This window comes from Rhinoraja longicauda, chromosome 17 (assembly GCF_053455715.1).
Source record: "Rhinoraja longicauda isolate Sanriku21f chromosome 17, sRhiLon1.1, whole genome shotgun sequence".
Lineage (NCBI taxonomy): Eukaryota > Metazoa > Chordata > Chondrichthyes > Rajiformes > Arhynchobatidae > Rhinoraja > Rhinoraja longicauda.
In genome coordinates this window covers 34,866,059-35,929,298 of record NC_135969.1, presented here as the reverse complement: position 1 = coordinate 35,929,298, position 1,063,240 = coordinate 34,866,059, and the positions used below count along the sequence as shown (strand labels likewise).

Sequence of the window (1,063,240 nt, the reverse complement as noted above, 5' to 3'; positions counted from 1 at the left end):
GCTGACCAATGATCACCTGTCCACTAGTTCTATCCTACCCACTAGGGACAATTTACAGAAGCCAATTAACCTACAAACCCGCATGTGTCTGTACTGTGGGTGGAAACCAGGGGACCCGGAGAAAACCCACATGGTCACGGAGAGAAGGAGCAAACTCTATACAGGATTGAATCCAGGCCTCTGGCACAGTAAGGCAGCAACTCTACCGCTGCGCCACTCTGCCGCCCATACTTGCTGCATCATAGCACATAAATAAATGTATAATAATCAATAAGACAATAAATCAATAACAGTGATACCGGGTAACCATAATATAAATAATCAAAAACTGTAATGCATCCAAAGACACAGTCCATGGATAATCATATTTGCTGAGCGAATGATTAGTGTGGTCAGCATGGACTCGGTGGGCCAAACGGCCTGTTTCCATGCTGTGTCTCTAAACTAAACTGAATTAAACTAAGCTCTCTACAGTACACTTGTAGAAGTTTGATAGAGCATTCAATGAAAAACAGAATTCAGAATTCAGAATTCAGAATTACCTTTATTTGTCATCCAAAAAACAGGTCTTTTGGACAAGATTTCGTCACCCACAGTCCAACAATAGAGCAATAAAATAAGCAAATTACACAACCCCAACCAACACAAAACACAAAACAAAAAGAAACATCCATCACAGTGAGTCTCCTCCAGTCCCCTCCTCACTGTGATCCCTGCCGTCTTCTCCCGCGGTCAGGCTGTTGAAGTTGCCACGTTCCAGGCCGCGCCGGATGGTGAAAGGTCCGCAGCGGGCCGACCCAAGCCCCGCGATCCAGTGCGGGCGAAGACGCTGCTGCTGCACGTCGGGGCGGTCGTGGCTCTTCCAAACCTCTTCAATCCTGTAAGGAACTAGAGGCATTGATGAAGTTTCTTTGTGGTTGCATTAATGTGCTGTGCTGGCGATAGATCTTTAGAGATATGCACGCTCAGGAACTGGAAGTGTAGGAAGGAGCTGCAGATGCTGGTTTACACCAAAGATAGACACAAAATGCTGGAGTAACTCAGCGGGACAGGCAGCATCTCTGGAGCGAAGGAATGGGTGACGTTTCGGGTCAAGACCTTTCCTCTGGCTGAGAGTCAGGAGGCGGGGAGACTTGAGATATGGAAGGGTGAGGTGTGAAAATTACAGATCAAAGCAGATGGTGATCAAGGAAATGTAGAATGGTTCATTGTTGGCTGAGGGGAAGGTGACAACGAGGCAAACAAACAGCTGTGTGTGTGTGTGTGTGTGTGTGTGTGTGTGTGTGTGTGTGTGTGTGTGTGTGTGTGTGTGTGTGTGTGTGTGTGTGTGTGTGTGTGTGTGTGTGTGTGTGGCTGTGTATATATATATGTGTGTGTGTGTGTGTGTGTGTGTGTGTGTGTGGCTGTGTATATATATGTGTGTGTGTGTGTGTGTGTGTGTGTGTGTGTGTGTGTGTTTTTGTGTGTGTGTGTGTGTGTGTGTGTGTGTGTGTGTGTGTGTGTGTGTGTGTGTGTGTGTGTATGTGTGTGTGTGTGTGTGTGTGTGTGTGTGTGTTTGTGTGTGGCTGTGTATATATATGTGTGTGTGTGTGTGTGTATGTGTGCGTGTGTATGTGTGTGTGCGTGCGTGTGTATGTGTGTATGTGTGTGTGTGTGTGTGTGTGTGTGTGTGTGTCTGTGTGTATGTGTGCGTGCGTGTGCGTGTGCGTGTGCGCGCGTACGCGTGTGCGCGTGCGCGTGTGTGTGTGTGTGTGTGTGTGGAGAACAAAGAAGGGAAGAAGGTTGAACCTTTTCTTCACCTTCCATCACAGTGAGGAATGTGGACGAGTGTGAATGATAGTGTAAGGTCATAGGTGATAGGAGTAGAAATGGGCCATTCGGCCCATCACATCTACTCCGCCATTCAATCATGGCTGATCTATCCCTCCCTCCTAAACCTAATCTCCTGCCTTCTCCCTATAACAACGTTGACAACATGGTGCCCAAAACTGAACATAGTACTCTAAGTAACTTTATAGCCACTCTTGCCTTCTGCCATCCAGCTAACCTGCTATCCAAGCAAGTATCTGCCCTTTGATACCATGGACTCTCATCTTCATTAGCAGCCTCACCTGTGGCACCTTATCAAACGCTTTCTGAAAATCTAGGTAAACAACATCCTGACTTTTGTGTGTGCATGTGTGTGTGTGTGCGTGTGTGTGTGTGTGTGTGTGTGTGTGCGTGTATGTTTCTCTGTGGATGTCTCTGTGTGTGCACTTGTGTGTGTCTATGTCTGTGTATGTGTGATTGACGCTGCGCATGAAACTACAATGCTTCAGAATAGTGCTGTGTAAAGAGACCAGCACACTCCTGAGACCAGCACACTCATCCCAGCCACCCCCTTGCCTTTGCGTCAGCCTCCAAGTATATTGTATTACTGAGTTACAGAACATGGATCAGTCGGATTCATACTATGCAGAGACACAGCTCTGTACTGCAATTCACGCAGAAAGACCCAACACTGATTTTGTTTTCGAAGATGATAGTTGATATCTTCTGGTCTTTATGAGTCAGAAAATTATGATGAGGTTTTATCTCCATGACTCAAAATAACCAGAAAAATATTTTTACTTTAATTTGTACTGTGAGTGAACTCCATTTTTTTTTAATCAAAGCATTTTGTATTTTTTTGTACATTTATGAGTCACAAAATCTAACCTCATCCTGATTATGTGACTTTATACTGCAATGCAATCTATTTCAGGCCATATTGTCTTTTGTAAATGTAACTTTTATGTCCTTACCACTGAGTTTACTAATCTATCTTGATGTAAGGTGGATGAATCCTTTGAGTCCTTGATTATATATAGTGTATTTGGTCATAAAGTCATAATGATAGGAGCAGAATTAGGCCATTCGGCCCATCAAGTCTACTCCGCCATTTTAATCATGGCTGATCTATCTCTGACACCTCTTGCGATGTTTATTTCTGAACTTGTGAAGCTACATGTGATAACATTGCTTATACTATCTTCCCTGCAGCCATCGACCAAAACCTATGTTGAATCAGACTAAAATGCTTGGCGTAATTAGCAAGGTCCTTTAGAATGAGAAACAAAAGCAGCAATTCAACTGGGATACTGAAAATATCCTCCAATATTAAAAGCTAGCGCAAATGATTAGATAACTTATCAACAGCAATGCTTTACTGCAGAGTAAAATATTAAAACTCAGAGGATGTCAAAAGCTATGCTACAAACTCAAATGATTTATTAACATCATGTTAATTCTGAAATATGTTACTGTCTTAAACCATACCCCAGAGATTGTTACTTGACTAATGCATCATTAATGCATTAGTTACTCTTCCGTAATTTTTATTTTATAGTGCACACTGGTGATTCCCAGATTTCTTCTAGATGAGGCTCCCCCTCTAAACATTGGCCAGCTCTTAGCGAATTCCCTGCCCTCAGGTCCAAAAGACAGTACCGGCCCAGAAGGCCAGTCCGCCCCCTGCAACCTGATTATACCTGCAGTGTACAGGAAACCCTTGCCTCTTTCATCTGTGGCTGCTGAGGAGTGATTTTTTTACTGTGTATAGCATGCAATAGGTTGGATATGAAAGAACTGCAGATTTCAGACATCCCAGCATTCCTGGATGGCGCAGTGGCGCAGCGGTAGAGTTGCTGCCATACAGCGCTTGAAGTGCCGGAGACCCGGGTTCGATCCCAACTACGGGTGCTGTCTGCACGGAGTTTGTACGCTCTCCCCGTGACCGCATGGGTTTTCTCCGAGACCTTCGGTTTCCTCCCACACTCAAAAGAGGTGCAGGTTTGTAAATGTCCAGTTCGCGTTCCCGGTCAGTTGGTTGATAATAATCAGAGTCGGTACAGACCTCACTTATCCGTAGTTTATTAGAGATCTCGTAGACAGGTTTCTAAAAGCACGCAGAGTCGCGGACTCCGGGGCCAGTGGAAACATGTCACAACAGCCCCTAGAATTAAGCCCGCTTTATTCCCAGAAACCGCAAAATTTACAGTTATTACAACCAATCGGCATCAGTCTGAATAAGGGTCTCGACCCGAAACGTCGCCCATTCCTTCTCTCCTGAGATGCTGCCTGACCTGCTGAGTTACTCCAGCATTTTGTGAATAAATGTGGCAAATATAATATCATTTCTAATTGCGAGCTTTGCCTGCATTGGGATAGCAAATGACTTTCAAATTAAAAAAGGCTGTCGGTTATCACAGAGGCACTCTGGGCTCTGCCGTAGAATTTCTCACACTCAGTATCAGCTTTCGGGTTGAATACAATACCAGCATTGCAGTGAGCAATTTCAACTGAACTTTGGCAGCATCATGTACAATTCACGTTGCATCGATTCTAGGTTATTGTCATGCTCACATGCAGGGACACACTCATCCATATATCTCTCTGATGTCCAGTGTTGAAACATAGGATAAATCGGGATGGATGTGACTGGTAGCCATGGACGTTCATAAGTTCATAAGTGATACCAGCAGAATTTGCCCATTTGGCCCATCAAGCCTAGGCCGGCATTCAATTATGGCTGATCTATCTCTCCCTCTTAACCCCATTCTCCTGCCATAACCTCTGACTGCCCGGAGTTCTCCCCATAACCCCAGACGCGGTGGACCAAGTGATTTTAACGACCTAGAGGTCACTCTGTGAATCAACTAACATGGTCCTTTCTTCCAGATATGCATGGACAGCTCGGTTACAACAGATTTTGTCCGCTATAACAGAAATCCATTATAGAGTGGTCCGTAATAACAAGGGTAGACTGTCCTTCTTAGGCCCCCTCGGTCATGGCTGACCATGGGTGATGCATCCTAGTTGGCTGCTTGCTCCACACCTCGGCTAGAGCAGCTTCGCTTGTGGCTGAAGAGACCAATGCAGGATTGACAGTCTGTTGCAAAGGTCACATTTGTGTGTGGTCTCTGGTCTGTTGAAGTAGACTGTATACTCTTTATTACACAGTTATGGAAGCTGTAGACCACACCTATACGTGTTACGCTGCTGAAATGATCTTATCCTTTATTAACAGATAACACTTTCCTTTTTCTATCTGCTTTCCTTCCAAATTGCCAAATATCCTTGCGCAAGATAAAGTTAAGAGTCAAGAGTGTGCAAGAAGGAACTGAAGAAGCTGGTTTACAGCGAAGGTAGACACAAAATGCCTGGGGTAACTCAGTGGGTCAGGCAGCATCTCTGGAGAAAAGCAATACGTGACTTTTCTGGTCGAGACCCTTCTTCAGACTGAGAGCCAGGGAAGGGGAAACTAGAAGTAAGGAAAGGTAGAGAACAAAGCAGAGCCTGCATCAATGCTTCAGGAAAGGTAGGTTTCCTGGTGCCTTGTTGGCTGAGGATGAGGTAACAACGAATGAATACAAGTGGTGAAATTAGTAAGATAACTAAGGTGGGGGAGAGATGGAGAGAGAGGGAACGCAGGGGTTACTTGAAGTTAGAGAAATCAATGTTCAACCGTTGGGTTGTAAGCTGCCCAAGCGAAATATGAGATGCCGTTCCTCCAATTTACATGTGGCCTCACTCTGTCAGTGGTGGAGGCCCAGGACAGACAGGTCAGTGTGGGAGTGGGAAGGGGAGTTAAAGTGTTTGGCAACTGGGAGAATGCGTAGGCCAAGGCGGACTGAAGACCTGCATTGTTTCCGCACTGTATTTCCAAAGTAAACTAAAGTATGAGCTCCTCACACCACTGGACCCTCCCTGAGTCCTAATTTAGTATAGATTAGTTTAGTTTAGAGATACAGTGCAAAAAACAGGCCCTTCGGCCCACCTAGTCCACACTGGCCTGTGAGCCTCACATACTTACACTATCCTATACACACATTAGGGGGAATTTACAATGCTACCAAGCCAATTAGCCTACAAACCTGTGCGTCTTTGGAGTGTGGGAGGAAAACGGAGCGCCCGGAGAAAACCCACCCAGGTCACAGGGAGATGGGGACAAACTCCGTAGAGACGGCACCCGCAGTCAGTATTGAACCTGGGCCTCTGCCGCTGTAAGATAGCGACTCTACAGCTGTGCCACTATTTGTATGAATGGCCATTCTAAATTGGGTATTGAGTAATGAGGAAGGGTTAGTTAGCAGTCTTGTTGTGCGAGGCCCCTTGGGCAAGAGTGATCATAATATGGTAGAGTTCTTCATTAGGATGGAGAGTGACAAAGTCAATACTGAAACAAGTGTTCTGAACTTAAAGAAAGGTAACTTTGAGGGTATGAGGCGTGAATTGTCCAAGATAGACTGGCGATTGATGCTGAAAGGGTTGACGGTGGACATGCAATGGAAGGCATTTAAAGGTCGCATGGATGAACTACAACAAGTGTTCATCCCAGTTTTGCAAAAGAACAAACCAGGAAAGGTAGTGCATCCGTGGCTAACAAGGGAAATCAAGGATAGTATTAAAACAAAAGATGAAGCATACAGATTAGCCAGAAAAAGTAGCATACCAGAGGACTGGGAGAAATTCAGAGTCCAGCAGAGGAGGACAAAGGGCTTAATTAGGAAAGGGAAAATAGATTATGAGGGAAAACTGGCAAGGAACATAAAAACTGACTGCAAAAGCTTTTATAGATATGTGAAGAGAAAAAGATTAGTTAAGACAAATGTAGGTCCCTTGCAGTCGGAAACAGGTGAATTGATCATTGGGAACAAGGAGATGGCAGACCAATTGAACAAATACTTTGGTTCTGTCTTCACTAAGGAAGACATAAACCGTCTGCCGGAAATAGCGGGGGAGCGGGGGACCGGGGGTCTAATGAGATGGAGGAACTGAGGGAAATCCAGGTTAGTCGGGAAGTGGTGTTAGGTAAATTAAATGGATTAAAGGCAGATAAATCCCCAGGGCCAGATAGGCTGCATCCCAGAGTGCTTAAGGAAGTAGTGGATGCATTAGTGATAATTTTTCAAAACTCTTTAGATTCTGGAGTAGTTCCTGAGGACTGGAGGGTAGCTAATGTAACCCCACTTTTTAAAAAGGGAGGGAGAGAGAAAACGGGGAATTATAGACCAGTTAGCCTAACATCGGTAGTGGGGAAAATGCTAGAGTCAGTTATTAAAGATGTGATAGCATCACATTTGGAAAGTGGTGAAATCATCGGACAAAGTCAGCATGGATTTACAAAAGGCAAATCATGTCTGACGAATCTTATAGAATTTTTCGAGGATGTAACTAGTAGAGTGGATAAGGGAGAACCAGTCGATGTGTTATATCTGGACTTTCAGAAGGCCTTCGACAAGGTCCCACATAGGAGATTGGTGTACAAACTTAAAGCACACGGTATTGAGGGTTCAGTGTTGAGGTGGATAGAAAATTGGTTGGCGGACAGGAAGCAAAGAGTCGGAATAAACGGGTCCTTTTCGGAATGGCAGGCAGTGACTAGTGGGGTACCGCAAGGCTCAGTGCTGGGACCCCAGTTATTTACAGTGTATATTAATGATTTGGACGAGGGAATTGAATGCAACATCTCTAAGTTTGCGGATGACACGAAGCTGGGTGGCAGTGTTAGCTGCGAGGAGGATGCTAGGAGGCTGCAGAGTGACTTGGATAGATTAGGCGAGTGGGCAAATGCATGGCAGATGCAATATAATGTGGATAAATGTGAGGTTATCCACTTTGGCGGCAAGAACAGGAAAGCAGAGTATTACCTGAAGAAAGCGAATGGTATGTTAGCATTCATGGCAAGAGGATTTGAGTATAGGAGCAGGGAGGTTCTGCTGCAGTTGTACAGGGCCTTGGTGAGACCGCACCTGGAGTATTGTGTGCAGTTTTGGTCTCCTAACCTGAGGAAAGACGTTCTTGCCTTAGAGGGAGTACAGAGAAGGTTCACCAGATTGATCCCTGGGATGGCGGGACTTTCATATGAAGAAAGACTGGATAGACTGGGCTTGTACTCGCTGGAATTTAGAAGACTGAGGGGGGATCTTATAGAAACATATAAAATTCTTAAGGGGTTGGAGAGGCTAGATGCGGGAAGATTGTTCCCGATGTTGGGGGAGTCCAGAACCAGGGGTCACAGCTTAAGGATAAGGGGGAAGTCTTTTAGGACCGAGATGAGAAAACATTTCTTCACACAGAGAGTGGTGAGTCTGTGGATTTCTCTGCCACAGAAAGTAGTTGAGGCCAGTTCATTGGCTATATTTAAGAGGGAGTTAGATGTGGCCCTTTTTGCTAAAGGGATCAAGGGGTATGGAGAGAAGGCAGGTACAGGCTACTGAGCTGGATGATCAGCCATGATCATATAGAATGGCGGTGCAGGCTCGAAGGGCCGAATGGCCTACTCCTGCACCTATTTTCTATGTTTCTATGTTTCTAATGCTACACCTTCAGCTGGCAATTTTTTTTTAACTCACTGCCAGTACCTACCAGTCAACCCAGGCCGAGTCTCACAAATGAGCCATGTAACAGAGTGAGCTCCAACCTCTAAATGCACAGTGAATGTGTTGCCATCATAGGAAGGGTTGCCACTGGTGTATCAGGCTCTTTTTCCACAACGCTGTCTCACAAGTCAACGCTGTGATAAAAGCCAGCTTCTTCCAACTTCGTACCATAGCTAAAATCAAACCTTTCCTCCAATTCGACGACACTGAAAAAATCATTCACGCTTTCATTTCCTCCCGCCTAGACTACTGCAACTCCCTATACACTGGGATCAGCCAATCATCCCTGTCCCGCCTGCAACTGGTCCAAAGATCAGGTAGAGTCTAAGGGCCTGTCCCACTTTAGGCAATTTTTTTGGTGACTGCTGGCGACTGTCAAAGTCGTAGCAGATCGCCGAAATTTTCTTTTACCCGACGACAATGACCACGACAATGCCGAGTCAGGTCGAGATTACACCGTCTTCGGAAACATCGGAAAATTCCCACGCTGTCAATGCTTCTCCGGCGCCCTAATGTTCGCTGAAATCACTGACAAGTCGGTAAGTACTTGAGAGTTTTGAACTATAACATCTTGTATGGGTTACTTAAAAACCAAGCATCACTGTAACAGGGCATAAACTGGATTTACTTCCAGTTTACTAATAGCTGTATTAAAAAAAAAAAAAATTAAAGTGGTTAAGTGGATTTTTGTGAAAAGTGTGTGGGCATTCTTTGAAAATGTACGCGAGATGCATATCTGGTTTCTGGGATGCATATCTGGGTTGGGAGCCCACTTTAAATGTAATGGCTGATGGCCATAAACATCGCGAAAATTCCCACGCTTACCTGACCGTCAAACTGTCGCCTCAAGTCTACCTGTCAAATGTCCTGACGGTAAATAAATTGGTTAAACACAAGCATTTTATGGTATTTTGAAATGACTTTACTTATTTTTATATTATGTGCTTCTAAATGCATGTAAGAGAACCTAGCAGACCTGGGGACAGCATGCGACAGCGCCCGCAATAAGCAACGATACCTGCCGACAAGCCAGCTGTCGCCGAGAAATTTCAAACCGGATGATTTCTCAGCGACGCGCTGAGATCCACTACGATCTTTGGAAGACTCCTCACGATCATACCCACGACACCCCGGCGAACTGTCGGCGACAGCCTAGTCGCCGGCAGTCGCTTTAAAATTGCCTAAAGTGGGACAGGCCCTTCTCTTGCCCAGAGTGGGGGAATCGAGGACCAGAGGACATGGGTTTAAGGTGAAGGGAAAAGATTTAATAGGAATCTGAGGGGTTTCTTCACCCTTCTTCACACAAAGGGTGGTGGGTGTATGGAACAAGCTGCCAGAGGAGGTAGTTGAGGCAGGGACTACCCCAACGTTTAAGAAACAGTTAGACAGGTACATGGATAGGGCAGGTTTGCAGGAATATGGACCAAATGCAGGCAGGTGGGATCTCACAGTGAGATGCTTTGTTTCGGACAACTAGGCATACAAAGAGTCGTCATTCAAAGGGCACAAACAATGTTAGAAACTACCCCTTTTTTGCCCCATTAGTCCCCTCCCCCCCTCCACCCCTCCCCCCTCCCCACCACCTCCCCCCCCCCCCCCCACCTCTGCACCTAGTCTGCTGTAATACTCAATCCCCCCCCCATCCCCACATTAGTGTAGCTGGGACATGTTGGCCGGTGTGGGCAAGTTGGGCCGAAGGGCCTGTTTTCACGCTGTATCACTCCATGACAGGAAAAGAACAGAGGTGGAGCATTGATATTGGAGTTAGGTGAGAGGCTGATAACCGACGCTGTAAATCCGGAAAAAAATGTCAAATAATTTTATTGCCTTTTTTTCTCAAATCAAAGGAAGAGACATCATTTATTTTTGCCTGAAACGGGGCGGGAGGCTGCAGCAGTGGTGTGTCGTGGCACCGTCCCGATTACTACTAGACATGGTTGCAGAACAGCTGTGCAAATCTCTAGTCAATAAATCCCGTGAGCCGGACAAGATGTATTCGAGGATCATTGAGGAAGTAAGGAAGGAAATTGCAGGCGCACTGGCAGAAATCTTTCAGAAATCACTGAGTACTGGAGGCGTGCCCGGGGACTGGGGGGAAAGGCAGATGTTACTCCTGGTTGTTTTTTTTTGAACAAACGGTAGCAGAAATGGTCGAGGAATCTTCACACTGTTGTTTTACTGTCACTGAAGGTCTGGCACCACTCGCCAAAGAAAAGACTGAGGGGTTTGTGGGTGTGAATAAAATGCGGGGATCGCTGGTCGGTGCAGACTCGGTGGGCCGAAAGGCCTGTTTCCGCACTGTATCTCTAAACTGAAATAACTAAGCTAAAATCTTAAACCAGAAGAGTGGCTACAGCACGGTGGCTACAGCAGTAGAGTTGCTGCCTTACAGCGCCAGAGTTCCAGGGTCGATCCTGACCACGGGCGCTGTCTGTGCGGAGATTGCAGGTTCTCCCCGTGACCTGCGTGGGTTTTCTCCGGTTTCCTCCCACACCCTAAAGACGTACAGGCTGGTAGTTCAATTGGCTTCAGTAAAAATTATAAATTGTTCTTACTGTGTAAGATAGTGCTGGTATTCGGGGTGATCGCTGGTCGGCGCCAAATGGCTTGTTTCCACATTTTTTAGATTTTTTTTTAGATTTAGAGATACAACGCGGAAACAGGCCCTTTGGCCCACCGAGTCCGCGCCGCCCAGCGATCCCCGCACGTTAACACTGTCCTACACACACTAGGGACAATTTTTACATTTACCCAGTCAATTAACCTACATACCTGTACGTCTTTGGAGTGTGGGAGGAGACCGAAAGTCTCGGTGAAAACCCACGCAGGTCACGGGGAGAACGTACAAACTCCGTACAGACGGCGCCCCTAGTCAGGATCGAACCTGAGTCTCCGGCGCTGCATTCGCTGTAAGGCAGCAACTCTACCGCTGCATAAGTCTAAAGTCTGAAGAAAGGATCGGTATTCATGAAAAACATATATTTAATTTACTGTTTTTAATTCAATTCAATTTACCGTTTTTTGTTTTGAGGTTGGGGCGGAGGAGCTTGATACCAGAGGTTGACCTCAGAGTTATCAGATTTAAGCAGTCCCTGCAATTGCATTAGTCTGGGAAGGCAAAATGGATACATGTTTCAATAGGTGAGGAAATAATTGACCAACTGAACTCTGAGGATGGTGGGTTATGAGCTGTCATCAGCTTGGGCGATTATCACCATTAGGATTCTACACAGTCTGGTGCCACTTGTCCATTTTTTTCCCCTTTTCCTTCCAAAACAGACTCAGAGGTTGACGGAGACCTAATGAGCTGCAGATGCTGGAATCTTGAGCAAAACACAAAGAGCTGGACTAATTTAATGGGTCAGGCAGCATATGCGGAGGGAATAGACAGATGATATTTTGGGTCGGGACCCTTCTTCAGACCCCATCCATTACCTCCACCGATGCTGCCTGACTCACTCAGCTACTCCAGCAGTTTGTGCTTTAGAAGTTAAGATCTCAAGTACACTTGCTGGCAATACTGTAGAAGATGTAGGTGGTGGACAGTCATGCAGCAACAGGATAAACCAGAGGGAAGTTCAATTGCTTTTTGAGAACTTGTCCTGGGAGGTGATAGAGTCATAGAGTCAGAGAGTGATACAGTGTGGAAACAGGCCCTTCGGCCCAACCAGCCCACACCGGCCAACATGTCCCAGCGACACTAATCCCACCTTGCCTGCGTTTGGTCCATATCCCTCCAAACCTGTCCTATCCATGTACCTGTTTAACTGTTTCTTAAATGTTGGGATAGTCCTAGCCTCAACTACCTCCTCTGGCAGCTTGTTTCATACACCCACCACCCTTTGCTTGAAAATAATTTCCCTTAGACTCCGATTAAATCATTTCCCCTTCACCTTGAACCTATGCAGCTGCAGTTTAATGTGGATAAGTGTGAGGTTATCCACTTTGGTGGTAAGAATAGGAATGCAGATTATTATCTGAATGGTGTCAAGTTAGGAAAAGGGGACGTACAACGAGATCTGGGTGTCATAGTGCATCAGTCACCGAAAGGAAGCATGCAGGTACAGCAAGCAGTGAAGAAAGCCAATGGAATGTTGGCCTTCATAACAAGAGGAGTTGAGTATAGGAGCAAAGAGGTCCTTCTGCAGTTGTACAGGGCCCTAGTGAGACCGCACCTGGACTACTGTGTGCAGTTTTGGTCTCCAAATTTGAGGAAGGATATTCTTGCTATTGAGGGCGTGCAGCGTAGGTTTACTAGGTTAATTCCCGGAATGGCGGGACTGTCATATGTTGAAAAACTGGAGCGACTAGGCTTGTATACACTGGAATTTAGAAGGATGAGAGGGGATCTTATCGAAACGTATAAGATTATTAAGGGGTTGGACACATTAGAGGCAGGAAACATGTTGGGGGAGTCCAGAACCAGGGGCCACAGTTTAAGAATAAGAGGTAGGCCATTTAGAACAGAGATGAGGAAAAACTTTTTCAGTCAGAGAGTTGTGAATCTGTGGAATTCCCTGCCTCAGAGGGCAGTGGAAGCCAATTCTCTGAATACATTCAAGAGAGAGCTAGATAGAGCTCTTAAGGATAGCGGAGTCAGGGGGTATGGGGAGAAAGCAGGAACGGGGTACTGATTGAGAATGATCAGCCACAATAAAATGTCATCATCAACATCATCATCACATCCATTCTTCATTCTCACCCCTTAGTACAGAATCACATCAGTGCTAAATAGCAAAAAGGAAGCAGACCCTAAACAATTTCCACGCATTTAGCATTTTGCTCTTTCCACCTTGTCATGCTTGAAAGGGTTCAGAGAAGATTTACGATGATGTTGCCAGGACTAGAGGGTCTGATCTACAGGGAGAGGTTGAGTAGGCTGGGGCTCTATTCCCTGGAGCACAGGAGGATGAGGGGTGACCTTATAGAGGTGTATAAAATCATGAGAGGAATAGATCGGGTAGATGCACAGAATCTCTTGCCCAGAGTAGGGGAATCGAGGACCAGAGGACATAGACAATAGACAATAGACAATAGGTGCAGGAGGAGGCCATTCGGCCCTTCGAGCCAGCACCGCCATTCAATGTGATCATGGCTGATCATGGCTGATCATTCTCAATCAGTACCCCGTTCCTGCTTTCTCCCCATACCCCCTGACTCCTCTATCTAGCTCTCTCTTGAATGCATTCAGAGAATTGGCCTCCACTGCCTTCTGAGGATCCAGGTTTACTCCCACACACAAACGACGTACAGGTTTGTAGGTTAATTGGCTTGGTATAATTGTAAATTGTCCCTAGTGTGTGTAGGATAGTGTAAGTGTGCGGGGATCGCTGGTCGGCGTGGACTTGGTGGGCCGAAGGGCCCATTTCCTCGCTCAATCTCCAGACCAAACTAAATCTTGAGCTGTCACAATACAAAAAAGTTGATACAAAAGAGAGTATTTAAGATAATATGAGGTTGGAAAGATTGCACTGTGCTGGGCAATTATATAAAAAAAGACATGTTTTCATTTGGAGAAATGAGATTGAGGAGTACCAGCTAATGTAGCAAACCATGTCACTTTGTCCAAGGCAGCAAACCAAAGGACATGGTCTGTGATTGAATTCTAAACTAATCTGCTGAAGTACTATTTCACCGAGTAAGCAGTAAATTTGTTCAATAGATTCCATAGGGAGATGGTGAAAGAAGATTGCGTTAATTCATTTAAATGCAAATTAGTTTGATTTCTTTCAGAAAATAATATTTTGGGACAGAATATGAGTAATCTGAGACATTGTACGTGGAACACTTAGAATAAAGAGGTGTCTTTGGACCTGTTCCCAAAGTTTGCTACAACTCTAGATTTTATTTATAAGAAGATAATTGCAGATGATGGTACAAATCGAAGGTATTTATTCACAAAATGCTGGAGTAACTCAGCAGGTCAGGCAGCATCTCGGGAGAGAAGGAATGGGTGACGTTTCGGGTCGAGACCCTTCTTCAGACTGATCATTTAGATTTTATTTGCCTGGCACCTTGTGGACTGAATTATAGTGAATTATTTCCAATGATTAGTTAACCACACTTTATTGATATGTAGCCAGGATGGTGGATGGACAATGCTCTTTCCACATCTGGTAATTGCAGCATAAACCTACGCCTGCCTCACCAGTGGTGCCTTATGCCTAACTTGAAAGGCCCGGATAGAGTGGATGTGGAGAGGATGCTTCCACTAGTGGGAAAGTCTAGGGCCAGAGGGCATAGCCTCAGAATTAAAGGACGTTCCTTTAGGAAGATGAGGAGGGATTCCTTTAGTCAGAGGGTGGTGAACCTGTGGAATTCTTTGCCAGAGAAAGCTCTGGAGGCCGTCAATAGATATTTTTAAGGCAGAGATATATAGATTCTTGAATACACAGAAACATAGAAAATAGGTGCAGGAGTAGGCCATTTGGCCCTTCGAGCCAGCATCGCCATTCAATATGATCATGGCTGATCATCCAAAATCAATACCCCGTTCCAGCTTTTTCCCCATTTCCCTTGATTCCCTTAGCCCTAAGAGCTAAATCTAACTCTCTCAGTTAGTATTAGTACCCCTGAAAAAATTATTACCCCTGGAAATAATTCACTATAATTCAGCGGTTATGGGGAGAAGGCAGGAGAATGGGGTTAGGAGGGAGAAATAGATCAGCCATGATTGAATGGCGGAGTATACTTGATGGGCCGAATGGCCTCATTCGGTTCCTATCATTTATGAACATAAAAATGTGTTGTGGATTTGCAATTTCTATTTCCTTTTGCTACTGCATGAGGAGCACTTTTGAAATGTAGCAACCCAAAAGAGCACAAAACAGTACAATAATTAGTTTAGTTTGGTTTACAGATACAGGCTCTTTAGCCCACCGAGTCCGTGCCAACCAGCGATCCAGGCACATTAACCTTATCCTACACACACTAGGGACAATTTACACATACATCAAGCCAATTCAAAGGATGAGAGAGGATCTTATCGAAACGTATAAGATTATTAAGGGGTTGGACACGTTAGAGGCAGGAAACATGTTCCCAGTGTTGGGGGAGTCCAGAACCAGGGGCCACAGTTTAAGAATAAGGGGTAGGCCATTTAGAACTGAGATGATGAAAACCTTTTTCAGTCAGAGAGTTGTAAATCTGTGGAATTCTCTGCCTCAGAAGGCAGTGAAGGCCAATTCTCTGAATGCATTCAAGAGAGAGCTAGATAGAGCTCTTAAGGATAGCGGAGTCAGGGGGTATTGGGAGAAGGCAGGAACGGGGTACTGATTGAGAATGATCAGCCATGATCACATTGAATGGTGGTACTGGCTCGAAGGCCTACTCCTGCACCTATTGTCTATTGTCTATTATCTAATTAACCTACAAACCTGTGTGCCTTTGGCATTTGGGAGTAAACTGAAGATCTTGGAGAAAACCCACGTGGTCACGTGGAGAACGAACAAACCCTGTGCAGGTGGCACCCGTGGTCGGGATTGAACCCGGGTCTCCGGCGCTGCAAGTGCTGTCAGGCAGCAAAACCACTGTGCCACCGTGCCACCCATTTAATGCCATCCTGCAGGATAATTAAAGCGAGACTGCCTTTATCGCATGGTTTAATCTCTATCTTGGGCATTATTTAGAAAAAACTGAAAGCTCTGGACTCCAGACTATTTTCTTCACATAAAAGACTCCTGCATTTACATGCATTATTATTTCCATTAAACAGGAATTATGGCAGGAAAAACATTCTAGATGACGTTAAACGCTATGTTATTTCTATTTGCATCATGGGTTCCCAAGCCCATGGCAGGCATGTGTTTAATAGCTTATTTATCAGCATGTAGGACAATACAGAATTAGTTGCATTGAATGTATAGGAAGGAACTGCAGATGCTAATTTATACCAAAGATATACACAAAATGTTCGAGTAACTCATTGATAGATTAGAGTAGCTCAGCGGGTCAGGCAGCATTACCGGAGAAAAAGAATAGATGACGTATCAGCCAGGGTCTGAAGAAGGGTTTAGACTCGAGACGTCACCTATTCTTTTCTTCCAAAGATGCACAATGAGTTATTCCAGCATTTTGTGTCTATCTTTAGTTCCTCTCAATGCTTAGACTGGAGCAGTGTTTTAGTTTAGTTTAGTTTAGTTTAGTTTAGTTTAGAGACACAGCGCGGAAACAGGCCCTTCGGCGCACCGAGTTCGCGCCGACCAGCGATCCCCACACATTAACTCTATCCTACACACACTTGGGACAATTATTTACACATACACCAAGCCAATTCACCTACATACCTGTATGTCTTTGGAGTGGTGTGAGAACTATAAATTGTGAGGGAATGTCATCCAACCAGCATACTTTGAACTTGAAGAGAGTGATAAGAGCCGTCTCCTATGCCGCACGGTGAAAGGGCTGACAGTTCTTTGATCCCTAGGAAACATTAACAGATTTGGGGTCAGCTCGGGATGAAAGGTAAACTCTTGGGAAACACCTCAGGATGTTTTCCAAAGTTAAACCAACATCCACATGCACTGTAGGAAGGAACTGCAGATGCTGGTTTAAACCGAAGATAGGTACCAAAAAGCTCACATAACTCAATGGGACAGGCAGCATCTCTGGAGAGAAGGAATGGGCGACGTTTCGGGTCGAGACCCTTCTTCAGACTGAGAGTCACAGGAAAGGGAAATGAGAGATATAGCCACATGCACTAGAGGGGGAAAAGACCACAGAAAATATAGTGCTTGCTGCTGAATGTGTGTAGAAATAAAGCCTTATCCCCCTTGATATGTATTATTTAACCACCACTAATATTGTTGTATCCTCACCTCTGCATTCTTCACTCATTCGTTCAATCTTCAGCGATATCATTCTGCGTCAATTACTTTAACAAAACACGCGGAGACGAATTCACATGAATACAACATATGCTCGTAATCGATTCCAACATCTACAAAATAATGGGGGGTTTTAAAAAAAAACCTGGTTTAATTTTCACAGATTATTATGAAACGTTTTTAAATGAGAAAGCCGAGAGAAAATTCACACAGATGTGATATTTTGCGAGATGTCGTGCAAGTGCGTATAAAATATAGAAAAGGATATGTATTTTCATCAGAACTGCACTGTCCCAATTCTAAGGTTTTGCCTGTCAATCTAAGATCAGTTACGACAGTTCAAAGCCATCCAAGCAGAGATCACTGGTTACTCAGACTGATATGAAAGCAGGACTGTCAGAAACAACATTACTGCATTAACATTTAATTGCCTTTTAAAGGAAAAGTGATCAGGATGCAATCATTTTAGAAATGTGAGTAGAGAATTTTAAGGAGTTCAATATGGAGCTATAATAAGACTCGGGAAAGGGCATCTAGCAACTCCAACAATAAAATAGTCCCTTCTACCAACTTGCTCAGGCAAGTTGGTTTAATTTACAAGCAAAAGTTTTTTCTCCCCCCCCCCGCCCCGATAGAATTTGTTCCAATGCTTTAACCTGGATATTTAAACGTTATGAATTAATTCATAAGACTAAGGCAACGTGCAGCCAGATAGGAAATCAGAATGCAATTATTCAACACAACTTGCTCTTCATGTTGTTAATGCATCTGAATAATTGTGGCTTTTCTCTTTCTGATGAAATTACTTTTTTTTTTGTAGCTAATGGTGCTAAAGCAATAAAAGCTGAAGCATCATATTAGAACGGTAATATTTCGACAGTTTTCAAGTTATATTATCAATATGTGCGAATAATTGTCTTTTTCTTTGAGATTAAATTACATTATTGTGTATTTTTTCATGGCTAATAAATAATGATGGATGGCTCTTATTTTCATCAGCACCTGCAACCATTTAGTCATCTCCTGATTGTTAAAGAAATAAGGAAAGGCTTGTCCTATTGTGGAGCCAGTGGAACCCAGTCCAAACCATGATCATCATTTGGTTGTTTTAATTCTAAACATTTAAACATTTATGATGCTCTTTCATCGAAACCACGCAGAAACGCAATGACAAGGTGCTGATAAAAATCTCTAACTTGGACATATTGGTTTCCATCTCCAAACATCAATTGTGCTACATTAATTTTTTTCGGATCTGTTCGAGGGCGGCAAGGTGGTGCAGCGGTAGAGTTGCTGCCTTATAGCGCCAGAGACCCGGGTTCGATCCTGACTACGGGTGCTGTCTGTACGGAGTTTGTCCGTTCTCCTAGTGACCTGCTTGGGTTTTCTCCGAGATCTTTGGTTTCCTCCCACACTCCAAAGACGTAGGTTAATTGGCTTGGCATAAAAATGCAAAATTGTCACTAGTGTCTGTAGGGTAGTGTTAATGTGCGGGGATCGCTGGTCGGCGTGGATTCGGTGGGCTGATGGGCCTGTTTCCATGCTGCATCCCTAAACTAAACTATTATTGAATTAGCCATAAAATTGCACAATTGGAAAACAAAATGTGGAAGTTTAAACAAACCTGCCTTTGCCCATCAAAGTGATCCAACACCATGTGGCATTTAAAATGTAGATAGAGTCACATTTAGGCATTCAATGGGTAGGTAAGGATATCCAAGCAAATAGTCTTGTGGAGAGATTCTTTCTTATTGTGAATCTTATTTTTTTGCAATATAACACAGCATGAATATTGCACTAAAACTGTAATCATGCATTTGAAGGTTATTTGAAACTTGTGAATCCTTTACAGATTGATCCCTAAATTAAAGAAAGTCTTTTTTTTTTACATATATGCCCTCAGGTACCATAGCCTATTCATCAGAAAGCAATAGGTGTTTTTCGCCCCAAGGTTGTGTCAAAATAATGTACATATTATGCTTGATATGTTTTTATCCCAAGAAGAATTTATTGGACATCTGATGTGTGATTTTTTTTTATTGAAGAGCTTACTGGTGCAAAAATAAAATTATATATGTAAATTAATAACTACACAAATTGCAAAATTTTATGATGGATGTGGATAATGTTCCACCTTGTTGATGTTTTATAAATATTTGCAGATAGTTGTATTGGTAAGCATCTAGAATTCCAACAAATATTTTTTTTAAACAGCCTATTAAAGAAAGATGAACATGTTGGTGAATATTTTACTCGGTCATTAACACCGACTGATATCAGAGGTAACTTGCTCTGTGATCTGCGCTCACTAATTGCAAAAGAATATGGCTCGAATTGTGATTTTTGTTTAGCTTCAGGAATATATTCGCTAACTTTTAAACAGTGTTTCTTTTAATTGCGAGAACTGCATTTAAAGATACAGTGTGTGTGTGTGTGTGTGTGTGTGTGTGTGTGAAAATTCGCCAAAGTACCAATTAATCTGTTTAATGTTAGCATTTTCAAAAAGAAATGTTGGCTCATTAATATAAAGCAAAGCAACTAGAAACACAGGAGGTGGTGTCGGGGAGAGAGAGCAAAGCCTTTGCTTTCCATAGCAGGTGGTAATTGAAACAAAACAAGAACTCATTAGTGCAACGTCTGCTCGCCTATGATACAAATACGCCACCGCACAAAACCAAAACAGAAGAGCCTGAAATAAAGTGGTCATCATCTAATTAACAGAACATGTTTTAATTACAGAGTAAACCATGCAGTTCAGTGTCAATTTAACTGATGTGCTAAGTGCCAGTTTACAATATCAGATACAGACAAATAATTGCAATCTAATTACATCCAGGTCTATTGCACACCAGTGCCTCAAGCCCATCTTAATAAACAAGTTTTTACATTAAACCATGAATAGCAAATACAGCAGGGCTGCTAATTGCTACATTGTGATATTGGGAATTTGCCAGCTTTGACTATTAAAGTAAGCTCTTATGTGAATTGGAGTTGCTCGGCTACACTTTAATAGGAAAGAAACGAGAGGCAGGATTCGGGTGTTGTTACAGCGACTCGAAATGTAAATAAGATAACTGGGTAATCTTGATTATATTTCTTGCCTCCTTCCAAATGCCAGTTTAGTTATGGCCACGAGGAAACCTTGTATACCTGGTGTACAGCGTGCAAATTGTAGGAGGAATTCTGTGGACGTTTAAAGGAGTTTTTTTATTTTTTATCCCAGCTCAGGGATAGATGAAGAAAATGGCTCTTTTTGTTTCTCGTGATCGTTGAGCAGCCTGAGTAAAATACGATCTGGCAGTCTCGTTATGGTCCCCCCGAGTGCAAAAACACAAAACTGACTCCAATTCAGCTTTTCTCAGCTTCAAAAAGCACAGGTCGGACAAAAGAAATATGAAAAATGGCTTGGCATAACAAGAGTAATCCAGGAGACTTACAGCCGTGCGTGCACAAATTGCAGAAGGGCTGAGCCACTAACAGAACGCAAACAGCAGAGTTGGCTTACATTTATTTCTCTATTTAGAGAGGAGGGTCATATAAGACAAGAGCTTTTTGCTGTTTATTTCTGAATCAGTCAGCCGTTTTGCCTTTTGTTAATCAGCTTGCCTCAGATATGAACACTTTTGATGATGTCAAAGGCCTGTGAGATTGTAGCCCCATGCTGGGACTTGTTCAATATTCTAGGATGGATGCAAAGGCTTTATGGCATGAACAATTTAGCCCAGTAGTTCATGAGCATTTTACAGAGGGAGATGTGCATTCTGAGAGGCACCGTCCCTCAAATAAGTTGCTCAGCCTAGTTTGATCCTTCCTTGATACAGTGCAAGGAGAAGCTGAGGACTATATCATTAACATTTGAGGAACACAAGGCAGTAGAGTTCTGACAAATACTCCCCACTCAGCCAAAGATGGCAAAATAATTAAGTGGTTAATAAGCTTTTTGTCACTGCTAGCCAGAATTTGGAATACTCTCCCATTTAATATCATGGAAATCTCTATTTTCGGAGACACAAAATTGGCACTAATTCTGGAAGTGAAATAAAGTTATCTTGATCACTGCATAAAGGGCCTGTTCCACTTAGGCGATTTTTAGGCGACTGCCGGCGACTGTCAAAGTCGTAGCAGATCGCTGAACTTTTCTTTGATCCTACGGCAGTGACCACGATAATGCCTAGTCAGGTCGAGATTACACCTTCTTCGGAAACATTGCGAAATTCCCAGGCTGTCAATTCTTCTCCGGCGTCCCACTTTTCGCTGAAATCACCGACAAGTCGGTAATTACTTGAGAGTTTTGAAATATAAGTCAAGTCAAGTCAAGTCAATTTTATTTGTATAGCACATTTAAAAACAACCCACGTTGACCAAAGTGCTGTACATCTGATTAGGTTCCAATGGAAAAAAAAATGAAACATACAGAAACATCTTGCCCGTGTTACTTGAAAACCAAGCTTCACAGTAACAAGGCATAAACTGGATTGACTTCCAGTTTACTAATAGCAGTATTAAGAAATTTAATTTTTAAAGTGGTTAAATGGATTTTTGTGCGGAGTGTGGGCATTCTTTGAAAATGTACGGGAGATGCATATCTGGTTTCTGGGTTGCATATCTGTGTTGGGAGCCCACTTTAAATGTAATCACTGATGGCCATAAACATCGCAAAAAATTCCCACGCTTACCTGACCGTCAAACTGTCGCCTCCAATCTACTTGTCAAATGTCCTGACGGAAAATAAATTGGTTAAACACAAGTAGTTTATGGTATCTTCAAATGACTTTACTTAATTTAAGACAATAACTACAGATGCTGGTACAAATCGAAGGTATTTATTCACAAACTGCTGGAGGAACTCAGCAGGTCAGGCAGCATCTCAGGAGAGAAGGAATGGGTGATGTTTCGGGTCGAGACCCTTCTTCTACTTAATTTAATATTACGTGCTTCTAAATGCATCAAAGAGAACCTAGCAAACCTGGGGACAGTATGCGACAGCGCCCACAATAAGCAACAATACATGGCGACAAGCCAGCTGACGCCGAGAAATTTCATACCAGTTGATTTCTCAGCGACGCGCCGAGATCTACTATGATCATGCCCACTCCTCACGATCATGCCCGCGACACCCCAGCGAACTGTCGGCGACAGCCTAGTCGCCGACAGTGCCTTATAATCGCCTAAGTGGGACAGGCCCTTAACTTGGTGTCCCTCATCATAGGAGTTTGCTATTTCATCAGGTCTCGGAGCAGAAGTAGGCCATTATGCCCATCAAGTCACGGGCGGCATAGTGGCGTAGCGGTAGAGCTACTGCCTTACAGCAGAAGAGACCTGGGTTCGATCCAGACTACGGGTGCTTGTCTTTACAGAGTCTGTACGTTCTGCCTGCGACCTGCATAAGTTTTCTCCGAGATCTTTGGTTTCTTCCCACACCACAAAGACATACAGGTTTATGGATTAATTGGCTTCATATAAATGTAAACGATTGTCTCTAGTGTGTGTAGGGTAGTGTTAATGTGTGGGGATTGCTGGTCGGTGCGGACTCAGTGGCCCAAAGGTCCTGTTTCTTCTCTGTATCTCTAAACTATACTGAAAGTCTACTCCGCCATTCCATCATGGCTGATCTATCTTTCCCTCTCAACCCCATTCTCCTACCTTCGCCCCATAAGCCCTGACACTATTTGTTTGGGCAAGAACAAAATGGAGTGAGTAAGTTACGCAAGGTAGATATTTTCTAAATAGGAAAGTTAAAGCAAAAGTGGTGGGACCGTTATGAATGAACCAAAGAAATATAAAACCTAGAAAAGCTGATGCAGAGGAGAAAATAAAAGTAATGGACAGATGATAATGATGTCTTTACTTAATTTACAATGGCTTCCCTACTCCTTATACTGATGTAAGTCCTTCAATCGACCTACCAATCACAACTTTGGCAATCATTTATTGAATGTTGAGTGGAAGTTAAATGGCTCAAACTTTTCACCAGCAAATTTTGGTAATATTTGATTTCTAAACAATTACATTAATAACAGTTTTCTAGAACAAGCTGCGGTGAGTCGAAGCTATGGCCTCTATTAGATCTTAGACCTTGCATTAAATTTGTTAATGGAGTCATGGAATCTTAAAGCATGGAAGCAGACTCTTTGGCCCAACTTGCCCACACCGACCAACATGTCCCATCTACACTCGTCCCACCCGCCTGCGTTTGGCCCAGATCCATCTGAACCTGTCCTATCCATGTACCTGTCTAAATGTTTCTAAATGTTTTAATGCTATAATTCTTTTGTTTGCAATTGAGCATTTAGTTCTCTAGTGCTTTATTGGAAAATTATAAAATATTATAACTTTAAAACTTAATAAAAGGATATTCTTTTGCTGGCCTTGTGAAGGGAATATTTGTGACCTTCTGCAATTTTCCAGTATTTTCCCCTAAATTCTACACCAAAGAGAAGGAATTAAATTTCTATGAATAGACTTTGGCATTTCATTGCTTACAATCACAAGTGCACACAGTCAGTGGTTGCACACTCCTCCAGAATCCTGCTGTCCATCATTCCTATTAATATGGAGATTTTTCTGGGTTTCAATAGAGCCAGAAGGTCATGCTCTGTTTTCTTAACCAAAGTGAGGTCCATCTTTTATTCAAATTGATCCATCCTTGACTTGACATGGACTGATAGGTCCGGAGTCAGCACTCCTCTGAATGCCATTTTAACAATAGGTCATGGTGAAGTAAAAGTGGTTCTGCATCAAATTCTTCAACAACATGCTTTTTCTTAAAAGGCACAGATGCAACCCAACTACTCCTTACTGGAGCTTACAAACAATTTTCTTTTAGTTTAGTTTAGAGACACAGCGCGGAAGCAGGCCCTTCGGCCCACCGAGTCCGCGCCGACCAGCGATCCCCTGTCACATTAACACTGTCCTACACACACTCGGGCCAATTTTCTGTTTTACATTTATAGCAAGCCATTTAACCGACAAAACTGTACGTCTTCAGAGTGTGGAAAGAAACCGAAGATCTCAAAGAAAACCCACGCAGGTCACGGGGGGAATGTAGAAACCCCGTACAGATAAGCACCCCTAATCATGTTCAAACCCGGGTCTCTGGCGCTGTAAGGCAGTGGCCCTACCACTACGCCACCGTGCCGTCCAAATGTGTTGTCATTCTGTCTTGGTGCAGCACTTTTGCTAATCTTTAGCCTTCCAGAGAGAGGCAGAAATTGGAATAACATTGCTTATCCAAACTGGTAACTGTGCATATTAGCGCACTTTTATAATATTGTCTTCTTGCATTTCTAATAGGCGGTAGTACAGTAGTCTTAGCTTATCTGTTTTAAAGCAGATTTGCCTAAACTCATCAGAAACGACAATTGGTATCGTTTGAAAAGAGCCGGCTGTCTTCTCAGCCTCCTGCACGTGCTCAAAGCTGTTGTCTTTCCTCAGTCACAATGATGCAGGCAGGTAGCATCATCGATTAATCCCTTTCAATATATGTGCAGTGTAATTTGTAACATGATATGCATTCCAAAATGTACCATGACAGGAGAGAACATGTAGGTTTTATCCAGCACAATAATAAAAAAAATTTTTTTTAAATAACTACTTCCATTTCAAGCGCTATATGGAAAGTGTTGGGTGAGTATGATTGAAAGCACCAGAGACACTTTGTTAACCACTGCCGACACGTATTCAAATCTAGCCCACTGCACACACTCATATTGTCACTAAATTTCACCTACTCTTTTCAGAAAACTGAAACCGCTCAGATCCCACACAGTCTATCTTACTTCGTCATACGGTTAGCTGACCAGATGAGTATGTAAAATCATGGCCTGTCATTTTGAAAATCAGAGGGAAAGAGGCCAAGCTGGCTGGGAGAATGTGTTGCTTTAAAAAAAAGTCAGAAAACATTTGTTTCTTTTTCACTTCTGTTAATTTTTTTTTAATTATCTTTGCGATGATATATATATAATAATAATAATAATAATAATAATACATTTTATTTATATAGCGCTTTTCATATACTCAAAGACGCTTTACAGAGATTTTGAGAACATAGGGCAATTAATAAATAGATAAATAAGTAAATAAATAAATGAACAGAGAAAGGAGACAGAAGGTGAGGTGACCTTCAGTGGTTGAAGGCAGTGCTGAACAGGTGAGACTTCAGCGATGTTTTGAATGTGGTGAGTGTGGGGGAGTCGCTAACGGTTTGGGGTAGTGAGTTCCATAGGGTGGGAGCAGCGATGGAGAAAGCCCTGTCCCCCCAGGATCTGAGTTTAGTCCGGATGTGGGGGGATAGGAGATTGGCAGCGGCAGAGCGGAGGGTGCAGGTGGGAGTGTGCCTGTGGAGGAGGTCGGTCAGGTAGGATGGGGCCAGGTTATGGAGGGCTTTGTAGGTTATGAGGAGGATTTTGTACTGGATTCTCTGGGGGATGGGGAGCCAGTGGAGTTTATAAAGGACGGGGGTGATATGGTCACGGATCGAGGTGTGTGTGAGTAGACGGGCAGCGGAGTTTTGAATGTATTGAAGTTTATTGATGATTTTTGAGGGTGCGCCATAGAGGAGGCTGTTGCAGTAGTCCAGACGGGAGGTGATGAAGGCGTGGATGAGGGTTTCTGCAGCTGTGGAGGAGAGGGATGGACAGAGACGGGCAATGTTTTTGAGGTGGAAGAAGGCTGTCTTTGTGATGTGTTTGATGTGTTTGTCGAAGGAGAGGGTTTGATCAAGGATGATTCCAAGATTCCGGATGTGAGGTGAGGTGGATACTGGGAGACCATCAATGTTGAGGATGAAGTTTTGGGTGGATTTGGTGAGCATTTTTGGACCAATGATGATGATTTCAGATTTGTTGCAATTGAGTTTGAGGAAGTTTGATTGAAGCCAAGATTTTATTTCAGTAATGCAGTTTGTCAGTGTAGAGTGTGTGGTGGAGGAGATTGACTTGGTGGAGATGAGGAGCTGGATATCATCGGCGAAGCAGTGGAAGTTGAGACCATGACGGCGGATTAATTGACCAAGGGGGAACAGGTAGAGGATGAAGAGGAGGGGGCCAAGGACTGAGCCTTGGGGGACACCTTGGGGGAGGGGAGCGGTGGGGGATTTACAGTTGTTAATGGAGATGAACTGGTGTCTGTCAGAGAGGTAAGATTTAAACCAGGATAGGGCTGTGCCGGTGATGTTAAGGGAGGTTTCAAGTCGGGTGAGGAGAATGGAGTGATTTATGGTGTCAAAGGCGGCGCTGAGGTCAAGTAGGATGAGGATGTTGAGGTTGCCAGCGTCGGAGGAGAGGAGAATGTCGTTTGTGATTTTGAGGAGCGCAGTTTCAGTACAGTGGTTTGAGCGGAATCCAGATTGGAAAGTTTCATACAGGTTATTGGTAGAGAGGTGGTATTTTAGTTGGGAAGCTACAGCACGTTCCAAAACTTTGGACAGAAAGGGTAGGTTGGAGATTGGTCTGAAGTTGTTTGGGGTGTCAGGGTTTAGACCAGGTTTTTTCAGAATGGGGGTGACAGCAGCGATTTTGAGGGATGGCGGGACGATGCCAGTGGACAGGGAGGAGTTTATTGTTGCAGTGATAAGTGGAGAGAGAGCAGGAAGGCAGGCCTTGACAAAGCTGGAGGGGATGGGGTCCAGGGAGCAGGTGGCAGTTTTTATTCCTGTGAAAAGGTCAGAGAGGTCGGTGGTGGAGACTGGGGAGAACTGAGGCAGGGGCTGACAGGATAAGGGGGGGCAGGTGGTTTGAGGGGGAGCAGGTGCGTTGGTGGTTAAGGTGCTGTAGATGTTGTCTATTTTGCTTTGGAAGAATGAAAGGAAAGTGGTGCATTTGTCAACTGTGAATGATTGGGAGATGGTGTCCAGGGGGCTGAGGAGTTTGTTTATTGTAGAGAAGAGTGTTTTGGGGTTTCCGGAGCCAGAGTGAATTATTTGAGAGTAGTAGGTGGAGTGGGCATGGGAGAGGGCATCTTTATAGTGCTGTATGTGGTCTTTGTAGGCTTGGGAGTGAATTGTGAGACCTGTTTTGTTGCGGAGTCTTTCAAGTTGACGGGCATGAGTTTTCATCACGCGGAGTTCAGGGGTAAACCAGGGAGCAGAGTGGGTGAAGGAAACTGTTTTGGTTTTTATAGGTGCAAGCTGGTCGAGGCAGGAGGAGAGAGTGCGGTTGTAGTAGTCAGTGAGGTCAGAGGGGCTGTGGAGGTCAACGAAGGGAGAGGCGGACATTATTTCAGAGAGGGAGGATGAGAGCGAGGTAGGTGAAACAGAGTTCAGCTTGCGGAAGTTTATTTTGCGTTTTTGCTTTGGAGCTGGGGTGGGAATGTTGACGGACATGGTGATGGCTAAGTGATCAGAGAGGGTGGGGTCGGAGCCAGAGAGGTGATGTAGATTTAGTCCAGTGGAGCAGACAAGGTCCAGAATGTGCCCACGGTTATGGGTGGGAAAATTTACATGTTGAGTGAGGTTAAAGCAGTTGAGTATTTCAGTGAAGTCAGCGGTTATTGTGGAGTCAGTGGAGTCCATGTGGATGTTGAAATCACCGAGGAGGAGGATTGAGGGGGAGAGAGAACAGAACTGGGTCAGAAAGTCAGAGAAGTCAGAAAGGAATGATGGGTGTGGTTTGGGAGGGCGGTAGACAACTGCCATGACTAATTGTGTGTGGCCAGAGAGTTTGAAAGCCAGGTGTTCAAATGACGGAGCAGATGAGATGGAGATGAGGTTGATCTTGAAGTCCTGTCGGTGAATTACGGCAATCCCACCACCTCGGCCTTCTATTGATGTAGGAGTATCCGTTGGGTGTAGTGAGGTTGAGTGAGAGGTAATCCAGAGGTTGTTGCCAGGTTTCTGTCAGACAGAGGAAGTCCAGTTTATTTTCCAGGATGAAGTCATTTAGAATGAGGCTTTTATTGTTGAGGGACCGGATGTTGAGCAGAGTGAGCTTCATGTTGCTTTGTATGGTGTGGATGGACACGGGTGATTTAGCCAGGGCTTGTAGACCCATTTTTATTACAAACTAGACAAAGTGGACCCGTTGGGCCCAAACCTCTCCTGCATTGGTGCAGCACCCGGTCCTCCTCCCCCCATCCCCTCTCTCCTCAACCTCCCCTCCCCTCTCCCTTCTCCCCCACTCCCCACTACCCCCTCCCTCCTCCCCTCCTTTTAAACTTTAAAATGTGAATAACTTTAAAAATATAACACCGATTTCAATAAAACTACTTGCATTACCACTAAAGTGACAATGGTGAGTAAGGTGGGCCTAAAATTGCCGCCCTATCGTGTACCATGTTTGCTGAAGTTCAGTCACAAACAAGATAACAAACGAGAGTTTTAGTATATAGATGTGATTTTCTCCACTAATGTTTTCACTCTGCCAGTGTTGGTACAGTATAATTGTATCTTTATAATGCAGCTCTGGTAACTACTTTAATAGGTTAGGTTTAGAGTTAGAATAAACACAAAGTGCTGGGGTAACTCAGCGGGTCAGGCAAAGGATGGGTGAATGAAGAGGGGTCCCGTCCCGACCCGACCCATTCTGTTTGTGTCCACGTCTAGGTTTAGGTTTAGGTTTATTATTGTCATGGATACCAGGGTACACATGACAATGTTTTGCATGCACTCCAATCATACGGGATAACACTATACATGAACACAATCACAAAGGGGCGGATGGAGAGTGCAAAATATAGTTCTCAGCATTGTAGCACACCAGGTCCTGAGACAAAGTCCAATGTCTGCAATGGGGTAGAGGTGAATCAGACACGACCCCGGCTCAACTATTATAAGAACCATGCGTAGGAAAGAACTGCAGATGATGGTTTACACGAAAGATAGACACAAAATGCTGGAGCAATTGAGCGTGATGGGCAGCATCTCTGGTTGCTGTCTTTAGATCCCATTCCTTCTATCCTAAAAGGATTCTATCCTTTTCAGGCAGCGTCGCTGGATAGAAGTTACTCCAGCATTTTGCAGCATTTCTCCAGAAGTTACTCCAGCATTGAGTTACTCCAGCATTTTGTGTCTATCTATTAGTCAGAGAGTTGTGAATCTGTGGAATTCTCTGCCTCAGAGGGCAGTGGATGCCAATTCTCTGAATACATTCAAGAGAGAGCTAAATAGAGCTCTTACGGATAGCGGAGTCAGGGGGTATGGGGAGAAAGCAGGAACGGGGTACTGATTGAGAATGATCAGCCATGATCACATTGAATGGCGGTGCTGGCTCGAAGGGCCGAATGACCTACTCCTGCACCTATTGTCTATTGTCTATTGTCTATTGTCTATTATAAGAACCATACCATTTCCCCAGTTCCATCTATCTTGTTACTGTCCAAGGAATATCAATGATTTTTTTGTTTAAAATGTATTTATTTGTATGTGCATACTAAAACCTTGGCTTTATCTTCCAAATAGTGAGCTCTAAGTTTAAAAATACAAAACATTTTCCTGAGGCTTTGCATTGAAAGCCATTTGAGCCATTGCCCTTACAACACCATTCAATGTGCCATTATCAGTTTGGTGTATTGTCACCTGTACCGAGCATTCTATCCAGTCAGCAGAAAGACAATACATGATTACAATCGAGCCATTTACAGCATAGAGATAGATGCATGATAAGGGAATAACGTTTAGTGCAAGGTAAAGCCAGAAAAGTCAGATCAAGATAGACACAAAATGCTGGAGTAACACAGCGGGACAGGCAGCTTCCCTGGAGAGAAGGAATCTTAAAAACAGAAGAGATTGTTGGGAGGTGTGGTTGTATATAAATATGACAAGAACAATGTATCCCACACCTGTTCAATGCATTTGATATCAACACAGTAGAGACCAATGATTCAAAGTGATAAAATGTTTATTACATGAAGCACAGATTTCAAGCATTTCCAAAATCACATAACCAATACTTTGGGTTAACATCTGAGGAGCGTTTGATGGTTCTGGGCCTGTATTCACTAGAGTTTAGAAAGATGAGGGGGGAATCTCATTGAAATCTACCTAATAGTGAAAGGCTTAGATAGAGTGGATTGGTGAGGATGTTTCCACTAGTGGGAGAGTCTGGGACCAGAAGGCACAGCCTCAGAATAAAAGGATGTAATTTTAGCGGAGATTGATAGGTTCTTGATTAGTAAGGGTATCAAAGTTTATGGGGTGAAGGCAAGAGAATGGGATTGAGTCGATAAAATAGATCAATGGTGATCGAAAGGAGGAGCAGACTTGATGGGTCGAATGGCCTAACTCTGCTCCTATGTCTTAAGATCTTGTGGTTACCACACCCAACCTTGTCCTGACCCAAAATGCCAACTGTCCCATCCCTCCTCAGATGCTGCCTGACCTGTCGAGTTCCTCCAGCACTTTGTCTTTAACATAATCTAAACTTTTGTAATTATGTTATTTATTCTTTGTTTTAATACTCCTGCTTCTCATCCTTTCCCTCATGATAATTTCCAATCCTGATTTTTTTAATTTTATACAGTACGTACATTATTGTAGGCGGCACGGTGGCGCAGCGGTAGAGTTGCTGCCTTACAGCGAATGCAGCGCCTGAGACTCAGGTTCGATCCTGACCACGGGCGCCATCTGTACGGAGTTTGTACGTTCTCCCCGTGACCTGCGTGGGTTTTCTCCGAGATCTTCGGTTTCCTCCCACACTTATTTTCTATTGTCTATTGTAAACGTTGGGATAGTCGCAGCCTCAACTATCTCCTCTGGCAGCTTGTTCCATACACCCACCACCCAGTGCGAGATAAAGTCCAGTAACGTCCAATCAAAGATAGTCCGAGGGTTTCCAATGAGGTAGATGTGTATGTACTTTGTACTGGGATGCGTTAGTGTCATCACCAGCAAACAACTCGCTTGCTTCAACAAATGCGGTTTCAGCATTTGGCTATCATTGAGCATGCAAATCAAATTCGTATCCAGCCAGGCATCTACATAGCCACTCATGTGTAACATCAAGTTGCAAGATGAGTGATATCCATGTATATACTTGGTTTGAAAACCTTGCAACGAACGTGGGAGGATTTCAGAAGTTGCAACTTGTTTCTTTCTAAGGGAGGTGACATCCAAATGTGCTCTTGCATCGGTCCTGACATCTTTCCAGATCAGGGCAGCAAGATATCATTAATCTTCACGATCAGATCTGGCCATGCTTTGCATAAGCCATGAGAGGTAATCAGCAACCATCTTGCAAAGCAACATAAATACTCATAAATAAACTCAACAATAGTCCAAACCCAACTCAAATACTGGCTGAACATTGCAACTGAACTTGCTTCACACATGGTTCAGTTAATTAGATCTAACAAAGGAAGTTTAAATGAGAAATAAAGATTTTGTTTCTGTTTTTACTTCTTTAGGGCGGCACAGTGGCGTCTTTGGAGTGTGGGAAAAAAATCGGAGCACCCGCAGAAAAGCCACACCATCACGGGGAGAATGTACAAACTCCGTACTGACAGCGCCCTTTGTCAGGATCGAACCCGGGTCTCTGGCGCTGTAAGCCAGCTACCACCACGACACAGTGCCGCTACCGCGACACAACAATAACCTCAGTTGCTGAGGTCTCGTGTTGTGTTTAGAGTTCAGGAGACTGATGGTTGCTGGGAAAAAGGTATTCTTGAAACTAGTGCTCACGGTTTTCAAGGTCCTGTACTCTGTACTTGATGGTAGTCTGGTCTACCCCAACAGCTGCTGACGACCTTCTACCGCTGCACCATAGAGAGCATCCTAACACATGGCATCCCTGTGTGGTACCTCAGCTGCACGGAGGCAGAAAGGAAAGCTCTACAGCGGGTAGTCCATAGAGCTCAGAGGGCCATCGGAACGCAGCTACCAGACTTGGAGGGCATCTACAACACACGATGCCTCAGAAAAGCCACCAGCATCCACAAAGACTCTTCACACCCCTGCAACAGTCAGTTCGAACTCCTTCCATCGGGCAGACGATACAAGGCCTTCTACGCCCGCACCTCCAGACTCAGGAACAGCTTCATCCCCAGGGCCATAGCTGCTGTGAACCGGTCCTGCTGAGCCGGATGGCCACAACGCATAGATCAACTTGCACTTTACCCTGTCTAAAAACTGTTACAATTGTTTCGTTTCGTTGGGTTGCTGTTAATTACTTAAATTATTGCATCGTATGGGAGGCGCATTCCCAATCTCGTTGTACCCCTGGGTACAATGACAATAAAGATATATTGTATTGTATTGTATTGTATTGTATTGTTGTAGGAGGGAAATGCGAGCAAGACTAGGGTGATGTGGATTATTGATGATATTCACTGCCCTTTTGAGGCAGCACACATCCTATCCTATACTCCTCCAGCTGACCAAATTCTTTGTCATGTAAAAATGGGGGAACTGGACCAAAGATAATAGAGCAGAGCAAGATAGACCACTCGACCCTAAAAACCGTAGTACGTCATGGCGCCATTTTAGGAGGCAGAAACCTGCAAAAACATTTAAAAAGAAATATAACAAAAATTTGTGAATTGATAGATGAGATATGTTCTGCATTTTAATGGTATCATCACACATACTGTTCCCGCAAAACACTGATTACACTGCGAGAGGCGTAGCGAACGGCGGGTTTGCCTTCTAAAATGGCTGACGTTACACTCCTTTGCATACTACACTTCAGTACAGGCGATTTCAACGGAGTGGTCCATCTTGTTCCTCTAGTATCTTTGAACTGGACTAATCACATTATGGGCCACAAGAAAGTCAGTCTGAAGAGGTTTCCCGACCAGAAACGTCAATGTTCTCCTGGGATGCTGCCTGACCTGCTGAGTTAATCCAGCATTTTGATCCTTTTGTTTTTAAAGGACTCTGTAACATTTACAACGCCCCCATGTGCCAAGCTCATTAAAGTTGTAAAGAAAGTTGCATATTTCTTCCATTAAGGATGAACTTTATTACACAATCTTTTAGTATGCCAAATCCTGTTACATAGAAACATAGAAACATAGAAAATAGGTGCAGGAGTAGGCCATTCGGCCCTTCGAGCCTGCACCGCCATTCAATATGATCATGGCTGATCATCCAGCTCAGTAACCTGTACCTGCCTTCTCTCCATACCCCCTGCTCCCTTTAGCCACAAGGGCCACATCTAACTCCCTCTTAAATATAGCCAATGAACTGGCCTCAACTACCTTCTGTTGCAGAGAATTCCACAGACTCACCACTCTCTGTGTGAAGAAATGTTTTCTCATCTCGGTCCTATAAGACTTCCCCTTATCCTCAAGCTGTGACCCCTGGTTCTGGACTTCCCCAACATCGGGAACGATCTTCCCGCATCTAACCTCTCCAACCCCTTAAGAATTTTATATGTTTCAATAAGATCCCCCCTCAGTCTTCTAAATTCCAGCGAGTATAAGCCTAGTCTATCCAGTCTTTCTTCATGTGAAAGTCCTGCCATCCCAGGGATCAATCTGGTGAACCTTCTCTGTACTCCCTCTAAGGCTAGAATGTCTTTCCTCAGATTAGGAGACCAAAACTGTACACAATACTCCAGGTGCGGTCTCACCAAGGCCCTGTACAACTGCAGCAGAACCTCCCTGCTCCTATACTCAAATCCTCTTGCTATGAATGCTAACATACCATTCGCTTTCTTCACTGCCTGCTGCACCTGCATGCCTACTTTCAATGACTGGTACACCACGACACCCAGGTCTTTACTTTAGCTGGTTGGGGTGCTTTCGAATAAATTGGTCTTAGAATGGTAGGTGAGTAATGTGTACTGTTTAGCTGCAGGAGCTGGTGGTCTCAGGCCCTCTTAAGGTGTGTACCCAGTGCAGGGAACATCTTTGTAACATTTCACAAGCAGAACTTCCCTGCACCAAACGAATGCCTTTGAAAATATTCAGGAGAAATGAAGTTGTGACAGCAGGATGTAATCCTGGAGGAAAGACCTGCTCCTGCAGTCCAGATCCTTGCCAGTTGCAAGTTGTTTAATTATAATAAATATTCACTCGGGCAAAGTCAACCATGTATTGTAAGCCAATTGATGCCAATTTGAGTTAACCGGCCCACACAAACAATCATGGCATATGCTTGGAGGTTTGCCCTACAGTTCCTGAAAAGTGGCAAGCATGTAGCTGGCAGCTAAGTTTAACCTTCATTTTTTAGATTATCATATCATATATATACAGCCGGAAACAGGCCTTTTCGGCCCTCCAAGTCCGTGCCGCCCAGTGATCCCCGTACATTAACACTATCCTACACCCACTAGGGACAATTTTTACATTTACCCAGCCAATTAACCTACATACCTGTACGTCTTTGGAGTGTGGGAGGAAACCGAAGATCTCGGAGAAAACCCACGCAGGTCACGGGGAGAACGTACAAACTCCTTACAGTGCAGCACCCGTAGTCAGGATCGAACCTGAGTCTCCGGCGCTGCATTCGCTGTAAAGCAGCAACTCTACCGCTGCGCTACCGTGGCGTATCTCACGGGAAATGCGTTCAAAGTTCTGGTCCTTTGGCAATACGTAGTGTTACAATTTGTACTCCTCGTTTCTGTTTGATTTATTTAATTGTCAAATTTATTAAAAAGACAACATATCAGATCTTATTACCTTGAAAATATACAACACAGAAGACGGAAGCCTGTCACTAAATCAAGTATAAGCCTACAGATAAAATTTGAAAAAAAATAATAATAATAATTAAAACATTTCAAAAGTAATTTTAGTTTCCTCTACAAACTACTTCCTCGTCCACTGAAATTTTCAACAGCTAAAGTGATGACAATGCTTACTCAGGCCAGATTTAGACACTGTATAACTCTATTGCATATGGGCATCATCAAAACATTTGATGGTCTGGACAATTTGCCTCACTAATGTGGTTACCTTGACCATCATTAAAGCATTTCCCTTGAACGGGCTGGAAACAGTAAGAAGCCCATTGGTTATTTTTGTCTTTTTGAAACAAAATCTGCCTAAAAGAAGTATTGGCTTTACATTGGCCATAAATGTTCATAGAAACATAGAAAATAGGTGCAGGAGGAGGCCATGTGGCCCTTCAAGCCAGCACCACCGCCATTCATTGTGATCATGGCTGATCTGAAGCCTAGATATGATAACAGGTCAAATTCAGGCTTGGACGATTGAATTAATGGATTGGTCACCGTGAACCCTAACACCCCAATCCATGTGCCAGAAAGAGAATCACCTCCCAGAATTTTGTATCATGTAGAGGCACGGTAGCACAGCGGTAAAGTTGCTGCCTTATAGCACCGGAGACCCGGGTTCCATCCTGACCACAGGCACTGCCTGTACGGAGTTTGTACGTTCTCCCCGTGAGCACATGGGTTTTCTCCGGGTGCTCCGGTTTCCTCCCACACTCCAAAGATGTACAGGTTTGTAAGTTAATTGGCTTCGATAAAATTGTAAATTGTCCCTAGTGTGTAGGATAGTGCTAGTGTAGAGGGTGAATGCTGGACGGCACAGACTCAGTGGGCCGAAGGGCCTGTTTCCTCGCTGTATCGCTAAAGTCTACAGTACAAGGTCTAAATAAGCTTAAAATTATTGTTTATAATGAAAAGATGTTGAAAATCCCAATTCGTTTTTATTGTTTCCGGTCTACAGTTTTAAATTTCGCATGTTACATTAAATTTTAACTCAAAATCAAAGAACCCTTTCTAACCTCAAGCTTGCCTTCCAAAACAACAATTAATGTCTGAAAGTCCTGGCCCTGTGTTCACTTAAGGTTGAAGATTGTTTAGCTTTGCTGAGCTACAGATGTATCTTTATAGATACATCTCCATGTTAAACTACATCTGACCCTGTAAAGCAATAGGGAGAAGGTGAACTCCCTCTGTGTGATAGAGGAAAGAAAACATACTGGGAATGCATTGTCCTGCACCTGTTGTAACTCCATTGTTTTATTGAGCCATTGAAATATCTGCTTCAATCATGTAAAAGCATCATGAATACATATAAATCAGACTCCTCAAACCTAACTTGTACATCAAACCTTTTCATGTAAAATGTCCGGCTTATTGTCTGATACGCAACAACAATGAAGATATAAAAGGATACCAGACATGAGAACCAGAGGACTATGGCGAGTCTGGAAGCTTGTTCTTTGTTAAAGAAGTTTATTGCGGCAGCAATATTCGATTACAAAGTTAACAAACGGATTTACAGACAACCATTAAATCAAACTGTTCGCTTCGAAGTTCTCTTCCCACTGACTGGTTTTGGGCGCCAAAACCACCACCTGACCTAGCTGGCCAATCCGAGGGTTCGACTCTCAGGACCAATCTCTATGGTCGCTACAGGACATCGTTTTAAGGTGAAGGGGGAAAGGTTTTATAGGAATCTAAGGGGTAACTTCTTCATACAAAGGGTGGTGGGTGTATGGAAGGAGCTGCCGGAGGAGGTAGTTGAGGCAGAGCCTCTCGCATCATTTAAGAAGCAATTAGGCAGGTACATGGATAGGACAGGTTTTAGTTTTAGTTTATTTTATTATCACGTGTACCGAGGTACAGTGAAAAGCTTTTGTTGCGTCTAAACAAGGTTTAGAGCGATATGGGCCAAACGGAGGCAAGTGGGAGTAGTGTAGATGGGACGTTGATCGGTGTGGGCAAGTTGGCCCGAAGGACCTGTTTCCACGCTGTATGACTCTATGACTGTGAAACGAAGTGCTGGGGTAACTCAGCAGGTCAGGCTGCATCTTTGGAGAACATGGATAGGGGACGTTTCAAGTCGGGACCCTTCTTCAGACAATGATGATCTGATGGCAATATTTTTGGACTAATGTCACATCATAGCTTTCACATCCTATATGTCATACGTCTTCCCCTCTGTTATCAGACTTCTGAACAGCCCTTCCATAAGGAGGTATACGGAACTGCAGATGCTGGTTTACAGAAATAGACACATGCTAGAGTAACTCAGCAGTCGGGCAGTACCTCTGGAGAACATGGATAGATGACGTTTCGGGTCGGGACCCTGCATCCATATGCAAGGGCACTGTCCTATTCACACCTACCCCATTGCAGACATTGGACTCTGTCTACGGAACTACAATGCAAACTATTTTCTGCCCTCTGAATCTTCCCCTTTGCTCTACCTATTGTACTTGAGCTTGACCTGATTGTATTTATGGATAGTTCTGTCTGGTCCGAATAGATAACAAGCAAAACAAAGCTTTTCATTGTACTTTGGTCCATGTGAAAATAATAAACCTAAACCTAGACAGCATTTACCAGATTTACAATCTTAAAATGCTGGTTGTTTCTGAAACTGATTTTGACCTGCAAAAGTTCACTCATAAACTTTGAATAGTCCAAGTGCTGCTTATATAAGAGGGCGGCACAGTAGCACAGCGGTAGAGTTGCTGCTTTATAGCGAATGTAGCGCCGGAGACTCAGGTTCGATCCTGACTACGGGTGCTGTACTGTAAGGAGTTTGTACGTTCTCCCCGTGACCTGCGTGGGTTTTCTCCGATTTCTTCGGTTTCCTCCCACACTCCAAAGACGTACAGGTATGTAGGTTAATTGACTGGGTAAATGTAAAAATTGTCCCTAGTGTGTGTAGGATAATGTTAGTGTGCGGGGATCGCTGGGCGGTGCGGACTTGGTGGGCCGAAAAGGCCTGTTTCTGCGCTGTATCTGAAATATGAAAAATAAATAAAATATAAAGTAATTGGACTCTCTCGTTTCAAATGGACAAACCATCTTGAAGACAGATCCTGAAAAATGCCCTGCGCAATGCACAGTTATTGTGGTATTATTGCCAGACCAACTACAAACTATGAAACATAATAATAGGGATTTTCCAGTGGTTTGTGCGACCACGTAATTGACACACTTACTGTTGAGGCAACAGAGGACAAAGTAGAGAACAGATTTCACACATTTCTAAAGGACCAGCGAGAGAATGACAGATTGGGAAAATGAAGTTATTGTCAAAAATAGGTGAGTCAATGTAACCAGTAGATGACTTGTTTTAATGATGGAAAGGTTTTGCTGAGGATTCTGATCCCAACGCTCTGCCTCTCAGAACATGAAGATTTATTATGTGGATTCAGAGTTTTTAGACATTAAGAACATGACATTGAGGCAGAATTAGGCCATTCAGCCCATCGAGCCTTCCCCAACATTCAATCATGGCTGGCCTATTTTTCCATCTCAACCACATTCTCTTGCCTTCTCCCCATAACCTTCGACGTACATACGAATCAAGAACTCTGCTTCAAAATTACCCAATGTCTTGGCCTCCATCTCTTTTGTGGCTATGAATTCCACAGATTCACCACCCTCTGGCTAAAGAAATTCTTCCTCATCTCCATTCTCAAGGTGTGTCCTTTTGTTCGACAGTTTCTGGTCCAAGTCTCTACCATTACTGGAAACAACTGTTTTGGCCTTAAATGTAACATTTTTGATGTGCTTTTGTGCTCAACTTCATTTTCCCTGTGTCTGTCTGGAGACCTTTGAAGTTATTTGGCACTGGTTAAATTGGCAGCATGGTTTTGGAGTTAAATGAATGGGAATGCCAGGGAATGATGTTGTATTGAGACAAGTTGGGTCTGAATCAAATGGAGTTCAATGTGTGAACTGTACTGTTCCCATGCACCTGCACAGACCTGGACGTGGCAGGATGAGGGAGGAGAACCTCAGGAATAAGATATTTGGGCAGAAGGGAGACCTAACCCGTTAATGCATGAACTTTCATGGAAGAGTAATGGTAGCAGCTTGGCTGAACCCCGAAAATGACATTAACAAAGGGGCGTGCGATATGGAGCCGAGGGCCGCGATGAAACGATATGATTTGGAAAGTGGCACCTCCACAAGTTATTTTAGGTCGCTTATACCCAGCGCTATGAACATTGAATTTTCTCATTTATTTAACTCATACAAACACTGCCCCCTGCCCCTCCCCCCTACTCCCCTCCTTGCCCCACTTCCACCATTAAAGGTCAGTTAACCAGTTACACTGTTCATAACGATGTATCCCTCTTGGGATCGCACTGTTCCCAGCCACAGATTTGGCCCATCAGGGAACCACCCTGCCTGAGGTCACCTGGTCCTTTCTTGCTGATGCTGATGTGTCCTGGTCCTTTCTTGCTTCCATTTCCCCCCTCCCCTACAATCAGTCTGAAGAACGGTCCTGATCCGAAACGCCCCATCTAAGCTAGTCCGACTTGCTCGCCTGTGGCCCACTGACTATTGAGGCAGTGCAGCGTAGGTTCACGAGATTAATCCCTGGGATGGAGGGACTGTCATGTGAGGAAAGATTGGAAAGACTAGGCTTGTATTCACTGGAGTTTAGAAGGATGAGAGGGGATCTTATAGAGACGTATGAAATCATAAAAGGACTGGACAAACTAGATGTAGGGAAAAATGTTCCCAATGTTGGGGGAGTCCAGAACCAGGGGACACAGTCTAAGAATAAAGGGGAGGCCATTTAAAACTGAGGAGAGAAGGAACTTTTTCACCCAGAGAGTTGTGAATTCTCTGCCACAGAAGGCAGTGGAGGCCAATTCACTGGATGAATTCAAAAGAGAGTTAGATAGAGCTCTAAGGGCTAGTGGAATCAAGGGATATGGGGAGAAGGCAGGCACAGGTTACTGATTGTAGATGATCAGCCATGATCACAATGAATGGCGGTGCTGGCTCAAAGGCCTAAATGGCCTGCCCCTGCAACTATTTTCTATGTTTCTATGTTTTCCTCGAAATCTTTCCCATCCATGTACCTGCCCAAATGTTCTTCAAATGTTATTATGGCACCTGGTTCAACTACATCCTCTGGCATACACTGCACGTCACTGCCGTCAATAAACGATCTTCTGTTGATAGCTTTAAAAGCTGGTTGTTTTCCTTTGCAAGCAGGGGCACCAAGACATCATCTGCAATCTGCATGACAGCGCATCTGAGAGAATGAAAGATGTGCTGTGTGGCATCTTTCAAGACAATTTCAGAATGTCCCAAAGCTTCTTACGAATAATGAAGTACGTTTGCAGGATAAAATCAATGAAAGTCTCTGTAAACCTAGCTAACCGTGTTCTTAATATGTTCCCTAGCCAGATGGAAATCAGCAGAGAGCTTCCTTCATAATTGAACTTAATGCTTCTGCAGCAGCGCTGTGATCATTCACAAGAGATGCTTTGGTTTGCTGACGATATTTGTGGGACCATTACCCATGTGATGATAGAACACAGTGTTGCATGCCTCTCTAAACACAACATAGTTGCAGTATTGTTTCAGCTGATGGCTTGACACAATCTACATCGACTCCTTAAAGATAATTTTCTTGGAAGGTAACCTTTTAAATGCCATCTGTGTGAAGCTGGATCTTTGGTCCAGGGCAATTGCCACTGGTGCGTTCTTGTAGATGCTGGCAAACTCTAGGATCTGGGTTTTTGGGAAGGAACTGCTGATGCTGGTTTACACCGAAGATTGACACAAAATGTTGGTGTAACTCAGCGGGTCAGGCGGCATCTCCAGAGAAAAGGATTAAGTAACATTTCGGGTCGAGACCCTTCTTCAGATTCACTCAGACGAGGATAGACAGAAAAAGCTGGAGTAACTCAGCTTCTCTGGAGAGGAGGAATAAGTGACATTTCAGGTCGAGACCCTTCTTCAGACTGGTTAGGGATAAAGGAGATGGGAGATGTAGACGGTGATGTGGAGAGATAAAAAACAATGAACGAAAGAAATGCAAAAAAGTAATGATGATAAAGGAAACAGGCCGTTGTACTCACTCAGGCTAGGATTTTGGATGGGGTTAGGGTTGCCTTCAGGTCTCAGAACCAGCATCTTCAACCATTTGTTCGAACTTCTACCATCGGGCAGACGATACAAAGCCTTCTACGCCCACACCTCCAGACTCAGGAACAGCTTCATCCCCAGGGCCAGAGCTGCTATGAACCGGTCCTGCTGAGCCGGATGGTCACATCGCACAGTGAACCGGCACAGATCTACTTGCACTTTATTCTGTTTTAAAACTGTTACAATTTGTTTCATTGGGTTGTTTAAATTAATACTGACTAGCCAATTAAATTATTGCATTGTATGGGTGGCGCATTCCCAATCTCGTTGTACCCCTGTACAATGACAATAAAGATATATTGTATTGTATTGTGTCAGAAGAAAATGCAGATGCTAGTTTACACTGAAGATAGACACAGAGTCTGAGGTAGGGTCTCGACCCAAAACGTCACCTATTCCTTTTCTCCAGAGTTGCTGCTTGACCTGCTGAGTTACTTCAGCATTTTGTGCCGATATTCAACTATACTTAGTCATTTTCCTCTCATCTTCAATCATTTACAATAAATTTTTAAAAAACAAGGAAAAAAATATGATTATTTTATGCTGACTGGAATCAGTTCCCTGGAATTTCCTGATTCCGTGCCTCGTCTATTTTGTGGACTGTACACAATTTGACGGTTTATTAGCTACATGAATTCATTCTGCTGAATTTATTAACATCTGGTATCAATTGTAACTCAGCAGTACAAGTCCTAAAATCCCTCAATTCTTGAAAACAAGTTTCCTTTCCTCACTTAAAATGGCTGTGCACCAAGAAAAACTATTGGTACATACGTTGCCCAAAGTTGAATTCAGGGGACCAAGAGCATCCAGATTTAGAAAATAGAAAACGACAGCACAGGAACAGGCTCTTGGGCCCACAATGTCTGTGCCAACCACGTTTCAAATCATATATGTTGACTATTTTTAATATTGTCTTTTTACCTATTTTTAATATTGTCTTTTTACCTTACTAATGTCATTTTTTAAATCTTATTTATCCTTGGAATATTACAGCTGAGGTGACCCGTTGTCTTGTTAAATACATTTCATTGTACCCTTGACCCTGTGCCAACCAACATATGACAAATAAATGTTATTATTATTATAATGCCAACACCTACTCTTATCTGCCTGTGCATAAGGGTGGCATAGCAGTAGAGCTGCTGCCTCTCAGCACCAGAGACCCGGGTTCGATACTGTCCATTTGGAGTTTTCACGTTCTCCCTGTGACCTCATGGGTTTTCGCTGGGTGACCGCGTGGGTTTTCGCTGGGTGTTCTGATTTCCTGCCACATTCCAAAGACACGCGGGTTTGCAGGTTGCTTGGCCTCTGTGAATTGCCCCTTGTGCGTGGGGTGCTTAAGTGGGGTGACATAGAACTAGTGTACGGGTGATCGATGGTCAGCATGGCGGACTGGATGGCCTGTATCCTCGCGGTATCTCAAAAATGAACTAACATTAAGCCCATATTCCTCCATTCCCCGTGTAATACATGTGCTTATCCAAAAGTGTGTTAAATACCTTTATAAATCTCTGCTGTCCTGTTGTATCTGCCTCCATCACCACCCCAGAGAGAGTGTTCCAAGCACCCATTACCCTCTGTGTAAAAAGAAAACTTGCCCTCGACACCTCCCTTAAACTTTGCCCCTCTCACCTTAAACCTGTGTCCTCTAGTATACAGGGAGAAAAGGTGTCTATCCTGTGTATTTCACTCCTAATTTTATATACCAAGGCTTGCCAAAGTTAGCTGATCAATCCAAAAAAAAGAGAGAGAGAGAGACCAACAATTATTACAATTGAACATTGGAGATTCAACTTCAGTGCAAAACAGAGTATTCAGCAGTAGAGGACCCCTCCCATTGAGTCTCACCCCCACACAGTGCAGCAGATGGAAATGATTAGCCATGGATCACACATCTAATTGGTCATCAGTGATTCCCATCAGGTGCTGCTCTAGTCTACTGAGAGACGGCAGACATGTTGGATTTACTCAAGACGCATGGCTATTCAACAGAGGTAAGAGGGAGCTGAGCTGGGGCCAGAGTGCAATTTGTGGTGAGTACTTTGAGAGGAAAATAATCAGGTGTTTGGTCTTTTGCAATTTTGAAACATTCTTTTACTTTTTGAGCAATGTTTGCTCTGGTTAGTTTGTTGATTTAGGTTTATTATTGGCACATGTTACCGGGGTACAGTGAAATGCTTTCGTTAAATCCTTCTTGAACTTGGCTCTTTTTAAGAGACTGAGATTTGGCATTTTACTTTTAATTATGTATGCACAGATCTTGTGAGACCAGGATAACTGTCTGTAAACTTTCAAGGGTGTACAATGAACCTTTGATGACTGCATTTTTATCACACATCTTCAGTGTTCCTCGGGTGAAGCATGTCATGCTTTTTCCAATCCTGAATCACTTCCTCTTTTTAATGATGGGAGTTTCTTTTATTTCAGCAGAAGATTTGGATTTAAAACGCATATGGTACAATAATTAGATTGTGAGGTTGAATTCTTGCCAATGTCTATGCTAATCCTTGTTTTATTTTTATCCAATTTAGCTGGTAGACTGTGGAATATTTGGAAGCAGCAATTGCTGGATTGTTTCTAAACTGGATGCAGATTTCAATTTAGTTGCTACTCTCCAGACTCAAAGCTTTACTAAATGATGAATTTATTGTTTCACATGATTGTTAATTTAAGACTCGTGCAATTAATTCCAGCTACTTTATCTACGGCAATTTTCCAATAGTGGAAGGCTTTTGACCTCTATTTAAATTATTAGTTACTCTAAAATATATCTGGACAATAAGCAATTGAATAAGTTGTTATTTTGGACGAGGAGTCCAATCATTGCCGCGGAAACAACTGCTCGCTGTTCCCTTTTCAGATTGTAGATTGACCAGCTTTGTAATTGCAGCACCTTGCAATTATCTAGATACTTCAGATGAAAAGCATTAAGTTTAACAATGGAACCGTGGCAGTGTAAAATAATGTGGGAGATCGGGAAAAGTTCGATACAGGACTTCATGAAAAGTGTTGCATGGCTGTTTCAGGGAGGTGGGCATGCCATGGGTTTAGATAGCTGGTAGGGTGACTGGCAGGAAGGGAGGGCAGAAGTCCCCCAATGGCTGCTCCTCCCCCTCCCCCTCCCAGACAAGTACACCATTTTGTATTCTGTTGGGAGTGGACGGAGGGGGAGAGGGTCTTGCATGAGCAAAATAACAACAACAGCAGTGCAACTGTCTCTGTTGTTCAACAGTGCAGTTTAAAGACCACACAAGCAATAGTATAAGAAAATAACTGCAAATGCTGGTACAAATTAAAGGTATTTATTCACAAAATGCTGGAGTAACTCAGCAGGTCAGGCAGCATCTCGGGAGAGAAGGAATGGGCGACGTTTCGGGTCGAGACCCTTCTTCAGACTGACACAAGCAATAGTAGTTTAGTGGTAGAGCGCGGAAACAGGCCCTTCGGCCCACCGAGCCCGCGCCGACCAGCGATCCCCGCACATTAACACTATCCTACATGCACTAGGGACAATTTTACATTTATACCAAGCCAATTAACCTACAGACCTGTACGTCTTTGGAGTGTGGGAGGAGACCAAAGATCTCGGAGAAAACCCACGTAGGTCACGGGTAGAGCATACAAACTCCGTACAGACAAGCGCCCGTTGTCAGGGATGAACCCGGGGCTGTAAGGCAGTAGCTCTACTGCTGTGCCAATGTGCCGCCCGTAAGACGAGACTCAATAGTTAGGGTGGGCAAATTTGTTTAGCTGTGGCCCAAACGATATTCCTGGATGATGTGCTGCCTCCTTGATGCCACGGTCAGTTGGAATTAGTTTAAATTGGCATCGTGGTCAGTGCAGACATCAAGGGTCAGAAGGCCAGTTCCTGCGCTGTGCTGTTTTATGTGGTTTGCCCAACTGTTATCACGAGAGGAGTGCTGGACTGTGCGATAAGTATAATAATTTTGTCCACTAGAATATTGCATGAAATTAAAATAAACTACCAAAGCACACATCCTCCTTTCAAGAAGATAATTACTTGGCAGATGGCTTTTGACTGAAAGCCCTCCATTGTGTTTGCAAATGTGTAATTTTTTTCTATTTACAATTTTGCCTGTCAGACTCTTTCACATTTTGTCATCTCTTTCTTTCTCCTTTCCTCTTGTAACTAGATGAATAGGAATGCAATACAGAACAATGCATTTACAGTAACTGTACAGTTTAGTTTGGAGATACAGAGTGGAAACAGGCCCTTCGGCCCACCATGTCTGTGCTGTCCAGTGAACCCCCCACACTAACACTTTCCTACAGGAGGGGCAATTTTACCGAAGCCAATTAACCTACAAATGTCTTTGGAGTGTGGGAGGAAATGGGAGCTCTTGGAGAAAACCCACGCAGGTCACGGGGCGAACGTACAAACTCCGTACAGACAGCACCCGTAGTCGGGTTCGAACCCGTTTCTCAGGCAGCAACTCTACTGCTGCGCCACCGCGCCACCCTTTTACGCATGGTTACGGGACCTGTTTGTTAGAGATGGGTTTTACATGATAGGTGATGGATTTAAATTGACTAATAAACTCTCTCTTCTCTGTGTGTGGAGTCACTGAAGCCTAGGCTTTACTCATTATGCTCAGATCAACACCTTTGGCCACTATAGTAGAACATGCTTTGATCTTTGGTCTGTGTGGAGGAAGCAGCAAAGGAAGAGGTTGCTTGCTGGCTGCACTGAGAGAGCCATTTAACATTCACACCACAGGCTGCTTAATGGCTAGTCAGTGGCAAGGAGACGCACTGCAATCAACAGGGAGCAAAGGATCGGGAAATATAAAGAGCAATGGTATTTATGGCCTTCCTCTACTGCAATATGCAAATTAATATTTTGATAGTGTTCAATAAAGAACAACATTACCAGAGCCTGTTTTACTTTGTGCAAAGCAGTTTCTAATGAACCCAAGTACCTCTGGTCTTAACTGTTATGTTACAATATGTATATGGAGGAACTGCAGATGCTGGTCCAGTATTCTTTGGTTTGCTATAAATAAGGCGGCAGAGTGGCACAGCAGTAGAGTTGCTGTCTCACAGCGCCAGAGACCCGAGTTCTGTCCTGACCTCGGGTGCCCTCTGTACGGAGTTTGTACCGCGAGGGTTTCCTCCCACATTCCAAAGACATCCCAGTTTGTCGGGGGAATGGCTTCCGTTAGTTGTCCCGCCTGTGTGGGACAGAACTAGTGTATGGGTGACCATTGTTCGGCGTGCCTCTGTGGGCCGTGGGGCCTGTTTCCAACCTGTATCTCTAAAACTAAAAGGTTTGCCATGCAAGCCAAAGTTTGTTCGGTCCGTAACTAAAGTTGAACATGTAGGTGTGACACGAGTATCCAGCCCAGCAATTCTACTGCTTCATCCTTGGGTTATGTTACTGTGCAAACATAGGTAAGGCAAGACGAGTTTGTGCCTGCAGAATAAGATGGCCAGGAAGCACTCCAGTAATTCCATTAAACCTGAGAGTATATCTTCAGCGACCCTGAATTCGTAGCAAGTACATTTGATAATATGTCTGAAGAAGGGTGTCGACCTGAAACGTCACCCATTCCTTCTCTCCAGGGATGTTGCCTGTCTAGCTGAGTTACTCCAGCATTTTGTGTTCCTATCTTCAGTGCAAACCAACATCTGCCGTTTCTCCCCAAACATTTGATAATATAAATGGTTGTGGGCAATAATTGCCAACCCTTGTCAGTGCCAGCCCTCTGGGCATTCGTTGCAGTATCCCTTGCTGCAGATGGCAACATTTGGCATTCAGCTGTTCATTCAGCTAACCTAGACTACGTTCAAGCAGTGATCCCGAAACACTGGCAGCATGGTGTGCCAAGGTATGCATTCACAGTATGGTGCTTCTCACTTTGTGCTTTCCCCAGCAAACATTTGTTCATGTGTTTTGCTTAACTTAAGTAGTCTTTTATTTAAGGTGCTGATATATTGTCTTTTTACTCGTGTTATTTGACCCAAATAAGCACGATAAAGGTCTACGTTCTAATTAAGTATAGTAACATTGTAAGGCTGTGCTTTGTAAATACTACTTCATCCAATGAGCTCCTCTTGTTGCCAATTCTAGAGAACCATGTTGGGTGATTATTTGACTACTTGCAACGTCAAAGATGCTTACACACATATGGGTGGCGCGGTGGCGCAGCGGTAGAGTTGCTGCCTTACAGCGCCAGAGACCCGGGTTCCATCCTGACTATGGGTGATGTCTGTATGGAGTTAGCACTAAATGTTTTCCAAGCTACTCCCTTTATCATGTAATCTGTACATTGGATGGCTTGATTGTAATCAGGTATTGTCTTTCTGCTGACTGATTAGCATGCAATGAAAGTTCTTCACTACCTCGGTACATGTAACAGTAAACTAAACTAAACTATTCTCCCTGTAACCACATGGGATTTCTCCCGGTGCTCCCATTTCCTCTCATATTCCAGACGTGCAGGTAAATTGTCCCAAGTGTGTGTAGGATGGAACTAGTGTATGGGTGATCGCTGGTCTGCACAGGTAGTGTATGAAAATAACTGCAGATGCTGGTACAAATCGAAGGTATTTATTCACAAAATGCTGGAATAACTCAGCGGGTCAGGCAGCATCTCAGGAGAGAGGGAATGGGTGATGTTTCGGGTCGAGACCCTTCTTCAGACTGATGTCAGGGGAGGGGGCGGGACAAAGAAAGGATGTAGTAGGAGACAGGAAGACAGTGGGAGAACTGGGAAGGGGGAGGAGAAAGAGAGGGACAGAGGAACTATCTGAAGTTAGAGAAGTCAATGCTCATACCGCTGGGGTGTAAGCTGCCCAAGAGAAATATGCGATGCTGGGCCTCACTATGGCACTGGAGGAGGCCCAAAACAGAAAGGTCAGACTGGGAGTGGGATGGGAAGTTGAAGTGCTTAGCCACCAGGAGATCAGGTTGGTTAAGGCGGACTGAGCGAAGGTGTTGAGCGAAACGATCGCCGAGCCTGCGTTTGGTCTCGCCGATGTAGAGAAGTTGACATCTGGAACAGTGGATACAATAGATGAGGTTGGCGGAGGTGCAGGTGAACCTCTGCCTCACCTGGAAAGACTGTTTGGGTCCTTGGATGGAGTCGAAGGGGGAGGTAAAGGGACAGGTGTTGCATCTGACTTATATAAGTCAGAGATAAAGTACATCTGAAATCAGGAGTGAGACACGATGAGATTATAGCCATGAGGACACAGTATTGATCCTTGCAGGTCTCCGCTCATTCCATTTTGCCTGCTATGTTTCTTATTGGCCAACTAGCCTTCTATCCATGCCATAGGTGTTACCTCTTCCCTTTTTTTATTCTCCACAAATGTATCATCTTCTTGGGTAGCCCTTTGGGATGAAGGCTGAATGGCTTCCACCTTGGATTCATGGGCTTTCAGGTTCCCTAGTGTGTAGGGTAGTGCTAGTGCCTGGGGCGATCGCCGGTCGGCGTGGACACGGTAGGCCGAAGGGGCCTTTTTCAGCACTGTACCTCTAAAGTCTAAAGTAAACCAACATCAAAACCAGTTGCTTGTCCACTTAACATAGCTTTCCAGTTTGCTCTCGCTATCTTAGCTTTCAGGTTCTTATTAACTGCCCTTGCTTAAGATTAAAATTCCAAACTTGGCCCCATTCATCTCTCCATCAACCTGCACGTAAAATCCAATGATATTATGATCGCTCCGGTCAAGGTGTGTGTTCCTCATGAGCTCATTAATTGCACAATGGACCATATAATGATCATCGCATTGCTGTTTGGGGGGGAGCTGATTATGTGTACATTGGTTTCTGACGGTCAAACAAATAAGGATACTCTGAAGTGCTGTCGTGTTTGGGCTGACCGTAGTTCAAGGAAGATGCTGAGATTGAATGCAAATCCTTCATTTTAATTTTAAAATCTGTATGTTGTATATATTTTCCTCCTCATTTGCTATTGGGCTACATCTGAAGAAGACTGTGCCACTTCAGGATTTGTAAACTTTTCTAGTGCTCCACTGATGACTAATTTAAGATGAGCAGGATCGAAGCAATGAGAAGATGCCTTGAGTAATTTAAAAATGTACATTGCCTTGCCAGTTTTGCTGAATAGTCAGAGCATGAGATTTTCCCTTTTCCCCCACAGGCGATTTCTTTTTTTCCAAGCTGCTGAATTCTCTTACTTTAAAGTAAAGCAGTTTAAATATTGATGTTGTAGTGGGTCTGGACGCAGTAGGAATCAGGCGAGACGCCAGGTAGGTATTAACAGTAATTTAATGCAGCAGCAGAACATCCACACTCTCTTCAGTCTCAAGCACGAGTTATCTCTCTAGCCCCTTCAGACAAACCCCATAGCACGAGTCCCTTCCCCAGCCCTGTCCAACCCGTGCCGAGAGGGATGGATCCAGGGAGTGGCCTCATCCCCAGGTACCGCCACAATGTTCTGAAGCATTTTCTAGATCTTGGTTGTCATCTTGCAGTATCATGAGCACACTTGGTAGTTTTGCGCGTGGTATTTCTATTACCAACAGACAATTGTGTTAACATTTTTTCCCTAAAGAAATGTATTTTGTATTCCACTTTGTAGATTTTCAGGGAACACAGCCAGTTGTATATTAATTCGTTGGGAATTCCTCTCGTGGGATTTGGCAAAATGCTGTTGCTACTCTCGTGTAGATACTTAAAACGTGCCTGAAATTCCCCTCTCCACTCTTGTTGTCTAATAAATTTTAAAGTGACTGCTTTCATAATAAAATACTAGAGGCAGGAATGGGCGGCACGGAGGCGCAGCGGTAGAGTTGCTGCCTTACAGCGCTTGCAGCGCCGGAGACCTGGGTTCGATCCAGATTACGGGTGCAATCTGTGTGGAGTTTGTACGTTCTCCCCGTGACCTGTGTAGGTTTTCTCCGAGATCATCGGTTTCCTCCCAAGACATACAGGTTTGTAGGTTAATTGGCTTGGTATAAGTGTAAAATTGTCCCTAGTTTGTGTAGGATAGTGTTAATGTGCAGGGATCACTGGTCAGCGTGGACTCGGTGGGCCGAAGGGCCTGTTTCCACGCTGTATCACTAAACTAAATTCCAGCCTAGGTTTAGGTTTATTCTTGTCACATGTACTGAGGTACAGTTTAAAAAAACTTTGTATTTATTGCATGCTATCCAAACAGATCAGATAAATATGTACATGGATACAATCCAGTCAAACTCAAGTACAATAGGTAGAGCAAAGAGGAAGATACAGAGTGCAGAATATAGTTCTCAGCATTGTACCACATCAGTTCTGTAGACAACGTCCAATGTCCACAATGGGGTCTTTGGTGAATCGGACAAGACTTTTATTAGTTTTTCCTGAGCTTAAATTCCAATTTTTAATTTCAAGACCTGGATCTTTATTTCTAATTAAATCCCAGATTTAATCCTACATAATTCTGCTCTTATTATATTTTCTTTTATCACCTGGACTTCTTGATTACCCACAATGTCAAGGAAATGTTTCTGTTTCATCAGACTTTTAGTCTCGACGGTTTTGCATTTTTTCTGGAGTTTGGAATTATCCGTTCAGTGGGACACAAGTCATTTCATGCTTAATAATCCAATTATGTATTAGTTCCTTCCTGCCACTAAATTGTTTTCCAAGTCATTCATTTAATATATTGTACAAAGTAGCAACTCAGAATCCAGTTTGAGAAGAGGAAAATCAGAAAGGGTCTCTTGTAAATAAAGGCATCTCGCGTTTTATGTGCGGTTGATTTACGCCATTTTGGAAATAACATTCTTAATACCAAAGCTTGATTTTCATGCTCATATTTTTAGAATAACGCGGACAAATTTACTGCTGACAGTGCAGTTGTGTATATGTTTGATTTACGTGTTTTTGAATTATGTCCTGCCTTTCAAGCACATGACCCCCTGCGCAAAGCAACAGTGTCTGCACATGACTGGATTGGCAAAACATACTGGCAACATTGGGGTGGCACAGTGGCACAGCATTGTAGCTGCCACCTTACAGCGCCAGAGACCCGGGTTTGATCCTGACTATGGGTGCTGTCTGTACGGAGTTTGTACCTTCTCCCTGTGACCACGTGGGTTTTATTCGGGTGCTCCAGTTTCCTCCCACATTCCAAAGGCGTGCAGGTTTGTAGGTTAATTGGCCTCTGTGAATTGTCCTTGGTGTGCACGATGGAACTAGTGAATGGGTGACGTTGCTTGTCACAGACTCTGTGGGCTGAAGGGCCTGTTTCCATGCTGTATCTCTAAAACTAAAAACATGTCATTCCTGACTGTCTGTTTCAATATGTTTTCATACAGGGTATTGGTGTCTCATGATTTGGCTAAGACTCCAACATTCCCCCATCCTAACTGCTTGTTGACTCGATTTTTAAGACTTTCACCTGAAGTTAAACAAAACTCAATAATTACCCAACATACCAAGAGAAAACCAAGAGGACTCGCTGAGAGGTACAGACTGAGAGAAAAGAGAAGCACGGACACTGGAAATGTGAATTTGCTGGAATTAGTGGATAGTAAGAAATAGCGAGGTATAGACACTAAAAGCTGGAGTAACTCGGCAGGTCAGCCAGCATCTCTGGAGAAAAGGAATGGGTGACATTTCGGGTCAAGGCCCTTCTTCAGACTGAGAGACAGGGGAAAGGGGAATGAGAGATATAGAAAGTAAATAGAACAAATGAATGAACAATATGCAAAAAAAGCAACGATGATCAAGGAAAGGTGGAGCCCACAATGGTCCACTGTTGGTTGCGGGGTAGGTGATAACGAGTTATACAGGTAGTGAAACTCAACAGGACGACAGGGAAACTAGTACGACAACTAGGTTGGGGGAGGGACGGAGGGAGTGGAGACACAGGGGTTACTTGTAGTTAGTTTCACTGTTGCACTGTTGAGTTTCACTGTATAACTCGTTATCAGCTTTGAAGGTACGGAGCAATGAAGCTGGGGGTTTTGGACCTGCTCCTGCTTTCCAGGTTCATAAGTTAGATAAATAAGATAAATTCATGTTAGGAGCAGAATTAAGCCATTTGGGCCATCAAGTCTACTCTGCCATTCAATCATGGTTGATCTAACCTTCCCTCTCAACCCCATGTCTCCATAATCCCTGACACCTGTACTAATCAAGAATCTATCTCTGCCTTAATAATGTCCATTAATGGCCTCCACAGCTGTTTGTGGCAATTAATTCCACAGATTCACCCCTCCGACTAAAGAAATTCCTTCTCATCTCCTTTTTAAAGGTACGTCCTTTCATTCAGAGGCTATGGCCTCTGCCAGCGTCTCTCCAAATCCACTCTATGCAGCCCTTTCACTATTCGGTAAGTTTCCAAGCTTCCTTTTCTGTAAGATCCAAGTTTTCTTTGATTCTGAACATTGTGTTGTGTTGCTCTGTTATGCCACTTGAAGTCAGAGACATAAAAGTGGCATAGTGTGGAAACAGGTCCTTCGGTTCAACTTGCCCACACTAGCCAACATATTCCAGCTGCATTAGTCCCACATGCCCGCGTTTAGTCCATATCCCTCCGAACCTGTCCTATCCATCTACCTGTCTAACTGTTTCTTAATGTTGGGATAGTCCCTGCCTCAACTACCTCCTCTGGCAGCTTGTTCCATCCACTCACCACCCTTTTTGTAAAAAAAAAAAAGTTACCCCTCAGATTCCTATTAAACCTTTTCCCCTTCACCTTAAACCCATGTCCTCTCGTCCTCAATTCACCTACTCTGGACACAAAAGACTCTGTGCATCTACCCAATCTATTCCTCTCATGATGTTATACACCTCAATAAGATCACCCCTCATCCTCCTGTGCTCCAAGGTATAGAGACCCAGCCTACTCAACCTCTCCCTACAGCTCGTACCCTTTAGCCCCAGGCAACATCCTGGTAAATTTTCTCTGTACCCTTTCCAGATTGACAACATCTTTCCTATAACACGATGCCCAGAACTGAACACTACTCTAAATGCGGCCTCACCAACATCTTGTACAACTACAATATGATCTCCCAACTTCCACACTCCATACTCGGACTGATGGAGACCAATGTGCTAAAAGCCTTTTTGACCACCCTATTACCTGCGACTCCACCTTCAAGGAACCATACACCTGCACTCTTAGATCCCTCTGTTCTACAGCACCCCCCAGAGCCCTACCATTCACTGTGTGGATCCTGCCCATGTTAGATTTCCCAAAATGCACCTCGCATTTCTCTGTATTAAATTCCATCAACCATTCTTTAGCCCACCTGGCCAATCGATCAAGATCCTGCTGCAATTTTTCACAACCACGTAGCTCGGAGATGTCGATGGACCGAATGGCCTAATTCTACTATCACTTATGGCCTCATGACTATCTGCAAAATCACCCACTTTTGTATCATCTCTTGCTACTGGTTGGTAAATGTGGCAGAGCATAGCTGGGCAACATAACCAGAATGCGACAAGCTTCATTGTGCGCTGGGAGTGCTGCTCTCACTCAGATGGTTGTTTTACTTGATCATTGGCACCGAGCGAGGGAGAGGGGATCCTAGTTTGTGGTTCTACCCCAAACCACTAACCTGAGTCATGCCGATAGAAACACTGACTGAGAAGATGATGCAGCAGAGAACAGCCTTCCAAACCTTGTTATTCTGATCCTGTGCGACAGGCACTTGTTTCACCAGTCACAAAAATATTGCTTGCTGTCAGAGCACAAAGTACTGGAGTAACTCAGCGGGTCAGGCAGCACCTCTAGAAACCATGGATGGGTGACGTTTCGGTTCGGAACACTTCTTCAGTCTCGCCCACATCTACGCCCACACCTCGGTTAGTTTCGGCCTGCCAGGATGTAGAGCTCTTCTATTGTCACCTCCACCTCCTGGCCTTTTTCTATGGAAAGGGGACCTTGCAAGTGATGACGGCTTTTCCTGTCTCCAATACTCCACTCCCTCTTGGACCCCACCCCTCCCCCACCTCCCCTGCCAGCCTTCTACCCTCTTTGGACATTTTTCTATTTCCATTTGCAGAGAGACCTCACGCTCTTGACTTCTTTTGAGTCAGAAGAAAGATCCTGACCAGGACATCTTCTATCCATGTCTCCCAGCGATGCTGCCTGACCCACTGAGTTACTCCAGCACATCTATGCAAGATTCCATCATCTGCAGTTCTTTGCAACTCCAATGCTTGCTGTCAACTGAATGGTAGTCCAACAGTAAACAGTGCCTTGTGTTAGTTAATGGCCCATTGTTGGCCTGGGAAGATGTGCTGATGACAGGGATACAAGGGTGTGAACTGTGGAGGTGGTAGAGGAGGGGGGGGCAGAGAAAGGGGGGGAGAAAGAAATGCAGGAGTTACTTGAAATTAGAGATATCATACTGTTGCTCCAATTTGCTTGTGACTTGGATACCATTCAACCATACAACTTCTATGTCGATTGAGTAAACTGTTCAAATGGTCTTTGATTATCCAACATCAATTGAGATATCAGTTGGTTATTTATTTGGTGCACGCTACTTGGAAGTGGATACTGATGTGCATGAGAGCAGCCTTGTCTCAGAGACCTGGGGAAATAGTGATCCAAGCATTAAAATGTCTTCCTGTCTCCGTCTACATCCTATCTTTGTCGTCCCCCCCCCCCATCCCCTGACATCAGTCTGAAGAAGGGTCTCGACCCGAAACGTCACCCATTCCTTCTCTCCTGAGATGCTGCCTGACCTGCTGAGTTACTCCAGCATTTTGCCAGTAAAATGTGAATTAGTTAAGTTACAGGTGAAGATGTTTTATGTCTGACAGGAAGAGTTTTATTAGAATCCCAAAACAGTGTGATATTTCGGATCGAGACCCCTTGTCAGACCTTCTTAACCAAGTTTTGGCCTACCGCTGCTAGTTTCAGACGATGCGTTCATGATTGGGATTTGCTAAATTTGCTTTACAGATACACAGCATCACTACGTGTAGGAAGGGACTGCAGATGCTGGTTTAAACTGAAGATAGACATGAAAAGTTGGAGTAACTCAGCGGGACAGGCGGCATTTGTGGAGAGAAGGAATGGGTGACGTTTCGGGTCGAGACCCTTCTTCGGACTGAATTCACGGCATCATTACTAGTTGAGAGAGTGTGGCTGGCTCAAAAATCAACGCTGTAAAAGGGAGTCACTATCTTAGTTTCTTGCATCCTGTGCAGAGCCACCTGTCCTTTTGTTTTGTGTTCTGCCACTTCAAACACTGCCAATAATAATCTTGCACCACCCTTTGCCAAGGGAATAGATGACAGGAAGTGGAAGCCAAGGTTTGCACACAGACCAATTGCGTGCCTCAGTTCATTTCCTACTCCAAGCCATCCCCTCCCCGACCTCTTTGACCTCATCAGCAGATTTGACTTGCCTTCAGCTTGCAAGGTCGGCTGCAGCTAAGCCGAATCACTCTACGTTGAAAACGTCTTTGCTTTTGGTGAAAGAAGCCAGGAAGACATGGAAATGGCAACCATCGACTCTCATTTAGATCACATTGCTAGCTTTTCGTTGAAGATAGACACAAAATGCTGGCGTAGCTCAGCGGGACAGGCAGCATCTCCGGAGAGAAGGAATGCGCGACGTTTTGGGTCGAGACCCTTCTTCAGACTGAGAGTCAGGGGAGGGGGAATCCAAAGAAATAGGATGAGAACGACAGGTCAAAGTGGATGATAATAAGGAAATGAATGGTCGGCAAATAACGGATTTTTAAAAATGCACTGATGGAGTAAATATTCAATTAATTTGTAGGTGTTTTCACTATTTTACTGAAGGTGTTGATCTGTGTGAACAGTCTGCCAATCACCAAAACAGCAAATAACCAACTGGTATAAAATCACATTTAATCTCTTATTTACTGATAATGGCACAGAGATATTTTAAGGGAAAAAAACTGCAGATGCTGGTTTAAATCGAATGTAGACACAAAATTGGAGTGTGGGAGGAGACCGGAGAAAACCCACGCAGATCACGGGGAGAACGTACGAACTCCGTAAAGACAGCACCCGTAGTCAGGATCGAACCCGGGTCTCCAGCACTGCATTCGCTGTAAGGCAGCAACTCTACCGCTGCGCCACCGTGACTGCCCTTTCTTGTGTCTATCATTGAGGGATAAGTGATGACAGGCATACAGAGCCAGAGAAGGAAGGAAAGAATCCCTCGTCTCCAGTCTCTGGTGCATCCTGCAAATCATATGATTTCTATCAGTCTCATTTTTGGGGGGAAAAAGATCCCAATTTTCTGCTGCTTTTCCCATCTGCGCAGCACAGGCACAACTGATAGAGCACCTGTCTCGCAGCGCCAGAGACCCGGATTTGATCCTGACCTCGCTCGGGTCCTGTCAGTGTGGAGCGCTCTCCCTGGGACTGGTAGGATTTTGTCCCGTTGCTCATGTTTCCCTCCCACATCCCAAAGGCTTGTGCGTTTGTTTGTAGGTTTAAAAGTTGTTTTAGAGATACAGTGTGGAAACAGGCCCTTCAGTGCCCCATCTCCTCTGGCAACTCCATATACCTGCCACTTTAAAAAATATATATTGCCCCTCAAATTCCTATTAAATCTTTCCCCCCCCTCCTCACCTTAAACCTATGTCCTCTGGTTCTTTATTCCCCTCCTCTGGGTAAGAGACTGTGCATTTACTCTGTCTATTCCTCTCATGATCTTGTATGCCTCTATAAAATCACCTCATTTCCTCAAAGGAATAAAGTCTTAGCCTGTTCAATGTCTCCCTATAGCTCAGGGCCTTAAGTCCTGGCAACTTCCTTGTAAATCTTCTCTGCACCCTTTCCAGCTTAACAACATCTTGCCTGTAACGGGGTGACCAAAACTGTACACAATGCTCTAAACATGGCCTCGCCAATGTCTTGTACCGCTGGGAACATGACCTCGACCTCTGTACGCCGTACTTCTGTGATGAAGGCTATTGTGCAGACTACCTTCTTGACTACCCTATCTACCTGCGATGCCACTTTCAAGGAGTAATAGAAAATAACTGCAGATGCTGGTACAAATCGAAGGTATTTATTCACAAAATGCTGGAGTAACTCAGCAGGTCAGGCAGCATCTCGGGAGAGAAGGAATGGGTGACGTTTCGGGTCGAGACCCTTCAAGGAGCTGTGTAGATGCACTCTTAGATCCCTCTGCTCTACAACACTCGCCAGAGCCCTCCCATTCACTGTGTGATTATCCTCTTCCCCGACACCAAAATTGCACTACTTACAATATAAAGGTGCAAGCTGAATTTCTCAACTGGTGCAGGACGAATCCAGCCTGTGCAGTTCACAATTCCAGTGCGAAATAAAAAATATTGGGACTTGAGGCACTAAATTTGTCTCATTCCTCTTTTGCAGATCTAACCAGCTGTGAATAATTCACAAAAAAATAGATTGTGTGATTGACAATGTAAAATTGCATTGACAATCCAAAGGCAAAGTATTAAAATTATAAGGACTGGCCTTTACTACTTGCAAGCTAGTGCTTCAATCATTCTAACTATTTGCTGACAGTTAACAGGATTTAAACTTGTGACGAGATACTCATTGTCCCCATGTTGTGTCATTTATCTGCTGCCTCCAGAGTATGCTTTTGCAAATGACCATGACAACAGCCATCTTCAACTGATTATCTTGTGTAGTTTGAATTCACCCTTAATGAGTGTCTCTTGGGTCTGGCCTGTCTTTCTCAAAATTAAGAGCCCACATTATAATAATAATAGCTGGTATAAACTCTGTGTGTTAATTGTCAGACGGTTTGCCAAAATATTCATTTCCCTTTTCACCGCTGAAGATTTTGATCCCATGCAATCTCTTCCGGTGCAGGAGATTCACTTTAGACTGGTCTGTCCTATAATGAGCAGGGTTTAGAAACAAAAATCTTTACTCAAATTCCTAACAAATTGTTTATTTTTAACCATATTAGACAATAGACAATAGACAATAGGTGCAGGAGTAGGCCATTCAGCCCTTCGAGCCAGCACCGCCATTCAATGCGATCATGGCTGATCACTCTCAATCAGTACCCCGTTCCTGCCTTCTCCCCATACCCCCTCACTCCGCTATCCTTAAGAGCTCTATCCAGCTCTCTCTTGAAAGCATCCAACAAACTGGCCTCCACTGCCTTCTGAGGCAGAGAATTCCACACCTTCACCACTCTCTGACTGAAAAAGTTCTTCCTCATCTCCGTTCTAAATGGCCTACCCCTTATTCTTAAACTGTGGCCCCTTGTTCTGGACTCCCCCAACATTAGGAACATGTTTCCTGCCTCTAATGTGTCCAATCCCCTAATTATCTTGTATGTTTCAATAAGATCCCCCCTCATCCTTCTAAATTCCAGTGTATACAAGCCTAATTGCTCCAGCCTTTCAACATACGACAGTCCCGCCATTCCGGGAATTAACCTAGTGAACCTACGCTGCACGCCCTCAATAGCAAGAATATCCTTCCTCAAATTTGGAGACCAAAACTGCACACAGTACTCCAGGTGCGGTCTCACCAGGGCCCGGTACAACTGTAGAAGGACCTCTTTGCTCCTATACTCAACTCCTCTTGTTATGAAGGCCAACATTCCATTGGCTTTCTTCACTGCCTGCTGTACCTGCATGCTTCCTTTCAGTGACTGATGCACTAGGACACCCAGATCTCTTGAACATCCCTTCTTCCTAACTTGACACCATTCAGATAATAATCTGCCTTTCTATTCTTACTTCCAAAGTGAATAACCTCACACTTATCTACATTAAACTGCATCTGCCATGTATCCGCCCACTCACACAACCTGTCCAAGTCACCCTGCAGCCTTATTGCATCTTCCTCACAATTCACACTACCCCCCAGCTTAGTATCATCTGCAAATTTGCTAATGGTACTTTTAATCCCTTCATCTAAGTCATTAATGTATATCGTAAATAGCTGGGGTCCCAGCACCGAACCTTGCGGTACCCCACTGGTCACTGCCTGCCATTCCGAAAGGGACCCATTTATCCCCACTCTTTGCTTTCTGTCTGTCAACCAATTTTCTATCCATGTCAGTACCCTACCCCCAATACCATGTGCTCTAATTTTGCCCACTAATCTCCTATGTGGGACCTTGTCGAAGGCTTTCTGAAAGTCGAGGTACACCACATCCACTGACTCTCCCCTGTCAATTTTCCTAGTTACATCCTCAAAAAATTCCAGTAGATTTGTCGAGCATGATTTCCCCTTCGTAAATCCATGCTGACTCGGAATGATCCTGTTACTGCTATCCAAATGCTCAGCAATTTCGTCTTTTATAATTGACTCCAGCATCTTCCCCACCACTGATGTCAGACTAACTGGTCTATAATCAGAAGGATTTGGGAATAACTGTGCATTGTTCCCTGAAGGTGGAATCTCATGTGGATAGGGTGGTGAAGAAGGCGTTTGGTATGCTTGCCTTTATAAACCAGAGCATCAAATATAGAAGTTGGGATGTAATGTTAAAATTGTACAGGGCATTGGTGAGGCCGAATCTGGAGTATGGTGTGCAGTTCTGGTCGCCAAGTTATAGGAAGGATGTCGACAAAATGGAGAGGGTACAGAGGATATTTACTAGAATGTTGCCTGGGTTTCAGCACTTAAGCTACAGAGAGAGGTTGAACAGGTTGGGTCTTTATTCTTTGGAGTGTAGAAGGTTGAGGGGGAACTTGATAGAGGTTTTTTAAATTTTAAGAGGGACGGACAGAGTTGACGTGGGTAGGCTTTTCCCTTTGAGAGTGGGGAAGATTCCAACAAGGGGAAATAGCTTCAGAATTGAGGGACAAAAGTTTAGGGGTAACATGAGGGGTAACTTCTTTACTCAGAGGGTGGTGGCTGTATGGAATGGGCTTCCGGTGGAAGTGGTGGAGGCAGGCTCGATTTTATTATTTAAGAGTAAATTGGATAGGTATATGGATAAGAGGGGATTAGAGGGTTATGGTCTGAGAGCAGGTAGATGAGACTAGGTCAGAGAGAGTGGTCGGCGTGGACTGGTAGGGCCGAACGGGCCTGTTTCCGTGCTGTAGTTGTTATATGGTTATATGGTTATAATTACCTGTTTTCTCTCTCCCTCCTTTCTTAAAAAGTGGGATAACATTTGCTATCCTCCAATCCACAGGAACTGATCCTGAATCTATAGAACATTGAAAAATGATCTCCAATGCTTCCACTATTTCTAGAGCCACCTCCTTAAGTACCCTGGGATGCAGACCATCAGGCCCTGGGGATTTATCAGCCTTCAGTCCCATCAGTCTACCCAAAACCATTTCCTGCCTAATGTGGATTTCCTTCAGTTCCTCCATCACCCTAGGTTCTCCGGCCCCTAGAACATTTGGGAGATTGTGTGGCTCCTCTAACCAGAAGATTCACTCTGACTCCCTCTTGAACACTTGCTCTGAGAGAGCGCAGCATAAGTTCACCTGGTTAATTCCCGGGATGGCAGGACTGACATATGATGAAAGAATGGGTTGACCGGGCTTGTGTTCACCGGAATATAGAAGGATGAGAGGGGATCTTATCGAAACATATAAAATTCTTAAGGGATTGGACAGGCTAGATGCAGGAAAAATGTCCCCGATGTTGGGGGGAGTCCAGAACCAGGGGTCACAGTTTAAGAATAAGGAGTAGGCCATTTTGGACTGAGATGAGAAAAAACTTTTTCACCCGGAGAGTTGTGAATCTGTGGAATTCCCTGCCCCAGAAGGCAGTGGAGGCCAATTCACTGGATGTTTTTAAGAGAGAGTTAGATTTAGGTTTTCAGACTAATGGAATCAAGGGATATGGGGAAAAAGCAGGAATATGGTAATGATTTTGGATGATTAGCCATGATCATATTGAATTGGGGTACTGGCTTGAAGGGCTGAATGGCCTACTCCTGCACCTATTTTCTGTTTCTATCTATCACATCATTGTCATCTGGAAACATCACAGAATAACATAGTTTGCCCCATTTGAACTGGACTGATGAGTAATCTTGTTTCCGAGCTACTCGCGATAATCCTGTACTTGGCTTTCTCTCCCTCCATCGGTTTATATTTATCCTTTTAAAATACCGCTCCAATCCAATCTTAAACCATTCAAATTAGCAGCAATGAGTCTGAACAAGTGACCCGATCTGAAACGTCATTTACCAATTCCCTCCCCGGATGCTGCCTGACCTGCCGAGTTACTCCAGCACTTTGTGTTTTCCTCAAATCGCCAGCACACTTGCCTATTTAGAAATTAACCTCCTGTCGGTAGCACTAACGAGACTGCGTTTAGTTTTGCAGGGAAGTCGTATCACAGTGTGATGGACGGGGTGAACTTTGAATCAGAGACTCTGTGCCAGGTTCATAGACTGGGGCAGCACAGTGGTGCAGCAGGAGAGTTGCTGCCTTACAGCAGCGCCAGAGATACGGGTTCAATCTGACTGTCTTTACGGAGTTTGTACATCTTCCCTGTGACCGCGAGGGTTTTCCCTGGGTGCCCCAGTTTCCCACCCCCCCCCCCCCCCCACCTCCCAAAGATGTACAGGTTTGTGGGTTAATTCTGTAAATTCTTCCAAGAGAGTAGGATAGAGCTAGTGCCAGGGTTTCACTGGTTGGTGCGGAGTCGGTGAGCCTGAAGGGTCTAGCTTTTTGCGCTGTATCTCTAAAGTCATAGTCATACAGTGAGGAAACGGGCCTTTCAGCCCAATTTGCCCATGGCGACCAACATGTCCCACCTACACTCGTCTCGCCTGCCTGCATTTGGCCCATCTCCTAAATCTAATAATAATTAAAATAATGATTGTGAGCTCACCTAATGAATCTTTACGGTGCTGTGAAATTGGGCAGTGCAGTGCCTGCTCTCTCTTTGCTAACTCTGCCAGTTTGTTTCCAGGTGTTTTCTCGAATCGGGACGCTTAATTTTGCCAAGACCGAGAGAAGTTGGCAAAATTGTCAAGTTCAGTACAGTGCCCAGACACATCATAGAGACACAGACTGTTGTCGCACCAACTGCGATACTGAGTTGGTTCCAGTGCTGATAAATTGGGTTGCAATAATCCACCTAAAACTAAGAGGCGAATCTGTAATTAGCAGCCAGAATCCACCCCCTCCTAACATTTCACCCCCTCTGCCCTTGCTAACAAGACATCGTCACGAAACGTCACCTATTCTTCCAATCTCACTGGGATGAACATAAAACGCACGCGCAAACGTACACCGTACACCAGAAATAATTAATAATCTATGTGAGTGTGGTCTCGTTGTGAGCAATCTCATACAAAACACACGCACACACATGCACGCAGATGGCTGTGGAGGCCATATAAAAGGATAGTTTTAAGATGGTTGACAAATTCTTGATTAGGACAAGTGTCGGGCTATGGGGCGAAGGCAGGAAAATTGTTTTTTTTTAGATTTAGAGATAGAGCGCAGAAACAGGCCCTTCGGCCCACTGGGTCCGCGCCTCCCAGCGAACCCCGTACACTAACACTATCCTACACCCACGAGGGACAATTTTTTACATTTGCCCAGCCAATTAACCTACATACCTGTACGTCTTTGGAGTGTGGGAGGAAACCGAAGATCTTGGAGAAAACCCACGCAGGTCACGGGGAGAACGTACAAACACCGTACAGATGGAGGTTGAGAGGGAAAGATAGATCAGCCATGATTGAAGGCCGGAGTAGACTTGATGGGCCGAATGGCCTAATTCTGCTCCTAGAACTTACACGTGCACACACGCACATACACGTTAACGTGTGCTAAGAGTAACAGTCTTTTGGCGATACATGTAGCAACACTCTTGCTGTGTGTGTGTGTGTGTGACAATGTTAAATGTAGCGACTTTCATGGACCACAAAGTAGCAGCTGGCAATAGACTTTTTTTTTAAAAGAGTTGCTGAGACACAGCGCGGCAACAGGCCCTTCAGCCCACCAAGTCCGTGGTGACCAGCGATCACCCTGTACACTAGCACTATCCTACTACACTAGGGACAGTTTACCAAAGCCAACTAACCTACAAACCTGTATGTCTTTGGAGTACGGGAGAAAACCTGTATGCCTTTGGAGCACCTGGAGAAAACCCACTCGGGTCACCGGGAGATCGTGCAAACTCCGTACAGACAGCATCCGTAGTCGCAATCGAACCCGGGTCTCTGATGCTGTAAGGCAGTAACTCTACCACTGTGCAACCGTGCTGCCCAAGGGGCACATACTTGGATTGGATTGGCAGTACCCTTTAAATCTGGATTGCTGTGCTATGAAAACCTGCTTCAGCATGGACCATGCAGGTTTTGCACGAGCTGTTAAAGATTATGGAAGCAGTCTGCAGGCACATGTTCCATGCAGCTGGATGCTACTGGGTGGGTTGGACTCCTCTGTGCATTTGAACATCGCTGGATGGGGAACTCCAAACATAAATCATTTCACTTGGAATAAGTTCTCGTACTTGCATTAGATTTTTTTTCTTCAAATTCAATTTGGGCCGTGCACAAAGTCTGTGGCAAAGTCTGTCCAGTTTCTCAGCCGTACAGTTTTATTGCAAACCCGAGGCAGCGGCAGAAGATAGACACAAATTGATGGAGTAACTCAGCGGGTCAGGCAGCATCTCTGGGGAGAAAAAGGGAATAGACAACGTTTCAGGTCCGGCCAAACAGAATATTTTGCTTGGGCAGCTTACAACACAGCGGTATGACTTACGATTTGTCTAATTTCAAGTAAGATCTCCTTATGGCCTGAAAAACTGAGAATCATTTTGTAGTGATCCATTGGTCTGAAATTTAGTTCAGTACTAGACCAAGTGGACCCGTTGGGCCCAAACATCTCCTGCATTGGTGCAACCCTCCCCCTCCCTCCCCCTCCCCACCCTCCTCCTCCCCCCCTCCTCCTCCCAATCCTCCCCCTCCCTCCTCCTCCCCCCCTCCTCCTCTCACACCTCCCCCTCCCTCCCCCTTCCCTCCCCCTTCCCTCCCCCTTCCCTCCCTCCCCCTCCCTCCTCCTCCCTCTCCCTCCTCCTCCCCTCCCTCCACCTCCCCCTCCCTCCCTCCTCCTCCCCCTCCCTCCCTCCTCCTCCCCCTCCCTCCCTCCTCCTCCCCCTCCCTCCCTCCCTCCTCCTCCCCCTCCCTCCCTCCTTCCTCCTCCCTCCTCCTCCTCCTCCCCTCCCTCCTCCTCCTCCCTCCTCCTCCTCCCCTCCTCCCCCTCCTCCTCCCCCTCCTCCTCCCCCTCCTCCCCTCCTCCCTGCTCCTCCCTCCTCCTCCTCCCTCCTCCCCCATCCTCCTCCCCCTCCTCCCTTCCTCCCTCCTCCCCTCCTCCCCTCCCTCCTCCCCTCCCTCCTCCCTCCTCCTCCCCTATCCTCCTCCCCATCCTCCTCCCTCCTCCTCTCCCTCCTCCTCCCCCTCCTCCTCCCTCCTCCCTCCTCCTCCCTCCTCCTCCCTCCTCCTCCCCCTCCTCCTCCTCCCTCCTCCCCTCCCTCCTCCTCTCCCTCTTCCTCCCCCTCCTCCCCTCCCCCTCCTCCTCTCCCTCCTCCTCCTCCCCCTCCCCTTCCTCCCCTCCTCCCTCCTCCTCCCTCCTCCTCCCTCCTCCTCCCTCCTCCTCCTCCCCCTCCTCCCTTCCTCCCTCCTCCTCTCCCTCCTCCTCTCCCTCCTCCCCATCCTCCTCCTCCCTCCTCCTCCCTCCTCCTCCCTCCTCCTCCTCCCCCATCCTCCTCCTCCCTCCACCTCTCCCTCCTCCTCTCCCTCCTCCTCTCCCTCCTCCTCCCCCTCCTCCCTCCTCCTCCCTCCTCCTCCCTCCTCCTCCCTCCTCCTCCCTCCTCCTCCCTCCTCCTCCCTCCTCCTCCCTCCTCCTCCTCCTCCCTCCTCCTCCCTCCTCCTCCCTCCTCCTCCCTCCTCCTCCCTCCTCCTCCCTCCTCCTCCCTCCTCCTCCCTCCTCCTCCCTCCTCCTCCCTCCTCCTCCCTCCTCTCCCTCCTCCTCCCTCCTCTCCCTCCTCCTCCATCCTCCTCCCCCTCCTCCTCCCCTCCCTCCTCCTCCTCCTCCCCCCTCCCCCTCCTCCCCCCCTCCTCCCCCCCTCCTCCTCTCCTCCTCCTCCCCCTCCCTCCTCCCCCTCCCTCCCTCCTCCTCCCCCCCCCTCCTCCCCCCCCTCCTCCCCCCTCCTCCCCCCTCCTCCCCCCCTCCTCCCCCCCCCCTCCTCCCTCCCCCTCCCTCCCCCTCCCTCCTCCTCCCTCCTCCTCCCTCCTCCTCCCTCCTCCTCCCTCCTCCTCCCCCTCCTCCCTCCTCCTCCCCTCCTCCTCCCCTCCTCCTCCCCTCCTCCTCCCCTCCTCCTCCCCTCCTCCCTCCTCCTCCCTCCTCCTCCCTCCTCCTCCCTCCTCCTCCCTCCTCCTCCCTCCTCCTCCCTCCTCCTCCCCCATCCTCCCCATCCCTCCCCCTCCTCTCCCTCCTCCCCCTCCCTCCCCCTCCTCTCCCTTCCCCCTCCCTCCTCCTCTCCCTCGCTCCTCCTCCTCCCCCTCCCTCCTCCTCCCCCTCCTCCTCTCCCTCCCTCCTCCCCCTCCTCCTCTCCCTCCTCCTCCCCCTCCCCCTCCCCCTCCCTCCTCCTGCCCCCCTCCCTCCTCCTACTCCCCCTCCCTCCCCCTCCTCCCCCTCTCTCCTCCTCCTCCTCCTCCCCCTCCCTCCTCCTCCCCCTCCTCCCCCTCCCTCCTCCTCCCCCTCCCTCCTCCTCCCCTCCCTCCTCCTCCCCCCCTCCCTCCTCCTCCCCCCCTCCCTCCTCCTGCCCCCCTCCCTCCTCCTGCCCCCCTCCCTCCTCCTCCCCCCCTCCCTCCTCCTCCCCCCCTCCCTCCTCCTACTCCCCCTCCCTCCTCCTCCCTCCCTCTGAGTAAAAGGACATACCTTTAAACCGGTGACGAGGAGGAATTTCTTTAATCAGAGGGTGGTGAATCTGTGGAATTCATTACCACAGAAGGCAGTGGAGGCCAAATCAATGGATATTTTTAAGGAGGAGATTGATAGATTGTTGATTGGTGTGGGTGTCTGGGGTTATGGGGAGAAGTCGGGAGAATGGGGTTGAGAGGGAAAGATATATCAGCCATGATTGAATGGCGGAATAGACATGACTGACCGAATAGCCTAATTCTGCTCCTAAAACTTCTGAACATGAAACATTTAGTATTAATACATTATCAATGCCCAGGCACACCCATGTTAAAATTCCCATAGTGATTTTCTTTAAAATAAGAGCACTCTGCCTTTCTACACTTCCCCCCTTTTTGTGCTGCTGAAATATATTTTTCCATCTTCATGCTGCCAGTTGCAATTGGGTTCCCTTTACCCTTTTATAACGTGCTAATTCTCCACTGTCTTCCAGTACTAATTACTTTTTGATGCCTCAAATAAAATAATTTTGCCGAGCCTTTAGGTTATTCCAGACCATCTCTTTCAGTCGGTTATTTTTTCTCCGCTTCCTCTTGGGATTAGGATTCCGTTCTGCATCCCTTAAATTAGTCATTAAAATTCTTCATTTTTCTTCATTTTCTTTTCTTGCGCTGCCTCCCACTTGTTCCTGAAAACTGCTTTGCAGCCCCAAAGTTTTTACTCTCTTAAAGGTTTCCACTTCAGCACCTTAGTTTTCATGATCTTAACTGCAATGTTAAAGAGTGAACTATCTAATCATCAAAAGGAATCTGAGAGCTCATTCACTTCAAGGTTATTAATTATTTCAGGCGTACTGTTAAATACTAAATCAATTTAAAATTGAGCCTTTATCATTGTATTGAGAGACATTCCTTCTTTAAATTTGCGCTTCTTGCACTCCCTCGTAGTTGCACTACAATTGAGTTAGGCTTGGGTTTGTTATTGTTACATTTTCTGAGGTAGAGTGAAAGGCTTTGTTTTGCATACTTTCCAATCGGATCAGATAAATTTTATACTTAAATACAATCAAGTCAAACTCAAGCAGAATAAATAGAACAATGGGGAAGATGCAGAGTGCTAGAACGTTGTTCTCAGTCTTGTCGTGCAACGTTTGTAATTGGGTAGAGATGAATCGGACAGCACCTGGGCTCATGGGTCTCGACCCTAAACGTCGCCCATTCCTTCTCCCCAGAGATGCTGCTGCCTGTCCCTAAGTTACTCCAGCATTTTGTGTGTCTCTCATGGAAAGACCGTTCAGAAGCCTGATTTTGAAATTAAATAGGCCCAGCTCGGAATCTGGTCGATCTGCCCCCTGAGCCCACTCCGACCATCGATCGCCCGCTCACACTCGTTCTAGTCATCCCACTTTCGTATCCACTCCCTCAAGGGAGAATTTACAGAGGCCAATTTACCCCACAAACCCGCACGTCTTTGGGATGTGGGAGGAAACCGGAGCACACAGGGCGAGCTTACATGGTCTCAGGGAGAATGTGCAAACTCCACAAAGACAGCACCCGAGGTCAGGATTGAACCTAGGTCCCTGGCGCTGTGGGGAAGCAGCTCCACCAGCTGTGCCACACTGCCACCCATAACTAATAATCTTATTTATGTTGCCCTCTAACTTCTAGGATATTAAAATAACTCACTATTGCTTGAGCAACCTCCCATCTCACTTTCCAACTTGAACCAAGTCTTTGACAGCTTTCACTTGCTGCACTTCAATGTGCAGTGAAATAAAACACAAAGTACTTGTGCTATAACTCCAGGATAAGCGCACAACTCAGAAAACCAAAGCCAAAGTATTATCTAACTATCTAACAAATATAATACCAACTTGCAATAAATAACTCGGTATGCAAAAAATAGCAACCGACATATTAACTAGCTCTTAAATAACAAACCTAATCCTGTAGATGCAAGTATATCGTTGAGGTTATCAAGTGGGCACCTCCCTTCAGTGGTGTTTCGGTGAGTTAGGCCCATTGACAACTTCCACTTGCCACACGCAATGTGCAGTAAAATATCAAATGCAGAGCATTCAGCATTCCCAGTATCTTCAGTTAAGTTTGCAATGAAAGCATTGAAACTGAAGAAAAGCATAACAGGTAAACTGATTGTAGCTCTCTGCGTTTCATTTAGTCCAGCGATACAGCGCGGAAACAGGTCCTTTGGCCCACCGAGTCCACGCCAGTCCACGACCGATCACCCCGCACACTAGCACTATCCTACATGCTAGGGGCAATTTTACTGAAGCCAATTAACCTACAAACCTATACTTTGGAGTGCGAGGAGGTAACCGGAGCACCCGGAGAAAACCCATGCAGTCACGGGGAGAACGTACAAACTCAGTGCAAACAGCACGCAAAGTCAGGATCGAACCCTTGTCCCTGGCACCGTAAGGCAGCAACTCTGCCACTCGGCCACCCCTAGTGTGGAACCATCGTTGGAAATGATTCAAGGGTCAATGAAGGACAATGATCTTACTTATATACAGTGTATTTTTTAATTGATTAAGCTTGCATTAAGTTGTGGGAGGAAAAATGATATTTCAAATTGGGAAATGCTGATCTTGGGCAGTGCAGCTCTCCTAGAAAATGAATGAAAAGAAACAGATTGCACTTTCGTTGAATAATGTGAACCCATCAAAATATTCTGAAGAGCTTTTAAAATCAATTTGTTGCATTCGGAAACTGCAGGCAATTATGAGGCAAATATTTACAAGCGTCAAGGAACGGCTCACAGTAAATGCATGCTAGATCAGACATGGCGGCACGGTGGCGCAGCGGTAGAGTTGCTGCCTTACAGCGAATGCAGCGCCGGAGACTCAGGTTCGATCCTAACTACGGGCGCCGTCTGTACGGAGTTTGTACATTCTCCCCGTGCGTGGGTTTTCTCCGAGATCTTCGGTTTCCTCCCACACTCCAAAGACGTACAGGTTTGTAGGTTAATTGACTGGGTAAAATGTAAAAATTGTCCCTAGTGGGTGGAGGATAGTGTTAATGTGCGGGGATCGCTGGGTGGCGCGGACTCGGTGGGCCGAAGGGCATGTTTCCGCGCTGTATCTCTTAAAAAAAAAAAAAAATCAGACTATCTGTTTCTGGTGACACTGGTTGTCCAAGCAGGCCTTGCTTTCCCTCCAATACATCCATTGGATCTTCATCGTACACCTGAATTGAGTATAGTGGGGAGGGTGGCATTGGCTGTGAATTTCCAAGCATGTTCGATACATTAGTTAAGTTTAGTTTTGAAATACAGTGCGGATATACGGCTTGTATACAAAAACAGGGATGTAACGCTCAGGCACTATAAGGCGCTGGCAAAGGTCACGTTTGGAATATTGTGAGCAATTTTGGGCCCCAGATCTGAGGAAGGGTGTGCTGGCTCTGGAGACAGTCCAGAGGTTGGTTTACAAGAATGATCCCAGGCATGAGTGGGTTAACCTGTGATGAGTGTTTGTCGGCACTGGTCCTGTATTCACTGGAGATTAGACGAAAGAAGGGGGACCTCATTGAAACATACAGATTAGTGAAATGCTTGGATAGAGTGGATGTGGAGAGGCTGTTTGCACTAGTGGGAGAGTCCAGGACTAGAGGTCATCGCCTCAGAATTAAAGGATGATTTTTTAGGAAGGAGATGAGGAGAAATTTCTTTAGTCAGAGGGTGGTGAACCTGTGGAATTTTTTTCCATAGAAGGCTGTGGAGGCCAAGTCAGTGGATCTTGTTAAGGCAGAGATAGTTAGATTTTTGATGAGTACTGGTGTCAGAGGTTATGGGGAGAAGGCAGGAGAATGGGGAGGGAGAGTTAGATCTGCCATGATTGATAGGTCAAATGGCTTATTTCTACTATCACTTCTGACATGATACAGGCCCTTCGGCCCACCGAGTCCACGCCTACCAACAATCCCAGTCCACTAGCACTATCCTACGCCAGCGACAATTTACAAATTGTTTTTAATAGCGAAGCCAATTAACCTACAAACCTCTACGTGTTTGGAGTGTGGGAGGGAACTGGAGCACCCAGGAAAAAACCACGCAGCCATGGGGAGAATGTACAAACTCTGTACAGAGAGCACCCATAATCAGGATCGAACCTGGGTCTCTGGTGCTGTAAGGCAGCAACTCTAGCACTGCGCCACCTTGCTGCCCCTCCCAATTCGGAGTGAAGACGACGAGGATGATAATGCATGAACAGAGGGTTGAATATGTTGTTAAAGAAAGCGTAATAAAAGGAAGAGCTTCCAAATGAGAAATTGACTTGGAAAACCTGAGAGCAGAATTTAGTCCTGGACAGATAGACAGAAAAGGTAGTATTACCTAGGCCGCCTCGTGTTTAGTCTACTGAAAAATAAGGGAATCCCCTGCAATTAGGTGTTTGAAAGGTGTTAGTAAGGTTAAAGCTATTCATGTTTTCAACAATAGCAAGTTTGCGGATGACACAAAGCTGGGTGGCAGTGTGAACTGTGAAGAGGATGTTAGGAGGTTGCAGGGTGACCTGGACAGGTTGAGTAAGTGGGCAGATGCGTGGCAGATGCAGTATAATATAGATAAATGTGAAGTTATCCACTTTGGCAGCAAAAACAAGGAGGCAGATTATTATCTCAATGGTGTTAAGTTAAGTAAGGGGGAGGTGCAATGAGACCTGGGTGTCCTTGTACACCAGTCACCGAAATTTGGCGTGCAGGTACAGCAGGCAGTGAAAAAAGCTAATGGCATGTTGGGCTTCATAACGAGAGGATTTCAATATAGGAGTAAAGAGGTTCTTCTGCAGTTGTATAGGGCCCTGGTAAGACTACATCTGGAGTATTGTGTACAGTTTTGGTCTCCTAATTTGAGGAAGGACATCCTTGTAATTGAGGCAGTGCAGCATAGGTTCATGAGATTGATCCCTGGGATGGCGGGACTGTCATATAAGGAAAGATTGAAAAGACTAGGCTTGTATTCACTGGAGTTTAAAAAGGATGAGAGGGCATCTTATAGAAACATATAAAATTATAAAAGGACTGGACAAGCTAGATGCAGGAAAATGTTCCCAATGTTAGGTGAGTCCAGAACCAGGGGTCACAGTCTTAGAATAAAGGGGAGGCCATTTAAAACTGAGGTGAGAAGGAACCTTTTCACCCAGAGAGTTGTGAATTTGTGGAATTCTCTGCCACAGAGGGCAGTGGAGGCCAAATTGGATGGATTTAAGAGAGAGTTGGATAGAGTTCTAGGGGCTACTGGAATAAAGGGATATGGGGAGAAGGCAGGCACTGGTTATTGATTGTGGACGATCAACCATGATCACTATGAATGGCAGTGCTGGCTCGAAGGGCCGAATGGCCTTCTCCTGCACCTATTTTCTATGTTTCAATGTAAAAGAATATACCCCAATTCACACTACCCAATGACCTAAACTCCATGGCTTGTTTTGTTTATATGTGGAAATGCTGTCATATTCTGCAGAGCAACAAGTATGAAACAGTTTAATTTTAGACTGAAGAAAGGTCTCGACCCGAAACGTCACCCATTCCTTCTCTCCCGAGATGCTGCCTGACCTGCTGAGTTACTCCAGCAATTTGTGAATAAATACCTTCGATTTGTACCAGCATCTGCAGTTATCTTCTTATACTACCTAATTTTAGACGAAATGTCTAAGGTGGTAAATAGCAGGCAAGGTTCGGAGGGCAATATTCTGAAGGGTCTCGACGCGAAACGTCACCCATTTCTTCTCTCCAGAGATGCTGCCTGTCCCGTTGAGTTACTCCGGCTTTTTCTGTCTATATAAAATATGATGTTGTCTATTGCTGCAAGACTTCATAGCATTCCCGTGTGTAACATGGGACCTTTTTTAAAAATGTGTTGATTTGATTTTATAGTATATAGTGGACACCTTGACTCAGATCACCGGCCCGATAACTCCAATTTTCCACCCGTGTTGATCAGTTTAGCCGTCTGTCTGCAGCGTACTCATCTGCATGTGGTGAGCACCCAGCCCAAGGCAGTCGCTCCCTTAAGATTCCTTCATCTGCATAGTTTGCTTCTGTATTAATTGTACCCATCCATCAGAACTTATGATCCCCATTCCCTGTAATTTAAAGGTGTGTGTGTCTGCATTTGTGTGTGTGTCTGGTCTGCATGTGTGTGTTACGTCTGCAGAATAAGCTGATCAAATATACCGACGCTGATGGTTAAGACTGAAATTGGACATCTTGCCCCTCTATTCAATTAATACCTCATCAACCAGACCCATGGAATCTGTAGCAACAATTCTCACTGTAATGTAACGGGCAAACTCCCATTACAAAATATAAATTAGAGGTACAAATCTGAATCATTCATTCTAATGTTCCAATAATAAATTAGAAAATCTAATTACAGTTAGTACACTGAGATGGGAATTTAAAATAAGTACAGTAAACTTTGCTCTGCTTTAATGATGCATCAAAGTACATCGTGGCATCAGTCTTTTCTGCAAAGGTGCAGAGTGCAAGTTTAAATTATGTCTCTGTATTTTAATCTTGCAACACTGCCCTCAAAATATCCTCTGCACCGAGTCTAACATGTTTTAATCAGCCACCCTGATTCCTTAAGTAAATTAGATTTATTGCATTATATTTAGAACGTAACTCTGATCATCAAGGGAAATCTTGCTGATTTTTCGAGGAGGTAGAGTTGAAGTTTGAGCTGGCGGCTGCTCCTGCCATTGTAGTTCTTGATCTGAACAGGGCGCCATCTTTGTGACTGATTGCCAATCCCTCAAGTCATCGAAGGTGGACACAAAATGCTGGCGTGACTCGGCAGGACAGGAAGCAGCATCTCTGGAGAGAAACAATGGGTGATGTTTCGTGTCGAGACCCCTCAAGTCATCTCTCTGTAGCACCCAGTGACTGCATACCTTTCCCGTCGGCATGCAATTTGAGACACGAGAGGTAGGTCAAGAGGGAGACAACAAAAAATGAAATGAGGAGAAACCTGAGGGGTAGCTTTTTCACGCACAGGGTTGCAGGTGTATGGAACGAGCTGCCGGAGGAGGTCGTTGAGGCAGGAACTATCGCAACATTGAAGAAACTTGTATACACTGGAATTTAGAAGGATGAGAGGAGATCTTATCGAAACGTATAAGATTATTAAGGGGTTGGACACGTTAGAGGCAGGAAACATGTTCCCAATGTTGGGGGAGCCCAGAACAAAGGGCCACAGTTTAAGAAAAAGGGGTAGGCCATTTAGAACAGAGATGAGGAAAAACTTTTTCAGTCAGAGTTGTGAATCTGTGGAATTCTCTGCCTCAGAGGGCAGTGGAGGCCAATTCTCTGAATGCATTCAAGAGAGAGCTAGATAGAGCTCTTAAGGATAGCGGAGTCAGGGGGTATGGGGAGAAGGCAGTAACGGGGTACTGATTGAGAGTGATCAGCCATGATCACATTGAATGGCGGTGCTGGCTCGACTGGCCGAATGGCCTCCTCCTGCACCTATTGTCTATTGTCTATTGTCTATTGTCTATAAACATTTAGACAGGTACATGGATAGGACAGGTTTAGAGGCATATGGGCCAAATGCAGGCTGGTAGGACAAGTGATTGAATTGATTGGAAACTTTTTTGTCACATGTGACAAGTCCCAGTGAAATTCTTTGCTTTCAAGTAGTCGCCCATAAAGGGTGCTTACAAAGTCACAAATTCCCCCCATGTTCTACCTTTGTTCTTCCCCCATTCCTTGCTCCATCATGGCCGCCCCCCCCCCCACGCAGGGTCCTCCATTGTCCATTGTTCTTCCCCCTCCCTCACGACAGTCCCCCCACGCCGAGTCCCCATTGTTCTTCCCCCTCCCTCACGACAGTCCCCCCCACGCCGAGTCCCCATTGTTCTTCCCCCTCCCTCACGACAGTCCCCCCCACGCCGAGTCCCCATTGTTCTTCCCCCTCCCTCACGACAGTCCCCCCCACGCCGAGTCCCCATTGTTCTTCCCCCTCCCTCACGACAGTCCCCCCCACGCCGAGTCCCCATTGTTCTTCCCCCTCCCTCACGACAGTCCCCCCCACGCCGAGTCCTCCTTTGTTTTTTCCCCCAGCAGCGGCGTCCTCACTCCCGGAAGGGTAGAGGGGACATGTTGGCCGGTATGGGCAAGTTGGGCTGAAGGGCCTGTTTCCACGCTGTGAGACTCTATGACTATAAAATAAAATATGCCCAATAGCAAGATTACAGCATCAAACTATTAACTATTCTGAGTATATTGTACAATGAGTATATTACGAGCATTGAACATTGAAGATGAGTGTTAAAGCACATGATTGTTATCTCCATTGGCATCTAAAGTGACAACCACTGACCCTGGGTCAAACACACTAATCTGTCAGTCTCAACACGTATCATAAAACATCAGTGCAAATGCCACAAGAATGGGAATTTCAGGTCAACACTTGGAGGAAAAATGTGAAATCCAATTACTAGCATGGATATCTGTAAACACCATTAAATATTACAATTTGAAATTTAAATTGCATTTTATTTTGCCATCTCACATCATCAGACAAAACATAAGGAAGATACAGGACTCCTTTTAATAGGATATTTTGCCAAAAATATTTTTGAAATAAGGATATTCAAATTTTAATAAGGTTAAATTGGGGCGGCACGGTGGCGCAGCGGTAGAATTGCCGCCTGACAGCGCCAGACCCGGGTTCAATCCTGACTAAGGGTGCTGTCTGCACAGAGTTTGTACGTTCTCCCCGTGACCGCCTGGATTTTGTCCAGGTGCTCCGTTTTCCTCCTTCATCCCAAAGACGGCAGGTCTTCTGTGAATTGTCCCTAGTATGTGGGATAGTGTGCGGGTGATTGTGGTCGGCGTGGACTCGATGGGCCGAAGGGCCTGTTTCCACACTGTATCTCTAAAACTAAAACTAAAATACAAACGATAAGATTGAAATATTAAAATTTAATATGTTTTGGTATAAACATCACGACGTAGATTTCTGTAATAAAAGGTTATAAGCACCATAAAAAAAATATTTTTCTTGCATCCTAAAATCCTCATCCAAGCAGTCATTTTTTTTAGATAAAGTCAAGTCAAGTTAATTTTATTTGTATAGCACATTTAAAAACAACCCACTTTGACCAAAGTGCTGTACATCAGTTCAGGTACTAAGAAACGAACATACAATGGCACCCAAACATAACAGCAGATACATCAACAGTTCACAGCGCCCCCTCAGAGGGCCTCAAACGCTAGGGAGTAGAAATAGGTTTTGAACCTGGACTTAAAGGAGTCGATGGAGGGGGCAGTTCTGATGGGGAGAGGGATGCTGTTCCACAGTCTAGGAGCTGCAACCGCAAAAACGCGGTCACCCCTGAGCTTAAGCCTAGACCGCGGGATAGTGAGTAGCCCCAAATCGGCCGACCTGAGGGACCTGGAGATAGAGTGGTGGGTTAGAAATTTTTTGATATGGGGGGGCAAGCCCGTTTAGGAGGAGCTTGAAGTTCCTAGGGCAGCACGGTGGCGCAGCGGTAGAGTTGCTGCCTTACAGCGAATGCAGCGCCAGAGACTCAGGTTCGATCCTGACTACGGGCGCCGTCTGTACGGAGTTTGTACGTTCTCCCCGTGACCTGCGTGGGTTTTCTCCGAGATCTTCGGTTTCCTCCCACACTCCAAAGACGTACAGGTATGTAGGTTAATTGGCTGGGCAAATGTAAAAATTGTCCCTAGGGTGTAGGATAGTGTTAACGTGCAGGGATCGCTGGGCGGCGCGGACCCGGTGGGCCGAAGGGCCTGTTTCTGCGCTGTACCTCTAAATCTAAATCTAAAAGAAGTTGATTCTGTACCGTACTGGGAGCCAGTGGAGAGAGGCCAGAATCGGGGTGATGTGGTCCCTTTTACGGGTACCCGTCAGGAGTCTCGCTGCGGCGTTTTGGACCAATTGCAGGCGGGACAGGCATGATTGGCTGATCCCAGTGTATAGGGAGTTGCAGTAGTCTAGGCGGGAGGAAATCATTAAACTATCTGTACTAGATGTTGAGTTCTTAAATCCCAGGTGAAGGGATATGCTGTTAGAATGCGGTATCTGGAAAATAAGGGGTAAAGCGTTGAAAACATGGATCTGATCTAATATATTGTATCTGCTTTTTCTTTTGAATGATGCTTTAGTTGGGTTATTTTTTCTCGATGCAATTCAAGCACACTATTCAATGATGATTTATAAAAGAAGGTAAACCAATAGCTGAGATTATGGGGCAGATTTAAAGATAATAAATTCCTCCCACGCGTCGTGTTTATAATGGCGATTAAGGTGGTCTCCATTATTGTGATGTGCATTGTGCAAATTTGATTGGGGGATAAAGAATTTGCAGTGAAGCCAAATAAAACCATTCATATTTCAAAGGCTGCTTTATTATTTTTAATTAAACTTATTAAAGTCACTTGGATGAGTTGAATTAAAGGTATTTCAGATGATAGAAAAATGTATTATGATAAATAGATTAATAGCTGGTGCCTTTCCATCCATCCAATTAATTGAATTTCAGATTTTTTAAGTAATGGGTTCCTATTTATAAAGGCTATAGATTAAGTGGTGAGAGAGTTTGGCTGTTAATGTTCCTGATGTTAGTGCTATATTAAATTAATATATGTATGCATGATGTAATTCTGTGTGTAATACTTATAGATTTATATAATATTTCCCTTTTTTTTGGTTGATGGGGTGGGATGTTTTTAAAATGACCTTTGGGGCAAACATTTGTTCTTGGTCACTTGTATTAGCCATTAAATGCATTAGCAGTTTGCTTGTGTAATTTATTTCCATTCAAGCATCTGCTATAAGATGCTTATCCCATGTGACTGAGAAAAGAATAATAGTACTTTTGCTCGTACATTTATCAACTACATCGTCTTTAGTTCTGCCCTGTATATTTTTTTATCATCAAAAATCATTTGAGTTAATATATTACAATATTATCTTTCTGACATCTTAAATGAACTTATGGAAATATACAATTAATTATAAGAACTCTTATAAGAATTATAACAACTCCTCTAAGAATTATGCACTCTTTTATAATTATAGGAACTCTTTTTTAAGAATTATAGGAACTCTTTTATAAGAATTATAAAATCTCTTTTATAAGAACTATAAGATCTTTTGTAAGAATTATAAGTTCTCTCAAGAATTATAAGATCTCTCAAGAATTATAAGATCTCTCAAGAATTATAAGATCTCTCAAGAATTATAAGATCTCTCAAGAATTATAAGATCTCTCAAGAATTATAAGATCTCTCAAGAATTATAAGATCTCTCAAGAATTATAAGATCTCTTAACAATTATAAGATATCTTATACGAATTTATAAGATCTCTTATAAGAATGATAAGATCTCATAATTATAAGATCTCATAAAAATTATAATTCTAAAAGACGTGATCTTATAATTCTTGAGAGATCTTATAATTCTTAAGAGATCTTATAACTATTAAAAGAGATCTTATAATTCTTAAGAGATCTTATAACTATTAAAATAGATCTTATAATGCTTAAAAGAGATCATATAATTCTTAAAAGAGATCTTATAACTCTTGGGAGATCTTATAACTCTTAAAAGAGATCTTATAATTCTGAAAAGAGATCTTATAATTCTTAAAAGAGATCTTATAATCCTTATGAAAGAATTCTAAGAACTCATATAAGAATTATAAGAATATTAAGTGTATAGACACAAGGGTAGGCTGAAGAAGTGTCTCGACCCGAAACGTCACCCAGAGATGCTGCCTGTCCCGCTGAGTTACTCCAGCTTTTTGTGTCTAACAAGAGTAGGCTACTTGGCCCCTCATGTCTGCTCTGTCATTCAACAAAATCATGGCCGATCTTCTGCCTCGACACCATTTTCCTGCCCTACCTCTCTGCATCCCTTGATTCTTCCAAAATCTAGAAATCTAATTTTCTCTGTTTTGAATACAATCGTTGGTTAATCCTTACATTTCCCACTCTCTTGTCTTTTTTTTTAAAATGGGGATAATCATATTTTTCCCACATGGCTCTTTGCCCGCCTTGTCCATTCATTCAGCTTGTCTACATTCCCTTGGGACCTCTTAGCATCCTCGCCACTACTCACAGTCCCGTTAATTTTCATGTTATTGAAACTTTGAAATCTTACATTTGCTGCCCTCAGTGTAAGTTGTAAATAATTGGGGCCTCGGCAATCATCCCTGCAGTTCCTCAAAGGACCCAGTCCAACGATCTCGAAAGGGTCCATTTACTCTGACTATTTCCAGCTCTCAGTACACACTGGTATATTCTCCTCATCCCACGTGCTCTGCCCTGTACCTTTCCATATGTCTGACCTTTCTGTCATGGGCCTCCTCCAGTGCCATAGTGAGGCCCACCGGAAATTGGAGGAACAGCACCTCGTATTTCGCCTGGGCAGCTTGTAGCCCCTTGGTATGAACATCGACTTCTCCAACTTTAGATAGTTCCTCTGTCCCTCTCTTCCCCTCCTCCTTCCCAGATCTCCCTCTATCTTCCTGTCTCCACCTACATCCTTCCTTTGTCCCGCCCCCCTGACATCAGTCTGAAGAAGGGTCTCGACCCGAAACATCACCCATTCCTTCTCTCCCGAGATGCTGCCCAACCTGTTGAGTTACTCCAGCACTTTGTGAATACATATCTCTAGTTTCCCTGACTCTCAGTCTGAAGAAGGATCTCAACCCGAAACGTCACCCATTCCTTCTCTCCAGCGATGCTGCCTGTCTCAGCATTTTGTGTCTACCTTGTTGATCAACATCTTGATTATATCTGCAACAGCCTGTGCTGAACCTTCTGTTGAAAACCTTCTGAAAATCCAAATCCACTACTTACACCACTTATTTTGTTCCCTGTTTTTGATTTGTTTTTATGTTCTTTCCTCTGCATGGATTAAATAATAATTGCTACAGCCAGAATTAAAGACTATAATTCACTGAACAAGCACAGTATTTTATAAACATCAGCAGAACACAATACTAAATTACAACTATATTGGAATAATATTCTTCGACTCTCCACTGTTCTTCACAGGGTTACCATTAGTGACAAAATCCCCAGTATTGTAATTTTATCTTTAGCAAGCTGCCAATTTTTTTTTTAAAACAGCTTTAAAGGCTAATATTTGTAATGGCTAGAATATAGTTTGTTTTCTCATCCTCATGCAACTAACTAATGGTAAAGATTTAATAGGAATCTGAGGGGCAACTTTTTGACACAGAAGGTTGTGGGTATATGAAATGAGCTGCCAAAGGAGATAGTTGAGGCAGAATCTAGAACAGCTTTGAAAAGACATTTGGACAGATTCACGGATAAAAAAGATTTAGAGGGATATGAGACAAATTTGGAGGGACTAATGTAGACAGGGCACCTTGGTTGGCAAGGGCAAGTAGGGCCGAAGGGCCTGCTTCCATGCTGCATTACTCTATGACTCTATGCCTTTATGACTCTCTGACTGTCTCACATGGCACCTGATCACATTTTATTGTTGCAAGAGCTGTTTGAGAAAATTTGGAGATTTGGTACAATATGGTAAAGCTTATGGAACTGAAGGGACAATTTTCAAATTCAAGCAATTTTTTTTTTAAACTACCTTCAGGAGAAATAATATTTCATGAAATTTCTACGGAACAACCATATCAAACCACGTAGATAGACAAAAAATGCTGGAGTAACTCAGCGGGACAGGCAGCATCTCTGGAGCGAAGTTTATTCAAGAAAGGTCTCGACCCGAAACGTCACCCATTCCTTCTCTCCAGAGATGCTGCCTGTCCCGCTGAGTTACTTCAGCATTTCGTGTTTATCTTCGGTGTAAACCAGCATCTGCACTTCTTTCCTACACAATAAAATAACGTGTTGTTTTAACTTTGGATGGAATCAATGATTTGTTTCCATGTTCAGCAAACCCTGATTTCAACTAATTGTTAGTTGTCTGTAGAATCAACTCGATGTTGTGTAAGCTGGCAAATGTGTCTGTCGTCAGTATTGCCGTTAATCAATGAATGGTCAGTAGGTGTCAATTCCGGTGTCAGTTTAGTTTATGGTCACGTGTGCCGAGGTACAGTGAAAAGCTTTTTGTTTGGCGATTTGCTGGTTGTTGAACACGGCAGCTTTATGATCTGACTGTCCAGACCCTATAGGGAACTCCACTATCAGGGTCACACAAACTTTAATGTCAAAGAGCCATGGGGATCAGACACTGATTTTTTTAAATTGTGGGTTTTCCTTCAAGTCCTGCCATTACCAAGGCTAGTGCCAAGCACAATTTAATTTTTAATAGTGAACCTCTCAGAATGTGAGGGGCCTGAAGAAGGGTCTCGACCCGAAACGTCACCCATTCCTTCTCTCCTGAGATGCTGCCCGACCTGCTGAGTTACTCCAGCATGTTGTGAAATAAATACCTTCGATTTGTACCAGCATCTGCAGTTATTTTGTTACACTAGAATGTGAGGGGGGAGTCTTTTCAATTGACAAATTAGCATTTGTCCATTTAATTAAAGAAATCAAAAGCTGGTAATAATGAGGAGAGATTGCTTCATATTATTAAACATTTCACATTGTCATCTCTGCACATTGGACTTCTCTGAATTGTGGAAATTTATATGAAAAGGTGCAAAGAAAATCTGCAGCTCTTACAAACAAAATGCTTGAAAAATGTAAAAGTACATAATAAATATTGTATACTTTGAATTAAGCAGCTTGTCAAGCTTCATTAGGAGGGAATACTTGATGATGCATAAATATGAATGCCACTAGGCTGATAAGACTGTCAGTGGCTTAACAATAGTACGGCATAAAGTATAATTAAAAAGCTGCAGTATAAATGTAATGAACTGTGTGTAAACTATGGAGGAGGGAGCGTTATGGCATTACATTGTTATACCATTTCATTTCGTACCATAAAACTGTAAGTGGAAATTAAATGCATGGCCCAAGAGCATTCCTTGGAGGTTAGAACATTAGCTGAGACAATCTCCGGCATAAAGAATCTTCTGTATCAGATGCCTCCATCATTGTGTATCTACCGACCGTTTTTTTTTTGTCAAAAGCAGTGGCTAAATTAATCATACTCCCAAGTTCATTTCAATTTACCAACAAATAACTGTGGGTTTGAGTCATTTGTTTCTTTTCCTGAAAATTGAAAAGAAATGCGAGTTTCTTTGTTGTAATTTTTCAGCGGCTGAGACAGAAACAACCTTTTATCACAAGTAAACTGTGAAGGGGGGGGGGGGGGGAGAAAAAAAATCCTTATGGGACACTGGAGCCTTGACATAAATGCCGGAGAGTAATGAAAGCTATTCATATAACCCGTGAATGGCTGAGCATTTTAGAGACTGCTATAGTATTACTATGAGTTGTGTACATTACCAGTGAATATTGAGCGTTCCAATGTGTGTCTGTTTAACATCTTCCCCTGAAGTTCAATCATAGCTCAATCTGTGAGGATAGGCATTTAAATTATACTTAACAGGGATTTACTTAGCTAATCAATAAAAATGGTCACCTATAATTTGTGCTGCCATTTTTCATTGGGATTGTGATACTACATAATTTTCCTAATGGTTATGCTTTGCCCATGAGACAAATGTGTATGATTTGTTTGGTAATAGTTTGCCACTGAGCAAAGAGCCTATACATATCAGTAATTCAGTGGTGCAGCACTTGCAATTACGCTGCATTTCCTGGCACTTATTTATGAATCGGTGTCCTGTTTATGGAGTTTCTGTAATGATTTTGCTTATCGATGTACCAGCAAAAATGAACTTAAAAAATGATTTCATCTGAATTAATGATAAAATTGTTTCATTACGGAAGTAAAGGTAAAGGTTGCAAAACCTATTAATGCAGGATTATTTATTGCTCATTTAAGTGAAAAAATAATCTGACCAATATTTTTATGTTCCACACTCTTGGCAGATATGCTGAGAAACAGATTTATAAAATCACTTATCACAGAATGCTTTTAACGCTTCTAATTTAGCAGTACCCTGAGTGTCAGACGCATGTTTAAAAAATTTTTTTTTCATTGTTTCATTTTCTTAAGGATAGATAGAAATTTGCAAATGGGTGTGTGGATCTTTAGACTTTAGAAATACAGTGCGGAAACAAGCCCTTCGGCACACTGTGCCTGTGCTGACCAGCGATCCGTCCCTACACTATCCTGCACACACTAGGGACAATTTTACAGCTTGCCAAAGCCAATTAACCTACAAACCTGCATGTCTTTGGAGTGTGGGAGGAAACCGGGTCACCCGGAGAAAACCCACACAGTCACAGGGAGAACATACAAACTCCGTACAAACAACACTCCAGGTCCGGATCAAACTCGGGTCTCTGGCACCGTAGGGCAACAACGTTACCACTGCACCACCGTGCTGTCCATCGGGAAGCACAAGGTCACCTTGTATGTTCTTAGAGCAGCAATAGAACTTCTCGACAGCTCAACCGAGGGGAGGTGACAAAATGAAACGGTTTGCCGTGCGACTGTTATGTACTTGCTCTTTCTAACTTGAGTCAACATATTGGTTTGCTTAAAGGTTGTGGGCACCAAATTCTTTGTGCATTTTTTTGAAAAGATTGATTTAAACAGGCTGCAGCCGGTTCCCTCTCCCGGAGCGCATAGCGGAAAGGTGCATGGGGCAGAACCGGCCCAGTTGGATTGTTACATGAACAAGGCAAATATTTTCACAATGTGCAAATGATGAGAACGTTTAAGAGCCCGTGACGACTGCGATGGGCGAGGGGAGAGGCTGGTAGGAGAGCAGAGAGAACCGGGGGGGGGGCTACCGTGCCTTCGTAGTTGGCTGTGGGAGGTACCCCTGGGGAACAAAGGTGGACAGGCGAGGAGAGGGACGCGGCATCCAAGGATGGAGATGGCTGGAGGCCGGCAGCAGCCTGGGACTCGCCTAGAGCAGGCACCACTCAGAACAACTCGAGCGTGGACTTTCGAAATGGCACCAGAACTTTGATGATCGGGGGTATGGCAATACTCTACTGGACTGTTCGCAAGAAAAATAATTTCCCTGTGTTAACACTACGCATATGTGACAACAAAAGCACCATTGAAGTTAACCCTTCAATGTTTGTTAAAGATAGAATTGTCCTTTTAACCTGAATTGATTGGAAAATTTGGAGTAGGAATTCCAAAATTCTCCCAAGGCCAACAGTATTAAAACCGCCACCATTTTCTAATCCTGGCTGAAGGTGGATATTTGGGTCCATTTTGTGAGCCCAGGCTGTCATTGCAAACTCGTTGTCATTATTCTGCTCCTTTGTCAGGCATTTTTGGCAGATATGGAAAGGACATTTTTTTAGATTTTAGATTTAGAGATACAGCATGGAAACAGGCCCTTCGGCCCACCGAGTCCGTGCCGCCCAGCGATCCCCGCACATTAACACTATCCTACACACACTAGGGACAATTTTTACATTTACCCTGTCAATTAACCTACATACCTGTACGTCTTTGGAGTGTGGGAGGAAACCGAAGATCTCGGAGAAAACCCATGCAGGTCACGGGGAGAACGTACAAACTCTGTACAGACAGCACCCATAGTCAGGATCGAACCCGAGTCTCCGGCGCTGCATTCGCTGTAAGGCCCCAACTCTACCGCTGCGCCACCGTGCCACCATATATTCTTTACCACAACTATTGCACAGAGTAATTCCAGAGTAGGATAAATATACCAGTTCCATAAAGTGCTGATTGACATTAGTAGTAATGTGACATTTTCAAAGCTGCTGCAGGTCCAGATTTTCCACGTGTGGTCAGCTTGGCTCTCATGGATTACCAAACGATAATTGATTAAGCCAAGGACTGAAAGTGGATATTGTATCAAGGCTGTTATTTTTTTTAATTCTACCCTCCAATATCAGACAATATTAACATATGATGAGCCCTTGACCGCACTGGGCCTGTACTCGCTGGAGTTTAGAAGAATGAGGGGGGACCTCATTGAAACGTATAGAATAGTGAAAGGCTTGGATAGAGTGGATGTGGAGAGGATGTTTCCACTAGTGGGAGACCAGAGGTCATAGCTTTAGAATTAAAGGACATTCTTTTAGTAAGGAGATGAGGAGAAATTTCTTTAGTCAGAGGGTGGTGAATCTGTTGACTTCTTTGCCACAGAAGGCTGTGAAGGCCAAGTCAGTGGATATTTTTAAGGCAGAGATAGATAGATTGTTGATTAGTACAGGTGTCAGAGGTTATGGGGAGAAGGCGGGAGAATGGGGTTAGGAGGGAGCGATAGATCAGCCATGATTGAATGGCAGAGTAGACTTGATGGGCCAAATGGCCTAATTCTGCTCCTATCTCTTATGATCTTATGATATTATGACAATAATTAGGCACCTCAGAGTGAGCCAGAAACTCAAAGGGGTGAAGGAGATGAATCACATTACCTGTGAATACGGACACTGTGGCAATACAACGGCAGACAGAATGGAGCTGGGGAAATCATTCTTCACAACATGTATAGACAAGAATTCACTATTTGGCCTTGAGAAAGTCTGGTTCATTCTCACCACCTTTGGCGCCTGTCACATTCTGAATGCTGATTTGTAATTATCCTCATGAGTTTCACCTTCATGACCTGCAGATGTGCGGAGGTAACTACAGCTATGAAGCTCGATTCCAATCACAAAAGCATGTTTATGTTGGCAATTAAGTCTGGCGCTTCATGCAACACGTTAGCTTGAAGCTCAGCCAAGATCTCAGGGACAATGGCCTACTTAAGACCATTAAGGGCATGCAGCTCATTTCAGCAGTAAAGCATCCAAATGCATGTATAAATACATATGATGTTAATCCCCTCTAATAGTGGACGGTAAATACATTCATGCCTTGGATCCAGTCTATATTTTTAGATTTTCTTGGTCTCCACTAGTGTTTGTAGCCACTTATCCCTAATAGTTTTCATCTAGAACCACACAATAGTAATTCATTTCTGGGGTTGGGACCATATAAGAGATAAGACTTTGCCTTCCATCACAGTGAGGGTGTGCCTAGAGCAATCACTGTGATGGCTGTTTGTGTAAAAATTGTATCTGTGTGTCTTGTGCTTTTTAATGTCTACTGCCGGACCCTGACGTGAGAGGACGCTGGCGTTGTGTATTCGCCGCTTTTCCGTCAGGATAGTTTGTCTGTTTGTTTCTATGTTAATTGTTTTTGTAAAGCGCTTTGAGCATGTGATAAGGCGCTATATAAAATAAATGGATTATTATTATTATTATTATTATTATATAAATTGCAGAGTTGTGGATGCAGCCCAGCCCAGCACACAGACCAGCTTCCCACCCCCCCTCCCAATTGACTGTATCCATGCATCACGCTGCCTCACAAAAGCACCAAATGTCATCAAGCATCATTCACACCTTGGTCATCCCTCTTTCCCCTCTACTGTCAGGCAGAAGATACAAAAGCTTGAAAATACATACCACTGGCTATTGGAACAGCTTCTTCCCTGCTGAATGTGCCTCCTCTGAGTTAGGATGTTGTCCAGATCTCCCAACCTACCCCATTGCAGCGCTTGCACTTTTAAATCTGCACTTTCTCTGAAGTTGTAACACTGTAATGCTGTGGTGCCAGACTCTGCATTGTACGACCTGCTGCAATTTAATACGGGTTGGCTATTGACGTGGATGTTATCATTTGACTGGATAGCGCACAATTTTACATCTTGATAACAAGAAATGTATTCATCCAGTGAATTATTACGGTATAGAATGCATTGAATGAAGGAATAGTGGAAGCAAATGTAGTTGTAACTTTGAAAGAGTTTATACAAATGCTTAAAGGTAACAATTGCAGGGCTGTGAGGAAGGAGCAGGACAGGGTGGCTCCTAGAAACTGGAGTCGGAGTGCTGGCACCGCCACTAAAGGCCAAAGGGAAACTTTCTGATGTTTCCACTAGCGGGAGAGTCTAGGACTAGAGGTGATAGCCCCAGAATTAAAGGACGTTCCTTTAGGAAGGAGATGAGGATGATTGGGGCATCACGGTGGAGTAGCGGTAGAATTGCAACCTTACAGTGCCTCATCTCATTCCCTACATGGTCTGAGACGCTTGAACTCTGAGATTGTGAAAGCTGGTTCTGGATTAAACATCCTCCTTTTAACTTGTTAGGCCCTGTTTTTAAAACAGTTCTATATTTCAGTGAGATCTCCCATTCTACTAAACTCCAGCGAAGGTAGGTCTCGTCAACTCAATCTCTCCTTATACAAGAAAACATGCAGGAACCAGCCTCCCCTATGTTTTCTCTATGGCAAATACATCCTTTTTTTAAGCTAAGATGCCCAACATTTCACACGATCCTCCAAGTGTAGTCACTGAAAGGCCCTCTGTATTTGCAGTAAGATATCCATATATTTTAAGCAAATCCTCTTGCAATAAAAGCATACATACCATTTGCTCCCTCCAAATATCAGCTTTCAGTGAATTGGGTACAACAAGGACATTTCGGTCTCATTAACCATCAATGATGCCCAATATCTCACCATTTAAAACATCTTGGCATTTCCATATTCTGCATTAAAGTGGACAACTTCACATTTTTGCACATCATATCCCATATACACTCATTTAAGGTCTTAAAGTCTCTTTTCACCATCTTCCCCATTCACAATCCCATCTAGTTTTGTATTATCATCATTGTAAGGGCAGCACGTTGGCGTAGCAGTAGAATTGCTGCCTTACAACGCCAGAGACCCGGGTTCGATCCCGACCAACGGGTGCTGTCTGTACAGAGTTTGTACGTTCTCCCCGTGACCTGCGTGGGTTTTCTCAGAGATCTTCGGTTTCCTCCCACACTCCAGAGACATACATATGTGCAGGTTAATTGGCTTGGTATAAATGTAAATTGTCCCGAGTGTGTGTAAGATCGTGTTAATGTGCTGGGATCACTGTTCGTCGCGGACTTGGTGGGTCGAAGGGCCCCTTTCCAAGCTGTATCTCTAAACTAAACTGTATATTTGACGCATATACTTTACAACGATTTTGAAAAATTTTGCTTTATGGCTAAAAATATAATGATGTTGAATGTTATGTTTTACATACAATGGTCTGATCATCATGTGAATTTGGCGTCAATTAAAATAATTTTTAAATGTGCAATAGAAACAGTGGCAGTCCATTACCTTTTAACAATCCATTATTTAAAGCTCTGAGATTCTTTGTCACATCTATTCTCAAGGTCCCTTTTACATAGATGGAGAATTTTAGTGGCTAAACGTAATCTTGCTATTTTCACTCTTAGTTCTTTCTGTGCCGTGATGCTGAGGCATTGTGGACACCATCTCAGTAGTAGGATGGTGTTAGTGTGCAGGGATTGCTGCTGAACGTGGACTCGGTGGGCCGAAGGGCCTGTTTCTGCGCTGTATCTCCAAACGAAACTAAACTGAACTAAAAGTACCATTTAGGAAGCAGAGTATTTCAGGGATATTGGATATGACCATCTTAATCAGAAAAGCAGAAAGCTCTTATCTTCTACATTGGTTAACATTTAGTAGTCGGCACTGCTCATAGTTTGGCATGATTCCTCGTATACTTTTTTGCCTTGTGCTGTGTTTATTGGTGGAGCTAATTCTTCTGTGCGCACATGTTAAAGCACTTCCAGTAGCCAGAATCCACACTAACACTATTCCACGCGCACCAGGGACAATTTACCATTTTACCGAAGCCGATTAACCTACAAATCCGTATGTCTTTGGGATGCGGGAGGAAACCGGAGATCCCGGAGAAAACCTACGCAGGTCATGGGGAGAACGTGCATACTGCGCCCATAGTCGGGATCTGCGTTCAGATAAGCACCCATAGTCGGGATCGAACCCTAGTCTCTGGCGATGTCAGGCAGCAACTCTACCGCTGCACCACCGTGTCGCCTTACTTGTGATAGCCTTGGGATGTTTGTTGAGTAACAGAGCTTTGCCTGATGAATTTTTGTAAGGATGAACTTGTCTCTCTCCCTGCATAGGGATACACTGTGCTAAAATTCCAACAGTACATTTTGTCCTGCCTCTCTGAGTAAACAAAACTTCTTTGAATGAAAGGAAAGTGTTCCTGGAAAACAGTTCACAAATCAAGGAACGGGTGTTGGATCAACATCCCAACATCCAAGGACTTTGTTGATGTTGGAGTGCTTTCTCTCGAAGTACTATCTGGAGATGTAAGAGTGCGTTTCACTGATTAAACAAAAACCTCAAATAATAACCAAACTTAATGGAGAAAAAAGATCTCCAGCTTGAATACATATGCTGCCATAAGTTTCCATTTTGTGCAGCCGGTATGCAGTGTCACGGATGGTCTTGAATAAGCTCAACTAAACTCTTACCATGGAGATCTTTCAGAAGAAATAAAAAGCCAATTCAATATAAACCGCTCTGAAGGTTACTGTACCGAACAGCTCCAAAATGGTTGATTAATCGCTAAAGGTATAATGGCCCAATTTTTCCAGTGATGTTTTCCACATACCATGGGAATGATCCAAAGACAGCAAATTCCATGGCATGGCTTTTTCCAAGATGCTTGTTTTTAAGAATGCATAGGTCTGGCCTGTCACATGATATTCTCTCTTTATGCCCTTTCTATGTGTTTCCACATCATCCGTCCTCAATATCATTTAAACAAAAGCGGACTTATCATTCCTCAGCATGCCGTTTCTTTTACCCTTTTTGCTGGCTGCGTTTTCACTGGGAAATTAATTATTTTCAAATTCACGCCTAGCTTCTATTTTCCCCAAGTCTTCAGCAAAAATAGAGCATCAGATTTTTTTGATTTTTTTTTGCATGTATAAAAAAAAAATACCACAGGTCATATTGTTCTGAAGATAGACACAAAATGGCGGAGTAACTCAGCAGATCAGGCAGGATCTTAGGAGAAAAAGAATAGGTGACGTTTCAGGTCAGGTCGAGACCCTTCTTCAGACTGAGAGTTGGGGGCAGAGGAAAACTAGAAGTATGAAAAGGTTCAGAGCAAATCAGAGCCGGCGCCGATGACCAAGGAATTTGGTCATCGTTCCAATGTTGGCCGTGGAAGAGGTAATTGTGAAGGGGTACATGGATGTGAACAGTGGAACTGGCAGGGCGACAAGGGTGGGGAAGGGGAGGAGAGAGAGGGAATGCAAGGGTTACTTGAAATGAGAGAAATCAAAATTCCGACTGCTGGGTTGTAAGCTGCCCAAGCGAAATATTCTGTTGGGAGGTTTGAGGCATCAGCCAGCAGTGATGGCTACACCTGCTGATGGGAACTGGCATTCTGTGTTGATCGGTGGGTATTTCAGTGGCACTGTGCTCTGATGGTGGCCCTACCTGTGTGTTGTCTCAGTTTACCGGTACAGCAGCACAGAAACAGGCCTCTTGTTTTGGTTAGATCCGCGCGGGAGTAGTGGATTCCTGGAAAAAGTGCAATCTTTTAGCTTTGAGCTAGACCTGTGATTTCAACTTGCAATATGCAACACAATTCCCCCTCCCCAGTCCCCCTCCAATCGCCTCAACACCCCCGCTCACGAAGGTCTTAAAGAATTCCACTTTTTTCTGGAACATAAAACCAGCCAACTGCCCTCAGCTCACACCCCTTTCTGCCTGGTTGAACTTGTTCTTACCCTGAACATCTTTTCCTTTGATTCCTCTCCCTTTCCTCCAAATCACAGGGGTAGCCATGGGCACTTGTATTGGCCCCAGGTAAGCTTGTCTCATCCTTGGCTACATGGAGCATTCTTTGTTCCCAACCTACCCTGGTACCCCTCCCCAACTCGGTCCCCAACATGGTGCTGCCTCCTGCACTCGTGCAGAACCTGCCCATTTTATCACCTTGAGCTTCCACCTTCCACCTTGGCTTTAAATTCACCTTCTGACATCCCGCTCCCTATCCTGGATCTCTGTCTCCATCTCAGGAGACAAACTATCCATTGGCATTTACTGTAAACACAATGAATCCTACCTCAACTACGTTTCTATCCACCTTATTTCTTGCAAAGACACCATCCCTTTCTGCCAGCTTTTCTTTTTTTTGTCACATCTGTTCTCAAGGAGAAGTTTTCCATGCCAGGACACCCATTCTTGCTACTTGTAACAATAACTCGAGTTAAGAATGTTTAAATGTCGTAAGCACTGGAAACAGAACAATGAACTTCTTTATTTGGACGAGACACATAGTGCTGGAGTAACTCAGCGGGTCAGGCAGAATCTCTGGACAGCAAAGATAGGTGATGTTATAGGTCGGGACCCGTCTTCAGATTGAAGAAGTGGTCCCGACCCATAACATCATCTATCCATGTCCTCCAGAGATGCTGCTTGACCTGCTGAGTTACTCCAGCACTTTGTGTCTTCTTTTATAAACCAATATCTGCAGTTTATTGTTTCTACTCTGCAGTTCTTTTATTTGGATGCTGGTGAGTGATTATAAGATTTGGTTGAAAGATTCCATGAACAAAATTAGCGTTCCCACTTATGAAACTAGTTGTTGTCATCTCACCAACAAATTGTTTTTGTGATTGTTGGTAGATTAATTTCCCTCCTGAGATAAATAAAGTTGTATTGTATCGTAAACCCCTGAGATGTGTTTTTGCTCGGATCTGACGTGCAGAAATGATGGGTGCCAATTTCTGAATTTCCAGAAAACAATTTTCTGGCACAAACTATCTCCGCAGCAGTTTAAACCTGGCTCCTGTGTAACTCATGCCCTGGGACGGTTCCATCTGAGGCTTTGCTTGTCTTGCCAAGAGCATGCCTTTTACATAAGAGCCATGTTGCATAGCGCTCCTTGGCACTTGACACGCTCCAAAGAGCCATCTCCAGAGATAAATCTGCCGGGGGGTTGGCCTGGTGCGTGCTTCTTGGAAGCCGAGGAATTTCCTGCGGGTTTCTCCGACTATGTGGAAGTTTACATTTTCAAACACAAGGCACAATCATTCCCTAAGGCATAACAAGAGGAGTTGAGTATAGGAGCAAAGAAGTCCTTCTGCAATCGTACAGGGCCCTAGTGAGACCGCACCTGGAATATTGTGTGCAATTTTGGTCTCCAAATTTGAGTAAGGACATTCTTGCTATTGAGGGAGTTAGGCATAGGTTCACGAGATTAATTCCTGGAATGGCGGGACTGTCGTTCGTTGAAAGACTGGAGCGACTGAGCTTGTATACTCTGGAATTTAGAAGGATGAGAGGGGTATCTTATTGAAACATGTAATATTATTAAGGGGTTGGACACGCAAGAGGCAGGAAACATGTTCCCGATGTTGGGGGAGTCCCGAACTAGGGGCCACAGTTTAAGAATAAGGGGTAGGTCATTTAGGACCGAGATACGGAAAAGCTTTTTCACTCAGAGAGTTGTGAAACTGTGGAACTCTCTGCCTCAGAAGGCAGTGAAGGCCAATTCCCTGGATGCTTTCAAGAGAGAGTTAGATAGAGCGCTTAATGATAGCGGAGTTAAGGGATATGGAGAGAAGGCAGGAATGGGGTCTCGACCCGAAACGTCACCCATTCCTTCTCTCCCGAGATGCTGCCTGACCTGCTGAGTTACTCCAGCATTTTGTGAATAAATCGATTTGTACCAGCATCTGCAGTTATTTTCTTATAGGCAGGAATGGGGTACTGATTGTGAATGATCAGCCATGATCACAGTGAATGGTGGTGTTGGCTCGAAAGGCCGAATGGCCTACTCCTGCACTTATTGTCTATTGTCACACTGCGTGCAAGATGGTGAGTAGAGTCAACAGGTTGCATTTTTCTTGTTAAGAGTTTGTTGAAGCTGGACTGAAGTAACAGACGATATTTGAGTAGGAAAAAACAGCAGGACTAGAAGCCTCATTTCTGTCAATCTTCTATGCATGGTTGGACAGCACACAATGCCATTGTGCGAGGATTTGAGTTTAGGAGCAAGGAGGTCCTACTGCAATTATACAGGGCCCTGGTGAGACCGCACCTGGAGAATTATGTGAAATTTTGTTCTCCTAAATTGAGGAAGGACATTCTTGCTATTGAGGGAGTGCAGCGTAGGTTCACCAGGTTAATTCCTGAGATGGCGGGACTGACGTATGATAAAAGAATGTGTCGACCGGGCTTGTATTCGCTGCAATTTAGAAGGATGAGAGGGGATCTCATCGAAACATAAAATTCTTAGAGGATTGAACAGGCTAGATGCAGGAAAAATGTTCCCGATGTTGGAGTCCAGAACCTGGGGTTACAGTTTAAGAACAAGGGGTAGGCCATTTAGGATGAGATGAGGAAAAACTTTTTCACCCAGAGAGTTGAGAATCTGTGGAATTCTCTGTCACTGAAGGCAATGGAGGCCAATTCACTGGATGTGTTCAAGAGAGAGTTAGATTTAGTTCTTGGGGCTAACGGAATCAGGGGATTATGGGGGGAAAAAGTAGGAACGGCGCACTGATTGTGGATGATCAGCCATGATCATATTGAATGGCGGTGCTGGCTCGAAGGGTGAATGGCCTACTCCTGCACCTATTTTCGATGTTTTTAAGTATTAGAATATTTATCCTTCAGATAGGAAGATGTTGCCAGGACTTTCATGAGGATGTTGCTAGGACTCGAGGGCCTGAGCTATAGGGAGAGGTTGTGCAGGCTAGGAGTCTAATCCTTGAAGCCTGAGAGGGTGGGGTTTGATCTTATAGAGGTGTACAAAATCATGAGAGGACTAGATCGGGTAGATTCACAGAGTCTCTTGCCCAGTGTAGGGGAATCAATAACCAGAGGACATGGGTTGAAGGTGTGGGGGGAAAGATTTGATAGGAACCTGATGGGTAACTTTTTCACACAAAGATTCTTGATTAGTACAGGTGTCAGGGGTCCTGGGGGGAAGGCAGGAGAAAGGAGTTGAGAGGGAAATATAGATCAGCCATAATTGAATGGCGGAATAGACTCGATGGGCCGAATGGCCTAATTCTGCTCCTATAACTTGTGAACATGAGTGTCATCCATAGTCAGTACCCCCCCCACCGCCCCTCCCCCCCTTCACATTTAAATAAAACTATCAAAGGTGAAGTAAATAAAAAATAAGTTTAATTGAAATCTCAAAGGACACTAATATGGTGGTAAAGGAAGATTACCGTAGACTGCAGCTTCCCTTCTCCTGTGCGTCTCTGTTCTTTGCCCTGCACTCTCCAATGCAATCAGTAGTCTGTCAGATCCTGTGCCTGGTACTATCTGGGGCGTGTTGCTGGGAAGTCCCAGTAATACAGGGCTCTGCCCTTGCCCCTGAGTCATGATGGAAACAAGCCCTTCGGCCCATTTTACCCACACCATCCAAAATGACCCAGCTACACTAGTTCCACCTGCCTGCGTTTGGCCCATATCCTGTTAAACCTGACCTATTCATGTACTTGTCTAATTGTTTCCATAATGTTGGGATAGTCCCTGCCTCAACTGCCTCATCTGGCAGCTCGTTCCATATACCCACCACCCTTAGTGCGGAAACGTTTCCCCTCAGAATCCTATTAAATCTTTTCCCCTCCACCTTAAATCTAGACCTCTGTAAATGAGAGCTCTTCTGGATATTAGCATTTGGTTGCACCTCTCCCATGATATCTAAGCAAACACACAATTCCCAGCGGGCTGCTGAATGATAGATCAGAAGGCATGGAGCCACTGGGAAGATTCAGAATTAACCAACATGATTGAACAGCCGGCTGACACTTATCATGTACTCTCTCAATTGAAGAACAATATCAAGGCAAAGTTCTTGACAGTTAAAAGCGCTTGAGAGTAGAAGCCCAGCAAGCATCGACACATAAGACTGGAAAGATGATTTAATAAAAAGGTTTTGCAGGTAAACTGCGGGACTTGCAGAACACAAGCCCATTCTTGTTTGTGCCGATTGTGATGAATAATGTATGTGCGTGTAACAGTTTGTTTAACTCCACTGTTTGAGCTGAGCCCGCTGTGCAAGTTCTTTACATTCGGACCCTGCTTTGGGCCGCGTTATTGAAGGTGTCACCTGTGGCTAAGTCATAGAGCCCAGAGTCAAGGCTGTTTTATTGTCATGTGTCCCAGCTAGAACAATGAAATTCTTACCTGCAGCAGCACCACTGAATATGTAAACGTAGCACACTGTATACAATATAATTAACGGAGGAAAAAAAAGTTCAGTGTGTGTTTCAACACACACCCACCCATACACATGGTTCAGAGCTTATTTGGAGGTTGTAGTGTTCAATGGTCTAATGGCTGCAGGGACGAAGCTGCTCCTGAACATGGACGTTACAGTTCGATTTATTCACAAAATGCTGGAGTAACTCAGCAGGTCAGGCAGCATCTCGGGAGAGAAGGAATGGGTGACATTTCGGGTCGAGACCCTTCTTCAGACTGATGTCGGGGGTGGGACAAAGGAAGGATATAGGTGGAGACAGGAAGATAGAGGGAGATCTGGGAAGGAGGAGGGGAAGGGAGGGACAGAGGAGCTATCTGAAGTTGGAGAAGTCCACGTTCATACCACCGGGCTGCAAACTGCCCAGGCGAAATATGAGGTGCTGCTCCTCCAATTTCCGGCGGGCCTCACTATGGCACTGGAGGAGGCCCATGACAGAGAGGTCAGACTGGGAATGGGAGGGGGAGTTAAAGTGCTGGGCCACCGGGAGATCAGTTTTGTTAATGTGGACCGACGGCAGGTGTTGAGCGAAGCGATCGCCGAGCCTGCGCTTGGTTTCGCTGATATAAATAAGTTGACATCTAGAGCAGCGGATGCAATAGATGAGGTTGGAGGAGGTGCAGGTGAACCTCTGTCTCACCTGGAAAGACTGTTTGGGTCCTTGGATGGAGGTGAGGGGGGAGGTAAAGGGACAGGTGTTGCATCTCGTGCGGTTGCAGGGGAAAGTGCCCGGGGTTGGGGTGGTTTGGGTAGGAAGGGACGAGTGGACCAGGGAGTTACGGAGGGAACGGTCTCTGCGGAACGCAGAGAGGGGAGGGGATGGGAAGATATGGCCAGTGGTGGGGTCCCGTTGTAGGTGACGGAAATGTTGGTGGATGATATGTTGGATCCGCTGGCTGGTGGGGTGGAAGGTGAGAACGAGGGGGATCCTGTCCTTGTTGCGAGTGGGGGGAGGGGGAGCAAGAGCGGAGCTGTGGGATGTAGAAGAGACCCTAGAGAGAGCCTCATCTATAATGGAGGAGGGGAAGCCCCGTTTTCTGAAGAACGAGGACATCTCGGAAGCCCTAATGTGAAACACCTCATCCCGGGCGCAGATGCGGTGTAGACGGAGGAATTGGGAGTAGGGGATAGACTTTTTTCAGGGGACCGGGTGGAAAGAAGTGTAGTCCAGATAGCTGTGCGAGTCGGTGGGCTTGTAGTAAATGTCCATCACTAGTCTGTCTCCTGTGATGGAGATGGTGAGGTCCAGAAACGGGAGGGAGATGTCAGAGATAGTCCAGGTATATTTAAGGGCAGGATGGAAATTGGAGGTGAAGTGTATGAAGTCAGTGAGTTCTGCATGGGTGCAAGAGGTAGAGTTCGGGGATGGGGCCAGTGTACGTCTGGAACAGGGATTGTTCGACGTACCCGACAAAGAGGCAGGCGTAGCTAGGGCCCATGCGAGTGCCCATAGCTACGCCTCTGGTTTGGAGGAAGTGGGAGGAGTCAAAGGAGAAGTTGTTGAGGGTAAGAACCAGCTCTGCTAGGCGGAGGAGAGTGTTGGTCGATGGGGATTGGCTGGTTCTATGGTCGAGGAAGAAACGGAGGGCTTCGAGACCATTCTTGTGGGGGATGGAAGTGTAGAGTGACTGGACATCCATGGTGAAAATGAGGGAGTGGGGGTCTGGGAACCGGAAGTTATCCAGGAGATGGAGAGCGTGTGGGGTGTCTTGGACGTAGGTGGGGAAGGATTTAACCAGGGGGGGTAGGATGGAGTCGAGGTAGGTAGAGATAAGTTCGGTGGGGCATGAGCAGGCAGAGACAATGGGTCTGCCGGGACAGTTGTGTTTGTGGATTTTGGGTAGGAGGTAGAATCGGGCCGTGCGGGGCTGGGGAACTATGAGATTGGAGGCACTGGGGGGGTAGATCGCCGGAGGTGATGAGGTCGGTGATGGTGCTGCTGATAAAGGTCTGGTGTTTATCGGTGGGGTCATGGTCCAGGGATAGGTAGGAAGAGGTGTCTGATAGTTGTCGTCTGGCCTCGGTCCGGCAGAGGTCAGCACGCCAGACTACCACAGCCCCTCCCTTGTCAGCGGGTTTAATGATTAAGTCCGGGTTGTTGCGGAGTGAGTGGAGGGCTGCACGTTCAGGAGGGGAGAGGTTGGAGTTAGTCAGGGGAGTGGAGAATTTGAGGCGGCTGATGTCACGCCGGCAGTTTGAGATAAAAAGTTCTAGTGAGGGTAGTAGGCCACACTGGGGGGTAAAAGAGGAGGGGGTCATCAGTGGGGGGTCGGGACTCCTTACCATGGTAAAAGGCTCGGAGGCGGAGGCGGCGGAAGAAGAGCTCCACGTCATGGCGGACGCGGAACTCGTTGATGTGGGGGCGGAGGGGAACAAAGGTAAGGCCTCTGCTGAGGACCGACCGTTCGGTGTCTGAAAGGGGGAGGTCAGGGGGGATGGTGAACACCCGGCAATGGTGGGGGTTGGGGTCGGATGGAGGCAGGGGGGCAGGTGGAGGGGATGTATGGTGGGGGGGTGGTGGGTTAGCTGGGCAGAGGGGGGCATGAGGACCGATGTGGGGAGTACTGGGGGTCAACTGGCTGGAGGGGGAAGGGGGAGACCAGTCAATGTGCTCTCCACCCCACACCTGCAGACGTTTAAGAGAATCCTCTCTGACATACCGAATCTCCGCAATCTTCTCGGTAAGTAGAGGCGTTGATGGGCTGGTGTGACACAGCGTGGAAACGGGCCTTTCGGCCCAACCTGCCCACACCGGCCAACATGTCCCAGCTACACCAGTCCCACCTGCCTGCATTTGACCCGTATCCTTCCAAAAATGTCCTATCCATGTACCTGCCTAACTGTTTCTAAAATGTTAGGATAGTCCCTGCCTCAACTACCTCCTCTGGCAGCTTGATCCATACACACACCACCCTATGTGTGGAAAAGTTACCTCTCCAATTCCTATTAATTCTTTTCCCCTTCACCTTAAACCCATGTCCTTTTGTCCTTGATTCACCGACTCTGGGCATGAGACTTTGTGCATCCACCCGATCTATTCCTCTCATGATTTTATACACCTCTGTAAGATCAGCGAATAGAAGTCAGCGAATGCAGAATCGATGCAGGTCCCACATTTGTGTTGCTATTTGGTTTAGTTTAGTTTAGATATACAGTAGGGAAACAGGCCCTTTGGCACACTGAGTCTGCACCGACCGGCGATCACCGCACACTAACACAGTAGGGGCAATTTACACTTATACCAAGCCTATTAACCTACAAACTTGTACGTCTTTGGATTGTGGGAGGAAACCGAAGATCTCGGAGAAAACCCACGTGATCACGGGGAGAACGTACAGACAAACATCCGTAGTCGGGATCGAACCCGGGTGTCCGGTGCTGCAAGTCAGGCAGCAACTCTACCGCTGCGCCACCGTGCCACCCTGATGAATCCTGGCAAGCAGGGTAAAGATCCTCGAGGATCATGGCACAAGTGAACGAGTGAATGTTTGTTGTTGTCTGACTGGAAGAACTAAACTCGTCTCATCAGTAGTCTGGCCACTGAGAGAAGTAACGAAAACCCTGAGAAAATTTAAAGGCAGTACAAGAGGCGGTTAAAAATAGAATTGCTCTAATGATGCTGACTCGGAACAGTTGTGAAATTACTGAAAATCGCAGCCACTAAAGCATTCAAAGTATTGTCCTTGTTTGTGTGCGAGTGGAAAATGACTAATGCAAGCGGTGGGGAAGAAATAAGGGTCAGCGATGGACTGCCTCTGTACAGAGATATCACATGATGAAACAGTGCAATCATAAGGTCATAAGCGATAGGAGTAGAATTAGGCCATTCGGCCCATCAAGTCTACTCTGCCATTCAATCATGGCTGATCTATCTCTCCCTCCTAACCCCATTCTCCTGCCTTCTCCCCATAACCTCTGACACCCGTACTAATCAAGAATCTTATCTATCTCTGCCTTCAAAATATTCACTGACTTTCCCTCCACGGCCTTCTGTGGCAAAGAATTCCACAGATTCACCACCGTCTGAATAAAGAAATTGCTCCTCATCTCCTTCCAAAAAGAACATCCTTGAATTCTGAGGCTGTGACCTCTGGTCCGAGACTCTCCCACTAGTGGAAACATCATCTTCATATCCAATCTACCCAAGCCTTTTACTGTTCTGGACGTTTCAATGAGTTCCCCCCCCCATTAGGAAGTACATAATGTACTCTTAACGCAGCCAGTGATGTTAAAATGGAGACACAAGAGACTGCAGATGCCGGAATCCTGAGCAAAATATGTAGTTCTTGAGGAACTCAGCAAGTCAGGCAGCATCTGGGGAAGGAAATGGATGAATCAGTTTGATGAAGGTTCCCGACCTGAAACGTCGCCTGTTCATTCCCTCCCCATATGCTCCTTTCTCACTGAGTTCCCCAGCACTTTGTGTTTTCAGTTCAGAACCCTCAGTTTGGTTTATTGTCACGCATGCCGAGGTACAGTGAAAAGCTTTTGTTGCGTGCTTACCAGAAAGACAATACATGATTGCAATCGAGTCATTGACAGTGTGTAGATACATGACAAGGGAATGACGTTTATTGCAAGGTAAAGCATAGTTGAAGAAATGTTGCTGTAGGAGTAGATATTTAAAAGTGTGGAGCGATTGTAATATGTGGAGATCTGCTTCTGCGGCTAGCACGCAAATATTCGCCTGGGGTTGGGCGCCATCTTTTTTTTGCTCTGTGGTGTTAACATCTTTGCCCTAAACTTTACAAGAGTAATTAGATCGCTGGATAAATGTGTGGTCCTGCGCTTTCATTACATTTTCTGCTCTTGCCTACTTTTTTTCTGATGCTAACTCATTCACAACATTCCACAATTCCTGCTTCAAACGACTGTCCATTGATTAAACATGATAAATGCTGGAAGTTGTACTTCCAACCTTAGGAATACAAAAGAAGAACTGGTCTAAATTGAAGGCCATTGCACAATGAGATGAATCCAATGAAAGCAATGAGGGCAGCACGGTGGCGCAGCGGTAGAGTTGCTGCCTTACAGTACCAGAGACCCGGGCTTGATCCTGACTACGGGTGCTGTCTGTATGGAGCTTGTACATTCTCCCTGTGATCTGCGTGGGTTTTCTCTGGGAGCTCCAGTTTCCTCCCACACTGCAAAGACGTACACGTTTGCAGGTTAATTGGCTTGGTGTAAATATAAAATGCCCCCAGTGTTTTTGGGATACTGTTAATGTGCGGGGATCGCTGGTCGGCGCGGACTCGGTGTGCTGAAGGGCCTGTTTCCACGCTGTATCTCGAAACTAAACTTTGAGAATGAGGTTTCACAATTTGCATTGATCCATGTCAGGTGATATTTAAGGAGAAAGGGTGGGGGGGCGTGTAATTTGCATTTCAGTTTTAAAGATTCACTCGAGATGAGTTATTTTCTGATGTGAATAAAATGTAAAGGATAGGCATGGGAAAGTGTAACTAAAAAAAACCACAGCAGATTTGCATTTGTCATTTAAATGTGCAAGTCTGTAGCTGTTATCATCATGTGTTGATAGCTCAGGCTATTCTGATATTATAATTCCCCCCCCCCACCCACACACTCCTTACCCTTTGGTATTACACAGGAACTTAATACTGGGAAGTTCAATTCACCATTCAATGTGATTCAATGTGGTCATGGCTGATCACCCACGATCAGTACACCGTTGCTGCCTTCTCCCCATACCCCTTGATTCCGCTAGCCCTAAGAGCTCTCTCCAACTCTCTTTTGAATGCATCCAGTGAATCGGCCTCCACTGCCTTCTGAGGCAGAGAATTCCACAAATTCACAACACTCTGTGTGAAAATGTTTTTCCTCATCACAGTTCTAAATGGCTTACCCCTTATTCTTTACGTGGAAATATGTATTTGTGATGTGCAAGTAGGGGAAACTATTTGAGCAATTTAATCACACTGTTATTCAACACAACTGTTGACCTGGTCACTAAGAATTGTGTTGAATTTGTGCATGATTCCATAAGTTTTAATAAGATACCCATAGTTCTGTATAGCGATACAGCGTAATCATACCCTTCGACCCACCGAGTCTGCGCCGACCAGCGATCCCAGCACACTTACACGATCCTATACACACTAGGGACAATTTACAATTTTATCATAGCCAATTACCCTACAAACCTGTACGTCTTTGGAGTGTGGGAGGAAACCGGAACTCCCGGAGAAACCCCACGCGATCACGGGGAGAACGTACAAACTCCGTGCAGACAGCACCTGTCGTCAGGATCAAACCCAGGCCTCTGGCGCTGTGAGGCAACAACTCTACCGCTGCGTTGCCATGCTTTAATTGCGGGGGAAAAAAAATTAAATTTCTTGAGTGTGTTCAGGATGTTGTTGATCAGTAATTTTTCTGGCTAACAGAGGAGGGAAATTACTGGATCCAATCTTGGGGAATGAGGTGGAGCATCTGGAGAATAGACAATGGACAATAGGTGCAGGAGTAGGCCATTCGGCCCTTCGAGCCAACACCGCCATTCAATGTGATCATGGCTGATCATTCTCAATCAGCACCCCGTTCCTGCCTTCTCCCCATACCCCCTGACTCCGCTATCCTTAAGTGCTCTATCTAGCTCTCTCTTGAATGCATTCTGAGGCAGAGAATTCCACAGATTCACAACTCTCTGACTGAAAAAGTTTTTCCTCATCTCCGTTCTAAATGGCCTTATTCTTAAACTGTGGCCCCTGGTTCTGAATGTCGCAGCCATGGACAACCTGGAGAATAGTGATATTAATGTTGTAGATTGAGAGGGTAGTGATGGAAATGAGCAAGAGGAACTTCAGAATAAAAATGCTAAATGAAGAAGAGCTAATCAGAAAATTGAGGAGGTATCTTAACCTACGTAAATGGTGTTGAGAACTGGCAGACACAATATTAATGAAACAAATGAGCACCCTACAGTGATAGACACAAAATCCTGGAGTAACTCAGTGGGCCAGGCAGCATCTCTGGAGAGAAGGAATAGGTGAGTCTGAATAAGGAATAGGTGAGTCTGAATAAGACACGCATTGAGCTAATGGAGAGCCTGATTGAGGGGAAATTTGTTTTTGTCTGAATGGTCCAGTTGCCTCCAGTTGGGTGGGGGAGGTATTTGCTCATAAATCTTTGCGGATTTCAGGACAAGCTGATATAATAGCTAAATAAGGCAGATGAAATATTTGGCTGCACTGAGGCACTGGGTACTGGTCTTGAGGTTATCCAAAACCTATGTTTGAGCATCACACTTATCATTTGTACCTTAGTTTATTTTTAGTTTAGAGATACAGCGCGGAAACAGGCCCTTCGGCCCATCGAGTCCACGCCGACCAGCGATCCCCGCACATTAACACTACCCGACACACACTAGGGACAATTACACTTATACCAAGCCAATTAACCTACAAAACTGTACGTCTTTAGAGTGTGGGAGGAAAGTGAAGATCCTGGAGAAAACCCACGTGGTCACAGGGAGAACGTAGAAATTCCACGCGGACAGCACCCGTCGTTGGGATCGAACCCGGGCCTCTGGCGCTGTGAGGCAGCATCTCTACCGCTGCGCCACTGTGCCACACTGTACAAATCCTTCACCTCCCCATTTACTGTAATTGTTCCAGCCAAGTTTGATTGACCAGAGTAAGTCAATGGAGCAGAGGGGGCCAAGAGAAGACTTGGTAGATCTGATGTAATTTAGACTTTATCTGAAAGACTAAACTACAAGAAACTCTTTCCAAGACGGTGGTTAAATAACTGCAGGGTACGGTTTGAGATGTCTGACAAAAGAACCAGAGGCGACATGAGTCAGATGCTAGTGTCTGTTAGATTTGGATAAGATAAGGAAAATAATTCTGCTGTAGATTTTAGATGGAGGATAAATACTAGGAGGAGAAAAAAATACAGGAGAATGGGACTAAATGGATTGCTCTTCAAAAGATCTGGAGCAGATTTGGAAAAGTGGCCACCAGCAATACTACACTGTACTAAATATTATGATTGTGTCACAATTGTGTCACTTAACACGTAATAATGTTCACAACACAGAAAGTGCCTCTATATCAGGCAACCTGTTTTTTAACTTGTGGTTTGCAACTGCAGTTTTATATAGTTCTGGTCCAAGTAGTGCTTCATTTCAGTAAATTGTATCAAAATACCAGCTGCTTAGTTCCTTTGATGGGGAAGTTCGGTTTCAATCATTTTTACATTCAGTACAAAAGACAAGTATTTTCAGCCATGTTTCAATTTGCAATATCTTTGGATTCAGGTTGCAATTTGAGAATGCAGAATTCCTCTCCCGATCTGAGCTGCTTAGTCATGACTTGTGATATTTTGTTACATTAAAAAAAATCCATGTGTCAATGGCCAATTTTCCAATCCCATTCCCCTGATGAAACTCAGGATGGGTCAGTTATATATCCAGCATTGTCATACGAAGATAGACACAAAAAGCTGGAGTAACTCGGCGGGTCAGAAAGCATCCCTGGAGAAAAGGAATAGGTGATGTTTCGGGTCGAGACCCTTCCTCAAACTGGTAGGATATTGTCCTAACAAGCACTACCCATGCTCAATTTTATAGACTGCTCAACTGAACACATTCACAGTCATTTGCCCAAAGTCAGGAGAGGATTCTGCCCTCTATTTGCAGCTGGAATGAAAACCACCGAGGTTCCTGTAACTGCTGCTACTGGAGAATTGGATTCAGATCCAAGATGGCAGATGTTGTTTTTAACAGTTGACACAGATTTAAGAAGAACTGGTATTTATTCACAAAATGCTGGAGTAACTCAGCAGGTCAGGCAGCATCTCGGGAGAGAAGGAATGGGTGACGTTTCGGGTCGAGACCCTTCCTCAGACTGATCTCAGGGGGCGGGACAAAGGAAGGATATAGGTGGAGACAGGAAGATGGAGGGAGAACTGGGAAGGGGGAGGGAAAGAGAGGGACAGAGGAACTATCTAAGTCTGGCAAACAAAATTTAGGTAGGATGGGACTGCAGATGGTCACCAAAGACTTTTAGTGAAAGAGTAACCTACAAGGAACTCCTTCCAAGACAGGTTAGATAACTGCAGGGTACAGTTTGAGATGTCTATACTCTGAAGATAAGACACAAAATGCTGGAGTTACTCAACAGGACAGGCAGCATCTCTGGAGAGAATTAATGGGTGACGTTTTGGGATGGAGACCTTCCTTCGGTGAGAGTCAGGGGAGAGTGTTTAGGCTGTGTTTCAAGCATTGAAGCTCCATCCTAATTACAAGACCACAGCAACCAGTCAAACTATCTACTATCAACATATAAGTGCCTTGAACAATCGGCAAATGGGAGCTGAAATTGCCAAGTCCTTTCAAATCCTTGGGTCAAATTTCAGAGCATCCTGCATACACCTGCCACGACCTTCTTTGAAACCTGTCTCTAATTGTTCTTGATGCCCTGGAAGTTCAATATGGTATTTATTTTTAATAATTCACTTCATTATGTTTATGTGAGCGGGTCACCAAAAAGGAAACTCTCAGCTGGTTAACTTTAAAATCTCAAGTTGTTATTATTAGGGATTTTTGTAGTTCAGTTGATAAGAGCTTAAAGATAACACCAAAACAGAGAAAACACAAGGATACAGAGTGAGAATACATAATATTGAACTTTAGCAGAAAACATCGTCAAAAAACAACAAAGCAATTTGCACAGTACTGCCAATTCAAAAGGGAAAATGCTAAAAAAGGTCATGTGTTTAAGACCTCGTAGTCAACCGGTTATTTCACATCGGTAAGTCACAGAGGCAATCACGTTGGATGGATTTTTGTAAGGAATTTAAAATGTTGTTTTTCAAGTCCAGTAATCATTGTAATTGTGAAACAGTTCTGAATGTCCTACTTGATGAAATAATTACAGATTGGACTTTTATTTAATCAGATACAAACATCAGTCCTTCCAAAAAAATATTCCAGCCTCACTTCTCGTCTCACTATATTAAACAAACAATGAGCTCTATTGAGATGGCAAACTTTGCTACTTGGCTTAATCGGTGTTTAACAAACGAGGCAAATCTACCACATCAAATTTTTGGAGAACGATTACAAAGTAATACTCTGATTGATGATATTTTTCAATACAACTTTTGCACTTTGATATTTTTAAGAATCTCCCTTTAATGCAACCATCTAATAACACCTGTTGTGTTCCGGCTCGAGTTTTGTCAATGTACATTGTGAAAACAAGATACACATTTGTCACATAGCAGGTAGAACAAAGATCATGCATACAATTTTAATAGAGTTGCTAGCTATTTTACATGAGCTAATTTTTAAAATAACAACCAAAGGAATTCCAAATGAAAGCATGAATTCACAAATATTGCTTAATATAGTAGGTAGTTTGTACTGTGGGTATGAAGTATTGTAAATTAATCTTTCAGCAAAGGATATACAATAGAAAACATACACAAACATTTAATATACTTGATGATGGATTGTTAACTTCTGCTCAGCCAATAAACTAGAAAGCACGATTTAAATGTACAAACATCTTTTAGTAATGCATAACGGATCACTTTTTGTTTGCTTCATTCTATGCAGTCTGTTTAGGATCGGGAAAATTTGACTATATTGTTTTCATTGTGATCGTCCAGTGAATTTACTATTTTTACACCTGGTATTCAAGTTTACTGTAATATATTTGACTTTCAGAGAATAAAACTGCGAAGGAAAAAAATATCACAGGTATTTTGAAACAATTATCATTGCACAAATGTTGTGCAACAGACGTTTTATTTCAAAACACACAATTCAATAACCTTTCATTACAACAACAAAGCACTATTAATTTCAACATTAATTTAAATCCTATTTAAATGGATCTTCAATAAGACATGCAGCAGCTGTTAAGTCTCGAGTTGTTTGTTCTCCTTAGGCTTAGGCATTTTGAATTATTCAGCTGTGCATGTGCCAGAGACATCTTGAGCTGGATGGAAATTCTTGAAATGTGGATATTCTACTTGGGCGTAGAATAATAAAAAGCATGTGTGCTTTAAAGAGGGGTCAACTTAATGAGGAATGCAAGTAGTATAGAATTACTTCTGTATCCCATTACAGCATGTGCTAATATTTGCTAAACAAATTTTTGGAACATTTGTGCATAACATGCAGAAGTATTTTTTCAAGCAACTTGCCAATCTGGCAAAACGGTGATTCCATTGGGGGCTTTTTAAAGATAGCAAGCTAATCATATATTTGATTGCACAACTCCTATGGTAACCCTGATCATTCTGGGACCCAAATTAAAGTGATACCCCTGACATTCATAAGGCTAAGCAATAAGATAAACTGGAAACAATTTATGTCACCTAAAGCTTTTTAACAAATCGATGCAACTATTTGTAATTGCTTGTTTCACAAGATTAAAAGTGTACAGACCTGACCTGTGTACTCAGTTTTGTGACCAACATGACCTGTGCATTGGCCATTAAAACAAACCACTTGTGATCAGCAATAATTTCCATCAAGAAATCCATATTACTAATATTTCTAGCATTTTAATGCAGTTTGAATTTATAGCTGATCAAATGCAGTAACCTAAATTGCTGTTCCAAGAAGACAGTTTAACTGACATTATTAATTATGGGAGAATTTAATGTTTAAGTACTTGCACTTGTATTGGTCAGCTTTATGAGTGGGTCAGGAAAGTGTCAGGATCGTGGTTGATAACCGTCCATTTCATCTGTTACGGGGGAATTTTCGCGATATGTGATTTTAAAAAAAAGTGGAATAACATCTGAAAATTATGATTTGGGTTTTTTTTGTTGCAGGGATCAACATGCTCCTGAAAATGACAACACTGCAAACAGTGTGAACAACCAGCATTTTTATTGCATTTAAGAATGCTAATGTCAGTAATTAGTACTGACTACACACATGAATTTTTTTATTGTCTGCATCAACAGACATGGAATGATGGATTACATTGATGTAAGGAATGAGTTCCTGTGTGCCTCTACAATAATCTCTTAACTGGCAGCAACAACATTCAAAGCACCATGATAACACAATGTCCTCAATCTGTACCATTTTTGAAAAAAACAACCCTTTAAGAAACAGATTTTCATTCACTGGCTTTTGACAGTGTAAAGGCTGTGTCTCTCATTCCTGACATTGAAGCTACCTGAATCATGGTACTTCGATCATGATAATGTATGCTTTTCTTATAGAAAAAGCACGTAACAAATTATCTTTACATCTTGGCACCTTGTAAAGTTCTTTTTTAAAATAAAAAAAAATTATTCAACAGATTGACGCTCCCCAGTTTCAATAATCATTACTCCGCTGCAACTGGCCCTGGAATTCATCATGCTAAGTATTCACGACAGCAGGAAGAGAAATGACTTTTTTTTTAAACTGTCTTCTTCAAATCCTTCAAACTTTTAAGACAGCTGCAGAGGGCAGTGACTGGACCTTTGTAAGCAAGAAGTATCAAAACAGCCTAACACAAACAAAAACTGTACAAAATGCTTCGTTCAATGGTAACTTAAAACTCTGTCAACTGTACTACAGTTAAAGCAAAAACAAAAGTCAGGGATTTTCTCCCAATGTCAGCAAATGTCTTCTGTTATTTTCAAAGCAAGGGGTTAATAAGTAAAATACATGTGCAGAACATTTTGCAGTTTCAATACATACAGTCGTTTTTCAAAGCTTTCTTTTTTTTTTTAATATAGTCAATACAATGCAGTTGCACAAAAAGCAAATGTGATTTTAGCAGACTTTTTTTGTTTTTGTTTAAAAGAACAGTGTTTAGAAAGAAACAGAAAAGACAAAGGCTTGCACCAACACATTGGGATATTTATGTACAATGTAACAAACCCCCCACCCTTTAGAAGCAACTGTATATCCAAACGGATATGGTGACAAGGTTCAGTCATTGAAATCCTGTACATAAAAAGCCTGAGGTTCAGAGTTGATTCTGCTGAAAGGCTGTGGCACCTGCTAGATATGCAAGCTCTACTTTTGCTAGTCTTTAGACTAAACATGCAAGACATACAACTAAGTGCAACTGAGTGAAATGTTTTATTTTTCATTCCCTAAAAGTCTGAACTGAGGTATGCGTACGAACAGTTTCTCATGCTGTTAACTTTAGTCATGTCTAGCTACACATGCTGAGAATGTACTAATCTAACCTTCCTTTTCCCTCATACGGAGTTAACCAACGGGCCACTCAGTTTGAAAGCATGGGGTCTTTTCTCATTATCCCATTTAGCAACTGCCTGTACATCCACAAGAAGCTGCCTGAGATGCCGTTACAAATATATATCAAAAGACCACAGACCGCCCAGTTAACAGAAATTTGGATTATGCTGAAAAATAACTGCTGCAATGTCTCTTGTACCAAGCTTGTGAGTGCACAGGAGGGTTTTTTTTTGTGGCAAACATGGAAAAGAAACAAACATTTTTTATTTTTTGCTGAAGTGTGCCAAAATAAACCGAAAATAAGTAAACTTGGCATAAAGTAGATTGGTCTCCAAACAAAAGTCACACACCATCTTTCAAATACAGCCTCCACCATGAACATTTATTTTTACCTAAAAAGACTATTAATGTGGTCCAGTTCTCTCTTGGAAATGATTCCTTTGCTCTCTGTATTCCCATTGGAATCTTGCATCTTCAGGTTTTTTTTCCCCCCGCACTACTCTCATCAGCACAGAAAAGTTCTACATTCACCTTCCTCCGATGGACTGCTTGCTCCCTTTGTTTTGTGGCCCTAGTGCCATAATTCCCTGGTTTGGTCACCGATTTCTACGATTAAAATTCCCCGACAGTGAGTGAGCAAAAAAAAAAACCGTAATTCATTATAGGAAAACAAAACATCTGGATTTTCAGAGATAATACCTTTGGTTGAAACATCCACCTGGCCCGCTCCAGACATTGTTAAAAGGAGACTTTAACATCACAGGTTTAGCATCTGTGCATCAGTCCATTTTTAGCCATTTCCCCTCTAGATTCTGGTACCTCCTTTGATCAACAATAAGAGGATATTTGGCTTCATCAGATAAAGCGTCAAACAGAGAACATAATTTACCTTTTAAGATCATCTTTGGTAATCTCAGAAAAATTATCTGATTTTTAACAAAAAACAGAAAAAATAAATAAAAGCTCGGAAAGCTTTTTTTTTCAACTGACAACCTATATAGTCCTAAATAAATACATGAGAGTGGGGTTGGGGGGGGGAAAGTGACAGGAAAGTGACCAATCGCAGTCTCGAGACAGGAAGGATGCTAAGCATATTGGAAAACAATTCAATGACCTATATTTAACAGAATTACCTTCTGTACGTAAAGTTTGCTTCAGCATCACCATCGGCTTGCAAGATAAGCTCTAGTGACATAAGGTTTTCTATTTTGATGCCTACTGCAGACTTTTCTAAGTTTTGCTGAAATAACAAATCTCTATTGAGCTACTTTAACACAGCACTGGACGTGAAAACCGTAACTGAAAAAAAAAAAAGCTTAAACTGCAGTGTAACTTATTATTTTATACAGACAACACATTTTCATGTTCTACTTGCTTTCAACTCCGGTTATCTCCTTACTGAACCTGAACAACAGGAATAGGTTTATGGCGCACACGCAGGAGATAAGGGATAGTCACTCAATGCGCTTCTTTTCTGTCATTCTGTCCCCTTGTTCACTGGTGGCATCTTTCCTCAAAGTGAACCGTTCGCCTGGAGTTTGGAATGTTGACTCTGCCAGTCGACGCTAAAACGTGCCCGCTGATTGCCGTCCCACAAGACGGACAAAATGAGCAGTACTGTGAAACTGTGCACGCAATGAAAACTGGCCTGAGGTTGAACTGTGTATTTTTTTTAAAAATAATAATAATCCCAGTGAAGTTAAAGGGGAGTGGATGACAGAAAAGCTACTGAATGTCTAACAAACTTGATGCGAGGCATTTTGGCCCATTGGTTTTTAAAAAAAACCTCAACATTCAACCACTAATGCTGAACTCCGAACTTAATGAGGTTGTCCATTAGGCCTGTGGCCTACAATTATAAAACTGCTTGTGTGCAGCAGAAGCAAACAGTGATACAATAAAATTTCAGCAAATTATTTTTCACAAATTATTTCCCTTCTCCCCTGCCCCATGAAAACAAGTGTGGATTGAAGGCAGTGATATTAAAACAATCCACTTCCAGGACTGTGCAACTCAGTTTTAGACTCGCTCTTCCATTTTGAATATGCAAGTTCTGGGGAAGAGCTCTACCTGCAGTTTGAACAATTTTAACAGTTTTGATCAGACCCATGAGTCCAACTTGGCAGAACTGCAGTCCAATGTCGGCTGTACAGTCTTTGTGAGGGTGACAATACAGCTCAGTAACTTTCAACACTGATGTTGACTTCAGGAGAGGAAAATCCTAAGTACCAAACAAGTCCATCCAATGTACGTAGAATACAAATTCCTTTTTTTCCAACAAAAAGTAGAAAAAAATCAGAAACATTCCCCAATGGGATTCTTAATGGCACTAAAAGTCATTCAAAACATTTCATTATTTTGTCAAAAAGGGGCTGAAAATTCCTCCAAACTGCCACATTAGGGAGAGATTTCACAGGTAAGTCTGACAAGCTTTCTTTTCGTTTAATCTTCATCTCAGGAAATGATGGCAAGCATGCTCATTCCATGTCTTCATTCCCTGGGTCCTCTTCAAATTCTCTATCATTGTCCAGCTCTGGACTATGGTTTGCTGTTGTCACTAAGGACAAGGGGCCTTCCATATCCTCTGGGTCTATTGGCTCTTCCTTAACATGGATTGGATACCTGTTTAAATAAAACAAAACAGACCATTTTGGTTTTAAACGACAATAAAGGAAAAGCTGAACCAAGTCATACAGCACATAAACTGGCCCTGAAGCCTGTTTCAACAGTCTGAAGGGTCCCGACCCTAAATATCACCCATCTGCTTAATTACTCCAACACGTACTCCAAGGGCGGCACAGTGGCGCTACTGCCTTACAGCGCCAAAGACCCGGGTTCGATCCCGACTACGGGGTGCTTGTGTGTACGGAGTTTAGACGTTCTCCCCGAGATCTTCCGTTACCTCACACACTCCAAATACGTTTGGAGGTTAATTTGCTTGGTATAAATGTAATTTGAAATGTAAAATGTAATTTGTCTCTAGTGTGTGTGTGTGTGAATAGTGTTGGTGTGCGGGGATTGCTGGTTGGTGCGGACTCGGTGGGCCTGTTTCCGCACTGTATCTCTAAACTAAACTAAACCAAAGCTTTGGAATAAAATCTAGATTTTCATTAAAACTTTGCGCTGCAAGTACATTTCTTTATTTTGATAAGAATTTATTTTCCAATATGTGTCCCTTTTAGGTAGTGGTTTGTACTTCTATTGATTTTAGCCTGCTATATCTTTCTGTCAATAGTAGTAGTAATACTAAACTAAACTTTGAGTCTATCTACAGAAACGAGCCTCTTCGGTTGGATTACCCCATGCCGACCAACAGTGCCCTCCATAATGTTTGGGACAAAGACCCAACATTTATTTATTCGCCTCTGTACTCCCCAATTTGAGATTTGTAATAGAAAAAAATCACATGTGGTTAAAGCGCACATTGTTAGATTTTAATAAAGAATGTGATTTTTTCTATTACAAATCTCAAATTGTGAAGTACAGAGGCAAATAAATAAATGATGGGTCTTTGTCCCAAACATTATGGGGGGGCACTCTATATGCCCTCATTTGATCCATGTCACATCCATGTACCTGTCCGTGGGTATTTTAGTGAAAAGGTGAGTAAAGTAAGTCATGCGGATGGCTCTTTTTAAAAATAAAAATCGAAGTAAGAAGAGCTTAGGAACTGGAAAAAACAAACTCTCCAAAAAAAAATTTACATAACAAATGATTTTTTAAAAACTAAATAAAACAATAGATTTACAATATGCAGAAAACCCAAATTAAATGAGAGTAGGTGCAACAAAGCCCGCTGTTTGTCAGGCACCTTGTGGAAGCTGATCACTGTGTATAATGCTGCTCTAGTTAACATGCAGAACCTGTGAGGCTTTTCTCCAGAGGATGACCCTGAGTGAGGTTCTATCATTAATCAACTTCAGCCAAACACAGCAACCAGACACCATGATACATGCTTTAAACTCCAAATTAATGCATATTTTTACAAACTGTCAATAATGGAAGAAAAGCACTGCCAGGAAACAAGGGCTGAGGGGAAAAAGCCTGCTAAACACAACAGTGTGATAAGAAACTGCATTCCTAACGAGAATAATAATGCTGTCAGTTGTAAACAAGGCGGAACATGATCCCAGCCCTTGGACTGGGCAAGGGATGCACTAAGGAGATGAGATCTGCCAAATTCTCATTACTGAATAGCACATGAATAACCCATAGGGGGAACGCAGGTTGATTTTATGAAACCACAGTGATAACAATTGAAAAATGTCTTGTGTAAATCACATTTACAACAATCTAGTCAGAAACACAAATAGATTTTGGGGAAGCTATGTCAGCATGCTCGTGTAAACATGCCAGTAAGCAAACAGCGCCTTCCTGAGTGCCTAGAATTGAAATAAGACAGTGTGTTCAAAATGATTTTGTTTCTTTGGCTTAACTATCATGCACTTAAAACAGGAAGTGCAGTGGGAGAAACAGAGGACGCCCTTGTTGCTTTCAAAACAATCAACTTTTCACAGATATTCACTTCTTTATCTTTTTGAAAAAGGAGCAATAAATCGGACTCTTTCGCCCTCCCCTCAGTGCGCTGCCTCTCTCTCCCATCACCAATAAACCTTATTGAGCTTAACCTCCCTATAGTAACGGCCGCTCCCCCACTTTGTACCTTTCCATGATTATCTGCTGCATTTGCTTTAAAAAAATCTATTTGTATGTTTGATTTATAAAGAGAATGACTTTCAACACAACTCCATGTTTGGAGGTTTCATGTGTTTTTGCCAATGTACACAACATACCAATGTGAGTGTGTAGGGAGGAAATGCAGATGCTGGTTTACACCAAAGATAGACACAGCATGCTTACACCCCAGAGGTATGAATATTGACTTCTCTAACTTCAAGTAACTCATGCTTTCCCTCTCTCTCCATCCCTCCCCATCCCAGTTCTCCGACCAGTCTGATGGTCCTGGTTTACATTTTATCTCTGTTTGCTTCGTTGTGATCTTCTCCTAGCAAACAATGATTTATTCTACCTTTTCCTTAATCTACATCTATTTTGATGTCTCATTTTCACACCTTTCCCTTCCTTATCTCTGTCTCCCTCTCCCCTGACTCTCAGTCTGAAGAAGGGTCTCGACCCATTCCTTCTATCCAGAGATGCTGCCTGTCCCATCTACACCAACGTGATTTGCAGCTAACTTCGAACCATAGCAAGTTGTAATTGTCATCTTGGTGCAATAATTAATCTGCACTGGATGTGTACTTCCCAGTATTTCCGAGATTAACAAAGAAATTCAAAAACTTGTTTTCACCCACAATGAGCACATGCCTCACTCGACAATACGTGCATTGCTACTGATGTGTTTAAAAAGTGTACGCATAAAAAGCTTTCAACGGCACGTGAGAAGCTTTCAAAGAATGTCACCACGCCAGTGAGTGGTCTGACTTAACCACCGTATAGCAAATTCTTCATCAGGGTATTTTTCACATCAGGTACAAAGCAGAGCTGATTTTATCTGCGCCACTGTTCACGCACAACATACCAGATGAGACACAATAAACAAGAAAGCATTCAAAGACTCTGGTGCTTCTGGCAACTGCTGTCCACAAAACAAAATGTACCTTGACTTCACAGGAAAACCTAAACCTGTAGAGTGCACACGCCGTCACTTCCATTCGCTGAATTGAACGCGTCGTTAAACCCCGACTTTAAATTGGAGTGCAACTTCTGGATTAATCTCTGCGCCGGATTCAAATTTTACAATGCAAAGCAGATGTACAAGATGCAGCAAACAATACTAAATTAATCATAACATCTAATCTCACATATGTTGATGTTTGCCTTTAAACAACAGGCAGTGCTATAGATTGCCATATGATGCATTTTTCCAAGCATCAGCTGTGGGGGAATTTGCTCAATAATAATCCCTATAAATACCCGAACGCCCAGAGGGACTGCACACCCACCCATCCTGCCTTACCCTTCCTGTTTCAAAACTCTGTCCTCAATACCATTCATATATAGCATGAGCAGCAATCTCCCATTACTTCATACTGTTATATATGCGCTCATTATATCGTCGTCTGGTACTATAATGCTCCTATTAATTTTCCTTTTGATATTTTAAGAGTGATCTATAAATCATGAACCCTTTCATAGGAGCCACCATTAATGCTTGGCAAATGGTGCTGTTTGCAGCATATTATTTTAAGCTTATAATGCAAGGAAGTGAATGAGCAGTTTTATTCCACAGAATTTATTACAACTTTTGGGTTTTCAGTGGCTGCGGGCAGATTTATTCAATACCTTTATTTTGAGTGGCTGTGTTGTTATCAGAATTGTTTGCAATGTAAAATGATGCAAAGGATTGCACTCTAACCTGTTTATATTAAAAAAAGAACCAACTTTGCTGCAGGCCACCTTAGCTCTAACCATTGCCACTTTGTGCATTAGTATGCTCATGCTGGTTTGAATAGTTATTAGTTACAGAATGGAAACAGGCCCTTCGGCCCAACTTGCCCACACCAGCCAACATGCCCCAGCTACAATAGTCCCACCTGCCTGCGTTTGGTCCATATCCCTCCAAACCTGTCCTATTCATATACCTGTCTAATTGTTTCTTAAACTTGGGATAGTCCCAGCCTCAACTACCTCTTCTGGCAGCTTGTTCCATACACCCACCACTCTTTGTGTGAAAAAGTTACCCCTCAGATCCCTATTAAATCTTTTCCCCTTCAACTTAAATCTATGCCCTCTGGTCCTCGATTCATCTACTCTGGGCAAGAGACTCTGGGCATCTGCCTGATCTATTCCTCTCATAATTTAATACACCTCTATAAGGTCACCCCTCATCCTGCTGTGCTCCAAGGAATAGAGTCCCAGCCTACTCAACCTTACCTTATAGCTCAGACCCTCGAGTCCTGGCAACATCCTCGTAAATCTTCTCTGTACCCTTTCCAGCTTGGCCATTTATTTCCTATAACATGGTGCCCAGAACTAAACACAATACTCCAAATTGCCTCACCAACATAGAAAAATAGAAAATAGATGCAGGAGTAGGCCACTCGGCCCTTCGAGCCAGCACCGCCATTCAATATGATCATGGCTGATCATCCAAAATCAGTACCCCGTTCCTGCTTTTTGATTCCCATTCGGCCCTTGATTCCGTTAGCCCTAAGAGCTAAATCTAACTCTCTCTTGAAAATATCCAGTAAATTGGCCTCGACTGTCTTCTGTGGCAGAGAATTCCACAAATTCACAACTCTCTGGCTGAAAAAGCTTTTCCTCATCTCAGTCCTGAATGGCCTACCCCATATTCTTATACTGTGACCCCTGGTTCTGGACTCCCCCAACATGAGGAATATTTTTCCTGCATCTAGCCTGTCCAATCCCTTAAGAATTTTATATGTTTCTATATGATTCTACGATTCTATCATTTAACTTCTATTATTTTTCTGATCGACGATAGGACCTAGCTGTCGAACTGCGTATGCATCCAGCTCTGCCACTTAAAGCACTCGTCACAGAGTGGCACTTGCTAATATGACAGTTGTTCATCTTTACTCAGCTTTCACCATTCTCGTTTGTGCAGCCACAACTACACCGCATGATTCCTTCAAAGAATACTAAGGGCAAAGCTTAAAATAATCTGAGCCTTTTCCAACGCGCTATGATTCCAAGATCACATACAAGCAGTAATGTGAGGGAGATTAATAAGAAAATAAAAATTGTTTACTTGGATTTATTGACAGATTCATTCACTATTCTGCTATAGCTGCAACAACACTAGTTTATGATGTCTAATAAAGGCAATGAATGTGAGCACAGCACTGGGCCTGTACTCGCTGGAGTTTAGAAGAATGAGGGGGGGACCTCATTGAAACGTACAGAATAGTGAAAGGCTTGGATAGAGTGGATGTGGAAAGGATGTTTCCACTGGTGGGAGAGTCTAGGACTAGAGGTCATAGCCTCAGAATTAAAGGACGTTCTTTTAAGAAGGAGATCAAGAGAAATTTCTTTAGTCAGAGGGTGGAGAATCTGTGGAATTATTTGCCACAGAAGGCTGTGGAGGCAAAGTCAGTGGATATATTTAAGGCAGAGATAGATAAATTCTTGGTTAGTACACATGTCAGAGGTTATGGGGAGAAGGCAGGAGAATGGGGTTAGGAGGAAGAGATAGATCAGCCATGATTGAATGGCGTAGACTTGATGGGCCGAATGGCCTATAGACAATAGACAATAGGTGCAGGAGGCCATTCGGCCCTTCGAGCCAGCACCGCCATTCAATGTGATCATGGCTGATCATTCTCAATCAGTACCCCGTTCCTCCCTTCTCCCCATACCCCCTGACTCCGCTATCCTTAAGAGCTCTATCTAGCTGTCTCTTGAATGCATTCAGAGAATTGGCCTCCACTGCCTTCTGAGGCAGAGAATTCCACAGATTCACAACTCTCTGACTGGAAACGTTCTTCCTCATCTCAGTTCTAAATGTCCTACCCCTTATTCTTAAACTGTGGCCCCTTGTTCTGGACTCCCCCAACATTGGGAACATGTTTCCTGCCTCTAACGTGTCCAACACCTTAATAATCTTATACGTTTCGATAAGATCTCCTCTCATCCTTCTAAATTCCAGTGTATACAAGCCTAGTCGCTCCAGTCCCTCCATTCCGGGAATTAACCTAGTAAACCTACGCTGCACGCCTAATTCTACTCCTATCACTTATGATGTTATGACAGTAACAACAGCAAAAGCTTCTGATCACTTTCAACCTTTAAACACTGGCATGTAACGTTGTAACGAAAAAGTACAAGAAATGTAAACATTCCTATTGCTAGCAGGTTGGAAAAGTCATCAACTTATCATTTAAAGTTTTGAAAAATCTAAAATTTAATAGGTGTTCCTTTACAGTTCTTGTCAAAGTTAAAATCCAGCATGAACCTCAAACCAAGATTTAGATTTGAGACATTAGAGATAGAGCGTGGAAACAGACTCTTCATCCCACTGAATGCATGCCGACCAGTGTTAACCCCTTACTCTAGCACTATCCTACACACTCGGGACAATTTGCAGAGGCCAATGAACCTACAAATATGTCTTTGGAGTGTGGGAGAAAACCCGGAGAAAACCCGCGCAGTCACAGGGAGAACATACAAACTCCGTACAGGCAGCACCCAGAGTCCGGATCGAACCCGGGTCTCTGACGCTGTTAGGCAGCAGCTTCACCGCTGCGCCACCGTGCCGATCCATAGTCGGGATCGAATCTTTTGTATTTTTGAGAATTCCGCTCCATTTTGCCTTCAAGTTACTTTTGGTTTTTACAGTTGCAGCAGCCAAAAAAAAAAACCGCACACACAATATCAAATAAAAATGGTTTAAAGCTCACACAAAAATGTACTTTGGTGAAAATGAAACCCTTTTAGAAAGCACTTGCAAGCAACCAATCTCAGCATAATAAAGGGCGCATCATTTTCTTCAGAACATTCTGTATTGGGTGGTGCAGCATGTTAGAACATGAAGCAGACAGTAGCAGGGGTGTGGTAGGACATGGTTTTGTACTTGGAAGTCCCCATATATCAGCTTCCTGAGCACAGATGCAGTGACAGGGGAGTTAGTGAATGGAGGTCAAGTCCTTGTTAAGAAAGGGCAAGGTACATATCGCCCACAAATGTATTTGCTAGGTATAAATGTGTGGTTATCCACTTTGGTGGCAAGAACAGGAAAGCAGACTGTTACCTGAATGGTGGCCGATTAGGAAAAGGGGAGATGTAACGAGACCTGGGTGTCGTGGTACACCAGTTATTGAAAGTAGGCATGCAGGTGCAGCAGGCAGTGAAGAAAGCAAATGGTATGTTGGCATTCATAGCGAGGGGATTTGAGTATAGGAGCAGGGAGGTTCTGCTGCAGTTGTACAGGGCATTGGTGAGACCACACCTGGAGTATTGCGTACAGTTTTGGTCTCCTAATCTGAGGAAAGACATTCTTGCCATAGAGGGAGTACAGAAAAGGTTCATCAGATTGATTCCTGGGATGGCAGGACTTTCATATGAAGAAAGACTGGATAGACTCGGTTTGTACTCGCTGGAATTTAGAAGATTGAGGGGGGATCTTATAGAAACTTACAAAATTCTTAAGGGGTTGGACAGGCTAGATGCAGGAAGATTGTTCCCGATGTTGGGGAAGTCCAGAACAAGGGGTCACAGTTTAAGGATAAGGGGGAAGTCTTTTAGGACCGAGATGAGAGTTTTTTTTCACACAGAGAGTGGTGAATCTGTGGAATTCTCTGCCACAGAAGGTAGTTGAGGCCAGTTCATTGGCTATATTTAAGAGGGAGTTAGATGTGTCCCTTGTGGCTAAAGGGATCAGGGGGTATGGAGAGAAGGCAGGTACGGGATACTGAGTTGGATGATCAGCCATGATCATATTGAATGGCAGTGCAGGCTCGAAGTGCCGAATGGCCTACTCCTGCACCTATTTTCTATGTTTCTATGGTCACTTACACGTTACGTCAGCAGAGAAAGGTGGTGGCTGTGGTTTACTGTTGATCCAAACCATTGATTGTAGACGTAGTGTGCAAGAATTAGAAGGGTATCAAAATAAATTGGTGCACAACATGGCGAGTTCTTCGATTTTAAGTGAAATCATTTTTCATTTAAATTTATTTTTGCTCCTTTGACAGACAAATGGGGTCGAGGAAAGAGCGTTCACGTCAGGGCCCTGTTTCCACCAATCTTTCCACCACCACACACAAGAAGCGCAAGACGCCATTGTCTGCAGATGCCGAGAAGTGTGTTCAGCTCTGGCTGAACAACTTCTAATCTTGTGATGTGGACTCGATAAGAAGACAGACAAATGGATTAAAAATACAATGTGCAGATGGTCTCTGTGGTAAGGACCCATGTACCGACGAGCCGATGAATCTCCACAGTCTGACACAAAGTGCTGGAGTAACTCAGCGAGCCTGAGTTACTCCAGCACGTTTTTATGACTTTTCTTTTGGAAACCAGCATCTGCAGTTCCTTGTCAACAAGTCCTACAGTCTGCTGGCTTGGTGCCTATGAAATGTGAGTCATCTGCTCTCACAGTGGTCAGCTTTGGGTCATGGCAAGACTCAAAGCGATCATAACATACACCCAATCCAACCAGAACCCATTGCATAAAGTCAAATTCGTGAAGGATAGGTTGCGAGGCTAACGATGAATAATGACCATATTTTGGTGAAAACGATCGAATAATGGCACTTTCTGAAGGAGGCTGTAGAGAATTGTTGTTGTTGCCAATATAGATGAGAGTGTGCAGAAGTGTATAGTTTTCTCTGTACTCATTATGAAAATGTCTACTTGGGCAAAGGAACGAAGGGCAGTTGGTATCTGTTACAATATCCGTGCCTCAGTCAAAATAGCAGTAAGTCAGAAATAAATGGCTAATGTTTGGCACAACTGCACAAACTAGGACACTCTCAGTTAGATGTTGTGTTATCTGTTATACGTCACTGCTCATATCTTTGAGTCTTTGGCGTACAAAAGTGAATACGTGGTAATAGACTGGCAGAGAGGGAAAAATAGGACAGATAAATGAGTCATCGGTTCCTTACAGCAACCAGGCATTCTGTGATTCCGACCACCCAAGAGAAGATTATTGAATTAAAAAAAACAAAAACGATTGAAGCAAAGAAGCGAGCAGAAGCAAGACTTAAATACTCACATTGTTTGCAGTGGGGAACGTCCTGGACTGCTGTCACTCTCGTTGCTATTTGAATGCTCCACTGCACCATTTAGCTCCTCATGGATAGCACTCACCATTGAGGCTACGGTGGCATTTCCCATGGAAGCAGTAGTGTATAGAGGTATGTTATTTTCAGCCATTGAAACCTACAAAGCATACAATGAAAATAAGCTTAAAGAGTGATCTAATTAATCTAATAGCTTGATGCTATGCAGTTCATCTTCAGTGTTAGCATCTCCTAGGGCTTGTTTACTACATAACATCGCACAGAATAGTTTAAAGGCACTGACATGAGTACCATCTCTGAAATGATAACAAGCAAGTGTGTCGTACAAATGCTCAGTGCCGTGCATATTTACTTCCAAGACTATTATTTACAGCTCATAAGGCCAATTCATGGAAAACTCAAAGATTGGTGAGAAAACGGTATCCAGGCAAAAATGGTAAATGGCAAGTCTAATGCTCTATCAATATGGATGTAAATGGAAGCATTTTAACGTATTGCCATTGTACTTACACAATCAATAACACTGGAATTCTCTGAGAGCGGTTTGACAATTTATTAATTTGGCAGCATTCATTTGTGTGGGAGGAGTGGAGAAGGGATATGTGGTAAATATACGCAACGCAGACTGAACTGGATCCTTGACTGATTACCTGGCTACGACAGGCCTCACTTTGCAGGAGGCTGTAACTCAAGTATATCCAGTACTGTCCCATCAAGTCAAGTCAAGTCAAGTCAAATTTATTTGTCACATACACATACTCGATGTGCAGTGAAATGAAAGTGGCAATGCCTGCGGGTTGTGCACAAAAAGAATTACAGTTACAGCATATAAATAAAGTTAATAAGTTACTAAACATAGCACAAAAAGTGTCGACAAAAATTTAGTCTCTGGGGTTATCAAAGTTGACAGTCCTGATGGCCTGTGGGAAGAAGCTCCGTCTCATCCTCTCCGTTTTCACAGCGTGACAGCGGAGGCGTTTGCCTGACCGTAGCATCTGGAACAGTCCGTTACTGGGGTGGCAGGGGTCCCTCATGATCTTGCTTGCTCTGGATCTGCACCTCCTGATGTATAGGTCCTGCAGGGGGACGAGTGTAGTTCCCATGGTGCGTTCTGCCGAACGCACTACTCTCTGCAGGGCCATCCTGTCCTGGGCAGAGCTGTTCCCAAACCAGACTGTAATGTTGCCGGACAGGATGCTCTCTACAGCCCCAGAGTAGAAGCAATGAAGGATCCTCAGCGACACTCTGAATTTCCTCAGTTGTCTAAGGTGGTAAAGGCGCTGCTTAGCCTTACCCACCAGTGCGGCAATGTGCGTTGCCCACGTCAGATCCTCTGCGATGCGGACTCCCAAGTATTTGAAACTGCTCACCCTATCCACAATAGACCCATTTATCTCCAGTGGCGTGTACGTCCTTGGATGTTTAGCCCTTCTGAAGTCCACAATCAGCTCCTTTGTTTTAGTGACATTCAAGAGGAGGCTATTGTCCTGACACCAGAGTGCCAGATCAGCCACCTCCTCCCGGTAGGCCTTCTCATCGTTGTTGGAGATCCGGCCCACCACCACAGTGTCATCAGCAAACTTGATGATGGAGTTTGAGCTGAACCTGGCCCTACAGTCATGTGTGTACAGGGAGTACAGTAGGGGGCTAAGGACGCAGCCCTGGGGGGATCCTATGTTCAGGGTGAGGGAGCTAGATGTGTGTTCCCCCATCATGACCACTTGGGGCCTGGCAGTGAGAAAGTCCAGGACCCAGGCACACAGAGGGGTGCTAAGCCCCAGTTCCAGCAGCTTCTCAACCAGTCTGCTGGGGACTATTGTGTTGAATGCTGAACTAAAGTCAATGAACAGCATCCTCACATAGCCCCCCTGGCTGTCCAGATGAGAGAGAGCGGTGTGTAGAACCTGGGAGACCGCATCATCCGTGGACCTGTTCGGACGGTATGCGAACTGTAGTGGGTCCATGTTGCGAGGAAGGAGGGCGCAGATGTGCTTCTTGACTAGCCTCTCCAAGCATTTCATGACAACCGAGGTGAGGGCCACCGGTCGGTAGTCATTTAAACACGCTGGAGAGGCATTCTTTGGCACCGGTACAATGATGGATCTTTTGTAGCATGCAGGGACCACGGACTTTGCCAAGGAGAGGTTGAATATTGTGGTGAGCACTGGAGCAAGCTGAGTAGCACAAGACTTTAGTACTCGCCCAGATATACCATCTGGGCCTCCAGCTTTCCTCGTGTTCACACGCGTCAGAGCCCACCTCACCTGATGCTCGGACACCGAGAATGTGTGCACATCCCCGGCGGTGGATCCCCCTCCAGCCTCGCTAGCCAGCACCCCTTCGGTGCTGTTTTTAGACGGCGAGCTGGTGGTGTTACCCGTCTCAAACCGTGCGTAAAAAGAGTTCAGGTCATCAGCTAAGGAGGAGCCGGCACTTCCGGTTGAGGGGGTGCTGGACCTGTAGCTAGTTATAGTCCGTAGCCCCTGCCAAAGGCGCCTGGTGTCCTGCTGCTCCATCTGTGACTCCATCTTGTCCCGGTACCTCTTTTTTGCATCCTTCACTGCCCTTCGCAGTCGGTAGGACTCTCCCTTGTAGTTGTCCATGTTGCCGGATGCCAGGCCGGAGTTGTAAGCAGCGGTGCGAGCATTCAAGGCCACGCGAATAGACCTGTCCACCCAGGGTTTTTGGTTAGGGAAGATACTGACCCTTACCGTGGGGATGATGGTATCGGCTATTGTGGCAATGAAGTCCGTAACCGCTTCCGCAAACTCATTTACGTCTCTGGAACTTTCTTGGAACATGTTCCAGTCGACTTCGCTCAGTGCATCCTGCAGCATGGCCTCTGAATGGTCAGCCCACCGCTTTACGTCCCTCGTCACTGTCGCTTCCCGTACTATCCGTTGTTTGTACTCCGGCAGCAGGAAAATGGCAGCGTGGTCAGATTTCCCAAAAGGAGGGAGAGAAACGGCCTTGTAGCCTTTCCTGAACGGCGTGTAGCAGTGGTCCAAAGTTCTTTCCCCCCTGGTGACACACGTGATGTGTTGGTAGAAGTTGGGCATGACCTTTTTGAGATTTCCCCTATTGAAGTCTCCAGCCACCAGCACAGCCGCATCAGGGTTCTTGTTTTGGTGTTGACACAACACATCGTGTAGGGTGGACAGTGCCACGTCGGTGTCCGCATGCGGTGGGATATAGACGGCTGTGATGATCACCGAGCTGAACTCCCGGGGTAGGTAGAATGGTCGGCATGAGATAGTTAGATGTTCCAGGTCCGGCGAACAGGAACGAGAAAGCGTCTTAATATTCCCAGGATTACACCAGTTATTATTGGTCAAAAAGCAGACTCCTCCGCCCTTGGATTTCCCGGATTCTTCCGTTCTGTCCGCCCGGAAAACAGTGAGGGACTCGGATGGGCAGATCACCTGGTCAGGCACCAGCGGGGTCAGCCATGTTTCAGTCAGACAAAGGATGTTACAGTTCTTTATGTCCCTCTGGAATCTGATCCTTGCCCTCAGGTCATCCAGCTTGTTCTCCAGGGACTGGACGTTGGCCAGAAGGATGCTGGCCAGAGGTGCTATCAGGATCCTCGGCCATCTGAATTGTACTACTTCTGGCAATCAAGATTAACACCTCATTCAAGTATCTTACGCAATGGGAGTGTTTCTAGGTAGGAACCAGCTATTTTTCTGTACACAGCCCAACAGGGGAATAAATAAACCCCTGTACCTTGAGGTACTCATGTACTTCAGGAATGGTCAACAGCACAGCTGATAGCTTCAAAAGTGGAGGGCATGTCATATGTAGCAATTCACACACTTGCCACAATAGGGTGTCCAAACAGAAATGTCTCTTGATCCATCAACACCCCTATGACATCCACTTTGGAATAAGGCACAACACTGTACAATAGATGGAGATAGAAACAAGGCACACACACCATTTCAAGGCGACCAAAGGCAACACTACCTTTTGAAAAAGATGGGATTCTTTTTCAATCATTTGTTTTATGTATTTTGAATAGTTTATTTTATTTGACAAGCTAACATCTGCAGCCAAGCAGGTGTTAGCTTGTTAAAATTACAGGTTCTTTTCTCGGCGATTTCCATTTAAATTTTTGCCATCAATTCTTTCCCTTCCTGTTGCACTTCTTAGTAAACCTCATATTCCTCAGGAACTTGGGACGGGCTGCTTTCAGGGGTTTAAATGAAGCAGACTTGAGCTGCATGAACCATTTCCGTGCCACATGTTGTATGGCTTCGCTTGTTAGAGGCCTTAACTGATGCACCATCCAGATTTACGCACTCAACCAATACTTGACGCAACCTGCTTGCTTCAATAAATGAACCATTCAGGTACATTAGGGTTCTCAGTAACAAGATATTTAAGGCTCAGAAACATCAGATGCTCAAAATAATCGGTGCAGCCCTTTTAATAGGTCCCACAGAATATTTACAACGTTGCTACAACTTGCCCTAGTCAGTATAGTATTGCCGTCGTTAGCGATCTGGCTGAAAGAGATGCCGCATTAAGCAATTGTGCACAAAAGTCACCCACAGTAGACTTCAAATAATATGGCTATAATGTACCAGGGACTCATTACCAAGCTTTACCAACGTGATCTGCCATCGACCATTAAGCTTTCACTATTTCTTTTAGATCTACCTTTGAACAATTGCCTTTGATGCATTATTGAGGAATGTATGCCTGCAAGTTGCATTTGAAGTAGAAACATTTCATTCAATTAGTTAATACAGGTGAGGTATGTCATCAGTGAATATCAGGATATATATATATATATACTCACAAAATGCTGGAGTAACTCAGCAGGTCAGGCAGCATCTCAGGGGAGAAGGAATGGGTGACGTTTCGGGTCGAGACCCTTCTTCCTGGAAGAAGGGTCTCGACCCGAAACGTCACCCATTCCTTCTCTCCTGAGATGCTGCCTGACCTGCTGAGTTACTCCAGCATTTTGTGAATAAATACCTTCGATTTGTACCAGCATCTGCAGTTATTTTCTTATATATATATATATATATATATATATATATATATATATAGCTCCAATTCAATTTTCCTAATTGAGATTTCTAGATGCAATAGATTGCAGGGAGACCAAAATTGCCAAAGAACAGGTACCACTGATTTTCTGCCTAAGGCCAATTAGTTTTTCTTATTGAGGGGCCCTTGATTTGGCAGTTCCTTGTTTCTATGACTTTCCGTCGTGTAACCTGGACAGAATTGGATATGTGGCTAAATCAATCAAGGTTGTAGGGCAGTACCTTATATCTGAGGAAGGATGTGCTGGCTCTGGAGAGGGTCCAGAGGAACTTTACAAGAAGGATTCCAGGAAAGAGTGGCATTCACTCTGATGAGCGTTGACAGCAATAGGCATTCACTCGCTGGCGTTTACAAGGTTGAGGGGGGGACCTCATTGAAACATACGGAATAATGAAAGGCATAGATAGAGTGCGTGTGGAAAGGATGTTTCCACTGGTGGTCGAGTCTAGGACCAGAGATCATAGCCTCAAAATTAAAGGGCGCTCTTTTAGAAAGGAGGCGATGAGGGACTTCTTTAGTCAGAGGGTAGTTAATCTGTGGAGCTCATTGCCATAGAGGGCTGTGGAGGCCGTTAGTGGATATTTTTAAGGCAAAGATGGACAAATTCTTGATTAGAACAGGTGTCAAGGGTTACGGAGAGAAGGCAGGAGAATGGGATTAGGAGGCAGAGATCAGCCATGATTGAATGGCATAGCAGACTCGATGGGCCGATTGGCCTAATTCTACTCTTATAACTAGTGAACTTCAACTAGTTGGCGATAATCTTTTGGCATCAAAAAGGTCCTGGAATTTTTCCATTGTGCCCAGTTGGCAAAGTGGGCTCTATGACCTTACTGTTCAAACATGTTCCAGTAGGTCTCAAGTTCTACAACTGGATTCACAATCATGTTATAATTTTTACCAGTATAGTGGCCACTTGAGAAATGATTATTGGGGGTGTGTCGTGATTAACTAGTTCTTTCCCTGGCCTGCTAACTAAATCATATTTCCCAAATTTACTCTTGCAAAAATTGGCACATTTCAGCTCTTGATCATAACATAGCTGAAAATTCCAAATTACTGGTGAAAAGTCTATTGTACTCCTATCTCCTACAATTACAAGGAAACTATAACCTGTAGGTTTACCGATTCCACTTTTGTCGAAGTAAGATTTATGACCTTTTTCATTGGTATTTATGACCGGCTAGCAAAGGGACAGGTAAGCGTGGATTTTTCTATGCTGCAATTTTGTTAAATGTTATTTGTGTTCATGGAATCAAAAATACAGTCAACTACACTGAATTTTTAATAATGAAGTTTGCAAGTTAATGCCCTGGTGTAATTAACAAAAAAGCGGGGTGGTTTGCAAAATATCTTTGCAACATAGTTGCCGCAAGTGGGAGGCGCAGCGGTAGAGTTGCTGCCTTACAGTGAATGCAGCGCCGGAGACTCGGGTTCGATCCTGACTACGGGCGCCGTCTGTACGGAATTTGTACGTTCTCCCCGTGACCTGCGTGGGTTTTCTCCGAGATCTTCGGTTTCCTCCCACACTCCAAAGACGTAAAGGTTTGTAGGTTAATTGGCTGGGCAAATGTAAAAATTGTTCCTAGTGGGCGTAGGATAGTGTTAGTGTGCGGTGATCGCTGGGCGGCGCGGACCCGGTGGGCCGAAGGGCCTGTTTCCACGCTGTATCTCTAAATCTAAAGTGGTTTCGTCTGATACCCCACATGCATTTTTTAACTCTGTATAGATAGCAATGCCATTTAAGACATGGAGCACCCCGGTCATATTCTACATTATTATAAAATGGAGCACATTCCCACTATTCACAGGACCAAGATGACCCAACAAGAACCATACAGCACAAACATTCCACACGTATCCACGGAGGAGAAAGCAGTTGCTCTTAAAATGTCATTAAAAAACGATGGTTTGAACCAATGCAGCAATAAAAGAGGTACGTATGTAAATAACAAGGTATAGTAAAGCAAATAAATATCCCCAGAGAAACAAATCAGATTATTTGAGTTAGCTGTGCCCCGAGTCCTTGTTTTTAAGCCATACAGCATAGAAACAGACTCATCACGAGTCCATGCTGACCATCAATCACACTAGTTCACTAGTAGAATGTAGAACTAGTTTACACTAGTTACATTAGATGTGGCCCTTGTGGCTAAAGGGATCAGGGGGTATGGAGAGAAGGCAGGTACGGGATACTGAGTTGGATGATCAGCCACGATCATATTGAATGGCGGTGCAGGCTCGAAGGGCCGAATGGCCTACTCCTGCACCTATTTTCTATGTTTCTATGTTTCTACATTATCCCACTTTCTCATCCACTCCCAACACGAGGGGCAATTTTACAGAGACCAATTAACCTAAAAACTCTCAGGTCTTTGGGATGTGGAAGGAAACTGGAGCACCAGGCAGGCACAGGGAGAACGTGCAAACTCCACACACACAGCACCCAAAGTCAGAATTGTGGTGCTGTAGGGCAGCAGGTCTAATTACTGCTGCACTACTGTGCCACATAAGTAGTATTAGCACACTGTAATGATACAAGCAGGTGTTCGAGTAACATATAACAACTACAGCATGGAAACAGGCCTGTCCGGCCCTACCAGTCCACGCCGACCATTCTCCCTGACCTAGTCTCATCTACCTGCACTCAGACCATAACCCTCTAATCCCCTCTTATCCATATACGTATCCAATTTACTCTTAAATAATAAAATCGAGCCAGCCTCCACCACTTCCACCGGAAGCCCATTCCATATAGCCACAACCCTCTGAGTAAAGAAGTTCCCCCTCATGTTACCCCTAAACCTTTGTCCCTCAATTCTGAAGCTATGTCCCCTTGTTGGAATCTTCCCCACTCTCAAAGGGAAAAGCCTACCCACGTCAACTCTGTCCGTCCCTCTCACAATTTTAAAAACCTCTATCAAGTCCCCCCTCAACCTTCTATGCTCCAAAGAATAAAGACCCAACCTGTTCAACCTCTCTCTGTAGCCTAAGTGCTGAAACCCAGGCAACATTCTAGTAAATCTCCTCTGTACCCACTCCATTTTGTCGACATCCTTCCTATAATTTGGCGACCAGAACTGCACACCATACTCCAGATTCGGCCTCACCAATGCCCTGTACAATTTCAACATTACATCCCAACTTCTATACTCGATGCTCTGATTTATAAAGGCAAGCATACCAAACGCCTTCTTCACCACCCTATCCACATGAGATTCCACCTTCAGGGAACAATGCACAGTTATTCCCAGATCCCTCTGTTCCACTGCATTCCTCAATTCCCTACCATTTACCCTGTACGTCCTATTTTGATTTGTCCTACCAAAATGCAGCACCTCACACTTATCAGCATTAAACTCCATCTGCCATCTTTCAGCCCACCCTTCCAAAAGGCCCAAGTCTCTCTGTAGACTTTGAAAATCTACCTCACTATCAACTACTCCACCTATCTTAGTATCATCTGCATATTTACTAATCCAATTTGCCACACCATCATCCAGATCATTAATGTAAATGACAAACAACAGTGGACCCAACACAGATCCTTGGGGCACTCCACTAGACACTGGCCTCCAACCTGACATACAATTGTCAACCGTTACCCTCTGGTATCTCCCATTCAGCCATTGTTGAATCCATCTTGCAACCTCACTATTAATACCCAACGATTTAACCTTCTTAATCAACCTTCCATGTGGAACCTTGTCAAATGCCTTACTGAAGTCCATATAGACAACATCCACAGCCTTGCCCTTATCAATTTCCCTGGTAACCTCTTCAAAAAATTCAAGAAGATTAGTCAAACATGACCTTCCAGGCACAAATCCATGTTGACTGTTTCTAATCAGGCCTTGATTATCCAAATAATTATATATATTGTCCCTAAGTATCTTTTCCATTAATTTTCCCACCACAGACGTCAAACTAATAGGTCTATAATTGCGAGGTTTACTTTTAGAACCTTTTTTAAACAAAGGCACAACATGCGCAATGCGCCAATCTTCCGGCACCATCCCTGTTTCTAATGACGTTTGAAATATTTCCGTCATAGCCCCTGCTATTTCTGCACTAACTTCCCTCAATGTCCTAGGGAATATCCTATCAGGACCTGGAGACTTATCCACTTTTATATTCTTCAAAAGTGTCCGTACCTCCTCTTCTTTAATCCTCCTAATTTCCATCACTACTCTACTTGTTTCGCTTACCTCACATAATTCAATATCCTTCTCCTCGGTAAATACCGAAGAAAAGAAATTGTTTAATATCTCCCCCATTTCTTCCGGCTCAGCACATAGCTGTCCACTCTGACTCTCTAATGGACCAATTTTATCCCTCACTATCCTTTTGCTATTGACATATCTGTAGAACCCCTTGGGGTTTACTTTTACATTACTTGCCAAAGCAGCCTCATATCTTTTTTTCGCTTTTCTAATTTCCTTTTTAAGATTCCTTTTACATTCTTTATATTCCTCAAGAACCTCATTTACTCCCTGCCGCTTATATTTATTGTATATCTCCCTCTTTTTCCGAACCAAGTGTCCAATTTCCCTGGAAAACCACGGCTCTTTCAAATTATTATTCTTTCCTTTCCACCGAACAGGGACATAAAGACTCTGTACTCTCAAAATTTCACCTTTAAATATCCTCCATTTCTCTATTATATCCTTTTCATAAAACAACAATTTCCATTTCACTCCTTTTAAATCCTTTCTCATCTCCTCAAAATTAGCCTTTCTCCAATCCAAAATCTCAACCCTTGGTCCAGATTTGACCTTCTCCATAATGATATTGAAACTAATGGCATTATGATCACTAGACCCAAAGTGCTCCTCAACACATACCTCCGTCACCTGACCCATCTCATTTCCTAACAGGAGGTCCAACACTGCCCCTTCTCTGGTAGGCACCTCTACGTATTGCTGCAAAAAACTATCCTGCACACATTTTACAAACTCCAAACCATCCAGCCCTTTAACAGAATGTGATTCCCAGTCTATATACGGAAAATTGAAATCACCCACAATCACCACTCTGTGCTTACTACTAATATCTGCTATCTCCTTACATATTTGCTCTTCCAGTTCTCGTTCCCTATTTGGCGGTCTATAATACACCCCTATAAGTGTTGCTAAACCTTTCTCATTTCTGAGTTCCACCCAAACAGCCTCCTTAATCGAGCCTTCTAGTCTGTCCTGCCAAAGCACTGCTGTGATATCCTCCCTGAGTAGCAATGCAACACCCCCACCTCTTGCCCCTCCGATTCTATCACATCTGAAACAATGAAATCCTGGAATATTTAATTGCCAATCGCAACCCTCCTGCAACCATGTTTCACTGATCGCCACAACATCATACTTCCAGATGTCAATCCAGGCTCTAAGCTCATCCACCTTTCTTACAATGCTCCTAGCATTAAAATATACACATTTAAGGGACCCATCATTTCTTATTCTCAGTTTATTTCTTTTCCCTTCTTTCTCTCCCACATATTGGGTCTGAGTGTTTCCCTTTTCTGCCTCCTGCCTCACACACTGCCTATTAGCTATCTGTGTTTGAGTCCCTCCCCCCAACCGTACTAGTTTAAAGTCTCCGCAGTTATTTTAGCAAATCTCCCCGCCAGGATATTGGTTCCCCTCGGGTTCAGATGCAACCCGTCCTTTTTGTACAGGTCATACTTCCCCCAGAAGAGGTCCCAATGATCCAGAAACTTGAAACCCTGCTCCCTGCACCAGTTCCTCAGCCACGTATTTATCCTCCACCTCACTCCATTCCTATTCTCACTATCGCGTGGCACAGGCAGTAAGCCTGAGATTATTACTTTGGAAGTCCTTTTTTTTAACTCTCTTCCTAGCCCCCTGAATTCTCCTTTCAGGACCTCTTCCCTTATCCTACCTATATTGTTGGTACCTATATGTACCACGACCTCTGGCTCCTCTCCCTCCCCTTTCAGGATATCCTGGACACGCTCAGACACATCCCGGACACCGGCACCAGGGAGGCAAACCACCATCCGGGTCTCCCGACTGCGTCCACAGAAACGCCTATCTGACCCCCTCACTATAGAGTCCCCTATTACTACTGCTCTCCTCTTCCTTTCCCTACCCTTCTGAGCAACAGGGCCGGACTCCTTGCCAGAGGCCCGGGCATCGTCGTTGCCCCCAGGTAGGCTGTCCCCCCCAACAGTACTTAAACAGGAGTACTTATTTCCAAGGGGTACAGCCACCGGGGTACTCCCTAGTCCCTGCCTCTGTTCCTTGCCCCCCCTAACAGTGACCCACTTGTCTACCTCCCGTGGTCTAGGAGTGACCACCTCTCTGTAACTCCTATCTATAACCTCCTCACTCTCCCTGATCAGACGGAGGTCATCAATCTGCCGCTCCAGGTTCCTAATACGGTCCCTTAGGAGCCCCATCTCGTCACACCTGGCGCAGATGTGGATGTCTGGAAGACTATCAGACTCCCAGATTCCCCACATCCGACACCCAGAACAAAAAACTGCCCTGGCAGTCATACTCTCCAAACAAAGCCCCGCGCTCGGTTACTAAACCTACCGCCCGGCCGCTACTCCAACCGCCCACCCAAAAGAACTGAGTGATCTCCTGGGAGAGGCGAAAAACCGGATAAAAAACCCAAGCCAATTTGGGAAAAAATCCGGGAAATTCCTCTCCGACCCCAAGCTAGGCGATCGAAACTAGTCCGGGAGATCACACAGGTCTTACTCCTTACTATCCCCACACAATCCCCACACACTACTTCCCAAGCAACACAGCTTGGTGCTGCTTGCTGCTGCTGCTGCTACTGCTGCTGCTTGCTGCTGCTACTACTGCTAGTACTTGTATCAATGGTGGAGAAAGAACACTTCAACGATATAAAACTTAAAAACAATTATTAAAACACAACGATAAAACAGTGGGTCTCATGCGTTTTCTCCGCACACTGGGAACTCTTTAACAGCGGCATGACCGAGAGAGGTCTGGGGTCCTGGCACCATTCTGGATCCCAGTCCAAGGAGAAATCGAATGAGGAGATGCAGGTTTGAACCGAAGATGGACACGGGGTGCTGGGGTGGCTCAGCGGCATCTCTGGAGAGAGGGAATGGGTGGTGTTTCCTTTATCATCGTTACTTTTTTGCATACCTTTCATACATTTGTTCTATATCTCTCGTTCCCCTTTCCCCTGACTAGTCTAAATTAGAGTCTTGGCCCGAAATGTCACCCATTCCTTCTCACCAGAGATGCTGCCTGTCCTGCTTAATTAGTCCAGCAGATTGTGCCTATCTTCGGTTTAAACCAGCATTCCTACATGAGTAGAAAGGAACTGCAGATGCTCGTTTACACCGAAGATAGACACGAAAATACTAACTCAGCGGGAAAGGCAGCATCTTTGGAGAGAAGGGATGGATGATGTTTCGGGTCGAGACCCTTCTTCAGAATGAGCGTCAAGGGAGAGGGAAACTGGAGATATGGAAGGGTAAGGTGTGAAAACGACAGATCAGAGCAGACGATGATCAAGGAAATGCACAGTAGTTCATTGTTGGCTGAGGAGAAGGTGGCAAGCTGGCATACAAACAGTAAAATTAATCAGGAGGACAGTGAAACTAGTCAGAGAACTGGGATGGGGGTAGGGATGGAGAAGAGAGAGGGAAAGCAACGGTTACTTGAAGTTAGAGAAATCAATATTCATCCCACTGGGTTGTAAGTTACCCAAGCAAAATATGAGGTGCTGTTCCTCCAATTTGCGTTGGGCCTCACTCTAACAGTGGAGGATGGCCTAATGAAACCTAATGAGCTCACTTGCAGATACATTTATATAATCAATAAGTCCCCACTTCTTCCTAATCTACAAACAACAGCTGCCAGCTACATTTGAAAAAAAAAATCAGCCACTCTCCCACACAGAAACAAGTTATTTACCATACAAAGCTATTTTACTGCACTAGGCGCCAAGCTCGTTCAAATCACCTTCTTTCATAAACAAGTTGGTCTCATTGCATGAGCTTTGCTACATGTTTTACAGCTGCAGATCTTAAAGGCTCATTGTTTACTTGTTATTTTTCCTAAAAAAAAAAGCTTTCCCAGCCTGGGTGGTGTTAGCTTACAAACTCCAAATTTAGTCACAGACACGTTTTAACCCTTACATCGCGCACATGAAAATTCTCCCCAAAAGAGCAAAAGTAGTGGCCAGTATCTACTCATTCAAAGACTACAAGAAAATAATCCTGGATTTATTACGGGAGATTCTGAAGGACATCTGAATCAACAAGTAGTGTGAGAAAGTTTGCAAGACCATCTAGTTCAGAGCAATGTAATCATGTCTGTTATGATTTGTATGGCATGATCTCAATATGTCAATAGGTAATACATGTATATACTGTGTAGGAAAGTACTGCAGATGCTGGTTTAAATCAAAGACAAGACACAAAATGCTGGAGTAACTCAGCGGGACAGACAGCATCTCTGGAGGGAAGGAATGGGTGATGTTTCGGGTCAAGATCCTTCTTCAGACGGATTCGGTACAACCAAATCTGACATGTGAAATCATTATATTGATGCAAAAATATTTTCATAGAGATATATTTTGTTTGCTAGTCAGTGGGGGATTAAAAAAAAAAATCATTATACATGGATATTTTTCCCACTAATTTTGGCAAATGGAACAATTAATCTAAATATCCCAATTGCTTTCTTCAACGAGTCGAGAAGAACAGGTTAGGCACAAAATGCTTGAGTAACTCAGCAGGACGGGCAGCATCTTTGGAGAGAAGGAATAGATGAGACCTTTCTTCAGACGGGTGAGAAGAACAGGTTAAAATATTTACATATAAAGACTATACAATGGCTGGTGGGTGGGTGGGTGCAGAGATGTTTTAAGTGGAGATTTCACAGCAATGTTCAAAATCTTTAAAGATTAAAATGACTGGTAAATATGGCATGTTTAAAGTAAGTAATGAAAGCAGAAGAATAAATCTTGTATTCAGTAATTCTAGTCCGGAATGCATGAGATGGTGTTTTACTTTGGCATAGTCACCAACTAGTAAGGCTGTGTTCCCATGTGCTGGTTAAAGATGAAGTCTGTGAGATACCTTCAACTGTAGTTACCACCTTAATGAAATGGAGATACCCTCTGGACAGGCAGGAACCATGGGCATTGATTCCAAATGGCAGGACAAGTTCAGCTTGACCCAGCTCAATGGTAGGCAAATGCAGAATAAATATTGACCAGAGAGGAGAACCAATTTTTGTTTAATTTGCTCACGGGTGTTAATGTCAGCATAATCTGATGGTAGAAATTTCCGTGCGTACAGATTTATCAGTAAATCTGCCAACTATTTGTTTTGAATGGTTGCAGAGTCATCACATTGTCTACTTTCCAGCCATAATTGTATGCCAACTTTGTGGAAACAATAAAGCAATATCACTTGTGCAATATAGCTTTCATTTGGCACAATTTCTTACCATTTTATTGATATGTTTTTGGCTGAAGTACCACAAAACATGTTAATAATATAGCCTATACGTTAGGTAGGAGATAGGGGGGGTTGTTGAGGTTGGTACTATTGCAACGTTTAAGGAACATTTGGACAGGTGCATGGATATAATAGGTTTAGAGGCATATGGGCCAAATGCAGGCAGGTGGGACTAGTGTCGATGGGACATGTTGGTCAGTGTAGGCTGAAGGGCCTGTTTCCACACTGTATGACTCTATGACTATGTATATCACTAAAATTAAATCCGGTCTTAGAGGTTATGCAGCATGACCACATACCCAAAATAAAACTACAGGATTTTATTTAAATGTTTGTTACATATACCATCAGACCTGCCTACTCTTGTAAGATCCTTTGAGTATTTTCAAATTATTTCCTTACAGGACCCCAAAACTCATAACTCCATTACTCACTTTACAATCTTTAGCCTTTCAAAACCGAAGCCTGGAAGTTCAAATCACACCTTCAAATTCAACTCTGCCCAAGCTGAGGCAATGCAATTCCCCCAAATTCTCTCACATCTCAACTGAACAGGCACAGATATTCTGGCATAAGTTCACCACCTATTAGGTGGCATAGTGGCGCAACCAGTGGAGTTGCCTTCTCACATTGCCAGAGATCTGGGTTCGATCCTAACCTCGGGTGCTGTCTGTGTGGAGTTTGTACGTTCTCCCTGTGAGCATGAGGGTTTCTTCCAGGATCTCGGGGTTCCCCTGGTTTGGAAGTTAATTGCCCTCTGTAAATTGCCCCTAGTGTGTAGGGAGTGGATGAGAAAGTGGATAACATAGAACTAGTGTGAACGGATGGTCGATGGTTGGAGTGGACTGCGTAGGCCAAAGGACTTGTTTCCATGCTGTATCTCCCTAAACCCTAAACTAAAGTAACTCTCTGTAGCTTTTGTGTCGGCTCAGCGTTTCTGCTTGTTGATCTTGTTATCAACTGCTCATTCCAAAGAAGATGATGTTAGTACAAAGTAAAGGAGTAATTATGAGATTCTATTTTCATAAAAGTTATCATTTGCCCTTTGCTTAGCTTTGTCTAACACCACATCTACTCAACTAATTACGTTGGAATGGGCTTTTTTGGCATAAGGCATGGAAATTGGTTTTCATCTACCTTCGTATATACAGGGCGTAAATGACATGTTAATGATTATCCATTGGTTAAGCTTTGTGATGATTCAGATGGTGGGAAGTTCAGCATTCTCTGGTTCTTAATGGCCCTGAGAATCCCAACAGTAGCCAGCCATCCAAACCTGCTGCTGCCATTGTATATATGGACATCAGCCTAGTTTTTAGTTTAATTTAGAGATGCAGCACAAAAACAGGCCCTTCGGCCCACCAAGTCTGCGCAGACCAGTGATCACCGCACACTAACACTATCCTACACACGCCAGGGACAATATACATTTCTACCAAGCCAATTAGCCGACAAACCTGTTAGGCTTTGGAGTGTGGGACGAAACCATAGTTTCCCAGAGAAAACCTACGCAGGTCACGGGGAGAACGTACAAACTCCATACAGACAAAACCCTTAATCAGGATCGAACCCGGATCTCTGGAGCTGTAATGCAGCAACTCTACCTCTGCGCCACCGTGCTGTCATCTTCCAGTCTGACGTTGGTCAGTTCTGCATCATGGCAGGTCCTTTTCGGGTGAATATCATAGTGTGTTTATCAGTAAAGTTTGGTGGGATTGAGGGATAGAACAAGCCCAGCTAAGAGGCAACTGAGAGACCGTTTGATATCTGGCCTAAGTCTGGTTTCACCAGCTGACAAACCAGTTGAATAAGACGCAAATGTTTCTGTTCCCACATATGAAAGCAATTGGAAAGCACATTATTCTAAACTCTAAATTTAAGAAAATAAAAAGCAAAACACAAGAATAATTATCTAAACTCAGTTAAAAGCATTTTAAATTATCAATGATTATTTTTTGTGCTCTGCGCATCCATTTGTCTTCATTTTCTTCAGGCATATACTACTGAACTGACACCATCGTCTGACACAGAACACAAGGGCAGCATGGTGGCATAGCAGTAGACCTACTATCATACAAAGCCAGAGACCCAGGTTCGATCCCGACTAAGGGTGCTTGTCTGTACGGAGTTTGTACGTTCTCCCCGTGACCTGCCTGGATTTTCTACGAGATCTTCGGTTTCCTCCCATACTCCCACACTCCAATGACATACAGGTTTGTAGGTTAATTGGCCTGGTGTAAATGTAAAATTGTCCCAAGTGTGTGTAGGGTAGTGTTAATGTGCAGGGATTAATGTGTCGGTGCGGACTCAGTGGGCCGAAGGGCCTGTTTCCGCGCTGTATCTCTAAACTAAATTAAACCCCAAAAAGAAAAGGTTGATGAAGAATGGCAGTAAGTCTGGGACCTCTAGGTTCATGCACTTCTAGATAAAGGTCCTGAATGCTAGCATTTCGGATGAGAAATGCCGGCAGAAGCGGCTGGCAATTTCCCTCAAGACTGGGACAGTGTGATGAAAGCCACAAAATCTTTTGCAATTTTTAGTGCCCTCTGCAAAATAAAACAAGCTTTAATCCTGTTTAATGTACCCCCTGAGATTGCAAGCTGACAGCAAATAGTTTTTACTGTTGTCCTTCAAGGTGCCTATAAACATGGTCCCTTTTTGTTTTAAACGCTTGCGGTCAAAAATGTTTAATCGAATTAAAGATATATTGGCTGGGAATACTGTGGAATAAAGCATATACTTTATATATGCCGTGGGACTGGGTTGCAGCATTTAAATGACCATCTAAAAACATTGGTGAGGTTAAGGAACGCATTGGGCATAATGTGACTTTTGATCCTGTGCTTAGACAGGGGTGACATCAATCCATAAACAATGACCAAATGACACCTCCCCTGTGAAATGGATTCCCAATATGCACATCAGTATATCAGTGTGGTCACACACAGGAACGCATAACTGTGTGACAGGATAAAACCAATAACTCTGATACTTTAAGGCTTCATAGAGTATTTGTTGTGGATGGAGTGAGTTCATTAAATTGACTGGGGATATAGAATGGCGTGGGTAGTTTAGCAGCGAGCTTGGATGAAAGATTTTTCTTGCTGACTGCAATGGCCTCACTGAGCCTTCAGCATGACCAAGTGCAAGGGGAACTAACACAATGCCTTCCTCTCACAGGAGGCTGAAAGGGGCAGTGAATGACTAAGCCCATGGATCTAGCTCAAAGACTTCTGGGACAGACACAAAGTGCTGGAGTAACTCAGTGGGACAGGCAGCATCTCTGGATGGAAGGAATGAGTGCGGTTTCAGGTCGAGACACTTCTTCACACTGCAAGTCGGGGTAGAGGGAGACAGAGATATGGAAAGTTAAGGTATCAAAGGGGACGAAGCTCAAGGAAAATGTAGCATGGATGATTGTCAGCTGAGGGGAAGGGGAAAACGAGGCATACAATCAGTAAAAATTAATCAGCAGGTCAGAGAACGAGGATGGGGAGGGACGGAGAGAGAGGGAAAGCAAGAGATACTTGAAGTTAGAGAAGTCAACATTCATAGCATTGGGTTGTAAGCTGCCCAAGCAAAATATGAGGTGCTGTTCCTCCAATTTGCATTGGGCCTCACTCTGACAGTGCAGGAGGCCCAGGACAGAAAAGTCTGAAAAGGCAGAAAATTACAGGTTCCAACTTCTGGGAGAGCACAGAAGGTCAACACAGTGGAAGATTTAGTGTCACAAGTAATGCAGACTGCCTAGGAATGTCCAAATCTGCTTTGGCAACCAACTGATTGTTTCATGGTCACTATTACAAGGTGCTAATTATTATTTTCAACATATATTTAATGACTTGAATTGAAACTCACTAATTGTTATAGAGAGAGATGAACTCGGGTTTCAGGATCACAAATCTGGGTGTCTGAATTCTGGAAACTTAATGACTGTTCTACACTAAGCAATCAACAAAGTGCTGGAGGAACTCAGTGGGTCGGGCAACATCTGTGGAGGGAAATGGACAGACGATATTTTGGATCAGAATCTGACTACAGACTGAGTCTGAAGAAGGGTCCCAACCTGAAACGCCATGTGTCAGTCTGAAGAGTGATTGCTATAAATGCGATGGCATTTATTCATACCATGGCAAGCCATATGTCGGGTGAATGCAGAAACACAGATGGTTTCGGTGGATTTGGCAGGTGGCCCCTGCATCTGCACAACTATCAGTGGGAAAGACAAGTGGATCGGCAAGTTATGGCAGCTTCGAGCATCAAAGACATTTGTGCATCAGCACTCCACAGCAAGAGACCTCCTGCAGGCCAGATCCACCAGAGGACTGGTTCCCCTCACCAACTTACTCATGCCCATGAAACATCTGGCTACGATGCACAGTCTTAACATTGCCTTCAGTCAGACAAGGTATGGTTTCATTTAAAGGTCCACAACTTGTTAAATCTCAAGAAATACAACAAACAAACAAAAGATCTTTGTGAAATTGGGACGAACTTTGAGAAGGGAGATGAGGAGGAATTTCTTTAGTCAGAGGGTCTGGAATTCATTGCCACAGAAGGTCGTGGAGGCCAAGTCAATATATATTTTTAAGGTGGAGATTGGCAGATTCTTGATTAATACGGGTGTCAGGGGTTATGGGGAGAAGGCAGGAGAATGGGGCTAGGAGGGAGAGATAGATCAGCCACGATTGAATGGCAGAGTAGACTTGATGGGCCGAATGGCCTAATTACACGTATAACTTATGGACTTATAAGCTCATGTTTGTTATCACAAAAGCCCGAGTTGTTCAGGTATTAGGAGTTTCATAAATATGGTAAAGTGTTTATGTAACGAGATCGCTGCCAGGGCTTGACTTGCCATCCATCACGCAGAGCAAGGAGTTCAGCAGCATGGACCCTGCGCTATGAGTGATCACAACATATTGGTGATGAATAAGATCCAGTCATTATTCCAACTGAAAGTGCAGGCACAAGGAACGGCAGAAACTGGTTTACAAAAAAAACGACACAAAATGCTGGTATAACTCAGCGAGTCAGGCTGCATCTCTGGAGAACACGGATAGACTATAGAGATACAGTGGAAACAGGCCCTTCAGCCCATCGAGTCCACGCTGACCATGTGATCACCAGTACTATCCTACACGCTAAGGACAATTTTTACATAAGCCAATTAACCTACAAACCTGTATGTCTTTGGAGTGTGTGAGGAAACTGGAGCGCCAGGAGGAAACACACATGGTTATAGGGGAAACGTACAGACACCGTACAGACAGCACCGGTAGTCAAGTTCGAACACAGATTTCCTGCGCTGTAAGGCAGTAATTCTACCGCAGCACCACTGTGCTGCCATTTCAGGTGGGGAACTCTTCTTCTTCAGACATAGTCTCTTCCACTTTATTCCCCCCTCCACCCCACTACAATCAGTCTGAAGAAGGGTCCCATCCCAAAACGTTGAATATCCACGTTCTCCAGAGATGCTGAGATACTCCAGCACTTTGTATCACCTTCCGAAAGTGTTTGAATTTTAAACCTATATACAAAGGAAAATCCCCATTGAATTGAACTATGAATTCAGAAAACAGGAAATATGATAATGAACACTGCACACTGTCTTCATGTTTCTTTCACAGTCAGTAACAATAGGGGGCATGGAAGACACCATCCCATCCTTCAGTCATTAATAGTTGCACTGGAGTAATTACACTTACGGTTCCGTTGCCTCGGGCAAATTTTTGAAATAAGATAGTTGAAATTATGATACCACTGATAAATATTAATAAGTGAACTTTTAATTTTTTTTGCCACAGTATTCCAAGTGCGAAACAACCAGCTAAAGCTCCAGAGACTTACAATGCATTTGCCCTGGGGCTTTAATGCTTTATGCACTTAAAAAGTTTAAAAGAAATTAAATTTTAATATCTAATTAGTGAGCGAGCCATTGTGCAGTGAGCAAAGGACCTGGCTACTGTGGACTTTGTAGACTGAACCCATTTGTTGATCTTACCTGTAAAGCAGCATTAAGTGGTGATCCGTATGCAAGGCTGGTCTGTATATTTTTTATAATTGAGGGATTGCTGTGTAAGAAAGAAGAAAATATTCACAATTCACCTTGAGTAAACAATTGGCATACCGCAAATGTTAGTGCATTTGGCTCCATTTCACGAACAGCAAAAAAATCACTTTGAATTTTTTCTCAATCTGCAGAATACCTGTAGCTGATGCTGATAATTTTTCTTTAAACGGATTAATTTGAACAATGTTACAATTATTTCTGGGGTTCTGTAATTGCATGCTTTTGATAGAGGTACTAATTTTTTTTTTTACAACTACAATGTGTATTAATTTATATTACGGTTAATATTCAGCAAATTGATTTATCTCTCTATTTCTGTGATATAGAAGCCTAAAAAAAAATCCTACTTAATCACTACATAATTTGATTCAAAATATCAAAACAAAGCAGCAATTTACTCAAATTCGTATAATTCAAAGTAAAAGATGCTGAATTATGGAATTTTATTAGCAGGTCTTACTGATAATTTTCAAAACATTGTACAGATCTTGCAACTGTACAAAAAGTTTGGAGAAGATGGGTTATAAATTATTATGGCTTAAGCTTAAAGATGCTGGATACCTTTTTCATTATGTTTAAAGGATGCAAGATGGAGCCCCCTTATTATCTCAGCCTCTTTGGCAAGCAAATTAATAAGATTAAGGAGGGTATTAAATTAACCAGACATAAAAGTGAAACGAGAACAGTTATATTGAAAATGAGAAAGGATACACTGAAAACGAGAAAGAATACTGCAAAAAGCAGTTATTAAACAGGTGAGCCATCGCAAGGGACGAAGACTGGCAGGAAATAAATTCAATTTAAATGATATTTTGATATATGCAAGAAAAGGGATAATAAAGATTAGCATGACAGGTTGTGGGGGGCAGTAGCTGAGAATTTATATTTAAGCTATGTATCATCATTGTTTAAAAGTAGAACTATGTGCCTATAGCTTGAAGATAAAGGCAAGGTGTGTAAGAGTGTGCCCAATGACATTGGTCATGATCTGTCCCTGGTTTTGGTCATTTCAGGGATATTATCCCACGTGATATACTACATGTCATTATGAAATTCACTCCATTGCGACACAGTGGCGCAGCGGTACAGTCAAGGTCACAAGGAATAGGAGTAGAATTAGGCCATTTGGCCCATCAAGTTGCCTCCGCCATTCAATCATGGCTGATATATCTTTCCCTCTCAACCCCATTCTCCTGCCTTCGCCCCATAAACACTGACACCCGTACTAATCAAGAATCTGTCAATCTCCACCTTATAAATATCCATTGACATGGCCTCCACAGCCATCTGTGCCGAGGAAACAATGGGACTGGAGTTAGGCTTGTTATATTTGGCTAAAGAATACTGAGGCTGAGTAGCATTTTGCTGGAGGTGATGAGATTTTCATGGAATTGCTATTGTGGAGTTTGATAGCTTTGTAGAGTCAAAATAAGAGGAGGGTATCTTGGAGTTTAGCAGAATGGGGAGGCGGCTGTGTATGTTGGAAATCTGGAATGAGTGAATGATGTAGTCTCCTAGTAGCAAAGATCTTCATAGACAGGAAGGTCTGAAGAAGGGTCTCAACCCAAAACATCATCCATTCCTTCTATCCAGAGATGCTGCCTGTCCCGTTGAGTTACTCCAGCTTTTTGTGTTTATCTTCTTCATGTACAGGTACATGGATAGGCCAGGTTTAGAGGGTTGTGGGCCAAACACAGGCAGGTGGGACTAGTTGGGCCAAAGGGCCTGTTTCCACACTGCATGCCTCGATGTACTCCATTTACCTGGACTCGAAAGGAGATTTTCTGTTTGCACCTTTACTCATACCTAACATAGGCTGCGATAAACATATCGGTGACTTGATGGGCCGAATGGCCTTCTCCTGCACCTATTGTCTATTAAATTTAGAACCACGGAATGCAGATGTTGAAATCTTGAGGGGAATCAAACAAACTGCTGGAAGAGCACAGTGGGTCAGGCAGCATTTGAGGAGGGAAATAAACAGACGACATTTTGTGTAGGGAGCTATCTCCAGACTGAATTAGGCTCCACGTCTCACCAAAAGGCTCAGTAACAGAAGCATGGTGTGATGTGGTACCAGTGAGGAATATGATGAAAAAGGAAGGATAAGAAAGGGCCATTCAAAGTCTGAAATAACTGGATTAACATTCCTTTTGTTGGGGAACTAAAAACATCTTTGTTGTTGGAATATCGTGAGGCAGAGTATTTTTTCACTGTTGGAATGGAGCCATTGTATATCAACGATTTTAAAGTAAGATTAAAGAAGAGGTTCAGCTTATCATCTCATTGGTTATCATCTTATATCTCAAATAATCTTGTAAAAATATATCCCCTGCCCCAACTTATTAATGCTACATCCTTGCTTAACGCCTGTTAGATTCCTTGATAAATTATTCAGGAGCATGACAGATTTCCTGCCTAATAAAACAATGGTGTTTAGTTCTGAGAGAGCCAATAAAATTATTTTCTCTCCCACAAACCTCTCCCCAAAAGAGTGGCATCTTCGCTTCTTCATCTCATAAACAGACTCTAATCTTGTGAATCTGGAGCATTCTACTGAACGCTGAATTTGGTATATATGGTTCCGATTTATCTAGTCTAACGCAGCATTAATCCAATGGTTTCTATTTTTCCAGCTGATCTCTCATGACCATCTCCACCGAAAGTAAACAATAAGTGTATTTATTTCATTATTGGCTGCAAAAATCATACAGCCAGTTTCCCAGTGATGGTTTATGAACTTGGTTGCAAGTGCTATGGCAATGACAGGTTTGACGTTGCAACTGAGCGAATGAATGTGTGCAGAATACGCACACAAACATTGCAGGAATAGAGCTAAGATGAGAAATTGGGAGTCAGGTAACAGATAAAGAAAATTGTCCATTTTGCATCCATGGCAATGGAGATAATTTCTTGATAAATTAAGTTGATGTGTCCTTCGGTTATACTGTGTTTTTGCATTGGGCTTATAACCGTGATTTTTTTAAGATGTGATATGGCCAATTATTAGATTGTTCAGATTATTTTCTTCAAAATGGTGTTAAGGTTGGAATTGGGCATGGATAAGTTATTGAAGCTGTTTTGTTTCAAGCTCAAACTGTATTAGCATTGAAAACGTGCGCGAGGACATATTTTGGACATATTGGAACTACATTCATTTTTGTGAGTGTGATTTTACATTTTTGACTTGCCTCATCTGATGGTTTTACAAGTAATTATTCAGAATGACTTTTCTATCTGGCTGTTAAAAATTAATGGTCGACAACTTTCTATGTCAATGTTCAGATATAAAAATAGCTCAGTTCTAAATTCTTTAAGGCTGATCAAATGTAATTATAACAAGGGGAAATATTTTCAACAATATTGTTTGAAACAAAAAAATCATGATGTCACCTGAACCTTTTCTCTGTAATCAATTATTTACGAGATTATGTAAAATCCGAGTTCTGGTATTTTTGGTAAAAAATACTTTTTTAGAATAAAGCACAATTTGATCGATAAAAGGAATCACATTTTTAATTCAACAAATGTTATAAGACACAGTCCTTCTTACTTAACTAATGCTCAGGGCATTCCGACAGATGGTAACCATGCAATGCAAAGCAGAAGCAAAAAAAAATAGCAAGCAAAAGCTCTTACTGTGCGAATTGTTCATCAAAGCTTTCATCAGGGTAGTATTTTCGAGGACGGCCTCGTTGAATATGGCGACCACGTTTAAATTCTTCATCATCAACAGTCCAAAAGGACCCAAACTCATCCTCTACTCTGATAAAGCACTTATGCAGTGACAAATTGGTGCGTATGGCACCCTGGGATTATAGCAGCAGTCAAGCAGATGCAATGGGAAGACAAATAAGGGCAATGGGATTTGGGAAGAGAACAAAAAAGAACACACACACACACACACAATCACACACACACACACACACACACACACACACACACACACACACAAAGGGGTGGGTGAGGAAAAGGAGAAAAAAAAAATGAAATAAGCAAATGATTTGTGGGGTTAATATGTGCAGCCTGCAAGCAGAAGCACATGATGCAGAACACTAGGCAAGCAGATGGGAAGGACACGGGGATGGGCACCATGGCAAACACAGACTGGAAAACAAGGGGGAATGGACTCTGTGGCAACGCACTTGCTTTTCCACACCCCACATTTTCCTAGGCAGCACGAATATAACCAAGCAATGCCCTTCCCTCCATCACCTGCAAGCAGCCATGAGCTGTACATTAAACTACAGGGGAGCTAGCTATGCTAGGAGGTTTAAGCAATTAAATATGGTGGACATACCCACTGATCTTTTGTGGCCTTCGCTTTTGGAACTCTATTTCGTCCACTGTCCACACTGCCCCTTTAACATTTTCTACTCGAACAAAACACTTGTGAAGACTAAGATTATGGCGCACTGCATTCTATAGTAAGTACAAAGAAGAAAACATTCAATATCGTAGCTAAAAGAAAGGAAGTGTATATTACAAGTGTCACCTCGGCCACAATGAAGATTCATAAAATTCAAGCTTGCTGTCGATATTTGCAATGACAAGCTACTCGATTTCATCCGTGATTCTTTGGTCAGTGTAGAAAAACAGTTTGTGGAACAGAACATAGATGTGGCTTTTTAAAATTGTTTTACAACTATTTGATAATGTTTAGTTACGTTGTTAACACCACTGTGGCATCGTTCTCAATGCCGTAGCACACAGCGGTCAGTTCCTACAGGAATTCACGTTAAATTCACAAGAAATGACAACGCACAAGACAGTAATGTTTTCCACGTTGTCTTCGACGACTGTCGTTTGAAATAAGCATACAGAGGGAATCAAAATATAAAGTTCAGACACATAATTAAATTATTTACAACATTACAGGTCACAGTAGGCATCATTGTACTTATATGGGACAATAAAAATGATAGATGAACTGAAAACATTTGTACGGGGTAATAAGATGTGAATAGATCTCAATTAGCAGATTCAGGCAGATTTTGAAACACTGTTCCAATAACGTATCTTCAATTCAATTCTAAACAAGTCCTTTTTTATTTATTCTATTACCCTTCACCAAATGTGATCTGTTTAATTGTTGGTAGCCATTTAGAGATGAATGCAAGATCCCTGGTTGCTCTGGCTGTGGAAAGCAAATCTGGTCAAACTTCACTCGTAGGACACCTTTAAACTATTTACCTTGACATAATTTGAGTGAGAATATAATTGACTCCATCTGTGCCAAATGTGAATTGCTTATTTGTAGCCTAGTTTAGTTTTGAGATGCAGTGCGGAAACAGGCCCATCGGCGCACCGAGTCCGCACCGACCAGCGATCCTCGCACATTAACGCTATCCTACTCACACTAGGGACAATTTACACTTAGACCAAGCCAATTAACCTACAAACCTGCACGTCTTTGGAGTGTGGGGGGAAACCGAAGATTCCTGAGAAAACTCACGTGGTCATGGGGAGAATGTACAAACTCTGTACAGACAGCACCCGTAGTTGGGATCGAACCCGGGTCTCTGGTGCTGCAAGCGCTGTCAGGCAACAACTCTACCGCTTTTCCATAAAGGAAAAGGAAAATTACTGACATATATTCATGACTCTGATACCAATCCAATTAGTGTGCAGAATATTGGGGGTAAACGATTAAAAAATATTGGGCAAAATGGAAATAATTTGCAATTTTCTTTTTGATGATATGATTGGCACACAGCACGCACTTGGCAAACATTTAAATTCCAATTAAAGGCATAAAAGAGGTTCATGTTTAAAAATCTATTGTTTGAGAACAATCACGGCATCATCCACTTTGAAAAGGCTCAAGAAGTGAAGACCCTTATGAGCCAAAACCTTTTAGTTATGAAATAGTATGAATAAAGTAAACAGACATTGCTTCTGACTTGTCACAACCATTTGAGGCTTCTGTCCTACTGCAGTATGATTAAAGAAAAGTCAAAGGAAGGATCACAAGTTATTGCAAAAGGCATATATACATTTGCTTTTCATATGCTATTTATATGCACGCTGGCTATTCATAAATTGATGGAGGACACTTTCATACATACCAATTCAGTGTTTCTACAATGCTGCATGCTGCCATGCAGGACCGAGTCACAGTAGGGAAGCTGAATGTTCATCACTAAAATGTGCCCCTTGGAAGGACTGTCAGCAGTTGATGGAGCATTCTGTTAAAGAGTTGAATGAATCTGACACGTTGAAAATGGACTAAATCTGCCCTATCGCTTAAATAACACTTGAGAATCCTTGGTTGAGAAAAGTCTGATTTTGACACCAGCAAAAAATGCATGTCAAAATTGGGAGCAGAGGAATAAGAAACACGCAACAAATTGATAATGCTGCATGCATTAAAAAGGAAAATATAGAGGGAACTGCTCAATACCAATTTTAATTATTGAGGTCAGAGATGATCAGTTTATCCATTAAAGTGGTAAATGTGACTGAGAGACCTGAATCTTACTAGCATTCTTATTCATCCTCTCCCTGGAGACAAGTTGTAGTCATTGCACTACGAATGTGAACATTTGTGAAGATCAACATTTGTGTGAACCACCAGAGAGGTTGAGTACAAAGAGTGACAGTCATGGCAATATCTGAAGAATGGATCTTCCATGAGTGTAGGTGTGTGTGTGTGTGTGTGTGTGTGTGTGTGTGTGTGTGTGTGTGTGTGGGGAGGGATTGTTGGTTAAGATGCATCTTTTACCTAAAAGGACGAGAAGCAGAGCTTCTACTTCTCAGAGAGGCCTTTGGCAAATACGCAGAATTTTTTTGTTAGCTTTTATAAATTTCTATCTTTAAGTTCCATCCTGTGTACAAATAACTTCTTGGGCACAACTCAGAAGGAACCATGGAGCAATGACATTGTAGAATGAAAGCATCGTAGTCAAGTTAGGTAGTGTTTCCGAACCCATTTTCTTTGCAAAGTAGAAGGCAAACAAAAATTTCTTAGCCCTTGTAGAACAAAATAGGAATTTATAATAACTTATAAGACAAAATCATTTTGTCCTCCTCATTTATTTTGACAAAACCCATTTGATTCTACCAATTCAAATCAATTTTGATGCTGTGCCCTTAATCTTTCTTGTAAAATTATTTAATGACTAGGAATTCATTATACAATGTTACCTAAATGTTAAAAATTTCTTATCTATACAAAACAATCAATCACCTTCTGGATTTTTCTGTAAATAAAATATATTTTGGGGAAAAACAATTATAAATAATTGTCAGTAGAATGGAATGGGGCTATTTTAAAATAACTTGCAATTTTGTTAAGGATACACTGTCAACCCTAACTAGATTCAGGTGTTTATATGACCGACTTAGATTAGGGATAAAAGTACATTGTAAACTCAGCGATACGAAGGTGAAAAGCCCATTAAGAACGAGACGTTACAATAGAATGGAGCAAAGCAGAGACATCAGTGTACACTAGGCAACTTCTCTTTTAGATAGAGAGAAAAAGTCCATTACAGAAAGAGAGAGGGACTTGTCAGAAACAAGAAGATACAAATTTGCTAGAGGCAAGCATTGAAAAGGGTGAATATCAAAACGAGACGAGAGAGGGCAAAAGAAACAAAGTTTGAAGAACAGATGGAAAGAAAAAATTATAAAGTATCAATATATACACACACACTCACACATATATATATACACACTCACATATAGATTCAAGAAGATTCAAGAGACAATTTATTGTCACATGTACCAGAAGGCACAGTGAAATTTGAGTTACACACACATATATATATACACACAAACACAGACACATACATACTATATATATACATACAGTACATACATATATCTACACACACATGCATACATGTAACCTTGCCATGCACACTGCCAATCATTAGCAGCTTTATTATAAAAAGTCATTCTGATGCATTTTCAGTAACTTGGAATAATCACTGATTTGTGATTTGCAAAACCTTATCAAACTTCACACAAAATGCAGCAGCCTTTATGGATCTGCTTGAGCTCTAAAGGCCTGTCCGTCTCCTAACACCCAAAGGCACACAGCCAATACACAGCACACAGCCAATACCAAAAGCAGAAGCCAGCCTGCCTTCAGTGGCCACAGCCTCAAGCTGTAGATATCTAGTCATTCATTGTCAACTGAGGGCTGGTGTTCCAGGCCATACTTGTAGAGCCAGTGGAACCATCAGCAATGCCATAAGAAAGGCATGGCAGTTCATCTGTGGATCTTTCAATCAGCAACACAGACATAACTGGGGCCTTTTATTCCAGTTCACTGCATTTGGTGTGGCACTTGAGGATGGCACAGTGACCCGGGTTCGATCCTGACTCTGGGTGCTGTCTGTATGGAGTTTGTACGTTCTGCTTGTGACCACATGGGTTATCTCCGGGTACTCCGGTTTCTTCCCATACTCCAAAGGCATACAGATTTTTTTGGTTGTAAATTGTTCCTAGTGTGTACAATAGTGCTGGTGCATGGGGTGATTGCTGGTCAGCGCAGGCTCGGTGGGTCGAAGGGCCTGTTTCTGCTCTATATCTCTAAAGTCTAAACAATGGTTAAGAGCCATAATAATACATCAGCAGGTCAGGCAGCATCTCGGGAGAGAAGGAATGGGCGACGTTTCGGGTCGAGACCCTTCTTCAGACTGAGCTTCTGTCATGTGTAGGTTAATTGAGGATTAGAATCTAAACTAAAATTGTGGAATTACACCGAGTTAAAGCATTCAAACAGTTAGCAAGTTTGCTCAATGTAATTATGATAGATTTCTTAAATGGACTTTTTTTCTGTTTTGAGTTTGCAATGATATTATGGAAATATTTCACTTACAGTCCCCTCTCTGTTAAACTTGGCCACCAACAGAGTATTGTCCTCAGAGAGGGGGGGGTAAATGAAAGCTTCATCCACATAAACAAACTATGTCCTGCATTGACGTAACATCTTATTTCTTTATTCTACACGTTCTAGATGATCATGTATGACTTGTGGCATGCAGAAACTGGAGCATGAACTATGGTTTGTGGAGAGGACACAAAACAAGGGCAGAGATAGTAGCTTCTGTTTGCATTGCAAGGCAAACAGCCATTTTTTCATCTCATTAGTGGATCGTGACTAAACATTTGCAGCACAGTCCTCAAAATGTTGTTCTGTACCAGCAGTGTTAAGCTTCGTTCAGAGATACAGAGCGGAAACAGTTCCTTTGGCGCACCGTGTTCGTGCGATCCCCACACACGAGCACTATTCTACACATCAGGGACAATTTACTTCTTTTTTTCATGGAAGCCAATTGACCTACATACCTGCACGTCTTTGGAGAGTGGGAGGAAACTGGAGCACCCGGGGAAAACCCACACGGTCACAGGGAAAATGTACAAGCTCCGTACAGATAGCAGCCGTAGTCAGAATCGAACCTGGGTCTCTGGCTCTAAGGCAGCAACTCTATCGCTGCACCACCATGCCACCCAACATACAGTGTTGAATGTTTATATATAAAATACAATAAAGGCAGGGGGAAAAAAAACATCCATTGTGATTTATTTCATGATGTTATTTAGATCAAAAGAGTTTGAATTATGTGTTCTAGCATAAATTCTTTGATGGCCGAGAATTTCTGGAAGACCCCAAAGTCAGATGCAATGTCATGTTTACTTTAAGCCACACAATCACAGCAAACCTCAGATTTTACGATTAAGACATGGTTCATTTTTAATTATAATTATTTACCTTCCATGTTGCCGCATTGCGTCTGAAGTAGGCAAACATTCGTGTAAACCAGTTATATATCTCATTTAGTGTTAGTTGCTTTTCGGGAGATTCAAGAATTGCCTAGATAAAACACAATTTGTGTTATGACAACTGCTAATGTTCCTTTCAAGAATATTTTGTTAACTTAAATATATAGAAGGAATGAATTCACCAACCTCACTTTATTTCAACATAAAGTGTGTTTTAACATTTTTTAAAAAGCAGATTCTGACATTTAAAAAGCAAATTCTAACATTTTCTTATATTTTTGCAAGGCGCACAATAGTTGAAAGTGCGTTGACCTTTTGAGCAATGCTATACTTCACTAGATTGTTTTTCAAGTTACAGATAAACTTTTTTTTAAATTGGTTCTGATTGAAGGAACATTTGAATGTGAAAGATGTTTTCCAAGACTAATTGTACTCACCTGCCTTATTAATGATGCATATGTAAAAGGAGGTCTCACTTCGGCATTCTTGTAGAATTCCTGATTCTGAGCAATGTCTGTAAATAGGCATTGAGATGTATTAAGAAAATAACTGCAGATGCTGGTACAAATCGAAGGTATTTATTCACAAAATGCTGGAGTAACTCAGCAGGTCAGGCAGCATCTCAGGAGAGAAGGAATGGGTGACATTTCGGGTTTGAAGAAGGGTCTCGACCCGAAACGTCACCCATTCCTTCTCTCCTGAGATGCTGCCTGACCTGCTGAGTTACTCCAGCATTTTAAGATGTATTAATGTACACAGGTATATTGATTTTCAGTTGTACTTAAATGATAATTACATTTCAGGCAATTATTATGAAAAAGAAATATTTTATCAGGTTTTCCGAGTTCTTATTTGTTGGACCAGAATTAGGCCATTCGGCCCATCTACCTTTCCCTCTCAACCCCATTCTCCTACCTTCTCCCCATAACCCTTGATACCCTTACTAATCAAGAATCTATCAATCTTAAAAATACGCATTGACTTGGCTTCCAGTCTTCTGTGGCAATGAATTCCACATGTAAATTGTTTAATGCTACACAGTTGTGCAACTGGTAGAGGTGCTGTCTCAAAGCACCAGAGATCCCCGTTCAAGCTTGATCTCGGGTGCTGTCTGTGTGGGGTTTGCACGTTCTACTTGTAACCATGTGGGTTTTCTCCAGGTGCTCCGGTTTCACTCCCACATCCCAAAGAGATGCGGCTTTGTAGACTATTTGGCCTCTGTAAAATTGCCCATGATGTGGATGTTCTGGCACGATCCACTAATCAGATGAACGAATGGCCGCCTGGCTTGTAATATAAATAGAAACTACGGCCTCTGTCCTTGTTTCTTCACGTCGTGTCCACAAACTAGAGTGGGTGCGAAGGTTACTTGTAGGACTTGTCGATGGATGGTCAGCCTGGACTTGCAGTTTCCTTGCTGTGTCACTAAACTAACAGAAGGTCAATGAGGGAAGAACAATTGACGCTGTATAAATGGATTTGCGAAAGGTGTTTGATAAGGTGCCGCATAATAACCTTGTCATCACGATTCATGGCAATGAATAAAAGGAGATAAGAATCTCCTGGATTGAAAGTTGGCGAAGTGATCCTAAGCACGGTAATGACAGTAGTTGTGAAAGGTTGGCCTTTGGACGGCAGTGATATGTACAGTGGGGATTTTTCAAGTATTAGGACCTCTGCTTTTGCCAGTATATCACCAATGTGGAGGTGAGCATGCTGTGTTGTGTAGATGTGTACATAATCAGATGTGGAGATGACACAAGTTGGATGACTTAATGAAAGACGTCAAGGACTTGAATGTCGTGAGAGCATGCAAAGAGAACACCGGGTACATCCTGGTGCAGGTACGGTCAGCTGACCCCAGCACCTCCGGGCCTCACTTGTCCTTGTACCTCTCTGCACAGAGGCTGCCAGGGGTTATGGAGAGAAGGCACGGTGGCGCAGCGGTAGAGTTGCTGCCTTACAGCGAATGCAGTGCCGGAAACTCAGGTTCGATCCTGACTATGGGCGCCGTCTGTACGGAGTTTGTACGTTCTCCCCATGACCTGCGTGGGTTTTCTCCGAGATCTTCGGTTTCCTCCCACACTCCAAAGACGTACAGGTTTGTAGGTTAAATGACTGGGTAAATAAAAATTGTCCCTAGTGTGTGTAGGATAGTGTTAATGTGCGGGGATCGCTGGGCGGCACGGACTGGGTGGGCCGAAGGGCCTGTTTCCGCGCTGTATCTCTAAATCTAAAGGCAGGAGAATGGGATTGAGAGGGAAAGATAGATCAACCAGAATTGAATGGCAGAGTAGTCGATAGGCCGAAGGACCTATAGACTGACTGGGGTCTTGGAGCTTCTGTGATGTTTTGCTGATATTTGGCAGGCCAGATTAAAGTGCTAAAAAACACACACGGAATCCTATGCTTTTGCATCGAAACAGAGTGTGTGAGGAATGAGTCGTGGTGAACCTTTGTTATAATTAAAATCCTTGTTCGCACACTTTAGGAAAACGTAAAAGCTTCTAGAGAGGGCGCAGAAGAGAATAACTAAAATTATTTCAGAGACGAGGGACTTTGCATTTGAACAGGCTGGAGAAATTCTGCTTGGATCAGGGTTACAAGAGGAACTGGTCGATGCATTAAAATCATAAAGGACATAGACTGGGTAGATGGAGAGAAACTGTTTGCCTTGTAAGGGCAGGGATGAAGGTAATTGGTAAAAAGAACCAAAAATGACACAAAGGAAAATATTTTCAAACAGAGATCAGCCAGGGTGTCGAATGCAGTGCATGGATTAATAGGAGAGGCAGTTCTATTGTGGTATTCAAAAGGGAGTATCCAAATAGATAAGTATCTAAAGGAAAGAAATTGTAGGACTTTGAGGGATGAGGGAATAGACTACTTTTGGATATACAAAGAACTGTAGATGCTGGAATCTTGAGCAAAACACAAGGTGCTGGAGTAAGTCAGAGGACCAGGCAGCATCTGTGGAGGAAACAGAATGGTGGTGCATCGGGTCGGGACCCGTTGCCTATCTCTTTCCTCCACAGATGCTGACTGACACGCTAGGTTACTCCAACAATCTCTGTTTTGCTACTTTTGGATTGCTTTCAGTCATACAGCGTGGAAACAGGCCCTTCGGCCCAGCTTGCTCACGCCGACCAACATAGTGTCCCACCTACACTAATCACACACCTGCTTGTATTTGGCCCAAATCCCTCTAAACCTATCCTATCCATGTACCTGTCTAAATGTTTCTTAAACATTGCGATAGTAGCTGCCTCAACTCCTTCCTCCAGCAGCTTGTTCCATACACCCACAACCCTTTGTGTAAAAAGGTTACCCCTCAGGTTCCTATTAAACCCTTCCCCTCTCACTTTAAACCTATGTCCTCTGGTTCTCGATTCCCCGACTTCATAAGTTAGGCCATTCAGCCCTTCGTCTACCCCGCCATTCAATCATGGCTGATCTATCTTTCCCTCTAAACCACATTCTCCTGCCTTCTCCCTATAACCCCCGATACCCATACTAATCAAGAATCCATCTATCTCAGCCTTGAAAATATCCTCTCGGCAAAACACTCTGTGCTTTTACCCAATCTTTTCCTCTGGTGATATATTTTATATAAAACCAGAAGATAGACACAAAAAGCTGGAGTAACTCAGCGGGACAGGCAGCATCTCTGGAGAGAAAGAATGGGTGATGTTTCGGGTCAAGACCCTTCTTCCTGACCAAGGGTCTCGACCCGAAACGCCACCCATTCCTTCTCTCCAGAGAAACTGCCTGTCCCGCTGAGTTAATCCAGCTTTTTGTGTCTATCTTCGGTTCAAACTGGCGTCTGCAGCTCTTTCCCGCACATTATATAAAACCAGAATGGACTCACTGGGCTGAACGTCCTCCTGCGATTCTGAGAATTAAAACAGACAATTAAATATTTTAACATTTTATTTGATTTCTTAGAAGAACAAAGGTGACTCACCTGAGGAAATTGGCACATTGTACTTGTCTGGGTACCGCCTCCGGATGGGTCCCATGCTGTGCATGTTGGTGGGAGTGATGACAGAGGGTCCCTGTGTGATGGGGGTATGAGGGGCAGTTGGTGTTGTGGGAGTGTGAGGTAAACTATGTGGATTTGCTTCCAATGCAGTCTTTGACAACGTGACATTCGAGACCAGGTTCAGCTACAAAGATGGTTTGAGGGTAAAATGTGGGCGATGGGTCAGGGGGAGTGGGAGGGGGGGGGGGGGGGGGGAGGGGAAGGAGACAAAAAAAAACAGGAGAAAGGAGAAAGGTTTAACAGACTTGACAAATAACAGTGAGATTCACACCCACCACTGCGATGCCACTAATCAGCTACAGAGGAAGCAGACAATCTCAGCTAATTAAAAGATGAAATTGTATTGAAAGGATTCTAATTAGGCGATGCTTATGGAGGTGATCTAATGATTAAACACTGCATCAAACTGACCCCATCATCAGCCTGTAGTGACACAAGATGTCGGAAGAATTTTTAAAAAGCGGAACAGTAATTTTTTTTTGAGGGGGAGGGCAGTGATATTAGCAATAATAGCTATGAGGTAAACTAATTAAATGGAGCTGCGCAGCCAGTGTGGCTGAAAGCAGCTGTTTGGCTTTAGCTTGCAGCTGCAACTGTTCCAAACAAGCTCCGGATCTCAACAGAGGCACTCCAATCAACTGAAAAATTTCTAACTGACCTCTGCTCTTCCCATTAATTTGGCGGAAAAAAACAACCTAATGACACATATACATATTCCCACAAAATTGTTCTAATTGCTAATTTAACAAAGGAGCAGAGCTTCCAAATTAAATACAACTGCAAATCGGTAGGAAAGAAAGCACCGGTGGTAGGCATCGCGGGGGAAAGGTGTTTCATCTGTGACAATCACTTGCGAATTGTGTTAACAAATTAATGGAATGTCAACTCTGTCAATTGCTTTAGAAGTGTCACTTTTCAGTTTTTTTTGATAACGGCATCAATTACCACAGATGAGATTCAGCCGCAGTAGCAAAGGAGGCAGAAGGGTTCGGGTGAAAAGTGTATCACCCATGTTTAACACCTCACCCTTCTGCGATTCCTTGTTCACAAGTTCTCCAATTACCACAGTCCCGCTAATAGTCATTATCTGAAGGTCTTGCGCTTGCTTACTTTAAAACACCGCACAATTACAGAATTCCATCACAGATCACAACCTACACAAACACAAGTGAAGAACTACCAAGGCAAACAGACATGGTTTCGTTTAGTAATTTTCAGGCTATTTAGTTTTCTTTCCAACCTCTTGGCTCACTGAACAGTAAATAGAATCTCAATCATAAGCCTTGTCTCTGCTATCAAATATTAAGAGTAAGGGAGCACGGTGTAATTATATAAACCGGAGAAATGTGATCTACAAAAACAAACAAAAATAATCTTCATAACATGCCTTTAAAAAAATCTAATGCATATTTAACTAGCAAAGGCTGTGATGATTTCACCATCGTTGCATTCCCCAGCAAAGTGTATGTAATACATGCTAATACAATATGATGTTAAGATCATTGAATTGCTCTTAGAATATTTAAAAATGCATTATGTAAAAAGCTGCTGGAAACATGTGAAAGCACCAAAACCTTCCCTCACCCAAAACGAACTTCAGATGTCCAAAATGCTAGAAACTGAATATCTAAAACACGATCCAATCTTTCAACAATAGTTTCTGGATAAATGCCAAAATTTTGACCCAGGTCCGTATAGGCAACCAAAAAAATCTTCTTGCAACTTTGAAAATTCATCCCTGGTTAGGATTGTATACGGGGTTAGAGAATACAAACATGTACAGGTTGTGTAAGATAAAAATACGGAGATAGTCCAAGTATATTTAAGGGCAGGATGGAAATTGGAAGTGAAGTGTATGAAGTCAGTGAGTTCTGCATGGGTGCAAGAGGTAGTACCAATGCAGTCGTCGATGTAGCGGAGGTAGAGTTCGGGGATGGGGCCAGTGTACGTCCGGAACAGGGATTGTTCGACGTACCCGACATAGCTGGGGCCCATGCGAGTGCCCATAGCTACGCCTCTGGTTCAGCTGCAACTTTTCCATCAGCCTTATTTTTAATCATGATTATCTTCTGGAGACTGTTGAACAGGTTTATAAGTGCCTTAAACTGATCAGTCTGAAGAAGGGTCTCGACCCAAAACGTCACCCATTCCTTGTCTCCTGAGATGCTGCCTGACCTGCTGAGTTACTCCAGCATTTTGTGAATAAAAACATGTACAGGTTTGTAGGTTAATTGGCTTTGTAAATGTTTTTTTTTAAATTGTCCCTAGTGGGATAGTGTTAATGTGCGGGGATCGCTGGTCGGCGCTGACCTGGAGGGCCAAAGGGCCTGTTTCTGCGCTGTATCTCTAAACTAAAAAAGGAGATTGTGATCTGTCTTCAAAGTTTAGTTTTGAGATGTACGATGCAACATATTTGTCACCACAATGTGCCATGTCCAGATGAATTTGAAGCATTTTTTGTTGTTGATCAGTCTGACATTAATATGCTTTATATGTTAAAATTTACTTCCTAAATTTAAAAATGCAATAATTTTGTTTTAAAGCTAAAACAGGTCACTCCCAAAATTAACAGAATCCAAGTTAATTTTGGGAGTTTCTTGGGTTCACTTCTGTTTGAAGTTGTGCTGTTTGGGTATTGTCTTGATAGCACTTTCCATCACAAATACACATTTCATCAAGACACAGGTACACCACAATGAATTCATTTCCAAAATATTCAGCAAACTTATCTAGAAATGAATTAGCCTTTAAGTTAAAACACTGCACATTGCTTCCTTCAGCTGCAACTTTTCCATCAGTCTTATTTTTTATCTTGATTATCTTCTGGAGACTGTTGAACAGGTTTATAAGTGCCTTAAACTGATCATAAATCCCACAGAAACATTTTTTTTACCCATCAGGTATATCTTTGAAATGAGAAACAAATAACAGCAGCCCTACATCTAATGGAAACACCTTACAATGTGCAATGTTAATTTTGGTTTGTCTGTAAACTGCCAGATTAAATAAAGCAGTAATTTGCAAACTGAAATCTCTTAACAACAAAAATCGGTATTCTCAGCTTGCTTAAAAGATAGCCCTTAATGATGGTATAATTCTACTAATAAACAGTATGCTTACATTCTGACATCTGTTACCCAGCACTATGATTAATTATCAGAGCCCTCTTCTCCTCGGTAATAAGACAATATTAATATTTATCAATTGCATGGGTTATTCTGTTTGTCATTGGAAAATAATTACTAAGTTACCAAGCATGCAAGCTCACATTCACTGATTGTGAAATGCAGGTTAACTATTAGTACTTTCATTTTTTTCAGCATGCCAGCTGAAATTGGCACATAAATTTCAAATTTCACTAGACAAAAGATTACAAAACAATATTAATGCTCCACTTTTGTTAGAAAGTGGTCTGGACCATGACTCAGAAAGACATTACAGACTTTCGATGCAAAACAGCTTTGAAATCCCCGTATATTTTTAACATGATGTCGAGTTACTTTTGATTTTAAACATAACGCTTAGTTAAAGGGGGGGGACGGGGGGGGGGACACCAAGAATAAATATATTGAAGAATAAATCACTTTCATTCATAAGTGAGATTTTCAAAATGCCTAACAAAATGGCACAAATAAACTGTGCTTTTGACAAGAGAAAAGCTAGGTTGAGTGGCTGTTGTTGCTCTACATTAAAAATCCATTCTTTGAATACAATCTAAGCCATGCAACATTATACTGTGCGTGCATTTGCTTTATTTCCAGTGGTGTATGACTTGCTCTCCATTACTTCTGCTGAAACTACTTTTTCAACACTCATGTCAGATGCCATTGAAAAGCTGTCACTCAACAAACTGCACTATTCCTCAGCAGAGTTCACAGTTCTTAACCTTGAAACTGTCTGTTACTCAAATTAGCTTGGCTTGGTTGGATGAGCTAACAATATCTCCCAGCCAAACCAGTAGAAAAAGCACCACAATGTAACAGAAGTAGTTTCTTTTTTCATGGAAAGGGGTTGGGGAAATTAATGGGGACATACGTTCATGTGATAGGGGCAGAATTAGGCCATTCGGACCATCGAGTCTACTCCGCCATTCAATCATGGTTGATCTATCTCTCCCTCTCCTGCCTTCTCCCCAAAACCCCTGACATCCATACTAATCAAGAATTTTTCTATCTCTGCCTTGAAAAATATCCATTGACTTGGCCTCCACAGCCTTCTATGACGATGAATTCCACAGATTCACCACCCTCTCACTACAGATTCACCCACCCTCCTCATCTCCTTCCTAAAAGAACGTCCTCTAATTCTGAGGCTGTGACCTCTGGTCCTAGACTCTCTCACGAGTGGAAACATCCTCTACCACATCCACTCTATCTAAACCTCCAACTTGGACCCTCGGATATTTTTCACACCACACCCAATCATCTTGGTTGTTTATGGTGAAGCAGTAGCAATCCATGTGAGGAAAACTACTCTCCAAACTCAATTTCTGGCTGGAGTTAATAGAAGCCGGTTCAAGTGAAATACAACAGAAGATATATTTTCAAAGTCTTTAATCACATGCAAAGTTCATTCACATCAAACCCAGGTAATTCTAAATGGTCTGCAATTTAAATATAATCACACGCTGAGATGTAGTAAATGTGGACTCAGTTGACAAAAAACTTAACTCATTAATGAAATTATCTTCATTTTCCCCCCTTTTTCCTTTTTGTATATGTACAGAATTGGCAGTTTGAAATATCACATGAGGCTCCTGACATTTTACCCTAAGTATTCAAATCTCAGTGCCACACATACTTGTTCTGTTTCAACTGGACACGGTGGTGCAGCGGTAGAGTTGCTGTCTTACAGCGCCAGAGACCCAGGTTCAACCCTGACTACGGGTGCTGTCTGTAGGGAGTTTGTACATTCTCCCCGTGACCTGCGTGGGTTTTCTCTGATATCTTCGGTTTCCTCCTACACTCCAAAGATATACCGGTTTGTAGGTTAATTAGCTTTGGTATAAACATAATTTGTCCCTTGTGCGGGGATCACTGGTCGGTGTGGACTTGGTGAGCCAAATGGCCTGTTTCTGCGCTGTAGCTCTAAACTAAACTAAAATAAATTAGTAAAAATTAGTACCGCATAACAATATTAAATGTGCAAAAGTGATTCTGATAGGACCACCTACTATGACCATAGCAGCCACCAGTTGGGTTAGTTGAGTAGCGACCCTAAATTCTGCATATTTCACATGACAACTTTACTGGTGTTCTCCCAGCTAAAATCGTTTATTTGTTCTATTTATAATTTCCATTGCTTTCCACTTAGAAACAGAGCTTTGTACTGTGTTCTGGCAAGCATGCCCATTTAGCAAACCTGCCCGTGATGATCAAACCACTCTCCTCCCCCCACAATTAAAACGAATCCCCAGTGAAAATGGCAATATAAAAATGTTTCTGAATAGAAAAAGCACGTCACTGAAGGGAAATTGTAGGTGTGGGAGCTTATAATTAAAGATGAGAACAATCCAACTTTCCTTTACTAATGCTCAAGATGAAAAAGGGTGCATTAAATCTTACAGGGAAAACATAAATATACACGTCTGAAAGTTATACAGGGCAATAACGCTCAGTACTCTGGTAAATGATCTTACTTAAAATCTACATTACACACGGACATTGGTATTTAAAATCTAGAACAACAAGGCAATTGGTAAATTTTAGTGAAAAACGATCTCTATTTGCCATTTAGGAAGTAATGTTATATTCCAATGTGATTCATTGGAATATAACATTACTTCCCAAATGGCAAATTTTTCACTAAAATTTACCAATTGCCTTGTTGTTCTAGATTTTAAATACCAACGTTATATTCCAATGTGATTCATTGCAATATAACATTAGTTAGTCCATTCTTGAGAAAACAATTTTTTTCACATTCTTTAAAACAATTCTACGTGCAAAATACAAACCCTGATTTATTGACCTACCAATCATTTTAATCTCCTCCGGATCAAACTAGTGAAACATTTCCAGGAGGAAGGACAGAGATCCTTTGTTTAATAATTTGTTAAAAGGGGATAGCTGTTTACTTTAAATGCCTTGGCACTTCACAATTGCTGTGATTTAATCTCAATCTACGGAAAAAAAAATAGCAGTTTAAAAATTATATCTGGATAACTGATACCCACTGGCTTCATCCATAATCACACCCACGACATCTTCCCAAAGGGCCTTGTGGTCTACTCCTGCTCCTATTCCTTATGCTCACATCTAAGTCCAACTCCCACTTCAAATTCCATTCTCAGAAAACGACAAGCTGCCATTGCCCTTTAAGATTCTTTGATTGTTTAGTTTAGTTTAGAGAAACAGGCCCTTCGGCCCACCAAGTGCGCACCAACCAGCGACACGAGGGACAATTTACATTTATTCCAAGCCAATTAACCTACAAACCTGTACATCTTTGGGAGGAAACCGAAGATCTCTGCAAAAACCCCCGCAGGCCACGGGGAAAATGTACAAGCTCTGTACAGACAAGCACCCGTAGTCAGGATCGAACCCGGGTCTCTGGCGCTGTAAGGTAGCAACTCTACCGCCGCGCTGCCCGGTTGGTTCCGGTCGTAATCATTGCAAATGGGATTATGTCTTATTACATGCTTGAAAATCCAACCTCTGGCGAAAGAAGCTAGACTTTGGCGTTAATGGATCAAACCATGTTAAATGACAGCTTGCGCAACTGTGGCCCTCTGTATGTTTAGTCAAAGGCAGATGTCTAAGACAAGCTACTGATCAGATATTCCCTGGACCTCTTATGTATAATGGTGACCCAACCCTCTTGTGCTGTTCACACGCTCTGCATCTACAGATTACCACAAAAATATTAGAGGTCTTTAATATCAGAATTTGGAGGTCCAAGCCACAAACTATCCAAGTTCACACTCAGAGGTCTGTTAAGGGGGGATTGAGGGGGGATCTTATAGAAACGTACAAAATTCTTAAGGGGTTGGACAGGCTAGATGCAGGAAGATTGTTCCCGATGTTGGGGAAGTCCAGAACAAGGGGTCACTGTTTAAGGATAAGGGGGAAGTCTTTTAGGACCGAGATGAGAACGTTTTTTTTCACACAGAGAGTGGTGAATCTGTGGAATTCTCTGCCACAGAAGGTAGTTGAGGCCAGTTCATTGGCTATATTTAAGAGGGAGTTAGATGTGGCCCTTGTGGCTAAAGGGATCAGGGGGTATGGAGAGAAGGCCGGTACGGGATACTGAGTTGGATGATCAGCCATGATCATATTGAATGGCGGTGCAGACTCGAAGGGCTGAATGGCCTACTCCTGCACCTATTTTCTATGTTTCTATGTAACATAACTAAACTATAAATCAAAAGTAATTTGGGATATTTTGAAGAAGTAATAATCCTATTAGAATTAGAAATCCTATCTCTTTAATGAACATATATGAAATAAATAAATGGTTACATTTAGGATTTTGCTGGAGATACATTTAATAATCTTTTCTCATATAATTAAATTTAACATAAAATGCTATAAAGTATTGCAGGAGAATCCAAGCTGTGTTTGGTTATGGAAAGTGTGTGTAAAAAAAAGACTTTATATGTTCAGTTCATTGTCACATGTACCAAGGTACAGTGACAAGCTTTTGTTGTGTGCTAACCAGACAGCAGAAAGACAAAAACATGACCTTATATGACATTGTAAAGGGTTAAAAAAAGGCTAAAGAGAAAATTGATAGAACAGCCCATCGTTGAAAATAAAAACATTCAAGGCAAACTCAAAGTAAAGCTAATTAACAAACACACCAAGAAACAAAGAAAAATGCAAAGGGTTACTGAAAGACTTGTAAAAGAAAATAACTATGAATTATTGTCACGTGATAAAAGGCATTCCATTTCTGCAACTTTGCTTAAAATTGCACTTAATAACTTATTTAATCATAAGTAAATTTAACCTACAAATTCCCTGAAACAGTGTGGGATAAACCTAAACTGTATTTGGTTATGACATTGCAAAGAATGACAAAGGATGGGCAGAACAAGCAATGTTATAGGTTGGTTCTATAATTTCAGCAAACACTTGTAGCATTGCCTATCCGAGTGTTTTCTTTTAAAAGTAATTTTGTGTTTCTCCTTAATGTTTAAACATATCATTTTAATAAACTAGATGGATTATAAAACAATTAAAGAAATTAATTGTAAAAACCTTCATTATTCATTAATTTAACTCTTACTATTTTTCAACACTTGTAAGATTAATAATGAAATATTCTCTTCGAGGCATCATATTTACACTCAGAATCAAATTTAATGGATTGCATCTTTTGCTGCAATATTTTATATTATTACTAAATCAATGATCGTTGGCATAGATTATACAAAAATATTTTCCCTAATTATGACTATTACTGAGATACAGTGTGCATTTTTTTACTCTGTCCTACAATGAGCCACTACCTTGTCATTATCCAGCATCAACACATATTGAGTGAAGTTGCAAGTGGCAACTCAAGGCCCAGTCATGCTCAATTAATTCTCATATATTGATGTTGAATGATACTGCTGCTGGCTGGATACCTTCAGAGACTGCCTAATACGTGTTTCAAGCAAGAAATAAGGTAATCTTTCCACCATAATTGATTTGTTCATTTACAGAATTACAGGAGTGGAGCAGAATAATGATCATGATGTAATCTGCCACCTGTTAACATTAAGTGGAATGACCTTTCGCATGAACACTATGAGAAGTTTATTGAACTCCACGGTAAATCCCCATTCTGTCTTACTGCCTTTTGCATTCCCTTCCGCTCCAGGCCCAAAAGTGGTTCATTCCTTTCCACCGGCCCAGTTCCTACTCCTCTTCATCAGATAATTTCAGATGGAAGTGCTACCTAACAGTATAGTTCCTGACTTCTGCAATCCACTTGAGGTCAGATGCCAGCTTCGCGTCCAGTAGCGGAGCTGAAGGGCCGGATACACTTTGGGTCAGGCCAGTCAGCCTAACAACAACCTCACCTACCCAGCCAGTCCTACCCATGAGTAAAAGGCCGCACGGTGGCACAGCGGTAGAGTTGCTGCCTTACAGCGCCGGAGACCCGGGTTCGATCCTGACTACGGGTGCTGTCTGTACAGAGTTCTCCCCGTGACCTGTGTGGGTTTTCTCCCGGTGCTCCGGTTTCCTCCCACACACCAAAGACGTGCGGGTTTGTAGGTTAATTGGCTTTGGTAAAGATTGGAAATTGTCCCTAGTGTGTAGGATGGTGCCAGTGTATGGGGATCGTGGGTCGGTGCGACTTTGGTGGACCAAAGGGTCTGTTTCCACATTGTACCCCTAACCTAAACAGCTAAAAATAAGAACGCATTGGAGGTTATTTAGCCCTTCACATCTGCTTCAATAAGATTAGGGCTGATCTTCTTCCCAGTGCCAGTTTTTTTTTGGCATGATCCCTACATTCAATGATTTCCATAATAGATAGAACTCTATGGACCTCTGACTTGCATGTGCTCAATGCCTTGACTTCTGCAGCCACATCCCCCTCTGCCAAGGCATAAGGAAGTCAGCTCCACAGATTGACTGCTTTCTCTCAGAGAGAAAAAAAAAATCTCCTCAGTTTCCTGGATACTGCCCCCTTGCTTTGAGACTGTGATCCCTGGTTCCAGATGCCCCAACCCGAGAAAACATGCGCTCAGCATCTGCTCTGTCAAACACATTGTAAGGACCTTCCAACGAGAACAGAAACTGAATGGGATTGCTGAATTTGGTAGGAAAGGTAAGTAAAGGTAAATGCTTCAGTCTTTATTTCAGTCAGTAGAACACTGAAAAAGTCTGGTCTACCCCAACAGCTGCTGACGACCTTCTACCGCTGCACCATAGAGAGCATCCTAACACATGGCATCCCTGTGTGGTACCTCAGCTGCACGGAGGCAGAAAGGAAAGCTCTTCAGCGGGTAGTCCATAGAGCTCAGAGGACCATCGGAACACAGCTACCAGCCTTGGAGGGCATCTACAACACACGATGCCTCAGAAAAGCCACCAGCATCCACAAAGACTCTTCACACCCCTGCAACAGCCTGTTCGAACTCCTTCCATCGGGCAGACGATACAAGGCCTTCTACGCCCGCACCTCCAGACTCAGGAACAGCTTCATCCCCAGGGCCATAGCTGCTATGAACCGGTCCTGCTGAGCCGGATGGTCACATCGCACAGTGATCCGGCACAGATCTACTTGCACTTTATTCTGTCTTAAAACTGTTACAATTTGTTTCGTTGGGTTGTTGCTGTTTAAATTAATTAAATTATTGCATCGTATGGGAGGCGCATTCCCAATCTCGTTGTACCCCTGTACAATGACAATAAAGATATATTGTATTGTATTGTATTGTATTTTTTATTTTAATACATCTAGTAGTTCCATTAGTTTTATTTTTTTTCATTATTGATATCTACTTGATCTGGTTTAAAAATATCAGAAGGTCACTGTCTCAACATCCACTGGTTACTGTCACATGTGGACCATTCTACTTTGCAACATGACCATGACAATAAGGACCCCAGCCCAGCTGTGACCGAATGAGTTCTCATTCTGGGCGGCACAGTGGTGCTGCTGGTCGAGCTGCTGCCTCGCAGCACCAGGAGCCCGGGCCTGATCCTGATCTCGGGCCCTGTCCGTGTGAAGTTCGCACATTATCCCTCTGACCTTGTGGGTTCCTCCGGGTGCTCCGGTTTCCTCCCACATCCCAAAGGCATGGGGATTGTAGGTTATTTCGCCCTCTGCAAATTGCCCTTTGTGCAGGGAGTGGGATAATACAGAACTAGTGTGAAGAGGTGATTTGTAGGAAGGAACTGCAGACGCTGGTTTAAGCCGAAGATAGACACAAAAAGCTGGAGTTACTCAGCGGGACAGGCAGCATCTCTGGAGAGGAATGGGTGACGTTTCGGGTCGAGACCCAGTGATGGATGGTTGGTGCGGACTCGGTGGGCTGAAAGACCTATTTCCATGCTGTATCTCTAAACTAAACTAAATGTGGAGACAGAAGAAGATTCTGTGACAGTGAGAGTCATGAGCTGGGATGGAGGGTGCAGTTAAATGAGGCAAAGATAGGGCCTATCATAATCCTGCTAACTGCATTTTGGGGATCAAAAATATATATGCAGGTGGTTTCACGTGCACGATTGTATTACATTTTAGCTGTAAGGTTACAAATGATTTATTTACCTTATTCTTTGGAATGGTCAAGCACAGCTCCTTGATTTTAGGCATCAGAAAAATCTTAGAAAAAAAAATTAAAAATTGTATTTTCACTTTTTTTTTCCATTTATAAAAGACGATTTTTTTTCCCCCTTCTACTGCAGGAATATTTCAAAAATATGTTTTCTTCTTTTGACAAAGAGGGTCAAACGGCCTTTTTTTATGAGTGCTATTTACATTTCTCTATGATGCAGTAATGGGAAGTACTCTCTCTATCGGTTGAGCGGTGCCTAGGAATTGGACACATTTGTGCAGTTTTTATGCAAGATTTGCACTTAAGAGCCATTACCCGCAGGTTAAATGGTGTTAGTGATCTTTTCCAAGTTGATTAGTGACCGTTGGAAAATTGGTCTCGGCAATTCTAAGACAGATTCACCTTAATGTACCTAATGCACATCTAATCATGCTTTCTGATGCACAGTGGCCATCACTACGTTGCCGTTAAAGATGTGATCTATGGCCCCATATTTCACTCACGGGGAAACAAATTCTACACACACACATCAAAGTCACATTAAGTAAAGAAACCCCACTGCAACATCAATGTTTTCCCCACAGCCTCCACCAGAACAGTTTCTCCGTCTGCATGGATCACTGACCGAGATTGCAGCATCTCTCTGTTGTTGCCACTTACTCAGTGCAAGATCTTGTGATAACTATCCTCTTGATGAGTCTCTATCTCACAGTGGTTTGGGCCACATGACAGGGGGGGTTGAGGACTTCGACCAGTAAATAGTGAGACAAATGCCCAAACACACAGAAGGTACCATGTTGGCCATTCCCCGCCATTGTCCTCTCATCTCTTATCCTGTCGTATAATGGCCTATGCCTTTGTGATCTGTTCAAAGAGGTCAACACAGCAATAATATATGAGCCGCAAGCTCTGCTGGCAGCATCCAGAAACATGAAGGTAACTTTTTTACATGTGGTTCAAGTTGAAAACAACTTAAATAACATTTAAAAACAGGTTTATTTTTAAACCCGTTTCTCCATTTGTGTGGGTTGCCCGTTTAGGCTGTTATCCTACAGCAGCCTGGGTTTAGCACTCTTAAATTTCTAGCAAAGGTGTGCAAATACTCTGAATCTGATATCCTGAGTGCCAGGTAAAGTATATGCCTAGTGTGCCACACAGAAAGAAAGGCAGGGACTGACATTCAATATTGTCCTTCATTGGATAAGTTATGTGCAGTTGAGGGGAATTTAACTTGGAATTTGTAGTCGAGATCATTAAATATTACAACTCAAGTCACTCGAGCACTTCTAATATTTCTTACTTTTTTGTTGATAAGTATATTAATTCACAACTCCAATGGCACAGTCATCAGTAGGCTAGAAGTTTTGTGATCAAAAATCTGCACACTTGTGAATTTTCTGATCGCCATGTCTTCATAACAAGATACATTAAGCGATGACATTAAAGGTATTGCAATACTACATCAAGAAAAGGTGAATATAAAAACCCTTCAAAAGCAAGAAGAGACAAAGTTGGATGTATGTAACAAAGTGATAGGTAAATCATTTCACGCAATTATCTCCATATCCCACAAGGTCACAACTTACAGGCTGAGGAGTTGGTTTTGGTTCAGTTGATTTCACATGGAGGTGTGTCATCATAGCTTGCAAGCGTTCTTTGTCTTTTGCAAGCTGCAGAAAAAAATACATGTTAAGATTCCCCAGTAAAACCACAACAATCAAAAACAACAGCTTATATACTTATTAATCATCCTTAGTGAAACTTTCAGTCTCGACATCAAACCAATTGATTTGGTTGAAACAAACTGGATTTTTAATAAACCAAAATTTAGTTAATGCATTGTTTAAAAACTTAAGATCTGTAGGCTTAACACATTACATGTCTACAGATAGTGAGTTTATATAAGTGGCAAAAGTATGGTCATATAGATACCTCCATAGCAATAATTTTGTTAAACACTGTACATAATGTATCTTCCAGATAATTTTAACTTTAAGATTGGTGAGTGCATTAAGCAGGTGGTGGCATTTTATATACGCTACAAATTACCCTTATAATGAAGTGAATGACAGTGGCTGACCCCTTATGCACATTTTACACATAGCCAAAGTTGAATTTGGCAACCCGTACCTTATATGCAAGTCAGAATTGATAAGCAATTAGATATACTTAGTCCAAGGCTCACATTGTTTAAAACAAAATAAATGTTCAGTGCTGCCTCTAATTTCAAAATAGATGCAAGTGAAGATGAAAATTCTTGTTATTTTAACTTTTGCCTTACTATGAAATATTGAAAAGGGTATGAAGATTATCCCAGTCAAATAGGCAAGGCAGGAGCAACATTTTTATAGACCAGTATTAAAATTATCAGGATAAAATACATATGCAGCTAAACACTTCACGGGAAGTACTTTAATCTGTGTTTTCAGAAGCAATTTTGTTTCCATCATTAATCAGAATAGAAATGTTTTAACAGCTCTTAAGTGTGTCATTATTATTTGAATTAATGCACACTCTAGCACATATCTGATCTTTATTTGCCTGGCATGCATAAAATGCAACTGTTTTATTACTGCTTATGGAAAACGTTCAGAACTTATTCTGCCCTTTGTACCTTGCAACTTCCTGTTCATTTACCTCCGAAAGCATAACTATTTGAGTTGTTCCGAAACTCATGCACATATTCGTCTCGTTATGGATGAGGACAGTAATGCCCATGCTCTCCAGTATTTCAGCCACGCTAACAATTAGTTTTAAATGAATGTTTAATACGGACTATTCATGGCTGGTAATAACACGCATGTGGAACAACAGCACATGTTGTGCAGATGCTCAAGGAAGTTTGGGGTAAATTGCAAATATGTGACGGACTTTGACAAGCAAATATTGAAGTAATTGAGTTTGACGGAAACAAGGGCCATGAATAAATGTTTTAGCAGCAATACGGTGGAGGAGGAGTTTCAATCCCACATTGACATTCTAAGCTCTCCCTTGAAAGAAATCAACCACTACTTCATCTGGGATTCCAATTATTTTGTGTGCTTCTTTAATAGCCATTAATCCACAACAGGAATTTAAAATTAACTAATTAACAAGAAAAGCACGCAGAAACACCATGGAGTCAACGACTTTAATATATGGGGCTTCTCCATTTGTTGCATATCAAGCCCTCTTATTTATGCCAGTTTTCAATTAAACATGTTACCAATGCGGGCGAACGTGAAGATTTGGCCAGTGGCAATTATTTTCTAGAGTACATTTTCTTACCAAATATTATTCACAAAATGTAGAATAGAATTTTTTTTTCTTCACAATAATAGTTACTTCTTGCTACTTTTTCATTCGGTTGAATTGATTCAACAGAGTCCACGCTGACCATCGATCACCCTTTCACAATAGTTCTGAGTCCACTGAGTCCTACTGTGTCTACTCAGTCTGATGAAGAGTCTCAACCCGAAACATCACCTATTCCTTTTTTCCGGAGATGCTGCCTGACCCGCTAAGTTATTCCAGCACTTTGTTATAGACCGTCTATTATAGACCAGTTAGTCTGACATCAGTGGTGGGGAAGATGCTGGAGTCAATTATAAAAGACGAAATTGCTGAGCATTTGGATAGCAGTAACGGGATCATTCCGAGTCAGCATGGATTTACGAAGGGGAAATCATGCTTGACAAATCTACTGGAATTTTTTGAGGATGTAACTAGGAAAATTGACAAGGGAGAGTCAGTGGATGTGGTGTACCTCGACTTTCAGAAAGCCTTCGACAAGGTCCCACATAGGAGATTAGTGGGCAAAATTAGGGCACATGGTATTGGGGGTAGGGTACTGACATGGATAGAAAATTGGTTGACAGACAGAAAGCAAAGAGTGGGGATAAATGGGTCCCTTTCGGAATGGCAGGCAGTGACCAGTGGGGTACCGCAAGGTTCGGTGCTGGGACCCCAGCTATTTACGATATACATTAATGACTTAGACGAAGGGATTAAAAGTACCATTAGCAAATTTGCAGATGATACTAAGTTGGGGGGTAGTGTGAATTGTGAGGAAGATGCAATAAGGCTGCAGGGTGACTTGGACAGGTTGTGTGAGTGGGCGGATACATGGCAGATGCAGTTTAATGTAGATAAGTGTGAGGTTATTCACTTTGGAAGTAAGAATAGAAAGGCAGATTATTATCTGAATGCTGTCAAGTTAGGAGGAGGGGGAGTTCAACGAGATCTGGGTGTCCTAGTGCATCAGTCAATGAAAGGAAGCATGCAGGTACAGCAGGCAGTGAAGAAAGCCAATGGAATGTTGGCCTTCGTAACAAGAGGAGTTGAGTATAGGAGCAAAGAGGTCCTTCTACAGTTGTACCGGGCCCTGGTGAGACCGCACCTGGAGTACTGTGTGCAGTTTTGGTCTCCAAATTTGAGGAAGGATATTCTTGCTATGGAGGGCGTGCAGCGTAGGTTCACTAGGTTAATTCCCGGAATGGCGGGACTGTCGTATGTTGAAAGGCTGGAGCGATTGGGCTTGTATACACTGGAATTTAGAAGGATGAGGGGGGATCTTATTGAAACATATAAGATAATTAGGGGATTGGACACATTAGAGGCAGATAACATGTTCCCAATGTTGGGGGAGTCCAGAACAAGGGGCCATAGTTTGAGAATAAGGGGTAGGCCATTTAGAACGGAGATGAGGAAGAACTTTTTCAGTCAGAGGGTGGTGAAGGTGTGGAATTCTCTGCCTCAGAAGGCAGTGGAGGCCAGTTCGTTGGATGCTTTCAAGAGAGAGCTGGATAGAGCTCTTAAGGATAGCGGAGTGAGGGGGTATGGGGAGAAGGCAGGAACGGGATACTGATTGATAGTGATCAGCCATGATCGCATTGAATGGCGGTGCTGGCTTGAAGGGCTGAATGGCCTACTCCTGCACCTATTGTCTATTGTGTCTATCTTCACAGTAGTTCTATGTTAACCCACTTTTGCATCCACTCCCAACACAATAGAGGCAATTTAGAGAGACCAATCAACCTACAAACCTGCATGCCCTTGGGATCACATTCACATTATAGGAGTAGAATTAGGCCATTCGGCCCGTCCAGTCCACTCCACCATTATAACATGGCTGATCTCCGCCTCCTAATCCCATATTCCTGCCTTCTCCTCATAACCCTTGACACCCGTTCTAATCAAGAATTTGTCTATCTCTGCCTTAAAAATATCCACTGACTTGACCTCCTCCACAGCTCTGTGGATGTGAAAGGAACCCCAAGCGGCCCCAGGGAGAACATGCAAACTCCACATAGATAGCACCCAGGGTCAGGATTGAACCTGGGTTTCTGGCGCTGTGAGGCAGCAGCTCTCCCAGCTGCAGCACGCCCATATAATTTCAATGACTGCAACTTCAGCATCACAGTAACTGCTTGCCATTGCATTCTTAGTTTCTCTCATCGATAATCGAACATATTGTCCAAAAGCCATCCCCTTCACGCTCAAAAAATGATCACTTGGGTTTGGACTAAGAGCTAAATGCAGCCAAACCCGTGCAAACAACTGCAAATATATTTTGTGGATACACAGACCCATGTGCTCGTTTTATAAATACCATACGAGAAGTTGACCCTGACCCCAGGTGGAATTAATTAACACTGAGGGTTCCTACTAATTGGTCCATTTATAGGCCTTCAAGGAGACTCTTAAATTAAGCGGCGTCTTATGGGTTCAAGGACACTAATGGGCATTTAAAAGCTTTGCAATATATTTTTAACCTGCCTAGAAGATGACAACAACACAACAAAATAACTTGCGATGAATCTGTAGAGTTCTTTTCCAATGGCATTTTAAAATTGAATGAATCCCAGATGGCTTTGATTACAAAAAGAACATATTTTTTGTATAATAATTATGTACATTTTACAATTTATAATTGTAATAAATTCATGGTTTATGTATAATTCATTCCATGTACTAATTTGGAACACATATATTGCAAGGAATATTTGTTAACCTAAACAATGTTTTTAAACTATTATACTGTAGATCCCCACCTAACATGGGGAGTTGCAAAACTTGAAAACTACACATATTACGATTTTTCACAACATTAAGCCAAGCTGTTTGCTTGTGTCCTGAAACACGACTGAGAAAAAATAAATGTTGTATTCAGCCATTTACTCTTTTGTTTAAACATGAATTACTTGAGGGTAAATTTTATTCTGTATCACAAAATCTTTGGGGAAGTGAGTTGTGAAATCTGTAAGGACAAATTTCCGTTACTCAAATGGCTGCAACATGGGGGTTGCCTGTATTCCAATATCACAAGATCATAAGTGGTAGGAGTAGAATTAGGCCATTCGGCCCATCAAGCCTACTCCTCAATCGATTCATGGCTGATCTATCAAGGATCTATCTATCTCGAATGTCTATATATCCACTGACTTTGCCTCCACAGACTTCTACGACAAAGAATTCCACAGATTCACGACCCTCCGACTAAAGAAATTCTAAAAGAACGTCCTTTAATTCTGAGGCTACGACCTCTAGTCCTAGACTCTCCCACTAGTGGAAACATCCTCTCCATATGCACTCTATCTAAGCCTTTCACTATTCTGTATGTTTCAATGAGGTTTCCCCTCATTGCAATATGCTGGACAATTGTGTACACAATTGTGGGAGCTGTGGAGGCCAGGACATTGTTTTATTGTTCGGCAAATGAATTTAACTGGAACCTTGGAGATGAAACACATAGTTAAAGTAAATGTACTTTTGTACACAATTTTGTACACAGTGCATCGAACATGAAAATAGTCATCCGTAGTTCTACTTGGTAAAAATTAATTGATTATTCCAAGTGGGTTCTAAATTGCTATTAATGCCACAGATAAAATGACATTCTCATGAATCACAATCAAGAGGAACATTGTTCTGTAATATAGTCCCTATGACGATATGGATGCAAGATATCCATTTATTTCATAGTAAGGTAAAGGCTCAAGGTTCTTAGACTTTAAAATCTATTTAAAAAATCTGATTTTACAAGCTCGTCTTACAAAACAAATTCCTAATGAATCTGACAGCATGTTGTGGGATGGAAAGAAACGGAATGACAGGTTTTGACATTCTGCTCTGACATTTCTAGATCATTTGTCTTTCCTAATAATTTATTTCCAATGATTGACCACAAGCTATCATATTCATTGAATTACATTTTAGTAATATAGTTAATAAAGGTATAATAAAGGTATTTAGGTTAAGGGCTGATTTGAATGCACTTTTTACGGTATTAAAAGGAAGTAACACAGAAGGCACGTGGATGTATTTTGTGTTGGATATGAAGGTGAGAACAGAGCAGTAGAAATTAGGAACTTTCTTCACGAATGGCAATTAACGTCAGGTCAGTCGCTAAATTTTAATCTGAGATTCTTGGACTTTTGATAACAAAAGTCGTCAAGGGATATGGTGCAAAGTAGGTGCTGGAGTGCGGAAACCAAACAGCCATGACCTTGCTTACTGTGGTCAATCAATCTTAAGGGAATAAACAGTCTATTCTAGCCATGTTCCCAAGAGGTCCATCAGCACCTCTCAAAGTCAGCTGGGCATTACATGTTGTTCTTGCCAGATGCCTGATGTGATGGGATTTTAATTCAGAAATCCCCAAGATTTGCTCAACCTAATCTCTGTAACCCAAATCTTTCTTAACTTCATACGTCACAGAAGCAGAGTTAGGCCAATCGACCTATCGAGTCTAGTCCGCCATTCAATCGCGGCTGATCTATCTTTCCCTCTCAACCCCATTCTCCTGCCTTCTCACCGTAATCTTTGATACCCGTACTAATCAAGAACCTGTCAATCTCCGCTTTAAAAATACCCAATGACTTGGCCCCAACAGCCGCCTGTGGCAATGAACTCCACAGATTCACACCCTCCGACTAAAGAAATTCCTCCTCTCCTTTCAAAAGGTATGTCCTTTCATTTATTTCATTCTGCCTTCTGTTGTGGCACATTACTAGTCCGGCTTCAAACATCTGGTGAGGCACAATTAGGAAGGCGTGCCACTTCAATCTACATGGTGCTAATGTAAATACTGTGTAAATAGGGCCTCTTCTCCCTCTTAAATAGTCCATTGGGAAGGGTAAAGCCTGAGAAAATGCAGCAAAACATAATGGTCAGTCGTGCTAAATGCACGATTGATCATGTCTGTGTGCTGTAGCTTGCTTCTGAAATTCTGTTCCAATGGAACTACATTTTGGAAGCAGCATACAAATTGAAGATAATAGTGCAGAAAAACACACAAGGAATATCAAATGTTTGGGGCACAAGAAACTGCAGATGCTGGAATCATTAACTAAGCACAAAGTGCTGAAGGAACTCAGCGGGTGGAGCAACATCTGGAGAGAGAATAAACAGGTGATGTTTCAGGTTGGGGCCCGTTGTCTTTATGATTATGACTAAAGTCTTGCAATTCTATAAAATGTAAGGATTATGGGAACATTATTAAGAAGAGAATGATCTACAAATAAGAACATAAACTGATTAATATGTTCTTATATATGAACATAAACTGGTTAGTATGTACCTGTTATCTCTCGACCACTTATCATGATAAACCAAATGGTTACTTGGGTGAACGCATCTCTCTCAAAGAAAAGTTACCTGCAGTTCCAGCTGTTGTACAACCTGCATCTGTACTCGACACTGTGCTGTACTTCTATCATCCAGTGCATGCTCATTGTTGAGATGTCTGAGAAGAAATGAAAACTGAATTCTTTAGATTATGTATTTCCTTAAAAATAGCAAAAAACAACTATTGTTTTGGGGCACCCTCTAAAACCAATACCTAGATGGAAAGATTTAACACTTATATTTCAAATGACATTCAAAATTTCAAAAGTAGTGACAATGTCCATTACGGTTTCCAAAAAAAAACCCTCAAACCTGACACAAAAATGAGATGAAATCAACATTTTAAAGTAAAAAGGTAAAATCGCATCTTCCTTTGAAAGTACTGTTATTGTAATTCACCAGAATGACAAGAAATTATTTTTCTTTCAGAAATGTATGACTGAATATGCATAGCACATAAAGCTTTTGGTGCCATTAAAAAGCAACCAACCTTTTTCTTCACGAAGGTCTCCTTATTTTCTGAGCTTTAACAGTTAATTATGTCATCAAGATAACAGAAATCAAATGAAGCCAGAATGAAGGCAAGGGACAACAAGAATAAGAAAGATGGAATCTGTCACAAGCTTGAATTATGAATATAATTATGCATGATTATTTTATACTGCAAAGATGTTCCCTTTTTCTGCACGTTTATAACTAATCTAAATAAGTACCTTGCCAGCAGACAGCATATTTCATGATTTATATAAAATGGTCTAGATAAGGTTCGCATGTGAAGGAAATATGATTGGAGGATTTTATCAGCCTCTGCATGAATTACTGTTTGAAAATGCTTATGCAGTAGCATTTCATTAATCATTTAATCATAATCCTAGCAGGATGTTTGAACTGATTTCACAAATACCCTTTCATTTCACTACTTCATTATGCTCACTAATGGATCCAATATATTATATATATCATAAATTATATCAGATCTTCAATGACCATGTAGGTCACTATCACTAAGCATGCCTTCATGCTCAGCGCGGCAGTTTAGCAAAATGTCGATCGTGCTTGTTTTCTGAAATTCATTCCTGTCATTTACTACACATCCAAGCAGTAGATAGACCACACCTGGCCACAGTTTTAGTATCGTTCAGTTCCGTTCAGGGTTTTACTCCCATAACCGAGAATGCTCAATAATCCTTTGTGGACTACGTTACATTAGACGGGTCACTCTCATCTCATAATGACAGCGTGGGTCACAGTGCATAATTAATAGGAAATGAAATATTCAAATATGCTCTAATGCAACTCAGTGAAATGTGGTTTAAATAAAAAGGCTATAAAAGTGTGGAATTGACATAAAGAGAGACTATGAATGTTGGCATGTGTCACTTTTTAGACCTTGGATGAAGTGTATGCAAAGGCTTTCTCGTGAAATGTCAGTTGTTAATGCAAATTGCTGCACAAAAAAATAAAGACCCTTTTTTGGGACAAAGAGGGACTTTTCCATTTTACACACACGGCCAGTTTTTCATTATCTCCCAAGTATTTCCTCACATTTCAACCGAAAACAGTTAAATACTAACAAATATTGAGAAATGTTTTCTCTTTCCATGGCCAGTGACTATAAGGAGCACGTTAGAAGTCACATCAGTTAGCACTTATTTCCTAATCAGCGAAGATCTGCAAATAAGTAATAACATTTATGGCATTTTTGTTAACAAAGTAAGAGGTAGTCCATGACTATTTGCAATTAGAATTTGGAAGCAAACTGAGGCAAGTGTTTCAGGGTAACGAGTGATTTTATGTTTATTTGCGGAGGGTGAAAAATATAAGGTGCAGGTTTACGTGTAGAGTGTTGATTATTCACACCAGTATTCACTGTAAAATTATTTTTATCATTGATATTTACAGCCAGAAACCATTTTTCCGATGTTACCCATTTTAAACTACTGACTGTGATCCTTTACACCCCTTCTGTGCACATTCCAGCTTCCATTTTTAACAGGACAGGTAATTTTGGATGCTTTAAAATCTGCTGTTCTTCAGAAAACCAGTTAAAAATTTCCAGCTATGCATCTGATATATATGCAAAATTGTGGCTGTGAAGAACTAGGTGGCAGGTTCATTGTGTAATTTAAAGCACTTTATATATGACTCAAATGTGGTAAAGAGGGAAGGCTTCTGACCAGTTTTCACATACAGTCGGTTTGACTGTCAAATCTCAGAATCTACACAACAAAACTAATAACTCACCAATAACTTGTTTCGTGCCGAAATTGCAAAATATACATTATTGGCACATTTTGCAATTTCAGTATGAAACACACTATGTTGATAAAATCCCAGCAGAATCTTATGTCTCCCGCAGTTGTGATCTCCTTCCTTAAGAAACTATTTCTTAGACTGACATTGCCCTATGCTAGACCCATTATCAAGGGAATTATGATGCTTTGTAATTTTTGTTCTTTGTAAAATGCTTATAAACGGATTAATAATTTTGATATTAAATAAATCTACCACAAAATCGTCTTTTGAAAATATTGTACTGATAAAAAAAAGGCATCTGAAAGGGCACTGTAGTACATTAAATGGTATTAAATACCAAGAAAATATCACATATAATGAAAAGAGAAATAGAAAAGGAATCAATTATTGGTAAAACAAGTGTAATAATTCACCAAAATTTTTCTTTACAGGTACGAACATAGGTTGACACCTAAAATTAGTATTGAAAATCAAATTTAGTCCAAATACATTCAGGTTGCAACCCAAGTCATTTTGTAACCAGGTCCACCAGAGGTTTCAACTTGTTGCAATTTCCAAAAGTCTTAAGACTTTGTGAACCTGAAGAAACCTGGCTCAATTGAGTGTGTAGATTCATTACCTGGCACGATTTGTCAACATTTTTCTAATTCCCTCGTCTGACCACAAAAGGAACACACCCTCAAATGAAAATACTTTTACCTACACCCCTTACTGCTGCCGGCAAAATGGCTACATGAAAAGTTACCTGTTGAGTTTACAATATTACCATTAACTTGGTTTGTGAGCTCTGCTGCCTCTGAGACACTGGTTTGTAAGTTGGAAAGACCAAAATCCAAGAATCCACACTGACACCCCAGTGCAATACAGAGGGAAGGCAACACTGTGAAGAATGTAATAAAGTCATAAGTGATAGGAGTAGAATTAGGCCATTCGGCCCATCAAGTCTACTCCGCCATTCAATCATGGCTGATCTATCTTTCCCTCCTAACCCCATTCTCCTGCCTTCTCCCCATAACCTCTGACACCTGAACTAATCAAGAATCTATCTATCTCTGCCTTAAAAAATACCCACTGACTTGGCCTTCACAGTCTTCCGTGGCAAAGAACGCCACAGATTCTCGACCATCTGACTAAAGAAATTTCTCCTCACCTCCTTCCTAAAAGAACGTCCTTTAATTCTGAGGCTGTGACCTCTGGTCCTAGACTCTCCCACTAGTGGAAACATCCTCTCCACATCCACTCTATCCAAGCCTTTCACTATTCTGTATGTTTTAATTTCATTTGGACAGGTGTCAAAATAAAGGCTTGTCTGCCCACTTGGGTGAGTGTAAAAGATCCAATGGCGTTAAATGAAAGAGCAGGATCGTTTTCTTTGGACTTTGGCCTAGTATTTATTCTTCAATAAACATTACTGGTCATTATTGCATTGCAATAGTAGGAACTTGCTATGCAACAGTATACAACAGTGACTTATACTTCAGAAATACTTTTTTTCCAATAAAGCACTTTGGGATATAGTGAAAGAGATATGAGAAAAAAATCATTTTATCTTTGAATCTGCGTCTGCTTCAGAAGAGAACATATCTTCTTTCCATCTTTCATGTTCTTTTGTTTCACTGACTTTTTAAAATTTCAGTTGAAAGTACCTGTCTGCTCTTTTGAATATTCTACTTTTAATATAGGACTTAAAGAAATAAAACTAAATTTTAAAACAATTTTTTTATCCCAAATTAATGTATCGTTTACATGTAATTTATCTCTTTTTATTCAAAGTAAAAACTTTAAAAATAGCAAGGATTCCAATATAGGCAACTAAGAGACTGTGGGCCTATTTTGCTCATTTGCCTTCATAATTTTCCATTTCCCCCAAAGAGAGGCGACATTAACCTTTCCCTCTTTTTACTTTTAAGATTCATATTTAGCTTTAACAAAGGGAATTATCAAAATATTAACAAGGATCGCTGCTCCTCAATTGGAAAAGTAAGTTAATGATTGTTCCAGATCTAGTATCACTAGAGGGCACTGTGGCATTGAGGTCACTTTGACCCTCTCAGACCACCTGATCAAAGGTTTTAATTGGAACAACAAGCTGCTAAATACAACCAGCTGGATCACCAAAAATAATAAATGCTAAAATTGGTTCTCGACATAAAACTATCAACTAATATCAATGGACGTGCAGCAACCAGACGGCTAATGCACAAAGATCAAACTCTCGGGAGGAATCAAAAGGTTCAGTGCAAGTAAGATTTGTATCACTGTCCTTCAAAACGTTTTGAAGAATGTGAAATCACAGTGAATAAGTTCATAAGTTGTTGCAGATTTATCTCGCCATGTGCTTCTTAAAATCACAAAACACCAACATTGCAAATCTATTCAGAAATGTTTTGAATGCACACGCAGCAAACTCTCAAAACGCATGGACCACCTTAAATAAAAGTTTCTTTGTGATTCAAGGTTTATTTAAATGCTTTGCTAAATTTGAATAGTCTAGACAAACAACTGAACTACACCACAGTGAGCTAATAAAAACAAGTTTAAAAAAATGCGCTCATAATGTGTCTTTCTTTCATTTTCCACACATTTAATGCTAGCTTGGGCTATTTTATGTGGAATTTTATTAAAGGAAGCTGATATTAAAATACAACAGTCAAGTGTTGGTAATTTGTTTTTAAGTGCCACATTCCATTCTCTAAAGCTGTTTGTGTACTACAGTATTAAAAACAGATGGGATTGTATCACTGTCTGAAAAAATTACCTAATCTCTTAGCCATTTGAGTACTGAAACTTTCAGTTCCAAAATGTGACAGTGGTCTGATTACTTTAGTATATTTTATTTTGTGCAATAACGTGACAATTATTAAATCAGGCTCACGATTTCTAAACTCAAGGCAGCCTTATTATTTAACCGCATTGAACATTTTTTGTCACCGACAAAGCCCATTATGTAAAGTGCTTAAACAGCAGCAATGTTGTGCTCATTCAATAGTTCGGCTATATGACATGCTCTCTCAGTGATGTCGTTAAAAAACTGATTTAACATGTGAACCGCTATTAAGCTTTTCTTCCGACACGGCACGGTAGCGCAGCGGTAGAGTTGCTGCTTTACAGCGAATGCAGCGCCGGAGACTCAGGTTCGATCCTGACTACGGGTGCTGCACTGTAAGGAGTTTGTACGTTCTCCCCGTGACCTGCGTGGGTTTTCTCCGAGATCTTCGGTTTCCTCCCACACTCCAAAGACGTACAGGGTATGTAGGTTAATTGGCTGGGTAAATGTAAAAAATTGTCCCTAGTAGGTGTAGGATAGTGTTAATGCACGGGGATCGCTGGGCGGCACGGACTTGGAGGGCCGAAAAGGCCTGTTTCCGGCTGTATATATATGATATGATATGATATGATCTGTTGCTGTTCGTAGTTGAATTCCTATGAAGAAGTTGTTTGCAAACAATGCTAATTATCATACAGGATACGAACACCTACTGCCACTATATTGATTAACACTAACTGGAACAACAGTTGGCCAATTATGCTTGACAACTAATTAATAACCAGAAGTTTATGAACTAGTATTGCAGCTAACTTAAAAAATCTTTCAATCTTCTAAGATACAGCGCAGAAACACCCCGTGCACTGGCACTAACCTACACTGTAGGGACAATCTACAAATTTTCTACCGAAGATGATGAACCTACAAACCTGCATGTCTTTGGGGTGTGGGAGGAAACCGGAGCACCCGGGGAAATCACGGGTGGTCATGGGGAGAATGTACAATTTCCGTACAGACAGCACCAGTAGTCAGAATCGAACCCGGGGCTCTGGCGCTGTAAGGCAGCAACTCTGCCGCTGCGTCACCCTTGTGCCATCCTTAAAAATGCACAGTTTGGAGAGATTTCTTGTATTCTCCTCTTCCGATAGCATTACTGACAATTATGCAATTGTAGACATGTTTAGATTGGTAACTGAGGTAGGTGCACATTAGTCCAGATGCATAAAGTAACAGCACAGAATCACTTTACATCACTTCAGTTTCTCTCCCACCTCATCTTAGAAACATAGAAAATAGGTGCAGGAGGAGGCCATTCGGCCCTTCGAGCCGGCACCGCCATTCATTGTGATCATGGCTGATCTTCCACAATCAGTAACCTGTGCCCAACTTCTCCCCACATCCCTTGATTCTACTAGCCCCAGATCTTATCCTCAATGCTGCCAAACTACTGTTACTTGCCTAAGTCTAATCACAGATCCCACACGGCCATTCTGCCATTTAACGAGCCGGTGTACAACAATTCTAAACATTATTGATGGCATCTGACTTGAGAAAATTATGAATCTGCTTGATTCCCGAGTCATTTAAATTTGAATTTAAAAAAACTTTAGAAACTTACTTTAAAAACTGTCCAAACTCATCACAGAGTGACTCGCAGCCTGGCCATTTACACACACCGTGGCCATATAATGGATGGTTGCACCCTTGGCCTTCATGGGATAGGCTGCAAATAAAACATACATACATATATAACCAACAATAGTGCGTACAATAAAAAAATAAAGGCTCCAAGGAAGGCTATAACATGAAGCCATAAATATGGTAGGAAAGGAGCATTAAAAAAGTGAACGATGTTAAAATTTGTTCCACCCAAGATCCTGCTGCAGTTGTGTGGTAAATGTTCATACAGATTCCCACAGATCAGTTATATATGCAATGAGGTATATGAAAAAGCATTATAAAAGGGTTCATGCATCACAACAATTGCATAGTTCAATGTGCAGTTTAGTGGTTTTCAGAGACAAAATAGTGGTATGTGGACAACTCTCAGCAATTTAAATTATGCTCATTAAATCAATGCATTAAGATCAGAAATGCAAACTATTGACGTTTTCAAATATTGCAAAGGGAGAAAAGATCATGTTATTACATTACATAGATATGGTCCAGAAGAAACAAACTATGAATGTTGGTAAGTCCTTAATAAAGCAAACCCATCCATATCGATAACATTCAAGCTTCACTGCAGCCTTTTGCTCATTGTTAATGTTAAACTTCAGTCATTTCTTTAGTATGTGGTAATATTTACTGTAAAGGCAATAAAACCAGGAAACAAATATCCACTGTTAAAAATTAACCGTATGCACGGCAAAGATTGCACACTATTTAGGATTACTCTAAATTCAGCACGGAATAAAATGCAATTGGCAAGAAATCCACCCCTGGTCAATGGTGGCAAATGAGTGCACTCTGCTTCGAAGGTTCATTTCACTGACCAACAGAATTAATTTGAGAGGCAGAGTACAAAGAACTACATGGCAGATGCAGTATAATGTAGATCAATGTGAGGTTATCCACTTTGGCGTCAAAAACAAGGAGGCATATTATTATCTCAATGGTGTCAGATTAGGAAAAAGGGAAGTGCAATAAGACCTTGGTGTCCTTGTACACCAGTCACTGAAAGTAAACATGCAGGTACAGCAGGCAATGAATAAAGTTAATGGCAGGTTGGCCTTCATAACTGGAGGATTTCAGTATAGGAGTAAAGAGGTCCTTCTGCAGTTGTATAGCGCCCTGGTGAGACCACATCTGGAGTATTGTGTGCAGTTTTGGTCTCCGAATTTGAGGAAGGACATCCTTGCTATTGAGGCAGTGCAGCGTAGGTTCACAATGTTAATCCCCGGTATGACGGGTCTATCAAATGAGGAAAGATTGGAAAGACTGGGCTTGTATTCACTGGAATTTAGAAGGATGAGAGGGGATCTTATAGAAACGTATAAAATTATAAAAGGACTGGACAAACTAGATGCAGGAAAAATGTTCCCAATATTGGGGGAGTCCAGAACCAGGGGTCAGAGTCTAAGATTAAAGGAGAGGCCATTTAAAACTGAGATGAGAAAACACTTTTTGGAATTCTCTGCCACAGAAGGCAGTAGAGGCCAATTCACTGGATGAATTTAAAAGAGAGATAGATGGAGCTCTAGGGCCTAGCGGAATCAAGGGATATGGGGAGAAGGCAGGCACGGGTTACTGATTGTGGATGATCAGCCATGATCACAATGAATGGCGGTGCTAGCTCGAAGGGCCAAATAGCCTCCTCCTGCACTTATTTTCTATGTTTCTATGTAACTGGACACTCAACACATTGCCAAATGAAGATATAGTTCCTGGGTAATGGCTACCATATTTTAAATGTTTACGTTCGTTGTTTTTCCAGCAACAAATGACAATGCCGTACTGAACAAATTGTGATCTAGGGGGGGCATGGTGGCGCAACGGTAGAGTTGCTGCCTTACAGCGCCCGAGACCCGGGCTCGATCCTGACTACGGATGCTGTCTGTACAGAGTTTGCACGTTCTCCCTATGACTACGTGAGATTCTCTGGGTGCTCCAGTTTACTCCCACACTCCAAAGACGTGCAGGTTTGTAGGGTAATTGGCTTCAGTAAAATTGTAAATTTTCTCCAGCGTGTAAGATAGTGCGAGTGTATGGGTTAATCATTGGTTGGCGCGGACACGGTAGGCCGAGGGGCCTGTTTCTCCAAAGTCTAAATCTGATAGCATGTCATTGTTTGTTCAGATATTAGTAAACATTAGCAACCCCACTAATCTGCTACAATTTGGGTTCATTTTGTCCATCTTTGATGTCCACTGGTTGAATTATTCCTACGTGGGAAATGTTCACAAGTTATAGGAGTAGAATTAGGCCATTTGGCCCATCGAGTCTACTCCGTCATTCAATCATGGCTGATCTCAACTTCCTAATCTCTACATGGGAAATGTGAGGGGAAGTTCAGAAGAACTTAAGACACGTTTTAGTGGATGTAAACTTAAAGAAAAGCAATTAAAAAGTCGTAAATCTATCAGCTTGTCTTCATGCCAAAGAAACGTGACAGTGGGGAGCGAAGTGAAACCAAGAGAAAAGCAGTGGGCTCTAAAGTTAGCAATACTCCCAAAATAAACTTCTGTTTGTGATTTAGTACTAAGCACATTTACCTATATTGCTCATCTTCTAGTTATAACTAGGCTGAAAGGAGGATTTGACTGCACTTCACAAGGCACAATTGATCCAGGTCCTGTGGTGAACAGTCAGATGCTATCTCTGAACAACTGAGTCATAAACCGCATCCCCCCATTCTGCATTACAATGTCATCAGGATTCTCATTATTAAGATACTTCACAATTATACTTGAAGCACCTTGCGGAGAAGCTCTGGTATATTAGAGCATATTCTGCAAAACTTAAAAGAAAAAAGAGAAGGTCTGGAAAATTTTACTTTTACATTCAGCTGGTCCCCCCCTTCAAAGGATAGATTCAAGCCTTCATCTGAAATGACACCACTCCAGTCCACAGATAATCACAGCAGAATTTAGTGGTTATTATTCACTTTTCTTTTTTATGGAGTATCAACGTGCTGAGTATTTCTTCTGGTGAAGTACATGAATTCTTCCCAAGCCCCCAACCAATGACACGTGATGATCTGCTGTTAATTTTGTCAGAGGCAATGAAAATTGTCTCTCTGATTGTTGATTTATTTCATGAACATAAAACTAGCCAATCCTGACTCTTTCGCAGAGGAAAGATTGAAATTGAGAACTCAATGCATTTGAAGTTATTTATTAAAATCCATGACCAATTTGTTGCAATGCTGCACAGCACAGTTTCAATTCAGTGCTAGCTTAATAGCATGCTTCAATTCTATTACCTCCTCTCTTTGTAGCAATTCACCAGCTGTGAATTTCACATTGACGTACACGGGTTGGTATTCCTGGACAGACCCAACAGACCCTATGTGCGATGATTAAAGGAAAGTTATAAAGAGGCATCTGACCACTTCATTTAGCAATGTTTAAATCTGAATTGTTGCTTAAATGTTAAAGTGTGTTAAAACTTCCGAGGAACATAGATGTTTTAAATCTAAACATAAATGGATAAGATTTTGTATTAAAAAGGAGGTTAGAAACACTGAAAGGGCCAAAACGATATAGGAGCTCATAGATTATTAAAGTTACATTATTAATTAGATCATAGATTATTAGGTGGCCGGGCGAGGAGAGGAATGATGCAGACGAAAGCAACAGCTGGAGGCCCTGCAGCAGCCTGGGGCTCGCCTGGATCGGGCTCCGCTCCATAACACCTAGCACGCGGACTGGATTTTAGAAATGGCGCCAAACCTGGCGGTTCAGAAAATAATTTCACAGGGGTTTTGCACGTGTGACAATAAAGCACCACTGAACCATTGAAAATGTAATGGGAGGTGCAGAACAAAAAAACCAGAATATCTATATATAAAATCAGGAAAGGCAACATGAAAGGAAATGTAAATTGTGCTACACCTTTACATAGTCCCAATTAGAACACACCCAGAGTACCGAGTGCGATCCTGCGTTCCTGTACAAACTACGATTATATTCCTGGAATTGCAAAGGGAAGAATCCAAACATGGTTTTCAAAGGGTTAAGAGGAGCTGATAGGATGGGTATGAGAGGGAACCTTTCTGCCATTTGCAGAATGCAGGCCGTTAGACATACTTAAAAGCTCGGAGATATTTTAAAAAGGAAAGACTATCTCATATTTCGCTTGGGCAGCTTACAACTCAATGATATTTACGTTGATTTCTCTAATTTCAAGTAACTCCTGCATTCCCTCCACTCCTCTCCACCCTAATCACCCTGTCAGTTCCACTTCATTGTATCCCTCTTTGTTATCACACCTTCCCCAGCCAACAATGAGCCACTATGGGCTCCACCCTCACTAAGTTTTAGCCAGAAATCGATAGACAGCAAAGTCTAAATTGGATTGAATAGCATTGGGAAATCCGAGCTATCTGATCAATTTCTAGGCGACATTAGCTTTGGAATGCAGGGTTATTCAAGATTTACTTATATGGTTAAACAAATGTTGAACTGATTGCAATTTAAGTATATAAGTGTTAAAGGGCAACATTTGAACGTAACATGGTGTTACAGCCAGTTCAACCAAAACACTGCCCCTTGACTCTCAGTTAGTGATGGGGTTGGGAAGGCACCTCGGCTAGAATTTGATCATGTTCTACTTTAAGTTTGGTCATTTACGCACATCTTTTTTGTGAAGTTATTGTATCTTTCAAGTGGACAAGATGGATTTGAGTATCATCTCAAACTTCAAAACAAAATGAGAATGACAAAAATGTTTACCAGAGATTGTTACTTCAAACTGCATTTCGGTTCTGTATATTTTATCGTAAAGTACTGCAACACTGGGCTTACTTAAATTAGTACTTATTCGTCTAGTTACTCTGCGCAGAATTGGTGATAAACTCAGCACTGCAAAACTGGCACCTGGCCCTGTTGTAGAAGGAGACAGATGATGTATTATTTGTATGATAGGAAATGTATCATAGGTCAAAGATGAAGAATGGTCCCTTTGCAACCTGACACGGTATAAATACCAACATCACAGCCGCTCCAGAGGTGAGAATTTAACAGCATAATGAAGAGTTAGAAGTTTCATACTGTTTGGCTCGTCTCCAAAAGTGAAACATGTAGTCTATGGGTTTGTTTCTTTTCTTCCACGAGCACTTAATCATTTATCTGAGGTTGGAAGAGTTTCACCTGCAAAAAGCTTTTGATAAACAGCTTACAAATATAGTTTGTTTGGTGTTGAGCTACTGCGAAATATATCATTTATGATATATTTTTGATATAGATTTGCAGCCACTAAAATTCATTTGTCCAATGCAAGGTTAGATGTTAAACATTATCAGTCATCTGTTTGCGACTGGACAGCTTAACTTTAAGGAAACTCTTCTGAAGCTGCTAATATGTAAACCAATCACTAAAGTTCCCCGATGAGGCAGCTCTAACAAGATAAAATGTTTCTTTCCGTATTTTATAATTTAGTCGTTCATGCACAGGCAAAAGGTTTCACCCAAACATGCATCAATTCAAACAAGAAATACATTTATCCATGTATATCTGACATGCATGAAACCATACGTTGAATGCTCTTAATGAATTCACCACAGTAACAAAGACAGCATTATAACTTGAGGCATGTCCCACTGCTAACCATTGCCAATCCAACTTTCATTCAATTTTACATTTCAAAATTGCTGTCATAATTTTAATTTAACATCTAACCAGTATTAATTATGACACCTAATTTCCTCAGGGATTCTATTTCATCATAACTCCAGTGAAACACCAAGGGGAACTGCCCACTGGAATCTTTCTCTTGGAACACCTATTGTTCCTCGGCAGTGGTAAGGAAAAAATAAATTCAAAGAAATACACTGTTCATGTTGCAATGGACGTTTCAAAGATCAAATGAATTAAGTTACAGGTTGAAGGATACCTCTATCCAGAGAGCTCTCTCGCTCAAGGTGTTCAACAGCTGATGGGTCAGATGGAGTTGCTTTAGTGTATGATCAAAAGGAGGGCACAAGTTTAAAATAAAACATTAGAAAATGTGTTGGAATCACACTGCGTGACTAACCTGTGCCCATTTAACGGTGGAGTCAGCACACAACATCTCTACAGTTTGCTCATTTTAAGGTTTAGTTTAGAGGTACAATGTGGAAACAGGCCTCTCGGCCCACCTAGTCCGCACTGATCATTGATCACCTCTTACATTAGCACTATCCTACACACATGGGGCAATTTACAATTTTCACTGAAGCCAATTAACCTTTGGAGTGTGGGAGGGAACAGGAGCACCCGGGGGAAAATTCACGCTGTCACGGGGAGAACATACAAACTCCGTTCAGACAGCACCCGTGGTCAAGATTGAACATGGGTCTTTGGCACTGTATGTCAGCAACTCTACCGCTGTGCCATCGGTACTCTGCATCCAGCTGATATATGTGCCATTGATTGCTTCAGCTGGCTGGCAACCCTTCCAATTAGCTTGCACTAACTTGCACCTCTTAACAGAGAAGTATATGGTGGAGGTGACTGTGACTGGCTGCAAGAGATAAGATAACTCAGGGGTAAGCTGGGTCCATAATATTCCAGCATAGCAGGAGAGGCCTGATCAACAGGGACAAGAGTGAAAGGGATGCCCTGTTTCTACAGGGAGCTGAACATCTCTACGATGTCCTCTTTGCTCACCAAACAATAGTCACCGATCTCGCCTGTAAACTCCCTTCATATTTTCAGTACACCTTCGCACACATGCATCACTATTCCATTGCACAGCTAGCACATATGGCAAGAATTCATTCACTTCAGCCAAACAGTGTACAAGTCAGTGTCATACAGCATGAAAGTAGGCCCTTCGGCCCAACTTGCCCACACTGGCCAACAATTGGCTACTGTAAGCCACCCTTAGTTCAGCTGGCTGGTAGAAGATTCTAACTTGGACATGAGCAGGTGATGGGGTCAGAGGGAAAATAAGTGGTGGCATGGTACTGCCCTGAAAGTCAGGATTGAAGTCAGAAGGTATCACAATGGCGCAGCCTTACAGCGCCCGAGATCCGGGTTCGATCCTGACTACGGGTGCTGTCTGTACAGTTTGTACGTTCTCCCTGTGACTGTGTGGGCTTTCCCTGGGTGCTCCGGTTTTCTCCCACACTCCAAAGACGTGCGGGTTTGTAGGTTAATTGGCTTCTGTAAATTGTCCCTAGTGTGTGGGATAGGACTAGTATACGGGTGATCGCTGGACAGTGCGAACTTGGTGGGCTGAAGGGCCTGTTTCCACATTGTATCTCTAAACTAAGCTCTAAACTGAAATCAAAGGGGATCATTTGGTCAATCAATTGTATGTCATTGGGAAATATGAAACAAAGGAAAACCTACATCACAATAATTCCTGACCTATTTCTACAGATGGTGTAAAATAGTACATTTTACTTTCCTCTCTGCCCTCACTTCAACCTGTCTTTGTGTCTTTTTCAGCCTTTCAGCTGCCCAAATAGTGGGGCCCATCCTGGGTGCACCTAAGCAACAACAACATGGTGAAGACGAAGGCATACAGATGTGCCGCTCAATCTGACGTTCAGAGCCACCATCAGACACTGTAACCACACGTACCATCTGGGTTAGGTTGGAGGTGGGATCTCCACCAGGGTGATTTTTAGTAATGCACATTGACAGGTCTATATCTTAATGATTTTGCTTCTGTACCACACATCCAAAACTAAAAAGAAAACAAGCACATTTTCTGAAAATATGCAAACACTGCGAAACCTTGATGACTAATAAAGTACATCGCAAATTATTCTGCAACACTGGACAATTAAACCTCTGCCCTTTTGCATCATAATTGCAGATGGAAATGTTTACCCTGACTCAGCTGGTAAGGGGAAGAAGCAACAACAGCATAGAACATAGAATTTGCAACATCTCAGCAGAAATAATGGCAGGACAAGAATACTAACATACACGTGTAGTAGCTTTAACATTAAAATGTCTATAAGTGTTTCACAATGGAAATAGAACGCAAAAGGGTTAATGTGTACGGGGGATATAAAAGTGATGACAGAAAGCTTAATCATCAGCTGTGTGGTCTGAAATTTCCCCTTGAACCCCTATTACTACCTTCTGCAGAGACATATGGAGGGGAAAAAGAGAGGTCCAAGACTTACATATTTAGGAGCGAAATTGAAAAAAAAAAAAAGACTGCAGCTGGATATAAGAAATAAAGAAAGAATGAAATTGTAACAGGAGATGCATTAACTATCAACGGAAAAAGACATCATAGTGCTCTGCGGCAATAAAGTGCTACACTTCCATGATCCATAACATCCAACAACCTTGTGAGACAGGATGAAATTCACCTCAAAATGTCTATTAGCCATTGAATCCCTGCTATTAATTTACTCAGAAACGACAATCATAACAAAGGTACAAGATAATTGTACAGTCACCTTTACTTTCAACTGACAGTACGATTTAAAATATAGTAAAATATAAGTAAAGAATTAATGGGGAATACTAGGTTGAAACCACTGGACCAAATAACTTGTTTCTGTAGATTCAAATGAAGGCAGATGTTTATCAATTCTCAACTAATGGAAATGGAATGTTTGCCAATTTGAAATTCTAATTTGGTTGAAATAAATAAAGACAAAGAAGGAAAAAGAATCAATTTTTCCTCAGTGGCTGTGTACATTTTACAAGAGCATTAACAGATTTAATTTGGAAGCTTGCATTACTTGGAAAATTAAAATAATGAGCCTTTGTATGGAAAATTGTGATGTAAGAAAATTAAAGGTATCAAAAAATGAACAAAAGATAAATTGGGTCTAATCACTGAAAAGGAAATAAATATCAAGTAAATCAAACTGCAAAACATAAATACTGTTAATTCAGAACATAGTGGCAATGGTTAATAATTGTGCATCTAATGCACTGACCAATCCACCTGCAGGCACAAATCCAGTGCCCTTTACAGAGTGGGACAGACTGCCATATGGACTCAGACAGCTTACAATCTGTACAACTTTGGACTACAAGTGCCTAGGGGTCTGTCCTATATTAGCACCACCTGTGCTATCAAATCTCTTTGATAGACTGAACTGGCCATCATGGTCTCAAGAACATATTTCATAAATTCAACTAGGTCAAAACCACACATAGAGTGGTCCGACTCCAGCTACGGAGCATTTATTTAGATTTCTCAACTGAAACTGCGTTATTCTGACAAAGCAAAATACATTCTGGATGCAGATAAAGCTGCACCAGTAGTATTTAATTGAAGGTGTTGTAGAGCCTTTCGACAAAATATATAATTAGTTTTAGATATATTGCATAACAAGTCGTAACTGCAGTGCAATCAAAAACTGCTGAAGCATTCACTAAAGTAGTCAACCATAGTTTTTCAGAAGAAGCATTTATAAAATGACAATTATACATTAAAAACACATATTATGATTTAGTAAATAGATCTGCAAGCAGGCAGCTATTATGTGATATTTTGCCTACCAAATAAAATTGGTACAAATAGGAAAATCATTTAGCATTCTTTAAGTGATCTTTAATGTATTGGATAGATACTTGAAAGCAAAATATTTACAGACACCTGCAAAAAGCACAAGGGAGGAGTAAATAGAACCTCTTTCACAGGACGATCAAGAAGGGGTGAATGGTCCTCTGTGTTATATCAATCCTTGATTATTAAAATGATTTCCAATTCAATTTTTTTAATGACTTACACCAAATGTGGTGTTACTAAAAACAATCAAAATGACAAAAATGAGGAAAAAATGAAACACGTTTCATGGACATTTACTGATACTGTGTACAATTACGAAATGTGACAATTTTAGGAAAGCCTATGTAAAATTCATAAAAGTGGGGTGCACTAATTGTAATCATCCTCAACACTCATGATAGGCACGCATTGTAGAAAGGTGATATTGAACCTCTGAGGAATAAATGTAGAAGATCCATTTTAATTTTACTTCATTTTATCTTGTGCTATTACCTACCCTGCTCCTACTCATCATATAACATGTGTACATTTCTCTATTCACTATTCTTATTTCAACAGCTGTTATAATCATGTAACGGCTTTGTTCAGTCAATAGTAATACACTGTAAGATCACCCACCAGTGCCATTCTAGTATGCTCGACAGAATAACCAACAGGCTGTTTCTTCTCTAAAACTACAGTAAAAAAACTGTTGTACACAATATTTGAAACAAAAACTAAAAATGTTAATGTAATTTGTTTTCGGCTTTACTAGTGCCTTTTTTTGATATCAACCAGTCATTTAATTACCCATTCTTAAAGGTAAATGAACAACAACCATTTACTGCATAAACGAAGCAGAAATGCTAATCCTTCTCCCCCTGTTTTTCTTATTAGTGGATAAATATCTTCATACCACAATACGGATATTGGTCTTTACCAGCAATCTACGTCAAAACTGGTATTGTTCCTTCCAAGATCTCAAGGGCTTTACCCCAAATGATTTAATTAGAATTTTTCCTTGTGTAAGACAAATTAAAGGGGAGAGTAGGAGTATTGTGTCAAATTAGATTATTTATCCCCTTAACAGATTGCCGTTACCACAAAGCCCAGAGCTGCTACAGATGGATGTTGGATGGAATATGGAACAGGTTCGCCCTTTCTTTTCAGAACTTTTTTTTTTTAACGCCAACATGTTTTCAAATCATGTGTCAATGATATCTTTAAGAGTCTTTAGAAAGTTGCCCTCACCCGTGGTGGCAAAAAGCAGTCTGCCCATTGATGGTGTTTTAGGCCACAGAATCATCTTCATTTATAATGGAACGAGGCACTATGAGTGGGATGTGGAAAGTCTCATGTGTCATGTGAAATCTGGTCAGGCACCATCACGCCTGAACAGACTGCAACTAAAGCCCTAAATGCATCTGTGGGCACCCTTCCTCAGGTATTTTTGTGTACCACTTATGGACAAGGCTGTAATTTAATCACCTCGAGCAAATGGTGAACATGCACTGATTATGTACAAAGAGCACGGAAGACACATCCAGCATTGCACTTCATCTCTGCACGATTTAACCTCATCTTGACACAAAAAGGAATTCTTTTGAACCTAACTTCGTGAGGGCAGAACTTCTTTATTCCAAAGATAAAAGCTGATAAGAGAGCTGAGTCTCATTTTATTTTTCGGAGGGTTGATTGAGTCAGCAATCTGAAAGGTTGAGAATCCAATGACTGCACAAGATGGGCAAAATAAATAAAGAAGGAGATTACAGTCCAGTTTGCCTGACATTAATTGTCAGGAAAAGGTTGGAAATAGAACAGTCCACAAAAAAAAATTAGGATGTCCACACAAAGATGACACAAAAATTGGTGGTTGAGAGTAGTTTTAGCAGTGTACTTTTAGGATGTAGTGCAATATTCAGGTGTTGGTGAAGTGGGAGATGGGGTTTAATCCTGATGAATGTGATATGATTAGGAGTGGTAATGAGGCCAGGACAAATGGCAGGAATGGTCAGGTCCTACAATGCGTCAAGGAACAGGGGACCTTGGTGTGCAAGTCCAAGGATCCTTGAAGGTGGCCAAGCATGTAGATCCTGTGGTTAAGAAGGCATAAGAGATATTGGCATTCATTAGTTGGGGGATTGAATACAAGAGCAAGGAGGTTACCAAAACTCAACTGGAGCACTGCATGCAGTCCAGGACACTGTACCATAGACTAGTGCAGGAGAGGGTGCAGAGGAGATTCACCAGATGGTGTATTTCAGTACACGCCATCTGAATGGAAGTTGTGCTTATTTTCCCCAATTTTCTCTGTTTAAACTGGTCCCTGGCTGCCAACTTCACCCTGATCTCTCCACTGATTGTATGGCAATGACCCCTTTTGGATTCCCATCCCAAACCCAGACATCTTCCCCCTGAAATTCCTCTCTGCCCCACCATACATGGATGTGCTTCTGCCTGCGTGCATTCCACAGGGCAGAGAGTGTAAAGGGAAGGCCTGTGTTGTGAAAAGGCTCACTTAGCACTTTGGGTCTCATGATCTTCCATCAGTGATTCCTTAAGCTGAATAGAGTCATAGACAGAGTCATACGGTGTGGAAACAGGCCCTTCAGCCCAACATGCCGACACCAACTAACATGTCCCATCTATACTAGTCCCACCTGCCTGCGTTTTGCCCATATCCCATTAGATCTGTCCTGCTCATGTACCTGTCTAAATGTTTCTTAAATGTTGTGGTCGTAGCTGTAAATGTTTATTTAGCTGGTTGTGAGCCTAGTCTCTAACATGGAAAATAGGTGGCTTTTAATTTCTGGCCATTTGTTTTTGAAGCTAATTCAACGTTAATTCAACAAAATAGCGAGGTTGCAGTAATGGAGACAAAGTGAACCGCAGTCACTGGAATCCTGAGCAAAACACAAAGTGCTGGCGGAACTCAGCGGGTCAGGCAGCGTTTGTGGAGGGAATGGATTGACGATGTTTTGGGTCAATTCCCTTCTTCAGGCTGCAGAGTATTTGCAAGTTCTTATCCTCTTGAGTAAGAAACTGATATACCACATATCTTTGTAGGCAGATATAAAACATCTGTTATCGGTATTTGATGTGGAGTAGTGAGTTTTCTTCATTGTCTTGGGCAATGCTCTCTCAAATCCACCACCAAACATTGGGTCCCTCATTTAATCATTAGTAAGTTGTGGGACTTTGCTATGAGCAATTTAGCAACTTTGTTTGTCTATATGACACCAGTCTACGTAACCAAGAGGATCCACCATTTGCAATTCACTTTGAGATATCTGAAGGAACTGATGATGTATTAAGATATCAGTTATTCACAGGTTTATAACATGGGTTCTTCAACTGAAAGTAAGTAAAGCCTACTGAGCATGGAGACATTGCAATTTATCTTATCTGAATTTTGAATCTTTGTTAGGACAATTATTCAAGCGCTCAAAAATTTGTCATTAGATCTTTGTGAAACATTTTGCAACCCAAGGTATATTCTTGAAAATATGATATCGGTGAAAGTTACAGTGGAGATGGTGGTGGAAGTCATGTTAATGCAATGGAACTCTCTCCTAGAAAACAGAATAGCAACAAAACCATGCACTCTTTGTCCCGGATATTATGTTGTGCAGAATCCCATTAACATTGCATGGCTACTTACCCACACAATTCTTCAGAGAGCACAATCTTTCATGTTAAAAAAAAAGAAATACTAGAAGGATAATCAGGCATCGTTACACATAATAGGCTATGATAAATGGACAGCCATATCACCAGTCAGACAAGTGAGGGCTATAAAAGGACTTATAAGATAAAAACAAATTAGTTGGATCAGTGGTGGACGCTAAATAATGTCCGATTAATGCCTACCATTCCCTTTTTGGAGTGTGACCCGTAGACTGCCCGTTCATCAGCGTTGCTGGTAGTGAGGTCTTATGTTGTGCCGCAGGAGAACAGATTGAGCTCGTGGAAAGGTCGAGACTGCCATTTTTGGTTCCACTTTCTTCCATCAAGTGAGCTCCAGTCACTTCTTTCCAGAGCTGCTGCAGTTCTGTTGGAGTCATGCCTGTGTTAAACAGTAATGGCCCCATATTGCATAATTAGATCCATGAACAGTAGACTGATCCTTCTGCACATACTAATTAAAAAACCAAAGTGTATGTAAACAAGGTCTAATGTTAATTAGACAATTCTTAACTATATTCCTCGGACTGCAATACTTCTAACATGACAGAGTGCAACTCACTGTATGTTTGGTTAGCATTGATAATTAAAAGTAAATTCTTCAGATGTTTGCAATAATTGATCTATTCATTTTACCACAGATTGCAACATAACAACTGCTCTCCATATTCACCCTTCTTTTGAAAGCAAAGCACTTAAACTCACCATTGTAGATATTTTGAGATACATTAATGGCAAATACATTCATTTTAAATATAAAAAGCATAATTGAAAATAATGTGCTGTAAATGTAACCAATTCATTTGCGCCACATTCAAAGGCCTTTTACAATTTTGCCACAAAATTAGAATATTATGTCAGTAATTATTTTTTTAATCACCTGTCTTTATCATTAAAATTTTATTTCATTCAAAAACCAATGTGGAAAGTTGAAAGCGGAAAGCAAAAATCCTGTGGTTCTAACTATATTTTAATTACAAATCACAATTAAATATTCAAGCACTTTAGATCAGTGAGAATACTCGGTCAGAATCTAATTTATTACTTCCATTTTAGGTGCAAGGATTGGATAATAATCTGAAAATGATCAGCCAAAATATCTTTACTAAACTACTGCTAAAAATTTTAATTACAGTAGCATTGGAGAGTGCAGGTCTAATAAGGCAATCGACTCCAGAGAGAGTCTAAGTGATTAAGAAGTGTGAAATGAGACTGATAGGATTTTTACATGTTCTGGGCAGATAGTTTGCATATCAAAGAAAAGTAAATTATAACCGGACAGTAGGACAACCTAGGACAACAGTTTTGAGCAGAGCGGTAACAACTAGGAAATCAAGCAGGAAGAAAGAGGTCACAACACAGATTTCCCTACTTCTTTACACCGAACATGTTTCATTTCCAAACATGATAGCGCCAGAAATATTAATTTCTCACAGATACACCGAACAGGATTGCCAGTGAGGTAACAATTACAGGCAAAATTGACCTTAACGCTACTATTTGCATGGTTAAAACAAAAGTGAATAAGCAAGTGAATGGCTCATAACATGCATTTGTGTCAAAGGAAAGTAGATTGTCACACTTTATCTTTAATCAGATTAGCAAGAAAGGATCCTCTATGATGGATTTTATCCTAGATTTATTCATTTAATTTTAAACACATTCCCTACTGTTCCTCATTATAAAAAAATGGACACTACTTTGAAAAATGTATGTTGTTGAAAAACATGATTGATTACTGCTCATAGAACTCAATTTCCCAATCCCAGGTAGTACTGGTTGAAAGACAAACACAGTTGCTCAACCTTTTTCGTCCTTGTACCTCTATACCCAGGTGGCTATGTTCAAGCAAGCATAAAGTTGATTTAAGGTTCATAATGACATCAGTTTTGGACTATTATCACAGTGATAAAAAATTGCTTTGTATTTCTGCCTGCCCAAACTCTCAGTTGCTTTCCAAAGAACCTGCGTTCCACTGGGACAAATGTCACTGCTATTAGTTTACTGCACCACTAGAACTATACCTCTGAAGCCACTCTCTGTAGGTTCTTTGGTCAATGGCTTGCAGATAGACACCCTTAGGCTTTAAACATGCTCCTTAAACACCACAGGAACAGCAAGCTATAACATACAACTATTCAAATCAATCAATGACATGGCTGCTGAATTACCTAAGGGCGTCCCTGATGTGTTGCTGTACAGATTACACTTCACGCATCATCACATTCATAGCTTTCATATTATACGCTGGTGTGCCCTGTCACTGCTCAATTGCCCTCTCCTGAACAACTTAACTGCTGCAGCTTTGTGGCTCCCATTTGCAGAGCCCAAGTCGGGAAGGCTGTTGTCTCCAGGCCTGACACTTACCTTGTCCCAATGACTGCAGAGAGAGAGCCGGTTGTCCAGACTGTAATGGAAGCAAGCCATGCCGCTGCATCGTCATGATGTGCTGTTGCTGAAGCTGCTGCACCTGTAGAAGCTGCTGCTGAAGGGCTAAGTGGTGGGATGCCAGTGGTTGATGTTGCTAAAATGAAATTAAAAAACTATTTGTAGGCTCGAGGTTAGAGAACAAAAATAACATCCATCGCGTTACACCTTTTTTGTGGGCGGTCACAGTGGCACAGCGGCAGAGTTGCTGTTTGATCCCGACTACGGGTGCTGTTCTCCCCGCGACCGCGTGAATTTTCTCCGAGATATTCGGTTTCCTCCCACGCTCCAAAGACGTACAGGTTTGTAGGTTAATTGGCTTGGTATGAATGTAAACTGTCCCTAGTTTGTTTGGGGCAGTGTTAATGTGCGGGGGTCACCGGACTGGGTGGGCCAAAGGGCCTGTTTCTGCACTGTATCTCTAAATTAAACTAAACTATTGGTCATCCACTCATGGCTGATCTATCTTTCCCTCTCAACCTCATTTTCCTGCCTTCACCCCATGAACCCTGACACCAGTACTAGACAAGAATCTGTCAATCTCCGATATTGATTGTATTCAGACAGAAGAGAGTCGTTTAACCTGGCATTATGTTCGGCACGGACGCTGTGGGCTGAAGGGCTTATTCCTGCGCTGTTCTGTTCTTTGAATTTTTACTGAAAAGGTTTTTTCAGCTGAAAGTGAAAATGACCATCTGACGATCTTCTGCAATGATGATTTATTTTTGATTCATATTTTTAAGAACCACCAATATTTATTATCACACCTTTGTTGATACACATAGATGGGACTCTAAACTAGCAAATGTTTAATCGACAAGAATGCTTGCATGATGCCCTTTTCAATAAATGGGAGGAAAAAAAAAATCAAAGAATGGAATAATAAAAAGTTAATTTAATGTTGTTAATCAGCCATGACAAAACATGAAATAACTTACTAAATCATTCATAGAAACAGCCTCTGCTTTTTAATTACAGACATTTATAATTTACCAAACAGCATTGGACTTGAATATTGGTATCCCGATACGTCACTCAGTTTGAAAAACTCGTATTAATTGAGCACCTAATATTCTCTTTACATTCATCATATCTACTTTTTGAAATCTAGTTCTCCTCTCAATGTTGCTAACATTAATTGATCTAACTATGCAATTGATTAAAGCAAAACACCATAAATGTGTACACAGTTTAGGAAATCTATAGTAAGCTGTCCATGCGATTTAAAGACGTGCAACAAGTTTGCTTGTAATATCAGCAAGTCTAAATATATGTGCAATATAATCAATGGAGGATTGCTTATAATTTGTGGAATTACATTTAATCACCTGTTAATTTCAATAAAATTTTACAAGATGAAAAAAGGATGGATTGCAAAGTGCTTTGGCAAAATTATCGCAAAACTTCTCAAAATTTATGGTAAAGGTGCAACGTCAATTGATTGAAGGTTAAATGCTAGAAATCAAGTCAAGAGTGTTTTGTTGTCATGTGTCCTAGATAGAATAATGAAATTCTTACTTGCAGCAGCACAACACAATATGTTTCAGATGTGATAGAATCGGAGGGGCAAGAGGTGGGGGTGTTTCATTGCTTGTCAGGGAGGATATCACAGCAGTGCTTTGGCAGGACAGACTAGAAGGCTCGATTAAGGAGGCTGTTTGGGTGGAACTCAGAAATGAGAAAGGTTTAGCAACACTTATAGGGGTGTATTATAGACCGCCAAATAGGGAACGAGAATTGGAAGAGCAAATATGTAAGGAGATAGCAGATATTAGTAGTAAGCACAGAGTGGTGATTGTGGGTGATTTCAATTTTCCGTATATAGACTGGGAATCACATTCTGTTAAAGGGCTGGATGGTTTGGAGTTTGTAAAATGTGTGCAGGATAGTTTTTTGCAGCAATACGTAGAGGTGCCTACCAGAGAAGGGGCAGTGTTGGACCTCCTGTTAGGAAATGAGATGGGTCAGGTGACGGAGGTATGTGTTGAGGAGCACTTTGGGTCTAGTGATCATAATGCCATTAGTTTCAATATCATTATGGAGAAGGTCAAATCTGGACCAAGGGTTGAGATTTTGGATTGGAGAAAGGCTAATTTTGAGGAGATGAGAAAGGATTTAAAAGGAGTGAAATGGAAATTGTTGTTTTATGAAAAGGATATAATAGAGAAATGGAGGATATTTAAAGGTGAAATTTTGAGAGTACAGAGTCTTTATGTCCCTGTTCGGTGGAAAGGAAAGAATAATAATTTGAAAGAGCCGTGGTTTTCCAGGGAAATTGGACACTTGGTTCGGAAAAAGAGGGAGATATACAATAAATATAAGCGGCAATATAATGAGGTTTTTGAGGAATATAAAGAATGTAAAAGGAATCTTAAAAAGGAAATTAGAAAAGCGAAAAAAAGATATGAGGCTGCTTTGGCAAGTAATGTAAAAGTAAACCCCAAGGGGTTCTACAGATATGTCAATAGCAAAAGGATAGTGAGGGATAAAATTGGTCCATTAGAGAGTCAGAGTGGACAGCTATGTGCTGAGCCGGAAGAAATGGGGGAGATATTAAACAATTTCTTTTCTTCGGTATTTACCGAGGAGAAGGATATTGAATTATGTGAGGTAAGCGAAACAAGTAGAGTAGTGATGGAAATTAGGAGGATTAAAGAAGAGGAGGTACGGACACTTTTGAAGAATATAAAAGTGGATAAGTCTCCAGGTCCTGATAGGATATTCCCTAGGACATTGAGGGAAGTTAGTGCAGAAATAGCAGGGGCTATGACGGAAATATTTCAAACGTCATTAGAAACAGGGATGGTGCCGGAAGATTGGCGCATTGCGCATGTTGTGCCTTTGTTTAAAAAAGGTTCTAAAAGTAAACCTAGCAATTATAGACCTATTAGTTTGACGTCTGTGGTGGGAAAATTAATGGAAAAGATACTTAGGGACAATATATATAATTATTTGGATAATCAAGGCCTGATTAGAAACAGTCAACATGGATTTGTGCCTGGAAGGTCATGTTTGACTAATCTTCTTGAATTTTTTGAAGAGGTTACCAGGGAAATTGATAAGGGCAAGGCTGTGGATGTTGTCTATATGGACTTCAGTAAGGCATTTGACAAGGTTCCACATGGAAGGTTGATTAAGAAGGTTAAATCGTTGGGTATTAATAGTGAGGTTGCAAGATGGATTCAACAATGGCTGAATGGGAGATACCAGAGGGTAACGGTTGACAATTGTATGTCAGGTTGGAGGCCAGTGTCTAGTGGAGTGCCCCAAGGATCTGTGTTGGGTCCACTGTTGTTTGTCATTTACATTAATGATCTGGATGATGGTGTGGCAAATTGGATTAGTAAATATGCAGATGATACTAAGATAGGTGGAGTAGTTGATAGTGAGGTAGATTTTCAAAGTCTACAGAGAGACTTGGGCCTTTTGGAAGGGTGGGCTGAAAGATGGCAGATGGAGTTTAATGCTGATAAGTGTGAGGTGCTGCATTTTGGTAGGACAAATCAAAATAGGACGTACAGGGTAAATGGTAGGGAATTGAGGAATGCAATGGAACAGAGGGATCTGGGAATAACTGTGCATTGTTCCCTGAAGGTGGAATCTCATGTGGACAGGGTGGTGAAGAAGGTGTTTGGTATGCTTGCCTTTATAAATCAGAGCATCGAGTATAGAAGTTGGGATGTAATGTTGAAATTGTACAGGGCATTGGTGAGGCCGAATCTGGAGTATGGTGTGCAGTTCTGGTCGCCAAATTATAGGAAGGATGTCGACAAAATGGAGAGGGTACAGAGGAGATTTACTAGAATGTTGCCTGGGTTTCAGCACTTAGGCTACAGAGAGAGGTTGAATAGGTTGGGTCTTTATTCTTTGGAGCGTAGAAGGTTGAGGGGGGACTTGATAGAGGTTTTTAAAATTTTGAGAGGGACGGACAGAGTTGACGTGGGTAGGCTTTTCCCTTTGAGAGTGGGGAAGATTCCAACAAGGGGACATAGCTTCAGAATTGAGGGACAAAGGTTTAGGGGTAACATGAGGGGGAACTTCTTTACTCAGAGGGTTGTGGCTGTATGGAATGGGCTTCCGGTGGAAGTGGTGGAGGCTGGCTCGATTTTATTATTTAAGAGTAAATTGGATAGGTATATGGATAGGAGGGGATTGGAGGGTTATGGTCTGAGTGCAGGTAGATGAGACTAGGTCAGGGAGAATGGTCGGCGTGGACTGGTAGGGCCGGACAGGCCTGTTTCCATGCTGTAGTTGTTATATGTTGTTATATGTAAACATTGTACACTGTAAACAATATATGAAATGAGAGAAAAAAAAGTTCAGTGTGTGTATATACACACATATGTAGATTATATATATATATATATAATATACATAACACACACATATATATATATATACACACACACACATACGTACATACAAAAAACAAACAATAATAGTCCAATAATAACACTAATAGTCTATGTAGTTCAGAGCTTATTTGAGGGTGTAGTGTTTAATAGCCGAATGGCTGTAGGGAAGAAGCTGTTGCTGAACCTGGACGTTACACAGCATAAATAATTTTCGTCTTTTATTAAAGTGTAACTGAAAAATGGAAGAAACATCTTTGTAACTTCCACCTTATGCACATTTACTTCTGTTTTTTTTACATGTTATCCTCATGCCTCTTCCCTGGTGTTGCTCACTGCACTACATAATAAAGTGTCATCGGCAATAAAATTACATCGGAGAAACCAAACTAGATGTCAACTTCTTTACATCGGCGAAACCAAACGCAGGCTCGGTGATCGTTTCGCTCAACACCTTCGCTCAGTCCGCCTTAACCAACCTGATCTCCCGGTGGCTGAGCACTTCAACTCCCCCTCCCACTCCAAGTCTGACCTTTCTGTCATTGGCCTCCTCCAGTGCCATAGTGAGGCCCACCGGAAATTGGAGGAACAGCACCTCGCATTTCGCTTGGGCAGCTTGCAGCCCAGCGGTATGAACATTGACTTCTCCAACTTTAGATAGTTCCTCTGTCCCTCTCTTCCCCTCCCCCTTCCCAGTTCTCCCTCTATCTTCCTGTATCCACCTATATCCTTCCTTTGTCCCGCCCCCTGACATCAGTCTGAAGAAGGGTCTCGACCCGAAACGTCACCCATTCCTTCTCTCCCGAGATGCTGCCTGACCTGCTGAGTTACTCCAGCATTTTGTGAAATAATAAAGTGTCAGATAGGTCCAGTCATCTATTTGCATTTGCTATTCTTCCACCAGCATTCTTTATGTTTAATCTTTGTGTTCGCAATTACTTTTAGTTTAGTTTAGCTTAGAGATACAGCGTGGAAACAGGCTCTTCGGCCCATCGAGTCCACGCCGACCAGTGATCCCTCGTATACCAGCACTATCCCACACAGTAGGGACAATTTACAATCTTCGCCAAAGCCAATTAACCTGTCCGCCTGCATAGTGTGGGAGGAAACCAGAGCACTCGGGGGAAACCCACACGGTTACGGGGAAATTGTACAAACCCAGTACAGACAGCAACCGTAGTCAGGATCGAACCCAGGTCTCTGGCGCTGTCAGGCAGCAACTCTACCGCTGCACCCCAGTGCCGTACTTCTGGGCAATCTGTTCCGCATTTTGAGCACAAACTCTGGGCTAATACGGATCCACCAAACCAAAAAATTGGAATCTTCCTTTATTTGGTGTGTTACACATGTCCAATTGGATCTCTCACACAAAGGCTGGTGGAATTGGGCAAAAAAATACGTTCGGCACAGTGCAAAGGTGATTTATAAAAATAATTTATGCTGAAACAAGATCAGTGTAATTCCAGATAGGGGTGTGTCCGACTTAGCAGTGCTTTGCTATGGAACACTGACTGATGCACACCAGACCATCAGGGAACACTCCCCATGGCAGACAAATAGCACTAACACACATTACGGCTGCCAGGGAAGAGAGAGAGGAGGCTGCCAAGGAGAGGGAGATGGCACTATGTTTTCGAAGGGGAGTATTAACATGTTAGTCGTCTGGAAAGCGTACAGTAGGGAAGACTCTAAGCACCTGGACAAGCATGGGTGAGAGGTGGTCAGGAGACCCACGTGCTCTGCTGTTCGTGGATAACAGCAGCAGGTAGCTAAAGTAATCTTCTAGAATGAGAATAGGTAAAAAATGCTGGAGGAACTCAGCGGAACAGGCAGCATCTCTGGAGAGAAGGAATGGGTGACATTTCGAAAAGGGTCTCGACCCGAAACATCACCCATTCCTTCTCTCCAGAGATGCTGCCTGTCCCACTGAGTTACTCCAGCATTTTGTGTCTATCTTCGGTTTAAACCAAGTTCCTTCCTACACATTCTAGAATGAGAAGCCTGGCCCTTGGAGTGCATCTGGGAGAAATTTCATGATCGAGACAATCGAAAGATTGCTGACATTCACGCATACTGATGACACCAATTGTCTTGTGTTTGCAAAATGGCAACACCTATATAAGGTGAGGAGGGGGGGGGGGGGGGGAGATTTAATAGGAACCTGGCCGTGTTTCTGAAATTGTTACGGGATGCAATTTCATTTCCAGTCTGAAATTACATTTATTGAAATTTCACCCAACACCCAAAAGTTTTTTTTTTAATGTACTGTGTTTCACGTTGTTTTGTGAGTTTTCAACCAAGGTCGTAGGTTGCTGCCAAACTTCCTATATCCACTGGCAAGGTGCAAATGTGGAAAGCTATGTGATTAATCTTAACCGATTTGTCTCGAGAATTCATATCATCTCTCTGTTACAACATCCAGTCAGTTTGAAAACTATTCCAAGATTTCAGAATCACAGTTTTACTCAGTCAATTTGATGTATCAAATGCTCCCGATGAGAAGACAACCTCATTGACATCAGTCATAAACTACTAGTTACTAGTTTGTGTAAGAAAATAACTGCAGATGCTGGTGCAAATCGAAGGTGTTTATTCACAAAATGCTGGAGTAACTCAGCAGGTCAGGCAGCATCTCAGGAGAGAAGGAATGGGTGACGTTTCGGGTCGAGACCCTTCTTCAGTCTGAAGAAGGGTCTCGACCCGAAACGTCACCCATTCCTTCTCTCCTGAGATGCTGCCTGACCTGCCGAGTTACTCCAGCATTTTGTGAATAGTTACTAGTTTGGATCTGTATGCCTTCTTCCCCATTTCTCGTGTCCACAAGCTTGTAAACTCTGATAAGGAAATGACTATTAACAAATTGTTTTTGTGCATAAATCATTCATTTTGTGCCAAGATAGATTGTGCCGGTGATCATTTCTGGATAAAGTCATACCTCTAATCGAACGGCCCAGACACTTTCATGTACAAGAAGATAGACACAAAATGCTGGAGTAACTCAGCGGGTCAGGCAGCATCTGCTGTGGAAAAGGATGGGTGATGTTTCAGGTCGGAACCCTTCTTCATGCACTTGTTCAGGACTGAGGAAGGGGACATCACCCATCCTTTTTTCACTAGAGACGCTGCTTCACCCGCTGAGTTACGTAGGGCAGAATGGTGGTGTAGCGGTAGAGCTACTGCCTTACAGCGCCAGAGACTCAAGTTCGATCCTGACTACGGGTGCTGTCTGTACGAAGTTTGTACGTTCTCCACCACCACCCCCCCCCCCACGTGGGTTTTCTCCGCGATCTTCAGTTTCCTCCCACACTCCAAAGATGTACAGGTTTGTAGGTCAATTGGCTTGGTATAAATGTAAATTGTCCCTAGTGTGTGTCAGATAGTGTTGTGTGCAGGGATCGCTGGTCGGTGCGGACTCGGTGGGCTGAAGGGCCTGTTTACAAACTACAACTTTATCCAGAAATGATCACTAGCACAATCTACCTTGAGTACAATATGTATGATTTATGTACGAAAAACATTTGTTAATAGAGTCATTTCCTTATCTAGAGTTTATAAGCGAGAAGGGGAAGGACGTATACAGATCCAAACTAGGCTGATGTCAATGAGGTTGTCTTCACATAAGGAGCAATTGATACATCAAATTGATACATCAAATTGACTGAGTAAAGCTGTGATTCTTAAATCTTGAAATAAATTTCAAAATGACTGGATGTTGTAAGAGAGATTATACGAATTCTCTAGACAAATCGGTTAAGATTAATCACATGGCTTTCCTCATCTGGGTTTTATCATACATCCTCTCTGGATTTTGAAACATCCAAATAGTTGACTGATGAAAACTTTTAAATTCATGCTTGTGCATTGTATTTAAAAAATATCAAATGCTGCTTGGCTAATATATCTCAAGGCACTCTGATTAAACTTCATTCTAAATGACTTTTTTTCTACATGTTTTTCGACCGAGCTCCAACCGTGTTTTACAAAATGTACTGGCCTTTAAAATTAAAATTGAAATAAAAAAACATGGATTGCCATCAAAATAATTAATTTTCATTCTCTTCGTAATGGAGGACAGAGATGTGTGGGGCGTCCGTCACCGTGCCCGTCCGAAACCAGCGCCACTGCGTCGCTAATGCTTTCAGCGATTTTAATTAATTCATTAATTTTGTGATGTTTAATTTTGAGGTTGGGCAATTGATGCAGAAATAAACAAGCCGTTTAAATCGTTTGAGTAGTAAATATAATTTAAGGAGACTGGATGAGAGTAACAATTGGAAGGTGCTCTAGATTCATCTCTCCAATCAGTCTGTGTTGGAAAGAGTGTGCAGGTCTATATTTTTATTAAGTTTTAATCAGGAGATTATTTTGCACATTGGAATAGCCTCACCTGAATAAATTCATACAAAGGCCATTCATCCACAATCTCCTGTCATTTGCAGAAAACAGGAAGTGGAAACTGGGTAGGAAGGAAATGCAGAGAAGGAATGGGTGACGTTTCGGGTCGAGACCCTTCTTCAGACCATGTGGAAACTGGGACCATGCTGAGAGTGGGGGAGGATGGCATACTGGTAGGGGAGAGGAATACTGAGAGACTCCCAGGGATAAGCGGAAGGGGCCATTAAATGGCAACAGTCAGGGCAGGGAGGTAGTTAGGGAGATGAATAACTAGGAAACTTAAGTTGGACAACTCAAATAGTTCAAGTTCCCTGGAGGCAGTCAACGAAATGATAGCTATTTGGTTAGCTTAAAAGCAGGCCGAAATCCTTTGGTCAAGGCCTGGTCTTTGGATAAGACCCACACCGTGAATGACCTCATATGAGTGGTAGATTTTCAAGGGAGTGTCATGAGAATTAGCATGCTTGTTCATGCACATGCCAAGCCACCTGCTTTCTTACGTATGCCACAGAAACAGAAGACCTGGACTTAAGGTGATATCACTGTTGTCGGTTGGATCAATAACAAGACGATGTATTGGAACGGGATTGAGAACCTTGTGCCATGGTGTTAACACAACAACATAACCCTCAACATAAGAGAGAGGAAAAGGTTGGTTGTTGACCGAGAGAAGCAAAGGGGTGAACACAAACTGTCCTTATCAACAGAGCTGCTGGAGAGATGGTCAATAGCTTAAAATCACCAGTAACCTAACCTGCTCCCTTCACACTGATGCGCTGATCAAGAAAGTGCATCAGTGCATTTACATTCTTGGGCATCTACGAAGATTTGGTATCTCCATGGGGATTCTCCTGAACTTGTACAGATGCGCTATAGATAGTATTCTGAAGGGATGCATCTCTGCCTGGTATGCCAACTACCCTGCCCTTGACTGCCTGAAGCTGCAGAGAGTGGTGAACACAGTCCAGTCCATCATGAGCTTGTTATTACTTCCTTCCATCCAGTCTATCTTCACCACGCGTTGCATCTGGTCGGATGGAATTATTACCAAGGATAACTGGCACTTTGGCCATTCCCTTTTCTTTCTTCTGCTTTCTGGGAAAAGATACAGGAGCTTGAAGGCCTGGATGTCCAGACTTAAGCTTGGACATCCATGCTTCATGCCAATTGCTATCAGACTTTCACATCCCTTTCCCAGAGGTGCTGCCATCTTTGTTTACTTGTAATTCTACCTCATTGGGTTATTCCATTGTAAAAAATAAATTTGCATCACAATCTTACATCATTCTGCTGTTTTACATTCACTTTATTTAACATTACTGTATGTGTACTGTTTACTGGGAACTTTATATGAACAAGGGATTTCATTCCACTTTGATATATATGACAATAAACTAATCCGATCAAAAGTATCCAACTGAATTTAGCCTTCAATTTTTTTAAAAGAAATTCCATCAGGTGGTATAAAAATATTACTTTACGTGATAACATTTCTTTACTTTGATTATTTATTCAGGTCTTCTTTCTTCAGCTAATGCTTGCATTACAACATCAGAAGGATGCAAGATTAGCTAGGCTTATGAAAGACAATTCCCATGGCTTGGTTTTGGTTCCTAACGAGATTGAAGAGGAATTTCGAGACTTTCTTTATTGGCCCTGGGTTTTTCCTTTTCTCGTTGCTCAAAGGAGTTTCACGGCTGTGGGGGTTAAGGTGGTGCTGACAGGAGAAAATGAAGTGTTTAGCCACACTGCTCCAACCATCAAAACGCTGGGCAGGCTTGATGGGCCGGTTTATTTATTAACTACCTGTTCATTTCTATGTCCAGAGCAAGCTTTAGCTGCCATTGCAAATCTTGTAGGCCGGACCTCCTTTGTTATTGTCCACTTCCAACCAACATTACTCGCAGACACTATTCTAAGACACTATTCTAAGGACATCCTTGTAATTGAGGCAGTGCAGCGTAGGTTCACGAGATTGATCCCTAGGATGGCGGGACTGTCATATGAGGAAAGATTGAAAAGACTAGGCTTGTATTCACTGGAGTTTAGAAGGATGAGAGGGGATCTTATAGAGACGTATAAAATTATAAAAGGACTGGACAAGCTAGATGCAGGAAAAATGTTCCCAATGTTGGGGGAGTCCAGAACCAGGGGCCACAGTCTTAGAATAAAGGCGAGGCCATTTAAAACTGAGGTGAGAAGGAACTTTTTCACCCAGAGAGTTGTGAATTTGTGGAATTGTCTGCCACAGAGGGCAGTGGAAGCCAATTCACTGGACGAATTTAAGAGAGAGTTAGATAGAGCTCTGGGGGCTAGTGGAATCAAGGGATATGGGGAAAAGTTGGGCACAGGTCACTGATTGTGGATGATCAGCCATGATCACAATGAATGGCGGTACTGGCTCAAAGGGCCAAATGGCCTCCTCCTGCACCTATTTTCTATGGTTCTGTTCTATGGTAGCTTGGAAAACCGAAACTAGAGATATAAAAGCCTTTAGTGAACAGACCAAAGCATACATTTTAGAAGTATTAAGATTCTGCACTGAAAAGAGGAACATAATTTCACTGCAAGGTAGATGTTTCTTCTATTTAGAAAAGTCAAATTGAAGTGACCCTACGCAGCAAACTTATTGACCCCATTCAAAAGCATTGGAATTTCTATATATTCAACAGCCACAATAATAGATTGAACCTGGATGGATTTAGACTTGATAGGTACAGTGCGGAAAGAGGCCCTTCGGCCCACTGAGTTCATGCTGACTAGCCGTCACCCCATACACTAACACTATCCTACCCACAAGGGACAATTCACAATTTTACCCGGGGCCAATTAGCCTACAAACCTGCACGTCTTTGGAGTGTGGGAGGCAACAGGGCCACCCGGAGAAAACCCATGCGGGTCACAGGGAGAACGTACAGACAGCACCCCGAGTCAGGATTGAACCTGGGTCTCTGGCGCTGTAAGGCAGCAGCTCCACCCCTGCACCGCTATGCTGTCCTATTTTAAACTCAAATATCACTGGATATCAAACATTTTTCCATAGACATTTAATTTCTGAAAAATATTAATGCATCCAACACCAAAATGATGGGTGTAAGCTATCACCGTGTAATACACTCAGGGGGAAATGAGAATAGATCATTTGTTTAACAAAGCATTGGAATAAAAAGGATTTGAGAAATGCATATTTTACATATACGTCCACCAACTGATCTCTCTGCAAACTGACTGACAGCTGAGGGATCCAGAGACCTGGAACATAAGCATTTCACTTTTCTATTAGTCGCTGATGTAAATAATCTGGTAGGCTATTTTTCTTTTGAGAGGTTGTGAGTATCATTGCCTGTGTATATAGATGTCACATTTGTGCAATGTAGCAGCATTATAGGAGAACTTTGCTCTCCCCCCACCACCCTCCCCCCCCCCATCGATATTTCCACGGCTGTTATGTTTGCATTCACATCCACGAGCCAATCTACCGATTTCTGAGAGGCTCACAGTGCCAATCAAGCAGCTTTTTTACCAAAATGCGTGCGTCATTTTTTTGAACTGTAATTGTGGGGGTGAATTTAAACCTCCTCGCACCATGTCCATGACAGAAAACCTCAGTGCTCCAACGGCAAGATTCATCAGCTCACAACACACTACAGACAGAACCAGGATAATGCTGTAGGAAAGAACTGCAGATACTGGTTTAAATCGAAGATAGACACAAAATGCTGGAGTAACTCAGCGGGACAGGCAGCATCTCTGGAGAGAAGGAATGGGCGACATCTCGGGTCGAGACCCTTCTTCATACCCGAAACGTCACCCATTCCTTCTCTCCAGAGATGCTGCCTGTCCCGCTGAGTTACTCCAGCATTTTGTGTCCAGCATCAGAATAATGTTAGATTAACGGCCCATTGCACATATCATTTTTTAACATGAGGTAATGACAATGGTCATCTGTTCTACCTTATATTAAGGAAATCATTGAAACCCTGTACAGTTGCCCTTCTAAAAATGGGACCAGCAATTGCAGAAGAAAACAAATTCTCTTGTCCCTTAAAAATTAAAAAGTGCATCATGCGCATGGAGGAAGAGCAGATTAAGTCATGGAAATGCAATAAAATGTCGAGTTCAAAAAACACTGCAAAATTGATTAAAACGTTAATGAGTTAAAAAAAAGTTTCCCCTACATAGCAAAAGTAGCCCATTATGTGAGGTGCACTGAGGTAGCTCAACAAGCTTATATAAAATGGAAGTATTATCGTTATTAAATTAATTTTATTGAATTCTGCTGTGGCAGTCAAGTGTCTTGCATGCTGTGCAGTTGAGTTTCCCTCTTGTGTGCTGTGAACTTCTCTGTACGATTTCTGCATGAGTACTGCTGCTAAATGTTCCTCAAGCTAAAGGGTCCACCAGTGGGTAACTTTATTTGTAATGAGCCCAGATGTTGCAGTGCCGATTGCAAGGACACATCGTAATCATCGTAGACAATGAAATCTACCGCTGGCAATGTCAACTTAAAGGTTGATCTCAATTACGGAGGCTACAGGTAAAGGTGGAGATCACTCCTGAGTGCTGCCATGGACAACTATGAAACATTGAAATCGTGAAGGGTAATGCAACTCTCAATGGAGTGCATTTTCTTTTACTTTGAGGCTCAAAAACAAAGCAGATCTTCCCCTAAAGCTGTATGCACACGAGTTAGGATCAACAAACTCACCAGAAAGGCTGGCTCTGTCCTGGAGGCAGAGTTGGATTCATGGGAGGTGGTCTTGGAGGGGAGGATTTTGCTCCTCAAACTGCGGAGCGTCCTGGACAATACAGCTCACCCCCTCCATGATGCACTGGTCAACCTGAGGAGCACCTTCAGCAACAGACTGGTTCCACCAAAATGTGGTACAGAAGGCAACAGGAAATTCTTCTTCCCTGTGGCTATCAAACTGTACAACTCCTCTCCCTTCTGTCATGGGGTCCCCAATCCTTTCCACTCATCACTTTAATTTCATGTTTCATGAATTTTGTGTTTTTTATGACTGTTGGCAGATAAATTTCCCTCCTGGGATAAATAAAGTTCTATCGTATTGTACCGTACATACAGCCTCCAGCTTCAGGTAGATTTGCTCCTCATCCCAATCCAAATTAAGAGAAATTAAACTGTTTAACTTATTGTAATTTCCCAATGTAACAACAGTGAACATTTATGTGACACGCAACCCAAATTATCATATCATATCATATACATACAGCCGGAAACAGGCCTTTTCGGCCCTCCAAGTCCGTGCCGCCCAGTGATCCCCGCACATCCCCAGCAGATGCCTCAGCTGTTCTTAGTCCCACCAGTAGTTTTGTGATGGGAAAGATCCCTCAAAGAAAATAGGACAGTACAATGGCGCAGCGGTAGATTTGCTGCCTTACAGTGCCTGCAGCGCCAGAGACCCGCATTTGATCCCGACTACAGGCGCTGTCGGGAGTTTGTACGTTCTCCCCGTGACCTGCGTGGGTTTTCTCCGGGTCCTCCGGTTTCCTCCCACACTCCAAAGACGAACACGTTTGTAGGTTTACTGGCTTCGGTACAGTTGTAAATTGTCCCTAGTGTGTGTAGGATTGTGCTACTGTAGGGGGGGATCGCTGGTCGGTGCGGACTCGTTGGGTCGAAGGGCCTGTTTCCACGCTGTATCTCGAAAACTAAAATTGAGAATTATTGGTCTGGCCTTAGAATGGTGGGCAAAAACTCCACACTATTGCAATAATCCATGTTCTGGCTGGCAAATCGAGTCATGGAGTATTACAAATGGAAACAGGCCATTTGGTCCACTCAATCTACCTTGACCAGCGGGTACCCATCCATATTAATCCCGTTTTCCAGTAATTGGCCCGTTGCCTTCGCTGCCTCAGTTATTAATTGCTCGTCTGGTCACTCCTTAAATGCGATTACCAATTCTGCTTCCATCATGCCAGTGCACTCCAGGACACACCGCATATTTTGGGTTAAACAAAAAAAAAAACCTCTCAGATCCTCTCCAAATTATATATTAGCTGGTCTACACTGCACTTGAAACTTGAACCAAAACATGATAAATGAACCAATAAATGCATTACAGCCCATTTTTGTCACCAAATTCCTTCAGCAGTTTTCATAACCACTGTTTGCAACTTTAAAGAGCTCTGAAAGGCACCAAGCCACCCCCAAATATAGACAACACACCAATTAGCAACTGATTGAAAGTAATTAATAATCCCCTTAGATTGAACAGGAGGGTTAATTAATTCTCAGCAGAGGACACGTGTTCGGCTGTGCATAGTTAAGTGGAGGTTGGAGGTACAATTGGAAACAATTGATGTTGCAATCTGATTGACTCCATGATGATTGACCATCAGGCTATTGAACGCTTTGAACTGCAACTGAACTCCGAAGTATGAACCGCCTTGATTACAGTAGGGACTTTGGGCTTTGTGTTTGATTTTGCATTATGTTTTTTTTAACTTATTGAACTTTTTGTTGTTTATTATGGTATTTATTTTAGACTTTAGAGATACAGCGTAGAAACAGGCCCTTCGGCCCACTGAGTCCGCACCGACCAGTGATCACCCCGTACACTAGCACTATCCTACGCACAATCTACAAAAGTCAATTAACCTACAAACCTGTACATCTTTGGAGTGTGGGAGGAAACCAGAGCACCTGGGGAAAACCCACGTGGTCATGGGGAGAACGTATAAACTCCGTACAGATGGCGGCCGGAGTCAGGATCGAACCTGGGTCTCTGGCGCTGTAAGGCAGCAACTCGACCGCTGTGCCACCGTGCGTTTACATACCTGTAGGGCTGCTGCAAGTAAGAATTTCATTGTTCTGTTTCGGGACATGTGATAATAAAATACTCTTGGTTCTTGCCTACTCTGGACACTTCCAACAGGTGTAAATATTCAGTCACTGTAGCAATCATGACCAGTACAATGCCCAAATATGTGTCAGATGCCATATTTGAAACAAGTGAACATCCATGACATTACAATGAGCACTGGAGTGACAAATTATGTAGCCTGACATTAATCTGATCTCCAGTCTTGCACAAAAAATCAAATCTGAATCAGACAAAATTGACTGTGGTCAACTCTGAAGGCACCAGGAAATAACAGCAGAAAATGCTCAGCATGTCAGGCGTCATGATATTCATATTATAGAAATAGTTACTAACTGTAACTGAGTTATTTGTGAGTGTGTATGTGTGTGCAGCCTAGCTGTGATGTACAGAGCAGATTACATTGCTTCTTGCAGCACATAAATCGTTCAGATCCGTCTGATATGAAGCCGTGCCGAGTACACATTTTAAAAGGTGACATTTGATATTTAAAGGCGATGCTACGTTCTGGAGACAAATGAAAGTCGGAAATTTCCTACAGGATAGGTTGAGAGAGAATGTTCCAATGCACATTAGTAGCAAAAGGATAATCGGCGGAAGAGTGGATCCTATTACAGGACAAAAAAATCTTCTCGAGGAAGCCGGGTATCAGATGAGTCCTTTTCACCTGCCATTGGTGGAGAAGCTGATGCTCTAAATACAGCATTTTAAAGGAAAAGGATAAAAATAGCTAAGAGGAAGAACCGCACAAAAAAAAATTTAAAAGCTTTTTGTAGTGCAGTCTACGTACTGTGTGCTATGCCATCAAATTTCAATGGAAAACCTGAGGTAATTGAAAATAGGAAACATAATTTTAAGGTGAAGGGAAAAAGATTTAATAGGAACCTGAGGGGTAACCTTTTGCACACAAAGGGTGGTGGGTGCCAGAGGAGGTAGTTGAGGCTGGGACTATCCCAACATTTAAGAAACATTTGTTCAGGTGCATGGAATAGGACAGATTTGAAGGCATATGGACCAAAGGCAGACAGGTGGGATGTTGGCCGGTGAGGGTATGTTGGGCCAAAGGGCCTGTTTCTATACTGTATGACTATATGCCATATTCCATACTCTATGACTCCATTGCATAAGTTGCCTCATCCACAATTTTAATTGCAGGTCCTCCATCCACAAGAAACAATAACACAGGGATGATGGTCAATCATCAGAGTTCTGGCTTGCTCCAATTTACCCCGAGAATACTTGTGGACTAACTCACACAGGTCTTTTTTTCTCCATTTATCCTTTTATTTTGAATTAGCTTCACCGGTTAAGTTTAAGGAAAAATACAGTGCAGACAATTTGTGAGATTCCTCGTCAGTGAAACCTCAGTGACAGCTGCAACTTGACATTTTGCTGATCGCTGCTTTGATGCCCTTTGTCCCAGCATTCCCCCAGCATTCCAGTCTGATGACCACACTCCCCTCGAGAAATCACCGCTTCTACTTCTCTGTAATAACAAGTATATCGATTTGAGACTGGCACGCATCTTGAAGACTCAGCTTTTCCTGTCCTTTTGGATGGCCGAAGGTGGACACAAAGTACTGGAGTAACTCAGCGGGTCAGGCAGCATCTCTGGAGTAAAGGAACAGGTGACATTTTGGGTTGGGACCCTTCGCCCAAAGACGGGTCTCGACCCGAAACGTAACCTATTCCTTTTCTCCAGAGATGCTGCCTGGCCGGCTGCAGTTACTCCAGCGCTTTATAGACAACAGACAATAGGTGCAGGAGGAGGCCATTCGGCCCTTCGAGCCAGCAGCGCCATTCAATGTGATCATGGCTGATCATTCACAATCAGTACCCCATTCCTGCCCTCTCCCTATACCCCCTGACTCCGCTATCATTTAGAGCTCTATCTAACTCTCTCTTGAAATCATCCCGAGAATTGGCCTCCACTGCCTTCTGAGGCAAAGAATTCCACAGATTTACAACTGTCTGAGTGAAATGGTTTTTCCTTATCTCCGTTCTAAATGGCCTACCCCTTATTCTTAAACGGTGGCCCCTGGTTCTGGACTCCCCCAACATTGGGAACATGTTTCCTGCCTCCAGCGTGTCCAATCCCTTAATAATCTTATATGTTTCAATAAGATCCCCTCTCGTCCTTCTAAATTCCAGTGTATATAAGCCGAGTCGCTCCAGTCTTTCAACATACGACAGTCCCGCCATTCCGGGAATTAACCTCGTGAACCTACGCTGCACTCCCTCAATGACAAGAATGTCCTTCCTCAAATTTGGAGACCAAACTGCACACAGTATTTTGTGTCCATCTTTGGTGTAAACCAGCATCTGCAGTTCCTTCTGATAACCTTTGGATGGCCAGTCATTTGCACTCCCTAACTGACTCTGGCAGACTCTAAATGGCCGCCCCTTGCACTGTACAATCCAGGAAACATTCGACCTCTCTCATCCTTCGAAATCTGAAACTTCAGCCTGGTCAGCTGGAGGCAGTACCTTCAAACATGGTCCACCAGGACAGGAATGGTGCTGAAATCCCACATAGCTCAGCAATCGCAGGCATCATCTCAGAAATGTTTTCTTTCTTCCCTGTTTTTTGATCTGTTTCTTGGCAGCTTGTTTCCCTGATCTAATTCCCTGCTCACCAAATTGTCAGTCTTTAAGGTGTGTAGAAATTGTACTCAGTGAAAGCCACAATCAGTGCGAATCTGGGCTTTAGAAAATTCTAAAATACTATTGATAGGTATGAACTGTTTATCTTTGAGAGATCAGAATGAAGAAGACTGCTGACCCAAAACATCTCATATACATTTCCTCCACTGATGCTGACTGACTCACTTTTCAGCTCACAAAGTTTATGTTAAACATTATGCTAAGACTGCACATAATCCATATCCCTCTATTTTCTGCACATCCACATGCCTATCCAAAAGCCTCTTAAATGGCGCTATTGTATCGGGTCTCTACCACTACCCCTGGCAGCACGATGCACGCACTCACCACCCGCTGTGAAAAAAACCTGCCCCACACATCTCTTTTCAATTTTGGCCTAATCGCCTTAAAACTGTGCGCTCTAATATTTGACATTTCCGCCCTGGGGAAATAAGGTTCTGTCTACCCTCTCTATGCCTCTCATACTTTTATATACTTCTACCAGGACTGCCCTCAACCGCTTGTGTTTGAACAAGTTAAATGTGTTAATTTAAGGTAATAGAAAGGTTTCATATGAAGAAAGACTGGATAGACTCGGCTTGTACTCGCTGGAATTTAGAAGATTGAGAGGGGATCTTATAGAAACTTACAAAATTCTTAAGGGGTTGGACAGGCTAGATGCAAGAAGATTGTTCCCGATGTTGAACAAGGGGTCACAGTTTAAGGATAAGGGGGAAGTCTTTTAGGACCGAGATGAGAAAGTTTTTTTTCACACAGAGAGTGGTGAATCTGTGGAATTCTCTGCCACAGAAGGTAGTTGAGGCCAGTTCATTGGCTATATTTAAGAGGGAGTTAGATGTGGCCCTTGTGGCTAAAGGGATCAGGGGGTATGGAGAGAAGGCAGGTACGGGATACTGAGTTGGATGATCAGCCATGATCATATTGAATGGCGGTGCAGGCTCAAAGGGCCGAATGGCCTACTCCTGCACCTATTGTCTATGTTTCTATGTTCATGGGAAATCGCTGAATGAGATCTCCACATACAGAGTGGGGTCGGGCGGGGGAAGGATGCAGGCATCTGGCGTCACTGAATGAAACTATCATGAAGGTATATACCCAAAACACTTTTTTTTTTAAACTCAGATGAACGCAAAAAGCTGGAGTAACTCAGAGGGACAGGCAGCATCCCTGGAGAGAAGGAATGGGTGATATTTCAGAGTCTGAAGAAGGGTCTCAACCCGAAACATCACCCATTCTTTCTCTCCAGAGATGCTGCCTGTCCCTCTGAGTTACTCCAGCTTTTTGTGCCTATCTTTGGTTTAAACCAGCATCTGCAGTTCTTTCTTACATGCTCTTAGGTGACCATTTGATAAGCCATAAACCTAAAAGCAATGCTATGGGATCAGGGTGGTGGTGAACAGACTGAATAACTCTTCTTGGGTGGGAGCTCCTGCCACATGTGGTGGCAGGCAGTAGATGGGACTATTCGGTGAACTTTGGTAGCGTTGTCAGCGCCACAACATGGCGACATGTCTACTGTCTGAGTGAGGTTTGCTGTATGTTTTTCACCAGACTGGATGCAAAACAAAGCATTTCATTGTACCTACGTACACGTGACAATTAAGTATCATTGAATCATTAGCTTCCTTGGCTAGCTGGACTGTGTGGGCTGAATGAACTTGGACGGTTCCTGAGGTTTCTGTGATTCAACTAAGAAAAATAAAAGTGCACTGATGACAAATTTTAGGAACTGATAAATCAAATGTTATGAAGAAATACACACATTTCATCACTTGTGCAATGTGATGGAATTTTTGGACCACAGAGCGAAATTAAAAAAACAACTTAACAGGAGCAGATCTGGTTTGATCTATTAGTTACATCAAGATTACTGAAAATTACACCCACGAAACAATGTTCATCTCACAGGCCAAAAATAGTTTTCTCAACAATTACATTTGTGGTATATATGATGCATGACCAGGTACTAAATATAAACGCATGTAAATTCCATTGTCAAATGCTGATCAATTAGTAGCACATTTGCTGAAGCTTTTCATCTTTTTGACCACTTTGACCACATTCTCCAACTAAAATTCGGGGTACTGAGTCAAAGCAAGAAAACAAATCAGACATGACTACATTCGTCAACACTCCCTTCTACCTACGCTCAAAAGCAAGACTGTAAAGCTGCTGATTTTATTTTTTATCTCCACTGAATTGGAGACAGTTCGCGGACAAAATAATCTTAAACAAATTTGCTTTAAAATCTCGAATTCAATTTTGGAAATTTGACAGTTCTCGACTTGCGTTGTTTCTAAATGAATTTAGTTCCTGATCTTTATTTTTTAAACAAAACATTTCTGAAAAAGGAGCCTAAAAGGAGTTTGGATATACCACCACCACCACTACAAGCTGCTAAAACCTAAGGCGTGCACTTCACACAAAAACTCTTACTCATCTTTATTTTCAGTGGAAAATATGTTTACGAGTTTGCTGTTATGCACAATACTTGATTATTTTTCCAAGTAAAATTCAAGTTACATTCCATTTGATTAAAACGAGCGTAGGAAGGAACTACGACTGCTGGTTTAAACTGAAGATAAGCACAAAATGCTGGAGTACTGTAACTCAGCGGGACAAGCACTGGATAGAAGGAATGGATGACGTTTCGGGTCAGGACCCTTCTGGCTGGCTAGTTTCTAGCCAGGGGACTGGCTAGAAATTTGTTAGCACCTGAAAGGGGGAATTGGTCAAAATGCTGATGCTGAAACTATGTATAAAAATATTAGAAAATACAGTCTGAAGAAGGGTCTCGCCCCGAAACGTCACCCATTCCCTCTCTCCTAGATGCTGCCTGACCTGCTGAGTTACTCCAGCATTTTGTGATACCTTCGATTTGTACCAGCATCTGCAGTTTCCTACAGAAAATACTGGAAATACTCAGTCAGGCAGGCAGCATTGTTAGCCTGTAAAGTTAACTCTGATTCTTTCTCCGTAGATCCTGCCTGACCTGCTATATAAATCCACCATTCTGTGTTTTTATTTCAAAGGTTTTATGTGATAGTTAAAAAGATGCTTTGGTTGCGGTCTCCCACTAGGTTCAGTAAAGTCCGAGACCTTGCCATCAAATTGGCCTTCCATTATAGAAAGGTTCTTCCATCATGAATTGTGACGGATAGCGGGTTAAACTGGGGCAGGGGTTAGATTTTCAGGGAAGAGACCTCCGATATTTTGCACAGGTTGTTGTAGTGCTGGTGGAGGAGGAGGAGGAGGAAGGGCAGGTGAAGATTTTGAGATCGCTACCATTGCAAAGGAGGAAGAAAGGGTTGAGGATCAGATGTATGGCCTTGCTGTAAGACTAGGGGAGAACAGTCATTGCAGCTAAGTCAAGTGTGCAACTGGTAGCTGAAGTAGGGCTACACAAACTGGATGTTTATCGGTATTCGGGTGGGAGAGACTTCATCAGCAGTTGGAGACCAAGGTTTGCGGGATTGAGGGACATAACTGCTCATTGCAAGGAAGTCAGGAGTTGAGTCTAGGAAAATATCCGGAGTCAGGAGTGGGAGGCAGGTGGAAGATTGTTATGAAAGGGTCTCCTTGTAAGCTGGTCTGGACCTTGAGGTCCCCATGAATGCAACAGGATGGGATAAAGTTTATCCTGAGGTACACACAGATACATAATCACTTAAAGGGAATCTACCTGCAATACTGGTTCAAAGGCTTGCTTCTGCAGGTAATGCCGACCAAGCATGTGACATTGAAGATTATGGAATTGGCAACCAGGTACACATGGCACATCACTGAATGCCTCAGCACAAGCCAGGATTTCCCATGGACGAGCAGAACAATCATAAGGAAGTCCTACCATGGTTCGATTACCAGCCTATTACCATTCCATAATTTTAAAAGAAAATGAAAGATAGCAAGTTTATTGATTAACAAAGGCAAGGTTTCCTTTTTTTTTTTCTTCTTTTAAAGGAATTGTGTCAAATGTAATGAATTATTCTTTATCTTAAAGTAATATTCTATATTTCATGGGGAAAAAACCTTCAGTTCCACACTGGCTGAAATTTCTACCACCTTTTCTGGTAGCATCAGTGAACAAAAACTGGTTTCTTCCTGTCACGGTCTCCAAACACTGATTGAGACCAAGGTGTATGCCTTCAGATGAATGAATCACCCTTGGTTCAGTTGTAGCGTTTCTGTCTCCCTCTCAGATAGATTGGATTAAAGCCTCTTTCCAGACAGCGCCAATGAATAAATAGCACAGGGACAGACCAGCATACAAGACTGACATCTTGCAGACACAAAAAGCTGGAGAAACTCAGCGGGTCGGGCAGCATCTCTGGAGAAAAGAAATTGGTGATGTTTAGGGTCGATACCCTTCTTCAGACTGAGAGTCAAGGGAAAGGGAAACTAGAGATATAGATGGTACTTAGGACAAATGAATGGGAGATATGCAGAAAGCAACGATAATCAAGGAAATGTGGGATAGGTGATAATGAGTTATACAAGCAGCGGATCTGAACAGGAGGAGAGTAAAATGGGTAAGCTGACTAGGGTGGGGAGGGATGGAGAGAGAGGGTGGGGAGGGATGGAGAGAGAGGGGATGCAAGGGTTACTTGAAGTTGGAGAAATCGTTGGAAGCTGCTCAAGCACAATACAAGGTGCTGGTCCACCTGACATCTTCCAAATGTATTCATGTTTGAGCAGTTTTGGAAAAGAGACGCACCTTATCCCAACTCTACCTCGTTGATGCGAGTCCCCAGCTTTGGTTCTTAAAGGGATGGTTGGAAATTGCCGATTAAAACTCGAGTTCATTTAAAAATGGCCAATTACTCCACCAGACCCAAAAGCAAACCAAATGTCTCAAACAACCCTCCATGCTTCCTGACTTATCTAAGGCCTGTTCAAAATTGTCTGATTTTGTGTAACCCTCGCTGGCTAACTGAGTGGATGTGGGGATAAGTGTGGAATGTATTGCCAGCATTCGAATGAACTCCACTATCCTACTTCTTTTGTCATTCTTCCTGTCACCCAAACTGGGCATGTGCGATATAAGCTTGGACTGGATAGGGTCCTGATACAACTACTGTCTACTTTTGAGGCCCTCAAGTGTAAGACCGTATCGAGGTCCTACCCAGGCAGAATGCAATGGTTGGTTGGAAATAACATAATATTGTCAATTATATCTGCCTGCAGGGAAATGAGATAATAACATAAATCCTTTCCTCTAATCTTTATCTGGAATATTATATTCTATAAATTCATTAATACCGCACTTCCCCACTCCCCTCAACTGCTGATAGTGAGAGGGGAGGGGGGGGGGGAGGAAGGGGCAGCAGAAAAGTACCCAAGAATAATGGCACAATGTTGGCTATTATACAGACAAAACTTTTACACAGATATCCTGTAATAATTATCTGATTGATACAAAGATAATACTGTTCTGTAACTACAATAAATGGAAGGAAATTAGCTAACGTTCGGATATTTACCATAATTCATAACAAACCATGACGATGTTATCTAGACCATGCCTAATAATTCGGGAATGTAAATTAAAGTATTAGCTACACTGGTTAAATATCTCTCTGCCCTGATATTGTATCTTAGATTCCGTGCCATTAGCCAAACCATTCACTTCATTGTCGTATTTATCTGGATTCACTGTTGTATGTTGTTCCCATTTAACACACACTCGTGTGTAGGAAAACCCAGAATTGAGAATTTTAAGAAATGAAACATCAGGATGTAAAATGTACAAGGGCCATTGTCAGAGAAAGAATTCAAGCGTACAAAATATGTTGCCAAAGTGTACTCTCCACCCAGTTATCAACACAGGATACAACCAAGCTTGTTTACTTCTTACAATTCAATGCATACAAAAAAGGTCTCAGTACAGCTCTGTTGTCAGGTCAATAATTAGTGTTGAAATACTGAAATATCCAGATAAACTTGTACCACACTTCCCTCCCTCAAATACTTGTCAAAGGTCCACTTTCCTTCCCTGGGTTACTCCCCATTCGTCTTCTGTAAATTGTCAGATGTGCATTTGCTGGGTGGCGGTTGCAAGAGTAACCCTTTGCATCCACAACTTCATTTCAAGCACTTAGACGGCTTGGATGAGTGATGACCACAGCCCATGTAATATTGCACGCCAGCACGTTCCGACAGAGCATAGCTGTACCTCCACGATACAAACTTAGCGGATCAAATTGCACGTTTATGCAATATGACACAATCAGAAGAAAAAAAACACAATGCCTAACATTAGAAAATGACAGTCTTTTATTGTTGGGCTTCAAATAAGGTGGTAAGGATTTAAAAAAAAAATCTTTGATGGCTTTAAAAGAAAGCTATATAAAGCAACAACAGGGGGCTGAAGCTTGTAAACCACAGGAGAAAAGCTAAGTAATTCCTATTCCACTTTTGATGGCTGTTAGAAATTCTATTTAAAAAAAACATCACCAGAAGGAGAGAATCTCATGAGGTTACAGTCATATCCTGTGATCGTGCATAATGTGCTTCAAAAGTTGGTTTTCTACCAGTTCTGTTGATCAATTTCACCTCCTTCAGTCTCTCTTGTCTCGATCATGTTTACATCAGTCGTGACTCAGTGACAAGTGTCACCTAGGCAAGAGGAGTGGACCTGTCACGGTGATTTATGAGCGCATCAAACTACGACTTGTCCAAACTGAGGCCCACAGTTCATTAATTAGAGTATTGTGACTTTGAAGACTCTACGCTCAGACTGCAGGGTTTTCGTATATTTGCCTTAATTTATACGCTCGGAAATGCGTATCTCCAAGGAGAAACTGAAACTCACTGTCTTTGAACTTCTTCTGACTACGCAATAATCATTCCTTTGTCCATCATGGAGACTGCATTCCCTAGTCATTAATGCACATTGAACTACAGCTGATGAGTAAGCCTCTCTGAATTACAATGCAGAAATGAAACAAAGCTGAGACTGCTGGAAAGCCTTCATTGCAGGCGTATCGCACAATCACATGGCTCTTCTCTCTCTCTCTCTCTTTGCCATTTCCTTTTTTAATTACGTCTTATTATTTTGCAATACACATATAAATACATGGACACGCGTACCTCTTTCGTAGGTTTCCCTGCATGCTGTTGCTGCAGAAGCTGTAGATGTAACTGTTCTTGCTGTTTCTTATAAAACTCCTGAAGCTGTTGCTGTTGTAAAAAGGTAATAAAACACAAATTTTTTTAAAAATTAGAAAAAAATAATAAGCGTTTTAAATATTTTTCCTGTCACGGCATCAAGGTGCAATTTGAAAAGAGATACACAGACACGTCCTCTTATCAACACTTTTCCGACCTTTTTAGATTGAAACTTGCCAATAAATCCCTCAGTGTACGAACTATTCTTCGCATTATCATTTGAAAACTAATCTTTAAAATGGTCTGATGAAAACATGCCATTTTCCACAGTAAGTAATTAAAATATGGCAAGATGTGACCTTTGTCTGTACGAAGAAAGCCCAAAGATGTCCTTGCTGAGAATACATGGCTATTCACAGACCAGTCAATGTAATAATTCAAGGGAGTAATTATTAGCAATTTTCTAAACAGGTCACTCAAAAGTGATCCGTAAGCAAGAGCAGTCAACCTCCTCTAATATATCTGGCACAAGGGCACAGCACCAGAATTAGTAGCCTTATTTCAGCAGCCGTCTCAATGGGAGAAAAAAACCCCAAATTAAAATCTGCATTTGACAAAAGCTTCATTTTCACAGGGAACTGAAGTCACTTTTGATCAGTGCGGCCCAAATTCACTCACTCCACACACTTCCTCATTGTGGTACCACAAGAAAAAACATTTTCCACAGGGAGTTATTGGCCTGTGCCAGGTACTGCAGCTGTGTGTAAAATGAACAAGGCTTCGGGAAGTTATATCTTGCATTAATATTGATCACTGCAGACAGAATTCAACCTTGTGAGAGAAAAAGACTGTGTTGCAAATCAGCTTAATTTTAATTCCAGTTGCCTTCATAGATTGCAAATTCTTCATCTAGAGGTGCAGAAGCCCTTTCCAAACAAAAACAAGATGACTTATATAATACTCAATACAATTTCATGTAATTGCTAATTTACAGTACAACTTGCTACCATCTGGGCCTAACAAGGATCTCCAGAGTAATGTTCAAAATTATCATCCTATTTAAAATGTTTGTCCAATTATATTAGTGTAAATACTTGATGGACAGCTTCTCTGTGAAGTGATGTATTAATGTATTTTGTAAGTTGCTTACGGCAATACAGGTTAGTAAACCTATGCACTGCACTCTGATGGGGGATGATTACATTAAGACTGACTCTTTTGCTACCAGTGGATTCATTAATTCAGACGTTTAACTTGAGCAGAACATATGGTGCAATGCCACTAGGAAGTATTGTTAATAAACAAGCCAGGCACCACTTTAGCAATTTTAGTGCAAATATATGGGGCAGCATTGACAAAGTCTAATCTTCACCTTGGTTGGAAACGCCAAAAGGGAATAATGACAAAATTAATAACAAAACCTAATCCTAAATCTAATCATAACCCTAAGCAAACAACATTTATAATAACCATGTGAAGGGTTATTTGGCTCGTTTATATTAGTTAGTTATTAGTGGTTGGAGATGAAAGGTAAGATGCCCAGGAAAATAAATGTGACCTTATCCTAAGGTTATCATGTGGAAAAATTCCAGATTCAGTTCAAAAGTTGCTGGAGAAATTACCTAAGATGCTAAATGTTCTTTGCAGGACAGTCTGGTTGCTATTATATATTGAGGGGATCGAGTGAGTACAATTGGAAAGATCTCACAGAGCACATGATATTATTCTGCATTTTAGAACACGGTTGTGTGACCAGAAGAGGCCTAGTTCACAACATTACCAATGTGAAGCAGAACAAAACGCAAGTGCTCAGTACCCCTCGCACTATCTGATCGGGAAAGTGGACAGACAACTTTTCAGGTCAGGACCCTTCTTCAGACACAAAACATCATCTCTCCAACTCTCTCCACAGATGCTGCCTGGCCTGCTGAGTTTCTCCAGCACTTTTGTTTTTTTAAATCATGAAACTATGAGACAGAGGAGCAGAATTAGACCATTCAGCTCACCGAGACTGCTTCACCATTCGATCATGGCTGATCTAATTTTCCCTCTCAACCCCATTCTCCTGCCTTCTTCCCATGACCTTTGACGCACTTACTAATCAAGAATCTATCAATCTCCGCTTTTAAAATGCCCAATAACATGGCTGCCACCGCTGTCTGTGGCAATGAATTCCACACATTCACCACCCACTGGTGAAAGAAATTCTTCCTCATCTCCATTCTAAAAGTTACATCCTTTTATTCTGAGGCTGTGCCCTCTGGTCCTAGACGCTCCTCGTCTCATTTTGGTCCATGTTCCATTATCTGCAATCTTTTGTACCACGATGTGAAGCTCAGATCAATCCCAGTGGACTGCAGAGCTCAGCCTTGGACAATTTTAGGTCTCATTTAACTTCCATCACACTGGAACAAAATGAGGTTTGCAAACAAGATTTGGTATATAATATTTGGCAAGTAATATACATAGCTATAAGCTCAAGTTAGACAAAATCTTTCTTCCTCTGTTGGTTTGAACATATATTGGATGTCCCTGATGTTGGAGGAGTCCAGAACCAGGGGTCACAGTTTAAGAATATGGGATAGGCCATTTCAGACTGAGATGAGGAAAAACTTTTTCACCCAAAGAGTTGTGAATCTGTGGAATTCTCTGCCACAGAAGGTAGTGGAGGCCAATTCACTGGATGTTTTCAAGAGAGAGTTAGATATAGTTCTTAGGGCTAATGGAATCAAGGGATATGGGGAGAAAGCAGGAATGGGGTACTGATTTTGGATGATCAGCCATGATCATACTGAATGGCGGTGCTGGCTTGAAGGGCTGAATGGCCTACTCCTGCACCTATTTTCTATGTTTCCATGTTTGTTACAGCTGGCATTTCTTTTACCAACGTACTGCATGATCAGTTTTGCCCCAGACGCAAATAGAATTTGCTCCCGAGACAAGCAAAATATCAACGTTTTGCCTATGTTCGACCTATGCCTTCTTATTAAGTTATGATGTTTCATGCAAGGATATATTGAGAATCTACCATTACTATTATTTTTTGAGTAATTGCCTAAATGCAAGAAAAGGTAACAGAAAAAATGTATCAGTAGCCTCCCTTCCAAAGGAGCAGTTTTATGGTACATGATTTAATAATGTAACTTAGTAAGGTGTGGGGAAAAAAAGATCAGTTCAGCAGTCCAGCAAAATATCTGAGTTAGTACAAAATTTAGGTTTATTAATAATTGTTGATGTAGACGAAACCGGGTAATATTATGCAAGATCATTTGTGTACAACGCACTCATTTCAATGAGCGGGTTAACATTCAACTGAAGATAGTTTTATATTGTGCAAAATTGAACCCCTTTGATCAAATCATCGACACGCCAGATCGGGCTGCAAGAGTTTTCATGTAAATTGGTTGGGACTTTTTTTGGGGGCTTGACATTTCCCCCGCTTTAGCTGCACAGCTAACGATATGTTCTCACCTGTGTGGCGACCATTTCCACAACCACCAAAAGTTATCAGTCAACCTTGTGGTGGGTGGGAAAGGAGCTGCAAACTGAAGGCATCTGTCGTGCGATGTCCAACGAACCAGATCTGCCAAGCATATTTTCCACTCTTCAGTGCATGTGCACGGAAGCACTGAGATACTTGTTCCCTCAATGACTGCAGGATTTCCATTGTGTACCTCAGTGCAGGGTTCTCTAACATCTGCCACACTGAGCACTCCAGAGCAATGCAGGGCCATCGATAAATCAAGGCACTAGAATGCATAGGGGTTTACTACACACAGTGGAGATTACAGCTCCACCCCTCATTTGTTTTTTCTCCTCATTTAAGATTATTTAAATGGGAGCTTGTACCATGTTTAGCACAGCAGAAGCGGAACGCAATTTCTAAGCAAATAATTTACGGTTTTAACACTCCATAGTAATTTTTTCATCAGAACTATTACAGGCAAAAATGGAGAAACTAAATTTTGGCAAACATACCTCTCTGTCTTTGGTTAAAACAGGACAGTGAAAAAAATTGTTGGGCAAAACTCCACATCATAGTCAAAGGAAGATGCTTCCCATATATAAATAATCAGTGGTCTAAAGACTGGGTTAAAATTAGAGGAGCAACTATGTGCTAGGTGGAAGTCCCACCTTTCCAGGCATGTAGCTCACAATCATAAAACTTGACTGATAGAGAGATCAAGATCAAGATAGCTTTTATTTGTCATCCAATATTGGACGAAATTCGGTCACCCACAGTCCAACAATAAAAGCATTAAATAGGCATTAAAATTACACAACCCCAAAACCCCCAAAACACAGTCCAACAATAAAAGCATTAAATAGGCATTAAAATTACCCAACCCCAAAAACACACAAAAAAAGAAACATCCATCAAAGAAACATCCATCACAGTGAGTCTCCTCCAGTCCTCTCCTCACTGTGATGGAAGGCCACAATGTCTTCCCTTTTCATATTCTGCAATATGAAAAGTTTGGCTTCAGGAACCTCTTTAGATTATGTTTCACTACAGGCAAAGAAATGTGCTTCGTAGAAGTGAGTGGAGACAAAAAGGGGCAACTTGCCAAAGATGGTTTAGGCTTAGATTTAGGTTTGATATTGTCACATTAACTGATAATAACAGTGAAAAGCTTTGCTTTGCATTCTATCCAACCCAGCATCTGCAGGTCTTTCCTACACCCCTTATGTGATACGATTTGCTAGTTGATGAAGAGTTTACCTGCTGCAGCATGATAGCCTGCTGCTGCTGGAGCAAGGCCTGGAGTTGCTGAGGAGTCAGTACTTGTTGCTGTAATATCTGTTGCATTTGCTGCGGAGTTATCACTTGAGGTGTCATCATAGCCACTGATACAGGAACCTAAAGACATAACAAATGAAAATTAGGATCAAAACATTCCCAACGTTCCACGATTGTCACAGATATACCATAAATAAATTCAACGCTGATATCGCCAAATTAGTTCGAAAGCTATAATTCGGCGTGATTCGATCAATGACTGAAGAAGGGTCTCGACCCGAATCGCCACATATTCCTTATCTCCAGAGACGCTGTCTGACCCGCTGAGTTACCCCAGCATTTTTTGTCTACCTTCCATGATTCAGTCCAACTTCCTTTGAGATTATAATATTGTAATTCTTTTTGTTTTAACCAAGTTTTTGGGGGGCAGAGATCAAACTTTAAAACATTACATATTTTACTTATTACATCAATGTTCCTATTCTTTATCCTTAGTTTCAGGCTTGGTAGTTAGTTAAGAACTGGATCAAAGAACATTAGAACCCAGGATAATTGTTTTAGCAATTAGCTTGCTTCAATCATTGTAGTATTTAAAATTTGAAATTAACTTTTTAAAAAATTATGGCGTATGCAGATTTGCTACTATAAATGCAAATGAAAAGGACAAATATTGCTATCATTAATACAAATCTGAATTGCCTTAGCTTGTTCCTGCAGGAGTACTGCCGTCTTCTCAAAACAGCATCCACTGTGTTCTCAATTGTGTGTACGCTAATCTAAACTATGAATGTTATACAGCAGATCTTTTTATATTGCTGACACAGTCATAGCAGATTTTTTCACTGACATTTCAGTGACAAACAGTTAGTGATGAACCTGATAGCATTTCACATTTGCAACAGTTAACATGGGCATCCTTCTAAACTGAAACCGAGTAACCTGTACATTGTGTCTAAAGGATGATGTCTTGTTCTGATAATGAAGTCGACATTAAAATGACAGTCTGTCTCGAACAAGGTTGCATAGTTATTTTCAAGCTTACACTTAATGACAATCCTATAAATTTTGCATGTTTATAGAATGAAATTCAGCTACTGAAATCAATCATTGCATTCTGTTGAAGCACTGGGATCTTGGATACAAATTTCCGGCATCTCTATATATGCAATCCTTTCTTTAAAAATATATTTTTTTAAACTGAACAAATAAAAGGAACACATTTTATGTTTTATCAGCTGAAAAGTATTATGGTGAAACTCTGATTAAAATACACAGGTATTTTAAAATATTCGTGGTGTAATTATTTCTAAATGGCGTTTTATTATTTTGCAGATATATGGCTTAAATTTTGCACAAGATTTCCGAATTCCATCTGGTTTACATTTATTTCACCCATGAATGCAAACTCCATTGATCACACTAAGGTAGAAACATGAAAGTGTAAACTGATCTATAGCTTTATATCATCCTCAGAGATTTTTTTATTCCAACCTAAAAATAGGCTTGTGTCAGTGAAAGGATTTAGAAAGGTATTGAATAACAATCCTATGTACAGAGAACCCAGCAAACAAAACTTAATTCAGTGTTATGCTGTGGAAAGACATTTCTGTATTTCTACAATTAAGACTTGTAAGCTATTTTATCACTCTATCCCACTGCCCTCAATGATTCCTCCTGCCATTTGCATAGTGCATTCACTTCCTAATTTCACAGTCATTATGCACTGATGTCCTGATTTCTCAGCATCACTAATCTTGACAAACTTAAATCACTGATGAAGGTCAGGCAGATGAAGGAATATTGCAAACTCTTACACGGAGCCTTCTAGCGACATGGCAGCAGCAAATTTCTATTAAACAACTCGAGACTCACCAAGTTCACCAGTTATTTTTGGGATAGGGTAATCGAAGTTCACATCGTAAATGTGTGTGTACCGTCCTATTGTCTTTTGCTTAGTAACCGATGTCAGAAATCAAAGAGCGTGCAGCGTTGGCAGTAGGCTATTATAGCACACACTTTATTACACATTACTACAGAGGTCATTAGCAACAAGAGTGATTGTACAGTTCTTAACCTATTGATCACTCCAACTACTGCCATTTAATCCCTTGTTGAATGACTGAAAACTGCTATAAGGCACACTGTAGCGAATACTTTAACACAAATAAATAGCTATGCCCTGAATATTGCAAGCCAGTGCACGGAATTTAGAACAGAAAACTCACTTAGGCAAAAAGAAAAGCGAAATGTATAAATCTGATTGAGCATTAGACCAAGCCTACAACCGCTGAGTTACTCTAGCTTTTCGTATCTATCTTCGGTTTGAACCAGCATTTGCAGTTCCTTCCTACACCAAGATGCTTTAAAAGCACTCCACTATGTTTAGTGAAACAAAGTAAAGCGAGTAGATAAATTAAAAACACCAACTGAATTATTTTCTGTAAGATTCTAAATGGAGCTTTACAATTTGTTTTTAAAAATGCACCGCGGACTTAAGATAAATTTTAAAAATTGCTAAAAACAAATGTTCTTGTTTTTGGGAAATGATCCATAATTCATGCAATGAATAAAATAACATTCTTATATTTAAATAACAATCATACCTGGAGTGCATGCTCGATGATAAATCTGTTTAGCAAGGGACAACTCTAATGAAACAGCTTAAAAAAACCCAGAGGTAGTCATTAATTGATTACCTCAAATGTTAAAATATGATTTAAAAGTTAAAAGGACAACCACAGCATGACGTCTTTTCCTGTATGAAATTTTATTTGTGACCTTATGGGTTTTTCAAGAGCACTTTACACTACACAGAGAGAAACAAAACTAGTGTCATGCAATAAAAATCAAAGGTATGCATCCATGAAAGAAAGGCCTGGTTCTTCAGCTTACTTTTTTCGCGATAAAAATGTTCAATGTTAACCCACTTTCACGTCCATTTTGCAATTTGGAATTCTGTTGCTTCCAAAAAAAATTAAAATATATATATTTTTTAATTAAATGCTATTTTTGTGATTCAACTAAACTGTACACACCAATTAAAGGCCGCCCTTTTGTGAACCGGTCCAGCTTGAGCTCAACTGACAAATTAATTGTTCATTTCATTTGGCAGTTATCATCTATCAATCATGTGTAATACGTCACAGATTTACAAATTATATAGCGTTTATGAGGGAGAACAGCATGTATTCACGTGTTACCAAAACACAGATAGTGCTTCAGAACTTAGAAACAGATGCCTCCTAATTAAACGTGCTGCCTAACACAAGTCTGTAACCAACATCTGAACAAAGTATTTCACAAAAGGCTCAACACATAACAAGGTGAACATTCTGAATTGAATGAATGTATAGAGAACAACCAACATCAATGACACACGAATGTTGTTTTAGGATATAACCTTTTGTACTAACTTTGCAACAAAGCATGGTGGCACAGCAGTAGAGCTGCTGCCTCAAAGCACTAGAGACCAGGGTTTGATCCTGACTACAAGTGCTGTCAGTACGGAGTTTGTACATTCTCCCTGTGACCTGCGTGGGTTTTCTCCAGTTTCCTCCCACATTCCAAAGACGTGGAGGTTTTTGGGATGGCCCTGCAGAGAGTAGTGCGTTCGGCAGAACGCACCATGGGAACTACACTCGTCCCCCTGCAGGACCTATACATCAGGAGGTGCAGATCCAGAGCAAGCAAGATTATGAGGAACCCCTGCCACCCCAGCAACGGACTGTTCCAGCCGCTACGGCCAGGCAAACACCTCCGCTGTCACGCTGTGAAAACGGAGAGGATGGGACGGAGTTTCTTCCCACAGGCCATCAGGACTGTCAACTTTTATAACTCCAGGGACTAAATTTTGTCTTCTCTATATTAACTTTATTTATATGCTGTAACTGTAATTCTTTTTTGTGCACGATCAGCAGGCATTGCCACTTTCATTTCACTGCACATCGTGTATGTGTATGTGACAAATAAACTTGACTTGACTTGTAGGTAAATTGGCTTCGGTATAATTGTAAATTGTCCCAAGTGTGTAGGGTAGCATTGGTGTCTGGGGATCGTTGGTCGGCGCGGACTCGGTGGGCCGAATGGCCTATTTCCGAGCTGCATCTCCAAACTAATAAACTTCCTCACAATATGCCAAAATGCCCCACAACCATTGAATTACTACTGAAGTGTAATTATTGTTATTTGATAAGGTAAAACAGCATTATATATGTGCCATGCAGGATCCCACAAAAAACCAAATAAAAGCGAGTGACTAACTTATTTTGGTGGCAGCTTCTGGGGAAAAAAGAGCTGTAAATTCTACCAAGATCGAGTCCAACACCAAATTATGGACTGCAAGATTTTACATTCAACTGACAGACAGGCAAGTCTCCTTAACTCATCAGCTTTTGAAAGGTGCTTGCAACAATGAAATCCTCCACTAGTACTCCAGGGAAGTGCCAGCCTACATTATGTGTTCATGTAAAGTGGGTCTTCAACTCCAATCTTTCTGAATCAAAGGAAAGGATATTTCAACGGCTGACACTGTTTAATGATTAAAGTATTTCACTTGACTTTTAAGACACATATATTAAAGTTTTAAGCATGTCCTATGCAGCCGTTAAACTTTAATAAACCATAGATATCCATCCAGGTAATGCATCATCGTCATATCCTCAACTTTCAGATTGGGTCATGTAATTTTGATTTCAGTTTTTTTAAACCAAGTCATAAATTAATTTTATCATATCATATCATATATATACAGCGCGGAAACAGGCCTTTTCGGCCCACCAAGTCCGTGCCGCCCAGCGATCCCCGCACATTAACACTATCCTACACCCACTAGGGACAATTTTTTACATTTACCCAGTCAAATTAACCTACATACCTGTACGTCTTTGGAGTGTGGGAGGAAACCGAAGATCTCGGAGAAAACCCACGCAGGTCACGGGGAGAACGTACAAACTCCTTACAGTGCAGCACCCGTAGTCAGGATCGAACCTGAGTCTCCGGCGCTGCATTCGCTGTAAAGCAGCAACTCTACCGCTGCGCTACCGTGCCGCCACTACATCAGTAGAACCATAATACATTCAATTTGCATTCTTTAACATGGGTTTTGGCCAAATGGTTTATTGGCAGCCACAGAAGGGCATTAATACGCCTTTATGAGATTTACCAATAACTGTTATGATTGTTGGCAAATTACTTAAAAATTCAAGGCTCCCAGGAGCCAAGGAGTTGGGCACAAGTAACGATCACCGTTTACACAATGCCTAGCACGTAAAGGTAAATGCGGGAGTGGGAATGGATCATCCAGGTGGGGGCAGGGATAGAGAGATCCTGGCATTATGTATTAGATCAGATCCAGGGCTTGGGAGGGTGGAGGAAAAGTTTCGTTTAGTTTGGTTTAGAGACACAGCATGGAAACAGGCTCTTCGGCCCACCAGGTCCGCGCCCACCAGCAATCCCTGCTTATTAACACTATCCTTCACACACTAGGAACAATTTTTACATTTACCAAACCAATTTACCTACATACCTGTACGTCTTGTGGAGTGCGGGACGAAACAGAAGATCTGAGAAAACCCACGCAAACTCCGTAGACAGCACCCATAGTCAGGATCGAACCTGGGACTCAGACACTGCAAGCGCTGTTGTAAGGATGCAACTCTACCGCTGCGCCACCGTGCCGCCAAAGTGATCAGGATCATCCATAGAAGCTCCGATCACCTTACTTCCCTCCCCTCCCAAACCCATGGGATATGAAGTAGAAGAAAGGTTGTCAAACGGTCAGGGCTTATTAGGAGTGGGTTGATGGGGTGCCTGTGTTTGAGAGGTTTAGTCCAATCCAATCCAAGATGGCTACCAAACCTGACGACTCTGTGTGTGTTAGTCACAGGAGCAGATCTGTAATCAGGCATAATAATCGTTCCACTCTTTAAACTCTCTACTCCGACACCAGATTCCCTTTATCAGGTATCTGTACACTGTGGATGGCTCAATTGTAATCATGTATTGCTTTTCCGCTGACTAGTTAGCACGCAAAAAGAGCTTTTCACTCTACCTCGATACACATGAGAATAAACTAAGCTCAAACTCAGAGTCAAAATAGCAAGGACGGCTTGATTGTAATCATGTATAGTCTTTCCGCTGACTGGATAGCATGCAACAAAAAAGCTTTTCACTGTACCTCGGTACACATGACAATAAACTAAACTAAACTAAGGGAGGGAAAAGAGGTGTGAAATGAAGAGGAGGTTATCTGATAAGAAAATTAAATTAAAGGGAACCTAACCAATTCGCATTAGCATCGCTCTAGACTGGAAACTGAGAGAGTCCTCTGATGTGTCAAAACATTAAAACAGTGCAAAGTTTGTGAACAAGTTTGTGAACAAGTCATCGATGCAAATGTGATTTGTCCCTGGCACATTTGAAAGTTTTATCCTGGAAATACTTTGTCACATTTCTGGAATGCTGCAATTTGACCCAGAAGTAATTCTAATCACAATCCACTCCAGGAAAACATTAAACATCATAAGCATCAAGCTGTAAAAAAAAAAATAGCCTCTCATTTTTACAATTTTCAGCATATCCTCACACAAATGGACAAATGGACAAAGGTTCACAATAAAAACTCATCCACCAAAGTCAACATAAATGATGCTTTGAGGAAACCCAAATGGATGCTTTACAATCAGTTCCTGAAAATCCAAGTTTAATGGATAGATATCTTCCAGAATGCACTTTTTCATTAAGTGCCCCATTTATAGTTCAGTTTATTTATTTATTTTATTTGCTGTACCGAGGCACAGTGAAAAAGATTGGTTGCGTGCCAACCAGTCAGCAGATTGTAATACATGATTACATTCGAGTCATTCACAGCATACAGATATACATGAAGGAGGGAATAACGTGAATACCGTTTAGTGCAAGATAAATTCCAGTAAAGTCCAATCAAAGATAGTCTGAGGGTCCCCAATGAGGTAGATAGTAGTTCAGGACTGCTCCCTAGTAGTGGTAGGATGATTCAGTTATAATTGCAGAAAACAGTCAAAATTATCCGTTTTTGTAAGGATGATAGTTATTTAAGGATACATGCACATAAAAAAAACCAACGGCTATGATAGACAATAGACAATAGGTGCAGGAGGAGGCCATTCGGCCCTTTGAGCCAGCACCAACATTCAACGTGATCATGGCTGATCATTCTCAATCAGTACCCCGTTCCTGCCTTCTCCCCATACCCCCTGACTCCGCTATCCTTAAGAGCTCTATCTAGCTCTCTCTTGAATGCATTCAGAGAATTGGCCTCCACTGCCTTCTGAGGCAGAGAATTCCACAGATTCACAACTCTCTGACTGAAAAAGTTTTTCCTCATCTCAGTTCTAAATGGCCTACCCCTTATTCTTAAACTGTGGCCCCTTGTTCTGGACTCCCCCAACATTGGGAACATGTTTCCTGCCTCTAACGTGTCCAACTCCTTAATAATCTTATACGTTTCGATAAGATCTCCTCTCATCCTTCTAAATTCCAGTGTATACAAGCCTAGTCGCTCCAGTCTTTCAACATATGACAGTCCCGCCATTCCGGGAATTAACCTAGTAAACCTACGCTGCACGCCCTCACTAGCAAGAATATCATTCCTCTTGTTATGAAGGCCAACATTCCATTGGCTTTCTTCACTGCCTGCTGTACCTGCATGCTTCCTTTCAGTGACTGATGCACTAGGACACCCAGATCTCGTTGTACGTCCCCTTTTCCTAACTTGACAGCATTCAAATAATACTCTGCCTTCCTATTCTTACCACCAAAGTGGATAACCTCACACTTATCCACATTAAACTGCATCTGCCATGCATCCGCCCACTCACACAACCTGTCCAAGTCACCCTGCAACCTCATAGCATCTTCCTCACAGTTCACACTACCACCCAGCTTTGTAGCATCTGCAAATTTGCTAATGGTACTTTTAATCCCTTCATCCGTCATTAATGTATAGGATGATGTAAAGGATTTAAGCCAGATTTTAAAATAATTATTTCATGGAATTTGGAGGTCGACAACAATATTGTCATTTATTGTCCATTTCTAACTGCACACAAATTCAGGCAGTGGAAGTTCGGAGTATACAGGTTAGACCAAGTAGAGACGGTGAGCGGCATGGTGGCGCAGGGGTAGAGCTACTGCCTTACAGCGCCAGACACCCGGGTTCGATCCTAACTACGCTTGTCTGTACGGAGTTTGCACGTTCCCCCCTTAACCTGCGTGGATTTGCCCCCCCTCCCCCGCTATCTTCGGTTTCCTCCCATACTCCAAAGACGTACAGGTTTGTAGGTTAATTCACAAAATGCTGGAGTAACTCAGCAGGTCAGGCAGCATCTCGGGAGAGAAGGAATGGGTGACGTTTCGGGTCGAGACCCTTCTTCAACCCGAAACTCGACCCGAAACGTCACCCATTCCTTCTCTCCCGAGATGCTGCCTGACCTGCTGAGTTACTCCAGCATTTTGTGAATAAATCAATTTGTACCAGCATCTGCAGTTATTTTCTTATACAGGTTTGTAGGTTAATTGGCTTGGTATAAATGCAAAATGGTCCCTGGTGTGCGCGTAGGGTAGTGTTAATGTGCGGGAATCGCTGGTCAGCACGGACTCGATAGGCCGAAGGGCCTGTTCCCGTGCTGTATGTTTAAACTAAACTAAACTAGAGATGGCAAATTACCTTCAGTCAAGGTCAGGAGTGAATTAAATATTTTTACGACAATGCAGTAGTATCAGAGCACCGATACATTACAGATCTTTGCTGACACCAAATTTATTTAATTACTTATATACAAATGAAGTAAATATAAATGGTTACACAGAAAAGGCAGGGAGAGACCAAACCTGTGGTGTTAAGAGAATTAAAAATCACCCCATCAAAGGACATAATACGCTTCAGCTACTGATGGTGTCTAATAATCCAATGAATTTAGTAATGATGAAAGAAAGAGAAGAACGTTTAGAATAATAAAGCACTGCTACTAGTCTTAATATGAGATATTTGTCAGATCATGAAACTGCCACAACCTTGTTAGTGAGATTCTTTTCTACTTAGGCCTTCATTGAGAAAAGCAGTAGAGGGTTTCTGGAAGATGGATTCATATATCAAAGGGTGGCACCCAGTTCTGGGGGTGTGTGTCAAGCAACATGAGTTCACACACAATGGAACTGGGAAGGCAGCATGGCAAACTGTGCAAAACAGCTTGCAAAGAAAAAACCTTAACCAAAGGGCAGCACGGTGGTGCAGCACTAGAGTTGCTGCCTCACAGCGCCAGTGACCCAGGTTCGATCCAGACGGCAGGTGCTCTCTGTATGGAGTTTGTACGTTCTCCCCGTGACTTGTGTGAGTTTTCTCTGAGATCTCCAGTTTCCTCCCACACTCCAAAGTCGTGCAGGTTTGTAGGTTAATTGGATTGGTATAAATGTAACTTGTCCCTACTGTGTGTAGGATAGTGCTAGTGTGCGGGGATCGCTGGACAGAGTGGACTCGGCGGGCCGAAGGGCCTGTTTCCGGGCTGTATCTAAATTAAACTAAACTAAAAAGGTCGGAAGCAATGCACGATTAAGTCAGTGGACTGGCAAGGCAGTTGGAGAAAGAACCTCTGATCAAATCAGTGGACAGACAGATTATGTCATTTAGTGCTAACAAGTTATAAACGGATAATCACACCTGAACTGAAACATAACTGATCAATTACATCCACACCGAAACTGATCAATCAAAGACTAAACTCATCAAGTGAATAAACAGTGCTTCAAGGAGGCTTGGCAACCCACATCTGAGCAACATCTCTGTGCAGATCAAACTTTGCAAAGAGAGAGACCTCGATATCCCAGACGAAAGAGAGACTGACCACCGAGAGACAAGTGGAAGCCCCTATGTTTGAGACAAGGAGATCGAGTTTGGATAACTCAACATCACATATCTCATCACTCACCTTGAATCAGTAATATCCTAGCGATCTTGTTTTCGTGGTTGTTTTAATGGTTTCATGCGTTGTTAGTTAAGAGATGAATATGGATAGATTGAGTATTAAATATATATATCCCGCCTCAGACTCTCTATCTGTCCAAAGTGTTTCCACACAACATGGACAACAGAACCCTGACGTTACATTTAACTTCCTGAATCCTCCCATTTATTGTGAAATCTGCAACTATTTCTTATGTACATATCCTTATTCCAAAAAGCATTGAAGCACTTGGTGTGTGCAGATAATCGGGTTTCTTTAAAAAAAGCTGTTTTTCTTCTGTTCCCAAAAACAGAAACACAGACATTTGCACTTTTACTGTAGAGTTCACCTCTAGCAGTAAGTAGCTTCTTTACATTTATTATTAATAATCCAACACGTACAAAAAAAGACACTTGTATGACATTAATTATTTGTCTTAATGCCATCCACATTCACTCAGTGTAAATACTAATGCAGCAAAAGTGGCTGGTCTAATTCACAATGAATTAGGAAATACACCAGTTTATTACTCATTAAACTTTATTAAGTCTCTGAATGTGCAATTAGATAAAATAGTGACACTTAAGAATAAAGGCCTGTGACTTCAGTTGCACAAGAAAAAAATCAGGCAACAATTTGGTGCCATCTCTATCTTGTGTCCTTTTTGAATTGACAAAAACTTAACACTTAAAATTTGCAAAAGAAAGCATGGAAAATGAAATGTTACACCAAGTCAGTCTCCAATGAAAGTGAAGGAGCACTTTATACTTTGGTGCAACCAGATTTGTATTTCCACATTGCAGCCCGATCACATTTAGATTATTAATCTTTCATTTGAAATTATAATTGTATTTGCATATTTCTATGGCTAGGACCAAATATATTCAAATCACAATGGAAAGACAACTAAAATGAATAGTTGTACTGGAATTCGCAACCTAACAGAAAAAAGTAGTGGCAGGAAGTGAAAACTGAAATGGTTTTTTTTCTCTAATCCACATAGAACATATGATTGAGACACATGGAAGCTGCATAAAACTACCAAGGACTCACAGCACGACAGATCTAATCTGATATTTGGATGGCACCAATACTATCTTCATTTTTTTCATTATAAAGCAACATAACTCGAATTTCCCAACTCCTTTAGCAAGGAACTATAAAATCTGTTGGAAAGAAGAGGGTCTCGACCCAAAATGTCACCTATCTATGTTCTCCAGAGATGCTGCCTGACCGGCTGAGTTTTAATCCAGCACTTTGTGTCCTTCTTTGAACAAAATCTGTTAACTCTGCTACCTAAATAATAATTAAACCTCCGTACTTTCCTGGTTGCTGTTATCGTGTGGTCTATCAGGCCAGTTATCATGAAAGTATTTGGCTGCATTACCTTACATTGATGGGAAACATACCTTAAGAAAGATTAGTAAGTGCCTGTTCTACCTTATCAGCAAAATACAGCCAGATGAAGGGTTTTATTCAAGGATAAAACTAAATAAAATTTTATCCTTGATATTTTTTATAACAGCCGCACTGTAATTCCAAAAGAGGAGCATTGGGGGAAATCCTTCTACGGTCACCAGCAGTATATACATGTTTGATTATTGGTTGCCAGCTCTACTCAATTCCATTGACTACAACAGGGCAAATAGGGCATATGTCCAAAATTGACAATGAATACATGTGTCCGGCATTAGTGGCCAAAAACAAATTTTACTCCGTAGATTTTCACAAGGCACTTACTAAAAAAATTATTCCAACAGCACTATTAGCTAGCCGTCTTCTTTCAATTGACAGTTCATGCCATTCTACATTTTTTTTAAGGAGCAGAATTAGGCTATTCGGCCCATCGAATCTACTCTGCCATTCAATCGTGGCTGATCTATCTTTCCCTCTCAACCCCATTCTCCTGCCTTCTCCCCATAACCCTTGACCCCCCCGTACCAATCAAGAATCTGTAATACCCTCCTTAAAAATGCCCCATGATTTGGCCTCCACATCCGTCTGTGGCAAATCATTAACAGGCAACTGCATAAAACTGGACCAGGATGACATGATCTTACCGATATATCTTTCTTTTCCAAGCCACTTTGTCCCTTGAACTTCATTACATCACCCAGCTGAATGGTGCTGGTCTTCTTGATAAATAAAATTAATGGTTTCACTATAAATCTCTTCTCTTTATTCACTGCTTATATTCACTGGAATCTAGAAGGACGAGAGGGGATCTTATAGAAACATTTTAAATTCTTAAGGGATTGGACAGGCTAGATGCAGGAAAAATGTTCCCGATGTTGGGGGAGTCCAGAACCAGTTTTCACAGTTTAAGAATAAGTGGTACGCCATTTAGGACTGAGATGAGGTGAAACCTTTTTCACCCAGAGTTGTGAATCTGTGGAATTCTCTGCCTCAGAAGGCAATGGAGGCCAATTCACTGGATGTGTTCAAGAGAGACTTAGATTTGGCTCTGAGGGCTAAAGGAATCAAGGGATATGGGGAGAAAGCAGGAACTGATTTTGCATGATCATCCATGATCATGTTGATCAAAGGGCCGAATGGCTTACTCCTGCACCTATTTTCTATGTTTCTGTTTCTCCATTGACGGATGCAATCCTCAACATGGGATCAAGACTATTTACAGATTATTCTAAATATTTTAAAATACTCTCTTCTGTCACAAAAGGTGCAAACACTTATAAAATTTTGAATAGAACATAGAACAGCACAAGAACAGGCCCTTCGGTCCACAATGTCTATGCCGAACATGACTCCATGTTAAACCAATCTCCTCTTCTTGCACGCGTTTTATTGTTTTACAGATAACTATATTCTAAAATATTAACATTTTTAAACAAATATAATTTTAACAGATGATGGACACAAAATGCTGGAGTAACTGAGCAGGACAAGCAACATCTCTGGAGGGAAGGAATGGGTGACGTTTCAGGTCGAGACCCTTCTTCAGACTCACTCGACTCAAAACGTCACCCATTCCTTCTCTCCAGTGATGCTGCCTGTCCCGCTGAGTTACTTCAGCATTTTTAGACACAAAATGTGCAAAAGATGTTCACACATCTTTGGTGTAAACCAGCATCTGCAGTTTCTCCTTATACATAATTTTAACACACTTGAATCTACTCTTATTAATAGAGCTCATTTAACTGCAAATGTAATTAGTGCTCCCAAGTAGATCCACCAAAGAGAATGAAAACATAACTCGCACCTAATTTCTTGACAATTCCAACAATGAATTGCCAGTTATGATCTTTCTCAAGCTGTGAGGTTTCAACATCTTTTCAATTACGTGGCATGAAATCAAAAGAGGAAAGTACTTGTGCAATTATTTTTAATGAAGAAGCATAAAGATGTTGACCATCAAAAGTGTTGTTATTATGGAATCAATATTGTTAACAAGTATATCAAAGATGCTAGTTTCTTTTATGAATCAGGCACGTTTTCAATCATTAAAACACAAACATGGTAATGGCAGGTTTCTCCGAACATTGGGAATATTAAACCAGTTAAATAATTTCTTATAAACTAGGCACCAAAACCTTGCTTTCAGATTTTTGCTCAAATAATGCGCATTGAATCATATATTAAAAAATATTTACTGAGAGGATAAACTGAAACGAAAATCATATTGAAAAGGATTTGCTACAAAAAGGGAAAATGCAGCTTACATTCTTGACATTTGCTGATCCTGTATAATGAAGCAAATGATATTTAGCTTGAAGGTTTATTTTTAAAGAGAAAATATAAAATTCATTACCTAGATACATGTCCCAAATCACAGACCGCTCTGACTACACAGTGCTTATTTGTTTTACTTGTTACTAAAGAAATGTGAGCTCTTCATATAATCCTAATGTATTTTGTTACAAGGATGATTAGTTATATACATCTGCTGATCAATCCTTTTATTTTTGCAGAATACAGCCATCTATAAAAGACAAAATATAGATTGTGAAAGAAATGTCACCATTAAAAGGTGAATGTGTGCCAAATGTTTTACTATTGCAGTAGAAAGTGCCCTTTCAGCAGCTTTTCACAAGTGACGAAGAAAACATTATTTAAATCTCTCAGCAAATTACATTAAAATATTATAAAGTCCATGAAATCTTTAACCATTCGCAAGGCAACCTTCAATACACTGGAAAGATTTTCATACAATCGGCTTTGGTATTAACTATAATTTCATCGCTCAAACTAAAATTACGGTTTAGAAATTGGATCTAATTCAAGTTGAAGTGCAAATCCATTGTGGTGTGCAGTGCACATACATAGCAAATTTAGCGAGAACCACAGCAAACCAACCTATTAATTCATTGGGGATGTATCAGCTAGCAACAGGCATAATGCATGGGCCGAGAACTGGCGCATTGAAGGCATGGACAGCTCGATCAGTGAGCTCTGACCTTGGTTAAAGACCCTGAGCCAGGGTGGGAATAAGGAAACCGCGATGGAGGGAAGCAATAGACAGAAGCGTGATGCTTTAATAACATAGACAACAGAAGCAGGAGTAGGCCAATTTGGCCCTTTGAGCCAGCGCTGCCATTCAATATGATCATGGCTGATCATCCAAAATCAGTACCCTGTTACTGTTTTCATCCCATATCCCTTGATTCCATTAACCCTAAGAGCTATATCTAACTCTCTCTTGAAAACATCCAGTGAATTGGCTTCCATTGCCTTCTGTAATTCGTTGTTTCTCTTTACTTTTATTTAAAAGTCGCTGCGTTATGATCAGTACAAGACCTTGCTTTTTTGGATGGTGTCCACAGTTTCCTTTCAGGGCCTTTGGATTGGCAGAAGCACATCTGAAGAACTAGTTTGCGGTGTGCAAACAGTCAGTTAGACCATTTTCACAAAAGGTTCTGAAAGCAAGTGCAGTGTCCATTGTACAAACAAGGTGGAAACCTAGGAGGAATTTTCAAGCATGCATTCTGTAGTGGGAGTGGACCCTGGTCTGATGTTTGCTGCCAGTGCATTTCTCGAGGAGAATGAGTGTGCACACGATGCAAGCTATATTGAATCACGTTCACAAGTTATAGGAATAGAATTAGGCCATTTGGCCCTTCGGGTCTACTCCGCCATTCAATCATGGCTGAGCTCCGCCTCCTAATCCCATTTTCCTGCCTTCTCCCCGTAACCCTTGACCACCCATTCTAATCAAGAATTTGTCTATCTCTACCCTAAAAATATCCACTGACCTGGCCTCCACAGCCCTCTATGGCAATGAGTTCTACAGCTTAACTGCCCTCTGACTAAAGGAGTTCCTCCTCACCTCCTTTCTAAAAGAGTGCCCTTTAATTCTGAGGCTATGACCTCTGGTCCTAAACTTTCCCACCAGTGGAAACATCCTTTCCACATCCACTCTATCTATGCCTTTCATTATTCTGTAAGTTTCAATGAGATCCCCCCCTTCAACCTTCTTAACTCCAGCGAGTAGAGGCCCAGGGCTGTCAAATACTCATCACATGCTAACCCACTTATTCCTGGAATCATTCTTGTAAACCTCCTCTGGATCCTCTCCTGAGCCAGCACAACTACGGTTGCCAAATTTCCCGTATTAGCTGGGACATCCGTATTAGCCGGGACAATGGGTTGTCCCGTATTAGGCCCGGGGGTCACTGTAGGCCCGGATACTGTAGGCCCCGACACTGTAGGCCTGGAGGCTGCTATAGGCCCGTACAGTGTAGGCCTGGAGGCCCGGGCGCCGCCTAATGGAGGTTGCGTAGCAACCCGCCTCCGGCTCGGGTGGCCACCATTGGTGGAGCGGGAGCACGTGGTCGCTTGCTGGGTGAGGTCACATGGGGCGTGGGGTGGTGACATCACCTTTTGTCCCTTATTTTGGAGTGAGAAAGTTGGCAACCCTAAGCACAACCTTCCTCAGAAATGGGGCCCAAATTTGCTCGCAGTCCTTAAGGAGTCATGGGCAATTGCTAATTTGGCCATAGTGCCTGAAGAAATATATATTTTTTAATGAATTGAAATGCTCTGTAATTGCATTGATAACTATCTAAAATTATTCTTCCACAGGTATGATTTTAGATGGCTTCATAGAGGCCAAAATGCACTGATGAGTAATTAGTTTGAGTTATGAGGTTAGTTTGTCGTCATGTGTACCGAGGTACAGTGAAAAGCTTTTGTAAGTCTCCATCTCACTTCATTCTCAGCTAGGATCACCCCAAAGAGATAGCCCAATGATATAGAGACCCAATAAGAGTGACCAGTTATAATATATGCTATATTAAAATCCCGTTTCATCACAAATACAAAATGGTTCAGAGTTTGGAAAAATATATTATTTAAAGTGAGAGTAAGAAGTAGACCAAATCAGCAGAAACAAGTATGCAGCAAGGAACCGCAGAGGCTGGTTTAAATCAAAGATAGCCACAGGATGCTGGAGTAACTCAGCGGGACTGGTAGCATCTCTGGAGAGGAGGAATGGGTGACGTTTCGGGGAAGAAGGGTCTTGACCCGAAACATCACCAATTCCTTCTCTCCAGAGATGCTGCCTGTCCCGCTGAGTTACTCCAGCATTGTGCGTCTGTCTTCAGCAGAAACAAGTGTGCACTGAAATGATTTTTTACAACAAAGGTAGCCTAACTACAGATTTATTTCAGCCATCACACAAGATGCCACATTAAGAACATCGTATGTGTTCCGAAATATCAGTGTAGGAATAATTAAGAATATTAACCCAAGTACTAAAATCTAATTAATCTGCACGCACTTTCACTTTGCAGAATCACTGTTTTTCGATGGGAGTCAAAGTTCATGCAGTTCTGAAATATTTTAACAGCATAATAGTAAAAATTGTATACTGCTACTTGATGAAGGAAAGTTTACCCCAGCTGTTCAATCAGTCTCTTAAATTTTTAATTTTCGTTCAATCATCATTAAATGCAGAACAGTTAATGGGCCATGTACACAGCGTCCCGTATATGTGCCTTGCTTTGCTCAACATGCCTGCAGAAGATTTAATTGAAAATAGCCTCACTTATAATAAAGAAAATGTATTATGTATACTTCTGATGACAGGATAAATGATGTAATTAATAGTATATTCTGACAATATTGATTTACAAGTTGCACAACATAATCAATGGTTAGGAGCATATATATATATGTGTGTGTGTGCGTGTGTGTATGTGTGTGTGTGTGTGTGTGTGTGTGTGTGTGTGTATATATATATATGGTGCAATAATATTTTTGTTAAATGGCTACAGCAACATATGTCGAATGCATGTTTCGAGATGTTGTGTTTGAAGTTACTTTAAAGTACGGTATCGTGAAATAAATGATCTGCCATGCACCATGTCGGGATGCTGCTCTTAAGTCTGAAGTGAGACAAAAAAAAACCCCAAATGGTTACTGAAAATGAAAATGCATCCAAAAGATATTCCTGGAGAATATCCGAGGCATTTTTCACAGCACAAGCTACAAGAGTACTGACTATCACATCAGTACCTCCAAGATAGGCAGTCTAATGTCACAAATCGAAAGATGAAGTCGTGCCTAGGTCTGAATTACACTACACGTAATAATGGGCTTTTTTCAATATCCTGCCTTTGTAGGATCTGAAACCAGCTTGTTTCTACTGAACAGTTTAAACTTTTATTTAGTTTAAATACACAGATGTGCACTCTGCAGTGTGGAGCAGACGAATCCTTTGGGCAGAACTGGCTATACATCAGAACAAAGCAAAAGGGTGCAAATTAGATTCTAATGAGAAAACATCAGTCGCTCCTGATGATTTCACCATTCACTGATTCACTCCTAATGAAGACACACTCTATCCAGAGTGCTCTTGAACTGTCAGAGGTCAAAATGAATTCAAAAAGCCAAAAGCAAATCAAGACAAATCGGAAGCACTGAGAGAAATCTCTTTTTTTTCAGAGTGGTGTGGGCAATTAAAGTAATTGCACAAAGAGACAACTTCTATCAATGGCGACTGAAATTAAACTGCCAATGTTGTAACAGGTTAGATGAAAATCAGATTTTAATGTATGCTTCCTCATGTCATCTTGTTTTGTCAGGACATCAAATAAAATTGAGAAGTACAAAATAACAAGCCGGAGAGAAAACCAGAGAGGATGACCTTTCTGATATTGTTGGTTTACCATGTTCTGAAATATTTTAATAATAATGAAGTTGACTTCAGTAGCAAGGGTAAGTCATGCAAACAAATCACGCTTCATCCCTTTAAATATATCTTTCTCTTAAGTACAGGCATGCGTATAACTACTTGAGAAATTCCATGAATGCTGATGCCGTGCCATTAAAATCATCAACCGGAAACAACTGACTCAAGCCTCTTCCACAAATTCTTAATTTTAACACATCAGCTCAGGAATCATGATGATTGCAATAACACTTTTTGCTTTCGATGACTAAAAATACAATCAAATTTATTTATTTGAAAAATGTCACGCTATGTTATACCTTAGGTTTTCTTCACGGTTCTGGGTGAGACGACTAAAAATCCAATCTGTAAATATTTCTTTGCTAAATCCCTTCAGAATTTTTATGAACTAAACATTAAATACAGCAACGAGCAATTTCAGAACCTAAGGAAACCAAAGTGGAATGATTTCCAGGTAAACTTGGTAAGTTTTACTAGTATCTATCATACATTGGTTTACAAACAGATATAGATAGCTCAGATACAAGATTTGGATTTTAATTCTAGCCCAAGTAAACAGAATGTTGCAAGCAAGAGGTTTCAGTGTAAAAACACATATGCATGCATTTAATAATCTCCCAAAACAAACAACAATCTTTCTCCCAAAGGTCATTTTTGTTTTCTTTTGAACAAACAAGCCACTAAAAGGAGCCAGCTAAGCCTTTCACCTAAAAACAACATATTTAGTTAGTGCTGTCAGGACTTTCCCACAGTCAGCTCGAGTTACCCACAGGTGTTTACACCAATTTTGAAAGGGAAAACACAGGCTGCATTTGATTTAACATCTTATCTCACAGCCCTCAGATGTTTGGAGGCTCAAAGGTTGCAGACAAAATGCACACCAAAAAAATTCACTAGATAAATGGCAACATTCCAATTAATCCTCTTCTTTCCCACCCTTCTCCATTCATGCTCCTGTGCCGTTTGTTATATTAACACCTCCCTTCAGAGTTCGTGGCAGACTATTCTCTGGTGAATGGTGTTTCATTGTGTGGCACTCACTTCAGACTACACCTCAAATTTTTTTATTTTTTTTAAAAGCATGTTCAACAGCACTTCTTCCTATCATGTGGGCAGATGATTTATGGTTTACCCATTCTGCAAGGTTATGCAACACTGCATGCCTTCAGAAGTATTATTTGAGTCAGTTGAGATTTAATTAAGATCACCACCCTTAAAATCCCTGCCATCCCATGAAAATTCACAGAAGACAATACACAATACGTCCAGCCCGGTGCAACACTACAGAACAGATTGTTTTCATTCCAATCTTTGTAACAACACAGGCTAATCCTAGTTTCCATGACGACAGACAAAAGTTGACAAATTTTGTTTTGTTTAACATTCTGTTGCTGTTGCTTACAGTCCCATCAATTAACATATGCACGCAGAATGACAGCCAAAGAAAATATCAGCCCCAGTCCCACTGTGCAGATGCACCACTCAGTAGTGTAATATATGGTTGCCTGTGTCATGGCATAGGGATGACAGGTGCTCACAGTCTCTCTGCTTGACAGGCCACTGCACAAATAACTGCCTTTCCTGAAAGGGCTAATGCACTACTAATGAACAATAAATCAACTTTGATTATAAACTGTCAGACAAATCAGTTCTCAGTTCAGCACTCTGAGATTCTATGCCAACTCAGCTGCGCATTGCTGGAATACATCACCCACATTGAGCTCTGCTCACACAACACCGCACGGAAATTTCAACACGAACGTCAAAACTAAAAATCAAGAATGGGGTCCCTTTCCCCCACTCCCCCCACCACCCACAAATGGCTGCCAAATTGGGGGCTCGGCTAAATCCTTCAACCACAATCCTCCAACCATCAAAACAATGTATTTGTTATCTTAGTGGTGATTTAAAAGCTCTCTGTATCAATAGCAATCTATTCTAGATAAGATTAGTCCACATAGCAACCTGTAACTTGGGTTTCAGATACCTCACAAATGAGAGAAATTTGAAAGGGGAAGTTACTTCAAAAGACCAAAACTTTCATCTAACAGAGCAGGCTGTACACATCCAGTGAAAACAAACATGTAGAAATATCTCCTGTAGATGGTGATGGCTTTGATAGGAGCATCTACTTTATAACACCAAATACTGTGGAGACACTCGAGAACATGTGACTCATTTATCAACTAATCAATAGCTTTTCAAGTGACTTTTAAACCACTGGGAACTCTTCAAGTTAACGCGAGCTAAGACGTGGCATCTGACTCTTATGTAAAGAGCCAAGAAAGATTTCTTGCACAGTTCAATTGCCGCAACACCGAAACCGGGTGCAGTTTTCAAAATTACCACCCTCCCATTACTTCATTTCCTGAGAGCTTCCTTAACGATGACAACATCCCATTTGAATCTAAATACTGCAAGGTTGACATTCAAGTCGCTCGTATCGTACCACCTATTGGACTCTGCAGGAATGTGACTGCTCGGTGTCTAAATAAACTATTCTGCACTGCGAGAATGTATGGCATATAAACTGAGCCTTCAAGCTATCTCGTCCGTTTTCACTATTGTTTCATAATGCGTGACCATGTAAAGATATTGAAATATTTACAAAACTTGTGGCTGGTTACAAAAATATTCCAGGATGTTCCAGTTTTATGACTCTAACATGTTACAAATGACCATTAAATGCAGGATAAATTAATTCTCGCAAAATTTGCTCCTGCTGGCGGAAGGCGCCGTAAATGACAATGGTTTCAGTGATGAAAAGAGCTTTTAAAGCAAGCTGATGAATAAAATAGTAAGGATGATAAAATATTGCAGGAAGTAAGTCGTGCCGTTTTTTCCCTAGATAAATTAAATTGTCAGTTCTACTGAGGAGAGGTACTAAAATTGCGGAATCAATCGTATTGACAAAGCTGACAAACTCCATTTAGCTGCCGTGGTAAACAGAGTGGTGGGCCATGAAACACTAATAAGCCTCCTGTGCAAACTGAGCTTTCTGCAGATGCAGACAGATTACAGTTGCGAGGGTGGGCAGCGACTGACTTACATGATATAGTGTCAGTCAGTCAGCCACACCCTGCTCACCAATCCCAACTACTCACCATCATCAATCCAGGAGATTCAGGTCCTTCATGCAGTGGCCCTCCCTCTTTTAATTGCGATGACAGGTGAACTGAAGTCTGTTCGGAAGCGACTTCACAGCCAATTGTTTGCTGAAGAAAAGTCTATCTTATTTTCCTCAAAGATAAGTCTTTGTTAATTCCTGCTTCGCAGTTTGGTCTATTAACGTCAATCAGCCACAACTCGTGCTAGGTTAATCTCTCAGCAACAATGTACTGAGAGACCTGAACTATAAGCGTCGTTATTGAAAAATAATCAATGCTGCAATTTTTTATGTCATATATATTGTCCCCACTTCCTGTTTGCTGAATATATTTGACAATGAAGATTCGTTAAAAACAATGTTTTTTTCCTATGCCAAATTCTTTGTTTTGCATGGCCAACTTGCACATACAAACCAATGTATGGTCTAAGGAAGTTAACACTTGTATGTATGCTTATGTGGAATTTTTGAGGTGTACTCTGAGTTTTAACTGATTCATACATAGCAACAGCTTTGAATTAACATTTCTTCATGCTACCTCTGTCCTATTCATCTGCTCTTGCAGAGCATCGCGCCAAATTATCGCATTAAGATAATTTAAGACATTAATGTGAACAATATGCAGAGTATTGGTATTCGTCTTTTTTTGCCAATATCATACATGCATAGATGACTTTTCTTTTCCTCCCACATATCGCCCTGGGAATAAAATGTAGTTCCAGGCAGGGTTGGAGCTTACATTGAAACCTTGCTAAATGCATAACCGATTTGGGCTTAGGAATTAAATGCAATAATTCCGTCTTCTCACATTGCAAAACGTAGAGTATCTGTTTTTGTTCTTGATTCCTGTTTGAGTCAGGCTGCCTCTTGCACTGGAAATTATTAAAGACTGTACCCTGTTGGGCAGCTTGTAGCCACCTGCTAGCAATAATGTCGCCATTAGAGACCTGGAGGTCTCATCAGCATGAGTTGGTGTGCCGCACTGGGGCACCACAGGCACACTTACAGAAATCACGTCAACCACAAATGGACAATCTTTCCGCAGCTGGCTCCAATGCAAAATTAATCATTTATTTCAGAGAGCTGACAAAAGTTTAGACCGATGAATATGAGAACGTGTCGAGAGTCCAGCAGAGTATGCACGGGAAGTCAGTCTACAGGAACGCACTCTCACAAATACAGTTCATTAGGACGGAGATGACATGGTCTTTCTTTTCTCTCGCAAACAGCTCGCAACCATTGGAACTCCCTTACCATGTCGGCAGAAGTCGAGTCTTTAAATTGTTTTTAAGACCAAGGTCAATAGATCTTGATAAGCAAGGAGTGGAAAAATTACCATGGATAGATCGGAATACAGAGGTGAGGCCACAAGCAAATCAGCCAAGATCTTAAATAGGAATGGGAGGCCTACTCTTGCTCCTAATTAGTTTGTTTATATGTATGTTTTTTAAAAAATGTTCACCAACTCACCAATTGCCCAACTGCAAGATGTCTACTCCACTATTCAATCATGGCTGATTTATCTTTCCCTCTCAACTCTATTCTCCTGCCCCCTCCTCATAACCCCTGACACCCATAATAATTAAGAATCTATCAATTTGGGCTTCAAAAATACCAAATGACTTAGCCTGCACAGCTGTCTGTGGCGATGAATTCAACAGATTCACCACCCTCTGACTAAAGAAATTCCTCCACATCTCATTTCTAAAGGTACGTCCTTTTATTCTGAGGCAGTGCTCCCAAGACTCTCCCCCTAGTGGAAACATCCTCTCCACAGTGCAGTAAAAGGCTCTTCATTTGTGAACACCATCATTCCTGGGATCATTCTCGTAAACCTCCTCTATACCTTCTCCAACGCCAGTAAACCCTTCCTCAAATATGGGGCCCAAAACTGCTCGGTTTGTAGGTTAATTGGCTTCTGTAAATTGTCCCTGGCGTGTAGGATAGAACCAGTGTACGGGTGATTGGTGGTCGGCACAGACTTCGTGGTGGGCCGAAGGACCTATTTCCACGCTGTATCTCTAAACTGATCTAAACTAAAGGTTAACCAGTTGTCGCGGATCCAATTGCCGAGATGGGATCTTAATAAAAGAGGGTGGGAAATTGGAAAGGAGAAAGTGCTTGGTTGGTGTCAGGACCTGCATCGGGCAATTAAGGAGTAAGAGAGTCAGAAATCGTGCCTGAACCTTGGGGCCCGGTGGAAAGTACCATGGGTGGGAGATGTGGGGCTAATGTGGAAGGGGAACGGAGGGGAGGGGGCTGGTGGGGCATGGACGTTAGCATGGAATTGACTCACCTAGCAGCGTCCCACACCCGTAATGCACTGTAAACTCCAGCTTGTTTTGGAAGGGCTCAATTTAGTCTGAGTTTCCCTTGCGATACTTTAAAAGGAACGACGCAGAGGGAATAACATCATCTCTTGCACCCAACATGAGAATAGTCAGAGATGCAAGGGTGACTCACTCATGCCATAAACTATCTGATACAAAATCACCCATAAATCCCTCATTTAAAACAAAAACTTTTTTCAACTGGGAAAAAATTACGATGCAATTAGCTTTCTGAGCATCTGTTTTACAATTTTAGTCCCGTGTCTTTGTCTGCTTATGTGCTCTATTCCTTGGCTCCCAAATAAGCAAGACGTTTAATCATTTTGCATCACTAACTTACTAACCAATAGTCTCTGATGGATAATATAAGAATTACTGGACAGTGAAGAGCTTCGCTCAAGTTTCCTTTATTGGATTTTTTGGAGATTTGAATTAGGGGTGAAAGCATCCAAGATAAAGGATTTTGGAATCATTTTGCTTATGTCTAGACCATTAAGCAGTAACTCAAATATGTACTGTAAAAACCACAAGTGATGTTTTAATATTTAACACTATTGTGCTGAGATCATAATCTGCATTTTACTTATTCATTTAAGACTTAACATTGCGTTTAACAATGATGGAGAGATGTGTGTGTGTGTGTGTGTGTGTGTGTGTGTGTGTGTGTGTGTGTGTGTGTGTGTGTGTGTGTGTGTGTGTGTGTGTGTGTGTGTGTGTGTGTGTGTGTGTGTGTGTGTGTGTGTGTGTGTGTGTGTGTGTGTGTGGTACATGTTGGAAAATTGTAAACCTGAAAACAACGAAATAACTTGTGATTCTGCTTCTGAAATGTTTACAAATTAAAGGGACCACACTTTAATTTGAGCCAAGCAATTTGATCTGGGCAGGCACACTCCAGCGGGTGTAAACCAGAAGACCATGGATTTAGATCACAACTTAAGTTGCACATTTTGGAGGTCTGGAGAGAGACTGTGAACACCCCTTGTACACAACCAGGTACGTGATATGACTGGGACGTACAACTCCTAACACTTGTTCCAACAGAGATCAAAATCTGTAATTAGACTTTATCTATCTTTAATCGGACATTATTGGACTTTAGAAACATAGGTGCAGGAGTGGGCTACTCGGCCCTTCGAGCCAGCACCGCCATTCAATATGATCATGGCTGATCATCCAAAATCAGTACTCCGTTCCTGCCTTCTCCCCATAATCCCTTGATTCCGTTAGCCCCAAGAGCTATATCTAACTCTCTCTTTATCTTGCACTAACATTATGCCCATTAACATTATACCCTTTAACATCTGTACACTGTGATTGTAGCAATGTACAATCTTTTCGTTGACTGGACAGGAGGCAACAATAAGCTTTTCACTGTACCTTGGTACACGTGACAATAATAAACTAAACTAAACTATCCCTGGCCTCAAAGACACCATTAGTAATTTTGAAAGCATCCCAATCATTAGATTGCTTATTGAGGGCCACACATTTAGGGCAGCAAAGCTCCAGTTATAATCATGATATCTGGTGCTGGCTCTTTGGAGCTTACACATTCTCCCTGTGACTGCTGGATTATCTCCGAGTGTTCCAGTTTCCTCCCTCGATCCAAACGTAAGCAGGTTTGGGCGGCACAGTGGCGCAGCGGTAGAGTTGCTGCCTTACAGCGCCTGAGACCCGGGTTCGATCCTGACTACGGGTGCTGCGTGTAGGGAGTTTGTACATTCTCCCTGTGACGCCATGGGTTTTCTTCAAGTGCTCCGGTTTCCTCCCACATTCCAAAGCCGTGCGGGTTTGTAGGTTAATTGACTTCCGTAAATTGATCTTAGAGTGCAGCACGGTAGCGCAGCGGTAGAGTTGCTGCTTTACAGCGAATGCAGCGCCGGAGACTCAGGTTCGATCCTGACTACGGGTGCTGCACTGTAAGGAGTTTGTACGTTCTCCCCGTGACCTGCGTGGGTTTTCTCCGAGATCTTCGGTTTCCTCCCACACTCCAAAGACGTACAGGTATGTAGTTTAATTGGCTGGGTAAATGTAAAAATTGTCCCTAGTGGGTGTAGGATAGTGTTAATGTACGGGGATCGCTGGGCGGCACGGACTTGGTGGGCCGAAAAGGCCTGTTTCCGGCTGTATATATATGATATATGATATGATATGATGATATGATAGAACTAGTGTGCAGTGTGATTGTTGGTCGGTGCGGACTCGGAGGGCCGCAGGGCCTGTTTACACGCTGTATCTGTAAACTAAACCAAACTGATAAAGTTTGGGAGGTGAATTGCCCACTGTAAATTGCCCCCCCCTGGTTTGTCGGAGAGTGGTAGAGTCTGCTAGGAATGTGGGGAGAGTGAAAGGAAATGAACGTGGGGTCAAAGTAAATGGGTGTACGGTGGTTGGCATGGACTCCATGGACCAAAGTAGTGGCTTCTGTGATGTGCCACTCTTTGTGATCCAGGCCAAGGGTTGGGGTCTGCCACCAGATGAATTTCAGAGAAGGATTTTCTCATCTTTTCAAGATGAAATCAAAACCAACCTCCAGATGCCACCTATTTCATTGCAGAATTTCTTTTCATTCTTCGGCACAAGTAAACCCAACACTTCTCATCCACCCTAGTAGCCCTTGAGAAGCCGGTGGTAAAGTATTTGCTGCAGCAATCCTGTAGTCTTACTGGTCAACATGCAACCACAGTACTGATGTGTTGGGATTTACAGGAATACACCCAGTTACAATGAAGAATAAGTGTGATTTGCAGCTGCACATTATCTTGTCAACCTCATGTTTCTTAAACGTTGCGATATTACCTGCCTCAACCACTCCTCTGGTAGCTCCTACACCCACCACCCTTTGTGTGAAAAAGATTTCCCTCAGGTTCCTATTAAATGTTTCCCCCTCTCATCTTAAACCTATGTCCTCTGGTTATCGATTCCTCTACTCTGGGCAAGAGACGCTGTGCGTTTACCCGATATATTCCACTCATGATTTTGCAAACCTCTATAAGATGACCCTTCATCCTCCTGTGCTCCAAGGAATAGATTGCTAGCCTGCTCAACCTCTCCCTACAGCTCAGGCCCCCGAATCCTGGCAACATCCTCGTAAAGGTGCTTTCCACAACTGTTCCAAGCAGTGGAGGTGGACAAGGAATGCTGGGCAAGTTGTAACACACGTGAGATATCTGAATTAAAGTAAGGCTTTCATCGCTGAACTCTGTGCCACTCCGAGGTCATGCCTTCACCCTCTCCAAAGGGCAGGTGTGCAATGTCTCTGGCTGTTGATACCTCCGCTGTCACGCTGTGAAAACAGAGAGGATGAGACGGAGTTTCTTCCCACAGGCCATCAGGACTGTTAACTCTTATATCACCAGGGACTAATTTACTGTATTCATTTATTTTTTGTGTTGTGTCTTTTAAAAAAAAAAAATCTATTCTGTTTGTAGTTTTAGCACAATCCGCAGGCATTTCACTGCACATCTTGTATGTGTATGTGACAGATAAAGTAGACTTGACTTGATTTGTTGTGGCAAATGTCACAATGGAACTCAATGTGACCAGTTCCTCCCAGGGTGACTGCAATGCCATGCAGTACATGACATAAGGAATGTCACTGAAGCTCTCCATTCAAAGAGTGAGAACAAAACCTCATTCTCTACCCAAGGCCAGCACGTATCATTTAACTAAGCTTGGAAGCAGAGAGTTTATGCACGACCTGCAAGACAAGCGATGAGCGCATGATTCCTGCAATCTTTGATCCTGTGCCTGTGTGCAATAAGAATTTCACTGTGCAGTGCACACATGACAATAAAGCACCAATGAACCATTAAGCCTCTTTTGGTGGTGGGGGGTCGGGAGGGTTTAAATATGGTCTCCTCAATGTTTTCATTGGTTTCTGTAAGTGATAAAAATCCATTGATTCCATCGAGTCACATTAAAGCTGCTGAAATGAACTGATAGCAGCACAGACAATAGGACCACAACCTGGCCAACTGGCTTTGGTTAAGTTTAGAGATACAGTGTGGACGTTGGCCCTTCGGTGCACCGAGCCCGTGCCGGCCTGCGATCACCCCATACACTAGTTCTATCCTACACACCACGGACAATTTACAGAAGGCAATTAACTTACAAACCGGTACGTCCTTGGAGAGTGGGAGGAAACCCACGCAGGTCACGGGGAGAATGGACAAACTCTGTAGAGACAAGCACCCATAGTCAGGGTCGAACCTGGGTCTTTGATGACTCAGTGCAACTCTACCGCTGCGCCACCGTGGCCTTTGATGTTACAGCATTCAACATCATGTTTAATAACCATATATAACCATATAACAACTACAGCACGGAAACAGCCCGTTCGGCCCTACCAGTCCATGCCGACCACTCTCCCTGACCTAGTCTCATCTACCTGCACTCAGACCATAACCCTCTAATCCCCTCTTATCCATATACCTATCCAATTTACTCTTAAATAATAAAATCGAGCCTGCCTCCACCACTTCCACCGGAAGCCCATTCCATACAGCCACCACCCTCTGAGTAAAGAAGTTACCCCTCATGTTACCCCTAAACTTTTGTCCCTCAATTCTGAAGCTAAGATCCTCCATCTTATTTATTTATTTATTCGTGTCATCACACAGCTGTTTGCCAATAGCGAGCAAGTTTTAGTGCCACGTCGTTGGCCTCTGCAAGATCCTTTACAGTGCGTGTGTCATGCATCATGTCACAGCTCAGGAGATGTTCCATAATCTGGAGGCCCCGTCTGCATTCGCAGTCTGCCGCACACTGTATCCATCCTCCATCTCAGTAATATATACCCACTTTCTCTCCATGGGTCTTCATGCCTTTGTGTCTAAAAATCTATCTAGTTCCTTCTGAAATATATTCTCCGACCTGACCTCCAATGCAAGAAAATTCCACAGGTTCACCAACTTCTGTGTGATGGAATTGCTCCCTATCTCAGTCCTAGATATCTCACCCAGTATCTTACCCCCTGATTGAAGAGCATATCTCTCCAGCAGACAAGCGTGACACTCTTATCATGTCCAGTTTGGATTTTGTATGTTTCAAGGAAATTCCCTTTCATTCTTCTAAACACTGGCCTAGTAGACCTGATCTCCCCCTCCTCGTATGATGTCCTTGCAATCCCAGGAGTCAGTCTGGTGAACTTTGTTATCCTCCCACCACAGTAAATATATCCTTTCATACATAAGAATACTCCTAAGATTGGGGCCAAAAGATTTTCAATTTTGTATCACATCTGTTTGGTGTCTTGAGTTGTTGTAGCAAGAGTCAAGAAAAATATAAAACTTAAAACAACAAACAAATTAATATTCTTCCTCCCCTGCCAAACACGTCTGCAAAAATAACTAAAGCCTTGAAGGGCTCTCAAATGAATGTTTACATTTACAACTTTTTCCCAAATATGAATAATCGTGTAATCCTTCCAGAACTTCTACTGATAAAACTTAAGTGCGTTGTATGTTGGAATTGTTTTTCATAGTACAGATGTCAGACTCTGAGAAAAAATAATGATGACACTGAAAAACAATGGTTCAAGAGTGAATGGTTTGGCATTGCCTAGTTTGGATAGGCAGATATTCATTATTTGTCATGGTCAAGTCAAGTCAAGTCAAGTCTTCTTCATTTGTCCATCGAGAGTGTGCTGGCATACTGTATAACCACATGGTATGCCAGCTGCTCAGAAAAGGACAGGAAGGCCCTTCAGAGGGTCATCACGACGGCCCAGAAAATCATCGGCTGCTCACTGCCCTCCCTGGAGCACCTGTTCAGCCTACGCTGCCTCAGTAGAGCAGGCAAAATAATAAAAGATCCATCCCACCCCGGCCACCGTCTGTTTGTTCATCTGCCCTCTGGTCGACGTTTCAGGTCGATCAAATCCCGAACAAACAGACTTAAGAACAGTTTTTACCCCAGGGCCATACGAGAACTGAACACTACCTTGCACTAGGCAACACCGTTAAAAAATCGGTCATATAATTGTATTTAATTGTATTTATGTATTTATTTGTTTTTGCATTTACTGCATATATGTTTGTACGCACCGTCAGGATTGGCTATTTTTTAATTTCGTTGTACTCGTTGCAATGACAATAAATGAATATTATTATTATTATTATTATTATTATACACATACAAGATGTGCAGTGAAATGAAAGTGGCAATGCCTGCGGATTGTGCTAAAACTACAAAACAGAGTAGAATTATTTTTTTTAAACACTACGCAAAAAAAAAATTAATACAGTAAATTAGTCCCTGGTGATATAAGAGTTAACAGTCCTGATGGCCTGTGGGAAAAAACTCCGTCTCATCCTCTCTGTTTTCACAGCGTGACAGCGGAGGCGTTTGCCTGACCGTAGCAGCTGGAACAGTCCGTTGCTGGGGTGGTAGGGGTTCCCCATAATGTTGCTGGCTCTGGATCTGCACCTCCTGATGTATAGGTCCTGCAGGGGGGCGAGTGTAGTCCCCATGGTGCGTTCAGCCAAACCCACTACTCTCTGCAGGGCCATCCTGTCCTGGGCAGAGCTGTTCCCAAACCAGATTGAAATGTTGCCAGACAAGATGCTTTCTACAGCCCCAGAGTAGAAGCACTGAAGGATCCTCAGAGAGACTCTGAATTTCCACAGCTGTCTGAGGTGGTAAAGGCACTGCCTTGCCTTATTCACCAGTGCGGCAATGTGTGTTGTCAATGTCAGATCCTCTGTGATGTGGACTCCCAGGTATTTAAAGCTGCTCACCCTATCCACAATAGACCCATTTATCTCCAGTGGCGTGTACGTCCTCGGATGTTGAGCCCTTCTAAAGTCCACAATCAGCTCCTTAGTTTTTGTGACATTCAAGAGGAGGCTGCTGTCCTGACACCAGAGTGCCAGATCAGCCACCTCCTCCCAGTAGGCCTTCTCATCGTTGTCAGAGGTCAGGCCCACCACCACAGTGTCATCAGTGAACTTGATGATGGAGTTGGAGCTGAACCTGGCCACACAGTCATGTGTGTACAGGGAGTACAGTAGGGGGCTAAGGACGCAACCCTGGGGGATCCTGTGTTCAGGGTGAGGGGGTTAGATGTATGTCTCCCCATCTTGACCACTTGGGGCCTGGCGGTGAGAAAGTCCAGGACCCAGGCACACAGGGGAGTGTAAAGCCTCAGTTTCAGCAGCTTCTCAGCAGGTCTGGTGGGGACTATTGTATTGAAAGTTGAACTAAAATCAATGAGCAGCATACTCACATAGCCCCCCTGGCTGTCCAGATGAGAGAGAGCGGTGTGCAGAACCTGGGAGACCACATCATCCGTGGATCTGTTCGGACGGTATGCGAGCTGCAGCGGGTCCATGTTGTGAGGGAGGAAGGCACAGATGTGGTTCTTGATTAGTCTCTCGAAGCATTTCATGACAACCGAGGTGAGGGCCACTGGTCGGTAGTCATTCAAACAGGCTGGAGAGGCATTCTTTGGCACTGGTACGATGATGGATCTTTTGAAGCATGCAGGGACCACGGACTTGGCCAAGGAGAGGTTGAATATTGTGATGAGCACTGGAGCAAGCTGAGTAGCACAAGACTTTAGTATTCGCCCAGATATACCGTCTGGGCCTCCAGCTTTCCTCGTGTTTAGAGATACAGCGTGGAAACAGGCCCTTCGGCCCACCGACCCCCGCACACTAACATTTTCCTACACACACTAGGGACAATTTGCATTTACACCAAGCCAATAGACAATAGGTGCAGGAGGAGGCCATTCGGCCCTTCGAGCCAGCACCGCCATTCAATGATCATTCTCAATCAGTACCCCGTTCCTGCCTCCTCCCCGTACCCCCTGACTCCGCTAACCTTAAGAGCTCTATCTAGCTCTCTCTTGAATGCATTCAGAGAATTGGCCTCCACTGCCTTCTGAGGCAGAGAATTCCAAAGATTTACAACTCTCTGACTGAAAAAGTTTTTCCTCATCTCAGTTCTAAATGGCCTACCCCTTATTCTTAAACTGTGGCCCCTTGTTCTGGACTCCCCCATCATTGGGAACATGTTTCCTGCCTCTAACTACAATTAACCTACAAACCTGTACGTCTTTGGAGTGTGGGAAGAAACCGAAAATCTCAGAGAAACCCCATGTAGTCTGAAGAAGGATCTCGACCCGAAACGCACCCATTTCTTTTCCTCCAGCGATACTACCCGACCTGTTGAGTTACTCCAGTTATCTTAGTGTCTCAATAGACCTGTCTTTAAGATCTTTGAGAGCAACTCCAGTATTTCTGCTGATACTTGATCCACACGTAGCAAGTCCAAGCAACAACAGTGTGGCTCGAACAAGTGCAGTACATTGTACTGGAAGTAGGTTTGTGAGGCATCGATAGTGTTGACAGAGCTTTGAGGCAGTTTCCAAGGCTGCGCAGGGCAAGGAGGTTTAAGGCATCCACAGGATCCACTCATCCCAGACATACGATTCCCAAGGCAGATTTAAAACGCACACCCTCTTCCACCTCTTACTTTTTAAAGTGCATGTGGCTCCTCGAGGTTGATCAACTGCTTCGTCAATGACGTATTTACCATCACAAGGTCAGAAGTGGAGATGTTTGCTGATGATTGTAAATACTCCAGTCCACTCACAAGCCCTTGGCACATGAAGCAGTTCACATCCGCACATAGGCTGAAAACTGCCAATTAACACTAGATGACCATGTTCAACAGGAATCCAGCCATTGTTCCGATTACATTCAAAGTGCATCACTTTCACTAGGTTTAGAGGGATACAGGGCCAAAACGCTGGCAGGTGAGACTAGAGACTTGGTTGGCATGGGCAAGTTGGGCTGAAGGACCTGTTTCCATGCTCTATGGCTCTATGTGCAATAACCATGGAGCCCCTATTGATGCCCAGCTCCCAAAAAGTTAATAAATCACACAATACATGCCCTAGCTTTTGGATGTCCCAAGAATGTTAGACTAGATGTGTAAATGCAGCTCTTCCTTCTGTTAAAAAATCCACAAAGTGCTGGAGTAACTCAGTGGGTCAGGCAGAATCACTGGAGATGATGGATAGGACAGGTTTGGAAGGATATGGACCAAGCGCAGGCAGGTGGGGCTGGTGTAGCTGGGACACGTTGGCTGGACTGGGCAAGGTGGGCCAAAGGGCCTGTTTCCACGCTGTATCACTCTATAGCTATGGAGAACATGGATAGGTGACGTTTCAGGTCCATGTCCTCCAGAGATACTGCCTGGCCTGCTGAGTTACTCCAGCACTTTGTGACCTTTTGTACAAAACCAGCATCTGCAGTTCCTTGTCTCAATATTCTTCCTTCTGTTTCTTTCTTTACCATTAAGTTATTTTGGCTGATTTGCGAAACACAGTTTGAATGAATCAGCAAAGAGCCCTTCATTAACTGTGACAAGATCAAATAGCACAATAACATATAACATATAACATACAACAACTACAGCATGGAAACAGGCCTGTCCGGCCCTACCAGTCCACGCCGACCATTCTCCCTGACCTAGTCTCATCTACCTGCACTCAGACCATAACCCTCTAATCCCCTCTCATCCATATACCTATCCAATTTACTCTTAAATAATAAAATCGAGCCAGCCTCCACCACTTCCACCGGAAGTCCATTCCATACAGCCACAACCCTCTGAGTAAAGAAGTTCCCCCTCATGTTACCCCTAAACCTTTGTCCCTCAATTCTGAAGCTATGTCCCCTTGTTGGAATCTTCCCCACTCTCAAAGGGAAAAGCCTACCCACATCAACTCTGTCCGTCCCTCTCAAAATTTTAAAAACCTCTATCAAGTCCCCCCTCAACCTTCTACGCTCCAAAGAATAAAGACCCAACCTGTTCAACCTCTCTCTGTAGCCTAAGTGCTGAAACCCAGGCAACATTCTAGTAAATCTCCTCTGTACCCTCTCCATTTTGTCGACATCCTTCCTATAATTTGGCGACCAGAACTGCACACCATACTCCAGATTCGGCCTCACCAATGCCCTGTACAATTTCAACATTACATCCCAACTTCTATACTCGATGCTCTGATTTATAAAGGCAAGCATACCAAACGCCTTCTTCACCACCCTATCCACATGAGATTCCACCTTCAGGGAACAATGCACAGTTATTCCCAGATCCCTCTGTTCCACTGCATTCCTCAATTCCCTACCATTTACCAAAATGCAGCACCTCACACTTATCAGCATTAAACTCCATCTGCCATCTTTCAGCCCACCCTTCCAAAAGGCCCAAGTCTCTCTGTAGACTTTGAAAATCTACCTCACTATCAACTACTCCACCTATCTTAGTATCATCTGCATATTTACTAATCCAATTTGCCACACCATCATCCAGATCATTAATGTAAATGACAAACAACAGTGGACCCAACACAGATCCTTGGGGCACTCCACTAGACACTGGCCTCCAACCTGACATACAATTGTCAACCGTTACCCTCTGGTATCTCCCATTCAGCCATTGTTGAATCCATCTTGCAACCTCACTATTAATACCCAACGATTTAACCTTCTTAATCAACCTTCCATGTGGAACCTTGTCAAATGCCTTACTGAAGTCCATATAGACAACATCCACAGCCTTGCCCTTATCAATTTCCCTGGTAACCTCTTCAAAAAATTCAAGAAGATTAGTCAAACATGACCTTCCAGGCACAAATCCATGTTGACTGTTTCTAATCAGGCCTTGATTATCCAAATAATTATATATATTGTCCCTATCTTTTCCATTAATTTTCCCACCACAGACGTCAAACTAATAGGTCTATAATTGCTAGAAATATTTTATATTTTATATCGATTCCCTCCGCCTTTGTTAAAAAACAAACACAGATTGTTGTTGCAGGAAGAGGGGAGTGGAAGAATTTGGAACAAAGTTTTTAAAACCTGCTCAAAAACATGCCCATAAAAAATATATTTGTTCAACGCACCATAACAATTCAGCTATATATTTGCATAAATAATTATTTACTTTTGAATTGATAATGTAAATTAAGTAAGGCAAAAAAATACCCCTCTAATCAATACTGTTTAGGAAAATGGGTTTTGGTTGATAGTTGAAGCCTTACCTTTAAAAATAATTAAACCCCCCCCCCCAGCATTTTGCTTTGAAATCGTTTCAGAAATAACCATCAATATTATATTAATCTGATCGAAGAGACACATGCTTATTATAAAGATTCATACCAGGGAAAATTCTTCATACCTCATACAAAGTGCACCTTTGTTCTCTTGGAATCGTGGCTTCCCTTCCCTTCTCTTTTTGAGAAATACACAAATGACTAAGCTCACATTTCGTACAATGAATTATAATGAATGTTTCTGGCCATCAAGATAAGCAGCATTAAGCAATAATTAATACCTCAGCCAATAAACTGCAACAAAGCAACAAACAAGAATGTGATCACCCTGAGGTGCAGGCAGGAAAGTAATTACATGCAAAAGAACCTGTATCTTTAAAAAAAAATTATTATTGACTCTGAGGTGCTGCCGAAAATAACAATAATATGCCGGTTTCGAAGGACAATGGCGGTAACAGGTGCTACAGTTTAAGGGTGTGTCCCTTTGAGCAACAATACTCTATTATGTTGAGTAAACACTGGGTGAATTCAGGAACAGATCAAGTAAGCAGTACAGGGTTCTGATACATTTCTGTTTCCAAAAAACCTTTGAGCTCTTACAAATCATTGCTCATTTCCCCTTATTAACGCGAGGGTGATGCAATAATTGAGATCATGTCACATCTGAATTGAGAACTTTGATTTTTTTTTTCTCTGCCACGGTGATGCAGCAGCTAGAGTTGCCGCCCCATCCCTCCGCCAAATCCGGGTTCAATTCCGACCTCCGGTGGTGCTGTCTGTGTGGGGTTTGCACGTTGTTCCTGTGAATAGGTGAGTTTCCCCCCCGATGCTCCATTTACCTCCAATTCCTCAAAAATAAAGCCTTCCCTTGAAATGCTTCAATCTTTCCAATGGTGGAGAGAATGGAGAGAAGTGACCAGATTTTTTGTTTTTAAATCACGGACTTGTTTACCTTTGTGAATTGCAGGGTGCAGAGCACCAGTTGCCATTACTGTGCTTGGGTACACTTTGCTTTAAGTATTAATGAAAATAATTAATTATGATATGCTACGTTAGTACCGAGTAACGCGCTGTGTGGGGATGAGCCTCTGTACCATGCTGGTCATGATCCAGGCATCAGCCAGGTGTCAGGATACAGAGGCCTAGCACAACAGGCCCTAGATAAACATAGGTGAGTTGAGACTGAAGCCAGCGACTCAAGGAAATAGAAGATAGACACAAAATGCTGGAGAAACACAGCGGGACAGGCAGCATCTCTGGAGAGAAGTAATGGGTGACGTTTCGGGTCGAAGCCCTTCTTCAGACTGATCTCAGGGGAGAGGGAGATACATAGATAAGGAAGTGGAGTGTGAAAATCGGACAAAGGGGATGGAAATCAAGGAAAATGTCAAATAGATCATTGCGAGCTGAGAGAAGATAACAACACAGCAAACTGAGATAAAATGTAGTCGGAGACAGTAAGACCAGTCGGAGAACTTGGAAGGGGGAGGGATGGAGAGAGAGGGAAAGCAAGGGTTACTTGAAGTAAGAGAAGTCAATATTCAGCATTGAGCATCTGCAGTTCCTTCCTACACATTTTGGCTCTCTCCAGAGATGCTGCCTGTCCCGCTGAGTTACTCCAGCATTTTGTGTCTATCTTTGGTTTAAACCAGCATCTGCAGTTCCTTCCTACTCATGGAAATAGGATGATCCATCACAGTTCAACCCATACCTCACTACCTTGCTATTTTGTTAACTTTCCCATGAAAGCAAAATTTAGCTCAATGTTGTTATTATTTGAAATTACTGAGGAAGCGTGAGTAGGAATCCATAAAAGGTTGCTTTGCCTCTAAGACTATGGTATCCTTCACACATTTTGGCTCAAGATCCATCCAGTGCATGCTTTGAGATCCTTCTGGAGAATGATGTAAATGAGGAAGCATAATCCTTCCTCATTCCTGCAACGGAGTCTGTGCCAAAAACAGGATTAGGATCAGGTCTGTATATAAGAAAGTCCCTCAATCTCAGAAACATAGACATGATCCATCCATTGCTCAAAATACACAAAGTGTTTAGTTTTAGTTTGGAGTTACAGTGCGGAAACAGGCCCTTCGACCCACCAAATCCATGCCGACCAGCGATCCCCGCACACTGACACTATCCTACATACACAAGGGACAATTTAACTAAGGCAATTCGCCTGCAAACCTGTTTGTCTTTGGAGTGTGGGAGGAAACCCGAGCTCCCGGAGAAAAACCATGCAGGTCACGGGGAGAACGTGTAAACTCCACACAGACAGCACCCATCGTCGGGATCGAACGTGGGTCTCTGGCGTTGTAAGGATGCCGCTCTACCACTGCGCCACCACGCCTCTCAAGTGCTAGAGTAATTAAGCAGTTCAGGCTGCAGCTCTGAAGGACATGGATAGGCAATGTTTTGGGACGGGACCCCTCTATCCATGTTCACCAGTCATACTGCCTGACTGGCTGAGTTACTCCAGCACCTTGTGTATTTTTACTCAAGATTTCAGCATCTGCAGCTCCTTACGTCTAGTCTACATGTTTTGCTCCTTTTTTGTCTAATTATTGAAGGAACCAGGTGACCCCCAAGTACCAAGAAAGGCAAAATCAGTTCTCTGAAAGACATGGACAGGGAATCTAAGTTGATATTAAAATGTTATTCTCCAAGCAAATCTCCTGCATTCTGCAAATGGTGGGTATAGTTTAGTTTAAGTTTAGAGATACAGTGCGGAAACAGGCCCTTCGGCCGACCGTGTCCGCACCGACCAGCGATCCCCGCACATTAATGCCATCCCACACACACTAGGGACAATTTACAATTATACCAAGCCAATTAACCAACCAACCTGTACGTCTTTAGAGTATGGAGGAAACTGAGGATCTCGGAGAAAACGCACGCACAAACGTACAAACCCCGTGCAGACAGCACCCGTAGTCGGGATCGAACCCGGGTCTCCGGCGCCGCAAGCGCTATAAGGTAGCCACTCTACCGCTGTACCACCGTGTTGCCCTTTGTGCCAGTGAGTTGGATGGTATTGCAACACAAGAATAGAAATCTACAAATGTGTTGACGTTACCAATCATATACGGAAGCACAAGAGGCTGCAAATGCTGGATTCTTGGGCAAAAACTGACTGACCGGTAAGAGAGTATCTCAGCAGGTCAGGCTGCATCTTACATCGATGCCCTGGGGTTCAGCAATAGGCAAAATGCCCAGATTGTTACAGGCACGCGAGGAATCCCCATGACTGTTAGCAAAGGAAGGGTCCTGAGGTTTTACAGTGTGATGAGGTGTGTGTTGTGGCTTTAACACCATGCCAGCCTTGGTTTACAAGCACCACAGAAACAGCTTATTTGGGAGTACTTTGATTCTTTATAGCAGTGATTACATAAAGTCACAAATTGTAGGAGCAGATCGGACCCATCAAGTCTACTACGGCATTCAATCATGGCTGATCTATCTTTCCCTCTCAACCCCATTCTCCTGCCTTCTCTCCATAATCCCTGACACCCATACTACTCAAGAATCCGTCTGTCAATCTCCGCTTTAAAAATATCCATTGACTTGGCCTCCACAGGTTATACGCCAAAGGCTCTTCATTACCTATAATACATTTTGGAATATTCCGAGATCATGAAAGGCGCTAAATAAATGAAAGTTATTGATTTGCTTTTCGTGTCACATATGCCGCAGTTTGGCATTATAGGAACTGAACCATCCTAGCACAACCAGAGAGCCGTGCTGAACTACTCTCTACCTCATTGGCGACCCTCGGACTATCCATGATCGGACTTTGCTGGCTTTACCTTGCACTAAACGTTATTCCCTTATCAGGTATCCATAGACTTTAAATGGCTCGATTGTAATCCTTTTGTCTTTCCGCTGACTGGTTAGCACGCAACAAAAGCTTTTCACTGTACCTCGGTACACGTGACAATAAACTAAACTGAATATGGCGGGATATGGGATTGATGACATGGTCCATGCGCCTTATCCAGCATTAAGAGGAGGAAGGCAGGCACAAAATGCTGGAGTAACTCAGCGGGTCAGGCAGCATCTCTGGAGGAACAGGTCTGAAGAAGAGTCTCGACCCAAAACGTCACCTGTTCCTTTTCTCCAGAGGTGACCCACTGAGTTGCACCAGCATTTTGTGTCTATCTTCGGTGTAAATCAGCATCTGCACTTCCTTCCTGCACATTAAGAGGAGGAACTTGGGTTTGAGATATCAATTGTGAGGTTGTGGAATTTCATTCACTGGATGCCTTTTGAGATGCATCAGCACTGACAGAAGGGGGTATAAATGCACTGAAATGGTGCCTAAATGTGATAGTGTTGGGGAAGTGTCAGGGTCTGACAAGTCAATGGAAGAATGCTTTGGATGGCTCTGGGGAAGGGAAACTGGAGTAGCTGGTAATTCACTTCAACTGCCAAGAGTGATTGATAGGCAGAATATCTCCATCTCTCAGTCTTGGAGAGGTGCCGAAGCCTTCACGTAAATACAGTGATGGAAATACTCAGAGGCGTCAAAGACAATTTTATTGTTTTAAGTTTAAATGCGTTATTTGGGAGCGTGTTACTTTTCATATTCTATTACGTTAAAACTCCGTTTTGAGCCGACACCCGACATGCTGAGAGAGAAACAACAGCGCCAAACTTCATTTGACAAATACTTCCAGTGATTTGATTGAACTGCCTCCTCATTTGTAAGAAATGTGCAGACTACGAAATTATAATTAGCACACGATCAAGAGGCATATTAGCCAACCAACATGTCTGCATTTAGTTGTAACAACACACTATTACACAGGCGACAGCTTATTTGGGAGCACTTGTCGAGAGTATCACAGCGAGGGGGGGGGAACCATGAGGGTAGGTGGACCCGCGCTGCTGAGAGCCAAGAGGGCCGTCGGGAGAGAGGAGGGCTGTTGAGAGTCAGGCGGGATGTCAAGCTCGAGGGCGGCCGGCGAGAGAGAGGGGGGGGGGGGGGGGGGCGCTGAGAGCGAGGGGCCGTCAAGAACTAGGAAGGACCTTGAAAACCAGGAGGGCCGGCGAGAGAAATCTGACAGAGGGGGGCCACCAAGAATGTAGGGAGACCCGGCGGAGGGTGGGGTGAGGAGAACGTAGGAGGATCCAGCAGGGGGTCGCCGAGAGACTGGAGACTCCCGTCAGGGGGCCACCGAGTACGGAGGAGGACCCAGTTGTGGGGCGCCAAGAATGAAAGGGGACCCGCTGGGGGGGGGGGCCTGGTTTACCCTCGCAAGGAAATATAGAGTTCTCGATGGACTTATAACTTTGTTAGCACCAGAAACGTGGCGACTCTTTGTGTACTACCTAGGTGAGGTCTGCTGACTGATTTTAGCAGATTGTATGCAAAACAAAGAATCTCACTGTACCTGACAATACAGTGCCATTGAATCATTGATAAAATATCATTGATAGCAGCCAAACAGCTGCATGAAAATAAGACATTAAAAAACACCAGTAAAAGGGACCGTGATCAGTCACAGGAAGAATTGCACTTAATATGTTGATAAAACCTGCAAATCTCCTGCGATGATGACAATTTTGAGAATATGATGATCACTTTTGGGAATGTGATCACTTTTTTTTACCTTGTACTTTAATTTTTCCGTTTCTGTCCATGTTTGTTTTGCTAGATCTGTTCCGGAATTCTAACCATTCCACACTCATTGTTATCCATTCATTCACGTTGGTACTTTTTCTTCTTTTAATAACACAATCAATTATTTTTGTTAAGTTTCATTTTTATTACTTTATCATAGAAACATAGAAAATAGGTGCAGGAGTAGGCCATTCGGCCCATCAAGTCTACTCTGCCATTCAATCATGGCTGATCTATCTCTCCCTCCTCACTCCATTCTCCAGCCTTCTCCCCATAACCTCTGACACCTGTAATAATCAAAAATCGATCTATCTCTGCCTTAAAAATATCAACTGAGGGCCTCCACAGCTTTCTGTGGCAAAGAATTCCACAGATTCACCACCCTCTGACTAAAGAAATTTCTCCTCATCTCCTTCCTAAAAGAATTCTGAGGCTATGACCTCTAGTCCTAGACTCTGTCACTAGTGGAAACATCCTCTCCACATCCACTCTAACCAAGCCTTTCGCTATTTGGTAAGTTTCAATGAGGTCCTCCCTCATTCTTCTAAACTCCAGCGAGTGCAGGCCCAGTGCCGACAAACGCTCATAGGTTAGCCTACTCATTCCTGGGATCATTCTTGTAAACCTCCTCCAGCACCAGCACATCCTTCCTCAGATATGGTGCCCAAAATTGCTCACAATTATCCATAACCTGATTCCCAATCATGATGTCTCCCGCCTTCCATGACCCTTCTAAAACCCCATCCCACCAACCACTCCAAAGAGGCTATCAATCGTTTAACCTGGACACAAGCTACAGGGAGAGGAAGGTTGTCAGGTGGCAAAACACCAAGACCAGGATTTTGTAGAAGAGTAGAGGATGGGTCTGTTGAAGTGAAGGCAAGAAAGAAAACGAACTTAGCAGATGAGACAACTGTGTGTGCATGTGAGTGCATAGAGGGAACAGGATGTGGCCAAGGCAAAATAATTCCCTCTATTCACCAGGAATGTATGAATGGTTTCGGCAGAGATCACTATATAAATAACAATCGACTAAATCACGTACTTTCAAGTTTAGCACCATTGACAACTTGTGGGAGAAATACACAGAAGATTGATCGTTCAACCCAACCATGCTGGGTTGAAACTTGCATCTGCACTGTAGAATTCAGGTTCTATTTTTCCATTATAATAAATAGGGGAATGTTGTTTCAGTTTCTTTTGGCATTATTGACTCATAGTGTCACAGAGTGATGCAGTGTGGAAACAGGCCCTTCGGCCCAACTTGCCCACAATATCCCAGCTACACTAGTCCCACCTGCCTGCGCTTGGTCCATATCCCTCCAAACCTGTCCTATCCATGTACCTGTTTCTTAAACGATGGGATAGTCCCAGCCTCAACTACCTCCTCTGGCAGCTTGTCCCATACACACACCATTCTTTGTGTGAAAAAGTTACCCCTCGGATTCCTATTAAATCTTTTCCCCTTCACCTTGAACCTGTGTCCTCTGGTCCTCGATTCCCCTACATGCATTCCCACTGCTGATGGAAATGGCGTAAAACCAACAGAGGCAGAGAAACTACATGGAAATGTCTCATTGGTTTTTATGGAGACAACCAAACCTCTGCAGTGGTTTAGCCACTTGTCCAATACTTTTATACACTTGCACAGAATTAAGTAGACACAAATAACTGCAAATACAGGCTTAGAAAAGAAGCACAATGTGCTGGAGTAACTCAGCGGGTCAGGCAGCATCTCTGAAGAAAATGGATAGGTAATGATTCGGTCTGAAACGTTACCTATTCATGATCTCCAGAGATGACGCCTGACTGGCTGAGTTACTCCAGCACTTTGTGCCTGCACAGAATTAGAATTCTCATCCACTATCTGTGCCAGAAGACAGCTGAGTATGGCGCCAAATCAGGTAAGATAAACACCCAACTTGTCTAGACCTCCAAGCTCGACTGAAAAGCAGTGAACACAAAATAAACACACTCCCGGGTCAGGCTGTTCTAAAAATCCCCAAAATCTTTCATCCCAAGTGGAGGGAGGTGGCAATAGTATAAATTGCCAACTCTCTCATCCCAGAACCACATAACAAATACAAAAGCTCGACACTCTTGAGAAAAACATTCTAGTTTAGTATAATTTAGAGATACAGCGCGGTGACAAGACCTTCGGACCACCGAGTCCGCGCCGACCAGCGATCCCCGAACACTTACACTGTCCTACACACACCAGGGACAATTTGCCAAAGGCACCTAACCTCCAAACCTGTACGTCTTTTGAGTTTGGGAGGAAACCGGAGCACCCGGGCAAAACCCACGCAGGTCACGGGTAGAATGTACAAACTCTGTACAAACTGACAGCACCAGTAGTTCACTTGCACCTCCTCCAACCTCATCTACTGAACCTCTGCCTCACCTGAAAAGCCTGTTGAGGTCCTTGGACGGAGTCGAGGGGGGAGGTACATTGAGGAAGCCTTTGTGTGCAACTCTACCGCTGCGCCACCCGTGCTGCCCTTGAAGCCATTCCCCTTCTCTCTCCAACTGGGATTCTGTGAGATCCTCTCTCACTGCTCCCCCTCTGTGATTTCTCCTACAGTTCGACCACGTTCTAACCCAGACTCGTCCCTTCAGCCACGCCTCATCAGCACTTGCCTGCTTCGCGATCTTGTCCCATCTGGCTTCCAGTCTGAAAAGGGGCATCGACCCGGAACATTGCCTGTCCATCCCCTCCACAGGTGCTGCCTGACTCGCTGAGTTACCCCAGCACTTAGTGAGCTTTGCTTAGGATTCCAACATCCGCTGTTCCTTGTGTCTCCACATAACTTAATAGGATGATTGTTCTTCCGTTATCAAGTAAGAGGTCATGTCCAAAGAGCTGATTACATAAACAAAGTATTCCTGTTCTTTGCAGTCTCTCATGAACATTATAAGGTGTGAGAGCTTGTTTATGGAAATAGACCTTGATAATATACAATGCAGAGCAACCCAAAATTGCAACAGCTCCAATTATCAATGAAAACCATAAATATGTGGCTTTCATGTTTGAATGTTCCTTTAATCTATAAAATTAATCTATGAAAAACGATGAGTGGATTGCAATAACCAAATTATATCAACAATTCCTTTGTTAAGCTCGATGCAAGGCAAAATTTACCAGAAGATGTCAATATTTGCATGCAATCCATTACACTCACCAGCTTTGTGGTGATGGTGATTTGAATGTTAAATGTTGCTTAAACACATGCTGTTAAAACAATAGCTACGAGTTCAGAGTGGAAAATAACTGAGGTAAACATATGAACCTGTGTGCGTTTGCAAACTTCCAATGAAATTCTGTAATGGAACAACCCAAGATGGATTCAGAGTATCTGACGTGCAAGCCAACAGTAAATTAACATTGATATTGGTAAGAAATGAAGCTCATTGGAAATCAAACAAGTCCATTCAAAGCTTGTATTGGTGCAGGTGGACCCACTGCCTCACGGCACCACAGACTCGGGTTCGATGCTGACCTCAGGTGCCGTCTATGTGGAGTTTGCATGATCCCGCTGTGACTGTGTTGGCTTCCTTCAGGTGCTACGGTTTTCACTCACATCACAAAGACATGCGGGTTTGTAGGTTACTTGTACTCTGTAAAATTGCCCCCCCCCCCCCCCTTAGTGTGTAGGACATGGATGAGAAAGTGGGATAACATAGAACTGTTGTGATATGGTGATCAATGGTCAACATGGACTTGGTGGGCCTTGCCTTTCAGTATATCCCAAGGTCATAGGTTACCTGCAGCAAGCATCTCAAAACTGTGGAGGATTGCCACCAAAGCTATCTCTGAAAACCCTCCAAGTCAAATGGCAGGTTAGCCAATGTCGCTTCCCAAAGCAACAACCCTAGCATTGGCACACTAATCAGACTGAATGAACAGGCCAAATTCTTTTCATATGCCCCACATCAGAATTCAAAAACAAGGACTCAACCCATGAGTTCAATCATGGAAGAGATTGCCAGGACGATAGAGGAAACAATATAAAGATGTTTTTCTTGAAAATATTTCATATTCCAATTGTTTCATAGGAGTTTTTGGTGCATGACCACTCAAAAAAAGGTTATTTGAGATGGTAGACAGTCTGAAGAAGAGTTCCGACCTGAAACCTCACCTATTCCTTTTCTCCAGAGATGCCGCCTGGCTCGCTGAGTTACTCCAGCACTTTGTGTCTATCTTCGGTATAAATCAGCACCCACTGTTCCTTCCTGCACATTATTTAAGATGGTATTATGGATATCATCCTTTCAGCAGGAGCACGTATTAGTGTAAAAGGTGTAGAAGTCACACCACCTGCCAAACTACCCAGCTGCCAAAGTCCACCTGTGGAAGACTCTGCAAGTCCAACATCGTTCCAATCAGTCACAGCAGAACCCAGAATGTAGAAGCAAGTCATTTTTAATCCTGGTGGAACTGAGAAGGAGAGCAAGCAAGAGTGAGAGAGGGAACAAATTACCCTCACAAAGATCTGAAAGATTTTTCAAGCAAGATTTCTCCTTCATTAAGGTCTTGGTGACTCTGCCTAACTACATTATGATTTTCTCCGTCGTGATTACTTTACTTAATGGGTTCTATCATTTCCTTAGATGGACACAGAAAGCTGGAGTAACTCAGCAGGTCAGACAGCATCTCAGGAGGAAAGGAATAGGTGACGTTTCGGGTCGAGACCCTTCTTCAAGCACGGTCTGTAGTTATCAGGTTTTATTCTCCCTCCTTTCTCATCTAGAGATGTTTCATTTGTTACTTTCCAGTCTACTGGGACAGAATTCAGGGAATTTTAGTTTATCACCATCATATACCCATCATCTCTACAAGTTTAAAATGATCCACTTTTTCAAACCCAATATCTCAGTCCTATATTAACCAAAATGAAGCCATGAACCAGAACCATCAGGTTGTCACCAAATGATGGAACTCCATCTAGATTTTATTATATACATGCTTATTTTCGAAGTGGTTAGGACGAAGAGTTATTGATTGAATTTAGGACAGTTTCCTACAACAATACGTCATGGAACCAAGAAGGGAAGGGGATGTTTTAATATTTGTCAGCTCGTGCAACGAGAGATGGATAATCACTGATCTGATGGGAAGGATGATTGTAATGCGACCAATTGTTACATTGAGTCTGGGAGTCCAAAACTGATGTTTTACATTTAAATAAAGCCAATTACAAAGGCTTGGGTTGTGAGAACTTAAGCCAAAAAGATACAGAATGATGATAGGTAACCAATGGTGAACATTAAAATAACTGCTAGTAATTCTCGACTGATAATGCTTACTTTGGGAAATGAAAAAAAAACCCATGGGGAATATTATCTATCTGTAATTAAAGAAATTGTGAGGAGTGAGGATGGAGTTTTTGCGCGCGCGCGCGCGTGCGCGCACACACACACACACACACACACACACACACACACACACACACACACACACACACACACACACCAATTAAAAAAAACCTAGCAGGTTGGCTGTGGTGTTGCTCGTGACAAATCAGAGGTTAACACATTAGGGGATTGCCGACATTGTGTGACAGGGAAAGTTTCACAGGAAATAAAAGTGCCGTTTACAGGATGTTCACATTACATGCATGACTGCTAATAGATGAATGATGGATTATAAACTAACTGTGCTGAGAATATAGATCGTGTTTTGTTTTAAGAGTAAATAGTCCAATTGTAGTATTGAAAAATGTAGTGATCACTGCTCCTGTAGTATTATGCCTCAAAACATTATGCCAAGTTAATAATTTTTAGTTTAGTTTAGATTAGTTTGTTGTCACGTGTGCCAAGGTACAGTGAAAAGCTTTTGTTGCGTGCAAACCAGTCAGCGGAAAGACAATACATAATTACAATCGAGCCATTCACAATACACGATGAGGCAATGACGTTTAGTGCAAGATAGAGCCAGTAAAGTCCTATCAAAGATAGTCCGAGGGTCTCCAATGAGGCAGATAGTAGTTCAGGACTGCTATCTAGTTGTGGTGATATTATGTAAGTTATATCACTATAAATGGTATTGTGTCAAAATCTAGAGCATATTTTACGGCAGGACCATAGATTTTAAGCAAAGCATTACAAGCAGTAGTTTTATCTTCTGCAATTCTTTTCAGGAATATTACATTCAAAATGTGTAGGAAAGAACTGCAGGTGCTGGTTTAAAACAAAGATCAACACGAAATGCTGGAGTAACTCAGCGGGATAGGCAGCATCTCTGGAGAGAAGGAATGGGTGACGTTTCAGGTCGAGCGAGACCCTTCTTCAAACCTTACATTCAAAGGAATTCCCAAATTGATTTTAAGCAAAACACAAAGTGCTGGAGGAACTCAGCGGGTCAGGCAGCTTCTGTGGAGAGAATGGATGGAGACATTTTGTGTCAGAATCCTTCTTCAGACTGATTTGATTCCTCTCCATTCAGTCCATTGAAGCTACCTGACCCACTGCAGTGCCTTGCTCAAGATTCCAGCATCTGCAGTTCATTGTGCCCTCAAATTGGTTTTGTTGGCTAGATCTGAATACTTGTATATCAGCAAATAGTTTTAAGCTAACAATGCACTCTTAAAATTCCGTATTGTGTCACTAGAGCTTTAATGAGATACCTATTTCACATTACTGATTTATTTTTTTGGACAAGATTAAATTTGTCTCAAGATTTTACTTCTGGTATAACCAATTTTATTCAAATGAAAACAATTATGCATCTTTTTCCATAAACATCTGTGAAAAGGTTATGTTTTATATTAGCTGTATGTTCATAACCTTATTTCAGCAGGTTACTTGAAATGTTGCCATTACTGCAAAAATAATGGTCTGGTGAAATTTTGTTTTGTATTTTGATGACTGGTTTCAGTTACAGATCGTTCACGTAATGGCACACCAAGTAAAACCTTCGCACAACTTATTCAAATCAGCATAATGACATTAATTTAACGTGATGGAAAACAGAATGCACTTAAGGACATCATGATTCAATTGAGCCTCCTTCACAGATACAATAATGTATATCTAAGTTCTCTGAGCAAAGAATATCCTGAGTTTCAATTTTTCAGCTGGAACGATATGTGAGACACCAAAAGCAGTTTTTAGTTTCGTCCCTCCCTGGTCCTAACAAGAGGGAAACATAAGTTCATAAGTTCTAGGAGCAGAATAAGGCCATTCGGCCTATTGGGTCGACTCTGCCATTCAATCATGGCTGATCTATCTTTCTCTCTCAACCTAATTTTCCTGCCTTTCGCCCCATTACCTCTGGCATCCGTGCTAATCAAGAATCTGTCAATCTCCACCTTACAAATATCCATTGGCTTGGCCTCCACAGCCGAAATAAGTCAAGATACTAGCAGCTTAAACTATCTGACACTCCTTGTTAAAAAATGCACCTGTGTAAATGATACACAAACTTCAGTTATGGATACCAACAACAAATTTCCTTTCATCGTTCTTTCACACAAGTAATGACTTTAAACCACAACCCAAAGTAAAATACTTATTTTATACAGCAACTTTCATATCCCTTTCAGATTATGCCACAGTGCTTTCCAGCTAGTGAGGAACTTTTCAGGTATGTGTAAGAAAGAACTGCAGATGCTGGTTTAAACCGAAGATAGACCCAAAAAGCTGGAGTAAATCAGCAGGACAGGCAGCATCTCTGGAGAGAAGGAATAAATAATGGGTGACGTTTCGGGTCGAGACCCTTCTTCAGAGTTAGGTGTGAAAGCAAAGGATTTCACTGCGACTTGTCACATGTGACAATAAAGTATTCATTCATCCATTCATTCATTCACGGTGTATGTGTTGAAAAAAATTGATGAGCGGATAAATATTGTCCAGGATACAAGAACAAAAAACTAACTTATTCTTCAATACAGGTCTAATCACCAGGGAGCAGATGAGGGCTTGATTTAACACTCATCCATAGAAATGGAAGCTCTTAAGAGTGCTGCACTCTCCCAGTACTGGACTGAAGTATCATCCTCGGAATATGTGCTCAAATTTGTACAGTGGGACCTGAACTTATTGACTCATGGGCTAATGTGTTACCATCTGAGTCACAGCCTGCAGTACACGTGCAAGACCTGATGCCTCAAATAAAATGGTGCAGAAAATTGGTAAACTACAAAACCTCTGATAAAATTAATTGCACTCTACAAACAATTCCATCCCTATTCATAGAAGCAAGTAATTTCACTGTTGATTTTGGCACCAAGTAAAATTAGAACAGAAATGCTTTTATTTAAACAAAACAAATGTTCTGATTTATTTCCCATTGGAGCGTGGCTTTTCATAAATTACAGAGACATAGAGCTGCACAGCATGGAAACAGGTCCTTGGGCCATGCCGAGCAAGTTGCTAACCAAGCTAGTTCCACTTGATTGGGCCTAGCCTGTATGTCCCTTGAAACGTCTGCTATCCATATACCTGTTCAGGTGTCTTTTAAATGTCATAATTGTACTACCTGTACCACTTTCTCCAGCAGCTCATTCTATGAAACCACCCGCCCTTCCTGTAAAAAAGTTGCCCCCTCAGGTCCTTTCTAAATCTTTCCCCTCTCACCTTATACCTATACCCTCTAATTTTAGACACTCCTACACCAGAGAAAAAACAGTGGCTATTCACCCGATCTAGGCCACTCATGATTTCAGACCTCTGTAAGGTCACCCCTCTGCTTCTTATCCTCCAGGGAAAAATGACCCAGCCTATCTAAACCCTCCAATCCTGGTAACATCCTTGTAAACCTTTTCCGCACCCATTCCAGCTTAATGACATCCTTCCTATAGCTGAGCAACCAAATCTGCACACAATGCTCCAAGCCTAGTCTCACTAATGACTTGTACATTTTCAACGTAACGTCCCAGCCCTTGTACATTAAGACCAACAATGCTAAGTGTGCCAAATGTCTTCTTTGTTACCCTGTTTATCTGTAGCACTTTCAGGAAACTATACCTGCACCCTCAGGTTTCCCTGTTCTACAATACTCTCCAGGGCCCTACTATTTAAATAAGTCCTGCCTTGGTTCAACTCAAATGCACCTCCTCGCACATCTTCTTCTTCTTAAGCCCTTGGCTCCTCTACGGAGCATAGGCCATTGACAAATGTCCTCCACCTCACTCGGTTGTTGGCGGTTCTTTCGAGATCTCCCTAGTTGAGCCCACTCCCAGACATTTCTGCCTGGACACCTCTTCTCCAGCTGTTCCTGGGGCAACCTCTTTTCCTTTTTCCTTAGGGGTTCCATTTCAGGGCTTGCCGGGTGATGTTTGTGGCAGGTTTTCTGAGGGTGTGTCCAATCCAACTCCATTTTCCCTTTCGAATTTGTAAGTCAATGGGATCCTGGCATGTTCTTTTCCACAGGTCCACATTGCTTACTTTGTCTCTCCTCCAGATGTTTAGTATTCTCCTGAGGCAGGTGTTAATGAATGTTTGCAGCCTGTTTGTTGTGTGTTTTGTTGTTTTCCATGATCCCTACAGCATTACCTGCATCACATTTGAATTAAGGATGCGTATTTTGCTGTTGATTGAGATGTATTTTGAGCTCCAGATCTTCCTGAGCAGTCAATTGCCAGGAGGAACAGGAATGGTGACAGTAGACATCCCCGCTTGACGCCCGTCTTGACACTAAAGCTTTGGAGAGCTGGCCTGCGTGCATAACTTTGCATGAGGTTCCATCATACGAGTTCTTGATTAAGTTTATGATCTTGGTGGGAAATCCATAGTGGTCCATTAGGTGCCATAGTGTTGTCCTGTCTAAGCTGTCAAACACTTTCTCAAAGTCGATGAAGTTGATGTACAGGGACGTGTTCCATTCAATAGACTGTTCAATGATGATGCGTGGTGTTGCTATGTGGTCTGTGCATGAGCGATCCTTCCTGAATCCTGCTTGCTGGTCCCATAGCCTCTCGTCTACAGCTTCCTGAAGACGTTTGGGATGACCCGGTTGAGAATTTTACTGGGTACAGAAAGTAGGGTGACCCCTCGATAGTTGTTACTTTTCTTAGGTCACCCTTTTTTGGCAGTTTCACAATGTGTCCCTCTGCCCATTCTCTGGGTGTCTTTTCCTCCTCCCAAATTCTCCCAAAGAAGCCGTAGAGCATGTTGTCTGTTGATGAGTCAACATCTACTTTAATAGACAATAGACAATAGGTGCAGGGGGAGGCCATTCGGCCCTTCGAGCCAGCACCGCCATTCAATGTGATCATGGCTGATCATTCTCAATCAGTACCCCGTTCTGATTGACAATGATCAGCTTCAGGTGGAATATTATCAGGGCCGGCTGCCTTGCCAGTTTTCAGTTGCTTGATTGCAGCCTTTATTTCTGATTTTGTTGGTCTATCACACTTAATATGTAGTGGTATCCTGGTGTGGGGAATATGTGGCCGCACTGCCGGTGGTGGCCTGTTTAGGACTTCTTCAAAATGCTCTACCCATCTGTCGAGCTGCTCCTCCTGGGTTGAAAGCAGTTGGCCGTTCTTGTCTGTAATTGGTTTATTACTGTGCAGGTGTGTCCCGGACAATTTCCCAGTGATGGTATATAACTCCCTCATGTTCCTTTGAGTCACTGCAATTTCTGCCACCTTGGCTAGCCTCTCCACCTGTGTTCTCTTGTCCCTCCTAATGTTCTTTCGCACTTCTTTGTGGCATCTGCTGTACTCCTTTTGGGCCAAAGCCTTTTCAGCCCTTGTTCTTGAGTTGTTCACCTTCTCTTTGAACTTTCTCCTCTGTTGGATTGTGTTGAGGGTTTCTGGTGTTATCCACTCCTTGTGCTTTTGGGCCCTTCTCCCTAGGGCCCCCTCACAGGTTGAGCTCCAAGCAGCTTTTAGGTGTTCCTACTCCTCATTTATTGTCCATCCTTCCTTCCTCCTCAGCCGTAGCTCTGTATTTTCCCTTGAGAGGATATCCTTGAACTTCTTCACCACTTGAGCACTGCTGAGGTATTCAGTGTTGTATTTCGCTCTTTGGCTTTTGGCCCAATGGTGTCTCCTCAGCCTTAGCTTGAATTTCCCTACCAGGAGGTGGTGGTCTGAAGCTGCATCTGCTCCTCTTCTTGTTCTGACATCTTCCATGGACCTTCTGAACTTTTTACAGATACAAATATGGTCAATTTGTTTTTCTGTGACATGATCTGGTGACACCCAAGTTGTTTTGTGGTTTGTTTTATGGGGGAATATACTTCCCCCAATCACTTCGTTATTGTTAACACAGGTCTCAGCAAACATCTCGCCATTTTCATTCATTTTCCCCACTCCATGTTTTCCCATTGCTGCCTCATATCCCTCGTTTTGGTCTCCAATCTTAGCGTTGAAGTCACCCATCAGGATAATGAGATCTCTGGCTCCAATACTACCAAGTAGGTGGTTCAAGCTGTCATAGAACCAGTCTTTGACTACCTCCTCTGCATCGTTGGTGGGTGCATAACATTGGATTATGTGGGCTTTCACTCTCTTGTTGTTGGTTTTGAAGGTTGTGGAGATGAGGCGAGAGCTGATGGGTTTCCATGCCGTTAGAGCCTTTCTAGTGTCCTTCGTCATCATTATGGCCACTCCCTTTGTATGTTTCGCTCTCTCATCTTCCTTTCCGGAGTAGATAATTGACTGCCCACTGGCCAATTTGATCTCCCCTGACTGTGTCCATCTTGTTTCTGCCAAGCCCAGGACTGAGAGATTGTAGCGCACCATTTCGTTGGCAACAGTGGCAGCCTTGCCAGCCTGGAACATGGTTCGGATGTTCATGTCCCCACAAGGATGGATTTCTTTGGCGTCAGAAGGTGTGTCAGCTTCCCAGCACCCTTGCGGGTTTGGCTGGGAAGCGTCATGTTTCCCATCATTGAGGCATCTTCTTCAACCAGGTGTGTAATTTGGTTTTCATCCATCAATGTTTCTGTAACACACACTTTTTTCCAGGGTGGGGTAGTTAACCCCGCGCCCAAGCCCCAACTTGGAGGACCAGGGACTGCTTCGTCTGCCTCCTCACCCATGACCTTTCTGGTTTGGCTGAACCTGCCAGGGATATAAAACCCCCTCCGGCATAGCTCACAGGATCACTGGAGGACACCATCCTCTCCACCACGTCAAGGTTGCAGTCCAGGAGAAGCGTTCTCGCACATGTCCAAGTTTAATTCCATCTGCTATTTACAAAAGAGTTAAGTGACCTTTATTTAACATTTCACTGGAAAGACTGCTCTAGGAATGAAATCCTTTCCCCTCTGTTCAAAGCTGGGAATTTTCTCAAAGATTCACCTGACTGGCCACTGTCATTTCAATGGAAGCGTGATTGGCAAAATGTTCTCTGATTCAGATCAACTTCCCACAAAAATGACAGTAATCGAACAGGAGGACCCGAGAACACAACCCAAAGGCACACATTCATGGTGTAGTACAATTAACAAGGTGTAACCTTCATGCACCTCAGATTCAACGATCGTGCTTCATGGAACTTAAATTCCAACAGTGAACATTTCAATGGTAAGAATGTAAAGCTGCAACTGAACACAGTGCTGTTCTCATTGCAGACAGACACAAAAAGCTGGAGGAACTCAGCAGGGCAGACGGCATCTCTGGAGAAAAGGAATAGGTGACGTCTCGGGTCAAACTATCCGTCAGGATAGTTTGTCTGTTTGTTTTTATGTTATGACTGTTTTTGTAAAGCGCTTTGAGCACCTGGTAAAGCGCTATATAAAATAAATGCTTATTATTATTATTATTATAAGACCCTTCGTCAGACTATTCTGTTCTCATTGAAAATCTCCATGCTTGTATTTTGCTTCATATGTCATTGGATAATGATTAGATGGGAATCCTCTTCTAGGTATTGGAGCAGGAGATCACTTACTAACAGGTATATAGCTATCCAATGATCTGAATAACAACCATGACATTTGTGTAACTAATCCTTTAGCCGATCTTGTCTATAATAGTACCACCAACAACCACCACCCCGGCATTTTTGAGTAGGAAGAGTTGATGATGGTACTGCCACTCAGAATCACAATAAGATGATTAATTTTCTCTTGGCATTGCCTGGCAGCTGAATGGTGTAAATTTTACTTTCGCCTCATAACCAAATCTGAACGGTGTCCAGATCTTGATGTCCAGGATTGTTTCATTACCTGAGAAACTGAACAGATTTTTTTGACATCACAACTGGGATGTTGTAAGGCTTTGCAGCTTTTATGTTCAATGAACAGTCACCTGATGTTATATAGAGTCATGTGTTGGAGGGATCTGCAGATGCTGGTTTAAACCAAAGATAAGACACAAAATGCTGCAGTATCTCAGCGGGACAGGCAGCATCCCTGGAGAGAAGGAATGGGTGACGTTTCTGAAAGAAGGGTCTCGACCCAAAATGTCACCCATTCCTTCTCTCCAGAGATGCTGCCTGTCCTGCAGAGTTACTCCAGTATTTTGCGCCTGTCTTCGTCATATAGAGTCAATTTGATTCGCTCAGTATTGTCAATTATGATAGTGGGAATCTTCGGCCCTTCCAACTCAAAGTGGCATTCACTCAAACAGTTTGTTTTTTATGACATCTATTGGCTTTGTGGTCACTTTTGTTGGATTAGTGTTATATTTACAGATCTAATAAAAATTGCTCAATTTAAGTTCCCACAATGCCATGGTGCACAGTCAATTTACATTCTCCGGATTATTAGTTCAATAGTCAAATAATTGCACAACTGCATTCTGTCAAGTGTAAACTGGGAAAAGTGTCCAGACCAAGCTGAAATGTTCTAAAAAGACTGCTAACTATATAAATATGGAGAGCACACTGAAGCCTGATGCAGTGGGTCTTTTAACTGGAGGTTTAGAGCAGCTTTTTGGAAGACTTAAAAGTTTAAGACACAACATTATGTTCAGTCAATCGGGATCTTACATGGAATATACAATACAGAACAAAGAATCCAACTCAATTGTTCTTTGCTGGTGTTTATAATCTACATGAGGTTCCTCTGCAGTCTATTTATAACAACATCACAATATCAGCAGGTTTATGTAGTTCAAATAACATAATATATTGGTTTATTCACAAAATGCTGGAGTAACTCAGCAGGTCAGGCAGCATCTCGGGAGAGAAGGAATGGGTGACGTTTCGGGTCGAGACCCTTCTTCAGACTATTGGGTTCTTTTAAGATGAAAATCAAATTGGCACAGTACAGTGTAGCACCACTGTTGTGCCACCAAACATCTTATCTGTGGAAAACATACTTTACAAATCATACTTTCAGAGACATTTATAGTTGCACAAATTACTTTGGTAAAGTACCAGGAATCTGCAGAAAATTGTAAATAGTGTTTTTTGGCGAAAGGCTAAACCCCAAAAGCAAATACATTAATAAGTAAGTCCCACATTTGATACAGGCTCAGGTATCAATTGTAACCTAATGCACCTCAAGAAGAACAGCAAGTTCAGTTTGGACTTCTGAATTACAACCTGCCAGAAACAAGGTGCCACTGACGTCAAAAGAACTAAAACTTGAATGTACATCAGATATCCAAACCAAATGGAACAAAGCTCTGGAATTCTCTGGATACTGCCTCTGCATCACTTAAATTAGCCAACACCATAATTCACCTTCTTCATAGCCACTTCTTCAGCTCCACCCTTATTTTATCAGCCTTTTTTGGCAGCAGAGTGGCGCAGTGGTAAAGTTGCTGCCTTAAAGCTCCAGAGATCCGGGTTCGATCCAGACTACAGGTGCTGTCTGTAGGGAGTTTATACGTTCTCCCTGTGACCGCGTGGATTTTCTCCCACATTCCAAAGATGTAAAGGTTTGTGGGTGGAGTAGGAAAGAACTGCAGATGCTGGTTTAAACAGAGGATAGACACAAAATGCTGGAGTAACTCAGCAGGACAGGCAGCATCTCTGGAGACAAGGGATGGGTGACGTTTCGGGACCAGACCCTTCTTCAGAAGAAGGGTCTCGACCCGAAACCTCACCCATTCCTTCTCTCCAGATTTGCTGCCTGTCCCGCTGAGTTACTCCAGCATTTTGTGTCAAACTCTGAGGACCTGGATACAATGAGTGCAGGATATTGGTGAGACCATATCAGTGAGAACACTGTGTACCGTTCTGGTTGCCCAGCTATGGGAGGGGCATCGTTAAGCTGGAAAGAGTGCAGAGAAGATTTGCGAGGATGTTGCAGGGTCTGGAGGCTTCGAGTTATAAGGGCGTCTGGATAGCTTGGAAATGCTTTCACTGAAGCGGAATATGTTAAGGGGTGACCTTATAGAAGTATATAAAATGATAAAGGGGTGAAAATAGAAAGGATGGTCTTTCTCCCTTGGTAGGAGGATCTAAAAGTAGAGGGCATGGGTTTTAAGGTGAGAGGGGAAAAAGTGGCCTTACTGCAGACCATGTGGTAAAGGTACACCAACGATGCAATAAGATGGAGAGTTCCAAGATTTTAACCACACCACACTGAATGAGCTGTGCTGTATTTCCAAAGCACTGTGATTTCAATTTTGGAATTGGTTTTAAAAGTGATGCTGCCCAAGGAAGTGGCTTGGGTGCATCTTGCAGTTGGCTCTTAATCCAGCTGCGGTGGTCTGGTGGGAAGGAAATAAATGTTTATAGTTGGGAGGCCAAACAAGTGGGTAGCGCTGTCCAGAGTGATGTCAAGCTTCGTGCATGTTGTGGAAGCACCACTCATCCAGACAAGGGAACATTCCTTTCTGAGGTGTGTCTTACAGATAGATGATGCAAATACTTTGAGGACTCATAAGGTGGCCAACAGTGCATGCAATAGCCCGTCTCAGACCTGTTTGTATTTGCAATACATTAGTGGCTGACACAGTTATATTCCTGTGTAGGAAAGAACTGCAGATGCTGGTTTAAATCGAAGATAGACACAAGGTGCTAGAGTATCTCAGCGGGACAGGCAGCATCTCTGGAGAGAAGGAATGGGTGACATTTCGGGTAGAGACCCTTCTTCAGACCCGAAACGTCGCCCATTCCTTCTCTCCGGAGACGCTGCCTGTCCCGCTGAGTTACTCCAGCATTTTGTGTCCATCTACAGTTACATTCCTGATCAGTGTTGCGCCCAGAGATATCAATGGTGAGAGATTTGGTTTTAACATTACCGTTGAATTTCAAGGGTTGCAAATTCCTGCTGTTCATTTTCCGGCACTTGCTATTAAATGAGTTTAACTTGCCATTTATTGCATAATGCTGGAAACTGAAATGGCATTAAGCAACTGGATTTCCAGACAGTTGCAGTTCTTATCATTCGGCTGGATCTCTAGATTACAGGTCTAGTCCCGTAACGCCCATACTATTTACAAGCTCTGCCACAAAATTGGTGCGCATACGTGCACCTGAACTCTCGTTAGATGGTCAATGTCAAAGAGTTAATTAGTCTGTTAGTGTTTTTGTTCACGAGTTGTTATCTCAAAGCAGAAAAGAACTGCAGATGCTGGATATCTGAAAGCAGAACAGAAAATGCCTTAAATATTTAGAAGATTGAGGGGGGGATCTTATAGAAACTTACAAGATTCTTAAGGGGTTGGACAGGCTAGATGCAGGAAGATTGTTCCCGATGTTGGGGAAGTCCAGAACAAGGGGTCACAGTTTAAGGATAAGGGGGAAGTCTTTTAGGACCGAGATGAGAAAGCTTTTTTTCACACAGAGAGTGGTGAATCTGTGGAATTCTCTGCCACAGAAGGTAGTTGAGGCCAGTTTATTGGCTATATTTAAGAGGGAGTTAGATGTGGCCCTTGTGGCTAAAGGGATCAGGGGGTATGGAGAGAAGGCAGGTACGGGATACTGAGTTGGATGATTAGCCATGATCATATTGAATGGCGGTGCAGGCTCAAAGGGCTGAATGGCCTACTCCTGCATCTATTTTCTATGTTTCTATGTTTCTCTATTCAGCAGGTAAAAGAGGAAAGTGGAGTTAGCATTTCAGATCATTGTAAATTTCCCTTGTAAACCTGTCACATTAAACTGTGTTCCTCTCTCCATAGATGCTGAATAACCTGCAGAGTGTTTACACTATTTTCTGTTCTTAGTTATGAAGTTCCTCTTACCCACTCTTTCTTATGCAAGACTCTGGGTATTCCCGTACATGGTTTGGCCGTGGCCGAGAATCTCCTGGCATCAAGTGCATTTCTTCAAGGAAGGTACGAGTAGATCCTTAGGTACAGTGCCCTCCATGATGTATGGAACAAAGACCCATCATTTATTTATTTGCCTCTGTACTCCACAATTTGAGATTTGTAATAGAAAAAAATCACATGTGGTTAAAGTGCACATTGTCAGATTTTAATAAAGTCCATTTTTATACATTTTGGTTTCACCATGTAGAAATTACAGTTGTGTTTATACATAGACCCCCCATTTCTCGGCACCATAATGTTTGGGACACAGCAATGTCATGTAAATGAAAGCAATTATGTTTAGTATTTTGTTGCATATCCTTTACATGCAATGACTGCTTGAAGTCTGCGATTCATGGACATCACCAGTTGCTGGATGTCTTCTCTGGTGATGCTCTGCCAGGCCTGTATTGCAGCCATCTTTAGCTTATGCTTGTTTTGGGGGCTAGTCCCTTCAGTTTTCTCTTCAGCATATAAAAGGCATACCAATTGTGTTCAGATCGGGAATGGCTACTCAAGAATTGACCATTTTTTAGCTTTTCAAAACCATTGGTGCTTTAACAGTATGTTTGGGATCATGGTCTTGCTGTAGAATGAACCGCCGGCCAATGTGTTTTGAGGCATTTGTTTGAACTTGAGCAGATGGGATATGTCTGTACACCAGAATTAATTATGCTACTACCATCAGCAATTGTATCATGAATGAAGATAAGTGAGCCAGTACCTTCAGCAGCCAAACATGCCCAGGCCTTAACACCCCCACCACCGTGTTTCACAGATGAGGTGGTATGCTTTGGATCTTGGGCAGTTCCTTCTCTCCTCCATACTTTGCTCTTGTCATCACTCTGATATAAGTTAATCTTCATCTCATCTGTCCACAAGGCCTTTTTCCAGAACTGTGGTTGCTCTTTTAAGTACTTCTTGGCAAACTAATCTGGTCAGATTTTTGCGGCTAACCAGTGGTTTGTATCTTGCAGTGTAGCCTCTGTATTTCTGTTCATGGTCTTCTGCGGTAAGTGGTCATTGACAAATCCACAGCTGACTGCTGAAGAGTGTTTCTGATCTGTCGGATAGGTGTTTGTTCTTTATTATAGAGAGAATTCTTCTGTCATCAGCTGTGGAGGTCTTCCTTGGCCTGCCAGTCCCTTTGTGATTCGTAAGCTCGCCAGTGCTCTCTTTTTTCTTAATGATGTTCCAAACAGTTGATTTTGGTAAGCCTAAGGTTTGGCTGATGTCTCTAACAGTTTTATTCTTGTTTCTCAGTTTCATAATGGCTTCTTTGACTTTCATTGGCACAACTTGTGGTCTTCATGTTGATAAACAGCAATAAAAGTTTCCAACGGTGATGGAAAGACTGGAGGCAATTAAACACACCTGAGCAATTACAAACGCCTATGAAGCCATGTGTCCCAAACATTATGGTGCCCTGAAATGGGGGTCTATGTATAAACACTGCTGTAATTTCTACATGGTGAAACCAAAATGCATAAAAATGGCCTTAATTAAAATCTGACAGTGTGCACTTTAACCCATGTGATTTTTTGTATTGTGTACTCCACAATCGTACAGAGGCAAATAAATAAATGATGGGTCTTTGTCCCAAACATTATGGAGGGCACTGTATTTTCCCCCATCTGCACTGTATTCCAAAGACAGAGCTTGTAAGACAGTGCTTGCTGTACGAGGCTGGTACGTGTTCAGTGTGTGAATAACATGGCTGAACCAACATAGCCATATCACTGTACACTGCGGACGGCTCGATTGTAATTATGTATAGTCTTTCCGCTGGCTGGATAGCACGCAAAAAAAAGCTTTTCGCTGTACCTCTGCACAGGTGACAATAAACTAAACTAACTTACTATTATAACAAGGACCTTAATATGGGTCTTGGCCTGAGGCAGCAATGAGTTTGTTTGTCTTTTTAGTGATTGAGGATTTTGTGGAGACAGCATTGGTGATAGGCTTCCAGTTCCTTGATTACCAAAAGATAACCATAGATAAAGATAAAGATAACCAAAGGGGTGGCACGGTGGCGCAGCAATAGAGTTGCTGCCTTTCAGCGCCAGACACCCGGGTTTGATCCTGACAAGTGCTGTCTGTATGGAGTTTGTATGTTCTTCCAGTGACTGCGTGTGTTTTCTCCGCGAACCTTGGATTTCTCCCAAACTCTAAAGACATACAGGTTTGTAGGTTAATGGGCTTGGGCTCAATGTAAAAATTGTCCTGAGTGTAGGATAGTGCTAGTGTACGGAGATCGTTGGTAGGTGCAGACTCGGTGGGCTGATGGGCTTGTTTCCGTGCAGTATCTCTAAACTAATCTTATAATCCAAGTTTCAGAAGAAGCTTAGGAAATCAGCATAATTATAATCGTATGACCTTAATTGTAAACAAAGGATTTCAAACATGATGTATGCATTGGTAAGATTCCCCCAATTTAGATTATAACCTTACATTGAGTGGCGTAATCACACAGAAGACTCATGAACAAGATACACTCATGTGAACTATACTCTTTCCCCAGTGTACAAAACCAATGACCTAAGTCTGTTCACATTAAAATTCTTCCGAAAGAATTTAAAGAAGCTACACCTACAGTGAGACACAGAAGGTTGGGGTGTGCCAGTAATGGCAAGTTTTACATTTGCGCAGATTGACGATAATTCAAAAGAGAAAATATGCAAAACAAGAAGAACTACTTAATTTAGGCAGTTTGATTCCAGTATCTCATGTCCGAGTTAAAGATTTATGATTTGTTAAACATTTCTTAAAAACATCCTTCAGCTTAGTGGAAACATTTTGACTGCAAAAATGTATGCGGCTGTGACAAAGACATTCCACATCCATATAGCCAATTTATGGTGTTGGGGACAAGCCCCGATTTATATTAGTGAGACACCATTAAGTATGTGATCACTACTCAAATTCAGCGTTATACAAGCAAGAACTGGAGTGGATTGATGCTGACACATTATTTAACATACATTCCCTTTTCAAAAATAAATTAGCTTCCTCCAAATATTACCTACTAATAAACCCATATGGATGGCAACGATATTGCTGTCTTGCTTTTTGCGGCTTGCTTTTCTGACTGGGCATAATGCCAACAAGGAGAGTCCGCCCCTCATTGTCACTTCTACAGTGCGGCACTTGCATCGACTGCTGTTATTCTAGGCTTCAGGAAATATTCTAACCACTGGATGGGCTCAAGTTCTGCGCAGTAATGAGTTGCAGATTTTGTGCAGTGTGGTGCACATACGCAAGGACAATGCCATGGTGTGTACAGCACAGTAGTTCAAAGGCTGCTTCCTCCGACCGAAGGAAAAAGACCTTGGCTCGCAACATTAAAAAAAAACCTTCAGACTTTGAAGAAAAGGTAAGTATTCATCTCCCACCGTGATTCCCCCATTCAGCCAGCTTTCAAAAAGAGAGAAAACACTACACCACTTGACCAGAGTAGGAAACCCTCTAAACCACACAATGATTTAGTTTAAGCCATTATTAAGATGTGAAGGATGCTTTTTATAACCTGTGGATTTCTATTCAGTGAAGGAGAATTAAGAGACTATTAAATTATAATGTCTCTGCTTTGAGCTCAGACTATTTCTTGAGCCAACTAATATTATACAGGAAATAATGAGCACTGGTTGCAAAGATCACGTCATAATGTCCTCATTGTTCCTCGTACATATTTTTTATGATACCAAGACATCAGACAATTTTCACCCAGTAAGAAAATCTGATGAATGGAGGGCACTTTGAATGGAGAACAGTTGGTTATTCTGACAATTTCTCCAGTACACTAATCCAAAACATTAAATTTAGCTCCACATCCCGCTGTACTGTTTGGTTTGATAGCTTTTTCTTTCGCACGCAGATGAAAAAACCCTCAGTGCACATAGTTCCTGCATTACCTCATGCCTACATGCAATATGTTGACTTCGCTTGTTTAAACTGCACATTAAGAAGTTCATTGTGGAACCATGTGGACAGAACATCTTCAACACAGCTGCACATCACGTAAACCGCAATAGGTGGCAGCAGCCTTCCCGTGATTCCAAACAGAGCAGAATATTATTTCCACAATTTTAAGTGCCCCTGCTTGTGGCAGTGTTACAAAATAAAACTATATTTTTCCACAGTATTAGTGGACTATCAGCAAGGGTCCAGCACAGTGGTTCCTAATTACCTTCCTCTTCACTCTTGATCCTGTGGCTCCCATAATTAGTTACCTGGGGCTGCAATCCAATTTGAAGTGATGACAAGAAAGTGATCCATGAAAAGTAATAAGTTAAATCCAATTTCAGTCTGCCTCTAATTAAATGCACATGGTACTAATGACTCAACCCTACCATTTCAGTGATAATGTTAATTAGCTAGGTGGGAGACTCTTTTTGCAGTGTTCTATGTGTAAACTAAGTAATAGGGGAAAGGGATGTCCATAATTACATGTGACATTCTTTGCAAAATTGTCAGCAATTTAAACATTAATGATTAGTCAAATGTATTTAGTTTGTCTTTGTATCTCCTCGAAATAAATGTCGTGCGCTGTACAACACTTAGCTTGAAGAACCGATTTACACTGTTTTACAGCCTGATACGAGAAGCTAGTAACATTTTGTACAATATCTGCCGTGGACAACGCACAAAACACAGGATTTAATTTCATTTCTGCGATTCTCACTTCACTGGGAAATGATGGCTCGGGCAGAATGATGAGTTGGTCACTTAAAGTAAAAAGGAAGCAACTTCCATCAGTCTGGTGGGCACAAACTGGAGCAACGCTCAAAGCTTGTTACAACAAATGGCTCAATTCATACCCCAGAATCAACTCCCCTACATCTTGCAGCAATTATCATATTTGCTAGTTTAAGGTCTGTGGAGTTTTTTGCAAGACAACAGAAAGCATTTTCTACAGGTCAGGCCAGCTTTACAATACAGAATTAAATTCAGTAGGAGTACTGTCCCAATAATCTAGGCGACCGTGGGTTTACTCACATTTGCGTGCACCTAAAGGAATACAGACATGCATATTTGCATATGCAGTCACATTTAAGATGGGGAGGAAGATAGAAGGGAAAGGTGTCTACCATTTTAATTGTCAATCAAGTGATAATGGCAAAAATGATTTAATTGCTCGCATGAAAGTCACTTTATTTTTCTTGGTGAGTAGGTGTAGTTGAACAATTGCCAGACTGTGAGCCTCTCATGACAGTCAGCTCAGGTACTCGACTGATCATGGATAGCTTCAGTATTAATCCTTCATCTGTAGTGACCGCGGTGCTCGAATCCTCCAAATTAAAAACGTGAAATACCAGGACATCCCTCCCTGCTTTAATCACAATCAGGATTGACATATAAGGATCATTTAATTTGTTAAACAACTGCACCTAAAGTGAGTTTTCAAAGAAAGTGCATTGAAGAGTTAACCCAGTGAGAATTTCAATGGAAATTCCAGGCAGAATTGCTGTTCAACCACCAAATTATTTGCTCTGGATCAATGAATGTTTATGGATTCTAGGAACAGAATTGGGCTATTCAGCCCATCAAGTCTACTCCGCCATTTAATCGTGGCTGATCTATCTTTCCCTCTCAACCCCATTCTCCTGCCTTCTCCCCATAACCCCAACACCCCTCCTAATCAAGAAACTGTCAATCTTTGTGTTAAAAATATCCACTGACTACAGCAGTCTGTGAATGAATGTGAATTCCACAGATTCACCACCCTTTCAACATTATCATAGATTGGAGGTGTGGGAAGAACTTGGCAAGGAAATGATTGGCCACTATACCCTTGGGTAATTAATCAGAAAGTTAGGCTATTCCTTGATTCATACACAAAAGCTCTGTCCGAGGTTGTTAATGGAAGACAGGGTATTCATCCATCCATTGGACGAGATATTAAACCAAGACCCTGTCTGCTCTTTGCTGTAACGTGACACCATTCCATGGAAGAGCATGGGCATTAGCACTGATGTCGAAACGTATAAGATTATTAAGGGGTTGGACACGTTAGAGGCAGGAAACATGTTCCCAATGTTGGGGGAGTCCAGAACAAGGGGCCACAGTTTAAGAATAAGGAGTAGGCCATTTAGAACTGAGATGAGGAAAAACGTTTTCAGTCAGAGAGTTGTGAATCTGTGGAATTCTCTGCCTCAGAAGGCAGTGGAGGCCAATTCTCTGAATGCCTTCAAGAGAAAGCTAGATAGAGCTCTTAAGGATAGCGGAGTCAGGGGGTGTGGGGAGAAGGCAGGAACGGGGTACTGATTGAGAATGATCAGCCATGATCACATTGAATGTTGGTGCTGGCTCGAAGGGCCGAATGGCCTCCTTCTGCACCTATTGTCTATTCTGTCCTGGCCAATATTTAGCTCTCAACCAGCATCACTGAAACGGTAAATTATCAGACTGCTATTTCTGGAAGGCTGCTGTGCATAAGGGGGCATCTGCATTTCCTATGTTACAACAGTAACCACCCTTTAAAGTTCTTCATTGGCTATAAAGTGCTTTGGGATGTTCTGCAAGGGGTATGAAAGGCATTTTACCAACACAAGACTTTCTTTGTTTTGTTTTACGACTGGAGTTCAGAGGTGCACAGTGTTAAGCTGATAATAAATTTCCAACCAAAAATCTCATATTATTTTTTGTTTCTTATATATATTTTTTTGTTTTACATTGCCTTCTACATAAAAAGCTTCCTCCACCATAAACATTTTGCAATCCTAGTTCCAGATTTAGCCTGTTTACGGAAATGCAGATAGCTTGCTTTGCTCACGCACAATTTTATTGTGCCATTAAAAAAGGCAACAGAGCTTATTACTGAATGTATTTAATATAACCTCAATGAGAACACAGAGTGAAGAGATCATTCATGAAATAGAAAGCTTAAACATCTATGCACAAAATGTTGAAAGATCCCATCACAATGTAGGAAAGGTGCACTTAATGAAAATTGTTTTGTAAAATATCAATAATGATATTCATTTTGATCATCATCGGGCTTTTAGATGAATCAAAAGCTGACTAAAACAACATCTACCACCATGTGGGCTCTGTTGACCTCTGTAACAAAATTCCTTGCTTGGCTATAAAAAGTGATCAGTTTGATCATTTCAAAGAATTTGAATCCACACTAACATACCGGACGGAAGTAGTTCTTCTTTTTGGGGGGAATGTTCTAAAACATCAGCACAGCTACAGTGCCCAGTGTTAGACCTATTTAATAAGTACGATAGCTCATTAACTGAGGACTATGTTGCCATTCTATTCAAGGCGGCACATGAAAGGTGGGTCAAAGTTGTTCACGGTTCCATTTCCAAAAAAGAGCCATGTTTACATAAATATACATATTATGTACAATCTGTATAAAAATACAGATACCTTACCTGTAAGGTTGGTTGCTTGTCATTTCCCTTGGGAGACTTCAACCCACTGGCTTGATGCTGTAGCAGAAGCTGGCGTGCAACCTGAAGAGCCTGCATAAAAAAGAATAACATTCACGTTTTAACTATAAATACACCCAGTGGGACAGTTTACTACTCCATGCTACAAAGAATAACAACAGCAAACAGTGCTGCATACCATTTGTTGTACCATTAAAAACTACAAGTTAAACATTTCAATACATAAAACATAATTTATTTCCATTGAAGGCAGTTGCCGCAAATAATTCTGCCGCATTAAATTCTGCAAGTCTCTTTAAAACCAACAGTGGCTCTTATTGGACATTAATGTGCATCAACAAAAAAATTCAGCATTCCAACGTCTCCCTTTCCACTAAAACCTCAGACTGTGTTGATGGATGGTTGTCATTTGATATGAAATTTTCAAAAGGGAACAATGCATTGTGAACAAGGCAAGCAAGCATGCTTCAGAGCGGCCAAAGCCAAAGAATCCCTCGTGGCCGTGTGAGTGGGAGAAAAATGGGACACAGGCAAAAATGTTCTCCAAAGCAAAAGAAAATAAAAACTACACAAGCTGTCCTAATTCTATGAAGATTACATGTAAATAAAATCGATGGCCAGACGATTAAATATATGTTCACAAATACAATGCGCTCTGGGGTAAGAATGACTGAATTTGTAAAAAAGAATTAGAACATAACATCAAAACTAAAATCATACCCTAGATTGTTGGCTTTTAAAAGCTTTGAGATGCACTAAACCATTGACTGGCTGCTGGAAAGTAAAACCCGACACAGTTGTTTTATGCCCAAACTACTCCCTTTTCCTTCTGATAAATAATCAAACAGAGACTGTCCAGAATAAACAAAACCAATAAGCTGGGAAATTTAATGGCCATCAGAACTATGAAGATACCAACAAGCAAGCAACTCATAGTTCCCACACTGACTGTGTTCCACACCTACATCAGCATAACATCTGAGTAAATAAATTCAGTCACTCTTTCCATTCCCTTCCCCCTTGTGATTACTCCTACTAGAAAACAGTTCAGACCAGTTCCAAACATCGGACTACTTTTAAGCACAAAAGACAACTTTAATGCAGTTGAATTTTATTTTGCAAACATGTATTGTGTATGCCTCTGCAGACTGCATATTCATTGTTACTATCTGTTATTTGAGTCTAATCGTCAAGACATTCTATTTATACCCACGTGCCTTGTATGCATATACAACACAAATTGATGAAGTATAAACTAATTCTTCGTAACATTTTCCTTACTTCTCAGCATGACCTAATTTACCGCCGATTTAAGGTTAAATCGTAACATTTGCATCTTTCGACAACTCCCTTATTCAGCGCATCAGACTCGTTTCATGTGACAGATTTAATTCTGGATATGACACAAACAATTACAGAGAAAGTGGGGAAGTTTACCGAAAGGGCTTAGTGCCTCTAAATTTCCGTCGGCTTGCAGTTGTTCTTTAGCTGTTGGTGTGGAGCGGGGGTTGAAGAATGGTGTAAAGATGTTGAATAAACAGGAAGTGCCGTGCAGCTGAAGCACATTGAAATGAAAATATACTGGAAGTCTGCCCTTTCTGCCCAGCTAAAGAAAAAGGGCCTGTTTCAACAGTGCAAATACCCACATGAGTAAATGAGAAATAAACAGAGAAGTACAATACCCTTTGTAACTTTGCTCTTAGATCTGCCCTTGTTTCTACTCATATTGCTCGCTCCTTTCTGTCAGGTGTGTGTCTCAATGCAAACATCTTCCAGCAAAGAAAACTACTGCTGCTTTGAAACACTCCGCGACAAGACAGCTTGTAAAAGGATGAGCTGCCACACAAACGTTTACAATAAAACTAGAACAAAATTCCTTTAGAAATCTTATTTCTGTTGTGGCAACTGCCTGCTGGCACACAGGGACTGATTTGTTATTTTGCACAGTCTCAGCCTGTCTGTCATCCTGGGTGCTAATGCTCCAGTAAAATAACTCATTGGGAGCTGTCACTGGGATGTTTACACAAGGCTGTTCCTTTCTTCATACAAGGAAATTTTTTTTCTGGAACTCATCTTCTTTTGATCTCACATTCAAAGCAACACTACCGTGATAGACATACAAGTCTTAAAGCAAATCCAGAGACACCAGAGATAAACTACTAGAGGTTGACAGACAGCAGCAACTAAAGCTCACAAATGTGAGTAACAGCATGTATTATGACAAACCCAAGACATATATTAGGTGGAGTTGATTGTTCGTATATTAATGCTCAGAAAGGCAGGATCATATGACCAATATGCAGCTTAGAAAAGCATCGAGCATAAGTCAAAGCAAATATATCACAACATTAGAAGTTTTTTTACTGTTTTAAGCTGATAATCTGCCCAAATGGGATTCTGTAAATATTAAATAGAAGTTGCAGTAGGCATGTGCCTCAATGCAAATATCATTAAGATAATTAAGAACATAAGAATCAGAATTGGGCCGGTCGGCCCCACTATACTGTTCTCCCCACCGCCCGCCGTTCAATGATTTAATTACTGATCTGTTTTTACCTCAGCCCAATGATCACTTGGTTCCATTAATATCTAAAAATCCATCGATCCTTTTCTTAATATACTCAACAAATGTGTTTTCTGGGGTAAAGAATTCCACAAGTTCTTGGCTCTTTGAAGGAACAAATTAGTCATCTCAATCATGCGTGGCCCTGCCTTTGTGCTTAGAGGCACTGCCGATTGTACAACACCAAAACCAGACACAACATTTTCCCTGTATCTATCCTGTCAAGCCCTGTAAGAATTTTGCACATTTCAACGATATCAACACTCGTTCTTCAAAGCTGAAGAGAGATACGACCCATCTGTTTAATCTCTCCTCGTGGGACAAACATCCCAGCCTAGGAATCAATCTAGTGAACTTTCGTTGCAGTTATCCCCTATTGCATGTATATCCTTCATTAGCCAGGAAAGACGAGACCCAAACACAGTATTCCAGTGGCAACCTTCACTGTCTTTACTCCAGTACTCAAATCCTCCAACATATCAATTCCCTTTTTAATTGCACGCTGAACTTGCAACCTAAGTCTCAGTGATTTATGTATAAAAGCATAAAGTCCCTCTTAACATCAACATCTCTCAGTTTTTCATCAAATAGTCCTACTAATCATCACCTCCCAAGTCAAAGATAAACCCCATTTGTTCTTCTGCTTTCCGACCATTAACCAATGCTCAAACCAGTGTTATCCCCAATCAGTATATGTTCTAACTTTCTTTAATAACCTTTTGTGTGGCAACATATAGGTCTTCTGAAAGTCCAAATACATTACAGCCACTGGTTCCCTCTGCTCTCTACAATCTCAACTCATTGAAACATATTCAAACAGGATTTTGCCTTCACAAATCTTCCACCCTATCTCATAATGATTTTCCAAGTGTCTTGCTTGCACTGTCTTAATAACAGTAATTGTAATGTCAAGCCAATTGCTATGTGGTTCCAATTTTCCTCTTTCTTTTCATGAATAATGGGGTTACATTTGCTACCTTCTGACCTGTGAGAATCATACTCACATTGAAGGAATTTTGGAAGTTAACATACACTACAACTCCGTAGATACGGCTTTCAAAGCTTTGGAGTGCAAGACATCAGATCTGGGGATTTATTGTCTGAATAATTTCTAAAAAACATTTTTTTTACTGATGGCAATCTCCTTCACCTCCCCATTCACTCCAGAATGGTTGTTCTCCACTAATTCGGGATTTTTTTTGTGATTTCTTGCATGGCAATGGACACTCAATATTTGTGTCATATCCTTAGTCCCGAATACATATTTTTTCCTGTCAAGTCTGCAAGGGATTCACATTAACCTGTGCTGACCCTTTTCTCTTGATCGTCTCTGTAGGAGTTTGTAAAGTTACTTTTTGTGTTTCTCAATAGAATATTATTGTCTTTTTATTTACTTTTGCCTATCAATTTCTTGGATTTGCTTCACTGAAATCTAAAAATGTTCCCAATTCTCATGTCCACTGCTCTTTCTGCCAACATTATAAACGTTTTCTTTTCGGGCAACTCTATCCTCTATCTGTAACTTGCCTTGCTAGCCTTAACTAGTCCACTTTTTCTGTTAGGTTTTAAAACGTTGAAGGAGTTTGTAGTATTTGCTGTTAAGTATGTTTTAATTCTACAAATCAAAGCCATATACAGTCTATGTTGCTACACCTCCATACTTAGTTCTGCAGCCATCTGGGAAAGCATGTGTGAAGGCCAAAGGCTTCTTCCCATAACATCAGATGCCAATGTTGACTTCAAATTTGGAAGGACGTGCCATCTAGTGGCTTGAGTGTGAATGCAAGTAGTTATATAAATCCATAATCTATACCTGAACTGAGTCTTAAATTTTCACAGAGGAATATGCAGAGTCATAAAACATATTTCCTTCACCATTTTTCCTGAAAATGTAAAACCTTAATAAACTATGCTTCATAGATTTCAGCACCTTCATTAGAAGGACATTCTTTCTTCATTTTCAAGCTCAGCGATTGGTGATGGCTATCTGCCTTAAACATCCTAATTTCATCCAATGTTCATAGATCTATTCTTCATATCTGCGATAACCAGATGTAGGTTAATTCTTTTCTCAGACTAAGTTAAAGTCAACTTTTAGTGCTCTATCTACTGGTACTATGAATGTTGGCTAACTTAGTACAAGTGAAGGATCAGATGCAGGAGGTATTTTGCTCTGAAAGGTTTACTACCAAAGGACACAAAGGCCCATCAAGGATGCTTAGAACATAAGTCATAGGATCAGAATTAGTCATAAGTTCATAAGTCATAGGAGCAGAATTAGGCCATTTGGCCCTTCGAGTCTACCACACTATTCAATCATGGCTGATTTATCTTTCACTCTCAACTCCATTCTCCTGCTTTCTCCTCATAACTTGACAATGAAACTTTCAATGAGGTCCCCTCTCATCCTTCTAAACTCCAGCAAGTACAGGCCCAGAGCCATCAAACACTCATTATATGTTAATCCAATCATCCCTGGGTTCACACCTGTAAACCTCCTTTGGACCCTCTCCAATGCCAGCACATCCCTCCTCCGTTATGGGGTCCAAAACTGCTCACAGTATTCCAAATGTGGTCTACAAAAACATAGAACAGTACAGCACAGGAACAGGCCCTTCGACCCACAATGTTTGTGCTGAACATGATGCCAAGATAAACTAATATCTTCCGTCATGATTCTTATCATGCTGGCGCTATTTGTTCGCCGCTTCTCCGTCAGGACAGTTCGTTTGTTTGTTTTTATGTCTTGACTGTTTTTGTAAAGCGTCTTTGAGCATTTGGAAAAGCGCTATATAAAATAAATGTTTATTATTATTATTATTATTATCCCTCCATTGTCTGAATATCCATGTGCCCATCCAAAAGTATCTTAAATGCCATGATTGTATCTGCCTCCACCACCATCTGGCAGTGCGTTCCAAGCACCCACCATCCTCTGTGTAAAAAAAATCTTGCTCTGCACATCTCCTTAAAACTTTGCCCCTCTCACCTGAAAGCGAAGCCCTCTGGTATTTGACATTGCTACTCTGGGGGAAAAAAGTTTCTGACTGTCAACCCTATCTATGCCTCTGACTGAATCTTTTTATTGGCTAAGGTGGTTATTTTATTTCATATTTAAAACTGAGTAGAAACATGCTGACAATAAATTATGTTCGAGTGATTTTATACAGAAAGCAGGAGGAACAATTTAAATTCCACAGCCTGTTGAACCTTCTTTATTTTGTCGATGCTAGCAATTTTGTCTTTGGCTTTAAATTTGCGTTTCTATTTTAAGTAGATAATAATACACAAACAATGCAAATCTAACTATAACTTGCTGTTGTGTGGATATTGACAGAATTCCTTTATTATTTGCTAGGTTACAACCTTGAATACATATTCAATGGTTGTTCTGCATCATCCACAGTGTCACTTTATGATGAAGCAAACATCAGCAAAATTAAAAGCTATCATAAAACAATCAATATTAAAAATGTTTGTAACCTGGCACAAAATTTAATTAAGCACAACGTTATTATTTTATAACAAAATAACATCAAAAAAGTGCAAAATTTAATTTCCTGCATTATGCAGTGATTGTTCACCAATTCTTTTTTAGCCAAGGTTTAAAAGTGAAAAATACCTTCCTGCAAATAAAGTGAAGACAAAGCAAGAAAATATACACCTGTAAAATGTGTGATGATGAATTCCAAATTTCAGAGATGATTTACGACTAAGGAGCAAAGCAAACCTGGAACACAAGGACCCAAAAGGTGGCTTCAAAATCTGAACCATTTACGGGCAGCAGAGTGGCGCAGCGGTGGAGTTGCTGCCTTACAGCGCCAGAGACCCGGGTTCGATTCTGACTACGGGCACTGTCTGTACGGAGTTTGTACGTTCTCCCTGTGACCGTAGGTTTTCTCCAGGTGCTCCAGTTTCCTCCCACACTCCAACGATGTGCATGTTGGTAGGTTAATTGGCCTCTGTAAATTGTAAATTGTCCCTCGTGCGTGTAGGATAGTGCTAGTGTACGGGGTGATCGCTGGTCAGCGCGGACCCGGCTGGCCAGAGGGCCTGTTCCGCACTGTATCTCTAGGCTAAACTAAACTCCCTATGAATGGACTGTTTGAGAATCAAATTTAGAAGGATGAGAGGAGATCTTATCGAAACGTATAAGATTATTAAGGGGTTGGACACGTTAGAGGCAGGAAACATGTTCCCTATGTTGGGGAGTCCAGAACAAGGGGCCATAGTTTAAGAATAAGGGGTAGGCCATTTAGAACTGAGATGAGGAAAAACTTTTTCAGTCAGAGAGTTGTGAATCTGTGGAATTCTCTGCCTCAGAAGGCAGTGGAGGCCAATTCTCTGAATGCATTAAAGAGAGAGCTAGATAGAGCTCTTAAGGATAGCGGAGTCAGGGGGTATGGGGAGAAGGCAGGAACGGGGTACTGATTGAGAATGATCAGCCATGATCACATTGAATGGCGGTGTTGGCTCGAAGGGCCGAATGGCCTCCTCCTGCACCTATTGTCTATTGTTAAATGAGCACGCTGTCAAGTGTAAAAATAAAAATAACCACAAAATGGAATTAACGATTTGAATGACCTTGTGCACCAAAACGGTGCTTTAAAAAGGTGCACAGAAATGAGTCAAGTTACTTCGCAGAAGAAAGGGCACTAGGTATTCTCATCGACCCTCGGACTGCTCCTGGTTCACAAGCAGTATCCGTGGAAGAATGGAGAAAAAACCCCTAAAAGTCTGGACACATTTTTGCTTAAAAGGGAACCGCAAAACCATGATGATAGTAAAGCAAACTAAAGAAAACGATACAATAGTAGAACAGAGGCCGGTAAAACAAACATAGTGAAAGAATTACAAGAGATTGCATTCAGTAAGCACAAGTGTTCAAAAGCCAATATACAAAGCTGATTAAATTTTGGATCTCAATATTCAACTCATATAGATATATATATTCCCTACTTGGTTTTATCCTTTTTGACTTTAAACTTTAGCGCGTAAACAGGCCCTTCGGCCCACCGAGTCTGTGCTGACCAGCGAACATCCTGAACACCATCCTACACACCAGGGACATTTTTTTTCACCGAAGCCAATTAACCCATAAACCTGTATGCGTTTGGAGTGTGGGTAGAAACCAGAGCACCCGGAGAAAACCTGTGCGGTCGCAGGGAGAACGTATAAACTCCGTACAGACAGTACCTGTAGTCAGGATCGAACCCGGTCCTCGGGCGCTGTAAGGCAGTAACTCTACCGCTGCACCACTGTGCCACCTGAAATTTTCTACCTCTCCAAACTTCCTCAGTCCAACGCACACCTGAAATCATTCCACTCCTACCATTCTGGCTATCTGTATCAATTCCTCTTTAATTATAAGAAAAGTCAAGAAACGTTATAATGAACACCTAACAACAAGAAACTCAGGAAAACAAGCATTTTATCGACTCCTTCAGTTTGCTATTTTTTTTACAGAGATATACCCAAAAAGCATTCAGGAATACCATAAATGAGCAATCCTTACTGATGTGAATGCACTGACTGCGGCAGCAGTGTTAATGGGGTGGTCTGCTTTTCATATCTCAGGTCCCACATCGCAGGGAAGGAGACATGAATAATGAAATTCACCACCACCTTCACAGTGCTCGCTCAGCCTTTGGTCGATTGGGGATTTGAAGATCAAGCGCCTGATTTGGCACAGTGCTCATGGTCTCCTGGGCGGCAGTGATCCCTTCTCTCTGATATGCTTCGTGGACCTGGACCTCCTCATAGCAGGTTGCAAGTGCGGGAGAAACTGTCAAAATAGTGCAGGCTACTAACGGCAATGGTTCTGTAAACAGCACACACTGTGCCAGTGTGCCTTGGTGATAAAGGGTGTCAATGCTTAGGAGATGGACATGGCACCAATTTAAATAAGTTGCTTTCTCCAAGATGGTGTCAACTTTCTTGTGTGTTGTAGATCGACTCAAAAAACTGGAGTAACTCAGCAGGACAGGCAGCATCTCCGGAGAGAAGGAATGGGTGGCGTTTTGGGTCGAGGCCCTTTCTCAGACTGCGCTTGAAGAAAGGTCATTTCCCGAAACGTCATCCATTCCTTCTCTCCAGAGATGCTGTCTGACCCGCTGAGTAACTCCTGCTTTTTTTTTGTCTATCTTCGGTTTAAAGCAGCATCTGCATTTCCTTCCTACACATTTCTTGTGTGTTGTTACAGAGGCACAAATCCTGCAACAACACACAAGCTGCCAGAGGACGTAGTTGAGGCTGGGACTATCCCATCGTTTAAAAAACAGTTCGACAGGTACATGGATAGGACAGGTTTGGAGGGATGTGGACCAAGCACAGGCAAGTGGGACTAGTGTAGCTGGGACATTGTTGGCCGGTGTGGGCAAGTTGGGCCGAAGGGCCTGTTTCCACACTGTATCACTCTATGACGCTGTGGCCAACGATGATTTCCATGATGCTCATGATGGAGATGGTTATCGCTTTCACAGTTTTTGGAGCATAAATGTAACTTGCTACTTGACAGCATTTAAAAACAACACATCTAAGTGCTGAAGAAGGCTACCGACCCGAAACCCTTCTTCAAACCTGATGTCACTTTTGGTTCTTAAGTCAATCCATATTGCACATCCCCTAGTTTATAAACTCCTCTACCAATGTGTTTGTTCATATACTCTGTCTGTCCCATTCCTCATTTCAATTACCACAATCAGGTTTAGTTTAGCTTAGAGATGTAGCGTGGAAACAGGCCATTCGACCCACCGAGTCTGCAACGAACAGCGATCCCCGCACACTAACACTATCCTACACACACACTAGGGACAATTTACAATTTTACCAAGCCAATTAGTCTACAAACCTGCACGTCTATGGAGCGTGGGAGGAAACTGGAGAAAACCCACGCAGATGACGGGGAGAATGTACAAACTCCGGACAATACAGCACTCAAAGTCAGGATCGAACCCAGGTCTCTGGCGCTGTAAGGCAGCATCTCTACCAGTGTGCTACCGTGCCGCCCTTTTGTCTAGGTCACCTTGCTTCTTGTTTTGTTTCATGAATGATAGCCCCGGCTTCTCCACTCTACACACAGATGTAAAGAACCTCACCCCTAGAATCCCCACATCTCCCTCTACTGAGATTCTAACCAGACCTTATACCTTGGTGAAAACTCATGTGAAGTACTCATGTTTTATCACAGCCCTCCATCTCCATCAGTACATTTCCGTACTTGATCTCTGCTCAGTTCAGTCTTTCATTTTCCCTGTTTGCAACCTGAAAGAATATATTTAGATCCCCCTTTATGTTTGCTGCCAGAGCTTTATTCTCATGTTCTCACATTGCATCTCTTATTTCTTTTTTTTTTACTTAACCTCTGAAATTTCTGTAATCAACCTGCTTCTCACTTGTGTTAACAATCTGTCAGCTGTCAAGTGCTCCTATTTTCAGTTGTGTTTTACTTTCTAACTTTCTGGTCATGCATAAAAATCTGGTTTTAACTTCCTTCACCTTCTCCCTCATGGAATGCATGCAGACCAGCTCAAAATTAAAGGCCTTCCTTAATTCAATTGAATGAAACTGCACATTGAACAGCCATCAGCAACACATCTCCCTCCACTGGTTATTGATCAAGTAGCTGAAGATGAGGAACGAAACTAAAACTGCAGATGCTGAAAATCGGAAACAAAATCAGAAAACACTGGAAGCACTCAGGAACTTACGTAGACTATTATTGTTATTACTGCACTATCATTGTTTGCTTTTTTAATGTGTACGTATCTGTGCGTGTATATATGTATGTACATCTATATATATATATGTGTGTATGTGTGTGTGTGTGTGTACGTGTGTGTGCACGCGTGTATAAATATGTGTATAAACACACATTAAACTTTTTTTCTCTCGTTTATTATGTTGTTTACAGTGTACTATGTTTACATATATGTGTATAAACACACATTAAACTTTTTTTCTCTCGTTTATTATGTTGTTTACAGTGTACTATGTTTACATATTCTGTTGTGCTGCAGCAAATAAGAATTTCATTGTTCTATCTGGTACATATGACAATAAAACACTCCTGACTCTTGAAGTTAGGCAGCATCTGCGGGAAGAGAAACAGTTAACATTTCAGATTTCTCTTTCCACAGATGTTAACTAGCTTTCGAAGCGTTTCCAGCTTTTTTAAAGATTTCAGATTTCCAACATCTGCAGTATTTCTGATTTGCATTTGCTGTGCGTCTGACTTGTTAAATCTCTTCACAATCCAGTGTGTGTGTTCTTAGCTTTGTTATTGTATCGTGCCTGATTGTCAAAAACACCGCATCTTGGCAAACACTGCAGATTTAATTGAATTTCCTAATTTAGTCATAATTTAATATCAAAGTTCTTTCAAATCAGTGTAGGTAGTTGTTGATGTAATTCCACTCAATTCAATAAAGTTATTATAATCACATACAAAAGCATGACCATGCAACGCCAATCTTTGGCCATGTCCCTGCCATAACGTTAAATTGAAATCATTCCTTTACATGGCAACCTCTGCTGCACCAAACTACTATGTGTGTAACTAAAGGGCGGCACGGTGGCGTAGCGGTGGGGCTACTGCCGTACAGCACCAGAGACCCAGATTCGATCCTGACTATGGGTGCTGTCTGTACAGGGTTTGTACGTTCTCCCCGTGACCGCGTGGATTTACTCCGAGATCTTCGGTTTCCTCCCACACTCCAAAAACTTACAGGTTTGTAGGTTAATTGGCTTGGTATAATTGTCCCTAGTCTCTGTAGTGTGCGGGGATCGCTGGTTGGTGCGGACTCAGTGGGTCGAAGGGCCTGGTTCCACGCTGTATCTCTAAACTAAACTAATAGCATGATTTGAAATTAGTGTTTAAGCTCAGTTATTATCCCCAGCCAGGACAATATTGGTCTACGAAAATAACTGCAGATGCTGGTACAAATCGAAGGTATTTATTCACAAAATGCTGGAGTAACTCAGCAGGTCAGGCAGCATCTCGGGAGAGAAGAAATTGGTGACGTTTCGGGTCGAGACCCTTCTTCAGACTTAAAACCTCTCTCTTTGATGGAACCTTTGAGCATCTATACTGATAACTATCTGCGGGTCGGTGTCAAAACTGTAATTATTGGCAACGCATTATTCAATATCTTGGTACATTTTGCTATTTTAAATGGAGCTTGGTGAAATGAATCAAATTCATTCCATTTAATTCCAATTCGCAGGCCCAGAAATTCTTAGTATTGTGTAAGAGGCATGCACATGCTGTGTGCATGGCAGTCAAAAACATGTTTTATTCAAGGTGTCTGCTGCTGTTGCTGCCACATTCTAGTGCAAAGTCTTGACGGTTCAATGCAGACAGGAACCTTTCCTCTGTTACGGGGTTGGACGCGTTAGAGGCAGGAAACATGTTCCCAATGTTGGGGGAGTCCAGAACTAGGGGCCACAGTTTAAGAATAAGGGGTAGGCCATTTAGAACTGAGATGAGGAAAAACCTTTTCAGTCAGAGAGTTGTGAATCTGTGGAATTCTCTGCCTCAGAAGGCAGTGGAGGCCAATTCTCTGAATGCATTCAAGAGAGAGCCGGATAGAGCTCTTAAGGATAGCGGAGTCAGGGGGTATGGGGAGAAGGCAGGAATGGGGTACTGATTGAGAATGATCACCCATGATCACATTGAATGGCGGTGTTGGCTCGAAGGGCCGAATGGCCTCCTCCTGCACCTATTGTCTAATGTCTATTGTTACTCAACAGGATTGAATTTGTCGGGGGACAAACGTAGAGGTGACAGTATTGAGAGACACGACTGGGAAGATGTTAAGTTTTTAACTAAAGGAATGCCTATATGCAGCAGATTCCCAGCACTGTGTAAATTGTGTATTGCCCATCCATCCTTCACGTTCAGAATGAAGGCACAGTCCGACCCAAGTGAGTATTACATAACTGGCGGTGGAGACCTGAAGTTTCTAACCAGCTTATCAAAACCCCAAACAAGTTGTATGTGAAATGAGTAAATGCACTGCAGAGTCAGCACAAGATTGTTAAAGAATATTATAATAATAATAATTTATGGGCGGCATGGTGGCGCAGCGGTAGAGTTGCTGCCTTACAGAACCAGGGACCCGGGTTCGATTCTGACTACGGGAGCTGTCTCTGTACATTCTCCCCGTGACCTGCGTGGGTTTTCCCTGGGTGCTCTGGTTTCCTCCCCCACTGCAAAGATGTGCAGGTTTGTAGGTTAATTGGCTTGGTAAAACTGTAAATTGTCCCTAGTGTGTTCAGGATAGTGTTAGTGTGCGGGGATCGCTGGTCGGCATGGACTCGGTGGGCCGAAGGGCCTGTTTCCGCGCTGTAAACTAAAAAAATAATTATCTCTAAACCCCCCAAAATAATTGTAATTATAAAGAATAATAAAGAATATTAAAGAATATTGCAGATACTATTGCAACGTTTACGAAACATTTAGACAGGTACATGGATTGGATAGGTTTAGAATGATGTGGGCCAAATGCAGGCAGGTGGGACTAGTGTAGATGGGGCATGTTGGTCAGTCTAGGCAAGTTGGGCGATGGGCCTGTTTCCACACTGGATGACTCTATGACTATTATTAGAGTGCAGATTAACCAGACAAAAATCATGAGGCTAATATAGCTGGTGCCAGTTAGATACAACCATCTCTGAACTATCAATGAACATTCAATAGAAACCATTCCAAATATAAACAAACCAAATGTTCCTTGCATTTCAACCAAAATGTTAAATCAGCATTCATAAAAATAACGAGACATTCAGTTGTATTTAGTGGACCCACCACTGTGGTGCAAATACAATATTTTAATCACAAGATAGAAAGTAACGTTTAGAGTGTGCATCAACACTACACAATAGTGCCATAATCCATGATAGTCTGATTTAGGTCAAGTTTCTAACTGGATTAAAACTGCTGATTATTTTCATAAAATGCAAAATTTCCATAAACACACTCCTGATCTAAATGATCACCTAGGAATTAAAAATTATTTCCCCCAAAATAACAATTTCTCACAAAGCAAATACTAGGTTGCTATGTACTTAACCATACCCAAATGTATGCTTGTTGCCACAGATTCATAGAATAGTCACAGTGTTGAGTCCGTGCTGGTTCGCCAGAAATTGTGGAATTATACAGCACAGAAATGGGCCCTTATCGTCCACCTCATCCATGTTAACCGTGATGTCCATCTACGCAAATCCCATTTGCCCGCATTTATTCCACTACACTTTTCTAAATCAAGTACTGATCCAAATCAGTCCGGGCGGCATGATGGCGCAACAGTAGAGTTGCTGCCTTACTGCGAATGCAGTGCCAGAGATCCGGGTTTGATCCTGACTACGGGCGCTGTCTGTACAGAGTTTGTACGTTCTCTCCATGACCTGCGAGGGTTTTCTCCGAGATCTTCGGTTTCCTCCCACACTCCAAAGATGTACAGGTATGTAGGTTAATTGGCTTACTAAATGTAAAAATTGTCCTTAGTGTGTGTAGGATAGTGTTAATGTGCGGGGATCGCTGGTCGGCGCGGACCCGGTGGGCCGAAGGGCCCGTTTCCGCGCTGTTTCTCTAAACTAAACAAATGACCTCTAAACGTCGTAATTGAATGTGCTTCCATTACCTACTCTGGCAGCATGTTCCAAATATTCACCATCCTCTGTGCGAAAAGATACAGCGCAGAAACAGGCCCTTCGACCCACCGGGTCCGCGCCGACCAGCGATCCCCACACATTAACACTATCCTACACACACTAGGGACAATTTTTTTATTTTTTTACATTTGCCCAGCCAATTAACCTACAAACCCGTACGTCTTTCGATATCCAGCCGGTCCCATTTTTTCAGCCTTGCTTTTTAACCCTGCAAATTGTTTTCCCTACAGGTATTCCACAAGCTCCCTTCTAAACCATCTGCCTCCATGTACTCTGAGCTTCTACTTGACAACTTCCTCACTTTAAATGAGCTACGCACAGGAACGATCAAGAATGGAAGTACTGCCACATTTTCCCTGTCCTCTCCTTTTATAGCTGCATCATTTAATTTATAATAAATTAAGGTCTAGCACTCACAGCTCTCCGGTGTTTGTGTCTGTGGCATTAAACACAGTACATTAAGCCAAGGCAATGGAAAACCACATAAATCTGAAAAGAAAATGTTGACTGTTTGGAATGAGATGATCTTCATTAATGAAAAAATAAATAATCAACAAAACACAATTTAGATTCCATTGTAGGTTCTCATTTTGAAATCTTAAGAGCTCAGTGCATATTAAGCATTGTGCAATTAAAGACCATTTCCCAAGCTATTTATTATATCCGCTTAATTACTTAGCTGAACATAATTCTAGAATTAGACAGAAAATGCTGGAGTAACTCAACGGGACTGGAAGCATCTCTGGATAGAAGGAATGGGTGACATTTCGGTTCTTCAGGATATGTCAGAAGTGTCGACCCAAAACATCACCCATTCCTTCTTCAGAAGTGTCGACCCAAAACGTCACCCATTCCTTCTCTCCAGAGATGCTGCCTGTCTCACTGAGTTACTCCAGCATTGTGTGTCTATCTTCAGTGTAAGCCAGCATCTGCAATTCCCTCCTACATAATTCTAGAATTATCTCGACATTACAATGTACGTGCCACTCAAAAGTTAGTTAGGTCACATTTTCAGTATGTATAGCCTTCATAACTTTTAACACTTCAGGATATGTACCTCAGTTTTTCTAATAAGATCACGAATTAGTGGTGCCAAAGTAGGCATTCAAGATACTTAACACACCATTTGTGAATACTGCAGATGATACAGTTTTTCAAACTATTAGTCTGCTCTCTTTTAAAAAGGAGGTGAAGAGGAACTGCTTTAGTCAGAGGGTAGTTAATCTGTGGTAGTTAATCCTCTCTCACATCGCCCCTCCCAGCAATGCGAGAGAGGATTCAGTAGGGAGGGGCTGTTGAAAGATTGATGCACCATTGAGGCTAACCCTGACCTTCCCACCCATGCTGACTTGAACAATCTGCCCAACATACGCCTGAAGTCCCGCAAACCCTTCTGGTCTTCAGCCAAATCCCTGGAAGACTTTGACCCCAAGACTGAGTGGCGCAGAGCCTGGAAAGATGCCAACACCAACAACGGGGAGGTGATCACAGACCCCACAGTGAAACCACCAGGATTTGACCTCCATCGCAAGCAATGGCTAACCCTGAACAGGATCCACACCCTCCATGCAAGAACAGCCCATCACCTGCACAAGTGGGGGATGACAGATAGCCCTGCTTGCGACTGCGGATATCCAGACCAGACCTTCCCAGTCATCGTGAATGGCTGCTCACTGAGGCTTCTCCCTGGTGGCATCAAGGCCTTCCACCCAACAACTGATGCTGCCCTGGCCTGGATGTCTACCTTTGACCTACAACTTTAGGCTGTGCATGCCGTACGCAAGAAGAAGAAGAAGTTAATCTGTGGAACTCATTGCCACAGAGGGCTGTGGAGGCCAAGTCAGTGGATATTTTTAAGATAGAAATAGACAAATTCTTGATTAGAACGGGCGTCAAGGGTTATGGGGAGAAGGCAGAAAAATGGGATTCGGAGGCCGAGATCAGCCATGATTGAATGGCGGAGTAGACTCGAAGGGCAAAATGGCCTGATTCTACTCCAATAACTTGTGAACTTGAACTTGTAAAAGTGACTGTGGACAGGTGTTTAGGAAAACCATACAACCATATAAGGGTCTCGATCCGAAACGTCACCTAGTCCTTTTCTCCAGATATCTGTCTGACCCGCTGAGTTACCCCAGCTTTTTGTGTCTATCTGTGGACAGATGTTGTTTGCAATGTTGAGGTGTGTGTCAATCATACAATTGTGCTTGTTTTCATTGAAGCAGACCACTGGATTGGCATTTCCCATGAGCGAGTCACTGACTGTGTGGGAAGGAACTGCAGATGCTGGTTTATACTGAAGATAGACACAAAATGCTGGAGTAACTCAGCGGGACAGGCAGCATCTCTGGAGGAAATAAATGGTTGACGTTTCTGGTCGAGACCCTTTAAGAAGGGTCAACCATTCCTTCTCTCCAGAGATGCTGCCTGTCCTGCTGAGTTGCTCCAGCATTTTGTGTCTATAGTGAGTCACTATTTAGTTGTCCAAGTGCGTTATGTTCCCATCTCTAAACAGCCTCTGATAATGACCGTGAAAATGTTAAAGAGCAAAGGAACAGCTCTTGATGTGAGCACACTCCAGAATCTGAAAGGTTAATCAAAATTTAAGTGATCCAAATAATGTTTCTCTCCCACTTCCCATCCTTCATATAGAGTTCATGGTGCAACAGATCAAAGGAGAGCAGTGTGCTGGGGAATGGAAAGTGTGTTTGCTCATCTATCCAACAGGGTAATCAAAAAATTAGTGGACAATAGTTGGCTGTTTACTTGTCAACATTTTGGTCAAAAGTCTGGCATCAGACGAAATGCAAGGGCATCAAAATGGTGGAGAAATGGAAAGACGAGGACAAAATGAAAATTAAAACCTCAGAATTTTGTATACATCCAATGATTTTTTTAAAAAGCATGAAAAGCTTTCACTTCAAAATATCTATGCAGAATTTACAAAATTAGCTTCAGCTGCATTAACGCAACACATCATATCGCACTGAAGTGCTTCAGTGCCGCACAACTTAAGCAGCAACTGAGCTGCTTTTAATCACACTTCACTTATCCAACCTTCACTTCCCCAACCTAATTATGACTTTCACAAAAACAAATGAGCCATTTTGTTTCTGCTGTGAGGTACTTACTGATGCAGGTGAGGAATTTGGCACCTGTGAGGTGGTTTTCCCCACCTTACAACTTTGCTAAGATTTGATTATTAGAGAAAAATATATATAAAGGATTGTTAGAAAAATTCTGGTGTCGAGTACAAGAGCATGAATTGGATACCAGTTTGGAGGAACTAGAAATAAGCTCCAGAGAACCGGGATCGATCCTGACAATGGGCGATGTCTGTATAGAGTTTGTACATTCTCCCTGTCACTGCGTGGATTTTCTCCGAGTGCTCCGGTTTCCTCCCACAGTTCAAAGACGTACAGGGTTTGTTGTTTAATAGACATTGGTAAAATTGTAAATTGTCCATAGTGTGTAGGATAGTGCTAGTGTACGGTGCGGACATGATGGGCCGAAGGGCCTTTTTCTGCGCTGTATCTCTAAAGATAGGCCAGATTGCTCCCTCACATTCAGTCCACATTTGTTGAAGACTGGCAATGATGCAGTGGCATTTGATCAAATTGCCTCCTTTAAAAAACCTGATCCGTTTTTAAAAGTGACAGTCGGCTATTGCAATAAAAAATGTTGTTATCCCCTGAATCAGTCGTGATAATGCGCGACTTTTAACTGAAGGTTCTTTCATGAACCTTAACCTTAACCATACACTTCAAATATTTACTGCAGATTATAGACATACAAATTTGCAGTAGGAGAGTGGACCATTAGATCCCTGCACCTTGCCCTGGCATTCAATAAGATCACATCTGATCCAACTGTAACCGCGTCTATATTCATGCCAGCAACTGGTAACCTTTCATCCTCTTGCTTATTAAGAATCCATCCACCTCCATCTTAAAAATATTCTAAGACTCTGCTTTCACTTCTCTTTGAAGGAGAGACTTTCAATAAAATCATGACCAGGAAAATACCCATCTGACTTAAATTGGCAACCCCTTATTTTTAAGCAAGTTGTTATGTTTACCCATAGTTGATAAACAAAAAGAGAACACATTTTTTTCACATCAACCTTGTTAACGTTCCTCAATAATGAAGTTTATTTTTAAATTAAACAATGTTTAATGGTTGTACACACACAAGGAACTACAGATGCTGGTCTACAAAAAAATACAAAGTGCTGGAATAACTCAGCAGATTAGGCAGCGTCTCTGGAGAATATGGACAGGTGACGTTTCTGGTCGGGACCCTTCTTCGGACTGATCAGTTTGAAGAAGGGTCCCGACCTGAAACATCACCTATCAATGTTCTCCAGAGCTGCTGCCTGACCCGTTGAGTTACTCCAGCATTTTGTCTGTCATTGTTTAATGCTTGGTCAACTAGTTGTTTTTGCTATTTTTTTTCAAGTCTCGTACATAATTGTTCACTGTTAAAGCTTTCTTGTTTCATTCACTCCCCCTTATTATGTTAGCAAAGTGAAACATACTTTGCCCATGAGAATGAATGAGCAATCTTCTCCTCAACTTTTTTTCACACCGTCCCCTGAACAGTGACTCACGAGATATGTGATTTTAACCAGCGTTATCTGAGGATCTAACAAGCCTGTTCTCAGAGAGAGTGACTCACGATCATACAGCTAATGTTCATATTATCCAACTTGCTTCCAGAAGACTCAACTTGCTTTAAGCAGGTCCAGAACCAAAATGGCAGGGGCCTGCACTACATTTGGCAGGGTTTTGCAGGTGTAAGTGCAGTCAGACCAGTGGGCCATGTGAGCCCTGCCCACTAGAATCAGTAAAAAGTTGACAGATCGACCTGCCAAGCATCCAGCATTGGCTTCTGTCAGGAGCACCCAAAAACAATTTAATATTAATTAAACACTTGGAAAAGAAAATCATTATTCACAGTGTGTAGGAAGGAACTGCAGATGCTGGTTAAAACCAAAGATAGACACAAAGTGCTGGAGTATGTCAGTGGGTCAGGCAGCATCTCTGGAGAAAAGGAACATGCGACAAGCCTCTAACCTCTTTTTCCAGCCACAGAAATTATGTGCTGATCCAATTGAGTGTCTGGTCAATGGTGATTTCCATGATGCTGGTGATGGAAATGGTCATTGCTCTAACAGTTTTGGAGGCATAAATGTAACTTGCCGCTTGATAGCATTTAAAAACCACACATCTGAATGCTGTAAAAGGGTTCCGACCAGCACGGTGCGCCACGGTGGCGCAGCGGTAGAGTTGCTGCCTTACAGCGAATGTAGCGCCGAAGACTCAGGTTCGATCCTGACTACAGGTGCTGTACTGTAAGGAGTTTGTACGTTCTCCCCGTGACCTGCGTGGGTTTTCTCCGAGATTTTCGGTTTCCTCTCGCACTCCAAAGACGTGCAGGTATGTAGGTTAATTGACTGGGTAAATGTAAAAAAATGTCCCTAGTGTGTGTAGGATAGTGTTAATGTGCGGGGATCGCTGGGCGGTGCGGACTTGGTGGGCCGAAAAGGCCTGTTTCCGCGCTGTATCTGAAATATGAAATAAAATAAAATATGAAAACGACACCCATCGTTTTTTTCCAAAGATGCTGCCTGACCCGCTGAGTTACTCCAGCACTTTGTGTCTATCATCATTATTCACGGGATCTATGTCCCTATTTGTCGCAATGGGAAATATAATTATAACCACTTTGCCAAGTGGCTTCTAGGGAAAGTAAGTCATAGTCATGTAGCATGGAAATAGATCCTTCGGCCCACCTTGCCCACGCCGACCACCATCCCCCATCTACACCAGTCCCACATGCCTGTGATTGCCCCATATCCTTCTAAACCTATCCGATCCATGTACCTGTCTAAATCCATTTTAAACATTGTGATAGAAACGTGATGACGCACAGCTAGAAAATCACCAGCAGAACAAGTCTGGGACTTCTACATTCATGTACGAATTTCACCTTGTTGGCAATTATAACGAGCAAATAGCATTATTTCTATAGTGTGCAACCTGCAATTCTCACAATGATCCTTCCTAATTTTCTCTCTCTCGATATGTAAAATACCTCTAAACAATTCAGCACCTATCCCTCTGTAATTCAAATGGCTAACACACAATGTTAAATCTGCATTGTGAGGCTTAAAGTCTCCTTGTGGCATAACTGGCGATACTGATCTAAACAGATGTAGCTGCATTTAACTATTTAACATTTTGCTAAGACAGTAGTGAGTTAACATACCTGGAAGCAAGTGTCTTAGGTTAAAGAGCATGAAAATTCCAATTCATAATTTAGCTTACAGTGGTGCTTTCTTACAAAGCCTCTCGGGAAATCATACTGAGGTCCTCCGTCATGCGAGGGATGGTTAAAATTAAGTTTATTATGGTTACAGATAGGACAATAAAGTACCAAGCACAAAAAATCTGGTTAGTTATTTAATTGATGTTTGTGGGACTTTTATGTCCATCAAGATAAATTCAAGAGAAGACCACAATCAATAAAATTTAGCTTATTCTAAGGCTGCAAAAGATATCTTGTGTGAGAATTGTCGGACAAAAAACATCTGTGAGAAGAGATTTTAAATGCCTCAGTGCTGTAATCCAATATAAACCATGATTACTGTTAAACTGTTTTGTTTAATATAATAAAGAACAGGGAAAAAGCTAGATTCAGCAGTGTGTCCAATATCAGAAGTAATCGCAAATTCGACTCAACAAAGTATATTCTGCAAAATAGCGTGCAAAAGATATTTTCTTGTAATAAACGGCAAAGAAAATGAGAAAAGGTGCTTTCCCCTTGAAACCTGCTTTCTCGTGCTATCTGTTTAAATTGATCATAATTTTGCATTCAAATATCACAGTAATGTTGTTTAATTCAACTGAAATAAATATTTTAAAAGAGCATATGAACCAACTACTCGCGTCTGCAAAATGTCAAAAGTGGTTTAAATATTCAATTGTATGAATTAAGTGCTATTTTAAATTTTCCAACCATCATGAATACCACTGTAGACCTCAAATGTGAAAAATGACTTTAAACTAATTGATATAATTGCTTGAAGATGTGCAGGCAGGTGAAACCTGATCCCTTAGGCCATTGTGGAAACCAGGAACAACAGAAGAATGTTTACACAGTGGTTGGAGTTTAACAGACAGGCAAGTCCAGGTTTTAGACAGCCAGCAAAAACATCACTAATAGGTGACCTCTTAATGTAGGCCATTCTGAAACCATGGTTCTGTGCCTTGGCAGACAGTGTCCAAAATGTCAAGGTTAACTGCATGACTTTCTTCATGGTTTCTTGCTTCTTTAGTACTTAGAGTATTTACCTGATATACTTAGATGACAAATTCAATCCTTTGCTTACAAATTATGGTTTAGACTTTAGACATACAGCGCGAAAACAGGCCGTTCGGCCCACCGAGTCCGTGCCGACCAGCGTCACTCCGTACATTAGCACCATCCCACACACTCGTTTAGTTTAGTTTAGAGATACAACTTAGAAACAGGCCCTTCGGCCCACAGAGTCCGTGCCGACCCGCGATCTGCATACATTAGCACTATCCTACTCGCTAGAGACCATTTACAATTTTACCAAAGCCAATTAACTTCCAAACCTACATGTCTTGAGTGTAGGAGGAAACCGGATAACCCAGAGAAAACCCATGCAGTCACAGGGAGAACGTACAAACTCCGTACAGTCGGCACCCGTATTCAGGATCGAACCTGGGTCTCTGGCGCTATAAGGCAACTGCGCCACTGTGCCACACAAACCTAAAAAATTGTGTAAAACAAGTCATTCATGCAGATCCTTGCATATATACAAAACGTCAGTCTGAAGAAGGGTCTCGACCCGAAACGTCACCCATTCCTTCTCTCCAGAGATGCTGCCTGGCCCGCTGAGTTACTCCAGCATTTTGTGTCTACCTTCGATTTAAACCAGCATCTGCAGTTTTCTTTCCTATACATTTTCTATAAATTATCACGCAGCACAATTAGCACAATAAGACTGACCAACATTTTCAGTTGTCAATAATTGAAACCAGCTCAAATTTAAAACCATCAACAGAGAAATCCACTGATGGAAGTTGCATACTGCCTTTTACAAACATACTAACATGATGGGCAAAGACCAGCAGTTCCATTAATACAGCCCTGCACTCATGATGCCAGTGGCTATGTACAAAAATGCAACGTAAAAGAAAAGACCCTTGAAGCACCCCTATGCACTGATGATAATGATTCAATGCTTCAATGATACTTTATTGTCGCATGTACCCACAGTGAAATTCTTTGTTTTTGCATACAATCCGGTAAGATCATGCAGCAGACTTTACCTGCGCAGTAAACAATGAGTCGTCAAGCATCTGGTGCCGAAAAGTTCATAGTACATAGTTAGTTCTCGCAGCGGTGAACCAGAAAAAGGAAGAGCAGTTCCACTAAACAAATTGAAACATATAAAATTCTTAAAGGATTGGGACAGGCTAGATGCAGGAAAAATGTTCCCCATGTTGGGGGAGTCCAGAACCAGGGGTCACAGTTTAAGAATAAAGGGCAGGCAACTTAGGACTGTGATGAGGAAAAATGTTTTCACCCAGAGAGTTGTGAATCTGTGGAATTCACAGAAGGCAGTGGAGGCCAATTTACTGGATGTTTTCAAGAGAGAGTAAGATCTAGTTCTTCGGGGTAAAGGAATCAAGGGGGGAAATCAGGAACTGGGTACTGATTTTAGATGAACAGCCATGATCATACTGAATGGCGGTGCTGGCTCGAAGGGCCCAATGGCCTACTCCTGCACCAATTTTGCTATGTTTCTAACTGAAGGAAAAGTGTATGGTTTGGGAAGAATAGATACATATTTGGGAAGAAATTGGTAATATCAAGTTTGGATAGTGGAAAATATTTTATTATCTCTGTTTATTAGCAATATCACATTTGGAAATGTGCTCAGACCGTCTGCATTGTAAAATGTCCAACAGACTTCCTGTATCTGCAACAAAAAAAATGTTTTTCTGTTTGGTTTTAGCTTCTCTTTGTGTACCCTCACCACAGACTAGGTCAGATTTCATTGACAGCTAGATCTGTGGCATTTCCCGGGTAGTTGGGTTGAGTCAACAAAAGATTATTTCACTCTCTGGCATTCTAAGAGAAATTGTCCCTCCATAATCTTCTCTTCAAATGTTTCTTTTATTATAGGAATGTTTTGACGTGGTTCTTTTTTAAGGCCCCTGAATCTCTGACCAAGTATATCCAAACAGTCATTTTTATATTGAAAAAAAACCTGTTATATTTATTACTTCACCTTTTCCTATGTTTCATTAATTTCAAAACTAAAATCCACAGCATAGACACTCCCAGCATTATTGCTGAAAAGGTATGTTCAGTTCACAATTCAGGTCAGAAATGCAAGGGAACAACACGATACAGAAGCTTAAAGTGCTGGCTGGTTGAGTAAATTATAATTCTATTCATCACCCAAAACAAAAAAAATCATACAAAAATTGCTTTTTCCGAATTCTCAAAATTATAATCTGGGAAAGCATCTATTTGAAGGAGATTTGCACAACATTTATTTCCACGTAAGTCACGTAAACATCTTCCCCCTTCAACGGTCCCCCTGTAAGCTATAAACTAAGTCAGTGACTGGTACCAGGAACTGCCCTGCACACTCGGTAGGTCAGCAAAGCTATGCCTGGTTGACAGGTTCAGTTTACAGGAGACCAGTACTTTGTTTGGATATCCCGACCTTGCTCACCACTATCTTAACAACACATGGCAAGAAACATTTCCAATACTTTAGCTAAATTGCATTATACACAGTCAAGAGTTGGACTACTAACCCTCTAAAATGAGTGAATAGCTTTTATTAGTCCCCTCTGAGATTTATTTTAACATGCTTTGAATTTAAGTGTACTTTGGAATAGACTGAAAATAAAATACTAACACTTGCCCATTAAATAAACACCATTTTTGTACAGTGTGACAGAATGGGTCCAGTTAATAAGATTTCAATGAAAATATCTTTATTGCTAATTTTCTTGGCTGCATTATTCATGCATGTATTGTACATCAAAAATGCATTGCAAGGCTAAGATGTCAAAGCACACACAATGTTAAATTTGTAAAACATTAATGAATATTTTCCTTTTTTAAAACATAAGATGATGTGCAAAGCCATTTATATTGTACTAATTTATTTGGGACTCTGTTTTATATTTTAATTGTCTGCTTTGAATTCTTTATTTTGTCTCCTATATATTTGTTAAACTCCATCCAAGACTTCAAGGCAACCGTCAACTAAATATTGTTTCATTCATGAGCTGCTCTTCCAAGTCAATTATATCTTTCAACTTCAGGGGCATTGTATGATAAACTGGCTGTAAAAATCATCCGCATTAATACATTACGATGCCTCGGTTCCAAAAGGTAATTAAAGAAGTAAATGACTCATAAGAATAGACATATTAGCTGCAAAATGAAAGGCAACAGAGCTGCCACAAGAAAATATGTACCATTAAGATATTGCATTTTCATGTACTTGTAATAATCGCACAGGGTTTCTGCGTCTTTAACAACCCTGGCTTAAGTTAATTGAGAAGGGGAAAGCATCTTATTTCAACAATGTCAGAAATTTTACAGATGATAGCAGATTTTATAAAGCTCTCTTTAATTTTGTAGATTGCTTCACTGGTTGTTATTCATTGAAGAAAATGACATGAAGGCCTGAAAAGATGCAAAATGACTCTCATTCCTTTATCTATGGACTATTTTGTTCAATATTTGAACACTCAAACTGCTTTTATTTATAATTGCAACAAAATGAAACGGCATAGAAATATAACACCGGGTTGAATCTCAAAGAATTGGATGTTGCACCTCCCTCACTAATCCTACTTTCAGCTTTTAATACAATCCAGTGGCTATACTGCATAAAAGTCAATTTGGTACTTACTAAAGTATATTTAGAATGCATCACGTATATTAATGCGGTACTAAACACACTTGCTCTGTTAGGAAATCGCAGGCACTATCAAGGGCAAAGGACCTACACACTTAGGTAACAATAAATGACAGGCTGTGGTTCAAGTCCATTAGCTGCTATGCGAGAGTAACACCATCCACTAACGGGCAACCTGTGAAAAAAGTCCAAGATGTGTTTAAATCTTGCAGGGGGAATGGTGAATTAATTCTTTTGAATTGTAATCCCTCAACCACAGCAAATTACCTTCATTAATGATGGAAAAAATCTGCCTCTGTGATAAGCAAGGGAGGGGGGGAGAAATCAGCGTCATTTAGCTATTACTATTTGTGCTGCATGTAACTAGTAAGCCGTGCTTTAATGCTTTGTGTAAATGATTCTTCTTTTATGTAATCTATGCACGAATGTGAGTAAGTGTATATACAGCAGGAAAATTTAGCTGCACAACATCAGTTGGAAGTTTAAAAACTCAGTAAAAAATACACCTAAAATAAAAAGCACAGATATTATCAATATTTATCAATATCATTAAATACGATGTGACAGAATTAGCTTGCAAATTATTTGTACTTTCAATAAATAATCCAAATTCTGTGACATAAAACCTATGCAAAACTATTTTTCCATTTCTGTCTTTAAATTTAAAATATTTATATTAAGATATGATGCAAGACGTCACTGGGTTTTAGGAGCTTTTTTTAAAAGCAATTTCATGGAGTTGAATATACTGAATGAAGACTGTCTTTTATGCTGAATTACCCGTGTAGTAAAATGTAAAAATAAATAAGGATTTAAAAAAATATATATAGCCATCTTCAGTCAGCTTTCCACTAATGTCACTGACAAGGTACAAGGTACAAGGTTTAACAAAGCCCTCAGGACTGAATTACTATAAAGGATGCAAGTGTTAATTTTATTCTTAGGTGGCAATTAGAAGTGTGGTGTATTTTAAACATTAACCATTTGATTTCAGATGGTTTCATTATTACTCAGAAGCATCAATCTAGCAGAGTTCAAAGTGAAAATGGAAGATGCTTGAGAAATGGTTCAAGTCTACTGCAAATTCAAGAGTCAGGGAAGGAACGTAAAAAGAAGATGGAAGATAGATCTCTGGATTCTGCAATTTACCACAAACGAATTTCATAATGGCTTTTACTGATATAAAAATGAACAAATTAGTATCCCATTTGCCATCTCAAATCTTCACATGAAAAATGGCCACCTGAAAACTTAGTGGAAACGACAATTTGTGCCGTTAGGAAATAAAAACGCTTTGTGTTTATATGGTGCTTATAACATAGCAAATTTTCTCAATGCACTTCAATTGTCAAACAGAATTTGTCACTGATTCATGAAAGTAGATGACAACAGCTTGTTCAAAGCGGTGGGTTTTGAGGAATGACTTCAAACAGGAAAGAAAGATATGTGGTGGATGTTTCCAGAACTAAAGAGGTTAGCACAGTGGCGCAGCGGTAGTGTTGCTGCCTTACAGCGGCAGAGACCTGGGTTTGATCCTGACTAAGGATGCTGTCGGTACAGAGTTCAGACGTTCTCCCTGTGACTGCGTGGGTTTTCTCCGGCTGCTCCGGTTTCCTCCCTCACTCCAAAGAAGTGCACATTTGTAGGTTAATTGACGTTGGTAAAAACTGTAAATTGTCCCTGGTGTGTGCGATAGTGCTAGTGTATGGGGGCGATCATTGGTCGGCACAGACTCGGTGTTCCGAAGGGCCTGTTTACGCTCTGTATCTCTATTGTCCATCTCTAAAGTAAAGCCAGAGACACTGAAAACACAGTCACTAGCTGTTCAGTGTTGAATTCAGGATGGTTGAGAGGTCAAAACAGAGATTGACATCAGGTTACAGGACTGGAGAAATGATAGACATGAGAAAGAATGAAGCCATGAATGGAGATGAAAATAAAAGTGAGAAAATGAAGGTGTTGCTTGAACAGTGTAAACGAGCAAACACGAGTAATGCTGCAGAATGGTTGCTAAAATATAATCTGCAGAACATCGAATCTTCTCAAGGATAGAGAGATTAAAACAAGAATAGCCAGCCTGGACTAATGTTAGGACATCCCTGGCTAAAATTAACAATGGCACAGATGAGGTTGAATTTTGTAGGTTATAAACAATTTGGCGGCGGATTGGGTGCTAATCAAATTGACAGTACTTGACTTAGATGGTGTTCAGTTCTTGAGCATTGTGAACCCTACCCACAATGCATTCATCCAAGTGTGTTCCATCAGCTATTGGCAATGGCTTTAAAAGAGATTGGTTAAGGGGAAGGGGAGTGGGGGGGGGTTCCAGGTGAACTATATGGGATGGGATACACCATCTCTGGTAAACTCATTTGGGGCACAGTTTACAGATGCCTGATCTTCTTGAGTTTGTGGGCAATGTTCATTGAAGAATGATGGGGATGGGAGTTCTGCAACAGTAGTGTGGCTGAAGTGCCAGGCTAAGTGGTTAGATTGCAGGCAGCCGTTAACATGTATATATATATATTACGATAGCGGTTTAATTATACATATTAAGACAGCGACGTGTATTCCCAAATCTGGATGTGGGACAGGCAATCTAGACAGTGGAGGGATTGGGTGAGATGCTCGTTTGGTTGACCTGGGTGTGTCAGTGCAAATGTGGAAACTGCAAAGGGTAATAAATGATGGGTTTCTTTGCAACTGGAATAACAAGTTTTAGTGGGATTCCACATGGCTGTTTACTCAGTCCCTTGTTACTTGGGTACATGTTAATTATTTGCATTTAAATGTGGGGGAAATGATAAAAGTCTGCCGCTAGTATAAAATATGGCTATGTAGTAGACAATGAGATGGAAAGCTTTCCACCAAAGGAGCAGACTGATGGACTAGTAAATTGGGTTGATACGTGGACGATGAGATTTGATCTGGAGTCAAAGTGTTCAATTCTGCATTTGGGGAGCTCCAACAAGGCAAATAAATGGGAGGATGGTGAGAGTTGTGGAAGAACAGAGCGAACATGGAACACATTCACATGTCCTTTAAAGACAGCAAGACAAGTCAATAATGTGGTTAAAAACATACAGGATGTTCGGTCTTGTTAGCTGAAGGATAGAATATAACAATAAGGAGATGCAGGAACTGACTCGTTAACCAAAGCATTACAGATCTGATCATCACATTATAGGGAAAATACATTTGTACCAGAAGAAGGATGTGGTACATTAAAAGAACTAGAAAATGTTAGCAACGACAAAAGAATAGATAAACAAGGTTATTTTCTTTGGAACCGAGAAAGACCAGAGCAGTCTTAATGTCATTGGTTAAAATTGCAGGACCCAGATTCAGTCGATAGAGAGGATCTAATTTCATGGGTCAAAATCCAAAGAGCATAATTTTAAAGTAATTGATGGAAAAATTTAGGAGGAACTGAGGAATAAAAGTTATCAACCAGAGGGAGAGATGGTGGGAGAAAGAAAAAGCCTGCAAGGATACATTCCAAGAACTGGAAGGTGGGATTTGTTAGGAACAACCATTCTTAAAGCAGGACAGAAGGATGAGTCGAATGACTTCCTTCTATGGTGTGAACTTTCTATGATCCTCGGTGTAGATGGGAGATGCCGTTAAAGATAGCATGAAGATGAGAAATAAAATGGGGCGAAGGATAGATCGATAGTGGTCATCATTGGTAATGCTTTGATCCGTGGAAGGAAGCCTAGTAGTGTATGTTATTCTCTGACCATGACTGGACAGTTACGAATGAAACAGGAGAGTGAAAAACCACCCAGCTGGACACAAATGGAGAGACATTGTGGATATGATCAACTATATTCAACATTGTAGACAGATTGCAAAAATCAAGGAGTGCTTTGAATATCTTCATCCTCAGTATATTATGACAGTAATGAGAGCTCATAGTGTACCATTCACTTTACCAGGTAATTCAAACAGGCTGGGAAGTAAAATGTTGCAAACTATGCACAGTGCAGACCAACGTCTATGTTGGAAAAATGATAGAATTGATTATCGAGGAGAAAGTCTGCTTGAAATGATCCTTTTGTTCTTAACTGACCATTTTAAAGGAGAAGTTGATTAAGTTGGCTGTTCCATATATTTTATAAGCAGAAGACAATTACTTTGTTTTTTTAAATATAGTTTCTGTATTAATAATAATAATACAGGAGAAACATTACACATGTATTATTACACTTGTGACCGCATATGCCTCTCTTAGTAGTAGTGTAGTTTTAGAAATGGTCTACAAAGACTGACTATTTAATCTCATGAAGTTGTTGAGGTCTACTTTCTAGGTTAGTGAGTCACAATGAAAGGTTACCAATGATGGTAACAATGAAAGCCAAATGAAGCATTCTACTCTATTTATACTTTACAGGGTTTGTTCTAGAATATGTCCAATCCCATTTTATTGTGGAGAAAAAAAAGGGTCATCAATTATTTTGTGTAGCACAACATTTATGAACCCAACACAAAAATGTAATCTGAAGTTTGACTTTTTCCTTTGTGCGGGTTATGCAGTGCCTGAATTTTATTCTGGGTGCGACTTGCATTTGACGCACAAATGCATGGAAATGGCAGGTCTTGACATCATGTAGACAACATTTCTTTGCATGACCTTTCACAACAGCAGGCACTAATTGAATTCTTAATTGAAGAAGGGTCTCGACCCGAAACGTCACCGATTCCTTTTCTCCAGAAATGCAGCCTGACCCGCTGAGTTATTCCCGAATTTTGTATCTATCTTCAGAGTAAACCAGCATCTGCAGTTCCGTCCTATGCCAATTGAATGACTGTGGGTTGTTTCTGCATGTTAAAGGGGGAGCGTGCTTACATGTTCTGTGGATGGATAAACCAGCCTTTCATCAAAGGTCCATCAGATGCATACCAGGGAGGCATGTGGAAGAAACAGTGGCCGAGACCAAAAACTGGGAGGATAGCTCATGGGACATGCACATAATGCAGGAAGACATTAAATGACCTAATTCATGCTGCCAAACTGAGGGAGATTAACTTCAAAAGGCATATCTTAACAATTGATCATCCATTTCATTCCCAGACCTCCCACTGACTTCCTGTCTCCACCTATATCCTTCCTTTGTCCCACCCCCCTGACATCAGTCTGAAGAAGGGTCTCGATCCAAAACGTCACCCATTCCTTCTTTTAGTGCTTCTGTTTAGTGCTTTTATTGTTGGACTGTGGGTGATTGAATTAACATTTTGTTCAAGATGGCCGCGCCGTTGTGTTTGGCTGCCTGCCACTGTATGTTTCTTTTTTTTCCTGGTCAGATGTGCAGCACTTTGGTCAACGTGGGTTGTTTTTAAATGTGCTATACAAATAAATTGACTTGACTTGACTTGACTTGACTTGACTTCTCTCCTGAGATGCTGCCTGACCTGCTGAGTTACTCCAGCATTTAGTGAATAATAACCTTCATATATTTATTGATCATCTCTAACAAATAGTGCCTGCCGCTAACATTCTGATACTTGTACTGTTTCAGCCCAACGCTCAAAACCTGCACTGTTAGATTTTGTAAATGTATCGATTGCCACAATGGAAGATACTCCACCATGACATTTCGGGTCAAGACCCTTCTTCAAACAGATAATAATGGCCTGCTTCCGTTATCATCGTTGCTTTTTTGCATATTTTTCATTCGTTGTTTTTTATCTCTCCACATTGCCGCCTACACCTCTCGTTTCCCTGATCCCTAACCAGTCTGAAGAAAGGTCTCAACCCGAAACGTCACCCATTCCTTCTCTCCAGAGATGCTGCCTGTCCCGCTGAGTTACACCAGCTTTTTGTGTCTATCTTCGGTTTAAACCAGCATCTGCAGTTCCTTCCTACACATCATTTCACCAAAGAATATTTAAAATACTCATTGAAGCAGTTTTTAAAAAAAATCTTGGACAATATGGTGGTGGATAACAGGAGGTACCAAAAAGAAATGGAGGATCATGTGGCCTTTTACATGGCGCTAATTAAAACAGGATGTAATCTATCATGTGGTTTTAGTGGCAGAGGAATAAATTACTGCACCAGTTTACCAGACACCTGCACTGAGGACAAACATACATCATGGCAAGCGGGGATTTAAATTCAATTAATTAAATAAATTCTGGATTTATGGAAAAAGTAGCATCAGGTAAAGTGATCATGAAATTATTTGACTGCGGTAAAAGCTGATCATATTCACTCATTTCCTTTTGATCAGTGCAGGAAAATAACTGCAGATGCTGGTACAAATCAAAGGTATCACAAAATGCTTTAGTAACTCAGCAGGTCAGGCAGCATCTAGGAGGGAGGGAATGGGTGACGTTTCAGGTCGAGACCCTTCTTCAGACTTCAGACTTCAGTCTGAAGAAGGGTCTTGACCCGAAACGTCACCCATTCCCTCTCTCCTAGATGCTGCCTGACCTGCTGAGTTACTCCAGCATTTTGTGATACCATCCTTTTGAGAAGGAAATCGATGCCACAGCCCAAACTCTACACATTTAGTGATGTCTTGTTACATCCTTTGGCGAAATATATTGCTGTGTTTGTGGAATCAATGTCAAGGGTATATGATATTGTGTGGCCGCACAATATCACAATATGACATTGTGAGGCTGAATAGCCTACATCCCTAAAGTAAAGGTTTACGTTCTATTTTTCATATTGAATTCTTTCGTGAACTGGAAACTTCCCATTATTCAAGGAAACCAGGCAATGAATATATAGAGGCACTGTCCAGGGTTACTGAGGATAACAGCATAACTTTCTTATCTGAAACGGGATCGCTCCTGGGACATCCTAGTTGATACAAATATGGCACTTGTAAGAATAAAGGTATTCTGTGTTATATTGCAGGTAATGTGGATAACCGGACACTTATACATTTTACATATTTCCTGTCCCACCACAGACTAAAAACCCATAACTATCAAACCATTGCTGCATAACCATCAAAGAACCTACTGCTCCATCGATTGCCTGCATTTTGGAAAACCTGCAGTGTTCCTACTCCCAATTTAGACAATAGACAATAGACAATAGACAATAGGTGCAGGAGTAGGCCATTCAGCCCTTCGAGCCAGCACCGCCATTCAATGCGATCATGGCTGATCACTCTCAATCAGTACCCCGTTCCTGCCTTCTCCCCATACCCCCTCACTCCGCTATCCTTAAGAGCTCTATCCAGCTCTCTCTTGAAAGCATCCAACGAACTGGCCTCCACTGCCTTCTGAGGCAGAGAATTCCACACCTTCACCACTCTCTGACTGAAAAAGTTCTTCCTCATCTCCGTTCTAAATGGCCTACCCCTTATTCTTAAACTGTGGCCCCTTGTTCTGGACTCCCCCAACATTGGGAACATGTTTCCTGCCTCTAATGTGTCCAATCCCCTAATTATCTTATATGTTTCAATAAGATCCCCCCTCATCCTTCTAAATTCCAGTGTATACAAGCCCAATCGCTCCAGCCTTTCAACATACGACAGTCCCGCCATTCCGGGAATTAACCTAGTGAACCTACGCTGCACGCCCTCCATAGCAAGAATATCCTTCCTCAAATTTGGAGACCAAAACTGCACACAGTACTCCAGGTGCGGTCTCACCAGGGCCCGGTACAACTGTAGAAGGACCTCTTTGCTCCTATACTCAACTCCTCTTGTTACGAAGGCCAACATTCCATTGGCTTTCTTCACTGCCAATGGAATTTACAAGCAGAAACTGAAGTGTGAGAACTGAAGAGTGAACCTGTGGAAAGCAAATGACCCAGAAGTTGTCCTCAACCATGTCCTTAGAACCTGCATGGACATCTTTAACTTTTCTCTACTCCAGCCTGGGATTCCCAACTGCGTTGAGACAACCACCATCGTGCTCGTCCTAAAGTAAAATAAAGATAGCAAGTTTTTAATGACTACCATCCAGTGGCTCTGACATCCATCTTCATAAAGTGTTTCGAGAGGCTGGTCATGGCACACATCAACTGCAGCCTCCAAGGTAGTCTTGAACCACAGCAATCCACCCACTGCTGAATCAGGTTCCTGGCAGGTGACATCTCCCTGGCACTACATTCAACACAATATTTTGAACTCCCTTCATATTTTCTTTAGCACAACCTTATGTGCTCATGTATGGCATCATTTGTCTAGTAGCACGCAAACACAATTTTTCCACTGTATGCCTGTGCATTTGACAATAAGAAACCAATACCAATAAATTTTAGCTCAATCCATTACCTTTCCTCTGTACAATTTCAACAACATAAATACCACCTTAAGCTCTTTAAATTGTGGCATGCTGTTGCAATCCACACTTATTCTATCGCACTACTCTAAAAATGAAAAACATGGCCATAGCAAATCATTGTCAATGAAGCTGCTATTCATTCATAATTAGACACAAAATGGTGGAGTAACTCAGCGGGACAGGCAGCTTCTCTGGCTGGAAGGGATGGATGACATTTTGGGACGAGACCATTCTTCAGCTGCAAATAACTGAAATCCTTGCAGTTATTTGTAGGAAGGAAGCGCAGATGCTGGTTTACACCGACGATGGACACACAATGTTGGAGTAACTCAGCAGAGCAGGCAGCATCTCTGGATAGAAGGAATGGGTGACGTTTCAGGTCGAGACCCTTCTTCTGAAGAAGGGTCTCGACCCGAAACGTCATCCATTCCTTCTATCCAGAGATGCTGCTTGTTCCGCTGAGTTACTCCAGCATTTTGTGATTATCATCCCTTACAGTTATTTGTTGGATTAAAATACTCAAAATAGGCTCATGCAAAATTAAAAATTCTTGTAATATTCCTATACGGGAAAGCAGTAAATCATCTGTTAAGGCCTCCCATTTTTCCTAACATTAAAACTACTAATGCAAAAAAAAGTTGCAGATTCTGAGGGAATGACATAGATGGACTTTAGTTCTGGCCTTGTGATGAACCTGAAGTCCTATGTATTTAAAATGATTTTTTTTTTGTTATACTGTGTGTTATTTATAAAGCATAAAGAATGACATTGTCATGGCAGCAAAACAAGTAACAACATAGATATCCTCCAGCAAGGAGTCACTCAATAACTCATTAACCCTCCTTTGGCCAAAACCACACCTGAAAGCCAGAGCTCCTTTATTACATTTACAGATTACTTGTACTGATTTACAGAAATGGTTTTTATTCAAGGAGTACTGTGTATACAGCTGGGAGGCATAAAGGAGTCTGTGGTAAGGAAAAACTCAATTTCCAAAGCTTTGATGATAGCCATTTAAGTTTACAACCATCACAGTGCAATCTAAAGTAAATACTGTAGTAACAAATGCAGCTCATAAATTTTATTACAATAGTGCAAAGATTTTGCACAAGTTTCAAAAATATAGTTACTACTTATATATTGAACAGAAGCATAGGATAGATTTTCTGTAACATATCCTAATACTATGAGTATTATAGAATTTGAAAACTTTCTAAACTTCATCCAAAAATAATCTTATTAATAACGATTAGAAAAGCTGAATATTACAACATAAGTTTGATCAATGTAATAGCAATTGATAGAAGTACAACATAACTTTTGAACAATGTGTCGGAAGGAACTGCAGATGTTGGTTTGCACTGAAGATAGGCACAAAATGCTGGAGTGTGTGACTCAGCGGGACAGGCAGCATCTCTCGAGAGGAATGAATGACAGGAATGAAGAAGGGTCTCGACCCGAAACGTCATCCATTCCTTGTCCCCAGAGATGCTGCCTGTCCCACTGAGATACTTCAGCATTTTGTGTCTAACTTTTGAACAATATCTATCAAGGCCAATGCAAACACGAGGTAAAGACCATCACATTTGTTGGGCTTCGCACATCAACAAACTGCAAACAAAAACTACAAAACACACACCATTACAAGGGACCAAAGAATAGATTCAACATTATAAGTTAACCGACCTAGTTCACACTCACCATTCCACCAGCAAAGGTTTGGTGTCTGGAGTCCCAGGTATGAGCAAGCACAACATAAATACACATTCATTCATTTGTTCTTTCATGTGTAACCTTAAACTAATTGGAAAAACAAATATACACACACGCATGTAATTGCCACAAAAATGGAACTCCCAGTTACAAAAACAAGAAGCAAGTCAAATGTGTACTGGCAAGATCATCATGAAAACTGAACACATGTGACATAAACTTGGAGAAAACAAATACCTGGCCATCAAAACATTACAATGGACACCCTGCCTCAAAAACTAGGGCTACGTCCAATAAATGTTAAGAAAGTATAATGATCAAACATTAGAAATGTTCACACATTCCTACTTATCTATGAAACCCAGTTACACTCCAGATAGACCTTCAAGACAACTCAGTATCATTAAAGGTGAAAGAGACATGTAACTCAGGACACCACCATGAAAACCATAAACATACCTGCAAACTCCTGGAAATTGGAAGTGTTTGCACAAACCATCAATACTAATAAACATAAGCCATATATGTACGGCAATACCTTGCACTAATCGTGATTCCCTTTATCCTGTATCTGTACACTGTGGACAGCTCGATTGTATCATGTATAGTCTTTCCGCTGACTGGAGAGCATGCAACAAAAAGCTTTTCACTGTACCTCAGTACACATGACAATAAACTAAACTGACCAACTAACTACCTGGACTATCAGAAATGTTCAGCGAAAAAAATTAATTTCCACTATCAAGGAAACCAAAACCATGGGCTTTTAAAGACAAGAATTTGAAAAATGAATGAAGTCCCATGAAAATAAGCACCAACCTACTGACCAATCGTGAACCTGCTCAGACATTGGAAAGAAGCTATGATCTAGAGTAGAAATCTTTCAATGATAATTTCATACATTTTCAAATATCGAGATATTCAAAAAATAACAAGTTGGTTTTCATGGTCATTGTTAATGCCAGAATGGCTAAGATTGCCAATGAATTTTGGTACTGGAAATATTTGTTTCTGATGGATAGCTTCACCCTTAGAGCAGTTCTTTAGTTGTCTTGGCACAACTTGACACAATCAAACGCAGTTTTTTAAGTACATCCACAGTGCATGTATTTCAATTATACCTCCCATTCATTTATATACATTTGGAGCTGTGTAGCAGTGACAAACCCAACAGATACACGCCACATAAGGTCGGCAAAATATGACAAATAAATGTGGGTTTTTCCATGGTAATAACCCAGTGATCGAAGCTCTGAGCAGAAAGAAAGGCTAGCATTCATTACTTATCCTGGAGCTGCAATATGAAAACAATTAACAGCAGAAAAAAAATCAACACTGGATATAAACAAAAATCAAAAAGGTACAAAAAGGGTTTAAAGGCAAGTCGTCTACTTTCATGAAATGGAGGTTCTCCCTGCATCTGTATGAAACATGAAGCAGACAATTGTGTTTCTGGCTCAGATTCAGGTGTTTGAAACACAGGACAAACAGACTACTGTGTGTAAACTTTCCTCAAGCAATGATTTTTTTTTAAATTAACTTCCTTGCATTACAGAATTACAGAGTGGTTAGTCCCTGTTGAATCATCCAAGATTTCAGCTATTTATTAATTCTAGTCACCAAATGCCTGGTGGATGGGTCCAGACTTGTCGGCAATATATAACCTCACATCTCCATAGGCAAGGGAGGGAGAAGAATAACAAATGGTCTCTGTTTAGTTCATCATCCATAAGTGTAAATTCCAAAATGAATACCAGCTTTCTGCACAAATATGTCATTCTTATCCAGGAGCCCCCTGCCAATGAAAACAAGTCATATAATGGAGGGGTGTACTGTTATAATTAAAAGTGAACTCTTCCACTTTATGCATTTCATTAAAATTTAAGAATTTTTTTCACAAAACAATAGCTGTATTATAACGATTACCCCAGACAGCATGTCTGATGGTCTTGCAGCAACACAGGAGAACCCAAAAAGGATTGGTTTACACCTAACATAGCACAAGGGGGCCTAATTCCCTGTTGCACCCATTTCATTTTAACACTGACTGCTCAACGGGTTTTTACTAACGTTTACCTCCTATCATTTATTTGAACATTCACGTTAAATTTACAATCTCTGCTGTGATCAAAACATCCCTTTTGTTTCATCTGGAGAGTGGGAATGTGATGGGTGGGGTTATTTTTCTGGTGCATTTGAATTATTTATAAACACACAAAAAAAAAGATGATCTCTCTCTCACCACACTGTGAAATCTTCAGGTGGTAAAGGAAACGATTATCAGCCATTTCCGAAGAGACCCGGCCCAAATCAAATTCTACCCTTTCACTTTCCCAATACTGCCTGCAGTTAAATGGGCCTTAGAAATTAACAAGTCTTGAGTACTTCATATCATTTATAATGTTGTGCGCAGCCAATATAAGTGGGCACGCAGGACGTCATTTCCTACTATCTTCTCCACTCTCTAAGCCACTCCTTCAAGAGCCTTGTGTGTCAGCCACATTACACACAACTTCTTCATTCTTCTTTAAAGTAAAAACACACCTATTTTAATTTCCCAAATTTCGTGCATCTTGTCCCAGAAATAAAATAATCTATCATAAGCTCTACTTCTAAATGTATATTAAACCCATTTATCACCCTCTTTTTTTTGTTGTTGCTGTACGTATATGTACCAAAAATGAAATTTAGGTTTGACTACCTGGTAGTTAATAAGTGCTGCTGTAGTGATTAAGTTAGCAAACTAGGACAGGACTAACAATCCAGAGACACAAATTCAAAAACCACTATAGCATTAGTGGAATGTAAATACAGATGAAAATTAAATGAAAATCCAACAATAACTCATGAATTATGATTTTTTTTAACATCTGGTCCACAGATCCTGTTTAGGTGATCTGTTGTCCTTATCCATACCCAGTTTGGTTCTATGAGGCTCTGGACCTCTACTGAATGTCCTCTAAAATGAAGTAGCAAACCATCTTATTGTATCGAGGGTCAACGGTCAAGAATGTTTCATTCTCACGTGTCCCAGATAGAACAATGAAATTCTTACTTGCAGCAGCACAACAGAAGATGTACACATAGTACACTGTAACCAATAAGCGAGAAAAAAAGTTCAGTGTGTGTGTATATATACACACTCACATATACACACGCACACATATTTATATATACACATGCGGGCACATATATGTACACATAAAAAACCAACAACAATATTAGTGCATTAATAAAAATAATGGTCTATGTAGATCAGATCTTATTTGGAGGTTGCAGTGTTTAATAGCCTGATGGCTGTGGGGACGAAGCTGTTCCTGAACCTGGACGTTACAATTTGGGCGTGGCAAATGCCCCCCTAGCCCAGTTCGCCTTGCAAAGAAGTCCTCACAAACAATTGGGGATTAATATCTAACTTGGGAGAGCTACCCCACAAACCTATAATGTAACAGATGAACATAGTCCTACTGAGGGCAACCTTTCTTGGTGCCGTACTCTTCTGTTACAATGCCTGGGTATGTCCTATGCCACTTGCAAAACCACACGAGATGAGAAAAGATGGCATGGTGATATTGAGGTGCAATGAGTGACCCAAGGGATAAACCAAATTTACCTTGCCCACCCTAAGCTACCTGTGGCCAAAGCATTTAATCATCACAGATATGAGAGGAACAGCAAACACCAAGGACACTTCCAATCATGTTCTGTGGCAATATCATTGTGTTCAATAGGATCTCAGAACAGACATTTCAACTCAAAAGTGAGCATCTGTGAGGCACTGTGGTCTATTTCTACAATTCTGTGGTACATCCCCGCACTCTAACACTACCCTACACACACTAGGGATCATTTACACTTATACCAAACCAATTAACCTACAAACATGTACGTCTTTGGAGTGTGGGAGAAAAACGAAGATCTCGGTGAAAACCAACACAGGTCACGGGGAGAACAAACAAACTCCGTACAGACGGCGCCCGTAGTCAGGATCAAACCCAGGTCTCTGGAGCTGCAAGCGCTTTAAGGCAGCAACTCTACCTCTACACCACCCTATTCAAGGATATCCAGTCCGTGTCACACCAGAACTTGCTTAAGTCCACACTCCGCCACCTCCAGTTTAAATTCCATTTGGAATATTTTGGAGGACCAAGAACCAAGAACCCACTTAGATCACCACCTCAAACAGCTGAATTCAAGAGATCAGCTGAGAGTTACTGCTTTGACATGGAGGCTGAATTGTCAAAATTAACTAATGCATTGACAAATAAAACATATTTTAGTTTTGTATTTCAGGTCACATAATGGTATCCTGTTGTGTGAAAGCAAACGAAACAGAACAATCATGGTCTTGCCTGGAGTGTTGTTTCATCAATAAAATGGCCTGCACGTGCTATTTTCTTTAAAGTCTTGCATACACAAACCACATTTTTCTTTCATTTCATCATTTTGATGCACTGCATTTCCATCCGGCCACACAGTCCCATGATCCCTGTGTTGCCCTCATCCCTTACACTTTGAGTTGTGCTGAATGAGATGATGTATTTACAGATATTGTTATCTTCATCTGTGACAAGAAGAATCAATCAATCACATGGCTTTATCGTTCTACATTCACGGCACATCTCTGCTGTTCTTAGGGCTCTGGATCACAATGTTATCCAATTGAATTTGATCAGCAAATGCAGTTTCTTGCACCGCAGTGATCTCTGATGAAGACGTTATTAAGTGAAACTGAGCAAAATGATGAAGACGGAACACAAAAAGACAAGCACAGCTGGACATTTACAGTTGCATGGATATTTTTTTCATATTACCAAAGGTCAGGTTTTCTGTTCCAGAATTTCCTTTAGTTGTAGTTCAAGTGCTGTGAGATTACAAACAGCGGGTGTCAAATAAAGAAAGCAAAATACATGCTTAGAACTAGACTGAAACCTCAAGAGTAAAAGCCGTGACTATTACTTAGAGAGCCGAAAGAGATGTTTTTTATAAATCGTTGTTTAAACTTCAATCCACTCCACAATGCAGCAATGCAAGGAGATATGGATTATTGACGACATATTGATTTACTCTGCTGATAGAATCTCTGTCAAATTACTATATGCAATAATGATAACGTCCTATTTAAAAAGTACAAAATCTACCTCACATTTAAAAAAGCACAATGGGTGGTGCAGCGGTAGAGTTGCCGCCTTACAGTGTTTACAGAGCTAGGGACCTGGGTTCGATCCCGACTACTGGTGCTTGTCTGTGCGGAGTTTGTATGTTCTCCCCGTGACCTGCACGGGTTTTCTCCGAGAACTTCAGTTTCCTCCCATACTCCAAAGACGTACAGGTTTGTAGGTTAATTCGCTTGGTATAAATGTAAAAATTGGCCCCAGTGTATGTAGGGTAGTGTTTATATGCGGGGATCGCTGGTCAGTGCGGACTCGGTGGGCCGAAGGGCCCTGTTTCCGCGCTGTATCTTTCAGCTAAACTAAAGTACAACAACAGAAGCACAACTTCCCTTGACATATTTTGTGGCTTCCTACTTCCTTTTATCTTGCAATCTCTTACTTCTGCCTCATAATGTAAACAACATGAAACCGATGATTGGCAAAAACCTCATCCCTAGAACAAAGGGTTAGCAACCTACTGGCACGTGTTCTCCCTATATCCAAGAGTCAAGACTCGACAAAAGTGTTTAATTGTCATATCTGCCAAAAGACAGAACAGTTAAATTCTTACTTGCAGCAACGTAACGGGTCTGTGAACAAGGTCCTCACAGATAACATAATAAACAAAAAGGTACCGACATGTTAACGTGTAAACACCACAGGGTTGTATTAAAATCTAGTTGAATGCGCATTGATTGTTTGAAGCAACCTTCCAGAAATTCAGTGGTAAACACATAAGCTGGCAAAGAAGTAGCCCGTTGCCCTGACCAGGGTCTACAGCTCAGCTGTCAAAGTGTAATGGACAAGGTTGCAGAGTGCACAGAAAGAAGAGTAACTCAGCAGCTCAGGCAGCATCTCTGGAGAAAAGGAATAGGTGATGTTTCACGTCGGGACCCTTCTTCAGACTGAGAGTCAGGGGAGAGGGAAATTAGAGGTATGAAAAGGTTCCAAACAAATCAGAGCTGGCACCGATGACCAGGGTGGAGTCCACAATGGTTCATGGAGCGGCGTTGGTTCGAAGGGCCGAATGGCCTGCTCCTGCACATATATTCTATGTTTCTATGTCGATAGAGATGATAACACAGGGATATATGGATGCAAACAGAGGAACTAGCAGGACGACAAGGGTGGGGAGGGGCAGAGAGAGAGAAAGGGGATGCAAGGGTTACTTGAAATTAGAGAAATAAATCTTCGTATCACTGGGTTGTCAGAGGCGTAAGTGAAATATGAGGTGCTGTTCCTCCAATTTGTGTGGCCTCTCTTGGACAATGGAGGAAGCCCAGGACAGAAAGGTCAGTGTGAGAGTGGGAAGAGGAGTTAAAGTGTTTGTCATCCAGGAGATTGCGTAAGTGTAGGTGTCATCAAAACAATTGCCCAATATGGGCTTGGCCTCGCCATTATATCGCACATTTGGCCACATGTGGATAGACACAAAATGCTGGAGTAACTCAGCAGGACAGGTAGCATTTCTGAAGGGAAGGAATGGGTGATGTTTTGGGTCGAGGCCCTTCATCAGACTCATGGCCGCATGTGGTGTGATTTCCGCATTAGCTGACAAGATGGATCTGGAAATAAGTACGCAACTATTTCAAAAGGTATAAGAAGCAAACAATCACATTTAACTTTTAGCAATTAGTTTCCTGATTAAATTCTATCACATTAAAGTTGTTCCATGCTTTAGAATTTTTTGATCAATAGAATTAAAAAATACTTTCGTTTTTAAGATTTTTGCTGATAGGTCAGCTTCCCACTGTAATCGTATGCACATAGATAAATCTTTATTTTGTCTTTGTAAAATATTAATTGAAAAGCTGACTAAAATTGTTTCTTTTTTCTTCCTTTCATGCTGTCTCTGAGTATTCTTTAGTTTGACAGACTGTTCAGTCTAATGCTAACCAGAGAAAGCACCAAGAATGAACATCTTATGAAAGCTGTGAACACTGCCCAGTCCATCACAGGCCGACCTCCCCACCATCAAAGGGATTTACCGGAGTCGCTGCTTCAAAAAGGCAGCCAGCATCATCAGAGACCAACACCATCCTGGCCATGCACTCATTACACCCCTACCATAGGGAAGAAGGTACAGGAGCCTGAAAACTGTAACGGCCAGGTTCAGGAACAGCGTCTTCCCTACAGCCATTAGACTAATAAACACCACAACCTCCATATAAGCTCTGAACTACATGGACTATTATTGTTTGTTTGTATTGTTTATATCTACCTATATATGCTTGTGTGGGTGTATATATATATAGTCCTCCGTTTCTTCCTCGACCGCAGAACCAGCCAATTTCCATCTACCAATACTCTCCACCGCCTAGCAGAGCTGGTCCTTACCCTCAACAAGTTCTCATTTGACTCCTCCCACTTCCTCCAAACCCGAGGCGTAGCTATGGGCACTCGCATGGGCCCTAGCTATGCCTGCCTCTTTGTCGGTTACATCGACCAATCCTTGTTCCAGGCGTACACTGGCCCTATCCCCGACTCTACCTCCGCTACATTAATGACAGCATTGATGCTACCACTTGTACCCATGCAGAACTCAATGACTTCATCAATTTCACCACTAATTTCCATCCTACTCTAAAATATACTTGGACCATCTTCGACATCTCCCTACCATTTCTGGATCTCACCATCTCCATCACAGGAGACAGACTGGTGACCGACATCTACTACAAACCCACTGACTCCCTTAGCTATCTTGACTACACTTCTTCCCACCCTGTTTCCTGTAAAAACTCTATCCCCTACTCCCAATTGCTCCGTCTACGCCGCAGGCACGGTAGCGCAGCGGTAGAGTTGCTGCTTTACAGCGAATGCAGCGCCGGAGACTCAGGTTCGATCCTGACTACGGGTGCTGCACTGTAAGGAGTTTGTACGTTCTCCCCGTGACCTGCGTGGGTTTTCTCCGAGATCTTCGGTTTCCTCCCACACTCCAAAGACGTACAGGTATGTAGGTTAATTGGCTGGGTAAATGTAAAAATTGTCCCTAGTGGGTGTAGGATAGTGTTAATGTGCGGGGATCGCTGGGCGGCACGGACTTGGTGGGCCGAAAAGGCCTGTTTCCGGCTGTATATATATGATATGATGATATGATCTGCACCCAGGATGAGGTGTTCCATACTAGGGCATCGGAGATGTCCTCATTCTTTAGGAAACGGAGGTTCCCCTCTCCCATTATAGATGAGGCTCTCACTAGGGTCTCCTCTATATCCCGCAGCTCCACTCTTGCTCCGCCTCTCCCCATTCATAACAAGGATAGAGTCCCCCTCGTCCTCACCTTCCACCCCATCAGCCATCGTATACAACAAATTATCCTCCAACATTTCCGCCACCTCCAACGGGATCCCACCACTGGCCACATCTTCCCATCTCCACTCCTTTCTGCTTTCCACAGAGACTGTTCTCTCCAAAACTCCCTGGTCCACTCGTCCCTTCCCACCCAAACCGCCCCCTCCCCAGGTACTTTCCCCTGCAACTGCAGGAGATGCAACACCTGTCCCTTTACCCCCCCCCCCCTCGACTCCATTCAAGGATCCAAACAGTCTTTCCAGGTGAGGCAGAGGTTCACCTGCATGTCCTCCAACCTCATCTACTGTATCCAATTTTCCAGATGTCAACTTCTCTACATCGGCGAGACCAAACGCAGGCTCGGCGATCGTTTCGCTGAACACCTCCGATCAGTCCGCCTTAAACAACCTGATCTCCCGGTGGCTCAGCACTTCAACACCCCCTCCCATTCTCAATCTGACCTTTCTGGCCTGGGCCTCCTCCATTGTCAGAGTGAGGTCCAGCACAAATTGGAGGAACAGCACCTCATATTTCGCTTGGGCAGTTTACACCCCAGTGGTTTGAACATTGACTTCTCCCACTTGAGGTCATCCCTGCTTCCCCTCTCTATCCTCTCCCCCTTCCCAGTTCTCCTACTAGTCTTCCTGACTCCGACTACATCCTATCTTTGTCCCGCCCCCTCCCCTGACATCAACCTGATGAAGGTCTCGACCCGAAAAGTCACCCATTCCTTCTCTCCTGAGATGCTGCCTGACCCGCTGAGTTACGCCAGCATTTTGTGTGTCTACCTTTGATTTAAACCAGTATCTGCCATTTTGTTTCCTATATATATATATATATATATATATGTATAAATATATATATATATGTGTCAATGTCAAGTATATTTCCATCAATAGTCAAAGTTAAAAATAAAGGTATGAAAAGGTTTTTATGATCCATGTTCTTCAGTAGACATCAAATTTTTATTAATCAATTTCTTATCTCATAGGACTGCATGATTTTAGTTTTAATCCAGGGATAAAGAAAGCAGAGTTTTATTGCGATAATCACCATAAATAGCAATTATGGTTTTCCTTTTTAATTGCTAACAAACTACATTGGAATCTACCGAGACCAAAATACCATTTTTCAGATTAGCCAAGCAAAAACGATTTAGAGATTAACCAGTTGATGGGATCAAAAAGATAAGAAATTTACTATTCACCAATTACAATACACACGTATCATATTTTGTTTATTCAATCCCCTTAAAGAAGTCTAACAGTTTCAATTAGATAACTGTTATTCAAGATATAACAATAAGAATTTCTCCACAGCATTAGTTCCCATGTAATAGTACTAGTGGCATTGTAGACTCTCACTATTTCAAGCCTGTTAGTTTAACAGCGCCAAGAAAATGATACTCAAATTTCCTTTCTTTTGACTTATCTAGTCAAAGTTTGAAACTTCTGGATGAGCCTGATAGCAAGGATGGATCTCCTGGTCTATTTATACCATTTAGTTTGTAACGTATCATATAAATTATCATATGCTCAATATATTAGTGAAAACTGCTAAACAGATCCAATAAATACCTTCGATATGTTACTAACCACCTCTTTTGTATGGGGAAAATCTAAGTATAAAGACTGACTAATAAGAAGTTGTATCATGCTACATGAGCCAACTTGCTAGAGGCCTTTATTTCCGTATACAGTTGTTTCAGGACATGATCACATTGAAAAATATATTGCTGTATACAATTTAACACGCAATCTGCGTTTAGAGGCATTGTCAACCCTTGCATAACCATGGGGGTGGGAGGGGGTGGTGGGGAAACATGGGTTAGCATTCTGAGAAAATAGTCCATGTTGCAATTTTCCGTACGGCAAAATTACGATAACAGCACGCCCGTCAGGAATTGTGAGCTGAAAACAATAAATTCTGTGGTGATTTATTTACAAATTTTTTTCACGGAGTTTCCAGGAGCGCAAATATTATTCTGCACCTCAAATATGCGGGCAGTGATTTGTGAATTATTTGAGGGTGAATTTCCATAACCCGAACTGCTGTAACGAGGGTAGGAGAGTTTCAGTCAGAGAGTTGTGAATCTGCGGAATTCTCTGCCTCAGAAGGCAGTGGTGGCCAATTCTCTGAATGCATTCAAGAGAGAGCTCTTAAGGATAGCGGAGTCAGGGGGTATGGGGAGAAGGCAGGAACGGGGTACTGATTGAGAATGAACAGCCATGATCACATTGAATGGCGGTGCTGGTTCGAAGGGCCGAATGGCCTCCTCCTGCACCTATTGTCTATTGTCTATTGTGATGGTAATGGCTGGAGTTTAGCAAAAGGTTGGCAAAATAGTGGCATTGAAGTGTTGGATGATGCTGAAAACCCCAGAGAGTAGCAGTAAATAACAACTGCATTTTAAACAACGTAAAGGTCATTTCTTTTTCCAAAATAATTCACCTTTCTTCTTGTCTCCTTGTACTGCTGCCCCGAGAGAATTCAGACTTATTTTTCAATCCAGAATTAAGTCCTATAGAAGTAAGCCAAGTAACTTGTTTTTATTTTTAAGAATGCTACTTTATCCAGTTTGTGTCTATTTCACTATGGAAACCCGGACAAAATTTACTTCAGATTCATTTCGTTTCAACTAAAGGAGGAACAGGGAAAGAACCTGCTTCTGATCAGGTCCAAGAAAAAAATAACTGGAGCAGCCTGAATAGTGCTGATAACTATTTCTATTCCTTTGTGTCCATGACTTCTCCAACTTTTCATCTTTCATTCCCCTGCACCGTCATAACTTGCTAGCCCATTTGCCTTTGGTCAACATTTCCCCTGTGAACCTCACAGTTGCTTGCAGCCCATTCTCTGTTATAGCGGAGACTTTAGCTTGTACTTGTCCAGATACGTTGCATTCACTTCATGATCATATTCAGTATTGCAGCTATAGTTTTTTGTCACTGTCACCCTGCCTCCCCGTGGAGCCTTTGTTACAAATTACCATCCGTTAGTTCTGAAATATCATTTGGCCCAAAGTACTCCACTCTCAACACCTCTTCTGACTTCTGTTTAACATTCCTGTTTTGTGCGACATTTTAACATTTATTCCATTTCACTTTTCTTCCCTTTGCTTCCAACCACCGATGCAATGACACACACACACACACACAAGCACAATGGCAGAGGAACATAAGCAGTGTATTTAACCACAAACATAGTAGAACATGCACGATGTGGGGCAGACTCAATTTCTGAGCTGAAACAATAAAGTCTTTTGATACAAAAATGCATTGCTTTATTCCAAAAAAAAGGGGAACATTTTTTTTCTCTCCAGAATAACCTTGATATTCCAGTGCCCGACAGTCATTTTGCATTATTAGATCACAATGTCTATCTTTCTGAACGTATTTTGTTTGTATTTTGAATATTTAATCTGCGGATTCACAGACTGGACCAGTTAGACCAAGATAATAAAATTGATCGCAATGTCCAGTCTCCACAGCTATATTCTAAATAAAACATTCAGAATTTTGAAATCAGGTTGCTGTACCACTATCAGTGGGATGTGTTGAAATAGACTCACCAATTATTTTTCGATGAAAGTTAGAATGTTGGCCGCCTTAAAAGAAAACGAACTGTTCAGTCAATCAGAGAACATCAAATGCAAGGCAGAAATGTGAAAAATGTATTTCCTCTTCATAAGAACTGGTGTGATCCTGTATCAAGCCATCTTTGGGAATACAGAAAATACAGAATACAATGCTGACAGAGGGCTGTTTGTGTGTGTGAGGAGCTGTGGGGGAGGGAGAGGGGAAAGAGAACTAGAAAGAGCGAGAGATACGATAAGAATGTACAAGAGTTTAAGAAGAAATCGTAAAAGATCCTAGCTCAAGGAATACAATAACAGGGCGGCATGGTGGCGCAGCGGTAGAGTTGCTGCCTTACAGCACTTGCAGCGCCAGAGACCCGGGTTCGACCCGACTACGGGTGCTTTCTGTACGGAGTTTGTACGTTCTCCTCCTGACCGCGTGGGTTTTCTCTGAGATCTTCAGTTTCCTCCCACACTCCAAAGATGTACAGGTTTGTAGGTAAATTGGCCTGGTATATGTGTAAATTGTCCCTAGTGTGTGTAGGGTAGCGTCAATGTGCGGGGATCGCTGGGCGGTGCGGACACGGTGGGCCGAGGGGCCTGTTTCCGTGCTGTATCTCTAAAACTAAAACTAAAAACATTGTAGGAAAAGATGACTGCAGATGGGCTGAATTGATGAGAAAGTTAATGACTAATTAATCCAGAAAAATAAAAGACAATCATCATCCATATTACAATTCATACCATTTAATTAGTCTTGCTTGCTTGAGGTAAAGGCCTCCTATTGGTGTTGGTCTAATGTGTGATCAGAGCAAAGTCATTTCACAGAGATTGGATGAAGTTCTAGGGATATGGGGTGAAGTAGGTTAAGAATGTGCATTCTCCGTACAGATAACAGCTGAGGTCAGGATCAAACCCAGGTCGCTGATGCTGTAAGGCAGCAACTCTACCGCTGCACCGCTGTTAAGGAACCTGGAGTGGTTCAGTTGTCACGGTCCACATGGACACAAATATTCTAAGCAGAAGAGGATATTTTGCTGAGGGATGATTACGAGCTGCTTGGGGCAAAATTGGAAAGCAAAATCACAAAAGGCAATAATCTCCAGATCATTACCTGAGCCATGTGCAAATTGGCAGAGGTTAAATGAGATTAGAGAAGTAAATACATAACTCAAAGATTGGTGCAGGAGAAATGTGTTCTGATTCACAAGTACTTGGAGAAGTGAAACAAACCGGTCCTGTTGGAACAGTCTTCACTTGAACTGTGTTGGCACAGTTATATAATGACAAATCATATAGGGCGGCACGGTAGCGCAGCGGTAGAGTTGCTGCTTTACAGCGAATGCAGCGCCGGAGACTCAGGTTCGATCCTGACTACGGGTGCTGCACTGTAAGGAGTTTGTACGTTCTCCCCGTGACCTGCGTGGGTTTTCTCCGAGATCTTCGGTTTCCTCCCACACTCCAAAGACGTACAGGTATGTAGGTTAATTGGCTGGGTAAATGTAAAAATTGTCCCTAGTGGGTGTAGGATAGTGTTAATGTACGGGGATCACTGGGCGGCACGGACTTGGAGGGCCGAAAAGGCCTGTTTCCGGCTGTATATATATGATATGATATGATATGATAAGCAGGGTTGTGGATATTCAATGTTTCAATGGTGCTTTAGTTGTCACAGGTGCAAGTGCACAGTGATAGGGGTTCATGCTTATTATACCAGTGGTGGGTTCAGACGATGGAAAGTTTAACAAGTCAAAAATCAGAGCGCAAAAGCACAGGGTTGTGAAGGGTGAATGAAAAAAAATCAAACCACGACTCAAGGGGCAGAAAATAGATGTAAAAGTGTGCAGTAGACATTAGAACCAGAATAAATAGCAAGAGTAAAAAGTCAGAGCTTAAAGTTTTAAAATCTTAATGCACACAGCTTTTTTTAAGAAGATAGATGAGGTGATAGCACAAATAGAAATACATGTGTTTGACTTATTAGCATTTACAGAGCGCACAGCTGCAGTGTGACTGCAACTGAGAACTCAATATTCCAGTTTATTTGATCTTCAAAAGTAAGGTAAAAGGAGAAGCGTTGTGGAGATGTTGCTAACCGAGGAAGGCATTGGTGCAGCAATGATCATGTATAGTGGATCATGAAGTGGAATCAGTTTGAGTGGAAATAATGAACAGCAGTTGGGACCGATCCATATGCCCCTAAAGTATTGCCTCAAAGTGGACGACAGTCTGAAGAACAGGTTGGAACCCAAAACGTCACCCATTCCTTTTCTGCAGAGATGCTGCTTGACCCGCTGAGTAACACCAGCATTTTGTGTCTATCTTCGGTATAAACCAGCATCTGCAGTTCCTTCCAACACATCTATCATCATATCATATATAATACAGCCGGAAACAGGCCTTTTCGGCCCTCCAAGTCCGTGCCGCCCAGCGATCCCCGTACATTAACACTATCCTACACAATTTAGGGACAATTTTTACATTTACCCAGCCAATTAACCTACATACCTGTACGTCTTTGGAGTGTGGGAGGAAACCGAAGATCTCGGAGAAAATCCACGCAGGTCACGGGGAGAACGTACAAACTCCTTACAGTGCAGCACCCGTAGTCAGGATCGAACCTGAGTCTCCGGCGCTGCATTCGCTGTAAAGCAGCAACTCTACCACTGCGCTACCGTGCCGCAGATCTAAATGCTGTCAGGATCTTACACCATTCAAAAATGGACTCTACATTTGCTAAGGGGGTGTAAACGAATGACAGGAATAGTTACTCCATTTGGCCCAGTAATTCTGTCTGTACATATTCTACATTAGAGCCATCTAGTCCTATTCCTTTGCCTTCTTCCCCTAGCCCTGATTTTTTTTCCCTTATCAATCTGTGCCCAGCTCCCCTTTCAATGCTACCATTGAATCTAGTTCCATGACTACTATTTGCCATGTAAAAATATCATCCCTAATGTAGACACAAAAAGCTGGAGTAAATCAGCGGGTCAGGCAGCATCTCTGGAGAAAAGGAATAGGTGATGTTTCTACACATGAGAAGAAGTGTACATGGGGTAATAGTTGGGGGCATGCATGAAGGAAACTACAATTGGCCTTGGTGCTCTTAATATGCATACTGAATGGACTAAAATGGCTAAGCATACTATCGAAGAATTTGTGAAATGCATTGGGGATTGCCTCCGAGACCAATACACTTCAGAATCTACTCAGGAATAGACTACTTCAGTCTTGTTAATAAGAGATCTTGCAGTTAATGATCCTCTGGGGAGTCGTGATCATAACATGATGGAATTCCTGAGGCAGGACGTGGTGAACACTTCAGGTCCAAAAGCAATGCCCTTGATTTCAATAAGGCCAATGACAAGGGCTTGAAGGGGGAGTTATTGAGAGTATACTGGGAAAACAGGCTCAAGGAAAGGTCAGAGAATGAATAGTGACTATTTCATAATATTGAGCAGAAGTTTATCCCATTCAGAAAGAAGTGTCAATAGGAGAAATGAACTGTTCCTGTGCTGTACTGTTCTATGTTCTATAGAAGTATATCAAATCATGGGAGGAATAGATAGGGTAGACAGTTGGAACCTTTTTTTCCAGGATGTAAATATCAAATACTAGAGGGCACAGCTTTAAGGTGAGAGGGCATAGTTTAATGGAGATGTGCAGGGCAAGTTTTCTTTTTACAAAAAGGGTGGTGTGTCTGGAACGCTTTGTTGAGATGGTGATGGAGGAGATGCGATGGTGACATTTAGGCACATAGATGGTGCAAGGAATGGAGGGATATGGACTATGTCAGACAGATAAGGGTTGGTCTTGGCATTATGTTTAGCAGTGACAGAGTGGGACGAAGGGCCTGTTCCTGTGCTGTGATGTTCCTTGAACCATCTATGGTTAACAAAGAAGAGTTAACTAGAGCTGCGACATCTTAGATGTTGGGTTAAACATTAAGCAGCATACACTGAATATTGTTAGAAATGGTAAGGTAGCAAAGATTAGGGTGGGTTAATGATACAATGGCGTAAAGTAATTTTACCCATATATCAGTCCGCTAGAACTACACTCATATAAATCGTTTTTCATGTATAAGACTGTGCATGCAACTGTCCATTATATTGAATTCAAATGCAACCACAATTGATTCAAGAGAGAGTTAGATATAGCTCTTAGGGCTACGGATCAAGGGATATGGGGAGAAAGCAGGAAAGGGGTACTGATTTTGGATGGTCAGCCATGATCACATTGAATGGCGGTGCTGGCTCAAAGGGCTGAATGGCCTACTCCTGCACCTAGTTTCTCAGTGTCTACGAAAGATAATGGTGAGTGATAGAAAAGATTGCTGGCTGTCAAGATGGAATGTGGCTTAGAATTATCCAAACAGAGGGTTCACCACCTTGTAAACTCGTTAGCTTTTTCTCTACAGCAACCATTGAAACTCTGTCAGTGTATATTGTAAAGCATTAAAGACTTCTGGTCTGCTAAAATTCCTACACCTAGTTTGGTGCCAATTTTGCTTTCAAAAGTACTGTGAATTTCTTCATACATTTGACCATAATGAAGAACTACCTAACTGCATATTATCGTGAATGCAATAAAAGCTCCCTTGCCCCGCTATTCAGTTACATAACATTTGAGCTTCACTGCTAGTTTTTAACATCTAAACTCTTAGTCTGTTACTGCCTTATTCCTTCTATGTTCTAACATCATTACATAGAGTGTGCATTCTCAATAAAAGGATTGATCAATTTGCGTGCCACTTTGCACCATTATTTTTCATTACATGAAATATATAATCAAAATTGTGATGCATATTAATTACATCTACCACTGCAGCATAGCACCATGCCTCCAAATAATGCATTTCATTCTTTGTGTGTGTGAGAGAGAGGGCGACGCAGAGAGATACAGAGGCAGAGACAGAGAGAGAGAGAGAGACAGAGAGAGAGAGAGAGAGACAGAGGCAGAGAGTGAGGCAGAGGCAGAGACAGAGAGACAGAGAGAGAGAGAGACAGACAGAGAGAGAGAGAGAGAGAGAGAGCGAGAGAGAGCGAGAGAGAGGGAGAGAGAGGGAGAGAGAGAGAGAGAGAGAGAGTGAGAGAGAGATAGAGAGAGAGAGAAAGAGAAAGAGAGTGAGAGAGATATTATTTCCGTGTACTTTGTTGTTTTCCAATTTATTAATTGACAAAATGTTTACAATTTTCAGAAAGCTTTAAGCAAAACTAGTATAATCTTTCAAGAGATAAACAGATATTAATTATTTTAATTATGTAATAGTGTTCTTACTGTCCAAATAAAGATCCTGCAGGTGTGCTGTTTATATGCTAATTAAATTCATTTAATTATTGATTTCCGTTAATAACATTCAGAACATTTTGAAGTGATTTTCTGCAGTACATATCAAATGGCAAGACAGAATTTCAATCCATGGACTAACAATGATTTAAATGTAGTGTTAAGGGTCCATTAGAAGTGAAACAACAGGCTAATCATTTATATACTATTTGTGCTTTCTTGCAGACTTATAGTCGTGTCACTCCACCCATTTATCAATTGAAGTTTTGGTATATAATAGGGATAGTTTCATTGTAATTCAAATGTTCAAATGTAATTCAAAAACTCTTCCTATGTCACATTCTGCAATACCTAGTATTGGTTCCTTAGAAATAGTATTCGGGATCAAAGATTTCACAATAATATTCTGTTTGCGTTCTACTGTTTAATCCAACTGCTACAAATCATTTAACAAATGAGAAGCTGATGTACTTCTTCATTAATCATTCTTAGCTGGACAATGGGACGTTATTACTGAAGTCACAACCAAAATTAGAAACGTACTGTTTTCTTGATTTACTAATGTGTCTTTAACTCTAATTGTGTTATAATGGAACAAATTTGTAATTCGGAATCTTTGCTAGAACCCCAGTAAAAGCACTCTCTTGTCATAATTGTTACAAACATTCCCAGCTGAATTTGTTTTACATCAATAGCTGAGTTGCACGCTTTGTTCTCTGTCACTGAAATATATATGTACACATATGAGAAAGAGCTCAGAGTAACCTATATAATCCCTTTCTTTTGGAAATTTACTGGCATAGAGGGGGGTTTAAATAATCAAAACCACTTCTCACTTAGCAGGGTTCACTTTAAACTCCTCCAAAAACAGGAAAGACCAAACAGCCACTCTTTGGAAAAGACAGTGGGTTTAACGACTTTACATAATAAGACCCACCTGCTGTTCCAACCCACTGGGTCATAGATCGACTAGTGAAGAAAGATACATCTGAGCTTCAAAAGTACTGGAAGTGGCAAAACTACAAACACAACTAAAACGGTTTAAAATATTCAAAATACACATAAGGTACTTGAAGTTTGAGCAAGTACACCTAATCCTGGGTTTTATTTCCAGAGCAGATTCTCACTTACCAATCATTCCATTTAGATCCTAATGCAAAAAAAGCTTTTGGATGCTAATAAATACATAGACATAAAAGCCGTAAAGAAATAAACAACATTGTGCCATGCATGCAGTCTGTCCACTGAAAACACGTGGACTCAAAGTTCCGCACAAAGTGGTATTATATTTCATCGAAATATCAAGCCACTTCAACCTAAATTCACTGACCTTAAAATGAACTACAAGAAAATGTGTGAACTAGATATTACCTGGTTATATTGGGTAGAGACAAGCAGCTGCATCTTCTTGGTACTGGAGAAGTCAGATTACTGTGTCCCTCCCCATCACAAGAGATTCCTTTCAGCTGTGTTCACCCTTACAGTATTCTTGTATTTTTGCCTGGCTGTAATGGAAGGTTCAGCTCCTGCATCATCTAAACAACTCTGTTAACATTTACCCAAGAGCAGTTTTCTCTTTGTCCAGTCCCTGTCTTCCCAACAGATGTCATCCAAATCTAATCAAGCATAAAATGGTTCTTTCTGGTAGATTTCACATCTACATTTCATGCAGGGACATGATATTTTCTAATACCTCCAGGGAGCACCTAATGCAAAAAACAGTTACTTACATTCATGAGTCATGTTCTGATGGTAATATGAAGAGCGTGTTCTCAGTTCAAAGAAAACATAAAAAAGCACAAGATGCTTACTCGGCTTTTAAGTGCCACGCATCACCATCTCCACTTAAGCATTACATTATATTGCTTTGGTAAATAAAAAGCAAAAACACCAGCAATGTGAGCAGCATTACCTTTATTCAGTCTTCATGTTTTGTTTTATAAAACATGACTCAAATTGATTTTTTTTTCCAAGTTGGCACTTCATTTACTTGACTCAGTGATGTAGGGTTTTTTTTAGCGCACCTTGTAAAATTCTTCACATCCACTTTTTCTTGTTTGATATCGTTAAACAATCGCGGCTTCTGTCAATGGAGATTTTTTTTTCTAATTGACAAGGTGTCTAGCCCCCCGAGATTCCTCCTCTTTAACATCGAGAACCACATCTAAATATGTGTTACATCCGAGACTAGGTGGATAAATTAACAGCGCGGTTAGTTGTATATTGGATAAAATCTAACTGTTTTATTGTAGGAACGACTGCAAGGTGAGCAGAGGTGAGCAAGGGGAACTATGTATTGATGTTTATTGACATAAAGAGGAAAAAGGATAGTGATACTAATAATGTATGGCATCAGAATAGTAGTCAAACAATATATTGACGGCACATCTTGATAAAGAATGGGAAGAGCGGCACAATATATATACACACACACACAAATAAATATATATATATATATATATATATATACACACACACATATACACACAAACAAACAATAATAGTGCAAAGACAAAACAATGCCTCTAAGTCTATGCAGTTCAGAGCTTATTTGTAGTAGTACATAGATACATAGACAATAGGTGCAGGAGTAGGCCATTTGGCCCTTCGAGCCAGCACCGCCATTCAATGTGATCATGGCTGATCATCCACAATCAGTACCCCGTTCCTGCCTTCTCCCCATACTCCTTAATTCCGCTAGCCCCAAGAGCTCTTTCTAACTCTCTTTTGAATGCATATGGTATTAGCAATATTTTGCAGAGAGGGATTTATGAATAATCATAGAATAATACATTAAGTTCAAAAGCAATACAGCTCAACCTGATAGCAGTATTTTCGATCTAAACAAAGGAAACTGAGGGTACAAGAGTCAAGTGAGCTGTGGTGCACAGAGAAACTGCATTGCAGGGTGTAACAATGGATAGAGGATGGCCAGCATTTAAAGATGTATTATGAATTGCTGCAAATTTACATTCTTATAAATGGTCAAACCATGGAATACAGGAGAAAGTAAAAGTAGTATTAAATCCAAGGAATCGTTTTTATAACATTTCCAAAAAAAAAGCAATAATTGAGGATCGTGTGCATTTCAGAATTCAGTAAAGGGTGACCAAAAAAGCCGGGAATAAAGAATGAAAAGGTCCTTCACAGGTTGTGGCCAGTAGGATACTCTCAGGAATAGTGTCTGCACATTTTTGAGCTCTATTGACAATTTGCTCGAGAGAACCAGATGCAACATTCTAAGTTTGCGGATGATAGGAAACAAAGCCGGAATGTAAATAGTGATGACGATGCAAAATATTCTTCAAGAGAATATGAATAAAATGAATGAGTATGCAACAGCAAGGCAAGTAGAGTACAATTTGGAAACATGTGAAGGCTTCTATTTCGCAGATGAACTGGAAATGCAGTGTTTTTTTTCCAATGGTGAGAATTTGAGAAATGGCGATTTTCAATAGGAAATAGACAAGAGACAATAGGTGCAGGAGGAGGCCATTCAGCCCTTCGAGCCAGCACAGCCATTCAATGTGATCATGGCTGATCATTCTCAATCAGTACCCCGTTCCTGCCTTCTCCCCATACCCCCTGACTCCGCTATCCTTAAGAGCTCTATCCAGCTCTTTCTTGCATGCATTCAGAGAATTGGCCTCCACTGCCTTCTGAGGCAGAGAATTCCACAGATTCACAACTCTCTGGTTGTTTTTGTACATGAATTGGTAAAAGCATACACGAATATGAAATAGCAATTAAGAAGCCAAATGGGATGTTGCCTTCACTACAAATGTATTTGAGTACAAGAGTAAAGATGACCTACCCTCAATTACATAGGGTATAGTAAGATTATACCACAGTGTACCATCCATCTGTGTACCATCCTTCTAAAGGATATAACTGCTGCAGAGGGAGTGCAGCAATGTATCATCAGTCTAGTTTCTGGGATGGCAGGTCTATTTTTTTAAAAGATGCAGAATGGAAATAGACCCTTCAGTCCACGTTGAACATCGATTGCCGGCTCATACTACGTCTATATTATCTCACTTTCGCATCCACTCCCTGCACACTGGAGGCAATTATAGAGGCCAATTAACCAAATCCACATGTCTTTGGAATGTAAGGAGGGGTACCGCACCTGGAGGACCCCCCCCCCCCCAACCCCCCAACCCCCCAACCCCCACAGTCACAAGGCAAAAGTGCCAACTCCTCCTAGACAGCAACCCGAGGTCTGGATCAAACCCAGGTCTCTGGCATCGTGAGGCAGCAGCTCATCCAGCTGCACCACTGTACATGAGGAATGACTGAGTGGGCCATACAGTCACCCTCCAAGTGGTAGAAGAATGAGAGGTGGCCTCATTAAAGTACATAAATTACTCAAAGAACTTAATACGGTGATTTCTTTCTTTTAAAGTAAGGAATCTTTAATCGGCAATCACAGTCTCAATATAAAGGGTAAACCAATATGGACTGAAATGGTGACGCTTTGGAATTCTCTATTATGGAGGGCTATGATGGCTCATTCATTGATTGCAAGAAAATAGAAACCAATAAATCTCTGGATATTCGAGTAACCAAGGAATGTGGCAAAAAGAGCAAAATAAATGCAATTGCGGTAGAAAATCAGCCACCATCTTGTTGCAAGTAAAGAAGCTTCGAGGGGTTGAATGGGCTACTTAGAGTCATAGAGTCATACAGCATGGAAACTGGTCCTTCGGCCCAACTTGCCCACACCGGTCTACATGTCCCAGCTACACTGGTCCCACCTGCCTGTGTTTGCCTCATATCCCTCCAAACCTGTCCTATCCATCTACCTGCCTAACTATTTCTTAAACATTAGGATCATCCCTGCCTCAACTACCTTCTCTGGCAGCTCATTCCATACACCCACCATCCTTTGTGTGAAAAAGTTACCCCTCAGATTCCTATTTAATCTATTCCCTCTCACCTTAAACCTATGTCTTCTGGTTCTCGATTCCTCTTGACCTCTGGGTCAATTCCTTATAAGTTCTTGTGCTCCCTCCACTTGGGGAGCTTGATCATCTGGGCGATTTTAGGTATCAAAAACATGGAGAAATATGAGATTAAATGTTGCCCAATGACGAATGATATGATTGACAATTAATTTATATGTTTATAATTTCCAAAATCTCAGCACAAAGTATTATATTGAGAAATGCCTAATCTTCAGTTATTCTCAGGTATTTTTCTTATTTTACTTTATACTTTAAAAATAACACCTGGTTTAATCTATCTCTCTATAAATATATTAGTAAAACTCTCATATTGTTTGTTCCCCTGTCCCTGTGTGTTTGTTCCTCCGTATGTTTCTACACCCGTATGTTTATTTGTGCCATACAAAAAAATGGTATACGATAGCGTGATAATTTTAGGCCCAACCTTCACACCATTCCTCCGCGGTCTCAATAAATCGACTTTTGCTACTTTTTAAAAACAATTTACCTATTAAACTTTGATAAAATTGCTTCCCCCCTCCCCCCCCCCAGGACCAGCAGGAGGACCGGAGCCCGTCCCAGCGTTCCCCGCGCCTGACCTTCCTCCCGTGGTGCAGCGCGGCAGCAGAGGATCCAACAAGAGTGCCGCCATTCCCCGCCGCTCGCTGCCCTTCACCGCCGAGCTGCAGGAGAGGCTTCGGGTCCACGGCTCACACTGCCTGCAGCGCTGGACGCATGGGGCCGAAGTGAGTGCATCCCTCTCCTCTTCCCTGTCCCCCCTCGCCTGCCCACAGCCCTGGGGGACACTCCCCGCCCGGCAACGGCTCCACACATAAGGCTTGTACCCATCATCAGTTGGGGGAGGGTTGCCCGGCCCACAGGAGAGGCCCACATGGAAGATTTGGACCCAACAGGTCCACGCCTGTCTAGTATTACAATAAATGTCCATTAAATCCATTCTGACAAATGTTTTGCCCAGTTTCATGTGTGAATATATATTGTGCAAGTCCATAATTACACTACATCAGTGCCTAAATTTCAAACATTTAAATTTTAATACAGCTCGATTATATTCAACTAGTTACTGTAATTTTATTGCTGATTTTTAAAGATAAAATGCTCCACGTAATTTGAAAATTAAATAAAATGTTGCGTCTCACAAATAAAATGTTGCGGCTAACCATTGTAAGAAACGAAAGCAACTACAAAATAAACTTGAAAGGTGAGCCCTTCAAGACCATCACTTGATTTACTGTTAGTCAAGTTAATCTCCCAGGCAAAATATTTGCATGAAATCTTTGTTCGATGAGATGGATATTATACTGATAACGACGTGCGACAAAACTTTTAATTTTGTACATCCCTGAAGGCTTTGATGATTCCACCAACTACAAGTGGAGGATGAGTCAAATTTGCCAAGATGGTTTAAACAGCCCAGCACGCACCTCTCACACATATTAATTAAATACTCCCACTGGTCTGTTAAGATAGAGTTGACAAACAACAAGTGTACCAGCTGCATTTTACTTGCAAGTGCCGCTTTAAGATCGCTGTTTTCACCTAAAAACTGGCTTAATTTAGCTTGTAAAAGCCTAGCCTGTAGTTGGGTTTCAGAGATGGCATATTTAGCAACTGTATGGAATAAACTTCCCTCGCAGTTATCTTCGCTGCATCACTAAATAAGACAGCAGACTTTTAAGTACCATTTTCTAGCTGTTAAAGCCCTGCTCTCAAAGCATGTTTCATATGCAATCCTGTGGGAACGTTATCTGAAGACAAGTTAATGCAACGGCAAAAGCATTTCAATAAACAGTCATCATTTCTTTTTGTTAGTACCTTTGTGCTCCAGCTCAAGGTTCTGTCACCCATTTCCTTCCAGTGCTCTGAAGTTAAAGTAGTATCATCTATAATCCACGCTGTGCATGCACGTTATAAATAAGAAATAAAAGAGGCTTTCACTACACTACTTCTGCATTAGCTGCCTGTCCTCTCTATCTCCAGATCTTGATCATTACCAATAATACACCTATCTGTGCACAACGTGTCAGCAGTGAAATTCACCCTACGTTAAACGTGGAAACAAACAACATTTTATATTAGGCAAGGTCTCATTTTCAATTGTTACAATTCATTTAACATTCAACCTTACAGACCCATTCTGTTCAGAGAAGGCCACACTCTACTTGCATTCTAAATGAGACCAGTTAGATGCCCTATAACAATTTGGTTAAAACAGTGATTATTTTGTACATTCTTCAGTACACTTTACTTTAGAAAGAAAAGGAGAAAGCAGATTCAGTGTTTTAATTTCAAAAGCAAAGAATTTAGGAGGATAAATTGGAGGATATAATATCCATCTCTTCCATACGATGGGTAACGATTCAGTTTGAAATTTATACAGGATGAGGACATGCACATTTTAACATGACATGATCTCATCTATTAAACTTGGAGGGATGTGACACTTCATGCGTGTGGCACTTGCATATGCCGGAAGTATGTAGAATAAGCAGATCATATCAATCCTAATGTGATCCTTATTGAATACCAGCTGCCAAATCAGACCTCGATGATCCAGCTAATGCCATGTATTAAGCACATGTGGAAAAACAAGGATTTAGCAACAAAAAGAATGCTGGATGCCCACATCCAACAAGCAACCTGTGGAGCCTGCAGGTCTTTAATAGCCGGATCGTCCTGTGGTTTGACAACATGTGTGCAAGTGTTCTTGAAGGTATTTGCCGCATGTAGCCTCAACCATTGCTGCCATACATGGGGATTTAGGAACCGCTTCTTTGAGTCTGCAAAACAGTGAGGAAGAAAATTGTCCACAGACCGCTGACAAGCTCCCGGTAGAGGGAGAAAGAGAGAAGGGTTCTCAGAAGAAAGACCCATCCTCAAAAGTGAATAGTTCACCGACAGCCACCGTAGCTCGAATAAATGGGACACTCCATTTTAAAGGGTGAGCAGACAAAGTTCTGTCATGTGTCACATTGCACCTGCTTTGCAGAGAAAGATAGACGCAAAATGCTCCAGTAACTCAGCGGGCCAGGCGCCATCTCTGCTAACGAAAGTGAAGGCCAATACAGCAATGGATTTCAGTTTCTAGATTTGTTCCAAGCTTGTACTAGGAGCACCAGTAAAAAAAAAAAAGCCAGTGCACAGCATTGCAGTTGATCAGCAACAAAAGTTGACTTCATGTGCTTCATATGGGGAAAGAGGATCAAGGGCCAGGAACAAAGAAGTCCTTGAGAATCAGTCTTCCCAAAGGACATGAACCGACAACTCCTCCTATCTTGCTTTGAGGATACCATACGTGCATCTGGTGATGCAGAATCAACCAAAGGAATGTATTTTCTGAATGTACAGCTGAACGGCAAACAAAAAGTCAGGATGGTCAATCTGTGATATGTTGGGAGCTCTCTTCATTCATACATCTTGAACCGCCTGCTAGGCACCCTATTTTGGAATGAACATGCCAATTCAAAATACATTTCAGATATTCTGAGTATATGGTTCCTCATACCAGGAGAACCATCGGTCATCAGATGGAAATGATGGAACATGCAGGACCATCAGAAGGAATTGCTGATGTGATGAAACTACATTTTCTGGGTCAATACAACTGGCACACTGTCCGCCAGCCACGAGTTGTGTGCATCGTTTACAGAACACATCGCAGCAACTCATCAAGATAACAAGATTGGAGCTTTTCCAGCACGTTCTGTTTTTATATGAATCACTACAAGACAATTTAGTTCACAAGTGCTAAAGTGGAGCTGACCGCCATTCCATGCTGGAAAGGATTGTCCCCAAGTTCCACATAAAGTCATGTGCATGCTTGGAGCTGATTTCACTACAGAAGGCAGTGGAGGCCAATTCACTGGATGTTTTCAAGAAAGAGTTAGATATTGCTCTTAGGGCTAACGGAATCAAGGGATATGGGGTGAAAGCAGGAACAGGGTACTGATTTTGGATCATATTGAATTTGGATCATATTGCTGGCTCGAGGGGCCAAAAGGCCTACTCCTGCACCTATTTTCTATGTTTACCCACGCACTCTGATATTTCACATACACTGTCTGGTCGGTCAGTCAGTAGATCAAAGCATTACATTCTGCACCAATGTCAGTATTGTCTGTCCGCTACCCTCTTCCAATCTCTCATTTGATTCCTTTGCAGTAGAACATATGAGCAATCTCTCCCACCGGGGGCCTGAAATGTGATCAAAGTTCTCCTCACTCCCACTCTGATAGCAGCCTACTCACAGCTGAGAACTCACCACATGCAGATCCTATCTCTACACAGTGTGTTAAATGTCACTCTCTCAACCGCTGAGCACAATTATCAGATCAAGTTGATCTGTCATCTGGGTCAGTGGGACTTCTTAGCTACCACAGAGGAGAATGGGGAAGGCATAAGGGGGCAAGTTAACACTAGTGGGTGAGGGCAGTGGGGGTGAGGGGAAGGATGGAGTTACCCGCTAGTGCGTGCTAGAAACAAGCAAGAGTATTACCTTACGTAACCCTCACGCTAGGGTTGATTTTCGTGAAGATAGACATAAAATGCTGGAGTAACTCAGCGGGGCAGGCAGCATCACTGAAGAGAAGCATTGGGTGACGTTTCGGGTCGAGACCCTTCTTCAGACCCTTACATAAGTTAGATTTCACGCAAGTCAGAATCACCATCCCCGTACCCTGCCCACAGTAACTCATTGATAACATTAATTGTCAGCAGCACCTGGATGGCTGCATCCAGGGCACTTTCTGCAGCGCTCGGCCTTCTGGGTAACCATGCCACCATTAACGGCTTTAGTTCTGTCTCGCCATTGCGGCACTTCCTGTGGCACCTGGCCTTCTGGGTAAGCACCGTTGCCAGCCTGTTTCCAATGTAAACTTTAGTGATCGTACAGTGTTGTCGAAATTACAAACAGTCTTGATCACTACGAGAACAATAAGATGGATAGGAAGGCAATATTCTGTGGCTGCCGCCATTGTAAATATTGGCAAATGGGCGTAGGTAATTGTGTATCATGATCCCAAGGATCAGGGACTGAGTAAAGAATTATTTACGTAAATGCGAGTTTACGTAAGTCGCCTATTGAGCAAGTTGGGAACAGTTCGTTTATCAACCAAAAGAGATTTTAGTCATAGAGTGATACAGCGTGGAAACAGGCCCTTCGGCCCAACTTGCCCCCACCGGCCAACATGTCCCAGCTACACTGGTCCCACCTGCCTGTGTTTGGTCCATATCCCTCCAAACCTGTCCTATCCATTTTGGGACAAGGGATAACTGGCTGTGTATAATATCATCTTTAATTGTCTATGACACGGCACGGTAGCGCAGCGGTAGAGTTGCTGCTTTACAGCGAATGCAGCGCCGGAGACTCAGGTTCGATCCTGACTACGGGTGCTGCACTGTAAGGAGTTTGTACGTTCTCCCCGTGACCTGCGTGGGTTTTCTCCGAGATCTTCGGTTTCCTCCCACACTCCAAAGACGTACAGGTATGTAGGTTAATTGGCTGGGTAAATGTTAAAAAAAATTGTCCCTAGTGGGTGTAGGATAGTGTTAATGTACGGGGATCGTTGGGCGGCACGGACTTGGAGGGCCGAAAAGGCCTGTTTCCGGCTGTGTATATATATATGATATGATATGATCTGCTACTAACCAAACACTTTGGCTGATTAACACGATTGACCTGCTGGTTCATCTCGAGAGAGAGAGAGAGAGCCAGTGGAGCTGTGCTTGGCCCCTGCTGGTGTGGTTCCCTCAAGCTGATTGTCTGTTCCCATCTCATGCAAGGGAGTGGAGTGCGTTGACGACTATTTTGCAATGGGAGTGAATGATATCCTCCCATGATTGATCAGATTCAGTGTGTGTGAGGGATGGCGTGTATGAAGGTGTGACATTTAAATGTCATGTCTCAGCCCCCAGGTTCGAGACGTGAGGAAGCTACGCACAGCTACGTCTTGTGTAGGAAGGAACTGCAGAGATGCTGGTTTACACTGAAGATAGGCACAAAATGCTGGAGTAACTCAACAGGACCAGGCAACATCTCTGGAGAGTGGGAATGGGTGAAGTTTCGGGTTGAGATCCTTCTTCAGACCCTGAGATGCAGTCTGTCCCATTGAGTTAATCCAGTATTTTGTGTCTATTTTCGATTATTATGTCTTGTTTGGACCAATATGCGAGGTTAATTGTACTATTGATGCAGGAGCGACTAGGTGATGCATTGACACACTTTGACCATGCAGTACTGTTTCCACGCCTTTCAGGCTTCTTTCCTCATATTGACCTCGAACACCATCTCCCCCTGCCATCTGACTACCTGCCGAGAGGACTTACTAGTCCCATGTGGTGGGAAGATCTCTCAATTTCTTGCTGTCTTGTTGATCAAGGACAACAAAGCCAAAATCAGTAGGAGAGAATTGCAGATGGTGGTTTAAATCGAAGATAGACATAAAATGCTGAAGCAACTCAGCGGGACAGGCAGCATCTATGGAGAGAAGGAATGGGTGACATTTCAGGTCGTGACCCTTCTTCAGTCTGAAGGCCTTGACCCGAAACATCACCCATTCCTTCTCTCCAGAGATGCTGCCTGTCCCACTGAGTTGCTCCAGCATTTTGGGTCTATTTTTGATCTAAACCAGCATCTGCAGTTCCTTCCTACAAATTTAGACCTTCCTGTTTGTAGTCCAAATGTCGAAAAACTCCATGTCATCTGCTTTAAGGTATCAAACGATAATAGCTTAATTGAACTATATAATGAGAACTGATAATTCCTTCCGGAGGAAGTCTGAAGAACGGTCTTGACCCAAAATGTCACCTATTTCCTTTCGTGTAGGAAAGAACAGCAGATGCTGGTTTAAATCGAAGGTAGACAAAAAACGCTGGAGCATCTCAGCGGGGCAGGCAGCATCTCTGTAGAAAAGGAATGGGTGACATTTCGGGTTACTCCAGCATTTGGTGTCCACCCATTCCCTTTCTCCAGAGATGCTGTCTGACCCACTGAGTTACTCCAGCTTTTTTGTGTCTATTCCTTCCTATGAACTCGTTGCTTAATGACGCGTTAGTATTTCCACATTGGTTGGATGACAAGCTCAAATGATCACAGAGCTTGGAGAGGATGTCTATCTGATGGATCTCTTTATTGGCATTTATATGACATAACAAAGGACGAGAAAACCAGGATGGTCTCCTAATCTAAGGAAAGACATTCTTGCCGTAGACGGAGTACAGAGAATGTTCACCAGATTGATTCCTGGGATGGCAGGACTTTCATATGAAGAAAGACTGGATAGACTCGGCTTCTACTCGCTGGAATTTAGAAGATTGAGGGGGGATCTTAAGAAACTTACAAAATTCTTAAGGGGTTGGACAGGCTAGATGCAGGAAGATTGTTCCCGATGTTGGGGAAGTCCAGAACAAGGGGTCACAGTTTAAGGATAAGGGGGAAGTCTTTTAGGACCGAGATGAGAAAGCTTTTTTTCACACAGAGAGTGGTGAATCTGTGGAATTCTCTGCCACAGAAGGTAGTTGAGGCCAGTTCATTGGCTATATTTCAGAGGGAGTTAGATGTGGCCCTCGTGGCTAAAGGGATCAGTGGGTATGGAGAGAAGGCAGGTATGGGATACTGAGTTGGATGATCAGCCATGATCATATTGAATGGCGGTGCAGGCTCGAAGGGCCGAATGGCCTACTCCTGCACCTATTTTCTATGTTTCTATGTTTCTAGGAGTATTGGCATAAACCATTGTGAAGTCAAGCAGCCCACTCTGCTGTCAGTGGGAAACACACTCACTACATCCCCACACTCACGTTTCTCAAACATACTGATCACACATTCCAAAAACCCAAATGACATAAACAATGTGTGTTTATTTTCAAAATCGTTTTGTTTTACTTTTAAGTTGGAACATAGCAACCTCCTGATGAGTTACAAGGAACTGGGAAATATTGGATTGTGACATCCATCTCTGCTTTATTTTTATTATTTTAAGTACTCGTACGAAAGAGTGTGCAGTATATATATTGTGTGTTCAGACCATTTATTCAGCAAAGTCTGGTCTTTTATACTTGGCTTTTGAGGAAAATAGACAAACAAAAAATATATACTCGCTATTTTATACAGTATTGTTTTCCCAGGATGTTCAATAGCTTCAGGCTGAGAAGCATCTTTTCATCATATTTCTTGCACTATTTCCTTTTCTTCCTCCACTCTGTTTGACATACAATTGCTATTATTTTCCAAACACTTCAATAGAATTGATAGCTTGTAATCTTAAATCACACTCTTTTGAAGTCAGAGGGGGAGAAACTGGTTTAGACTGGAGAATGTGCAGTGGGACCATGATGCATGATTAACTCAGGCCTTTTTGATGTAGCTGAGATTGCACATAAAATATTTGCTCCTGCTTTATTAGCAGTGTCCAGGCAGCTCGAAGCACCCAGTTTACTGACTTTGTGTACAGCACTGGGTGCTGGGTGGCTGATCCAGCTGACTGATGCCAGGAGTGCACCTCCTAAACGGGAGATGTTCATTGCTTGCAACTAAATGAGAAAAATATATATTTACTGGAGACACAGGTGCTGTGTTACTCCAGCATGTTTGTGCTGGAAACGCAAGTGCTGAGTTATTTACTGGGAGCACAAGTACTGAGTTGATGGAATACTGACCAAAACCAAAAGTGCTGGAGAAACTCAGTGGGTCGGGTAGCAACTGTGGAGGACATGAATAGGCGACGTTAATGGTTTATGGATGTTTGGTACAAACCATGGATGCCAGAGTCACCACAGATCTTTTGGAGGAGTGAAGGGAAGGAGGGATATTCTTTACCTGCAGAGCCCAAAGAATCCCTCCAAATCCAATGAGAGATGGTCACACTCAAGGTTAATGTTCGGAGTGAAAGCATAAAGGCATGACTGCAGCATCGCAGAAAGACTAATGACCTTATATGTGGACAAGTTCAGTGGAAAACATCCAAATTCTTTTCCCGTAACTATTGCTACAGCTCTGTGCTTTGTTCCATTCTGTAGTCCAACATCATTTAATTAATATTGTATGTTTCACATTCAAAGCTATTACAATTGTATACTTAGCAGTGACATTTCACCCTCCTGAAACAATAGAAATCAGGGATACACAGATTGGAATAAAGAAGGCGGATCATTCGGAAGAAGGGTTCCAATCCATTCAAGCATTCATTCTCCTTCCACGGCTGTCTGCCTCGCCTTTGACCACAGTATTATTAATTGTTTGCACTCTCTTCTCCAGAGTCTGTCCATTCCCTCAACAGATATTGCCCAACTGTGGGGCACAGTAAGTTGCTGGCTTACAGCGCCAGAGACCCGGGTTCGATCCCAACTGCAGGTGCTGTCTTTCCAGAGTTTGTACGTTCTCCCCGTGACTGCGCGGCCATTCGCCGAGATCTTCAGTTTCCTCCCACACTCAAAGATGTACAGGATTGTATGTTAATTGGCTCGGTAGAAATGTAAATTGTGTGAAGGATAGTGTTAATGTGTGGGGATCGCAAGTCGGTGCGGACTCAGTGGACCGAAGGGCCTGTTTCCGCACTGTACCTCTAAACTAAATTAAACCTGCCGAGTTCCACCTGAACTTTGTAGTCCTTAAAGCTCTTGGATTGTTGTCGGTCTGAACAGGTTTGCTCAGCTGCAGGGCTGCATGGAGATTTGAACCAAAGGATGAGAAGCTACAAAGGTAAGCTACATGCAGCCTAGGTGACAGTGTACATGGCTGGTGCACAAACAGAACGCAGTAGGAGTCCAGATATGGGGAGTAGAGTTTTTGATTAGGTTGGTGTGAGATAAAGGCTGGCCATTTGAGAACACGAGCCGAGAACTATTGCATATTTGGGTTTGTTCCCAAACGAATTCTTGCTTTATTTTCAGTTCTTTAAATCTTGTAACTTCTTCCATATTTCCAGCAGATCCCGTTATAATGTAATCACTTGAGTTAATTCTTAACTGGCGTACTTAATACCTCCATTTCAAAACTCATGTGTCGCACTGCGAGTCTATTCGCATTTTCCCCTTAACAGAGGTTACCAGCAATAGCAGGGACTTGATGGAAAATGTGTTTTTCTGAAAAGTCATCGAGTCATTTTCAAAAGAAATAGTGCGCTGAATGGCTAAATTAATGAATTTTCCAACATTTAGCAGCTTGATCATTATTAGGAGTTATTATTGCAGGTGCGCTGTGACTGTCTGCCAGCAACACTTCACTGAGCAATTGCATTATTGTGGGATAAAACACATTTCTAAGCAGGATTTAGCGGTGATATATTTCTCTTAATTTCCATAACTAAAGGAATGTTGAATTCCACAAATGTGGTAAAGCTTTTCTTAAGAAGTTTCAGAATAATAATGTGCTTTAACAGAAATGCTTATGGATGTACACACCCATGTGCCCACATCCATTTAGCTTTAAAGGAAATGGTGTTGATGATGAGATATGCCTTATTAAATGTGCTACAAAGTGATGGGCTCGATATTAGTGATAACTGGTTGATTTTTTTTTTTCTCTTTTCACCTGCAAAAATAAACAGCCACAATCCAGATATTCTGGTTTAGTTTCGAGTTTAGAGATGCAGCGCGGAAACACACCCTTCAGCCCACCGAGTCCGCGTCGGCCAGCGATCCCTGCACACTAACACTATCTTACACACACGCGAGGGACAATTTTTACCAAAAGCAAATTAGCCCACAAACCCTGTACGTCTTTGGAGTGCAAGAGGAAACCGGAGCATCCAGAGAAAATGCACACGGTCACAGGGAGAAAGTACAAACTACATACAGACAGCATTAGGGGTCAGGGTGGAAACTGGGTCTCTAACGCTGTAAGGCAGCAACCCTACCTCTGCGCCTCCACGCCACCCTTATAAGGGCTATATTTTCTAAACGTGGAATAATGTAGAGGTGCAATTCAGTTTCCATGAGGTCAATGAGACACCATTTCATAAGCAGAATACCAAAGATCCATGACCACCATTGTAAATGCATCTGATGAAACCAAGTACACATTTTTTACTCCAGATGCAGGCCAGCAGCAATTAGGCAGAAAAACAGTTCATGAAATTACCATTTCATTAGCTCACAGCTAACAATGGCCTGTTTCCTTGATCGTTGCTTTTTCGCAAATATTTAATTCATTTGTTCTCTAACTCTCTATATCACCATCTATGTCTCTTGTTTCCCTTTCCCCTGACTCTCAGTCTGAATAGGCCTTGCGTGCCTCGGTCGCTTGGTAACGGGGGGAGGCTCCCGTTGCACCACCCCCCACTTCCACCGGGGGACCCAACGAGCTGGCGGCTCCAACCTCATCTATTGTATCCGCTGCTCTAGATGTCAACTTCTTTATATCGGCGAAACCAAACGCAGGCTCGGCGATCGTTTCACTCAACACCTTCGCTCAGTCCGCCTTAATCAACCTGATCTCCCGGTGGCTGAGCACTTCAACTCCCCCTCCCACTCCCAGTCTGACCTTTCTGTCATGGGCCTGCTCCAGTGCCATAGTGAGGCCCACCGAAAATTGGAGGAACAGCACCTCATATTTCGCTTGGGCAGCTTGCAGCCCAGCGGCATGAACATTGACTTCTCCAACTTTAGATAGTTCCTCTTCCCCAACCCCCCCCCCCCCTTCCCAGTTCTCCCTCTATCTTCCTGTCTCCACCTATATCCTTCCTTTGTCCCGCCCCCCTGACATCAGTCTGAAGAAGGGTCTCGACCCGAAACGCCACCCATTCCTTCTCTCCTGAGATGCTGCCTGACTTGCTGAGTTACTCCAGCAATTTGTAAAATAATTACACTGCCAGTCTGATCAGTTTGAAGAAGGGTCTCGACTCGAAACGTCACCCATTCTTTCTCTCCGGGTGTGTTGCCTGTCCCGCTGAGTTACTCCTGCATTTTGTGTCGATCTTCGGTGCAATATTACAGTTAAGTAAACTTTCACCAGAACCTCTTTTTTTCATGAAGATAGAAAAGAGGCAGCATCTCTGGAGGGAAGGAATGGGTGACATTTTGGGTCGAGACACTTCTTCAGACTAGTCAGGGGAAAGAGAAACGAGAGATATAGATGATGATGTAGAGAGATAAAGAATGAATGAAAGATATGCCAAAAAGTAACGATGATAAAGGAAACAGGCCATTGTTAGCTGTTTGTTGGGTGAAAACGAGAAGCTGGTGCGACCTGGGAGGGGGATACAGAAAGAGGGAATGCCGGGGTTACTTGAAGTTAGAGAAATCAATATTCATACCACTGAGCTGTAAGCTGCCCAGGCAAAATATGGGATGCTGTTCCTCCAATTTGCGTTTAGCCTCACTCTGACAATGGAGGAGACTTAGGACAGAAAGGTCAGTGCGGGAATGGGAAGGAGAATTAAAGTGTTTAGCAACCGGGAGATCAGGTAAGTCCAGGCGGACTGAGCGAAGGTGTTCAGCGAAGCGATCGCCCAGTCTACATTTGGTCTCGCCGATGTATAAGAGTCCACACCTTGGAAAACGGATACAGTCGATGAGGCTGGAGGAGGTGAGGTCCGTTATTGAGAGGATTTATTGTATTATACATCCAATATTAGGGAACAATTGTTTCACATCCTTCATGCTACAATCCGCTAGGCCTGCCCTTTGGGCTTCTCCACCAAACCACAAATATTGGTGCTTGGAAGACCGTTGGTCACCTGTGTACTACCGAATACCCTGTCTAACACGATCTTCAGTACCACGCCAAAAAATGAAATCACAGACTGCCTGTACATTTTTTCGAGTAAGATGCCAGGCAGGTTCCTGGTCTGTAGCTCCAACTTAAAAAATGCAAACAAGGCTGTAATCCAACTATTTGGTGAAATTGGACCCTTCACTGTGGGTTAAGTCAATATACAGTGAGCATCACCCTCTACAGATGCTGCCAGACCCGCTGAGTTCCTCGAGCACTTGATTTTTTTGCAACAGTTAACATCAAGCAGTTGTTAAAATTATTGTGATGAGGTTGCAGCACTTTCGGTGCATATATTAAATGGATCCAATTGCCATGTGTTAATTACATATTGCGATCCTATCAATTTTCCATGATTATCCAGTTAAACCCACAACATTTTAACAGAGGCAGTAACTTCTGTGTTCTCATATTTCCAAAGAATCAAAATTAGATCAGTGGACTTAGATGCCAAGAGAGGATTTGAAGCTTTATCTAAGTTACGCCTTTTTAAGATTCATAAATAGTTTCATTGACAAAAAGAAACAGTCCCCCAAAGCAAGAGTAAAACGTTTTCATGCCTCTGTGCAGCTATGAGCCGTCTGCAATATGTATATTCCTCACATTCCTTTTATATTACCAACTGCGGGAGAAGACAGTGATCCCTTTAACAAATAACTGAATAAGATATAGGCTCAGGGAAAGAGCAGAAAAGTGAGATTTACTGAATGGCTCTTTCAAAAAGAAGCACAAAGGGCTAAATGGTCTTCTGTGCGGAAGGATTCTGTGATTCTACAAGATACCGGGCGGGGGTGAATCTACAAGCTGCCTCTCGTAGAAGCAAGTGTTGGGAAATCAAGAGATGCACAATCTGTGATTTATTGTTCATTAATGAGCAGAAAACCATGAACCACTTGAAGAGATACACTGCAGCTGAGTGTTGGTCCTTGCTGCACGCTCACAGAACACTGAATCACTCCCCTCGCAGTTAAGTACTGTTGCTACGTTAAAATGTCTCATAGAGAGATGCACTTTTCTAACCACTGTAATACATTTATAACCAGCAAAGAAGAAAATCAAGTTGATGTTTGCAAAGTTTTACATTGTGGTGCAATCTCATATGTTGCAGGATGTTAATTTGTATTTGGTGTATTTCAATAATGAATTTTGGTTTCAATAGCCCAGCCATTTTCACAAATTAACTCGTGTTGGACAGACCTGGTTAAGAGGTTGGATGCATCTGGGATGCAGGTAAATTGATGTGAAAGTTATAGAAACAAAAACCTATTCCTATTTAATTTTTTTTTCATGGAAGCAAGTCCCCATGTAAAGGAATTTCACTGTTGCTAACTCCAACCAATCCCCAGATAACGCCAAGTTAATGTGAAATCTGATTTAATGTGAAATCTGATTTAATGTGAAAACTGATTGAATGTGAAAACTGATTTAATGTGAAAACTGACCACCACCTGGCAATAGATTTCTTTGAAGATAGACACAGAAAATGCTGGAGTAACTCAGCGGATCCGGCAGCATCTCCGGAGAAAAGGAATTGGTGACGTTTCGGGTCAAGACCCTTCTTAAGACTGAGAGTCTGGGTAGATTTTTTTTTCACTTTGGAATTTACAAGTCTGAGATGCCAGACGGTATCAAAATGTAAAAAAACTCCTGAAAAACTTTAAAATAATAATCAGATACTCCATAAGCTATTATTGTGGTCTTCCGAAATATTCTGATGGCAATATCTACTCACAAATGGCAACACTCCAAAAGGGAGTGCCATTTAATATCTGTTAAGCCACTTGATAAGGACATAGAAAAAAGGAAATATTCTACTTTGCTCTTGACTACCTCTTTCCAGCAGATTAAGCCACTGGAATGGTTGTTACCTTATTCATTGATAAAAGCTTAAAGGGCAGCATCTAAAGTAAGTGCACTTTTCCCTCCTCCTACTTATTATGTTATAGTAAAACAACTATTGCAATGCATTCTTGAATGAATTGTATTAAACAATTTGTCTCCAACACCTACACACGATAAGAAAGCACACCAGTTATAAAAAGAACAAGGCATAAAAGAAGATAGGCACAAAATACTGGAGTAACTCAGCGGGACAGGCAGCATCTCTGGCAAGAAGGAAGGGGTGACGTTTCGGGTCGGGACCCTTCTTCAGGCTGAAGAAGGGTCCCGACCCGAAACGTCACCCGTTCCTTCTCACCAGAGATGCTGAGTTACTCCAGCATTTTGTGCCTATCTTCTTTTATGCCTTGTTCTTTTTATAACTGGTGTGCTTTTTGTGTCTATCTTCGATGTAAACCAGCATCTGCAGTTCTTTCCTACCCACCAGGCATGAAAGAAAATTCATAAACAACAATAACTGCCAAAGAAACATCATTCTTCAGAAAGGCAAAAGGATGGAATGAATGGGAGTACGTTTTGGGCTCAGCTAATATGAAAAGTAGGTGAAAAATTCCTAGAACAGAACAAATCGGAAATATTTTAGTCAAAATATTTCTTGCTGTGAAAGCAGTTCAATAAAGCCACACAATACTGAACAAACATACAAAAGCATTCCCTTCACATGTCATTCGCTGGCAGCTGTTCCACAGCACCTGGATAATGTTTATACTTCATAACTTCAAGCCCCACATACTTATGGGCAAGGACAATAAATAGCAAAGCTTTAAAATGGAAAATGGTCTTCTTCAACTGGGTTTACATTTATTCCTCAACAACAACTATTCATCTGTTGAAAACCTATTTCGTAAACAAAGATGTAATTCCTCCTTTGATCTTTTGAAGACTCGGCTTTTCAAAAAAAAACACAGGGACTTTTTGAAACTACACAGAAGGAATTATACAAGTCTGCTCTGTGGCATGGAGCCTTATACAACAGCAGAGCACACTGTCCATATTTTTGTCCAATATTATAATTAACATTGAAATATCTATATACATATTAAAATTAATTTGGGCGGCACAGTGGTAGAGTTGCTGCCTTATAGTGCCCAGTAGAGACCCAGTTTCGATCCTGATTACGGGTGCTGTCTGTACGGAGTTTGTACGTTCTCCCCGTGACCACGTTGGTTTTACCGGGTGCTTCAGTTTCCTCCCACACTCCAAAGACGTACAGGTTTGTAGGTTAATTGGCTTCTGTAAAGATTATAAGTTGTCCCTATTGTGTAGGATAGTGTTAGTGTGCGGGAATCGCTGGTCAATACAGATTCAGTGAGCCGAAGGGCCGGTTTCCACGCTGTACTCTAAACTAAACTAAACTAAATCTGATTAAAAATGTAAAGTTTATTTTACATCTGCTCCAACATACAACTCAAAATATTGCAAAACATTTTAGGTTTATTATTTTCACGTGTCGCAAGGTACTTTGAAAAGCTTGATTTTGCATGCGATCCAAACAAATCAGATATACCAAACATAAATACAATCACGCCAAACTCAATTACAATCGATATAGCAAAGGGGAATATGCCGAATGCAGAATATAGTTCTCTGCATTGTAGCACAACAGTTCCCTAGACAAAGTCCAATGTCCTCAATGGGGGAGAGGTGAATCGAACAGTATCCTCGTTTTTGGAAGGACTGCCCAGAAACCTGATAGCAGAGGGGAAGAAGATGTTCCTGAGTGTGGTGGTACGTGTTTTCAAGCTTCTGTATCTTCTGCCAGACAGGAGCAGGGAGAGGGGATGACAAGTGGGCCAAGTCTTATGACAAGAGAATGTTTGCTGCTTTTCTGAGACAGCGTAAACTGGATAGATGGAGTCAATGGTAGGAAGTCGAGTCTGTGTGATGGACCGGGCTACATCCACAACTCTGCAATTTTGTGCGGTCTTGGGCAGAGCTGTTCCAAACCAAGCTCTGATGCAAACCAACAGGATGCTTTCCAAAGGAGAGAAGGAATGGGAGATGCTTCGTGTCGAGACCCTTCTTCAGAGATGCTTCCTGTCCCGCTGAGTTACTCCAGCATTGTGTGTCTATCTTCAGTGTAAACCAGCATCTGCAGTTCCTTCCTACAAAGTATGCTTCCTATGGTGCATCTGTAGAAGTTTGTAAGAGTTACGAGAGACATGCCAAATTTCCTCAGTCTCCTTTGGAAGTAGAGGCATTGGTGTTCATTCTTGGCTGTCACATCAATGTGGTTGATCCACGACAGATCATTGGTAATATGAAAGCCAAGGAATTTTGCATGGAAAAACACAGATGGTTCGGTTTCACTCATATGTCTGTACCCCATTGTTAACTTCTGCACTGTCTCCAACAATCTAACTGATATTAAAATCTGGATGATTTGAAATTGCCTCAGTCTAAAGAATTCCATCACTGTTCCCGACTGCTTCAAGATTTGATTCAAACATTTATCTCATTTGTCAATATCTTCCTATGCTATTTGCATGATGACAGCTGAGATTGTATATAGGATTAAAACTACTACAATTCAAGAATCTGAAATGCTTTTGGTTGCCAAGTGTTGTGGAAAGTTTTTGCACAAGAGCAACCTTCATCTTTATTTCTCCTGTTGCACATATTCACCAAACAGATTAAAGTTGCCAACAACTTTCAAGAATGTCCTCCAAATATCTGCTCAACAGTAATCTAGCTTCTTCTGACCTCCACTCCGATCTTAACCTTTCCTCATCCCTCGCTGTGTTAGTTTTGATCCTGCACTTCTATCGATTACTCGGGTTATTTATGTGTGAGGAGAGCAAGAGGAAAGGTGTTTATTTTTCTTAACAAAGTCGCTGTCAACCAGGCACTGTTGCGCTCAGAACAAAGGGTTGGTTTCATAAAACACAAACAGAAAATATTTGGCTTCTTCGATTCTGACCAAATGAATCAATTCCCAGTTTCATGTGATTCATTTCTCACCGCGTCTGCTCACTTGAATCAGACCAAATGGTGAATTTAGTTCTTTGATATTTCCACCAGCTGCAATGTGGTCACACCACCAGTTGTATGTTCCCCTCCTCACGTTTGTCAGCCGATTGCAGGGACCTCTCTTTCTGGTCACTCTGGTCCATTTCTCCCTCCCCACGCATTCCTTCCTCCCCACTCGTTCATCTCTCCCCGCCCACTCCTCCCCTTCCCCAGATACTGTCCCCTGCAACTGGAGGAGGTGTAACATCTTCCCTCCGTGCTCCCTCCCTGCCATCCAGGGACCGAGACAACCCTTCCAGGCAAGACAAGAGATTCACCCGCACCTCCTCTAACCTCATCTATTGCATCGGTGCACTCGGTGAGCCCAAATGCAGAGTCGGCAATGGCTTTGCCAAGTACCTGCACTCTGTCAGCTGTGGCCACCATGACTTTCTGGTTGCCAGCCATCGTTGTCCCTTCCCTTTCTGTTAAAGTGGTCTTAAGAAAGTCACCAAGAGTAAATCTGAACAATTATTTAGTTTAGTTTAGAGATACAGCGAGGAAACAGGCCCCTTCGGCCCACCGAGTCTGCGCCGACCAGCGATCGCCGTACACTAACAGTACCCTACACAAACTAGGGACAATTTACACTTATAGCCAAGCCATACAAACCCTAGCCTACAAATCGGTACGTCTTTGGAGCGTGGGAGGAAACCGGAGATCCCAGAGAAAACCCACGCAGGTCACGGGGAGAATGTACAAACTCCGTACAGACAGCACCCGTTGTCAGGGTCGAGCCCGGGTCTCTGGCGCTGTAAGGCAGCAACTCTACCGCTACGCCACGCCACCATGCCAGCATACTGTATACCATACTATGGCTCTGTAAGTTATTGTGTTTTTCTGTTCATTGATCGCTTCAAAAACGAGTGTAAAGACTGTATTGGAAACACAAGAGACTGCAGATACTGGATCTGGAGCCAACAAAAAACTGCAGGAAGGGTCAGGGCTGGAGTCAGCGGGTCGAGCAGCATCTGTGGAGGCCAAAGTATGGTCAGCATTTCAGGTCAAGACCCTGCCTCAGGGCCGGCAGTGTGGGAGGATTAAAAAAAAGATTAATGAATTCGGCAAGGTAAGATAACGCATAATTAAATTGTAGCCTCACGGAAAAGCTGCTCGGGTATAACATTAAATTAAAATGGAAGAGAGATACAAAATGCTGGAGTAACTCAGCGGGACAGGCAGCATCTCTGAAGAGAAGGAACGGGTGACGTTTCGGGTCAAGACCCTTCTCCAGAGATGCTGCCTGTCCCGCTGAGTTACTCCAGTATTTTGTGTCTATCTCGGTATAAACCAGCATCTACAGTTCCTTCCTACAAATTAAAATGGAATCCCGTGAACATATCTCTCTCGTGGTTTTCCTGCCTATTCAAGAAATGGAAGGAATGCGAGAATCAGGTGTTATGGAAACTAAGATTACAATCAAGAATATCTGTGAGAGGGATTAACCATATGTAGCCGTTGAAAGAGTACCCAGTCAAGAATCAAGGGGAAATGACTGTAAAATATAAACTGATTATTGATGTGAATAAATGTGGGGTGGCATGGTGGTGAGGTACAAGAGTTGCTGCCTTAGAGCACCAGAGACCCGGGTTCAATCCCAACTATGGGTGCTGACTGTGCGGAGTTTGTACGTTCTGCGTGGGTTTTCTCCAGGATCTCTGGTTTCCTCCCACACTCCAAAGGCGTACAGGTTTATAGGTTAATTGGCTTGGTATAATTGTAAATTGGCCCGAGTGTGTGTAGGATAGTGTTAGTGTGCCAGGATCGCTGTTTGTCGTGGACTCGAAGGGCCGAAGGGCCTGTTTCCGCGCAGTATCTCTAAACTAAACTAATTCGGAGACCGATTGAGTATGTGCGTATAAATGTTTTTGTGCACATGGGCAGATATGCACAAGCCAGAGTACAAGGATAGATGGAGAAACGGGTAAAAAAAGGAAAATGACAAGTGCCATCATTCAAGAGTCAGTTGTCAATTCACCAAACACGGTGTCAATTCACCGGACAAAAGGCATATTCATATCCATATTCAGCATGCTTTAAAATTTATAGTGCAAAAAGGCAGGGGACAAGATTTCAAAGAATGATTGAAGTTTGATTAAGTATGCTGTGTTAGGTTTGTCTAATACTTGCAATAACAATGGTGCGATTTAACCTGGTAATTGATGCCTCATTCTGTGTTAGTGTGTCTTTGTGCTGGGTTTTGCTTTCACTGACCAAAACAAGGCAAGCACTCATTAATTAGACTTACTTTGCCCACGCGATCATGAGAAGGGGAGGAGGGGTGGGTAGTGGTTGGAGGGATGGTTCACTTGAAGTTGGTCTAATTGAAGCCATTTTAGTGGGGCACCCACTACAAGGGGATGAAGAATCTGTATGCACACAACAAGCAACTGAGCATCCCTTCCCCAAATGGTTAAAAAAAAACTGCGCCAATAGTCTGAAGAAGGGTCTCGACCCAAAAAGTCACCCATTACTTCTCTCCAGAGATGCTGCCTGTCCTGCTGAGTTACTCCAGCTTTTTGAGTCCCTCTTTTGGTTTAGTTCCTTAGCTTCTTCTGCTGAAATCAAATCTTCCAATCTCCTTTTGTTCCAGAACTTTCTGGATGGCACGACCACAAAGGATGAAGGATCAGAGTGGGAATTATTCTATTCAATAAAGGACTTTTTTTTAGTTGTCTGACACAGGAAAATGATTTAAGTGTCTATTTAAACTAGTTTGAAATAAACACACTCGCAGAGAAGCAATGTGCTTCAGGCAAAACTGAAAACCAGTGAAGAAACGATTACAGGGAGAAGGCAGGAGAATGGGGTTGAGAGGGAAAAATAGGTCAGCCATGATCGAATGGCAGTGCAGACTCGATGGGCCGAATGGTCGAATTCTGCTCCAATGTCTTACTTATAGTCTTAAGATGATTAAGGCATTAATAGAAAAATGGCAAAAATCCTTTTCCTTTCAACCATAAGAAATCAGAAGGAAGTAGGTTTCACGCTTGTGTAAGTCGAATTTCAGTGCCAGAAAAATTGTTTAGTAGAATTTAGTTACTGAAATTTACTTCTACTGAAAAAGCCAAGCTCCTGCATTTTCTAGTGAATTTGGTTGGTATATAAATAGTTTAACTTTGCACCATTCCAGATGATTCAACGTGAGGTTGCTCAGGAAGACAGAGTTCTGTGAACAAGCTGGAGTATTCTGACAATTTAGACATTTAAATTGTGATTGTTGCATGTTGGTGCCCAATTTACATTGAATAATAGTGAACATTGTTAACAAAGTCCAGGCCAGTGTTTACACGGAATTGTTTCATTCAACCGGGTTGTATATCGATGGGTTTATTCTATTTATGATCGGGGGGTTTTAAATAGTATCTCTCGTTTCACTTTGGCTATATCTGGAATGCTTTGGGGAGGAATTCATCACTGGGCAGCACACACAACACAAAACCCTGAAGAAGGGTCTCAATCCGAAACGTCACCCATTCCTTCTCTCCCGAGATGCTGCCCGACCTGCTGAGTTACTCCAGCACTTTGTGAATAAATACCTTCGATTTATACCAGCATCTGCAGTTATTTTCTTATAATATATTATAACACAAAACAGACTATTAGTTGGACCACTTGCACTCATGGATTCATTGAACTCAACTGAATCGAACGTGACAAATAAACGACTATTGACTATTGACTATTGTACAACAGGGGTCGATTGCCTGACACCTTTGTCCTACTTAGTTCCTTTAGTTTTAAGTTTCCAGGTAAGTAGTGGTAACAGAGGTGTTCACAATATGATCTATCTTATCGAGGCTTATGAAAAAATGTTAATAGTCACAGTATCAGAATAGAGCAAGTATTAAAAGTAAATTTCCTCAGAAGGTTCAGTGAAATGGTAAGATTCTACAGTTAAAAAAAACCCACATTACCAAAAGCCAATGTACTTTTTCCAATTGGATTCTGAGATAAGAATATTCAAATCTTGCTTTGTTTCAGTTCTAATGACAAACAGTCTCAGATGTTCCAAATTAAACTGTGTGCTATCAGACTACACTGCATTGTTTTTGCTTATCAAACTTGGGGTTTACCCTCTTTCAAAGCAACACAATTGTTCCATTGATGTTTAAGGACTAATGACCCAACGAAGTAAAATATAAACCATGCACTCCACCAGGTACCAACAAACCCAACAATTTAAAAGTGCAGCTGAACAAACCTAATACAGACACCACCAAGCTTCCTTTGTCAGAGGGAGGCAATCTGAAAGTGTGTGATAACCAGAATTACAACTCTGGAAAGCTTACTGACTGAATAAAGCGTGAGCCTTCAAAAATGAATATTCATGCTACTAGAAAATAGTGATGGCCTTTTGAGATTCCGTTTCTGTATCAATTTGTTTCTATTAATAATACAAAGATTCAAACAAGATCCTTACAAAGCCTGTGTACGGACTCACAAAATCAGGTGAAGGCAACCACATTGTGAAGGAGAACGTGCAAGTTGTTCGGGTCTCATTTACACTTTGGGGTACGTTTGAATTAATTCAGGGTTTCACAGCTGCTTTAAATCAAAAACACTATTTATACTCGAGCTCCAAATTCACATTTGTTTTGAGTTTGCAGCTGAATCCAGCAGTGTGGTTAAATAATGGCGCTCAGCTGTTTACTCTGATCATATTTTGAAGTAAAATCTCCCAACTCTTGACCTCAGGAGCTGACCTGAATTGTGAACAGGAGATTGACACTGGACTGGTATAAATGGCTAATACAAATCCCCTGCAGGACGGCAATTCTCAGCACATGCACCATGGTAGTAGTAGAATACCACCTAACGTTGCAAAACTGAATGCAGCGAGTCCACTCAAAAATATCCCCAGCTTTTACTCAAACTATACCTCTGAATATTATTCAGCATTACCAATTTCTTACCTTTAAGTACAGTTTTTTTTAAATTAAAAAAGTTTCTTTTGAAAAATTACCAACGTAATAAGCTAACAAATTCACAAAAAGGCCTGGATAGAGGGAATGTGGACAGGATGTTTCCACTAGTGGGAGAGTCTAGGACCAGAGGCCATAGCCTCAGAATCAAAGGACTTACTTTAGAAAGAAGATGTGGAGGAATTTCTTCAGTCAGAATAAACAATAGACAATAGACAATAAGTGCAGGATTAGGCCCTTTCGGCCCTTCGAGCCAGCACCGCCATTCACCGTGATCATGGCTGATCATGCACAATCAGTACCCCGTTCCTGCCAGAAGGAGATGAATCTGTGGAATTAATTGCCACAGACGGCTGTGGAGGTCGTCAATGGATAATTTTACAGAGGAGATGACGGATTCTTGATTCAGGGGTTACGGGGAGAAGGCAGGAGAAGGGGGTTGAGAGGGAGAGATAGATCAGCCATGATTGAATTGCGGAGTAGGCTTGATGGGCCGAATGGCCTAATTCTGCTCCTGGAACTTATAAACATGGATTCTGTTCGACTGACTGCGTGCAAGTGGTATGGCAAATTTGATTTTTTTTCCCCTCGGCTCCCAACCGCTGATGCCATGCATAATTCAACTTTAAAAGGGGGAAAACTCTGAACCGGTCGGCACATGTTCACACGGGTTGTGCATCCGCAGCTCAGCCACCAAAACAATCTATTTACTCACGTGTCCAGGAGTGTGGTGGCTTGAACTAAAACAGCACTGGCTAACACTTTGATGTTGTGACTGGAAAGCATTTTTTTTTTTTTAAAGAAAAGTTATTAGGCCATTGCATTTGGTTCTGATTAATAGACTCAAAAGTTGTCCTGGCCCACAAAACTCTCTGCCCTTTAGCAGCACAAACTTGAAAGCAGCTCATACGAGCTTTTTCTTCTGCCCAATAAATAAACACCAGTGAAAACTGGCGTGCACGACACCGGCGTTATATGGTTACGTCGAGAAAGAGAGTCATCCTCCAACCTTTTATTAATAAATCACAGCGCCAGCTGAAGTACACTTCAGATCCATCAGGCAGCCTGCAAATGCACTTTGCCAATGTTTAAATTCCGTCTGCTCAGCTCTGTTTATCAATAAATGCTAGCAATTGCAAAATACCTGTGTTTATTTTTCCTAGAACACTGATATGAGCAAGGTGCAAAATGCAAGCACTGCAGAACAAATTCACGGCGATCTTCAGCACCCACCCGAATTAAAAGACCAGGATGATCTGATCCCGTGCCTTTTGTGCAGTTGGGCAGTTACAGGCACACGCACAATTTTGTCTTGTGTGGCTGACTGGTGGTGGTATTTCGTGAAAAAAAAGTTTAGTTGCAGTGTCTACCTCACTAGTGTCGTGTGTTTTTAGAACAGTGCGCTGTCCTTTCTCTGTGGCCCTCTTGTGGTAGATTTCACAGGCAGTACCTTGGTCTATTAAGCAGACTGACCTTGAGGAGCTTCTTGCAGCGAGTTTTGGTCTGTGTTCCTTCTTACATTTCTGGGAGAATTTCATTGCTCGCCTTAATACATCTCATGTAAATCTGATTCATTCTATTTTAGACAATAGACAATAGACAATAGGTGCAGGAGGAGGCCTTTCGGCCCATTCGAGCCAGCACCACCATTCAATGTGATCATGGCTGATCATTCTCAATCAGTACCCCGTTCCTGCCTTCTCCCCATATCATTTTTCCTTGCACTGTGCAATACGATACAATTTGATACACAATCCAATGACTACAAGTCCTAGATATCTTTGACCCAAGTTTCATTTTTGTGTTAGTAGTGGCAGGCAGCAATAAGCCCCTCCCAATCTAACACTGGATTTATCAATTTGTGTACTTGGGCCTTAGCAGTTCATGCTGATTGAGCCAAACATTGTTCTACAGGCTGAAATCAACAAGCAGCTTCAAGCGTTTTAAATGTTCCCCTCAAAATACTATGGTCTCAACATTTTCACAAGTTTAGGGCGGCACAGTGGTAGAGCTGCTGCCTCACAGGGACAGAAACCAGGGTTCGATCCAGACAATAGACACTAGACAATAGGTGCAGGAGTAGGCCATTCGGCCCATTCGAGCCAGCACCACCATTCAATGTGATCATGGCTGATCATTCTCAATCAGTACCCCGTTCCTGCCTTCTCCCCGTACCCCCCTGAATCCGCTATCCTTAAGAGTTTTGAAGTATTGCACAGCTTGTAAACTTCCCCGGTGTGGGACGAATAAAGGAATATATTATTATTATTATTATTATTATTATTACACGTGTAAGAATTTTACAAGGAGACCTTTTCTTGGTTCTTGGTTCATGGTCCTCCAAAATATTCCAAATAGAATTTAAACTGGAGGTGGTGGTGTATGGACTTAAGCAAGAAGGGCTTCTTGGAGAAGAGCTGCCTTAAATGTAGTTGCGTCTGGTTGAGTAACTGTAGTAGGGTGAAGACTATTCCATGCTTTAATTGTGCGAGGGAGGAATGAGTTGCTGTACACATCTGTCTTGATAGCTGGTACCTCAAATTGAATCGAATGCCCTGGTCTACAGGTTTGGGTTTGGTGTAGATGTGGTCATCTATGTCGAGCTGACCATTTAACAGTTGCAATACCTCAGGCGAAGACAGGGTAGACAGTCAGAATGGTTTTTTTCCCCTGGGATGGAAATAACAAATACTAGATGGGGCTATATCTTTAAGGTGAGAGGGGCAATATTTAAAGGGGATGTGCCGGGCTTTTTTTGACATTGGATTTGAGTGCCTGGAATGCACTGGCAGGGTTGGTGGTGAAGACCAATACAATAGTGGCATTTGAGAGACTTTTCGACAGGCATATGGATGTGCAGGGAATGGATGGATGTTTATTATGTGCAGGCAGATAAGAGTTGGGCTAGGCATCACATTCAACACAGACATTGTGGGCCGAAGGGCCTGTTCCTGTGCTGTTCTGTTCGATGTGTCATGTTCTAACAGTGAATCTTTGCAGTTCATCCACATTACCTCAGCACACATGAAAATTATAAACTAAACCAAGGCGCGTGCTCTGAAATGCTGTACTTACTTCCTCCATTTCCTTAATCTCAAGAGGCCAGGAGTAAAGGAAAGTTCCAGATAAATGATAGCAATTTCAAGTTTGTATTCAAAAACATCAATGAATTCATAGGGTAACATTGCTCCAGAAATGTATTAAGATATCAAATTTCATCAGAACTTTCGCCCTTTGACCAAGTTAAAATGGCAGCATTTATCAGTCCCCCTAAAGCTTTATAGACACCATCAGTCATAACCTTTTGGATTGCACGCTGATCGATCATGCTGAACAAACCAAACCTAATTACGATTCACATTATTATTACTGAAGTCTAAGACATCTACCAAAACATATCCGATTACTAGTCAAAACCGTGCTTTTGGGTAGAGTATAAGTGGCATGAAAATCATTTTTCCTTGCACTGTGCAATACGATACAATTTGATACACAATCCAATGACTACAAGTCCTAGATATCTTTGACCCAAGTTTCATTTTTGTGTTAGTAGTGGCAGGCAGCAATAAGCCCCTCCCAATCTAACACTGGATTTATCAATTTGTGTACTTGGGCCTTAGCAGTTCATGCTGATTGAGCCAAACATTGTTCTACAGGCTGAAATCAACAAGCAGCTTCAAGCGTTTTAAATGTTCCCCTCAAAATACTATGGTCTCAACATTTTCACAAGTTTAGGGCGGCACAGTGGTAGAGCTGCTGCCTCACAGGGACAGAAACCAGGGTTCGATCCAGACAATAGACACTAGACAATAGGTGCAGGAGTAGGCCATTCGGCCCTTCGAGCCAGCACCGCCATTCAATGTGATCATGGCTGATTATTCTCAATCAGTACCCCGTTCCTGCCTTCTCCCCATACCCCCTGACTCCGCTATCCTGTGTTGAGATTGCACGTGCTCCCTGGGTTTCCCCCGGAGTGCTCTGGTTTCCTCCCACATCCCAAAGACAGATTTGTAGGTTAATTGTCCTCTGTAATATTGCCCCTAGTGTGTAGGGAGTGAATGGGAAAGTGGGATAACACAGAACTAGCATGTGATCGATGGTTGGAGTGGACTCGGTGAGCCGAGGAGCCTGTTTGAATCCTGCATCTCTAAAGAAAACCAGTTAGATACCTAGGAGGACCATCATTTGGTGGAAAAACAGAATTTCCCTCCAAAATCTTACAAGGACGTTGCCAGGGCTTGAGGGTCTAAGCTATAGGGAGAGGTTGAGCAGGTTAGGACTATTCCTTGGAGGGCAGGAGGATGACCGGTGATCTTATAGAGGTGTACAAAATCATGGGAGGAATAGATCGGGTAGATGCACAGAGTCTCTGGCTCAGAGTAGGGGAATCGAGAACCAGAGGACGTAGATTTAAGGTGAGGTGGGGGGAAAGATTTAATAGGAACCTGATGGGTAACTTTTTTTTACACACAAAAAGTGGTGGGTGTATGGAATGCCGGAGTAGGTAGTCAAGGCTGATACAATCGTAATGTTCAAGAAATATTTTGACAGGTACATGGATAGGGTAGGTTTAGAGGGATATGGCCCAAACGCAGGCTGGTGGGACGAGTGCAGATGAGACATGTTGGTCGGTGTGGGCAAGTTGGGCCGAATGGCCAGTTTCCACGCTGTATGACTATGAATCTAATGGCGAAGATAGACACAAAAAGCTGGAATAACTCAGCGGGACAGGCAGCATCTCTGGTGAGAAGGCATGGGTGACATTTCGGGTTGAGACCCTTCTTCACTCGACCTGAAACGTCACCCATTCCTTCTCTCCAGAGATGCTGCCTGTCCCACTGAGTCTATCTTCGGTTTAAACCAGCATCTGCAGTTCCTTCTTACGAATGAATCTAATGGCATTTGGTGTTTCTTAAATGTTTCACTGGCACAGATACTGTGGGCCAAAGGGCCTGTTCCTGCATTGTACTGTTCTATGTTCAGTATAAACAATTGAATGAAACAATATTTATTTTTTAAAGAAGATATTCTTAATTTTTTGACTTTTGGAAAATGGTGAACTGTAACAACTGAACTGATGATAATTTGGAAAATGCCATTCATCATCAATTCACAGTCACATTTTTATTCCTTCTCATTTTTGACCAAGAGGCAAACGTTTTAAGTCCTTTTTGAACAATTCTGATTTTTGTCTTTGTGTCACATTAATCGAAGATATATTCTTGTTGTTTTTTTGCACAGCGTATCAGAATCTGCCCCTGGCAAAGAATAAGGAAAAGTCAACAGGAATTAAGTTTCAGTGCAACTGTTTACTCAACTGTGGCCTGCAGTTATTGAAATCTTATCCATGGTTTTGTGTGACTACTGCAATAATGAATTCAGCATGACTGCAGTCCTCTAAGTAATGGCACATTTACTTCAAGCAGCAACCTGCATGTGTACACCGAGGCAAAAATTGGAAGCTGTATCAAGAGGGAAAACCCAAGGCACGATATATATATATACCTGCTGTTGCTGGAGATGAACCAATTCTGCAGCGGTCACTTCAATCGAAGATATATCACCGTTTGATCTCCCCTCCCTTGTGTTGCTGTCTAGATAGTGGATACCACTGCTAGCTCCGTTTTGACTGGCTGAATTGTTGCTTGCTGCCTCAGTCCCAGATTCTTGCATCATGACTTAAAAACCTGAAAAATAATTCAAAAACAAAATGAACAGCTGAAAACAAAATAAAATTTGATCTTTTCCTTATCTCAGTTGTCATAATGATATGTGTAAGAAGGAGTATAAGAAAATAACTGCAGATGCTGGTACAAATCGATTTATTCACAAAATGCTGGAGTAACTCAGCAGGTCAGGCAGCATCTCGGGAGAGAAGGAATGGGTGACGTTTCGGGTCGAGACCCTTCTTCAGACTGATGTCGGGGGTGGGACAAAGGAAGGATATAGGTGGAGACAGGAAGATAGAGGGAGATCTGGGAAGGAGGAGGGGAAGGGAGGGACAGAGGAGCTATAAGAAGGAGCGTCTAGGAAGGAACTGGAGATGCTGGTTTTCCCCACTAGCTAACAATGACCTGTTCAACATTTTCCTTGCCCTTCATCCCCTTTCATCTCTAGTTTTCACACCTTACCCTTCCATGTCTCTCGTTTCCCTCTCCCCTGACTCTCAGTCCAAAGAAGGGTTTCGACCCGAAACATCGCCCGTTCCTTCCATCCAGAGATGCTTCCTGTCCTGTTGAGTCACTCCAGCATTTTGTGCCAATCTGATGTGCAGGTAGGAACTGCAGATGCTGGGTTACACCAAAGATAGACACAAAGTGCTGGAGTAAACTCAGTGGGACAGGCGGCATCTCTGGAGAGAAGGAATGGGTGATGTTTCGGGTCCAGACCCTTCTTCAGACAATATAAATGTGTAAGCATTAAAAGGTTTAATTATCTTGAATTGCCATTCAGAAGCTTAGTGCTTAATTTCCTAGTGTATCATATTATACTACAACACAAATATACAGCACACATAGTTTTCTTTTACAACTCACTGGATCACACTGCTTTTGTGGCAATTGGTTAAACTAAAGTGCCTGAAAAACTGAAGGCCTTTGAAAATGTTGAAGCATTTAATTGAGCCTTATTTTGTATCTCTACCTTGTGACACAATTAAAATCCAACAAAAGACCAAAAGAAGACAATTAAGCTAATTTTCCTCCTCTTTCTCCAAATGAACAAAAATGCCAGAACCCTTTTCATACTTGCATTAACTTTGTCTGGTTCAGGCTGAGAGAAACATTTCTATAAATGATAGTCTGTCATAAAAGCAAAATGCAGTATTATTTCAACGTTTTGAATGTCTAATTAGTTTTAAACTAGTAGTAGCAGTCATAGTCCAGAGTTGTCACACAATCCTATTTCTCTTTAAATAGCTTTTTTGTACAGAGTCCAAAGTAAGGCTGACATTTATTATAGATTCTCCATTTGTCATGTGTTATGGGGAGAAGGCAGGAGAATGGGGTTAGGAGGGAGAGATAGAACAGCCATGATTGAATGTTGGAGTACACTTGATGGGCCAAATGGCCTAATTCTGCTCCTATCACATTGTGACCTGAGTGCCTGAGGTCAGCTGGTGTCTTGGAACTGCATTCCAGTAGGTAGTCAACACCTTCTCGAGACAAAGCAAAGAAGGTGAAACTGGGGGAAAACGTAAACCATGCTACGTATCAGTCCATATTAATATTGTTTCTGTAATCTTCAGAGTTATCTGCAATTATGCTGGACTAACTGTGAAACAGGTTGATTGGCTGGATGAATGGTACATTTCATGGACAACGCCATGATGAAATGTTAATCTTTATATGACAATTAAACTGAAGCCAAGTAAAGTAACTCAAAACATCCAACGTAATTTTTTTAATATTTAGAAAATGAAGAAAGGTGCTTGATAAATGCATAATATAAGATACACCTACACACAAGTGTGTGTTTGTGAGTGAGTGTGAGTGGGTATGCATAAGTGTGTATGTGTGAGTGTGTGTGAGAGAGTATGGGTGTGTGAGAGTGAGTGTGAGAGAGAGTGTGAAAGTCTGCTTCACATTCAGTTAAATTATGGAACAACAATAAAGTCAACTCATATCTGCTTATCCACTGCATATGTATATCAAAATAAACCATTTGGAATACAAAGATGGGCTATAGAAAACATACTGTAGAAAACCACAGATTAAAATTTCCTCGTAGAAAATAAGATTTTATCAGTTTGAAGCATGAAGTGCTGCCTCCTTAACTTTGGGTTTGCCTTTGGCAGCTGGCAGGCTTTTAGTTCACTTCCTTCACACCTTGATAGTGATGCACCTTCCACGCGCGATCTAAACCCAACTAGAACTCGGTACTTTGATGAATTAACCTTTAAAGGAAAGATGCTCAGCTAACAAGAAGAGGCTTTATTCCAGGCCAGTTAATGAAGGTTGACCAAGTCAGGCTGAAATGAATTAAGTTAACTGATCAATTATTTATATGAAGCAGAAAAAATGCCCTTAAAACACTCTGCCTAATCATCAAAGGAAGTGAAAATTGAACTAAACACAGATTTATAATATCACATGCTTGCTCCTATGGGAAGCTCAGTCACTGGAACGACAATGGCACTAATAAAAGCCGATCCACAAAGGTTCTAAATTAAAACAATTTCAAATGCTGGATGACAGAAAATGCTAAATAGTACTGAAATATTACCAAATCTGTAAACTAGCAACAAAATCGTCAGAAAACACAATGTGTCTATAAAATGCATTTTAAAAATACTATGGGCCGTTGTGCTGATATTATGCATCCAATGTGGCCACATAATGAATTTTCACAATTATAAAAAAGGGAAGGAGTAAATTTTCTAAAGCACGGCAGCTAAAAAGTAATCAAGAGAATGAGCCTAAAGGCTATTTCAATGTATGCAAAATTACTGACCCGCAGTAAACTAAAAGTAGCCCACACTGAATGCAGAATATAATGCCCAAATGCTAAGTACCTATTCTGATGAGGAACAGCTAAAATTAACACTCAATTAATTTTTGAATCGACAAACAAATGAAACTCATAAATCTATCTTCTCATTAATTTTACTGTGGTGCAATACTATTCTCCAATATCGAGAAGAAATCTTAAGTGTTATCCATCATGAATATCAAAAAAGGGTAGCACTAAAACAGCATGAATTATGTATATTACCTGTTGGTAAAAATGATAAATGTTTTATCATTTCCAATGCATAATGTGAGTTTCAGCATTATTGAAGATAAAAAAATGTGATTTTCTTTGAATACTCATCCAGAACAAAAGTGCATTAATTAAAAGGGGAACAAGGCCCTGCCTCACAAACACATGATTTGTCAAGGTCACCACGCTGGTATTCTTTTCCCTTATCTTTGACCTGGCCCGGCATTCTGTTGTCAATATTAACAGGTTTTGTCAGGTTTAAATGCACAACAAATACTCTAAAACAACAACAACAACATTCAAAGCAATAACACAGGCAGTCCTTGTGAAGGTTTTGAACTTGTTTACCAAACATGGCTAGGAACAAACTGCGTTTTCGGTCACCTGCAACCACCCCCGTGGCACCACGCGCACACACCGCACCTCTGCTCTCTGAGAGAGGCGTGTTAACGCAGCATCTGAGGGACAAAGAACTTTCTCTCCATCTCTGGGTGCAAGCCGCGTGGCACGCCGGCAGTCTCCTGTACAGCTCTGCCTTCGCTTTTGCGGGATAAGGGTGAGGTCGTAGGGGAAAGACGAGAAAGCAAACAACAGCATAGATACCATTCCATTCTAAGGAAATCTAGTGGAGAACGAAACAGCTTGCTAATCTGCTACCCACTTCATTGAAGTCACTGATAAGCAGAGCAAACCCAAAGTCTGCTTGAGCTACATTCCATGCACAAGTTCCCTTCTTCTTTATCAAAACACAGCACTAAGTTTTGTCCAACCGTACAGGATAAACTGCTGCTCACACCCGTAAACAGGGGTATATTTGTTTAATAACTGATTGCTACCATAGCTACTGTAAACAAGGTGCCTGCATTTGTGCTCATGAACAAACACATCATCTTGCAAGACCAATTTAACATTAACCAGGTGAAATAATCAACAGATTTTGTAGGTGACACTCAGCCAAGACAATGTAAACAGAATGAGGAGGAGAAAGGGGCCCCTACTTAGGGAATCAAGGTCGGGCAATGCTTTGTGGATTGAGTAAATAATGGAAAGAACTTTAAGACAAACAACTTCTTTCATCTACTGACATTCATAACAAGTGGGGGATTTTTGTATACGAAGGTAAATGGCAGCTGCAACCTTCATCACGAGATCAGCCCACTGAGAAACCAGGCCGACCTGTTTATACAAGATTCTGTTTACTCACAAACAGCAATTGTTTGCAACAGCAGGTTAACCCTCATCCATCAAGTTGTTAACCAAACCAAAGAGTCCCTCTATTTTGTGCAAGAAGGAACTGCAGATGCTGGTTTAAACCAAAGATAGACACAAAAAGCTGGAGTAACTCAACAGGACAGGCAGCATCTTTGGAGAGAAGCAACTGGTGACTTTTTTTAGATTTTTAGATTTAGAGATACAGCGCGGAAACAGGCCCTTCGACCCACCGAGTCCGCACTGCCCAGCGATCCCCGCACACTGACACTATCCTACACACTAGGGACAATTTTTACATTTTACCCAGCCAATTAACCTACATACCTGTACGTCTTTGGAGTGTGTGAACAAACCGAAGATCTCGGAGAAAACCCACGCAGGTCACGGAGAGAATGTACAAACTCCGTACAGACAGCACCCGTAATCAGGATCGAGCCCGGGTCTCTGGCGCTGTAAGGCAGCAACTCTACCGCTACGCCACCATGCCAGCATACTGTATACCATACTATGGCTCTGTAGGTTATTGTGTTTTTCTGTTCATTGATCGCTTCAAAAGCGAGTATAAAGACTGTTTTGGAAACACAAGAGATTGCAGATACTGGATCTGGAGCCAACAAAAAACTGCAGGAAGGGTCAGGGCTGGAGTCAGCGGGTCGAGCAGCATCTGTGGAGGCCAAAGTATGGTCAGCATTTCAGGTCAAGACCCTGCCTCAGGGCCGGCAGTGTGGGAGGATTAAAAAAAAGATTAATGAATTCGGCAAGGTAAGGTAACGCATAAATAAATTGTAGCCTCACGGAAAAGCTGCTCGGGTATAACATTAAATTAAAATGGAAGAGAGATACAAAATGCTGGAGTAACTCAGCGGGACAGGCAGCATCTCTGAAGAGAAGGAACGGATGACGTTTCGGGTCAAGCCCCTTCTCTTCAGAGATGCTGCCTGTCCCGCTGAGTTACTCCAGTATTTTGTGTCTATCTCGGTATAAACCAGCATCTACAGTTCCCGGGGAGAACGTACAAACTCCGTACAGACGGCGCCCGTAGACAGGATCGAACATGAGTCTCTGGCGCTGCATTCGCTGAAAGGCAGCAACTCTACCGCTGCGCCACCGTGCCGCCCTACGTTTCACCATGACGTTTCAGGTCCAGACCCTTCTTCACACTGGACCCGAAACGTCACCCATTCCTTCCCTCCAGAGATGCCGCCTCTCCCGCTGAGTTACTCCAGCTTTTTGAGCCCCTCTATTTTGTTCAGTTACTTTGCCTCTTCTGCTGAAATCAAATCATACAATCTCCTTTTGTTCCAGTCCTTTCTGGATGGCATAACCACAGAGGATGAAGGATCACAGTGGAAATGATTCTATTCAATATAGGACTATTTTTTTTTGTTGTCTGACACAAGGAAAATGATTTAAGTGTCTATTTAAACTGGTTTGAAATAAACACACTCGCAGAGAAGCAATGTGCTTCGGGCAAAACTGAATAATTTCATCAGATGTCAACATGTGGGAAAATGGTCTTTCTGAGCACATGTAGTTCAAAGTGTTACAACACTTGAGCAATTTCAAAGTGCCACAGGAGGGTGGATTTGAGGAAAATGGATGCAATTAACTGGTGTTCCACAAGATAACATTTTCAAGCTCAGCATTACAAATAATAGTTGCAATTGGTTTGTCAATAAACACAGAGCAAATCACATTAATTACCTCCACGAATCATTTATCTCATCGAAACGTTGTTGTAGCCTGCTCGTCATTTAAGTTGCAAACCATTTATTTGCAGAACTCGGGCACAATTCTAGTAATGAGACCTTTCCTTCAGTAAGCATGTCCTGGTATTCAGATCACCGTCAGATATCTGCATAAACCTCCATCCTCAAACACTGCACAGCGCACGTTTTAAAATTTACACACAAACACGAAGCAAGACCTCAAGAGTCTGTTTCATCACCAACGAGCTAATAGCTTAACTGATCTTCGCCTCAAATTTAATTAATCAATGGTTCTAATACCCGTTAATACCCATATAGCCTGTAACTTTGACCATCCCAGATTTGAATGTATGCAGTGACAACACAAAGCCTTTTGGCACTAGGAGTTCCAAACATTCATAACCCTCCAACAGAAATGGCTTCCCATTGCCATTCAATGAGCAATCCCTGATTCTGAAGCAAAAGGATTGAAGTATATTGGTAATATGGCCTTCGATGAGTCTATTTTTTTTTCAACGTATGCATTTGTACATACATAAACACATAAACACACCAGCATGCATGCATCCACATACACACGCACATGTGCACACACACAAACACACACATTTTGCATATGCTCCAAAGACGTACAGGTATGTAGGTTAATTGGCTGGGTAAATGTAAAAATTGTCCCTAGTGGGTGTAGGATAGTGTTAATGTACGGGGATCACTGGGCGGCACGGACTTGGAGGGCCAAAATAGGCCTGTTTCCGGCTGTAGATATATGATATGATATGAACTCTGGAAGTTGCCAATATGGGCCATGGAGATATTCTACAGTAACCTTGCCTACGTCCCAAATAGAGACAAACTAATCTTCCTGGGTAACTTCAATGCTGGGGTGGGAACAGATGCAGTCCTCTGTCAAGATCTGCAGCGCAGTTTCACGAGGTTAATTCGCGGAATGGCAGGAGCGACTGGGCTTGTATACACTGGAATTTAGAAGGATGAGAGGCGATCTTATTGAAACATATAAGATTATTAAGGGATTGGACACGCTAGAGGCAGGAAACATGTTCCCATGTTGGGGGAGTCACGAACCAGGGGCCACAGTTTAAGAATAAGATGTAGGCCATTCAGAACGGAGATGAGGAAGAACTTTTTCACTCAGAGAGTTGTGAAGCTGTGGAATTCTCTGCCTCAGAAGTCAGTGGAGGCCAATTCTCCGGATGCTTTCAAGGGAGAGTTCTTAATGATAGCGGAGTCAGGGGATATGGGGAGAAGGCAAGAACGGGTACTGATTGTTCATGATCAGCCATGATCACGGTGAATGGCGATGCTGGCTCGAAGGGCCGAATGGCCTACTCCTGCACCTATTGTCTATTGTCTAAGATACAATCAGCAAAGAGGGAGTAGGTAAGGCATACTCCACTGGGGCTCTCCTTCACACAAAATGCCTGATGTACAGACTTCCATTAAGCTGCACCCTAGTTCATCTGAGAGGCACACACAAGACCTCACAACAATACTCGAGGAACTGGTGTCCATTAAATCACATCATCCTCCAAGCAACAGAATATAGGGACTACTACGTCACACATGCCACGGCAGGTACCGATGACTTGATAGACTCAAACTGCATGGGTTAGTTAGCATGGCCTCCCTACCAACTATGCAAATGCAGCTCAAAGTCAGAAAGTTAACCCAGCCACCGTCATATCAGTCACAAACAAAACTGTTTTAGAATGATATTCACATTTTGATCCATTATAAATTAACTGAGCACTTTCCCTACCAACAGAAAGCAGCTGAATTGCCTTGAGACTTTACAGCTACAGCAATACACTGAGTCCGCACTGACTAGTAATAACCCCTAACCCTAGGGGCAATTTACAATTTCCAGAAGCCAATTAACCTACAAACCTGTGCGTCTTTGGAGTGTGGGAGGAAACCAGAACACCCAGAGAAAGCACACGTGGTCCAAGGGAGAATGTACAAACTCCGCACAGACAGCATCCGTAGTCAGGATTGAACCCAGGTCTCTAGCGCTGTAAGGCAGCAACCCTACCGGTGTGCATTTTCAAGACTGGGATGGAGAAGGTTTTTGGGCATTATGCGAATTGAGAGGATAGTTTCATTGTCACGTGCACCGAGGTACAGTGAAAAGCTTTTATTTCATGCTAACCAGTCAGCGGAAAGACAATGCATGATGACAATCGAGCCATTCGTAGTGTACAGATACATGATGAAAGGGATAACGTGAATAACGTTTAGTGCAAGATAAAGCCAGTAAAGCACGTTCAAAGATAGCCCAAGGGTCTCCACTGAGGTTGATAGTGGTTCAGGACTTCTCTCCAGCTGTTGGTAGGATGATTCAGTTGCCTGATAACAATTAGGAAGAGAAAGTGACATTGAAGTGCACCCACTATCCCACAGAATGGTGGCTCAGGGTCAGGCCTGCTCCTACTTCCATTCAGAATTACACTTGGATCTCCACTCCACTTCTGGCCTTCAAAAGCATGCAACCCATGCAAGCAGGTGGAGACAAAACTCCCGGAAACACAACAAATATCAGCAAGAGAAAACACTTTTCAGAGTAATATAACTTATTTCTTTGCAAGTGAATTCACCAATTAAGTGTTGGAAGATCGTGGGTAGAAATTTCATGCCCAATTGAGCAAGTCAGCCGTTAAAAGTAAGTTCATAAATCAGAGGAGCAGAATTAGGCCGTTCGGCCCATCAGTCTACTCCGCCATTCAATCATGACTGATCTATATTTCCTTCTCAATCATTCTCCTGCCTTCTCCCTGTACCCTTTGACACCGTTTCAAATCAAGAACCTGTCAATTGCAGCTTTAAAAATAGCCAAGACTTGGCCTCCACGGATGTCTGTGGCAATAAATTCCACAGAATCACCTGAGCGTCCCACCTTTTGGACAGATAGCCAAAGAAATAGCTTCTACGAACCAACTGCCTGAATACTCCTTGGATATATTCAGTTGCTAGTTGCTAGTTTGCATTGGTACAAAGTTAACTTTGGTGCCAAGATTTTCATTTATTTGATGTCATTCACAATGACGGGATGTCTCAAAATTTAACCCTTCAACTTATATTTAATTCCAGAACACATTAATATTTGTGATTTTAAAATACCCTTCCAATTAAGACTTCCAAACCATGAATTAAGTTCAAACGGCCACATTAATGTGCAACAGAGTAATGTGCATTCCATCCAACAAACACTCGGCATGTCAGGAAGATTTGTGGTATGAGGTACAGTGATCGGACATAGCAAGATTATCCTCAGCAAGTCAGCTTTGCAAAGTGTCCTCCTTTATAAACTTGGCGCTGGTATTTCCTTCTGCAGCTGATGAATCCATAGACTCCTCCATACTGAACACCACTTGGAAGAAGCACTGACAGCAGGAGAGACACAATAGTATTTCATTGGGGGCTTCAATGCCTATTTCCATGTGTGGCTCAACAGCATCACCGCTAACTGAGTGCGTCAAATTCTGAGGGACGTATTAACCAGAGTGAGTCCTATACAGGTAGATTAGTTTAGGGTTGTTGAGAAATACAGTGCGGAAACAGGCCCTTCGGCCCACCGAGTCCGCGACGGCCAGCGATCCCCACACACTAACGCTATCCTACACACGCTAGGGACAGTTTATAATTATACCAAGCCAATTAACCTACAAACCTGTGCGTCTTTGGAGTGTGGGAGGAAACCAGAGATTCCGGAGAATAGTCTCGCAGGTCGCGGGGAGAACGTACAAACCCCGTACAGACAGCACCTGTAGTCAGGATCGAACCTGGGTCTCTGGCGCTGTAAGGCAGCAACTCTACCGCTGCACCACCGTGCCATCCGGTAATGGGTCACCGACCACCTTGGCCTTTTCCAAATCAATATCCTAGCCAAAGTTGCACGAGATACTTAATCACCAATAACCTGGTCATTGATCCTTTAGACTTTGTCGGCACCACTTGGCTTCGGCCTTCTTTGCAACTTATGCTTAAGAGTTGGAAAAAAAAGAGCTGTGTCCCAGGCACAAGCAGAGAGTGACTGCCCTTGACATCAAGGTAGTATTCGACTGAGCCTGATATCAAGGAGCACTGGCAAAATTGAGATAAATCGGAATCAAAGGGAAAACGCTTCACTGGTTGGAGTCATATCTCACGTAAAGGAAAGTGGTTGCGATCAGGTCGGAGTTTAATCGCTTTGGCTCCAGGCTATTGCTGCTGCTGCTGCTGCTGCTGCCAGGGCAGTGCATTAAGCTCAGTTATTTTTAGCTACTTTATTAATATTTTCAGTTCATCAACAGATCAGAAAGAGGATATCCATTGATGATTGCAGAATGCTCAAACCTATTTACTATTTATCTGAAAAATGAGTCCGCTCATTTGGCTTGCACCAAGACCCAGACAACACGCAGGTGGGAACTGATGGTAGTCCCAATCGGCCGGTGCTGATCAGCCCTTTATTTTCTCTAATATAATCATGTGGCATTTCACCATGCAGACACAGAATATTCATTTTAAAATCTCTTGCATTTCTTTGCTCTCCATTATAATTCATCTTGCCTCTTTGTCCAAGGGGCCCAGTATTTTTCTAATCGCTTCTAGTTTATCTCAGTTTATTGTCATGTGTATCTCTTGCTAGTTCGCACATTTAACCTCTTATAATTTCTTTACACATTTCTTGCTGGTTTGAGTTTGGTTCAGTTTATTGTCACGTGTGCTGAGGCACATCGAAAAGCTTTTGTTGCGTGCTAACCAGTCAGTGGAAAGACAAGAAATGATCACAATCCAGCCATCCAGTGTGCAGTTTAGTTTCAGGTTCTAGTTTTGCCCTCTTTATCAAACCTTTGCTGAATTTTAAAATAATGCTAATCCTCAGGTTTTGTGGCTTTGTTGCACGACTCTCAAAATCTAATACAACTCTTCCCTTCCCTCATTAGCTACGAATAGACCACTTTTCCAGGAGTTTTCCTTCCTCAGGGGAATGTTTATTCAATAAGATTTATAAATTACTTCTTTAAATTTTTGCCATTATTTATCTCAAGTCACTTTTGTTAATCTAATTTCTCAACCTTGCTCAGCCAACTTGCCAGTCATAACTCCTTAACTGTATTCAAATTTAAGACACTGGTTTCAGACTAAGACACATCCTCAAATTTGATGTGAAATTGTACCATTTCAATATCATTCTTCCCCACGATCCCTCAGTACAAGATTACTAATTACCAATGCCCCTATGGAATTTAAATTATTTTATACCAAATAGTTCTACAGAAGCACCCTGAATGCCTTCTATGAATGTATCCCAGCCCACTTCTACAAGCTTGGTTTGCTCATTCTTCATGAAGATAAAAAGGCACCCAGCATTATTGCATTATCCTTGTTACACGATCTTCTAATTTCATGACTTATACATTAGGCATTTTATAAACTACTCCCACAGTATTTGCTGTTAGTTTTTAAACCTACTCTCACTGATCCTGGATCCTGATTTTAATGGGCCGAGATTTTTTCTACCCACTGACATAGCTCATCTTTCATTATCAAGGCTACCAAAAGCCTTTTTCCATTATGTACATATTTTCCAAAAGCCCCGCACCCTGCAACATTCAGTCCCCAGCCTTGGTCATCTTGCAAACACAAATCAGTAATGGTTACTAAGTCAAACCCATTTATCTCCATTTGTCCAATTAATTCATCTATCTGCATACAAATTCCTTCCGCGTTCAGCTGCCATGCTTTTCATTTTGACAGTTTACTCTTTTCTCTCTCGCTGGTCTTAGTCACAAATGCCCATTTACAGTCAGTGACATGGACAGTTTTTACTCTTCATTTAAAAATCTTTACTTTTACCTTCAGACTTTTAAATCAAGTCAAGTCAAGTCAATTTTATTTGTATAGCACATTTAAAAACAACGCACGTTGACCAAAGTGCTGCACATCTGATTAGGAAAAAAAAAAAAGAAACATACAGTGGCAAAGTTACCTTTACCCGAACCTTCCCTTCCCCAATTACCCTCACAATGTTTCTAACACCCAAACCATTTGATTTGACAGAGTTAACGTTCCCCAAGTAGTTTTAAGTGGAGTCCATCCCAACAACACAGCTTGCTCCTTCCTCAGTAATGATATCCCACTGCCTTGCCATTTAGGTTTGCCTTTAATTCCCCCTCCTATCTGTCTCCACGCCAATTTGCTCATAGGTTGTAATACAGGGAAGGGTACATTTTAACATCTGCTTTTTAATGTACACACTAGCTTTTACACTGTCTTGAAAAAACCTTGTTCCTAGTTCTAATTATGTCACTGGTTCCAATTCAATCCTCCCTTCCTTCCTCCAAACTCTGTTTCAGCCCAAAAATCAGGAAGGCAACACAGCAGGACCCAGCCATGGTTGCTAATGATAGAATTTATCCTGCAGACTAGATTACCCATTACCTCTTCCTATGTTCCTTTCAATCCCATAACCTGTAGCCCCCTGTAACACAGCGCAGTTCAATTGTCCTTCCTCCCTCTTTAGCTTTTAGTTTAGTTTAGTTTGGAGATACGGCGAGGAAACAGGCCCTTCGGTCCACCAACCAATGATCCCCGCAGATTACCACTATCCTACACACACCAGGGACAATTTTACCATTTCAATTATACCAAGCCAGTTAACCTACGTCTTTGGAGTGTGGGAGGAAACCAGAGATCCCAGAGAAAACCAACGCCGGTCACGCAAAAAACGTACAAACTCCCGAAACTGTGTTTTCAGCCACACCAGGAGAAGTATTTTGAAATTTCTGGATAATTAGAAAGTTCACATTTCCACTGCTGCATCTGAGGTGTATTTACCTGCCGGAGTCGCGACCACAGGTTCCTGTTCACAACCATTAATTGAATCTACACTGCTATTTAAGTAGAGGTGCAACTGCCTTCTGAGACAAAAAATAGGTAAACCTCCACCTCCCTGGTGCATCAGGCCATCTGCACGAAGATGGAGATGTAGTTGATTGGAAACATGTCGGTCGCCACTAATTTCACCTTGCTGTGGATGTGGCAAACCTCTGGCATTCCCATCTGGGTCACCTATACATTTTGTCTGAGAGGGTAGTTACAGCTCTGGTTTATCAACAGTGTAGATTTAATGGATGGTCACAAACAGGAATCTATGCACAAACACAGGCAGGTAAATACACTTTAGATGCAGTAGTGGAAACTGAACATTTTCTGTCCTAATCAAATCTCTCTCTCTATCTACATATCTATATCTATCTATCTTTCTCTCTATACATAGAGATGTCTATATGTGTGTGGGTGTGTGTGTTATATATATATATATATATACACGTGTGTGTGTGTGTGTATATATATATATATATATATATATATTTAAGACAATTCATAATTAACTTGGTTTGGTGTGCTTTTAAAAGCTAATTAAACTAGCCTAACTTTTTAATTGAATCAATTATGTAGTTAAACATTCCTAATTTTAACACCCAGTATCCCAGGATTACACAAACCATTCCATGCTAAAGACTGTAAAGCAGCACCTGCTTCCCCTGCTGCAAATTGGAATCCACAGCAATTTGTGCCCATCAGGAAACAAAAATCACCTTAGCCTTGCTAACATCAGAACATGGGGTCAATTGATATTATTAGGCACCAACTGATCAATTTCAGAGAGGGTAATTCATTGATCCATCAGCCTGTGGAAGCCACACTTGAAGGAAGTGTTTGGTAAATTTATTGATGAAACACTGCTGTACCGCACTATTAGTGTTCTATCATGGTTGCCATTAGGGACATGCAATCATCAAATTTATCGTGAGAGTCCTTCAATCTTCACATGCATCCAAAAGCTGGTCTTTTACATAGCTTGGACCGTCTTTTTAAGTTAAAGGCTTTGTTCGGACAGAATTGAAGAGACCTAATTTTTATATTTAGTTCATGCTACTTAACTGGGAAATACCTGCTCCAAAATATTTCCATTTTTATCTTTAGTTTTTTTTTAGTTTAGTGATACAGCATGGAAACAAGCCCTTCAGCCCACCAAGGCCACACTGACCAGTAATCCCCGCACACTAACACTATCCGACATATACCAGGGACAATTTGCAATTTTCCCGAAGCCAATTAGCCTTCAAACCTATACGTCTTTGGAGTGTGGGAGGAAACTGCAACACCCGGACAAAACCCACGCGGTCACGGGGAGAACGTACAAACTCCATGCAGACAAGCACCCGTAGTCAGGATGGAACCCGGGTCCCTGGCGCTGTAAGGCTGCAACACTACCGCTGCACCACCGTGAAGTATCTCTTTAAAAAAAGATAAAAAGTGACAAAAGCAAATTCTGACGGATTATTAAATTTTGGTTTGATGTAATAGGGAGAAGAAAAAAAGCATTAATGGGAGGAAGCGAGAACGTGAAGACAGAACTATGCACAGACGACCCACAGTGGAACTGTCCAGCAAAATTAGAAGGGCACCTTGACTCAAACTTGCAACAGATTGTAGTGTAAACGAGAGCACGCAATTAGTGCTGAATTATGGGCAGTTCTGTGATGCAGACTCACTGGGCTGAAACTGTCCAAAGTCAATTCACTCGGGGCTTTCCAGCTAATAGATAACGGAAACTTCCACTCAATCAGGATTTGAACCGAGGTCCCAAAGGTGAAAGGGAAGTGTGCCGATGTACCACACCACCCGTTTCTTTCAACTTAAAATGTAAATTAGATTTGGAAAGAAATCACAGTGACTGTGGTGACCTTGGCTACCCTGCTAATGGGCATATTCTTATCCAGATTTGATTGCCATGCTGTCTGTACTTTTTGCCTAATTGGAATAACTGGACATCTCACTTACCACAGGGGTGTTACACTATCACAACTGGGTTCCCATGGCTGTCCTATAATTATTTTTTCTCTGACATACAATGTGGAACTGAGAATGCTACGTCGTTCCTGCAAGGCTATTTGAAACTTTGCAATGCAGATCAATTTCATGAAAACTGCCCTTCCGCTCAGATCACTGATCTTTAATCTTCATCCATGGATTCCTCCCAATAATTAAACAAATGCAACATCCTCATATCCATGAGATTAGATTCCACTATGAATGACCCCCACAGTAAATAAATCTCCACTGGAAAATGTTTCTATTCCTTTTTCCTCATTCTTCATTTTGTATTGTGTCTTCCGATCTTCAATGGTATTACTGGTTTCAACGCAGTATTTATTGCCCTTGTGGTCATTGTTGGAGAGGTTCCCCCCCCAAAAATGATTATCATTCATGACATTCAGCAATTAGTATCGGTAAAGTCACAATGGACAACACAAGATTCAAAGAATCATCAGATATATTACAGCGAGGCCATTCATTGCAGGGACAGCACGGTGGCACAGCTGCTGCCTCACAGCGCTTGCAGTGCCAGAGACCCGGGCTCGATCCAGACTACGATTGCTGTCCGTACGGAGTTTGTACGTTTTCCCCGTGACAGAGTGGGTTTTCTCCTAGAACTTCAGTTTCCTTCCAAACTCCAAAGACGTACAGGTTTGTGGGTTAATTGACTTGGTGTATGTGTATATGGTCCCTAGTGTGTACAGGATAGTGTTAATGTGCAGTAATCGCTGGTCAGTGTGGACTGGGTGGGCCAAAGGGCCTGTTTCCACGCTGTATCTCTACACTAAACTAAAAGTGATTCTGTTTTGCAATTTTGCCCTTCCCACAAAATATGAGTGCACTATTGTTTGAATAAGTCCTACTTACCCTCTGTAAACCCATATTCTGATACTTTATTCCTTCCAGTAATCCATGACCATGACACTCACGCAAAGCGTTCAAAATTGCAACCACTCTTTTTTAAAGTTGTTTCTCGTGTTGCCTCACCTTTTGTTAATGACCAACCAGTGTTCTCTGTATTGGTTTATTATTATCATGAATACTGAGAAACAGTGAAAAACTATTTTCTGTGCTATCCAGGCAAATCATACCATGCACAAGAACATCGGGTAGTGTAAGCGAGAACGTAAGCGAAGATCATAATATAGGGGTTACAGCTAAAGAAAAAGTGCAGATTTTAAAAAATGCGCAAGCGCTGCGATGGGTGGATTGGAAGATCAGGAATTTATCCTCAGCACATGAAATTCACCCTTATTGACCTTTCAGCCAATGGTAAATGTTTGACTGTATAAATCACTGCTAGTATTTCCTCCCTCTTTGCTTGAAACTGTGTTACGCCTGATAAGTATCATGGGGATATGTTTTACTTAACTGCTTCTATTCAACTCTGGAAGCAAATCTGACTGAACAATACTCAAGTGCATTCACATGATTCTCTTCAACAAGAACATGAAACATATGGCTGTCCTAATTGGTGAGTGATGGTCATTGTATTGAGAGCAACTATTAAACGAGTTCGATGAGGACTTTGTTGGCAGCCTTGGACTTTGCCATATTTATTTTACTTTGAAATACATCTACACCAGTTACCTGTGATGGACGAATTTCTTGCACATCCTTGAATGCCTTCTATCAATACAGCCATATTACACAAGTGCAACTGAAGATAGACACAAAATGCTGGGGTAACTCAGCGGGTTAGGCAGCAACTCTGAAAAAAAATGGAATAGGTGATGTTTCGGGTCAAGACCCTCGTTCAGATTGAAGAAGACCCTTCTTCAGACTGAAAACCCACCTGAAGTAGGGTCTCCACCCAAAATGTCACCTATTCCTTTTCTCCAGAGATGCTGCCTGATCCGCTGAGTTACTCTAACATTCAGTGTCTATCTTCAGTGTAAACTAGCATCTGTAGTTCCTTCCTACACATACGTTCAACTGTGAGGTTTTGTTCAACATCCCATTGATTTTATTCATCTACCAGTCCCCACACAAACATGCTGTGCAAGGCATGATCTACAAAGGACCCAAAATTACAATGTATGAATACTGTTAATGAAACTGATATATGCTTCTTCCAGCTGCTCTGGAATATGTAGGTTGAAGGTTGAATGGGAAGTTAAAGAAGGAAGTTTAAAATGGGATTGGTGTAAATGACTTCTGAATGGTTAGTGTGGACAATGTGCTAGAGTCTGTTTCAAGAGCCAAGTGTTTTATTGTCATTTGTCCCCCGAATATAACAATGAAATTCTTACTTGTAGCAGCACAACACAATATGTAAACATAGTACACTGTAAACAATATAATAAATGAGGAAAAAGTTCCGTGTGTGTATATGTCCATATACATACACACACACATATATATATAAACACACACACACAAATATATATATATATATACACACACACACACACACACAAACAAACAACAATAATAGTGCAAAAAGACAAAACTAATGCCCCCAAGTCAATGTAGTTCAGAGCTTATTTGGAGGTTGTAGTGTTTAATAGCCTGATGGCTGATTTCTGTTCTGTATGACTCTTTTTGTAGGACAATATACATCATGTTAATAATATTTGCAAGTGTTTGATCAGTTTCTGGCATAAAGCACATAATAGCCACCGAGTACTTTGATGATGTAATTATACATGAAAAATCGCACAAAGGAAATGGAGCTGGTGAACAGGAAAAGGTGCCAGAAAGTTACTGGTCCAAATACCTGATAGACAGGATTTCACAGCCAGATATGTATAACCATTGCAAGCATTCCCCAAATTGTAGGTTAATTAAAGCACAATTTACACATAGAAAACTGACACGTGGATTTTCTCAAATTCAACTTCTGGCTAACATCTTTCAACAAAACAGACATAAAAGACTGCAGATGCTGGAATCCTGAGCAGAAAACAAACTGCTGGAGGAATTTAGTGGGTCAGGCAACATCTGTGGAAGGAAGGTGACAAGACAACGTTTCAGGTCACAACCCTTCTTCAGAGAAGGTTTATCAGTGCTATGTGCAATTCTGACCCAAAAGAAATGAAAGTGTCGCTGTTTCAAAGCATCAACACCACAGAATCCTCCAGGCGTACAGGAGCGCAATACATTCCACTCTACAGATGCACTACATTAGGATGATCAAATACCATTTTCCCATTCATAAACATTGGTTCTTCTTTCTTTGTGGACTGTGTGTCCAAGGGGGTGTTCATTTTCTGCTGGATTATCTATATACTAAAACTCTCGTTTGTTTGTTTGTTTGTTTGTTTGTTCCTGAACTACAGCCAAAACAGTACACGATAGTGCGACAATTTCAGGCCCACCTTACTCACCGTCGTCCCTTTGGTGCTAATGGAAGAAGTTTCATTGAAATCGGTGTTATAATTTTAAAGTTATTCACATTTTAGAGTTTAAATCTATCTCCTAGGGAGGGAGGGGGGAGGGAGGGGAGGGGGAGGTGGGGAAGGAAGGAAGGAGGATAAGAGGGGTTGAGGGGGGATGGAGTGGTGGGGGGAGGCGAAGGGGGAGGGGAAAGGGATGGGGAGGGGGAGAGGGAGGGGGAGAGGGAGGGGGAGGGGAGGGGGGAGGGGGGAGGGGGGAGGGGGGAGGGGGGAGGGGAGAGGGGAGGGTGCTGCACCAATGCAGGAGAGGTTTGGGCCCAATGGGTCCACTTGGTCTAGTTGTTTCTAAAAATGTCCCTGCCATCAATATTAAATTAATAGTTATGTGTAGGAAGGAACTGCAGATGCTAGTTTAAACCGAAGATAGACACAACAAGCTGGAGTAACGCAGCGGGTCAGGCAGCATCTCTGGAGAAAAGGAATAGGTGACTTTTGGGGTCGAGACCCAAGGGTTTCCACCCAAAACGTCCCCAATTCCTTCTCTCTGCCTGACCCGCTGAGTTAAATTAATAGTTTCCAGGTTCATCCTTTTCTCCTTCTTTGCAACATTTGTAGTCCTTTAGTTTTTTACCACTACACCTATGTTGTTTTTAAATAAAGGGCTAGGATCAGGTTAGGATTGTGAATGATCAGCCATGATCACATTGAATGGCGGTGCTGGCTCAAAGGACCGAATGGCCTACTCCTGCACCTATTGTCTATTGTCTATCATTGCAAGCAGATCTCCAACTTTTTATTTATTTCCCGAAACATTGTCCTTTTCCTTCTCAATCAACGTCCACATACACACATCAAGAGCAAATGCTCCATGGGTTAATTAATAGACAATTGTAAATCTACTCAGATCAGCAGTCTGGGAATCAAACCTACTCCAGATGGACTGAATCCAGTACGTTTCCCATGATTGAGTTCCCAACACAAGTTCATAAATTCAAATAGATGTTCTAAGTAGTGCCTATTCCTTTCATGGCATTATCTGAGTTTTCTGCAATATTATATACTCTTAATGTTCCTAAATATAAGGGGTAAGTGTACAGTGAAAGACAGTTGTGCAAATATATTTCACAAAGATTTTCAGAAACCAAGGAATAGGACCATTACTCATTAAGTATTAAGGAGTAAATAATGACTACCTCTCCAACATGTAATTTGTGCGACTTCATAAACTAGTTGCTTTAATTTGTAGGTCAATATTTGCTGCCAACTTTCTCTCCGTCTAAAAGAGGTGACTTCCCAATGGCTCATTGTAGGTCACTTAAGGGTAGCAAAATTCAATAAATCAAAATTTGGTTTAAGAAGGAAATGATTTAAGACTTTTGGGCATTAAAGCAAATTGAGTGTGAACATGCTTGCATCAAGGATTACCCAGACTTTGGGAGAGAATTTAAACGTTTGTGCAAAGGAAGAAGACAACAAGGAACTAGGAATGTGTAGGAAAGAACTACAAACGTGGGTTTACACTGATGATAGACACAAAATGCCGGGGTAACTCAGTGGGACAGGCAGCATCTATGGAGAGAAGGAATGGGTGACATTTTGGGTCGAGACCCTTCTTCAGTCTGACCCAACTAGATATTTTAATTAGAACAAGTGTTGGATTAACTCAGCAGGTCCGACAAAATTTCTGGAAGTGGTCAAGCAACATTACTGGTCGGGACACTGATTGTAGTGGGGGGGAGGAAGCCGGAAAGGAGAGGTGGGTACAAGGACAAAGCCTGGCAAGTGACAGGTGGATAGAGGTTGGCTAGGGGGGTTGATTGATAGATGGGTGGACAAAGGCAAGACTTGGAAAGGAGACAAAAGGGTGACAATGAAATGTAAAGTCAGAGGGCGGGATGTAGGTGGAGAGGAGGCCTCACTCTGGCAATGGAAGAGGCCCAGGACAGAATGGTTGGAGGTATGCAAGTGTGAAGGGCCGTTAGAAAGGTTAGCAACCGTGTAATCCATCTGTATACTTTAATTGATTATCAGCATCATTAACCATTAACCCAACAGTAAAATAGCTTTTTGACTTTTTTTTCTTTCTTCAACAGTACTACCCATTAAATTTATTACCATTCTTGACTCCTGATCTCAGGTAGATACCATGCTGTTGACAACGTATCATCCTTCATACAACAGTTTTTCCCTTCTCTTTTCTTAACTTTGAGTTACAAGAAGCAGAAGAGTGTGGTGAAGATTGACAAAGTAGTTTTGGCTCTCTGAACTAAGGTTCTAGACTGTTCAATGCAACTTCCCATCAAGCTGAAAGTGAGAGGACAGAGCCTTGGTTTAAATAGTTTAAGCCGAGACATTTTGTGAACGATATCTCTGGTTTTAATATCTTCAGTATCTCTCTCAGTCCATTACCTCTTAAATCTGTGCAGGTTTGTTTTGCTTTCAAACACAACATTTGAACATAACTAAAAAAAAAATCATCTAAGGGAATTAAATGACATTCTATTAACATGAGAAATATAATTATGCATGCACATATTCTGACTCATTCCCCCAAAACTATTCCACACTGGAAAATATATATAGAATTTGTTTTTTAAAAACAAACTTGTTTGGGCTGAATAGTTGATTGAACCCAAACCAAGTCTCCCCCACTCAGTTTATCTCATCTTAGTCTTTCAGCACATCTCTCTATTCCCTTTTCTGTCATATGCTTGTCTAGTTTGCATCTGAAAGCATCCAACCTTTTTGTCTCAACCACTTCCTGTGAGAGTAGGTTTCACATTCTAACCACTGAGTGAAGAAAATTCTCCATGTTTCCACATTGAACATATTAGTAGTAACTATCTTGTATTGATGGATTCTCCCACAAGTGGAAATACTTTCTCCATATCTACTCTATCTAACTGACTCAAAATTTTAAAGGCTCAATTAGGCCTGAAACTGTGCCCCTTTTTTTCGTGGTTTAAAGGTCTGTAGTCATACATAAATTCAGAAAACGAAAATTTCCCTAACAATTGGTACGTTGTGGGCGGCATAGTGACACGGCGGTAGAGTTGCTGCCTTACAGCGAAAGCTGCGCCGGAGACCTGGGTTCGATCCTGACTATGGTGCTGTCTGTACGGAGTTTGTACGTTCTCCCCGTGACCTGCATGGGTTTTCTCCGAGATCTTCGGTTTCCACCCACACTCCAAAGATGTACAGGTTTGTAGGTTAATTGGCTTGGTAAATGTAAAAATTGTCCCTCGTGGGTATAGGATAGTGTTAATGTGCGTGGATCGCTGGTCAGCGCGGACCCAGTGGGCCGAAAAGCGTCTGTTTCTGTGCTGTATCCCTATACTAGTCTAAACCATACCTTAACTATTCTTACTTTTCTTTACTACTTTTTCCTTTATTTTCTTTCTTTGAAGATTAAATCTAAAATTAAAAGACATGATGCTATAGAATATGATGGTTCCACCTGGAGTAATAATGCTGCAAAGATCTCAAAGGACAACAGGAGTTGGAATAATAAACAATGAGCAATTAGGGTTGGGTGCTCTCAAACAAAGATGCAGAAGGCCACTCAAAATGATAACATTAATAGATGATATAAAGATAGACGACTTCAATGGTTACATATAAATTAGCGGCTGGTCCCTAGAAAGCAAACCAAAAAAAAATTTGTGACTTACAAAGAGAATTGACAATGTGCATTGCTTTTACACTAGAGGCAATAGTTGCTTTCCCAATGGCAGCATTCAAAAAGGTACAGGTTAATTACATAGAGAATGATTTAGCAAGAAAAAAAGTGGGAAAATGGCTTCAGTCTAGAAGAATGGAAGAAAAATTGGAAATTAACTCACAAGGAAGGTACATCAGAAACAAGCAACGCCAAATGGATTATCACGGACAAAAGCTCAAAATGGAAAACAATGCAAATCAATAATCAGTTTTGAGAGCCAACCAGCAAACCTATAAAGACACAATGACCATGGATAGACCTGGCTGCCCAACCATGCAGCAAAGAAACCTGGTATCCAGGTGTTATTGAAAAGACACGGGCAGCACGGTGGCGCAGTGGTAGAATTGCTGCCTTACAGCGAATGCAGCACCGGAGACTCAGGTTCGATCCTGACTACGGGCGCCATCTGTACGGAGTTTGTTCGTTCACCCCGTGACCTGCGTGGGTTTTCTCCGAGATCTGCGGTTTCCTCCCACACTCCAAAGACGTACAGGTATGTAGGTTAATTGGCTGGGCAAATCTAAAAAAAAATTGTCCCTAGTGTGTGTAGGATAGTGTTAATGTGCGGGGATCGCTGGGCGGCGCGAACCCGGTGGGCCGAAGGGCCTGTTTCCGCACTGTATCTATAAATCTAAAAAATCCAAAAAAATCTAGACACCACTAACCACTGAATACCATCGTTGAAAGATGTTCAACGGGGATGGACTAAGCAATGGTAGCATCCTCTCTCAGGCCAATATCATGAGCATCGAAGTTCTGATCATGCTTAACTAGCTCCAATGGTCACCTGTTTGACACTCGACACTTGAAGCAAGTACTCCACTCTTAAACCTATCGCAACAAACAATTTCCAGAACAGAGGAAATACTTCAACGATTCCATACAATTTTTTTTTAAATATGCTCACCAACTCATGGGAATGCTTGACCCAAGATCGGTCAAACTGATGGAAGAGTGTTGAGGAAGGCATCAAGTACTTCAGGAGCCTTCAATGGGAGGATCTTATCAAAACGTATAAGATTATTAAGGGGTTGGACACGTTAGAGGCAGGAAACATGTTCCCAATGTTGGGGGAGTCCAGAACAAGGGGCCACAGTTTAAGAATAAGGGGTAGGCCATTTAGAACTGAGATGAGGAAAAACTTTTTCAGTCAGAGAGTTGCGAATCTGTGGAATTCTCTGCCTCAGAAGGCAGTGGAGGCCAATTCTCTGAATGCATTCAAGAGAGCGCTAGATAGAGCTCTTAAGGACAGCGGAGTCAGGGGGTATGGGGAGAAGGCAGGAACGGGGTACTGATTGAGAATGATCAGCCATGATCACATTGAATGGCGGTGCTGGCTCGAAGGGCCGAAAGGCCTCCTCCTGCACCTATTGTCTATAGGATGTGGAGAAGCAAATGCAAATGGCAAAAGAAGCGTTCAACAATCTAAATATTTCTCCACCTGTCCCATGATGCTCCAACTGCCTGTGACCGAATCTGCAGATGCAAAATGGCACTATTCTGAAACCTTGGAATCCACGTCCCAAGTCAAAGCAGGTCATTCTTAATGTAGAGGGGCTGATCAAGAAAAAAGATCAGAAAGGTAAATTATATATATTTTTTAATTCTTGTGCAAGAAGTCTTCTCTCCACTTCAAAATTCAGACTCATTTAAATGGAGATGAGAGAGGACATTGTTTCCCTGCCATTTCTGTTGATTATCTCTAGAGATTTAGTTTATTTTCTTATTGTCACATGTACAGTGAAAAGGTACAGTGAAAAACGTTTTATTTGCAGTCAAAGAAAAGACGAGACATGATTACAATTAAGGCCTCCACAGTGTAGAGATAAAGGATAACGGTTGTTTAAAGTTCTCCATTGAAGTGGAACTTGGTTCCACTCTGATTTTGTGGGTTTTGAGGTAACAGATGAGACCAATGTGGGAAGCACGATTCTTCCACTAAATGTCCTTAAATTCAAGTCAAGTCAAGTTTATTTGTCACATACACATACACGATGTGCACTGAAATGAAAGTGGCAATGCCTGCGGATTGTGCACAAAAAAGAATTACAGTTACAGCATATAAATAAAGTTAATATAGTTACTATAGTGTAGACAAAATTTAGTCTCTGGAGTTATAAAAGTTAACAGTCCTGATGGCCTGTGGGAAGAAACTCCGTCTAATCCTCTCCGTTTTCACAGCGTGACAGCGGAGGCGCTTGCCTGACCGTAGCATCTGGAACAGTCCATTACTGGGGTGGCAGGGGTCCCTCATAATCTTACTTGCTCTGGATCTGCACCTCCTGATGTATAGGTTCTGCAGGGGGACGAGTGTAGTTCCCATGGTTCGTTCTGCCGAACATACTACTCTCTGCAGGGCCATCCTGTCTCTACATTGTAAGATGGTGCATGTCTTCTCTCATTTATGTGGGGGTTCTCTGTGCTCCAGGTTCTCTGGACCATACCGAATGCTCCTCCTCCAATTTGAGCAAGCTTGGGCCAGCTCTTCCCAAGATGAAGTCCATATTTGAACCTCATCCCATGGCAAGGTTCAGGATGGAGTCTTGAATCAGACATGCGAATGACATGATTTGCTTAATCAAACTGACTATATGCAATGAAGCCCTCAAAGCTGGAGGTGTTGACTTTGTTCACTTACATCAAACATTCAAGGGCAAAACCCAACAGGTAGAGCAGCATAAGTGGGAGGAAAGGAATTGCCCATCTTTCAGGTCAAAATTCTGCACAAGGGCTAAGACAAAACCATATTCTGTTCCCTTAAACTTGCAGTAAATTTGCTGCAAAATTTGAGTCAGATTTGGTGGTGTGCCTTCAGATGCCTGTTACAGGTAGTACAGTTTCAGAAGCATACAGGCAGTGCAGGGAAGAATACTGCTGCTTAGTCGATCATGAGTTCAGTGCCTGATCTACGGTCCTGATCTTCAAACACCCCTTCTGCCAATTGACGAAAGGCATTGAAGGCAATGATAAATTTCATCACCAAAGTCTATCATCATCAAGAGGTGGCTCCTGAGATGTGAAAAGAGGTCCCCATTTTCCAGGGACTCACTATGAATGTTTATGGGGGAGGTCAGTGTTGGGGAGCAGGGTTAACTTGAGTGCAAAGTCCATCCACTCATATACTCCAGTGAACAAGTCAATGATACCTTGGTCCTCAGATGACAAGTTGACCATAACTTGTGGCAAAAGTCATAATTGTGTATCACTCTCTCTCATTCTTGCTATCTCTCACTGGCACGTAGAAACATAGCAAATAGGTGCAGGAGTAGGCCATTTGACCCTTCGAGCCAGCACTGCCATTCAATATGATCATGGTTGATCATCCAAAATCAGTACCCCGTTCCTGCTTTTTCCCCATATCTCTTGATTCCTTTAGCCCTACGAGCTAAATCTAACTCTCTCTTGAAAACATCCAGTGAATTGGCCTCCACTGTCATCTGTGGCGGAGAATTCCACAGATTTACAACTCTTTGGGCGAAGAGGTTTTTCCTCATCTCAGTCCTAAATGGCCTACCCCTTATTCTTAAACCCTGACCCCTGGTTCTGAACTCCCCCAACATGGGGAACATTTTTCCTGCATCTAGCCTGCCCAATCCCTTATGAATTTTTATATGTTTCTATAAGATCAGTTTTCATCAGGAATATTATCTGAAAATCTCTTAAAAATCTTCCCTCCGGTTTGTTTCCAATCTTTCAAAACACAATTGAATAGGAGCTAGAAACTACAGAAAAATATGTAATCGTCTAGCTGTAGTACTGAGAATGTTTACATACACTACCCTGTCTCAAAATATACGATTTGCATGCAGCTAAGGGCAGCACAGTGGTTCATGTGGTTGAGCTGTTGCCTCACAGCACCCAAGACCTTGGTTCGATCCTGACCTTAGGTGCTGTCTTTATGGAGTTTGCAAGTTTTTCCCATGACCGCCTATGGTTTCCTTCGGGTGCTCCGTTTGCCTCCCACATGCCAAAGACGTGCGGGTGTACAGGTTAATTGGCCTCTCTGTACATTGCCCCAGGCGTGTAGGGAGTAGATGCAAAAGTGGGATAACATAGAACTAGTGTGAATGGGCAATTGATGGTCGGCACGGACTCGGTGGGCTGAACAGCCTGTCGCCATGCTGTATCTCTGAACTAAACTAAACCAAAGAATGACACAACTGAGCAAAAATATCAAGTTATTGGGAAGGATGAGGCTATTAAATGAAAAAAGGTTTCTGGAGAAACTATGAACACGCAGCCACAATGAATAAAAATAACAAAAAAAAATTAATTTAGAAAACATTGAGTGATCGATAAAGATAAGTGGATCATGTAGTTATATTACAGGGAGCTATTATGGGTCAACGATCAGTTTAATACTGGAAATCCTATCACAGCGCCACCTACAGCAAAGGCAAACAGCAAGGCTTCATAGTTAAGACCGAATATTTTCACAATTGAATTCTCATGGCAAATCTTTTTACACGACAGTTTTCAACAGAATGTGTGAGCCAAGGATGAATTACTGAATCAACAAAAAATCCAGCTCATGAGCTTAATAGTAAGAACAAGAATCTATTGGCTCATGGAATAAGAGGCCGAAGCAGACTATAAGTAAATAGTGAGAACAGATTTGTGATCGCTAATGTGGCATTGTAACTTCAATACAATGTTCTGAATACTATATACTATATGTAGTATGTACCTGCTATATATAATGTACCTGATGTTAAGCCACAGGTGAAGAACCTGTCCAATCTGTGGAATAAGACTGAAGCCATCTAAGAGTTGGGTCTCAAAAGTTGAAGAAGGGTCTCGACCCGAATCATCGCCTATTCCTTCTCTCCAGAGAGGCTGCCTGACTCGCTGAGTTACTCCAGCACTTTGTGTCTATCTAAGAGTTGAAAAGTCTGAAAACGGAATCCATGCAAGTAGGGCCTGACTAGTAGTCTACATTTACTCCCTCAAATTCTCAGCAAGTCAGAAGCTAAGTTAAAGAAACACAATTCTATCACCTTTTATTGACCAGTATAATTACCATCTGGGCACCACAATAGCCCTTAAGTCGAATGCACTGAAGATATGAAAGTGTGGATACTAAATGTCAGCATCAATAGGGTCAGCTGTAATATTCTCCACAGTCAAACATGCTCAGTCAAGTGGTTTCATTAAGATAACCTCAGCAGCCACACCAGAGACACGGATTTGATCCTGATCTCAGGTGCTGACTGTGTGGAGTTTGCATGTTCACCCTATGACTGCGAAGGTTTCTTCTGGTTTCCTCCCACACCCCAAAGTCATGCGTATATTAATTGGTATTAATATACCAATAATTATAGATTAGTTAGCCACTGCAAAATCACTCGCAAAGAAAGGTGGTATAACATAAAACTGGTGTGAATGAATGGTTGATGGTCAGTGTGGACTCGATGGGCCGAAGGGCCTGTTTCCATACTGTATCTTTCACTCGTTCAATCTCTGTTCCTATCAGCAGCAGAAGGATACATGGCACCCGCTATATTTTTTTCTAAACAGATGTACGTCTTTACAGGACTGGGAAGAGATGACATTGCCGAAAAGGCAGAAGTCAATTCCTTAAATCAAATATATCACAAAATAATTTTGCTTCAAATTTAAGGCATGCAATAATGGAGCCATGGACAAAAATAGATACATCTTTTGGAAGGGTGTGCAAAGTTCTACGCTGGTTTCTTTGTAAATATTAATCTATAGGTAAACAGACTTCCACCCTAAAGTAATTCAAGCATCTTTTTGTTTATTTCTCTCTGACTTTAGTTCTCAGCTGTGACTATCCACTTGTTTACCACTGATTGTAATAGCATTGAATGATTTCTATATTAAGTAAGTTGTTGGTTTTAACACATATTGCTAAGTGTAAATAATCCATTCTTTCATGTATTTTAGCAATTGCCAGACATTTCAAACATAACTAACATTAAAGATAAAATACTGCACCAGCAAATCACAGGTATGGTGTTGGATAAAAATACACTATTTTTTAAATTCACAATTTAAGGGGCTGATAATCGTAAGGGTGTCAAGTATGACAATGACTTGAGAGTGTAAACCAACCACAGACAGAATTACTAAAAGCTACCAGATAAAACGAGAGATAGTGTCAGAGGTTAGAAACATAGAAACATAGAAAATAGGCGCAGGAGTAGGCCATTCGGCCCTTCGAGCCTGCACCGCCATTCAATATGATCATGGCTGATCATTCAGCTCAGTAACCCGTACCTGCCTTCTCTCCATACCCCCTGATCCCTTTAGCCACAAGGGCCACATCTAACTCCCTCTTAAATATAGCCAATGAACTGGCCTCAACTACCTTCTGTGGCAGAGAATTCCACAGACTCACCACTCTCTGTGTGTAGAAATGTTTTCTCATCTCGGTCCTAAAAGACTTCCCCCTTATCCTTAAGCTGTGACCCCTGGTTCTGGACTCCCCCAACATCCGGAACAATCTTCCCGCATCTAGCCTCTCCAACCCCTTAAGAATTTTATATGTTTCTATAAGATCCCCCCTCAGTCTTCTAAATTCCAGCGAGTACAAGCCCAGTCTATCCAGTCTTTCTTCATATGAAAGGTTATGGGGAGAAGGCAGGAGAATTGGGTTGAGAGGCAAAGATGGATCAGCCATGATTGAATGGGGGAGTAGACTTGATGGGCCGAAAGGCCTAAAACTGCTCTTATAGCTTATGAATTATGGTGGATCAAGCCTCACTTTGGAGTAAACAATGTGTTAAGTCCAGTGGTTTTTCTTTTAAATTAGCATGGATAAAATAGTGTGAAATTACAAAAATTAACCTCCCTGGTTCACCTAGTAATTTGCTGAATGTAGTCTATGGTTGAGCCATGCCGAAAGAACCCCCAAAATTTGGTTCCTACCATAAGCTGACTTAAATCTCCTCAATAAGAAGGACACCCCAAACAACCTCATTGCTGCAGATGAAAAGAGGGATAGGGGTGGGGAGAATGACTAAGTCACAAATGATAATCAGCATCTAGAATCTGAATGTGCGAGTGGTTTAGGAAGAACAAGATCACTTTAGGTGCGAGGTCTTCCCCATAATTGAAAAGCAACACTATTCCACTCCAGAGAAACAGACACTTGGAAGAGGTTAGGACATCGAGGAACCAACAGGTACCCTTCCACAAGCAAACATCCTCACAAGCATAAGCAGAGAACCGAAAAGGGGAGAGGGGTAAAATTGTGTGAAGATTTTATATCTCAATGGCTGTCAATTACTAAATTAAAAAAGAAAACTTCAAATTGGAATGCGATTTAACCTATGTGTAAAAATAGTAAAGAGGAAAATCCCTGATAAAAGCAACATACTAAATAACAGTGTAGGAAGCAACTGCAGATGCCGGTCTATACCGAAGATAAGACACAAAAAGTTGGAGTAACCCAGCGGGACAGGCAGCATCTCTGGAGCGAAGGAATGGGTGATGTTTCGGGTGAAGAAGGGTCTCAATCTGAAACGTCCCCCATTTCTTCTCTCCAGAAATGGTGCCTGTCCCGCTGAGTTACTCCAACATTTTGTGTCTATCTTCATACTAAATAACAGTTTGATTTCTTCAAAACAAGGGAGGATTCAGTATACTGAACATATTAATTTCCTATCTTTTTTATAACTAACAACCCAATCCATTGTGGCTTTATTTATTATTGGATCAATATAGATCTCTCTGACTTCAACATTGGCAAAAGGGTGCAATTGTGTGAAGTGATATATACACATTCATTAGACTAGTTTGGAATCATTCTCCATAACAAATGGCAAAAACTTGCTTTCATCATGGAACAGGCTACATATCTATTGGCATGTGCACCGTGAGATCTTTATATGGCAAAAGTGTTTGTGTATTTTTTCAGCTAGTTGATTAGTATGTCATAAATCTTGGAGTCTGGCCTGTCAAATGAAAAACAGGATTACATCCAAAGCTGTCAAGATTAGGAAAACGTATCTTGTTCTGCTGGAATAGCATCGTTGTTAGATTCATATCAAATCTTGCAGAGTTATCTCATATTTCAGTAAAAAAAAGTTTCAATTTCTTCTAAAAGTTTTTTTTCGATGAACACTGAAAACATGTTAACACTTTCAAAACATTGTCGTCTTATTTTACTCAAGAACGTGCACATTAATATAGCAGTAAAACGTATTTAATATTTTAATACCACTGGAAAGTACTAAACATGCTTGCAACATAATCTGTTCAATTTTTGGATGCCGAACAAACCAAAATATATCTACCTGAAATTCAATGTTTGTGGCTTTGGGATGTCAAGTTGCTGAATTCCTCCCAATTAAACTAATGTTTCAGTGCAGGAGCTCTCCGGATATCTTACCGTCTTATTTAGAATGCCAATTCTCAAATCAACATTGTTCCTACTGGGATTTCTGAATACACCCATCTTAGCATATATTAAATTTATATGTATTAAGCAGATACAATGAAGGTGTAGGACACAAGGCTAAATGCAGAAGGACACTGAGTGGTGCTCCCACCTTTAATGAAATCAGTTTTTAACAACTCTTTTTTGTTAAATACAGCTGGTGTCAGGAGGATGCGTCCAACCCATAAAGCACAGCAATGACAATGTACAGTGGCAGTAATACAAGGACATAGTTCATCATGACATTTCTAGCTATTCCCAACTGATTAGGGTCATTATGCTGGAGGTCTGATTTATGTTGTCATTTCCTCTCACCGATCCTGCATCAATGAATCTTAATGAATTGGTAAATAAGGGTGAAGATTACACTCCATGACACAGAAACATTCCTCATTCTCAACATCAAGATTTATGTAGCCAATTAGTGACTAACAGAGAAAATTGGTTGCCAGAAAAATCATATTCTTTGTGGTACAACAAATAAAAGTCCGTCCCCCCCTTCCCCTACCAGAAGACATGGATACAAAACAAGTTCATAAAATAAACCATTTTCCTGGCATGCGTACTTGAGAAAGAAATGAAAACGAATACGAAAATGATTTTCTGTAAAGTGCTTAACCCTTTTGTGTTCCGACGCCAGGATGTTTTAAGGACAAGACATCCCTGGACGTTTTTTTTGTAAAATTCTCAAAATAATCACTTAATATACAATGAGCTCCTTTATCTGTTACATATTGTATGTAGCTTTAGTTAGCTGTGCACACTCTTCACATCAAACAGCCATCACCACTACTAGAAAGTGGGCTCATCAGAGAGCAACTCAAAAGGCACTGTGTGAAAAGAAGTGGAAAATTAAAGCTGAAGCCATCTAGGAAGGGTTTAATTTACTGGCGTGTACAGTATGCAAATGAGATTACACAGCTTAACTGCATCATTTATGTCCATAATAACAGCATCATCATTACAGGGCTCAAATTAAATTACACCATAATTAGCATATCAAAGTGATTGGTTAAAGTTTAAAACAAATACCCAATTTTGTTAATGAACAGCTGTAATTGTCATGTACACTCCAATGAAAACACCCTAAACAAATATATGCTTAAGAATCGGGTTTTTTATAAAAGATTCTGATGCTGAAAAAGCCACGGAATCAAAATTGAAACAGTAAATTACCAAAAGGCTGATGATACAAAATTTAAAGATGTAGCTTTTCATTTTATTCACTAAAGAACCCATTAAACCATAAGCTCTGGAGAACTATGTAAATTATCTGCCTTTCAAGGTAGGGCTGGGGCAAATCCACTCCATCAACTAATGATGGACCTCATTACATGCAGAGAGTATTCATAATGAGGAAACAGCCGCCCGCCATTCCACATTCTAACATAAATCCCTATGAAATGTTAATATCTCACTTCTAATTAGAGACTACCAAGTCAAAATGTGCCTTCATGGGTAATAAGTAGCAAAATAAATTTCTGTTTTAATAGCACATTGCTAAAGAACCTCACATGTGGTTATTTAAAAAAATATATATACAAACACTTGCAGTTTTTTGGCTCATCGCTGTTTTTAGTGACTGCAAATGCAATCAGCTAATAGAAATGAAATTGCTGTCTTGAGGTAATGAACACAAATCTCACTGTCCAAATCTTCAGAATGGGTGTCATAAACCAGTTCCCATGCTTTAAAGCTGGAATGGACAATGAAAATAAACAGGGAAACCAGAAACAGCATAACTGCACCACAAAATATATTTTTTTATATGAGCAAAAAATATAATTTGCTGATATAATTATAATATAATTTACTTAAAATAATTTTACTTTAATTAATACATAACTGCAGCAATACAGATATCAGACCCATTTGAACTACAATCAACTTTTTGAAAATGAAGAAATTTGGCCAAGCAGTTGCAACCTTCCATTTCACAGTTTACTAAAACATTAATTATTTTAGTATTAAGGTTCATTCCAAACAGAATGCCAATTCCTTGCAGTAGTCAAACACTGTAATTAAAGAAGAAACATTGCACTCTGCATTGCTGATTATCAGGGCTGCAAGCTGTTCGGTGAAAAACATAACCACCACAGAACACCCTTTATCACATCCCTGTATGTAAACAATCAACATGAAGGAGCACTACTTTGCACAACAGCTGCTCAAATTTGTATTGATGTTTACGATCAAAATCCAAGTCCAGCACAGTTTAGCAAGAACACATCTTGAAATCACAAACTTCAATCTCCTTCAGTTTTACAGAAAGCCACAAGTCCTACTACACATGTGAAGTATTTTCTGCTGCATTAAAAGTTTGTCTCTCGTTCAGTACTGTTCGTCCCCCCACCAAAAAAAATAAATTAACAATGCAGACAAGGAATAGGGAATTTCACAATGCATTACTTTCTCCCCTTTAAAAAAACACTTATTCCCTTCCACTGACTCAAGCCCCGAGCAGTCAATTTCTCCTTCCAGCCACTCTCAGCCTAGGTCAACCAGGAAGACAATCCCCCAAAAACCACTTGTCCCTCCCACGGCGTCCCATTGTGGAACAACCTACCTTTTGTGTTCAAGCGCTGGAGATAACTTGTGAGGTCTCTCAGCGACATGAGGATTTGGGAGGAGGAGGAGGAGGAGGAGGAGGAGGAGGAGGAGGGGAGAGAAAAACAAACGGACGTGAGTGAGCTCTCAGCTGAGTTTCAGTCAGATGAGAAGAATGAGATGGGCACGAAAATAATAAAACTCTGCAACAGTCATTGCCACCACAGCCAAGTATTTGCAGCACTCAGTTGACATGAGACTCAGTGCACCTCACTCAGCCTGATCACGTTCAGAACGGATGGCATTTTTTCTTTCCCACCCCCACCCACCACACAATTGGTAATGAACACAAAAACGCACCGCTCTGATTGTTTTTGCGACTGTGGAGAGTGATACACAAAATCAGTATTTAATCACTGGGATATATATATATATATAATGTCTTTAGTGAGTAGCATGAAGAGGTCCAGGCCTAAATCAGCATACTTACCTTAATGTTCCTAATAAACGGAGCCTTCAAACACTACTCCTGATAGCTCAACTGGAGGTGTAAGCTGAGCTCCATCTCAAGGAAGCCGGCACTCGCTGAAAGCTTCTTTCACAAGAGCAACGGAGACACAAGTGATTCACATGGCCAGACATATTAACTACAACAGCTAGAGGGAACCGTAATGCCTGGGCAGCACGGAATAGCAAGTTTACACTTGCATTGCCCAGTGTCAGAGGCAAGAGAGTTGCTCACGATTTATTATGTGACACCTTTTCACTAGGAAACCTTTCCCCCCCCCCACACAGACACACACACACCCTCCTCTGAAATTGTACACTTTCTTTCTTATTGTCTCCCCCGTTCCCCGTTGCTGGCTCTGAAGGGCCTGTTTGGGAAGGGGCAGGAGGAAAAGGGTGAACTGGACCCTAGACATCTCGTCTTTACAAGGAGGTGACCATATTAGGATGTGTTTGGTAAAGTAAACAATAACATAGCTGCAATGAGATGGAATTTTTTTTTGCAGCTGATGGGTGTCAGTTTTTTTCTTTTAGTTTTTCCCACTGTGTTGCTTTTTTCCCCCCTGTGAAACTCTGCTCTGTTTATGTAGGAAACATTTTGTCAACTTCGTACAATCTTTATACAAAATAAACAACAACGGAATCTCATAATGCTTTACTGTTGTAACAGTCAACACGAAAATAAAGCAGGGGGTGCTTTGATTGTTCAGTGGAATAGTGCTCAAAACAAAATAGTAGTCTAATTAATTCATTACCTCCCCCCTCCCTCCCAACTTGACATATAATAAACACACACACACAACACATTCAGGGAAATCAAGGTTAGGGTTTCGAGAAAACACAATACCAAAACTACTCTGTAAGTCATTTTAAGTTAAAGACACACACTCCAACTACTGTGATGGAATAAAGCTTAATGCAGCACACAGACATATCAGAATCAATAAATCAAGGTAACAAGTATCAGTTCATAAGTTCAAAGGCATGACGGCCCACTCAGCATTCTACCGCTCAACCAGTAATACCTTGAGTCTATCCTTTCTTTCGCAGGCAAGTTCAGGTTTGCAACAAAAATAAAAATCATTGTTTCATTCGGCTTCGAAAAGATTTGTTTTTGACACATGGAGTGCAGGATGCTTCAGCCTTTACAGCTGGCTGTGTAACAGCAAGCAGAAAATATTAAGCCAACAAGACCAGAAGAGTGAGACAGCTAGAAACCGCATTTCAAAATTAAGGCTTTAAGTATAAACAGTGAATCATGTCAAGCTGTGCTTTGTTGCGCCATTTAGATTCTCATAAAAGGCAATTTTTGTAAGCTAATAAACAATACAACACGATTCCAATTTCCAGTCTGTTTAGATAAGCATCACACAGCAGCTAGATTTCTATATTTCATTAAATGTAGCACAGCTTGCATTGAGATATTATGAAACAATACATAATATACATAATTTTTCCCTCTAAAATTAATAGTTTCTTTCCAAGCATATTTCATGCTCAACTGGTGTAACTGAAGTTCAAATAGTACAATGCAGCCAACTTTCTTGTTCAAAAAAATATACAATTTAAATCGTAATTTTATTACATACCATGCTGCACCCTGCTCTGGAAAACCCATATGTTTTAAATACGAAAGATATTTTACATGGATGTTCAGAAACAAATTGGGAACCCTGGCCAAGTAAAATCCACATATCTTTAAAAATATCAATTCCTTTCCTCTGAGTTAGCAACACATACACAGTCCACTCTGAGGAAGGGTCTCGACCCGAAACCTCACCCATTCCTTCTCTCCAGAGATGCTGTATGTCCCGCTGAGTTACTCCAGCACTTTGTCTATCTTCGGTGTAAAACATCTGCAGTTCCTTCCTGCAGTTAGCATAATTAAGCTACTCAAGAATCTTAACTCCCCATCTTGGGAAACAATACCTCTTCACATTCACCCTCTCACAATTCCAATGGATTTTGAAACCCTATCAATAAAAATCTAATGGAACCATTGCTAAAATGGCACCAAACTGGCGACTCTGCATACTGTCTCAGTGTACTACTGCCATACACTTGAACTGTATTCCTCCTGTACTGTATATGCGATGCTTATCTAATATGTATCTAAGTGCTTATGTGTAGTGACACCTGTACTGAACTGTATCCAAAAATGAACTTCACTGTACCTCGGCACATCTGACAAATAAATTACCACACCAAAGTATTGGGATAATGTGCTAGAGCTGTGGTACTGACAACACAGAATTCTAACAGAGAAGAAATCCTAAAGTTGTTTCTATTTCCTGCAATCATTCTGAAGCAATGTAACATTCTGTGTGTTCTCTTACTCTTAACGCAAGGGCCTTGGGGCTGTTTAGCTTGTCACGATGTTTAACTACTGCTCTGGAGCTACCAAAGTATATTACCGGTAGTTACAGCTCATGAAAAATACAGCGACAAAACTGCTAGTGGCAGAAACATTAAACTCTCTTGTTAGCCACCACCCCCATGTGGCACTTTAGCACCAGCAAGTTGTTTATTATGTTATCTGCCAAGCAAAGGGATTAAAATAGTTGTTTTTTTTGAAGAATCAAAAGTATTATAAATGCATACAATAAAACAGGTAGCGTAATTCATTCTGCGGATCTTACAGTCTGACAGCATTCACATCTTTCCCCGGTGTTTGGTTTTGCTCTCACATCTTGCACTTTTTTAAAAATTGATAGATCATCAATTTATTTCTAATGTTCTAATCTGGCAAGGTCGGATGGACAGTAGCACTAATGGGTGCCTACATCAGAGGCTTCTGCAGTCACTCCTTGATGGTTACATCACCGTTGCTATGGCACTTAACTGACTATTAATTTCTGACAAAAGGTGATTATGAAACAGACAGCTGAATTCCAAGTAGATGTCTCAGCACAGCCAGAGGGTATAACATTTAAAATAAAAAAAGGACTCCACAGGTTTTCCAATTATTTTAAAACATTTCTTTGTGAATAATTATGCGTGTTTTGCATATATGTATTAGCACTTTTTTTTAAATCCTTCCACGCTATAGTTTATATAACTAAATGTGCAGAAAATTACTCATTAAAACAAACATTGTAAATTCCACACAAGGATTCTCCTATTAAGAACAAAATCTTGAGTTTACCTTCTTTTGAATAGGATTTGCTTATTTAAAGCAATCTTCTGTATAAGCCCCTTTTTGTAATCAGTCTTCTTACCCTGGAGACAAAAAAAAATGATACACTCTCATTTGATGTTTGATGGTGGTTACCCTGTATCAGCATTTTGATGTACAGTGGGTATATGGGCAGGGTACAAATAAAAATAAAACAAAATCCTTCCAATTATTACTTGATGCTTACACACTCAAGAGAAAAGTTAATAGAAACAATGAAGTCAGAGGCTGATGGCTTATCAGTGTCAGCTACTGCCAGGTACAGCATGTGCATGTGTGTGTGGGTGTGTGTGTGTGTGTGTGTGTATATGCGCATGTGTGAATGTGTGTGTTTGTGTGTCTGTGTGTATGTGTGTGTGTGCGTGTGTGTGTGTGTGTGTATATGCGCATGTGTGAATGTGTGTGTGTGGGTGTGTGTGTGTCTGTGTCGGTCTGTACGCGCATGTATGTGTGTGTGCGAGTCTGTGTGTGTGTCTGTGTCTGTGTGTATGTGCATGTGTGTGTGTGTGTGTGTGTGTGCATTCACATGCACACATGTGCAGCCCAGCAGATGAAATATTTGTCATATGATAGTGCTTTCTAAGTCCACATGCCTCCAGACTTCTTTACAGTGCAAATGACTTCATATATCACAGAACTTACTCCTTTCTTCTCACCCTGTAAGTAAAAGCCATGCATACGAGAGTAAAATCTGATGACGCAGTAACAAAACAAAATGGGTGGAACCAGCTGCCATCTGCCCTGGTTCACACTGCATGCTTCCATATTCAGTAAATTTACTTTAAAATGCAAAATGAAGGAAGGAAACAAAATCTGGTTTGTTTAATGCATCTGCAAACAAACCCACAGCCCCTTCTCCCCGAATAATCCTCAAACACAAAACATCAATACTTTAGCAAGCTGCCCTGAAAAGGAGCTGCACACTGCCTTCCTCTTTGACTTCAAAGTTCAGTAACAGCAACAGTTTCTACTTTAGATTTCAAGAAACATGAAAAGCCATTCAAGGTGAAAATAAAACAAAATCTGCAAATCTTGCCTTTTCTGTCGGTAAGGCTTCAAATCTATCTAGGACAGTTTACTGGCCACAAGAAAAATCAGACATTCAAAATGGTTGCAAATCTCAAACAAAATATGTGAAATACCTTGCAGCACTATGTTTTAGTTCCCATCCATGTGAAAAGGCAGACACATTGAGGTAGTGTCAAACTCCTGCTATGTTTACTTCATCTCTTTGTGTTGGAGACTGTTACTGGCCAAAGCAGCAGTATCTGCATTTCAAGTTTACTTTGCATGGGATTAATATAACTTTGTGTACAAGTAGACTATTAAAAATGTAATTTAGATTATTGAAAGCCACAACTAACTGTTTTGAATACGTGCATTGAAATTTGCCTCCGTGAGATATGTATTCAGCTGACAGTTAAATGTGAGGAAATTTCCATGCTCAGTATACAGTACAAGTTTGGTCGGGGTGGTTTTCTGAACATCCGAGTTATCTTCTGATCTCACACAGGTGAGACATTATCTTTGCAGTATTTTGTCATTCATTACTCCACAGCTGTGACCAGTTACTCAACTTCATATTCGATTCCTGACAAAGGGAATTCAGTGTAGGAAGGAACTGCAGGTGCTGGTTTACACAAAAGATAAACATGAAATAACTCAGTAGCTCAGGGGATCAGGCAGCATCTCTCGAGAAAAGGAATGGGTGATGTTTTGAAGAAGGGTCTCAACCTGAAACATCACCCATTCCTTCTCGACAAACAAGCTGCCTGGCCCGCTAAGTTACGCCAGCATTTTGTGTGTATCTTCAACGGAACTCAGTGTTTAGTTTAGTTGAGTTTCGAGACACAGCATGGAAACAGGACATTCGGCCTACTGAGTCTGCGCCAACCAGTGATCCCCATACACTTGCACTAACCTACACACTCGGGACAATTTACAATTTTTACCAAAGCCAACTAACATACGTCTTTGGAGTATGGGAGGAGAATGGAGCACCCGGAGTAAACCCACACAGTCACGGGGAGAACGTAGAAACTCCATACAGACAGCACCCTTGGTCAGGATCAAACCCAAATCTCTGGCGTGTAAGGCAGCAACTCTACCGCTGCGCCACCATGCCGTTTTATTCCATGAAGTGGTCACATCTCCATTGTGATGTATTGCATTGGATGGATACATGCAACAATATGGTAAAGCTGCCCCTGCGCATTGCGAAAATACACAGAGAGTTAAAATGGCGATCTTGTGTCCAGACGTGTCATGTTTTAGACTCCAACTTAATGCGTGCTTTTGAGAATGATACTGAGTAGAACGTATCATTAATTGGCGATGAGGATAAACTTGTTTTGAAGTTTCGCCTGGTGACTTGCTGTTGTGGCTACCATGGCTACTTTTGGCTCAATAGGGGAATTTGATGTTGCACAGGGCGACTGGGTGCAGTACGTCGAGCACATTGAATATTACTTCCTAGCCAACGACATTACAGATGTGGGAAAGAAGAGGGCCATCTTGCTTTCCGTGTGTGGAGGCCCAACGTATAGACTCATCGCGAGTTTACTTGCTCCACAGAAACCTGGGCAAGTCGAATATTCTGAGATTGTGTAAACAGTCACGAATCACAAGGTCCCGAAACCGTCGGTCATCGTCCAGCGTTACAAATTCAACTCTCGTCATCGTCAACCGGGTGAGTCAGTCGCTGATTATGTGGCCGAGTTACGTCACCTCGCTGAACATTGTGCTTATGGTTCAAATCTCAATGAAATGTTACGTGATCGTTTGGTGTGTGGGATTGATGATGACCGCATTCAGCGTCGATTATTGTCGGAAGCCACGCTGGATTTCGACAAGGCACTCGGTATCGCCACCGCTATGGAGATGGCAGATCGCAACACGGCTGATCTCCGTGACGGGAAACAAAAGCCAAGCAAAGTGATAAACAAAATCGTGAAATCAAGGGGGCCTCACAGTGGTCAGCCCAAGCGGGGAACCGTAAGAGTATCTTCGTGTTATTGCTGTGGTGGCTCTCCCCACGCTGACCCGAACGACTGTCCAGCGAAACAGGTGGATTGTTTCAACTGCGGGAACAAAGGGCATTTCTCACGGGTGTGCAGGTCGAGTGGGAAAAATGCTCAGAGTGGAAGGACAAAAACAGCAGAAAAAGCAGTCAGCCGGAAAAACGGATAAAAGCCATCAACTGACCGAGGAAGGTGATGTGTACGGTCTTTATCATACTAAAAGTGAGAAGAAGAAAGTCACTCCTTTCACTGTGGACATGTGTGTGGGGGGAAAGACTATCCCCATGCAAATCGACGCCGGAGCTGGAGTTACACTTATCAGTGAAGAGACTTGGAAGGACCAGTGGCGAAAAGATGAAAGGTTACACCTTCGTGATAGCACCGTGGTTCTCCGTACTTACACTGGAGAGAAAGTGGAATTGTTGGGAGAATGTTCGGTGCCTGTCTCTCACAACCAGCAAACAGCGACGCTCAAGCTGCTGGTAGCGAAGGGGGCGGGGCCAAGCCTACTTGGCCGTGAGTGGTTGAAAGTTCTGCGACTCAACTGGCAGGAGGTGAACCAGGTCAACGTGAACGACCGCCTGCAGAGGCTCCTCTCCAAATACGGTGACCTCTTCAAAGCGGAACTCAGGACGCTCAAGGGCGTCGAAGTCGACATCGACCCGACCGTACCACCGAAATTCGGCAAGGCTCGACCAGTGCCGCTGGCCCGTCGCGATCGCGTTGATCGTGAATTAGATCGCCTACAGTAGCAGAAAATCATAGAACCCGTTCAACACTCGAAATGGGCGGCACCGATTGTCTCCGTTGACAAGGCAGACGGCAGCGTGAGAATCTGCAGAGACTACAGGTTAACGGTGAATACAGCAGCTCGATCTGATACATATCCGATACCTCGGATTGATGAGTTGTTTACGAAGCTGGTAAAGGGGAAGCTGTTCACCAAACATGGCCTGTCGCACGCTAACAAGCAGTTGGTTTTGACGCCCAGATCCCGTGAACTAGTGACGATAAATACCCATCGCGGTTTGTTCCAATATACCAGAATGCCGTTTGGCATTTCAACAGCACCGGCTGTATTTCAGCGTACGAGCGGGGGTTTCTGGAGTTGCTGTGTATCTGGACGATCTGCTCCTCACAGAGAGTTCCGAGGAAGAACACCTCGACAACCTCGAACAAGTCCTCCGCAGGCTCCAAGATGCAGGCCTACGGCTGAAACGGGAAAAATTAGCCTTTCTCGTCAATGAAGTCCAATACCTGGGCCATAAGGTGAGCGCTGAAGGGCTGCAGCCAGTGGATGAACGAGTCAAAGCCATCGATGAGCTGGCTCAACCGAAGAACGTCAGAGAACTGAAGGCGTTCCTTGGGATGCTGAACTATTACGGCAAATTTCTGCCTAATCTCTCAACCATGCTTGAACCGCTTCATCAACTGCTGCGCAAAACGGTTCGATGGCACTGAGGACCAGCTCAGCGGAATGCGTTCACACAAGCTAAGCAAAGCCTGAAATTGTCCAAAGTTCTGACGCACTACGACAGCAACAAGCCGCTCGTTCTCTCCTGCGACGCCAGCCCTTACGGAGTTGGGGCAGTGCTGTCACACGTCATGGAAGATGGCACGGAAATGCCAATAGGCTACACTTCAGGCAGTCTGAATAACGGCGAACGCAACTACTCGCAGCTGGATAAGGAGGGTCTAGCCATAGTCTACGGCGTCAAGAAGTTCCACACGTACTTGTACGGGCAACGATTCGTAATCAACACCGACCACAAGCCGCTTCTTGGGTTGTTCAGTAACGACAAGGCCATTCTGCTAATGGCTTCACCGTGAGTGATTCGCTGGTCGCTAACACTGGCAACGTACGATTACGACATCGCGTACAAACCCGGCTCAGCCAACGTCAATGCAGACGCGCGTAGCCGACTCCCACGAAGAGCGACAGTATCGCAAGCGCCAATACCAGGAGAAATCGTCCTTCTGATGAGCGAGTTGAAGAAATCGCCCATCATTCAGTCGCGTGTTCACACCATGACGCAGAGGAATCCGATTCTGTCTCGTGTTCGCGAATACATCATGAGCGGGTGGCCATACAAACCACCAAATGATGATTTCAAGCCCTACTTCAGTCGCAAAGTGGAGCTGAGTGTTCACGAGGGTTGTCTTCTCTGGGGTAGTCGTGTTGTACTACCACCCCAATGCTCGCAAATGATCGAGGAAGTGCATGATGCCCATCCGGGTATTGTGAAGATGAAAGCGATCGCGAGAAGTTGTGTGTGTTGGCCTGGAATCGATAAGGACTTGGAGCACAAAGTCCGAGTGTGTTCAGAATGCCAAATGCATCAGCAGGATCCGCCCAAAGCACCATTGCATTCATGGGAGCATCTGAGTCAACCGTGGTCGCGAGTTCATGTCGATGATGCCGGCCCGGTACAGAGAAAGATGTTGCTTGTTCTCATCGACGCATATTCAAAATGGATTGAAGTGCATATCACAAGTGAATCAACCAGTGACGTCACTATCAACAAGCTTCGCTTCGTGTTCGCGACACATGGCCTTCCGCATACACTGGTTTCTGACAACGGCCCATGTTTCGCTAGCGAAAAGTTCGCAAAGTTCATGAAAGCGAATGAGATTCGTCATGTCAAAAGTGCGCCATACCATCCAGCAACCAATGGTCTCGCAGAGCGCGCCGTGCAGACGGTGAAGGCAGCGCTCCGCAAGATGTCGGGACCGCTGCAAACGCGTGTCGCTCGATTCCTCATCTTGTATCATTCAACGCCGCAAGCTTCTACAACGCAAACGCCGGCTGAAATGCTGATGAAAAGGAAAATTCTCACACGTTTCAACATCGCGGTGCCAGATGAAAGAGCGACCATTGGTGACAAACAGTTCTCGCAAAAGTTGCACCACGATTCGCGCCCAGCTCGAGAATTTGAGGAGGGAGAGAGCGTGCTAGTGCGCAACTACGTGAGAGGGGAGAAATGGGCACCAGGACACATCGCAAAGAAGCTAGGTCCTGTCTCGTACCAGGTCGAGGTTCACGTCAACGATGTAGAAATCTGGAAACGTCACGCAGACCAGATTTTGAAACGTGAAATCGACTCTCCCACAACCAACAAAACGGGAGATTCGATAGATTTCGACATGGGTACGCCCACAGTGCGCGATGAAGACGTCAACGAAAGAAGCGTTGCACATGAAAACTTTGACGTAAGCAAACACGATGACACCGTCGAGGACGCGACATCAGAGCGCAACAAAGAAAGCAATGCAGGGCGTAAGCAGTATCCAAAGCGAAATAGCAAGCGACCGGATTACTACGGATTCTGAAAACGGACGATCTTGACAACGGACTTGACTATACGGACTCGGTTATATGGACAATGTAAACGCAACGAGAATTTGGTTATCATTAATGGAAAGGATTGTAGCATGAATACTCTTATTTGGCATTTTGGGTTGGTTAGGTTCTTTGGTTGATAGAATTACATTGAAGATGATACTCACATTCAAAATAAGAATTGGATATGTAAAAACTTTGATTTGGATTTAATTGGATACAAAATGATGCATATTTATGGACTTATTTAAATTGGGTTTTGTTATAGAAAAATACTTTGGAAACATAATGGATATAAAGATCATTATGATATTGGAATGTTTTATACGTATTAGTATACTTTAGATGGAAGAAAAGTCTCACAATTCTAAGGGGGGAGATATGTGATGTATTGCTTTGGATGGATACCTGCAACAATATGGTAAAGCTGCTATGTGATGTATACATGCAACAATATGGTAAAGCTGCACCTGCGCTTTGCGAAAATACACAGAGAGTTAAAATGGCGATCTTGTGTCCAGAGGTGTCATGTTTTGTTCTCCAACTTAATGCGAATGATAATGATACTGAGTAGAACGTATCATCCATTGCACTCATTCTAAAATTTTGATTAATTGTAGAGAAAATAATGTCTGGCCCTTTAAGAGACCACTTTTTCCCCAGTTCAATCTGTTGCATCAGCACTTGCATCCTGATGCTGGGTAAAGTTACGTATAGAATGGATCTGAAGAAGGGTCCTGACCCAAAATAACATCTCTCTATTCCCTCCCCAGTTGCTGCCCGACCCGCTGAGTTCTTCCAGCACTTTGTGTTTTGAACTTGTGAAATTGTTCAGCACGACATACAAAATAAAATTTAACCCCCTGAATGTTAGACAATGTGCAAATGTGGTTTCAGGCTGGAACAGATTTGGATATATGCCAACATATCCTGATGGTAATGGTAAAACATACTCAACGCATCCACCACATTCTGGCACTTCATGTGCACTACTCCAAGAAGTTTGATATTCATTTCGATTTTTGTTGGTGGCAATATCAACAGGAATGTAGCTTTTCCCATACCATTTTTACGAAAGTTCACGAACATGAGCTATTTCTTTATTCGTAAAGATCAAAGGTCCAAACCACCTTGTTCTTCCCTAATTTCCCAGGCTATGCTGTATTTTTCTAAATTATATTCAAATGAATGAACATCGAAAATGTATGAACATCGACTTCTCCAACTTTAGACAGTTCCTCTGTCCCTCTCTTCCCCTCCTCCTCCCCAGATCTCCCTCTATCTTCCTGTCTCCACCTATATCCTTCCTTTTACCCGGCCCCCTGACATCAGTCTGAAGAAGGGTCTCGACCCGAAACGTCACCCATTCCTTTTCTCCCGAGATGCTGCCTGACCTGCTGAGTTACTCCAGCATTTTGTGAATAAATACCTTCGATTTGTACCAGCATCTGCAGTTATTTTCTTATACTTCAAATGTATGGTGATTTGGAATCAATGCATTGTATAAACCTGCAACACCAAACAACGAGCAAACAATGCCTGTCCTTCTTTGAAATGGATGCTGTTTGTAGCCGAAATATTACTGCAAGCTGTGGTGCACCAGGAACACACTCTAATATCATGGAAATAAATTTGCTGTTCCATTAGGCAGAATGCAAATGTTTAAACCAGAGCACGTTCAACCTTATGATGAAGACTTATTCTAATGTTTGACACTAAAGTCTTTTTAAGTTTCAAGCAATAGTTTTGGAGAGGTCCTTTTATTGATGGATTTTAAAATTCTGTCACTGTAGCTGTTTAAATTTTGTCACTGAGGTTTTGGCGTGAATGTTATCAGCAGGATGACAGAACTTTTATTGAAAAAGTGTGTAAAGCAAAAGGCAACTCTCATTTCTGTTTTTAATACAAGTATATTTGCTTTTGGTTCTTCATCCGTATGATGGAAGGTAAAGGGTGATGGTCTCTCTCTCTCTAGAGAGAGAGAGAGAGAGAGAGAGAGAGAGAGCGGGCGGGGCTCGCTAACTCACCAAACCACAAGTCCTTGTACATTTTGGCCTGGTGTGGAGTTGGTCTTGGAAGGCTGACGAGTTGCATCATTTCATTTTAACTTTGGAGATAGGAGCCATAGCTGAATCCTTGGAGAAAGCAGTTCAACTTAGAGATGATAAGACACAAAGTGCTGGAGTAACTCAGCGGGTCAGGCACCATCTCTGGAGAAAAGGAATAGGTGACGTTTTGGGTCGAGACCCTTTTTTCAGACTCCTTCTTACTCAACTTAAGAGATGCACAGACCTCAGAAAAATGAGCTTTTATTACATCTGGAATTACTGAGATCGCATAAACTAATTATTAGACGTCCGTGACACCCCAAAGTAATTCTATTGTTACAAAGTCTGGGGGCTACTACTAGGTGTACGCTGTCAGGGTAATGGTGCAGCAATCAACCCCATAACAGAATACTCTTCTCCACCCTGATCTCTGGCTTTACGTGTATCATCTAGCCAGATTCAATGTGATTAACAGTTCCAAGTGTAGTCTGAAGAAGGATCCTAGCCCGAAACATCACCTGTCCATGCCCTCTGTAGATGCTACCTGAACTACAAAGTTCCTCCAGCACTTTTTGTTTCACTCAAAGATTCCAACAACTGCATATATTGTGTAGCAACATAGAAACAGGTGGCTATGCTTTGGTTTCCAAGTGTAAACCAGCTGTTTCTGACAAGTCAGTCTTAATACTGAATGCACGCCCAATCTGAGGTGCGTGTCCTCTAGAGGTAAGCTGCTTTGTCTCTGCGATGGGGTGCAGACTGAGCTGCAATCACTCACTGATTGAAATGTCCTGTGCCCCAAGAGGTCACATTGACTAAGGAAGTAGTTGCGCAGAACAGGCAAAACTCACAATTAGCTGCTTTTGCTGATGCAAACCCTACTAGTAAGTCAACGACAGACACAGAATGTTAAACCAACATCTGCAGTTCTTTCCTAGTACTAGTAAGTCATATTCTTCCTCATGTTACATCTACATTCAGTCTGCTCCATCCAAAATAAACCAAGAAGAAGGGTCTCGACCCAAAGCGTCACCCATTCCTTCTCTTCAGAGATGCCACCTGTCCCCGCTGAGTTGCTCCAGCATTTTATGTCAACCATCAATGCATATCTGCTAAAAGCCTCGTGGAAATATTTTGCTTATTGTAATGGGTGGGACAGATGATGAAATGTTATTTTAAATATGAACTCAGGCTGCTTCCCTGTGTGCTTGAATATATTGAACCTCAGTTATTGGCAGGCCAAACATAAGACTCTCCTATGGGTAAAGAACTGGACAGCTTTCGGTCAAGGAGACGGGTAGAGAACAGCAACAAGTCTGTCACCACTCTTTTTCCTTTTCTAAACTTCCCTGCATTTCTCCCCCTGATCGCACAGTATACGTTTTGGACACTCAAAGTTTCAAGCAAGTTCACACTGATACACCATAGAGATCAAAAGGCTATGGCTATCTCTGTGTTAATGGGACAGAAACCATATAATCACTCCAGTGAATCTAGGAAAGGCACACTTTTTCTGTCCGCACTAGATACATTCCATTACAGTGCCAGGAACAACAATGCACATAAACAAAGGTACAAGGAGAGAAATGAGGCACGTCATTGCAAAATATGTTTCTCCAGAGCTAAGATGCTGTCCAAACTTTGTACATCTGATGCGGAAGACATTTGGACTCCAGGAACATCAAACCCAATTAAGACTGCAGAAGGATTTTGACCAAAAAGGTTGCCCATCCATTCCCTCCCCTGATGCTGCCTGACACACTGACTTTGTTGTTTAGACCCAATTAATTCCAATGTTATTTAGAAAACCACTAAAAAACTGTATTTTTATTCATTCATGGGACTTGAAAGCGAACCACGTTCTTCCCATTTTCCAGTAGATCTGAAGTCTTAACCCTACTTGGGAACGATGTCTAAGTGGAAAATGTTATGGCATTTCAAATTGGACGTATGAACAACACAAAATGGACTGGTGGATTGATTTATACTTCCTGGGTATATACAAAGAGTTTGAAAATCCATCAATGACAGTGTCACAGCGGTAGAGTTGCTGCCTTACAGCGCCAGGGACCCGGGTTCGATCCTGACTACGGGTGCTGTCTGTATGGAGTTTGTACGTTCTCCCAAGTGACCTGCGTGGGTTTTCTCCGGGATCTCCAGGATCCTCCCAAACTCCAACAACGTACAGGTTGGTACGTTAATTGGCTTCTGTAAATTGCAAATTGTCCCTAGTGTGTGAAAGGTAGCGTTAATGTACGGGGATCGCTGGTCGGCGCGGACTCAGTGGGTCGAAGGGACTGTTTCTGCGCTGTATCTCCAAACTAAACTGAACATATTAAAATGAATGCAAAGATATAACCAGTTTCACTACATAACTAAGCAACACGTACTAGAGGCCAAACAACTGCTTCAACTGGTCTGGTCTCTTTTCAATCAAACAGGGTTGGAAATTGTTGTATGAAATTCCATTTGTTGAACACTACTGCGATATAACGACAATACAGAGTGTGAGCAGCAGAAGGCAATAAACTATCCCACACAAGAATTTAAAGCCACATGGTTATACAAGCAGTAGCTTTAATAATTGCCACCGGTTCAGCTACAAGCCAAAAACTTTCAAAACGATCCCTGAATTCAACAAAGCAAACAATGCATACATTTTGCTAAGTGTAGTGCCATGTGGGACATTTGAATCAATCTCTGAACATCTGTTAGGTCTATAATTTCAGGTAGCAAACCGGATCACCACACAGGAGCAACAAATATGCAACTTAGATGCAAGCATATCTGTGTGTGTATGTGTGTGCGTGTGCGTGTGTGTGCGTGTGTCTGTAGTGGTGACAATGTGGAGGTGGAGAGAGATTATTTCACTTAAACTGTGGGAACTTATTTTCTAAATTTCTGGAACATAAACCAATCATAAACCCATTCTGGCCTGTGTCGGAGTAGAAACTGGAATCTTATACAGACTGCAAGACCTACATAGTATGAGAACCATACCTGCAGATCTTTTCATCCCCGTGAATAATTAGGAACTCGCGACAATTAATCTACGCCTTTGATTTTCAACCTGGAAGCAAAGTTTCTGTATGTAGACAGACACAAAAAGCTGCAATAACTCAGCAGGACAGGCAGCATCTCTGGAGAGAAGGAATGGATGTCGTTTTGGGTCGAGACCCGTCTGAAGTAGGGTCTGGACCCGAAACGCCACCCTTTCCTTCTCTCCAGAGACTCTGCCTGTCCTGCTGAGTTACTGCAGCATTTTGTGTCTATCTTTGGTTTCAACCAGCATCTGCAGTTCCTTCCTATGCAAAGCTTCTGTGATGCTTGATGATGCTAACAAGCTTGTAAGGGGAGGCGGGAGCAGAGGAGCAATAATTTTTTTTCCAGCTTTTATTTAACGCTTATAATTAAATTTAAGGATGCAGGTAGAGCAGAGAAAGCAAACCTTTTTCTGAAGTGGGAGTAGGAAACTGGTAACCTGCGCTCAACCAATGATCTTTCCTTTGACTAGCACTTAAAGAGTTAATGCTCGTATGAGTCAGGGGGTATGGGGAGAAGGCAGGAACGGGGTACTGATTGAGAACGATCAGCCATGATCAGATTGCATGGCGGTGCTGGCTCGAAGGGCCGAATGGCCTCCTCCTGCACCTATTGTCTATTGATGCAAAATATGAAAAAATGTATTTGACTCCATTCAAATGTACCTTCTACTTGTCAGAACATGTAAATTATATATGACATTTGAAAATCGGCAAGAAAAAAAAAATCTGTTAAAATTCACACACAAAATCCACGGAGATCATAGAGCGAGCACTAAACCATACTAATGAACCGACTATTACTTGAGTCACAGATCGGCAACTGAGTTTGCATGACCAGTGAGTATTGAACTATGGAACTATTTTAATTACCCAATCCCGAGGACGACAATATTTTTTAAAAAATGCAATGCTTTTTTTCCTTCTTGAATAGTCCAGCAGCGGTTGTATCATTTATGAAGATACGTGCCTGGGGATTATTAATTAACCTTGGTATTTGCAGAGCGTTCAGTGTTTTCATGCTACATTCAATTTGTTCAGATGAGCTGATTTACAAAATTGATGAGTTTTACAGCTATAAATACACATGAGAAACACCAGCTGAATAATGTACGGGGTGGTTTTGAACACAAGGTTGAAAAACTGGTCTGTTTCTCAATTCCATTGGAGAATGGCTGCTGGGTGTGTCTTTTTGTTGACCTTTGCTGTTGGGCATTTAAACATTCACATCTGCAAGTAATTTAAAGCTGTCTAGCTTCACTGTGGTACATTGTGTGATGCAATGGTTAACAACGAACCACTCCCCAAACCCCCCCCCCCCCACCCCCCCTCACCCCACACCACCCCAACCCCCTTGAGTGCGAAAGATGAAAGCAATGCAAATAATTATTATCACAAAGCCATTAAATACATCTGTTATCGGTTATATAATCTTCGCCAATTGACAGAATACAACACCATTAATGAATCAATAGTCGGGATACTAGTTTGGCTCATTGCATTTTTCTGAATGCAGCCTTTGAAAAAAACAAGCTCTTCTTATGGAGCTGAAAATATAAAGTGAATAAAACAACAGTTGAGGCCCCCTTCCAGAAAAGTAGAACTGATGTGGGTCGGACAAAGTGCTCCATGCAAAGCCGATAACCCTTGCTGCCATTATGTAAAGACTATTTTTATGGATGACGGTCTCCCCAACAACAGGGCAGCAGCAGTTCTGCCAGCTCGCTTCTGCAATATCAGGTTTCCAGACTGTAGTCCTGCTACTCACTGCATCACAGACTAACATCTCTAGTGTGCTATTAATATCAATGAGGAGCAGATTCCATTTCCACATAAGAAAACCTTCGTGATACACTAAGGTGAACGTGCTGAAGATGCACAGTCGCAAGGCAATATTATGTGGTGAGGCTTAACTGCCTCAGACTGTTCTGTGTTATGATTTTCAAATAGAGTGCACAAAAAGGGTCTCCTTCCAGAACGATATATACATAGTCAAAGGTCCTCAGTGCAAATGATACAAGAGCAATGAATCAGTTTAGTTTACCTATGATTTTTTTTAATAGCTACAAATATAACGCTTAACACATTGGACATATGCATTGACACATTCCGAGAAGCCACCTGCAGGCAAGTGCACACCAACCTCCATTCCTTGAGACAACAAACTTAGAGAACTACTCAAGTATGCTTCAGAAACTGCAATGTTAATAGTTTTAAGCTTATGAATTTTTTCCTTCACGTTTTTCTCCAAAACAAAAACATGTACTAAAAAAATGTAACTGTAACTGCACTTACCCACTAACTATGAAGCTAAAAGAGATTTTGATTGTCTCGTAATCACCAGGGACTGAAAAGCTATTGAGCTTTTAACAACTAACACCTTCAATATTCAACATGAACTCCAATAGATTGCAGTGTAATAAAGGACTGGAGGTATGTGATCTAAACACAACAAAAGCCACTGCTTTGCTCTAGATTAAATATTCAGGAAGAGGTCCCTTTGCATAAACACAAACAGTCAGCAAATGAGCAACTGGCTCCAATCAGCTGCTCGCTAAGCCATCTACCTGTCCCACTTATGGTGAAAAGTCACTGACATGTTTGTTAGTAGCCTTAATGTAAATTCTTTCCCAGGGCAGTTCGGTGCTGGTTTTTTCCCCCTGGTCTGACATTCTACCATCACTCTTTGACCTTGTCCCAACGCTCGTCGTTTTTCATGAGCCCCTCAAGTTTTTATCAATAAGTTAAAAAGAAAATGTTGTCTGGGGGCTGCCACGAGACACGTGAATGCTGCATTCCAGCCAGTGTTTCCAAGCAGTCTGGAGTAGAGCTTATAGACTGAAACAAACAAAACAGAAACGAAGCCCTGAAGAAAATCAGCTGCAAAGCCCTGGATACTGACTGACACGTACTGATGCAAGGAGTCAAAGATGTCATTTTCAAGCGAGCGTCAGAGAAGGACCTCTCGAAAATAAACAGTGTAATATTTCAAAGGCTAAGGGATATAAGGCATTCCATTGTTGGAGCCAATTATCAGTGGAAAATAATAACAACAGATGGATTCAGAGTTGCTGACTTGTTTCATGCACTTCATTGCTGTCCAACAGATGATGAAATCCTACAGCCGTCTCTAATAGTCAAAAGTCAAAAATAGTGCAAGGATTCAGACCGCAGATGGAGTCATTTTAGCAGACTTGGTCCGTCCATGTGTAAGCTTTTGAGTAGAGAAAAGTCTGCTTTCAATGGTGGGCAGCTGCTGCAAATGTCACAGACATTTTACCACCAATCCACCAAACAAAACAGCCCCCTCCCACTCAAAACCTAAATGCCACAAACCACAGGCGCACGAAGTAACATTAAAAGTATTGTTGATGGTTACAAAAAAAAAGAAAAAAAATTAAGAATGGAAAAAATGAGAATTTGTCTGATAAATTTGTAGAACTGGCTACTGGATAACATCAAATATAATTTACTACAAATGCATTCAGTCCACCTCACATGTAAAGTAAGCTATTCTAGATAACTTTGGCAAAGTTAGGGAAACGTAGACAAGAGCAATGAAGGAAATCAAAGATTTATCGCAAAAAGAACAGGTGTCCATTTTTGTCAAGACCTGCAATTATTGCAGATCTCAAGATGCCCCTGAAGATGGCGGTGAGCCAGGGTAGGAAGGAACTGCAGGTGATGGCTTAAACCGAAGTTAGACACAAAAAGCTGGAGTAACAGGCAGCATCTCTGGAGAGAAGCAATGGGTGACGTTTCACGTCGAGACCCTTCTTCAGTTGTGTCTATCTTAGGAAGTTCAAGAATATGAATCTAGTGAAGATGTACAATAGCAAAAATAGCTCCGCAACAGAGGACTCTCTGATTTATGGACTGTTCCCAGGGGCACATTCGGAAATGGACATCAAGTGCTGCAGGAAGGTCATCAACTCGGTGAAAGACGCTCTTTGGTCTGATCAAAATATGTTACTCTCCCAGCAGCGAGAGATGTCCATCAGGGAATGTTGCCGACTGACCTGCTCCAGACTGAAGGAGTACGTTCCGAGGGACGCACGGAAGCTCAGTACAGCCATCGCCAAGGCTCTGTGGGGGAGGACCACAGTCGAGGGTCCTTCCGCGGCTGGACACTGGGGGGCAGGGTGTGGTGGAGACGCCCCTCAAACAAGGGAAGGAATATCACCACTAGGGGGCACATGAGTGGCAAGGGTGGGGGGGGGGGGTATAACGATAGTTCTGTGAACACTACCAACTACAATGCTAATGAATGTATGTAGAGCCGCTGAGAATGTCAAAGAATTTTTGCATAGTTTTTGATTTGTATATATTTTTTATTCTGAATAAAGTTTATTTTGATTTTTTTTTAATTGGCATTGGTATTGTTTATTGTTGTCACATGTAGCAAGATACAGTGAAAATTGTTATTTGTGTGTGTGGATGGTGTGGAGAGAACTGGCAAGTGGAGGTATTCCCATGCCCCTGGCAATTCCCTTATTTTTAGACTTATGTAACAAATGCGGAAACTCTTACCAACAGAGTTACATCTAGTGACAGTCATTTTATAATAGTGCTAAAGTATGAGGTCAGGTTTGGTTGGCATGAATGTAGAAACTAGGAACTGCAGATGCTGGTTTACAACAAAGGTAGACACAAAGTGCTGGAGCAACAGCAGGTCTGGCAGCATCTCTTGAGGAAAAGGATTAACATTTGTGGGAACATTGAATTCTCCAATTTTAAGTAACTAACCTACAAACATCGCCATCTGGAAGGAGACTCCGGACTGTCAAAGCAGCCACAGCCAGACATAAAAACAGCTTTTTCCCCACGAGTGATAGTTCTACTCAATAACCAAAGTCTGTAGTCTCTTTTTTGCTCTGGTTTATTTTCACCTTCATGTTTAGACCATAATGGTGTATCCTTATTGTTTTGATGTGTTTATGCTTTATTCTTAATTGTTAACTGTATGTTTGTGTTGTCATTTGTGAGCAGAGCACCAAGGCACATTCCTTGTATATGCATACTTGGCCAATAAACTTATCCATTCATTCATTCATTCATTCATTCATTCATTCATTCATTTATTCATTCATTCATCCTTCACTTCCCCTCTCCCCTTTTCCTCCTCCAGCTTGGATATACGATACGATACGATACGATACGATAATACTTTATTGTCAGATCAAGACTAAAACCTTTCTTGCATCTCAGCAGCTCCACTTGCAACATCCACAAAGACAAAGAATGTAAGACAAGAAACGAGGGTACATATATTCACCATAACATTGCAATCACAAATGACGACACATTCAAGACCCTTCAACGTACATTTGATCTGGGATTAAGTTCTATGTTTAGTTTCACGGTTGACTGGTGCACAAAAGAGTGCTTCAGTCTAACCTTATTGAATCTTGGTACCCTGTACCTCCGATATGCACCCATTTCTCCCCTTCCCTTTCCAATGAACCTCTGGCTTCAGATTTCATGCATCATCTCATTCACACTTTCATCTCCACAGTTGTGAATCTGTGGAATTCTCTGCCTCAGAAGGCAGTGGAGGCCAATGCTCTGAATGCATTCGAGAGAGAGCTAGATAGAGCTCTTAAGGATAGCGGAGTCAGGGGGTATGGGGAGAAGGCAGGAACGGGGTACTGATTGAGAATGATCAGCCATGATCACATTAAATGGCGGTGCTGGCTCGAAGGGCCGAATGGCCTCCTCCTGCACCTATTGCCTATTGTCTATTGTCTATTCTGAGATGCTGCCTGACCCACTGAGTTACTCCAGCACTTTGTGTCTCTTTTGCAAACCAACATCTGCATTTCCTTGTGTCTAATTTAATTACTTGTTTTTGTTTCTTGGTCCAAATAAGAATGTAATTAAAATGCAGCACCATAAAGATCAATATGGACGTGTATTTACATAGCACCTTTCAAGATGGGCCAAGGCCTCTACTGCCATTGAAGTATTCCTGAAATGGAGACACTTGTAGTGCACCCAGTGAGATCACACAAGGAGTAAAGTGGTAATGAACGCAATCCATTCTTGGTGATGGTGACCAAGGGATGAATATTAGCCAGGGCATACGAGAACGCCTGTGCTCTTCTTTAATTCAATGCTGTGGAATCTTTCACATGCACCTGATGGAACTTGCACACTCAAAGGGTACAGACCCTCACTAAAGCATCAGCTCACCTATCTGTACCTCATATCTCCAGCGCTGGACTTGAACCCACATCCTTCAAACTGAAATGCAAGAGAGCCTACAACAGATCTACAGCTGATACTGCAGAAGATATTGCTGACAAGGTACAACATAATTCCTCTCCTACACTTGCAAACAGACAAGCACCCACTTCATTTCAGCAAATTGTCTGCCCAAATTCTGCCTTATATAAATAAAATAATGCTAGTGCTTTGGTGTATATCCCTGATATAACTCTAGATACTGTCTAGCAATACTACTCTAATGAAGAATAGTCTACGAGGGTCTCCCAAGTTAAAAGGTACACGAGTTGAGTGTACGGGAGAAAATGCGGATTGGTTTAGCTTACTTTAGTTTAGAGATACAGTGCGGAAACAGGCCCTTCGGCCCACCGAGTCCGCGCCGACCAGCAATTCCCGCACTCTCAACACTATCCTACGCACACTGGGGACAATTTTCAATTTTACCAAGCCAATTAGCCTACAAACCTGTACGTCATTGGAGTGTGGGAGGGAACCGGAGCTCCCGGCCAAAACCCACGCAGGTCACGGGGAGAATGCACAAACTCCGTACAGACAGCACCCATGGGCAGGATCGAACCCGGGTCTCCCGTGCTGCCAGGCAGCAACTCTACCGCTGCGCCACCATGGTATCTTGGTGCATTGCCTCCAATATAACTCTGGTTATTGTCTGACAATACTGCTCCAACGAAGGATAGTCTACTAGGCTCTTCGAAGTTAAGAGGTACACAAATTGAGAACATGGGAGAAAATACGGATTACAGAATAGCAACTATCAGGTTAATAGCACGTGTCATTGAAATTGCTTATCTATCCTGTTCAGACTCTCAGTAAAGCTAATAACAACAGCCACATACTTCTTTTTTTAAAGTAAACAATATTCCATTGTCAGCATTACCAAAATAAATATTTGCAAAGGGTAGGTTTGTTAAATGCATACCAAGGAATACAATGCTACTTTTTATATCTACAACATTAGTAAAGGCAGTAAACCATTTCTTTGCCTCAATTGTTTTACAACAAATGCTCCATTTAAATGCAAATAAAACAAGCAAACAGACATCCTGATCAAAAGCAGTTGTTTTTTTTCAGGCAAGATACTGATCGCCTCAATTACACACCATGCATGAGTACTGAAACATTTCAAAACCTGTTCCATGTTGGTTAAATGAATATTTTACGTCTAAAATATTTTTACGTCCAAAATATTTTACAAGTCTAATTGCAAAGGGCGCAGCGGTAGAGTTACTGCCTCACAGCGCAAGAGACCCGGGTTCGATCCAGACTACGGGTGCTGTCTGTACGGAGTTTTACGTTCTCCCTGTGACCCACACTCCAAAGACGCGCAGGTTTGCAGTTTGACTGGTTAACCGTAAAATTGTGAATAAGTGTGTGGGATAGTACTGGTGCACGGGGTGAACGCGGGACGGCACGGATCCGATGGGCAGAAGGGGCTCAGTTTCCACGCTGTACCTCTCCAAAGCCAAAGGTCTTCAAACATGCCCGCAACGTCGCCTCCAAAATGTCGGTTTGAAAACTTGACCAATGGCTGAAGTGTCGGTGGTTAAGCCGATGGTAAAATCACTTCAAATGTGGCAGAAGCTCCACAGTGAAAGATGACGGGGATCTTGACAACTTTCAAATCCTTTAACAGCGAAACAGTATGAAATCTGATAAACAGCGGGCCTGAAGAATAATGGATACTTTACAGTGCATTACAAGACTCTAACCTAATCAAGGGGTTCAGGTGATAATATGAACCATGACAGTGAAGATATGGAGGTCGTCTGAACCCTGGAATTAGGTTTACTAACGTTACGTTGCCCTATTATCTTATATCATTACATAAGTTATATAATGTAAGGAGAGTATAGAGTGCTACAGTTAAAATGTTTATGATCTTCGTTGGAGCTTCAGGCATTTCTTGCCATTTTCACAAGCGTTTTTAGTGTCACACTGCAGTGGTCAGTGATGTGTCTGTCATGAGAAAGTATGGCACTCATTTGTGACATCATTACCGCAGGATGATTTAGTAAAAGACAACTTGCACCAGGTTGAAAGAAAAATGCTAAAATATACACGAACATTTAGACAATAGACAATAGGTGCAGGAGGAGGCCATTCGGCCCTTCGAGCCAGCACCGCCATTCAATGTGATTATGGCTGATCATTCTTAATCAGTACCCCGTTCCTGCCTTCTCCCCATACCCCCTGACTCCGCTATCCTTAAGAGCTCTATCCAGCTCTCTCTTGAATGCATTAGAGAATTGGCCTCCACTGCCTTTAAGGAATCTGTGAAACAAAGTCAACCTCCTTCATTCTACCTCCAGACAAGAAATGCTGGTTGACCATTTTGTCACCTCTGTAAGATGAAAATAACAAAGAGGTGGAAACAAGCTTGTATTCAAGACATCTTAAATGCAGGATAGTCATACTCTTCACAGTAGACAATTAATGTAACGGGAATCTTACATTTTTCTCTCTCTCTGAACTCCTGTCCCAACCCTCCTCCCATCAATGAAGCTCGTGATAATAAAGGCCTGCGTGGAGAATCGTCAATGTTGTTCAGGTTTGCGATGTCTTAGAGGGCTCTTATATCAATCAATACATTTCGCACAATAAGAGTCGGAAGTAGAACATCGCTGCTTAGATGGTGCCCTATTACCTAATCAGTTGATGTGCAAGTGGTTTCGCCAAGAACTGAAGAGGCCTGGCAACAATGAACAGATCTGAGCAGACAAAGCTTTGTTTCATTCAGTTTATGCAAATAATATAGCTATTAGCAGACAATTAACATTCTGAAAGCTCATTACTTAAAGGTATTTAAACTGAACAAATTATAGACTGTATTTTCTCCCTTTCTTTTTGTTGCAGTCATGTATGACCAGGAGTCATTCCAGTGAAAACAAGGCGACAAATAATTATTAGTGAAGAAAATTTTCCTGAAACGTTATGAAGGAATAATCATAATAACCTATCTTGTGTTACTACTATCTATAAATCCATACATGCCTATCCCTTTTTATTCCACCCTTGTTTGCATTTAAAGTGGTACACTTCAACACATTAAGCCAGACAGATCAAATATAAATACAATACAACTGGAGGTTTGTCAGTGGTTAATGGGTTTAGTTTAGTTTAGAGATACAGTGTGGACACAGGCCCTTCGGCCCACCGAGTCCTCGCCGACCATGGTTCACTGTACACTAGTTCTATGTTATCCCACTTTCGCATCCTACACGCTAGGGACAATTTACAGGTGCCAATTAACCGACAAATCTGCATGTCTTTGGAATGTGGGAGGACATCGAAGCACTCGGAGAAAACCCACGCGGTCATACGGAGAACTCCGCACAGACAGCACCCGTGGTCAGGATTGAATCCGGGTCTCTGGGGCTGTAAGACATTCCCCACCATGCCACTCTCAAAGTAATAGAGCCACGTAATTGAGCTCTATAGAATTCTTTGTTGCTCTTCGACATCGGTAGGTGCTTAAGAAACCGGCCTGTTAAGAAACGTTCAGTATCTTCAAGTTTCTACAACAGAGATCAGTTATATGCGGATAATTCACATCACTCAATTATCTTGTTTGACTATTGCTGAATCAGAACTTATTGGGCAGAATATTGAGCTGGTGGCAAGTGTACATGTGTTAAATTTTCATGGAAAGAAAAAACACAAAGTACTGGAGTAACTCAGTGGGTCAGGCAGCATCTCTGCAGAACATGGATAGGTGACGATTCAGGTCGGGACCCTTTGACTGATTACTGTAGGGTATTTTTTCTTGAAGATAGACACAAAAAGCAGGAGTAACTCAGCGGGACAGGCAGCATCTCTGGAGAGATGCTATGGGTAACGTTTCGGGTCGAGACTCTTCTTCAGACTGCCCCGCTGAGTTACTCCAGCTTTTTATGTCTATCTTCGGTTTAAACCAGCATCTGCAGTTCCTTCTTACACATTGGGTACTTTTTCTTGTTAAGCCAGCATCTGCAGTTCCTTATCTCTACATTCCCATGGTATTGCCATTCATTGCTTAAACAAAGAAAGAAGACAGTGATGAGAATACTACGAAGGTAAGATGATATTATCTGTGGAAAGAGAAACCGAATTAACACTGCAGGTCAGAACTGCTTCAACAGAACAGGGATATTGAGAAAAAAATAGTTTGAAGTTGTGAAGAGAAAAGAGGAAGGGAAAGAAATATCTTTCTAAGGGGATGAGATCATGGAGGTTGCCCAGATACCCCCAACCTTTCCAATGCCCTTTAGTTGTGAGGATGATGGGGAAGCTCAAAGAGAGAAATAAACTTTACAAAAGCTGTGAAATGCACGTCAGAGCTGTTGACACCAAGTGGAGAATAATGGAAGTGTCCAGGTCATGTCTACAGCAGGGGGAAAAAACTGAGTTTATAATATAAATAGTTAACCTTTCTTTTTTTCATTCATTAAAGTTTGAGATCCAAGATGGTGCCCAAGCCAGGCGATTCTTTGTGTGCTGGTCACAGAAGTAGATCTGCAATCTCGCATTACTATCACTCCACTCTTTTAAATCTCCACACCAACAGCAGCATTCCTGACTTTCTGTACAGTGCACTTTCTGTAAGACTACGGGTGCTGTCTGTACGGAGTTTGTATTTTCTCTCTGTGACCGCGTGGGTTTTCTCCGGGTACTGCAGTTTCCTCCCACACTCCAAAGGTTTGTAGGTGAATCGGCTTCTGTAAATTGTAAATTGTCCCTGGTGTGTAGTGTACGGGGTGATCGCTGGTCGCCGCGGACCCGGTGGCCCCGACGGCCAGTTTGTGCACTGCATCTCTAAAATCTAAACTTTAACCATGTGGGAGTGTAACACTGGTTAATTCTACTTTGAAAACTAACTGAAACAAATATGAAGGTTACTCCTTCAGGTTTTGATGATTGTCGGAAGATACTTGTTTTTACTTTCCCTTCCTGTATCTTACTTCTCTTCCCATCCAATCTTTACTTTGTTCTTTCATTCTCTCTCTCTTTCCCTCTGCAATGGAAAAAAAACAATGTGTTCACTCAGGGAAGTTCACAGCTTCATCTCAGTCCTTGCACTGTTGATTTCCCAAACCTTTAACATGATGGGTTAAAGAAATACATTGTCACTTCCACTGCTCAGCCTGGCCTCCAGAAGCCCAAGCTTTCCTTACTATCACACCATAACCTTACACTTTTAGCAGCATGTCAGATGCAAATCTAACCAAAGGCAGAGCTACTTAAGTAGACTATTTTTGTTATGGACCAAAGAAATCAGGATTCATTTTATTTAAACCCCTGGCAAATGTGTTGAAAGGCAGCAAAGACAGTAATGGACTGGTCACAACCTGTCCTTTATCATAGATATGAATGCAAGCTGTATTAACATCTCTGGCCTCTGACCATTGCAATGCAAAGCAATATGTAGGGTATTTCGTTCAGGGCCATCTGGATAATTTGCCAACTGCTGATCATTGCCATAATCTTTTAATATATTTCCCAGACAAATGAGAATAAACTAGGTAAATTATTTTCACGATTCCTTCATTGAAAGTAAGCCATTGGGGATAATTGGTCCTTAAATAAAAGGGTGCTTATCCCATTATATATAGAGGTGAGAGGGGTCATGGATCTGCTATGAATCACTGCATGGCAGAACAGCTTTAACCGTCTAAATGGCAGACTGAAGATGCTTATATTCTGATGGGGGAGAGGAGTTTAGGGTGGACAGTAGTGAGTGGAAATGGTGGGAAAAGATCAGGGGGGGAAAAGGGCAAGGTGAGGAAAGGAGGAAGGAAAGAGGGGAGAGGGAGCAGGAAGAAAGGGAAAGGAGAGGGTGGGAAGAGGCAGGGACAGGCAGAAGGGAAGGGGAAGGGAAAAACCATTTTGTTCCATGAGGAGGAAGGAACTGCTGATGCTGGTTTATACCGAAGATAGACACAATATGCTGGAGTAACACTGCAGGACAGGCAGCAGCACCGGAGGGAAGGAATGGGTGACGTTTCAGGTCGAGACCCTTCTTCAGACTGATGAATCTTCATCTACACCACCGGGACAAAACCAGGTTGTTAATCCACCATGAAAGATGGCCGCCCAGTACTTCAGGTGAATGTTTACCCCATTCTTTACATCTTTGCCTGCTGAACACTTCTGCAAGGATTTTTTTTCTCTCTGCAATGAACTGAGTACAAGAAGATAGTTCTTCACAAGATCCATAATCATGAATCTTTAAATAATCAGGACAACTACATAAAGTTTAACTATCAGCCTCATGTGCGTTGAACAGCGCAAGCAGACTGAGATGATGTCATGAAGCCTGGCAGCGAAACTAAAATGATTAATTAAAACATTTTAACAAAACTGTTTGGAAGTTTGAAGCACACTGCACAGTCCAGCATTTAACGATATCATCAAAATGTAATCTTTTCTTGCATATTTCTACCTATCAACTTGCCCTTTTCATTTTTCTATTTCCTTTCCCTTTCAGGGAAACATTAACCTTTATTGTAGTGGAATACTGAGTTGCTGTGAGCGTCTGAGTACTTGACAAAGTAGTCATTCTTCAATGGCAAGTACAGACTTCGTAAATCAGACAAGCATCTCAAGTCAAGGTATAGTCCAACCCTAATACCGAGTCCTGGCCTGAAACATCGACTTATCCCTTTGCTTCTACGGATGCTGCCTGCCCCGCTGAGTTCCTCCAGCAGTTTGTTTTTCTACTCCAGATTCTAGCATCTGCAGTCTCTTGTGCCTCTGTGCTCCATTCTTACAGAACATCCATTGTAACCAAGGGGAGGAGTACCAACTTAACTTGCATCACAAAGAGGGCTGATCGATGCCTCAATTTCCGCAGATGATTGAGGAGATTGGGCATGTCGCTGAATACATTTTTCAAACCTTCGAAGGTATTTATTCACAAAATGCTGGAGTAACTCAGCAGGTCAGGCAGCATCTCAGGAGAGAAGGAATGGGTGACGTTTCGGGTCGAGACCCTTCTTCAAACCTTCACACGTGTACGGCCGAGAGAATACTGACTGGTTGCATCACGGCCTGGTTCAGTAACTCGAATGTCTAAGAATGAAGCAGGTTTCAGAAAGTGGTGGATATTGCCAGGTCCATCATGGGTATTGACCTTCCGCCCCTCAAAGGGATCTCCGAGAAGCACTGCCACTGAAAGGCAGCAAGTAGTATCAAAGACCACATCTCAGTGCAGGAGCCGGAGATCCGTGGTTTCCAGGTTCAGGACAGGGCAGCACGGTGGCTCAACAGTCGAGTTGCTGCCTTACAGCGCCAGAGACCCAGGCTCGACCCTGTCTCTGCGCTGCCTGTACAGAGTCTGTATGTTCTCTCTGTGACCACGTGAGTTTTCTCCGGGTGCCCCGGTTTCCTCCCACACTCCAAAGGCATGCAGGTTTGTAGTTTAATTGACTTCTGTAAATTGTAAATTGTCCCAAGTGTGCAGGATAGTGCTAGTGTACGGGGTGATCGCTGCTCAGCGCGGACTCTGTGGGCCGAAGTGCCTGTTTCCACGCTGTATCTCTAAAGTCTAAAATAGAGTAAAGGCTAAAAACGGCTTCTCAGTTGTTGAACCACACTGACAAACCCAAACACAACCCTACCTCAGCAGCAATAGACTTTGTTTAGGTTGCATTACTTAGTTTGGTTTGCACAATTCTGGTCTTGTTACTTGATAAGTTATTGTGTTATTGATTACCATATATTTGTATTTTTTGTCTTGTTATGTTATTGTGCCTGCAAAGCTGCAGCAAGTAATTTATAAATGTCATTCTTCCATTCCCTGTTCATATGACAATTAAACACTTTTGACTCTTGATATTCCAAACCCGATCTACTGTGGCCAATTGTATCATTTCAACTGTCACCTTAGCTAGGATCAGTAAACTCAGTGTGCAGGAAGGGACTACACATGCTGGTTTACACCGAAGACAGACACGAAATGCTGGAGTAACTCAGTGGGACAGGCAGCATCTCTGGAGGGAAGGAATGGGTGACGTTTCAGGTTGAGAAAGGTCTTGACCGGAAAAGCCATCCATTCCTTCTCTCCAGAGATGCTGCCTATCCCGGCTGAGTTACTCCAGCATTTTGTGTCTATCTTCAGTAAACTCAGCACAGCCTCAGTAGGAACAAGGGGGTTCAATGATACAATTGGCAATTCATTTACCAATTAAGCTAAAGGGAGCTATTAGAAATCTTTGATAAAGCCTATTTCTGTGTAATTTTCCATTGGTCATTGCTGACAAGCGCAGTGGAAAAGCTCAATTATTTAATCTCACTTTACAGACTGATAAGGTGGATTTTGACAGATTAAATTCATGAATAAACCTTTTAAGTGCCCTTAAACAATGTTTAATCTAAATAGCGAGATCTCAATAATACATTTACAGTATTGATGTTAATTACTGGATTCTCGACCAAGTTTAATACTGATATACTTTAGCACGAGGAAAGATAGACATAAAGTGCTGGAGTAACTCAGCGGGTCATCAGCACCCCAGGTGAACATGGATAGGTGAGACTTTAGCACGAGCAGTCCATTTTGGCAGTTTGGTAACAGACAATTGTTATGCCACACAATAATTATTATATGTTATGATGATACAGTTAGTATATTGAAAACGTGGGAAGATTTCTGCAATCTTGTTGAGAAAGTGGAGGCAAAACTAAAAAGTGCCTTCTGTCTGAAGGTGGGTCTCGACACGAAATGTCACCCATTCCTTCTCTCCAGAGATGCTGCCTGTCCCGCTGCGTTGCTCCAGCACTTTGTGTCTACCTTCGGTTTAAACCAGCATCTGCAGTTCCTTCTGACATCAAAAGTGTCTTACTTGTAGCCTGTTCTGTCAAGCTTGTAAATAATTACCTAAGCAAAGCATCTAGCTAGGCAAACGAGATATTACTTCACTATCTCAAATCTAAAAGCATAATTCAAAATGGCAACATTTCGGTGATCTACTGTGTTGAAACACTACTTAGCAGCGCCACCAACTGGATGGTGCCTTTGACCTCAGTTACCTGTGTCAACTCTATCAAATTGAGACATGTTTGTCCGTGACAGGGGCAGGGACAATATCCTCAGGCTGCTCTCCTAAGCAACACATAGTTGACAAACTGGGCGTACCCTGTAGGATCTGTGAATGAAGTTTGCATATGGTCTAACGTTCATGGAGTGACGAGCAAAGAAGCCAAGCGCTGTTTTTTCTTTTAAATGATCAGAGGGAAATTTGGGATTCAAAGCTTTCAATTTTTTTGATCCGACATTTTGATGTTCACGACCAGTCACGTTGGATGCCTGCTGGTGAAGGCACAAGTAAACGTGTAGGAAACACCCACACAGTGTCACAGTGGTAGAGCTGCCGCTTCACTGCCCCTGAGACCTGGGTTCGTTCCTGACAGAGAAGTTGGGACGTTATGTCACAGTTGTAGATGACGTTGGTGAGTCCACATTCGGTGTACTCTGTTCAGTTTTGGTCACCCAGCTAGAGGGATAGGGAGAATATCATTAAGCTGAAAGGAGTGCAGAGAAGATTTACGAGGATGTTGACGGGACTTGAGGGGCTTAGCTATAGAGGGAAGTTGGGCGGGCTAGGGCGGCCCAATGGTGCAGCAATAGAGTTGGAACTTCACAGTGCTAGAGACCCGGGTTCGATCCTGTCAACTGGTGCTGTCTGTGCGGAGTTAATATGTTCTCCCTGTGACTGCGCTGGTTTTCTCCGGGTGCTCCGGATTCCCCCCATGTTCCAAAGATTTGTAGGTCAATTGGCTTCTGTAAATTGCCCGTGGCATGTAGGATGCAAAAGTGGAATAACATGGTGATCAATGGTCAGCGTGGACTAATTGGGCCAAAGGGTCTTTTTTATCCAAACTGTATCTCCAAATGAAACTAAACCCTCTGCAGGTGTACAGAAAGAACAGCTCAATACTTCAGTATTGGATGCAGCGGAACGTATTTACCAACGTGAAACAGAACCTACAACTACGTTTTCATGCTGGCTGCTGCAATGTACATTGCCTCTTCCCTGCTTTGCTGTTCAGTAAGGCAAGCAAAAGGATTAAACCTCCAGCCAAATAACAGTTACCGATTCCAACACCTATAATCTCGCAGCAGTGACCGAAGCAACAACGAATCAAAAAAAAAAAGAGCTCTTAAAGATACTTAGTGTAAGAAAATAACTGCAGATGCTGGTGCAAATCGAAGGTATTTATTCACAAAATGCTGGAGTAACTCAGCAGGTCAGGCAGCATCTCAGGAGAGAAGGAATGGGCGACGTTTCGGGTCGAGACCCTTCTTCAGACAGACTTAAAGATACTTACATCACTCAATTTATATTTAACTGCTTTGCACAAAAAAGTAACAAACCTGAATCAAAAGTTGCCTGTGTATATTATTTGCTCAATTAATTATTTACATACAATATAAAATCATAAAAATAATTTACTAAACATATATAGATGATCTACCGGCATCAGATTCCATAGATGCTACATAATCCTGTATCGTGATTCCTTGGCCAGCTTTGGGAGATGGCAAGTTTAGGTCGATCCACAAAAAAAGGCCAGTTATTAATATTATTATTGAATAGGACAAGTTTGGAGGGATAGGGACCAAACATAGGCGGGTGGGACTAGTGCAGCTGGGACATGTTGGCCGGTGTGGGCAAGTTGGGCTGAAGGGCCTGTTTCTATGCTGTCTCACTCTATGACTCTATTTAGTATAAGAAAATAACTGCAGATGCTGGTACAAATCGAAGGTATTTATTCACAAAATGCTGGAGTAACTCAGCAGGTCAGGCAGCATCTCAGGAGAGAAGGAATGGGTGACGTTTCGGGTTGAGACCCTTCTTCAGACCCGTCTGAAGAAGGGTCTCGATCCGAAACGTCACCATTCCTTCTCTCCTGAGATGCTGCCTGACCTGCTGAATTACTCCAGCATTTTGTGAATAAATACCTTCTATGACTCTATTAGTTTGTCTTTAGTACTTTACATAAGAATTTTCTTTGTGGGTCTCCAACTCTCACACTGGAAGAAAGAAAACACGCTCAGAATTGTGAAACCGGGAAGTTGGCTGATGAATAGTTGGGCGTCATAGCCAAGAGGAAAGTCAGCACCAATATAAATACACTGTTGGCAATGATAATCGGGCAGAGCACTCACAATGGCAGTTCCTCTCGTAGCGACCAGTACCTCTGGTTCATTTTGAAGACAAGCAAAGCACTCTTTTATCCCTTTCGCTTTTAACTAGACTTTTTGACACCGATTTGCAGCATATAAATCCCAATCATTAAATGAATGCCATCAGCAGAATGAAAATGTTAAATGCGGTCTGATAATGAACATTTGGTGCACAGTTAGGACCACCTTTAATGTGGATTGATAGTCAGAATAAAATTGTATCAAGTTGCAATGGTACTTTTTGTTCAATGCTAAATCCTTATTTTTTTTATTATTAAGGACTGGATTCTGAAAACTAATCATAGCCTTTTTAACAAGGTGTAAATCAAACTGGATCCTACCACTAAAGTTATATTTTCATTAAGTGTGGCATATCTGGATGCACACTGGATTTCCCCCCACAGTCTTCAGTGATTTATCACAGTTACCAGGTAACGGCGGGTAAACTGCAGGTCAGTGTGGGTGGAAAGGTGATAACCCTCCCCTGGGATTGTGTACTTTAAACAGGCTGATGCCAGCCACCCACTGCTCCGTCAAGCAAGTTGTATCAGCAGAGGCTTTTGGACAAAGTTGATTTTACTTCACGAGGGAACAATGAGAGAGAGAGAGAAAAAGAGAGGGAGGGAAAGATGAAGAGCGAGAGAATGGGAGAGAGGAGGAGAGAGAGAAAGGGAGGGAGGGAAAGGAGAGGGAAGGGAGAGAGAGGGAGGGAGAGAGGGAGGGAGGGAGAGGGAGAGAAAGGGAGGGAGAGAAAGGGAGAGGGAGAGGGAGAGGGAGAGGGAGAGGGAGAGGGAGAGGGAGAGGGAGAGGGAGAGGGAGAGGGAGAGGGAGAGGGGGAGAGGGAGAGAGGGAGAGAGGGAGAGAGGGAGAGAGGGAGAGAGAGAGAGAGAGAGAGAGGGAGAGAGGGAGAGAGGGAGAGAGGGAGAGAGGGAGAGAGGGAGAGAGGGAGAGAGGGAGAGAGGGAGAGAGAGAGGAAGAGAGGAAACCCACACGGTACGGTCACAGGGAGAAGGTGCAGACTCCACGCAGACAGCACCCAAGGGCAGAATCGAACGCCAGGTCTCCGCGCGGTGAGGCAGACACCTTCTACCATTTAAGATAGCATGTTTGAGATCCAAAGAAATCCCTATGTACAGAGTGAAGGCAAGAGTGCACAAGAACCTCTTAGTGCACTGGTGATCCTTATCGACATCTTTGTAACCATGAAACGTGATTGTTTCTGGGAAAGTATTTGTGTGACTAGTACGTGCTGGTCACTGTTAGGATGTGAGCAAAATTATACAGTATTTTCAGGCTAAGGGGTTTTTTGGTGTCCAAGTGAGAAATTCCAGAGATTTTTGTCCACGTTGCATTTACCTTTAATGTCTATCTAGCCATGGACACGTCCTAAATACCATAGAATCTCTGTATTTGGACGGCACGGTGGCACAGCAGTAGAGCTGCTGCCTTCCAGTGCCAGAGTCCCAGATTTGATCATGACTGCTGGTGCTGTCTGTACGGAGTTTGTACGTTCTCCCTGTGACTGCATGGGCTTTCTCCGGGTGCTCCGATTTACTCCCACATTCCAAAGACTTGCCGGTTTGCAGGTTAATTGGCTTTGTTAAACTTGCAAATTGTCCCTTGTGTGTGTAGGATAGCGCTAGTGTACGGGGTGATTCTTGGCCAGCATGGACTCGGTGGGCTGAAGGGCCTGTGTCCGCACTGTATCTCAAAACTAAAGTATAAAGACAGCTACAAACTAAACCAATACAGACACTTACACACCGTGAACTATTCAGCTTTGTCACAGTCCTATGCAATCTATGTAAGGTTTGGAGAAATATGTATGAACTCCACGTCACGGAGGGTGAGACTGTCAATTTTTTAAAAATAATTTCATAAGCACATGCAAGTTACAGGTGATTCAAAACTGTTGACCCATCTGGAATGTCCTTGTCCCCTGCTAATTTACTCTGTACCATTCAAACAGAAACAGGCCATTCGGTGCAATAAGATCAGGCCTGTGTTTTATGCTCTGCCAAAGCTTCCTTCTCTTATCGAATCCCATCAATGTAACCCTCCCTATTATGCTTGCCCAATAATCCCACAGAATGAACACTGTTTAAACACTCAACACCCATTAGGGTAATATTAGAAAATAACTGCAGACATCAGTCTGAAGAAGGGTCTCGACCCGAAACGTCGCCCATTCCTTCTCTCCTGAGATGCTGCCTGACCTGCTGAGTTATTCCAGCATTTTGTGAATAAATACCCATTAGGGTAAAGATGTTCCACCTGAATTCCTTATTAAATTCCGTGGTGATCATCTGACCATAGTGACATGTTTAGTTTAGCTTAGTTTAGAGATACAGCGCAGAAACAGGCCCTTCGGCCCACCAGGTCCCCCCCCCCCCCCCCCCCACCCCCGACCAGCGATCCCGGCATATCAGCACAATCCTACACACACAAGGGACGATTTTTACATTTACCAAGCCAATTTACCTACATTACTGTACATCTTTGCAGTGTGGGAGGAAACCGAAGATCTCGGCCAAAAACCCACGCGGTCACGGGGAGAAAGTACACGCTCGGTACAGACAGCGCCCGAGGTCGGGATCGAACCTGGGTCTCCGGCGCTGCAAGCGCTGTAAGGCAGCAACTCTACCACTGCTCCACCGTGCTGCCCTTGTGATGGGAGGGGAGGAACAGAATGTCATGGAAATCATGAGGGACAGAGTCAATTCAGTGCCAGAAAGTCCTGTCCTTCTCAAGAGACACACAAATGCTGGTCTAAATTTCTGTTTTGAAATCACATTCTCCCTTCAAATACTGTCTGCATAAATCCACAGTGGAAGAGAAATGGATAAAAACAAAGTCCATGCCCATTTTCCATCACTGTGCATCAGCAGAGTGTTACTATTAATATTATTTAATAGACCACTTTTTCCACAATACATTTTCTAAAGGAGGAAAACTCTACAAATTGTTGGGAATTTTTTTTTTTTTTTTAAAGAGGTCGAAGGCTACAATACTGAGAACTGTATTCTGCATGATGTTTCTTCCCCTTGTGCTCCACCCATTCTTGAGTTTGACAATTGTATTTATGTATCTGATCTGAAAAGCATGCCAAACAAAGCTGTACCTCGGTACACATGACGATAAGAAACCTAGACTTAAGGTAAACCGTTTACACATCACACTGCCTTGACAAGGCCACCAACATAATCAAGGACAAGACACACCCTGGCCACTCCCTCTTCTCCTCTCCCCCATTGGGCAACAGGTATAGAAGTCCGAAAATGCTCACCTCCAGATTCAGGGACAGTTTCTTGCCTGCTGTTATCAGGCAACTGGACCATCCTACCCACAAACCCACAACTTGAGAGCAATCCTGAACTACTATCCACCACATTGGAGTCCTGGGACTATCTTTGATCGGAACTTTACTGGCTTTATCTTGCTTTAAACATTATTCATGTTATTCCCTTTATCATGTATCTGTACACTGTGGATGACACGATTCTAATCATGTATTGTCTTTCTGCCGAAGATAGATACAAAATGTTGGAGTAACTCAGCAGGACAGGCAGCATCCCTAGACAGCAGAAATGGGTGACGTTTCGGGTCGGGACCCTTGTTCAGACTGAGAGTCAGGGGAGAGGGAGACATAGAGATATGGACGGGTAAGGTGTCAAAACGAGAGATCAAAGGGGACAAAGCTCAAGGAAAATGTAGAATGGATCATTGTTAGCTGAAGGGAAGGTGACATTAAGGCACACAATCAGTAAAATTTAATCAGGAGGACAGTAAAACTAGTCAGAGTACTAGGATGGGAGAGGGAAGGAGAGAGAGGGAAAGCAAGAGTTGCTTGTCTTTCTGCTGACTGGTTAGCCCGCAACGGTAGCGCAGCGGTAGAGTTGCTGCTTTACAGCGAATGCAGCGCCGGAGACTCAGGTTCGATCCTGACTACGGGTGCTGCACTGTAAGGAGTTTGTACGTTCTCCCCGTGAACTGCGTGGGTTTACTCCGAGATCTTCGGTTTCCTCCCACACTCCAAAGACGTACAGGTATGTAGGTTAATTGGCTGGGTAAATGTAAAAATTGTCCCTAGTGGGTGTACAATAGTGTTAATGTACGGGGATCACTGGGCAGCACGGACTTGGAGGGCCGAAAAGACCTGTTTCCGGCTGTATGTATATGATATGATATGATATGATATGATAAAAGCTTTGCACTGTACCTCGGTAAACTTGACAATAAACTAAACTCAACTCAACTCAACCGTATCTAAAATTCTCAACCATGAACGCACAATCATTTTTACCTGTTTGAAAATAATAGTTTACGTTATTTGCATTGATCCACCCAGACAATCCTGGGATAAGGACTCAATTACCCCATAAATAATTGAATCTCAACATTCTTGTTGCATTTAGGACCGTGCAGATTCATTGCATGTACATTGTTACAGGTAATCATTATGACATTCTGCTTTGTAAGGATTTGGTGCATCTGTACACTCAATGCTTCAAAATACAACTTATCCAAAATTCACAAATTTGACAGTTGACTAGTATGTATGTGGTCAACAATAATTGCAGTTCCAGAATCCAATACAGCGAAATTTGATACAGCAAAGCAAACATGGATATTTTAGTTGGGTGTAACTTGCATTTTTTTTCTTTCAGAGTATGGACTTAAAATAAACATCTGTTCGCTGTAGCCACAATAGGGCGCATTCATTTTAGATCCAAGTTTGTTAAACAATCTTTTACAGATTGGAAAATGTAGGCTGACCTTTCCAAGGTTTCCAAACTCTTTCATTCCAGCTAAATTGAGGTTGATTAAGTTACCATTCTAAAGAAGGCAAAATTTCCTGACTATTTGGCAACAGCAGCAGAAATTCCACAACGAAACAGTGCTCAATTCCAGGCCCCAGGCTGATAGAATCGAGCCATTCCTTGCTCTCTGGGTACGTTCAACATTGCTGAGATCTCCGCTTTATTTACAAGTACGGTGATTTTTTGTTTAAATATAGCACGAGCAAGCCTTGCTACCTTCCCATGAAACCATTTCCGCGTGTAATGGGTGGAATAATCACAACATTAGCTGCTGTTGCCCTGATTATAAGCTTTCTTCATCTTTAATGCCGAAAGCCTGGTTGCATTTACCTCTCTGTAGCCGAATACAAGAACCATCCCTGTGGAAGTGTCACTTTAAATTATTAATTTCTTTAGCACCTCATCATCTTTCTCATGCATAAATGTCTCAAAACATTTCGCACACAGTTAGTTACTTTGTGTGGTCAATGAACCCAAAATTGCACAGCGCCAAATGCTTACCCATCGATCGAGCTACATGTTACTTAGAGAGGAATGTAAGTAGGTCTCACAAAGAAAAACCTCATGTTCCTGTCAGAATGGTGTCATGGAATCCACAACGTGCTTTTTTTGAACCGGCAGAAGATTGGCTGGGCATCTTAGTTGCAGAGTTAAGACTAATGTTGTACTAGGGTGCCAACCATGAGGTTGGCACCCTAGTACAACATTAGTCTTAACTCTGCAACTAAGATGCTCAAATTTCAAGAGCTATGCACAGGTTGAGAATCTTTTAACCTGTAGCATAATATTTCCAATGAAGCCCAACAAGCATGTCGCTGTTCATAACAGTGGCTTAGATTGTTTAGAACCTTGGTTCCATATCAGTGGCCAAGTGACTTTTTTTCTTAGAAATATGGTGACAAGTTTCAGCTCTACTGTTGCTATGGCAGCATGCCCTCGTGATCAGTCTGTGTTGGAGCCGAGCCAAATAAATACAAAGGCCCAATACCACTGGGTCATTTACCATACAAAATCAGAAATAATTCAAAAATGTAGAAAATCACGAGAGGAATAGATTGGGAAGACACACAGAGCCTCTTGCCCAGAGTGGGGGGAATCGAGAGGGCGTAGGTTTAAGGTGAAGGTGGGAAATTTTTTACAGGAATCCGAGGGGGCAACTTTTTCACACAAAGGTTGGTGGGTGTATGGAACGAACTGCCGGAGGAGGTAGTTGAGGCAGGGACTATCTCAATGTTTAAGAAGCAATTAGACAGGTACGTGGATAGGACAGTTTTAGAGGGATATCGACCAAATGCAGGCAAGTGGGACTAGTGTAGATGGGACATGTTGGGTCGAAGGACCTTTTTCCACACTGTATGACTCTATGACTCTAACGCAAAGTTGAAACTTGCTATTCATTCTGGGAAGAAGAGGGAGTGGGGGGGGGGGGGGGGGGGGGGGGGGGAAGGGAGGGTTAAGAACCTAAAAGTCTAAATGATCAGTCTTCAATTACTGCTGCTATTGGTAGGTTTGTATTCACATTTCAATCCCTCCTAATGAGTCATATTGAGCGTTGAGAAGATCACATATGAACATTCCTACTCTATTTACATCCGTTTCATGCACCTGTACTCATTGGGTATACATGCTACTGGGCATTTGTTTGTCACTAGATTTACAGTGGAGACCAAGATCAAACCTAAAGCACGACAGAAATTGTCTCACTATGTGCTCCATTCTCCATGGAAGGAGATGCTGCAATGAGTAAGGGCTGGAAACACAGCAGAACAAGTTCGGCCCCAATTAATGCATTCCTGAAACACTGGGTTTTTGTCTCATTTTAAGGACTAAAGTGAATTTAGAAACTTGTGATTAGAAATGAAAATGGTTTGACCCAATCTTGGCCCTTGATTTAATTCGGTGTCACCTTCAGTTGTGTGAATTTTCATCCAGTGGGTGGAATCGAGTGCTGACACCTCAGTCAAGTTATAATGCAGGCTTTGTACCACAAAGAATGCAAGAATTGTTTACTATTGCTTGTGGCAAAAAGGACTGTAAATTTTATGAAGAACATTTTTTTCCTTTTTGTTGTGCAGCAATGCAAGTCGAATTATTTCACATGGAAGCAAGGAACTGCGTTTGCTGGTTTACAAAGGAAGACACAAAGTGCTGGAATAACTCAGTGGGTCAGGCATCATCCCTGGAGAACATGGATAGGTGACGATTCCGGTCGGGACCTCTACTTCGGACTGTGTCTTTGTGTCATCCCCAATTATTTCATCTTTGTATGAACACATCATGGGAATCTTTGGTTGAAGCACACCCAGCTATCCACACAGCACATCAATGCTGCACCCAAAAGGAGTCTTCAATGCATTCACAAAATGCTGGAGTAACTCAGCAGGTCAGGCAGCATCTCGGGAGAGAAGGAATGGGTGACGTTTCGGGTCGAGACTCTTCTTCAGACTGATGTCAGGGGGGCGGGACAAAGGAAGGATATAGGTGGAGACAGGAAGATAGAGGGAGATCTGGGAAGGGGGAGGGGAAGAGAGGGACAGAGGGACTATCTAAAGTACAGGAGTCTTCAATGCATTGGGGTGCAGTATCTATCGTCACAATGGAGGTACAACGGCGTGATAGGAAGTAGTGCAGAAAACCACAAAACTGCTAACGGGTAGAATTGAGGTTTGCACGTCCCTCAATTCTCACCCTGGCCACTAGACGGCATATTTTGTGGATCAAAATGCGGAAAGCCCCAAACTGGCCATCAATGAGTAACACAGAAGGTGGCTTGGGGTAGTGCGTATTGCAGATCACTGTTCTGGCTGAAAATGACCATGGTATTAAACTACTTCCCACAGAGTCATGTACTGTACACACATATACTTAAACATACCTTCAACACCATGATTAGAAAAAAAGTACTCCCAGCAGGTTGACAATTGATTCTCGTTACGTGCTCCTACAACGATGAAATAAATAATTGGACCTGTATTGCTGCATTGCAAGAAGACATTTTTGTACTTCATAAAAATTACAACCCATCTTGCCGCAAGCAAGAGTAAACAAACAAAGAGCAGAGATGGATAGGTTCTTGATTAGAAAGGGTGCCAAACGTTATGGGGGAAAAGGCTGGTGAATGGAGTTGAAAGGGAAAAGTCGATCAGCCATGATCAAATGGCAGAGTACACTCGATGGGCCGAATGGTCTAATTCCACTCCTTTGTCTTATGACCTTATATGGTATTATGATCTTACAGGCAGCCTCGCCACACCAGGCAGTGGGACACTTCATTGCTGTGGGAGCAGATGAGAAGATTAACACCAGATTCCTGACACAGCAGCATGGAGCAACAGGGAGTGCGGTTTCATAGAGACATAGAGTGATGGTATGGAAACAGGCCCTTCGGCCCAACTTGCCCACACCGAACACCATGTCCCACTTCCACTAGTCCCACCTCCCTGCATTTGACCCATATCCCTCTAAACCTGTCCCCATCCATGTACCTGTTCAAATGTTTCTTAAACGTTGGGATAGTACCGGCCTCAACCACCTCATTTGGCAGCTCGTTCCATACACCCACCACCCTCTGTGTGAAAGATTTACCCCTCAGTTTCCTATCAAATCTTTCCCCCCTCACCTTAAACCTATGTCCTCTGGTTCTTGATTCCCACTACAATGGGCAAGAGACTCTGTGCGTCTACCCGATCTATTCCTCTCATGATTTTGTACACCTCTATAAGATCACCCCTCATCCCCCTGTGCTCCAAGGAATAGAGTCCCAGCCTGCTCAACCTCTCCCTGCAGCTCAGGCTTTCGAGTTCTGGCAACATCCTGGTAAATCCTCTCTGTGCCCTTCCCAGCGTGACTGTGTTCACACCAGATTCCTGGCACAGCTGGAAGCCTTTTCTTCCCTTAAAGTGCAGGAGGGAACGTACCGGTGAATGTTTTGGCTGGCTTTTTTTTCAAGAGCACTAACTATAATGAGCAGACTACCAGTTTAGCAGGAGTGTTCAGTTCATGCTCTGACACAGAAAAACCTCTGTACTCTGCTTCCAAATTCCTGGCATACATAAAATTTATGGGTAAAATCTAAAGGTCAGAGGTATCGGTGGGAAAACTACATATTACTGAAACTTATCTTTGATGTAAAAATGTGATATGCTTACGACATGCAGCCCGAGGAAAAATACTTCTAACAGGCAGGATCCTTTAGCTTGTATCAATGCATTTGTAACAACAAAAGAACAGCAGCTTTAAAAGCTTTGTGTAAAAGTTGGAGAAATTGTGTTCCCATGTGTACATTTAGCACAGAATTCTGCCTGATATTCTAATTGGTTGGTATAACAACATGAAGCATTTTCAAATTATAGGCTATGTCTGGGTCAAACGGTCTAAATAGGAATTTATTTTTAAAATGTCCCACAAGCCTGGTTGCCCAGCAGCTAAGAGGAAGCACATTCACAGCTACCAGGCCAAACCAAAACGAAATGCTTTGTACTCCACGTTATGCCGATCAATAATTTGTCTTGCCATAACATTGAAGATCTAAATGGAAGATAAGACACAAAAAGCTGAAGTAACTCAGCGGGTCAGGCAGCATCTCTGGATAAAAGGAATAGGTGACATTTCGGGTCGACTCCGTTTTTCAGACTGAGAGTTAAGGGAGAGGGAACCGAGAGATATGAAAAGGTACACAGAACAAGAGTTCTGAAGAAGGGTCTCGACCCGAAACGTCACCCGAGATGCTGCCCGACCTGCTGAGTTACTCCAGCACTTTGTGAATAAACACAGAACAAGAGAGTGAAAGATATGTAAAAAGACAGACCGAAGCCAGCAACGATGATCAAGGAAAGGTGGAGCCCACAATGGTCTATTGTTGGCCGTGGGGAAGGTGATAACGAGTGATGGAAACACTGAAACTCAGCAGAACGACAGTGAAACTAGTGCGCTGGCGGAGAGAGAGGAGGGATGCAAGGGTTACTTGAAGTTTGAAAAAATCAATATTCATACAGTGGCCTGCAAAGTAAACTGCAAACTTTGGAAAATGGAGAAACCGGAGGAAACCCACGCAATCACAGCGAAAACGTGCAAACTCCACACAAACAGCACCCGTGGTTATCGTCGCACTAAGGTCTCTGGCGCAGTGAGGCAGCTGCTCTGCCACTGTGCCCACATGTTGCAAAACATTTATTTGGGCCAATTGACTGCTGGTCAATTAAATCCAAAATGTCTGCCTTCACCTGGCCATGGTGTGGTGAGAACTGAGCTACAGTGGGCAGCAACAGAAGAGTATTGTGTTGCTACAGCATGTTACTGATTAAATGGCCTTTAATGTGCTACAAAAGCCTCAGATGCAAAGGCATAAACTTTAATGTAGCCTCAATGATAAGATCACAGTTTTGAAGAAGAGATTGACGGCACAGTGGTGCAGCGGTAGAGTTGCAACTATGTGCGCTTTCTTTGGGTGCTCCAGTTTCCTCCCACACTCCAAACTTGTGCAGGTTTGTAGAATGATTGGCTTCTGTAAATTGTTCCTAATCTGTCGGACAGAATTAGTGAATGGGGATCGCTGGTCGGCGCGGACTCAGTGGGCCGAATGGCCAGTTTCCATGCTGTATCGTTGAAACTAAAACTGAAAACTAAAACCTCAATGCATTTAATTCTCAAGGCCAAAATATAGATCAAATTTCATACCTATGATTTTTTAATCATACGATAAGTATAAAATCAAAAAGATTATCTAAATTATTTGATGAATGTCTATAGTACTATTTAGTAAACATTTTTAGATCTACTATACTATTGGCAAAAGTAAGTGAGAAGAGAATTTGCAAAGATTTTAATGAAAGAACTGCATAGTAAATAAATCTAAACAACAGCTTTTCTGAATCCAACATGTTAAAATTATTAGTTTTAAAACTTTTCTGTCTTGGGATCAACTGCAAATACTAACAACCTCAAGGCCTCCCGAGTTGAACTTTTGCCAGCTTACACTAAAGAAGCGCAGAATTTTTTTTATGCCTTTATTTAGAAACAGAAGTGATGTGTGACTGGCTCAATAAGTGCAGGAATCTGCTTAGAGGTGGAATGAAATCTAATGAGCGAACGTGTCCTGGGAATACCAACACGGACCTGCCTTAGAAAAGGGAAACCAATTTGAAAATCCATTGTGTAAGTCGAGAAAGAAAGGAACTTTCAGAGGGCATTACTACTGAATGTCTCTTAGGATGTGACCTGGGGACTTTTGGAAATGAAAAACTAAAGCTGCAGCTAACAAAATGTCATTGGACATGGTCAACAGTGGTGTGACAACATCAAACAATAATAGGTTTGTTTTGCAAATGAGCCTGTTAATTAATTTGTTCGGGTCATTATTTTGATTTTGGGAAAGGTGACCACAGATTTAAATGGAAGAAAGTGAAGTATAGAATTTAGGTCTAGAAATTATCCTTCGTGCAAAAATCTCCACAGGCACCACTTTGATAAGGCTATTAGATACTGACTGAGTGACTTATTTAAATCTGCTGGAGGGCTGAAATTGTGAAATGGACCCCTTTGCATGACTCATGGTAATCAGAATAACCCATGAAAGATAAAATCAAAATTTATATTAAATCACTGTATTAACTATAGAAGTTGGGAGTTTTATATTTGGAGTTTGATTTGATCAAACAGTCAAAACCTTAACATAATTCAAGCACTTGATTAAGGTGAAAATCTGTCTTAAAAAGTATTTGACTTCAGAAATTTGACCGGTATAAATATTGAACAAGCAGAAATGGCAAGTGATTATCTGTGTGCAAATCTGTTTTTAGCGGATTAATCGGCAAGTAAGCCTTCATATTAATATATTAACAGCTAAAAGACGGAGATTGGAGCACCAGCCAAGCGACAATGAATGACTGTCCTAAATTGCCACATCTGCATTAGATGTCTTGATGTTGACCAACTTTAAGAGTCTTTGAGCTGGAGTATGAGTTTGAGGTTAAGAGGATTTGTGATTTTTTTAAAACATTTCTCCAATATACAGGCACACATCGGAAAATATGAGAGAAAGTAAAGAAAGTGACTGTTGGAAAGCGTTTGTTAGATGAAGTATAATGTGGGGAAATATGGTAGGTAGAAACATTGTTCATCTGGAGAGAAATGTCAGAAAGCCACTTTACAGAGAGATTCTGAGTTTACTCATAAATAAAACACAGGAAGTTAGCGTGTAGGCACAGCAAGTAGTGAGGAAGGCAAATGGAATGTTAGTATTTATTGCAAAAGAATGGAGCACAAAACTATGGATGACTTGCTGCTACAATACAAGTCTTAAGTAAAACACATCTGGACTTCTGTGTAAAGTTTTGATATTCGTATATAAGGAAGGATATACTTGCATTGGAGCCAGCTCGGAGAAGGTTCACTTCTTTGATTCCTCGGATGAAGGGAGTGTCCTATGAGGAATAATTAAACAGATTGAGCCTCAACTCTTTGGTGTTTAATAAAATAAAATATGATCTAATTCAAAGTTCAAAGATTCTGAAGGGAATAGATATTGTTAGGATGTCCACTTCATGGGGAACCTGGAAAGAGGGGAAATATTTTCACTCCCGGTGAAAATCATCCGTCTAAATGGAGAAGAGGAAGATTTTTTTCCCTCCGTTTCTTTTACAATCTCTATCATTCAATCTAAACAAAGCTGAAATTGATTTTTGAACTTGAGTGGAATTAGGGGTTACAGGGTCAGGCAGAGACGTGACTGAAGCCAAAATCGGATCTCTTGAATACTTCCTGATTCCCCCTACCATTTTCACCATCTACAAGGCAAAGGTCTGAAGCATGGTGAAATAATCTCCACTTGCCCGGATAAGAGTTAAAACAACAACTTTCAAGAAGTTCATGAGTGCAGATCAGCCACTTGTTTCAGTAATCCCACACAAAGCATTAATTTCCTACACTATCAACACAATGTGTACCATCTACAAAATGCATTGCAGTTACTCACCAGGCTACTCCAGGCAGTAGGTGCAAAAAGCTGCAGTAACTCAACGGCTCAGGCAGCATCTCTGGAGAAAAGGAATAGGTGACGTTTGGAGTTGGGACACTTCTTCAGACTGAAGAAGGGTCTGAAGAAGGGTCTCCACCCGAAATGTCACCTATTCCTTTGCTCCAAAGTTGCTGCCTGTCCCGCTGAATTACTCCGGCATTTTGTGTCTATCTTCAGTGCAAACCAGCATCCGCAGTTCCTTCCTACTCTTAAGAGTACATCTCAAACGTGTAACCTTTACCACCAAGAAAGCCAAGGATAGCACGTGCAAGGGAAAACAACCACCATCTATCTGCATGATCCCCTCCAAGTCAGGCACCATTCTACATTGGAAACATATTACTAAACCTTCACCATCACTGGGCCCAACCCAGAAACTCTCTCCTCATCAGCACTCAAGGAAGTGTCTTCATGAGAAGACTGCAATGGCTCGCTACCACCTTCTCTAGGGTGGTTAGAGATGGGCAATGAATGTTGGCCTAGGAATGAATTTTTAAAATCGCTTGTGCGCTTAATTAAAGTTGTTTCCACTCTTGTAATTCCTTGCTTGTACTTCCTGCTCATATCATAATGTTTATAAAAATATCACCTTCTGCGTAATCTGAGCTATTCATTCCTTGCCATTTTAAATTCCCCGGTTCCCAGGTAAATGATTACCTGAGATGCACTTGTACAAAACAAGAACTGGGAAATCCTCTGAAACACATTTACAAGATGTCATTCTAGTTATGCATGAAATACCTTTTCAAAGCAAATCTTGTAAAAATAGGGTAGAAATAATTGTTTCTCCTATTTTTTCACCCAGAACCTTTGCGTTGAAAGGTTTTACAATGCGTGGCTTCTTAACTTAAAAGTATTATTGCGGTGTTTTTAACAACTAATAAGTAATTATTAAGGGTATTATTAAGTATTTGGGGCGGCACGGTGGCACAGAGGTAGAATTGCAGTCTTATAGCGCCAGAGGTTCGATCCTGCCGTTGATGTCTGTACGGAGTTTGTACGCTCTTCCCAAGACCGCGTGGGTTTTCTCCGGGTGCTCTGGTTTCCTCCCACACTTCAAAGACGTACTGGTTTGTAGGTTAATTGGCTTCAGTAAAGATTGTAAATTGTTGCTAGTGTGTCGGGTAGTGTGAGTGTGCGGGGATCGCTGGGCTGAAGGGCCTGTTTCCGTGCTGCATCTCTAAACTAAACTAAATTATTAAGCACAAAGCTTTACTACTTGAGTCTCAAGCTGTTAAGTAAGAAAATTAAAATATATTTAAAAAATCTAAAAATAAGCTTTTTCAAGATGACGTTGAAGTTCTTAAGTTATGATAGCTCTGTCAATATAGTCTGCCTTCATCCATGTCTCTACATTGGCTTTTTGTAGTAATATGAACAAATGTATTAAAGCATTAAGTTGAGTCTATCACTGAGCATGTGATGCATTGGTTAGACCATGGCATGATGTAGTGCATCTAATTCTGTACGTAGAGAAAAGGTAACAGACCAGTGCCATAAACAGTACATAAACAGACCCAGCAGCAGGTGATTCCTGGCCTTGTCTCCAAGTCCATTCTTTCAAGTGCCACTTCAGCGATTTAAAGTGCCACTTCAGTAACTTAAAGCATCTGACCCAGACAGTGATTTTCCTTCTTAACTGACAAGGGGCTGGCTGTTGGAGATGGCGAGAGCAAGACACGAATCTTAAACTCTAATTCCTGGCACGTTAGGAAGCAGTGCAAGGCAGCGATCAGAAAGTTGATAAAGTGCAATGGGACAGAATTTGTAGAGTTGTGGATGAGATGGTTCCATGGAGGATTTAAAGGTTGGCCAAAAGATTATTGGAATACATGAATTAGTTTTTAGTTTAGAGATACAGTGCGGGAAAAAAAGCCCTTCGACCAACGAAGTCCGCACACTAACACTATCCTGTACACACTAGGGACAATTTACAATTTTACCAAGCCAATTAACCTACAAACCTGTGCACACTTCAACAATAGTTGGCACAGATATCGTGGACTGAAGAGGCTATTGCTGTGTTGCACTATTCCATGCTGTTCTTGTGGCAGTGGAAGCCTCTTCACAATAGTTTAGTTTAGTTTAGTTTAGTTTAGTTTAGAGATACAGCGAGAAAACAGGCCCTTCGGCCCACTGAGTCTACACCGACCAGCAATCCCCGCACACTAACACTAAAATTTTACATTTACACCAAGCCAATTAACCTACAAACTTGTACGTCCTTGGAGGAAACTGGAGCACCAGGGGAAAACCCATGTTTATCATGGAGAGAATGTACAAATTCCGTACAGACAGCACCTGTAGTCAGGATCCAATCAGGGTCTCTGGCGCTGTAAGGCAACAAATCTACTGCTGAGCTGCTGTGCTGTCTGCTACATGCTGCCAGTCACCTGCTACGTGACAATCTTAGCACTTACAAGGGGCATCAAAACAAACCATAAACGAACTGCCAGTAAAATAACAGAAATGAAAACCATGGAATAATTTAAAAATCAAGAAAATGTTACGATGGTAGGTATTTTCAAGTCATTCCAGGCCACCACATTCAAATAGGTCAAATGGCTATTCTCATCCATAATTCACCTGAGAGGTGGATTCCACTCACATTCTGGTCCCTAACAGGGCACTGTCTGGGTACAAGTAGCAATTATCTGAATGGATGTCTGTGTATATCTCCAGGGATCATAAAAGATGAACATTAATACCCATAAAAGAATAATGGCTTGGATACAATAAAAAGGATCTGTCTTGAAAACAGTTTGCGGGTGGTAAAATTATTTTGGTGGTAAAATATTACCAACAGGTGCACTGGTCCTGCCAATAATCACAACAAACTCAGACAATATGTGCATATTTAATTTGCCTCTTTGAAACTATTTAGATTTTAAAGTATAAGTACATCCATAATTATAAATATTTATTTCCACATCGGTACCCAATATTTGGAAATGCCAATGGAAGAAAGCTAAAGGATTTGTGCAAAGTCCTTTCCTAAAATCCTGCCTTCAAACCCTGAGATTTGTCTACGTTTTGGACGGTAGTCATGTATTTATTTCCCTCTGACATTTAAAATTTTAGTACTGTCCAAAAGACAGGATGAAACTGCGGAAGCCATAACTGTTAGATTTTAACCGACTATATTTTGTGTTTTATAGGTTTTTATTGTTGAGAATGAGAATCGAGCCTTTCTTGTAATTTAAGTCAAGGGTGTTCCAAAACCAAATTTTAAAACATGAGAGACAATTAAGAACTATTGAACTTCCATTCAGAATTTGTAAAGCCAAAAATTGTTGATGCTGGAAAACTGAGGTAAAAACACATGTAGAGAGAGAAACAGAGATAACTTTTCAGGTCAATTACTTTTAGGTAGAACCAGGAGAATTTAGAAATCAAAGAAGCTTTTATTTGCATTTGTAACCATTTGTAACCTTTTAGATAAAAGTTATAATCCCTGCCTACACACATCAGAAACATATTTCGGCCTGGGCTGATAGGTGGCACATAATGTGTACGCAAGGCAAGTACTCGGAAATTATAATTTTCAACGTCACAGAGTCTAACCACCCTCCTCCTCATAAGTAACAGCATTGCCATCATGAGAAACTTATCTGGACTAGCCATCTTAAGTAACAAGTATGAAAAGGACACAACAGCATTGTGACTGAGTTAGTGGACCACAGCCAGAATTTTAGATGATTCATCCAGAGTGATAAGTTTGCTTTCCACCTTTCCAGCTACAGAACTTAAATTCAAGTAATTAAAACTCATCTAGAACTTTTTTTTTTTAAACCTCAGTAAATGTAGCAGTGAAATCAACAGATTGTCTCAACAGAAATTCGGGTTCACGAATGATTTCCGAAAAAGGAAATATACTCTCCTTAACCTAACCCGGCCAACATGCAATTTCAGACCCACAACTTTAGACCCACAACAGATTTGGAGGGATATGGACCAAACACAGGCAGGTGGGACCAGCGTAGCTGGGACATGTTAGCCGGTGGTGTGGGCAAGTTGTGCCGAAGGGCCTGTTTCCTTGCTGTATCACTCGATGACTCTTTACAGTTCGGGAGCAGTTTGATATGGACCATCAGGTCCTGTGGGCATGTTTTGTTTTAAAAGTGATTCACATCCTGAGTCAGGAGATGAATGGCATAATCTTGACTTGTGTGGGTGAATGGAGCTTCAACAACTCTTAAAAAAAAGAAGCCATTCACCATCTTAAACACAAACGATTAGCAGAGGCATGGGGCAGCAGAGTGTGCACTGATTCCATTTTATTGATCCGAACAATGCAGTGCAGTGGATACAGAGTGATGGTGCAAGGCAGGCGACTTTCAGACTCCGCTAATTGTACTTTAGTTTAGTTTTAGTTTAGAGATACAGCGCGGAAACAGGCCCATCTGCCCACCGAGTCCACGCCAACCAGCGATCCCCGCACACTAATGCTACCCTATACACACTAGGGACAATTCACAATTATACCCAAGCCAATTCACCAACAAACCTGTACATCTTTGGAGTGTGGGTGGAAACCGGAGATTCTGGAGAAAACCCACACAGTTAAGGGGAGAACGTACAAACTCCATACAGACAGCACCTGTCGTCAGGATCGAACCGGGGTTTCTGGTGCTGTAAGGCAGTAACTCTACTGCTGCACCACTGTGTCGCCCTTGAAGGATGACCTTAACTGATTTTGTGCCCAAAAGGCCAAAACTCAACTTAGACAGTCTTTCGAGGCAGAAAGTTAGAACTTCAGAAATGAAACAAACTACAGAGATTGTGTGTGTGTGTGTGTGTGTGTGTGCGTGCGTGTGTGTGTGTGTGTGTGCGTGTGTATGTTTGCATGCAGAGGTCAGGGCAGTTATGGTGGCAGTATTGCAGAGATGTCAAAAAGAAAGATTTGGTGAGATTATGGCACACAAATGTTGGTGGTCATGTTATTTATAACGCCCAAATACCTACAGAAATGGGAGCTTTAACTTTCAAATGTTTTAATAAACTTTCAAGAACTACACTATTAGAGCAGTATAGTATGACAATGCGATAAACTGCGTGATTTTCAGAAAGACAAGACTTGAACATTACAATTTTTTTTACCTCCTGTATGAAATTAGAAATGATCTGGATTTCATTGTTCTACCTGGGACATATGACAGTAAAACACTCTAGACTCTTGAGATATGGGGAATGACCAATTCAGGGTAATTTCTAAAATCTTTAATCATAAGATCATAAGTAATAGGAGAAGAATTAGGCCATCCGGCCCATCAAGTGTACTTTGCCATTCAATCATGGCTGATCGACCTCGCCTTCCTAACCCCATTCACCTGCCTTCTCCCCATAACGTTTGACACACGAACTAATCAAGTACCGTATTAATTGATAAAATTAGAGTGTCTTGCGTAAGGGAGAGATTCATTAGCAAATCTGTCAGATTTCGAAAATTATGTTCTGGACTGCAAAGCTTTTTCAAAAAATGCATGAGATGCATATGGAGCTCAGGCACAGTTCATGGTTTAAAGCAGAGACTGAGACTGCAGCCAAACAAGATGCAACTATCCAAGAAGTTAGCTCAGCAACAGCTGCCAGTATCAATACTGAGCATAAGTACCCTGGGCAGAGCCCATAGCAGAAAAAAAGCAAAAGGTTCCACACATGGTCAGCTGCACAGGAAGCACAGAAAACTTTTACAGCAAAATAATCGAAGCACTATGTGCATTTCTGGTTGCCATATTGCTAAATGTGCAAACATTGGTGTGGTGAACCAAAGAACAACAATAACGATTCCAAGTGCAAAGTTAAAAAAGAACAACCTGTTGAATGTGATGGAAAAAAGGTAAAGCAGTGGAGAAGTTAGTAAAATATGTACAATAGTAAATACTTGGATAAATCGAGATCATTATTTTAAAATGAAATAGGTTTTATAGGATAGTGAAATAAGGAGAATAAAAATAACTAACCTCCACGTAATCTATATACTAAAACTCTTGTTTGTTTGTTTGTTTGTTCCTGAACTACAGCCAAAACAGTACACGGCAGCGCAACAATTTCAGGCCCACCTTACTCACCGTCGTCCCCTTGGTGCTAATGGAAGAAGTTTCATTGAAATCGGAGTTATAGTTTTAAGGTTATTCACATTCTAAAGTTTAAATCTATCACCGAGGGAGAGAGGGGGGAGGGAGGGAGGGGGGAGGAGGAGGGCAGATAAGTGGGGTTGAGGGGGATGGAGTGGGGGGAGGGGTAGGGGAAGGGGAGGGAGACGGAGGATAAGGGGGGTTGAGGGGGATGGAGTGGGGGAGGGGAAGGGGGAGGGGAGGGGGTGGAGGAGGGGGAGGGAAGGGAGAGGAGGGAGGGAGGGGGAGGGGACGGGGGGAGGGGGAGAGAGGAAGAGGGAGGGGGTAAAGGGGGGGAGAGGGGAGGGGGATGGGGGGAGGAAAGGATGCTGCACCAATGCAGGAGAGGTTTGGGCCCAACGGGTCCACTTGATCTAGTCGAGACTAAATTTGATAGCTCTGAAATGGATATGATGATCAGCATAATTTGTTGTTAGTAAAATATGTACAATATTAGTACTTGGATAAATTGAGACTATTATTTAAAAATTAAATAGGCTAATGCATAACTGTCATAGGATAATGAAGAAGAATAAAAATAACTTGTATTTATCTAATGGAGACTAAATTTAATAGCTCTGAAAATGGACATAAGTCATAAGGTCATAAGTGATAGGAGTAAAATTAGGCCATTCAGCCCATCAAGTCTACTCACCATTCAAACATAGCTGATCTATCTCTCCCTCCTAACCCCTTTCTCCTGCCTTTGCCCCATAACCTCTGACACCTGTACTAATCAAAAATCTATCTATCTCTGCCTTTAAAATATCCACTGACTTGGCCTCCAGAGCTTTCTGTGGCAAAGAATTCTACACATTCACCACCCTCTGACTAAAGAGATTTCTCCTTATTTCCCTCCTAAAAGAACACCCTTTAGTTCTGAGGCTATGACCTCTAGTACTAGACTCTCCCTCTAGTGGAAATATTCCATAGTGGAAAGAATGGATCAATTCACTGGAATTTAGAAGGATGAGAAACATATAACATTAAACGTATAGAAACATATAAAATTCTTAAGAGATTGGACAGGCTACATGCAGAAAAAATGTTCCCGATGTTGGGAGAATCCAGAACCAGGGGTCACAGTTTAAGAATAAAGGGTAGGCCATTTAGGACTGAGACGAGGAAAAACCTTTTCCTTCCCACACAATTAGTTTATAATTTTGTTTAAAACTGCATAAATTTTATTACAAATTTGTTTGGAACGCATCATTTTTTAAAAGTGTTTTTTTGGCATTGAGGGTGCTATAATGTTAATAGCAGTGGGAAGATAAGGTTAATGAGAGAGAAATTGGGGAATGTCTACGGGTATCACACTGCCCTTAGATGTGTTTCTCATGCACATCCAGCGTATATAATTTAAAACAAGATAAAGCTTAACTAAAATTCCAAAATGTTACGTGGTGTTCCAGTTCCCTCCCACAATCCAAAGACATGCAGGTTTGTAGGTTAATTGGCTTTTGTAAATTGTCCCTAGGTTGTTGGATAGAAGGAGTGTGCGGGTGATTACTGGACTCGGCTGGATTACTGGATTACTGGGCTGAAGGGCCAGTTTACACCATGTATCCCTAAACTAAACTCAACTTTATTCCTTGGAGGACTGGAGGCTGAGCGGTGATCTTTCAGAGAATCATGAGGGGAATAGATAAGAGTGAATGCACATTCTGTTACGAAGGGTAGGGGAATCAAAAAATAGAAGACATAAGGTGAGAGGGGCGAGTTTTAATACAAACACAAGGGGCATTTTCACTCAGAGAGTGTTGGGTGTTTGGAACGAGTTATCGGTGGAGGTAGATATTATAACAGCATTTAAAGGGTACTGGACAGGTACATGGACAGGAAAGGTTTGTGGATCGGAAAGGTTTTGAGGGATATGGAACAAACGTGGGCAAGTGGGATTAGATTAGATGGCGTATCTTAGTTGGCATGGATGAATTGGGCTGATGGGTCTCTTTCTGTGCTGTATAACTCCGACTCAAAGTTCATAGGGTTATTTACCATTTGATTAATGTGATCTACTGAGAATACTGATATACAAGGATGTTGTCTACCAATAGTCACAGAGCTCAGATGAAATGATTATGATCAAGTTATTTATTACGTTAAGCACTCGCTAAACAAGTGAAGTAATACTACTGTAAGCAGATGCCACATAGGCAACACTTTAGTAACTGGAACAGTCAATTCAAGAAGGACACAGAAAACTTATGTGAAGAATCAGTGCAGCAGACGGAAAAGGTATTAGCAGTAATAAACGCACATGAGCAATTCCATCAATAAATTTATGGTAGACCATTGCACTGGCAGATCATCAACTCTTTGAAGTAACCCTGCATAAAATGTTTTGAAATATTTCAGAAAAGCTGTAAAGGATAACATATCTGGTTTATTAATTGTCTTGTCAGCCAAGAATTTACAGTATCGTTTCAAAGGGATTCTATGGAAAGAGCGGTCAAAAGTTAATAATAAAAATGTTGCCTACTACAAAATGCTCTTTTTGGGGTCCTGTCTTACTTAACAGAAGAGGCAAACACGGGAACTGAAGAGCTGACGGAATAACAAGGACCAATGTCATCTAGTTTGCCACTCACATTCCTAGTACAATAGTCGCAGAGATTTTGAACCAACTAGTACAATTTCTACCACTAATCTAAAGATTCAGAGGACCTCCCCTACATGTTGAATGGCTTCAGGAATCATAGGTGCACTAACTTCTTATTTCAAAGCACACATGGCATTTCAAATTACTTATGTGTAAATAAAACTTTCTGTATGGAATTTTAAATACATAAACACGGATTATCCGTGCTCCCCAGCGAGTCTGTTTCCCAGATTTTCCAATCACACACTGCAACAATACTTGGAACAGACATTGTGGGCTGAAGAGGCTATTGCTGTGCTGTACTATTCTATGCTGATCTTGTGGCAATGGGAGCTTCTTCACAATAGTTTAGCTTAGTTTAGTTTAGTTTAGAGATACAGCGAGGAAACAGGTCCTTCGGCCCACCGTCCACACCGACCAGCGATCCCTACACATTAACACTACCCGACACGCACTAGGGATAAGTTTACATTTACACCAAGCCAATTAACCTACAAATCTACACATCTTTGGAGTGCGGGAGGAAACCGAAGATCTCTGATAAAACACATGCAGATCACGGGGAGAACGTACAAACTCCATACAGACAAGCACCCGCAGTCAGGATCAAACCCAGGTCTCTGACGCTGTAAGGCAGCAACTCTACCACTACAGCACTGTGCTGCCCGATAGTGCAAGGTCTTGTTAGACTGAAGGGCAAAGCAGGTGGACGTAAGGATGCTTGAATGACGAGTGAAATTGAGGTGCTGGTCAAGAATAAGGAGGTGGTATTGGGCAGGTAAAGGTAGCTGGGTTCAAATGTATCCCTGGAGGAGTTTCAGGAACTGAGGACTGAAAGGAGATAGTTGAGGCAGGTCTGATAACAACATTTAAAAGACATTGGATAGGTACATGGATAGAAAAGGTTTAGAGTGATATGGGCCAAACGTGAGCAGGTGGGACTAGTGTGGATGTGACAACTTGGTCGGTGTGGGCAAGCTGGGATAAAGGGCCTGTTTCCGTGCTGAAGATTCCATGATTCTGTTTTCTTATCCCCTTCACAAAGATGTCACCTGAAACGGTTTGATGCTCACTAATTTGTACTCAGCCAGCAAAGAATATCATCATCAAAGAAAATCAAATCAATTTCAGACTTTCGATCATTTGACTATTTTGAGATTTTCTGACTCATTCTGCAATTTAGTTTATTTTGTTTGATTGGCTTCGCATTTCTCACTATCGTACTTCAATGGTATATTCAGACTTGGCTCAATGTTCAATGAAGCCATGAACAATATCTCTGTGCAATATTTTTGGAATGACTGTTCCTACTTCCCCAACTAGAAATCATTCTGAATATTGTGCCCATTGGTAAAACCAAAGATGATGTAGACTGGGAAAGACTGATAGAATGATTCAAAGTAAGTTTGGATTCTCCAATTATTTGGTTATGTACAAACTAGAGCAACCAAAATGGCTGAAGGATGGAGTGATTGGATTCTGATGAATGAATGCATGTACTGGTAATGTTCTAATGCAAAAGGGTAGCCCCGGAGAGGTTAAGCAAGCTAGGACTTTATTCCTTGAATCCGGAACGGAATTCCCACTCTACACAAATTTAATCAAGAGTTTGAAGCATCAGATGGGAGGATGGAAATCCTGCTTCACCATGACTTCAAAAGGATCATTAAAATCCAAATTGCAATTACTGATGTCTCTGTCATAGTCATAGAGTCATTTACGAAATAGGAAGCAGGCCATTCGGCCCAACTTGCCCACACCGACCATCATGTCCCATCTACACTAGTCCGACCTGCCTATGTTTGGCCCGCATCGCTGTATACCTACCCTATCCATGTAACTGTCCATATGTTTCTTAAACATTGCGATAGTATCTGGTTAAATAAAGAAGTGGCATCTAAATTATGTTCCTCCTGTTTCCCCTCTAGATTTATCATGAGTGTGCAAAAATGCCCTACACCAGTTTCGGGCAAATTCCCATTGCTTTAGGTTGTTCCATCTTTTACTTATTCCTAAATATTGCCCTCCAAGCTTTAATTCTGTGGGTATCTGATAAAACAATGAATCAAGACCTCTTGTTTGCACTTACTCCTTCAAGCATTTCAGCAATAATAAATCCTAATCCAGGGTAATTTTCTGTTTCTGGTTCTTTGACTCCCACTGCTACTAAAATTAGATTTTTAAAACTGGTGACATGCTTTGAGCTTATTTTACTGATTTATTGAGGTGCTTTTGTCTTTAGTGTTGATTCCAATCCCAATTATAACCAGGGTTGTCAGACACACAAAAGCATTGAAGCAAGATACATCCATCTGTGTAATAAAATAACACAAAATGGGCATTTTGCATATGTATCAGTGCACTGATCTATGTTTTTTGACATACCTACATTGTGCAATATGTGTATTACTATATGAAATTTCTTTCTAACTGAGAGATTATTTGTCAAGGAACAAATCTGACACTTACTTTATGTTATAGTTTTACTATCGCTATGTCTGACAGAGGATTGTACCATATCCAAATATCTTCATATATATATATGTATAAAACTGATAAAATGAACTTTAAAAATAAGCACTACATCCTTATAACTGGGAAAGCTTATCTTTACTGCCAGAGAATAAAATTACTAAAAATAATTTTGGTAAGGGGATGAAGATATCATGAAACTGTTTTACTTAATTTAACGTTGATGTTAATGCAGTTTGCAAAATACATTTTGCTTCTAGAAAGATTCAACTCACGCAATACAATTGTATCCCAAAGTGATGACTGGCTTTTGGCTTTCCTTTCCACTGATACTGTTTTTTAATTTATTGGACTTTTTCTGTTTTGTTTATTATGTTACCTATTGCGTACTCTGTTTATAGACCTGTCACGCTGCTGCAAGTAAGAATTTCATTGTTCTGTTTTGGTACGCAATACAATTAAACATTACGATACGATAGAACTTTATTTATCCCAGGTGGGAAACTGGTCGGCCAACAGTCATAAAACACAACAAGATACAAGACACATGAAATTAAAGTGATGATGAGTGGAAAGTCCAGGATTGGGGATGTGCAAAGATTGGGGAGAAGGGGGGGGGGGGGGGAGGAGAAGGGAAAAGGGAGTCAGTCTACCTCACGACAGAAGGGGGAGGAGTTTTACAGTTTGATAGCCACAGGGAAAAAGGATCTCCTGTGGCCTTCTGTGCTGCATCTTGGTGGAGCAAGTCTGTTGCTGGAGGTGCTCCTCAGGTTGACCAGTGCGTCATGGAGGGGGTGAGCTGCAATGTCCGAGATGCTCCGCAGTTTGAGGAGCATCCTGCCCTCCAAGATCTCCAGAAACGCTCTTGGCGCTTGAGGTTTGTTTATTGAGATCTGTTTGGATAGCATGCAAAACAAAGCTTTTCATTGAACGTAGATACAAAATGCTGATGTAAGTCAACGGAACCGTAAATTGTAAATTGTCCCTAGTGTGTGTAGGATAGCGTTAGTGTGCGGGGATCGCTGGCCGATGTGGACTCAGTGGGCCGAAGGGCCTGTTTCCGCATTGCATCTCTGAACTAAACTAAACTAAAACGCTTTTCACTGTACATCGGTAAACAAAGATCAATGTAAAAGCCCCATAAAATACATTTTTCAAATCACATTGATAATTTGAAGGTGTCATTGCCGGCCATGTAACTAACCAGTTAATATTTAACCAATGATTAAGTCATGCTCTGGTCCTGAGAACAGACAAACAAAAAGAAGCATCACTCCCACTTAATACAGACAAACCCATCGTTTACTGTAAATCATGCCAGAACAATAAAATTGGTATTGTTAGTAGTTCCTGCTTTGATATAAAGCACATAAAAAAAATAATTATGAGTTTTGATTGCTGTAGCTGTTTATATGATGCAGTTTGTCAGAAAACAAAATTGAAATCCATTTCCTCAGACCAAGGAAACATGGAAAAAGTCCATCCTGCCAGTGGAAACATTCAACAGTTGAAAGCCCACTGCTGCGGTTTCTTGCAGAGGCAGCAAACTTTTGAAAGGGAAGTTGCTGCCAACCCAAATACAGTTTGCTATCACACCCAAGAACAAACTGTGTGCATATTAAAGGCTTCCTGAGGGCTTATTGCAGCTGGAGCAATTGTGAATAAAAGGTAAATGCAGTATCAGTGCTACTGGGAACCATTTCTATGCTCCTAAATTTAATTTAATATTGTTCCTGTGAGGTACCTTGGGACACCTGCCGATGCTAAAGCAACTACATTGGTGCAAGCTGTTTCTGGTGCATTAGCGGTGAATCAGTGATAAAATGCCTGGTTCTGACCTACCTCCGTACAATAGAGATCTTTAGGTATTTAAGTAATGAGGGCTACTAAAATATAATGCAAAACACACTAAATCTGTGGTCTCTGTTAACAACCTCCTCACCACCAAAACCAGAAGACAGCCACTTAAAATGAATACTGTACATCTTGAATACTGCAATTGGATTCTACAATGCAAAGTGTATAGACCAAGAATTTAATTTACATTTGTTGCATTTGTATTATTTTAGACTAAAGAAAAAGTGAAGTGAAGTTAAATATGTAGGTTTACTTATGCTGTTACTTATTAATGGGTGGGTTGAGGAAAATGAAAATAAAATAAAAATATTAAATTATCCCGATGCTGAAATAGGCATTTTAATTAAAAAATATATATTGAATCATAAGCCCAAATTTACATCATGTAATATGCTGGATTTTTTTGAAGACCAGCATTATCTGAGTGGGGTGGGATCACAGAACATTAATTCTAAAACAGCTTTCAAATTGCACTCTGCAGATGTCTGTGTTAATGACAACAGAGTTTTATTGTACTAATAATTCAGATTTTAGAGTATTGACAATATTTTAGTTTCAAGTTGCATGCGTTATGCTGGAAAATTGATTGGTTCACAAATTTCATTGCTATAAAGGCTGTGATTTTATGCACTAAAAATTTTGTTTCAAAAGAAATAAATGTAGATCTGCAGAAATGCATTGAGGATGTAAGTCTGAAAACAATATTATTGACGAACTGTAAATTTGTTCTTTGGAGAATATAAAACAAGGCTATTTTGCATCATTTGATACTGACTGATTTTCAAAGTTTTGAACTACAGTTAAATTATGCAAAGATTTTAAAAAAACTCTTCTCTCACTTGCGAAATGCACTGTATCAATGTCTGCTCATGATGATTGATGCAATGTTATTTTTCTTTCAGCACCTTTTACCATGTCTCGTTACTGAATGAGATGATTCCAGGAAGCTCAGCACACGCTCAGCGTTCAGTTTGAAGCAGGCAATTCTCCAGTGCAATCTGATTGTAAATGTCCTTGTAGCCAATGGTACTTACGGCCACAAAGTTCAACGTGACTGTGGAGTGGAACAGCACTGAACATCTGTCCATGAATGAACAGAAAGGCTACTAACTTACAAGGCTGGGCTCTTGATGAAAAATTCAACATTTTCCTTGTTGGCACAGTTGTTTTGCAGTATTCTCTTGAGCTTCCTGAATTATATTAAGAAAATTTCACTGCAGCAATTTATATCTGTGAGAACAGCTGGCACTGCAAGGGGATCTGCTACACACCAATTGCTGGGGGACCTTAGATTGGATCCTGCTACATTCACTACATTTGTCCTTGAAAAGTAGTTGTGCAAAGTAGAAGTTTAACTAACATCATTATAAGCATTATGACGACCTGACTTATCCAAAATTTCAGCAGTCCAATGAGTTACCCTTTTTGTAACGAAAGGATTCCAACGAAACAAAATGTGTGACCCTGCATCGAAAAGTTGGATATAGTAAAAGCCTCCTCAGATCCTCATTAAGACAATAATAATGTACTTTTCTTATCTCTAATCCAAACATACTTATTTTCCTTAAGTTCAGTAGTACATAAGTGGAATTTTCTGCCTCAGAAGGCAGTGGAGGCCAATTCTTTGAATGCATTCAAGAGAGAGCTAGATAGAGCTCTTAAGGATAGCGGAGTCAGGGGGTATGGGGAGAAGGCAGGAACGGGGTACTGATTGAGAATGATCAGCCATGATCACATTGAATGGCGGTGCTGGCTCAAAGAGCCGAATGACCTCCTCCTGCACCTATTGTCTATTGTCTATAATGTTATTGTCGGCTGAAGAAGGGACCCGAAACGTCACCCATTCCTTCTCTCCAAAGATGCTGCCTGTCCGGCTGAGTTACTCCAGCATTTTTGGAGTTCCTTCATACAAATGCTCTTGTAGTCTGTTATACATGCCAAAATAATACCACATTCTGAAACCTGGCAGCTCTGCAGAAGAGCCCCAAAATTACTCATACCAAAATATCAGATCGGCAACAAAGCAGAACATGATATTGACATTCAGTTTGCAGAAGTAACCAAAATGTAATAAACGGAGACACAAGAGACTGCAGATACAGGAATCTGGAGCAACAAAACATCAGCTGGAAGAAACTAGTGGGTCAAACAGCATCAAAAGGTGTTATGCATCTGAACTCAGCTAAATGGAGCGGAAATGTTTTCAGGTTATCTCAATAAACGGCATCTATTGGGAGCATTTAACATCTATCATCGCATCAAGATACTCCACAGAAGTATTGTGTGTTGCGAGTTAATTTGTAAAAAATGAAGTGAAGTCATAGATAATTTTTAAAAAGAGTGACAAATAAATGTGATTTGCAGGTGGAGCAAAGGAAGAAAGGATGGTGCAAATGCATAGAGGTTTAAGGTGGGAATTATGCATCAATGGGTCACTGGTTCCTGAAGGTGCAAATCCCAATAGTAGGAAAATGTTAAAGTTAAAAGTTAAAGGGTATGGGTGGATGCTACCACAAATAGAAACCAAGAATGGTTCGCAAAGTTCACAAGGAGAAAAAGCAAGACAAGTAAAACAATATGGCAATGGAGGAAAGGTGGGATTGACAACTCATTTGTACAATGCAAACAAAAATGGACAGTGCTCTTGAAAATTAAATTAAATTACGTTTTGCAAAAGTGTTTGGGTATTTTAAGGGCAGTCACTGGCATCTACTTCTCATTTGTGGGTGTGATTTGTATTCATCTATGTTCTAGCATCAAACTAGTCCATGCAACTGAACCATCCTATCACAACCAGAGAGCAGTCCTGAACCACTATCTACCTCATCAGGGACTATCAGACTATCTTTGATCGGACTTTACTGGCTTTACCTTGCACTAAATGTTATTCCCTTATCATGTATCTGTACACTGTGAATGGCTCGATTGTAATCATGTATTGCCTTTCCCCTGGCTGGTTAGCATGCAACAAAAGTTTTTCACTGTATTTTAGTACACGTGACAATAAACTAAGCTGAACATTAGTGACAGTTTCAACCACATTGATCTAAAGAACAAAAGTGGCTGTTCACTTCAGAAAATCCGGCTTTTACTGACACTGCAATATCCTCACAGCTCAATGCTGTTCAATGAGTCTTCAGCCCAATCACAGTTGTTGCATACCCTTTGACTGGCATTGCCACCTTCGTTACAGACGTGCGCAGGAAGCAGGTCCTGAGAGTTAGTCCTCCTCGTAGTTAGCTGTGTTCAAGAAAGAGGCAGAGCAAAGATTGTGTGGTGTGGGCAAGACGTGGAGAAGGGGAGACGAGGAGAATAACAGACTTTGGGAGGCACATAAAGAGCAGCAGAGATGATGTGGAGGGGGGATGGAGAGAGGCAGAGAGAGCACCAGGCAAAGGAAGTAAAGTTAGAGAAGCAAAAAGGGAGAAGGACAGAAGACGGAGGTAGAAACAGCTTGTGTAATGAGTGAGCAGATTTATGATAAATATAGGTGTCAGTAGACAGTGACCTGTGTTCAGTGGTAGCATTGTGCATATTTACCTTGAGGGCTTGTTGATCAAGTTCCTGCTGCTTGGCCAAGTGCTGGCAGCTGCAAGAAATTCAACTAGTGCTTTTCAATCATTTCTGCCATGTCGGAAACACATGGCATTGCACAAGGGTAATAAACAACCTTTTAAAAAATGGTTCAGAGTTGTAAAGAGATCTTTCTGAATAGGCAACACGGTTTTCATGCTGAATTTCCAGCCAAGGTATTTCAAAGAGGACATGAAGAAAGCATTGCCATGAAGGATTGGTTACCAATGAGCCTTGGCTTTGACGATGTTGTGTGCCCCAGCCTAAGCTGTGATTCAAGCCGTTGCACAGCCAGCTGAAACCAGTTAAAAAAAATGTAAGTCTGAAATCTTTAGAGTTGCAACTTTCACAGTGCTTGCATCATTTGTTTCCATGAAGCAGAAATGAGACTGTAAGAACAGTGGTAAACATTCAGAAAGGGTGTTGAATTAAAAAACCCAACTCAATGATGAAAAGGTCTGAAAATAATGAAATGTAAACTGATGATGCTAAAAGATTTATTTGGCAAGTCAGTATCTCATCAGAGTCAGAGAGTGATACAGCATGGAAACAGGCTCTTTGGCCCAACTTGCCCACACCGATCAACATGTCCCAGCTACACCAGTCCCACCTGCCCATGTTTGGCCCACATCCCTCCAAACCTGTACCATCCATGTATCTGTCTGACTTTTTATTAAAAACGTTGGAATACTCCCTGCCTCAACTACCTCCTCTGGCAGCTTGTTCCATACACCCACCACCCTTTGTGAAGGATGAAGGGATCTGTGCAGGGCATGAGTATGGAGAGATGTGGGCAAAAAAAACTTTCCAGTTATTAAAATGATTTTTAATTTTTTTAATTGCCAAACGTGAAAATTGGGACCTGAGAGTGTAAATCGAAACTGTGTTTTCCACTCTCTGCTTTCTTTCAGTTGAGTTTAACTAAGAGGATCTGTGGGCACCAACAGGAACTTCTGAAGCCTCTGTCACTGCCAGGGTAGTCGAGCCAGTGAAAGGTGCTGAGGTGCATTTGCCAAAGCTCCAAATGGCTGGAGAAATTTGGAGATTATCCTCGCAGCTCGTTTGAATGAATTAAAAATACCTTGGTGTGTACAGAGTGTTTTTATTTTAAACTAAAATTATGCACACTGTGTTCTCCTTTACCACACTGTAAAGCTGATGAAAGCTACTCTTTAAATGGAAACCAAAGCACCAACTTCCAGCAAGAAATATTGTTCTAAAATTAAAGCTGCCAGGAACTTAAGATGAAGACCAAAACTGACCGAATTATTGAAAAATTATTATTATTAAAAAAATTCCAACAATTCCTGGATAGGCATAAGTCCTGGGCTCCAAATGTCACCTTTTAAATGTTCGATAATAATACAGTTCTGTTCATTACACTTCATGTTGTCACATTTTGATGTCACATAATTACAGCAGTTGGTTGAGACACCATCTTCACAGGCATGTAGACTTGCTGTACACTGCTGAGGAGGTTTAATGCGTAAACCTTAGGAACCTTGTTACTTGCTGCTAGAATCCTCATGAAGATGATAATTCAAAGATTTCATCTTTTAAATTTTTCTATAGGGATCTATCAAGGCCCGGAGATTTTAAACAGTATGTTTTTTTACTCATAGTTCACAATCCTCCAGCCCTTCAATATGTAAAAATAATCAGAGTTTTTAATAATTCATTGATGTTCCTGCCAGAAGTCCTCCTTTCAATTGATGCCCTACAACTAGATTAGCAAATCACAGCTCATATGGTGGCGATGATATTCATTGACGATGATTTCCTGATGGAGTATGTAATAAACTATGCTTTATATTACCAAATCGTGTTATGATGTGGAAAACTGAATTTTCACACTCTTCATTGAAAAACTGGTACACATAAATCCAAACTGAAAATTCACACAATATAAATTGATGTCTACGATTTATGCAATCCATCTCCAATCATTGGTTTTCAGGCCTTTTGTTTGAGCAACCTTCAAGAAATATTGTCATACTCTCATACTCCAAATGATTTCTCTTTTTCAGTCTCTTTCCTTCAAAATCTTCTATTTCAATTTGATCCCAGAGTTTGATTAAGAGCACTTGCAGACAACAGAAGAGAACATCTAAAGGCTCTGTCAAGGTGCGTTGAAGTACAATACATTGGACTTCTTAACTTCAAACTACAGGCTCAGTTGACAGCATGTTAGATACAGACGTAAGAAACAAAGAAAGGGAAGGAAGGACATACCGAATGGATGAAGTTGGGTGGATGAAGGCATTGATCAGTCTGAATGAATAACTCATTTCAGCATTGGAATTTATTTGTAATGCAATGACATCGGGTCAAGGAGAAAGAGTGACAGAGAAAAACAAATTTGAAATTGGCAAGCTAAATCCTTGTAACCATGGTAACTTCTTGGGTAGCGTTCCATGCGCCCATACTAAGATATTCCATTGATGACAATGGTAATGGTGAAAAAGTCAATCCTAAATGATTTGTTCAAAGAATACTTATCATCTTCTGCAGAGATGCCTAGTTGATTCCTACAAAATTTAGTTTAATTTAGTTTAGAGAAACAGCACGGAAACAGGCCCGTCGGCCTACTGGGTCCGCACCGACCAGTGATCCGACACATTAGCACTATTCTACACTAGGGACATTTTGTACATTTATACCAAGCCAATTAACCTAGAAACCTGGAGTATGAAAGGAAACAGAAGTTCTCAGAAGAAACCCACGCAGGTCACGGGGAGAACATACAAACTCCATACAAACAGCACCTGTAGTCAGGATCGAACCCGGGTCTCTGTCCCTGTAAGCGCTGAAAGGCTAGAAATCTACCGCTGCACCACCGTGCCGCCCTAAATCTTATATGGAAAACCAAGAAAAATGTAATGAAATGAGAGGTAATCTGCCTGAAGGCAACCTGTTGACCAATACCACACACCCTTGAATTGTGTGGGCAGTAATAGTTCAGCTCTTACATTTCACTGAAACCACGTAATAACAAAAACAGCAACGTTTAATGGAGGAAATCTAGCTGTGCTTTCGAAAATACATGCCTGTAATTAAATACGGTCACCAAGAACTTGCTCTCAGTACAGCCTTTCCATTGCATGTCTCACAGTTGACAATTTTGCAGAGGCATGAATTAATGTTCATTCCACATTTATCCTGATATTAAAACAAAAACAATGGAAATAATGTTGGTGAACTTATCTCTGGAGCTGAAGATCTAACTTTGTATGCCTTAACACAATTTCTTCCAGAATTAATCTCCGACCATATGCTGCCAGTTCAATGTTCTATACATTTTAAGATCCATTTTTAAAGTTTATCTTACTTCAAATGCCATGTGCATGTCCCAATCTCTATCTCAGTCTCAGAAAAAAATGTTTTCTGCCCACTGTCTCTGTCTGCATTTAATCTGTGTAATCTGAATGGTTGTTCACTAAGCTTGATAACATTGCTGTTGCAAAATGTCACAGATCATCTTAGAAGGAGACACATCTTGGATGCTGGAATCTTGAGCAAAACACAAAGTGCCAGAAGAACTCAGTGGGTCTTTTCAAGCTGGAAAACAGAGGCGGGGGCTGGACAAAGCATGACAGGTGACAGGTGGATACAAGTGAGGGGGTTGATTTCCAGCGTTTCCCCTCCTTCTAATCAGTCTGAAGAAGGATCTGACCCAAAACATCACCTGTCCATTCACTCCCCAGATTTAGTTTAGTTTAGTTTATTTTCGAGATACAGAGCGGAAACGGGCCCTTCGACCCACCCATTCCTCACTGACCAGTGATCCCCACGCGTTAACACACACCAGGGCCCATTTTTACATTTACATTTTTTCCCAAGCCAATTAACCTACAAACCTGTACGTCCTTGGAGTGTGGGAGGAAACCGAAGATCTCAGAGAAAACCAACGCAATCACGTACAAACTCCGTACAGGCAGCACCCGTAGTCGGGATCGAACCCGGGTCTCCCGGCGCTGCAAGCGCTGTAAGACAGTAACTCTACTGCTGCGCCACCGTGGCCACCCTATTCTTGACCCTTCTTGTGTATCACTCCCAAAGAATGGCTAGGCAATCATTTAAAAATTATCTTTCATTTATATCAACCAACAAGTTCCATGAAAGTTTGGAACTCTTCTGTTTGTTCCCTGAATTAATCACATTTAGCATCCAATGCAGGAAAACAGCACAGAAGACAGACGGCTGAAAATGAGATTGAAGATTCAAGTCAAAGCTGCCTGCAAATATTCCAACAATATTAAATGTTATTTTACGTTACATTGTTTTAACAAATCTCAGTGTTAATGCCTTGTGGTACAGTTAACTCAAGAAATAAAATGAATTCTTCACAACTACTGTGTCAAAAAACCCATGAGATAACGAAGGGCCGAATGGGCTACTCCTGCACCTATTGTCTATTGTCTATAACTGATACACAGTAGGAAACCCAGAAGATAATCTGACTGGCTCTAAAACAAAGGTGTAGCATTTGGAGATAGACACAAAATGCTGGAGTAACTCAGTGGGAAATGCAGCATCTCTTGACAAAAGGATTGGGTGACGTTTCAGGTCGAGACCGTTTAAGGGGTAGGACATTTAGGACTGAGATGAGGAAAAAAATTTCACCCAGAGAGTTGTGCATCTGTGGAATTCTCTGCCACAGAAGGCAGTGGAGGCCAATTCACTGCATGTATTCAAGAGAGAGTTAGATATAGCTCTTAGAGCTATCGGAATCAAGGGATATGGGGAGAAAGCAGGAACGGTGTACTGATTTTGGATGATCAGCCATAATCATATTGAATGGCAGTGCTGGATCGAAGGGCAAAATGGCCTACTCCTGCACCTATTTTCTGTTTCTATGTTTCTAAGGATCTTGTTCTCTGCCCATTTTGTGCTTGAAAGTTTGGGAACAGTTCAGTTCCCAAAATGTTTAGAATATACAGGTGTCATTATTGTAGTCTTTACTGTCACCTTATTTAGTTATTTAGAATTATGTTCACAGTTCTTGGCTGCAGTCAAAACCTATTATTAGGAGAGATCACTTTCCCTGCATTTAATGTATCTCGTAAAATGTGTTTCTCATAAAATACCGTGCATTGTAATGTTTTGAGGAAATTTTGAAACAGTAATACATTAATACATAACCTGCACAAACCATTTCAAAATTTCAGAAATGTCATCCGTTTCTTTCATAGCAAGGACGGTGGGTAAATGGAACAAGCTGCCAGCGGAAGTAGTTGAGGCAGTTATTATAAACATATTTGAAAGAAATCTGGACAGGTACTTGGATAGGAAAGATATGGGCCAAACACAGGCAGATGGAACTAGTGTAGATGGGCATCTTGGTCGGCATGGGCAGGTTGGGCCGAAGGGCCTGTTTCCATGCTGTATGACTCTATGCAAGGATTGACAGCATGATAAATTCTTGAAACATGGAGTAAGGCAGAAATATCAGGCGCACATACTCCTGACTGTTTAGGGACCACCAATGTTGGAAACATGGGGGCAAATCCTTGATCTTGGCCGGTGAATGATAAAAGAAAAGTTAAAAATGGCAAGTCAGGAATTAAACACTAAACACAAAATATAAAAAATGTAAACTGCTGGCAGGACTTCGTGGGTCAAGCAGCATCTGTGAAGGCAAATTGATTGTTGATGGTTGATACTTCAATCTGAAGAAGGGTCTCGATCCAAAACGTCACCTATTCCTTTTCTCCAGAGATGCAGCCAGACCCACTGAGTTACTCCAGCTTTTTGTGTCTATTTTCAGTTGACATTCTGCCCTGAGATCCCTAATCTGCTCCATTTTACACTATTGGCAGTCTCTTGTGACTCCACATGCAATACATTTAGATTAAATGCTTCACTTATGTCTTACCATAACATAATTTATGATTTGATAATGAATCAAATTGTCTCTGTACTTTAAAAGCAACTTTGCACATCAATTAAAATTCTAAAGGTCAAAAATACGATTTATTGACCCTCATCACCTACTAATCTACTGGTAGAATGATTCGACCACAGCGAAATAAAGAGAATCTTTCAGCTTCACATAAAGAATAATTTCTTGCCAATACATCCACGAACCAGTTCCTGTGAAACCAACATGTTTGTAACCCTCATCAGCCACTGAACCCATGTAACCGATGAATCAGTGAGGTATCATAATAAGCAGCAGTGAATCAGAGGTTATTTTTGGGGATGGGGATAAAATTACAGGAAATGCTCACTTCAGCTTTGCAACCACTATTGGCCTATTAATACAGAGAAGCTAGTTTTCAGTCTTTCAAACCCACCACAACTTTCTCCCCTTTTTCTGCCCTACTCCCCTGAAACTACTGACTCATTTGGGCATGTGTTTCGATGTCTGCCTTCCCCAAGCAGCCACTTTTCAGAAGTGATATTTAACAAGCTAATACGCTTGATAATAAGCTTGTTGAGGGGCGGCACGGTGGCGCAGCGGTGGAGTTACTGCCAAACAGCGCTTGCAGCACCGGAGACCCGGATTCGATATCGACTACGGGTGCTGTCTGTACGGAGATTGTACGTTCTCCCCGTGACCGCGTGGGTTTTCTCCGAGATCTTCGGTTTCCTCCCACATTCCAAAGACGTACAGGTACGTAGTTTAATTGGCTTTGTGTATATGCAAATTGTCCCTAGTGTGTGTGTAGTAGTGTTAATGTGCGGGGATCGCTGGTCGGTGTGGACTCGGTGGGCCGAAAGGCCTGTTTCTACGCTGTATCACTAACAAAAGGCTAATAGGGAACATAAGGAACTGCAGATGCTGGTTTACGAACAAAGACACAAAGTGCTGGAGACTTCTCCAGAGATGCTGCCTGACCCGCTTACTTACTCAAGCACTCTTTATCTTCTTTTGCTGGAGATAGGAGTGAGAGATGTGCTGAATCTTGCCTTTATCTTCTAGAAGTAAAGCAGGAGTCTGGAGCAAGCTTCCCCAGTTATTCTCTTTGTCGTAGTCCACCAGGGTACGCAACAACTCCTCACCAAAGACTTGGCATTCAACCTAGCACTTGCCTGATCTTAATGAATTAACTATAAATAGATTTTTTTTGTGGTCATTTTCAAAATGCAACTTCAAGGAATACAGGCCTGTAAACAAAATCATCAGATCTGCTTCTGTGTTCTAAGTTTCTATGTCTATCTTTAGCCCTGATTCAGCCAGCTGTATTTCACTGCTGCAAACACTTGTTTCTTCCTGGAAATGATAGATTTCAAATATATACTTTTACAGTACCTAGTAACTTGTTTTTTTTTAAATTTCAAGTTAAGCAGCCACTTTTCAAAAGATTGAAAGCTTATAACCTAACCATATGAACATAGAATTCTCCAATTTTAGGTAACTACCTTCTCCCCCCCCCCCCCCCTCCCCAATTTCCCCCATACCACACTTGGATGTACCATTACTTCCCCTTCCCCCTATATTCCTTCTTCTGGTTTCACAATTCACATCACTTCTATCCCGATCTCACCACTTTTGTCCTTTCATCTCTGGCCTTTGTCCAACCATCTGCCTATCAAAACCCTCCCTCACCTGCACTTATCCATCACTTACCAGTCTTTGCCCTGTCTCTCCTCTCTTCCAGCTTTCTCCCCATACCCCCCTCCCTCCATCACAATCAGTCTGAAGAAGGGTCCTGACTAGAAACGTCACCTAAACAAGTTCTCCATAGATGCTGTCAGACCCATCGCTGACCTCCACCATTCAGTGTCATTTGTTGTCAAATATTATGATTTTGATCATCATCTATATACTAAACCTCTCGTTTGTTTGTTTGTTTGTTCCTGAACTACAGCCAAAACGGTACATGATAGCGCGACAATTTTAGGCCCACCTTACTCACTGTCATCCCTTTGGTACTAATGGAAGAAGTTTCATTGAAATCGGTGTTATACTTTTTAAGTTATTCACATTTTAAAGTTTAAATCTATCTTCTAGGGAAGGAGGGAAGGAGGGAGGATAAGGGGAGTTGAGGGGGATGGAGTGGGGGGGAGGGGGAGGGGAGGCGGTGAAGGGAGCGGAGGGGGGTGGAGGGAGGGGAGGAGGGAGGGGCAGGGGGGAGGAGGGAAAGGGGGGAGGGGAAGGGGAGGGGAAGGAGGGAGTGGGGGAAGGGGAGGGGGAGAGGAGGGGGGGAGAGGGGGAAGGGGGGGGAGGAGAGGGTGCTGCACCAATGCAGGAGAGGTTTGGGCCCAACGGGTCCACTTGGTCCAGTCTTCTTTAAAGTCTCCCCGAATTAGTGGTGCTAACAATTAGACGATCATAATCGGTGAGTGAACAGTGGAATTCACTTCTAAACCAGAAGCTAATGTGTAAACCAAGAGCATATTCCACCTTGCATTTTAGAATCAAGCTTATCCTCATAAGTTTTCTTTAAAACATTAACTTGAAATATGTAACATTTTTCCATTCATGATGTTCAAAAAGACTGAGTCCACTTTCAACTTGATATTCCTTTAGAACTGGGGGCGGGATAAAAGATCAATATCAGCATTTAGAATAATGAGATAACATAAGCGGCATGTAAATCTTCTCAAGGCTGTGTTGAATAATAAATTGCCACCACGCTCCAGAATCTGAAACAAACACTGTTACATGTGCACACTTATATTACTTTATATTATAATCAGATTATCAGAGGATTCCAAAACATCAGTCTTCCCATTTAATCTTCCTATATAATTGTATACTGTTTGTGTCATAATAGAGGCTGTGTAATGACATATATTTTCTGAAATAGAGCACCCCAGTTAAACTGAACTAACCTAAATTCAATATATAAATGGACCTAGCCCAGGTGTAAATTGAACCATGAATAAGCACGGTAGCACAGCGGTAGAGTTGCTGCTTTACAGCGAATGCAGCGCCGGAGACTCAGGTTCGATCCTGACTACGGGTGCTGCACTGTAAGGAGTTTGTACGTTCTCCCCGTGACCTGCGTGGGTTTTCTCCGAGATCTTCGGTTTCCTCCCACACTCCAAAGACGTACAGGTATGTAGGTTAATTGGCTGGGTAAAATGTAAAAATTGTCCCTAGTGGGTGTAGGATAGTGTTAAATGTACGGGGATCGCTGGGCGGCACGGACTTGGAGGGCCGAAAAGGCCTGTTACCGGCTGTATATATATGATGATGATGATGATGATGATATGATGATATGATGAATAACATTACCCTTTGAATAGCCCTAATCTTTGAATTAATCCTTTAATCCCCTTCCACCTATTTTACAACACTCACAGCAGACCTCTAAATACCATATTTTTGTTTCCTTTCCATAAATGGTTTCAGATTTGTTGATTGCTTTTTATAAAAAATTAGATTTTCAGTTTCGTTTCCACCATCCTTCCTAGGGCTTGTACATAAATTTCCTTACAATCAGGATGGTAAACTGAACAGGACAGGGGTTAACTTGATTAAGGTTCAGTATTAAAGTTGTATTAACACTCCATTTAACTTCCAACTTTGCATCTGAACCTTATATCCAAGATTTACAATGGCTTTTGTTGGTGATGGAAAATAACTGAATCATCATGTAACCCTTAAAGAGACTCTGCCAAACTTAAAGAAGCTGCAAACATAGGATGGGTTTTGTCGGTACCCGCCACCGATTTAGTGAGCGCTATATTGAACGAAGACCTCAAGAACTTGGAACAATTGCTGCAAATTATGTCCAGTACCTAGAAACTTCACCAAATTGGTTCCAAATCAATAATACAGCCCCCATTCAAAAGATGGATATCAATTTTTCTGGAACAAGATGAAAATGTGGTTCTTAGCAGTGCAGCAGGACTGATTCTTCACTTTATTGACAATAAGATCTCAGCAGAAAACCCATAGGAGCTCAGATCATCTGAGGAACGATTTTGGCTTTGGTACGCTCCATCACAAATTATTTGTGCTGCAGAATGGATATAATGCTGAAGATTCTGTGGACAGTTGCAAATGACTCCACAGTCGAGGGTCCTTTTGCAGCTGAACATTGAGGGGCTGAGGTTGGTGGGGACTACCCTCAAACAAGGGAAGGGATATCACTCCACAGGCCCACATGAGTGGCACGGCTGTTCTAATGTAGAGACAGGTGCATGATTGAATGTTCAGACGCGAAGAAAATGTATGAAGAACTTATGAAAAGTTTACTTTTGGAAAAATAAAGTTGCAACTGGCATCCGACACTGTCAGGTAACAATTGGCCTGATATAGAAGGGAAGCCCTCCACTGTCCACCACCAATTGTGTCTCTTTGAATTTCACGTGCCTGATCTAAAGAATGGGGGGCTTGTTAAAGACATGGCTCAAATGGAAGAAACCATGATGGAAAAGTTTCCATTATATACCTTGTTTAACACAAGAAACAATGAAGATCTCAATGGATCACCAATGCCATTCTAGGTAAAGATTTCTTCATTGACCTCACAGAATCCACGATGAGGCCCTGAAACCAATGAGGAAAATGTGCACATGTTTTACACCAATGGAAACTCAAATTGAGTGCAAGTTGTGAAGACAGCAAAGAAGGCCAAACAATTGAACATATCACCAAAGATTGCCCCCTTCAATTGCTTCTAGGGTGCAAGGCCAAAGAGGTGGCACAGTGATGCAGACGCTGCCTCACTGCGCCAGGGACCCAGGTTCAGTTCTGACTTTGGGTACTATTTTGTGGAGTTTGCATGTTTTCTCTGTGACTGCATAGGTTTCCTCCAAGTGCACCGGTTTCCTTCTGTGCGTTTAAGACATGCCGGTTTGTAGGTTAATTGGCCCCTGTAAAATTCCCCAAGTCTGTAGGGAGTGGATGCAAAAAATGGGATCACAGAACTAGTGTGAACAGGTAGTCAGCATGGACTTGGTGGGTCAAAGCTGTAACTTTCAATCGAGCTTTCAATCAATTCAGATTAGCTCCGCACTTGCTCCCCCTCCCCCCACTCGTAACACTCACAGAATCCCCCTCGTTCTCACCTTCCACCCCACCAGCCAGCGTATCCAACAAATCATCCGCCAACATTTCCGTCACCTACAACGGGACCCCACCACTGGCCACATCTTCCCATCCCCTCCCCTTTCTGCGTTCTGCATTGACCGTTCCCTCCGTAACTCCCTGGTCCACTCGTCCCTTCCTACCCAAACCACCCCAACCCCGGGCACTTTCCCCTGCAACCGCACGAGATGCAACACCTGTCCCTTTACCTCCCCCCTCAACTCCATCCAAGGACCCAAACAGTCTTTCCAGGTGAGACAAAGGTTCACCTGCACCTCCTCCAACCTCATCTATTGCATCCGCTGCTCCAGATGTCAACATATTTACATCGGCGAAACCAAACGCAGGCTCGGCAATCGCTTCGCTCAACACCTGCGCTCGGTCTACGTTAACCAATCTGATCTCCCGGTGGCTGAGCACTTCAACTCCCCCTCCTATTCCCAGTCTGACCTTTCTGTCATGGGCCTCCTCCAGTGCCATAGTGAGGCCCACCGGAAATTGGAGGAACAGCACCTCATATTTCGCCTGGGCAGCTTGCAACCCAGTTGTATGAACATTGACTTCTCCAACTTTAGATAGTTCCTCTGTCCCTCTCTTCCCCTCCCCCTTCCCAGGTCTCCCTCTATCTTCCTGTCTCCACCTATATCCTTCTTTTGTCCCGCCCCCCTGACATCAGTCTGAAAAAGGGTCTCGACCCGAAACGTCGCCCATTCCTTCTCTCCTGAGATGCTGCCTGACCTGCTGAGTTACTCCAGCATTTTATGAATAAAAACTCAATTGGTCAGGCAGCATCTGTGGGGGGATTGAACAAACAATGTTTCAATTCGGGAGTAGACACAAAATGCTGGAGTAACTCAGCGGGTCAGACAGCATCTCTGGAGGGAAGGAATGGGTGACGTTTTGGGTCGAGACCCTTCTTCAGACTGATGAATTTGGGACCCTTATACAGACTGGAGAGCAAAAGCAATATCTGTCCATTCCTCCACAGATTCTGCCCGACTCGCTGAGTTATTCCAGCACTTTGCTAATTTTTTGCTCAAGATTACAGCACCTGCAATTTCTTGTGTATTCGTATTACCTCACCAGATGCCATAACCTAGTTCAAAAATCTTGTCATCAATGCCTATGTCGATATTACCTAGGTCAATAAGAAGACTACACAAATAAAATAATAGAAATTCCGATTGTTAACACTTTCTTTAAAATGGATATCCATACCAATTCGTTGGTGGAGTCGGAGCATTGTTTGGGAATGAATGCATAATAAATACCAGTGGAGAAAATGAAATGACACTTACTTACATTCTGCTAAGTACTTTCATCTAATAACTGCCCACGAAATTTTTATGGCAATTACATAATATAGATATCAATGTCCCCTAATGACTGAGCAGATAAATGAACTGTATGATCCAGTATGAAGTCAGGAGGTTCCAGATTTAATTCACAATCTCTGCTGAGGTAGCTAATTTAAGTCGACTCTACAATTGCCTTTAATATCTCCGTGTTAGTGATGGAGTGTTTGAAATCAGGCAGAAGCATTCCCTTCTGATTCATATAAAATAGCCATTGGAGAAACATTTGCAAATGTATGCCAGTTAATGCGTTAAGTTAGATGTTTCCCCTACCATGATGAGATGCCTACGGACATACTACCTGTAGACAACCCATGGCATAAATAGGGTGGACAGTCAGAACCTTTTCTTCTCCTAGGATGGAAGTCAAAGACTAGAGGGCATAATTTTAAGGTGAGAAGGACAATGTGTAAAGGAACTATGCAAGGCAGGTTTTTGTCTTACACAGAGAAAGGTGGCAGCCAGGGGTGGTGGTGGAGGCAGATACAATCGTGGCGTTTAAGAGGCTTTTAGAAAGGCATATGCCTATGCAGAGAATGGAGGGACATGGATCACGTGCAGACAGAGGGGATTAGTTTAACCTAGCTTCGTGTTCAACACGGACATTGTGGGCCTGTTCTTCTGCTGTGCTGTTCTATATTCCAATTACCAAAAGAATGTCTACTTGTAAGAGGCACTAAGCTATATATAATACGCCTGAAACAGTACCCTAAAATTATTAACACATTTTGGAAAAGTTGAAAACTGCTGGAAAAAACCCATAATTAATGTGGAACACAATCAAATATTTCATGCTGTGCTTGAACCAGACTAATATTTTAATGTCCACTAAATTTTGCAGCACAATTATATTGAGCGTTCTGCTACAGTTACACAAATAACCACTCGTGGTGGCATTGGATGGTGACTGGATTGGGAGGCAGGATTTTCCTCAACTGATCAATCAAGTTCATACATTTTTGTAAAACCTGTTTTTCATAAAGTGTCTATTTTAAAACACCTCTTTCCGTCTGCATTTTCTTCCTTCTTCACCCATTCCTCAACAAGGAATCCCAGAAGACAATCAGTCTGAAGAAGGGTCTCGACCCGAAACGTCACCCATTCCTTCTCTGAGATGCTGCCTGGCCCGCTGAGTTACTCCACCATTTTGTGTCTATCCCAGAAGACAAACTGCTTGTGTGTTGTAAAGAAAGGTCCTGACCTGAAACGTCATGTCCATTCCCTCCACAGATGCTGCCTGACCTGCTGAGTTCCTCCAGCACTCTGTTTTTTTGCTCAGGATTCCATCATCTGTAGTATCCCGTGTCTCTGATTGTTTTCTCTTTGGTCAACGTAATTCTATTACTTAATTTGTAGAAGACTGGTTCAATTTAATTCACCTCTGATATTTCCTCCCATCGGAGGTGCTCCTGATGAAACCCCACATGTCCTTGCTAGCTGGCTAACACTTTCTGTGTGGAAACATACTATTATTCTGTTAGTATGCTGATGCACTGCTCTGCTTGATAATCATGTTTTAAATTAGCATTTCTATTTGCAGCTGGATAGTATCTTTTAATGAAAACCACTTGATAACCTTTATGTTTGCCGGAAAGAAATAAAAAAGAAAATCAAGTGACATTCTCGGTAAATAAAATAAGGGGAATTAAGCTTCATCATCAATTCTTTCCAAAAAAAAGACTGTCATTTAATTTATCTACATCCTCTCATCTGGTGCTGAGTGGTCAGGTGTTGATGCACCCTCGATTCACCACTGAGTCCAGGGGCAATTCCTGATTGACCCAAGCTCGAGGTGAGGATCGGGGCTGATACACCTTTATGGCAGCCTCATATCTACTGCATATCATCAGCACAGTGGTGCAGCTGACAGAGCACAGTGCCAGATGCGTCGGTTCAATCCTGACCTCGGGTATTGTCTGTACGGAGGTTGCGCGTTCTCCCTGTGACCGGGTGCTCAGGTTTCCTCCCATATCCCAAAGACATGCAGGCCTGTAGGTTAATTGCTCTCTATAAATTGCCTGCAGTGTGCAGGGAGGCAATGGATGGGAAAACTGAGGTAACCTAGAATTAGTGTAAATGGGTGATCAATGGTCAATGTGTACACAGTGGGCCAAAGAGCCTGTGTTCAACCCAAACAGTCTTTCCAGGTGAGACAGAGGTTCACCTGCACCTCCTCCAACCTCATCTATTACATCCGCTGCTCTAGATGTCAACTTATTTACATCGGCGAAACCAAGCGCAGGCTCGGTGATCGCTTCGCTCAACACCTGCGCTCGGTCCACGTTGGCCAAATTGATCTCCCGGTGGCCGAGCACTTCAACTCCCCCTCCCATTCCCAGTCTGACCTTTCTGTCATGGTCCTCCTCCAGTGCCATAGTGAGGCCCACCGGAAATTGGAGGAACAGCACCTCATATTTTGCCTGGGCAGCTTGCAGCCCAGTGGTATGAACATTGACTTCTCCAACTTTAGATAATCATGTTTTAAATTAGCATTTAAACTCTCTTCCCCTCTCCTTCCCATATCTCCCTCTATCTTCCTGTCTCCACCTATATCCTTCCTTTGTCCCGCCCCCCTGACATCAGTCTGAAGAAGGGTCTCGACCCGAAACGTCACCCATTCCTTCTCTCCTGAGATGCTGCCTGACCTGCTGAGTTACTCCAGCATTTTGTGAATAAATACCTTCGATTTGTACCAGCATCTGCAGTTATTTTCTTATACTACCTGTTTCAATGCCGTGTCTTTCAATTCATCGGTTTCTTTAAAACAGATTTTCGGATCATTGTGATATTCCTATTTGTGAGGTAGCTGTGGGCATTTGGCTGCCGCATGTCCCACATTAGGTTTAGATGTGACTAGATTTCAAAGTAAGAGTACCTCTTGGCTGCAAAGCAGTCTGGGATGATCTGACAGGATATAAAATTTGCAATATAGATGTAAGTCCTAAATAGTTTATACATAAAGCTAGTTTCAGAAAATAAATCAACAAACTACTTTTCACAATTAAACTTCAGGATGTCTGTGAATGGTCAAACTAATGCATGAAAAATAAAATCATTAGCGCCCTCACTCACATCGTTCCTCTCCTGAAATACTTTGTATTTCAAATTATAGAATCCAGTATTGTAATACTAATTTACTTTTCCACAAATTAAGCGTTTTGTTCTTTTTAATCAAACCCTTCTTGTCTTTCTGCAGCCGTCATGATGTTGGTTAAATTGTTTTTAAAAGTCTTAGCTTTGTCTCTGTCCTCCCGACAGGAAAAGGAGCCGTCTTTGAGTCTGGTTTCTCTGCAATAATGCTACTAAAAATCACAATGCCATCTCAACTGATAATTGTTCTCACTTTAAGGTGCTAACCTCCTGATCATTATCTATTCTTACACATGACTTTTTTTTGTGGTCTGACGGATACACAAATGAATCAACAACTATTTTCGCACTTCAGACGCGTAAAAATATCTTCAACGCATCATTTCCATCCAAATTAGCATGGTTCAGGTAACAAAAACATTGGAAATTATTTTGGAACGAATGGTGAAATGTCACTGGGTAGAAATGTCCGTATAATGCCTCTCTAAATACCTCTCATGATCGTGAAAAAATATATATACGCTGATGTAAGTGGCTCTCTGTTTTAAGCTCTTCAGAATATTTTAGTTGTCCAGAGTGTTTTAATGTGTGAACCTAAGATGCAACTCTGATATCTATTTCCATATATTCTGATCCAAGGTCTGCAATACTGGTTCAGGTGGCAACAGAAATGTGGTCCCAAACTGGCATCTGACAACCAAAGCAATACAAACACCTGTATCAATTTCAGAAATATGAATATGAGATGGGGGGCTAAGTTGGACATTAGAGTGGCGCATTAGGATAAGGATTCAAACATAGCCTGCACTCATAATGAAAGTTGTACGTAAATTTCAAGAGTCAAGTGTTTTATTGTCATGTGTACCACAACAGAACATTGAAATTCTTACTTGCAGCAGCATAACAGGTTTGTAAACATAGTACTCTATAGTAACAAACATTAAAAAAAGTTAAATAAATTTTAAAAATCCAATATAATAAACCCTTGTTGTAACAGACCATTGAGGGGGAGCCGGGGAAGGGGTTGGACACGTTAGAGGCAGGAAACATGTTCCCAATGTTGGGGGAGTCCAGAACAAGGGGCCACAGTTTAAGAATAAGGGGTAGGCCATTTAGAACTGAGATGAGGAAAAAAAAAATTCAGTCAGAGAGTTGTGAATCTGTGGAATTCTCTGCCTCAGAAGGCAGTGGAGGCCAATTCTCTGAATGCATTCAAGAGAGAGCTAGATAGAGCTCTTAAGGATAGCGGAGTCAGGGGGTATGGGGAGAAGGCAGGAACGGCATACTGATTGAGAATGATCAGCCATGATCACATTGAATGGCGGTGCTGGCTTGAAGGGCCGGATGGCCTCCTCTTGCACCTATTGTCTATTGTCTATTGGCATCCTTTATTGCCAATTGCTAACTGAATAACGGATTATCTTTGTATAAATAGTAGAAATAAACAACTGCAGATGCTGGTTAATACACAAAAGGACACAAAGTGCTGGAGTAACTCAACGGGTCAGGCATCATCTCGGGAGAACATGGATTGGTGACGTTTCGGGTCCAGACCATTCTTCAGACTCTCGGCCTGGCAGGGAAGGTCGGTAGGTCAGTCCGCTACAACCGAAATCCGTTATAAAAAGGTCCGTAAAAACCATGGTTTACTGTAGAGTGCAAAAAACAAAACAAAGCCCGAAGTCCCCAGTGCAACCAAGGCAGTTCATAGTTTAGAGTTTAGTTAGAGTCTGTGGTGTTCAATATCCTGATGGACATTGGGAAGAGGGCATCATCGCCCTCATCTACCAGCAGAAGGGAAAGAAGACAGATCTCAGAAATTGTAAACCCATATCATCTTTGACTGTGGATTACAGGATCATGTCCAAGGTCATTGCCAATTAAATGATGTCTGTTCTGGGATAGGTGATCCACCCAGACCAAGCCTGTGCTCTAGCCCTGAATGACACAGGCAACCCTACCATACATCTTCTTTACTGCTATATATATATATATATATATATTGAAATTGGAGGAACAGCACCTCATATTTCGCCTGGGCAGCTTGCAGCCCAGTGGTATGAACATCGACTTCTCCAACTTTAGATAGTTCCTCTGTCCCTCTCTTCCTCTCCTCCTTCCCAGATCTCCCTCTATCTTCCTGTCTCCACCTATATCCTTCCTTTGTCCCGCCCCCCTGACATCAGTTTGAAGAGAGGGCTCGACCCGAAACGTCACCCATTCCATCTCTCCTGAGATGCTGCCTGACCTGCTGAGTTACTCCAGCATTTTGTGAATATATATTGAGCTGCTACTTTCAGGGAGTTATGGACTTGTACCACAAGATCTCTCAGTATTTCAATGTTGTTAAGGTTCCTTTCATTAACTGTATACTTTCTTATTGTATTTTATCTCCCAAAGTATAACACCTCATCCTTGACTGGATTAAACTCCACCTGCTATCTCTCCACCCATACCTGTAACTAATTTACATCCTGTTGTATCTTTTGACAGCCTTACTCACGAGCCAGAGCTCCACACATGTGTGTGTTGTCTTCAAGCCCAGTAGCCCACCTGCATCTTAATCCAAGATAGACACAAAATACTGGAGTAACTCAGCTGGACGGGCAGCATCTCTGGAGAGAAGGAAGGGTTACATTCCGGCTCAAGATCCTTCTTTAGACTCATCTTCATCCAAGTCATTAACATATATCAACAACAGAAGTCCCAGCATTGATCCCTGTGGAACACCGCTGGTTCAGCCAGAATGACACCCTTTCACCTCAACCCTCTGTCTTCTATGGGTAAGCCAGTTCTGAATCCAAATTATAAGTCATCATGGATGTCATGCCTTAATCTCCTGAATCAGCCGACCATGATGGACCTTGTCAAGTGGCTTACTAAAACCCACGTAGTCAACATCCGCTGCCCTACCCTCATCAACGATCTCTGTCACCTCCTCAAAAAACGAATTGAAGTTTGTAAGACAATGTGCATTTCTTTTCGCAATGTAGCAGTTCCTGTTGATTTTTACCACCTTTCGACTTAAGATATTGGGGTGAAGATTCATTGATACTGGTAGCTGTATGATGCCTTGTTCAAATTGCCCATGAGTTACTGGGAAGCTATTTTTATCATAAGATCAGCAGAGCTGAGCTTAACCCTGCTCTCACAAGTAATTAATACACATGTACACTCAGTATGGTTCACTGCTTTGCATCAGGGACAGTGATATCACTGATATTTCTCCTATGCCTGGCTCAAGCAGTAAGGTCATTACATTCACAGCATTGCAACAATAGTAACCAGCATATAGAGGAGGGTCACAAAGACCCACCAGAGTCAGAGCTGGGTGCTGCTGGTAGGACGGTGCCAGTAGGTCCCTGTAAAGATATCAATATATGAATGATATAACTTTTGAGGATGTTTTTAATGCAGGAGAATCCCCATTTCTGCTCAGCCTTCTGCCGTGTGGCGAAGAAAAACAATGGACGAAGTCTCCTTTCACTGTTTGAGTATGGAGTTTGGGTGACCTCCCTCATGAAGCAGGGAACAGCAAACTAGGTTGAAGAGTCAAGAGTGTTCTATTGCCATACGTACTGAAATGGAACAATGATGTTCTGACTTGCAGCAAGCAGCACAGATTTGTAACACAGTATTCAAGAGATAATATGATAAACAAACAAACAAAAAAGTTCAATAAATAAAAATCCCAATATAGTGAAAAACTCCTTTGTACATGATTCGGAGTTTAGTTGGAGCTCGTCGTGTTCAATGGCCCGATGGTAGTTGGGAGGAAGTTGTACCTGTTCGGTAGTGACAGCCTGGAATAATTCTGAGTCGAGGATGCTGAGACGGACTTTGACTCTGACCCGCATGGATAAAGCAGTTAAGACACAGGCATGACCATACCTGAGATCATGGTGGGATGGTCATAGATCTGTGCGGTCAAAGAATGCAATTTGCAACTTGGCCCATTTACACAGCACAGATTCAGTGGAATCACGACAGGTAAATCTGGTTGATGTGTGAATAAATATCGTTCTTTTCCACAGCCTTGAGGTAAAAATCTTACAACAGTTTAAATATGTGCATTGTATTGCTGTTGATAACCTTTTGAAGAAGTCTCGTACTGGATAAAGGAACTGGGGAGAATGAAAATCCTACCATAAATGCGAAGTGCATGATAAGGCAACCAAAAAATGTACACAGGATTGCTTTACACAAGAATTGCTTTACACAAGATTAAACTGATTTCCAGAAACACAATGCACTTCTTTCACAGTTGCGTGAACCAATTTCTAACCCCTATAATAATGAAGGGTAGATATTGTTATGAAGCAGATCAGACTGAATACTGGACTATGCTCAATGAGATAGGTGACCATTCCCAGTGTACACCTACGTATGGTGCAGTGATGTAATCTAGCAAAAATGAAGAGAAGGAAAATGCTAATTTTAAAACATTGGTGAGATTTGCCGTCCATGGGCAATTCAGGCAACATCTATAGGGAGAGAAAACAAGTTCACATCTCTGGTCCATGAGTTTCCATCACAACTGATGAATCAGATATTTTAAGTAATTGACCTTTCAATAAAACTGAACAATCAATGGAGAGTTTCATACTTGATTCAATGTTGTCGGGACTTATTAATGCCACACGAGGTCTCATGCTCTCTCTGGTATTCAGTTATATTTTCCCATATTGGGACCAATGCCATATTAAGATTTGGAGGCAAGCAGTCCTTGTGGAATCCAAAATTAATTTTTGAGAGCAGATTAACAGTGGACAATCGTTGCTTGGTAGCACCAAAGACAACATCTTCCATCACTATGCATGATTGAGAGCAGTAATTAGCTGAATGCAAGTTTTCCTGCTTTTTGTAGACCAAAGTATCAGGGCAATTTTTCACATAGTTGGGTTGAAGCCAATCTTGGAACAGCTTGGCTAAAGGCATGGAATGCTCCGAGAATAGGCCTTCAACATCAAAATCAAACTTGCTGAAGACTGTTTTCTGTGAAAGTGAAGATCTCAAGAGGATGCCAGGATAGAATATCCACTCAGCGTTTCTGGTTGTAATGATTGCAAATGTAGCAACCTTGGATTCTAGTACTCACAGGTAGAGATCTGCCAGTACTGAGGATATTTAATTGATTTGTCTGTTTAATTTTTAACACAGTTCATGGTTGGGTGCGATTGCCGATGCTGTTCCTGGCCTATCGTAATGCTGGAGTAACTCAGCGGGACAGGCAGCATCTCTGGAGAGAAGGAATGGGTGACGTTTTGGGTCGAGACCCTTCGTCAGACTCTCAACGTGCTCTCAGTAATTGAGTGAACAGTACCTAATTTGGGAGGTTCCAATTCTGCTGTTGGTATCACCCACATCTTTCATGGATGCCTAGTTTGAAGCCTGTTCTGAACATAACTAGTAATACCACACAATCATTTGGAAGGAGTTCTGAGTGTGAAAGTGGTATTTTTGTTTAAATTCAGTATTTTTAAGCACATTTGTCTCCCACGATATGATCAAAAAATGAAACATCTCTCCTTGTGTACTGAAACAGGAAAGTGCTTATACTACAAAACTTAAAGATAAATTTTATGCTTAATTAGTAGCTCTTACGTGCTAGTTAGCATAAAAGGAAGTGGTTTACATTTCTCAAAATGTTTTGAAGTTGAGGGATGGAGTGTTTCCCCCCTCCCCCAGTAACCATTAATTGGGTTTTTTACATTTAGGTGATATTTTGTAAGCATGGATATTCAGCTTCAAAATAAAGCTATCTGACACAGCCCCAAGGGTTAAAGTTTGTGAAATAGAGAACACATCTGCCATTGATGGGACTGGACTACTCAAGTGAAACAACTGAGGGAGAAAGGTGAACCAATTGTAATGTTGTGTAAATAAGACAAATGAGGTCTGCGTGAAGCTCATGATCGACCGCATAAATCTTACCTTTTTACAGGGTGTCTGTCTCGCCTCATTATAGTACTCCTCTTCATTACTGTTTATGTCGAACCCTCTTTAGCAGCCTTGGATACCAGAGGATAACATGTGATGTCTCACCTTTCCTTTCAATTACCTGACACCTTCACTTCTGAATGAAGACTGCTAGATGCCTTGATACAGTCTGCGAATATAATCTTGGTTCTTGTGACAACAAGTGAGGTACCTCCCAATCTAACGCCCTTGAGAATGCCTTTTTAGTTTTCACTCGAATGCCTGTTCCTACTGTGTTGAGGAATGGTGCAGCAACAGTCCCAGAGACATACATATGCACTCGGGGGAACAGATGGATTTATGTATTATCAGAAACACAGTAAATAGGACACAATTGTACATTTATTATTTATCCCTTTATACTTCCCAACAGAGACGACAAGAGTCCCTTGACAATGAGTGCTCTCTTCAGAACGCACTGGGTAGGCTGAAGGATACTACAAAACTAACAGCAAGTAGGCACCAGCTGCAGTGAATATTTTATAGAAAAGTTAGCATTTACGTTTTACCGAGTCTGATTTCTCTGAACAAGATGGTGTTTTGGAAAAAATGAAAGGCTAATGGGATAGTTAACAGTTCAAAGTGCAGCTTTTTCTACCCAGAAATGTCAAATGTTTTGATTGTATATGTGGATCTAGCAGATGTATTCAATACATGGGCTTTCCTTGTCCTTGGGCAGTAACAATATGTCCATTCTACTGTATGCAATTACAGAATCAATAAAACATCCCTTTGAAAGTCACTGGACAAGTGCCGACATGCAGGCTGTAGTCATACTGATATTTCAATGCTACTGTTATTACCAGCGTCAAACATATTTTGTAACAAATATCAAAATATAGTTACACCCTGAGATTAAACCACAAAACCATGTTTGTTCACTGAAAGAACATAACTTTGCAGTAAACAACCTGCTCGAGATGTACTAGGGAAATTCTTTTTTTTTTCCTTTCGGCAAGCTCTACGACAGACTTTTAAACTGGTCCTTTTGGAAAGTAAAATTAGTGCTCTGAACCAAGACTTCAAGAAAATATCTGTCTTTAAAGAGTTTTAAACTCCAATCTGTCATTTAATTTTTTTTAAACTGATGCAGCACAGATGAAAATAAACTAGTTATACTAAAATCATATAGGAATTACCATATTAATATATGGTTTAAACAGAATTCTGAATGACAATTGACCAGATATTACAAAATTCACCAATTTTAAACATGAAAATGAAATTATACTGGTGCAATTCATACACTGATACTTACATGTTCTAAGTTAATTTAGATAAAGTCAAGCAAATTAATTCTGTACATTTAACAGTTCACTTCACAGTTTAAACTTACCAAAACAAAAACTTAGATTAATGATCAAGGTGTTTCTACTTGCACTTCCACCATACTTTATTTAACTGGATTTGGGGAACTATTTAAATTTGTTTTTGCAGGCTAATAAAGGTGCAGCTACCGAATCTCCAAAAACAACAACTGCGTGTACAAACAGGTAGATCAAGTTGGTCACAGAACTTACAGTTAAGGTGCCTTAATCATCAACAATGAATTATAAGTTGCTTTCAAGAAGTGCTCCAAATAAGTTGGATACAAGTCTTGTCTAGCCAGTGTGAGAAATGTTGCCACTTGCACTTTTTATGACATATTACAATGGAATGACCTCTGATGTCCAAACTGTAGTGAAAGGGGAAAATGCCCAGCTTAGAAAGTTTCCCCCGTTTGTTTTTTTCCAGCTAATACCCATTATGACAATAGATTTTGTCCTAATAATATATATTTTAAGACAAAGCATATCCATTTCTGTGACAATTCATGACTGTAAAATAAGTAACTATCTTTTTATATTTTTGTTGTGCACTGATTTACTAGGTAAAACGAGTTGCACTGATATCTACACTGGACATACAAGCCAATGGTTGAAAAATTTAGCCATGAAAAACTTTACTGACTAATTTTCTTTTGTACCTGAAAGTTGTAACCTGGTAAACCTACAATAGTTTGCCATTGCCTAAAGAGTAACTTTGTAGGAAGGAACTGCAGATGCTGGTTTAAACCGAAGATAGACACAAAATACTGGAGTAACTCAGCGGGACAGGCAGCACATTTCAGGTTGAAACCTTTCTTCAGACTTCAGGAGTCACCCAAAAAGTCACCCAATCCTTCTCTCCAGAGATGCTGCCTGTCCCGCTGAGTTACTCCAGCATTTTGTGTCTGTCTTCAGAGATGTCCTGCATACCACGAGGGGCAAGTGTGGCACAGTTTGGAAACATCTGGAATAGATCATGGACAAGCTACATATCTGCAATAAGATGTGTCACAATCAAAGTTTAAAAAATGATCACTCGAGCAGTAAACTCTATGTTACAGACATTATGGAACAATAAGCCAGCAAAGGGTCAAAGTCTTTGAAAATATATATATTTTTTTAGAGATATAGCGCAGAAACAGGCCCTTCGGCCCAACGGGTCCGCACCGCCCAGCGATCCCCGCACATTAACACTATCCTCCACCCACTAGGGACAATTTTTACATTTGCCCAGCAAACCTACAAACCTGTACGTCTTTGGAGCGTGGGAGGAAACCGAAGATCTCGGAGAAAACCCACGCAGGTCATGGGGAGAACGTACAAACTCCGTACAGTACAGCACCCGTAGTCAGGATCGAACCTGAGTCTCCGGCGCTGTATTCGCTGTAAGGCAGCAACTGTACCGCTGTGCCACCGAGAGATGCAAAAGACTGGCAGCACAGTGGCACAGCGGTAGAATTACTGCCTCGCAGTGCCAGAGACTCAGGTTCCTGACTACGGGTGCTGTCTGTGCGGAGTTTGCACGTTCTCCCTGCGACCACGTGGGTTTTCTCCAAGTGCTCCTGTTCCCTCCCACATTCCAAGACATGCAGGTTTGTAGTTAATTGGCTTCTGTAAATTGCCCCTAGTGTGTCGGATGCGAAAGTGGGATAACATCGAACTCGTTTGAACGGATGATCAATGGTCATCGTGGACTCGGTGGGGTGAAGGGCACTGATTCCACGTTGTATCTCTAAACTAAACTAAACTAAACTGAAAAAGATGAAGTTTGGTGATTTAAAACATGCCCTTCTGCAAACAGGTAGCACTTGAATCTATATCAACATTAATATATTTTAGGTTCATGCCAAGGGTATTTTATTGCATTTACAACAGGTATCTGATGGAAAACAGAGGCTATTCTGAAACAGTTGCAAAATTCATTTAAGATGGACGAGATAGTAATAATATTAGTCTAAGATCACCAGAGATTAAAAAAACAGAAAGTCTGAAAATGTTTAAAATAGCAGAATTAGCATTTGTTTTAAATATAAAATATATATTTTGACAAAACTGCTTTCTGTGTGTATCTTAATCCCATAGAGAAAGTTACCTCATCACAAGGAAAAATATGTTTCTCGTTTCTTCTGAAACTGAGAGTAATCAGTTTCTGATACTTTACCAGATTTCACACTAATACACTAAACATGAATACACTTTTCAAAATAGGGCTAATGAGTTTTCACTTTGATAAAGTGCAAGTGTTACCAAGTAACTCTGCAAAATATTGCAATTAAGACAAAATTATTTTCGTTCTAAGCATTATGGATCCTATGGTTCTTTTTGGATCCCAGCCAAGAACAAACCCTGCGACAAGTCCAGGCCAAATGAGATGATTAATTAATCATCTGTTTTCTCAAAAATATCAAAATCATTAAACTTCTTTGACATGCAGCTGTTTTAGACTGGTTAATGGCCATCTCTGAAGGAAAAAAAAAAACCAATTTGAATTTTAAACTTTCTGCAACTGTAGTACAATAATAGCCAACAGCAAATGTAAACTGCTCACTTCCCACTTTCAACGCCCAAACAATATTTTTGGCACATTTCACTCGTGAATCTTACGTTGCCTTGATCCTGCCTTTCCAACCCTATAAAGGAATTTCCTATGATGGTGTACTACAAGTGTGTTCCAAGCAGACACACACACACACACACACACACACACACACATATTACACAAGACTTTCTCCTGAAAGGCTATGGCCTTAGCAATCAAGTTGCTTTCTTTTTGAAAAGAAAAATGATCAAACCAGGGGGTGGGGACAGCATATCCTGCGTGAAACCGCATCCTGCAGAGCATCACCACGATTCACTGTAAATAAATACTCTCGTAACAGAGCTTCCGTCAACTGTCAGTGCATTGACTGTAATCACCTTCAAGTCCAAACAGGAAAGTACAGAAAAGCAGTGAGATGGGAGATACGGGGTTTAATTTGCTTTTCACTGCAGTTTTCATTGGTGGTGTGTTTCCGATTCTCTTGGCTGCCAGCTGCCTGGAATCACTCCTGGATCTGGGTCTTTCCTGTTAACCTTCATAACTTCTCTGTCATAACAGTATTATTATGGGTGAGCCCAGGAAATTGTGCTCCTATCCAAATGCGGACTCGCCCCTTTATTGTTCTCAGATGCCAAAAAGGGGAAAAAGAAAAATCTGCTGAATGCTTTACCATCAGAAACTCTTCATGAGCAAAACTTTTGTAATACTGCAAACATTTTAACTCTCCGCTGGCACTCTCGACCTGTTCAATTCTGCAATTCAATCAAAACACAATCTGAAAATCCTCTTGTCATCCAGCTCTGCATTCATATGCTCAAGCCTTGTCTGAGGATAACTGCATGCAATCTTTCCCCCGAGCGCTGCTTATATTGTTTTATTACAGCTCAATGAGTGTAGTTAAAATTGCATGCAGCTGCTGACTACTGTGGTCTATCTATGTTATGCATGGACACAAGCATTGCCCACCGGGCTTAAAAAATCATTCAGTTACTGGCCTGACAAAAGATTATGTAGAGCTCTTTGGAAGGAAGAACATCTTGTATACTACAAGCAGGAGCGGGTGATGTTAATGGATCAGCTCCTTTTATAAAGGGATTGTGAAAGTCGTATCAAATGTCACTTGAGAATGCTAAATGTTAAACATGTGGCCATACCGCATAAATGCAAAAATAAACCTTAAGACCTATGCAGTCTAAGGCAGCTTTAGAGGAGATGATGAGGTACATTAAGATTCAGAAAAAGTCCTTGTCAGACTCTGCTTTCAGCTACAAATAATGTGAAGTTTTAAAATGGAAAAGGGGACTCTAAATGTATTTCTCGCTGACAAATATAGGAGATAGGTTTACTTTTGAAGTGATTATACCAAATATATGTATTCAATCGAATAAAGACGCTGAGACTTTTATAAATACCGAAGATGGATCGTCCTGAGCCTAACCTTCAGCCAATTGCAAACATACTACCACACACCTCCCAACGCTACCACACACTTCACCCTAACTAATGCTTACCCTCTAATTGTACCAAAACATTTCGTTTTATTTTTTTCTTGAAAGAAGATTAACTCGCAACCGATAAATTCAGATGAGTTAGAATATACCTAGACAATAAAATAAGAATGCATCATTTTCTTTTCTTGCTGTCCGTGAATAAGGTATGACTTGTTTTTATTGCATTTTATGCCAACTCTATAAACTCGACTGTACACAAAGTAAGACACCTAGTCCCCATCTCCTTGACAAAACACAGGAAAAGTTATAAATGAATTTGTGCTTTAAAAAGCAAATGAAGGATTAAAATACTTGTAAATGTCAGCTGTTTGTTCATTGAAATATTACTTAATTTAAATAGAAAATATTTTATCAATGCTTTCAAAATCTCTGGATTATTTTGAATGGGAACGCTGTAAACATGCCTTGACGTGGATTTCAGCTGAGCATTGCAAGAAGGTTTTACAGTTTTAACTCCACACAATACAACAGGCACAATAATATTTTCCATGTGTGAAAGCTTTCATTATAGCGGGATTCCAATTATACTCTATATCGGTCATATTCTCCATGCTGTGTCGCACTAGTATACCGTGCCACCTATTCTATCAGCATTCACATTCTGCTGTTTAACTCAACCCAGTTAAGAACATGAGCTGCAAGTGGTAGTCGGCAATTGATCTTTCTGCTCATTCCACAATTCCCACCACAAATTACCTATGTATAATTATTTTGACACCATAATGAAAAGGAAATGAGATTTGGTCACTGAAGGTTTATCTAATAATACTATTCCTTGCTAGACTTCATAAGACTGACAATCAAAAAGCCTTGCCCGTTTCAGCACAAAAACATTTGATTATTTTTTTTTTTAAGAAGAAACATTATTTATTTCCACAGAGTTGCCATTATCAGGAGGCAATGATAGCTGAATAATGAAAATGAAATCAAGGAATTTTGGTTTTTCAAAGCTTTAATTTTTCCTGCTCTCACTTATGACATTTTCTTCACCTGGAGAGACAAGATAAAGTGCTGTCATAAATGGGTGAATCTCTTGTCAAATGACAGACTTGATTCACCATGGCAACCACAAATCAAGGTGCTAGTATGAATTAAAGCTTTGCTTAAAAGGCTTTTTGTATTTAAAAATGAACTTCAATCAAAGAGATATTGGGTTAAGGCTTACCTTCTTTGTAGTTATTGACTAAAAAACTGCTTTTACCACTGGCCAGTATTTGTACATTTAGATTGTCGATAACTGTGACAACTGAACCATTAGATATACAGGTAGACTATTTGTAATTTGGTTATACATGAGCTGTAATGAATATAAATGATCATCACTTTTAGCCTAATAAATTCCAGTTCCTCAAAAGGTATGGATTTTTTCCAGATTGACTGATATTTCATTTTTTAACAGGCTCGTTTGTATAAAAGTTTAATGTTCTTACATTTTATCCATAATATATCTTTCATAAAAATAAACTAGCTGAGCTGAAAATTTCTTCAATTTTTTCAACCAAAATCAGTTGCTACATTAAGGTGCAATAAGGGTTTATAGTGTGTTATTACCATTTTTTTCCGATATAGTAATTAATTTTGTTTACTATTAGCTTCTTAATGTTTATTTTGTTTAAAATGTATTGAAGTAATGTTACCTGTAATGTTAAACATAAACATTTTTATGTTAAAACTGTTAAAAAATGTCTCCCCATTTAAAATTTTCAAAACATGCATTGAAATGGAAATGTGAAATTGTGGGAAGAATCATACAGACAGAGAAAATGCAGCATAAAATAAGCATTAATTTCTCATACAAATGTTTATTTAAATGTACACATTCATGTCCACTTCATACAATATCAGTATGTTCTACGAGTTAACTTTTAGAAACATTACGATAAAATCATGGCTGATCATCTAAAATCAGTACCCCATTCCTGCTTTTTCCCCCATGTCCCTTGATTCCTTTAGCCCTAAGAGCTAAATCTAACTCTCTCTTGAAAACATCCAGTGAATTGACCTCCACTGCCTTCTGTGGCAGAGAATTCCACCGATTCACAACTCTCTGGGTGAAAAAGTTTTTCCTCATCTCAGTCCTAAATGACCTACCCCTTATTCTTAAACTGTGACCCCCTGGTTCTGGACTCCCCCAACATTGGGAACATTTTTCCTGCATCTAGCCTTTAAGAATTTTATATGTTTCTATAAGATCCCCTCTCATCCTTCTAAATTCCAGTGAATATAAACTAAATTCCAATTAGTAGAATATCAAGAAAGAAGAACTAATACCCACGCGATTTATCTGACATGTTAACAGAAATGTTTTTCTCACTGCAGCTTCTAACACGTATGAACCAATTAAGTTCCAACATTCCAATTTTACATGCACCTTTTTACTTGTTTAGTTCCACGGTGCTTATTCTACAGCTGTTTGCTAATACTGCCTTAGGTGGATTCACGCTGAGATTATAATTAGCCTTCCTATTCACTAAGTCCATATTTATTCGATGCTCATGATGCAATGCTGTTAAGACCATAACATCATAAGATATAGGAGCAGAATGAGGCCATTCAGCCCCTCAAGTCTGTCCACCAGTCAATCATGGCTGATCTATTTTTTCCCTCTCCATCCCATTTTCCTGCCTTCTCTGCCCTGTAGCTTTTGATGTCCTTACTAACCAAAAACCTATCAATGTCTGCTTTAAAAATACCCAATGACGACCTCCACCTGTGGCAATGAATTCCAGATTCATCACCCTCTGGCTAAAAAAAATGCTTCCTCCTCTCCATTCTAAAAGTACGCCCTTTTATTTTGAGGTTGCGCTCTCTGGTCCTAGACTCTCCCACTACTGAAAACATCCACAGCACATCAACACTCTTTCTAGGCCTTTCATTATTCGGTAGGTTTCAATGAGATTCTCCCTCGTCCTTCTAATCTGTAGCGAGTACAGGCCCAGAGCCTCAAACGTTCCACATACGTTAACCCAATCATCCCCGGGATCATTCTCATTATTTTCCTCTGGACCCTCTCCATTGCCAGCACATACCTTCCTCAGACATGGGGCCCAAAACTGCTCACAATATTCCAAATTTGGGCTGATCAGCATTACAATCTTGCTTTTATATTTTATTTGCTTTCATTTGCTTACATCCTTACTGTTATCATGTATCCACTCTATCCCTATACCACTTCTTTAGCCTTTTTTTCCAAAATATCTACCCAACTTACTCTTGAGCTATGGCAGACCCATTGCTTCAAACATTCCTCATAAGCCTATGTGTACAAATAGTTGCTACTGATCTCTTATGATTCTGCGAAACTTCATCTCTATGCTTGCATTCACTAACATTTGGAATGTAGTATTTGAGAAAGAGTCATAGAGCCACACAGCCTGGAAACAGTCCCTATAGCCCAACTTGCCCACACTGGCCAACATGCCCCATCTACACTAGTTCCACCTGCCCGCGTTCGGCCTATATCCCTCAAAACCTATTCTGTCCATGTACCCGTCCATATGCTTCTTAAATATTGCGATAGTCTGTGCCTCAAGTACCTTCTTGTGGCAGATGTTTCCTTTCACCCACCACCCTCTGTGTGAAAAAGTTACCCCGCAGGTAATTAGATAATTAGAAGTGTCTTAAAAATTGTGCACACTAAGCAGACTCACCTCTCTCTCAGTTCCACGATATAAGGTTGGGAAAACGTATCCATTATCTAGTTTCTAATTAGCTAATACATATTGAGAGTATACGCCTTGCAGTTACAAGGTGATCGCCTATCACACTGATGCTCATGTGCCTTTGTCACCAGTCAAGGTGACATCATCACACTTTCTATAAGTTGTGACATGTTGCGCCTCTCCCATATTAATTAGTAAGCCTCCATGTGTGACAGTCCTTTGAGGATCACTTGACAATTTTCTGCTGCAACAAAACTAACCCATTCCATCCTCTTCTGTTTCCCAGCTGGGCAGGACTGCTATTGTTTGAGTCCATTCACGATGATCAAATCTTTGCCAGAGATCCACCTGCAACTGCTTCTCTTCCCACGGACACACAATTACCACTGGAGTCTCCCAGAGAAGTCTTCCCTTCTAATTCTCATCCAAGTGATAGCTTCCATAATGCCATTCAAATCTCAAGATCCCCATTTACTGAAGACTCTGAAATTTGTCACAATGCTTATCTGGCAAACTACAGTGCATAAATGTAAATTTCCTATTTGGAAGACTTAAAACAGTTTTCTTTTGTCCTTGCCACAAATCCAGTTTCCTGACCACTATTCCCAAACCAGGAAATTGAGCTGGACCTTTTGCAGCCATGGTATTGTGTTTGGCACATGGCAAGGTTGTCAACCACATATTTGTTTGAAAACAAAAAGATGCCGATTTCCACCTTCACTACACTGCTCCTTCCCACCCCTGCCTTGGCTCATCACAGCCATTGTTACCTCTAGTTTATTTCAATTATTTCTGGCCGGCTTTACACCTCCCTTCCAACGAAAGCGTTTCTCATTCAGATTTCTGGCATAAACCACTGGCCGATCGTTTCGCCTAACACCCATGCTCAGTCCGCCTTGGCGATCTCCCGGTTGCCAAACATTTCATTCCCCTTCCCAATCCCACACTGAGCTTTCCATCCTGGGCCTCCTCCACTGTCAGAGTGAGGCCACACGCACCTCATGTTTCACTTGGGCAGCTTGCAACCGAGCGGTATGAATATTTATTTCCCTAACTTCATGTAACCCTTGCATTCCCTCTCTCTCCACCCCTCCCCCACCTTAGTCACCCTGTTGGACCACTGTCTGCATCCATATATCCCTTCATTATCACCTCTTCCACAGCCAACAATGGACCATTGTGGGCTCCACCTTTCCCCGGTCATCAGTGCCAGCTCTGATTTCTTCTGAACCTTATACCTCTAGTTTCTCTCTCCCCTAACTCTCAGTCCGAAGAAAGGTCCCGACCCGAAACGTCACCGATTCCTTTTCTCTAGAGATACCGCCTGAGTTACTCCAGCATTTTATGGCGATCTATATCTTACGTTGCCTGAAGTCATTCACCCATGACCAATGCACCTGCTGACCTACAGTGTCCCCCGCAACATCTCAATTTAAAGTCTTCATCCATGTTTCAAACCTCTCTTCCTGCTCTATAAGCTTCCTAGATCTCAATGCTCCTAATACTTACATTGTATGCATTTCCTTTTGAGTCATTCCCACAAAGCGGCTATGTTTTCAGCTGCCTTAGATCATAAATGATGGGTGTAGAATTAGACCATTCGACCCATCAAGTCTACTCTGCCATTCAATCATGGCTAATCTATTTCTCCCTCGTAACCCCATTCTCCTGCCTTCTCCCCATAACCTTGGACTGCCCATACTGATCAAGCCTTGACCCCTAGTTCTTAAATTCCCTTCCTAAATGTCGCAGTTTATTTACCATTTTCTCATCTTTTAAGTTATAAATTAAAACCTACCTATTTGACAACATTTTGATCATCTGTTCTGCTACAGAGTTGAATTCTCTGCCACAGAAGGCAGTGGAGGCCAATTCACTGGACGTTTTCAAGAGAGAGTTAGATATCATTCTTAGGGCAAATGGAATCAAGGGATATGGGGAAAAAGCATGAACAGGGTGCTGATTTTGGATGATAAGCCATGATCATATTGCATGGCGGTGCTGGCTCGAAGGGCCGAATGGCTTAATCCTGCACCTATTTTCTATGTTTCTATGTTTCCCTCATGACATTGTGTGACAATTTTTTTGTTTGATAATACTTCTTTTAAGCATTTGGGATGACACACCACATTATTCCAGTGAATGTTTGGAATGAGCTACTAGATGAGGTGGTTGAGGCAGATACTATAACAGCATTTAAAAGACACTCGGACAGGTACATGGATAGGAAAGATTTGGAGCCATATGGGCCAGCTGCGAGCAAATAGGATTAGCTTATGTAGGGCAGCTTGTCGGCATGGATGAGTTGGGCCGAAGGGCCTATTTCTGTGCTGTATAACTCTATGGCTATAACTCTACTACACATTACGCATGTTGTTTTAAAGTAATTGTTGGTATACAGCTGCAAATGTCTTCTAAGCTTGGCAAACAAATGATCACCAGGGTTAAAATGTTGTCTTTTGCCACAAGGACTAAACGGACACGAGAGAATCGATTGCTCATAACCATTCAGATATTTAGTTCCACTGAGGTCAATGGCTCTGAATATATCCGGACCAATGTCACTTACATTTCAAGTTTCACATTCACATTGAAGACTCCATGGTCTGAGATTTATCATAGTATATACCGGACAAAGAGGGAATTGTCCAATTAAGTGCCGGTGACCAGAGATGAATTTATGCTGAGGTACTTTCACCAATGTTTTGATTTCAAAAACAGACTATTTGTAGGAAGGAATGTTGTGCTATTTTGTGCTCGACCCATACCTTGCATCTGGTTTTACTCACACAGGCACAACCTTAAAATAAAACGTAGCTCCTAGATCAGTGGTGAGTCTATCGAACAAGTCGGTTTTTGAAGGCCACCACATTAGTACCTGTCGTCTTACGTTACCTTCAGAACAGTTCCTAATGCCGCATTAGTGCGTGCACAAAACAGTACTTGGCTTCTTTACATTTATAATTTGATCCAGTTTATACATTTACAGTGTCGACAAGTTAATAGATTTGATGCACAAATCACAAATTTTACTCATGGGACCTCATTACAATGAACACTTCAAGTGTTATTACACAAAACCCAGCCTCTTCAAGTGTTATTACACAAAACCCAGCCTCTCAATGTCCAGTGGCAGTGGATCTTTGTTTACAGTTCTTGCTCACAAAGCTTTTATGTTGACTGCACAAAATTTCAGCATGTCCCTTAGTACATAGTCCTGCAACTTCAATGGTGCATGGCGTCAAAATGCATTTATGGACATCTCTTAAGAAGCGTCACCCATTCCTTCTTTCCAGAGATGCTGCTTGTCCCGCTGAGTTGCTCCAGCATTTTGTGGCTCTCTTTGGAAGACCAACAAGGTTCAGGCAGACCAGAGCATGCCTTTCACCGAGTTGACAATCTTCCAACAGGATTTGAAGATTGTCTCGGTATGTAGGGAACAGCAAGCAAATCAGAGACTGCTCACGATAATCTTAACAAGGACACTTTTCCAGACTTGCTTTGCAAATGGACAATCCTTAAAGAAGTGGACAACTTTCTCATCCACATTGCATCCATCTCAGAGGCCATTTGCATTGGGTGTGAAACGTTGATCATGCAGGAAGAATCTGATGGGGGGGGGGGGGGGGGTGGGGGGAACCCTACCTCTCTGCTAGCCAGGTGAAGTCTTGGTACTTGTCATGTGTTCAGGCAATGATGCATTCTGCCAATTAACTCCGACAGTTGGTTCGAGAAACCATCCCACAACATCCATCGCGTCCTTCTCCTGCAAAATCTGCAGGATATTCCGTGCCGACCATCGCCTAATGGACTAGAGGTTAAAAGGTGCATTTCTGCAGGAAATTTTCCATGAAGTTCAGGGAACTGTGTGGGAAGGTCTAACCACATGGAACATTGCAAGGAAAGGTCAGTTCCATCCTTCACAACACCAGGACAGGCAGAACCTCAGTGCGTAGTAACACTTGGTACTTTGCTTACTTCAATTATACAACAAAGCTGGATTGAGTGTAGAGATGAATTATGAGGCTCTTGCCAGAATTCAATGGCTTAAGTTAAAGGGAGACGTTGGGTAGACTAGGACTTTACTCCCTGGAGCACAGGAGGCTGAGGGGTGGTCTTATAGAGGTGTATAAAATGATGAGGGGAACAGATAGGGTGAACACACAGGGTAGGGGAATCAAGAACTAGAGGGGACTGGTTTAAGATAAGAGGAAATATTTAATAGGAACCTGAGGAGCTACTTTTTGCACCGAGGTGATGGGAATATGGAATGAGATGCCAGAGGAAGTAGTTGAGGCAGGTAAAATAACAAAATTTAAAAGAAAGTTGGACAGAAATAGCTCGGGTTTAAAGGGATATGAGGGAAAATGGGACCAGTTTCAATGGGGCATCTTTGTCAGCTAGTTCACTAGCATTTAAATAAAAGGAATAAAATCAGAAGCATTTTACACATGGATCGGCATTGCTCTAGTTTGTAGTACTGGATGAAAAATTTCAACTCCTCCACAAGGAAGTCCCACTCCATTACACATTTGTTTGATCCTGATTCCCGTTCTCCAATAACTTCACTATTATTACAAGATCCCACCTGAAGCTTCCACATTTAAAACATGGTTTGACTGTAATTCGGTGACCAGACCTAATATAAATCATTGCCTTTTTCCATTTGTCCAATGGCATTATTCCAGCTCTCATAATGACCTCAGGAGGCCGAGCATTTGACATCCATGGAAGTGATTCTGGTCCTTCCCGAAAGCAAGCTCCCACAAGGTAGTTATTTAAATAAATAGACATTTGTGGGGGAAAAAAAAGGTTCAGATTCTTATTAAAAACATAAAGATTCCACATAAAGTATGATATTAACTATAGTTCAGGGATATTTCTCCAAGAACTTGAAAAAATTCCTGCTGTGGTGGAGAATAATTTTTGGCAGTGTGCTCAGGCAATAAAGCTTCTCCAAGGTGGTCAAAATGGGATCTTGAGCTGAAACACTGGTTTAGTCTGTGTTTAATATTGGAGCAAAACATTATCATGGTAAAGGAGTTGAAACACACCCCGAGGCTCATTAAAAGGCTGGCTGCAACTTAAAATATCTACGAGTGCTCACTGAGAAAGCTAGATGGCAATTTGACACCCAGAACATTGCTAAAAGCTCTTCCTTAATAGCAACCAGTTGTTTGGGAGTAAACAAATTATTGATGTAGATTTTAGTTCCTTAGGAGATGGACATATCACATACATCTGCTAATGTAATGCTAAAGATGACCTCTGAACACATTGGGAGAGATTCATCACAGCTTTGCAATTTATTGCATAAATTGACTGAAGGTATCACATAAATAGACCCACTACTACACTAATACTTCTGAACAAGGACATCAGGATAGTATGTTCCTGGTCTATATGGGGAATAAGGAGAGTTTAGTTTAGAGATACAGTGCGGAACCAGGCCCTTTGGCCTACCGAATCTGCACTGACCGGCGATCTCGGCACATTAACGCTATCCTACACCCACCAGGAGACAATTTTACGCTGAAACCAAGCCAATTAACCTACAGACCTGTACGTCTTTGGAGTGTAGGAGGAAAACAAAGATCTTGGAGAAAACCCACTCGGTCACGGGGAGAACATATAAACTCCGTACAGACAGCACCCGTGGTCGGGATCGAACCTGTGTCTCGGCACTGCAAGAACCTATGGGCTGCAACTCTACCGCTGCTCCACCGTGCCGCCCGAGAGGACATGTGATCAAGCACAGCGGTGGTGCCTGATGCTACAGGAGAGACCTCAGAGAAAGGGAGACAGAAAGCAAGGGACGAAAGGCAAGTTAGCTTAACATCTGCCAAAGGGATATCACAATCTTTTTTATTAAAGATGTTTTCGTGGGGCACTTAGAAAAATCCAAGTTAATCAGCCAAAGTCACCATGGTATTGTGAGAGGAAAATCATGTTTGACCAAATTATTGGAGTCATTTGAAGAAGTAATATGTGCTGTAGATAACCAGTGATGTGCTATTCTTTGATTTCCAGAAGGTTTTTGATAATGTGCTGCATTAAAATATTAAAGCAGGTAAAAGTAAAAGCTCTTGGTTTAGGTGGTAATAAATTGCCCTAGATAGAAGATTAGCTGGCTAACATGAAACAGACAAGAGGCACAAATGAGCCTTTATCTGATTGGCAAGATTTAACTAACTAGACCAAGTGGACCCGTTGGGCCCAAACCTCTCCTGCAATGGTGCAGCACCCTCTCACCCTCTCACCCCCCCTCCCCCCCTCCCACTCCATCCCCCTCAACCCCACCTTATCCTCCCTCTTCCCTCCTCCCCCCTCCCCTCCCTCCGCACCCCTCTCTCTCCCTCCCTAGGAGATAGATTTAAACTTTAAAATGTGAATAAGTTTAAAACATATAACACCGATTTCAATGAAACTTCTTCCATTAGCACCAAAGGGATGATGGTGAGTAAGGTGGGGCTAAAATTGTCATGCTATTGTGTACCTTTTTGGCTGTAGTTCAGGAACAAACAAACAAACAAACGAGAGTTTTAGTATATAGATGGTGTGCCACAGAATTCGGTGTTAAGGACTCAATCTACTACAATTTATAAAGATGATTATACAGAGGCATCAAAGGCATGTTTGTAAAACTTGTTGATAGGTACAAAGATAGGGAGGGAGGTAATTCCAGGGTTTGTATGCATTTGTGTGTGTAACAATGCTTTAAGGCATTTAATACAATATGTATGCCCTCTCACTCAGTTCCCACAGCAGCTTGGAACATATTGCATGTTCCAACGCAAGGATATCAACAGGGGAACAAAGCTAGATTTTCTCTTCAGGATATAATTTCTGACAAAATTGTAAAAGGCGGAGATTGCAGGTGTGAGGCTGCAATGTTACTGTGGTAGAAAGCTGCGTATTGAGATCATGCTAACTTCTTAGGTTTGAATTTGACCAATGCTGAACACAATAGGCATTAGGATATAACTTATAAGATTTTCAAATTGCATGATAGATCTACAATTACAAATATCCAGATAATAGTGTACAGCAAAAAGCCTCTGGTCCATCCAATCTGGACCACGCAATTGTGATATGTAGGAAGGAAATGCAGATGCTGGTGTACACTGAAGATAGACACAAAATGCTGAAGTAACTCAGCGGGACAGACAGCATCTCTGGAGAGAAAGAATGGGAGACGTTTCAGATCTCGACCTAAAACGTCACCCATTTCTTCTCTCCAGAGATGCTGCCCATACAATTGTGATGCCTTGTGTATCACAGTAATACATAGTCTTCACTAAACCTAAAACCACTTAATTGCCTTCAGTGAATTAAAGGTCAATTGGGAAGAAACAAAATGTAGAAAGTTCCACTTCTACTCGTATTGGTGTTCAGAACATGCACAAGATCACTCTGGGTGTGAATTCCACAAAGCTCCTTCATTATGTTAAATATGTTGATCCACCTCCACCATGAACATGTCTGGATCTAACTTGAACTACCTTCTATTAAAAGACCCCAGCCCTGTCACGGAGGAATGCAGAAGGATCCAATTCTCTAGGAACAAAACCTCCTCCTGGCATCTAAGTGCTAAACACTTTAATTCTCCTTCCCATTCGCACACTGACCTTTCTGTCCGAGGCTTCTTCCATTGTCAGAGTGAAGCTAAATGCAAATTGGAGGAACAGCATCTCATATTTCGCCTGGGCAGCTTACAGCCCAGTGGTATGAATTTTGATTTCTCTAATTTCAGGTAGCCCTGGCATTCCCTCTCTTTCTATCTCTCCCCCACTCAAGTCGCACCAGCTTCTCGTTTTCACCTAAATGGCCTGTTTCCTATATCGTCGTTACTTTTTTGCATATCTTTCATTCATTATTGTTCATCTCTCTACACCATCGCCTATACCTCTCATTTCCCTTATCCTTAACCAGTCTGAAGAAGGCTCTCAACCCGAAACATCACCCATTCCTTCGCTCCAGAGATGCTGCCTGTCCTGCTGAGTTACTCCAGCTTTTTGTGTCTCTCTTTTGGAACAAAACTTCCTACTGGCATCAACCCTAGCTTTGGCCTATTGGCTTAAAAGTATAACTCTGACCACCAACTAACACTTTCCCATATTCTCTTCCTACCTATTGATCCTTATCCTTTGTAATTGGAAGGAAAAACTCAAATAGGACATAATTTATTCTCTAGATCACTTCAGAGCCTGCGACTCTATGTATTGAATCCAACCCCTTTAGTTTATCTTAATGAGCTAGTTTACAGTCCAGTGACCCTCAACTGTTACATTTCCAAAGCTTCAATCAGGCTCTCAATATTTAGTTTGGTTTAGTATAGTTTAGAGATGCAGCAGGGAAACAGGCCCTTCGGCCCACCGAGTCCACGACGACCATCGATCGCCCGTTCACACTAGTTCTATGTTTTCTCATTTGCTCATCCACTCACTAGGGGCAATTCTGTAGAGACCAACTAACCTGCAAACCCGCACATCTTTGGGATGTGGGAGGAAACCAGAGCACCCAGAAAACACCCACGCGGTCGCAATGAGAATGTGCAAATTCCACACAGACAGCACTCGAGGTCAGGATTGAACCCGAGTCTTTGGCACTGTGAGGCAGCAGCTCTATTCAACTGCCACCACTGTGCCATCGTGTGGGAGAGTAAATCAAAACTAGGCAGAGTAACCATGAACCTTGCCCAGGGCCTTGTTCAAGTTCAACACAACTTGACTTGGCCCATTAGCAATGGTCAGACTAATGAACCCAAACAATTTATTTGTACTAAATGTAGTTTCATAGCCTTGCTTATTATGTAGCTTCAGGGACGTATGCATTAAAATACCCATATCTGCCTTTCTCCATCTTTAATGCTTTACCCTGAAAGCGATCATATTATTGTGCTAGGTGCTTTACTATTCCCATTGGTGTTTCAACATATAAAGAGTAAATATCAATTTTGAAAGAAATTAATGAACTATTAAGAAAATTGCAGTGATGTGTGTGATTCTGGAGAATATGATTTCAGCAAAACTAGCAAAAATAGCAATTATGATCCACCTGCATTAATGGTCCTTTTACGTTTCTCAAGAGCTGATGAGCCACTTAACCAGCATAACTGCCAGAAAATGAGTTAATTGTGCCATGGAGTGCACAACTCGGATAGAAATTGCAATAGAGAAAAAAACTCTTTCACTAACCGGACTTTGTAGCTCTGCAATAGAAACTTACAAGTGGTTCTCAATTGAGGGAAACCTCAAAAACTGCACAAAGGGTGGCACGTGAATAATTGGCCAGGTGTGATAAATGTGCTACCAGAACAATCTCGCAAAAGGCAAGAAAAATGTCCTTTAACCCACAGCAATGTAGACACGAGGCATGAATGCCAATGTAAATCAGCAGTATCAGATGCATAAGCATAATAGAAAACTGCATTTGTTATAAAAATAGTTCTTAATATATCTATTTGCACAGCAGATTGTAAAGATCATATAAATTTCATTGTGTGCAATGACTGACAAGAAAACCACACCACAAGAAAGAATTACCTTTTCAATTCTACTATAGTACATAACACCTCAGACGGCAGGTACACCCATTCTTTTGTCTAAACACATTTTCCTGTCTACCTGTCCATCTCCTGTAACACTTTGCAATGTCACGCCTCTCCCCTCATGATCACCCTCAACAAATGATATCCATCGATCTGTCCAGCACATGTTATTACTGTCTTTCTTCCATCTTGCAGAAAACAGCGCAGGCACAGGGGAGAAACTGAAAAATTGTAGATCTTTAGTTTTGTTTAGTTTATTATTGTCATGTGTGCAGCAAAAAGCTTTTGTTGCATGCTATCCTGCCAGCAGAAAGACAATACATTAATGCATTCAAGAGAGAGCGAGATAGAGCTCTTCAGGATAGCGGAGTCAGGGGGTATGGGGAGAAGGCAGGTACGGGGTACTGATTGAGAATGATCAGCCATGATCACATTGAGTGGTGGTGCTGGCTCGAAGGGCCGAATGGCCTACTCCTGCACCTGTTGTCTATTGTCTAATAATACATGATTACGATCGAGCCATTTACAGTGTTTAGATACATGATATGGGAATGACGTTTAGTGCAAGGTGAAGCCAGCAAAGTCCAATCAAGATAGACACAAAAACCTGGAATAACTCAGCGGGACAGGCAGCATCTCTGGAGAGAAGGAATAGGTGACGTTTCGGATCGAGGCCCTTCTTCAGACTAATGTCACCCATTCCTTCTCTCCAGAGATGCTGCCTGTCCTACTGAGTTACTCCAGCTTTTTGTGTCTGTCTTTGGTTTAAACCAGCATCTACACACAAAATCCAATCAAGGATAGTCTGTGGGTCACCAGAGTGGTGGATGGTAGTTCAGCACTGCTCTGTGGTTGTGGTAAGATGATTCAGTTGCATGATAACAGCTGGGGAAAAAAATATCCCTGAATTGGGAGATGTGTGTTTTCACGCTTCTATACCTTTTGCCTGATGGGAGAGGGGGGAAGAGGGAGTAGCCAGCATGCGACTTGTCCTTGATTATGGAGTCAAAAGAAGGGAGGTTGGTTTATGTGACGGTCTGGGCTGTGTCCACAATTTGCTACAATTTCTTGCGGTATTTGATGGAGCTGTTCCCAAACCAAGCTGTGACGCGTCCTGATGAAATGCTTTCTATGGTGCATCTGGTTTGGTTGTTGGCGATGGACATCGGGAGACCTGAACCCACCTCACATCTACGAAAATCAAATGTTAGATAGGAATGAAGCATTTAATAATTATGACTTCAGGTCAACTATTTGTGCTGCTGATTCACAGCTCCAGGGACACAGGTTTGATCCTAACCTTAGGTGCTGTTTGTGCAGAGTTTGCATATTTCTGTCCATGCGGGGAATAGAAAGGATGAATGCACAGTCTTTTACCCAGGGCAGGTGAAACAAAAACAGAGGAGAAAGGTTTAAGGTGCGAGGAGCAAGATTTATTAGGAACCTGAGGGGGGAAATTTTCACTCAGTCGGAGAAAATCCAGAGCACCCAGAGAAAATCCACGCAGTCACGGGGAGAACGTACAAACTCCATACTGACAGCACCCATAGTCAGGATCGAACCCGGGTCTCTGGTGCTGTAAGGCAGCAACTCTGTCACCGCCCTTGTAATCTTGTAATGCTCGTGCAGTTATTGCTCACACTCATTGTTCCTCTGAACAGCTCAGTTTTCATATTATAAATCACACCTAGACAGGTACCTGTATAGAAAAGGCTGAGAGGGATATGGGCCAAATGGGGAAGTGAGCAAATGTAGAAACAAGGAACTGTAGATGCTGGTTTTCCAAAAAAGACACAAAGTACTGGAGTAAATCAGTGTAGGAAAATAACTGCAGATGCTGGTACAAATCGAAGGTATCACAAAATGCTGGAGTAACTCAGCGGTTCAGGCAGCATCTCTGGAGAGAAGGAATGGGTGACGTTTTGGGTAAATCAGTGGGTTACTCAGCATCTCTGGAGAACATGGAAAGGTGCTGTTCGGGACGGGACCTTTCTTCAGGCTGATGAAGAGTCCCAACCCGAAATGTCACCTATCGATGCTCTCCAGAGATGCTGGCTAACCCGCAGAGTTACTCCAGCACTTTGTTTCTTTATTTCCATGTTTATGCTCCCACTAAATTCCACAAACAAAATGAGTTAAGTGCATCTCGTATGTAAATGTAATTATCTAAGGTTTTCAAAATTGGAATATTGTATAATGTACAGAGTGAATTACTATTCCAACAATTCAGCTGCAAATGTTTTATAAACAATCTTTTATTTTCTTTTGTGATACATTTGAAAGCATTCCTTTTTGCTTATTTAATGACCTTGGTAGGAGATTTGCACTATGAAGTTTGAATGCTGGTTTATTCCATTAGAAAATAATTCTTAACATTAAATTCAAATGCCACAAAACTGAATCTCATTCAACTTCAATGGATGGATAGCTAAGGAAACAAAGAAGTAAATCGTTCTGCACAGTTTAGTTGTCTGCAATCGACAAATGCGTACAATGTAGACACAAGAAGCCACTGATTCTGAATTCTGGAACAAGGAAAGGAGAGCAGATTGAGTCAGAGTAATACAGCGTGGAAACAGGCCCTTCAGCCCAACTTGCCCATACCGGCCAACATGTCCCAACTACACTAGACTGTCAACAACTGATGGAAGATAGGAATTACTAATTCATTGATTCCATTGTTGGTATTGAAATGTTGAAAAAATCGTACTAAACAATTTATCATTAGAGTTCTATGTTATACAGCACCACATTGCCACAACATAAGCTCACATAAGCTCAAAGAACAACACCTCATCTTCTGCCTGGACATGTTGCATGAGATTCAATATTCAATTTAACAATTTCAGGCTGGTGGCCCTCCTTTTCGCTAAATCCACAGAGTTGTCTGTATTTTTCTGTTTTAATATATTTCTTTTTTTCTTTTAATATATTTCTTTTTTTCTTTTCTTATCTCACTGTTGGTTTTTAAAGTAATCGTCACTTTGGCCGGCTCTCCAATGTCGTCATTCTGCCTGATAAGCACAATTCCTCCCCATTTCTACAATTTAAATTAAACATTGTTTTCCTCCCTAAATCAGATGTTATTGCTTTCCCATGGATATTGGTGGACTTACTGAGTGCTTCCAGCATTTTCTGTTTATGTTGCACACTTGGACGTGCCAAATAAAAATTTCAGAGTGTAGCAAAACAACCCAGAAATTGTCATTATTATGATTCACTGCATATTTTCAATAACATAAGTGATCTAATTTCCAAAACTTCTGTTAATTCATGTCTAGAAAGGTGAAATATGTTGAGGAGCAGAGGTCTTGAAGTCATACACCCCATTTTAGATGTCAACTTATTTACATCGGCGAAACCAAGCGCAGGCTCGGCGATCACTTCGCTCAACACCTGCGCTCGGTCCGCATTGACCAAACTGATCTCCCGGTGGCCGAGCACTTCAACTCCCCCTCCCATTCCCAGTCTGACCTTTCTGTCATGGGCCTCCTCCAGTGCCATAGTGAGGCCCACCGGAAATTGGAGGAACAGCACCTCATATTTCGCCTGGGCAGCTTGCAGCCCAGTGGTATGAACATCGACTTCTCCAACTTTAAGTAGTTCCTCTGTCCCTCTCTTCCCCTCCTCCTTCCCAGATCTTCCTGTCTCCACCTATATCCTTCCTTTGTCCCGCCCCCCTGACATCAGTCTGAAGAAGGGTCTCGAACCGAAACGTCACCCATTCCTTCTCTCCCGAGATGCTGCCTGACCTGCTGAGTTACTCCAGCATTTTGTGAATAAACACCCCATTCTATTAGTGTCCTGCCATTATGTTGGATTTAAATTGTCCATTCGCGTTGTGGTTAAACTTGACACTTCAGCAAGGACGATGGCCTTTGGAATGCACAGAAGATATTTACTGGAATGGTGAAACGACGAGGGCAATAGGGTTTAATTTTGTGGATACACGAGAGAAACTGGGATTTGTTTCCATAGAATAAGTCAGTTAAATTGAAAATTAAGAGAAGAGAGAGTCAAGAGTGTTTTATTGTCATATGTCCCAGATAGAACAATGAAATTCTTACTTGCAGAAGCACAACAGAATGTGTAAACATAGTAGACTGTAAACAATATAATAAACGAGAGAAAAAAAAGTTCAGTGTGTGTATATGTGCATATACTCACAAATACACACATATATATAGATCATATATGTATATATATATATATAGATCATATATATACACGTACGTACACACAAAAAAAAACAATAATAGTGCAATAATAATAATAATAATAATCTATGTAGTTCAGAGCTTCTTTGAGGTTGTAGTGTTTAATAGCCGAATGGCTGTAGGGAAACAGAGGTGTTCAAAAGGATTAAATGATGATCGAGCAGAAGATTTTTTTATGAACATGAACAGGAATGCAGGATCTGAAAGGGTGGCGGAAGTAGATTCAATGGTAATTTTCAAAAGGGGAGCCAGATATATCATTGAAAATTAAAATACTGCGGGGGTGTGAAGTAAGAAAGGGCATTTATTAAATAATTCTCTCAGACACAGCACTAAGGAATGAATGGCTTATGTGATGAATGATTCTAAATGTCTTCTGAATGGTGCCAACCATAAACTTTAGGCAATTCTATATCTTTCAGGATATAGTTATGCAGCTGATGCTTGCATAAAAACTTGGAGAAGTATGAATAAATATGGTTTTATTTTGCAAAAGGTATTGTGTTCCAACCAGAGTTATGCTTGCATCAGGACTTTTTCATAACAGGAACAAAAATAAATGACACTGTAACTCTAGGCATGGATCATGCGTGCATTTACTACATATTACCCCAGATATCGGCAAGGCTCAGAAATCACATACTTCCACACCATATCTAATACGGTCAGAAGGTCATAAGTGATAGGAGTAGAATTAGGCCATTCGGCCCATCGTCTACTCTGCCAATCAATCATGGCTGATCTATCTCTCCCTCCTAACCCCATTCTCCTGCCTTCTCCCTCAGACACCCGTATTAATCAAGAATCTATCTATCTCTGCCATAAAAATATCCACTGACTTGGCCTCCACAGCCTTCTATGGTAACACATTTGTACTTGGTTGGAATGATGCACATTCTCCTGAATAAAATTGAAATAATGTTATCTTCACTTTCACTTAGGAACGTTTTCCAGCAATGTTACATAAATATGATCCAAATACAGGCGGCTGTCATGTTATGGGGAGAGATGAAAGGGGGGTGGGGTAGGTTGGAAGGTGTGGGGGAAGCTCCAAGAATGTTTCTGGCACACAGAAAGACCATTCAACCAAAATGAACCCATGCCTGCTCCTGTGAGACTTAGCCTAATCTTCTTCCTTGGACCTCATCTAATGCTGGTCCTAATCAGTCTTGAGGGACACAAATTTCAACTGTCAGCGGACGAATAACAAGATATCGAATTGTGTGTGGAAACCTGCAGATTTGCCATCACCCAGGAATTAAAATCCATTCTTGCAATATATGCAGATTTTAAAATAGAAATTTATTGAATAAAGCATTTTAGACTTGGTGTCTAAAGTTAGTGACTATGGAGGGGCTATCTTATGGGGGGAGGTTAAACAGATTGTGACTGTCCTTATTGGGGTTTTGAACTCCAATGATTACAATCTGACTATTTGGAGGCTGCTGAAGATGTAACACAGATTGGCTTTCATTAAGAGAGCATTCAAGAGAGCTAGATAGAGCTCTTAAGGATAGCAGAGTCAGGGGGTATGGGGAGAAGGCAGGAACGGGGTACTGATTGAGAATGATCAGCCATGATCACATTGAATGGCGGTGCTGGCTCGAAGGGCCGAATGGCCTCCTCCTGCACCTATTGTCTATTGTCTATTGTCTATTGTCTATTGGCTTTCATCGGTCATCGTTCAACACCTTATTTTCAATCAGGTCTTCACTGACATCGGATTTGAGAAATAAAAATCTGCAGATGTTGTAAATTTGAAAATGCTGGGAATACTCAGCGATCCAACTCTCCAAACACATCTGTTTGCACATATTTTCCAGTTCTGATGAAGAGTTGTTGAAACCTGAAATGTTAATGTTTTCTCTCTCCACATATGATGTTTGACCTGCAGAATATTTCCAGCACTATCTGTTTTTAACTTCACAGACAGTGCCTGGTCATTCGCACACTTCTAAGCCACACTCAGTTGCATTTAATAATATGGGACACTCGTGTGGAACCTTACTATTTATTACAGAGAATCGTTTATTGCTCGTCTTTTAATTATCATTTTGTATACAAGGAAATTCAAGTAGTTAAAACTAAATGCAAAATAATGAATTTTACAAATATGATTGCAAAAAGAAATACAGGGGGAAAAAAAATGTTTCTCAAATCCAAGGTAATTTCACCAGCCCAAACATCCCTCGATGATTTAATGAAAACCACCATAAATGCAAATTGTCATGTTCAAACTGTGAAGGTAACCTCATATTTCACTTGGGCAGCTTACAACCCAGTGGCATGAATATTGATGTCTCTAATTTCAAGTAACCCGACAATTCCCTCTCTCACTATCTGTCTCACACCCTAGTCATTCTGCCAGCTCCACTGTTTACATCCAGATATATCCCTTCATTATCACCTCTTCCACAGCCAACAATGGACCATTGTGGGCTCTATGTTTCCTTGGTCATCTGTGTCAGCTCTGATTTGTTCTAAACCTTTTCACACCTCTAGTTTCCCGCTCCCCTGACTCTCAGTCTGAAGACCCGAAACATCACCTATTCCTTTTCTTCAGAGATGCTGCCTGACCTGTTGACTTGCTCCAGCATTTTGTGTCTATCTTCAAGGTAACAGCATAGGTTGGAAATAAACAATACATGTATGTCTGACCATACTAACCTGTAGTTACCACAAAATGCTGGAGTAACTCAGCGGGTCAGGCAGCATCTCAGGAGAGAAGGAATGGGTGACGTTTCGGGTCGAGACCCTTCTTCAGACTTGTGATACTTTCGATTTGTACCAGCATCTGCAGTTATTTTCCTACATACTAACCTGCATGCTCTTTCAACAAACCTTCCACATCACTAGATATACTGGAGAAATCAAAGTAATAACCTGAACAATAAGATTTATGAATAGAAAGCCATGGATGCATTTTACATACCGTTGTAGAGAAATTCTAAGAAGCCTTAAAAATAAGTTAATTTAATACAGAACAGAAATAAACCATGTCACTAAACATAAATAACACAGCATGCATAAAAAAATCAAAACTCAAATTCTACCAATTACATTTTTTGCAATGGTCTAAAAGCAAATTAAGATCTCATAACAGAACCAAAAAACGTCGGAATTACTGTTTCGTAATGAAGGATTAAAGGGACATTGCTTATATTGTTTCCATATTATTAAGAATATTCATAAAAGCGCAATTTTATTTTTTTCCTTCAGGGCAATGTAGTGGAGCATCCGATGCAACACAACTTGTAATACTAACTGCCAGCACCTTTTTACAGTGCAAAGTAACCATTAGATATTATTCATGTCAGCCAATCCAGTGTTTTAGCAGAGATTTTTCTGTCAAAGTGGGTAAAGGAAGTGCTGTCTGAATGACCAAGCATTTCAAGGTCTTCTACAAAACGTGGCCAGAGGGGAGGCTGGATAAATACTACAATCCTCGTCTACTTGCCCACCTCCCTGCTCATAATAGTAGTTGATTCAGCAGGGATGGAAGCAGATTACAATGCGCAACACTGAAGGATGTGACAAGTTGTGAGGCAAAAAAAAGAGGTCGTTGTCGGGAAATCAGCTAATGCGTATAGATTGTAAAATACATGACATTCATATAAGATATTAAGAATTCTCTTCCATAGACTCAAAGTGATACAATGTGGAAACAGGCTCTTTTCAGCCCAACTTGCCTGCACCTGCCAACATATCCCAGCTACACTAGTTCCACCTGCCTGCGTTTGGTCCAGATCCCTCCAAACCTGTCCTATCCATGTACCTGTCTAACTGCTTCTTAAACATTGGGATAGTCCCAGCCAACTACCTCCTCTGACAGCGTGTTCCATACACCCACCACCCTTTGTGTGAAAATGATACCTCTCAGAATCCTATTACATCTTTTCCCCTTCACCTTAAGCCTATGTCCTCTGGTCCTCGATTTACCTACTCTGAGCAAGAGACTCTGTGCATCTATCCGATCTATTCCTTTCATGATCTTCTACACCTCTCTAAGATTACCCCTCATCCTCCTGCACACTAGGGAATAGAATCCCAGTCTACAACCTCTCCCCATTGCTCAAGACACTCTAGTCCAGGCAACATCCTCGTAAATGTCAATAGTATGATTCCATGATGTCAATAATATATGGTCTGCGGTGCCATGTATAAACCAGAGCAATTAATTATTATTGGGAAGCTGGAAATTTGTGTGCGGAATTATGAGAGGTTATTGTAAGCTCTGGTGTTGGTCACCATTTTATACCAACATTTTTTCCCCTGCATTCATGAAAGGAAACGTTGCGGAATTATGCTAAACATATTAGAAAGGCTGTTAATTGGAAACTTCAAAACTTTACAAAGAATGCTGATATTTGAATGATTGGTTTGGCACCTGGCTCCAGCTAATTTGGGGCAACTTGAACAATTATGGCAACACTGCAATAAAGTATTTCGAGACATGGTTTCTGGGAATTTACTGGGTTATGGCTTTTTATGTACTGATTTAAGGAAGTCAATACCAGGTTAAATCTTAAAAATACTTTACTTCTATCCCAGAAGCTTCTAAATAATCTCAAGCATGCATATATAAATTTATATATATTTTTTTCATGATCTCAAACTAAACGTTCATTGATTAAACAGTTTTGTATCTGCCTACTGGTTCATTTACGACACAGTGATGTGTGCAGGGACTTAACCAGTGTCATACATTTCTTGGGAATTTTTTAGGAATCTTTGTGGAAATATCTCCGTGTTTTGCTAATGCTATTAATAGCTGAGATGATGTCTGCAATTTTGTAACTACAAGATATTACATCTACATTTTTGCAGATACAGCTGTGAAGAGAAACAGATATATTATACAAATGACCATAGGGGCTTCAGAAGATTATGGCAGAATAACTATTGATGATAAATACAAAAAATAATGTAATTACTGTATGGATCATATAGTTTGCAAAAGAAGATTGCATATTGTAGCAAAAATACCAAATCCATTTTTTTCAATGTTTTTTAAAAAAAAGGAATTATGTTCAAGAATAAATAAAAAGGAGAAAATACTTTATAAAGATTATTAGAATGATATCATAAATTTAAATTTATATTTTTGCTCATTTTTAAAACACTGAATCAGAAAGAGTTGAAAGGGATTCAATACAAGAGTCATAAATGAGTTGGTGAATAACAAAAGGCTGATTTAATTGATTTAATTAACTGATTGAATAACAATGGACACTGGTTAATATCACGAGAAAAAACGTGAGAGGGAAAATACATTGATTCATAATTCTCAATATGTAATGGCTTGGATACTTAGGCAAAGCCTAAGAACTATTTTTAAATGTTTTTGCCTTCTCTCTTTAAAACAAACAAAAAATATGGGGTTATAACTGTTCAGAGTGAACACAGTCATAAACGTAAATGGTTTTATACTGCACCATATTGATGTGATTCATCACAACAGATATTTTGCAGCATAGGATAATAATGGGTCAATTTCACATCGTGCAAGTGACTGCCATCAATAGTGCATGAATTCAGAAACACCAATTATAATTTCCAGGCTCATTTGAAAAAGATAATTAACCAAGTTATCAAATTTTGATCCAACATAATTACTATTGTGACACAACTGCCATTGTGAAGATTTAAACAAACCGGAGAAATATGGGAACAGCAGTAGGTGAAGTTCAAATGTGACTATTTCTAGCAAATTTTAATTTCCAATTGTTGGAGATGCTAGAACTGTCTTCAAAACATCCCTCATATTTTTCTAAATTGAAAACGAAAAGAAGAGAGAAACCAATGTCAATAATTTTTGCTCTATATTTACGAAGCCAACCAAGAAACCAAGTTGAGTCATTCAAATCTACTTAGTGTTTATTGAAAGTGAGAGGATTATTCCATGCAACTAACCCTATGGTCACTGTTGCTGCAGTAAAATGGATGATAAGTACCACCAAGAGGATTCCTTTGTACCACAGGTTATAATATTCTACATTCATGTTTTAAGTAAAACAATTTATTCAATTTTCACTTCAACAGTGCAGATACAGTTGAGTGGATATTCAGATATCTTTATTCTATATAAACGGTAATAGATATCTTCTCAAATCGATTTGATTTATGTACTGCTTCCATATTTTGCAGTACGAAGGTGAAATTGTGATTCTTTAAGCCAAATGGAGTGGTACTTCCTTGGATACTGTGATACATAAGTGCTTTTTGGTCCTTAAGTTAGATCAGGAAAGTTCAGTGAAGAATCAAACACTTCACATACCCTTCTGACTTCCCGTGAAATGATCAGTTTGACAGAGGTCCATAACAGATTAGGTTCAGGCAGAGGTTAAATTAGCTTTTGCAATGCTGTAATGAAATCCCATGCTTGAGATAAGGTTTTATGAAAAGTGGCTACAGCTTTTTAAGTTTGGGTGAGAACCTTTGATGCAAATATATTTACTCTCTACCGAACCATCTTCTAAAAGGGACTAAAATACTAACACAGCAGTTAAGTGAATTCCTGATTTAGATTTTCATAACTCTGGTAAAATAATATTTTGGGGATTCTGCACATGTTAGTATGTTGCTCCCTCTTCTGACTCTAAACGACTATTTTTATTGTTGTGAGGCTTTGAGGATCTGAGCAATGCAGACACTGTAAAATGTTGGTGGTTTTCAATACTACATGTCTTACTTATGCAGCTGCAGGTAAAAGGATCTTTTGGCACATTTTTTGCCAGTTTCCAGAAAATAGCCTACCCCATTCCCTGCTGAAACAGCCGCACACAATTTTCCTCCAGAGGACAATAAAACACCCAGTAATATAAATGTACGTTGGTTTACCATTTACTTGTGATCATCAGGCACCTCATGCTCTACAGAGGCACATGTGGAGATTTTGATCTTTCCTGGTGTTTCAGTGTATAAGAACATTGTACAAAGTGGCACTGAATGGTACAAGCCAATAAACTATTCGACTTTATCCTTAGCAACCACACTCAGAACACCTGCCCCGACATAATTCACCAGTTTTAATAAGGAAAAGGGTTAAAGCCAAAGACCTGGGAAGAAAATAGGGTGCAGAATAAACAATGCATAAAACAAAGGATTAAGTAAGGCAAATAAAAGCAGAAAAAAAACATCTGTGTTGATAGAATCTACTTGTTTAATATATTTTTTACTACTTACTGCATCTTGTGTGCTATTCCCAGGAGAACATTCATTGTGAAAGTCAAAAACAAATGGCAAAATGGCAATATTGAAGATGGTTCTAGTTATTTTGGAATCTACTCTTAGAAGACTGGGTTCTGCAAGAAATGTAGGAGCAGAACCAAATCTCAGTGCGGATGGATACGTTGGAGTGCCTTTGGTTGTGCAGTTAAATTAGCAGGCTTTAATATCAGGTGAAAATATGGAAAATGTGAAAATTATGAATTCAGACTAACAAAAGAAAATCACATTGCCGTTTTTGATAGATACAAAATAATCCCCTTTCAACCCGTTCCTTTCACTACCAGTCAACAACCAGTTGTTTATGACTAAGCATATAATAAGGGAAATTAAACTACAATAGGAAAGAGGAAGATTACAAATAATTGATTAAGACTGAGCTGCAATAAAGTTGAAGATAGACACAAGAAGCTGGAGTAACTCAGCGGGACAGGCAGCATCTCTGGGGAGAAGGAATGGATAACGTTTCAGGGTCGAGACCCTTCTTCAGACTGATTAGGGATAAGGGAAACTAGAGATATAGACGGTGATGTGGAGAGATAAAGAACAATGAATGAAAGATATGCAAAAAAGTAACGATGATAAAGGAAACAGGCCATTATAAGCTGTTTGTAGGGTGAAAATGAGAAGCTAGTGCGATTTGGGTGGGGGAGGAATAGAAAGAGGGGGAATGCCGGGGCTACCTGAAGTGAGAGAAATCAATATTCACACCACTGGGCTGTAAGCTGCCTAAGCAAAATATGAGATGCTGTTCCTCCAATTTGTGTTTAGCCTCACTCTGACAAAGGAGAAGACCGGGGACAGAATGCTCTGTGTAGGAATGGGAAGGAGAATGAAAGTGTCCAGCAACCGGGAGATCAGGTTGGTTCAGGCGGGCTGAGCGAAGGTGTTCCGCGAAACGATCGCCCAGTCTGCGTTTGATCTAGCCGATGTATAAGAGTCGACATCTTGAATAATTGATACAGTAGATGAGGTTGGGGGAGGTGCAAGTAAACCTCTGCCTAACCTGAAAGGACTGTCGGGGTCCCTGGACAGAGTCGAGGGAGGAGGTATAGCGACAAGTATTGCATCTTCTGCGGTTTCAGGGGAAATAACCTGGGGAGGGGGTGGTTTGGGTGGGAAGGGATGAGTTAACCAGGGAGTTGCGGAGGGAACGGGCTCTGCGGAAGGCGGAAAGGGGTGGAGATGGGAAACAGAGAAACATAGAAAATAGGTGCAGGAGGAGGCCATTCAGCCCTTCGAGCCAGCACCGCCATTCATTGTGATCATCCACATCAGTAACCCGTGTCTGCCTTCTCCCCATACCCCTTGATTCCACTAGCCCCAAGAGCTCTATCTAACTCTCTTTTAAATTCATCCAGTGAATTGGCCTCCACTGCCTTCTGTGGCGGAGAATTCCACAAATTCACAACTCTCTGGGTAAAAAAGTTGTTTCTCATCTCAGTTTTAAATGGCCTCCCCTTTATTCTTAGACTGTGGCCCCTGGTTCTGGACTCCTTGTTCTGGAAAATGTGGCTAGTGGTGGGATCCCGTTGGAGGTGGCAGAAATTTGAGGATTATGTGTTGTATGCGACGGCTGATGGGGTGGAAGGTAAGGACTAGGGGGACTCTGTCTCTGTTGCGACTAGAGGGAGGGGGAGCAAGGGCAGAGCTGTGGGGTACTGAGGAGACACGGGTGAGGGCCTCATTAATGATGGGAGAGGGGAACACCCGTTCCCTAAAGAATGAGGACATCTCGGATGTTCTAGTATGGAACACTTCATCTTGGGCACAGATACAGCGTGGACGGAGGAATTGGGAGCAGGTATAGAGTCTTTGCAGGAAGCAGGGTGGGAAGAAGTGTAGTCGAGATAGTTGTGGGAGTCAGTGGGTTTGTAATAGATGTCAATCAATAGCCTATTTATTGTGATGGAGACTGTGAGATCAAGAAAGGGGAGGGAGGTGTCGGAGATGTTCCAAGTAAATTTGAGTGCAGGATGAAAATTGGTAGTGAAGTGGATGGTCCATGAGTTCTCCATGGGTGCAGGAGGTAGCACCGATGCAGTCATCATTGTAATGGAGGTAGAGTTCGGGGATAGGGCCAGTGTACGTCTGGAACCCAGGGATTGTTCGATGTACCCGACAAAGAGGCAGGCATAGCTAGGGCCCATGCGAGTGCCCATAGCTACGCCTCGGGTTTGGAGGAAGTGGGAGGAGTCAAAGGAGAAGTTGTTGAGGGTGAGGACCAGCTCCGCTAGGGGGAGTAGAGTGATCGTGGAGAGAAATTGGATGGTTCTGCGGTCGAGGAAGAAACGGAGGGCTTTAAGGCCTTCCTTCTGGGGGATATAGGTGTAGAGTGACTGAACGTACATAGTAAAGATGAGGGAGTGGGGGCTCGGAAAACAGATGTCATTAAAGAGACGAAGGGCATTGGAGGTATCTTTGAGATATGTCAGGAGAGATTGGACCAGGGGGAATAGGATGGAGTCGAGGTTTGTGGAAATCATTCCCGTGAGACAGGAGCAGGCAGAAACAATGGATCTGCCAGGGCAGTTGTGTTTGTGGATTTTAGGGAGAAGGTAAAAACGGGCTCTGCGGGGCTGGGAAACGATAAGGTTGGAGGTTGTGGAAGGCAGACAGCCAGAAGTGATGAAATCAGTAATGGTGTTTGAGATCAAGGCCTGGTGCTCATCTGTGGGATCATGGTCCAAGGATAAGTAGGAGGAGGTGTCTGAGAGTTGAATGGATTTGTTCGCATTAGTTTTGGATGAGCAATCCAAACCACTGAGCCTAACAACTATTAAACCAAACTGCACTGCTCTGAAAAGCATTACCAAGTGTGTCTACTCATATCTCACATCACTGCTAAAAACAAAACATTCAACCAAACAAACATGTTTTTTATTTGTATGTGGTGCAGAATCATCTGGTGTCTGTTAACTTCTTGCCAATAAAAAAAGCTTTGCTTTATTTCATTGCCATAAGTAGCTAAGCTGTTTTACTGCACTGAACTTGTGCAACTACTGTAGCAGCACATTTCTTGGCACTTACTGGGTAATGCATTTCAGGCTTTACTGGAATTTGTACACAATTTGAAACATTTGGTTGCCCTTCCTGTTGGTGTGATCTAGTCTTTTGCATGAAGACTTGAAACCTTCATTGGTATTTTGTTTGCATAAAAATAGGAATTGGGACATACAGATTGTGAAAAGCTGAAATGGCTTTTTTTTGTTTTCTCACGAAGCGAGTGTGTGTGTGAGCGTATTGTGTGTGCATGCGTGTGTGTGTGTGTGTGTGCAAGTGCGTGTTTGTATGTGTGTGTGTGTGTGTGTGTGCGTGTGTGTGTTCATGTGCACTGAGAATCGTGGAACACAATCCAATCCAATTTTGAAACTGGTACTACTTGTTGTGCCATGATTAAAGTTTATCTGACCAAATTAAGCTTAAACTAGGCTAAATGATTAAACTAGGATAATCTGACATCGCTTTGAAGTTGATAAAAATTAGCTCTGCAATAGGATTACTTTCTCCACACTCACTACTACTAAGATAAAAACTTCCTTTACTCAGTGGGTTTGTAAGTTCTTTGAAACCTGTAGACGTGAATACACCGTGCTTAGGAACAAAAATGCAAGTAAGTGACATCTCAGACGCTGTTTTTGACCTGCTTTTGTAGATGCTTTGCTTTGATATCTTTCAATATCTATTATTATTTTTCCTGACATCTCAGTTATACGGTACTCCACATACATAAACTCAAGAATAAAAGGGGAAAACTGCAAGGTTCTAAAAACAATGCCATTTACATCTGCATAGCACTCCAGCACATTGAACACTTTTCAGGGCAGAAAACATTAGAGAGGGGAACACAGAAATAGTGAAAGAGTTTGAGTAGCGACAAAAAAGATAGTTAAAACTTGTTTCGGAAGAAACAATTAAAGATGTTGGACAAAGTATTTTTCAAACAGGACAGAGGGTGACCAAGAAGAGATGGTCTGGGGAGAGAACAAATGGAACATTTAATGAGTAATACACAGAGGAGACATAAGATTCAGTTGCACTGTGTTACTGTGGTAGATTTGCATTGGGCAAAGCAAAAAAGATAGAGACACTTAAGATAATTGACAGGATTGATTTCAAATTGGTCTCATGGGGCTCAGGGATCATCGAAGCTTGTGGTGCATGATCTGACAGCTGCTTCGGAGGTTGTGTTAGGAAAACTCAAGTTACAGAGCTCCAGGACGGCTACAATTTTAGGACGTCAACATGAATGTGAAACAAAATTGGACTGCGCCTGCAAGGTTTCGAAAAAGTAGCTTTAGCAGAGATCATAGCTCGGATCAGAATATAACATGTCTGAAGAAGGGCCTCGACCCGAAACGTCACCCATTCCTTTCCTCCAGTGATGCTATCTGACCCGCTGTGTTACTCCAGCTTTTTGTATCACTAACTTAAGCAAGTAGACAGGGAAGTTGATGGAGTGGGATTAACTGCACACAGGCACGACCAAGGTGATGGGTTAAGTTTCATTACGAAAAAGTCAATTCACCCAGGACTTGCCTTCGGGGAATCAAAAAGTACAACCACCGCGGAAATTGAGCCAGTTTAGAGTGATAGGTATAGGCTTTCACAAACATGCTATGGATGGGAATGATGTTGCCATTGGTGAAAAGAATGGCTCCAAAAATATAGGTCTAGAATTAATCATTGAAGAAGAAGCTTTGTAAGTGGAACTTTGAGTGAGTCCACTGACCAGAAGGATCATTGTGAAAGGTAGCAGAGGATAATGGTAATTTCTGAATCAGCAAATAGCAATGGAGAGACAATATGACTCAAGTTAGACACAAAATGCTGGAGTAACTCAGCGGGTCAGGCGCCATCTCTGGATTAAAGGAATAGGTGACGTATCGTGTCGAGACCGTTCTTCAGACCAAGGTCTTCAGGTCCTGCATTCAAGAGAGAGCTAGATAGAGCTCTTAAGGATTGCGGAGTCAGGGGGTATGGGGAGAAGGCAGGAACGGGGTACTGATTGAGAATGATCAGCCATGATCACATTGAATGGCGGTGCTGGCTCGAAGGGCCGAATGGCCGCCTCCTCCTGCACCTATTGTCTATTGTCTATTGTCTCGACCCGACATGTCACCTATTGCTTTTCTCCAGAGATGCTGCCTGTCCCGCTGAGTTACTCCAGCATTTTGTGTCTATCTTGGGTGTAAACCAGCATCTGCAGTTCCTTCCTACACAATATGACTCAAGTCATTGGTGTATCAAATGATACTGGTGACTTTGTTAAAACTCCTCTGGCGCTTTGGTGAGTGCATGGAAAAGCACCCAATGGACAATCAGAACAAGGGGTGTTGACAGAGTTAGATATCTAGATGGCAACAATGCATTCAAGGAGGAGAGTGGGGATTTAAAAACGAGAGCAGCACAACAAATTAAAGGGGTAGAGAGTACGAGAGGGGAATCACAGATTCCCATTATCCAAGTCTAGTACATTTCCTGTTGAAATGAATTTTGAGTTATTCTGCATATTTCCAAAAAAGCCACACAAGTCTGAATGTTTACCAAAAACATTCAATTTTTCCAATATTTAAGTATAACTGCTTCTATTATCTCCTACACCCACCTTTTGCCACAACACATATTAGCCCTTACATTTAATATTGGTCTGCACTGGTCTCTAAAATGCAGGTTTGAAAAAAAAAAATAGCATCAGCATATATGTATATTTAGCATCAATTGAAAAAACATCCGAAGGAGGCATATATTTTCATATTTAGAGTCTGGAAACCTAGACCTAAAAAAATGCAGTTGTATAATGCTGTTTATTCAGCTTGATGTAATTGAAAATTGATTTCAAAAAGTTTACATGGGATAAATAGCACAGAAATGTCCATTCAGCCGACCAGTCTATGTCAATGTTTATCCTACACTTACTTAACCAATCAGAGTTAGAACCATAAAAACATAGAAAATGGGTGCAGGAGTAGGCCATTTGGCCTTTCGAGCCAGCACCGCCATTCAATATGATCATGGCTGGTCATCCAAAATCAGTACCCCATTCCTGCTTTTTCCCCATATCCCTTGATTCCATTAGCCCCAAGAGCTAAATCTAACTCTCTCCTGAAAACATCCACTGAATTGGCCTCCATTGCCTTTGTGGCAGTGAATTCCACAGATTCACAACTCTCTGGGTGAAAATGTTTTTCCTCATCTCAGTTCTGAATGGCCTACCCCTTAATCTTAAACTGTGACCTCTGATTCTGGACTCCCCCAACGTTGGGAACATTTTTCTAACATCTAACCTGTTCAATCCCTTAAGAATTTTATTTGTTTCTATAAGATATATATCATATGAGGAAAGAGTGAAAAGACTAGGCTTGTATGTCATATGAGGAAAGATTGAAAAGACTAGGCTTGTATTCACTGGAGTTTAGAAGGATGAGAGGAGATCTTATAGAAACATATAAAATTATAAAAGGACTGGACAAGCTCGATGCAGGAAAAATGTTCCCAATGTTGGGCGAGTCCAGAACCAGGGGCCAAAGTCTTAGAATAAAGGGGAGGTCATTTAAAACTGAGATGAGAAAAAACTTTTTCACCCAGAGAGTTGTGAATTTGTGGAATTCTCTGCCACAGAGGGCAGTGGAAGCCAAATCACTGGATGGATTTAAGAGAGAGTTAGAGCTCTAGGGGCTAGTGGAATCAAGAGATATGGGGAGAAGGCAGACACGGGTTATTGATTGGGGACGATCAGCCATGATCACAATGAATGGCGGTGCTGGCTCGAAGGACCGAATGGCCTCCTCCTGCACATATTTTCCATGTTTCGATGTTTCTAAGATCCCCTCTCACCCTTCTAAATTCCAGTGAATATTAGCCCAGTTGATCCAGTCAAGAGTTGCCTCTTGCTAGTGCCCGCATGCAACTGGTTCCGGCTTCAGCAACTTCCCTTGCTTTCTGCTTCAGAAAACATTAACAATGTACAACAATTTACATTCTGATCTGAGCGGTAAAACCCTGTGTCCAAAACCACTTTTCGTCACCTCATAGTACAGAAGAATGGAATTAAGTTTTTCCCAAAAGTCCCCACACTGAACCAACTCCCTCTTAAAATCTGAAGAAGGGTCCCAACACAAAATGTCACCTATCCATGCTCTCCAGGGATGCAGACTGACCTGATGAGCTACCCCAGCACCTTGTGGCATTTTTCGTAAACTAGCACCGCCAGTTCCTTGTATCCATTCCTCTTACAATGCCATTCCATGGTTGAATGTGACAAATATCTCAAACCCAGACTCAGTAATTGAAGATAAGCTGGCTAATTTTCAAGTACGAGTTCAAGCTCTGAGCTTTGAAGAATCGGGCCTCAATCATGTTTAAATTTTAATACAGTGAGACAATGATCAAACTAGTTGCCACTTCAATGCATCAACACCATTCCAGCACATTATTAGGGCTACATTGGAAATTTTAGGGTTTGAATTTTCTGCATGTCTGGATACAAAGGACAAAACAAATTTAGCTGATAAACATACAACTGTCTACTCCCAAATCTGATTTTTGAGTTGACAATCAAAATGCTTGCGGTTAAGCAACTTAAATTCACACTTTGCTGTTGAGTTTTGTTGACTTAAGCTTGGGAGTACAATTAAAATCAGTAAATTGATTAAAATAGATGAACATTTCAGACAGAGTTTCAATCGTATAAGGAACTATGATGGCAGAATCCATTTAGCATATAACACTGTTCACCACAAGTCCTGTTCAAACCACAGTTAGTTTCATTCACATTACCATGTTAGAAATTGAGCAAGGAACATATCCTTCCTCATAAACTGAAGGATAATTGTCACCTGACATTGTACTTGCTCAGGAAAACAATCAAAAGGCTGATTTTCTGCCCAGTTGCTCTGATTAATGACGATGCCTTGAATCTAAATACCTGCAGAGGACATTTAACACTCCTTAAAAAATGGGTGTTAACATAATTGAACAAAATTTAAATGATTTCAACTTTGGTGTTCATAAGGTCGTAAGGGATAGGAGTAGAGTTAAGCCGTTCGGTCCATCACTCAACCCCGCCGTTCAATCATGGCTGATCTATCTCTCCCTCCTAACCCCATTCTCCTGCGTTCTCCCGATAACCTGTGACACCTGTACCAGTAAATTATCTATCTCTGCTTTAATGGATGGACTGGATGGAAGGAAGTGATGAGCCTGTGGAGGACCAGGCAATGTTCATGACTCTCTGTGGACTCGTATCAGTTTTAGGGTTTCCATAACAAATTTTTGTAGACTTTAGACCCTAGACTTTAGGGTGGCACGGTGGTGCAGCAGTAGAGTTTCTGCCTTAAAAATATCCACTGATTTTTTAAATGTAAGGGGCAAACATTCTGATCTGACTATGAGAATCTTCATCAGTTTTATAAATGAGCAAACAAAATAAAATGTAATCTCATTCCCAACTGCAGAAGCTTTGTGGGATGATTGTGGGATGGGATGATTGTACTGAAGGTGAAAAGATGTCATTGTTTGAAGAAGGGTCTCGACCCGAAACGTCACCCATTCCTCCTCTCCAGAGATGCTGCCTGTCCCACTGAGATACTCCGGCATTTTATGTCTATCTTCGGTGCAAACCAACATCTGCAGTTCCTGCCTACACATTCAGTTATTGTTTGTTTTGCCAATGCTAGAATTTAAATTATCACAATATTGAACAGTATATACGAGAACAGATTCTTCATTCTCATAAAAGTATTATAACCAGCATGGATAATTAGTAGTAATTCAAGTTGCACAAAGGCACTGCTGTTAACTTTAAATTTGGAAATGATTTACCACTTGGGCTGTAAAATAAATGTGTCCCAACAGAATTTCTAAAAGTTGGTTTAAAAAAATAAATTGTGTTTTACATACAACACATTCCAAGACAGTAAACGCTGTAAAAAGAAAGGGTAGAAACTAATTTACTGCAGATGTTTTAGAAGACATGGCCAATTCTTAGATGAAGGAATCAATTTTGACAAAGTTAATTGAAATCTGATGGAACAAGGATCTATCACCACATGTGGTGCCAAATAAAATGACCAAATAGAATGACCAGACTCAAAGAAGCATGACAGAATGTGCAGGAAGGAACTGCAGATGCTGGTTTACACCAAAGAAAGACACAAAAAGCTGGAGAAACCCAGCGGGTTAGGCAGCATCTCTGGAGTCTATCTTCAAAGAAGCATCAGATGGATTTCATTAAATAGAGCGAAATAAAGGACCTTCGAGCTAAGAGCAAGGATTTTAAGGTCAAAGCATTCATGAACTGCTATCCAACATTGCTACTGAGGATGAATCTACTGGTTAGGGGTAGTAAGTAAATGCAGATGAGGTCTGAAGAAGGGTCTCGACCCCGAAACGTCACCCTTTCCTTCTCTCCACAGATGCTGCCTGTCCCACTGAGTTACTCCAGCATTTTGTGTCTGTCTTTGAGGGAATAATTCAGCAGCTGTTGAGATCATGCAAGATTTAACTGAAATGTTTTGGAAGTCAAACCCGGGCACAAAGTTCTGCTTTGAGGCAAAGCAGAAGTGCTATGCCTGATCCCAAATTCAAAAATTAGACCTTTCACTCCACTTTCCACCACCCTCCTCGGAACCTTTTCTCGGCATGTCTATTCCTCACTTATTTGGCGTTACTGCAGCCTGACCATCAATCAGACTTTGTCAATGACCATTCTGATCCTCTCTGCCGTATGCCAACTTGATAGAAATAAAACTCAAGGTCAATTATTAGTGGTCCTCAGCCCACAATAAATCCTAAATTTATAACATCAGAAGTTAAAAGGAAAACAAAAATTATAATATTATCGAGTTTGTAATATACAGAGATGGCTTTGGATGAGATTGTAGGTGTATGATTAGTAAGTTTATAGACACAAAATTGCTGCATGTAGTTTTAGGTGACATTGTTTTGGATTTGACCATTGATACTACTGCACTAGAAATGGTTTGATGTCGACACTGGAAACCCAAATTAGAAAAGATTCCCTTATGAGCGGACCAAATAGTCACACTTTAATTTACAAAACAAATGCAACTGAAAAATAAATCTTATTTACTTCATAAACATCTTTTGCCTACAATAGTTAAAGGAGAAAATGCTGCTGCCAAGATTAGCAAATCAGAGCACATATATCTATCATGCCAAAAAGGGTAAGGTTGTGCAGACTAATCACTTAATGATTAATTAATACATTCTTGTTATATGGAAAAGTAGTAAATTTCATGATTTGGGACTAAAATGCTTGAAATTTATTAACATTAAATGGATTTACTGGTTGGAATTCATTTAAACCCGCATTATGTTACACTTGAGAGAATGCAAATGGCTTTATAGGTTGGTCAGAGTAACGGCCATCCTAAATTCAATTAGATTCAACCAGGATTTAAATGGGCTCTCCATTTTTATATGGATTTTAAAAGAACATGTTAATTGCTATTCAAGAAAATGCATAAGTTAAAAATTAAATCAGATGACTTTGTTAAATATATATCATGTATCGCAATTTGCTTTTATTAATTATGGTTAAGATTATACAATCGCTCTACAATTACACCACAACTTTAATTCACAAACATTTATAAATAGAGGTACATGTTTTAAATGATTTATTAGTGAATTACTATTTCCATTTTCTAATTTTATCATACTGAACTATTGCCAAAGCCAAAAGCATACAGGTATAAATCTAATTTCTGGCAGAATCATAATCCTGACTAGATACCCTATAAACTCCTTGATATCTCTGTGTTCTTTTATTGCAGACTGAGTAGATATTTGGTCTGCAATGTTTTGTCTTCATTTCGAGCTCCATTTTAGTAAAAAAAAGACAGCTCTTTCAATAAAAGAGGTATTTTGATTACGGGAGATTAAAACTGCCAAATTCAAAAAACCTAAGTCTACACAGATCAGAGACACCTGCTATGCTAAGTTTGTAACTTTGACTTTCCTATTTTTAACAGATCACTTTTTCAGAAGAGATGCAGAGGATAATTTCTGGACCCTCAAAAACATCAAACCCAAAAGCAGAAGCAGACACCGAACAAACTATCTGGTGTTAACTCTGCACAATAGTAAGAGAAATTCATTTAGCCAACCGACTCTCATTGTTTTTTAACATTGGCACAGTGGTAAAGTTGCTGCCTTCCAGCACCAGAGACCCGGGTTCCATCCTGATTAAGTGTACTGTCTGTATGGAGTTTGCATGTTCACCCTGTTGGTTTTCTCCAAGTGCTCCAGTTTCTTCCCACATTCCAAAAATGTGCATGTTTGTCGGTTAGTTGGCTTCTGTGAATAGTGCCTAGTGTGTCGTAGACGGAGATCACGGGGCGGCGTGGACCGGTGGGCTGAATGGGCATCTTTCCTCGCTGTATCTCTGAACTAAACTAAACTAATGTTTCGCCCAAAGTAACTTTTAAACTCTGCTTCCTTCACATCCTGTTGTTATTCCTTCCAAATATTGTCAGCTGGTGTCTTCAGCAAGTGTTTTCCTAATTGCTATTACATTCAAACTTAGTTCAGTTACCAATAATCTCCTTGTTCAGTTAAGACAAATGAAAAATTGTGATGAGTGGTAACTGCTGTGTTCTTTATAGTGCAAGTGGCCAAAGGATTTGCTCCTGTGCTGTACTGTTCTATAGCCTTTGCGTTTCTTAACAGAGCTCCTCATAATCCAATGATAGACACAAAATGCTGGAGTATCTCAGCGGAAATGGCAGCATCTCTGGATAGAAGGAATGGGTGACGTTTTGGGTTGTGACCCTTCAGGTCCAGACCCGTCTGAAGAAGGGTCTCGACCCAAAATGCAACCCATTCCTTCTATCCAGAGATACTGCCTGTCCTGCTGAGTTACTCCAGCATTTTGTGTCTATCTCCGGTTTAAACCAGCATCTGCAGTTCCTTCCTAATAATCCAAGCTCTGCTTTCAGGTAAATAACAACAAATTGACATGGGTGGACCAGGTTAACACTCTATTCCCTGGAGCCCAGGAGGATGAGGGGTGATCTTATAGAGGTGTATAAAATCATGAGAGGATGCGATCGGCTAGATGTACAGTCTCTTGCCCACAGTGGGGAAATTGGGAACCAGATTTAAGGTGAAGGGAGAAAGATTTTATAGGAGTACTTTTTCACACAAAGGGTGGTGGAGGTATGGAATGAGCTGCCGGAGGAGGTAATTGAGGCACGGACTATCGCAACATTTAAGAAGCATATAGACAGGACAGGTTTAGAGGGATATGGACCAAACACAGGCAAGTGGGCCTCGCGTAAATGGGACATGTTGGTCGGCGTGGGCAAGTTGGGCCGAAGGGCATGTTTAACTCTGTCAGTTCTTGTTAAATACACTGTACATTAACCTACCAAAAAATTCCACCCTTTATCTTTTACCTATTCACGAATGTGTCATTTACCATATTTTGATAGTGTTTAGTCTGCCAATTAAAACACTTGCTAAATTAAAGAAAAACAAAAGTGACCAAATGTTTATGTAGTAGCAGACATTGTAGGGCTTCTACCAGACAATACCGAGCTCACTCATAGCCCCAGTCTGCATTACGCATGCAAACTTCAAAGTGTGCAGTGTCACAGCAACTGTAGCAGATATATTCAAATGTTAATGCCTCACAATTGCACTCTATGCTGCCACATAAATTAAATCTAGCTGTGGAACTTGGCTAACAGGTTAATAATTTTACTAATGAGGTTACATTTTGAATAGTGAAATCTTGTTTTATATTAAAAGCTATGGGGAGGCCTTCACCACACTTCAAAAATGCTTTTAAGCAAAAATAATAAACGTTACAATGTGGAGATTATTAAATTTAAATAACAGTGAGATGCTGTTATCAGTTTTTAAAAAGTGGAAATCGTGCAATAGAGTTTTTTTTTTCACTGAGTCCCAGCATTTACCAATATGAATGAAAAAAAAAAACCAAAATGCCAACACTAAACGTATTACTTCATAATACGTCTGAAGAAGGGTCTCGACCCGAAACGTCACCCATTCCTTCTCTCCCGAGATGCTGCCTGACCTGCTGAGTTACTCCAGCATTTTGTGAATAAATCGATTTGTACCAGCATCTGCAGTTATTTTCTTGTATTACTTCATATCTCAACTCTATCTTATCCTGAACACCTATCTATCGTGAACACCGGAAGAGGGTGGCTGATGAACTGAAAGCAAGGGTCAACATCATCAGGAAACGCAGGAGCCTGGAAAGATGCCAACACCAACAACGGAGAGGTCATCACGGACCCCACAGAGAAACCACCGGGATTTGACCTCTATCGCAAGCAAAGGCTAACCCTGAACAGGATCCGCACCCCCCATGCAAGAACAGCCCATCACCAGACCAGACCATCCCACACATCGTGAATGGCTGCTCACTGAGGCTTTTCCATGGCGGCATCAAGGCCATCCACCCAGCAACTGATGCTGCCGTGGCCTGGATGTCTACCCATGACCTACAACTTTAGGCTGTGCACGCCGTACGCAAGAAGAAGATCTTATCCCCTCTTGTCCAGTCCCTTCCCACTTACATCGGGACTTCTCACGCTCTTTTCACTACTTCCACGACTTTAAATTCCTTGCGTCCCACCACCTTATTTTTATCCTGGACATCCAGAGCCTTTACATCTCCATTCCCCACCAGGAAGACCTCAAGGCCCCCCATTTCTTCCTAAAACAGAGAACCAATCGATCTTGTGGCACAGCGGTAGAGTTGCTGCCTTACACCATCAGAAACCCTGGATCGATCTGGACTACAGGTGCTGCCTGTACGGAGTTTGTACATTCTCCCTGTGACCAGGTGGGTTGTCTCCGGGTGCTCCGGTTTCCCCCCACACTCCAAATAAGTGTGGTTAATTGGTTTCGGTAAAATTGTAAATTGTCCCGAGTGTGTAGGATGTGCTAGTGTAAGTGGTGATCGCTTGTCGGACTGAAGAAGGGTCTCAACCCGAAACGTCACCCATTCCTTCTCTCCCGAGATGCTGCCTGACCCGCTGAGTTACTCCAGCATTTTGTGAATAAATCGATTTGTACCAGCATCTGCAGTTATTTTCTTATACTGGACAATCAAAGTTGATTCCTCTCATTTTCTTCAAATCAAAGGTCAAGATATGAGCACCTGAATGGACCCTTGCTACGCCTGGGTTTTTGTTAGCTACGTGAAACACTCTGCTCCAAATATACCCTGGCACCACTTCACATCTCTTTCTCCACAATAACAACAGCTACTTTGGGGCTACCTCCTGCCTCATCAATTTCATCAACTTTACCACCAACTTCATCCTGCCCTCAAATGCACTTGGACCTCACTCACATCTCTCTTGTCTTTCCTGATTTCTCTGTTTCCATCTTAGGACACGAACTTTCCACAGACCCATTGATTCTCGCAGCTACCTTGAGTTCAACTCCTCTCACACTATCTCTTGAAAGGATGCCACCCCTTCCTCACCCCTTATCCAACTCCATCACATCCGATCTCAAAACGCTTCTCACTTGAGGACATCCGAGTTGTCCTCATTCCTCAGAAAATGTGGCTTCCTCCCCACCAATGTGGACTGTGCACTCTCACCCATATCTCCTCTGATTTCTGCAGATCAGCTCTCTCCAGCCCGCTCCACAAAAGAACCACTGAGTTCCCACTGAGTTCCTCCAGCAGTTTGCTTTCTGCTCCAAATGCGATCCCTGTTGTTGACTTTAGATGGGTGCCACACTGCACCATCTTCAGGGAATGCCAGGTGTATGTAACAGGTTGTGGAACAGCTGGCACCAAAAAAGGAGGTTAATCTATTGAGCTTGTTTGCAGGTAAACAGAGTGCAAGTCTTATTCTTCAGTGATTCCTCAGAGTGAGAGAAGAGGCTGCCGACAGAATATTTAAAAAAGATTCAAAGAGACAGAAAGTTGGCTGTGATGTATTGCTGAACCCAAACATGCATGTTATTACCTCAAAATTAACACAGTTCCACCAATCTAAAATCAATTAATAAAGGGCTTCCACAAATGAAGCATAACATATAACATAGAACAGAAGATGGACACAAAAATCTGGAGTAACTCAGCGGGACAGGCAGCATCTCTGGAGAGAAGGAATGGGTGACGTTTCGGGTCGAGACCCTTCTTCACACTGAGAGTCAGGGGAGAGGGAAATGAGAGATATGGAAGGGTAAAGTGTGAAAATGAGACATCAAAGGGGACGAAGGTCAAAGAAAATGTAGAATGGATCTTTGCTAGCTAGTGCATGGTGACAATGAGGCGTTCAATGTAAAATTGGATCAGGAGGACAGTCAGACTGGCTGGAGAACTAGGACGGGGAAGAGATAGAGAGAGAGGGAAAGCAAGGGCTACTTGAAGTTAGAAAAGTCATTATTCATGCCGCTGGGTTGTAAGCTGCCCAAGCGAAATATAGGGTACTCTTCCTCCAAGGTTCGACCCGATTCCCCCTTTTTAGTATATGTATGTGGTTTTCTCTTTCTCACAGGTGTTAGGAGTAAAAATTGTTGCATTTTGAAGTGTCAAAAAAACAAACGCAAGCTAATAGAATATTCTCCGTTTCAGAAAGCAACCGTTTTGGAAGACACCGAGTAAAATCAAAATGGCAATCGGTACTGAATGTAATTTTCACGTATATCACCTTGGCAGTCAATAGTTGAAGGAGTCTTACAAAACTTCTTCAACTTAAATGTCCATCTGAGCTTTAACGTCTGGATGAGCAGTATACTAAAAGAAACAAACCAAAGTTATTACTGTTGGATAGGAAGTATGGATAGGAAATGTTTAGGGAGATGTGGGCCAAACGAGAGCAAGTGGGACTAGTGTAGATGGGACGTCTTGGCTGGCATGGGCAAGCTGGGATGAAGGGCCTGTTTCTGTTTCTGTGATGTGTGACTCTATGACACTATGTTCCTTAGTCGGAGAATGGCACAGCACATCATCAATATTGGAAATATAGAAAATAGGTGCAGGAGTAGGCCATTCGGCCCTTTGAGCCAGCACCACCATTCCATATGATCATGGTTGATCATCCAAAATCAGTACCCCGTTCCTGCTTTCTGCCCATATCCCTTGATTCCGTTAGCCCGAAGAGCTATATCTAACTCTCTCTTGAAAACATCCAGTGAATTGGCCTCCACTGCCTTCTGTGGCAGAGAATTCCACAGATTCACAACTCTCTGGGTGAAAAGGTTTTTTCTCATCTCAGTACTAATTGGCGACCCCTGGTTCTGGACCCCAACATCAGGAACATTTTTCCTGCATCTAGCTTGTCCAATCCCTTAAGAATTTTATATGTTTCTCTAAGATCCCCTCTCCTTCTAAATTCCAGTGAATACAAGCCCTGCCCAACCTATGTAGCAAGAATGTCCTTCCTCAAATTAGGAGACCAAAACTGCACACAATAGGGCAAACGGAGCATTAAAACACTGATTTTTTATATTCAGATTCATATTCAGTGTTGTAATACTCCACCACATAACACTATCCGTTATAAACCGGAAAGGGTGAGAAAGTCTGCAGCAGTAAGACTAAAGTTATTTTTGCTAACTTTCCAAATGACTCCCCATTCAAAAAACTGTATACAAACATCATGCAAGTCATTTAGATTTACTCCTAAGTCACCTTAAAGAAATAATTGTACAAGGTGACTGTGTACATTTTGAATAGTATCTCTAACGTGGTGTCATTGCCACGACTGGTCAAATCTGCAAACTGCTAACTTGATTTCCCCAGTGTGAAGTGCGTGGTAATGCAAAAAGAGGAAGATGGACTAATTCTACAACATACCACTGAAAGAAATTGCAACACTTTAATGTTAACCAAACAAACAGTAATCTGCCTGGAATTTTTAAGCCTCTTTACTGAAACATTATGATGTAATATGCAATTGCCAAAGTGAGTGCTAATGCATGAATCTAAAATGTACTCACTGACATGAGGATATTTAAACAGATGCATTATTGCGACACAATAGAGTTACTATGGTGAATTTCACCAAAATAACCCTCCGTGATTTTCTTCGCTAATTTTTGTTAAACAGGTATATTGCTTTGCATGAACTTATTATTGAGGTCAATGTTCTGCTTCAGCTTCCCTGCACGCTCAGCAGCAGCTGACTATTTAAACACGGACAGATTCAGTTGCAAACACACATTCACTCACACAGCCAAATCAGCTCACAAATTGCCTGTTTATCCACATGCAGATGGTCTCAACCATCTTCACTTACAAAAATGAATTAATTTAACTAAAAGAAAATTGACATTCACCAGCATTCTGTGAAACAACCTCCCACAGTTACTACACTCACCATTTCAATAAAGGTATTTTATGATGATTACTATAATATAAGAAACCAGTTATAAATAGTGAACTCACAGTAGGGAAATTTGATTACTGCACCAAATTAATTATTTGGAATAGCAGTTGAAACTAATTTTTACAAATCTAATTATCTCCAAACAAAATTACAGGTTACATACAAAAACAAATATCCTATACATACAGCATAAAGTAAATGAGTAATTTTGTGTCTAACTACATATTTTAGTTTAGTTTTATTTTAGTTCAGTTTCGAGGCATAGCATGGAGCCCACTGAGTCTACGCCAACCATCAATCACACGTTCACACTAGTCCCATGTTAACCCACCTTTGCACCTCCTCTCTACACACAGGGGATAATGGAAGGGAAGGGGTGTGAAACCAATTAATCTCCAAACCACGTTTTCCTCACCGCTTAATTGAATAAGTGGGCAATTTCCTTGGTATAATAGTTTTATTTTGTTCTTAAGTTTCACGACATTACAAACATCAGTGTGTAGGAAGGAACTGCAGATGCTGGTTTACACCAAAGATAGGCACAAAAAGTTGGAGTAACTCAGCGGGACTGGCAGCATCTCTGGAGAGAAGGAATAGGTAACATTTCGGGTCAAGACCCTTCTTCAGATTGAGTCAGGGGAGAGGGAGTCTGGAAATATGAAAGGGTAAGGTGTGAAAACCTCTTGATTCCCTCTCCCCTGACTCTCAGGCTGAAGATTTCCTTATCACCATCTGCTTTGATCTGTCATTTTCACACCTTACCCATCCATATCTCTAGACTCCCTCTCCCCTGACTTTCATCTTCTACAGGATATGTTTTAATTATTACTAAGCATTATTACAGCACTCTAATGTAGGGAACAATGTTCTCTGGCTTCTCCCACCTTAAAATTAAGTCCCAAACGGCTGCCCATTTATTTACTCCCAATTATTTTTCCAACCAACGCCCCTCAAGTATTGAAGATAGGCACAAAATGCTGGAGTAACTCAGCGGGACAGGCAGCATACCTGGAGAGAAGGAATGGGTGACGTTTCGGGTCAAGACCCTTCTCTAGACTGAGAGTCAGAGGAGCGGGAAACATCGAGATAACGAGGGATAAGGTGTGAAAATGAGAGATCAAATGGGATGCGGTTCAAGGAAAATGTATAATGGATCATTGTTCGCTTTGGGGAAGGTGACAACAAAGCATGCAATCAATAAGATTTAATCAGGAGGACAGAAAAAGTCGTCGAAGAACTAGGATGAGAGAGGGATGGAGAGAGAAGCGTCTGAAGAAGGGTCTCGACGGGTCTCGACCGGAAACGTCACCCAGTCCTTCTCTCCAGAGATGCTGCCTGTCCCCGCTGAGTTACTCCAGTTTTTTGTGTCTATCTTCGATGGAGAGAGATATTTGCTTCCGACACTACAACGTTCACTGAGCATTCCTCCAGCCCTCTGGTGTTGCATCATTCCCTTTGTACTCCTCTTCGCGACACGATTCCTTCAGCAATCTCACTCCCTGCAAGGACGGAAGGTTGCCAACGAGTGACAATCTAAAGTCTCACGCACTGTAGAATATCACAGCTTAGGCAGCCGAACACAAAACTGATGCAAGGCTCTCAGGCTGCACCATTTTACCCTATGTTTTAATGCACATTACAAGTTCATGGTCAGTAACTTTTGATAGCTCTGAGTAATTCATCTGATCTACACATAATTCACTGAAGGACATTTTTTCATTCATTGGCTGGTACAAAGGACTAAAATTGGCCTTTTGAGGCAGCACAAAACAGATAATAACTGAGTGCTGTCTGATTTTATGCCTTGTTCAAATTTCTTTACAGGAAAAGAAATTCAAACAACTTTTAAAGCACCCTGCCAATTCATTATGGCATGCTTTGCATTACAGTCAAAATCAAATTCCAATCTCCCTTAACTGTCATCAAATTACTTTTAAAAATCGGGATCTACTTGATTCATGGATATCTGTCTTTGTGACGGGAGATTATGGCCAGTTATACCCCTTAAAAGAAATATTAACCATGCTTTCAGAACAGAATCGGCGTGAATCCTTGAAGATAGCATCAAAACATTTAGGTGCCACTTAGACCACTGCAGTGCAAATTTACACCAGCTTTACTGAACTGTTCAACAAAATATATATTTATAAGAGTCCTTTCAAAGGGCGTGAATTTTTGCAGGGTTCCTTGGCTTTCGATATTCCAATCGAATTAACGTCTGCCCTTCTAATTTTTATCATCACATTCTGGATGCACTATTATATAAACAAAAACTGGGGTGACAGCTGTTGTAATAAATTATCAATTGGTTTGGTTCTGTTGCAATATTTCAAAACCAAATTTGACACAGATTGGGATAACCACTGCAGTGGAATGTTTACTGGATGCGTTCCATCATCCCCCCCTACCCTCCTGCTGATTAGAGATGGTAGATGATGGAACCTTCCTCGGCGTCATGAAATTAATTACTAACATATTCCATTACTACGGCACAAATGTCATGTTAATTTCAATCATCACCAACTTAGACAATAGTTTCACGTTGGCAGCTGGCCAGCTAAATTGAGGAGAAAATCTGAACCAATTATTGATTTGAACTGGGAGTAAGACCCATGGGTAGAGGAAGCTAATCGTTGAATGTTAAAATACATTTACTGATAAAGAGAACTTTTGAGAACTGGGAATCTTAAGTGACAGCTTTACTGGGTTAGTAAATAAAGCATATTTTTGGAAGAGCTCAAAGATGTGTTTTAAACTTTTTATGGGTTTAATTTTGTTTTCGTGAAACTGCAGTTGAAAACTATTTGAATCAAAGATTTATTGTAGCCAAGAAATCACAAAGCAATATGTTCATCATATGTCCTGATATTTATAAATCATCGCTGTTGTTATGAACTGTAAAAGACAGACTTTAGACAGTGACTGCATTTTTTTTTGTGTTTTGTGATTTTTAAACCAGACTGGTTTAAATAATAAGTGAATTGCAAAACAGAGACCTTTGCCCAATATGATGCCACAGTTTGATGTCAAATGTATTATTCAACGAGATCTCAAATTACTGAGTCACAATGATAACTAACAGAGAAACATGCTACAATATCTAACTGCTATGGAGATCTCACTGTGAACCTTGTGACCACAACCCTGTAAGTCTTATTTTGAACCAAGTGCACCAATTCCTCTCTCCCAATGTCATTTTAAACAATTCTCAATATGAACATACTTAGAAAGACAAATGTAGATTATGCTATTGATAAATGTGAGAGGGGCTTAGAAATGTACATCTAACTCTATCAACAGCTGTGATAAATAAAACTGTCCATAAACCCCCAAAAAGATCAAACTTTTCATCAAAAGCAAGCAAATTATACATTTCAGAAAAAGTAACCAAAGACACTGTATTTGTACCATTTTTTTCAGTTCATATTGTCAGTATTTACAACTCTGTTTGAATTAAGGAGATAAAAGATGTACAAATTAAAGGATTAAAAAGTAAAGTTTTAAAATGACTTCCATTTTTAAAAGTAATTGATACTGTTGATGTCAGCATGACTAATAAGCACATCTGCAGCAAGGTTCCAATCTAGAGTGAAACTTCTGTTAAGAATATAAAACTATAAAGAGAGAGCTGTGGTGACACAAAGTGCTTGCAACATCTGGTGCATTCTCCCCACCAATATTTCTTGAATGATTATTTACTCATTTCAATTAACCCGTTGGGATTGGGGGGGGGGGAAGAGTCAGATATTTCCAGGAAGGACAAATGAGCTATACAGCTAGTTATTTCAGTCACATGAGTGGCCAGTTCTTAAAAGTCTTTGCTTTGGGAACTGGACAACGTTGCGGGGGCCATCACTTCATGTTAAACTGGTGATAAACTGTACTGAATGCTCATCCCCGGGGTGAGACTGTGCCATGAGCAATAGTACAAGTTTATTTTTTTATCCTCCGTGTGTATTGATCCTACCAGACAGTAAATAGCTGTGCTGTAGATGGAAAATTATGTGAGGGGGAGAGAGATGATAGGTGGAGGAAGACATTGGAAACAATTGCATGCGGGTGGTTCACAACGCTAGTTGGCAATTGTATTTTATGGAAAGGTATTGCATTTGAAGAATTCGGGAGAGGAGCAATTGAACTGTAGAACAAATTATCTTTGAAAAGGATGAGATATTAAATATCTTAGCAGACTTTGAGCAAGATAAATCCTTCAATGTCTGATGAGATGTTTCCCAAGTTGATTTGGGAGTTAAGGGAAAAGATTTCTCAAGTCTGATAGAATTTTCTGGCCATTAGTCAGGTGGCACAGAACTGGATAAAATCTTGACCGAACAAAATGACTAACTCTTCAGAGGAACCACCCAATTTCCATTGCGTTAAATTTAATGCTATGAAAGTTCCCAAAAAGCCAAATTAATAACTACCCCAATTAGTTCCGAGTGTTCTTATCCAACCACAGCTGGATCCTATTTCACTATAATATCTGCAGCTACACCTGTTCTTGGAGATGCATTCGAGACTATTCTCATTAACGAGATAAACACTGTTGTAATCAAAACGAAAGGAGAACTTCATGAAAAATAAAGAATTGTCACTTCTCAAAACACTATCTTCAAGCCTGATCAGCAGTAATCTACTTTAAAATAAATAATGAACATTGATTATAACGATAGTAATATGTATCATTTATTAATTACCGACACAACTTAAGACTAAGTTTCGTTATGACAACAAAACTAATATCTATAAAGACAACATGGACCACATGATATTACTTACATAATCACGTATTCCCTAGACATTATTTTGTCGCGAAATAAAGAGATAAACAGACATAGAATCAACAAATCAAATATACACCATTGAAGAGACTTCCACGAGAATAGAAAGCCTAATCATCTGTGCAGCTTTGATGACTGAGTCTAAAAACAAAGATCTCTTGTAACATTTACATTACAAAAAAGAATGTAAAGAAACAGGGAAAAGCACAGAAACTACTCAGATTTTTTAAACGAGTTATTTCAACTTTGTAATATAAGTGTGACTAAAATTAATGACTTATTGAGAAATACATAGTATTATTGGTATTATTGCACTAGGGAGGGATGGGGGAGGATAAGGGGGTTGAGGGGGATGGAGTGGGAAGGAGGGGAAGAGGTGGTTGGGAGGGGGTAGGAGAGGAAGGGGGTGGAGGGAGGGGAAGGAGGGGGGGAGAGGGGATGGGGGAGGGGGGAGGGGAGGAGGGGGAGGGGAGGAGGGGAGGAGGGGAGGAGGGGAGGAGGGGAGGAGGGGAGGAGGGGAGGAGGGGGGGAGAGGGTGCTGTACCAATGTAGGAGAGGTTTGGGCCCAACGGGTCCACTTGGTCTAGTACAACAATAAAACACTCTTGATTTTCACAAACAAATATGGCCTTTGAGGCACACTTCTTCTGCTGTTTAGATCATAGACTGTTGCCACCCACATCAAATCATGGACCAATATTAGTGAGCAATGGACACTGCTCCCCAATGTAGCCAAGACATGAATATATTCAAGCCACTCGTGCGTGAGCGACCAGCTCAAGCAATAGGCAACTGTGCTACTCTTTATCAAGTCGGTGGGTCACCTGTGTGGACACAAAAGAAGAAGTCCAAAATTCTGTGAGAAAGATAATTCTGCCTTCCTTATCTCAGTGGAATGTTCTTACCACAGAAGAAACATAACAAAAATTTACAAGCAAGATGGCTGGGATGGCAGAACTGATGTTTAGGAGAAATTGGGTTCATTCAGCTTATATTCATTGGAATAGATAGGAATGGAGGGGGATCCCAGAGAAAGATAAAATTCCAACAGGACTACATATAGGGAAGATGTTCCTGATAGCTGGAATGTCTGGAACCATGGATCAAAGCCTCAGAGACAGGGTATGCCATTTAGAGTTGAGATCAGAAAATAATTTTCACCCTGAGGATGGCAAACCTATGGAATTCTCCACCCCAAGGGATCTGGAGCAATGGGAGAGAAAGTTGTTAAGTTTAATTGACAATGAGGTTGAGATATTTCTGAAAGTAGGGTGGGCCGAAACAGGCTACTGGAGAGGATAACCAGGCATGGTTGTGTTAAATGGCGGAGTGTCAGTCACAGTCAATGACCTCAGTCAATGAAACCATCTTGAGGTGAAGGGTCCATCCTTGTGTTATATGATATGAATTGGCCGATGAAGGAAGAGCTCCAAAAAAAAGTAAATCGCTGGCTCTCTTGGACATTTCACCTCTCCGATACTCAAAAGCTCCCACTTCTGTTGAATTACACTTTTGTGAATGATGGAACTGCTTCAGTGCCTCACTCGTGACCTGGGCCATCTTTATGAATGTGCCGACGTTGACAGTGAATTTTGGGCCATTACCTGACTTTGCAGGGTATCAGCTGATCAGATCCTGTTCGTTATTTGATATTGGGCACAAATGTTCCTTCGGGCAGCAATCAAGAATGAAGACATTTCATATTTTTTTCATATGGTGCAGTCAATGGACTATATTTACATCAGCCACTTAGTTGTCTTCCTTGTACAAATTATCAAAGAGAAGATATTCTTTGAAAAGTGTTTGTTTGATCCAAGCAAAGTTAGACCTTCAACTTAGCCCAGGTGCAGCTTAACCTTGGAGATTGTCGGCTTGTGTTCCTCTAATTATGTGTAATAATCAGCAAGGCTTTAGTGTTGGGGACCATGGACTAACACAGCTGCTTATTATGCGATTGTATAGAAAACATTTTCGATGACAATTAAAAGATTGCTTTTGACTTCCAGAAAACCAAATCATTTTCCACCCTCCCCTTTCCCCTCCCTCCACATAGGCGGCCATTTATTATCAATCTTACCTTTTCTCCCCTCTACAGCTGGCAAATTTCAATTCCATAAAAATCAAAATTTGGGGTCCAAACCAGTCGATAATGTCACCATTCTAAACGATTCCAGCTGCAAGTTCTCAGTCAGGGCACTGAAACAAAAACAAAATCACAGGTTATTGATAAGACTCTCAAAGCGGGAAATATCTCGAAAAACCACAACTTCCTCGTGATAAATGTTACTAACAAAAAACAACAGGCCTGAGGTGGGGGAAGCACCTAAAACAGACCAGAAGGAATAAACGTTTGCCATTTACTTGGAACATATGAAACTTTTTTTTTCTCTGATAATAAAACTAAAACTTAAAATGCAAATAAACATGATGTGTGGGTGCCTAAAACTGCGATTACTTCTTTCATTTCCAAAATGTCATTCTACTCATCATTTATACATGAATTTAAACTTTCGGTTTGGACATCTATTCCAGACAGATGACTGACAATGCTGGAGGAAAGGCATTTAATTCAGATCTCTAATGTCGACCAAACTATAAATAACTAGAGCAACTGTCTATAATCTGGTATTGCACATCATTCTGCAGTATGATTGTACTCCCCTGATGATGTAGCTCACTGAAAATTAATCCTTTGTGTATTCTCTTGTCTGAATGCAGTAAACATGGACTATTTATCCGTCTCCCTCATGCTGACATTAAAACTGTATTTCATAGTTAATATATAAACAGGTAACATCTCCAAGGTTTACTCATTGAAACTTAAACGTTTTGCTGAATTAATCTGCACAATTCTAATGCAACTTTATCATTAGCTGTAATTCCTTCACGGACATTCAAGTACTGATTTTACCCTTTTCATATGGAACTAAATTTACACTTCAATCTGTAGCCTTACCAACAGTTCTTTCTTCCTCAAGCATATGTTATCTTGTTTATTCTACTCGTCACCGTCACCCCATTAATAGGCAATGTAAATTCTGGGGGAAGGTTTCAACATCAAGCCACAGTTCCAAAAAAAAGGGCAAATTTTCCCTCTATTTTTCCACATGTTTTAACTACAGTGGAGTAGAAGTAACAGCTGCAATATGTGGTACATATTTTACCATTGTTTGTTAATAACACATGTTCATCTGTTCATGGGTTTAGCTTTGCTTTGTCTGTTCCCCTGCTGTGCACAGGGATCCTGCTGGTATGGCCAGACTGTGAAAACAAGCCTCAAATGACCAAGTGCAACTGCAACTTTCAAAGTAGGAACCAAACCAGACACAACAAACCACAGAACAGCCAACCCAAGTTGTCATAATTTATGTATGTGGAATTCAACTGTAACACCACTTACTGAAAGCTAACTTTCCACTACTGGCATATTCCGACCAGAACATTTGGTTTTGAAAACTGCTGATAAGGCACGACTGATAACGTATCTACTTCTGCATGAATCCAGCCAATTTCACCACAGGGTCTATAATTGGCAACCACTTCCACACAATGCGTAAAAGTACCTCACGAGATCTTTGAATTAATTTAGATCCCTGGGAGCCTACTTCAAGTTATTAAGATCCCAAAATGATTTTAGTTAACATATATTATCATTACTTTCAGGATTTCCTCATTCTAAAACGTCTGGGAAATTGAAGCTAAATTTGACTTCTTAGTGTTTGTGCTAATTCTCCACGCTAATCTGGGAGAGATGCATAGTTTCACTTTACTGCTTGACATACATTCTGAACAGTATTGGGATGATGGAGCGGTGAGAATAAACAGAATGCTGGGAATATAATTAGAATGATTAAACCAACTTAATTTAAACCTACTTGTTTATGAGCTCGTTACAAACTAATGTCTCCTCGTTGTAGATTTCACACTAATTAAAGACTATGCTACTTATTTTGCAAATTTTACACAAATTAATTGTACTTTCAAGATTAAGTTCCAAACGCCTGTAAACCAGCCTACACTCCAGCTCTGATATTGACCTAACATATACAGAGATCGAGGGCACGTTCATACACCCATTTTATACGCCATTTGACTTTAATTCCTGTAGTGATTTTAATTTCAACATTCTGTAAATCAGTCTCGGGATTAAATAGATAACAGACTCAAGCCCGCACATTCCCACCAGGCAAATTCAATTAAAATTTAGACTTAACAAAAATGGGAAATCTGTTATTTGCCTTTTAAAGGGCTCTTTGCAATGAACGACTTCTTTTACTGGCAAAAGGCTACAAGTGAAAAGGCGAATTTCCTGGGCAGTGCATTTGCTCCAAATTCCAGTGCATCCTACGAAATAGGATTAATTTGTCAAGTTTAAAGTAAAGGAATTGCTGGTGTATCCAAGTCACAAATATGGATGCTAGGAACGCAAGGAAAGTGGTATATTACAGGAAAAAAAACAATTTACTGTGCATTCAAAAGGTGACCTTTTTCTCAGCATGTACTTTGAAGGAACAAATCTTTTACTTACGTCGTTGCTCATTATCAATATTCCAGTTAATACATTATTAATAATCATTTGATTGCAAATAGATTATTAAAACTTACAGGGAATAATACTTTGGCTCAAGCGAAAATTACCTATGAGACCTAGCTTGGAACCAGCTCGTCTACATGCTAATAACAAAACATTCATGGCACAGAATCCGGAATAAAATTGACAAGAGGAAAAGCAAATAATTTTATGGTTGAGGAAACTGAATGACAGGGGGCAGGGCAGATATTCCCAAGTTCCAAGCTGATTACAAAATCAAGTTGGTTATTGCAAAGAAATATGTACAGATTTAGAAAGGATCAAGGCATGGAATTCAAAGCTAATGTCCCTAATATCCAAAACAATTCAAGCAATCTATCCAAATCCTTTGCTATTTCATTGCCCTGATACCTCTTGGTTGTTATACTCCCAAAGATAAGACACAAAATGCTGGAGTAACTCAGCGGGACAGGCCCTTCTTCAGACTCGGTTTGGCATCATGAATAATATGGAAAGTTGCCCAATTCAAAATGATGGAAATGAAACGTTCCCAGACTGTGGGAGGCTGTGTGTGCTGGAAAGAGAATCCAAAAATTCGGTGGACTTTTAATATAAAGAGAATCAAGAGATATTGGGTTAATGCAGTAAAATGGCACAGGGGTGACAAAATCAGCTACGATCTTATTTGAATGATGTAGCAGAGATGAGGCCCATTCCTTCCATTTCTTCTGGAACTTGCTGAAACCATCTGCTAGTGAGGTAACCGAGATCCCAATTGAAATAGATCTACTTGAGATTTGCTTGCGAGAAAGCTACGCTACACTCTGCCCATGACTGCTCAAGTAATGTGCCCAAATATTGTTCAAATGGGCCTTAGTATAATTAGGTTGTTTCTTTTTTTGATGGAACAGTGGCCATCATGAGTCATATCAACCAGCATGCATGTGCACAGAATGAAAATGACGATATTATTAACAAGAGTCTTTCTACTTTAGACTGTTTAATAAAACTTACCTTGCCCAATTGGGTACTAGAATGTGAAATCTATATACTAAAACTCTCGTTTGTTTGTTTGTTTGTTCCTGAACTACAGCCAAAACGGTAAATGGTAGCGCAACAATTTTAGGCCCACCTTACTCACCGTAATCACTTTGGTGCTAATGGAACAAGTTTCATTGAAATTGGTGTTATATTTTTTAAGTTATTCACATTTTATCAACATGAGGACCAAAGTTGTGCCAATGAAAGTCAAAGAAGCCATTATGAGTCTGAGAAACAAGAATAAAACTGTTAGAGACATCAGCCAAACCTTAGGCTTACCAAAATCAACTGTTTGGAACATCATTAAGAAGAAAGAGAGAACTGGTGAGCTTACTAATTGCAAAGGGACTGGCAGGCCAAGGAAGACCTCCACAGCTGATGACAGAAGAATTCAATTTATAATAAAGAACAATCCCCAAACACCTGTCGGACAGATCAGAAGCAGTATTCAGGAGCCAGGTGTGGATTTGTCAATGACCACTGTCCACAGAAGACTTCATGAACAGAAATACAGAGGCTACACTGTAAGATGCAAACCACTGGTTAGCCGTAAAAATAGGTTGGCCAGGTTACAGTTTGCCAAGAAGTACTTAAAAGAGCAACAACACTGTTTCTAACAGTTTTATTCTTGTTTCTCAGTCTCATAATGGCTTCTTTGACTTTCATTGGCACAACTTTGGTCCTCATGTTGATAAACAGCAATAAAAGTTTCCATAGGTGATGGAAAGTCTGGAGGAAAGACTAGGTGCTGAGAGCTCTCTTATACCTGCAATAAGGAGGCAATTAAAGACACATGAGCAATTACAAACGCCTGTGAAGCCATGTGTCCCAAACATGATGGTGCCCTGAAATGGGAGAACTATGTATAAACACAGCTGTAATTTCTACATGGTGAAACCAAAATGTATAAAAATACCCTTTAATAAATTCTGACAATGTGCACTTTAACCACGTGTGATTTTTTGCTATTACAAATCTCAAATTGTGGAGTACAGAGGCAAATAAATAATTGATGGGTCTTTGCCCCAAACATTGTGGAGGGCACTGTACATGTTTGTAGGTTAATTGGCTTGGTATAGGTTTAAATTGTTCTTTGTGTGCTTAGGATAGTGTTAATATGCGGAGATCGCTGGTTGGCATAGACTTAGTAGGCCGAAGGGCCTGTTTCCGCGCTGCATCTCTAAACTAAAAAACCTAAACTGAACCACGCAATGGTTATGCTCTTGGGGATGGGGGCTGGTCAAGTGTAATGGGAAAGTATATCGTTAATTGCAGAATCCTTAACAGCATTGATGTACAGAGGGACCTTGGGGTCCAAATCGATAACTCCCTGAAGGTAGCAACTCAAGTAGATAGAGTGGTAAAGAAGGCTTGTGGTATGCATAGGTTGGGCATTCAGTATAAGAGTCAGGAAGTCATGTTGCAGCTTTATAACATTTTGGTTAGTCCACATCCGTAGTATTTTGGTACAGTTTTGGTTGACGCATTACAGGAAGCATGTGGAGGCTTTTTCGAGATGCCTCCCAGATTAGACGGTGTTAGCAATAATGAGAAGTTGGACAAACTTGAGAGATTGTTTTCTCTGGAGCTATGGAGGCTGAGGGGAGAAGTGATAGAAGTTTGTAGTGGCCTGGCGGAGGCCAGAGAAAAGGCAAGACGCCAGGCAGTTTTTAGTAAGATTCTTTTATTATGCTGTGAGCTCCTGCCCACAGCGTAGTTCTCCTAGGGATGAGCCACGCCTCCCCTTGGTCTCACTTTTAACCCCTTACGCCTGTCCGTCACGTAACGAGGGGCTGACCCAAGGAGTGGCCTGATCCGCCACAAGTTTATAAAATGATGAGAGGCATAGGTAGGGTAGTCAGACAAAACTTTTTCCCTCGGATGAAAATTTCAGAGTGCAGAGGGCATAGCTTGAAGGTTAGAGGGAGAAAGTTTAAATATATTGTGCAGGGCAAGTTTATTTTTCAGGATAGTTGTAGGTGCCTGGAATATACTGGCAGGGGTGGTGGTGGAAGGTGATAGGGTAGTGGCATTAAAGAGGCTTTTAGATACGCACACAAATATGCACAGAATGGAGGAATATGGAGCATGTGCAGGCAAAAGTGATTAATCAAGTTTGACATCATGTTCAGCACATGGTCTGTCATGGACTGAATTGGCCTGTTCCTGTGCTCTACTGTTCTACGCTCTATGCTCTATGTTCTATCACCGTGCCAACGATCCACTAAGAAAGTTCCTGGAAATGTTCACAGCTGGCTGGTAGTAATTGTGCTGGCAGCTTAATGTATAATCATACAGATTGGAAAGTTTCTAGATAGCATCGCCAGATTGCCAACTCTTCTGTATCCACAAGGAAGTGTTTCTGAGTAATACAACTGACATAACTGTCTCCAATTTCGGGAGGGGAAATATCTGCCAGTCTTCCTCCCAATCTTCATACTTCTCCGAAAATTACATGGGTTGATATGCCTGGCAGCAGAGTTAGGCTCAACTATTATTCATATAGTATGAGCCTATTTTTCAATACTTAAAGCTCACTCATAAAGAAAAACAAAGGCTAGGTGTGGCAAAGATGCCCCACCCAGATCATTTAATGCCAATATAAGGGAAATGGGGAATTGTCCACATTACTTTTTAAAATTTTACAATTCTATAGGATACAACATAGTGGCATAAATATTGGTGAGCACAGACTTTATAGTGAAGAAAGACACAAAAAGCTAGAGTAACTCAGCGGGTCTGACAGCATCTCTGGAGAAAAGGAATAGGTGATGTTTCAGGTCGAGATTGTGTCTGAAGAAGAGTCTTGACCCGAAGAGCTACTCCAGCTTTTTGTGTCTATCTTCGGTTTAAACCAGCACCTGCAGTTCCTTCCTGCAAACGATGTAGTGCCGTGTTAAGTTTGATTTGAAAGTTCAAAGCATGGCAATGACGAATTATCTGTCCTATTGTTAATTGGAGACAATGAAGTTATACCAAATCATGTACGTTAGTCCATGCCTTGCAGACATGATTGAAATATCTACATAAATACTGACAAAAATGGAAGTCAAGACTAAAGGACAATGTGGATTAATCAGATATCAGCATAAAGGTCTCCCTGGATATTAATGGTTCATAGTCATAGAGCTATACAGCATGGAAACATGCCCTTCAGTCCAACTTAACCTTCTAAGATAAGCTTCTAAGATGCATAATCTGTGTTTCTGTCTGTGTTTCTGAAGACAATTGGTAGATTTTTCTTGCAGCCAAATGAACTTAATCACAGAGTCGTACATCACGGAAACAGAACCTTCGTCCCAACTCATCCATGTTGACCAAAATGTCCCATCTAAGATCGTCCCGTTTGGCCAATATTCCCCTAAACCCTACCTTTTAGTTTAGTTCAGAGATACAGTGCGGAAACAAGCCCATCGGCCCACCGAGTCCGCGCTGACCAGCGATCCCCGCACATTAACACAGTCTACACACACTAGGGACAATTTATAAATTTAGCAAACCAATTAAACTATAAACCTGTACATCTTTGGAGTGTGGGAGGAAACTGGAGATCCCGGGGAAAACCCACGCAGGTCACGGGGAGAATGTACAAACTCCGTACAGAGGGTGTGCATCAATCAAGATAGGGTGCAAGGCAATGGGACATATCTGAAGAAAGATCAAGGTTATTTGTTGGAAGAGAGGGTGTACAGGCGTCCAATGATGTACAGCTCTGTAGGTTAATTGGCTTCCATAAGTCGTAAAAAAATTGTCCGTATTGTGTCGGATAGTGCAATCGGGTGATTGCTGGTCATCATGGACTTGGTGGGCCAAAAGAGCCTCTTTCCATGCTGTATCACTAAAAGTCTAAACAAAAAGGCTAGCACTTGATGCATTGTTTTAAAGCCTTTTCACCCATCGTTTATTTAGCAACCTCCCTAGCCCTGCACAAGGTTTTGAACAATAACACAGATACTTTCCACTCGGTCATTTATTTTGCCACTTCAGCTCCTACCATTGTCTGCTGCATATATTTTGGGGAGTGAAATATATTTTAAATGTTTTTAAACATGTGCTGTTAACATTGCATTGTTCTCTGAGAATTCTCAACCAACTTAATGTCAATACTGTTCCTGGATGTCACGATTGGCAAGAACAGAAGAAGCCCATGACATAACAATTGCTAAAACTTTCTGGACAGCTTTAAATGTGGTCAGCAGAATGCGTAGTTACTTCACGACTCACGACTTACGAATGACTGCAAAATCTAGGCCGATGAATTTATTGACAAAATTGGGATAAAGCTAATGAAAGCTTGGTATGAAATCAGTAACATGAAATAGCAGCATAAATATTTACTGTGCCATTAACACAGATACTACTTTTCACTCCACTGAAAATCAAGCAGTTTGAAACCAGTATTTACTTTTTAGATTTAGATTTAGATTTAGAGATACAGCGCAGAAACAGGCCCTTCTGCCCACCGGGTCCACGCCGCCCAGCGATCCCCGCACATTAACACTATCCTACACCCACTAGGGACAATTTTTACATTTGCCCAGCCAATTAACCTACAAACCTGTACGTCTTTGGAGTGTGGGAGGGAACCGAAGATCTCGGAGAAAACCCACGCAGGTCACGGGGAGAATGCGTGGGTACAGCACCCGTAGTCAGGATCGAACCTGAGTCTCCGGCGCTGTATTCACTGTAAGGCAGCAACTCTACCACTGTGCCACCGTGAAGACTGAGGGGCAACTTTGTGGAGGTTTATACAATTTGAGGGACACAGACAAGAAGGATGATCACAATCTTTTTCCCAGTGCAGGTTTGTCTAAACTTAGAGGACCTTGGTTTAAGGTGAAAGGTGAAAGATTTAAAAGGCATCTTCAAGGCAGGTTTTTCCACACAGAGGGTGGTGGATATGTAGGACAAGCTGGCGGAGGAAGTGGTATCTGAGAGGACAATTTCAACATTTAAAATACATTTAGATGGATTGCTAGCTAAGAAAGTTTAAGAGGCCAAATTCACAATATCTTTGTGCCAAATACAAGCAAATGGAACCAGCACAGAAAAGCATCTTGGTTTGAATGGATGAGTTGGGCTGAGGATCAATTTCCATGCCACGTAACTCAATGACTCTGTTATCATACAATTGAACATGGTTCCTCCAAAAGCCGCATCTCTCACCTGGCTATCTATTTTTATTCATTCACTTTCATCGCAACCCACTCGTCAGATATGAGATAGAATACTCTCCACTTGCCTGCATGAGTGCAGCTTCAACGACTATCAAGAAGCTTGGCACTCTCCATTACATGCAGTCCGCTTGATAAGTACCCCATCCACAACCATTATTCACTCTCTGCACCACAGATGCACATTAGCAGCAATTTATGCCATCAACTGCAGCGACTCACCAAGTCTCCCTTGGACAATACCTTCCAAGCCCACGTCCTCCACCAGCTAAATTGACAAGGGCAGGATAAGGATGGAAACACCTCCAGCTAGACGTTGTCTTTCAAAGCACACACCATCCTGACTTGGTCACCATTCCTTGGCCATCACTGGGTCAAAATGAAAGGCATAGATAGAGTGGATGTGGAAAGGATGTTTCCTCAGGTGGGAGAGTCTAGGACCAGAGGTCATAGCCTCAGAATTAAAGGGCACTCTTTTAGAAAGGAAGTGAGGAGGAACATCTTTAGTCTCGTTACTCGGAACATCTTTAGTCTCGAAGGCTAGTTAATCTCTGGAACTCATTGCCACAGAGGGCTGTGGTGGCCAAGTCGGTGGATATTTTTAAGGCAGAGATAGACAAATTCTTGATTAGAACGGGTGCCAAGGGTTATGGGGAGAAGGCTGGAAAAATGGGATTGGGAGGCAGAGATCAGCCATGATTCAATGGCAGAGTAGTCTCAATGGGCCAAATGGCCTAATTCTACTCCTATAACTTGTGAACTTGTGAAAATCTTGGAACACTCTCTCCAGCAGCTTGGTGGGATACCCGCACCTCAAGGACGTCAGTGGTTAATGCAGTAAGCTCACCGCCAACTTCTTGGGAGAGTTGCTGCCTTAGTGCCAGAGAGCCAGGTTCGATCCTGACTATGGGTGCTGTATGTACAGAGTTTGTACGTTCTCCCCGTGGCCACGTGGGTTTTCTCTGTGTGCTGGTTTCCTCCCGCACTCCAAAGACGTACAGGTTTGCAGGTTAATTGACGTCAGTAGAAATTGTAAATGTTTACAAATGGGTTACGATGGAAGCGTGGCATGAGTGAAGATAGCCAGCAAAGTGAGGGGTGCTGTTTTTGGAGGAACTATGTTCAATTGTGTGAGTGGGCGGATGCATGGCAGAAGCAGTTTAATGTGGATAAGTGTGAGGTTATCCACTTTGATGGTAAGAATAGGAAGGCAGATTATTATCTAAATGGTGTCAAGTTAGGAAAAGAGGACGTACAACGAGATCTGGGTGTCCTAGTGCATCAGTCACTGAAAGGAAGCATGCAGGTACAGCAGGCAGTGAAGAAAGCCAATGGAATGTTGGCCTTTATAACAAGAGGAGTTGAGTATAGGAGCAAAGAGGTCCTTCTGCAGTTGTACAGGGCCCTAGTGAGACCTCACCTGGAGTATTGTGTGCAGTTTTGGTCTCCAAATTTGAGGAAGGATATTCTTGCTACTGAGGGCCTGCAGCGTAGGTTCACTAGGTTAATTCCAGGGATGGCGGGACTGTCGTATGTTCAAAGACAGGAGCAACTGGGCTTGTATTCACTGGAATTTGGAAGGATGAGAGGGAGCCTTATTGAAACATATAAGATTATTAAGGGATTGGACATGCTAAAGACAGGAAACATGTTCCCGATGTTAGGGGAGTCCAGAACCAGGGGCCACAGTTTAAGAATAAGGGGTAGGCCATTTAGAACGGAGATGAGGAAAAACTTTTTCAGCCAGAGAGTTGTAAATCTGTGGAATTCTCTGCCTCAGAAGGCAGTGGAGGCCAATTAGCTGAATGCTTTCAAGAGAGAGTTAGATAGAGCTCTTAAGGATAGCGGAGTCAGGGGGTATGGGGGAGAAGGCAGGAATGGGGTACTGATTGAGAATGATCAGCCATGATCACATTGAATGGTGGTGCTGGCTCGAAGGGCCAAATGGCCTCCTCCTGCACCTATTGTCTATTGTCTATTGTCCCTAGTGTGTAGGATAATGCTAAGATAAGGGGTAATCGATGGTCAGCATGGACTCGGTGGGCCGAGGGACCTGTTTCAGCGCCGTATCTCTAAAGTTTAAAGTTCTCAAGGGCAATTAGGGAGGGACAATTAAACGCTGGCTCAGCATGCAAAGCTAGCACCTCTTGAAACAATAACATCTCACACAATGTTTAATCTAAAAAACACAGACTGAATAATTGCTGTGAAATATAATTTTAGCATCCACATCGTGGTTACATTGACTTTTGGTAACCACAAACTTGGAAGGTCTAAGTTCCTTCCCTCAGAGTCCATCGTATAAACCAAGACCTGGAAAATAATTCTGAATTCAAGCTGATGCTTATTATCCAAAAGAGATGAGGCAGAAATTCAGAAATAGAAAGGCTAAGGCATGTGTTTAAATATCCCACGATAAAAGACTGCCAACTTTAACATAAAGATAGAGCACTCTTCCATGTATGTATAAGATATAAATTTCTCACCTCCTCTTTTGTGCTACCCAAAATTAGATCATATAACAACGGATGTCATTAGTGATCAATTGGCTGTCAGTAACAAAATTCTTTTTTCAAAACAAAACAAGAAAAACAAAAAGATACAAATAAAACGAACAATGATAGTAATCTTCGTTTTGGTTTTGAAACTCCAAATATTATTTGAATAATGAGTGGCACTGTGGCGCAGTAGTAGAGTTGCTGCCTCACAGCGCCAGAAACCCAGGCTCGATCCTGACTACAGGTGCTGTTTGTACGAAGTTTGTACGTTCTCCACTTGACCTGCGTGGGTTTTCTCCGGGATCTCCAGTTTCCTCCCGCACTCCAAAGACGTACAGGTTTGTAGGTTAATTGGCTTTGTATAATTGTACATTTTCCCAGTGTGTGTAGGATAGTGTAATTGTGTGGGGATTGCTGGTCAGTGGACTCAGTGAGTGGAAGGGCCTGTTTCCAAGCTGTACCTCTAAATAAAACTAAACTAAAATTATGATGGTGGAAGAAAGTCGTTTCATTTATTGAACCTTTCTTGTTTGTAACATTGCTATGGATCACTTCCTTCAATTGCCATCTTGGCTTATTTTCTCCATTGTCCGCTTTATTCAACATTCACAATGGCACACTCTTCAGCATAATGATCTGAACATGAAACCCAGATAACATTGCCAAGTCACAAGTGTGTCAGCCAAATTGTTGTTCTGACTGAATTCAAAACAATTTGTTGTTCAGTTTATTCCATTTTGAGCTTTACAAGGCAAAGGCAGGAGGAATCACTGACAACAGAGCAAAGGAGAGCAGTATCACTGGCAACATCACATCACATCCCTCCCCAATGAACTGGGGCTCAGTGTAATGATATCACCCTATCTCACAGACTCTGGATCACCTGTACCTCCCACGCAGGCAGCAGGTCAGCCTTCCTGGGAGTGAACCTGTGGAAAATGTCTGACCAGGATGGAGATCTTGGCCATGTCCTCAGAACCTGCACAGGAGTATTTGTGGATATCTCTCCACTCAATCCGAGGTTCCCACCTGTTTAGAAAAGGCCACTATCATACTGGTTCCCACGAAAAGCCAGGTAGCGGGGCTTAATGTCCAGTGGCTCTAATGTCCATCGTCATCCAGGGGTTGGTCATGGTACACATTAACTCCCGGTAACCAGACAGTTTAGGACCACTGCAATTCATCCACCACCACAACAGGTAGGTCCATGGGGGGCACCATCTCCCTGCCCCTTAATTTATCCTTGGACCATTTGGATAGCAAGTACACCTATCTCAGTCTCCCTAGTTATTGACTATAGCTTAGTCTTCAACACTATAATTTCATCCAAACTCCAGGACCTAGGATTCAGCAACCCCACCCCCTTTTGTAACTGCATTGTTGACTTCCTGACCTGCAGACTCTAATCAACAAGGACTGGCGACAACGCCACCTCTGAGGACAATTGGTGAATTTCCATTCAGCCAAACACACTAAAGAGTCACAGAGTCATAAAGTGCAGAAACAGGCCCTCTGAGCCAACTTGTCCATGCTGACCAAGATGCCCCATCTAAGCTCGTCCTATTTCCCTTCATTTGGCCTATATCCTTCTAAACCTTTCCTATCCGTTTTCCCTGTGCGAGTGCCTTTTAAATACTGTTCTAGCACCTGCCTCAACTACATCTTATGGCAGCTCATTCCATATACTTACCACCCTCTGAGTGAAAAAGTTGGCCCTCAAATCTTGCCCCTCTCAACTTGAGCCTGTGTCCTCTCATTCCCCTAACCTGGTTCAAAGACTGTGCATTCACCCTGAATGTTCCTATTCCTAACTTACTACAGAAATGTCACACTCCCAACATTGCAATGTAGTAATACCTTGGTAACATAGTGACACAGGGTAACAGCCTCCTACCACTATCCCAATGTACTTGAGAAAGTGACGAGCTTTTTTTCAATGTCATCCGTGAGAAATTAGACTCACATTCTGATAACTCTATTTAGAAAAACAATTCACTGAATCACATCCACAATTTATATGGATAACAGCAACTGGTAAAATATTAAAAGCACATTAGTAAAGCATGCATGTTATATATTTTAAATGCACTTTGCAGCTTAGTCTTTGTGAACCAAATGCCCCCGGCTGATGCAGTCTATCTGGCTATTTTCCTGTTAATGTTAAAGCTTTGCACTTTTAAAACCCACCTCCCCATGCCATATGGCAAAGACAAACCTGTTGCAGTATGAACACTTAGGCCCCAAATCCACAATGTGCAATAGATTTGTGCAGGAAGGAACTGCAGATGCTGGTTATACACCAAAGATAAGACACAAAATGCTGGAGTAACTCAGCGGGACAGGCAGCATCTCTGAAGAGATGGAATGGGCGACGTTTTGAGTCGTGATCCGTTCCTTCTCTCCAGAGATGCTGCCTGTCCCGTTGAGTTTCTCCAGCATTTTGTGCCCATCTTTATGTGCAATAGATAATTCTACCAAATGAAATGAAAGAACTCCTCAACCACAACGGGAACAAAATTCAGCACACTGTCTGCTGCAGAAGGGAAAAAGCTTAAAAGATATCGTGTGAAGCAAGTACTCATAAAATATAAATACTTTTCCAATGTCCACTTGAGAATTTTACATTTACTGCATGTGATTTTTACTGCTGTTTCTTGGGCCAGTTGTTGCTAGGGCGTGTCAACCATTCCATGTTTCCCTGCCAGCATCTACACCACCAACATCCCTCATATCACCAACAAGAGATTCAGGAAACCCATGAGCACATAGGTCGCCAGTGGTTACATCCTTTTTACTGACTGCGCTCAAAAGTTGGATTTGTCACCGTGTCCAGCTGCAGTGTGCAAACTTGCTGCAATTCCCCAGCAGTTATACTGGGAATTATGTCCAATGAACCCATGTTGGACATGGTGCAGGAATAATAGATCAATGGGGCTTGAGATCTTGCTGGCTTTCCCACTCTGGCGCATACTGTTTCACAACTTTCGCTAACATTCGAGCTGATTCGTCTTGTTGAAAATACAAGTTGGAATGATTTCTGACTGTGTTGAGAGAAGTAATTGCATGCCACAATAGGAAAAGGCGTGCAAACCTCACAAGAGATGTCTACTTCCTTTGAAACACAATAGCGACATTTCCAGATACAATGGAAAAGAAGGAAAATCGATGATTGGTGTCTTCCAATCAACCAACTCAATCAATGGAATTCGGCAACTGTTCAGCAACTGTTTATTACTGTTTACATGACCTTACCGTTCTAAACTTGGCAGCATGACACATTTTGCGGGGCAGGCAGCATCTCTGAAGAGAAGGAATAGGTGACGTTTTGAGTCGAGACCCGTTCCTTCTCTCCAGAGATGCTACTTGTCCCGTTGAGTTACTCCAGCATCTTGTGTCCACTGGCAGTCTTATCAGTGCTGTATCAGAGGATAGCCAACAACAAGATGAGGGGTCAGTCATTCAGGAAAGGCACAAGTAGAAACCTCTTCATGCAGAGGGCTGTAAGCATTTAGAGTTCTCAACTTCAGAAGGTTTGTGACTTAACTACACGGCTGAGATTTTGTTCACTCATTTTGGACTCTAAAAGGAATCAGAGCCAGGAAAATAGAGTTGTTCAGGAGACTGACGCAATTTTATTAAATGTTGCAGCAGCTGGAAGATTCATACAGACCACTCCCGCCTTTATATTTTTATATTCTTTATTTTATGGAAACTAATGTGTTTCTAATTTTGTGTGAACATGTTGACTGCTCACTTTTAGTATTACATGCCCCAAACTGGACATTGGGCCAGCATTACTTGTATTGTTGGGTCGATGCAGAGTAAGCAAAATACTTCTTGTGCAACACCAGAAGTGTAAAGTTAAAGCACAACGATCTCGATGATGCCATGTTTTAATCACAAAAATAATCTGCTGCTCAACAGAGGACGAGCAACCCTGCACTGTTCAAAGGGATCTTCAGTAATTTCCTGGCGTGCGGTCATTGATTTGAAGAAGGGTTTAGTTGGCAGATACAGCATAGATAAAGGCCATTCGGCCCACTGAGTCCAGGCCGACCATTGATCATTCTAGTTCTATGTTATCCCATTTTCTCATCCATTCCCTGCACACCAGGTGCCGATTTGCAGCGGCCAATTCACCTACAAACCCGTACGTCTTTGAAATGTGGGAGGAAACTGGAACACCCCCAGAAACCCGCGCGGTTACAGGGAGAACGTGCAGACTCCACACGCACAGCATCTGATGTCCGGATCGAATTCGGGGTCTCTGGCACTTTGAGGCAACGGGTCTACCAGCTGCACCACTGTGCCTCCCGCCTCGGTTGACGGCCCATCCGTTGGAATGTCACTCCTCTGACAGCACTGGAGTCTTAGAAGTCTTGAAGGAGTGCTAGAGTTCAAGGTATATTTTTATTTGGGCCCACTCCAGTACCTGCAAACCTGGAGGCTTGAAGGCTGTACCGGTAAACGTTCGGCATGCTAGGAAAGAGAAGTGAGTGCCCTGAGAGCACAGCAACATGCCAGAAGGGAGGAGTTGAAGAAGAAAACATTTAATCAAGCGGCCCTATTGTCAGAAGACTTTCTAGGAGCAATTCTCCTGCATTACCTTGAAAGAAGCGCCATGCTTAAGGAGGCCCTGTTTCTCGAAGGAGGTCCTCGAAGAGAGCTGCGATGCACTGAAGTTATGCTTGCAGCCACAGAGTATGGCGAGAGTGTTCTTATTAGTTTCAACAAAAGTAACAATGGTGCAAAATTGCTTTGTCTGTGGATCTTTTGATACGAGCTCAATACAGTGCATGATTAGATAAGGAAGTGTGACAGACACTCTCTGCTCAAGGAAAGCCAAGTTCAAGGCCTGGATAGAATGGACATGGAGAGGATGTTTCCACTAGTGGGAGAGTCTGGGACCAGAGGGCACAGCCTCAGAATAAGAGGACGTTAGGAAGGAGAAGAGGAGGAATAAAAGGATGTTAGGAAGGAGTTATTATTCAAAAACTAAATTACATAGTATTTTTCCAAATATATCTGCCATTTGTGATAAATGTCAGCAATTGGAAGCTAATTTAACGCATATATTTACAAACTGTGAAAAAATCACTAAATTCTGGACAGAAATATTCAAAATAATTTCGAATGTGATTAATATGAAGCTGACCCCTGACTCAAATTTAATAATACTGGGAATATTAGAAACAGATCAATTAACAACAACGAATCAAAGAATTTTTATTGATTATAGCTTAATAATTGGGAAAAAATTAATACTGAAATTTTGGAAAGGTCCTACATCCCCCACAATTAAAATGTGGATTACAGGAATGTCGGAGACACTCCATCTGGAAAGATTGAGACTTGTACTCATGGACAGGTTGATTCTTTTCAGAGGAATATGGTCTCCATTTATCGTATATTTAAAGGGTCAAAATGGCTTGGTGCGAGGACCTGACCGCGGCCTGAATAATGGAATGGAGGAAGAATTATGAATTGTAAATCATCGATATATCTCCAATGATGGATAACTTTTTTAATACTCCATTCATTTCTCCAATTTGGACTTCTTATTTTTATTTTATTTTTCTCTATCTTTTCCTCTTTGAAAAAAAAAAAAAGTATAGAAATGTATAAGATATAATAATTTATTAATATGTACTTATGCTTAATAAAAATATTTATCCAAAAAAAAAGTTGAAAATTGAGTTAGGGGTTGGATGTACAACTGTGGTTATTGTCTCCCGGATCTACTCCCTTTAATTTTTATTGTTAGATCCGTTTTTTTTAACCCTTTTACTCTCTCTCCCCAAGTTTATAGTTTTTAAAATTTTATTTTTACTTTCTCTCTCCAAAAATTTAAAAATTTAAGCTATGTAAGAACTTTGTAACAAATGTGTTTTTTAATTTCTATTTGTACATATGCTTTTCAAAAATAAAAAATATTAAAAAAATAAGGAAGGAGATGAGGAGGAATTTATTCGGTCAGAGGATGGTGAATCTGTGGAATTCATCATCATAGAAGGCTGTGGATGCCAGGTGAATGCATATTCTTACTGCGGAGATTGATAGATTGTTGATTAGTATCGGTGTCAGGGGTTATGGTGACAAGGCAGGAGAATGGGGTTGAGAGGGAAAGGTAGATCAGCCAAGATTAAATAGCGCAGTAGACTTGATGGGCTGAATGGCCTAATTCTGCTCCTATCACTTATAAACTTATGAACTACTTTTCCATGCGTAGAATGCACCACATGGGCTAGGCACAGGAAAGTTTCATCATAGACAGAGCCCTGCACAAAGTGCACAATCAGCAATACAAGGTTGCGACAAAATAGTGCCTGAGTGACAAGATATTTACTTTGAATGTAGACACAAAATGCTGGAGTAACTCAGCGGGACAGGCAGCATCCTGGGAGAGAAGGAATGGGTGACGTTTCGGGTCTAGACCCTTCTTCAGACTTCACCCATTCCTTCTCTCCCGAGATGCTGCCTGACCCGCTGAGTTACTCCAGCATTTTGTGTCTACCTTCGATTTAAACCAGCATCTGCAGTTTTTTTTCCTAAAATATTTACTTTCATTAGTTGCAGTAATTTGCATAAGACAGTTCATCATATTTCTTTCTTGGGGAAACAACATCTAAACCCACATTAACAATTCTTATCATTTAAATGGTTTAAAAATATGGCACTACGTTATACCACAGGGTTGAAAATCAAAGTACTGGAGGAACTCAGCGGACCAGGCAGCATCCATGGGCGAAATGGACAGTCCGTTTCAGGTCAATAGACAATAGACAATAGGTGCAGGAGTAGGCCATTCAGCCCTTCGAGCCAGCACTGCCATTCAATGCGATCATGGCTGATCACTCTCAATCAGTAAACCGTTCCTGCCTTCACCCATACCCCCTCACTCTGCTATCCTTAAGAGCTCTATCCAGCTCTCTCTTGAAAGCATCCAACGAACTGGCCTCCACTGCCTTCTGAGGCAGAGAATTCCACACCTTCACCACTCTCTGACTGAAAAAGTTCTTCCTCATCTCCGTTCTAAATGGCCTAACCCTTATTCTTAAACTGTGGCCCCTTGTTCTGGACTCCCCCAACATTGGGAACATGTTTCCTGCCTCTAATGTGTCCAATCCCCTAATTATCTTATATGTTTCAATAAGATCCCCCCTCATCCTTCTAAATTCCAGTGTATACAAGCCTAATTGCTCCAGCCTTTCAACATACGACAGTCCCACCATTCCGGGAATTAACCTAGTGAACCTACACTGCACGCCCTCAATAGCAAGAATATCCTTCCTCAAATTTGGAGATCAAAACTGCACACAGTACTCCAGGTGCGGTCTCACCAGGGCCCGGTACAACTGTAGAAGGACCTCTTTGCTCCTATACTCAACTCCTCTTGTTACGAAGGCCAACATTCCATTGGCTTCCTTCACTGCAGAGTAAGCAAAATACTTCTTGTGCAACACCAGAAGTGTAAAGTTAAAGCACAACGATCTCGATGATGCCATGTTTTAATCACAAAAATAATCTGCTGCTCAACAGAGGACGAGCAACCCTGCACTGTTCAAAGGGATCTTCAGTAATTTCCTGGCGTGCGGTCATTGATTTGAAGAAGGGTTTAGTTGGCAGATACAGCATAGATAAAGGCCATTCGGCCCACTGAGTCCAGGCCGACCATTGATCATTCTAGTTCTATGTTATCCCATTTTCTCATCCATTCCCTGCACACCAGGTGCCGATTTGCAGCGGCCAATTCACCTACAAACCCGTACGTCTTTGAAATGTGGGAGGAAACCGGAACACCCCCAGAAATCCGCGCGGTTACAGGGAGAACGTGCAGACTCCACACGCACAGCATCTGATGTCTGGATCGAATTCGGGGTCTCTGGCACTTTGAGGCAACGGGTCTACCAGCTGCACCACTGTGCCGTCCCGCCTCGGTAGACGGCCCATCCGTTGGAATGTCACTCCTCTGACAGCACTGGAGTCTTAGAAGTCTTGAGGGAGTGCTAGAGTTCAAGGTATATTTTTATTTGGGCCCACTCCAGGACCTGCAAACCTGGAGGCTTGAAGGCTGTACCGGTAAACGTTCGGCATGCTAGGAAAGAGAAGTGAGTGCCCTGAGAGCACAGCAACATGCCAGAAGGGAGGAGTTGAAGAAGAAAACATTTAATCAAGCGGCCCTATTGTCAGAAGACTTTCTAGGAGCAATTCTCCTGCATTACCTTGAAAGAAGCGCCATGCTTAAGGAGGCTCTGTTTCTCGAAGGAGGTCCTCGAAGAGAGCTGCGATGCACTGAAGTTATGCTTGCAGCCACAGAGTATGGCGAGAGCGTTCTTATTAGTTTCAACAAAAGTAACAATGGTGCAAAATTGCTTTGTCTGTGGATCTTTTGATACAAGCTCAATACAGTGCATGATTAGATAAAGAGTGTGACAGACACTCTCTGCTCAAGGAAAGCCAAGTTCAAGGCCTGGACAAGCAGATGGCAAGCCCCAAAATTGTTGAAGGGAGAGTTCAGGAATCACCTGTTGAGAGGAAAACCTCAGATACTGAGTAGAAACAGGTCGGGACAACCCAAAATCCACAATTACCAATATGTCCCATTTAGTAAGGACCCAAACAGCAGCAGAATTCACATCGGCACAGTGAATCATTGTTTATACCTTTGTCACAGTTAAGACACCAGCTCAACAACGAGGTGTTTAGAAGCTGAAATGAATATCACCTCACCACCTAAAAATAACCTGAAGTTAATGCTGGTAAACAACCACAAGCTGGAAAGCAGCCACAGTGACTTCATCAGGTGAAAATGTACAGTGCCCATCAGTTTTCGGCCACCATATCAATTCAAACTGTTGTTTCTTAGGGGTAAGAGACAGTAACACGACACTTGGCTCACAACAGTCACTTTAAGCACGGACTCAAGAAGGAAACTCGGATATAATGAGCATTATTCTGACACCTGCAAGGTGATGAACATACAATTGCTACCTTAAGCAATGCTTCCATTGCCATAGCCACTTGGGAAATGTTCAGGAATGGAATGCAGAATAGGCACCTGAACAGATGCAATAGCCTAAGATAGTCACAAAAAGATGGAGTAACTCATCGGGATAGGCAGCATCTCTGGAGAGAAGGAATGGGTGAAGTTTTGGGTTGAGAGCCTTCGTCAGACCGGTTAGGAAGATGGGAAACGAGAAATAGGTGAGGATATATGAGACATAAAGAACAATGAATATAGCTAACAATGGCCCGTTTCCTTTCTCATCATTACTTTTTTGCATACCTTTTATTCATTGGTCTTTATCTCTCTACATCCTCGCCTATTTTGCGTTTTCCTTACCCCTAACCAGTCTGAAGAAGGGTCTCGACCTGAAACATCACCCATTCCTTCTCTCCAAAGATGCTGCCTGTCCCGCTGTTACTCCAGCTTTTTGTGTCTATCTTCGGTTTAAACCAGCATCTGCAATACCTTCCTACACTGATACGATAACTTGCTGCATTCTCAACATCCAGGCATTTATGTTGATCCAGCTCTTGCTAATGGAGCAGGAGAATGTAAAGTGGCAGGAAGAGGATGCTGGAGAATATGGGAGGAAGGAATATTAGGAGCCGCTTTCAGGGATACATTGATAACATTGCAACACAAGTAGATAAGAGTGGTAGAGAAGCCATATGGTATGCTTGCCATTGATCGGGGCATTGTACATGAGTGCTACGAATTCACAATGCAGCTTTATAGGACTTTGGTTAGGCTGCATTTGGACTATTGCATGCAGATAATTATTGCCTCCAGCTGCCAAAATCCGTAGAAAGACTTCCACCAGCAAGTTCTGTCCAAAAGGAACGTCCCCTTCAAAAGGACAGGTGCTAGCCACTCATGCAATTGGGTTCTGTGGACATTTCTTAAGGCAAGCAATAGCTCGAATCATGGTGACAGTACACTTGAATTGACGATAAATGAGATGGGAAATAATTGTGAGCATTGGACTCAGGATTAAATAGGCATTGGTCAAATGGATAACATAATGCTGATACATATATTTCAGTTATTAAATTTATCCTCACAAAGACTAAGTCCCCCCCCCCCTAGAATTTATTCTTACTGTGCACAGATTTATTGCTCACTCTCTCTTGAAGGAGAGAGTGGCACTTGACCAATGTCAGTAGCAGAAGTCCAACTGGGTCAACTGTGGACCTAGCAACTACCCACCCTGGCCTTCAATGAATTAACTGCCACACAGGCTGGGAGTAGCAGTGGTCCAGGCACCGCTAATGTTGCTGTATGCATCTACAAAAAAAAATTGCTTCCAATAACCCAAGCCGTATCAATAGTCTTCTACATTTAGTTTGTGTCCCATTTAATGGACAAAGTCTTAATAGGCTTGGTCTTACAAATGGCAAGAATCTTCCTGGAGCTGGCTCGTAAGTCCATTTGTCATGTGTGAAGACTGAATAAAGTCAGCAAACCATGCATCCATGAGGCGCAAAGTCTATCATATATCCACGTTCATACATATACACTTCCAGTCAGGCATCATCAACTGATGGTTAGGTGTGGGAACCATGGTCAATTAATTTTTGTTCCACTAATCGAGACAAGATTGTGTTGCTCTCTCAAAACCTAACAGCCTCGAACTGAGATAAGCTGATAGGGAACTGAAATCTGAGAGTATTGTGGTTTAAAGGAATGCTGGTGTCATTTAAGGCAACATGCTGGAATTTCATTTAGGAGGAAATTACTTCATAAAGCCTATTGCAAATTCAGAATCTATTTCCTTCTAGGTTGGAAACCATACGCCCAGCATTTTTTTTTGTGTAAAAAAATGTACAAGTCATTATGATACTCAGTCATGGTGAAATATAAACAAACTTATTTTTCATTTTGAACTGTGCTTTATTGTATATTTGCTGTGGACTAGAACTCAGCAGTCACATTAAATGCACTAACTAAAAACAAATATGGTGCAATGTCAATGGTGCTACTGTTGACCTCTGCCCCGCCCTGACGGCATATTTTACTCTGTAATGCACTATGTCAAATCGGGGAAGGGAAACGCCATGTACAATATAGTAAATCCCAAGAGTTGTATGCAGCAAAATCTCTTTGCTCAAATCACTGACTGAAAATAAAGGACATTGTCCTGATCTCCAACAAGAGGTATGAAGCATATTAGCCAATGTATACATCCTATACTATACTCACAATTAAAATAATTTTTCACCACCACATTCATAAATGATTATAGACAATAGACAATAGACAATAGGTGCAGGAGGAGGCCATTCGGCCCTTCGAGCCAGCACCGCCATTCAATGTGATCATGGCTGATCATTCTCAATCAGTACCCCGTTCCCACCTGCTCCCCATACCCCCTGACTCCGCTATCCTTAAGAGCTCTATCTAGCTCTCTCTTGAATGCATTCAGAGAATTGGCCTCCACTGCCTTCTGAGGCAGAGAATTCCACAGATGCACAACTCTCTGACTGAAAAAGCTTTTCCTCATCTCCGTTCTAAATGACCTACTCCGTATTATAGTCACATTCTAGTGAGTCTTTCGCTGTTTTGTCCACAAAAATATTAGCCATATAATTGGAAAATAAATTCAGAGAAGGTTTTGATCTAATTATTTTGTTGTCATTTGCCCACTTTTATGTGCAGGAAAGAGCTGCAGATGCTGGTTTAAACCGAAGATGGACACAAAAAGCTGAAGTAACTCAGCGGGACAGGCAGCATCTCTGGAGAGAAGGAATGGGTGACATTTCGGGTCGACACCCTTCATCAGACTAGTCAGGGGAAAGGGAAACGAGAGATATAGATGATGATGATGTAGAGAGATAAAGAACAATGAATGAAAGATATGCAAAGAAAATAATGATGATAAAGGAAACAGGCCATCATTAGCTGTTTGTCCACTTGTATCCTGGATACATTGGTTCTTGTTGGGTTATGGCTCCACAGGCACTGTAGCAAAAACTGGAATTGGGCATTTCTAACTGGCTTTATAAGTGCAGTTTTAACTGGCTTTGCTGTAAATATATCTACGATAAAAGTTGTAATGAGTGGATTTCACAGGGAAAAAAGGGTTCTTGTTTGGCAAACTTTGCAACTGAGTGGTTCGGGCCAGTTTTGTGGAATATTACGGCCATGTAGAATGGACATTTTGAATGGTTGGGCATGACTTTGTGAGGAGCATTTGGATGGCAGGAGAGGTTAGGGGAGATCTGATGGGAAATCAGTTCAGTGGGCAAAGGAAGCCAGATGGAGATTAACCACTGAAGATAATAATAATAATAATAATGCATTACATTTATATAGCGCTTTTCAAACACTCAAAGACGCTTTACAGGGATTACTAGAACATAGAGAAGAAAATAAATAGATAAATAAGTAAACGAACAGAAAAAGGAGACAGAAAGTGAGGTGACGGTCAGTGGTTGAAGGCAGTGCTGAACAGGTGAGATTTCAGTGATGTTTTGAATGTGGTGAGTGAGGAGGAGTCTCTGACGGTTTGGGGTAGTGAGTTCCAGAGGGTGGGAGCAGCGATGGAGAAAGCCCTGTCCCCCCCAGGATCTGAGTTTGGTCCGGATGGGGGGACGACAGGAGGTTGGCAGCAGCAGAGCGGAGGGTGCAGGTGGGAGTGTGTCTGTGGAGGAGGTCAGTCAGGTAGGATGGGGCCAGGTTATGGAGGGCTTTGTAGGTCATGAGGAGGATTTTGTACTGGATTGTCTGGGGGATGGGGAGCCAGTGGTGCTTGTAAAGGACGGGGGTGATATGGTCACGAACCAGATGAACCAGAGAAGCCATAAATAATGCAGATGTTTAGTAGGTAAGGAGCAATGCGAGCAAGGGAGAAACAGAGAGGGTAAGGGAGAGGATAATGAAACTATTTCAAAGGAAATGAAACACAGTAAGATGACAGAAGACGCAGGAGAGGTGTGGGGGAACAGGGGCAAACCAATACTATGACAATTTGGACGGGGCACATCATGGAAAGTATAGTCATGCATTAAAAAGTAAAATAGTTTTGGCAAGGTTTCAGTTACAACCAAGATGGGTTCGGAGGGAGAAATAGATCAGCCGTGATTGAATGGCGGAGCAGACTTGATGGGCCGAATGGCCTAATTCTGCTCCTATCACTTATGACCTTATGACTTATGACCTTATGACCATTCAGTGCTCGATATGAAGATGTAAGCACACCAGAGCAGTCCTGCACTTTGGTATCACGAAGACTTTGGTAGCCCTGGGGACTGGTAGAACAACCAGGCTCCCAAGAATTAATCAACACTCCAGCAGGACTGCAGAAGTAAGCCCACAAAAGGAGATTACTAAAAATGCCATTACTATTGAGGAGAATGTGGGTCCCTGGATTGAGTACAATCTCCATCTCAAGTCCTTTGTCCTCTACTCTATATCAATTTCCCATCAGCTCTACTTTAACCTCCCCTCAGTCTAACTAGACTAATCGGCGACGTTTCGGGTTGAGACCCATCTTCAGACCTGAAGAACGTTCTTCGGTCTGAAGAAGGGTCTCGACCCGAAACGTCACCCATTCCTGCTCTCCAGAGATGCCGCCTGTCCCACTAAGTTACTCCAGCATTTTGTGTCTACTTTCAATTTAAACCAACACCTGCAGTTCCTTCCTACACAGTTTCCATTCCAGGATGTGTGAGGGGTGAGAAGATGGCAGTGGAGTGTAGCTTTTTTGGAAAGCTGTGCAAACCTTCCAGAACAGATTGAAACGGAATACTAAGATAAACAAGAATATGTTATATTCTGACCTTTGCATTTTCTTTGCTTATTTTTGCTTAATCGCAGTTGAGAAAGAAATGACAGGCACATTTTTTAAAAAAAGTTTAAGTGATTCAGTTGGTTCTTTTAGCACCCTGCCAATGGATATCTGCAAAGTTGCAAAATAGTTCAGAACTGTCGACACAGATAAGTTCAATATATGTTGACATCAAAAAGCATTGCACAAAACTAAGAAGGAAGGTTTGTGGACAGAAAGTGTAGCATTATATGCAAAATGATTAATGTGGAAGTAGTTAAGGGAACGATTATAATTCAGAAATAACTATAGATACAAATGTATTTTGTGCGTTTTGTTGCTTTTTATTGGTATGACGGTAAGGCAAATCAAATTCCTCGTATGTTGCAAAACATACTTGGCTAATAAACTATGATTATGATTATTCTGATTATGATAATATTATTGGACATATTGTTTAAAATATTAGAATGACATATATCGCTCCACCATTTGGAGGAAATGTTCATTTATTTACTCGAGATTGGTTGCGGCCTCTATTAAAATAGCGGAGACAGAAATGTCATACAGATGCATAAAATATGTTTACAATAATATTGCCAAGAGTAGCACTAGCGGACAGAGGAACACCATGAAAATATGCGAAGCCAAACCGCCAACTGTAATTTATAGGCGTATATGACTGCAATGCCTTGATCCCTTCACAGAAAGATCTAAATGCCTTTCAAGTCAAACCAATCATCTCAAAATACAATCTGATGCTGTAATTGCACAAAAAAAACACTACAGGAAAACTGTGTGATCTTTCACTGTCAGTTTCATTCATTTGAAGATTAACACCAGTTGATGTTCAAACCTAAAATTGTTGGTGAATTAAAAAAAAACATTTTTTTAAAAATGGCCTGGCCAATTAATTCCATAACAAAAAATCATTTAATTTCACAGTATCATGAAATTTTTTAGTACTCTAACCATAAGTGGAAAATGACACCAGCGGGAAATAAACTGCTGCGCATTAAAGCAAGATGATCACATCACGGATGATTTTTAAAGGATTCCATAAAAACTCAACTTGGTAACTGCATCATGTGTTTTAGCTCCTGTAGGACTGTGACGGTACAAGTGATTTAAAATTGCTACGTCCTTGACTGGGCTGAAAGATGTAGAAGAAAAGTGAGTTTGTCAGATTTGACTTAATCAAACCTATGGGATTCCGGCTGCTCGTAAAAGATTCTACATACCATCAATAGCTTAGTATATTCTATTAAACAATCAACTTATATGATGTGACTCTTTTCTACATTTAACATACTTTTCAGGCCGCTGAACCTGGTGTTGCTTTTACCTTTTTTTGCTTGGGAGAATTACTCCTCTGAGCATTCCGCAGGTACCATTATTTATCCCCTAAATAACCTGCATGAAACTGTACTGCTGCACTTACATTTATCTATTTGTCAGGTTGTCCAGTTGTGACAGTTTTTGTCCACGTACATTCTTGCAAGGTCATTGCAATGAACTATAATAGATCAAATTCAAAATTCGTAAGTCGGTGAGTGTCAAGACAGGGAGAAGAAACAAAAAGTCTTCAACATGGTAGGCAGCTTGTTTTAAGATAACTTCACAGGAATTTTCAATAATGTGCTGCTATCTTTCATTGACTTCGAAGTTTGTGTCATTCAGTTTCATATTGACCCATATTTTGAAGATTTATGTTCTGGTCTTAAACAACTAAAATACTTTCTTAGCTCCTGCAACAAAAATGCTGTTTTGGAAAAATCATGGTTTTTATTAAACTATATTCAATAGATAAGTTAGCCTGACCTCAAATATTCTACACATTCTTGTTCATATAATGCAATGAAACCTGGAAAGAAACTTTAACATTTGTTATTTTATGATTTCTGTTCACTGAGGTGACATTTACCAAGCGATGCCTTATTTCCTAGGATCAGTCTGAAGAAGGGTCTCGACCCGAAACGTCACCTACTCTTTCTCTCCTGAGATGCTGCCTGACCCGCTGAGTTACTCCAGCTTTTTGTGATACCTTATTTTCAAGAAGCTGCTCCTAGTTTTCTCACTAAAAAAAAACACGTTTCCCACATCTAGCCTTGTCCAGCACAGATGTTTATGTTTCAATCAAGTTGCCTCTCATTCTTCTAAACTCCAGTGCATACAAGCCTAGCCATTCTTCCCGACAACTCACCTATTCCATGCACCCATCTAGTGCACCTTCTCGGAACTTTTCCAATGCATTAAAATAATTCCTTAAATAAGATCAATACTATGCGTGGCCTCCTTATCTTTGTATTCAAATTTTCTTGCAATAATAACATTCTGTTGGTTTTCCTAATTACCTATATACTAGCCTTTTGCAAAACACCCAGATCCATCTGCATTTCAGAGCTCTGTGATCTCCCACTATTTCGATAATTAGCTTCCTTCTTATTTTCCCTAAAACTGACAATCATAATTACCATGTACATATAAAGTAGTCATTCGCACCATATTTAATACATGGAAAATGGCCAGCACAGTTCATAAATTATGTCTTATTAGATTTATGGATTTTTGAAACGTGACTAAGGTTCCATAATAAGGGTTAATTTCAGACTCATTGTCTGAGATGATCAAACTAGTTTGTGAATTCAAAGCTTTGATGATCAATTGTCGGCTCCTCCAAAAGAGTACTCTCTTTGTGAAAAATTGTTGCTGCAGTTATTTGTGCAGACAGCTACACATGAATAATAAAGTCAACACACATGTAACCAATTCAATCTTTTTTTCTCAGCTCTACTGAGGATGTTCAATGCTGTAATGGCAATTTGAATTTCTTATTCCAATGAAAAATATTTAAATATTAAATATTTCACAAGTACCACTCTATGGGACCAGTGGAATTACTCAATAAAAACAGATGTTTATGAAGTTTCACAATTAAACTGACTTCAGAAATAACTACCCGACTATAATTTTGTAGTTCCTTTTTAAATTTTCAGTTACAGCATCATCAGAAATCTCAAATTTCCATGCTGAAGATGTGTTCAAACACCAGTATAAGTTAAATTTCAAAAATAGTGACAGACCAACATTCCCGCCTTATTTAACAATAAAGCCTTCTTTGAAAAACAATCTCACTTGAGAATTATTTTTCTGAAAGATGTGAGGAGAGACCTGACAGAAGTATATAAAATTATGAGAGGCTTAAATAGAGTAGTCAGTCAAAATCTTTCTCCCAGGGTTGAAATGTCAAAGACTAGAGGGCACAGCTTTAAAGCAAGAGAGGGGCAAAGTTTAAAGTAGGTGTGCGGGACAAGTTGTTTCATTACAAAGAACGATAGGTGCCTGGAACGCACAGTCAAAGGTGATGATGGAGCCAGATACGATACGGACATTGTGGGCCAAAAGGCCTATACCTGTACTGAACTGTTCTATCTTTTCTATGAAAAATCACTAGCAAAAACTGGTTCAAAACATATGCCTTTATTTATACAAATTCTATGTGTGTGTGTGTGTGTGAAAACTGAACACAAATACAGGATCTTCCCAGCCGCAAGCAAAGAGCAAGATAAAGAATTCCTGATTTTGATTTCATTTTGTTCTGCAAATGTTGGTAACATTGCCAAAGAGTATTTAGTGCCCAACCTTTGTTTGCGCAGAAAACATTAACAGTCCACCAACAGGACTGGATTTTCTTTTTGTATTATCCATTTTTCAGGGTTGATATAACACTGGCAATATCAGCATTCTAATTGCTCCAGAGAAGGTTGTGGTTTGCCATCTTCTTGAACCGTTACACTTCTTCCAAGAAATGCACTCTCACAATTCTGTTCGTGAGAGGGACCCAGAATGTAGATCCAGTGATAATATCATTAACAAAGGAATAATAAATGATGCAATTACCAAAGAACTTCCCCAGTTCTTACATTACGAGATCATTGATGAACCACAACCATTAGTCTTTGTTTGAAGCATGACTCTTAACTACAGAAGGTCTCCCCTAAAGTCTCCTGACTTCAATTGTTCCAGGGCTCCTTGATGCTACACTCAATGAAATGCTGCCTTGATGTCAAGGATAGTCACTCGTGCTTCATCTCCAGAATTCAGTTCTTTGGACTTAGACTAGATCTGAAATTGATGCTCCTTAACAAAACCGAACTGGAATTGGTGAGTAGATTATTGGTAAGTGCTGGTAGAGAGTGGTGTCAAAAAAAACTTTGCTGATGACTGGAAGTAATTTAATTGGCCAGCAATGAACTGGATTATCCCGAAGATAGACACGAAATGCTGGAGTAACTCAACGGGTCAGGCAGCATCTCTGGACAAAAAGAATAGGTGCCGTTTTCGGGCCTTGACCCAAAAGGTCACCTATTCCTTTTTTTCCCCAGAGATGATGCCTGACCCGTTAAATTACTCCAGCATTTTGTGTCTATGTGTGGTGTATTCCAGTATCTGCAGTTCCTTCTTATACAACTGGATTATCCTCTCATTTTTGTGAACAGGACGTAGCTGGGCAATGTTCCATGTGATCGGGGAGTTACCAGTAATGTCACTGTGAAGGAACGGGGTGGTTAAAGGTACATATAAATATGGGATGTAGGTGCTTCAGAACAGCATTTGCTGTCCAATGCATTCAGCCATCTCATGATATCATATGGACTGAATCAAACTGACTGAAAACTGTTTTTTGTGATGATGAGGATCTCAAGCAGACCAAATGGGTCATCGACTTACCAGTTCTGTCTAGTATGCGCCTTGCACCCTCCCCACCTTCTACACAAATGACCATTGTTGAGGATTGGGATGTTTCCTCCAAATTTCTACTCAATGCTTCACCATCATTCATTTCAGTGGAGCATTGATTTGATCCATTTGTCTATTATGCAACAACTTAGCAAAAAATAAACTCTTCAAAAAAATTTTTTGAAAATTTGTCAATTCTCTCCTGTCCCACAAAACATACAAAACCCCCCTGAAAGAAGAAAAGTGATTCCTCTCCATTACACACTCCAGTAAAACAAAATAATAATTGTTATTCAGAGTTCATCTCGGGAATCTGATCTTTCTTTACTAGATTTTGTTATATGAATGAATGAATGAATGAATGAATGAATGAATGAATGAATAAGTTTATTGGCCAATTATGTGCATATACAAGGAATGTGCCTTGGTGCTCCGCTCACAAATGACAACACAAACACACAGTTAACAATTAAGAATAAAGCATAAACACATCAATTCAGAGTACGCTACATACTTCAGCTTGCACTATTGTGCTCTGATTACCTAATATAACTGATATTTTATTCTATTATTGTTTATCGTATATCTATTTGTTGTTGAGTTAATGTGCCTGTAAAGTTGCAGCAAATGAGAATTTCATTGTTCCATTCTTGGTACATTTGACAATTAAACACTTGTGACTCTGGACTCTTAGATCGCATGTTTGTAATGACTTTCACCATGATATAATTTTAGTGTCAAACTACCATCATACACTTAATGCACGTTCCTGATTCTGCTAAAGAACAAACATCTATGGGATTTGTTTTTCCTCGTAATGTCTTGATGATTAATGGATTCTGTAATATACTATCCTATTCCTGATCAGGAGGATGCAGGATTTCATATATTTCCTGTGGTGAGCTAGCTAATTTCAGACATACAACCAAAATATTAATATTGTTACTCGCTCCCAAATCTGTAAGATGAAGAGGATTGGCACCTTTCAACTGGCCAATGATGATTTACTGGAGAGAGGACATCTAAAAAGAATCAATTAGGATGATGTTTAAGTCAACTTCTAATGCATGAAATTCCAAGATATTGAGCAACGTTTTGGGATCACATTCTTAAAGTACATCTGTTTATAATTAGGCATGGTGGTTTACGGTGACCAAATAAGTCAAATTCTATTTTTATTGCACGGGAATCCAAAAATGAGACTCTGGGATTGTTGCCAATGTTCTGGGGTTTGACTTTCATAATTCCATCCATTTTTCCGTGAAATCTACAAAGCCATGGCCTTAGTTAAGACTTCTTTGCGATTGTTGCTGTAGCTGAATAGCTTATTGACAACCATTATTTTCTTCTTCTTCTTAGGTAGTCCCTTAGGGCTGAGGGTCACTAAGGCACCACGGTGGTTGGAGAGAGGGGTAAAACTTGCCTGTGGTGTGTATTAACATGGGATGGCAGTCACAAACCAGCCACTATACTCACTGTGGAGACTCCAGTCAAAAACAACACTTTCAATAAAACGAACAGCATCACATGATTTACCTTCAGGAGACGTTGATGTAGACATTACATGGGTGTCATTGCAGTAGCTCAACTGTAACTGTTACCAACCAGAAAGACACCGTATTTAATTAGCTGTTCATCTCAGCTGGTAACTTTAAATACAACGACTCTGTACCCTGGAGGTTAAGGTAATCCTGGGCATCTAGCTCTTGATTATTCTCACCCATGCAGTAAAATGCCTGGTAAGTGTAAATATTGAATTTTCTTTGGATGATACTCATGATAATTCAACAACAAATCACGCTTTTAGAATCTCTAACTGAGTCATTGAGACCCACCGGTTCTGTTCAACTGCAAATCTATGTGTCTGTATTCCTGGAAGAGGAAGGGGGAAGTTTTATATTCTTTGCTGCATCTGGGTAAAGTGACAAAAGTATTCATGATTATTGTCTTCTGAACCTTTTAACACATTTTAAAAATATTTCATTTTGCTGTAGCTTGATTATTTTTTATTCGTTTTAATTCCAATTAATGAAGCATTTTTAACAATACCAATGAACTTCAAAGAACATCCCACCAGTTAAAATATCTATTCAGAAGGCAAGCACGTCATTAATTTTACAATAGATAAATACAGGTTAATTACTATTACACTGCCCACTAATATATTTATCAGTTGCCCTGGCTAATCCACTACCTAAATGCATAGGAAAATCCCCTGGTGTTTTATAAATAGCCTTGTACATACATTTTTTCTTGGTCCTCTTTCATAGAAGTCTAGTGAATGTCAGAATTGTTTCCTCATATTGAACCTTTGCTTTTCATTTATTTTTCTGACCATATAATTATTGCATTATCAACAAGGTGCAAAATGTTCCTTAGATGTTTTGGTTTTTATCCCCTAAGATGTGTGTCAAAATACAATGAATGACAAATTATTTTAGATATATATCAACAAAATTGATTTGCATTTTAGCTGAACAATTTTAAACATTAGCATGCAGGGAGAAAGAAACAGCTAACAGAAACTGCTCAAACCGCTAGGGCGACACGGTGGCGCAGCGGTAGAGTTGCTGCCTTACAGCGAATGCAGCGCCGGAGACTCAGGTTTGATCCTGACTACGGGCGCCGTCTGTATGGAGTTTGTACGTTCTCCCCGTGACCTGCGTGGGTATTCTCCGAGATCTTTAGTTTCCTCCCACACTCCAAAGACGTGCAGGTATGTAGGTTAATTGGCTGGGTAAAATGTAAAAATTGTCCCTAGTGTGTGTAGGATAGTGTTAATGTGCGGGGATCGCTGGGCGACGCGGACTCGGTGGGCCGAAGGGCCTGTTTCCGCGCTGTATCTCTAAATCTAAAAATCTAAATCTAAATCAAATTATAGTGGTTTATTATTTTGGTTCAATGGAATGTGATCATTTGCAACTTCAAAAGCTGGTGACAAACTTTTAGCTACATTTATTATTTGTGAAATGATAGCACAACAATCAATGCATTATGACACCAAACATGGGCAAATCTAAACTGTATTCAAATGCAAAATCTACCCCAAAACATTCATAGGATCTCACACACTGGAGTCAAATACAGAAAATGGTTAAAATGTGTTTTTTTTTAAATCATGGTAATCTTATCCACTTTGCAAGAGGTATATGCAAAAATATTAAAAGTAGTGCAGAGCCAAAATGAAACAAACCACAGAAAATTCAAGTGCTGATGTTTATTCACTGTACAAAAGGAAAAGTATTCAAAGAAAATACAGGAAATTGAGCAACATAATTTTACTTCAAGTAAGTAATATTCCTTTAACGGTCTATCCAAACATTCTTTGCATACCAGTGCACTAAGTTGCACTAAAAAATAATCAAGTAATTTAATTTTTGCATTTTTTAGGTTGAACAGTAAAATAGTGGGGCCCTTTATCACCTGCGTGATAATGTTGAACAAAGCATACCAAGCACCATCAGACACGGTTCTAATGTGTTACTAAAATTAAACATCTTATCTCCTCCATTGTTTTCAATCCAACACATACAGTAAAAGCAAGTCCATAATTTCCCTGACACTCAAATCTTACATAAAATCACAATGCATTTCTTGCATTGGTATATAATAGCTTAAACATTAAACTGTTAGAAAGAATGAGCTTAGCAGATAATGAGAAACATTTAATGGATCAGTCAATACAACTGTTATTTGCTTTTTTTCATTTTGATACCGAATTCTACGACATATCTTTTATGTTTCAAAATTTCCACTTTCATAATCTGCAAACATAAAAAATTGTTCCTGTAATTTATCAGCAAAAAACATGCACATCATTCACACACCGAAAAACACTTTTAGATGTTGACTCTTCAGAGACTCTGAATGTCCTCTGAAGTTTACTGGTGTGTTATTAATATAATGGCAAACTAGAAATACTGCTATTTGAAAAATGGACTGAAATACAGTAATACAAGGAAAAGATTGTTCCGAATGCATAGTATAGACTTATTACAGGTTATCTGGTCCTAAGTGGAAAAATCTGAAATATGAACAAGTTTAAAAGGAAAGGACATCTAGCAAAAAAAAATCTGCATTGTGTTTTTCTAATCAGAGCAACCTTCAGAATTGTGACATCAGAACACTCAGATAAAATGTAACATATTGAGAATTCTACTCAAAATGGAATGCAAGTTTTATGTGCTTTATTAGACGTTCAAAGCGAAAACTTGTATTCAGTAATAGCTGAGCATGATGCAATAGGTTCCTGAACAAATCTGTTAAATGTGGGGAATGACAAAGCATGCTGGACTACTTGATCTCAGACCTCATTCCCTTTCCTTAAAAATCATTTCCACATTGCAGTTTCCATCAGACTGTTGCAGCAGATGTTGGTTGTTAAACTCCAGACGACATAGTTCACAACTTCAGTAAAACGGCTGTGAGCCACATCTGCAGCTGATGAGACCAGGAGTGCAGAAGTGTGGCAGGCACACAGGCAGCCTGGACAAAATGTTGTTTTTCACTCTACCCCACGTATAATGATTTTCTTTGCGCACACTTCTATGGTTAACCCACCCTGGTCTCTGCCACTTAAGAAGCAGCCTATCAAAGTGACTTCCTCAATACGACTTGAGCAGCGTGCATGCATGGGGACAGAAAACGAGAGCATCCAGGAAGCAATGTGTTTGCACCGAGTAAGCAAGCTGTGGCTGCATTACATAAACCACAACACCTTCACTAACTCCTCATTAACTGGGCTACATTCCAAATTCATTTGCAGTCTCCAGAAAAAGTAGCTTCTTGTATTTCTTGTATGACAAAACAGAACAGATTTGCATATGCAAAACGCAGAAGCAACAGGCATTCCCCCCAATTGACCTACAACGTGTAGTAGCAGTTGTGGCAGCATAGTTATTCCCTCACAGACTCTGCGAAAAGTCAGAGGCGTAAGAATACCATCTGGGTACCACTTATTTAAATCTGGCACCATTCCTGCAGCAGGCTGGAATGAATGGTAATGTGGAGAAATAAACTGCATCATTTACTCACTATTACACATCCACCTACTATTGTGCCTGTAAAACACTAAAACACAATCAGTTTCATTATTTCTATTGTGTCGTCCAAGTAGCCTTTTGGAGGTTGGAACATAAGCAGCAATGTAACAAGACAATGGATTCTCAGTGAGGTGATGGCAGTGATTTCATTCTAACCAGGTCACTCATTTGTGAACAACACACACGCCTCTCAGACCACCATAAATTCACATCCTTTTTTTAAAACCAATATCTATTTTGAAGTGGGTTTCATTCGGCCCACATTCTCGAGAGCATTAAGTCAAAGGCCATTGTTGGTATCTATGACATCCTTTGTATCGGGCACACACACACACACACACACATGCAGCTGAACCACAATGTATCATACCCTTTATCAAGATATGAATCGCTCAAGTTCATAACAAATAACAGATTCTGGAGGGTTAAATTTAAGCGTAGAAAGAATACTTTCTGCTGCCTTTTCCAATTCAAAACAAAATCGCATTACAGAGTAAGTGAAAGTCAGCAAAATATATTCACTCAGTTAATATATTTCCAGATGCATTTAGACTGCACGTTGAAAGTGAATCCCTGCATTTCAGGTCACTGATACACAAGTGTGACTGCCACATCTGCTGCATACTGACACAGAGCTCTGTATTCTAACAACACACAGTAGGTAGTGCTTGAATGATTGCAGTCTTTTGGTGACATGCTGGAGAAAGGGCACCGAAACACCTTCAAAGCTTGTTCTCCCGACTTATATCCTATTTACACTGTCAATCTGACAGAACTAACTTCATATCCACAAAAGTATATTTTCGATGTGGAGTAAAAAATTCTTCAAATTCTTGGGTTCAAAGTCACCCCATTCATAGATAGGTTTCATGCCAACAACGATTCATAAGCAGTACAGTGTGAACTCTAAATGAATTTCAAGCTGACAGTTACGTCTGATGAACCTCCTCCACCTTCAATGAACCGTTACACTGTAGGGACAGACTAACTGTACACATTATCTGTGCACATATGGTCATGAAGCTCACACAATAATGAAGTCTGAAAAGATACTAATATTGGAGGTTTCAAATATATGTGTCTAGCATTTTGTGAATAAATACCTTCTATATATATATATATATATATATATATATAAATATATAATTTGTATGCTGATTGTGAATGCCCAATTGTATCAGAAATATGCTTGCAATGTCAGTCGTGTTTATATACATAAGCATACGAATTATGAGACAGATTAAGAAAATGTAGTAGATGTACTTTTACAAACAACCAGCATTTTTCTTAGGTAAAATGTAATTTACTATCTTTGATATTAGAAACATATCTTTTTTTGCTTCACCTAAATGAAACTGGATGTTTATGTATTGTAGTGCTTAGGAAACTGCTCAAGAAAGGTTATTCTCCTTTTTACCTGTTGGGAAGTTGTATGGCATTGCCCAATGTAAGGTTTAAACAAAAAAAAACTTAAGCAACAAAGTGCAGCAAATGTTTTTTTTATAAATCAATAAACCTATGCACATATGGAATGACTTCCGAAACTGAGAATGTGCTGAGGGGGATGAGACCAAAAGCAGAGCTTGTGACCTGGAAATTTAATCCGAGAACAATTCATTTATTATGTAATTGAAAAATCAAATTTTCAGGTGTTTGTGATGACATAATTCCTTTGGAAGTATAGCAGGGTAACTTGAACTAGGTTGTCGCACCCCATCCAACGTCACCACCCAAGGCCCAAGCATATACTCTGGAACTTCCAACACTCCCCTGCATACCCAACTATTCCTGACTCTCCCAATCTCAGAAAGTCAGCAATCTGGCCTTGAGTCCCATCCTGCTGGTCTCTAATGTACCAGATTTTGCAATCCAAATGGCATTTTTGATCCCCGACCATCCAATGATCTGCAATCATTCATTACAATTGCTGCACTCTATTAAACCTCTACTGTTATTCCCTTTATCCTGTACCTGTACACTGTGGACGGCTTGAGTGTAATATAGTATAGTCTTTCCACTGACTGGAGAGCACGCAACAAGAAAAACTTTTCACTGTGCCTCGTTACACATAACAATAAACTAAACGAACTAACTAACTCATGCCTAACTGAACAGATAAGAAACACTGCAGCAGCCTTCAGCTGAATGCAGCAGGGTGGGGTACAAGATTGTAGCCATCTTGTGCCCAGTAAACAAAGTCCATTCACAAAGAAAACAGAGTGGGCTTAAAGTGCAAAGGAAACAGACCTTATGACTGAATTTCCAATAACTGTTCTGAATCAAAGCAGGGTACTTTTTTTCCAGAAAAATGAGGTAAGTGGTGAACTGTCACAGAGAAATAATGAATATTAAATCAACTGCTGAATCCTACACCAGTTAAGTCACCAGACTTTATTGATAGGAAAATTACTCAATATCCCCACTCTGGCTGGGAATACCAATCTGAGTTGCTTGTACTGTTCTCATTCCTTCCTAACCGCAAATCGTTGAATACAATGTAAGAATTTGCAGAAAAATCTCTGTTATAATTTACTTTAATTCAGAATAATATAAATAACCCGAAACCATACCGAGTTATTTGATTGGTGATATAGACAATAGACAATAGGTGCAGGAGGAGGCCATTCGGCCCTTCGAGCCAGCACCGCCATTCAATGTGATCATGGCTGATCATTCTCAATCAGTACCCAGTTCCTGCCTTCTCCCCATACCCCCTGACTCCGCTATCCTTAAGAGGTCTATCTAGCTCTCTCTTGAATGCATTCAGAGAATTGGTCTCCACAGCCTTCTGAGGCAGAGAATTCCACAGATTCACAACTCTCTGACTGAAAACGTTTTTCCTCATCTCAGTTCTAAATGACCTACCCCTTATTCTTAAACTGTGGTCCCTTATTCTGGACTCCCCCAACATTGGGAACATGTTTCCTGCCTCTAACGTGTCCAACCCCTTAATAATCTTATACGTTTCGATAAGATTTCCTCTCATCCTTCTAAATTCCAGTATATACCAAGTCAAAGAGGCAAACCATAAATAATTTATTTGTCTGACAGCATAAGGTCATAAGTGATAAGAGTGGAATTAGGCCATTCGGCCCATCAATTCTATGCCGCCATTCAATCATGGCTGATCTATCTCTCTCTCCTAACCCCATTCTCCTGCCTTCTCCCCATAACCTCCGACACCTGTACTAATCAAGAATCTATTTGCCTCTGCCTTAAAAATATTCTCTGACATGGCCTCCACAGCCTTCTGTGGCAAAGAATTCCACAGATTCATCACCCTCTGACTAAATACATTTCTCATCTCCTTCCTAAAAGAACGTCCTTTAATTCAGAGGCTATGACCTCTAGTCCTACTCTCCCACTACTGGAAACATCCTCTCCACATCCACTCTATCCATGCCTTTCACTATTCTGCATGTTTCAATGAGATCCCCCCTCATTCTTCTAAACTCCAGCGAGTGCAGGCCCAGTGCCGACAAACGCTCATCATAGGTTAACCTACTCATTCCTGGGCTTTTTGTTGTCTATATTTTTGTGTCGATCTTTGGTGTAATCCAGCATCTGCAGTTCCTTCCTACACAATTTATTTACAAATGGTTTCAGTGACACAGGGCTTTGGAGGGGAGGAAAGGGGATTAAATTAGCTTGGACTACATCCCATTGCTGATTTCAACTAGAATACAAATGTAAAGATGTGAGTATAACCATGTACCCATTACTTATGCTCATGGGCGAAGCTTTGAAGGATTGCTCAAGCCCCTGAAACACATACAAGCAAGATTCACTGCCCTCGGCAGAACAAATAGAAGAATAAAGTAATTGGAGATTTATTTTAACTTAAAAACACGTCGATTCTTGAGACACGTTGGATACAGCTGTTTATCTGTATTGGCACAATATTACATGTACTCCAAGGCAAAAGTCCTCCCATTTCTTCAGAAATGCGTCATGCAGTGGATTTTTGGATTCTGAACAGCGACATTCAACTTAAAAGTTGTCTCAAAGATCAGTTCAGTTGGTAAATAATTCACTTGGATTTAACATAAATTGGTGCTTCTTATAATGGTTTCAACAGTACGAATAGCACATAGAGCCTTTCCATACTGATCAGATATAAGAGTAGTACTGAAGCCTTGCCCTGAAATGTCCACTGGAATTGATCTTACAGAGTAGTTGTTGGGGTTACTGAAGAAGCGGGAAAGGACGATGAAAATATGCACATTTTTTAAATGTCGGTCCTAATGGTGCAATGTATGAATCTACTATATATTGAAACACATGCTCTTCACGTTGGTATCCTTATACAAAGTTTCAAAGGGCGGCACGGTGGCACAGTGGTAGAGTTGCCTCCTTACAGCACTCACAGCGCCAGAGATCCAGGTTCGATCCCGACTACGGGTGCTGTCTGTACTTTGTACTTTCTCCCCTTGACTGCGTGGGTTTTCTCCGAACTCATTGGTTCCAATCCCACGCTCCAAAGACGTACAGGTTTCTAGGTTAATCGGCTTTGTATCAAAACAATGTCCCTAGTGTGTGCTTAGGATAGTGTTAATATGCGGCGATCGCTGGTCGGCGTGGTCTCGGTGGGCCAAAGGGCCTGTTTCTGCGCTATATCTCTAAACTAAACTAAAAAGGAATTTTTCAAAATGTGACATAAATAGCAAGGAGGCAGGAAATACTTCATCTTAACTTTTATTACACGAAACACCGGGTACAATTAATAGGTTTCGTATAACTTAAGCTAGTTATATTTTATATTAAACTTATTAAACTCATATTAAACTTAAGGTTTCATATAACTTCATATAGCGAGTTCAAAAGCAAAATTTCCAGAGATGTGAGAAAAAATTGCCTACTCCAGCGATTGATTTTGGTAATAGGTAAATGACTAAAATGGGAACTAAAGAATGGAAACAAAGTAACAAAAAGCAAAAAAAAATCACTATCTTCACTGTCTGTTCATGTTTTCTATTGAACATTTATACCTTCAATTTCGCAATGTATAAATTTATCTTAAGAAAGCCTTGTATTGTATTATTTCATAACCATTTCCAGGATATTTAATAAATGACATAATGAGTAATTTGCACCATTGAATACAGGCAATCTTTGCACTATGGCCATTTAGAATGGCAAAACAAATTTCCCTTATAAATTAAAAAAATCCGTAAAGTGCCTAATGTTGTTTTAAGGGTTGTAAGGGAAAGCCTATACACCAATGAGCCTAACATCTGACTTAGGCAAGTTACTGGAGAGGGTCAGATATATATGTATTTGGATAGACAGAGGCCGATTAGGGATAGTCAGCATGGTTTTGTGCATGGGAGATCGTGTCTTACAAATCTGATTAGCTTTTTGAAGAACTATAAAGGTTGCTGAGGGCAAAGCCGTAGATGTGGTCTATATGGGTTTCAGCACGGCATTTGGTAGGCTGTTCTGGAAGGTTAGATCATGTGGGATCCAGGGAGCTAGATTTTTTCATGTGTACTGAGCAAGTAGAAAAGGTACAGTTAGTACAACGATGCCATAATTGTGAAGATAGACACAAAATGCTGGAGAAACTCAGCGGGTCAGGCAGGATCTCAGGAGAAAAGGAATAGGTGACAAATTGGGCCGGAACCCTTCTTTGGACTGAAAGGTAGAGGTGGGGAAGGTTGGGGGAGGAACTGGTGGTGAGAAAAGGCCAGCGATAGAAAAGATAAATAAAGGCTGTGGTAGCGAGTCCAGATTGAAACGTGGTCGTTGAGTCTGAGAGCAGTGAGAATCGCAGAGGGGGAACAGTGAGAAAGGTCATTGTAGAACTCCTATCAGAGGGAACTTCTTCAATGTGGGCATACCAGGAGGAGATTCTGCACTGACATATTTTTTGCATAATTGTGTTTGTTTCTGATACTGTATTTGAAAGTTCTCTAAAGTACACCAGCAAGCCTTCAATAACATTGGATTTATTTCAATACCACCAGGCCAAGATGGGATTTGTATTTAAATTAAAATCAAAATTTTAGCAGCTTACTAATTAGGCTTGAATTCTGACTTAGACGACCATTCCTTTCAAAAAAATCAGTTTTTAAAGTCTTCTTCCAGTCTGATGAAGAAAGGAATAATCTGAAGTTGCTGAAAAATCTTCATGCTCCAGCATCTTCTAACAATAAATGACACCAAAACTGTGATGTTAGCTAAGGATTAGGCAGCCAGAACAAATTGTACTTGTTCATCACCCCTGCAGAGAACTTAAATATGCTATTGTTTCGGTTTGGCCGAGGGTACACAAATCAATATGCATGTCTTAGCAGCAAAAGCAGTGAACGTTCAATACTGGATCACACTTGGAATGTGACTGGTTTGTATTAGTGACATAAGACTATCAGCATGCCTGGGGAATAAACAGGCAGCCTTGCTGGGAGAGGCCCAAGCATCCAACCCTTGAAAGCCAGCTTTGGAAGATTAGTTATTTTTAAAGAAACTATCCGTTCATGCGTAATGCAAAAGACAAAGTGCTGGTGGAACTCAGCAGACCAGGCAGTATACACTGATGAGCCAAAACATTATGACCACCTGCCTAATATGCTGTTGGTTCTCCGTGTGCCGTCAAAACTGCGCCGACCCAACTGCACAAGAGCCCCGAGGTTGTCCTGTGGTATCTGGCACCAAAACATTAGCAACAGACCCCTCAAGTCCTTTAAGTTGCGAGGTGGAGCCACCATGGATCGGACTTGTCGATCCAGCACATCCCACAGATGCTCAATCGGATTGAAATCTGGAGAATTTGGATGCAAATTCATCATGTTCCTCAAACCATTCCCAAACAATGTGTGCAGTGTGGCAGGGCGCATTATCCTACTGAAAGAGGCCACTGCCATCAGGGAATACCATTGCCATGAAGGGGTGTACCTGGTTTGCACCGATGTTTCGGTAGGTGACACGTGTCAAATTGATGTCCACATGAATGGCCGGACCCAGGGTTTCCCAGCAGAACATTGCCCAGAGCATCACACTCCCTCTACCGTACCACAGTAAACCTTCTGTCGGTTTGGACCAGATGGGATAGCCTTCGTTGCCCTCGCGCATCGATGAGCCTTGGGCGCCCAACACTATGTCGCCAATTTGTGGTTTGTCCCTCCTCGGACCACCGTCGGTAGGTACTCACCACTGCTGACCGAGAGCACCCCACAAGCCATGCCGTCTCAGAGATGCTCTGACCCAGTCGTCTGGCCATAACAATTTGGCCCTTGTCAAAGTTGCTCAGGTCTTTACTCCTGTCCATTTCTCCTGCATCCAACACATCAACTTCAAGAACTGATTGTTCACTTGTTGCCTAATATATCCCATCCCTTGACAGGTGCCATTGTAACAAGATAATCAATGTTATTCACTTCACTTCTCAGTGGTCATAATGTTTTGGGTCATCGGTGTAAGTGGAGGGAAATGGAGATGATGTTTTGGGTCTGAATCCTTCTCCAGATTTAAAATCAAGATGGATGAACATGTTTCTGAGATTGTCTTTGATGGTAACTATTCTCAACTCACTGTATTTTTTTGCAAAAGGAACTCTACAATTACTGAAAGTACAAATTGGCTTCATTGCACCAGGGACTTTGAGCTTTTGCTTTGTTTTTAAAGTATATTGGGGATTTATATTTATTGAACTTTTTTGTTATCTATTGGGTAATGTGTTTACAAACCAGTTGTGCTATTGCAAGTAAGAATTTCATTGTTACGTTTTGGTACAATTAAGCACTCTTGACTCTTGCTTTTATTATAACTTCTTGTAATTTCTATTTACTCTTTGCTTCAAGTGGTTTCTCTTTTCTTAGTAAATTTACTTTGCTGTGGCATGGGATGCTGTCGACTTTGCATCCCACCACACCTCTGATTCACTGGCTAATGTTATGTTTGAAATAAATAATTACTATAATACATGGTAAAATGGCCAATTTGAAGACTTCAACTATAACCTACTAATACTGCTGATTTGCCAGCCACAGAACTTAATGGACATAGCATGTACAAATTAGACAATGCTGCAATGTAATGTCTAATATCTTTCAATGGCTTCCATGAAAACTATTCTCAGAAGACCCAGAATTGGTCCCTGCTAACAATGACAATTCACCTTGCAAAAAAACCCAGCATATGTGATAAAGTAATTACATCTATGAATGGCCCTTGTGCATCTTTTACACCACAAATGCATGAAACAGGGCATGAAAGATTTCAAAAAAATTGCAAAAATGATATTGAATAGTCCTTAACAAGAATCATGTATTAGCAATGTGGAATTTTTAACTTATACACGTAAAAATTGCATTTGAATACCTACTTTGCACCAGAAATGACTTCCAAACTCCGGTTTACAATCAGGCCATTATGAATATGTTACTTTGTACAGTTAAGCAGATCTTTCAAACTTTGATATATTTAGTGAAGATGGAAATTCGGATAGGACCTTAAATTGTTACAGTTGATGATGTAAGAATATCCTCTGCAATGGGATAAGATGTTGCAAATCTTTCGATTATTGTGTCTTATATAAAATACAAAAATAAGCAAAAAACAAGATAACTTTGTTTTTTTAAAATAATTGTAAGTGATTCTTAAAAATAATGAATTGAAAATCGCTGCAAGTATTGAGAGAACAAAGAATACAAGTATTTCTGAACCTCCAGTAGTAGCAGTCAATATTTCCTCATTCAGAGGTAGTAGTAGGTTCTACACGTCATTATTTTCAAATATCTGTCATTCTTCAACAATTTAGATGCTCGTATAGGGAGAAAAAGTGGACTATAAGCAACTCACGCTATAAGTAAAATATCAGCAGATACGATTAATTTTAACAAACCTGTTGATCCTATGTGCACACCAATTCACAAAAAAATCTTGTGTCTTATCTTATGGCATGGAAGAGGTCCAAATGGCCATCAAGCCTATGCCCTCTCACAGAGCAATCCCATATTCCAGTTTCCCAAATTATTTTCCAGTAACCTATACCTTCTCGCATGGCCATCAACTCCCCCCGCCCCACCCACTATTTCCCTGCCACCCACCAAGTCTGGAGATAAACTCTGGGCGTAATGGTGGTACAGCGGTAGATTTGCACCAGAGACCTGGGTTCGATCCTGACTACGGATGCGCTCTGTACAGAGTTTGTACTTTCTCACTGTGAGCTGTGTGGATTTTCTCCGGGTTCACCAGTTTCCTCCCACACTCCAAAGGAGTACAGGTTTGTAGGTTAATTGGCTTGGTATCATTGTAAACTGCCCCTAGTGTGTGTAGGATAGTGTTAGTGTGCGGGGATCGCTGGTCGGCGTGGACTCAAGTTGGATGAAGGGCCTGTTTCTGTGCTGTATCTCCAAACTAAACTAAACTAAAATTTATGGTTCCCAACAATTAGAATGACTTTGTGATGTGGGAGGAAAGCAGAGCAGCCAGAGAAAACCATGCGGTGACAAGGAGAATATGCAAACTCTCTACAGTCAGATCCTGAGGTCAGGATTGAAACTGGATCACTGGAGCTGCGTAACACAACCACTAACTCCATGTCATTGTGGCACCTAATCTGTCATATTTATGAAATTATACTACATAATCACAGTGAAGACCTGCAGAAATGTAACTGATAACCTTTTGATCAATAGCATATGTTTGAAGAATTCAGAAAGTGCTTTCGATAAGTGAAACATTTTCCTCTGACATATTTTTTCAGCATCACTTTCCCAAATTACGCCAAATTCAAGTCCCTCGCTTTCTTCAAAAACACTTTACGAACTTTATTCCTTCTACCATAGCATCTTAGAAGCAAACTGTTACATAATACTCTTTTCAAATGTTGCCATGAGTTATGTACATTAAGATCTGCTTAATCTCCAAAACAATTTTATGTCTCTGGTGAAGGTTAGTGATCGCTCCATTAACACTTAATTGCACAATAATTCACAATTAAAGTACGCACAGAATAATCACTGCGGCCCAAACCCCACATCCACCAATATTGAAACATTCAATATTGTCTACCCCTTTTGATATCTTTAATTTCCGATACGCTTCCATTAGTCCGCTGCTCTCGAAACTTCCTATCTTCCAGGAATATTTCAATGATTCTATTCCAGCTTTCTATTACAAGGCCCAGTCATCATTTAATGGGATATTGCAAAGCTAAGTGAATCTTGAGAGGTGACCAATAAACACATATTAAATTGCCATTTCTATATTCAACATGACATCCTCTTGAAAGTAAAAAAATGGGCAACTTACTATGTGCATTCAAAGGTTTTGCATATTTAACATTCACAATGCTGCACTTCTGTGAAGTTGACAATTATGTTGCTTACTGCATTCAGTTGACAATTCCTTTCAACGGTTGCAGCAGTAACCATTTTAAAGGCTTTTTTGCCACCTTTTCAGGTACAACTTCAAATAATTACACTCAGTATTTTGTTGGCGTACTACTGCATCTTGTGAATCTGCCTATTTTTAGCAAAGCCAAATTGCTGGACATATTTTAATTTAGTGAAGACATTTCCTGGTAGAAAAAACACCTTGCAACTAGAAGTAGGGAATGTGATGTATTCATGCTGTATAATGGTTATTGCAACCGAATGATGGCACCTCATTTGGCATACAGTATTGCTACATTTTGTTATGTATGTGTAATTGGATTTGTTGTTCCAGAACTCAATACACGATGTGACTGATTATCAGGGATGATATAATCTAAAATTGCACCCTGGTTTCTTTATTTATTTATCACAGTCTAAAATGCAGGTTGTCCACATACTGAGGTTTAAACCAATTGTGCACATTTGTTCTGGACAGACATCTATCAGACACCCTTGCACCAGCAGGTAACCGTGAGAGACAATGTGGCAAAAGTACATGCAAGTAGCATTGTTATTAAGCTGCACTGTCCCACAAATTGACCAATCCCACACTGTAACCAAGTCTTGCACATAGTAAGGACTCAAGCCCTCAGTCTGTGTAGGAAAATAATTGCAGATGCTGGTACAAATCGAAGGTATCACAAAAGGCTGGAGTAACTCAGCGGGTCAGGCAGCATCTCAGGAGAGAAAGAATGGGTGAAAGAAAACGTCACCCATTCCTTCTCTCCGGAGATGCTGCCTGACCCGCTGAGTTACTCCAACATTTTGTGATACAAGCCCTCAGTCTGAGCTTTATTAATTTACCTCATCAGGAGCATCAATGAAATGTGACAATTGGCCTCAGTGCCTCTGGATTAGTGAGGGAAGAAACCTGTCACCAATAGCACTGCTGAGAAAAGGGTCTTGCTGCAACGGCCCACATTTATTTGAAAGGGGAGGTGAAAGAATTGATTGAGCTTGGATTTATCCCTCCCTTTGCAATGGAAGATACTGCCAATATGCAGTAAAAGCTTCCACAATGTCAGTGACAAACAGTGGGGCTATTAATGTAGTTAAAGCCATACCCAAGCAAATAAAGAAATAAGAGTCAACTTGGAAAGAAAGTTTGCTCGCCATGGCTGAAACTGGATATGTGTTTTAGAATGGAGATTATATTTGTAAAGAACACCACATTCAATTTTGCTGCATAAATCTAATAAGATCTAATAAAAAGCAATTATTTACACTTGTGGGGATTAAAAATCTGTTGCGCCCCAAGTGCTGTGCAGAGACCTTTCAAACCAATGTCAAACTATGTGACCAAGAGTCATTAGTGTCCATGAGAGTAGATGAGTGGAGTCTGCCTCAGAACAAAATAGGGAGCCTGTTCAAATGTTCTCAAGACCCAGAATAGTCTAAATTAATGGTACCCAGAAGAGTTATTAGGATATCTCTGAAAGGAAATCAAACCACTCCAGTTATCTCCTACTTTTTTAAGAGCCCTTTGGAAGATTCATAGCAAAACCATTGTGCCAATCTGAATTTCAATCTGAAAGTCTTAATCTTCACCACAAAAAAATGTTTTATGTATTAAGTAATTTTTGACAACCAAGATCAATAAAATTAGTTACAACACAATTCATCACAATGCTTTTTCAAGGGAAGTAATTTACCATGACAACTGAATGAGAGTTTATTTCAATTTGGCATTGCATTCAGCGCAGACATCATGAGCCAAAGGGCTGTTCCTATGCTGCACTGTTCCTATGTCCTGTGTCCTAAATCATGAACTAAAAAGAATTCACTGGTGTTAAATTAGCTTTAAAATAACTAAATGCATTGTTTAGAGTAACCATATCCATTTGTTCTATATTACTAACAGTTAAATTTTGCTTGCAGGTAAACAATTTTTACAAGTAAAAAGCATTCTTCAAATTACAAGCTTTTAGCATCCTTGCCGGGCATATATCCATTTAAAATTCAGATGCCAATCATTAAGCAATTTAGTTGTTGCTTATGATATAGAAATGTAAAATAATAAAGGATCGTGCTTAAGTAGTAATGCATGTTTTCACCAATTTACAACATTATCTGCTGCAAAGTGGTGCAAATGTAGAACAAGTGTAATAAAGCATTTGCAGATACACAAAAAAAGTATAATGCATGTACGTGACCTGTTTCAAAGCTTAAAGGTAAAGATTCATTATGAGTTTTTAGTTTCACTACCTAAATATTCTATTTTGATTCAAAAGTAAATTTTACTTGAGTTCTTTTGAAGAAGGGTAAGAATATGTTTTTATTAAACAAAAGTATTTTCTCCTAATTAATAACTTTGTCAAAAGGCGATGCTTCTAAAATTCCAGTTAAGCAGCCGTGTTAGCCACAGTCATGTATGCATGTTTAGTTAACAACAAAGTCGATTATTATTTACTTTAAAGTATCACAACAATGCGGATTGAAACTAAAAACAAATATATCTCTTTCTAAAGACAAGGCTAAAAATTGGCACTGATGTATCTGACCGAGACCGCCAATAGTTGAAAAGCAACAGCCTGGCCGTGACCAGCTTGCTGGTACAGTAATGACACAGATCATTTCACCATCAATGTTCACTACTTTGATTTCTACCAATAAAAGAGACTGTTTTTGACTCCAAAGAAGGCAAGTGTATCTTCAGTATCAAAAATCATCGTTTCGTTGTGAATTCAGTGGTGCTATCTACTATTCCGACTGCCATGTCTTCAGTTGATGGAGAGAGTGGGCGATGTTGGCAGATGGTCTAATTGCAGGAATTCTCATAGATATATTTTAAACTTTATTGTGTAGGCATTCCAGCAATCTATGATCAGTGCACACTGTTTAAATTGTACTTTCTCCTGGTGCCTTGGCAATGTAGCATCGCTACTATTAATTAATAAATAATTAACTTCATTTCCATGTCATTTATATCCTCACAGTCATATCAATTCCACTCTCTTCACATGAGTATAACTGGACATCAATTTCACATGTTTGAGGAATAATTAATACATTTAATAGTCTATAAATTTAAAATAATTGTGTTTTTTCTTCATATTAGTCATTACGCTTTGTAAAAGAGTAAGAAACCAACCTTTAATTTTGTCAACCTATTATAACTTGGTTCTAATACATTCAGAGGAACAAAGTGTTAAAATTTTGGACCTACTTCAATGAACCATCCTTAAAATGGTAAGATTTTGACAAAGTTCCAGAGTTCCTTAATGCTGGATCTCCATACAGCTGCTCGTGTGCTTTATCAACAGTCTGTACAAAATTATGGAACCTCTTAGGAAAATGAATACAATTGAAATTCATTCTAGTTTAAAATTTTAATTGATGCAGCAAAGATGCTCACTGTTTACATTGCATTTTAAGGCCAATTGGCAATCACAGATAATGACAACCACATTAATATGTTATTGCTCTCTATTCAAATTACATATTTTAAAAAGGCTGTAGTACTTTACCATAAACTGATTATTGCAAAGCCTTGGGTAATACAGTGTTTACAAATACTTATGTTCAAACTTACAAAGTGTTAAATTTGATTTGAATCACAATTTTAAATATATTTAATTGTGATAATAGAATTTTTATTAAAACCCTTAAGAAGATTCAGTTCACCATTGAAACAAATTTGAGCAACACCTCAATCAAATATAAAATGAAACCATCTTTGTTCTACCTTCACTATAGATTTTTCCACGCTGCGTTTCGATGAATAAATGTGAATTTACAACCGCTGCAGGAACTCACAGTACAAAATAAATTGTTTTAATGAAAAGTAATAGATTAGTGGATATTTACTGCACCTAACTTTCTGATACATTCGGGAAACCCAAATAAATTAATCAGTCAGTCACAGCGTTATGATGACCTCAATAAATACGCACCTTATCATTTGACAACTGCTATTGGATATCAGAAAACAACCATTTCACGAATTGTGATCAAATAGCACTTTAAATGGAATGCTCTTATAAAGTTATTTAAGATTGTTAGTTTTCAAAGAATGTGCTGTTGCCAGGCAGATGTCATGCATCATTAACCCCTTCTCTCAGTCCAAATTGAGCAATGATTTATTTTCACAACTGCATCTAAACATTGTCCGTACGGTGCACAAAAAGGATATTTTAGTGCCAAAATATATAGGAAATAATTCACCATCCACCAATTAAACTTTTGAAAAAGCTACTTCAGATATTTATGAATCAAGAATAAAATTATACCAGCACTATCAACATTTCGAAATAGCTTAACACCTATTCATAATGTAATTGCTCGTGAACAAAGGCCAATCATGCTATCCCATTATATAAAGATCCTCTGGGGAATTTGGTTTGCTTTTGGGAAGTATATTGAACTGTAGGTACAAAACCATATATCTTGATCTTACTTTATGTGTAATTAGGTCTGTCAGCACTCTGCTAATGTACTATACTTAAAAATCATTAATTCTCCAATACCTAATGCCAACTTTATTCATTATGAGCCAATTACATTTTTCTGCTATGGACTGCTTGTCCAGCAATTTTGTGAATTTATGTACAGGTATGAATCTACTGTAATGCTGACTATTTGCCATTTCTGGCAAATAGCTGTTAATGTGCACCCAGTAATGTAATCTATATTCAAAATGTGCATGTTAAATATTAATATATTGATATTCTTATAATCATTATTAAACTATGTCAAATGAAAAAGATCTAATATGTAATAATTAAATGTGAGCATTTTCCTAAATTGCACATTGCTCCTACTATCGCTCATACAAGTAACCAACCATACCCAAAATAATACTAGAATATAGTCAATACTTTTTACGATTAAAACTAAAAAATAATAATGCTCTATAATTTATTTCCTCACAACAAATGGTTAGCATTAATGCAGGCTGAGAGGAAGCATCTCCGATAAAGCAAAAAAATGTCCAAATCTCAACCAATGTACAATCTATAGGATTTAAATGTTGCATCTCCTCCCCTTGATTGCTAAACTTCTATCCAGATAGCTTTCTTTAGTTGAGAAATACTCGAGCTATTTTCATCACCCTAAAAGAGGACGTAGTTGGACCACACAGATGCCATTTCCAAATATCACATTATGTTGCGTTTCAAACCAACAGCCAAAGCAGTGCAAAGCAAATGTCTCAACTACCGCAAGAAAGAAGGCACTGGTATGGATGGATGTTCACACTCCAACCCTCCCTGAAAACAGGGGCATTCTTTTTTTATTGTCATTCCATTTTATAGAAGTGAAATAACTTTTGAAAGAGCACTATTGAATATTTTTCAGACATTTGCATGAAAGATTATTAGGCACACCTAAATACAGCAATGTTTAACAAGCACCCTTTTAAAAGAATCAGTCAGCTTTGTAAATTACCATACCTGTTCTATAAATCAAACTATTTTAACTAACTGGGAATCAATTAGAATGACACAATGTAGCAAGTAGACACAGAGACAACTGGAGCAATGACTCTAAATAGGAAATCATTTTATTTTATTTTAAATGTTTACACTCTCTGTAACATCACATTCAGCAAACTGTATATACTTAAATAAATTACAGTTCGATATATTTTCATGGGTTTGGTTTAAATATATAGAATTGAGATTTATTGAGATGTGCTGTCTCTGCAATTATTTCATCTAAATATTTAGGAAAATCTATGTCTGCAGATATCAATATTGATACTTAGATCTGTATATTTCTTTATTCCACTGTATGTTTTTTTTACCGAAGCTTTAAACTTAAATGATGACAGTATCCTTCACTATAAAATGAAATGTACTGACTTTTAAAGTTTCCCCAAAGTTCTATTACATCTAGAAGTGAACCAAATCTCAGTGTTGCAAGCTACAATGAATACCTATTACATCCGAGGATTAAAATGTTGGTTGTAGTCCTGTCTAATTTATGCAATATATCCTACTGTATTTTGTTTCAGTTCAAGTACTGTATATTCTTAATTCAACCATACTTTGGCAAAAGGTAACAAACGTCCACTTCTACTGCACTGTCTCACACAAATCTACCATCGACTCTTGGACTCAAAGCCCCTAACTGCAAACTGGGGGGAAATTCCACCGTGTGTGTAACAACCACTATTTCCAGAACAGAGTCGAGTGGTTAATTGTCAAATGTATCGAAATGGAACAATGAAATTCTTCAAATACTGCATATAGAAATCTAGATACACATTTGATTGTATGTGCGTGTGAGTCCATATATATGACAAACAAAAATGTTTTAATTAATAATTATCTTTTGTGGCTCAAGAGTGGACCACAAAGATATATCATTTAGGTGCTAAGTGCCTCACGGTTGGGTCCAAATGGGGGGGGGGAAACTTAACGCGCTTTTGGATAGTGGACGGTGCGAAGTGACTGTTTTTGGGAGGGGAGGGGGGACAGGGTCACATTGTTGTCTCCTGCATCATTTAGTTTAGCTATTGTGCAGTTGCATGTGCGTTGCAAGGGGCGAGCCCCACTGCCTGGGCTCACGGTTGAAAGCTTTCAGAGAAGCGGGACAACCCTGGACAACGGCCCCGGCATTTGTTTGATCTGCAAATGCTTCGTCGTTTCTGGGTTGTCAAGGTCCGCTTCTTGCTCGCCTGTTTACTTTTACTGCGATTTTCTCAGACATTTGGTAATCCAAGATGAAGCGGGCAGGGGGCTGAATTTCACATTGTGTGTGTGTGTGTCCCTCTTTCGCTCAACATTAAACAGACCATTCACCCTGAATGCCACCCCATCCCACCCAACTCAGGAGACGCCCAAAGTAAACAAACAACAACAACAACAACCCGAGGTTGAGGGAGTGTCGCGAACGGGAGATGAGGTTACATTTTCTATTAAAAAATCACAATTAATGAGGCGTTTAATTCGCATTTAACCAAAGGCGGTACCTTGCTCCTACCGGTGTTGTCCTCGTTTTTTTTTTTAAACTCCGCGGGCAAACACAAACAACTCATTGTCCGTCCGGACAGTCGCCAAAAACCCCCGCGTCTCGGCGAAGTCCAGCACACAACTTTCCCAGTCAGAAACTCTCGCCGCGCCGCCCTCCCATGAAAGAAGGGAGCGGGAATAAAAACTTTAAATGCTGTTTTTTTAAATCTTTTTAAAACAAAATCCCGCATTTAAGACAATGCAGGTATTGAGACACGTTTAATAGTGGTGGTGGGGGGGGGTTAAGAGAGATAAACTGAGGCAATGAATGTCTTCTTGTTGTTAGTTGTGAGGCGCTCCTTGCCCCGACGCTAAGTAGCTTGAGGCGTCCTGAGGCGGCCTCTCCAGTCTGACAGCCCCGTGGAAGGGAAGGGAAGGGAAGGGAAGGGAAGGGGGTGTGTGACGGTGACTTGCAGAGGATCTGTCTTTAACCACCGGCGTAACCATCAGCGCTCAGCCCTTGCACCGTTCAGGCTATCTGCCACAATCTCTCCTCAGCAATAATAACAGCAACAACAAAGTTTGAGACCAACATTAGAAGTTAGCTACAAAGTAACGTGGGGGGAGACAAGGAATGACAAGAGAGTATAAGACAATAACTGCAGATGCTGGTACAAATCGAAGGTATTTATTCACAAAATGCTGGAGTAACTCAGCAGGTCAGGCAGCATCTCGGGAGAGAAGGAATGGTGACGTTTCGGGTCGAGACCCTTCTTCAGACAGGGATAGACACAGAGAGATAGGATTCCCCGGCGAGTCACTGTAGGCAATGGGGTTGGTAGACTGGGGAGAAGGAAGCGCGAACCCCTTTCCCAGCAACTACCCTCTCTCTCCCCCCGGCTGTCTTCACAAGGAGATTCAGATGTCGGTCAGTGTCCCTGCTCCACCCCACCCCACACATCTCACCCCATGGCATGCACCAGCCAGCGGCTCGCACCCCAGCCAGGTCGTTGTCCCGACCGACGGTGGTGAATGGGCGAGTGGGGGCTTTCTTGTCAAGAGAACAATCCGGTATTGTGGCCGGGACTGCGTGTGAGAGGGTGGACTGACGCTCACCCCTCGCTGCCGCGATGATTGCAGACTTCCAAACCCGAGTCACATTTCCCAGCCGGCTACAACAACATTAGGCCGTCCGATACACCACAACACCACAGTTACAACTCTCCAGCAAGACAGCACTACTTTCTTAAAACATAGCAGCAAGTTAAAACCGCCCGCGCCTGCCTTGGTGCGGGCTTCTTACTTTCATTAGTACTGGAGCTTCAGCGGCCAAAACTTTGGAAGAAAGTGGCGATGAAGTCTACTCGGGTCGCACTAAAGTCTGAAAGCACTAGCCATTGCAGATAACTTGATACAACCCCCCTAACCCCCTTGCATCAAATAACTTGGTAACCCTCCCCCCCCCCCCCCCCAAAAAAACACAATAAATATCTGACACACGACAAAAAAAACCTGAATGCAATGCAGTATGTAACGCTCAAACTCTGACTGGAGAGGATCGTAGAGTCGTTATTGCCACATAATTTTAATGACCTTCATTATAATTCGATGCTATCGTCCCCAGCCAAACTCGCACGGGTCTTTTTTGAAAGTAGAAGATGAGGAGAGGGGGGGGGGGGGAAGAAAGTGACAAGTTTCAGGAGTTCCCCCCTCCTCTTCCCTTCCCACGCGGTTCTCACTGTGTTCCTCTTCCCCCTACAGGAATGGTGTGATCCTGGAGAAGGGGATTCTTCGATCCGTAGCCTGTCAGGTCTCCGGGCGGACTGCCGATGATCATTCTCCTGCTTCTCAGCAACTCCTGGCAAACTGACCGCACTCGCCAATAACCCCCCTTCGCCAAAACCAGCCAACGCTTTCAACTGAGACACAAAACCGCCCTCAACCCCGGCCAGCCTATTTCTTTTCTTTTTTTTAAAAGTCACCCCCCCCCTTTTTTATTTTTGCGCGTATCTAATGCAAATTGTTTATGTCCGAGTTGAAACTCACTTTGACAAACAACAACAACATTTTTGTTTTTAAACCAGAAAAAAAAGAAACATCCCAAACTGCACGTGGGGGCTTGGAGGAAATCAAAGTCAAAAGCCAGGCAGAAATAGTTAATGTAAAAGCGAGCAAGGAGAAAGAGAGGAGGAGGAGGAGGAGGAGGGGGGGGGGGGTGGAAGAGAGAGGAGAAAATAAAGGGGGAATCAAATTGAAAAAACTTACCAGTTGATACAGCTTTAGGTTGTTGAGTGACCAGAAGATAATTTGACCCTACAACACACATGCGATTGTGTACGAGTAAGCATGCAACAAGCACACAATAAATAACAATATATTACTCCGCTCGGGCACTATGTTGTGGAGCAGCCAGAGACACACAAATCTCCCTGGTGATACTAAGCAGCCGGATTGAACTCATACATGATGGGATCCCTTCTCTCTACAGCCGCCGCGCGTTACCCCACTCTTCATTATTGACTATTCTAGAGAACTTAATGAGTCTTGGGGAGGTGGGGGGGTGGTGGAGGTGGAAGGGTGGGGGGGGGGGAGGTTGGTGGGTAGGAGAGAGAGAGAGAGAGAGAGAGAAAGAGAGAGAGAGAGAATACAAATCGCGGAATTGGATGTTGTTATTTTTTGCTGCGAGCTGCCCCCTGACGTCATATCCACCTGCTGTGTAAACAACATGTAGCAGAGCTTTAAGGGAATGGGGGGGGGGGGGGGGACTGACTGAGCCCAGGCATAGCTGCAAAGGTGGGCTCCACACCAACAATTAAAGAGAAACCCCTATAAACATTCCCCACCCCCTCCCCTCCCCCTGTGTCATTCTGTGCCCATTCAAAGTGATTGTGTCTGTGCTTTTTTTTTCAAATAAAAAAGTGAAACTGTGTGTGCTTGCATGTGTTTCTTTTAACAGGCGAGCCGGGCTAAGGAAGCGGCTCCGAAAGGCGGCTGCACTTGCGTTGCGTTGCTGCTCGGCTCAGCTCGGCTCGGTACACACACTCTGGCCAATGAAGGCGGCTGGGTTCGGGAGGTGAAAGTTCAGGCGGAGGACAACCCTGTCAGGAAGTGGAAAGTGTCAATCTTTAGACTGCCAAACCTACTCTTATCTACTTCACTGACTCTCTTTCTCTCTCTCTCTCTATATATATATATATATATGTGTGTGTATTTAAAAAAAAACAAGGGCGCGCTGGAAATGTGTCGAGCCTTATTTTCCTCTCTCTATCATTTTCTAACTGCAATGGTTTATTTAGTATTTTTAACCCCCACCCCCCCCCCCCTCAAAAAAAAGGGAAAAGAAATAACAAAAGTTGAATTGGAAGGGGGTAAAGTTTATAACTTGTAATACATGTCAGCGTTTTAATGGTTTGTTGTTGTGCACACCCAGTTGTGTCATTTCGGCGGTTTGATGAATGGGGGAAGATGCTCCTTGATGTGATTGTCCGAGTGTAATCAGCTCTGAACTCCCACCATCGTGGAGTATGACACCAGCCTTCAAACCCTTTAATCGCCTTTTAAGACCTGTCTTTTGAAACATCCTTACTCTGCGTATTAGGAGAATTGATATATAACTCTCCCGAAACAATCGAGCACACGAAACTGCGGCAATTCTTTTTCCTTGATAGCCTTATAATAAAAACATTAATTACGGACCCGATGGGGCGATTTTTTTCCTTTCTTGAAAAATGCTTGCGAACCGGTTCAGTGGTCCAATTAACACTTCTAGAACGTAACATTAATCTGCAATTTAACTGAAAATCTTTTTGAAACCTTGCGTGTCCTTGATCAAGGAACTGAAATACAGAGATATAAATTTATTTATAAATGACGCTTAATTTATTACGGGGAGGGAGGGAGAGGGGGGGGGCTTGTCCATTTGTGACCGTGCTAAAGAGTGGCGGATTTCTTTCAAGTCCCTGTACAACTGAGAGATGGATTTGTGCAAATGGAGTGCTTGGACGCCATCCCCTGGTTAAAAGTGCATCGGGAAAATGCCAGGGAAAAAATAATATATAAAGCCGCTATTATTTTGTATGCGATCCGATGCAGAATTAAAAGTTACAATGATAGACACGTCCATTTGTCGTGCTTGAAGGCAGCCCGGTTACACATTGAAGAAAAATAATCAAAAAAAACCTTGAGTCCGCATCTTGTCACATTTATTGTCACGTTTGGGGGTTCAATGCAAATATTCAATAAACACTATTACTAAAATTAAGTTTACCGGTCACAACCCCGTTTTAAACCAACTCGTGTCTTTTTTTTCCAGAGTATTGAAATGGGATTTCTACCCAACTCGGGAGGTCTCGCACCAACTTCTTGCAGTTTAAAAAAAAAAAATCTTTTTCGCATCAAATTAATTGAAATCGGTTCTTGTCAAAAGATGGAAGGCGAAAAATATTTTTTGGGGGGGGAAATGTTCAACCCCTCGAACGAATAGGTAAGGTGGAAAGGAATAGAGTTCGTTCCGTTTGCACTTTCCTGACTCCTTCGCGAAGACGCTTTACAATTCCGTTGTAACTGGCTCATCGTCACAGCTTACCTGAAGGAGTGCACAAGCAGTTCTGTGCGAATTACCACGGAAGTTTCGGGCAAGTGCGTGGACATTTAGTTTAGCGATATTGGGCTTAGCCGGCTTGCTGTGTGTGTGTGTGTGTGTGTGTGTGTGTTTTGTGTGTGTGTGAATGCAAAGCTGCGAAAGCAAAATGAAGAGATAGTTATACACATAAGGGATAACAATAAACTCATCTGGAATGTAACCTTATTTTAGTAAACTTGATTGCTATTTGTGATTGTCATTTACGATTTCACAATACTTCGTGTGCGCTTCTTCGCATTGTTCGAAAAGGTCAATTTCCTACTTAATAATCGCACTTCCCATCGTTATATAATTACATTTTTCCTACTCACACTCGGCCAACACCGAACTAAATCCTGAAATGTTGAATTTTCAATGTGAAATAAAATTGGAAACAATACAGGTTTTGTTTTGCATCACCGAGTTTAACTGAAGATTAAACACCTTGTGGGTAACTTGGCAATTATTATTAACATGCGCTCATTCAAAACCACTGCCCTCTCGTTTGAGAATCTTTTTAGAAACTGTGAAAACTTAAAATTACACAGTTAAATGGGGTTTTTCCGCATATTCTAATCCAATCGTTCAGGTCTCCGTGGTACTTACGGTTGCAAAGTAATTGGATCTTATTTCAGCCGGGGATATTATAAAGATTTTATGAAAAGATTTATTAATTTAGTCAGCGTGCTGCCCTTTCGCTATCTGCCACATCTGGACTATTCAAGAGAAGTGCGCACCTCTGCGAGCGTACACTTCTCCAATAGTATTGTACTCCGGGTCTCCGCGTTTGTTAGTGCAAGCATCAGGGTTTTAACAAAAAATAGTGTTTAAAGTGCTGGAATTTCACTAATGCATCAGAGGGAGCATATAAACAATTGTGAAGATGCATCGGCAATGTGTCAGAAATTGGCGTGAGTTTTTATTTTGGGGGGGATCGTGCGCGTAAATGTTCAACTCAACATAGAGGCGCTCAGCCGTGTTGGTATCAGGGGTGTGAGAATATTCGGTGCATGAGTTATCCTGATATCGTGTGTTATCTTCGCACGCCTGGGTTCTCCGCGGTTATGTTCTATCTATACTGGCTATCATTAACACAGCCATTTATTTGCGTGTGGGCCTGTATTGTAACTCAGTGCTGGGATGGGCTTTCTTTCACAAGTGTTGCCGGTGGGCAGACAATGCGCAGTGTCCGCTCCATAATCCTGATGTGCAGATTATTAACATTATTAGCTCGCCACGTTCAGTTCCTGCTTAGAACAAAGACGGTTGGTTCAGCAGTGGGATTGGAATATTTATTCGAAATATTCCCTGTTCAGCCGATAGACGTGATTTTGCTCTTTGCATGATGTAGCTGCGATCATGCAGGGAATTCATGGAGAGGTGGTCGGAGAATAAAGTTTCCTATTACATTTCCTCCTGGCTCTCCCACTGGATTTTCAGACAACATGTCCACTTCAAAAAAAAACATTAAAAAAAAATCTCACATCGATTTTAATTATATTCTACATTTGCCCTGTTCACACTGTGGACTCTGAAGGGTTCTGTTACTTCATTTGTTCACCTGTCACAGGGTCCTGGATTAGTCAGATTGTTTGTTACCTGCATTTCTCACCAATGAATGACACATTGTGCTTTACCATCAACAAACACAAGACATGCTTTGACTTCTTTCAGCTGAGTTTGCCCAAAACTTGTGCATATTTAGACATAGTGCCATGCTGTACAAATAAAAAAAATACCTAACTACCCATATAGCTGTCCATTTTGTATGGATTGTTTAGCATTCTACCCAGATGATAGCACGATATGTGACCATTGATGTTTACAGGTTAGGTATAAATTGTAAAACTAGTGGATCCTTAGAGAGAAGATAGACACAAAACGCTGGAGTAACTCAGCCAGACAGGCAGCATCTCTGGAGAGACAGAATGGGTGACGTTTCGGGTCGATACCCTTCTTCAGACTGGTTAGGGATAAGGGAATAGGTCTGGCCCTTATCATGACAAGTTTTCATTTCTACCTTTATAATTTTACTGCACTTTTTAATGTTACCTTTTTGATATTTATCCATAATCACACTACACAATATATGTTAAAAGTGATTCCAGACTTTCTTGATAAACTCACATTCAGATGCTATTTTCTGGAGTTATAAGTAATTGAACAGTTCTTGTTTTACTTTTAGTTCCTTTGATTCCACCAATCCTTAAGAGATATAAACACTTAGCAAATAACGCACAAGTTTTTCTCAACTGTCTGAAAATAAACACATAAATGTTAAATAAAACCTTGCACCACGAACATAAAATATTTATACCAATGAAGTCTAGGGCCAATAATTTTGAGGAAACTAACACAATACTTTCTCTGAATAGCGATAGCATCAAAGTGGCATTAGTTTCATTTGCAATTTTATCAAATATTTAAAGATTAAAAAAATAACTTTCAACAATATCATTGAGACTAACAATAAATACTGAATGACAATGGTACCGAATGAAATGCTGAAAATCATAATATAGCCAGAGTCTCACTTAAGTATTTTCAGTTAATGGATTTGCTAGTTGTTTCTATTGTTCCCTTGCTGTTATATTCACCATTTTTCTAGATTACATTATACATACCCTGCTTTGATTTTATTTTAGATTTTTTTTGCATTTGCTATTAATTCGATTTTCCTATATTTTGGTTGTGTTATCCTCGTTAGCCTCTCAGTTACCATCCTTAGTTTGATTTCCTATTTGTTCCTTTAATCTGTTGCTTTATCATCAATCAGCCAGCTTCACAGCTTGAAGTATTCTTTAGTCTTGCAGCAGTGAATGTGTTCCTATTGATCACACAGTCAACCCCAAACAAAATACTACATGCAAATCTATCTCATCATTCTACCTACAAAGAGAATAATGGCGCTTAGGGACACAGCTACTGTATTTTTTTTCCCCAATTGCCAGTACAGCCCAGCAAGACAAATCAAGACCTCAGTTGGAGCCTGTAGTTAGTTGTAATAGATGCAATAAGCCATCCCCACGTTCCTGTGGGCTAACTACACAGGCATTTATATATATAATTTAGCTAGGCTGAACTCTATCATGCCTCTGCTTACATCTGGAGGATAAAGAAAGAAGATTGATTTATCAGATAAAAGACTCCAAGGATTGTGAGTTTTTTTGCAGATCTGATGCATTCCTTAACGGGACACTGTTTGACATATTTTCTTAGTCAAGGGTATTTGTGACAAATAAAACACATGGATAATTGAATGTCCCAGTGCTCATTAAAAAAACTTTTACTTCCACCTTAGAAGCTTGTCGCAATAGAAGATTAAAAAAAGATTTATCCCAGATTGTAACCAAAGCATTTTGATTTTTTTTTTATTAAGTGAGGGCATCAGAGGTAGAGGCAAGTAAAAGTATCATGGTTTCCTTGATCTCATTGTTATCCTTGAATCAGAAGTAAAATGAGGCGTTCCCTGGTGTGATATGTATTCATCGGGCAATTTATATAATGAATGACCAGATATCAATTACTATCCATTAGGAAAAGAAAATGTCTTAAATTTGTACAGTGCAGCCTTTTATTCAACCAATATGTGTGGTATTAGAATAGAATTGAGCCTCAACTTTCTCCTCAACATCACACAGGAGAGAGAGTTGGTATTTTCCACAATATTATGCAAACAAAAGAAACATCCAAGCAGTTGAATAAATATCTGTATTTCATTCTTTCATTGCAGTGGGTGTGATTCAGGTACTTAATGTTATGTAACAGCACTCTGACATGGCTGACTCAAATGTTTTCATTGATTTTAACTCAACATAAGGAAAATAAATAATCTGAAAGGCTTACAACGGAGTGTTTCTAGGTATTTCAAATTCACTTTGTTTAAGGAGAGCTTCTTATGGTATTGTCACCAGTGATAGTAGATGATTAAACCATTAATTTCCCCGATAAAACCAGTGACTTATCTTCAGGCAGTACAGCAATATGATAATTGTCCTTATGATTGGGTAGTTGGCACTAGTTGTACTGTCTCATTAACTTCCCTTATTGACACCCCTAAGGCATTAAGGTTTAATTCTATGATATTAGAGCAGCTATGAAACTGTTTTTTTGGCATCCAAACTCAAAATGTGTGTGATAAAACAATGGTTTGGCAGCATTGACAGTGTTAGGGAATCTAACGGTGTTGAATTTAATCAAAGCAGTTGGAAGATTGTTCTGATGCTAGCAAAGCAGCTTCAAACAAAATGGATCAATTAAGACCCCTGATGCTGATTGCATCTTGAATTCTAATCCAAAGTTATGAATTTTTCAATGCAATTATCAAGTTACTAAAACATACTTTCTGTACAATGGATTATCAAAATTCAATTTCTTGGCACATTTTATTTTGTTGATGGAGATCAAGGCACCAGATTGTAAAGAACGGGCTATTGTATTAAGGTTACTAAATATCCCTCACTTTGAAAAAAAGAACAAATTATCTTTAATGTTTTAACTCTCGTGAAGAAAATCAAACAAAACTTTGAATATCAATTCTGCAGGCAACAAAGAATCAATTTCAAAATGACTTTTTGTAATCGGTGCATACTGTATTACTGGCCTCACAGCAAGCACCTCTGTTGATATGTAGTCTGTTACATATCACAGGAAGAATATTAGGAATATTTGTCATTTCATGCATCTGCGGGACTAGCACATAACACACGTTTATTTGAAAACAATTATAAAATGAGAAAGTATTCTTAAGTAAGCCAACACTGAGAATTCATTCCAGGTTGACTCACATTGTCATTAATATATCCTGTATAAATGCACATTTTTCACATGAATCTTAAAAATAGAAAATATCAGAAACACAAATGAACCATCTAGAAACCCTAAGTGTTTTCAGGGTTAGTATATTCCGACATGTTATTCAGATATCTTTAATATTAACCTTCACTTTCAAATAGATTGTGCTAATACTGCCAAGTAAATTGGCACAGATGATGGAAAAAGGCATTTTGCATAGTAACAGAATGACAAAATAAAGCTTATTTTTATTTGATCGCTCCCTCTGAATACGCAATTCTTCTGTGTTGGCAGTTTCAAATTACTAAACCTAAATCAAATTGCAGATGAAATAAGACCTCAAGGAAACAACGCAAACAGTTCATACAAAGGCTGTACTCAAAAGTTTCAATTGTAACTCAGTTTGTAGCATTTTCACTTATGAGTCAGAAAGTTTTAGATTCGTGTCATGCCAGTGATTTGAGTTGGCATTCAAGTGGAACAATAAGGGAGGGAGTGCTACACTGCAATTCCATAGCACCCTCTAAGTGGTGACACAGGTGGATAGTGTAGTGAAAAATGCATTTCATATGGTTGCCTTCCTAAGCCAGGGCTATGAGTATGTGTTTATACTTATACACATATGAGTAAGTGTAGCATCTGCTACATGACATCGGGACATCGTGTAGCAGATGCATAAAACCTTGGTTGGACTGCACCGTGAGTATTGTGCACAGTTCTGGGCACCACATTAAAGGAAGGACATGGCAGCAATAGAAGAAATACGGAAGATTTTCACCAGGATGCTGCCTGAAATGGAGGACTGTAATTATAGAGAGAGATCAAATTGGCGGGTTTAATCTTCGCAAGAAGCAGAGGGATGCCTTGATAGATTATTATGAGATTATGAGAGATATTGATAAGGTAGTAAAAAATATTTTCCCATTGCAAAGGAGTCTAAAACTCAGCAAAGGGTTCAGGTGAGAGGGGAAAATTTTAAGGAGATCTGAAGGATAAAATTTTCATACAAGGTAGTGAATATTTGGAATGAGCTGCCAGAGCAGGTAATGGAAGCAGATACTATTACACCATTTAAAAAGCATTTGAACAGGTACTCAGACATGAAAGGAGTGGGGGGATATGGGCCTAATGCGGGTAAATGGGATTAGTGTAAATCGGCATCATGGTTGGCATTGAAGAGGTAAGCCTAAGGACCTGTTTCTGTGCTGTATGCTTCTTTGATTCTATAATTTGGAAGAACTGGAGGTGGCACTCTTTCAGAATTCCTCTCATGGTTTGATTAATATATATTTTTTAAACGGGGTATTTTCGCAAGTGCTTTTTGGGTAGCTAGCTGAACTCAAATTGATATTTCTTAAATTGCAACAGCAACTTTTATTTACGAAGCACATTTAAGAGAGGAAAAATGTCCTGAGCTTATCACTAGAGATTTATTGAAGGTATTATTTTTGAATCATTATTTCATGCGAAGCAGACTTATGACCAAAGGTGCAGTAAAAGAGATGAGTTTTAACAAGCTTTCTTTAGTTGGATTAAGTATCTGAACTGGGCGACACGGTGGCGCAGCGGTAGAGTTACTGCCTTGCAGCACCAGAGACCCGGGTTCAATCCTGGCTATGGGTGCTGTCCGTTCAGAGCTTTACGTTCTCCCTGTGACCACATGGGTTTTCACCGGTGCTTTGGTTTCCTCCCATATTCCAAAGACGTGCAGGTTTGTAGGTTAATTGGCTTCTGTAAATAGTCCCTTGTGTGTAGGATAGAATTAGTCTGCAGGCGCTCGTTTGTCGGTGTGGACTCAGTGGGCCGAAGGGCCTGTCCACACACTGTATCTCTAAACTAAACCAAACTAAAGTTTCACTAGTGTGCAACAATTATAACCATTACAATAATGTTATTATTGTTTTGAGAGTGAAAGATGCTACATCACTTCAAGACTTACTTTGTTTTCTGGGAATTATGTGCGCTCTATTCCGCTGACCCTATATTATGTAAGATTTAATCATCCATTATATATTCTGATCTATTAATACATTGATAAATGTAAGACTGTGTATAGTTTATTATTCATTTAAGGGTGTTAAAATATATTGATCTCATCTTCTGCCTATTAACATTTGTCTTACTTATCAAATGGCACAATTGTTTTTAAACTGCTTGATTTGGTTAGACATAAGATTAGAAAATAGATTCAGATGAATTCTGCGAAGATCACTGACTCAATATCTGGAAAACAAAGGGTGGAAAGAAGTTGGCCGGCGAACCTTTAAACAGCAAATAAATATCCTTCCCTTCCAAAGAAGTCAGGAAAAACAATAAAACGGCGCATTGTTTGAGCTGTTCACCCCTCCCATAATCAGGACACTTTCGAGTGCGGTGCTCACAAGCGATCAAACTCCTGGAAGTGAGATATATATGGTGATTATTCCAGTAAATGACAGATTCCAGTGGAGCTTTTCACTGCCCTACTTCACACAGTAATGTCCGTGAAGAACAGCCAAACCTCACTGTGTAGGAAGGAACTGCAGATGCTGGTTTACATCGAGAAGATAGACTCAAAAAGCTGGAGTAACTCAGCGGGACAGGCAGCATCTCTGGAGTAAAGGAAAAGGTGACGTTTCGGCTCGATACACTTCTTCAGTCTAAAGAAGGGTCTCGGCCCGAAACATCACCGATTCCTTTTCTCCAGAGATGCCTCCTGACCCGCTGAGTTACTCCAGCTTTTTATGTCTTTCTTTGGAACAAACCGTACTGGATTGATCGACTAAAACCTTGATCGATTTCATTTTGAATTGGTCATTTGATTACATGTCTAGAGTTATTATACTTGTAACATTCTAATATTCTTACTTTAACATTCTATATCCCAAAGATAACTGGATGGAGATCTAGCTAGGTAATGTTTTTGAAATATGTTAGTGGCGTTACTAATGCTTAAGCACCATGGTTTCTCAGCATGAGAAAGTTGAGGCAATAGGCCTGTTTCCATGCTGCATGGCTCTATAACTCTAAACCATGCAGGGCCATTTGTTTTTTTGATAATGACTTTAGACTTTCGAGATACAGTGTAGAAACAGGCCCTTCAGCCTACTGGGTCCATGCCAACCAACAATCTCCCCGTACACTACCAGTATTCTTCACATTAGAGATAATTTACAATTTTACCAAAGCCAATCAACCTACAAACCTGTACGTCTTTGGAGTGTGGGAGGAAACCGGAGCACCCGGAGAAAACCCACGCAGTCACAAGGAGAAAATTCAAACTCCGTACAGACAACACCCATAGTCACAATCGATCCCAGGTCTCTGGCGCTGTAAGGCAGCAACTCTACCGTTGTGCCACTCTGTCGCCCTTGCTTGCAATCCAAAATAAACACAATATTTTAACTAACTCTTAAATGCTATACCTGCATTCTGAAAGGTATTCTCATTATACCTGCGTGAAAGGTTAAGGAGAAAAGGCAGGAGAATAGGTCAGCCATGATCAAAAGACGGCGAAGACTCGATGGGCCGAATGGCTTAAATTGGCCCCTATATTTTATGGTCTTATTTAATACTCATTTACCAATTTTACAGTTCACTGTCATGGAAATGATAGAGCAATAAAACAGAATTAAACCAACCAGCAATTAATGATGGTTGCAAGAGAGACATGAATTACCAAGGGAACTAGAGTTAAACATATAAATGCTGATGAATGGGTAGGTGAAGTTTCACAACACTGTTTACAAGTACCTCAGTGTCAGCAGTATTTGTAATGTTCAGCAGATAACCTGATCCGTTATTTTGTTTGTCACAGTTCCCCATTCCATTTTGGAAGATGATTTAATAGGCTACCTGCAGTCAATGCGAGGTTAATTACTCCCCTAGTCTCGATCTGAATCTGCAATGTGTAGAGAACACTTGTGTCTGCTCTCGGAAGCCGAGCTCCACTCTATCCTCAATCAATCACTGAAGCATAATAGAAGATGGGCTTCACACTCAACATCTTCAAAAACAAAGGTCTTCTACCAATTGGTTCCCGCCAACAATATAGGATCATGGCAAGATCCAGGAAAACATGTAGTGTTCATCGCATTCATTAGGATTAACAAACTCATCAGGAAGGCTGGCTCCATTCTGGGGGCGTAGTTGGATTCATGGGAGGCGGTCTTGGAGGGGAAGATGTTCCTCAAACTGCGGAGCATCCTGGACAATACAGTTCACCCCCTCCATGACACATTGGTCAACCTGTGGAGTACCTTCAGCAGGACTGGATTAACCTAGTGCAGGGCCTGTAGCTAGGCTTGCCATCTTCCTCATTTCCAAATACGGGACAGTTTGTGGATACTTTCGTCGCCCTCATCGTCCAAGTCCTTTCCGCTCGCCTCATGGAGGTCCAGCAGAAGATGGTTGATGTTTCGGGTCGAGACCCTTCAGAAGAGTCTCGACCCGAAACGTCACCCATTCCTTCTCTCCCGAGATGCTGCTTGACCTGCTGAGTTACTCCTGCGTTTTTTGCTGCGCCCCACGTGATCTCACCCAGCCAGCGACCGTGAGCTCCCGCTCCACCAATGGCGGCCGCCCAGGCTGAGAGGCGGGTTGCTACGCAACCTCCATTAGGCGGCATCTGGGCCTACTCTGTCCGAAGGTAGACAAAAAATGCAGGAGTAACTCAGCGGGCCAAGCAGCATCTCGGGAGAGAAGGAATGGGTGACGTTTCGGGTCGAGACTCTTCCGAAGGGTCTCGACCCGAAACGTCGCCCATCTTCTGCTGGACCTCCAGGAGGCAGGAGGCGAGGACTTCGCCATGGACGATGAGGGCGACGAAAGTATCCACAAACTAAAGGAGAAGGCGAAGAAGAGGAAGGGCCGAGGATTTGGCTCCAAGGAAGGCGCTGGATCCAGGCTGTGAGAAGACTACGACTCCGTGGAGCAAGACGTCGACGAGCCAGGCCCTCAACGCTCGGTGGAGGGGTGGATCCTGTTTGTGACCGGGGTCCGCGAGGAAGCCACTGAGGAGGAAGGACATCCACGACAGGTTTGCCGAGTGCGGTGAGATCAAGAACCTGCACCTCAACCTGGACCGGCGCACCGGCTACCTCATGGGCTGCGCTCTGGTGGAGTACGAGGCCTACAAGGAGGTGCAGGCGGCCATGGAGGGTTTGAACAGGTCGGGGCTGGCCGGGCAGCCCATCAGCGTGGACTGTGGCTTCGTCAGGGGGCCCCATAGGAGCAAAAGGCGGAGTGGACACAGGAGAAGCCGGAGCCCGGACCGGAAGCATCACTCAGCCGGGACGGAATGCGGAGCGACCGGTGGGATGGAACAATGGGAACCGAGACGTGCCCGCAGATCGCCATGCCCAAACTGAGCTGTGCGTTACTGGGGCCGTTTAATCTCAGTCGGGACTGTCATGGGGCTCGGGAGGCAAGGGTAAGGTTGGCTTGTGCAAAACAACACTCAGAAATAAAGTATTTTCATTTTTTTTTAATTCTTCAGTCTGAAGAAGGGTCTTGACCCGAAATGTCGCCCATTCCTTCTCTCCAGAGATGCTGCCTGTCCCGCTATGTTACTCCAGCATTTTGTGTCTACCATCGATCTTAACCAACATCTGCAGTTTTTTTCCTACCGTGTTCGGGCCCACAGCGCCCCCCCGGGGCTAATACGGGACAATTTAAAGTTAAATTTGAACAAAATTATTTATTCGCGTCATGTTATTAATGACGTCCGTAATGATTACGTAGCATGCAGCATATACAGCTCCCTCGACATGTAAACATCAAAGTTGTCAGATCGTGAGATGCCGATTTCAGCAGACAGCTTGCAAGCATTTAGTGCGGAGCCCCCGAAAATACGATGGGTGCTGGCTGTACGGAGTTTGGACGTTCTCCCTGTGACCACATGGGCTTTCTCCAGGTGCTCCGGTTTCACCCCACACTCCCAAGACATCCAAGGATTGAAGGTTAATTAGCTTCGGTAAAAATTCTACATTGTCCCTAGTGTGTAGGCTCGTGCTAGTGCAGGGGAGTTGGTGGTTGATGGGGCCTCGGTGGGCTGAAGGGCCTCTTTCCGCACTGTATCTCTAAACTACAGCATGGAAACAGGCCCTTCGGCCCACCGAGTCCATGCCAACCATTGATCACTCGCCCAGCATAAGTTCTATGTTATCCCACTTTCACATTCACTCCCTGCACACAAGAGGCAATTTACAGTGGGCAGTTAACCTGCAAATTTGCACATCTTTGAGATGCGTGAGGAAAAACCGGAGCACACGGGGGGAACCCACACGGTCACAGGGAGAATGTGCAAACTCCACACGGACAGCACCCAAGGTCAGGATCAAACCTGGGTCTCTTGCACTGGGAGACAGCAATTCGACTACCTGATTCACAGTGCTGCCTCCTAAGGAAAAGTGCATTTGAAGGTTGAAACCTCATAGCTGCACTTCTCATGGTCAGCAATGAGCTCTGCCTTCCTATGTGCTTCTGAGTCCTGGTCTATCTAGACCAGGCACCTCAAGACAATGGAGCAAAAACACCATGTATATTTTTTACATGTAGTTGTCATATAATATTTCAATAAACCAACATTACCTAGGAAGCAACTGCACATGCTGGTTTAAACCAGAGCTGGACTCAAAGACTGGAGTAACTCAGCGGGACAGGCAGCATCTCTGGAGAGAAGGAACGGGTAATGTTTTGGGTTGAGACCCTTGTCTGAAGAAGGGTCTTGGCCCGAAACATCACCCATTCCTTCCCTCCAGAGATGTTGCCTGTCCCGTAGTGTTACTCTAGCTATTTGTGTCTAACCTATTGCTTATATATTTTGTATATCATATTTTTTAGTATTTTCTAGATATTATTTAATCTATAGTTATTTAATCACTCGTTAATTTAATTTAACTTTGACACATTATTTAGTTCATAGTAATAAAAAAACATATTTCATTCTCACAACTGCAAGGTTACATGTAAAACTACATACATATTACATTTGCAGAAGCAATTTGTGCAGGCTGGTGGGTCTTTACTGACTCTTGCTGATTATAACTCAGGATTTCCTGTAATTCTTTGAGGATAGAAACATTAAAAAGCATGATATATAATCGTGATTTTATTTCTAGCATATTTTGCAGTGACTGCAAAATAAACAAAAGTTTCTTAATAAAACACAAATAAGTGCAAATCATACATGGAGAATATAACGGAAGCATGTCATTTCATTGGAAAATCAGGAAAAATAAATGCAGAATAGATGTGGGTTTTGAGTTTCATTTTAAACTCTTGCTCATTGAATCTTCTTCTTGGTCCACATTTCACCGTGATGTGCAGCTGTCTAATATCTGTTGGCAATGTTAGATGAAAGCATTGGTAACGCAGCAAGCAGGATGGGATGGCGATGGCAGCCAAGCCAAAGAAGCAGAGCCTTTTTTGAGAAGGCTCCGTTCCTTCAACGTCTGCAGTAAGATGCTGCGGATGTTCTACCAACCGGTGGTAGCCAGTGCCATCTTCTTCGCTGTCTATGTCCTGGGCAGCCGCGGACGCCAACAGGATTAACGAGCTCATCAGGAAGGCAGGCTCCATCCTGGGGGCGGAGTTGGATTCATGGGAGGCGGTCTTGGAGGGGAGGATGCTCCTCAAACTGCGGAGCATCTTGGACAATACAACTCACCCCCTCCATGACATGCTGGTCAACCTGAGGAGTACCTTCAGCAACAGACTGGTTCCACCAAGATGCAGTACAGAACACCACAGGAGATCCTTTTTCCCTGTGGCTATCAAACTGTGCAACTCCTCCCCCTTCAGTCGCGGAATGGACTGACTCTGGTGCCTTACAGTGCCAGAGTCCCGGGTTCGATCCTGACCATGGGTGATGACTGTACGGAGTTTGTACGTTTTCCCTGTGACTGCGTGGGTTTTCTCCGGGTGCTCCGGCTTCCTCCCTCATTCCAAAGATGTGCAGGTTTTTAGATTATTTGGCTTTGGTAAGTTGTAAGATTGCCCCTCGATAGACACAAAAAGCTGAAGTAACTCAGCGGGTCAGACAACTTCTCCGGTGAAAAGGAATAGGTGACGTTTTGGGTTGAGACCCTTCTGGAGACCATTTCTCCAGATGTGCTGTCTGACCCGCTGAGTTACTCCATCGTTTTGTGTCAATCTGTGGTTTAAACCAGCGTCTGCAGTTCCCTTCTACACATAAAAACTGTCCCCAGTTTGTGTAGGATAGTGTTAGTGTACAGGCTGATCGCTGGTCGGCGTGGACTCGGTCGGCCGAAGGGCATGCTTCCGTGCTGCATCTCTAATCTCTCACAAAACAATCTTAGAAACAATTCAGAAACACAAGGGGAATAATCTGTCTTGAACACCGTCAATCGATTTGCATTTTGTATCACTGTTTCCAGAAAGTGTCCTGCAAAGAATTTTGTACGGCACAACTGAGTTCTTTGTACTGCTGTAATAGCTCGATTTCCTGTCACTAAAATTAATACCACCCATGCCAGCACTGTGTGATACAGACAAGCATTTTTATGCTTCATCAGGTCTGGTCTTTCCTTTCACTTCCACTACCGCATTAATAGCGTCTTTCACATCATTTCTATTGTGTGGTGTTCGGTGTCATCTCACCACTGTACATGACTTTCAAATCCTTCTCACTTAAGTTGCCACTAGCTATTTCTTTGGGCCAGGATAGAGGTGACCCTTTCATCCTCCAGCATACTAACCGGCACACTTTCGTGTTGTTTTGCCACAAGCAATCAGACTGGATAACAACGATGCAGGCTAGGTACGTGTAAATCATCACACGGTGACGCAGCGGTAGAGTTGATGCCTTACAGCGCTCACAGCGCCGGAGACCAGGGTTCGATCCTGACCATGGGTGCTCTCAGTACGGAGTTTGTACGTTCTCCTTGTGACCTGCATGGCTTTTCTCCGAGATTTAATGGTTTCCTCCCACACTCCAAAGATGTAGGTTAATTGGCTTGGTATAAATGTAAATCGTTCCTAGTGTGCGTAGGGTAGTGTTAATGTGTGGGCATCGCTGGTCGGCACGGACTCAGTGGGCTGTCTACCCTATCTGTGACTCATAATTTTATATAGTTATTTTCAGGTCTCTCCTCAAACTCTGACATTCCAGAGAATACAATCGAAGTCTGTCCAACCTCTACTTGTACCCTTTACCCTTTAGCCTTTACCCTTTAGTCCAGGCATCATTCTGTTAAATTGTTTGTTTTGGTGATTGGATTCATTTAGACATAAAAATAGTGGTGTGAATGAGGAAAGAACAATGTAGATAATTATACGTAGCTGTGAATTAATAGATTGTGATTTTAGCATTAACTTTGCTGAATTTTGCTTGATTTCAACCTGTCAAAAATATATCAGAGTTGTTGTTTGCAGCAGAGGCAAAATAAGATGGCTTAACATCAGAATCGGAATGATTTAAATATAGCTCTGGGATAAATGTTGCTCAGGACCAAATAGCTATCCATCTATCCTAAGTCGGCTAATGGTATCTTTCAGAGACACAAGAAAGTGCTAAGACAGGAATCTTAAGCAAAACGCCATTTCAGGTCCTGAACACTCTTCAGACTCCTTGTTCTGCCTGATCTGCTGAGTTACTCCAGCACTTTCAGTCCTTTCGTGTAAACCAGCATCCGTAGTTCCATGTTTCTCCTTCTTCAGATCAATCTGAAGAAGGTTCCCGACCCTAAATGCCATCTGTCCCATTCCCTCCACAGATGCTGCCTGACCTGTTGAGTTCCTCCAGCTTGTTCAGTTTTGCTGATTGGGGTCTTTCACATTCAAGTGGCAGGTGATGGGAGTTTGATTGAATAACCTCTGTGGAAGGTAATGCAATACTTCCAGAAAGCAGTACTCCTGAGGTGGACTGACCATAATTGTGCACAATGGAAGCATAACTTCCAATCTTGTATGGACTTTATATCAAAGTCTTGCAGGCAGCAAACCCCATCCTTACTTTCAAAGCCCAGCATAATCTCAGTCTGAAGAAGGGTCTCGACCCGAAACGTCACTTATTCCTTTTCTCCAGAGATGCTGTCTGACCCGCTGAGTTACTCCAGCTTTTTGTGTCTCTCTTCGGTTGAAACCAGCATCTGCAGTTCCTTCTTAGACATCTCAGATAATTCACTCGAGCCTCCATTCACTTTGTCTTTCCCTAATTTTTATTTTACTGTTTGGAAAATAATATCAACCAAATATTAAGACAAATACAGATGGTGCAAATCACTTGCTCTCATGGTTCATTTGCTCTGTCTCCCAAAAACCTCATGCACTAGCGACCTGTTCTATTGTGTTTTTTAAAAAATATTCGGAGGGAATGGAAGAGATTTTGGTGACTGCCACATCATCCCATCTTTGGACAGGAGATCACCTCCTTACTTCAGTCATGTCACATTGCTGATGAGAACATGTCTATTAGTTTTGACAGATCAATCATCTCATCAAACAAAACAAAAGGTAGAGAATTTCATGCCTCCTTCTTTGAGCGGCCAATTAGTTTTCATGCAGAACCAGAAAAGCTTCAAACGGAACACGATCAGATGCAAATTCCCCTTGGCACCCCGAAAGTGCTCGCTTTCTGCTTTTCAAATAAATAAATGAACATAACGCAATTTAAAATTGATTACAAAAATAAAGGTCATTTTCCCCAAATCAGTTCATAGCTTTCCAATGTACACACAAGGAACTGCAGCTGGCGGTTTACAAAAAAGGGCACAAAAGACCTAAAACTCCAGCACTGTCTTTGCTCATAGCTTCCCATTCCTGGAAAAATTTAGTGATTGTTCCTCACAAGTGCGCTTACTAGTGAGAACTAGCACAACGAGGCAAGACAACTAGACTGAGCTTTTGTCCGCACCAGATATTGCCACATACGCAGAATGAGTTCCTGGATCGTTATCAGAAGCAAAGATCATGGCTGAGTAAGTTAATGTCCCTACTGATACTTAACAATAGCTAAAGCTGTTCTCTTCCTTCCCCTCCCAAACAAAATAAATATTTGTCTTCCTACTCAAACACGCTGGCTCCTTGCTGAGGCAAAGTCCCAAGGCAGCTGCCCACCAATTAACCCAGATGCTATTTTTTACAAACTTCAGCTGATAAAAAAAACACTCACTAATGAGGAACAAGAAAGCCAGGCAAATGCCAATAAATAGTTAAATCCAAATGATTTTTTTTGTTCTTCCCCAGCTCAAAGTTTGAGAAGCTTCCACGTTCTTAGCTTTGCTTTCTGATCTGTAAGGGGTCTGGTTCTGGTTCTGGTTGATTACTGTGCAAACACCTCACAAGGGGTTATCTCGCCAGGTCGGAGTGAGTAGAGTAGTGATTACATTTTGAAGTGGGCCTTTTTGACCAAGTTGAGGAGATCTGGTTGTTCAATCCCCTTATTAAATGGTGCATCAGTGCAGTCAGAATGTTTTCTTCCTTCCTTAGACTTCGATTTTTCCAAACACTCAATTGAGGAAGTGATTAATTTGCCACACCTAAAGCCCATATTACGTCACTTCAGACCCCAATGCAGGTCTGCCACCGATTTTACGGCACCATTGGTTTCAGCGCCAAGCCGTATTATCCGTTTTGTCAGACCTACAGAGGTTACGGCCTCGGGGTGGGGGAGGGGGCTTTTCCTGTGCCGTTCTGTTCTGCCGAGCAACCATCATTAATCACTTTCAGTGTATTCTTACATCTTGAGAATTATAAAAGATAATTTCTAAAAAGGGTAATGGAAGACAAAGCAAAAGAAGAAACTATAACATGAAGCGAACACTACCAATTTAAAATTAGGATGCAAGTGCAGTATTGAATGCCTCATTATGGAAAATACATTAAAACTATCATGAGTTTATATTGGCTAAGATTTGAACCTAGAGTTGTGATGAGAGAGTTCAGTTCAGTTCAGTTCACTAGCAGGCGTGTGAATTTTCCGCGTTTTCGCGGATTTCTGCGTTTTTAAAATCAATTTTCTGCACTTTTTGCATGATTTCCGCGTTTTTCATTTTGCCAAATAAACGGAGAAATCGGATCGAGAAAAAGAAAGAAAGCATAAATAAACGATGTATAGACTTGTAATGAAAACTAGGGTTCCGCTAGAGATCGTTAGGGGTTCCGCGAGAAATCCCCCGTGCCCTGGAATTCTCCCCGAAAATGTGACACCTCAGCTGGGCAAGGCAGCCAATCTCGACCTCACCGGTACTTCCATGGCCAATTTGTCAATTTGGCCGCTAGAGGTCGCTGGGGGTTCCGCGAGAAATCCCCCGTGCCCTGGAATTCTCCCCGAAAATGTGATACCTAGGCTGGGCAAGGCAGCCAATCTCGACCTCATCGGAACTTCCATGGCCGATCGGTGGATTGAATTTGCAACCTGCGGCCGGGGTTCTGGAACTCCAGCCCAGCTGGAGACAGCAAATCTATCCTTGGCCGGCTCGATAAACCAGCAAAGCTCTGAAACCAAGAGTGCCAGAAAATCAGTGGTGGAACTGAAATGAGTAAATATTAAATTTAAGTGCAAGATTATATAACTAAATTAATTAAGACAGAGTTAAAATATAAAACAGCAGAAAAGTCAATTACCACCTTTTTGGGCTGATTATCAATTAATGTGCGAATTTACTTCAAAATGTTATTACTAATACAGTGACATATTCACATTATTTCGTAATGTCTGTTTTTACTTTGAAATTAACTAAAAGAGGCTTGAAACTGGTAATTTTGTGTGTAAATTTTCAAAGATTTTCCACTTTTTTGACCCCCGCTGTACGTCTTGTGTAAGTGCTCAGCTCTTTTCCTCATTTTTTTACCTCACTCACATGCCTGAACTAGTCAGCAGAAAGACAATACATGACTACATTCGAGTCATTTATAGTGTATAGACACATGATAAGGGAATAACGTTTAGTGCAAATTAAAGTCACTAAAGTCCGATCAAAGATAGTCCGAGGGTCACCAATGAGGCAGATAGTAGTTCAGGACTGCGCTCCAGTTGTGGTATGACGGTTCAGTTGCCTGATAACAGCTGGGAAGAAACTGTCCCTGAATCTGTAGGCGTGCGTTTTCATACTTTTATACCTTTTGCCGATGGGAGAGGGGAGAAGAGGGAGTGGCCAGGGTGCGACTCGTCCTTGATTCTGCTGCAGGCCTTGCTGAGGCCACGTCAGAGTTTGATATATCGGGACTATTTTCACTGAAGGAGCGAAGGGTACGGTGGAATTTAATGGGAGTTTTAAAAATGATGACGTGTTCTGGTAGAGTGAATAGCATCGGGCTATTTCCTTGGGTTGGGTAATTGGTGACAAGGGGTCAAAGATTACCCAAGCAGAGGAAAGTTAAAAATATCACTCAGACAGTGTGAGAGGTTAGGAGAAAATTCTTCTCACAGCAGGTTGTTGAAGCGTGGAATTTTTTTGCCACAGGCAAAGACCATCGGATCTTTTTAGAGAAAATAGGATAAATATTTGAAGTAGGGAGGGAAACAAAGCTATGGCAAGAGAATGAAATGGTGCAATAAGCTTTAGATTGCTTTAGCAAGAGCACAATCAGTCAAGTACCCCTCACCCTTGCACCAGAAACTTCTTTGCTTCAACTGTGTTGCAATTGTCTCAGATTTCTGTAAACGGTGCTATTTTATAAACACACAGTATGCAGGGAAATGTTGTAATGTAAGAGAGTATTTGACAATGAGACTGAAATCTATTTTTTGTGCTGGTACTAATCTCTGCTGAGAGACACTTTTTTTTAAAGCGTGCAGAATTTATAAGGGCAACACAGCACAGTCTAAAGAAGGGTCTCGATCTGAAAGGTCACCCATTCCTTCTCTCCAGAGAAGGCCTCTCCTGCCTGGCCCACTCAGTTACTCCAGCATTTCGTGTCTATCTTTGGTTTAATCCAGCAGTTCTTTCCTGCACAGCACAAATAACAATTCAGTATAGTTTAGTTTATTGTCACATGTTCCGAGGTACAGTGAAAAGCTTTTGTTGCGTGCTAACCAGTCAGCAGAAAGACAAAACATGATTACAATCGAGCCGTTTACAGTGTACAGATACACGATGAGGGAATAACGTTTAGTGCAAGGTAAAGATAGCACAGTGCAAGGTAAAGCTGGCGAACAACGGAGCCTCCGACATTTTTGGAAAGTTTTTCAAAATGAAGCCATGTACTGTGATTGTACAAGAAATGCTCAGTGTCAAAGGAAAGTAAAAAGCACCAGTCCAGTAAGGGTTAAGACGCAGCTTAGATGCTTCCGAGCTGGTTAACTAGCACACGTTCTTAAGAAGAAGGTGTCATCTGCCACTGAGGGTCTGTGGAGGGAGAGACATGAACCAACGTTATCAGTGCCTTGTCCGGAGGTAAACAGGAATCCCTGCTGCACGCTATTGTAGAGCATTTGGTTAGACTATGTGTCCTTCACCTGGTACAAAGGAAACTGTGAGCGACCAGATCCTGAAAGAAAATTACAACAATCACAACTTATCAAAGGCAAACATTTTAGATCCTGAGAGGTAATAATTTCCTTATTCTTCAAACTATATGAGGTTGAAATTCCATTTAGGAATAAACATATTAGTGAGCTTATATGGAAATTTCTCTCTGCTATTTTAACCGATGCACTAATCAATCTAGAATAAATGAGGTTGAGCCTTTGTTAAATCATGTGAAAGTGCTAATATATTCATTATGAATCCCGCATAGTATAATTTAAACTCCACAGTGATAAAATACACTTTTAACTCAGAAGTGTTACTGTCCTCTTCTCCCTGTCGGGAAACACTCGGGAATCATAGGTAGATTCATAATCTAGTTTCTTTCAGTATTATAATCCTATTGAGCGAAAATGTTTCCATGAAAACAAGCAATACAATATTTATGCTGCAGTTCGACTTTTGAAGGATTGTACGATTTTACGAAAGAACACCTTAGGTGTAAGAAATTCAACGGGATGTTACTATTGAATTTATGGAGAAAATAATTTGATTTAAAAGGTTACAAACACTCATGCAAATTCAGAAGGAAACATGAATTTTTTTGAAAGAAAAAGTGGTGCCATTGAACACATGAAAATGTAACAAGGCTTTGATTCTCTCAAATATCCACATGCATAAATCTTGTGTCACATGTGATGTTCTGTGCAGTTTAGCTTGATGGTTTAATAAACGACGAAAGGTGATCGGCGAGGGTAGGGCGGTGGATGTCGTCTACGCGGATTTTAGTAAAAGTATATTTAAAATTATGAGAAGCATAGATAGGGTAGACAGTAGGAATCTTTTCCCAGGTTGAAAAAAATCAAATGCGAGAGGGCACAGCTTTAAGGTGAGAGGGCCAAATTTTAGAGGAGATGTGCCTTGAAACATTTTTACACAGAGTGGTGCCTGGAAAGGGTTGGTGGTTGAGGCAGATATGATAGTGACATTTAAGAGGCTTTTCGATAGGCATATGGACATGCCAGGAATGGAGGTAAATGGATTATGCGCAAGTAGATGAGAGATGGTCTTGGCAACATGCTGGGCATGGACATTGTGGGCCGAAGGGGCTGTTCTCATGCTGCACGGTTTTATGTTCTACGTTATATTCTTGAAAATATGTTCTTTCATTATAGGAACATATCTAATTCTTTTTCAGACATCCAAACATTGAAAGACTGATAGATCCACTAACCATAACTCCACTAAACGTTGAAAAGATCACAGGATTAAATGGCAAAACTAATGTTTTTGGAAGTCGATCCTGAAATCAACCTTTTTTTTTCTTTTCTGTCCTCCATAAATATCTCCATTAGAATCATTTATCTCTTGTGCCGTGCCACTATTTCCTATCATCTTTCCTTTGTGGGGCTGTTCCACCTTAATCTTAAAAAAAGCTTTGAAACATCATAAAAGTAGCACAAAGTGCTGGAGTAACTCAGCGGGTCAGGCAGCATCCCTGGAGATGTTGCGGGTCGAGACCCTTCTTCAGACTGATTCTCAACATTATTTTCATTACGTGATGTTTTCAAATTCATATTGTGAAATATTTTTTTCAGAATATACAGGTCCACCACCGATTTTCGAGCAACCGGTGGTTCGACACTTCTTTTAATCTGGGCAAAATTTCAAGAACGGCCAAAATTACAAAAGAGTCCGTCCCCCCGAAAATGTGGTGCCTAGGCCTGGTGAGGTGACCGATCTCAACCTCATCGAGACATCCGTGCCGATTGGTGGGTCGAATTTGCCGCCTGCAGCCGGAGTTCTGGAACTCCAGTCTGGCCGGAGCCGGCAGATCCGTTCCCATAGCTAACTTCCACGGCCGACTTTGGGGGACCAGTATTTTGTGCCCCGCCCCCCCCCCCCCTCTGCCCACAATGTCCATGCCGACCATAATACCAAGTTAAACTAATCATGATCCATATCCCTCCATTCCCTGCATATTGTTAATGGGCTTTCTTTGAGAATGGGTGCAATCTATGTGGTTTAAGCTGTGAATATGCAAGAAACTAACCTCCACAACCCATTTTTAAGCAGAATGTTGCTTATTCCAGCGCACCCAGTAATAACACTCTCCTGAGGTTGATTTGCTAACATTTGGGTGAGGGATGGATTTGCGATGGGTTCTTGGTAAAGATAAAGGTATTCCCAAAAGAACAAGCATTTAAACTGAGAAAGAAGGTGATAAAATCTTCCTCCTGGAGTCTGAAGCTATAGTTAATAGAAGCTTTAACATTTACACCATTAAAGCTGTTAGTTAAAGTGATGATAAAGCTGTTATTTCAATGGTGTGCCTCTTGATAACTCAGCGCAAAATGCTCCCTTGTTGATGGAGCCCTGTATTTACTTGATCTTATTATCCCATAGATCTTATTTAGCAGCTAAGAGTTGACACATTCGCATTATAATAGAATTAAAATCCATTTATTTTTATTAAAGGTTTATTTGCAGTTAGATTTCAGTTCTGAAGCCAGTGTAATTTCTGTGCATAGAAAATTGTATCTGAGAATGAAATTATTACAAAGCCAAGGCGTGTGCAAACAAAATGTTCAGCATGAAATTATTCCAAAAATGTGGTCAGACTGGTTACTAAAGAACCCCCATTGAAGGCACAGGGCTGACATCTAGTGGCTCTCAGTGGAACTACAGCGTTAGCAAAATTTCGGCTGGAATAAATCGAGTAGAGTCGAGGTTATTGTCTTGGAATAATAAGTAGTATAAGAAAAAAACTGCAGATGCTGGTACAATTCAGTCTGAAGAAGGGTCTCGACCCGAAACGTCGCCCATTCCTTATCTCCTGAGATGCTGCCTGACCTGCTGAGTTACTCCAGCATTTTGTGAATAAATACCTTCTTATTGTCTTGGAAGGTCAGGTAGAATGAAAATCTTGCTTGCAGTAGCATCAAAGGTACATAGACCCGGACTATGCGCCAAAACATAGATGACACATAAATCCCTCAAGACAGTAAAAATTGAAAACAAATATTGCAAAAAAAAACAAGACATTAGTACAAAAAATAAATTTAAAAAACAAGTCCATGGTGGTGCAAAAAGTGGTCTGTAGTGACCCATTGCTGAAGTAGGACTAGGATTGTGTGGGTTGGAGTCATAAAGTCATACAGCGTGGAAACAAGCTCTTCGGTCCAACTTGACCACACCGACCAACATGTCCCATCTACGCGAGCCCCATTTGCCTAACCCTCTAAGCCCGTCCTATCCTTGCACCTGCCTAATTGCTTCTTAAACGTTGTTATTGTCACAGCCTCAACTACCTCTTCTGGCAGCTCGTTCCATACACCCACCACCCTTTTTGTGAGAAACGTTACCTCTCACAGATTCCTATTAAAATCTTTCCCCTTTCACCTTAAACCTATGCCCTCCGGTTCTCGAGTTGTTTCAAGACCCTGACAGGTGGTAGTGTGCGACCCCAGGCGTTTGTACCACCTGCCCAGTAGTATCAGTGAGTGGGTGGGTGAGGGAATTTTAGCTTCCACCCACAGAAGTGTAAGTTTGTATTTAAATTTCCCACATGCTGTAGAATGAGACCATTGTGACTTTAAGTCCCGAGCCTCTTTAATTTGAGACAGGCTGTCGACATACACGATATCAAGTGGCACTCAGTCTTATGCCACTGGGCACGTACATTTATGGACCAGCTTCCAGGGTAGCTTTGGGCACCAGAAGGTGGGCAGGGTTTGTCTGAAGCTTAGAGGCCAAGATGCCCCTTGCCTGGCCTCCAAAAACATACTCTGGCCAAGAAACGGCATTATCTGATGCAATGTGAGTGAGTGCTGTGTTATAGCCAGAAACTTGATCACTACTGCACTTGCCAGCAACACACTCCCAAATATTAGGTCTGAATTTTATGTGCACAGAATACGCATGCACACACATTGTACAGGCCTTCCACACTGAAGCAGAACTTTAGGAAGGAACTGCAGATGCTGGTTTATACCGAGCTGGTCTAATCTAGTAGATTACTACCCCCACCTCTACTTTCAGTCTGAAATAGGGTTCAGACCCGCAACCTCACCTGTTCCGTTTCTCCAGAGATGCAGCCGGAGTTGCTGAGTTACTCCAGCACTTTGTGTTTAGCTAGAGTGTTGAGGCCTACTTTGGTGTTATTTAGGGTCCCCAACCATACCTGGGTCATTAGGCAATGAAAGTTCTTCTAATAGAGAAAGGCCTCGAATAGTGAAAGGCCTGGAAAGAGTGGATGTGCGGAGGATGTTTCTGCTGGTGGGAGAGTCTAGGACCAGAGGGCGTAGCCTCAGAATAAAAGGACCTACTTTTAGAAAAGAAATGAGGATAAATTTCTTTAGTCAGAGGGTGGCGAATCTGTGGAATTCATTGCCACAGACTGCTGTGGAGGCCAAGTCAATGGATAATTTTAAGGTGGAGACTGACAGATTCATGATTAGTACGGGTGTCAGGGATTATGGGGAGAAGGCAGGAGCAGGGGTTGAGAGGGAAAAATAGATCAGCCGTGATTGAATGGCAGAGTAGACTTGATGGGCCGAATGGCCTAATTCTGCTCCTATAATTATGAACTTATGAATTTAACTTCCTTCTGTTTTCTTTTATTATTCATTACTCGCACACCCTCACCGCTAGTTTCTGCAGAATCTCCTTATTGTCTCCCTGACCGGCATCAAACTACCTGGCCCTGATTTTGTCCCCAACTAATTGATCCTCTCACCCTGCAATTATTCCCCCACTAATTTTCTTCCCAATCCCTCAAACACTTATTCCCCCCACTGAACAACAACCTTTTCCTGCCCCAAATGGAACCTTGGGACTTCGGGATGTGGGAAGACACCGGAGCACCTGGAGAAACCCCACAAAGTCCCAGTGAGAACATGTAAACTCCACACAGGCAGGATTGCACCTGGGTCATTGTAGCTCTTAATGGTCATGCCTGCACTCCCAGCCTCCTAGAATTAGTTTCCTTTTGTATGTGTAATCATCCACTCTCTATCCCAATTATCCCTTCATGATCCTCTCTTGCACCGTCCTCTGAAACATTGTGACTCCCCCTCCCCTCCTGTGATCTTCCCCTCATGGTTTGAGAAACCCCCACCTCAATCCTCTCTGATCCTACCTTCCCTTAGGTTCACGTCTCTGTAATGGAGGAGAGAGAGAGAGAGCAGATGGAAGATGCTTGAGCCAGTATCCTTGTACAGGGCTTATTCTTTCTTAATGTCTTGTCCAAGCCCTTCTGGATATCATATTTTATAATGCAAATGTTAGAATATGGGGTTAGGAGGGAGAGATATATCAGCCATGATTGAATGGCCGAATGGGCTGAATGGCCTAATTCTACTCCTACTTCTTATGACCTTATGATTGCTGATGAGTCTTGCTCAAAACTGGTGATGGGCATTGTTTCATTTAGCTTAGAGATACAGCGCAGAAACAGGCCCTTCGGCCCACCAAGTCCGTGCCGACCAGCGATCCACGTACACTTTCACTATCCTTCACACTGGGTACAATTTACAATTTTTTACCGAAGGCAATTAACCTACAAACCTGTACGTCTTTGGAGTGTGGGTGGAAACCGAAGAACCTGGAGAAAATCATCGCGGTCACAGGTACAAAGTCCATACAGACCGCAGCCATAGTCAGGATCGAACCTGGGTCTCCGGCGCTGTAAGGCAGCAACTCTACTGCTGCGCCAATGTGTTGCCCTTTATTGGAGGGTTGAAGATCGTGAAGATCTTCGTATATGGAACGAGCTGCCAGAGGAGGTAGTTGAGGCAGGTACAATAAAAACATTTAAAAGACATTTGGACAGGCATATGGTTAGGAAAGGTTTAGAAGGGTAAATGCAGGCAGGTGGGAGTAGATGGGCTATTTTGGTTGGGATGGACAAGTTGGGCCGAAGGGCCTGTTTCCTTACTCTTTGACTATAACTAGATCAGCAATTGAGGAAGAAGAATCTGAGGGGCAGTAGGGATAGGGTGAGAATGCGACCAGCGGCATCTCCCCTCTGGCATTGGGCAAAAGATATAGAAGTGTGAAAATGCCCACTTTCAGATTCAGGGACAGTTTCTTCCCAGCTGTTATCAGGCAACTGAACCATCCTACCAACAAGTAGCAGTCTTGATCTACCATATACCTCACTGGAGACCTTCAGACTATCTTTGATCGGACTTTAGTGGCTTCCTTCTTTTCGGAAGGAGATGAGGAGGAATTTCTTTAGTCAGTGAGTGGCGAATCGGTGGAATTCTATGCCACAGAAGGCTGTGGAGGCCAAGTCAGCGGATATATTTAAGGCCGAGATAGATAGATGCTTGATTAGTACGGGTGTCAGAGGTTATGGGGAGAAAGCAGGAGAATGGGGTTAGGAGGGAGAGATAGATCAGCCATGATTGAATGGCGGAGGAGACGATGGGCCAAATGGCCTAATTGTACACCTATCACTTATGATATGATCTTGTATTGAACGTTATTCATGTTATTCCCGTTACCCTGTATCTGTACACTGTGGATGGCTCGATTGTAACCATGTATATAGTCTTTCCACTGACTGGTTAGCATGCAACAAAAGCTTTTCACGGTACCTCGGCAAACTAAACTCAAACACATTAGGTAGGTAGGTAGCCAGCATGTTCTCAAAGGGCTGAGAACAGATCAATCTCATCTGCCTACTACTGATTCATAGCCCTCCATTCCCAGTAAATCTATGGGTCTATCTGAATGCTCCTTAAATTCCGCAATTGTACCTTTCTAAAATGTATCTTTCTGGACACCAAGGTCCGGTGAAAAATTACCAATGTCAACTGGATGAAGGGAACAACCACTGTATGGAATGGAAAGTCACCACCAGTATCGGGTAAGGTAGACACAAACGTCTGGAGTAACTCAGCGGGTCAGACAGCATCTCTGGAGAAAAGGAATAGATGACGTTTCAGGTCGAGACCCTTCTTCAGACTGAGAGTCAGGGGAAAGGGAAACAAGAAATATAGACAGTGATGTAGAGAGATATAGAAAAAATACATTTATTTGAGATGCTGTCTGACCGGCTGAGTTACTCCAGCATTTTGTGTCTATCTTCATTTTAAACCAGCATCTGCAGTTCCTTCCTACACTAGTAGTATTGGGTTTGATTTCAGACTAGCAAGCCCTTGTCAACTGGGCGACTACCTTTCGAACTCATACTGGTCACAAGTAGGGTGACATATGGTGGCATAGCCAGTAGAGCTACTGCCTCACAGTGCCAGAGACCTGCATTCAATCCTGACCTTGGATGGTGTCTGTGTGGAGCTTGCATGTTCTCCCTGTAACCGCATAGGTTTCCTCCGTGTGCTCCGGCTTTTCTCCCACATCCCAAAGACGTGTGGGTTTGTAGGTTAATTGACCTCAGTAAAATTGGCCTTCGTGTGTGGGGAGTGGTTGCGAAAGTGGGGCCACATAGAACTAGTGTGAACGGGTGATTGATGGCCGGCGTGTACTGGGTGGGCTGAAGGGCCTGTTTCCAGGATGCTTCTCGAAACTAAACCAAATTAAATTAAACTAAAAAGCTACACAGTGCTGAAGTAACTCTGTGGGTCAGGCAGTATCTCTGGAGAACATGGATAGGTAATGTATCAGGTCTGGATATTTCTTCAGAAATAGGATGCCGACCCAAAATGTCTGAAGAAGGGTCCCAACCTGAAAGTTAACCTGTTAATATTCTCCAGAGATGCTGCCTGACCTGCTGAGTTTCTCCAGCACTTTGTGTGATCTTTTGTAAATCAGCATCCGCAGTTCCTTGCGTCTCCGTGAAACTAAAATGCTGGTCAGTCTGTGGCCTGACTGTGTAGCTGAGGAAAAGATGGTGACATTGTGCATGCACAGGAAGCCTTTGAACTCAGTTTCCCCACTGGCTGTCATTGTCACCTCCCCTAGAGTTATTTAGATTTAGATTTAGATTTGGATTGAGATTTAGAGATACAGCGCAGAAACAGGCCCTTCGGCCCACCGGGTCCGCACCGCCCAGCGATCCCTGCACATTATGCCTCTGTCGCAGTTATAAATCAGGACATAGCCAAGCTCAAGCAATTATTATGGTGTGGGAGGGGACAAGAGAGCAGGTGCATTTGGGCTGAGAAAGCCCTGAGTAGGTGCCTGTCACTTTAAGAAGACACTTTAAAAAGTTCTGTGCAAAAATACCCCTTCTCTTACTGAGAACTTTTGTAAACTCTCTGATGGATTGTTAGTTCAAACTTTTTTAAGTGTTTAATAGAGCCTGAAAATATTTGAGAGGTTTTTTTTTTGGAATGTTTGCTAGTATTTATTTTTAGTAATTTTGATATTTGTTTTAGATTTATATAGTTTTGATTTGTTTGGATGATGTTTTGGAGTGTCTCTGAAATGTTCAGAGAGTTATAGGGCCCAGATGACACTGATAGTTGCTTAGACAAGCGTGCTGTGAAAGTCTGAATAATCTGTGGCCCCTGCTTGAGGTTTTTCTCTTGGGACTTCTGCAAGATCGCGCTGGGAATATCGCTGCAATGGAGTCTGTATTTATTATGGCATTCAGCAGCAAGGGCACTATGAATTATATGATCCTGACCCGGGCTAATGCCTGTCGACTCAAGTCTATTCTGGGACCAATGATCCACTCCGACCAAATTTGTCCTACTTAGTTTAGTTTTGTTTAGTTTAGAGATACAGCGCGGAAACAGGCCCTTCGGCCCACACCGACCAGCGATCCCCGCACATTAACACCACGCCTCACACACTAGGGACAATTTGACATTCACACCAAGCCAATTAACCTACAAACCTGTACGTCGTTGGAGTGTCGGAGGAAACCGAAGAACTCGGAGAAAACCCACACAGGTCACAGGGAGAACGTACAAACCCCGTACAGACAACACCCGTAGTCGGGATCGAACCCAGGACTCTGGTGCTGTTAGCATTGTAAGGCAGCAACTCTACACCTATGCTACCGTGCCGCCCATAGATTTAGTTTAGAGATACAGTGTGGAACTTCTAAAGTTGACACCTTGAATGTAAAGAAATCCATGTATTTCATGTATATATATTTAAATGAATAAATTTTGTTTTGAAATGAACAAACACGAGACCCTTGAGTCCACTGAGTCCGCGCTGACCATCGATCATCCGTTCACACTAGGGGCAATTTACAGAGGCCAATTAACGTAAAAAAATCCACATCTTTGGGATGTGAGAGGAAACTGGGGCACTCGGAAGAAACCCACGCAATTCCAGGGAGAATGTGGAAACTCTACACAGACAGCACCCGAAGTCAGAATCAAACCCAGGTCTTTGGCAACGTGAGGCAGCAGCTCTACTGTCCTAAATTCAGAAACATTCCAGTCAAACAGCACATTCCAGTGCTGTTCCCTATGTTGATAAACAAGGAGAGGAGAATCCTGATGAAAACTGGGAGAGACACACAAACGGGGCGGAGTGGTGGCACAGCGGTAGAGTTGCTGCCTTACAGCGCTTGCAGCGTCAGAGACCCCGGTTAGATCCTGACTATGGGTGTTGTCTGTACGTTCTCCCCGTGGGTTTTCCCCCAGATCTTCGGTTTCCTCCCACACTCCAAAGACAGACAGGTTTGTAGATTAATTGGCTTGCTATAAGTGTAAATCGTCCCCAGTGTGTGGAGGGTAGTGTTAATCATATCATATCATATACATACAGCCGGAAACAGGCCTTTTCGACCCTCCAAGTCCGTGCCGCCTAGTGATCCCCGTACATTAACACTATCCTACACCCACTAGGGACAATTTTTACATTTACCCAGCCAATTAACCTACATACCTGTACGTCTTTGGAGTGTGGGAGGAAACCGAAGATCTCGGAGTAAACCCACGCAGGTCACGGGGAGAACGTACAAACTCCTTACAGTGCAGCACCCGTAGTCAGGATCGAACCTGAGTCTCCGGCGCTGCATTCGCTGTAAAGCAGCAACTCTACCGCTGCGCTACCGTGTGGGGGTCGCTGGTCGGTGCGGACTCGGTGGGCCGAAGGGCCTGTTTCCGCACTGTATCTCTAAACTAACCTAAACTAAACTAAACAAACATCTATATAGGCTTCCAAATTTCCTAACGTTTGAAGGACAGATACTGTATGTACGACTATTTTAGAAATGCATACACTTTAAAATTGTCAACAGTTAGCAGAGTGGTGAGTCAGAGGACAATACCGTGTGGCTTATGAGGAAGCAGCTGATAATAACTTTCCTATCCAGTTTCTGCCCTAAACCAACACACTTCTAGAAATGAGTAACTCAGAGAAGGAACGGGAGCCAGCGACTCATTTATGGTTTCCATTGTACATTTCCCAGCAACCACTCTCTGACAGAGGCCAAGTGCCTGTCCGTTTGCCCTCCTTCACAGATGTCTTGGATATTTGCGAAGTTCAGAGATAGAAATATAAAAACATAGAAAATAGGTGCAGGAGTAGGCCATTCGGACCTTCGAGCCAGCACCGCCACTCGATACGATCATGGCTGATCATCCAGAATCAGTATCCCGTTCCTGCTTTTTCCCCATATCCCTCGATTCCGTTAGCCCCAAGAGTTATATCTAGCTCTCTCTTGAATACATCCAGTGAATTGGCCTCCACTGCCTTCTGTGGCAGAGAATTCCACAGATTCACAACTCTCTGGGTAAAAATTGTTTACCTCATCTCAGTCCTACATGGCCTACCCCTTATTCTTAAACTGTGACCCCTGGTTCTGGACTCCCCCCAACATGTGGAACAATTTTTCTGTATCTAGCCTGTCCAATCCCTTAAGAATTTTATATGTTTCTATAAGATCCCCTCTCATCCTTCTAAATTCCAGTGAATATAAGCCCAGTCGACCCATTCTTTCATCATAAGTCAGTCGTTGGTGTTGTAAGTTGAAGAGAGATCGACAAAATAATTAGCTCTACGATCTGTACTTTTCACACCTTACCCTTCCATATCACTAGTCTCCCCCTCCCCAGCCTATCTATCTGAAGGAGGGTCTCGACCAAAGATAAACACAAAATGCTGGAGTAACTCAGCAAGTCAGGCAGCATTTCTGGATAGAAGGAATGAGTATCATCATATCATATCATATCATATCATATATATACAGCCGGAAACATGCCTTTTCGGCCCTCCAAGTCCGTGCCGCCCAGCGATCCCCGTACATTAACACTATCCTACACCCACTAGGGACAATTTTTACATTTTACATTTACCCAGCCAATTAACCTACATACCTGTACGTCTTTGGAGTGTGGGAGGAAACCGAAGATCTCGGAGAAAACCCACGCAGGTCACGGGGAGAACGTACAAACTCCTTACAGTGCAGCACCCGTAGTCAGGATCGAACCTGAGTAACGATGAAAGGATTCGATCCGAAACGCCACCCATTCCTTCTCTCCAGAGATGCTGCCTGTCCCGCTGAGTTACTCCAGCATTTTGTGTCTATCTTCGGTGCGCACCAGGATCTGCAGTTCCTTCCTAATTAATTAAACCCCTTGCTGGTTTTTAAACTTAATGCTACAACTTCTCCTCTGTGATCTTTATTAGTTTATGTATTGGCCTCACAATAAATATCATCACTGCCATTATTGACTTAATGAATTAAATTAGAAGAACCTGACCTGTATTATCTGCTGTGCCGGCAGTTATTGCCTAGAAGCACGGTGGCGCAGTGGAAGATTTGCTGCCTTACAGCGCCAGATACCAGAGTTCGATCCTGACCACAGGTGATTGTCTGTACTGAGTTTGTACGTTCTCCCCGTGACCTGCGTGGGTTAAATGGCTATATATAATTGTACATTGCCTCTAGTGTGTGTACGATAGTGTTAGTGTGCGAAGATCGCTGGTCGGCGCGGACTCGGTGGGACTTCTGGTTCTTTACATAGATCAAAGAGCTGTTACTCCCACACTTTGTGTTCTACACGTCTCTGATGTGTATGGTATTGGCTTCGATAAGTTGTAAAAAAAATTGCTCCTAGTGTGTGCAGGTTCGTGTACTGGACTCGGTGGGCCAAAGGGCCTGTTTCCGCACTGTATCTCCAAAGTCTGCATTAAATGAGATGATGGTGAAGGAAAATGGTGGGATGGGGAACAGGGGAGCAATTGTGTTCATTGGAGACCCTTGGACCATGTTTGATTGGACTTTACTGGCTTTATCTTGCACTAAACGTTATTCATGTTATTCCTTTTATATTGTATCTCCACACTGTGGATGGCTCAATTGCAATCATGTATTGTCTTTCCGTTGACTGGTTAGCACGCGACAAAAGCTTTTCACTGTAACTCGGTACAACGTGACAATAAACTAAAACTCAAACTCAATGAATGTCCTAGGATGGCGGGACTGACATATGATGAAAGAAATTCCAGTATTCACTGGAATTTAGAAGGATGAGAGGGGATCTCATAGAAACATATAAAATTCTTAAAGGATTGGACAGGCTTGATAAAGGAAAAATGTTCCCGATGTTGGGGGCGTCAGGAACCGGGGGTCACAGTTTAAGAATAAGGGGTAGACCATTTAGGACTGAGATGAGGAAAAACATTTTCACCCAGAGAGTTGTGAATCTGTGGAATTCTCTGCCGCAGAAGGCAGTGAAGGCAAATTCACTGGATCTTTTCAACAGAGATTTAGATTTAGCTCTTAGGGCTAAAGGAACCAAGGGATTTGGGGAGAAAGCAGGAAGCAGAAACCAGGAAGCAGGGGTACTGCTTTTGGATAATCAGCCATGATACTATTGAATGGCGGTGCTGGCTCGAAGGGTCGAATGGCCTACTCCTGCACTTATTTTCTATGTTTCTATGTTTAGTGTCCATCCGATACAGTCGTCCACTGGAATTAGTTTCCATGCCAAGAGCAACTCTATGTGATAGTGATGGACAACGTTGCATTAATTGCTGCATGCATCTCCAATGTGCAATATACTAAAAAACATGGATGTCAGAGTAGAAACTCTTTCATTAGACATCTCACTTGCAATCTCAGGCCAATGTGCTCCTCCTGGGCGCAGCGGTGACACAGCGGTAGAGTTGCTGCCTAACAGCGCCAGAGTCCAGTGTTCGATCCGGACTACGGGTGCTGTCTGTACAGAGTTTGTACGTTCTTCCCGTGACCTGCATGGATTTTCTCCGAGATCTTTCAGTTTCCTCCCACACTCACAGGTTTGTAGGTTAATTGGCTTGGTATAACTGTAAAATTGCCCCTAGTGTGTGAGGACAGTGTTAGTGTGCGGGGATCGCTGGTCGGTGCGGAATCGGTGAGCCGAAGGGCCTGTTTCCGCGCTGTATCTTTAAACTAAACTAAACTAATTTTGGAAAAAGTTGCTGGACTTTCAAATGAAACAAAAATACTGGACCTCGGTCACAGATTGACCTGGGAAGTCGGAGAGGAAATAACTGATGCTTTGACTACAATACTCTTCCTTGCATATTGTCGTTGTTAGTTGAAAAGAAGATTCACCCGATGAGCTGCGAGCAAGCCTCTTAAAGATCAAAAGTGGAATGAAATTAGTGTGTAGGTTCATTAAGGGTAATCAGCACAGATTCACAAAACACTACATCTGAAGAAATAACAGTGTGTCAGTGAAAGAAATCTGATGGAGTAAATGCCACTGAAGACCATTTCTCTTCATTATATACAGAGTGGTCAGGACAATATTCAACACATTGGATGGCATGAATGTAAGGAGAATGCTTAAGCCTGAACAAGGGTTTTGAGTAAAGTCAAAAGGATAAGGCAACTTAGCAAATTATAGAAATGCATTTGAAATGCAATGTGGAAAAAATATATGCTAAATGACAAACCTTTAAAATGAGCAAAGAGATTTAGAAATGGCTTCAAACAGGAAGACATAGTAAAATTCCAAAGTAAAAACCTAAGTTTTATACAGTATTTTAAGACCGTCACAAAATGCTGGAGTAACTCAGCGAGTTTGGCAGCGCCTCTGGAGAAAAGGAATAGGTGACATTTTGGGTCAAGACCCTTTCTCCGTTTCTCCAGAGATGCTGCCTGACCCGCTGAGTTACTCCTGCACTTTGTGTCTATCTTCAGTGTAAGCCAGCACCTGCAGTTCCTTCCTACAGAATTTTAAGATGTCAGAATACACAAGAAGGAGATGACGTTTGACTTGCAAGTGTCCTGACCTGACTGTGGGTAGAAACTTAAGCTCGTTTGTATGCCTTTCTTTAGCCGTGATTAAAAGATAACAGAGTGTGTAGAAACGATTCATTAAAATGATGCAAGGCAAGAAAAACTTAGGTTTTGAGGAAGGATTTTTATTAATAGACACCAGGTTACATGGAGACATTCAATATTATGATGAACTATAATGAGATAAGAAAGAAAAGCTAATTACACTAATCAATGAGACAGTAATGCAGGGTAAAGATTTAAACATAATTAGAGGAATGACGGAAGGTTTTGGAGAAGACTTGTTTTAAAGCATGCAAGCTAGGAAATTTGGATTATTTATTTAATTTTACGTGCATAAAGTGTGCTTAAAAGTGATTCAACCTGGACTACATCGGGCCAGCAGTTATATCTGTGTGAAGCTGCACCAGGCAAACTGGCCCAGGCACCTCTGTACACTATTCCCCAGGGTGGGTCTGTTATTTTCCAACATCAGCGGAAAATGTCAACCATTTTAAACATTTGAAGAATGTCAAATTTACCTTTTGCCGGTTACCGACTGATGTCACAAGGTGCACACTAAATATCTCCTCCCTAACTGACATGAGGTGAAGTTTTGAGGTGCTGCCTATGACCTTCATTCAACAATTGCAAAATGAGGAGTTTCGAGTTTAGGGATACCACGCGGAAACAGGCCCTTCAGCCCATTGAGTCCGCACTGACCAGCGATCCCCGCACATTAACACTGTCCTACACACACACTATGGACAATTTTACATTGACACCAAGCCAATTAACTGACAAACCTGTGCATCTTTGGAATGCGGGAGGAAACCGAAGATCTCGGAAAAAACCCCACACAGGTCACGTGGATAGGGTACCCATAGTCAGGTTGGAACCCGGGTCTCTGGCGCTGTAAGGCAGCAACTCTACCGCTGCACCACTGTGCTGCTACTTTCTTGTTTATAGCTATTCTGTTCTCATCCACTACCTTCTGGAGTAAATCTCCATTCTCACCACAGCCGCTGAGAACGAAGGGGAACGTGGCGATGGGGTGGGGGTAGGGGAGGGGGGGTGGGGGGAGTGGGAAGGCCTGCTGCCATGTGCAGCGGCAGGAGATAGGGCTGTTGGGTGAGCTTTTGTAACTTTGTTGGCGCCAGAACCGTAGCTACTCTTGTGTATTGCCTAGGTGAGGTCTGCTGGATGATTTTGCCAGGTTAGATGCAAAACAAAGCATTTCACTGAACTTAGGTACATGTGACAATAAGGTATCATTGAATCGTTCAATTGAATTATATTGCTTTAAAATCAAGGTAAAGCATCAAATTATCAACAAGCAGAAGCAGATTCACCTTTCCATTTCTAGTAGCCATACTGATTGGGTTTTTTATAAAATTCATTATCGTTGTCCATTTTATTCTCTGCCCTTTCATTTCATTGCTCGATCTTAAGATATTTATTGCTTCGCCGCTCCACCTGTGTTTTTCAATTCATGTGTTTTATTTGTTTGATTATAATATTAACTGCTTTACAAATCCAAGAAAAGTAGTTTCCTCTTGTTGTAATTAGCTTATGCACTGGGCACCTCGTTTGAAGGCTTCTCATTATTTTCCAGTCATACAGCATGGAAACGGGCCCTTCAGCCCAACTTGCCCATGCCAACCAAGATGCCCCATCTGCACATCCCAACTGCTTGCATTTGGCCCATATCCCTCTAAACCTTGCCTATTCATGCACCTATCTAAATGTCTTTCAAATGCTGTCATAGTACCTGCCTCAACCATCTCCACTGGCAGCTCATTCCATATACTGTGCAAAAAAGTTGCCCTTCAGGTTTCCCATTATGTTTTTCCCTCTCTCACCTTAAACCCATGTCCTCTGGTCCTTAATACCCTCACTCTGGGTTAAAGACTCTGTGCATTCACCCTGCCCGGTGAGTTACTCCAGCATTTTGTGACCCCCACCTTAGAATGGTGTCTTTTCTCATTTTATGTTTCACTCTCTTAAAATCCATTGTAAGTAAATGTTTTCTTCGGTAAGCAATCAATGCAGAACTAGTGTGCTGGTGAACAACCTGGACTCTGTGGGCCGAAGGGCCTCTTTCCGCGCTGTATCTCTAAAATCTATAAAACTAAAACAAAATAAATTTTAAACCTGAAGGACTTGATTTGTTGGCAGCTGATGCAAATGTATAAATGACGAACATGCCTTCATTACTACTTAAACACATCAACAATTCGAACATGAAACAGAAAAGAATGGTCCTAATTTGTCCAAATGACTTTCAGTTGTTTATTTTGCGTCAATTAAAGAGGTTTGTCTGCATTCTCTTATCTATGCATTGCACTCATTGTAATGAAATTTTATTAAACATCTTTTTCTTATAAAATGAACCAGAGATGCATTTTTCCAGAAAGACATACCAGGCACCAAGCCAGAAAATAAGCTGTTCTATCATTCAATGCTGGGTGATAAACAACTTCAGCCACAAATAATAAACAGAGAACATTAATTTTAGAGAAAAAAACCCTTATTTGATTGATCAGTTGTGGAATTTAAGTCAGTTTGTTTCAGTCAGTTTAATTCTCAATTTGGTTAGCCCAGTGGTCACAGATTCAGAGTTTGGGAGTTTTTTGGCTTTTTTTTAGTTTTCAGAGACACAGCATGGAAACAAGCACTTCGACCCACCGAGTCCACGCCACCCATCGATCACCCTTACACTAGTTCTATGTTATCCCTCTTTCCCATCCACTCCCTTCACAGTGGGGATAATTTATAGCAGCCAACGAACCTACACACCTGCACGTCTTTGGAATGTGGGAGGAAACCGGAGCACCCAGAGAAAACCCACACGCTCACAGGGAGAAAGTGCAAACTCTATACAGACAGCATCCGGGTCTCCGGCGCTGAGAGGCAGCCACTCTATCGCTGCGCCACCGTGCTTCTAGGCAATGTACAATTGAAACCATAAATGACTTGCTGGCTACCCTTCCTCTTTGTCACTCATTTCCGGGAGTGTGTTGGTTTAGGGCAGAAACTGGATAGAAAAGTTATTATCAGCTGCTTCCTCACAAGCAACATGCTGTGCCACTGTGTTGCCCCGAAGTAGAAGGAACAGTGTTTCTACAGTTAAAAGTTAAAAAAATTCTAACATGAGCCAAATCTGAATTCTCAACACATTGACAATTGGAAAAGATTGGCAGTTTTATGGATCTCATCAGCTGCAAGCAGATCGTCCTGACTGCAAAACCATTGTGCTAGACATCACCCAGTCATAAATGATAACACATGATTCACGTGCTTTCAATGTGAATTATAATTTTAAAAATGTACAAACCTCTGGTGAGATCACTTTGGGTATGACTGGAGGTGCGGTCCCCAGGGCTTCATCCCCAGGGCCATAGCTGCTATGAACCGGTCCTGCTGAGCCGGATGGCCACAATGCATAGTGATCCGGCACAGATCAACTTGCACTTTATCCTGTCTAAAACTGTTACAATTGTTTCGTTGGGTTGCTGTTGTCTAAATTAATTAAATTATTGCATCGTATGGGAGGCGCATTCCCAATCTCGTTGTACCCCTGGGTACAATGACAATAAAGATATATTGTATTGTATTGTATTGTATTGTATTGTATAGTATTGTTGTGCTTTTAACTGTTCTGGTATGACCCACAAATATATTATCCAATGATTTAGTTTATGATACTACAAATTCAAGCATTTGCATGAAAATGCGCACCACCAGACTCAGGAACAGCTAGATGCTCATGATCGTTGGTGTCTCCCACAACCATCCAGCCATTGGTACAATGACAATCAGCAGAGCGCACAAAGTTGGCATTCTGCCTGCCTGCCGTTGAAAGGGAGCAGTGAATCACGAGTCACAATACCTGCACCCATTCTGGGGGGCAAACAAATTCTGCTCCCTTTATCTTTTCACCAGCACTAATCTTTTCTTTCATGAACATAACCAAGAGTTGTTCTGTTTTCACATTGAAGAATTTAGGGCAGCACGGTGGCGCAGTGGTGGAGTTGCTGCCTTACAACGCCAGAGACCCGGGTTCGATACTAACTACTTGTGCGGAATTTATACTCCCTGTGACCATGGGAGTTTTCTCCGTGTGCTCCGGTTTCCTCCCACCCTCTAAAGATGTACAGATGTGTAGGTTAATTGACTTCTGTAAAATTGTAAATTGTTCCTAGTGTGTAGAATAGTGCTAGTGTACGGGATGGTCGCTGGTCGGCATGGACTCGATAGGCTGAAGGGCCTGTTTCCACTATAAAGCCTCGACGTGAAAGGTTCCAGTCTGTTCACTGCGATATTACACTGCACTTCTGTGAACTATTTCACAAACACTGGCATCAGTTCCTTGGCAATGTGAGCTCATGAGGTTGGCTCAAACCCTTGCTTGAAATATCTGAACAAATTATATCTCCAGGCTGCTAAGGATCCTCTGCACACAAGGAGCTGTAGCATTATTTGGAGGAGATTACATTTATTGAGCCACAACAAATTTTCATTTCATTTCATTTCATTTCAACCTGTTCATCAGTCACAATAGAGAGAAGCAAACAACTTCAGAGATTCTCAAATGTAATAACGTTGCTCGTGTAATCCACATCCGAGCCCTGATGTACATGGATATAGAAGGCATATTTTTCTTTCCTTGACACTAAGGCATTATCTTGCCTTTGTGTGCTCAAGAAAGCAGCATTTGATCAATCCCATAAACTGGCCCACACCGAAGATAGACACAAAATGCTGGAGTAACTCAGCGGGACAGGCAGCATTTCTGGAGAGAAGGAATGGGTGACGTTTCGGGTTGAGACCCTTCTTCATCTGAAGAAGTCTGAAAAAAGGTCTCAACCCAAAACGCCACCTATTCATTGTGCAATTCTCTGCCACAGAGGGCAGTGAAGGCCAATTCACTGTATAAGAAAATAACTTATATATTCAAGAGAGAGTTAGATATAGGTCTTAGGGTTAACGGAATCAAGGGAATCAACGGAATCAAGGGAATCAAGGGATAAGGGGAGAAAGCAGGAATGGGGTACTGATTCCACCAGGTGGCGCCATCAGCGATGGCAGCCTCGCCAACGGTCTGTCTTTTCGTCTTTTTTGTTATTTTTTGTGTGTTTTAAAACATTTGTGTTCATGTCCCCTGGTTTGTTTTATGTGGGGGTGGGGGAGGGGGTCAGGGGAAACTTTTTTGCAATCTCTTACCTTGCTGGAGATGCGATTGTTTTCCGGATCGTATCTCTGGTCGCTCTGCGGCCTAACATCATGGAGCTGGCGGCCTTGCTCGATACTGACTTTGAGCCCCACCGCGGGGCCATGGACTTACCAGCGGAGCCTGCGATCCCTTGCCTGGGATTGACGCTCCAACCGCGGCCTGCAGATTTCACCATTGAAGGGCTCGCAGTCTCGGGTAGAGACTGACATCGGGGTGCTGAAGTCGCAGGAGGTTCAACTAGTCCGATCGCCCGGCACGGGGGAGCTGAGAACCTCCCGAAGCGGGAGTTTTATGGCCCCGACGCAGAGGGCCTGACCGCCGACTACGGGAGCCAAGATCGTCCCTTGCTGGAGGCCCCCCGACCACAGGAGAACAAAGAAAGGAAGAGATTGAACTTTTTTTTCGCCTTCTATCACAGTGAGGAATGTGGAGGAGTCACTGTGGTGGATGTTTATGTTAAAATGTATTTTATGTGTCTTGTTGCTTTTTATTGGTATGAATGTATGGCAAATCAAATTCCTCATATGTTCCAAAACATACTTGGCTGTACTGTACGGAGTTTGTACGTTCTCCCCGTGACCTGCGTGGGTTTTCTCTGAGATCTTCGGTTTCCTCCCACCCTCCAAAGACGTACAGGTTTGTAGGTTAATTGGCTGGGCAAATGTAAAAAATAAATTGTCCCTAGTGGGTGTAGGATAGTGTTAATGTGCGTGGATCGCTGGGCGGCGCGGACCCGGTGGGCCGAAGGACCTGTTTCTGCGCTGTATCTCTAAATCTAAATCTAAAAAATCTAAAATATGATTATGATTATGATTATGATTTTGGATGATCAGCCATGATCATATTGAATGGCGGAATGACCCACTCAAATGGCTAAATGGCCCACTCCTGCACTTATTTTCTACGTTTCTAAGTTTTTATCTTCGGTGTTTAATGCAGCATCAGCAGTTCCTTCCAACACAACTGTACCCCACCCTCATTATGAGGAAAGAGCATCTGTATTGTTGCCTTGTCTCCCACAGTTGGAGGGAGCGTGTTTTAAAGGTCACGGGCTTCAAACTAAAATATGCCAGAAAAAATATTCTGGACGGGTGGGGGTGGCGATCGTGACATATGTGACATCATTTCAGAACAACCTGTCAGATTGCAAATGGCAATGTGCTTCAATGATCTTTAAATGCGTGCCGTTGAACAAAAAACGAAATTCTTACCAGAAACTCTCCCTACATCAATGCTCGACACCACTAATTATGTGGTGATTACCTCACCCTTATTTGCACATTCCAAATTTTCTCTTCAAATAGTCAACAATAGTAAAAGTAAATTGTTTATTACTGTCACATGTACCGAGATACAGTAAAACACTTTTGTTTGCGTGCTATCCAGTTAAAATAAAGACTATATACGTAGTGTAAAGATAAAGGATAAAGGGTACAGCATTTAGTGCAAAGATATAACCTTGAAGTCCGATAAAGTCCGATTAAAGAACATTTAAAGGTCTCCAAAGAGGTAGATGGGAGGTCAGGAACCCTTTCCAGCTGACGAGAGGATTGTTCAGTCGCCTGATAACACCTGGGAAGAAACTGTTCCCAAATCTGGAGGGATGCGTTTTCAAACTAAATGTTTAAATGCTAAAATACCCGTTATTTCGCAACATTTAAAAAAATACCCAAGCATGGTATGGATTGAGCACTGCCTTATCAGATATTGTGTTCAATAGGAACTGATCTCTGGGTGCCACAGATGCCCTACGAGTTAGACACAGTGATCGTGATGTGCACATGGAAATAAGGAACTGCAGATGCTGGTTTACAACAACAAAAAAAGACACATATGCTGGAGTAACTCAGCAGTTCAGGCAGCATCTCTTGAGAACAAGGATGGGTGACATTTCAGGTCAGGACTTCATCGTCAATCTGAAAAAGAGTCTCAGCCTGAAATGTCACCTGTCCATTTTTGCCAGAGATGTTATGTGACCTGCTGAGTTACTCCAGCACCTTGTGTCTATTTTTGTGTGTGTGTGGTGAATTACACCATACAGCTCGCTGGTGGGGAAGATTATCAAGAATATCCAGTAGAACTAGTTTGAGCAGGCAGATGTCAAGTTGTCATGCTACATCACTTTGGTGCTAGTGCTACCATCTAGATGCTCAGTGTTCTCTTAACCTTTAGCCCATGAACATGTAAACATGGGTCTTCAGCAACAGAGAACCATCCTCTCTAGCACCATTTAAAGGTGTTGTTTGTTTTGCTCCAGCTGTTCCTACAGTTGTCTTTGATTGTTTCAAGCACAAAGCACAACACAAACTGCTGAAATAGTTCAGTGGGTCAGGCAGCATCTGTAAAGGGAATAGATAAACAACGTTTCGGGTCGGGATCATTCTTCAGACTCACTTCGACTAATGTAAGGGCGGCACAGTGGCACAGTGATAGAGTTGCCACCTTCCCACGCCAGAGACCCGGGTTCGATCCTGACTACAGGCGCTGTCTGTACGGAGTCTGTATGTTACCCCTGTGACCGCGTAGGTTTTCTCCAGGTGCTCCGGTTTCCTCCCACACTCCTGAGACGTACAGGTTTGTAGGTTAATTGGCTTCTGTAAACATTGTAAATTGTCCCCAGTGTGTAGGATAGTGCTAGTGCACGGGGTGATTGCTGGTCGGCACGGACTACATGGGCCGAATGGCCTGTTTTTGTGCTGTATCTCTCTAAACTCACTGTAATGTGGCAGGGTTCAACTTTGAACTTTCGGCCCAACCTATTGCTTCCAATAAGCTCAGCATGTCCATGACGATTCTCTCCAACCTCCACAGATGTGCTAGATTAGATGGAATGTATCTCAGCCTGGCAATTACTCTGCTCTTGCACCCCTGAACCTGCAGAGAATGGTGAATCCTAACCAGTCCATCCTTACAATGTGGACATCATGAAACGCAGAAGCTGAAATCTTGTATAGAACACAAAGTGCTGGAGTACCTCAGTGCAGTATCTCAGGAGGACGTGAATGGGAGACATTTTGGGTCGGGAACCTTCTTCGGTAGAGGCATCTATGGGCTTTCTAGCTGATTGTTTAGTTTAGTTTAGTTTTGTTTTAGTTTAAAGGTACAGCGCTGAAGCAGGCCCTTCGGCCCACCGAGTCCGCACCAACCAGCGATCCCCACACACTAACACTATCCTACACACACTAGGGACAATTCACAATTATACCGAGCCAATTAACTTACAAAACCTGTAGGTCTTTGGAGTGTGGGAGGAAACCGGAGTATCCGGAGAAAACTCACACAGGTCATGGGGAGAACGTACAAATTCCGTACAGACAAGCACCCATGGTCAGGATTGAACCCGGGTCTCTGACACTGTCAGGCAGCAACTCTAACGCTGCTCCACCGTGAAGCCCAGGAACATGAAGAATTCATTGCTATGTTTATTTGCTGCAATGAAGAATTCACATTTTGTTTTTGCTTAATTCATTTTCCAAAAGCCGGACATTTTATTGCCTGGCCCCTAATTGCCCTTGAATTGACTTAAGCATATTGGTGGCCAGGAAGGATGGCAGCTTTGCTCCCATTTCCAAGGGCATTCATTAGTAATGAGGACGGTTTTTCATGGCAATCGTAAGTTCTAATAATCATCATTAATAATAAATTGGTTAGATTTCCTTTCAATTCAAAGTCATTGAACAAACTTAAATTTAAATTCACATTTGAGCTCAACTCTATCTATTACTAGGGCAGCAATGTACCTATTACACCAACACTGTACCCAGTTAAGACATTGAATAGAGGCATTGTCATTGATACTCCACCCAATCTGTCCTCTAGATTTCCAAAAAAGGAGGCTGTGTAAATGTTGACGGAGGCAAGGAAATGACACATACATTTAAGTTTATTTTGGTTTAATAAATTATCACAACAAAAATGAAGTGGTGGTTATGTACTGGGTCAGCCACTGCACTTGCTAATGAAAATGTCTCACAGAATTGCCCATATTATCCCTAATCCTGTGTGACGTGCTCATAATTTAACAATAAGTACATTAGGCACACAAAACTTCCCACTGCCGGCACACATAAGTACAACGTGAGTTACACAGTAGGATAAATATGTGGAGATGTTACATTTAATTCCTTTGTCTAAATCGTTAATATATATTGTAAATAACTGGGATCCCAGCATTGAGGCTTGAGGCACCCCACTAGTCACTGCCTGACATTCTGAAAAGGATTTATTAATTCCTCCTCTTTGCCTCCTGCCTGCAAGCCAATTCTCTATCCATGTCAATACCCTATCCCCAATACCACTGCTCACACTTTGCACTTTGACCTTGTCAAAGGCTTTTTGAAAGTCCAGATACACTACATCCACTGGCTCTCCTTTATCCATTCTATTTGTTACATCCTCAAAAAATTCCAGAAGATTAGTCAAGCATGATTTCCCCTTCATAAATCCACGCTGACTTTGAGCGATCCTGTCGCTGCTTTCCAAATGCGCTGCTATTACATCTTTAATAATCGACTCAAGCATCTTCCCCACTACCGATGTCAGGCTAATTGGTCTATAATTCCCTATTTTCTCTCTCTTTCCTTTCTTAAAAAGTAGGGTTACATTAGCTACCGTCCAATCCACAGGAACTGATCCAGAGTCTATAGAACATTGGAAAATGATCACCAAAGATAGGCACAAAATGCTGGAGTAATTCAGTGGGACAGGCAGCATCTCTGGATAGAAGGAATGGGTGACGTTTTTGGGTCAAGACCCTGAGTTACTCCAGCATTATGCCTATCTTCGTTGTAAACCAACATCTGCAATTCATTCCTAGACAAGCATCACGGTGTGATCTGTGGATGATTAGCTCTTACACTCAACAAAAGCATTCAAGATACATGGATGTGATGCATGGATAAAGTTGCTTAGGATGAGCATTAGGAATTGAGCAGCCCAGCAGAATGAATACAGAATACAGAATACAGAGCCTTTATTTGTCATTCGGTACCGAGGTACCAAACAAAATTACGTTACCAGCAGTCACACAAAAAAAGAAACACAAGACACATAACCCCAACACAAACACCCATCACAGTGACTCCAAACACCCCCTCACTGTGATGGAGGCAACAAAACTTCCGCTCTCTTCCCCACGCCCAAGTCCCCGCGGCCGAGCCACACCGGGCGCTGAAACATCCCACGGCCGAGCCGGGCGATGGAAGTCCCCGCGGCCGTACCGTGCGCAGCTAAGTCCCGCGGCCGAGCCGGGCGATGGAAGGCCCGATGAATATTAACTTCGCTAACTTCAAGTAACCCGTGCTTTCCCTCTCTCTCCATCCCTCCCCCATCCTAGTTCTCCGACCAGTCTGACTGTCCTCCAGATTGAATTGTACCTTTGTGTGCCTCGTTGTCACCTTCTCCTAGCTAACAATCATCTATTCTACATCTCCCTTGAACTTTGTTCCTTTTGTTCTCTCGTTTTCACACCGTGCCCTTCCATATCTCTGTGTCTCCCTCTCCCCTGACTCTTAGTCTGGAAAAGGATCTCGACCCAAAATGTCACCCATTCTTTCTATCCGGTGATGCTGAGGTACTCCAGCTTTTTGTGTCTATCTTGGGAATCTATTGCTTGCTGAGACCTGCCAGGTCAAGTTGTTGGGTGAGGTTAAAGGCATCAAGGAAGAACAGGAAGATCTTTAAAAAGAAGAACACGACAAAGGTGTTTTGTTCTCCATTTTCCCTGTATTGCATGGATTTGACTTCTGATTATTTTTCTTTCAGAATTCCTTGACATTGCCAAATGGACATTGGATGCTCCAGTGGTGGGGAATGCGAAGATGATGACCCACATTCCGCAACAGTGGAGTCGAGAAAACAGACATTTTGCTCATCTAAGTTATTGGGAATCGCATGGTGAATGCAATTTTTTTTAATGAGATAAAACCAGTGTTTACACTGGGCCTTAAAATTAACGACTACACTTCTCCTAGCCAGCAGATCATCGTTCTGGAATTACATCAGAATTCCAAAGTATATGGGCGCAGTTTTAAAAAAATCACAGAGGGGACAAAAACTCGACGAGGGCTTAGAAATTGCCATTTTAGGCAGTTAGCTTGAGGTGATTTATGTCTTGGCTGCGTCCTCAAATGCAAAACGTTCTGAAGCAAAATATTTAACTATCTCAACATCCATGGTTAAATACTTTATACATCCAAATAATGGATGTATATGCCATTTATAAAAATTCTATTTTTAAAACAGTGTTTATATAGTTTGACAGCACAGGGCTTACTTTTAAGGCAAGGCAAACGGGAGAGCTAAGCAGTACATATTTTTCTGGACTGCTAACTGGCATTTAAACAACAATGAAATACTTGGAAAACAACCTGTCCTGTCGTTTGAAGATAGACACAAAAAGCTGGAGTAACTCAGCGGGTCAGACAGCATCTCTGGAGAAAAGGAATAGGTGAGGTCACCTATTCCTTTCCTCCAGAGATGCTGTCTGACCCGTGGAGTTACTCCAGCTTTTTGAACCTATCGTCAGTTTTAAACCAGCATCTGCAGTTCCTTCCCACACTGTCCTGTAGTTCCTTCTCAACATTCACATCTCAAGGCAGTTGTCTGAACTGACTGCTCGAGTTTTATTTCTTATTTAAAAATGTTAAAAGATTAATAGCACTCATTGAAATGCTGCTGCAACTTATGTTATGGTTAAATGGACTAGAATCAAAGGATTAATACACCGATCCATCCTCCTAGCAAGGCACATATTCAGTCTGAAGAAGAGTCTCGACCCGAAACGTCACCCATTCCTTCTCTCCCGAGATGCTGCCTGACCTGCTGAGTTACTCCAGCATTTTGTGAATAAATCTCCTAGTCCTGGTCCAGAGGAACAGGGAGATGATAAAGAGCCACATCTGTAACTTCCCCCAATTATTGATCCATGTTTCCTTCAAGCTCAAGAAATGAGAACTTGATCTTTTAATCCTGAAGTGTAAGAGCGACCTGAGATCATGATAGAGGGGCACTTTCCGTTGCATTTAGGTACCGATTAGCAATGACTTAATTGAGTGGTGCAGCAGGTTGAGCCTGAAGAAGGGTCTTGACCAGAAACGTCACCCATTGCTTCTCTCCAGAGATGCTGCCTGTCCCGCTGAGTTACCCCATCATTTTGTGTCTATCTTCGGTGCAGCAGACATGATGGGCTGAATGGTCTACCACCATTCCCAACCTCTCACAGTGGCATCTTTAGCTTCGTTTTTAGTTTTAGAGATACAGCGAGGTAACAAGCCCTTCGGCCCTCTGAGTCCGACCAACAATGGCCCGTACATTACTTCCATCGTACATGCTAGACACAATTTTACAGACACCAATTAACCTACAGACTTGCAGGTCTTTGCGGGAGGAAACCGGAGCACCCGGAGAAAACTCACGCGGTCACAAGGAGAACATGCGAACTCTGTACAGGCTGCACCCATTGTCAGGATTGAATCTGGGTCTCTGGCACTGTACGGCAGTAAATCTACCACTGCGGCACTGCGAGGCCCTAACTCTACCACAACACTACTGCCTTGCCACCCATCTTGGCAAAACTAAAGAGATTCTACAATGATGCCACACTTACGGCATAAAATTGATTTCTGGTGCAATGCTTCAGAAGCACAGAGTTTGTTGGCTAATTCCTTGCTGGCTGAGATGGACAATCATCACCTCAATTGATGCAGAATGGTGTTAAAAAAAAAGTAACATACACAACAAATTCCATAGAGCTTTATGATACCATTGGAAGACAAACAACATTGAGCTTGGTTCCCACCAGAATTTTTTTTTTAGAAACTGTTTCTCTTCACCACCAAACATAAAACGAATATGACTCAAAGGAGGGTAATGGGGATTGAAAATGAAATCTGGAAGGCAGCAAGCCGATGTGAAGATTCCCATGACAACATAAATCTCCAGATTCACTAGTTAATATTTAATGGCTGAAGCATGGGATTGGATTACTGGCCTCAATTCATCTACAGGTAGTTAATGCTGTTTATAATAAATAACAGAAAGGAGATTTTAAAATATCTTTCTTAAGCTAAAATGACATCCAGTGTTTATTACAATTTAGCTTTGAAGAAAGGGGCGGAAAGTGCCACAGCTGGTAGAGGTGCTGTCTCACGGCGCGAGAGACTTGGGTTCAATCCAGACCTCGGGTGCTGCCTGTGTGGAGTTTGCACGTTCTCCCTGTGACCATATGGGTTTCTTCTCAGTGCTCTGGTTTCCCCCTAAATCCCAAGGACATGTGGATTTGTACATGAATTGTCCTCTGTAAATTGTAGAGTGTGAAAACATAACGGATAGGATAACATAGAACAAGTCAGAGGGTGGTGAATCTGTGGAATTCAATGCCACAGAAGGCCGTCAATGGATAGTTTTAAAGCAGAGATAAATAAATTCTTGATTATTACGAACGTCAAGAGTCATAGGGAGAAGGCAGGAGAATAGGGTTGAGAGGGAAAGATAGATCAGCCATGAGTGAATGGCGGAGTAGACGATGGACCAATTGGCCTAATTCTGCTCCTATCATTTATGAACTTATGAAGTGTGAATGGGTGATCGATAGTCGATGTAGACTCGGTGGGCCGAAGGGCCTGTTTCCATTCTTTCCCGTTCAATCAATCAAGATGGTGGCAATAAATGAACGGATTAGAATAAGAAATATTACGAAGATTTTTCTTTCACAATGCATGAAGGCAAAAATTGACTTCTGCTGTGTAATTACTCAGCATGAGAAATAATGCTGCCAGCGAACAAATGGATCACGTCATTATCGTGTGCTTGAAATGGAAGTGGCATTTAGTGTCAATTTTAAATCGGAGGATCCGAGAAAAAGAGCTTGGTAAAGTTTACCTTTAAACTAAACTAAATAGCGACACAGTGAGGCATTGGTAGAGTTGCTGCCTCACAGCACCAGGGGTCCAGGTTCCACCCTGAGAACAGGTGTTGTCTGTACGGGGTTTGTATGTTCTCCCCATGACAGTGTGGGCTTTAGTCCGGGTGCTCCCGTTTCCTCCCACACTCCAAAGACGTGCAGGTTTGTAGGTTAATTGGCTTTGGTAAAATTCTAAATGATCCCTAATGGGTGGGATCGTGCTAGTGTATGGGGCGATCGCTGGTCGGCATGGACTAGGTGAGCCGAAGGACCTGAATCCGAAGGGCCTGTTTCCACACGATGCCTCTAAATTCTAAAGGCTAAAGTCTAAACTAAACTAAGCTAAACTAAACAGCTTCCCACAGGGATCACACCTGCTGTGAATCTGCCATCAGTAAGCATGAGAAGAGGATGAAGGGTTTAAAGAACTGCTTCCATGTTCACGATGATATTGTCGATGATCACTAGTGCCTTACTGACAGAAATTGGATCAATAATATGAATCCTGCAACCTTTCCGGCATCATAGCTTGGCACCACGGACTGCTGGAGTGGAGATGAGGGATTGGGAACACATTTACATAGAAACATAGATAATAGGTGCAGGAGTAGGCCATTCGGCCCTTCGAGCCTGCACCGCCATTCAATATGATCATGGCTGATCATCCAACTCAGTATCCCGTACCTGCCTTCTCTCCATACCCCCTGATCCCTATAACCACAAGGGCCACATCTAACTCCCTCTTAAATATAGCCAATGAACTGGCCTCAACTACCCTCTGTGGCAGAGAATTCCACAGATTCACCACTCTCTGTGTGAAAAAAAACGTTCTCATCTCGGTCCTAAAAGACTTCCCCCTTATCCTTAAGCTGTGACCCCTTGTTCTGGACTTCCCCAACATCGGGAACAATCTTCCTGCATCTAGCCTGTCCAACCCCTTAAGAATTTTGTAACCAATGTGTATGGTGACTTGTACCTATCTCCCTGTTATCGTTCCTGAACAGTGAATCCTCTGAAGTGAGTACTTGCCACTGGGAGGTATGGGCTCATTATTACGATCGTGATTGAGGGAGATGTGTATTGGGCACAATTTTGAATGTCTGCAAAAAGCACCATGCGAGCCGATACCCAACAAATAATTAACAACATTAAACACTCTGGCAGAGCACACTCACATACTCCACACACACACACACACTCTCTCACACACACACACACACACACTCACACTCACACACACACACACACACTCTCATACACTTTCACACACACACTCACTCTCATATACACACTCACACGCACTCTCATACACTTTCACACACACTCACTCTCACACTCACACACACACATCCTCTCACACACACACACACACACATACTCTCCTCTCACACACACTCTCACACACACTCTCATACACACACACACTCACTCTCACACACTCTCATACACTTTCACACACACATTCACACACACACTCTCACACACACACATTCACACACACTCACACTCACATTCACACTCACTTTCACACACACACTCACACACTTTCACACACACACTCTCACACTCACACACACCACACACACACACTCTCACACACACACACACACTCTCACACACACACACACACACACACACACACACACACACACACACACACACAGCACTGGCGTCATGGACTCTTTATTTCACGGCTGTGGAGTTGTTGAAGGATTTGCTCTTTGTTTTACTCGGAGTTATAAAGAAAGGCTGCAGAATTCACATTATTGCTCCAGTTTCTGCCGGTAAGGCAAAGATGATCGTCAATAACGTTAGCTCTAACACAATGTTTTTGATCCCAAAGGACATGACCACCAATGAAAGATGCTTTAAAACATGCTCAGAATGGCTTTTATATGTAATTCATGTACAATAAACAGATGGTCTTGGCTTCATCTTTCAGCCGCTCATGGTTTAAATACAATGTATAATGAAGGGGTGCATTGTTTTCATCTGTGATTTGCTGCATAATAAAATATTATTGCAAATTACATCTTACTTTAGAACAAAGATTTGCTAAACTACAAAATGTTGACCACATAAGCTGAATACCCAAGGGCTAAAGATGAGTCTCCTGACATAGCTCTTCCCCTTGTGAAATTATTTTAATTGTAGATTAAGCCTGTTACATAACTCTCCCTACTCATGCATTCATGTATACAGTAGAGTAATTAGCTTCTCACTAATTAGTTAATTGGAGCTACTCGCTGCCACATTCCCAACAGGGAAGGGTTTCAGTGAAATTTCCATTGAATTCCTGACATGCTTGACCTTTGACCAACATGATATGTGTGCAAATTATTAATAGGTAAAACAATACAGCCCTATTCATTCCACTAAAAAGCTGCGGTTTTGAATTTATAGCCATGGAAAAGAAAGTTGTCTTTAACCTCAGTGGATATTTTTAAGGCAGAGATAGATTCTTGATTAGTACAGGTGTCAGAGGTTATGGGGAGAAGGCAGGAGAATGGGGTTAAGAGGGAGAGATAGATCAGCCATGATTGAATGGTGGGATAGACTTGATGGGCCAAATGGTCTAATTTTACTCCTATTCCTAATGACCTTAGGACCAAAAGCTGCTCATAATTTATTTAGATAACTAGAACATTTTATACCAAGTGCTGAATTCATTGATACACCAAAATAGCACCGTTAAAAAAAATATAGAAGTTGTTAATTTTCCTGTTGTTAATTATACTAACAAATGTTTTTGTTTGGGATCAATTGTTCTCACAGGAGGATCTTTTTTATTGCAATATTCCTTCCTGACAGTAGATGGGGATGTTTGAATATATTATAAACAGGATTGCAGTAATGGAGAATATTACACATGTTTTCAAAAACTTAATTCAGAATCATGAATTCATAAGTTCACAAGTTGTAGGAGCAGAAATAGGCCATTCAGCCCATCAAGTCTACTTCGCCATTCAATCATGACTGATCTATCTTTCCCTCTCAACCCCATTCTCCTGCCTTCTCCCCATAACCCTTGACAACTTTACTAATCATGTCTTGAACATAATGTTTCGAGCAATTGTAAGATGAGCTTTATGGTAGGATTGTCTTTCGCACAAGTTAGTGCCAGATCCTGTCTCCAATCTCTGCAAAGTGAACTGATTGTAGCTAGACCAGCAGGAAGGCTCCATACTCCTGCTCCGCTCCACAAATTCTAACCAAATGGGTTGTACTGTGGAAATATACTGATGGATCAATTTATAGACTCACCCTGTCACAAATATTCCATTTTCCCTATCAACTCCTCCTCCACCTTATCTGCAAGTTAAAACTACCTTGATTTCTCTTTTTTTCCCCCAGTTCTTCAACTTGAAATATTAACTGTTTCCTTATGCAAGGATGCTGCCTGTGCTGCTGAATGTTTCCAGCATTTAAAAATATATATTTTAATTTTGAATTCCGAGTATCCGGAGATGTCTTTAAAAAAAAAAAAATCACCAACAATGGTTAAGTTGCTGTCAAAAAGGTACAGGGCTAATACGAATCAACGTTAAATTCAGTTTCGGAGATATGTGTAGGAAGGAACTGCAGATGCTGGTTTACACCGAAGATAAACACAAAATGCTGGAGTAAATCAGCGGGACAGGCAGCATCTCTGGATAGAAGGAATGGGTGGCCTTTCGGGTCGAGACCCTTCTTCAGAAGAAGAATTACTCCAGCATTTTGTGTCTATCTTCAGTTTCAGAGAGACTTGGATGAATTCAAAGGCTGATAATGGGAATTTATTATCTCAAGAGCAAAGAGGAATAACATGGTTCAGACTCACTGTAACATGTCATCCCCTGAGTATTTTCATGTCCCGTTTGTTGTAGATTCTTTAGAACAACCTCAGTTTTATTTCTATTTGATGGGTATTGATTCATTGTATTTTGTATCTGATGCCTATACAGTTGAATTGAGCATTCCAGATACAGGAGATAGCGGAATGCTATTAGTATACTGTTGACATAAAATGATTTTGTTTTATACTGATGGTAAACTGACGAATCAGGAGCCAGAGGTTGACACAGAGCTGCAGGTATTGGAACAGTTGGATTGCTTCAATGCCACATTGTATCCTAGTCTCATCTTATGTCATAAGCATGGAGAGAAGAGATACTGTGGCCATTCTCCAACAGCATAGAACAATACAGCACGGGAACAAGCCCTTCGGCCCACAATGTCCCTGCCGAACATGATGCAAAGTTAAACTAATCTCCTTTGCCTGCACATGGTCCATATCCCTCCATTCCCTGCATATCCTTGTGCATATCCAAAAGTCTCTTCAGCACCACTATCGTATCTGCCTCCACCACCACCCCTGGCAGCGCATTGCAGGCAACATCGAGTCAGGCAGCATCCGTGGAGGGAATGGATAGGCAACGTCTTGGGTTGAGACCTTTCTTCAGACTGAAACTTCACCTGTCCATTCCCTCCACAGAAGCTGTCGGACCCGTCGAGTTACTCCAGCACTTTGTGTCAAGGGTCACTGTGGCCTTAACCTTCACACAGAGTGAACAGTGCAGAGATGAAGAGCAGCTGAAGGTCACCCCATGGACTGACAATGTGAAATCTTGGTCAGTGAATACCTTTGTCCTCAGATAGACCCAGGAGTGATGTGATGTCTCTGAACTCTCCACAAATGGGGACATGTGGCAGTGGGAGCTAGTCCAGGTTAACACGTGGCCGTGGAGTTGGAGAGCAGGAGGAATCACAGAGGGGGAGCAGCGGGAGAGGGTGTTGCAGAACTCTCATCAGAGAGAGGAAGAGAACTTCTTGAGGAGATTTCGCAGTGGGGCAGATGAAATGTTGAAACAAAGAACTGCAGATGCTGGTTTATACAAAAGATAGACAAAAAAGTGCTGGAGTAACTCAATGGGTCAGGCAACATCTCTGGTGAAAAGGAATGGGTGACGTTTTGGGTAGGGACCCTTCCTCAGACTTGTCTGGAGAAGGTCTGAAGGGTCCCCAGGACAAAGCCATACTCCTGGATGACACTCCAACCACCACCCAAATATTCTTCTCCTCCATCACTGGCACATTATGGTTGCTGTGTGATCCTTGTATAAAATATACAGTGGTTAATTACCTAGCTTGCTCCTAAGGCATCATCCAGTCTCACAACCTCTAGCATAAAGAAGGGGACAGCAGGAACATAGGTCTAATGGCATGTTGGCCTTCAGTTCAAGACGTTTTGAGTTTAGGAGCAAGGAGGTCCTACTGCAGTTTTACAGGGCCCTGGTGAGACCGCACCTGCAGTATTGAGTGCAATTTTGGTGTCCTAATTTGAGGAAGGACATTATTGCTATTGAGGGAGTGCAGCGCAGGTTCACCAGGTTAATTCCCGGGATGGAGGGACTGACATATGATGAAAGAATGGGTCGCCTGGGCTTGTATTCACTGGCATTTAGAAGTATGATAGGGGATCTTATAGAAACATAAAATTCACCCCCACAATTAAAATGTGGACTACGGAAATGACAGAGACCCTGCATTTGGAAAAAATAAGATTTGCCTTAATTGACAAACCTGAGTTATTTTTTAAAATATGGTCTCCATTTATTGAATTTTTAGAAAAGTAAATGGGTTTGGCACAGGACTAAAATAAAAAAATTAAATTAAAAGTTGAAACTTGAGTTTAGGGCTGGATGTACAACTGTGGTTATTGTCTCCCGGATCTACCCCCTTTAATTTTTATAGTTATACCTTTTTTATTCTTTCTTCCCAATAGTTTATAGTTTTTTTTTCTTTCTTCTTTATTTTTTATTTTCTCTCTTTAAAAATTTAAAAATTGAAGCTATGTAAGAACTTTGTAACAAATTTGTCTTTTATTTCTATTTGTACATATGCTTTTCAAAACAAAAACAAAAAAAGAAACATAAAATTCTTAAAGGATTGGACAGGCTCTCAATGCAGGAAAAATGTTCCCGTGTTGGGGGAGTCCAGAACCAGGGGTCACAGTTTAAGAATAAGGGGTAGGCCATTTAGGACGGAGATGAGGAAAAACCTCTTCACCCAGAGTGGTGTGAATCTGTGGTATTCTCTGCACAGAAGGCAGTGGAGGCCAATTCACTGGATGTTTTCAAGAGAGACTTAGATTTAGCTCTTGGGGCTAAAAGAATCAAGGGATCAGGGCCGTTTTTACAGCATTATGGGCCCCCGGGCAAAGCAGTGTACTGGGGCCCCTACCGTTACTCTCCCCCATCCCCCTTTCCCTACCAGCCCCCCCCTGTCGTGCCGGCAAAAAGCACTTACCGAAAAGCACTTAGCGATGGACTTAGGGTGCTACATTGTTGCGAAAAACACTTACAGATCGCTGTGAGAAGCACTTAGTGACGGAAAATGTTGCGAAAAAAGCACTTATTGAACCTACATTTTTAAAGTAGTATTTATTTATTGCAAGTCACTTAACATACACAGATCAGCATGGGGCCCCTATGCTCGTGGGGCCCCGGGCAAGAGCCCATCAGGCCCTTGCGTTAAGACGGCCCTGCAAGGGATATGGGGAAAAAAGCAGGAACGGGGTACTGATTTTAGATGATCAGCCATGATCATATTAAATGGCGATGCTGGCTTGAAGGGCCGTTTGGGCATCTGTTTTTCTACGTTTCTAAGTCTCAAACACCTATATGTTCCCCTCCATGTTAGACAGCATTCTGACTTGAAAGTACATCACCATTCTTCACCAACAACTGAGTATCTCCAGTTCATAGAAATTATGATATCTGCAATTGACCATAAGCAGGAATCATGACATGCCCTAACAGAACACCGGCTTCAAAGGGAACCGGTAGTCATTAACAAGGCTGATTTTATGCAGTAAAACGATTCAATCTAATGACCACCAGATGGAGTCTGGATACATCCTTTATCAATTCATTTTAAATTGGCAAAGTATTGAAAATACTGGTGTCCCTGATAGCTCAATGGATTAAGTCATTATTTCCAATCCTCTGCCTAACCAGTGAAACCAAATGAAACAATGTTTGGGATTCTTTGATTGACCAAACGAGGTCAATGTCCTGTTGTGCGTTCGTTTAGTTTTGCTAGTTCTAAGGTGTATGCATCCTCTGCACTCCATTCTGCTCCATCTACTGGCCATTTATCTCACACACACTGGCTGGAGATCAGTTCTCCACTCATCGCTGAGACTAACAGATGACAGGACAGTAAGAACTACTGCTCCCAACAGAATGATTTTCATGGATTTTAAGCCACATAAATACCCAGGAGAGCCCAAGGCTTAGACTCTGATTTTGTGTTGAGATACCAAATTTGTAGTTTAATTGAATTCTGTAAATATCGCAAATTGTCCCTAGTGTGTAGGATAGTGCTAGTGTACAGGGATCGTTGGTTGGTACGGACTTGGTGGGCCGAAAGGCCTGTTTCGCGCTGTATCGCTTATCTAACTAAGATGGGATTGTTGGGCCAATGTGCCTGTTTCCATGCTGTATCTCTAAACTAATCTAAACCTGCACTTTTATAGCATCATCAGTACAGAAAAAACTCCCCACGGATTTTTGCCATTTGTGCCCCCAGTATTTACAGAAAGAGTAATATTTGCAGCACGTGTCCTTGGATCCGTGGAGGAACAATGTATGTGGAATCTCGGGCTTAGCAGGCTAAGAAGACTGAGAAGAGGCCAAAACAATCACAGTCTGCAAATTAATACAGTGGTTCAATTCACGACTGCATCAATACCACACACCAGGAACCTTGCAGAGCAATCAGACACTTTGTTAATGTTATGCACCATTCCATTAAACCATTGAATGTGAAGTATGATGTGGTCATGTACAATAAACCGTGCACTGTGGACAAGGAAGAACATTGACAAGGGTCTTATTCACCAGTCCTTGCACAATATTGTGCAGTTGGTGCTATCAGTGATGCACATTTTATGTTCACGGAACTGGTATGTTCTTCCCAGTTCAGTTACATAGAAAATAGGTGCAGGAGGAGGCCATTTGGCCCTTTGAGCCAGCACTGCCATTCATTGTGATCATGGCTGATCATCCACAATCAGTAACCTGTGCCTGCCTTCTCCCCAAAACCTTTGATTCCGCTAGCACCTAGTGCTCTATCAAACTCTCTTTTAAATTCATCCTGTGAATTGGCCTTTACTGCCTTCAGTGGCAGAGAATTCCACAAATTCACAACTCTGGGTGAAAAGGTTTTTTCTCACCCCAGTTTTAAATGGCCTCCCCTTTATTATTACACTGTGGCCCCTGGTTCTGGACTCCACCAACATTGGGAACATTTTTCCTGCATCTAGCTTGTCCAGTCCTTTTATAAAGGTTAATGCTTTATTATCCCCAGTTTTTATTTGTGTATAACTTCCACTTTGCATGCTTCACCCAATGAAAGAATGGCTGAATGTTAAGGTGATGACAGTAAATTTGTTCTATTTGCAATGAACAGGGTCGACACACACTGAGGTAGAGCCATAGAGCCATACAGCATGGAAACAGGCCCCATGCCCAATCTGCACATGCCAAGATGCCCCACATACGCTAGTCCTATTTGCCTGCGTTTGTCCCATATTCCTATAAAATTTGCCTATCCCTGTACCTGTCCTTGCCTTTTAAATGCTGGTATTGTACCAGCCTCAACTACCTCCTCTGGCAGCTTCTTCCATATAATCACCATTCTCCAAATGAAAATGTTGCCTCTCACGTTCCTATTAAAACTTTCCCCTCTCACAAAACGATGTCCTCTGGTTTTTGATTCCCCTACACTGGGTAAAAGACTTTGTGCATTCACCCTGTCTATTCTCCTCATGATTTTTTAAAGCTCTATAGGACCACAGACCTGACCAAATGATAATCCACGCGGTAGATCCACAGCCAGGAGTGATCCCCAGTTCCATAGAGATAGGTACTTCTCACTGTAAGTGAGCGATGTATTGCCTACAACTAAGAGCCATATGGACTCAACCCATGCCAACAGCAAGAACTGGGGGAGGAACAGTGGCGGCAGATTGGCGCAGCGGTCGACTTGCTGCCTTACAGTGCCAGAGATCCGGGTTTGATCGTTGGAATGTCTGTGCATCGTTGGAATGTGGGAGAAAACCAGAGCACCCGGGGAAAACACACGCGGTCAAGGGGGGAACCTTCAAACTCCATACAGACAGCACCCGGATCGAACCCGGGTCTCTAGCGCTGTAAGGCAGCAACTCTACCGCTGCGCCCGTTGCAGAGAGAATGTAAATGGGGAGCATTTTGGAAATACCGACCATAACAATAAAATATAAAATATAGTGAGGGAGATGATGTAGAATGACCACGATATATATAAAGTTTGTTAGATAAGTAGCTGGATTTATATATGGAGCATAGTGTGTGAATGTGTGTGTGGTGCACTGGCGGTTTTGTTAAGAGAGGGAATCTGAGGATGTTGTCACTGATATCATGAGGTCATTTAAGATATGTGGCACTTTATGCATGACCTTCTTCACATTGAACTCGAGTCTGGTTTCCTCCCATTGCAGGTTGGTTGTGCATCTGGAGACTCTCTTGGACATCCGTGGGTTGAGATTCTATCAATTCATCGACCAAAGTGTTCAAAAGCTGCCCTGAAAATGTGCCTGCTCCCTTCTGTGTTCTGCCATGCCGTCCAAATCTCAATGACTTCCATCATTCGCTGATAGCAAAGAGGATAAGCCTCTCATCCATTCTCAGTCCCCTGCCATCCCACTTTACATGTGTTCATGTTTTCAATCATTGTTAACTCTCTTCTGTTGCTATTTGCCACTTATCAAATAAGTGGAAATTCACTGAGGTCACCAGCCACAGTTTAGTTGAGTTTAGTTTACGATACGATACGATGGAACTTTATTTATCCCAAGAGGGAAATTAATCTGCCAACAGTCATAAAAACACCAAATACATGAAACATGAAATTAAAGTGACGAGTGGAAAGGATTGGGGATGTGCAAAGATTGGGTGGGGGAGGGGGGGGGGGGGGGAGAGGAGGAGAGTCAGTCTCAATCTACCCCGTGACAGAAGGGGAAGGAGTTGTATAGTTGTTCACACGTGTACCGAGGTACAGTGAAAAGCTTTTGTTGCGTGCGGAAAGACAATGCATGATTACAATCAAGTCATCCACAGGGTACAGATACATCGTAGAAGGGATAACGTGAATAACGTTTAGTCCAAAGATAAAGCAAGTAAAGTCCGATCAAAGATAGTCCGAGGGTCAACAATGAGGTAGATGGTAGCTCTCTAGTTGTCGGTGGGATGATTCAGGTGCCTGATAACAGCTGGGAAGAAACATAGAAAATAGGTGCAGGAGTAGGCCATTCGGCCCTTCGAGCCTGCACCACCATTCAATATGATCATGGCTGATCATCCATCTCAGTATCCCGTACCTGCCTTCTCTCCATACCCCCTGATCCCTTTAGCCACAAGGGCCACATCGAACTCCCTCAAACAGTCCCTCAATCTGGAGGTGTGCGTTTTCACACTTCCATACCTTTTGCCCAATGGGAAAGGGGAGAAGAGGGAGTGACTCATCCTTGATTATGCTGGTGGCCTTACCGAGGCAGCATGAGGTATAAATGGAGTGGTTAAAGCTGCTGGGATACTGAAGTCAGAATGGTGAAGGAGGAACAGCAATACTGTGGGCATTCAGCAATGGTTCAAATAGCAAAACCCTGGTGCACATTTTTCAGTGTTTTAGAATTTCCCAATCATTGATGCTATTTGGACATTTTCTTTGGCTGTTTCAATTATTCCCAGTTTGCTACATTTTTTTTTCTTCAGTATCTTATTTTATTATTTGAATCATCTTGCAACGCTGCATGCAGCTACCGTATTACTTACAGTGAAAACACATTACATAACAGCATGTTTGAAGCCTGTGGATTTTCTTGATCCCCTGACAAATTTGATGTCTAAAGCAAGATCTTACCATGGCTGGGGCTCATGCTGTCGACCTCCTCGTGGTGAGCCCTGTCAAATGACCTCGGTCAGGTGAACGACAACAAACAGAGACAGCAGAAGCAGAAATAGCAGAAATAACAACGAACAAACGACAACAGCTTGCAGCCCAAATGCAACCTCAGTCGCTGCAGCTTGGCGCCAACCCGAAGTATGCGCCCTTCTTAGGGCGGGCACCTACGGATGCCGAACCGGATGGCATCAGCCTGCTGGAGCTGAATGCGGAAGGCCTCGCCAAGGCGAAGACCACCATCATTGAACATCTGCTACAGACCCACAAAGTCACTGCAATCCTGCTCCAAGAGACTCACAAAAGTGACAGCTCCCATCTGAAGATCCCTGGTTATACCCTGGCCGCCTACACCGAGAGTGACACCTACGGGATCACCACTTTTGTCTACAGCGCCTTTAGGGCGTTACATAACCTCTGCTGCCTCAAACGCAAGAAGAAGTTACCATGGCTATGAAAATATATTTATTTGATAAGGAATTTCCTTTCTGATTTACTTCCGATATATGGCATATAGTTCTAAAGTAAAACTTTCTTAGAGTCATAGAGTGATACACTGTGAAAACAGGCCCTTCGACCCAACTTGCCCACACCAGCCAACATGTCCCAGCTACACTAGTCCCACCTGCCAGCATTTGGTCCATATCCCTCCAAGCCTGTCCTATCCAAGTACCTGTCTAACCGTTTCTTAAATGTTGGGATAGTCTCTGCCTCAACTAACTCCTCTGGCAGCTCGTTCTATACACCCACCACCCTTTGTGTGAAGAAGTTACCACTCAGTTTCCTATAAATCTTTTTCCCTTCAGCTTAATTAAACCTATGTCATCTGGTCCTTGATTCACCTACTCTGGGCAAAAGACTCTGTACATCTACCCAATCTATTCCTCTCATGATCTTATACACCTCTATAAGATCAGCCCTCATCCTCCTGCACTCCAAAGAATAGAGTCTCAGCCTACTCAACCTCTGCCTATCGCTCAGACCCTCTAATCCTGGCAACATCCTCGTAAATCTTCTCTGTACCCTTTCCAGCTTCACAACATCTTTCATAGAAACATAGAAAATAGGTGCAGGAGGAGGCCATTCGGCCCTTCGAGCCAGCACCGCCATTCATTATGATCATGGCTGATCGTCCCCAATCAATAACCCGTGCCTGCCTTATCCCCATATCCCTTGATTCCACTAGCACCTGGAGCTCTATCTAACTCTCTCTTAAATCCATCCAGTGATTTGGCTTCCACTGCCCTCTTTGGCAGAGAATTCCACAAATTCACAACTCTCTGGGTGAAAAAGTTTCTTCTCACCTCAGTTTTAAATGGCCTCCCCTTTATTCTAAGACTGTTGTCCCTGGTTCTGGACTCGCCCAACATTGGGAACATTTTTCCTGCATCTAGCTTGTCCAGACCTTTTATAATTTTATATGTTTCTATAAGATCCCCTCTCATCCTTCTAAACTCTTTCCTATAAGACGGTGCCCAGAACTGAACACAATTCCGGTCACATTAACCTTTGACAATTGCTTTTATAGTATTTCAAATAATTTTAATTGTAATTTATATTTTAAATAAATACAATATACACGAGATGCAAACACTGGTCAGTATTTCCACGGGCAATTCTCTCTCTGTTCATTAATTCAGGCAATAGTTGGCTTACAGATTTAATAATATTTTTTATTGCTTACAGATTAATATTTAAGATCTCTTTAACTAGTTTAATTAAATGCTCAGAGTTTGGGAAGTGTATTTCTCTTTAGGTCAATAGACAATAGACAATAGGTGCAGGAGGAGGCCATTCGGCCCTTCGAGCCAGCACCGCCATGCAATGTGATCATGGCTGATCATTCTCAATCAGTACCCCGTTCCTGCCTTCTCCCCATACCCCCTGACTCCGCTATCCTTAAGAGCTCCATCCAGCTCTCTCTTGAATGCATTAGTTCAGTAGTTCTTAAATATTGTTTTTGATTTATTATCGTCATGTGTACCCAAGATACAGTGATACACTTTTGTTTTGCTTGCTATCCTGGTAAATCACACCATACAAGAATGAATCATTTCATATACAGGTAGTGGCAACGTTTCAGGTCGGGACCCTTCTTCAGACTCACCTATTGAAATCACAGAGGGGATCTTTATTCTTCTGGCGCATAGAACATTTCGTTCCGAAGACTCCCGTCGTCAAACTTAGATGCTCAAGGCAAAATATTGACAAATCCCGCAAATGGATTGGGTTTGTTTGTCCGTTGGTGTGTACATTCACAGCAAATCGCGTTATCAATCGAAAATTTCACAAACACGCGGTGAATGTGTTCCGAATGGTACTTAGAAAAGCAAAACAGAAGGTGTTGGAGTAACTCTGTGGGTCTGGCAGCACCTGTGGAGGCAATAGACAGGAGAGGTTTTGGGCTGGGACCCTACTTTGGACTCGGGACCACCCATCAGTCCGCAGAAGGGCCCAGACATAGAAACATAGAAACATAGAAAATAGGTGCAGGAGTAGGCCATTCGGCCCTTCGAGCCTGCACCGCCATTCAATATGATCATGGCTAATCATCCAACTCAGTAACCTGTACCTGCCTTCTCTCCATACCCCCTTATCCCTTTAGCCACAAGGGCCACATCTAACTCCCTCCTAAATATAGCAAATGAACTGGCCTCAACTACCTTCTGTGGCAGAGAATTCCACAGATTCACCACTCTCTGTGTGAAAAAAAACGTCGTCTGTCCACCCCCTCCACAGATGCTGCCTGACCCGCTGAGTTACTCCAGCACTGGAGTGTTTTGCTCAAGATTTCAGCATCTGTTGGTGTTCCTCGTCTCTCCACGATACATCGGGAAAAGTTTTTGGTTGTTGTAATATATAAACTTCGAGCGATGGGTTAAGCTACACTTTACTGCCTGTGGTTCATTGCAGAACCTGGAAGAAGAAGAAGATTCCAGAAAGTAGACAAATTCAATTGACAGTAAATGATTGTTTGGTGTCGATGGTGATGCGTTCATCTGGTTGTTTTGCAGACACTTGATTGACCCCAAACAGTGCGGCCGCGGTTGATAACAAGCAACGCCAAGGACATTAGCCTTGTTAGCGGCAGCTCCGTTTCCTGCCACTGCCTCTTTATCGCAGAGCTTCCATCATTAGACAGTGGACGCAGCTTTATTTGATGAGACTTAATGCTTTGTTGTCACCTCTTTTGCTGAAGATTACACAAATCGTTGGCTTCAACCAGGAAACCATAAAGTGAATGATTGACCGGGACGAGAGAGCATCGTATCTGAAGGAGCTGTACCCCAACACAATACTCGGACAAGTTGGAGACAGCACCCAAATTAGAGGATATAATCTGGACACAACAATATTGACTAAAGACCCGCACATAATGGTTGCCATAAAGATATGTTTCCCATTAAACTACATTAAGTTTTCAGCTATTTTTATTTGTTCTAAGTACTTACAATAACAGTTTTGTTAGACAACGCCATTGCAACCAAATCGTCGACGTTGGCCATGTTACATGGAAGAGGTTTGAAGATATCATTTTCTAAATGGAATTTGATCATTTTGTTGCCCTAAATTTAAAACCACCGACGACTTTGTATTAAAACGTTTGCTGTCAATTAAGATAACACGGTGTCCTTTGCAGTTTTAAGACTATTCAATACTAAACTGAAGGTTTGCAGTGTCGTATAAAAGAAAAACTCGACGTGTTTGAAACGCTTTATGTCGAGGTCAATCGACACCATTGTTTACTAGTTTCTTTAATTTAGTGTAGTAAAGTGATCCAAATTACTACTTGCAACTCGTTATTAAAGCGCGTTCTTGCTTTCTGCAGGGCAAGACTTACCCAAGAAAGAGCTCATAAAAGAATAAAAAAAAGGTTATAAAGTAGCCACAGCTTGTAGTGGGACTGTTAACACGTTTGTTTTTGAACGTGCAATATCAACAAACATACCGAGTGTCATTTCAATCATTACTTTGCAGGAGTATCAGTGGGTAAAATGTTGAGAGTTACGAACGTTAGAATGCACAAAGTCTTTTACCCAGAGTAGGGGAATCAAAAACCAGAGGACATAGGTTTGTGAGAGGGGAAAGTTTTAATAGGAACGTGAGAGGCAACTTTTTCATTTGCCTCAAAAACACAAACTTCAGTTAAATATACGGATGGAAGTTGAACCGAAGCAGTGAAAGAGCAAAACCTCCCGCATCTAATTTTGAAGTTATGGACACAAAATGCTGGAGTAACTCAGCGGGACGGGCAGCATCTCTGGAGAGAAGGAATGGGTGACGTTTGGGGTCGAGACCCTTCTACAGAGTCTGTGTCTATCTTCGGTTTAAACCAGCATCTGCAGTCCTACCCTACTCGTTTCGAAATGCCTTGTAAAACAAACATACAGAGAGACTTGATCGTTAACTCGGAGAAACGAGAGAATGCAGATGCTGGAATCTTGTTTTTTTTTAAACAAAGAGTGGAGGAACTCAATCTGAATCATCAGTCCGGAGAAGGTCCAGACCCGAAACGTTACCTGTCCATGGTTTCTGGAGATGCTGCCTTGACCCGCTGAGTCACGACTGCATTTGTGTCTTTTTTTTGCTGGATTAACTCGGCGGGTCAAGCAGGGGAATGAGCAGGCGATGTTTCGGGTCGGGACCCCTTCTTCAGACTGATAATCATCGCTAACTCCTCGCTCGATTTAAGGGCATTAACCGCGTGGTTACAGCCACGAAACATTGCATACTTGACAACTCCATCGTAATTCCGTCAATTTACTTATTTAAAATAAAACACACACATGATAACGAACTGTAAATCATCCGTTCCCAGTCGAAACTCAATTGGTTACAGTCATTGGGAATGTAAGCAATGGGAAACATCTCGGATAATTTACTTTTTGTCTTGCTTTGGGAAACTTTTCCAGCGAGTTAATAACATTATAGACAATAGGCAAGAAGGGTCTCGACCCGAAACGTCACCCATTCCTTCTCTCCCGAGATGCTGCCTGACCTGCTGAGTTACTCCAGCATTTTGTGAATAAATCTATAATGTTATTGACTCGCTGGAAAAGTTTCCCAACGTTTTTCAGCGAGTTAATAACATTAGTTACCATTTTCCTGTGGTCGTTTGCTATGGATTCATAAAAACAGTTTTTGTATGTATCTTGAGATAGTAATGTGATCGTGTAGTTATAGCAGTCTCGGCGAAAACGCCAGTTGTGTGCTCCCGACTTAACTTCGATTTAAGACAGACAAAGAGTGTTGGAGTAACGCAGCGGGACAGGCAGCATCTCTGGAGAAAAGGAATGGGTAACGTTTCGGGCCGAGACCCTTCCTCAGACTGTCACAATCCTACAGTGTGCGAAATTCCTAAAAGCGGCGGAGTGCTTTTATAATGAAGGTAGCCAGGCATGATGTGGTGTGCAATGAAAAATCAATAAATGAGATTGCGCGCAATCCAAAACATTTTTAATTGCATTTGTAAGGAACTTTTAACAGACAAGGGTAATTCCCATGATAGAAGGGTCATTCATTTCCCCGTAAACAATCAACATCCAGTTAAACAATATATAGACACAAAATGCTGGAGTAACTCAGCGGGACAGGCAGCATCTCTGGAGGGAAGGAATGGGTGACGTTTTGGGTCGATAGTCTTCTTCAGACTCCAGTTAAACAATCGTTGAACAATCGACTCGCCAATAAACTATCAATAGATGGCAGAGGAAGGAGAACAGCCAGCACTTACTGAATAAGTTCATCAACATTCGGGGAAGGGTGAAATGTGGACAGTGTCTGATTCTTGGGAATTATTTGGAGGGGAATTTGCGTAAATTTACGGGAGAGTAAAAAAGGATAATTTATCAATTTCATTCGGAATAAACAGTTAGGTAAAAGCTGCGTCCAATTGCTCCCAGGGCCTTTACACCAGGTCTTCTTAAAACTATTCTATCTGATCCCACTTGCACAATTTTGACTCGATTATTGAAGTCGACGTTGAGTTAATTTGCTACAAAGCATTTTACAATCGACACGATTTTCTGCGCATTTATTGCATTAATACAAAACGACATGACTTCTCAAATGTACACCTATTTATTTATACAAAACAAAGAGCGACGCTAGAAACGATACAATTGCAGGTAAGGTCAGTTGTCGGCAGCTTTGAAGAAGTTTGGAGCGGAGCCGCTCTCCATTAAACTCTGCTGCCACTGTGGCCCCGAGCCCGGGGCGGTGGGCAATGCCAGGCCGGTATCACTCTCAGCCCCCGGGTTCCTGCAGCCGTGGTACCACCGCCAGAAGGGGTTGGTGATGTACTGTCTGTAGAGCACCTCGTCCAGTCGGTACGCCCTGCGTTCCTGCTCGGTGTAAGGCGAGTACAGCGAGCTCAGGGACAGGGGCTCCACCGGGAATGGGCAGCTCGGGAAAGGCCCAGACAATTTGGTTTCCAGCTCCTTACTCCGACCCCTCCTTCGGCACCTCCGCCGCTGCCTGAAGTCTCCTTTGGAGAAATCATCTAGGTTGGAGGGATGAATGCTCCAGTAGTTGCCTTTCCCATCCTCACACCTCCCTGCTTTAATAAAACACTCGTTGAGGGAGAGGTTGTGGCGCACACTGTTTCTCCAGCCCTGGCCACGACCTTTGTAATAAGGAAACGTCTCTTCAATGTATTTGTAAATGGAGCCAAGATTCAGTCTCTTGCTGGGGGAGGTTAGAATGGCCTTGGCGATCAGAGCGATGTAGGACATGGCTGGCTTCTGCTCCGGGCCTGGCTTTTCATTCAGGACCTCCTCCCCCGTGGCCTGACCGGTGATGTCCCCCTGAACGGGATTCTCTGGCGGCTCCTGGTAGCATCTGTCCTCTGACTCGTTCTTCCAGTACGCTTTTCCATTGGCTTTGGCCGCTTCAGCCTCAGCGCCGAACGGCAGCGATGGGCAGATGGGAAGGAGGTCTCCATCTACAGCCGGTCCCTCCTGCCCCAATGCCTCCGAGTCCGCAAACGGTCTGAAGAATGCGGCCTTGGTGTCCACGTTGGCCGATGCCATGGCGCCCTCTCAGCTCCTGCCCCGGACTCTGGGTTAGTCTGGTACAAGTGGAGGAAGGAGAACGCTGACCGGGTTCCTTGTCCGAGTTGCTGGCTGGAGGTGGGTGAGATGACAGCGGGCGAGGACGGCGGAGAGCCAAGGGGCTGGACAGGAACGCCCACCCACCTCTGCACAGGTAGAAGGGAGGGGGAGCCCAATCACCTGCCAGCTCTTCCCCATCTCGTCCAAATCCAACCTTCCACTTGTCTCTTAACCCAACCTCTTTGGCCACCAATGTCCTGCCCATGTCTTTTATGGGCGCAACATTTAAATTATTCTCCGTCGGCCGTAAACATCAAGGTGTGAGGATAGATATGTGTAGGAAGAAACTGCAGATGCTGATTTTACACTGAAGATAGAGGATAGATCCCAATCTCGTTGTACCCCTGGGTACATTGACAATAAAGATATATTGTATTGTATTGTAGATAAATAGCCGTTTTCAACTTCAAGTAACCCCTTCCATCCTCTCAATCTCCACCCTCCTCCATCCTAGTCATCGCACTAGTTTCACTGTTGAGTTTCACTGTCTGTATAAATCGTTCTCACCTAGCGCAACAGCCAACAATGGGCCGTTGAGGACTGCACTTTCCTTGACCGTCTTTGCTTTTTGCAAATCTTTCAATAGACAATAGGTCCAGGAGGAGGCCATTCGGCCCTTCGAGCCAGCACCACCATTCAATGTGATCATGGCTGATCATTCTCAATCAGTACCCCGTTCCTGCCTTCTCCCCATACCTCCTGACTCCGCAATCCTTAAGAGCTCTATCTAGCTTTCTCTTGAATGCATTCAGAGAATTGGCCTCCACTGCCTTTCATTCATTTGTTCTATGTCCCGTTCATATCTCTCATTTCCCTTACACTTGACTCTCAGTCTGAAGAAGGGTCTCGACCGAAAACGTCACCTGTTCCTTTTCTCCAGAGATGCTACCTGACCCGCTGAGTTACTCCAGCTTTCTGTGTCTTTCAGCAGTTGAAGCGAGCTCCATCCACTTCTATGTTTTTTCTCACAGGCAGAATACGTAGGACCGACTGTACGAAGAAGGGTCTCTACCCGAAACGCCGCCTGCCCAGTTGCTCCTCAGATGTTGCTTGATCCATGGAGTTTACTCCAGCACTTTATGTTCCGCTCAAGATTCCACCATCTGCATAGAAAGGCGCTACAGATTCTGGTATATACCAAAGATAGGCACGAAGTGCAGGAGTAACACCACGGGTCAGGCAGCACCTCGGGAGAAAAAGAACGGGTGACATTTCAGGTTTTCAAGCTAAAAGTAACCTTCGTGTAAAAACATGAAATCGTACAGAGGGAATCATCTCAAGAGAGCTGGTTAACTGAAGATGGAATGAGCGAGCCGTTTTCAAAAGGCTTATTTTCCAACCTCGAAAAACTTTGGCTGTAAGAAAAACCCACAGCTTCCAGGGAACTTGTGCGGCGTCTCGGTGGAGAATGCCCAAGTTATTGTACAAGAAGGAACAGCAGATGCTGGTTTACACCGAAGATCGACACGAAATGCTGCAGTAACTCAGCGGGTCAGGCAGCATCTCTGGATAGAAGGTTCACCAGATTGATCCCTGGGATGGCGGGACTTACATATGAGGAAAGACTGGATAGACTGGGCTTGTACTCGCTGGAATTTAGAAGACTGAGGGGGGATCTTATAGAAACATATAAAATTCTTAAGGGGTTGGAGAGGCTAGATGCGGGAAGATTGTTCCCGATGTTGGGGGAGTCCAGAACCAGGGGTCACAGCTTAAGGATAAGGGGGAAGTCTTTTAGGACCGAGATGAGAAAACATTTCTTCACACAGAGAGTGGTGAGTCTGTGGAATTCTCTGCCACAGAAGGTAGTTGAGGCCAGTTCATTGGCTATATTTAAGAGGGAGTTAGATGTGACCCTTTTTGCTAAAGGGATCAGGGGGTATGGAGAGAAGGCAGGTACAGGCTACTGAGCTGGATGATCAGCCATGATCATATTCAATGGTGGTGCAGGCTCGAAGGGCCGAATGGCCTACTCCTGCACCTATTTTCTATGTTTCTAAGGAATGGGTAACGAAGAAAGGACTCGATGCAAAACGTCACCCATTCCTTCTCTCCAGAAATGCTGTCTGTCCCGCTGCGTTACTCCAGTATTTTGAGTATTTACATCCAAGTTACTGTAGTTATTTTTACAACGAGATAGCAATGGTAAACCAATACCCAGCATATTGCAAAATATTAGGCAATTGCAATATGGATTTTTTTTAACTAATGATAGGCATATTTTAATGGCATTGATTACTGTTCCAATAACAACCTGCACCGTGAAAAGGCTCTTTACTAATCGGATCGAGACAGCAACAAGAACATTAATGCTCATAAACCTCGATAATCTCTCACCGTTATCATTTGAGAGAGACATGTATGGTTCACTGGAACATTTAAGTAGGGCATAATAAAAATAACAAAAAAGAGAGCAGTCCAACATTTTTATCAGTATTTTGCGGTCACCGGTAGAATTAATCTTGGCAGCATCTTCCATCTGATGTTAAACATAGCTGTTAAGGTTTGGTTTTCATGTTTTCTGTTTGACATGTCCCCCGTCACTTCAAAAGTTCGCGTATGTACATTGACATTATAATTTATAAAAGGAAAGATAGTTTTGATAAACCTAAAAGTCCAATTAATTTGTACGCATTTCATACTAAACCCATTCTTTAAAAAACATTTTCTATCCACATGTGAGGATCATTGACAAGATAACATTTATTCTCAAATTATACAGGTTTCCTACCTCGAATCATTAAAAGAGTGGAGATAGACACAAAAAGCTGGAGTAACCCAGCGGGACAGGCAGCATCTCTGGAGAGAAGAAGTGGGTGATGTTTCGAGTCCAGACCCTTCCTCAGACTGGTTAGGGTTAAGGGAAACGAGAAATGTAGAGAGATAAAGAACAATGAACAAAAAATATGCAAAAAAAGTAACGATGATAAAGGGAAAATGCAATTGTTAGCTGTTTTGTTGGGTGAAAACGAGAAGCTAGTGCGACTTGGGTGGGCTAGGGTAAGAGTTGGAATGCCGGGGCTACCTGAAGTGGGAGAAATCAATATTCATATCACTGGCCGAAATCTCATTAAAAGAGTGGAAATGTTAAGATTGTTTGCAGGTCAATTGCGTCTGTTATGGGGTTGTTGTGATTGTTCACTGGTGAGACCAAGTGATAAAAGTAACTCTTCCTAAATCTTAAGACCTTCACTTTGAAATAGCCACGATCATAAAACTTGTTCCAAATGTACTGGCCACTCTTTGTCAATAATTGTGAACACGGATGGATTCGGATAGCAGACAGGAACGCAAGTTGTGGAAGATTGGTTATAAATTCCCAGCAATTATGGTGGGAAATCTGTCCACTGAATTGGGGGAGGGGGGTGCGGGGGAGAGAAACAGGCTTTAGAGATACTACATGGTAACAGGCCCTTTGGCCCACCAAGACAGAACCGACCAGCCCAAACACGAGCATTATCCTAAGCACGAGGGACAATTTACACTTTTTACCCAAGGCAATTAACCTACAAACCTGTACATCTTTGTAGTGTGGGAGGAAACCGGAGTACCCGGAGAAAACCCACGCGGTCACAGGGAGAACGTACAAACCCCGTACACACTCCACCTGTAATCAGGATCGAAACAGGTCTCTGGTGCTGTAAGGCAACTCTGCCGCTGCGTCACTGCGTTGTCCAGCAACTTGAATGAAAGGTATGCAGAAGGACAAATCAAAGCCAGCAAAGATGATCAAGATGGTGCCCACAAAGGTCCATTGTTGGCTGTGGAGGTGGTGATAACGAGTGGCCCCATAGGTTGGATTCAAAGTGCAATGATCACCTCCAGCCGTTAACTCGACAGGTCATATTGAAGGCTTGCTTTTCTTAATTATTCTTTTGTCAAGGTTCAGTTATTTCCCAATGTAGTCACGCACAAAATCAAATATAGGCTAATTTCATTAAGATCGGCAGGTGTGGGAAGACTGGGAAACAATGAGCTTTGGATAACACAAATCTGGATATCTTCTTTAAAAGTCTGTGAATATGCAATGGGAGACTAAGGCCAAGAGCATTTTTTTTCGCAAGAAAATGGGATATTGTGGCAAGGCCGACAATGATCAAATTGAACGGCAATCTACGCTCAATGGCTTGTTTGTATGTTTCTATATTGGTAATTAATAATTTGTCCTCCATACCGAGAGTTTAAAGATGAAGCATGCCAAACAGACCCTTCGGCCCAGAGTCCACACCGACCAACGATCACCTGTACACTAGTTCCACATTATCCCCATTTTGCATCCTGCACACCAGGGGCAATTTTACAGAAGCCAATTAATCTACAAATCTGCTCTCTTCCACTTAGTCGTCTAATGAAGAAACTACAAACACAGAACAGCATAATACAGGAACCGACCCGTTGGCCCACAATGACTGTGGCAAACATGGTGCCATGTTAAAGTAACCTATTCCTTGCATACCAATGTGCCTATCTCAAATGTCACCATCGTATCCACCTCCACCTTTGTCAGGTGCGGCACAGCTGAAATGTTAGTGGTCGTATTTGATTGAAGACCAAGATAAGTGAGACTGGACAAGCTAGATGCAGGAAATATGTTCCCAATGTTGGGGGAAGTCCAGAACCAGGGGCCACAGTCTTAGAATAAAGGGGAGGCCATTTAAAACTGAGATGAGAAGGAACTTTTTCACCCAGAGTTGTGAATTTGTGGAATTCTCTGCCAGAGAGGGCAGTGGAAGCCAAATCACTGGGTGGATTTAAGAGAGAGTTAGATAGAGCTCTAGGGGCTAGTGGAATCAAGGGATATGGGGAGAAGGCAGGCACGGGTTATTGATTGTGGACGATCAGCCATGATCACAATGAATGGCGGTGCAGGCTCGAAGGGCCGAATATTTTCTATATTTCTATACATTTTTTGTGACACAGCCGTATCATTGCTGCCCGATAGCATACTGACAACGAATGTCTATGGAATTTGAACATTCTTCCTGTGACCAGTGGGTTCTCTCTGGCTGCTTCGGTTTCCCCTCACATTGCAAAGATGTGCAGAGTTGCAGGTTAGATGACTTCTGTAAAATTGGCCCCAGTGTGCAGAATAGAACTAGTGTACGGGTGATCACTTGACGTTGATCAGCGTGGACTCCGTGGGCCAAAGGCTCTGTTTTCACATTGTATCTCTAAACTTAAACCTTTATAAGTCACATAAAGTGAGAGCATCACAGTAATGCATATTTCTTTTTATTCAATAGATGCCAAATGAACAAGCAAAATTCATAAATGGCATACAAGTACAGCAGTACTAATAGGATTACAAAATATAAATATCAAATCTGAAGCATTTTTGATAACCTTGAGCACACAAGGTACCAGCTTTTACATTAATTTAACATCAAAATTCTGCAAATCAGATATAAAAGCAGAAAACATTGGAACCACTCAGTGGGTCAGGCAGCATCTGTGGAGAAAGAAACCATGTTTCAGGTCAAAGAATGTTTTCAAAATTTTCTGCTTTTAAATCAGCTTTCACACCACCTGTCAGACGCTCAAGTCATATCTTCTGATCCCCATGTTAATAGAATTAAAATATCAATTAATATTTTCATTCTAAACAGGTTTATAACAAACCAATTCTAGAAAAGTATAAAACAATGCTTTCTAGATACCCACTAAGGCTAAATAACACTATCTCCAGCAGTCTCTTCTGAATTTATACATAAAAAGAAAATCATTTGAGGCTTTAATATCATGTATTCTTCAGAATATTGAGCATGGATATTTCAAAAGCTAACTTGTGGTGTTGTTACAGTGCAATAGTCAGCTATGATTAATACATTAAAAAAAGATCTTTATTTTCCAATCAGAAGAAAATATATTTTGAAATTGTTCAGTTGCTGACCTGATTTGCATCGCATCTGGTCTTAAATATCTGGAGATAGAAAATATTTATATCTGGGCATCACAAAACTTCCTTTCCTATATGAAAATCGGGTTAAAATAGTACAATATGCTTTTGTGATCCATTCATTCATGAAAAAAAATCGGTTTTCATATGTACTGAAGTATACACTATTCACAGTTGTGATTTACCAGTTTATCCATAATGCTATAAAAATAGGTTGTGCTTTAATTCATTTTACATAAGCAGACCTGGATAGTTGAGGAAAAAAAATGCAGACTGGTATTTTGAAGAATCAGTGCTCAAGAAACCACAGCAGGAAAGCTGTGGTAATTTTGAAGAACCTTGCTTTGTCACAAGTAAAACATGATACTTAGTGTATAAATGCACAAATAAGTCACGATTTGATGCTACATAATATGGATTATGCAGCACTTTAGTTTTTCTATGTATTTGTTATACATGTAATATTAAATTTTAAAATCTAATGTAGGGTTCACATTCACAAAAATGTTGCTGTTTTTAACTTATGCAAAATGCATTTTATAGCTTTTATTGAAACTACTGCAAGGGGGAAAACATATGGCTACAATGACTTGATGTTGATTATTTAAATTGAGATTGAAACGCAGTGATTCATAACGTGGTAAAAGGCATGGCAAATTTCCATGCAATTTCATCTTTACAGATAATACAATTTTTGATGATCAGAAATGCATGTGTCTCCACAATCTGTGGGTTCAGACAAACAGAACTCTTGACTTTATTGAACAAATTATTTCATTGTTCAATAATCATGATGGCTTGTGGGGAAACCCTTATAATCTTTTCAACATTTTTCATCCTCATAATGATTATCATGATCGCATTAAGTATCAAGGCAAATCAAAACAGCTTTATGAGTACGGCTGAATTTATACACGGTGGAGTTTCCTGTAGTAAACACCCAAATTCATAACTTATATTTTTGTGCAGTTCTTATTTTATCTTGTTTTGAGGTGGCAGTTATAGATTTGTAGCTTTCAGTCCTGACCCCTCCCTCCCACCCAATGCTCTCAAAACAATATTACAATTCTTTGGCTCTGTAGTAATGAAAAATACAATCCCAAATAACACCAATGCATTGACTACAGTAAATACTGCTACAGAATGAAACATTCGGCAAAACCAATTTCTTCATTACATGCTCATTGTGGCAGCTAAACTGGTTGAATGTGCTGAAACCAATAATTTGCAAACATTTCTAAACCAACCATCACTAAGATTTTAGTAAGTGAAATATGTAAACTAGCAAAAGTGCTACTGGTTTAGATTCTTAATTCACCGAGGGCCAGCACTTCCATGTTATGACTTAAATGTGTGGAAAATTACAGTCAATATACAAAGTTGTACAATGAAAAAGTGAAGTAGAAAACAAATTATACACAATTTGCACTACTTTCTGATGGAAACGTGTCTATCAGTGCAACACAACCACATAACCACAGTTATGGTGACTTCCATAATAATGCAGTGCAATCAACGTTCCAAAAGAAACAAATTATGATCCATTAAGAACACGGCAATGAACCAGATTTGACTTCAACTTGTGTGAATCAACATTTCCTATTTTGATTATTTTTCTTTCAGATGAAACAGTAGGTCTATTGTGCTCATTAGCAATGCTGTTAAATACAATACAAACAGTTAAAACAGAACAGAAATGTCATTCTTAAAACAGGAATGCAGTCAAAAGCAAAAAATAACGTAACATTAAAATAATGAAAATCAAATCAATAGTGGAGAAATACATCTGCCTTTCTTTTTAAACCTAATACAGAAATTATTGCAAGTCACACATTCGCTGAAACAAACAAAAGTGTCAATTTTTCTGTTTTTCACAATTAGTCACCTGATTTCGCTATTTTATCAATGTTCTACTGGAATTCACCACAGTGGTGATCAGAGTCCGACACTAATTTTACATACAATTACAATCTTAACACTCATAATTAAGTATTTGTTGTGAAATTGTTATGGCTTTGCACGACCACGTTCAAAAGCATGATGTTCCTCATGAGCTGTAAAACAAAAACATGGATAGCAGCATTATTTTAGTTAAATTATATTATGAAACTGTAAGAATTTAAAATGTTAGATTACCAAATAGTCAAATCATTCAACATTTTAAGAAAAAGTCAATCTCCAAATATAAATAGCCTGTTAACATCAATTCACAGGAAAAAGACCAGAACTAAATATGTGCACTGAGGAATCAGGTTATATAAGCCTAATGTGTTACATTGTACTCAAGGAACATTGGGGAAATAAATGCCTTTTCATATTTGCCTGGAAATGTCCTTTTTATTTGGTATCCCATTGTTAATAAGTAATTGGAAGAAGAGAATAAGGGATGTTCCAACTCACAGCAGATTGGAGATGTAATTGGATGAAGAATGAACTTCTTATGAAGGATGTTCTATTTCACAAAAAAAATGAGCTACCATTTACAGCTGGAGATTGATTATCATTCAATTTCCTCATATGATTATTAATACATAAAGCCATTGTTAAAAAAAAAGACAATTATTTAGACTGATGAGAACACTTTACAGAGTTAGATTTTCATATTTTCAATGTTCTCAGAACAGGCAAGGCCTCGGAAATAGTTCCGAGTTCTTGGACTATGCTAAAAGAACTAGTATGATGGAACAGTCACGAATGTAGCTGGGGAAAACATACAAGGTGTGCAGTGTAATTTGTAAGTAATCACTGGTTCACTGTCAAAGGACAGGGGGGGCTGGGGGTTGAGTCGGAGGGTCGAAAAGCTGACTAACAGGATTTTAGTTCTGTGTGTCACACTCAATTGCTTTTCAATATAAAACTGTTGAACATACAAAAGTTCAGAATCTGCAAAGGAGTTCTAAAACCTCAATGGAAACATCTTTAATTGTATGTAACTTTTGAAAATAGATATTCTCAAATTTCTTTTTTTTGGATGATCAAAGAATTAAAAGCATTGTCCAGGGTAAGATTTTGTATACAGTTGAGTGGAGAAAGATTACCTGTTCATTCAAGTCGCCAGTTTGCAATTAGTGGGGACAATATGGAGTGATAGCAATACAGACGCTCCCCGAAGTACGTGAGGGTTACGTCTCGCGGACCCTTACATAAATCGGATGTTATGCAAGTCGAAAGACCAGATGGGAGCTCCCGCAAGGACAGCTGACCGGCTCATGGAAACGGCCGCATGCAACGGTAGCTCACTGTTACCGAGATGCGCGAACCGGAAATAATGCAGTGAGTTTAAAGAATTGTTTACTCAAGTACAAGTTTAGGTAAGTCGCCTATAACGTAAGTAAGGACATGCTTGTACATTTCATTTATACATCTATAAGAAAATTAAATGATTTTATAAGAATGCATCATTATTACATGTTCTTAAATAATTTTATCAATGTTTTTATTTTTTTGCTTCCTGAGCAACTGAATCATAGTGCTGTTACATAGTTCTTAGGCCCCCTCGGTCATGGCTGACCATGGGTGATGCAACCTAGTTGGCTGCTTGCTCCACACCTCAGCTAGAGCTTGTGGCTGAAGAGACCAATGAGGGAGTGACAGTCTTTTTCGTGTAACCTTAAATATTAAGATAAATGATAACAACAGGGTTTTAAGTGAAACTTAATCTTCGAACATGTATTTTGGTCTGATTTGGTCAATATTTCTTGTGAATCACCCAAAGAACTCAGGATTTTTTTCCAAAACACGTTAGAGAACTACTTTGCTTTAATCAAATTAATTTATTCTCCAATTTATTCTTGGGGCGGGAGTGGTACTGACAATTATCATTCTGCATTCTGTTTGCCCTGATATCTTCACAAGACATATACATATTAATATTACATGTACACCAGATGGAAGTGATAGGCTGTTTCTTTAAGGGAAAACTGTAAATTAGCCAAGTTTTTACAATGATCCAGGTTATTCTTTCGATGGATTATTGGTTAGAAACCTCTGGATTTAGTTCACAGAGAGGACCAGTACTTCCAGCTCATTTTTAATATATTATTTAAAAGATACGACAAAATATTTACTGGATACCTTGCTTCACAAATCTTTTTTAATTAATCAAATCAGCATTCAAAGATAAATTTAAGATGAAAGTTAAACAGAAAAATGTTGAAGAAAGAAACCTTGACAGAAAAAAAAAAAAGGCTTTTTATGCTATAATATAAACCGCAAATTGTTAGGATTGAAACAAAAGTAGAGTTTCATGAAATTTTAGACAGAATACTTACGTTTATAAAACACTGCCTTGAAGGTTACTTTTGGGACAAGCTCATAAATCTTTTGTATAATAGTCACTTCATTTGCCCCAGCAGCATTTACATTCCAAACTTGAACAATGTCTTCACGGTCTCTAACACTGACACTGACACCAACTACCTCATCATCTGTGTAAATAAAGCAATATCTGAAATAAGCAAAGTTATATTATTATATTCTAAGTTTTAAAAAAACATAAGAAATGTGTTGCATGCAGAATATTCAAAATATAACTAAAAATACTTTAGTTTAGTTTAGAGATACAGCATGGAAACAGGCCCTTCAGCCCACCGAGTCCGCGCCGACCAGTGATCCCCGCACACCAGCACTACCCTACTCACAAGGGATAATTTATAATCTTTACCAAAGTCAATTGACCTACAAATCAGCACGTCTTTGGAGTGCAGGAGGTAACCAGAGCACCCGGGGAAAACACACGCAGTCAAGGGGAGAATGTGCAATCTCCATTCAGACAGCATTCGTAGTCAGGATCGAACCCGGGCCTCTGGCGCTGTAAGGCAGCAACTCTTTCACTGCACCATCGAGCTGCCCAGATATGAATATACCCTCATCCAAAATTTGTAACCTAGTCTCCTATAATGTTGAGCAGTCAAGCGATGGAATGGTTAAGATCAACTTTTTAAGCATCTTTGCTATTTTGGTTGAGAATTCATAAGATAATTATTTTTGAATGAAACTTTTCAGTACCATTGCTGATGGGAACAGAAGTGGTATTATCCTGTTAGAAGATTGGCGCAGGATACAAAATGGGTACTTTAAAATCATCCGATAATTTGAGTATTAAAAAAAATGCATATCCACAATACTCTTCACTGGCCATGTGTGAAGATATAGGAATGAATTTATGGCAGGGAGCAAGAGAAAGGAGGAGACACAGGAGGAAACAGACTGGGGAATAAAATACTGACAAGAACGATGAAATATCAGAAATTAGAAAAGCTGGAGGGTAGCAGTGGGATACCTAAGTATGGAACAACAGATGGCAATGGGGTCGACAGCATGTCAGGTATCATTATAAAAGCTAAGTTATGACTAACCTGTTTGCTTTTGTACTTTTGCTGGGTGCTATACAGGGAGCACTCATAGGAGGTTAAAAGGGAGGCAACATTTTTTTTGTACTATGCAATGGGCCCCATATTTCTCCTTTGAAAACTGTTCAGGGAGTTCATTTTTACCTCTCATAATTTAATGATGCTGCTTTACAAGAACCACCACAACGTAGGGTACACCTATGAGAAATGCTGCATTTATCTTAACACACAAATCAGAAAATAGACAATAGTAGACAATCACAAAGCTCACTAAAGTAAATAAAGTTGTTCAAATGCAAAAATGTGTTTAGGGAAGAGCTGTTGGATCATTTTTGTTTTCTTCTCTTCTAGATGTCCATGCACCCATTTTATGACAGTCACCAGAAACAGGAACTGTGGCCAATTTTTCCAGCTAAGAACACATTTTTACGGGTGGATAGGGTACAGGAGGTAGTGGGTACAACTTTATATGTAACTGCGCACTCCATCAAAGAATTTCTCCCTCGTGTGAGATAATCCAGGAAAATTTGGAAAGGCGGTTCTTTTTTTCACCTTTTTTTAAAAATTAAGGTCCTTTTTCAAGGGTCCAAAACCCACCAATTTAAGATGAGGGAAGAGGCAATCTTGTTTTCCAATGAATATACTACACTCTAAATGCATGCTTCTAATCTTGAACAAATTAAGACAAAAAAAATCATTACAAGTACCAAAGGTAATAATGTCACCCATAAGTCTGACCTTACCTACAGTGCAGCAATCTACAAACTGCTCACCAATCGTGGCCAGTAATAATTCTTTCCAAACAGCAGGCTGTCACAAGAAACAGATAAAGAACTCCTCTTAGGAATGTCTTTTTAAATTACCTAATGTTAAGGAAATTGCAAATATGTATGCTCAAATATGAAAGATTTAATCATCTAAGCAAAATGAAAATGCAGTCAGAATGTAGCCAAAAAAATTTGTTTGCAAAATGCAGAAAAATGTAACTGATAATGTATATTAAATTAAAACAAAATGTGTGCACAGCCAATAAAAACAGCTTTGATGGAATAAAGATTTATATCTTCAAAGAGTGCTTCACAAATTGTTTTAAAATACGTTACAGTCAATGAGCGTTTAAAAATATATATTTATATTATAATAAAAGCAGGATAATCATTTTGGGCGCAGCAAGCTCTCACAAACTGCTCTAGTGATTAGATTATACTTTTACATGTTAATTTAGAGATAAATATTGCTTGGCTTGAGCAATAAATCCCTTTATTCTCAAATGGCAACATGAGATTTTTACATCTGCCTCACATCATGATCGCAGTACAGGCCCGCCACTGATTTTCCGGCACCCTTGGTTCCAGAGCCTTGCTGGATTATCTGTTTTGTTCAGCTCCTTAAAGCAAATTCAAACAAATGTATACAGATAATACTCTCTGATTGCAAGTTGGAAGATTGCAAATGGGTGCAACCAATATATAAGCCATGCTGACATCAATAAATAAAACAAAGTACTCCCATGTTTAGATATTTATGTACAGCATCTAAGTATCTGCCAGTCAAGTACACTCAGCTTTTACCATGACAATTCCCAAAAGAACAATTTTCTTCCTTGACCTCAGAACATTCTGGATAAAAGTCAATTGGAAACAGCTGGGACCCCGCACAAACATTAAAATGATAAACACCTGATAGATTTGAGGGAATATTTTCTTTGATTATGGATTTAGGGAAGGGATAGGAGTCTGGGGGACTAGGGAAAGGAATTTAGCTCACTTAAAGCTATACATTTACAATAGCGAGTTTCCATTCAGCTTTGTATGCTGCAGTGGTAGCCGTTTAATGCATTAGTTGGCATCTCCTATCTCTCTTCCATGAGAGCTGCAGAAGAACCTCTACACTGCAACCAACTTTACATTTCTGCTTCCAGATAATTCAATCATCCTGTTCCAATTTAACCTTTCTTTAAAATTCCTCTTTCATTTGTGGTTTGCATTATGTGCAAAGCTTTACAAAATTTATAAAACATCTTAAGCAGAATACACACCTTGTACCGCAGACAAGATCCCTGTTATAATCTTTGGTCACGTGTTAAGTCTACTCGTGGTAAAATGTGATTTAAACACTGCCAAGCAACACTCCAAACTGTAGTTGGTGATGCAGAACAAGTTTCTACAAAGTCTTATTTTAAAAAAACATATAATTTTAACGAAGGGTAATTTATTACTTTTCTGAAATGCTTACAGTGTGCTCTTTTGAAATTTTCATTTTCCACATTCCTCCTTTGGCATTACTCTCATCTTCCCTATGAAAAACACAAGAAGAATCATTTTTAAGGCATTGCAATGTTGTATATGATTAGTGCTCTGAATTGCTTTAGACATTGGTAATGGCATTGGTTTATTACTGTCAGAATTAAAATCTTTGTTTCGTGTGCTATCCAAACAAATTATTTACTACAACCAATTACCTACCACAGTGGCCGTCTCTCTCCTCTCATTAAGTGGTAACTACAACGCAAAGGCAAACTAGTCACTGCAGGGATGTTATTGTAGACACTCCAGAAACTCTGAGGAGAGAAAGAAAGAGTTCAAAATAAAATACATTTTCGACAAGAGAAGTACAATATTCCAATTATAAATATTCTACAATTCCAAATATTCAAATGAATACCGCGTTTTAATTTCTATTATAAACAAACTACACAGAAATTAACCAAAAACATTGTCCTATGGAGTTACAATAAATGTTCTGATTGATCATCCTTGGACCAAGATTAGACCACATACAAAGTGGGGGGAAAAAAGTGCAGAATTGGGATGCTTGTCCTCATTGGCTAAGTAAAAGATATAAAAGTAGGGACATTATGTTCCAACATTACAAAACCATGGTTAAACCAGATAATATATTTCAATATTCTAATCACCACACTGCAGGAAGGACATGGCTGCTCTGGAGAGAATGCAAAGGAGATTCACACGCATGTTTGCAATACATTAGTTATGGGATAAGATTGGATAAGCTAGGCTTGTTTCCATGGAGCAAAGGAGGCTGTGGGGTGACTTAGAGTCAGTGTCATACAGCAGGGAAACAGGCACTTTGGCCCAACTTATCCATGCTGACCAAGATGCCCCGTCTACATTAGTCCCAACAGCCCATGTCCCTCGAAACTTTAGGTAGACACAAAATGCTGGAATAACTCAGCGTGTCAAGCAGCATCTCGTGAGAGAAGGAATGGGTGACGTTTTGGGTTTAGACCCGAAACGTCACCCATTTCTTCTCTCCCGTGATGCTGTTCGACCCGCTGAGTTACTCCAGCATTTTGTGTCTACCTTCGATTTAGACCAGCATCTGCAGATTTTTTCCTACTCCCGCTAAACCTTTCCTTTCCATGTGCCTGTCGGTGGGATTTAGTCTTCAAGATATTTACTGCAATCAGGATAAGTTATTATAGTTACTTAGTGACTTGGTTTCTGTTTGTTCGACAGAGTGCCATTGACTGAAGGCTGATGTTTTAAATAACTGATAACAAAAATCAAAACTCAACAGCAATGCATTTTTGCTATATTAGCAACCTGTGAATCCACTGACCAACCTGTCTGTTTATCATCCTGGGGTTTAGAGCTGCAGACTACATACTACTTGTCACTTGATTACCCCACAAGTTGCCTGCGTATGTTACTCATGGCAATAAAGCAAAGGAGGTTGTTTACTGTAGACGTGGGTTCGTGCTTGCTTTCAGGTTACACAAGGTCAATTTGTGTAATTATGCACGAGCCACAAACAAAACCACATTAAACTTTCACATTTAACAGTTTAAACATATGCACTGCATAATTAAAATAGCGCTTCATGGACCAAAATGACTAAGACATCAACATGCATTTCCGAGCAAATCTCTTTCAAAATTATTTTTATTCAGATAAGTTGCTTGCAAGTCTTCTGCAACTCTCAGGAAATAGAATCGTATCCAAATGTTCTTAATTGTTAAGTTTATTGGTCATAGAACTATTAAATGTGTGATGGGTGTTAATTAGAACCTCCACTTGTGGAATTTGTTGGTTTAAAGGAATACCTGCAGTATCCAGAGGGAAAACAAATGAAGCGTGTAATTTAAATGAACTGTGCTCTTCAGCGTTGGTAAACTTCATTTAAATGCAACTGCCTTATAAGTCCATCTGTCTCATGCAACACTTGCAAGGGCAATACAGTAATGGAAGAGGAAGTGCCAACATATTGTGGAAAAAGAAACATCTGATTTTACACCACTTTATTATTCATTGAGGCCTGAAAATCTGAAATTCCATGGGAATAAGAAATATGAATTGCATGTAGATAAGCAGCAAGGAGAGATATTAAGAGATGGGAAGTTGAACAGATGGTCAAATTCAGCATTCGCTAAAAGGAGTGCCTTCACTCAATGCTTTCTAGTATCTTACTGAGTTAATCTGGCATTGCTCATGGTTGCAGGTATAGTTTCTATTCACATTTAATATTGACAAGAAAATACCAACGGAGCAAAACGAAACAGAATTAAGCATTAGCTTTTTGATTAAAAACAGAAATAAATGGAAGCATTTAGCTAGTCAACGGAGTAAGTCATTATTTCAGGTGACAGACCGTATCTGATTGTCGATTCTTATAGCACATGTAAAAGAATGTTCTCAGTTTAAATTGTTAGATTAGATTGCTAGCTGTTGAAATTGAAGACCCAAACTGTAAAAATGTAATCTTTGCAAATACTTGCACAGGAGATTATTAAAGGCAATAAACCTACTTGTCTTGGGCAGTGCAAAGGGAAAGCTAGCTCCATCACATTAAAGACCGACTATGTGATCCCAGCACAATAGTTCTACATGCATCAGGTTTAAATTAGATCTAATGTATATTCTAATAAAATTTGGGTTCAAGTTGGGCAATGCTGTGCAAGGTAATAGTGGAACTTGACCCAGGTGTACACCAATTGCTTAGTATTACTGTGCATACTCTTTCCCTGATCAATAGCTATGTTTATGCACATGGGAAGTATTTTTTTTCCTGCGCTTCCAATCATGCCTTTGAGTCAGGCATGGAATAATTGCAAGCATACCGGCTTGGCTTTAGATTAGCCGTGGTTATTTTGGATTGTGATCAGGTTTTGACTTTGAATTTGATCAGACCTTTGCTTCATGTTACTTTGCAGACCTCCTGATGGAAATGATTATGGAAATGCATGGAAAGACAAAGAAGAGATTTCAATCAGGTTAAACATCCTTATTGTTGGAATAATTTACATGAGGTATGAGCGACAGAATATCTTTATTCACAATTTATGAGAAATAACTCGTCGTCAAGAAGAGGACAACAGTCAAGCAAGAGACCCAAAGCATAAAGCCCTTTAAAATCATTTCACAGGGACATATCTGGAGTGGGTCAGTTATTCACATGGATGGTGATCCAATATTCTGCTCTTACCCCTAGCAACACAGCCTTATCACAAAAAAAAAGACATGTAGGTGTTCAAGTTATTGACTTCGTGGGTCAGTATGATCAGACATGCTTAGCCTAGCACCAATGGGAAACTTTACTGAAGTACTGTTCAGTTCCCACAGATGAACTGCTGCCCATGATCATGACAAGATGGAAGAACAGTTCAGTTCCCACAATTCCCACACCATCCTCTGGCAGGCAGTGTGGATAGAAAGTCTTAAAACTGCATAAACCTCTATCGAACCTTAGCCTGGTCAAAACTATTCAGCTCTTTTATTACAATCTCATCTAACTACAAATGCATTTTAATTGAACATCCTGTTTCTGAGAGTTTGGGAATGATTATTTTTTCTTATTCCTTCTCCCATTTTTGAAAGCTGAACCTGTATTATTCACGTATGTTTCCAGTGTGATTAATGGAAGCATTGCAACCAACAGCAAATTTCTTCTCCTGCGAGCGAGCGCATGTTCAGAGAGGATGAATGAAACATTGATCACGTGATAGTAGCGGGAACCCAAGCCAATATTTTTTTTGCGTTCGTGGCTCGAGATACTATTTAACTTCCCAATGCAGCCTCAGGTAGAATCTGGAAAAATCCACACAAGAGTTTTGTCAATCCTTTATTGAATGTTTATGTTTAGGTTGAACTGTTTTATAGAAACCTAGATATGCAGCAGATGGCCTGAAGCATCATATTCCATCAAAGTGGATGATGCTGATTAGACTGATCAATTAACAGCGCAGGTTCACAAAGACTCCCAAATATTTTGCTATAATTGCAGTTTCTTCCATTAGCCAGACAATAAGCAGATGTCCATTTTTTTGATGAATGTCAGTTATCAAGTCCAATTTTATCAAAAATCAAACAACAAAACACAGGCAGTTGACTGATACTACATTACTCAGATGCCAGATCAGTCATCACTTTGACATTCTTCAGCAGCCAATTGGTTGTTAAGCACAACATTTGAATTTTAAAAAACAATTACCACGTCTAACCATTAAAATTGATTAATCTGTACATACAATGAAAACGCTAGGCCTTGATGTGCAGAAGAAATAATAAATAACTGTTTTAATGATCAAAATTATTGACTGCTTTCCTCATCTGTGAAGCATTTACTTAGTTAATATTTAAATGCATTCCCTTAAACTAAGATATACTGATGCTAAACAAAACATTCTAGCTTGAAGAAAATCACTAACATTGCACAAGTCTTATAGAATATTAAAAATTCTCCAAGTTTTGATTTATTAGCTCAGGCATACAGAGCACATTTGTACCAATTTCACAAAATATATCAATTGGCTAGTTACAGCGCCCTCCATAATGTTTGGGACAAAGACCCATTATTTATTTATTTATTTGCCTCTCCACTCCATAATGCGATTTGTAATAGAAAAAAATCGCATGTGGTTAAAGTGTACGTTGTCAGATTTTAATAAAGGCCATTTTTATACATTTTGGTTTCACCATGTAGTAATTACAGCAGAGTTTATACATAGTCCTCCCATTTCAGGGCACCATAATGTTTGGGACATGGCAATGGCATTTAAATGAAAGTAGTCATGTTTAGTATTTTGTTGCATATCCTTTGCATGCAAAGACTGCTTGAAGTCTGCAATTCATGGACATCACCAGTTGCTGGGTGTCTTCTCTGGTGATGCTCAGCCAGGCCTGTATTGCAGCCATCTTTAGCTTACGCTTGATTTGGGGGCTAGTCTCTTCAGTTTTCTCTTCAGCATATAAAAGGCACGCTCAATTGGGTTCAGATTGGATGATTGACTTGGCCAGTCAAGAGTTGACCATTTTTTAAGTTTTGAAAGACTCCTTTGTTGCTTTAGCAGTATGTTTGGGATCCTTGTCTTGCTGTGGAATGAACCGCCGGCCAATGAGTTTTGAGGTATTTGTTTGAACGTGAGCAGATAGGATGTGTATCCACTTCAGAATTCATTAAGCTACTACCGTCAGCAGTTGTATCATCAATGAAGATAAGTGAGCCAGTACCTTCAGCAGCCATACATGCCCAGGCCATAACACCCCCACCACCGTGTTTCACAGATGATGTGGTATGCTTTGGATCTTGGGCAGTTCCTTCTCTCCTCCATACTTTGCTCTTGCCATCACTCTGATATAAGTTAATCTTCGTCTCATCTGTCCACAAGACCTTTTTCCAGAACAGTGGTTGTTCTTTTAAGTACTTTTTGGCAAATTGTAACCTGGCCATCCTTTTTTTGCGGCTAACCAGTGGTTTGCATCTTGCAGTGTAGCCTCTGTATTTCTGTTCATGAAGTCTTCAGTGGACAGTGGTTATTGACAAATCTACACCTGACTCCTGAAGAGTGTTTCTGATCTGTTGGGCAGGTGTTTGGGGATTTTTCTTTATTATAGAGAGAATTCTTCTGTCGTCAGCTGTGGAGGTCTTCCTTGGCCTGCCAGTCAATTTGCAATTAGTAAGCTCATCATATTTAGATTTTTAAATTTAGAGATACAGCGCAGAAACAGGCCCTTCGGCCCACACCGCCCAGCGATCCCCGCTCACTAACACTATCCTACACCCACTAGGGACAATTTTTACATTTGCCTGGACAATTTTTACATTTGCCCAGCCAATTAACCTACAAACCTGTACGTCTTTGGAGTGTGGGAGGAAACCGAAGCTCTGGGAGAAAACCCACGCAGGTCACGGGGAAAAACATACAAACTCCGTAGACGACGCCCGTAGTCAGGATCGAACCTGACTCTCCGGCGCTGCATTCGTTGTAAAGCAGCAACTCTACCGCTGCGCCACCATGCCGCTCAGTGCTCTCTTTCTTCTTAATGATGTTCCAAAGAGTTGATTTTGGAAAGCCCAAGGTTTGGCTGATGTCTCTAACAGATTTATTCTTGTTTCTCAGTCTAATGGCTTCTTTGATTTTCATTGGCACAACTCTGGTCCTCATGTTGATAAACAGTAATAAAAGTTTCCAAAGGTGATGGAAAGACTGGAGGAAAGACTAGGTGCTGAGAGCTTTCTTATACCTGCATTAAGGAGGCAATTAAACACACCTGAGCAATTACAAACACTTGTGAGGCCATGTGTCCCAAACATTATGGTGCCCTGAAATGGGGGGGGGGGGGGGCTATGTAGAAACACAGCTGTAATTTCTACATGGTGAAACCAAAATGTATAAAAATGGCCTTTAATAAAATCTGACAATGTGTACTTTAACCACATGCAATTGTTTTCTATTACAAATCTCAAATTGTGGAGTACAGAGGCAAATAAATAAATGATGGGTCTTTATCCCAAACATTATGGAGGGCACTGTATGTACGAGACATTTTTTTGAACATTCAGACAATGCCTGATATCTTTTATTTTAAGTTTAGTTTGGTTTAAAGATACAGCACAGAAATAGGCCCTTCGGCCCACTGAGTCTATGCCAACCAGCGATCCCCCCTACACTCACTGTGGTCAATTTACGATTGTCAATTAACCTACAAATCTGTATGTCTTTGGAGTGTGGGAGGAAACCAGAGAAAACCTATGCAAGTCATAGAGGGAACCTACAAACACCATGCAGACAGCACCTGTAGTCAGGATTGAACCCAAGTCTCTGACGCGGTAAGGCAGCAACTCTACCATTGTGCCCACGTGCCATGCCCGTTTGAATGTTACTGCACCCCTCATTCACCATCTCAAGAATAATTTGAATTACTGCACTGGTTGAAAGTCTACAAAGTCTAGGCCTCACGGATCAGGTTGGTTTACCAGAATGTGAAGGGATGCCCAAATCTATAAATCCTGGCACCTCCAGCCTCTCAACTCACCTTTCTTGAAATTAATCAATTCTCAGTGAGTGCAGAAGTTATGTATCCATTCATCACTTACTCTAGTAGAATCCATGCAGCACATGGTTCAATGTAATTAAGCTAATATCGGCAGGTAGTTTGGAAGTCTATTATGCGTAGAGGGCAGAACTTCAGCTGAAAATTAAGCTCAAATGAGTCATCCTTTGATCAGATGTAATCAACTATCAGCAGACTACTCATGAAATCTTATTGTTTACAGTATTTATTGTTCAAATTACATTTTAAGAAGTGAGCCACCAGTGGTTAATATTAATTTATTAAATTGCAAATTAGATTTATTAAATTGCAAATTAGATTTTTCAGCAATCAGTATATTGTTGGACAGAAACCAATTTATTCAATGAAATCTACGAAACATGAACATTAATAAGTATCAAAGTCTTTCTTAAAATTGAATTTGTCATATTGCATTTACTTTGTGCATATATGTCTGTAGATTAACTGTTTAATAATTAAACAGCATCTTCATTGTACGTACAAAAATAATTAGATTGCAAAAAATTGATCAACTCAGCAGTTTTTTGCCGTTCAAGTGTTATACCTCATAATAAATCGCAGCTTAATATTGTGCCATCTGATGGATAATGTCATGAACTGCAGGTCTAACATTCCACTGTTGAAATTGCTGGAACACATGGAAGTTTGGGACTTACTGACAGATTGGAAGACAAGTCATCTTTTTAAAACATTATTTTGCTTTAAGGTATTTTAGTTAACTTCTTAAAATTCATGTCATGTTTAACAGCTTTGGAATATCTCAAATGTTAACTATTTAAAAGATGTTAAAAACAATTACATGTTGACAAAGCCCTGACCCCAGCTTTGCCTGCTGTCAAACCTATCAAGGATGTTTGGGTGCTGGGGGATCCTCATAGCACTGTCAATGCGTTGATCTGTACTCAGACCAGGCCTTTGAACTCCAAGATGTTTTAAAAAGTGAGGCAGGCCTACCTTATCTAGAAAAGGCACATTTGGTCTTGAGATGGGGAATGGGTGAGATTCTGGGTAATCTATCAGCCCACAAGATCTGGCTCAGTGAATTCTGCAATCAATTTTCTATCAAAATAGTTTTTAAAAAAAAGTTTTTAAAAAAAATCCATATTTGATGAGAACCTGAGAACTCGTGTTTAAGGATTGCTCGAACACAAAGAGCCGAAGTAACTCAGCAGATCAGGCAGCAACACAGAACACATGGATAGATAATGTTTTGGGTTGGGACCCTTCTTCAGATTGATTGCAATGGGGGAGAGAAAGCTGAAAAGTGTGGGCATGACAAAGCCTGGTGGATACAGGCAAGGGTGTTTTTGATTGGCAGATGGGTGGATGAAAAGGAGACAAGAGGGGACTAAAGGAGGCAAAAGGGTGTTGATAGGGAGAGAACAGGAGTGAAAGTGGAGTAAAATGTAAAGCCAGAATGAGGCATAGATGGCCCTCCTGTTGGCTTTACATTTCACTCCTCTTCTCGCACTCTTGTGCTTCTTTAGATTGTTACTGAGAGTCATACAGCAAAAAAACAGGCCCTTCGACCCAACTCGTCCATGCCGACCAGGATGCCCCATCTAAGCTAGTCCAATTTGCTGGACATAGGCCCTCTAAACCTTTCCTATCCATGTACCCGGGCCAGTGTCTTTTAAATGGTGTTACAGTAATCGTCTCAACTACCCCCTCTGGCAGCTCGTTCCATATACCCTCCACCCATGCGTCACCTTGTCATCTCTAGCCTTTGTTCACCCACCTGTCAATCAAATCAAACACCTTACCTGTATTCACCCATCACTTGCTAGGCTTTGTCCCGCCCCGCCTCCACCCCTTTCACCTCATTTCTTTCCCCCACTATAATCAGTCTGTAGAAGGGTTCTGACCCAAAACGTGCCTTTCAATCAAAGATACTAGAGGAACAAGATAGACCACTCGACCTTAAACGTAGTACGTTATGGCGCTATTTTAGTAGGCAGAAACTTGCAGAAACATTTTAAAAGAAAAATAACAAAAATCTGTGACTTGATAGATGAGATATATTCTGCATTTTAATGGCATCATCACACATACTGTTCCCGCAAAACACTGATTACACTGCGAGAGGCGTAGCGAATGGCGGGGTTTGCCTACTAAAATGGCGGCCGTTCCGCTTCTTTGCGTACTACACTTCAGTATAGGCGATTTCAACGGAGTGGTCCATCTTGTTCCTCTAGTATCTTTGCTTTCAATATCCTCCGGACATCCTGTCTGACCAACTGAGGTACTCCAACACTTAAAGGGCCTGTCCCACTTAGGCGATTTTTTTGGTGACTGCCGGCGACTGTCAAAGTCGTAGCAGATCGCCAAACTTTTCTTTTACGTGACGACAATGACCACGACAAGCCGAGTCAGGTCGAGTTTACAGCGTCTTCTGAAACATCGTGAAAATCCCCACGCTGTCAATGCTTCTCCGGCGTCCTGGTTTTCGCTTAAATCACTGACAAGTCGGTAAGTACTTGAGAGTTTTGAACTATAACACCTTGTATGGGTTACTTAAAAACCAAGCTTCACTGTAACAAGGAATAAACTGGATTTACTTCCAGTTTACTAATAGCTGTATTAAAAAAAAATATATATTTTAAATGGTTCAGTGGATTTTTGAGAAAAGTGTAAGGGAGATGCATATCTAGTTTCTGGGTTGAATATCTAGGTTTGGAGCCCACTTTAAATGTAATGGCTGAGGCCAAAAGCATCATGAAAATTCCCACGCTTACCTGACCGTCAAACTGTTGCCTCCAATCTACCTGTCAAATGTCCTGACGGTAAATAAATTAGTTAAACACAAGCATTTTATGGTATTTTGAAATGACTTTACTTATTTTAATATTATGTGCTTCTAAATGCATCTTAAGAGAACCTATCAAACCTGGGGACACCATGCAACAGCGACCGCAATAAGCTACGATACCTGGCGATAAGCTAGCTGTCGCCGAGAAATTTCAAACCGTTTGATTTCTCAGCGACGCGGCGAGATCCACTACGATCTTTCGAAGACTCCTCATGATCATGCCTGCGACACCTCGGCGAACTGTCAGCGACAGCCTAGTCGCCGGCAGTCGCCTTAAAATCGCCTAAGTGGGACAGGCCCTTAAGTTTTTTCTAGCTACATTTAAGAGTTACCAGACTTGCTTTCAACTACATCTTCAATTCATCTAATGCCTTCTGATTACTTTGAAGGTGATAAATTATTTTTTAATATTCAAAAATTATTTTACATTCCTGATTAAATATCCCTCTTTTCCTTGTAGGTTTCATTTTGTTAAGTCTTTCCTCAGCTCTACTTTAATTTCTATATTGAGGCACTTTATTAATTGTTAATATAGCTTTGTTTTTCCTCAGGGTATATTTGTCTTATATAGTTCACATGAAGGTTCTAATTGACTGTCAATTTTACTCAATGAATTCCAGTTTAAGCCATATCCTATTACAATTCTCAACACCATTTGCTGCATTTTCATGTGCAGCTGCCACCAGGTTGGCTTTGTTTCAATCTGGCTTTTAAATAGGTGTGCTGAATTTTTTATAACATGAACCTGTGATGGTGCTCAAGAGGCAGTGACTTAGATCATTTGCAGTTAATTACAAGTGCAGTTGGCAAGCGAAGACTAAGCATTTTTCTACTGGGGATTGGAGACAAGGGAAAAAGAACAAAAATGGCACCAAAATGTGCATTTTAAAAGGGTTGAAACAACATGCAAGGTCCAAGTCCCAAATGACTCATCTGCTATTTATGTAGTTAACTCCATATTTCATTCAGTTGTGTTTTTGTTTTTCTTAATATAAACCTTAAAGACTCATATAAAGTTGGTCCCTTAGAGATGCAGCAAATATACCTTGGAGTGTAGGAATGAAGGAGAGATGCTGGTTTACACCAAAGATAAACACAAAATTCTGGAGTAACTCAGCGGGTCAGGCAGCATCTCTGGAGAAAATGAATAGGTGACTTTTCAGGTTGAGCCCCTATGCCAGTTGAGCAAGCATTGTTCTGACCTTTCAAATTCACTGCCCAAAAAGACATACAGTAAGTGAAGAACTATCACAACAATGGAGAGACAGCAGAATCACATCTCAGCAGATAAAAAAAAATTGACAGCAGACACAAAACACAGGATGGGTCTTTGCTGTATCTACTCCACCAGGAGTTTCAAGGATGGTTTAGCATTGTACAGTAAACCCTCATTTCAAGGGCCCTTTTTATAAAGAATTTTGGTTATATCAGACGGACCTACCTATCAATGTCATCCCCGGTTAGCACCGTCTCCCTGGCCGCTTACAGCCCCAGGGTGCTCACCCAGTTTCCCCTGGGTGCTCCGGTTTCCTCCCATAGGCCAAAGATGCATGGGTTAGTAGGTTAATTAGCCTCTGTGAAATTGCCCCTTGTGTGAAGGGAATGGATTAGAATGTGGGATAACATAGAACTAGTATGAACGGGTGATCAACGGTTGGTGTTTCCATACTGTATTGTTAAACAACATAAATCCTAGAGCTTGGCATTGGACCAGGAAGTTCAGTTTTAGCCAAATCAGGTTGTCAAGTGAAGTGTTTAATCAGCACACGGAGCAACAATGGAGCAATGATATGATCATGTAATATATACAGATAAATAAAATAATTTTTAAAAATCAGTAAATTAATGACCATAACACTAGTTGAAAAAAGTTCATAGTGCAATTGAGGATATAGTTCATAGAAGTTCATAGTGCTGCAGTTAGTATTGTGTAGTGTACAACAGCTTGTTGGTTGCTGGGAAGAAGCTGTTCCTGAACCTCATGGTCAAGGTTTTCAGGCTCATTCTTCCCGACGGTAAGGAGTGAAATGAGAGTGTAACCAGGGTGATGTGGGTCTTTGATGGTATTGGCTGCCTTTTTGAGGCAATATTTTTGAGACATTCACAACTACAAAATGGTTCTTTGAAAAGGAAGATTAGCAGAGTAACAAACTAATAAACTCCCAAATGTTTCACAACAGAAAAGAGAAACATGGACGAAACTACATACGTGTCTGCGCTACAAAGACAATCTATTAAACCTCACCATGTGAGATGCTCATCCTACTCTCAATTTGTTGTACTGATGCTTAACTTTCAAAAGCTGCATTGAGTAATCCAAGATCTTGTTTAAGAGGACCTTTGAATTCCTGTAGTATTAGTAGTTAATTAGTTTTCTCCTTACCTGTACAGTTTGCACAGTATAAATTTTCTTCAGGTTAGACTCACATTCTGCCGCAGTAGTTCCAGGGACCGACCTGAAAACAAAAGTAAAATTAATTTCAGACCAAAATTATATTGTATTGCAATTAACAAGAGATTGACAGTTGATTGGTAGGGCCATGAAAAGTGCTGTGTTTAGTTTAGTTTAGAGACAGCACGGAAACAGGCCCTTCAGTCCACCGAGTCTGCAACGACCAGCGATCCCCATATTAACGCTATCCTACACACACTTAGGACAATTTACACTAATACAGGGCTTTCTCCATCGCTGCTCCCACCCTATGGAACTCACTACCCCAAACCGTTAGAGACTCCTCCACACTCACCACATTCAAAACATCGCTGAAGTCTCACCTGTTCAGTACTGCCTTCAACCACTGAAGGTCACCTCACCTTCTGTCTCCTTTCTCTGTTCGTTTATTTATTTACTTATTTATATATTTATTCATTTCCCTATGTTCTCTAAATCTCTGTAAAGCGTCTTTGAGTATATGAAAAGCGCTATATAAATAAAATACATTATTATTATTATTATTAATTAATCTACAAACCCATACGTCTTTGGAGTGTGGGAGGAAACCGATGATCTCGGAGAAACCCCACTCGGTCACGGGGTGAACGTACAAACTCCGTATAGACAACACCCTTAGTCGGAATCTAACCCGTCTCTTGCGCTGCAAGGCAGCGACTCTAGCACTGTGCCGCCCTCTGTGCATAATTTTCCCTTCTATGCAATACTGACCGCAGTCCAACTGTGCTTCATTCTTATTAAAAAAACGCATTAGCAATTTCAAGTTTAATTATAGAGCAGTCTTGGAAACTATTTCTCCTGTTAAGTTGTTTACATTAATTAGGTATTGCCAAAATATTGAAACGACTTTCTCTGTTAACAATGATTCAAAAGAAAATTCACGTGTAATAATAGTAGACCCAAAACACAATTTCTCTTCCCATGGATGCAGCCTGTCTTGGAGTACTTCCAGCATTTTGTTTGTTTCTAACATCTGCAGTATCTCTAAATTTCACTGAAGAGCTTGGAAGGACTGTGTGTGACAGTCTTTCTAAGCTATTTAGGGCAATAGCAAAAAATTTTGGCGTTACAGAAATTATTTCATCACCTTCAGACTTAATGCACCTCTCCCTCTCTGTTTACACGTGCACAGAAATCTTTCCCTAAAATTACATTGAAAGGTATGAAGCCTAGTTACATGGATCTCAGTAAATACCCAAGATGCCTATGCCATGCAGAAATCACCAGACACACTGACTGCAGACAATAAAGGATTGAAGGAACAACTTAGGCCAGAGGTAACCTTAACAAAAAAGGGAGCCAGCGATGAGTAAGACGATTGATTCAATTAGCTACCCTCCCTGTGCATGACAAGAATTTGATAATATGCAATGGATGCACAAGATGGTTCAAAGGAAGCTAAGGAGAGCATCAAAAACTATGGAAACATACATATCACAGAAATGCAGCCTAGTTCCTACTTACTAGAGATGGAAACTTCAGAGATTGGGAGAATGCTTGTGTTTAAAAAAAACATGCCAAGCCTATTTCACGGGCCTATTAATATGACTAGTATCAGACAAAATGCTCAAAAAAAGAAAGTTAGCATTTAGTTGAAGAAACCGTCAAGGAGCCAAAGCATAATTTACACAATATGAAATCTTATAACGCAAGAGGCCATTTTAGTCCATCAATTTCTGGCTCTCTGAATGATCCCATTCCTTTACTTATTTCCTTGCAACTTCCTTCTCTCACACATACAATTCTACAATTTTTCTATCACCACCCACACAAAGGGTAATCTACAGCAGCCAGTCTTTGGTATGAAAGCAGAACAGCTTGAGGGACCTTTTTCTCACAAAGATATACACAATTCTTCCTGGTAAAATAGACATGATATTGCAGACAGCCAAATAATGGATGTCTGTATCTCTATAGATTTGTCAAAAAGCTGGAGTAACTCAGCAGGTCAGGCAGCATCTAAGAGAGAGGGAATGGCAGGTCATCTCTTAGATGCTGCCTGACCTGCTGAGTTACTCCAGCATTTTATGATACCTTCGATTTGTACCAGCATCTGCAGGTATTTTCCTACACTAGATTTGTCAAAGTTCGTTTGGGAAGGTGCTGAACAAGAATTAATCTTGCGGAATCGACGGTAACCTGCTGTGTTGGACTAAGAATTGTCTGAATATCTGAAGCTTAAAGTTGTCAATTAATTTGGATCTTCTTACCAGTGTCTCACTGGGATGAGTACTGAGACCTTTAATGCTGCCACTATCACTGATAATCTTGATATGTGCTAAAGAGCATGATCTGCAAATTTGCACCTGATACAGATCTATCTGTGAATTTACACCATTGTAAAGGAGGCTAAATTATGCCTTGTGGACAGGACAGTACTAAAACATATAAACAGTACAGCACAGGAACAGATCCTACAGCCCACAGTGTCTGTGTTGAACATGATAACACATTAATGAATGAATGAATGAATGTATACGTTTATTGGCCAAGTATGCATATACAAGGAATGTGCCTTGGTGCTCCGCTCACAAATGACAACACAAACATAGTTAACAATTAAGAATAAAGCATAACCACATCAAAACAATAAGGATACAACATTACGGTCTAAACATGTGGGTGAAAATAAACCAGTGCAAAAAAGAGACCAGACTTTGGTTATTGAGTAGAACTATCACTCGTGGAAAAAAAAGCTGTTTTTATGTCTGGCTGTGGCTGCTTTGACAGTCCGGAGTCGCCTTCCAGAGGGAAGTGCTTCGAAGAGTTTGTGGCCAGGGTGAGAGGGGTCAGAGATGATCTTGCCCGCTCGTTTCCTGGCCCTTGCAGTGTACAGTTCGTCAATGTACTGTACACATTGTAGGGGGGGGGGGGGAGAGGGAGGTTGCAGCCAACAACCTTCTCAGCTATGCGAAAGATCTGTTGCAGCCTCCAGATGTCGTGCTTGGTGGCTGAGCCAAACCAGACCATGATGGAGAAGGTGAGGACGGACTCAATGATAGCAGTATAGAATTGGACCATCATTGCCTGTGGCAGATTGTATTTCTTCAGTTGCCACAGGAAGTACATCCTCTGTTGGGCCTTTTTGACTGTGCAGTCGATGGTGGGCCCCCATTTAAGGTCCCTGGAGATGATGGTTCCAAGGAACTTAAATGACTCCACAGATGTGACTATGGTGTTGTTGATGGTGAGTGGGGGGAGGGGAGGGGGATCTCTTCGAAAGTCTACAATTAGTTCCACATTAGCACTAAAAACAGTCAGATGATTTCAGCCTTCCAGATATCAGGTTGGTGTATCACGATCTGCAAAGATAACAAGGTAAATGGTCTGGGTAAGGACATTCCACTTTACAAATTTGTCCCTTAGCTCTCCACCTTGGTCCTCAGCCAAGGTTACATCAAACTTTCCTCAAAAAGATGATAATTTTGTTTGTTGGACATCAATCTCGGCCTACAATACCAGGGCAGGAGTTTATCAGCACATTTTCCCCATGCCAACCATTCCTCCTCCCCACCCCCTCAAACACACACACAGTCCATCATAAGGTCAGCAGTTAGAAATAATTACAGGTGATCTCAAGTGCATTCCATGACTGAATGTTGTGCAGCTTAAACCACAGTTAGGCATGCACCAAGTGGAATTAATATTTTCACCACACAAGTGCCGGGTAATGAACATCTCCAACAAGAATGTAAACCACCCATTAACAATTAATAGCATTAATAACACCAAGGGCCTGTTCTTCTGCGCTGAACCCTTCTTCCTGCTCTCCACCTCCACCCTGCCCCGGTCAACATCCCGGGCTCACAATTGACAGGAACTTAACTGAATCGATGACAGTTACTTCAACTAAAAGAGCAGATCGGAGGTTGTGATATAGTAGGGCATGATTTTACTCCACCAAGTACAAGGCACAATTGGGACAGCAAAAATACTCTCCTCTTGCCTCAATGACCATAAACCCGTCAGTACTTGTCGAATACGATCCAAAATAAAGGAACTTGTCGGATGGTCACTCCAGTCACTACCATTAATATAAATTCTTCTAGCTTCGAGGACTCAATCTCACTCACAACTCAGCTGCAGCGTGTTAGTGCAAAAAAATGCACGCTAACCACCTGCTAGAACTTCTTCAAAAGCAGCTTCTATTTTCTTTCTCCAAACTTTACAATGAGATTCACGAATGTACCACTAAAACAAAGTTCCCCTGTAAATCATACGCCATCCTCCCAGCAATTATTTGACATTCTCTTATTGTCACTGTGGAATAAAGGTCCAAATAGTTTTAAATTAAATTAATTTGTGTTGTATACATCTGTAGTCATCTACAGGCATACTCTTTTTTTAAAGAATAAGTTTGAGCTATTAAATGCAGATGAAAACAAACAAATTTAATGTACATAAATGAATTGACACTAGATGGCACCAAACCTCTTCTGATGAGCACAATTAGAATTTATCTATACACTAATATCATGCAATAATTTTGATCTAGGATTCAATGCAAGCCAGATTCCAAGCCTGCAAGGAAGAAAAAATGAAGTCACATTTAAGAACTTCTGAAACATGGCAGATAAATAGTTCAATTAACTGCCAGTTCATTTACAGTCTTTATACTCAAGCATTTTCTCGTTTCCTAAGTTCAATTATTACAGAAGGGAGAATATAATACAAGCAGGGAGGACTAAGCATGGGAACTTTGATCTTCTGCTTATTCTGAGTGAGGAATGCAGAAATATATTTGATCTGCAATAATCTTTGTCTATCTTCATTTGATTGTTGGGTAGATTTTTCTAATTAAACATTCTGGTGGATTCGGGGGAAACAAATAATTGATTGTATGGCACATTTTGAAAAAAGTTTTAATTTAAAATGATTTGAGTTATTTAGCATTGTAACATGTAAATTGAAAACAAAATCTGTTTTGCACCATCTTAATTAAATCACACCAATGGAATTTGCCAATGCATAAAAATAGATAATCCCAATCATCAATTCTATCGCTGTATGCCCACATACTACTGGACTAAAACATTATCGTAATCAAACTGCAACATTTCTCCAGGTTATAATGATTTAAGTAACTTGTATTCAGTTTAAAGCACAACCCAAAGCAAGAAGTGACATACACACATATATATTTTTTTAAATCACATCTTTAAAGGTACCAAAGGGTTTCACAACAAACATAAAAGCGAAATCTTTGTTGTTTTTTGCAGCAAAGTCCAACACAGTACAATGAAATAAACGATAATCTAATTGGAGTATAATGATAAATTAAGTCATGGACCAGGAGAATTAGTATTCTCAGAATCAATTTCAACTAGAAGTTTTATTTCTAACCATGATGCAGTTTCTCAAACATGACATCTCTGACAATTTAGTCAGGAGGCTGATGGACTATCACTTTAGGTTATGTATGAAAATTCTGGAATGGGGCCCATTTAGGAAAGGGGTGCTTCCAAAAACGTGCTTATTTATCTACTGTTAACCTGGGATGAATGAATTTAGAAGCATAATTAATAATCTTATTAAAGACTGTTCCCAATGAGTTGTTAAAATACTTAGAGATATACAACTGCCATCAAAAGTTAGATGGAATTTTGGAATTAGATGGCTGATATTCAAAACAATCTAAATATCAAATAAAAACTGGAAATCACAGCTGCCTTGCAGTTGTGGAACATGACCAACAATTCTTTCCCTTTTCCTAATTGTCCTTTGGTTGTTTTCCTGAACTGCAGTAATCATTGTAAAATGCTCCTAGACTGCCGCTTGAAGGGAAAGCTGCAAGATTTTGACCCGAGGCAGTATAGCTTTGTTAATATTTCCAAGTCAGAATGTGTCGACTGTGGCGGAGAACTCAGATGGGCATTCCAATGAAGCTGTTTCTGTTGCCCTTCTACACAGAAGAGGTTACAGGTTCAGCATGCGTGGTCAGTGACAGGCTGGATGACTGCTTCAGAGATCACGCAGAGTAAACCACAAAATACTAGTCTGGGAGAGTGAATGCTTGTGGCGATTCATTTGGTGCCAAACGGGCTGCTTTGGCCTGGTTTGTGCCGAGCTTTGAGGTTTGTTTGAGCTGCACATATCCAGGCAACTAGAATGTGTTCTATCACATTTATTTATGCCTTTTAGACAGTGGAAAGGCTTTGCAGAGTTGGTAAGCCATTTACTATTCAACTTGACTTCACAAATTTATAGTCAGCATTCTATTGATTTATTTAAAATAGGAAATGTATGAAGATACAAAAATAATGGACATGGAAAATTCACACATGATATGGGAAAATTGCCCAGGTGGACACTTTCATACAGTATATTAAAGAGATAGGAATGATGAGGCTTTGGTGGAAATTTCAGACATTTGGCTCTCAGTAAATGAAGCTACCCTTGCCAATTGAGGCACAATAAAAAATACTCATGACCTCAAAAGTAGTGAAGCACAGGCATCTGTGGTGAAGGGCACCAGAGATACCTGTTCTATGTCTTCAAGATTACCAGAATGTACAGCAATTTATTCACAAAATAGTAACTCAGCAGGTCAGGCAGCATCTCAGGAGAGAAGGAATGGGCGACGTTTCGGGTCGAGACCCTTCTTCAGACTGATGTCAGGGGGGCGGGACAAAGGAAGGATATAGGGCATACACCGACCGGCCCCATCCCCGAACTCTACCTCTGCTACATCGACGACTGCATTGGTGCTACCTCTTGTACCCATGTAGAACTCACTGATTTCATACACTTCACTTCCAATTTCCATCCTGCCCTTAAATATACCTTGACTATCTCCGACATCTCCCTCCCGTTTCAGGACCTCACCATCTCCATCACAGGAGACAGACTAGTGACTGACATCTACTATAAACCCACTGACTCGCACAGCTATCTGGTCTACACTTCTTCCCACCCGGTTCCCTGCAAAAAGTCTATCCCCTACTCCCAATTCCTCTGTCTACGCCGGAACAGCACCTCATATTTCGCCTGGGCAGCTTGCAGCCGTGGTATGAACATTGACTTCTCCAACTTTCGATAGTTCCTCTGTCCCTCTCTTCCCCTCCCCCTCCCCAGATCTCCCACTGTCTTCCTGTCTCCACCTATATCCTTCCTTTGTCCTGCCACCCTGACATCAGTCTGAAGAAGGGTCTCGACCCGAAATGTCGCCCATTCCTTCTCTCCTGAGATGCTGCCTGACCTGCTGAGTTACTCCAGCATTTTGTGAATAAATACCTTCAATTTGTACCGGCATCTGCAGTTATTTTCTTACACTAGAATGTACAGAAAAGTAGATCAGCAAATTTAAATTCCTATTAACAATATATACTTGCTTGAGGGGGTTTGGGGTCTGGTGGGAGAAAGAGTGACAATGAACAATCATCACAATTTGATTTAGATTCATTTCACTTAAACAAGATGAATGATGAATGAGTACTTTAGTTATGATGATATGGTAGATTAAATGCCAATTATGGTCCTGTGTCATATTTTATAACCACAGCATCTTTTTGCAAATCGGACCATTTAAAACTAAATATAGTTATCAAGTTTTGCCATTGTTCACAAATCAGACAATTCCAGTGGCGATGAAAGTACACAGACCTTGAAAAAACCTTCTCAACAAAATTAAGCAACTTCTGCAGCATCGGTTCTTAATTGTGTACCATGATTTGCAATCAAACATTAACTAAAAGCAATTTATGGTGTCTAGTAATGCTGTGCTGTAGCTGACCACCTCACTAGACTGAAAACATCACCAACAGAAAACAGAGGAATAAAAACACTAAATCCATTCTATCCTTTAAGTATTTTACAGAGCACAGATTGATATACATAGAAAATGAAATTGTAAAGAGAACATTTCAAAATACACTGTTTTGAGGGAATGACAATGTAAAAACATCAGGCACAAGAACAAAACTATATACATTTTAAATTCCATAATAAACAATCATAACTACATTGTAAATTCGAGGTAAATTCGAGGTAAAGGCAGGAACGGGGTACTGATTGAGAATGATCAGCCATGATCACATTGAATGGTGGTGCTGGCTCAAAGGGCCGAATGGCCTACTCCTGCACCTATTGTCTATTGAATTGTAAATATATAATTTAAATTTCCAAACTGCTGACAAGCCCAGAAGCTGATCTTATCAAGCACTGTACTAATTATGATTTGGTAATATTAAAGACTGGCTGGGAAATTGCTTTAAACAGAACAGTAGAAGGGTTGCAACATCCCATCCAAATTGGCCAAAGCAACCGATTAATCTCTTACTACATTAATCATAGGACTGCCACTTTTTTTGATGGTTCAGCACTGATATCATGCCTGAAGGGCCTTCTCCTGTGTTTTAAGTTATTAGAGTGTAATCTTTTATGTTCATGTCCATTAATTTAATTAGTCTTCAATTTTGTTCTTTTATTATTTTTGCCTATTACTTTAATTGGAGGTACCCTCTTAACATTTGTATGCACAGCTGCTTTCTGAGAGACAACGGTTATTATTATGCATGTCTCTTTAACTAAGTTTTTCCTCACCAGAATCGACCTATAACTGTTTAAGGAGAGTGGTGTCAAAGCAATGGAAGAGATGCAGGATTTTAGAAGACTGGAACAGGATCATTTGCTGCTACCCAGGATAAGAGCATTCAAATACATTTTCAATCAACACTGTTAACTTCCATTTAAATAATTGCATGCATGATCTTTTACTAGCTGAAAAAAACCAAACCACCTTGAACTATAAAGAGCCAAAGATTCCAACATCTTCCTAAAGAGTATCGCTTCACTTATTTTCACATTAAGCTCCATAGTCCGTGTTTGCCTATTTCACCATCCTGTCCATGCCATTCTAAAGCCTATAATTATCCTCAGTTTTTCCACTTGCCTGAGTTTTGAAAGATTTGCAAACTGCTACTTTAATAGTCTTTGAGTGTTCTATAAAATAATTAGTAACCAATCTAAAACTGAACAAGGGGCAACACCAGACAACCACATCCCTGCCTGCAGTCAACATCTCAGGTCTCTAAGGATATATCTCTGATTAGATGAGTTAAAATGACATTATTAGATTTGCAGACTTAAAATGCTGATTGTTGCTCTCTCCATGAATGTTGCCTGGCTGATTTTCCAGCATTTTTGGTTCAAATATTTAAAATGTAGTCATTCTTAGTCACACTTTCAGACAATATGTTCAAGATCACAACTAATTGCTGCTTATAACAAAGATCTCCATCACGTCACTCCTGATTCTTTTTGTCAATCACCGTAAATTTCAAAAAAATGATTTTAAGAAAGCCTTAAACATTGGGTAAAATATCTCAGTCACAAAGAACTGCAGATGTGAGTTTACAAAAAAATGACATCACTGAAAAAAAATCAGCGGGTCAGGCAGCATCTCTGGAGAATATTGATGTTCCTTGTTGGGACCCTTTAGGCTTCATTCTCATTCCGTTCTCTCAGTTTAGTTTGTCACGTGGTACAGTGAAAGAGATTTTTTACCGTGAAATATTTTTGTTCAGTATCCTTTGGTAAGCCACACTTTCAGACAATATGTTCAAGATCACAACTAATTGCTGCTTATAACAAAAGATTTTCATCGCGTTACTCCAGATTCTTTTTGTCAATCACTGTAAATCATTTCTTTGATCCACTAGCCCACCACAAATGACAACAGTTTCTATTTAGTCAATCATCACCATTTTGTAGACAACCACCTCCCAACTTTACCTATTCCAAAATAAACACAGATTCGACTCCATCCTTATTCCTGGAATCAATCCAGGAAATTTCCCCCACACTTTTCTCAGACCTTCACATCCTTTCTAATGCTCATAGCTGTGGCTTAACTAGTCCATAACAATATAATCTACTGGTTTTAATTCTTTATGCCTCTATTTATGTGGGGCAAAAACTGAAAGGCTTTATTAAACTCTTCCTCAATTTGTTCTGCCAGTCTCTCACTCACTGGGATAGTTGTACATCGACTCATATTTCAATGCTTAATCTCACCAGATATGCCTGTACACTGACTAGCATTATTCACTCATTCCTTCTGGGTAATGCATTGGCCTACATCCTCCTGTTTCCCCACACTCTTTCGTGGCTCACATTCCTCCATCCTCTTTACAATCAAACAAATTAATCTTTTGTCTCTCCATGTTCTTCCTGCTAAAATGCATCTTTACGATTTTTAGCATTGAACTTCATCTACCACATCGTTGTTCAAATACACTAGCCTTTGTACGTGTTGCAATTCTGCTACAATGTTCACACTGTTTACTATACTTACATGCTGTGCTTTATCTATAAATAAAGATTTTGCCATGCACATTCTTAACGATATTATTAAATACATTATCAAAAATAGAAGTGGTCCCAATCTTGACCTTTGAAGGAACAACACTGTAGCTCATTCTCCAGTCCCAAAAGCTACCGTCTGCAATGTTTTGCCCTACAGACAAGGTTTGTATCCTGGCTTCCACTATCATTTGTTAATCTGAGGGTTTCAAGATTTGCTAATATATATTTCCTGTATTAAACAACTTCTGAAAATCAATAGACGCCATCCTCACATTACCTTCCCGAATCCTGTCAACGATTCAGGTTAGCCAAACACAATTTGCCTTTGCCCGTTTTCTTCTGGCATCCTTTCTTCATTCTGGTTCCTCAAGGTGCCCCAAAACCCTCTCCCAAACACCAATTGTTCCTGCAAGCTTCTGGGGTCAAACGTAGCATGTGCTTGCTGGGTTTGACCTTGTATCTCTCTTTGAACACGATTTAAATCCTCAAACTTAGAAAATTAGCTAAAAGCAGTGGCTTCAACTTCCCATTTGCTTTCTACGAAAATCCTTTAGTGACTGTGCAATGTTACTGAATGGTGGGGATTCACAAAATCAATATCTAATAACAACCAGTGTTAGAAAAGGCTAACAGCACATCACAAAACATTAGTAGATCCATGTGGACACAAACCAGCTGAAGAATGCAAAATTCAGGCAGATTCTTGGGTTGAATTCTTTAGCTTACACGGTTCCCAATAGTGTATGTAATGTCACAGAATTTCAAGTCCCAAAATAGGTGTACGTTTTCTAATACTTCCACCTTCTGTTTTACTATAGGAAAGAACATTGATTGATTACAAACTTGATTTGGTGGTGAAGGGTCTTACATAGAACAATGTTACACAGGAACAAGCCCTTCAGTCCACAATGCTTGTGTCGAATATGACACCAAGTTGAACTAATCTCCTCTGCCTGCGCATGATCCATAGTCCTCCATTTCCTGTATGTCCACGGGCCTATCTAAAATTCTCAAATGCCGCTCAAATACATCTCTGGATGCAGGAAAGTGTGAATGGTCGTCTTTTTGAATCAATGCCATTCTTGTGGTTGCTCTCCAATTATGGGATTCGGATAAGAGCACAAATAAATTCCATCTGATGAAAGGTCATTTCTCCTCACAAATGTCTTACATGCAGTTTACTGCATTTTCTGATGACATTCTCCAAAGACCCGCCCTTGATTTTAGATTTCAAAGTACTGTGCTGATTTTCTACAGATATCATAGCATTGTCCATTTTTTATAATTTAATTTATACAATTTCTAGATGTAAAGGTAATTTAATGTATAACATTAGCAAGACCATTAGACTGATACATGCAATAACTTTCTCTTGCAATCCTGCATTCACACAATGCTTCACACAATTTCCTGTCAACAATGATAATATTCAGCATGTAATTACACCTCGTCACAGAGACACATTAAGATAATCCATGATTCACATCTGCTAGTATTGTTCCAGCAGCTCCTCAGAATTATATATTCAAACCATAAACTGCCATTTGCTTTTACAATAAATCAGTTGAAAATAATAAATGATGCTGTGGCAAAAACAGGACAATAAATCCTAACACCTAACCTACTTTACTTTGAGTCTGAAGAAGGGTCTTGACCTGAAACATCACCTATTCCTTTTCTCCAGATATGCTGCCTGATCCTCTGAGTGACTCCAGCATTTTGTGTTTATCTTCAGTGTAAAACAGCATCTGCAGTTTATTCCTATACATACTAATTTAACTTTATCTTGGTAGATCTTTATTAATGAGTCATGCTATTCATTTTGTTTTACTAATAGTGGAAACTCATGAGCAAGCACTGAATGGGCTGGGATAGTTTATTGCTAACCAGGAGCCACTGCTGTAATTGGCAACATGTCTTCTTGGATGAGATGGCTAGATCCAAGGAGCTGCATGCTAATCGCTCATCTGGCAGCCTTCGACCTGCTCTCTCACCAAAGCTAGTTCCACATTATGCCACTAGGAGTAAAGAATTACCCGGCCTTGGTATCGGTGGGCAAGTGGGCAGTATTCAGTGCATCTGAAAGGCACGTTTCTGAACTGCATAACTTGATAAACAAAAGCAAAATGGAGTAAAATTCCATTAAAAATGAACTGCAATGGCATTTTGGTATTATTTTAAAATTCTGCAGCAGGGAAAGCTGTCCCTCAGAGCTCTCCTGGTGCCTCTTACATCTTGTTTACCTTGAAAGCTGGGGGGACGGACGGACTAGAAAAAGAAGGACGAAAAGTGAAAATAGTTGCAAAGATCCTGTCTATTCTTAGATTAACTACGTTCAAGACAAACATTGAACTGTAAACATTGGCTTAAAATATGAGCTGAGGTCATATTTTCCACAATTTTATAGTCCACCCTGTAATTTATTCATTATAACGTGGCCCAGATTTTCAATTACATTGATATTTTTATATATTACTTTAACAAGCTTTCCAATTTCCATTCCATCGGGGGGATCTTATAGAGAAACATATATTTCTTAAGGGGTTGGAGAGGCTAGATGCGGGAAGATTGTTCCCGATGTTGGGGAAGTCCAGAACCAGGGGTCACAGCTTAAGGATAAGGGGGAAGTCTTTTAGGACCGAGATGAGAAAACATTTCTTCACACAGGGAGTGGTGAGTCTGTGGAATTCTCTGCCACAGGGGGTAGTTGAGGCCAGTTCATTGGCTATATTTAAGAGGGAGTTAGATGTGGCCCTTGTGGCTAAAGGGATCAGGGGGTATGGAGAGAAGGCAGGTACAGGTTACTGAGCTGGATGATCAGCCATGATTATATTGAATGGCGGTGCAGGCTCGAAGGGCCGAATGGCCTACTCCTGCACCTATTTTCTATGTTAGACAATAGACAATAGGTGCAGGAGTAGGCCATTCAGCCCTTCGAGCCAGCACCGCCATTCAATGCGATCATGGCTGATCACTCTCAATCAGTACCCCGTTCCTGCCTTCTCCCCATACCCCCTCACTCCGCTATCCTTAAGAGCTCTATCCAGCTCTCTCTTGAAAGCATCCAACGAACTGGCCTCCACTGCCTTCTGAGGCAGAGAATTCCACACCTTCACCACTCTCTGACTGAAAAAGTTCTTCCTCATCTCCGTTCTAAATGGCCTACCCCTTATTCTTAAACTGTGGCCCCTTGTTCTGGACTCCCCCAACATTGGGAACATGTTTCCTGCCTCTAATGTGTCCAATCCCCTAATTATCTTATATGTTTCAATAAGATCCCCCCTCATCCTTCTAAAATGCAGTGTATACAAGCCTAATTGCTCCAGCCTTTCAACATACGACAGTCCCGCCATTCCGGGAATTAACCTAGTGAACCTACGCTGCACGCCCTCAATAGCAAGAATATCCTTCCTCAAATTTGGAGACCAAAACTGCACACAGTACTCCAGGTGCGGTCTCACCAGGGCCCGGTACAACTGTAGAAGGACCTCTTTGCTCCTATACTCAACTCCTCTTGTTACGAAGGCCAACATTCCATTGGCTTTCTTCACTGCCTGCTGTACCTGCATGCTTCCTTTCAGTGACTGATGCACTAGGACACCCAGATCTCGTTGAACATCCCCTCTTCCTAACTTGACACCATTCAGATAATAATCTGCCTTTCTATTCTTACTTCCAAAGTGAATAACCTCACACTTATCTACATTAAACTGCATCTGCCATGTATCCGCCCACTCACACAACCTGTCCAAGTCACCCTGTAGCCTTATTGCATCTTCCTCACAATTCACACTATTCTATTTATATAGCATGCCCTAGCTGAAAGCTGACCCAAAACCATCCAACAATCAGTTTGTAAACAGATAAGAAATTGAGAAGAACTAGAAGAAATCATGTCTCGCGTGTAATAGAACTTTCTCTCCTATACATCCTTTCCCTGCCCAGTATGTCACCGCTTCAGGAAGGAGGAGGCATATGACAGATTTAGGCAGTCAGGATGAAGTGAATCGCTCCACGAATATATGTAGTATGGGACAATACGCAAGATGGTAATCAGAAGGGCAGAAAAAAACCCATGAAATAGAGCTGGCAGGCAAGGTAAAGCAAATTCCTTAGAGATTTTACAGGTATATTAAGAGTTAAAAAATGGCTAGGGAATGAATAGGTCCACTTAAAGATCAGCATGGCTTTCTTTGTGTAGAGTCACAAGAGATGGAGCAGATATTAAGTGAATACTTAATTTTTACTAAGATCATGGCAGTTTAGGAATTGAGGCATTTATGAGTTCTAATGTCTTAAGATTAGATATGGACAGTTTTAAAGCACGTTAAAGTGGCAACATTTCTAACTATTGGATTGAAAGCATCAAAACAGTTAATGCAACTTGTTTTGATCTTGTTGGTGCAAAAATGCAGATGGAACTTAAATTCAGTAAACTGCCTGTTTGTAAAGTGTCAATACCCAGATGTGCTGAACACAATACCAATCCTGCATTTTCATTTTATTCTGTAGTAATTTCCAATGATGCCAAAGTCCTTGAGAATATGTCTGAATAGTACATAATAATTAGGTACTTCTAAAGTACCCAATTATAGACAAAATAGGTAAATCATGATTGTTTTATTAAAAAACTTATTGAATAATATCCCTTTCACTCTTAATTCTGAGGGTATGTGTTTGTCATCCCTTTTGAGTTATTTCATAACTTTGTGTAATTTTCAAGACCACCCCTCACTTAAAATAAACTTCTGCTAAAGCTTAGTATATTATTTGTTTCCATTACTTAAAAATAAAGGGAATTCTTGCATCACATCTTGCTACGAGACCAACCTTTAACACTGGGGTCATCAGCGCATATAAACACTGCTATGTAACTTTCTGCATAATCTCGAAAGCCTTACTGGAGAGATAAACTGCCTAAACCCCTCATAATTTCAAGTATCCTGTAGAATTTCTACCCAGCTACATGGATTGGAGCTATCATTATCTGGTAAGAAGCCAGCGAACAGCAAGTATGCTGTTTCAGCTCAATTTGCAGTTACTGCTACCTAAATACATTGTATAATATCTTATACAATAGAGAGAATAGGAACCAGAAGGAAACAAATCGCTACCAGGAAACTGATCCCTTTACTATTTATAGTATAATATAACCAAGGGATCAGGCTGCATAGTCTAGGATTTTAAATCCATTTGTAATTTCACAAGGAAAGAATCAAGAACAAGTAAAATGCAAAATTCCTTAAATAGCTGAACTACAGCTGACAAATGCAAATCAGGCCTAGAAGTCTTATTACAAAGAGCATTTTTCACATTGATTCTTCAGGAACAGATAGTAAATTAGCTCCATTTGTCCATATTGTCCAAATGTCTGTGATAAATGTGGGTGGTACAAGAGATGAGGTCTGTAGTGCACCCAAAGATGTAGTGTACTGATGGAATTCTCTCTGGTAAGCATGGAAGCGGATTACTATTATTTTCTAAGTTTCCCTTATCTCTTTTCACAATTAATTTAAACCATGCAAAAGGTCTGCAGGTTCAAAATACCTGGGTAATAAACTAGATCCAAATTTCTGGGCACAGCAACGAATAACATTAGATTTTATGACGATTTTTGAACAAAAAAAATCTATAGAGCATTGGTAGTGTAAATAGTTATTCTTCAACATGCTATGTCTACTGTGCATGATGGATGACATGAAACATTATTATTATTTCATATTTGAACAAAAGGAACTATGGTGCAGAGTTGGTACTTTTCATGGAGCTCATGAACGTTCTGAGCTCCATGAAAAGTACCAACCCTGCACCATAGTTCCTGCCTGTTTACATCCATTCTTGGATATGGGTAAATAACACTGTCAGGAATTTTTAAAGCAAATATAGAATTGGGAAATGTTGCATGCTATTTCCCAATTCTTGCCCCACAGGAAATTCCGCCCAAGCCACAGGCGAGAATCTAATGGTGAGATGAATAAACAATCGTCTAACCAGATCAATAGCATGAAGAAAGCCAAGAAACTGTCACGAATTATTAAATTCCAGATTTAGGGGTATCAAAATAAATTTCAAAGATACCACACGTATTTTTTATGGTCGCTGATTGGATCTAAACTACATAAAGAAAGCTGCATGTCCTTTATATCAGCATTGTTTGTTGAACCAATATTGTACCTAACAAAGTCAACATTTGTTCTATTTATATAATATTTATCAAGTAAACTTGTCATTCATGTTTCTAAATAGAGAACTTTTTAGTTTCAAGAACGTCTGTCGCAGAACCTGCACATTCTGCGCTGAAACTGTCTGTGCCTCTCTATTAGAACTGAAATCAATACCATTTGTTGTGATGATACTGAGGGAACATTCAATTCAAAGTTGACTGGGTTTAATATAAACATCAGCCTGGCTCACTGTGACAATATGCTTTATCAGTTACACAGCCAAGCTTAAATATTAATCTATCCAATACTTACTAAAAATTCAACATATATACCTATCAGGATATATAATAATAAAAGTACATTCCTTTCCACAGTTCATAGTGTGGGGGATCTTATTGAAACATATAAGATAATTAGGGGATTGGACACATTAGAGGCAGAAAACATGTTCCCAATGTTGGGGGAGTCCAGAACAAGGGGCCACAGTTTAAGAATAAGGGGTAGGCCATTTAGAACGGAGATGAGGAAGAACTTTTTCAGTCAGAGAGTGGTGAAGGTGTGGAATTCTCTGCCTCAGAAGGCAGTGGAGGCCAGTTCGTTGGATGCTTTCAAGAGAGAGCTGTATAGAGCTCTTAAGGATAGCGGAGTGAGGGGGTATGGGGAGAAGGCAGGAACGGGGTACTGATTGAGAGTGATCAGCCATGATCGCATTGAATGGCGGTGCTGGCTCGAAGGGCTGAATGGCCTACTCCTGCACCTATTGTCTATTGAACAGTTGGTGGCTTCCAACAAAACATTCAGACCTTAAAGCTGTATTGTCAAGTTTTAGGAAAATAAGTCTGATTTTATTTTTAAATAATGTGTTTTGGAGTAGTATAATAATTCTCATGGCAAGTTTAGGAAAAAAAGAGCTCCATTATAAAAGGTAAAAACTTCTCAAAACTATTTAAACACACATGAAATTAATGCAATGAGATTAATGTCAATTGAGAAATAGTGTAACACAATCCTTGCAAATGAAGTGAAAGTGACAGAAGTCTTCAACTTTAATACAAGTATCATTCATTGAAATATAAATGTAATATTGCGTTTTCAACAAATAATTTGAAAGCAAGTGCAGCTGCCTTGTCAACAACAACTTCCTTCTAATACCATCCTGTCTCAACGTCGAGCATTTAAATTTCAATTGCCAATTTAACTATGAATTATAGTAATGCCCCAGGGCAAAATTGCAGATTGATATGGCGCACAACAGAAATAACATTAAATAGGGCAATGCTTCAATAACATCATCAGGCAATCTATCGGTACAGGTAAAAGCAGAGCAGACACAAGAGACGTCAGATGATGGGATTTGGGACTAAATACTGGAGGAACTGAGTCGGGCATCAACTGCCCAAATGAAGGGTCTTTGAAAGCACATATGTTGATTCTCCAATTCCCTCCACCAATGCTGCCTGGACCGTTGTTTTGTGTTCCTCTAGCAGTATGCATGCATGTGTGTATATAAATATATATATATATATACACACACATACTTACTGGCAACCATATTTCCAAATAATTAGTAGAGATGGTCTCAATGTATCCGGGAAGACTTCAGCATTGAGTCATCCCATCAGTGAATTCATACTCTTGACTTTCATCCACTCAATTGTATGACAACGTAAAGAACGTACATTTTTATAGCAATCAAAAATCCACAGACAATTAAATACTTTTCATCTGCAGACAATATTGAGTAATCACAAAATGCAACAACTAACTAGACAAACTCCCATATGTATTTGAGAAAATGGCCAGATTCATTGATTTCATGGAACAGCAGGTCATTGGAGAATGGACACCATTTCATCCATACACACAAAAAGCCGGAGTAACTCGACCCGAAGCATCACCTATTCCTTTTCTCCAGCTTTTTGTGTCTATCTTCGGTTTAAACAAACATCTGCAGTTCCTTCCTAACCATTTCATCCATGCTGACTTTCTACATGAGCAATTCCAGCCTATCCCATTCTCAGCTTTCCTCATTACCCTGCATTATTTTCTCCTTCAATTGTGTACATTAAAATTTCTTTTGAACATGGATGAATCTGCTTGTAGAGACTTTACTCCAGATAAGAGGATTTTTCTCTTTTGCCAATCACTTTAAATCTGTACCCTGGGGTTCCCAACCCTTTGCCAATGTAAACCTTTTAAATTTATTCATAACCTCGATATTTGACAACTTTGAATACTTCTTTAGTCTTCCAATCCTTCCCATTTAAAAAATAATAATTCCAGATTTTCCAGCCTGCTTTTATATTTGTAGTCTCCAACCTGAAATCATTCTACACCTGTGCTCCATCCCTTTTGGAACCTACCCACATGTCCCATAATGCAGACTAGAATGGATGCAATTCTCTAGCTAAACATCATCTGCCATGTCTGCCCATTCCACCAACCCGTCTACATCCCTTCAAATTTATTACCATCTTTCTCACTGCTTACCACACTTCCAACAATAGAAAGAATGCCCTGTACACTCATGATCAAGTCATCAACATACACAGTACCTAGACTGGTGCACTTTCTTCCAAGTTGAAAAAATTGTTACCGGGAATATGTCATTATATTGAAGTCAATTTCATTTCAATGCCACTGCAACCGTTCCCTCTTGCAGACTTCAATTTTGCTGACATAAGAACGATGTGGTCGTTCAAAACTATAGGCTAAATGTTTATCAAAACAAAAACTCCCCAGGTTACCCACAAATCAAATAAGGAGTCTGTTGGGAGACTCGTTTCATTCATCTTCCAAATAAACCAGTGCAGCACACTCTCTCTCAATCATACCCTGAATTGCTCATTTGGGTCATGTGTTTGCCTCCAGCAGTTTGAATGTGTGACCTGATTAAGATGCCAAAATACAATGGTAGATCACTCTGGTGATAGTTGTGGGGCTAGGGTTGAAATGAGAATCCAGTCACAAAAACGTTCCCACTTCAAAACAATCAAAACATACACACAAGAATATCAGTAATAGAAGGTCCTATGGCCTTAAGCCTGCTCTGCCTTAGCTGACCAGATCTGTCTACAATAGTATAAGAAAATAACTGCAGATGCTGGTACAAATCAAAGGTATTTATTCACAAAATGCTGGAGTAACTCAGCAGGTCAGGCAGCATCTCAGGAGAGAAGGAATGGGCCAATTCCTTCTCTCCTGAGATGCTGCCTGACCTGCTGAGTTACTCCAGCATTTTGTGAATAAAGATCTGTCTACAATGATTTGCACTCTTCGCAGCTCTTTGCAGGAGAATTCCTAACATTTACACCCTTCCACAAAGAGAAATTCCTCCTCCTTTGTCTTTGATACATGACACCTAATTCCTCCTCCCTCTATCCCTCCCACCCCCACCTTAGATTCTCTCAAGGGGAAAGATCCACTCAGCATCCATCTTAGGGCTGCTCAATCTTACACTTTCAATAGGATCTCAAAAAAAATTCTAATCATGATTGTAACAATCTGCTCAATATTTCCTAATCTGACAATTCTTTCATCCAGAAATTAAATGAATGAACCTTCCAGTGAATTTTCGCAATTACAAAAATATTCTTCAATAAAAAAGACCAAATCTGTATTTAAAAGTGCATTAAATGCAGGAAATAGCAGTCAAACCAAGGTTTCTATTACTCCCTTTTGCCTCGAGTCAAGTGTTTTTTTGTCATACGTTCTGAATTGGAATAATGACATTCTTACTAGCAGCAGCACAACAGATTTGTAATAACTTGTGCTTACATGTCATCTTTGGGTTTCACACATTAGCACACATCTATTTGAACTGTGCTATTAAAAACGCTTTAAGTGCTTTAAAATTCTCTAAAGAGCCTATGGCTATTTCAAAACCAGAATGTCGTAGCCTTTCTTCCAGATGGATGGTAGGATTCAGTAGCAAACTTTCAAATTGTCAAGGCTGTAACAAATATTTAAAGACTGTGCTGCAATGAATGTTTAACTTGAGTAAAAAAACAAACTGTTGGAGGAACTCAGCAGGCCAGACAGCATCTGCAGAAGGAAAATATATAGACCGCGTTTCAAGTCGGCACCCTTCTTCAGATACCATTGCCCATTTCCCTTCACTTACTGAGTTCCTCCAGCCAATTGTTCACCCAAGATTCACGTATTTGCAGTTTCATGTATCATGCCTTTAGCATGAGATCCTAGAAACTAGTGCATCCAATTAACAGAAACTAAAAGGATAGAGTTCACCTTTCATCCCACCAGTTTCCACATCCAACACATCATCCTCCAACATTTCCACCACCTCCAATGTGATTCCACCACCAGTCACTTCTTTTCAACCCCTCTTTATGCCTTCCCTAGACCGTTGCTCCTTGGTTCATTAATCCCTTTCCACCCAAACCACCCTCTCACCAGGTACTTCCCCTAGCAACAGCAAGAGATGCAATATCTGTCCTCATACTTCCTCCTTCTCCGTGGATTGTCACCTTGTCGTGGTGAAGCTTGCGTGGTCCTAAGATCCTGAGAGCAATGCCGTCTGGAGCTGTGCCCATGGCGGTAAGGTCGAGGGGGAGGTCCCCGACAAAGAACAATCCAACCAAGACCGCAACGGTGAAACAGTCGGAGGAGGCTGGCTGACTTTTGTGGAGTGTCACAATGGCTGGGAAGGCGGATGAAGGCTGCAGTGGGCAGGTGCTATAGATGGGAAGGTAGACGCTCCCGCCAGAACGTGTCTCGGGCAGATGAGGCTCGTCAGCCTGGGAAGGCAGTCCATCTAGGAGAGGGAAAACTCTAATCTAAAACCTCCACTTTTGGCCATATTCAGTCATGGAAAAGGCTCCAGGAGCAAACTTCAAGAAAAATCCGGAGTTGGAGTCCCTAAGGGAGTTCGTCGTTGTCTACAACCTCGTTCTGGCAGATCCTGCGACGGCGCTGGTGCCAAATTGTAACGGCTCTGCTGTTCCTTTGGATCGATCAGCGACGTGGAGAGGGGGGACGTGGTGCATGGGCAACAGTGTGTCCTTCATATGACATCGCCCAGGCTTGCATCCGATCACACATCGACGCTGCTCCAGCCGAGGTTTGGAGCAAGCAGCCAACAACCAGGATGCATCACCCATGGTCAGCCATGACCGAGGGGGCCTTAACTTAACTAAATTCCTCCCTCACCTCCATCCAGGAACCTCAGCCCTTCTCCCAGATGTTCGTGGACACATCCTCTACCCTGCTGCATCCAGTGTTCCCGATATAGCCTTCTTTAAATCAGCGAGGCCAAACCTAGACTCGGCAACTGTTTTGCCGAACACTTGCATTCAATCCACCAAGGCCCACTGGATCTCCTGGTTGCTAACTATTTTAGCTCCTCTTCCCATTGCTACACTAGCTTTTCAGTCCTGAGCCTCCTCCATTGCCAGAGTGAGGCAATCACAAAAAACTGGAGGAACAGCCCCTCATATTCCACTTGGGTAGCTTACAACACAACAGTATGTACATTGATAGACAGAAGAAGGGTCCCAGGCCAAAATGTCAGAGGAGGGGGTGGGACAAAGATAGGTTATAGTCGGAGACAGGAAGATTAGTGGGAGAACAGGGAAGGGGATAGGGAGGGGAAGCACGGACTACCTGAAGTGGGAGAAGTCAATGTTCATACCGGTGGGGTGTAATCTGAAGAAGGGTCCTGACCCGAAGCGTCACCTATCCATATTTACCAAAGGTGCTACCTGGGTTTGGAGAGGGCTGGTACTCCTTCGCCCCCGTTGTTTACAGGCTGCTGGCCTGCCTCCTCACCCCCCACTCCCTCCTTCATTCGCCTTCCTCCCTCTCCCACTACTCCGTCCCTCACTAATACCCCCTTCTCCCCTCTCATCCCCTCCATCCTGCTCACCCTCTCCCTACTCCCTCTCTTCTTACCTCCCCTTCCTCCTTCATTCCTCCCTCCTTCTCACTCCAATCCCTCAACTCCATCCACACCCTCACTTCTCCCTCCCTCACCTCCCTCCACCTCCCTCACTTCTCCCCCTACCTCACACTCCCCCCTCCCTCACTTCTCCCCTCCCTCACACTCCCCCCTCCCTCACTTCTCCCCTCCCTCACACTCCTCCCCTCCCTCACACTCCCCCCTCCCTCACTTCTCCCCTCCCTCACACTCCTCCCCTCCCTCACACTCCCCCCTCCCTCACTTCTCCCCTCCCTCACACTCCCCCCTCCCTCCCTTCTCCCCTCCCTCACACTCCTCCCCTCCCTCACACTCCCCCCTCCCTCCCTTCTCCCCTCCCTCACTTCTCCACCTCCCCTCACTTCTCCCCTCACACTCCCCTCCCTCACACTCCCCCCCTCCCTCACAGTCCCCTCCCTCACTTCTCCACCTCCCCCTCTCCCTCACCTCCACCTCCCCCTCACTTCTCCCCCCTCCCTCACCTCCCCTCACTTCTCCCTCACCTCCACCTCCCTCACTTCTCCCCTCCCTCACCTATCCAGCCAGAAGGTCCAGGGCGAGTTAAGGGGAACTCCGGACTTGTCGTGGTTGTTGATCTCCTCCTGGTTGAGGTGAATGGCGTCCGTCTCGTCGTCATCGTCCGCCAGCAGCAGCTCGGGGGGCGCGAGCTCCCCGCTCTCCTCCAGCGGCCACAGCAGCTCGGGGCGCGACGGCACCGCCATTTTCACCGACAACAGCGACGCTGCCGACCGGCGGCGGGAGCGCACAGCGCATGCGCGCCGCCTCCTGCCCTCCGCCGCTGACGTCACCCACAATTACGTCACCCACAATTTACGTCACACTCCGGGCTGAGCGCCCATTGGCTGCACCCCGGGCAAGGGGAGCGCTACCTCAGTGCCCAATTCAGGCAAGCAAGAGTCATGAGTGTCTTCACAAGATCAGGAGTGATAGGCCATTGGGCACCATCAAGTCTACTCCGCCATTCAATCGTGGCTGACCTATCTCTCCCTCCTCACCTCATTCTCCTGTCTTCGCCCCATAACCCCGGACACCCGTACTAATCAAGATCTGAAGAAGGGTCTCGACCCGACACGTCACGCATTCCTTCTCTCCTGAGATGCTGCCTGACCTGCTGAGTTACTCCAGCATTTTGTGATATAAAGATCTACCTATATGTGCCTTAAAAATATCCACTGACTTGGTCTCCACAGCCTTCTGTGGCAAAGAATTCCACAGATTCGCCACCCTCTGACTAAAGGAATTCCTCCTCATCTCCTTCCCAAAAGAACGTCCTTTAATTCTGAGGCTATGACCTCTAGTCCTGGACTCTCCCACCAAAGGAAACATCCTCTCCACATCCACCTATCTCGACTCTATCCTATCTACCCTGGTCCAATCCCTTCCTACCTATGTCCAAGACACCTCACATGCTCTCCGTTTCCTCAATAACTTCCGTTTTCCAGGCCCCAACTCCCTCATCTTTACTATGAATGTCCAGTCACTCTATACCTTCATATCCCACCAGGAGGGTATTAAAGCCCTCCGTTTCTTCCTCCACCGCAGAACCAGCCAATTTCCATCTGCCAATACTCTCCTCTGCCTAGCAGAGCTGGTCCTTACCCTCATCAACTTCTCCTTCAACTCCTCCCACTTCCTCCAAATCCAAGGCATAGCTATGGGCACTCGCATGGGCCCTAGCTATGCCTGCTTCTTTGTAGGGTACGTCGAACAATCCCTGTTCTAGGTGTACACTGGCCCTATCCCCGAACTCTACCTCCGCTACATTGATGACTGCATTGGTGCTACCTCCTGTTGCCATGTAGAACTCACTGACTTCATCAATTTCACCACTAATTTCCATCCTGCTCTTAAATTTACTTGGACCATCTCCCTACCGTTTCTGGATCTCACCATCTCCATCACAGGAGACAGACTTGTGACCGACATCTACTACAAACCTACTGACTCCCATAGCTATCTTGACTACACTTCCTCCCACCCTGTTTCCTGTAAAAACTCTATCCCTTACTCCCAATTCCTCCGTCTAGTCCTCATCAGCGCCCAGGATTAGGTATTCCATACAAGAGCATCAGAGAGGTCTTCATTCTTTAGGGAACGGGGGTTCCCCTCTTCCGTTATAGATGAGGCTCTCACTAGGGTCTCCTCAATATCCTGCAGCTCCGCTCTTGCTCCCCCTCCCCCTATTCGTAACAAGGACAGAGTCCCCCTTGTCCTCACCTTCCACCCCATCAGCCGTCGCATACAACCTATTATCCTTCAACATTTCCGCCACCTCCAACGGGATCCCACGGCTGGCCACTTCTTCCCATCTCCACCCCTTTCCGCTTTTCAGAGACCGTTCCCTCCGAAACTCCCTGATCCACTTGTCCCTTCCCACCCAAACCACCCCTTCCCCAGGTACTTTCCCCTGCAACCGCATGAGATGCAACACCTGTCCCTTTAACTCCTCCCTCGACTCCATTCAAGGACCCAAGCAGTCTTTCCAGGTGAGGCAGAGGTTCACCTGCACCTCCTCCAACCTCATCAACTGTATCCGCTGTTCCAGGTGTCAACTTCTCTACATCAGCGAGACCAAGTGTAGGCTCGGCAATCGTTTCACTGAACACCTCTGCTCAGTCCGTCTTAACCAACCTGATTTTCCAGTGGCTCAGCACTTTAACTCCCCCTCCCATTCCCAATCTGACCTTTCTGTGCTGGGCCTCCTCCACTGTCAGAGTAAGGCCTAACGCAAATTGGAGGAATAGCACCTCATATTTCGCTTGGGTAGTTTACACCCCAGTGGTATCAACATTGACTTCTCTAACTTCAGATAGTCCCTGTTTTTCCTCTCTAACCCCTCCCCCTTCCCAGTTCTCCCACCAGTCTTACTGTCTCCAACTACATTGTATCTTTATCCCGCCCCATCCCGACATCAGTCTGAAAAAAGGTCTCGACACCAAACATCACCCATTCCTTCTCTCCAGAGATGCTGCCTGACCCGTTGAGTTACTCCAGCATTTTGTGTCTACCTTCCACTCTATACAAGCCTTTCACTATTCTGTACATTTCAATGAGGACCCCCCCCTCATTCTTCTAAACTCCAGTGAGTATCGGCCCAGTGCTGTCAAATGCTCTATTGTTCTCAAAATGTTTTGTCATATGTCCCAGATAGAACAGTGAAATTCTTACTTCCAGCATCACAGAAATTTCTGCCACCTCCAATGGGATCCCACCACTAGTCATATTTTCCCATCTCCACCCCTTTCCGCCTTCTGCAGAGACTGTTCCCTCTGCAACTCCCTGGTTAACTCATCCCTTCCCACCCAAACTACCCCCTCCCCTGGTACCTCCCCCTGTAACCGCAGAAGATGCAACACCTGTTGCTATACCTCCTCCCTCGACTCTGTCCAGGGACCCCGACAGCCCTTTCAGGTTAGGCAGAGGTTCACTTGCACCTCCTCCAACCTCATCTACTGTATCCGTTGTTCAAGAAGTGGGCTCTTATACATCGGCGAGACCAAACGCAGACTGGGCGATCGTTTCACGGATCAACTGCGCTCAGCCCGCGTGATCCTACCTGATCTCCCGGTAGATAAACACTTTAATTCTCCTTCCCATTCCTCCACAGACCTTAATTCATAAGTTCCAGGAATAGAATTAGGCCATTCAACCCATCAAGTCTACTCCACCCTTCAATCGTGGCTGACTTATCTTTCCCTCTCATCCCCATTCTCCTGCCTTTGCCCCATAACCCCTGACACCCGAACTAATCAAGAATCTGGCAATAACCAGGTCCCTCTCCTACCAGCTCACTCCTTGCATCTGTCACCTAATGAAAGTCCTAATGGATGACTGCTCAAGGTTAAGGAGTGGGCAGGACGACGCTCAGTGTCATTTCACTTCAACGGGAGCACAAGGAGGTGAAAGGAGAGTCAAAGGACCACATGTTCTCCCATCTGTCCCAGCTATGGCGGAATACAAGGATCTGGCAAAGACCTTAACAGCAACCTCAAGATCCATGAAACTGGTAGAAGCAGGTCATGGTAGAGCATGAGGATCTACGGAGGAAGTGAAGAGGGAATGAGTAGAATAGTTGCTGTTTGGATGTATCTTTATGAGTTTCTCTTATTATTAGTTTTGCAACAGCATATTCCTATGAATTATATAGAAATATATTGCCATTGGTAGTGGTATTAAGTTACATCAGATTCCAAACTACTGACCTTTATTTCTGCTGGATCAATAGAGGTGCTCCAAGAAATGGAGTTCGACATTAGCAATCTTTAGACTTTAGAGATACAGCGTGGAAACAGGCTCTTCGGCCCACCGAGTCCGCACCGACCATTGATCACCCACTCTAGTTCTATCCTACGCACTAGGGACAATTTACAATTTTACCAAAGCCAATTTACCTACAAACCTGTGTGTCTTTGGAGTGTGGGAGGAAACCAGAGCACCCGGAGAAAACCCATGCAGTCACAGGGAGAACGTACAAACTCCATGCAGACAGCACCTGTAGCCAGGATCGAACCCGCAAGGCACTACTGCTGCGCCACTGTTCTGCCCAATCCACTTTGCAGTTGCCTATAAATTTAACACAGAACGGGCTTGTCTTGAAACATCAGCTCTTTTTTGCTCCGTACAAATTCTATTTGTTTGACAGAGCATTTTCAGCACAATATATTTCCATGTCATGTCCAGCATATTTCCAGTACCCTCAGTAACTTATGGTTTGTGGGTCTCATTTCACTGCACTTTTGCGACTAAGGGATGAATCAAACTATGAAAGGCAAGAATCTGTTTACTCAGACAATTCAATGTCATCATTCTCCAGTTTAACAAACCAGAAATAAATAAGGTGGAGTGTTAAGATGGTATAAATAGGAGACAATAGGAGGGATTTGGGAACGTGTAATATGGCAAAGAAATACACCATAAGTGATAGAGTATAGTTTAGTTTTGTTTATTGTTGCGTGTATCGAGGTACAGTGAAAAACTTAGTTGCATGCTAACCAATCAGTGGACAGACAATCAAGCCAACCACAGTGTACAGACACATGATAAAGGGAATAACGTTTAATGCAAGATAAAATCCAGTCAAGTCTGATGAAAGATAATCTGAGGGTCTCCAGTGAGGTAGATAGTATAGTGTGAAGGAACAAAAGGAGCTCCCTGCTCTACATCTCGTTAAGTGCAAATGTGACCTTAGCTGCAGCCCCTTGTGCCACAGTCAATGATGCAAGACAGCTGCCCTTCCTGCTATCAATGGATCTCTAGTTAGTTATAGTCTCCTGAACCACTATTCCCTGATGCATTGAAGGAACTTTGACATCTACACTCCCACTGGATAACACTGAATATATTTTCCTACACAGGAACTGTATTTTACCAACCTGCATCTGGTCTTCTCTCAACTCCATGGGATGCTGGATCCATGCCCTATATCTGATCAGATAGCAAATTCAAGCAAAGTTAGAAACATTAAAATTAGGCGAGTGAATAGAAAACAGACATCTAAAGCACAGATTAGTTTAGTTTAGTTGTTTGGCCTATCTCGTCCATGCCGACCAAAATTCCCCCATAATTTCCCTGCATTTAGCCCATTTCATTCCAAACCTTTCCTTCCTATGTAGCTGTCCAAATGACTATTGAATGTTGCTGTTGTACTTGCCTCAACTACTTCCACATGCAGTTCATTCCATATACCCACTACCCAAAAATGATAAAAAAATTACCTAAGTATTTAATAAGTGATCAAAGGGGCAAAAAGGTGCCAACTGTGCAAAATGAACAGAAGAAATGATTTTTGGCTCAAGACAAAGGTGCAAAGGTCGATATGGTTCATAAAGCCATTTTTGTACTATGAATACTACTACTGGCAAGATTTATTGCAAGATTTCTTCACATAGCTGACAGCTTCAGCAGCAGTATTTATAATTACGTATCTTGAATGTTCATTAACACTCACAGAGCAACCTAAACTGTTGATTCTTTCAGAATCTGTATTAGCATTTAGCAAAGCTAAATTATGTTTAACACGGGGCACACAATTAGTTTCTAAAACCAGTCAATTAGGCATTATTATGGAAGTCAGTTAGCTTTGCATTGTGATACGAATAATATAATTTAATCTAATTTTCTTGAGTTAAAAAGGCATTGTATGTCACTTATAAGAAGCAGGTATATGGCATTGAATGCTGGGTGGGCCAATCTAGGTTACATGCCCATTTCTCCATCCTTGTTTGCTGCCCCCCAGGACCTTGGATGAATCAACAGTCCCTCAACAATTCCTATTGATTGGGAATGAAGGGTGGGAAGAAGGGCCCCAACCCAAAATATCACCTATCCTCCAGGGAAACTGTGTGACCCACTGATTACTCTGGCATTTTGTGTCTAGATTTTTTTTTAGATTTAGAGATACAGCGCGGAAACAGGCCCTTCGGCCCACCGAGTCCGCGCCGCACAGCGATCCCCGCACACTAACACTATCCTACACACACTAGGAACAATTTTTACATTTACCCAGTCAATTAACCTAATATCTGTATGTCTTTGGAGTGTGGGAGGAAACCGAAGATCTCGGAGAAAACCCACGCAGGTCACGGGGAGAACGTACAAACTCCGTACAGACGGCGCCCGTAGCTTGGTAAACCAGCATCAATATATCCAATAAAGCAAAACTAATCTTTACTGGATATAATAGCTCCCCAGGGCAGACAGCATCTCAGGAGAACATGGATAGATGACGTATTGGGTTGGGACCTTCCTTCTGACTGATAGTTGGAGGAAAGAAATTCTGGAAGAGAGGAGGGGCAGGACAAAGCCCAGCAGATAATAAGCTGACACAGGTCAGGAATGTTTTTTGATAGGCAGATGGTTGGACAAAGGCAAAAGGACTGAAGATTTGCGAATTGTGAAGCTAGAGGAAGGAATAACAGTGGAAGGGGAGGGGAGAATAGAGGCAAGGGGGAAGAAGGGAGAGGGGGAGGTTTAAGTTTAGAAATAGAGAATGGAAACAGGCCCTTTGGACAACCGAATCCACGCCGACAATCGATCACCCGTTCACAATTGTTCTAGAATATCCCACGTTCTCATCCACTTCCTACACACTAGGGACAATTTACAGAGGCCAATTAACCTACACACCCATATCTTTGGGATAAGGGAGGAATCTGGAGCATCCAGTGGAAACCATATTCATTTTGACATTGTGAATTCAGATTTGTAGGCAAGGCTCTGTTACTACACAGAGAGTGTCACTCAGCACCTCCTGGATTGAAGAAGGTCTCAACCCAATACGTCACCATTCCTTCTCTCCAGAGATGCTGCCTGTCCCGCTGAGTTACTCCAGCTTTTGATATCTATCTTTGGTTTAAATCAGCATCTGCAGTTCCTCCTGGATTTATAGTTGATCCACCCACTGGTGTTTCACAACTGCAAACAGGCGAAAGACAGCGGTGTCCTTTGGTACCACTGGCACATTCAACTTCATTTGAACCATTATATTTTTTCTCCTACATTCTTACCAATTTTAACTTAAACTGAATCTTTGCATACTTCTTAATTTCCCACCTACCAATGTACCCTCATCAATCTTGGATACGTTACAAGTTGTTCCCTCTTCTCAATCTTTGATAATGACTGAAAATCGCTGATTATTGTATTACACCATCCACACATACCTGAAACCTCTCAATGCAAGTTTATATTCCCTATATTTTTGTTAAAAAACATTTATGGCACCTCATCAAATACTTTTTGAGAATCTAAGTGGATTTCCCCTTGTAGGGCACCATAAATAAATATATTTTTAAAAATCCAAAAGCATTTCATGGACGTTCTCATTATCCATCGTGCTGATTACAATCTCAACAAATTTTAATCTGTAATACCAAATTATGTTTTTTGTTTAGATACATTTAGTAAGAATTATCATTTCCCTTACAACTGACAACAATCTCATTGTTTACAGGTTTCTCTTTCTCTCTTTTTTTTTTGTTGGATTGCTTGGTTCCAGTTTTTAGGATTCGTTCTAAAATGTGGGGAATTTTGGAAGATAAAACTAACACATTCACTATTTCTACACACAATCCTCAGACGTAGTACACTAGGTCCAGGGGATGCCACTGATGTCTTCAGTACTCTCTTTGCCAGTCTAGGATTCTTTATGTTCCTCTTTCTCACCAAAACTATGGTACACTGTTTAATGAATGTATTTTATATCCTTTACCATGAAGAAAGGCTGAAGTGCCATTTCCTTATATAGACACCAAATGCTGGAGTAACTCAGCGGGTCAGGTCAGGCAGCATCTCTAGAGAAAAGGAATAGGTGATGTTTTGGGTTGAGACTCTTCTTCAGACCTTCCTGGCATTTCTTTATCCTCCCTTAATAATTTTTCCTTTCACTGCCAGTGGCAAACCCATATTTATTTACAGTTGTCTCTTCTAACATAGCTACAGAAATGCGTACAATGTTTTTTTATGTCTGTAAACCAGTTTATTCTTGTGTTCTATTTCTCATTTTTATAAAATTTTGGTAATCTTTTTCTGAGTTCTAAAATCCTCTCTATCTGAACAGCTCTTTTTAACAACATAATAAACTTGTTTATTTTTTATGTCTGATGTTATCTTTAATGTTGTCAGTCATCAGATTTCTTGTTATGACATTTTTTCCATGGGTGTTTTATTCTTGACAGAGTGTATATTTATTGTAAACTAATGGTTTATTGTGAATTCTTTCTTTATCGACAACCTCCTCAAAAACTTTAAAAACATAAGGCCAGTGAACATTCCTCTACATAGATTATAAAAAAACATGTATGTGCAGAGCAAATCCTTTTAGATGGCCTCTATGTGCTTTCAACATGAGTAAGAATCCATATTCATAATAAATGTGCACAGTGGGTCCTTTGCAGCTAATGAAAAGGATGAGTAAATTATACTCTAGAGAATGTTTAACATCACCACATAATGAAACATTACATTTAGATGGAGTTAACTCCTTCTGGTCTTTGCAAATCATCACATGCTGACATGTCATGCAATATTGCTGATACCGGAATAGATGAAATAGTAAATGGATATTTATTTTGTGCTTTTGAAGTGTGAAGACAGATCGCCAAAGAAACATAATCATCCAGAATTGTCTTCACCAAATCATGCATGAAAACTATCCCAAAACTATCCATGCATGAAAACTATCCCAAAAGTTGAAATTGCTATGATGTATAAACAAAATTTGATTTTCCATTTAAATGTTGCAAATCAAGTTCAGAAATGTAAGGCTTATTACTATTGATTCCAAAATAAACCAAAATAAAATTATAATTTTCAATAGTTTACCCTCTGGCACTATATTTGCTTTGCATAAATGAAAACTACCTACATTGTTGATAAGCTTATCCCCAATACCTACTAATTTTAAAAAAAAGGTTTTGCTATTAATAAGATTAAGCCGATCATATCAAGCTCTGAACAAAAGTATAGCAGATGCCAATTAAACTCCATAGCTGAAGAGAAAGCTTTCCTCAGGAGCAAATGTTTCCATTTCATTTCTTTTGATCCTATGAGTTTTGATTGTATTTTGCACTCATGTTATTATAATGCAAAACTGAACAACAGTATATTGCACAAGAAGGCAGCCCATTGAGACTGTAGATGGGATCAATAAAAAGTCACGAAAAACCTTAAAAGCCAGCTTAGAAACTAACAAGACAAAGTGGGAATATATCTTAAAGTTAGAAATCAGATGATGGAAATTGTTGGAAGACCAAAGAAAACTTTTTTTTTTAGAATTGCTCACAGAATTCTTATGCTAACAATAATTTACACCTTTCTAAAAAATAGTCAAGGGTACAATTATGCGGCTATTTTTGAATGAATGTTGAGTGATTAATCATTTGAATTAAGGATGTGCTGGTTCTGGAGAGGGTCCAGAGGTTTACAAGAATGATTCCAGGAATGAGTGAGTTAGCAGATGATGAGCACTTGACAGCACTCGGCCTATACTCGCTGGAGTTTAGAAGGTTCAGGGGGGACCTCATTGAAACTTACAGAATAATGAAAGGCATAGAGTGGATGTAGAAAAGATGGGAGAGTCTAGGACCAGAGGGCATAGCTTCAAAATTTAAGGGCGCTCTTTTAGAAAGGAGGTGAGGAGGAAACTTCTTTAGTCAGGGTAGTTAATCAGTGGAACTCATTGCCACTGAGGGCTGTGGAGGTCAAGTCAGTGGATATTTTTAAGGCAGAGATAGACAAATTCTTCATTAGAACGGGTGTCAAGGGAGGCAGAGATCAGCCATGATTGAATGGCAGAGTGGGCCGAATGGCCTAATTTTACACTTCTAACTTGTGAACTTATGAGTGGTTTTTGATATCATGATTTAATTTCCTGAGAAATTATATAGTTTTTTTCTTGGGTGCAAACAGGAAAGTGTGTCCAGAATGCACCTTGCTTCATGGAAAATCAGGGTAGGTTCTAGATTAATTCTTCCATGGATTGGCACAATCCAACAAGGGAGAGGAAAAGGATTTCTAGGAACTGTTTCCATTAATAATCTCGGTCTCACTTTGCAATTGGCTTCAGTTCACTTTGATCTGGTGTCTACATTAAATCTGTGCCAAGCAGCCATCCGAAACCATGCAGGTATATTCAGTAATAAACAGGAACTGCAGACGTTGCTTTATACCAATGATAGACACAATATGCTGGAGTGACTCAGCGAGTCAGGCAGCATCTCTAGAAAAAATAGATAGGTGATGTTTCGGGTCAGAACCCTTCTTCAGACCCTTCTCCCGACCCGAAACGTTACCTATCCATTTTCTCCAGAGATGCTGCCTGACCCGCTGAGTTACTTCAACCTTTTGTATCTATCAGGTGCATTCAGTATTTTACTGAATTTGGCCTAATTTTAACTGAATTTTCACTAACTGCAACAGTTAGTGGACAGGGGACGTACAACGAGATCTGGGTGTCCTAGTACATCAGTCACTGAAAGGAAGCATGCAGGTACAGCAGGCAGTGAAGAAAACCAATGGAATGTTGGCCTTCATAACAAGAGGAGTTGAGTATAGGAGCAAAGAGGTCCTTCTGCAGTTGTACAGGGCCCCAGTGAGACCGCACCTGGAGTACTGTGTGCAGTTTTGGTCTCCAAATTTGAGGAAGGATATTCTTGCTATTGAGGACGTGCAGCGTAAGTTTACTAGGTTAATTCCCGGAATGGCGGGACTATCATATGTTGAAAGACTGGAGCGACTAGGCTTGTATACACTGGAATTTAGGATGAGAGGAGATCTTATCGAAACGAATACGATTATTAAGGGGTTGGGCACATTAGAGGCAGGAAACATGTTCCCAATGTTGGGGGAGTCCAGAACAAGGGGCCACAGTTTAAGAATAATGGGTAGGTCATTTAGAACTGAGATGAGGAAAAACTTTTTCAGTCAGAGAGTTGTGAATCTGTGGAATTCTCTGCCTCAGAAGGCAGTGGAGGCCAATTCTCTGAATGCATTCAAGAGAGAGCTGGATAGAGCTCTTAAGGATAGCGGAGTCAGGGGGTATGGGGAGAAGGCAGGAACGGGGTACCGATTGAGAATGATCAGCCATGATCACAGCGAATGGCGGTGCTGGCTCGAAGGGCCGAATGGCCTCCTCCTGCACCTATTGTCTATTGTCTATTGTCTATTGCAACAACAGCAGGAAAGGGAGTGAAGACCAGGATCAAGTTCAATTTACAGATGATCATTTCACATAAACATGATTCCTCTTGGAGTTTTTGTGCACAAGAGTTGGTGAATAATATAACATATATTATATAATATATCTATTATATTATATTAAAATATAATTACAATACTATTATAATATATCTCAGAGGGGGCAGTTGGCAGGAAATGTACATTTCCAATGGGAAGGTATACCCAATTTTCTGTGTAAGACAGTTTCAAATAAAAACACTCTAAATGAAACTGAACGAAACCCTGGCTCTGTTACTCACACCACAGATGCTGCCTGCCCTGTTTCTCTATTTTCCTTTTTTTTAAAGTATGTTACAAACTCACCGGCAATCATCAAACATGTATGTTTAGTAACACCAGAGGCTGATAGGTAAAATATTTCAAAACTGTAAAACACGGGATTAGCTTCCAAGTTTGTCGGCTGGAAATCCTTTGGTGTTTCGGCGACTGATTCCCCGTGAAGCCCACCTCGCGAGTGTATTAGAGCTACAGCGAAATAGTCTATAGGGGGTGCATGTGTATTAACTACATGACGGGAGACCTCAAGCAGACCACAGTCACAGCTGTTTGCAAGCTGGCGTTGAATAGGTTAGTTTTGTCCAATTGTTTGTGTCAGAGCTTACAGATCATCCGTATTCGCCTGCCATAGTCCTATTCATATATTCCCGTTACTATTTGGGTGTAAAAAAAATATATATCTCGAGATTGTCGCTACAATGTAAAATGGATTTACAAGGGACTGCAGATGCTGATTTATACCAAAGATAGACCCAAAATGCTGGAGTAAGTCAGCGGGTCAAGCAGCATCGCTGGAGAACACGGATAGGCGACGTTTTCGGGTCTGAAGAAGGGTTCAGATCCGAAACATCGCCTATCCATGTTCTCTAGGGATGTTCTCTAGGGATGCTGCCTGACCCCGCCAGCAGTTTTGTATCTTTCTTTAAATGGGAAATGGATCCTTTGTTGCATGATTCTTTTGTACTAAAAAAAAAAGAGAGAGCACCGTGCCAAGGATTGAACACAAGAAAAGATGGGCAATGATTTTGTTTCGGAAGTCTTAATTCACCCCCCCCCCCCCTTTCCACGCCCTGCCCAGTGAAATACAAGCAGTCTAGTAACTGCAATTATGTCATCATTGTCACCCGAACAGTGAACGTTCGCTGCTGTGTTTGTATGTGCTAATGATTATTATGCTTTACTATAGAAATTATGCAGCACAGAACAAAATGTAACTGCACAGTCTCCCATCTGTATAATTCACGCATGGCTGATTGTGATTTACTGTACAGCGAGTCCAGAAAATCGAATTCACTGGGGTTATAATGATATCATCATCAACAACACACACACACACACACACACACACACACACACACAAAAGATTGTCTATTGGAACTAACATATAACGAGCTCTGCAATCATACAGGAATGGTTTTACATTTACAGTGTTCCCCCCACCCCACTCCACCACCACCCCCCAAAACAAAAAAATCCAAATGTAGGAGACAATAGAAGGGGGGGGGGGGGTTCTCTTTGTGCCAGTCACTCTAGGGGTACGGCAGTGGACAGGAGGCAGCACAGAACAGCGAGTCTGCTTTGCCAGGGGGGAGTCGGGGTAGGGAGGGAGGGAGGGAGGGAGGAGAAGGTGTGGGGGATGAAATCCTCGCACAGTGCAGCAGGGAACTTGCGCAGTTGGAGAGGAAGGACTGGATTTTTTTTTCTCTCTCTTCCCTTCTTCATGCAATAGAAAGCTCGGTGAACCGTGCTTGGCCAGATGGCGGGGCTGATGGATTTAACCAGCTCAAAACAAAAGGATTGAGTTGTTTTTTTTGGTGGAGGGGGGAAAAAAAAAAAAAGATATATCCATTTTTTTTTTTAGAAAAAGGGGGCTGGGGGGGGGGGGGGGGGGGGGGGGAGAGGAAAAAAATAAAAGAGCTGTCACCATCTGCGCAGGCTCACTTTAACCCTAAAGACATTTTCTGTTGGCACTCACCGGAAGTTCAGCTCCCTGTCGCTGCTGGAGAAGAAGAGGTATTTTTATTTATTACTATTTTTTACCTGGCCCGGGGATTGTGTATGTCTGTGTTGCGGGTTGTTATGTCGCTCGTTTGACAACGTCCTTTGAGGCGGCGGCTGGACACAGAAGAGGAGGGGAGGGGGGGGGGGGAGGGGGGGAGGGGGTGGAAACAGGAGACCCGATGCATCGACTGAGAGACTTCATCCAATGTCTCCTGTTCTTGTTTCAGAAATGATTGGTCTTCAGGGTGGATGAGAAACAAAACAAAAAAAAGAGAGAGAGAGAAAGATCTCCCTCACTCCCCCTCTCCCTCCCACCCTCCCTCTCACCACCCCCCCCCCCCTCTCCCCTCCCATCCATCACCACCCATCCATCCACACACACACACACACACACACATACACACAACAAAAAAGACATTGGGTTAAGGACGAGCGCCTCTCCCCCTCACCCCTCCTTCCCGCTCCCACCTCCCAACCCCTCCTCGCCGCCACGACTGTCGTTACACAATGAGGATCAAAAAGAACTTTGTGGTGTGCGGGGTCTGCCCTTTCCGATGGAAATGGAGACGCTGAGGTGCTGAGGGCGAGGATCTAGGCTGCCCCCCCCCCCCCCCCCCACCACCCTACCCAACCCCCATCCTCCTCCTCCATCCTCCCTCCTCCCACCTTCCCCCCCCCCCCCCCCGTCTCATGCTCGTCTCGATGGCGAACTCCAGCGAGCTCGAAGAGACCAACAGCTCTCTTCAGAATTACGCCATCACCGCCTCGGCCGTCAAGCTGGCATCCCTGGGCTTGATCATCTGCATCAGCCTGACCGGCAACCTGCTGCTGTCCTTCCTGCTCTTCAAGGAGCCGAGCTTGCACAGGGCTCCCTACTACTTTCTGCTGGACCTGTGCCTGGCCGACATCGTGCGCTCTCTGCTGTGTTTCCCGTTCGTCATGATCTCCATCAGCAGCGGCTCGGCGTGGACCTACAGCCAGCTCAGCTGCAAGATCATCGCCTTCGCCGCCGTCCTCTTCTGCTTCCACGCCGCCTTCATGATGTTCTGCATCAGCATCACCCGCTACATGGCCATCGCCCACCACCGCTTCTACTCCAAGCGAATGACGGTGTGGACTTGCGTGGCGGTCATCTGCATGGTGTGGACTCTGTCCGTGGCCATGGCCTTCCCGCCAGTCTTCGACGTGGGCACTTACAAGTTCATTCGCGAGGAAGAGCAGTGCATCTTCGAGCACCGCTACGTCAAGGCCAACGACACCCTGGGCTTCATGCTGATGCTGGCGGTCATCATCGCCGCCACACACATGGTCTACGTCAAGCTCATCTTCTTCGTCTACGACCACCGCAAGATGAAGCCGGCTCAGTTGATCCCGGCCATCAGCCAAAACTGGACGTTTCACGGGCCGGGGGCGACTGGCCAAGCGGCCGCCAACTGGATCGCGGGCTTCGGCAGAGGTCCCACTCCTCCCACCCTGGTGGGCATCAGGCAGACCACTCACAACCAGAACAAGAGACTGCTGGTCTTGGATGAGTTCAAAATGGAAAAGAGAATAGGCAGGATGTTCTACATCATAACCGTGCTCTTCCTGCTGTTGTGGTCGCCGTATATAGTCGCATGCTACCTGAGGGTCTTTGTCAAAGCCAGTACCATCCCTCAGGTGTACCTGACGGCCGCAGTCTGGATGACGTTTGCCCAGGCGGGAGTCAACCCGATCTTGTGCTTTATCTTCAACAAAGAGCTGAGGATTTGCTTCAGAACCCACTTCCCTTGTTTTCAAAGCACACAGACGCCCAGGGAAGCTTACTGCGTTATTTAAAAGGACATCTCCAAGAGTAGAAAGCCACCGCCTTTTTCTTAACTTCAAAAAAAACCCCAACACAAATCTACTGAGAGGGAACTCATAATAATAATAATAATAATAATAATGTACGTGCAGGCGTTTGGCGGTTAATCTTTGTCACAGAGCAGTCAACTGCACTGGTTTCTGTTTACATCGAAGACAGTACTAGACGCTGAGTCAAGTGTTTTGAAGACAAGCCAATTTCTCTGGAATACGAATTCACGGAGGCCACTTTATATTAGCATCTCTCGCGTCGTCTCCACGGTGGCTCCAGTTTGATACAAATTTTACCGATTGCTTAAAAAAAACGTATTGATCAGGGAATTCAAACACCAATAAGCACTTTTCCCAATCTCAGTGTTTTACAATAAATGAATTTAATATTTGTGCGCTAGTTGTGCTGCTCTTTACACAGGGCAGTGAATTATTAATAATATCCAGAAGAAAAAAAAGGCAAACTGGAGTGTAAAAATTGTACAAATCATAATTTCAGTGACACTTTTCACCCTTCCCACTCCAATTTAAGAACTTTGTATGATTGTATTTTCTTTTTGATATTTTCTTAGCTTGTTTCTCTGCATTGTAATATACTGAAGAAAATGTTTTGACCTTTAAACATTACTTTTTGCAATTTCATATCTTAATGTGCATTTTACAAACTGTCTTTGAAAAACAAATGTCAATTTTACATTTCTTTCTCTAGCATAATATAAATGTCTAGTAGTGTTAGCTGTAGTTTTATTGTCATACAAAATTAACAAATTAGTAAGTTATGCTGTACTCATCAATTGATTGATTCAAGATGGTAGCTCTTTTTCTCTTGTACATTTCCACTGTTTATACTTGAAAATAAATTTATTAAGCAGAAGGGTAGTTTTTCTCTTCACAATGAAAAATCAAATTAATGGATATTGTTTAATCTATTTTGGGTGTTTTGGTAAGAGTTGCAATCAATTGCAGTAAAAGGTACTTAAGAGGAATAGAAGCTGAAGGACTAAGTCTCATCAATATGTAAAGATTGACAATGATGATTAAAATGTGTAAGTTGTTGAAAGAAGGGAACCGTATCCAAGAAACTACTGAACATCACGTGAGATGAAGAGAGAAAAAAAAAGTCACTTTTAAAGTGACATGCATTTCTTTTGCTAAATATTGGTTTAAATGAATGGCGGGATGGGCTTAAAGGGCCTGTCCCACTTAGGCGATTTTAAGGCGACTGCCAGCGACTAGGCTTTTGCCGAATGTTTGGACATGATCGTGAGGAGTCTTCCAAAGATCGTAGTGAATCGTAGTGGATCTCGGCACGTCGCCGAGAAATCAAACGGTTTGAAATCTCGTGGCGACAGCTGGCTTGTCGCCAGGTATCGTAGCTTATTGCGGTCGCTGTCGCACGCTGTCCCCAGGTTTGATAGGTTCTCTTAAGATACATTTAGAAGCACATAATATTAAAATAAGTAAAGTCATTTCAAAATACCATAATGCTTGTGTTTAACCAATTTATTTACCGTCAGGACATTTGACAGGTAGACTGAAGGTGACAGTTTGGCGGTCAGGTAAGCGTGGGAATTTTCGCGATGTTTATGGCCATCAGCCAATACATTTAAATTGGGCTCCAACCCCAGATATTCAACCCAGAAACCAGATATGCATCTCCCTTACATTTTCAAAGAATGCCCATACACTTTTCACAAAACTCCACTGAACCACTTTTTAAATTATTTTTTTGAATACTGCTATTAGTAAACTGGAAGTAAATCCAGTTTATGCCTTGTTACCGTGAAACTTGGTTTTTAAGTAACCCGTACAAGATGTTATTGTTCAAAACTCTCAAGTACTTACCGACTTGTCAGTGATTTCAGCGAAAATTAGGACGCCGGAGAAGCATTGACAGCGTGGGAATTTTCCCGATGTTTCAGAAGACGCTGTAATCTCGACCTGACTCGGCATTGTCGTGGTCATTGTCATCGGGTAAAAGAAAAGTTTGGCGATCTGCTACGACTTTGACAGTCGCCGGCAATCGCCAAAAAGATCGCCTAAGTGGGACAGGCCCTTAATAAGGCTACAGTAAATGGCCTAATCCTGTTCCTATGTTCCTTGCAAATAGCATAGAAACTGGCAATGCTGGTGAAATGCAACTAAAACTACATCAGCTGCCAAACTATTATGCAACAAATGACATCCAAAAATTACCTACAAATAGCAGGTAAATGTGACCAAAATATAGATAATTTTGTGAGCTTGTCACTGGCATTGGAATACAAATATTTGACTGGAATACAGATATTTGATCAGCATTCTACTAATTGTCCCATACATGGGATAACAGCCTTGATATCAATGTGTTTTATTTAATTGGGGTGTGCAACCTGCTAACCAACAGTGTAATATTCTGGAATGATACAACTCTGTCCCATAACTTAGTGCATCATTTTCTTTTTGTTAATGTGAAAATGAAAGGCAATCTTTCATACTGAAAACTATAGTTCTTTATTTGGCATGTTGGAACTCTGTCACAAAGTTGAAAAAATAAAGGTTGAAAATAAATTTAAAAATATACTGGAGACCTTTTATTACCCATCCAATTTACTACTTAAGTTTTGAATTGAAAAGTGGGTTGTGACATTGTGATGGTCAAATAATGGTGGGAAATAAATCTAAAGGTGCCAAAAAATAACATATAAGTGAGTAGACAAATCACAAAAATCAAACTGGTGCATTGAATCATACAGTATGATTAAGTGATAAAATCTTCAAATGTGTTTGAATATATATCAGGTTACAATTCATTGTGACAATCTGAGATGTTTCACTCTAAATACCTATGACATAACTTGGTTTTATTGTGATATAAAATGTGTTGCAAAGAAACCTACTCATAGGAATAATAAATAGTTTGATGTTTCTGGAATTCTATCATTTGATTATGTTCAAGTATACATGAAATTAGTAAATTCTGTAGTACAATATGAATTAGCCAGCTTAACTATTATTTGAGATGCTGAATATTGACACAATATGAAACCAAATAAATAAAAGAGGTGTAATTGACTTTGCAGAATCTTTGCCCTTAACAGGGAAATCTGCTGAATCCATGCATATACCTATATGAACCCTGTAAATGTTTCCCTCCCATTTGGGATCAGTTGTGTCTCACATTTATCCATTGAAGGAAGGTATGATATTTTAAGCAGAAATTGATAAATACTTTCAGTGAGGGCCATTATAATCACGTTGTGAGATTTTAATGATTTCTTTGATTATACTAAAGAGCTTTCACATTCCTCACGATTGTTTGATGACTGAACTGAGATCGTATGAAAAACACTTAAAGATAGGTTGATTTGTGACTTGAAGATTAAGCAATTAAAATTCTAAAATTTCAGAATATTGGTTGTTCAAATGTTAACAAAAATAAAGATGTGCCATTTTGATGATTAAGGAGACAGCTCGTCCAATTTTAGTATAATTTTTGACTTAGTAATGAGATTATTTTCACAATGGGCATTGTCAGACATTTTATATGTCTTGCAATTGAAGATCACATTAATACTCATGGTAGATGTACAATAATTTGCAAACTATGACTTAAGTAAATTGTAGTTTTCAATGAACTTGTTGGTACATTGAGATAAAGATAAAGCATTATCCATTCACTAAAATGACCAGAATCTGAATCCAAATCCAGATTGGCTGCAACTTCTTTGCTGACCTCAGTGGTTATTTGAGAAATGATTGGGATTCTGATTGTGGGGGTGGTGCATTCATGAGTATAAACCTGTCAGCATTATTTAGTATAAGTTGCTTATATCACTCTGAAAGACCACAAGACGGGCTGGTCTAGACAATGGAAAATATGCGTGAGGAATTTGATGGTTGTTAAATTTATAATCCTTACTATGTATACTTAAAACAAAGAGAGCCAGGTGAATTTAATACTTTCATTACAACTTCCTATTGAAGAGTCATCTGGGAGCTCATTGTTTGCAATTAAGGATTTATTAAATATCTAAATTTGGCTTGTTTCTGCCTTTCTCACGGTAATCAGATGGAATTGTATCACTACTTAATGATGTGTGTTAACCTCTTGTCAAATTATTGAAGAAATCACACACCAGCCATGAACTACCATTTCTACCTCTGCACAAAATGATGCAAATTGGTAAAATATTTTAAATACTGAACACCAGAATGTGTAAGGCATTATACAGATAAAATTAACTGATATTTGCAGGTATATTTGTCAGGTATTCTAATGTAACATTGTCTGGAGTTTACTTCACTGCCATTTGATTTTAACCACACATCCAAGGTCTGTAGATGGCAGGTTGCCAGCTTTGAATATCTTTTGAAGATGAAATGAATTGATTAGATATCCATATTATTTTAGCTTAACATGAAGCAGTTTTAATAATGATTCTTGAATATTATTCACCCTTGTCCTTTTGGGTTGGCTTACTACAGTTGATGCTTTTTTTTCTTGGATGCTCACTTTGATTGCCTAAGACAATGAAATCATGCAGCTCTATTTGTGGAAGATATATCTGTCCCCCTGGGCCTTCTGTCTCTCTTGGGGGATTTACTTTACATGACAGTGGAATTATTTTTTTCTTCTTGCCTGTATCTGAGTGTATATAACTATTTCTTCAAACTACTCAAGTCTGTGATCTCCTGACATGAATGATAAGTCAAAGAGAATGAAAACAGCTGAACCAAACCTTTGTCTTTCATGTCTTTGCTTTCAAAGAAGTAAACATGTCTTACCTTCCATTCCACTCTCATGAACCCGAGGGAAACCATTTATTTTGAGGATTAACTTCCAAGTGCAATCACCTTCAACAGGTATTATTTAGAGTAAATGTTATTAACATTGAGAGGAATTACATAAACTGGCTGGTAACACCCTATATATTCCCATTGTTCCATTGTTTCATAACAAGTGCCATTTTTCAGTCAAACATTTACTATCTCTAATCTGGTGACCTTTTCAATTTAGGTCCCCAACCGCCTGTTTCGAGGACTTAATTGTCCCACAGTGCATTATTGATGTATTGATGTTCTTTCTGTTTTGCAGGAATTGAGAGGTGATTGAAAATCTCACTTTATGGTTAATTCCTTATAATATTGCTCACAGCAAAATGTATATATATATATATTTGTTTTTAAGAGATCGTTTTGGAATTGAGCAATGTTATGTCAAAACAAATTAATTAACATTGGAATATGATAGTTCCAGAATCCCACAGTATTTGTAATTTGGCATTTTCAATAATTTCAGTGCTATATTATGGAATATATTTGAGTCCATATTTTTGCTGTACAATAGAAAAGCCAAAATCATAATAGCAAGAGATTCTATTAGCAAATGTAGATGGGAACCATGATGTTATAGAATTTACAAGGTTATTTCTGATGTTGGTTCAAACAAAATTATTATACAATCAATTTTCCATTTCCAAGATAAATCTACAAATAAAGCTTACTAATTCTCTTCATAAAATTGAGGTAAACATAAAATATTTAAGTTTAAATTTTGTTTGAAATTCACTTTTGTGGATTGCAATTTAAAATTTACTTGTGCCAATTAAATTATCAGATGAATGAATATTTTAAATGCAAACTGTTTCTTACATGAAAAACACCTTTTAATTGTGACAGCTCACCCTGCAACATAGTTGAAAATCCTTGGTTTTCTACAAGGAATATTGTTTAATTATCCTTTAGATAAGATGCAAGAATTAACATGGCATTATTTTGAGGGAAAAAAGGGAGTATTGAATGATATAGTGCCGTTCATGATCTCAGATCTTACCAAAATCGCTTATAAGTAGTAAAATCATCTTTGAAATATTATGACTGAGAGAATGGAACAACTAATTTGTACAGAACAAATTCCCACAAAATGCTATGGGGTAATGATCAGATCATATTTTTGATACAAAAACAGTAAAGCTTTTCCAAGTGTCTTGGATAATACCAAAACAAATGATATATTAGGTATTGATTGCTGAAATTCATAAGTAACAGTGACTTATTTGGCTATTAACCAAAATTACGCTTTGAAGTACCAGATTATCAAATGTGCCATATAAATGCAACATTTCTATTAAGTGTGTTTTGTTTTTTTCCAGGTAATATACTGTATCTGATGTATTATGTTATATAAATTTATTATTCTTTTCTCATCAGTCTATGAAGGTGTTCCTCCACTTTTGTAATTGCTCATTGTACCTTTACTTCCAAGGTGAAAAGTGAAGCTTATATTAGGTACTACTTCTTGTAAGCTATACACAATAAGCTGGAGTAACTCAGCGAGTCCTGCAGCATCTCTGGAGAAAAGGAATAGGTGACGTTTTGGAGTCTAGACAACCAGTGTCTGCAGTTCCTTCTGACATTCGTTGTAAACTATTTCGGATTTTATGTAGCCTATCCCCGGTTCTGAAGATGAAAGTCATATTACTGGTGCTGTGTTACGCTGCCATAAGTGAAAGTGAATTTAGACTTTGAGAATTTTAAAGTAATTCCTGCATCCTGTAAACAAATGTAAGAATTTTAAGAAAGTTAACAATTTTTATATAATTGTCCTTTAGGTAGCTGGCAAATAATTGACACATTTGAAGAAGGGTTCCAATGCAAAACGTCGCCTAACCATATATTGGAAAGAGAACAGTCTGAAGTGATAAGTATTTATGCTGTGGACCCGAATCTACTGGGAGTAGACTGAATTTGTCACAACTAATTTATCTTCTATCTTGCCTTTGGTGATTTGTGACTATCATCTCTGAACTTAGATTAGATCTTCTGAGATCCAGTCTTGTCACATTCACTATCATTTATTGTAGGCAACAAAAAATATCGAATATAATTATGAATGGGCCATTTTATTTAGGACATTCTTTTCCAAAAGAGGATCATTTAAAATGCTCTTTCTGTGTTGAATTTTGTGCAGTGAACTCGAGTCATAGAGTCATAAAGGTTAGGATTTCTGTTTAATTCTAGTATTTTTAAACCTCGAATTATGAAATCAGTAATATATATTTTTAAAATGTCCTTTTTTAGCTGTGAAGTTCATGTATCACTAACTCATTGAATTTTAGTCTTATATTGTTCTATTGCCGCTCCAGAACCCACATTAAATATTTCCAGCATAGGCATCTGAACCTGGTGATCTCCTTCCTGATAACTCCTGGTCTGAAGGGAATCATTGCCTTGGACCTGAACGACGGATAAAAGATGAAAATCCAAGAAAAGCTGGAGGTCAAATGCACTTGCTGTATTCACCATTGAGCCCAAGGGCCGACCACTCGTGCCGAAGAGAGGATCAAAATGCACCACAGTTTTGGCCCTCCGCTTTACACTAAGGAAGACTGAGAACAGCAACCCCATTCATTTAAATGGGCTCCTCAGCCCTCTGTAAATAGATAAGTTCTTGACCCACTATATTATAATTAATTGTTAATATGATGTGAAAAATATATTTTTTCACAAACAATTTTTAACTTTCTAAATATTTTCACAAACAGTTTTCACTCTCTCTGTTGAGAAAATATCTTTGATAGCTAGCGAGCTGTCAGGGCATTCTCGGGTCAGAGCCTTAAGAATCACCACCTGAGGTCTTTAAGTGCTCAGAGCATGCAGTCAGTTCCTCATCAGACATTGTCAAGTGCGGAGGTCAGCTTATTTGGTACTCGCATCACGAGTGCCCGTGAATGAGAAGTGCAGTGACCCCAGGTAGTAGCCAGCTCATAGGATGATGCACACCTCGTAACTGCATGACTGACTTGTGCAGTGATCTAACAATGTGCTGACACTTGTTGCTCTCCAAACAGCATGATTCACAATCTACAGGAACGGATGGAAAACTAGAAGAGAAAAAATAGAAACAGGCAATAATGGCTTTGACATATTCTGAAAGTTTGTATATTGTATAAGAAGTTTTACTGTCGATTCAATGGTGCATCATTTCATCTCATTAGAATAATTCCTGTTGTTCCACCCATTGCCATTCGCCTCCTTCTCTTCTACTTAGACCAACTTATTTTCTTCAGTCTAAACCCGAATTCCCTTCTAGATGACGTATTAAAATAATTTATCGTCTCCGATATAGGTTTTATGTATTTTCATTTTCTTGGTTTTGCATTCTTTCCAGATTTTTTCAGATGAAGTATCTACAAACCACACGGATGTGTTACTTAGCATGAACCCAAAATGTGCCACGTTATGAAACTCTGAAAGCCACACATTAGATAATGTAACTAGTCCACATTTTCTCACATTAACACACTGTAATGAGCAGAAACACTTTCAAGCATACCGGGAGGGCAAAATTACAGCAATGCAAGTGCTAGACAACAGCATAAACTGTTGTATATGTGTGTGGGTGTCACTGCATTGAGGTACATTTTTGTAGCACTTACGTCTACAATTATATTTGTGTCATACTTCTGATGAATCTGTACCTGTTGATACGATAACGGAAAAAAAATTACAATTTAAAAATAAACTACGGATCACTTCAAATATAAGTAGAAATCCTTGAAACTATTAGGTGAAATGTTACACTTTTAAGTAGCACCGACACTTATTATTTACGCATCCTTTCTGTGTAAGTGTTAGTAAATATCTCAAAATGGTTCATAAAATGATGATTACATGTGAATTGGGAGAAAATTAGTGGCGATGATTAACAAAAAATGATACCCTAAGCCCCTTTGGATAGATGAAGCAGGCTAGAACTGGATAATAAGTTATAGGTGCAGAAATACATCATTTGGCCCATCGAGTCTACTCCGCTATTCAATCATGGCTGATCTATCTTACCCTCTCAACCCCATTCTCCTGCCTTCTCCTCATAACCTTTGACGTACTACATTGGCAATCTCCACTTTAAAAATATCCAATGACTTGGCCTCTACAGCCATCTGTGGCAATGAATTCCATACATTCACCACCCTCTGATGAAAGAAAGTCCTCCTCATCTCTTTTCTAAAGGTATGTCCTTTTATTCTGATTATGTTGATTCAAAATTTTCCTGGAGAACGGGAGAACATAGTAATTTAGAAAGAATGAAAATCGGAATGCAAGTTTAGCTTTGTCGAGGAATTAATAGGAAAGGTGAGAGAGTTTGCATTCAATATTTTGAACAGTGGTTATCCAGTGAATATGTTGGTATTTAAAGATAAGCAAAATGTTTTTAGAGTAGTGACAGAAATAGGCACCTTTAATAGACTGAATGTGAATTTAATGCTCAGCTTTAAGAAATCTAAATCTTGGGGAACTTCAACGGTAGTATGAAAGCATGGGAGAAGAAACTAGTGTTTGAAATATGTTAATGTTGGATACATTGGAACATATTTCAATGAAGTATACCCTGCAAAGTGTTACCATCAAGTAAGGAGCCATTAACCAGTGGTCAGATGCAGGGTTTGGTCACCTAGCTGTGAATTTGTGCTTTTTTTAGTGTTGCTCTGCATTCCAGATTGTGTAAACTGTTCTTTTGACTTTCTGTTCGGTATAGTTTGCGAAACTAAAGATTAAACATTTTTGAGGCTTTTCTAATCTACAGGTTTGGAGGTTAATTGGCTTCTGTAAATTGAAAATTGGCCCTATTGTGTAGGACAGTGCTAGTGTGATCTGGGGTGATCGCTGGTCGGCGGGGACTTGGTGGTCCAAAGGGCCTGTGTAAATGCTGTATCTCAAAGTAAAATCTAAAGTAAAGAATCCTCAAATTATTATTAACAGAGATGGCCCCACAGCTCATTGAGTCTTTGCCTCTTCCCAGTACAGCAATCATTTCAGTAATATTATACTTATTAAACTGCATTCTTTTAACAGATATTGTCAAAAAATACTTGCAATGCTGAGATTTGATTGTAATCCTCAATAAACATGCACATTTAATTTCAACCATCCCAAACTGACAGATGCCAGCCAATCTACTATCAACCAGTCCTGGTGGGAATTCTGTTGATAATTCTTTGTGGGGTAGTTCAGATGATGTCTTATATATGAACATCTGCCCATTCTTCATTTACAGTCATAATCCTCCATTCATTCCCCACAGTGCTGCAACTTATTTTCCCTTAGGACTTATCTAATTTCCTTTGTATCTTTTGCGTAGTATTGTAATTCTGTGTCCTTGTCTTGAGCCATTTATTAATGGGAACATCTTTTCTCTCCTTCCCTATCTAAACCAGTTAAAATCATGAACACCTCTTCCAAATCACTTTTCAACCTTAATTTCTCCAATGAGAATGAAGGTAAATTTGCCCATCTAACCTTGTAGCTGGTATCCTCATTAAATCTCATTAAATATCAGTAAGAATGTTTTGCCCACATCACTGTGTGATACCCTGCATATACCCACAAATCCAATCTTTATCATTATGGTAATAAACTCTCAATGAAGATTGAATACAGATGGTACATTATTTTAGGTAAGCGTTATTCTTATTAAATGGCACCATTTTGGTAAAATATTTCCATAAATCGCTTGTGATGCCGAGAGTTGATTGTAATCTTCAATAAATTTAAACATTTAATCTCATCTATCCTAAACTGACAGGGTATCAGCAAATTTTCTGCCAACCAGTCCACACTCACCACATTCAAAACATCACTGAAGTCTCACCTGTTCAGTACTGCCTTCAACCACTGAAGGTCACCTCACCTTCTGTCTCCGTTCTCTGTTTGTTTACTTATTTATCTATTTATTCACTTCCCTATGTTCTCTAAATCCCTGTAAAGCGTCTTTGAGTATATGAAAAGCGCTATATAAATGTAATGCATTATTATTGATAATTCCCTATGGGATAGTTCAGATAATGTCTAATATCATATCAACATGCGCCCATTCTATCTTTTCAGCCTGGGCCAACATTTTATGTGTCATCACTTTGGCATGGCTTGACATTGGGTAATTATAAAATATTCACCTAAATGGTGAATATATTCACCTGAATTGGTGTTTGAGCAATCATATGGAAAGTTGCTACCATATTTGGCGAGAAAAATAATTCAACAGTATGACATCTGGACGATTATAAATGCAACAGTTTTTAGACGACAGCACCAATGAGAAGCAATAAAGCTGAATTCTTCAACTCCAGCTATTTTCTGGAGTGCTCTTGGTCCTTGTAATTAATTGAGCTGGAAGCTTAAGCCATTCCTATGGAAGCATCTTTTCAACAGCCATAAACAAGAAAGCGAAAATGCAGAGAACATTGCGGAGATTAATATTAATTTGGAAACCTGTTTCATCATTAACCAAACAAACACGCTAGCACAGTAAAAACTGCCCAAAGCTGACATTTTTTTTGTTCTTTCGTGTTAGATTTTAAGCTAATTCTGCAAACGGTGAGCAAAATTCAATTTGTGTTTGAAATTCCATCAAAAACGGGAAATATTGTTAATTGATCTGTTCCACACAATCAATAAAATAATTCTAAGATTACATTCAAGAGTAATAATGGTATGTGGAATTTTAACATTATGCTTGGAGGTAAAGCTCAGAAGCGTAAATAGAGATTCTGTTTCTCTACTTTCAGTGGGGGTGCCTGCAAATCTGAAGTTATAAAAACTGTGGTGAAGGTATGCCATTGCTATAGAAGTGGAAGCAATTTGTTTTCTCCTCTTTCAGGATGTAGATGTCAATGATTAGTGATTAGTGCAATATTTATTATCCATCATGAATTGCCCTTGAGAACTGGTAATGAACTGCTGCTTGAGGAGCTGATGAACCAGGAATACTAATTTTCAAAATAAAAAGTTGCTCCTCTTCCTCCCCGTGAAGGGCCACCAAAGGAAATAATTGCACCCCTGCCATAAGTTCATCTGTTATCAGCTGAGCACATACGTTCTCCAACATTTCCAGGTAGAATGGCATAACACTTGCTATAGGTAATATGTAGCGCTCACTGTCATAGACACTTCCAAGTGCAGCAGGTAAATTAGTGAGTTTGGGGGTAAAGATGTTTATACTTCCCATTGATTCACCCAGTACCTTTCCGCGGACCCAGTCCTGCAAATAGGCTGCCCAGCACTCATCCAGCTTGATCAGTGTGGGAAGGAACCGCAGAACTCTCTTCGGAGACAGGGGGAGAACTTCTTCAAAGTAGGCGTACCTTGAGGAGATGCGGAACTCTCGTCGGTGAGCTCCTCTCCCCTGCCTCTCAGTCTGAAGAAGGGTCTCGACCCAAAACATCACCCATTCCTTCTCTCCAAAGATGCTGCCAGTCCTACTGCGTTACTCCAGCATTTTGTGTCTATCTTCAGCTTTGTCAGTGGTGGCCACAGTTGGTGACAGATTTTGACAGCTTCCAGGTGCGTTTATTCCTTTCATGTTCCGTGTTCAGCATTGATTCATCAGCTGATGGAACACTCCAGCTGGCAGTCAGCATGTGATTTCCAAGCCAAACTTTGATTTGATCGGACGTTATACGTTCTGAAGACAACAGTGAGAATTTCCAGGACCAGTCCTTCCTGAACTGTTTACCCCTGTTCCTGTAGGTCTATCTGGATTTTAATCTTTCTGTAATTATATACAGCAGTTTTGATACAACTGAATGGCTTAGCCTTTTCAATGAGCAGTTACAAATAAAGTATAAGGCACTGGGTCCAAAGTTGCACATAAACTTTCTTGATTCTTGATTAATACAGGTGTCAGAGGTTATGGGGGGAAGGCAGGAGAATGAGGTAAGGAGGGAGAGATGGATCAGCCATGATTGAATGGTGGAGTAGACTTGATGGGCCGAATGGCCTAATTCTATTCCTATCACATGACCTTATGAATTATAAACCAGGCCTTTAGCCCAGGGCCGTTTTTACAGCATTATGGGCCCCCGGGCAAGGCAGTGTACTGGGGCCCCCACCGTTACTCTCCCCCACCCCCCTTTCCCTACCAGCCCCCCCCTGTCGTGCCGGCGAAAAGCACTTACCGAAAAGCACTTAGCGATGGACTTAGGGTGCTACATTGTTGTGAAAAGCGCTTACAGATCGCTGTGAGACGCACTGAAAATGTTGTGAAAAAAGCACTTATTGAACCTACATTTTTAAAGTAGTATTTATTTATTGCAAGTCACTTAACATACACAGATCAGCATGGGGGCCCCGGGCAAGTGCCCATCAGGCCCATGTGTTAAGACGGCCCTGCTTTAGCCCCTGAAGGACCAAATGTTTTTTCTCAGCAATTTCATGATCACCAAGGTCCAAATCACTAAATGAGCTGAATTTAAATTTTAGAGCTAATTTGTGAAATTTGAACTCCAGACGTCTAGATAATTGCTCCAGGCTTCTGCCTGACATTGAATGATATGACCACTACATTATTTATGTTATGATGGAATAACTTTGGGCATCACAAAAGCTATTCCTTAAAGTCAGAGCGCATTTTCGCTCCTTTAATGTATTGGACAATATTGCACAAGTGCAATTTGCATGCTTTGGATTATGTGAGGAAACCGGAGCACCCGAAGAAAATCCACACAGTCACAGAGAGAACGTACAAACTCCATACAAACAGCACCCGAGGTCAGGATCAAACCCAGGTCTCTGGCACTGTAAGGCAGCAACTCAACCGCTGCGCCACTGTACCGCCCTCTGCCTATCTTCGGTGTGAGCAGTGTGCAGCAGTTTGGCTATTGGATGCAGTTTTAACACAATTGGCTCTTTAACTAACATGTCAAGCCAACATGAGTAAATGTCAGAGACACACGGAATTGCAGACGCTGGAATCTTGAGCATAACATAAAGTACTGGAGTATCTCAGCTGGTCAGGCAACATTTCTGGAAAGTTAGCGATATTTTGGATCAGGACCTTTCGTAACAGTGATTGGTGTAGTGGGCAGAATGTTGGAAGGTAGGAGGCAGGACCCAGTCAGGTAAATGATTGGTGGATACAGGTGAGGTGGAGGGGGGGGGGGGGGGTCATCAGTAGGTGGGTGGACAAAGACCAGCTAAAACAAAAGGCTAGGAGATAAGGAGAGGAGAAGCACAAAATATGAAGCCTGAGGAAGGGGTTTTAAGCCGCTTCTCAATGTTTCTCCCAACCTTTTGTCCTCTTCCCATCTCTGCCTGGCCTTTGTCCACCCATCTGCCAATATGCCAACACTTTTTGTTTGTGAATCAGCATCTGCAATTCCTTGTGGCTAAAAATAAAAGTTAGTTCATCTGTGAGTGAGTTTTCAACGTTTTCAAGCCAATGTGGTTGAAAATCTCTTAGACGATGGATTTTGGGTGTTGCACTGTGTTGACATAATTTTGGCATGTTTGTTGCTGGATTAACAGCATTAACAGACACAGAATTCTTGCCTAAAATTGAGCTGATGTTGTTCGTGATTGGCGAGAAGACACTCACCAACATGTACAAAATTGGTTCACTCCACATGAATGCTATTTCATCCAAGGCATGTTGTTAAGTTGACATTGAGCAAATTAATTGTGAGCCCATCGTGATTCCCAAGCCCTTTAATCGGTAGGAATTGCCCAGATGTCAGGTGTAATTGATGAAAATGCTGCTGATGGCAGAACAGCTTGGGAGGAGTGGTGAACAGCTATTCCCTTGAAAACAGCAACTGAACAAGCAGTGGTGAATGGAAAACTAGCAGATGTGTCTGCAACATTCCATCCAGACAAAAGCTAACTAAAATTCCACAGTTTAGGGGCAATAAGAGCTGAGTGAAATCTAATGTAAAAAAAAGAAGAATGACTGTTCTCTATAAATAACAAGATTGTATGCATCAGATTTTATATATATATATATCTATAGAGGGAGAGGGAGAGAGAGAGAAGAGAGAGAGAGAGAGAGAGAGAGAGAGAGAGAGAGAGAGAGAGAGAGAGAGAGAGAGAGAGAGAGAGAGAGAGAGAGAGAGAGAGAGATCTTAATATCTATTTAAGGTTGTATTTGAATTATGTCTAAGATGATGACAAATCAAATTGGCACAGTGGCACAGTGGTAGAGTTGCTGCCTTACAGCGCCAGAGACCTGGGTTCAATCCTGGCTCTCCCTGTGACCTCATGGGTTTTCTTGGGTGTTCTGGTTTCCTCCCACATACCAAAGATAAGCAGGTTCACAGGTTAATTAGCTTCTGTAACTTGCCCCCAGTGTGTAGGATAGAACTAGTATATGGGTGATCGCTGGTCGGCGTGGACTCGGTGTGCTGAAGGGCCTGTTTCCACGCCGTATCTCTAAGTTAAAACTAAGCTAAACATTTACTTTGAGATATTTCATTTATGGTGAAAACATCTAGAAACCCTGTCAACTGAGGCAATAAAGATATCAATAATATTTGGACTGTAGATTTAAAACACTCACTGAATGAGAGCTTCCTGCAATTAACTTCGGGAGGTTAGTACGGTACCAGAGATTTTTCTGATATAATTAGATTAGATCGTGGGCCGGATCAACCCCACCCACAAACATGGTGACAGCTGGTAACAGCACACCTCCAGTATTGCTAGTCTGGAAGATTTTTATATTGCTCCTGGAAATAAACAATTAAAATGATTAAAAGTGAAAGTAACATCAATAATTAATATAATTGAAACAAACACAAATGGTTACAACTTGTAACTTGCCTTTTTCTTCCCTTTCTTAATTGTAGATTGTAATTGTAACCTGCATTCAAATAAATCCAAATGGAGTAACTCAGCGGGTCAGGCGGCATCTCTGGAGAGCATGAATGGTTGACGTTTTGGGTCTGGACAAGGGACATAGTGAATATTTTATTCAAAATATAAGATAAACTAAATCAGGGATGACACGGTGGCGCAGCGGTAGAGTAGCTGCCTTACAGCACCGGAGACCCGGGTTCAATCCTGACTATGGGTGCTATCTGTACGGAGTTTGTACGTTCTCCCCGTGACTGCGTGAGTTTTCTACGGGTGCTCCGGTTTCCTCCAACACACCAAAGAAGTAGAGATTTGCTGGTTAATTGATTTGGATAAAAATTGTAAATTGTCCCTAGTACGTAGTGTACAGGGATCAATGGTCGGTGCGGACTCGGTAGGCCGAAGGGCCCCTTTCCACGCTGTATGTCTAAAGTAAACTAAACTAAGATAACTAATTAATAGTGACACCCACACCAATGTCCTATAACGTGATCAATCCTTACAGAGCAAATTTTACATCGAACATTATTTGCTGACTGCTAATTCTGATGCAGCCTTGTTCACGAGTAGAGTTTATCATTAAAAAAAGGACACAAAATGCTGGTGTAACTCAGCTGGTTAGGCATCATCTCTGGAGGTAATAGTAAGGGCCTTGAAATTTTGCTGGCGCCAGAAACAAGGCGACTCTTTGTCTACTGCCTAGGTGAAGTCTGTTGTATGATTTTACCGGATTGTATGCAAAAACAAAGAATTTTATTGTACACGCGACAATAAAGTATCATTGAATCATTGGACCACAGAATTAGTGGTCTGGCGGTACCTGTAAACCGGGTTGGGTCTGAACTGGGAGGTCTGGAACCAGTGTTGGAAGTCCCGAGGCAGAAGAAGCAGGAGCAGGCAAGCACCGAGAAAACAAACGTGGCTGTGGAAGCGAGTCTGGGTTAAAGCATGTTCTGAAGTCTGAAGAAGGGTCTCGACCCGAAACGTCATTCATTCCTTCTATCCGGAGATGCTGCCTGTTCCACTCAGTTACTCCAGCATTTTGTGTCGATCTTTGGACCACTGAAATAGTTTCTTAAGAATGGACTGGTTTCAAAATAGTCTTCGGCAGAATCATGCACATCATTCAATGCACATTCTTGACTCAAAAATCACCTTATTTTGTAAAAACATGCTTCACAAATAGTATTGTAGATTGAAAATGAGATCACTTTTCTCAAGAGGAAAGGAAACAAGCAAAGAAAAGAAGATATGATTAACAAATAAGAATAATTTACACCAGGATTCTGCCACAACGTATAATGGGCATGATTAAAAAACCTTTTCATCAAAATGTTACCGTCTCTGGCTCTTCAAAAGCTGTTTTCAATTGCAGAATGCATATTAAGATTTTATACTTCGCTAATTTCATCTTCACCTCAATTAGGATAAATAGATTGGCCTCCTTCTGCTACATTTTAAGTCTAACCACCTCGTTAACAAAATACGTTGGATAGGAATGCTAACAAAGGAAATTAGTGGGTATTTCACAAATCAGGTCTAGAGAGGATGACAAGGTAGTAAGTTGCTGCAAATTGTGGCCTGAATCAATGCACTCAGCACCTGTACCATTCAGGAACTATTACCTTGAGGAGAGACAAAATGGTTGCAAAATCACATTTTGCATGTGCAGACTCTGTGAACAGAATAAGACAACGATTTTTGGAGCTAGTGAATGCAAAGGAAGTATTTTTAGAGAGGTAATAATGTGGCGTGTAAACGAATGAATGAATGAATGAATACGTTTATTGGCCAAGTATGCATATACAAGGAATGTGCCTTGTTGCTCCGCTCACAAATGACAACACAAACATACAGTTAACAATTATGAATAAAGCATAAACACATCAAAACAATAAGGATACACCATTACGGTCTAAACATGTGGGTGAAAATAAACCAGAGACTACAGACTTTGGTTATTGAGTAGAACTATCACTCGTGGATAAAAGCTGTTTTTATGTCTGGCTGTGGCTGCTTTGACAGTCCGGAGTCACCTTCCAGAGGGAAGTGCTTCGCAGTTTGTGGCCAGGGTGAGAGGGGTCAGAGATGATCTTGCCCACTCGCTTCCTGGCCCTTGCAGTGTACAGTTCGTCAATGGGGGGAAGGTTGCAGCCAACAACCTTCTCAGCTGTGCGAACAATCCATGGGAGCCTTCGGATGTCGTGCTTAGTGGCTGAGCCAAACCAGACCATGATGGCGAAGGTGAGGACGGACTCAATGATAGCAGTATAGAATTGGACCATCATTGCCTGTGGCAGATTGTGTTTCTTCAGTTGCTGCAGGAAGTACATCCTCTGTTGGGCCTTTTTGACTGTGGAGTCGATGGTGGCCCCCCCATTTAATGTCCATGGAGATGATGGTTCCAAGGAACTTAAATGACTCCACAGGTGTGACTGTGGTGTTGTTGATGGGTGAGTGGGGGGAGGGGAAGGGGATCTCTTCGAAAGTCTACAATTTCTTTCATAAACAAATTATTTCTTTGTTAATCAGAGTGCTTCGCATTCACAGAGGACAGGATAGTTCCAGAAAGCCTAGACCACAGTTTGCACAAAAGGTAGCTAAAGTGCGATTTCTAAGTAAAATGATCAAAAACAAAATTGTCAACTATGAAACACCTTCATTTTCACGAGAAAGTCATGCTATATAAGACTGATGGTCAAGAGAATACATTCTGATGGAAATGGGAAACAAATAAGAAATGATGTATGGTTGTTTCTCAGCTAAGTTGGCAGAATTTCACCAGTGTCAATTCTGTGTAAAATACAAACTCATCAATGTAGGCAACATCATTTTTTTCTGACCAAAAATATCATCTCTATAACCTAAGCTTATGGATATTTTTATAATAAACGGTTATTCACGAGACTGAGGATTGCCAGAGTTTTTTGTTTTTGGTGATTTCTTATATGTAAAAAATTATGTTTCCTATTAATTTACTTGAACATTAAATTGTTTTGCTGAGTTATCTTGATTTTATTGGAGAATTTAGCCACCAGCCAGCCAAAGTCACGACTAATAACTCTTTCCAATCTATTTGGACTAGAAAACTGAAACAAAATGATTAAATTTGGAAAGCTACATGAATCAATGCTAGTATATCTTTATACAATAGACAATAGACAATAGACAATAGGTGCAGGAGTAGGCCATTCAGCCCTTCGAGCCAGCACCGCCATTCAATGCGATCATGGCTGATCACTCTCAATCAGTACCCCGTTCCTGCCTTCTCCCCATACCCCCTCACTCCGCTATCCTTAAGAGCTCTATCCAGCTCTCTCTTGAAAGCATCCAACGAACTGGCCTCCACTGCCTTCTGAGGCAGAGAATTCCACACCTTCACCACTCTCTGACTGAAAAAGTTCTTCCTCATCTCCGTTCTAAATGGCCTACCCCTTATTCTTAAACTGTGGCCCCTTGTTCTGGACTCCCCCAACATTGGGAACATGTTTCCTGCCTCTAATGTGTCCAATCCCCTAATTATCTTATATGTTTCAATAAGATCCCCCCTCATCCTTCTAACTTCCAGTGTATACAAGCCCAATCGCTCCAGCCTTTCAACATACGACAGTTCCGCCATTCCGGGAATTAACCTAGTGAACCTACGCTGCACGCCCTCCATAGCAAGAATATACATAATTCATATTAATTTATTTGGATTAGGAATAGGCAACACAATATCAAACTTTGCAGATGGTATCAATGTAGTTTGGGGGATTGGTGTCCTGTTTATGCGGAAGTAGAATGCAATATTCAACATATGTGGAAGGTTTTGCAATTACAAACCATCTTTATCATAAAAAACGTATGTAGATAATTGTGAATTGATGCATTTTGGTAATAAAAATAAGGCATCATTTAGTTTTCAGAAAATAAGAAACCAAGAGGGTTAGAAGAATAAAGAGAATCAAGGATAGAACATGGAACGTAGAGCATAGAACACAGATCAGTACAGTACTGGACCAGACTCTTCCACAGACCTTGTCTGTACAGAACCTTAAACCAATCTAACTAATCTTATCTGCCTTCATATGGTTCATTATGCCTCTATTCTCTGCCTGTTCATGTATCTGTTTCAATGCTCCTGAAGTTTGGTTTTTATTCAGTTTAGAGATACAGCGCGGAAACAGGCCCTTTGGTCCACCGAGTCTGTGCTGACCAGCGATCTTTGAACACCAGCACCATCCTACACACACACAAAATTATTATTTTTTACCAAAGCCAATTAACCTACAAACCTGTGCATCTTTGGGGTATGGGAAGAAACCAGAGCATCCGGAGAAAACTCACATGGTTGCAGGGAGAATGTACAGCACTCGTAGTCAGGATCAAACCTGGGTCTCTGGCGCTGTAAGACAGCAACTCTACCGCTGCGCCACCGTGCCGCCCAATATCTGTCATATCTGTTTCTACCATCTCCCAAGACAGTGCATTCCAAGCACTTATCATTCTCAGTGTAAAAAAATCTTGCTTGCTCATCTCCTTTCAAATTTCCTTCTCTCACGTGAAAACTATGATCATAACTAGTATGTATATTTCCACTCAGAGTAAAAAAGATGTATGGCATGCTTGCCTTCATCTGTTGGGGCAATGAGTATAAAAGTTGGCTAGTCATGTTGCAATTGGATAAATCTTTCTACTATCGACCCTGTCATATAATTTTATGAAGTTCAGTCAGGTCACTCTTGGACTTCAACACTCAGAGAAAACAATCCAAGCTTGTCCAATTTCTCCTTAGAGCCAATAGATTCCAATCTAGGTAACATCCTGGGGAATGTCCTCTGTTGTTCCATCTCCCTTCAACTTCTCTTTTGGTTACTGATTCAGCGTACCTCTTTGCCTTGCTACAACCTAAGTCTTCTACCTCTCTTCCCAACCTCTTTGACCATGTCATTTCCCCAGCCACAATCATCCTCCAGCAGCTGCCTGATGTCTGAATAGTTCTATGAAACATTTTGGACTGTTGTATGACCCTGAAAGTTGTGATGAAGTTGTAAATTCTGGAAGAGGAAATATCAACATCTGATTATTAGTCACTGATTCATATCATCATATCATATACATACAGCCGGAAACAGGCCTTTTCGGCCCACCAAGTCCGTGCCGCCCAGCGATCCCCGTACACTAACACTATCCTACACCCACTAGGGACAATTTTTACATTTACCCAGCCAATTAACCTACATACCTGTACGTCTTTGGAGTGTGGGAGGAAACCGAAGATCTCGGAGGAAACCCACGCAGGTCACGGGGAGAACGTACAAACTCCTTACAGTGCAGCACCCGTAGTCAGGATCGAACCTGAGTCTCCGGCGCTGCATTCGCTGTAAAGCAGCAACTCTACCGCTGCGCTACCGTGCCGAGCACATGTGCAAACCTTGAGCAATGATCTATTTAGTTCAGCTATAATGTCCCTGAGCAATTACTGCCTAGACCTACATTTAAAAATAGGCACTTGAGTGTAATTAGTATTATAATAAATGAAAAGTTGTTGTCTTCAGAGTAAAGGGGAGAAATGGAGCAGAGGGAATACCATATTGTCTATTGTCTATTGACTTCAATGCTGAGCCCTGGAAAATTACATTATGGGGTGGCACGATGGTGTAGCAGTAGAGTTGCTGCCTTACAGCGCCAGGGACCTGGCATCGATCCTCACCATGGGTGCTGACTGTTCGGAGTTTGCGCGTTCTCCCTGTGACCGCGTGGGTTTTCTCCGGGTGCTCCGGTTTCCTCCCACAGTCCAAAGCCGTACAGGTTTGTAATTGGCTTTGGGGTAAAGATTGTAAATTGTCCCTAGTGTGTAGGATAAGGCTAGTGTATGATGTGATTGCTGGTCGGCGCGGACTCGGAGGGCCAAAGGTCTGTTTCCTCGCTGTATTTCTAAACTAAACTAAACTAAAATCAATTTTGTTTCAATAAGTAAAAATTTTGATGCAGAGTTCTTCAACAGCATGATTCCGCCCAAAATACTGATTAATTCACCAATGTTGTGTAATTGGGCAGTTAAGGTCATAAGGTCATAAGTGAAAGGAGTAGAATTTGGCCATTCGGCCCATCATGTCTACTCCGCCATTCCATCATGGCTGATCTATCTCTCCCTCCTAACCTCATTCTCCTGCCTTCATATCATATCATATATATACAGCCGGAAACAGGCCTTTTTGGCCCACCAAGTCCGTGCCGCCCAGCGATCCCCGTACATTAACACTATCCTACACCCACTAGGGACAATTTTTACATTTACCCAGCCAATTAACCTACATACCTGTACGTCTTTGGAGTGTGGGAGGAAACCGAAGATCTCGGAGAAAACCCACGCAGGTACGGGGAGAACGTACAAACTCCTTACAGTGCAGCACCCGTAGTCAGGATCGAACCTGAGTCTCCGGCGCTGCATTCGCTGTAAAGCAGCAACTCTACCGCTGCGCTACCGTGCGGCCCTCTTCCCATAACCTCTGGCACCTGTACTATTCAAGAACCTATCTATCTCTGCCTTAAAAATATCCACTGACTTGGCCTCCACAGCATTCTGTGGCAAAGAATTCCACAAATTCAACACCCTCTCTAAATAGAACATCCTTTAATTCTGAGGCTATGGTCTCTAGTCCTAGACTCTCCCACTAGTGGAAACATCCTCTGCACATCCACCCTATCCAAGCCTTTCACTATTCTGTATGTTTCAATGAGGTCCCCCCTCATTCTTCTAAATTCCAGCGAGTACAGGCCCAGTGCCGTCAAATGCTCACTATAGGTTAACCAACTCATTCCCGGGTGTAGTTACTGACCTTAGTTCTTTTTCTGGTGGACAGATGGTGTCGTCTCCACTGGGTGAGAAAATTGTCCACTTTCTTGACTACCAATGCATCACACTGATGGAAGAGTGCATAGTCCCAAGAATTACTGCAGAGCAATTGCGTATGACTTTGACAATTAAGCAAATATCTGTTACAAAATTCATTCCATTTAATGTGGACTTGAGGCAGGCAAAACTGAATAATAATAATCATGTCCTGAAGCAATAACTGGTGATGATTGTCTTTCTTAAACCTAACTGTCCTCTTAGTAAGAAACACTTGAATTACTCAAATTAATCTAATTGACTTGGAACGCTTAAAATGCATTGGGCATTTATCTGGCACACCCTCGTTGTATGTGATACTGCAGCCCACCAAACGTCTGACAGGTTTCTTTGTGGAGTTTGTTGTCCTGCACATCATTGTTACTCAATGCAAATTACAATGGAAATTCCCAATGGCAGAATAAATGCTTATCATCAGTGAGCAGCTGAGACGAATGTCCATGTTTGGGCTGGTAATGTAAATGACGTGCTAATCCAGCAGCTTGCTTGACAAAGTGCCCAGTTTGAACTTGACAACATTCACCCAACTCCAAAGAGGAGAATAAATCCCTCTCATTTTCAGAAAGCAAAGTTTAATCAATCAGAATTCTCATGTTTTTTTGAGCTAGAACCTGCTGGGAAAACAGTCGGTTTATGCTGAGGTGTTGGTATTTTTCACCATGAGTGTGACCAGATTGGGGATTTCCACCTGAAGGGTGGAGGCTCTCTGATTATGTTGGCAGCTTTTCTTTCTGGTGCTTGCTGGCTGTTCTCCAACATTGGACACACCATGGATCGCAATGGCAGGCATGAATTTGCTGCAATTCTCTGGAAAACTCGACTACCTGAATTGGAACAGCAGATTCATTAACATCAATGGAAAGGAGGAGAAAGATAAGTATTTTTTTAAAAACCCACAAAGTGCTGGAGTAACTCAGGGGTCAGGCAGCATCTCTGAAGAACATGGATAGGTGACGTTTGTCCATGTCTGAAGAAGGGTCCCGACCTGAAATGTCATCTATGCATGCTCTCCAAAGATGCTGCCTGACCTGCAGAGTTATTCATGCACTTTGTCTATTTTTTTGTAAACCAGTATCTGCAGTTCCTTGTAGCCAAGGAAAGTATTAGTTAATGTGTAGGAAGGAACTGCAGATGCTGGCTTACACTGAAGATAGACACAAAATGCTAGAGTAACATTGGGACAGACAGCGTCTCTAAATAGAAAGAATGGGTGATGTTTTGGATAGAGACCCTTCTTTAGACATATTATCAATACAAGTGTTTACTATATGTAAAAAGTCCCTGCATGCCCAGTTTATGATCTACAACTGCAGGGCTCTGCTTGAAGCATGGATGATGTTTGGTAGCTTCACTGTCTCCAGGAATACGGGTCAAACGCTGGGAGGTGGGACTAGTGTAGATGGGGCTTGTCAGTCGGTGCGGGCTAGTTGGGCTGAATGGCATGACGTGGTATGACTCTATGACTAGCTCTTTCTCGACAGGCATGAACAGCCTGGGCTGAATGGCCTACATAATGTGGATTTTTCCACATTTCCATTACTTAAGAATAGACTGATTGGTAATTAGTTTCATTTGATTTAGTCTTGCTTTTTGATTGCTGGAAATGCCAGGGAAATTTTCAGTTCAGTTGAGTGGATGCCAATCTTGCAATGGTATTGTAACAGCCTGGCTAGAGAATTAGCTGGAACTCAGACCAAGTCTTTAGCACGACTGCTGGAATGTTGTCCAGTCCCAAGGCTTTTGATGTATCCAATGTACTCATGTAGAGTGAATTGAATTGATTGATGACTGGCTTTTGTAATGGTGGTTATGGCAGAAGGCTGAGATAAATCATCGACTTGGCAGTTCTCTCTGAAGATGATTGCAATGTACTTTTGCCTTACTGTTGGCAATTTGTCCTGGGGGCCAGCCATCAGTGCGAATGGAGATTTTCTTGGTGCCTCTGTCTCCCTGTCATGGTGTAAATTATCTGTGGCCATTCACAACTAGATGTGATGGGACTGGAGTTCTTTGATCTGATCCATTGGAAGTGGGTCACTAGGCCCTGGTTATTGCATTAATGTTTTTGCTATTAGCATGTCTACAATCAGTCTGAAGAAGGGCCCGACCTAAAACGTCACCTATCTATGTACTCCATGGATGCTGCCTGGCTCGCTGAGTTACCCCAGCACTTTGTGTCTTTTTGTGTGAACTAGTATCTGCAGTTCCTTGTTTCTACATTATGCATATGATTCTGTATTGCTGAACGACTTGATTGGCATCTCGTGTTAGGGATTCTTGCACCACATCCCCCTTCACACCTCACTCAACCAGGATTTGTTCCCTGGTTTGATAATGGTGATGGAGCGATGGATAAACTAGGGTCTGAGGTTATGGATAGAGGTGAAAAACAATTGCGCTTTGGTGCTCTTGATGGTCCATAAAGTCTCTCAGATGCTCACTTTCTATCTGCCAAATCTACTTTAATAAAAACTTGTTAAAATGCAGAATGTGAGTCTGAAGAAGAGTTCCGACCCAAACATAGAAACATAGAAAATAGGTGCAGGAGTAGGCCATTCGGCCCTTCGAACCTGCACCGCCATTCAATATGATCATGGCTGATCATCCAACTCAGTATCCCGTACCTGCCTTCTCTACATACCCCCTGATCCCTTTAGCCACAAGGGCCACATCTAACTCCCTCTTAAATATAGCCAATGAACTGGCCTCAACTAGAGAATTCCACAGATTCACCACTCTCTGTGTGAAAAAAAACGTTCTCATCTCGGTCCTAAAAGACTTCCCCCTTATCCTTAAACTGTGACCCCTTGTTCTGGACTTCCCCAACATCGGGAACAATCTTCCTGCATCTAGCCTGTCCAACCCCTTAAGGATTTTGTAAGTTTCTATAAGATCCCCCCTCAATCTTCTAAATTCCAGCGAGTACAAACCGAGTCTATCCAGTCTTTCTTCATATGAAAGTCCTGCCATCCCAGGAATCAATCTGGTGAACCTTCTCTGTACTCCCTCTTTCCTCAGATTAGGAGACGAAAACTGTACGCAATACTCCAGGTGTGGTCTCACCAATGCCCTGTACAACTGCACAAAACGTCACCTATTCCTTTTCTTCAGAGATGCTGCCTGACCCATTGAGTTACTCCAGCATTTTGTGTCTATCTTTAGAATATTTGTAGTTTGATGTAAGTGATGCAAGAAGGGAACACATACAATTCAAGTAATTTATAATGACAAAGTGCGTACTCGCAACTATTTTACAGAAAGCGCAGGAGGAATGTAAATAGAAAAATCTCTATTTCTATCGCTCAACACCTTCGCTCAGCCCGCCTTAACCAACCTGATCTCCCGGTGGCTGAGCACTTCAACTCCCCCTCCCACTCCCAGTCTGACCTTTCTGTCATGGGCCTCCTCCAGTGCCATAGTGAGGCCCACCGGAAATTGGAGTAACAGCACCTCATATTTCGCCTGGGCAGCTTGCAGCCCAGTGGTATGAACATTGACTTCTCCAACTTTAGATAGTTCCTCTGTCCCTCTCTTCCCCTCCCCCTTCCCAGATCTCCCACTGTCTTCCTGTCTCCACCTATATCCTTCCTTTGTCCTGCCCCCCTGACATCAGTCTGAAGAAGGGTCTCGACCCAAAACGTCACCCATTCCTTCTCTCCTGAGATGCTGCCTGACCTGCTGAGTTACTCCAGTATTTTGTGAATAAATCTCTATTTCTACACTTTTATTACACTTACACTGGCACAATGGAAATTATCTTCAAAAAGTGACCTCAAATGCTTCCTCCTAATATTGAGTGTGATTTTCTATCTCTTCTAACTTGGATTTGTTATTTTTCACAAGCAAGTAGGCTAAGTTGTTCTCGAGAATCCTTGCCACTGATATTTTGGAGCCAGCTAGTTGAAGGTATAACATGCCTTCCTTGGGGGAATAGAATAATGACCAAAGTAAAATTTGGAAAATACATCCAAAACATGTTTTAAATTTGACTGGATTGGTTATAGTTTCCAATAAAAATTAGTTGCATGATCACAATAGCAAATCTTGTATGAACCGGCATGGTGGAACAAGGGAATAGCATTCAACCTTATATTTTATTTTTTCCTCATAAAAAAGGTATACATTGATGTATTTAAGTGCTGTTAATTTGTCCAGTCTTATTCATAAAACTGAGCAGGAGTTATCACAAAATACACTTTTTTTTCAACAAACAATTGTTAGTAATCTGACACGCATTAGCTTAAAATGGCTTTAAAAACATCACTGAACTATTTACTACTTTGACAGCTCATGAATGTGGACTGTCCGTCAGTTTGATCTGCAAGATTACACTGATATTACTTGTACAAAAATAGATAATGCAGGCCAAAGTATTGTATTGTCATTTACTCCCATTGAATGCCTTTCACTCCTTTGATCTTATGCCAAACATGAAATTATACATTCCTTTTTTCTTGCTTTAATTAACTCAACCACAATTGTAATTCAGTGGTGGTTTGCTAATTATGAAAATGAGATCTCTCGAATGGTTAGTTCCATATTGTTGCATTATCAGTCCTCCATAAGGAATCCAAAAGAATGTTTTGCCTATGAATTGCACCTGATTCTTTATTTGATAAACAACGGAAAATTTCCATTCATTCCAGTACATGAATACATAAATTTATAACAGTAGACCTCATTTACAGACACTGACAAATGATGCAGTATAATATAGATAAATGTGAGGTTATCCACTTTGGCGGCAAAAACAAGGAAGCAGATTATTATCTCAATGGAGTTAGGTTAGGTAAGGGGGAAGTGCAGCGAGATCTGAGTGTCCTTGTACACCAGTCACTGAAAGTTGGCGTGCAGGTACAGCAGGCAGTGAAGAAAGCTTATGGCATGTTGGTCTTCATAACGAGAGGATTTCAGTATAGGAGGAAACAGGTTCTTCTGCAGTTGTATAGGGCCCTGGTAAGACCACATTTGGAGTATTGTGTACAGTTTTGGTCTAATTTGAGGAAGGACATCCTTGTAATTGAGGCAGTGCAGCATAAGTTCACGAGATTGATCCCTGGGATGGCGGAACTGTCATATGAGGAAAGATTGAAAAGACTAGGCTTGTATTCACTGGAGTTTAGAAAGATGAGAAGTGATCTTATAGAAACATATAAAATTGTAAAAGGACTTGACAAGCTAGATGCAGGAAAAATGTTCCCAATGTTGGGCGAGTCCAGAACCAGGGGCCACAGTCTTAGAATAAAGTACCTCGACTTTCAGAAAGCCTTCGACAAGGTCCCACATAGGAGATTAGTGGGCAAAATTAGGGCACATGGTATTGGGGGTAGGGTACTGACATGGATAGAAAATTGGTTAACAGACAGAAAGCAAAGAGTGGGGATAAATGGGTCCCTTTCGGAATGGCAGGCAGTGACCAGTGGGGTACCGCAAGGTTCGGTGCTGGGACCCCAGCTATTTACGATATACATTAATGACTTAGACGAAGGGATTAAAAGTACCATTAGCAAATTTGCAGATGATACTAAGTTGGGGGGTAGTGTGAATTGTGAGGAAGATGCAATAAGGCTGCAGGGTGACCTGGACAGGTTGTGTGAGTGGGCGGATACATGGCAGATGCAGTTTAATGTAGATAAGTGTGAGGTTATTCACTTTGGAAGTAAGAATAGAAAGGCAGATTATTATCTGAATGGTGTCAAGTTAGGAGGAGGGGGAGTTCAACGAGATCTGGGTGTCCTAGTGCATCAGTCAATGAAAGGAAGCATGCAGGTTCAGCAGGCAGTGAAGAAAGCCAATGGAATGTTGGCCTTCGTAACAAGAGGAGTTGAGTATAGGAGCAAAGAGGTCCTTCTACAGTTGTACCGGGCCCTGGTGAGACCGCACCTGGAGTACTGTGTGCAGTTTTGGTCTCCAAATTTGAGGAAGGATATTCTTGCTATGGAGGGCGTGCAGCGTAGGTTCACTAGATTAATTCCCGGAATGGCGGGACTGTCGTATGTTGAAAGGCTGGAGCGATTGGGCTTGTATACACTGGAATTTAGAAGGATGAGGGGGGATCTTATTGAAACATATAAGATAATTAGGGGATTGGACACATTAGAGGCAGATAACATGTTCCCAATGTTGGGGGAGTCCAGAACAAGGGGCCACAGTTTGAGAATAAGGGGTAGGCCATTTAGAACGGAGATGAGGAAGAACTTTTTCAGTCAGAGGGTGGTGAAGGTGTGGAATTCTCTGCCTCAGAAGGCAGTGGAGGCCAGTTCGTTGGATGCTTTCAAGAGAGAGCTGGATAGAGCTCTTAAGGATAGCGGAGTGAGGGGGTATGGGGAGAAGGCAGGAACGGGGTACTGATTGATAGTGATCAGCCATGATCGCATTGAATGGCGGTGCTGGCTCGAAGGGCTGAATGGCCTACTCCTGCACCTATTGTCTATTGTCTATTGTCTATTGCCATTTAAAACTGAGGTGAGAAGGAACCTTTTCACCCAGAGAGTTGTGAATTTGTGGAATTCTCTGCCACAGAGGTTAGTGGAGGCCAAATCACTGGATGGATTTAAGAGAGAGTTAGATAGAGCTCTTGGGCCTAGTGGAATCAAGGGATATGGGGAGAAGGCAGGCACGGGTTATTGATAATATGTATAATATGCTTACGCGCTACATATATCGTGATTTAAAGTTGAACAATGATCTTGAATAAGAAGCAAGGGAGGCTGAGGGTTTGATCTGACAGAAGAATATAACAATATGAGAGACATTGATAGATAGAGAGTAGTTACAATCTCTTTTGCAAGATAGGGGTATCAAAAACAAAAGGGGAAGGTTTAATATGTAGGAAGGAATTGTGGATGTTGGCTTAAACCGAAGATAGATGCAAAATGCTGGAGAAACTCTGCAGGTCAGGCAGCATCTCTGGAGAAAAGGAATGGGTGACATTTTGGGTTGAGACCCTTCTTCAGACTGTCGTTGGGAGAGAGGAGGAGGACTTCTTCAAAGAAGGCATACCTTGAGGAGGCTTTGTAGTGGAGATACCCTCTCTTCCAGCTTTCTTCCTCCACACCACCCCCCTCCCCCAGCCCCCCTTACAATCAGGCTAAAGAAGGGTCCTAACTTGAAACATCACCTATCCATGAGACCTCATGATGAGACGCTTCTTCTGATTTTAAGGTTTGAGGTGGGAGGAAGGATTTTTGTTGGGATAATTTTTACAGAGTGCAAATGATGTCTGTAACATGCTGCCAGAGGAGGTGGTGGAATGAGATGCAAATATTATAGCGTTCAGACAGATATTTAAGTAGGCAAAGCGTAGATGATCCATTCCTAATGTGGGAAAATGGGATAAGTGTAGAAAGGCAAAAAGGTCGGCATGGTTGTAATCACCATAGAGTCAGGTTCCGCACTGTAATTTGATGACTATCAAATCTTGCGAATTAATATGATAAAGATACACAATTTGGATTTCTTATATATTGGGTGTTGTTTATGCAAATCTGGCTAACAAGGATCATTTCCCCAAAAAATATAGTTCTTCAATTTTCAACTACGGTGAACATTTGTATTGTTTTTCTTCAAATTTCACACAGCGCAGGCCCGGCAGACAAGGGCAGGTATTGTGCATCCGTTTACCCAAGTATGGTACCTAGGAAACAAAACAAAGTTTAATTAATCACAGTTGAAACACTGTTAATATAGGCAATTCAGGGTCATTAATTACTTATTTATTAATGATAATGATAGGATATCATATCGAGCGTATCTCCAGCTAAATTTTAACAAGGCCATAGTTTCTTTAAATTAAGAATAATTTAATGAGAGAAGTCTACTTGGATTTTCATGTTCTGTACTTATTCTGATTAGCCAATTTTGTGTTTATTGAGATGTGGAATATAAGTTACAGAAAGTAAAGGGTGGCAGGGTGGCGTAGCGGTAGAGTTGCTGCCTTACAGTGCTAGAGACCCGGGTTTGATCTTGACTACGGCTGCGGTCTGTATGGAGTTTGTACGTGCTCCCCATGGCCTACGTTCTCCAGGGTGCTCCGGTTTCCTCTCACTTTTCAAAGATGCACAGGTTTGTAGGGTAATTGGCTTGGTAAAATTGTAAATTGTCCCTAGTGTGTGGGATCGCTAGTCGGCGTGGACATAGGGCCTGTTTCCGCACAGTATCTCTAAAGTAAAGTAAAGTAAAGTAAAGTAAAGTAAAGTAAAGTAAAGTAAAGTAAAGTAAACTAAACTAAAGCATCTTGCATGTGTAGGTGAGTGAAACAGAATCATGTTATATGCGGGCTTTGAGTTGGAAATCATTTATTACCTTATTTTCAGGCATCAAAGTCAGCACCAAGCAATACAATCAGTCAGGCTGCATCTTGGAGAGAAGGAATGGGTGACTTTTCAGGTCGAGACCCTTCTTCAGACGTCTCAACCCGAAACATCACCCATTCCTTCTCTCCAAGATGCTGCCTGACCTGCTGAGTTACTCCAGCATTTTGTGATACCTTCGATTTGTACCAGCATCTGCAGTTATTTTCCTAACTAAGCAATACAAGACCAGATAAAGCATACTGGACATTTTACTCTTCTTATTTTACTACAGTAGAGTAAAATAAAACTCTTCTGTTAAGCATTTTTTTAGTATCTTGAGTGAGTTTTGACTTTGTTCCTGAATACTTTAAGATTTCCCAGGCACTTGTTAATGAGGAGAAGGAATAAATAATTCAATTAAGTAATCAACTAAATTTAAAAAGCTATCTTCCACCGTCCCTGGCCGTCAGCCGCGTTCAACGTCACAATGGGACCCGCCCGAGTGACGGGAGTGGCGGCCAATGAAGGGGGGGGGGGTGCCCATGACGGCAACCGGGAGCGGGACCTGCCCGTGTGATGGGAGTGGCGGCCAATGAGGGGGAATGTGCCCATCTACCCGCTCAAAGCAACGGCCGTCGCCATCAAACTGTTGTTGCCGCTGAGCTGTTGAGTTGGTGGGGGGGGGGAGGTGTAGGGGGGGAGAGGGGGAGTGCTGGAGAGCCCCTAAGAGGAGGGGGTGAGGGGAGGAAGGGGGATAAGGGGGGTTGAGGGGGGACCGAGTGGGTGAGGGGGGGGGGAAGGAAGGAGGGGAGAAAAGAGGGGTGAGGGGGATGGAGTGGGTGAGTGGGGGGGAGGGGAGGAATGGGGGAGGGAAGGGTGCTACACCAATGCAGGAGAGCTTTGGGCCCAACGGGTCCACCCTATTCTAGTGTTCTTCAAAACTATCCTCGATTAAATTCAGAAGTGTTTCTCCGACGTATATACATTGCTGATTCTCACATTCGTTTTTCAAATTGAAATTCCTTCATCCCTTTCTTTCCACACATTAATTTCTGCTCACTTTTATAATTCATTCACTAGATCTGTAGGGATTTTTACGGATTAATGAATATTTCTGAATAGGGTAGACAACAAATGCTGGAGTAAATCAGCGGGCTAGGCAGCATCTCTGGAGAGAAGGAATGGGTGATGTTTCAGGTCGAGACCCTTCTTCAGACTCTGAATAGACTCTGAATACCATTTCTGAATAGGGAATCAGTTGAAACCTTCGGGCTGATACTCAGAACATCAAAAATGCTTTTGTATTCAGAAGATAAACTTTCAAGAGGAAAGGGAAAAAAAATCTTAGAGAGCTCTGAGGAAAATTGCAATTGTCCACAATTGGTAGAAACAAGACTTGATCTCATGAGCGAAAGAATGCAGCATGATCAGAAAAAGCATGTTTCAAGATTTTGCTGATTACATAAGTGGGAAAGTTCACTAGAAATCAAAGATAATATTTAAATGTGATATGAATGCTGAGAGATGATTTTTTTCTGGTTCCAATGGAAGAGGGGTTGTATCCAATGTCGTTAATTTTAACCTCTGGCTTGGAACAGCCAACACACATTCATTAAGTGTCACATTTCACCTTCAAGTGTGAATGCATAACTACCATATGTAAGACATAAAAAACTGCAGTTGCTGGTTAATAAAAAAGGATACAAAGAGTTGCAGTAACTCAATGGCATCTCTGAATTTTTACACAAAGAGAGGTGGGTGTATGGAACGAGCCGCTGGAGGAGGTAGTTGAGGCAGGTACTATCGCAACATTTAAGAAACATTTAAATAAGTACATGGATACGATAGGTTTAGATAGATATGGGCCAAACATAGGCAGGTGGGACTATGTACATGAGACATATTGGTCGGTGAGGGCATGTTGGGTTGATGGTCCTGCTTCCACGCTATACAAAGACGTAGTAGGGGGAAGAAACCTAGAAGAGAAATGGGGATGGGACAAAGCCTGGCAAGTGATAGGTGGATACAAGTGAGGGAGGGGGGGGGGGGAGGTGATGTCATTAACCATATGCAGGTTCAGTTAAGATTTAAGAGTACTTTTCATGTATTAAATGAAAAAGTTAATTTAATTATCTAAAACACAGAACTAGCCACAAATTTGCTTATTTGATGAGATTTGCACATTTAATGAGATGGAAGTATTATATTTACCACCAGTAACTATTGAAGTCATCGAACATATTTAAAGATGTGAGCTGGAAGCATATGTCTTCCTGTGGATGGGATATGATTTTTCTCACTTCTTGAATGTATTCATCAGAATATCATTTCAAGAATAATTAAAGAAGACATGTTCTCAGGGTTCAAAAACCTAATTGGGAGTTGATAAGACAGGTACATGGAAAGAATAATTTGCAGAACTAAAGGGGGTAATGGGATTGATAGGATTTAGACTTGACTTTACTTTAAACTTTAGAGATACTGCATGGACACAGGCCCTTCCGCCCATCAAGTCCGTGCCGACCAGTGATCACGACATACAAAGGACAATTGCACACGACATACAAAGGACAATTTACAATTTTTACTGAAGTCAATTAGCCTACAAACTGTTTTTGGAGTGTGGGAGGAAACCGGAGCACACAGAGAAAACTCATGTGGTCACAGAGAGAACGTACGGGTGCTGTCTGTACGGAGTTTGTACGTTCTTCCGTGCGTGGGTTTTCTCCGGGATATCCGGTTTCCTCCCACATTCCAAAGACGTACAGGTTTCCAGGCCAATTGGCTTGGTAACATTGTAAATTATCCAAAGTGTGTGTATGATAACTTTAGTGTGTGGGGATCACTGGTCAACACGGACTTGGTGGACTGAAGGGCCTGTTGTATCTCTAAACTGAACTAAACTGAAGCAGCTCTGGGCTCAAAGGATCCAGTTGTGGGCATCATTTTCCTGGCATTAGTCATAGTGGTCTGGGTCGGCCGGCTGACAGGTAAGAGTAAGGGCACTCTCAGCCTGGCAGTGATGACACATTGAGGAAGAGAGGCAACAGTTTCAAAATCCATGGAAATAGGGGTCGGCCTGGAGTGATGCTCCAGAATCCTTGTAATAGAATCATAGAATCATAGAGTGATACAGCATGGAAGCTGGCCCTTTGACCCAACTTGCCCACACCTGCCAACATGTCCCTGCTACACGAGTCCGACCCGCCCTCGTTTGGCCCATATCCCTCCAAACTTGTCCTATCCATGTACCTGTTTAACTGTTTCTTAAACATTGCGATAGTTCCTGCCTCAACTACCTCCTCTGGCAGCTTGTTCCACACCACCCTTTGTGTGAAAAAGTTACCCCTCAGATTCCTATTAAATCTTTCATCCTTCACCTTAAACCTGTGTCCTCTTGTCCTCGATTCACCTACTCTGGGCAAGAGACTCTGTGCATGTACCTCTCATGATCTTATACACCTTTATGAGATCACCCCTCATCCTTCTGCCCTCCAAGGAATAGATTCCCAGCCTACTCAACCTCTCCCTATAGCTCAGACCGTCTAGTCCTGGCAACACCCTCGTAAATGTTATAAACCTTTGGAAGATCATTTTCTGATCTGGTGTCACGCTGAATCCGCACTGTAATCCAATGCCATGATGGTAATAATCTCAACTGGCATGGATCTAGGCTTTCTCTATTACAGCACCAGAATATTGTATAGCTGCTACTTGTGGTGTAGTGGAAATTACAACTTGGCCCGGATCCACCAAGATTTGTGCAGAACTGGCCAACGCTGCACGTTCAAAAGATGGGCTTCAAACGTTTTGCAAAGTCCTTTGACAAGCTACTGTTGGATTCCTTAATGCCACTTGACACTGAACACAGGCTTTCTGGCAAGCGCCCCGATACATGAAGCATTTAATTGTGTATCCTGATCAGCTTTTCCCTGTGCGTTTCCCAGTGAAAGTCCTTGTCGACATCTTCTGGAGCAAGGCCTGCATCATCTGGTGAAGATGCTTCCAACAGTGTGCGAATATGGGACCAGAGGCCATAACCTCTGAAATAAAAGGAAGGACCTTGAGAAAGGAGATGAGAAGGAATTTCTTGAGTCAGAGAGTGGTGAATCTGTGGAATTCATTGCCACAGACGGGTGTGGAGGCCAAGTCAATGAATATATTTAAGACGGAGATTGACAGATTTGATGGGTAGAGTAGTCTTGATGGGCCGAATGGCCTGCTTCTGCTGCTAGAACTTATGATGTTATGATGGGTGAGGGGAGTATGGTTGGTTGAGTGGTGCTAGATGCTGGTGGAACATTTAGTGAGATGTGGCACATGAGGATACATTTGCTAACATTGACAAGTGGAGTCTGTAAGTTCTTTGAATCACGTCCTCTCAAACATTGTTTTACTCTTCGCAGTTTTCCATGCCCATTACACTTCCTACATATTGCTTGCAGCTGCTCCACCCAAGAAATAGGTTCAATGGATACATTCTAACTTTAAGCGATGTTGTTCAGCTTTAACTGCTGCTTATAAGTTCATAGGTTCTAGGAGCAGAATTAGGCTCATCATGTCTACTTCGCCATTCAATCATGTCTGATCAATCTCTCCCTCTCAACCCCATTTTCTTGCCTTCACCCCACAATCCCCGACACCCTTACTAATCAAGAATCTGTCAATCTCCGCCCTAAAAAATATCCACTGATTTGGCTTTCATGGCCTTCTGTGGCAGGCAATGAATTCCACAGATTCACCACCCTCTGATAAAATAAATTCCTTCTCATCTCCTTTCTTAAAGTATGTCCTTTCATTCTGAGGCTGTGGCCTCTGGTCCTAGACTCTCCCACTAGTGGACACATCCTCTCCACATTCACTTATCCAGGCCTTTCACGATTCGGTAATCTATCCAGGCCTTTCACTATTTGGTAAGTTAGAACCCTGCCTCTACACTCAGATAGACAACAGTACAGTAAGTGCAGGATGCAAAAGTGATTATAACAAATGGACCGCTTGAAGTTGTGGTGTTGCCTGAATTATGATTAATGCAACAAGGTTAATCGAGGATTGTGATCCCCACATTATTACTTGGGGAGAGAGTGGATGGGCACCATTCTACTGAATCAGTAGCGCCTCTCAATAACTTAATAGGAGGTGGTTTAATTTGATTTGAAGAATCTCATATTTCTTTTCCTACTGCTGTTGCATTAAATAAATTATTTAAAAGTTGAACCCAAAGCAACAATCAGCTGATAGTTTATCAGTGCGAATGTAGCAGTTCAAAAACTTCACTGCAAAGTTGGTTCAGCTGCAAAGGTAATGTAGTTAATTATTGATCAAGAGCTTTCATCTATGTTTCTCAGAAAAAAATCTTTTAAGTTAGGTAGAAGGGGATGCTACAGGTACCGCCACATGCCGAAACTAATTGATAACAGCTCAATTCAGTTGAAAGGCTTAATATTCTGCATCTCGCTTTATTCCCTGTATAATTCTCATTAATCCATCATTAAAGATATTCCTGCAGATATGCAATGTGCTTCACTCAATCTGAAAAAACAAAGGAATACAGTGAAGTCAATTTCATTATTGCCTTAGCTGATAGGGCAGTCAAAGCTGATTAAAATCATTAATAAGCACAAGATGAAACCCAGATGAAACAACATGAGATGTGCTAACTTTCTCAAAGGTAACTTTCTCTAAGCTCTGTTGCATTTAGAAGTCATCTTCAAAGGGTGCAAGGAAATCATTGTCAAAGCTGTTGTATTTTTTGATTGACCTACTGGTTATTTAGTTTAGTTTAGTTTAGAGATACAGCGTGGAAACAGGCCCTTTGACCCGCCGAGTCCATACTGACCAGCGATCGCCGCACATCAACATTATCCTACACACACTAGGGACAATTTTCATTTATACCAAGCCAATTACCAGCCTGTGTGCCTTTGGAGTGTGGGAGGAAACCGAAGATCTCAGAGAAATCCCACGCGGTCATGGGAAGAACGTACAAACTCCGTACAGACAGCACCCGTAGTCGGGATTGAACCCGGGTCTCTGGCGCTGTAAGCGCTGTAAGGCAGCAACTCTACTGCCACGCAACCGTGCTGGGGTGAGAAATTTTATCTTGACTGAAATTTTTACCACATCGAAACGCGTAATGTTTTATTTTTTCAATTCTCCACGTAAATATGATGAATATTTCATATTTTGGAGAATAGTATTTCTAAGGGAGTGGAGATCAAAACTTCACATTTGATTTGGACTAACAGTTGACAAAGCTGAGCTTCTAAAAAAAAGCCTGCATGGCAGGCATCTGTGATGGCTTTTTAAATGTTAAACTCCTGAACAGAACAGAGTACTGACCAGGTGTTTAGCAGGGTCGACCATGTCCACCAAGCTTTGACAAAATTGCATCATTATTCGTAGCTGATGACTCAAAATGAATTTTAACTGTTTATCTCACCAAATGTACATAATGTTCTTTTGATGTGTTGTCTCTGAACCCACACAAACTGCTAACTCCTACTGAAAAGCTTTGCTGCCATGGAAAGTAAAATGTGTTCAAAAGCTTGCTGTCACAAGCAGCAGATGCATGGAGAATGGATGAGTAACATTTTGGGAAAAATGGGCTAGGGAGGTGTCAGTTGGATTGTAATCGCTGCCATTTTCTGCCCCCAACTCTGTTTTGCTTTGTGCTGCGTCGGTCCTTTTCAGCAGCTCCTTATGAAATTCAGCCAAATAATGGCAGCCAAATAAATGTAGTCATGCCAAGCTTCGGAGTGACATATGCCACTTGAGAGAGAGAGAGTTACACTGAATGGTGCACAAACCTGCTAAAGTGGGGTGGTACAGTGGCTCAGTGGTAGAGTTGCTGCCTCACAGCGCCGGAGACCCGGGTTCGATCTCGACTACGGGACCTGTCTGTACGGAGTTTGCACGTTCTCTCTGTGACCTCATGGGTTTTCACTGGGTGCTCCCATTCCCTCCCACACTCCAAAGACATGCAGGTTTGTAGGTTAATGGCTTATGTGAAATTCTAAATTGCCCCGAGTGTGTAGGATAGAGCTGGTGTACAGGGTGATCGCTGGTTGACGCGGACTCAGTGGGCCAAAAAGCCTATTTCCACACTGTATCTCTAAAGTAAAGTCCAAACCCTGCCCCTTCTCAATACAGATCCTTTGGAGATGTGTGTAGGATGGTACTAGTGTACGGGGTGATCGCTAGTCGGCGCAGATTCCTTGGGTCAAAGGGCCTGTTTCCACACTGTATCTCTAAAGTAAAACCTAACGTAAAGTCACAAAGTCTTAACTCTCAGGTTCTCTCATTGATTTGGAAAGGGCCTTCATAGACACAAATGACTTGCGTAAGACGAACACATGAAGCAGCATTCAAGCAACTAACTCGGAGTAAAGCAAAGCCTTAATTAAACTTATGGAATAGCTGAAAGGTGACCCGGTAAATCGTCCACCAATGTGAAATTGTAGATACAGTGGAATTTCACAAACATTTGTTTGGAATGATGAAAATGATCCCACATTTATTCTGGAGCCGTTACAATTATTCGAGTTTGCCTCCCACACAATGACTGCATGATTCACTTAAAATGGTGTGAATTACAAAACAGCTTCCAGCAGTTTTCCATGCATGTGTCACTCCAACCTCTGCACTCAAATTAGTGATTACAGTTCTCGAATGATTAGCAATTTTAGATTTTTTACTTCAACTATTTCCTCACCTCCCTGCCTTCTTTCAATTCCCTTGAGATTTCACTCCTGTTTTAAGTGGGACTAAATATCCAATGATAGAAATCTGTTAGGTTTCTTGCCGTAAACATACAATTTATCAGAAGTTGCACGTGGTACTCTGTTTATGAAATGTGATTCATTTTAAGACTCGGCCCAGATTTCGCAGCATTAGTGATCCATCAGTGAAATTGGTAGTGACCTCTGAACTTCTGCCCACTCTGTACTTTCCTGTTGAACACCAACAGGTCCTTCAGTGATTCAGGCCTCATCAGTAGGTTCTGCTGTTCAGAGATCCAAGTTCGATCTTGTCTGTACTGAGTTTGTACGTTCTGCGTGACCGCGTGGGTTTTCTCTGGGTGCTCCTGTTTCCTCCACACTCCAAAGACATAAAGGTTTGTAGGTCAATTGGCTTCTGTAAATTGAAGGGTAGTAGTGGTGTAGAGGTATCACTGGTCAGCATGGATGTGGTGGGCCGAAGGGCCTTTCTCCACGTTGAATCTCTAAAGTCTAAAGTAAAGGCATTCATTTAGCACTGGCTGCAAATTTTGGGTATTGGAACAGAATTTTGGACAAGGAGTACAATCTGCAACTCTTACCGAATTATGACGCTATGACAAGCGATTGAGGACAATATCTCCCTGCGCAATCTGATGATGTTCATAAAGTTGTCCTTTAAAGTTGTTACATGATGTTCCAAAGTGAAACAAGTTATTTAATAAACCTGGTTAATATCTGACACTTAAGATCTTTTCCCATCCATGCAGGAAGTGTTTTAGACATAGTAATCTAGAATCTAGAGGAGATAGAGAGCTGTGGAGCAACAGAAATCTTTCTCTCGATATCACAAAATGAAGGAGGTGGTAATTGACCTCAGGCAAAGGGGTGCAGTACATGCCCCAGTCTGTACCAATGGTGCAGAAATGCAGGCGGCCAAAAGCTCCTAGGTGTAAGTATCACCAATAACTTGACCTGGTCCAACTACATTGAAGCCGTGGCCAAGAATGCACACCAACACCTCGACCTCCTCAGAAGGGATTGGACAGGCTAGATGCTGGAAAAATGTTCCCGATGTTGGGGGCATTCAGAACCAGGGGTCAAAGTTTAAGGATAATTTAGGAGGAAGAACCTTTTCACCCAGAGTTGTGAATCTGTGGAATTCTCTGCCGCAGAAGGCAGTGGAGGCCAATTCACTGGATGTATTCAAGAGAGAGTTGGATATAGCTCTTAGGGCTAACGGAATCAAGGGTTTAGGGAGAAAGCAGGAACGGGGGGGTACTGATTCTGGATGATCAGCAATGATCATATTGAATGGCGGTGCTGGCTCGAAGGGCTGAATGACCTACTCCTGCACCTATTTTCTATGTTTCGATGTTTAAAGGCTAAGGAAATTCAGAATGTCTACAATTGCTCCTGCCAATTTCTACAGATGCACCATAGAAAGCATACTAACTGGGTGCATTATTGCTTGGTTTGGTCACTGCTCTGCCCAATATTGCAAGAAATTGGAGAGAGTTGTGAACATCAGACCATCACATAAATTAGCCTCCCCCTCTCCCCCCCCCACCCCATCAACTTCATCTGTACTTCATACTGACTTGGGAAAGCAGCCAACATAATCAAAACCACTCACACCCTAGTCATTCTCTCTTCTTCAGTCCCGTTAGGCAGAAAGATATAAAAGTTTGAAAGCATGTACTACCAGATTCAAGAACAGCTTGTTTCCCATTATTATTAGACTTTTGAAGGGGACCTCTCATATGCTTTGGATGAATTCCCGATCTTCCAAACTACCCTGTTGCATCTCTTTTATCTGCACTTTTAATGCTCTAACACTTTATGCTGCACTCTGTTCATTTTCTCTTTTATACTACTCATGGTTTTCATGTGTATCACACAAAACAGTTTTTTTAATTGCATTCTAGTGCATGTGACGATAAAATCAATAAAATACCAAATTCTCAATTTTAAAAAAAAATGTATGGGGTACTCATGTCTGTTTGCCTGGTGTGTTTAGACTTTTCTTATGATCCTTGAGCAAGAAATTTCAGAATTGCAATCTGCAGAGTGGATTTTGTCATTGTCATAGGTTAAACACTATACGGATGCCACTTTCTTGTAACAATGAACTGGCAGTGTTGGTACGAAGGCTCCAGATCCTGAAAGGGAGTTGACAGCTAATTCACAACATTGCTGAAAGTTGCTGAGAAGCACTGCAAGAGTCTTAACCTGAACACACATCTCTACACAGGCGGCCACGGTGGCGCAGTGGTCAAGTTAACAGAAACATAGAAACATAGAAAATAGGTGCAGGAGTAGGCCATTCGGCCCTTCGAACCTGCACCGCCATTCAATATGATCATGGCTGATCATCCAAATCAGTATCCCGTACCTGCCTTCTCTCCATACCCCCTGATCCCTTTAGCCACAAGGGCCACATCTAACTCCCTCTTAAATATAGCCAATGAACTGGCCTCAACTACCTTCTGTGGCAGAGAATTCCACAGATTCAGCACTCTGTGTGAAAAAAAACTTTCTCATCTCGGTCCTAAAAGACTTCCCCCTTATCCTTAAACTGTGACCCCTTGTTCTGGACTTCCCCAACATCGGGAACAATCTTCCTGCATCTAGCCTGTCCAACCCCTTAAGAATTTTGTAAGTTTCTATAAGATCCCCCCTCAATCTTCTAAATTCCAGCGAGTACAAGCCGAGTCTGTTGCTGTTTCACAGCGCCGGAGACCCGGGTTCGATCCCGACTACGGGTGCTGTCTGTACGGAGTTTGTTACTTTCTCCCCGTGACCGCGTGGGCCTTCTCCGAGATCTTCAGTTTCCTCCCACACTCCAAAGACGTACAGGTATGTAAGTTAATTGACTTGGTGTATGTGTAAATTGTCCCTAGTGTGTGTAGGATAGTGTTAATGTGCGGGGATCGCTGGTCTGTGCGGGCTTGGTGGGCCGAAGAGCCTGTTTCCGCGCTGTATCTCTAAACTAAACTAAACTAAGCAAAAGATCTGTATTGAGAATGGGCAGGGTTTCGACTTTACTTTAGAGATACAGTGTGGAAACAGGCTCTTCGGCCCGCCGAGTCTGCCTCAACCAACAATCGCCCCATCCTCTAGCACTATCGTACACACTAGGGACAATTTACAATTTTCAATGCTACTGAAGCCAATTAACCTACAAACCTGCATGCCTTTGGAGTGTGGGAGGAAAACCATGTGGTTGCAGGGAGAAAGTACAAACCCTGTACAGACAGCACCTGTAGTCAGGATCAAACCCGGGTCTCTATAAGGCAGCTCTACTGCTATGCCTCTGTGCCACCCCAGGAGTAACTCACCTCGTCTGGGCAACATCTCTGGAGAACATGGAGAGGTGACATTTCGGGTCAGGACCCTTTTTTGGGGACAAACTTTTTAACATTAAGACTAAGCTATTTTTCAAGAAACAAGATGAACACAAGATGCAGGATTCCTAGAAATGTTCTAAAACGTTTGCTTATTGCAAGTATAAGCAGATGATCTTATATTCCAGTTGATTTGAAAATATAATTTCATAGATATTTAAAAGCTGTTCATAAAATATGTACTAATCGCTGTTCAAATAGAGGCAACATGTGAATAATGTAATGAAAGTTCTCAGCATCACTGATACCCAAACATGTTTGTGCATAATTTCTCTACATTTCATATATCTCGTTTGGTATAAGATGCATAAATATACTAACCCTGCGACTCTGAGGATGGCAGTCATCTTCTTCGCTACCCAATAGTGTGCACACTCGTAGACTCCTAAGCCACAAGGTGACAGCACAACACATTCCTTCGTTGCATTGCTGATCCCCTTCACAGGTCTGCAAACAAACATATACAAATCAGTAAAATAGTCCAGTCCAGTCGAGGATGGGTCACGTGGGAGCCCGAGGATGTGCCGCCGGGAACAAAAGAGGACCCAGCGTGGGGGGATCGCCATGAAGGAAGAGGGGGGGGGAGAAGAAAGGAGGACCTGGCATGCGGGGGGGGGGGGGGTGCCGTGAGAGGTGGGGGGGGGGAGAACAAAGGAGGACCTGGCATGGGGGGGGGGGGTGCCGTGAGAGGTGGGGGGTGGGGAGAACAAAGGAGGACCCAGCGTGGGAGGATCGCCATGAAGGAAGAGGGGGGGGAGAACAAAGGAGGACCCGGCATGGGGGGGGGGGGGGGTCCCGTGAGAGGTGGGGGGGAGAACAAAGGAGGACCCGGCGTGGGAGAACTGTCAGGAGGGAGGTGAAGGAGGTAGGGGGGAAGGAGGTAGGGGGGAAGGAGGTAGGGGGGAAGGAGGTAGGGGGGAAGGAGGTAGGGGGGAAGGAGGTAGGGGGGAAGGAGGTAGGGGGGAAGAAGGTAGGGGGAAGGAGGTAAGGGGAAGGAGGTAAGGGGAAGGAGGTAAGGGAAAGGGGTAGGGGAGAGGGGGGAGATAATGAAGGGGGACCTGGCGCGGAATACTTTGTAACATTGTCGGCACCCTTTATGTGGCGACTCTTTGCATACCTTGGGAATGCAAAACAAAGAATTTCACTGTGACTTGTCACATGTGCCAATAAAGGGTTCAATCATTCATTGATTAATTCATAAAGAGATTAGCTGTGGGCGCCACCTTTCCTTGATCATCGTTGCTGGCTTTGATTTGTCCTTTTGCATACCTTTCATTAATTTATTCTTTGCACCTCTTCATATCGCTAGTTTCCCTCTCCCCTGACACTCAGTCTGAAGAAGGGTCTTGACCCGAAACGTCACCTATTCTTTTTCTCCAGAGATGTTGTCTGACCCACTGAGATACTCCAGTTTTTCGTGTCTATCTTTGGTGTAAACCAGCGTCTGCAGTACCTTCCTACACAATCCATTGTTTAGTTTAGAGATACAGCACGGAAGCAGGCCCTTCAGCCTACCGGGTCCACACTGACCAGTGATCCCTACACATTAACGCACACTGGGGACAATTTTACAGTTATACCGAGCCAATTAACCTACAATGTGGGAGAAAACCCATGCGGTCACGGTAAGAATGTACAAACTCCGTACAGAGAGCACCCGTAGTCAGGATCGAACCCGGGTCTCTGGCGCTGTCAGTGCTGTAAGGCAACAACTGTACCATTGCCCTGGTTCTTAAATATTTCTAAAATAACCGGAAGACTGGCATGAACCATTTGAACCAAAGCAAAAAAATATATATTTTGCTGGTGCTTCAGCGTGTTTCCGAACCAGGTATCAGTGCTAAAGTGTCCATGTGCAAGTAGGTGCATTAATGATACTTTTAAGGATATAAATCTTGTTAATTATTTGAACACTGTGTTCGGAAGCAACACAAACCATTACAAGCCAAAGCAGCAACTTAATTCCCTATTTACAAGACTTTTGCGCTCTGTTGAAGCTGTGTGTGACCAGAGTTAACAAGATTAATTCACAGATAAATGTCCACCTTTCGATCCACCCAGCTTCTCTGATTGCTAACTACATGTCCGGAAAACAATAACTAATTCCTATTAATGGGACCAGTTTCAGCTGACCATCCAATTAACCCCTGAATTGAAACATGCTACAGCACCTCCATAGACCAATATAGTAAAATAATCTATAAATAAATGTCCTCAGTGCAAATGGAACAATCTTTTGAATAAGATGAGTTCATTATTAATTCCCACACTTCTTCACTCTAAAGCTCTAATTACACTTCATGTAGATAAGATTCCTTAGTGATCTCAGTTCAGCTACAAATCCTTTAAAGGCATCTGTGATGGTTATATATCCAAAATCTACAAAAGAGGTAAGTTCAAAGGCAAGATATTACAAATGCTGGAAATCAGATATAAAAAAACAAAAAGTGTTGGAAATACTCAGCAGGTCGGGTGGCATCTGCATACAATGGCGTCTTGCACATCTTGTGCGTGGTGGTGGAAAGATAGGTGGAAACAGGGCCATGACGTAAACGCTCTTTCCTTGACCCCATTTATCTAACTTCAAGTAAACCTTGTATCCGCTCTCTCTCTCTCCATCCCTCCCCCACCCAAGTCGCACCAGCTTCAGAGTCGTCTTGTTGAGCCTCATTGTCTGTAACTCGCTCTCACCTAGCCCACATCTACCGATGGCCTTTCCTTTGTCATCGTTACTTTTTTTGCATATCTTTCATTCATTTGTTCTGTATCTCTCTACATCACCATCTATGTCTCTCATTTCCCTTTCCCCCGACTCTCCGTCTGAAGAAGGGCATCGACCTAGAAACGTCACCTATTCCTGTTCTCTAGAGATGCTGCCTGACCCGTGGAGTTACCCCAGCTTTTTGTCTATTTTCAATGATTGATTCCTTTTAAATCCTTGAACATTCTCCAAATTTGTCTCTATTGCTCCCAGTTTCTCTTCTATCCTTCCATGGCACCAAAGTGACATTTATCCAAATGTCAAATGGTACCTTTCTTGACTAGCATTACCCCTCCTTTTGCTCCTCATGCTCTTTGTGGTCTTTGTAGGGCCATTTTGATCTCCATCAATATTCTTCAGTCACTGTTTGGTGATGGGAATATCCTTGCCGAGTTCTACTCTGCACTTAGGCAGAACACACCAGTATAATCATGTAGAGTGGGATTTAGTTTAGAGATGCAACGTGGAAACAGGCCCTTTGGCCCACTGTATCCATGCTGACCAATGATCACCCATTCACACTCGTTCTATTCCACACACAAGGGACAATTTATAGAAGCCAATTAACCTACAAACAATCTTTGGAATGTGCGAATATCCATGTTGGTGCAGCAGCGAAGGATATTTCTAGGCCAGTTAAATATGAAATTATCTTAACCGATTGACTTTAGAGATGCAGTGTGGAAACAGGCCCATCGACCCGCCGTGTCTACGCCAACCAGCAATCACCCCCTACACTGACACGACCCTACACACAAGGGACAATTTTACAATTTTTACCTAAGCCAATTAACCTACAAACCTGCATGTCTTTGGAGTATGTGAGGAGAACTGGAGGACTCAGAGAAAACCAACGTGGTCACAGGGAGAACGTACAAACTCTGTACAGGCAGCACCTAGAGTCAGGATCAAACCCGGGTCTCTGGCGCTGTAAGGCGGTAACTCTACCACTGCGCCACTGTGCCGTTTTAACTTTAAAAGCAAATTGTGAGAGCTGATTCACTACTACATTATTTTTGCCAGTCATTGGAATAGGTGCTGTGGCTAATCTAGTACTTTAGCTGTATTTGCTTCAAGGTACAGGCAGTTATTAGATTGCATAATAAGTGAGAAATAGTTGCTCGCTGCAAGTAAAGTCGATTTATACTTGCTGTGACTTTTACTTTACTGTCATTTATACAGAATGCTGGAGTAACTCAGTAGGTCAGGCAGCATCTCAGGAGAGAAGGAATGGGTGACGTTTACAGTGATGAGTATATGTTTGCTGCCCGTCATGCAGCTTTGGTTTGCTGAGTTGCTGCAGCAATGTTCAGTTTATTTCTTAACAATCAATATTGGATATCAACTGTGCACAGCGGAAAAGTGAACTGTGGTCTCTAATTTCAACTCATCAGTTAACACAAAAAGCTGTGAATTTATTTCCCACTTTTGGTTTTCTTTATCTTCTCGTGCCAATACCCTGCACACAGGTTCAAAAACTATGAATGGAATGGCAATCTGTGCTGCTAAGTACTCTGGTGTTTTTATGTATTGCAATAGTTTACTCAGTCAGTGGTTTAATTAATCACCAGGAAAGCTTTAGACAAATTATTAAAAAGGGAAGTGAGAGATTTTCAATATTTCTACATTTGTCTGCTTTGCAGGTAATAAACATAGAGTAGGCACAAAATGCTGGAGTAACTCAGCGGGACAGGCAGAGTCTGAGGAATTCCTTCTCTCAGAGACGCTGCCTGTCTGAGTTACTCCAACATTTTGTGTCAATCTTTGGTGTAAAAGCTGGAGTAACTCAGCGGGTCAGACAGCAGCTCTGAAGAAAAGGAATGGTGATGTTTCGGGTCGAGACCCTTCATTAGACTCAAAGATGGCGAAGATGAGGGAGTGGGGGCTCGGAAGGCGGAAGTCATTAAAGTGACGAAGGGCGTGTGAGGTATCTTGGACATAGGTCGGGAGGGATCGGGCCGGGAATGATAGGATGGAGTCAAAATTATTTCAGTGGGACAGGAGTAGGCAGAAACAATGGGTCTCCAAGGGCAGTTCTTTTTATGGATTTTGGGGAGAAGGTGAACCGGGCTGTCTGAAGAAGGGTCTTGACCAGAACCAGATCGACTCCTTGATCTTACGTGTTTAGTTTAAGATTATGAGCTCCTACTCTAAAGGCTCCACAACACATTACTTCAGATGGAGGATGCCTGATTAGATTTTGGATGCAGGTTTTACAATTAAAAAAAAGCAGTTGTATTCACTGGATCTTAGCAGTATAATAAATATTAAGTTGTCAACCAGGAAGTTAATTAGAAGTGTTAAACATTGCTGTTCTCTATATGTTCCTTCAAACTCAAACAAGGTTTTGAATGAAAAAGTTTCAAATTTCTGATGAGGAAGTTTAAGTTAGAGTTTTAGTCATCAGAGTTCAGAGTTTTTCTGAACTCTGATGACTAAGTCCCATCGATCAGGGTTATAAAATAATTGCCTGGTTGTTCTTTGCTTTAAAATATTGACTCATGTGTTGCCTTGTGATTTTTCTTTCAATACCGAGACTACAATCTCCCATCTAGTCTTTCAATAACCTCTTATTTGGTGAAAGGAATGGTGGCATTTTCCTATGTAGTTTAAGTTCCACTTCCAGATTCAGGGACAGCTTCTTCCCAGCTGTTATCCAGCAACCTCCTACAACAAGAGAGCAGTCCTGAACTACTATCTACCTTATTGGTGACTCTCGGACTAGCTTTGATCAGACTTTACTGGCTTTACCTTGCACTAAATGTTATTCCCTTATCATGTATCTACTGTATACACGGTAAATGGCTCGATTGTAATCATGTATTGTCTTTCCGCGGACTGGTTAGCATGCACGAAAAGCTTTTCGCTGTACCTCGGTACAAGTGACAATAAATTAAACTGAACTGAAGTTTTCTACATTGTTAGATTACTTTTCCTTAACTTGAGAGATTTCCTGTTTTACTCCTACATCATCTTGTTCGAGTTGTAGACAATTTTGATCATTTATACCAGATTTTATAGGAAGCGTATAGATGCTGCTTAAAACTCAATAATACTCTGAAAATATATTTAGGTTTTTCTCACAAACTGGATTTTTGTGGTAGTTCTCAACTATTTTCTTATCTTTTAACTTGGTCTTGCCAAAATAACGGTGTATCAACCAAGACTTTTCTCCACTGACCTTTCTCTACTTTCAGATAATGGGCATTTACATCCTTCTATTTCCTCCAGTGCTAATTCCCTTTGCCCAAGGCACCTTACAGATTGTGGCGAAATTAGTTTGAGATTGCGTTTGAGTTCAGTTTATTGTCATGTGTACTGAGATACAGTGAAAAGCTTTTGTCGCGTGCTAACCAGTGGGCCGAAAGACAAATCATGATTGCAATCGAGCTATCCACGGTGTACAGCTGTTGGAGTAGAGTGATTGGAATGCGTGATTGCAAATCCACTCCTGTGACTAATGCTCAAAGAGTTGCCTGGCTTGGGCGCCATCTTGGATATTGTTTCCAATTACATTGGTGCTTTGGACCCATCTTGTTTCAAACTTGGCCTGTGTTGAACTCCAAACTTTTCAGAATCCATTTCATTTGCCATAATGGCAGTGCCATCTAAAATATTCATTGGTAGCCTCAGTGTGAGGTCCTCACCAAGGGCAATATGGTAACTTGAGACTCAGCTCAGTAGAATGTATCCCTGCGGTAGTGAAGGAATCGTCCAAAACTTTGGAAACTTTGGAAAAGGTAATCAACTTAATACAAATCGTCTAAAAAGCTGTTTTAGAAACGTTCGTGGGAAATAAGCCTTGTAAACCTTCATCTTCCAGATCACTCTCTTAACAGGAACAAAATGTATGTGTTTGAATGGAAAGTCAATTTTCAAGTGCTGTGATGTATCATTCCCAGTCTGATTCAGAAGGATACACAATCAAGTAGGTGTTTCAGTTACAATGCTTAATGACTTTCCGTCCCATTTATGAAGCTTTCACAGCAATTACAGCCTTTTAATTCTTTAAACCGAATTCCTCATCGGATGCCGACAACTTAAAGTAGATTTTTTAACCCAAAGTTACAACTTGAGGAATTTCAAATGTGTCACCAGAAATTTTTGGAGAAAGGTTTAATCCATTTAAAATAATTTTACAGATATCCTCAGGCATGATTCTGTAAAAATCAGTAAAATTATTGAAAAAATATGAAAAGAACACATTAAAATGTAATGTTACTGTCAAAGTAAAATGATTTATGAAGATTAATTTCCTAATTCCATCACTCTTGAATTAGGTAGCTTCCTTTTATTGCTAAGAGGGTGAATGAGGTATTTCAGCAGTAATTGTTGACTCAAAGTATAGAGTTCCAAACCTTATTTGTAAGATGTATGGGAAGGAACTGCAGATGATGGTTTAAACTGAAGATAGACACAAAAAGCTGGAGTAACTCAGCGGGACAGGCAGTATTTTCAAGGGTCTCGACCCGATACGTCACCCATTCCTTCTCTCCAGAGATGCTGCCTGTCCCGCTGAGTTACTCCAGCTTTTTGTGTCTTATTTGTAAGACTGTAGAAGTAGTTCTTGCCTTGAATGCTGAAACTGTCAGCAATGCCTTTTTTTAACTCTAGCCTCGATTATTCTAAAGCACACCAGATTCATCTCTCACTTTCATTCTTTCATAAACGCAAGGACAATCTAAACACTGCTGATTGCGTCTCAGCTCATTCATCCATCAATCCTGTGTGTGGCTCGCCATAAAGCAGTGTCTAATAAAAAGCGAAATCCTTGATCTTTTCTAAATCCACCCCACGCTAACTCCACATCTTCCTCCAGCATTGCAACCTCCCAAACAATTTAGATTTTCGACTCTCGGAGATCCATGAACTTAGTTGCTCCGCTAATGGAGACCAAGGCTTTAATTACCTATAACCTAGATCTGGACTTTCTTTTGTAACCCTTTCTTTAGCTTCTTCCTATTTCAGAGTGCTCCTTGAAAGCTACTTGTTTGGCATGGTCCGACCACACAGTCTGTGGATTCTATTCCATTTTATAAATTAAAAGTTCTTGAGATGTGCCATGGTACATCTTATTGGATTAAAAAATGTTACAAATTTGAGAAGTGTTATTTTGGTTTTATTATATTATGTCATTTTTAAGAACACAATGTATTTCCCATTTCTATCTCGCGAGATGTTCATCGACAATAAAGGGTCTGAAGAAGGGTCCCAACCCAAAACATCACCTATTCATGTTCTCCAGAGATGCTGCCTGACCTGTTGAGTTACTCCAGCCCTTTGGATCCTTCTGTGTAAACCAGAATCTGCAGTTCCTTGCCTCTACAAAGGGTCAGTCATGACGTCTTCATTCTAATGATCAGCAATGTGTTCTCTTGATAATTAATATGACAGCTAAATTATTAGGAATCTGCAGATTGCATCTGAGAAATCACCAGTTACAGATTATATATTTCTGAAGAGTCAGGGAAGAATAATCAGCGAAGTAGACGTGCCAAAAATGTTTTCATAAATAAATTCAACAGACCAAAAGATTCATTGGTGTCGGGCACTTTTGGGCACCAATGATTTAAATTGCTGCAGCATTTGCCTACAAAACTGCAAAGCAAAAGGAATTACTATTGAGAGCAGTAGTCATACAGCACAGAAACAGGCCCTTCGGCCCAATTTGCCCATGCCAACCAAGATTCCCCATCTATCGTAGTCCTATTTATCTTGTTTGGCCCATATCCCTCTCAACCTTTCTTGTCCATATACCTGTCCAAATGTTTTAAAAGTTGTTATTGTACCTGCCTTAACTACCTCCTCTGGCAGCTCATTCCATATACCCATCAACCTCTGTGTCAAAAATTTGTCCCGCAAGCTGTCATTAAATCTTTCCCCCTTCTCCTTAAACCTATGTCCTCGAGTGCTTGAGGCCCCTAACCCATGAGAAAGACTACGTACATTTAACCCATTGAATTCCCTCATGATTTTCTGCCCCTCTAAAAGATCATGCATCAGCCTTCTATGTCCCAAGCAATAACGTCACAGCCTGGTTAACCTTTCCCTCTAGCTCAGGCCCTTGAGTCCTGATAACACCTTGTAAATCTTTTCCGCACCTTTTTCAGCTTAATGGCATCTTTCCTATAGCAGGGTGACCAAAAAAGAACACACTACTCAAAGTGCAGCCTCACCAACGTCTTGAAGAACTGTAACATAACATTCCAGTTTCTATATTGAATTTCCTGACTGATGAAGGTCAGTCAGCATGCCAAAAGCCTCCTTTACCTCCCTATTTACCTGTAACACCACTTTCAGGGTATTATGTACTTGTATTCCTAGATCCCTCTGCTCCACAACATTCCCTAGGACTCTACCGTTCATTGTGAAGGTCCTGCCTTGAGTTGACTTCCCAAAATGCAACTCCTCACACTTATCGGAATTAAACTCCATTTGCCATTTGTAATAAAGAAAAGAACTACAGGTACTAGTTATGGACGCAGAGTGCTGGAGTAACTCAGCGGGTCAGGCAGCATCTTTGGAGAAGCTTTACAGGCAGTATCAGTCTGAAGAAGTCCAAAACGTCATCCATTCCTTCTCCCCAGGAATGCTGCCTGTCCCGTTGGGTTACTCCAGCATTTTATGTCTATCTCAGGAGGAAATGGATAGGTGGCGTTTCGGGTTGGGACTTTTCTTCGGACTCTGCTGGATCATCAAAGTCTCAAACCTCCTGTTACTCACATGGGGAAATGCTAGCTGGCAGTTCTACACAAAATTGCCCACATTTCTCTAGAAACTCCAGGACGATCTATCGCCCACCTGTAAGGTCAAGGTTAGCAGGCTCAATGAAGGAGGAGTAATTACAGAATTTGATAAACACATTCTGTTTGAAAGGCTTCAACATACTTTTACGAGAGGGTGTTTCTGCCTTAAAGGTTCACTCCAGTTCACTCAGAGAAATGGCAGATTCTACTAACAATGGAAATTCTGCGATGTAATATAATTACATTTTCAGCAAGGTTTTTAATGTCACAGCACAATTAGTGCACAAGGTGCGAAGAAAATGAAATTGGTGCCAAGCCGCTGAGGGACTGAAAGATCCATTGAATTTATTGAAGCAAAGATCGTGACAAAGAACTGCAGTCGAAAAGCACAACATCACGCTCGATTCCATCCAGGGTCAATGCAGGAAATCCAGCTGTTCCCTAGACTTGAAACTGGAACCAAAAAAACCCTAAAATTTGGAAGCTCAAACAACTGGGGATAGGAGGAGGGAGGTTGGGAAGGTGAACTGGACAGTGGGAAATAACATCCAATGTCCAGCATTTAAAAATTATGAGAGAAGTGAAATAAAATGTAAGAATATAAAAAATAATGATCGTCAACAGAAAAATCCTATGTTTTATATCCCTGATAAAGGAGATACAAGCAGGTGTAATGGTGAACAGTTTACTGAAACTAGTGACTCAGGCTATGAAATTAGCTGGAGGGCTAGAGCACAAATCTCAATAGGTGTGTTTAAGTTGCACTTAGAAAGCAGTTTTAACCTAATAACTGTGTCCCACTGTGCTCAACAGGAGTTTAATCAAACAGGTACACCAACACCGATTCAAAGAGAGCAACTTGAGATCAAGTCGTGGAAAGGTTGGTTGGATAAGTCTGGACTGGTCACGAGCGCTGCTCACGATTCATGCCATCAAGTACAGTAACAATTTTGTGGCATTGGTGATAGTGGACAATATAGAAAACAAAATGATAGGTTGGGTTTTGTAGCCAACAATAAGTATTGTTAGTGGAAACAAGGAACTGCAGATGTTGGTTTACAAAGAAAAAAGACACAAAGTGCTGGAATAACTCAGTAGGTCAGGCAGCATCCCTGGCGAGCATGTTTAGGTGACGTTTCGGCTTGGGACCCTACTTCAGAAAGCTGTTTAGTTTCGAGATACAGCAAAGAAACCGGCCCTTCGGCCCACCGAGTCCACGCTGACCAGCGATCCCCACACCACACGGCAACGGGGAGCACGTACCAGCTCCATACAGACAGCACTCGGAGTCAAGATCGAACTCGGGTCTATGGTGCTGTAAGGCAACAACTCCATCTCTATGCCACCCACTTGACTGAAAAAAAATATTTTGTGCTCCTTCCAATGAAAACTTGAGGAAACCTGGGAAACGAATCCTTCACCGTTTGGTCTGAAGCATGTCCACGGACTTGTAGTAAAACAAACCAGAGCACCAAGCAAAAAAATAATTGCTTTGACAACCGACTAAGTCATGACCCTGATTTAATTGAGCTGTCAAATTCTCATTTAGAAACATTGAAAAAATATTTAAAAAAATTATAGCACTTAAATAATTTGAAAGCATAAAAATATTCTCTGAAATATAAAAAAAATCCTAAAGCATTTAAACTCTTTGAAATTCTAAATGAATGATTTGTTACAGCTGCTTCAAAACTGAGAATGGTTAATAATACATTGAAGGAATGAACCTATCTAGAAACCACCTACACCAAGATCAAGCGATCACACTGTTCTGTTTACCATTGACCCAATCCTACTTTGCCCATTCTTCTCCCAGATTTTTTTCTCCCAAAAGTATTATTTATTTATAAAATATAGAGTAACTGGGAACGTCAGTCTGACAGTGACGACTCCACACTGAACTCCGTGAGGACTCTGACAGCAGTGGATGTCAATTGATCATTGAACTGCCCATTTCCTCCAGAGTTGCTGCCTGGCCCACTGAGTAACTCCAGCACTTTATGTACTATGCAAAACTCCAGCATCTGCAGTTCCTTGTGCCTCCATTTATCTGCTGGTCAGTGCTCACTTCCTGGTTTCCAGTTTAGATTAGTTTATTGTCAAGTGTAGATTTTAGATTTAGAGATACAGCGCAGAAACAGGCCCTTCGGCCCACCGGGTCCGTGCCGCCCAGCGATCCCTGCACATTAACACTATCCTATACCCACTAGGGACAATTTTTTTTTACATTTGCCCAGCCAATTAACCTACAAACCTGTACGTCTTTGGAGTGTGGGAGGAAACCGAAGATCTCGGAGAAAACCCGCGCAGGTCACGGGGAGAACGTACAAACTCCATACAGACGACGCCCGTAGTCAGGATCGAACCTGAGTCTCCGGCACTGCATTCGCTGTAAGGCAGCAACTCTACCGCTGCACCACCGTGCCGCCCTGTACTGAGGTACAGTGAAAAGCTTTTTGTGGCGAGCTAACCAGTCAGCAGAAAGACTATATACGATTACAATCGAGCCATCCACAGTGTACAGATACAAGATAAAGGGAATAATGTTCAGTGCGATATAAAGTCCAGTAAAGTCTGATTAAAGATGGACACAAAATGCTCGAGTAACTCAGCGGGACAGGCAGCATCTCCGGAGAGAAGGAATGGGTGATGTTTTGGGTCGAGACCCTTCTTCAGACAGATGTCAGGGGAGTGGGAGGTACATAGATAAGGAAGTGCATAGATAAGAAAGTGTAAGGTGTGAAAACAGGACAGAGGGAATGAGGTTCAAAGAAAATGTAGAATAGGTCATTGTTGGCTGGGTGATAAAAACAAAAAAGAGAGATAAAATGTAGTCGGAGGCAATAAGAGTGGTTGGAGAACTGGGAAGGGATGGAGAGATAGGGAAAGAGAGAGGGAAAGAAAGAAATCTGATTAAAGATAGTCTGAGGGTCTTCAATGAGGTAGATAGTAGCTCAGAACCTCTCTCCAGCTGTTGGGAGGATGGTACAGTTGCCTAATAACAGCTGGGAAGAAATTGTCCCCGAACATAGAGATAGACAGAATGCTGGAGTAACTCAAAGGGTCAGGCAGCATCTGTGGAGAAAAAGGATGGGTGACGTTTTGGGTCGGGACTCTTCCTCAGACTGCCGGGTGTGCGTTTTCACACTTCTGTACCTCTTGCCTGATGGGACAGGGGAGAAAAGGGAGTGACCTGGGAGAGACTTGTCCTTGATTGTGTTGGTTGCCGTGCCGAGGCAGCCTGAAGTCTACACTTCACAAGCTCGAAAATATGGAAAATGGTGCCTGTGTTTTACAAACAATGCCTTGCACAATCTGGAGCATGGTGTGACTTTAGCCATTTCCACCAGGGTGACAGGTTTGTAGAACGTGGATAGATATTCAATGGATATTTGAAAACCGGCAGGTTGAGAATATTGATTTTGGGTAACATTGTGTGAGATGCCTGGTCCTTCCTGCATATGCTTCCTTGTGTAGATAATCAAACCCTGTGGCGAAGGTATCACAAAATGCTGAAGTAACTCAGGGGGTCAGGCAACATTTCAGGAGAGAAGGATTGGGTGACGTTTCGAGTCGAGACCCTTCTTCAGACTGATGTCAGGTGAGGGGGCAGGACAAAGAAAGGATGTAGTTGGAGACAGGAAGACAGTGGGAGAACTGGAAAGGGGGAGAGGAAGAGAGGGGCAGAGGAACTATCTGAAGTTAGAGAAGTCAATGTTCATACCGCTGGGGTGTAAGCTGCCCAAGCGAAATATGAGATGCTGTTCCTCCAATTTGCGGTGGGCCTCACTATGACAATGGAGGAGGCCCATGACAGAAAGGTCTCCTGAGAGGCTGCCTGACCCCCTGAGTTACTCCAGCATTTTGTGACACCTTCGATTGGTACCAGCATCTGCAGTTATTTTCCTACACAAACCCCGTGGCGAGCGAGGTTGGTGATTACTATTATTATGCCTTATTAGGGGATGATTGAGAATTGGCGACTGGTTAACTTTGCGGGATGGTGGTATAGGCTGGATTCCAACTGGGGATGGAGTGCCGCTGTCTGGTGAGATGCACGCTGTAAATGACTGCCCGCTTTCGCTCACCAACATTGAACATCGTGCTCTATCGTTGACAGAGGTCGACAAGTCCACGAATGTAGAAGCAAAGAAACTGCAGATGCTGGTTTATACTAAAGATAGACACACATTGCTGGAGTAGCTCAGCGGGTCGGGTAGCATCGCTGGAGAAGAAGGATATGCCACCTTTCGCGTTGGGACCCTTCTTCCCGACCTATCCCTTATTTCTCCAGATGTGCTGCCTGATCCCTTGAGTTTCTCCAGCACTTTGTATCTATCTTGTGTGAATCTGTGGAATTCCTTGCCAGAGAAAGGTGTAGAGGCCAAGTCAGTGGATATTCTGAAGGCAGAGATAGAAAGATTTTTGATTAGTACAGGTTATGGGGAGAAGGCAGGAGAATGGGGTTAGAGGGAGAGATAGATCAGCCATAATTGAATGGCAGAGTGGGCTTGATGGGCCGAATGGCCTAATTCTACTCCTATCCCTTGTGACGTTATAAATCCATAAGTAGATCTGCGGGCAGCTGAGGTAGCGGTGATTTTCCTTGTTCATGATGTTTGGAACAGTACTCCTGTTCTTCTTGAGCTGACAAAAGTAATTTTCACTTGAGTGTTGGATGTCCTCCCTCTGAACTGCCAGTGCTAACTGTGTGCATCACCCAATGCTATTTTAACGCCACAATCAGATGGTCCATTAATCCCTAGGAAGCAAGGTTGGACCTGATTACTTCCCAATGCAGTCTGAATCCATTCTGGCCAATGACTTAACGGGTTCAGTTCACCGAGTCTCCACATCATGTTTGGCACCTCCACCCGACATGACAACCCTCGCCTGTCTATTCCCTCCACAGATGTTACCTGGCCCGCTGAGTTCCATCAACACTTTGTGTTTTGCTCAGGATTCCAGCCTGTGCAGTTCCTTGCGTCTCCAGGAGAACTCTTTAACCGCCCTTTCGGCTTAGTCCCCTGGTTAAATCTATTCTGCATTTACCACCTGTATGTGTAAAGGGTCAACCATGCATTAGCGGTATCTCAGAGTACAAGGGTTGTGGGTTTAAGTACCACTCAGGCACCTAGGCCACAGAATCTAGGCTGAATCATCATTATAGACACAAAATGCTGGAGTAACTCAGCGGGTCAGGCACCATCTCTGGAGAAAAGGAATAGATTGTCGCAATAAACTTCTTCAACAAAGAACAAGTTTCCAGTCTCGCCATAAGATGACGTTTTGGGTCGAGACCCTTCATCAGACCCTCAATCATTCACCATTGATGGGGGAGAGATGGTGGATGTGCTTTCAACTGAGTCATTAACCCGAGGGCACACCATGCCATCTTTGAACAACCCCATCAACAATCTAAAAAGTACCTGACACGAAACACTGCTTCTCTTTTTCACAGATGCTGTCTGACCTGCTGAGTGTTTCCAGCTTTTCCGTTTTTTTTTAAATCAGAGATTACCAACATGTGCAGATTTTAAAGCATTCCATTATCCACAAATTGCCATTTGCATGATTGTATTACTGTTTATAGGGACTAGTTGGCGTCTGTGGATCCGACATAACAGGGAATACATTTCATTGTAAAGCACTCAAGGGAGAATCTGGAGCCACACAGTGCAATTCATTCATTTAAATACGGTATTGACACGACCTAATGTTCTTAGTCCAACCAAAGCGTTTACATTCCAACTGTTTTCATTGTGAATGACTACTGCTTATTTGAACGATCAAGTAGAGTGGAGAAAGTAAAGAAGGCAGATGTTCATATCATTTAGGATCTAACAGCCTTGTGATGAACACCAATTCCCCTTTCCCCTCTGTGTCCCACCTGGATTTGGACCAGTTTCTTCCCCCCACCTACATTCCTTCTTCTGGCTTCACAATTCGCAACTGTTCAACCCTTGTGTTTCATGCCTTCTGTTTTCGGCCTTTGTCCAACCATCTGGCTCTCAAACAACCCTCCTCACCTTTGTCGGCTATTACCTGCCAGATGGACATTCTCTCCAGAGGTGCTGCCTGTCCTGCTGAGTTCCTGCAGCATTTTGTGTCTATCTTCGGTGTAAACTAGCACCTCCAGTTCCTTCCGACATATTACCTGCTAGGCTTTGTCCTGGCCCTTCTCTCTTTCCAACTTCCCCTTTACAATCATTCTGCAGGCTCCCCAGACTGAAAGAACGTCTGAAGAAGGGTCTCGACCCAAAACGTCATCTACTCCTTCTCTCCAGAGATGCGTCTGTCCCGCTGAGTTACTCCAACTTTGTGTCTATCTTCGGTTTAAACCAGCATCCGCAGTTGCGTCCTACATTGACACGTCGCCAGAAATGCTGCCTGACCCGCTGTTAATCCAGCACTCCGCGTCTTCTTTTGTCAAACAGCGGCACGCCAAAGTTGGTCTGAACAGTGTGAAACACTAGCCATGGAGATTTTCCACATGGACTCTGGTGGAAAGACTTAACAGCCGACTTGGCAGCGGACTCAAACCTCCGACTTCCACGTGAAAACTGTGATTCTGTGACCTCAAACCTGTGGTTTTTGCTTGTGCAAGTTTGATTCCCCAGTTGACAGAAGATTACCTTGCGCGCAAACGAACTCGTTGTTACCGCAGTGGGGAAATTGAACGGCGCAGAAATCAAATCTCAGCCAGTTTGCTGTTTTTTTTAATTTTAAAGGCACAATAATTATTTGGAGACAAGTGCTGTTTTGAACGGAGGCCAGTTCAGCGGTTTAACAGCTTTTGGAACTTGCCTCGTACTATATTGAAGATAAGCACAAAATGCTGGAGTAACTCAGCGGGACGGGCAGCATCTCTGGATAGAAGGAAGTTTCGGGTGGAGACCCTTCTCCAGACTGAGGAAGGGTCTCGACCCGAAACGTCACCCATTCCTTCTCTCCCGAGATGCTGCCTGGCCTGCTGAGTTACTCCAGCATTTTGTGAATAAATCCTTTCTTCAGACTATTCACAAAATGCTGGAGTAACTCAGCAGGTCTGGCAGCATCTCGGGAGAGAAGGAATGGGACTGTTCAGACTGTTCCGCTGAGTGACTCCAGCATTCTGCGTCTATCTTCAGTGTAAACTGTTCCTTCCTACACATCCTTACTACTATTTCGGTTTAAGGATGAATCTGTTAGAAGTCCCACTATCTGTCTAACCTGTATGACATTACACCTGGCCGGCTTTAATTTCAACGACGAAGCTTCTATCGCGGGCAATCTTTTCACCCATCTCCCAAACTAGAAGAGAACAAAAATCTAAGTTTCAAATGACCAGCGTTCGAACGGATTTTTAAGTTCGATGACTGTTGTAAAATCAAAGCTGACGATGTCAGTGTGACATGTAGAATAATGCAGAATGGTTAGCGGGATGGGAAACGTTTAACCTGTCCTTTTAAACTTGATCGACCAATCAATCAATCATTGGTGTTGAGCATAGAACGGAATATTCGCTGGGATGTCTGAGATTTAATCTGTTACCCTTAATAGTCTAAACTTTTGATGCAATCCAACTAAACGATGAAGAACCCCCCACCTCAAATAGAAACATTTAAACTTACCCCGGTTATGACGGCAGAAAGCACGAAACTGATGACAGCAACGCTGATGAGAGCGAAGAGAAAGCTCTTCATCGTGGCCTTCCTTTGAGGTTGTGGTTTTCTTTAGCACAGCTTGGCACGTTTGCACCGGTCGCCCGTTCCGTTAGGATGTCTGCTGTCCTGTGCTGCAATATAACGGAGCCAGAGCACATTGGGCGAGGCTCTTACAAAAGTCAACTCACAACTAGTTTTATTTATTTGTGCTTTGTGGACAAAAAAAAAATCCACTTGTGTAGATTTTCCAACAACACTATTCAACATAAAAAAAAGGGTACTTCAAGTGCTATTTGGATATTGGTAAATTAAATATAACACATGTTTTTATTTAGCAAGTACATCCAGTGTACATAGATATGGCACTAGTGGAAATCAAAGTAGTTTTTGAACTGGAGCCTGAAAATAAAAAGTACATTCCATTGTGAAACTTGTCTCACCAAGATTAGTTATTCTTGGGTGTGCTAGATGACAGTCAGATTTAATTTACTATAATGGGACACAGATTTTGTGAAAGAAAGAGGAATATGGACAGAGCATAGTTTGAAACACTTTTAATGTTAAATCACTGTCCCAATATGTGGCAGATCATGTTCTCCCAGGAACTGATCAACAAGGGTTGAAGTTGGGTCTCGACCTGAAATGTCACTTATTCCTTTTCTCCAGAGATGCTGTCTGACCCGCTGAGTTACTCCAGCTTTTTGTTTCTATCTTCGGTTTAAACCAGCATCTGCAGTTTCTTTGTACACAACAAGCAGATCAACTGTTTTTAGTAGCACTCTAATCGGTCTGAAGAAAGGTCCCGACCCGAAACATCACCTATCCATGTTCTCCACAGATGCTATCTGACCGACTGAGTTACTGGAGCACTTTGTGCCTCTTTTTGAACACCAGGATCTGCAGTTCCTTGTTTCTGTAACTGTTTGAAGTTTTGGGTCAAGGGATAAATATTGGCCACCACATTTGAAAATCCTCCCAACTGCTCTTCTTGAAATGAGGTTATGTCATAAAGTCAGTGTCATACAGCACAGAAACAGGCCCTTTGGCCCAGCTTTTCATCAGCTGCGTATCATGGTGAGATTTCCTTGAAATAATGACCCTACCGGTAAAAGCAATTGTCATTCAAATTCCAGTGTATTCTGGCACTGCCTGGTGGAGTCTACTTCAAGATTTGTGTTTAGTGTCTATCATCATTTTTTAAAAAACCACTTTTTACTCTTATAATTAGTTATAGATGCAAAAATTCATAAATAATTGAAGAATTATTTTAATAAAAGGGCGCAGCAGTTGAGTTGCTGACTTACAGCACCAGAGACCCAGGTTCGATCCTGGCTACGGGTGCTTGTCTGTATGGAGATTTTACGTTCTCCCCGTGACTTGCGTGGGTTTTCTCCAAGATCTTCGGTTTACTCCCGCACTCCAAAGACGTACAGATTTGCAGGTTGGTTGGCTCGGTGTGAATGTAAAAATTATCCCAAGTGTAGCATAGTGTTAGTTTGTGCAGACTTGATTGGCCAAAGAGTGCTGTTTCCACACTGTATCTCTAAACCAAACTAAACTAAACTATAGAAAGGTATCCACTTAATGTTGGGCTCTTCAGATCCACACGTTCCAATTTGTAAACCGTAGTTACAACTTTATAAGTCAGTTTAAAGACAGTTACACCAAAGAAAAATACAATAATGTACATTTTCCCAGATTTTATATCTGTAAAGATATCGACAGTATCAGCATTGCACAATGAAACTGTGCATGTCTCCAATCTATGCATGTGGTTTCAACACAAAGATCTGGAAGCTATTGACTATAATACTCTGTTCCTCTGCACAGTGTACAGATCTGATAGATAGAAATATTTGCAAAATTGTTGAAATTCAACTTTTTCCATTTTTGTCTCTAAAACCTTTTTGGGAAAAAGTTAAGCTTTGTTGAATGAGTGTGGTGCAGGATTGAACACCAAGTAAAGCTACAATTATTGCTGCATAACACTCTAGTCCTGAGAATATGCAATAGTTCCTTCAGAATAATTATTCAAAATGTAATATCTTTTGAAAATATATAATGAACAGATTATTCACCATTTCCTAGCATACCATTAATCAGCACAAGTGAAATGAGAAGCAGATTTAACATTTCAGGTTGAAGATCTTTTGTTAGAGTTCTTTGACTGGAAGCATAAACAATGTTGCATATGTTGCCCGACCAACTGAGTTTTTCCAACAATTTTATTGTTGCTTTTCTTTCAAATTTCTAGCATTTGCAGAGATTTTTTGATTTCCCCCCACCTTAATATTATGTGAACAGCCCAATCTATATTTTATATTCTGTAAAATATTTTCAAAGTTTGTTGAAATTCAAAGCTTTCTATTTCTTGGTTTGCATTGGGATCATGGCAAACTGCTCAGAATACTTAATCTCACCCTTGGTCTAAGATACTTACACTATCCTTTATTCATGGGATGCATTTAACTTCAGATTTATTTCCAATTTTCATCAATTTCAGACAGTTTACGTTTTAAATAAATATCCTAAATATACGGATAATTACAACAAAATTGACAATCAAACAGCAAACATTACAATGCAATACAATACAATACATCTTTATTGTCATTGTACAGGGGTACAACGAGATTGGGAATGCGCCTCCCATATGATGCAATAAATTAATTAGCTAGTCAGGATTCATTTAAACAACCCAATGAGACAAATTAGAACAGTTTTAAAACAGAATAAAGTGCATGTAGATATGTGCCGGTTCACTGTGCGATGTGACCATCCGGCTCAGCAGCACCGGTTCATAGCAGCTATGGCCCTGGATGGCATCCATTTCTAGCACTGGGAGACATAAATGTACGGAATAGCCTGATTGTAGAGATTGATTCATAAATCCACAAAGTTTATATATTTTCTGCACAAAAATGCATTAGTTTATTGGAACACCATTATATCATGCAAATAAGTAGCAATTCCCTCCACAATTTTTCCTTCAATAATAATTTGATCACATGCCTGATATTGGTGACAAGCATTTTGAAATGCTTTCGTTACACCTGCAGGCAATTGTTAAAACATATACTCGTTCCAACAGCATAATGTGTAAAGCAAACTAGTTCAATGAAAGGCAGTAAAAGCTATTAATACCGCTGAATGCTTCAAGATGTGTCACACCATCCTTGAACTTGTGGATCTCGTGCATTCTGTCTAAATTGAGTTTTCACAAACTTAAATGAATTATAAAGACCAATGAAACATATTTCCTTCCACGAAATCGAGTTGCAAAATTATTTTATATGATGGAACCTTGATGTAATGTGGAAGATGTTCCAAACTTGGATTAGGATAGAGAAAAGAAAGCTTGCCTTGGTTGATCTATGACAGCCTGCCAGCACTTTGTGAAAGCTAGAAAATGGTTGTGTTTCTGAATAAGGTTTATACCAAACGGGGAGATAGAGACTGGTTCATCACTGACTTGCTGGGGCTAATCAAATAGATTTCCACCAAAGAAGAGAAATAGTCAATAAATTGTAGATGGATTTTGATTAAAAAAAAGCCTTTAGAAACATAGAAACATAGAAAATAGGTGCAGGTGTAGGCCATTCGGCCCTTCAAGCCAGCACTGCCATTCAATACTGATCAAAAATCAGTACCGAGTTCCTGCCTTTTTCCCCATATCCCTTGATTCCGTTAGCCCTAAGAGTTTAATCTGATTTTCCCTTGAAAACATCCAGTGAATTGGCCTCCACTGCCTTCTGGGGCAGAGAATTCCACAGATTCACAACTCTCTGGGTGAAAAAGGATCCTAAATGGCCTACCCGTTATTCTTAAACTGTGACCACCCTGAGGAAGGGGAAGAGGAAGGGGGGGAGAACAAAGTGGGACCTGTACTTTGTAACTTTGTAAGCGCCCTTTATGGGCGACTATTTGCATACTTTGGATACAAGCAAAGAGTTTCACTGTGACGATAAAGAATTCAATTCAATTCAATTCAATTCAATTCAATTCAATTCAATTCAATTCAATTCAATTCAATTCAATTCAATTCAATTCAATTCAATTCAATTCAATTCAATTCAATTCAATGAAACCATAGTCTATTGATTAAAGGGTAATGCATGGGGAGGCTGGATTGAGACTTGATTTAGACAGAATGCTCTTTTATTGTGTAAATCAAGGCTCCCCGTATTTCATAAAGACCTATTAGTAGATGGCATCTCACATTGTGCCAAAGCAATTTAAAGTCAATGAGGTACTCTTGAAGTGCAATTAGTGTTATAATGTAAAGAAGATGCCAGATTTTCTTTTCTTGCACCATGCTTCCGCAGATGGCAATGTGATTATTAGTGTGTAGAAAGGAACTGCAGATGCTGGTTCATACCGAAGATAGGCACAAAGTGCTGGAGTAACTCAACGGGTCAGGCAGCATCTTTGGAGAAAACGGATAGGTGGCATTTCAGGTCGGGACCCTTCCTCAGATTATTGGTATCACTATCTCCTTCCTGTATTCCGTCTCGTCATTGTTTGAGATCCGGCTCGACTATGGTGGCGTCATCTGCAAACTTGTCAATGGAGCTAGGACAGCATTTGGCCGCACATTAATGAACGTATAGGGAGTATCGTAAAGAGCTGAGAACACATCTTTACAGGGTACCAGTGTTGAGAATTACCATAGAGAAGGTTTCGTCGCCTATCCTTACTGAATGTGGTCTCTGGATCAGGAAGTCGAGGATTCAGTAACAGAGATGAGTGCTGACTCCAAGGTCCAAGACTTTGGATGAGTTTGGTTGGGATTATGATGTTGAAGGCAGAGATTTACTCAGTAAATAGGAGTCGGACGTGAGTGGCCTTGTTATCCAGATGTTCCAGCGATGAGTGCAGGGCCAAGGAGATGGTGTCTAGCATGGACCTGTTGTGATGGCAGATGCACTGCATTGGATTAAGGCTTTCTAAGAAGCTGGAGTTAATGTGTGCCACCACTAGGGCACTAGGTGGTGCAGCGGTAGAGTTGCTGCCTTACAGTGCCAGAGACCCAGGTTTGATCCTGGCTTCAGGTGCTGGCTATGTGGAGTTTGTACACCCTCCCCGGGTGCTCTGGTTTCCTCCCACACTACAAAGACGTACAGGTTTGCAGGTTAATTGGCTTCGGTAAATAATTGTCTCTTGTGCATGTAGGATAGTGGTAGTGTGTGGGGATCTCTGGTCGGCACAGACTCGGTGGGCTGAAGGGCCTGTTTCCATGCTGCATCTCTCAACTAAAAAATGGTCTCTCAGAGTACTTCTTGATGGTGGATGTCAGAGCTATTGGATAGTAGTCATTAAGGCAGGCTACCTTCGTTTTCTGTGATACTGGGATGATAGTGGTCTTCAGAATGGAGAAGTGAGAGGTTAAAGATGTCAGCTGGCCCAGGCAGGTCCAGAGGACGCAATCTGAGACTCCATCTGAGCCATTGCTTTGTGCAGTTTCACTCTCAGGAAGGCCATTCTGACATCTGCAACAGTGACCATGGGAACAGTTGTATCCAAGGGTGTCGTGGCAGTGATTTCCTTCCATGATCTAAGTTGAAAGAATAAAAGGACATACCTTTAGAAAGGAGGTGAGAAGGATTTTTTTTAGTCAGAAATGGTGAATCTGTGGAATTCATTGCCACAGACGGCTGAGGGTGCCAAGCCAATGGATATTTTAAAGGCAGAGATTGACAGATTTTTGATTAGCAATAGTGTCAGTGGTTATGTGGCGAAGACACGAGAATGGGGTTGAGAGGGAAAGCTAGATCAGCCATGATTGAAAGGAGGAGTAGACTTGATGGGCCGAGTGGTCCAATTCTGCTGCAAGAACTTGTGAGCATAAAGTGAGTATATTATGATTAAATCATGCATTTTGAATGACACTGATTGAAGAATAAACATTGTTCAAGATGCTGTGGATAACTCTTCTCTTCTGCAAATAATTCCACGGCAGCATTAAGGGGACCGCCATAAGGGGGGTGGGGAGAACAATGGACAATGGAGGATCGGGAGTGGAGGGGCCACCATGAGGGGGTGGGGAGAACAATGGACAATGGAGGACCCAGCGTGGGGGGGTCGCCATGAGGGGGTGGGGAGAACAATGGACCATGGAGGACCCGGCGTGGGGGGGGGGGGCGCCGTAAGGGAGGGGGAGAACAATGGACAATGGAGGACCCGGTGTGGGGGGACCGCAGTGGGGGGGGGGGGGGGGGGGGGAGAGGGAGAACCAAGGGGGATCTGGCGCAGATGCTGTGTATACTTTGGAACTTTGTTAGCCCCCTTATTTGCCTACCTATTTGCATACCATTTGCATACCTTGCAAACCTTTGACTATTTGCATTCCATTGGATATGCAAGCGAAGAATTTCACTGTGACTTGACACGTGACAGTAAAGTATTCATTCATTCATTCATTCATTCATTCATTCATTCATTCATTCATTCATTCATTCATTCATTCATTTTTTCATTCATCCATTCATTCATTCACTCAGTCCCAATGTCCACCACTTTGTTCTGGGTTGTTGAATGGTGTTTTGGGCTGAAACCAGAAAACTCCAAATTGAGATTGTTCCATTAGAACTGGTCGGACTTCCTTCACTGATGCAAGTTCATATCTACCAGAAGGAATGGAATATGCTTATGGAGATCATGACAGTTTCTTTTGGGTCACAATAATTTCCAGCGCATTAAAAATCACTGTGGGTTAAAGCTGCCTCACAGCACCAGAGACCTTGGCTCAAGCTTGAACTCGGGTGCTGTCTGTGTGGAGCTTGCATGTTCTTCCTGTTACCGCATGAGTTTCCTCCATGTGCTCCGATTTCCCCCCACTCCCCAAAAGATTTGTGGATTTATAAGGTTAATTGGCTTTGGTAAAATTACCCCTAAGATAGGCACAAAATGCTGGAGTAACTGAGCAGGGTAGACAACATCTCTGGAGAAAAATAATGGGTGAGATTTAGGATCAATACACTTCTTCAGATGGAGCGTTAGGGAGAGGGACTCTAGCAATATGGAGGGGGAAGGTGTGAAAACAACATATTTAAACAGACGATGATAAAGAAATGCAGAATGGTTCATTGACAGCTGAAGGGGAAGGTGACAAGGGGGAAAACAATCAGTAAAATTAATCAGAAGGCCAGTGAAACTAGTCAGAGAACTGGGGTGGGCAAGGGACGGGGAGAGAGGGAAACCAAGGGTTAGTTGAAGTTAGAGAAATCAATATTAATTCTGGGTTGTAAGATGCCCAAGCGAAATATGAGCTGCTGTTCCTCCAATTGTTTCTCCCTAATGTGCAAGGAGTAGATGAGAAACTAAGATAAGAACTGGTGTGGTCGGCATGGACATGGTGAGCCAAAGAGCCTGTTTCCATGCTGTATCTCAAAACTAAACCAAATTAAATTTCTTTCTTCCTAAGATTGTATGTTTGGGTGTTAACAATCCAGGTACAATTAATTGTTTAACTTGCCTTTTCGTATTTATTTAGATCCAAATGCGTTCAGTGACTCGCCGTCTATCCAGCCCAACATTTGTTGATTTTACAAGCGTTTTTTTGTTCATTCCTATCCACTAATATTTTATCATTGTGCAATAAACTGGTCATTTTCTTTTCTTTTTAATCTCTTAAAAATGAAAATTTGAATAATATATCAAGCACCAATTTTACAAGACCATTCTCAGGCTGGCTACGTGCTGTCATTTTCATGAATGCATCTGAATAATTTATTTGTTTTATCTTTGCCTCTGTTGTGAATAGGATTTAGGTCTGCTGACTCCTACTCTGTGATTTTAAATCACTCGACGGATATCGACGATTGCAGAATAAAACATGACTCGGGCGGGACATTTGCATGCAATATATCAAGTATTATGGTTACGTTCACTGTTCAATTGAATTGTATTACGTTGACCAGAATCTATGGGAGAATGTTGGCATTTGCCTTCTTATCAGCAGGAATTTCTGGATTTCTGCAAAAAATCTCCGATCCCCAAAGTCCTCGAAGCTATTCTTGATAATTTTCCAACAGATCTGACAGGTAGTGAGAACTTGTGGCAGTCCCTCCCCACTCACTGTGGGGATTCAGCTCAAACAAAACTGCTCGGGAATGGGGTTGTCAACGCTACAACTACTCCATGGATTGAAATGGAGCAAAACACTGGAGAAAGACTATGGTAGGTGGGAGAAAATGTAGTTACTTTCATTGCTTGAGTGTTTTTCAGTGTTCATGCTCGATTGTTTCTTCAATTATTTTCATAATCATAGAAGTGGTCATTGGTTTATGGACTCCTATAAATCCACATGATGAGGATACGTCACCGACACTCAAATATCCCCTTGGTTGTCCATCTAAAGTTTAGAGGCAGACCTCAGTGGGATTATTGCACTGCATATTATTTGGTTCAGAGGCAGATTATCCTACATTTAGCAAAAGTTTATTTAAACACGAAAGGATAACGACAGAAGCTAATTTAGCCTATTCCATAAACTATGTATAGTCTACCTTGCCCCGATTCCATCTGAACTACATTATATGCCACATTAAAACATTATTACATGTTTTATAATATTCTAAATGATGGCAATCATCTTCAGAAGAAAACTTCAAGATAAATAGTAATCTAACTCTACACACGGGATTGAAGTCCCGCCAATTGTTTTCACAGACGAGATGTCCATGGAACATTTAAGTCTATTTGTGCAGAGAGTAATCCCAAATTAGACAATTAAATTTACCGATCCTTTACAAAACACTAATTTTTTGTCTATGAGTGTGAACCTGAATTCCAGTCCCTTTAACCCTCAATTTGATTCCCACTCGCGATGCTCCAGTCTTGTCATTAATAAATTCAGCTTTAGCCAGTGATCCTCTTTCTTGTATGAGAGTAGACAGTGATAATGCAGAAAGACAAGCACTAATGATTTGAGGGATTTAAGCGGGTGATTTTACAGTGGATGATTAAATTTGGTACAACGTTCATTTGTTTAGAAGTTACAGGAGCAGAATTAGGCCATGTGACCGATCAAGTCTACTCCTCCATTCAATCATGGCTAATCTATCTCTTCCTCCTGACCCCATTCTCCTGCCTTCTCCCCATAACCCTGACACCCAAACAAAATCAAGAATCTATTTATTTCTGCCTTAAAAATATGAATGGACTTGGATTGCCTTCTGTGGCAACGAGTTCTGCAGATCCACCACTCTCTGACTAAATAAATTCCTCCTCATCTCCTTCCTAAAGGAAGGTCCTTTAATTCTGAGACTATGATCTCTGGTCCTAGACTCTTCCACTAATGGAAACATCCTCTCCACATCCACTATATCCAAGCCTTTCGCTATTCGGGACAAAGGCACCACAAAGGCACCTCGATGTACTATTCTGTGCTATTGATATTTCTATCTCCTTTTATTATAACAATTCTCTACGTCACTTGAAATTTTCGCACTTTGCTAGTTATCATAAACACCTCAGAACTTATAAATAATTTACTTAGAGAAAGTTCTCATCATGTCTTCTTTCAGCTTGGCTCGGTAAATATCATGAAAAAAGATAATGTCATATTGCTGTTTGTGGGATCGTGCTTTGCTACATCCCTTCATAATTCCTTAGTTGACAATAAACTCCTTTGGTTCATTCAGAAATTATGAAAGGTGCCATGTAAATAGTTTTTTTTTGTCATAAGCAATTACTAATTCTACATTTTATTTCCTTCTGTTCTTCACTCAATCACTTTACAGATGAATTTTATTTTTCTGTGCTTCATAGTTTTCTTCTCAAGCTATTTCCAATATATATACACACACACACACACACACACACACACACACACACACACACACACACACACACACACACACACACACACACACACACACACACAAACACACACACAAAAACACACACACAAAAACACACACACAAAAACATACAAAAACACACACACAAAAACACACACACAAAAACACACACACAAAAACACACACACAAAAACACACACACAAAAACACACACACAAAAACACACACAAAAACACACACAACACAAATAACAATGTAAAAAGACAAAACAATAGACAACAAAAAGCACAGGACACACAGATACAATTTTTACACAAACAGCCATCACAGTGATTGCTCTAGGCATACCCTCACTGTGATGGAAGGCAAAGAAAAGTCTTATCTCCTCCTCATTCTTCTCCCGTGGTGCCACGAGGTGATCGAGGCTCCCAACTTTTTGAAGCCCCCACCGGGCGATGGAAAGTCCCAGGGCCGAGCCGAGCAGGCCGATGAAAGTCCTGAGCCCCCACTGGGCGATGGAAAGTCCCAGGGCTGAGCCGAGCAGGCCGATGAAAGTCCTGAGCCCCCACCGGGCGATGGAAAGTGCTGCGGCCGGGCCACGCAGGGCGATGAAGGGCCTGCGAGCGGGTCGATCGTACCTCGCGCTTCGGGGCGGTCGAAGCTGCTACGGCTGGAGCTCCCAAAAGCCGGTCGCCAGCCAGGGACCTGCGAACTCCCGATGTTGCGGTCTGCAGGGCCCATGGCCGAAGCCTCCGAGATGGTAAGTCCAGGCCCTGCGACCGGAGTCTTCAAGGTCGATCCCAGCTGGAGGCCGCCGACTCCACGATGTTAGGCCGTAGCGCGAACGGAGATACGACACGGTAAAGGTCGCATCTCCGTTGAGGAAGAGATTAGAAAAAAGGTTTCCCCCAACCCCCCCACCACCCCCCCACATACACAGAGTTAAAAATAGAACAAAACGTACATTAAACGATGACAATAGACAAAAAACAAAAAAAAGACAGGGAGACTGCCTGTGAGCCGCAGCTGCAGAACACAGCCACGCCCCTTTTTAATAGTTTAATAGCCTGATGGCTGTAGGGAAGAAGCTGTTCCTGAATATGATTTATGATTCCAAGGAACAGTTAAGGATTTTTCCTGTGACCTCACAAATATTTACTTCTCAATCACAAACAAAAGCAAATTAGTTAATCATGCATAGTTATGGAGACATATAGCATGGAAATATGCCGTGTGGCCCACGAGCCCATGCCTACCACCAACCAACCATCTACACTATTCCATCATTGACCCATATTTTATCCTTAGCACATTCTCATTAGTGTCCCCCAGATTCTGCCATTAACTTACTTATACATGAAGGTAATTTTACAATGTTTTTGGGGTGTGGGAGAAAACCAGAGAATGCAGGGGGAACTCTCATGGTCACAGGGGGAACATGCAAACTCCATGCGGACAGCACCCATGATCAGGTGTGAAACCTGGCTGTCCGTTGCTTTGAGTCAGCAGCTCTACTAGCTGTGCCATTATGCTGCTCTGTGTGCATCTACTGTTAAATTGTGGGATCTTGCTGTCAGTTGGCATCTCGCTTTGTAACAGTGATTATGTGTCATTAGCTGTAAAGTGTTTCAGAAAGTGTAATGGATTTTCCTTTTGCACGCTGGTCGTATCGATAATTTTCCCATTCTACCTTTTGGCAAGTTCCCTGTTCTCGCCTCTATTAAGCTTGGCACTTCACTGTGTGGAGATAATAAGGAGATCATTGCATGTGTTGCAATCACCCTTCAGTCACATTCCCAGTTTCTCTGGGTCTGTGCACAACTTGCCCTTAAACCTTCAAATCTCTTCTTCAAAATATTTTTCTATTTATTAATCCTTTTATGCGCTAAAATGTTTTTGCTAGGAGTCCATTGCACTGATTGACTGCTGTGAGTTTGGGTGGGAAAAAAGTTCTGTATTTTAACCTTGCTCGAGGCGTGTATTTGTGGTCTGTATTAATTAAAGTTCATAATGTAGTTCTATGATCACATTCCCATTGAAATAATGTATTCACATCTATATTACTTCTGATTCCTATCACATCAGCTGGGTCATCTGCCAATTCCACTAATTGCATTTACCAAATGTAATGTTCAGACTACTGGGCATGTTCTACTATGTTAACAATATATAATCCCTATTCATTCGGCACAGAAGAAAGAAACATGACAAGACCTTTAATTCCCTTGCCTTTCCTCCTTTTACTCATCACTGCACCCAGATACAGTTTGTTGACCTCAATGTTCTTGCCTCCATTGTTTGCAGCAGACTCATTAATCATTCCACCAGTAAGAAATTCATTTTTTATTCACATTAACAGTTTAGTTCCGATCCCACGTCCCTGGCTTAATGTATGGAAATAATCTATGATTTGGTCATTTGGTCATTTGGTCATTTGGTACATTTGTTATAATTTGCACATTCTCTGCTAACAACTACATGCAAGAAGGAACTGCAGGTGCTGGTTTACACCGAAGATAGGCACAAAATCCTGGAGGAACTCAGTCGTTCAGGCAGCATCTCTGCAGAAAAGGTATAGGTGACGTTTCGGGTTGAGACACTTTATCAACTGTTTTATCTAGTCAGTTTCATTATTTTTACACTTAGGATTTTTTTAACTGCTGCATTTTTTGATAGGTTTGGTGCACCTATACATACTTTCTACTCTAAGTATGGATGTTTTTCATACTTAAGTATGGATCTTATGGATGGTAAGAGTACTGGTCAATGTAACTAATTTTCACAGTAAAATTAGATAATTACTCCTTCATTTCCTTGACTGCATGCTTAATTAGCGTATGAAATTGCTAGTTGACATTGTTTTTCAGTCTCAAGGATGTCCCCGATCCAAAATGAAGTGACCAGTCTGAAGAAGTGTCCCGAACCGAAACATCGTCTGTTCATGCTGCCTGAACCACTGAGTTCCTCCGGCACTTTGTTTTTTTGCTCAAAATTCCAGCACCTCCAGTTTCTTGCATCTCCAGTTAGTAATGTGTTGCCAATCTAAACAAAATTCCAGTGTTCCAATTATGGATACTTTTCCCTTGCTACCAGTTACTAGTCAATTTAACTCATTTTCTCAGTATACTTAGAAAATTATTCCTACATTCCCTTGACTGCATGTTCAATTAGTGTACTAAATTGCTATTTAGCATTGTCCAAACATAAACTACTTTGGTGCACTGTTGCTCTCAGATGTAACGCTAAGCATTATTGTGTTTCTGAGGACCATTAGCTTAATTAATATCTGGCTCCAACATACTTCCCATTTTACTCTAATTTAGAAATTTGACAGCATTTCATGGTGCCTGGTAGTTTAGTTTAGTTTAGTTTAGTTTAGTGATACAGAATAGAAGCAGGCCCTGAGGCCCACCATGTCCACATAGACCATTGATCATCTGCTAAATAAATTTTAGCCAGAAGATGCTTTATTTGTTTGGTCTTTCAAAGAATTTATTTGCGTTGTAGCTGATTTATATTTACAGATATTCAGAAGTAATATTTGTATTGTATCTTTCACATTGTAGTCTGGCTCAGCCAGTGGCACCTCGGAATAGACTGGGTGGCAACCAAAAATAGTTTGGTGACTACTGGAGAGACAGTTGACGGCACGGAAAGACGGCACCCGGGACAGGATGGGTTGGCACCCCAGTCTGCGGCTTTCGTGAGAAAGAAACCCAATAAGCTACGGAAAGGCCTTATGCCATCTGGCAAGAATGAAATGCTCGGAGAAGGAGAAAGAGGTGCAGCGCACAGGCCTTGAAGCTGGTGAGACGCAGGAGGAGCCTGGCCAGGACTCACCCCACAGAGCCCAGACCCTCCATGCACCAGAGTCTTCCAACCCCTGCAGAGTGGTTATTAAGAGGGCTGATCGGTGGGCGGTTGCTGTTGGGACACAAGTCGGGGCCTGATCAACCCCGGCTGGATCGCCTGGGCGAGGGTGTCTGATGTTGTGAGACCCAAAACACCCCATAACCCCAGGTCACATCACTGAGGATGCGTCCCAGTGCATCCAGAAGATGTACCTTTCACATCGGGCAACAAAAGGCAATGTTCCCCTTCCTCGTGGCGACTTTATCCAATTGAATATTTCCTTCAGAAGTCGGACTCCAGATACCTTAACAAACTTTAACTATCACAGGTCATCCATTTCCACTACCCCACCATCAAATTGGTCCAGTTCAAATGGAATGCAAGAAAAATTTCGCTCAACAACAAAAAATGGCTAAATGCTGGTGGAAGCTATTGTGAATGAGAAACTCGTGCACACTTGAATAGTTGTATTCAGCTTGTAGTTATCCAGTTGACTTTGGAGCAAATGATGACAACTCTATCTCATTGACCAGAAATTGAAAGATTGGTGTGAAAACTGGCGCGGCGTCTAAATATTGGCTCTTGATATTTCAGAGCAGACCCAGAGGCGTAGCGGTAGAGTTATTGCTTTACAGCGCCAGAGACCCTGGTTCAATCCTGACTAGGGGTGCTTGTCTGTACGGAGTTTGTATATTTTCCCCGTGACCTGCGTGGGTTTTCCCTGAGATCTTCGCTTCCCTCCCACACTCCAAAGACGTACAGGTTTGTAGGTTAATTGGTTTGGTGTAAATATAAATTGTCCCTAGTGTGTGTAGGATAGTGTTCGTGTGAGGGGATCGCTGGTCGGTGCAGATGCAATGGGCCGAAGGGCCTGTTTCTGCGCTGAATCTCTAAACTAAACTAATCTAAACTAAACCAGCCTTAATCAGGAGTTGATCGCTCAGGTCCTATTTAGATAACATGTTGAACTAACCATGAAGATACACCTATCAAGTTGTCATCATGAATATTCATCTTGTTCTATCACTAATTCAAAAATTCTTAAGGGGAGTAAAGGACAGCACTGATAGAGCTGCTGCCTCACTAGTCTACAGAGCTGGATTCGATCCTGACCCCGAGTGCTGTCTGTATGGAGTTTCACGTTGAACGTTCTTCCTGTGACCATGAGGACTTCCTCCAAATGCTCTAGTTTCCTCCCACCTAAGAGGTGCGGGTTTGTAAGTTAATTGGCCTCTGTAAAATTGCCCTTGGTGTAAATGTGAAGGTGGCCTTGGCAGTACCAAATTGGGCATTGATGAGTAAGTTATAGGGGAATGAGTGCCAGTGGATAGCTTTACAGATGATACCTTCCATCACTTTTCTGATGATTGGTAGTTTTCTATAATACTATTAATGGAACTGAAATGATGATTGGTTATTCCGCTTTTTCTACAAATTATGATGTGACGTCAACATTGAGATAACTGATGCTGGTGTTTAGGGGGTCCTGCAGATAACGATGTAACTACACTGAGGGAACAACATTTTGTTAAATGCCATCCTACTGTTCATTACTGAAAGCATTTAAACTTGAAGCCAAATAAACTGCAGATACTGGAATCTCGTGCAAATGAACTGAATGCTGAAAGTACTCTGTGGATGAAGCAGTATCCATGGAGCCAAAAGATGTAAGAATATATACAGGTGTATTAGGCTGAATCAGGACATTGAAACATGTTTCTTTAGACTTCAGAGATGTAGCATGGAAACAGGCCGCTCGGCCCATCGAGTCCATGCCGCCCATTGATCACTCCACACACTAGCACTATCCTACACACTGGGGACAATTTACAATTTACAGAAGACAATTATCCTACAAACCTGTGTGTCTTTGGATTGTGGGAGGAAACCAAAGCACCCGGAGAAAACCCAAGCGGTCACAGGGGGAACATACAAACTCTGTACAGGCAACACCCATTGCCAGGATCGAACCCGAGTCTCTGCGTTGTAAGGCAGCAACTCTACTGCTGCGCTATTGTGCCGCCCTGGGCCGAAATCAATTTCTGTTTTGACACATTTCCCTTCATAAAGATAGACAATGTATTGAACATTTCAAAACTTTATTATTAACTAGACCAAGTGGACCCGTTGGGCCCAAACCTCTCCTGCATTGGTGCAGCACCCTGTCCTCCCCCCCCTCCCCTCTCTCCTCAATCCCCACCTCCCCTCTCCCTTCTCCCCCACTCCCCCCTTTCGCCCTCCCTCCTCCCCTCCCCCTCCCCTCCTTTTAAACTTTAAAATGTGAATAACTTTAATAATATAAAACCGATTTCAATAAAACTACTTGCATTATCACTGAAGTGGCAATGGTGAGTAAGGTGGGCCTAAAATTGTCGCGCTATCGTGTACCGTTTTGGCTGAAGTTCAGTCACAAATAAGATAACCAACGAGAGTTTTAGTATATAGATGGTGCAAAAGAAATAAATGCAATTGTGTTAGTACCGCTTTGCAAGTAAAACAGTGTAATGGGAATTCAGGAGTATTAAAATGGATGAGTAGCAAAATCACTATATCAATGTAACATGTTCGGTGAATGACCTTACAGTTATTAAGCTTGATCTTAACTCAAGTGGAGCAGCAGCACATGAGATCAACACACTAATGTACTGCAGCAGGGACTAGTTGGGCATCTGTTTTTACCTATGATTTCTTCACACACGAGCATATTGCACTCATGGTGTAAACTATTATGCAAAAATGTGAGGCTGATAGTTTTCACAGATTTTCAATAAATGTCATTGTTTACAAACGGGAGGATGCTTCCCATTCATGGAGTGCTGAGGTATAAATAATAAAACTAGAGAGGACGAATAGCTTGGTATTTTTTTCAAGTGTGTTCACCGGGGGCACTTGGCTTGAAGCATTCCTTTTTCCTCTATTCTAAATTAAATCTTTGGTCATCGTACAGCAGAATCAATATAGACACAAAATGCTGGAGTAACTCAGCTGGGCAGGCAGCATCTCTGGAGAGAAGGAATGGGTGACATTTCAGCCCTTCTTGACCCGAAATGTCACCCGTTCATTCTCTCCAGAGATGCCGCCTGTCCCGCTCAATTACTCCAGCATTTTGTGTCCATCTTCAGTTTAAACCAACATCTACAGTTCCTTCCTACACATCTGAATCAAAATGGCTGATTTCAATGATTTTTTCATTCTAATTTATTTATTCATGCAGTAAGGGCATCATGAGCTAGACAGTACCTGGTCTGAAGAAGGGTCTCGACCCAGAACATTATCTCTTCCTTTTCTCCAGAGATGCAGCCTGACCCGCTGAGTAACTCCAATCTTTTGTGTCTGTTTTTAGTACCAATTGCCTATTTCTATTTGCTCCAGAACTGGCTTGCTAGGGTATTTCAGAGGGCAGTTATGAATTAATTCATTGGTGTGGCTCTATAAGCCACAATTAGGCCGTAGCAGGTATAGCAGGCAGGTTACCTTCCTGAGCAGATTGTAGTGAACATGAAGGAATCTAACAATGATTTGATGGTTTGTGGTCACCGTAATCAATACAAAATGTTTTTGCCCCATATTTAGATACTTGAAATTAAATTCCCAACTGGGATTGGAACTCATGACTCCAGAGGTTCTGGATACAAGCCCAGTGACTAAACAACTGTGCAGATGCTTTTGTTTAGTGTAAAGATACAGCGCAGAAACAGGCCCCCCGGCCCACCGACCAGTGATCCCCGAACACTAGCACCATCCTAGGCACTAGCGACGATTTACAATTTTACCGAAGCCAATTAACCTACAAACCTGCATGTCTTTGGAACGTGGGAGGAAACCGGAGCCCCCGGAGAAAATCCACTTGGTCACAGGGAGAATGTACAAACTGCCTACAGACAGCATACCAAGTCAGGATCGAACCCGGGTCTCTGTCGCTGTGAGGAAGTTGCTCTATCACTGCGCAATGATGATCTTGGTGTTATTGGCTGACATTTAGTCTCGAGTCCTCAGGTCAGAGGTTGTGGGGAGAAGGCAGGAGAATGGGGTTTGGAGAGAGAGATAGATCAGCCATGATTGAACAGCGGAGTAGACTTGATGGGCCGAATGGCCTAATTCTACTCCTATTCCTTCTGACCTTCTGACCCTATGACTCGCCATCTCCTCCTCTATCAAAATTGGTGCCCACCTCCACTTTTCACTCTGCTGAATATTAAGTTCAGCTCCATTGAATTTGCTCAATGTTCAAGATGTTGGCATTGTGTTACTCTGATGCCGGCTCTCAACACGCAAGCATTGGGCCTATCGTGACTTATGCGCTGCATGTCATTTACGTTGCCCTTCAGATAATTATTGCCAATTCAAACAGCTTGTTGTTCAACACTGCATATTAGATTATTAATATGCTTTGCTGAATCCTACCATGTATTTATATCAGCTGAGTCATCGACTACCTTAAAAATATGTGCGATTTGCCAAATTGTGTTAACTGTAGCAGAAATGATAATTTTGTGAATAAGCATTTGTGCATTTACCTGAATGGGTGTCACAGTAGGGAATAGATTAATCACTCGATCTTTAAAAAAGAAGGGAAATAGTGGGCAAGGTGAGGTGGCATGGGACAGGGAACTTTAAAGCTTAAAAGGTATTTGCATGGGGCTTGTGCTAGCATGGAGATGAGACATTTGTTGACATTGACATGTTGAGTGTGTAGATAAAATGTTGGAGTCCATCACTGATATTTTGTAGTACCACAGGTATAGTGTCAGAATTCTATTACATGGTTAAGATCTTCAATGGGAAGAATTGAACAGTACTTCAGAGGCTTGACTTAAAAGGCGTTGAGTAACTGTGAGAACTCCAGATGGGAATCATAAGGTCATAAGTGATAGGAGTAGACTTAGGCCATTCGCCCCATCAAGTCTACTCCGCCAATCAATTGATCTATCTTTCCCTCCTAACCCCATTCTCCTGCCTTCTCCCCATAACCTCTGACACCTATACTAATCAAGGATCTATCCATCTCTACCTTAAATATATTCACGGACTTAGCCTCCACAGCCTTCTGTGGCAAAGAATTCCACAGATTCACCACCCTCTGACAAAAGAAATTCCTCCCCATCTCCTTCCTAAAAGGACGTCCATTAATTCTGAGGCTATGACTTCTAGTCCAAGACTCTCCCACTATTGGAAACATCCTCTCCACATCCACTCTCTCCAAACCTTTCACTATTTTGTCTGTTTCAATGACGTCTCCCCTCATCTTCTAAACTCCAGTGAGTACAGGCCTAGTGCCTTCCAACAAATCTTGAGCTGGCGGAGCAGCACAGTGATCTTTCACATCTCATCCACACCTGTTCTGTTGCTTCCTCACCTCTACAGCTTTTCTTTGCAAATTGAGAAATGCTTGTTTCATTCCACCTTGCAATGAAAGCAATGGCATCAGGTGATCTGGAATGCTGCCTTATTCTGATCTTCAATAATAACTGCTTAGTGAGACTGCTTCGTGTATTAATGTAACACTTTAAAAGGCGGCACGGTGGCGCAGCGGTAGAGTTGGGGCCTTACAGTCCTTGCAACACCGGAGACCCGAGTTCAATCCCGACTACGGGTGCTGTCTGTATGGAGTTTGTACGTTCTCCCCGTGGCTGCATGGGTTTTCTCTGAGTTCATCGGCTTCCTCCCACACTCCAAAGACGTACAGGTATGAAGGTTAATTGGCTTGGTATATGTGTAAATTGTCCCTAGTGTGCAGGATAGTGTTAATGTGCAGGGATCGCTGGTCGGCGCGGACCCGGTGGGCTGAAGGGCCTGATTCCACGCTGTATCTCTAAACTAAACTAAAAAAAAGAGCTCCTTCAAATCACTGCCTCGTTTGAAATTTCCTACAAGTATAACGTGAGAGCATAAACAATAAGTGAGGCTGACTCCAAAAATCAGAACAAAGTGTGGGTTTACACGTTACACCTTTTGTGCACGATAATAGTGTCCTGTCAAGAGGAATACCTTTGACCATCTCAGGTCAATAAAAGTCAACGTTTTCGTATCCATTTTGTATCACCCCCACCCCCCCCCCCCCCCCCCCGGACTCTCAGTCTGATGAAGGGTCTCGAACCGAAATGTCAACTATTCCATCTCTCCAGAGATGCTGCCTGACCTGCTGAGTTACTCAAGCATTTTGTGGCTATCTTTGGTGTAAACCAGCATCTGCAGTTCCTTCTTACACATTTTGTATCCAAACGCTACCATAAAAAATCAGTACTTTAAGGCATACTTTGGGGTCACTGTAGAGAATGTTTTTCTTCCCGACAAGTCCTTAGCTACGCACTCCGGCAGGAACAGAATCGGACTGCTCTCAGCCTTGATGTGATACTTATTCCGGAGAAGAATTTTGGACCTCAGATCTGCACTATGTTGGTTATACCTGATTTGACTTTATGCTACTTCAGTTCATCGTTGCTTAGATCTGTTACTTTGTGATATCGCTCCCGAGATTTGGCCACGCCAATGCAAACGGTGAAGCTCCCATTCTAACCGAGCACTTTCTGACTGAACGAGACTGAAGTGTGTGAGTATTTTTAGTAGATGTTCAAGAAGGCAGCTCACCGCCACTTCTGGAGGGCAATTCGGAATGGTTAATAAGTACAGGCCTTGCTGATGACACCTATGTCCCCAAAAACGAATAAATAGAACTGGAAATAGAGGCCACTTCGGGACATTGTTGATCTTTCTAAGCCCAATTAAATAACAAATGTAGAATTTTTTCTGTGCACTACTTCAGTTATAGTTCCAAATTGTTCTGACATGCTCATCAGGTTTGACCTAACCTCTAACAGCCCATACTGTCCGCTGGGAAAGCAAAACAATTCACAGTGCTCAGTCACTTTGTCCTTAATTATAACTAGGCTATGCTCCTTGTTACTGTCAGGCAGACGATACAGGAGTATGGCTGCGCGTACCACCAGACTTAAGAACAGTTTCTACCATCAGGCCATCAGGCTTCTGAACTCATAAACACATTTCAAATCATATATGTTGATTATTTTTAATATTGTCTTTTTACCTATTTTTAATATTGTCTTTTTACTTTACTAATGTCATTTTTAAAATCTTATTTATCCTTGGAATATTACAGCTGAGGTGACCCGTTGTCTTGTCAAATACATTTCATTGTACCATTGACCCTGTGCCAACCTACATATGACAAATAAAATGTATTATTATTATTAACCAACAACGGTTCTGAGGCTGTGTAGGAACTACAGATGCTGGTTTAAACCGAAGATAGACACAAAAAGCTGGAGTAACTCAGCTTCTCTGGAAAGAAGAAATGGGTGATGTTTCGGGGCGAGACCCTCCTTCAGACTGAGTTGTGAGGCTGACTAGTCCAGAATTATGCTTCCACCTTCCTTAAATAATTCAGAATTACTTATTTTAAATACCGACTGAACTTGGGAGTTCATTGTTGATCTTTCGTACTGTTTCTTAATTTGCTTTTCACAAATTCCTGAACCTGATTCACTTTGAGTCTGGGATACTCATTTCCTCTAGTGCAAAACTAATGCAGCAATTTATTGAATAGCTATATGTTCCTTTATTTTCCTCTGCACTGTCCATATCTCCTGCTCAACATCATTTAGGGCAGCACGGTGGCGCAGCAGTAGAGTTGCTGCCTTACAGCGGTAGAGACCAGGGTTCGATCCTGACTACAGGTGCTGTCTGTACGGAGTTTGTATGTTCTCCCCGTGAACTGTGTGGGTTTTCTCCGGGAGCTCTGGTTTCCTCCCACACACCAAGGACGTACAGGTTTGTAGCTTAATTGGCTTCGTAAAATTGTAAATTATCCCCAGTGTGTGTGGGATAGTGCTAGTGTGTGGGGATTGCTGGTTAGAGCGGACTCGGTGGACCAAAGTGCCTATTTCCACACTGAATCTCTAAACTAAACTCAACTAAAATCAGGATGCTAATATCTTTATTAATTTATTTTAAATTATTTTCATATCCCTTGCAAATTTATTCATGCATTTATCTTGGAGCTCATATTCATTTTGCTTTGATATACTCCTCTCTAAGCACGTTCCTTTAACAATAAGAGATGAATTTTGAATCATGCCATTTTATAACTGAATTGATTTCGAGTGTCAAGATTATTGATACAGTGCAGAAGCAGGCCCTTCAACCCATTGAGTCCGTGCTGGCCAGCACACTAACATTATCCTACAAATATTAGGGACAATTAACAATGATACCAAGCCAATTAGCCTACAAACCTATACGTCTTTGGAGTGTGGGAGGAAACTGGAGATTCTGGAGCAAACCCACGTTAGTCACGGGGAGTGCGTACAAACCTCGTACAGACAGCCTCGTAGTCAGGATCGAACCCGGGTTTCTGATGCTGAAAGGCAGCAACTCTACTGCCAAATTGACCTGCCATATCTCAACTCCTCAGACATAGATAGAACAGGTTAAATTTTTTATTGATTTTTATGTTCTTTACCACATCCATGGCTGCTTTGTTTTACATGGTAGAGCTATTGTCTTTTAGTAGCGTGAGGGATCTGTTACATTGTATTCCTCACTGAACTTTCCACTGATCTATTATCTACCCATTAGCAGATGTGCACAGTTTAACATGGATGGTCTCATTGCTCGGATATGAGCCTTACATAAATCTGGAACCATTGTAGCTGTTGAAAATTGCTCCCTGTTGTAAGCGACACTGATCTTGATGGAATTATAGGCTAGAAATTGGATGTGCAAAAAAAAAAGCCACATTTGTGATTGAGCCAAATTGAATCTTCCTCAAAAACAAAAGAAATCACAAAATAGATTGAAAATAAGTTTGTTTTACAGTCAGAAAAAAACGTGAAAATGGTTCTCAGCAGGACCATGTTAGGACTTGTATTACAAGGAGCCCAGCAGGAGTGGCTCATATGGTCCCATCCGGGAGTGAGAATTCACACAGGGCCGGAGGTGCCCTTATTCACCCCTAATCTGCACCAACAGAAGGAGGAGCAAATTGAGATGGAGCACAAGGTGGAAGAGTGGGGGTGGGGTGGGGCGGTGGGGGGGGGGGGGGGGGGGGGGGGGGGGGGGCAGGGGGGGGGCAAGGGGTAGGCGGGGGAAGATGGGGGAAGATAATGAATGGATAGAATCCTCTCCCACCCTCTCAGAAACTGGCTGTACAAAAGGTGAGCTGGGTTAGAGCGACATCTATCACGGGGAGATGACGGGTTGGGGTGGGGAGGTGCAGAGTGGTGAAGAAGGCAAACGGTATGCTTGCCTCCATTGTTCAGGGCGTTGAGTCAATAACTCACGATGCAGTTCTATGGGACTTTGGTTAGGCTACATTTATTTAGGGCATTGAGTCAATTTGTTTTGGCTGCAGTTCTAGTTGACCCATTACAGGCAGGATGTGGAGGCTTTGGAGAGGATGCAGAAGATTAGGCGGGAGTTAGACAAACATGGATTGTTTTCTCTGGAATGCCAGAGGTTGAGGGGAGATCTGATAGAAGTATATAAAATTATGAGAGGTTCCGATAGAGTGGGCAATTAGAATCCCTTCTCCGGAGTGGAAATGTCGGAGACTAGAGGTGAAAGGTGCAGAGTTTAAAGGAGATTTGCAGGGAAAGTTTTTTTTTACACAGAGGGTAAGTAAGTGCATGTAACATGTTGCCAGAGTGGTGGTGGAGGCCGATACGATGGTAGCTTTTAGGCTTTTAGGTAGACACATGGATAGGCAGGGAATGGAGGGATAAGGGTTGTGTGCAGGCAGATTAGCTTGGCTTCCCGTTTGGCACTGATATTCTGAGCTGATGGGCCTGTTTCTGCGCTGTGCCACTCTACATTCTATGCTCAGGGACAAGCCCTTCATATTCATAGACCTCTTCATCACAAGCAGAGTCTTGCTCAGATTACGCATAGAGAGTGGCAGAGTGGTAGCTTCGCAAGGGTGTCAGGGGTTATGGAGAGAAGGCAGGAGATTGAGGTTGACAGGGAAAGATAGATCAGCCATGATTGAATGGCAGAGTAGACTTGATGGGCCGAATGGCCTAATTCTGCTGCTAAAACCTATGAACTCTAACATTCCCAACTAGAAAGTGTATGCAGCTTTCAAGGCCAAATGGCATAAGACTGGGCCACCAGACCCCAATGTGTTATTTGAATTTGAATTAACTTTGTTATAAATAAATCTCAAGATTTTAGCAACGTTCAAGTGCATTCTCATTTTGGGAACACAGTGTACTTCAGTGAGCAAGGGGTAAGTCCCGCTGGCACGGCAGCCCTTGGCTTTCCGTCAGACCTTGCGATTAGTTTATGAATGTGAGCAGGGCACGTCAATGTGCTTGAGCAAAACCTCACTTGTCATTAAATAGTGAGCGATGGTTTTCCATTACAATTCATTGCTTTCCCTGCAACAAAGCACACGCTGTGAAATAATATGTGATTCTGGCAACAATTATCTTTCACCTTACAATGCAGTAGATTTCTTCTCTCCCTTTTGGTCTGCTCCATCCGGACATTTTCGAGGAAGGGGTTCTGACGAGATGCTGAGGAAAAGAGGTGAAGCGAAATGCCTGCCCTTTTCCCTGGTCTCGGAACTTCACAGTACAGGTAGATCTAATGCAAGGTGAATAGTTGAGGGAATTAAAAATAATAAATACAGGTGTCAGAGGTTATGGGGAGAAGGCAGGAGAATGGGGTTAGGAGGGGGAGATAGATCAGCCATGATTGAATGGCGGAGTAGACTTGATGGTCCGAAAGGCCTAATTCTATTCATCACTTATGACCTTATGACCTTCATTGTTTTTACAGGAAGGTATGATGCGACATTGATCACACACAACTGTACTAAGCTAAATCAACTGTGATGATTCTGTCAGCTGAAGCCTAACTGCTGGAGGCCCTGTACCAGCCTGGGGCTTTCCTGGGTCAGGCACCGCTCCATAAGACCTTGCACTGTATCTCTAAACTAAATTAAAACTAATCTATTTTGAGGGCAGCATTTATAACAAATTAATATAGGGTCATAAGTGATTGGAGCAGAATTAGGCCATTCGGCCCATCAAGTCTACTCCGTCATTCAATCATGGCTGATCTATCTCTCCCTCCTAACCCCATTCTTCTGCCTTTGGCTCATACCCTTGTAACAATGATGCTGTAATGTAGAGCGGCTAGGAACCACTCATGGCAGGAACAATTGTATGCATAGGAGCCATTTGTGTTTACTAGCTGTCTTAGCATATTATATTATTTTGTATTCTGCTGTATTATTTTTGGACACTTGGGGGTTGTTGTGAGATGAACACATATATGGGCATAATGGCACCCGTACTAATCAAGAATCTATCTATCTCTGCCTTCAAAATATTCATTGACGGCCTCCACAGCCTTCTGTGGCAAAGAATTCCCCAGATTCACCACCCTCTGGCAAAAGAAATTTCCCCTCATCTCCTTCCTAACAGAACGTCCTATAATTCTGAGGCTACAAGCTCTACTCCTTGACTTTCAAAGAGTATTCAAATAGTATTTATTTATTTGTCATTCCACTCCTTACAGATCATGCAACGAATGGGACGAAACAGAGTGCCTCCGGGGGCCATAGTGCAATACAAATGCAAAACATATAGACAGGATGACAGTGCAGTGCAGTACAATACGATACAGTACAATACAATTAGACAGTGCAATACAATACAATACATATAGACAGGGGATTAAAGCATGTAAACGTAAAAGGTAAAGCATTTAACCTAGAGTTTAAAGCATGCAAACGGTGAATTTAAAACCATCAATGAGAGCAGGTAAATTATTGATTGCACATCAAGTCCACAGGATAAAGAGTATAATGTTTTGGGCAGGATAAAGTCCAGTAAAGTCCGATTAAAGATAGTTTGAAGGTCTCTGATAAAGTAGATGGGAGGGCAGGACTGCTCTCAAGTTGGCGAGAGGACGGTTCAGTTGCCTGGTAACAGCTGGGAAGAAACTGTCCCAGAATCTGGAGGTGTGCGTTTTCAAACTTCGGTATCTCTTGCCTGATGGGAGAGGGCTGAAGGGGGTGAGACTGGTCCTTGATTATGCTGGTGGCCTTGCCGAGGCAGCGTGAAGTGTAGATGGAGTCAATGGAAGGGAGGTTGGGTCTGGGCTACACCAGCAACGTTCTTCAATTACTTATGTGCACTAATCTCAATTTGTATTTTCTTCATAGTCCCACCAATTCCCCCTGATTCTCTACCACTTTATCCTCACACTAGGGACAACTTAGTGTCCAATTAACCTACCAACGTGCGTGTTTATTGGGATGTGGGAGGAAGCTCGAGCGGCAGGCATGGTTGCACGCAGAAGGTGCAAACTGCAGACAGATAGTGTCTGAAGTCAGGATTGAATCTGGGTTGCTGGAGCTGTGCATGGGATATTTCTCCAAAACCATTGAACACATCTGTGATTCATGTGGTCAAGCAGATAGGTTTCACAGCTGCACGGGGAATATCTACAATGCCTTCACGTCCACCCATTATATTATCATTATTAGTCATTTATAACCAGGCAGGTCTTGCGGTAAGAATGTTTATTCAGCAGAAGCAAGATTTACTTGCATACGTTTTAAAATTAATAAATAAAAATGATGACACAGATTTGTTAGAGCGTAAGGCAGAAAAGTCACCTGGTTTGGATGAAGTGCAAGCTGTATTGAAAATGGCCTAGACTTCAAAGTCTAGGTAACATCAGCAGGCTGGAGGTTTGGAAAAAATCACAACAGCTTAACAACATGAGAGTGGAATAAACTTACTAACAAGCAGCCAATAAACCTACCAGAGGAACCCTGAGCAAATGATTCAAGATAAACTAAATTGGCATTTGGAAATTCTTTGACTATTAAATGAAAGTCTGTGCAGATTTGCCAATGGCATATTTTATTCATCGACCAATGACAACCTTCTTTTTTTTATGAACAAAAATATTTATTCAAATATTAAAATAATGAATACAGTACAATAAAACCAAAACAGAACCCACCACCATAATACAAGACAAACAATAAACTATTATACAACTATCTTACACTCCTTGTCAAGGATGCATTCAACCCCCCGTGGTGCCCAGCGGTCCCAGAAATCACCAGGGTGCCCGTGGACAGCTCAAAGTCCCTCTCTAGCACCACCCGGGCGCGGACGTAACCCTGGAAAAGGGGTAGGCAGCTGGCTCGGGCAGAGCCCTCTTCCGCCTGGCGCCATGACTCGCAGATGGCCAGCTTGGCCAGGCCCAGGAGCAACCCAACCAGGACATCTTTCGGCCCTATCCTCTCCCCTATGCACAGGGTGTCCAAAGATGAGGATGGTGGGTGAGAAATGCAGCCAGAAGGCAAGGAGCAGCCCCTTTAGATATTGGAACAGGGGCTGCAACCTCACACACTCTATGTACACGATGACAACTTTCTTGGAGGGAATGGGTAACAGTTATGTGATTGATATTGCTTTCACGTGCCGAGCGGTTCATTTGCTCAGAAACAGTAACATTAAATCACTGTTGCGAGGAGTGTTGGTACTGGATTTTAAAAGGTAAAGGTTTAATGGTTGATCGAAACAATTGCTTGTCAAGACCTCTGCAGGTCTGTGTTCTCAGAGAGACAGTAGTGTCTGATTACAATGGAGACTCTCTTTCCCCAAAACCAAAATCTGTTATAAAGAGGTGCGTTATAATGGCACCCGGGCAGCGCAGTTGTAGCGTTGTTGCCTCTTTGTACCGGAGACCCCGGTTTGATCCTGACTACGGGTGCTGTCTGCACAGAGTTTGTACGTTCTACCAGTACGTTCTCTTATGGGTTTTCTCCGGGTGCTCGTTTCCTCTCACATTCCAAATACGTACAGGTTTGTAAGTTAATTGGCTTGTGTAAATTGTCCCTAGTGTGTCAGATAGAACTAGTGTACGGGTGATCACTAGTCAGCATGGACCAAGTGGGCCGAAGGGCCTGTTTCCACACTGTATCTCTTAACTAAACTAAACTAAACTCAACTAAACCAAATTAAACTAAGTAGATGTTTGGCATGCTTGTTTTTATTGATCAGAGCATTGCATACAGTGTTGGTTTCTCATGTTGTAGATGTACAGATGTTGGCGAGGCCACACTTGGAGTGTTGTGTGCAGTTCCATTAGCCCGCAAGCTGCAGCGCATCGTTCGATCAGCCGAGAAGGTTGTTGGCTGCAACCTTCCCCCCATCGACGAACTGTACACTGCAAGGGCCAGGAAGTGAGCGGGCAAGATCATCTCTGACCCTTCTCACCCTGGCCACAAACTCTGAAATACTTCCGTCTGGGAGGTAATTCCAGAGTGTCAAAACCGCCACAGCCAGACATAAAAACAGTTTTTTTTTCCACAAGCAGTAGCTGTACTCAATAAACAAAAGTCTGTAGCCTCCTTTTGCTCTGGAATTTTATTTTATTCTTTACGTTTAAATTAGTATGTTTTATATTTAATCGTCTACTGTATATCGTGTTGTTATCCTTGCGAGAAATGCATCAAGGCAAATTCCTTGTATGTAAATATACTTGGCTAATAAAATGTATTCAATTCCAATTCAATTCAATTCAAAACTGCTCACGATCCTCCAAACACGTTCTGACCAGTGCGTTATAGAGCCTCAGCATTTCATCCCCTGTTTTTGTATTGTAGCCCTCTTGAGATAAATAAGTTCTGCAGCAAGGACAAATTGGCCTTTCAGCCCAATTCATCCATGTTGTCTCCCTGACCTAGTCCCATTTGATTGCAATTTGCCCATATCCCACTCAACATTTCCTATCCATAAACCTGTAAAAATGCCTTTTAAATGTTGTAATTGTACCTATCTCTATAGCTTTCTCTGGCAGCTTATTCCACGAACCTACCACCCTCTGTGTGGAAAACATGGCACTCAGCTGCCCTTTAAGTATTTTCCAACTTACCTTAAATCTCTGGCCTTTAGTTTTAGACTCTGCTGTCCTAGGAAAAGACTGTAACCATCCATCTGATTCATGTCCCTCATGATTTCATCAACCTTTAAGGTCACCTATCAGCCTCCTCTGCTGCATGGAAAGAAAAGCCCCAGTCTATTTGATCTCTCCTCATAACTCAAACCCTTCAGTCCCATAATTATCCTCATGAATCTTTCCTGCACCCTCTCCAGCTTAATAACAACCTTCCAGTAGCCGGGCTAATGCAGCTTGCGTCCTTTTCAAGATGGACAAAGACAGTGATGTAACACTTGAAACATAGATGATGGACACAAAAGAAGAAGACCGCTTTTCTAAAAGACCACTCTTTAATCTGAGGCTATGACATTTGTTCCTAGACTCTCCCACCATTGGAAACATCCTTTCCACATCCACTCTATCTATGCCTTTCATTATTCTGTAAGTTTCAATAGAGGTCCCCCCTCAACCTTCTAAACTCCAGCGAGTACAGGCCCATTGCTGTCAAACGGTGATCATGTGCTAACCCATTCATTCCTGGAATCATTCTTGTAAACCTCCTCTGGACTCCTCTCCAGAGCCAACATATCCTTCCTCGGATAAGGTGCCCAAATTTGCTCACAGCACTCCAAATGCGGCCTGACCAGCGCCTGACACAGTCTCAGCTCTGGGCCACACAACTCGATGCTGCACAACTTAATGACGATGACTAGGAACCTGTGACAGTCTGCTGATCGTGTCCTGCAGAAGGCCATGCAGAGCCAGGGGAACATCTCACAGGAGCCGAGCGCAATCCTCAGGGAAGAGACAGCTGCTTTCTGGAAGGTGTTCACTGGGTTTGGAGAGCCCTCGAGCTATTTGGTTTGCAGCAGATCTGCACTTGGTTGCCGTCTGATCCCATGAGAATCTCACTGACACTAGAGTTTCCCCTGTGGGTTTGTGTGTAATGACAGCCTCTCTTTCCCCAAATAAGTATACGTAAGTGACCTGAACATGGGCAGAAGGAACAAGAAATATTGAAGTCAGCAGATGGGATATCAAGAAAAATATTATTTTATCCATTTTTGACCCCAGGGAAATGTCAAGGTCATGGGTGGGGTGTTGGTCATGGGAAGAGTTTTGACAATTATACCAGGAACCAATACACCATGGGCGGTGTATGGGCGACATGGTGGCGCAGCGGTAGAGTTGCTGGCCGGAGACTCAGGTTCGATCATGACTACGGGTGCCGTCTGTACGAAGTTTGTACGTTCTCCCTGTGACCTGCGTGGGTTTTCTCCGAGATCTTCGGTTTCCTCCCACACTCCAAAGACGTACAGGTATGTAGGTTAATTGACTGGGTAAATGTAAAAATTGTCCCTAGTGTGTGTAGGATAGTGTTAATGTGCGGGGATCGCTGGGTGGCGTGGATTCGGTGGGCCAAAGGGCCTGTTTCAGCGCTGTATCACTAAATCTAAAAATCACAAAGAGCACTAGTGCTTACTTTGGATTAAAATGGTTGAAATGAGATATTTTTTGCAGTGATCAATGCCATAGAGGGCATTACAAATATCAATGGAAAGAGTTTAGTTCTAAGTGATAGGAACAGAATGAGGCAATTTGGCCCATTAAGTCTACTCCATCATTCAATCATAGCTGATCTATCTTTCCCTCCTAACCCCATTCTCATGCTATTTTCCCCATAACTCCAGATACCTGTACTAATCAAGAATTTATCTATCTATGCCTTAGAAATATCCATTGATTTGGTCTCCACAGCCTTCTGTGGCAAATTAGTCTCGTCATCTTCCTAAAGGTACATCCTTTAATTCTGAGGCTATGAGCTCTCGTCCTAGACTCTTCCATAACTTTATTTCCATTAGTCTCTAGTATTTGATATTTCCATTCTGGGGAAAGGGGGGTCTGACTGATTTTGAAGCTTCTCCATTCTCTTGTCTTCCTTTTGCCAAGAAGGATTGAAGATGAATTGAAATATTGTGAGGTTAAGTTTCCTGTTAGCGGGGTGAGAATCTGAAACAAGATAATTGCTCCTAACTTTTTTATTTCACAAAATGCTGGAGTACTTCAGCAGGACAGGCAGCATCTCAGGAGAGAAGGAATGGGTGACGTTTCGGGTCGAGACCCTTCTTCAGACTCGTTTCGGGTCGAGACGAAGAAGGTCTTAACCTCACAATATTTCAATACATCTTCAATCCTTCTTGCTGCCCTTTTTCCCTTGTTCATACATTTGGTAACTATTACAGTGGAACACAATATCTAGAATGAAAGTATGCTTTGCAGGAGAGTGGTGAATACATTTTGGAAGAAAGGGTTAAATACCAGTTATTGATGGAGGTGGCAAAAGGGAGACAAGAGAATGGAGATGCTTCAAAATCAGTCAGACCCCCCTTTCCCCAGAATGGAAATATCAAGTACTAGAGAGGATAAATTGAAGGTGCGAGGGGCAAAGTTTAAAGGAGATGTGCGGGGCAAGTTATTTTTTTTACACACAGAGGGTGGTGAATGCCTTTAATGTGCTGCCAGAGGTGGTGGTGGAGGCAGATACGATAGCGGCATTTAAGAGATTATTTGGATATGCACATGGATACGCAAAGAATAGAGGGATATGGATTATGTGCAGGCAGATAATGATGAATGGATGAATGAATACTTTATTGTCATATGTGACAAGTGAAATTTTTTGCTTGCATACCCAATGCAAAGAGTCACCCATAAAGGACGCACACAAAGTTATAAAGTATCCGCACCAGGTCCCCCTGTGCTCTCCCCCCCCCTCACGGCAGATCCCCATGCCAGGTCCTCCATTGTCCATTGTTCTTCCCCCTCCTTCATGGTGCCCCCCCAAATCGGGTCCCCATTGTTCTTCCCCTCTCCCCCCCCCCCCTCCTTCACGGCGGTCCCCCCTCCCGCCGGGTCCTCCTTTGTTCCATCCTGAGTTGCTCCTGGCAGTACCTTTGGTCCAGCCACTGTGGGCTGAAGGGCCTTTTCCCACACTGAGCAGTTCTGTGAACACGTCCATGTCTCACAGTTTACATGAACTGTCAGCTATTCCATCTACACAGCTATGTCTTCCAAACACATTGAGCAGCACTTCATGGATGTATCATTGCAAAGGTGCCTGATCCATCAGCAGTTATAATCGTTCAGATCCGGAGGATTCCTGTGTCATCGCAGTGGAAGAGATTTGCTGAGGCTTTGACAATGATGAGCTGAAACAATCCACAATGATGATACATTTCCACTTCCCCCACACTCTCCCCTGCTGTAAATGCTCTCTTATACATTATTATTACTGATGGAGTTTTTCCAATTTTACTGTGATTTGTAGAAAGCTGCGTTTAATAAAAATAATTAAGAAGATTAAGCGGGTATAAAATACTTATAACAGTAGTGCTCAATTAATAAGTGTTAATTTAATTCTTAAAAATGCAATTTTCTGGCATCAAAGTAGAGAATGAAAAACATTTTGAATCATTTCAACTATGATGTATTCAGAATTATTATTTTATCTTTAGAAAGCTAAGTTTTCAGTCAAATGTGGCATATACATGAGTCAGGTAATTGCAGAACTATTGGGAATGTTTCGACTATCTATAAACTAAACTAAACAACCAAACAATTTAAATCTGGAATAGAAGTCAAAGTATCGGCAGTTTGATTAAAAAAAACCATTTTATCGTAACATAAGTTTTAATGTTCCAGGAAAACGCAGTGATATTGTGTAGAAAAAATGTACAAAGACACCATGCGGCACGGTGGCGCAGCGGTAGAATTGCTGCCTTACAGCGCTAAAAGGTGCCAGAGTCCCAGGTTCAATCCCGACCACGGGTGCTGTCAGTACGGAGTTTGTACGTTCTCCCCCTGACCTGCGTGGGTTTTCTCTGATATCTTCGGTTTCCTTCCACACTCCAAAGACGTGCAGGTTTGTAAGTTAATTGGCTTGGTATAAATGTAGAATTGCCCCTAGTGTGTGTAGGATAGTGTTAATGTACGGGGATCGCTGGTCGGTGCGGACTCGGTGGGTCGGCAGGGCTCACTGGCCAGTACGGACTCGGTGGGTCGAAGGGCCTGTTCCAGTGCTGCATCTCTAAGCTAAATTAAACTAAACTAAACACCAAATTAAGATTAACCCAATTTTCATTTGATTCCGAACCAGCTTTCACCAGCTCCAATCTCTACCAAGTAGAAATATCTTTTCATCTCAGTTTTGAGCAGTTGACCTCCCACTATGTAATTGTCACCTTTGTTCTAACAACTCAGGCAGGCAAAATGTTGGTGAGATCAATCTAGACTATGTGACAGCTTTACTGAACACTTGCACTCTGTCCACCAAGGCCAGCAAGAGCTCCCGATTCAGAGCCACTTCCCTTCTCATTGACACAATGACCCATCTGTCCTTGGCCTCCTCCACTACCAGAGTGAGGCCACGTACAAACTGGAACAGCAGCACCTCATATTCCACTTGGGTAGCCAATGTTATTAACATTTGAGCTACCCACCTACTGCGTATCTACGCCTCCTCCTTGTCTACCCAGCTCCCTCTACTCCATCCACACTTTTCTTTCCACTTCCCCTGCCCAGATTCTTTGCCCTCCCCCACCTCCACCTGTCCCTGCATCCTCCTGATACCCTGTTTTTCTTGCTTCCTCCCCATTTCATCCCTATGGTTCCACATTTCACTCCCCGCTTTCCTTTTTCATCTCATTCCACCATTACAACCATTTACCTTCTCCACTTATCAACCCCAACCTTGGGTTCCTTCTCCAGCCTTCTCTCCTCCACTTGACTCATTCGACCCATCGAGCCCACTCCGCCATTCAATCATGCCTGATCTATCTCTCCCTCCTAACCCCATTCTCCTGCCTTCTCCCCATAACCCCTGACACCCGCACTAATCAAGAATCTATCTATCTCTGCCTTAAAAATATCCATTGACTCGGCCTCCACAGCCTTCTGTGGCAAAGAATTCCACAGATTCACCACCGTCTGACTAAAGAAATTCCTCCTCGTCTCCTTCCTAAAGGAACCTCCTTTAATTCTGAGGCTGTGACCTCTAGTCCTAGATGCTGGAGGCAGCTGCCTGTGGGTGGTAGAAGAGGGGGAATCTCTGTCAGGTTATAATCAGCTGCCCTTTCAGCTGTTGGATGTGTTCTCTTGCTTCTGAGTCAAAAGGTTGTTGGTTCAAACCCGACTCCTAAGACTTAAAGGCAAAAACCACAGATGACACTTGAGTGGAGGATTGGGGTATCTTGGTTTAGTTTAGTTTAGAGATACCGTGTGGAAACAGACCCTTTGGCCCACCGATTCCATGCCGACCAATGATCACCTATATACTAATTCTGTCCTACACACTAGGGACAATATACAGAAGCCAATTAACCTACTAACCTGCACGTCTATGGAATGTGGGAGGAAACTGGAGCACCCGGAGAAAACCAACGCTGTCACGGGGAGAACGTACAAACCCATCGTCAGGATCCAACCCAGGTCTGTGGTGCTGCAAGGCAGCAACTCTACCGCTGCACCACTGTGCACCCCTTGCACCATTTGTCTTTGGATGAGATACTAAACCAAGGCCCATCTGACCAGGGTCTCTTCAGTGGTTTGGCTCATATTTATCCCTTTCTGAACCTTAATAATACAAATTGGTTGACAGACAAAAAGCAAAGGGTGGGGATAAATGGGTCCCTTTCAGAATGGCAGGCAGTTACTAGTGGGGTACCGCAAGGCTCGGTGCTGGGACCGCAGCTATTTACAATATACATTCATGACTTGGATGAAGGGATTAAAAGTACCATTAGCAAATTTGCAGATGATGCAAAGCTGGGTGGTAGTGTGAACTGTGAGGAAGATGCTATGAGGTTGCAGGGTGACTTGGACAGGTTGTGTGAGTGGGCGGATGCATGGCAGATGCAGTTTAATGTGGATAAGTGTGAGGTTATCCACTTTGGTGGTAAGAATAGGAAGGCAGAGTATTATCTGAATGGTGTCAAGTTAGGAACAGGGGACGTACAACGAGATCTGGGTGTCCTAGTGCATCAGTCACTGAGAGGAAGCATGCTGGTACAGCAGGCAGTGAAGAAAGCCAATGGAATGTTGGCCTTCATAACAAGAGGAGTTGAGTATAGGAGCAAAGAGGTCCTTCTGCAGTTGTACAGGGCCCTAGTGAGACCGCACCTGGAGTACTGTGTGCAGTTTTGGTCTCCAAATTTGAGGAAGGATATTCTTGCTATTGAGGGCGAGCAGCGTAGGTTTACTAGGTTAATTCCCGGAATGGCGGGACTATCATATGTTGAAAGACTGGAGCGACTAGGCATGTATACACTGGAATTTAGAAGGATGAGAGGAGATCTTATCGAAACGTATAAGATTATTAAGGGGTTGGACACGTTAGAGGCAGGAAACATGTTCCCAATGTTGGGGGAGTCCAGAGAGTTGTGAATCTGTGGAATTCTCTGCCTCAGAAGGCATTGGAGGCCAATTCTCTGAATGCATTCAAGAGAGAGCTGGATAGAGCTCTTAAGGATAGCGGAGTCAGGGGGTATGGGGAGAAGGCAGGAACGGAGTAATGATTGAGAATGATCAGCCATGATCACATTGAATGGCGGTGCTGGCTCAAAGGGCCGAATGGCCTCCTCCTGCACCTATTGTCTATTGTCTATTGTCTAAATGATCTAATCACTATCACTTTACAGCCTGCGAAAATTTATCTTTTCCAAATTACCCGTTGCCTTTTTATATCGCGACACGTCAAATGAATTTCATTGTAGGTGCAAGGAACTGCAGATGCTAGTTTACAAAAAACCCCATAAAGTGCTGGAGTAACTCATGCTGGCATCACCTCTGGAGAATATGGATAGTTGACGTCTTGGGTCGAGACCCTTATTCAGACTGAATGAAGGGGAGGGGAGGGTGGGAAAAAACAGGGAGACCGCAGGGGAAGGACAATGCCTGGCAGGTAATAGATTGATACAGGTGAGGGGGTCCTTTGGTTTCATTTGGTTACAACCGATTTCATTAGTTGCAAAGTACTTTCAATGTTCTGAAAGGGATATGTAAAGTTTATTATAAATGCAAGCGTCTCTCTCTCTCTCTCTCTCTCTCTAGGTTGCAGGTTAGATGAAGGTAACTGAGATGTGAAAGAGTTGTGTTTTTTTGCCACATGTGGATGTACAGTGAAAAGCTTTCGTAACAGTGAAAAGATTCACAACCAATCAACGGAAAGACAATACATGATTCCAATGGAGCCATCCACAGTGTACAGATACATGATAAAGGGAATAACGTGAATAATGGGAATAATTGTGAATAACGTGAATAATAGTGAAAAATAAAGCCAGTAAAGTCCGATCTAAGATAGTCCGAGGGTCTCCAATGAGGTAGATAGTAGTTCAGGACTGCTCTCTAGTTGTTGGTAGGATGGTTCAGCTGTCTGATAACAGCTGGGAAGAAACTGTCCCTGAATCTGGAGGTGTGCGTTTTCTATACCTTTTGCCCCATGGGAGAGGGAAGAGGAGAGAGTGGCCAGTGTGCGACTCATTCTTGATGATGCTGCTGGCCTTGTCGAGGCAGCGTGAGGTTAGAAGTGGAATCGATGGAAGGGAGGTTGGTTTGTGTGATGGCCTGGGCTGCGTCCACAATTCTCTGCAATGTCTTGCGGTCTTGGATGGAGCTGTTCCCACACCAGGCTGTGGTGCATCCCGATAAAATGCATCGAAATGCACCTGAAAAAAACCCCACAAAATAAAATGTGCTTTCCTTGTAACTTTAGATAACAAAGTAACATTGCACCTCCTGACGATGTTAAATGCTCAATTGTATCTTAAGAAAAACACATAATCTGTGTGGGGCTCTCCACTGATTAAAAACATAATTTGCCAGGTAAAGCATTGCAGTTTTAAACATAAATCATTCTCAATGTCTTTGCCGAACAGTATTTTGTATCCGGTGTTTCATGCTGCTATTCACATGCTAATTGGTCACACTACATTGCAATGATAAATCAAGTGTAGTAGTCTACCAAGAAAGACCAAGCAGACAAGTGTCATCTCGTGAGGTAACAGATGGCATCACAAAAGGCTTATCAAAACTTTCCACACTTCATTTGCGGGGACATCTACTGAAGAATAGTTATGGTATAATAAACTCGTCAATTTAAAATTATGATTCTGTTTAAGCGTATAAGTAAAGGAATGACTTTAACCTGTGCAGGAAGGAACTGCAGATGCTGGTTTACATTGAAATAGATAGACGCAAAACGCTGGAGTTAACTCAGCGGGACAGGCAGCATCTGTGGAGAGAAGGAGTGGGTGATGTTTCGGGTCGAGACCCTTCTTCAGACTCTTAAACCAACCTTAACCTGTTGCAGCAGCATCCAAAACAGTTGGCAAGATCCGAACACAAAATCACAAGATGCAATTTTGATCTGGAGCAGGCTATCAGCTGCACTGTGTCCAGGCAATCAAAAACTGCACCCGCTGCAAATCTGAAATATAATAAATTATTTCTAGCACTTCTTGTTTTTTTAATTCAGGTCACCTCACTGTGTTTCAAGACGAAGATTGCCTCGATTTCATATCCTGAGTAACACCCCATGACCTGAGTCCAGATTTTGAATAGATAGCATGGTCCATTTCATGGCCTAACATCATGTAGCTGGCGGCCTTGCTCGAGACTGACTTTGAGCCCCACCATGGGGCCATTGTCTTACCATCGGAGCCTGCGATACGTTGCCTGGGATTGATGCTCCAACCGCAGATTTCAACATCGAGGAGCTTGCAGTCTCGGGTAGAGACCGATGTCGGGAAGCTCCAAGCCACAGGAGGTTCGTCCTGTCCCGACCCAGGGTCCGATTGCCCAGCGCGGGGGAGCTGAGATCCCCCCTGATGCGGGCGCTTGATCGCTCCAATACAGAGGGCTCGAGCGCTGGCAACAGGAGCCAAGATCGCCCCGACAACGGAAGGTTCAATAGACAATAGACAATAGACAATAGGTGCAGGAGGAGGTCATTCGGCCCTTCGAGCCAGCACCGCCATTCAATGTGATCATGGCTGATCATTCTCTATCAGTACCCCATCCCTGCCTTCTCCCCATACCCCCTTACTCCGCTATCCTTAAGAGCTCTATCTAGCTCTCTCTTGAATGCATTCAGAGAATGCATTCGAGTGCCCCAACTGTGGGAGAATAAAGAAGGGAAAAATATTGAACTTTTTTTGCCTTCCATCACGGTGAGGAATGTGGGGGAGTCGCTGTGGTGGATGTTCGTGTTATAAATTTATTTGAGTGTCATGTTGCTCTTTATTGGTATGACTGTATGTCAAATCAAATTCCTCGTATGTTGCAAAACATACTTGGCTAATAAAGTACTACTATGATCATGATATGGAGCCACACTCTGGTCCAACAATGTGGTTGTAAAAGGCAGAAAACAATGCACTTACATAAGAGTCGTAGAGTTGTACTTGAGTTTGTCTTTATTATATTGATGAAGAGTATATCTGACCTATAGATGGACACAGTGCCGCAGTAACTCAGCGGGTCAGACAGCATAGATGGAGAAAAAAGATAGGTGATGTTTTGGGTCGGGACCGTTCTTCAGACTGGATAGCATGCAAAACAGACCTTTTCACTGTACCTCAGTGTGCACGACAATAATAAATCTTATCCATCTGATCTATATTCTGTTTGCAGCCATAGACAACATTTCCTCGACAGTACCACTTTTATGCCGTACTGATTATATTTTCATCCAAGTTGTTAATGTATTTCACAACCAAAATGGCCCCAGAACTGACCCCCCTGTCATATGCTCCTGATAAAATAAAGATTTAGAGGGATATGGATCAAACTCACCCATTTCTTCTCTCCGGAGATGCTACCTGTCCCGCTGAGCTACTGCAGCATTTTGTGTCTATCTTCGATTTAAACCAGCATCTGCAGTTCCTTCCTTGTATTTACTGGAATTTAGAAGGATGAGAGGGGATCTTATAGAAACATATAAAATTATTAAGGGATTGGAAACGCTAGATGCAGGAAGCATGTTCCCGATGTTGGGGGAGTCCAGACCAGGGGCCACAGTTTAAGAATAAGGGGTAGGCCATTTAGAACTGAGATGAGGAAAAACTTTTTCACACAGAGAGTTGTGAATTTGTGGAATTCTCTGAAGGCAGTAGAGGCCGATTCACTGGATGCATTCAAAAGAGAGTTAGATAGAGCTCTTAGGGCTAGCGGAATCAAGGGGTATGGGGAGAAGGTAGGAACGGGGTACTGATTGTGGATGATCGGCCATGATCATGGTATGTAGGTTAATTGGCTGGGTAAATGTAAATGTAAAAATTGTCCCTAGTGGGTGTAGGATAGTGTTAATGTGCGGGGATCGCTGGGCGGCACGGACTTGGTGGGCCGAAAAGGCCTGTTTCCGGCTGTATATATATGATATGATATGATATGATCACATTGAATGGCGGTGCTGGCTCAAAGGGCCGAATGGCCTACTCCTGCACCTATTGTCCGTGTATCTATGTAACCACACAATACATGGATAGGACAGGTTTAGAGGAATATATGGGCCAAACGCAGGCAAGTGGGACTAGTGTAGGTGGGACACGTTGGTCGGTAAGTTGGGCCGAAGGGCCTGTTTCTACTCTTTGTAACTCTAACTATAAACCCATCAGTTCCCTGCGATGGTGAGGGAATTAGTTCGGCAATATGAGGTTTTGCAGCCTGCCTTTGGAAACATGATGCATCACTAAAAATATATAGTAGGGTCTCTATTCATCCCAGAGGAAATATCTTTTGAGACATGAAGCAGAATTATTCATTTAAGGAGTGATATTATTCATTGGATGGTTATGGAATCCATAGTAGGCCAAGTTTATTTTAAAATCATCATATGATTTTTTGCATAGTATTTTGCAATAAGATTTTAGATGTGCTAAAATGAATTATGTTTAATAAACAAATTTATCAAACTTACCACGTTTCTCTGTGGCCCAAAGAATCTTTCCTTCCGTCATTTCTCATTGCTCATCCCATCTCTCCGTCCTCCTACCTGATAAAATCTGATCTCTGCTCCTCATGCTGTAGATTACTTGTCATTTAATTAAAAACCTTCCAGATCTGTCAAAGGATCAAAGTAATAAGATTAGGCCTTTTTCACCTTTTTGAAATAGGCAAAAAAAGGGCAGTTGTGCAGCATTTTCAGTGGAGAGTTATATAAAATGGAACATGTCATTTACAGAATGCACTGATTAAATGTTAATATATAATGTTCTCAGATTGAATCAAGGAGGCTTAACCTTGATTTATTTAATTTTAGTTTGAACCTCAAATGTCACAATAACGTACATTCTTTCTAAAGTCATGTAGAATCGCGATAATAACTGGCAGACCTAGACTTGCAAGCAAAGCTCAGACTGGAATACTTATTCCAGACTTATCAAAGTAACATGTTGATTTTCAAGCTTTGGTAGGAAAAAGATTTGACATCAACCGAGTTAACACAATTCCTTTTAATATCCATGAGACAACCTTACGGTTTGGAACAGATTCACCACCCTCTGACTGAAGAAATTCCTCCTCATCTCCTTCCTAATGGAACGTCCTTTAATTCTGAGGCTATGACCTCTGGTCCTAGACTCTCCCACTAGTGGAAACATCCTCTCCCTATCCACTCTCTCCAGGCCTATCTTTTATTGAAACATGTCCTCCACTATGTTGTTTCAAGTGAGGTCTGGACATCACCACCTACTGCTACCACAATGGCCCTTCCCTTTAAGCAGCGAAGACCAGCTCGAAGTAGTGCAGACTTGCTTTGTATGAAATTGGCCCCTGCTGATGTGTGCAGCCAGACAGCAGTGCACTTGGCAATTGCTGTACACAGCCATCATGTTAATTAGCAGTCAGCTCAAAGTTGGCACAGTGCCAATAACAGAGCAAAATAATTCTGGATCATGATTCCTACTCCTTTCCCTAAAGCCAATGAGCTTGGCCCTCTCTATCTATGTGTTACTGTGCTCATCAATATAGAATATTAAATGGAAGGCACAGTGGCGCAGCAGTAGAGTTGCTGCCTTACAACGCCAGAGACCCTGGTTCTATCCTGACTACGGGTGCTGCCTGTATGGAGTTTGTACGTTCTCCCCGTGATTGCATATGTTTCCTCTTGGTGCTCCGGTTTCCTCCTACATTCCAAAGATATATAGGTTAATTGACTTCAGTAAGAATTGTGTGCAGGATAGTGCTAGTGTACAGGGATTGCTGGTCGGCACGGACTCGATGGGCCGAAGGGCCTATGTTCCTGCTGTACCTTATAAACTAAATCAAATCAAACCAGTAACAGCTCAAGCAATGCAAGATTGGGTAAAACAGCCAGCTGTTGAGCGAGATCCCCTCTTCAAAGCAGTTTTATATAATAAACTCCAAGCTTCTGTAAAATATATTTCCTCACTGAATTTTGGAGACATTTTGTTAATGCTGAAGTTTTGAAGTTGGGAATCCAAATGTGGCATCAGTGGGTAATAGACCTTCTAGATGAGGACTTACAGGTAAAGACCCTTTTACTGAATGCATCTTCTCATATTTATTAAGTAAGTAAATTTATTAGGGCGGCACGGTGGCGCAGCGGTAGAGTTGCTGCTTTACAGCGAATGCAGCGCCGTCGACTCAGGTTCGATCCTGACTATGGGTGCTGCACTGTAAGGAGTTTGTATGTTCTCCCCGTGACCTGCGTGGGTTTTCTCCGAGATCTTCGGTTTCCTCCCACACTCCAAAGACGTACAGGTATGTAGGTTAATTGGCTGGGTAAATGTAAAAATTGTCCCTAGTGGGTGTAGGATAGTGTTAATGTACGGGGATCACTGGGCGGCACGGACTTGGAGGGCCGAAAAGGCCTGTTTCCGGCTGTATATATATGATGATATGATATGAAGTGCACACACATTTGTTTCGCCTCACAAAAGCACTGTGATAGTAGCATAATTCTTCAATGACTTAAACTCAAGGTTAACTTTGGGTTAACGTATCAGTGACTGGCTCCTGCAATGGATTCATATACCGCCTGAGAATCAGGCCTCGCTCGGCGTGATCAGGCTTTTAACCTGTGGCAGCCTTTAGGGCTGCATCGTGTCTGTTTGTCCTGACGTTGGCAACATGTGGGTGGTCTTATATAAGAGCCTGAAGCTCTTGCAAGAACCAGTCACATTCATTTCCCTATTAGTTCTTGTTAAGCCTGGGTAATTTCACAGCACTTTGCAGCTGATGAAATAAATCAGTGCAGACTGAGGTCATGCCTCGATCTCTTAAAGGAGAGCTGTGCATTGAACCCAACCACTGCTCACGGCATGCTGTTTGAGAACCATTGTATTGAGGAATTGAAGCAGTGGTACAGAATGGTGAACACACCACTCCGTAGATGCCAACCGTGAAATTCTGGCAGGCGGACAACAGCAGAGAAGTCCTCTGTAATGGTGTCCGCCCCTGTCCTAGGTATTGTTGTTCCAATGTGGGTATTGGCCAGAGAGCGCAATGAAGAGGGTGATGGTCTGTACCAATGCTGCTCTCATCAGCTCAGTCAGTGGGTCGCAAAACAAAAGGGTATCTGCCAACCCATGCACTACAACCCAGCAAGCTTTTCATACAAGAAAAAAGACAAACAAAAACGTTGGAGTAACTTACTGGGAGAGACAGCATCTCTGGGGGCCCCTAGACGAAACGTCTCATAGCCGTGTACGCCAGTGTTCCCATCAAACCCTCGAGCTACTCTAGCACTTTGCGCTCACGCGTACTGAGGTACAGTGAAAAGCACGACTTGCAGAGGTTGGCAGTCAGCTGTCGCTGTTAACTTTGGAAACCTTTACCTCCAGCCGTATCACTCACAAAACGGTTGGAGATAGACTTTTGTTTTAGAGATACAGAGATACAATGCGGAAACAGGCCCTTCAGCCCACCGAGTCTGTGCCGACCAGCGATCACCCCATACTCTAGCACTATCCTAAGCACGAGGGACAATTTACTATTTTGTTACCGAAGCCAATTAACCTACAAACCTGTACATGTTTGGTGTGTGGGTGGAAACCTTAGCACCTGGAGAAAACCCACGTGGTCACGGGGAGAACATACAAACTCCACACAGACTGCACCTGTAGTCAGGATCGAACCCGGTTCACTGGCATTGTGAGGCAGCAATTCGATCGCTGCACCACCATGCCACCCAGCAGGGTAGCTTCTGGAATATTCTCTTCCCTTTGTTCTTTCAGATCCTCTGGCCCCCTGGGCGGGTAGCTCCTGGAATATTCTCTTCCTGAAGTAAGAATTTCATTGTGTAGGAAGGAACTGCAGATGTTGGCTTACACCTAAGATAGACACATAAAGCTGGAGTAACTCAGCGGGATGAGCAGCATCTCTGGAGAGAAGGATTGGGGCGCAACCTGAATTTCATTGTTCTATTTGGGACGTATGAAGATAAAATACACTTAACTCCTTTATTCTTTCAGATCCCCAGGCAAGTTGCCCTTGCATTCCAGCCCTTCTAATGCTTCTAGATTGGCTGGAAGATATTTAGAACACATTTGCAGCAGTTAATGGTAGCAAATGAACTCACATACTCTGTCAGCGAATTTATCCATCATCTTCTGCCCTCTGCTGCTCCTGAAGGCTGCTCAGTTCCATATCTTCACCCCGCCCCCAATATATGCAAATGATGCACGATCTGTCCAACCAGGGCAGGTGTGGAGCATGCCTCGGCACTTTGTGTCTATTCTCCTGCACATAATCCACACCAAGTGCTAATTACAAACTTGCAATTAATTTTAGAGTCATAGAGTGATACGGCTTGGCAACAGGCCCTTCGGCCCACTTGCCCACACTGTCCAACATGTCCCAGCAACACTAGTCCCACCTGCCTGCATTTGGTCCATATCCCTTCAAACCTGTCCTGTCCATGTACCTGGCACGGTAGCGCAGCGGTAGAGTTGCTGCTTTACAGCGAATGCAGCGCCGGAGACTCAGGTTCGATCCTGACTACGGGTGCTGCACTGTAAGGAGTTTGTACGTTCTCCCCGTGACCTGCGTGGGTTTTCTCCGAGATCTTCGGTTTCCTCCCACACTCCAAAGACGTACAGGTATGTAGGTTAATTGGCTGGGTAAATGTAAAAATTGTCCCTAGTGGGTGTAGGATAGTGTTAATGTACGGGGATCACTGGGCGGCACGGACTTGGAGGGCCGAAAAGGCCTGTTTCCGGCTGTATATATATGATATGATATGATATGATAAATGTTTCTTAAACATTGGGATAGTCCCAGCCTCAACTACCTCCTCTGCCAGCTTGTGCCATACACCCACCACCCATTGTGTGAAAAAGTTAGCCCTCAGATTCCTATTAAATCTTTTCCCCTTCACCTTAAACCTATGTCCTCTTGTCCTCGATTCACCTACTCTGGGCAAGAGACTCTGTGCAGCTACCCGGTCTATTCCTCTCATGATTTTATACACCTCTATACCCTCTATACACCTCTATACACCTCTATCACCCCTCATCATCCTGCGCTCCAAGGAATAGAGTCCCAGCCTACTCTACCTTGCTCTATAGCTCAGACCCTCGAGTCCTGCCAGCATCCTCGTAAACCTTCTCTGTACCCTTTCCAGCTTTTATCTAAATCTAAACAGATTTTCATGCCAGCAATCGGATTGATGTCGTGTCGATGGGCTCTAAATGCTCCAATTGTGCCAGATAGTTGGAAAACGACAATTGAAGTTTACATTGGCTGTTGTTACTGCCATCAGCTCCTGCCCGCAGATGGATCAACTCCGCAGCACTTAGAAACATGCGCCACAACATATAATTCCTCGGGCATTAACTATAAAATGTGTATGGACCATAAAAGATCGATTTAGGAAAATAAGGCTGTCTTCGACTAATTCTGCACTAATCCTCATCGACTTTATGATGTCTATTTTAAATGTGTCCTTCAAAGCCTTCACACTGTGTTCTCAAGTCTCACCAGCCTGGTGTTTCTGTTGATGTCGTTGCTGATTATCTCATCTTGACTGTTTAGTGCGTTACTACTCTTCAGATAGTCATCATGGAGAATTCTCTTTGAGGTTTAAAGCACTCTAGTTAGTCAAATTGCTGCTCTTAGCTTTCCCCTGAGGGATTAGTTTATATGGATGATCCTCCTGTAGTATGATCATTGCATTTCGTAATGCTATTGCAAAAATTATTTTTCAAATGGAATTGAAAGAATAGCACATATTTTGAAAGATTAAAATAATTAATGACTGTACGGTGAAATAAATCATCACGCTGCATTCTAAGGGGGTGGGGCTTGGCCTTATAACCAATTCTCTCAACATATTTATTTTCTAATCCTTGCCACTTGATGTTCGTGTGTGAGTATCACGACTGTTCCATATGGAGAAAGGAAGAGTTTGGTGCGTGATATAAACATGGGACAAGCAGTGTAACAAAATGGAACCAAGTCTCCCAGTAGCTTGGGTAGCTATGACCCATAAACATTATGGGAGAACGTTCCTTCACTGTTAATTTACACACACCACAGTACACCCCTTGTGAAAGAGCGTGAACAGATAAACACACACACACTGACTCACATATATCTATCTATCTATATATCTATCTATCTATCTATCTATCTATCTATCTATCTATCTATCTATCTATCTATCTATCTATCTATCTATCTATCTATCTATCTATCTATCTATCTATCTATCTATCTGTCTATCTGTCTATCTGTCTATCTGTCTATCTGTCTATCTGTCTATCTGTCTATCTGTCTATCTGTCTGTCTGTCTGTCTGTCTGTCTGTCTGTCTGTCTGTCTGTCTGTCTGTCTGTCTGTCTGTCTGTCTGTCTGTCTGTCTGTCTGTCTGTCTGTCTGTCTGTCTGTCTCTCTCTCTCTCTCTCTCTCTCTCTCTCTCTCTCTCTCTCTCTCTCTCTCTCTCTCTCTCTCTCTCTCTCTCTCTCTCTCTCTCTCTCTCTCTCTCTCTCTCTCTATCTATCTATCTATTCTATATATATATATACATATATATATATATATATATATATATTGCAAGCTCAAATAAACCACTACGTCAATAGAACTTATTTGTAAACTTATTTAATTCCATTCTCGGGGCTTACATACAGAGTAGTTTGGTGGTAAATCTGTGGAATACATTGCTATAGACGGCTGTAGAGACCAAATCATTGGGTATTTTTATAGTGGACATTGACAAGTTCTTGATTAGTACGGGTGTCAAAAGTTACGTGGAGAAGGCAGGAGAATGGGGTTGAGATGGAAAGATTGGTCAGCCATGATTGAATGGCGTAGTGGACTCGATGGGCCGAATGGTCTAAATATGCTCCTATGACTTATGAACTTTCGAGTACACGTTAACATTTTGGAGCAGAAATCTATGGAAGCTGGAAAGAAGGTATGGCCATCCGACATAATCGCTCACAGTAGCAGCAGCTCACCGACTTGTAGTTCACCTCTTCAGGAAGCAGCTCGAGGGCACACGCCACGATTATCTCTTAAACAACAGGTGACATTTTTAACAGCTCATTCCTGTATTCAAACAATTTGTTTCTGCTGAAAAGATTAATGTGATGGAAATAAGAGATAATGAGCATGGCAAGAGAAAACACTGATGGAAAACATTGCGGAAAGAGGGTGAGGCAATATAGCCGGCAATCTTTTGAGGATGATTATTTGCAAAAAGCAGCACAGTGTTGAGACGTGTCTTTTTAGCTGGAACAACATCACTTCATTTTAACAAAATGAGGCAGCTGCCCACAATTATTGCATTTTGTTTTTCTATCGGTGCACATGGTTTACTTTATTTCAGAAGAGGTAGAAACAAGGAACTGCAGATGCTGGTTTAAAAAGAAAAAGTCACAAAGTGCCGGAGTAACTCAGCAGGTCAGGCAGCATGGCTGAACGGGTGTTCGATGATCAGCATGGACTCAGTGGGCTGAAGGGCATGTTTTAAACTAAACTAAACTAAAGGAAAAGAAAGACACAAAATGCTCGAGCAAGAGGAGGTAGTTGAGGCAGGGACTATCGCAACGTTTAAGAAGCAATTGGACAGATACACGGATAGACACAAAATGCTGGAGTATTCAGCAAGACAGGCAGCATCTCTGGAGAGAAGGAATGGGCGACGTTTCGGGTCGAGACCCTTCTTCAGACGGTGCATGGATAGGACAGGTTTATAGGGACATGGGCCAAATGCAGGCAAGTGGGACTAGTGTAGATGGGAACATGTTTGTCGGTGTGGGCAAGTTGGGCTGAAGGACCTGTTTCCACACTGTATGACTCTATGACTCTATCTCACACCTAACACAATATACACCTCACACCTGGTGAGATGCAGCAACAGTAAGAAGTTTGAGTTCAGCTACACATCAGCCAATCTAATTACAGGATGGATGGCCTAATCCTGTTCCTATGTTTCAGTGCATTAGAAAATAGCATGTCCCTGTAGGTTGAGCAGTTTAATGCATCACAGTCTTTACTGCACACATGGTCTTTCCTTATATTCTGACATATCTATTTTTAATAAGCTGAGCAAATGTTCCACTTAATATGCATCACTTAGATCATCAAAATAATTACAAGCATATTGTCAACATATTGACATTGAGGAGGCAGTCCATGGATTTGGTAAGTCCAGAAGTTGGTATAAAAGTATTGACAGATTATGTGCACTGGAAGGAGAGTGTGGTGAGAAGAGTGTTTGACTGGAAAATTTGTCAGGAGGTCTTGTCTCATCTCCTCTCATCTCGAGGTGGTATCAAACTATCAGTATAATGTGCCTCCAACTGTTCCTCATTTAGGAGCCTGGATAAAGGCCCATGATCATCGCGATGAAGAAAAGTCTCAAAATATCTCAACCTATCCATTCCCTCACCAGATGTTGCCTGACCCGCTGAGTTCCTCCAGCATCTTGTACTTTGCTCCAGATTCCAGCATCTGCAGCTCCACCTATATCCTCATTCTATGTGGGAGTTAATCAGAAAAGTGTCTTCAAGATCCCTACATACATCTCCTTCACCTGGTCGCTTTTTATCGCTATTGTCCATGACCCGAGTATATTCGGGGGGTGGCACTGAGCAGGTTAAAGTAGATGAAGATCCCTTTAAATGATGTCTAAAATGGTGACCTTCAAGAGTCAAGAGTGTTTTATTATCATATGTCCCAAACAGAACAATCAAATTCTTACTTGCGACAGCACAACAGAATATGTAAACATAGTACTCTGTAAACAATATAATAAACAAAAAAAGTTCAGCACACACACACATGCACACATACACACATATACACACACACACGTACATATACACACACACATATACACACACACACACACAAATATGTGTGTGTGTATATATATATACACACACACACACACACACACACACACACACACACACACACACGCATATATATACAGATATATATATATATATATATATATACATATATATGTATATCTTTTTTGAAACTTTTCTGAAATATAATATGTTTTCTGAACCTTTTTTGTTGATTATATTGTTTGTTAATTTGTTTATCATATTGTTATATAAATATATATATATATATATATATATATATATATATATATATATATATATATATATATATATATATATATATTAACAAACTAACAATAATAATGCAAAAAGACAAAACCCCCAATGCCCCTAAGTCTATGTGGTTACATAGAAACATAGAAACATAGAAAATAGGTGCAGGAGTAGGCCATTCGGCCCGTCGAGCCTGCACTGCCATTCAATATGATCATGGCTGATCATTCAGCTCAGTAGCCTGTACCTGCCTTCTCTCCATACCCCCTGATCCCTTTAGCAAAAAGGGCCACATCTAACTCCCTCTTAAATATAGCCAATGAACTGGCCTCAACTACCTTCTGTGGCAGAGAATTCCACAGACTCACCACTCTCTGTGTGAAGAAATGTTTTCTCATCTCGGTCCTAAAAGACTTCCCCCTTATCCTTAAGCTGTGACCCCTGGTTCTGGACTCCCCCAACATCGGGAACAATCTTCCCGCATCTAGCCTCTCCAACCAGGGCTTATTTGGAGGTTGTAGTGTTTAATAGTCTGATGGCTGTAGGGAAGAAGCTGGTCCTGAACCTGGATGTTACAGTTTTTCTGCTGCTGTATCTTCTGCCCAATGGCAGCAGTGAAATGAGTGTATGGCCAGGGTGGTGTGGGTCCCTGGTGATGCTAGCTGTATTTATATCCCTGTAAATCCTGTAAATCCCTTCATGATGCACTATGCAGCAACAACCTATTTTTTCAGTCTTCTTTGCTCCTGGGTGTTGACCTTGTGCGTATAACACCCTTGAGTCTTTATCACAAAATGTCATTCATCCTCGACTAAATTTTCTTATGTTTTTTTGGTAACTTTCGTCTGATTCTCCCTTGTGTATAATTTTATATATATTAAGTCATTCACCCTTCGCGCACCCCTCTAGTCTCATTCACCCTTGGGTGAACCATTCACCAGTTTAAGAAGCACTGGTGTAACAGGTTGAGGAGGCATCAGCCCGGTTGCAAAGTTAGAAAGTATCTCTGCATCAGCCGGCCTCAATTGAACCCATTTTGAATATATTCCAAAAGGATAAATTCAAATTGAGGTTATTGTCCCTTGAAAATCAAGCCAGGTATTAAACCAATGATAATTGTCGGGAAGAATAGGTTTATTTTCAGGGTTATGATTTCAGTCTTTTTTTAAAATAGAAACAGTGTGATAATGAGACACCATTGGGCATTATTCGATACTGTTAGGTGTGCTGGTCAATAAAGAATCAGACAGAAAGAGGTCGCAGTTATGTGCAGTATCTCCAGTGCCGAGGAACAGACCCTGAGGCTGGAACTTGATAATTAGACAGCGTAGGTAGATCTGTTTTCAAGCTGGAGGCTGAGAAAGTTGCTGTCAGTCTGTCAGGTTTATGTGGGCTTTGTACAGTTCTCAAACCAGAAGCCAGTTGAAAGATTCCGCTTTCTAGCCCTACAATTTCTAAGTTCCAACTTTGTGGCAGCACTGAAAAATGGTTTAGTCAGCTATCCCCACAGAAACAGCTTCTTCCCTTATGTTTATCAGGCTTCTAAATGGTCCTTCCATAAGCTCAGGTACCATCCAATGCACCTCCACCCCATTGTGGACATTGGACCTTGTCTATGGAACTGGTGCACTACAAAGCTGAGAACTATATTCTGCACTCTTCCCATTCCCACACTGACCTTTCTGTCCACATAAGGTCATAAGGATCAGGAGTAGAATTAGGCCATTCTGCCTATCAAGTCTACTCCGCCATTCAATCATGGCTGATCTATCTCTCCCACCTGAGCGCATTCTCCTGCCTTTTCCCACATAACCTCCGACACCCGTACTAATCAAGAATCTATCTATCTCTGCCTTGAAAATATCCACTGACTTGGCCTCCACAGCCTTTTGGGGCAAAGAATTCCACAGATTCACTGCCCTCTGACTAAAGAAATTTCTCATCTGCTTCCTGAAAGAATGCCCTTTATTTCTGAGGCTATGACCTCCAGTCCTAGATTCTCCCACTAATGGAAACATCCTCTCAATATCCACTCTATCCAAGCCTTTCACTATTCTGCATGTTTCAATGAGGTCCTCTCTCATTCTTCTAAACTCCAGCGAGTCCTGGGCTTCTTCCACTGTCAGAGTGAGGCCACGCGCAGATTGGAGGAACCTCATATTTCGCTTGGGCAGCTTACAACCCAGTGGTATGAATGTTGAGTTCTCTAATTTCAAGTAACCATTGGATTCCCTCTCTTTCTGCCCCTCCCCCACCCTAGGCGTCCTGCTAGTTTCACTGTTTGTATCCCTTCATTATCACCTCTTCCACAGCCAACAATGGACCATTGTGGGCTCCACCTTTCTTGAGTCTTCGGTGCAGGCTCTAATTTGTTCTCTACCTTTTCATACCCCTAGTTTCCCTCTCTCCTGACTCTCAGTCTGAAGAAGGGTATCAACCCGTCACCTATTCCTTTTCTCCAGAGAAGCTGCCTGTCCCGCTGAGTTACTCCAGCATTTTGTGTCTATCTTTGGCTTTATATAACATGTTCCCTCATTTTATGCAGAATCAAGGAACTGTGGATGCTGGAATCTTAAGCAAAACACAAAGTGTTGGAGTAACTCAATGGGTCAGGCAACATCTGTGGAGTGAATTTATTAGGCAACATTTTCGGTTGGGATCAGTCTGAAGTAGGGTCCTGACCTGAAACGTCTCCTTTTCATCTCGTCCACAGGGGCTACCTGACCCACAGAGTTATTCCAGCAATCTTGTGTCATAGGCCCAGTTTTAATGATCTATCGATATGGATGTAATATCTTCCCTTCGTTATCTTGAGGATCACAAACAAATCCCACCAATCTCTGTACCTTTATGAAATAAAATACCTGCGATCCCAGTCATAAAAGCTAAGGATTTTTCAACATTATTAACCTAGTGGTCTGCTTCCGAACATTTTTGAAGAGTCTTTGTATTATCCGATGCACCAAAATTGCATCCAGGGTTCGAAATTTAGCACAACCGAGCTCTTGTTCTACATTGTTCTATAAGAATACAGCTTAACACTCTGCTTGCTTATATATTCTCTTGTACACTGCTCATACAGCTTTAGGGCTTCGTAGTTCACAACACTGAGGTCCCCTTTCTTTTCTCATCTTCACGTTGACATGTGTGTAACAAACCATTTTTTTCTATATTAAATACCAGCTGCCAGAGGTGGGTATGTTTACTCATTGCAGCTCGGTCTGATTATAGTCGTTTCTCATCCAAAGATCTAATCCTAGCAGGGAAGTGGCAGAAATACTCCCTGAGGGCTTCATTGTTATCTGGCACCTCAGCTTATCCTGTTTGAATGCCGGAGTTTACAGCTCCAGGGGATATTATTTGAGAAACAACGTAGAATTTGCAAGTCAATGGAGTGTAGGGATTCATAATTTGATGGGCTAAAATGGCCTAAATATGTGTTGGGACTGAGGGGAATGGCAGTGGTGGCATTTGATGGGATGGAGTGGAGTGTAACCATGGCTCTTTTTTACAGAGAATACAGAGAATACAGAGCTTTATTTGTCATTCGGTACCGAGGTACCGAACGAAATTACTTTCCAGCAGTCACACAAAAAAAAAAAGAACACAAGACACATGACCCCAACACAAACATCCATCACAGTGACTCCAAACACCCCCTCACTGTGATGGAGGCAACAAAACTTCCACTCTCTTCCCCACGCCCACGGACAGACAGCTCGTCCCCGACCGACCCGCACAGTCCCCGCAAGAGGAGAGCATTTTAGCATTGGCAGAGCATTTAATGAGTCGCATAGAACGAGGCCACACGCAGATTGGAGGAACCTCATATTTCGCTTGGGCAGCTTACAACCCAGTGGTGTGAATGTTGAGTTCTCTCATTTCAAGTAACCATTGGATTCCCTCTCTTTCTGTCTCTCCCCCACCCTTGTCATCCTGCTAGTTTCACTGTTTGTATCCCTTCATTATCACCTCTTCCACATCCAACAATGGACCATTGTGGGTTTCACCTTTCTTGAGTCATCGGTGCAGGCTCTGATTTGTTCTGTACCTTATCATACGCCTATCACTCAACTTCATTTTCATCTCTCAACTTCCATTTGATGCTTTTACCGATGAGAGAAGACCTCATTGAAACTTACCGAATAGTGAAAGGCCTGGACAGAGTGGATGTGGAGAGGATGTTTCCACATTCTTTGCCAGAGAAGGCAGTGGAGGCCAAGTCAATGTATATCTTTAAGGCAGAGATTGGTAGATTCTTGATTAGTACGGGTGTCAGGGTTTAAGGGGAGAAGGCAGGAGAATGCGGTTGAGAGGGAAAGATGGATTAGGTGTGATTAAATGGCGGAATAAACTTGATGGGCAGAATGGCCTAAATCTGGTTCTACAGCTTATGAACTTATGAACTATGCCCCTGGTTACTAACCTCGCTGTTGACGGGAACACGTCCTTTTGGTTACTAAATCAACTCTTCATAATTTTGTACATCTACATATTAAAACTTTCGTTTGTTTGTTTGTTTGTTCCTGAACTACAGCCAAAATGGTACACGATAGCGTGACAATTTAGGGCCACCTTACTCACCGTCGTCCCTTTGGTGCTAATGGAAGAAGTTTCATTGAAATCAGTGCTGTATTTTAAAAGTTAGTCACATTTTAAAGTTTAAATATATCTCCTAGGGAGTGAGGGGGAGGAGGGAGGATAAGGGGGGATGGAGGGGGGGGGGGAGGGGAAGGGGGAGGGGAAGAGAGGAAGGGAGGGGGGAGGGAGGGGGGGAGGGAGGGGAGTGGGAGGGAGGGGGAGGGGGGAGGGGGATGAGGGGAGGGGGGGAGCAGAGGGTGCTGCACCAATGCAGGAGAGGTTTGGGCACAACAGGTCCACTTGGTCTAGACTGAATTAAATCCCCCCTCAGGTTCTAGTGTTCTGAAGAAAATGATTTCAGGATGGACAGCTTCTCATCTTAAGTTTAATTCTCCAGCGCTGTTGTTATTCTTATAAACCCTAGTGTCTTCACACCCTTCCTGCAGTATGGCCATAAGCATACACAGTATTAGCGGTTTTGTACTGTTGTCACTAAAGGGAAATATTCTTAATGCCTACTTAACAACTAACCTACCTGTGCAGCCACTTACCTAGCTGTTTCCATACTTTTCGGGAATTTTATATATATATTCCATGATTACCGTTTCAGGTACAGTGAAAAGATATTGTTTGTGTGCTATCCAGTCAAAGAAAAGACTATACATGAACACATTCAAGCTGTCCACAGTGCACAGTTAAAGGATAAAGGACACAACATTTAGTGCAAGGTATAACATTGGCGTCCAATAAAGTCCAATTAAAGATAGTTCAAAGATGTCAATCAGGTAGAAGGGAGGTCAGGACCGCACTCTAGCTGATGAGAGGACTGTTCAGTTGCCTGATAACAGCTGGGAAGAAACTGTTCCTGATTCTGGAGGTATGCGTTTTCAAACTTCCATACCTCCTGCCCGATGGGAAAAGGACGAAGAGGGAATGACCGGGGTGAGACTGGTCTTTGATTGTGCTGGAAGCCTTGCCGAGGCAACTTGTGGGGTATATGGAGTCAATGGAAGTGAGGTTGGTTTGTGTGATGGTCTGGGCTGTGTCCACAACTCATTGCAATTTCTCGTGGTCTTGGATGGAGATGTTCCCAAACCAGGCTGTGATGCATCCTGATAAAATGCCTTTTACGGCGCAGTCGGGGAGGGTTGTTGGGTACATACTGAACTTCCTCAGCCATCTATGGAAGTAGAGTCGTTGGTGTGCTTTAGAAGCACATAATATTAAAGTAAGTAAAGTCATTTCAAAATACCATAAAATGCTTGTGTTTAACCAATTTATTTACCGTCAGGACATTTAACAGGTAGATTGGAGGCGACAATTTGACGCTCAGGTAAGTGTGGGAATTTTCATTTGGGAATGTTTATGGCCATCAGCCATTACATTTAAAGTGGGCTCCCAACCCAGATATGCAACCCAGAAACCAGATATGCATCTCCCGTAAATTTTCAAAGAATGCCCACACACTTTTCACAAAAATCCACTTAACCACTTAAAAAATTTTTTTTTTTAATACAGCTATTAGTAAACTGGAAGTAAATCCAGTTTATGCCTTGTTACAGTGAAGCTTGTTTTTTAAGTAACCCATACAAGATGTTATAGTTCAAAGCTCTCAAGTACTTACCGACTTGTCAGTGATTTCAGTGAAAACTAGGACGCCGGAGAAGCATTGACTGCGTTGGAATTTTGCGATGTTTCCGAAGACGCTGTAATCTCGACCTGACTCGGCATTGTCGTGGTCATTGTCGTCGGGTAAAAGAAAATTTTGGCGATCTGCTACGACTTTGAAAGTCGCCGGCAGTCACCAAAAAAACCGCCTAAAGTGGGACAGGCCCTTTATTCCTAGGAACCTGAGGTTTGCGATGGTACAATATCACATCAGCACAGATTACAAAACCTCATTATTTCACCAAAAGGGTGAACATGGTTTTTGTTATTCTCACCTTCAAACAGGTCAAAGTATATTTTGTAAATGCTATGAATTATTAAAGAAGTGTATTCTGTACGGCAGTAAAATGCAGTGCCTCAAAACTGAATTATTACCAATGACTTTGTTTTAATGTTGTCTTTGGATGAGTTTGGTTTTTGTTTGCTGTCACAAAACATGTAACTGGCACTGCCCCCATTTTGACACGGTCTTTAGATATTCATGTTGGCTCAGCGGCGAAGAATATTTCTGGACCAGTTAAATATGAAATTATCTTAACTGATTGACTTTAGAGATGGAGCATGGAAACAGGCCTTTTGAACCCGCCGAATCCGTGCCGACCAGCGATCGCTCCGTACACTAACACCGTCTTACACACTCGAGACAATTTTACATTTTTTACCGAAGCCAATCAGCCTACAAACATGAACGTCTTTGAAGTGGGGGTAGGAAACCGGAGCACCCGGAGAAAACCCACGCAGGTCACAGGGAGAACATACAAACTCGGTACAGACAGCACCGGTAGTCAGGATCAAACCCGGGTCCCTGGTGCTGGAAGGCAGCAACTCTACCGCTGCCACCCACTGTGATTGGTGACATCAAAGGTTTCTCCTCTATCCTCGCTGGCTGCTGGTCCATTTTCAGTGGGAGATGAAGTGTCATGTCAGGCCTCTTGTTTAATATCTGATTAATTCTGTAGTTTGTGACAGAACTGCTGATCGATTACTTGGCTCAAGTTTACCCACTGCCACCTTTATGCAAACAGCACCTCCTACCAGGTGATTCAGTGTGCGCTGTGAAGAAAATTCATCATCCGCACAGCAGCTTTCTATTTGGAGATCATCGCAGCTGCAATTAACAAGAGATCAAGAAAAATATCCCACCTGACACGAAACCCTGTGATAATCAATAAGGTATCCTGAGGGAGTTCAAAACATAAGCTAAAAGATTAAAATTTGTTCATTCACTTAAGTATTCAGTTGCAATGCAAGTTCTCACTAATATTTAGAAAAAGTGGAGTAATATTTTTCAGGTGTGATTTGATTAATTGGTTACAGGTTGCACAGTTAAATTACCAGCTTAATAATTAATACGCCAGGCCCATTGATCAGGAGGCATGAGTTTGAATCCCACAGCAATGGTCAGAGGTTTCAATTTCAATTGATTAAATAAATCTTAAATATGAAGCCTAATATAAAGTAATAATGACATTAGAAATACTGGATTACTATAAATACCTGGAGGAGCAAGGAACTGCGAATGCTGAAATCTTGAGCAAAACACAAAATTCTGGATGAACACGATGGGCCTGGCAGCGTCTGTGGAGGGAATGTTTAGGCAACGTTTCGGGTCAGGACCTTTGTTCAGGCTGAAGAAGGATCCTGACCGAAAACATCGCCTATCCATTCCCTCCACAAATGCTGCATGACCCGCTGAGTTGCTCCAGCACTTTGAGTTTTACTCTAAATACCTATAAGGTTCACTCATTCTCAAACCTGGCTTATAGTATCACTGGTTGTACCAATGTGGTTGATGCTTAACTGGACTCGAAATGGTCGATTAAGCTATTCATAGATTTTCTACCGATAGATCTGAAAGATATCCTATAATGTCTTTGGCTTAACGCAATGCTTCCACTGAGAGCAGGTAGACTCCAGAAACACTTGATCATCTCATGCCATTTTTAAAAGGCATGTTGCCACCAATTTTGAGAAATTTAACTGAGTACATCTGTATACTAAAACTCTCGTTTGTTTGTTTGTTTGTTCCTGAACTACAGCCAAAACGGTACACGATGGTGCGACAATTTTAGGCCCACCTTACTCACCGTCGTCCCTTTGGTGCTAATGGAAGAAGTTTCATTGAAATCGGTGTTATATTTTAAAAGTTATTCACATTTTAAAGTTTAAATCTATCTCCTATGGAGGGAGGGGGGAGGGAGGGAGGGGGTGGAGGGAGGGGGGAGGGAGGGAGGGGGAAGGAGGGAAGATAAGGGGGGTTGAGGGGGATGGAGTGGGGGGGAGGGGAAGGAGAGGGGGAGGGGGATGGAGGGGGAAGGAATGGAGAGGAGGGGGAGGGAGGGAGAGGAGAGGGGAGAGGGGAGGGGGAGGGGGGAGGGGGGAGGGGGGAGGGGGGAGGGGGGAGGGGGGAGGGGGAGGGGAAGGGGAGGGGGGAAGGGGAGGGGGGAGGGGGAGGGGAAGGGGAGGGGGGGAGGGGAGGGAGGAGAGGGCGCTGCACCAATGCAGGAGAGGTTTGGGGCAGTTAGTCTAATTTTTTGATAAATTTCCCGGATTGATTTTTGGGACCATGCCAACATTGAGACAATTGGGTCATCCTTAAAGCGATCGAATAAAAATAACTAGATATGTTACAGAATCACTTGCTGCAACTGTATTGTGTCTATTTCCATATTTATCAATCTCTTGTTATGGTCACATAATGGCCATTAATGGTCAAAAAGCAATTAGACCATCTGGCCTATTGATGATGTGAATGTGCTGACATTTCAGGTAGTTGCAGGACTTCTTCTGATGAATTGATATGGAATATCGAGCTTAGTGGAAGGTGATTGCTCTCCTTTAAAACACCGATAGCTTATATTTGATTTTCTCGGTTTCTTCACAACATTCATTGCCTCGGGCCAGCGAGAAATTGAAAGAGAACTTGTATCTCGTCTCTGTCTCATGGATTAGTAAGTTAGGAGACCCACGCTTGGAATCCTGGTGCCTATTCTCATCGTAAAGAGAAGTCGTGATGGATAATTGCATGTTGGGCCCACGTCCGACAATCTGTCCCCTTGAATAACTAGCTCTCCATCTGAAAGTAAATCTGTGATCACTGACAGACATGATGAGAAGGGATTCAAGTTAATGATTTTTAGAGACAACGGATTCTGCATTACTGAGTTTTCTGAAACAATCATTTGCTCTGTAAATTCCACAGGCAACATTAAAGTGTTATGCAGTAATTACAGGTTCAGGGATTGAAACAGGCTATCAACACATTTCAGTTCACTGCGCCCTTATTCATACAGCTTCCCCAGTGAGAGAATGCTTCAATAGCTGTGTAGGAAAGAACTGCAGATGCTGGTATAAATCGAAAGTAGACACAAAATGCTGGAGTAACTCAGCGGGCCAGGCAGCATCTCTGGAGAGAAGGAATGGGGGACATTTCGGGTCGAGAGCCTTCTTCAGACTGTCATGCTTCAATTGCTTCTGCACCGACATTATAATAATTGTACCTCAGGACAAGATATTCATTTTTGATCATTTTTATCAAGCCAATTGTTCTTTCTATATATAATGTATAACAAACTCCTCCTTCTCCTCTGATGACTAAGTTGATTGGAATTGCCACTTAATTTTAATTGCTCTTAACATTATACTGGGTTCAGAATCGTCTGCTTGCAGCCAACACTAGTTAAGATCAAGGCGTAATTAAGTCTTAGGGAATGCAAGTTGGATTGTTTTCCAATGCTTTTGCTGGCAGTAGTTTAATTTGGTGATAGATATCATGTGTAGTATGCAATCCTGGTGAATGTGGTAAAAATGTTTACTCAAATACAGCAGAGTTTGCAATGTTACCATTGAGATCTGAATAGTTCTGATTAAGTTTGATGGTTGACCACATTGTTTTAATGATTGTCACATAGATTAAAAAGATATCCACACCGCGATCGTGGGTTCAACAAAAACAGCACAGATATGATTCACAAGGAAAACCAAAACCCAATGTCAAAAGCAAAAAGAAAACATTTTTCTGAGAATTACTGTAAATGTGAAAAAAGTTTTAGGGCATACATTTCTTTAGGGCGGCAGGTTGGCGCAGCGGTAGAGTTGCTGCCTTACAACATTACAGCGCCGGAGACCCAGATTCGATCCCACTAAGGGCGCTGCCTGTACGGAATTTGTACGTTCTCCCCGTGACCGCACGGGTTTTCTCCGAGATCTTCGGTTTCCTCCCACACTCCAAAGACGTACAGGTTTGTGGGTTAATTGGCTTGGTATAAATGTAAATTTGACCTTAGTGTGTGTAGGACGATGTCAGTGTGTGCAGGGATCGTCGGTCAGTGCGGACCCGGTGGGCCGAAGGGCCTGTTTCCAAGATGTATCTCTAAATTAAACTAAACTAAAACTAAATTAAACCTCTAATAAGCAAACAGTAAGGTGCTGGAGTAGCTCAACAGTTCAGGCAGCATCTGTGGAAGGAATGGGCCAATGACGTTTCAGGTTGGGACTCTACTTCAGACTGATAGTCATCACACATGCTCCACAGATGCTGCCTGACCTGCTGAGTTCCACCAGTACTTTGTGTTTTGCTCAAGATTCCGGCATCAACAGTTTCTTGTTTCTCCAGACCTGTAAGAAGCTCAGGCAGTAAGGACACTTACAATCTACCACACAAAGTTCACATCCACTTATAGTAAGAGCTTTAAGCAAAAATTGCCATCCAATATCAACAAATCTTTTAAACTTCATAAATACATACATTTTTGAAGAGCCTGCAATGGTCTATAAGGGGGTCCACTGGGGAGGCCACTCAAAACTTGGATAAAATGGGATGAGAACGGATCATGTATCACTCTGTGAAAGATGCACTCACCTTTAACCTATCATGATACTGGCTGCAAGTAGGAATTGTGTGATGTAGCTGTCTCCTGATAAATTATGCTGTATAAATGATATTTGGAGATTCCACTTAGTTTCTCCACATTTAAGCTAAAAGAGCTGAATTTCTCATTAGACTGCTAAACCAATTACGTCTAAAAATTAATTTGAGCTGATTTTCCTCCCTTTAATGACTGCAAGATGGAATCATGCAAGCATTGAACATTGTAACAGGAGATATATTAGAAGCTCTGTATGAGACTCAATTTGATCATATCTATCTGTACCAAGAGGCAGTAATTAATACGATTCATATCAAGTAATGATTTTTTGGAAAGGTAGAGATATCGCCGTTTGGGAGATGGAAGATGAAGTGTTGACGGATTTGAGCGTAACTAACTGGTGTTTATTATTTTCCGAACTATTCCTCAGATGTTAGCAGATGCTTCTGTGGATGTTGCAAGTACTTACGAAACAAGAATTTGGAAAAAAACAATCACCATTGCTGAGGTCTTCTTCAGGAGAAAATCCAGCAATTGTCTTCTCAGCTAATTCACCAGACATGAGGATCTATTTGGAAGAACAAACCAAATCCAAGCCATTCTTTTCAAGGAAATATCTCACCTATTTCTGATTACAATGTAATGATTCGAATTCAGAATCTGAGAGTAGATGGGAATATTCCTGAACTGACAAAACGGGGTCTAATTTTGCTTACACTGACAAAAATCTTTGCACAGGGGTCTTCTCCTGAATCTTAACTTAAGACTGTGAAAACGTAATAAGTTTTATCCACGGGGAAACTAGGAGATACCCTACTTCTTTGGAAGAGTCCACTAGGTGCAGGTATCAGGTAGAGATACGGAGAGAAGGGTTTGTGATATGTGAAGCCGGACAATAGACAATAGACAATAGACAATAGGTGCAGGAGGAGGCCATTCAGCCCTTCGAGCCAGCACCGCCATTCAATGCGATCATGGCTGATCACTCTCAATCAGTACCCCGTTCCTGCCTTCTCCCCATACCCCCTCACTCCGCTATCCTTAAGAGCTCTATCCAGCTCTCTCTTGAAAGCATCCAACGAACTGGCCTCCACTGCCTTCTGAGGCAGAGAATTCCACACCTTCACCACTCTCTGACTGAAAAAGTTCTTCCTCATCTCCGTTCTAAATGGACAACAGGCTATAGATGGAAGAGGATTCGGAGAAGGGGAGAAGCATGGTGCCTTGCAACGGGTAAAGATGGCGCCAGTGTTCAGGACTGGTGAGACAGTGGCGAAGAGAGCAACAAATGAGAGGAAACTAGAGATCAGGGGCAGACAACAGAAGATCGCTAGTCGCCAGAGGGGTGTGGGAAGGAGAGTCGCTGGCCAAAAACATGGCTCATTAAGAGCGAGCAACTGTGTCCAATGCAACTGGATTGGTAGGCTGCAAGGAATGTCCAACTTGCCAACTGCGGCTACTTCTCTGACGGCTCTGGCTGGAGAGTAGAGACAGTGTGAGGTCAAACATGGGGGCTCCAGCTCTCTGTACACTCAGGGAGCCTGTCTACGCAATGAATCTGCCCGTGTGTGAAAAATGGGCACTACGCGTGTACAGGCCGGCAGGAGAGAGGCAAGGAGGGGGCAAATTGGAAGAGACGAAAATCGGATTATACCTTTTATTTGTTTGAGAAAGCAGGAGGCTGGCCTGCCAAGCATGTACAGCTGAAATTATGTAGCAAAGCCTGCATTAATGTCGTATTAAGTAGAATTTATTTTCTCTGAAGAAAGCATTGTCTCGTACATTTCTCCCCAAGTTATCAACATGCTCAAATAATTTCATTAGGGACGAAAGAGGCAGTAATAAAACCAGTCATGGAAGAACTGGGTGCAAATGGAACTGATAATGAAAATGGGAAAAGAGGCACCTCAGTGTGTTTATACATTTTTAAAATGAACAAATATGTTATCAGCAAAATGCTTTCATGTAATTTGCATCTCAATGAATGTTGCTTTCAGCATCAGGGCAGTTCCAGTTGTTTCCCTTTTGCAATTTATTTCTTGGATATTATTACTATGGTATTTTTATATTGTTTTGATCCTCTGGGATAAAGAAGCTTAAATTGCAAATAGGGATTTAATTTGGACAAACAAAATGAATGCCCGAAAGGTCACGCAAAATGTCTCGCCCCGAAACATCACATATTCCTTCCCTCCAGAGATGCTGCCTGACCCGCTGAGTTACTCCAGCATTCTGTGTCTATCTTCGGTGTAAACCAGCCTCTGCAGTTCCTTGCTACACAAAATGAATTGCCATATGTGCCCAATTCATAGCTGAGAAGCCATAGTTATGTTCAACTCATCTGGCTGGTCAGTGCATCTTCCTATATATTGTCAGGGCACTGAGCTCGAGTCATAGAATCATAGAATCTTGCAGTGTGGAAACAGACCGTTCGGCCCAACTTGTCCACATCGGCCAACATGTCCCATCTACACTAGTCCCACCTGCCTGCGTTTGGCTCAGTACCTGTCACCTGTATGACCTGTACCTGTCAAAATGTTTCTTAAACATCGCAATAGTGCCTGCCTCAACTACGTCCCCCAGCAGCTCAAACATCCACCACCCTTTGTGCGAAAAATATACCCCTCAGGTTCTTATTAAATCCTTCCCACCTCACTTTAAACCTATGTCCTCTTGATTCCCCAACTCTGGGCAAGAGACTCTGTGTTTACCCTGATCTATTCCTCTCATGATTTCGTTCCACTTCAATAATACTCATGCAATTGCTCAGTTACTGAAGATAGACACAAAGTGTTGGAGTAACTCAGCGGGTCAGACAGCATCTTTGGAGACAGACATTGTGGACCAAAGGGTCAGTTTTTACACTGTACTTTTCTATGTTCTATGCTCTATGTTCCAGTTCACTTGTCTACCTTTTAAAGAAGATCATTTTCCACCCAGAGAAGACCACATTCATCTAATTATACTCTTATCTAAAAACAAGGAACCGCAGTTGCACTAACGGACACAAAGTGCTGGGGTAACGCAATGGGTCAGACAGCATCTTTGGAGAACATGGACAGGTGACGTTTTGAATCTTGACCCGAAATGTCACACATCCATTGTGGGAGCCATTTTGTGTTTATTTGTTATTTTTGCATATTATTATTATTACCTTGTATCCTGCTGTAGTTTGGATACTATAAAGTTAATGCGATGCTTACGTAGGGGCTGGGCGGAGCTAGAGTGCGTGCAATTGGGTACGTGCTGGTACGTGGGTGTGTGTGAGCCAGGAGAAGGTGCTGATAGAGGTTCAGCCATAGGCTCCACCAAAAGATTCATTAGCCAAGATGTAATTCCCGGAATGGCGGGACTATCATATGTTGAAAGACTGGAGCGACTAGGCTTGTATACACTGGAATTTAGAAGGATGAGAGGAGATCTTATCGAAACCTATAAGATTATTAAGGGGTTGGACACGTTAGAGGCAGGAAACATGTTCCCAATGTTGGGGGAGTCCAGAACAAGGGGCCACAGTTTAAGAATAAGGGGTAGGCCATTTAGAACTGAGATGAGGAAAAACGTTTTCAGTCAGAGAGTTGTGAATCTGTGGAATTCTCTGCCTCAGAAGGCAGTGGAGGCAAATTCTCTGAATGCATTCAAGAGAGAGCTGGATAGAGCTCTTAAGGATAGCGGAGTCAGGGGGTATGGGGAGAAGGCAGGAACGGGGTACTGATTGAGAATGATCAGCCATGATCACATTGAATGGCGGTGCTGGCTCGAAGGGCCGAATGACCTCCTCCTGCACCTATTGTCTATTGTCTATTGTAATCAGTTGTAGATCTTATTGACAAGAAGATTAATACAGGTTTCCACCAAAGTTATATCTGGCAGTTCGTATCGATCGCATAGACTGTGGTAAGATATGGAATTTAACCTAGCAAATCAATAACCAGTCGATGACACGAGATATGCCAATATGTTTATTGCGCCTTCAAATAAAGATGACTAACTATTCAAACATTGAGGAGGGTCTCTGTTATTGATTGCTCGAGTCATTTAAGCTTATCGTTTCACCCGGTCTATGCAAGTGGCAGCTTTGGAGCTAATTGATAGACAAGAAGCTGGCCACCACATCCATGTTTCGCAGAAAACAAAAAATATGAAAAGCGATAGAGATCTGTTTAGTAAATGGGCAGAAATATGGGCGATGGAGTAAAAATGTGGGGAAATGTGTGGTTGTCTACCTTGGGAGGAAGATTAGAAAAGCAGAATACTATTTAAATAGAAAGAGACTACAGATTGCTGCTGAACAGAGGGAATGCAGTGAACGTACATGGTTTGCGTACATAGTTAATAGTACATAGTTAATAGTACATAGTTAAACGTACATAGTTAATAGTTACAATGGTAGATTTTTACCTTTGCAACTAGTTACCTTTGCCATTTACCTTTGCAACTTGCTACAAATGGGATGTCAGCTTTTATTTAAAATGAATAGAATATGTAAGTAGGGACATCTTATTTCCACACTTTATTCACTGTCAGTGACATGGGTAGCACAGAGGATCTTTACTGTGGAACCTTGGTTTTGACTTAACTTTGGTTATTACTTGAGTCTCAGAAGCTAATCCACAGATTATTTTCGTAGAACGACCATTTAAATGTACCAAACAGACAATGCTTAAATCTCATAAAACATTTCTCAATGTTTGATTATCATGGCTCATAGGCAAGAACTAGAGCCCGGACTGGACTTTGAAACTGGTGCCTCTTGCATGTGGGCTCAGTAGACCAATTTTGTACACTTTGCTAATCGATGAAGTGCTAAGGTATGGAAGTACTCCACTGGACTGTGTGTAAGAAAATAATTTCACATTCCGTTTACACGTCTGACAATAAAAGCACCATTGAACAATTGAGGTGATGTGATTTAACTGCACAATTAGCACTTTTCAATCTTTATGTAAAAATGGCTTTATTACCAAACAAGGCCCTGACGCGTCCAGAAGCCTTCCCAACAGGCCGCGGCTGTGGACTGGAAACGTGGCCAGAGGCCTTTTCCGAGGCGCCGCGGTCTCGATGCCTCCCGGAGAGTCGCGTAGAAGCCTGGGTCGGGGCCTGGCCGGGGCCTCGCGGGTAGAAGCCCGGGTCGGGCGAAGCGGCCGAAGGAGCCCGCGGCTGGGGCCCCGGTCGGCACCAGGGAGGCGTGGAATGGGGCACCGGCAGCGGTGAGGCCTTGCGCCGATGGGGCCTTGGCGGTGGTGAAGCCTTGCGGCAGCGGTGATGCCTCGCGGGTCGACCTATGGCGACGAGAGCGTGGAGGACCACCGGGAGGGGGGGGAGGAGAACAATGGAGGACCCGGCATGGGGGGACCGCCCTGAGGGAGGTGGGGGGAGAACAATGGACAATGGGGGGGGGGGGGGGGGCAATGGGAACCCGGGTGTGGGGGAACTGATGGGGGGGGGGGGGTGGTGGGTGGTGGGGAACAAAAGGGGGAGCCGGCATGCTTTGTAACTTTGTCATCCCGTATGTGGCTGCTATTTGTATACATTGTGTGTGCAAACAGAGAATCGCACTGTGCCTAGTTACAGGTGATGATAAAGTATTCCTATTCCTGTTCCTATCCTCTGGCAAACCAAAGTACCGTAGGTGGGGCAAAATGAGCCCTTTTATGGCTTTGTCATTGCTCCCTGGAACCGGGATATAATTTCAACATTCCAATACAAGGTGGGTTGAAATCATGTTTAAACTGTTACATTTGGCGGCACGGACATCCATTTTACACCGTTAAGCAGCAGAAAGCAAGAGTTCCAATCGATTTACTCGTGGGGCTTCCAAGTTAATGCGTCCACAGTCAGGGAGCTTCGATGCACTAATGCTTGACCTTCTGCTGTTTCGCTTGGTGACGTTTCGCAGAACAATGTTCATGTTACATCACCGTGGGGACTGTGGGGTAGCTGACTCCAGATTACTGAACATGGCCACAGGCGTGGAAGTGAGAATGAATAGCAACGCATGCTGCTGGCACCAGATTAAGCAGACCTAAAGCTGCATGAAATATCGTCCATAAACAGCATGTTACAGCTTGCTTCAGTCACAGTTTATCAAATCAGCTGTTGTCTCTTAATTGGATTAATTCTCCTAACAAACTCCCAGCTACTTATCATTTTGGTGCATACAGAATGCAGAAGGTGATTTGCTTAACCTGACTTGTTTCTCAAAGCAGTAAAAGCATCCGAATTGTAATAGAAAGTCAGGGGGGAAAAGGGAGAGGAGAACTTTAAATGACCATTCACATCAAGGAAGAGCAAGGCAAACGAACATGATTAATCTTACGATGCCCTGCATGAGATGGGTGGCATAAAGGATGTGACTGCAGATAGTGTCATAGTCATTGAGTGATACAGTGTGGAAACAGGCCCTTCGGCCCAACTTGCCCATACTGGCCAACATGTCCCAGTTACTCTAGTCCCACCTGCCTGCATTTGGCCCATATCCCTCCAAACCAATCCTATCCATAACTCTTTCTTGAAAATGGGGATAGACCCTGCCTCAACTACCCCATCTGGCAGCTCGTTCCACACGCCCATCACCCTTTGTGTGAAAAGGTAACTCCTCAGATTCCAATTAAATCTTTTCCCCTTCACCTTGAACACGTGCCTTCTGGTCCTCGATTCACCTACTCTGAGCAAGAGACTCTGTGCGTCAACCCAGTCTAATGTGGATGCATTTGATGTGACCTTCCAACATGCTCCAGATTCTAAAAAGAAAGCACATATGTGATGCCTTTGTGCAAGGATGGATGGCAAAAGTAAGTAGGAAACGTAACGGCCAGATACACCAAGAAAATGGTGGAACTCTTGGTTTAGAAAGCAGTTGCAAGACATCAAGAAAATCATTCTACAAATTATCCACAGTTTAAAAAAGAAGTGATATCATGTTTTCTCAAATGCTTTGAGGAAGGTAAAGGGGTAGAAGTTGTTTTGTTTCCCCGATGGATTCCTGAGTGCTATCAGTAAAACGCTGCCCAGTCCACAGGTACTGACCTCCCCACCATCAAAAGGATCTACAGGAGTCGCTGCTTTAAAAAGGTAGGCAGCATAATCAAGGATCCACACCCGCTTCTCCACACTCTCATCTCACTCCTGCCATTGGGAAGAAGGTACAGGAGCCTGAAAACTGTCGCGTCCAGGTTCAGGAACAGCTTCTTCCCTACATCCATCAGGCTATTAAACGCTACAACCTCCAAACAAGACCCGATCTGCAGAGACTTGGGGGCATTGTTTTTGTCTTTGCACTATTATTGCATACAAGAGCTATGTTTACATATCTGTTGTGCTGCTGCAAGTCAGAATTCCATTGTACTTTTCGGGGCATATGACAATAAAACACTCGACTCTTGACTCTTGAGCTGTGGAGGCTGCAGCCTCCAATATTCAAGCCTGAAGTTTGACCCAAAGGAGAGCGGAAGGTAATGGGGAACAGGCAAGAGTCTGGATTTGTAGCGGAGGTCACAATTGCCATGGGTTTACTGAATGGCGAGTCAGGTTCGAGGGGAGGAAAGCCTTAATCCTGCACCTGTTACTTACATCATGATTTTATTGTGCTTTGTAGTTAAAATTTCTCAAGCAACATGCAAGATAGCACTGAAAGGTGGTGACTCCCTGTGTGTTGGACCCAGAAGATTATTTATAATCATCTGGTACAATCGTGCTCCTCTTTTAAATCTCTTTTTTAATCTAGCACTATTTCTAATCGTTTTTCCCCCTGTGCTCTATCTATTGTACTTAATTGAATTTATGTATAGTATTATCTGATCTGTGACTATCCTTGTTCGGACGTTTCAGGTCGAGACTCTGGGTTGATTCTGAAGAAGGGTCTCCACCCAAAACGTCACCTATTCCTTTTCTCCAGAGATGCTGCCTGGCTCGTTGAGTTACCGCAGCACTTTGTGTCTATATTCAGTGTCAGGAAAAGGGTGCTTTCACTCTCTAAAGGATTTCAGGCCCGAACACGGTGCAGTGGGTGGCAGATCTTGCAACTGGAAATTTCATGATCCTCGATGCCAATTAAAATTCATCTGAGCCGAGCTGTTTCGGCATTGTCAGGCCAGTGGAAGCAGTAGGCTGTCTGTTCAAATAACTGTGCCAGGCCAACCTACATGCTGCGATGCAAAGATGTAATGTCAACGAGCAACAGACTGCACAGCATCAAAGACACTGTCAGTGTCCCGAACCTTTAAAGCAATTCATCTATCATGCTGTCGTAACATGTGGAGCAGCTGGGAGCCATGAGCTGCACCAGTGTTCCACACCAACTCCACTACCTTCTTAACATACAGTTTTAATGAGAGTTTCTAATGCATAATACATAACCTGTAGCTAACAATTCACAAAACAATAGGTTACAGTTTAAAATAAACAAAACCTGCAGACGCTAGAAATCTAAAATAAAAGCAGGAACCACTTGCACAATCAGCAGGTCAGGAAGCATTTTGTTTAGGTCACATTTCAGGTCCCGAAAAGTCACCTATTCCTGTTCTCCAAGGTGGGTGCTGCCTGACCCGTTGAGTTGCTGCAGTTTTTTGTGTCTGTCTTCGGCTTAAACCAGCATCTGCAGTTCCTCCCTAACCATTTAGTGTAGTTTGGAGATACAGCATGGAAACAGGCTCTTTGGCCCATAAGGTCCATGCTGGTTATCGATCTCTCATTTACCCCAGTTCTATGTTATTGCACTTTCCCATCCGCCCCCCCCCCCCCCCCCCCCCCCATCCCCATGTAACAGAGGCCAACTAACCTACAAACCCACACGCCCTTGGGATGCGGAATTAAACTGGAGCACCTGGTGGGAACCCACGTGGCCACAGGGAGAACATGCAAAGTCCACACAGACAGTACCCGAGGTGATGATCGAACCTAGGTCTCTCAGGTATCACAAAATGCTGGAATAACTCAGCAGGTCAGGCAGCATCTCAGGAGAGAAGGAATGGGTGACGTTTCGGGTCAGAAACCACGTTTAGACTGAAAGGTAGAGTAGACCAGAGTAGAACAGGTGCCAACACAAAACGGCAGTGAAGGACACTTTGTAGTTGTTCCTTCTTTTAAACTTACCTGGTTCACCGGAAAGTTTATTTTGCTACTGCAAACATATATATATTTTTTAATTGAATTAATAATGTATTGATGTATTAATAGGAAAAAATCCCAATAGTTGGGAAAACCTGCCATGTCAGCAATCTCAAAGTCCTGAGGGTACTGGATTATAGAAGTTTTATTGCACATTGTTTGCATTTAATTTTCTGAGGTTAATGTATTTACCTAGCTTCAGGTATAACTTTGAACAGGTTCAGGAAGCCACGATTTAAAAAGGACATTACAAGCAGAATTAAGGGGATATGTCAGAGCAGTGCAATTATTATTTAGCCAACTAAGCTGTACTCTAAGGATCTATCTACGCAAGCTTCAAGCTTCATGGAAGCTTCAAGCTTCCTATCAGCACACATTAAATAGTCTAGGATAGACACAAAATGCTGGAGGAACTCAGCGGGACAGGCAGCGTCTCTGGAGAGAAGGAATGGGTGATGTCTCGGGTCAAGACCTTTCTTCAGACTCCAAGGAATAGTCTAGGTCTGGTCTCCTGTGGCATGGATTGACAGATCTTACTAGTGAGAACTCTATGGCACCAGCCATGGTGGTGAAGTTTAGTTTAGATTAGAGACACTGCATGGGAACAGGCCCATCGGCCCATCGAGTTCCATGTTTACTATTGATCAAAGATAAACACAAAATGCTGGGGTAACTCAGCAGGATAGGCAGCATCTCTGGAGAGAAAGAATGGGTGATGTTACGGGTCGAGATCCTTCTTCGGTGCTTCTCTCCAGAGGTGCTGCCTGTGCCGCTGAGTTACTCCAACATTTTGTGTCGATCTCCGGTTTTAACCAGCATCTGCAGTTGCTTCCAACACATTTCCTTCACTATTTATCGATCACTAGTTCTGTTATCCCACTTTCTCAACCACTGCCGAAACACTAGGGACAATTCAGAGTGGCCAATTAACCTACAAACCCACACGCCTTTGGGATATGGGAGGAAACCGGAGAACCAGAAGGAAAGCTACACAGTCACAGGGAGAAGGTGTAAACTCCACACCAACCGCACCTGAGAACAGGATCGAACCTGGGACTCTGGTGGTGTGAGGCAGCAACTCTACCAACTGCGCCAATGACATTTTGGGTTGGGACCCTTCTGCAAACAAAATAGGCAGTGTTTGGGATAATTAAATATCTGTATATTTGCCACCACCAATGGCCAATGTTCTGTGTCGCAGTGGGCAATAGGAGTGGAACATCTAGAATATAAGGATTGCCACTGTTTAAAGTTTGGGCTCATTCAAGTATTGGGCTTTGCATGCCAAGCAAAGAAAACATTGGGAGGAGGTGTGAGCGGCAGACTGATCCCACTTTTGCCTTTTGACTTCTTGGGAACAGCTGCGGCCAGAACTTCATGAAATGGCAGGAATGAAAACAGAAGGGTGGAATAGGAATTAGGTTGAATTATCAACTGAAATTTATTCAGACACCCAGACTAAAGCACTAGGCATAGCAAATCTCAATATGTCAGCAAACATTGCATATATTACAATGCAAAGTGCTAGAGTAACTCAGCTGGTCAGGCAGCATCTCTGGAGAACACGGATAGGTGACATTTCAGTTCAGGACCATTCTTCAGCTTGATTATGGTGGTGGTGGAGGAGGAGGAGGAGGGGGTTGGGGAAAAAGCTGGAAGCGAGATGGGAGCCAGAACAATATCTTGCAGGTGATAGGTGGATACAGGTGAAGCCGGGGTTTTGACAGGCAGATGGTCGGACAAAGACCAGGGATGAACAGGCAAAAGGTGTGAGATAAAGATAGAAGAGGTGAAAGTTGTGAAGCTGGAGGAAGGATCATAGATGGAAGGGACAGACGGGACGGGATGGGACAGGGGGGGTGGGGGAGGGGGGTGGGCTGTGAATCAAGGCTGAGCACAGGGAAGAGAGGTGAAAAAAGGGAGGGAGTAAAAAGGGGAGGGTTTGTTTTTTGGGTGAATGTGGTGGATTCTCATTGAGACTACCTACAAATAACATTCTCTGGGTAAGGCCTTAAGTAAAATTCCCCATGTAATTGTGTCAGTGAGTGGTATTTATGTCATTTAGGTTGTCTCCATTAACAAAGCTTTAAAAAAAACTATTGTTTGAAATCCGTCACATCCCATGTGACTGAAAATAAGGCTGCAATGCAGTGAGTTAAATGTTATTGATTTTAAAACTGATGAATGAAATCCAAATGAAAGCAATGTCAAACATAAGGATTCTTTGAGACACAAGGAAGTGCAGATGCTGGGAAAACAGAAACATAGATGCAGGTGTAGGCCATTTGGCCCTTCGAGCCGGCACCGCCATTCAACATGATCATGGCTGATCATCTAAAATCAGTACCCCGTTCCTACTTTTTCCCCATATCCCTTGATTCCTTTAGTCCTAAGAGCTAAATCTAGCTCTCTCTTGAAAACATGGAACAACAAACTGGAGCAACAAACAAAACTGCTGGAGGAACTCAGTGCGTCAGGCAGCATCTGTGGAAGGGGGGGATACCAGCCCCCAAGGTCGGCCTCATAAGTCAGCTCTGGGAACGGAGCTGCCGGGCCGGAGTTCCAGAGCCCCGGCCGCAGAGGGACAAATGTGACCCACAGAAGTCCCGATGAAGTCGAGATCGGCCGGGTCACCCAGCCTGAGCACTACATTCTCCGGGGGACTTCTGGGGGACAGGTGGTGGGTGGGATGTCAAGTGTGCTCTCGTATCTTGGTCCGGATTAAAGGAGGTGCCGGACCACCAGTTGCCAGAAAATCAGTGCTGGACATGGATATATCAACATATCAGTAACTATATTTATTTATTACATCTTTTATTAACGACCCAGATGAACAAATTTCCATGCCTAAAGTTTCACCGAACACATGCGTTTAGACAATAGACAATAGGTGCAGGAGTAGGCCATTCGGCCCTTCGAGCCAGCACCGCCATTCAATGTGATCATGGCTGATCATTCTCAATCAGTACCCCGTTCCTGCCCTCTCCCCGTACCCCCTGACTCCGCTATCCTTAAGAGCTCTAGCTAGCTTGGTTTGGTCGCTAAGGTCCGCTGGATCTCCCAGTTGCTAAACATTTTAACTCCCCTTCCCATTCGCACAGCAACCTTTCTGTCCTGGACCTCCCCCATTGCCAGAGTGAAGCCATGCACAAAATGGAGGACCAGCACCTCACATGTTGCCTGGGCAGCTTATCACCCAGCGGTATGAATATTTAATCCTCCACTTTGAAGTAACATGCTCCCTCCTCCTTTTCTCTTTCCTGTGCACCAATGCCCTCCTCCCCATCCTGACACCCACCCATTTCTCCCACTATCCCGCTCCTTCCCCCACCCCTGGCCTTTCCACCCATATCTCTCCCTGTGGCTTTACATTTCATGCCTCTACTCTCCTTATCTAACACCCTTTTGTCTCCTTTTCTCCTCGAGCCTTTGTTACATACTCCACCCATTTGCCATCAAACCCCCACCACCTGTATCCACCCATCATCACTAGCCAGTCATTGACCCACCCCCACCTCTTTTTCCAGCTTTCTGACCCCCCACTACAATCAGTCTGAAGAAGGGTCCTGATCTGAAATGTCACCTACCTATTCCCCCCCCCCAACCCCCCACGAATGCTGCCTGACCCGCTGAGTTACTCCAGCCCTTTGTGTTTTGCTTTAAGGAATGTCATTTGAGGAAAGGTGATCATAATGATCCCATCCTGCGATGTTACACAGAATGTTCTATTGAATGAGGTACCAAACAGGACTCTTTTCATGTTATGGCTGATTATTCTTCTGTTAAAGTCCCAACGCAGTTTGTATGTTAGTAGTTGGAGCATAGAATGAATATTATCCTCCACATTCAAAAGATGTTGAAGCAGATGAACAAACTGCTTTGAAATAAAAGGGAGTGCTCAGATATAATTTCCCACAGTCTGACAAGCAAACAAAAGTCATGTATTTACTATGGATTCTGTAAGCAATGTGTTCCAATATAATGCAGCCTAACAATGCAACAAAGAAAATATATGCGGGATAAATATCAATATGCACTGATAGAGACAAATAACAAACTTCTGAGTTGAATTAGTTGAAGTTAGTTTACTTTAGAGATACAGCACGGAAACAACACCCTTCCGGCCCACAAGTCTTCACCAACCGCACACTAACATAATCCTACAAACACTAGGGACAATTTACATTTATACCAAGCCAATTAACCTACAAATCTGTACGTCTTTGGAGTGTGGGAGGAAACCAAAGATCTCGGCGAAAATCCACGTAGGTCACGGGGAGAACGTACAAACTCCGTACAGACAGCACCCGTAGTTAGGATTGAACCCGGGTCTCTGGCGACGTAAGGCAGTAGCTCTACCACTGCACCACCATGCCACCTCCAGTTTAAATTCCATCTGGAATATTTTGGAGGACCAAAAACCAAGAACCAAGAACTGTGCCGCCCTAATTACTATGAAATACCACCTCAAGCTTTGCACATACAACATCTTTTCACATAATACTTAGATCAAACTTTGTTGGTGAGAGAGAGAAAAAAAAACTTCTAAAATACAGAACATCTTATTGAACAACGGGTCAAAGTACGATCCCAAGTATTCCTTTATACATTGCACACATTCACACACACGGGATGTGGCCATGATTTTTATCTTTGAATTTCTGACAAGAAAAGTTTGCACAGAGTTATGGAGAGAAGCCAACAAAATAAAAATTAAATTTCGGGCTATCAAACGGAAGCGAGTCTTCAACTCGTGGTCTTGAGGCACTTGATGTTTTGTTCAAAGTTGAATAATAAATGCTCTGTTCATTTATTTATTGCTTATCCCTCAACCTCAGGGCTATGGGAAAAGCATTCAATGGAATAGTTTAGTTTATTATTGTCACGTGTCACTGAGGTACAGTCTTTGTTGTGTGCCACCCAGTCAGCGCAAAGACTGTGCATGATTACAATCAGGCCATCCACAGCATCCACAGTGTGCCGACACAGGGTAAAGGGAATAATGCTTCGTGCAAGATAAACTGCAGTAAAGTCTGATTGAAGATAGTTCAAAGGTCTCCAATGAGCCACATTAGAGTTCAACACCGCTCTCTAGTTGGTCAGTTGCCTGACAACAGCTGGGAAGAAACTGTCCCTGAATCTGGAGGTATGCGTTTTCAAACTTCTGTACCACCTGCCTGATGGTAGAGGGGAGAAGTGGGACTGACAGTATAACAGTATAACAGAGCTTTATTTGTCATTCGGTACCGAGGTACCGAACGAAACTACATAGCAGTCATACAAAAAAAGAACACAAGACACATAACCCCAACACAAACGTCCATCACAGTGACTCCAAACACCCCCTCACTGTGATGGAGGCAACAAAACTTCCACTCTCTTCCCCACGCCCACGGACAGACAGCTCGTCCCCGACCGACCCGCACAGTCCCCGCAAGGGGGTGGAAGTCCCCGCGGCCGAATCGCACCGGGTGCTGAAACGTCTCGCGGCCGAGCCGGGCGATGAAAGGCCCCGCGACCAGGCCTTGCGCAGCTAAGTCCCGTGGCCGAGCCGCACCGGGCGATGTTAAGTCCCGCGGCCGAGCCGCACCAGCGATGAAAAGTCCCGCGGCCGAGCTGCACCGGGCGATGTAAAGTCCCGCAGCCGAGCTGCACCGGACTGGGGTGAGACTGGTCCTTATGCTGGTGGCCTTGCCGATGTAGCTTGAACTGTAGATGGAGTCAATGTAAGGGAGGTTGGTTTGCATGACCGCCTGGGCTACAAACCACAACTCTCTGCAATTTGTTGTGGTCTTGGATGGAGCTGTTCCCAAACAAAACAATATTGATAGACACAAAATACTGGAGTAACTCAGCGGGACAGGCAGCATCTCTGGAGAGAAGGGTTGGGTGACGTTTCGGGTTGAGACCCTTCTTCAGAATGAGGCCAAATAGCTCAGCCTGAAGAAGGGTCTCGACCCAAAATGTAACCCCTTCCTTCTCTCCAAAGATGCTGCCTGTCCCGCTGAGTTACTCCAGCATTTTGTGTCTATCTTCAGTGTAAACCAGCATTTGCAGTTCCTTCCAACACATAACAATATTGATCCTGTATGATCTCACACTTTATGCAGACGCTCCAGGCCATGGTCGTTTATTGGCTGTTTTGGAACTCTCTCAAAATAAATATACTTGCTTTCAGCATTGGGTGCCAAACTTAACCATGTAATTAGCATTGCAATGCACCCTTCAATCACCTAAAGACAATCAAGACCAAGTCTAGAAAGTGTCGTTTCTGGAGCAATACTGACAAATGATAGAGAACATTTTTCTGGATTCTCTGGATGCTTTCAAGAGAGTTAGATAGAGCTCTTAATGATAGCAGAGTCAGGGGGTATGGGGAGAGGGCAGGAACGGGGTACTGATTGTGGATGATCAGCCATGATCACATTGAATGGCGGTGTTGGCTCGAAGGGCCGAATGGCCTACTCCTGCACCTATTGTCTATTGTCTGTTGTCTATTATCTATTTTTCCCTCTCAATGCATTCTCCTGCTGTCTCCCTGTAACCTTTCACGCTCTTACTAATTAAGAACCTATCAATCTCTGCTTTTAAAAATACCCAATGACGTGGCTTTTGCTCCCCTCCGTGGCAATGAATTCCACAGATTCACCACCCTCTGGTTAAAGAAATCCTTCCTCATCTCCATTCTCTCAGTACGTCCTTTGATTCTGAGGCTCTGCCCTCTGGTTACAGTCCAATTGACATCTTCTTCTCACCAACACCTAACCCAATGAAACTGTCCCCTGTCCCACTAGAATTGTCCACCCCACAAGTCTCAATCATTTCTAAGTGTCTACTAGACTCTCCCGTCTGGTCATAGGATGACTGCGAGGAGACTAATTCTGGGCAGCGGGCCAAATAGAAATGATTGGGACTTGTGGGGTGGACAATTCTAGTGTCGGAGACAGTTTCATTGGGTTCAGTGTTGATCATAAGGTCATAAGTGATAGGAGCAGAATTAGGCCATTCGGCCCATCAAGTCTACTCCGCCATTTAATCATGGCTGATCTATCTCTCCCTCCTAACCCCATTCTCCTGCCTCCCCCCCCCCATAACCCCTGACACCCATCCTAATCAAGAATCTATCTATCTCTGCCTTAAAAAATATCCATTGACTTGGCCTCCCCAGCCTTCTGTGGCAAATAATTGCACAGATGGTGAGAAGGCGATGTGCATCGGACTGCAGCCAGTTTCTATGTGACACTACCTTACTCACATTTGAGGAAGGCAAATAAAAATCAGGGCATGACAAGTACGATTAGCTCTTCCCGATAGAGGAACTACAGGAAATGGCATCTTTCAAAGTGCCTTCCCTCTGAGGTGCAATTGAACCAAACGATGATACATTCAGTGGACTTGCGTAACTTCCCAAACTAGGTGTGTAAGCTGATGAAGGGTAACATGTGGTATGTAACATCAGCGTAGCCACATGACATGCGTTTCCACTTTTCACATGGGGAAGAGTTAATCATATCCAATTTGGATGAAATCTAGTAGAAAGCTGGGAAGAAATCATTTTAATGACCTCAGGGTGGAAACGCACAGTTGCTTGTCATATTGCAATTAATCATTGGCAAATCAAAGAAAAAGTTATTCTTCCCACCCCCCCTCCAGCCAAACTTAATTATCAGTGAAATATTCCGCTTCTCTTGTGCCTTGATAGGAAAGTGGTCAAATTTATTTTAAAATGTTACGATGAATGCGATGTGCTGCATGAAATGACAAAGCGCCCTCATCAATAGGGCTTGCACATCAACATTCCCAGTCCAGGTCCCTGCAGCATGGCCCAGATCTTATCATCTTCAGGAACATGACAGTGTGTCCTGAGTTGGAGAATGAAGGAGGTCAGACAAGGTTACGGTGCAGGGCTGCATTGACATAGAAGAAGGGTCTTGACCCGAACCATCACCCATTCCTTCCCTCCAGAGATGCTGCCTGTCCTGCAGAGCACAGCTACTCCAGTGGTTTGTGTCTACCTTCGGTTTAAACCAGCATCTGCAGTTCCTTCCTACACTTGACAAAAACGTGCTGTTGCTGTGTAGGAAGGAACTTTATACCGAAGAAAGAAACAAAATGCTGGAGTAACTCAGCGGGTCAGACAGCATCGCTGGAGAAAAGGAATAGGTGACGTTTCAGGTCGGAATCCTTCTTCAGACTGAAAGATAGAAGTGGGGAGGGGGTGGGGGTGGGGGGGGGGGGGGGGGAGGGGGGGGAATGGGAGCCTGGAGGCGAGAAAGGACCAGAATAGATCAGGGTCGGCAACAGATGACATCAGGAAAGGTGGAGTACATAATGGCTTATTGTTGGCTGGGGAAGATGTGCTAACTGGAGGGATACAAGGATGCGGACAGTGGAACTAGTAGGACGACCAGGGTGGGGAGGGGAGGTGGGGAGGTGGGGGGGGGGGGGGGAAGGGCGAGGAGGGAGGGAGGGGGGTAGAAGGGAGGGAATGCAGGAGTTTACTTGAAATTTGAGAAATCGACCTTCATACTGCTGGGGTGTAAGATGCCCAAACAAAATATGAGGTGCTGTTCCTCCCATTTAAACTACTGCTGTGTAATGAATCGGAGTGGCACCAAGCTGGCCCTGGAAGTGTCCAGTGGAAAAAAGCTCAAACATCCAGACGTAAGAACAGCTGCTGAATCAATGAGGTTTGTCACACCTCATTCCCGGAGATGCTGCCATATACTCTGCAATCTACCTCATCGGAACGTTCCGTAATTGTACTTTAATATTCCTTTGCAGTACCTGGATTTTGACCTATAATCTTGCACTGTTTAGCTGTTTGGCACGTCACCATGTTTATTCAGTTCAGTTTAGTTTATTGTCACGTATGCCGAGGCACAGTGAAAAGCTTTTGTTGCGTGCTAACCAGTCAGCAGAAAGACAATAGATGATTACAATCGAGCCACTTGCAGTGTATAAGAGTGTGGAGCGATTGTAATATGTGATTGTTGATCTGCTTTTGTGGCTAGCACGCAAATAGTCGCCTGAGTTGGGCGCAATCTGGCCGCCATTATTGTTGCACTTATTCAATGTATACTATTAACTCTGTGAGCTTCCTGTGGACAAGACATTTCAGTGCACCCTGGGTACATGACAATAAACTAATCTGAATCTGACATTCTCACTGGTGCAGAAGACACAGAGTACTGGAGGAGCTCAGCGGCAGCATCTCTGGAGAAAAGGAACAGGTGACGTTTTGGGTCGAGACCCTTTTTCAGACTGAGAGTCAGGGGAAAGGGAAACAAGAGATGGTGATACAGAGAGATATAGAACAAATGAATGAAAGTTATGCATAAAGTAACAATGATCAAGGATAAGTGGAGCCCACAAAGGTTCATTGTTGGCAGTGGGCTCGGTGATAACGAGTTATACAGACAGTGAAACTCAACGGGACAACAGTGAGACTATTACAGCGACTAGGGTGGGGGAGGGAGAGGGAGGGGATGCAAGGGTTACTTGAAGTCGGAGAATTCTGGATCAGGGATTCTCAACCGATTACTACTATGATTACCATCAACATCAATATTAGCTGTGGATTTAAATTTGGCATATTACAATTTAAAACTAAGATTCTCAATAAGCAAGATGGGAGAAATCATTCGGATTACTGAGTAAATGTCATCAGTGAGACAATGTGAAAGGTCTTCATGTCTGGTTATCTCAGTTCCACACTATATCCTAGACATCCATCACAGGCAAATTTCTTTGTAGTATGCAAAGATATTGAAGGGGAGAAATCTTGATTCAGGAGCCGGAATATTCGTAACCAGCATGAATTTATAACGGAAACACAAAATTTCAAACTTTCGGCGTTTATAGAGATTATTAAACTAAAGATGTATCTACTCATGGCTTACTTTGCAAAGACCTGATCGTTTTTGCCCTTACAGGCAGGTGTAACCCATCTCAATCAATGCAATAATGTATTCACTAAGTACACGGTTTAACACTTTTGTAAAATAGAATGATATCCCATTTATCGTGAACATGCTACAGGAAATCCGTTGGGAATATTGGCAACTTTTTCACACAAAGGGCGGTGGTGGGTGTACGGAACGAGCTGCCAGAGGAGGCAGATGGGACAGGGACTATTGCATCATTTACGAAACAATTAGACAGGTACATGGATAGGGGTTTGGAGGGATGTGGGCCAAACGCAGGCAGGTGGGAGTAGTAGCGATGGCACATGTTGGTCGGTGTGGGCAAGTTGGGCCGTGGGACCTGTTTCCATGCTGTATGACTCTATGACCCTAATACGATGGCGGTACTTTATTGTCACATGTATCTAGGTACGGTTAAATTCTTTGTTTTATATGCAATTGAATAAAATAATCCTAAAGTCCAAAAGTCCAAAAGTGCAACAATTGCAGTGTAATAGTAGACTTCACTGAGACAGTACACAATGATTTTGTCACGTTTCTGGCACCCACAGAGTTTCAAATATTGAAAAAGTACTGTACACATACCACATTGATCTCATACTGCAGATGTCACAGTGCAGATTAAATACTTTGCTAAAGATGAAAAGCAATGTTTCAAATTGTGTGCAATTAAGGTGGAAACAAAAAGTGAAGAGTACGTTCCGATTTGCAATGTTGCCAGATCAAAGGAAGATTAATCTCTGAATACCATTGCAAGCCGCATGGAGTGAAAGACTGTCAGTACGATTAAAATGTTTCTGACTTGCAAATGATGGTACGTGCATAAAGCAGGCACGTACTTGAGACTCTTGCCCATCCACACTTCCTGAAGCATGGAGCGTATCTTTCGTAACTATTCCCATGAGCTGTGGAACTGTATTAAATAAGATAGTCGAATGCTTAGCTGCTTTAGTTTAGTTTAGTTTAGAAATACAGCGTGGAAACAGGCCCTTCGGCCCACCGAGTCTGCACCGACCAGCGATCCCCGAACATCAATACTATCCTATATACACACGGAACAATTTACAATTATACCGAGCCAATAAACCAACAAACCAGTACGTCTTTGGAGTGTGTGAGGAAGCCGAAGATTTGGACAAAACCCACGCTGGTCACGGGGAGAACATGCAAACTCTGTACAGACAGCACCTGTAGTCAGGATCAAACCCGGCTCTTTGGCGCTGTAAGGCAGCAACTCTACCGCTGCGCCACTGTGCCGCCCTCTGGCAGCTGAAAATGCCACGCAATGGAGGAGCCATAGGGTATGGCTCTTCCAGTAAAATAATAATCGGCACATTATCAAAGCAAGGGAAGTGTTCTGTGCACATGAACTTATTCTGTTCTCAATGTAAAAGATGAATCCAGTCCCCTTCCATCTATTTCTCCCCCACTTTTCACTCCTCTTCTCATCCTTATCTGGCACCTTATTGTCTCTGTTGTCTTACGCCTACTCCACCATTTGCCAATCAACCCCCCCCCCCCCCCTCACCTGCATCTATCTTTGGCTTGCCAGGATTTGTCCTTTCCCCAGCTTTCTCCCTCCTATGACCATTAGTCCGAAGAAGGGCCTCGATCCGAAACATCGCCTGTCCAGTCCCTCCACAGATATAGCCTGGCCCGCTGAGTTCCTCCAGCACTTTGTGTAGTTTAGTTTAGTGTAGTTTAGAAGTACAGTGCGGAAACAGGCCCTTCGGCCCATCGACTCTGCATCAGCCAGCGATCCCCGCACACCAACACTATCCTACACGCAATGAGCACATTTTTTTAATACCAAGCCAATTAACCTACAAACCTGTATGTCTTTGGAGTGTGGGAGGAAACTGATAATCCTGGAGAAAATTCACACAGGTCACGGGGATAACGTACAAACTCCGTGCAGACAGCACCGTAGTCAGGATTGAACCCGTGTCTCTGGCGCTGTAAGGCAGCAACTCTACCAGCGTGCCACCGTGCCACCCTTATTTCACATACTGTGATGGTTTTTGGCTGTGTAAGTTTAATATTAGCTGTGATTACCTGTATTTGACATTTTTATTCGAAACCTTAAACGGACAGTCCAAACTCACAACTAAACGGCATTAGAATATACCAGACCTCTACTTATACTATCTGCTAATTATGTATGAGCCTTGGCTGTCACTGGAGAATGTTTATAAGAACATTCCTGACGATTATCTACTATTATTTTTTCCGGCACTGCACTGCCTAATTGGTATTTTCTTCTCCTTTCTTTTGCCTGTCTCATGGTAATTATATGTCTTTCATGAGTGAGAGTGAGAGGAGGTCACAGCTTTCAGTTACATTGTGGAGCCAAGGATTGATTCAATGGACCAGATGATCATTTGATGTCATTTTTGCATGATGCATAATTCTTTTGCTTTAGGAGTGCTGAAGTCAATAGCAGTAACTTACTCTTTCCCAAGATGAAATTAATTAAGGAATGACTTATAGGGATTAAACTATCTATATACTAAAACTCTCGTTTGTTTGTTTGTTTGCCGTTCCTGAACTACAGCCAAAACGGTACACGATAGTGCGACAATTTTAGGCCCACCTTACTCACCATCGTCACTTTGGTGCCAATAGAAGAAGTTTCATTGAAATTGGTGTTATAATTTTAAAGTTATTCATGTTTTAAAGTTTAAATCTATCTCCTAGGGAGGGGGGGGGGAGGGAGGGGGGGTCGAGGAGGGAGGATAAGGGGGGTTGAGGGGGATCGAGCGGGGGGGAGGGGAAGGGGGAGGGGAATGGGGGAGGGGGAGGGAGGTGGAGGGAGGAGGGAGGGAGAGAGGAAGGGGAGTGGGGGAGGAGAGGGTGCTGCACCAATGCAGGAGAGGTTTGGGCCCCACTTGGTCTAGTTAGCTATAAAATTCTATTCCCGACAGTACTGTAAATTATTACCTGTACAAATTACAGGAGTGGTTTGTCCCTGAAATTACTTAATATAAATCAGTATCAATCCCAACCATATACTATTTACAAAGACAGAAAAAAAAGCAAAGCATTGGAGTAATTCAGCGGGCCAGACAGCATCTCCAGAGAACATGAGTTGGTGACGTTTCGGGTCGGGAACCTTCTTTGTAAATCAGCACCTGCAGTTCCTTGTGTCTATATATTAATTTATGTTGCTGGCTGATGTGAAAGATTAATAGTGGGTAAGGGGATAAACCAGCTCTTGCAAAATAAAAGGGAAAAAAAAAGATTCGCGTGAAAAAGCTTCATTAAAATTTCAGTCCTTTGGGTGGCCTCTTTTGAATATTAAAATTACTCCCCTGTAGCAGTCTATTCTTAGGCTATGCTTTTGTAATAAATTGAGGTTTAGGATATAGTTGCCGATATAATAAATTGCTCTGCACAACAAGATGATATGTGGTCCTCACTGATTACTGTAGAAAAGTGCTCACTGTAGCCTCTTAGAGTTTCTGGATTTTATTGTCTTCTGACAGGGGTAGAACAAACATAAATCTCACTTCTTTAATAAAACTCCAATATTTTCCTCTCTATATTCAAGCTTTAAATTATTGCTTATATTTTAATTACCCATAACCCTGACTCATTATTCCACTCTGAATTATCTGTGAATGGATAACAAATGATTTTGAATTAATTTTGCTATTGCAAAAGTAAGATGTTTTAAAAAAAATCTGTCCAGGCCCACTGTCTCCATCGGCAATCACTTAGGCAAAGCAATTCAAATTGTGTGAAATTATTCCTGCCTTTTTCTATGCTCTGACAGCACAGTGCCTTTCTTGCCAACGTCTGATCAACTGAATAACTGAATCTATGCAAAATAAAGCACAATATGAGTTCAAACATTCCACTGAGATGTGTAGGAAGGAACTACAGAAGCTGGTTTACACTGAAGATAGACACAAAATGCTGGAGTAACTCAGCGGGACAGTCAGCATCTCTGGATAGAAGGAACGGGTGACGTTTCGGGCCGAGACCCATCTTCAGACTTTACTGTGATTTTAGCTACAATCACACCACCTTGTTTCACTTGGAGTTGCCAGTTGAGATAATGGATGATTGCTGCACCAGAATTTGAGTTAGTTCTAATGGTGTAAAGGTTCACAGTCTACAGCAATCTCAGGTTCAAACTAATGAACGGCTTTGTGCAAAATGCAAATTTGCCTTCAAGATTTTGAAAGCCGAAGAACTGATTTGAATCAATCTGTTCACAGTTAATCCTAGTCTCGTTTTGCCTGAGCAAGTTGTAATGAATCAATGGGATGCTGCAGAGATTTACAATACTGACACACCTATTTATCGTGCCTTCAGAAAATTATACACTTTAGCACGTGACTCCATTTTGAATAATTTACAGGCAGTTTGTACGTATCATTGTAAAAGGATTTCAGATATCCAGCATCTGCTGTAATTTTCTTTTACACGAAGATACGTTGCATTATAATAAATTACTTTAAAATTGTTTAAATGACACATTCAAAACTCCATACAAGGATGAGAAGCCATATTGGGAAGATGCTTGATCAGATTTTATTGTAAATTTTCAATTTCTGTAGATTTAAATATCATTTTGGGGAACTATTTTGGAATGCTGCATTTGAATGTTGTCATAGTAACAGATGTATGCTCTGTGATCATTTAATATGTTCCAAGCATCTCTCAGTCTATTTGGAGTGTCCTTTGTTAACGGAAAACTGTACTGCAGATATGTTGTAAGAGCTGTAATGACAGAAGGTGGTGTAGACATTTTCTAGGGTAAACTGCATATTTGTTGATGCATCATTTATTTTCCGTTTGCCTGATTTATCAGGGATTTTACTCATCTTGGTCGTGTTCCAACTGCAGTGGTAATCAGTATAAGAAGGAACTGCAGGTGCTGGTTTACACCGAAGGTAGACACAAAATGCAGGATCATCTCAGCGGGTCAGGCAGCATCTCTGGCGAAAAGGAATAGATGACATTTTGATGAAGGTCGGATGAGTATCGACCTGAAAGGTCACCTTTTATTCCTTTTCTCCAGACATGCTGCCTGACCCACTGAGTTGCTCCAGCATTTGTCTATCTGCAGTGGTAATCAACTGTATCATTTCAATTTTTTAACACTTCCGAAAACATTTGTCAAACTAATAAAAACAATATGATTCGGGCAAGAAGGGATCAGAAATCTTTGGGCTAAAATTCAGAGGTTCTGGTGTTTCTCATCCATCCACAGATCTAACATGCAACAGGAAAAATGGATGGGATACATATCGGAAGTAATTTTAAGAGCACATGGGTACCAGCTACTGAAATAAACCACATTTTAAAGGGCATGTCCCACTTAGGCGATTTTAAGGCGACAGTTCGCCGGGGTGTCGGGGGCATGATCGTGAGGAGTCTTCCAAGAATCCTAGTGGATCTCAGCGCGTCGCTGAGAAATCATCCGGTTTGAAATTTCTCGGCGACAGCTGGCTTGTCGCCAGGTATCGTTGCTTATTACGGACGTTGTCGCATGCTGTCCCCAGGTTTGCTAGTTTCGCTTAGATGCATTTAGAAGCACATAATATTAAAATAAGTAAAGTCATTTCAAGATACCATAAAATACTTGTGTTTAACCAATTTATTTACCGTCAGGACATTTGACAGGTAGATTGGAGGCGACAGTTTGACGGTCAGGTAAGCGTGGGAATTTTCGCGATGATAATGGCCATCAGCGATCACATTTAAAGTGGGCTCCCAACCCAGATATGCAACCCAGAAACCAGATAAGCATCTCCCGAACATTTTCAAAGAATGCCCACACACTTTTCACAAAAATCCATTTAACCACTTAAATTTTTTTTAAATTTAATACAGCTATTAGTAAACTGGAAGTAAACCCAGTTTATGCCTTGTTACAGTGAAGCTTGGTTTTTAAGTAACCCATACCAGATGTTATAGTTCAAAACTCTCAAGTACTTACCGACTTGTCAGTGATTTCAGCGAAAATTAGGACGCCGGAGAAGCATTGACAGCGTGGGAATTTCGCGATGTTTCCCAAGACGGTGTAATCTCGACCTGACTCAGCATTGTCGTGGTCATTGTCGTGGTCATTGTCGTGGTCATTGTCATGGTCATTGTCGTGGTCATTGTCGTAGTCATTGTCGTGGTCATTGTCGTGGTCATTGTCGTGGTCATTGTTGTCGGGTAAAAGAAAATTTCAGTGATCTGCTACGACTTTGACAGTCGCCGGCAGTCGCCTAAAAAATCGCCTAAGTGGGACAGACCCTTAAGATTATCGTTAGGTAGGGATTAAACTAGGAACTATTGTTGAATAACGTTGAGTGGTGATGGATTAGAAGTTGAAGAATGGGGAAAGCTAAGGGTTTCAAAGAGTTTGGCGGCTATTTATGATGAAAGAATTAATGCAATGGGATGAAAGCCAGAGGAGAGACACATAATGTTGGAATAACTCAGCGGGACAGGCAGCATCTCTGGATAGAAGGAATTGGTGACATATCGGTTCGTGAGCGCTCATTTTCACACCTTACCCTTCCATATCTCTGTGTCTCCCTTTCTCCTGACTCTCAGTCTGAAGAAAGGTCTCAACCGAAAACCTCACCCATTCCTTCTATCCAGAGATGCTGCCTGACCCGTTGAGTTACTCCAGCATTTTGTGTCTATCATCAGTGTAAACCAGCCTCTGAAGTTCCTTCCTACACATGAAAGCCTGAGGGATGGATATAGGTGGAAAAGGACAGGGGGAGGGCTAGGAGGGGGAATTAGAAATATTGAGGGGCTCGGGGATAATAGAGTCAAGTCAAGTCAAGTCAATTTATTTGTATAGCACATTTAAAAACAACCCACGTTGACCAAAGTGCTGCACATCTGACTAGGAAAAAAAAATAAACATACAGTGGCAGGCAGCCAAACACAACGGCGCGGCCATCTTGAACAAAATGTTAATTCAATCACCCACAGTCCAACAACAAAAGCATTAAATAAGCATCAAAATTACACCCCCAAAAAACCCCCAAAAACACAGTCCAACAATAAAAGCACTAAACAGGCACCCAAATTACCCAATCCCAAAAACCCCCAAAAACACAGTCCAACAATAAAAGCATTAAATAGGCATTCAAATCACACAACCCCAAAACCCCCAAAAACACAGTCCAACAATAAAAGCGCTAAACAGGCATTCAAATTACACAACCCCAAAAAAAAACCAAAAACACAGTCCAACAATAAAAGCATCAAACAGGCACTCAAACCACCCAACCCCAAAAACACACAAAAAAAGAAACATCCATCAAAGAAACATCCATCACAGTGAGTCTCCTCCAGTCCTCTCCTCACTGTGATGGAAGGCCACAATGTCTTTCCCTTCTCCCGCTGTCCTCGCCCGCAGCCAGGTTGTTGTGGTTGCAGGCCGCACCGGATGGTCCACAGCGGGCCAAGCCCAAGGCGCGTCGCGTCGCAGCCGCTCCCGCAGCCTCCGAAGACGGCCGGCTCCGCCGATGATAAGTCCGATCCGGGGCGGGCGAACACGCTGCTGCTGCCGCTGTTGCTGCACGTCGGGGCGGTCGTGGCTCCCGACATTGAAGCCCCCGCCCAGCAGAGAAATATCCCGCGGCATATCTTAGGCCGCGCCGGACGGTGAAATGTCCGCGACCCAAGCCCCGCGATTCGGGGCGGGCGAACCTGCTGCCGCTGCCGGAGCTCCCGATGTCGGCATCCACGCGGCCCGAGCCTAAGGCGCGTCGCAGCCGCTCCCGCAGCCTCCGAGGACGGCCGGCTCCAGTGATGGTAAGTCCGATCCGCGGGCTCTGCGAACCAGAGCCCTGTAGGCCGCCAGCTCCAGGAGTTGGGCCGATGGTAGGCCGCAGCAGGAACGGAGACAACACCCAGAAAAGAAAGGTCGGGTCTCCGTTCGGAAGGGACACATATTTACAATGTTACAGTTTCCCCCTCCCCCCCACATACACACATAGTACACAAACACAAAAACACCACATCACAACTACAATTAAGACCAAAAAAACAACAAAAACACAAAGACAAATGGACCGCAGGTGAGCCGCAGCTGCTAGGGCAGTGCCGCCATTAGAGGGGTGTATGAAGGAGGGGAAAGGAGCAGAGTGACTAGGAGGATGGGAAGTAGTGGGAGAAATGAGGTTATACTGGGGTGGGGATGGGGAGCACAGGAGGTATTATTGGAAATTGGAGAATTCAATGTCATACCAACGGGTTAGAAGCTACCCAAGCAGAATATGAAGTTCCTCCAGTTTACATGTGGCCTCACTCTGGTAATGAAGCGGGCCAGGACAGAAAGGTCAGTATGGGAATGGAAAGGGCAGTTAAAATGGTGGATTATGTTTCTGCTTAAAACTATTTGTCTGTACATTACTTTTTGTCAGCTTGGGGTTGTTTTGGGGAGGCTATTTCTGTTGTAATGTGTAGAGGAAGGAACTGCCAGATGCTGGTTTACTCCAAAGATAGACACAAAATGCTGGAGTAACTAAGTGAAGCAGGCAGCATCACTGGAGATAAGGAATAGGTGATGTTTTGGGTTCAGACCCTTCTTCAGACTCAAGACACCCATTCCTTCTCTTCAGAGATGCTGCCTGTCCCGCCGAGTTACATCAGCATTTTATGCCTATTTCTGTTGTAGTGGCAGCTATCTGATGCCCACTGTGCCTTCAAAGCTATAATGTTCTGCTGATATTTAGACATGAGTTTTTGTGATTCAGCTGAGGAGGTGTAATGAACAACAATTGAAATACCTGGCCAGTTGAACTGAGCAATCTGTGGGAAAAGCAGCAGATTATTAAGACTTGGGTCACCACCTTCATGGAATAGGCAGCAAACCATGAGATAATTAAATACTTAAAACATCTCAAGTACAAGCAGCAAAATTAAATTTACAAAAACTTAGAATGTATGAAAAATCCTGACATGACACCAAAGTTGATAACGTTTAAGAAATCAATGAAACACTGATTTCATAATAAATATCTCATTGACTTCCACTGAATTTCAAACGGTTAGTCAGAATTCGAGTCCAGTAATTGAATCCATTGGTACAAGATTTCATTTTCTATGTGCAAATCATGAATGAAAGTGATTTTGCCAAGGTTAGGTCACATTAATGATCACGTCTGGGTGAAATCACACCATCGGGCAACTGGGCTGGATATTTGTACACTTCATTCACTTTAGAGCAGATGTTTGCCTGACAATAGTGGTGACAGGTCAAACATTGCATGTTTTCATTGCTGATGTAAACTGGAGATTTTGAGTGCAATTTGTTTACCGCACAACAAAAAATCAAAGAGCAAATCATGCAGGGACTAGCAAAGAGACATTAATTAACAACGCTGCACTGTGATATCAAGGGCAGCATGGTGGCGCAGCGGTAGAGTTGCTACCTTACAGGGCCAGGGACCCGGGTTCAACCCTGTCTCCAGGTGCTGTCTGTGTGGAGTTTGCATGTTCTGCCTCTGACCACATGGGTTTCTTCAGGGTGCTCCGGTTTTCCTCCCACACATCAAAAAAGTACAGGTTTGTAAGTTAATTGGCTTTGGTAGAACAAATTGTAAATTGTCTCTAATGTGTAGGATAGTGCTAGTGTACAGCTGGTCAGCTTGGACTCGGTGGGCTGAAGGGCCTGTTTCTACATTGTATCTCTAAAGTCCAAAGTCTAAAGTTGTTGCATAGAGTATTTGCCTCCCCACCCTGATGGAAAATGGTTTGTTTACATTGGATCCCATCCCTCCCACAATGTTGTTGTTGTTCGTCCCTCGGGTTCGATGATGACCATGGCTTCATTTTCAGTTGGAGGATTGGTGCCTGTGGGTCCGGAAGTGACTGGTGAGGCCAATCCGGGCCCGGAAGGCACGCCCACACGTAGGACACAAGTGGATGGGTGCTGCAGTGGAAGTGGAGGTAGCCCGGGCCTTGCGCGCGGTGCGTTTCCTCTGGGCCTCTGCAGTGCGTCTGTTCTCTGCTGCACGAGCTCCTGTGGTGAGCTTGCTACGCCAGGTTGGACGGTCCAGAGCAAGTGACTCCCAAGTGCTGAGGTTGATGTCCAAGTCTTTGAGGGACACTTTGAGGCAGTCCTTAAACCGTTTCTTCTGTCCTCCTACTGAGCGCTTGCCCTGACACAGTTCTCCATACAGAAGCTGTTTTGGCAGTCGACTCTCGGGCATTCTGACGACATGGCCTGCCCATCTGGCTTGGGCTTTCCGTAGGAGGGTGTGGACGCTGGGGATTCCGGCTCGTTCCAAGACCTCTGTGTCGGGAATTTTGTCCTGCCACCTGATGTGAAGGAGTCTGCGTAGGCAGCTCAAGTGAAGGTGGTTGAGCTGTTTGGCATGTCTGCTGTAGACAGTCCAGGTCTCACTGGCATAGAGATGAGTGGTGAGTACCACTGCACGGTAGACCTTCAGCTTGGTGGTAAGGCTGAGTCCTCTCCGCTCCCAAACATTCCCACGGAGTCGCCCAAAGGCAGCGCTGACCTTGGCAATCCTGTTGTTGACCACAGCGTCAATGTTCACCACTCGCGAGAGTGTATTACCCAGATAGGTAAAACCGGCGACTGCCTGTAGATTCTGCCCCTTCACCGTGATGTGTGGTTCCTGGTAGGGCTTTCCAGGTGCGGGCTGACACAATATAGGGCGGCACAGTAGCGCAGTGGTAGAGTTGCTACCTTACGACACCAGAGACCCAGGTTCGATCCTGACAACGGGTGCTGTCTGTCCGTCAGTGAGTTTGTCTGTATCCAACTATCACAATGCATTGTACCAGTTTTCCCCTTAAAAATCCTTTTCCTTTAATCCCCTTATCCTTCCACTACAAGTTTAACAAACATCATTTCAAGAGAATCGAAAATTTAAACCAAATCATGTAATTATGGAAATGCAATATTCTGTTTTTCAATTTTCTTTGTCGTTCATTTGATTGAAGAAATGTTATTCACAGATCAAAAGGATGATTAAAATTACAATGAAAAAGTTTTGAAACTATTGGCAAGAATCGTGTGATCGGATTATACACTCATAAACTGACATAATTGTAAAATCACAGCTATGCTGTATCACCATAGTGTGACATTTTTAGAATGAAAATAGCTGTTATAGTGCTACCTACAGGAGGAAGGAATCCTGCCAATACTCAAAAGTATCAATGGCCCACATAAGATACTGAATTTCTATACAATACAAATGTACCTGCAACATAGTGTTTTTTCAGTAACTGCCTCATATATATATATAGAATGGTCCTCTGACCCAGACATTTTAATTAAAATGCCAAATGATGAACAATAAATAGTTACAGCACAAATTACAATATAATCATATCCTTCCTATTCCATAATGAAGATTAAAAATTGCCTGGTTACAATTATTATGATTTAGAAAATAAATCAAGTATAACATCTAATATCCTTTATATATTTGCTTATTCATTTTAAAATGCAGATTCATCAATTAAAACAAATGCTCTATGAAATGTTTAATAAATCTTAAGCAAGATAATTATCTATAAATGACTGGAGCTTTATTTGTAGAATTAAAAAAATTATGATGTGTTGCAACTGCGTATTTGCGAATCCTGTCAGATATTTTCCAGTGTAATGGGGAGTGATCATATCCTCGCCGATCTGCTTCTATGTTTCAGGCCAAAGATAGACACATAATGCTGGAGTAACTCAGCGGGCCAGGCAGCATCTCTGGAGAAAAGGAGTAGGTGACGTTTCGGGTCGAGACCCTTCTTCAGACTGAGAGTCAAGGGAAAGGGAGTCTGGAGGTATGGAAGGGTGAGGTGTGAAAATGAAAGATATAGAAGGTACACAAAACAAATGAATGAAAGATATGCAAAACATAACGATGATCAAGGAAAGGTGGAGCCCACAATGGCCCATTGTTGGCTGTGGGATAGGTGATAATGAGTTATACAGACAGTGAATCTCAACAGGACGACAGTGAAACTAGTACGATGACTAGGGTGGGGGAAGGATGGAGACAGAGGGATGTGAGGGATTTTCTCTTCTGCTTACACTCCCTGAGTTTCCATAACAAGCCTTTTCATCCTCTTTTAGTCGATACCGATCTATATCATCTATTTTCCTTTGGGCAGGAATGGGTGACTTTTCGGGTCGAGACCCTTCTTCAGACCATTCTTCTCGACCCGAAACATCACCCATTCCTTCTCTCCTGACATGCTGCCTGTCCCGCTGAGTTACTCCAGCATTTTGTGTCTATCTTTGGTGTAAGCCAGCAACTGGCTTCCAACAGTTTCTAATTCCTGTATAAGCAAGGTTCCAAGAGAGAATTATTCAGTCTTACAAGAAAATCATAGCCGATTTATTTTACCAACTTGATCTGAAGCTGATTAAAAAAAAAGAATTGTAGCTACTGCTTTATCAATGTCTATTCTGAAAATAGGCAACTCTGATATCAGATTCATTTTGTGAAAATCACACTTCCATCACAGCTTAGTTTAAGCTATGTGAAATCCTTTCAACATAAATCTATTAAGCTTCAGTAACAGTGCTAATCACTTCTGCAAGGAAAGTTGGTGAGTGATGGAATGTCAGTAAACAGCACTCTAGAATTGATTCTGCATCGTTCCACATCCCACTGACTGAGCAAATTGACTAGCAAGCCATCATTTCCCTTCTTCAGATTGAGAGTCAGAGGAAAGAGAAACAAGAGAAATACACGCTGATATAGAGAGAATGGGGACAAATGAATGGTGAGGTAACGATGATCAAGGAAAGGTGGAGCCCACAATGGCCCATTGTTGGCTGTGGGCTAGGTGACAACGAGTTACACAGACAGTGAAACTCAACAGGATGAAAGTGATGTTTCCAAATACGCAGGACAAGATGTTAGAAATCCAAAGTGCCAAATGTCAACTTGCTCCCGGTGGTGATGGGAGGCTTATGCACTCACCTATGCTCCACCGATGTTGAGAAAGGCCAGGCAGACACGTCATTGGCGTTATCAAGTGGGCACCTACTTTCATCGACGTTTCGCTGATTGGACCCACGACGTCTCCAGTAGGCTCAGCAGTGCATTCTGGCGTCCCAGAACCACCCCCCTCTGCATCTGCCTAGCCGGCTTATTTGGGAGACCAGATGGGGTCTTTCCTCTTCAGCCAGAGCCACTGGCTACTCCGCTCTGCCACCCATGATGTTTCCTTGATAGCCTGACAAAGGGCTTGTCCGCTGATCCCCAGGTCCTTCATCAGCCTTATGGTAGATGTTGCCACAAATCTAGTACGGGGGGGGTGGGCTGGGGAGAGTGGGCACATGTAAAACATCATGCCTATGGAACAGTTTCATTGCCTAAAGTCACTTTCGAACCAGTCTTGTGGTGATCAAAATCTCAGGCTATATTTCTATTATCCGAGGCATGACAGGAAATGAAAACATTAGACTAGCACTTATTTAGTGTGATTCACAACCTCAGGATGCCCAAGGCACCTCACCATATTGAAAATGTAATGTGGCTGCTCATTTGGGCAACAGAAATAAGATTGTTGAAGTGCATGAAAATAAATGATGTATTTACAAGAAATACGCAAGTGCAGTGTAATTAAATAGCTGAATAAATCAGTGCATATTCCAGCAGCTCTCTGTGTGGTCGCATGGTTTTCTCTGCATTACTTACCTTTAATGTGAGGAATACACATACATTATAACACAGATAGTACCCTGCTTTAATAACATCAGTTGATATTAGCCAGGAGGGCAGAAACAGCTCTTTCTTTACATAGTGCTATGAGATCTTTTCAGAGCATCTGAGAGGGAATCTTAGACCTTGATTTAATGCCCAATGCAAAATACAAAGGATACACAATCTACTAGTTTTCTATCTCTGAGCTTAACAATTCGCAACTTTTTTATCCTCTCGAGATCACACTTGTTGTTTCATCTCTGGCCTTTGTCCAACGACCTGCCTATCAAACAACCCTCTCGCCTGTGCTCACCTATTACTGTGTCCTATACTCTGAACGTGTCCAAGATATCCTGAAAAGGGAGGGAGAGGAGCCAGAGGTCGTGGTACATATAGGTACCAACGATATAGGTAGGAAAAGGGAAGAGGTCCTAAAAGGAGAATTTAGGGGGTTAGGAAGAGAGTTAAAGAAAAGGACCTCCAAAGTGATAATCTCAGGCTTACTGCCTGTGCCACGCGATAGTGAGAATAGGAATGGAGTCAGGTGGAAGATAAATGCGTGGCTGAGGGACTGGTGCAGGGGGCAGGGATTCAAGTTTCTGGATCATTGGGACCTCTTCTGGGGGAGGTATGACCTGTACAAAAAGGACGGGTTGCACCTGAACCTGAGGGGAACCAATATCCTGGCGGGGAGATTTGCTAAGGCAACTGCGGAGACTTTAAACTAGTACGGTTGGGGGGAGGGACTCAAATACAGATAGCTAATAGGCAGTGTGTGAGGCAGGAGGCAGAGAAGGGAAACACTCATGCCCAACATGTAGGAGAGAAAGAAGTGAAAAGAAATAAACTGAGAATTAGAGGTGATGGGTCCCTTAAATGTGTATATTTTAATGCTAGGAGCATTGTAAGAAAGGTGGATGAGCTTAGAGCCTGGATTGACATCTGGAAGTATGATGTTGTGGCAATCAGTGAAACGTGGTTGCAGGATGGTTGCGATTGGCAATTAAATATCCCAGGATTTCATTGCTTCAGATGTGATAGAATCGGAGGGGCAAGAGGTGGAGGTGTTGCATTGCTTGTCAGGGAAGATATCACAGCAGTGCTCTGGCAGGATAGATTTGAAGGCTCGACTAGGGAGGCTGTTTGGGTGGAACTCAGAAATGAGAAAGGCTTAGCAACACTTATTGGGGTGTATTATAGACCGCCAAATGGCGAACGAGAATTGGAAGAGCAAATATGTAAGGAGATAGCAGATATTAATAGTAAGCACAGAGTAGTGATTGTGGGTGATTTCAATTTTCCGCACATAGACTGGGAATCACATTCTGTAAAAGGGCTGGATGGTTTGGAGTTTGTAAAGTGTGTGCAGGATCATTTTTTGCAGCAATACGTAGAGGTACCTACCAGAGAAGGGGCAGTGTTGGACCTCCTGTTAGGAAATGAGACGGGTCAGGTGACGGAGGTATGTGTTGAGGAGCACTTTGGGTCCAGTGATCATAATGCCATTAGTTTCAATATAATTATGGAGAAGGTCAGAACTGGACCAAGGGTTGAGATTTTGGATTGGAGAAAGGCTAACTTTGAGGAGATGAGAAAGGATTTAAAAGGAGTGAAATGGGACATTTTGTTTTATGAGAAGGATATAATAGAGAAATGGAGGACATTTAAAGATGAAATTTTGAGAGTACAGAGTCTTTATGTCCCTGTTCGGTGGAAAGGAAAGAATAATAAGTTGAAAGAGCCGTGGTTTTCTAGGGAAATTGGACACTTGGTTCGGAAAAAGAGGGAGATATACAATAAATATAAGCGGCAGGGAGTAAATAAGGTTCTTGAGGAATATAAAGAATGTAAAAGGAATCTTAAGAAGGAAATTAGAAAAGCAAAAAAAAGATATGAGGTTGCTTTGGCAAGTAATGTAAAAGTAAACCCCAAGGGTTTCTACAGATATGTCAATAGCAAAAGGATAGCGAGGGACAAAATTGGTCCATTGGCGAGTCAGAGTGGACAGCTATGTGCTGAGCCAGAAGAAATGGGGGAGATATTAAACAATTTCTTTTCTTCAGTATTCACCAAGGAGAAGGATATTGAATTATGCGAGGTAAGCGAAACAAGTAGAGTAGTGATGGAAACCATGAGGATCAAAGAAGAGGTGGTACGGACACTTTAAAAAAAAAAAAAAGTGGATAAGTCTCCAGGTCCTGACAGGATATTCCCTAGGACATTGAGGGAAGTTAGTGCAGAAATAGCAGGGGCTATGACGGAAATATTTCAAACGTCATTAGAAACGGGGATGGTGCCGGAAGATTGGCGCATTGCGCATGTTGTGCCCTTGTTTAAAAAAGGTTCTAAAAGTAAACCTAGCAATTATAGACCTGTTAGTTTGACGTCTGTGGTGGGAAAATTAATGGAAAAGATACTTAGGGACAATATATATAAACATATGGATAAACAAGGCCTGATTAGGAACAGTCAACATGGATTTGTGCCTGGAAGGTCATGTTTGACTAATCTTCTTGAATTTTTTGAAGAGGTTACCAGGGAAATTGATGAGGGCAAGACTGTTGATGTTGTCTATATGGACTTCAGTAAGGCATTTGACAAAGTTCCACATGGAAGGTTGATTAAGAAGGTTAAATCGTTGGGTATTAATAGTGAAGTTGCAAGATGGATTCAACAATGGCTGAATGGGAGATACCAGAGGGTAATGGTTGACAACTGTATGTCAGGTTGGAGGCCAGTGTCCAGTGGAGTACCCCAAGGATCTGTGTTGGGTCCGCTGTTGTTTGTCATTTACATAAATGATCTGGATGATGGTGTGGCAAATTGGATTAGTAAGTATGCAGATGATACTAAAATAGGTGGTGTAGTTAATAATGAAGTAGATTTTCAAAGTCTACAGAGAGACTTGGGCCTTTTGGAAGGGTGGGCTGAAAGATGGCAGATGGAGTTTAATGCTGATAAGTGTGAGGTGCTGCATTTTGGTAGGACAAATCAAAATAGGACGTACAGGGTAAATGGTAGGGAATTGAGGAATGCAGTGGAACAGAGGGATCTGGGAATAACTGTGCATTGTTCCCTGAAGGTGGAATCTCATGTGGATAGGGTGGTGAAGAAGACGTTTGGTATGCTTGCCTTTATAAATCAGAGCATCAAATATAGAAGTTGGGACGTAATGTTAAAATTGTACAAGGCATTGGTGAGGCCGAATCTGGAATATGGTGTGCAGTTCTGGTCGCCAAATTATAGGAAGGATGTCAACAAAATAGAGAGAGTACAGAGGAGATTTACTAGAATGTTGCCTGGGTTGCAGCTCTTAAGCTACAGAGAGAGATTGAACAGGTTGGGTCTTTATTCTTTGGAGCGCAGAAGGTTAAGGGGGGACTTGATAGAGGTTTTTTAAATTTTAAGAGGGACGGACAGAGTTGACGTGGGTAAGCTTTTCCCTTTGAGAGTGGGGAAGATTCAAACAAGGGGACATAACTTCAGAATTAAGGGACAAAAGTTTAGGGGTAACATGAGGGGTAACTTTTTTACTCAGAGGGTGGTGGCTGTATGGAATGAGCTTCCGGTGGAAGTGGTGGAGGCAGGCTCGATTTTATTATTTAAGAGTAAATTAGATAGGTATATGGATGGGAAGGGATTGGAGGGTTATGGTCTGAGTGCAGGTAGATGGGAGAAAGTGTTCGGCATGGACTAGAAGGGCCAAACTGGCCTGTTTCCGTGCTGTAATTGTTATATGGTTATATTATTATATGGTTATTACTGGCCAGGCTCGGTTCTGCCCCTTCGTTATCCTGGGTTTCTTTCCTGCCCCCCCCCCCCCCTCCCCTCCCCCCGCCGGCTCCTTGTGCTTCCATTTGTACTGACCTGCAGAGTTTACTCATTAAAGCATATAGCAGCCAATGGGCGGTTCTAAATGCTGAAATATGAGCCAAAAAAACATCAGTACTCCAAGAGATCGACAAGACCAAGCCGGCAGCCTTCCAATTTAATGTGAACTGGAAGACGGATCTGATATTGAAATTAGAACAATTCCTGTTGACTTCCAGATAATCAAAGCCCCGTAGGGGACCAACATCATTTTGCCCGATGTTCACCATTTCTGGAAGTGTATCACAAAATGCTGGAGTAACTCAGCAGGTCAGGCAGCATCTCAGGAGAGAGGGAATGGGTGACTTTTCGGGTCGAGACCCTTCTTCAGACTGATGTCAGGGAGGCGGGACAAAGGAAGGATATAGGTGGATACAGGAAGACAGTGGGAGAACTGGGGGGGGGGGGGGAGGGGGAAAAAGAGAGAGATAGAGGAACTATCTAAAGTTGGAGAAGTCAATGTTCATACCGTTGGGCCTCACTATGGCACTGGAGGAGGCCCATGACATTTCTGGAAGTGTCATTGACATATACTGAAGTAAAGAACTGCAGATGCTGGTTTCTAGCACAGCGAGACCACAACGCGCTGGAGTAACTCAGCAGGTCAGGTCAGTGTCTGGAGAATAAAATTGGTGGTATTTCGGGTTGGGACCCTTCTTCAGACTGAGTCTCTTTCTCCAGAGATGCTGCCTGACCCGCTGAGTTTCTCCAGCACTTTGTGTCTATCTTTGACTCATGCTGAACTACACAAGTCACATCGCTACAAGTGTAGGACAAAAACTAGGGCAACTTATTTCTCGATCTTCACTAAAAGCTTTGCACCATTTAAGCTGGGAAGATGGCAGAATGCTCAGCAATCATTTGTATGGGAGCAGCTGGTAGAAACGTAATGCATAATGGAGGGTCTGAAGAAGAGACCCAACCTGAAAGGGCGTCTGTCCATTCCCTGCACAGATGCTGCCTGACCTGCTGAGTTCCTCCAGCACTTTTTGTTTTGCTCAAAACTCCAGCACCTGCAGTTTCTTGTGTATGCAGTCCCCTGTCTATGAAAAGGATAAAGCTGATTGCTTGATCCCACACCTCCTATCCTGAGTTCAGTATCCACCTCTGTACCACTGCTGCTCTACAGTGCAGTATGAGCTAAGTACAGGATCAGTGTAATCATGCAGTAAGTTTATTTCACAATCATTAAACAGCCTCATGCTGAGAAATATAAGCAGCAAACCCATAAGATCTATCCCTGGAGGTTGCACACAAGACTTCCGCAACTATCTCTTGTCTACTCGTAGCTATTTCAGCAAGCTTTGTGAACTTATGTGTTGATTATCTATACAGAGATAAGACATTTTCATTAGGAAAACTGAAACTCCGTTTGGAACCTCAGCTTTGAGACCTTTACGCATAATGAAATGATTTTATGTGTTGGATATGCATTATATAATCAATGTCTTGTCACATACAAGTTGTTCTTGTGGAGTCCGATGACATTAGTTCTGTTCAATTGATTCCATCTTCCCCGACAAGCTTCAGTGTGTTATTAATTAACACACATTTTATGCCAGTGCATGTTGCCTTGTTAGTCTGGCATCCTCTAAAAGCACTCAAGCTGTCAGTCAGTAAAGTGGGCAGCTTGAAAGGGTGTATTCAATTCCAGATAGATTTGCACACTGCTGAAATGAAACTCATTATTAGCAATCTGTCTGCTTAGATTTATACAATCTGCAAATTCTCTATCAGACACACATCAGCATTACTTGGAAGAAAATACTTTAAATCATAAATTCCCAATGTACTAAAATGGTGCAGAACATTTTGATATGAGGAACTTGAGATTCTAATCTAATACTTATTTTGTTTTAAATACTTGGAATAATTAATGAAAATTGAATATATATATATAAAATTAGGACACATACATATTATTTATATGCTGATATTAATAAATAATGATATTATAACAATTATACAATAATAATAATCATATTATAACAATATAAATATATTAATAGATATATTAATCCCATTTTCATTCACATATATATATTAAATTAGTAATAAATTAGAATCTCAAGTATATGTATTAAACATATAATACATTATATATATATAAATCCCATTTTCATTCATAAATATTTATATATTAACCCCATTTTCATTCATTATACTAAGTATTTGAAACAAAAAAAATTAAATCTAGATTACATTAGTATTAAACTAGAATCTCAAATATATATGTTTTATATAATATATAAATTCAATTTATTTAATATATATAGCAGAAACCATGTCACTTCCATTTTTCACTTTTGCATGATTGGAAGTCACAATTAATGCTTGCTTCTCAAACTATTTCATGTTTAAATTTGGAAAAGATTAGAAGTACTGTTTACGAACCTTCGATCAAATTTGAGCAGACTTGGAGGCCATTTATTCAATATTTTCATATCATGTAATGTGACCTTATTCCAACCTTTTTCGTTCTTCTTGATATTGCTTTATGCAGGTAGAGGGGATTGGAGCGGGCGACACTACTATGTTTTCGTTAACCACCTGGTACAGTCTGTTTTTTTTGTTTTTTTTGGTTTTTTCCTCTCTTTTTTTTCTTTTTTTTCTTCTTTTTCTCTCTCTTTTCGTTTTTCTTTTATCCTTATCTTTTTCATATATATACCGACATATCTTCTAGGTATAGATAACAATTTGTTTTACACAACCTGGGGATATTTATGTTATACATTGCCATTGCTTATGCTTATGTATTCCCTTATATTTATCCACTTATTTATTTTTGTATGCCTATTGAAAATACTATAAATAATTTTTTTTTTAAAAAACCCCCAAAAAAACAAAAAAACAATTAATGCTTGTTTTTTTCCAATATATTGGACAGCACTACAGACAAAGAGCAAGTGCAATCAGAGCAAGCCAAGGCCGATCCTTCAGGCCAACATTGTCACTGGCTCTCTTCTTTCCATTTGAATTATTATTGAAATACACCATTAAATAGACAACAACGCAAGCCAGGGTGTCACTTCTGCTGAATTACATTGCAGAAGAACCAAATGGTACACAAATCCATTTGTTCCACTAGTGCTCGTATTGCCAATCCTACAATTGGAAGAAATCTATATATTCCAATTATTATGTTGATAACAATTTGCAAGGGAGGCATGCAAGTTTGAAGAAGGAACTTGACCTGAAACATCACCTATTCCTTTTTCTCCAGAGATGCTGCCTGTCCCGCTGGGCTGCTCCAGCTTTTTGTGTCTATCTTCGGTTTAAACCAGCATCTGCAGTTCCTTCCTACACACTCTGCATTATACATTGATTTGATGATCTGTGTAAAATCTTTCATTTGGACCAACACCATTTTAGGTAGATATGTCTGTGGATAGTAGTGCAGAAATATTTAATGGATTCATGTGAAATTCCTTAAAAGTAGTTATGTAACTTTCATTTAGTTAATTTAGTTTAGTTTAGTTTAGAGATACAGTGCGGAAACTGACCCCTTTGGCCTACTGAGTTTGCACCGACCAGCAATCCCCATACACTAGCACTATCCCACTAGGGACAATCACCACCCAATAAAGTAATTCCCGCCATTGCTTGTGCGTGGTGTCTGCAGCAGATACCATCTAAAACATGCATTTATTCACAAAATGCTGGAGTAACTCAGCAGGTCAGGCAGCATCTCGGGAGAGAAGGAATGGGTGACGTTTCGGGTCAAGACCCTTCTTCAGACTGATGTCAGGGGGGCGGGACAAAGGAAGGATATAGGTGGAGACAGGAAGATAGAGAGAGATCTGGGAAGGAGGAGGGGAAGAGAGAGACAGAGGAACTATCTAAAGTTGGAGAAGTCGATGTTCATACCACTGGGCTGCTGGCTGCCCAGGCGAAAAAAACATGCATGGCAGTTATGCACCCAGTGTATTTGGCCAACACCTCCAACAAATGCGGCACGGTGGCGCAGCGGTAGAGTTGCTGCTTTACAGCGAATGCAGCGCCGGAGACTCAGGTTCGATCCTGACTACGGGTGCTGCACTGTAAGGAGTTTGTACGTTCTCCCCGTGACCTGCGTGGGTTTTCTCCGAGATCTTCGGTTTCCTCCCACACTCCAAAGACGTACAGGTATGTAGGTTAATTGGCTGGGTAAATGTAAAAATTGTCCCTAGTGGGTGTAGGATAGTGTTAATGTGCGGGGATCGCTGGGCGGCACGGACTTGGAGGGCCGAAAAGGCCTGTTTCCGGCTGTATATATATGATAATGATGATAAAGTTGGCATCAAATCAGCTTAGTACAGTGAGATAACAGTTGGCTGGTCTATATAATTCTGGACTGCATTTACTGCACATGCATTGACTCTTGGTCAAATATAAACTATGCAAACAACATGAGTGTGAGCTTTAAATGCCATTTTGGATGTAAAATATATCCATTGGACCCAGAAGACACCCTTCCTCTGTAAAACATAACCAAGTATCTATTTGATCATCTTGTAATTCCAGCTACTTAAATCCTACTGTTATAATTTTCCCATGTGGGTTTTGTCCACATCTCCTCCTCACAATGTCATTTCAAGTACAAGGGAAACAATCTGTGAGCTTTTAAATTATGCTATAGGCATGCTTTTAAACTATTCCCAATCACACTGATAATTGCAGCTTGAATGGTTCTAGAAAACATCACCATAGCAACAAAAAACGGTGCATAATTCAACATCAGATGACACAAACAATGACAATAATTTCTCCGGGAAGCACCTCATCTTCTATACTTTAATCAAAGCACAATTTAAATATGATTTTTTTTGATTTTGCAAATTGTTTTCTTTCAATACTTCTGCTTGCGATGTACGCATTGTACTTTCAATACTTCAACTTAATAGTTTTTATGCTAAAACACTATAGTTAGCTGAAAATTTTCTTTGTATAACTTTATATAAACATACTGTTATAGTTTGCTGATAATACAATTTACATCGTGAATCATTTTTGTGATCTCTCAAAATTGAAAAAATTGGTGTTTTTACATAACTTGCTTACGTGCACTGCCAATAAGTTAGGAAAGCTGAGAAGCAACTTGAACTTGCAACAGTGGGACTGTCGGATGATTTATTGATATTTACCATTTAGAATTATCCCTAAATATGCGGTACCATTGTGTCATATTTTGCAGCACTGAGCAGCTACCCGTCTTCCACTAACAGAGTTGTATTGTCACACTGGATGCACAGCTGAAACCCAGGCAATTATGACTCAGTGCCACGATCTACAATTATTACCCGAGCTTGAACCAAACCCTGGCAATTGAAATAACTAGGATCATGCACAGGACTTTAAATTAAAACAAAAAATAGTGGCAAGGCATGGATCAGGTGGTTGTGTTCATCGTTCAATTGGATTAAAGGGAGAGGATAGGCCACTTAGCGAGGTAGCAGTTTAGGTGATGATAGAAGGAACAGAGAGGTTAATGGTAATAGTTTATCAGCAAATAATTAATTCATGGAAAAATGGTAAAAAACTAAAGTGAAGGCATTACTCCTACTTTCTTAACCATTCAAGACAAAATAGTAAAGTATAAGTTGTCGTACAGATGACCAAGATTGGGACAGGATTATTCCAAGGTGTTTAACATTTGAAGAAGATTGATAAAATGGAACAGGTGGAGGCCTGGTCTGTTAATAAAGAATGAAATTATTAATGAAAAATCTAAAGCTAGATGTATGGGTGAAGATAAGAGATAATCTTCCAGACAACTCTACCCTGCGGGACTTTGTCAAAGGCCTTGCTAAAGTCCAAATAGACAATGTCTACTACCCTGCCAATGTTAATTCTCTTGGTGACCTCTTCAAAAAATGCTGTCAGATTCGTGAGACATGATTTCAAATGCACAAAGTCATGATGACTATTCAAATCAGTTCATGCCTATTCAAATGCTGGTTGATCCTGTCCCGAAGCATCCCCTCAAATATCAAACAGGAGACAAGGTTTCAGAGAGGATGCAGATGAGACTTACTAAAATGGTTCCAGAAATCAGCGGCTTCAGTTATGTGGATAAACCTTAGAAGATGAGCCTGCTCTCCCTGGAACAGTGGTGGCTGAGAGGTATTCTGAAGGAAATATTTATTACTATGAATGATTTAGACAAAATAGATAGTGAAAAACAATTCCCATTGATGAATGAGTCAAGATTTGAAGGACAGCGAATCAAGGAGCTTTAAGGTTATGGTTAGAGTGAATCAAAATGTACATAAATTATTTTATGCAGTGCCAGTTGGAGTGAATTGGATAGGTAGTTGAAAGGAAAAAATATGTAGGACTGCATGAAGGGTGTAAAGGATTGAGACCTGCACTCTTGGCTTTTCATAGAGCCAACATGGACTTGATGGGCCAAATGGTCTCGCTCTGTGCTGTCACCCTTTTCTGTAATTCTGTAGTTAAAATAATACCTTGCCTATATTTTCACCGCAGTGTGCAAGATACATCTTCGGGATGCACTGGGACGCATCCTCAGTGATGTGACCTGGGGTCATGGGGTGTTTCGGGTCTCACAACATCAGACACCCTCGCCCAGGCGACCCAACCGGGGTTGATTAGGCCCCAACTTGCGTCCCAGCAGCAACTGCCCGCGGATCAGCCCTCTTAATCCAAAGCCATCCAGTGGCTTTCTCTGCGGCTTCGCTTGCGGATTGAATGGCCCTCTTCTTTGCCATCCCCGTAATGCCCAATTGGTTGAGGACTTTGCAGAGTGAACGACCTGCAAAGCCTCTACAGCCCGCCTCTACAGCCCACCTCTATGGGTTCATAGCGTGTCTTCCAGCCTCTGTGCCGGCACATCTCCATCAGCTCCTGGTACTTTGCGCGTTTCCTCTCATTTGCTTCTTCCATATGCTCTTCCCAGGGCACTGTCAGCTCCAGAATGATCAGCTGTTTTGTCACTTCAGCGGTGATGATCATGTCTGGCCGGAGTGGTGTTGCTGTGATGTGCTGCGGAAATTTCAGCTGTTATCCCAGATCGACGTGCAGCTTCCAGTCAGTGGCCGTGTAGAGGAGGCCCGCCCTTGTATTTGGTTGTGGTCGAGGCTTCTCTCCAGCTTTGACAAAAGGGATTGATTTCTTCGGGGCATGGTGGTGTTTGCTGCTACTGATGGCAGTGGCTATGCTCTCAGCAACCATCTTGAGCACCTGGTCATGGCGCCACTGATAGCGACCTTCGCCAAGGGACTTTGGGCAGCTGCTGAGGAGATGTTCTAATGATCCCCTTCCAGTGCAAAGTGGGCAGGAGGGTGTCACGCTCTTGCCCCAGATGCGGAGGCATCATATTTGGTAAATCTAACCAAATGTTGAGGATTTATCGAGCAGGATAGATGAAAGAGATCCAGTGGATTGTAGCGACCATAGAGAATGGTCCAGGTCGTCGAACCCTCGGATTGGCCAGCGAGGTCACGTGTGAACGCGACCATGGGGATTGGTCCAGGGAGCGACATCGCTGATTGGCCAGCGATGTCATGTGCGCTTTTGGCGCCCGAAATAGACAGTTCGGCGAAGTCTTCGAAGAAGACAGTAAGTTTTTGATGGTTGTCCTTTACCTTGTTGTTTAACTCTGTATTCGAATATTGCGGCTGCAATAAACTTCTTCTACAACCAACAAGTTTTCGGACTCGCCATATTGGTGACCCCGACGTGATCTGGACGATCACCGACTAAGCAGGAACCCGACGCCTCGTTGACGATGACCGCGCCGGGCACACCGGAGTTAAGCGCGGCAAGCGTTCACCTTCCGTTGTTTTGGACGCACGCACCGCAAGCTTGGTTTATCTACACCGAAACTCAATTTCATATAAAGAAGATATCGGACGAATCCACGATGTACTACTACCTCGTCAGCGCTCTATCGCCGGACACGACCAAGCGCGTGATGCGGTTCATCGTGAATCCACCTGCGGAAAGTAAGTACGAGGCCATGAAGAAAGTATTACTGCGAATCTTCGGGTTTAATAAGCATGGTGGTGCGGCAAGACATCTGCACCTACCGGATCTTGGAGACCAACTGCCTTCCGTCCTCATGTCCGAAATGATGATGCTAGCTGGTGAGCATACGGATTGCCCTATGTTCGAACAGGCATTCCGCGAGAGACTTCCTGAGGATGTCCGACTGCTGCTCACGGATTGTTCTTTTAAGGACCCCGAAGCATATGCAGCGAAAGCGGACGCGCTCATAGCGGCAAAAAACAAGGCAAGCGGTTCGATCAACAAGGTCTCGACATCAGTGACCACGCCACAGCGACGGCAAGATGGCGCCACGTCTCCCGCCAATTCTCCGAAAGCCCGCCAAAAAGATCCGCACAAGCGCGGCTGGTGCTATTATCACCTACGATGGGGTAGCGAATCCCGCAACTGCCGCTTGCCTTGTACCTTCGTGGGAAATGCCTCGGCCGATCGTACATAGGGGCAGTTACGATTGGCCAGAACCGGCGCCTCTATGTCCATGATCGATTCACGGACACAGAATTTTTGGTGGACACGGGAGCCATCGTCAGCATAGTGCCGCCGACCGACCTCGAAACCAGATCGGGTAAGACAGGTCCCACCCTCATCGCGGTTAATGGCAGCCCAATTCGCACTTTCGGTATACGGAAGATGTCCCTTGTGTTAGGCCTCCGCACGTACGAATGGCCATTCATCATAGCCGACGTCAAACAAGCGATCCTGGGCGCAGATTTTCTCTGGGCTTTTTCACTGGTCCCTGATGTCCGCGGTAACGACCTCCGACCCTCCGCCGAAGATGAGCACGTCGCTCCGACAATCGCCTCCTCGCCCAGCCCTACTGTCCAGGCCGTCGTCGCGGCCCCCGACTCGTATGCTGAGATTCTGGCAGAGTTTCCAGAGCTGCTCATTCAACGTTTTGACACGCCTTCGGCCAAGCACGGCGTGGTCCATCACATCCGCACCGAAGGCCCTCCCGTTTTCGCTCGGGCCAGGAGACTACCGCCAGACAAACTGGTGGTGGCACGGGCGGAGTTCAGGAAGATGGAAGAAATGGGAATTGTCCGTCAGTCTGACAGCCCGTGGGCCTCGCCGTTACATATGGTCTCCAAGGCATCTGGGGGGTGGAGACCATGTGGCGATTATCGGCGTCTCAATGCTGTCACCACGGCTGATCGCTACCCCATACCGCACCTACAGGACTTTTCATCTGGGCTGGAAGGAGCGGTGGTGTTTTCCAAAATCGATTTGGTGCGAGGATACCACCAGATCCCGGTGCGACCGGAGGACATACAGAAAACTGCAACGATTACTCCGTTCGGGTTGTTTGAATGGTTGCGTATGCCTTTCGGTTTAAAGAACGCGGCACAGGCTTTCCAACGACTGATGGACCGCGTGGGCCGGGGTTTACCCTTTTTGTTTATTTATTTAGACGACATCCTGGTCGCCAGCCCCTCAGTGCAGGAACACCAGGCCCACTTGCGGACCGTGTTCCAGCGGCTCCAAGACCACGGGCTCATTATCCAACCCTCCAAATGTCAATTCGGCCTTCCTGCTCTTGATTTTCTAGGGCACAGAATTACCCCTGCTGGCGCCTCCCCTTTGCCCGAGAAGGTGGAGGCTATCCGGGCATTTCCCAGGCCCACCACAGTAAAAGGGCTACAGGAGTTCGTAGGCATGGTTAATTTCTACCATAGGTTCGTTCCGGCAGCTGCGCGGGTCATGCGCCCGCTTTTCCAATGCCTTGCGGGAAAACCGGTAGAGTTGATATGGTCCCTGACCGCAGAGTCGGCTTTTACAGCAGCTAAGGCAGCCTTGGCAGACGCCACCATGTTGGTCCATCCGAGCCCCTCCGCCCCCACGGCCCTGACGGTTGACGCCTCTGACGTGGCGGTGGGCGGGGTTCTGGAGCAGCAGGTCGGTGGCCGTTGGCAGCCTTTAGCGTTTTTCAGCCGGCAACTAAATTCGGCCGAGCTGAAGTATAGCGCATTTGACCGAGAGCTTCTGGCTCTCTATTTAGCTGTTCGTCATTTCAGGTACTTCCTCGAGGGCCGCCCATTTGTGGCCTTTACGGACCACAAACCATTAACATTTGCTTTTTTGAAATTGTCTGACCCATGGTCGGCCCGCCAGCAGCGGCACCTGACTGCTATCTCCGAATTTACCACCGATGTCCGTCATGTCGCGGGTAAGCTTAATGCCGTTGCTGACGCCCTGTCTAGACCCGCTTTTCCCCCTATTTCGGCGGTGGACTGCGAAGTGGATCCCCAGGAGCTTGCGGAGGCACAGCTTCTAGCGGATACCGTTTCGGCATACCGGTCCACCACTTCGGGATTGAAGTTGGCCCAGGTAGCTTGTGGGTCGGAAGGCACAAAAGTCTGGTGCGATGTTTCTCTTCCCCGTCCCAGGCCGGTAGTACCGCCCTCCCTTCAGCGCCGGGTTTTCGATGCCATTCATGGGCTGGCGCACCCGTCTATCCGCTCCACCTCTGCCTTGGTAGCAGCGAGGTTTGTCTGGCATGGCCTACGGAAACAGGTAGCGGGTTGGGCACGTTCCTGCGTTCCCTGTCAGACCGCTAAAGTCCAGCGCCACGTCCAGCCCCCCGTACAGGATTTCGAGGTCCCAGCAGTTCGTTTTTTCCACATCCACGTGGATTTGGTCGGGCCTTTGCCTTCCTCCCGGGGCTACACCCACCTCCTCACGGTGGTGGATCGGTTCACCCGGTGGCCAGAGGCTTTCCCATTGTCTGATATTTCGTCAGCGTCTTGTGCTAGGACTTTGGCCCTTCATTGGGTAGCTCGTTTCGGGGTCCCGGCAGTTATTACCACTGACAGAGGGCCACAGTTCACTTCGTCCCTCTGGGCCGCGCTCGCAGAACTGTACGGTTCCAAGTTACAACCCACTACTGCATATCACCCCCAGGCAAATGGACTCGTAGAAAGGTTCCACCGTCAACTTAAGGCATCCCTCAGTGCAAGGCTTGAAGGCCCGGACTGGGTAGACCAGCTCCCTTGGGTTCTTTTGGGCATCCGGACTGCTCCTAAGCTAGATCTCGGTGCGTCGTCCGCAGAGCTAGTATATGGCTCGACACTTCGAGTACCCGGAGATTTGTTTCCGGACCTTTCAGACCAGCTGCCTACAGTCCCATCGGTGTTAGCATCTCTCCGGGAACGGGTGGGCTCCCTGGCCCCAGTTCCAACTTCACGTCATGGGTGTCCCATGGTACATGAACCGCCTTCCCTGAAGGACTGTGAGTTTGTTTTTCTGCGAAAAGATGCCCATCGCGCCCCATTGCAGAGGGTCTATCAAGGGCCGTTCCGGGTTTTGCGTAAGGGAACGGCTACCTTCACCTTAGACATGTGCGGCAAGAGTGAGCTCGTCTCGGTGTCCCGGCTCAAACCTGCACATTTGGATCCGGATCAACCAGTCCTGGTCGGTCAAACCCCTAGGAGAGGCCGACCTCCGTTAGTTCCGCTCAGTCCAGGACCCCCCGTTCCGACAGTTCCTCCAGGACCCCCCGTTCCGACAGTTCCTCCAGGACCCCCCCGTTCCGGTAGTTCCTCCAGGACCTCCCGTTCCGGCTGTTCCGCCAAGTCCGGAACCCCCGGCTCCTGTGGTTCAGGCTGTCCCTCTCCGTACTCGTTATGGTCGCGAAATCCGGCTCCCTGCTAGGTTCCGCACCTCGGGTTCTGGGGGGGGTCATGTAGCGACCATAGAGAATGGTCCAGGTCGTCGAACCCTCGGATTGGCCAGCAAGGTCACGTGTGAACGCGACCATGGGGATTGGTCCAGGGAGCGACATCGCTGATTGGCCAGCGATGTCATGTGCGCTTTTGGCACCCGAAATAGACAGTTCGGCGAAGTCTTCGAAGAAGACAGTAAGTTTTTGATGGTTGTCCTTTACCTTGTTGTTTAACTCTGTATTCGAATATTGCGGCTGCAATAAACTTCTTCTACAACCAACAAGTTTTCGGACTCGCCATAGGATGATATTTATCAGGATTTCCAAGAGGCATTTAAAAGTTACCGCAGTCAAGTTGCCATGCGGAAGGGGAAGGGTGTAAATAATTAATAAGGTTAGAAGACAGGTGAAAGGGCAGAACAAAAAAAACACAGAATAAGAATAAATTGGTCATTTGCAAATTGCTCTCTAAAACAATGTCAGTTTAGAGCTAATTATAATTTATATTAATCACAAATGAAAAATGCAGCAAATTATCTGAATTTGTTAATGCTACAGTGCTTGAAATGAAAGATAGTTTTGAGGAGATTGCAATGAGCCTGCATAGGGATATAGGTCTGAAGAAGGGTCCAGACCTGAAAAGTCACCTATCCATGTTCTCCAGGGATGCTGCCTGACCCGCTGAATTACTGCAGCATTTTGTGTCTTTTGGGGATATAGGTGATTGAGGGCAGATAGAGTATTATACGGGAAAAGGTAAGGTTGAATACATTGATAAGAAGAGTGGAAACACGGATCTTTTTTTTTAAATGGTGGAAAAACCCGAGGGATCATAAAGAAGTAAACATGCACATACCGCAAGTAATTAAAGTAAATGGAATATTTTTTAAAGATGTCAGAATTTCGGAAAGTAATGGAGTCTTGCTGAGATTGTACAAAGCTTTAAGAGACCTCATTTAGAGCACTTATCTGGAGTATTGGCAATAAAGTACTGAGGGAGCTTTACAAGATCTGAAAGACACAATATAATTGCCTGTCTTTCGTTTTTGGGCTGTCATAGGCTCCTCTGTGTGTCATACAGTTGTAAAACCTTCTAAAGAAGTACGGTTCTTAATCCTGATAAACCTACTTCTACACATGATGCATACAATAACTTTGCTGTACAATATAGCATCTTTGGTGCATTTATATTTCCAGTCAATGACAATCTTTACTGTTGTGTCAACATCTTGCAGCAAAGTACCTGGCTCATTGACGTGGTGACTGTATCATATTTTAATATCCTGAAAGTACGACATTTCTGTCGTTTTTCTAGCTGTCTTAAAGAAAATAGATTGGCAATGTCAATTTTTGGATCTGGGAGGTTATATTCCGCAGCAGTTCTGAAATAATGGATGCCATTGTTAGCCACTCAGAGGTACAGTTTGCTTAGAATTCCACAATGCTACCTGGTTTTCGAGAATAAAGATGTTTTTGTAAGCAGTTTGAGTCATCTGTGAAAAGGAGCAAACATGATTTTTCATTTGGGTTAGAGTGACCAGTTTAGCGACAAAACCTTTAATAATAAAATTCCCCAGAGATACACAGCAGGCTCTCAGGTGCTTACCAAAGTGAAATAGATCAAGCTGGAGGGCTCACACAGGCTGGAACGTCTTTGTGAGAGATGTTGTGTGTAGGAAGGAACTGCAGATGCTGGTTTACACCGAAGATAGACACAAAATGCTGGAATAACTCAGCAGGACAGGCAGCACCTATGGAGAGAAGGAATGGGTGACGTTTCGGGTCGAGACCCTTCTTCAGACTGAGGGTCTGGGGAGAGGGAGAGATAGAGATATGGAAGGGTAAGGTGTGAAAAAAGGGATCGATGATCAAGGAAAATGCAGAATGGTTCATTGTTATCTGACAACGAGACATACAATGAGTAAAATTTAATCAGGAGGACAGTGAAACTAGTCGGATAACTATGGTGGGAGGGGAACGGAGAGAACGGGAAAGCAAGGGTTACTTGAAGTGAGAGAAATCAATATTTATTCCGCTGGATTGTAAACTGCACAAGCGAAACATGAGATATGTTTACAGGTTAATTAATGGAAGGGAAGCCAAGGCTGTGGTCCAAAATAGCATTCACCATGCAGAATGTATTGCACAGTTATGGATGCTACTGCCACGTGGCCCCTATCCATCAATGGTAGGTATGCCATCAACTGGAGGCTTCACTGTGCATAGCGAATGATATTACTCTCCAACTAAGTCCCATTGCAAATAAAAAAATCTATGCAGCTGCAATTGTATTCATAAGCCATTAAATAGCAAACCTGTGCTCAACAAGAAGTCAAGAACAGTTCTGCATAGTTTTAATTTTTTAGTTTTAGTTTTAGGGATGCAGTACAGAAAAAGGCCCTTTGGCCCACCGAGAGTCCACACTGACCAGCGATCCCCACACACTCACACTATCCGACACACTGAGGACAATTTACAATTTTTGCTAAAGCCAATTAAGCTACAAACCTGTATGTCTTTGGAGCGTGGGAGGAAACCGGAGCACGTGGTCATGGGAAGAATGTACAAACTCCATGCAGACTGCACCTATAGTCAGGATCGAACCCGGATCTCTGGCACTGTAAGGCAGCAAATCTACCGCTGCGCCACCGTGCTGCCCCAAAGTTAACCTGTAACTGTAATTGCATTCCCAGGTCATTATGTAGCAAATCTGTGTACAACAATAAAATAGTTCCGCGGAGTTTTTAACTTGGAAGCCTTTACTTAAAATTAAGTTTGATCTTGATGGTGGACTAGACACTCTCATTAAAAAAAAAATCGTTATAAGTTCAAGTTTTAAATACAATGGGAATTTCACCATTTGGAAATGAATTTCTAGGCATCTTATTTCTTAGCGATATATAATTCAACTTTGAATCATTTTTTAAAATACGCCTATTAATTACTTTTCAATGTATCAAAGACTATTCTTTAATGCAAGTGGAAAAAATAAGCATAATAACATTCTCTAGTGCTCCCCGATCTAATGGTTCATGATAATTTTCCCTGCGTAAATGATCTTTATTTGGAAAATGGCCACAATTTAATTTACATGGGATATGGGTCACTGAAAGAAATCCTTCATCCAAGCAGTCCATGCCAGTGCTCACACCACTCAGCCCTGCTTCCACTTTTGCACATCTAAATCTATCAGCATGAGCCTTTATTCCTTACTCTAACACATACTTGTTCAGCCTCTTCTCAAATGCACCTCTCTTATTCATTTCAACCAATCCTCATGGTAGATAGACACATAATTCTGGAGTAACTCAGTGAGTCAAGCATCATCTCTGGAGAGAAGGAATGGGTGACGTTTCAGGTCAAGACCCTTCTTCAGACTGAGAGTCAGGGTAGAGAGAGTCTAGAGATATGGAGAGGTAAGGTGTGAAAATGACGGATCAAAGCAGATGGTGGTAGGGAAATGTAGAATGGTTCATTGTTAGATGCGGGAAAGGTGACAATGCGGCGTACAATCAGTAATATTTAACCAGGAGGACAGTAGAACTAGTCGAACTAGGATGGGGGAGGGACGGAGAGAGAGGGAAAGCAAAGGTTACTTACAGTTGAAGTCATGGTAGCCTTGCTTAGCAAGAGCATATTATTATCAACATTTTAAATTGCACCCCAGTGGTATGAACATTGATTTCTCTAACTTCAGATAGTTCCTCTGTCCCTCCCTTTCCCCTCCCCCTTCCCAGTTCTCCCACTGTCTTCCTGTCTCCCACCACATCCTGTCTTTGTCCCGGCCTCTCCCCTGACATCAGTCTGAAGAAGGGCCTCGACCCGAAACGTCACCCATTCCTTCTCTCCTGAGATGCTGCCTCCAGCATTTTGTGATACCAACATTTTAAATTATGTTCCTTCACAAATTAAAACTAAAATGAAAGGTAGACATATAACTAGAACACCATAAGAATCTGTTAAGGAGATGAATGAAGAGATATTCTTGAAATACTCATTGGGAGTGTTGTGCCCTGCATAATGCATAGATTTTTCACTTACTGCTACAAAGTTGGAATAATATTTGAATTTTTGAACAGTTTCTTTATAAGTATCTTTGTGGATGTTTTATGCCAGTGCATAGGAGAATAAATATTGCACAAGTGAGGTTCTAACTAGTGTATTTCCATTGTGGTTGTAAGTCACAAAACACATAACAGTTAATTTTCTTAGAACTTTTATCAGCTTTCTTCACCATCTCTGTAGATTTTCATCTAAACACAGGCACATGGGAGCAGTGCATCAATCTAGCACCAGTCCCTGCAGTTTCCCCATTTTTGTACTTTGTTTTGGGACAAATGTTCAAGTGCCCAAGATCAGCTTTTAAGTAGTTTCTTCAAGTTACAGAGTCATAGAGCATTGAAAAAGGCCCCATCAGCCCAACTCATCCATGCCGACCTAGATCCCCATCTAAGCCAGTTCCAGTTGCCTGCATTTGGCCCATACCCCTCTAAACCTTCTGATGTCATATATTTGTCCATGTGTCTTTTAAAGTTTCTTCAAAATATTATTTACTCCGTATGTAAATGTTTAGTTTTTTTTTTCTTCAATTTTAGAGATACACAGACCCTACTGCTCACTGAGTCCTACACATTAACTTGATCCTACACGCACGAGGGACAATTTACATTTATACCAAGCCAATTAGCCTACAACCTGTACGTCTTTGGAGTGTGGGAGGAAACCGAAGATCTCGGAGAAAACCCACACGGTCACGGGGAGAACGCACAAACTCTGTACAGACAGCACCCGTAGTTGGGATTGAACCCGGGTAAGAACCCAGTTGGGATTGAACCCGGGTCTCTAAGACCGGGTAAGCGCTCAAAGGCAGCACCTCTACCGCTGTGCCATTGGACTTCTTTCCCCAAATTTATTTATTCAAGTAAGGGGAGTCTTCAATTTTAAGTAATTTCGAATTCCTTCCAAGGATAATTACATTCATTGTGTTTTTAGTTTTTAGTTTTAGAGATACAGCGTGGAAACCAAGCTGAGGCCACCAAGTCCACTAGTTCTATCCTACACCCTAGGGGACAATTTGCAAAAGCCAATTAACCGACAGACCTGCACGTCCTTGGGATGTGGGAGGAAATCGAAGCATCTGGAGAGAACCCACGCATTCATAGGGAGAACATACGAATTCTGTTCAGACAGCACCTGCTGTCAGGATCGAACCTGGGTCTCTGGTGCTGCAACTCTACTGCTGCGCCACTGTGTCGCCCCGAATTACAACAGAGGCGTTTAGAAAATGGTTTTTCACATAAATGATCAATTTTAACACTCAGCAAAACAATGGGATTTCCGTCCTTTCCATCATATTCAAGTCTGAATAAAATACTTCTGCTTCTCATTCTGGTTTACTACAGAAGGCCATATTTTCCAATATAACCTAATATTTATTTAACATTCAAAAGAAAATAACCCAGTGAAAGTATTTGCTGAATTAAATATTGTTCTGAAAAAAATGGTGTTGTTTTGATTACATTCAAATTGAATGAAGGCCATCCACTTGTAGAGAGCGAAAATTTTATTTAATATTTCCTGAAAAAGAACGGTTTGCCAATGTGGGGTTTGTGGGGTGGAAATGATTAGTTTCCCAGCATCAAAAGTGAGGCTAATACTTGCTCTGTCTAACTGGTTCCTTTCCACCGCTCTTGACCATTTAAGTGGTTCGGTGCTACTTAATACTGAAGGAGAAATATGAATGTTTCCACTAGTGGGAGAGTCTAGGACTAGAGGCCATAGCCTCAGAATTAAAGGACGTTCTTTTCAGAAGGAGATGAGGAAAAATTTCTTTAGTCAGAGGGTGGTGAATCTGCGGAATTCTTTGCCACGGAAGGCTGTGGAAGCCGTCAGTGGATATTCTTGTAAGGCAGAGATAGATAGATTCTTGATTAGTACAGGTGTCAGAGGTTATGGGGAGGAGGCGGGAGAGTGGGGTTAGGAGGGAGAAATAGATCAGACATGATTGAATGGCATAGATTTGATGGGCCGAATGGCCTAATTCTACTCCTATCACGTCTGACCTTAATTGAAAAATCCCGTTTCACTACACAGGTGAGTGGAGTATCTGTCCAAGTCCATCTGTCCATATCATATCCATGTGACTGTGCAGATCAGTCTGTGAGCCACGAGATCGCAGTAATACATCAACTCAACTTATCGGATATTCAGGAAAATCCTCGTGATCTGATGACACTGCGATTAGCTCTGCACTGTGGAATGAAAATCAGCAATGAACAAAAGGAAATCTAACACAAAGCAATGACCTGGGCCAGCCACGGATGGAAGCTTCCTCTATATTGCCCCATCGCACGCTCTGAGGGTCAGACACGGTGGAGGTCTCTCTATAAGGCAGTCCTCCCCCTTTACATCGGAGACCTGGGGTGGAGAGTGTGGCTTGTAATAGACACTTAAGTTGGTTCACGGACTTGCCAGCCGCCTGTCACTTCTGCGGCGAGGAAGGGGCCATGATCCAAGTGTACATGGAGTGCGAGAAGTTGCAGCCCCTGTTCGACTATCTGAAGGGGCTGCTCCTCAGGTTTTGGCTGCATTTCAGCCCCACGCTGCTGATATTTGGTCACCCGGTATGGGGGGGGGGGGGGGGGGGGGAGGGGAGGGGAGGGAGGGAGGCGGGGGAGGGGAGGGGAGGGAGGGAGGGGGGTGGTCTCCCTGTCGGTTTGCTCCTGGGCCTGACCAAGATGGCCATTCGCGGATCCAGGCAACGGGTAGTCGACGGCCACACCGGAATCAGCTGCCTGCCCCTGTTCCGGGCCTACGTCCGTGCCCGCTTGCGCCTGGTGAGGGAACACGTGATGTCCACGGGGAATCTGGAGGCCTTCCGTGAACGCTGGTCGCCGCGGAGGGGTCGAGTGAATTGTTGATTAAGTTGATGATATTGTAGTTTGATGACTATTGGTTTGTTAACTGCCAGTATAGGCAGTCTTTGATTGTGATACTATGTATGTTTCGTTGGTTTGCTTGAACGAAAGCACAAATAAATGAAAACTAAACAAAAAGGGTCAGATACAGAGTGGTGCTCCCTCTGCATCTGACCCTTTAGGCCCCCAGGTGAGTGGAGCCTAATTTAAGGTAAACTCTACTGGACACATTAAAAGAAAATGGATGCAGTTCAGTTCAGTGTAGTTTATTGTCACGTGTACCGAGGTACAGTGAAAAGCTTTTGTTGCGTGCTATCCAGTCAGCAGAAAGACAGTACATGATTACAATGGAGACATCTACAGTGTATAGATACATGATAAAGGAATAACATTTAGTGCTCGGTAAAGCCAGCAAAGTCCGATCAAGGATAGTCCGAGGGTCACCAAAAAGGCAGATAGTTGTTCAGCATTGCTCTCTGGTTGTGATAGCTGCTTGCAGTTGTGCACTCTTCCCCTTACACTAACACTTATGCATTGTGATTCTAGCATTTCACGGGGTTTATTCACACAATGCTGGAGTAACTCAGCAGGTCAGGCAGCATCTCAGGAGAGAAGGAATGGGCAACACTTCGGGTCGAGACTGATGTCAGGGGGGCGGGACAAAGGAAGGATATAGGTGGAGACAGGATCCAGTCCTTCTCTCCTGAGATGCTGCCTGACCTGCTGAGTTACTCCAGCATTGTGTGAATAAATACCTTCGATTTGTACCAGCATCTGCAGTTATTTTCTTACACTATCATTTCATGGGATTTGTAGATCCAATGCATAGTTTTTGGTAAATCCCCCCTGCTGTGGTTGTGCTAGGGGAATCCTGGGGATTAGATTAGATTAGATTAGATTAGATTAGATCAGATTAGATTAGATTAGATTAGATTAAATTAAATTAAATTAAATTAAATTAAATTAAATTAAATTAAATTAAATTAAATTAAATTAAATTAAATTAAATTAAATTAAATTAAATTAAATTAAATTAGATTAGACTAGACGATTAGATTAGATTAGATTAGATTAGATTAGATTAGATTAGATTAGATTAGATTAGATTAGATTAGATTATATTATATTATATTATATTATATTATATTATATTATATTATATTATATTATATTATATTATATTATATTATATTATATTATATTAGATTAGATTAGATTAGATTAGATTAGATTAGATTAGATTAGATTAGATTAGATTAGATTAGATTAGATCAGATCAGATCAGATTAGATTAGATTAGATTAGATTAGATTAGATTCGTGAGATACAGCATGGAAACAGGCCCTTTGGCCCACCGAGTCCGTGACGACCAACGATCCCCGTTCCACTAACACAATCCTGCACACTAGGGACGATTTATAATTTTTACCGAAGCCAATTAACCAACAAACCTGTGCGTCTTTGGAATGTGGAGTACCCGGGGGAAACCCATGTGGTCACAGGGAGAACGAATAAGTTGGAACAGACAGCACTCGTAGTCAGGACAGAACCTGGGATGGAAATCATGACTTTGGTTGCTACTATAAAAGGGATGCACCAGGTAATGATCACATGCTGACATTTGCTTCTAATTGCTTCAATGGAATTGAATGTTGGTGGGGTGGGGTTGAATGCAATAGGCTGTTGATATTCTTGCATGCAACAAATATGGCTGACACATTACCCATATCTGTTCAACCAATTCTTGACACTTGTAGGTATTCATCCCTAACTGAGTGTGGGATGAATTCCAAAATTGGGAGATCCTCGCAAATTATCAATTTAATTGAAAATCATGAAGTTATATGCAGGCAGGAACCTAACCAGATGGGAAATTTACTGCATTTATCAATGGCATTCAATTTAAATTACAGAATGACACAAATGTGGTATAAAACATAACCAAGATTTCTCCTTTTCACACTTTACCCTTCCATGTCCCTGTGTCTCCCTCTCCCTGACTCTCAGTCTGAAGAAGGGTCTCGACCCGAAACGTCACCCATTCCCTCTCCCCAGAGATGCTGCCTGTCCCGCTGCGTTACTCCAGCATTTTGTGTCTAACCAAGAACGAAAGTCTTGTCTGGCTTCATTTTATATTAATCGTTTATTTTCACGGGTAATATCAAATATCTTGATATCCAACAGATAATGGCCTCCATTTAAAAAATTCTACTAAAAAGGGATGAGATATAAAATTTATGGTTAGGAACTGGCCCAGTCGAAAGAAATTAGTAGAAAATACAGTGATTGTAATTTAGATTCTAATTTTACATGTAGCAAATAGATAAGCATATTTAATCAGTATTCTAAGCAGCCTTGCAGTTAATGATCAGCAATAGAATTCCTTTGGTATCTCAGTGTATTTCCAAATGTATTTCCGCGAGTTCTAAACATCGTTCAGTACCAATCTGTCACGGGTGTGCAAATACGTTTAGAATTGGGGGAAATTATTAAGATGCAGTGTTTTAGAGCATTAAGTAGGGGAATTTTGCAGATTGAACAGAGGACCAAGTCTGTGTTAGTGCACAGCCATGAATAAATTATGCACATAAAGGAACGCTGAATAAATTTCTCTCCAATGAAAGACAGCTGCTTTTCCACATATATTAACACAATCTACAGTACTGCACAATTTTAAGCTTGGAGTGGATACAATTTTCTTATCAAGTGCCAGTGAGCACCCCGAATAAAGGTGAACTTTGTTTAATTTCATGATGACCATGACAATGCAAACTTCTCTCGCTTATCCATGCTTAATACCTTAAATCGGTACAAAGATCTAGTACCATGGCAACACCACAGGCTAACCACCCCACATCCTCTCACCAATAATTGGTGGCAATATGATTTAGAGATATGATATAATGCGGCACGGTGGTGCAGCTGTAGGGTTGCTGCCTTACAGCACCAGAGACCCGGGTTCGATCCCGACCACTGGTACTGTCCACGTGGAGTTTGTACGTTCTCCCCGTGACCCGCTTGGGTTTTCTCCGGGAGCTCTGATTTCCTCCCACACTCCAAAGACGTACAGGTTTGCAGGGTAATTGGCTTGGTAAAATTGTAAAATTGTCCCTAGTGTTTGTAGGATAGTGTTCGTATGCAGGGAATGGCATGTCGGCGTGGACTCGGTGGGTCGACGGGCCTGTTTCTGTGCTGTATCCCCCAACTAAAACTAAACTAGGAGGCAATAAACTAGAAATTGGAAACGTGGGAGTGGTGGTCTTCTTGATTGCATTAAAAGCGGCACGGTAGCGCAGCGGTAGAGTTGCTGCTTTACAGCGAATGCAGCGCCGGAGACTCGGGTTCGATCCTGACTACGGGTGCTGTACTGTAAGGAGTTTGTACGTTCTCCCCGTGACCTGCGTGGGTTTTCTCCGAGATCTTCGGTTTCCTCCCACACTCCAAAGACGTACAGGTATGTAGGTTAATTGACTGGGTAAATGTAAAAATTGTCCCTAGTGGGTGTAGGATAGTGTTAATGTACGGGGATCACTGGGCGGCACGGACTTGGAGGGCCGAAAAGGCCTGTTTCCGGCTTTATATATATGATGATATGATATGATATGAAACATCTGGTTCATCTGACTCACACTTCACTAATCCACCCCGTCCCCTGCACAAGGTATCTTTCATTTTATTATGAGGTCCAAAATGGATCACATTCACAGAGATTTTGTGTAGGGATCTCAAATTAAAGAGTGGGGAGGGTGGCAAGTGTAAATGATGTTACCCTCATTCCAATGACCATTGATGTGTAGAGCTGTATCTTCAGTACTTTATGTACAAACGTATAACATCACCACATGCAGAGGTTCCATCTGCTCTCAGTTTTGGAAACCAGTGGCCATTGCATCGGAACTCTGGGTGTAATGGTCACCTCGTACCTTTTTAATCACAGAAATATTTTCATAGAGAAACGGATTTGAACATATTAATCAGACAACAGTCTGGATGTAAGGTTCTCAATATCCAATGGAAAGAAAAGAGGGATCGCCCGAAGCAGGCTGTTAAAGATATTTGGTGGAATACCGTCTTGATGAACTTTCAAACAAGCATCAAAGCAGAGGAAACTTAAGGAACTGCAGATATTGGAAAGCTTTGGCAAAACACAAAGTACTGGAAGAACTCAGCGGGTCAGGCAACACCTGTGGAGGAAATAGACAGTTGCCGTTTTGGGTCGGGACCCTTCTTCAGACTGATGGTACTGGGGGGGGGGAGAAAGCTGACAAAGAGAGGAGGGGCCGGACAAAGGTTGGCAAGTGATAAGTGGACGCAGGTGAGGGTGGGTTTTGATTGGGAGGTGGGTAGAGTAGGTGACGAAGGCTGGAGGTGAAAAGGAGACAAAAGGAGAGAAGAGGAGGAGAGAAGAAGTGTGAAATGCAAAGTTGGAGGGAGGGATATAGATGGAAGGGGGAAAAGGAAAGAGGGGGGTAAAAAGGAAATGGCGGACTCAGGAATGGGAGATGAGCGTACGAACGAGGGAAAGGGCATAGCTTAGCAGCATGTGTGATTAACCATCTACGCCACATCTCAGTTCACCATTCAGTATTGGAGGGGGAGACCGTGTGCATAAGAGCTTTCACACAGAGTGCTGATTTGCTGCTTAAGGAGATCACGATTCTCATTGTCTTGCCCCAAGATGAAGCTGTGGAGAAAATGAACGTGGGTAGAACAGTTCCCCATGTTTCTCCTGGATCTTCCTGCATCTTGCCCCATGGAAAGTGAAACAGAATAATAAAGAGATCCTAAATCTCGTCTACTTGCCCTAGTGCTAATGAAGCCATTGATCTGCACCTGGTTCCTGACTTCTCGTTTGTAAAAAAAAAGATCTGCATTGTACTTTGTGAACCGCGAGACATTCGTTGTCGTGCTTCTCCGAAAAATGTTCTGAATGAACCATATTTTTTGGGAAGAAAGGGTAAAAGGGATTCTTGACGTGTTAATAAATTGCAAACACATTCTTCTCAGGCTCATTCCGCAAGGGGAGGGGGGTGGGTACTTTCTTAAATAAATGCCACTGTAATGCTTCTGGCAATTTTTTTTTTCACCCTACTGAAAGCAAAGGACAATGTGGGACGAGTTTACTGAAGGGTTCCCGTGTTCGATGTTTTAACAGCATTCCATTATGTGGAGCTGACATTGTTTTGTGGCAGCCTGCCAAGGTCAGTGAAGCAGAAAGCCCATCAGAAAGTCTTTATTCTATTTTGCTAGCAATGGCTTCATTGCTGGAGGCCCTGAACTGCACACGTCTTAACATAAAACAATTTTTACAATCCACATGACAGGCAAAAATAGAAATGCAATATGGTCTATATGGAGCTTAAATTGTGTGCCAATATAATCACAATTATGAATTTTTCAAGAGGCTCTTACCAACCGCAAACAAACGCACGTCTAAAAATCGCTAAAATGTTTTCTGGATAACTGAGAAACATCTGAATTTTAATTATTTTTTGGCACGACATCATCATTTGAGGAAGCAGCCAGAAAATATATGTCAGTATACATCTCCGTCATTAAACAGAATGGATTTATTTACTTATTTATATATTCTAACTCATTTTTAGCATGATGGTGCTCCAAAAACACACCTCAAATTTATTCTACCCTTAGCAAGACAATTTTAACAAGACAATGAATTAACCAGACAAGGGATTTAACAATATAATGAATATGCCACAATGGGAACAAAAAGAACACTTTTTGTTGGAGTAATGTTGTGCACAAAGACTTCAATTTGGCTAGGATGAAGCAGATATATTTCCCTATCTAACGATCTAATTTATCTAATCAATAACCTATTTACCACTGTTTGAGATTAACGAGATTACCATTCTACTTATAAATCAACTTTTTTCCTTTTCTGGACACTATCTCTACTTAGCCTAATTATCTTCTAATTACCATTGAAGGTAGGTAGTAAACAGGTCAATCTCAGTAGTTAAAAAACAAAATCTTCACCACAGATTCCAGTATCTGCTGTTCCCCACGCCTCCTCAACACAATTGTTACCAAAATACATTGATATATTTTGTTTTTGTCTCTAAAGCTAGTGTGAATTTTATTCTGCCCAAGATATCAAAAAGATGTAGAAGGAACTGCAGATGCCAGTTTACACCAAAGATAGACACAAAAAGCTGGAGTAACTCAGTGGGTCAGGCAGCATGTCTGCGAAATGGATTGGGTGACGTTTCGGGTCGGGTTGGAGAAGGGTCTCGACCCAAACGTCACCTATTCCTTTTCTCCAGAGATGCTGCCTGACCCGCTGAGTTACTCCAGCATTTTGTGTCTATCTTAGATGTAGAAGATATATGTTTTAATTGAAGCTCTCTAATCAAAACTGCGAAGAAACCACATGTAAGTGAAAAACGTTTTTGCTTTCAGTGGTTTGGCTTTGTACTGTAACCAAAAACTTGTTCCAGATGAAGGAGAAAAAAGAAAATGGTGGAAAGATATTCAGCAGATCAGGTCTGAGGAGTCCGACACTAAGTGAATGCAGCCACAAAATGCTGGAGTAACTCAGCGGGTCAGGCAGCATCTCAGGAGAGAAGGAATGTGTGACTTCAGTCTGAAGAAGGGTCTCGACCCGAAACGTCACACATTCCTTCTCTCCTGAGATGCTGCCTGACCCGCTGAGTTACTCCAGCATTTTGTGTCTACCTTCGATTTAAACCAGCATCTGCAGTTTTTTTTTCCTACACTAAGTGAATGCTTCAGACCAGTCATTGATCTTCAGTTCTTATGCAACGTCATCAAAATGGAACTCTAACTCTGGTTTTTAATCTATAGATCCTGGTCTGCCAAATGCCCCCAGCATTTAAATGATTTAACTTCCTATTTCCAGCATTTACAGTGCTTCACTTATATATTATTCCAAATGCTTACCTGACTGCAAGAAATATAATTCTCAGCTGCCGTGAGAGCACTAAGCCTAACAGCTTGTCTCATTTTGATGGATCACATCCACTTCAGTCAACTTTCTTCGTCTTTCTTTTGAAACGTGTTGAGTTGTTCCTTTAACCCATTTGAAACAGTGGCCTTAATCATTTTCTACAATGCTTTAATCTTTGTATCAAGGAGTTCTTGCTGATTTTCCTTGTTACATTCTACATTTCAGGCAACACTTGTTGCCCTGCATTGAGCCGTACAATTGTGCAGCACAGAAACAGGCCCTTCAGTCCATAGTGACCCTAGTGTCTACCTACTGGGATGAGAAATTGATGGCTCTGGGCCTGTACTCACTGCAGTTGAGAAAGATGAGGGGCGGCCCTCATTGAAACTTACCAAATAGTGAAAGGCTTGGATAGAGTGGATGTGGAGAGGATGTTTCCATCTGTGGGAGGGTCTATGACCAAAGGTCATAATCTCAGAATTAAAGGACATTCCTTTAGGAAGGAGACGAGGAGGAATTTCTTTAGTCAGAGGGTGGTGAATCTGTGGAATTCTTGGCCACAGAAGGCTGTGGAGGCCATCAATTGATATTTATAGATAGATTCTTGATTAGTACGGGTGTCAGGGGCTATGGGGAGAAGGCAGGAGAATGGGGTTAGGAGGGAGAGATAGATCAGCCATGATTGAATGGCAGAGTAGACTTGATGGGCTGAATGGCCTAATTCTGCTCCTATTACTTATGACCTTATGACCTACCCTGGGGTAGTTATAACATTTTAAAATTATTTTTTCTCAGAGCTGATCCTTTTAGGGTCGTTGTTTCAGCAGCTTTGTGCTCGGGAAAAATTGACTGCAATTTATTTGGCTTACATACCTAGTTTTGTAATCCAATTTGATCACAGGGTCTGTGGTAATTATTATAATGCTTATAGACAATAGACAATAGGTGCAGGAGTAGGCCATTCGGCCCTTCGAGCCAGCACCGCCATTCAATGTGATCATGGCTGATCATTCTCAATCAGTACCCTGTTCCTGCCTTCTCTCCATACCCCCTGACTCCGCTATCCTTAAGAGCTCTATCCAGCTCTCTCTTGAATGTATTCAGAGAATTGGCCTCCACTGCCTTCTGAGGCAGAGAATTCCACAGATTCACAACTCTCTGACTGAAAAGGTTTTTCCTCATCTCTGTTCTTAATAGCCTACCCCTTATTCTTAAACTGTGCCCCCTTGTTCTGGACTCCCCCAACATTGGGAACATGTTTCCTGCCAGGGCAATGGACCAAGTGGCTGCCGTGTGTGAACATTCCTCATGATGACTCCAGGCATTCAGACTCTATTCACTGCAGTTCTGTGAGACTCCTACTACCATGTCCCAGAAGATCCACACAAGAAGCTGCTCATCAGGTTTTCTCATGAACCCGGATCACGGATCCCATCCCAACGCACCAACCATCACTCCACCATGGAGGTTTCTTGGTAATTTACCAAGCCCCAGTAAGACCCAGCCCCATTTTATACAAAAGTTGCCCTTTCTGTACACCATAAGAACATAAGACATAGGAGCAGAATTAGGCCATTCAGCCCATCGAGTCTGCTCTGCCATTCGACCAGGGCTGATCTATTTTTCCCTCTCAACCACATTCTCCTGCCTTCTCCCTGTAACCTTTGACACCTTTCCTAATCAAGAACCTCTCAATCTCCGCTTTAAAATACCCAATGACTTGGCCTCCACTGCAGTCCGTGGCAATGAATTCCACAGATTCACCACCCTCTGGCTAAAGAAATTCCTCCTCATCGCCGTTCTATAGGTGCATCCTTTTATTCTGAGGATGTGCCCTCTAGTCCTAGAGTTTCCCACTACCGGAAACACTTGAATATTCTGGTAGCTCCAGAGCTGATGAAAAAATGGCCAGTGCAATAGAATCTAGCCAGACATCCTTAATCTTGTATATAAAACAATGCTATAAATGTGTAATTTATGTGCATTGACATTATTTTACTTTAAGGCTTGGTGCATGCAATAGATATTCAAATAAATGCACTTCCCTTCAGTTATGTTACATACAAACAATATTTTCCTTCAGTATGAAGATATTGCTCAGAAATGCAATTTTTAAATGATTTATTACTAATATAAAAAATCAAGCAATATGACTGAAATCGTAAACCAGTAGTACGGCGGAGAAATCAGTCTATCGTAAAAACACTTTGATTGATAGTGATTAGTAATATTTTGGTGCAGAACATGGTAATTAACTTAGAATTCTCAGCTTTAACTAGCGTAATAATCGTATTGGGAGAGAATGATTCAGAAATAGGCAAGTACAACAGATTTGAACAGTGCAGTAGGAGAAGATTGTGTTTGATAAATCACCTTTGTGTTTGAAACATTGAGCTTGTCAGTACAAATGTGCTGCTTTATTATTCTCCAATGCTCAGAGGTTGGAAGAGACTGAATATAAAATTTGGAAAAAAAATTCTTCTACATCCTCGTGATAGGATTCTAACTAGATGTCACCACGGTGTACAGATAGGAAATTATGAATAAAATGAATTATATTGACCTGGGTATATTTAACTCCACTTAATTTTCCACCAATTTAATCTAAAATGGTTTAATCCATCATACTTAAATATCAAGGGGCAGCAGTAGAATTGTTGCTTCACAGCGCCAGCGACCCAGGTTCGATCCCGGCATCGGGTGCTGTCTGTACGGAGTTTGTACCTTCTCCCCGTGACCGCGTGGGTTTTCTCCGAGATCTTAGGTTTCCTCCCGCACTCCAAAGACGCACAGGTCTGTAGGTTGATTGGCTTTGTATAAAAGTAAATTGTCCCTAACGTGTGTGTGCGTGTAGGATAGTGTTAATACGCGGGGGTCGCGGGTTGGTGCAAACACGGTGGGCCGAAGGGCCTGTTTCTGCGCTGTATCCCTAAACTAGAGTTAAAAAATCTCAGCAAGGGGAGTACCAGGGAACCATAGATGGTATGGCATCAACATTTCAACAGATGGAAGAAGAAGCAAAATTAAATTATTTGAACGAAAATTGGTGCCATCGTCACTTCCAAGTGAAACAACTGATGTTCGGAAGTAAAGTTGAGAGATCCCGGGAAACTGAATAGGGTGTTGCAAAGTATGTTTAATTTAGACACGTTTAGGATGATGCAGGCAACAAGCCACCGCTGTGCTATCTGTACGATATAACGCGTGTAGATGTTATCCAAAGGAGTTCCACAGGTCACTGGCAAAATACATCAGCAGAGTCCAATGCATTGATCCAGCACCAGTTAAAACTATCCTGCATCGCTCAAAGCTAAACCTTCACAAGGGAGGTTGATTATGACTGGGAGGCTTTCGAGAAGTAAAGCTTAAACTGAAGCTGAAACTAGGGGCGCAGCGGTAGAGTTGCCGCCTTACAGCGCCAGAGACCCGGGTTCGATCCTGATCACGGGACCTGTCTGTACGGAGTTTGTATGTTCTCCCCGTGATCCGCGTGGGTTTTCCGGGAGCTCAGACTTCCTCCCACACTCCAAAGTTGGCAGGTTAATTGGCTTGGTAAAATTGTTAAAAAATGGTCCCGAGTGTGTGGGGATCGCTGGTCGGCTTGGACTCAGTGAGCCGAAGGGCTTGTTTTAGTGTTCCATCTCAAAATTAAACTAAGCTACACTGCTGGCATGACAAGAGGATGAGAGTTCATGTTTTCAAATTCAGCACTGGATAACTTGGCAGAAGAGATGGAAAGCAGTAGTCTTTGAATAGGTTGGATTAATGGTCTTTACCATGCTTAAAAATCAATTACTGCAACAAGTCACATCAGCAGCTAATGGCTGTACAGTGTTTGTTCTGCACCGATGTTCTGCTGAAGCAGTCAGCAATTTTTAACAAGGGCAATGGTAGAGACACACAGGCGTTCATGGAGTTTCCCATTGTCGACTTGCCAGCAGTGGATGTGACCTGTTACCAAGAGCCCTCTCCCCCTCTCCCCCTCTCCCCCTCTCCCCCTCTCCCCCTCTCCCCCTCTCCCCCTCTCCCCCTCTCCCCCTCTCCCCCTCTCCCCCTCTCCTCCTCTCCCCCTCTCCCCCTCCCCCCTCTCTCTCTCCCCCTCTCCCCCTCTCCCCCCCCCCATCCCCCCCCCCCCCCCAATCCCCCCCCCCCACCTCTCCCCTCTCCCCTACAATTTAGGTTTAAAAATGAGTGCTAAATGACAGAATTTCGTGGCTGGTAGACTTACCCCATTAACTCTAGCAAGATAATAGATGCTACCATGTACAATTGGTATCAATCAAGATGCAAATCTGTGCTCCCTCATTACATTTATTTCCTGGAATATACGTGGCCATCTACATTGAATTATGAATTTTGTAACGGATAAAGGAATATGGTTACACACAGAGCTCAGAAATATCCAAATGAGAATGTCTGGTTCTAGGAGTGGGAAAGAATATCCCCATACAAAATGATACAAGCATTTTTCAAGGGATGTTTCAACTATGTTTAACTGGAAACAAAATAATGGAAAGGTATAGAAAGGAACTGCAGATGCTGGTTTAAACTGAAGATGGACACAAAAAACTGGAGTAGCTCAGTGGGTCAGGCAGCATTCCGGACAAAAGGAATAGGTGACAGTTCAGGTCGAGACACTTCTTCAGACCCTTCAGTCTGAAGAAGGTTCTCGATCTGAAACATTTCCTATTCCTTTGCTCCAGAGATGCTGCCTGACCTGCTGAGTTACTTAAAGTAATGGAAGTTGGGTTAGCTGATGCCCACATTTGATTTTATTTTGACACAGTGCGGCACAGTGGCGCAGCGGTAGAGTTGTTGCCTCATAGCGAATGCAGCGCCGGAGACCCGGGTTAGATCCTGACTGTAGGTGCTGTCTGTATGGAGTTTGTACTTTCTCCCCGTGACCTGCGTGGGTTTTCACCGAGATCCAAGATCTTCGGTATCCTCCCACACTCCAAAGACATACAGGTTTGTAGGTTAATTGGTTTGGTAAATGTGAAAATTGTCCCTATTGTGTGTAAGATAGTGTTAATGTGCGGGGATCGCTGGTCGGCAGGGCCCGAATGGCCTGTTTCCGCGCTGTATCTCTAAACCAAACTAAACTAAACTAGACAGCCACTATAATCATTTTGGATTGTTACCTCGTGCCTCTGTAGAATTCTTATAACACTTTTGCAATTGTAAGGAGGTACTCGTCTCATAGATCGGCAGCGACTAGGAGCAGATCTGGTTATCTCGATGTTGGAGTTTGTTAATTAGAGAAGAAATATTCATTCTCAGTATTTCATGCCATTGTGATCAAAGAGTTTCTCTACAAAACCAACATGGCCAGATATTGATTTAACTGCCGTGCAGGGGTTCAACGAAAACAGACAATAGACAATAGACAATAGGTGCAGGAGTAGGCCATTCGGCCCTTCGAGCCAGCACCACCATTCAACGTGATCATGGCTGATCATTCTCAATCAGTACCCCGTTCCTGCCTTCTCCCCATACCCCCTGACTCCGCTATCATTAAGAGCTCTATCTAGCTCTCTCTTGAATGCATTCAGAGAATTGGCCTCCACTGCCTTCTGAGGCAGAGAATTTGGCTTTATTCATACTCACATCAAAAGGGGAAGCTTTCAACCAAAGTACGAGTTTAATTTACAACCTTACACACTAAAGATGCTGCCTTCACTCTGAATGTGTGTGTGTGAGTAGATCCACCTTCAATCCTTTAGAAAGTGGGCTTTTTTCTTGGCCTAACAGGAAGAGGTTACCTTTGAAATATTTCACCAAAAAAAAGGAACATAAGAAATTGACTGATCTCACCCTGAAAGCGTAGCTCTGCATCTCTCCTGTGAAATAAATAAGATATTTGACATAGAGTCGTAGAGTGTGGAACCATCAGGGGTCAGATACTGTAGATGCAAGGTCAGAAGTCAAATAAGGATAAATACCAGTTTTTTGTGTCTATCTTCAGGATAAATACTAGTTGGAATGGAATGTTATTTTTTAGAGGGGAAATTGAAAGATGAAATCTTGTATATAAAATAATGAGAGGCATAGATAGGGTGGACAGTCAGAATCTTTTTTTCCAGGATGGAAAAATCAAATGCTAGGGGGCATAGCTTTAAGATGGGAGGGGCAATGTTTTAAGGAGCTGTGTGAAACGTGTTTGCACAGAGGGTGGTGAGCGAAATAGTGAAAGGCCTGGATAGAGTGGATGTTTCCACTAGAGGGAGAGTCTAGGACCAGGGGGCACAGTTTCAGTATAAAAGGACACACCTTTATAATGGAGATGAGGAGGATTTCTTTAATCAGAGGGTGGTGAATCTATGGAACTCATTGCCACAGATGGCCGTGGAGGCCATGTATTTTTAAAGCGGAGATTGACTGGTTCTTGATTAGAAAGGGTGTCAGAGGTTATTTGGAGAAAGTAGGAGAATTGGGTTCAGGAGGAAAGGTAGATCAGCCATGATTGATTAGCGGGGTAAACTCGATGGGCAGAATGGCTTAATTCTGCTCTATGACAGGAACATGTGAACATGAGTGCCTGGGGTAGGTGATGCTTGAGGCAGATAGGACAGAGACATTTAAGAGACTTTTGGATAGACATATGGATCGGCAGGAAATAGAGGGATGTGGATTATTACAGGTAGAAGAGAGATATTCTGAGAATCATGTTCGGCACAGACATTGTTCTTGTGCTGCACTATTCTATGCTTTATGAAGTCAAAGCTATTGTTCTAACATAAGAATTTGCTGAAACCGGGTGGAGACCCGGGTGGTTCGATCCCGACTATGGGTGGTGTCTGTACGGAGTTTGTACGTTCTCCCCATGCCCTGTGTGGGTTTTCTCCGAGATCTTCGGTTTCCTCCCACACTCCAAAGACGTACAAGTTTGTAGGTTAATTGGCTTGGTAAATGTAAAAATTGTTCCTAGTGTGTGTAGGGTAGAGTTAACATGTGGGGATCGCTGGTCGGCGCAGACCCGGTGGGCCAGAGGTCCTGTTTCCACGCTGTATCTCTAAACTAAAGAAAATGAGTACTGAACTCTAATTGTCCCCGAGGGTCTATCCCTATTTTTATGTTCTGCCGTCTTTACAGTCAATGTAATTGGAGCTGTTGACTTGGTGATCAATTGCCTACATTTTGTTTTTGTTTCCTGATTTATCACTTGCAACAGTGAGGGTCACCGGAGCCTTGAATTTCAACACCACCTTGATGTGCCGTTAACTGATTCTATTCAATTCACAAACCAGCAGTGTAAGTATGTCACGGAGGTCAGAGGGGGCAGTGTAAACCAATTCACTCACGTTCTAAATGTGAAGGGAAATGTGCAACTATTCTTCAAAGATTGGTGTCACAGATATTCTTCCAAAATATCTACCAGGCCTCATCTCCTTTCATGGAGTCATAGTCATATCACGTGGAAACAGGCTCTTCGGCCCAACTTACCCAGGCCGACCAACATGTCCCAACCACTCTAGTCCCTGTCTGCATTTGGCCCATATCCCTCTAAACCTATCCCTACCCATGTACCTGCCTAATTGTTTCTTAAACATTGCGATAGTCCCTGCCTCAACCACCTCCTCTGGCAGCTCGTTCCATACACTCACCACCCTTTGCGTGGAAAAGTTACCCCTCAGATTCCTATTAAATCTTTCTCCCTTCACCTTAACCTTATGTCCCCTGGCTCTCGATTAAACCTATGTCCTCTGGTTCATATTTAAATAATTCACAAGTCTTAGACATCCCTTCCTTCTATGCAGGGAGCAACGTATCTTCAGGAATATATACCATTCTGGAATCAATAATATGTTTTAAAATGCGAACATTCCATCACCAATGGGAACTCATTTGTTCACAGTATGTTTGAACGGGATGAAAAATTATAGCAATATCCTCACAGAATATAAACGTTCAACTAAATCATCTTTTCAAAATTGATGCCATCATCATACGACCCGGATGTCTGCAGAACACAAATGCATTTGATTCCATTTCAGATTCAAATTAGTTTTTAGTCATATATGCCAGGGTGCAATGAAATTCCTTGTTCACATCAAGCTCACAGAATGAACAGCATGCATACAGTATTGATAAATACAACAAATACAACCAGTGCAAAACAGAAGAATGGTGGAAAAATTGTGCAGTGCAATCTGAATTGGTGCAGAATAAATACTGAAGCGCAATAATGGAATAAGCAAATGAGGTAGAAGTAAGAGTAAGAGTATGTAGCAGCATCTTTGGTAAGGAGATGCATTAGAGTCTGATAGTAGTGGTGAAGAAGCTGTTCTTAAGTCAGGAAGTCCAGGCTTTCAAGCTCCTGAATCTGCTCCCAGAAGGTAGCAGAGAGAAAAGGGAATGGATATGTGCCTGGCATCCTTGATGATACTTCCAACCTTCCTGATTTGCCTTTTGTGTTCCAATTGTAATCGTTTGAATTTTTCTCCACCTGGTATTCTTCTGGGATTTCCTCTCTCCTTTATGGAGCGTGAAGATTAGGAGATAATACAAAGGAAATGATAGACATCTGGCTGCGCCTGGGCTTCAGGGAGACGGATTCAAGGTACTCTTCAGCATTTCTAAGCTAAATTGATTTAGCAATTCCTCATTGTACTTTTCTTTGTTACTGCGGCCCAGTGGCACGGCGGTAGAGCCACTGCGTCACAGCTTCAGAGACACGGGATCGATCCTGACTATGGGTGCCATGTCAGTTAGATGTGGCCCTTTTGGGAGTTAGATGTGGCCCTTTTTGCTAAAGGGATCAGGGGGTATGGAGAGAAGGCAGGTACAGGCTACTGAGCTGGATGATCAGCCATGGTCATATTGAATGGCGGTGCAGGCTCGAAAGGCCGAATGGCCAACTCCTGCACCTATTTTCTATGTTTCTATGTTTCTATGTGTGTGGAGTTTGTACATTCTCCCCATAACTGCATGGGTTTTCTCTGGGTGCTCTGCTTTCCTCCCACTTTCTAAAGACATACAGGTTTGTAGTTTAATTGGCTTCTGCCAATTGCCCTTAGTGTGCAAGATGTGAAAGTGGAATAACATAGAACCAGTGTACAGGGGATCAATGGTTGACATAGACTCAGTGGGCCGAAGGGCCTGTTTCCACACTATATCTCTGTTAAAAAATGTAATGTGTCTGACTGAATATGGAGTCTACCTATTCTAATTTTTGTTTTATTCTTCTCATTTTCTACAATCACACAAAGGATCAGAAAATTTAGAGAACTGGGACATCAAACTAAAACATTAAAATTGAGTGAGTTGGAGTCGGGTACGATGTCCAATCTTTATTCCTCTATTCCTTGGAGCGCAGGAGGATGAGGGGTGATCTTGCAGATGTGTATAAAATTATGAGAGGAATAGATCAGGGTGGATCGAGGACCAGAGGACATATGTCTAAGATGAAGGGGAAAAGATTTTTATAGGAATCTGAGGGGTAACTTTTTCACACAAGGTGGGTGTATGGAACAAGCTGCCAGAGGAGGTAGTCGAGGCAGGGACTATTCCAACTTTTAAGAAACAGTTAGACAGGTACATGGATAAGATATGTTTGGAGGGATCTGGACCAAATGTAGGCAGGTGGGACTAGTGTAGCTGGGACATGTTGGCTGTGCAGGCAAGTTGGGCCAAAGCGTCTGTTCCTACACTGTATCACTCTACGACTCTATGACTCCATGACTCCTTATAATCTCAATCCTGGCCTCAACCTATGTGGCCTTGGAACAAGGAGTAGGCATCCTGCCATTTTCAGGAGTCAGGCTGGCTCCTTACATATGGCGGCACGGTAGCGCAGCGGTAGAGTTGCTGCTTTACAGCGAATGCAGCGCCGGAGACTCAGGTTCGATCCTGACTACGGGTGCTGCACTGTAAGGAGTTTGTACGTTCTCCCCGTGACCTGCGTGGGTTTTCTCCGAGATCTTCGGTTTCCTCCCACACTCCAAAGACGTACAGGTATGTAGGTTAATTGGCTGGGTAAAATGTAAAAATTCTCCCTAGTGGGTGTAGGATAGTGTTAATGTACGGGGATCGCTGGGCGGCACGGACTTGGAGGGCCGAAAAAGGCCTGTTTCCGGCTGTATATATATGATGATATGATATGCTTTTGCGATTAGATTGCTCAAAGGTAACCTTTTTGCATTTTTATAGTGGGTGGCTCATCCCTCAAGAAAATTGACAACCTGGGGGAGATTAACTGCAGGAATGTAAATGCCTCCATTTTCCCGATGTGTTTCTGACGCACATTATTTTTGGAAATTTCCCACAAAAAAACCATGGATTGCACATTCTGAACCATGGGTGCATTGCAGATGAATCACTAGTCAGCACATTTTCTTTTGCAACAGTGAATTTTCCTTCAGTTTTTTTGTTGTTGTTGAAACTCATATACTTGGCACTGCTAGAAGTATGCAGTTTGCCACAATGTACACTCAACCAATTTATTGCTTGCTTAAACCAATTACTGGCAATTTTCTAGCAATAAAGAATCAAGAATAACCTCAATTTCCCAGCAATAAAGATCAAGAATAAACCCAATATCAGCTACGTAATAATTCTGAATTTTATATCTAATCTCTTTAATTGACAATACCAGTAAAGAATCTGTGTTGAAACAAGGAACTGCACTTGTTGGTTTACTGAGGATAGATACAAAATGTTGGAGTAACTCAGCGGGTCATTCAGCATCCATGGATAACATGGATAGGTGGCGTTTCGGTTCGGGACCCTTCTTCAGACTGATTGCAGGGGTGTTTGCTGAACACTTGTAACACTGACCCACACCACCCTGGCCATTGGGAAGAAGGTTTAGGAGCCTGAAAACTGTATCGTCCAAGTTCAGATGCAGATCCTTACAAACATGGTTCCCCACAATTATCAGGCTATTAAACACTTCAACCTCCAAATAGGCTCCAAATAAACTGATTTGAGGGGCATTATTTTCAACTGCACTATTATTGTTTATTTATATTAATATTTATAGATTATATATATATATATTATATATTTATGTATATCTTTTGGATGGTTATATATTATATTTATATGTTTCTGTATTTTTATATTTTTCTGTATCTAATCCCAAAAATCTATAATAATATCCTTTTGCCAAGATAGAAAAGTCTTCTAACGAATTTTAATTTCCTTTTGGAAGAAATACACTCTAAAATAAATTAATCTAAAACGTTATCCTGGCCCTACTTAGTAAGTTGCTGCAATGCCTCCTTCAGATGGCACAGACTGTTAGATGCTGCCACTGTGTGTTAGCGGTGGGTGAGTAAAGGGTACTGGATGGGATGCCCATAGGTTGGCTGCACTGTCCACTGTGGTATTGGGACATTGAGTGCTATTAAAGCTGTCCTGATCCAGACAAGTGGAGAGTATTCCATCACACTCCTGACTTTTTAGTTTAGTTTAGTTGAGTTTAGTTTACTGTCACATGTACCGAGGTACAGTGAAAAGCTTTCCCGACAGCCAGAAAAGCTAACCAGACAGCGGAAAGGTCTGAAGAAGGGTCTCGACCCGAAACATCACCCATTCCTTATCTCCAGCGATGCTGCCTGTCCCGCTGAGTTACTCCAGCCATTTTGTGTCTATCTTTAGTGGAAAGACTATACATGATTATTGAGCCTTGTAAATGATGAAGAGGCTTTGGAGAATTAGAAGGCAAATCATTCACTACGGGATTCCTAATCTTTAGTCTGTGCATTTTTTTGGTGCCGGTATGCACTGAGGGGGCATGCTAGCAGATCTATAAAGTTAAATGTTATAATTTTGTTTTCCAGCAATGTAACAGGTATGTTTATTAATGGTGTGTCATGGCACCTTTTAATCTACAAAATGAGCTCTGTTAATGACTATTCCAGTTCAGTTTGTGTCAATGATAACCATCAGGACATTGACAGTAATGGTAATGCCGTTAAAGGGTGATGGGTGGATTTTGCTTTGTCGACATTACCTGCCATTTGTTTTGTGTAGTGTGAGATTTATTTGCCATCTATCAGCAGTGAGTGGTGTATTGGACACTTTAGACTTGAGAGGCAGACTTGACAAGGCCTTCCGCCCAGCGAGTCCACGCTCACCAGCGATCATCCTGCACACTAACCCACACACACTAGTGACAAGTTTACACCTTATCGAAGCCAACAAAACTACAAATCGGTACATCTTTGGAATGTGGAAGGAAACCAGAGCACTTGGAGGAAACCCAGGCGGTCACAGGGAGAACATACGAACTCCGTACAGACAGCACCCGGAGTCAGGGTCAAACCCGGGTCTCTGGTGCTGTAAGGCAGCAACTCTACCGTCGCGCCACTGTTCCGCCCTTGTAGTTTAAAAAAAAATCTGACATTCAAAGACATTTAAAATATATTAAAAATAAAGGAAATAATTTTTAAAAATCATGTTATTTTTTTCTTTCCAAAACAAAAATAATTGAAAAGACAATTTTTAAAAAAAAAGAAGGAATTTGCCTGGTATCTGCAGCCTTACAATCCTGCTGCTAATTCTTCAGTGTAAATGCAATTAAATCTCAATTGAGAGAACTTATTGACAGATGGGACGTCATTTGACTCCGTGGAAATTGGCTGCATTTCCTATAACATGGTAATAATCAGACTTCTAAAGTATTTCTTTGTTTGCAAAGTGCTTCAGGATGTTGTGAAATGAATGTAAGAGAAGCCATCTACATGGAAGTCTCTGCTTTCTTTTGCAACCACATTGCCTTTCATTGTTTGGTTGGCAAAGGTAAGATGCACAGGAACAATCTGTTCCCTTTCTTAAATGTGAAGCCAATGGCAACTGCTCCTGACAAAGAGTCAGTCTTTATGGATGATTTATAACAGCCCAGATGAATGTTTGTACCTTTGGTTTTAGTTTAGTTTAGAGATGCAGCGCGGAAACAGGCCCTTCGGCCCACCGAGTCCATGCTGACCAGCGATTCCTGCACACTAACACTGTCTAAATGCATGAAGGACAATTCACAATTTTTACCGAAGTCAATTAACCTACAAACCTGTATGTCTTTGGAGCGTGGGAGGAAACCGGAGAAAACCCACGCGGTCACGGGGAGAAAGTACAAACTCGAACCCGGGTCTCTGCCACTGTAAGGCAGCACTTTACCATTACGCCATCATGCCGTACATGAAGTATTAACTTGTGTATTCTTTTCAAAATTGCTCGTCTTCCAATATTTTTCCCTCTAGTTCCGATTTTCATCATTTACAACGTTTTGATTTTTACTTACACAACCTACCCCGTACGATTCCTCCAGGAAATTATAAAAATAAACCTTTAAGCTTTTATTGAACCAAGATTATTCTCTGGCAGAGCATTCCTGAGCAGTAAAATTAAATATTTAAATATTTCATGCTTTTAATCTCAGACCCACTGAATACTATTAAATGCTATGAAAGAAAAATGACTTAAAATTTTGAGAATGCACACATTAATTACACAGACTGAACTTTTTTTTCACTCATTCTCGAGTAAAGTCATGCCATATAGTTTATAGTGATGAAATGTGCATAGAACAGAAGGAACGTACCATAGAATCAATATATTTTCCACCCTTATAGTTTTTTTTAACAATATACAGGTGCAGTTTCTCGTTCGCTTTTTGTTTCAAATTTTGTTTACTACAGGCAGGTCTTTTAGTTTAGTTAAGAGATACAGTGCGGAAACAGGCCCTTCAGCCCACCGTCCACCCCACACATTAACACTACCCTACACACATCAGGGACAATTTATAATTATACCAAGCCAATTAACCTGCAAACCTGTACGTCTTTGGAGTTTGGGAGCAAAACCAGAGCACCCGGAGAAAACCCACGCAGGTCATGGGGAGAACATACAAACTCCGTACAGACAAGTACCCATAGTCAGGATTGAACCTGGGTCGCTGGCACTGTCAGGCAACAACTCTACCACTCTGCCTGGTCATCTGGCTGTCAAAGTTCTTGGGGCAATATGGACAAGGTCCTTCTCAATTTGTAACTTATGGCCATTCCAGGTGATGGGGCTGACCCAGTAATATTAGATCTAAGGGCAAATCTCAAAGTGCTGGAGGAAGACAGTGGGACAGGAAGCATCTGAGGAGGGAATAGACAGATGACATTCCAGGTCGGGATCCTTCTTCAAACTGGATACTGGATTCAATGTGGTCCTAGTGTCAACAAACAGTGCCTGAGGAACTGTGCCATTCCACTATGAATTCCATTGCCTGGTGTCTGTCATTCCCCTTCCAGGTGTTGATCAGTGTACAATGCTGGATGTTATTCTGTAGCACAAATCTCCAGCAGTACGAATACTGATTTCTCTAACTTCAAGTAGCCTTTGCTTTCCCTCTCTCTCTGTCCCTCTCCCACCCTAGTTCTCCAACTAGTTTTACTGCCCTCCTGATTAATTTTGTATGCCTCATTGTCACCTTCCCTTCAGACATCAGTGAACCGTTGTACATGTCCTTGATCGACTTCTGCTTTGATCTGTCCTTTTCACACCTTACATTCTCTTTGTACCCTTCCATAGCTCTAGTTTCCCTTTCCACTGACTCTCAGTCTGAAGACGAGTCTCGACTCGAAATGTCACCCATTCTTTCTCTCCAGAGATGCTGCCTGTCCCGCTGAGTTACTCCAGCATTTTGTGTCCATCTCCACTTAATGTCTTCCCTTTGTCTATGTATTCTGTGGTAGGAAGAACCCAGCCAACTAGAGGTATTTGTGGGTATTATCAGCGACTTGCTGATTAGTTGCAATTAATTTTAATTAGCTGTTGCAATTAAGTATTTAGTGCTTTGTGAACCATTAGCACACTCAACAAGTGGTGATGTAGGATCTAAGCAATTTTGACTTGACTACAAAGCTTCTGCATGGATCAGTTGCACTCAGGGATGGAGGCAACAGGTTACAGTGAGCAGAGCGAACTAATGGAGTGACGAGGAGGAGGAGAAGGTTCTCCAAAAGGAGGAAACATTAAGAAAGGTCTCGACCCAAAAGATCACCCTTTCAATCTCTCCAGAGATGCTGCCTGCCCCGCTGAGTTACTCCAGCATGTTGTGTCTAACGTCAAGCTGAGATGTTCTGGGGGCAATTATTCCTACCTCAACACCAGTGAGGGGAAATGGCTGGGATCTCCATTTCATTAAGGGTGTCCGGATTGAAACGTGTGACACCTCCTGCCGCTGCAAACGCATCCGAGAATTTAATTGTGAGCGGTCGTCAAAGTGAGACTTTTATGTATTGGGTAGCTTGCACGCTGGAGCTGGAGAGCTATGCAGCACTTTGCAGTCTGTGTCAGCTGTTGCTAAAGAGAGAACACTGACACTTCCTGATCAAAGAGGACCGACTATATTTCATTCTCTCTTTCTGGAGAAGAGCAAGCAAGAGGCTTCACTGAGATCATAGAATATAGGGTGCAATTGACAGCACGCGTGGCATTATACATGTGTGATACGTCACTTCTAAATGTCAACAGAACCAAAAGGGACACTGCTCCACCACTCGGCAGTAGCTCCCGGCGAGCCGCGGCCATACCCCGACAGTGGTCATATGAGGAAAAACGAGGAAAGATTGAAAAGACTACACTTGTATTCACTGGAGTTATCATATCATATCATATATATACAGCCGGAAACAGGCCTTTTTCGGCCCTCCAAGTCCGTGCCGCCCAGCGATCCCCGTACATTAACACTATCCTACACCCACTAGGGACAATTTTTACATTTTACCCAGCCAAATAACCTACATACCTGTACGTCTTTGGAGTGTGGGAGGAAACTGAAGATCTCGGAGAAAACCCACGCAGGTCACGGGGAGAACGTACAAACTCCTTACAGTGCAGCACCCGTAGTCAGGATCGAACCTGAGTCTCTGGCGCTGCATTCGCTGTAAAGCAGCAACTCTACCGCTGCGCTACCGTGCCGGATGAGTGGGGATCTTAAGGTGACATACAAAATTATAAAAGGACTGGACAAGCTGGATGCAGGAAAAATGTTCCCAATGTTGGGGGAGTCCAGAACCAGGGGCCACAGTCTTAGAATAAAGGGGAGGCCATTTAAAACTGAGGTGAGAAGGAACCTTTTCACCCAGGAGAGTTGTGAATTTGTGGAATTCTCTGCCACAGAGGGCAAATCACTGGATGAATTTAAGATAGTATAAGAAAATAACTGCAGATGCTGGTACAAATCGAAGGTATTTATTCACAAAATGCTGGAGTAACTCAGCAGGTCAGGCAGCATCTCTGGAGTGAAGGAATGGGTGACGTTTCGGGTCGAGACCCTTCTTCAGTCTGAATAAATACCTTGTGAATAAATACCTTGGATGAATTTAAGAGAGAGCAGAATCAAGGGATATGGGGAGAAGTTGGGCACAGGTTACTGATTGTAGATGATCAGCCATGATCACAATAAATGGCGGTGCTGGCTCGAAGGGCCGAATGGCCTCCTCCTGCACCTATTTTCTATGTTTCTATGGTCCTGCCTCGCCCACCGCACAACCTGGAACCCAGCTGGAGTCGTCCAAGGCTCATCTCCTACTCGATCCCGAAGACCGGCAACCAGGGAGGAGGGTGGAGGGAGTCAGTGACGGTGGACGCTAAGCCATTGCCACGGGCCTGCGGTGGGGCTCAGCAATAGAGCTATCTGTTCGCAGACAGCATGCAGGGTTGTGATGATGTGCTAAGGTAGTTCAATTGTATGGAGTTCAGTTCAGTTCAGAGATACAGCATGGAAACAGGTCCTTAAGCCCGCCGAATCCACGCCAACCGTCGATCACCCATTCACACTAGTTCTATGTTAATCCACTTTCACATCTACTCCCTACACTTCGGGAGGCGATTTACAGAGGCCAATTAACCAACAAACCCCTGCATGCTTTTGGGATCTGGGAGGAAACCAGAGCAAATAGAGGAAACCCACGTGGTCACGGGGAGAACGTGCAAACTCCACGCAGGCAGCATCCGAGGTCAGGATCGAATCAGGATCTCTGGCGCTGTGAGGCAACGGCTTTACCAGCTGCGGCACTGTGCCGCCCTAATCCAGAGCCACATTGGCGGGCGTCCGACTTGTATGGAAGGGATCAGAGCTTCATTGCAGCCCTCAGGCATCACTTGGTTTCTGGCTATGTTGCAATGGCGGCACAGCCATCAGGCGCTGCCAGAATGCACCTTATTCAGGTGGTGAGAGGTCCAATGTGAGAGATAGACCTACCTGACAGGGTCCTAACCAATCTACCAGTCTGAACAGGGCAAACACATCTGCGCTTAACAGTATGTAGGAGTGGACACATGCACTCCTCTCAAAGACCAAGACATGTCTTCATACTGATGACACCATCCCCCACAACAAACAGGTCATATCCCCTGCACCAGCATGAAATAAGGTGGACCACCACACTTGGACCATTGTGAAACTTGCTATATTCATTGATACGGCAAAGCAACCTGGGAGTGCAAAGATAGGTGCAATGTGCTAGAGTGGGTCAGGCTGGTCAGGTCAACTCAGCGGGTCAGGCAGGATAAAAAGGATGGGTGATGTTTCAGGTCGGGTCTGAAGAAGGGTCCGACCTGAAACATCATCCATCCTTTTTATCCAGAGATGCTGCCTGACCCATTGAGTTACTCCAACATTTTGCATCTATCTTCGATATAAACCAGCATCTTATACATCGGCGAGACCAAACGCAGACTGGATGATCATTTTGCGGAACATCTTCGCTCAGCCCACCTGAACCAACCTGATCTCTCGGTTGCTGGACACTTTAATTCTCCTTCCCATTGCTACACAGACCTTTCTGTCCTCGGTCTCCTCCATTGGCAGAGTGAGGCTAAACGCAAATTGGAGGAACAGCATCTCATATTTCGCTTGGGCAGCTTACAGCCCAGTGGTATGAATATTGATTTCTCTCACTTCAAGTAGCCCCGGCATTCCCTCTCTCTCTATGCCTCCCCATCCAAGTCACACTAACTTCTCATTTTCACCCTACAAACAGCTTACAATGGCCTGTTTCCTTTAACATCGTTACGTTTTTGCATATCTTTCATTCATTGTTCTTTATCTCTCCACATCACTGTCTATATCTCTCATTTCCCTTATCCCTAACCAGTCTGAAGAAGGGTCTCGACCCGAAACGTCACCCATTCCTTCTCTCCAGAGATGCTGCCTGTCCCGCTGAGTTACTCCAGCTTTTTGTGTCTATCTGAAATTCCTTCTTACACGCTATGAGTGCAAAGGAAAGACTTACAAATAACATTTAGCTGCAGGGCTGTGATGATAATCTGTTTCAATCTCATCCTGGGGTCCTTGTGATCACAAAAATTAGTTTTCAGTTGTCATATCTTTAGAATGCATTAAAAAAAAAAGCATATATCTACTTATAAGACAGCACAATTATTGGTCACTTTGGGATGCCTGAGTTTGTGATGTGACTAAAACAGTTGATCGGACATACTTTTTAAAGGCTCGTTCTCTGGCCTTTCGTGCAACCATTAAATTGCATTGAAGTCATTGGGCTTGACTTTGACATGGAGGTCCATTTGCCATCAGCTCCTTCTCTGTACGTTAGGAGGGATTTAAGACTCCCTGCAGACAGAGGACATCCCTCCTCCTCCCAAATGTCTTAAAGTGCCAAATACAGGTGCTCCTCAACTTACGTTCCGATAAACCCATCGTAAACCGAAAATATCGTAAGTCGAAATGCATTTAATACACCTGATCACGTGGCCGGAAGCGAGCTACGGGTCATTGCCATTGCCCAGCGTTTGCAGCATTGTAAAGTCGAAATATCGTGAGTCGAAGCATCGTTAGTCAGGGAGCATCTGTATGTGAACCTTGGAGGCAGCTCTGTTCCATGCTTGATTTCTTGGGGTTAAATTCATGTCCTGCACATCTGCTGCCATTTTCTTCGGCCATAAGACACCTCCCGAATTGCAGGGGGTTTGATAAACTTTTGAAACACATGGATTAAAAATGCCTTCTGAAAGGAATAGTTTGTTCCTGTCACAGTATTCCTCCCAGTGAAACAAATGGACTGGAAATTTCATTGCTGGGACATGTTTGTTCTGGAAAGGAATTTGCCACCAAGCAATAAAACCCCAAAAGAACAGTATTAAATAACCAAGCCATTTACATTTCAAAATTGTGCCGTACCTCCTAAAATTTCAGCTCTTCGTCGCTCTGGATCATTAAGATTGTGCAGATGGTCCAATGTGGGAAAACAAATCATTTTAGTACAAATGGCATCAAAAAAAACTTTTTTATATTCGTGAGTGAGCGTTGTTCATTTCTAAATTTACTTTTTTCTCACTATTTTGCTCTTTAATCAGTGTGTTTATGAAATACCTCAAATATTTAGAATACAGCATTCAGCATTAAAAAATCCATAAAGTATTAATTTGTCAATCAGTTTGAAAAAAAACCCCAAAAGTAATAACACGTCAGTCACAGTTTGAAAATTTATATTTATATATCTTGAAATTGTATACCTAGAAACCCAAATGCTCAACACTGTTCATTCATCTTCATGCCATGAATATAATTTATTTTCCAGATATAGAGTCAGTGAGTTTACAGTGTGCAAGCAGGTCCTTCGGCCCAACTTGCCCACATCGACCAACATGTCCCATCTACACTGGTCCCATCTGCATGAGGCACTGGGTCCTCATTTCCTTGTCATTTTGCATCACCCCAGGAAGGGCGGCACAGTGGTGCAACAGTAGAATTGCTGCCTTACAGCGTCAGGGACCCGGGTTTGATCCTGGCTATCGGCGCTGTCTGTACGGCGTTTGTACGTTCTCCCCGTGACATGCGTGAGTTTTCTCCGAGATCTTCGGTTTCCTCCCACACTCCAAAGACGCACAGGTCTGTAGGTTAATTGGCTTAGCATGATGACTTTTTAAATTTGTCAGCGCCACAAACTTTTGTCAGCTTTGTATGTTGTGTACAATAAACAAAGAACTTTGCTGTAGCTAGGTATACATGACTAAAAAAATAATTGAATCATTGAAATTCCGGTTATGACAACTATAAAGGAAATTACTCCAATTATTTTTTTCTTAATTGAAGTGGCACTGAAGTGAATAGTTAAAAATTCTACCAGACAAAATGTCTGTATCAAGCTCGTTTGGTTTGAAGGAGGAAATGGCTACCTGCCCTCTGTTATAAAAGTTTTAAGGGAAGTACATGTTCTTATTTTTATTGTACCAGATAAATAAAATTACATTTTACTGTTGGATAGTGGTTTGGATGTTAGAACGGTTGTAAATGTCCGGAGATGGAATAAATAATGTTGAAGATGGACACAAAATGCTGGAGTAACTCAGCGGGACGGGCAGCATCTCTGGAGAGAAGGAAAAGGTAATGTTTCGGGTCGAGATCCATCATCAGGCTAAGTCAGGGAAGGGGAAACTAGAAGCATGGGAAGGTACAGACTCAGGAAAGATGGAGCTCACAATGGTCTATTGTTGGCTGGGGATGAGGTGGTAATGAAGGAATACAAACGGATAAATTAGCAAGAGGACTACGTTGGGGGAGGGTCAGAGAGAGAGGGAATACAAGGGTCACTTGAAGTTAGGGAAATCAATATTCATGCTGCAGACTTTGTGTTAAAATACATATTTAATTCAGTTCTGTACACTCATGGACAAATGGGCATTCGGAGCGTCCGATTACAATGTGGACAGTTACACAACTATAAATGGAGAGCTTTGATTCTTTCTTGCTCCAACTGTGACTGAGCTCTCATTGAAATTATTGAGTTTTGTAACTAAACCAACAGCTACAAGTAAGATTAATGGGGTAATAATTTTGTTTTTGTGTATTTAGGAAAGAGATTGGGAAGAAATTGTTCTTAATTCTTTGGGCTGGAAGCTAAATTAAACTATGAAGCCTTCCACTGTTTCAAATACACCTTGAAGGACCTCTGTAATTAATGACAAATCTAATTCAATGGTTATTATTTTCCATACAACATATTTTAAAAATTACGTTACATTTTGACTGTTTTCAAAGCACCATCAGCTGTTGTATTCCCTCTGTCTTTTCCACGATTTGGCATTTATAGAGCCATAAAGTCATAGAGTGATACAATGTGGAAACAGGTCCTTCGGCTCAACTTGCCCACACCAGCCAACATGTCCCAGCAACACTAGTCCCACCTGCCCACGTTTGGTCCATACCCCTCCAAACCTTATCTGCCTTATTTGTCCTGTTTAACTCTACCCTGTCTTATCCATGTGCCTGTTTAACTCTTTCTTAAACGTTGGGACAGTCCCTGCCTCAACTACCTCCGCTGGCAACTTGTTCCATACACCCTTTGTGTGAAAAAGTTACCCCTCAGATTCCTATGAAATCTTTTCCCCTTCACCTTAAGCCGATGTCCTCTGGTCCTCGATTCACCTACTCTGGGCAAGATACTCTGTGCATCTACCCGATCTATTCCTCTCATGATTTTATGCACCTCAATAAGATCACCCCTCATCCTCCTGCACTCCAAGGAATAGAGCACCAGCCTACTCAACCTCTCCCTGTAGCTCAGACACACTAGCCTCGGCAAAATCCTTGTAAATCTTCTCTGCACCCTTTCCAGCTTAACAACACCTTTTGTATAACGTGGTGCCCAGAACTGAACCCGATGCTCTAATTCTGATTCTGATTCTAGTTCTGATACAACACTCGTTTCCCTTTAATTATTTCCGACTACTAATTTGTGAAACAATTTTTTTAGTATTGCAAAAGAATCCATTCCTAAAAGTAATTTCATATTCCAGCAACATTATAATTTAGTGTACTTTGTAATTAAAGTACAGATTCCTCTTTTTTTTAAAATCCTCTGCGGTATATGTAAAATTTACACCAAGTAGAAACCTATTTCTTTCCAATTCCCATATTGCAACCATTTGCAAAGCCATTTTTTCTTGTCAAGAGGTAGAACAAAAAGCATGTCGGTTAATGATATGAAAACAGTAGGTAATTCATTATAAAGTCTTGGCACCACTTGATGCATCCGTCTGGGATGAATGCAACTGGGGAAGCAAATGTCCCTTTTTCATGTCTTTTTCAAATTGGTTCTCTGTGGGGGAAATATCACAAGGCATTTTTATGTTGAGAGCATTGTTTTATTTGGCAAACACAGTTGATGAAAAGATCTGTAGTAAGATCACAGACATGGGCCACGTGGACTGGCCAGCGTCTTAGGACATTCCAGAATGGTGCATTTTATTGTACATATAAATTATATTACAGAGGCTCTTCAAAACAAAGTGCATTGCCAAAATTAGTTCTTGATATTCTCCTCTTGTGACAGGATCATTATTATTCCGGCCCTCATTTCCAGTCATCTTGTACTGATTATTTTCCATTAAACTCACGCATTTGCAGAAATGCTTTGGGAACCTATTAGCATTACATGACATGTCAATTTCTTTTTCAGTAACCACATGAAGAATTAAATAATTAACTTAGTGCTTCCAGCTATTTGAGCAGCGCAAGACTAAGAGCTACGTGGATTGCACATTTTTTGTGGCGGTCACCTTCGTTGCTTCAGGAGCGGTGGTCAGAGAAAGAGTAGGTGGCCACCAAGCAGATGGCAGGAGGCAGAGAGGCAGACAGTGGACCTCAGAATGCATTTCACACCCAAACTATTGCTGTGCATTGGGAGATCGAGGTGGTGTGTGGCCAATGCAACTTTGGGACGTCCAACCAGAACTAAGGGGCGGCACGGTAGCGCAGCGGTAGAGTTGCTGCTTTACAGCGAATGCAGCGCCGGAGACTCGGGTTCGATCCTGACTACGGGTGCTGTACTGTAAGGAGTTTGTACGTTCTCCCCGTGACCTGCGTGGGTTTTCTCCGAGATCTTCGGTTTCCTCCCACACTCCAAAGACGTACAGGTATGTAGGTTAATTGACTGGGTAAATGTAAAAAAAATAAAAAAATTGTCCCTAGTGTGTGTAGGATAGTGTTAGTGTGCGGGGATCACTGGGCGGTGAGGACTTGGTGGGCCGAAAAGGCCTGTTTCCGCGCTGTATCTGAAATTTAAAAAAAACAACAAAAAAAACTAAGATCGTTGCATTGTCAGTAACTCAGCTACACATATATGCATTCTTGATGTATTCAAGAGAGAGAGTTCGATACAGCTCTTATGGGGAGAAAGCAGGAACGGGGCACTTGGATGATCAGCTATGATCATATTGAATGGTGGTGCTGGCTTGAAGGGCCGAATGGTCTACTCCTGCACCTATTTTCTAGGTTTCTATGTTTCTACAAGGGGGAGAAGCAAGAGTCCGAAGGCAATTGTAGTAGGAGACTTAGAGAGGAATAAACAGGCAATTGTGTAGTGGTGGATATAAATTCCAGATGGTGCATTGTCCTCCAGGTGCCAGACTCAAGGATGTCATGAAATAGTTGCAGGCCATCCCAAGGCAGATGGCAAATGGAATTTAATCCTGATAAATGTGAGGTGATGCGTTTTAGGTATTCTGATACACAATGAATGAGAAAATCCGAAGGAGTAATTAGGAACAGAGGGAGTGAAGGTCTCAGGTTCCAGACCTGAAACGTCATCTATCCATGTTCTCTGGGGGATCCACAGAGTTACTCCAGCATTTTGCATTGGGTTTTTGTCTGATTCTTTTTTGAGATACAACACCAGGAAATTTGGAACAGTAAAATGCTTCCCATTAATTTAGTTTAGTTTAGTTTCTGGAAGGCACAGTGGGCGCGGCAGTAGAGTTGTTGCCTTACAGTGTTTACAGAATTTTTTTTCAATTGTTTTCAGCAATTTCTTGGGTGCTGTCTGTACGGAGTTTGTACGTTCTCCCCGTGACCGCGTGGGTTTCACCAAGATCTTCGGTTTCCTCCCATACTCCAAAGACGTACAATTAATTGGCTTGGCATAAATGTAAATTGTCGCTAGTGTGTGTAGGATAGTGTTAAGGGGCGGGGATCACTGGTCGGTACGGACTCGGTGGGCCGAAGGGCCTGTTTCCGTGCTGTATCTCTACAAAAACATCCAAAATTTGTGCATCTGCTACAGTTATCAGCTGTAAACATTCTTCATGGTTAGACAAGTTGAGAGAACAGGAACAGTCAGTTTAAAGCATTAATATTGAAGTGTGAGTGAAAAGGCTGACAGGAAAATTTGCCCCCTGGCGTGAAAATCACAGGAATTGTTGGGGAGTATTGTGCTAGAATAATTCAATTGCTCCAATAATTATTATTTTGTTCTTTTGTGATATAATGTTACTGTTATTATAAACAGCACATGCTCTGATAAACTGGGGCCAACGCCACTGGAGATCCACAATTACATTTTGAGATGTATCAATCGCACATCATGCAACACATGTTGCTGCACATAGAAAGTTCTGTTGCAAAACCAGTATTTACTAATGGCTGTTGATCTGCAGCCGTGCATTTTTAAACAATACAATTATTCAGTAAAATAACTAAACGAGGGCTGGAAGCCAAATAAGCTTTATAAGTAAAATGAGACACATACGGATAACTGGAGAAGATCCAGGGTTATGATGATAAACCTGTGAAACTATGAACGTAGACACAAAAAGCTGGAGTAACTCAGTGGGACAGGCAGCATCTCTGGAGAGAAGGAATGGGTGATGTTTCCGGTCGAGACCCTTCTTCAGACTGGTTAGGGATAAGGGAAATGAGGGAAATAGACGGTGATGTGGAGCGATAAAGAACAATGAATGAAAGATGTGCAAAAATGGTGATAAAGGAAACAGGCCATTGTAAGCTGTTTGTAGGGTGAAAATGAGAAGCTAGTTCGACTTGGGTGGGGGAGGGATCGAGAGAGAGGGAATGCCGGGGCTACCTGAAGTGAGAGAAATCAATATTCATACCACTGGGCTGTAAGCTGCCTAAGCGAAATATGAGATGCTGTTCCTCCAATTTGCATTTAGCCTCACTCTGATAATGGAGGAGACTGAGGACAGAATGGTCTGTGTAAGAATGGGAAGGAGAATTAAAGTGTCCAGCAACCGAGAGATCAGGTTGGTTCAGGCGGGCTGAGTGAAGGTGTTCCGTGAAATGATCGCCCAGTCTGCGTTTGGTCTCGCCGATGTCTAAGAGTCCACACCTTGAACAACGGATACAGTAGATGAGGTTGGAAGAGGTGCAAGTGAACCTCTGTCTAACCTGAAAGGACTGTTGGGGTACCTGGACAGAGTCGAGGGAGGAGGTATAGTGACAGGTGTTGCATCTTCTGCGGTTGCAGGGGAAGGTGCCTGGGGAGGGGGTGGTTTGGGTGGGAAGGGATGAGCTAACCAGGGGGTTGCCGAGGGAACAGTCTCTGTGGAGGGCCGAAAGGGGTGGAGATGGGAAAATGTGGCTGGTGGTGGGATCCTATTGGAGGTGACGAAAATTTCGGAGGATTATGTGTTGTATGTGATGGCTGATGGGGTGGAAGGTAAGGGCTAGGGGGAGTCTGTCTCTGTTGCGACTAGAGGGGAGGGGGAGCAAGGGTAGAGCTTTGGGGTACCGAGGAGATATGAGTGAGGGCCTCATTAATAATGGGAGAGGGGAAACCCATTCCCTAAAGAATGAGGACATCTCAGATGTTCTAGTATGAAACACCTCATCTTGGGCGCAGATACGGCGTAGATGGAGGAATTGGGAGCAGGGGATAGAGTCTTTGCAGGAAGCAGGGTGGGAAGAAGTGTAGTCGCGATAGTTGTGGGAGTCAGTGGGTTTGTAATAGACGTCAGTCAATAAGTCTATTTCTTGTGATGAAGACTGTGAGATCAGGTCCTAAACCAATTAACATAGTTTTGTCACAGTTAACATAGATATTTATATTATTAATACAGTACCAATATAAAGTCTCCCTGATTACATTTCATCTCTGTTTGCTTTGTTGTCACATTCTAGCTAACAATGAACTTCATCTCTTTTGATCTCTTACACTTCCTTATCTCTGTGGCTCCCTCTCCCCTGACTCTCAGACTGAAGAAGGGTCTCGGCCCGAAACGTCACCCATTCCTTCTATCCAGAGATGCTGCTGAGTTACTCCAGCATTTTGTGTCTATAAAGATATGGTACTTGAACCATGAGGACAGATATGCATTGTGAGGAAGGTTGTCAAAGTATATAGTGGGATACAGATAGCTACAGAAATGGGTGGAGAAATGGCAGATGGAGTTAAATCTGAGCAAGTGTGAGGTTTTGCACTTTGGGAGGTGGAACATAAGGGGAAAGTACACAGTTAATGACAAGACACTTAACAGCAATGATGGATCAAAAAAATGAGTGTGAGAATAAAAGATAATGAAAGGAATGAAGAGCACAATGGTAACTTTGAGCAACATCACAGGAATCATTTACCCAGAGTAGTTAATCAAGTTTAAAGTGACATGGGCAAGTTTTAATAAGAACTTGAGGGGCAACTTTTTCACACAGAGGGCAGTGGGTATATAAAACAAGTTGCCAGAGGAGGGAGTTGAAACAGCTACTATAACAACATTTAAAATACATTTGGACAGGTATGAGATTAGGAATGGTTTAGAGGGACATGGCCAAATGCGGGCAAGGTGGGACTAGCGTAGATAGGACATCTTGGTCGGCATGGGAAAGTTGGGCCGAAGGGCCTGTTTACATGCTATGTGACTCTATGACTCTATGATTACACGTGATTCGTTCTCATGGTCGTGCTTTCAACATGAATTATTAATGCAATGACATAATCTTTAAATACTCTGTTATGTTGTGATTCATTATTAATGAATTGTACCATCTGTGCCATGATTATGCCTGAGCAAAGAACAGGCAAATCCAAGTCTCAACTACCTGTACTTCTTTGTATGCAAAATAATTTTTTTAGAGGAACTCAGCGGGTCAGTTCCTTTGGCCCACCGCGCCCAGCCGACCAGCAATCAATCCGTACACTAGCACTATCCTACACACTAGGGACAGTTTACAAAATCCACACCAGCTGCTGACTTCCATATAAAGTTCAAATTTACCATCATGTTATCTGGGCAGAGACAACCCATGAGGGAAGTCTGGCCAATATCTTACAACAAAGGCTCTACATGAAAATGGAACCCTTCACGGTAATCAGATTGTGTGGGTGAGCATTGCAAAACAAGTCCTGGCCACAAGAAGAAATTGACAGAATGTTAAGCCAAACCCTTGACTTGGCCAGAACTGCCAGAGGCGCAAAGCCTCAGACTTTCAAAGACAATCAAACATTATTAAACTTGTACACTTTCAAGCACTGGTAGGAACATTGTGTTCTTTCTTTTTTCGTTTAAAAAAAAACTTACGCAAACAATTCAGCTAATCAGCTAAGATTTACCTTTTCCCCTTGAAGCAAATCCTGTGGCTACCCAAACCGATATAAGAACCTCAGGCAGATTTCCTACTGTAAATGTTGAGTTATCAATGTCCATCTGAACTCAGTGAGGAGCACGACACTGGAATAGAAACATTGAAAAAAAATAGGTGCAGGCGTAGGCCATTTGGCCCTTCGAGCCAGCATCGCCATTCAATATGATCATGGCTGATCATCCAAAATCAGTACCCCGTTCCTGCTTTTTCCCCATATCCCATGATTCCTTTAACCCTAAGAGCTAAATCTAACTCTCTCTTGAAAACATCCAGTGAATTGTCCTCCACCGCCTTCCTCGTCTCGGTCCTAAATGGCCTACCCCTTATTCGTAAACTGTGAGACTTGCCGAGACAGCGTGAAGTGTAGATGGAGTCAATGGAAGGGAGGCTAGTTTGTGTGGTGGTCTGGGCTACAACCATAACTCTCTGCAATTTCTTGTGATCTTAGATGGAGCTGTTCCCAAACCATGCTGTGATGCATCCCGATAAAATGTTTTTTTACGGTTCATCTGTAGACGTTGGTGAGAGTTGTTGGGGACATGGCCTCCTTCCCAGGCCTTCTGAGAAAGTTGGTGCGCTTTCTTGGCCATTGCTTCGATTACTTAAACCAAATTCTCAAGCCTAGTACACCATTTAATGATTATGCCTGAAACGATTCTAAGCTGAGCTCCGCATTCCTGTTCACCTCTTTGCTTTTCAAGTATCTAGCAACTTCTGGCTTATATTGTCCAAAAACCTTGCTCCCATCATTCTTTGAGGGGAGCCACCCACAAATTAACCATCCTCTGAGAGAAAGAATATCACCTCATCCTTGAAAATAAATTACTTTGAGCAGTGACCCTTGTTCTAGATTTTCTTGCAAGACAAAGCTTCCTCTGCACCTTCATTCTGTCCCGACCTCCCAGGATTGTAAATGATTTGATTAAAGCACTTCACTCTTCTAATCTCCTGCCTAATACATTGATGTAATTTTTTTCACATAAACTGCTCAATTGTTTCCCACACAGCTTTTAAACTGAACTAATATGTTTCCTTGTGTGTGGTTATTGACAAAACTTTCCATCATAATGATCATATGCAAGTTATCAGTTTAAAACAATTTCTTAATTCATACCATCAATATTAAATATAACCTAAGGCAGTGCTTCTTAAACTATTTCAGTGTCTGTCATTCACCCTTGAGTCTTTATCACAAAATGTCATTCACCCTCGACTAAATTTTCTTATGTTTTTTGGTAATTTTGTCTTATTCTCCCTTGTGTATAATTTTATATATAATTTATTTCGTCACCTGAGCAAAAAACATAAATCAACTAATTTCTTATGTGTTTAGTTTATTCAACTTTTTGAACATCCTAAAAATATGTAAAGAAAACTAGGAGTGAAAAAGAAGAAGTTTAATTATCACTGAAGTTGGAAAATCATTCTATTAAAATGATAAAAAACCATTCCAATGTCTAAACACTGGGCTTCAGCCCCACCTGATCCTTTCGGGTTTTGATTACTTGGAAAAGTAATATTTTCTTGGAAAACTAGCTCAAAAAACCATGGAGTATGCGATTTAATATATTAGTATCCAACTAAATTTATTATAACTTTCCATAACTCTCCCTGACGAAAGCTCACAATACCACCAAATATCAATTTGCCATATTCGGTATACTTCTCTCCAGAGACTAACTCTTTCAAATCCAGATATATTTTAAAAGTTGTGCATGTGTACTGACATGTATATGTGACATGCATGCTCAAAACATCATCACAACATTGTTTGTTGCTCAGTTCTGAATATCTGGCGCCCTCCCAACTAGGAGTGACAAAAAAATTAAGAACAGAAAAATTATTCAGATTTTTCTCGTTTACATAAAGTAAAGTTAATAAACAACTGTCTTAGAACTTAGAATTAGATTCTTAGGAACAATGTTTTCTTATTGTGTATGTTTACCACAAATAAATGACAAGCAGTATACTTCTACGCTTATCGTCAATGACTAGGATGTTCCGGTACTCCTGGTTAAAGCTTCTCAAATCGAGGTTCAATTTCCTTCTCCAAAACAACCCGCATTACCGAATCAACATACTGAAGTGAATTCTTCCAAGGTTGAAAATCCTTGTTCAGCCAGGAAAGTTGTTGTCATTGTTACTAGTGGTTGAAGGGCCTTCAAGGCAATTGATTTGTTTTCAGGGAAAGCAAGTAATCAAATCCAATAGTCTCCATAGTAGGAGTACATCTCAAAAGATGATCTTTGAGTGAAGTTATAATGAAGCTCCATCAACACTTCTGACATTTCCCCCAAATCTGCTCGCTTGATGTGGCTGGTGATAAAAGGATTAACTATCCACATCTGATTTTCCAAGTCCTGCAGAGGAAAATATGTTTCAAAATTTTTAGACAGCAACTGCAGATGGTCGGAAGTGATGTCCTTCAGTGTTTTCTCCAGATCAGGTTGCTTTTCTTCCCACTCACACTCTTTGAGGGAGCTTTCCAAATGTGAGAAGTTGGAGAAATTGCCTTTACGAATGTTACTATGCCACATGGTGATCTTCATTTTCATGGCTTCTATTTTCCCCAAGGACATCGAAGATGTCACCTCCTTTACCTTGAAGTGACAAGTTGAGCCGATTCAAACATTCAAAAATAGAAGTCATGTAACACAATTTGGCCAGCCAAAAATCATTGTTGAAATGCATTGCTTTCACGTCACCCTGCTCAGTAAACAAATACAGACAGTTCATTCTTCAGGGACAGTACTCTTTCAAGGACTCTTCCAAGTGACAACCATCGCATCTCAGAATGCAGGAGGAGAATCATGTGATCTGCAGACATATCCTTGCAGAGCTCTGAAAACAGCCAACTTTTTTTTGCTTGGGGCGTATAGCTTGGACAATTTTCACCACATCTTGCCACAATTCTTCCAGCTCATTTTTCTGGTCTTAGCAACAAGTGTTCAGTTTCTTGGCAGCCATTGCTTCCCGAGGTAAACAACAATGTAAAAAGGTACAATTATGGGATTTCTCTTTGATGCGAGCGGTGACTCCTTAATGTTTCAGGACCGCCTGTAGTCACAGCAACACATTTGCTCCAAGATAAATTTTCATTTTCCACGAATTTGTCAAGTTTGGAGAAAATAAATTCACCTGTAGTTTGCTCTCTGACTGGCAAGCAAAAGAGATAATGCTCGACAATTTTTCCCAAGCTTTGATCCGGGAAACGACAGAACACAATGAGTTGTGCATCGTTTTTAATGTCCGTAGTTTCATCAAACTGCGGAACGAAAAATGGTGCTTCCAACAGTTTCGCCATCAGCTGATGCTTCAGATCTTCAGCAATCATAGTAGATCGAAGTTTCATTGTGTCATTGGACAAAGGAATTTGCACTACTTTATCCACTGCTTGCTTCCCACCATGTGGAAGATTGGCAACGATTTTCAAATACGGTTTGACAACTTTCTCAGCTTCATTGTATGACTTTTTTTCTTTCATGAGCACATGTGCTATTTGAAGAGAGGCAAGAAGAAGAGGCTTTTTAGTCACAGTGTCATTCTTTACCATCGACTGGAAGAAATTCTGCTGCTTCCACAAATACTCACGAGTGTTTTCGAAAAACTGTATGGACTTGTTTTGATGATTGCTATGCTTTGTTCTTAAATTAGTCTGTAATTTTGAAGGAGCCAGGCACTGGTTGCTATATTTTACACTGCAAAACATGCACTGAGTTGAGGGAGTAGGGCTTGTTAGTTCATCTTGGGGAAGGAAAAAGCCAAACTTGATATATTCTTCGTTCCACTTTCTTTTCTTGAGTTTTAGGAGAGGGTATTTTAGTCCTGGTATTTTCTCTTGCGATTAAGTTTTTCCATGCCCGTATAATTACAGAGTCATCATTTGTAACGTACGTAACTGCATTTTTAAGTTTGTTATCCTCATTTTCCCTGTCACCCTTCACAAGTGACTTATCTCTGGAACTCACCTCCTTTTGAGTCCGATAAGAAAATAACTGCAGATGCTGGTACAAATCGAAGGTATTTATTCACAAAATGCTGGAGTAACTCAGCAGGTCAGGCAGCATCTCAGGAGAGAAGGAATGGGCGACGTTTCGGGTCGAGACCCTTCTTCAGACTGATGTCAGGGGGGGCGGGACAAAGGAAGGATATAGGTAGAGACAGGAAGACAGTGGGAGATCTGGGAAGGGGGAGGGGAAGAGAGGGACAGGGGAACTATCTAAAGTTGGTGAAGTCAATGTTCATACCACTGGGCTGCAAGCTGCCCAGGCGAAATATGAGGTGCTGTTCCTCCAATTTCCGGTGGGACTCACTCCTGCTCGTTTCACTTTCTTTCAGAAATGAATTACTTCCTCCTGCACACTCTCCCTCTAGAGCTGGTTTCTTTAGGTACTTCAACAAGAACATAGTGTCTTAATCTGCAAATCAAACTCACAAAATACTGAAGTCGCTAGAATAGAAAATGCAGAATATCACTACAAGAAAATGGCACAATCTAACTTTAGATTGCCTAAAAACTGGGCTCAAATCTCCTTAATATAACTAGAATTCATGTTGCTTGATGCAAATAACTGCTGGTAGATTGAAGTACAGTAAATATATATAGAATTCTAGTTCTAGCAGAAAAGTAGCTCAATTGGCAACACAAAGTAAAGTTACAGTTCAACAGCTGCCCACGGCAATCCTCCAGTGTTGCCATTTACAAATTTATGATCCCACTAGCTCGTCTGGTCTTCCCTAAAAGGTTATATTACAGTAAATTTGGGAAATATGCTGCTACTTTGAAATTAGAAAACCATAGGTAGAGAGAATAAACATATCAAATTTTCAGCTCCACTGCCATTAAAACCAATATTATTTTTGGGGGTGAATGAAACTAGAGGGGTGAATAAATGGTGAATGACTTAATTTATTCAGATATTTATATAATTTTTTTTCTATACTTAAAAATAATTTCATTCACGCTTGGGTGAACCATTTAAGAAGTACTGACCTAAGGTACCAGGAAGTGTGTGCTTTTTATTTTCAATTAAAAGGTAAGTGATAATTTCCATTGTATTTTAATAGGCAATGATCAATAACCTAATACATTTTTACTGTACTTGGTACTGTAGGATGTCATAGCACAGGAGTGGCTGGATGAAAGATTTATCTAGTCAATCCTATTTCCTCTCCGTAGATTTGCATATGTTTCCTCTGGAAAAAAATCCCTAATAAACTTTTGAAAATAGTGTTGAACCTACTCTGATCATTTCAGATCATGATGAATCATTGCATTAAAAGAGACTAGTAATTTTGAATCATTTTCTTTCAAATGCTTTCAGTATGTTTTCTATCAATCCAGCGGAAATAGAAACAAAATTGTAAAAACATTTTTTTAAATTCTATTAGACTGGTAAATTTATCAGCAGATTTCCAATGGCCAATTAAGTTCTGAAGAAGTCTGAAGTCTGAATCAGTCTGAAGAAGGGTCTCGACCCGAAATGTCAATTATCCATGTTCTCCAGAGATGCTGCCTGACTCACTGAGTTACTCCAGCAATTGTGTCCTTTTTAAAAATATATAAATTCTATATTGCTGTCATCTTTACAACCACAGGTACAGTTATTTAAGTTAGTCAGAACATATTCAATTTTATTCCAATATTAACCTGAGGCAGGATATAATTCATGTAGATGCAAAATGCCGGAGTAACTCAGCGGGACAGGCGGCATCTCTGGAGAGAAGGAATGGGCGACGTTTTGGGTCGAGACCCTTCTTCAGACTGATGATATATATATATATATAATTCAGGTGTCATTAATTTTTCAGTCTAAATGCTTCAGTGAGGTTTTTCTCGCTAACAGATAGAAAACTGCCAGTGAGGGCTTCAGTTCAATTGTTGTTAGCTTACAGCAGAAGCTATATAGCTTCCCATCATCAAAACATGTCCACTCATCATCTTTTGTGCTTTATATACTTCTGCCTTCATTTATGCCTCACTGCATACAGGATGATCACTAAATTCAAGAAAAACTAAATGAAGCACCTTGTGCAACTTAAATGCTCATGAAAATGCATTGTGTGCTAGAAAGGATTTTATACTTATAATATTTCATTCACTCCAGTAATTACTGTTTCTCTGCATCAAGAGAGACATTAAGAGAGGTTTTTCTCGCTAACAGATAGAAAACTGCTCAGTACTAACAGAAGGGTATTTACAGTAAGCTAATCTAATCTATATTAATCCAATCACTGCAGCGTTCCTTACAACATGAGGTGGATGCTGTTATAGTAAACAGTGGGTTAGGCAGCATCCCTGGAGAACATGGATAGGAAATGTTTCGAGTCGGAACCCTTCTTCGATATAAAATTTGAAATAAGCCAGCATAAGCCAGCAATAAGCTTTATGAAATACTGGTTCATCCAGAATTGGAATATTCAGAAAGGATGTGACGACCTTAGAATATGTTGACCATATTATTAATTTTAAATCTATTTCTGATTTAAAAGATTAAAACGAACATTCTCTTCAGCGAATTCCTGATGATGACAGCAAAAAAAAGCTCTGATTATTGGCTCTATTTCTCCAAATATAACATGAGAACTTGGACTAATGCTTAGGTAATTAAAAAAGTTAATAGTGCTGTTATAAAAGGAGCAGGAATCAATTATGGTTAACTGCATGCTGGAGTGCAAAAGGAAAAGGCTTTGATTTTAAGAAAGGGCAAGAGAGAGAGGGAGAGAGGGGGAGAGAGAGAGAGAGAGAGAGAGATAGAGAGAGAAAAAGAGGGCTGTAGGAAGAGCAGGAATGGGACATAGAGGGAAAAGAAAAGGGGAGGGAGAATGAAAGTGACACAGAGAGGGTGAGGTGGGATTTCTTCCTTATGCTAGTTCTATTCTTTCTATATTTTCCTCTCATCTTCCCCAATAAATCTCTGAACATCCTGATTCTTATGGGGTAAAGGGAGGGCAAATGGATGAAATGCCCACAGTTCCATACAAAACTTTTGTATTTCTGAGGAAAATGCAAGCTATTTTAAATTTAGCACGACTAACTTTGGCCATCCATCAGCCTAAGCAATGGCTGTTTTCTGCATAACACCTCATATATATCAAATGTAGTCTTGGAGTTAGATGAATTTTGCTAGAACATAGAACAATACAGCAAAGGAACAGGCCCTTCAGCCCACAATATCTGTGCAGAATATTCTGCCGAGTAGGCGGAACAATGGCCCAGCTGATATGGTCACTTATTCAAAGATGACACAGGTTCAATTCTGACTTTGGATGCTGTCTTTTTTGCCAATTGCGGTTTAGAATCCAATTCTAGGCACCAGACATCAGGACACATGTCAAGCTCTTGGAGAGGATGCGGAGGAGAGTTATTAGACGGTACCAAGGGTGAGAGACCAGATAAGAATGGATCGTTCTCCTTGAACAGTTTTTACTTCCCAGGTCTTATCAGGGAACTGAACCATCCTACCACAACCAGAGAGCAATGCTGAACTACTATCTATCTCAGTGGAGATCCTTGGATTATCTTTGATCAGACTTTACTGGACTTTATCTTGCACTAAACGTTATTCACATTATTCCATTTATCATGTATCTGTACACTCTGGATGGCTCGATTGTAATCGGGTATTGTCTTTTTGTGACTGTTTAGCACGCAACAAAAACTTTTCACTGTACCTCAATGCACGAGACAATAAACTCAGCTTAAACTCAAACTCAAATAGAGATGGATAGGATTTTTTAACAAAGAGACACGATAAATCAAATGGCCATCACCTTTCATAGCATCATGGTTGGCAAGGACATTGTGTTGAATCTCTGAGATCCCAAGCAAGAATTTCTGGTCGCCTTTCCTCTCTGCAGAGGTACTAGGTCTATCTGTAAAACAAAAATTGCATAGGAAAGAACTGCAGATGCTGGTTTAAATCGAAGGTAGACACAAAATGCTGGAGTAACTCAGAGGGACAGGCAGCATCTCCGGAGAGAAGGAATGGGTGACGTTTCGGGTCGAGACCCTTCTTCAGACTGATTAAACAAACATTGCGTTCTGATTAACATCAGCAGAAGCTTTAGGCGTTAGAGATACAGTGTGGAAACAGGCCCTTCAGCCCACCATATCCGTGCCGACCAGCAATCCCCGTACACAAGAACTATCATACACACGAGGGACAATTTACAATTTACAGGAGCCAATTAATCTACGAACCTGCACGCCTTTGCAGTGTGGGAAGAAGCCGCAGCACCTGGAGAAAACTCATGCAGTCACAGGGAGAATGTTCAAACTCCATACAGACAGCACCCGTAGCCAGGATCGAACCCAGGACTCTGGCGATGTAAGGCAGCAACTCTACTGCTGCGCCACTGTGCCACCCCTAAAGCCTTTGAATGATTAATGTTACTGAGCTGAACTTTGGAAAAAAATAACTCTTAATAACAGACTCAGTTAGGTAACATGATGTTTTAATAGAGAGAGGCCTGGAAAATGTTGATTGGCCGTGCCTACACTTGTAAAGCAGACTCGCGTGCCTAAAAGAATTCCATAAGTGTTGTGCAGACCTGATAAATTCAGTTCCAATTCACTGTCAATATGATACCTATTAGCTGGATTCAGAGTTGAGAACAACATGTACTGTTGTGAATTTAATTTGAACTTTTGTATCATTATGATTGCCATTTTTTAAAAACGAAAGAGAAATGGAAGAGTAAAAAAAAATCTGATTGATAACTTTTGTTTTTTAAGAATCGCCAAAAACAAGATAACCCCCTGCGCCTCGCGGATGATGAAGTACACTTCGTGTGGAGGGAAAAAAAGACTCGTTCACACTTTTCACTAAAACATTTAACTAAATAATACTGGAAATGAGAATCAGAAAGTGCCGGTGCTGGAAACCTGAAATGAAAGCAGAAAATGCTGGAAACGTTCATAAAGTCAGTCAGCATCTGTGGAAAGAGAAATATAGTTAACTTTTTGGGTCCAATACCCTTAACAGAATATTCTCTTTTTAAGCAGGCTAGGACTCTATTCCTTGGACCGCAGAAGAATGAGGAGTGATCTTATAAAGGTGTATAAAATCATGAGAGGAAGAGATCGGGCAGACGCACAGAGTCTCTTGCCCAGAGTAGGGAAATTGAGAATCAGGTTTGAGGTGAGGGGGGAAAGATTTAATAGGTAGCTGAGCGGTACCTTTTTCCATTATGTGGAGCGAGCTGCCAGAGGAGGTAGTTGAGGTAGATAATATCGCGATGTTTATGAAACATTTAGGCAAGTACATACCTATGGTAGGACAGGCTTAGAGGGAAATAGTCCAAACGCAGGCAGGAGGGACTAATGTAGATGGGACATGTTGGCCGGAGAGGGCAAGTTGGGCCGAAGGGCCTGTTTCCACACTGTAAGACTTTATGACTCTAAGTCAAGGGTGTTTAATTGTCATATGTACTGACAAAGGAACATTTAAATTCTTACTTGCAAGAAAACATACAAATAAATTTTTCACAATGTTGATTCCTTTTTAAAATATATTTGCATATATTTTTAGACATATATTTTTAGACATTCCAGACTGCTTCTTAATTTATGAATTACTTTTGTAGTCTGGTTATCTGTGAAGTGTTAAAATGTGGCATTTATAGCATATGGAAAATAAAACTATAATAATAATATAAATGACCATGTAATTTGTTTTCAGTGGTTTTGCCTGAGAACGAATTACTTGCTAGGAAAATCCCTCTAATTTCTCTGATCAACTTATACCTCCAACTGTGCAGCATGCCTTCAATACCGCAGTAAACCACCAGCTAATATTATCCGGTCAAGTCTAGTCCACTCTCTTGGTATTATGAACGGTACCTATTCCAGGCAAGCCCCAGGCTGCTATAGGCCTCTGGCCGTCACCTTCCCTTGGACTTGATTCAATCTGTTTTGGAATAAATTGTGTGCAAAATCATGAGAGGAATAGATCGGGTAGATGCACAGAGTCTCTTGCCCAGAGTAAGGGGAATTGAGGACCAGAGGACATGGGTTCAAGGTGAAGGGGAAAAGATTTAATAGGAATCTGAGGGGTAACTTTTTTACACAAAGGGCGGTGGGTGTATGGAATAAGCTGCCAGAGGAGGTAGTTGAGGCTGGGACTATCCCAATGTTAAAGAAACTGTTTCTAGGATAGGACAGGTTTGGAGGGATATGGACCAAGCGCAGGCAGGTGGGACTAGTGTAGCTGGGACATGTTGGCCGGTGTGGGAAATTTGGGCCGAAGGGCCTGTTTCCACACTGTATCACTCTATGACTCTATGACTCTATAAATGTGCTTTAACTGTCCACTTATCTTAGCTCTTCCCCTCCACCTCCACCCCATAGCCCCAATCCTCCATCCCTTCCCAATGCCCTGATGGGCAAAGTTATACAAGCACTATAGAGGTGACGATATAACTGAGATAAAAGTGGAGTACCTCTCCAATTTTTGATGCAGTTGTATTTGAGAACTGATCAACGTGCTCAAATGAAGTATGACAGCAATTAGAGTGAAAAATCACAGTTGAGATTTAAGAGTAGACTGTATTTAATTATTAATCATCGTCTGAGCAAATAAAAGTAAGTCGGTTCCGTGGCCTTAGCGATTAACATCGTATTTACATTCCTTTTTGATTGGCAAACTCTCAAATATTCAGGAGCTGGGACACCCGGATGAAATGTACTGATGGACTATTTTAGTGGCACTGATGGATTCCAGAGTCCTTATAATCACATGAAACGACAACCTATTATTATAAGAACGATGACACAGTGCTGTCAGCGCTGATGTGCCCTGTCCTTCAGTGGGATGTGGGAACAATGGCATTTCGTTTTCTGCATTTTAGGGAGCAATAAAAGTGGCTAAAGATTAATTTCTTAATCGAACTGCCCTTTTGCATTCAACTCACTGAATGTTTTATAGTTGTAGAGGAATCCAAAATGACAAATACTCTTTTTCGGAGTATTCGGAGTGCTCCGAGGTATATTTATTAAAGGGTGCATATTACAAAGGATAACTCCTAGGCCTTGAAACATCTAACAATTAAAATGGTTGTTGTGTGCCATTAAAACAACACCTCCTGCTAACCACTGCCCACTTACTATTTAATTTTAATATATCACCTTGAAAAATCAGCTCAATGTATGAACTGATTGTGTTAGATGTTAAAGCATAGGTCAGCTTAAGGATAAGGGGGAAGTCTTTTAGGACCGAGATGGGAAAACATTTCTTCACACAGAGAGTGGTGAGTCTGTGGAATTCTCTGCCACAGAAGGTAATTGAGGCCAGTTCATTGGCTATATTTAAGAGGGAGTTAGATGTGGCTCTTTTTGCTAAAGGGATCAGGGGGTATGGAGAGAAGGCAGGTACAGGTTACTGAGCTGGATGATCAGCCATGATCATATTGAATGGCGGTGCAGGCTCGAAGGGGCGAATGGCCTACTCCTGCACCTATTTTCTATGTTTCTATGTTTCTATGTCAGTGAGAGTAATGACCAACCACCAACTCTACATTATCCATCTTTCTAGCATTGATGAAATAATTTTTTCTCATATGTGAATCAACTGAATAAATTATGCAGAGGATCAAAGAAGCCGTGAAAAGATGTACAAATGACAATCTCAAATGGCAATTTCAACATTGCATCGTCTGTCAGCGTCCAGGGCGAAAAGGCCAAATGAGTACACAAGTTACTGCTGCATTAAATGCAAAAAACAAAAGCAAATTCCAGTTGTTAAACCCTCCTGTATCATGTTGGCGACTCAAATGAATCTCTTCAACATATGTAACTTTTGCAGAAACAAGGAACCTGCAGATGGGTCCCGAATGAAACATCACCTACTGTATCTACGTTCCCCAGGGATGCTGCCTGACCCGCTGAGTTACTGGAGCACTTCGAGTCTCTTTTTGTTTACTTTTGTTTAGTTCAGTTTAGAGATACAGCATGGAAACAGGCCCTTCGGCCCACCGAGTCCGCGCCGACCAGCGATGCCTGTATAGTAACACTATGCTACGCGCGCTGGGGACAATTTTACAATTTTACCAAGCCAATAAACCTACAAACTTTTACACCTTTGGACATATTTGCTTTAATTCTCGTACCCAGTTGAGCTGGAGTGTTGAATGTAGATGCACAAACCTAAAAAATCTGTGCTAGCAAATGGACCCAAAAGGAATTTACTTTTGCTGGATGTTCCAAGGCCAAGAATCGTTACAAACGCCTGCTAATCCCAAGGATATGGACAAGAATAGCTTCTTCATTTCCCCTCTGCTTCTCTTGAAAAGCCGTTCCATGTTAGAATACCTTTCTCTAAAGCAGCTAAATGTTCACATTGGCAACATAATGCATGTGCCATACTCCATTAATTTTTTCAATTTGCCTGTTAGACGTTAGCTATTAGCACAGTGAACAGAAAGCGGCTCAGAAGCCAGTGGAGTGTATCTTTCATTCCTGACCACCTGCTGGTACACATGTTAATCAACAAATCACTATCCACCTGATCACTTCTTTCTAGTTGCAGTGCGGAACAAAATATTCCAGCTTTTTGTTTTTTTTAAAGGCAGGCGATTCCTACCATACGCGCTCAATTATTTTAATAAAGATGTTTCCTTATCGAGAAAGTAAAGATGTAAGTATCACTCTTTCCCATAAGACGACCAAAGATTCTTTAAGGCACACACCATAATTGAATTTAAAATTGCAGTTATCACTGTAATTTCGGAATGCCAAAGTTTCCTTCCCCACTTTCTAGTTGTAAATTCACAACCTGGAAATTGCGATTCCAATAAAAAAGCTATTATATTTTGTAGGTTTCTTCCTGTCGTGTGTTTTAAAAGTGGTTAGCGGGACAATCAAAATCTAACCAAGTGCTAATGCTACTGAGTGTGAAAGATGCAGCTTTTCTTAAACATGCAGGTTTCAGTTTGCTTAAGGTTTAGGCTGATTATTGTCACGTGTGCCGAGGTACAGTGAAAAGCTTTGTTTTGCATGCTAACCACACAAATCAGGTAATACCATACATAAAGACAATCAAGCCAAACTCAGGTACAACAGGTAGAGCAAAGGGAAAGAGACAGAGTGCAGAAGGTAGCTACAATGGAGATTTTAAAGAATAGAGTGATTGTATCAGATGATAGTAGATACTCCTCTGGGACCAACATGTTAAGAGTCGCCACACTCCCGCGCCATCTTAATAATAATAATAATAATAATATTCATTTATTGTCATTGCAACGAGTACAACGAAATTAAAAAATAGCCAATCCTGACGGTGCGTACAAACATATATGCAATAAATGCAAAAACAAATAAATACATAAATACAATTAAATACAATTATATTAAGTACAAGATTTTTTAACGGTGTTGCCTAGTGCAAAGATGAAAGTATTACGAGCATAGACTTCTAGATTCTGCATTTGTGTCTACATGCACAGGAATTCCACAACTCCCGCCAGTTGCCTGGGTTAATGACAGGGAAATCTAGAGCGTTCATTATCAATATCCTTCAAAATGTGAGCCAATGCTTCTTAACTGAAAGATTTGCGGGTGTTTATTATATCTATTAGTTGGAAGTAATGAAATAAAAATCACAATCAATTGCTGTATAGTGCTGGAGTAAATCAACGGCTCAGGCAGCATCCCTGGAGAACATGGGTAGGTGACGTTTTGGGTCGGAACCCTTCTTTAGACTGATACTTTGTCCTGCTTCCCCTCTCTCTTTTTTTAACCGCCCCCCCCCATCCACAATCAGTCTGAAGAGCCCCTACTCGAACCATCATCTATCCATGTTGTCCAGCGAAGCTGCCTGACCTGCTGAGTTACTCCAGTACTTTGTGTCTTCTTCTATAAGCCAGCACCTGCAGATCCTTGTTTCTATGTAGTCAGTTAATTGTAAGTTACACATTGCAAACCAGTTCAAGATTTGACCACACACTAGATACATTTCAAAGATGATCAGAACATTTATTTTTAATGCAGATATTTATAAAGGCAATCTTTTAATCTTACTGTGGTCTGGGGATCATTTTTTTTACCTTTACCTGTACAGCATTCCATATCACAGAACAGCCATAGACAAAAAACGCTGGAGTAACTCAACAGGAGAAAAAGAATAGGTGACGTTTCGTGTCAGAACTCTTCTTCAGACAGAAAGAAGAGGTGGGTGGAGTGGGGTGGGGGTGAGGGGAGGGCAGGGGGGGGGGGGGGGTGGCGGGGATTAAACTAGAGCTGAAAAAAGGCCAGAACAAATCAGGGCCAGCAACTGATGATCTCTGGAAGGGTGGAGCCCACAATGGTCCATTGTTGGCTGGGGAAGGTGTGATAACAAGAGGGATACAAGGATGCGAACAGTGGAACTGGGAGGATGACTAGGGCGGGGAAGTGGGCAGAGAGAGGGGAGGGAAGGGAATGCAGGAGTTACTTGAAATTAGAAAAATCAACCGTCATACCGCTGGGTTGCAAGCTGCCCAAGTGAAATAAGGACCAGCTTATTGTCAAGCTCTCCAAAATCTAAGATGCTGAAATTGCTCCTTCAACATCCTTTGTTCAGCTTTTGATTGCTTTCAATTTACACACAATAGCCTTTATTTTTAAATTTTTATTTTTCTGAATGTGACCAGGCCTATTGAAGATCCATAGTGTAGATTTTAAAATTCATTTAAAAAATGCAATTCACAAATAATGCCTGTCATGAAACCCCTCCGCAGTTTAATGGATTGTAATGTGGATCACATGCCTGATTAGTAGCCTTTGCTTCGTATTGAACACAGCACCCTGATGAATTAAATCATTGCTCTGCACAATATAAAGATGGGCTTTGGAAAATGTCCTTTCATAAATTTCCACTTCTGCTGTAAAGTAATGGCTTTTGAAGGTTATTCCTTTCATTTTCATCCATAGGGGTGGATTTCCAACTTCATGGCTGGCTGTAAAACAGGCACAATAAATCAACCGTCTATTACGCAGGACTCTCAGTTCCATTATTTCTGAAATTGAATTGTTCTTGTGTCTGGACAGCATGTTAAGGTTTGTAACCTCTAATACATCGTGAGCAATTGTATAAGAAAATAACTGCAGATGCTGGTACAAATCGAAGGTATTTATTCACAAAATGCTGGAGTAACTCAGCAGGTCAGGCAGCATCTCAGGAGAGAAGGAATGGGTGACGTTTCGGGTCGAGACCCTTCTTCAGACTGATGTCAGGGGGGCGGGACAGAGGAAGGATATAGGTGGAGACAGGAAGATAGAGGGAGATCTGGGAAGGAGGAGGGGAAGAGAGGGACAGAGGAACTATCTAAAGTTGAGCAATTGTATATTGTTTCAGCCAAGAGAAAAGGCATTAATTTTTAGGTTTGGTTTCAGAACATAGAACAGAGAGAACAGGACAGCACAAGAACAGGCCCTTCGGCCCACAATGTCCATGCCGATCATGTTGCCAAGTTAAACTGAAGAAGGGTCTCGACCCGAAATGTCACCCATTCCTTCTCGCCAGAGATGCTGCCTGTCCCGCTGAGTTACTCCAGCATTTTGTGTCTAAGTCAAGTTAAACTAATCTCCTCTGCCTGCATGTGATCCTTACCTTCCCATTCCCTGTACAACCACATGTCTACCTAAAAGCCACTTAACCACCACTATCGTATCTGCCTCCACCACCACCCATTTTCCAGGCACTCAGGTACAAAACTGAGATAACAATTGCATAAGAATTGGGAAAATAGTCAACATCTGCTATCTGTGCAAATGGATAATTAAGAATACAGGCAGGTCTCCATGAATTGGAACTAAGAGTCCATTGATATCTTGGTCAATATTCCACCACTCTATTTTACACATCCCCACAACGAACAGTCTCACAACCAGACCAATTGATCATTCAACATTTGAACAAGGTGCGTTGCAGTTGTTGTAGACAACTGCTTGTTGGGTACTGGACTGAATGCTCCAGATAGATTGGAGATTTGAGCTTACAACCATTCTTCCTCTCTTCCACAGGGGGAGGGTTAAGTTGATCAACATGGGGATCATGTATTCTTGGAAGATAGCATTAAATTTTGAAGGAAGCTATTTTAAAAACCTCCACCGTTTACTAAACATTTACAATATTCTTATTCCTACAACTGAAAAACTGACCAAAACTAATCACTGTACTCTAAATGTGGCCTCACCAATGTCTTATATAACTGTAACATGACCTCCCAACTTCTATACTCAATACTCTGACTGATGAAGGCCAATGTGCCGAAAGCCTTCTTGACCACCTGTGCCGAAAGCCTTCTTATCCACCTGTGATGCTACTTTCTCCTCGTGATGTTATGCACCTCTACAAGATTCTCCCTCAGCCTGCTGCTCTCCGAGGAATAAAATCCTATTTAAGTTATGTACTTTGTCACTTTTGACCTTAACCTTGCCTCTTTGTGCTGTGAATCATTGGATGACAAAGGTTGTGGTAAATCAGATACAAGTTACATTTTCCACACAACATGTGAGTGATGAAGGAGGAGCTCATAATGTGGTATAAACTGTTTTGCATTTGCATTATTTATTGCATTGACATACAGCCAACAGAACATGGCACTTTAAGAGTCAGTTTATTACTTGCTTCGAGCAGTAGATTTCCAAATGATTATTTCCAGCAGCTCTTTAGTTTCATTCACTAAAGAACAGATTTACTCTAGTCCATTCCTCCCTGTTGGTAGAACCCGCAGTACTTAATGGATAATAAAAAATGACTGGCTTGGATGATTCAACCTACCTTTTAAGAAATTATTTGTGGAAAATATTCCTCTGGATGGTAAATTTTCTATTTAGTGCAGTTTTAATATTTAATGTTGATATTCTTTTACTTACAGACGGAAAGAGGCCGCATTAGTCAGAGTAAAATTGATGCCATCTACATAAGAGTATCCTTGTCTGACCTGACCATTGATGAACCTATTGCTCACCATGAGAGCAAACTCAGAAAGAATGCTCCATTCTGCAAGCCTGCACAAAAACATCCTCAGCTGAAAAATTCACTCACAGCAACAAAAGTAAAGCATTCACTTGTTTATCAGTTCGTAAGTGATGGGGGCAGAATTAGGCCATTTGGCCCATCGTCATTAAATCATGGCTTTTCTATCTGTCCCTTTTAACCCCATTCTCCTGCCTTCTCCCCATAACCCTTAACACCGGTACTAATCAAGAATCTATCTATATCTGCCTTAAAAATATCAATTGACTTGGCCTCCATGGCCTTCTGTGGCAATGAATCCCATAGATTCACCACCCTCTGGCTAAAGAAATTCCTCTGCATCTCCCTTTCAAAGGAATGTCCTTTAATTCTGATGCTATGACCTAGAATCTCCCACTAGTGGAAACATCCTCTTCACATCCATTCTATCCAGGTCTTTCACTATTCGGTAAGTTTCAATGAGGTCCCCCCTTGTCCGTCTAAACTCCAGCGAGTACAGGCTGGAGTCAAACGCTCATCACAAGTAAACCCACTCATTCCTGGGATCATGTGGGTTCCTGTGGGGACAAAGATGAAGGCAAAGCTGTAGAGGACCGAGCGAACTCCAATATTTTCCCAGCATTCTCTCACAGCAAGTAATGACAATCCTTTATTTATATCGTGCTGAAAGGAAAGATGAGTAAAAGCTTCAACTGAGATGACTTGCATAAGAATTGGGAAAATAGTCAACATCTTCTATCTGTTCAAATGGATATTAAAGAATGCCGACAGGCTTCTATGAATTGGATCTCAGCATCCTTTTCAATTCTAGCCAACTTTCCACCACTCTCATCATCCTGCACATCCCAGAGTAGGGGAATTGGAAACATGGGGACATAGGTTTAAGGTGAGGATAGAAAGATTTAAAAGGGTTCTGAGGGATAACTTCCATTTTGCTCTTGAGTTCAACAGTTCAACAGAGCTTTATTTGTCATTCGGTACCAAGGTACCGAACGAAACTACATAGCAGTCACACACAAAAAAGAACACAAGACACATAACCCCAACACAAACATCCATCACAGTGACTCCAAACACCCCCTCACTGTGATGGAGGCAACAAAACTTCCACTCTCTTCCCCACGCCCACGGACAGACAGCTCGTCCCCGACCGACCCGCACAGTCCCCGCAAGGGGATGGAAGTCCCCACGGCCGAGTCGCACCGGGCGCTGAAACGTCTCGCGGCCGAGCCGGGCGATGGAAGGCCCCGCGACCGAGCCGTGCGCAGCTAAGTCCCGCGGCCGAGCCGCGCCGGGCGATGTTAGGCCCCGCGGCCGAGCCGCGCCGGGCGATGTTACGCCCCGCGGCCGAGCCGCACCGGGCACTGTTAAGTCCAGCGGCCAAGCCGCACCAGCGATGTTAGGCCCCGCGGCCGAGCCGCACCGGGCGATGGAAGGCCCCGCGGCCAAGCCGCACCGGGCACTGTTAAGTCCAGCAGCCGAGCCGCACCGGGCGATGTTAGGTCCCGCGACTGAGCCGCACCGGGCGATGGAAGGCCCCGCGGCCGAGCCGCACCGGGCGATGTTAGGTCCCGCGGCCGAGCCGCACCGGGCGATGTTAGGCCCCGCGGCCGAGCCGCACCCCGCGCCGTGAGGAAGAGACCTAAAAGAGAAAGGTTTCCCCCACCCCCCACCCACACCACCACCCCCCACACATACACAACCAAAAAAAAACAAAAACCATCCCAACACCGACACACAACAAAGGGAAAGGGTTGTAGATTTTTGACCCTGAGAAGACAAGAGAAAAACAAACAAATTTCTGAATCAGGTAGTAGCTGCCTGGGATGGTGTTTTCGATGTTATGAAATTCCTGTATAAGTGCTCTCATACTTTTCTTTGGGGTAGAAATTATGGGTTTTGAGGTGATATTAAAAAAAATGAATGTGTTGGAGTGCATTTTATAAATCTGAAGCAGAAACAGTGAATGCTAGAAATATTCAGCAGATCAAACAGTGTCTGTGGGAAGAGTTGACCTTTCAGGCCAAGGACCTTTCATTACAACTAGAAAACTGAGAAAGCAAATGTGTTTCACGTTGCAGAGTTGGGGAGGTGGAGAGAAGAAGGAATGTTTGCAAACTAAAGTTGTCAATTTCATAATTACTTAAAAAATCTGCAGATAGAATAAAGTTAGAATGAGATCAAATGAAACATAACCATTTGAAACAAAAGTCACAGCTTTATCTGCAGAATAAAATGGATTTACCTGAAATTATTAAACTCAATATTAAGTGTCAATGTTGCAATATGTTCATTCAGGAGATGAGATGCTGCTCCTTGAGCTAATGTTGGGCATCATTAAAGCAGCATAGGAGAAGGTTTCGGTGATGTTTTGTATCGAGACCCTGCTTCAGACTTTTCTTTGGTCTACAGAAGGATCACGACCCAAAATGTCACCTATTTCTTTTCTCCAGAGATGCTGCCTGACCCCGCTGAATTACTCCACCTTTTCGTGTCTATCTTTGGTTTAAACCAGCATCTGCAGTTCCTACCTACACGTAGGGGAAGGTCTGAGTGGTAGTGTGCAGAAAACTTGAAGCTCATGGTTGCTCTTGGAGATTGAGCGGAGGGGATTCTGCAAAGTGCTGAATCAATCAGCGTTTGTTTTCTCCAGTGTAGAGAATATATCCTTGTGAGCACTGAATGCAATGTACGAGAGTGGAAGAAGGCCAAGGGAATGATTGTGGTCTTGTAGAAGATACACTAACCATTCTTCACCATGGGGGGAAAGATGCTGGTTTACAAGAACAGCTAAAATGCTGGAGCAACTGAAAGCATTTCTGGAGAACATGGATATGTGACGTTTTGGGTTGGGATCCTTCTTCAGACTCTTGGGTAGGCGATGTTTCAGGTTGGGATCCTTTTTCAGACTGATGGAAAGTTGATGTTTCAGGTTGGGACCTTTCCTCAGACTTCAGAGTCTGAAGAAGTGTCTTAACCCGAAACATCACCTGTCCATGTTCTGCAGAGATGCTGCCTGACCCTAGGGTTGTTGATATTTGTAATACCCCTGAGTATGAAAGGGAGGTGGTTAGACTCCATCCTGTAGAAGGTCATTGCCTGGCACGTGGCCAATATAAATGATACTTACCATTTATCAGAGGGAACCTATTGTCTAGGTCCCATGTTAAAGAATTGGCATCAGCATTAATTTTGAATGAATGAATGAATGAATGAATGAATGAATGAATGAATGAGTGAATGAATAAGTTTATCGGCCAAGTATGTGCATATACAAGGAATGCGCCTTGGTGCTCCGCTCACAAATGACAACGCAAACATACAGTTAACAATGAAGAATAAAGCATAACCACATCAAAACAATAAGGATACAACATTACGGTCTAAACATGTGGGTGAAATTAAACCAGAGCAAAAAAGTGACTACTGACTTTGGTTATTGAGTAGAACTATCACTCGTGGAAAAAAAGCTGTTTTTATGTCCGGCTGTGGCTGCTTTGACAGTCCGGAGTCGCCTTCCAGAGGGAAGTGCTTCGAAGAGTTTGTGGCCAGGGTGAGAGGGGTCAGAGATGATCTTGTCCGCTCACTTCCTGGCCTTTGCAGTGTACAGTTCGTCAATGGGGGGAAGGTTGCAGCCAACAACCTTCTCAGCTGTGCGAACGATCCGTTGCAGCCTCTGGATGTCGTGCTTGGTGGCTGAGCCAAACCAGACCATGATGGAGAAGGTGAGGACGGACTCAATGATAGCAGTATAGAATTGGACCATCATTGCCTGTGGCAGATTGTGTTTTGACCTTATAATGGAAATATGGTCCATGATGATTCAACTTAATGTGTAGAACGGAATTGCAGATGCTGGTTTACACCGAAGATAGACCCATGCAACTTTCTATTGTAACTGTTGGCTGCAGGATGTGTTGCAAGATGTAGAATTGGCTGACAATATTATCCCCAGATCTTCTCTTGGCGATTTATATCTTTTTATAACCCAATCCACTCCATGAGGTGATTCTGAGATGACCCATTGAGTTACTCTGGCTCTTTATGTCTTGTTTATTTGTAAACCAGCATCTGTGGTCCCTTGTGCTTGCACAGGGCTTCTAATTAGTCTCTCTGGGTATATTCCCAAAAGTTGAACCATTCTCCTTATCATAATTTTTTTTCTCTGAGGTCCCATAGGGAGAAATGACACACACACAAAAAACTGGTGGCAATCCTTGCCTCATTAACGGCTGATGAGGACTCCCTGCCTTATCTCAACACTATGTAGGCGCAGGGAATCCAAGAGGAACGCTCCTGCTTTAAATAGGCCTTGGGCAACCCACTGGTAATTGCATTGCTCAGCTTATACTCATGTGCTTGTTAAAATAGTCAGGCCTTACACTGCGGTCATGACTACGTGACTAAATGATGCATGCTTGTTTAAAATCTGGGCCTCACAATCACTTTCGAAAAGAAGCATTACATTAGAATCCCATTATTAGCAAATGGCAGAAATAAATTTTTGATATTGATTTAAGTCCGCATGAACTAGATTTCTATAAAAGTGAAATTCAACGAAGAAGCAAATACAATCAAACAAATGGATAGTTTCGCCACTGATTTAATTCCTTAGCCAAAAGCAATGCCTCTGGCACTTATAATCATGAAATAATTTCCACTGGGATTAAAAGGCGAGGGACTGCCACGTAGAAAGTATAAGATACCACTGGAAAAATAAATGACTCGCAAAGTTAAAGCTCAAGGGGCGGTTTTTGTGGTATATTAGTGAGAAACTAATGATGTTCACTGTCATCATTCCAAGAAGCTTTCAATTATATAATGATACTGTAAAGTGAAGGCCTTTCGGCCCACCACATCCATGCTGACTTTAAGGCCCATCAGCAATAATTCAATTTGCCTTCCATTCTTATCCTTAATGATTGTACGTGACTCCACTAGCAGTGAGTTCCAGATATCAGCAAGAAAAACAAAAAAAAATCACCTCAAATCCCATTGAAAACCCTTTCCTCTCATCTTAAACCTGGGTTTAGATTTTAGATTTAAATTTGGAGATACAGCGCGGAAACAGGCCCTTCGGCCCACCGGGTCCGCGCCGCCCAGCGATCCCTGCACATTAACACTATCCTACACCCTAGGGACAATTTTTTTAAACATTTGCCCAGCCAATTAACCTACATACCTGTATGTCTTTGGAGTGTGGGAGGAAACCGCAGATCTCGGAGAAAACCCACGCAGGTCACGGGGAGAACGTACAAACTCCGTACAGACGGCGCCCGTAGTCAGGATCGAACCTGAGTCTCCGGCGCCGCATTCGCTGTAAGGCAGCAACTCTACCGCTGCGCCACCGTGCGTTCTCTTGTTCTTTAATACCTCTACCATAGGAAAAGGATTCACAGGTTTGGTTTAATTTAGTTTAGAAGCGATCCCCGTACACTAACACCATCCAACACACACTGGGGACAAGGTACAATTTTACCAAGCCAATTACCCTACAACTAGTCTTTCGAGTGTAGGAGGAAACTGGAGCACCAGGGGACCCACACAGGTCACAGGGAGAAGGTACAAAGTCCCCACAGGCAGCACCTGTAGTCAGGATCAAACCCTGGTCTCTGGCCGTGTAAGGCAGCAACACTACCTCTGCACCACCGTGCTGCCCCAGTGGGTGAGGAAAGCACATGGCACACCTGATTTTGTTGAGGGGAGCACTTAGCACAAGACTTGGGACATCAGGTTACAGCTCTACAAGACATTGGTGAGACTGGAATTTCTGTAATCGGAATGTTATGTAGAACACAAAGTGCTGGAATAAGTCAGCGGGTCAGGCAGCATCTCTGGATCTTTACTCCAGAAATACTGTCTGGTATGGTGAGTTACTCCAGTACTTAGTGTGATAGACAATAGACAATAGACAATAGACGCAGGAGGAAGCCATTCGGCCCTTCGAGCCAGCACCACCATTCAATGTGATCATGGCTGATCATTCTCAATCAGTACCCCGTTCCTGCCTTCTCCCCATACCCCCTGATTCCGCTATCCTGAAGAGCTCTATTTAGCTCTCTCTTGAATGCATTCAGAGAATTGGCCTCCACCTCCTTCTGTGGCAGAGAATTCCACAGATTCACAAAAGTTTTTCCTCATCTCAGTTCTAAATGGCCTACCCCTTATTCTTAAACTGTGGCCCCTTGTTCTGGACTCCCCCAACATTGGGAACATGTTTCCTGCCTCCAACGTGTTCTATGCAAAGATTCCAGCATCTGCAGTTCCTTTTGTCTACCTGGAATTTTGTGTGCAGTTCTGGTTGTCGTACTATAAGAAAGATGTGATTCAATGAGAGAAGGTGCAGAAAAAAAAATCAGAAGGATATCCCTAACTAATATATTGCAGGTATAAACCCTAATTTCCAGCCCTTTGCTAAATGCTGTTGAAAAATTATCTGAAGAAACTACTTTTCAAATGCAGAAATGTTTACAAATTATAAGTTTATACGGAGTTTATAAGGAGTTTATATGGTAGATTGTGCTTGACAATAGACAATAGACAATAGACAATAGGTGCAGGAGTAGGCCATTCAGCCCTTCGAGCCAGCACCGCCATTCAATGCGATCATGGCTGATCACTCAATCAGTACCCCGTTCCTGCCTTCTCCCCATACCCCCTCACTCCGCTATCCTCAAGAGCTCTATCCAGCTCTCTCTTGAAAGCATCCAACGAACTGGCCTCCACTGCCTTCTGAGGCAGAGAATTCCACACCTTCACCACCCTCTGACTGAAAAAGTTCTTCCTCATCTCCGTTCTAAATGGCCTACCCCTTATTCTCAAACTGTGGCCCCTTGTTCTGGACTCCCCTAACATTGGGAACATGTTATCTGCCTCTAATGTGTCCAATCCCCTAATTATCTTATATGTTTCAATAAGATCCCCCCTCATCCTTCTAAATTCCAGTGTATACAAGCCCAATCGCTCCAGCCTTTCAACATACGACAGTCCCGCCATTCCGGGAATTAACCTAGTGAACCTACGCTGCACGCCCTCCATAGCAAGAATATCCTTCCTCAAATTTGGAGACCAAAACTGCACACAGTACTCCAGGTGCGGTCTCACCAGGGCCCGGTACAACTGTAGAAGGACCTCTTTGCTCCTATACTCAACTCCTCTTGTTACGAAGGCCAACATTCCATTGGCTTTCTTCACTGCCTGCTGTACCTGCATGCTTCCTTTCATTGACTGATGCACTAGGACACCCAGATCTCGTTGAACTCCCCCTCCTCCTAACTTGACACCATTCAGATAATAATCTGCCTTTCTATTCTTACTTCCAAAGTGAATAACCTCACACTTATCTACATTAAACTGCATCTGCCATGTATCCGCCCACTCACACAACCTGTCCAAGTCACCCTGCAGCCTTATTGCATCTTCCTCACAATTCACACTACCCCCCAACTTAGTATCATCTGCAAATTTGCTAATGGTACTTTTAATCCCTTCGTCTAAGTCATTAATGTATATCGTAAATAGCTGGGGTCCCAGCACCGAACCTTGCGGTACCCCACTGGTCACTGCCTGCCATTCCGAAAGGGACCCATTTATCCCCACTCTTTGCTTTCTGTCTGTCAACCAATTTTCTATCCATGTCAGTACCCTACCCCCAATACCATGTGCCCTAATTTTGCCCACTAATCTCCTATGTGGGACCTTGTCGAAGGCTTTCTGAAAGTCGAGGTACACCACATCCACTGACTCTCCCTTGTCAATTTTCCTAGTTACATCCTCAAAAAATTCCAGTAGATTTGTCAAGCATGATTTCCCCTTCGTAAATCCATGCTGACTCGGAATGATCCCGTTACTGCTATCCAAATGCTCAGCAATTTCGTCTTTTATAATTGACTCCAGCATCTTCCCCACCACTGATGTCAGACTAACTGGTCTATAATTCCCCGTTTTCTCTCTCCCTCCTTTCTTAAAAAGTGGGATAACATTTGCTATCCTCCAATCCACAGGAACTGATCCTGAATCTATAGAACATTGAAAAATGATCTCCAATGCTTCCACTATTTCTAGAGCCACCTCCTTAAGTACTCTGGGATGCAGACCATCAGGCCCTGGGGATTTATCAGCCTTCAGTCCCATCAGTCTACCCAAAACCATTTCCTGCCTAATGTGGATTTCCTTCAGTTCCTCCATCACCCTAGGTTCTCCGGCCCCTAGAACATTTGGGAGATTGTGTGTATCTTCCTCAGTGAAGACAGATCCAAAGTAACGGTTTAACTCGTCTGCCATTTCTTTGTTCCCCATAATAAATTCCCCTGCTTCTGTCTTCAAGGGACCCACATTTGCCTTGACTATTTTTTTCCTCTTCACGTACCTAAAAAAACTTTTGCTATCCTCCTTTATATTATTGGCTAGTTTACCCTCGTACCTCATCTTTTCTCCCCGTATTGCCTTTTTAGTTAACTTTTGTTGCTCTTTAAAAGAGTCCCAATCCTCTGTCTTCCCACTCTTCTTTGCTATGTTATACTTCCTCTCCTTAATTTTTATGCTGTCCCTGACTTCCCTCGTCAGCCACAGGTGTCTCTTACTCCCCTTAGAGTCTTCCCACCTCTTTGGAATAAATTGATCCTGCAACCTCTGCATTATTCCCAGGAATACCTGCCATTGCTGTTCTACCGTCTTCCCTGCTAGGGCCTCCTTCCAATCAATTTTGGCCAGCTCCCGCCTCATGCCTCTGTAATCCCCTTTGCTATACTGTAATACCGACACTTCCGATTTTCCCTTCTGCCTTTCCATTTGCAGAGTAAAACTTATCATGTTGTGATCACTGCCTCCTAATGGCTCTTTTACCTCTAGTCCCCTTATCAGATCAGGATCATTACACAACACTAAATCCAGAATTGCCTTCTCCCTGGTAGGCTCCAGTACAAGCTGTTCTAAGAATCCATCTCGAAGGCACTCTACAAACTCTCTTTCCTGGGGTCCATTTCCAACCTGATTTTCCCAGTCTACCTGCATGTTGAAATCTCCCATAACCACAGTAGCATTACATTTTTGACACGCCAATTTTATCTCCTGATTCAACTTGCACCCTATGTCGAGGCTACTGTTTGGGGGCCTATAGATAACTCCCATTAGGGTCTTTTTACCCTTACAATTTCTCATTTCTATCCATACTGATTCAACATCTCCTGATTCTATGTCACACCTTGCAAGGGAATGAATATCATTCCTTACCATCAGAGCAACCCCACCCCCTCTGCCCACCTGTCTGTCTTTTCTATACGTTGTGTACCCCTGGATATTCAGTTCCCAGCCCTGGTCCTCTTGTAACCATGTCTCAGTGATCCCTACAACATCATACTTGCCCATGACTAACTGAGCCTCAAGCTCATCCACTTTATTTTTTATACTACGCGCATTTAAGTACAACATTTTAACTTCTGTATTTACCTCCTCTCTCACATCGTTCACAATTGGCCCTGCCCTTAATTTCTTTTCCGCTCTAGAACTTCTGTTCCCATTCTTCCGAGAGTCTTTTGCAATATCTCCTGTATTCCCTTTTACCTCATCTTCATATTCACAATTTGTTAACCCCTCCCCCCCACTACTTAGTTTAAAGCCACAGGTGTCACACTAGCAAACCTGCCTGCCAGAATGTTTGTCCCCCTGCTGTTAAGATGCAACCCGTCCCTTTTGTACAAGTCACCCCTAGCCCAGAAGAGATCCCAGTGGTCCAGAAATCGAAATCCCTGCTCTCTGCACCAGCCCCTCAGCCATAAATTCATACCCTCTATCTCTCTGTTCCTGGCCTCACCAGCACGAGGTACCGGTAGCAGTCCAGAGATAACCACCTTCGACGTCCTACTTCTCAGTGCTTTTCCCAACTCTCTAAACTCCCGCTGTAGCACCTCCTTCCTCTTCCGCCCGACGTCATTCGTGCCCACGTGCACAACGACTTCAGGTTGATCGCCTTCCCTCACTAGGATTTTCTGAAGCCGGTCTGTGATGTGTTGAACCCTGGCACCAGGGAGGCAACAGACCATCCTCAAGTCCCTCCTGCTGCCACAGAATCTTCTGTCCGTCCCTCGGACTATGGAGTCACCGACCACTACGGCTCTTCCAGACTTCGGTCTCCCCTGTCGAGTATCCTTGCCAACAGGTCCGCCACTCGGACTGGAAACGTCTTCTGCCCCGACAGTTCCCAAGAGGGTATACCTATTTGCAATAGGCACAGCCACTGGGGTCTCCTGTAGTCCACGTCCACTCCCCCCTGAAACAGTCTCCCACCTTCGCTCGACCTGGACCCTTGGCGTGACAGCCTCACAATAGGTCCTGTCGAGGAAACTCTCGCATTCTCGGATGGCCCTGAGGTCATCCAACTGCCTCTGCAACTCCACCACACGTCCCTTCAGGAGCTGCACCTGGACACAGTTCTTGCAGGTGTAGCTCCCAGAAGCTCCAGCGACGTCCCTGTCTTCCCACATCCTGCAGGAAACACACCGCACCAACTTTTCCGCCATCACCTTGTGCCTATAACCAGCTCTGGCTTAAAACAATGGTATCCTCCTCACCTCAGCCTCCTCGCAGCCAAAGACTCGCACTTTTCTCACTGGGCACTTCCCTCACTGGGCTGCACCTGAACAGGGCTGCACCCTTTTGCAAGTATTGCTTATATTACCAATTAAATTGCCTGATTGTCCAATTGCTTGGTTTGATGATTTTTATTATAATGGAGCTTTTTGACAACAACAAAGATTACTAGAAAATAAATCATGTAGTACCATATCACCATGTACTAAACAATCCAATTATAATTATAATCCAATCCAATCCAGAAGTAAATCAACAAAGATCAGGGATTACAACAGTTTCATGAAGTCTGATTTACACTTAGGATTCATAAATTCATAGGTGCAGAAGTAGGGCATTCGGCCCATCGAATCTACTCTGCTGTCCAATCAAGGCTGATCTATCTTTCCTTCTCAACCCCAATTTCCTGCCTTCTCCCCATCACCCTTGACACCATTATTAATGAAGAATCTGTCAATCTCCACCTTAAAAATACCCAATGACTTTGCCCCCACAGCCGTCTGTGGCAATGAATTCCACAGATTCACCACCCTTCCAAGTTCTTCTGAGTATAAACTGTCAGGGACAGTTTCTTCCCAGCTGTTATCAGGCAAATGACCCATTGTACCAACAACTGGAGAGCAGTTCTGATCTATTATCTACCTCACTGGAGACCCTCGGACTCTCTTTGATTGGACTTTATCGGCTTTATCTTGGAGTAGACGTTATTCACGCTAATCCCTTTATCATGTCATATCATATCATATATCATATATATTCAGCCGGAAACAGGCCTTTTCGGCCCACCAAGTCCGCGCCGCCCAGTGATCCCCGCACATTAACACTATCCTACACCCACTAGGGACAATTTTTACATTTACCCAGCCAATTAACCTACATACCTGTACGTCTTTGTACCTTTCTGATGATTAGTTAGCACGCAACTAAAGCTTTTTGCTGCACTTCACTCAGTGCACTTGACAATAAACTAAACTCAAACTCAAACTTATTTACGAAAGGCCTTGAGCATGAGTTTTGATGCCTCGTGATAACAGATATACTTCTGGGTTTTTCATTCTGACTGGAGCTGTCCTCGCCATCTTGAGTAGGTGTTGTTGTTGTTGTTGTTGTTGTTGTTGGTCATTCGGGTTCGAAGATGACCATGACTTCACTTTCAGTTGGAGGATTGGTGACTGTGGGTCCGGAAGTGACTGGTGAGGCCAATCCGGGCCCGCCCACACGTAGGACACAAGTGGATGGGTGCTGCAGTGGAAGTGGAGGTAGCCCGGGCCTTGCGCGCGGTGCGTTTCCTCTGGGCCTCTGCAGTGCGCCTGTTCTCTGCTGCACGAGTAGGTAAAAGCAACTGTTTACACTGCTCGTGAGGTTTGCTACTTACTGTGCCGCATGATGAGGATCTCTCTCCCTCAGCAGTTCCCAGGCTTCCAACTGCAATGGTCCCCTTTAAAAGTTATACTTATTAGCTCTCTCAGTGGGGGCCCCCACCTGTCCCCAAATCTTGCAATCCTTGGCTGACTTGATTCTTTCACCACCTATCATCTGACCAAATTCCTCCCATGACCAGTGATAGCAGGCTTCTCAAAAGCAATGCCAAATCATTGAACATAGAACAGTACAGCACAGGAACGGGCTCTTCGGCCCACAATGTTTGTGCCAAACATGATGCCTAGCTGAACTGGTTTTTTCTGCCTGCACATGGTCCATATCCCTCTGTTCCCTGCATTTCCTTGTGCCTATCTGCCTTGAACATTGCAGGAGCATGCAAGTCATTGGTGGTTGATATTCCCTACATGAATTACAATGTGGCATATAATATTAAAAATACCTCTGAGCTATTTATAGAGAGAATAGTAAGGTATATTTCAGCTTTAAAAACCTGACCTTCAATTGCGCATGTCAGAAACTTCTCATAGTGCATTATTCACTTGATCCCAGCAACTGCCACACCTCGTAAAAGGTAAACGGAAGACTTGCATGATTTTAGTGGCTTTCATTACATCAAAGTGTCCCACAGTGGTTGATAGTCAATGAAGTGGAGTCACGTTAATAACAAATGAAATCATTCCCAGTTTAGTTTAGTTCAGAGATACAGCATGGAAACAGGACCTTCAGCCAACCGGGTGCACGTTGACCATTGGTCATCTGTGAAATGTTAGTCCTATGATTGTCCTACGTTTGCATCCACTCTCTACGCACATTTTACAGAGGCCGATTAGCCTACAAACCCACTCATCTTTGGGATGTGGGAGGGAACCGGAGCACCCGGAGGAAACCCTCGCCGTCACAGGGAGAGCATGCAAACTCCACACAGCCAGCATCTGAGGTCAAGATTGAACCTGGGACTCTGGCACTGGGAGGCAGCAACTCTATCAGCCGCACCACAGGTATCCCATGCAGTTGTGTCGGTGTCTTGCACTTTGCCTCGAAAACTCTTTTATTGAAGGCAATGATCTGAATGTTGGGCACAGAGCACTATGTCTGGTATTTTGCGCCTTGCCGAGTGGGGATGAATTATCAGGAATTCAAGCATTCAACTGAGTTTCAACCTTGATATCTGCTAATAAGGTCAGGGTAGGGTTGATGTGGGGATTGTGGAAAAAAGTAATGAAAAAGGATGAAAATGAAGAGAAGTATTGCAATGGTGGAAATTTTGACCAAAAATAGTTTTCACCGAATGTTACTAAGCAGAAAATATTTACTTTGCTAATGTCGAGAAAATGATGAGGATATTTACCTCTGAGATCTTCGTGTGTTTTAAATTAAGCAACTTAAAGTGGACAGGATTATACTGTCTCATGATCATCTCCTGCAGTGCTGGGAATCCCAAGAAGAGTGAGTCCTTTCGTTGGACTCCATGGTGTAGAGTGCAGGGTTTCAAGCACACAACTTAAAATCCATGAATCTGCCATAGAGTCAAGACTTCTGTATTTCACAGCACGTATGCTGGAGTTGGTAGATTTGGTTTAAGGAGGGTTTAGGAGTTTTTACAGGTCCACTGCCGAATCCTCGGCACCTCCTTTCATCCGGACAAAATTACGAGCGCATTGCGTGTGGTGCACGCACGTCCGGGACATCCTGAAAGGGTTAATTGTTTACTTCTTAGTTGATTGTTAATTCTTTATTTAGGTTTCTAGCTCGTAATTTTGTCCGGATTAAAGGAGGTGCCAGAAAATCGGCCGTGGACCTGTAAAAACTCCTAAACTCTCCTTAAACCAAATCTACCAACTCCAGCATACATGCTGTGAAATACAGAAGTCTTGACTCTATGGCAGATTCAAGGATTTTAAGGTCACATCAGTCTGAAGAAGGGTCTCGACCCGAAACGTCACCCATTCCTTCTCTCCAAGATGCTGCCTGACCTGCTGAGTTACTCCAGCATTTTGTGATACCTTAGGTTTCTAGCATGGTGCTTTAGAAACATGGGAGGGGTATAATTAGTGGGTCAGAGGTGTATTGGTGAATTATTATTGCGTGACCTCTGTTGGTCCGGCAAAATGGATAATCTGGCAAGGCTCTGGATACATGGGTGCCAGAAAATCGATGGTGTACCTGTAGAAGATATGAGGAGAAATATTTTCACCTAGAGGTGGTTGAAGCCTTAAATGTTTTAATGGATGCAGGTACTCCAACAATATTAAAGGCGTATATAGGCGAGGACCTTAATTGCCATGGTATAGAAGCTATGGGGCCAATAGGATAGCATGGATGATGCTTGAGGGCCACATGAACTTGTTGGGCTGAAAGGCCTGTTTCCATGCTATGTGGCCTGCCTAGTGTATCATCAGCATTCTCCAGTTTTTATTTTGGATTTACACAATCTGCAATTGTTTCGCTTTTTTATTTCTAGCGTTTTTTTTGCTTTGAATCAGACATAAAATAGATCACAGCAAGCACAATATTTATTACAAGATTTCTCCACTGATATGGAGGCTCTCAGAACACTGGAGATTTATGTTAATGATAAACTCCCCCCAAAATTACCCCTTTAATATTAAAAAACACAAAGGGCACGACGGCTTCCTGAAAAATCTAAGACTTGCTGTGCAAAGTTTCTAAGGATCAATTGATTTTGCAAGGTTAATGATTAAAAGCTAATTAAGCTAATTAAAATGGCAATAAAAATTAATGACATTAGGAAATTGCCCAAACCCTATCGATAACGACTGGATGCCTTTAGTCTTATGGCCGCAGTCCTTGTTCATTGTTATGTCACGTGAGATGTTTCAAAATGGCGGCTTCAGCTCCTTCTACAAGACACGACACGTCAAATTTAATGGGCATCAATCTCTGCCATTTTATAAATATTCCACACAACCAAATGTATGATCGTATCTCATTATTTTTCTCTTCACCGAGGTCATAAAATATAAAATAAGATGTCGTATCAAAATGTCCTTCCTGTGGGTGAATGGAGACATCATGAGTGACCAGATGATTAAGGACTTAATAAGGTCATGAGGTCATAAGAAATAGTAGAATTAGGCTATTCGGACCATCAAGTCTATTACGCTATTCAATCATGGCTGATCTATCTCTCCCTTCTAACCCCATTCTAACTGCCTTCTCCCCATAACCTCTGACACCTGTACTAATCAAGAGTACTAATCAATGAACAATGAAGCTAAAGATTCCAAAGACGTGCAGATTTGTAGGTGAAATAGCTTTTGTAAATTGTCCCCTAGTGTGTATGGGTGATCATTGTATAATTGGAACTAGTGTATGGGTGATCATTGATCGGTGTGGACTCGGTGGGCTGAAGGACCTGTTTCCGCGCTATATCTCTAAAAAAAATTAAACTAAACTAAAATGTAGCCACTGTAGATTGCAATACTCCTATTTAAAGTCTGTTCATTATACAAGTACATTTTGTGGTCAACGTTCTCTTGGATCAATGAGGTAGAAATGAAGCAGTCTACAAAACTGCAAAAATTTTGTAAGAACTGAAAATGTAAAAGTAAAAATATATCTTCACCATTTGAAAAAAGACTCATTTAAAATTAATATAATGCAATTTTATATCATTTTAAAAATTCTCTCCTTGCCTGGAATCATCACAAGGATTGCAGAAGCAGAGGTATAATGCCAAGCACAGCTTGTTACTAAATATAACGCACTACAACTTTTGTTTTCACATTGCTTCACTATTCAAAGGAGCATTCTCATGCACGATGTAGGCATTTGAATCAGCTATCAAAGCCTCATTAAAGCTGTCTTTTCCCTCAGACGTACAAGAAGGGAATGAGCACGATCTATATTTCAGTCACCTACAACCACAACTCTGATTCCACTTAAATTACCTAATTTCACAGACATGTAAAATGCTCGGCAAAGATTTCACATCTGCCATATGTCACTCATAAGGAATTACAATCACATTGAAGATAACCTGCAGATGAATATTACTCTCAGATTAATTGTGCAGCCTCAAAATAATATGTATGGATGCATAATTCCCAATTTTAACTTAATCCCCTACATGGTAAAATAGGGTAGAGCGTGAAGTAGACATCCAACCCACTGCGTTACTCCAGCACTTTGTGTCTTTTTTTGCAAAACAGCACCTGCTGTTCCTTGTTTCATAAGATCATAAGAGATAGGAGCAGAATTAGGCCATTCGGCCCATCAAGTCTACTCCACCATTCAGTCTTGGCTGATCTATCTCTCCCTCCTAACCCCATTCTCTTGCCTTCTCCCCATAACCTCTGACACCCATACTAATCAAGAATCCATCTAACTCTGCTTTAAATATATCCACTGACTTTGCCTCCACAGCCTTCTGTGGCAAAGAATACCACAGATTCAACACCCTCTGATTAAAGAAATTCCTCCTCATCTCCTTCCTAAAAGAACGTCCTTTAATTCTGAGGTTCTGGCCTCTGGTCCTGGACTCTCCCACTAGTGGAAACATCCTCTCCACATCCACTCTATCCAGGCCTTTCATTATTCTGTAAATTTCAATGAGGTCCCCCCCTCATTCTTCTCTGACATAATATGCTTTGTTTCAACTGGGTGGCTTACTATAAATTGAGGGCTCGTGTGCATTCACAAAGCATTCTTCCAACCTCTATTTTAAACGTTACGGAAACGCTTCCTTGAGGATTGTTTTGGAAAGTATTTTGTCTTTTATCTCAAGTAGGTCAGGTAATCGAGCTCGATGCCTGTTCTTTTAAGAATCCGGATTGTTCTGCTTTATCTCATCGACAGTCGGTTCGTCATTTTTCTGCTGCATCCCAAAAGTACAATTCCAACTTTGTCCACAGCAAATATGATGGGGCTTCAGCTTTGGAATGCTCTCCAATCTCACCCGATTGATGTTTATACAATTATGAGAGGCATAGACAGGGCAGACAATCAGAACCTTTTTCCCAGGGTGGAGATGTCAAAGGCATTGCTTTAAGAACAGAGAGGCAAAGTGTAAAGGAGATGTGCAGGGCATGTTTTCCACAGAGGGGCGTGTGTGCCTGGAACTCGCTTCCAGAGGTGGCGGTGGAGGCAGCTATGATAGTCAGAAGAAGGTCAGAAGAGGATTTGAGTTTAGGAGCAGGGAGGTTCTGCTGCAGTTGTACAGGGCCTTGGTGAGACCGCACCTGGAGTATTGTGTGCAGTTTTGGTCTCCTAACCTGAGGAAAGACGTTCTTGCCTTAGAGGGAGTACAGAGAAGGTTCACCAGATTGATCCCTGGGATGGCGGGACTTACATATGAGGAAAGACTGGATAGACTGGGCTTGTACTCGCTGGAATTTAGAAGACTGAGGGGGGATCTTATAGAAACATATAAAATTCTTAAGGGGTTGGAGAGGCTAGATGCGGGAAGATTGTTCCCGATGTTGAGGGAGTCCAGAACCAGGGGTCACAGCTTAAGGATAAGGGGGAAGTCTTTTAGGACCGAGATGAGAAAACATTTCTTCACACAGAGAGTGGTGAGTCTGTGGAATTCTCTGCCACAGAAGGTAGTTGAGGCCAGTTCATTGGTTATATTTAAGAGGGAGTTAGATGTGGCCCTTTTTGCTAAAGGGATCAGGGGGTATGGAGAGAAGGCAGGTACAGGCTACTGAGCTGGATGATCAGCCATGATCATATTGAATGGCTCGAAGGGCCGAATGGCCTACTCCTGCACCTATTTTCTATGTTTCTATGTTCTCGACCCGAAACATCACCCATTCCTCCAGAGATACTGACTGTCCCGCTGAGTTACTCCAGCATTTTGAGTTTATCTTCGATTTAAACCAGCATCTGCAGTTCCTTCCTACAGCTATGATGGTTGTTTAAGAGGCGTTTAGATAGGCACATAGATATGCAAGGAATTTAGGGAAATGGATCAGGTGCAGGTGGATGAGATTAGTTTATCTTGGCATCATGTTTGGTACAGACATTGTAGGCCAAAAGGCTTGTTCCTGTGCTGTACTGTTCTGTTTTCAAGGTTCATGGTGATGACCCACTCTATTCCATAGATCATTCCATAGACAATGCTAATGTTTCTACTAACATGCCTTCCTTTCCAGCATGGGGCTGCCTGATGGCTTGGCAGAAATTGCATAATAGCAGATGGGATGGGGTGGTAAGTGTTTAGAGATGCAGCATGGAAACAGACTCTTCCGTCCATCGCGTCCACACCTACCAGCGATCACCCATGCACCAGTTCTATCCTACACTCTGGGGACACTTTACAAAAGCCAAATAACCTACAAACCTGCACTCTTTTGGAATTTTGGAGAAAACCAGAGTACCTGGAGAACACCCACGGGGTCACAGGGAGAATGTGCAAACTCTGTACAGACAGCACCCGTGGTGAGGATTGTACCCGAGTCTCTTGCGTTATAAGGCAGCAACTCTACCACAGCGCCACCGTGTCGCACAATGGAAGCTCCAAACTACAACTACAGAGGACCACAGCCTCTGAAAGCTGGAAGTTTGCATTGGGAAAGAAGGAGAGAGTTACTCACATCTCTCTTTTATGCTTCAGTGCAGTCAATTATTTCTGGAGGATCCTGGCAAGAGGACTATTCAGCCTTCTGTCATTTTAGACATCAATAGGTGGACAATAAGGGAAGTTCCACCAGTGTTGGAAATCACTGGGCAGAGGGACCAGATATAACACACTTCAGTCTACATTTCCTCCCTACGCCTGGGACATAGTGGTTGGAAAATTGGAGTTCGCCATGTTTTGGTGCACTAGCTAGAATGCAAGCAGTACTTGTCCCCAACTGAGCAACCTTGAAATGATCAGGAAATTAGTGAGTAACCTGGTTAAAAAATAAGTAAAGGGGCTTTATCTGTGCATGACAATGGCATGCACAGCTCACAGCTGCTGCACCATTGATGGGAAGTGAGTCAGCTCGTAAACAACGCTCTCCATGGCAACCACAGAAAAGCAGCATAAAAGACTGCCAGGGAAAGCAAGCAGAATTGTTGAGGGTGGGGGGGCGAGGGAGGTGTTTTCTTGTGGTTCTGAGCGCCCGCCTCTCATACCGTTATGGCAACTTCAATCCTTCCCATCTAGTTGTCTCCGCTTGCCACCTTCACGGAGGAGTGGAGTGATAATAATAATAATAATAATATTCATTTATTGTCATTGCAACGAGTACAACGAAATTAAAAAACAGCCAATCCTGACGGTGCGTACAAACATATATGCAATAAATGCAAAAACAAATAAATACATAAATACAATTAAATTAAGTACAAGATTTTTTAACGGTGTTGCCTAGTGCACAGGTAGTGTTCAGTTCTCGTATGGCCCTGGGGTAAAAACTGTTCTTAAGTCTGTTTGTTCGGGATTTGATTGACCTGAAACGTCGACCAGAGGGCAGATGAACAAACAGACGGTGGCCGGGGTGGGATGGATCTTTTATTATTTTGCCTGCTCTACTGAGGCAGCGCAGGCTGAACAGGTGCTCCAGGGAGGGCAGTGAGCAGCCGATGATTTTCTGGGCCGTCGTGATGACCCTCTGAAGGGCCTTCCTGTCCTTTTCTGAGCAGCTGGCATACCATGTGGTTATACAGTATGCCAGCACACTCTCGATGGAGCAGCGATAGAAGGACAACATGAGCTTCTCCTGCAGGTTGGTTTTCCTGAGGATCCTCAGGAAGTGGAGTCTCTGCTGTGCCTTCTTTACTGTGGTGATGGTGTTGGTAGACCAGGTGAGATCCTCTGCGATGTGCGTACCCAGGAACCTGAAAGCTGGTACCCTTTCCACGCAGACCCCATTGATGTAGAGTGGGTCGTAATCTCCACTGGTTTTTCTAAAGTCAATTATAAGTTCCTTTGTTTTGGAGGAGTTCAGGACCAGATTGTTCACTGAACACCATGCTGCCAGCCTTTGGATTTCATCCCTATAGGCTGTCTCATCTCCTTCTGAGATAAGTCCAACCACAGTCGTGTCATCCGCGAACTTGATGATGGTGTTGGTGGGATGGGTGGGGGCGCAGTCGTGAGTGTAGAGGGAGTAAAGGATGGGGCTCAACACACAGCCCTGTGGTGAGCCGGTGCTCAGTGTAATGGTGGAGGAGAGGTGAGGGCCTATTTTGACTGTCTGGGGGCGGTTGGTCAGGAAGTCCTTGATCCATTTGCAGATGGTTAGGGAAAATCCAAGGTCGGAAAGTTTGGTGACCAGTCTGCTCGGGATGACCGTGTTAAAGGCAGAGCTGAAGTCGAGAAAGAGCATCCTCACATAGCTCCCCTGGTGTTCAAGGTGGGTCAGTGCAGTGTGAAGAGCAGTGTCGATGGCATCCCCTGTAGACCTATTTGCTCTGTAGGCAAACTGGTATGGGTCGAAGGTGGGTGGGAGGCTGTAGATCTTGATGCAAACAACAACAGAGAGATCTTCACGACATTTCAGTTTAGTTAGTCGTTTATTGAAGTAGTTACAAACAGATTAATATTTCTTCCGTCATAAATTTGTTAAGAATTGTATCCCGCCATAGCTTCTCCACGTCTGAGCATTACATTCCTGCATTCCCAATTATACTGATGATTCTGGCTCCTCCCAGTCCATATATGCCCATTCTGCCCATATATGTGTTCATCTCACAACAACCCCCAAGTGTCCAAAAATAATACCGCAGAATACAAAATAATATAATATGCTAAGACAGCTAGTAAACACAAATGACCCCTACGCACACAGTTGTTCATGCCATGAGCGGTTCTTAGCCGCTCTAAGTTACAGCATTATTGTTACAAAGGTATGAGCCAAAGGCAGGGGAATGGAGTTGAGAGGGATAGATAGATCAGCCATGGTTGAATGGCGGAGTAAACTCGAAGGGCCGAAAAGGCCTAATTATGCTCCCTGAACCTATGATGGGCCCAAAATGCTGGAGTAACTCAGTGGGACAGGCAGCATCTCTGGATAGAAGGAATGCATGATGTTTCGGGTTGAAACCCTTCTTCAGACATCTGTAGTCCCTTCCTGCACATATTCTGTACTTCTGAGCTTATCAACTCGTCATCAGTGTGCTACTAATTGCAGGGACTTTCACTGAACTGGCAAATGCGGAGCACAGGAATACAAGTCTGGTAGATGCTGTGGACTAAACATCAATATACCAATGGGACATTGTGTTTCTTTGCTGACTTGCTGAAAGGTTTGTTTCTTGTTAACTGCGAGTTATAAATGTGGCTCATCTAGCTCACTTCTAACAACCAGCTTCTGTTGGGAAATGTCAAAATGGCTTTCCTAATCAGATGTGCAGCACTTTGGTCAACGTGGGTTGTTTTTAAATGTGCTATACAAATAAAATTGACTTGACTTGACATAACATAATTAGGAGAGTGAGGTGATGTGAGGCAAATGTCAGATGTTTCATGGTGATATGTGCCCAGACGTAACCAGACCACTTTCCTGATGGTAATTGACACAGAATCCAAAATACGCAGAATAGCTTTTATGCTCATATCATGCACAAACAAATGCATATAAATGGGTCTAGTTTATAGGCATAAATGTACTCAGGACATAGGAAGGAGGAAAAATCCATAAGCCAGGGTACTGTTCGATTCCCCTCCACAATCCTTTATCTGAACACTGTGGACAGCTTGATTGTAATCACGAATAGTCTTTTCTTCTGGATAGCATGCAACAAAAAGCTTTTCACTGTACCTCGGTACACCAGGCGATAATAAACTAAACTAAAGTAAACATTGGACGTTGCCTATGGTACTGATATGCTATATTGTGCCACTATATTCATCACTTTGTATCTTCCCCTTGGTTCAATCTATTGCACTTGAGTTTGAACTGATTGTGCCAATGCATAGTCTATCTGAACTGTTTGGAGAGCATGCAAAACAAAGCTTTTCACTGTACCTCGGAACATTTGGCAACAAATAACCTAAACCTAAATCTATCATTTGTCATATGTACAAAGGTATGTGTACTTTGGAGATGCTGTTCGTTAATACTGGGATTCTTTGGGCAGGAGAGGCATGTGTTGTGCCTGTTTTGCAGCAATGTAATATTGTCATAGACATTCAATCCAACATCTTAACGTTTCAACGCATACGTAGTTTAAGTGTACAGCATTGCTGTGGCTGAAAGCCTCCGTAAAGACATTACAGGAATTGATAATGCTGAAATCCAGTGAGAGGAATCAAAGAGGAAATGTCTAAAAAATGAGGAAATTAAGCCTATGAAGGAAAATGAGGTGAAGGAAATATTGGGTAAATTTAGATTTAGATTTGGATTTAGAGATACAGCGCGGAAACAGGCCCTTCTGCCCACCGAGTCCGTGCCGCCCAGTGGTCCCCACACATTAACACTATCCTACACACACTAAGGACAATTTTTACATTTACCAAGTCAAGTAACCTACAAACCTGCACGTCTTTGGAGTGTGGGAGGAAACCGAAGATCTCGGAGAAAACCCACGCAGGTCACGGGGAGAACGTGCAAACTCCGTACAGACAGCACCCGTAGTCAGGATCGAACCTGAGTCTCCGGCGCTGCATTCGCTGTAAGGCGGCAACTCTACCGCAGCGCCACCGTGCCGCCCGTTTACAAATTACAAGGCAAAAGCCCTGAAGCAAATATTGGGTTCAAAAGGCAACTGGTTGCAACCATGGGAAAGACAGGTTCAGAAATCTGGTAAGAAGGCAGATAGATGTGAGCCTGTTGGCCTTTCCTTTGTCAAAAGATTCCTGTGATATTTCAAGTCGTTTCCGCATAAAGTGGAACATTTCAAACTAGAGAGGCGATGGTTCATATTTTCTTGTTAAAATAGATGAAAGAGTAACTGTGCTTCTTGTCATTCACAGGGATCAGGCGGTAGGCTGTCTTCGTCTAGTGCTTGATATTCTCTGATGCAGTCCTACGGTTAGATTTGGGTAAACAGCACTGCATAGTTTTCATCATTGAATTGTACTTCAATTCACTTTCTACTTCATCTTTGTACTATTTACTTCAACTTTCACACCAGTTCATGAGATGCTCTTTCTGTTTTGATTTCATTGTTCACCAGGGTCCCAGCACACTTTGTGTAGGAACTTAAAGCACACGGTATTGAGGGTTCAGTGTTGAGGTGGATAGAAAATTGGTTGGCGGCAGGAAGCAAAGAGTAGGAATAAACGGGTCCTTTTCGGAATGGCAGGCAGTGACTAGTGGGGTACCGCAAGGCTCAGTGCTGGGACCCCAGTTATTTACAGTGTATATTAATGATTTGGACGAGAGAATTGAATGCAACATCTCTAAGTTTGCGGATGACACGAAGCTGGGTGGCAGTGTTAGCTGCGAGGAGGATGCTAGGAGGCTGCAGAGTGACTCGGATAGATTAGGCGAGTGGGCAAATGCATGGCAGATGCAATATAATGTGGATAAATGTGAGGTTATCCACTTTGGCGGCAAGAAAAGGAAAGCAGAGTATTACCTGAATGGTGAACGATTGGGAGAAGGGGAGATGCAACGTGACCTGGGTGTCATGGTGCACCAGTCATTGAAAGTAAGTGTGCAGGTGCAGCAGGCAGTGAAGAAAGCGAATGGTATGTTGGCATTCATAGCAAGAGGATTTGAGTTTAGGAGCAGGGAGGTTCTACTGCAGTTGTACAGGGCCTTGGTGAGACCGCACCTGGAGTATTGTGTGCAGTTTTGGTCTCCTAATCTGAGGAAAGACGTTCTTGCCTTAGAGGGAGTACAGAGAAGGTTCACTAGAATGATCCCTGGGATGGCGGGACTTTCATATGAAGAAAGACTAGATAGACTAGGCTTGTACTCGCTGGAATTTAGAAGACTGAGGGGGGATCTTATAGAAACATATAACATTCTTAAGGGGTTGGAGAGGCTAGATGCGGGAAGATTGTTCCCGATGTTGGGGGAGTCCAGAACCAGGGGTCACAGCTTAAGGATAAGGGGGAAGTCTTTTAGGACCGAGATGAGAAAACATTTCTTCACACAGAGAGTGGTGGGTCTGTGGAATTCTCTGCCACAGAAGGTAGTTGAGGCCAGTTCATTGGCTATATTTAAGAGGGAGTTAGATGTGGCCCTTTTTGCTAAAGGGATCAGGGGGTATGGAGAGAAGGCAGGTACAGGTTACTGAGCTGGATGATCAGCCATGATCATATTGAATGGCGGTGCAGGCTCGAAGGGCCGAATGGCCTACTCCTGCACCTATTTTCTATGTTTCTATGTTTCTAAGGAACTGCAGAAGATAGACATAAAAAGCTGGAGGAACTCAGCAGAACAGAGAGCATCTCTGGAGAGAAGGAATAGGTGACATTTCGGGCCGAGACCCTTCTTCAGACGGACAGTCAGGGGAGAGTCACTCATTTCTCTCTTGTTTAACTCTCGTCTCCCTTTCCTCTGACTCTCACTCTGAAGAAACGTCTTGACCAGAAACATCACCAATTCCTGTTCTCCAGAGATGCTGGCTGACCCACTGAGTTACTCCAGCTTTTTGTGACTATTCCAGCATACTTTAATTGACAATTAACACCTTACACATTCAACAAAGTAGATAGTCACAAAATGCTGGAGTAACTCTTTGCCGCCTGCTTTGATTTGTCCATCTGCATACCTTTCATTCATTTTTTCCTTGTGCCTCTTGGTATCTCTAGTTTCCCTCTCCCCTGACAACTGAAGAAGGGTCTTGACGCGAAACATCGCCTATACCTTTTCTCCAGAGATGCTGCCTGTCCCGCTGAGTTACTCCAGCATTTCGTGTTTATCCAGTGTAAACCAGCGTCTGCAGTTCCTTCCTATACAATACACTTTCAACATGTTGTCACAAAAAAGTGTATTGACCTCAATGAACAGGTTGCCAGCAGATGAAATGTGTAAGAAGGAACTGCAGATGCCGGTTTAAACCGAAGATGGACACAAAAAGCTGGAGTAACTCAGCAGGTCAGACAGCGCCTCTGGAGAAAAGGAAAAGGTGACGTTTCGGGTCGAGACCCTTCCTTAGACTGAGAGTCAAGGGAAAGGGAAACGAGAGATCTCGATGATGTAGAGAGATATAGAACAAATGAATGAAAGATATGCAAAAAAGTAACGATGATAAAGGAAACAGGCCATTGTTAGCTGTGCGCTAGGTGAGAACGAATACAGACAATGACACGATATGATACGATAGAACTTTATTTTTTCCCAGGAGGGAAATTAATTTGCCAACAGTCATACAAAACACAAAATATATGAAACATTAAAAATTGAAAATAAAGCGACAAGTGGGATTTGGGATGTGCAAAGATTGAGGAGGTGGTGGGGGGAAGGGGGGGGGGGGGGGGGGGGGTTCAGACTCAGTCTCAGTCTGCCCGACGACAGAAGGGGGAGGAGTTGTAAAGTTTGATAGCCACAGGGAAGAAGGATCTCCTGTGACGTTCTGTCCTGCATCTTGGTGGAACTAGTCTGTTGCTGAAGGTGCTCCTCAGGTTGACCAGTGTGTCATGGAGGGGGTGAGCTGTATTGTCCAGGATGCTCTGCAGTTTGAGGAGCATCCTCCCCTCCAAGACCACCTGCCACGAATCCAACTGCACCCCCAGGACGGAGCCAGCCTTGCTTCCAATGAGACTCAACAAGATGACTTTGAAGCTGGTATGACTTGGTTGAGGGAGGGATGGAGAGAGAGGGTGCAAGGGTTACTTGAAGTTAGAAAAATCAATATTCATACAATACAATACAATACAATACAATACAATACAATACAATATATCTTTATTGTCATTGTACAGGGGTACAACGAGATTGGGAATGCGGCTCCCATACGATGCAATAATTTAATTCATTTAAACAACAACAACCCAACGAAACAAATTGTAACAGTTTTAAGACAGAATAAAGTGCAAGTAGATCTGTGCCGGATCACTGTGCGTTTTGACCATCCGGCTCAGCAGGACCGGTTCATAGCAGCTATGGCCCTGGGGATGAAGCTGTTCCTGAGTCTGGAGGTGCGGGCGTAGAAGGCCTTGTATCGTCTGCCCAATGGAAGGAGTTCGAACAGACTGTTGCACTGGGTTGTAAGCTACCCAAGCGAAATATGTGATGTTGCTGTCAGCAGAAGCCACTGGAGGCTCAGCCATGAAACCTCACTCACTTCCTCTTATCTATTGATGCCAATTATGCGTTCTCTGCTTCCACTCCCCCCACTAATTGCTGATTTCAGGCCCCAGTGTCCTTTTCGCACATCACAGTCATTTACTGTCAGTGAAAGCTAGAAGTCCCATTTACACAATTACCTGGAGTTCATTTGTTGTCTTAGTGATAGTGGCTGCCATTTTCTTGGTCATAATGGGTGTTATTTTGCGATGGAACACCTATAAAAACCGCAGACAATGGCTCTGCTTATTATATGTCAAATGACGCGCTAATCATCTAGTCTTTATCTCACCTGATCAAAAGGGACAGTCTTGCGAAATTCAACTTAAAGTCACCAATTGAAAAGTAAATGCACGAGACCACTTACAAGGGAAGTAGGTGAGGTTATGGGGCGCAAATATCATCCAGGAAAGAGCAAATAATTGGTAAGAAATTAGGGAAAAAAATCCCCGTGGAAATAGGTAAGGACGGATTATACAAACAATCGGCGGGGCACAATTTTCTTTCCTGGATACAATTGCATCCACACCTACCATCTCACCCAGAAAGATTTCATTTCACGAGCGAAGAGAAAGAAACAGAAAAATGCAGAGACAAGGAGGAAATTATATTTTGGAAAATGTCTCTGTCGTCTTCCTCAGGGAAAAAGATGTCACAAATCAGAACAGTCCATTAAGACATCTACATCAAAGTGGGCAGCACGAGAAATGAAAACTATCAATGTTATAAAATAGGCATCTAAAAATAGCATTATGAATTACTTATAACTTTTGATTCAAATGCATTAGGTGCTTCAAAAATTGCATCATTTGCCATCAGTTAAGGGCTGGGCTTCTGCCAGATTTTGCATTGTTTCAGATGCTTCTAAAATAAGCTAATTGTACAAACCCAGATAATCTAGGCATGAGCTTCCCACAAGAGCCAGCCCTTCCTGTTTATAAATTCATAATTACATAAGTCATAGGAGCAGAATTAGGCCATTTGGCCCATCGACTGGGCTGTTGGCATGCCTGTGCTGCCTGGTACACCCAACACTGCTTAAAATGTCATTGTAAGATGTTTCTTGGTAGGTGCCCGCTGTAAACTGCCCAAGATTTGCCCCTAGAAAGTTCCACCAGGCATTGTTAAGTATAAGTTGTTAAGCATAGATGCATTATCCACAATAAACCTTGCATTGATTAACAACTTTTCTGTGTGGTCTCTGATTCCAAAACCAAATAGTCGCTGTCAAAACCTCGAGGACAGGTGTTGTAAGTGTGGCATAGCACAATTGTGCTCGATCAGCCGAGCGAGCCCTGCTGGATCTCCCGGTTGCTGACCAATTTAACTATCCTTCCCACTCCCAGTCTGACCTTTCTGTCCTGGGCCTCCTCCATTGCCAGAGTGGGACCACACACAAACAGGAGGAACAGAATCTCATACCAAATGGTATGAACATTGCTAAACACAAAATGCTGGAGTAACTCAGTGGGTCAGGCAGCAACTCTGGAAAAAATGGATAGATGACATTGGCAATGATGCAATGGTAGGGACCCCTCTTCAGACTTGTATGAATATTGAATTCTCCAAGTTTAAGTTACTAACCTACAAACAATCCCTCCTTTCCCTTCCAAACTCGCCCCCACCCACCACCCACCACCCCACATTTGTTTCTTCATCTCTTGCCCCAACTAAATGCACACCCATTTCTCCCTTTCCACTTCACCCAGTATTCCTTCCTCTGGCTTCACACTTTGTGCCTCTGCATCTGTAGTTCCTGGTGTCTACATGGAGCTCTATGCTTGTTCTGTCTGGGAGGGGGGGGGGGGGGGGGGGGAGGGAGACGTGGATACAGAGACGTGGGCGAGGGATCCAACCACAACAGCAGAGATTTTATAAAACATAAAATGGGGGAACCATGTTTGCCAAAGGAAAGAGAACATCACGGGTGACCTAGAGTGGAAAGTCTCATCTTGGGAGCAGAGGTGGCAGAGGCAGTCAGGGTAAGGGTGTCAGGGGTTATGGGGAGAAGGCAGGGGAATGGGTTTGAGAGGGAGAGATAGATCAGCCATGATTGAATGGCGGAGTAGACGTGATGGGCCAAAAAGACCTAAATCTGCTCTTAGAACTTATGAAACTATGAACAGGGAAATTGTCAGAGAATGATGTGTCGATGGTTCTTTACAAATAGGTGGTTACCAGGCAGATTTGCGAACCAGAGAATGAAATAAGACCACAGACAACATTAAAAAAAAGACTATAATGCATCTCATAGAATATGTAGAGAGTGTGAAGTAAAAAAACAGCCAGCAATTCCATTTTTGGATAAAAATAGCATTAACAAAAACCTGGCTGTAAACTGGTGATAGAAAATAACCATATTGGGGTATGATATATAAAGAAACTTCAAGCAGGTAAGAACTATCATTCAAATAGTGGGCAGGAAATGGATGAGAATATAAATTGTCAGAGAGCTGAGTAGAAATAACAAAATCACTGCTTTGGCAAATTATGCTTATTCTTTTATGGAAAGTGTGGGAGTGAGTAAGGAATGATTTCTTATGCAATATGTTAGTAGATTTATGGCAGGCATTGCTGGACCTAGATATAAATAAAAAAGATCAGGTTAATGAGACAAATATTTAACAACAACTGTTAAAAACAAAAGTTGGTTGTGAAGTAATGGAGTGTGCATGTTCCACTGCAAGAGAAAGTGCCCAATGTTAAAATGAAGGGAAGCATAATGTAGATAAATACAGGCTACATAGCTTAAAAACATCAACTTAGTTTGGATGCTAGCATGCAAGTCACAGGGGTTGCAGATTAAAGCTATGCTTCAGAGACTTGGCACTAATGCTAATGCTTCAGAACATTATCAAGGGTTTTCCTCATGATCAATGATGCTAGTCATTCTCACAAAGCTATAAGCAGGAGTTTGCTGTGTACTCATTTGCTTCTGCGGGTCTTACATGACTTCATTTGTTGTCGGGTGCAGCCCGCGGACTGCGGAAGGGGCTATAAAAAAAGTGCAACTGTTTCTCTCCTTTACTTGTAGAAGAAGAAGGTCGACCATCTCCGATCACAAACGCGACTTTACTGTTCGACATGTCTGACTGAGAACCCCATGCAAATGGCAGATACAACAAAGGAGAAAATGGCAAAGACTTACGACATGTGAAATGCAGGATTGTCTTTCTCACACTGCCAGAAGAAAGATTATCAAATGTCTACGGGATGTATAGGAAGGAACTGCAGATGCTGGTTGACTATGAAGATGGACACAAAATGTTGGAGTAACTCAACGGGTCAGGTAGCATCTGTGGAGAAAAGGAATAGGTGACATTTCGGATGGAGACTGAAGAAGGTTCGTGAAACATCACCTTTTCCTTTTCTCCAGAGATGCTGCCTGACCTGCTGAGTTACTCCAGCATTTTGTGTCGGTCTATGGCATGTATCCTGGGATGGATCTTTTTCATTAGTTTGCAGAATGTAGACTTCTCTGACAAGACCACACTCATTCTGTTTCTAAGTGCCTCTTGCTCAGGACATCTTCCCCCGCAACCATAGGAAACACTCCTATTGTATTTCCTTCCTTTATCTTTTCATTCGGTACCCTTTACCCTTACACCATCGAGCTTTGGTTAGGAAGTTTTTAATTCAACGGTCTTCCAAAGGATTAAATATTTTTCGATGTTCCTATTCCTTCTAGGATTCACAAATCTACATCCATGCAGTGTGCTCGGGGCCTTTGAAAGCTTGTGAGCTGGAGAAGGGTTCTGACCAGAAACGTCACCTATCCATCCCCTTCATACATCCTGCCTGACCCGCTGAGTTACTCCAGCACTTTGTGTTTTGATGTGAGCGGGCATTGACACAGCGGGGGCGAAATGTCCACCCTCACTGTTGCAAGGAAAAAATGGAATTATAACACTGCTGTTCAATCTCAGAGTCCCAATGTTAATGTTGAGCAGCACCAAAGTTTAATAGAACATGAAAATGGAATCATAGCATTCACACTGTCTCCGCTGTTCCCCGTCCCACCTTTTGCTATTTGATTCAATGATATTGGATATGCGGCGTGTGATGCTGTTGTACCCTGTTTAAACCGTCACATCACAGCTCTGTTGGTGAGCTGTAGTCTCATGCCTCAAGTCTGTCAATGACGTCATTATGTTATAGTTAATATCAACTGACATCGTCAAATGTCTATGTATTCAGGGCACATTGTGAAGGATGGTCAGATGATGTAATGCCGTATATATCTTTTGCAAGATCAAATCAAGGAACGACATAGATACACACACACACACACACACACACACACACACACACACACACACACACACACACACACACACACACACACACACACACACACACACACACACACACACACATACCCACACACACACGCCTACACACACACACACACATACCCACACACACACACGCCTACACACACACACACACACATACCCACACACACACACCCACGCACACACACACCCACGCACACACACACCCACACCCACACACACACACGCACACGCACACGCACACACCCACACACACACACACCCATGCACACGCACACGCACACACACATACCCACACACACCCACACACACACATACACACACACCCACACACACACACACACACACCCACACACACACACACACACACACACACACACACACACACACACACACACACACACACACACACACACACACACACACACACACACACACACACACACACACACACACACACACACACACACACCCACACACACACACACAATACACAACTAATCATTGTCTGGTCAGCAGTGTCCTAAGCCTCGAGCTTTGTGATACAATTATACACGAGACAGGTTGTTAATCCTTAAAATATTTCTTATAATTTTAATTCTACATATTTAATCTTTAAAAATCAAATCAAAACTATTTTATTGTCATCTGTCCCGAAACAGAACAATGAAATTCTTACTTGCAGCAGTATAACAGATATGTAAACATAGTACTCTGCAAAACCAACAATAAACAACTAAAAACGTTCAGTATATATAAAAAATCAAACAGATAGGTAAATAGACAATAGTGGAGCAAACTCAAAAATAATGTCCCCAAGTCTATATAGTTCAGTGCCTATTTGGAGATTGTAGTGTTTAACAGCCTGATGTGGATTTAATTCAGTGTTTTGATGTGGGTCGCATAGAGTCTTCTTGTTGGATGTTAAGTAATTTCTCGTGTCTTGTTTGTGGAGGATAAACCATTTTCTGTCTAAATAGGTTTGAAGTAAAGTGCCTGCCTCACAATGGAAAGCATAAAGAAAGGCACGGAAACAGAAAATGATGGAAACACTCAGCGGGTCAGGCGGTATCTGTGTAAAGGGGAACAGCTCATGTTTCAGGTCCATGACCGTTCTGCAGAATCGGGAGTTTTAAGGACGTAAAAAAATTGGGGGGAGAGAGATCGAAATTTTTCGCACCTGCCCTGGGGTTTGGTGACAGAGAGGGATGCAGAGGCATGAGGAGGTTCTGATCATTGGCATTTTCGCCAGTGTGCGTTTTCCCGCTACGAGCTATCTACTTGCCTCCTCTCCCTTCCACGAGGGAAGAGAGAAAGCAGTTTACTCAGAGGCAACGATGGCGAGGGATAATGAGAGTGAAGGGAACATCTCCGCTGGAGCGAGACTAAATGACCTAATGTAGAATTAGGATAGACTGATCGAGTAAAACAAATATTGTATAGAGCGGCCACATCCTGAGACTGGGGTTCGCTTTCCTACATGTATGTAGGTTAATTGGCTGGGTAAATGTAAAAATTGTCCCTAGTGGGTGTAGGATAGTGTTAATGTATGGGGATCGCTGGGCGGCACGGACTTGGAGGGCCGAAAAGGCCTGTTTCCGGCTGTATATATATGATATGATATGATATATAATATGGCTGTTTTATCATATCATATCATATCATATCATATATATACAGCCAGAAACAGGCCTTTTCGGCCCTCCAAGTCCGTGCCGCCCAGCGATCCCCACACATTAACACTATCCTACACCCACTAGGGACAATTTTTACATTTACCCAGCCAATTAACCTACATACCTGTACGTCTTTGGAGTGTGGGAGGAAACCGAAGATCTCGGAGAAAACCCACACAGGTCACGGGGAGAACGTACAAACTCCTTACAGTGCAGCACCCGTAGTCAGGATCGAACCTGAGTCTCCGGCGCTGCATTCGCTGTAAAGCAGCAACGCTACCACTGCGCTACCGTGCCGCCCACAAGATTGGTTTTGCCCGAAGGAACCCATACTCCAGAAGGCTGCAACTGTCAAATCAATGGGCCCTGTGTACAAGATAGGAGGTCAAAGTCTAGGAGAGTGGTAGTGATGGGGACTCAATAGTTGGGGTGCAATTATAGGCTTTACTGGGGTCACAAGCATGGGCAGCAGGTGGCACAGCTGGTAGAGCTGCTGCCTTGCAGCATCAGACCCGGATTCGATCCTGACCTCGGGTGTTGTCTGCGTGGAGTTTGCACGTTATCCCTGTGACCACTTGGGTTTCCTCCGGGTGCTCCAGTTTCCATCGACATCCCAAAGACATGCAGGTTTGTGGGCTAATTGACAATAGACAATAGACAATAGACAATAGGTGCAGGAGGAGGCCATTCGGCCCTTCGAGCCAGCACCGCCATTCAATGTGATCATGGCTGATCATTCTCAATCACTACCCCGTTCCTGCCTTCTCCCCATACCCCCTGACTCCGCTATCCTTAAGAGCTCTATCTAGCTCTCTCTTGAATGCATTCAGAGAATTGGCCTCCACTGCCTTCTGAGGCAGAGAATTCCACAGATTCACAACTCTCTGACTGAAAAAGTTTTTCCTCATCTCAGTTCTAAATGGCCTACCCCTTATTCTTAAACTGTGGCCCCTTGTTCTGGACTCCCCCAACATTGGGAACATGTTTCCTGCCTCTAACGTGTCCAACCCCTTAATAATCTTATACGTTTCGGTAAGATCTCCTCTCATCCTTCTAAATGCCAGTGTTGACCTCTGCAATTTGTTCCTGGCGCGTAGGGAGTGGATGCGGAAATGGGATAACATAGAACGAGTGTGAACGGGTGATTGACGGTCGGCAAGAACTTGGTGGGCCAAGCTGTATCTCTAAAGAATGACTCCAGGACAAGCTGTTGCCTCCCTGGTGCCAGACTTAAGGATGTCTCTGAGTGGCCACGCGACATTCGGAAAAGGGAGGGTGAACAGCCAGAGGTGGTGGTTCAAATTGATACCAGCAGAATAGGCAGGAAGAGACTATGAGGTTTTTAATTTAGAAATATAGCGCGGAAACAGGCCATTTGACCCACCGAGTCCGCACCGACCAGTGATCCCTGCACATTAACGCCACCCTACACACACTAGGGACAATTTTACATTTATACCAAGCTAATTAACCTACAAACCTGTACGTCTTTGGAGTGTGGGAGGAAACCGAGGATCTCAAAGAAAACCCATGCAGGTCACGGGGAGAACGTATGAACTCCGTGCTGACAAGCAACCGTAGTCACGATGGAACCCGGTTCTCTGGCGCTGTAAAGCAGTAGTTCTACCACTACACCACCGTATTGCCCCTGCATATGTGCTGCATAGATAATTTACGGAGTCAAGTGGAGCGCTGAAAAAATTGGGAGTGAGAAACCAATTTTTAGCCTTAACATCTGGATTCCTCTTTTGCTTTGATTGTATTTTCTCTGTTCTGCAATTGAAGGAACTTTGCAATATTGCCACAGACGGTGGTGGAAGTTCCAGCTAGTGACTTGTTTCCCATGTCTAGATAATTCTAGAGCTATCAACTTCTTCTCACTTGATGTTTTTGTCTCGATATGACATTTCCACAGCCAGAACTGTGACAAGCACAATGGATGGCTGGCACTGACTCCAATTACTGTAAAAATTGAATTGCTGCTAATAAAGTCCTCTCCCAAACACATTTTGTGTGGGCCACCATCGGGATTATGCTGCTGGGAAATCTGTTGTATTCCTCATGGCTTTGTCTTGCATAGGCTTTTACAACCGTTGTAGTGGAGAGAAACAGCCTTCATTCTTACGTGCGCAATAACATTTGCCTGAATTATTTCAATTATATAACATTGTGAACCTTGGTTGGGTTAATGAGCACTTTGAACAGATATTGTTTTCTGGGAGAACTTCAAACTCTGAATTAAATTAAAGCCTCTATGGAGTTTGACCAGAGAACTTCTCTTACATTGGCACTGGTGTTTCAAGAGGCTGTATTGGCCTGCTAGGAATAGCAAGGGGGAAAGAATCATTATAGAAACAGCTCAGAACACCGTTAGCTGAAAACACCACTGACTGTATTACCCCAAAATTATCCAGCGGAGAACAGTGCAAGTACTGCAATCTTTTTAATAACACTATTTCGATCCCTGAAACAGTGGCGTCTTCAGTATCATTATCATCACAACATCAGATGTTCCATGGTACTGAGCATTTAAAAAAAAAAAAGAAACGAATTTAATTTTAATAGCACCTCAGTGACAAACTCGGAGTTTAAACATTCATGAGATCGTCATTTAAAAAATTCATGAGATTCTTGTCAACAGAAAACAGACCACCGTACTCGTTTATTCTAGGAGTCACGTCACGCTGCGAGCTTTGCCAGAGGAGAGCGCATTATCTCCGTCACCCATCACTCTCGGATCAGCCTGGAGAGCAAAGATTACTTCTATCTTCCACTATCAACTGTCCACAATCCCTTCTTCTCCCGGCTCCCGTTCAACAGAAGATACCGAAGCGTGAAAGTAAGCACCGCCAGGCTCAGGAGCAGCTACTTCCCCTTTCTTATCAGGCTTCTGAACGGTAAGGTACTGTGCGATCTACCACTAACCCATTGTAGATATTGGACTTTGTCTATGGAACTGATGCTCCACAATGCTGAGAGGTGTAGGAAAATTACTGCAGATGTTGGGACAAATCGAAGGTATCACCAAAAGCTGGAGTAACTCAGCGGGTCAGGCAGCATCTCAGGAGAGAAGGAATGGGTGACGTTTCGGGTCGGTTCTAACCCTTCTTGGCTGAGAAGTATATTCTGCACTCTGTGTCTTCCTCTTTGCTCTACCTATTGTACTTGAGTTTGACGATTGTATTTATGTATGGTATTATCTGATCCGATTGGATAGCTTGTAAAACAAGTGTTTTCACTGTACCTCGGTACATGTGACAATAATAAACCTAAAGATAAACCTATCTGTTCTAACATGCTTCAACCAGGCCCACTTCCAATTAGCTCGCAGTCTGGGTACCATTGAGACTGAAAGTACCAGCCAACTACTTAACAATGGAGAGCAAATGGCAAGATTATGCTGGAGGAATTGGGTGGATTTCAATTTTCCAGTATGATACTTTTTCTCCCTTCTCCCATTTAATCTTTGCATTACCACAGGCCTTTCCTATTTTCTTCCCCCCCCTCCTCCCTCTTTTGCTCCACATCTTGAAACACCTTCCAGTTCGAATGAAGGGTAACAATGTAATATCAACTTTGTTGCCCTCCCAATAGAAACTACCTGACATATTGTAAATAGCAGTACATTCTGTTCTTATTGCAGACTTCCAGCTCTGTTCGTATTTTGGTAGCTCTATGCTTCACAATGTTCTTTGTGAACCGATTGTGTCCATAACCCAGACTGGAGTTGTGCCATGACTTCATGACACTAGTTGCCCTGCAGTTAGTCAAGAATAAAGTCAAGAGTGTTTTATTGGCAATAGGCACAAAATGCTGACAGGCAACATCTCTGGAGAGAAGGAATGGGTGACGTTTCGGGTCAAGACCCTTCTTCAGACTGAAGAAGGGTCTCGACCCGAAATGTCTTGGCCCGAAACGTCACCCATTCCTTCTCTCCAGAGATGCTGCCTGTCCCGCTGAGTTACTCCAGCATTTTATGCCCATCTTCGGTTAAAACCAGCATCTGCAGTTCCTTCATACATCTTTTATTGGCATATGTCCCGAAACGGAACAATGACATTCTTACTTGCAGCAGCACAACAGAATATGTAAAGGTAATACTTTCCCTAGTATATACTCCATTGTAGTGTTTCCGTGCTACTGGGTCACAATACTGAAAAATTTAGAAACATGAAAAACCAAATCAAAAAATGAATATATTTTTAACATTTTTTAATAAATTTGTTTATTTTCCTGTAAAAATCACCTGTAAGATGTCTCTTCCTCTCACAGCACTCCCTCTCTATCGGAGTCACTGAATCTGCTATAAATAACCTGGGGCAGGTTCAATGGAAAGTGTCTTATAATAATTACTAGGAAACCAGAGGAAATTGGCATTTTGCATCTCCTTAGAATGCCCAGTTTTAGTTTATACCAGACCAAGTGGACCCGTTGGGCCCAAACCTCTCCTGCATTGGTGCAGCACCCTCTCCTCCCCTCATCACTCCCCTCCTCCCTCCCTCCCTCCCTCCCTCCCTCCCTCCCTCCCTCCCTCCCTCCCTCCCTCCCTCCCTCCCTCCCTCCCTCCCTCCCTCCCTCCCTCCCTCCCTCCCTCCCTCCCTCCCTCCCTCCCTCCCTCCCTCCCTCCCTCCCTCCCTCCCTCCCTCCCTCCCTCCCTCCCTCCCTCCCTCCCTCCCTCCCTCCCTCCCTCCCTCCCTCCCTCCCTCCCTCCTCTCCTCACCCTCCCCTCCCTCCTCCCCCTCCCTCCCCCTCCATCCCCTCCCCTCTCCCTCCCCCTTCCACCCCCCTCCACCTCCCCTTCCACTCCCACTCCACCCCCTCAACCTCCCTTATCCTCCATCCTCCCCTCTCCCTCCCTCCTCCCCCTCCCTCCCCCTCCCCCCCCCCCGCCACCCCTCCTCCACCTCCCCTTCCCCTCCCCCCACCATCCCCCTCAACCCCCCTTTCAAGAGAGAGCTAGATAGAGCTCTTAAGGATAGCGGAGTCAGGGGGTATGGGGAGAAAGCAGGAACGGGGTACTGATTGAGAATGATCAGCCATGATCACATTGAATGGCGGTGCTGGCTCGAAGGGCCGAATGGCCTACTCCTGCACCTATTGTCTATTGTCTATTGTCTATCCTCCTGCCGAAGGGCCTGTTTCTGTGCTGTATCACTAAATCTAAAAAAATCTAAAAAAAGATGTACAGGTTTGTAGGCGAATTGGCTTGGTAAAATTGTAAATTGTTCCTAGTATGTGTAGGATAGTGTTAGTGTGCAGGGATCGCTGGTCAATGCAGAATTGGTGGGCCAAAGGGCATGCTTCTACTAATAATTAAATGCTTCCAAGGAAGAGTATTAGTTATTCCTTAGAATTTCAAGTACATGCAACACTTAGCAACAACGATAATGTTATTGATATTTCAGAGGTTATGTAAACCTGAGCAAAAAGATGGATCAAATAGATTGCTAAGCATTTCATAAAAATGTATTGATTAAGTTGGGTAGAAAGGCAGCATTAATGGCAAGGAGTGACGTGGAAATTATCGAAAATACGGGCCTCCAGTTAAAAAGATATGGCAGGATTTGACAGAAGAGCAACAGATATTAATTGATAGTTGCAATCAGATGAGATTCACCTTTCCTCTGACACTATACGTCTGGAATCTGAAGTCAACTCATTCGGGCAGAATCAGAAAATGGTCAATGTTTGTAAAGTAGCACTCAATGAAATGCAAATTATACACAAATACCAATCTGCTGCTCTGCTTGACACACTGCTTGATGTAGTGTTAAACACAACTCTTGTGTACATTTCTCTTTCTGATCAACTTGCTGTGGCAATCACGTGATGCATCTGTTCCCACATGTACAGGGGATCAATGTTAACTGGAGCATCCACAGACTCTTGACACAGATGCTCCAATTAGGCTTATTTTCCATTTGACCTTTTAAAGTACTTTTGACCATTCCTCTATATATTTTAACTTCAATTTACACATCTTTCTCCAGTGGTTGAGGCTGTCAGGTAATCTGCAGTTTGATGTAAATGCGGGACAATTTATTTGTGAGCTCATGTGATTGTCCACAACTATCTTTCATTGAGACACAAGAAGTTTAGGATCAGGTTTGTTATCATCGTGTTCAGTGAAATGCTTTATTTTGCATGCTCTCCATCAAATCAGATAGTAGTTTAGTTTAGTTTATTGACACGTGTACCGAGGTACAGTGAAAAGCCTTTTGTTGCGTGTTAACTAGTTAGAGGAAAGACAATACATGATTACAATCCAGCCATCCACAGCCATCCATCAGACTCGAAACATCAGCCATTCTTTTTCCGCAGAGATGCTGCCTGACCCACTGAGTTATTCCTGCACTTTGTGTCTATCTTCGGTGTAAACCAGCATCTGCAGTTCCTTCTTACACATCCAGTTTTCAAGGACTCTCTTAAGTGTTGTTTTATCTGCTAATAATCTGAGTCAAGTCGATGGATATTTTTAAGGCAGAGATGGATAGATTCTTGATTAGTACGGGCGCCAGGGGTTATGGGGAGAAGGCAGGAGAATGGGGTTAAGAGGAAAGGATGGATCAACCATGATTGAATGTTGGAGTAAACTCGATGGGGCTGATGGCCTAAGTGTGCTCTTATCACTTAGGAATTTATACATTTATGAAAACTCTATTTTGAATAAATGAAATATTGAATTCTGGGAGCAAGAGGATGATAACAGAACAGATAGTTAATTAAAGAAAACTTCAAAGCAATTCAACATTTTCTTGCTACTTATGAATGCTTGTTGTAGGTTCAGGTAAGCCCTTTAAGAGCAGATTCCAGAGGAAAAGAAATGGGGAATTTGGAAAGTCATGAATTCATTTACGGGCCATAAAAGCTCTGTAAATTAGCATTGAAGTCAATATTACTGATCGTATGCCATGAATAAATTATCTTGCTTAGATATTTCCAACCAGACATGGAGCATTGAACTTAAATTGGGTATGTCCAATAAATCTAAAGGAAATAATGAGCTGGAACCGGCTTGACTGTTCCACTCCTTGAGGATGTTAATCCTCAAGAGGGAGTCAAGAGTGTTTAATTGTCATATGGACTGATGATGGAGCAATTAAATTCTTACTTGCAGCAACTTAAGAATCCCCTAAATACACATAGATAAAAACTATGATTTTTTTTTAAATCAAGAAATTAAGAATTAGCATACTCGTGCAAAATAAAAGCCAATGTCCATAGTGCAACCAAAGAACGGTCTTTCGAAATTGCTGACTCAGTGGGTCAGGCAGCATCTCTGGAGAAAATGTTTCGGGTTGGGGGCCTTCTTCAGACTCAATTCAGGTTGAATCTGAAGAAAGGTCCCGACCCAAAACATCACGTGCTCATTTTTCTCCAGAGATGCTGCCTGACCCACTGAGTTACTGAAGCATTTTACATTTATCTTTGGTATAAACCGGCATCTGCTGTTTAGTTCAGTTTAGTTTAGTTTAGTTTAGAGATACAGCATGGAAACAGGCCCTTCGGCCCTTCGGCCCACCGAGTCCGCACCGAGTTGAGTATAGGAGCAAAGAGGTCCTTCTACAGTTGTACCGGGCCCTGGTGAGACCGCACCTGGAGTACTGTGTGCAGTTTTGGTCTCCAAATTTGAGGAAGGATATTCTTGCTATTGAGGGCGTGCAGCGTAGGTTCACTAGGTAAATTCCCGGAATGGCGGGACTGTCGTATGTTGAAAGGCTGGAGCAATTAGGCTTGTATGCACTGGAATTTAGAAGGATGAGGGGGGATCTTATTGAAACATATAAGATAATTAGGGGATTGGACACATTAGAGGCAGGAAACATGTTCCCAATGTTGGGGGAGTCCAGAACAAGGGGCCACAGTTTAAGAATAAGGGGTAGGCCATTTAGAACAGAGATGAGGAAGAACTTTTTCAGTCAGAGAGTGGTGAAGGTGTGGAATTCTCTGCCTCAGAAGCCAGTGGAGGCCAGTTTGTTGGATGCTTTCAAGAGAGAGCTAGATAGAGCTCTTAAGGATAGTGGAGTGAGGGGGTATGGGGAGAAGGCAGGAACGGGGTACTGATTGAGAGTGATTAGCCATGATCGCATTGAATGGCGGTGCTGGCTCGAAGGGCTGAATGGCCTACTCCTGCACCTATTGTCTATTGTCTATTGTCTATTGTCTATTAACATCATCCCACCCACGCACGGGACAATTTACACATATACCAAGCCAAGTAATCTGCAAGCCTGAAAGTCTTTGGAGTGTGAGAGGAAACCGAAGATCTCGGAGAAAACCCACGTGGTCACGGGGAGAACGTATAAACTTCGTACAGACAGCACCCTGTACAAATTCTATACTTGTGGAATTCTTTGCCACAGAAGGCGGTGGAGGCAAAGTCAGTCGATATATTTAAGGCAGATTTAGATAGATTCTTGATTAGTACGGTTGTCAGAGCTTATGGGGAGAAGGCAGGAGAATGGGGTTCGGACGGAGAGATAGATCATCCATGATTGAATGGCGGAGTAGATGATGGGCCGAATGGTCTAATACTACTCCTATCATTTATGATCTTATGAGCACCCGTAGTCGGAATTGAACCGGGCTGTAAGCGCGGTTAGGCAGCAACTCTACCGCTGCGCCACCATGCTGTCCTGTTCCTTTTCAATTACCGAATTGCTGAGATTTGTGTTGTGCAGTGTTCAAGAGCCTGATGTTCATTGGGAAGAAGCTATTCTTTCTCCTGGGGGGTCATGGTATTCAGGACACTGTGCCTTTGTCCCAATGGTAGGAGTGAATGGAGAGCGTAGCAGGGTGGTGCGTCAAGACAAGTTGACATGTAACTCTTCCAGGCCCGTCTTTCCAATACTCTGGGAGGACTGGTTACAGCTGACATCCTGTAGGGGGCAGTGAGCTACATGCAGTGACTCAGGGTCAGGGCCATCTGGTTCTCCAACTATGAACTGCAGAAACATTTTTTAAATGTTTAAGACAAAATCATACATACAAAAGTAATTTTAAAATTTAAACTGTGTGAAAACCTTGTGGTTAAGTAAAATAAAGAAAACAATCTATTCTGCACTTCAGGCTTTGGGAAGATCTGTGATCCCATTCACATATTTAAATCTAACATGGCTGGCGTAAACCTGACAGTACGTTGCTCAGTGCATTTGGTTCCTCAGCTGAGAATGTCTGTGCTCTGTCCCTGGACTGAGCGTGGAGTCAAACAGCTACACAGAAGGTCATAGTCGAGCACTCCTGTGGGAAGCATCTTACTGGCGGTTCATTAAGAAACCACCGATACAATGCAAGTACATTTTGGGTCAATAGCTTGTTGGGAAGTAGCCATAACAAAGGATATAAAGCACAGGAAGCATTGGTACAAACAAGAACCACCCTTTAAACTGTTTCCAAATGTAATTTGCAAGCAGTAATCAGCTTTGAAATCATAAGGACAGTTGCATAAATAAAAGCTCCTACTGCATGTGAAGGGAGCAGGCTACCTGCTAAAGCAGGAGACTATTTCATAGAATGTGTAGGAAGGAACTGGAGATGCTGGTTTATACCATATGTTTATAAGTTTTAGGAGCAGAATTAGGCCATTCGGCCCATCGTCTATTCCGTTATTCAATCAAGGCTGCTCTACCTCTCCCTCTCAACCCCATTCTACGGCCTTCTCCCCATAACCACTGACAACCAAATATAGACATGTAGATAGACATAAGAAAATAACTGCAGATGCTGGTAAAAATCGAGGGTATTTATTCACAAAATGCTGGAATAACTCAGCTGGTCAGGCAGCATCTCAGGAGAGAAGGAATGGGTGACGTTTCGGGTCGAGACCCTTCTTCAGACTGAGGTTAGCGGTTCCCATTTCCATACTGGCCTTCAGACTGAAGAAGGGTCTCGACCCGAAACGTCACCCATTCCTTCTCTCCTGAGATGCTGCCTGACCTGCTGCGTTACTCCAGCATTTTGTGAATAAATAATGTAGATAGACATGATCGTTTCGGTGAACACCTACGCCCAGTCCGCGTTGGCCTACGCGATCTCCCAGTTGCCAAACATTTTAGCTCTTCTTCCCATTTCCATACTGGCCTTTTTGTCCTGGGCCTCCTCCACTGTCAGAGTGAGGCCACACGCAAATTGGAGGAACAGCACCTCACATATCATTGGGACAGCTTACAACCCAGCGGTATGTATGTTGATTTCTCTAATAACTCCTGCCTTCCTTATCCCTCCCTCTCTCCCCCCTCCCGCAACCTAGTCATTAAACCTTCCCCCCCTCCCCCTAACTTTAAATTTATGTCCTCTTGTTCTTGACTCCTCTAATCTGAGCAAAAGACTCTGTGCATTTACCCAATCTATTCCTCTCAAGATTTTGTAAACCTTCTATAAGATCACCCCTCATCCTCCTGCACTCAAAGGAGCTAACTGCTAACCTGCTCAACCTCTCCCCATAGCCCAGGCCCACGAGTCCTATCAACATCCTTGTAAATCTTCTCTGCTACCTTTCCAGCTTGACATCCTTCCTTTCACATGGTGCCCAGAACTGAACACGATGCTCTAAATATGGCCTCACCAATGTCTTGTACGACTGTAACATGATCTCCCAACTTCTATACTCAATACTCTGACTGATGAGGTACACAATAGATAGACAGGGACCTGTGTCTTCAATCCTAGAATGAAATCAGGGGAGATTCCAAGCTGCCCATTTTGTCAACTTAACACCTCAAACATGGATCAAGCCATATTTGTTCGAATGACTTTGTTAATTAATACTTGTGGTCTCTGTATCCAGACCTCCACCTCTCGCAATAAGGAGATGAAAGGATGTTCTGGGTTTTCTTTTAACTTTACAATATTACCATGAACTATTTTGGTTCAACATAAGTGTTTGGTCTCGCCACTTAAGATGTGCTTCCATTGCCAATGTAGAATTTAATGGAACAATCTGTTCACACCCAAAATGTTGAAGTGAGCTATGAATTATAAATATTAAAATCTATTTGAAGGTAAAACACATAAATGTATCAATGTTTTATGAGTTTTTGTTGATTCTTCAGTCGGGTCTCTCCGACATGTTTGCTTATATTGAGTACAGATTTGTTAAACCTACATCTCTGAACAGGGATAACATTTTTTTGACGTTTTTCATGTAACTCAAACTTGACTTCCACATTAGGAAATCCACAAAAAAAATGCTGCCTGAAAGTGAAGGCCCCTGGATGTCTATCTGAAACTAAGAAAGATAATTACAAACCAATTAACCTGACATCTGTCAGGCAGAAGTTCTAGAACATTAACGGAGGAAGCACAGAGAACTGTTTGCCAGGTTTTAATTATAGTTCATTCGGATTGATCAATGTAATGCTTTTTCTTTTGGAAGATAATGCTTTTAAACATACCTTGAAGCATGAATAGATTTTATTGAACATTCGGTGATAAAAGCTCCAGGGATATTTTTTCTGAGATCTATTTCATTCATGATATCGGTAAATATGCAAGCATAGTCATCCTTCCCCACCTACGACTCCATTTATATTTCAAGCTGCCTCAGGAAAGCGGCAATCGTAATCAAGGACCACCCACATCTCTCCTCCTCTACCTCCTTGGGCAGGTGATACAAAAGCTTGAAAGCACATGCCGACAGATTCAAGAATAGCCTCTTCCCCACTGTATTCATACTCTAGAACAGACTTCTCATGTGATAGGGATGCTAGGGACATATTCTTGTCTTTACTTTTATTTATAATGAATGATCTCTTGCTATCCACTTTGCTGCTGTAACACTGTAAATTTCCCCGGTGTGGGACGAATAAAGGGATATATTATTATGAATTCCCCATTCTCCAATCTACCTCATTGCGGCATTTGTAGTTTTTTTTCTATCTGCACTTTCTCTGCATCTGTAACATTGTGGGCGGCACAGTGGCACAGCTGGCAGAGCTGGTAACTCACGGAGCCAGAGACCCAGGTTTGATCCTAACCTCGGTTGTTGCTGTCCGTGTGGGGCTTGCACTTTCTCCCTGTGACCACGTGGGTTTCCTCCCGGTGCTCCGGTTTCCTCCGACATCCCAAAGACGTGCGGGCTTGCAGGTTTATTGGCCCCAGTGTGTAGGAAGCGAATGTGAAAGCGGGATAACATAGACCTGGTGTGAACGAATGATTGGTGGTCGGTATGGACTCGGTGGGCCGAAGAGCCTGTTTCCATGCTCTATTCCTGAAACGAAAAACTAAAACCTATAGTCTGCATTCGGTTCATTTTCTCTTTTGCACTAGCCCATGTACTCATGTATGGGATGATTGGCCTGGATAGCATGCAAAACAAGGTTTTCGCTGCCTCTTTGTATCTCTGCATAAGAGAGAGTTAAATACAGCTCTTCGGGCAACGGAATCAAGGGATATGGGGAGAAAGCAGGAACGGGGTACTGATTTTGGATGATCAGACATGACCATATTGAATGGCGGTGCTGGCTCACAGGGACGAATGGCCTACTCCTGCGCCTATTTTCTATGTTTCTATGTTTACACAGGTGACAATGCTAACCCAATACCAATACCAATACCAATGAGGACATTTCCCTTTCAATATCGACGGCACCAAATAATATTGCTTCATAACAAGTATGTGAGATTGAGTAACAAAGAACTCACAAAATAAAATAGGGAAACCTGATGGGAATGGGATTTTAACATGGACATAAACTTGTAGTGGAACAGGAAGTATGAAATGCACTGCATAAATGGCCATCCACTATTAAAAAATATCCAAAGAATCATGAAATCATCGTGAAACGGCAACAAATGGGACATAAACAAGAAATGAACGTTAAGATCTTTCATAATTTTTCATGACTAAGATCCTGCAGCTGTTTTATATCAGATTTTTAATTGATTTGTTTCAGCTTGTGGCAGGTAAAATATCATTTGATATTTTGGACATAATTTTTATCACTGTAAAGGGCACAAGACTGAATATGAGGCTTTGTTGTAAAACTGTGACAAAAACAACTCAACTGGATAGCACTGTAAAATGGGCGCCAGCTTTGTGTACAAGTATTCTGTGCTCTATTGTCCAAGTGAAGCAACCATCCTCAACTTACTCAGTGGTCTCCTGATTTTAGTGACCACTCAGCCCTGTTGTGACAAATAGTCCACACGTCAGGAGCAGACAGCAGCAGTTTATTAAACCCAGACCGTGTTGCTTAAAGGGGAGGTTCTTTCTGAGAGAAGGAGCAAAGTGACAGCAATTGAGATGAATGCTGCAGGAAAAGAGTTTTAATGACCTCACACATATGTCAGTCAGTACATCAGCAAAATCTCTTCACCTGCCAACTACACAAAGCATCTCACACACACGATCAACGCAGTAGATCACGCGGCCAAGAATCAGGGCTAAGAAACACCCTCACCTCTCTGGCTAATTGACAGCATGAGGATTACGATGAAATCTGTGACAAGCAGCTGCAGCCATTGTGACACCGTGCATAATTTTTGTTTAAATTTAGAGATACAGCGCGGTAAAACAGGCCCTTCGGCCCACTGAGTCAGTGCCGACCGGCGATCCCCGCACATTAACACTATCCTACACACACTAGGAACAATTTTACATTTATACCAAGCCAATTAACCTACAAACCTGCACGTCTTTGGAGTTTGGAAGATCTCGGAGAAATCCCATGAGGTCACGGGGAAAAGGTACGTACAGACAGCACCCGTGGTCGGGACTGAACCCGGGTCTCTGGAGCTGTAAGCGCTATAAGGCAGCAACTCTACCGACTTGTTTAATGCAAAGTTTAATTTCACAGCGGATCATGTAAGTGATGATCATGCAATCAAGAGCAGCCTGCAGCCAGGGTATACAGAGAGTGTAAAACACAAAGTGCTGGAGTGACTCAGTGGATCAGGCAGCATCTCTGGAGGACAATAGACAATAGACAATAGGTGCAGGAGTAGGCCATTCAGCCCTTCGAGCCAGCACCGCCATTCAATGCGATCATGGCTGATCACTCTCAATCAGTACCCTGTTCCTGCCTTCTCCCCATACCCCCTCACTCCGCTATCCTTAAGAGCTCTATCCAGCTCTCTCTTGAAAGCATCCAACGAACTGGCCTCCACTGCCTTCTGAGGCAGAGAATTCCACACCTTCACCACCCTCTGACTGAAAAAGTTCTTCCTCATCTCCGTTCTAAATGGCCTACCCCTTATTCTTAAACTGTGGCCCCTTGTTCTGGACTCCCCCAACATTGGGAACATGTTATCTGCCTCTAATGTGTCCAATCCCCTAATTATCTTATATGTTTCAATAAGATCCCCCCTCATCCTTCTAAATTCCAGTGTATACAAGCCCAATCGCTCCAGCCTTTCAACATACGACAGTCCCGCCATTCCGGGAATTAACCTAGTGACACGGATAAGTGAAATTTCAGGTCAATGGTTCAATGGTTTTTTATTGTCATGTATGCACAGCACAGTGAAAGTCTCTTGTACAACCCATGAATGCATTGTCGCCATATTTTGGTGCCGTCTGCAAGGAAAACGAAAAAATCCAAAGTCTAAAGTTTGTCCACATGTAAGGTCCACGTGATGGAGGTACTGGACTGTCCCTGATCCTGGTAAGCCCAGATAAACCCCAGGCTGCTGCACCCACGACCCGACCTCCCGCTCCTTGCCACACCTCTCCTCTCTGTCCCAGGGGTGCCTCCTGCAGCCGACCTCGATGGCACTGGAGGCCCTTCTTCAGACTGACTGTAATAGGAGGGAGGAAGTTTGAAAACAATCTGCCTGTAGAAGGGTCACGACCCAAAGTGTTGTCTATCCATGCCCGCCACAGATGTTGCCTTACCTGCTGACTTACTCCTGGACTTTGCTCTAGATTCCAGCATCTGCAGTTCCTTGCGTCTCCGTTTTACAGAGACAGTGGTTGAGGTGTCGGCGTTCCTCAGCCCCAGGTTGCCGGTCAGGACCTTGATGGATTTAGCCTGTGGAGAAAGCTGATGGTCATGCACAATAACATGTTTGGTGCATTGATGAGGATTTGAAGAGCTTGCGTGGTTCTGGTCCAATTCCACTGCTGCATTTGGCCTATTTCAATCAGCTCTTCTTTGATGCCTGCACATCATGAGGCACAGGCAGCTGGGCGGAGAGTAGATCATATTGAAAGCACTCGTTCTGCCACTCTTCCACCAGGCATTACAAAACAGGTCCCGCAGAAAGGATTTGGCTGAAGTTTCGAGGTTAGGTTCCAAACCCAACATCAGCACCACAGTGATGCTGCTGGTGGAGCAGTTGCCTCTTGCAGGTGTTTATAATAGGAGGGAGAAAGGAGGGAGAGCCTTCCATGTTTAATCCCAATCTCTGATGCTGCTCGTGTGGAGTTTGCATGTTCTTCCTGCGTCCACGTGGGTTTCCTCTGACATCTCACGACATGCAGCTTTGTGGTTTAATTTACTTACTGTAAATTGCTCCTTGTTTAATTAAATGGTAGAATTTAGGAGGAATTGATGGGAATATGAACAAAAGAGATTAAAGCGCAAATCAGTGGAGAATTGGTTCTCTCCGTAAACCAGCGTAAACACAATGGGACAAAATGGCCTCCCCTAAGTCTTAGGGCACATTATTGCATTTACACCCTGTAATTGTGAAGACTTTATCAAAGATCAAAACAGGCAATTCGCTTCTCAATCAATCACCTGTAACCCTCCAAAGAGTTGATAGAGGGAGGTACCTACCTTATTCTCCATTCTGTTCACTTTTATTCCGGACTCCCTTTCCTTCCTCCAACCTGTGATTAGTGTTTGTCGGCACTGGGCCTGCACTCGCTGATGTTTAGAAGAATGAGGGGGGACCTCATTGAAACATACAGAATAGTGAAAAGCTTGGATAGAGTGGATGTGGAGAGGACGTTTCCACTAGTGGGAGAGTCTAGGACTAGAGGTCATAGCCTCAGAATTAAAGGACGTTCTCTTAGGAAGGAGATGAGGAGGAATTTCTTGAGTCAGAGGGTGGTGAATCTGTGGAATGCTTTGCCACAGAAGGCTGTGGAGTCCAAGTCAGTGGATATTTTTAAGGCAAAGATGGATAGATTCCTGATTAGTACAGGTGTCAGAGGTTATGGAGAGAAGGCAGGAGAATGGGGTTTGGAGGGAGTGATAGTTCAACCATGATTGAATGGTGGAATAGACTTGGTGGGCCGAATGGCCTATTTCTACTCCTGTCACTTATGACCTTATGACCTTATCACCACCCCCACCCCACCACTCCTCCCCGCTAAGAAACTAGGCATAATTACCCAAAGCTGTTGCTATTAAAACCGAGGATTAAATATTGTACGGCTTCAGTTCATAGTCCACATTCTATTCTATTCCCCGTGTGCATATTAATTTTTATTTCATAGTATGACACAACCTGTGACATTTAAGCGCCCTTGGCTTTTACATCGTTTGGCCGAGAAATTAATCTGTGTAAAAGCAGTGAGGTGTGATGAGCCAATGCGTATTATGTGTAAAGCTATATTTAATGCCACCGTACATGAATGGATAGCTCTGGAAATAAGGCTTATGCATGAAGACCTCAAATGATTCTGGCATCCGAAACAAACTACAGATAAGGTTTTTGATTAAAATTTGGTGTGTTGCGTACAAAAACAATGCACCACATAAAATAATTCTGAGCCACTTATGTTTTTGCATGGTGAATTTTATTATCTTTGTCTGTCAACACTGCAAAAACGGAAATTTATTAACTAATAACTGACATTCAGTCTAATTTAGTTTAGGTTAGTTTAGTTTAGAGATACAGAGCGGATTCAGGCCATTTGGTCCACTGTGTCTGCACCGACCTGCGGTCCCCGCACACTGACACTATCCTACACACATTAGGAACGATTTACAATTTTACCAAGTCAAATAACTTACATCCTGTACGTCTTTGGAGCGTAGGAGGAAACCGAAGATCCTGGAGAGAACCCACGCAGTTCACGAGGAGAATGTACAAGCTCCATACAGACAGTACCCTTAGTCAGGATCGAACCTGGATCTCTGGCGCCGTAAGGTAGCAACTCTACCGCTGTGCCACCGTGTCCTGATCTTCATTCCTATCTTTGTCAAAGCTTGGATAAAAAGGGCCCAGTGAAGGATAATTCTATTTTTCTTCCTTGAGTGTCCAATTTAACAGACGTTAGAGTGGTGACTGCCTGTAACGCGCTGCTGGGGGTGGAGGTTGAGGAGGATAGGATGATGTATAGCTTTGTTTGTAAGATCATGAAAGGATTAGATAGGGTAAATGCACAGAGTCTTTTACCCAGAGTAAGGGAATCAACTAGTAGAGGATATAGGTTTAAGGTGAGTGGGGGAAAGATTTAATAGGACTTGAGGGGCAACTTTTTTAACGCAAAGCATGGTAGGTGTATGGAACGGGCTGTCAGAGGAGGTAGTTGAGCCAGGTACTATCACAATATTTAAAAAAAATTTGAACAGGTACATGGATAGGACAAGTTTGGAGGGATATGTGCCAAACACAGGCAGGTAGGACTAGTGTAGATGGGGCAAGTTGGTGGGCGTAGGCAGGTTGGGCTGAAGGGCCTCTTTTCACTCTCTATGACTCTATGACTCTATACATTGATGTTTTAGGTAAGAATTGAATTGAATTGAATTGAATACATTTTATTAGCCAAGTATGTATACATACAAGGAATTTGCCTTGGTGCTTTGCGCGCAAGTAACAACACGATATACAGTAAACAATTAAGAATAAAACGTTATAATTTAAACATGTGAGGAATGAAATAAAATACCAGAGCATAAGGAGGTTACAAACTTTTGGTTGTTGAGTAGAGCTACTGGTCGTAGAAAAAAATCTGTTTTTATGTCTGGCTGTGGCTGCTTTGACAGTCCGGGGTCGCCTCCAAGAGGGAAGTGCTTCAAAGAGTTTGTGGCCAGGGTGAGAGGGGTCAGAGATGATCTTACCAGCTCGCTTCCTGGCCCTTGCAGTGTACAGTTCATCAATGGGGGGGGGGAAGGTTGCAGCCAACAACCTTCTCGGCTGATCAGACAATGCACTGCAGCCTCTGGATGTCGTGCTTGGTGGCTGGGCCAAACCAGACCATGATGGAGAAGGTGAGGACAGACTCTGCGATAGCAGTATAAAACTGAACCAACTGGACTATCATTGCCTGTGGGCCTGTGGGTATGCAGGGAATGGAGGGATATGGATCATGTGCAGGCAGATAAGAGTTGGTTTTGGCATCCTGCGTGGCATAGAGATTGTGGAGCGAAGGCCCTGTTTGCGTGCTGTACTGTTCTATGTTCCACACATTAAACTTAAAATCAATTTAAGAAAACACTTCATTGACTGAATAAGAAACCAGATGAAGCAATGCTGTCTGAAATTACTTACCATGCAGTTTTAACAGAGGCATTAACTTGTTTAAACTAACAGGTTAAGTGCCCACAGTAAAGCAGGAAAGAGATGAATTATAAACCCATGCCTCGGTTTTGAGCTGTTATTATCCCATAATATAATTCCAGGGCTCTGATGTTTATTTACAGACACACGCTTGAAATTAATAAGGTAAAACAGAAAACGGCACTGCCAGGATTGTGTAGACTATTATCATGTGGGTACTATCATGTAATAAAAATATTTTTCTGGCAATTGTCCAAATAGCATCAGCCTGCTATCCTCTCAAAGCAACATCAAACTCACATAACTAAAATCATGGCAACGGTTTGCCAACTATAGGCCATTAAAACTCCAGGTGATAAAAGCTAAAATTGATCACAGCATGTTCCTTGACTGCGGAAATATTCCTTTTAAACGGAAAGCATTTATAGCACATGGTATTGGGGGTAGGGTACTAACATGGATAGAAAATTGGTTGGCAGACAGGAAACAAAGAGTAGAGATTAACGGGTCCCTTTCATAATGGCAGGCAGTGACTAGTGGGGTACCGCAAGGTTCGGTGCTGGGACCGCAGCTATTTACAATATACATTAATGACTTAGATGAAGGGATTAAAAGTGACATTAGCAAATTTGCAGGTGACACAAAGCTGGGTGGCAGTGTGAACTGGGAGGAGGATGCTATGAGGTTGCAGGGTGACTTGGACAGGTTTATGTGAGTGGGCAGATGCATGGCAGATACAGTTTAATGTGGATAAATGTGAGGTTATCCACTTTGGTGGTAAGAACAGAAGATTATGTTCTGAATGGCAGATTATTATCTGAATGGTGTCAAGTTAGGAAAAGGGGAATTACAACGAGATCTGGGTGTCCTTGTTCATCAGTCACTGAAAGTAAGCATGCAGGTACAGCAGGCAGTGAAGAAAGCTAATGGCATGTTGGCCTTCATAACAAGAGGAGTTGAGTGTAGGAGCAAAGAGGTCCTTCTGCTGTTATACAGGGCCCTAGTAAGGCCACACCTGGAGTATTGTGTGAAGTTTTGGTCTCCAAATTTGAGGAAGGACATTCTTGCTATTGAGGGAGTGCAGCTTAGGTTCACAAGGTTAATTCCAGGGATGGCAGGACTGTCGTATGTTGAAAGACTGGAGTGACTGGGCTTGTATACACTAGAATTTAGAAGGATGAGAGGGAGTCTTATTGAAACATATAAGATTATTAAGGGATTGGACACGTTAAAGTCAGGAAACATGTTCCCAATGTTGGGGGAGTCCAGAACCAGGGGCCACAGTTTAAGAATAAGGGGTTGGCCATTTAGAATGGAGACGAGGAAAAACCTTTTTACTCAGAGAGTTGTGAATCTGTGGAATTCTCTGCCTCAGAAGGCAGTGGAGGCCAATTCTCTGGATGCTTTCAAGAGAGAGTTAGATAGAGCTCTTAATGATAGCAGAGTCAAGGGATATGGGGGGAAGGCAGGAAAGGGGTACTGATTGTGGATGATCAGCCATGATCACACTGAATGGCGGTGCTGGCACGAAGGGCCGAATGGCCTACTCCTGCACCTATTGTCTATTGTCTATTGTCTATTGAAACTTGCTCAAACCCTCTATCCCTTTTGAAAGAAGTTTTTGAAAGAAGCTCCTGATTATAGATTCTTATCACAACAAAAGTTTCAACAGGTTTTTTTATGGATGGAAATTACTGCAACCAGTTGTCAGTTCTCAGAATTTCTGAATACTGTATCTCGCAGGATCTCAGCTCAATTAATGTTCAAAATTTGCTGCCTTTAAGCTGAAGCTAGTTGTGAAGTCATTAAACTCACAGAACAGCGATGCTTGGAAATGCAAATTGAAATTCAGCTTGTGAGACGTAATTTGTGAGCATGCTTGTCTGTCGGGGGTTTTATTCAGGTGAGATTGAAGAAAATGCAGATGCTGGTTTACACCGAAGATAGACACAAAATGCTGGAGTAACTCAGCAGGACAGGCAGCACCTCAGGATGGAAGGAATTGGTGATGTTTCGGGTCGAGACCCTTCTTCAGTCCGAGCTCAGTCTGAAGATGGGTCTCGACCCGAAACGCCACCCATTCCTTCTATCCTGCCTGTCCTGTTGACTTACTCTAGCATTTTGTGTCTATCTTTCAGATTGAAAGATAGTGGAAGATTGTGTCTATCTTTCAGATTGAAAGAAAAAGGTGGCTGCTGAGAATGTACCTCTGGGAGGGGGACAGCTGTCTTGGTTAGAAAATAAGCTGGCAAATCCTTCAATGAAGCTGTTCATTTTTGTTCGTTAATGAGATGCGACTGTCCATGCAAAGCCAACACTTATTGTCCATCCCTAATCACCCTTGAAACCTCAGTGGCACTTGCAGAGTCCCACTCGGTAAGGAGTTCTGGGATTTAACTGTAGTGCAACTCTAGTGGAAATTGCATGTAGGACTTTAAGTTCATAAAGTCATAGGAGCAGAAGTAGGTCATTCGGCCCATCGAGTCTACTCCGCCATTCAATCATGGCTGATCTAAATTTCCCTCTCAACCCCATTCTCCTGCCTTCTCCCCACAACCACTGACACCCTTTCTAATCCAGAATCTATCCATCTCTGCCTTAAAAATACCTAATGTTTTGTCCTCCACAGCCATCTATGGCAATGAATTCCACAGGTTCACCACCCTCTGACTAAAGAAATTCCTCCTCATCTCCTTTCTAAAGGTGCGTCCTTTTATTCTGAGGCTATGCCCTCTGGACCGAGACTCTCCCACCAGTGAAAATACACCAAAAATACACAGAAAAGTACTTCTGCGGCACAGAAGTTAGAATTTGTTTTATGTCTGAATTAGTTTTTCATTTAGAGATGCAGCGTGGAAACAGGCCCTTCGGCCCACTGAATCCGCACCGACCAGCGATCCCAGGACATTAACACTATCCTACACATACTGAGGATAATTTACACTTATATAAAGCCAATTAACTTACAAACCTGTACGTCTTTGGAGTGTGAGAGGACACTGAAGATCTCAGACAAAAACCATGCAGTTACGGGGAGAACGTATAAACTCCGTACAGACAGCACCTGTAGTCGGGATCGAACCCGGGACACTGACGCCTGCAAGCGCTGTAAGGCAGCAACTCTACCGCTGCGCCACCGTGCCACACCTGATTAGATTGCATTACAGGTAAGAAATAAACATTTTATGAGAATGATCCCAGGAATGAGTGGGTTAACATATGATGAGCGTTTGACGACACTGGGCCTCTTACTCACTGGAATTTTAAAGGATGAGGGGAAGACCTCATTGAAACATATCGAATAGTGAAAGGCTTGGATAGAGTGGATGTGGAGAGGATGTTTCCACTAGTGGGAGAGTCTAGGATCAGAGGTCATAGCCTCAGAATTAAAGGACGTACCTTTAGGAAGGAGGTGAGGAGGATTCTTGATTATTATGGGTGTCAGGGGTTATGGGGAGAAGGCAGGAGAATGGGCTTGAGAGAGGAAGACATATCAACCATGATTGAATGGCAGGGTAGATGATGGGCTGAATGGCCTAATTCTGCTTCTATCACTAATGAACTTATGAACTCAAGGCTTCAAGGTTTCAAGGTCAGTTTATTGTCACATGTACCAGAAATTTGAGTTACCATACAGCCACACTAAGTAAAAAGCAACAAGACACACAACCACATAAAATAAAAGTTAACATAAACATCCACCACAGTGCATTCCACATTCCTCAATGTGATGGAAGGCAATAAAGTTCAACCTTCTTCCTCTTTGTTCTCCCACGGTCGGGGCAGTCAAACCATCCGCAGTCGGGGCGATGAAAGTTCCCGCTGCTGACGATCGGAGCCCCCGTCAGGGTGATCGAAACTCCCGCATCGGGACAGTTGAAACTCTCTCCACAGCATGGAGCTCCTGAATTGGCCTCTTATTACCAGAGACCACAGGCTTCATGATGTTAAAGACCACAGGCCCCGCGGTTGGAGCTTCGATCCCCGGCAAAGGGATCGCAAGCTCCGCGATGTTAAAACTTATTCCATTGGAACATATTGTTAAAGATAAATTCTCTTCATTGGAGGTCACAGACTTTAATAAGTCGTTGTGGTAACACCTGGGCAATTATGTGAATACGATAATATGTGAAGCCACACAGATGAAGAGTGGTTGATGGCACAATGATACAGCTGGTTGGGCTGTAGCCTCACAGCATCAACAACTTGGGTTCAACCCTGACCATGGATGCTGTCTCTGTGGAGTTTGCACGCTCTTCAAGGTGCTGGGCGCCTTCCCATACCCCAGGGGAGGCGAGTTGGTATTGGACCCTATAAATTGCCTCTTGTGCAGTGAGAGGCAGGATCAGGAGGGAAATGTTGGACATGTGGGGAGAAAAGGCCACACGGAAAAAATTAGTAGGCAAATGCGATTGCTGTGTGAGCCAGCATGAACTTGATGGGCTGAATGTTCTCAGGAAATATGAAATAACTGGAGTCAAGGGGATGTTCCATATTTTTTCTGACTAAACAAGTTTTGAGGAAGGGTGAATATCCAGGTCCAAACAAATGTGAAAAATAGATGCTTGTCCTTTCTGAAGATAGAGCCATGGTAGACTTATTCCTGAGATAAATGATCTCTGCACAACTGCAAGTGGTTGACAAATCTGAAACAGAGACGGCCACAAAAGGCAACTTGAAATGACAAGTTTGTTCAGTAATTGGCCCCGACGAGAGTGGTTAATAATCATGTACTGATTCAATCAAGAGGCCAGTTCACTGGATGAATTTAAAAGAGAGTTAGATAGAGCTCTCGGGGCTAGCGGAATCAAAGGATATGGGGAGAAGGCAGGCACAGGTTACAGATTGTGGATGATCAGCCATGATCACAATGAATGGCGGTGCTGGCTCGAAGGGCCAAATGGCCTCCTCCTGCACCTATTTGCTATGTTTCTAATCAAAGGCATGTCCTGTTATGGCTGGATTTGCCCAGAGGAAGTGGTCACCAAGGTACATAATGCACACTGAGTGAAAGTGCTGTCAAGAGTAACTAATCATTCACCTTTTCTGCTTCAGTTTGGTTCAGGGACGATAACTGAATCTTTGTACATGAGTCAGGCTGTTGTCCATCAACTCTAAGATGTATATAATGTGCATTGGGTAGAGTGTGTGAACAAGAGTATATAATCATGTGTAGAGTGTATAATCATGAGAGGAATAGATCGGGAAAATGCAGAGTCTCTTGCCCTGTGTAGGTGAATCGAGGACCAGAGGACATAGGTTTAAGGTGAACCGAAAAATAATTAATAGGAATCTGAGGAGTAGCTTTTTCACTCAAAGGGTGGTGGGTGCGTGGAACAAGCTGCCAGAGGAGCTAGTTGAGGCAGGGACTATCCCAACATTTAAGATACATGGATAGGACAGGTTTGAAGGGATACAGACCAAACACGGGCAGGTCGGACTATTGTAGCTGGGACATGTTGGCCGCTGTGGGCAAGTTGGGCCGAAGGGCCTGTTTCCACGCTGTATCACTCTTTGACTCTCAGAGCCATATAGCGAAGGGGCACTTGTCCCTCTCACAGAAGAAAAGACCCATTGATCAAATAAATAAACTTCCGTTTGACCTGAGGACAGAATTGTATGAATGATTCTTTTGCTCCGCAGTGCACGCATATATTTCCTCCCAGCTGTTATCAGGCAACTGAACCACCATATCAAGAACTAGAGAGAGCTTTTGTTGCGTGCTAATCAGTCAGCGTAAAGACAATACTTGTTTACAATCGAGCCATTCACAGTGTACAGATACACAATAAGGGAGTAAACGTTTTGGTGCAAGATAAAACTGGTACAGTCCGATCAAAGATTGTACGAAGGTTACCAATGAGGTAGCTAGTAGCTTAGGACTGCTCTCTTGCTGCGGTGGGATGGTTCAGTTGCCTGATAACAGCTGGGAAGAAACTATCACTCTAGAAACCTCTGGAGGACTGTTGGAGGGTGGCACGGTGGCGCAGCGGTAGAGCTGCTGCCTTACAGCTCCAGAGACCCGGGTTTGATCAAGACCACGGGTGCTGGCTGTATGGAGTTTGGACCTTCTCCCTGCTGTGACCTCGTGGGTTTTCTCCAGGTGCTCCCACATTTCCAAATAGGTACAGGATTGTAGGTTAATTGACTTTGGTAAAAAATTGTAAGTTGTCCCGAGTGCGTAGGACTTTGCTAGTGTATGGGGATGACGAAGGCCCAAAGATTAAAGTGTGTTTCATATAATTGTTAGAACAAGATTACAAGGGGCTGCACAGTGGCGCAGCGGTAGAGTTGCTGCCTTAGTGCCACTGTGCCGCCCCTCTGTAATCTTGCCCCTTGTGTGTAGGATAGAGCTAGCGTAGGGGGTGATCGCTGGTCGGCGCAGACTTGATGGCTTCCGTGCTCTATCTCTAATGTCGGAGATAAAGTAAAGAGTGGCATTCAGCCAGGCATGTGAAAGGTATTCCATCACATTCTTGACGTTTTTTTCTTTGTAGTTGATGGAAACATTCCATCCAGCATATCCAGCCACAGATTTTGGAAATTTGCTGTTTCCTTTCACACAGACTCCTCATCAGTTAAATAGAAGATTTTAGCGATTCATCTTAGCGAATCATTCACTAACATTGTTTTTATATTGCTTCTGGAGATATTGGAGAACTGTATATGGCATGCATGTTGGTGGGTGGTGGGGAGGTGAAGGGGGTTTAATTGAGACTCTGTGCAGTGGTGTCAATTAACAATGATTAGATAGTGGGCAATGTAGAGACACCATTGAAGATAAGCTGTGCAGGAAGGAACACTTTAATTCCCCTTCCGATTCCCACACTGACCTTTCTGTCCTAGGCCTCCTCCATTGTCAGAGCGAGGCTAAATGCAAATTGGAGGAACAGCATCTCATATTTTGTTTGGGCAGCTAACAATAGTGGTATGTTTTGATTTATCTGACTTCAAGTAACCCTGGCATCCCCTCTCTCTCCATCCCTCCCCAAACCAAGTCCCACCAGCTTCAAAGTCGTCTTGTTGAGTCTCATTGTCATTACTCATTCTCCCCTAACACACAGCGAACAATGGCCTGTTTCCTTTATCATTGTTTATTTTTGCGTATCTTTCATTCATTTGTTCTATATCTCTCCAAATCACTGTCTATATCTCGCGTTTCCCTTTCCCCTGACTCTCAATCTGAAGAAGGGTCTTGAAACGCCAGCCATTCTTTTTCTCCAGAGATGCTGCCTGACCCGCTGAGTTACTCCAGCTTTTTGTGTTGACCATTGAAGATAAAATGGTTGGATTACCTGTAAGGGGTTTCTGCGCCGAGCTTTCGCCCGACCTAAGGTCCCCGTGCCTTGCTCTGATCCCTTGACCAGGCCGTGCACACTGGTTCCCCGTGAGTGGTTCGACCCACTCACCCCTTACGGTTCTAGACACTGGGCTTAGATGCAGGAGCTCTTATAGTGCAGAAAAAATTCAACCAGACCAGATTTTAAAACCAGGGTTTAAATGAAAAAGGCTTTTATTCAGCACTTGGGACTATTGTCCATGAATACTTATACAGTTCTATAATACATATACACGAATACCTTTTACTTATGAATTCTTAAACACAGTTCTGCAAGACACGTACACGACTGTCAGATGGGGAACGCACGACGCATCGCAACCTTGACCAACACATATTTTAGTACACACCCAACGTTTATTCACAACCACCTTCCCCTCTACACTAAACTATGTCCAGGATATGTAGGATTTGGAATGCATGCTCACCATGGGGCTATTACTGGGGTTACTGGCTGTTCGTTTGGCAGTATTTCTCCTCGAGTTGCGTGCCTGTTCCTCTCTCTTGCATCCGTTTTTCTTGCCTGTCTTTTCTTCCTCCTGCATTCGTTTTCTTGCCTGCTTGCGTTTCTTGCAGGTTTTCTTCTAGCTTCAGCTTCTTCTTCCAGTATTTCTTCTTTTGTTTAAAACCCAAAAGTAGTGGCCAGTTATACTGTTTCTGACCCGTCCTATCTCCCGCCAGATCTTGGAATCTCTTTGTTCAAAAAGATATGTATGAGGTTTTCTTCTGATCTGCGCTTATGTTCGGGGATACCGGGGATGGCCAGAAGGTGTAAATTGGGATTTCATTGTGAGGTGATGGGTGTTAACTGGTTTCCCATCACCTACCAGGTAGTTTTCTATGGGCTATTGTGCCCCCTCACTGAGATGAACTGTTTAGGTCGGCTTGGGGCATTGTGAGTATGCTGATGTCAGCGCCCCAGTGTCTGGACTCCGACCTGGTTTCGTAGGTTTCTGCATGGCCAATACCCATCCTTTGTTCTGGCCATGGCTTTGCAGAAAACCTAGAGACTGGGATGTAAGGTTTTTACCTTTTTTTTGTGGCTGGTCACGAGGTCCTGCAGCCATTTTAGGACCCACAGATTGTGACATCCTTTGGTAAACTGACTGCAGCCTTTCTCCGCTATCAGCCCCAGTCTCCCGTTTAAAATGTCCAAACTGCAGCTCTTTGGTTTTGTGTTGATTTCAGAATGAGGGAAAACTTCTCAAATCTTACATACTCTCTATCTTGAGAGAGAGCTACAATTTAATACCAACACTAAAGATTCTTGCCTGAGAGTTATCATTTCTGCTTCTTTACAGTAGAATATTACACTTATTTTAAATCAGTTAATGGCACCATCAACAATGCATGTTTAGACACATTAATGATGACTTTTCAAACTGAGATTTAAAACACACAGAGTAATTGTTTAAGCCCTTTTCTACCAGGTATCTCTTATTTTTGATTTTTAACATTTCTGTTAAATGCGAAAGGAGCTGTATTGTGTATTTATGGATTTCTATTAAATGAATCCATTTGAAGGATGAAGACCCTAAGGCAGAAAATTATCAAATTAAGTTAAATTTATAAATTAAAGTCAGAAAAAAAAAATCAATCTTTCTGCAAGCAATATGCACCATGCACTACAATCTCTGAGGCGACATGCTGTCTATAAATCCACTCTGTTAATTGCTTTTCTGAAAGTGCATGCTTTCATGCCCTCAAACTGCTGGCACACAACCATGGTTTGCCTTCAATTTGTCACAATTGCATCAGAAGCTAAGAATATACACCAGCTTTCTGTTGTAGATTCAGATACCGAGCATTTCAGGACAGCACGATGGAGCAGCGGTCGAGTTGCTGCCTTACAGTGCTAGAGACCTGGTTTCAAACCCGATTACCGGTGCTCACAAGATCATAAGTGATAGGAGTAGAATTAGGCCACATGGCCTATCAAGTCTATTCCGCCATTCAATCATGGATGGTCTATCTCTTCATCCTAACCCCATTTTCCTGCCTTCTCCCCATAAGCTCTGACAACCATACTAATCAAGAATCTATCTAAATCTGCCTTAAATATATCGACTGACTTTGCCTCCACCGCCTTGTGTAGCAAAGAATTCCACAAGTACAGAATTTATACAGGGTGCTGTCTGTACGGAGTTTGTACGTTCTCCCCGCGACCGCGAGGGTTTTCTCCGAGATCTTCAGTTTCCTCCCACACTCCAAAGACGTACAGGTTTGAGGGTTAACTGGCTTGGTATAAATGTAAACTGTCCCTAGTGTGTGTAGGATCATGTTAAATTGCAGGGATCGTTGGTCGGAGAGGACTTGGTGGGTCGAAGGGCATGTTTCCGCGCTGTATCTTAAATTAAACTAAACTGAAATTTTAAGTCCAGACCTGAGTGCAAATAGATCACCAATCTTAACTCAAGAAAGCTAGTTAGCTGTGAATCCTTGTAGGCCATTGCCAAATTTAAGTTTTATTATATAACATCAATTGTGTCACACCAACATGGTTCACTTCAATCCAACACCATTTGACAGCTGTAACAATGCCCTCATTACAGAGCTTTGCATTTCAGGTGTTGACATCATCCTCGGGGCTGCTAAAACTGCTTGCCAATGAATCGTAAATCTCCAAAACCATCAATTTGCTCATGGTATTTTAATATGCTGTTTTAATATGCTGTACTCCAAAGACGTACAGGTATGTAGGTTAATTGGCTGGGTAAAAATGTAAAAAAATTGTCCCTAGTGGGTGTAGGATAGTGTTAATGTACGGGGATCGCTGGGCGGCATGGACTTGGTGGGCCGAAAAGGCCTGTTTCCGGCTGTATATATATGATATGATGATATGATGATAATGTTTGCCTCGTGAGTACGTAAACTAATGATCGACATTATTGAGCAAGGATGGACACAAAGTGCTGGAGTAATGCCACCGGGACAGGCAGCATTTCTGGATGGAAGGAATGGGTGACGTTTAGGATCGAGACCTTTCTTCAAAACAAACGTTCTTCGGAAGAAGGGTCTCGACCGGAAACGTCTTCCATCCAGCGATGCTGCCTGCCCCGCTGAGTTACTTCAGCATTTAGTGTCTATCTTCGGTGCAAAGAAGCATCTTCCTGTACATTATTGAGCAGAAACTACATCAAATCTGCAAGGGGAAAGTTCCACCATTTACAGATGCCAACCTCCTTTAATACCAAATAGATAAAAGACTTTCCCTTATTTTGTGCACTGGAATAATCCTTCGTATCTATCATTTTAAAAGATTGCACGCTTGCCAATCACTTTATCCGTGGTTAGGAATAATCTACTACAAGCCGCATTTATTAAAAAATACCTCCATCAGTTTTTTGATAATACCACTGTCCATTTGCATTTTTTTTTCAGTTTTGAGGGACGTTTGCTATGTTACCCTCACATGAAAATAATTAACGATTCTTTTAATTATCTTTTCGGTTTAAAAAGCATCCAGTTTAAATAGGTGGTGGCGATCTGATGGAGACATGATTCGTCCCTGCTCAAACTATTGTGCTTGTTATGTTCAGGGAGCCATGCTAATGTGACGCTAATCTGGAGGGACAGCTCAGGCTAATGTTGCCCACAGCGTTGAAGGATTGTCGGCCTGGGCAAAGTATGACACGTCACGTGTCCTCCCCTGCTTTGTCAATTGCCAAAGTCGGTTACTTCATGGTTGGGTGATGGGAGTGGGGCATTGGGATGGGGGCTGGTGCAAAGTTGATGATATTTCTGGGCTTTGGAATGTTATTTTTATACATCATATGGCTAAAATGATTTAAGAAAGCCTGCCGGGGGTTAATGCATTGGAACACATAATGACTTTGAACATCTAAAAATACAAATGTTGAATCCACTGGTCTTGTAGCAATGCCTCATTGAATGCTAAGGTTAGCATTCTACCGTGAAGACTACAATAATTGGGCATGGCAGTTAGATGAAAATAAATGCGAAATATATATAATTTTCATTGACCAACTTGAAAAATTGTACCATATTTTGAAATGACAGTAAATGGAACTGTGATATGTTTGAACATATTTACACTGATTGCAGTACGTTTTATAAAGGTTTATTGTACATTTAATAAAGGAAATATCTTGTCAGGATAAAACAAAATGTATAAATATCATAATAGCTTCTGCCTTGACAACTCGACACACATTCCTATACTTCAATCAAGAAGATTTGATTCCCATAGGATTGATATAACATTTTTGATGCGTTGAACCTAAACAAACATATGTGCTTCCTGACCCGCCTGTGTGGAAACAATGCTGATAATAATCATCCATCCCTTGCTCAGTTCTTTCCTCCCTTCCTACATAGAGTAATATAGTCATATAGTGATACAGTGTGGAAACAAGCCCTTCAGCCTAACTTGCCCACACCGGCCAACTTGTCCCAGCTACACTAGTCCCACCTGCCCACGTTAGGCCCATATCCCTCCAAACCTGTCCTATCCATGTACCTGTCGAACTGTTTCTTAAACGTTGGGATAGTCCCAGCCTCAACTATATCCTTTGGCAGCATGTTCCATACACCCACCACCCTTTGTGTGAAAACGTTACCCCCTCAGATTCCTATTAAATCTTTTCCCCCTCACCATAAACCTATGTCCTCTGGTTCTTGATTCACCTGCTCTGGGCAAGAGACTCTGTGCACTTCCCGATCTTTTCCGCTCATACACTCCCAGAAAATACACTGCCAGAATTTTCCCTTCAGTAAAGATGAATCATCTGCATTTATCTTTACTTTTTCATTGGCCCCCTATAATGATTACACAATGTAATACCTGTCCAGACACACACCCCACTTCACAATCTTGTGTCATTTTTTGTCCATGTCCTGGTACTAGAATTGTAGAGTGCTGTTTTCATGAACTTTCTTTCTTATCCCAAGACCATACTTCAATACAATGAATTTGTAAACATAAAAATCTTTTAGAAGTGAAATAAAGTTTAGATAATGCACTATAAAGAAGCAGAACGGCATGGTGGTGCAGGGGTAGAGTTGCTGCCTTACAGCGCCAGAGACCCTGGTTTGATCCTGACTACTGTAAGGGGCGCTGTCTGTACGGAGTTTGTACGTTCTCACCGTGACCTGCTTGGGTTTTCTCCAAGATCTTTGGTTTCCTCCCACCCTCTAAGACGTACAGGTCTGTAGGTTAATTGTCTTGGTATAAAATGTAAAAACTGTCCCCAGTGTGTGTAGGGTAGTGTTAATGTGTGGGTATCGCTGGCCCTTGCAGACCTGGTTGGCCGAAGGGCCTGTTTCCATGCTGAATCTCTAAACTAAACTAAACTAAGCTAAATAAAACAGAACATGTTGAAAATAATTGACATGTGAGGCAGCATCTGAAAGAGAACATGGTGATTTTTAACTTTTAATAGATTATTGACCTGAAATTCTGTTTCACTCCTCCTAGATGCTGCCTGATTCGGTGTATTTTGAGTAATTTCAGATTTTATTTCTGAATTTTATCTGCAACTTTGAATTAGAAGATGCACAATTACACTTCCTGTTCCTGATGTGTGACTTTACTTTCAGTTTAGTTTAGGTTTAGTTTATAGATACAGCGCGGAAACAGGACCTTTGGCCCACCGAGCCCACACCTCCCAGTGATCCCCGCACATTAACGCTATCCGACACACACAGGGGACAATTTACACTTACACCAAGCCAATTATCCTACAAACTTGTACGTCTTTGGAGTGTGGGAGGAAACCAAAGATCTCGGAGAAAACCCACACAGATCACGTACAAACTCTGTACAGACAGCACCCGTAGTCAGGATCGAACCCAGATCTCTGGAGCTGTAAGGCAGCATCTCTACTGCTGTGCCACCATGCCGCCTAACATCAATGAGATGTTTAAGATTTTCTATGATTTTACGTGTACATTCTACCCTGTTTGCCTCGTCATGAATGCCACGCATCTTTTTTAATTGCAGAGTGTCTCTTTATTCCTATTACTCTAAGCTACTCTTGGATAATGAACTAGCTTTTTTTGCGAATTGTGCTACCTTTTACACTTGAAATCAACCTCCACTGTGCCACTTTGCACAAATCATAATCCCAAGATGTGCACGAACAAAATATAATCAGACAGGAATCGCCACTTTCATTTGCTCTTTCACAATGTCTTCGCTTCACTCGTGTTGAAGTCTGCAGTCCCTCTCCAAGCACAGAACCTGTCAAACCTTGTTTCTGTCAGCTTTTCAGACACAGTTTCCTCACATCTGCTGCAGGTTTAATCAAGAACTGTTACCTTTTAGTTTTCACTGCTAAATTCGTGGTTCTTGCCGAAAATCAATTTAAATTCCCCTTCTCACCATCACCTCTGGTGTCAGGTTGATCCCTGAAAATCGTCATTCATAGAACAACTACCTTTTTTTTCCTTTTTAACACCAAGTTTTTAGTTGCTGTATAGATCTAAGATTTTCTTTCCCACAAAGAACACTGATTTGCTGCCATAACTGGCTGCTCGTCAAAAAACTTTTACATTCCTTGACATCTCACAAAAAAAAGTACTGGAGTCTTCAATCTATCTCAACTCTAGATTTGGGCGGCATGGCGGTGCAGCGGTAGAGTTGCTTGCTGCCTTACAGCACCAGAGATCCGGGTTCGTTCCTGTCTACGGGTGCTGTCTGTATGGAGTTTGTACGTTCTCCCCCAGACCTGCGTGGGTTTTCTCCGAGATCTCCACTTTCTTCCCACACTCCAAAGACGTACAGGTTTGTAGGTTAATTGGCTTGGTATAAGTGTTTAAAAAAATTGTCCCCTGGTGTGTGTAGTATAGTGTTCATCTGTGGGGATTGCTGGGCGGTGTGAACATGGTGGGCCGAAGGGACTGTTTCCGTGCTGTACCTCTAAACTAAACTAAATTAAGCTCGTGTGCAAAGGATAGGGAAGTAGTCAATTACCCTACTGGGAGATTTTAACTCCCAGGCTTGATTTGATATCATTGATAGCTGTCCATTTACACAACACAGATTTGGGAGCCTTTCTCTAGATGCAGGTGAAAGGGATAGTTTAAAACAATGCTAAGTGGGTGATTTATCTTGGCTTCTTCTCAAGATTTACACTGTCACAGACACCAACCTTCAGGTAGTTTAATTCACTGCCTATGAGGTCCAAGAACAGCTGAGAGCACTAGCTCTGGCAAAGGCAATAGATAAGGTAGCTTCGTGGATTTAGACCAGTGGGCTGGCTCTGGAAACAGCTGTACTTCTAGTTAAAGTATTGTAGTATGGTTAACAAAATATTAGCATCAAACCACTAATCGAGTCACAGAGTCAAAGGAGTGATACTGTGTGGTAACAGGCCCTTCGGCCCAAATTGCCCAACATGTCCCATTTACACTAGCCCCTCCTAGTGGACAGTAAAGAAGGACCCGGTGGGCCGTGGCCAACAGGGAGGAAGCTCGGAAGCCTCCGAGCTCAGCCCCGTAGACCGGAGAGTTGAGGAGGAAGGAGCCGCTGGCGACGCCGGACGTGAGGAGTGGGCCGGTAGGAGAGGGACCGGGGTAGTGTCTCCAGCGTCTTCAAGGTCAGCCTTTGATATCACTGCCAAAACCTGGGACCATCGACCACCAAGATTGTCGAGGGTATCAGATGGCGCTTGGGAGAACTTCCACCTGAATGGTCCCCATCAAACCACAGCAACATGTGGACACAAGGAACTGCAGATGTGAGTTTAAGGGGAAAAAAAATACAATGTGCTGGATTAACTCCCTGGGTCAGGCAACATCTCCGGAGAGCATTGAGGTCGGGATCCTTCTTCAGACTGATTGAAGAGGTGGGCGGGGAGGGATGGGTGGCAACAGCAATCCTGATTTAGACAATAGACAATAGGTGCAGGAGGAGGCCATTTGGCCCCTCGAGCCAGCACGGCCATTCAATGTGATCATGGCTGATCATTCTCAATCAGTACCTCGTTCCTGCTTTCTCCCCATACCCCCTGACTCCGCTATCCTTAAGAGCTCTATCTAGCTCTCTCTTGAATGCATTCAGAGAATTGGCCTCCACTGCCTTCTGAGGCAGAGAATTCCACAGATTCACAACACTCTGACTGACAAAGTTTTTCCTCATTTCAGTTCTAAATGGCCTACCCCTTATTCTTAAACTGTGGCCCCTGGTTCTGGACTCCCCCAACATTGGGAACATGTTTCCTGCCTCTAACGTGTCCAACCCCTTAATAATCTTATAAGTTTCGATAAGATCCCCTCTCATCCTTCTAAATTCCAGTGTATACAAGCCTAGTCGCTCCAGTCTTTCAACATACGACTGTCCCGCCATTCCGGGAATTAACCTAGTAAACCTACGCTGCATGCCCTCAATAGCAAGAATATCAAGAATATTTAGAAATATATGGTCGTTCCTTCGTTGTTAATGGCTCTACATTTCTTCCCAAGTGGGAGTAAAGTTCAACTGCAGCATTTCAAATTCATTTCCTCCTACAACCCAGAGAAAAGAATGTGTAGGTTTCTAGGTTAATTGGCCTCCGTAAATTGCTCCTCATGTGTAGGGAGTGGATGCAAAAGTGGGATTACATAGAACTTGTCTGAATGGGTGATCAATGATCAACATGGACTCAGTGCACCGAAGGGCCTGTCTCCATGCTATATCTTTCAATCAATCCATTCCCACTGAAGGTAAACACAAAAAGTTGGAGTAACTCAGCGGGTCAGACAGCATCTCTGGAGAAAGGGAGTAGGTGATGTTTCGGGTCGAGACCCTTCTTCAGACTGCACTACTTATAATTTGATTACTATGGGTGTCAGGGGTTACTGTTTGGGGAGAAGGCAGGAGAATGGGGTTGAAAGGCAAAGATAGATCAGCCATGATTGAATGGTGGAGTAGACTTGATGAGTCGAATGGCCTAATTCTGCTCCTTTAACTTATGAACTTATGAAACTACGCCTTCCCCCCACCCCCCATTCCCCCAAACTTTCTTTACTGTTTCCACTCCAGCCACTAAATCACATTCTCCAAGAACATGCAGAACCAGCATCTCCTTCTCGATTCATTTCCTGCTTCACTTCATGTTCATCACCCACCACCCAGCTCCCTCCCCCAGCTCCCAGCTGGCATTTCATACATGATCCTACAAAACCTATTCACCAACTCAATGATCTAACCTTCGGCAGGAATAAATATTAAATAGCACCTGGGGAAAAAGAAAGTCCAGTGACCGAACATGCCACTCTGTGGCCTTCATGCAAACAGAGTCAAAGGTCTCCAGATCATCAGCCCAGGGCAGCGTTAGCAGCAGAAAAAGGTGAAGCGTGGTTTATGTGAGTATGTCAAGTTATTAATTACAAACTTTTACACACCTCAGCAATTCGTTCAGCTCTCAGCAGAAGGAGCATTTTGCTGCATATTGAAGGTTGCTGTTAACTCTCCTCAAAGTTACCTCTGACGTTTATCCATTTTCTCCATCCAACGCATATTATCAACAGTTAAGTCAGCAAAAGGTGTCAATTCATAAGTTCATAAGTCATAAGAGCAGAAGGGGGGGGGGGGGGGGCATGGTGTGGCAGCGGTAGAGTTGCTGCCTAACAGCGTCAGAGACTTGGGTTCGATCCCGACTATGGTTGCTGTCTGTACGAGGTTTCTACTTTCTCCCCATGACCTGCGATTTCCTCCCCCAATCCAAAGACCTACATGTTTGTAGGCTAATTCGCTTGGTATAATTCTAAATTTTTGCAAGTGTGTGTGTAGGATACTGTTAGTGTACAGGGATTGCTGGTCAGTGAGAACTTGATGGGCCGAAGGGACTGCTTCCGAGCTGCATCTCTAAACTAAACTAAGTAGTTCATTTGGCCCATTGAGTCTACTCCACCATTCAATCATGGCTGATTTATCTTTCCCTCTCAACCCCATTCTCCTGCCTTCTCCCCGTAACCCTTGACACCTGTACTAATTAAGAATCTGTCAATCTCCGCTTTAAAAACATCCGATGACCTGGCTCCAACAGCCGTCTGTGGCGATGAATTCCACAGATTCACCACCCTCTGACTAAAGTGAATTCCTCCTCATCTCCTTTCTAAAGGTGCGTCCCACTACCGGAAACATCCTCTCCACATCCACTCCATCCAGTCCTTTCTCTAACCAAAGGAGGCAAGTCCTAATTCATGGAGGCAAAACCTCCTGAGTATGCACTGTCCAGGTGCAGGTGGTGTAGACCTGTACCTCTAACCTGCCGCTCCTTATCCCCTTTCCCTCACTGCGTTCCCAGTCTCGTCTCCAACTGGGGTCGGACAACTAAGCATCTCACCCGGCCAGGAGATGATAGCTGAAGAACGCAGGACCAAGTAGCCCATAGAAACATAGAAACATGGAAAATAGGTGCAGGAGTAGGCCATTCGGCCCTTCGAGCCTGCACCGCCATTCAATATGATCATGGCTGATCATCCAACTCAGTATCCCGTACCTGCCTTCTCTCCATACCCCCTGATCCCTTTAGCCACAAGGGCTACATCTAACTCCCTCTTAAATATAGCCAATGAACTGGCCTCAACTACCCTCTGTGGCAGAGAATTCCACAGATTCACCACTCTCTGTGTGAAAAAAACCTTTCTCATCTCGGTCCTAAAAGACTTCCCCCTTATCCTTAAACTGTGACCCCTTGTTCTGGACTTCCCCAACATTGGGAACAATCTTCCTGCATCTAGCCTGTCCAACCCCTTAAGAATTTTGTATGTTTCTATAAGATCCCCCCTCAATCTTCTAAATTCCAGCGAGTACAAGCCGAGTCTATCCAGTCTTTCTTCATATGAAAGTCCTGCCATCCCAGGAATCAATCTGGTGAACCTTCTCTGTACTCCTTCTATGGCAAGAATGTCTTTCCATGGAATATGGTGTGCAGTTCTGGTCGCCAAATTATAGGAAGGATGTCGACAAAATGGAGAGGGTACAGAGGAGATTTACTAGAATGTTGCCTGGGTTTCAGCACTTAGGCTACAGAGAGAGGTTGAACAGGTTGGGTCTTTATTCTTTGGAGCGTAGAAGGTTGAGGGGGGACTTGATAGAGGTTTTTTAAATTTTGAGAGGGACGGACAGAGTTGACGTGGGTAGGCTTTTCCCTTTGAGAGTGGGGAAGATTCCAACAAGGGGACATAGCTTCAGAATTGAGGGACAAAGGTTTAGGGGTAACATGAGGGGGAACTTCTTTACTCAGAGGGTTGTGGCTATATGGAATGGGCTTCCGGTGGAAGTGGTGGAGGCTGGCTCGATTTTATTATTTAAGAGTAAATTGGATAGGTATATGGATAGGAGGGGATTGGAGGGTTATGGTCTGAGTGCAGGTAGATGAGACTAGGTCAGGGAAAATGGTCGGCGTGGACTGGTAGGGCCGGACAGGCCTGTTTCCATGCTGTAGTTGTTATATGTTATTAGGAGACCAAAACTGTACGCAATACTGATACTTGCAACCACCAGTTCAAATACTGAAATGGCTTGCCGCTAGCAATTCTGAGTTTAGCTTAGTGACAGAGCTTCCAAGATGGCGCCCAACCCAGGCGACTATTTGCGTGCTACCCACAGAAGCGGATCTACAATCACAGATTACAATCGCTCCACACTCTTAAACCTCTACTCCTACCGCAACATTTCTTACTTTAACTATGATCCGTACACTGTAAATGGCTCGATTGCAATCATGTATTGTCATTCTGCTGACTGGACAGGATGTAACAACAAAGCTTTTCACAGTACCTCGGTACACGTGACAATAAACTAAACTGAGCTGAACTGGATCTGTACCTGCTGAGTCACCCCCCAAAGGCGGTCTACAACCAGAACAAGGGGCAAGAGGGTGGCTCCGATTCCAGCCCACCTGCGATTGAGCTCTCAATACATTCTACTTCAAAAGACTCAAGCCGAGAACTTGCAAGAAAATGCAGCTAAGCGTGTAGAATGAAAACGCTTGATGCATTAGCTGACCTGGCAGAAAGAACGGCTGACGTCCCTAAAGCTAAAAGGAAGAAGCTTTTCCCGCTGCCAAGTCTAGGGCTGTTTGTGACTTTGACAGGTGGTGGCAAAGCAAAGCCCCTGCAGTCCACAAGGCAGCACGTCCTGTTGTAGGACATTGCAGTGAGCTGCAACAGTCTGAAGATAGACACAAAATGCTGGAGTAACTCAGCATTTCTGGATAGAAGCAATGGATGATGTTTCGGGTCAAAACCCTTCTATCCAGAGATGCTGCCTGTCCCGCTGAGTTACTCCAGCATTTTGTGTCTATCTTCGGTGTAAACCAGTATCTGCTGTTCCTAAACAATGCAACGGTCTGGTTGGATAAGCATAGCCTCCTGATTCACCGATCCTCGGGTAGGACAATTGGAGAAAGCCTTAGACTGCGGATGGAGAAACAACTGATCATCTTTTCCTAACTTTCCTGTTTCCAAATGAATCCAAGAACAAACCAGGTGTAGGAAGGAACTGTGAATGCTGGCTTTCTATGGAAGTGTTTTTCTATGGAAGTTAGTGATTATCAATAAGGCTTGAAAACCTGGCATGATACAGCAAACAAAGCAAAGGTAAATTAACATGCCAAACAGCTGAGGGTTTATATTGTGCTTTTGTTTTAAAAGCAAAAGCTAACATGTCTTCAATGCAAGACACAAAAAGCTGGAGTAACTCAGAGGGACAAACAGCATCTCTGGAGAGAATGAATGAGTGACAATTCGGGTCGAGACAAAGGCTTTAGAGATACAGTGGGAAACAGGGTATTCGAACCACCCCGTACGCCAGCACTCCATATAGAAAACATCCAAGTTGGTGCAATCTCCTTATGGCTTATACCCTGTAATCCAGGTGTCTTAACAGTGATATCATTGGCAAATTCAACCCATACAGCCCACTGAGCCTGTACTAGCATTTTAAATAAACTCCCTGATAACTCCTGCTTTCCTGCCCATTCTTATCCTGCAGCCATACCTCAAACAGCAGCTAAGGTACAGCAGATCCCCCCTGGAACTCCGTGGCAACATTTTGACAACATGGTCTTCTCAAAGTCCTCTGAACCCTTTTTATTAAAAAAATCCTAAAGATCGGTAATTTCTTATCCATTAAAAGAAAAGAAAATGCTGGAAATACTCAGCGTGTCAGCAGTACACGTGGAAGCAGAAAATAAGTTTAGTTTAGTTTAGAGATACAGCGTGGAAACAGGCCCTTCAGCCCACTGAGTCTGCGCCAACCACCATACACTAATACTAACCTACACGCTAGGAACAATTTACTGAAGCCAATTTACTGAAGCCAAGAATGTGGGAGGAAAGTGTCGTGGTTACCGGGGTTCAAAATGAAGCAGATGACACGGAGAATTCTTCAAGAAGTTAAAAGCCTTTATTTGCAAACAACGGCTGGAACAATCAGGATGTCAACCATCTGACTGCCCACTTAGTACATTGGGCAGTCTATGTTTATAGGATTATTCCAAACTTTATCTTCTTTACATTACCTCATACCCACACTCCTTTCTTCAGTCATTCATTTCTTTGCAGTCACCCATCTGTCCCGCCACCATTAAATCCCATTCAGTAATTTATCCTTATCTCAATGCTCACATCCCTTCATACTTCGCCTCCCTTATTTCCCTGCTAGTTCATCCCTCACATCCATTCATCACCCCAAGGCCTATGTCTTTCTTTATCTGCCACCATTATCTTCTATTCTGGTTCATCCATCATTCCAACTCATATGTTTCTCCTCCTCACTCCACCATTAATTATCCGCCTGAGCAGAGCATTTACAGACAGGTGTCAAGGGTAAGGAATGTCTAGAGAGCCTTAATTAGTTACAGAGAGGCGCCTAATGCCTAAGTAGTTACAAACCTTAAACAACAATGTCCAATGTATAAAATAATATCGTATTATCTCCCATAAAAGCAGAGCACCCAGTGAAACCCCCCGCGGTCAGGTGGAGAACATACACACTCTGTACAAACCGCATCCATAGTCAGGATCGAACACGGGTACATCTGGCACTGTTAGGCAGCAACTCTACCACTGCACCACTATGCCACCCGGTAAGAATGTCCATTGGCCTGAAATATTAATTTCATTCTTGCTGCACAGTTACTGGCTGAACTTGGGTTTTACTGTATGTTCTAGATTTCCAACATCTGCAGTGTTTTGCTTTTTAATTATGTCTCAGTCCGTTATTGATCCCAAAGTGCTGAAAGGCAAAACAAACTGCAAAATAGCACATTATTTGCTTTTGTCCATTGCAATATCAGCTTTGCTATTGATTTGCCCGTGAGGTTTTTCATTAACAGCTACAATGCATTTGTAGTGGTATTATTAAGTTCCATAAATTAGGATGCAGGGTATACATAGAACATATTGACATGAACCATAATAAATAGCCCATAAGAGAACTGGTATAGTTTTAAATATAGTCGCATTCAGCAGGCACCACTTTAGTTTGACAGAACAATAAATGTAATAATTTGAACCAAAGCCATAATAAATTGTATTGCTAGACTTTCAATTTTTGCAAACTCCTAAAATATATTTTGGATAGCAGGCTTTATACTATTTAGCATGATTCCTGAATGCCTAAAACAAACACAAATATTAAGGGATCACTAATATCATGTATCATAGTTGCAATAAAGTTGTGTTATTTGACATAATAATGCACTGAACTTTAAAAAAGATTTGCTCTAGGCGTGTTAAAATAAATGCACTGCAGATAAAGATAAAATGAACTGAAAATGATAAACCGAAGATACACAAAATTGCTGGAGTAACTCAGCAAAATGAAGAACTTTGGCATCCATGGGCCTCATCATATTTCCATAGTTACAGTGGAAAGTCAGAAGAATCTTATTAAAATTCTCCCAATCTATTTTCATTAAATCGAAACAGCTCTTCCTGATAACTGTGTGTGGTAAAAGCCTGAAGGGTCTCGACCTGAAACTTCACCCATTCATTCTCTCCAGAGATGCTGCTTGTCCTGCTGAGTTACTCCAGGATTTTGTGTCTGTTTTCCTGATAATTGCCCCTTATTTTAGTGCCCATGCATTCCTGCCACCTAGGGTTGCTGGGGTTGCCAACAGGTGAAATGTCAGCCGGAGCCAACAGGTCTAGGACTAGTGCTGGAATATTGAAAGAGCCCAAATCACACCGGTGTTTACATCGACCAATGGTTTCACGTGCGGCAGTGAGCGACTGGCAACAGAATGTGGATAATTTTGTACTGACATAACTTCAGATTTTTCCAAGAAAATCTAGAGGCAGTGACAGATTCCACCGTGACATTTATTTTGCGGTTATTATATCAGAGCTCCAATTCAGCTGGCATTAGCTAGTGTGTATTCTCAATACAAGTACGCCAAAAGCATAGGATTTCAGTGTTAAAAAGAGATTTCAAATTACATGCTAGAATATATTGTTAAAATGCACTGGCAATGTGCTGCTTTGACATTGTCTTTTTGACCAGCACTTGAATGCACTATCGTTACATCCCTCATCGGTCAATACTACTTGCAACGTCTCGGAGAGAAAGTGGAATTTTAATTGGTATTAATTATGTTAATTGCTTTGAATGCTTGAAATACTGCTCGCTGATGAACTGCAATCTTAATTAACTGTCCAAGGGCAAGGCAACAAAGACACCCAGGAACTCAGGAGAAATGGAAATGGGAATAGAGAGAGAAGTCATTCACTTCCCCATAATCGTCCAACAATTGAAAGAAAATCATTGGGTGCCAATTAAACCTGGAAGGATGGTATTTGCTGACGTTGCAATGTGCCACTTGAATAACATTTACGTTCCTGACAACATCTTCACTGAACTTTATCTTTGTGATCAATGAATCATAGTCATTTTGGCCAAGCTGTTGCCCAGAGGAGGAAGCCGGGACTCAGGGGAAGATTGGCGAAAATTTATCTTAGGCAAGTAGAGCATAAAACAAGTCGGGCCAGACACTGAACTGTATCCACCTATTACTTTACTTTAATACTTTAGAGATACAATGCAGAAGTAGGCCGTAAGGCCCATCGAGTCCTGTGATCCAACCAGCAATCACCCGGTGCACTAGCACCATCCCACACACTAGGGACAATTTACAATTTACAGAAGGCAATTAACCTACAAACGTTGTACGTCTTTGGAGTGTGGGAGGAAACTGGAGCGCCCGGGGAAAACCCAGATGGTCACAGGAAGAACGTACAAACTCCATACGGACAGCACCCATAGTCAGGATCGAACCTGGATCTCTGGCGCTGTAGGGCAGCAACTCTACCGCTGCCCCACTTTGCTGGCCTTGTGTTTTGCTCATAATCACAGTCGGTTAATGCTAACTCTGAGAGGACCGACCAAGGCAGAAAAGAAGGCATGACATGAGGCAAGAAACCATGACAAGCAAGGAACCCTGGACTCCAGGAGCCCAATGAAGACACTTCTCACTATTACCAAACATCACGGATAGTATTTGGGACTCGGGCAGAGAGCTCGAGTAGAAGTGTGTGTGTGTGTGTGTGTGTGTGTGTGTGTGAATAAAGCTGTGTTTGCAACAGGATCCAACTTGTGTCCTTATGTTTCCCTTGAAAGTATAACGCACCCGGGTATAACACATATTGGAATGTTGGTCAAAGTGCTCAGAGAGAATGGGTGCCGTTGATCTTCCATGCTGAAAAACACTTGTGGAAGAATGGAATGGGAAATATCGAGAAGAATTTTTGAAGAGAGAAACACTAAACATCTCAGATCAAACCAACTCTTGCCAAGTTCATCCCTGATCAGTAACACTAATTAGCACACTGCCTTCTGCCTTGAAAATTCATAGCGTCGACTTCATTGAAATGAAGTTAGAGACAGAGGTTAGCGTGCCAATGCTATATCATAACTTAGTGCGACTGACTCAATTAATTTCTGGGCATTCATTCCTCTAGTCACAGATGGTGTCTGACCTGGTTAGTGTTTCCCCAACTCCCGCTTTCATCTCTGGAAGCACACCAGATGGGTTTATTGTGCTTTTCATGTATCGCAGAAGAAAGTGTTGGGCCAGATTTTGTGCAGAAATAATGTCAAGGCAAAGTGTAGAATGGCCTGTCGCTTCAGGTGCCTATAAATGTACAGGCAAATGTGGAAATTGGAAAAGCAGCATCCAAGTTCCGAAGAAGGTTCTCGACCCAAAACGTCACCCATTCCTTATCTCCAGAGATGCTGCCTGTCCCGCTGAGTTACTCCAGCATTTTGTGTCCATCCAAGTCCTTTAGCTCCTCCAGAGGTTGTGTGACCGTAGAGCCCGTGGTGGCATTAACCGAATCATTGGTTTGTGCTGCATTTTGACTTTAGACTTAAGACTTTAGAGATACAGTGAGGAAACAGGCCCTTTGACCCACCGAGTCCGCACCGACCAGTGATCCACCTGTACACTAGCTTCCTTTGTCCCACCCCCGTGACATCAGACTGAAGAAGGGTCTCGACCCGAAACGTTACCCATTCCTTCTCTCCTGAGATGCTGCCTGACCTGCTGAGTTACTCCAGCATTTTGTGAAATAAATACCTTCGATTTGTACCAGCATCTGCAGTTATTTTCTTACACCACCTGTACACTAACACTATCCTTCACACGAGGGACAATTTACAATTTTAACAAAGCCAATTAACCTACAAACCTGTCTGTCTTTGGAGTGCGGGAGCAAACTGTAGCGCCCGGAGAAATCCCACGCGGTCACAGGGAGAACGTACAAACCCCGTACAGACAACACCCGTAGTCAGGATTGAACCTGGGTCTTTGGCGCAGTAAGGCAGCTTAGTGCGACTGACTCAATTAATTTCTGGGCATTCATTCCTCTAGTCACAGATGGTGCCTGACCTGGTGAGTGTTTCCCATTATGCCACTGTGCTGCCGTTGAATGAGGATGTTTCCAGTATTGAATGAGGTTACATTCAGAGGTAAAGAAGGCAATTCGACTGCCTGTGTGGAACATTCTGCAGTTCTCCCATAGTGGTGCAGCTGGTAGAGCCTCTGTCTCACAGCGCCAGAGACCCCGGTACGATCCTGACCTCAGGGGCTGTCAGTGTGGAACTTGCACGTTCTCCCTGTGACCCTGTGAGTTTCCTCTGGGTGCTCCGGTTTCCTCCCACATCCCAAAGACATGTCGCTTTGTAGGTTAATTGGCCCCAGTATGTAGGGAGCGTATGAGAAAGTGGGATAACATGGAGCTAGTGTGTGAATGCGTGTTTGATGGCCAATGTGGATTCGGAGGGCCGAAGCGCCTGTTTCCGTTTGCCCAGGGTAGAAGATTCTAGAATTAGTAGTCACAGGCTTGAAATAAGAAGTGAGAGATTTAAGAAGGACCTCAGGAGCAGCTTTTTCTCTCAATGGGTAGTGCAAACCTGCAAGGAACTGCCAGAGGAATCTCTAGAAACGGTAGAATTATGACTTTCAAAAGACATTTGGACAGATATGTGGATAGGAAAGGTTTAGAGGGATAAGGGCCAAATGCAGGCAAGTGGGACTTGTTCTGAATGCCCACTTGCTTGGCATGGCAAGGTGGGACGAAGGGCCTGTTTCCAAGCTATAATAGCTCAATGGCTGGCTTGAGGATCCTGCTTTTATTTTCTCGTGTTCAAATGCCCTACATTTTTTAATCTTACTTAATTTTAATTTTCTTTCCTCATAGCTTTAACGCTATGAAAATAATAACTCCTGAAAGCAAATTTAGCCACCCTGGTATTGTTCCTTTTTAAGGGAACCTATCCTTACCATCATAGGGCAGCACGGTGGCGCAGTGGCAGAGTTGCTGCCCTACAGCGCCAGAGACTTGGGTGCGATCCCAACTACGGGTGTTGTCTGTACATGACCGCAAGTGTTTTCCTTGGGTGCTCTGTTTCCTCCCACTCTCAAAAGATGTACAGGTTTGTAGGTTAAGTGGCTTCGGTAAAGATCGTAAAGGGCCTCAATTAAACTAAACTAAACTAAAGATCTTACATTATTTTATCATTTCACTCAATGAGCTGCTTGTTATATACAAAGCAATTTCCCTGGTTCAGACTCGAGAGGATTGAGACATCTCAATGGGGCCTACGTTGTTGACCTCCCCGTGGTGAGCCCTGTCAACTGACCTCAGTCAGGTGAACGACAACAAACAGAGACAGCAGAAGCAGAAGCAGCTTCATAACTTCTGCTGCCTCAAACGCAAGAAGAAGAAGAAGACATCTCTTGGCGTGTGTCACTGATCAAATTTGCTTGCATCCTTTTAGGATTTCAACAATTTTGCATAACAAGCTGGTAGATCATACACCCAGGAAGTGTCTCACTGCAAATCACAGACCATCTAGACCCTTGCTCAGCATCAGGGCATACAATTTACTTTGCCAGTGAGACTGAAAGATTGAAAAATAATCAATTTTGAAGCCTCGGAATGAGTGGATGAATTCAATTCCAAAAAAGGTCGAGTAGGAAAAGCTGAAGGAAAATTAAGTGAACGAAAAACGAAACTGAAATTGTTGGTGGCAAAATGTTCTACTTTAAGGTTGATTTTAGATCGGATTCATGTAATCACTATTTTTTTGTTCTGAGTGATAATAGCCATTAAATATTTGAACTTGATTTTCAGATTCTGAGATCACGGCACCATCCATGGTCACATACACCAATTACAGAGATGGGAAATAGAAGATAGACACAAAAAGGTGGAGTAACTCAGCGGGTCAGGCAGCATTCCTGGAGGAAAGGAATAGGTGATGTGTGTCGAGACCCTTCTTCAGACTGAGAGTCAGGGGATAAGGGAAACAAGAGATATAGATGGTGACGTGGAGAGATATAGAACAAATAAATGAAAGGCGTGCAAGAAAGTAATAATGATCAAGGAAATGGCCCATTGTTGGCTGTGGGCGATGTGTGATAACGAGTTATACAGACAATGAAACTCACGAAGAGGCAATGAAACTCATATGATGACTCGGGTGGGGGTGGGATGGAGACGGAGGGGATGCAAGGATCACTTGAAGTTAGAGAGATCAATATTCATACCTCTGGGTTGTAAGCTGCCCAAGCAAAATATGAAGTGCTATAAATGGAGTTTAATTTGGGCAAGTGAGAGGTGATGCACTTGGGGAGAACAAATGTAAGGGGGAAGTGTAGAGTTAATGGCAGACCCTCAGAGGGATCTTGGGATCCGAGATTCCAAGATGGCGGCTGTGGAAGATGAAGGGAACCGTCGGTGGCTACGGACGGTCCACAAACTCACCTCCGGCTCTCTTGGAAAGTGCCCTAAGTGCAGCGATTGGCTCGAGAAGCGGGACATGACAACGTCAGGAGCAGAGGGGCGGGGCGACTGCTTTGCTTCTCATTGCTTTGCTTGCTTTTGCTGCTTGCTTGCTTTATATTTTAACCAAATAATAATAATCTATTCCATTATTTCAATAATATGTACGGCACGAAATAAATCAAAACAAAACCCACCACCATAATACAAAATCACCCAATTATCCAAAAATATATTCTTCAATTTTACACTCTTAAACAACTACACTACAATCCTTGTCAAGGACCGCAGTGCCCAGCGGCCACGGAAATCCCCCAGGGCATGGAGGGGTGATCGCTGGAGGCGACGGATAGAGTCATAGTCTACTTGCCCACACCGGCCAACATGTCCCAGCTACACTAGTCCCACCTGCCTGCACTTGGTCCATATCCCTCCAAACCTGTCTTATCCATGTACCTGTCTAACTGTTTCTTAAACGTTGGTGTAGTCCCAACCATAACTACCTCATCTGGCAGCTTGTTCCATACACCCACCATCCTGTGTGTGAAAAAGTTACCCCTCAGATTCCTATTAAATCTTTTTCCCTTCACCTTGAACCTATGTCCTCTGGTCCTAGATTCCCCCTACTCTGGGCAAGAGACTCTGTGCATCTACCCAATCTATTCCTCTCATGATTTTGTACACATGGTGTGGTGGTCGCAGCTGGTGGTATTGTTGGATGGCCCTGTGGGTGGGAGGTCCTACAGCAGCCGGGTGAGCGAGTGGATCGAGCGCAGCCTGCGGGTGCTGGACGGAGCGGCGGTGGAAGGACCCGGCAACCTCGCGCTTGGCCACGCCGATGTCTACTTCATCGATCCAGTACAGAAAGCACGCTGGGCCTTAAAGTGAGAACACTGGCACCTCACGCTTTATGCCGAGGCTGTGTGCTTGAAAAAGCAGTGCGTAATTCAAAAACACGTAAATTAAACATGCACACGACTACTCTGCCGGCAATAAATTTGAGCACATTATTAAAAAAATACCAGCGTGTAAATCAAGCTATATATTAAACGAACCAGCACATTATTTCTAAAATGTGTAAATCAAATACGCATAAACCACAAGGAGCCTGTATAAGAAATTGCATATCTTCTTGTGCCAAGATTGGACATTTTGGAAGTTGCAAGATGGCAACATGGCAGATCTTTGTGTGTTGCTCCAGAATAGCATCTATTGTACTCATATATGGTATGATTTGACTGGATATTTACTTCTCTGTATCTATATACACATGACAACAAATGTACTAAACTAAGCCCACAGCTCTTTGGAGCACATCACAAGTAGATAGAGTAATAATGAAGGCATACGAAATGCTTGCCTTCATCAGGCAGCAGAGTGAATATAAAAGTCAGATAGTCATGCTGTAGCATTATAAACATCTTTGGTTAGGCCACATTTGGGGTGGTTTCTGCAGTTCTATTTGCCCCATCACAGGAACGATGTGGAAGCTTTGTAGTGGGTCCGGAAGAGGGTTTACCAGGAGGCTGCCTGGATCAGAGGGTATTAGCCGTCCTGAGAGGTTGGACAAAAGTTAATTTTTTTATCTGGAGCGTGAGATGCTGAGGGGAGACCTGATACCAGTTCTACCACGATGAGAGGCATAGAAAGGGGAAGAAAGTCAGAATCGTTCTTGAGGTGAAAATGTCTAACAGTAGAGCGCACAGCTTTAAGGGGAAAGCTTAAAGGAGATGTGCCGGGCAAGTTATTCTGTAAACAGTGGGGTAGGTGCCTGGAATGCTCTGCATGGGGTGGGTGAACTAGCTACGATATTGCATTTACGAGGCTTTTAGATAGGCACATGAATATGCAGAGTTGGAGGGATTTGGATCAGATGCAGGCAGAGGAGATTAGTTTAATTTGGTATCACATTCATACGGTGCTGCAATGTTCTATGTTCCAGTGAAAGGATTTCTTAATAGTAATCATTTCTCCTGGCTGTAACGAGCAGAATTTTGTTCTTTGCTGAGGATGCAAAGAATTGAAGTGTGCCCCAAACATTCATTCAATAACACCTTTTGGAACCAGGTAGGTAAGAGGAAGCTTCATGGTACACCGGAAATGCTGAGTTTGCAAGAACCATCATAAAGGGGAAGCAATTTCAGCCATTATGTGTTGCTAAGAAAAATAAAGTCCAAGATTTAATCAGTTAAGCCTGTTCCAGGAATGAGCTTGTGAATCCTCGATGAAAAGACTCATCTATAACACAGTCTCCAGTCGCTCATCTCTCCGACATCACACAAGGATTACTTGCTGGAGGCCTAGTATTTCTATTGAGGCACGAGAGACTGCAGATGCTGGAATCTTGAGCAAAACACAACGTGCTGGAAGAACTCAGGAGATCGGGCAGCAGCTGTGTGGAGGGAATGGGCAGACCATGTTTTGGGTCGTGACTCATCTGCAGACTGAAGGAAGTAAGGAGGAGAGAGCTGGAAAGAAGAGGTGCTGACAGGTCAAAGCCTGGTAAGTACTACAATCAGTCTGAAGAAGGGATCTGACCTGCAACATGAATGAATAAATGAATGAATGAATGAATGAATGAATGAATGAATGAATGAATGAGAGGAGTTGGCTGCGCCTAACGGCTGCGGCTCTCTGGCAGTCTGTTGTCTTTTTTTCTTTTTTTTTGTTTGTGTCGGTGTTGGGATGGTTTTTGTTTCTGTTTTTGGCTGTGTATGTGTGGTGGGGGTGTGTGGTGGGGGTGTGGGGTGGGGTGGGGGGGTGGGGGGGGTGGGGCGGGGGGAAACCTTTATTTTATTAGGTCTCTTCCCCGGGGCGCGGCTCGGCTGCGGGCCTTAACATTGCCGGCGCAGCTCGGCTGCGGGACGTTTCAGTGCCCGGTGCGGCTCGGCTGCGGGCCTTAACATTGCCGGCGCAGCTCGGCTGCGGGACGTTTCAGTGCCCGGTGCGGCTCGGCTGCGGGCCTTAACATTGCCGGCGCAGCTCGGCTGCGGGACGTTTCAGTGCCCGGTGCGGCTCGGCTGCGGGCCTTAACATTGCCGGCGCAGCTCGGCTGCGGGACGTTTCAGTGCCCGGTGCGGCTCGGCTGCGGGCCTTAACATTGCCGGCGCAGCTCGGCTGCGGGACGTTTCAGTGCCCGGTGCGGCTCGGCTGCGGGCCTTAACATTGCCGGCGCAGCTCGGCTGCGGGACGTTTCAGTGCCCAGTGCGGCTCGGCTGCGGGCCTTAACATTGCCGGCGCAGCTCGGCTGCGGGACGTTTCAGTGCCCGGTGCGGCTCGGCTGCGGGCCTTAACATTGCCGGCGCAGCTCGGCTGCGGGACGTTTCAGTGCCCGGTGCGGCTCGGCTGCGGGCCTTAACATTGCCGGCGCAGCTCGGCCGCGGGACGTTTCAGTGCCCGGTGCGGCTCGGCCGCTGGACTTAACATCGCCCGGTGCGGCCGCGGGACGTTTCAGTGCCCGGTGCGGCTCGGCCGCGGGACGTTTCAGTGCCCGGTGCGGCTCGGCCGCGGGACGTTTCAGTGCCCGGTGTGGCCGCGGGACGTTTCAGTGCCCGGTGCGGCTCGGCCGCGGGACGTTTCAATGCCCGGTGCGGCTTGGCCGCTGGACTTAACATCGCCCGGTGTGGCCGCGGGACGTTTCAGTGCCCGGTGCGGCTTGGCCGCTGGACTTAACATCGTCAGCGCTGTTCGGCCGCGGGACGTTTCAGTGCCCGGTGCGGCTCGGCCGTTGGACTTAACATCGCCCGGTGTGGCCGCGGGACGTTTCGGTGCCCGGGGCGGCTCGGCCGGGGGGCCTTCCGTCCCCTTGCGGGGGCTGTGCGTGTCGTTTGCCTCGGTGGGGGTCGAGCTGCCTGTCCGTGGGTGCGGGGGGAAGAGAGGGGAGGTTTTGTTGCCTCCATCACAGTGAGGGGGTGTTTGGAGTCACTGTGATGGATGTTTGTGTTGGGGTCGGGTGTCCTGTGTTCTTTTCTTTTTGCTGTATTTTGTGTGACTGCTGAAATTTCGCTCGGTGTTGTGCCGAGTGACAATAAAGTGTTGTTATGTTATGTTATGTTATGTTATGTTATGAATGAATGAATGAATGAATGTACGAATACTTTATTGTCACATGTGACAAGTCACAGTGAAATTCTTTGCTTACACACCCAAGGTATGCAAATAGTCGCCACATAAGGGCGCTGACAAAGTAACAAAGTAGGTGTAGGAAAATAACTGCAGATGCTGGTTCAAATCGAAGGTAGACACAAAATGCTGGAGTAACTCAGCGGGCCGGGCAGCATCTCAGGAGAGAAGAAATGGGTGATGTTTCAGGTCGAGACCCTTCTTCAGACTGAAGACGTGTCCCGACGCGAAACGTCACCCATTCCATCTCTCCTGAGACGCTGCCTGACCCACTGAGTTACTCCAGCATTTTGCATCTAAGTTATAAAGTATCCCATGCCAGGTCCACCACTTTTCACACACCCTCCCCAGATGGTACCTGACCTGCTGAGTTACTCTAGCACTCTGTGTTTTAATATTTATATTTGGCTCGACTCATGAAGGATCTGACTCGTGTCTGAAGAAAGGTCTCGACCGGAAAGGTCACCTATTCCTTCTCTCCAGAGATGCTGCCTGACCCGCTGGGTTACTCCAGCATTTTGTGCCTATCTTCGGTGTAAACCAGTATGTGCAGTTCCTTCCTACACATGAAAGCAATGTTCCTCCTTGCAATGCCACAACGAAAGACCAGAGACCTGATACACAAGGTCTCAGCTGATTTCTTATTCTTTGATTTTGCTTAATTTAAACACCAAGTGAGCCTTCAATCCATAAATCCCGAATAACATTAATTACACAGTATCAGATTCAACCAACCAGAAAGATAACTTTTATTGAAGCATGGATTACAGTAATGAATATCATTTTAATTATTTTGCAATGCAATAATAACTCAGCTAATTAAAACTATGCAAAATGTTTCAATCGTTTGACATTCTTCGTTCCAGCACTAAGGCATGTGCTGTCCTTTCTAATACTAAACAGTCCTTATGATTAAATTTTGTATATATTAAATAAGACTCATATCTCTGTGGCCTAACATTGCATGTTTATTAGATTTTACACCACACTAATTAGATTCTAATACTAACAATGTGGTTTTACTCAATGAGGCCAAAAGGAACTACAAGTCATTGATAACCCCTATGATAGCTTTGTTTTAATTTATCTTTTACCTTAAATATTTGCAATGTACATCCTCTTTTCCAGTCCTCCTCTACACAACAATGGTTTTAGTTTTTAGTTTGGAGATACAAAGTGCAGAAACAGGCCCTTCGGCCCACCGAGTCCGCACTAACCAGCAAACCCCGCACGTTAACACTGAACTACACACTCAAGGGACCATTTTACATTGATACCAAGCCAATTAACCTACAAACCTGTACGTCTTTGGAGGAAACCGAAGATCTCGAAGAAAACCCACACAGGTCACAGGGAGAACATGCAAACTCCGTACAGACAAGCACCCGCAGTCAGGATCGAACCCGGATCTTTGGTGCTGTAAGGCAGTAGCTCTACCGCTGCATCACCGTGCCACCCAGAAGGGCTCAATTCGTTACTTATTATGGAATGAAGTGTCAATATTTGCAAATCTCAATCTAAGGTCGCAGTGATCCCTACACACTAACACTAGACACACGAGGGACAATTTACAAAGCCAATTAACCTACAAACCTTTACATCTTTGGAGTGTGTGAGGAAACCGGAGCACCCGGAGAAAACCCATGCAGGTCGCAGGGAGAACATACAAACTCCGTACAGATAGCACCCGTAGTCAGGATCGAACCTGGGTCTCTGGCGCTGTAAGGTGGCAACTCTACCGCTGCGCCAATGTTAAAGAGGTAGAAATAAGCTGGAAAAGTCAATGAATAATCCACACAAAACAGTTTTTTTGGCCTGCTCCAAATGTACAAGTAGCCTACTCTAAAGGCGTTAGCATTTCAGGGAAGCCAAAAATAAAAATAATAACCCGACATTGGTTGCGAAAACATAGTTTAAAACTAGCTTAAATGAAGCCTGAGATTTAAAAAAAATTAAAAGTCAAAGATAATCTGAAGATAAATTATTAATCATCGTATCAATCATCTGAAGTTCATTGCCTGGAAGTTGACAGAAGCTGTTTCAATAATATCTTTTAAAGGGTAATAGAAATACACTTACAAAAGGACAAATGTGTGGAGCTGAGGTGAATTGAAAAAACATAGAAGGTGGGAATAGCTAGATGAGTTTTTCAAAGGACCAGAAAAAGAGGCATAAATTAGATGAACTAAAATTGCTTCTTTCTGTGCTGCATGAATCTATATTATCTCATTTCATGAAAGGCAGCTTTAATGATGATCTTTTGTCTCTCTCTCTGGGTTTTGTTTTAAGACACATCATCTACTTTCAAGTGAAGATAGACACAAAGTGTTGGAGTAACTCAGCGGGACAGGCAGCATCTCTGGAGAGAAGGAACGGGGACGTTTCGGGTTGAGACCCTTCTTCAGACTAGAGTCAGGGGAAAGGGAAGCGAGAGCTTTAGACGGTGATGTAGAGAGATATAGAACAAATGAATGAAAGATATGAAAAAAAGTAACGATGATAAATGAAACAGGCCATTGTTAGCTGTTTGCATCTATTTTCAAGTGTTCATTCAGTCGTGGTCTCCAACAGTAAGAAACAATTGATCAAAATCCTAATTGGATCTGCTCTATGGAAATGATGTGCTACAATGCTGAGAACTATATTCTGCATTCTGTATCTTCCCCTTTGCTCTACCTTGAGTACTTGAGTTTGAATTCTTTGAAGTTGTGTAGAGTATTATCTGATTGGATAGCATGCAAAACAAAGCTTTTCTCTGTACCTTGGTAAACGTGACAATAATAAACCTAAACCTAATTATCTAAATCTACTAGGCAAACCCAATTTCACAGTAAAGCTTTGAAGTGAATTGTATTTCTCCAACTGTCACCTGTAGGGGATCTTGAAGTGGCTCGTTGTCACATTTGAGCTAATTTAGTTTAGTTGAGTTTTGTTTGGTTTAACAGTTCAACAGTTCAACAGAGCTTTATTTGTCATTCGGTACCGAGGTACCGAACGAAACTACATAGCAGTCACACACAAAAAAAGAACACAAGACACATGACCCCAACACAAACGTCCATCACAGTGACTCCAAACACCCCTTCACTGTGATGGAGGCAACAAAACTTCCACTCTCTACCCCACGCCCACGGACAGACAGCTCGTCCCTGACCGACCCACACAGTCCCCGCGGCCGAGTCGCACCGGGCGCTGAGACGTCTCGCGGCCGAACCGAGCGATGGAAGGCCCCGCGACCGAGCCGTGCGCAGCTAAGTCCCGCGGCCGAGCCGCGCCGGGCGATGTTAGGTCCCGCGGCCGAGCCGCACCGGGCGATGGAAGGCCCCGCGGCCAAGCCGCACAGGGCGATGTTAGGTTAGAGATACAGCGTGGTAACAGGCCCTCCGGCCCACTGAGTCCACACCTAGTTCTATCCTACACACTTGGGAAAATTCACAGAAGCCAATTAGCCTACAAACCCGCATGTCTTTGGAATGTGGGAGGAAACCGGAGCACCCAGAAAAACCCATAGGGTCACATAGAGAACGTATAAACTCCATACAGATCAAACCTGGGCGTCTGGTGTTGTAAGGCAGCAGCTCTACCGCTGCCCCCCATAATGCAGGGTAAAGCTGCTTCAATGTTATGCAAGTGTGATTGGCTCCAATGCAGAAGTTCTGTTTATAGTTTAGTTCATAGAGACAGCGTGGAAACACATCCTTCAGCCCACCAAGTCCACACCGGTCCCCGCACATTAACACTATCCTACACACACTGGGAACAATTTACAATTTTACCGAAGCCGAATTAAGCTACAACCCTGCACGTCTTTGAAATGCCAGAGGAAACCAGAGATAGACAATAGACAATAGACAATAGACAATAGGTGCAGGAGTAGGCCATTCAGCCCTTCGAGCCAGCACCGCCATTCAATGCGATCATGGCTGATCACTATCAATCAGTACCCCGTTCCTGCCTTCTCCCCATACCCCCTCACTCCGCTATCCTTAAGAGCTCTATCCAGCTCTCTCTTGAAAGCATCCAACGAACTGGCCTCCACTGCCTTCTGAGGCAGAGAATTCCACACCTTCACCACCCTCTGACTGAAAAAGTTCTTCCTCATCTCCGTTCTAAATGGCCTACCCCTTATTCTCAAACTGTGGCCCCTTGTTCTGGACTCCCCCAACATTGGGAACATGTTATCTGCCTCTAATGTGTCCAATCCCCTAATTATCTTATATGTTTCAATAAGATCCCCCCTCATCCTTCTAAATTCCAGTGTATACAAGCCCAATCGCTCCAGCCTTTCAACATACGACAGTCCCGCCATTCCGGGAATTAATCTAGTGAACCTACGCTGCACGCCCTCCATAGCAAGAATATCCTTCCTCAAATTTGGAGACCAAAACTGCACACAGTACTCCAGGTGCGGTCTCACCAGGGCCCGGTACAACTGTAGAAGGACCTCTTTGCTCCTATACTCAACTCCTCTTGTTACGAAGGCCAACATTCCATTGGCTTTCTTCACTGCCTGCTGAACCTGCATGCTTCCTTTCATTGACTGATGCACTAGGACACCCAGATCTCATTGAACCCCCCCTCCTCCTAACTTGACACCATTCAGATAATAATCTGCCTTTCTATTCTTACTTCCAAAGTGAATAACCTCACACTTATCTACATTAAACTGCATCTGCCATGTATCCGCCCACTCACACAACCTGTCCAGGTCACCCTGCAGCCTTATTGCATCTTCCTCACAATTCACACTACCCCCCAACTTAGTATCATCTGCAAATTTGCTAATGGTACTTTTAATCCCTTCGTCTAAGTCATTAATGTATATCGTAAATAGCTGGGGTCCCAGCACCGAACCTTGCGGTACCCCACTGGTCACTGCCTGCCATTCCGAAAGGGACCCATTTATCCCCACTCTTTGCTTTCTGTCTGTTAACCAATTTTCTATCCATGTCAGTACCCTACCCCCAATACGATGTGCCCTAATTTTGCCCACTAATCTCCTATGTGGGACCTTGTCGAAGGCTTTCTGAAAGTCGAGGTACACCACATCCACTGACTCTCCCTTGTCAATTTTCCTAGTTACATCCTCAAAAAATTCCAGTAGATTTGTCAAGCATGATTTCCCCTTCGTAAATCCATGCTGACTCGGAACGATCCCGTTACTGCTATCCAAATGCTCAGCAATTTCGTCTTTTATAATTGACTCCAGCATTTTCCCCACCACTGATGTCAGACTAACTGGTCTATAATTACCCGTTTTCTCTCTCCCTCCTTTCTTAAAAAGTGGGATAACATTTGCTATTCTCCAATCCACAGGAACTGATCCTGAATCTATAGAACATTGAAAAATGATCTCCAATGCTTCCACTATTTCTAGAGCCACCTCCTTAAGTACTCTGGGATGCAGACCATCAGGCCCTGGGGATTTATCAGCCTTCAGTCCCATCAGTCTACCCAAAACCATTTCCTGCCTAATGTGGATTTCCTTCAGTTCCTCCATCACCCTAGGTTCTCCAGCCCCTAGAACATTTGGGAGATTGTGTGTATCTTCCTCAGTGAAGACAGATCCAAAGTAACGGTTTAACTCGTCTGCCATTTCTTTGTTCCCCATAATAAATTCCCCTGCTTCTGTCTTCAAGGGACCCACATTTGCCTTGACTATTTTTTTCCTCTTCACGTACCTAAAAAAACTTTTGCTATCCTCCTTTATATTATTGGCTAGTTTACCCTCGTACCTCATCTTTTCTCCTCGTATTGCCTTTTTAGTTAACTTTTGTTGCTCTTTAAAAGAGTCCCAATCCTCTGTCTTCCCACTCTTCTTTGCTATGTTATACTTCCTCTCCTTAATTTTTATGCTGTCCCTGACTTCCCTTGTCAGCCACAGGTGTCTCTTACTCCCCTTAGAGTCTTTCCACCTCTTTGGAATAAATTGATCCTGCAACCTCTGCATTATTCCCAGGAATACCTGCCATTGCTGTTCTACCGTCTTCCCTGCTAGGGCCTCCTTCCAATCAATTTTGGCCAGCTCCCGCCTCATGCCTCTGTAATCCCCTTTGCTATACTGCAATACCGACACTTCCGATTTTCCCTTCTGCCTTTCCATTTGCAGAGTAAAACTTATCATGTTGTGATCACTGCCTCCTAATGGCTCTTTTACCTCTAGTCCCCTTATCAGATCAGGATCATTACACAACACTAAATCCAGAATTGCCTTCTCCCTGGTAGGCTCCAGTACAAGCTGTTCTAAGAATCCATCTCGAAGGCACTCTACAAACTCTCTTTCCTGGGGTCCATTTCCAACCTGATTTTCCCAGTCTACCTGCATGTTGAAATCTCCCATAACCACCGTAGCATTACATTTTTGACACGCCAATTTTATCTCCTGATTTAACTTGCACCCTAAGTCGAGGCTACTGTTTGGGGGCCTATAGATAACTCCCATTAGGGTCTTTTTACCCTTACAATTTCTCATTTCTATCCATACTGATTCAACATCTCCTGATTCTATGTCACCCCTTGCAAGGGAATGAATATCATTCCTTACCATCAGAGCAACCCCACCCCCTCTGCCCACCTGTCTGTCTTTTCTATACGTTGTGTACCCCTGAATATTCAGTTCCCAGCCCTGGTCCTCTTGTAGCCATGTCTCAGTGATCCCTACAACATCATACTTGCCCATGACTAACTGAGCCTCAAGCTCATCCACTTTATTTTTTATACTACGCGCATTTAAGTACAACACTTTAACTTCTGTATTTACCTCCCCTCTCACATCGTTCACAATTGGCCCTGCCCTTAATTTCTTTTCCGCTCTAGAACTTCTGTTCCCATTCTTCCGAGAGTCTTTTGCAATATCTCCTGTATTCCCTTTTACCTCATCTTCATATTCACAATTTGTTAACCCCTCCCCCCCACTACTTAGTTTAAAGCCACAGGTGTCACACTAGCAAACCTGCCTGCCAGAATGTTTGTCCCCCTGCTGTTAAGATGCAACCCGTCCCTTTTGTACAAGTCACCCCTAGCCCAGAAGAGATCCCAGTGGTCCAGAAATCTAAATCCCTGCTCTCTGCACCAGTCCCTCAGCCATAAATTCATACCCTCTATCTCTCTGTTCCTGGCCTCACCAGCACGAGGTACCGGTAGCAGTCCAGAGATAACTACCTTCGACGTCCTACTTCTCAGCGTTTTTCCCAACTCTCTAAACTCCCGCTGTAGCACCTCCTTCCTCTTCCGCCCGACGTCATTCGTGCCCACGTGCACAACGACTTCAGGTTGATCGCCTTCCCTCGCTAGGATTTTCTGAAGCCGGTCTGTGATGTGTTGAACCCTGGCACCAGGGAGGCAACAGACCATCCTCAAGTCCCTCCTGCTGCCACAGAATCTTCTATCCGTCCCTCGGACTATGGAGTCACCGACCACTACGGCTCTTCCAGACTTCGGTCTCCCCTGTCGTGTATCCTTGCCAACAGGTCCGCCACTCGGACTGGAAACGTCTTCTGCCCCGACAGTTCCCAAGAGGGTATACCTATTTGCAATAGGCACAGCCACTGGGGTCTCCTGTAGTCCACGTCCACTCCCCCCGGAAACAGTCTCCCACCTTCGCTCGACCTGGACCGTTGGCGTGACAGCCTCACAATAGGTCCTGTCGAGGAAACTCTCGCATTCCCGGATGGCCCTGAGGTCATCCAACTGCCTCTCCAACTCCACCACACGTCCCTTCAGGAGCTGCACCTGGACACAGTTCTTGCAGGTGTAGCTCCCAGAAGCTCCAGCGACGTCCCTGTCTTCCCACATCCTGCAGGAAACACACCGCACCAACTTTTCCGCCATCACCTTGTGCCTATAACCAGCTCTGGCTTAAAACAATGGTATCCTCCTCACCTCAGCCTCCTCGCCGAAGACTCGCAGCCAAAGACTCGCACTTCCCTCACTGGTCTGCACCTGAACAGGGCTGCACCCTTTTGTGAGCCTTGCTTATATCACCAATTTAAATTGCCTGATTGTCCAATTTACCTGACTTCTCACTTAAACTGCCTGTTGAACTGTGATTAGCACTTACTTTACTGCTCAGCCAACGGGCGTCCTTGCTCTGCTCCCGGACTTTTCAAATTGACTACTACTTCCTTTTGGCGCTCTTTTTAAACTGCCTGTTGAACTGTGATTAGCACTTACTTTACTGCTCAGCCAACGGGCGTCCTTGCTCTGCTCCCGGACTTTTCAAATTGACTACTACTTCCTTTTGGCGCTCTTTTTAAACTGCCTGTTCAACTGTGATTAGCACTTACTTTACTGCTCAGCCAACGGGCGTCCTTGCTCTGCTCCCGGACTTTTCAAATTGACTACTACTTCCTTTTGGCGCTCCCGGAGAAAAAACACGCAGGTCACGGAGAGAACGAGCAAACTCCGTACAGACAGCACCCGTGGTCAGGATGGAACCCGGGTCTCTGGCGCTCTAACTCCAAAGCTCTACCGTTGCGCCACTGTGCCGAGGTATCAAAAAACCGTCAACCTGCAATCCATTGAGGTCAGCAAACGGAGACTGCCGCAGTTGCTGAGTGCCCTCCGCACTCTCACCTCTTGTGTGAGAACAGATGATTTGTTTTAGTGGATAATCCTGAAGACTGGTATTAGTGACTGGGTTATTGTCAGCTCACGTGGGATGAAGGGCTGTTTCTGTGCTGTATAACTCTATGAACACGGTGGCATATCTGTAAAGCTTCTTTCTTACAGTGCCAAAGACCTGGATTAGATCCTGACTGTTGGTGCATGTCTGTACGGAGTTTGTATGTTTTCCCCATGACCAGCGTGGCTTTTCTCCAAAATCTTCGGTTTCATCCCACACTCCAAAGATGTCCAGGTATGTAGGTTAATTAGCTTGGTATAAAATGTAAAATTGTCCGTAGTGTGAGTAGGATAGTGTTAACGTGCGGGGATCACTGGTCGGTGCAGACTCGGTGGGCCAGAGGGCCTGATTCCATGCTGTATCTCCAAACTAATCTGAACTAAACTGCAACATTCTATTAAACTTTGAGATCATTTGTTTAAAAATCAGATCATGATGCTCAGATTTTTTGGTGACTTAGATGCATGGTTTTCATATGTTGTTTTACACAGGACAAGGTAGCAAGAGAAGGCTGTGGAAGCCAAGTCAGTGGATATTTTTAAGGCAGAGATAGATAAATTCTTGATTAGTACAGGTGTCAGAGGATATGGGGAGAAGGCAGGAGAATGGGGTTAGGAGGGAGAGATAGATCAGCCGTGATTGAATGGCAGAGTAGATGGGCCAAAAGGCCTAATTCTACTCCTATCACTTTTGACATGATCTTAAGAGCAGAAGGGAGAGAGAGAGCATTAGCAATTGCACATTGAATATATCAATGCTACTCCTTAGATACCGCTGATAAACTGATGATGTAAGAATAGCATCATGGGGTCATGATAACCAGATGTACTTGCAGAACGATTAGAGAGAGGTACTTCTCAAACTCACAGTGTGTTTACATTAGTCTTTGCATCAATATATTCAGCAACAGAAAGTGTGGGCATTCATAGACCATTTAGACTGCAATGAATAAACAATGAGCTGCCCTTCCCCAAGGGCTTATACATTTATGAATAGCAGCCAGAAAAGTACACCCAGAAAAATACGCTTTGCATTGATCACCCATCACTGCCTTGATTCTCACTGAACTGTTCAGCAGCTCATCATTAGCATGCAGGTATAAGAGGATCTTGGGAACGGCATTATGATTAGTGTAGTTTTATTTAGGTTACAGCTACAGCACTGAGTCCGTGCCGACCAGCGATCTCCGTACACGAACACTATCCTACCCACATTAGGGACAATTTACAATTTTACCAAAGCCAATTAACCTACAAACCTGTACGTCTTTGGAGTGCGGGAGGAAACCGGAGCAACCGGAGAAAATCCACACAGGTCATGGGGAGAACGTACAAACTCCGTACAGACAGCACCCGTAGTCAGGAGCGAACCCGGATCTCTGGCGCTGTAAGGCAGCAAATAGCAAGCCACCGTGCCACCCATTCGATGGAGGAAAAATGGAAGTTGATTAAAATAAAAACGTACCACCACCTTTCACCCATTGCCACTTACCTCAGACAATACTGGAAATGTCCTCCAATGCGACTGTCCTCTTGAGCAAAAAGCAAACAGCATCGGTGGAGGGAAAAGGTTATTCATTTATTAGGATTGAAACCTTGCTATTTCAAAGACGCACACAAGGATTATCCCTGTTCTCCTACCAATATTTCCCCCCATTGAGGAACATCACTGAAATGGATTAACTGGCACCATTACATTGCTGGGAACTAGTGAAGTGTAAATTGGTAATCGTGTTTTCCAAGCTGACTTTGCTTCCTGGTATTGAGTGGATTTTTAAGAACCATTCTGGGATGCCCTGATGTTGTGAGATGCTCGACACAAATGCGCGTCTTGCTTTTTATAAATTCGTGAACGATCATATACTCTGAAATTGAAATTAGCTTCAGCCCGTGTTCCAAGCTTTATTTCAACAGTCAACGTTGAACCACAAGGGGCAAAGTAAATAAGCTAATCAAAGCGCATATTAAACTTAATTAAGTAAGATAAAGTACTCTCTTACAATAATTTGTCCTGAGGCCGAATCTACCTATTATAAATTTTAGCAAACACAAGGCAAAACTGTCCCAGCGAGGCTGGTACTATTAATCAAGCCCAATCAAGATGTTTGAGTGATATTGTGTCTCAGCAGGAGCTGGGAATGTTTCCAAAAGAGGAGCAAATTATTTTCAGTCTATTGTAAAATATTTATGAAGTGTTAGTTCGGGCTCTGAGGCAATTCCAAAACACGTCACCAAAAAAAATGTTGACTGCATGTATAAAATCAGAATGTTTAAAGAGCTTACCGAAACAAACTGCTGCAATTTAAAAAATAGGGCTCTTGTAAAAATACCATCAAAATCGATCACTGTCAGTCGCAAACTGTGAACTATCAGGTAAAGTCACAGACGCTATATATCTATATCTCTCGTTTCCCATTCCCCTGACTGGGAGACCAAACGCAGACTGGGCGATCGTTTCGATGAACACCTTCGCTCAGTCCACCTGGGCCTACCTGATCTCCCAGTTGCCAAACACTTTAATTCCCCTTTGCGCTCCCACACTGACCTTTCTGTCCTGGGCCTCCTCCATTGTCAGAGTGAGAATAATCACAAATTGGAAGAACAGCAATCTTGTTGCTGGCCAGCTTACATCCCAGCGGTATGATTATTAATTTCTCTAACTTCAAGCATTCCCTCTCTCTCCATCCCTCTCCCCTCCCAAGTCACACCAGGTTCCCGTTCTCACCGAGCAAGCTGTTTCCTTTATCATCATGACTTTTTTGCATATCTTTCATTCATTTGTTCTATATCTCTCTACATCACTGTTTGTATCTCTCGTTTCCCTTTCCCCAGTCTAGTCTGAAGAAGGGTCTTGACCCAATACATCACCCATTCTTTCTCTCCAGAGATGCTGCCTGTCCTGCTGAGTTACTCCAGCATTTTGTGTCCATCTGCAGTTTAAACTAGCATTTGCAGTTCCTTGCTATGAAATGGAAATAAGCCTATCTAAACTCTGATTTCAGAAGTGGTTCAACTTGGATAATTTCTATGTAATCTTGTACACCGAGTTTAATGCTTACAATGTCGAGTCATAGAGTTGTACAACGTGGAAACAGGCCCTTCATCCAACTTGCCCACACCGACCAACATGTCCGATCTACACAATTTGGCCCATATCCCTCTAAGCCTGTCCTATCCATGTACTTGTCTAAATATTTCTTAAACATTGCAATATTATCAACCTCACTACCTCCTCCGGCAGCTCAATCCATATACCCACCACTCTTTGTGTGAAAAACGTACCCCTCAGGTTCCTATTACATTTTTCCCTCTCACCTCAACCTATGTCCTCTGGTACTTGATTTCCCTAATCTGTGTAAGAGACTCTGTGTGTTGACCCGATCTATTCCTCTCATGATTTTGTACACTTCTATAAGATCACCCCTCATCCCCCTGTTCTCAAGGAATAGAGTCCTAAACCTATAGTTCAGGCTGTAGAGACCAGGCAACATCCTCATAAATCCCTTTTGCACCGTCACTTGACAACATGGTGGTGTTGCCTTTACATTGTGGCAGAGCAGTTCATCCAAGACTATTATTTTACTAATGCTCAAATCACCCTCCGGACCTCCCTGATGACTCTACCCTCTGACCAGTCTATCTTTATACTTTCACCCCAAACAAATCAAGATTAAATGCAGCAATCCCACTTTCTTTTGAACCCCCAACTCTGAACACTTTTCTTCAATAAAGGAGGGATCCTGCAAGATTGCGTCTAGCTTTGAGAGATTTAATATGGACAGATCTCTTCCTGATGTATCGAAGCATAGAAATGTGCACCACAAAAAAAGGGCTCTTACACCCCACCTCATCCATAACAATCGCGATGCCTACTACATTCATTCTATATGGCGCTGCCATAGCAGCTGCGGCTTACCTGCGGTCCATTTGTCTTTGTGTTTTTGTTGTTTTTCTTGTCTTAATTGTAGTTGTGATGTCGTGTTTTTGTGTTTGTGTACTATGTGTGTATGTGGGGGGGGAGGGGAGGGGGGGAACTGTAAAATTGTAAATATGTGTCCCTTCCGAACGGAGACCTGACCTTTGTGTTCTGGGTCGGGTCTCCGTTCCTGCTGCGGCCCAACCATCGGCCCAACTCCTGGAGCTGGCGGCCTCCAGGGCTCCGGTTTGCAGAGCCCGCGGATCGGACTTACCATCACCGGAGCCGGCCGTCTTCGGAGGCTGCGGGAGCAGCTGCGACGCGCCTTAGGCTCGGGCCGCGTGGATGCCGACATCGGGAGCTCCGGCAGCGGCAGCGTGTTCGCCCGCCCCGGATCGCGGGGCTTGGGTCGTGGACATTTCACCGTCCGGCGCGGCATAAAATAGGCCGCGGGATATTTCTCTGCTGGGCGGGGGCTTCAATGTCGGGAGCCACGACCGCCCCGACGTGCAGCAACAGCGGCAGCAGCAGCGTGTTTGCCCGCCCCGGATCGGACTTATCATCGGCGGAGCCGGCCGTCTTCGGAGGCTGCGGGAGCGGCTGCGACTCGCCTTAGGCTCGGCCCGCTGCGGACCGTCCGGCGCGGCCTGCAACCACAACAACCTGACCGCGGGAGAGGACAGCAGGAGAAGGGAAAATACATTGTGGCCTTCCATCACAGGGAGGAGAGGACTGGAGGAGACTCACTGTGATGGATGTTTTCTTGATGGATGTTTCTTTTGTGTGTTTTGGGGGTTGTGTAATTTTAATGCCTATTTTGATGCTTTTGTTGTTGGATTGGGTGACTGAATTTCGTCCAATTTGGATGACAATAAAGTTATCTTGAATCTTGAATCTTGAATCTATATCCGCATTAAGCTTGTCTAGCACTATTCAAGTGCCTGTCCACTGGGCATTAACAATTGTAATACTATCAACCTCCTTTAGTTTAGTTTAGTTTAGTTTAGAGATATAGTGCGAAAATAGGCCCTACGACCCACCAAATCCACACCGACCAGCGACCCCCACAGATTAACACTACCCTATACATATTAAGGACAATTTGACATTTTTTATACCAAGCCATTTAACCTACAAACCTGTACGTCTTTGGAGTTTGGGAGGAAACCGAAGATCTCGGAGAAATCCCACGCAGGGAGAACGTACAAACTCATTACGGTAGTCAGGATCGAACCTGGGTCTCAGGTGCTGTAAAGGGCATGTCCCAGTTACGCGATTTTTAAGACGACTGTCGGCGACTGTCAAAGTCGTAGCGGATCGCCAAAATTTTCATTTACCCTATGACAATGACCACGACAATGCCGAGTCAGGTCGAAACAAGTTACTTTTTTTGTGAAACTAGCACCTGGCTAAGAGATTACACCGTCTTCGGGTACATCGCGAAATCCCCACGCTTACCTGACCGTCAAACTGTCGCCTCCAATCTACCTGTCAAATGTCCTGATGGTAAATAAATTGGTTAAACAAAACTATCTTCTGGTATCTTCAAATGCCTTTTCTTAATTTAATATTTCGTGCTTCTAAATGCATCTGCGACAACCTAGCAAACCTGGGGACAGCATGCGACAGCGCCCGCAATAAGCTACGATACCTGGCGACAAGCCAGCTGTCGCCCAGAAATTTCTATCTGGAAATTTTTTCCGCGACGCGCCAAGACCCGCTACGATTCATTGAAGACTCCTCACGATCGTGCCCGCGACACCCCGGCAAACGTTCGGCGACAGCCTAGTCGCCGGCAGTCGCCTTAAAATCGCCCAAGTGGGACAGGCCCTTTAGGAAGTAGCTCTATTGCTGTGCCACCGTGCTGCCCCTCCTCTGGCAACTTGATTCCAAATATTCACCATGAGAAACTTTACACTTTAAATTTAAATTTTAAATTTCTTCCCTCTCATCTTAAAACTGTGCTCTCTAGTTCCAGGCTCTCCTGTCCTGGGAAAAATATTCTGACTATCTATTTTAACTATGCCCCTTCTAATTTTGCAAATATTTGTATCATCACCCCTCAGCTTCTACATTCCAATGAAAGTAAACACTGCCTAGTCCTTCTCTCCTTATAAGGATAGCCTTCCATTCCAGGCAACCTCCTGGTGAATCTCTTCCGCACTCTCTCTGATGCTACTCCATTTTTTCTGTAGTGCAGCAGTCAGAACAGTGCAGAACCTTATCTAACTGATGTTTTGCTGAACTGGAACGTGACATGCCAAGTCTTACAGTGAATGCCTCAGCCTATGAAGGCAAGGATGCCAAATGCCTTGGTCACCATCCTGTCCACCTTTTTTTAAAGTTTAGTTTAGAGATATAGCTCTTTGGCCCATTGGGTCCGCGCCAACCAACGATCCCCGCACACTATCTTACACACACCAGGGACAATTTACAATTATACAAAGCCAATTATCCTACAAAACTGTGCGCCTTTGGAGTGTGGGAGGATATCGGAGCACCTGGAGAAAGCCCACGCAGGTCACAGGGAGGGCAAATTCCATTCAGACAGCACCCGTAGTCAGGATCATACCCAGGTCTCTGGCGCTGTGAGGCAGCAACTCTACCGCGGCGCCACCGTGCCAAAGTGTGTCACACTTGCAGGATGCTGTAGACCTACACCCCAAGGTCACTCTATATATCAATGCTGTTAAACCCTCTGCCATTAGTTATACTTTGACTTTGAACACCCAATGGGAATTATTTCGTACTTATCTAGATTAAATTCCATCTACCACCACAGCGTCCAACTGATCTATGTCTCAGTGTATCTACAAACAACATTCTTTATCTCTGAGGATTTACCAAGTTTTAAATTATCTGCAAACATACGAACCATACCCCCTACATCTTCATCGGATGTAGCTAAGTCGCTGAGCCTGTTTTCTTTTAGGAGGCAAGGGATCAATCAGTTCATATTCATTTATCGGAGATGACAAACTCAGCTGAGATTGATTTGGAAGGAACTTTAAGTGTGCAGTGAGCTCTGTTTTCAATTTATAGCGCAGCGGTAGAGTTGCTGCTTTACAGCGAATGCAGCGCCGGAGACTCAGGTTCGATCCTGACTACGGGTGCTGCACTGTAAGGAGTTTGTACGTTCTCCCCGTGACCTGCGTGGGTTTTCTCCGAGATCTTCGGTTTCCTCCCACACTCCAAAGACGTACAGGTATGTAGTTTAATTGGCTGGGTAAATGTAAAAATTGTCCCTAGTGGGTGTAGGATAGTGTTAATGTATGGGGATCGCTGGGCGGCACAGACTTGGTGGGCCGAAAAGGCCTGTTTCCGGCTGTATATTTATGATATGATATGATATGATAAAATCTAGCAACACTTGAACTAATTGCCTCCGTGTTTGCCCTGAAGCAGGTTCTGGTGTATTGGGGTAAAAGGCCTGATGGTTGTCTACCAGGTTTGCCATGGCCATGAAATGGTCACTCCTGCTGAGCCTGGACTTGCATCAGATATTAGAGACAAATATTCTTGTAACTGGTAAACCCACCAGTGCATAATTAACACTCCCTGCCACTGTTTTTGGGAGACTTCCTTGAAAAAGTGGCATCACAGAAAAATAGATAGGGTGGTCAAAAAGGCTTTTGGCTCATTGGCCTTCATCAGTCCGTGTATTGAATATAAAAGTTGGGATTGTGTAGGAGAGAACTGCAGATACTGGTTTAAATCGAAGACAGACACAAATTGCTGGAGTAACTCAGCGGAAAAGTTGGGAGGTCATGTTACAGTTGTACAAGACATCGGTGAGGCCACATTTAGAGTGCTGTGCAGGAAGGAACTGCAGATGCTGGTTAAAACTGAAGATAGACACAAAATGTTGGAGTAACTTGGCGGAACAGGCAGCATCTCTGGAGAGAAGGAATGGGTGACAGTTCAGGTCGAGACCCTTCTTTAGGGTCTTGACCCAAAATGTCACCCATTCCTTCCCTTTAGAGTACTGTGTTCAGTTTTGGTCACCCTGTTTTTGGAAAGATGTTGTCAAGCTGGAAAGGGTATAGAAAAGATTGACAGGGATGTTGCCAGGACTCGAGAGCCTAAGCTATCGGGAGAGGTTGAGGTAGGACTTTATACCTATATGTCTTGGAGAGCAGGAGGATGAAGTGTGATCCTAAAGAGGTGTACACATTTATGAGAGGACTAGATTAGGTAAATGCACAGTCTTTTGCCTAGGGTAGGGGAATCGAGAACCAGAAGACATAGGTTTAAGGTGAGGGGGGAAAGATTTACTAGGAACCTGAGGGACAACATTTTCAGCCAAAGGGTGGCAGGTATATGGAACAACCTGCTGGAGGAGGTAGTTGAGGCAGGTACGATGATAATATTTAAAAGGCATTTGGGCAGGTACATGGATAGGAAAGGTTTAGAAGCACGAGTGCCAAAGTTGTGAATCTGTGGAATTCTCTGCCTCAGAAGGCAGTGGAGGCCAATTCTCTGAATGCATTAAAGAGAGAGCTGGATAGAGCTCTTAAGGATAGCGGAGTCAGGGGGTATGGGGAGAAGGCAGGAACGGAGTAGTGATTGAGAATGATCAGCCATGATCACATTGAATGGCGGTGCTGGCTCGAAGGGCTGAATGGCCTCCTCCTGCACCTATTGTCTATTGTCTATTGTTGCAGGCGGGACTAGTGTAGATGGGGCATCTTGGTCGGCATGGCCAAGTTGGGCCGAAGGGCCTGTTTCTGTGCTGTATTGACTCTATGATGTAATGTAACAGGAAGGTCATGTGGGGAATGCACATTTATTCATGTACAGCTGGTAATATAAGTAACGTCCAGGGATTATAAGGGCAACATCCATAAAGATATTTTGGGACAGTCAGAATTTTCTGGGATAGATGTTGCTTCTCCAGCGTGTGCCATGTGTACACAGCCTCATCAGATGGCTCATATCTTCAGTAGGCGAGCTTCCACAAATTGTGCACCTGTAGTTTGTTACTGACCCTTGTTCCACTTTGGGACTGATTATATGTGAAGATGAAGAATCTTCAATACTCGGAGATGTCTGTAAAGGGAATGGGTCGGGGCTCAGCAGGAAAATAGGAGAGAAATCAATGCACAATGAATTGCAGTAATCCGCAATTTCTTTAAGGAAAATATAGCACAAAATGTCTCCAAAGCTGCAAATCGAAGCTGAGGACTGAGTGTGGGTAACAAATCTCCAAGAGGATAGAGATAGAGCGCAAGTCAGTGAATGGTATCATTGGAATTTAATGATGAGAAGAAACCAAGATACGTGCAATGTATTTTCCAAGCTGGTTTCTTGGGGGGTTTTGCACACCAAAGTACAAAAATAATGCTGTCGGCACATATTCAAACGTACATCAGTGATACCTGGTTGCAAATGGACAGATGATAGCAAGAAAGATTGTCGGCACACCTGAAATGCAGCCTATCTGCAGACACTCAGCGAGACGTTTCTGCTACATGCCAACTGTCCATTCTCTGTAGTTTGAGGAGTTTGCACGTTCTCTCTATTAACAGCGGGGGTTTCCTCCAGGTGCTCCCCCCACCCCCCCCCCCCCCCCCCCACATCCACCCCACCCCCACCCCCCCACATCCCAAAGACACACGGGATCTACAGAGCTCTCCACCTCTTTAAAGTTAAGCCAGGAGTAAATTAAATGGTCTCTAACAGACATGAATGCTGGATAAAAAACCCCAACCTGCTTAAATAGCAGAGGACTGCAGCTTCCTGCTTCATTGACTTGAATATCCTCTGTATTCTCCCTTGTGCTGTGGTTTGGCCCTCTGTTCATGGTAACTCAATTGACTGCTACTGCCTTCCCAGTCATTAAATTACTGAATCAGATTTACTCATCCCAAAATATTTGACATTTAGTTTAATTTAGAGATACAATGCGGAACAATAGACAATGGACAATAGGTGCAGGAGGAGGCCTTTCGGCCCTTTGAGCCAGCACCGCCATTCAATGTGATCATGGCTGATCATTCTCAATCAGTACCCTGTTCCTGCCTTCTCCCCATACCCCCTGACTCCGCTATCCTTAAGAGCTCTTCGGCCCACTGAGTCCGCACCGACCAGCAATCCCCGCACATTAACACGACCTTACACAATTACCTTACAATTACCTTACACTACATTATACAATTACCATTAACACTACCTTACAGGGACAATTTAACATTTATGCCAAGCCATTTAACTATACGTCTTTGAAATGTGGGAGGAAACCGAAGATCCCAAAGAAAACCCACGCAGGTCACAGGAAGAATGTACATACTCCGTACAAACAAGCACCCATGGTCAGGATCCAACCCGGGTCTCTGGTGCTGTAAGACAGTGGCTCTACTGCTACGCCACCGTGCCAACATAGGAACAGAATGAGGCCATTTGGCCCATTGTGATCTAACTGATCATGGCTGAACAACGGATACAGTAGATGAGTTTGGAGGTGGTGCAAGTGATCAATCCTCTGCCTCATACGTCCATTCCCTCCCAGGATGGTGCCTGACTTGCTGGATTATTCCCAGAATCCAGCCTGAATTTCCTGGAATTTTCCAGCATTTTCTGTTCTTAAAAGCAAATGCATGTTTGTCAGATCAGTTCAATTGGGACTGAACTTTGGAAGCACTTAGCTGGCTGTCCGCATCTTGGGACATCCTAGGTTGTGAAAGGTGCTGAATCAGCACAATTGTAAATTATTCATGTTATTCTTTTACACAGAGAAGCTTTGTAACATATTAAACATTTTTCAAGTCTGGATTTTATTGGCTCAGTCGGCCAAAAATGTTAATGAACTTAGCTCCTTTTGAAACAAACAACTGAATCAAGAAGCACATCTGTGACCAGGAGATGATGAATGTGATTTCCTCATAGCATAAGAACTGAAGTAGGTGCATAATTGTGAGTTCATTGCAAACTTTACTCACATTTTGCAGTGGGCATCCAGCATCATGAGTGGATGCAGTTTCCAAGATGTTTATTTCTATCTGAGATTGATTTGTTGTCAGGCAGTGAAACAGTAACATCTTAGTTTAGTTTAGTTTAGTTTAGAGATACAGTGCGGAAACAGGCTCTTCGGCCCATCCAGTCCGCGCCGATCAGCGATTCCCGTACATTGACACTACCCTACACCCACTAGGGACAATTTATTACATTTATACCAAGCCAATTAACCTACAAACCTATACGTCTTTGGAGTGTGGAAAGAAACCGAAGATCTCGGAGAAAACCCACACAGCGAGAACATGTAAACTCCATACCCGCAGTCAGGATCGTACCCGGGTATCAGGCACTGTAATGCAGCATTTTGATTTATTCACAAAATGCTGGAGTAACTCAGCAGGTCAGGCAGCATCTCGGGAGAGAAGGAATGGGTGACGTTTCGGGTCGACTGTAATGCAGCAACTCTACCGCTGCACCACCTTTGCTCCATCTTGCTTCACTGCAGCTTTGATTTTCTGCACTGCTACGGTTTTGAACATTGCATTCACATCCACACTATTGACATGCTGTTTTGCAACCTTTCCTTTGCAACTCATGGACCTATTTGCAGGCAATGCAAGTGGGGTCTCTATGGTATGAAAGGCTGATGCGTTGTTGCAACTCAAAAGAATATCGCATTGATCTGATGTTGCACAGTGCCTTGCTGACACTTGGATATGAATGGCATCCGAGACACAAAGTTTTCCAAAGCCTTCAAGGTTTAGTATTATTGGAATGAAGGACTGAGTCAGGCAACAGTGAAGATATTGTCAGGAAAACAGTAAAACTTGTTCATGCATCAATTTGATAGATATGCCTTTAAAAACCTGTCCTCTTATTTGCAGGCTGCAAATACCTAATTTTATCTGTGGCTACATGAAGACATAAGATGCTGGTTTACAAAAAACACACAATTGCTGTAGTAACTCAGCGGGTCAGGCAACATCTCTGGAAGACATTAATTAGACTTTAGAGATACAGCGCGGAAACAGGCACTTCAGCCCACTGAGTCCGCGCCGAACAGCAATCACCCCGTACATTAGCATTATCCTACACGCTAGGGACAATTTACAATTTTACCAAAGCAAATTAACCTACATGTCCTTGGAGTGTGGGTGGAGACCGGAGCACCCAGGGAAAACCCACACGGTCACAGGGAGAATGTACAAACTCCGTGCAGACAGCACTGTGGCGCCGCAAGGCAGCAATCGTACCGGATAGGCTAAGACGTGGATAGGATAACCTTTGGGTCTGGACCCTTCTTCAGTCCTGATCCAAAACGTCACCTATCCGTGTCTTCCAGAGATGCTGCCTGGCCTGCTGAGTTATTCCAGCACTTTGTGTTTTTCTTTTATCTGTGGCTAAGTGCTCTGACTGGATATGTTGAATAACAAATGCTCTCAGAATCAAGAAAAGCTCTTAATCTTTACATCGACTTCAGATCCTGACATCTGCTTTGATGAGTTCGGATGGCTTGGGGTTCCCTGTGTGGCCAACATGAAATGGTTGGATTTTCCACATAACTCCCTGTTTTCCTCTGGCAGGAATGTCCATTTTGTGCGTATAAAAACTATCACAATGATATTGCTGGTTCTGAGACTCTGCCGTAGATGCACTGAAATAGGCCTTTCAGTCCAACGCATCCAAGATGCCTCAGCCAAGCTTACCCACGTATGGCCCATATCTCTCTAAGCCTTTCCTATCAATGTACCTGTCCAAGTGTCTTTTAAATATACCTGTCCAAGTGTCTTTTAAATGTTGTTATGGTGTCTGCCACAACTACCTCCTTTAGCAGTTCGTTCCATAAACCCACCACCCTCTTAGTGAAAAAAGGAAAATGGTTTCCCCTTTAATGTAATGTCCTAATGTAATCTTTTCCCTCTCACCTTAGACTATGTCACCTGGTTCTTGCTTCCTCGACTCAAGGTAAACTCTGCGCCTTCACCCTATCTATTCCCCCCATATTCTATCAAGTTTCCAGAATCTGCCAGTCATTGCATCTACATTTCTTAAGTCATCTGTAGTTCTTTAGTTTCGTTTATTTAAGAGATACAGCGCGGAAACAGGCCTTGCCGAGTCCGCGCTGTCCAGCGATCCCTGCGCACTAACATTTAAGAAACAGTTAGACAAGTACATGGATAGGACAGGTTTGGAGGGATATGGACCAAGCGCAGCCAAGTGGGACTAGTGTAGCTGCGACATGTTGGCCTGTGTGGGCATGTTGAGCCAAAGGGCATGTTTCCACACTGTATCACTCTATGATTCTATGACTATCCTACACACGAGGGACCATTAACAATTTTTACCGAAGCCAATTAATCTACAAACCTGTATGTCTTTGGAGTGTGGGAGGTAACTGGAGCACGCCCATGTGATCACGGGGAGAACATACAAACGCCGCACAGACAGTACCCGTAGTAGGGACCAAATACCCGGGTCTCTGGCGCTGTAAGGCAGCACTTCTACAGCTGCGCCACCGCACCGCCCCAATTCTGTCAGAATCCTGTCATTGTCTCTCCAAACAAGGATAACTTGGAATGCATAAAGAATGATTTGAGGTGAGGCATGGCTGTCAACATCCTTGCAATACTGAAGTGCAGTGAAAATGCATTGAACTTACTGAGTGTTGCTGTTAATTTACGCATTCATTTTTGATTTGGACAGATTTTGGTTTAATTAGATTAGAGAATGTGAGAATTCCTTGTTTCCTTGGAAACAGCAGGGTTAAACAGTTGGCTAGCTCAGTTTTGAAACGTGACAGCTTAGAAGCAATCCCACATAATGAAAGGAAAAGAAATCATCAGATAAACTTCACTCTAGGTGGTATAAGCACAAATGCCAAGATTGATAGCAACTGCACCTCCATTTCATTTATGCTAGTCCATAGTGTGGATTATGGTTATTTTAGGCCTTATATTCGTGATTATTTGAGCAGACACATTGCTGAGGTGTTTGTAGCCATTAGCTGTCTTTTATTATTGCACTCCTGAGAGCAGGCAGACTCAGTAGGAGAGTTATCATGGTGGGGTTGCTATCAGTTGCCAAGGATTGGTGAAGGGGATGAGCAAAAGCAAACATTTGGTTTAGAAACACAGCATAGAAACAGGCCCTTCAGTCCACTGACCTCATGTCAACCATCGATCACCCATTCGTACTAGCTCAATGTTTCATTTAGTTTAGAGATACAGCGCGGAAACAGGCCCTTTGGCCCATCGGGCCCACGCTGACCAACGATCCCTGCACATCAACACTACCTTACCGATACTAGACAATTTTTACATTTACCAAGCCAATTAACCTACACCTTTGAAGTGTAGGAGGAAACTGAAGATCTCAGAAAACTCATGCAGGTCACGGGGAGAACATACAAACTCCGCACAGACAGCGCCTGTAGTCAGTATCGAACCCGGGTCTCCGGCGCTGCATGCGCTCTAAGGCAGCAACTTTACCGCTGCGCCGCGTTATCCCACTTTCTCATCCACTCCCTATATACCAAGGGCAATTTACAGAGGCCAATTAACCTATGAACCGCACGTCTTTGCAATGTTGAAGGAAACCGGAGCACCCAGAGGAAACCCACGCGGTCACAGGGAGAACATGCAAACTCCACACAGACAGCGCCTGAGGTCAGAATCGAATCGGTATCTCTGGCTTGGCGAGGCAGCAGCTCTACCCGCTGCGCCATTGTGTTGGAGGAACTGAGCGGATCAGTTAGCATCTGGGGTATAGGCAGATGGTTGGACAAAGGCCAGAGGTGAAATAATGATGCGAGACAAAAGATTGCGAATTGTGAAGAAAGAATGCAGGGGGAGGGAGAGGGGATAAATAGGTTCCAGTTTAGGTGGTACAGAGGGGAGGGTGGGGTGGGGTAAGAAATGGCAGTACAGGGAGAGAGGGGAGAGGGAGGGGGGGGAGGGGTTGTTACTGGTTACCTATAGTTGGAGAATTCAATGTTCATATTGTTGGGTTGTAAATCTGAAAGCTAAAACCCTAGCAGAGCCTTCAGGCAGTCTCGTCACACTGAGCCCGAGCAACTCCTTGCTGCAGGAGGGTCAATAAAGGGCAGGGATTCTTGCCAGACTCCCAGCACAGCAGAGGGAAGCATACAACTCAAGCCTGTTTTAAAGTATTGGCAGATGCTAATGTGTGAGTCTTTGGACGAGGGATGTGAGTCATAATGAATCGTTGCTCTGTAGGATACAGCTAGCCAGGGTACCACCGTATCAAGTCAAATAATTGATACAACTGTGATATAATCTGGTGAGCTTCCATCATAACATTAACAGGAAGACCGCTGCAGTGAAGATTTCAAAGATGTTTTAATTCATAATGCTGGTAAGCGCTTTGATACTTGGCTGGCAAACATTCTTTTGAAAGCAATTCTCTTCAACGATGGCATATTTGCAAGCAATCTATTGTCCACAGCAACTGTACAGAATTAAACAGGTCAGCTACTTTAATGATGTGCTTTCAGGGAATCATTTTCCTCGCAACCGTGCAATTTGCAGCCTCGTAGACATGCAGTATAACTTTAAA

The 1,063,240-nt window shown here is 42.3% G+C and overlaps 5 protein-coding genes across 12 annotated transcripts; 1 reads left to right on the top strand and 4 right to left on the bottom strand.

The window, feature by feature from the left end:
- Positions 1-105,638: 105,638 nt before the first annotated feature.
- On the bottom strand, positions 105,639-600,745 carry foxp1b (forkhead box P1b). Of its 6 annotated transcripts, none has more exons than XM_078414505.1 (20): positions 600,521-600,745; positions 546,263-546,381; positions 412,290-412,363; positions 375,626-375,807; positions 290,095-290,184; positions 225,328-225,465; positions 220,587-220,676; positions 195,179-195,335; positions 192,998-193,193; positions 179,634-179,738; positions 173,023-173,110; positions 165,972-166,055; positions 164,379-164,432; positions 153,090-153,291; positions 149,563-149,639; positions 149,115-149,216; positions 143,691-143,812; positions 139,322-139,391; positions 118,763-118,929; positions 105,639-109,686 (listed from the first exon to the last, which is right to left on the bottom strand). In XM_078414505.1, exons 4-20 carry the CDS (start codon positions 375,794-375,796, stop codon positions 109,542-109,544), a joined length of 2,058 nt encoding a protein of 685 aa, XP_078270631.1. In that variant the 5' UTR covers positions 375,797-375,807; positions 412,290-412,363; positions 546,263-546,381; positions 600,521-600,745; the 3' UTR covers positions 105,639-109,541. The 6 variants fall into 6 exon arrangements, with proteins under 6 accessions (XP_078270631.1, XP_078270632.1, XP_078270636.1 ...); XM_078414506.1 differs by lacking the exon at positions 600,521-600,745 and adding an exon at positions 547,350-547,444; XM_078414510.1 differs by lacking the exon at positions 164,379-164,432.
- Positions 600,746-667,458: 66,713 nt separating this feature from the next.
- Positions 667,459-668,376, bottom strand: LOC144601652 (uncharacterized). The gene has a single exon (XM_078413885.1). The coding sequence runs from the start codon at positions 668,374-668,376 to the stop codon at positions 667,480-667,482; it is 897 nt and encodes a 298-aa protein (XP_078270011.1). The 3' UTR covers positions 667,459-667,479.
- A 2,456-nt stretch (positions 668,377-670,832) lies between these two features.
- Positions 670,833-730,537, bottom strand: eif4e3 (eukaryotic translation initiation factor 4E family member 3). 3 transcript variants are annotated; one of them, XM_078414503.1, is made up of 8 exons: positions 730,413-730,537; positions 722,077-722,128; positions 694,211-694,283; positions 682,170-682,264; positions 681,940-682,000; positions 680,448-680,514; positions 678,625-678,780; positions 670,833-676,407 (listed from the first exon to the last, which is right to left on the bottom strand). In XM_078414503.1, exons 4-8 carry the CDS (start codon positions 682,193-682,195, stop codon positions 676,361-676,363), a joined length of 357 nt encoding a protein of 118 aa, XP_078270629.1. In that variant the 5' UTR covers positions 682,196-682,264; positions 694,211-694,283; positions 722,077-722,128; positions 730,413-730,537; the 3' UTR covers positions 670,833-676,360. The 3 variants fall into 3 exon arrangements, with proteins under 3 accessions (XP_078270629.1, XP_078270630.1, XP_078270627.1); XM_078414504.1 differs by lacking the exon at positions 722,077-722,128 and having other exon boundaries at positions 730,413-730,520; XM_078414501.1 differs by lacking the exons at positions 722,077-722,128; positions 730,413-730,537 and adding an exon at positions 717,218-717,450.
- Positions 730,336-735,045, top strand: gpr27 (G protein-coupled receptor 27). Its single transcript, XM_078414500.1, has 2 exons — positions 730,336-730,450; positions 730,666-735,045. Exon 2 carries the CDS (start codon positions 731,129-731,131, stop codon positions 732,254-732,256), a length of 1,128 nt encoding a protein of 375 aa, XP_078270626.1. The 5' UTR covers positions 730,336-730,450; positions 730,666-731,128; the 3' UTR covers positions 732,257-735,045.
- A 27,273-nt stretch (positions 735,046-762,318) lies between these two features.
- On the bottom strand, positions 762,319-791,392 carry prok2 (prokineticin 2). The gene is made up of 4 exons (XM_078413759.1): positions 791,321-791,392; positions 790,920-791,000; positions 774,522-774,647; positions 762,319-762,417 (listed from the first exon to the last, which is right to left on the bottom strand). Exons 1-4 carry the CDS (start codon positions 791,390-791,392, stop codon positions 762,319-762,321), a joined length of 378 nt encoding a protein of 125 aa, XP_078269885.1.
- Positions 791,393-1,063,240: the final 271,848 nt, after the last annotated feature.

Coding starts and splice junctions, on each gene's coding strand:
- foxp1b (XM_078414505.1), bottom strand. CDS start 375,796: ATGATGCAAGAATCTGGGACTGAGGCAGCAAGCAACAATTCAGCCAGT. Junction 166,056..173,022: donor TACAACAGCTGGAACTGCAG/GTAACTTTTCTT, acceptor TTTTTTCTGCAG/CTTGCAAAAGACAAAGAACG. Junction 153,292..164,378: donor TGACCATTCCAAAGAATAAG/GTAAATAAATCA, acceptor CCATCTTTGTAG/CTGAACCTGGTCTCGAATGT.
- LOC144601652 (XM_078413885.1), bottom strand. CDS start 668,376: ATGGCATCGGCCAACGTGGACACCAAGGCCGCATTCTTCAGACCGTTT.
- eif4e3 (XM_078414501.1), bottom strand. CDS start 717,405: ATGGCGGTGCCGTCGCGCCCCGAGCTGCTGTGGCCGCTGGAGGAGAGC. Junction 694,284..717,217: donor TGGACCTTCTGGCTGGATAG/GTGAGGGAGGGG, acceptor TTTTGTTTTCAG/GTCGGTCCCTGGAACTACTG. Junction 676,408..678,624: donor CAAGGCAGTGTTTTATAAAC/GTAAGTATTCTG, acceptor TTTGTTTTACAG/CTCATGAGGAACATCATGCT.
- gpr27 (XM_078414500.1), top strand. CDS start 731,129: ATGCTCGTCTCGATGGCGAACTCCAGCGAGCTCGAAGAGACCAACAGC.
- prok2 (XM_078413759.1), bottom strand. CDS start 791,392: ATGAAGAGCTTTCTCTTCGCTCTCATCAGCGTTGCTGTCATCAGTTTC. Junction 791,001..791,320: donor TTTCTGCCGTCATAACCGGG/GTAAGTTTAAAT, acceptor GTTCTCTTCTAG/TTTGGGAGATGGGTGAAAAG. Junction 762,418..774,521: donor GCCATCCTCAGAGTCGCAGG/GTTAGTATATTT, acceptor TTTGTTTCCTAG/GTACCATACTTGGGTAAACG.